At 42.7% G+C, this 1,153,433-nt stretch overlaps 3 protein-coding genes and 1 pseudogene across 8 annotated transcripts; 2 read left to right on the forward strand and 2 right to left on the reverse strand.

The window, feature by feature from the left end:
• The first annotated feature begins 381 nt into the window (after positions 1 to 381).
• On the forward strand, positions 382 to 198,586 carry LOC126249348 (uncharacterized). The gene is made up of 4 exons (XM_049951002.1): positions 382 to 427; positions 9,616 to 9,723; positions 64,749 to 64,898; positions 198,372 to 198,586. Exons 2-4 carry the CDS (start codon positions 9,669 to 9,671, stop codon positions 198,584 to 198,586), a joined length of 420 nt encoding a protein of 139 aa, XP_049806959.1. The 5' UTR covers positions 382 to 427; positions 9,616 to 9,668.
• A 34,554-nt stretch (positions 198,587 to 233,140) lies between these two features.
• LOC126248489 (elongation of very long chain fatty acids protein AAEL008004-like) lies at positions 233,141 to 899,975 on the forward strand. 3 transcript variants are annotated; one of them, XM_049949514.1, is made up of 10 exons: positions 233,141 to 233,226; positions 357,635 to 357,682; positions 565,958 to 566,025; positions 605,762 to 605,952; positions 728,397 to 728,477; positions 789,543 to 789,599; positions 856,708 to 856,813; positions 890,523 to 890,659; positions 896,576 to 896,755; positions 898,583 to 899,975. In XM_049949514.1, the coding sequence occupies exons 3-10, from the start codon at positions 565,965 to 565,967 to the stop codon at positions 898,775 to 898,777; spliced, it is 1,008 nt and encodes a 335-aa protein (XP_049805471.1). In that variant the 5' UTR covers positions 233,141 to 233,226; positions 357,635 to 357,682; positions 565,958 to 565,964; the 3' UTR covers positions 898,778 to 899,975. The 3 variants fall into 3 exon arrangements, with proteins under 3 accessions (XP_049805471.1, XP_049805473.1, XP_049805472.1); XM_049949516.1 differs by lacking the exon at positions 789,543 to 789,599; XM_049949515.1 differs by lacking the exons at positions 233,141 to 233,226; positions 357,635 to 357,682 and adding an exon at positions 553,712 to 553,839.
• LOC126249960 (5S ribosomal RNA) lies at positions 370,268 to 370,385 on the reverse strand (annotated as a pseudogene).
• Positions 899,976 to 1,025,507: 125,532 nt separating the features above from the next.
• On the reverse strand, positions 1,025,508 to 1,143,237 carry LOC126248490 (dynamin). Of its 4 annotated transcripts, none has more exons than XM_049949517.1 (19): positions 1,143,098 to 1,143,237; positions 1,142,642 to 1,142,950; positions 1,142,349 to 1,142,422; positions 1,141,184 to 1,141,333; positions 1,130,542 to 1,130,745; positions 1,122,745 to 1,122,937; positions 1,122,526 to 1,122,646; positions 1,112,149 to 1,112,237; positions 1,108,174 to 1,108,373; positions 1,104,812 to 1,104,957; positions 1,104,338 to 1,104,495; positions 1,104,080 to 1,104,248; positions 1,102,362 to 1,102,484; positions 1,083,467 to 1,083,586; positions 1,081,899 to 1,081,967; positions 1,066,449 to 1,066,655; positions 1,058,046 to 1,058,224; positions 1,054,342 to 1,054,560; positions 1,025,508 to 1,026,614 (listed from the first exon to the last, which is right to left on the reverse strand). In XM_049949517.1, the coding sequence occupies exons 2-19, from the start codon at positions 1,142,803 to 1,142,805 to the stop codon at positions 1,026,473 to 1,026,475; spliced, it is 2,727 nt and encodes a 908-aa protein (XP_049805474.1). In that variant the 5' UTR covers positions 1,142,806 to 1,142,950; positions 1,143,098 to 1,143,237; the 3' UTR covers positions 1,025,508 to 1,026,472. The 4 variants fall into 4 exon arrangements, with proteins under 4 accessions (XP_049805474.1, XP_049805476.1, XP_049805478.1 ...); XM_049949519.1 differs by lacking the exons at positions 1,081,899 to 1,081,967; positions 1,130,542 to 1,130,745 and adding exons at positions 1,075,927 to 1,075,941; positions 1,131,209 to 1,131,412; XM_049949521.1 differs by lacking the exons at positions 1,081,899 to 1,081,967; positions 1,130,542 to 1,130,745 and adding an exon at positions 1,131,209 to 1,131,412.
• Between the last annotated feature and the right edge of the window lie 10,196 nt (positions 1,143,238 to 1,153,433).

Consider the following 1,153,433-nt stretch of genomic DNA (forward strand, 5'->3'; position numbering starts at 1 on the left):
ATAACAGAGAACATTGTGAAGGTGATTCGACGAACCCTCTGCCAGGCACTTAAGTGTGATTCGCGGTGTATCGATGTAGACGTAGATGTGGATGTAGATGAATAACATTCCCCTACAGCCTTAGAAATATTGTCAGTGGGACTCGGGTTCACCATACAAAGAAAAGGAGCGTTTCCGGAATGGAGATGCTGTACAAAAAACAGCAGGTCAGTATTACGAACGCTCGGCTGGCTGGACGGCAGTTAAGGCGTGACTTGTGAAACGGCGAGCAATTGCTAGAGTCAAGTACCGCTAGGAGACCGAGATCACACGGCCACATTCCTCAGCAGCGACGCAGCGCGCCTGAAAACGGCGGCACAAGGCAGTTCACAAGTAATCATCGCTGAGGCAAGGCATCCCATTTACACTTTGAAGATACGGGAGTAAGGTAAATAGAGATGAAATTTTGTTTGTGTTTTACTGGTGATAGATACACCATAATGCACGTCAAATGTCTACTTGCCTGCGGGACAGTTTTATTTACAAGGCTATTCTAAATAGTAGGATTGTGTGCGTTTCAACTAAACAGACATTATTGCAATACTGTCCAGTGGCAATAACCATATTTTATTGGCTTATTGTCAGCAGGAGTTCATTCAAAATTGGCAAAATTTGTAAGAGACCATCTTCTAAATTTTCAGCAATTAAGAAACGGGCGGTAGATTTCAGTTGTGGTCGTACTTATCTTGAAAATGAAACTTTTGAATGGCAACTGAAAGTCCAGCCATAGATGTTAATGTCGAATGCACAGTTTGGTATGAGTTAATTAACGACTAAAGGTGTATCACATAGGCATTGCAGAGAAGAGAGTCCAAGAATTTTCTTAAAGAAAGACACCACCATTTGACTGTTTTATTGTTTATTTAAGTACAACCCAGGTTTCGACCTTTTATGCCATTTTCAAGTATTTGCCAAAAGAAAAACCTGCATATAGTAAGACCACGTAAAATTTCAAAAGCTGTAAAATGCCTTAAATAATGAATGTAAATTGGTGTATCACTACGAAATATGTAGTTATATTTTATATCTTTAACATATATTGTAGGACACTTAACAGGTTGTCAGGCTCAAATTTGGCCATGAAATAAGGAAAATATTGGCTCCGCAAGAAATTCCAGATGTAAAATCGCTTTCATGTAACAGATCAGTAAGTAATCGCGGGAGCACGTTATATTGCATGTAGCGCTGTTGTATTTGACCACGAACAGCACCTGTGCTATGTCCTCAATACGCTGGAAATGACAGTCGGGGTCAGAACAGTGGTCTGTATATTGTGAGTGCATTATGTCTGAGTTATGTGAATTTGAACGTGGCCAAACTGTTACTGCTCGTATGGTGTGTACTTCGGTAACGAAGGTAGCCAAAGTGTTTGGTGCTTCAAGACGCACCATATCGAAGGTTTATACCGCATGCAGGGGAAGCGGAAAAACAACATCCTCTAAGCCGCAACGCGGGAGAAGGTGCGTGTTGACTAATCGTGATAGATGCTCATTGAAAAAGATTGTGACGAAAAATAAGAGGACTACAGCTGAAAAAGTAATTGCAGAACTGAATGTCGTATTCGTGAACCTTGTCAGCATCAAAAACCACGAAGGGAACTCCATGAGCAGGGAATTGCAGGGCTAGCAAGAATTCCAAAGAACGATCATCATCGTTACCAGAACTCTCCGCTATTTTGCAGGCAGAATGGTATAACATCCTTTTAAAAACCATACAGGACTTGTATTTATACATTCCGAGACGACTGGAAGCTGTTTTGAATGCCAACAGGTTTCCTACACCGTATTAGATTGGTAATGTGTAGTATTTTTCGTGTTTCCAATATTTTTGTCCACCCGCTGTAAGTGCCATATGTATTGGATGCTGACCAAAAGCGAATGAGCAATTTGTCAGCAACATTTATACCATTTATATCTAATTTCATTCACAGAGAGCCTTGGTTCAACCTGTTCAACCAGTGTGCTTCATTATCAATGCCCGAATACTTACAGCTCTTACATTCTGCATGCATGATTCCCACCAATTACAGTTCGTTTTTCAAGTTTTTTTGTCAGTTTTTTGTGTCACTTGTCTTATATTTTTCCACTGAATTTATCTGGGTTGTTTTTAATGTCGGCGATATGAAGTGGAAATGGAAATGAGCGTTTGGCGTCATTGGCCGGGAGGCCCCTTACGGGGCAGTTCCGGCCGCCTTGGTGCAGGTACATTCGACGCCACATTGGGCGACCTGCGCGCCGGATGGGGATGAAATGATGATGAAGACAACACAACACCCAGTCCATAAGCGGAGAAAATCCCCGACCCAGCCGGGAATCGAACCCGGGCTCCTTAGGACGGCAGTCCGTCACGCTGACCATTCACCTAACGGGGCTGAGGGCAATGTGAAGTACAGATATGTGAATTCGAGGACAACAGCGTGAGACTCTCTCTCGTTGGTCTCTCCGTTTCCAGCTTCTCTCTTCTACAGGTTACAAAGCCAACATGAGTGTTTCTTCGAGTAAATTGGATTGCAAGCTAAGAAAAACTGAAAGCATTCTCTTCGCCGGCAACACACGCCGGTTATGGACATTTAAGTATGTCATGTATGCATCTATGAGATACAAATTTAAAGAGAGAGAGGAGAGAGGGGAGAGGGGAGAGGGTAGGGGGGTGAGGGGAGACGGGAGAGGGGAGAGGGGAGAGGAAGAAGCAAGAAGGGAGGGAGGGCGGGAGAGGGAGAGGGAGAGGGAGAGAGAGAGAGAGAGAGAGAGAGGGGAGGTTCAAATGGTTCAACTGGCTCTGAGCACTATGGGACTTAACATCGGATATCGGAGGTCATCTAAGTTCTAGGGGACTAACCTAAGGACAACTAACCTAAGGACATCACACACATCCATGCCCGAGGCAGGATTCGAACCTGCGATCGTAGCGGTCGCGCGGTTCCAGACTAAAGCGCCTAGAACCGCTCGGCCACTCCGGCCGGGAGAGAGAGGAGGGAGGGAGTGACAGAGAGAAGGAGAGGGAGAGACAGACGGACAGAGAGAGAGGGGGAGGAAGTGCAGAGAAAGAAGGGAAGAGAGAGACTGAATGAGGGATTTTTTTTTTTGTGGTTTTAGGGCGCACAACTTCAATGGTCATTAGCGCCCAGTATGAGGGAAGGAGAGGGGTGAGGGGGAAGGACGGAGAGGGAGGTGGTGAGGGAAAAACAGGAGGAGGGAGGGAAGAGGGAGATGTCAAGATGATGCAGCGTGTGACAATATAAGTCCATAGCATACTAACAATATTTAGTTTCGTTTTATATTATCTTTTTGAATATAGGTTATGGTGACATTCTGACCTGTTGCGTATCCCGAGGTCTAGGTTAGGGTGACACGTGACGGTCTGATTGTGAATTTACAAAGCCAACAAATTTAATGTCGAAAAAGTACGTGCAGTTCGTGTTATAGAAGGTATTTTACGCGCACTGTATCTCGATGAATGGTTTATGCTTGCTAACGTCAAGTGTGAAAGAAGGTGGGTGGTATCGTAAGCCTAAATATTTTTAATGTCGTATTCCTCAAATGTATAGGCACGTTTAATTTCAGATGAGGCACTTCGTTAGTTCTTGTGTTTGACCCTGCCTTCCTGTAACATGTGAAAAAAATAAACCTGTGATAATAGCGCTTGACTTGGTCAGACATTTTAAATATTTATGGGATCTTCGTAACGTATTTACGTTCTTCCCATTCGTTAGGGAAGTTGTCAAATTGTTACATCTTTAACACTGCTTTGAAAATTTCTTTTTGGTTACTTACTTACTTTCGTGATACTACGTTGCGCACAAACGTTTATTGGTTGTTCTGCAGTCCTTTGCAAAAGCCTTAGAGCCACCGAAAATAATTTTAATATTGAACTTACTTATATGGAAAAAAAATCATTAAATATAACACACAATACGCAACGGCAAACTTATGTTCTTACCTTAGCTCTTTATGTATACTTTTCATACATTTTTATAGCTGTTGCTGAAACAAAACATTAGTTTTCCAGACTTTTTGTTTTAATTTTGGCGCTTCGCTTTGTTTTCTAACTGATCATTTTGAATGTGTTTAGCGATTGGTTTAGGTATTTGCGTTTATTTTCATATTTTGAATCGCTGTGTATTAGACTAAGTGCGACTATTATCCTCAGTTTTGTTAAAAATGTTGTATTGAGTGTCTATTCTACATTGCCAGATGATCGGTTCTTGTACATCCAGTAAATTGAATGAAAAAATTCTGTTTCGATTTGCAGTATCGTCTGTACTATATTCGTTTACGCTTACAGACAAAGACAAGATGGAAATAAACAAATATTGTGTCTATGCCTTGTGTAAGAACGGATCCCGAGAGTGCTTTATTTACAAAAGTGGCGGCCGAAGGAACTTCCAGCCAACATCTCAGTGATTGTTTTCCAAACGGTTGAACAAGCTCAAAGTACTTAATCTTAGTAATTTTTATTAACTCTAAACCCACCTCAAGTGTTACTTCCGCAATCCTGACGACGAGAAGTAAGAGAAGGGACAGGCTTGCTCTCATGTCGCAAAGTCTATTTTTGTGTGAAACATTAAGTGTATCTGAGCTCAGATAACACACATTTTCGTAAATGTCCCTTAGTTGGTGTCATAGAACTATTCATCGTAAATGGTTCATCACATTTTCTCCGAGGTTTGCGGTGACGGACGGACTCCATCAGTGAGTTGGTTATGGTATCCACAATACATGCGCTGTGAAATCTTTTTGTGGGTATTTCTTGCTGGTTTGTTCGGTACTCGTTAAGGAAAAAGTGAGTAAAAGGGACGCCGAGGATTCGAAGACTGCTTCATACACCACCGTGAGTAAATAATAAATAATATCTCACAAAATAATTCAAGGAAATGCAATAAAAAGCAGCATACACTGAGCTGACGAAAGACATGGGATAGCGATATCCACATATACTGATAGCGGTAGGTTCGCGTACAGAAGGTATAAAAGGCCAGTGCATTAGGGGAGCTGTCATTTGTACTCAGGTGATACATGTGAAAAGTTTTCCGACGTGATTACGGTCGCACGATAGGAATTAACAGACTTTGAATGCGCAATAGTAGTAAGAGCCAGACGTATCAGGTATTCAGTTTCGGAAATCGTTAGGAAATTCAATATTCCGAGATCCACAACGTCAAGAGAGTGCCGCGAATATCAAATTTCACGCATTACCTCTCACCACGGACAACGCAGAGGCCGACGGCCTTCGTTTAATGACCAATAGCAGTGACATTTGCGTAGAGTTGTTAGTGCTAATAGACAAGCAACACTGCGTGAAATAACAGCCGAAATCAATGTGGGACGTACGACGAACATATCCGTTAGGACAGTGCAGCGAAATTTGGCGTTAATGGGCTATGGCAGCAGACGACCGACGCGAGTGCTTTTGCTACAGCACGACATCGCCTGCAGCGCCTCTCGTGAGCTCGTGATCATATAGGTTGGACCATAGACGACTGGAAAACCGTAGCTTGGTCAGATGAGTCCTGCAAAAGCTGATGGTATGGTTCGAGTGTGGCGCAGACACCACGAAGCAAGTCGTAAACAAGGCACTGTGCAAACTGCTGGTGGCTCCATAATGGGGTGAACCGATAATTGACTGGAAATGGTTATGTTTGGCTACTTGGAGACTATTCATAGCCATTCATGCATTTGATGTTCCCAGACAAGTTGAAATTTTTGTGGATGACAATGCGCCATGTAGCCGGGCCGCAGTTATTCTCGAATGGTTTGAAGAGCATTCTGGACAATTTGAGCGAATGTTTTGGCCACTTACAAGGGGAGGCCACGACGTTTGGAATGCGGATTTACTGCAAACTTTGCACACTCGTAGTACTCCATGAGGACAACAAAATGTGTAAGCAGTAGCGCGTACTTTTCAAGCGTTACTGAGAAAATCGCAAAATAATTTCGGTCGTCGAATATACAGGGTGTTTCAAAAATGACCGGTATATTTGAAACGGCAATAAAAACTAAACGAGCAGCGATAGAAATACACCGTTTGTTGCAATATGCTTGGGACAACAGTACATTTTCAGGCGGACAAACTTTCGAAATTACAGTAGTTACAATTTTCAACAACAGATGGCGCTGCAAGTGATGTGAAAGATATAGAAGACAACGCAGTCTGTGGGTGCGCCATTCTGTACGTCGTGTCTCTGCTGTAAGCGTGTGCTGTTCACAACGTGCAAGTGTGCTGTAGACAACATGGTTTATTCCTTAGAACAGAGGATTTTTCTGGTGTTGGAATTCCACCGCCTAGAACACAGTGTTGTTGCAACAAGACGAAGTTTTCAACGGAGGTTTAATGTAACCAAAGGACCGAAAAGCGATACAATAAAGGATCTGTTTGAAAAATTTCAACGGACTGGGAACGTGACGGATGAACGTGCTGGAAAGGTAGGGCGACCACGTACGGCAACCACAGAGGGCAACGCGCAGCTAGTGCAGCAGGTGATCCAACAGCGGCCTCGGGTTTCCGTTCACCGTGTTGCAGCTGCGGTCCAAATGACGCCAACGTCCACGTATCGTCTCATGCTCCAGAGTTTACACCTCTATCCATACAAAATTCAAACGCGGCAACCCCTCAGCGCCGCTACCATTGCTGCACGAGAGACATTCGCTAACGATATAGTGCACAGGATTGATGACGGCGATATGCATGTGGGCAGCATTTGGTTTAATGACGAAGCTTATTTTTACCTGGACGGCTTCGTCAATAAACAGAACTGGCGCATATGGGGAACCGAAAAGCCCCATGTTGCAGTCCCATCGTCCCTGCATCCTCAAAAAGTACTGGTCTGGGCCGCCATGTCTTCCAAAGGAATCATTGGCCCATTTTTCAGATCCGAAACGATTACTGCATCACGCTATCTGGACATTCTTCGTGAATTTGTGGCGGTACAAACTGCCTTAGACGACACTGCGAACACCTCGTGGTTTATGCAAGATGGTGCCCGGCCACATCGCACGGCCGACGTCTTTAATTTCCTGAATGAATATTTCGATGATCGTGTGATTGCTTTGGGCTATCCGAAACATACAGGAGGCGGCGTGGATTGGCCTCCCTATTCGCCAGACATGAACCCCTGTGACTTCTTTCTGTGGGGACACTTGAAAGACCAGGTTTACCGCCAGAATCCAGAAACAATTGAACAGCTGAAGCAGTACATCTCATCTGCATGTGAAGCCATTCCGCCAGACACGTTGTCAAAGGTTTCGGGTAATTTCATTCAGAGACTACGCCATATTATTGCTACGCATGGTGGATATGTGGAAAATATCGTACTATAGAGTTTCCCAGACCGCAGCGCCATCTGTTGTTGAAAATTGTAACTACTGTAATTTCGAAAGTTTGTCTGCCTGAAAATGTACTGTTGTCCCAAGCATATTGCAACAAACGGTGTATTTCTATCGCTGCTCGTTTAGTTTTTATTGCCGTTTCAAATATACCAGTCATTTTTGAAACACCCTGTATATCTGTGCGTGACCATTTTAACCATGAAGCGACTGCATCCCAGTGGCGACGGCACGGTAGCTCAGCGTGTTCGGTCGGAGCGTTCCCCTCTGTAATAAAAAAAACTGAGTTAATTGATCAACAACGAACTTAAACGCATGTCTTACGACGTCCGCCCCGAAATGAACGAAAGCGAACAAAAATGAGATTTTAAAAAAAGAGCGTTAGCTTCCCTTTCTAATAAAAAAAACTGAGCGAACGGATGAACGATCAAACTGAACGGGTGTCATCGGACGTCCGCCCTGAACAAATCCAGCGAACAATACAGAACACATATTTTTTTTTAAAAAAAAATGTGGTTGGCGTTCAAGCCGCTGGATCGCTGGATCGAGTTCCGTTCGTCAATTTTCTTTTTTTATTTTCAACACAGTCATTTTCTTTACTATTTATATTACAATTGACATAATGGGAAAAATACGTGTAATCGGATGAACTTTTATTAAATTTACAATGTTATTTGGCAGTCTACTAATTTTTATTATCACAAATAATATATTCATAATTATCGACTAGTAAACGGCCAAACACATAAAGTGATGCTGAAAATGTATGATTGTCTGTGTCTTCAAAACTGTTCGTATTTAATCGAAGGAGAACGAGAAATTGCTTCTCGGAAGACACTATTAAAATACACTCGATACTGCATAACCAATTGTCAGCGCCGAATTTTAAGGAAATACTGCGTTATGTATGGTTTGCTTTCAAACTATCGTCTGAAAGAGAGGTTTTTGAAAATGTTAACAAGGTTCGTTTTTCCACAGAAAACGTCAAAAGACCTTGCGTATGCGGAAAGATAGTATTTATTCAATGGAGCTGGTGCCGTTTAACTTTATGTTTTCCATGTTTTTACGAAAAATACCATTCGGTATCTTGTACTCGTAATGTCTAAAGCGACGATTAATTGTACATCTTTCGAAAGCCGTCTGTGCCGGTCAAAACTTGGAGGTAAGAAGTCGTTTCGGGCTCCTTCCAGGTATAAGGGATGTCTCAAATCACGGAGAAGCATACATTTTCAGTATGACTTTTTGCATCTGGTCGTTTACTAGTCGGTAGTTATGAATATTACATTATTTGTGATAATAAAAATTAGTAGACTGCCAAATAACATTGTAAATTTAGTAAAATTTCATCCGATTACACGTATTTTGTCCAGTATATCAATTGTAATATAAATAATAAAATGACTGTGTTGAAAAAAAGAAAGCGACGAGCGGAACTCGATCCAGCGATCCATCGGCTTGAACGCCAAACACTTTAAAAAATTAAAAAATATAAAACAATTTTGGTCTATGTTGTTCGTTGAGTTTGTTCAGGGCGGACGTCCGATGACACCCATTCCGTGATCCGTTCGCTCAGTTCTCTTATTATAAAGGGTAGCTAACGCTCTGACCGAACACGCTGAGCTACCCGGCCGGCACCCCTCGGCTGCAGCCGCTTCATGGTTAAAACGGCCACGCACAGATATATATTCGACGACCGAAATTATCTTGCGATTTTCTCAGTAACGCTTGCGAAGTACGCGCTACTGCTTACACATTTTGTTGTCCTCATGGAGTACTACGATTGTACGAAGTTTGCAGTAAATCCGCGTTCCAAACGTCGTGGCCTCCCCTTGTTAGATTGCCCGAGATGAATCACATACAACATTTATGGGACACAATTGGGACGTCAGTTCGTGCACAAAACCCTTCACCGGCAACACTTTCGCAGTTATGGACGGCAATAGAGGCAGCATGGCTCAATACTTCTGCAGAGGACTTTCAACGAGCTGCTGAGTCCATGCCACGTTGAGTTGCTGCACTGCGCCGGGCAAAAGGAGGTGCGACACGATTTTGGGAGGTGTCCCATGACTTTTGTCACCTCAGTGTGAATATACTAGTAACTAGCAGAATAATTAGCTGCACCGACTCTGTTTATTTGTGGGGATAATGAGTTAAGAAGAAAATGATAACAACATGGTTTCTCCCAGAATAGCCACTCTAAACCCTGATCCGTACGAATAAAAAAAATTAAATTAATTTCTTGGCTTCTTTTCAGTTCTCTGGCTCATACTGACTAGTGTCCTCCTGTGGGTGTGAATCTCCGTTGTCATGGGTGCATTTCGGTTCTGGCGGAATATTGCGCGTTTGCTTTCGCAACAGCAAGGTAAGTTATTTCGTTACATTTCTTTATATTGTTTTGTGGAGCGGCTGGTAGGAATTTTATGTTGTTATTTAATTTTTGTAGAATGTAGAAACACTGCATTTCCCGGCCGATTAACCATATGTGCGGCGGCGGGTGGAATTATTGTTATTTAAATGTTCCTATTATTTATGCTGTTGTTTTGCCGTTCTCAACACTGGCTCTCTAACTACAATATTGGCAACCAGAAAGTGATTAGCAAAACGTGAAGCCTGTAATTAGAATTCCTAGTGCCCACTTCATCTGAGAAATACACTTATAGCTACAGCTTATAGCTCTGAGAAATTAGGAGATTGTCTGGGATTCATAATCAAAAAACGATTTTCTAAAAATTGTTCAGTATATTCTGAAAGCCACAGATAAAAAAAAAAGGAATCCACACAATCCAGCTACCAGGGCAGTTCAGAGTCTAATGCGCTGATGCAACTATAACTGTCCAAATTAAATATTTAAATGAATGCTCGCCATAATTTGATGATAATGCTCATCAAACGCCACGCAAAATAATGGTAGAATGTCTGTCCCGCGACGGCACGTGAAAATACGACATACGCAAACTGAAGATAGATAATTAAAGTCATCCCAGAATTAACACTTCTCTCGAAAATGATTTCATGGTTACGCATATCCCGAGTAACTTAATACGGCATCCGAGGCTGTTTATAGCAATGATACCGACGCGACGCGACTCCCGTCATAGATGGTGTGCTATTCAGCGTCTGGAGAGAACTGGGGCCTTTTTTCCTCGCACAGCGTTCTTATATACGTATAAAGCCGCGGTGCGAACGGCTAAGGGAACGCCTGATCAAATCGGCTCTCCCAACTAGCCGCTGGGCTAGTAATGCACCACTTTAAGTTACCGAATAATTCATAGCTTCTTTTGCTGATGGCCGATGAATCTCTCAATTTAAATGTGCATTCAGCACACAAGTAAGTAATCATAATAAAAGTTTGACGTGGCTAAGTTAATTATTTTGGGCGAGAGAATTAATTTAATTACACCACACGCAGTAGACGAGCTCTGAACTTGCCCTTTGGAGATACGCTATCACTATAGCTTTATAGTTATTCAGTTGAAACTTCTCACATCTTTATGATTATAGCGGATCTCCATTCTACTTAAATTTAAACATCCTAGCCTTATTTATTAGCCTACTTAATCTATCTTGCTTCCTTCATTTTTAAGACAAAAACCAGAAAATTATGAATTTCAACAAAAATTTTAATTTGTGAGATCCAAAGTACTGTTTCTATTAAATTATTATGGAAAAGGAATCTAAATATAAATTTTTAAGTTTCTAGCTCTTTTCTGTTGCGCCAATGGTTTTTACAGAAAAACGTCCAAATTTCGAAAATGGTTAAAGTTATTGAACTGACATTCAACACATATTAATTTAGTATTACTCCTGACATGCTAGAACCGTTTCAGGTTATTTACCTGATTTTAAAAGTATTGCGCAACATTTATGACGTCAGAGCTACTTACAGCGGACTGGCTGGCACACAATGGAAAGACTGATGTGAATTTACTACGGCGTGAGTAGGCTGCTTCCCTACAGTTTAAATGAATGACTATAGTAATGTTTTCTTATCAAAAGATGTTATAACCACAACTGACACCGTTCTTTTTATTTCTTTTCAAATTATGCTGTCTGTTGTGGAACAAGTAACAACCATCACTATCGTGTGGGTTAGTATTTTGTTCAAATTTTACCATTCGCCCCCACAATCATACAGGTATTAATTCTGAGCTAAGAAATGTCAATTAAAATTCAGTTTCAATTTAAAAGTGGAAATGCTCGTATGGCATTGTTTGCGGGGAGGCCCCATGCGGGGGACTTCGGCCGCCGTATTGCAAGTCCTCTTTAGTTGACGCTACGTCGGCGACTTGCGGGTCAATGATGATGAAAGACACACAACACCCAGTCCCCTGCCGGGAATCGAACCCGGGCCCCATGCGTGGTAGGCGGAAACGCTACCGCTACGCTGCGGAGGCGGACAATTTAAAAGTATTTATTAGAAATGGAATTTTATTGCTTTTGCTCCTTAGATGCCAACTGGTAAACGTATTTTGCCCGAAAGTGAAATAATCGGTATCCTGAACGAAACGTCATACATAAGTGACCTGTCTGAACACAACAACGCAAATTTTGATTGCCCATTACCACTGCCGGCGAGTGATGTAAAAAGGAAAATTTTCAGAAAAAATCAGTGGTGAAGACAGTAATCTTCGATCATGTTCAGAAACTGTGTGTGATACCAAATGAGTCCGATGAAGAGAATTATCGTCCTTTTAAACGGAGGATGACACAGTGGTGGTGGTAATGGAAAGAGAAAGATTTTGTTGAGAAGAGTTTTCTTCCTGCAGGTGCTTCATTACATTGGTGACGGTCTTGTAAGTTTATTCTACGTATCTTTTAATATTTGATTTTACATCACATATTTGGAATATACGGTATTTTTCTTTCAGGAACTAGTGGTACTGAAAAGTTCCTTACACTGTTGGTCTCAGGGTTTCTCTAAAGATTTCGATACTTGCACATCAGAATTCAGAAATACGTATTCATTAGCAAAAAGTGATAAATCATTACTTAGGAATCATGTTGAGCTTAAGCATTTTTTGGTTTAAATTTAATAATAGATGTGATCCCATATCCTAGAATTTCAGTGTATTAGCGGAAAGGATTTAATTACTAATCCAGTTTCACCGATGAACAGATATTTTCTTTTGCAGAAGTGCTACTTACAAATACGTGTCAAAAAAAGCCCATGCCTGTACATTTGAAAAAATTTGTGATTACATCAACTTTAGGTCTTGTAATGAACTCTGAAATATACCGAGGTGCTTCAACAAATCTGGATGGTATAGATCTGGGAGTGATTCTTCGGCTATCACAGAGTATTTCTCCTGGAAGCTTCCCGTATTTTGACAGACATTTCGCAAGAGTTCTCTTGTAGAAGAAATTAGTTGATATGGGAAATCATGAAACAGGAACAATTACGACAGACAAGGTAAGAGGGGTAATCTTCCGTGATACTTCACAACTGAAAAGACTAGAATGATACCACAATAGTTTCAGTACAATGGTAAGATAGCAGTCGGGTTGTGATTGCATCTACATGTTCTGGAATTCACTCAGATCACCAGGTGGAGCGCTGGTGCAAAAAGGAAAAAAAATATATGTATTGAGCTTCCTTGTTCCCCTGTTGCATGCAGACTTCCAGTCAGTGGGTGTGGTGTTTATTTGTGATCGTGAAATGGTGTGTTTTCACACTTGGTTTGGGACGAGGAAATGGACTTCGAAGGTTTTCTCCATATCCTCGACTTAGCTACAGTGAACAGTTGGACGTAATATAGAATAGCCGCAAAACTAAATAAAATCCGCCAGACCGATATTAAGGACTTGATGAAACTTCGATTAGAAATTGACGAAACTTTATTGGTAACTCCCGTGAAGGAAATATCTGATGTGGACAAACCTGGGGATGAAACAGACTGAGACACGTAAGGGATCTTATTATTGCTATCCTCCTATCGCTGTTACTTGCGATGACAAGCGATAACCTGGTTATGATCATTTCCCAGTTATTGATAATCTAAATTCTCGACAAATGAGCGGGTTAACTTCATATAATAGCAGAACCAAAACCCGTTGCGAAAAATGCAATGCATATTTATGTCTTTTGAAGCACAAAAATCGTTTCAAGCAGTGTCACACACAGAAGTAATATGCTCTTAGTCTGTTACATTATTCATAGTGATTTTTCAATGGTTGTTTTCCAGTGACTTTATTTATTTAAATTTGCATTCTAGTTTAGTCGTGAATGAACAAAAATACTTCAAGCAATTTCAGGTACAGAAGGAATATTATCTTAGTGTGTTACATAATTACTACCGATTTCTTAATGAATGTTAAGCTACCATTTTAATTAATTATTTCAATTTATATTCCTGTATGCACATAGATGAATAATAAAGTATGTCATTATATTTGGGCGAGAAAAATACCCACTTCATCTGTAAATCACAATCCTACGTACTTGTGAAACAATCTGCACAACTTTTATGTATATATGCTAAGCTACTGGGATTGTTTAAGTTCTTTTCTCGTAAACTCAATGGTAAGATAGCAGTCGGGTTGTGATTGCATCTACATTTTTTAGCAGTTTTCATGACCTAATTGTAGACTACGAATCACATTGATACTAGAATTTCGTGAAAGTAAAAAAGCAAAATTATCATGGATGAAAGCGCTATTCGCGCTGCATTAAAACTCACTCTCACAACGTTACACCGTCCATTCCGTTTCCATAGCATTCATTTTTCTGTAACTCAGCGTGGCAACAACAGGTATTATGAGAGGCAGTCATAACGCTTTAATTATCAACTCGAAAAAATAGAGTTACGTAATTAATTTTCTGTTTGTGGGTAAATGTCTGCAATGATGGTACACAATGGAATCCCTGCGCTATACTACTGTAGCAAGCTGCTACAGGAACCAGAACAAAATTGCGCACAGCATTGTTAAAATGGAGTATCGTCCTGTAATTCAGTTTCTCCATTTAAAGGGGAATAATGGTTCAACAATCCATTCTGAGTTACAGCAGCAATGCACCAACATATGACGCAGTGTTTACGTGGCGCAGACGTATAAAGTATGGTTAATCAAGAGTGAATGATAGACAACTAAATGGCAGCACATACCTCTGTGAACAACCAGGAACCTCAAGAGATGTGCAACACGTGGTGCTCTAAGACAGGCGTATTACAACCGATGTAATAGTGGAAAAGTGAAAATCAATCGTCGATCAGATTGCCACATCTTGCACGACTTTTTGAACGCGGCAAATATCGCCGCCCTCTGTGTTGCGTGAAAGTTTACACCCATTCAATAAATCAACCGAGCCGACACAGCAGCAGAAATTTTGCAGCTGTGTCAGATCAATCAAGACGACTCCTTTAAGACACAGGGTGCTTTTGAATGATATAAAAATTGAAAATTTTTATTATTTTATTAAATTCTATGGTCTTTCCTGATTATATTTATATGCACTTCATTGGGTTAAAACGAAATATTACCGGTATATACTAAATTTTTTAAAGTCATGATCGTGTACTCTGCCACTCCCCCATTATTTGCATTATAAGAAACCATTGATATTTCGCAAAACAATTGAAAACTTTTTGCTTCCAGCGATAATTTTGCGACATATTGTATATCTTGGTATCACTGCTAGTTTCCAGCACCTGTAGGCGATCGTTATTGCTCCTGTTTATTTTCGATTTGTTGGAGTGTTTTGTTTACGTCCTACTGAAACTTCGTTGTGTAAGTGCTCCGGATATTTGTGATTAGAAATGTTCACCAGTGTGCAATAAATACTAACAATGTTACACATCAAGAAATTCGACAAAAGAAAATTCAGGGGTAACTAGTTTACAAACAAAGCAAATCCAAACTATTGAGAAAACCTATATATCAGTTCTTCGGGGATTATTTAAATCTTTGATTTAATAGTGATGGTGTTTATAGTAGATCCTAAACCCTTCCTAGTAGTTTCTTGTTCATTTACTTTCAGGTAATTTTCACCATCACGTTGTTTACATTTCGTCACTTCCTTTATCAAAGAAGATGCATCAGTAATCAATAACTGATTATGAAACTATATCACAAGACCAGAATTTTGCCTATTATAATGAATTAAATGTGGAATTCTATTGCTAGGCAGACGTAGTTTCTTTTAAGCGTTTACGTATTAATTTATGTAAAATATGCTTATCTCCCTAGTAACCTCACGCAACAAAAAGAATTTAAGAGTTATTTTTGCTGAAATGTGTAGACATAAATATAATCAATATACATTCACCAATGAAGTAGGAAGTGCTAAGAAGAATGCCAAGAGTAGCACTGAAGATGAAATGCTGCAGGATGAAGACTATGCTTCAGTAATGTACTGATGAACATTTTAATATGACACAAATCTTAATTCGCAATTTCTCACGAGCTGTACTTTTCAGAATTTAGGTACACACAACTCCTAAAATTTATCTAATTTTTTCTCGGTAATTTGCAGTAGCCCATTCTTATCTAGCAGACCTAAATTTTATTGTAGGTTCAACTTAAATACAGAGAAATAACATTTTTAATTATGTAAAACATTATAAAAATTAAAGTCTGAGATATAATTTTTATGTCGACTGATATACTTAATGTGCGAAATTAAATAGGTCTAGTATCTCAACCTTACGGCATAGATGTATGGTAAAAATTTGGCCTCCTCCATATGTGTGTTACTGGATTAGGTATCTGAATTTGAAGAAGCATTTTAGATAGCCAACTTGTAATTAGTGTTGGATATACACATCAAAAGGATCTGAATTGTTCAAAATACTTGCAAATTGTTTAGAATGTATTATGCACAAACTGTGATAAACTGCAAAACTGTAAAACATACTAGAGAAATAGTGTATGAAAGAAACAGGTGCTCATTTTCACAAAATATGTAGCCGAAATATACCCCGTGTCCTTAAACGCCTAATCATTGTGGGCGAGTCTTGGATGCCTCTGTACAACTAACAGACAGAGGAGTAAAGCAAACAAGGGTAATACAGGATTTGCAACCATCGAAAAATATTAGTGCCAAAGATCAAAGAAGCGATAAGTTGCAGAATGTGAATTTCTAGTTTTCGTCATTTAGCCACTATGCCATTCATCTTTGTTACTAATGGCACTGAACTGAATGACTGTTTATACTAAATTATGGCGACGAAATGGACCTGGATCTAGAAGTAGGAGGTTCGCATGGCGTTGATGGAACTGAGTTGGTCGCTTCGAAAGGTAAGTGCCTACAACTCCTTTTCACAAGATTCTCTGTAATAGTTCTCGGTTGATTTCCAAATCTGTATCAGTGCCTTACGAGGTGTGACTAAAAGATGTGTGCTGCGTGTCGTTCTTCCAGCGGATGGAAACTCGATTAGCCGCGCTTATCGAGGAAGGAAAGTTGTATGTCAACGCTGGTTTTAGCTTCTCTTTTCCTTTCGTCACAGTACTCAAATAACACTGCTACAGCTCTACGATCAATTTGCCCTTATCAAATTTACCTCCTGTAACTTAAAATCGTGAGGAACCCGTCGACAAGCCACGTTCAGATCCAGCGATGAGTTACACTTACGGATTTCAAATTATTTTTCTAAATCCAATAGAAATATTCGACAGTCTTCAACATGGCTGTTAACAGCAACTGAGAGTACCTTCAGTTGATAAAATAAACAGCCAACCAGTTGCCAGAAGTTTGTTTATTTAAACTTTACCTAGGTTTCGATACTACTTTGAGTATCGTCCATAGAAAGATGCAGTTACATTGGTTACATTAGAACATGTTCCATGAATCATGAGCTATTCAGCTCAACTCACATGCAGCAACTGTAATTGGAATGTCCATTGAAACTGTAGAAGGGAGATAGGTATGACTATTGAACAGAGACAAACGTCGATAGGTCGACGTTGCCTCGTGGCGAAATAGTTTTGACATTTCACGACAAAAGGTCCATATTGCACATACTACTATACTCTGTTCATCATAAGAATAAACCTGATGTAAACATTACGCCATATATTCTTGTGCGTTTGCTTGAATCTCACTGGATTTCGTTTCACGTGGAGCCGAAGCCCAGCTGTGACCAGTACAGTCAAGTACGATTATAAGGATACGTTTTATGCTGTGTTACACGCACACAGACTAGAGATAATGCGGGACAACAGCTTTACCAGTGCATTAAACTTGGACAACACTGGCCAGCCAGCGGTCCAACTAGCCTACAATGACGTGAGCAGTTGCAGTTTAGACGTAAAGAGAGACGAGCGAAGAAACAATATAGCTTCGAATGACATTTAATTTTTAAAGAAAATTAATAATATTCGGAGAAACTCCAGCACTATCACGCGCTTCTTAGGTGACCAGACGGAAATCATAAAATACACTGGTTCTCACGTGACAAAGTATTCTACTTACAAACAAGAGTGATGAAAATTTCTAACTTAAACATAGGTTAATTTTTCTGAGCGATCTTTGTGTAATGCAAAATCATACTGCGGGGATTTCACCGCACTGTTGAGTACTGATGCCACTGAATGTATTAACGACAGTCAGTCGTCTGGTAATCTCTTAGCTCCTTCATTATCCGAATCCGAGAAATACATTTCAGTTCTGGAAGTGTCACCAACAACGTTGATAACGAGCCTATCAACAACAGAACCCACGAAGTCAGCCAGGCACCGTATTTTCACTTCTTTATGACGAGCCGTTCTGTATCCCACCAGCGTTCGGCAGTGACACGTGAAAAATCTGCATGCGTTAGTTCCAGTACGTCTGGTAGCTTAACAATCTTGTTACTTCTCGGGCCCAGTCCCGCAACTTGGCTCCCGATCGGTTCTGTTGGGTTCGTATTTTGATGGTGCAGTAGCAAATGTAAAAATTCAGCATTTGTATGATGTGTTCGATGCTGTGAAAATGGTTGTTTTACATGTTTGTACGATGCTTGTCTACCTCTGTAGTATAAAACGATGGACATAGTCCAAATAAAGAGGGTTTGGTTTTTCATTTTTGTCTTAAAAATTAAATTGTTATGTTTTCTTAATTTAAGCAACTTTTATCAACAGTTTTTCATTAAAAACATCGGTAATTAAGAACATGTATTTGAAATGAAAACAGGAATTTCGCGTCCAATATGTAATTAGAAACAAGAAGACGTGCATTATTCATAAAAAATGATGATGAGTTTTACAATTAGGAGATGTAGGTATTTCAATTTGAACGCGAAAAAAAAGGAAGAAAGCTGGGAGAATGAACCAACAAACCATAAATTCCAGGGAGTGGCATTCCATTACGCTACCAGCTGCGCTGCACGTGTTACTTACAGTGACTGGGAAAACTTCAAAGCCGATTATCTCCGTAAATTTATGAAAAAAATGAGAACAGCCTATTTCTCGTCGCTTTTTAACCGTATTCCACACGCGTGTTTCACTACGGAACAGAAAGCAGCCTCAGCCATTTTCGTATGCGCATTAACAGCGCGACAATCAGAGCACAACGCTGTACAGTCTGTGACCATACACGATGTTTTAAATAAAACCTACGTGGCTAAAGCGTGATTACGGAAAACGTTGATGGTTGTTAATACATTTGAATATCTTAAAGTTAAATTTAACGTAACTTGATAATAATATATCTAATACGTAAGAAGGACCTACTTCCAAGAGCGAAACAACACTAGTATACGTGTGCTACCGTTTCTGACCGATCATCGCGTTGTGTTTGCTTACATCAGGTTTATTCTTATGGTGAACGGATTATAGTGAACATCCATTGCATGTACTGCCTTTCATCAAACTCGTACCCAATCTCCACCCCTTTGTGGCGGGATAGGATAAGACTTCGTTTTGTGAAGATGATTCATTTCGAGTGGGAGTGCAGCTGTCCCTCAATTACCATATTTGAAATACAAGCAATGCACCTGTTATGCAAGATACAATGTTGACCCAAAACATTATGACCACCAACTTCATAGCATGCTGGACCGCCGGCCGGTGTGGCCGAGCGGTTCTAGGCGCTTCAGTCTGGAACCGCGCGACCGCTACGGTTGCAGGTTCGGATCCTGCCTCGGGCACGGATGTGTGTAATGTCCTTAGGTTAGTTAGGTTTAAGTAGTTCTAAGTTCTAGGGGACCGATGACCTCTGATGTTAAGTCCCATAGTGCTCAGAGCCATTTCAACCATGCTGGTCCACCTCCGGAACGCAATACAGCAACGATTCTGTGCGGCATTCATTCGACAAGTCATTGGTGGCTTTTCGGAGGTATGTGGTACCAGAAGTCTACGCACAGGGCACCAAATTGCGTAAAATACAAATAGTTGATTTGCGGGCGCGCAGTTGACATCCGATAGCGTTCCAAATGTTTCCATCGTGTTCAGATCAGGCCTTTATTGTCCAAGATATCAAACTGAGTTCACTGCCAATGCCTTCTAACCACTGTAGCACTATTCTAGCCTTGTGACACGGACAGTTATCCTACTGGAAATGACATCGTCATCTGGGGAAGATAGCAAGCAAAAAGTTATGCTTCTGAACACCTGTCCCTGCAACTGTGTTGTACTCTGTCGTCAAATCTGCCACGGATTGCAATCTCTCCTGCTTTACAGAATGGGCACGCCTCCGACCACCACGTACTGTAAGGAGGTGTGGACGTCCAACACCTCGTCGCTTATGCACGGTTTCACCATCCTTCAACCACTTACCATAGATACTCATATCACTAACACGCTAACCGACCACTTTGCCATTTCCGAGATGCTCGTTCCTAGACGCTGGGCCATAAAAATCTGCCCTTTGTCACAGTCGCTTATTTCGCCATTTGCGGCCTGCATCGTAGACAGAATTATTCCCCATTCGTCTCTGCTTCGCTAGTGTACTTTCCTTGCCACGTTATGTTCCCGCCACGCTGGCAGGTGGTATTTAATCTTACGATGGCAATGATCATAATATTAAGGCTGATCAGCGTGTCATGTGGTTTGCAACACTAGTCCCATGACTTCTAGCAAAAAGACTCAATATAAAGGGAAGTAGGGAAGTTTTTGGATATGAAGCTCCAATTGGACAACTCACATACTGAATGTTTAGACAAGTCACTATGAGAATGAAATTTTCACTCTGCAGCGGAGTGTGCGCTGATATGAAACTTCCTTGCAGATTAAAACTGTGTGCCGGGGCGAGACTCGAACTCGGGACCTTTGGCTTTCGCGGGCAAGCGCTCTACCATCATTATTTTTTGTATGATTGTTTTTGTTTGTTAAATCTCATTTTGTTCGTTACATTTGCTCTGGTCGGACGTCTCACGACACCCATTCAAGTTCATCGACGATCCATTTACTCAGTTCTTCTATTGCAGAGGGCTGCTAACCCTCCGACAGAAAACGCTGAGCTACCGTGCCGGCTGCTACCCAAGCACGACTCACGACGCGTCCTCACAGCTTTAGTTCCCCCAGTACCTCGTCTCCTACCTTCCAAACTTCACAGAAGTTTTCCTGCGAACATGTAAGACTAGCACTTCTGAATCAAAGGGTATTGCGTAGACGTGGCTTATCCACAACCTATGGGATGTTTCCGAATGAGATTTCGAGTCTCGGTCCGGCACGCAGTTTCAATCCTCCAGAAAGTTTCATATCAGTGCACACTCCGCTGCAGAGTGACAATTTCATTCTGGAAACATCCCCAAGGCTGTGGCTAAGCCACGTCCCCACTGTATCCTTTCCTCCAGAAGTACTCGTCTTGTAGGCTCGCAGGAGAGCTTCTGTGAAGTTTGGAAGGTAGGAGACGAGGTACTGGCGGAACTAAAGATGTGAGGACGGATCGTGAGTCGTGCTTGGGTAGCTCAGATGGTAGAGCAGTTGTCGCGAGAGGCAAAGGTCACGAGTTCGAGTCACGGTCCGGCATACGGTTTTAATTTGCCAGGAAGTTTAAGGCCACTATGAGCTTACTGTACCTAACAGATCATCTCCTTGTATCATCCTTGCTGTATGTGTTTATTGGCAATAATGAAGGCATTCTGAACTAGAAAGAAACACCTGTGAAAAGTACCTAGAGTTGCAGTTATGCTGTGGGATTAGAAGTCGATCAGTGCTTCTGCACTGGCGCACAAAACTTAAGGACGAAATTAAATTTCACATGATGTGTCATTATGTAAGTAACAGAACTCGATGAAACTTCGACAATATTTAGAAAAAACTGCTGCAGTATAGGACACCAGGTAAATAAAATAAATACGCAGTGAGACAAATAGAAATGACACTTTTATGCAAAGACAATAATTACACTGGAGTCACCGCGATACATGATGGTGCCCTGGACATCAAAAAAGGTGAGACATGGTTCTTAATAGCGCGTGTGATCACCACGGACGGCAGTGAATGCACTGCAATATGTTGTCATGCTGCCAAAAAGATGGTAGGGGTTTCCTCGGGTAGGGAGTTCCATTCCTCCCCCACCGGGGTTGGCAGCTGCCGGATGGTCGGCGGTGCAGGTGGACATGCTCCAATAAATCTCCCCAAAGCATTCCACACGTATCGATGTGATTCAAGTCGGGGGAACAGAGAGGCCCGTCCATTCGCCGGATACCATCTCATCCCGAAATGCTCTTCCATCTGCACAGTTCGGTGCGTTCGCGCACTGTCATCCGCAAAAATGAAGCCACGGCCGAATGCACCGCTAAAAAGATGCGCATGGGGAAGGAATACAGTGTCGCAATAACATTGACTGGTGAGTGTACCGTGTTCAAATATTGAAGGTCGGTACGCCAATGGAACATTATGCCTCCCCACACCATGACACCTGGACTACCAAAACGATCATGTTCGACAATATTTCTGGGTGCATTACGTGTTCCCACCTCTAGCCATGTGAGGGTACGTCCAGTATTAAAGGACATCACCGAGAAGACTATTAACATAGCTTTATCGTATGAAGTTGGTTCAGAGAGCTCTAGAGGAATATCTTCTGCATCGAGGAAACTCCTTTCTGCATTGGTCACTAAACAGGCTTATATCCGCATATGATAATGGAGCAATCTCGATGTCTATCATATACCAGTAATAAAAATTCGAATACAATCAAAGAAAGTGGAAATGAGCACGGGTTGGGTAACAAACGTCTGCAATTGAGTGACAAGGTGTTTCAAAAACCAGATTTGGTTTCCAGAATGAGCTTTGCAGCGGAGTGTGCGCTGATATGAAACTTCTTGGCAGATTAAAACTGTGTGCCGGACCGAGCCTCGAACTCGGGTCCTTTGCCTTTCGCAGGCAAGTGCTCTACCAACTGCGCTACCCAAGCAGAACTCACGCCCCGTCCTCACAGCTCTACTTCTGCCAGTACCTCGTCTCCTACTTTCCAAACTTTACAGAAGCTCTCCTGCGAACCTTGCAGAAGTAGCACTCCTGAAAGAAAGGATATTGCGGAGACATGGCTTAGCCACAGCCTGGGGGATGTTCCCAGAATGAGATTTTCACTCTGCAGCGGAGTGTGCGCTGATATGAAACTTCCTGGCAGATTAAAACTGTGTGCCGGACCGAGACTCGAACTGGCCACCTTTGCCTTTCGCGGGCAAAGGCAAAGGTCCCGAGTTCGAGTCTCGGTCCGGCACACAGTTTTAATCTGCCAGGAATTTTCAGATTTGTTTTGTCTGTACAGGTAAGTGGTATTCCCTGTGGTGAATATGCACGTAATTCGTGGAAAAGGTAAAGAAGTACGTTAGACCCATAATACGTACGATGTTCGAAAATTCGTTATGGGAACAGTGTAGCACCTCAGTGGAGAGAACTTAGGATGCCATTTTCCGGCCGCGGTGGCCGTGCGGTTCTAGGCGCTGCAGTCCGGAACCGCGGGACTGCTACGGTCGCAGGTTCGAATCCTGCCTCGGGCATGGATGTGCGTGATGTCCTTAGGTTAGTTAGGTTTAAGTGGTTCTATGTTCTAGGGGACTCATGACCTAACATGTTAAGTCTCATAGTGCTCAGAGACATTTGAACCGTTTTTGATGCCATTTGGCCCTCGTTTTGTAGGATAGAGTCCTCACATTTTAAGCAGGCCAGATACCGCAGAATCAGCAGCATTCAGTACATCAGAAAGTGTCATTTCATTTCACTGCTCTCGGAGAGTATTGCGAGACGTAGAAAATGGTCGACGAAGAACAGTACAAGATTGACAATGAACCCATATTTCGCAAAAATAACTTCACGACGACACCAAACATTGCCTGCGGCAATTGTATATTGACTTTGCAGTTGGTGTTTTCGTATGAACTATCAATCAGAATTCCAGAGCAGTAGGTCTGTATTCTAGACGGTCATCATTGCTCACCCTCCATCAGAGCAACTATTGATGAACAGCTCATGAGCCGCAAAGCCAGTAGTGATCCGGGCGTAACAGCTGGTAGTACAGAACAACACAGAAGATATCGAGGTTTTCCCGCAGTGTTGGAGCAAGCAGCCGCCTAAAAAAATGGTTCAAATGGCTCTGAGCACTATGGGACTCAACTGCTGTGGTCATAAGTCCCCTAGAACTTAGAACTACTTAAACCTAACTAACCTAAGGACATCACACACATCCATGCCCGAGGCAGGATTCGAACCTGCGACCGTAGCGGTCGTGCGGTTCCAGACTGTAGCGCCTTTAACCGCTCGGCCACTCCGGCCGGCAGCAGCCGCCCTAGCTGACAAAAGAATTGAAGATAAATTTTAAATTATGTGCATAGAAGTTAAACACGTCACATTTTATGGATCAGCAACCATGACTTAATATTTTAAACGAGCACCGTAATGATGCAGTGGTTTACTCACACGGCTCCAAGCAAGAGGACATAGTTGATTTTTCCATCGTTTTCCCAGTTAGAGTCGTCGATTTAACATTTTCGATAGTGATGGCTCTCGATCTTCCACGATAATCGAGTCCATCAACATGAGGTGGCGAATATGAGGTAGTCCAGGAGGTGGAAACGTGGGTTCTCCTATGCCAAGACTGCTTGGTAGCTACAACAGGAAAACACAATTAATTAGCAGGAGTACTAAATAAGAAAGTATTCATTACTTAACTTTGCTGTAGTCCATGATCAGTTGGTTGACAATTATAGAAGACGCGACTAGACTAAGCGTCTGTAGAATGACATAATTTACAAGTCACAAATATTGCAGTGACGAAGTAATCTCTCGTAAATTGAACGTCGAATCCGGTGAATTTGAAGATTAACTTGGAACGGAGCTACAAAGCCTTGATGACAGCAATGACTGAGCTGTAGACGATGACTAACATCGGCGCTGGCTGACCACTGAGCACGGCTACGAACTGTAGACTGGCACAACTGCACTATTCTCCTGCTAAACATGAAGTGGCCTCGCGGCGAGCATAAGTACTGCAACTGTCTGTGTACTCTTTGGCTAACACAGCCGTTCTTCTGTTCTGTTTATCGAGAGAATCGCGTCCGGCGGATCGATCTCTCTGGCGGCGGTGTGGTCGTATGACTGACATCACAGATAGTGACAAGTCGAGGTCACGATGTTGGGATCACAAATTTACCTCAGACTTTGTACAACTTTAGTAGGCCATTAAAACACCATAATGTGCAAACAGTAAGGTGCACTACTTTGACAATTTGAGAAAATCGCACGAGAAGTTTTACAGGTGTATTGTTTGACTGATGTATCTGTGCGCACGCTAGACTTCATAGTAGTCAAGTGGTTTTCCTGCTGTTCTCGGTGGTATTAATATTAATCTTAAAAAAAGAAAAATAGTGAACCATTTATGTTCATTGTAGCTCTTCTCCACGTTCCCTACGCTTTACTTGGTTCCTGGAGGGTGGGAACGAGATATGGTGGGCAGGCCTCGGCTTGCGACCCCTGCCCGTTTTGCCCCCACCCCTCCCTTTGGGCGCCAGGAAGGTTCCTAAAAATAAAAAAATAAAAAAAAGAGGTTCGTTGAGCGCTTGTCCACGAAAGGCGAAGGTCGTGGGTCAGAGTCTCAGCATGGCACACAGTTTTAATCTGCCAGAAAGTTTCATATCAGCGTGCACTACACTGCAAAGTGAAAACTCCATTCTGTTTATTTTTGTTGTTGTATTCGAGTGCATCCTCTGGATCTATGTAATTGATATTTGTAATATTTTGTATTCGAAATGTTCGTTATAAGAAAGTGTTTAGCGTTCGAGCTTCATAAGACGAACATGTATAAGCAACGGTTCGACTCCCACAGTAACTTAGTTTTCAATTTATATTTTTTTCATCTCTGATCATTTTATTTAATTTATGTGACATCTGAGAGGTAATCTAATTTTAAAAAACCACGCGTATTCGCATGAAGTTTTAGTGAATTTCATGTTATTTGACTACTTACGGTTTTAATTAAATTTAATTATTACAATAAACATATTTATAACTATCGACAAGTAAATGAAGAAATGCATAGAGTTTTTCTGAAAACGTATACCTTTCGTAATTTTCGAAATCCCTTAGATATGCTATCTGCTACGATACTCCGAACTACTTTGTACCTCGACGCTTCAAGCTGCAGACACAGGGTCAGTCCCCATTTGACAGTTAACCTGCGTAGTGGTGAGACGTTGCTAATGCAGCAAGAATGAATAGTGTAGGTGCAAATTTTTTGAATGTCACAGAATTCGTTCAAATGGTTCAAATGGCTCTGAGCACTATGGGACTCAACTTCTGAGGTCATTAGTCCCCTAGAACTTAGAACTAGTTAAACCTAACTAACCTAAGGACATCACAAACATCCATGCCCGAGGCAGGATTCGAACCTGCGACCGTAGCGGTCTTGCGGTTCCAGGCTGCAGCGCCTTTAACCGCACGGCCACTTCGGCCGGCCGTCACAGAATTCACACTTATACTAAAAAAATGAACGTCTGAGAGGAGGCGAACCGTCGTCTCAAACACGTTCATCTTAAGCAGCTCGGACGCTTACCACTTAACCACCATCAACTCTAGTGTCTGGCATCTACGCACAGATACACCAGTTACATAATAGACGTGTAAAACTTCTCTTGCGATTTTCACGGAATTGGCAGAGTAGTGCACCTTACTACTTGCACATTAGGTTGTTTTACTGGGCTACTGAAGGTGTATACAGTTCGAAGTAAATCCGTGATTCCAACGTCGTGGCCTCCCGTTGTAAGTTATATACAACCCTAATGTCGCTCAGTCAGATGGGATTCGTCCGTACAAAGACTTTCCTCACCTGCCGCGACTGCCAGAGCGTCCTGCAAAGCATCCAGAGAATGTGCACTAGCAGATAACTTTGCGCAGAACACTCTAGCGTCCTGTGGTTCATCTACAGAAGCTGGGTAGCGTGGCATCGCTCTGCTGTGTACCGGGGTGCTCTGCAATTCACGGTAGGGAGATCGCGATATATGAAGACTGTGCCCCGTGAAATTTGCATCCAATATTCCTGGAAACTACTCACTATGTCACGGCATGCCTGTACCTCGTTAATGAACTGCCCGCAGTGAAGTGCTGTACCGCTCCATGCAACTGCCCAGCAGCGCAAGCATTCTGTAACCGGATGAGTAACGCCACAATTGGTCGGCTTAACGTACTGCGATATAACCCCTTACATGCGCACATTACACTGTTTCAAGTTGGTTTAACGCTTACAGCCTTCTTTCCCGTTTATGATACATCCCTGTCCTAATACGAAAAATCTTAAATTATTTCTTACTTAATATAGAATTTTACAATACTCATATATGTTGTTCTTGGGAATAACGACAATGTTGTGTACAATCCACACATTTTATAAAAACGGATGTGCAGATATATGTATGTATGTGTTTTCCACATTATCTCCTAGCCACTGGACCGATTTCAACCAAACTTGGCACACATATCACTTGCGTCTGGAGATCATTGCTGTGGAGGTAAGAACCACCTACCGATCAAATGGGCGGGGGAGGGAGTGAAAAAGCAGTGTAACCCATTACCCGCGAATATCCATGCTTTATTCATCCAGTATTTGAGAATGAGTGAACTTAGAGATTTGCAACGAACTTTACACTTAATTTCAAACCTTTATGGCACTTTTTCTCTCTGTCAACTTAAACAAAATGATGAAAGGAATAAAGTTTATCGGTTACTAAATTTTCACTGTTCATGCAGTAAAACTGCCGAATAAAGCATGAGGTTTTAATTTATTACTTCTTTGCTACTGTGTTCGCGGCACATTCCATAGACTGCAGACAGTAAGCATATACCCACTGAAAGTGGCAGAAGAGTTATGTTACTGCACGACACATACTTCAGGAGATGTCACAAACAGTGAGATGCGTGAAGAACTCCCGCATCATGCAAGAGGTTTAAATTTTTTTTTACTTCGTTGCTACCAGCTCTGTTCGCAACACTTTTCGTAGACAGTATCCACATCTGTCGCTGAAAGTAGCTGCAAAAATATATCATTGTACGACACGCAGTTCAGGAGGTATGACGTCAAATACAGAATGCATGAAAACTGCAGCTTCTTTCATGACATTTAAATTATTACTTCTTTACTACTAACTCTAATCACAACACATTTCGGAGACAGTAGCCACATACACCATTGGATGTACCAGAAAAATTATATTATTGTACAGCACATTGTTTAGGAGGAATGACGTCATAAACATTGAGCTGGGTGAGGAAATGGAGCTGCAGGGTGTAATTCGCTAGAGATACAGGTGAAATACGCGTACAAATACGAGTGAAATGTGTTAAATATGTGTGAAATATATCTGACATGTGCGTACGCGGGAAAAGCCACGGGTAAAATGCTCGTACTAAACCCCTGGAGCGATTTAAATCAAATTAGGTACATGTATTAGTTACAATCTGGAAAGAAATACTGTGGAAATAAGAACCACCAGCCTCCAATTGAGGTGAGCGTGATAATATGGAGAAAGACGGGGGCGGGGGGGGGGGGGGGAGAATGAGACGGACAGACGAGGAGGAGAAAGGAGGTGATAGGCGGAAGGAGGAGATGGAAGAGAGTGGGGGTGGAGGAAGTAGACAGAGATTTAACAGCGATCCCCATACTGACATCAAATACAGTTGTGAAATTTAATTTTTTTAACGAATTATTTCGGATCTGAGGCAGGACAATATCAGAAGATTTTGGGAAAATCCATGAAGACTAGCTTAGGAACAACAATCGATGCTGTATCTGGCAGTTCGCCGTTAGCATAATAAAATTTGAAGTATTTCAAACTTACAGACTGACAGAGTCATTATTGTCTGATTACATCACAGACTATAATAAAATATCTTTGAGAGTGAGCAATAAGCGGCTTAAAATGGAATGACTACAAAAAGAAAACAAGCTGTAAGAAATAAAGAAGCTATACTGAGATAAACTGGTGGAAGAATCGTGAGGGAATGTAATTAATTCATAAATACGATAACGTAGCAAAAATTCATTCCGCATCTTCTTGATAATTGCTCATCATTCTGGAGCCCTTGCCAGAAGGGATTAATGGAGAAGATGTATGATAACAAAAGGTATCGTCACGTGTTGCTTCGGTCAGCGAAACACTACCAGCGATATGCTCATCAAACTCCAGCGGCAGCCGCTACTCTTATACATCACTTAGAGTTTTACCGTTAAAACTTCGAGAACGGATGTCCCAAGGTAAGTCAAAAAGATATTACATCGTCCAGCGTCTAATGAAACAAGTAAAAATCAGAGATATTCAATTTGAAAGGAGTATGTTCAAGTTTCCTTCCTTTCATCATCCCTCACAACATTTCGTCGTGATCTTTGAATTACTACATCTCTAATCTTATGTCAACACGATCATTGGCTTAATTCGAGGACGTGTTCAAAAGTAATGTCCCCGAATTTTTGTGTCAAAACTCTTAGAGCTTTTTAAATAAGACAAACATTATTAATAATCAAAGCAAATAAGTCTAGTAAACATGGGCTCCAAAATCCATACCTTAAGAGCTATTATCACTTCTTCGTCTTCGTTACTGAGAAACAAATCTCTTCTACTGCACATTTTTTTGCTTTCCATATTTTTGGAGGAGACAGAGTGGAAAAACACAAGAAAAATTGTCCAGTAAACTTTGGCGCTAAAATGCATACCTTAAGAGCTATGAGCACTTATTCAGTGGAAGAGATGTGTTGTACAGCAGCGAAGAGGAGCAAGTGCTCATAGCTCTTAACGCTAGGAGTAAATGTGGGTCAGTTTTGAAACACGAGGGTTTGTCGAGAGCCCTGCTCCCCTCCATATTCATCGCAGGACAAAACGCTCTTGTGACTTTTCATCATTTATGTGGTTGAAGAGCTTACCAAAATTTCATCCCCCTAGCCCACCTAGAAGTATGAAAAATTTAACTGTTGTACCTGATTGTCGGGTGACAGTCTTCTCTCAGTACACCAAGTGAAAAAGAAAAAAAATCCTTATTATGAATATCATGCATGCTGAATGTCAGGTCAGTGAGAGAACTGAGAAGAAACTTCCAGAAACTGTGAAGTTTCAAGACGAAACTAAGGGTGGAGCCTATATAGTTGACTGAATGACTAGACTCTATAATGTCCGAGCAGGCACCCACCGTTGGCCTGTGCATGTCTTTTATAACATTCTTGACCTTGCTATGATGAGTGTTCAGACAGTTTTTAAGTTACTTATCTCCATGAGAATTTCACGGCGAGACTTTATCCATCCTCAGAATAGCAAATGAGCTAGCTGGCCACTAAAAACTGCAGGCGTATGTTTCCACTACATGAAGTATGTGTGCAAGAGCTGCCAAGCGAAAACTCTTGACGAATATCTGAACTGTGAGCCCATCCAAGCTTAGACGATTTTGACCACTCGTTGCTTCCTAAATATTTCAAAATTTTTGTAATTCTAGAGTGAAATTATTTCTTCTAATGTTTTTGTTCCTTGCGTGCAATAAGGAAGAAAACACACAGAGCATTGTAGTCACATACTGCATTTTAGAATCTTTTATAAGTACTTTGTACGTACCTTATTTGTCTGAAAAGTAAAAATACTATTAGTACTCGCTTAAACAGTATGTGTTGACTCTGTTTCGATCTTTTTATAAAGAACAACAGCGTAAAATTGTTTTACTTACTTTTTTTAAAGTATTTTTGACGAAATACTGAAGAATTTCTTCTGTAAAAATTAAGAAATTCAGCCGTCAGTTGCAAAGTAAAATTTTATTAGTTTACCTACGTTTCGATGCCAATAATGGTATCTTATTCAGAACCTATAAATTAACCTATACGGACATATGTTATACATTGAAATACATCATCAATCTAATGATTTCATAATAAAGAAAATTGTGGTACTTACAAAAATTAAATTACATTGAGGGCCAAACGCTGGCCATGTCACAGAATAAAATTAAAACAGAATTAGACATATAATCATAAGATTATGTCTGTCAAAACTAAAAACATTAAGACAAACGTAGACGGAGCTACGCCGGCCACGAATAAGAGTCACACGTAAGCAAAAAGGAAACTAGGCGTCGCGAGCAGTTCCGCGGCGAGGCTCGGCCAGCGGCCAGGCGCATGCGCGAGTGCGAAGCGCAAGCGCAAGCCCTAGAGACAAGCTGTCTCAAAATTACTCAGAGCAAACGTAAATTATAAACAAATTGTGACGGGAAGCAGTCCTACAAGTGGACAAACCTACCTATTGGTACAGTACATTAAACAATTTACCTGAGAACTAGCTACAAAGTCAGGGCATGAAAATTCACATTCATATATTATAATAAGAGGGCGAAGCCCCACTACAGTAACTAATAAATTAGTATGGGAAACACAAGCGTGCGAAGCATAAAATACACTACTGGCCATTAAAATTGCTACACCACGAAGATGACGTGCTACAGACGCGAAATTTAACCGACAGGAAGAAGATGCTGTGATATGCAAATGATTAGCTTTTCAGAGCATTCACACAAGATTGGCGCCGGTGGCGACACCTACAAGTGGTGACATGAGGAAAGTTTCCAACCGATTTCTCATACACAAACAGCAGTTGACCGGCGTTGCCTGGTGAAACGTTGTTGTGATGCCTCGTGTAAGGAGGAGAAATGCGTACCATCACGTTTCCGACTTTGATAAAGGTCGGATTGAAGCCTATCGCGATTGCGGTTTATCGTATCGCGACATTGCTGCTCGCGTTGGTCGAGATCCAATGACTGTTGCAGAATATGGAATCGTTGGGTTCAGGAGGTTAATCTGCACGTACAGTTCGACGACGTTTGCAGCGGCATGGACGATCAGCTCGGAGACCACGGCTGTGGTTACACTTGACGCTGCATCACGGACAGGAGCGCCTGCGATGGTGTACTCAACGAGGAACCTGGGTGCACGAATGGCAAAACGTCATTTTTTCGGATGAATCCAGGTTCTGTTGACAGCATCATGATGGTCGCATCCGTGTTTGGCGACATCACGGTGAACGTACGTTGGAAGCGCGTATTCGTCATCGCCATACTGGCGTATCACCCAGCTTGATGGTATGGGGTGCCATTGGTTACACGTCTCGGTCACCTCTTCTTCGCATTGACGGTACTTTGAACAGTGGACGTTACATTTCAGATGTGTTATGGCCTGTGGGTCTACCCTTCATTCAATCCCTGCCAAACCCTACATTTCAGCGGGATAATGCACGACCGCATGTTGCAGATCCTGTACGGGCCTTTCTGCATAAAGAAAATGTTCGACTGCTGCCCTGGCCAGCACATTCTCCTGATCTCTCACCAATTGAAAACGTCTGGTCAGTGGTGACCGAACAACTGGTTCGTCACAACACGCCAGTCACTACTCTTGATGAACTGCGGTATCGTGTTGAAGTTGCATGGGCTGCTGTACCTGTACATGCCATCCAAGCTCTGTTTGACTCAATGCCAAGGCGTATCAAGGCCGTTATTACGGCCAGAGGTGGTTGTTCTGGGTACTAATTTTTCAGGATCTATGCACCCAAATTGCGTGAAAATGTAATCACATGTCAGTTCTAGTATAATATATTTGTCCAATGAAAACTCGTTTATCATCTGCATTTCTTCTTGGTGCTGCAATTTTAATGGCCAGTAGTGTATCTTGAACATAAAACAGCAATTTTAATGGCCAGTAGCGTATTTTATGCTTCGCACGCTTGTGTTTCCCATACTAATTTATTAGTTACTGTAGTGGGGCTTCGCCCTCTTATTATAATATATGAATATAAATTTTCATGCCCTGACTTTGTAGCTAGTTCTCAGGTAAATTGTTTAATGTACTGTACGAATAGGTAGGTTTGTCCATTTGTAGGACTGCTTCCCGTCACAATTTGTTTACGATTTACGTTTGCTCTGAGTAATTTTGAGACAGCTTGTCTCTAGGGCTTGCGCTTGCGCTTCGCACTCGCGCATGCGCCTGGCCGCTGGCCGAGCCTCGCCGCGGAACTGCTCGCTACGCCTAGTTTCCTTTTTGCTTACGTGTGACTCTTATTCCTGGCCGGCGTAGCTCCGTCTACGTTTGTATTAATGTTTTTAGTTTTGACATACATAATCTTATGATTATGCGTCTTATTCTCTTTTAATTTTATTCTGTGACATGGGCAAAGTTTGGCCCTCTAAATATTTTAATTTTTGTAAGTACCACGATTTTCTTTATTATGAAATCATTAGATTGATGATTCATTTCAATGTGTAACATATGTCCGTATGGGTTAATTTATAGGTCCTGAAGAAGATACCATTATTGGCATTGAAACCTAGGTAAACTAATAAAATTTTACCTTGCAACAGAAGGCCGAATTTCTTAATTTCTGGACAATTCACGGTTGCTCAAGCACCGCACTATGTTAAATATTTGTCTTCTGTAAAATTTAGATTAAAATGTTCATTTCTGAAAATTTATTTTTGACAGTGTACTATTCATTTCAGAAACAAAATTACCCTTTGGTAAGATGTTAGAGTTTTCCTGAACGTATTGTTAACATGACGACACCCAAAACACCACCCAAATGTGAAAAGAAACTGTAGTTTCCTACTGTGGGTAAAAAATGACCCACTTGGGACTTCAAGAGGTACGACGAAGTTCCGTACTTTTAGTGTTAAGACATGCTCTTTAGAACCCATGTTTAATAGAATTTTTTGTTTCTAATGATCATTCCTGACATATCCGTGAATACTGATTACTCCTCCTGGAACACCCTGTATATATTGTACAAAGATATGGTGGAATACAAGCAGAGCGTTTTATTTTTCGTGTCTACATACTTTCAGTCCTCTGCTGCTAGAAGGTTCCGAACTGTGGAGCGTAACATGTAGTTGCGTGACGTAACTATTTTGTTGCGTAACAAACAGCGTGCTCTAATCGAGATTCAAATTCTAAGAGTTCATCCATACATAAAGCTTCCTCTCCTTCAGTATGACAGTGTCATTCCACACACGAGTGCTGCGACATCTACAACAATCGGACATCTTAGGTTCACTGTCATCGATCATGATCGTACCGTTCGGACTTGGCCCCATCTGATTTTTTTTATCTGTTTGCAAAACTTAAAGAACACATTCGAGGGCTTCACTTTGAAAGTGATGAAGAAATACAGAGGTGTAGTTGTGGCTCTGTCAACAAAGTCAGACATTCTACACTGACAGTATCAACAAACTAGTCTCAAGAGTTTTCACATAAAAATTTCGCAGACATGGTTTCCTGCACTCCCTCGTATTATGCGTGTTATGCACTGTGCTGCCACATCTGTTAACACCTGAAAGTATAGGTGAAACATCTCCTCAGCTGCTATTAATCAATGCTTTAATTTCTACAACCGATTTATTTCACTGAACGTCCTCAAGTGACTGATGCCTAGGATGTTGGCTGCTTTGGTAGACTTGAAATCAGACGCATCTCTACTAAATCTCCTTATCAGCAATCACATCCCTTAATCCTTTCCTAAAAGCTGATTGACCGCTTTGGCTAAGATGGTTGCGTCAAGAGGTGCAGCCCACGAAGTATTTGAGACTGAGAGCACTTAGTGACTTACAACAAACTTTACACATAATATTAAATCAGAATGAGATTTTCACTCTGCAGCGGAGTGTGCGCTGATATGAAACTTCCTGGCAGATTAAAACTATGTGCCGGAGTCGTGCTTCGGTAGCTCAGTTGGTAGTTCACTTGCCCGCGAAAGGCAAAGGTCCCGAGTTCGAGTCTCGGTCGGGCACACAGTTTTAATCTGCCAGGAAGTTTCATAATATTAAATCTTTACGAAACTTTTTCTCTTTGACAACACCCACAAAAGAAGTTTATCGCTTACTATATTGTAGGTGTTTATGCAGTAAAAGCGTCGCATGAAGCACGACGTTTTAATTTACTACTCTTTCATTACAAACTATATTCGCAAAGTATTTAGCAGACATTATTAACATATAGCACTTAATGCAGCACCAAAATTGCGTCATTGTACAACACACAGTTCAGGAGATATGATGTCCTAAACATTGAGATCCGTGAAAAACTGTCGCATCATGTGCGACGTTTAAAATGTTTTCTTCCTGGTTACTAATTTTATTCGCAACACATTTAACGGAAAGTATCCAAGTACGTCGCTGAATGTACGTACAAAAATTTATCGTTGTACGACAGATATTTCAGGAGATACGTCATAAACATTCAGCTGCGTGAAAAGAACTGCTGGCTGAAATTCGCTAGAACTACATGTGAGACATGGGTATACATGCGAGTGCAAAATGTTAAATATATGTGAAGTATATTGAAATGAGCGTACGCGGACAAACTCGCGGGTGGAAACGACATCTAAAACCCCAGGAATCATTTCAACCAAATTTGGTACACATTTTAGCTACGATGTGGAGAGATACACTGTTTGGGGTAAGGACCACAAGCCTTCTATTAGAGTGGTGTGATGACATGGAGAGAGAAGGAGAAAGAGGAGATGGATAGAGAAAGGAAACAGAAGGAGACGGACAGAGAGAGGAAGGAGGAAGAGACGGGCGCGCGGTTAGAGGCGCCATGTCACGGATTGCGCGGCCCCTCCCGCCGGAGGTTCGAGTCCTCCCTCGGGCATGGGTGTGTGTGTTGTCCTTAGGTTAAGTTAGTTTAAGTAGTGTGTAAGTCTAGGGACCGATGATCTCAGTCCCTTAGGAATTCATACACATCTGGACATTTGGGGAGGAGATGAACAGCGAGGGGGGGGGGAGGGGGGGGAGAAGAGGAGTTGGATAGGGAGAGGAAGAGGAGAAGATGGACATAGAGAGGAGGAAGGAGGAGCTGGACAGAGAGAAGGTAGAGGAGGAGATCGATGGAGAGGAGGAAGGGGAAATGGACTGATAGAGGATTAGAATAAATACACACTGGGCATTTGTTTAAAAAAATCTGTTTAACAACAGAGTACTCTCTGTATTCTCTGTAACCCTGAAGATATTATTCCATTAGCCTATTAACGTATTCTCAAGTAAAAAACATTTTCGGCTTCTATCTCAAAATCTAATTCTTTGTTTTCAAATCTCCTTCAAGCAGGTGGTAATTCTTAATCATTGTAACTGGAAAATGGAATATGGAGAATTAAAAATCAGACATTTTGATTTCTATAAGGGAACTTGATGTCATTTTGATACACGAGAAATAGGAAAAGCGAATAAGTATTCTTCGACTCCGGCTACTCGATAAACGTGTGAAAAATAAGTTTCCTGTAGCATTTCCCACTATCCGGTATACTGATAGCTACACGAACTTCTGCGCATGTGTGGTCATTTAGGTCATGACTCAGACTGAAACCTTATCTACAACATTCTTGTTTACGTGAGTAGTAAATTCACATCGACGTTCTTTCTTTCTGTCCAATTAGTTCTCTCAACTACCAACAACTTACTAGCTCATAAGTTAACGGATTTCGAGAAGAGCACCCTTTCAAGTCATTCATGTTACCTGATGTTAAGATGGGAAATGAAGTATCAAAGTATTTATACGAAATTTATACTCAACATACGGTTCATTTGTTTTCCGACTCGTGCAAGAAACCAAGATTTCGACGAAGACCACGGAAGAGTGTAGAGCAGCAATCGTGGAAGTTGATTTCGATGCGAAACCTGTCTGCTAAATTCAGACCAATGATTTTGCTCTGGCGTTGTTTGTTTGTACTCTTCGCCGATATCGTTCCTCACAGATTCATCGATCGTGAGGTCTAGTAGGGGGATGTGTCGTACTTGAGCTAGTGCCCAAGGCGTTTGGAAGGAGAAACCTCACTTCGGCTGCCTCGCTTACGTTGCGAAATTAAGCAGCTCGGTCGATCCGAACGCCAGTGAAGTAGGCTGTAGGCGTGGGAGGGGTTCCTATCAAATTAACTTACGCCTGACGCTCACCCAGTGGACGGGCCGTCCTCATAAATGCATGTCTTCTCTGCTTACTATGCCACCTCTAACAACCCTCTCGAGGCAGCAATATTAAAGTAGCCTTGTCGTATACAATGACAGGACTTACATTGTTGTATTTCTTTAGCAAAACTCAACTAGCGCGTGCGTTTGGATAATAAATTCAACAATGAAAAGTGGACGTCCATCCCTCTGTCGTGACAAAATTCGTTAACTTTGTGGAATATCAGCTGCTTCATGGTTTGCATCGTCTCGTTCTACTTTTCCTTCCACAACGAAATACCGCCACTTCCGTTCCTTTTTCTTAAGAAATGAACTTAAGGATACTAAGAATGCTCTTCGGCCATATGTTTCTCAAGCACACATAAATGATCACCTATCCCCATTCACCACTCTGTACGGTCCGATACCTTTTTTTATCACAAAGTCTGATTTTAGTGGTTTAGTACCAAAACAACTTCTCCTATTGCAAAATTAGTATTCTTCCGTAAGCGTTCATGACGTTCTTACCTCTTCAGAGAATTATTCAATCCGACCAAAACAGATATAATAGTCACTGTGTCTATTAAAACATTAATACCCCATCAAAATATCACAAAGCTATACTGAGGCAACGGCATTTCTTTTTTCTCGCGGATTTGCTCTTCTCGGAATGATTTCTCCAGGCGGTACTGGGTGCAATTCACTTCCCTCTCCTTGGAGGCAGACAGTAATACTGTCGGGTGCGAAGGATCTCTCATGGGAGGATTATATGATCAAATTCTCGTTTTCCGACACGGGCGTCGGATTCATATTCTGCACAGCCTACGAGTGTTCGGTATTAGGGCCAGCCGAGGATTTATTAAAATATTGCTCCTTGCCTCTCTCTGCGGCCTGCATACATTTACCTCGTACAGACCTCTGTGTGCATGGCGATCTCTACCAGATCCGCTACTTCAGTTCGATTCTCGCCGACTTGCATGCTAACTATGTGGTTCTAAAGTCTGGGGCCTTACAGGACCTTATTAATCCTCTGTGGAGAACTACAACGTCGATATTCATATAGACTGTGAACAGTTCCAATGAGTCGTAGATACTTCGGAAAGATACCGTAATCAATTGAGGACGCCTCCTACTTGGTATTCGACAATACTGAATTTCCACGAGTTTTTCCTTGTCTATTGGCAAGTTCAAATGTTTGACTTGTGACATTTCCGATAAGAAAAATTCTGTCAAGATCCCAGAGAAATAGTTATATAGGGCTCCCGTCACTACTTTTCTTTTTTGTTCATTTTTGCTGGTTTCACATCCAGTACTGATCATGGAACTCAGTGCTTGGATCGTGTACGTCTTATGAAAACGCTCTGCTGCATCCCACCATATCCTTTCACATCATATAAAAGATGTCCTAGGTGGAATATTAAGTATTCAGCGATATGTCAGGAACGAATTGAAGCAAAAAAGTCTAGTAAACATTGGCTTTAAAATGCATACCTTAAGAGCTACGAGCACCTGCTCGTCTTCGCTACAGTGAAACACATCCTTCTACTGAACAAGTGCTCATAGCTTTTAAGGTTTGCATTTTAGAGCCCATGTTTAAGAAACCTTTTGCTTCGAATGATCGTTCTTGTCAGAACCCTGAATACTGATTATTCCTCCTGGCACAACCTGTATAAATGGCCTAGTGGATAATGTCGGTAGTTCTGGGGGCTTTTCGCGGAAAATTCTGTTGTATACGGCGAAGTTGCAATGCTAGAAATCTGCAGAGAAATGCTGGGAAACCTGCGGGAAGTGGCAAATTACCCTTAAAATAAACAAATGTAAGGTATTGCGAACGTATAGACAGAAAAACCATTTATTATATGATTACACGAGTTGAGAACAATCACTCCATAAAATATCTTGGAGTACGCGTACGGAGCGACTTAAAGCGGAACGACGTAATAAAATCAACTGCTAGTAAAGCAGATTCCAGACAGAGATTCATTGGAAGGAAATGTAGCCCATCAACAAAGGAAGAAGCTTGTAAAATGCTCTTTTGACCAATACTTGAATATTGCTCATCAGTATGGGATGCATACCAGATAGGACTGATAGAGGAAACAGGGAAGATCCGAATAAGAGCAGCAAATTTCGTTACAGTTCGATTAGTAAGCGCTAAAGCGTCACGGAGAGCTCTGACAACCCCAGTGGCAGATGCTGCAAGAGAGGCGCCCTCCCTCACGGTGTGGTTTACTGATATGGCTCCGAGAGCGTACATTCTTAGAAGAGTCAGTCAATATATTGCCTCCTCATAAATTTATCGCACATTCGAGCCCACACACAGTCTTAACGGCAATCGGTCATTCCGTGAACCATAGCGGTCGCGCGGTTCCAGAGTGAAGCGCCTAGAACCCTTCGGCCACATGGCCGGCACTCAGCCCTGTGAACATGGCTGTTCTCATCTTGGAGGGTGGCAGTGGCCGCAGGCACCTCACCATGGAGATGTGGAAGAAAGGGCAACACTAGATCACCGAGAGTATTGAAACAACAAATGATACTAAATGATGTACACTCCGCAGCACAAAAAGCGGGCCATCCCTGAATTCCAATGTGAGACCAGCACCTGATTGTATGCAATCAACATAGCACTGCTGTGTCGCAGGTCCTCTAAGCCCTCTGCAGTACAGTCGTTAGACAACACACAACGGGTACCACAAGAGACTACTAGAGAAAGCTACTCAATATGGTAGTCAGTCCAGATGTAAACTAATACTGTCAAGCATAAAATATTAAAAACACGTTATTAGAGATGAGACAGTCCTTGACGCTTGTAAATTAAACTTCATTACAATAAGTGACACTCCAGAAATATTATCACACTCCTTAAAAGACATGACGAGCTGTAGCTCGTAAACCGAATTTGAATCCACAGTTAATCAAACATAACTTATGTGTCTGATCGAGGCTGGACTACACATAAAGAGACGTAAAATATCGAAGGGTTCACCATTATCAGTTTACAAGACCGAATCTCCGAACCTGGAAATAAATAACGATACGTTTAGCAGTGCCCTGTGAACCCCATGAAGCTTGTGTTGCCCTGAGAAGTAATCAAGAAAGATATGCAATAATGTGTAGTGCACAAGTGTGAAACGCCATGAAGTAAAGTTGTGATGATGGATGAGGAGTAGAACCCAGCACCTATATGAGTTATTAACTAAGCACAATCAGACGTGAGATATTAAATATGTTCAGGAATAAAGTAATAAAAGTAATATCGGAAAGTGAAACGACGATACAAATGATTTTTGCCAGGCACGGATTCGATCCAAGCACTTTCTTCTGTTGTCGTGTAACTACAAATAGACATGAAATATTTATTGTTCCTTCACCAGTGGTGAGTTGTGCAAATCTTCAGCTAGAAGTAACGCAACGAATAGTTCTGTGCTGCCTTAGACTCCAATCCGGCGCATGTCGTCGTTGTTGACCACACACGAAGAGGTGTCAACTATCAAATACTCTTTCATTAGTAATTAGGATCGCCCTGTTCGTAGACAGGTGGAGGAGTCTGACACGTGAGGAAGCAACGAAATGATGAGACAGTATCATCTTGAATGGTTCAAAACCAGATAAAAACTGGAATAGGAGCTCGAATTCCATTTCGTTACCAATATTTTCAAAATCTCAAGGTCATCTCAAATAAAAATTGAATGTCCTATGACCTTACATAACGACTGGTTGGAGAACTAAAAAACATTACAAATGTAAGAAAGCTTAAGAGAGTCAGAGTTTCTGTAAACAGGGACTTCTGCATCTGATAGCCAAGAATAAACTAACTCTGTTGCAGTCAGTAGCGAATGGACATGTTTAACGTTGATTTGGAGCCATAGCACAGTCCCGCGCTCTTTACTTGGAGTTACTAGAAGTGAAGAAGGTATGTTTGTGGCTGTTAAAAACTGGTATCCCCAGCGGGAATCTAACTCACACCTTAGCCATTTCAGGCTAACCTTAGTTTAACTAAGCACCGAATCTCGCATGTGTTAGCAACATATTTCTGACATAATGGGGTACACACCGCACAGCACAAAAAGTGTTGACTTGTACTTGAGCTGTTGTTGTGAATAACCTATTTGTGGTCTAGTAGTCAACGTCATGCAGTGCGAACGTAAAGCCATGATATCAAAACCATCCTTATCCTTTCTTTTTTAAGCCGTGTTCCGTCTGTCTGCTAAGAGCATCAAGTTAACAGAAGGTCAGAGACAATTTCGTTCATTTTCTAATCAGCCAATAACAGAAAAATCTTTCGGAAATATGTTTGTGAAAGGGCTCGTGGGTGACTGTCATAGTAAGATCAATTTCAGCGCCATCAGTCATCGACCACTTACGACGCATCGTGCATAGAGCCTATGATCTACAGCGGACTTTTCTGCGCTCAAATTAACAAGTATAATATTATGTAATGTTACGTATGATGTAATATTATGTTTCAGTATGATTTGTGACGATGTTGTATGGCATTTTACATAAGCAGATTTAACTATGGTCTTATTTTGTTCAAGTTTGTAGCGTAGCTCGTTCCATGGGACCTTGAATATTTCTCCTTTCTGACGTTATGACGAACGTCATTTATGCATTAGAAAACGGAATCTGAAACAGAGTGAAGCCTAACACCAGTAACATTGTGTTCTGTTTGTGCTTAATAAAAGGCTGAAAGCTGTGGAGGCAATTCGAAACACCTATATCCTTTATGGAGTGACTACAAGCGAAAAAGTCTAGTTGTTAGTTCCACGTACCATCGTTTCAAGATAAATTAATCACTGCATTCAGGAAAACAAACAGCATCGATGAAGGACGTTTATGCGATTTACTAATATGGGCAATGACAGTATATCTGATAATTGGCAAGAGTGATGACCAATCAGCCTTTGTGCAGCACTTGCCATCAGTAGTGAAACTGAGATAAAAAGAAGGGAAGAAGGATTACGTTACAACATCTCGTCGAAAACGGGATTAGATGTGAAGCAGAATCTCGAAATGGGAATGACGGGGTAGGAAGTCGTCTGTGCCCTTTCGAAGGATTGATCCTGGCATTTGCGTAATAGATTTAAGGAAGTCTCCGCAAACCCAAATCAGTGCAGCCTGATGGCGATTTATAGTACTGTATGGTAACTTCATGAGGAGAAAATAGTGCGTAAACCATAACAAACATTACCTCAAACGGTGGCCTGTATATGTCCACAAAATGTATTGTTACTGATAATCTGGTGACACAAAGAAGGCGTTTTGTATTGTGAACTGCTTCACAGGAACGTGTCATTCACTGATGATAATTGTTGCCAACAAATGAGATGCCTTGCAGTCGCAGAGTAACAAATGCGACCTCGAAGACAGTAGCAAGGAACTTGGTGGGAAAATACGCCTACGACACATCTTTTAATATGGCACCCACTTCTGTTTACCTCTCTTGTCCTTTGTTTTGGCGATTGCGCTTTAAACGTGGCTTCACTAAGAATCAACAAGTCGCTTCTTGCGTGGAATCGAAAAACTACCTGTGCATCATCAGACGATTCTTAATAATGAGGTAGACAATTTCCCTCATATTTGTGTTTACTTTGTTGCATAACCTAACGGGAAGCGCTAATAATATGCTCGACAGTAATACAAGTGGTGTCTCATCATAATACCATACAACGAATGGTTACCTGAATTCAATGTGAAGTATTTTGTCATAGTCAAGTACCTTCACTGGACTACAAAGTAAATACGAGAATGTGGCTATGAGAGTAGTTGCTGCATGTAACACAGTTAACAGAGTATTCAGTGATACGATTTCATTAACAGGTTGTGTATTTTCCGTAGCAGTTCCGCAGTATTTTATGTTTCTTACCTCTAGATCTACTGGTTACTGGACGTAACGAGACGTCTTATGATGACAAGATTTCTAAAGTTGCTATTTTGTGTTCGATATAGCTGTTTGTATCTCTGTTACAGAGGAGATAAATTGATACTCTTGCACCTGTTTGGAACTGAGAGCAACTGCCTCTTTACTCTTTACAGTACGTAGACATTTTCATGGAGGAAGCGACGAACCGTAGCATTCATCGCCTCCTCATTACCCTTGTGATAGCTGAATCATATAAATCGCGATAGAGACATCAAGTGTAGTTGTAGTTGCTGCGTGAAGGTGATTTCCCCTATCTGTAAATGTATATTTGATAAGTCGATGGCACATCAAAGTGGGATTCATTCAGAATATCAAATGAATCATGCAAGATAATTCTCTGTCATTCCAGTTAGTAATAAAACTATTACAGCGTAACCAAACATGTTCCACTACGTTTTCATGACAGTATCACAGTCGCAGCAGGAGGATTACGTTTCGACAAGCAATGTTTTTCTTGAGTGGACTAATGATTTAGGAGTAAACCTTGTGCATCAATGATGCAGCGGCTTAACTACTTTTCCTACGAACTCATGAGGAGTATTCTAGTGTTATGGCGAATTATAAAACTGGAAAGTTGCACAGACCACTGCAATACATACGAAAAAATAACAAACATAATCCACTGAGTTACGGATCCATTTCATTGATATCAACATGGAGCACGACGTGTGAACAAAAACTTTGTTCCAACGTTATGAAATAACCTGAAATATATTACCTATTCACATCAAACCAGCATGGATTTTGAAAGCATCATTCTTGTGAGACACTGCTGCACATTAATTGCACAGCAAGCTGCCTGCAGGAGCTCACAAATTAATTCCGTATTTATAGAGTTCCAAAAAAGCTTTTGATATCATTCGTCATAAGCTGCTTCCAACCACACTGCTTTCCTATAGTCTTCCGTCTTAGTTGTGCGACTAGATTCGTCGATTTCCTATCTGTAATGTCACAGTTCACAGTAACTGACGGGACGTCATTGAGTGAAATGGAAGTGGTGAATGTGATTTCTCAAGTAAAGTAATGTAGAACCACCGCTACTTCTAATATACACTATGTGATCGCAAGTATCCTGACACCCCCAAAAACATACGTTTTTCATATTAGGTGCATTGTGCTGCCACCTGCTGGCAGATACTCCATATCAGTGACCCCCAGCAGTCATTAGACATCGTGAGAGAGCAGAATGGGGCGCTCCACGGAACTCGATGACTTCGAACTTGGTCAGGTGATTGAGTGTCACTTGTGACATATGTCTGTACGCAAGGTTTTCACACTCCTAAACATCCCTAGGTCCACTGTTTCCGCTGTGATAGTGAAGTGCAAACGTGAAGGGACACGTACAGCACAAAAGCGTACAGGCCGACCTCGTCTGTTGACTGACAGAGACCGCCGACGGTTGAAGACCAACCGACATCGATACCTATCCACAGTGCGGCACTCCGTGAAGAATGGGCTGGCATTTCCCAAGAAACCTTCCAGCAAATGATTGAACGTATGACTGCGAGAGTGGAAGCTGTCATCATGGCTAAGGGTGGGCCAAAACCGTATTGAATTTCAGCATTACCGATGGAGTGCGCCACGAACTTGTAAGTCATATTGATCCAGGTGTCCGGATACTTTTGATCACATAGTGTATTTACGTCAAAAGGAGGCCCGTCCCGGGCAGTTAGGAGGTGGGGAGGAAGGGGGGGGGGGTGTTGTCCTTCCACCACCGGCTTCCACACTTCGGTCTCGTCTCGGCACCAGCCTGTACCTCAACAACCAGCCGATCAGCCGTCCAGCCTGGATGGCCCGTCGCAAGCCGCTCGTGCAGGCCTTGGTTGCAAAGCCACGCTCACCCCTTGAAGTATCAGACGTTTCATACTTGGCTATAACATGAGTTGGCATATCAATTTTTGACGTTTCATCAAATACTTGCCGGTCGAGGTGGCCAAGCGGTTCTAGGCGTTACAGTCTGGAACTGCACGACCACTACGGTCGCAGGTTCGAATCCTGCCTCGGGCATGGATGTGTGTGATGTCCTTAGATTAGTTAGGTTTAAGTAGTTCTAGGGGACTGATGACCTAAGAAGTTAAGTCCCATAGTGCTCAGAGCCATCAAATACTTAACGAAAAATAAGTTATAGAATGCACTCATGATAAACGTAACTACTATAAAATATTTCAGCAAGCTACCAATCCCACAATGCAGGAAACTGCATTAGATTTCGCCTTAAGAAAATGTATATTCTACCAACGTAACTAAGCGGATTGTAAAAGTGAACAGTTTTTGTGGAAACCTTGCCAAATGATTGTGTATATGTAGTATATCACTCACATTTTGAGCACTTTTAAGTGCACTGAATGTCTCTGAAACAATAAGTGCAGCATGACAGAAATTACGTTCTGCTGAGGCACTTCACTTACATCGCATTGATACGCTATTACTCTCAAATTCACAGCTAAGTGTTTCGTGAAGGGTTTACAGAATCGCTACAATTTCCGGAGGAGAAAGATATTGGTTGATATGTTGTGGAAATAATGAGCTGCATTGTAAAAGCGTTTGTTTTAATACTGCGTCCCCAACTATTCCCCCTGCCCCCTTTCCCCTCCAACATCGAGGGGGGAAAACAAGAAAAAACATCCATGACACAGTCTTCCCTAATTCGCTATACCACAAAATTACCTGCCTTCTTTCAACGTTTTAGAAGTCCTTCTTCAATCCCGTTAGGTAATGATCGCACATAGGTCAGCCAATATTCCAGAATAGGTCGAACAAAAATGGTTCAAATGGCTCTGAGCACTATGGGACTTAACATCTGTGGTCATCAGTTCCTTTGAACTTAGAACTACTTAAGCCTAACTAACCTAAGGACATCACACACATCCATGCCCGAGGCAGGATTCGAACCTGGGACCGTAGCGGTCTCGCGGTTCCAGACTGAAGCGCCTAGAACCGCACGGCCACACCGGCCGGGTAGGTCGAACAACTGTTGTGCTGGCAGTTTCCTTACTAAACTTCTTGGGCCTTCTAAGGGTTGTGCCAATAACCCGACGTTTATTTCACCTTCGGCACATCTGATGTTCCCCAGTTACGTTGTTTATATTTGTAAACCCTAAGACTTTCGTTAGATCTATGGCAGTCAAATTTGTTTTCCTTATCGATTTCTCGAAGCCTGACAAAACCTTCTTAATAATCATGTGCAGAATCTCACACATTTTATTGTTTAGGACCAACTGTCACATTTTGCACTGTGAAGATATATTTTCAACATCATTTTGCAGTTCGTCTTGTTCTTCTAAGTAGTTTAATAGATAGTAGGACTACCTGCAAAATATCTAAGAGAAATGTTCTGATTGCCTGCTAAATAGTTCATAAATATAGAAATAGCAGGAGGTCTACATCACTTTATTTGCGGAATCAAACTCAGCACTTCCACTTCACTAGGTGAGAATCGTCAGTTACTGTGAACTGTGACATTTCAGACAGGTAATCACGAATCTCATCGCACAACTGAGACGACACACCATAGGAAAGCAACGTGGTTGGGAGCAGCTTATGAGGAATGATATAAAAAGCTTGTCTGGAACTATATAAATACGGAATCAATTTGAGAGCCCCTCTATGCAGTATGTTGTGCTAATAAAGTGTGCCGCCCGGGGTGGCAGAGCGGTTCTAGGCGCTACAGTCTGGAACTGCGCGACCGTTACGATCGCAGGTTCGAATCCTGCCTCGGGCATGTATGTGTGTGATGTCCTTAGGTTAGTTAGGTTTAAGTAATTCTAAGTTCTAGGGGACTGATGACCACAGCAGTTAAGTCCCATAGTGCTCAGAGTCATTTGAACCATTTTGCTAATAATGTGCCAGCATATGTCCCACAAGCATGATACTTTCAAAATCCGTACTGGACTGATATCAATAGGCAATATATTTCAGGGTATTTCATAACGTTGGAACAAAGTATTTGTCACAGTTTGCATAAAGATTTACAAAAGATATCTGAATGATGCGAAAATTGGCAATTAACCCTAAATAATGAAAATTGTGATGTCATCCACATGAGTGCTAAAAGGAATCCGTTAAACTTCAGTTACACGATAAATCAGTCAAATCTAAAGGTCGTAAATTCAACTTAATACTTAGGAATTACAATTACGAACAATTTAAATTGGAAAGAACACATAGTAAAATTTTGTGGGAAAGGGAAACCATTGGCTGCGTTTTATTGGCGAATACTTAGAAAATGTAACAGATCTACTAAAGAGACTGCCTACACTACGCTTGTCAGTCCTCTTCTGGAGTACTGCTGCGCGGTCTTGGATCCTTACCAGATAGGTTTAACGGAGTTCATCGAGCAAATTCGAAGATGGGCAGGACGTTTTGTACTTTCGAGAAGTAGGGGAGAGAGTGTTCCGAACATGACTTAAAATTTGGGGTGATATCATTGAAACAAAGACGTTCGTCGTTACGGCCGGACCTTCTAACGAAATTTCAGTTACCAACTTCCTCTTCCGAATGCGAAGATATTTTGTTGACGCTGACCTACATAGGGGGAAACGATCATCATAATAAAAAAAAAGGGGGGGGGGGGGAAATCAGGGCACGGAAAGATATAGGTGTTTGTTTTTCCGCGCGCTGTTCGAGAGTGGTATAATAGAGAATTATTGTGAGGGTGGTTCAGTGAACCCTCTGCCAGGCACTTAAGTGCGATTTGCAGGGATCCATGTAGATGTAGATGTAAACTGCTACTGAAAATACAAAAATCTATTAATGAAATTGTAATACTGGATACTCTGTTAACTGTGTTACATGCAGCAACTACTCTCACAGCCACATTGTCGTATTTATGTTGTAGTCCGGTGAAGCTACTTGAGGATGACAAAAGACTTCACACTGAATTAAGGTAGCCATTCGTTGTATGGTATTATGATGAGACACCAGTGGTATTAGTGTAGCGCATTTCCCGTCAGTTTATTGAACGAAATATACACAAATATCAGAGAAATTGTCAACAATATTTTTCACTTCAGTATCAGCCACGTTTAAAGCGCAACCTCCAAAACAAAACAAACAAAAACAAACCAAAGAAAACAGAAACTATCTTTCTTAGAGGTTGATCGATAAGGAGAGAGAAAGGTAAACATATGCGAGGGCCATATTAGAAGATGTGCGGTAGGCGTGTTTGCCCACCAAGCAGCTTGGTACTGTCTTCCAGGATTCATTTGGTACTCTGCGACTGCAAGTCATCTCATTTGTTGGCAACAAATGTTAAATGCGAAGGACTCATCCCTGTGAAGCAGTTCGTAACACAAAACACCTTCATTGTGCCACCAGATGTATATCAATAACAATACATTTTGTGAACGTATACAGGCCGTCGTTTCAGATAATATTTCTTATGGCGTACCCACTATCTTCTCCTTATGAAGTTACCATACGGTACTTCAAATCACCATCAGCCACGCGGAGTGGCCGCGTAGTTTGAAGCGTCATGTCAAGAACTGCGCGGCCCATCCCGCCGCAGGTTCGAGTCTTCCCTCGGGCATGGGTGTGTGTGTTGTTCTTAACAAAAGTTAGTTTATGTTAGTTTAAGTAGTGTGTAAGTCTAGGGTCCGATGACCTAAGCAGTTTGGTCCTTTAGGAATTCACACACATTTGAAAAAATGACCGTCAGGGCGCACTGATTTAGGTTTATGCTGACCTACTTAAGTCAGTTATGGTAAATGCCAGGATCGTTCCTTTGAAAGGGCACAGACGATTTCCTTCCCCATCCTTCCCAGCTCAAGATTCTGATTCACATCTAATCTCATTTTCGACAAGACGGTGTACCATAATCTTCCTTGCCTTCTTTTAAGCTCAATATGACTGCTGAAGGCACGTGTCTACAAAGGTTATCGCTTGCCAGTTATCGCTTACACTGTCATTGACCATAGTAGTAAGTCGCATAAACGTCCTTCATCAACGCTTGCTTGTCTTCCTGAATGCGGTAATTAGTTTATCTCAAAATGATCATACATGGAACGAAACAACTTGACTTCCTCGATTGTAATCACTCCATACGGGGCATACATGTTTCGAATTGCTTCTACTGCTTTCACCCTTTTATTAAGCACAAACAGAACACAATGTCACTAGTGTTAAACTTTACTCCGTTTTAAATTCCGTTTTCTAATGCATAAACCAAGCTCCTCAAAACGTCAAAAATAAGAAATATTCACGTTCTCACGGCACGAGCCATACTACAAACTTGAACAAAATAAGACCATAGCTAAACACGCCTATAGCAACATGTCATACCAAATCGTCACAGAGCATTTTGAAACATACTATTATGTCATACGCAACATTACATAATGTTATACTTGCTAATTCGAGCGCAGAAAATTCCCTGGAGCTCATATCCTCTATGCTCGACGAGCCGCAATCATTTAGGCTTACGCCGTTCTGTATCAAGCTGCCACTGGCGGATGTCGTTGATATTCGTCTTACCATGACTGATACCCACGAGCCCTTTTGCAATTATATTTCCGCAACATTTTTCAATTACTGGCTGGTTAGGAAATGAGCGAAACTGTCTCTGATCTGCTGTCAGCCTGATGCTCTTAACAGACAGGCGGATTATGGCTTAAAAAAGAAAGGAAAAGGATGGTTTTGATAGCTTAACGTTCGCACTGTGTGACGTTGACTACTAGACCACAAGTAGGTTATTCACAACAACAGCTAAAACCTTCTCGTACCGTGTGCTGCGTACTTCATTAGGACAAATATATGATACTAAGACACGTGAAATTCGGTGTTTGGTTAGACTGAGACTATCTTGTAATGGCTAAGGTTTTACCAGTTTTAACAGCCACGAACATACCCTCCTCATCTCCAGTAACGCCAAGTTAAGGACGAAGGACTGTGCTATGGTTCCAAACCAACATGAAACACTTGAAACGTCTCAGTAGAGTCGTTCCTTAAGTCTGTCGCCTCCTGTGATCTTTGTGTCACCTACTTTTTCACACCGCAAGTTTGCTATTTAGTTCTTCAACTACCCCGGGAGGACTGAGCAACAGATATCACACAAATGCGATGCCCGAATGACATGTATACAAGCAACCTGTGTCTGTATCAGTAGTTCAATTGATTATGCTCCATATCTTATGTTCAAACTGGATTCTTAACATTTGCCTGTCATGTCCTTCCTTTATTTTACTGTCTGTGTGCCTAAATGTGAACGAATGAGTATTTTTGTGTGTATTTGTGGGTTTTTTGGGTAGCAGTATCTGCGTGCAGTGTCGTCTGCTCGGAGAAGAACTTGCTTGTCCTGTGCTTTGAGTACAGGATGATCAACCTTGGTCCTTCTTACGTGAACAGAGATGTCTAGCCTTTGTGCACGATGGTTGCTTACTGTTGGGTTGGTAGTCAGTTCAGTCTGTTATAATCTGGGGTAGCTTTGTTCAGAACGGCACTGTTCGGCTGGTCGTCGGCGAGTATGGCCATAGGATTAAGTAGACCTTCTGCTGAGTTAGAATATGTTGTTAAACGTCTTTTGTAGAAAACGTTGAAAATATTTAAGTTTCTTCAGGTTAGCTGAAGCGCCATATTTATTTTTCAGTTCGTATTTGGATTTTGGAATGGAATCTGTTTGTTTGCCGGCCGGTGTGGCCGAGCAGTTCTAGGCGCTACAGTCTGGAACCGCGCGACCGCTACGGTCGCAGGTTCGAATCCTGCCTCGGGCATGGATGTGTGTGATGTCCTTAGGTTAGTTAGGTTTAAGTGGTTCTAAGTTCTAGGGGACTGATGACCTCAGAAGTTAAGTCCCATAGTGCTCAGAGCCATTTGAAGCATTTTTTGAATCTGTTTGTTTCGGAGTTTATCAGTGAGCGAAACTTCCCTTGTTCCTTTGGAACAGCGGGGTGGAATATCACCAGTAGTGGTGTATAATGTGGGCCAGTATCACAAAATATGGTGTGATTGACTCTACATGCATGTGTGCTTTTTCTTTTTCTGATTTTCCGTATATTTCTGTTCGGAATTTGTAATCATGTTTCTTGATTCGGTTTCAATTTCAATTGAGATGGCAGATCATTTGAACTTTCAGATTTGAGTGTTTTATGCGAATTTTTGAGATCTGCCTTGTTCACTGGAGTGCCACGTGTGCCGTGAAACCATTTCAATATTAATTTTTGCAAGGTTAGGTCTCTCATGTGGGGCTCGCGATGATTTGATCTTGCCGTGGTTTTAGTAAACATTCTGGTATTATTAATGTTTTTAGTTTCTCTTTCAGTTTGTTTAAATGTGTATGGTAACTTGCAACGTGGAGGGGTCGTCTATCCGTTGTCGGGCGCGATTCATTATCCGTTAAAATTACTTTTGTAAACTATTCTAAACGGGTTAGACCTGTTTGCGGGTTCGCGTATGCAAATACTGCTGGTAAACTGAGGCTTGATCTGTTCTATCGTGTGAGCATACGAGCGACTTTTCCCCCAATTTCTCCTCTCGCTCCCTCAACCAAGTTACAGCATGAAGCTGTCATCTTAATGGTTTAGTGTTCAGACGACAGGTTAGAATGTTAACTGACTATCCTCCCCCCCTCCCCATTTTAATGAGTTATTTCAATGAATAAACTTGATTCGTGAATGTTAACTTCCTTTGTCCGGTTCGCTCATTTACAATTGTGTGAGTACCTTTCCTATTTTCAAAAATTTTGATTTTATACTCCCCATATATGTTGCCTGAGAAGGCCTGTAACCACATAAATCCATGAGACAAGTATGTTGACCTGAAGAGGAACGGTTGATAATTCAAGCGATTGGCATCTCAATTACACTCATCAATTATCCCAATGAAACTAATATTTCTCATTGAATTAAGTATTCGAGTGATGTTCCAGTTCAGTATTCTTAATACTTAGGAAGGACAAGGGCTGGTGGCGACCCTGTTTTATTATCATAGTTTTGTCTCTAATAGTGGCTTAACCACGCAAAACTACGGATGCTTGCGAAGCTTGTACGTGGTAACAAAAAGGCAGCAAACTTAATCATGTTCATTCGCTACTAACTGGGACAGGATTGGATTAGTTTTGGCCGTCAGAGGCGAAAGTCACTGTTTGCAGAAACTCTAGCTCTTGTAAGCTTTCTTACAGTAGTAATGTTATTTTAGTTCTCGAATCAATCGTCTTGTAAGGTCATAAGACCTTATTTCTTATTTTACGTGACCTCGAGATTTTGAAAACATTGGCACTGCACTGGGATTCGAGCTCTGTTCCAATTTTTCTCTGGATTTGAACCCTATGAGATCATTTCGTTGTTTCCTCACGGTGCCCAACTCCTCCGTGTCTCTACGAACGGCTCGATCCTAACTACTAGTGAAAGAGTATTTGATAGTTAACACCTCCTCGTATGGGGTCAACAACGACGGTATGCGCGGTGTTGGAGTCTCAGGCAGCACAGAAATATTCGCTACTGGTGAAGAAACAATAAATATTTCAAGTCTAGCCGTCCCGTGAGATCACCGAAGTTAAGCGCTGTCGGGCGTGATCGGCACTTGGATGGGTGACCATCCAGGCCGCCATGCGCTGTTGCCATTTTTCGGGGTGCATTCAGCCTCGTGATGCCAATTGAGGAGCTACTCGACAGAATAGTAGTGGCTTCGGTCAAGAATAAAATCTTAACGACCGGGAGAGTGGTGTGCTGACCCCACGCCCCTCCTATACGCATCCTCCACTTAGGATGACACGGCGGTCGGATGATCCCGGTAGGCCACTCGTGGCCTGAAGACGGAGTGCTTTTATGTCTTGCCGTAGCTATACGAAAATAGCAAAAGGTGCTTCGATCGAATCCTTGACAGACCAAACCCATTTGTATTGTCGTTTTACTTTCCAGTATTACGTTATCGTGAACAAATTTAATATCTGAGATCTGAATGTGCTTAGTTAATAATGCATATAGGTACTGGGTGCTACTCTTCGTCCATCGCCACAACTTTACTTCACGGCGTTTCACACTTGTGCGCTGCACATTATTGTATACCTTTCATGGTTAGTTCTCAGGGGCAACATAAGTTTCATGGGGTTCCCAGTTCAGTGTTAAACACATCGCTGTTTATTTCCAGGTTCGGACATTCCGCCTTGTAAACTGATACTGGTGAACATATCGATATTTTACGTCTCTTTATGCCTACTCGTCTCTCGATCAGACACGCAATCTTCGTTTGATTAACCGTTGATTCAAATTCGTATCACGAACAATAACTCGTCCTGTTATTTAATGAGTGTGATAAGACTTCTGCAGCGTCACTTATTGAAACGAAATTTAATTTACAAGCGTCAAGGACTGTCTCATCTCTAATGCCGTGTTTTGTCTTGTGGTGACGATTGTGTATAGTCAGACAACTGTACCCCAAAGGGTTTCGGCGTTTAGAGGATCTGTCACACAGCTATGTTAAGTTGATTGTATTCAACAGTGGCTATCAAGTGTACGTAAGCAGACTAAAGCGACGAATGATAATTTGTACCAAGGCCAGAATTTGAACCCACACCTCCTTCTCACAAGGCAGATGTGCCAGTCACTACGCCACTCCGGTGCAGTGGCTCTGCACAACTACGCAGACTATCCTAGCACGCCTCCCTCCTAAATCAAAATTCCCATTTGCACCTCAGACCACTTTGTATTCCCCCTAAACTCGAAATCTTTGCATAGGCTCTTCAGCTGTATTGGAACAGCATTTCAGCATCGAAAGAAGCGTGGGAACCTGTCTGTCACCCAGGTATAGTTGGTTTAATCAAGTGAAGCTATATGATTCCAAATACGTTTTCAAATCTGAAACATCTATGATGTATTTATGCAAACTGAAGAGACGAAAGAAAAAATTACCAGTTAATTTTGTTAAACCACCCATGCCTGTGTTTCAGGCATGTTCCCCGTCTCGTTCGATACTAAGTTCCTATTTGAAGACAGTTTGAGAGCCTCTGCAATGCTTTTCGAGTTTAGGGGTAATACCAAGTGGGCTGACGCGATACTGGTTACTTGGATAGAGGAGGGAGGCGTGCTAGGGTAGTCCGTGCAGTTGCCCAAAGCCACTATGACAGCGTGGCGTAGTGGTTAGCGTATCTTCTTGGTGAGCAGGAGACCCCGGCTCGAATCCCGACCTTAGTACAAATTTTCGTTCGTTACATCAGTCTGCGTGTATACGTCATTGAAATAAATACCGTGGCACAAAAGCACGTGACAAAAATCACTCTAAAAACACAACAGATAGGCATCACATCTGAAATACTGCGGGTTAAATGACTCATTGGGACTTCAGTGCATTTGACGCTTTGCATCTTTTGAAAAGAGGGAAAGTCGTGACTCGCCGGACCACACTAGAAGACTCCAGTCAGATACTGTTCAGTTTCTGTGTTGTTAGGACCACTGAAATAGCTTTATGTGCTGCTGCGAGCAATGCCCTTTTACGAGATACCCTGCACCAAATCTCCATTTTATGCAGTTCCCTTCGCAGTGTTTGCTCGGAAGCTGGTTGAGGTGGACCTGCATTCAGTGGCAGCAGCTATTTCAAATGTGTGTAAATACCTGAGGGACCAAACTGCTGAGGTCATCGGTCCCTAGACTTACACACAACTTAAACTAACTTATGCTAAGGACAACACACACACCCATGACCGAGGGAGGACTCGAACCTCCGGCGGGAGGGGCAACGTCATCCGTGACATGGCGCCTTAAATCCCGCGGCCAATCCGCGCGGCTGCAGCTATTTCTGTCAGGTTTTAAAACCACTGTCACTGACAAGGAGCGACGCTTAACTATAGCCCATGTCTGCTAGGATCCTTTTATGATCATTTCTCTTATGCCGTGTCACATGGCTTCGTGTGTTACACCATTTATTGTAAACACGTAGGACAGTCCAAGCTGGTACACCAACAAATCGGAGAAATTCGTCCACAGTGTGGTCTTTGGATGATCCACAAACCCTTGCTCCTTTCTGCTGTTCTATCACGTCTCCACATCGAACCATCTTACTGAGGTGACTCTACACAAACGGCTGGTTTCGCTGCCATGACTCACGTCATGGGTGAAGGGTCACATGACCGCCTGGTTCCAGCTCTACATGTACAACGCTGCGAAGCGAAAAGTGTACTCTTTTTAAGAGAGTAGTTAATATTTTCCCCGATGAGCTTACATTTTTCCCGGGTTTTAGTGAGCAGTATTGCGGAAAACTACTTGTGAAAGTATTCTTCAATATCCATTGGATGTATGTGTTATCCACGACCTGCGGAGACTTCGTATGAGTGAGTCACGTTCACAAATGGAACAGGTAGTAAATGTTGACTCCGATTGCACTAGGACAGGCTGAAACCCTAGCGTAGTTACGTAGTTTGCTTTTGTGACCATCACTATCACTCACAGCGGCTGTAGCTTGCGTTGCATTCTCGATAGCATGCTGAGGGAACAGATTCATAGTCGCACCCGTGTCTTGGTATTCCACCAACCGTTAGATTTCTTTTCAGAATTCAGAGATATGCCGACACACATTATATTTTACTTGCACCGATTCATTTGCTCAGATTCAAGCTAAACATTAAAAATTTGTGATTGAAACATTAACATCTACCTTGATACGCACAATGTACTCAAGCGTCTGCAATAAATCAGCACCGAATGTTAGACTCCCGTCCACTAGGGTCACGCTTGTCTCATAAAAATATACCATTCTGCTCTGTACATCTCTGGCAAGTGTACCATAACGTTTTCTCTATTAGCTTTCTGCATTGCAAGCCGGCTGTCTACAGTATTCGTCAGCGAAACTCTGCCAGTTTCAAGAGTTTTCAACCACGTACCTTGGGCAGTCAGCACAGCAGGAGAAAACTCGCCTCGAAACTGCGGAAATGAGGTTCTGGAGGATAATTACAAAAACTAGCTGGAGAGTCAGATAAACGACTGAGATAGTTCTACAAGCAATGAGAGAGAAGAAACACCAACTAAGACCTACAGGCCGACACCAAGCAAAACACATTGGACTCTTGACTAGAAATGATATTCTTTTACAAAACATTTTCGAAAGGAAGATTGTAGGGAAGAAAACGAGGCAATGACTGAAAATATACTCTTTAAAAAATATATATGATCCGTGAAATGGGATGAACTTCATACATTGAGAAAACTGAGTTGCTGATGAGAACCTGTGGCTGCAGCCTTCGGAAGAAGAAGAAGATCTTGGTTTAAAAAGTGATTGGTAAAAGAGAGAAAATTCTTACATGGTGTTAAAAGAAAAAATGTTTTTACAAAATAAAATAAAAATAAAATACAGATGGTATGCTGAGTTGCTTAAAGGACAAAACGTAGATTTTTTTTTTTTGGCGTTTAAAATATTTACTCAGGTGAATTAGGCGATGAGTATAAACACACATAAAAAAAGTTTTACATCACCTCGGTTCCGAGAGTTCCCTAACCTGTACGAGTAATTGGAATGGGGATCAACATAAACATCATTTCCGCCCATACACCATACAGCGAAAACTTCAGAGGTGGTAGCCCAGATTGCTGTACACACCAGTACCTCTAATAATCAGTAGCACGTCCACTTGCACTGATGCATGCCTGTATTCGTCGTGGCATACTATCCACAAGTTCATCACGGCACTGTTGGTCCAAACTGTCCCACTCCTCAACGGCGTGTCGACGTAGATCCCTCAGGGTGGCTGGTGGATCACGTCGTCCATACACAGCCCTTTTCAGTCTACCCCAGGCATGCTCGATAGGGTTCATGTCTCGAGAACATGCTGGCCATTCTAGTCGAGCGATGTCGTTATACTGAAGGAAGTCATTCACAAGGTGTGCACGAGGGGGGCGCAAACTGTCGTCCATGAAGACGGATGCCTCGCCAATATGCTGCCGATATGGTTGCACTATCGGTCGGAGGACGGCAGTCACGTATTGTAGAGCCGTTACGGCGCCTTCCATGACCACCAGCGGCGTACGTCGGCCCCACCTAATGCCACCCCAAAACAGTAGGGAACTTCCACCTTGCTGCACTCGCTGGACAGTGTGTCTAAGGCGTTCAGACTGACCGGGTTGCCTCCAAACTCGTCTCGGACGATTGTCTGGTTGAATGCATATGCGACACTCATCGGTGAAGAGAATCCTGAGTGGTCCATTTGGCATGTTGTTGGGGCCATCTTTACCGTGCTGCATGGTGTCGTGGTTGCAAAGATGGACCTCGCCGTGGACGTCAGGAGTGAATTTGCACATCATGCAGCCTAATGCGCACTGTTTGAGTCGAAACACGACTTCCTGTAGCTGCACGAAAAGCATTATTCAACATGGTGCGTTGCTGTCAGGATTCCTCCGAGTCATAATCCGTAGGCAGCGGGCATCCACTGCATTAATAGCCCTTGGGCGGCCTGATCGAGGCATGTCATCGACAGTTCCTGCCTCTCTGTATCTCCTCCACGTCCGAACAACATCGCTTTCGTTCACTCCGAAACGCCTGAACGCTTCCTTGTTGAGAGCCCTTCCTGGCACAAAGTGGCAATGTGGACGCAACCGAACCACGGTATTGACCGTCTAGGCATGGTTGAACTACAGACAACACGAGCCGTGTACCTCGTTCCTGGTGGAATGACTGGAACTGATCGGCTGTCGGAGCCCCTCCGTCTAATAGGCGCTGCTGATGCATGGTTCTTTACATCTTTGGGCAGGTTTAGTGACATCTCTGAACAGTCAAAGAGTCTGTGTCTGTGATACAATACCCACAGTCGACGTCTATTTGCAGGAGTTCTGGGAACAGGGGTGATGCAAAACGTTTTTGATGTGTGTAATTTAGTCCTTAGAGTTCGGTTGTTGCCAGACAAGTAGAGCATCGATGAAGAATTACGACACCTACAAATAGTGTTGCAATGGAACGGAAACCCAGCTAGGCAAGTTAGGCCAGCATTGCAGTCAAAATCAACGTCTAAGGAAGAGGATAACAGTGAGAAAGAGAAGCCAAAAATCGCTTATGCGCGTTATGCTGACACTGTCTCCGGAAGGACTGGAAGACTCTGCAAGCTGCTTTCATTTTGTGTATCAGTGTGGGAATGGCGAATCTCTCGCATGACTCAAAGACTTTATAGTCCACATTTTCGTCTGATACACAAGTCTTATCTTTGGCTGAGTCGAGAGCACCGAGTTTCGAGTTCTGTAAGGCAGCATACGTACAAACAAAGCACTGAATCTTCTACTTCAGTTGGTTTTCCCTATGCTGTTGACATTGTACTGCCTGCTGACGATTTGTAAAGAATAAAATTTGAGCTTGTATGTTACTTGAGACTGGCATTTCTAAGCTGCGGCATCTAGGTTTATTGGTGAGATCGTTGCTCAGTTGCGCTGCAATGGCGTAATTCCATATTACACGATTTTTCAGGTGCTTCTGCGGGACATAATTTTGATATTATTTATCTATGCGAGTAAGGTTAGGTCTGTTTTCAGACTGCGCCTTTGTGTGAATATACGAGGACCAATATTTAGTTTTCAGAGAGCTATCTGAGGATATAGGTCGTCTTTCACGTTACTTCCTCACTCTCTAAACGGTATTAAGGAGATTGTACACTGATCAACCAGAACATTATTACCGTGTACCTAATAGCTGGTTGTCCATTTTGGCACGGACAATAGCGGCGACGTGTAGTGGCATGGAAGCAATGAGGCCTTGGTAGATCGCTGAAGGGAGTTGGCACCACATCTGCACACGCAAGTCACCTGATTCATGTAAATTCCGGCGAGGTGGAGGGGGTGGATGAGCTCTGACGTCACGTTCAATTCAATCGTAGCGCAGATATTTTCGATTATGTTCGGATCTGGCGAGCTGGTGAGGGGGGGGGGGGGGGGGGAGGTGCAGCACACCAACTGGAACTCTCCATTGCTCCATTGTGTTCCTTTCACCTGGGCTTGTGACATGTAACATTATCTTGTTCAAAAATGCCACTGCCGTCGGGAAACACGATCGTCATGAAGAGGTGTACGTGGGCTGCAACCAGTGTACGATACTCCTTGGCCGTCATGGTGTCTCGCACGAGTTCCGCTGCACCCATGTTTGCCACCTGAATGTTCTCCAGAGCGTAACAGTGCTGCCGCTATCTTGTCTCCGTCTCGCAGTAAAGTTGTCAAGGAGCTGTTCCCCTGGAAGATGACAGATTCGTGCCCTCCCATTGGCATGATGGATACGGAATCGTCAGACGATGCAACGCTCTGCCACTGCGCCAACGTCCAGTGGCGATGGTCACGTGCCCATTTCAGTGATAATTGCTGATGTCGTGGTGTTAACATTGGCACATGCATGGATCGTCGGCTGCAGATGCCTCTCGTTAGGTGTTTTCGGTGCACTGTGACTTCAGATATACTTTTACTCTGATATTAGGCCCGCTACAGTTCGCCGCTTGTCCTCTGTTAGTAGTCTGCCCAGGTTACGACGACTGACATCTGTAATGAGGGGTGATCACTTAATCCCTCGATGTCTGGAGGCGGGCTCACCTTGGTTTCGCCACGTGTTGGAGACACTACACCACTCCTCGAACACCCGACAAGTGCCGCGCGGGATTAGCCGAGCGGTCTTAGGCGCTGCAGTCATGGACTGTGCGGCTGGTCCCGGCGGAGGTTCGAGTCCTGCCTCGGGCATGTGTGTGTGTGTTTGTCCTTAGGATAATTTAGGTTAAGTAGTGTGTAAGCTTAGGGACTGATGACCTTGGCAGTTAAGTCCCATAAGATTTCACACACATTGGAACATTTTTTTTTAACCCGACAAGTCGTGTAGTTTCCGAAATGCTCGTGCTGAGCCTTCGGGCCATCACAATCTGCCTTCGGTCAAACTCAGATAGATCGCATTCTATACTCGGACAGCATACTCACTGATTCTACATTCACCGTGCATGTGTCCGACTAGCAGTCATTCCTCACCAGATGACAGTGTAGTCGCCTGCACGGGTTTTATCGGTAGTAGTTTGGTGGTAATAATGTTCTGGCTGATCAGTGTATAGCATAAGGTTTATTTTTCGTGAATGTGTCTTGTACCACCACGTGGTTCATGAGAGGACATTTGCATCTACAGTTCATGAATTTTTGTGTCTGTTTTCAGAATAACTGAAGTTAATTTAAAATCTCTCACTAATTGTTTCCCTCCTAGACTTAGTTTTCAATCTTAAGAATTTTGACATTCATTCGCACATGCACTCCCCTTTCCATTGTTCACACAAGTAGCACGTGTGAGCACAACATACTTAAACTGCAGTCAGCAATTTTCAGCCAAAGAAGGGAAATACGAACAGCACGGAACTTCTTGGCACATGTTGCAGCAATAAGTTCATCCAGACTTTACACTTCAGTGACTCATTTTCTTGTTGTTGGGCATTAGGACATAAATTGAAGTTAAATCTGAATGGCGTGCGTCTTTTCTATACAGAGAGATGCATTTACACCGATAGCTGTATTAGAAAGTTTGAAGATCTTCACTGGAATTTATTTTCTTGTAATTTATGTTGTAGGCCCTTTTATATGTTCCGTTGTTTTGCAAAAGTTTGCATGCTACCACATATTTCATTGACAGCAGCCATATCGCGTTATTTTTCATTGATGGGTCAAATTTTATACAAATGGGAATATTTTCACGGTGCTAGTACCGGAGTCGAAACTTTCTACGCACTCGGGTTAAATTATAATAGGGACCAGTGGTCCTCAACACCTACGTAAACATGGCGTAGAGTGTATTACTCCCCATCAACCAGGGTAAAAAGGTTTCTTTGTAACGTTAAAGAATACTTAGGTCTCCGAGAACCGGGTGAGCGCCGCATCCCATGCGAATTTTGCATTTTTTACGTGGGACGGACTATCACAAGCGTCAAGGGATGGTCCAACGAACATCACTGGGACATATGACTAAAACAGTCATGCACATCAGCTGTCATAGAGCAATTCCTGGAATATAAACAAGAAATTGAATGCGACGAGACACAAAGAGAATGTGCTTCTCACAGAATAACATTTTAGGCCCTGCAAAACACATGAGCATCAAGAGGTGAAGCAGGCACCGGTAGTTAAACTCTGCAATAAATAGCGGCGTGATACTAACAATAATACTTCAGAATAAGACTGGAGTCCAGACAGAGAGTACACATAACAATACAGCTCGCAGAACCTGAAGAAGACGACTAGAACAGTGGCCGAAATATTGTGGATAAAAATGGAATCAACAGTTCGACTAAACACCTGAAAGTACAGAATTAACTCACACTCAGGAGTACGATGATCCCAGTCCCTGTCGGATCAATCATATTTAGCTTTCTTATTCTTTCTCGAAATCAATCCAGGAGCTCGGATGGTTCCTTTGTAAAGGGCACGGCCGACTTCCTTCCCCATCATTCCATACTACAGCTATCAAACTACCGTATGCTACCGGACTGTTTACCAATTAGGCTCCTTTCGGAGTATGCTGATCCATTAGCTCCATACTTAACAATCATATACAACCGTTCGCTCGACGAAAGATCCGTACCCAAAGACTGAAAAGTTGCACAGGTCACACAAATATTCAAGAAATGTAGTAGGAGTAATAGACTAAATTACAGGCCCCTATCGTTAACGTCGATATGCAGCAGGATTTTAGAACATATATGTGTTCGAACATTATGAATTACCTCGACGAAAACGGTCTATTGACACACAGTCAACATGGGTTTAGAAAACATCGTTCCTGTGTAACACAACTAACTCTTTATTCACATGAAGTGTTGAGTGCTGTTGATAATGTATTTCAGATCGATTCCGTATTTTTGGATTTCCGGAAGGCTTTTGACACTGTACCACACAAGCGGCTCGTAGTGAAATTGCGTGCTTATGGAATATCGTCTCAGTTATGTGATTGGACTTGTGATTTCCTGTCAGAGAGGTCACAGTTCGTAGTAATTAACGGAAAGTCATCGAGTAAAACAAAAGTGATTTCTGGCGCTCCCCAAGGTAGTGTTATAGGCCCTTTGCTGTTCCTTATCTATATAAACGATTTGGGAGACAATCTGAGCAGCCGTCTTCGGTTGTTTGCAGATGACGCTGTCGTTTATCGACTAATAAAGTCATCATAAGATCAAAACAAACTGAAGAACGATTTAGGAAAGATACCTGAATGGTGCGAAAAGTGGCAGTTGACCTTAAATAACAAAACGTGTGAGGTCATCCACATGAGTGCTAAAAGGAATTCGTTAAACTTCGGTTACACGATAAATCAGTCTAATCTAAAAGCCGTAAATTCAACTAAATACCTAGGTATTACAAGTACGAACAACTCAAATTGGAAGGAACACATAGAAAATGTTGTGGGGAAGGCTAACCAAAGACTGCGTTTTATTGGCAGGACACTTGGAAAATCTAACAGACCTACTAAGGAGACTGCCTACACTACGCTTCTCCGTCCTCTTTTAGAATACTGCTGCGCTGTGTTGGATCCTTACCAGATAGGACTGACGGAGTACATCAAAAAAGTTCAAAGAAAGCAGCACGTTTTGTATTATCGCGAAATATGGGAGAGAGCGTCACAGAAATGATGCAGGATTTTGGCTGGAAAGAATGGCGTTTTTCGTTGCGACGGAATCTTCTCACGAAATTCCAATCACCAACTTTCTCCTCCGAATGCGAAAATATTTTGTTGAGGGAGGAACGATCACCACGATAAAATAAGGGAAATCACAACTCGCACGGAAAGATATAGGTGTTCATTCTTTCCGCGCGCTATACGAGATTGGAATAATAGAGAATTGTGAAGGTGGTTCGATGAATCCTCTGCCAGGCACTTGAATGTGATTTGCAGAGTATCCACGTAGATGTAGATGTAGAATTACATAATTTTTTTATATTTGTGAGTGTAAACTGTTCTTTCATCAAAAGTAATTGCTTTGGGTTTCATAAAAGCGCAGAAGTTATACGATCAACTAATTTTTATTACTCATAAAACATTTTGTAAGAATATAAAGTACACAATGAATTAACACTGACGATGTGCAAAACAAATAAAAAACAAAGAGAACCCGTCGACTTCCAGTTTCTCTCGCATTTATTTATTTATGTTTGTTTCCCTACCAATGCTATCAGTACTACTGGTAATTCTACAGATTACTACGTCATTTATGTACTGTACCAAAACTACCGAACCGTAGCTTTCGTGGAGCACAAATCTATTCCCTACCCTACTTGTTACCCGTCTCTAAATGATCTCGTTCTCAATGGGATGTTAAACTTCAAAATTTTCTTCCTTCCTACAGAATTAACCAAAAAAGTGTTCTGTGAATACTACATTCCAACGTATTTCATCCTTTACACGCTTCGCTCCATTAAAATCTTCTTGGCAATGGCTTTCGAAACCTGTTGCAGTTCTCCGAATTGTTTCTACGACAACTGTATGATGATGCTACGTTTCTATACAAGATTTTGCTTACGAATGAAGGATCATTTACAAACAAAGGCCATGCAATCTTTGCAATATGCACTGCTCGTCAGTTGATAATCGACGTTGGCTAAGAGAACTGGATTAACAAAGATTTTGGTCATTCAACGTCGCTTGTGTGATTTGCAAGAATCACTTTAGGTGTCTCTGGCTTATTGATAGTATTCTAAATACCCACAAGTATGTAGAGTTCCTAACAGATTTCCTCCCGAAGGCGTTGGAAGACATCCAACTGGACTTGTAAAACAATCCAAGTGGTACCAACATGACGAATGTCCCGGTCATTCCACACGGGTAATTGCAGGGTTTCTTAATACAAATTATTGAGACACTCGGTCGTTCGAGAAACACAATATGGCCTATACTATCACCAAATGTAACACCTCAAGATCTTTATATGTGGAGAAAATTATAACAAGAAGTCTAAAAGGAAATACCGTTGTGCTGTGGTAAGTCCAGATGAAATTCCACGTGGACTGTAGTTTGTCCGGAATCATTTTACAGCAAGTGTCAAAAATGAAGCTCAATGTTTTGAATACTTCATATGATACTCATAACAATAAAAGACTAACTGCTCCTGAACTACGTGTTTGCTTTCATTGGAACCAGTAGGATCGGCTTTCGTAGGACTTCCCTGACAACGGTTTGCCCAGCTGCTATCTTTTTACTATTGGATCAAGTTCCACACCTTAGATTGTTGAAGTTCTCTTGAAAGCCTCTTTCCAATCCCATAGAAAAATTTACATAGTTTCATTTAAGAAAACAAAATTGGTGTCATAATTTGAAAACCATAAATGTCAAAAATTAGTTTTCTACGCCAGGAAGTTCGACACATTGTTCCCTACAATTAAGCGAAACACCCCTCCCTCGATTTATTCGTCCGCTCTGGATATATTTGGGGTTGCCTGTCTTAGCTGCTTCACATTCATGTTCTGAGTGTCATAACTTCCATCCAAAATCGCTCGTAATATGGTTTATGGTACAATCATACCAGGGAAATTCGGAAAGTAAGTTCCGATTGGTCAAGAAATGGAAGCCACGATGAAAATCTAATAAAGCTTTGCACATGCGTGTTCGACAGTGTCTCTAGTATCGCTTTCGGTTGCATCACTTCGCTCTATTCAGTTCTGAGCGCATGGTGAGCACATAAAGATGTGTAGAAAATAGTGTCTCCAGGCACGTAGGAGGTCCCTGTGAGAGATTCCGCCTGACGTTATGCAGCCCACATTAAGAACTGTCATACGGTTCCTACTTCGTGGCAATTCTCAGTCGCAATCTGCAGGTGCAATGAAAATGCTCCTGCAGCGTTTCCGATGGGAAGTGTTTGATCACCCGCACTACAGCCGGTAATTGGCTCCCTCTGTGTTTCACCTCTGCTCACATTAACTACTGTCTACGCAGACAACATTTTCGCACAGACAACGAGCTACAGATGAGCGTAGAGAATTGGCGGGAAGCACTAGCGGCTGCCTTCTATGACGAGGGTATTGGAAAGTTGGTATAACGCTGCGACAGATATCCCAGCTGGAGCGGCGACTATGTAGAGAAGTAACTGGAAGGTGGAGCCAATTGTCACAAATTAAACATTTCTTATTTTCAATGTAGTTTCCATTTCGCTTCTGATCAGAACTTACTTTCTGAACAAGTCTTGTATTTACGACTAAACCATAATCACCTGATCGAATAAAGTTTGTGTAAATTTGCTAAGTTCACTGACTGGTTGCGTTTACGTGCAGGTTTTGCAAGTCATGCAAGAGTTGCACACTGTACTGGACTCCGGCCCCCGGAGAGAGAAAGAGGCCGTCGACGTCAGCACGTGCACTTTGCCCAGCAGACACACCAAATTGCTGCTAGCGTCGGAGAAAGCGCAACGCTGACTTTCTCAGGTGAGCTTTGGTCTCGCAAGAGCGAATCAGGAACCGCTTTGCCGCACTCTTCCCGACACGTACCACGGAGCTCGAATAACTTTTCTAAATGTTTCTCTTCCTTTGACAAACTCTTATTGTGCAGAAGGTACGTTAACTTTAAGGAGGGATGTGTGTAAAATGGGTAAAAGATGTTGAAATTTTTTTGGCAGAAGACAGTTCTGTAGCATGTTATAAATATTGTCACCAGTTTCCACAATTTAATTCGTGCTTCAAATGTTGTAATATCTATCTTGTTTCAACTCTCCCCCGCCCGCCTTTTCTATACAACTCTTTCCTAGTTTGCGATATTTTGTTCTTTCCTGCCATCAGAGAACACATTCGTGGAGTATAAAGCACTGTGAGCAGTTGACTAAAAACAAAACCCGAAAGAAAGCTTTAATAACCTCATTAGAAGAGACGCCCAAAGACAATATTTTGCTCATCTTCAATTGCTAAAATTTCATTACATAATGCTCGTTTACTGTTCAATGATGGCAACAATGAAAGAATCAGAAACCTTATGAGACTAGAATTTTATTCGGCTTGCTTCACTGAAAAGCTATCGAAGAAGATTGATCATGTGCATATTGCTAGATCGGAAATATCAGTAAAGAATATTGCGAAAAGGGCACATCACAAGGATCAGATAAGAAGAAAAGACCTATATGAAGGCAAAAATATATACGAGGGCTGGAACTGTTTGAAAGTAACAAGCGAAGTAATCATTGAGAAAATGTTTCTCATGTGATGTAATATGTTCTTAAAGTATCCAGCAATGTCTTGATCAAATTATTTGACAAGAAAATGAAAAATTCCTGTTTATAGCCAATAACGTAATGACAACATGTACAAAATTTGGTTCAATTATCTCTCAAAAAGTAAAAGTTACATTAGCTTATATGTACCCAAGATATTCCCCACGTCCCCCTTAAGTCTAACAACTTGTCAACACCGCGTACATAGGAGAATAACTCAGTTGGGGAAGGCAGGCGGAAAGAAGCACCTGTCGACTGTTTTTAGGAACCATTCTGACACTCAACGTAAGTGTTTATGGTAATAATGTGGAGCATGGATTGCTTGAAATATCTATTTCATTATTGTAGGGGACTTGGAGCCCAACCAAACCACAACGGAAACCTGTGAATGCCACCTGAGATACAGAGGGAAAAAAACCCTTACTCATAATGGAGGGAGGACGGTTTCTATCCAATGTTAGCATCCAAATGACTACGAGCGAAGTTTTATCGAAGTTACCTTCACAGTTTACTCTGAGGAAACAGTTAAAGTGCGTTCAGAATAACTTCACCAAAAAGTAACAAGGAATGCGTCATTCGATGCCCATACTTATACCGACTCTTGATCTGTGTTGTTCCACAGCTGAATTCACAGCGACCTCCGGAAAAAAATGTAGTCGTCACAAAGAAATTGACTTTTCCGTGAAATAGCTCAGACAAATTGTAAAAGTATGCTTGCAACCAACACAATTCACCGTTATGTACTAGCTAATGGACGTAGCACGTCAAAACAAGACCATGACAAAGGTCGATCAGAAACTGGCAAATGACCCCAGATATGAATCTAAAACCCCCAGGCTCAGAGACAGAGCATAGGTCACGATTTCATACTACCCGACGAATACATTTCTAGACCAGACTAACATACGAAGGTCAATCTGGCGATTTCAAGGAGGAACTTAATTTTGCTACAGCTTACCATATAGGGCACTAAATGCAATGGATAGGTCAAGGATTAGAGTGATTCAGTGCAATGATAACCTGAAGTGACGTGAATGTGTAAATGGGGAGCCACTTTGTGAATCAATCAGCAAATCTCAATTATGTTGGCCCATTATGGTTGATATATGATTTCTTTTTTGTCATAACTTGCATCGAACTTGTGTTCTTTTTCACTTAACAAACCTAGCAAACAGTAACAGTTTATAATAAAGAAGAAGCAAGTTTAGCGTCCCGTCGACGACGAGATCGTTAGAGATGGTGACACATGTTCGGTTTGGAGGAAGGGTAGGGAAGAAAAGTGTACATGTTTTTTTCGAAGGAACTATCCCGTCATTTGCCTTAAGTGGCTTAGAAGACCACGGAAAACTTAAGTTCGGATGGCCGGACAGAGATTTGAACCATCGTTTTCGCTAATGCGAGTGCAGTGTCAAATACTGCGGAACCTCACTCGGTAACTCAGAACAAGTAAAATGTAACAAAAATTATGACATAATATTATACAAAACGAGTATAAGATTTCGTGTAAACGACATCATATCACAAATAAAATGACAAAAAGCAACTAGTATGTTCGTCGGAGACAAGGAGAAGCGTTCCAGGCCGAGTACGTACAACTGTGTGTGAAGCATCCAACTTCCGTTAAGATCAGGAGTGTGATGCCCGTGATAGGTCCAGGCAGATCACACATTGCTGAAGGGGCAATAAGGCAGGAACATTACAAAAAAATTCTTGAAAAGGAGCTTTTACCCCAAATAAATGAGTGGTACCCTAATAAAAATGCAATTTTTATGCATGATGAGGCACCTTGCCACAAAGCCAAAATTGTCTCCAAATATTTAGAAGAAAAGCAACTGAAAGTGTTTCCCAGACCAGGAAATAGCCCTGATATGAATCCCATGGGATATTGTCAAGTAGAGGATAAGGAAATTTACCATAACCACCAAACAAAATCTCACGGACAAGCTACAGAAAATCTAGACCATTAAAATGACATGTGAAAAGTTGATAAACACAATGACAAACAGGTTAAAAATATTTATCAGGAGCAGAGGTATGCACACAAAGTGTTGAACATACGAATGTAGCCTGTACGTGGATGTAAATGTGTAATAAATGTAAAATTGGGGCAAAAAGTATCTTTAATCTAATGATTTGAACACGTTCGTACTTTCAGTATATGTACAGGATGAAGAAAAATGCCGCACTTGGAGGTCGTAATGCGATTCTTCATCCAAATTCAAGACAAAATTTACCTATCAGTATCAGATCGGGTTGCTTTTGAAAAATGTATGAAAACGAGGAGCTGACGACGCTGACACATCGTGCAGCGCGTTGTAATGTACAGATGAACCTGCATCACGCTGTAATACATTTACAAGCTCTCGTAGCTCACTCAGCAGACTACTGGGATTACATCCAGCATGGAGTTATGGTTCGAATCCTTGACAGGTTTCTCTTTTTATTTTTTAGACGTCCGTTCCCTAGTTCTCGTCGTTTATTAGTAGGACATCATTTCGGCACTTGACAGCAGCCTATTACATGAGAGTGGCATCCATTAAACTGCATGCATGTGTCTACTAACCACGCAGTGCACAACCATATCTGATCCTGTCAAGTTCATATTGAGCGGCTTCCCGATGGCATTCGTATTGCTTTTGGTGCTGGGTACATCCGATAACCAAGCTGCTGCTGCTGCTGCTGCTAGTGCATATACTGCACGTAGGCGTCAGCCCGATAACAATGGTTTTCGCCGTCTGGAGCAACGGCTTCGATTAACCAGTAATCTTCGTCCACAAGTGATGGAGAGAGGTCGTCCAAGGACTAGAGGTACTCCACAAACAAAGGACACGATTCCTGAAACCTTTCACTAATTACCTCGGCGAAGTACCTGTGATATTTCAAGGCAGTTCCAGATATCTCGAAGACTGGTTTCTGGAGTGTTGCATTATGGAGAACTGTATCCATAACAGTACACGTTAACTTAACACCAGCGGCCAGAAGACCGCATTCGATTAGTACAGTTTTCTACATCTACATCTACATTCTACATTTATACTCCGCAAGCCACCCAACGGTGTGTGGCTGAGGGCTTTTGCACCAAGTCGAAGATAAAGAATATTTTATAAATAACGTGATATGGACTGACCAATCTAGCTTCACTCGTGAAAGTATTTTCGACCTCCAAAACAGTCATCATTGGTAGGAACACCTGTGAGCGTGGTTTTCAGCACACTTTGGCATAAACTTATGGGCTGCAATCGTGGGAGGAGTGCTTTTGGGCCCTTACCTATTGCCGGACACGCTGAATGCGACGTACCTTTCTTTCAAATACTTTGCCTCACGCGTCAGAAAACGTTCCACTTGGCGTTCGGCGATAGCTATGGTTTCAGCATGATGGTGCTGGCACAACTATGTGCTGTTTTGTTTCTTCCTCACAGTCGGTTTTAACAGAAAACAGGCAAGTTGTATGTACATTTATCGGACTATGATTGGAATACTACTATGGAATCTGCGTTATCCGAAACTCTGCAATCCTAACTGTTCGGAGATTAAATACGCGAAATTCACTGAAGCTAATGTCCTCACAGATCCAGCAGCAGGAACGGTCTCTCATATCCTGTATACCAATGAAGCCAACCGATTCACCCAACTATTTTAAGCGACTTCAATTCCTAATCAAGCTTGCGTTGGTAACAATTAGTAAGGCTCGAGGTCAGAGGCAGAGGGGAAAGGGGGGGGGGGGAAGAGGAGATGGATAGAGAGGGGGAGGACGAAATTGTCATGGCGGGAGGGGAAGGATATTCAGAGAGGGAGAGAGGGGGGGGAATAGGAGGTGGAGGGAGATAGGTGGGAGGAGGAGATGGACAGAAAGCGAGGTGAGGAAATTTCGACATATATCCAATTCCTATACATATTTAGCAACTGCGATGCATTTCCGGCTCGCTTGTATAAAAATAAAAAAACACACACACACATATGCGAGGGTCATTCAGTAATTAAAGAGACAAACTGGTCTGGACAAAAAAGAGTTTATTTTCACAAAACAACACGTTTTCTACTTTTCAACATAATCCCCTTGAACATTTATGCACTTGTTCCTACAGCCTACAAGCTTTTTTATTCCCACTGCAAAGAACTCTTTATCTTGATACTTGAACCATTTTCCCACAAACTTTTTCACGTCCTCGTTGTCCTGGAATCTCTTCCCACATAATGCCTCCTTCAGTGCACCAAACAAATGGAAATCACTAGGTGCTAAATCAGGACTGTAAGGGGAATGAGGTAGTACTTTCCAGCCCATTTTGTCGAGGGTTTCACGGTTTAGTTGAGTAATACGAGTACGTGCGTTGTCTTGCTGGAGAATCACACCTCTCCTCTGAGATCCACGACGTCTCTCTCTCATCGCTGGCTTCACCTTGTTTAAAAGCAAATCCGAGTAGTATTGGCTGTTAATTGTACGGTCCTCTTCGAGATAATCACAAAAAACTGGACCTTCAGCATCCCAAAACACCGTCAACATGACTTTTCCTGCTGATGCTTGGGTTTTGAACTTTTTCTTCACAGGTGAGTTGGTGTGTTTCGACTCCATGCTTTGTCTTTTTGATTCTGACTCCTAATAGTGAACCCAAGTTTCATCACAAGCTAAAATTTTGTTGGGGAAGTGCTCATCTTATTTTTCATAACGTTGCCTTAGCTCTGTGCACACTCTCAACCGCGTCAACTCCTTTGGGACCCATCTTGCACATGTTTTGCGGTACTTCAGCTTGTTACAGGTAATGTTATGAACTGTACCAGTACTAAATTGAACCTTATCAGCCGGCCGGAGTGGTCGAGCGGTTAAAGGCACTACAGTCTGGAACCGCACGACCGCTACGGTCGCAGGTTCGAATCCTGCCTCGGGCATGGATGTGTGTGATGTCCTTAGGTTAGTTAGGTTTAAGTAGTTCTAAGTTCTAGGGGACTTATGACCACAGCAGTTGAGTCCCATAGTGCTCAGAGCCATTTGAACCATTTTTTTTTAACCTTATCAACTATCATTTCCACAGACACGTGGCGGTCTACACGAATAATGTTATCAACTCGACTTTCAAGTGGCGGAGTTGAAACTGCAACTGGTCGGCCAGAACGGTGTTCGTCAGTCACTGAGTCGTGACAATTTTTGAATTGCTCTGCCCACTTGTAAAAATTTGCACCATTCATACAAGCTTCACCATAAACTTTCGATATTCTTCAGTTTATATTCATTGGTTTCTCGCCTTCAGCAAGTAAAAAACGAATAACAGAACGTTGCTCAACTAATGTTGACGTTTTGAGCGGACTCGCCATCTTGAAGTTATAAGCAAAACGATGTTAATACATCAGCTGATCAGGGCTCATCACCAGTGATGGCAGCATAAAGCCATAAAAGCACCAAACTTGCCCTACATACAGTTTTTTTCTCAGGCCGATTTGTCTCTTTAATTATTGAATGACCCTCGTAGCACAAAATATTATGCTGCTGCATCAGTCCTGGCGTATGAACAGCACCTAGAAGCCATGGCAGCTTGCGTTAGGACAAAAGAACTCGCTAAAATGATATAGATTAAGGGAAATTTGGTTGTGAAACTGGCCTAGAAGTTAAACAATTATTTAGGTGCAAAACTGCCGAACCTGTGAAGTTTGTGTTGCATCAATCATAAAATGTCAGATACTAAAACCAGAGAAGAAACGAGAGTAAAATTTTATAAAGTTGATTCTTCAAGTAAAATTTCATAGTAGTGAATTCCGAGCTCCCATAAAAACAAATTTAGTTAAAAACAAAGGGTGGGAATTACAAGAGTCCACCAGCAGCAGTGCCTAGTTCGTATGCAACATTTACTTTAGTCGCTTACTTACATGATTTTCAGGAGAAATGGATAGAAATAACATATTTATCTGTGTTCAGTAACGTGAACAGACCTTCTAGTGTATAAATATTTGGAAGCTGCGTTGACCCACGGCCGGCAGACTTCAGGCTACTGCCCTGGGCGGCAGTGACGTTGAGACATGTGGGGCGAAAGCTTTGCAACCTCTACCACGCCTTACGTCGTCCTTGAATCCAGATGTCGCAGCAGCTTCCGATACTCGCTGACCTGGCTGGTTCATATTTATATCAGGTTTAGTGGCGAACACTGGCAGGGTTGCGAATCTTTGGACAGAAGGTGGAAACTGGTTCTGCCACCGTTTTCACCTCACGTCTTAAAAACAGGTTTGAAGTCTTGCCCATTAACGAGAGAACGGCTGAACCTGTGCGGAACTGCTTGTCTCTCGCGACTGGTCCATTGCCATGGAAGGTCTCTACAAGCGCAGAGGATGGGTTTCCTGTTCACTGGCAGCTCCAACGTTAGACAGGGGACGGAGTCCCTCAGGAAACTAGTACGCAGGTTGGGAATGTAGGTCAGTGTCTACTCGGCATTTTTGCTGTGGGGTCTCGTCCTAAAGCCGGCGACTGTGATCGAGCGGTTCTAGGCGCTTCAGTCTGGAACTACGCGGCTGCTACGGTCGCATGTTCGAACCCTGCCTCGGGCATGGATGTGTTTGATGTCCTTAGGTTAGGTTTAAGCAGTTCTAAGTCTAGGGGACTGACGACCTCAGATGTTAAGTCTCATAGTACTTAGAGCCATTTCAACCATCTCGTCCTAAACGTGAAAGATGCTCTGGCGGTGGCTAGTGAGCGCAATGGATACTCTCGGCTGCAAATAGTGGCTCAAGTTAGCACGAATGACACCTGCTCCTTGGTTTCAGATGCAGTCCTCTGATCCTATAAGAGGCTGGCTGGCTTAACTGGTGACAAAAGTAGATACTGAAGTAGCTAGCGTTTCGCAGCATCGTTCACACTATCGATCGGGGACCTCTGGTTTGGAGACGTGTGGAAGAGTTATACCAGTGTCTCAGACGAGTCTGTGACGAACTTGAATGCGAATATCTCAATCTCCACTGTAGGGCAGAGCTCTGTAGCACCCTCTTATTGAGTCTGGAAGCAGCTACTAGGGTGGCAAAGTACGTGTGGTGTACACTTATGGGTTTCTTAAAATAGAGGAAATGCTCCACAGGCCAGATAAATTACGTACTGACTTCGGAAAGCTGAGAATATCAGCCCTTTTAATTGGGTAGGGTAGTATTCGTCATTGCAGAAACGAGAAAGAAAACGTCACAACAGTGTCAGTCCTATGAAGGAGCGGCCATGGAAGGGTTCTAGAACTAGTCTTATTGATTAACAGTAATAATGTCTCCATTGTACTAAAAACAAAAATCTTTTTGAGTCTAGTAAATTTATATGAACACCGGTGGTGGAAACCTGCTTACAGCCGTAAATCATATGATAATATCTAGGGCGGTTACTTATACATATTCGGAATGTGTGGATTTAGATGTTAAAGACGGATTAATTATGATAATCACGTGTTTCTATAGTCACTGCCTCAGGATCCCTAGTGCGGGGTATATCACGAAAACCTGGGAGACTCAAGTAACTAGGGACAAGGATTTGTGAGATATTTTTCTAAATGCCTTCAGCAGCTGATCAGAGAACCAACTCGTGAGTGTGACATCTTAGCTCTCCTAGTTAAAAACTGGCTCGAACTTTTAGATTCAGTTAGCGTAGAAGACGGTATCCGTTGACAAAAAGCGGCTGTAGCGTCACTGACTACTGTTGTCAATGGGAATATTATGAAAAGTAGGAAAATATTTCCGGTAAATAGAAGCGACAAGAAACAAGTTTCAAATTTCCTTAACAGTCAACATCAAACATTAATCTCTGTGACTGAAAACGTTAAAATTAAATTGACAAAATTCAGGAATATTGTGCAGTGTACATTAGACAGGTATGTGCTAACTAATAATGTGGAGGATGGAAAAGTCCAGCGGTAGTTCAACAACCATGTTAGAAAATTTCTCCGAAAGTAAGACAGAAATTCACCACCGATTTAAACGTAGCCAATTGTTCTTTGGTTAACAAAAAGTGATCCAAGCCAAAATGAGTACATGGAGAGCCATGCTTAAAACTTTTGACAAATTCGGAAGTTCATTATTGCTAACGATATGACAAAAATTCACAAGATGTAATGTTCCTACGTTAAGTCAGTAACCAGACCAAAACCAACTATCCAGTGGCTCAATGACCATACTAGCATCGAAACGAAAGATGACAGAGCGAAGTTCGAAATACTCGTATTAAATTCCGTTTACCGGATTTTTTTCACTGAGGAAGGTCACACTCCGATTCCTCGTTTCAATACTCGCACGAACATCATAATGATATATACAGAGATAAGGAACCGCTTGATATAAAATCAACTAAAATCGTTCAAAACAGGACAGACATGGACCTTATGGGGTACCTATACGATTATACATAGATTACACCGAAGAACCTGCTCCTCTGCTAGTAGATGTCTATCGTAGGCCACTAGAGGAACGACGCGTCCCAAGTGATTTGAGAAATGCACGAGTCATTTCCGTTTCAAGGGCGGATCGTAGAACAGGTGCTCAGAACTATAGCCCTTTATCAATGACCTTAATCTGTTGTAGAACTTTGAAATACGTTTTGCATTTGCCTTCTGTAGATATCAGTATGAATTTTGCAAACAACTACCTTGTGAAATCCAGCTCGGCCTATTTGTCTACGGAACCCAGAAGGCATTAATTACGGACAATACCAAATTTCTTAGCTTTCGGAAGGCGTTCGATACAGTTTTGCACTATGGTGTGATGAATAAAAGCAACCGCGGCGAATATCAGACCAGCTATGTGACTGGAATTAGGAGTTCCTGGAAAATGTAACGCAACATGTCGTTATTGACGGAAAGAAACCTTCAACGTAAAAGTCCACGGTGCAACACAATTAAAGGGTTACTTTTTTGAAGCCTCATAATTGTCTCCCATTGCGAAACCACAGAAGTTTAAAAATTGGCTCCAAGGTGCTTACAGCCTTCCTCTGTAATGGTGTAAAAGCGTGGCACCCTGCGACGTCACTCTCGGGCTCGGCGACGCTAGTTATCGATGCATGCGTAAGAAACGCCAGAGATCAGAAGTTCATGAGAAGTGTAAGGTGGGTTATTGATGGCACATTGGCACTAAATTTCACCACAGTTCTACCCAAGGCCACAATGGACGTGTCACAGGATGGGAAGGACGTCACCCCCCCCCCCCCTCTTCATTTCCCACATCTCACCTCTTCTCTTCGCACCTCTGCGGTTGAGGTCAGAACCACAACGGCTAGCGTTGACATCACTGTGTTTCCTTCCCTCAGAGCGTTGATTCCCACACATTTGGCGGTCAATAACGATTTTTGACCGTTATATGTGCAACAGAATGACGTTCATGACAACTACTGACACTGCTGACACGTCCAAGATGATTCAACCCTTCTGCTAAGGCATCGTGGGGCTGCAACCCCACTGAACATGGTCGCGCCACTTTGGAGCGTAGTACGACCGCTGCTTTTCCTCTCTTATACCGGTTGCCACTTCTAGGGACTGTTAAAAACCATTTGACCAAATCTGAAAGTGATCCAAAGCAGCAAAGTGTGTTTACACTTTTTCAGACCACATGTTTCGCGCACTCCTATGGTGTGAACACGTAAGACAGGAGGAGACGGAGGGGGGAGCGGGGGGGGGGGGGGGGGGAGGGGAAGATGCTGCAGTGTCATGCGCTTGTAACAAAACTGCAAAGTGTCCCTTTACCACTTCCCAGTTCGGCAACACCCTTGGTGCCACTTGCTCACCTTATTTGAGCACTTAAAAAATGTACTTGTCGAGGGACCTCGACATCCATTCGTCTGAATGGTGCTCCGCTGCTCCTCCACCGCCTGCTGGATGCATGCCGAATCTAACGAGTGTCAAAGGGGTTGCCTGCCCTCAGGCGCTAGAGCAGCAACGGAAAGCGTGTGGATGTCTGAGACGAATGAGATGACGCTCAGCCCTACACGACGTCCTGTTTCTCACCGCACTGCGAACTGTCGTTTTCGAAGGCGAAATGTTTGGGAATCAACATCCCAAAGGAATGGGTCGTTTCACTGACGTCCTTTATGACACCTCCTCAGGCCTGAGAGGTAGTGTGTCTGAAATGTTTTTCTCAGCCAGTCGTAAGAAAACCGCTTTATCTCAACACTGGCTGTCGCAGTTTTGACGTCCGTCACAGAGTTGTCAAAAGAAGGGATTGAAACTGGGTAAGAGTGCATGTGATGGCCTTTTCATTTTGCGTGGCATTGGGAAGAATTGTGGTAAAATTTGGTACCAATTTGACATCATTAACACTCCACATACATCGAATGAACTGAGCTTTGGCCTTTTTCCGCATGTGTCGACACCGCACTGTTTCAAGCGTCGCCTAGCCCTGCGCCACTCTTTAGAACTATTACAGAGGAAGGTTGTTGGCACCTTTGAATCAAACTTCAAACTTTTGGATCGTAAAGGGAGACAATTAAAGGCTGTCAACAAAGTGGCCCTTTTATTGTGCTGCGCATTGTAGTTTTAGGTGTACCACAGGGGAGTGTTAATTAATTACTTAGTTAGTTAGTTAGATGCTCCATATAGCATTCTTTTCTCGAAACGATTTGGAACGAGTCAGTTTATAGGATATTTATATATGATTGGTATTATCATTAATGAACACATAATCGTTTTTAGTCCTAGTCTTGCAACTACAATCAATTAAATCATTTTTATTTTTACTGGATATCAGATTTTAAGCAGAAATTCGTCAATGGAATAGAAGGAGTTGCCTAAGAGAAATGGTTTAAATTAGATGTAAAACTTGATTCGCTGCCTGTTAGGTATTACATGTTATTGGGCAAATGACCAAAAAATTTTATTGCTGCCTATCGAACTCGTCTCAGAGCCACTGTCACCTTTAACAATGGTTAATAAAGGTCTTTTTCCCTCTATATGCGATCATTACTGTTTAAAATATATATAAACTAGATTGCAGATAATTTCGAAAGCTGCTTGTGATTGTTTGGCAACGATGCTGTTGTCTATAGAGGAGCTGCAATGCTATTAATCGTAGCGAAGTGCAGGAACACTTGAAGACGATCAAAGTTTGGTGCAATGGGTGGCGGGTGATCCGCAACATAAACAAATTTGACTTATTTCTCATAAATAGGTGGAAAAATCTGTCATTGTGTGGTTGCACTATTATCGAATAGTCAATGGAAAGAGATACATTCATTAAATATAGGAGTGTATGAGTACACATGGCTTTAAAGTGGAACAACCACATAAAACTAATCGTAGGAAAGGCAGGTGCCAAACTGAGAATGACTGAAAGAATCCTCAGGAAGTGTAGTCCACCCACGAAGGAGGTAGCTTTAAAATCCCTCTTTCGATAGTAATTTGAGTATTGGTCCTCAGTCTCTTAAGAGGTTGTATTCACAGAAGAAACAGAGATCCAAAGAACGGCACCGCGTTTCTAAATAATTCGTTTAGAAAGCACGAAATCTTCCCGGAGATGCTCAACAAATTCATGTGGCAAACGCTACAAACGAGGCGTTGTACATCACCTTGTGATATACTGCTAAAATTCTGAGACTGTACCTTCATATAGGAGCCAGTCAACATTTTGTTTCCTCCTACATAAAAGGCGTGTCATAATTAATAGCGGAATCTGACACGGGCGAAGGAGCAGAATAAAAAATGCAAATATTTTCCAGTGAACATGTGAACTTTTCAATTAAGTTCCCATCTCACTGGGCTAAAATTTCACCCATGGCACGTAGTTGGCGAATGTGGTAAACGTATGCTGGGGCACCAGGACATTTTGTGCTGATTTAAGACAACATCTAATGTACGAATATGACCCAGGATAGATACGTATGTCGAGCAGGACCCGTACCTTGGCCTGCAAGATCACTTGACATCAGTCTACTGCATTTTCTGTTTGCAGTCAACTCAGGAGTATTGTGTACATCACTCCAGCTGATACAGTTCGAGAACTGGACCAGTGAATGTACAGTCTCGTCGAAATTTGTTCAAATGTGTGTGAAATCTTATGGTACTTAACTGTTAAGGTCATCAGTGCGTAAGCTTACACACTACTTAACCTAAATTATCCTAAGGACAAACACACACACCCATGCCCGTGGGAGGACTCGAACCTCCGCCGGGATCAGCCGCACAGTCCATGACTGCAGCGCCTCAGACCGCTCGGCTAAACGCGCGCGCAGCCGTCGAAATTTCCAAGTCGATCGGGGGGGGGGGGGAGGGGGGCAGGAGGGGGGGGTGTTTCAAAGTTTTGGCAGCTTACTGCAGAGACGAGTACAGTATTGCACCCAAATATGAGGACAACACGTGAAACATCACCTTTAACAGGTTCGCCCATACAGTAAATTGTAACGCGTAATGTGGTGACGACGAATGAATTTCCTCTGAAGAGTTACAAGCCATCTGGCTTGCCTCCTTCCATTTATATGCTAAATTCTTCTGCCCCTTGTCACGGCTGGCAATGGACACTTTACTTTCATAATTCTAAAAATCTCTGATGTTATTTAATGCTGGAGAATGTATTTTATAAAACTGCAGTGGGTGTCGGTCGAGGCTTGTAGTTCCATTCTAAGAATGCCTGGGAACCGCTCAGTTCGCAAAAAGCTCTGAAAGCGACAGGGGCGACCACCTGAGAGGGCTCACCGAACTCCCCTGTCAATCAAGCTAAGACGGGGTTCGCGGTATTTGGCACGATCGGCCACAGTCTAACATAACATTCGCGACATTCAGTCTCGGTTTTGATACAGTGTTTGCAGCGCCTCAAGCGGCCACCAAAGGACACTTACGAATAAGATACCGGAAGTCTGCGAATACTAACGTTTATATTGATTCGTAACACAGTTTTTACAATGAGGACTGAATGTAGTGGCATAAAAATCGATAATAACTAAGAAATTACTCCACATTTGTCATTCTTTAGTTTCCTAAGTACCCTGGGAGGTAGGAACTGGCACAATACATGATCGTTTATTTACCATTGTCTACTAACGTACCGATATTTACTGAATAATGTCGTTGTCCTTTAATAGCAAAAAATTGCTAGCAAACACTAGAAGACCTGACCCTTTGCAGAAAGACATTACGTAACTACCCAACAACGCAGAGTTTTCTTCGCTACACTTTCAGCCAAATCAGTGAATGTGGAATGTAGAAAACCTATATTTAATTTAATACCTACATTATTTAACGTACCAAATAATCCACCACATCTCTAGCATAAGGGAAAACCACACAGAAGCGATATAAATCGTCAAAAGCAATAAAACTATTTCCGATCACAGAAGGAACAAGTTCTACAATATTGTTGCTAAATCTATGGCTAACACGGGAATAACCTTCAACACGTTCACTTTTGAAGCAAAAAAAACTACATTTATAAACATATTCGTGTAATACAAAATCGATTGATGTGTAAGAAAGGGTGACTCCATAAAATTGTTATGACTGTTAAAGACAATGCCTATGATAATAACAGCAGACAAGATCAGAAATATGTGCTTCTCATACATGAAATATGTGTTTATGTTCTCTTGGTTTCAGTGGAGTAAACAGCAAACATACACGTATTCGAAAGCATTCCTTCACAAAAAAGTTGTAGCTTACTTCACTGAATCATTGTGATTCGTCTGTTTTTACATCTATTTCACGATAACTCATGTCCTTCGTACTTTACTAATGAATGGAACGCTAAAATATAACAAATATTTTGTTACTAGTAGAAAATAATTACAAACATTATCCTTACGACGCATGTGAGTGTGTGCTTTCTCACCGTTTGGAGCGCTAGTGTCGCTGCAGACGTCAAACGGTAAGAACGTTTGCACCAAAGATTGTCGTGACTGTATTAGTCTGTGGTTCGACACTGTAGAAGGCTGATGGCAGTACTCTCAAGAGCTGCCACCTAATAATTTGTGGTGAGAAACAACAAATCGGAATGTCTAGGGCTACCATGGTGGGACGAGAAGCCTTGCGGAGTTCCCATTAGGCTGGTTAGTCTTCTGGAAATCCAGGAGTGTATAAACAACGCATTGATTCCCTCATCGCATAGTGACGTCAGACAGGAATTTCTAGAGCAAAATGACCAGCAAACTGTGCTCTGATTGGCTCGCGACAGGAGACATTCTGTGATGGTAATTTATTAAACGTGGCAGTTCTCACAGTATTTACGGAAAGCAGTAAAATTATCCTGATTGGCTTTTGCGGCTGGAACGGCGCAAACAGCAGAGTCGGGAGCGGGGACACGTGAAAATAGGCACTCTTGGTTTGCGTGTGGAACGTTAAAGGTCGCAGGTTTTAGACGTCGAGGACTCCGAGTTCAGACGGTGAATGGGACCTTACAGTGTCCGAGTCCTGACGAGCGAGATACTGGTTCTTCACTACGACCACGCACAGCTGACTTACCGACGCAGCAGATTGATTAAAATTTGCATCAGTACCAGCGGTATGTGGGATATTGATTTTTGCAGAATGGACGTACAGTTGCCACGGTACCGCTAATCCCGTTCCGATGATGTATCGTTTCATATATTATTCAATCAATCACTGAAGTAACTAAAATATTGGGTGGGTTGCATTCGTATTAGTGGCTGATTGTGCAACTATAATACACTAGTCCTCCCCCACTTGCTTCATACCTTAATGTAATCACTTTTTCTAACAGTCATGTCATTGAGTCTTATGCTATGTCATTGTTTTTAATATAGCAAAATATCAATCTAATTTTATTTGTACTTCATTTGAAGTAACTTGTAGTTTCCTTCAGTTCATCATTATTATTAGTCGAATGAGTAAAAATAGTCATCCAGTAGGATTTTACAGCAGTTCCCCACCTGAGGATTCCACGTTAGGGTAATTTCTAAGATAGCTATTCCGTTGGGAAATTAAAGTTTAACATCGCGTTTTAAGGGTTGTGTTACGGAGTCTGGGCAGTTCCGTCATTCCAGTACGATTTCTCAACCATACGCAGCTGTGGTTTGCACATTTTAAGGTAAGCCATAGGTGAAATTTCAGCCCAATTAAAAGAGGACTTATTCGAAAAGTATTTCAGTTAACTGTGTGCTAAGGACGTAAATATTTCACATTTCAGTGGCGACTCGTAATTACACAATCGTAATTATCTCGCAAACCGCTTGTTTGCGGGCCAATAATTACATCAACGTCTTTGCACCCACGTCAGTTTTCACTATTAATTATGATACACTTTTAATATCTGGCTAAATGATCATGAAGCTAAAATCAGAAAGATTCGAGGTGATACGAAGGCTTACCAACAGTCGTTCTTCTTATGCCCAGTTCACGATTGGAACAATAAAGAGGGAAAGTGGTGGTGGTACACGAAGTATCCTCCACCACAGACCGTAAGTGATTTCTGGAATACTGATGTGGATATGTAGAACAGCGGATCACACAAAAAACACAGAAGTTCAATAGTTGCTGGAAATAGAACCTGTTTACACCAGCACCTGGTACGTGCATGTACGAAGGATGGACAAAATACTAACTCGTAAATTGGCTGGTGGGAGAGTTGTACAAAAAGCTAAGAAAAGATGGGTGCATGTACGAAGGGTGGACAAAATACTAACTCGTAAATTGGCTGGTGGGAGAGTTGTACAAAAAGCTCTGGAAAGATGGGTTAAAGCATAATCCGGAGAAGAAGAAGGTGAGGGAATTTACCCAAGAAACGAATGGTACAGTAAACGATAAATGTATGGAAGTATCGGCTCCTCAGTTGTGTCATAAGGAGAGAGCGCGCTCCGTATCTGGAATTGTGCCTGTGCAATTCAAACTGCCTGGTTGCTGCTTCAGACTGTTGTGCTGAAGCGCAGATATATTATATGGAGCCCTTACATTTGTGAAGGGACGAGCATTTAATAACCTCGGACCAATAAAGCTGGTAACAGTTTCCTGTCTCCTTTAAATAACGTCAACAAGATAGTCGTTTGTCAGGTTCAAAATGGTTCAAATGGCTCTGAGCACTATGGGACTTAACTTCTGAGGTCATCAGTCGCCTAGAACTTAGAACTAATTAAACCTAACTAACCTAAGGACATCACACACATCCATGCCCGAGGCAGGATTCGAACCTGCGACCGTAGCGGTCGAGCGTTTCCAGACTGTACTGCCTAGAATCGCTCGACCACCCCGGCCGGCCGCTAGCCACCCTCTTGCTTGTTCCGCACGCCTCTGTACAAGCATTGACTTCTCTAGTCTTGCCTATTCTTGGCAGTTCTTACGTGATATGTACGTCAGTGGCAGCTGAATCCTTCTGCAGTCTGGCATAAATGTCGGTTCTGTGAAGTTTTTCAACAGTGTATCACGAAATGAACGTCTTCTTCCCTTCAAGGATTCCCATTTGACTTCACGAAGCATTTCCGTAATACTCTTGATCAAACCTAGTGGGGACCCCAAACAATCGAGCAGTACTCAAGAATGGGTCGGAAAAATTTTCTGTAAGCGGTAGCTCTAGCAGATACGCTATACTTTCCTAGGATTCTCCAAATAAATCGAAATCGACCATTTACCTTCTCTACACCCAATGTCATGTGCTCATTTCATTTCATGTCACTTTGACGATGATGATGATGTTTGGTTTGTGTGGCGCTCAACTTCGCGGTCATCAGCGTCCGTGCTCACTCCCAATCTATAAACAGTCCAATTTAACCACTTTCGTGAATGATGATGGAATGATGAGGACAACACAAACACCCAGTCCCCGGGCACAGAAAATCCGCAACCCGGCCGGGAATCGAACCCGGATCCCCGTGATACAGAGGTAGCAAAGCTAGCCACTAGACTACAAGTTGCGGACTCATGTCACTTTGCAGTGTTACTCCTAGATATTTAATCAATACGACTGTGTCAAGCATCACTTCACTAATAACGTATTCGAAGATTATGGGGTTGTTTTCTCCTGGACATCTGCGTTAACTTACATTTTTCCAAATTGAGAGCTAGTTGCCATTCATCATACCAAAAAGAACTATCCAAGTCATTCTGCATCCTTCTACAGCCACTCATCGACGACACTTCCCCGTAAACTGAAGCAGTATCAGCAAGTAGTCGCAGAGGGAGAAAGAAATTGCCTGTGGCCATGTTTAAGGAACTGTTAGTCTGTAGTGACTTAGAGCAACCACGGAAAGCGTACATTAAGAAGATCGGAGAAGAATCTGAACCTAAAGTTTTCTGAATGCGACTCTAGTTTATTAATCACTACGTTCAAATGCGTGTGAAATCTTATGGGACTTAACTGCCAAGGTCATCAGTCCCTAAGCTTACACACTACTCAAACTAAATTAACTTAAGGACAAACACACACACCCATGCCCGAGGGAGGACTCGAACCTCCGCCGGGACCAGCCGCACAGTCCATGACTGCAGCGCCTTAGACTGCACGGCTAATCCTGAGCGGCAATCACTACGTCATCTTTCTCGATACTGGACCGTGTTATAGGTTCGCAGAAGTACTTAATATTGTCCTGAAATTTTTAATAATTTATTAATGCTTTTTTTATCTGTCTTACAAGGAAACGTCACCAACTTGACCTCATATTTTCAGGAGAAAAAACCACATCAGCGAGTTGCCAGCTTCACTGATCGATCCCACGCGAAAATTTGGGCCATTATTCTGGCAGCACGCAGTTATGACCTTCTGAAGGTACAGTCTTAGACATAAAAACTGGCCGCCGGCCGGCCGCCACAGACACTAATTCCGAGTCCTTCACTTAAGGTGGCCAATAAAACTGACCGCCCCTGACAACTCTAAGTCCGGCTATCTGCACAATCTGGCAACACTGTAAGATGCGGAAGTGGTAGGAGGAAGTGTTGTCTCCTTCCGAATTGTTCTCGGTGAGCCCGTGGTCTAGTAGGAGTTGGCCTTTGGCTGTGCTGCGGTGAGGACGCGCTGTTTGTGTTCCTGCCGCGGAGCGAGCGCTCGTGTTTGTTTACATCGTACTCGGCCGTTTCGCGCGTGCCGTACTCAGCATATAGATCACTATGGCGCACCAATACAGAAAATCGACGCTCAAATTTACTTTCCGCAACGAATTTGCACGGCCCAAAGCACTCGAAGTCGAACGATTTCTACGAGAAGAAGTTAAAATCCCGGCGACCGACATTCTCGGCATTCACTTGTCCATTGTGAGTAGTATCGTTTATGTCAAGATCACCAACGATGCAACATGTGAACGGATCCTTCGGGACACGAAACAGGGCCTCCGTTTCTGCCATGCTGATGGCAATGTGGGGACTGTGCACGTCGATTATTCTGGCGTGGGACTTCGCACGATCAGAATTTTCGAACTTCCTTTCGAACTACCGGCGGAGGACATCGTAAAAGCGCTGCGCCCCTACGGCACGGTCCGTGATCATGTTGCGGAAAAATGGACGCAATTCCAGACATATCCTGTGCTGAACGGAGTCCGCCAGGTCCGAATAGACCTTAAAAGACATGTACTTTCATATCTGAATATCGGTGGCTGCCGTGCCATCGTCATCTACGATGGGCAACCGAAGACCTGCTCTGGTTGTGGGAAGGAGGGATACCTCAGATCAGAATGTATCCAACGTCGAATCACTCAACTGCCGCCGGCTGACGCGGACCCGCCATCGCAGCCGACGCTGCTTCCCGTGACTTATGCAGCAGCCCTCACGACAGCTACCACTTCACCACGACAGCCGACATCCACTGTTGGGTCGCGGCTCCATGCTCCAGTACAGGGCGATGATGCACACCCGTTCCACAAGCTACGGATTCAACTCCGATGCCGCCGCCCCCGTCGACGGATAACGACATACATGACGATAGCATGGCCGTAGACTCGCTTATTGTGCCTACGGCTGCCTTTGTGCCGGAACGTCGTGAATCTTTGCCATCGTCTGACACAGAAGGACACGCCAGGAAGCAACGCTCTCCGAAGCGACGGAAGCGGAGGCGTAGAGCAACTTCCGAACGGGATGCGACACAGCCTCCAGAGGATGACGATTCCACCTTCAATGACGACGCTACCACAGAGGCAGCCGCCATTTGCTGCAGTGTGGCACCACCGAACGGAACTGAGGACAAATCACATACATCTACAGTGGCAAAATCGGATGCCGATATGCAGGACAGATGCTGCCCACCACCTTCTGGAGTGCAGGAACCCATGCCGTGTCCTGAGGAAGCCAGGGAGGCCGATCTTGCTTTGAGTTCCCCGACGTGGGCGGATGACCACGATGACGACGGCACCATGCAAGTCACGCCAACGGGTCCCACGCCATTGGCGCCGGCTCTCTAGAAACGCCTGCAGGTGAGGTTTGGGGGGATGCGGAGGTGTCAATACAGTCAGAAGCGTCATAGGTAATTCCAGTCTTAATGGATAACTTGACACCTGCGGTTCGGCAACAAGCTTATCGTATCGCCACGCTTAACCTCAACACGATACGAACGGCACTGAAGATCCAGTTGCTGCGTGAGATGCTTCGTTCTTCGGATGTTGACATTGCCCTGTTGCAAGAAGTGTATATAGCGGCCCTCCCCGTTTTCTACGGTTATGTGACATATGTGTCACCAGCGGACCGGAATGGCAGCGGTACGGCAATACTAGTTCGCGACGGAATTGCCGTCGACGAAGTGACTTACCTTCCGTCAGGAAGGGGGCTGGCGATCACAGCACTGGGCACGCGCATCATTAACATTTACGCGCCATCAGGAACTGACCAACGCCGCGAACGATCGCTGTTTTACTCGGAGGATATCGCCCCCCTTTTTATCAGCCGCTTCGATCAATATATCTTCGGCGGCGACTTTAACTGTGTGCTCCACCCCAAAGACCAAGTCCCACATTTCTCGACTTGTCAAGAACTTCGGCTCCTGGTTCGAGATCTGCTGTAGTATACAGAGAAGTTGCAGCATTAGAAAATTGTAGCGAAATGCAGGAAGATCTGCAGCGGATAGGCACTTGGTGCAGGGAGTGGCAACTGTCCCTTAACATAGACAAATGTAATGTATTGCGAATACACAGAAAGAAGGATCCTTTATTGTATGATTATATGATAGCGAATACACTGAAAGAAGGATCCTTTATTGTATGATTATATGATAGCGGAACAAACACTGGTAGCAGTTACTTCTGTAAAATATCTGGGAGTATGCGTGAGGAACGATTTGAAGTGGAATGATCATATAAAATTAATTGTTGGTAAGGCGGGTACCAGGTTGAGATTCATTGGGAGAGTGCTTAGAAAATGTAGTCCATCAACAAAGGAGGTGGCTTACAAAACGCTCGTTCGACCTATACTTGAGTATTGCTCATCAGTGTGGGATCCGTACCAGATCGGGTTGACGGAGGAGATACAGAAGATCCAAAGAAGAGCGGCGCGTTTCGTCACAGGGTTATTTGGTAACCGTGATAGCGTTACGGAGATGTTTAATAAACTCAAGTGGCAGACTCTGCAAGAGAGGCGCTCTGCATCGCGGTGTAGCTTGCTCGCCAGGTTTCGAGAGGGTGCGTTTCTGGATGAGGTATCGAATATATTGCTTCCCCCTACTTATACCTCCCGAGGAGATCACGAATGTAAAATTAGAGAGATTAGAGCGCGCACGGAGTCTTTCAGACAGTCGTTCTTCCCGCGAACCATACGCGACTGGAACAGGAAAGGGAGGTAATGACAGTGGCACGTAAAGTGCCCTCCGCCACACACCGTTGGGTGGCTTGCGGAGTATAAATGTAGATGTAGATGTAGATGCTTCTCACCGACACGTGGGAGACAGTGCACGGTGACCGTCCCGGGCCGACATACCTTACTAGTCACTCAGCCAGTCGCCTAGACCGCCTTTATGTCTCACGAGCTTTAGCGCCGGGAGTATTGGACGCCGAACGTTGGCCGCTTGCCTTCTCCGATCATAGCGCTTTCGTATGCACACTCACTCTACAACAGCAGCGGATATGGCGCAGCCGAGGACCCTGGAAGTTGAATGTGGCACATCTTCAACCCCGGAATGCCGTCAGATTATCGCCAACACATGGCTGGATTGCGAACGTCGTCTTCCCCGATACCCATCGACTCTAGCATGGTGGGTGGACTGTGCAAAACCAGCGTTTCGGCGCGTGCTAACAGAATTCGGAAAAGATATCGCAGCTTGGCATCGTCACACACTGGACTTTTATTGCACGATGCTTCGCGAACTCGACAGCCAACCACCATCTCCAAACCGACAAATGGAAAGCCGCCGAATTAAATGTAAAATATTGTCTCTTACGAGGAAACGTTTGGAGGGGGTCGTATTGCGATCGCGTCGTCAAGACCGAGCGGAAGGAGAAAACCCGTCTATGCATCACATCGTGCTCGACAGCCGCCGACGCCGACAGCAGCTGATCACGGACCTCGTATTGCCAGGTGGTAGGGTCGTAATGACTCAGGCGGCGGTTACAGAAGCCTTCGCAGATCACTATCGCCGGTTTTACGACGAGGTCAATACAGAGGACGAGGAAGCGGACGATCACGACATACTGCAGCATGTGTCGCACACCCTCGACAATGCAGCAGCGGCGACGCTGTTCGGTGGAATTACACGGGACGACATCGAGGACGCGCTTAACAAGGGAGCACTCAACAAATCTCCCGGGCCAGACGGACTGCCGCTCGAGTTTTATCGGACTTTCCGCGATCTAATGATGCCCCGATGGATCATCATGTACCAAGAACTGATGACCCCCGGGTCCCACGTGCCACCTGCATTCGTGGAAGGTCTCCTTATACCGATACACAAGCCTTCCAGAGGTCGTACGGTCGAGGACTACAGGCCCATTACAATGCTCAACTCGGACTATAACATCTTCGCCCGACTACTCGCCAGCCGCATAAAGAAGGTTCTGCCCCTACTCCTCTCAATGGAGCAAACGACACAGGGCGGAGTGACCAACATGCAAACGGCAACCAGTGAATGCAGGGATTTAATAGCCATCGCCACATCCTGTCGCCTTCGAGCTGCTCTGATCTCCATTGATTTCGACCACGCCTTCGACAGAGTTCACCACAAGTTCCTTCTGTCCGTTATGGCCCGCATGGGCTTCCCGCCTGACTTTCTCGACATCTTTCAGCGCCTTTTCCGTGAAGCTGCATCGCGTGTACTGGTGAATGGACGGATTGCGGGTCCCTTTCCGATCCGACGGTCAGTTTGCCAAGGATGCCCACTCTCCATGATCCTTTACGCAATCGCAATCGAACCACTTGTCGGAGGGTTGAAAAACAGGTTCTCGGGCATGTCGTTGAGGGATCACACCTTTCACTGCAGGATATATGCTGATGACCTTCTATTACTTGTCCGATCTGGTGACGAGGTACGCTCGGTGATACAATGGATCAATCGCTATGGATTGGCAGCGGGGAGCCTCATGAATGTGGCCAAGTCGGCAGCGATGCCCATCGGGAGAGAGGTCTACAGGAGGACGCTTTTGCCCCACTCCCACTAGTTAACAAGATCCGGTTCTTGGGCATAACATCTACACAGGATGTGCGCCGCACGGCTGCCATGAACTATGCACGATTACTACAGGCAATACGCACAGAAGTTCGCCGGAACGTACTTCGACGGATGGACCTCCTACAGCGTGTGGAATACCTCAACCTCCACGTGGCGACTAAGATGATCCACATGGCCCAGGTCCTACCGATATCGACAGCGATGGCACACACACTGCAAGCAGCGTTTGGATATTACCTTACCGCCGGACACCTATTCAAAGTCCGCTACGAAACACTCACCCTCCCTCCGCTTGATGGCGGACTGGGACTTATAAATGTACGAGCGAGGGCTACGGCATTATACTTGTGCACAATGATGAAATTGTGGACCCACACAGATGCTTCCCTTACGGGACGTCTGTTAGAGGAATTGCTGCCGGTGTCTCTTCTGCCACCTGTCACGGTTGCGCACATTACACCCTCACTCTCGAACCTCTCGGCATTTATTCTTGCGTATAGTTACATGCACCCAGACCTTCCCAACACTCGCACTCCCAAGGCGAGAGACGTTTACAGACTGCTGCTAAGGTCCATCCCTCGCAATGTGATTGAGAGGAAGAGCCCTACGACCCTATGGCCTGCAGTGTGGAGAGCGGTCCAGAAGCCGTTCCTCCCCACGCGGGTGGTACGAGGTGGTGAACGGGAAGGTTGTAACACGACAAAGGCTGCACGCTATTGGGATGACGGATTCCCCCCTTTGCCCACGTTGCCACGTCGTGGATACTGACGAACATCGTTTAACGTGTGGATCGGCTTTAGAGGTATGGCTGCTAGTGCAGAAGTTCCTCGCCTGCTACCTACGTATCGCGCCTCGCACAATTGAGCCACGGCTCCTCCTTTGTCCAGAGGATACTTATTTCCCACCTGCGAAGACTCACGCTCTCACACGGTTTAAAGGCATGTCCATATACTACCTCTTTCGAGATGATGAGAAGATGGTGCTTGACTACTGGCAATTTCTCCAGGATAGTCATAGCACACTTGAGTGTACACCCCGATACCGACAACTATTTGCGAACTATTTGCGCAGTGTCTTCGATAACCCCCCTCACAGTTGGGGAGTACCGGGCAGAAGATGACCGCCTTGATGGGACTCCACACGCTGCGAAATGTTGTACCAATTTGTAACATGGACTCTGTACGCCGATGGGCCATGCACATGGAATGGCGTGCGGGATTTGGTTACATTTTTCTTTCTTTGTTATCTATCATCACACTATTAGTTTCAAATTCTATTTCATTGTTCAGAAGGAACTCTTGTTCTGTTGTTGCTACGGATGTGCATTCTAATTTTGTTTGTCGTAAGTGAAAGACGCCTTTTCCCATATATAACAAAAGGAAAGGTTGGCAGAGGCAATAATTTACAATTAAAAAAATAAAAAAATAAATAAAATAAAAAAATTAAAAACACAAATAAACCAAAAGACAATGAAAAACACCCCAAAAAAGTTGGTAGAGCACTTGTCCAACAAAAAAAGGGGTAGCGACTAAAAAAAGTGGTAGAGCTAAAAAAATAATAATAAAAAAGTGGTAATCGTCGTGCATTCTAAACTTGTAGTCGCATGTTCGTGTCCAGTGTTTTTTTTTTTTTTTTTTTATCCACATGTCGGTCTAATGTTAGGAGTCTGATTGAATATGGAAGATAATTCGCTTAACATTCTACCCACCAGCAATAACAAGTATTGCAGAAACAATTCCGCAGGACAGCTCGTGGCTGCGTCGCGATCATAACAGCTTACGCTCGAGCGTTTCCTCGCGCTGCAGCGGCTACCGGCCACCGGCCAGACGCCACCCGCCGCCTGAAATCCGGCGCCACCCAGGTGAATGCGGCGCACGCTGTCAATGTATGTATCAACTGTCATTTTCGAATTTGAAGTTCTAATCATCATCTTGTAGTTAAGCATTGGATTTTGCATATTTGAAAATCATGAACTGCAGTTAACCATTGTAAAACTGAGTCGCAAGTGAAAAAAGGTGTGACATCTGCAACACAACGTTTACTTTTGGTATAACAGAGGGGTGAACGCAGAGGAGGCAGCTAGAAAGATTTGAACTGTGTTTGGAGCGAGTGCTTTTGGGAAAAATACGCCAAAGACCGTTCTGGCATGAATGATTTTCCACATTAAGGAAGTCTCGACTACTGACATATGTGATAGATTACCATTTTACCATCATGCGACATTTGCATTCAACAGGCAAAGTTCAGAAGTCTGGTGTAGGATTACTGCATGCTCAAATTCGAAACAACAAAAATCAACGGAGTGAGTATTATTGAACGTCATCAGATCGCTCATTTAGCATTCCTATGCAGTACTGTTACTGCTGGCGTGTTATGATGCCTTTATCGTTAATTTCCTAAGAAGAAATGAAAGGCTGAGCCCCACCAAAAGACGTAAACTCGAGGAAAGAGTAGTGTGAACATAATATTTTACATCTGATAGCTCCAAACGTGTGTTTTGGGCTACGAATTCTGCCCCAAGGGATGTGTGCAACACAGCTGGAATTTGTTGCCAACAACAAAAAAATGGTTCAAATGGCTCTGAGCTCTATGCGACTTAACTTCGGAGGTCATCAGTCGCCTACAACTTAGAACTAATTAAACCTAACTAAGCTAAGGACATCACACACATCCATGCCCGAGGCAGGATTCGAACCCGCGACCGTAGCGGTCGCTCGGCTCCAGACTGTAGCGCCCAGAACCGCACTGTTGCCAACTACATCCAGGGCATTGATAGGAAAGTCGTCTCTCAGGCACTTGAGTAGATAGGGAAGTCCTCTCTCAAGCACTTATCCCTCTCGTCATATATTCGTAAAATTTTACCTTTACCGCTCTTGATCGATCAACCGTCGAGGCCATTCATTTCTAGACGAAAATACTCTTAAAACTAGACTGGTTTAATGACATTGTTAGAACCAGTGGATTTCTACAGGCGTAGAATTTGTAAACAACTTTAGCATTGTCAGATTGGTTTAGATATCGAGAAAGAAAATTCTGCTACTGACTTATTTCTCTTTCATGGTTACTGTTGCGTTTAGTAAACTAATGGAAAATAGAATTAAAATATTCACTGTACTAAAAAAAATAAAATCAGCTTACTTCAGAAACATCACGACAGCAGTCTATCTTGATAAAGCGTTAAGTGTCTGTAAGATGATTGAGCCTATTTTAACAGGAATTAGTAGGATATTACCGACTTTTGACTTCGTAAAGATTTGTATTTACTTAATTTCCTGTATCATTCGCAAGTATTATGAAAATGTGGCATTTCATACATAAATTACGTATTCACAACAACAAAAAATATATCGGCAGAAAACAAAAGTGACATTAGGAGCCGGTCGAAGTGGCCGAGCGGTTCTAGGTGCTACAGTCTTGAACCGCGTGACCACTACGGTAGCAGGTTCGAATCCTGCCTCGGGCTTGCATGTGTGTGATGTCCCTAGGTTAGTTAGGTTTAAGTAGTTCTAAGTTCTAGGGGACTGATGACCTCAGAAGTTAAGTCCCATAGTGCTCAGAGCCATTTGAACCATTTTTTTTGACATTATGAATTTGGCAGTAGCGTACGGGTTTCGCTCTGACACTAAGGATTACTGAAAGTAGCAAGACGAATTTTGCTCGAGCGTTTTCTTATGATTCCCTTACTGAGTTTGTATCTGCCTGCTTGTAGCTCTGCTACAAAGGAATTAACAATCTGGCCTTCAGCGAGTCTCGAAAGGCGAACGAAAGCGCCTTGCACCTGGTAGCCGAGCATGTTAGCTGGGAACTGGTTTTTTCCTAAAGTGGGAAGATATCCTTTTGTGGTTGAATTGTTGGCAGATGTCAGTCAAACGTGTGCCGTTGGTCTAAGCGTTTCCGCGTGTTGAATCTGTACCAATGATTTTTCTATAGGCTTTTTCTGTCCCAGATAGAGAGTTGAAGTCTAACATTAGTATTATCACGTCATCTTGGTGAATTTTGCTCATAGTATTTTCGAGTGTGTTCCACAATTTTTCGACATTTTCGGTGTTTTTCTTATCTTCGATGTTGGTGGGGGCATGTGTATTGATGAGTGTATATTTTTTACTCTGGCTCTGAATGAGCATAGTCATAAGTTGATTGTTGATGGGTGTGATTTCTTTGACAGAGTTGATGATAGATCTGTTTTCGAGAAATGCAGTGCCGAAGATTGGTCCGCTTTTCGCTAGCTTTTGTTGTATTTTGCTCTTGAAGATACAATGATTTCCGTAATGCAAGGTTTCATTGTCAGTTAGTCGTGGTTCTTGAAGAGCAAGGATGAGAATTTTTTGTCGGTCGATTTCTTTTGTGAGATTATTTAGTTTTCGTGTTTGGGTCAATGTATCGATGTTTAGTTTTCAAATGCATGTTTTCTGCTTGTAGGGAAATTTACCAGAGATCTTCGATATTCTCTGCCGTGCTGACCTGGACTCCCCAGAAACCGAAAATCCAACTGCCGCCTGTCGATAGCCGGGTTGTGTACCACCTAGGGTAAAGATGACTTTGCTTCCATAGTTGATGTTTGCTTGTGTTTCATTGGTTTGGCTTCGGTGATACCAGGACCGCACAGGCCCAGAGGGTGTTAAAGCCTTTAGAAGCAAATATTTTCAGCCGAGATGATTGAGCTAACAGACGGTGACCAGAGTACCGGTGATTTTCACTCTGACGTGTCTGGATTTTGGGTTCAACGGGTTGAGTAGCCGTCCAGGATTGTGTTAGTATGTGGTTCACCGCAAGTATTTCATTTCAAAATGGTTCAAATGGCTCTGAGCCGTATGGGACTTTACTTCTGAGGTCACCAATCCCCTAGAACTTAGAACTACTTAAACCTAACTAAACTAAGGACATCACACACATCCATGCACGAGGCAGGATTCGAACCTGCGACCGAATTGGTTGCGCGGTTCCAGACGGTAGCGCCTAGAACCGCTCCGCCATCCCGGCCGGCAGGGCTTGATTTCCTCGGTACCACCCATATGGGGTAGGGTTTCCCCTATCCGCCACACGGGATTATTATTATTTTTATTATTATTATTATTGTTGTTGTCATTATGTCATCAGCAAATCCGATATGGTGTATCTTCCCACCACTGAAATAGATGTGTATTGTTCGATTCAATATTTCCATCACATACATATGGGTTATAATTACGTTCATTGCCGCTAGTAGACATATTTCTAACTTTTTCTTAGACAGTTGCTACCTGTTACTCCATCATAGGAATTTATGTGCGCAGCATTGTTGCAATACAGCCGTTTAAATTATCCGATTTCTGTAATTTCATTTTGATACCAGATCGTTCTAATCGGATTCAGCCAGTCAGTTTTAATGTGAATATCCGGCTACGACTCTCATCATATCATAGGCTGGGTAATTCACATTCTTAATCGGACTGTTGAATCTAGATCACTTATCTATGACAGGGCCTGAATTCTTAAACACTGTGGAAAATAATAATCCAATATGCTTATTACAAAAACGTTATTTAAATATAAATATATGAACTAACGAGATAACAGTTTAATTACAGGAGTAGAGCCCCATCCATCATTGCAGAGCAGTGCGAGATTGGTTTCAGGGCCAAGAGAGGATAAAGCTGTTGCCGTTTGTTCCACGATCACTGAACATCAACCAGATAGAGATCATTTGGGCACAGGTAACAAGGTCATTGCCATGTGGATCTACAAATGCAAGCGACCTTTGGACGAATATAGAAAGTGTACTGTGGGAAGTAAACCATCACGCTACACTGTCGACGACTTAATGAAATCAATGGCCCTACGCCTTCGAGAAATCTTACGTAATGATCGTGGGTGGGTTGGTTACTGAAAGTATACTCGTCCACAAAACCCCTGTGGACAATTTTCTGATAATCGGTCAAGCTTTGCTTTGTCGCAGCTCTTTAGCATACAAGTCCATTTACTTTCAGTCTCCTACTTACAATTCTTGCAGTGCAAGATAATTGAAAAATCTCATCCACTCAACGCCAGCTGAGGAATTGACTGGTGCATGTGTTGTTCAACACACAGTAGTTGTCACCCTCACTGGAATCAATGACTGTTGGCGTGTGTGTATGTGTGTGTGTGTGTGTGTGTGTGTGTGTGTGTGTGTCTGTGTGTGTGTGTGTGTGTGTGTGTGTGTTTTCGTGTTCACGCACAGTCTGAATCAATACTATTAACACTAGAGTGACAACCAACAATAAATATTGCATCAAATATGATTGTAAAGTATTTTAATGCGATGGGAAGTTACAAACTGAATTTTTACCCAACCCACGTCCTGCATATTACATTAAGTAAGATTTATTAACTCCATAGTATCGTTAGCAGAGACTGTGTGCTCTTGTTGTCGAGGCTCGCGACAGGTGCAGCGATTAGCAGTGCCCAATACCGCCGCGATTTGTTTATGGTGCCTGAGCGTGGACACTGCAGCACACGCTTCGCCATAAACAGAAAGAAATCACCTTGGCTCTTACTGTAGTGAGCGGATATCACTGCCTGCGTGTTCATATAGTAACCAACGTGAGACTCTACTCACAGGTGGCATGGAGCAATTGCAACGGGTATCATGACATTAGTCATCATAATATTAACAGGGATGAAATGTCCACTTTATTTAAATCCCAACAAAACCGGAACCTTCTCACAAATGAATGGGTTGTGAAGCGTAATATGACACCAGATTCTTATTGTAGGCGCTATCGGAAACGCATAAGCAGGGAGCTGTCTATTCTTTTGTCCAACAGTCTGTTTCCTTTCATGCATTACTCCCGCTACGAGATTCTTATTTAAGGACTTGTGGGCATCAAGTTCTTCAGCAGAATAAGCCTTGTGTTATTGTGCTAATTACGGTATCGAAAAAATGCAACAAAGGCTAGTTCCCCTAGAGCATCGAGGATATTTGCACATGTCTGTATTAAGCAATGACTGCCAGCTGCCACAACACTTCACAGAATCCATGCGGCAGGCAACACAACCGTGCATGCACTTCAGACTTCATTCAGTAAGACGCCAGGTGATGGATGGAAACGTCAAATTAACGTCGTTTCCCGAGTCGTATTCAATCCAGAATGAGGTGTTATTAAGGTAGTTGAGCGTTCTAGCAATTACACTTTTATAATTCTCATTTGAGTATTATGATAGCCAAAAGAACCCGTTAGTGTGAAACCATTGGGAACTGCATTAATATCAAACTGAAAGAACTTGAGACAATACGTGGACTCTTCTCTTCGCTGGGTGACCTATTACTGTTATTTAGGATTCTCTCCGTCCTAGTCGTAATGCAAATGGAACTTCAGAGGCGCTTTCCGCTATTCTTGACAAAACCATCAGCCACTTGTAATCATTGCGAGTCACAACTGCGTGATGATAATGGTTCAGGTTGTCAGTAGTTGTGTTATGCTGTCAAACTGCTTACAGTAACGTTAATGGTGGCGCACATAATATAGCACTGGCTGCCTACTTAAGTAAAGATAGTGCTGTGGCGTCGTCGCCTCTCTTTATTTGGCCTCAGCTTGAGTAATCCGATTTAACGAACATAGTACTCCATACGTGGGCTGCTAGTGATACAGTTTGACGACAGAGATCATCGTGCGGGTAATACATTAATTCTGCAATGAATGCTTAACAAATATTACCCTCAGCTATACAGCTGAAATGATTCATTACACAGGTACTCTATGTTGCATCAGGCACATCCATGCCCAAGACAGGATTCGAACCTGCGACCGTAGCGGTCGCGCGGTTCCTGACTGTAGCGCCTAGAACCGCTCGGCCACCTCGGCCGGCAGTATTTGTTTTCCGCGGTGCCACCCATATGGGATAGGGTTTCCCCATTTCAGCACCAGTAGGGCGGAGGCAAAGAGGGGGGGGGGGGGGGGGGTCGAAAATCGAGGCCTGGCCACAATGACTCCCCTATACCTATCACTGAGCAGCTGCATAATTCGCATGCTTTCCATGTTTGCACCCATATACTACTTTAAATTGTAGAACAAAATTGATGTAGTTATTAAGGTAAAATAAATTACAGATTGCAGCCTCCAATGGCGTGCGGTCCTTAAGAACATAACTTATAACAATGAAAAGGATACGGAAAAATACATAATAAACATTCATTCAGAAATATATTCACAGTTTAAGTTATTATGCACTGGATGCATATGAGGTCTGTAACGAAGCCGTTTATTTCTCAACAAATGAAAGAAATTTCGGAGCCGGAGGGGTTTTGCCAAATTAGAACAGTTCTGATTTTAGAACCAACGTAAAAGAATATTCCAGGAATAAAAAAAGTGAAAGAATAGTACTCTGCTTCTAATTAATAAAACTGTCCACCTCTTTGTAGCCCACATAAGGCAATAGATAAAAAAATTTGAAACCATTCCTTATATTTGTTATTCTTCTTCAGCTTAAAATGTTCTTCTGTAATATAAAACATGTACTCTTCTAAGTTCTAAGTTTTGTTTGTTACGACGTAAAACAGAAACTGTCCCAGAAGCCACGAATAACTGTTATTCTTATTCTTTGCGGACGGGTAACATTTCCAGTCTGGTTGTAAAGCTTCAGTTATGGATATATGACTTTCTGCGGTTCTGTTGATAGTGCTAATTCCTTCCTAGTCCACTTCCAAATTCTGATTCTATTTTCACATAAGAAGATGTGCGCTACAGTTTCTACAAGCCGACATTCGCCGCAGTATGGAGATAGTCTCAATTTGATTTTCCATAATCGTTCTGCTGTGGGTATGATTTCATTTACAACGTCGCACCATACGGCACTGACTCTAGTTGGTAGGATTTTATTGTTGATATTTATCCAGACGTTCCTCCAATTTTTTTTTTAGGTTAATTTACCGGAATTGGTTTGTGAAGACGATTTCTGGTAATATAATTATAGTCGTTTCTAGTGTTGGTTTGTGCTGGTGGAAGTCAGCTCCAATCGCCATAGTAATTTCGGACGTAATCTAGGCTGGCATGCTACATTAACAGGAGCGTTCCTATCCCCAGGATTTAACGAGTGGAACAGAAGTTCGTAATGCCTGTCTTAGTGGCATGTATTAGCTTAAAAGTACGTCTTTAATTCCAGGTAAGCCGGCCGAAGTGGCCGTGCGGTTAAAGGCGCTGCAGTCTGGAACCGCAGGACCGCTACGGTCGCAGGTTCGAATCCTGCCTCGGGCATGGATGTTTGTGATGTCCTTAGGTTAGTTAGGTTTAACTAGTTCTAAGTTCTAGGGGACTAATGACCTCAGCAGTTGAGTCCCATAGTGCTCAGAACCATTTGAACCATTTATTTTAATTCCAGGTCCTCCGTTTTGCCTCCGCAAAGTCGCCGTGTGGGAGGATAATTTGAAGATATTTTGTTTCCACTCATACCAAGAGGCTACAGCTAATATTTTGTGTGGAGTGGCCTGCGGTATCGGTAAGACTGCTGCGGCATGATATATTTTGCTAAGTATGTCGATCGCATGTCATGGTCCTTCAATAAGATTCCGATGACATTAAGTTTCCGCTCCCAATTGTTCGTGGCCATGCGCTTGGGATTTTCCCTTAACCGCAATCCGTGTTGGAGTCTCTCATCAGTTACATCTAACCAGTGCGCACCTATTGCACTATTGGCTACAAGAATGCGTATGTTCCTCCAGCATGACAGTGCTCCTTCGCATTCTAGTCATCAGGTGACACATTATCCAAACCTAACATTTCCCGGAAGATGGATCATTAGATGTGGGCACTTTTCTTTGCCTTCAAGGTCCCCGGACCTTATCTCTTTGGATTTTTGCCTGCGGGGATGGTTAAAAGCGAAGTCTACAAAGAAAAAGTAAACCCAAGAGACGATTTGATCCGCCGGATTATGAATAGTGCAGTCCTCATAAAAGAAGGCAAAGACGACCTCAGAAGAGCTACACGTGATATTATCATGAGAAGTCAAATGTGCATTAAAGTTGGTGGTGGAATTTTTGAAAATCAACTTTGAATGTCCTCATTTGCCTTTCTTTGAGTTTATTAGGGTTACGTACTAACAGCTGTGTCTCTGTAGTCAATAAAAAGTAGACGCATTTATATGGAATTTTTTTTATGCAATTCGTCTTTACTACCACCTGCTAAAATATATACGATTCCTCCTTAAACACCCTGTATATGGATATATGTGTGGTGTCTGTTCTTTCTGATATGTCGGAAAGAAATTGCTTCATGGCAGTCTGCAACGACCTTCGATCTAGTTGCAGGGCCTGACAGAGGTTTCAGAGCTGCTTGGCTGTCTGAATAAAAGTAGATGCTACGATTTTTGTAGGGTCTACTCTAATTCTCCTCCGTGCACATGCTGATAGAAGATACCGTGTAATACTGTAGCCATCTTCCCTAAAGAGGTTCTAGGCAGTACACCAGACCCAGTACTTTCATTTGTTTTCGACCTGTCAGTAAACCATTATATTATGTCTCCTGCACGGTTTAGTGGTTCATTCTTCCACTGCTCCCTGCTTCCAACTGTTACATGGCAAGGTTTATTGAAACAGCTAGAAGTTATTGTATAGTTAATCGGCATTTCCTTACTGATTTGGGATTCCGTATATTCTAACTATATCCAGTTATTTCCAATTTTTAGCCTTTATGTCCCTGCCGCTGCCTCCATTTTAAGCCACAGGTGTAAGTCGGACATGTCTAGCATAATATCCATTCAGAGAGTGGATGTCCTGCTAATTCCCTCTGTTTGTGAAAGCAGGCCAGTCTCTGCACTTTGCCAGACTCCCCAGCAGCCATCTTCTGTTCGACTTTGTTCATATTATAGCCCAATAAATTATCATTGGCCTTTTTGCAAATGTGTATATCCAGTACGTACTTGGTTTAGACCCCAATTTACCGTACAGCAGCTTCTAGTGCTTATAAGATTATCTTTCGCAGTGGAACATATTCTTTATGTGAGGTGTTCATAATAGTTTTCCATCCAGGGCTACCTCTAGATACACTACAGCCCTCTCTAAAGTTTCATCGAGAAACATAATTTTTCAGTGTGTTTGCTGGATATGCTTCCTCGTAAATAATACTACACCAATTTTCGTGGGGCTCGTCTTTAAATACTTTTTCACAATGTTCATTGCGCATAGGTTTAAACAGTACTAGCAAATTTTCTAAGTCTTACTATGAATAAATCGTCTCCTAATTCTTTTCAAGAGTAGTCTCTCGCATTCAGCTCATCTATGAGTTCATTCACCACTAGGTTCTTCATCTCTAACCATTTACTCGAAGGTCGTATTACTAGAACCCCCCTGACATCCAAAAAGATACAGAGAGCGTCCAGAAAGGGTAGTGCTTTTTCCACAGTGTTACTTCACATGATTTGCTTCGCAAGTATTATGAAAATGTGGCAGTTCATAGATAAAATTACGCATTCACAACAACAAAAATATGTCGACAGAAAACAAAAGTGGCATTATGAATTTGGCAGTACCGTAAGGTTTTCGCTTTGATACTAAGGGTTACTAAAAGCATGACGAATTTTTCTAGAGCGTTGTCTTACGATTCGCTCATTGAATTTGTATCTGCCTGCTTGTAGTTCTGCTACAAAAGAATCAAAAATCTGGCTTTCATCGAGTCTCGAAAGGCGAAAAAAGGCAGAGTGCATCTGACAGGCAAGCACGTTACCTTTTTTTTTCTTTAAAAGAAAATCTCATCTCATTTTGTTCTATATTGTTCGTTGAGGACGTCCGATGACACTCGTTCTGGTTGTTCGTTGATCCGTTCACTCAGTTTTCTTATTACAGAAGATAGCTAAACCCTCTGACCGAACACGCTGAGCTACTGTGCCAGCAATTACCTAGGCGCTAGCGAACAGGTACGGGTCTTTGACGTACTTATTGGCTCAGCAGCCGCTATGGCAGATAAATCGCAACATAAGAGACGAGAGTATTTGTATTTCCCGTGTGGAACCTCTTTCGTTGACTCAAAAGCATTAACTGATATCCTTATGTCACATCTCAAGAGAAAATCACACAGTATTCAATTGAAATGACACGATAATATCAAGTGAATTTAGCAGGATAGTTCGGTTCCATCAAGGAAGTAACTCGTCGGTCACAGAGTTTCCAAACATATTCTGCGCTGTTGCCAAGTTTCAGTTATACTACCAGGAAGCATACCAGCTGATGTGTTCTGTGAGTGACCTCGAAGTGACTATAGCTTCGTCTCAAAGTTGCGGGTGGAAAGGGCCGCAAGATCCTCATTATATGTCAATGAACCTCATTCGCATTTCTGTAACTAGGTTTAGGGGTTAGAGTACAATTACTTGTAAAACATCGATGCACTGAATGCAAACTAAATGTCATAAATTAATAACTGCGACAATTATTTGTGTTTTACTGTCTTAATCGGACCGAAACCTTGAAAGCGTATTCACCAGGCGCGATTCACAATTTTAGAGCTTCTACAGTGGTTGAGTTGGCAATGTATCTTTGCTGTACAATATTGTTATTGAGATCACTGTCATTGGCACATCCGCCAGAAGACAGGCTTGGCCTGGCTTATTGTTGTCAGCTCTCCTGACGGATACTCTGCCTTTGCTCGAAACGTGAAGACTTAAGGTGAATTCGAACATTCCATTTGGAGAAAATTTGATGTTTCTATTTTTCCATCTCTAACATTCAAATAACAGTTACAATAAGCGGCAGAAAAGCGCCTGTGAACCAGCAGTTAATAATGCAATCATAATTAGTGGAATCTGACAAATTCCATCTGTCATCTGGTAATTGTGAAAACTACTTTTTTCATCTTCACAGCACCGCAGTATGAACTCAAGGGTTTCATTGGATACCTATACTTAATTTCGTTGTGATCGTTTTCAATGACAGTAGGGGAGGACCAAAACCATCTGACTCGAAACATACTTTTCCAGCGGGATTTGAATCTTTGGCTACAGTTGCAGTAGCACGTCCTGTGAGGTATCAAGAATGTGAGCAATCACTCATTGCTATAGTATAGGGTAGGGCAGAAAGAAGCAGGTTTCCGACAAAGTAAACGGTGAGAGACACTGTCGCTGTCACTTATTAAGCAGGAATTGTTCAGAAAATTACAACTATATCTAGTGAAATGAGTAGGTTGATGCAGCTGCAGTCCGGCACTATCACTGAGTTACCAAACATTTTCCGAATAGCACTTAAGATAAAAATGTGTGTGTGTGTGTGTGTGTGTGTGTGTCTGTTCTTTAGGAAATGTCCGAAAGAAAAGACATTACGAATCTGGGTTAGAACTTGGTCAGGCACAAACTGTCATCTGACGCCGTTGTTCTATTTTAATTCCCATGACAGCCTGGACATCTGAACCAGGTGTAACTGATGAGAGACTCCAACACGGATTGTGGTTAAGGGCGAATCCCAAGCGCACTGCCTCGGACAATTGGGAGCGGAAACTTAATGTCATCGGAACATTGTTGAAGGAGCATGGCATGCGATCGTTAGACCGACTGCACAAAGTTCAGTTTATAAATACATACATACTTAGTAAAATATATCATGTCGTAGCAGTCTTACCGATACCACAGGCGACTTTGCAGAGGCAAAACGGAGGACTTGGAATTAAAGACGTGCTTTCAAAATAATACATGCCGCTAAGACAGGCATCACGAAACTTCTGTTCCTCTCGTTAGATCCTGGGAATAGGAACGCTCCAGTTAATGTAGCATGCCAGCCTAGATTACGTCCGAAATTACTATGGCGATTGGAGCTGTTTAAGACCTCCACTAGCACAAACCAACACTGTAACCGTCCATGATTATATTACTAGACATCGTTTTCACAAACCAAATCCGGTAAATTAACCTACAAAAAAACTGGAGGAACGTCTAGAAAAATATCAACAATAAAATTCTACCAACTAGAGTCAGTGGCGTATGGTGCGACGTTGTAAACGAAACCATACCCACAGCGGATCGATTATGGAACATCAAATTGAGACCATCTCCATACTGCGACAAATGTCGGCTTGTAGAAACTGTAGCGCACATCTTCTTATGTGAAAATAGAATCAGAATTTGGAACTGGACTAAGAAGAAATTAGCACTATCAACAGAACCGCAGAAAGTCATATATCGATAACTGAAGCTTTACAACCCGGCTGGAAATGTTACCCGTCCGCTAAGAATAACAGTTATTCGTGGCTTCTGGGACAGTTTCTGTTTTACGTCTTAACAAACAAAACTTAGAACTTAGAAGAGTACATATTTTATATTACAGAAGAACATTTTAAGCTGAAGAATAATAACAAATATAAGGAATGCTTTCAAATTCTTTTTATCTATATGTGGGCTACAAAGAGGTGGATAGTTTTTTTTTTATTAGAAGCAGAATACTATTCTTTCACTTTTTTTATTCCTGTAATATTCTTAAGCAGAATACTATACTTTCATTTTTTTTATCCCTGGAATATTCTTTTACGTTGATTCTAAAAATCAGAACTGTTCTAATTTGGCAAAACACCTCCGGCTCCGAAATTTATTTCATTTTTTGAAAAATAAATGGCTTCGTTACAGTCCTCATATGCATCCAGTGCATAATAACTTAAACTGTGAATATATTTCTGAATGAATGTTTGTTATGTATTTTTCCGTCACCGTTTTCACTGTTGTAAGTTATATTCTACAAGGAACACACGCCATTGGAGGCCTTAATCTGTAATTTATTTTACCTTAATAACTACATCAATTTTGTTATACAGTTTAAAGTAATATATGGGTGCAAACATGGAATGCATGGGAATAATGCAGCTGCTCAGTGATAGGTATGGGGGAGGCATTGTGGCTAGGCCTCGGATCTTCGACCCCTCCCCTCTTTGCCTCCGCCTACCTGGTGCTGAAAGACTTCTCAAATTAAAAAAAAAATGATAATAATAGTGCAGTGATCAGCACTTGTGTCTAGTAAGCAGGAGGTCCAGGTTCGAAGCCCAGTCGGTCACAAATTTTCATCCGCCGTCGTTGCTGTATTTCAATGCGCTGTGTCAGTGTGGACGTCGGTCCTTCGATATTTAAGATGCAATTGTTTTTTGAGGCAATAGAGGTGATTTGCGAACATTTGTCTTGCCATCAATGTAACAGGACTTCAACGGCATCCAACCCTTAGTCATCGCTTTGTGCCAACGCTAGCCCGTGTCATATATATGCGAATCAGATTGTAGTTCACATTTAGTCAAATAACGAATGGTCAGTATGCAAGTATGCCGGCCGGAGTGGCCGAGCGGTTCTAGGATCTACGGTCTGGAACCGCGCGACCGCTACCGTCGCAAGTTCGAATCCTGTCTCTGGCATGAATGTGTCTGATGTCCTAAGGTTTAAGTTAAAAAAAATGTGTGTGAAACGCAGTTTGACAGCATAACACCACCACAAATACTGACAACCTGAACCATTACCATCACCCAGTTGTGACTCGCAATGATTACAAGTTGCTGACGTTTGTCAAGAATAGCGGGAAGCGCTTCTGAAGTTCCATTTGCATTACGACTAGGACGGAGAGAATCCTAAATAACAGTAACAGGTCACCCAGCGAAGAGAAGAGTCCACGTATTGTCTCAAGTTCTTGCAGTTTGATATTAATGCAGTTCCCAATGGTTTCACACTAACGGGTTATTTTGGCTATCATAATACTCATATGGGAATTATAAAAGTGTAATTGCTAGAACGCTCAACTACCTTAATAACGCCTCATTCGGGATTGAATACGACTCGGGAAACGACGTTAATTTGACGTTTCCATCCATCACCTGGCGTCTTACTGAATGAAGTCTGAAGTGGACGCACGGTTGTGTTGCCTGCCGCATGGATTCTGTGAAGTGTTGTGGCAGCTGGCAGTCATTGCTGAATACAGACATGTGCAAATATCCTCGATGCTCTAGGGGAACTAGTCTTTGTTGCATTTTTTCGATACCGTAATTAGCACAATAACACAAGGCTTATTCTGCTGAAGAACTTGATGCCCACAAGTCCTTAAATAAGAATCTCGTAGCGGGAGTAATGCATGAAAGGAAACAGACTGTTGGACAAAAGAATAAACAGCTCCCTGCTTTATGCGTTTCCGATATCGCTGTAAGTAGGCTGTTTATGTTTTCTTATTGGCAACGTTACGTAGCGGTCTGTATGAAAATCACTGAGTGTGCTGTGTGCAGTCTGTGGCTAGTTTGCATTGTTGTCTGCCATTGTAGTGTTGGGCAGCTGGATGCGAACAGCGCGTAGCGTTGCGCAGTTGGTGGTGAGCCGCCAGCAGTGGTGGATGTGGGGAGAGAAATGGCGGAGTTTGGAAATTTGTAAGACTGGATGTCATGAACTACTATGTATATTATGATTTTTCAACACTATTAAGGTAAATACATTGTTTGTTCTCTATTAAAATCTTTCATTTGCTAACTATGCCTATCAGTAGTTAGTGCCTTCCGTAGTTTGAATATTTTATTTAGCTGGCAGTAGTGGCGCTCGCTGTAGTGCAGTAGTTCGAGTAACGAAGATTTTTGTGAGGTAAGTGATTTGTGAAAGATATAGGTTAATGTTAGTCAGGGCCATTCTTTTGTAGGGATTTTTGAAAGTCAGATTGCGTTCGGCTAAAAATACTGTGTGTCAGTTTAAGCACAGTCTTGTATAATTGTTCTAAGGGGACGTTTCAGCGCTTACGATAAGAATCTGGCGTCATATTATGCTTCACAACCCTAAACTGTTTATTGTTTTACTTCATACTAAAACAAAAGTGATGATATGAGAAGAGGAAGTGACTTATATGCTTCTCAGGAACTTTAGTTTTTCGTGTTTATTTTCTCACTTCATACGAATACAAGGGCGTTAATATGAGAAGAGTAAATGAAATATACGCTTCCAAGACATAATATTTCCTTGTGTGCTATTACTGCATATATTAAAGCCCTGCAGTTAATTTTTGTATGTTGGGTAATTCTTGATATCACCTCACATTCCTTTGTGAGAAGGTTCCTATTTTCTTGGAATTTAAATAAAGAGGACATTTCATCACTGGTTAATATTCTGATGACTAATGTCATGATACCCGTTGCAATTGCTCCATGGCACCTGTGAGTAGAGTCTCACGTTGGTTACTATAAGAACACGCAGGCAGTGATATCCGCTCACTGCAGTCAGAGCCAAGGTTATTTCTTTCTGTTTATGGCGAAGCGTCTGCTGCAGTGTCCTCGCTCAACCAACATAAACAAATCACAGCGGCATTGGGCACTGCTAATCGCTGCGCTTGTCGCGAGCCTCGACAACAAGAGCGCACTGTCTCTGCTAACGATACTGTGGAGTTAATACATCTTACTTAACGTAATATGCAGGACGTGGGCTGGGTTAAAATTAAGTTTGTAACTTCCCATCGCATTAAAATACTTTACAGTCATATTTGATGCAATATTTATTGTTGGTTGTCACTCTAATGTTAATAGTATTGATTCAAACTGTGCGTGAACATGAAAACACACACACACACACAAACACACACACGCCAACAGTCATGGATTCCAGTGAGGGTGACAACTACTGTGTGTCGAACAACACATGCACCAGTCAATTCCTCAACTGGCGTTGAGTGGATGAGATTTTTCAATTATCTTGCATTGCAAGAATTGTAAGGAGGAGACTGAAAGTAAATGGACTTGTATGCTAAAGAGCTGCGACAAAATAAAGCTTGACCGATTATCAGAAAATTGTCCACAGGGGTTTTGTGGACGAGTATACTTTCAGTAACCAACCCACCCACGATCATTACGTAAGATTTCTCGAAGGCGTAGGGCCATTGATTTCATTAAGTCGTCGACAGTGTAGCGTGATGGTTTACTTCCCACAGTACACTTTCTATATTCGTCCAAAGGTCGCTTGCATTTGTAGATCCACATGGCAATGACCTTGTTACCTGTGCCCAAATGATCTCTATCTGGTTGATGTTCAGTGATCGTGGAACAAACGGCAACAGCTTTATCCTCTCTTGGCCCTGAAACCAATCTCGCACTGCTCTGCTATGATGGATGGGGCTCTGCTCCTGTAAATAAACTGTTATCTCGTTAGTTCGTATATTTATATTTAAATAACGTTTTTGTAATAAGCACATTGGATTATTATTTTTCACAGTGTTTAAGAATTCAGGCCCTGTCATAGATAAGTGATCTAGATTAAAAAATGGTTCAAATGGCTCTGAGCACTATGGGACTCAACTTCTGAGGTCATTAGTCCCCTAGAACTTAGAACTAGTTAAACCTAACTAACCTAAGGACATCACACACATCCATGCCCGAGGCAGGATTCGAACCTGCGACCGTAGCGGTCTCGCGGTTCCAGACTGCAGCGCCTAGAACCGCACGGCCACTTCGGCCGGCAATGTGAAATACCCAGCCTATGATATGATGAGAGTCGTAGCCGGATATCCACATTAAGACTGACTGGCTGAATCCGATTAGAACGATCTGGTATCAAAATGAAATTACAGAAATCGGATAATTTAAACGGCTGTATTGCAACAATGCTGCGCACATAAATTCCTATGATGGAGTAACAGGTAGCAACTGTCTAAGAAAAAGTTAGAAATATGTCTACTAGCGGCAATGAACGTAATTATAACCCATATGTATGTGATGGAAATATTGAATCGAACAATACACATCTATTTCAGTGGTGGGAAGATACACCATATCGGATTTGCTGATGACATAATGACAACAACAATAATAATAATAATAAAAATAATAATAATCCCGTGTGGCGGATAGGGGAAACCCTACCCCATATGGGTGGTACCGAGGAAATCAAGCACTGCCGGCCGGGGTGGCCGAGCGGTTCTAGGCGCTACCGTCTGGAACCGCGCAACCAATTCAGTCGCAGGTTTGAATCCTGCCTCATGCATGGATGTGTGTGATGTCCTTAGTTTAGTTAGGTTTAAGTAGTTCTATGTTCTAGGGGACTGATGACCTCAGAAGTAAAGTCCCATACGGCTCAGAGCCATTTGAACCATTTTGAAATGAAATACTTGCGGTGAACCACATACTAACACAATCCTGAATGGCTACTCAATCCGTTGAACCCAAAATCCAGACACGTCAGAGTGAAAATCACCGGTACTCTGGTCACCGTCTGTTAGCTCAATCATCTCGGCTGAAAATATTTGCTTCCAAAGGCTTTAAAACCCTCTGGGCTTGTGCGGTCCTGGTATCACCGAAGCCAAACCAATGAAACACAAGCAAACATCAACTATGGAAGCAAAGTCATCTTTACCCTAGGTGGTACACAACCCGGCTATCGACAGGCGGCAGTTGGATTTTCGGTTTCTGGGGAGTCCAGGTCAGCACGGCAGAGAATATCGAAGATCTCTGGTAAATTTCCCTACAAGCAGAAAACATGCATTTGAAAACTAAACATCGATACATTGACCCAAACACGAAAACTAAATAATCTCACAAAAGAAATCGACCGACAAAAAATTCTCATCCTTGCTCTTCAAGAACCACGACTAACTGACAATGAAACCTTGCATTACGGAAATCATTGTATCTTCAAGAGCAAAATACAACAAAAGCTAGCGAAAAGCGGACCAATCTTCGGCACTGCATTTCTCGAAAACAGATCTATCATCAACTCTGTCAAAGAAATCACACCCATCAACAATCAACTTATGACTATGCTCATTCAGAGCCAGAGTAAAAAATATACACTCATCAATACACATGCCCCCACCAACATCGAAAATAAGAAAAACACCGAAAATGTCGAAAAATTCTGGAACACACTCGAAAATACTATGAGCAAAATTCACCAAGATGACGTGATAATACTAATGTTAGACTTCAACTCTCTATTTGGGACAGAAAAAGCCTATAGAAAAATCATTGGTACAAATTCAACACGCCGAAACGCTTAGACCAACGGCACACGTCTGACTGACATCTGCCAACAATTCAACCACAAAAGGATATCTTCCCACTTTAGGAAAAAACCAGTTCCCAGCTAACATGCTCGGCTGCCAGGTGCAAGGCGCTTTCGTTCGCCTTTCGAGATTCGCTGAAGGCCAGATTGTTAATTGTTTTGTAGCAGAGCTACAAGCAGGCAGATACAAACTCAGTAAGGAAATCATAAGAAAACGCTCGAGCAAAATTCGTCTTGCTACTTTCAGTAATCCTTAGTGTCAGAGCGAAAACCGTACGCTACTGCCAAATTCATAATGTCAAAAAAATGGTTCAAATGGCTCTGAGCACTATGGGACTTAACTTCATCAAGAGTAGTGACTGGCGTATTGTGACGAGCCAGTTGCTCGGCCACAATTGACCAGACGTTTTCAATTGGTGAGACATCTGGAGAATGTGCTGGCCAGGGCAGCAGTCGAACTTTCTCTGTATCCAGAAAGGCCTGTACAGGACCTGCAACATGCGGTCGTGCATTATCCTGCTGAAATGTAGGGTTTCGTAGGGATCGAATGAAGGGTAGTGCCACGGGTCGTAACACATCTGAAACGTAACGTCCACTGTTCAAAGTGCCATCAATGCGGACAAGACGTGGCCGAAACGTGTAACCAATGTCCCCCCAATACCATCACGCTGGGTGATACGCCAGTATTACGATGACAAATACACGCTTCCAACGTCCGTCCACCGCGATGTCGCCAAACACGGATGCGACCATCATGATGCTGTAAACAGAACCTGGATTCATCCGAAAAAATGACGTTTTGTCATTCGTGCACCCAGGTTCGTCGTTGAGTGCGTCATCGCAGGCGCTCCTGTCTGTGATGCAGCGTTAAGAGTAACCGCAGCCATGGTCTCCGAGCTGATAGTCCATGCTGCTGCAGACGTCGTCGAACTGTTCGTACAGATGGTTGTTGTCTTGCACACGTCCCCATCTGTTGACTCAGGGATCGAGACGTGGCTATACGATCCGTTACAGCCATGAGGATAAGATGCCTGTCATCTCGATTGCTAGTGATACGTAGCCGTTGGGATCCAGTACGGCGTTCCGTATTACACTCCCGAACCCACCGATTCCATATTCTGCTAACAGTCATTGGATCTCGGCCAACGCGAGCAGCAATGTCGCGATACGATAAACCGCAATCGCGATAGGCTACAATCCGACCTTTATCAAAGTCGGAAACGTGATGGTACGCAATTCTCCTTCTTACACGAGGCATCACAACAACCTTTCACCAGGCTACGCCGGTCAACTGCAGTTTGTGTATGAGAAATCAGTTGGAAAGTTTCCTCATGTCAGCACGTTGTAGGTGTCGCCACCGGCGCCAATCTTGTGTGAATGTTCTGAAAAGCTAATCATTTGCATATCACAGCATCTTCTTCCTGTCAGTTAAATTTCGCGTCTGTAGCACATCATCTTCGTGGTGTATCAATTTTAATGGCCAATAGTGTACTTTTTCATATTTGGTGCATTGTGCTGCCACCTACTGCCAGGTACTCTGTATCAGCGAGCGACCTCAGTAGTAATTAGACATCGTGAGAGAGTAGAATGGGGTGCTCCACGGAAGTCACGGACTTCGAACGAGGTCAGGTGATTGGGTGTCACTTGTGTCATACGTCTGAACGCGATATTTCCAAACTGCTGAACTTCCCTAGATCCACTGTTTCCGATGTGACAGTGAAGTGGAAACGTGAATGGACACATACAGCACAAAACCGTACAGGCCGACCTCGTCTGTTGACTGACAGAGACCGCCGACAGTTGAAGATGGTCGTAATGTATAATAGGCAGACATCTATCCAGTCCATCACACAGGATTTCTAAACTGCATCAGGATCCACTTCAAGTACTATGACAGGCGAGAGGTGAGAAAACTTGGATTTAATTGTGGAGCGGCTGCTCATAAGTCACACTTCACGCCGGTAAATGCCAAACGACGCCTCGCTTGGTGTAAGGGGCATTGAACGACTGAACAGCGGAGCAACGTTGTGTGGAGTGACGAATCACGATACACAATGTGGCGAGCCGATGGCAGGGTGTGGGTGAGGTAAAATTCGGAGGCGGTGGTGTTGTGGTGTGGTCGTGTTTTTCATGGTGGGAGCTTGCACCCCTTGTTGTTTCGCGTGGTACTATCACAGCACAGGCCTACATTGATGCTTAAGCAACTTCTTGCCTCCCACTCTTGAAGAGGAATTCGGGGATGGCGATTGCATCTTTCCACACTATCAAGTACCTGTTCATAATGCGCGGCCTGTGGCGGAGTGGCTACACGACAATAACATTCCTGTAATGGACTGGCCTACACAGAGTCCTGACCTGAATCCTATAGAACACCTTTTGGGATGTTTTGGAACGTCGACTTCGTGCCAGGCCTCACCAACCGACATTGATACCTCTCCTCAGTGCAGCACTCCGTGAAGAATGGGCTGCCAGTCCCCAACAAATCTTCCAGCACCTGATTGAACGCAAGCAAGTGACTGTGGAAGATGTCATCAAGGCTAAGGGTGGGCCAAAACCATATTGAATTGCAGCATTACCGATGAAGGGCGCCACGAACTTGTACGTCATTTTCAGCCAGGTGTCAGAATACTTTTGATCACATAATGTAGATACGGGTAATATGTTTTTGAAGCAATTTTTTCACAGTCGTTCAGTATGGTAGTGGGCTACTTTTCTAAATGCCTCAGATATGCTTAGAACTAACATGTAAACCGAAGAATAAATTAAAAAAAGTATATCTCGATTCGCTAAAACATCAAATATGTGTCTTTTCTTTACTTGACGACGAGAGCTGTAGTAATACGGGTAAGCTGTAGGGAAACGTATGGAACTTTGGGATGTCAGGCACAAAAATTTCAAACAGCTTTCAATGATAAAATCATTCTCAGAGAGGAAAGAAATGGGAGAAAACGCATGGAGAAAGAAGAACCACGTATGGACTGACATGGTGCTAAAGAAATCACTATAGAACGACCTTAATCTCAACATAATCATAGCACCATCATCATCATTAGAAGACTGACGTAAAGAACTACAAAACTAACTATCGCGATGAACCGAGCTAAGAGCAAGTGATGGGGTTACGACCTTAAAAGTCAACAATTTCAAATGCGAGTACGCACACATACGCATGCCATCACACACATGCCCATATACATACACACAGGACTAATGCGGTCTTAATTTTTTCTTGTTGTAAGATTTACATTCAGAGGAACGAAGGATACAACCAAATCAAACGTTGAAGTTACTTGTATATTCATTGACGTTTAGTCACTGAAATTTACTCCTAGCACATGAAAACTTTGACACATAATTTCGGCGTATCGAAAGTAACGGTAATAGCAGATTGTGAGAAACAAGACTGATAACTATTTGAGTATTGTAAACCAGTGTTGAGATTGTGTTACAGTGCACTAGCTGCGTCATTTGCCGTATGTTTCATAAGAAGCAAAACCATTGTAACATAGGCAAGCAGCGGTGTTTGCAGTACGGTGTATTCTAGGTCTTCCCGTGAAGGAAGTGTAGGTTTCACACTTCACTGTAAGTTTACTGGAAGAGAGAGAGACATCTGTATGTACCAGGAATGGCGGCCATAGCGCGCGATCACGGCCGGCATCTCTCTCTTAACAGTCTTGGCGCAAGACATTAACAAACGGGGTGTCGAATTAACTACCCGCTGATCTCCCATTTGGGAAGACAGAACACAAACTCACAGAACATAAACATTAGAAACACAAACACACTGAAGATACAGACAAGCACAAATGAATAAGAAACTCCCACAACAACAAGTGTCGTCGTAACTGCCGTCTGCGTCACGTCTGCTGTGCAGCGAGCTACGTTAATTTAAGTATTAACTGTATTTTTCTTACTTGTCACTTCTTCTTCCGTGTGTTTTTGCTTTTAGGAAGCTTTAATTGTCTAGTGCTAGTAATAGTGTTCCATAGATTTCGCGTTTGTTTTGAATACAGTCAGAGAGATTCCCTTTAGTCAGCCAGTAGCGCTAGTGTTTGTTTTCAATGTAGTCCAGAGACAGGTACTGCTATTTTCATTGTTTTCTACAAGGAATGTCTAGTAACCACAGTTTAGTCAACTATCAGCCGCCTTTAGTGAATTAGCAGTCTAGTTAAAAGTTGATTAACTCTCTACAGTAAATTGTTGATTTCTTAGGATGGATAGGATGTGTGACTGCTGTGTACGGACGCAGGAGGAGCTGGCCAGTGTTCGCGAACAGCTGAACGTGTTGATGGCCGCCGACAGCCGTCTTCAGGCTGCTGCCTCGGAGTATAGCGGCAGTGGGGAGTCTGGTGCGTCGCATGGTACACCCCAGGTGTTACATGCTTCACCCACTGTCCCTGCTGTCGAGACATCTTCGCGGGTACCGGGCGCGGTTGGACCACCCTCTCCCCAAGGGGGTGGCGAGTTCAGCGGAGTTCGCGGCGCACGAGGCGGAGGGTCAATGTGGAGGCTGGCAGTGTGGCATCACCCGCTCTGCCTGTGAGTGGACATGTGGCCGCTCCTTCAGCAAGGTCCGAGCAGGAACACGGGGGGAGGGGTTTATTAGTTATTGGGAGCTCAAACGTTAGGCGGGTGATGGAGCCCCTTAGGGAAATAGCGGAAAGGTCGGGGAAGAAGGCCAGTGTTCACTCTGTCTGCTTGCCGTGGGGTCTCATCCGAGATGTGGAGGAGGCCCTGCCGGCGGCGATAGAGAGCACCGGGTGCACCAGACTGCAAATTGTTGCTCATGTCGGCACCAATGACTCCTGCCGTCTGGGTTCAGAGGTCATCCTCAGTTCGTACAGGCGGTTGGCGGAATTGGTGAAGGCGGAAAGCCTCGCTCGCGGGTTGGAATCAGAGCTAACTACACTCCTGGAAATTGAAATAAGAACACCGTGAATTCATTGTCCCAGGAAGGGGAAACTTTATTGACACATTCCTGGGGTCAGATACATCACATGATCACACTGACAGAACCACAGGCACATAGACACAGGAAACAGAGCATGCACAATGTCGGCACTAGTACAGTGTATATCCACCTTTCGCAGCAATGCAGGCTGCTATTCTCCCATGGAGACGATCGTAGAGATGCTGGATGTAGTCCTGTGGAACGGCTTGCCATGCCATTTCCACCTGGCGCCTCAGTTGGACCAGCGTTCGTGCTGGACGTGCAGACCGCGTGAGACGACGCTTCATCCAGTCCCAAACATGCTCAATGGGGGACAGATCCGGAGATCTTGCTGGCCAGGGTAGTTGACTTACACCTTCTAGAGCACGTTGGGTGGCACGGGATACATGCGGACGTGCATTGTCCTGTTGGAACAGCAAGTTCCCTTGCCGGTCTAGGAATGGTAGAACGATGGGTTCGATGACGGTTTGGATGTACCGTGCACTATTCAGTGTCCCCTCGACGATCACCAGTGGTGTACGGCCAGTGTAGGAGATCGCTCCCCACACCATGATGCCGGGTGTTGGCCCTGTGTGCCTCGGTCGTATGCAGTCCTGATTGTGGCGCTCACCTGCACGGCGCCAAACACGCATACGACCACCATTGGCACCAAGGCAGAAGCGACTCTCATCGCTGAAGACGACACGTCTCCATTCGTCCCTCCATTCACACCTGTCGCGACACCACTGGAGGCGGGCTGCACGATGTTGGGGCGTGAGCGGAAGACGGCCTAATGGTGTGCGGGACCGTAGCCCAGCTTCATGGAGACGGTTGCGAATGGTCCTCGCCGATACCCCAGGAGCAACAGTGTCCCTAATTTGCTGGGAAGTGGCGGTGCGGTCCCCTACGGCACTGCGTAGGATCCTACGGTCTTGGCGTGCATCCGTGCGTCGCTGCGGTCCGGTCCCAGGTCGACGGGCACGTGCACCTTCCGCCGACCACTGGCGACAACATCGATGTCTGTGGAGACCTCACGCCCCACGTGTTGAGCAATTCGGCGGTACGTCCACCCGGCCTCCCGCATGCCCACTATACGCCCTCGCTCAAAGTCCGTCAACTGCACATACGGTTCACGTCCACGCTGTCGCGGCATGCTACCAGTGTTAAAGACTGCGATGGAGCTCCGTATGCCACGGCAAACTGGCTGACACTGACGGCGGCGGTGCACAAATGCTGCGCAGCTAGCGCCATTCGACGGCCAACACCGCGGTTCCTGGTGTGTCCGCTGTGCCGTGCGTGTGATCATTGCTTGTACAGCCCTCTCGCAGTGTCCGGAGCAAGTATGGTGGGTCTGACACACCGGTGTCAATGTGTTCTTTTTTCCATTTTCAGGAGTGTATTTGTAGTATCGTTCCCAGAACCGATCGCGGTCCTCTGGTTTGGAGCCGAGTGGAAGGCCTAAACCAGAGGCTCAGACGATTCTGCGGAGATCTGGGGTGCAAATTTCTCGACCTCCGCTATCGGGTGGAGAAATGTAGACTCCCCCTGAATAGGTCAGGCGTGCACTACACGCAGGAAGCGGCTACAAGGGTAGCGGAGTACGTGTGGAGTGCACATGTGGGATTTTTAGGTTAGAGAATTCCCTCCCAAGGGCCGACAAGACGCCTCCTGAGACGCGGCAAGGTAGGAGTAGGCAAAATGCAACAGGGAATAACAATATTAATGTGCTAATAGTAAACTGCAGGAGCGTCTATAGAAAGGTCCCACAATTGCTCTCATTAATAAACGGGCACAATGCCCACATAGTACTAGGAACAGAAAGTTGGCTGAAACCATATGTAAACAGTAATGAAATTCTAAACTCAGATTGGAATGTATACCGCAGAGACACACCGGACAGTGAAGGGGGAGGCATGTTTATAGCGATAAGAAGTGCAATACTATCGAAGGAAATTGACGGAGATCCGAAATGCGAAATAATGTGGGTGAAGGTCATGGTTAAAGCTGGCTCAGACGTGGTAATAGGATATCTCTATATGCCCCCTGGCTCAGCAGCTATTGTGGCTGAGCACCTGAAGGATAATTTGGAAAATATTTCGAGTAGATTTCCCCACTATGTTATAGTTCTGGGTGGAGATTTTAATTTGCCGAATATAGACTGGGAGACTCAAACGTTCATAACGGGTGGCAGGGACAAAGAATCCAGCGAAATTTTTTTAAGTGCTTTATCTGAAAACTACCTTGAGCAGTTAAACAGAGAACCGACTCGTGGCGATAACATATTAGACCTCCTGGTGATAAACAGACACGAACTATTTGAAACAGTTAACGCAGAACAGGGGATCAGCAATCATAAAGCGGTTACTGCATCGATGATTTCAGCCGTAAATAGCAATATTAAAAGAGGTAGGAAGATTTTTCTGTTTAGCAAAAGTGACGAAAAGCAGACTTTAGAGTACCTGACAGCTCAACGCAAAAGCTTTGTTTTAAGTACAGATAGTGTTGAGGATCAGTGGACAAAGTTTAAAACCATCGTACAATATGCGTTAGATGAGTATGTGCCAAGCAAGATCGTAAGAGATGGAAAAGAGCCACCGTGGTACAACAACCGAGTTAGAAAACTGCTGCGGAAGCAAAGGGAACTTCACAGCAAACATAAACATAGCCAACGCCTTGCAGACAAACAAAAATTACGCGAAGCGAAATGTAATGTGAGGAGGGCCATGCGAGAGGCGTTCAATGAATTCGAAAGTAAAGTTCTATGTACTGACTTGGCAGAAAATCCTAAGAAATTTTGGTCTTATGTCAAAGCGGTAGGTGGATCAAAACAAAATGTCCAGGCACTCTGTGACCAAAATGGTACGGAAACAGAGGATGACAGACTAAAGGCCGAAATACTAAATGTCTTTTTCCAAAGCTGTTTCACAGAGGAAGACTGCACTGTAGTTCCTTCTCTAGAGTGTCGCACAGATGACAAAATGGTAGATATCTAAATAGACGACAGAGGGATAGAGAAACAATTAAAATCGCTCAAAAGAGGAAAGGCCGCTGGACCTGATGGGATACCAGTTCGATTTTACACAGAGTACGCGAAGGAACTTGCCCCCCTTCTTGCAGCGGTGTACCGTAGGTCTCTAGAAGAGCGTAGCGTTCCAAAGGATTGGAAAAGGGCACAGGTCATCCCCGTTTTCAAGAAGGGACGTCGTACAGATGTGCAAAACTATAGACCTATATCTCTAACGTCGATCAGTTGTAGAATTTTTGAACACGTATTATGTCTGAGTATAATGACTTTTCTGGAAACTAGAAATCTACTCTGTAGGAATCAGCATGGGTTTCAAAAAAGACGATCGTGTGAAACCCAGCTCGCGCTATTCGTCCACGAGACTCAGAGGGCCATAGACACGGGTTCCCAGGTAGATGCCGTGTTTCTTGACTTCCGCAAGGCGTTCGACACAGTTTCCCACAGTCGTTTAATGAACAAAGTAAGAACATATGGACTATCAGACAAATTGTGTGATTGGATTGAAGAGTTCCTAGATAACAGAACGCAGCATGTCATTCTCAATGGAGAGAAGTCTTCCGAAGTAAGAGTGATTTCAGGTGTGCCGCAGGGGAGTGTCGTAGGACCGTTGCTATTCAGAATATACATAAATGACCTTGTGGATGACATCGGAAGTTCACTGAGGCTTTTTGCCGATGATGCTGTGATATATCTAGAGGTTGTAACAATGGAAAATTGTACTGAAATGCAGGAGGATCTGCTGTGAATTGACGCATGGTGTAGGAATGGCAACTGAATCTCAGTGTAGACAAGTGTAATGTGCTGCGAATACATAGAAAGAAAGATACCATATCATTTAGCTACAATATAGCAGGTCAGCAACTGGAAGCAGATAAATTATCTGGGAGTACGCATTAGGAGTGATTTAAAATGGAATGATCATATAAAGTTGATCGTCGGTAAAGCAGATGCCAGACTGAGATTCATTGGAAGAATCCTAAGGAAATGCAGTCCGAAAACAAAGGAAGTAGGTTACAGTACACTTGTTCGCCCACTGCCGTACCAGATAGGGTTGATAGAAGAGATAGAGAAGATCCAACGGAGAGCAGTGCGCTTCGTTACAGGATCATTTAGTAATCGAGAAAGCGTTACGGAGATGATAGATAAACTCCAGTGGAAGACTCTGCAGGAGAGATGCTCAGTAGCTCGGTACGGGCTTTTCTTGAAGTTTCGAGAACATACGTTCACCGAGGAGTCAAATGGTTCAAATGGCTCTGAGCACTATGGGACTCAACTGCTGAGGTCATTAGTCCCCTAGAACTTAGAACTACTTAAACCTAACTAACCTAAGGTCATCACACACATCCATGCCCGAGGCAGGATTCGAACCTGCGACCGTACCGGTCGCGCGGTTCCAGACTGTAGCGCCTAGAATCGCTCGGCCACCCCGGCCGGCTCACAGAGGAGTCAAGCAGTATATTGCTCCCTCCCTTGTATATCTCGCGAAGAGACCATGAGGATAAAATCAGAGAGATTGGTGTCCACACAGAGGCATACCGACAATCCCTCTTTCCACGAACAATACGAGACTGGAATAGAAGGGAGAACCGATAAGGTACCCTCCGCCACACACCGTCAGGTGGCTTGCGGAATATGGATGTAGATGTAGATGTAGAACATTAGGTATGTGAAAAATATACTGCACCATTTTTTTAAGAACAAACACCTATCGTGAAGACAAGGAGGACAATGCAAGACCACACACCACTAATGCTTCTATAACAGTAATACATAGTATTCAATGTCAATCAACTTTATCAAGAGCCGTACACTTTAAGATATTTTATTTTATTCTGAAAGAAACAAGTTTCGGTAGTTCATTTGGCCATCTTCAAGCCGCTGCGTCATAAAAGAGTTTACATGTATAATATATGGGTGTACAAATCAAGCTTACAGGAAGTGACGGGTAAGCTTAATACCGCTTAAGCTTAGAAATGAAAGTACTGGCGTTAAATCAAATCTCTGTGTACATCCAGCATAATCGACTAAAACATGTCTTAGTAGCGTTAAACCAAATCTCTGTATATGTCCAGTACAGCAGGCTAAAATATGTGTACTTATTTGTTAGTCATAAAATTATTTAACGTCACAGATTTACAAGGGAACATGTAAATTCATTAAAAACATCAGCTCTGGACAGTGTACAATCAAGAGCTCCGTAGAAACAAAGCTCGTCTTATTCTTGTAAAAAAAATCCAATAAAAAGTTCTTTTACATGAGGAACCGCCTAGAATATATGAGTACCAATCTTCACTTAAAGTAAAATGTCACACAGTAAGCTATGAAATACAATAGTATGCACATTTACAGCCAAGGCAATATGTGGTAAGACAAGTAGTTGTCACAGGATCAGAACTAACTTGAACCTAAGGCAGTCGACATATTAAGAGAAAATAGCATGCATTGCGAACATTAAGAATATTCACAACTCTCTTGTGGCTTATGTTATACAGAAAATCGGAATAAAAGATATGATTTGGTTTCCGGTATATCACTGAACAGGTCGGCATTACCACAGTCAAACAAATTAACTTTCTATAAGCTTGATTGGTACACTCTTATATTACTGCATGTAAACATTATGCACAGGCCTGAAGATGGCAAAATGAACTGCCGAAACTGGTTGCTTACAGAATAAAATAAAATAACTTAAAGTGTACGGCTGTTCGTAAAGTTTATTGACATTGAAAAGTACGTACTACCCGATGTCAAATGGCTCTGAGCACTATGCGACTTAACTTCTGAGGTCATCAGTCGCCTAGAACTTAGAACTAATTAAACCTAACTAACCTAAGGACATCACACGCATCCATGCCCGAGGCAGGATTCGAACCTGCGACCGTAGCGGTCGTTCGGCTCCAGACTGTAGCGCCTAGAACCGCACGGCCACTCCGGCCGGCTCTAGCCGATGTCCCCTGGCCGTGATGGACCAACAGAGTTAATACATAATGTTTTCGGTGATAGGATTGTTGACTGCCATCCTCGTTCTCCGAATCTAAATCCATGTAATTTTTATCTTAGCGAATGTTAGAAGGTATATTACATGCAAAAAATCCCCATACACTCAAAGAGTTAGAAGACAGTCTTCGGCTAGTCATTTCCCAAATTCTGGCAACCGAAATCCATCGAATGTTTGGTAATGGATTCAGAAGGTGTCAGGCGTCTCTTGCAACGGGAAAACATCGTTTTGAGCAGCTGCTGCAAATAACGGTAAGCTTAATTTAATCAGAGTGCATCATTGTTACGCTCAACTCAGACGAAGCGCACACAGCCGTCTTGCGGCAGATGCCGCGGGGCAACAGGCGGTAAATGTGCCTTGTAAGCTGCTAGCTTCTGCCAGGCGTCGTACGTAAAACATCTCTGCAGCTTGGCATAAGGGCGCTTCAGTCGGCTTATAGAGAGATGCCGAAACGCTTGATAGTATATGCACAACTGTCTTGAAACCTTTCACAGGGTAATGCGTTTTCGCCGGCCGCTGTGGCAGAGCGGTTCTAGTCGCCTCAGTCCGGAACCACGCTGCTGCTGCGGTCGCAGGTTCGAATCCTGCCTCGGGAATGGATGTGTGTGATGTCCTTCGGTTAGTTACGTCAAGTAGTTCTAAGTCTAGGAGACTGATGACCTCAGATGTTAAGTACCATAGTGCTTAGAGCCATTTGAACCATTAATGCGTTTTCCTTAGTCACCACTGTATATGTTTACTGTAACATCACCGCGTGCTTCCGATAACGGCCACCGGAGGCCTAGTGCAATAATATAGCGGTCGGGTAATATACCTATACATAGTTATGTGGCTGCTTAGAAATAATATTACACAAAATTGATAAGACCTCTCACATTTCTTGGCCAACTGTCAAATGGGACCCTGAAAACATAAGAAATATGTTACTGACGTGATTATTATATGCTTACACGGTTATTTGCGTTCGTTATGCCTTGTAGTCCGTTCGTACTTCCTTGATGTCTGGACGCTCTTCTCTTCCTCCCAGTGCAGGTCCTTTAGCTTTTAAATGAAAATACAGCGCTGTTTTTTTTCCACAAGAATGACCTTTCAGCTATGTGTTTTTAAATGTATATATTTTGCTTATCGTTTAGTCTTCTAATTTTGAAAAAGACAATAGTCTTAATGTTTTTCAGCAAACGCTAGCAAAATCTATCATTTGTATAGTTTTTAAAACCAGCTGTAAAATTTTCAGTTTTTAATAATGTTTGTTTTCGTCTTCGTTATATTTTTTAAAAGCTCTTGGCTGAAGAGCGGAATGTTGTACCATTCAAAGCCCACTCCCCTGCCAATAAGGGGCGAGGGTAATTAAATAATAATAAAGGAAAAAAATTATTTGAGACTTCTTCCTGAAGATGAGTAGTAAAAATTTAAATTGCAATCGCAGTAAATAAAAACTACATTATTTGAAAGCGATAAAAGTAAACAACCTTTTTTAATAAAAACCTAAGGGTTAACTTGAACTTCATACTCCAACAAAACAATGTGCACATGATGCACCTGTGGCTTCTTAATAACTGCCTTCACATTTATTGAAACACTTCCCAGGTTTCAATTACATTTAAATTCTGGACAGAAGAGTAATGTTTCCCTTCAACCACAGAAGATTTCAAAAGAGACGGATTCCGAGACAATGTTGTCGTTCAGCCCTAAGACACCAGAAAGATTACAGGAAAGGTACAGTAGTTTTAAAACAAGAAATAACAAGGAGGGATTAGCAGAAAAGGCATTATTGCTACATCCTCATTTTGTTTTGTTCAGAGCAATTAGATGAATATGTAAGTGGTTGTGATTTATTTTTTATTTGCGGTATTACTTGTTTACTGGATCTTTTTTATCACTATTATTTGTGGCGACATTTTATAAGAATTACAGAAGTTTAGTAAAATCGTACAATTATTAGATCTTAGCTATGCAAGAAATATTAAAACACCTGCGTCAAAGTGGCGGCAGAATATTAAAATGTGACGTCTTATGGTGGCAGTGGAAGTATTAATGTCCTCTCGGTAATGGATTTTCTATGAGTACCATTTTTATTTTTTACCCTGTCTATCGAAGAGCGGTGTCCCTATGGTCTCCATCTATTTGCGTGAGTATTTCAGCACCACTTTTAAACCGCTCTGCTCATTAACATAATGACTGGCCCTTATTCCAGTGGGGTCGAAATTGCTGGGATGTGCCATAAGAAGATACTATTGAATATACACAATGGACGCCATATGTATTAATATTCACAACAATATTCTCTAAGCAATTCCAATTCGTGCCCTTCTACTTGCTGGCTTCACCATTTAAATCATCGCCAGACTAGCAGACAATATCTTCTGGGACAAGAAATGAGTTGCTGCATTCTTACAAGCAGCAAAACTTTACCCAGATGCGCATCGATATGGTAAAATATCTAATGTTTAGAGGCTTCAAATGGGCACAAGTCGAGTTCTGGCTAGTAGTAGGCCAAACTATGTTTCAGCGCATTTTGTTAGTGCGGGTTGCCTTCTCCTTTGATTGATTTATTGTTCTGCTGAAAGGATCGGCCAGCCGTTGTGGCCGAGCGGTTCTTGGTGCTTCAGTCCGGAACCACGCTGCTGCTATGGTCGCAGGTTCGAATCCTGCATCAGGCATGGGTGCGTGTGATGTCTTTAGGTTAGTTAGGTTTAAGTAGTTCTAAGTCTACGGGACTGATGATCACAGATGTTAAGTTCCATAGTGCCTAGAGCCATTTGAACCATTTTTTTTTTGCTAAAACGATCCATCCTTTTGATTGACAGGCACTTAACCTATCGTTCCCCAGCCCCCTCCCTCTCATCCTCCTCCTCAGGAAACCCCCCCCCCCTCGCTACTACAGGTACACTTTCAGGTCTGAGTCATTGGACTAGCCCTTCCCACTCTTATCAATTTGATTGACTACTTATTTAAATTGATCAATTCATTAACCTCTCTCCCCATGGTAAACCCCCTTCTCACCCTCCCTCCTGGAAATTGGCAGGAAAAAGACTCAGTTGATCAGTCCTTTGGAGGGAATTTGGTTCCAGTGTGTGGAATATTGTTTAAACAATTTATACAATGTATAGAATATTATTTAATTATTTATGGTAGTGTATGGAATATAGCTTATTTATGTAGTTAAAGAACTTGTCAAGAAATCGATTGCTGTGTATGGAATATTGTTTAAACAATTTATACAATGTGTGGAGTATTGTTTATTTAAACAATTTAGGGGATTCAACGCAGTATATGGAATACATGGAAATTGGTGGCTCTTTTGTGGAGAGGAAGGATCTCACAACAGGAAATTCAAGGGTATATTGTTTATTTATAAGAAAATTCAGTTTGTGGTGGTTGGATTTCTCTTGCTCATCGTTCTCTGCTGTTTGGAAACATGTAGGTCTTGTAAGGAGTAACTACATGGGACAAACATGTTGCGTAACTTAACGTTCGGTGCTGTACTCTGGGTGTCTTAACATAATGTTTGGTCCTTTGTTGCCACTTAACCTATTGTTCTGTTAAGTGGTTTTCCATGTCACCCCCATTTCCTTAAACTATTGTAGCGCCTTTGATACCAAATTAAGTATTTAGTTATGACCCTCCACCATTTTCTGGTACACCTTTAGAATTTCAGATGCTTTTGAACGTCATTTGTGGTGCATTCCTCCTCACCCACCCTCTTAAACTATTGTACTGCGTTTTACATAAAAATTATGCAAATTAACCTAGTGTTCTGGACTTAACCTGCTGTTCTGCTCCATGTCACCCATTCACGTACAACCTCCTCTTAACTATTGTACCGCTAACACTATGTTGATATAAAAAATTTATGCAAATTAATGAAATCGATATTTTTCACATGTATGTGGAAGTCTGTTTTTTAATTCGCAGCATCCTATTGGTCGGTGAAATCGTTGGAATATAGTTTAAACAAATGATCGCTGATAAAAAAACATCCCGCCACTTGATGCCCGACGCCAACGCCGCTGACTCTGCACATGCCTCCAGGAGTTGGGATGCACCATTGGCCCCCACAAAGTGATGACACCATCGTCAGCTGCCAAGACAGGCACAGGTGTCCATTTGGGTCCTGCAAGCATGAGACGGCAGCATCTCTTTCATACTTGACACCCGTGAAATTCCTGTCGAATTCATCTAGGTACCGTTGCTGGCACGATGACGCAGAGCTGCGGGTCCAGCGCTATAGAAATCTGTTCCAATGCTTCCCAGAATAGCTCAGGGTGCATTGTTCCTAGCAATCCTAATGGGACACGCAAGACGCCTCTGGCCGTGTATGTGCTTACCCAGCCACCATGTGTGCCTGCCAGTCCAGCGCAGGCCTAATAGCCAACCGAGAGATGTCTGTTTAGCTACTCACATGTGCAGGTGCAGTTAAATGTTATACTGATGTCTCATGTCTAGGTAAATAACAATCAAGCTCCCCTCTGCATGCGCTAAAGAAATCTTCTGCATTGCTTTCAGAAACTGTTAACAAAAATAGTCCACAATAACACTGAATGCATTCTTCCTGATGCTCATAACGACAGAGACCGTCCATCACATATAAGCCTCTCACAGAAATCGTAAAGTGTCCCAGAAATAGATAACAGTCGCTTTTGTAGGAGGTTTCGTGATGTCTCAGCTTGTCTGCATGGAAATTCTTGTCCTAACAGAACCTGCTTACGAAAATAGCGCAGAATAACGCCGAATGCATTCCTCCTGATGATCCTAACATGGCACCCCATCCATCATGTTTTACCCTTCCTGGAAATCGTTAAGACCTGCTTTCAACAAACATCTCAGAAACAGTAAACATTCTCACCGCTATGTAGAGGCTCCTACATCCCAGCACAAAGGGTGTCTTGTGAATGAATGGAACATTATGATTGGCTCTCATTGAATTTACCCACCGAATTACTGATGTTGCTGGTGTGGAAGCACTGCCAGGCTTTTTTTTTTCTGCAGAGAAGACTTTCAGCGGCACAAAATTATTTTGTACAGATCACCATATTGCACGGACAATTAAAGCCTACAAAGTGGCCTACATATCGTCAAATACAGAAAGACTCTTACTCAATTATATTGCTCTGCCACTGATGGCGGGACTTGAGTATTAGAACGTGAAAACGATCTCCAACCCTGCAATATATGACCATATACCGTGTCGATGTAATAAGGATGCTATTCGTATCCTGCACCATACAAAATTGACCCTTTTACTTCATTCATATAGCTATCGACAGCCAGACTCTCGTACATATACCGCGAGGACAGACACCATAAGCACATGCACTGTAGGTATACTCCTCACTGCACTAGATGTTTCCTGCACGTGACCAGAGCGCCCTTAGTGGACTGAAGTCACTCTCCAAACTGTTCTACAAATTCGAGGTCGGCTCCCCTCGACACAAACGCATTACTGTTTCTGCTCCTGACCTGCTTGCTTGCCTGCTTTTCCACACCAATCTCCAGACTCTGGAATTACAAAAACATATTTAATTTCACTTTGTTTGCCAGCATATCATTCCATTTTCGCAATACTTCTCCATATGAAGCACACAGAAATATCGCTCGCCAGTATAATTCTGAAGATATAGACTGGAAATTATTTCTCTAGAAAGCCGAAACTTCAGCGAGGTGGAGCGTGCTGTAATCACTGAGTAACTAGAAACTTATCCTGTGAGCGAAGAACTTTACGTGAAACCTCAAAAAAATAGAGGAAACTGACATTTCCACTCATGAACGCCTATGTTGGTGATGTAACAGATTCCAAATCATCCTTATAATTTACAAAGCCAACTAAGGTGTTTCTCATGTCTAGAGAACCAGCAGACTTGTCCTCCGCCCGTCTTTCAACTGCTAGATGCGCTCAACACACACCACAGTTGATGTTCTCTCAACCAATTAAAGACGAGGAAATGTGAAAAAGTTGTCAATTAGACATTTATATGGGAGGGAATAATGGTCCAGCGCAAACACATGTTCATATTGAACCTTCTCAAATTTCCAGCACATGTTAAGTATTGGTTTGCTGTTCGGCCGTCTGGAGGATGACACGGTTAAGTCAACTACATTCCTGCATCCCAACAGGTCTTTCCATTCAGACGGCTCTTGCTGTTAACGGAAAACGTGAATCATTCCCACCACAAGCCACCGCCGGCGGGCCACACACCCCTAGACATAATCGTCCTAGGAAATCGGTCACATATATATTTGATCGCTATACTTACAAGTAAATATTATGACTCCTGTTTCAGTTGAACGACATTCGACAATGAGTGAAGTATCTGAAATACACCCTGCCGACAGCTGTGGCTCTGGAAATAGAAATACACTCCTGGAAATTGAAATAAGAACACCGTGAATTCATTGTCCCAGGAAGGGGAAACTTTATTGACACATTCCTGGGGTCAGATACATCACATGATCACACTGACAGAACCACAGGCACATAGACACAGGCAACAGAGCATGCACAATGTCGGCACTAGTACAGTGTATATCCACCTTTCGCAGCAATGCAGGCTGCTATTCTCCCATGGAGACGATCGTAGAGATGCTGGATGTAGTCCTGTGGAACGGCTTGCCATGCCATTTCCACCTGGCGCCTCAGTTGGACCAGCGTTCGTGCTGGACGTGCAGACCGCGTGAGACGACGCTTCATCCAGTCCCAAACATGCTCAATGGGGGACAGATCCGGAGATCTTGCTGGCCAGGGTAGTTGACTTACACCTTCTAGAGCACGTTGGGTGGCACGGGATACATGCGGACGTGCATTGTCCTGTTGGAACAGCAAGTTCCCTTGCCGGTCTAGGAATGGTAGAACGATGGGTTCGATGACGGTTTGGATGTACCGTGCACTATTCAGTGTCCCCTCGACGATCACCAGTGGTGTACGGCCAGTGTAGGAGATCGCTCCCCACACCATGATGCCGGGTGTTGGCCCTGTGTGCCTCGGTCGTATGCAGTCCTGATTGTGGCGCTCACCTGCACGGCGCCAAACACGCATACGACCATCATTGGCACCAAGGCAGAAGCGACTCTCATCGCTGAAGACGACACGTCTCCATTCGTCCCTCCATTCACGCCTGTCGCGACACCACTGGAGGCGGGCTGCACGATGTTGGGGCGTGAGCGGAAGACGGCCTAACGGTGTGCGGGACCGTAGCCCAGCTTCATGGAGACGGTTGCGAATGGTCCTCGCCGATACCCCAGGAGCAACAGTGTCCCTAATTTGCTGGGAAGTGGCGGTGCGGTCCCCTACGGCACTGCGTAGGATCCTACGGTCTTGGCGTGCATCCGTGCGTCGCTGCGGTCCGGTCCCAGGTCGACGGGCACGTGCACCTTCCGCCGACCACTGGCGACAACATCGATGTACTGTGGAGACCTCACGCCCCACGTGTTGAGCAATTCGGCGGTACGTCCACCCGGCCTCCCGCATGCCCACTATACGCCCTCGCTCAAAGTCCGTCAACTGCACATACGGTTCACGTCCACGCTGTCGCGGCATGCTACCAGTGTTAAAGACTGCGATGGAGCTCCGTATGCCACGGCAAACTGGCTGACACTGACGGCGGCGGTGCACAAATACTGCGCAGCTAGCGCCATTCGACGGCCAACACCGCGGTTCCTGGTGTGTCCGCTGTCCCGTGCGTGTGATCATTACTTGTACAGCCCTCTCGCAGTGTCCGGAGCAAGTATGGTGGGTCTGACACACCGGTGTCAATATGTTCTTTTTTCCATTTCCAGGAGTGTATATGTACCATTCTCATGTCTCGACATACTCTTACCTTTGATATCACAGTATTCCACGTCAAATGGTTCAAATGGCTCTGAGCACTATGGGACTTAACGTCTGAGGTCGTCAGTCCCCTAGAACTTAGAACTACTTAAACCTAACTACCCTAACGACATCACACACATCCATGCCCGAGGCAGGATTCGAACCTGCGACCGAATTGGTTGCGCGGTTCCAGACTGTAGCGCCTAGAATCGCTCGGCCACCCTGGCCGGCCCACGTCAAATCCATACCTTCCTTACGACTGGACATAGTCATTTCCTTTGCACATGTCGGAACACAAACACATACTTTATAAGCCTGATGCCCAAGTATAATACACGACTGGTCATTAAAATTGCTACACCAAGAAGAAATGCAGATAATAAACGAGTATTCAATGGACAAATATATTATACTGGAACTGACATGTGATTACATTTTCATGCAATTTGCTTGCATAGATCCTGAGAAATCAGCACCCAGACCAACCAACGCTGGCGGTAATAACGGCCTTGATACACCTGGGTATTGAGTCAAACAGAGCTTGGATGGCGTGTACAGGTACAGCTGCCCATGTAGCTTCAACACGATACCACAGTTCATCAAGAGTAGTGACTGGCGTATTGTGACAAGCTAGTTGCTCGGCCACCATTGACCAGACGTTTTCAATTGGTGAGAGATCTGGAGAATGTGCTGGCCAGGGCAGCAGTCGAACATTTTCTGTATCCAGAAAGGCCCTACATGACCTGCAACATGCGGTTGTGCATTATCCTGCTGAAACGTAGGGTTTCGCAGGGATCGAATGAAGGGTAGAGCCACGGGTCGTAACAAAATTGAAATGTAATGTCCACTGTTCAAAGTGCTGTCAGTGCGAACAAGAGGTGACCGAGACGTGTAACCAATGGGCCCCATACCATCACGCCAGGTGATACGCCAGTATGGCGATGACAAATACACGCTTCCAATGTGCGTTCACTGCGATGCCGCCAAAGACGGATGCGACCATAATGATGCTGTAAACAGAACCTGGATTCATCTGAAAAAAAAAATGACTTTCTGCCATTAGTGCACCCAGGTTCGTCGTTGAGTACACCATCGCAGGTGCTCCTCTCTGTGATGCAGCGTCAAGGGTAACCGCAGCCATGGTCTCCGAGCTGATAGTCCATGCTGCTGCAAACGTCGTCGAACTGTTCGTGCAGATGGTTGTTGTCTTGCAAACGTCCCCATCTGTTGACTCAGGGATCGAGACTTGGCTGCACGATTCGTTACAGCCATGCGGATAAGATGCCTGTTATCTCGACTGCTAGTGATACGAGGCCGTTTGGATCCAGCACGGCGTTCCGTATTACCCTCCTGAACCCACCGATTCCATATTCTACTAACAGTCATTGGATCTCGACCAACGCGAGCAGCAATGTCGCGATACGTTAAACCGCAATCGCGATAAGCTACAATCCGACCTTTATCAGAGTCGGAAACGTGGTGGTACGTATTTCTCCTCCTTACACGAGGCGTCACAACAACGTTTCACCAGGCAACGCCGGTCAACTGCTGTTTGTGTATGAGAAATCGGTTGGAAACTTTCCTCATTTCAGCACGTTGTAGGTGTCGCCACCGGCGCCAACCTTGTATGAATGCTCTGAAAAGCTAAACATTTGCATATCACAGCACCTTCTTCCTGTCGGTTAAATTTCGTGCATGCAGCTCCTCATCTTCATGGTGTAGCAATTTTAATGGCCAGCAGTGTACTTGGCCAATAAGTGATTGCTGGTGATACGAAATAATACTGACCAAAAATCTGCGATGGGCGGACATGTCTCATAAGTGTTTCTTGCGAGTGGTACCACTGTGTCTTAGGAAGAGAGGCGTAATCTTTTTACAAACCGCCAGACGTTAAAAAAAAACACGATCGCAACATTTACTTTATATTACTGTCACAGGCGGCCTTGGTTCTACAGGTGCATACAAGTATCCATGCTAAAAGCTATACTGGCTTTATAAATTGAGGTTTGTCATTACCTCTGAATGAAGTGGTTTTTCCAGACAAATGCCACCACACTGAATATAGACGGTGTGTATATTATCAGACCAACAGTGCGGTTACACGTCGCTGACGGTGCAATAATAATAAAATTACCGAATTTAGAGAGTGATTCGGATAAGGAACATTGTATGAAACCGATATTTGCAACTCCCTCACACCGCTGCTAGATATTTCTCCAGTATTTGAAATACATTCTGTCTCGATGCCACGTCAGAGGTTTGATGATATATCGACTGGTTTATAGGCGATGGTTGATTGAGAAGGATCACAATCAGTAGATGGTGTGCTGATTGAGGTCGTAAGAAATGCAGACTAGCTTTCCAGATCTCTAGTGCTAAGCTTTCCGGTAGAAATGATGTCTATGATTTAGAATCAAGCCTTTCCATTCAACCACATACCTGCGTTGCATCCGATGGAGAATTCGTTTAATGATTACAGCCACTAGTGAATCATATTTCTGGCACTCTCCTATCTCGAAACGAGTCACCTTTTTCGAACCTATCTGCTACAGTAAAATTTTGGATAGTTCCTGTACCTCTTGCAACTGCTGCCATATCTGCAGCTTTGCGCATGTGATCGTTCCAATTTAAGTCAGAGGTCAGAGAGAGCTATATCCACCAATTTCTGCAACTCGTGAAGAAACAGAGCGACCTGAGTTAATGCGACAGGACCGTGTTTTGACCATTCGGTGGAAATGGGAACAAGCTGTCGTAGCTCCACCAACAGTGTACGATGTGTAAGGTCAGTGCTAAATGAAGCCTGCTCCTGCAACACGAGGTAGTTCAAAAGACAGTACGGGAACTGGGAGAGGGACGAGGATTTTACTACTGCATTGTGGAGCGTTCCCAAGCTTCATACAGATACTGGAGTCTGAAGTAGATCCGCGTCTCTCAGGTTCCATTCACGTCTATCACCCCAACATGCTATCATCGTTATCCTGTACCATCCAACAGAGATAAATTACGAACTACAAAAGCTACACTAACTTCATCCAATATAGAGCTCCAAAGATTCTTACTGCATCTCTCTCCTCCCATATATCGAAAACAAATACCGTCTGCGTGCTGGCATCAAGCACGTGTGACAGTCCTATTAATTAGACAGGTACTGATCCATTGCACAGACCAGTGTAAAGTTGCATCGTCTGTACTGCATGAGCCGCGCGGGATTAGCCGAGTGGTCTCAGGCGCTGCAGTCATGGGCTGTGCGGCTGGTCCCTGCGGAGGTTCGAGTCCTCCCTCGGGCATGGGTGTGTGTGTTTGTCCTTAGGATAATTTAGGTTAAGTAGTGTGTCAGCTTAGGGAGTGATGACCTTAGCAGTTAAGTCGCATACCGTATTTACTCGAATCTAAGCCGCACTCGAATCTAAGCCGCACCTGAAAAATGAGACTCGAAATAAAGGAAAAAAAATTTCTCGAATGTAAGCCGCACCTGAAATTTGAGATTCGAATTTCAAGGACAGAGAAAAGTTTTAGGCCGCACCTCCAAATCGAAACAAAGTTGGTACATTGTAATATGAGACACAATTTAGGTCGAATGAATGACGATACAGCTACAGTAGTTTGGTTCGAGTCGTAAGCTTAGCAGTTAAGCTTTACCAGGTAGCCATTGCTATGCGTCAGGCGCTCCGTACGTATTTATACGGATACCCTTCCTTTTTGACGTGCTTCGTCTGATTTGAATCGATTACTTATTTTGCTTTGATCTGATAAGTGCCGTTTTCTTTGTTATAGGTGTTTACGTCACTCTAAGCTGAAAATGCATTACTGTACTGTCATGCATTGTTTGTCGCATTCTGATAGTGCGTGTTTACGGCCTGTCGCCGCTCGCGGCATGGCTTGCTTTTGTGCGCGCTACCGCCACTTAAAATTAAAAAAAAAAAAAAGAGAGAGGAATCGTCTCATTAGCGAAACAATGGCAAGAGACTGATATTTGTTGTTACTTACACTGCTGCTTTCTTTGATAATGATCAACAAGAACCAAATAACAGAGTGCGTATGATAGAACATGTTCTGAACGAGAGTTAGGAGAAAATTTTTCTCCGTTTGAAAATCTTTGTGGCCGCTTTTTTAGTACATCAAATTCTGCACAGAAATTAGTCATCTTAGATTTAAAAATCTAGTCAGTTGCCGTGCTTCATTTCTGACTGTATCACTATTAGGCATAAGAATAATACGAATATAAACATGACACGATACGTATATTCTTCCGCGTTTGCTGTTGTCTCACTCTAGTTTCGTAGTTTATTAGGCAGACAGGATTTAAATGAGATAGCAGCAAATGCAGTGGTCGAAACTCGGGGCGGAGAAAAAAAGCTCGTCTCCCACCTTTTAATTTATTTACTGATGCAGAAGTTTTGGCGCCAGTATTTATCTTTGTGCCTACAAAGCATTCCTGTGCAGCGCTACATGTATTCGACGGAAGAAGTTAGTTGTGGCGGCACCTACCAACATTTTTCCGAACTTCCGCTTCCTTTGCACTCGATTCTAAGCCGCAGGCGGTTTTTTGGATTACAAAAACCGGAAAAAAAGTGCGGCTTAGATTCGAGTAAATACGGTAATATTTGACACACATTTGAATTTTTTGTACTGCATGAGGATAACCGTATCCCACAAACTATACAATAAGTCCCAAGAGACGCTCCCTGTGGCCCTGTGTCGTTGTTTGAAACATTGTTTTCTTCTGGCGTAACACACTTTGTACACTGCCATACAGTTTGTTTTTCCGCCACGACTTCAAGGTCCGTGTCAGGTTCTAAACTGATATTAGCACGTTCTGATCCATTGCTTCTCACAGAAAACTAGACGTCTCAGGGTGTAAATCATGTTGTTACTGCTGCTACCACAACACATCACACACACTGGATGATTTTAAATAAAAGACAGTTACCACATAAGGAAACTGGAAGAGTTTGGCCGCGGTGTGGAGATTTTCAAAACTGCAGTCCGAAGGTGTTTGTCGACCTCTTCATTTAAACTCATCTGTCACAGTGACGGAATAGCCGATGGCTCTGTGTTCCGTTTCGACTGATTTCTCATATTACAATCATGTACATGATCACTGTTTCGGTGCTAGCCATCCCAAGAAGGTGTTGCCCATCCACCAAAACTCTTTCTCCGTCTCAAACAAGCGATGTCAGTCAATCATTATGTGATAACCAACAGTGTACCAGTGTACAGATGGGGTGGAAAAGATACCGTCGATATACTGTAATAATAAGCATCACAGTTGACAGTGCGAACAATTTTAGCAATTTTACAATAATTTCAACACCGACCAGTAATGCGACAACATGTTACCCAATTTCTGTATAATGGCTAAACCGTCCCTTCTCTACTTTGCGAGTATAATTGAGAATGTAGATAGATGACTGTGCAGTACGTCCATTCATTGTTAATTCACGAACATATACATCATCGAAGTATACCAGACAGCACTCTACATATTTCTAGCACTTCGAGTATAGTGCATAATTTACGATCTATCTCTATGTGGATAGGTGTCACAGAGAATTCTCGCAGTCTTAGGATAAAATTAGGGACTGAAAGACCCCCTCGCACTGTCTTGGACTAACCCGCTCTGCAGCACCGTTACCGATTTAATCCGCAGGTGACCTGGAGTAGACCGCTACATTCCGCGTCTCGTGAATGAATGGAGCTTGTCGAGTCTTCGCCCATCCATGTGCACAAGATTTCTCCAGACGCACCCATATCGAGGAGGTTAGTACACCTTATCGGTGTATAGTAGTAGATTTGAAAGTGCTGTGATGTAATAGCAGACAGTTAAGAAGAGCAAGAAACGGGTGATTTTTACGCATGATGGAGCTCCAGATGGATGGAGTTGGAAGCATTTTACGTAAATCAACTGCGCCATCAATTTGAAAGTGTTGTTCTATTGTCTGGGATCAGTACCATAAGGGTATTGGTAAGAATGAACATAAACACACGCATTCCTAAGACTACACATTTCTGCACATAAAACAGGCTATAATGTTAGATCGTTTCAGTTTCCAACCTATCAGTCATGTGGAATGCAGTGCTGTCAACATTCCAATGTAAGAAACATCTTTCCAACGCATGACATATACATCCTTCCTGCAGGTTTCTCTACGATAAACTGTGGTAACAAACTGTAAAATAAAAAAACTACTTCCTTAAAATATGGATTCTCTTTGAACGTGCACAATGTAGCATTCCAGAGATTGTAGCGTCCACTGTACACATCCGATCACGGTTCAGAAATTATGCTATGCTCGCATCAGTCCTATATAAAATGATCGTTAGTAATGGAGAATACCTCTTACAAGGAAACATATAAACGCGTAGCAGCGGCGTCCGACATGCCAAATTACACGTCATGCCGCCAATAACTCTGTAAACAGAACATCTGTCAAGCAGATGTATACATGGGGATTGCAGTGCGAAGTGGCCGTGCGGTTAAAGACGCTGCAGTCTGGAACCGCAAGACCGCTACGGTCGCAGGTTCGAATCCTGCCTCGGGCATGGATGTTTGTGATGTCCTTAGGTTAGTTAGGTTTAACTAGTTCTAAGTTCTAGGGGACTAATGACCTCAGCAGTTGAGTCCCATAGTGCTCAGAGCCATTTGAACCATTTTTTTGATTGCAGTGTCTCATGAACACCTATCGCTAACTTAGAATCATCTTAGTTATGAAACTGAAGTCTCCATTTTATACCCAAGATGCGACAAAGGAATGAAGTACATCGCACGAATCTTCGTTCGTTTAGAGGAATGTGTCGAAACAAGATGGTCACGTTTCATCACACATGAGGTGGAAGTCCTCTGAAGACGGAGAATTTTGCTGTTAACGATCGCAAGTAGACAGTGCTCTAAGTCAAATACGGAACACATGGTTGCACACGAGTCGAACACAGGCTATGTCACGCGACTGTCCTGATAGAACAGCGCAAAAAATGATCAAATGACCTGCGCCAACATCTCCCTCCCTCTCTAGAATGCATCATCAGTCAGTCTGCCATTAAATCCTACCTGGTTACAGCTCCATCTCAGTCGATCACCCCGTCCACTCTCTGTTATCCTTTAACGCAGATGCATGTAAGTTTAGAGGCAGATGGTTCTCTGTTTTCCTTAAAAGCGTCAAATGCAGTAGTCAACTCGTGTGTATGACTGTTACCCCAATAGACATACAGTAGAATGCTGCCTAGACGGAAAAAAGTATCTGTTTCGCTGGTTCCCTTCGCTTCCATATCGACGTTTTCTCGGATCCGTCTTGCTGTGGCATACTTGTTCCCAGGTACAAGAATTGTTCTGCGCCAACCAGAAGACACGCAATTACTTCCTCAGTATCCCCGCATTTCAGCGTATTTTCCTTCCATTTATGCGTATTTTCCATCATTTTTCGCAATTCTATCGATTCTTTATGTCACTTCCACCCATACGATCATGACATAACCTCCCGTTCCGTGTTCTAAAACTACTTGTAAGCACCTAGCGCCAATTCACCATTTTTCTGATCGGGAGACGTAGTATAGCACTGTACTCGGTTGCATCGAGTCGCCTCCCCCCACATTCCACATTTTCAGTGCGTTTGCTCTGTTTACTGTATGTCTGTGTATGTGCATGTGTCGCAGATAGCTCCCAGGACCCGCAGTAGACCCGAGTTAGCGCTCCAATGTGGATCCGCCGCGCGCTATATATTCAGACCGATGTTCAGAGGCGGATCTACCACCCGTGACATCTGGGATGGTGCTCGCAGGTGGACCAACCACGCGTTACGTCCGAAGATGAGTTCTATGTTCGAAGTTGGGTCCACCAGCCAGAGGACTGGGTCCTGGGAGCAGCATAACTTCAGCGTCAGGCATGACGTTTTAATTTATTTCTTCTTTATAACCAACCTACTCCCAACGCATTTTGCAGACAGTATCTACATATACCACCGAAAGTACCTGCAAAATTATGCCATTGTACGACACACATTAGGAGATAAAAGTTCATAAACACTGAGATGCGTGAAAAACTAGCTTTTGCTTAAACAGTGCGCAAATTTACTGTACTATACTCACCAGTGTTTTAGTATTAGAGCACTTAGCGACATCTAACAATATTTAAACATAATTTCAAATCTATTCTCGCGTAAGAGTTGTTTACATGCTTTGAAATGGGGTTTCTCGGTGGCCTGACATCATTTCATACGAGTGATAGACACAGGAACCTACTGTTAATTCATACGCATCCGTTTCTTCCCCTACTATATCGCGCAGATGATCTGTTCCTGCAGAAAGACAACGTAAAATCTCAAATCGTTGTTACATTATTGCCATAATACTTTCAGAATGATTTTACACTCTGCAGCATAGTTTGCTCTGATTCGAAACCTCTTGGAAGAATAAAACTGTTTACCGGAGCAGGACTCTAACCCAAGTTAGAGTCCCATTCTGGCATACAGTTTTACTGTCAGAATTGCTTGAGGAACACTCCTGTTCCATGATAGTGCTGGAGTCTTACCACAACGGTGAACAAGCGTAACTGATTTTTGATAGAGTTTATTGAATCATCTGCTCTTTTCGTAAATTAAACAGCAATTGCAAGCACTCTGAATATACCCAATCGATTTCTTTAGAATATAAATGACTTCCTATGTAACATAATTGACACTTAACGCTCCAACATAAAACTGATTTCCATTATCAGCTTTCTTCATGTGATTAAAGCTTTTGCATTTGATTTCAGTTTTAGAAATTATCAGCAGTGTTGTTAACATTTATTGGCAGCCAGAAGCACCTCTTATTCGCTGTGACAAAATAAGTTTGTTAGGGGTAACTTCCACCTACTATCTCCACAAGTATTCTTCACTGAGGGTGCCACAGCGCTACACCTATTGCATGAATGCCTCTTTCTTCCTACTCAGACTGAATATGAAGCCATGGGTAAAACCCAACAGTATCAGTGAACGAAAATTCAACTTTTAAAGACCATTGAATAGGTCAGGTTTAAAAAGCAGTGCCTCAAGTTTCAAATAACCTCAAAATTTGTGAACTTGAATATTAAGCTTGTAACAGTAGTTGCTACACAAGTAAGAAGGTACAGTGAAAGTATGTGGATCAAACATGAAATTAGACCTAACATTAAGCATAAGATGTGGCTCAACTGTCATTTGTATCTGATACACATAGAGCTATTTTCTATGAGGTGCAATCATACTTAATAATAAAATTAGTCAGTGATTATGCACATGTTGGGAATAAGATAGACGGAGGTATACGAAACAAAAATCTCATTGGTCACAGCCAGATAATGAGAACTCATAAAGATAACCAAAGAAATCTACGTTCCAAGACTACGGAGTAGTGTGATAAAAAATATTATAGTTAACACAAGAATAGCCTTATACATGGCACAACTTCCCGCTGCAGACAAAAACAAAATTACTTCTACAATTTTCAAAATAATTTCAGTGCAAATGAAGTGTGACAACAAAGATAATCACGTAGTATGAACTGACCAGAGCTCACTGCGAAATATAAACACGAAAATAGTTGATCATGATGAAACAGGTGTAAAGGCTGACAAAATTAGCACTTTGGTTATAATATAAAATGATGTACGTAAAAATAAAATTTACAAAATTTTGAAAAGGGAAATATAAATAAGCTACAAGATGATCCAATGAACAAATTCATCCACAAATCAAGAAATCCCTAAGAAACGCAATTTCCTCTTCATAGATAAGAAAGTAAGGGAATGCATGATTATGAACCCCATAGTCCCAATATTATGCGCACAATAAAAAACCATAAAAAGACTTCGTTCTCTGACCTATTGTTAATATTATTTACGGCCACGCCTATATGTTATACAAGAAATCGATTTTTCACTTAACAAAATGTATATATATGAGAAGAAATATAAAATAAAGGATATGCAAAGATTAATTGAACAAATCAAAAATACTGGTATTCCTAACAAAAGTCAACTGGTTTCATTCGATATTAATGATCTTCATACGAATATTTCCGTTACAGAAACCATAGGTTTAATTGAAAATTATATAATTAATCACAAGAAGCTATGTATGACTGAAGTCTGTCTACTTATTCAACTATTGCAATTCAATCTTTCTTATAACTGCTACAGTGTTCAGAATGCTACAAACACAATCAGATGGCTTCGCCATGGGAAATTCTATAGCAGGAAACTTAGCTGACACATTCATTAATTATATTCAAGTTGGAGCTGGTGATAGTGGTAAAGTAGTATCACATTGAAGATAATTGTTATGAGGAATATAAACAAACGCTGACAAAGTCATTTATTAGAAACGTTTTGTCTATGATACCTTTGTCCTGTTGAATGGTACAGAGGAAGACATTGCTAATATGTATTTCCAAGTAAATAAAATAAGCAATAGGATGATATTCACCAGTCAAGTCGAAATAAGTAACTGCATTCTCTTTTTCCATGTTACGTTAAAGGAAAAGGATTCAATACACAAATTTGGAACTGGTTGGAAGCCAACGACTACAGACACATAAGTCACTAATTGGTCATGCCTCCCAGTGAGCCATAAAAACTACTTTAATGCAGTGATATGGAGAATGATAAATTTTTGGTTTGATGAGTACGACATTAACAAAGAAATAGTAATTCTTTGAAATTTAACCAAAATGAACGATTTTAAATTGCAAATGATTGAAAGACGTATTCAAACAAAATCAGAAACTTTAGCCAAAGTCAGCCACCAATGAGATTACTCTAGAGAGAGAGGTAGATAAACAGAAGATGAATTTCACAGTTCTTCTGTATTGTGGTAACATTTTAAACAAAGTAACAAAAACTTTTAAATTTATAACAAGGAAAACTGGATTTTGCAACGAAAACAAAATTAAATATATTGTAAGACAAATCAGTTGTCGAACACAGCCATTAAATTAATCAGGAATATATAAATCAGGACGTGACGATTGTGACATGATGCAGGCCAAATTGGAAGGAATTTTCGGATTTGATTGAGACAACACACGAAATCCAACGAAAATAGTCAGAACTGCATTCAACGTGCATCTGATACAAGACAAACATACGTCCTGAAACTTGTACGATAATCACCAAATCCTACATCATGCAAAGAGAGGGATGGAAATTAATACTCTGGCAGAAATCGAAATTTTTGACGATTTTAAATATCAATCAGTCAACTTATCATCGAAACGGAACGTATCTCGACAGTTTTACGGGTATTATGTTTCTGGCTATCAAAACCAAAATAGTACTTTCAATCATAATTCTCAAACTAGTAGATACGATTATTCATTGGTATTTCGCACACTAACAGCTAAGATTTTTGATAGAGAAAGTTAAATTTTTAATTTTAGAACTCCCCTTTTTGTTGCATCGTTTTTTAAAAAAGTTTTTATTTTTTAACTCTTTCTTCTTCGCGTGTACACACACACACACACACACACACATACACACACACAGATTTATGAAGCTGTTAGATTCCGCCACATTTATTCTTTGGTCAGCGTTATATCTTTGCACATTCCTTACGTATGTGCGGCAAAATTTCTACCAAAACATGAAGAATAGTTAAATTTTTGTATACCAAAACGAGTGGAAACACAAAATGTGAATATGGTGTCATTTTTATGAATTTTCTACTTTTCTAGGTAATTACCATTCCACTAATTTACTTTCACACCATTTTGTTACGATTAACTGTAATGTAGTGTGATTTTCTATACAGATTATCTCTGAATGTTGGATTAAAAAGCTTAAACCAGTAGCCTGTTTGGGAAAGATTGTCACATTCTTTAACAATCCTAGGAAGCCTCAAATAAGAGCATTGCTCAACTTATCTTTTTGACACTTTCTTTAAGAAGCTTTCTAAAGCTATTTAGGTATCACAATGCAAGTATGAGATCGAAATAATTAGATTCAGATAATTTGTTTCAACTGAAAACAATGTAATTGATATTAATTATTTAGAACATCGATACAAATACCTCGGGAACTTACGAAATATCTTGCCTTGATAGAATCAAAGATTTGAAATCTAGCAATCAAATCCAATGTTTTAATACATGCACATTACCTACATTTTCTTTGATTTTTATTTTAAACCTTTTCATGGTTATTTTTGTTTTGTGTGGTTTTAGCTCTTCTGCCCGATGTGAACTCGGTTCAATCAATAAATTATAAATTTGATTTGCATGCAAATAACACTGAAAATTCATCTCCAGTATCATTTGAAATTGTACGAATGATGATTTGATTCCGAGAAACTTCGTAATTCAGATGTAGGTCTTGGTTGACAACATAAGAATCACGCCACGGATCACTGTAATGAAAGAAACTGCTTCAGCTGAAAATGGGCAGCTATGGGCTGTTCTGGCAGGGTTTTTGGTAAGTTACGGCAGTTGGGAGCCACAACATCAAACGACACATGACATTTTTGAGTCTGATAAGCAGTGTTGTGACATACCACCCAGTAGGGGCTCGACTTATATGCCCAGTTATTAAAACATAGGTAGATCTGATTGTGACTCAAGTAAGGACATGTATCGAACGAAAAGCAAAATATTTTACTCATGAGTAGTTTCGTCAGAAGATTTGTCGTTGTTGTGGTCGTCAGTCTAAAGACTGGTTTGATGCAATTTTCCATGTTACTCTATCCTGTGCAAGCCTCTTTATCTCCAAGTAACTACTTCAACCTACATCCTTTTCAGTCTGTTTAGTGTCTTCATCTCTTGGTCTCCCTCTACGATTTTTACCCCCCACGCTTCCCTCCAGTTCTAAATTGGTGACCCCTTGATGCCTCAGAAAGTGTCCTACCAACCGTTCCCTTCTTCTAGTCAAGTTGTGCCACAAATTCCTCTTTTCCCCAGTTCTATTCAGTACCTCCTCATTAGTTACGTGATCTACCCATCTAATATTCAGCATTCTTCTGTAGCAACACATTTCACAAGCTTCTATTCTCTTCTTGTCTAATGTGTTTGTCGTCCATGTTTCACTTCCATACATGGTTACATTCCAAACAAACCCTTAAATCTATACTCGATTTTAACAAATGTCTCTTCTTTCGTAACGCTTTCTTTTCCATCGCCAGTCTACAATACCGTCTCTGCTTAGACCATCATCAGTTATTTTGCTGCTCAGATAGCAAACCTCATCTACTACTTTAAGTGTCTCATTTCCTAATCTAATTGCCTCACCATCACTTGATTTAATTCGACTACATTCCACTGTCCGCGTTTTCCTTTTGTTGATGTTCATCTTGTATCGTCCTTTCGAGACACTGTCCATTCCGTTCAGCTTGTCTTCCAGGTCCTTTGCTGTCTCTGACAGAATTACAGTGTCATCGGCAAACCTCAAGGTTTTCATTTCTTCTCCCTATATTTTAATTTCTACTCTAAATTTTTCTTTTGTTTCCTTTACTGCTTCCTCAATATGCAGATTGAATAAGATCTGGGGTAGGCTACAACCCTGTCTCACTCCCTTCTCAACCACTTCTTCCCTTTCGCGCCCATCGACTCTTATAACTACCATCTGGTTTATGTATAAATTGTAAATAGCCTTTCGCTCCCGGTACCCTGCCACCTTCAGAATTTCGAAGAGAGTATTCCAGTTAACATTGTCAAAAGCTTTCTGTAAGTCAACAAATGCTATAAACGTAGGTTTGCCTTTCCTTAACCTCTCCTCTAAAATGAGTCGTACGGTCAGTATTGTCTCGCGTGTTCCTAAATTTCTACTGAATCCAAACTGACCTTCCCCGAGGTCGGCTTCTACCAGTTTTTCCATTCTTCTGTATAGAACTCTTCGGTAATTATCACATCTGTCAGCACATGCTTTTCTGGGAATTGGAATTATTATATTCTTCTTGAAGTCTGAACGTATTTCGCACGTCTCGTACATCTTGCTCACCAGATGGAAGAGTTTTGTCATAGCTTGCTCTCCCAAGGCTATCAGTAGTTCTAACGGAATTTTGTCTACTCCCTGGGCCTTGTTTCGACTTAGGTCTTTTATTGCTCTGTCAAATTCTTCACGCAGTATCATATCTCCCCTCTCATCTCCATCTACGTCCTCTTCGATTTCCATAACATTGTCCTCAAGAACATCGTCCTTGTTTAGACCCTCTATATACTCCTTCCATCGCCGGCCGGTGTGGCCAAGCGGTTAAAGGCGCTACAGTCTGGAACCGCGTGACCGCTACGGTCGCAGGTTCGAATCCTGCCTCGGGCATGGATGTGTGTGATGTCCTTAGGTTAGTTGGGTTTAAGTAGTTCTAAGTTCTGGGGAGACTGATGACCTTAGAAGTTAAGTCCCATAGTACTCAGAGCCATTTGAACCATTTTGAACTCTTTCCATCTTTCTGTTTTCCCTTCCACGCTTAGGACTGGTTTTTGCACCTGAGCTCTTGATATTCATACAGGTGGTTCTCTTTTCTCCAAAGGTCTCTTTAATTTTTCTGTAGGCAGTATCTATCTTACCCCAGGTGGTATATGCTTCTACATCCTTACATTTGTCTTCTAGCCATTCTTGCTTAGCCAATTTGCACTTCCTGTGGAACTCATTTTTGAGAGGTTTGTATTCCTTTTCGCCTGCTTCATTTACTACATTTTTATATTTCCTGCTTTCATGAACTAAATTTAATATCACTTGTGTTACCCAAGGATTTCTACTACTGCTTGTCTTTTTACCTACTTGATTCTCTGATGCCTTCCCTACTTCATCTCTCGAAGCTACCCATTCTTCCGCTGTTGTATTCCTTTCCCCTGTTCTTGTCATTCGTTCCCTAACACTCTTTCTACAACCTCTGGTTCTTTCAGTTAAACCGAGTCCCATCGGCTTAAATTCCTAACTTTTTCCGGTTTCTTTGGTTTTAATCTACAGTTCATAACCAACAAATTGTGGTGAGAATCTACATTTGCCCCTGGAAATATCTTACAACTTAAAACCTGGTTTCTAAGTCTCTGTCTTACCATTATATAATCAGTCTGAAACCTTCCGGTGTCTCCACGTATACAGCCTTCTTTTATGATTCTTAAACCAAGTGTTAGCTATGATTAAGATATGCTCTGTGCAGAAATCTACCAGGCGGCTTCCTCTTTCATTTCTTTTCCGCAGTCCACATTCATCAACTAGTTTTCCTTCTCTTCCTTTTCCTACTGTCGAATTCCAGTCCCCCATGACTATTAAATTTTCACCTCCCGTAACTATTCGAATAATTTCTTTTATCGCATCATACTTTTATTCAATCTCTTCGTCATCTGCGGAGATAGTTGGCATATAAACTTGTACTACTGTGATAGGTGTGGGCTTCGTGTCTATCTTGACTACAACAATGCGTTCACTATGCTTTTTGTTGTAGCTCATTTGCGTTCCTATTTTTTTTATTCATTGTTACACCTGTTCTGCATGACCCCTATTTGATTTTGTATTTATAACCCTGTACTCAGTTGACCAGAAGTCTGTTTCTTTTGCCACCGAACTTCACTAACTGCCACTATTTCTAACTTTAACCTATGCATTTCCTTTTTAAGAATTCTAATCTACCTGCCTGATTAAGGGGTCTGACAGTTCACGCTCCGATCTGTAGAACGCCAGTTTTGCTTCTCCTGATAACGACGTCCTCCTGAATAGTCCCCGCCCGGAGATCCGAGGACTATTTTACCTCCGAAATATTTTATCCAAGAGGACGCCATCATCATTAAACCATACAGTAAAGCTGCATGCCCTCGCGAAAAATTACAGTTGTAATTTCCCCTTGCTTCCAGCCATTCGCAGTACCAGCACAGCAATGCTGTTTTGGTTGATGTTACAAGGCCATTACTGTCAATCATCCACGCTGTTGCCCCTGCAGCTACTGAAAAGGCTGCTGCTCCTCTTCAGGAATCAGACGTTTGTACGGCCCCTCAACAGATAGCCCTCGGTTGTGTTTGCACCCACGGTATGGCTATCTGTATCGCTGAGGCACGCAAGCCTCTCCACCAACGCCATGGTCCATGGTTCATGGGGGGGGGGGGGCGGCGGGGGGGGGGGAAGGGGCATAAGAAGAGTAGCGCGCTTATGAAAGAATCGATTGAAAAGCATAGATCCTTGAGGTATTGATACTTGTAAGGATTAGATACTTTTTGATAGCTCCAAACTCTCCGTCTCTGCTTTTAAAATCTATCCACAACTCCTGACAGAAAAAAGTGAAGTATTCATAAGGGTGGAATAAACGAAATGAAACTTCATAGGCTGGGGGGAAAATATGATGTTATTTTAGCGATAGCAAAATTACAAAGAAGTTAACAGTATGAGTCCACTTATGAAGCTGCTCCTGTCCTAGCCTGGATACGTCCTCTGTTTTGATTGGGAAGGGTGTCGTAAACTCCTTCTATTCCCTCCTGAGGTAAGTTGGTCCGCTAGTGTTGTAACTGGTCCTTGGCATCTTGGATACAGAGGAGTTGACATACGCGCTGGTCCCATACATTTTCTATCAGGTACGGATCTGAGATCTTTCAGACCATGGGAGTACCTCAACGTCACGCGGACAGATCATAGAGATAAATGCCGTCTGTGGACCAACATTGTCCTGTTGAATAATGGCACCACAATTCTGTCGCATGAGAGGTAACACATGAGGACACAGGATGTCTATGATGTACAGTTGTACCATGACAGTTCCCTCAATCACTACCAGCCGTGATCTGAAGTTATACCCGATGCCTCCCCACACCATCTTGATAGAAGTAACACCCTGTACATGCTGTGTTGGCAGAAGAGCCAACACCGTGTTGCTAGAGGAGGCCGAAATGCACGCGTTTCATTACACGCAGACTGGCGTAAGGTCTGGAACAGTTAAAGGAGTTGAGTCTAACAAGAAAAGAACGTAGTTCTTGGAATACTTAACTTTAATCCATAATTGGTGTACATCGCTCTTGACGGTACAGGTTTTATAATTTCAATATTAACTGGTAATGGCGCCTTGCTAGGTCGTAGCAAATGACGTAGCTGAAGGCTATGCTAACTATCGTCTCGGCAAATGAGAGCGTATTTGTCAGTGAACCTTTCCTAGCAAAGTCGGCTGTACAACTGAGGCGAGTGCCAGGACGTCTCTCTAGACCTGCCGTGTGGTGGCGCTCGGTCTGCGATCACTGACAGTGGCGACACGCGGGTCCGACGTATACTAATGGACCGCGCCCGATTTAAAGGCTACCACCTAGCAAGTGTGGTGTCTGGCGGTGACACCACAGTACATTTGCAGACTATTGTAAAACTAGGACTTCTCCCAAGGTCGTCGCCATACTTGCCGACGGTGGTCATCCAGGATAGTTTAGAAACGCGATTTGTCAATGAACACAATGCGATGCCATTCCTCAGTGCCTAATACTTCCCGTTAATGGCACCACACGAAACGCAGCCATTTGTGTTATGGTGTTAACGGCAGCCTACGTATGGGACGGTAATTCCTTATTCTGGCTGCTGCTGGTCTCTGACTACTGGGGTGGAATGACAGACTGTTGCAAGTAGTCCATTACTTGTTCTCAGATTGCAAGCGAAGGTGTGAAGGGGTTACGATGTGCTTGGTGCACAGTACAAGTATCCTCCCATGTGGTAGTCAGACGTAGTCAACTGGAACCTTGACAGCCAGTATCCTGGCCCTTTTGTTCCCGTGCCATTCAACATCGGACCAGTGTCACATTCAAATCGCCAACAAATGTGGATATTCACGATTCGACCAGGTGGCCAAATAGAGACCGACAAAAATGCCCGTTAAACTTTGTCAGTTGTTAACAACGCTGTCTCATCCGGGTATGTGGTATATCCGTGTCCTTCACAGTGATCGCTCATCATGTGACTGTTCACACCAATTATATATCCCAGCATGTCTGGTAACAGCACTAAACGCGAACAACATTACTGCACTCTGGTGGCCGTTCGACCTGTCACAGACTGCTCTGATCATTTACACAGCCGACGACGGTAGGTCTACCAAGTTACACTGACATACGTCCATGTCTTGTGGGTGCCTCACTTCTTTTGTCAGGCAATGTATAACGGAGACAGATAGACGATTTTCACAAGTTTTACTGCAGATTAAAATTTAAAAGAAATGGAACCTAAATGTGTAGATACAGAACAGATTATCAGAAAAACATCTGTATAGTCTCTAAACTAAATAAATTAAATCTTACTTTTTATTCTTCCTGTGCGATGACGCTCAAAAATAATGTTTTATCCACTCCTTTAGCAGATAATCTAAACGTCACTTTGACAAGATACTGTCTACCTTTAAAAATAAACGCTCGGAGGGCATTGATATTGCTGAAGTTGTCAGGTACTCACTTCTAGTTTATACAACTAGGGGATAAAACTTCCTTGTCTTCCCTTTGCTCTAAAGGAGTAGTCCTGACTGGTGACAGAGATCGTGCCAAAATAAAGACTCATTCCATCCTTTTGATCAGCCTGAGGATATGGGAAAGAGGTGATGCCCAATTTTTGTTTGTTTGTTGTATGAGTGTCTTAATATGATTCCAAAAGTCATATGCCGTTTCAGGAACAATCCGTATTCGCTGCTGCTGGTGCCAGTTGCAGTAGCAATTTTAGTTACTGATCAACACCTTATTCTAGATATCCTATCATAAGCTCTGGGTTCCTGAAAATGGACATTCTTGACTCTTGGCTCAAGCAACCAGGATACTGCAGCCAGATGATTTATCTTCCCCACCAACGCCATTTTGAATTTTTTATTTTCCCGCCATTCGGCACCTTCGGATTTTTAATATTTCACCACGGCCAGTGAGTGCAGTGCCTTGACAGAAGCTCTGACTAGCGGTGGAAACTTGAACTATGCCAATGGCACTAGGTAGAGATGATACTCATGTTAGTTCTACAGATACTAAGTGAAGTTGTCCTTGAGCATATGAAATAACTCAAAAAGTAGAACACATTTTTTCGTTATGAACCCATGGTTCGACCAGTCTCCTCTTAGACAGTCTCCTGTATTACTACTATTTTATTGCTTCATGTGACTAATTTACCATAACGCAATTTCTTGTATGTCTATATTTCTCTCATTCTGTTCTGCATTATGCCTTGTAATGAGCCGCAGTCTCATCATCAAAGCTAGACTGCGAGGAAATGAAAAAGTGTTATTTGGTCAGGTGGAACACACGTTTTCTTTTAAAAGTGAGTGATGAGCGACAGTGTATTCATTATAGACCCTGGGAAGCTATCTTAGGATGACACCTGTTGCGGAATTTGGACTACCATGTAATCCTCTTAGTTAGGAGGAAGTAGAAACTGGGTCGCTTGAGCTCCAGATAGATAGCCAGTGTTCTCATCAAAGAACTGTTCGTAGAGAAGAATTTCAGGAACTGATGAGTAGTGTGAGAAGATTTATCAATAAAAAGCCATCAACTTCCTCATGAAATTAAATGCTGTCTCTATTTTGCTAATATACGCAAGGCATGGTTCGAAAAGAGCTGCTTTCGATTTGGTGATATTTGTTTTATGGGCATTAGGTCGTAATTCGCGGCGTATTTCTCTGTATGATATTTTATCATCCAGTGCTGAAGACATCAACAGAGCCTATAACGACTCAGAAAGCTGTTACAGTCTCAAACAAGCTCAGCATTCCGCATTGTTTATGCTGTCGGTCGGTTCGTAACGTCATCAGACGGCTACCTAAGCTCGCGAGTTCCAGCCGAAGTTTATGGAGTTTGTAGTGGTAAAGTGTTGGCACTGTCTCTTTTATTTAGCACTAAAACCGTTAACATATCAAATTCGATCGTCTTATTTCCTGTTAAATTAGTTTTTGTGCTTTTGCATGTCTATGGCCTCTCTGTACACCCTAGCATAGTACTGATTAGATCATGATAAAACCTTATTACGAAAGAAATAAATTTTGTTGCCCAGACGACAACTGCTCTTGTGTTCCTTAAGATGGGTGTTAATGCTTATTCTTGTAGTCCCTATGTACACTTGACCGTATGCGCAAGAGATTTTATATACTCCTGCTGTCGAAAGCGGGCGTAGCTCCTTTGCAGTGTTCAAATATTCGCGCACCTTTCTTGTTAGTTTAAACACTGTGTCAATATCGCGTCTTCTGAGTACTCTGCTGATGCGATCTGTGACTGTTTTTGCGAATGGGAGGAAAACGTTCCCTTTACAGCAACAGTCGTTCATTTCCTTTTCTTTACAAATGTTTCGACGAAACTCACACGTAATATCCGAGGAAATATCTCGCTGCAGTGCCAGAAGTAATGGCCTCGTGGAGCTCGCTTTCATTAGCAGATTGGAAGAGGAAGAAGTGCTGTCAACAGCTGCAGTTCAGCCAGTTGTCACCGAAATATATTATTTGTCATGACGGTATAATTTGAACTGTCGACTAGGTTGTTGCAGGACTATGGTTCAAATGGCTCTGAGCACCATGTAACTTAACTTCTGAGGTCATCAGTCCCATAGAACTTAGAACTACTTAAACCTAACTAACCTAAGGACATCACACACATCCATGCCCGAGGCAGGATTCGAACCTGCGACCGTACCGGTCACGCGGTTCCAGACTGTAGTGCCTAGAACCGCTCGGCCACGCCGGCCGGCGTTGCAGGACGCATCTTTTGTTCTCCAACACAAGACGCCTGCACAAATTAATATATACATATTATAGTCCACAGCGTAGAAGGCATCAGGTAGCTTGTGGTTTGATACACAGAAAAAGTAGCAACACCTTTTCTGTGTCGAGTCCTTTCATCTCAGTGCCGATACTTTTTCACTCAATGATTTCCAGCTGATCCTTTTACTCATATCAGTAACTTATAGCCGACATGATGTCGAATGGTCCCAGTAATGATTTATTACATTTTTATCATTTACCCAAAATTTTGGTCGCATGAGTCAGTCCCAATAATTTCAACAACTGAACGCGCGTACACCAACAGGTCAGCTGTAATAAACGAGCGGTGTGCGTTCGAGTGACAGAGTTAATGTAAGAAAACATTTGCGACGCTTCGCCAACTTTGACAACCTTTCGTTCGCCTTCAGTTGGAATCTCACTGTCCTGAAGACTCTCTACTTACTTGTTTCTTTTTACATTTTTCTTTAAAAAACTTTAAGCGGAAGTGTTACTGAATCAGCAGACAGAATGGAGCCTACTAAAGCGAAATTTGGGAGTATTTTGATAAACTGGATAATAATAATGTAAAGCGCAAAAACTGTTTAGAAAAATTGAATCCGCATGTCACAAAAGAGCTTTCAGGTAAACAGTATGCGAATATATGCAAAATTATTCGAATGGGTAACTGCTTAGCCGGCCGGGGTGGCCGAGCGGTTCTAGGCGCTACAGTCAGGAACCGCGCGACCGCTACGGTCGCAGGTTCAAATCCTGCCTCGGGCATGGATGTGTGTGATGTCCTTAGGTTAGTTAGGTTTAAGTAGTTCTAAGTTATAGGGGACTGATGACCTTAGAAGTTAAGTCCCATAGTGCTCAGAGCCAACCAACTGCTTATAGGTGCAATTAAATGATTTAAGTAAGTTTGACGGTAGCGCTGGTAACAGTGTAGTAAAGGCAGTTGAAGATGATTTAAACAAGTCTGTAGGACTCAAATTTTGGCTTTTTATGCCGCAATGTTCGTTACATGTCCAAAAATGTCTGAAAAAGTACGTTAGCAATACAAAAATGCAATAAAATTTTTTTGGAAGTTGTTTACCTTGACAAAACTCAATTTTCACTTTTCTTCTATCAACCACATATGTTTCGCTGAAGTTTCAGGATCATCGGTGTGCTTTTATTTTCTTATGTTTTGCATTAAGTTGTTTTCCTTTCACAGTCGGTCATCTGCAACCCATATAATAAAGTGGAAAACTTATTTACTTCTAAATTTTTTCACTTAAATTTCCTGGTTTCCCCATTATCTTCACTGTGGAAAACTGCACTATTTAACTTTCATTGGCACTATTTATAAGCCACAAAAACAAGATGGCAGACAGTTACAGAGTTGAATGTGCTCTGGGCAGGAGTTTTGACTCTTTGTGAGGTGTAGCTGTGTGTGTGTGTGTGTGTGTGTGTGTGTGTGTGTGTGTGTGTGTGTGTGTGCGTGCGTCGTTCGATAATGCTTTGAAAGCAGAGAATATCGTTCCATTGCCGAAAGCTCTGTAGTCATTATTATTTGTTTTACCTCGACTGTGGCTTTTTGTACTTGATGGTTTTATTCATTTCTTAGTTTTTGTTGGTAGCTGTTGTTGCAATTGAGAATATTCGATTCGGTTCTGATGTTGGGCTGTGTTACATGTACATAAGAAGTTCAGTAAAGGTAGAAACACAACTGTACGGTTTAATGCTCTTCTGCGCTCTGTGTGTCTGGTATTTACGTTTCTATTTGTCTGTCCAATATAAATCGATATGCAGTCGTGGTAGCTCAGTTGGTAAATAGCAATTGTGTTGTGTTTGTCTGTGTTTCTGTTGGTTGTCCATAGTTTTCTCTGCATGCAGTTATCTGTTCTGTAGCCTATTTGTACCCCTTGCATTTTAAGCATGTTGTCTATCCTTTGAGATGCTTCGTTGTTGCAAGTGAAAATGTACCATTTTCTTCTACATCTACATCTACATCCGGACTCCGCAAGCCACCTGACGGTGTGTGGCGGAGGGTACCTTGAGTACCTCTATCGGTTCTCCCTTCTATTACAGTCTCGTATTGTTCGTGGAAAGAAGGATTGTCGGTATGCCTTTGTGTGGGCTCTAATCTCTCTGATTTTATCCTCATGGTCTCTTCGCGAGATATACGTAGGAGGGAGCAATATACTCCTTGACTCCTCACTGAAGGTATGTTCTCGAAGCTTCAACAAAAGCCCGTACCGAGCTACTGAGCGTCTCTCCTGCAGAGTCTTCCACTGATGTTTGTCCATCATCTCCGTAACGCTTTCGCGATTCCTAAATGATCCTGCAACGATGCGCGCTGCTCTGCGTTGGATCTTCTCTATCTCTTCTATCAACCCTATCTGGTACCGATCCCGAACTGCTGAGCAGTATTCAAGCTGTGGGCGAACAAGCGTACTGTAACCTACTTCCTTTGTTTTCAAATTGCATTTCCTTAGGATTCTTCCAATGAATCTCAGTCTGGCATCTGCTTTACCGACGATCAACTTTATATGATCATTCCATTTTAAATCACTCCTAATGCGTACTCCCAGATAATTTATGGAATTAACTGCTTCCGGTTGCTGACCTGCTATAATGTATCTAAATGATATGGTATCTTTCTTTCTATGTATTCGCAGCACATTACACTTGTCTACATTGAGATTCAATTGCGATTCCTACACCATGCGTCAATTCGCTGCAGATCCTCCTGCATTTCAGTACAATTTTCCATTGTTACAACCTCTAGATATACCACAGCATCATCCGCAAAAAGCCTCAGTGAACTTCCGATGTCATCCACAAGGTCATTTATGTATATTGAGAATAGCAACGGTCCTACGACACTCCCCTGCGGCACACCTGAAATCACTCTTACTTCGGAAGACTTCTCTCCATTGAGAATGACATGCTGCGTTCTGTTATCTAGGAACTCTTCAATCCAATCACACAATTTGTCTGATAGTCAAGAAACACGACATCTACCTGGGAACCATACCATACCATAGACACTATGGCCCTCTGAGTCTCGTGGACGAATAGCGCGAGCTGGGTTTCACACGATCGTCTTTTTCGAAACTCATGCTGATTCCTATAGAGTAGATTTCTAGTCTCCAGAAAAGTCATTATACTCGAACACAACATGTGTTCCAAAATTCTACAACTGATCGACGTTAGAGATATAGGTCTATAGTTCTGCAGATGTGTTCGTCGTCCCTTCTTGAAAACGGGGATGACCTGTGCCCTTTTCCAATCCTTTGGAATGCTACGCTCTTCTAGAGACCTACGGTACATCGCTGCAAGTAGGGGGACAAGTTCCTTCGCGTGTTCTGTGTAAGATCGAACTGGTATCCCATCAGTTCCAGCGGCCTTTCCTCTTCTGAGCGATTTTGATTGTTTCTCTATCCCTCTGTCGTCTATTTCGGTATCTACCATTTTGTCATCCGTGCGACAATCTAGAGAAGGAACTACAGTGCAGGCGCCTCTGTGAAACAGCTTTGGAAAAAGGCGTTTAGTATTTCGGCTTTAGTCTGTCATCCTCTGTTTCAGTATCATTTTAGTCACAGGTACTACTTCGTACACAATGGTATGGAGAGGCAGCTATCGTTGTAGGGAAGCTGGACAGTATTAGCGAATACGTAAATAAAGTAAACAAAGGTTTTACTTACCTTACAGTTTTCTCTGATAGCTGCGTAAGAACTTCACAAAAGGGCAAACGACAATGTGGTTCAGCTAGCGTCGTGCAGTGTGACGCTCCCGCTATTAACGCGTGGTCAGCGCTCGCGCATCATTGGATTCGCCGGTCCACTCGCAACCGCTATCGGCGTCTGTCGGAATCCTATGTTCCCGTTGTCAACTTTCAGATACCGGTAGGAGTGGTATCGATCTACGATTAGAAGTTACTATTAGAAGTTACTGTGTCATGAGAATAGATTGGTCGAGCAAATTCGTCTCCTACTAACTGCACAGCATACTCCTGCTTTCGCCTTACGCAGAGGATGTTAACATAACTGAAGAGGATTTTCGGAACTCCAACGGCAGTTGTTCTGCGATTTTACATACGCTGACAGATGCAGCAATGCTTTATAAAAAAAGAGCATTTTAGGATTAACCTCGCCATCATGCACTGACTGCAACAGCCGGCAGCAATAATGACGTCTAGCAACATTATATGAGTTAGTGAGTCGATGCAATGCCTTTATTTTTTGTGGTTTCAATTTGAGTTTGTGCACAGCTCTGTGAGTTGATGTTGAGTCTGGGGTTCTAAACGGTGCAATGATTTTCTTGCACTATTTTCCAAGGCCTGTCCTACCTCGCCTAATTTATTTTCAGCCTTTCTACCTGGCCGGCAAATACAGAGCCGGTTGACGATGTTTGTGGATGAAGAGTTGTCGTCTGATGATGCCCCATATGTTCTCGATTGGAAAAAGGTCTGGCGAACGATCAGGTTAAGGCAACATATCGACTTTCTGTAGAGCAAGTTGGGTTAAAACAGTGGTATGTGGGCGAGAGTTATCCTCTTGGAAAACACCTGCTGGAATACTATCCATGAATGGCAGTACAAGAGATCGAATCACCAGACTGACGTACAAATTTGCTGTCAAGATGCGTGGGATAACCATGAGAGTCCTCTTGTCACATGAAATCGCACCCCAGACCATAACCCCAGGTATAGGTCCATTATTTGTAGCACGCAGGCGGGTTGCTTATAGGCCCTCGACTGGCATCCTTGTAACTAAAACATGGCCATGACTGTCACCGAGGCAGAACCAACTTTCATCAAAAAACACAACAGACCTCGAACGTGCCTCCAAGGAGGACTCGCTTGACACCACCGAAGTCGCAAATGGTGGTGGTTTGGGGTCAGTGGAACGCAATCTATAGGGCGTCTGGCATGGAGCTTTCCTTGAAATAACCGATTTGAAACTGTTCGTTGTGTCACTGTGGTGCCAACTGCTGCAGCTGCAGTACAATGCGCCAGAGCCATACGCCGAACACGATGGTCTTTCCTTTCGGTAGTGCCACGTGGCTAAAAATGGTTCATATGGCTCTAAGCACTATGGGACATCTGAGGTCATCAGTCCCCTAGACTTAGAACTACTTAAACCTAACGAACGTAAGGACATGATACACATCCATGCCCAAGGCAGGATTCGAACCTGCGCCGTAGCAGCAGCGCGGTTCCGGACTGAAGCGCCTAGAACCGCTTTGCCACAGCGGCCGGCTCACGTGGCCATTCGGAGTCTGGTCTTCTTGCGATCCAATATTCTCGTGACCACCGCAGCCAGAAATCATGTACAGTGGCTACATTCCTGCCAAGTCTTTCTGCAGTATCGCAAAAGAAACATTCAGCTTCTCGTAGCCCTCTTACACGATCTCGTTCGAACTCTGTGAGCTGTTGATAATGGCGTCTTTGTCGCCTTAAACGCATTCTTGACTAACACCATCTCACCACGTTCAGTCTCAAAGGTAACTAACGTTCATGAACGTTACAGCGTATATTTAAAGTAAACCTGATTTGTATTCCCACAGTGGCGCTGCTAGCGCCACTCTTATGCGACTGGTGCGGAATTTGAACAGCCATCATATTTTAGATGTACAAACACACCTACTAACTTTCGTTTGTGTAGCACAACCCTGTTTTGTGTTGCGATATCTTTCCATCAGTGTATCTGTGCAAAAAAAAACTTTTTCCACAGAGAAGAGAAAGAAATCCACCCACAGAAGCTCACTAAAAGACCTATACTTAAAAGCTTAACTAACTATCAGTGCGCCGGCCGGTCTGACCGAGAGGTTCTAGGCGCTTCAGTCTGGAGCCGCGCGACCGCTATAGTCGCAGGTTCGAATCCTGCCTCGGGCATGGATGTGTGTGATGTCCTTAGGTTAGTTAGGTTTAAGTAGTTCTAAATTCTAGGGGACTGATGACCTAAGATGTTAAGTCCCATAGTGCTCAGAGCCATTTAAATCATTTTTTGAACTATCAGTGCTCAGAAAGTGATACCAGACACCGATGCTTAAGTGAAAATCAAAATAAGTAGCATTTACTAACCTGGAGTTTTTCTTTCTTTAACATGCGAATAACTAAGTCACGAAATAAATGTTGACGTCAGTTTAAACATCGTCTGAAAACAACAGTCATCAAGAGGCTGCATCAGTCGTAATAAATATCATGTTTCGTACTTATTACACCATGCTTTTTTTTGGCTCATCAATTAAAAGAAATGTGAGGTTCATTTCATTGTCACTTCTTGTCAATGCAGCAGTTTTAGGGGGCAAATTTGCAACGACAGCATTAAGCTGTGAAGCTATACACTCCTCAGAACGATTGGCGGCCACAGTATGGCCTCGTTGACACGTTTCTCATGCCGAGCTGCCTTTCTCGATTCCACCTTCCCTCCTGTCCTCTTCCCCTTCTATCACTCACCGAGAGCTGTCTGGATGTTCACTGGTGAGGCGTGAGCGCAAGCCGGCTCGCACAAGCAAATCAGTGAACACTGGTGAATACCATAGTGAATGGAAACTTGACAAAAAACTCAAAAGAAAACACCGTACACTGAGTCTCACGGTACAGGACACATCCGCACAGTGTTACTGTCCGAGGAGCGGGCCCAGCGACATACGGGCAGGGGAAATCCCAGACTTAGCGCAGGCGTCGTACGTGAAACACTCGGAGAAAGCGCGCAGCCGTCTTGGTGCAGATGCAGGGGGCAACAGCCGGTTAATCTGCCGTGCGAACTGCAGGCTAACCCACGCGTCGTACGTGAAACACCCTGTATTTGAATCACCTTTTACATGGTGATAAAGCCGGCCGGAGTGGCCGTGCGGTTCTAGGCGCTGCAGTCTGAAACCGAGCGACCGCTACGGTCGCAGGTTCGAATCCTGCCTCGGGCATGGATGTGTGTGATGTCCTTAGGTTAATTAGGTTTAATTAGTTCTAAGTTCTAGGCGACTGATGACCTCAGAAGTTAAGTCGCATAGTGCTCAGAGCCATTTTGAACATGGTGATAAATAAACAGCTGTCACTCACCGAAAGCGCTAGTGTAATTTTTCGACATATGGGTCTAGTACCATCACAACGATGAAAAGGTAATTATTGAACTATAGGCAAAGAAGTGTGGTGCATCTGGTATCTCAGTCCGTCGAACCTGAAAACCTCCCAGAGAGCACGGAATCATTAGGTTGGTGCCTAAGTTCGTAGCGTTTATGTTTTACACGTTGGTATTCCGGGAGACAAATCAAGGACCTCATTTAGGGGATCGTGAGTATTTTCGACTGAGTGGCCAATTTACTAATTCCAACGAGAGACATCGCCATCGCCATATGGAACATCATTGGCATCAAGGGCAAGAAAACGGATACAGAGCATTTCAGAAACACGCACAACGTCGATATGTTATTCACAAATGAAATCTACGTCAGGGGAAACGAATATTTCAAATTGTGAAATATGATAAACCTTCAAACATATGCTCGTCTATGTTCCCCGGTATTAGACCCATCCTCCCATATGTTGGTACCGTATGGTAACAGTTCCATTCGCATACGGATCAACCGACAATCGCTGCAGCTTACAAGGTCACACAGGTGATAACGCCACAGTAGTAGGGTAGTGGGGTTACCACCCCAATTTTGATAAAAATTTGATATGCAATTTAATTAAATTTATCAATTAATCATCCCCCGCCCCCGACCACCACTGCCCGTGACCACAGCCGCCCCCGCCCCCGACAACCTCATCCCCACCCCCAGATGACGTCATGTGTTTTTCTCAGCCTGCACATCGGCCCCAGCCCCCCCCCCTCCCCTCCCTCCCTACCCTAACCCTCACCCAACCTACCCTATTGGAGAGAATTTCGAATTTTGGCGGTAATTTCGAATTTTAGTAGGAATTTCGTTGTCCCAGGGCTGTGCTGACGTGCCCACCCCAGCCACCAACTGGGAATTGGCAGGAAATACAAATTTGGGTGGGAATTTTTTTTCTCCACTCACGTGACCAAAATTGATTGGATACATTCAGACTATGCTGAGTTGTCGTTGTGGAAGCATCGTGATGTGTTCAATCAACGAGATGAATGTGAAAGATAGAGCAGCTTTCAATAGCTGTATTACATGTACACATTCGATAAAGGACTGTAGCCACAGTTCACTACATGGTGAATGGAAGACCATGATAATGGAAAAGTGTAGGAGAAAGAAGCAGAGGACTTCAGTTCAGCACATTGCGATAAGGCAGAGGGATGGAGCCAAGATACATGTCGTAGCTGATACATGCTCTTGCACATGCGCAAACTGCCGAGATACTCCACATGAAGTATTCACTCTTCCAAAACGGAAGAGGCGGGCAGTTGATGCTAATTCGCTTCATTACAAGCATATTAGTGTATGTGATATATACCACTGAAGGTCTTCAACTGCTCATCCCTATCCAGTTCCTCCTCCACCGACCCATCCTCTCAGCTACGCGGAATGTGTTCTGTCAGAGAGCTGTTGGTGTCTCACTTGGAGGAGTTTAACAGCCATGTTGCCTGTAGGCATACAGCTGAGGACTGCACCCATAGCCTCCTACCTGCGGAATGGAAAGGAGTGATAATGGCTGAGTGCCTGAAGAAGAAGACAAATACAGTTCAGCAGATAATGATTATGCAGCAAAATGGTACCAAGATGCATTCTGCAAGTCCAGCGGACGAATGCTGTTTTTATAACTGCCAGCCATTTTTGAAATTCACAGTCAGTTTTCCATCTCACAAGAGACATCTGCCTCCTATCTAGAGGACCAAACAAATCGTCTGCTTCACAATCAGACCACCAGAACATCGAAAATTGGCAGTAGCCAATAGGAACGCAGCATCCGATCACAATGGGGATATAGGGTGGGCCCAGCGGCTCTGCAGCTTTAGTTGCAGTCAGTCAATCAGTATGAAGAGTCAGCTGAGATCATCCCGCGACGCTCAGCCACAGCATCAGCAGACGAATAAGAAGGAGCCGTGGAAGAGTAAGCACCCCCTGCTTAATGTCTGTATTTACTGCCGTGTGAAGGTCTTTGTGCTTCCATCATCGCTTCTAACAGTTTTTTCTTCTTTGTTCATCAGCGGATGCGACGTTCTCCAGCCTCTCGGGGTCTGCAACAGCGATGTGTCCCAGCCTGTTGGCACCTGCAGCAGTGGCAGCATCCTGGAATCCTGTCGCACAGGTGGTCGGTCAGCTTGATGGAGCAGGACAATCAGCTGTTATTGTCAGCTGAAGACACCCAGCCAGCTCCTGACTCGCTGAAGTGCACCGGGAGTCCTAATCAGCATGACTCAGGTCTGCACTGGTCTCCATCATGTGTGCCATCGCAAAATATTCCAGTGATACTGCATGGAAAAATCGAGGATGTTGTGGATGAGAAGATACCAATTAAGCCCTGTGCACCACTACTCTTCTCTTCATTGTATAATTTAACTGCTAGCGGTTCGAAACGTTTACATACTGGTATAGAAGCAACAACTACAGACACAGGTGGCGTATTGTGATAGAGATCGAGAATGCAGCTAAAAGTATTAAAGTGCGATTTATGGGGGTGGTATTGGATGAACTGGTCGTGAAAAAGCATATATCAAGCAGCAGTTGACCGCCGAGTATCATCCTAGCCGTCCTTCTCCGGACATTTACTGTGCCACTCTAACTCTATCCATTACAACAGTGTACAATGACTGCACTCCGTATGAAATCAGGTGACACATCCATTTATCTACAGAACTCCACCGTTCAAAACTTTTCGATCTACAGATGGTGCTATCCATTGTGTTGGAAAGACTGAATAGATACCTACCTTGTGTTAAAGCTGCGTATAGAGACATTGCAGGGTATCTAAGTATGAACAGAGTGCATGTAGACTCAGATAAAACTCATCAACAGCCATATAGCGACCGAAACAGAAATATCGCCTAATTTGATCTTGGTTTTCCACAGCAACATCGTCAAACATGAACAGTGTTTAGCTTTACTTTTTCCAGTGGACGGATATCACTACTCTCACTGAATGTCGTTTATGTCACACCATCTACACCCTGCAGAATCTGCTCTGGATCGGAGACAGACGTCTCATGCGAGGTGGAAAACTGACTGAATTTCAAAAGTGGATGACAGTTATAACAGCAGTATTGGTCCACCTGACTTACAGAATGCATTCTTGTACCATTCTGCTGCATTACCATTATCTGCTGAACAATATTTTTCTTCCAAATAACTTCCGGGAATTCAGCCAGGTAACACTTTCAGCGACCGCCGATATTTCGGCGGGAGAACACCCCGCCATTTTCAAGGCAAACTGCAACGGACAGACAACGTACATGCAAATTTAAAACCTCGGTTCTCGGACTGATGCAGGAAAGATAGCACACACACTGAACACTAGTGCCATCAAAGATGACCAAAGGCAGAGATATCGATAGACTACGAACTCGCGGGTGAGGTGCATTGACTCTGACCCTCTGTTTTTTGACAAGGGAGACAGCAGGATTCCAAACAGAGTTTAAACAAAAACCTCCATCCCTGTTAACGAGGTTGCTCGCTAATTTAATTTCAACTGCCTCCTTAATAACACTGTCCCAAATTGCCGGAAGTGCATGCCAATATCTCAGTGTTATTATAAAACATGGGATGACCAGTATCCAAGCAAAGTTCGGCAATACAAGATCTACTTGGCTGCTGTAATCGTGTGTGACGTTTATGCTCAGTACATCGGTCCTCCACGGTCCTGATAGTTTGACAAATATATGCCATGCCGCAGCTACAAGGAATGCGATACACACCCGCCTTACACAGACCGAGATCATCCTTAACAGAACTCAAAAGCACTCTAATTTTAGATGGAGGTCGCAAAACACATTTCACATCGTATTTCCGTAAAATACGACCGATCTCGTTGGAAGTGTTTCCTGCATAAGGCAAAAAGGCAGTAGACTTAGGTGTCGAATCAGAATTATCATCAGTCAACCGATGTACAGTTGGTCAATAGCGCAACGCATCTCTCTGCATTGTCGCAATCTGCTGAACTGAATTATTCTGCTCCTTTCCCCTGCACTGTTCCATTATCATAGTCTTCCATTCCCCATGTATTGAACTACAGCCACAGTCCTCCTTCGAATGTGTACATGTACACTGCTGGCCACCGTAAATGCAACACCAAGAAAGACAAGAGGTAGCACAACAAGATTTATTTTGTAGATAACATGTTGACCAAGTATCAAATGATTACGTTTACAGACGTCTGTGACATGTGGTTCCTGCCAGAATCAGTAGACAGAGTAGCCGCCATTGTTGGAGATCACCGCTGCCACACGTCTCGGCATTGAGTCAAAGAGACGTTGGATGTGTTACTGGGGTACAGCAGCCCAAGCAGCTTCCACACGTTGCCAAAGATCATCTGGTGTGGCAGCTGGGGATGTAATCTGGGTCACTCGTTGAGCAACCATGGACCACATGTTTTCTATCGGCGAAAGATCCGGAGATCGAGCCGGCCAGGGCAGCAATTCAATCTGGTTATTGACGAAGAACCTTTGGACAATGCGTACCACGTGTGGTCGCGCATTATCCTGTTGAAATATGGCTGTGGCCGAGCCCTGAAGGTAAGGAAGGACAACTGGCTCCAGCACCTCGGATATGTAGCGCCGGCTATTTAAAGTACCGGCAATGCGTACTAGAGGCGTGCGAGAGTAATATCCAATACCGCCCCATACCATAATACCCGGTGCAAGACCAGTGTGGCGGTGCATAATGCAGCTGTCCAGCATCCTCTCTCCACGGTGTCTCCACACTCGAATCCGACTATCGTGGTGCTGCAGACAGAAGCGTGCCTCGTCAGTAAAGACAACGTCATTCCATTCTACCGTCCACATCCGTCTGTCATCACACCATTGGCGACGGAGACGTCTGTGGTTCTGCGTCAATGGTAGACGAAGCGATGGACGTCTTGCGGACACACCACTCTGCTGTAAACGGTGTCGAATGGTACGCGCAGACACTGGATGATGCGTTACAGACGCAATGTGCTGTGCTATGGTTCGGGATGTCACTGAGCGATCCGTCACTGCCATGCGCACAATTTGCCTATCAGCACGGGCAGTGGTGCACCGAGGTGAATGCGATCGACCACGTCGGTCCGTCGTACCCTCCTGCATTCAACGGTCACATATCCGCATTACAGTTGTTTGGTTTCGTCCAACACGACTAATGATTTCTCTGTATGATAATCCACAATCTCGGTAAGCCACTATCCTTCCTCTGTCGAACTCGGATACTTGATCAAAAGATGTTCGCTGTTGTCTACAAGGCATAACTGATCGTCTTGTGAAACAACCACAAGGTAAACACACGTGCCGAACGTACACTCGTCGAAATCGCCAAGCCTGAAATGGCGCTATGAGGTGGCGCCACAGGCGCGCGTGATGTGCGTCTGCGTTGAAATTCTAATCAGTTGCATATCTCATCGCTGCAAACCCATGGTGAAAATTTCACTTGATTCGGATGCTTCCTTCAGGGTGTTGCATTTACGGTGGCCAGCAGTGTAATATAGTTACTGAAAGCTGCTCTATCCTTCACGTTCATGTCGTTGATTGAACACATCACAATGCTTCCACGACATCTCAGCATAGACTGAACGTATCCGACCAAATTTGGTCACGTCAGTCAAGAAAAAAAAATTCACACACAGATTTCTGTTTCCCGCAAATTCCCAGTTGGGGGGTTGGGTAGGCACGCCAGCGCAGACCTGGGACCATGAAATTCCCACCAAAATTCGAAATTTCTGCCAAATTCGAAATTCCTGACAATAAGGTAGGTTAGGGGGGGGGATGGGAAGGGATGGAGGGGGGGGGGGGCTGGGGCACATGTACAGGCTGAGGAAAACACGTGAAATCATCCAGGAATGGGGGTGGGCGTGGTCAGGGGTGGGGGTGGGTGTCGTCGGGGGCGGCGGTAGTCGAGAGTGACCGATTATTAATTGATCAATTTAATTAATTTGCATATCAATTTGATATCCAAATTGGGGTGGAAACCCCACTACCCTACTACTCGCCACTTGTTGTTAATAGTCACTTAGCCGGAAGTATTTTCGGTTTGGATGCCTCTCTGTGGTTTGGATTCTGCATCAATAGTAACTATTACAAAAAATTTGGCAGTATGAACCCCTTATCAGAAAGACTTTCCACTCCTCCTGGCCTGGATGCATTCGGTTGGGAAGGATATTACAAGCGTATTGTGTCTTCTCCTGAGGCAAGCTGGCCCACATCTGTTGCAACTGGATATTGGTACCCTGGGCACTGGCACTGAGGGGGAGTTGACGTGCGAGATGGTACCACACACTTTATATCAGGGAAAGAACTGAGGATCTTGCTTTCCATTGGAACATCTTAACATCAAGTAGACAGTGTGTAGAAATACTTTTCAAAATCACACCACGAAACTGTCGCACAGGAGCTAACGTATAGGAACACAGATGCCCAGATCGTATCTCTGTGCCATCACAGTTCCCTCCATCACTACCAGCCGTGATCTGATGTTGTACCCAACAGCTCCCAACACCATGACACCAGGAGTAGCACTGTTCTGCCTCTTCAAAAGATTGGAAGAATGGGACGTCTCTCCAGTTCATCGCCATACTCCCCGACAATTGTCATTTGGGGTAGTACAGAACCACCATTCATCGCCACACACAATGTGGCATCATTCTTAAGCAGTTCTTGCTTAAAATCCACGGTACCACTCGAGACATAGCCGTTTTTATTGTGGCGTTAACGGCAGCCTACCCATGGGACGGCAGTTCCCTAGTCTGGCTGCTGCTAGTCTGTGAGAAATGATTCAGGGTGACACAGAATGCTGGAGGGAGTCATTACTTTTTGTCAGATGGCAGGTGTTGATGGGAAGGGCTGGCAGACGTGGTTGACCGTAACCTTGATGACGAATATGTCTGCCCTCACGTTTGCATGCAGTCCAACATCAGGCCACTGTCACATCCGAATGGTCGAGAAATTTGGATAGTACAGTATTTGACGTTGGATGGGTGACCATCCAGGCCGCCATGGGCTACTGCCATTTTTCGGGGTGCACTGAGCCTCGTGATGCCAACTGAGGAGCTACTCAACCGAATCGTAGCGGCTACGATCAAGAATACCATCATAACGACCGGGAGAGCGGTGTGCTGACCCCACGCCCCTCCTGTCCACATCCTCCACTGAGGATGACACGGCGGTCGGATGGCCCCGGTAGGCCACTCGTGGCCTGAAGAGGGAGTACATTATTTGACGAGCCATCCAAATGGTAACCCAAAACGAGGTCCCTTTCAAATTCCGTCAGGTGTTGCCAAAGCTGACTAACACAAGTATGTAGCATCTCTTTGTTCCACAGTGTTCACTCACTATCTCACGCTGTTTGCACCTGCTACATTTCTACCAAGTCTGGTGAGAACACTAAAGATGGACAACACTAATGGACACTGGTGGTCGTTCTGAGTGTCACAGAGAACTGCAACTCCAATCATTTACATACCCGCCGATGGAGTGTACGTGTACGAATTTACATTGAAATCTGACCGCGTCTGCTGGCTGATTGCTTGTTTTCCTCAGGCAGTGTGTATTCGTAGCTGATCTTGGGTGTGTGTCAAAGATTTTCAGGCTCATATATCCTTGCAACCAGGCGTGCTGCCCCGTTTCAGTCGAACGCTGCCATTTCCAGTCTCTTTATAGGCAGCCATTAAGCAGGAACTCGAACGACTCCGTGAAGCTTGGGTGACTGAACCAGTTAAAACAAGCGCTGGAGCCACAGCCTGGGTAGTAGTCAAGAAACCCAATAGCTTCCTCTGGCTATGATGAGATTTTAAATCAAAATCAATCACCAGGAACAATTTGAAACCTACCCTATGCCATGTCCAGAAGGGCTCCTCACAAAGCTTGTCGGAGGATAATATTTTTCTAATATTTACCTTGTCGACACGTATTTGGAAATACCGCTGAATGAAAAGTCTTTCTGTTCGCACTTGATGATCCGCTGATGACGGCCCTAGACCATTATGTCCTGCCTAATCTGGTTTCATTTCAGTCGTTCCCGACATTCGGTCGAATCTTGGTCATGGTAGTGCACCCGTGACATTCCTGACTTTCAACGAGGTTGAAAGATTGTAACTCTAATTTGCTTTGCTGAATAGCGTAAGATTGTGACTTGAATTTGGTATGCTGAAATCGGGTGCTAATTAGACCATGAAAGCGGTTTAAAACTGTGAGCTGTCTTGGGAGGTTAACCGAGCGTTTACTGGGCCACTGTTTCACGACTGGGTAACTAGTCTAGGTTTACCACCTTACCAATCAGACTAACATTGATTATAATCTTTTACAGTCATACAACAACCGGTAATATATCTATATAAAAGGAGAATTTAAATAAAAAGAAAGAAATCAGTTTATATTTGCAAATTTATTTTAAAGATTGTTCATTGAAATTTCAGCATATTATACGTGAGTTATAACTGAGCTGGTGCCTTATTTACGATTGTGAAACTGTGAGATTGGAATATTACGGAACACATAAAATATGGAGTCAAGATTGGGAGACTGGATACAACACTGCATTCATAAAACAACACACAAAGAACATTGAAACGCATGCAAGAGAAAGTTAATCACTACAAACAGATTCGAATTTTTAGTTAAGGAATTTACTTTCGTAGCACAATCCTGTCCGTCTTGTAATTACCCTTCACGTGGTCAACTTGGTTTACAGAAAGCGTATAACTCCGCAATAATTTAGATAATAAAAATAAATTAGATCAAAAAGCAAATTACAAAACAAAAACCTCGAACTGGTTACTAACGTCCTACTATTAACCTGATGGGTCAAACAGTTATATAAGCACGTGGTACTGGTCTCACAAAGTACACGCCACGTGGGTTGAACATAAAGAAAAGTTGGTATATTCAAAATCTTTTCAAGACGATACGTTATAATCACACAAGCATTTGCATTTAAGATTGATCTTACTTAGAGTTACTGACCAACACGTGGTTCCACTTTACTCACAAAGTAGTAACAAAGCACCTACCGCAAATTAATCTGAACTGGACACGAGAATTACACTCCGCTGCAATTAAAGATAACCTTAGCTATTTTAAAGCTAAGCCGAAATAAAATGATTAAATTCTCAGTTAAGCTGAACTTAACAAATCCATTGTCCTATGGACTTAACAGACACGCGCTTAGCCGGAGATCTTACCACTTGAGACGCTCGCTACCGCCAGACTGCTACTGCTGGACTGCCCTGCGCTACTACTGGACTCCAACTGCCGACTCTCCAGCTGCCAGACTCCCACTGAACTACCCAGCGTGCTCCCGAGAGTCGCTCACAAAGACCAACGGAAGGCGCCAGAGGGGCAGCTTCCTATACCAACATGACAGGGGACGGACCGGACCATACTAAGAATGGAAACCTCTCTGCTTTTAGGAACCGTAGCTACCTGTTTCAACGTTGGTCCTACTGTTCTCTAGCAGACAGCCTTGTCTGCTACCCTCAAGCATGCAGCTACAAACACATTTGATCATTCATCCTCTCACACAGAAGGGAAGGGGGATGACAGTGTCTTATCATACACAGTATATAAAAGAAAGCGGATGTAGGTTCCGTATGAGACTGTGTGACATGAATTACATATAAGAATTACATATAAACTGTGCTTTAAAGTGTAGTAGTGTGAGAGATCGTTCTTGTTTACGTGTAAAAGTAACACGTTCCACTACTCAGTCTCCTCCCAGATAGTCAGAAACGCCACAGTAAATTTAGAAGAGGAATTTATTCCTTAAAAGACAACAAATTTGAGAAATTAAACATGAAAGGAATCCAACAGAGACCTTTCATAACCCCAACGCTCCGGGAAAAGACTGTGCAGGGAATTTTCTGGCCATGCTAGGACATTCCCAAGCAGGCTTCTCACACCCTACTTAAACCAAAAGTGTAAAGAAAAAGGCAAAAGGTCACCAGCTACTTGCTAAAACACAATAATTTCAAACATCTTTACAATCTACCAATTTCAAAGAGAGAAAAAAAAAAACACACAATCTGTGACACCTATTTAAAGGATGATGTAGACCTAAATCGGTCAGCAAGTAAAAACAATGGTTCCTGTGTCATTAATATGAAAACAATTTCTGGTTGTTACCCTTATGGAGTTCACCAGTATTTGCTCATTGCAAGAGCCAACTGATCACAGGCAAATTTATGACTGTTTATTAACAGGCAAAATTTATGAAAATAGCAAAGGTGCCACAGCAATTAAAAAAAGAACATCAAATAACATCAGTATCATAAAGTAGAACATTACAATGCACAATTCGCAAAAGCAAAAAATCGACAAAAAAAACATGTTTTACTAAGTGGTTATCGCAAAAAAATTCTATATCTTATAAAACTAATAATCTGTAGGATTAACGTAACTATGTGGCACTAATTTAATCACTCTACAATATTTCAGTTGGTTAGCAAACAATGAGCACTGTGTCATTATACTGAAACTACAATAATTGTGTGATTGTTACCCTTAAGGGGTTCCTTACAATAAATATGCCCCATGCAAGGGCTAATCGATCACAGTCCAATGAGAATGAATAGCTATCTGACTCATAAAGGAAGCAGTGCCACAGCAATGAATTTTCGAAACAAAATATCACAGATCCAATACCTAACACAAGAACAAACATTGATCAATAAAACAGTACAATAGTCAACATCTAAAACAAAACACCAATAAATAAAACACCTGCAAAATACAATAGTCAAAGTTTTAAAAAAAATATAGAACACCTGCAAAATACAAGAGTCAAAGTTTAATAAAGACCAATAAATCGAGTCCCTGCAAAGCACACGAGTCAAAGTTTCTGTGACAGAAACACACGTATATACATTGAACTAAGAACCGTATAATCACTGTTCACTTATACACTCACTAGTTCCACTGTTCCGTGGCACAAGATAAGGGGAGGGGGAGGGGGTTCGTCGCCGCAGCTGTCAGTAGGGATTTTTGTCCATCTGTTGCGTGCGATCCCGCCGTCTCTGCCCTCTCATGAAGTCTCTCCCGTGTCACGTACATCTCGATTTTGTTCCATGTTTGTATTGTCAAATTCGTGCGGTATCCTCGATTGACACGCTAGGTTGATATTCCTGGGCAAGGATGACACTTCAATGGCTCTTCTTTTGTGCCACCCTTAGCGACCAGAGAACATCGAACCATGAATTACTGTCCCTTGACAGTAGGCATCCGTCAGGAAATGTCGATAGGCGTCGTTGACGTCTGCAAGTTTCTTTGGACAGTACCTGTCAAAAGGCTCCACGCCCTTTGTGTTGTTACACCGCAGCCGTCTCGTCACGGTCGCGTGCGTGAGGTGCGTTGCCAGGAGATGGATTTCCGCGCGGTGGACCGCTCGCCCATCTCAGGTCATTCCCTTCAGCTAGGGTCGCGCGGGGCGGCCCTCCATTAGCTGCAGGTATACGGGAAAGTGTTTGCGGCGTAGGGTCTTTTGTTGTCGGCCGCGCTCCCGAAGTGGCCTGGCTGACAGCGTGTCCCGCTGGGAAACCCGCCAGTTTACAACTAGCTGGCTGCTCCCGCTGTCTCTTAAGAGTTTTGCCGGTTCGCTTTCACGTTCTCAACTGCATTCACAGAAATTTTTTTATCATCCTTATGTGATTACACAATGTCATACATAATATCACTTAGTATTGTCTTTCACAATTTTTAAGAACAAAGTTAGATGAATCGACAATATAAAATTAAAAGTTAAATGACTTGACAATATAAAAAAATAAAAGTGAAATGACTTTACAATGTAAAAATAAAAATTAAATGAATTGACAATACAATATTTAAATCCACATCACTAATGTGGTTCACTTGTGTTTTAATAAATCAAATGCCACTTATTAATTCACTAAAATGAATAGGGTTATGCCTTGCGCAAGTATAGGTCAGTAGAGCATAGGGTTCACATGTTATTTACACACACACATGCACACCTATTGTCTATTCTACAAACTAACTACCCATAAACATGCATTACTCAAAATTCTACTTCTATCCACTACTAATTAATCCAACAAGCTACTTCAATGCTACTTCCAACACCGTGTATACACCACTACAGCAATGTTCTAATTTGTCCTCTTCTTGACGCTCGCTGCCTACGTCTTGTCACATGATAAATATGGAGAAACTTTCCTTGAACATACACAGTAAAAAGAACAATGGTTATTTACACGCAAAAACATTTATACCAGTTCGCACACCTGAAAAGAGACTCCCAATTATACATTTATCATACTCATATATTCACACATAACACAGTAAGAAAATTTCATCTAAAATTACGTTATTACAAGAATTAATCACACAGATGGCTCTGAGAAGGTAAAATATTTTAATTATACAGGTTATATTACATTTTCTTACCCATTTTGCTTCGATTTCGTTCCTTCTTTACGTTACCTTTCGCCTTCAAAACAGTTATTTCTCCTGTGGTGGTTATTCTGGATTCATTTCTCATGAATGGCAAAATTGTGGTCACCTCTATTCTGTAAAACAGTATCATCTTAACATTGAACTTACAACAGACACAAAAGATTCGAATCCTCTTGTAGTTTAAATGACAAATGTTTTGCTTCATCCTTATTACCTTAAACCAAGCTTTCCTTCGTTCCCATAATCAAAATTATTTAATCATCCTCTACCTTCAAGAGGGAAATTTCCTCATTACACATCATATAGGCTGCAGTGCATCCCGCACCAGCGAAAACAGTAGGCTGTAATGCTCACAGCATCAGCAAAACACATAAACGTCGCTTTTCTAGGACAAGTATTAACGCAGAATAATTTTTTTTAGGCTTTGGCTCAACATCAATCAAGACTACAAAAAGGATCCATATTTCCGTTCCATTCTCCATTTGCTGAAAAACTGCTCGTATTTGACTACCACAATAATATTTCAGAGCCACGTAAATTACACAAACCACAATTCTTCTTTCACCTTGAAGGGAATCAATATACTTACGAAATCCACAGACAGCACTTTACGTACTCAGCTATAAAGAACAAAAAAGACATATATCATCAATATTAACATATCATCGCATATTGGGAAGCCAATGGTTAAACAATCGTATTATCGCATCCTGTTTTCACGATTCCAGATTTACTCATTCCTTTCTCAGAGTTCTCCTATCTTAAAATATTCATACAGCACGCATACTATAGTAAGAGATCCTCATTTACACTGACAGACATAGAATAGTAATAGATAGATAGTAGCACTGAAAACAGAAAATTGGAAACACGGCTACTAACAGCTGGGGACCTGGGTTTGCCAGACCCATAATATCCACAGATCGGATATTCCCCTGAGTTCTTGCAATTTCAGCAACGATCTTGCTTCTCTCAGGAGCGACTCTTTTCAATTGACACAAAAAAAAGCATTTCACTTGTTCACAAGGAAACCTTTTATCTTTACGTTTGAATCAAACTAAATCCTAATTGCACAAGGAAAGAAAACAAATTAACAACATCACTTCAATCAATCACATAAAAATATCTTTATCATTATTTTTACTAACATATTATTCAAAATTCATACGCCACAAATTTAAACTAATCAATTCATTCTCCTCTCTATAAATCCTATGTACTCATTTGCCATGTCGCTCATTTGTTCCGATTGGCGCCTTCTGGGCTGATCATTTGTCATTGCCGGTTTCGTTCATTCCCATTTGCTGGATTATGTCTAGGGTTGGCCGGCCGAATTTCCACATCATGTGGTGCTCCGCCTACAATCCTAGTTCCACTGTGTTCATCGTAGTAACGATTCTGGTTGCCGTACCTGTAGCGTTCACGATCTTGTCTACGTCCTCTATCATTTCTGTTGTTCCACCTGTGTTCGCGACTGTTACCCCAGTTTCTATACGGCCTGTCCCGATTATTGTTTCGTTCGCGTCGCGACGACCAGTCACGCCGTTGATTAGTAATACGGCCACGACTGCGATCGCGCTGCTGTGCCCCGTAATAACTTTGTGTCTGATTAGGCGGACATTCTGCTGTATTGTATTCCATCTCTTGGAGAAGCGTTTTAAACGTTTCCACGTCCTCTTTGCATCGTCCCGCAAGAATGACGTGCCGCAAGTGCATCGGCAATTTGGTGATGCATATCCTAATTAGTTCCGCAGGTCCGTATGGGTCGTATAAAAATTGATTTGCCTGCAGCATGTGGTCGAATAGGCGTGCAGGGCTGCCGAAACCAGACTGGTTCAAATTTGGCAGCATAATTATGCCATGTTTGACCCTATCTTGTGCCGCTTCCGACCAATAGGCGGAGAGAAAGGCTTGTCGAAACTCCCGAGTGGAGTTGCAGTGACGCGCTGCCGACCTCATGCGACTCGCCGGTTCGCCTTCCAAATAGCCACACATATACTCTATCTTATGTGAACTTGCCCAGTCGGGAGGAAGACAGAACTCAAATTGCTCGAGCCATGCTCGTGGATGTATGCCTTTTTGAGAATTTCGGAATATCTCAAATTTTCTTACCGTAAGGAAATGTTTGAAATCAAATCCCCGCATTTCCTCCTGGCGAGGCCCTTGAATGTTTCTATTTGTCTCATGTCTGCCCCTTAAATTACATTCTTCCCTGTCGTCAAAATCTCCCTCGTGGCCGGAGTCCCTCTCTGCACTGTTCGTACGGCTATTTTTATTGCTATTGGCGAGTTCGGAATCACACGCCATGCGGTTTTCCAGATGCGCCACGCGTTCTTGTAAATCGCCTGTTACAGCTTTGTGCTGTCTGTTCACTTCAAACTGTCCCTTCTGGAATTTAAGAAGCGAACGCACTTCTTCGGTCTCTGCGGCCGCTACCTGTGTGATATTGTTCTCGCTTTCCGTCAGCTTCATCGTGCCTACAATGTCCGCTAATGCCGCGATCTTCTCATCTATTTGTCTCTTGTCCTCCGCCCCAGTCTGCTTCAATTGTTCGACCTGCAGTTCCAACGCGTGGATCGCTAAACTGTTGTCCGCTATTGTGTTGCTAACGGCCGTGGGACAATGCGTTTCAGCCTTCTGGACCCTCGACAGTACCTGCTGGCGATCTCTTTGGCATTGTTCTCTCAGCTCTTGGAAATTCCTAAGTATCCGTTCTTCGCTTTCTTTAGATTCGGCCTCGCCACTGCGCTTGCTCTGTTCTAGGGCTTGCAGACGGTCATCGATTTGTTCAAATGTACGGCCTAATTCTTTCATAATGTCACTTTTTATTTCACTTGCCAGATTGTTTATTCTTTGTGAGATATCGTCGGACACTCTCTGCATCGACTTGTCGACTTTATTTGTCTGCTGGATTAGTTTTTCGTCTATTTGTTCGCCTAGCTCTCGGATCGATTTCTCAGATTTTTGCGTCATTTGTTCGCCTAGCTCGCGGATCGATTTTTCGGATAATTTTTGTTCTCGGAACAATTTTTCTGATAATTCTTTTTGTTCTCGGAACGATTTTTCTGATGCTTCTTTTTGTTCTCGGAACGATTCTTTATTTTGTTGTAATAAGGCTTTCACGAGTTCTGCCAAATCAATTTGGTTAGTTGGAGGCACATTAATTTGTGGCTCTGATGTGAGGCCGTTCGTGCTGTTTTGCATTTCGTCTGAAGTATTCCCCATTGCATTTTCGGAACCGCCCGACGCGTTAATATTGGAAATCAAATTATCCCCTTGGTCCATGTTGCTTAAGTTGTCGGACCGCTTACTTTTAGCTTGGTTACGTGTCAGCATTAGTGCAATTCACACCCAGTACGCAACACACTAATCACAATAAATGTGTCCCCCAAAAATTACGACAGTCACACGAAAGATACTCAACCTAGTACGCACTTTTTCACACGCAAAACAAATTTTTATCTTAGATCGAAACAGTGGAATTTACAAGCGAGAGAAAAAAAACACACACACACATATAAAACACACAAATATAGAAAACAAAACAAGACAAACAACGCAACGCCGATCAACAACGCCGTGAATCTTTTGAACGTCTGCTCGGAAACAACGCAAAAGTTGTTTGAGCGCTGTAGGGAAAAAAATTAAGATTATTCAACGCTTGCAATCTAACGTCTCAGAGATTCCAGAGTCTAGCGGAATCACAGAACAGGGTCGCCATGTGAAAGATTGTAACTCTAATTTGCTTTGCTGAATAGCGTAAGATTGTGACTTGAATTTGGTATGCTGAAATCGGGTGCTAATTAGACCATGAAAGCGGTTTAAAACTGTGAGCTGTCTTGGGAGGTTAACCGAGCGTTTACTGGGCCACTGTTTCACGACTGGGTAACTAGTCTAGGTTTACCACCTTACCAATCAGACTAACATTGATTATAATCTTTTACAGTCATACAACAACCGGTAATATATCTATATAAAAGGAGAATTTAAATAAAAAGAAAGAAATCAGTTTATATTTGCAAATTTATTTTAAAGATTGTTCATTGAAATTTCAGCATATTATACGTGAGTTATAACTGAGCTGGTGCCTTATTTACGATTGTGAAACTGTGAGATTGGAATATTACGGAACACATAAAATATGGAGTCAAGATTGGGAGACTGGATACAACACTGCATTCATAAAACAACACACAAAGAACATTGAAACGCATGCAAGAGAAAGTTAATCACTACAAACAGATTCGAATTTTTAGTTAAGGAATTTACTTTCGTAGCACAATCCTGTCCGTCTTGTAATTACCCTTCACGTGGTCAACTTGGTTTACAGAAAGCGTATAACTCCGCAATAATTTAGATAATAAAAATAAATTAGATCAAAAAGCAAATTACAAAACAAAAACCTCGAACTGGTTACTAACGTCCTACTATTAACCTGATGGGTCAAACAGTTATATAAGCACGTGGTACTGGTCTCACAAAGTACACGCCACGTGGGTTGAACATAAAGAAAAGTTGGTATATTCAAAATCTTTTCAAGACGATACGTTATAATCACACAAGCATTTGCATTTAAGATTGATCTTACTTAGAGTTACTGACCAACACGTGGTTCCACTTTACTCACAAAGTAGTAACAAAGCACCTACCGCAAATTAATCTGAACTGGACACGAGAATTACACTCCGCTGCAATTAAAGATAACCTTAGCTATTTTAAAGCTAAGCCGAAATAAAATGATTAAATTCTCAGTTAAGCTGAACTTAACAAATCCATTGTCCTATGGACTTAACAGACACGCGCTTAGCCGGAGATCTTACCACTTGAGACGCTCGCTACCGCCAGACTGCTACTGCTGGACTGCCCTGCGCTACTACTGGACTCCAACTGCCGACTCTCCAGCTGCCAGACTCCCACTGAACTACCCAGCGTGCTCCCGAGAGTCGCTCACAAAGACCAACGGAAGGCGCCAGAGGGGCAGCTTCCTATACCAACATGACAGGGGACGGACCGGACCATACTAAGAATGGAAACCTCTCTGCTTTTAGGAACCGTAGCTACCTGTTTCAACGTTGGTCCTACTGTTCTCTAGCAGACAGCCTTGTCTGCTACCCTCAAGCATGCAGCTACAAACACATTTGATCATTCATCCTCTCACACAGAAGGGAAGGGGGATGACAGTGTCTTATCATACACAGTATATAAAAGAAAGCGGATGTAGGTTCCGTATGAGACTGTGTGACATGAATTACATATAAGAATTACATATAAACTGTGCTTTAAAGTGTAGTAGTGTGAGAGATCGTTCTTGTTTACGTGTAAAAGTAACACGTTCCACTACTCAGTCTCCTCCCAGATAGTCAGAAACGCCACAGTAAATTTAGAAGAGGAATTTATTCCTTAAAAGACAACAAATTTGAGAAATTAAACATGAAAGGAATCCAACAGAGACCTTTCAAGGTATACACATCCATATTTACATATACTCTCCACAAACATAGGGTTCATCGTACCAGTATCATCGACTTTCTTTAGTATTCCGTTTGTGTACAGAGCGATGGAAGGTAACTGTGTGTATGCCTTTATATATTTCCAAATCCTAATCCTTCTTACTTTATCTTCATGATGCCTGCGCGAGATATACGACGAAAAAAAAAAAAACTAAAACTAAACTCGTCCATAACAGGCCATAAAGGCCCAAGGGTACCGACCGGCCTCCGTGTCATCCTTAGCCCACAGGCGTAGTGGATGCGGATATCGAGGGACATGTGGTCAGCACACCGCTCTCCCGGCCGTACGTCAGTTTCCGAGACCGGAGCCGCTCCTTCTCAATCAAGTAGCTCCTCAGTTTGCCTCACAAGGGCTGAGTGCATCCCGCTTGGCAACAGCGCTCGGCAGACCGTATGGTCATCCATCCAGGTGCTAGACCAGCCCGACAGCGCTTAACTTCAGTGATCTGACGGGAACCGGTGTTACCACTGCGGCAAGGCCGTTGGCCTCGAGATATACGATGGCGGCAGTATAATGCTCGCTCAGTCTTTCTCTAATACATATCCTCTAAATTTACCCATCAAGGTTTCGAAAGAACTATGTCGTAATTCATGCAAGGATTCTCGCTTAAATTCCCTGAACGTTTCTGTTACACATCCGTATCGGATATACCGACCTAGCACCGCATCCTTGTATTAGTTCGACTTCTGTTGTCATGCCAGTTTGGTAGACACACCAAACAATGGAATAATGCTCTAAAACTGGTCGTACTAGCACCTTGTAAGCAATTCCCTTTACAGATGCAGTGCATTTTCCCAGTATCCTTCAAGAAAATCTGACACTTCCATTCACCTTACATAATACTGACTTTACAGATCGTCTGGTTTTACATCGCCTCTCAGTTTTACCACTGAATACTTACACTATGTCACGTGTTCAAGATGCTCACCATTAGTCTTGTAATCAGATCTTTCTCTCTGTCATCAGCATTATCTTACACTTATCCACGTTTAAAGGGAGCTGCCATTCATGACACAAAATTGAAATTTTGCTTAAGTCTTTACAATTCCTTACAATCGTTCAACGATACTTTCCTGTCAGTGAACGATCTTATAATGCTACTGATTATACACTGATAAGTCAAACCATTATGACCACCGCCCCCCGCGTAGTTGGATGCCACCTGGTGGCGTTGCCGGCACGTGACGAGGTAACAAAAATATGTAAACAGAGCAGACACCGACGGGGGATTACCCTAGCGAAGATATGGGCTGCAACTGAGGAAATCAATTGAGACAAGCAACTTTGACAAAGGGAAGATTATTATTACATAGAACATGTGAACAAGTATTTCGAAAACGGCGAAGCTGATCGAATGTTCACGTGCTACTGTTGTGAATATCTACGGAAAGAGGCAGGACAGTGTAACCATCACTAGACGCTAAAGACTGGTCGTCCACGACTCTTCACAGAAAATGGGCTTATCTGTTCTGTAGAGCAGGATAGATGGTGATCTGTGGCATCTCTGCCGAAAGAGGTCAAGGCTGGTACACGCACAAGTGTTTCAGAGCACAACGTTCATCGTACATTGTTGAACATGGAGCCCTGCAGAAAACCACCCATACGTGTTCATATGTTGACCCAACGACATCGTCAGTTACTATTGCAGGAGGCTCGAGCCCTCGACCGTCGATCAATGGAATCGTGTCGGCTCTACGGATTAATGACATTCTTGCTACACTAGGTCGATGGCCATCTCCACAAACGCCGTCGTCAAGGTGAATGGCGGCTCGAAACGTGCAGCGCGTCACGGACTCAGGCTGGCGGGAGTAGCTATGGGAGACTTTGTCCTGCGCTTGCAATGGACCTGAAAGCTGCGAACCACCTGCACCCCTTCACGCTTGATGTCTTACGCGACGGCGATGACATCTTTCAGCAGTGTAATAGTCCGTGTCTCGGAGCCAGAACCGTGCTACAGTGGTTTGCTGAACATATGAACTCACGTTGGTGTCTCGGTGATCAAATTCGCTTTACGATGATGATGTTTGGTTTCTGGGGCGCTCAGCTTCTTGGTCATCAGCGCCCGTACAAAGTCCCAATTTTCACACAGTCTATTTTGTTCACAATCCAGTGTAGTCACTGTAACGAATGATAATGATGATGATCATGAAATGATGGGGACAACATAAACACCCAGTCCCCTGACAGAGAAAATCCCCAACCCGGCCGGGAATCGAACCCAGGACCCCATGATCCAATTCGCCTGAGGTAAATCCTATGGAACCCATCTGGGTCGCTATCGGGTGCAACCATTGCGTACGCAAATCAGTGGCCCGTTATTTACTCGAATTACACGACCGGTGCCTCCGCAAACCTGATACTCAGAATCAGTTATGTATTTCGTTCCAAAGTCATATAAACAAGCTATTAAGCAAGTAGTCATAATGTCTTGGCTCATCAATGTTTATGATATATCATTTACGCATATTGGAAACATACGATGTCCTATTACGCTTCCTTGGGTCATGCGCGATGTTACTTACGTTTCTGCCGGAAACTAGTCGTCCAGTGTATCGTACTGGCTTTCATGAATTAGGGAAGCTGTGTTTCACACGAGTAGTTTTTTTCTGAATGCATGCTGATTTTTTTGAGGTAACTGTTTCATTAGATTTCTTCTTTACTTGTGTCAGGAGCTGACGCCTGTTACTGTGTATACAATGAAAACAATCTCGAACAGTTCATATTTGGGACACAGCGATGATGCGAGCTCAAGTAGATACTTCCAGACATAAAAATGTACTGCCTAAAAAATCGTGTACCTGAAAGAACACTGAAGGTCTGAACATCAGACCAGCAGACGACATGGCACTAAAGCTTCGCCTCGTGTGAGACGCATAAATGTAAACAGAAGTGACCTACGCTCTTTTTCAGCCGCCCTGGACTATTCACATCACAAGAAATACCACCGAGGGTTGAAGCTAATTCCGCGTTATATTCAACGTAAAAACAAACTGTAATCCTTCCTGGACTTCCGGCCTTGTTCGCTCTAAGCAGTCTTGTTTCTCAGTAACGAGGGTGTTAATATCTATACCTGTCATTTGTGCGTTTGTGTGGCGATCACACATTTTTACGATAGTGTTCTGTTACGTGACCACATTTTCAAATGTGGAACTTAAAATTTCCGGTATTTGTGTGTTATCTTTAACTTCAACACCATACGGATCCACGATAGGTTGAATGTAAGATCTGGACCATTCATTGACTTTACATGTGATCAGGACTTCACAAAAGAAGCCAAAGGCATCTTTGGTCGAATATTACAAAAATCTAACTAAGCGTGATACAGACGATAGTAAAGACAACATTACCAGCCGTTGTAAGTTAGAAATTTTGTATTCTTGTTTCTAACCAACCTTTTTTCCGTGGCGTCACGTGAATTCTTCTTTATTGATTAATTTGCAGAAATATGTTAAAAGAAATATTGACAGCGTAAAGTGACCGAACATTAAACGGAGATACTGTTTTCGTAAGTTGCCATGAAAAGTCAGATTTCGCCGAATCGTAGCCTGTAGCGTAGCGAGTCCAAGTGCGGAACACGGAAGTGAAAGCTGCGGCGCGTCCAGTTTTCCGCGTGCAGACGGTGCCGGCGCCCGCTCTACGCTTTACGTAACACTTATTTAACCGCAGCTGGTCCCCAAGGTCTGCGGCTGCTGCTCATCCGTACAGTCCAGAGAGCAGCTACCTTCCACGTTTCTTCAGCTTTCCTTCCGCGATTAACGGCAATATGACCTTTATTACACACATTTAGAGGCAACAAAAGAAGCTTCTTCGTTGTATTGATGTCTGTGACTGTGTTCACCATATATCATAAAATAAAGAGTCAATTGTCTCTGTTTGATAAAACAGATCTGGTTGTATGCTATGACTGGTTTCTGCCAGCTATGCCCATCTCTGGATGGCTATATTTATGCGTCTCACATGAACCGAAGAGTATGTACCATGTCGTCTACTGGCGTGATTTTCTAATCTGCAGTGCTCTTTGCGGTACATGAATTTTTAGGAAGCACATTTTAAGTAGTGAGCAATAATACTTGCACTTGCATTATTTTTGTGTCTCACATATGTTCTCTCCACGTTTTTCGTCATTGTGTACACAGTGTCAGGCGTGAGCTTATGGCGGAAGTAAAAAAGCAATGTGACGAAAGAGTGATCTTTTGTGATTTATTTAATGACAATTCAGAAAGAGTAATGTGTACCGTTCTTTACTAGTTTCCATCACTTTAAGTACTGGATTTAATAGTGATAATTCGAATAACAGTAACTCTGTTTACAAAAAATAATTCAATACTTGCAATTCTCTCAACAACAAGCTAGTGTCTCTACGTCTTCTTCGTACAACTTGTCGTTTTGGTCTGGAGAAACTCATCAAGCCTGTTCTGAAAGCTAAAACACTTAATAGTGTCAGACGCTCATCTACACCTGATGAGCATCGTGGAGTAGGAAGAATCTAGCAGAGTAAGAAGTGTCGTTTTTCAACCATTTGCCTTCAAAATAAGTCTTCGCGTTGACGCGACGTGGGCCACTAAGAAACTAAATTTATATTGACTAATTTCAAAAAATGGCTCTGAGCACTATGGGACTTAACATCTATGGTCATCAGTCCCCTAGAACTTAGAACTACTTAAACCTAACTAACCTAAGGACATCACACGACACCCAGTCATCACGAGGCAGAGAAAATCCCTGACCCCGCCGGGAATCGAACCCGGGAACCCGGGCGCGGGAAGCGAGAACGCTACCGCACGACCACGAGCTGCGGACGGCTAATTTCATGTAACATGTATTTTTTTTTTGTGAATTTGACTCCCAACGTGCATTAATTGTTAGTTATTTGTAGTTCCTATCACAAGGAAATATCAACTGCAGACTACCCTACCAGATAGCCACCTTAATCTTATACGTACGACGGGTAGTGAAACACGGAGCGTCGTTTTTGAACGAAATGAGAGAAATTCAGTGTCCAAAGGAGACATAACGATTTGTCCAGCATGCTAACATTAACGTTACACACCAAGATAGTTGTTACCATAACTGTTACGAGGCACAGAAACAATGAACTAATACACGTACGCTGACACTGCTATGTCTAACTGCTTCGTATTTGACTTCACTGAACCGCACAGTTCATCACTGCTGATGGAGTTGCATGTCACAATATCGTCCGTAGCATAATGCGCTCACATACAGCATCATGTCCAATTACTCCAAAGATATTCTTAGACCTCTCTTCTGCGTATCGACTAAGTATAATTAAAACAATTAGTAAAATTGCCGGCCGCTGTGGCCGAGCGGTTCTAGGTGCTTCAGTCCGGAAAATCTGCTGCTACGGTCGCAGGTTCGAATCCTGCCTCGGACATGGACGTGTGTGATGTCCTTAGGTTAGTTAGGTTTAAGTAGTTCTAAGTCTAGGGGACTGATGACCTCAGATATTAAGTCCCAAAGTGCTTCGAGCCATTTTTTTCAGTTAGTAAGATTACCTTGTTTGATTTACATCACATATTGTAGAAGCAAGAAAGATATTAACCCAGGTTGTCACGAAAGGCTATCCCTAAGGTCAAGCAGACCCAGAAGCTATGAATATAACATTCAGACCTCTACTATACAGACTATATGATAATTTCAACGTTAGAAAACTGGTAGGACATCGAGGTGATGTCATGTTTGTTGTAAGGACAGTAGAAGATACACTGGTGAGGCAAATCATCATGACCACTCGCTTCTAGCGTGTTGGTACACTTTTAGAACCAAGCCATTCTGTGTAGCTCGTATTCAACAAGTTTTTCGTAGGTTTCCGGAGGTATGTGGTACGATATCTCTATTCACACGTCATGGAATTCCCGTAAATTATGGACTCGTGGTTTGTGCGCGCGGAACTGGCACACGATAGTGTCCTGTATGTGTTCGTTAGGGTTCAGATCAGGCGAATTTGGTGTACGTGAGTTCACTATCAGGCGCATCAAACCACTGTAGCACAATTCTTGTGAAACGGACTGTTACCCCGCTGGAACACGCCACCGCCGTCGGGGAAGATACTACACATGATGGGAAAAGGCGAATCGCAATGAGTTTCATGTTATCCACTACGGTCATGGTGCCTTCGATTATTCCCAAAGATCAAATGAAAGTCCAGTTGAATGTCCACCACTGCGTAGTAATGCTCCCATTGGCCTGCACCCGTGGCGCGGTGCATATTTCGAGCAGCCATCCGCCTTAATGGTAGGGTATCCGCACACAAGCATCCACCTGATTTAACAAGAAACGTTATTCACCCCACCACGCGATGTTTCTGTTGATCAATGACCCAATCTGGATGAACTGTGCACACAGCAAACGATGTCGTTAGGTCAAAATGGAAACATTTAGGGGTCGTTTGCTGCGGAGCTCCATATTCAACATTGCCCGCTGAATGGCGAGCTTTAAAACGCTTGTGCCTGAAACAGCATTGTACTTTGTTGCCAGATCTGCCATTGGTCGCCTCCTGTCGTGCTTTACAGAGCGGACGAGAGTCCGGCCTCCACGGTATGTGGTTCAAATTGCTCTGAGCACTATGGGACTTAACAGCTGAGGTCATCAGTCCCCTAGAACTTAGAACTACTTAAACCTAACTAACATAAGGACATCACACACTTTCATGCCCGAGGCAGGATTCGAACCTGCGACCGTAGCAGTCGCGCAATTCTAGAACCGCTCGGCCACACTGGCCGGTCACTGTCTGTGATGAGGTGTGGACGTCCAACATCTTGTTTCCTCTTCGTGGTTACACCGTTCTTCAACTAGTTTCCATAGATGCTCATGACAATAACACGCGAACAGTCGACCAGCTTTGCCGTCTCCGAGAAGCTTGTTCCCAGATGCCTGGTCATAGCTATCTGCCCTTTGTAGAAGCGTTTTATGTCAATGGACTTCCTCATTTGCGGCCCCTAACGTCTCTAGAATGATTTTCCATTCGTCTCTGTTCCGCTTATATGCTTTCCTTATCTCACCACGCGTCATTTAATTGTGTAAGTGCGATGCAGAGAATCGTAAATTATAGGTGTGGTAGTGCTTAGCATAACAAAAATCTGCTTACCTGCTTCTGAAGGGCAAACTATAAAGAAATCCATAAACAAAAATTAAACGATATTGCTGTTAGAAGAAACTGGCCTACAGGACCATATATCCACGTGCATTTCCAAAACAACACAGAGGTCTGTACATATTGTGCACAGGAGGCGGACAGAAAAGGAACTAAGGTGTCAGATAAATCTATAAACGTAGCGAACAGATTATATCCACAAAACAACCAAGATATGATACTCTGTTTACGGGTGTTGAGAGCATGTGGGCCAACAGATTAGAGCTTCTGAATCCAGTGCTCACTAATGTGCTAATCGGTGTATTGTCAATATCGGTAATTGTACACCAATCGATGAACTGCTAGAAACTTTGGGAACTTCTCCAATGGACCTGAAGGTCGTGAAAAGAGGGGTTTTACATTGTATCAAGACGGCTGGTCAAACACAACTGTATGGGACACTTGGAAACGAGGCGAATAACAAGAACGAAACGCTATGGTGTATTACAAATGAAGGAAAATACAGAGCACCACTCAGACACAAGCGTAAGAACTTATGAATTTCTCCTAATACTAAGGGAGGGTTAAGACTGGAATTACTTAACCAATCAGGCGGTGTGATTCATTAGCTGACCAGCTACAGCAATATATAATGGGACCAACGACGGCTGAAGACAATCGTTCGATGTGACAAGCAACCCTTCCACAAATTACTGCAGATTTCAACGCTGGGACACCAAATAGTGTCAGCGTGCGAACCATTTAACGACAAATCATCTAGATGACTGCACGACACAGACCTTTACGTCTCGCTTGGGCCCGTCAACACCTACATTAGGCCGGCCTGGGTGGCCGAGCTGTTCTAGGCGCTACAGTCTGGAACCGCGCGACCGCTACGGTCGCAGGTTCGAATCCTACCTCGGGCATTGGTGTGTGTGATGTCATTAGGTTAGTTAGGTTTAAGTAGTTCTAAGTTCTAGGGGACTGATGACCTCTGAAGTTAAGTCCCATAGAGCTCAGAGCCATTTGAACCATTTGAGCCACCTACATTAGACTGTTGATGACTGGAAACATGTTGCCTTGTTGGACGAGTCTCATTTCAAATTCTATCGAGCGGATGGACATGTACGGTATAGAGACAACCTCATGAATCCATGGTCCCTGCATGTCAGCATGTAACACCGAAAATAAAGGATGCATGGCACCTGCTACCGGTGTATATTTTTTTCTGAATTGTATGTAAATATTTGTAATTTAAATGCTTTCTTTTAATAAGTAAGGACATTGCTTCCCTGTATGTGTAAATTTAGGTAGAAGTCTGTTGATGTTTCATTGTATTTATCTGTGTCTTAATGTGAAACTTATAAGCTCTGCGAAAAAGCCAAAGGAATTGTTATTTGCATCGACTAGCAACAAAAATAGCAGTGCTTGTGCGTTGTAAAATCTTTGGGTAGGGAGTTGTTGCGCGGAGAGAGAGGGAGACGGGTTCCAGCGCTTGTAGTGTGCGGAAAGTGGTGTTAACGTTCTCGCAGTAGAAAGTACCGTTTTCGGCGAGATCATGTATGCGCGCCGGCCAGATGTCTAGTAGCAGGAGTGCAGACAGTGGACGGGCAGAAGAGGCTGTATTAATTATGATTGCCCGTTCCTGTAATTAGCCGTGGCTCCACAAGATGCTACCGTCTTCAACAACAACAGCAGTTCCAGCAATACAGTTTCGTCGTCGGCTCCGAGTTTCGTCGTATGCACAGCACTGAAATAAGACTGTTCATTGGTAGAAAGTATTAACGGCTAATCCAGCAGCGCAACTGAATGTGATTTGATTGATAAGATTTATTTAAATAATAAATTACTTAAACTCAGGGCGATTGTGTCCTCATTGCCCCCAGACATTGTTACCAAGCAGGATCCTTGTTCCTTTTTTTCCAATATGCTAACCGAGTGTCATAAGAAACAAACTGAATGGTTACAGTCAGTTTATTAATTAATAATTTCACTTTTAAGAATTTTAGCCTCAGTCTACTTTCAATTAACTGTTGTACAACAGAGGTTTCAGTATATGACTGGCCGGCCGAAGTGGCCGTGCGGTTAAAGGCGCTACAGTCTGGAACCGCAAGACCGCTACGGTCGCAGGTTCGAATCCTGCCTCGGGCATGGATGTTTGTGATGTCCTTAGGTTAGTTAGGTTTAAGTAGTTCTAAGTTCTAGGGGACTAATGACCTCAGCAGTTGAGTCCCATAGTGCTCAGAGCCATTTGAACCATTTTTGAAGTATATGACTAAAGTAAACCAATTTCATTTTTCAAGGTTCAGAATCAATCACTGGAAAAAATCCAAATCTACAGAAATGCACAAATTAAGAGTGCAGAAGTTTTATTTATTTTATATATAGCTTGGAGCACATGACTGTTTGGTTTGGTACGTATTCTAGTGTTTAATTCTGTTCAAGTCATTAAAAAGGCTCAGTTGTTCAGACAATAATATGAAATCCAGTTTGCAAAATAAGTAACAGCAAAGTAAAAAGTGCTTGCTTTTTTTCTAAATTTCTTTGATGACGTTATGTTGAGGTCACTGAAAGTCACTTTTCACGTAACGAAGTTCAATACTAACATACAGTTTGATTACATATTTTCAAATCATTACTCGATTGCCTTTTCCAAAATTTAATGGCAAACATAACGCAAGAGTGACTTCTCAATTTTCTTTATCATTACGTGTCAAAAAACGTGACAAACTTCAGTTGCCACGTCAGTGTTTAATAATACATGTTTTTCTTTCCCATCACCTTGTGCTGGATTTTGGATGTAAATTGCCCTAGTGGGCTAGCGGCCGTTAATTATTTCCTTTTCGTTCATTAGTGTAACTTTTGGATTCATGATCAGTGGTACCCCTTTTCTCTCCAGTGTTGTCCGTGAGTGAATGCACAAAATAACTTTCATTTTCCAAATTATAGCCCTGTTCGGTTTAATTACTTTTTATTTTTAGTAGACTTTTCATCAGAAAGGTCGGTTGTACACTTTCTTCCTACTTATCGGTATCACTTCTTCTGGAAAGATAGCCTTATCCAATTAGAAAAAATCCATCAGGCATACACGCGATCCACGGTCATATTTTATATTGCAAGCAGGATAGGCCGATTAGTAAGAGGGAGGTTACAAGCAGGGGACTGTTCAAGCGGGTGGAGGCTCTGCAATGGTGTGGGGCATGTGCTGTTGGAGTGATATGGAACCCCTGATACGTCTAAATACGACTCTGACAGGTGTCAGGTACATAAGTGTCCTATATGGTCACCGGCATCAATCCATGGCTATTATACATTCCGACGGACTTGGGCAATTCCAGCAGGACAATGCGACACCCCACACGTCCAGAATTGCTATAGAGTGACTCCAGGAACACTCTTCTGAGTTTTAACACTTCCACTCGCCACCAAACTCCCCAGACGTGAACATTATTGAGCATATATGGGATGACTTGCAATGTGCTGTTCAGAAGAGATTCCCCCTTCCCCCCTCGTACTCTTTGACAGAAAACTGTGCTGGTCCTCCCACGTTTCCTATCTTTCGGCTCGCTGTCTGCGAACGCTCAACACCCTCCGTGTCCTGAATGGTACCTCCTGGGGAGCGGACCGAGTGGTCCTTCTCCGCCTCTATCGCGCCTTAGTGCGCTCGAAATTGGACTATGGAAGCATAGTCTACTCCTCTGCTCGGCCGTCTATTCTTCGGCGTCTCGACTCTATCCACCACCGTGGATTACGTTTAGCGTCTGGAGCTTTTTACACTAGCCCTGTGGAAAGCCTTTATGCTGAGACTGCTGAACCTCCGCTGTCCAATCGGCGAGCGGTCCTTCTGAGCCGTTATGCTAGCCATCTGTCTTCCATGCCTGCTAATCCAGCCCATGACCCTTTTTTCGACGCCTCCTTTGATGTAGGGTATGCAGGCCGCTCCTCCTCCCTACTACCCCCGGGAGTCCGCTTCCGTCAACTGCTCCATTCTCTTTCCTTCCGCTTTCCTAAAACCTTCTTGACAACTTGGGGTACAGCACCGCCTTGGCTCCGTCCCCGGATCTGTCTGCTCCGTGATCTATGTCAATTTCCCAAGGATGGTACACCTTCACTTGTTTATCGTCGGGCATTTGCTGCTCTATGTGCACAAATGACGGACGCCACCTTTATTTACACCGACGGCTCGAAAACATCGTTGGGTGTAGGGAGTGCCTATATTGTTGGCGACGCCCCAAATCACTTTCGGCTTCCCGACCAGTGTTCGGTTTATACTGCGGAGCTTTTCGCTGTTCTCCAGGCTGTCCACTACATCCGCCGCCATCAGCGGATACAGTACGTAATCTGCTCAGATTCTCTCAGCTCTCTCCTCAGTCTCCAAGCTCTTTACCCTGTGCACCCTCTGGTCCACCGGATTCAGGACTGTTTGCGCTTGCTCCACCTGGGGGGCGTCTCGGTGGCGTTCCTCTGGCTCCCGGGACACGCTGGTATCTGTGGGAATGAGGCGGCTGATATAGCAGCCAAGGCTGCAGTTTCTCTTCCTCGGCCAGCTATTCAGTCGCTTCCCTTCACCGATCTACGGAGCGGTTTATGTCGCAAAGTTGCTCATTTATGGCATGCGCATTGGTCAACACTTCCCCGAAATAAATTGCGGGAAGTGAAAGCCCTTCCTTGCGCTTGGACTTCTTCCTCCCGAACGCGTCGTCGGGAGGAGGTAATTTTAGCTAGACTCCGGATAGGTCACTGTCTTTTTAGCCATCGACATCTTTTAAGCGGCGATCCTCCCCCACTCTGTCCCCACTGCTGTCAGCTGTGGATGGTAAGACATTGAATGCCCCTATTTTAATCCGTTACGCTCCCGTCTACAGCTATCGCCTGATCTATCATCGATTTTAGCAGATGACACGCGCTCAGCCGACCGCGTTCTCCAGTTTATTAGTGACAGTGAAATGACGTCAGTCATTTGAAGTTTTATCGGGGACTATCAACCCCTCTCTGTAGTGGACTTTTAAGCCTTGTTTCTGCTTTTAGTGTCTCCAATTTTTTGAGTTTCGTTCCCATTTTTGCTGTTTTCCATTTTCAGTTTTTATTATTTCCTCAGTCACGGACCGGGCGCTAATGACCATAGCAGTTTTGCGCCCTAAAACCAAAAAAAAAAAAAAAAAAAAGGGCTTGCGGAGTATGTAAGTTAATCTGTTTGTAGACGAGGATGTTGTTAGAGATGGAGCACTTGCTCAGATTGGGTGCAAAAGAGTAGGGAAATCGGCTATGTACTTTCCAGAGAAACCATACTGGCCTTAGGCGATTTAGGGTTACCACGGAAAACCAAAATCTGAATGGCCTGACTGACTGCAGCGTCTTAAGCACCACCCTGTTGAAAATCTTCATGCAGAATGGCATGACACCTGAAATTGATTTCGGGCTAATGTGAACTCTCAATTGTAGTAGTGCATCGGAGAGTTGCGAGTGTATACTCAAGAATGTGTGAGAAAACGTCCAGTTGAATTGTAGTGTAGTGTATGCTCCTAAATTTATTTATTTCTTCAAAATTACAGGCAAGTATCTGGGTAACTAAAATGGACCATATACGAGGGGGACTTCATAAAGTAAGATACACATTACTTTGGCATGTCGGCCGTGGTGGCTGAGCGGTTCTAGGCGCTTCACTCCGGAACCGCGCGACTGCTACGGTCGCAGGTTCGAATCCTGCCTCGGGCATAGATGTGTGTGATGTCCTTAGGTTCGTGAGGTTTAAGTAGTTCTTAGGGGAGTGATGACCTCAGATGGTAAGTCCCATAGTGCTTAGAGCCATTTGAACCATTTGAACTATTTTTCAACAATGTCACCAAGTCCTGTTTACCTGTATTGCGCTTGGTTCAACTTATCTCGAAGTCTTACATATCGATTTTCCGAAATAATGTTCTGTAGACTGACTCTAAAAAGGATAGTGCAAAATGATGTGGACCACACAGTAGTTGAATTTAAAGTGGTTTCTCCCACGTTGCTACCACTATAAGGTTGTTGATGGCCAGTCACGCTTTTGCAGTACACAGTTCAAACAGGCAAAGAGACGCGCATCTCTTCCCTCGTCAACATATTCGGAAAGGAAAAAATTCAGGCATTAACCAGTGACACGTTGAACTTCACAGTCGGATGACGTGTAGTGACAGAAATATGAATTCATAGTGCACACGATATAACTTGCAGTACAGCCACCAAAATTTATGAAATCGCCGTGCGGAGTGGCCGAGCGGTTTGAGGCGCCATGTCACGGATTGCGCGGCCCCTCCCGGTGGAGGTTCGAGTCCTCCCTCGAGCATGGGTGTGTGTGTTGTTCTTAGCATAAGTTGGTTTAAGTTAATTTAAATAACGACCGAGGACGTCAGCAGTTGGGTCCCTTAGGGATCCATACACATTTGAACATTTATTTAATTATTCAGTAAAAAACATTTGTGAATCATTAACATTTTGATACGGTGTGTTCAACATCGTGCACGAGATTTGAAGGTACAAAGATATTATGCTGTTACTTGCCGGTTGCGTACTTTGAAACAAGATGTTAACTGTGTGTTAGCTACGTGCAGGTTTTTGGAGAAATAGGTGTTGCTCGAGTTAATTCTCACAGCGGATCGACTATTTTGGAGTGCAGTGTGCTGTTTAAGGACAGGAGTACAGTTATTAGTTGATTTCGTAAGTTACATAATATTTTGCCAATCGGTTAGGGTAGATTTTGCTATTTTCCAGATTACGAAAAACGATGAATGTTATTAAATTATAAAAGTATCCAGGACGCTGTTATAGTTCCACGTTGGGAATACCCTGAATAAGACTATGACCCCTATCTTGAAAATAATTACACATAATGACCAATTATTAAAAATTTTAACTAGCGTCTTAATTAATTAATAATGGGTTTTACGTGATTTGGAAATAAATGGTAAAAAAAGGACCGTGTCAAAGTTCGGAAGGTAGCACTGAGGTAAAACTGACAATGAAAATTATTAAGGTCCGAATTTTTAATATCAGTTATTTCGTAAGCTAATTGGTTCAGGTAATTTTAAGTATGCTCTCGGGAAGAGTAAGGTGTCTGCTTTGAGGTGAGTGGTAACATTACTGCCCATTTAGTTGTTTAGCTCAAAATGTTTTCCCATCACGTACTGTCGTAGAATTTTCACTTAGCTATTACTTTCTGAAATAGCATTCTAACATATTTACGCGCATTTTCTGTAATTCGTGTGCACCAGTACTGAAAATTAGATAAAAATTCGGGATAAAATTTGGTTATTCATGGGAGTAGGAAACATAACAGAAAACGGAGTTTCCAACCTGCTGTGTGTCAAACGATCGGGACGTTCTATAGTGCGCGCAAAATGCCGTGGCTGCTAGATGCGCCGTCTGCTGGGGATGCGTGGAGAGAGCGGCAGGGGTGGAGCGTCGTTCAGAGCGCTGGAGGGGAAATACCGTTCTAAACTAAAGCCTACGCTCACATTTTTTGTAAACATTAAGTGGGGTCCTTCCACGCCCACGCTCGTATGGTGACTATTAATAAAGATCTACTGTCATCTCTGCTTTCGTTAGTATCTAAAAAGAATTCTGCCGAAAATGCAGCGATTTATTTTCGCATGGCTTATTAACCATTTGTAACTTTCAGAGAGGCACCATGAGTGGCGAATTTTGAGTGAAACCTATACATTTCTCTGGTTGCCTTGCCAAAATTTGCTTCTTCTGCCAAAACACAGCGGAGTTTACACTGACTCACCTCACTAACATGTTGTACAGACACAATTGCGATAGAATTCTGAAACAGTTGCTTATTAAGTTTATTAAGTGAGGAATTGAGGAAAGCCGGCCGGGGTGGTCGAGCGGTTCTAGGCGCTACAGTCTGAAACCGCGAGACCGCTAGGGTCGCAGGTTCGAATCCTGCCTCCGGTATGGATGTATGTGAAGTCCTTAGGTTAGTTAGGTTTAAGTAGTTTTAAGTTCTAGGGCACTGATGACCTCAGAAGTTAAGTCCCATAGTGCTCAGAGCCATTTGAACCAAATGGAGAGAGAACATGTGAAGGAGGAGATGGAAAGAGACATAGTGCGGAAGGAGATACATCAATGGAAATAAATGCATACAGGGCCGACACAGGGTACTCAGCTCGTAGCGATATAAACGGAAACTCTTTTTCACCGCGTACGCGAAACTAGCACGAAATCTTGAACAGTGCTGCACACTGGCTGGTTCTAATCTGGCTTTCGCACAACATACAATCAGACAAAGCAGAGGGTTTCCCTGAGGAAGAGAGAAGCACTTTGAACCACTGTCTTTCGAAAGGAAATAGATACAACTGTTCGTTTGCACAGGATGTGTCAAAAAAAATCAGATCACTAAAAACCACGATCGCACTATTCTACAACTTTGAAAAGGATCACAAAAGAATAAGGCCAAAAACGCCTTGGGCTTATTGGTTCTCCTTGTCCATCCAGGAGCACACACTTCGTTAGGTTGGGCTGTACGTGTATTCGAATTCTGGGTCAGTTTCCTCTTTACATTTTAGCATGCAATAAGCAAATAATTCAAAAGCCAACGTACACGGATGACAGTCTGCATGATTTGTATACAGGATCCGTAACTGTCCTCAGTTCCTAACATCACTCGTCAGTTCTTTAAGTTTGAGTGATATTTTTGCAATTAATGTTCTCAGCTTCTGGATTTTCAAATTAAGATATGATTATTTTATGTCCAGAACATCGAAGAAATAAGTGAAACGACAGTCATATTTCTCATATTCTTCATACTTCTAGTGAAATAATAGCTGTTTTTGTTAAGCAACAATTCACATTCTTGTGTCATTTAACATTGTAGTCGTATCAGTGAGAACGCTCATGGTCATTTATTTATTTATTTGGTCGACAGATGTACGCCTGTCTTCTTGGAGTAATCTTCAGAGATGGTGGTCCAGATTTCTGTACACACCGGTACCTCTAATACCCATTAGCACGTCAACCTTGCGTTGATGCATGCCTGTATAAGTCGTGGCATACTATCCACAAGTTCATCAAGCACTGTTGGTCCCGATTGTCCCACTCCTCAACGGCGATTCGGCGGAGATCCCTCAGAGTGGTTGGTGGGTCACGTCGCCCATAAACAGCCCTTTTCAATCTATCCCAGGCATGTTCGGTAGGGTTCATGTCTGGAGAACATACTGGTCACTCTAGTCGAGCGATAACGTTATGCTGAAGGAAGTCATTCACAAAGTGTGCACGATGGGGGCTCGAATTGTCGTCCATGAAGGCGAATGCCTCGAAAATATGCTGCCGTTATGGTTGCACTATCGGTCGGAGGATGGCATTCACGTTTCATACAGCCGTTACGCCGCCTTCCATGACCACCAGCGGGTACGTCGCCCCTACATAATGCCTCCAAAAAAACAGTAGGGAACTTCCACCTTGCTGCACGCGTTGGACAGTATGTCTAAGTCGTTCAGCCTGACCGGGTTGCCTCCAATCTCGTCTCCGACGATTGCCTGGCTGAAGGCATATGCGACTCTCATCAGTGAAGAGAACATGATGCCAATCCTGAGTGGTCCATCGGCATGTTATTGGGACCATCTGTACCGCGCTTCATGGTGTCGTGGTTGCAAAGATGGACCTCGCCATGCTCATCGGGAGTGAAGCTGCGCATCATGCAACCTATTGCGCACAGTTTGAGTCGTAACACGAGGTGCTGTGGCTGCACGAAAAGCATTATTCAACATGGTGGCGTTGCCGTCAACGTTCCACCGAGCCATAATCCGTAGGTATCGGTCATCGACAGAGGTAGTAGCCCTTGGGCGGCCTGAGCGAGGCATGTCTTCGACAGTTCCAGTCTCTCTGTATCTCCTCCATGTCCGAACAACATCGCTTTGGTCCACTCCGAGACGCCTGGACAGTTTCTTTGTTGAGAGCCCTTCCTGGCACAAAGTAACAATGCGGACGCGATCGAACCGCGGTATTGACCGTCTAGGCAAGGTTGAACTCCAGACAATGCGAGCCGTGTACCTCCTTCCTGATGGAATGACTGTAACTGGTCGACTGTCAGACCCCCTCCGTCTAATAGGCACTGCTTCAAAATGGTTCAAATGGCGCTGAGCACTATGGGACTCAACTGCTGAGGTCATAAGTCCCCTAGAACTTAGAACTACTTAAACTTAACTAACCTAAGGACAACACACACATCCATGCCCGAGGCAGGATTCGAACCTGCGATCGTAGCGGTCGCGCGGTTCCAGACTGTAGCGCCAGAACCGCTCGGCCATCAGCGGCCGGCGCAATAGGCACTGCTCATGCATGGTTGTTTACATCTTTGGGCGGGTTTAGTGACGTCTCTGAACAGTCAAAGGGACTGTGTCTGTGATGCAATATCCACAGTCAACGTCGATCTTCAGGAGTTCTGGGAACTGGGGTGATGCAAAACTTTTTTTGATGTGTTTATATTGACTGAACATTGCCAGTTACATTACAGAAAAATGTAGAGGTAACATTTTAACTGGAAACTGAATATAAAAATGAATGTAAAGATTTAACAGAAACTGCAACACGTTACTGATAATGCAAATGAACATAAAAGCATTTTATAAAACAGGTTGTACTCTCCAGTTCGTGAAGTCTCGAAATGTACTATAGGTGTTCCCCAATACTGGGCTGCGTAAGTTACTATTCCTATATTCTATTATTATAGGTAACACATCCTACCGGTATAATTTTAGTTTCGGAAATACTCTAGACAGAATTTTAATTAGAAATAGTGTATCTATAAGCAGATATGCAGCTATGCGCAGTACATGCTTCTAACAGACTGCAACTAAGTCTGTGAGGACAGTGTCAAAGGAAACACTCATACTGTATCACACCAGCTTACCACGTCTAACCATGTTCAGGAATAGGTAAACATTTTACCTTTGTCCTAAGCGATGCACCATCTTGTATACGGTAGGGGGAAACCAGTGAACGCATTTCATTTCATCTCAGTTGTTAGTTAGGTTCACTTTCGAGAGATAATTCTCACGACTTCTCTTAACATTATGTGGAATCTGTATGTTTACTGGCTACATATACATGGTTTGTTCGTGGATGTAGCTACATACTGCCCATTAACGTACTAATAATTAGTACACTCCGGTACATTTAATAAATATGTTTGCATTTGCCGATAATTATGTTACTAGTGAAATGCACTTAAATTTAAAAGTAAACACTTTTGTCTTCTGTAATAAATACTCTACTTGCTTTTAAGGTCAACTCGTCTGTAGAACGTGAATTGTGCGTCCTCTTTTATTCTTGCGTGATGTGTCAGAAGAATGACTGGCAGTCCGTCTCGTGTACATCCGAATTCTGTACAATGCCTGATAAAAAAAAGTCAAGCGCCCAGAAGGGAAGGAGTGAACTAAATGAAACTTCAGAGGTTGAGATGGTATCCGACGTTATTTCAGTGATTACAATATCGGGTAAAATTTGCAAAGAACTTGGCAGAATGATCCCTGGTCCCATACATGTTCTATCGTGGATAGATCTGGGGTCTTCCTCGTCTCGGGAGTCCCTCAACATCGCACAAACAGTTCATACAGAAGCGAGCCATGTGTGGGCGTGCATTGTCCGTTGAAAAATGTTGTTGTTGTTGTGGTCTTCAGTCCTGAGACTGGTTTGATGCAGCTCTCCATGCTACTCTATCCTGTGCAAGCTTCTTCATCTCCCAGTACCTACTGCAACCTACATCCTTCTGAATCTGCTTAGTGTATTGATCTCTAGGTCTCCCTCTACGATTTTTACCCTCCACGCTGCCCTACAATGCTAAATTTGTGATCCCTTGATGCCTCAAAACATGTCCTACCAACTGATCCCTTCTTCTAGTCAAGTTGTGCCACAAACTTCTCTTCTCCCCAAGCCTATTCAATACCTCCTCATTAGTTACGTGATCTACCCACCTTATCTTCAGCATTCTTCTGTAGCACCACATTTCGAAAGCTTCTATTCTCTTCTTGTCCAAACTGGTTATCGTCCATGTTTCACTTCCATACATGGCTACACTCCATACAAATACTTTCAGAAACGACTTCCTGACACTTAAATCTATACTCGATGTTAACAAATTTCTGTTCTTCAGAAACGCTTTCCTTGCCATTGCCAGTCTACATTTTATATCCTCTCTACTTCCACCATCATCAGTTATTTTACTCCCTAAATAGCAAAACTCCTTTACTACTTTAAGTGTCTCATTTCCTAATCTAATCCCCTCAGCATCACCCGATTTTATTTGATTACATTCCATTATCCTCGTTTTGCTTTTGTTGATGTTCGTCTTATATCCTCCTTTCAAGACACTGTCCATTCCGTTCAACTGCTCTTCCAAGTCCTTTGCTGTCTCTGACAGAATTACAATGTCATCGGCGAACCTCAAAGTTTTTACTTCTTCTCCATGAATTTTAATACCTACTCCGAATTTTTCTTTTGTTTCCTTTACTGCTTGCACAATATACAGATTGAATAACATCGGGGAGAGGCTACAACCCTGTCTCACTCCTTTCCCAACCACTGCTTCCCTTTCATGCCCCTCGACTCTTATAACTGCCATCTGGTTTCTGTACAAATTGTAAATAGCCTTTCGCTCCCTGTATTTTACCCCTGCCACCTTCAGAATTTGAAAGAGAGTATTCCAGTTAACGTTGTCAAAAGCTTTCTCTAAGTCTACAAATGCTAGAAACGTAGGTTTGCCTTTTCTTAATCTTTCTTCTAAGATAAGTCGTACGGTTAGTATTGCCTCACGTGTTCCAACATTTCTACGGAATCCAAACTGATCTTCCCCGAGGTCCGCTTCTACCAGTTTTTCCACTCGTCTGTAAAGAATTCGCGTTAGTATTTTGCAGCTGTGACTTATTAAACTGATAGTTCGGTAATTTTCACATCTGTCAACACCTGCTTTCTTTGGTATTTGAATTATTATATTCTTCTTGAAGTCTGTGGGTATTTCGTCAGTCTCATACATCTTGCTCACCAGATGGTAGAGTTTTGTCCTGACTGGCTCTCCCAAGGCCATCAGTAGTTCTAATGGAATGTTGTCTACTCCCGGGCCCTTGTTTCGACTCAGGTCTTTCAGTGCTCTGTCAAACTCTTCACGCAGTATCTTATCTCCCATTTCATCTTCCTCTACATCCTCTTCCATTTCCATAATACTGTCCTCAAGTACATCGCCCTTGTATAAACCCTCTATATACTCCTTCCACCTTTCTGCCTTCCCTTCTTTGCTTAGAACTGGGTTGCCATCTGAGCTCTTGATATTCATACAAGTGGTTCTCTTCTCTCCAACGGTCTCTTTAATTTTCCTGTAGGCAGTATCTATCTTACCCCTAGTGAGACAAGCCTCTACATCCTTACATTTGTCCTCCAGCCATCCCTGCTTAGCCATTTTGCACTTCCTGTCGATCTCATTTTTGAGACGTTTGTATTCCCTTTTGCCTGCTTCATTTACTGCATTTTTATATTTTCTCCTTTCATCAATTAAATTCAATATTTCTTCTGTTACCCAAGGATTTCTATTAGCCCTCGTCTTTTTACCTACTTGATCCTATGCTGCCTTCACTACTTCATCCCTCAGAGCTACCCATTCTTCTTCTACTGTATTTCTTCCCCCCATTCCTGTCAATTGTTCCCTTATGCTCTCCCTGAAACTCTCTACAACCTCTGGTTTAGTCAGTTTATCCAGGTCCCATCTCCTTAAATTCCCACCTTTTTGCAGTTTCTTCAGTTTCAATCTGCAGTTCATAACCAATAGATTGTGGTTAGAATCCACATCTGCCCCTGGAAATGTCTTACAATTTAAAACCTGGTTCCTAAATCTCTGTCTTACCATTATATAATCTATCTGATACCTATTAGTATCTCCAGGATTCTTCCAGGTATACAACCTTCTTTTATGATTCTTGAACCAAGTGTTAGCTATAATTAAGTTATGCTCTGTGCAAAATTCTACAAGGCGGCTTCCTCTTTCATTTCTTCCCCCCAATCCATATTCACCTACTATGTTTCCTTCTCTCCCTTTTCCTACTGACGAATTCCAGTCACCCATGACTATTAAATTTTCGTCTCCCTTCACTACCTGAATAATTTCTTTTATCTCGTCATACATTTCATCAATTTCTTCATCATCTGCAGAGCTAGTTGGCATATAAACTTGTACTACTGTAGTAGGCATGGGCTTTGTGTCTATCTTGGCCACAATAATGCGTTCACTATGCTGTTTGTAGTAGCTAACCCGCACTCCTATTTTTTTATTCATTATTAAACCTACTCCTGCATTACCCCTATTTGATTTTGTATTTATAACCCTGTAATCACCTGACCAAAAGTCTTGTTCCTCCTGCCACCGAACTTCACTAATTCCCACTAAATCTAACTTTAACCTATCCATTTCCCTTTTTAAGTTTTCTAAACTACCTGCCCGATTAAGGGATCTGACATTCCACGCTCCGATCCGTAGAATGCCAGTTTTCTTTCTCCTGATAACGACGTCCTCTTGAGTAGTCCCCGCCCGGAGATCCGAATGGGGGACTATTTTACCTCCGGAATATTTTACCCAAGAGGACGCCATCATCATTTAACCATACACTAAAGCTGCATGCCCTCGGGAAAAATTACGGCTGTAGTTTCCCCTTGCTTTCAGCCGTTCGCAGTACCAGCACAGCAAGGCCGTTTTGGTTAATGTTACAAGGCCAGATCAGTCAATCATCTAGACTGTTGCCCCTGCAACTACTGAAAAGGCTGCTGCCCCTCTTCAGGAACCACTTGTTTGTCTGGCCTCTCAACAGATACCCCTCCGTTGTGGTTGCACCTACGGTACGGCCATCTGTATCGCTGAGGCACGCAAGCCTCCCCACCAACGGCAAGGTCCATGGTTCATGGGGGAAGTGAAAAATGTTACTATGTACTTTACTGTCGCATCAGAGGTAACACACGACGATGCACAACGTCCGTTACATATCGTTGTCCCCTCAAACCCTACAAGTCAAGACCTCAAGTAATACTCTATGGCCCCACACACCATGACGCCAGGAGTAACATGCCTGTGCTTCTTCCAAACATTGGAAGAATAGACCTCTCCAGAGGTCGCTATCGTACTCGCTGATGATGACGCTTTGTGATAGCGCGGAGCTGCTGTTCATCTCCGAAAAACTGCGACGACATTCGTCAACAGTCCCTGCTTGCCAGACATGGCACCACTGCAACCACGACAGTTTGTGTTTTGATGTAAACGACAGCCTGTCTATGGGATGGCAATCTCCTAGCCCGTCTGCTGTTAGTCTCTGACCAATGGTGCAGTACGACTCAGAATGTTGCACAGAATCAGCAGCGGGTGGTGGTGGTGGTGGTGGTGGTTAGTGTTTAACGTCACGTCGACAACGAGGTCATTAGAGACGGAGCACAAGCTCGGATTAGGGACGGATTGGGAAGGAAATCGGCCGTGCCCTTTCAAAGGAACCATCCCGGCATTCGCCTGAAACGATTTAGGGAAATCACGGAAAACCTAAATCAGGATGGCCGGAGACGGGATTGAACCGTCGTCCTCCCGAATGCGAGTCCAGTGTGCTAACCACTGCGCCACCTCGCTCGGTTCAGCAGCGGGGCTGGGGAAGATTGAGCACAGCCTGTACTGTTGCCAGGTTTCTGATGACGTCATCGATGATTTACCCTGATGTATTGTTGCCAGATTTTCCCAACCTCCTCCCCACTGATATCAGAGGCCACTGGTGGAACAACAGCAATGAACATCGTTTCCAAGTTACACGACATATTAGCTAAGAGGTCATTTGATAGAAGCATTGAAACTTCCTGGCAGATTAAAACTGTGTGCCGGACCGAGACTCGAACTCGGGACCTTTGCCTTTCGCGGACAAGTGCTCTACCAAACCCTACATTTCAGCAGGATAATGCACGACCGCATGTTGTAGGTCCTGTACGGGCCTTTCTGGATACAGAAAATGTTCGACTGCTGCCCAGGCCAGCACATTCTCCAGATCTCTCACTAATTGCAAACGTCTGGTCAATGGTGGCCGAGCAACTGGCTCGTCACAATACGCCAGTCACTACTCTTGATGAACTGTGGTATCGTGTTGAAGCTGCATGGGCAGCTGTACGTGCACACGCCATCCAAGCTCTGTTTGACTCAATGCCCAGGGGTATCAAGGCTGTTATTACGACCAGAGGTGGTTGTTCTGGATACTGATTTCTCAGGATCTATGCACCAAAATTGCGTGAAAATGTAATCACATGTCAGTTCTAGTATAATATATTTGTCCAATGAATAGCCGTTTATCATCTGCATTTCTTCTTGGTGTAGCAATTTTAATGCCAAGTAGTGCATGTAAAATCTCAAACCACCGTAGTATGATTGAGAGGATGTACCACAGACAGTTATCATGCTATAAGACAGAACACAGTTCATTATTCCGGATGGTGAATGTCCCACTTCTTGACATACATTAAGAATTCAGCATATACGATCAGCAGCACTGTAAGATTGTTCAGCGATGATGCTGTTGCATAGATGAAAGTATCATCTTTGGACAATGGCAAGCAGCTGCGGAAAACTGAGGACCTGCACATGGCAATTAACCCTCTACATCACCATCCTACAGCAAAATTACAACGAGCTACCCACATTACAGTGAAACTGTAACAAATCGCCCATGTTACGAGGGCAGTTCAATAAGTAATGCAACACTTTTTTCTCGGCCAATTTTGGTTGAAAAAACCGGAAATTTCTTGTGGAATATTTTCAAACATTCCCGCTTCGTCTCGTATAGTTTCATTGACTTCCGACAGGTGGCAGCGCTGTACGGAGCTGTTAAAATGGCGTCTGTAACGGATGTGCGTTGCAAACAACGGGCAGTGATCGAGTTTCTTTTGGCGGAAAACCAGGGCATCTCAGATATTCATAGGCGCTTGCAGAATGTCTACGGTGATCTGGCAGTGGACAAAAGCACGGTGAGTCGTTGGGCAAAGCGTGTGTCATCATCGCCGCAAGGTCAAGCAAGACTGTCTGATCTCCCGCGTGCGGGCCGGCCGTGCACAGCTGTGACTCCTGCAATGGCGGAGCGTGCGAACACACTCGTTCGAGATGGTCGACGGATCACCATCAAACAACTCAGTGCTCAACTTGACATCTCTGTTGGTAGTGCTGTCACAATTGTTCACCAGTTGGGATATTCAAAGGTTTGTTCCCGCTGGGTCCCTCGTTGTCTAACCGAACACCATAAAGAGCAAAGGAGACCATCTGTGCGGAATTGCTTGCTCGTCATGTGGCTGATGGTGACAATTTCTTGTCAAAGATTGTTACAGGCGATGAAACATGGGTTCATCACTTCGAACCTGAAACAAAACGGCAATCAATGGAGTGGCGCCACACCCACTCCCCTACCAAGAAAAAGTTTAAAGCCATACCCTCAGCCGGTAAAGTCATGGTTACTGTCTTCTGGGACGCTGAAGGGGTTATTCTGTTCGATGTCCTTCCCCATGATCAAACGATCAACTCTGAAGTGTATTGTGCTACTCTTCAGAAATTGAAGAAACGACTTCAGCGTGTTCGTAGGCACAAAAATCTGAACGAACTTCTCCTTCTTCATGACAACGCAAGACCTCACACAAGTCTTCGCACCCGAGAGGAGCTCACAAAACTTCAGTGGACTGTTCTTCCTCATGCACCCTACAGCCCCGATCTCGCACCGTCGGATTTCCATATGTTTGGCCCAATGAAGGACGCAATCCGTGGGAGGCACTACGCGGATGATGAAGTTATTGATGCAGTACGACGTTGGCTCCGACATCGACCAGTGGAATGGTACCGTGCAGGCATACAGGCCCTCATTTCAAGGTGGCGTAAGGCCGTAGCATTGAATGGAGATTACGTTGAAAAATAGTGTTGTGTAGCTAAAAGATTGGGGAATAACCTGGTGTATTTCAATGCTGAATAAAACAACCCCTGTTTCAGAAAAAAAATGTGTTGCATTACTTATTGAACTGCCCTCGTACAATGAAACTGTAACAAATTTTCCAATTTTAGAGCAAAATTGTGATAAACTGCCCAGGTTAGAACAAAACTGTAATTAACTGCATAGGTTAGAGCAAAATTGTGATAAACGAACCATGTTACAGCAAAAAATATAACAAATTACTCCATACATCATCATGTCATAGTAATCACTGTAACAAACTACCCATTACATTTCTATATTTCAAGACAATTCGATATACTACTCCTAGCTTTAGAATACCACGAGAGCTGTGGAGCGAACCACAGACTCACCACAACAGGTTTGTCCAGTTCTGCCTCGATCACATACCGGTAGTACTCATATGGGACCTATCAATAGATCCAACATCATAGCTTTCACAATACCTCTTAGCAATTTGAATATCCTATGTGGATTTTCCAAGACGTCACAATAGAAGTAGATCATTCGTGCTAAATTTAGAATCCAAGATGGCCATTTGTCATACTCTGTTTTCCCATGATATTCTCTGATGTGGGAGCTCTTTATAGTTGCCCTACTTTCCTGTGCACCATTACCAGCGAAAAATATGTGTTCCAAATTCCATGACACTGCAATTGCCTAACCACACCACTCTTCTGCACTGAAGCAAATTGGGCAGACGTGCTCAGTACACAATTGTGAAATGTTGACTTTCATGAAATGTCATCAGAGATCCACACCCCTCAGCCCAAATGGTAAATAGGCTCCTACAGTTTAATGTGTATATTAACTACTCTTAATTATTATTATTATTTTTATTATTATTATTCATTGTGTCTATGTTTTTCCAAAGTTTTCATTTATTTCTCCCTCAGCACTACAGCTGCCTGATGCAGCACCTGACGCATTGGACTGTAAATCAGATCAGCACACAAAATTGTTTCCAGATTGGATCCTCAATGAAGTGCCTGATACATTGAAGTGCAAATCAAGTCAGCACACAAGAAACTTGTTTCCAGATTTTGAGTTTCCCTATCTCCAACGTCTGCACAGACAGTTGAGCTGCCAGCATTGCGTAGTACATCGATGAAGAATGTGTTCTCATTCACTACAATGTACAGGGTGGGAGTTTAACATGGTGGTAATTTTTGAAAATCCACAAATTAGTGACATGAAAGTATTATCAGACAGTGAGTAGTATCAGTTATGCTACAGACAACTGCAATGTTCAATGCACAAACACCTGAAATGTTCTGGAGTGCCATATAGAATGTGTTGGGGAATCCTGGGATCAGTTAAAATATGCAACACCGAGAACACCTCACAGTGCACTCAGTTTTAAGAATCTACATTCAGAAACAGCCATGCAGCATGTTGTGTATGTGTGTATTGAGTGAAGTCCTTATATGTATAGATTTTATGGAACTGTTTGGTGAAGTCTTATACAACTTGCCTGTCAGAACACTTCAGAAGATCACGAATTCATTGCTACAAATTTCAATGAGTGATGTGCATGCTAGGCATCAGCATGCAGTATTATGTTTGATGTATTAGTATCCTTGTGGATATTGGTGCAAGTTTTTGTGCATATTAGAACTTGTATAAATTAACCCAAATTGCAATGAATAGATGACTGTCTCTCACTAAACTCTGTGTCTTTGTACCAAACCTCCAACAAATTGAAGAAAGCCTATAAAAAACAGTTATATGAAAAATACTGCAGATTGATGATTGAGAATGATGCTGGAAAGAAAATAATAACATTGTTTTAACAAGATTTTAAAACTGGGTTTTCCCTGATGTTATATGATGTAACACTTGTAAGAGCTGTTTTAGAGCTCACAAATATTCCAGAGTTGGCAGATACTGCTACTTAGATTTTTTTGGCGCAACGCAGTTTACTAACTTGTACAAAACGTTTCCACAGTTCATCGGCATTCTAATGCTCCGCCTTGTTTCCCATTGATTTGATTGTTCAATATTTTTGTCCTTGTATTTGCACCCTGTACGTGATTTACAATGCCGCGCAAAACCGTTAAGGTTCCGGCGAGTAATATCACAATTAAAGATACCGAAATGGCGGTTCTCCGATTTTTTACAGTAATGTTGAGACTGATAGTGACCACTCTGCGGTGCAACAGTGGCAAGGCACCACAGAAAACGTGAGTTCCGTTACCAAAAATAAAGTACAGTTCCATCTAATTTACCATCTGCTCAGACTGTCGATTCCGGTATAGCAGAAGATGCTGAGGTAGATATTGCTAACTCCCAGATGTCAGAACACGATTCTTTACCAAATCAGGTCAATGAACTTCCCAATTCTAGTACAGTCGATCAGAGAGCCAACAGTATGTCAGAGGACACAGTAGTGCAAGGTACTCGATCTGTTTTTTAAAAATCCGCCAGATTCCGTAAAAGGTAATTATGCAGACAATGCAACACACGAGACGTCCATGATTGTAGATGATGTCTCCTCAGCACAAAGCACAACAGAGGTGTCACCCGTCCCATCAGTTCGAAAGAATACGGAAGCGATGCTTCAAAATCTTATGCAAATGATGATTAAACAGAATACTCAGTTACGAGAACTACGAGTTGACACCAGCATTCAGTTACGAGAAATACGAGAAAAACAAGGTGATGACACCACTCAGTTCAATGAACAATTTTCCAGCATACGGTACGAGCTTAAATCGTACACAGAAGCGATTGATAACCGTTTTAAACAGGTAGATACAGATATTAAGGCCAGTCCCAAAACGTCTTTCCGAAAAAAATTGAAACCATAGCCTGGCAATGCGTAGCATGTAGCAAGCCTCTAAGAGATGACATTAATGCCTCAAGACATCAATATAATGAAACCTATAAAAAGCCTACAGATGAAATCCAATCAGTTAATGAAGGAATAGATCAACAAGACAGCCGGTTAGACGCACGTCTTCAAGTTCACACTGAGACCTCAGGAAAACTCAACTTTCTCCATAAACACAATGAGGAAGACAATCGGTTTTGACAGCCATTAGCAGTACAAAGACAGGAAGCGGAACAGCAGTTGCTCACTAGTCTTACAACCCATGTGGACCCGAGCATAAATTCCGTTACAGACGGGGTTAACACAGATCCGATATACCGACCTCGCACAGTTATCTTACACGAAGTGAAAACAGCTCCAATAACACTAAGATTTCTCAAATGTTAGAAATTAATCAGCGTCAAGGGCAATGGGTAGTACAGTTTATTGAAAACATAGAGGCCACGGATAGATGAAGTATGATATCTGCGACAGGTAAGTGCCATGCCGTCCTTGAAACCAACAGCGACGCGGTTGACAATACCGTCGGGCCGCACTGCGACAAGCCACAGCTTACTTCAAAACACTGTAGAGCTACGCCGACCACAACAGAACTCGGCTCCGCATATATCAGGCCCACTGACGTCAAAGCTGCTTCCTTTTACCGGCCAAACCAGTCTGATTTAACAGCAGTGGAAAGATTCTATGAAATTAATCGCCAAGACATCAGCAGCAAATCAGTTAACAACAAAATAACCAAAGTTCAATATCACCAGCAACAAACTGTCTAGTATATTTATTTGAAAACATCGATTTCCAAAACTAATCACATCTACTTTCATCTCAAAAATATTATGCCAAGCCAAACACAGAGTGGGATCACTTATATTGCACTAAGTAAATACAACGTAGCAGATTCTGCCATCACATAAATTACTTTATATACGATTTTATTTTCTCGGACTGCGACGTTACACACGATTTTGACACTGATACACTGAATTTTTCTATTTTTTTACATCTTTTGTACCTATGCAACAACTGAATGATATTTATTGTATTTCACTTTCTATCGTATAGCAATAATGAGAAATTACTGAAATACCAATATGGTAAGTTTTAGTGCCAAGAATACGGCTGCGATTATGAACAAAATTACACGCACGCTTTTTTATTTCAGCAGCAAGAACTGGAAAAGAAAATTTAACGGTATTTATTCTACGAAATTTCCTTGTAACCAGCTACTTTATTTACGCCACAGATATGCACCAATCTTGATGACATAAATTATTTCTTCAGTTCGACGTTTTGCATTCTGAAGACATTACACCACTGCTATTCACTTTTTAACGCTCTTCAGCTTTGTATAAATTTTTTTGCTGCTTTTCTGGAATTTTGATACTTGACATTTGTCTTGCGGAAGTCGTTAATTGCATTACCATTAAATCTCAACTTATGTTTATTTTGATTTTACATACCAGTCCACATAACTGTAAAACACATCAGACATTTTCCTTGACACATTTCCCATGCTTATACAAATACTATTGGTACCTTGCTTTCACAATTCCTCGATTATTCAGCATTTCATTAGGCGGCAACATGCCTGGTAGGGAGAATCATGCAGGTCGGTTTTTCTTACCGTAAGCATAGGCCTTGCATTTCTTTTCAGTTTTGCCGGCCGAAGTGGCCGTGCGGTTAAAGGCGCTGCAGTCTGGAACCGCAAGACCGCTATGGTCGCAGGTTCGAATCCTGCCTCGGGCGTGGATGTTTGTGATGTCCTTAGGTTAGTTAGGTTTAACTAGTTCTAAGTTCTAGGGGACTAATGACCTCAGAAGTTGAGTCCCATAGTGCTCAGAGCCATTTGAACCATTTTTTTCAGTTTTCAGACGCATGTGCATGAAAACAATTGAAATAGACGCCATTTATTTTGACATGTGTCCAGCGGATCACATCCCTTGGGTGGTCTGATCACTGCAAAAGGTAATTCAAAAATTTTTTCATAATAAGAGTTTGTGTCCTTTGGTACATAGTCTCTATATATCTTACGTTCATTTATTTCTGATACTATTTTGTCTTTACTGATGTGAAACGTCCCCTTAGAAAAATTATAAATGACTGTGCTCAACACACAATATTTTTTTAGCGCAACGCAATCTGACTTTCAATAATCCTTACAAAAGAATGGCCCTGACTAACATTAACCTATACCTTTCACAAATCACTTACCTCACAAAAATCTTCCTTACTCGAACTACTGCAATACAGCGAGCGCCACTACTGCCAGCTAAATAAAAGATTCAAACTACTGAAGGCACTAACTACTGATAGGCACAGTTAGCAAATGAAAGATTTTGATAGAGAACAAACAATGTGCCGGCCGGAGTGGCCGTGCGGTTCTAGGAGCTACAGTCTGGAGCCGAGCGACCGCTACGGTCGCAGGTTCGAATCCTGCCTCGGGCGTGGATGTGTATGATGTCCTTAGGTTAGTTAGGTTTAATTAGTTCTAAGTTCTAGGCGACTGATGACCTCAGAAGTTAAGTTGCATAGTGCTCAGAGCCATACAAACAATGTATTTACCTTAATAGTGTTCAAAAGTCATAATATATATATATAGCAGTTCATGGCATCCAGTATTACAAATTTACTGTCTCTGATGGACACACGTCCAGATCATCCACTCTCAAAACTTCGCCATATCTCTCCCCAAATCCACCACTGCTGGCGGCTCACCTCCAACTGCGCAACGCTACCCGCTGTTAACATCCATCTGCCCAACACTACAATAGCAAACAACAATGCAAACCAGCCACAGACTGCACACAGCACAGCCAGTGATTTTCATACAGAGCGCTACGTGGCGTTACCAATAAAAAAAACTAAACAGCCTACTTACACTGATAAAATGTAATGTACTATTTTTTTATGATGCTATGCTGAAATTTATGTTATTGCCTGATGAATTATTACTAAATTTTTTGTCCATTATAATGGAAATGGTATTTCCGGCCATGAAAGTCTACATTTTACTAAATTTTTTGTTAGGTTAGGCACTCTTTGTAATTTATAATGTTGCTATGTTTCATTTATGCCTAGTCTTGTGAACTATATTGTTATATATCTCTTTCACTTGATGATATTACTAGTTTACCTGCTTTCACCTATGTAGATTTAAGAAATCAATGTACCCTGTAACTCATGTCCACTGCATATACTCATCCATTTTGTATATTCTGCAGAACCAATGTACCGAAGTTTCATTGTATACAAACGAGCCATTATGCTCATAAATAGAAGCACATGAAAGAGTGAAATGTTCCACCTGTAAAGGTGTGCAGGAAACGTATTACACAGAAAGCATAACACAAGGAACTTTTATGGAATACTAAACAACACTGAAATTCCTCACACTGTTTCCCAACAGGCCATTATAAACATTTTCCTGCTAGTGTACTAGGTAAATTAGACAGATTGCCTAAAAAGATTTACGATTAAGGATATTTTTTTCTCTGAATTTTGTGTTACATATAACACTATTGTTAGATGAGTGTTCATGTCCTGAGCTGCACCAATTTTATAGAATAATGATGGAATATTGAAGTTTAATGAGTGTTCATGCCCTGAGCTGCACTCCAATAATGAGGATTATATTTCCATATTGATGATTTTTCTATAATGATATTGTATGATGTTAATATGTATTTTATGTATATTGTGTCCTTTCTAAGAAAATCTGTCTTACCTTGTGCCACATAATTGGAGGTGTTTGTGAGAGACTGTGACAGATGCTTTGCACCTAAAAACTTTTTTTTTCACCGTTCCTTATAAGATTGTATATGATACTGCCTTCTTATGTTAGCATGTATGACTGTAATTTTTTCCATGTTAATAATCACATTTCCAGGTTCCACAGTTTCTGCAATTCATTTGGATCTTTGCGTATTTATCACATAATTTACTGTGGTATGTTACATCTATCTATTCAGGAAGCTATATTGCACTTAGTACTTGTTCTTTATGCTTGCATATACTATAATCACATTTTTTCTTTGTTCTGCCTGTAGCAGTTCGTGACTTCACAGATAAAGTGCACTTCTCTTATCAATCATTTCCATATGCTTCCCTGTAGAGATGCGCATTGTTAGAGATATAGGTCATTTAATAGATAGTTTTATGAAGCCCTGAGGGTGCTACACAACCTATAAATATTGTGTCTTTACTCACATGATACCATACTTTGGTTCTATGATTCTATTTGTTTAATATGTACTCATACAGGTCATACAGAGCCGTACTTTTATATAATACTGTTATTTATGCACTTTGTTCTTGTAAAAGCCATGTCGAGTTACATATTCTCATTATGAATTGTGCATAGACCTCTAGGTTATAGGTAAACGATATTTTATGATACTTTCTCAGCTTTGATGTTTATGCTATCTACTACTAGGCCACTTGGAGCCCGAAACATTTTATAGCTACTAATATCAGCATTGATGTACCTAGAAAGGCCACTTAGGAGCCTCTGATTGATATTTTTTCTACAAGACCACTGGGAGAAACAGTATAATGTAACTAACCAATGATGTTCTGCGCAATGTTTGGCTATTCTATGTCTAATTGGCACCCTGATGCCATATTTATTGATGTTGTCTTATTCACAGTTGATTGCTTCATCCAGTCTGCAGTTTCATTAGGATACTGAACTTTTTTCTGATCAGATAGAATACTCGATGGTGACATAGGTAGAAATGGTTATGTTCCACTACCTTACCTTTGCTACTTTTTTTGTATCTTCCATTATACTGTCCCCTGCCTCTGTTCATGGTATTGGGGCAGTTTACTACCGGTATTTACACTTCAACATAAGTACTATGTATGTTGTTTGGATCTCAGAAGTGTCTACTGTGAAGAGCATTGATGATGCTGCCCATCACGCTACTGATATTATGACAATTGCCAACTGCAGTTGTTGGTAATCTGTTGCCGAGCATCTATTGTATCTCTGCACAACACTGAGGAAAATAATATGGAGTTCAGATGTATTGGTACACTGCATGCAATCCCCATTGGTCACTACTAAGTTGTTCAACCTGCACAAAGCAAAAAGAAATAGGCTTTATGATGCAGTCACTTCAACATGCCCATAGGCTTCACCATGACTCTTCCATTCACTTGCCCAATCCTATACCATTATCTTGACGATTAGAATTGTACAATGATTTTGCCTTATGTGATTTATTTGTCAGCAACCTTGTTTACGAGACAGTTTACTCGTATTATAACCAGATTATGATTTATACTAATGCACCTCAGCACAATCAATTCTTTCGAGTTTAATGCTGAACTTGCAATACAACTTTGCTAAAAAAAACTCTGTGTTAGCAATTCACCATAATCAGTACCGCCTCCTAGTCCGGTCATATATTTTTAAATTTTTTTTTCTCGCTTATCAGCCAAAAGAATTTCATGTGTATTTCAAAGTATCATGGCCAGCTCTGCACACTGCTGAGCCTGTAGCTAGCACTTAATATTTTTTTATGAGAAACCAAAATATATCACATTCCACGTTGTTGCTTTAGAGGTAAGACAATTTATTTGTTACGCGCACTGGGACCAAAGTTAATAGTTTTGAACAGGGCCATAGGGTTCAGTGCCTAAGGTGCTGAACGTATTTTGCATTGACTTCATTTCTTTATTGGTATTGGGAGTTGCACTGCCCAATCGATTCGTATAAAGTTTTCTCAACAATAACACAGATGAAGTACACCGCTTACAGTTACAACACGCTACACTTTAACTCGAGTTTTGTATTCATTGAACAGTTCAGACATTCATTCAACATAATCAGAAAAAAATATTTTTAAAAGAACGTTACAAGGGTGTTTCCGCAAGAGCGTGCAAAAATGTAACAGAACATAGAGAATGTTCCACTGAACAATTTGTGGTACGGAACCTGGGGTCGGAGAAGCCAGCTTAGGGAGATACGGAAGTAAACTTGTCTGCCGCTTTGTCTGGCATTATCGTATTCCAACTTATTTACAACTACCATGCGTACAAGTTTACACGTACTGTGCTGTTTATTTACGTGTACTTTGTTTATTTCCTTCACTGAAATTAGGAGGACGAGCCTGATTACCAGGAAGTCATAATGCAGGTTTTGTTTGCTTTACTTGTCCATACGATGGCTCTGTTGTATCGTACTTACATCGTCCCATGACAGAACGTACTATGGAACAACGACAGACCCATTCATTGCTCAGTGCTATTCAGAGACGTACAATACAATACTGTGGAGCAGTACTGGTACAGTATTTCCTGGTCGCTGGATTAGAAGAGAAGATCCTGTTCAATGGCCTGCAAGGTCAAATGACCTGAATCCTCTTGATTATTTCTGATCGCTGGATTGGAAGGTGAGGTCTTACTCCACGGCCTGCGAGGTCCCCTGAGCTGAATCCCCTTGATTATTTCCTATGGGGAAATTTTTGTCGTGCAGCCACTCTGCCACAAGCCATGCATTATGAACAGGTGCTCTATCGCGTTGAAAGATGCAATCGCCATCCCAGAATTGCTCTTCAACAGTGGGAAGCAAGAAGGTGCTTAAAACATCAATGTAGGCCTCTGCTGTGATAGTGCCACGAAAAACAACAAGGGGTGCAAGCACCCTCCATGAAAAACAAGACCACACCATTACAAGACTGCCTCCGAATTCTACTTTTGGCACTACACACTCTGGCAGATGACGTTCACCGGGCATTCGCCATACCCACACCCTGCCAGCGGATCGCTACATTTTGTACCGTGATTCACCTCTCTACACAACGTTTTTCCACTGTTCAAACGTCCAATGTTTACGCTCCTTACACCAAGCGAGGCGTCGTTTGGCATTTACCGGCGTGATGTGTGGCTTATGAGCAGCCGCTCGACCATGAAATCCAAGTTTTCTCACATCCCGTCTAACTGTCATAGTACTTGCAATGGATCATGATGCAGTTTGCAATTCCTGTGTGGTGTTCTGGATAGATGTCTGCCTATTACACATTACGACTCTCTTCAAACTGTCAGCAGTCACTGTCAGTCAATAGACGAGGTCGGCCTGTACGCTTTTGTGCTGTACGTGTCCCTTCACGTTTCCACTTCACTATCACATCGGAAAAAGTGGACTGAGGGATGTTGAGGAGTGTGGAAATCTCGCGTACAGACGTATGACACAAGTGACACCAATTCACCTGACCACGTTCGAAGTCCCTGAGTTCCTTGGAACGCCCCATTCTGCTCTCTCATGATTTCTAATGACTACTGAGGTCGGTGATATGGAGTACCTGGCAGTAGGTTGCAGCACAATGCACCTAATATGAAAAACGTATGTCTTTGGGGGTGTCCGGATACTTTTGATCACATAGTGTATTTAAACCGTCAAGTGTCGTCAACCTCCACTGACGGCTCTGAATGCTGCAATATGGATCAGCCATGGACAGGCTCAATTTATGGCAAACAAATGTTAATTCGTGCTTCGGTGATGTTGTCGAGTATGTGTTCGAACATAAAGTTCATGACGAGGAAGGGTTAGAAAAATGTATAAGCTTGTATATGTGTTATACCTAAGCATGTTAGTATAAGGGGCAGTCAAATGAACCGAACATGCGCCACAGCAGTCCCATGGAATGGTTCCATCCAAAAGTAGTCACCACAAGCGTTAAGACTTTTATCCCACTGGGAGACGAGACGGTCAGTTCCTGTTTCGTAGAACGCGGACGGCAACTGACGGATCCACAACCGCACACAATCTTGCATTCCTCGTTCGAGGTCCAAAAACGTTTTTCTCCAACTCGCCAAAGATTTGTAAATCACATGGTGAAAGATCCAGGCTTTTCGCAGGATGCTGCAGTGTTTCTCAACTAAATCACTGAAGCACAGCCGTAGGTGGATTGGCTGTGTGGGGTGGACGTTAAAGTGCAGCAGGATTGTTCTGTCCGACAGTAATCCTGGGCGTTTTGACTTTATGCTGCATGCATGTCTGAAGGACACTGTATAGTACACCGAAAAATACGCAGGCACTGAAATATACTGTTTTATGGCTAAAACAAAGGCCACAACTTTAATAAATGTGTCTCTCCGGGGGCGGGGATCACAGAATATGTATAAGTACAGGACGTCGACACACCGTGACCTGGTAGTTTGGGTCGATCCTGGAAGCGTGCTCGGGTAGCCAAGGACCACGAGGGGACAGCTCGCGTAAAGAGGAAAATCACGCTGGATTTCACTGTATTCGCAGCTACGAATATTTTTCTGTTTTCATAGTGCTGTGATTTGATTTTGGTTCCATGCTCGAGGAGCTCTAGGGATAAAGGGCCTCTGCAGTCGAAGAATATAATCACGACCTTACCGTAATTTTTGTGAGTACCTTTGGATTTATTTTGCCGGGGGAGGTATGGAATGTTTCCACGCTTGGCTTTGCCGTTTGTCCTCAGGGTGTCCGAATGCTGTCGGACGGCATCATCCAGTTACATGATAATGCCGACCCCCACACTTCCAAACCAACGAAGGCTACGCTTCAGTGGTTTGGTTGGAGAACACTGCAACATCCTCCATACCGCCCAGATATTTCCCAATGTGATTTTCACATCTTTGGCAAACTGAAGAAAGACATTTTTGGATGTCGGTTTCAGTCGGACGAGAAAGTGCAAGAGTGTGCAGTTTTACATTCGTCAGCGGCCGACCGCGTTCTATAAAACAGGAATTTGTCGCTTCGTCTCCCAGTGGGATAAATATCGTAACACGGGTGGTGATTACTTTGAACGGAAGCATTCCACGGTCCCGTTGTGCCGGCTGTTCTGTTTGAGAGGTGGTGTACTTGGTGGTGGTGGGTAGTGTTTAACGTCCCGTCGACAACGAGGTCATTAGAGACGGAGCGCAAGCTCGGGTTACGGAAGGATTGGGAAGGAAATCGGCCGTGCCCTTTCAAAGGAACCATCCCTGGTGTACTTGCATCCATTAGTACTCCACTTGGTATGAATGCAATGCAAGCTTAATTTACAGAGTATAAGAACCAGTTTTTGAAAGCATGTTAGAAACAGTAGCAATCTATGTCATGCCGCGCGGGATTAGCCGCGCGGTCTAGTCACTGCAGTCATGGACTGTGCGGCTGGTCCCGGCGGAGGTTCGGGTCCACTCTGGCGCATGGGTGTGTGTGTTTGTCCTTATGATAATTTAGGTTAAGTAGTGTGTAAGCTTAGGGACTGATGACCTTAGCAGTTAATTCCCATAAAATTTCACACACTTTTTTTTAATCTACGTCAATTGTAATGAAAATAATGAGTTGTGACCGTAAGTGCTGTTTTATTTCATTACTGGTGACAGATTTCAGTCTCAGTGAACAATCTTCAGACCAAAGGAAACGAGCGGGTTGGCTCAGTGGTTAGCACACTGGACTCGCAATCTGGAGGACGACGGTTCAAATCCGCGTCTGGCCATCGTGATTCAAGTTTTCCGTGATTTTCCCTAAATCGCTTCAGGCAAATACCGGGATGGTTCCTTAGAAAGGGCACGGCCGACATCCTTGCCCATCCTTCCCTAATCCGATGGGACCGATGACCTCGTTGTTTGGTCCCCTCCCGTAAATCAACCAATCAGGCCAAAGGCTATTTAGAAATTTTATAAAATTTCTGTGAGGGAGGTCAGGACAACGCAACAATACACCTTATTCAGCAATCCATACACAATTAAGTTACAAACGTAGAACACAAAATTATGTATTGGTGACCGATATAGACGATGAGCAGAGCTGTGGTATATGCTGGGAGGCGCCAGCTGAGTAGCACACGAATGCTACGAGTTACAGACGAGAAGCTCGACGCACGTGTTCAATAAAGAACCAGTGAGGATTAAATCACTAGAGATATTGCATGTATAACGTCAAATATAGCATAATACGTTTGCAAAACAAAACCCAGTCGTAATTGACAAATGCGGTTAAATGATATTTATGTTAATTAAAAAGGGAAAAACGGAAAAGTTTTGAAGAAATGGCTGGGATAAGAACTTCTCTGTATGGGTAATACGAGGGACCTTCAATAAGGAACGCAACACTATTATTTCTCGGTCAATTTAGGTTGAAAAAATGCGGAATATGTTGGAGAACAAAGCGGGATATTCCCGCTTCAGCCCCTACAGCTTCATGAAGTTCCGATAGGTGGCGGCACTGTACGTAGCCTTCATACTGGTGTCTGTAGCGGAAGTGCATTCCAAGCAGAGAGGTTTCCTTGAGTTTCTTTTGGTGGAAAACTAAACTGATTGGTTATGGGTCCCCATAGGCGCTTGCAGAATGTCTACGGAGACCTGGCAGTGAAAAAATGCGCGGTGAGTCGCTAAGCGAGGCGTCTGTCATCACCTAAACAAGATCGCGCAGACCTGTCCGATCTCTGGCGTGCCGGCCGGCCACACAGCTGTGACTTCTACAATGCTGGAACGAGCTGACACTCTCATTCGAGGTGACTGACGTATCGCAATCAAACACCTCGCTCCACAACTGGACGCCTCTGTTAGTGCTAACGCACTTGCCCATCAACTGTGGTACCCAACTGTGTGCCCACTTGGTTCCTCGTCGCGTAAAAGAAGGCAATAAAAAGCAACGAGTGACCATCTGTTTGGCCCAATGAAGAATGCACTCTGTGGGAAGCAGTACGTGGGTGATGGAGACAATATTGTTGCAGCAGCGCGTTGGCTCCGACTTCGACCACAAGTGTAGTACCATGCAGGCATACAGGCCCTCCCAGTAAGGTGGCGTAAGGCAGTCGCGTTGAACGGAGATTTGGTTGAAAAATTGGGTTTTGTAGCCAAAGAGTGTGGAATAATGTGTTTTATTGTAATCCTGAATAAAAACAACATGCTTTCAGAAAAATATGTGTTGCTTTACTTATTGAACGCCCCTCGTACATAAAACTAATTGGCCATATATGTCGTGTCAAAGATTATAGTACAGGCAATGGCTCTGAGCACTATGGGACTTAACATCTGAGGTCACCAGTCCCCTAGAACTAACCTAAGGACATCACACACATCCATGCCCGAGGCAGGATTCGAACCTGCGACCGTAGTGGTCGCGCGGTTCCAGACTGCAGCGCCTAGAACCTCTTGGCCACACCGGCCGGCAGTATAGGCAATATAAACATCGATACACAGATGTGTCGGAAATGACACTGGCAGTTGCCATGGCGACGGATGGCCTAATGTCCAGCGATGATATACATATGTAGCAAAAAAGTTGTCCATTCAAAGGTCTACAGCACAGGAACTCCGCCAACTGCCATGGACGTAGGTGCTATCCAAATCTGTCGTCATGGCGCCAACGTGCGTCCCTTTTCTATCCAGTAAAACGATGTATGCATCCCGATATGATCGCCACATTTTATAAAAAATTTATATACATTAGGGCAGTGAATTCATATACAAATGACCAAAAAATCTGAAAACAGAAAGTTATAGGAAGAGAGAATTATGTCTCTTTTTTGCTATAGAATGTACATTGCGCTAAGTACTAGCAATTTGTGAGTGGTGCTAGCACACAAAATTAAGTCAGTGTCACAAAATAAAACTAAGAGGTGTAAATATATTATTTGTGTTTTTATTGAATGGGAAAGTTCTTCGTTGCTGAACATCGTAAGATCTCTATAAAAACAGGCACGAAAAGTAACTGAGAATTAAAAAAAACTTTTAAAACTTCAAAATCTTAAAAAAAACAGAAGACCAGTAGGACTTTATAATAGGTCTTAGAGAAGATCGTGAAAATATTTCTCTTTGAAATCACGTTGCAGTTCAACGGTTTTTTTTTTTTGATCGCATCTAATAAAAACTCTTTAGAGACGCTACCTAAAATCTTAAGAATATCATTGACTGAAACTTATGAATGTTTACGTTGTAACAAATGTTGACCGAATAAAGATTTGCTATATGTATCACCCAATGTATGCTGTTTGAAGTCAATCATAAAGCTATGACACATTTGACTTATGTATTGCTTATCACAGTTGCTGTAAATAGTATTATAAACGCCGGAACCGTAAAATCTCTACCGTTGATTGCCAATAGTGTGTTTGAGTTTTTAAAAAAGAAGCACTAGTAGATTTTGACCTTTATTGAATATGGACTGTTGTATAAGGTGTGTAGTTAGTGCTTCTTGACCTCCCTTCTACAAATTTTATAAAATTTCAGTGTCATGTTTTGGTCTGAAGATGGTCTACTAAGACTGAAACGGGTCACTAGTAAATAAATAAAACATCATTTGCGCTCAAAACTGATTATTTTCATTAATATAAAAACAATTATTTGTAAAATTTTGCACAGTGATGTTTGGGGCTGATACCGAAAAAACAGAATGACAGTGTTTTAACGATATGTTCCGGCGTAAAAGTCAAGCGTTGGCACGACGGCCAGGAACGTTAGAGCAGAGAGGGCTGTGAGACGACGTCAGCCAGAAGTCCGCTGACCGACCCCTCTCTAGGACGACATCGAGACAGCAGTGGCTTCTGGGTGAAGAGAACAAGTGCCGCACCGCCTGGCCATGCCCCGTCGAAGACTACATCTACATCTACATGACTACTCTGCAATTCACATTTAAGTGCTTGGCAGAGGGTTCATCGAACCACAATCATACTATCTCTCTACCATTCCACTCCCGAACAGCGCTCGGGAAAAACGAACACCTAAACCTTTCTGTTCGAGCTCTGATTTCTCTTATTTTATTTTGATGATCATTCCTACCTATGTAGGTTGGGCTCAACAAAATATTTTCGCATTCGGAAGAGCTCTATAGCAGCGACGGAGGAACTGTATTGTTGCACTTGTATTAGGAGTTGTGTATACTGAAGAGAGTTTCTTATTTTGTCTGTCGCGCATTGCTTGCGCCACGCCACTGTAAATTCTCAAAATTAAGTATTGTCATTTATCTTACTCTAACAAAAATTCATTAATACTATTTGCTTGAATTGTTGTCAAGCGATCCGAGAAAGCAGGTTTCCTAGGCATCCCATATTCGACAAGTAGGCAGGACTACAATTAATTTTCACAGTTACTAAATTAAAAAAATGAATATCAACAATATAAAAAATGTATGAAAATGTATGTACTAATAAATAATAATTTTACAACTTCCTGACAGATTAAAATTGTCTCCCGGACCGAGACTCGAACTCGGGACCGACTTCGAGTCTCAGTCCGGCACACAGTTTTAATCTGTCAGGAAGTTTCATATCAGAGCACACTCCTCTGCAGAGCGAAAATCTCATTCTGAAAACATCCCCTAGGCTGTGGCTAAGCCATGTCTCCGCAATATCCTTTCTTCCAGGAGTGCTAGTTGTGAAAGGTTTGCAGAAGAGCTTCTGTGAAGTTTTGAAGGTTGGAGACGAGGTGGCCGGCCGGTGTGGCCGTGCGGTTAAAGGCGCTTCAGTCTGGAACCGCGTGACCGCTACGGTCGCAGGTTCGAATCCTGCCTCGGGCATGGATGTGTGTGATGTCCTTAGGTTAGTTAGGTTTAATTAGTTCTAAGTTCTAGGCGACTCATGACCTCAGAAGTTAAGTCGCATAGTGCTCAGAGCCATTTGAACCATTTTTGGAGACGAGGTACTGGCAGAATTGAAGCTGTGAGGACAGGTCGTGAGTCGTGCTTGGGTAGCTCAGTTGGTAGAGCACTTGCCCGCGAAAGGCAAAGGTCCCGAGTTCGAGTCTCGGTCCGGCACACAGATTTAATCTGTCAAAAAGTTTCATATCAGCGCACATTCCGCTGCAGAGTGAAAATCTCACTCTGGAATATTTTTACAAGTGGAAATACACTGATAAGCCAAAACGTTATGACCACTGCCCACCTCCACGTTGGATGCCGCCTGGTGGCGTTGAGGGCACGTGACGCGGTAATGAAAGTATGTAAGCGGAGCAGATACGGGCGGGGTGTTACCCTAGCGAAGATACGAACTGAAAATGGGAAAATCTAGCCGGCTGGGGTGGCCGAGCGGTTCTAGGCGCTTCAGTCCGGTACCACGCTGCTGCTACGGTCGCAGGTTCGAATCCTGCCTCGGGCATGGATGTGTGTGATGTCTTTAGGTTAGTTAGGTTTAAGTAGTTCTAAGTTCTAGGGGACTGATGACCTCCGATGTTAAGTCCCATAGTGCTCAGAGCCATTTGAACCTTTTTTTTGGGAAAATCTATCGAGATAAGCGAGTTTTACAAAGGGTAGAGCATTATTACGCAGAACCTGTGAACGACTATCTCGGAAACGGCGAAGCTGGTCGGATGCTCATGTGCTACTGCCGTACAGACGCTAGACGCTAAATGGCTGGACGACCACGACTGTTCGCAGAACGTGGGGTTCGGAGGTTTGTATGCTCTGTAAAGTCTCATCTCTGCCGAAAGAGCACAATGCTGGTGCACGCACAAGTGTTTCGGAGCACACCGTTCATCGTACATTGTTGAACATGGAACTCCGCAGCAGACTAATTACGATTGCAGTGGGAACGGGACCATCAGGACTAGACCGTCGATCAGTGTAAACGTGTCGACTCTGCAATTGAATCACATTTTTGCTACACTTGGCCGATGGTCGTCTCCGTCATCGAGGTGAATGGCGGCCACGGACGCAGGCTGGTGGAAGCAGTACTATGTTACGGGAGACATTCTCCTGCGCTTGCATAGGGCCTGTGGTAGTAATCGAAGACACGCTGACAGCTGCGAACCACCCGTATCCCTTCATGCTTGGTTTCTTCCTCGACGGCGATGTCATCTTTCAGCAATATAATTGTCCGTGTCTCGGAGCCAAAACTGTGCTACAGTGGTTTGAGCAGCGTTACAGTGAACTCACGTTGATTGCTCCGCGAATTCGCCTGATGTCATTCCCATGTACTCCATCTGAGTCGCTATCGGGCGTCATGACCGCGTACGCAAATCAGCAGCTTGATATTTACGCGAATTACAGGAGCTGTGGGTAGACATCTAATGCCACAGACCTCCACAAATCTAGCAAAACTGTCGGATCCTTGGTATGCAGAATCAGTGAGAAACTCGTTTCACAGACGGATGAAGAAGCTATTAAGCAGGTGGTCATTATGTTTTAGCTCATCAGTGTATGTTTTATTCAATCTTACATATTTTCCATGAGGCTTAACACTTGTGTTCTGGAAGTGGAAGTCTTAGCAGTTCATACATTTGCAATGTACAGACAGAGACTTAACAGCCAAGTGGTTGTTATGTTGAAGAGATTTAGTACGTATTATATAATATGACATTTAATAGTCCAGTTGCTGCAATGTCAGAGAGGGAGAATAAGAGGCTTAATACTTCGTACATTTTCAGTTGTTGTTCGACCTAGCAGAATAGACTAAATGTGTGTGGTCATTACAACTCAGTCATTTGGGGGAATGGTAACCTCTTTTTTATGTGACTATTTTAATGAATTACTGTCACTTGAATGGATTTCAATAAACTATTTTTCGCTTAAGAATCTATCACCTTATTGGCTAAGCTACAACTCCCACAAGTCTTTATGACCCTTTATGAGTATGTTTACCCTCCACAGTCGGGTAGTGATCTAAATAATTACTATTATCAACTTCAAGTTTCGTAATTCACTCACTGCCACTGAATGAAAGTTACCCATGAGGCAGGAAACCAGAAATTGCCAGCACTCACTGCAGAAATGTGGTTGCTCAAAAATTAAAATATATACAGGTGAACCATACAAATGTCTGAGGGAGGGAGGCTGACAACGGCCCTCCCCCCCCCCTCCGCCCCCCATCTAATCTGGGTCTTGTGTCTGGGTACCACGTAGCATGCTGCATAGTCTGGGCAGCTCGTCCGGGGTATCGCGCCATACACCACATAACCCGGCTATCGCGTTCGTATACCACATCATATTATCCTGTCCGGGTACTGCATTGCACAGTGCACGATCTGGGTAGTGCGTGGGGTACCTCATCGTACTATCCCGTATACTGTTTAAGGCTCATACTGCTACAGTGAATGATAAATATTACTCTACATTAAAACAGCACCCATCCCCCACCCGGCCCCCAACAATCTCTTCCTGGACCTGGATGACGTTGAGGAACTGGGAATTTCATTCATACGAAAAACTTTACGTCAATGCCCATGACTAACATTCTTCACACCATGGACATCACGGCAAGTCGAATATTTGTCATAAAAAGTACTTAAGTCTGAAGAGGACAGTGGACACTTTCCGCATCGGTCTTTTCCACACCAGTTTCCAGTCCATCCACTACAACAGCTTCTGCAGCATAGGCAAGTTACTAGCAGTTAGAGGCATTTCACCCCAGATCGTTTCTCTTTGGGTCCTCTACCTCTTCCAACAGTGCTACGCTTCGTAGTCAGTTGTATCTCGATATCTGTTCACGGTATTGCCGTTTTCCTTTCCCTCATTACCATTTAAGCAGCATTCCTTGGCGATTTTTCACATGTTTCAACCGTTAACGCTTTCAAACTCCTTCACGTCCTGGCTGATGTAGGTGTTCCACGTCTCAACGTAGATGCTCTAGTCCGAACTGCAGTAGAGCCATTCATTCTGCAGGCAAATCTGTAAAAAGTCTATTACTATCATATCAATTTAGCTTTACGGCCATATCACGGACTTATTACAAAAACATGAATACAAAAGATAATTCTGTATCTTCAGAATAGTTTTAATTTTTTTCCTTCAACACAAAGTTGTAAGAGTTGAGGAAGCTTTACACTGAGGTGACAAAAGTCATGGGATAGCGATACACATATTAGAGATGGCGATAGTATAGCGTACACAAGGTATGAAAGGACAGTGCATGGGCGGAACTGTCATGTGAAAGCTGGTGATTCATGTGAAAAGGTTTTCGTCGTTATTATGGCCGCACGAAGGGGAATTAACATACTTTGAACGCGGAATTGCAACTGAAGCTAGATGCGTGGGATATTTCATATCGGAAAACGCTAGGAGAGTCAATATTCTGAGATCCACAGTGTCAAGAGTGTCCCGAGAATACCAATACCAATATCTTTCACCACGGACAACGCAGTGGCTAAAGGCCTTCCCTTAACGACCGAAAGCAACGGCATTTGCATTTAGTTCTCAGTGCTAGTAGACAGGCAACATTGTGTGAAATGCAGAAATCAATGTGGAACGTACGACGAACGTATCCGTTAGGGCAATGCGGCGAAATTTGGCTGTAAAGAGCTATGGCAGCAGACCACCAACGTGCCTTCGCCAGCAGCGCGGTATCCCCTGCAACGCGTCTTCCGGGCTCGTGACCTTATCGGTTGGACCCTAGATGACGAAAACCGTGGCCAGATCAGACGAGTCCCAATTTCAGTTGCTAAATGGAATCAGGTTCTCAACAAGGCAGAGTGCAAGCTGTTGGTGGCTCCATAATGGAGTGGAGTGTGTTTACATGGAATGGATTGGGTCATCTTGTCCAACTGAACCGATCATTGACTGGCAATGGTTATATTCGGCTACTTGGAGACGATTTGCTGCCTTTCATGGGCTTCATATTCCTAAACAACGATGGATTTTTTATAGATGTCAATGTGCCATGTCACTGGGCCGCAATTGTTTGCGATTCATTTGAAGAATATTCTGGACATTTCGAGTGAATGATTTGCCCACCCAGATAATCCGACATGAATTCCATGGAACATTTATGGGACAAACGAGATATCAGTTATGGCACAAAATCTTGTGCCGGCAACATTTTCATAGCTATGGACGGCTGTAGAGGCAGCATGGCTCAGTATTTCTGCAGGGGACTTCCAACGGCTTGTCAAGTCGATGCCACGTCGAGTTCCTGAGCCTCGCCTGGTATAAGGAGAGTTGACATGATATTAAGAGGTTCAAAAATGGTTCAAATGGCTCTGAGCACTATGGGACTTAGTATCTGAGGTCATCAGTCCCCCAGAACTTAGAACTACTTAAACCAAACTAACCTAAGGACATGACACATCCATGCCCGAGGCAGGATTCGAACCTGCGACCATAACGGTAGCGCGGTTCCAGACTGGAGCGCCTAGAACCGCTCGGCCACACCGGCTAGCGTAACAGGTCTCCCATGACTTTTGTCATCCATTGTACAGAATATTCTTAACCTGGAGCACTTCATTATGACCTACGGTAGGTAAAAGAGATGATTCAGAATGAAATAATTGTGATTCAATACAGAAATAATCTTAGTCTAGCCGGCCGGAGTGGCCGTGCGGTTCTAGGCGCTACAGTCTGGAGCCGAGCGATCGCTCCGGTCGCAGGTTCGAATCCTGCCTCGGGCATGGATGTGTGTGATGTCCTTAGGTTAGTTAGGTTTAAGTAGTTCTAAGTTCTAGGCGACCGATGACCTCAGAAGTTAAGTCGCATAGTGCTCAGAGCCATTTGAGCCTTCTTAGTCTATGTTCTGGTTAGCGGTCCGTAGAAGGGCGAGAAACATAACCAAATACAGGTCACGGTTACGCTTTACTTTCCCAAAAGCTATTCGTCGACTCTTAAGTTTTCGTTTTTCATTCATTCCAAATGAATTTATGTCTTCTCCTTACTTCAGACTGCTTTACAACGCCATGTCTAGATATATAACCAAGCTGACTGACTCCTGTCACGTAACACTAAAATCGCTAAAGAAAGTTACTGTATTTTTTCTCTTACTAGCTCTTTTTTTAGATTTATAACAGGCTCTTATTCGAGGATGATATGTTGTCTAAGTCATTCTGAATATGAAACTTCCTGGCAGATTACAACTGTGTGCCAGACCGAGACTCGAACTCGAGACCTTTGCCTTTCGCGGGCAAGTGCTCTACCATCTGAGCTATCCACGCGCGACTCACGCCCCGTCCTCACAGCTTCACTTCCTCCAGTACCTCGTCTCCTACTTTCCAAGTTTCACAGAAGCTCTCCTGCGAACCTTGCAGAACTAGCACTCCTGGAAGAAAGGATACTGCGGAGACATGGCTTAGCCACAGCCTAGGGGATGTTTCCAGAATGAGATTTTCACTCTGCAGCGGAGTTTGCGCTGATATGAAACTTCCTGGCAGATTAAAACTGATTCTGAATATACTTACAATTACTGAACGAGGATATTTCTCTAAAGGATAAGCTATGTCTCCGCCGAAAAAAATGCGGAGGTTGTACAGGGATATTTTGTGAGTGGTTTGCTAGAAAGGGCTCGTGGTCTGAGCTGGCTCGTTGCAGAGTAATAATATAATTATGATCTATTCCGTTCATTACTTCAACTATCTTTGATTCTGTGACAATACCTTCACAACGGCGAAAAGCCTGTAACATGCAGTCACGAAAACGTACAACGCGAAACACAGAGACAGAGTAATGTATCGACCCTAAGATGTAAAAGTACTGCGATGTGCTTCCCGTCGCTGCGATAACAGTTCAGCATAGCGTCATTGTGCCGCTATTTCATTGTATTCAATGAAGCCATGCTCGATGTGAACGTAGGTCAACTCTTCATCAGTAAATCTATCCAAACAGCTTTGCATAGCTGTTAACACACAACAAACACTGCCGGGAAAAACATACTCGACACAAAACCGTGAAGTACTGAGGGCAAGCTTGATGGAAAAGAGAAAAAATGGATATTACTGCTGTCGCCAGCAAGTACTGTTGCTGAATGGACCAAGTTTGTTCCTAAACAAAACACTCAGCGCTTAGCGTCGACATTTGGACTGTTGTGCAATACAAATACAAAGATAAACAGAGGTAAAATTACTCTGTACCGATCCACTGGAGACCATGGGTCCCTTGCACGAAAATACTCAGAAAATATCCCCGAAAAATTTCCGAAATTTTGTCGCTGAAACCCGACATCATTCCTTGCGTCATCAATATACGAGCTGAGAACGCAAATCACATTGTCGGATATGTCAGATGTGGGTATCGCGGGTGAGAGAGGAGAGTAAATATACCGCTTTGAGTTAAGGGACTCTGGTTGGGAAATGACCGAATAGAAAGTTATAAGCGAAAGTCGTTCTGATACCTTTCACAGCGGACATCTCCTACTGCAAGCTTTTTGCTTTCCATATTTTGGGAGGAGGTAGTATGAACCAAAACAAAACAAAATGCCAGTGAACGTGGGCCTTAAAATGCGTACCTTCAGAGCTGAGAACTTATTCAGTAGAAGAGATGTGTTTCACAATAACAAAGATCAAGAAGTGCTCTTATTTCTTAATGCATGCACCTTAGAGCACACTTATACTGCACTTTTTTTCTTGTTTTTGTACATATTACCAGTTCTCAAAATACGGGAAACAAAGAGCAAGGAACCTCAAATTGATACAGTTACCCTTTTCTGTCATCCCTGAAAGTTTGTAACAATGTCACAGTATCACGTATGCTTCATTGGAATACTGCTAATACATTGTCGATGACGATCCGCCTATACGACTGGGACGTAAGGATAAGTGATTTGCTGCGATAGTAGTATTAGTACTTTCCATTCCGTACTAACACATTTTGCCAACAGAAAGCAGATAGACATTTACAGTCACTAGAAGTAGCATATAGCTGTGAGGGAAAATGCGTCACACATTACCTACCTGAAAACGACAATGTAGGATTCGCTCTTAACTCAGAACTTCACATTACTAAGCTTCTCGTATGGACGTTTAGAGTCACTCAGTGATGATACTGATACTGAGTGACGCATAGATGTCGGAAATACTGAATTTCGTCATCCGAAATTTTTTCATCGAGTAAGAACGTATTACGGTTCCTCCTTCGAGTCGCCGCATGGATGACGAAAGGATGGATATCGAGATAAGTCGTCACACGACAGAAATCAAGTAAAAACGCTCAACACATAAAATACGACTGTAGCTGACTAGATATCAGAGTATGCGAAAGAACTGACGAAGACAGAAGGCGTCGGTGACCACAAATGGGGGTCAATTTGTGAACGTTTCTCGAGAATATAACAAATACTTTGAAAAATAGTAACTGGCAAGTGCGTGAATAAAGACTAACGCAATGTTATGGAAACTGCAAGAACAGGTACGAATCCACTAGTATTCCTGAGAACCTTAACGGTCAAGATAAAAGTAGACTAACTCAGCTCTTACGTAGGCTTGAAAGCAGTCTTTTTTCCGACGATCCATTCCTAAACGGAACTTTAAAAACAGGCGGTGGACAAAACTATGAAGACACAAAAAGCACAACACATTACCAGGCCTAATACGGTTTAGGAAGCAATATATCATGGGGGGGGGGGGGGGGGGGGGGGACCTGATCAGCCAAACTGGTTCATGTACTCCTTTGAATTAATGCAGCCTTGCAAAGTAACCATGGGGCGCATGGTATACCATGGTCGCCCAAATCATCGCCCGCCATGTTTCACTTTTGTAACGTAAACTAGACCAGAAGTTGCAAACACTGTGAAACAAGACTCATCAGACCAAATGACATTCTTCCATTGCTCCATAGTTCAGGTTTTAAGGCTTCGCTACCACGTTTTCCTGTTACAAACATGTGCATTACCGATGAGTGGTTCTGGAATTCTAGCTGGCTCTGCAGTTTCCTGCTTATGGAACTCCCTTCCTGTTGTTTCGATGCTGACAGTGTTCGCGAGTACAACATTTAATTCTGCAGTGACTTTCAGAGTTGTTGTCCTCTTAATTTTGGTCACAATCATCTTCAATAATCGTCCTTTACGATCATTCAACATTCACTTTCGTCCACGTCGTGACTTAGGGTGGTGTTTTTCTGCTATTCCTGTATGCGGGACCGAGCGAGGTGGCGCAGTGGTTCGCACACTGGACTCGCATTCGGATGGACGCCGGTTCAACGCCGCGTCCGGCCATCCTGATTTAGGTTTTCCGTGGTTTCAAATCGCTCCAGGGAAATGCTGGGATGGTTCCTTTCAAAGGGCACAGCCGACTTCCGTCCCCATCCTTCCCTAATCCGATGAGACCGATGACCTCGCTGTCTGGTCTCCTCCCCCAAAACAGCCTAGTCCTGTATGCGGTGTCAATCTTCAACACGGTGCCTCCTGAAACACGAAGCACTTCGACAAACTTGGTTAAGGAGGCACCCATCACGCGAGCACCAACAATTTGCCCACGTTCGCATTCACATAGCTTACAACTGCATAGAACACTGTTCTGACCACGACCGACACTTACAACGAATTGAGGACATTGCACAGGTGTCATTCGTGATCAGCTACACCAGCGAAACATTCAGCCTCTGCTGGCATCTGCAGTTACGTTCAGCCATGCATTTCTCCCGATATTTCCATATATTTGTCCAAGCCCTGTTTCCATATTTTTGTCCAACCCTTGTCAATATAATTCTTGATAGAATGAAAACACTTCCTGTCTTGCAGTTTGCCGGCCGCGGTGGTCTAGCGGTTCTAGGCGCGCAGTCCGGAACCGCGCGACTGCTACGGTCGCAGATTCGAATCCTGCCTCGGACATGGATGTGTGTGATGTCCTTAGGTTAGTTAGGTTTCAGTAGTTCTAAGTTCTAGGGGACTGATGACCACAGATGTTAAGTCCCATAGTCCTCAGAACTATTTGAACCATTTGTCTTGCAGTTTATGGTGATTCATTAAGAACAAATAATGATGCAGACTTTCAACAATACAGTTGTTACAAGCATATGCTACAAAGTTACTGTGGATATCAATCTCATGAACGAGTGACGTTGAATAAGTAACGCAGAACTTTTTTTTCTAGGCCAGTTTCGGTTGAAAAAATGCGGAATATGGTGTGGGACAGAGAAATATTCCAGCTTCAGCCCCTAGAGTTTCATGAAGTTTCTATAGGTGGCGGGACTAGTCATACCCTTCAAAATGACGTCTTTAACAGAGGTGCGCTCCAAGTAGAGAGGTGTCACTGAATTTCATTTGTTAGAAAACCAGAGCATCGTAGATATTCGTAGGCGTTTACAGAATGTCTATGGAGAGTTAGTAGTGAACAAAAGTATGGTGAATCGTTGGACGAGCGTCTGTCATCATCGCAACAAGGTCGCGCAAACCCGGCCGAACTCCCGCGTGCCTACCGGCTGTACACAGCTGTGACTGCTGCAATGTTGGAACGTGCGGACACTCTCATTCGAGGTGACTGACTGATCACAAACAACCACCTCGCTGCAAAACTGGACGCCTCCGCTGGTAGTACTAATACACTCATCCACCAGATGGGGTACCCAAAGGTGTGTGCCCGCTGAGTTCCTTGCCGCCTCATAGAAGCCCGTAAAGAGCAACGAAGGACCATCAGAGCGGTATCGCATGCACATTACGAGGCTGATCGTGACAATTTTTTGTCGAACGTCGTTACAGACGATGAAAAATGGGTCTATCACTCCGAACCAGGAACAAAATGGCCGTTAAATTCGCTTACATAACCAGAAACAACCTCAATACATTAATCCATTACGATAAAGCACACACAACCAGGCATATATAAAATACATTTAAAAATTATGATAAGTTCTATATAGGAAAGACAGGCAGAGACATTTGAGATTAGATACAGAGAACACACAAGAATTAGCGACACAAACCAATCGACGTTCTTCAATCATATAAAAACAGAAAATCATGATGCTGATCACATAACGAACGCAAAGAAAATCTTACATATAACACCAAAGGGATTTAAAATGAACGTTTTGGAAAAAATTGAAATATATATACACACTCGGACAGACCCTGATAAAATATTGAACGATCAAACGGGGCTCAAACACAAAAATTTTCTAGATAAGTTTACTGAAATCATACAGCTCGATTCGAGTTTGTAATAACAAAATAAAAACACAGATATACTCTACTGGCCATTAAAATTGCTGCACCACGAAGATGAGGTGCTACAGACACGAAATTTAACCGACAGGAAGAAGATGCTGTGATATGCAAATGATTATCTTTTCAGAGCATTCACACAAGGTTGGCGCCGGTGGTGACACCTACAACGTGCTGACATGAGGAAAGTTTCCAACCGATTTCTCATACACAAACAGCAGTTGACCGGCGTTGCCTGGTGAAACGTTGTTGTGATGCCTCGTGTAAGGAGGAGAAATGGCTACCATCACGTTTCCGACTTAGATAAAGGTCGAATTGTAGCTTATCGCGATTGCGGTTTATCGTATCGCGACATTGCTGCTCGCATTGGTCGAGATCCAATGACTGTTAGCAGAATACGGAATCGGTGGGTTCAGGAAGGTAATACGGAACGCCGTGCTGTATCCCAACGGCCTCGTATCACTAGCAGTCGAGATAACAGGCATCTTATCCGCATGGCTGTAACGGATCGTGCAGCCACGTCTCAATCCCTGAGTCAACAGATGGGGACGTTTGCAAGACAACTACTATCTGCACGAACAGTTCGACGACGTTTGCAGCAGCAGGGACTATCAGCTCGGAGACCATGGCTGCGGTTACCCTTGACGCTGCATTACAGACAGGAGCGACTGCGATGATATACTCTACGACGAACCTGGGTGTACGAATGGCAAAACGTCATTTTTCCGGATGAATCCAGGTTCTGTTTACAGCATCATGATGGTCGCATCCGTGTTTGGCGACATCACGGTGAACGCACATTGGAAGTGTGTATTCGTCATCACCATAGTGGCGTATCACCCGACGTGATGGTATGGGGTGCCATTGGTTACACGTCTCGGTCACCTCTTGTTTGCATTGACGGCACTTTGAACAGTGGACGTTACATTTCAGATGTGTTACGACCCGTGGCTCTACCCTTCATTCGATCCCTGCGAAACCCTACATTTCACCAGGATAATGCACGACCGCATGTGGCAGGTCCTGTACTGGCCTTTCTGGATACAGAAAATGTTCGACTGCTGCAATGGCCAGCACATACTCCAGGTCTCTCACCAATTGAAAACGTCTGGTCAATGGTGGCCGAGCAACTGGTTCGTCACAATACGCCAGTCACTACTCTTGATGAACTGTGGTATCTTGTTGAAGCTGCATGGGCAGCTGTACCTGTACACGCCATCTGTTTGACAATGTCCAGGCGTATCAAGGCCGTTATTACGGCCAGAGGTGGTTGTTCTGGGTACTGATTTCTCAGGATCTATGCACCCAAATTGTGTGAAAATGTAATCACATGTCAGTTATAGTATAATATATTTGTCCAATTAATACCCGTTTATCATCTGCATTTCTTCTTGGTGTAGCAATTATAATGGCCAGTAGTGTATATAGACTACAAAAACAAAGAAGATTATAACGCCACGCCACAGATAATTACGATACATAGGCAAATGAATAAACATATTGTACCCATGCAGCATCGCTGGATTAGCTGTCAATCGTAGCTGTCAAAACCACAACTGTATTTACAAGTGCTAAGAGACATAGCTTACATTTGCGAACAACAACAAAATGGTTCAAATGGCTCTGACCACTATGGGACTTAACATCTGAGGTCATCAGTCCCCTAGAACTTAGAACTAGTTAAACCTAACTAACCAAAGGACATCACACACATCCATGCCCGAGGCAGGATTCGAACCTGCGACGTAGCGGTCGCGCGGTTCCAGACTGAAGCGCCTAGAACCGCTCGGCCACTAAGGCCGGCCGGAACAACAACAATCAATAGAGATAATTGAGTTAAATATTTAAAAATTTGGATGCAGTGGAAAGACCCTATGCAGCAATAAGATAATAAGACAAGGACAGTGCAACGATGCAATATGGAAATAAATACTAGCACACAGTTAAACAAAGTTGTTATTAGTTATAACGAAGTGTGTTTGATTGTAGATAGCCTGAAGATGGCGATAATCCCGAAATACGCCTTTTGATCATGTAAAACGTCTGACAGTTAACGATTACAGCAGCAGTCTGGTACATTGCCGCTTTTTTATTAACTTCTCCCTCTCCATGACAACGCAAGCCCTCGCACAAGCCTGCGCACAGAGGGAGCTCGCAGAAATTAATTGCCCTGGTCTTCCTAATCCACCCTACAGCCCGGATCTCGCACTTCCTGACTTCCATCTGTTTGGCCCAATGAAGGCTGCACTCCGAAGGAAGCGACCGTACGTGGATGATAGGGAGGCCAGTGGCGCAGCGCGACGCTGGCTCTTACGTCGACCAGTAGAGTGGTTCCATGCGTGCATACAGGTGGTGTAAGGCCGTCGCATTGAACGAAGATTGTGTTGAAAAACCGGGGTTTGTAGGTAAAAGAGTGGGGACTAATATGGTGCATTGGAATCCTGAATAAAACCCACCTCCTTTCAGGAAAAATACGTGTCGCATTAATTACTGAATGCCCTCGTACTTATCAGAAGCCTCACATTATTATCCAACGACGTTCTATTCGTCAGGCGAGCAATAACAGAGCACAATAATTAAATAGAGCGATATTCATTTTAAAATTTTAAGCAACAGAAGGTGCCGACATGGCTGTAACCTTCAAAAATTTCGTCTACTCTAAACTGCCGATAGCACTCCGCGTGCTGATCCCGACAGATCTTACTTCCCTCCGCAAGGGTCCATAAAATGGCGACCTCTCGTACTCTTATGAAGCTTTCCATTATCCAGAGAAGCTCCACCAGCGCCGTAGGAGTGCCATGGACAAACAAGTCAGACTTACTAACTTCTGTAAAGGCAGTCTTATGGTATTAGGTCAGTACTCCAAGCTACTTATGGCCAACTTACGAAAACTAAAGTTCGTCAGCATATTGCACTGCTGCTTATTAAAACTGCAACATCGGAAACGGTAGCAAGTGACGGAAATTTATTTATTGGGGTGTAGACAGTTGTCGTGGAAGAATACGTTATTAAAATTGTGGTTTGAAGGTGTACAGGAGGAGAAATGCAATACACAGAGTTGCCATCACTATGAACAACAGGTCTAATACGGCTGTGTGTCGAATTGAACTGAAATCTGAAATTGTATGGCAGAGGTGGGTCGTTATTCCATGCTACTTTAACTCTGTGCTAGAATTCATGAATCATGGCGGCTGGCGAGTGATGGAATGCCAGTCTTCCGTCAGTCAGTAGGTGAGAGATCTGGAGAACGTGCTAATCAGGGCAACAACCTCTGCGTCAAGGTACCTCAGGACACAACGGGCAATATGCGGTCTCCTGTTATCTTGTTGGAAGATAAGATCACAGAAGGTACGAAGATAGCGCACTGCCACCAAACGTAAGAGAATTGTTACCTCTGACATCCAAATTACCGGCTGTACGGATCAAAAGTATCGGCTTGTGTACCCAATGGAATCCTAAACCGTCACGGCACGTGATGGACCTATATGATGATGGGCACAATACAATTCTCTTTTTAAGTGAAATGGCACAATACAAGTCCCTTTTTAAGTGATGAACCATGGACCTTGCTGAGATGGGGTAGCCTGTGTGCCTCAACAAAACGGATAGCCCTAACATAGGTGCAAGCATAATGGAGGGGGATCAATGGAGAGGTCAGACTAACCTTTGTTTCCTCGAAAGGGGCAGCAGCCTCGTCAATACTTGAAGAGACGACAGTGTGGAAGATTGACTGATCTGGCCTTGTAGCGTTAGCCAACGTGACCTTGCTATGCTGGTACTGTGAACAGTTGAAAGCTAAGGGAAATTTAATTTTTGCCAATGAATTCCTGCTCCAATGAATAGTTAGAAGATCATGACACTCTCTGGAAAAAGTATTTCGATAAAATATTCCGATGGTAAAATAGTTCCTTGTTCGGATCTCTGGCCGTGACTACTCAGCAGGACGCTATGATCATGAAAAACTAAACTGGCATTATATGAGTCGGAGTGTGGAATTCTAGGTCCCTTAATGGGGAAGGTGCCAACGGCCTTGCCGCAGTGGTAACACCGGGTCCATCAGATCACTGATGTTAAGCGCTGTCGGGTTGGGCTAGCACTTGGATGGGTGACCATCCGGTCTGCCGAGCGCTGTTGGCAAGCGGGGTGCACTCAGCCCTTGTGAGGCAAGCTGAGGAGGTACTTAATTGATAAGTAGTGGCTCCAGTCTCGTAGACTTGACACCCCACAGCCGGGAGAGCGGTGTGCTGACCACACGCCCCTGCATATCTGCATCCAGTGACACCTTTGGGCTGAGGATGACACGGCGGCCGGTTGGTACCGTTGGGTCTTCCGAGGCCTGTTCGGACGTAGTTTTAATCGGGTAGGTAGGTTAGAGATTTTAAAACGGGAAACGGGTACGTAGTTGTAACATGTAGTGGAAATTAGTGAGGTGGGGAATTGGAAGAACAGAACTTAAGGTATTTGTCTGGAGTGTAGCCATGTACGGAAGTGAAACATGAACGATAAGCATTTCAGACGAGAAGAGAATGGAAGCTTTTGAAATGAGGTTCTGCAGAAGAATGCTGAAGATAAGATGGGTAGATCGAATAAGTAATGGGGAGGTACTGAATGAAATTGGGGAAAAAAGAAATTCATGACAACTTTACTGAACGAAGGGATATATTGATAGTGCTGGGGCATCAAAGAATAGTCAATTTTGTAAGGGTGGGGAGTATGTGTATCCTGTAGAGAATGAGATCAATACATGAATACAGTAAGAAGGTTCAAATGGATGTCGGTTGCAGCTATCACACAGAGATGAAGAGGCTTTTCGCAAAATCAGTGTATATAAAAACAGTTCGGCTGTACCTGGTAACTGCAAATACTAAAAGGATTAATGGTAAAAACAAATTGAGTTCAACAGGTGGCTCTCTGTAAGATCCACATTGGGATCGTGGGAAATATTGTTCTCATCACCGGCTCTTTGAGCACCTGAGCAGGTCTATGGGTACAGAGAGCGATTCCCTTGATGCACGGAGGGAACCTGAAGGATAGTTACCAGGTGGGGAATAAGTGGAATGTCCAACGTAAAGGTGTCCAATAGGTTGAGAATATGTTTCGCAAAGATAAAGAACTATGGCTTGCAATGTAGAACTTCTTAAGGGGCAGCATAATGTGACTGCGACGAGCGAACTTCGCGTGTCAGTGTCACAAATAGTGCAGTAACGTAGTTCTTGAGGAATATCTCATTGTTTTGCCGCTTCAGTCACACACTAGAGCATTATGAACTATATTTACGTCAAACAAGGATTTTAAATTTTTACTGGACCCGCAAGACCGCTCCGGTCGCAGGTTCGAATCCTGCCTCGGGCATGGATGTTTGTGATGTCCTTAGGTTAGTTAGGTTTAACTAGTTCTAAGTTCTAGGGGACTAATGACCTCAGCAGTTGAGTCCCATAGTGCTCAGAGCCATTTGAACCATTTGAACCATTTGAACCATTTAAATTTTTATGTAATAAATTTTGTTCAGTACTATACATGGCACCCACGTTACTATCGCATTTTTTTTTTACACTGGATAGATTCCACCTACAGGTGGCAGGGGTAAAATACAGGGAGCGAAAGGCTATTTACAATTTGTACAGAAACCTGATGGCAGTTATAAGAGTCGAGGGACATGAAAGGGAAGCAGTGGTTGGAAAGGGAGTGAGACAGGGTTGTAGCCTCTCCCCGATGTTATTCAATCTGTATATTGAGCAAGCAGTAAAGGAAACAAAAGAAAAATGTGGAGTAGGTATTAAAATCCATGGAGAAGTAATAAAAACTTTGAGGTTTGCCGATGACATTGTAATTCTGTCAGAGACAGCGAAGGACTTGGAAGAACAGTTGAACGGAATGGACAGTGTCTTGAAAGGAGGATATAAGATGAACATCAACAAAAGCAAAACGAGGATAATGGAATGCAGTCGAATTAAGTCGGGTGATGCTGAGGGAATTAGATTAGGAAATGAGACACATAAAGTAGTAAATGAGTTTTGCTATTTGGGGAGCAAAATAACTGATGATGGTCGAAGTGGAGAGGATATAAAATGTAGACTGGCAATGGCAAGGAAAGCGTTTCTGAAGAAGAGAAATTTGTTGACATAAAGTATAGATTTAAATGTCAGGAAGTCGTTTCTGAAAGTATTTGTATGGAGTGTAGCCATGTATGGAAGTGAAACATGGACAATAAGTAGTTTGGACAAGAGGAGAATAGAAGCTTTCGAGATGTGGTGCTACAGAAGAATGCTGAAGATTAGGTGGGTCGATCACGTAACTAATGAGGAGGTATTGAATAGGATTGGGGGGAAGAGAAGTTTGTGGCACAACTTGACTAGAAGAAGGGATCGGTTGGTAGGACATGTTCTGAGGCATCAAGGGATCACAAATTTAGCATTGGAGGGCAGCGTGGAGGGTAAAAATCGTAGAGGGAGACCAAGAGATGAATACACTAAGCAGATTCAGAAGGATGTAGGTTGCAGTAGGTACTGGGAGATGAAGGAGCTTGCACAGGATAGATTAGCATGGAGAGCTGCATCAAACCAGTCTCAGGACTGAAGACCACAACAACAACAGATTCCACCAGAGATAAATACGGTGGCTGTTCGGAAAGTAAGGTCAGTCGGTCGCGAAATGGAAACCGCAGTCAAAATCAAATTTTTTTTATTCATAACAGTCCGTCCCACCTTCCTGCTATCTCTCTAAAATGTCGCCAATCCGACTAAGACATTTGTCGTAGCTTTGTACAAACTTTCCAGTACCCTCGTCACAGAAAGCAGCCGCCTGTGCTGTCCGCCAATTCTCTACGCTGGTCTGCCTATCGTTGTTTGTGCCTAAATGTTGTCTTAGTAGCCAGCGGTTCATGTGAGCATAGGTGAACATCTGAAGGAACCAATGAAGGGCTGTATTGTGCATGATCAAACACTTTCCATCGAAATCGCTGCAGGAACGTCTTCATTGCCCCTGCAGAATGCGGCTGAGAATTGTCTTGAAGAAAGAGTAGCATGACATTTATGTTTTATGGGCTGCATAGCTTCAGGCGAAATCTCTCACCAGATCCGCATACTTGGCGCGAGACACATTTGTGTTAGGGATTTTTACATGATCACTTTGCACTCTGAACTGAAAAGAGCGACGTGAAGCGATCTACAGGCTCACTGAAGACACTGCGCAACGCATCTGTGCAAAGTTCCATCGGATTTTCACAGTGGTTTCCATTTCGCGCCAAGTCGGATGTTTCTTTCCGAGTACGCCTCGAGGATTATAACACGGCTCTGCAACATGGCTCTGCCGTTGCGAACGTAGTGCATGCTGGAATTATGAAGTAAGCCGAGAATAAGGATGAACAGTAATGGAATGACAAGGATGAGCTCATTATTTTATGACTTGCAGTATTTTAACTCATCAAAAATAGTTGCCGTGTGCATTGATTAAGACACTGCACTCACATTCGGAAGTAGTGTGTTTCGGATTCTTGGCCGGCAGTCCAGATTTAGATTTTTCTTCGTTTCATCATAACGATGGTACTTTTGAAGTAGGCACGGTCTATTTCCTTCCCTAATCTTCTTCAGTTCGAGTGTACGCTGCTTCTATAATGACCTCGTAATCGACCGAGTTAAACTGTGTTCGTCTTTGCAGCCTTCCTTCTTTTTAAAGAAATATTACACCCCACTCTTATAACTGAGATACAAAATTAGTACTAAAGATTCTGATCAGTTGTTCGAGCCTAATTTATTGTCAGAATCAATCTAAATTCCTCTACTTTCACCAACGCTACATCTTCGATATGTACCTATACGAAATTTCCTATGAGTGTGCTGTCAGTATCACTATGCAATGTGATTAATTAGGATTGGTTTAATAGACAAACAAAAATTTCGAGAGGAACTGTCTTCATTTGATTCTATTACTAATCTGACCACCACATCGCAACATATTTGTTCTGTGTGTAGCTAAATAAAGGTTCATGGTTTTAGTTTGATTACTTTCATACCGAAATAGTAGGCACATTTCATTAGCATTTACTAGCTACATGTATACGTATTATTAATATGAATATTAATGCCACCAGAATTATTCGAATATCTGAAATTACACTATTAATACATGATTAAATCTAGCTTATTCAACGAGATACTCACAAGAAATATTTTTTCAAATACCTGTATCAGTGAAGTCAGATTGCCACTGCAAATTAAGAATCTGAAACAAAGAAAAAAAATCGGAACAATGGAGAAAATCCTGTTGGATAGCATTAATCAGGAAAAAGTGCTAATTGGTACACCTCAGAACGGAGGAACGAAAGAAAACCTTATAAACAAGGGTATCTACCATCGCGCTCGGGTCTTCGATATAGTAAGGCCGCAGGCAGTCATTACTAGGAATGCTCGAGAATTTTGTAATACCCCTCAGTCCTGGAGAGCTAAGTGTTCCCTCTTGCCACCCCCTCCCGTAAGCCCACTCCCGTTGCTCCGGCACCTATGAATTACGCAGAAAAGTTTCGTCTTTTATATGTCTTCAGTGTCTGACATTATATTAATAACATAAGATCTATTGCATTAAGATTATCATATAGTGTTTGAAAATACATAGCTCTTTTATAATATCTAATGGCCCTTATACTAGTTACGTGACATTTCATTCGCTCTTAACTGAACAACCTGTTATCGGCACTTGTATGGTATATCCGGGATGCCACTAAAAAAAGTATAGTTGTCTCTGCTTATTTATTCTTTTTTCACTCTGCCGCATTCCGTCTGCAATTCGTAGAGATACGCACGTAGGTCCTCTGGACAGCTGCGAACATCAACATGCTGAGCTAAGCGAAGTGGGCAGTTAGTACTGCCGAGAGCCTACCGCGGGCTGTGACGGTGGCTCAATGTGAAGTGTTGTGAGCGAGGAAAGGAGACGTGCGTTTTGGGCGCGTGGTTCAGGTAGCCGCGGCACGCAGCGCCTTAGGCATGGCGGAGGGAGGGTGGGGGGCAGTCCGCGCAGCGAGTGGGGGGGGCGAGGGAGGGAGGGAAGTGATGTTTTATACTGAGCCAGCGGGCGCGCGCCTCAGTCAGTCGTTAGCCAGCCGTTGTTGAAGTTGTGTGGACTGTCGCCGGACTGGCTTGCCGTTGCTCTGCTGGGAGGGGCCGCTTTCTTCTCCAGGTACGTGATTATTAACAACAGTTTTAATTCTTCGCACGAGCCGGCTTCACCTCTTCCACACATGTTAGAAACGTTGCCCCGTTCCGACTATTTTATCATTCAAGAATTGTCACCGATTAGCCGGGCTGCAAAAATAGACACCAAGACACTCTCACTACAAATTTCTCCCACGTGTTTTCGTTGCGGGTGCGCTCTCGTGTGTTGGAAATCGTCGCTGTCATCGTGCTGTGATGTTACTAAATTTATTTTCCGACGAGTGTGCCATTTCTATAATATGAACAAAAAAGAGTATTCAAACCGCTGCTGCAGAAGCCTCTTAGGAATTTTTTTAAAGTGTGTTTCAGTAAGATTGTAAATTGCCGAGTGCACATGTGTGCGCTAAGGATACAGAGCATGTCTATTTTCGCTTTATCTTCTTTCATCCCGACCACGTGTTCCGCACGCGCTGGCCGGAGTAGGGAATTTGCACGGCCGCCACGCGGCCATAGAGTAATGCACTCGTAGCAGAAGCGGCCCACGTGCTAAATTCTGCAGGCACGCTGGCATCTGAAATTTGAACGGCCGCGTCAGAGCTGTGTTCTGCGCGCCGCCTTTCCCGCCTTTTTTTGAAGTACGTGAGATTATCTCAGGCGCTGTCTGCCGTTGTAAACAGGCAAGGCGCCTCTGTTAACTTACGTGTTAGTATTCTTCTGTTGTCATGCAGCTTAACTATCACTTTAAAACAAAAATTACTTTTCGGGAATGAGTGTGCCACTGCGTTTTCTCTTAGAATATTTTTCTTGGTCTAAGGAGAAAACAAGCAGATGCCATAACACGTCAACCCGCTCGTTATCACTTCTTGTTTTATGAAGCACGTTTCCACGGTAAGTCTAGACAATATATGTTCTGAAGTACTAGTCAGAGTGATAGGACAGCTAACCTTTATTATTTCCGACGCCTAACTATTTTCCTTATGCGTTAGTGGCTTATTGCAAATGTAGCGTGAAATTTATTTGAAATCCACTTGTGCTCGTATCTCGTTCCTCCGCTGCCAGTCATTGCAACTTGATGACGACTCGTGCAGTAAACAGTATGTTTATGGTGACGTGAGCTCTCCTTCTGTAGTGTTGCATTCCTGCGAGCATTGTTAGTTCTTTGGCTGGGGAGTCCTGTTGCCCCTGTTTTCGTTTACAACACAGCGCGAGGCAGTGGATGTTTACACACTGGAGACTGTCAAAATATTATGGGCGGTGACGCTTCGTGAAAGAACCTTTGTACGTTAATGACGAGAATTATATGGAAAGAGAGCGGGCTTGGTTGAATCAGCTGTTTAGCTTACGCGACAGACATGTCTGAATACTTGTTACTCGTACATGGAGGACTTCCTGTGAAGACACTACGAATAGTAAAGATAAATGCAGACGCTAAAAGTATAATGACGCTCTTGCTCATTTTACAGTGTCATTAACGGCAGTAACGATCTATACAGTCACGAATTCATTTTTATCTACCGTTCTCCTGTGGGTCAAGCAAAGTTGCCGAGTGATGTAGGAGTACTTTAATTGTCAAGATAGCAATGATTATACTGCATCCTTAACGAGTATGGCACGTGGAACAGTAATTACTACGCACTCAGAATTTTCAGACACATTTCGCAAATATCATCTCGGAGAACGGAACGAAAAAGATTTTACTGGCACTACTTTTCGCCTTGTACTAAAGCAGGTTTCAAAACATAACGATAGGCTGAGATATGTGGACGCGGCCGTACGTTTGGCGGAACCACATGGAAAACAGCACTGTTGACTACCAGCATTTGGTGTTTTGTGCTACCGTGATTTTTGATGGGTGGGAATTGACCCCTCCATCTTTCAGCGACAGTAAGTATTGGCAATGGTTGTGATCTAACTTGTTCAGCCCGTCCCACCTATATGTTTAGAGATAAGGTGACTTGCTTGAAGCTATAGACGACTGGAATAAAGGTCTCGCATATTCCAACACCGTTTGTCGTTGAGAAGGTCTATGTAGCGTGTAATCCTCTTTGATATGTAAATCTGGTTGCAAGTGTTTGTGAACGGGGTAGGTCATGCAGAGCTTAGTTATCGATCCGGCGTTAGCGTAAAGGAAAAGGGAAGATCATCTAAAAACCACACCCAGTCTAATGCTCTATCTCACGTAATGAATTCAACTAGAAGGACCTTGGAACCACCCTTGCTTTAACGGATGTAATCTAAGTTTGAGAAACGCAGATAAGTACAATTCGCTAGAAATGCAATCGTGTTAGAAAAATGTGTGCGGATTGTTTCCGGAAATTAGCGGTGCACGGTGTATGGGTGAGTACATAGGGTGTAGGAAAGAAGCAGGTGCGAGAGATGCGCGCAGGCGGCCCCACATGGCGTAGCCGCTAGCGGCAGTGCAGGACGGCCGGAAGTCGTGACCCGCGCGGAAACCGCAAGGCGTCCCTTCCAGTTGTCCATTCGGAAGTTGAGTAGCCCCTTCCAGTGACCGCCAAATATAATACAGGCTTGCTGCCATACGCAGGAAGGTGGCCTGGCCATAACTAAACTACATTGGAATTTCCAATCTGAGACAACTTTCGCGGTACAGGTCCGTTGTAATTTCATTAACCTAACGGCAGTAGTCTCCCGGAAGAGCATTCAGCAGTGCTCCGCTGAACTGACCTGTTCGTGGTGCACTCCGCCTCGCATTCCGCATCCGATTACCTTCTCCCAGAAGCATCCTTCAATAAATCATTACCTTCCCGTCTCTCCTCACTCGCACTGAACACTTCCGAAAACCTACGTCATCCGAAAACTTGACTCCAATAGTCTTACAGTTTCCCCTCTATTTTCCGATCCCCGCATGATGCTGCCGCACCTCTACCACCACATCCCACCAACTCTACACTTCCACACGCTCCACATACTCTCCCAAAGAAATCTACACCGTCTTCCCCTCCCAGATCATGAACTCTGACACGAAATTTACCCCTCCTACCAACTTTAAATCCACCCCATCTATTCCACTTCATCAGGGCTCCCTCCCCTCCCCATATTTCCGTATCCCTTCCTCCGCTTCCCCCATCTTTCCCTACCCCGTTTTTCCCCATCAGATTTTGGCTTCACTGATCGCTCTATCTACTCCTCCCCTTGCCCATTCTCGTTTCCCAACAACGACTCCTCCTCCATCGATACCACGCACCAGTCCTCCATCCTTACCTCCTCCTTGTTAAACCTTATCCTCTTCAACGTAGGCTCCCAATCCTCGGGCAGGTCCTTCCAGTTTTAGCGGCAAAGAAGTGCTTCTTTTTGAGATCAGTGTTCTTGAAACCGTATTTTAACAGCTTTAAATGTACTCTTGCTGTTTTCCATTTTATCCTTTTATTATTAATGCTTTAATTTTAAACATAGAAAACGCCTTGTTTAGTGTACATATTAATATCTCCATTAATTGTCCACCATTCCAAATCTTTTAAATCCATGTAAACATCTCACATTTATATTATTGTTTTTTAATCTAATTTAGTATTACTTGCCCAGCTGGCTGATGAGTGGGTTGACTGTACTGATGACAGCCCACCCCCACCCACATGGGGCCAGGGGGATGAAGTAACAGGAGGAGGAAGTTAGTGTTTAACGTCCCGTCGACAACGAAGTCATTAGAAACGGAGCGCAAGCTCGGGTTAAGGAAGGATGGAGAAGGAAATCGGCCGTGCCCTTTCAAAGGAACCATCCCGGCATTTGCCTGAAACGATTTAGGGAAATCACGGAAAACCTAAATCAGGATGGCTGGAGACGGGATTGAACCGTCGTCCTCCCGAATGCGAGTCCAGTGTTCTAACCACTGCGTCACCTCGCTCGGTCGATGAAGTAACAACAAAGGGAAAAAACTTAATATACTAGGTGCTAGAACACGATCAAATTGAATTTTCGGAGAAAAACACTTCGTTTGCAGGCTCAAATATGCAAGGAAACGTAATAATTAAACACTTTGTTTTCGATTATTTCATTTATCTTGAACACCGAAAATAACCTTTTGCCCAGAAGACAAACACAGAATGTATAAAGCATCTGTTGTTTAGATGCTAGGGGGACATTACCCAGCATGATTGCCTCCCTTGCAACTTTATTCGTTACTAAAATATGAACATTAACAGTGTACCATTCATGTAAACATTACTTTATTACACTGAAGAGCCAAAGAAAGTGGTATAGTCATACGTATTCAGATACAGAGATATGTAAACAGGCAGAATACGGCGCTGCGGTCGGCAACGACTATATTAGACAACATGTGCCTTGCGCACTTGTCAGAACGATTACTGCTGCTACAATGGCAGGTTATCAAGGTTTAAGTGACTGAACGTGGTGTTATAATCGGCGCCCGAGCGATGGGATGCAGCATCGCGATGAAGTGGGGATTTTCTCGTACGACCATTTCACGAGCGTACCATGAATATCACGAATCCGGCCAAACATCAAATCTTCGACACCGCTGCGACCGGAAAAAGATCCTGCAAGAACGGGACCAACGACGACTGAAGAGAATCGTTCATCGTGACAGAAGTGCAATCCTTGCAGCAGATTTCAATGCTGGACCGTCAACATGTATCACTGTGCGAACAATTCAACCAAACATTATCGATATCGGCTTTCGGAACCTAAGGCCCACTGGTGTACCCTTGGTGACTGCACTACACAAAGCTTTACGCCCTGCCTAGGCCCATCAACACCACATTGGACTGTTGATGACTGGAAACATGTTGCCCTGTCGGACGAGTCTCGTTTCGAATTTATCGAACGGATAGACGTGTACGGGTATGGAGACAACCTCATGAATCCATGGACCCTGCATGTCAGTAGCGGACTGTTGAAGCTGGTGGAGGCTCTGTAATGGTGTGGAGCTGGAGTGATACCCCTGATATGTCTAGATACGACTCTGACAGGTGACACGTGCGTAAGCATCCCGTCTGATCACCTGCATCTATTCATGTCCATTGTGCATTCCAACAGGCTTGGGCAATTCCAGCAGGACAATGCGACACCCTACACGTCCAGAATTGCTACAGAGTGGCTCCAGGAATACTCTTCTAAGTTTAAACACTTGCTCTAGCCACCAAACTCTAGACATACGAACATTATTGAGCATATCTGAGACGCCTTGCAACGTGCTGTTCACAAGAAATCTCCACCCAATCGTCCTCTTACGGATTTATGGACAGCCCTGCAGGATTCATTTTGTCAGTTCCCTCCAGCACTACTCGAGACATTGGTCGACTCCATGCTACGTCGTGTTGCGGCATTCCTGCGTGCTCGCGGGGGCCTTACACGATATTAGGCAGGTTTACCACTTTCTTCTGCTCTTCAGTGTAAAAACGTGACTCAAATTTGACTGTCTCTGCTTTAATACCATAAAGTGCAAGTACCCGTGGTAATGTAGCTCGTTCATATGGAAATTGAAGAGGATCACAGCTGTCAGGTGCAGCGGGACATTACGCGGAATCAGCGGCGACGAGCGAAAATGTGTACTGGACTGGGAGTCGAACCCGTGATCTCCTGCTTACTAGGCTATTCCGAAAGAACAGACATCACGCATTCATATAACATGTAACTCGTCACTTGCTGGAATTAACAGTAAACAAATGGAAATATGAGGAAAATGTACACTGGTTATTACGTCAATCGTCTCCTGTAGAAGGTTTTTGGGAGTCCACTGTATACCAACGGAGAGAAGATAGAAATGGAACTTATCCGTCACCGGTGTGCATTTGCCTTGGGTTTCCATATCTTTAGTGTCAACTCCTGTAAGTGGGCGAGATACGTCAACCCCGGTACCTGAACTGTGTACTACTGCAGGAGACAAAGTCAGTTTCTTGTTATGTCTCTAATAATGTAATTGTTTCGTGAAGGGCACTCTGAGATGAGTTTTTGAACAGATCTTGAGGAGAAGAGGAGGAGACTAGTGTTAAACGTCCCGTCGACAACGAGGTCATTAGAGACGGAGCACAAGATCAGACTAGGAAGGAAATGTCGGTATTTGTCTTATGCGATTTAGAGAAATCACGGAAAATCTAAACCAGGATGGCCGGACGCGGGTTTGAACCGTCGTCCTCCCGATTTCGAGTCCAGTGTGCTAGCCACTGCACTCCCCGCTCGATCTGAGGAGAATAGGATTACCGAACAAAAAATCGAGGTTGCTTTTTAAAAAAGATGTACTGCTGTTCGTAACCAAGAGAGGTGCAAGAAAGTCAGTCATGCTGGTGAATGTCTCCGCCTGTTAGCTAAACAACATTTGCTTGATACATTTTTTATTTTGCTTCTGGACAAAAAGTTATTTGCGGTGTGAAAAATAAATGAGACACTGTGTATACGGGAGGATTCTGAAAGTACGCAAACAGAAAGAAATAGAAAAATATAGCTACCAATTTTTAAGCTAACATACTCGTAGATCTCCGGCTCTGTTACAGAGCACATAACCAAAGCTTCACTTTCACATTCTTTGCCTACGTCAACCTGCTGCGAAACTTCCACCTTCCAATCTAACCTATAACTCGGACTTTGGTGCAGATTAGTCTGTAACCACTTCCCAGAAACCGTATTTGAGAGGATATCATTAAAAATATTTCAACATAGACACTGCTAAAGTGCAGTATGTATCAGTAATAGAAACACCTGTTCGGGTAAAAGCAGAAAGTGAATGAATGGCCATCCACACAGCGTGAATATTTCGTATGAGAAGGACACCATTACATAGTTCGAAAATACGAATTAATTCGTATCAGTCCGTCACCGCGACCAAGACTCCGTGTTACAGGAGATTTCATTAATAGCTATTTCAATAAAAAAAAAGTATACAAGTCCTCTGCGTGTTAATAACAGAACGCTACCATGCGGTAACAGCAGAAAGTCAATAAAGGGCTGTGCACACAGCGAGAGTAATTCATATCATTTTGTTACCGCAACCAAGATTTGTATTTCAGGCTGACATTAATAACATTTTAACATAAAACATGCATATGAGCTACGCACATGGTGTCCCTCCCAAGAATCGTCAGGCGGATTTTCTCTGGCGTTTCATCAGATATTTCCAATTTTGTTCTTGCATTGTGTAGCTGGAGTCAGCCCAAATAAATATTGCCCTCCACGTCTTTCAGCCAATGTTTACGGAAATTGTCTGTTTTCTATTGTAAACAAAATTATTTTTATACCGGTATTTTACGAGCCAATTAAATAGAGGGCACTTAAATTAGTCTGGTCCGATATTCTTTTTATCGATATGCATTAACAGGGACAATAAAGCTCGAAGAATAACCAGCACTCCAGCCGTGGCCCGCTCTGACTGATACGGCCATGAATACACCTCCACTTAGTCGCTACTGGATTGCTGTTTATTCAGCGGGTTTTACTGTCCCTGTTAATACCTACTGGTAAAACTAATATCTGACTAGACCAATTTAGGTGCACTGTATCGAATGGCCACGTAAAATTCCACTTGAAAAACCATTTTGTTTGCATCAGGAAATAAACTGAAGCTTTCTGTCAACACTGGGCGTCTCATGTCAGACGTGATGAGCAGTAATATTTTCAGCTGACTCGTGCTACACAATGTGAAAACGGAATTGCAAATATCTGACGGAACACCAAAGAAAATGCAACTGACGACTCTTTGGAGAGACTCGTTATATACAAAGAGTGTTATCAAATGATACCGAAAAACTTCGAGGGGCTGTAGAGGTTGTCGTGAGGAACAAAATGGTTCAAATGGCTCTGAGCACTATGGGACTCAACTGCTGTGGTCATAAGTCCCATAGAACTTAGAACTACTTAAACCTAACTAACCTAAGGACAGCACACAACACCCAGCCATCACGAGGCAGAGAAAATCCCTGACCCCGCCGGGAATCGAACCCGGGAACCCTCGTGAGGAACAAATTGAGGATACGAACGTATGTCCGGAAACGTCATCCAACGAAGCTACAGATCGTCGAAATTACAGGGACCGGCGCTTGCAGCTAGGCCACATGTTTGGCAGCAAACGAGACTTGGTATGCTGACAGACCGTAAACGGAACGTCTCGCAGTAGTGATTGTTAAGTGCTCGCGACTGATTGCCACGATCGCCAATGGAGATGGAGCTAGCTGCTACATACACAAGCCTTATCTCCTAGCCGGCCGGTGTGGTCGAACGGTTCTAGGCGCTTCAGACTGGATCCGCGCGACCGCTACGGTCGCAGGTTCGAATCCTGCCTCGGGCATGGAAGTGTGTGATGTCCTTAGGTTAGGTAGGTTTAAGTAGTTCTAAGTTCTCGGGGACTGATGACCTCCGATGTCCCATAGTGCTCAGAGCCATTTGAACCTTATCCCCTATGAATGTAATGCTCTGCTGCGTCACTGCATGTTTTGGACACGGGTTTCTGTCTGCAGTTTATTTTTCTCCTGCATAACGATAACACTCGAGATTTTAGAGGATTCCAGGAGAATAATAAGCTGAGGATGGAAACGTACGTCTGAAACCGTCATCCACTGAGGCAACAAAGCATCGCATTCGTAGGAGACAAGGCCTGCCTATGCAGCAGTCAGCTTCGTCCTCTTCACTGGCGATCGTGGCAGTCAGTCGTGATCACTAAATAACAAACAACATTGCGAGACGTTCCGCCTACGGTCCGTCAGCGTACAAAGCCACGTTTGCTGAGGAAGGGGTGGCCTAACGGCAGGCTCCGGCGCCTATAACTTCGACGCTCTGTAACGTCGTTTTATGACGTTTCCAGATACAGGTTCCTACCTTCAATTTGTCCCTCACGACACCCCCTAAAATCCCTAGAATTTTGTCGGTATCGTACTGTAACTCCCTGTGTTTGTATTCATCAATAACAGAAACGTTTACTTGCAGCAAAGGAAGAATATAAAGGAAAAGCCTCCTGCAAAATGTAAATATTTGTATGTGAGCGACATAAAGATGTATCTGACTAACAACTGTTCATTGGCTACCATAAATAATCCTCCCACTGACTCACTCTAACTTGACATGAAGCCGCATAGTCAGCATGTGCTCTATACCGCGAAAAGCTCAGCGCATGTACAACACTGTTTACCCCCTTTCGCTAACGGGCTGCGTATTCGCAGTTTGCTATACATACCCTTTTATTTCGCTTCCTAAAAGAAGTTGTAATTTTGTGGTAAGATCTTATGGGACCAAACTGCTTTGGTCATCGGTCCCTAAGCTTACATATTATTTAATCCAACTTAAACTCTGGACGACACAAACACCCATGCCCGAGGGAAGGACTCGAACCTCCGACGGGGAGAGCTGCGGCGACCGTGACAAGACGCCCTAGACCACGCGTCTACCCCGCCCTATTTCGGTGACTAATGCACTTCCTCCTCACTTACTTACGGATCGAATGAGATGCCACAATGATGATGATGATGATGTTTGGTTTGTGGGGCGCTCAATTGCACGGTCATCAGCGCCCGTACAAAGTCCCAGTTTTTTCACAGTTCAATTTTGTTACACATTCCAAACTAGCCACTGTCACAAATGATGATTATGGTGGTGCAATGATGAGGACAACACAGACACCCAGTCCCCGGGAAGTAAAAATCCCCAACCTGGCTGGGAATCGAACCCGGGACCCCGTTATACAGAGGCAGCAATTAGACCACGAGCTGCAGACAAGAGATGCCGCAGTGGTTAAGTACTCGGTTCCTAAGTGGAATCGGCCGTTTGACATCCGCGTTCTGCCATATTTTTATGTTTCGTTCCAATCTCACAGGGAGCTAATGGTATGATTTCCTCAAAAACGTCTGACTGGTTTTTCCACGAAAACTGTGCTGGGCATGTGCTGATGACATCGCTATTGACTAGTAGTGCAGTCGGTATGAAATCAGTTTGTGGTTCACCCACAGGTGATGTAATGAATTGTTTTCCGCTTGCATTCAAAATGGCTCTGAGCACCATGGGACTCAACTGCTGAGGTCATAAGTCCCCTAGAACTTAGAACTAGTTAAACCTAACTAACCTAAGGACAGCACAAACATCCATGCCCGAGGCAGGATTCGAACCTGCGACCGTAGCGGTCTTGCGGTTCCAGACTGCAGCGCCTTTAACCGCACGGCCACTTCGGCCGGCGCTTGCATTCTTTGAAAGAGTAAGCGGAACAGGTGATTTATCAGACCGAATACACGATCACATAACGTAAATGTGAAGTTTGAAACACATACATAAAAATAAAAATGGTGGCCGGCCGGAGTGGCCGTGCGGTTCTAGGTGCTACAGTCTGGAGCCGAGCGACCGCTACGGTCGCAGGTTCGAATCCTGCCTCGGGCATGGATGTGTGTGATGTCATTAGGTTAGTTAGGTTTAATTAGTTCTAAGTTATAGGCGACTGATGACCTCAGAAGTTAAGTCGCAAAGTGCTCAGAGTCATTCGAACCATTTTTAAAAAATGGTACATCTACATACATACTCCCTAAATCACTGTACGCTGCATGACGGAGGGTACTGTGTATCAGTACCAGTCATCTCCTTTCATGTTTTATTCACAAACAAAAAATGTTCAAATGTGTGAGAAATCTTATGGGACTTAACTGCTAAGGTCATCAGTCCCTACGCTTACACACTACTTAACCTAAATTATCCTAACGACAAACAAACACACCCATGCCCGAGGAAGGACTCTAACCTCCGCCGGGACGAGCCGCACAGTCCATGATTGCAGCGCCTCAGACCGTGCGGCTAATCCCGCGCGGCTCACAAACAGAACGAGGGGAAAATGTCTGTCTATATGCCTTTGTACGAGTCCTAATTTCTCTTGCGTATCTTATCCTCTCCGTGGTCCTTACGCGAAATCTACGCTGGCGACAGTAGATTGTTCTGCAGTCAGCTTCAAATACAAGGTCTCTAAATTTTCTCAACAGTGTTCCTCGAAAAGAACACCCTCTTTCGTCCAGTGATTCCCATTTGTGTTCCTGAATCATTTCCGCAGAACTTGCGCCTTGTTCGAACATACCGGTAACAAATGAAACAACCGGCCTCTGAATTGCTTTCATGCCTTCATTGAAGTCGACCTGGTGCGGGTCGCAAACTCTCGAGCAGTACTCAAGAATGTACACTACTAGCCATTCAAATTGCTACACCACGAAGATGTGCTACAGACGCGAAATTTAACCGACAGGAAGAAGATGCTGTGATATGCAAATTACTAGCTTTTCAGAGCATTCACACAAGGTTGGCGCCGGTGGCGACACCTACAACGTGCTGACATGAGGAAAGTTTCCAACCGATTTCTCATACACAAACAGCAGTTGACCGGCGTTGCCTGGTGAAAAGTTGTTGTGATGCCTCGTGTAAGGAGGAGAAATGCCTACCATCACGTTTCCGAATTTGATAAAGGTCGGATTGTAGCCTATCGCGATTGCGATTTATCGTGTCGCGACATTGTTGCTCGCGTTGGTCGAGATCCAATGACTGTTAGCAGAATATGGAATCGGTGAGTTCAGGAGGGTCATACGGAACGCTGTGCTGGATACCAACGGCCTCGCATTACTAGCAATCGAGACGACAGGCATCTTATCAGCATGGCTGTAACGGATCGTGCAGCCACGTCTCGAGCCCTGAGTCAACAGATGGGGACATTTGCAAGACACAACCATCTGCACGAACAGTTCGACGACGTTTGCAGCAGCAGGGACTATCAGCTCGGAGACCATGGCTGCGGTTACCCTTGACGCTGCATCACAGACAGGAGCGCCTACGATGATGTACTCAACAACGAACCTGGGTGCACGAATGGCAAAACGTCATTTTTTTCGGATGAATCCAGGTTCTGTTACAGCATCATGATGGTCGCATCCGGGTTTGGCGACATCGCGGTGAACTCACATTGGAAGCGTTTATTCGTCATCGCCTTACTGCCGTATCAAACGGCGTGATGGTATGGGGTTCCATTGGTTACACGTCTCGGTCACCTCTTGTTCGCATTGACGGCACTTTTAACAGTGGACGTTAGATTTCAGATGTGTTATGACCCGTGGCTCTACCCTTCAGTCGATCCCTGCGAAACCCTACATTTCAGCAGGATAATGCACGACCGCATGTTGCAGGTCCTGTACGGACCTTTCTGGATACAAAAAATGTTCGACTGCTGCCCTGGCCAGCACATTCTCCAGATCTCTCACCAATTGAAAACGTCTGGTCAATGGTGGCCGAGCAACTGGCTCGTCACAATACGCCAGTTACTACTCTTGATGAGCTGTGGTATCGTGTTGAGGCTGCATGGGCAACTGTACCTGTACATGCCATCCAAGCTGTTTGACTCAATACCCAGGCGTATCAAGGCCGTTATTACGGCCAGAGGTGGTTGTTCTGGGTACTGATTTCTCAGGATCTGTGCACCCAAATTGCGTGAAAATGTAATCAGATGTCAGTTCTAGTATAATATATTTGTCCAATGAATACACGTTTACCATCTGCATTCCTTCTTGGTGTAGCAAAAAACCAGTAGTGTATCATACTAGTGTCCTATATACAGCCTCCTTTACAGTGAACCACACGTTCCCAAAATTCTCCCAGTAAACCGAAGTACACCATTCGTCTTCCCTACTACAATCGTTACTTGCTTTTTCCTTTTCCTATCATTTTGCAACGTCATGCCTAGATATTTAATCGACGTGGCTGTCAAACAGCACACTACTATCGGATGCAAACCGCCTACGATTCTCCTGGTTTATCTGTGTAGGGCTGTGTGGTTTATCTGTGTAGGGCTGTGTGATTTGGTTTCGATGGCGGACAAAAACGTAATATTACGTGATGCATTGGGAGTCTGGAGTGGCTGCAAAGAAGTTGGTCAGTTCTACCTAAGATATCGGGTTAGGCTTTAATGGATTGAAGGTTCTGGTTGGTGCATTTTTTCCGGATAGAATCAGCTTTGTCACATGTGAAGAACTGGAGAGATACCTGTGCATATTCTTTTATGGCGTTTCCTGTAACTGAAAAAGCTTTTGACCAAACCTAAGAAAGACTCTAGCTTGTCATAACGTGTCAACAGAGGTACATGTTACTGCGTTTAGCGTTCAGTTTTTATCCTGAAGCGACATTAAAAGCGTCAAAGGCTAATTGAGCTGCGAGTAGTGCGAGCAGTCTGTGATGGCTTGTGGCTGCCTTTGTCTTGTGTTGCCTGAAAGTAAAAGTGAAACAGCAAGTTACGCACAGATTCGGCGTAACTGAGTTATGCTTTTGTAGAAGAAGGTTGCAAACAGAACGGACAAGCGAACTATGACACGAAGAGCAGTAGCGTGGAATATGGGAGGATACAGACCAGAGGTAAAACCTCAGCAAAAACAAGAGCCACTTGGTGAGACAGTTTCGATCGCACATTAAATAAATTAAACGGCCTGCAAATACAGAATGTTTAAGAGTGTGAGACTTTTGAATCAGTACAAAGTAAAATACACGGTCCAGTCACATTAATGTGCCCACCGCCCATATTAGATGTCAATGTGCAGTAACCACTCACAGACGGCAGGTGGCAGCACAAGCAGTGAAGGATGTATAAAGCGTGTCGGGGGACGTGGAAAACAGCGCACTCGTCACCGTAATGCGGAAAAGAAGCGATTTACCTGATGTCCAATAGGACATGATCATTGGCTTTCGGGCCAAGGGTGGAAGCATTTTCGAAATGTCTCAGTTTGTTAGAAGTTCGCGTGCCGCCGTGATTGAAATATACCGTGTATGGAAAAATGGCGCTCTCCAAAACCAGCGCCGACGCAACCATGGTGCACCGTGGGCCATCGACGGCAGGGGTTAACGACGCCTGCAATGATATGTGCGGGCGAACAAATGTGCAACTGTTGAGCAACTGAGCACCCAGATGAACCAAGGGGATATCAACAATGTCCCACCAATCACTGTCCAGAGAGCATTGCTGCGAATGTGCATCCGCGAAGGCGCCTAGTTCATACACTCGCGCTCTGCTGTTCATATGCGAGGAAGGCAGGAATTTGCACACCATTACCGCAACTGGACGTCTACTGAGTGGCGACAGGTTGCCTCTTCAGAAGAATCAAGTTTTATGATCCATAGGACAAAAAACAAACACCTGCAGAAATCGTCGGAAGGGTCCAGGCCAGAGGAAGGAGCATTATGTTATGGGGAATGTTTTTGTGGCATACCCTGGGTGATCTTGTAATTCTGGAAAGCTCAGTGGATCAGTGGATCAACACAGCTCTGTATCTATCCTTGGGAACCATGTCTACCTCTTCATGCAGTTTATTTTCCCTCGGCGCGATGACATCTACTAGCAGGACAATACAACGTGTCACACCGCTCGCAGTGAACGTGAGTGGCTGGAAGAGCACCAGGGTGCGTTTACCGTACTCCCCTGGCCACCAAATTCCCCCGGCGTAAACCCAATCGACAATATGTGGGACCACTTTGATCGAGCTTTTCGCGCCGTGGATCCTCAACCGAAAAATCTAGCGCGGCTAGCCACGGAACTTGAGTCGGCATGGCCCCACCTACCTGTTGGTACCTTCCAGAACATCAGAGACTCTCTTCCTGCACTCCTTCAGGCTTCTGACAGGTGGTCACATTAATCTGAATGGACAGTGCGTGTAACGAGGTTGACTCAGATTTGGTAAGAATGGTCTGTTCTTGAAACCAACCGAAAAGTCGTCGAAACGCGTTCGAAGAATCTTAATACTGCTGTTACTGGCGACTGCATTGGTTTGGCTGCGCTTGTGATCTTCATGAGAGAACTGTTAGACTGAAGTAATAGACAACGTCATTGACGATTACATATGTGGTGTACAGTACGAAATAGTTTCGCATTCTGCGACTATACACTGACGTCGGCTGTGTGTGACATGAAATTTTTTTGCCGCGCTGGGTCTCCAACTCTAATTTCTCGCTTATCGCGAGCGGTCGCCTTAACCACTTCAGCTACCAGAGCACACCTCCAGGACCGATCTAAGCTTCCATATGTCACGTAGTCATAACGCTTATGCTCGCACAATTTGTGATTCACATACAGGGAGCCGAATATTATATCTTCATTTTAGCTCGTCGAAGCATGAATAAATAATTGATGGCTACAATGTCTGTGTTTACACATTATCACTATACAATTTCCTTCAGACATGCGTGCATGCAGGCTGAAATGACTATACAATATTTTTCTTCCTGTGCGAGAATCGCAAATTGTGCGAGGGTAAGGGTTTTGACTACGTGACATATGAAGCTAGGATCGGTCCCCGAGGCGTACTCGGATAGCCGAAGTAGTTAAGGGGACCGCTCGCGATAAGCGAGAAACCCGGCTTCGAGTCCCGGCTCAGCAAAAATTTTCTTGTGTCGCAAACATCTACGTCAACGCACAATGTGAAACTATTTCGTAACGAGATTATTTTCTTGACAACTACCTATACAGGAAGAAATGAGCGTTTTAATAAAATAAAAGAAGTCAGAGCTTGCACGGAGAGATTTTAATGTTCGTTTTTCCACTGCGCTGTTAGAGAGTGGAACGGAACAGAAATAGTGTGAAAGTGGTTCGATGAACCCTCTGCCTGGCACTTAAGGTCCGAATTGCAGAGAAGTCATGTAGATGTACTCATGTACATGTGGAAGTTCCCCAAACTTTTCATTTACACTTTCTTATGGGCTATACCGACCTGATGCGGTTCTAGCAGCGAGTATCTGAATTCGTTCGATTTGTCTTGGTACGCCTACTAGATAAGAACTCCAGACGCTGGGACAATACTCTAGAGCTGGTTGTTCTAGCGCCTTGTAAGCTATTTCCTTTACAGATGCACTGCATTTTTTCAGAAGTCCTTCAACAAATCCAACAAGGAAACATCACCAACTACACCTCATATTTTAACGAGAAAAAAGGTCACTTGCAAGTTATAACCTCCAGTAATCCATTCCACGCGAAACTTTGGACCACATTTCTGATAGTACCAGCTATGACCCTCTGACTGTACAGGTTTTAAATTTCGCGCATATCGGTTGTCTGTCACTCGCGCCGCCCACTGCAGCCGGCTAACGTCCGAACGTGAAGTTCTCTACAGTGTAGTCAGAACCAGAGTCCTGCTATTTCCGAAATGTTGAAGGCGAGCGAAGAGGAGACAGAGGTGGACAGGTCTGCCCAACGTACACTGAAGAGCCAAAGAAACTGGTACATCTGCCTAATATCGTGCAGGGCCTCCGTGAGCGCACAGAAGTGCCGCAACACGACGTGGCATGGACTCGATTAAGGTCTGAAGTGGTTCTGGAGGGAACTGACGCCATGAATCCTGTAGGGCTGTTCATAAATCCGTAAGAGGACGACTGGGTGGAGATTTCTTGTGAATAGCACGTTGCAAGGCGTCTCAGATATGCTCAATAGTGTTCGTATGTCTAGAGTTTGGTGGCCAGAGCAAGTGTTTAAACTCAGAAGAATATTCCTTGAGCCACTCTGTAGCAATTCTGGACGTGTAGGGTGTCGCATTGTACTGCTGGAATTGCCCAAGCCTGTTGGAATGCACAATGGACATGAATGGATGCAGGTGATCAGACGTGATGCTTACGCACGTGTCACCTGTCAGAGTCGTATCTAGACATATCAGGGGTATCACTCCAGCTCCACACCATTACAGAGCCTCCACCAGCTTCAACAGTCCGCTACTGACATGCAGGGTCCATGGATTCATGAGATTGTCTCCATACCCGTACACGTCCATCCGCTCGATACAATTCGAAACGAGACTCGTCCGACCGGGCAACATGTTTCCAGTCATCAACAGTCCAATGTTGGTGTTGATGGGCCTAGGCGGGGCGTAAAGCTTTGTGTAGTGCAGTCACCAAGGGTACACGAGTGGGTCTTAGGTTCCGAGAGCCGATATCGATGATGTTTGGTTGAATGGTTCTCACAGTGACACATGTTGACGGTCCAGCATTGAAATTTGCTGCAGGGATTGCACTTCTGTCACGATGAACGATTCTCTTCAGTCGTCGTTGGTCCCGTTCTTGTAGGATCTTTTTCTGACCGCAGTGGTGTCGGAGATTTGATCTTTAGCCGGATTTGTGATATTCACGGTACACTCTTGAAATGGTCCTACGGGAAAAATCCCCACTTCATCGCTGCCTCGGAGATGCTGTGTCCCATCGCTCGCGCGCTGACTATTACACCACGTTCAAACTCACTTAAATCTGATTAACCCGCCATTGTAGCAGCAGTAACCGATCGAAGAACTGCGCCAGACACTTGTCTTATATAGGTGTCTTATAAAGGCGTTACCGGCCGCAGCGACGAATTCTACCTGTTTGCATATCTCTGTATTGTCATACGCATGGCCATACCAGTTTCTTTGGCTCTTCAGTGTGTTACGTAGTCCTGTTAGAGAACACATGTTATTCTACGCGTTCTATTTAAGTAATGTGAGTACAAAGTACATGAACCTCACTTACATATACATTCAATATTAATTGTACTCTCGTGTCGACAGTACGTAGCTATATATAAGACTCAAAAGCAAAATGAGTAATCCTGAGCAATCGAAGAGTTATTGTGAAATTAAATTAATGATTTTCAGTGTGATAATATCGCATCTCCTGCAAATGTACATCACTTTTACATCGTCAACTTTAACATCCGCTACTTCTGTAATGACACATTCGTTTCATTCGTTTACACATCATTTGTGACTTGCAACATGAAAAATGTTCAAAGCAAACAACTCGCCGACACAAGCTGCAGGTTAGAAACCGCGCACTTTGACGTAATGAAAAGAGCGTGTTACCAATGTTACAGCAGTATTTCACAAACCTCTTACTCACTCCGGTACTTTATCGTGCGCGTGCTTTAAGCGGCTGCAGTGGGGCGGAACAATTAACAACGCCTGGTGCGCGCAGTGGGTCATATCTGCGTACTATCAGAATTACTGCCCAAATTTTCGCAATGGAACGATTACTGGGTCTGATGTCTTGCAAGTGTACCTTTTTATGCGTAAAATATGAGGTCAAGTTGGTGATGTTTAGTTGTAAGTCTTCTATTCGCTTTCCCTAAAACCGATTTTGTATGCGCGCCCCTTTTCATTCCGCTTGTTGGTATTAGCACTAAACACTTACACTATGTGACGTCGTACAATGCATGAACTATCGCAAAAATATATCACTTTCAGCACACACACACACACACACACACACACACACACACACACACACACACACACACACACTCTCCAGTGGACAAGATAAGCTTCGAAATTAGGCGCTATTTTGGAAGAATACAGAAGTAAGCAGAATCGTCGGAAATAATTTTTACTCCTCATTCTGATGTCTCTGCGAGAATAGGGCCAACTCCTCTTGTCTACTGAATCTCATAACGTCTGTGAATGGCTGGGGGGCTAGCTCGTCCCTGTCCGCTGGTCGATAAGCCACATCTCAGCTGTGCAAAGTCGGACTTCTGGCACGGAGCTCCGCTGCAGTTGGCCATGTGCAGCTCCCCGGCTCACAACTCTTGCTTCGTGCCGGTCGCTGCAACTTCCTCACCCCTCTGTGCTCTTGTTCCACATTTTCGTGTTTGCCGTTGTACTTTCCAGGCGAAAGCGAAAGTTGGTCACTATTCTGCGTACACCCTCTTCCTTATAATCCATGTGCCACAGTAGTGAAGATTGAATTTTTATTCCTTTCATTTATTTATATTCTGTGTGTATGTTTCGTCGAGTGAGATGTTATTGCAGGTGAATTTCCGTCCTAAGCTAAGGCTGTTCTTAAGACGTGAACATCTTGGTATGAAGCGCGTAATGTATAAATTCGTCTTAATAACATGGAAATCTACCCATGCTTATGTTTGGTTTGTTATGAAATTGGCAGTGACTTCCAGTGGTCATCAGAACAGAATAAAACATACTGCGCGTACATAGGAAAAGAAATCCACTACTGTACAGCTACACTATTGATGACAAACAGCTGGAGGCAGCCTCTGCCGTAAAATATCTAAGCGTAACTATCCAGATCGACCTTAAGTGGAATGACCACATAAAACAGATAGTGGGTAAAGCAGACAAAAGACTCAGATTCATCGGAAGAATCTTAAGGAAATGTAACTCGTCCACGAAAGAAATAGCTTATAAGGCGCTTTTTCGCCCGATTCTTGAGCATTGTTCATCTATCTGGGATCCCTGTCAGGTAGGACTAACAGAGGAGATACAGAAGATCCAACGAAGAGCGGCGCGTTTCGTCACGGGAGCGTTTAGCTGGCGAAAGAGCGTTACGGAGATGCTAAACAAACTCCACTGGCAGACGTTACAAGAGAGGCTTTGTGCGTCACGGAGAGATTTACTATTGAAATTTCGGGACAGCAATTTTCAGGAGGAGTCGGACAACATATTACTTACCCCCACACACATCTCGCGTATTGACTACGAGGAGAAAATTCGAGAAATTAGAGCCAATACAGAGGCTTACCGACAATCATTCTTCCACGCACTATTCGCGAGTGGAACAGGGTTGGGGGGATCGTATAGTGGTACCGAAAGTACCCTCCGCCACACACCATTAGGTGGCTTGAGGAGTATGATGTAGATATAGATGTAGAATGTACAGGGGGTGGGCAAAAATATGGAAACACTGTGAGAAATGCTTGCTCGGACAATAATGCAGACCACGAGCGGCATCTTGTGTAATGTCATTAACACGTTGCAAGTGTCAGTCATGGTTAGAACAGTGTTCTGTGCAGTCGTGAGTACATTATATCGGACCTAAGTGAATTCAAACGTGGGCAAATTGTTGATACTTGCTTCCGTAATCAGTGTAGTCCCAGTGTTTGGTATTTCAAGAAGCACCATATCAAAGATTTCTGCCGCATATAGAGAAAGCAGAAAAACATTATCCGCTAAATAATAACGCGGACGAAAGTGTGTGTTGGAAGATCGTGACAGACGATCACTGAAGAGGACTGTGACGGATAATAAGAGAACGAGAGCTGCAAAAGTCATTGCAGAACTGAACCTCGCACTCGCGAATCCTGTCAGCACCAACGCAACACCAAGGGAACTCCAAAAGCTGAGATTTACTGTGCGAGTTCATTGATGTAAATGCCCGTAGCAGGAAAACGTAGTGCCGAAGCCATAGAGCCTGGTCTATAGAGCAATGGAAGAAAGTCACCAGGTCGAAAGAGTCTTGTTGCACAATGTTTCCAACTTCTGGTCGAGTTTACGTCCCAAGAGTGGAACGTGGCGCTCGTTCGGTATTATTTGGGGTTGGGTTGTTTGGAGGAGGAGACCAGACAGCGAGGTCATCGGTCTCATCGGATTAGGGAAGGACGGGGGAGGAAGTCGGCCGTGCCCTTTTCAAAGGAACCATCCCGGCATTTGCCTGGAGCGATTTAGGGAAATCACGGAAAACCTAAATCAGGATGGCCGGACGCGGGATTGAACCGTCGTCCTCCCGAATGCGAGTCCAGTGTGCAAATCACTGCGCCACCTCGCTCGGTCTGCCGGCCGCGGTGGTCTCGCGGTTCTAGGCGCGCAGTCCGGAACCGTGCGACTGCTACGGTCGCAGGTTCGAATCCTGCCTCGGGCATGGATGTGTGTGATGTCCTTAGGTTAGTTAGGTTTAAGTAGTTCTAAGTTCTAGGGGACTAATGACCACAGCAGTTGAGTCCCATAGTGCTCAGAGCCTTTTGAACCATTTTTGAACCTCGCTCGGTCTATTATTTGGGCATCCATATCATGGTATTCTGTGGACCCCACTGGTAATCTGTAAGGTCGCCCTACTGTCACAGATTATGTGACCATTTTGGCTGATCAGGTCCATCCCATGGTACAATATTTGTTCCTCAATGGTGATGCTGTATTCCAAGACTGACTTTGTGAGCACAACTGGCCACCACAGTTACTAGATCTCAATATTATTGAGCCTTAGTTATCTTTTTTGGAAGCAAGGGTTCCTCACCGCTAATCGTCATCTGAACCGCCACTGTTTTACAGGAAGAATGGAATAAGGTTCCCTAGCAAATCATGCATAATATGTATTTATCTATTCCGAGACGACTGGAAGCTGTTTTGAACGCCAACGGGTTTCCTATACAGTATTACCCGTGGTAATGCGTTGTGTTTTTGGTGTTTCCATATTTTTGTCCAACCCCTGTTGCTTATTGGAGGCAATAAGCAGGATAAAATATTGCCTAAAAATGTCTTGCGCTATAGTTTGCATTTTCTTGGTCGGAAACCTCTTTCTCAATGATGCTTTGGACCACAGGTAAACGCTACGTTCTATCTCAGTCCAGCTCAGCAGAGCGCACTATGTCTCACAGTCATGAAAAGGACCATATGGATGATGTGGACTGTAGCCTTAGTAATGCAATTCGCCCCCCGGGCAGTCTTCGACTTTTCGTCTCCCCTGCCCGCCCCTTCACCCATCGATGCCTCAGCTCCCAATTCCTCGTTAATACACTATGTGATCAAAAGTAACCGGACACCCGGCTGAAAATGACTTACACGTTCGTGGCGCCGTCCATCGATAATGCTGGAATTCAGTATGGTGTTGGCCCACCCTTAGCCTTGACGCGAGCTTCCACTCTCGCAGGCATAGGTGCTGGAAGGTTTCTTGGGGAATGACAGCCCATTCTTCACAGAGTGCTGCACTGAGGAGAGGTATTTCGGTCGGTGAGGCCTCGCATGGTGTCGGCTTTCCAAAACATACCAAAGGTGCTCTAGACGATTCAGGTCAGGACTCTGTGCAAGCCAGTCCATTACGGGGATGTTATTGTCGTGTAACCACACCGCCACAGGCCGTGCATTATGAACAAAGGCTCGATCGTATTGAAAGATGCAGTCGCCATCCCCGAATTGCTCTTCAACAGTGAAAAGCAAGAAGGTGCTTAAAATATCAATGTAGGCCTGTGCTGTGATAGTGCCATGAAAAACAATAAGGGGTGCAAGACCCCTCCATGAAAAACACGACCACACCATAACACCACCGCCTCAGAATTTCACTGTTGGCACTACACACGCTGGCAGATGTCGTTCACCAGGCATTCGCCATACCCACACCCTGCCATCGAATCGGCACATTGTGTACCGCGATTCGTCACTCCACACAACATTTTTTCACTGTTCAGTCGTCCAATGTTTACGCTTATTACACCAAGCGAGGTGTCGTTTGGCATTTATCGGCGTGATGTGTGGCTTATGAGCAGCTGCTCGACCATGACATCCAAGTTTTCTCACCTCCCGCCGAACTGTCATAGTACTTGCAGTTGATCATGATGCAGTTTGAAATTCCTGTGTGATGGTCTGGGTAGATGTCTGCCTATTACACATTACGACCCTCTTCAACTGTCAGCGATCTCTGTCAGACAACAGACGAGGTCGGCCTGTACGCTTTTGTGCTGTACGTGTTCCTTCACGTTTCCACTTCACTATCACATCGGAAACAGGGGACCTAGGGATGTTGAGGAGTGTGGAAACCTCGCGTACAGACGTATGACACAAGTGACACCCAATCACATGACCACGTTCGAAGTCCGTGCGTTCCGCGAAGCACTCCATTCTGCTCTCTCACGATGTTTAATGACTTCTAAGGTTGCTGATATGGAGTACCTGGCAGTAGGTTGCAGCACAATGCACCTAATATGAAAAACGTATGTTTCTGGCGGTGTCCGGATACTTTTGAGCACATACTGTACAGCTTGTAGTTCAAAAATGGCTCTGAGCACTATGGGACTTAACTGCTGTGGTCATCAGTCCCCTAGAACTTAGAACTACTTAAACCTAACTAACCTAAGGACATCACAAACATCCATGCCCGAGGCAGGATTCGAACCTGCGACCGTAGCACAACTTGTAGTAATAGATGTCCAGAGAAGAACGCAACAGATGTGTGTGCTGCCTTTTTTAGAGGCAACTGAGAACTGTGCGTCGCCCCAGACGGTAGGTACCCTTCTCCACATTATTAATATGGCCTCAATGCATCCGCTACGAAATACATGTACAAGACCCCTCCCCTGCATTGTGGTTCTCGAAGGAGGTGGCCAATGGGAACACCGGCAATGGAACCTGGATCAGTGGAGTCGCAAGGTTTGTCTGACGCCTGATCTCAGACGCCTCTCACCGTTATTGTCGGTAATTTCAGAACTGTGAAGTATTGAGACACGATCCTCATGCCTGTTTTCCAGCCTTACAGTCAACATACTGGGACAAAGACGTGGAAAAGGTCTTATACATCATTGTCTGGGAGTCCCCATTTGGGGTTGTTTGGCTGGGTAGTGCAAGTCTTTCTATTTTACACCACTGCAGCAACTTGCGCGATGAAGATGAGATGAAATGAAATGATTCGGATGACATGAGCACTCCGTCTCCGAGCGAAGAAAATCTCCGACCCTGTCGGAAATCAGACCGGGATTTCGTGATCTAGAGGCACTGCTGCTAGCCACTAGACCACGAGCTGTGAAAATTTCTAGGGATGTGATCGCCTTTCAAGACGATATTACACGAGCACACCGCGGCTATTCTTAACTCATTCCTCTAGGAGGCAGGAATCAACCAAATGGAACGGTCTGGAGTATCTTCTGACGCGAATCCGATTGAACACGCTTGGGGAAAGTTGAAAGTTCTGGTGCATAATTGCAGGAACTCTTCTCAAACAGTGGGGGAACTTGGCGGAGAGGGAGGGGGGGGGGAGGGGGTGGTGACGTTGAAGACTGGAACAGGTATGAGCAGCAACGTCCCAATCGAACTGTGGAGACCATGCCAAAGAGGACCGTTGCATGTTACACGGTCCAGCCACATTAATTTGACCACGGCCTATGTTCAACATCAATGTGCAATAACTACTCACAGACGGCTGTTGGCAGTACCAGGAGTTGAGAGGGGGGACACGGAAAACAGTGCAACCGTAATGCAGAAACGGAGCGATTTATATGATGTCCAAAAGGGTACGATCATTGGCTTTCGGTCCAAAAGTGGAAGCATTTCCGAAACGGCTAAGATTGTAAGCCGTTCGCGTGCCGCTGTCGTGGAAGTATACCGTGCATGGCAAACTGGCGCTACCGAAAACCTGCGTCAAGTAACTGTGGTGCAACATGGGCCATAGATGACAAAAAGGAACGACGGCTGCGGAGTTGTATACGAGCGAATAGATGTGTAACTGTGGAGCAACTAATCGCCGAGATGAATCACGGTGATACCAACAGTGTCTCCACAACGACTGTCCAGCGAACTCTGCTGCGTATGGGCTTCTGTAGCAGGCGCCTGCTTCATACACCAAAGTTCACTGGCGATGAAGGCTGGAACTTGCACGCCAGAACCGCAACTGGACATCCACCGAATGCTGACACACGACCTTTTCAGTTTCATCACGTTTTATACTCCATTAGACAGATGGCATATATGGCGTGACACGCCAGAGAGCCAGCACCTTGCAACAATAGGCCACAGGAGAGAGCGTTATGGTCCGGGGAATGTTTTCCTGGCATTCCTAGGGTGAGTTCTTCATTCTGAAACGCACAGTGGATCAACACAATTAAACATCTATCCTTGAGAAGCATGTCCACCCTTGCGGGCAGTTTTTCCTCACACGATGGCATCTATCAGCAGGACAACACAACGTGTCACACAGTTCACAGTGTATGTGAGTGGTTCGAAGAGTACCAGGATGAGTTTACCGAGTTATTCCTGACCACCAAAATTCCCACATTTACACTCAATGAGAAACTGTGGGATCACCTCGATCGGGCTGTATGCGTCATGGATCCCCAACCGAGTAACCCAGCGCAGCTGGCCACGGCTCTGGAGTCGGCATATCTGGACATCCCTGTCGGTACATTCTAACATATCACTGACACTCCTCTTGCACGTCTCGCAGCGGTCCACGCTGCAAAAGGCGATTATTAAGTCTTTTGCAGGTCTTCACCTTAATACGACTGGACAGTGTATACCGCAAGATACTGAATTTAACCGGGCAGGTTTTGATTTTATAGATATTACAGATGTGCTCCTTCGAGCAGACTACCATTATTTGGGTTCTTGTCTTGCTTTTATTCCACAGAAAAGCTTTTTTTTTAGTTTCGTAAAGCTTATTGTTTCTTTTCCTTCTCACACTCGTTTTGGGTAGTTTGTAAAAACGTTTGGAAACTGTTACATCAGTCTTTGGCCTACCATGCGAGTGGCACAACCTGGACACTTGGGAAGAACCATCGTAAATATGTTGAAAAATGTCCGAGATTGCTTCTTGCCAGGCTCATCGTCGTAAACGTGGGTTTATGGTACATTACGCAGAACTTCAAAGATACCTCATGTTTGTCATCTCATTCGCATGGGAATAGTCAAGGAAGGAAACAAGGAGTGAAGAAAGATTATGGTTTGATTTCCCTTCAACGAAAAGGCAATTAAAGACGGAGTACAAGCTCGGGGGGGAGGGGGGGGGGGAGTACGGGGAAAAATGGGCTGTGTCCTTCCCAAACAACCACCCCGGCATTCGCCTTAACCTCTTGGCGGACTCTGTACCGCTCAGCCAAGCTGACGTTTTTTGGTATCGTATTGGAATTGTGACCATGTGACTGCACTGCATTTAATTTTTGATATGTTATTCTTGTGATTCAGGACCAAACCCTATGGTGACAAATATTCTTCCCACTTCCCTTTTTAGCCCACTCAGCGAAGACCAGAAAAGATCGAATAGGGGAAAAAATTGCGTAGTCGCAAGTTTTTGTATAGTGGTAGAAGGCATTTTCACCAACAAAAAATGGTTCAAATCGCTCTGAGCGCTATGGGACTTAATTTCTGAGTTCATCGGTCCCCTAGAACTTAGAACTACTTAAACCTAACTAACTTAAGGACATCACACACATCCATGCCCGAGGCAGGATTCGAAACTGCGACCGTAGCGGTCGCGCGGTTCCAGACTGTAGCGCCTAGAACCGCTAGGCCACCCCGGCCGGCTTCACCAACAACTTACAAAAAATTCCGATCAGTAGGGTGTGAGTGTGGGGGTGGGGCGGGGGGGGGGATGTGGCGTTTAGATGTCACTTTCTTATGTTTTTCTTGAATAACTCGAAAACCGCATCTTCTAGCACAATGTTTCCCAGTACAAAATTGAACTACGTTACATTTCCTACCAAAAAAAGGTCCTATTCATTTTTTTCTCTGACACTAATAGTTCCCGCGTTTCAGAGGATGGAAATATTGCAGATTATTGAAATTAGTGTTTTAGTGGAATAAAATTAATGTATACTTTTAAATGAAGTAAGTTAAGAACATTTATTACATGTTGTATCACGTCTAAGCTCAGTAGAGCCGTATTACAGGATGAATTGTGTTCCGCGGGTGTAACAAGGAGGAGGGAGCATGGCCGGAGGGTAGAAGCGCGAGGGAAGATAGGTCGCCGGATTCTGGACATAGTTTTGGAAATAAGAGCCAGCAGGTAAATCCCCACTCTATCTACCCCAATACGTCACAAGGAGCAATTACAGTATGCTTCACAAAGTTATAGCAACTCTCCGCAGCGCGACTAATGAATCACTGGCGCCGCACTGCGCTGATATAAACTCGGGGGGGGGGGGGGGGGGGGGTGTTGCCTATTTTCCACAAAGAAGATTAACACTACATGGAATACAATACAGATATGAGTTATTAACAATACTAATACAAGAAACGCAGTGACAGAATCTACGCAAATCTCTGCACATTGTTCTACATTACTAGAAAATGGCTCTGAGCACTATGCCACTTCTGAGGTCATCAGTCGTCTAGAACTTAGAACTAATTAAACCTAACTAACCTAAGGACATCACACACATCCATGCCCGAGGCAGGATTCGAACCTGCGACCGTAGCTGTCGCTCGGTTCCAGACTGTAGCGCCTAGAACCGCACGACCACTCCGGCCGGCTACATTACTAGAGGTGGATGTAAATATGTCTGATTATGTTCAAATCTAGAAGAGTAATCTGCTGTAGTGCACTGCTTGACTTGTGTTGAAATATCTTAAGTTCCATAACCCCTAGCTGCCATACGTCTGTTACAGAAGGAGCAAATGTAAGGCTCTGGAGCTCTTCAGATTTTGGGAAATCAGAGGCTTTACACTTAATTCCTTCTAGCTGTGAGAAGTATTGGCTGGAATACTTGATAGTGGAGAAAATGAAATCCACATTGTCGAACACATATTGACAGCATGTTACACTTGGGACAAGCTCTCCTGTCTGATAGACAGTTGACAGCTTTAGGCTCAAAAAATGGCTCTGAGCACTATGGGACTTAACTTCTGAGGTCATCAGTCCCCTAGAACTTAGAACTACTTAAACCTAACTAACCTAAGGACATCACAAACATCCATGCCCGAGGCAGGATTCGAACCTGCGACCGTAGCGGTCGCGCGGTTCCAGACTGTAGGGCCTAGAACCGCTCGACCGCTCTGGCCGGCACAGCTTCAGGTTTTCAACTTTTTTACATAACAGCTCACTTAAAACTGCAAGTAAGTACTCATTTAATAAACACTATATAAACATGAGTGAAGTTATTTTGTCTCTGCCCTCATAAGAGAACTGGACAGGAGATGATGGAGGAGGGGGGTACAGTCTGTCCATAAACTGAAAAGCGAGCAGCGGTCATGATATGGGAAGTTACGTTACCCGAAAGAACGCTACAGCTGCCAGACGGTATGACTAAGAATCAATCGCCCCTGTAGCAATGTAGGGCAGTGTGCAGAGATTTAGGTAGATTCTGTCCATATGCGTTTCTTGAGTTAATATTATTATTAACTAATATCTGTATTACATGTAGTGTTAACGCTCTTTGTGAAAAATAAACACCCTCCCCACTTTCCCTCCGGCATATCTGCACACTTTTCCCTCGGGCATATCTGCACACTGTGTCGCTAGCGATCCATAAGGCGCACTGTAGAGGCTCGGTATAACTTCGTGAAACACCCTGTAGTTACTTTTTGTGACGTAGTGGGGCAGATAGAGTGGGGAATCATCTGCTCGCTCTTTAGTTTGCTGATCTATGGAAGGGGGGGGGGGGGGGGGGAGTTTGCATGGCCACAATGCGGTGACATACGTTCCCTCGCACTTCTACTCTCTCTCTCTCTCCCCCCCCCCCCCCTCTCCTTTCTCCAATCTGTTACACTTCCATCAGAACACAATTTATCCCTTAATATTATTCTGCTGCAATTAGATATGGTACACATTTTCAATATTTGCTCTTAACACACTTCATTTAAAAGTAAACATTAATTGTATACCATTAAAACACAATTTTTAATAATTTGTGATTTTTCCATTCCTTGCAACGAGGAATCTATTAGTCCTAGAGAAAACAGTAGGACCTTTTTGTAGAAAATGCAATTAAATTTAATTTTGTGCTGGGAAACACTTTCGCTAGAAGCTGCGGCTTTCGAGTTATTCAAGAAAAGCATAAAAAGTTACCTTTAAACGACATCACACTCACACCCAACCTCTGAAGTTTTTCAGTGCGTTGTTAATTACACTCCTTCATACTACTGTACAAATATTTACGACTTTGCGATTTTTCTCCCTGATTCTACTTGGCTGACTGGACTATTTGTGAGGTGCTATGGGTCACCATTACACAATCTTCGAAGTTCCTGTGAAGCTGAATACATGTACAAGCCGACTCGCTACGCCCTGGATTTGAAAATTTGGTGATTTCTGCTCGTTCCCACCAGTGTATCAAATGTGTAGCAAGTAACTATTGTACATTCTGTAGAAACGAAGCAACGTGTTCCGACATCAGAAGTGAGAACAGAAAGAGTTGTAGCAGTTTTTATACACATGATACAGCGTGCTACCACAAGCCGTCAGGCACATCCAGAGTTGGTGAGACATATTCCTGTTAGCATAGTGAAACAGTTAAGTTGGAGACAAGTATGCCACAAGCAGTTCACAGAAAGAAATATTAATTGTGTGGTCAGTATACGTCGCTTGTCTCGTGTAAAAATTACTTTGGTAGTAATCATACTTCCCACTGGTCTTAAAAACCTTATATGGTGGTATGTGTGCCTTTACTTCCTAGGGCCTCTGAAACTTCACGCCAATTAAGGACTATATTTGACAACAAAGAGGAACTACAGTTGGTACAACAAATTACCACTAGATTCCAGAAGCGTGCGGAGGTGACACTACTTATTCTTACGAACGCAGTAAAGAAAATACATATGTGATGTACGTATGCAGATTCAAGCGAGAAATAAAAATTTATACCATGGCTGGGATTCGAACCCAGGTCTCCTGTTCACTAGGTGGATGTGCTAACTACAACCCCACCCTGACACAGTGGCTTTGCACATCTGCACGAACTACTCTAGGATGCTTCCCTCCTCAATCCGAATTTCCATTCAAGCTTCAGCCCACTTTGGTATGCCCTCTAAATTTGAACAGCATTGCAGAGGCTCTCGAACTGTATTGGAGTAGCACTTCAGCGTCGAACAACCGAGCGAGGTGGGGCACTGGTTAGCACACTGGACTCGCATTCGGGAGGACGACAGTTCAATCACGCGTCCGGGAATCCTAATTTAGGTTTTCCATGATTTCCCTAAATCGCTTCAGGCAAATACCGGGATGGTTTCTTTGAAAGAGCACTGCCGGCTTCCTTCTCCATCCATACCTAATCCGATGAGATCGATGACCTCGTTGTTTGGTCTCTTCCACCAAATCAACCCAACTCAACGCTTTAGCGTCGAACTAAAAGGGGAATCCTGTCTGAAACCCAGACATAGGCGTTTTAATCAAATGAAGCTATATGATTCCAGAGACCTTTCCTACTCCCAAACATACCAAATGCAAAATGAAGCAAATTGTTTAATACGCTTTAGTCCGATTAGAAAACGTGTTATATTAAAAATTCATTTTTGTTTAAATAGTTTATTTCACGAGGTGTCTCCTACGAAACTAACATGAAGTAAAGTTAGAGGGACTGGTTATGAGCACTTAAAGAGCGAACTTATTGTTTGTTCTTCATTTTCTCGTAAACAATGTTAACGGGCGTCTTAATTGAGCTTCCACAGAATGAGGATGATGGGTTGGTAGGAAAACTCCGGTAGCTAATTGTCCTTGGAAGGCAGGTTACTGAGTACCTCTCTCATAAAGCTGCTGCCATGCAAGATAATGTATTCAGTTGAATCTCGTCCATCTTATTTTGTCCATCTCCAAGTTACCACTTTAACAGAATCGCGAACAGTAATATATGTTCGTTAAAGAGCAATGAACAGCTGTTGTTCCATACGGTTTCGTGCAGGCGGCCAAGACGCCATTATTCCCATTCCCCCTTGTTTTTATATACGGGGTGGCTACAATTAAACTTCCCCTATTTAACACGTTATATCACGGTATTGACACGGTGTTGACAGATGTGAAAATTACCGAACTATCAGTTTAATAAGTCATGGCTGCAAAATACTAACGCGAATTCTTTACAGACGAATGGAAAAACTGGTAGAAGCGGACCTCGGGGAAGATCAGTTTGGATTCCGTAGAAATGTTGGAACACGTGAGGCAATACTAACCTTACGACTTATCTTAGAAGAAAGATTAAGAAAAGGCAAACCTACGTTTCTAGCATTTGTAGACTTGGAGAAAGCTTTTGACAATGTTGACTGGAATAACCTCTTTCAAATTCTGAAGGTGGCAGGGGTAAAATACAGGGAGCGAAAGGCTATTTACAATTTGTACAGAAACCAGGTGGCAGTTATAAGAGTCGAGGGGCATGAAAGGGAAGCAGTGGTTGGGAAGGGAGTGAGACAGGGTTGTAGCCTCTCCCCGATGTTATTCAATCTGTATATTGAGCAAGCAGTAAAGGAAACAAAAGAAAAATTTGGAGTAGGTATTAAAATTCATGGAGAAGAAATAAAAACTTTGAGGTTCGCCGATGACATTGTAATTCTGTCAGAGACAGCAAAGGACTTTGAAGTGCAGTTGAACGGAATGGACAGTGTCTTGAAAGGAGGATATAAGATGAACATCAACAAAAGCAAAACGAGGATAATGGAATGTAGTCAAATTAAATCGGGTGATGTTGAGGGAATTAAATTAGGAAATGAGACACTTAAAGTAGTAAAGGAGTTTTGCTATTTAGGGAGTAAAATAACTGATGATGGTCGAAGTAGAGAGGATATAAAATGTAGACTGGCAATGGCAAGGAAATAGTTTCTGAAGAAGAGAAATTTGTTAACGTCGAGTATAGATTTAAGTGTCAGGAAGTCGTTTCTGAAAGTATTTGTATGGAGTGTAGCCATGTATGGAAGTGAAACATGGACGATAACTAGTTTGGACAAGAGGAGAATAGAAGCTTTCGAAATGTGGTGCTACAGAAGAATGCTGAAGATAAGGTGGGTAGATCACGTAACTAATGAGGAGGTATTGAATAGGATTGGGGAGAAAAGAAGTTTGTGGCACAACTTGACTAGAAGAAGGGATCGGTTGGTAGGACATGTTTTGAGGCATCAAGGGATCACAAATTTAGCATTGGAGGGCAGCGTGGAGGGTAAAAATCGTAGACCAAGAGATGTATACACTAAGCAGATTCAGAAGGATGTAGGTTGCAGTAGGTACTGGGAGATGAAGAAGCTTGCACAGGATAGAGTAGCATGGAGAGCTGCATCAAACCAGTCTCAGGACTGAAGACCACAACAACAACAACAACAACGACAACACGGTGACTAATTACCGTATGAGCTCCAAACTTGACAGCATTAATGTCCAGAGTATGGGGTACATGATTTCCGTGCGTCAAAGCGCCACCGTTCAGTTGCAGCTATGGCCACCGTTTGCCATGATCAGTCATTGTGATTCATAGTCCTCCACGCCTGACCAGTAGCAATGCGCTTGTTGACGTGTCAACATGAGCTTGTGCTAAAGGAGTAGGGCGTTATTGGTTAAGCTCTGTAATGCTGCAGGTGCACTTCGAGAATATCGCCGGCTGAAAGGATTATGGAAGGGTCCTCTTTCTCCAACGGCTGTGCGGAGCTTGAGGAAGAAGTTCGAATCGACTGGGGAATTGGGCGTCCCTCCGGGAAGAGGCCGACAACCGGTCGCATCACACGTGATTGATGAAATCGCTGTTGCTATGGCAGACAACGCTGGGCGCAATTCCCGATCGTCAGGCACTGCGCGTGCTGTGTCACGACAGTTGAACATCCCGTGGCCCACCGTACGCAAGGTGCTTCGAACCATTCTCAAATGGTATCCGTACAAGATCCATATCGTACAGCAGCTTGCTCCTCAGGACACATGACGACTTGTTGACTTCGCTCTCCACTTTCTCGCAAGGACTGAAGTTGACGAGGGCTGTCCCTGGACCATCCTATGGACAGACGAAGCTCATTTTTCTATGACGGGTGAGGTGAATATACAGAATTGCTGAGTATGGGTATCTTGTGTATGAAATTCCTCTGTATGGTGAACGTGTCACCGTACGGTGTGGCTTCACGGCTACGTTCATCATTGGCCCAGTCTTTTTTGAACAGGTTGGTGTCCAGTGACCAAAGACGTGCAGTGTGATTGGCCAGCGTTACTGCGATATACTTCGCCAGCATGTCATACCCAGCCAACAGGAGAGAGAGGCATTGAACTCAATAGTTTGTATGCAAAATGGGTTCCAATCCCACATCGCTCGTGAAGTTCACCTGTTTCTCCGAAACACATTTGGAAACGATCGAATTATCAGCCGAACGTTTCCTAATGCTTGGCCGGCACGATCACCTGATCTCACTCCCTGTGATTTCTACGCGACCGCTACGGTCGCAGGTTCGAATCCTGCCGCGGGCATGGATGTGTGTGACGTCCTTAGGTTAGTTAGGTTTAAGTAGTTCTAAGTTCTAGTGGACTGATGACCTCCGATGTTAAGTCCCATAGCGCTCAGAGCCATTCTTTTTCTGTGATTTCTAGTTGTGTGGCAACCCGAAGGACAGGGTTTGCCAGGGGAACATTCACACATGTGCTGATCTGAAGCGCAGCGTATCAAAAGAGGTAGCCAGCGTACCTACCGGAATGCTTCGTTCTGCTGTGCAGAATGCAATCCTGTGCTTTCAGAGTTTTCTGGACACTGATGGGCGCCATATTGAGCCCTTTTGTAGCAGTAATGGTATGTATTGGTATGATGTACCGTAGTAGCACACTAAAAGTGTTCCAACTGAATTGATTCGGCATTATTTCTCTTCCCCATGCCATTGACGTTAATGCTACCAAGTTTGGTACTCGCACGGTGATTAGTTTCCGTGTTATAACGTGTTAAATAGGTTGGTTCAAGCGGCTCTGAGCACTATGGGACTTAACTGCTGTGGTCATCAGTCCCCTAGAAATTAGAACTACTTAAACCTAACTAACCTAAGGACATCACACACATCCATGCCCGAGGCAGGATTCGAACCTGCGACCGTAGCGGTCACGCGGTTCCAGACTGCAGCGCCTAGAACCGCACGGCCTCTCCGGCCGGCTGTTAAATAGGGAAACTTTAATTATAACCACCCGGTACTTCGGCTGAAAAGCTTCTAACCATTGTCAAGGTGATTTCGATGACTAATTATACAGTTACCCGTTTTTTCCCTTTTTGTGGTGTTAAGTAACATGCCACATTTGGAGACTTTTGTCTTTCCTTTTCTCTTCCGGAATTTGTTTCAAATGTCCCAAGTTGGTGAGGTGCCTGTCAGTTTCTCTAATTGAGTCTTCTTTGTCGTGTATTATCCAGGACTGTTACTGTCTTTTTGGATGTCCGTTTCCTCGTTGAGTTCACAGTACATGTCTACGTAGTTCATCCATATAGGTGCGTATATCATTCAGCTAACACATTTGTTTTGCTTCTCCCGTAGTTTTTCCACGTTTGACTGACGTCAAATAACTCAGAATGTACAAAACATGTAATAAGGATAATTTGTGTTATAGAGTATTAGCTTTGTGTTCATATTTGTTAATGTGTGAAATAACATCAATGTAAGATCACCGAATCAAATATATTTCCCCTCCTGTTCCACTCCAAAATACAATGAGGGAAAAACGACTGCCTATATCCTCCGTATGAGCCCTGATTTATCTTATATTCGTGGTCCTTAGGCGATATGTATGTAGGCGGCAGTAGAATCATTCTGCAGTCAGCTTCAAATTCCGGTTCTCCAAGTCTTCTCAACAGCGTTTCTAAAAAAACAACGTCGCCTTCCCTCCAGGAATTCCCTTTTGAGTTCCCGAGGCATCTCCGCAATACTTGCTCGCTGATGGAACCTACCGGTAACAAATCTAGCAGCCTGCCTCTGAACTGCTTCGATGTCTTCCTCTGATCAGCCACGGTGGGGATCCTAAACAGTCGAGCAGTACTCAAGAACAGGCCTCACCAGCGTCGTATATGCTTTCTCCTTTACAGCTTAACCACACCTTCCTAAAATTCTCCCAATACCAATAAACCGAAGCCTACCATTCGCCTTCTCTACCACAGTCCTCACAAGCTCGTTCCATTTCATATCGCTTTGCAACGATCCTCTCAGATATTTAAACGCTGTAACTGTGTCAAGCAGGTCATTACTAATGCTGTATCCGAACATTATGGGTTGTTTTTCCTACTCATCCGCATTAACTTCCATTAGTCTACATTTAGGCTAGCTACCATTCGTCACACCAACTAGAAATTTTGCACAAGTCTTCTGTATTTTCTTACAGTTCTTTCGGTCACATAAAAGAGCACACTGGTCACTTTGGAGCACTGTACACGGTACGGAAATGGTAGTAGGCGTCATGTGAGACGCCACTGCTGACGTAATTCATGCCAGTGAAGTGGTGCATACGTGCCAGTCGGTTGTATGGAATCAGCGCAGGAAGGAGGTCGATGTGGGGACGTGACCGCACAACAAAAGAGCTACCGTGTTTGGACATGCCTATGACCACACACTCAGATGAAGTCGCTCGATTTGTTGGTGTTGTGTCTACAAGGGAGTGATAGCGTCCCACTCGCAGACTTGTAATACGGCGTAAGAACAGTGGTGTTAAAAGTATCCTGACAGCAACCGGAGACTCGTGTGACGCCTTGTCAACGACAGTCGGTTTCAAACCCAGCAGAAACTGCGTCTGTAAGTAAATGCAGAGCAATCTCATCCAGTTTGAGTGAATGTTGCGAATGCAACTGCATGCAAAGGGCATTTTGGGTCGGCTATCTCGGAAAAGGGCATTGTTCACAGCGACAAATAAAGCTGCACGCCTTCAACGGCCCAAACACAGAAACTACACAGTAGCTGACTGAGTGCAGTGTGGTCGGACGTGTCGCAGCGTTGGCTCTTTTCAGACACTACAAAGCGTCTAGTGCACCGACAGCGCAATATGGGGCTTAATCCACAGTGCATGTCGAGAATATAGTTGGCTGGAAGTGGTTCTGAGATGAAACTTCCTGTCACATAAAAATTGCATGCCGAACCGAGACTCGAAGTCGAGACGTTTGATTTTTCTCCGGTTAATGCTCTGCAACTCAGCTACCTAAGAACGACTCACTATCCGTCCTCACAGCTTCACCACCGCCAGTATCTCCTCTCCTACCGTGCTTGTGTAGCTTGGTTGGTAACTTGACAAAAAAAAAAAAAGGGAGAGAGAGACAGAGTGAGAGGGAGGAAGTGTTAGTTGAATGGTCCTCTTGGCATTTTCGTCATGGTTCCTTTTCAAGTGTATTGTTAGACAGTTTATTTCATTTTTGTGGCCCTGCTTGTCTTTTTTTAATTAAGAAAAAAAAAACAAAAATTGTTGCAGGCCACTATTGGAAATGATTTTTTTTTCAAGTTTCTGAAACACTTTAGGATTAACTTCGATTTTGTCTTCCTTTTTTCAGTAGCACGTTGTAAGGTATGAACAAAAAGAAAATAAATACATAAATAAATAAAGAAAAAAATAAAGGCCAGTACGATGTGTGGGACCAGTTCAGTGACAGGCGGAGGGTAGGCATCGTGGCCAGGCCAGGGGATTCGACCGCTGCCCACCTACTCTCCATCCAGCCTTAAGCTGAAAAAATAGCGTCGTGAGCTATAAGTCGTGAAGACAAATGCAGCAGGTTCACACCTACTAAAAGAGTGGAAATAACCCTCAGTAAATGAGTACACTTGGAAGTTATTTTTCGCTCTCAGTGTTTTTATTAAAAAAGGGTAGAGCACTTGCTCACGAAAGGTAAATATCTCGAATTCGAATCTCTGTACGGAACACAGTTTTAATCTGACAGGAAGTTACATATCAGCGAACACGCGGCTGCAGAGTGAAAATTCGTTCTTGTTCTGTGATGTTTTGGGGGAATTTTCTCTGCCATAACTGGGTCGATTATTCAGATTACTGTGTACGTGAACCAGGATGCGGAATAATTTTTTGTTCGGTGTGCTTATTGGTATGCTGTTTGCTCATCTGAATAATAAGTAACATTTAGTTTTGTTTAGGAGAAATTCTAGGTATATGGTTCCGTTCTATTAGGGAAATGGCGATATTACGGGGTTTCTTCTGGTAAGCGGTCTTTCCTTGGTGTAGTAGACGGCTGTTGAGCCTGACAGTATCAAGTATCCAGGTGTTTGACCGTATTTTCCGATTTTACTGTGCACTCAGGCTGTGTTACCAGCCGCGAGTATAAAGAACCCGGTGTTTCGTCTTGACGAATGTGGGGTTCTTCGCGGCAGAGAAGGCAAGCCTACATTTTGCTGCCCACGCCACCAGGCGTCGTTGGCGTCTGCAAACTGCATATACGAGGGGCGTTCAGAAAGTAAGCTCCGATCGATCGCGAAATGGAAACGACTATGAAAATCCGATAAAGCTTTGCACAGATGTGTTGGGTAGTGTCTCTAGTATAACCCCAGTTAGCATCACGTCGCTCTTCTCATTTCTGAGCTCGCAGTGAGTGCGTAAAGATGTCTAGAAAATAGTGTCTGCCGCCAAGTACGAGGGCCTGGTGAGAAATTTCGCCTGAATCTATGCAGCTGACATTACATAACTGTCGTGCTGTTTCTTCTTCAAGACAATTCTCAGCCGCATTCTGCAGGGGCAATGAAGATGCTCCTGCATCGTTTTCAAATGGAAATGTGAGATTACCCACAATACAGTCCGCAATTGTCTCCCCCTGAGTTTCATCTCTGGTCACATGAACCGCTGTCTTTGAAGACAACATTTTGACACAGACAACGAGGTGTAGGCCAGCGTGGAGAATTGGCGGAAAGCACTGGCGGCTGCCTTCTATGATGAGGCTATTGAAAAGTTGGTACAACGCTATGACAAAAGTCTAAGTCAGAACGGCGACTACGTAGAGGTGTAGCTAATTGTTACAAGTAAAACATTTCTGATGTTCACTGTGGTTTCAATTTGGCAATCAATCGGAGCTTACTTTCTGAACAGGCCTCGTAGAAAGCCTGACAGTCCCCACTTGCGCTTGCTTCGTGAGCAAACATCACGTGACACCCATAACGAACCACGCGCTGGAGATATCACTTGTAGGAGGCGCTCATGATAGCGCGACCCTGCAGTTAATGCGGTAATTGGAAACTCCTGGAGCTAACTCTGTTCCGGTACATCCAACACGTGTGATATTATTTCATACGTTTAATCTATGTTTACAGTGTGGTGGGCTTTTCTTTAACGACGTTACCTTGTTATCTCTTGTGGTTAATGCATAACAGAATTTCGTCGCATTCTCTTCGACAACGAACGCCTTGGGGACAGGCTGATTGCTAATATTTTGACAACAAACAATATGGCGATGGCCTTGTTGAAGCACTAATTTTTGCAGTACTTTAAAGATTTCCACGATAATCATGTGAACACGTGATTTAATAAGAAGCTCAAGGATTTCAACTAGATTACTTCCTCCTAAAAGTTCAATTGCGTACTATTACGTCGAACTGATCGTCGGACGGAATCTCGATAATATTAGCACACTTTACGATATTAAAGTACGAATAGCACAGTACTTTTCTGGGAGGCAGAGTATAACTGACGAACGTGGCCTTTTAGATTTACTGCCTTCGTATCGGTTTTACGTGCCTAGCATAACCAGTTCCTGGCGATAAAGAAGTCGCAGCGATAGCCGACGGCTAGAAAGTCGGCCGACGCCTGGGTGCTTTATTTTAAATTATTCGTTTCTCCGCCGTTATCTACATCCTATGATGGAAAAGTGTGATCGTTAGCGGAAATAGTAATGGACTGCTTTTACGAACGTGATGACTCGCCGAGATGAACAATGGTTAAGGCACTGGAATCGCATTTTGAAGGGGTGGAGTTCAGTTCCTTGTACAGTCATCCCGGTTAAAGGTTTCCAGTGGTTCCCTAAATTAGTGAAAGCGAATTTGAGGATGTTATCTTACAAATGAAGTGATCATTTCCCCTCCCATCCTTTCCACTCTGTCTGCAATAACCTCGTGGTCGATCGGACGTTAAAATTTCAATTCTCCTTTTGCTGATTAACCATTCGGTTAGAATGAACAGGCTTATTCACACTAGCATAGTGACAAAGCACGGGAACTGGTCTTTTAAACTGATGTCGATTCTCTTCAGTACTACTTACAATTTATTTGAACGATTTCAACATAAAGATAGAGTGAATTACCCCTCTGGCTGAGATTTATGACTCGCATTTACGAAACGCTGGATTCAAAATCGCTTATGACTTTTCTGTTTACATTTTCTGCAATCTCACTGCATTACTACAGGTGAATTATGGGATAATTCTTGTAACCAACGTTGAACGATTACATTCCCAAACTTTGTCCTGTTGTGTTACTTCTCTAGTGATAATGACCTTTCTATTTCTGCTCTATTAAACATTTACCGTTCCAGAATTATTGCAGTAGTAGCACAGTGAATGGTATCTATCTACAGTTTCGTTGCCCCATGTCGATTTCAGCTTCTGAGTCCGTACGAATTTTGTACAACCCTTTATGACTAAAGGCAAATTTTTAATTTGTCTGTGACAAAAAAAATATAGATTTCATCAAAGGAATTGTTCATCGGTGACACGTTAATATGCCTTATGTACAGGGTGTTTCAAAAATGACCGGTATATTTGAAACGGCAATAAAAACTAAACGAGCAGCGATAGAAATACACCGTTTGTTGCAATACGCTTGGGACAACAGTACATTTTCAGGCAGACAAACTTTCGAAATTACAGTAGTTACAATTGTCAACAACAGATGGCGCTGCGGTCTGGGAAACTCTATAGTACGATATTTTCCACATATCCACCATGCGTAGCAATAATATGGCGTAGTCTCTGAATGAAATTACCCGAAACCTTTGACAAACTGTCTGGCGGAATGGCTTCACATGCAGATGAGATGTACTGCTTCAGCTGTTCAATTGTTTCTGGATTCTGGCGGTACACCTGGTCTTTCAAGTGTCCCCACAGAAAGAAGTCACAGGGGTTCATGTCTGGCGAATAGGGAGGCCAATCCACGCCGCCTCCTGTATGTTTCGGATAGCCCAAAGCAATCACACGATCATCGAAATATTCATTCAGGAAATTAAAGACGTCGGCCGTGCGATGTGGCCGGGCACCATCTTGCATAAACCACGAGGTGTTCGCAGTGTCGTCTAAGGCAGTTTGTACCGCCACAGATTCACGAAGAATGTCCAGATAGCGTGATGCAGTAATCGTTTCGGATCTGAAAAATGGGCCAATGATTCCTTTGGAAGAAATGGCGGCCCAGACCAGTACTTTTTGAGGATGCAGGGACGATGGGACTGCAACATGGGGCTTTTCGGTTCCCCATATGCGCCAGTTCTGTTTATTGACGAAGCCGTCCAGGTAAAAATAAGCTTCGTCAGTAAACCAAATGCTGCCCACATGCATATCGCCGTCATCAATCCTGTGCACTATATCGTTAGCGAATCTCTCTCGTGCAGCAATGGTAGCGGCGCTGAGGGGTTGCAGCGTTTGAATTTTGTATGGATAGAGGTGTAAACTCTGGCGCATGTGACGATACGTGGACGTTGGCGTCATTTGGACCGCAGCTGCAACACGGCGAACGGAAACCCGAGGCCGCTGTTGGATCACCTGCTGCACTAGCTGCGCGTTGCCCTCTGTGGTTGCCGTACGCGGTCGCCCTACCTTTCCAGCACGTTCATCCGTCACGTTCCCAGTCCGTTGAAATTTTTCAAACAGATCCTTTATTGTATCGCTTTTCGGTCCTTTGGTTACATTAAACCTCCGTTGAAAATTCGTCTTGTTGCAACAACACTGTGTTCTAGGCGGTGGAATTCCAACACCAGAAAAATCCTCTGTTCTAAGGAATAAACCATGTTGTCTACAGCACACTTGCACGTTGTGAACAGCACACGCTTACAGCAGAAAGACGACGTACAGAATGGCGCACCCACAGACTGCGTTGTCTTCTATATCTTTCACATCACTTGCAGCGCCATCTGTTGTTGAAAATTGTAACTACTGTAATTTCGAAAGTTTGTCCGCCTGAAAATGTACTGTTGTCCCAAGCATATTGCAACAAACGGTGTATTTCTATCGCTGCTTGTTTAGTTTTTATTGCCGTTTCAAATATACCGGTCATTTTTGAAACACCCTGTATGTACTCGTACCAAAGGTCTCCAACACAGTAGTTGTGTTCAAAAGGGAAGTACTAACGGTCACAATTAAGTATCCCGTCGACGTCCAGGTTAATAAATACGTATATCTTCGTCGGTTAAATGTACGGTTTGAGATTTTCTTGGCGTAAAAGATTGGATTTCGCTTTTCTAGCCGAGCTGGTGATTTCATTTTAGGCGAAATGTTTCAACAATTGACCTCTTCATCTTCTTTAGGTGCTTGCTAATTAGACTAACCAAACAATTTGTATATTGCTTCTGTGCTTAAATGACTATCAGTGCCCTCTTTGAAGAGAAAATCCCAGCATTCCAGTTTTTATCTTTTCTCTTCCAATGTCTACGACTCTCCAGCTAACGATATTGCTCGAATTTGCGTTATTTTGGACAACTGTAAGTTTGCTCAGGAGAAGAAAATGTACTTCCTTTTCCCAGTATGTCTATGTACAGGCAAAATTTTATAAATAGTACCAGTTTAGCCCTCCTTTTATATCGCTCATCAGACATCCTGACTTCATTAGCCGTATTGATCGAAGCCTGGACAGAGTTCTTACAAGCGCATTTCCACGGAATCTCTGTAATATTTTGAAGTACCTGGGAAAAGTTTATTAACAACCGTTATGAGAAACGGCTTTGTCATGCCACAAATACACAAGTCATGCAGCCCGATATTGCTGAAGTACTATTTATAGAACACGACTCTCTGCACAGCAGATTTCAATTTCGCGAGGAGAATGCTCGCTGACGGTGGCGCTAGATTGTGCCGACAGAGGAACCGCGAAACTGCAGCCGCAAACTCTAGAGACGCTTAATAATGGATCAAAGTACTAAGTTCAACGTCAAGGAACTGCGTGTCGCCCTGTAGGCTGTTAGTTTCTCTATATTCGGCATTTTGCAACTTCAGTGCTTACGAAAGCCAGACTGCTTATACTGTGTTAGAGGAAGTTACATATTTAGTCGGGAACAATAGTCCGAAGTTAATGGATCTTCCATCGCTTACCAATATTTATGTGCTACACTCTGATTTTCGCCTTATTAGGCAGTCGTCAGTAAACGACTGACTAATGTCCCTAAAGACTTCTAACGTCTAAGAAAGTCAAATTCTGAAAGCTGAAGATATTTCTAAGAGGCCACAATCAGTGTTGTATATTTATTATAGAGAGAATACAGAAAAAAGTTTAACATTGGGTATAAAATCACAGCTCAAATAGTACATTACGCATGGGACGTAAGCAGCACAATGAATTTCCGTACAAATTTCACATATGTGTCTTGGCATAGCTTTGCTTGAGTGGCCACTGCCCGATGAGCCAGGTCGGAGCTCTGCGCTTCGTCGGTGATGATCACACGTATTACGAGAATACTGCAATGATTTTCTGATTTTCAGTCTCGTTGAAAAAAGGCACATAATGTGTATCAGAAAAGCTGCGCCGAAATATATTAGGGCAGAATAAACAACATAAGTGGTCTGTAAATTAGTTGGGTTTCTAGTTGCTTTCATAGAAATACCTCTAGCTTAATGTATCCAGGCAACGGCCTTGCAGTGGATACACCGGTTCCCGTGAGATTACCGAAGTTAAGCGATGTTGGGCGTGGCCGGCACTTAGATGGGTAACCATCCAGCCGCCATGCGCTGTTGCCATTTTTCGGGGTGCACTCAGCCTCGTGATGCCAATTGAGGAGCTACTCGACGGAATAGTAGCGGCTTCGGTCAAGACTACCATCATCACGACCGCGAGAGTGGTGTGCTGACCCCACGCCCCTCCTATACGCATCCTACTCTGACGATGACACGGCGGTCGGATGGTCCCCGTAGGCCACTCGAGGTCTGAAGACGGAGTGCTTTAATGTATCTAACATGCTTCTGATATCATAAGGGATGTTGTCAGTGGAATATGCACAGCAAACAGTGTTGGATGAGGACACTTACGTATAACTGAATGATATTCAAACGCTTCCTGTGAATAAACAGATATGACTGCATGAACTCACTTTTAACATTTTATGGAACTCCAAGGTTTCTGTCAGTTATTCTATTCGCCTGGTGAAAATTGGTACATCGATGAGAGGCATCGAAATATAACATATACATGTACCTAGCATACCAATTCCTGAGCAAGGTAATTTTCTTCTCTAAATCTCCATGTTGCTCCTTTCGCCGGCCGCGGTGGCCAAGCGGTTCTAGGCGCTTCAGTCCGGAACCGCACGACTGCTACGGTCGCAGGTTCGAATCCTGCCTCGGGCATGGGTGTGTGTGATGTCCGTAGGTTAGTTAGGTTTAAATAGTTCTAAGTTCTAGGGGACTGATGATCTGAGATGTTAAGTCCCATAGTGCTCAGAGCCATTTGAACCATTTTTTTGCTCCTTTCATTTTGTTGAATCAAGGAGCATCAAAAAAATGGTTCAAATGGCTCTGAGCACTATGGGACTTAACATCTGTGGTCATCAGTCCCCTAGAACTTAGAACTAATTAAACCTAACTAACCTAAGGACATCACACACATCCATGCCCGAGGCAGGATTCCAACCTGCGACCATAGCAGTCGTGCGGTTCCAGACTGAAGCGCCTAGAACCGCTCGGCCGCATCGGCCGGCAAGGAGCATCATGCCGTGCTCAGGCGAAGTCCGATTTTTCGTAAATTGTTGCAGTGGTAAGGGTCATACTGCAGAGAAATGAAGCAGACTATAAGGTGATGCAGCCAGGGTTTCCTATCGATACTTCCATGTGTATGGGAGACCAGTTCCGGTTTAACTCGATCCCTTGCACTCGTTTGTGTATTTTGCTGGAGCGTCGCTAAAAGATAAACGCATTTCTCCAGCATCACAGCTGTAGACGACCGCAACTTAGATGAGTGCTGAAGTTGTCTGAGTCGGCTGGTAGTGTTGCACGACGACAAACTCTGTGCACAACTACTACTAAACATTCAGCAATGCTGTCGCTGACCTATGCACATTTAAGTTGATGACGTAGCTTTAAATATGTCGATGGAAATCATTTAATAATCGTCGGAACAGCTTAGATCTTAACCAATGCTGCTTTCACGTTTTAGGAGACCTGAAGAAAGACAATCGTGTACATGATTTTACACAGAACTCAAACATCCACGGCTGGTTATGTGTTGTGGGTCAGTTAACGGTTGTTCTTTTCGTTCTTTTGAAACGATACGTCGTGCGATGCTCGTACAAAGCACTGGAGCCAGACAAACTGGAGAAAATGCGCTCAGAAAAATTCTCTATTGAATTTCTCGTGATGAGAATTAACGTAATGTAACAAGGATAGAGAAATTAATGGGTTTAAAGAAATTAAAAACTACTTGGTAGAACCAATTGGCGACGCCGAATACTTGGCGCAGCTGAAAATTACTTGATGGCGAACACGGAAGCCGGCCAGAGTGGCCGAGCGGTTCTAGGCGCTACAGTCTGGAACCGCGCGACCGCTACGGTCACAGGTTCGAATCCTGCCTCGGGCATGGATGTGTGTGATGTCCTTAGGTTAGTTAGGTTTAAGTAGTTCTAAGTTCTAGGGGACTAATGACCTCAGCAGTTAAGTCCCATAGTGCTCAGAGCCATTTGAACCATTTTTTTGCGAACACGGAAATAAATAAATAGAAGAATAGAAAGCTGTGGAGTCCCTTTTAGGAAGATTAATGTTATTTCCAAAAGTAAATTCTATTAGATCTGAAATGAGAAATTTATAATTATTGTGTACTGCGATCTATAACCCAAGGCTAAGAGACACAGAAATTAACTGCAGGAATAATTCATTGAATGAGCGCTGCCTGTCTGAAGTAAAAAGAAGCTGTAAAAAGTCGAATAAATTAGTTGGAGAAAAAATTGAAAAATTCAAATGTTTCGCGAAATGATTCGTCTGAAAGCAAGAACTAAAACAGAATAGAGAAACATTTGGTGCGCCTTTGGATGGTGCTCTAAACCAAGGCCACACAACGGCAGAGTGCGTGAGCTACAAAATATTCTCTAGTGTTCTTTCAAACGCTGAGTTATGCAGAGTACTTTAAATTCTCTATCAGCAACTCACTTGCTGTACATGATTTCGTCAGAAGTGCGTCAAATGTTTCTCTACTCGGTTTTATGTCTTACTTTCAGACAAATTATTTCACGAAGCACTTCACCGTTTTTTTTCCAACTTTAATTTTTTGTTATTTTCCGGTTTTGTTCAGAAAGCGTGAAAAATACAATATACTTAAATATCGATCTGTATTCTGCTATTATTAAGAGTATATATTAGAGAAGCTTCAATTTATGATGTGATTTGAAATTTTTCTGATACTTCATTTATATTGCCAGCAGCAGCTGTTCATGAAATATTAAGGTTTTCTTATTTACTCTGATTACCCGAGAGCGAAATTTAAAAAGAAAAAATGCTATATCTCACGCTTGTAAATGTGATAACCCATTCGTCCATTTCTCACTCTTCATTCGGCTATGCCGGCCCCAGTGGCCTTGCGGTTCTAGGCGCTGCAGTGCGGAACCGCGGGACTGCTACGGTCGCAGGTTCGAATCCTGCCTCGGGCAAGGGTGTGTGTGATGTCTTTAGGTTAGTTAGGTTTAAGTAGTTCTAAGTTCTAGGGGACTGATGACCTAATATGTTAAGTCCCATAGTGCTCAGAGTCATTTGAACCATTCAGCTATGAAACAATAATCCATTGCGTAGTTTCTAGAGAGATTGAGCAAAAAACCACGGAAGTTTAACATTTTCTAATGACGTTTATGAACTTCGTACGGCGTCAGACAATCTGCATAAAATGTGCCGGGAAAAATTCTTTGCTGTATTTCTTGCGATGAGAAATATCGTATTATAATACACACTGATAAATAAGAAAATAGCCGATGCATACTTGTCTACTTAAAGAAGCCAGAAGAAGCTTTCATGCGAAAATGGATGAAAAATGGCCAATAATGACTTTATTGATGTTTTCACTTCTAACACTTTATCTTCACTTACGCTTGCAACGACTCATTCAGATTCACTTGATTGTATCTACTCGTTCGAGAGCCTAAACCCGGATCCAACCAACTATTTCCTTAATCAGTTGATAACGACTTACACTGCCAACCTTTATCTGTTGTCGATTAGATCTCGCAGAAATAGAAATTACTGAACTCTATGCTAAATTCTGCATGCTCATGTCCTCAGAATCATCAAAGCTAAAGAGTGATGAAGCCATTGGAATTTGGGTTATCGGAGGGAAATCCCCTTATTCACTGCACAGCTCCACACGTAGTGTAATTTTTGTAATATTTGATTATCAACAGGGCGTTGAAATGGCTCTGAGCACTATGGGACTCAACATCTGAGGTCATCAGTCCCCTAGAACTTAGAACTACGTAAACCTAACTAACCTAGGGACATCACACACATCCATGCCCGAGGCAGGATTCGAACCTGCGACCGTAGCAGTCACGCGGTTCCGGACTGCAGCGCTTAGAACCGCACGGCCACCGCGGCCGGCAACAAGGCGTTGAAACAAATATTTATGGTACTGCTGCCTAGAAGGAATAGCAAGGTGTTAAATGCCAACAAGTGTTGAAAATGTAAGACTAGCGTCAAGGATTGGGGGGGGAATATAGATGTCTCCAGAATCGTAATTTCTCAGTAAAGACAGATGACTGCCTGATGAGTTACGTTATCGGTCAAACGACCCACATACAAATAATGAAGCATCGCGCCGATTTCCGTTGTGGAGGTATCGCTTTCGCGGTCGATACTACCCAGCGACCGCTGGCTGAGCCACTGCCAAGCCGCAACGCTTCACTTTCCCTGTGTGTGTGTGTGTGTGTGTGCGTGCGTGTGCGTGCGCGTGTTTGTTTGTTTGTCCTGTCGTTCGATGGAAACTCATATGATTCCATTATCAAAACACAAGCCAAGCGCTTCTACCTGATATTACATTTGTTTTTGTCGTTTACTTCAGAATCGGACTGTTGTTCTCTTCAAAATCAACATGTCTTTCTTTTCTTGAAATGTGCACAAACATTATTTGAGGTGTATTCCAAAACATTTCGTATATCAATTCGTATTTCCTGACCTCTGCATATTTCTATATTCGTTCGTTTCTTTCGGAATGGTGGGGAGCGAGAGAGAGAGGGGGGGGGAGGTTCAAAAATGATTGAAATGGCTCTGAGCACTATGGGACTTAACATCTATGGTCATCAGTCCCCTAGAACTTAGAACTACTTAAACCTAAGTAACCTAAGGACATCACACAACACCCAGTCATCACGAGGCAGAGGGGGGGGGGGGTTCGGGGGAGGGAGAGAGAGGGAGAGAAGGGCAGGGGGATGCATACGCAAACTAGCACGCCTCTTTAAAATTTCTGTTGCTGGGCACGAAGAAACTACCTGGCACTACGACACTCAATATGTTTATAGTCTCGTTGATTGGTTGTTTAATTTGGAGGAGGGGACCAAACAGCGAGGTCATCGATCCCATCGGATTAGGGAAGGAAGTCGGCCGTGCTCTGTCAAAGAAACTGTTGTGACTTGGTAAGACAGCCAAGCCACTAGGAGATAGCCGAAAGGCACGCGTTTAAGCTCACGCAGGCTGGCGTGAGGTCTGGAACAGGTAAAGTAATTATACTAGCAAAAAAAGGTACGTAGATTCTGGAATACTTAACTTTAATCCATAATTGGTGAACATCGGTCTGACGGTGCATGCATCACAAGATAATTAGCAAATGATAATGGCGCCTTGCTAGGTCGTAGCAAATGACGTAGCTGAAGGCTATGCTAACTATCGTCTCGGCAAATGAGAGCGTAATTTGTCAGTGAACCATCGCTAGCAAAGTCGGCTGTACAATTGGGGCGAGTGCTAGGAAGTCTCTCTAGACCTGCCGTGTGGCGGCGCTCGGTCTGCAATCACTAATAGTGGCGACACGCGGGTCTGACGTATACTAACGGACCGCGGCCGATTTAAAGGCTACCACCTACAGGGTATTTCAAAAATGACCGGTATATTTGAAACGGCAATAAAAACTAAACGAGCAGCGATAGAAATACACCGTTTGTTGCAATATGCTTGGGACAACAGTACATTTTCAGGCGGACAAACTTTCGAAATTACAGTAGTTACAATTTTCAACAACAGATGGCGCTGCAAGTGATGTGAAAGATATAGAAGACAACGCAGTCTGTGGGTGCGCCATTCTGTACGTCGTCTTTCTGCTGTAAGCGTGTGCTGTTCACAATGTGCAAGTGTGCTGTAGACAACATGGTTTATTCCTTAGAACAGAGGATTTTTCTGGTGTTGGAATTCCACCGCCTAGAACACAGTGTTGTTGCAACAAGACGAATTTTCAACGGAGGTTTAATATAACCAAAGGACCGAAAAGCGATACAATAAAGGATCTGTTTGAAAAATTTCAACGGACTGGGAACGTGACGGATGAACGTGCTGGAAAGGTAGGGCGACCGCGTACGGCAACCACAGAGGGCAACGCGCAGCTAGTGCAGCAGGTGATCCAACAGCGGCCTCGGGTTTCCGTTCGCCGTGTTGCAGCTGCGGTCCAAATGACGCCATCGCCCACGTATCGTCTCATGCGCCAGAGTTTACACCTCTATCCATACAAAATTCAAACGCGGCAACCCCTCAGCGCCGCCACCATTGCTGCACGAGAGACATCCGCTAACGATATAGTGCACAGGATTGATGACGGCGATATGCATGTGGGCAGCATTTGGTTTACTGACGAAGCCTATTTTTACCTGGACGGCTTCGTCAATAAACAGAACTGGCGCATATGGGGAACCGAAAAACCCCATGTTGCAGTCCCATCGTCCCTGCATCCTCAAAAAGTACTGGTCTGGGCCGCCATCTCTTCCAAAGGAATCATTGGCCAATTTTTCAGATCCGAAACGATTACTGCATCACGCGATCTGGACATTCTTCGTGAATTTGTGGCGGTACAAACTGCCTTAGACGACACTGCGAACACCTCGTGGTTTATGCAAGATGGTGCCCGGCCACATCGCACGGCCGACGTCTTTAATTTCCTGAATGAATATTTCGATGATCGTGTGATTGCTTTGGGCTATCCGAAACATTCAGGAGGCGGCGTGGATTGGCCTCCCTATTCGCCAGACATGAACCCCTGTGACTTCTTTCTGTGGGGACACTTGAAAGACCAGGTGTACCGCCAGAATCCAGAAACAATTGAGCAGCTGAAGCAGTACATCTCATCTGCATGTGAAGCCATTCCGCCAGACACGTTGTCAAAGGTTTCGGGTAATTTCATTCAGAGATTACGCCATATTATTGCTACGCATGGTGGATATGTGGAAAATATCGTACTATAGAGTTTCCCAGACCGCAGCGCCATCTGTTGTTGACAATTGTAACTACCGTAATTTCGAAAGTTTGTCTGCCTGAAAATGTACTGTTGTCCCAAGCGTATTGCCACAAACGGTGTATTTCTATCGCTGCTCGTTTAGTTTTTATTGCCGTTTCAAATATACCGGTCATTTTTGAAACACCCTGTAGCAAGTGTGGTGTCTGGCGGTGACACCACAGAAACCATCCCGGCATTTGCGTGAAGCGATTTAGGGAAATCACGGGAAACCTAAATCAGGATGGCCGGACGCGGGTTTGAACCGTCGTCCTCCCGAATTCGAGTCCAGTGTGCTAACCACTGCGCCACCTCGCTCGGTTTACAGACTCGTGACACTAAAGTATATTTTAGATATTTTTAACTGTGTGATGTAGGCACGGAAACACTCTTGAATAATTTCTCTGTATACCTGTTATAGGTGCACTCGTAAAGTTAAATAACCTTTTTTTTCTTATGAAAAGAGGAAATTAACTATAGTCTAAGTGGTAGGTTAGTCTTTATATTGTTACTATGACAGAATTTCACGCACATGTATCAGTGAGTACAATGCAAGAAAATTAATCCCTGATTACTACATAAAATGAACACATAAAAATGGCTACAGTAATTCTTTGCGTAAGTATTTTATGAAATTTGTCTTGTCATATTATTTACATTGCTGCAAGTATTATTTGTTGTATCTACAATTCTTGCTTCGTTGTTCAGTATCTCCAGAGATTTCATTTTAACATTAATGTGTATTTGCTTTCGCAGACGTTTCAACTTCAGTTTGTAGCGTCATTTGGCATTTGTAAAATAGCGAGAATGGTCCAAAGCATTCTACTTCGTGAAACTGCAATTTCTCTTTTCATCAGAGAAGTAACTTGATGATAGCTGCAATTGCTTAACAACGATTGACGTGTTCCCGGCGCAGTACCTTTTGTCTTTAATTACGTGTAACAATAAATTAAATTCTTTAAAGTGAAAGAGGTCGTACTTTCCTCAGGATATTTCTTAAGTTCAGTGGTTCATAATTTTCGTACTCTCTTTTGTCAATTCCACGTCGAGCATAATGTTCGCTCGTAGTGAATATTCACTGCAGATTTATACGTGGATCCATTACAATCATCCACACTTCCGTTTACAAGCACAGTTTCACGCTGTCTTTCTCTTAAACTGTCTTCGTTAAGCATATACAATAAACATCGTGGTTAGTGGCAGCACCGTAGTGAAATATATGTCTCTGTCCATAGGGTAATAGGGTTCCTGTTTCACGCTGATCTTGATTTGAGCCTTTTATGCGTCCTCTAAGCTCTTAAGCGAAGACAGATCACGATACCTCCTGCCATGACTATTGTTGTAATTCTATTTCCAATGTAATTCAACATAAAAAAAGGGTCAAATGGCTCTGAGCAGTATGGGACTTAACTTCTGAGGTCATCAGTCCCCTTAATGACCTAAGATGTTAAGTCCCATAGTGCTCAGAGCCATTTGAACCATTTTTTTCATCAGTCCCCTAGAACTTAGAACTACTTAAACCTAACTAACCTAAGGACATCACACACATCCATGCCCGAGGCAGGATTCGAACCTGCGACCGTAGCGTTCGCGGTTCCAGACTGTAGCGCCTAGAACCGCTCGGCCACACCGGCTGGCAATTGAACATCAAGATTCAACATAACAAAGCAATAGAAAACAAAGTAGGAAATAAATTAAGTTGTCTTCTAGAATCATCACTTGCTTGATACTCTACAGCGTTATTAAAACGTGTGCTGCCTCCGTAGTCGAGATCGTTAACACACGCCAGTTCGGTGGCGCTGGACTCGGAGGTACCCCGGTTGGAATTCGGTCGGTGGACGAAATTTTCACTGCCAGTATTTGGCCGGCAGGTGGTGGCGTACAGTTCCAGATTATCCGTCTTTGGGTTAAATTCCAAACCTCTCCCCGGTGTGAGTGCAAGGTGATAAGTCTATCAGATGGGGACTTTATGCTTCTGGACCCCCTTCGCGCCCTTTGACAGGAGTAGACTGTATGCTGGTACCAGGTTTCGCCCTTCTCTTGTCCCATCATCATCATTATCATCATCATCCTCATACAATACAAGCGTAACAGTACACTATACACATATCCATAACACTCACCTACATTCTACAAATTCACATACGATGCAATTCTCACATATCCTAATGGAAAGGATTAATGTGTGCGGAGAAAGAACGCCTTTTTCTCTGCCTCGTGATGACTGGGTGTTGTGTGCTGTCCTTAGGTTAGTTAGGTTTAAGTAGTTCTAAGTTCTAGGGGACTGTTGACCATAGATGTTAAGTCCCATAGTGCTCAGAGCCATTTTTGAAGTGCGCCAGGTCACCAGTTTGAAGAACATTCGTGACAGTTCGTGTGAATTATCTGGCCACCCAGATCGCCAAACACGAATCCCATCGATCATTTATGGGACATAATCGAGAGGTCACTTCGTGCGCATAATCCTGCACTGGCAACACTTCCGCAGTTATGGACGACTACAGAGACAGCATGGCTCAGTATTTCTGCAGGGAACTTTCAACGACCTGTTGAGTCCATGCCACATAGAGTTTTTTGAAAGATTTCTTGATGCCCTCAGATGCCATTCTCTTTATTTCATGTACGATTGTACAATTTCGGCCTTAGGCCATTTTCAAGTATCTAAAACGGAAGTATCATGCATTGATATACTGGTGACACTTGTGATTTTGATGTAGGAACGAATCATATCAGTAGATATACTAGGCGCATTATAACTTGCTGTATGAATGATTTTTTAATAGTAAATAATTTACTACTAACAAATAATCCATAAACTGGAATTTGAAAAACCGGCACCCGGCGAACGGTCGGCCCGACTGGGGCCCCTAGCCATACGGTTAAATTAAATAAAAATCATTCAGAGCAACAAATCAAAAAATAAAATTATTCGATAACTGACGGAACATAAACATATGAAATTATTTTAATTGCGCATGTGTTGATTTCATTTATGTAGGTACTTAAATTTACAAAATTGTTGAGGCTTTCGTGGCCACTTGTTGACAAACTGCCTACTGGCTTCTGTCTCGGGTTCTTCGGCCGACGTTCATCTAATGATTTTTCTGACGTTTCGCCAGCACGAGTGGCTGGCATTGTCAAAGCTTCACCCTCCATTGCCGGTGGTGAACTGGAGCCGAGCTCGCGGGCGCAGACTATATGTACCTGGCGCGCCAACGTCCGAGGGCTTCTCCGCGGTCATTTCCGGTGCGGTTCTCCTCTTGCTACCTGCGACGGTCGTTCGCTGCAGTACGCGAAGCCAGGATCCGTTTACCTTAAGGCTTTCCTCTTTCTTGTTCAAACTGTTCGCGTGTTTTTGTATTTCTACAGCTTCTCTGAACAAGCGCGTGTGATAGTGGTTCTCTACAGCCAGAACTTCCGTGTCGGCGAATTTTATTACGTGGTCGGTCTCATTCAGTGCGTGTTCTGCCACGGCCGATCGGCGAAGGAGAAAAGAGACCCACTTGCAATGTCGGGAATATACCGCATACCATGCACATGCGGAAAAGTTTATGTCGGGATGACTGGACGATCCATTAACACCAGGATCAAGGAGCATAAGCGACATTGCAGGTTGGGGCAGGTGGAGAAATCGGCCGTGGCAGAACACGCACTGAATGAGACCGACCACGTAATAAAATTCGCCGACACGGAAGTTCTGGCTGTAGAGAACCACTATCACACGCGCTTGTTCAGAGAAGCTGTAGAAATACAAAAACACGCGAACAGTCTGAACAAGAAAGAGGAAAGCCTTAAGGTAAACGGATCCTGGCTTCCCGTACTGCAGCGAACGACCGTCGCAGGTAGCAAGAGGAGAACCGCACCGGAAATGACCGCGGAGAAGCCCTCGGACGTTGGCGCGCCAGGTACATATAGTCTGCGCCCGCGAGCTCGGCTCCAGTTCACCACCGGCAATGGAGGGTGAAGCTTTGACAATGCCAGCCACTCGTGCTGGCGAAACGTCAGAAAAATCATTAGATGAAAGTCGGCCGAGAACCCGAGACAGAAGCCAATAGGCAGTTTGTCTACTTAAATTTACGTGTATCAAATGTATTCTTGTGTATCGTAAACATAACATGCATTTGCCGGCCGGGGTGGCGACAGCTACGGTCGCGGGTTCGAGTCCTGCCTCGGGCATGGATGTGTGTGGTGTCCTTAGGTTAGTTAGGTTTAAGTAATTCTAAGTTCTAGGGGACTGATGACCTCAGTAGTTAAGTCCCATAGTGCTTAGAGCCATTTGAACATGCACTGATCATGAAGCACGTGCCCCGGGTAGCGCTGTGCTCGTGCGTTGTCACGAGAATTGTCCGTCCCATGGTCAACAGTACCGAAAGTTTTACGGCCTATTTTGCACTGGTACCCGTACAAGATATAGGCGGTGCAGCAACTAGAACCTCATATTCCGCTGCAGCGTTCTGAATTTTCTCTTCGGTTTCTGGCACAGATCGAAGTTGATGACGTGGCCGGGCATTATTGTGTGGAGTGACGAAGCGCATTTTACACCACAGAGCGCAGTGAATACACAGAACTGCCGAATTTGGGGTACTGTTAAACCGCGTGTTGCGCACTCACCGTATGTGACTGTGGATCCACAAGCACCTTTATTCTCGGTCCCTTCTTCAAAAATGTTCAAATGTGTGTGAGATCTTATGGAACTTAACTGCCAAGGTTATCAGTCCCTAAGCTAACACACTACTTAACCTAAATTATCCTAAGGACAAACACACACACCCATGCCCGAGGGAGGACTCGAACCTACGCCGGTACCAGCCGTACTGCAGCGCCTGAAACCGCTCGGCTAATCCCGCGCAGCGGTCCCTTCTTCTTTGAAGAGAATACACCTAAAGGGCCTGTTAGGTGCACCGTGATGTCTGAACGTTATTGGGACCTCCTTGCACGGAATGTGATTCCCGCTTTTGAAGAACGCAGCTATGTGGAAACCACTGTTTTTATTTAAGATGGGGCAACACTTCATATCGCTCGCCCAATGAAAGATCTGCTTAATGCAGTCTTCCACGAACGTGTTACATCCAGAGGTTTCGCGATGCATGGCCTGATCTGAATCAATGCGACTTTTGGTTTTGTGCGTATCTAAAAGAAGAAGGCATATTCGGTTTCTACCTGCTCTGAAGGTCAGTATAGACTACAGGAACATGTTGCCTACATTCCACCGGAACTGCTGCTAAGAGTTGTTGATCACGCCGTTTTACGGATGCAGCATCTCGTCAACGTCGCTGGTGGTCATACTGGATAAACTGGGCAAGCGGTGATCAATAATAAAATCAACGTTATGCCTTTCTCACTTGTTTGACCTTTTTTGTCACGTCCTGTTTCTACTACATTTCATATGGAAACATTTCTATACGTCTTTCTTGCATTCACAGCACCAGATTTGCACCTGGTGGCCAAAATTGGAAGTAATTCTTTTTTCATCGCATATCGTTTCCGCATTAACGCATTAGAATATTTAACAAGTTTCGCTGCCAGGAGATAATTTCAGCACACACTGAACCTCTGTGAATAGCTGCACTCTATAATTATAACCAACCGGTACTTCGTCCCCTTTATATCGATGAAGTATACTTTAAAATATAAATGGCGTTTTAGTTTATCTGTATGTCAAATAATTGCAGTTATGGAAGAGTCAATGCAATATACACTTGCTGCGTGTAGTTTGATGTTTCCAATTTTAAATTCAAATTACCAGCAGCGGTATGGAGTTTAGTTAGATTATTTTGGACCCACGTGGCCTCAAAACTGTGCGGCTAGCGCCGACAGCCAGACAAAAGGCAGACGGTCAGTCGATCGATGCACGGACGTAAGTGGCTCGAAGCGGCACGGAGGCCAACGCGGTAAAGCTGCCAGCGCCTGTCGTTCCAAGATTATGTCTTGCTGGCCCATATTAAGCGCTGCGGACCCGACCTCTATTTCCGCACACTCCCTGCTACTGGGAGCCCAAGGGTAAGTGGCCGCCTTGACCGAAATGCGAACACAGTTGTGTAAGTCTCCAGACAAAGGTAACGTGCCGGCGGTAAACCTAGCCGTGTGAAAATACTGATTACGCAACAGCCTCAGCTGTGTACATTTCCAGGGATGAACCAGCTAATTACAATGGCGCGCGTGTCATCTATACGGAACTTTCCACACGCATTTTTTCAGGAAGCGGCTGCCACGGACTTGTTCTGACTACTGTAACTTTTACTCGTCGTATTTCGGTTAGCCGAAGTCACTTCGGTTAGATAGATCGCATTAAAGAATTTGAAATGAAACGATGGTATGACATTATTGGCCAGGAAATCCCGTCTGTGGTTGGGCGGCCGTCTGGTGCGAGTCTTCCTATTTCACCCCACTTCGGCGATTTGCGCGTCGTCCCCGACCGAAGAAAATCTTCGACCCGGCCGGTTATCAAACCCAGGACCCTGCTCTCTAGAGGCATCGAAGCTAACTACCCAACCACGAGCTGCAGATATTAATGACGTTGACGGGAAGTTACAGCATAAAACAAGACTAACAACGTGTGATTATTTAACTATAGACGCCTGGGACCATATCACGTCCAGAGCCTGGATAACGCCCAGCTCAACGACTCAACTTGTAATACAGCCCGTAGCTCATCTAATCCTTGACAAGTCAGGGTGAGGGTTTCTTCTCTTACTATTCCGCTGTCAAAGGGGTGTTAAAGACTAAGAAAACTGGAAGACGCAGTCAATAAAAATACCGGTCCGATGTAAACAAGAAAGAATTAAAATCCACATAGCAATCATTACCTAAATGTCGTGTGACTACGGCCTCCGCGCAGTGGTTAGCACACTGGACTCGCATTCGGGAGGACGACGGTTCAATCCCGCGTCCGGCCATCCCGATTTAGATTTTCCGTGATTTCCTTAAATCACTCCAGGCAAATGCCGGGATGGTTCCTTTGAAAGGGCATGGCCAACTTCCTTCCCCGTCCTTCCCTAATCCGATGAGACCGATGACCTCGCTGTTTGGTCTCTTCCCCCAAACAATCCAATCCCAAAAACTAGGGCCTCCCGTCAGGTAGACCGTTCACCGGGTGCAAGTCTTTCGATTTGACGCCACTTCGGCGACTTGCGCGTCGATGGGGATGAAATGATGATGATGATTAGGATAACACAACACCCAGTCCCTGAGGGGAGAAAATCTCCGACCCAACCGGGAATCGAACCCGGGGCCTTTTTTTTTCATTTTCTTCGTTGTTTATCGTTGTGTTTGGCAGTTGAGGACGTCACATGACATCCGTTTAAGTTCGTTTGTTGATCCTTCCACTCAGTTTTTTTTTTTTTTTTTTTTTTTTAACTACAGAGGCCAACCAGCTCTCTGACCGAACACGGTGAGCTACCGTGCCGGCGGCCCTTAGGATTGACATTCTGTCGCGCTGACCACTCAGCTACCGGGGGCGGACAGCAACCATAATGGAGAGGATAACACACTTTTATCCTCTTCGTATGAACATTCAAGGTTGCATTTTCGTTACACATTTACGGGGTGGTCACTTGGTCAGTCGGACAATAGTAGGTGGAAGTTTTCAAACTGATCGTCTTTGACATTCTACTCTGTGACGTACCCCTGAAAACCTAGATGATCATCTGAAACCGCCTCCTGCCGAATACGGGGCAAATATCTTAACCACTGCACCACCCCGCTCCCCTTTCCACGTAGAACGACACATTTCGGAACGGAATACGACGGTGATGTCGGCGGATCTTGTACTGATCGTCATCGCTACAGACACTATATGCTCGAGAAACTTCATCTGAAGCCGTTCTTATGCTGGTCGTTTCACGCTGTGTCAAAAGGCTGCCGCCGCCACCAGTGTTTACTTGCGCGATCGTTAACGTTTGATTGGTGGGGGTTACTCCAAATGGTTCAAATGGCTCGAAGCACTATGGAACTTAACATCTGAGGTTATCAGTCCTCTAGACTTAGAACTACTTAAACCTAACTAACCTAAGGACAGCAGACACATCTATGCCCGAGGCAGGATTAGAACCTGCGAGCGTAGCAGCCGCGTGGTTCCGGACTGAAGCGCCTAGAACCGTACGGACACAGCGGCCGGCGGTGGGGGTTACTGTTGCTGGATCCGGTTGTATCGCTGCATAGGCGTGGCACGCTGAAGCAGATAGATCTCCAATTCAGTGGTGAAAAACACCTTGAAAGTGATCCTATCACACACAGTTATCACCTCTGTGAGGAGTTTGTGCCTATCCAACCTCAAAAATACGTCGACTACTCACTCGTTAAAAGGCACTGAGCTTAGCATGCTGACGGGAACACGGAGTCGTGGTAGCAGGGGAAGCGATGCACCCTCTTGAGGTCATTAGTACAATACTGTGCTAAACTTCAGGACGAAAGTAAATGTCGCGTGATATGTCACTGCCAAGTAACATATCTCGTTACAGTACTGCACAGTACAGTATAGTAGAGTACAGTACAGTACACAAAATAATTGGGAGAAATACGAAATGAGACGAACGGAAAAGAAACCTTTATCGAAAGACAATACTTACACTGAAAATGGTTCAATTGGCTCTGAGCACTATGGGACTTAACTGCTGAGGCCATCAGTCCTCTAGAACTTAGAACTACTTAAACCTAACTAACCTAAGGATATCACACATATCCACGCCCGAGGCAGGATTCGAACCTGCGACCGTAGCGGTCGCGCGGTTCCAGACTGTAGCGCCTAGAACCGCTCAGCCACTGCCGCCGGCACTTACACTGAAGTCACCACGATTTATGATGGTCCCTTGGACATGGCTCTTAATAGGGTGTGTGGTCACCAGGGACGACTGTCGATGCTTTGCAGTGTGCTCCCATGCTGGCCAGTTTGGCGAGCAGCCGTTTTTGTGGTATGGCGACACATTCCGCCACCAGTGCAATTGACAACTGCTGGACGATCGTTTGTGCATTTGGACACGCTACAGTACGTCTCCCCAACGCATGCCACACGTTTTCGATGGGATTTAAGTCGGGGCAACGGGCACCCTGTCCGTTCGCCAAATATCCTCTCGTTCCAAAAGCTCCTCCACCTGCGCTCCGGTTGTGGGTTATAACCCATAGAAACGAAATCAGGGCCTAATGCACTCGTGAAAAGACGTACGACGAATGAGTACAGTGTCACAATAACGTTGACCGGTGAATGTACCGTGTTCACAGATTTGGACGTCAGTACGCCCATGCCTTCCCTCACCATAACACCTGGATTACCAAACCACTGCGTTCGAGCATATTCTTGGGTACATCACGAGTTCCCAGCTCTAAATAGTTCAAATGACTCTGAGCACTATGGAACTTAACATCTGAGGTCATCATTCCCCTAGAACTTAGAACTACTTAAACCTAACTAACCTAAGGACATCACACACATCCATGCCCGAGGCAGGATTCGAACCTGCGACCGTAGTGGTCGCGCGGTTCCATACTGAAGTGCCTAGAACCTCTCGGCCACTACGACTGAAGTCGCCGCGATTTAGGATGGTCCCTTGGACATTAAAAAAAGCAGGACATGGCTCTTAATAGGGTGTGTGATGACCAGGGACGACTGTTGATGCTTTGCAGTGTGCTCCCATGCTGGCCAGTTTGGCGAGCTGTTTTTGTGGTAGGGCGGCCCATTTCGCCACCAGTGCAATTGACAACTGCTAGACGATCGTTTGTGCATTTGGACACGCTATAGTACGTCTCCTCAACGCATGCCACACGTTTTCGATGGGATTTAAGTCGGGGCAACGGGCATCCCTGTCCGTTCGCCAAATATCCTCTCGTTCCAAAAGCTCCTCCACCTGCGCTGCGGTTGTGTATTGTAATCCACAAAAACGAAATCAGGACCGAATGCACCCGTGAAAAGACGCACATGACGAATGAGTACAGTATCACAATAACGTTGACCGGTCAATGTACCGTGTTCAAAGGTTTGGACGTCAATACGCCCATGCCATCCCTCACCACAACACCTGGATTACCAAAACGATTGCGTTCGAGCATATTCTTGGGTACATCACGAGTTCCTAACTCTCGCCATACGAGCGTGCACCCACTGAGACTAAATATACCCTTATCCGAGAAGACCATGTTAGTTGGTCCAGTCCCTATGTTTTGACACTACCGCAAACTGTGCCGCCGATGTGTGGGTGTAAATGGATAACAACGTAGTGATGGCCGGGAAAAGAAGCCACCGTAATGCAGTTGCCATGCCACTGTGAAGCGTGAGATTGCGCGCCTTGCAGTTCTGTTACATGTGTTTGCAATTGGACCTGTTCTTCGACGTGTGTCCCTTCTTGCCTGTTGCACAATGTAGGGGTCATCAGCTGGTTTATTTGGCCGTTGTCCATGTTCCGGCGTAATGACAAGCGCCGGCACGAAGATCAAGAACGATACAGCAGAGAAGGCTGTGAGACGACGTCAGCCAACAGGACGCTGACTAGAACGCCACCACGACAGGAGCGGCATCTACACGAAGAGAATTAAGGCGGATCGCCGCGTAGCCTCGGCCGCACTGGTAGACCGGTACCAGAAGCAAGCTCTCATATTTTGTAAACAAAGATCTTCGTTTACAAAATATGACAGTTTACATCCCCAAAATCGTAACACAACATACTCATATGTCATAATTCCTTTCTTTCTTGGGGCCTTTATCCCGCTTCAACGCGGGGTCGGCCATGTTACTATTGATTTGGCAGTGTGAGTGACAGTGCGTGGCCGGATTTTATTTGCATTTTCAGTCACCATAGACCAGGCAATGGGTGAAAAACATAAGGATGTTATTTCTTTTTCCTTTCAGTAATACCAAAATCTTGATCACAAGTAGAAAAACTGTGGCCAGGAAGAAAAAAAAATTGTTCTATCTCTTGAATTTCAGTTTTCTGCAAAACATAGTTTAACATCAGTGTTATTTTAAAGTTTCTGTTTTGACCACCGCAACTGTCACTGTAGAGTATTACTTCTTTTTTTGTTATGTGAAGACAATTTCTAAACTGATATAAAAGGTATGAGGCAGCTCCTTGTGGCCCACGGGAAGTGGTATGTACAAATGAACAGTGTTACTAACTTCATCACGTAATCCTAGATTTTAGTCCCATAACTGACCCTTACAATAAACTACACTCGTTGTTAATACTGGGGTAGGAGGTGTTTTCTATAAACCAAAAACAAGAACTTGTTTTGTACTCTTAGACTGAACTACTTCACTTTCGTCCCTCTTCTTCATCTCTTTCAAAGCTTCTGCTTTCCTTACATGAAATTCATGCCGTGCAACCAATTCATTTTTTTTTCAGGGCCATTTTGTGAACTCGTCAGCTTTGCTTGACATTCATCGCAAGTTTGGCAGGTGTCCTTTTTTGGTTGTTTAAAATGCAGGTTGAATCTTGTATCCAAAATATGGCGAATCTGCCCTGTGACTATTCAGACTGCACTATTCCTTGTAAGGCTTAAACACTATAGCCATATTTGGCTCTGGTGATAAATATTTGCGTGAGCTATCTCGGAAACAATAATGGTTCTCGTATGGTGGAAACATGTCAATAAATGTACACACCTGCTCCTCATCAGTAGATTCGGTTTTGTTATGCTGCACATGTTTGCCTCTTTTGTCACTTTATGGTGTTCCATCCATCTTATTCCTCTTAAGGGCATTGGTTATACTACCATCGCACACTGATAGCGTTCCCTGCAAAATTGTTTTGCATACTATCTTGTCCTCGCCGGACACTCTTGCCTTATTGATCTCCGCTTATCATCTTTTATTTCAACTTTTACATTTATAAATGAATTTTTAGAGACCAAGTCATGTTATAATCTGTCAAAAATTTGCCGCCTCCTTTACGGAGAAATCATAGTATGACGCTGTAACTGGCAACCCGAAGGATCCAAGGATCAATGTTTCTTAGGCACTTTATTACCATGTACGGATATGTATTCTTCACCATGATCTCGCCTGTGCTATCTACTAAACTTTTTGTGAGTTTCCGGTTTTTTAAAATCTTTTCCTATTTCTCTTTGGAGTGGTGATCTCAAGGTTATGTTTCTCACGTCTTTTATCTGTAAAAAATTCAGAACAAGACTTGGCAAATCAACAAAATGCTTGAATTCACGACTTTGGAAAAGAGATAAGTATGTTAATTTACCTATGATTAAATAACTACTGTTTCTATTAAAAAGCGTTCATAAGTAATTCCAAACCAGTTATTACAAAATTACAAAGAAAATTATACATTTCATAACTGAGCTCTTGTTTACTAAAATTTATGTAGTGACTGACATGCCTAACGCTGCAGTCTGGAACCGCAAGACCGCTACGGTCGCAGGTTCGAATCCTGCCTCGGGCATGGATGTTTGTGATGTCCTTAGGTTAGTTAGGTTTAACTAGTTCTAAGTTCTAGGGGACTAATGACCTCGGCAGTTGAGTCCCATAGTGCTCAGAGCCATTTTTTTGACATGCCTAAACCATTAGAATTTTCAAAGCTATTTTATAAAATATCAAGTTTATCACATAATGTAAATATTACGTACATAATTTTACACAGAGCCGCCACAGAAACTAGTATAAGCATGCATATTCAAATACAGAGATATGTAAACAGGCAGAATATGGCGCTGCGGTCGGCAACGACTATATAAGACAACAAGTGTCTGGTGCAGTTATTAGATTGGTGACTACTGCTACAATGGCAGATTATGAAGATGTCAGGGAGTTTGAACGTGGTGTTATAGTCAGCGCACGATCGATGGGGCACAGCATCTCCGAAGTAGCGAAGAAGCGGGTATTTTCCTGTACGATCATTTCACGAGTGTACCGTGAATATCAGGAATCCGGTACAACACCAAAACTCTGACATAGCTGCTGCCGGAAAAAGATCTTGTAAGAACGAGACCGCCGGCCCGGGTGGCCGAGCGGTTCTAGGCGCTACAGTCTGGAACCGCGCGACCACTACGGTCACAGGTTCGAATCCTGCCTCGGGCATGGAGGTGTGTGATGTCCTTAAGTTAGTTAGGTTTAAGTAGTTCTAAGTTCTAGGGGACTGATGAAAAAAATGGTTCAAATGGCTCTGAGAACTATGGGACTTAACATCTTAGGTCATTAAGGGGACTGATGACCTCAGAAGTTAGGGTCCCATAGTGCTCAGAGCCATTTGAACCATTTTTGAAGAACGGGACCAACGACGACTGAAGAAAATCGTTCAGTGTGACAGAAGTGCAACACTTCCGCAGATTGCTGCAGATTTCGATGCTGGACCATCAAAAAGTGTCAGCCTGCGAACCATTCAACGAAACACCATCGTTATGGGCTCGCGGAGCTGAAGGACTCCTGGTGTACCCTTGATGACTGCACGACACAAAGCTTTACGCCTCGCCTGTCAACAGCGACAAAGAATCGTTTATGACTGGAAACATGTTGCCTGGTCGGAGGAGTCTCGTTTCAAATTGTATCGAGCGGATGGACATGTACGGGTGTGGAGACAACCTCATGAATCCATGGACCCTGCATGTCAGCAAGGCAATGTTCGAGCAGGTGGAGGCTCTGTAATGGTGTGGGGCGTGTGCAGATGGAGTGATATGGGACCCGTGAAACGTCTAGATACAACTCTGACAGTTGACACGTTCGTAAGCATCCTGTCTGACCACCTGCATCAATTCATGTCCATTGTGCATTCCGACGGGCTTGGGCAATTTCGGCAGGATAATGCAACGCCGCACACGTCCAGAATTGCTACAGAATGGCTTCACGAACATTCTTTTGAGTTCAGACACTTCCGCTGCCAACCAAACTCCCCAGACATGAACATTATTGAGCATATCTGGAATGGCTTGCAACGTGATTTCAGAAGATATCTCCACCCCCTCATACTCTTACGGATTTATGGATACCCCTGCAAGATTCGCGGTGTCAATTCTCTCCAGCATTACTTCAACATTAGTCGAGTCCATGCGACGTCGTGTTGCGGGAGTTCTGTACGCTCGCGGGAGCCCTACACGATATTAGGCAGGTGTACCAGTTTCTCTGGCTCGCCGGCCGCTGTGATCGAGCGGTTCTAGGGCTTCTGTCCGGAACCACAAAGCTGCTACGGTCGCAGGTTCGAATCGTGTCTCGGGCATGGATGTGTGTGATGTCCTTAGGTTAGTTAGGTTTACGTAGTTCAAGTCTAGGGGGCTGATGACCTCATATGTCCCATAGTGCTTAGAGCCATTTTTTTTTCTCTGGCTCTTCAGTGTATATTTACCTGAATATCCAATATCATTAGAATTTGGAACACAATTCGTGCCATCATCACTATTATCAATCAATTCTTGTTCTAGGATTAACTTTGAACATTTTTCATCCGTCATCTTGCTGTTGAGTCGGCAGATATGGCGCTACCATAATGAGTCATGTAGTAGTTACCAAAAATGACGCCAGCTGTTAGCACCAGTTAAACTATGAAAAAGTTGTATGCAAGTTTGGCACGCATTAGGAAGATTTTTTCCAGTCCAGTATATCGCATAACAGCGATTTTAAGAGTTATTGTTTAGGCACCTTTGGCACTGAGGCACTCATATGTGAGTTGCGTCGTATATGTATCTGTTGAGTGTAGGTAAGTGCAGGGGATGTTTACATGCTGTAGTGTGGTGTTTGTGCCGAATGATAATTATGAAGCAAGCGAGAAGGTGAAACATGGTGTAAGCACAAAACCTACTCCTCTGGAATAGAACCAAGGGGGACGCCGGGCCTGACGTTCCCATCTGAACGACGGATCACCATCAACAGGGTCACACGCCCTCACTTCATGAGAAACTACAAAAATGTTTCGAATTTAATGCAGGGTGTAGGCGCAGAGACTGGTGATCAGGAACTATACACCAACACTTATCCTTCCCTTGCCGGCCAAGACTGGCAGTAAAACTTGTATCCAGCTCCGGGATTCGAACTGTCGTACCTCCGAGTCGACTATCAAAACAGAGGCGTGCGCTAACGAAAAAATGGTTCAAATGGGTCTGAGCACTATGGGACTCAACTGCTGAGGTCATTAGTCCCCTAGAACTTAGAACTAGTTAAACCTAACTAACCTAAGGACATCACAAACATCCATGCCCGAGGCAGGATTCGAACCTGGGACCGTAGCGGTCTTGCGGTTCCAGACTGCAGCGCCTTTAACCGCACGGCCACTTCGGCCGGCCGTGCGCTAACGATCGCGATTATATGTGACATATAGCTCACAAACGGTTATGGATATTGAAACAATGTTCCTGACTATATTACGCATACGGTCGACGTTTTTACTGTATTCACTGAAATGAAATGATCGTATGGCATTGTTGCCCCATACGGGGGAGTTCGGCCGCCGTATTGCAAGTCCTCTTTAGTTGACGCCACTTCGGCGACTTGCGAGTCAATGATGATGAAGAACACACAACACCCAGTCATCACAAGGCAGAGAAAATCCCTGACCCAGCCGGGAATCGAACCCGGGACCCCGTGCACCAGAAGCGAGAACGCTACCCCAAGACCACGAGTTGCGGACACTGTATTCACTGTTTGCATAGGAATGGAAGCGAAGCTTCTCTGGCTCTGCTATTCTGTTCCTAACACCCAGAACATATCGCTCCTTTCTTTATGGAAACGCTACTGCAAACTCTAACAAATATTATATCATCATAGAATTGTTTTCTAGCCCTTTAATGGCGATGAAAAAAAAGTAGCTTCTTCCATTTAAAAAACAGTTGCTCCAAAAATTTACAAGAGAAATGTAGCGATTATTAACCATACAACAAATACTCATCGGTTCGTGTACTATAACTTCTCAAAAACGTCGCTTCAATGTCCTGAACAGTTTTGAAAGCTTTGGGATTTCCGCGTTATGTGTGACGTGTCGTATCTTCTTTTCATTTTGCCTTTTTCCATTTCTCCAATGGCCTGCATTGTTTTACATCGGATTTGGGCGTCTTAGTGGAATTTGGTGGTCGGCTGCTATTCCTGACATCATAATTCCCCAGGGAAGGTTTATGTGTACTCCATTTGTCTGCGGGTAGTGTAGATCTCACGTTCAAGCGTGATTAAGTTTTCTAAGTGGCTGCGTAGTTTGTATCTGAGGTGAGACGAGGGTACCAGCCCAGTATTTACCAGGCTGGCCGACTTACCAAGTCTCGTCATCAAACCGCGAGGCGAATTCGACCCGAGGCTGGCTGGCTATCCTCGCCACGTCCCGAAAGTGGATACTTCAGCGTTCTCGGTTATCCGGGCATGTTATGTGTCATCTCATATTAGGTTTGGGAAAAACCGACCGTTTAAAACCGATACCGGTATTTTAGTTCTGAATAACCGGTATTTTTCGGTATTTGTTTGGTCTCGGTTATAACAGGTGTTTCTCATTTTTACCAACAATCGAATAAAAAACCGAAATATCAAGTAGCCATAGCAGCGGTACTAAAAATTTTCGTTTTTAAATAAACCTTCTTTTTTAAAAAGAAAAGAAAGAGCAATTTTTACTAGTAATATCTGCATTGATTTGAAATACTGAGTTATTGTAGAAAATGGGAAAAGCGATCATTGGTGTTTTAATGCCAATGCCGACAGAAACGAACAATTAACACTTGGCATAAGAATTGGTACAGCACTGCTGTGACAGTCACGTCCCTGTTGCCATGTGTCGTGGCTTAAGGTCCCCGTGTACGTGCAATGTGCAAGTCTTGCCCCCACCTGGTCTGTATAGTAGTTTCTCGCTGTTGTCTCCGCACATTCGTTGTATTGCATAATGGCACCAACGCTATTCTGGAAATATTTTTACGGAGTTGCGTAGCAATGAAGTACAATGCTTCATTTGCTTTAAAAGAGTAAAGATTTGTCAGACATTTATATGAAATAATAAAAGAGGAAGGAATTTATGATAAAAGTAATAAATTAAAAAATTAACAACATTTCATTCTTAGTATGCAATGAAAATAAAAAGTATCTGATCTTTTGTCTGTGTCTACAAAATATGCCTTTATCTGCCTGCAGCTCTTGAAGAAAGAAAGATTAACACAAAAATAGAGTTCTTAAACCCTTTAGCACTGACTATTCGTAATGATCCCCGGTTAAAATATGATCTTTGAGCAGAGTTTCCAAAAAACTACAATCAGTACGAGAATACTGGTGATTTTTTGTAGTATTCAATACTTGCCACTTTTCGAGAAAAGCAGTAAACGGGGTACGGACAAAGTTTTCTTTTGTTTGCCTCTTTGATTTAATATTTTGATTCTATGTATCTTGAAACTGAGTGAGTCAATTTTTTTCAATCTTAGTTCGATTTCTGCGTTTATTATAGGAAATAACGGGAATAAAAACCGAAAATCGATTATTTCAGAATCCGGTTATTTTGAGAGATTTTAACAGCCAGGTTAAAAAAAACGATATAACCGATAACCGGTTGTTTCAGCAATAGGTAAAGTTACTCCCATTTATACATCTACGAGATTACTCTGCTATTCACAATAAAGTGCCTGGCAGAGGGTTCAATGAACCACCTTCAAGCTGTCTCTCTACCGTTCAGCACTCGAACGGCGGGGAGGGGGGGGGACACGAGAAACGAGCGCTTAATTAAATTTTTCCATGCGAGTCCTAATTTCTCTTATTTGATCGCGATGATCATTTCTTCTCATGTAGATGGATGTCAACAGAATGTTTTCGCAATCGGAGGAGAAAACTGGTGATTACAATTTCATGAGAAGATCCAGTCACAGCGAAAAATGCCTTTTGTTTTAATGATTGCCACTCCACGTCTGTGGCACTATCTCCCATATTTCACGATAGTACAAAACAAGCCGCCCTTCTCTGAACTTTTTCGATATCATCCGTCAGTCCCACCTGATGCGGATCCCGCACCCCACAGTAATACTCAAGAATAGGGCAGACAAGCGTGGGTCAAAATGGTTCAAATGGCTCCGAGCACTATGGGACTTAACATCTGAGGTCATCAGTCCCCTAGAACTTAAACCTAACTAACCTAAGGGTTGGGTTGGGTTGTTTGGGGAAGAAGACCAGACAGCGAGGTCATCGGTCTCATCGGATTAGGGATGAACGGGGAAGGAAGTCGGCCGTGCCCTTTGAAAGGAACCATCCCGGCATTTGCCTGGAGTGATTTAGGGAAATCACGGAAAACCTAAATCAGGATGGCCGGACGCGGGATTGAACCGTCATCCTCCCGAATGCGAGTCCAGTGTCTAACCACTGCGCCACCTCGCTCGGTAAACTAACCTAAGGACATCACACACATCCATGCCCGAGGCAGGATTCGAACCTGCGACCGTAGCGGTCGCGCGGTTCCAGACTGAAGCGCCTAGAACCGCTCGGCCACCACGGCCGGCCGACAAGCGTGGTGTTAGCAGTCTCTTTAGTAGACCTGTTGCACCTTCTAAGTGTTCTGTCAGTGAATCGTAGTCTGGTTTGTTCCACCCACAACATTAGCTATGTGATCGTTCCAATTTAGGTTATTTATACTAGTAATCCCTAAGTATTTAGTTGAATTTACATCCATCAGATTTGTGTGACTTATCGCGTAATCGAAATTTAGCGGATTTCTTTTAGTATTTACGTGAATAACTTCACATTTTTCTTTATTCGCGGTCAATTGCCACTTTTCGCACCATACAGATCTCTTATCTAAATCATTTTGCAATTCGTTTTGGTCATATGATGACTATACAAGACGGTAAATGACAGCATCATCTGCAAACAATCTAATAGGGCTACTCAGATTGTCTCCTACGTCGTCAATATAGGTCAGGAAAACCGGATCTTACTTCTGTTTTACTCGATGACTTTCCGTCTATTACTACGAACTGTGACCTTTCTGACAGGAAATCACGAATCCAGTAACACAACTGAGGCGATATTCCATAGTCACGCAGTTTGGTTAGAAGACACTTGTTACGAACGGTGTCAAAAGCCTTCTGGAAATCTAAAAATACGGAATCAATTTGACATCCCCTGTCGATAGCACTCATTACTTCATGAGTATAAAGAGCTAGTTGTGTTTCACAGGAACGATGTTTTCTGAATCCGTGCTGAGTATTACCTATTCTTGAGGCCATAGACAAATAAATTGGTACAATAAAAACGGTGTTTAACGTCCAGATACTGGTTTCGAGTCTACAAGCAGAGCGTACTGTGGAATTTGGGTTGAAATAGTGGATATTTTCGTTGTACGAGAGCATGACTGCGTGTCATTGTTGTTAGAAATGACTTACGTACTCTTATTTGAATGCACAGCTATTTTCTTCAAAATCTTTTCCATGAGAACGATATTAAGCAGCTACTTGCTGACAAAATCATCCGCTTTCTATTGTATGCAAAAGAGCTGTTGATTTACATGTTTTAAGAGGTCGGCTCTGCGTACCTTTAATACAGCACTCACGCTGTGCTTATTGAGACATAGACGCTGTTCTTATAGACGAGGCACAAGAATTAACACTTAAAAACTATCCGATGAACGCAGTGTTTCCGTACCAAATCACTGACGTACGATGTAGCGTAATTCACAGATACGGAAGAAGGCAGATTGGCTCTTGTGTTAATAATATACTTCCAAATACTCTTTAAGTGTCGCTCCAGAATTTTTTTTTAAGACGCTTTGTGAATTAGGCAACGGACTGAATGCAGAGGCAGAGCATCAGAAACAGATCCGAATCTTATCCAGATTGCAGCACACGTTATGTGTTGCTCTGAAGTGATTTGACTTACAGAAACTGTTTCTTACGTGGTTACCGTACTGCGGCTGTTCTGCCAGGTCTAATCGTAGAGATAGCTCGATATTTCGGCAGTGTTCGTGCTTTCACGATCTGATGTCTGATAACGCTTCATGTGATTTCTGTGATTCCACCCAGCAAGACCAAAGCAACATCATCCGAAGCTGATCCCCTGTTTAGTTATCAACAAGCACTTCTGCGATCGAAGTCGAGAAAGAATTTTGTTTAAGGCAAGTGAGATTCACCTAGCGAGACTTATAAACGTGACGCCCTGGAACAAAGCATCGGGAAAGATGGGTGATACGTGAAGAAGGCCGTCTTGATGGCCACATGGAGGAACGGACCACCTGGATACCATTCAACCGACTCTGTTCTAATGTCACATGGAGTAAAGCTAATCTGCAGAGGTGGGGTCTCATTGTGGAGTTTGTTTTCTGTGAATGTCAGGCAGAGCGGATTCCATCCCACTTCTTGCTGTGTCGCCTACTTCAAATCCCGTGCATTGTGGGGAATCTAGCAAAATGGTTCAAATGGCTCTAAGCACTATGGGACTCAATATCTGAGGTCATCAGTCCCCTAGACTTAGAACTACTTAAAGCTAACTAACCTAAGGACTTCACATACATCTATGCCGGAGGCATGATTCGAACCTGCGACCGTAGGAGCAGAGCGGTTTCGGACTCAAGCACCTAGAACCGCTCGGCCACAAAGGCCGGCGGGAATCTAGCAAAAGTTATGATTAGTGTCAGGTTCTTCTCTGTAGTTGTTTAATATTTATAATGTTTAAATATTGCTACCCGCCCGCAAAGCCGTGCGTGCTAAAACGTCGCTTCAGTAATGGAGAAACGCACCGCCCCTGATCGAATTCGCCCGGCACGGCCGATTAACGACGAGGGTCAGTCGGTGTGCTGGCCAGCCTGGATGTGTATGTAGGGGTTTCTCACATACCAATAGATGAATAACGGGCTGGTACCCAAGCCTCGCCTCAGTTACTCTATTTGCAAAAATTTAGGAAACTTCTGCTCGCTTTCAGATGAATGGCGTTACACGCACACATTCCTTCCCGGGGGTTAACGGGGTGGTGACAGGAAGAGCATCGGACCATCCCTTAAACTAACCGTGCCACATCTGTTAATAACCATGCCGACCCTGCCTGGACGCAAGACAAAGGCACAAGAAAAAGGAGAAGAACTTTTAAACACCGCTGACAATTAACGCTGCATAACCACGCTGCATACAACCACCATCAAACTGGCTTAAAGTGCACTACATTTCTGGATATACAAATGATAAGGATTTAAGCACAACTGCACAAAGTACGCAGGAGTATTGACATCTACGAGGGACGTTCCTAAAGTAATTTTGGTCATTGTTTTTCACGCGGAAACTTTATTACCAAAAACAAATACATCATAGCATCATGAACCATACACCTCGCACTATTTTTCGACTTAGTCATCACCGACATCGCTGCAGGCGATATCGAGCTGTTAGCAAAGACACTCGCGTCAGTCGTCTGCTGCCATAGCCCTTTAACGCCAGATTTCGCCTCACTGTTCTAACGAATACGTTTGTCGGACGTCCCACACTGATTTCCGTGGTTATTTCACGCAGTGTTGCTTGTCTGCTAGCACTGACAAATCTACGATAACACCGCCCTCCCGGCCGTTAAGTAAAGGCTGTCGGGCACTACGTTTTCCATGGTGAAAGGTTGTGCCTAAAATTTGGTATTCTCGGCAAACTCTTGACACTGTGGTTGCAGAATACTGAATTCCCAAACGATTTCCGAAATGGAATGTCCCATGCGCCTAGGTCCAACTACAATTCCACGTTAAAGTTGGTTAATTCCCGTCGTGCGGCCATAATCGCTTTGGAAGTCTTTTCACAAGAATCACCTGAGTACAAATGAGAGTTCTGACAATGCTCTGCCCTGTTATACCCTGTGTATGCGATACTACCGCCAATTTTACCCATGCATATCACTCAAAAATGGTTCAAATGGCTCTGAGCACTATGGGACTTAATATCTGAGGTCATCAGTCCCCTAGAACGTAGAACTGCTTAAACCTAACTAACCTAAGGACATCACACACAACCATGCCCGAGGCAGGATTCGAACCAGCTACCGTAGCGGTCGCGCGGTTCTGGACTGAAGCGCCTAGAACCGCTCGGCCACACCCGCCGGCGCATATCGCTATCCCATGGCTTCTGTCACCTCAGTGTACATTGAGCGGGCAATGAAGGAACCAAGAGGAATTCAGGAAAGGGAATTAAAGTTCAGCTAGAAGAACTAAAAATTGAGATGACTTTGTAATCTAGTCAGAGACTGGAAAAGACTTGGAAATGCAATTGAACGGAATGGACAGCATCTCGGAAATACGTTGTGAGGTGAACATAAAAAAAAAACGAACAGAATAATGGAATGTGGTCCACTTAAATATGGCGATGCAGAGGAAGTTGGATTAGGAAATGAGACATTTAAAGTAGTTGGCAATTTTCGTTATTTGGGCAGCAAAATACCTTGTGGCGGTCGAAGCAGAGAGGATATAGAATGCTGAGTGGCAGTAGCAAGAAAAATATTTCTGAGCAAGAGAAATTTGTTAACAGCTAATATACTCGTATGTTTAAATGTTAGAAACTCTTTTCTGGCATTAGTAGTTGGGAATGGAGCTTTGTATGGAATTGAAACACCGACGATAAGCATTTCACAAACGTAGTGCTGCATAGAAATGCTGAAGATTAGGTGTGTAGATTGGATAACTAATGAGGAGTTAGTGAACAGAATTAGGGAAAAAGAGGACATCGGTTGACAGGACGTGTTGCGAGACATGAAGGAATCGTCCGTTTGGTGACGAAGGGAAGTTTTGGGGATAAAAATTGTAGAGAAAGACCAATTCTCTTATACGGTAAGCAAGTTCATATGGTTGTAGGTTACAGTGGTTATGAAGAAGCTTGCACAGCATAGACTAGCGGCGAAAGCTACATCAAACCAGTCTTTGGAGTGAAGTCCATAACAACATCTGGTTTCGAATTCCCTGTGCCTCTCATTGAGGAAAGCACAATTGAAAGGGGAGCCAGGCAAGACTGCTGTCTCTCCCCAATACCGTTTAACATATATGTGGAGCATATTATTCAGAAATGTATGTGTAGTAGGAGGATAAAATGTATTCGATTTGCGGATGATGTGGTGTTATTGTGCAGGGAGTGAAAGGACTATGACTGTAATGTTAAATGAAATAGATCTGTGAGGAATCCGGAACGAGAATTAATACAAAAGACAAAATGTACGGTGATAAGTGCAAGCAAAGTAAGAAAAACTATGAAGTTAGGACAGGAAGAAACAGAATAAGTTAGTGCTTTCAAATATCTGGGAAACATTATTACGGGCGGAATGAGATGTATTAAGGATGTGAAAACACGTATAGCAATTGCAAAGGAGGCGTTTATAAGAAGAGGAGGCTTCTGTGTGGATGCCTGGAGAGCTAATGTGAAGACCTGCCCCAGGACAGAACGCTGATGGTGGTGATAATGTGTCTCTCATTGTACACAGCTGAGTTTTACTTTGTTGCTGAGACATGCCTACCTGCGAGCATAAAAACTGCAAACATGATGGAGTTCCCCGTTTCCTGTTCCCGGTCAGGGAGGGAGAGGGTCTGGCTCACCGTAGCTCGATTCCTGTTTACGGTTCGGAGAAGACTGGGCGACAACCCATTTGCTAGACTGCGCGACACTTCATACGTGGGTTTTGACTGCGCGACGCTTCATACGTGGGTTTCCAGCACCGCCTGCTTCAGTACCGGACAGGTCCGCGTGCATAGATTCATCCACACGAATTGAGACACAACAGTAAAACAATAATTTAAGCAGAAGTATATGCTGTTTGAAGCCACTTTCGTAATCATGGTCCCTAAAGCTATGAAACGATGGTGTTCACCATTAGATAATAGATTCAGATCCTGATGATGGGAAAAACTTCCATCTCCTCAAAACGGCTAAGAAAGGCAGCAAAGATAGCATCGTCTAATTTGTGATTATGTTACTAGCCAACGTACTGCGACAAGTTTCTCACAACCTCTTGGAGTCCTAATGGAATGCCGGCCGAAGTGGCCGTGCGGTTAAAGGCGCTGCAGTCTGGAACCGCAAGATCGCTACGGTCGCAGGTTCGAATCCTGCCTCGGGCATGGATGTTTGTGATGTCCTTAGGTTAGTTTGGTTTAACTAGTTCTAAGTTCTAGGGGACTAATGACCTCAGCAGTTGAGTCCCATAGTGCTCAGAGCCATTTGAACCATTTTCCTAATGGAATCTCGACAAAAGACGTTGGCCTTCTAGTGGGAATGTTAAGATGAGTGGCCCTCCTAACGATTTTACCGTTTTAGCGTGGAGCAGACTATATGTCGGTGCGAGATTTACCATCTCCCTTTCTTTAATTCCATATTCAACCACAATGACTCAGGTATAACACACGCACTCTGACAGATGTGCTAGATGGTCCACTGGTTTGAGTAAGGCAAGAGCCTGCCCTGAAAGTTTCTCGCTTTGTCCTCAACGCTCATTAATAAGAAAAGGAATTTGAGAAGGTGAAAAACGTGGCTCACTAAGGAGTTTGAAATGTGTTTTCAGTTTCGATGAGCGCCTGTGCTTTACAAAAATTCGGCAGTCATGCAATTTAGTAATTAAATAGCCTATAAATGATGTAGTTTCACTCGCAAAATAAAAAGCATACTGGCGCTCGAACAACTATGTATCAGTACCCGAGCAGCACAGACTGTATCCTGAAGAGATATCCCACATCATTAAACAAGTATAATAAAAAACGTAAAAGCGAGCTAGACTCGAGATTCGGCACAAAATTTTTGCTATCAGAAAATGCTCCACGCTTGTTCATCGCTCCTCTGGACAGGACATTTTGTTTCACGTTAAACAACGTACCACAAGAAATAGATCTTAGGTGTCGGTGTTTTATTAAACAAAAGAAAAACGTGTCGTTTCTTACGAAGATTGTTGTGCTCATCTTTACACAGTTCAAAAGATACATGAGGTTTATACTTTGCATTCACAAGAGACCTCGCCTACTCGTCACTGGTTTCGTCCGAATTTATAGTATACGCAAGGCTTGGCCAGAAATGAAAGTGACAAAAGCGGGAGCGCCAGATGGCCAATCATTTAGATAAAAAAATAGTGTTTTAGGGATGGTCGGGCGAGGCACGAGCCATTTATGTTACAGAAGCCCCGGGCAGCGGTTGGCGCAGCAGAAAGAGTACAGAACAACTCTAATCCGAGGTCGTGGGGTCGAGCCCCTAGGCGGAAACATTTTTCTTCTTTTATTTTAAATTTCTACGTAACGTGCACTGCAAAACAACCGAAAATATGCTCAATATTATGTATTTATTAGAATGTTCATAAAAGGCTTGAAAAGGAAAGGCAAAGGAAAATTTTGCGGTATTAATAAATTTCCAAGAAGGAATTGTAATTAAATTGTCCAATCAAATAATGTAACCCGAGGATTCTCATTCGTCGCCATCCATCAAAATATTCTACTCAACGTCACGTACAATAAAATGATTTCATTCGTATGTTGTCTTTCCAGGCTGCCAGGACCAATGTTTACAGAATGAAGTTTTCACGCAGAAGAAAAAAAAAATGGCTCTGAGCACTATGGGACTTAACTTCTGAGGTCATCAGTCCACCAGAACTTAGAACTACTTAAACCTAACTAACCTAAGGACATCACACACATCCACGCCCGAGGCAGGATTCGAACCTGCGACCGTAGCGGTCGCGCGGCCCCAGACTGTAGCGCCTAGTACCGCTCGGCCACTCCGCCGGCTCACGCAGCAAGAGCTGTGCTTGGATAGCTCAGTTGCTAGACCACTTACTCGCGAAAGGCAAAGGTCCCGAGTTAACCTTCCAGGGAATATTCGTATCAGTGCACACTCCGCTGCAGAGTGAAAATTTCGTTCTGGGTACTGCTCTACTGTTTTTACGCTGATTATCACCCCAGCACGTCTGCTTATATCATCAACTGTAAAACAAGATAAGTAATTTTGTATACGTAGTTCTTGTGTACGCATTAGAATACCTTCCTGGAAATTTGATTTTGCAATCCCAAATTATCCTTAGCCTTTTCTTTTCATGCTTTTTATAAAGATATTAACAAATACAATATATTGGGCATTATTTCAGTTTATTTGCAGTGTAAGTAACATAGAAGTTGAAAATAAAAAAAAAGTTTCCGCGTAGAGACTCGACCCCACGCCCCTCTGATTACCATTGCGTACTCTTTCCATAGCTTCGAAACTACCGTAACATAAATTGGTCATGCCTTGATCGACAACACGCGCCAGACATGCTATTTCTTCTAAATGCATGCCCATCTGGAGCTTCTACTTTTCTAACTCTCATTTCTGGCTAAGCCCTGCATATACCATAACTCTGAATAAAATCGGTAATGACTAGTAGGCGCGGTCACCTTGTCAGCATAATCGGCAGGGGAGAATGAGGCAAGGCTGCTGTCCTCTTCAATATATACCAGGAGGAAATTATGGAGAAATTAAGAACTGGAGAAAATGTAGTTTGTGTTGGAGGAAAGAGATGATATGGTGTTATAATCAGGAAGTGAAAATAGTGCAAACAAAATTTTACAAGACCTTAATGAGACTTGTGAATAATATCGTACGAATCCCACTAAGAGAAAAACAAAGTGCATTGTGATTGGCAAAGAGGATAAAATAGCTAACAGTAAGATAGGTCAAATTAAAATTAGCCAAGTGACAGCCTTCAAGTATATGGGGAGCATAAAAACGGAAGATCTAATGTGCCACCAAAAGGTCGAAGCCCGAATTGCGATAGTTAAGCAATCTTTCAATATAAATAGGAAATCATTATGACTTAAGGTAGGTAAAGAACTTGGGAAAAGACAAGCCAAGTGTTCCGTGTGGAGTGTGACGCTCTATGGATATGAAACAAGAGTACCGAGAAGTGAGGTCGGAAGGCGGTTGGAAGCATTTGAAATGTGGGTTTGCAGGAGGATTGGAAGGTTTGATTGGAAAGAGACAGTGACTAATGGAAAGGTGCTGAAACAGAAGAAGGGGAGAGAAGAAGACTACTGGAAGTTCTAAGAAAAATAAAGAATTGGCTTGGTCGCTTGTTTGACGACATTGTTTGATGGTGACTGCATTGGAAAGATAAGTGTGTGGTGGAAGAGAATGAGGAAATACAATACGGTGAATGACGTTAAAGGAAGTGAGAGTTGCTCCGAAATGAAGATCGCGGAAGAAGACAGAAGGTTGAGAGCAACGGTGTGAAGATCGACATTGGGGCAGGGCACATAATAATATTAATTAATATTATTGCATATTCAAGATTCGTATGACAACATTAGATCAATATTATCCTTCGCTAATTCCCAATCTGTGCCTTTTCGGGACTCTATGTCGAAACGTTAAACTGATTAGAAAATTCTGCCGTTTCAAGTCACTTCCGCTCTTGAGACTCGAACTTCACACAACTGAGATTCGGGACCCGTCATCCAACGGACAACGTGTGACGCCTGCGGGGACCGGCGGAAACACGTTCTTTCGCTGGCCCTGTCGTCATTCATAATGACCGCCCACGGTCTCGGCAATCCGGCGCAGTCGCTCATTCGCGCTCGTGGTTGCTTCTGAAGTGGCAGCGATTACGACAGCCGGAGAACAAGGTCGCCAGTATTCCTGAGCCACAGAAACACAGCCGGCGAGGCGGAGATGAACTCGGACTACGGAATCCAAGCACTCATCTAAGAGGAGAGTCTCACATGTGTTGCGAGGTTAGTAATTCACACTGAGGTTTATAGTGGTAGTACTGGGAAACAATATCCACGTGAAGGAAACTGCTTATGGTATTGTTGTGATGCGCATTGTCCAACTAAAACGGAGACTCGTAATACGAAGACTATTCGGGTCGTAAGGTCCGATCGGCCGTGATATTGAAACGACGATGAAAATCCTATGAAGTTTTGCACAGATGTTTTGGGCAGTGTCTGTCGATCGCGTCACGTTAATCTTTCCAGTTCTGAGCACACAGTGAACGCACCAAAATGCTTCGAGAAATAGAGCCTCCCGCCAAGTATGGGTGCCCGCTGAGAGGTTTCCCCTGATTTCATGCAACCCTACATAACGTAACTGTCATGCATTTCCTCCTTCATGACAGTTCTCGGCCGCACACCGCAGGGCCAATAAGGACGCGCCTGCATCGTTTTCGATGAGAAATGTTTGATTACCCACCATATAGACTGGACTTGGCTCCCTCTGATTTTCATATCTGTCCACTTGAACCGCTAGCAGTGAAGACAACATTTTGGCACAGACAACGAACTGCGGACCAACGTAGAGAAGTGGCTGAAACCACAGTAGGCTACCTTCTACGACGAGGGTATTGGAAAGTTAGTACAACGCTACTACAAATGTCTAAGACGGAGCGGCGACCATAATTAGAAGTAGCTGGAATGTGTAACAAACTGTTGCAAATAAAACATATTTGATTTTAAATCGCAGCCGATAGGACTTTACTTTCCGAATAGTCCTCGTCGTTTTCGTAAGATTTATCAGTTCCAACGCTGAGTGGGACTAGTTTAACATTTTGCTTTTGGCTGTATACTTGTAAATTTCAAAATATATAATTTAAATAATTAACTTCCTATTGGCATAAGAAGTCATGTCTTAGACTGATTTAGAAGCCGTTGGTTCTAGTGTGTAAGTTTTTAATGGTTCAAATGGCTCTAGGCACTATGGGAATTAACATCTGGGGTCAGCAGTCCCCTAGATTTAGAACTACTTAAACCTAACCAACCTAAGGACATCACACATATCCATGCCCGAGACAGGATTTGAACCTGCGACCATAGCAGCAGCGCGGTTCCGGACTGAAGCGCCTAGAACCGCTCGATCACAGAGGCCGGCTGGAAGTTTTTACAATAGTGCAACTCCAGTGTGAAGTTTGGTTAGAGTATAGTAGTGCCTCAACAGATAGTAATCGTCTAGCATTGTGCTACCCACTTTACGACTTGCGACTCTCTCCCTCTTCTAGGAAGCCCCAGAAGTGGAAATACGCCTTGATAAATGAAGAGCTGTAACAGCTGGTAAATGATCTTTTATCGAAACGACCGGTTTCGCAGCTGATAGTTACATCCTCAGCTATACATCTGAGTAGAAAAGAAATGGGTAAAATATAATATAAACAATATGTTTCTTAAAAAAAAGGATGTAGTAAGTAACGCATAAAACTATTCACAATCAATGCACATGAAATCCAGACTGGTATTAAATGGACGACTCAACATTCTCACTCAATCAAAGCAAAAGTCCGTCCAAATAACGCTAGTCAGGTAACAAAATCGGCAGAACGCTGGAGCCGAACACTCCAAATAGCAAGGTATCCTACAATAAAAAACAAGATCTGAGACGGCCTGAAATCCAAAGTTTGAAAATGTGGAATTAAAATGAAGGTAATTTATAAGATGGGAATATAATGAGATAAACTCACAGCCGGGAGAGCAACATACTACGAAAGAGACTCGTGTGGCAGTAGCATACGCTGCTATGTAGGCAGAAAAACATATCAGATAACAACCACAATAAACTAATAGTGCCAAGACGGCAAAAAATAGCAAAACGTGTAATATATATAATCTTGATAGAATGCAAAAAACGTTACGGGCAGCCAGTAGTCATAATCTTAAAATAATGACCAAAACTCAAAGTGGTGAGAGACGTAAAGGGGATGACCCCCTCTCTTCTTGTAAACCCCGTAACATCTCTCACGACTTTAACTATGAGTTTTCATCATTGTTCTAAGCCGGTGACTACTGGCTGTATGTAATGTCTTTTATATTCTGTCAACATTATTCATGTTCCAAATTTTATTATATTTTGTCATCTTTGTATTATTAGTTTATTGTGGTTGTTATCTGATCAGTTTTTCTGCCTATATGCCACCGTATGCTACTGCCACACGAGTCTAATCCGGATTATGTTGCTCTCCCATTGATGAGTTTATCTGATTATATTCCCATCTTATTACCTTCATTTCAGTTCCAACATTTTCAAACTTTGAATTTTGGATCCTATCAGTTCTCTTGGTTTATATTGTAAAATGTCTTGCTATCTGGGATGGCCGACTTTATCTTTCTGTCGATTTTATTATCTGTCTACCGTTCTTTCGGCGGACATTAAATTTTGATTTTTCTCAGAGTGCTGGGTCGTCCATTTAATCCCGGTTTGATCATATATAAATTGATTGTGAGTACTTTTATCCGTTATTTACTGCACCTTTTTTTAACTTGTGATGTAGACAGTATTGTTTATTATATTCTTTTTCTTTCTTCTACTCAAATGTATACCTGACGATGCACCTATAAGCTGCGAAACTGACCGTATTAATAAAGAATAATTTAATAGCTGTTGCTATTCTTCATTTATAGTGAGTTGTCTGTTGTTCAGGTCTGTCAGCAACCCATGCATCTAACGTAGCGACAAGACGTTGGATTCATATTCAGGAGGAAAAGGGCCCAAAACTCGTCTCAGCCTACCTATGTAGTTAATTCAAAACATTCCAGATAAGCGCCATGTTGATTCTTAAGATAAAATTACGAACGATCTCTACCCTTGTCCGACAAATCTAACGCTCGCTCTCTGGTGACCCTGATATCGACAGCATTTTAATCTTTAAGTATCCTTTTATTAGCTGGAACTCCCACGTCTGGAAACTGTTGCCTATGGACTGAATATAAAACAGTAAGTTGTATCCGCATACTAGAATGCTAACTCGTTACCTGTAATGAGACTGCAAATGTGCAATACATTCCAGAAGTGCGTACTTCGTTCTCGATTGAAAAAAACTAGTTCAGGCGCAATCTAGTATGACTTGCAGCAGCGATGGGACATAAACGGTATAGAATCTGAAGGACAGCATCGGCACAGAAATCCACAGCTGCATTCACAATGCTTCCTGATCTGGCGGTTACACTGCATTTATGTAAGAATGAAAACACTGTTTGTTACAAAAGCGATGGAATGTTTTGCTAGCGGAATCCAACACTGTCAAAGAGAGTGTAACCTACCATGCTTTCGAGATCTCCTTCATTTAATTTTAAGTATACATTTGAAGCTGTCATCTGACTGTTTATCAGCCGATGCTAAGATTGTCGTGTTTCCTGGAATTTATCAGTTTGAACTGTTTTTTAATACTACTATGTTAAAGGACCACAGATTTTCAACTCACAATACCATCCACTCTTCAGCCTCTCATTAGCACATTACCCAACACGGCAGACGTTGGGAAAACTGCGTAAGTGTAAACGTAATTACTGTATTCTTTTAAAGTGCAGTTTAATAACAGCAGATATATTAGAATTAAATCTAAATATTTCGAAACGTTTCTTGACAACAGAGACATAGTAGAGACCTACCGATGTCAGAAGAAGCGCCTATTTCTTTACTTCCACCTCTAATGGTTTTCAGCCGATTACACTAACATACACTGTTTTGCTACGCATCGTGCAAGCTTGTGATTTAGTGATGAATTACGGAATTTCTAGGCAGTTCTTTTTTTTTCTTTTCTTCATGATGCTGAAGAAAGTTCCTCTTGAAGCTGTTTCCAGCAATTTGCAATTTCAACACCTCAGTCAGAATGATGTGAATAAGACCGATATTGACATTAGACGTACGTCGCGCTTATTCCTTCTACATCACATTTAACTTCGCTCGATAGACGACAGAGCACTGAAACTAATGATGTGTTGATATCGATTTCCTCTCTACTAATCGTGGAAAGCGATTAGGTTCAGTGACCATTTATTTACCATAATATTGTTAACATTTGCAGGCATCTTACCTTACTTGCTATTTAACGTATTTTTATTATCTAAACAAGAAAAATTCCTTCTTTTGTAATCAAATGTTTACTTTATTTTCAACAAAACGTGTTTCGCCTCCTCGTGTTAGGCATCATTAGTGATTTTGTTTTTTTTGTCCTTTTCGCCTCCTGTAGGCACTAGATGCACACAGTGCAGATTTCCAATTGATAGGTCATATTTACACATTTTGCTACACGTAGTCTTCTCTTTAGGAACCAACGTGTGTTTCGAAAACCATATCGTGTGAAACCCAGCTTACTCTGTTCGTCCACGATGCCCAGAAAGCAGTAAATACAGGCGCCCAGGTAGGTACCGTGTTCCTTGACTTCCGGAAGGAATTCGATACCGTTCCGCACTGCCACCTAATGAACAAAATACGAGCGTATGGAATATCGGACCAACTGTGTGAATGGATTGAAGAGTTTCTAACAAATGAATACAGCGTGTTATTCTGAACGAAAGAAGTCTTCAGATGTAAAAGTAACTTTGGGTGTGCCTCAGGGGAGTGTTATAGGACCATTACTTCTCACAATAAACTGTATATAAATGACCTAGTGGGCAACGTCGGAAGTTCCATGAGGCATTTCATAGATGATGCTGTTGTATACAGAGAAGTAGCGACGCTAGAAAACCGTAGCGAAACGCAGGAAGATATGCAGACTTGTTGCGGGGAGTGGCAACTGACCCTCAGTATAAACAAATGTAACTTATTGCGAATATATAGGTAGAAATACCCTTTATTGTATGATTACACAATTGCAGAACATTCACTAGAAGCAGTTACACCCATAAAATATCTAGATGTATGCGTACGGAGTGATTTGGTGTGGAACGACCACATAAAATTAATCGCGAGTAAGGCAGATCCCAAACTGAGAATCACTGGAAGAATCCTCAGGCCAGCCGGTGTGGCCGAGCGTTTATAAGCCCTTCAGCCCCGAACCGCGCTGCTGCTACGGTCGCAGGTTCGAATCCTGCCTCGGGCATGGATGTGTGTGATGCCCTTAGGTTAGTTAGGTTTAAATAGCTCTACGTCTAGTGGACTGCTGACCTCCGATGTCCCATAGTGCTAAGAGCCATTTGAATCATTTAAGTCCTGAGGAAATGCAGTCCGTCAACAAAGGAAGTAGTTTATAAAACACTCTTTCGACCAATACTTGAATATTTTCCCGCAGTATGGGAACAGTACCAAAAAGGAGTGACAGAGGAAATAGGAAAATCCAAAGAACAGCAGCATGTTTCGTTACAGGTTCATTTAGTGCGCTTGAAAGTGTCACGGAAATGCTCAGCCAGCCGCAGTGGCAGACGCAGCACGAGAGGTGTACTACACCGTGGTAATGGCAGACGCAGCAAGGGAGGTGTTCTACACCGTGGTATGGCCCACAGCTAAGATTCCGAGAGCATAAGTTCCCTGAAGAGTCAGCCAATATATAGCTTCCGCCTACATATATCTCGCGAATAGACCATTAAGATAAAATTGGAGACTGATGACCTAAGATGTTAAGTCCCAAGTGCTCAGAGCAATTTTGATAAAATTAGAGATATTAGAGCCCACACAGAGCCTTACCACCAATCTTTCTTCCCGAGAACTATATGCGACTGGAACAGGAAAAAGGTGAAAATGACACTGTTACGCAAAGTACCTTCCGCCAATGGCTTGCCGAGTATAGAGGTAGCTGTAACCTTTCCTGTTGCACACATAGCCTTGCTCACTTGCTGTTGAACCGACTGGGCCAAGCTTTCATGCCTAGCATAAACGAGTGAATCAAGTTCAATTAAATGTTGAATAAACATTTAGTCGCAAAACATAGAATTATTCTTATCTGCATGATAGACTTAACGTTTGGTGACCGCCAACTTGCTCTTGGTTGTCAGAGTGACGTAATGCAGTGGTAAGACTGCGGGATTCGGCATCAAAACTCTGCCCATCCATTCCTATTCGAATTTTTCATTTTTGTTCTCAAATACATTGGCGAATGCAATAAACTTTCCTTCGTTGTAGTGTATCCCCTCCCAAATTGCCGTCCAATTGAGCTAGCGTCCGGGTTTGAGTTGCTGCTCTGCTTATACTCTAGTCCCCTGCCGCCCAAATCTGTGGTGGCGTAGGACGCATCTGGCCCCACGCACGTGGCCTACACGCCCACGAGCTTAATATAAAATTCAATACCAGAGGAGCTCTATCTGCTCATAAGGTTGAACGCTGCTCGCGCTGTAGTATTGACAACGTTACGCTCGTCCCCGTGCCGCGTTGGGCAAGAACACATACTCGGCCTCCTGTATATTGTATTCACAATATGAAACATACGACTGGGACGGAATTCTCCTGTGAAGTAGTTGGATCAACGCGGAAAGTTGAAACATATTCAGCTATCTGTCGATATTTGAATTTTTCTTGCCCACCTGAAGTAAATAGTTGCTTCAAAGCAAGTCGATCTTTCTTGTGCCAAGTCTAGGGTGAGTACTGCAGTCCCAATTGAGACAAATGAAAAGGCGATTTCTTTATCGGAATCGTGATTCTGACATCTTTGTTTGTTTGCCCGAAAGCTCAGATTCGAAAACGTTCTTTCACATTCTTTGTACCGCATATTATTCGCGGCTGCTCACGTGTGTAACAGTTAACATATCTTTCAACTTAGACGTGCCGTGAGCTTTAAAAAATCAATTCTGTTGTGCTTCAAATCCTTGTTTCACCGTTGGTCGCCTTGCTCGCTAGATTAGCGTGTTCACGTGTCGGACGAAGATGAGCGCATACGACCGCTAACAGGATGATGCATAGTAAATCACGAAAGCACTAAACTACTCATACCAGCTCTTTGGGCTAGAGTCTCTTTACTTGCTTAACTATATGGTTGCAGTTCTATTTTCTTCCGCACACCCGTTCCATTATTGTGGAAGAATTACTTTAATATCTTCAGTTAAATGTGTTAGTTTCAGCTAATTCGGTGGTCAGGATGTAATAAAATTAGCAAATGAAATACCATATTACCTCCGGGAATATAAATCAAATATATTTTCTAATGTTGTGGATAGTCGAAATTAAGTTTTCTTTCATTTATTGACTAAAATTTTATTAAGTGACACATTTTGTTTAAAAATTTTCAAGATATATATAATTCTCTGATAACTCTCTGTAGTTAGTTGTCGACCGTATTTTGTTACTCGTCTGTATTGCAGTTTAACTTTTGTTGTGTATTAATTCCACTCATTCCGTACTAAAATAAACTGTCTGACAAAAAAATTGGAAATTTGTCGTAAGGACTATGGGACCAAACTGCTGAGCTCATCGGTCACTAGGCTTACGCACTACTTAATCTAACTTAAACTAACTTATGCTAAGGACAACACACACATCCATGCCTGAGGGAGGACTCGAGCCTCCGACGGAGGGAGCCGCGCGAACCGTCACAAGACGCCTCAGACAGCACGGCTACCCCGCGCGGCTACTGTCTGACAAATATGTGAAGCACATAGAAGAGGAAGGCAAAACGAAATGAAACGTCACGGGATGAGAAGATACGTGATGTTATTTCAGTGATTAGAATATCGAGACGAAATTACAAAGATCTCGGCAACAAGGGCGCCCTTACCTAGGGGCAATAGCTGGGCGCCCCCTCCCACCTCTCAGGGAAAGGAAAAATTATAGTTTAGTCAGATGTTTTTCTTTAAATAAAATGATTTAAAAGTCGGTATAACGAACGTTATTAATAAGGTTGGCTTGCAAAATATTAAACATACTTCATACCCTAGGTCTACACTCCTCCCTAAACTCTCAACAAACTATCACATCAGCGCCCTTGCTTGGCATTATGAGCCAACTTATCAGTCTGACGTTGCACCACTTCTGGCCTCAATGCAAGCACTGATTCAGTTGGGAAGGAAGGAAGGCTGGAAGATTGGGTTGGGTTTAACGTCCCGTCGACATCGAGGTCATTACAAACGGAGCACAAGCTCGGACTGTGTGAAGGATGGGGAAGGAAATCGGCCGTGCTCTTTCAAAGGAACCATCCTAGCATTTGCCTGGAGCAATTTAGGGAAATCACAGAAAACTTAAATGTGAATGGCCGGACATGATTTTGAACCGTTGTTACCTCTAGTGTGCTAAACACTGTGCCACTTCGCGTGGTTGACTAAGTAGGGAAGGTTATCATAAACTTGTTGTATTCTCTCCTGAGGTAAGCTGGCCGGCAGCTGTTGTAATTGGTTATTGATATCCTGTATATTGGCACTAGGATGGAGCTGACGGAAAGATCCGGGAATCTGATCTCCGATCAATGGCGCGGCATGACATATGGCGATCCTTTCTTGTGGTGACCAGGCGTGTTCGGATGGGACCTTGACAACGAGTATGCCTGGTCTCAAGTTCTCATGCAGTTCTACATGGGACCATTGTCACATCCGAATACTCCACACATCTGGATATTCCACGAGTCGACTAGCCAGCTCAATGAAAACTCTCAATGAGTAAAGAGCCGATAACGCTGTCTCACCCTAGTACGCGGCATGTCCGTATTCTTCACAGCGATCATTCAGCATCTGACGCTGTTCACGCCCCTTATATACGGTACACAACTGGCCATTAAAATTGCTACACCAAGAAGAACTGCAGATGATAAACGGGTATTCAATGGACAAATATGTTATACTAGAACTGACATGTGATTATATTTTCACGCAATTTGGGTGCACAGATCCTGAGAAATCAGTACCCAGGACAACCACCTCTGGCCGTAATAACGGCCTTGACACGCCTGTGCATTGAGTCAAACAGAGCTTGGATGCCGTGTACAGGTACATCTGCCCATGCAGCTTCAACACGATACCACAGTTCATCAAGAGTAGTGACTGGCGTATTGTGCCAAGCCAGTTGCTCGGCCGCCATTGACCAGACGTTTTCATTTGGTGAGAGATCTGGAGAATGTGCTGGCCAGGACAGCAGTCGAACATTTTCTGTATCCAGAAAGGCCCGTACAGGACCTGCAACATACGGTCGTGCATTATCCTGCTGAAATGTAGGGTTTCTCAGGGATCGAATGAAGGGTAGAGCCACGGGTCGCAACACATCTGAAAAGTAACGTCCACTGTTCAAAGTGCCGTCAATGCGAACAAGAGGTGACCGAGACGTGTAACCAATGGCATCCCATACCATCACGCCGGGTGATACACCAGTATGGCGATGACGAATACTCGCTTCCAATGTGCGTTCACCGCGATGTCGTCAAACACGGATGCGACCATCATGATGCTGTAAACAGAACATGGGTTCATCAGAAAAAATGACGTTTTGCCATTCGAGCACCCAGGTTCGTCGTTGAGTACATCATCGCAGGCGCTCCTGTCTGTGATGCAGCGTCAAGGGTAACCGCAGCCCTGGTCTCCGAGCTGATAGTCCAAGCTGCTGCAAACGTCGTCGAACTGTTCGTGCAGATGGTTGTTGTCTTGCAAACGTCCCCATCTGGTGACTCAGGGATCGAGACGTGGCTGCACGATCCGTTACAGCCATGCGGATAAGATGGCTGTCATCTCGACTGCTAGTGATACGAGGCCGTTGGGATCCAGCACGGCGTTCCGTATTACCCTCCTGAACCCAACGATTCCATATTCTGCTAACAGTCATTGGATCTCGACCAACGCGAGCAGCAGATACGATAAATGGCAATCGCGATAGGCTACAATCCGACCTTTATCAAAGTCGGAAACGTGATAGTACGCATTTCTCCTCCTTACACGAGGCATCACAACATCGTTTCAGCAGGCAACGCCGGTCAACTGCTGTTTGTGTATGAGAAATCGGTTGGAAACTTTCCTCATGTCAGCACGTTGTAGGTGTCGCCACCGGCGCCAACCTTGTGTGAATGCTCTGAAAAGCTAATCATTTACATATCACAGCACCTTTTTCCTGTCACTTAAATTTCGCGTCTGTAGCACGTCATCGTCGTGGTGTAGCAATTTTAATGGCCAGTAGTGCACATTAACAACACTAAACACGAACTACACTAGTGCACTCTGGTGGCCAGTCTACTAGCCACAGACAACTGCAGCTCTCTTATTTACATACCCGCCGTTGATGTGTACCTGTAAGAAATTATACCGACATTGGACCATGTCTTAAAGGTGCTTCACTTCTTTGTCAGGCAGTGTATGTCGAAACTCGATACATAACACACCGCAGGAGTAAGGCTACATATCACACATTAGGTATATACAGAGTACTCGGATGTTAGAATTACAGATCTTTTTATGACATCTGATGTTGAAAATAAGTGGTGGTGTGAGACTCGCACATTTTGTAATCACAGCTTCTAACTATAGCAGGAAAACAATGAAGGCCTAGCTGTTCCTAAGATGTCCGCGTGATTTGTATGCCAGTTCAAAAAGTCTCAACAATGGGCGTTGGAGTACCGTGGCGAACAAGTTGCCGCCTAACCGTATCTCAGACACGTGCAATGGGCAGCAATTTGGGCGAAAGTCAGGTTGTGGGATATTTGCTATAAATCTACAAAGTAAGTTTCTCTAGAACTCAGTTCAAAGGAAGGGCGTTTTAATACTGCAATACGCTCAAAATCAGATAGGTGTATGTTTGACGTCTTAAGAAATCACAATTCTAGAGGACCAGGACATTTCCAGCAATAAGTGGTATTCATACGCTACTTTTAGGTAAAATAAATAAACTAAATCAACTAATATAAAGTTCTCCTACTTCCAGTCAGGTGAGTTTCGTGGAAACGGTGATGATGATGGAAGGGACATCGAAATTACGCACCATTTCGACGAACTAATATGGCCTAAATCCACAGAAATTTGTGTTAGTTGAACTAACCGGGAAAGATAACTACGTCAAGAAGAGGAGATCGGCGGATTTGATTCCAGTCTATAAAACTCGAACATTCCATAGTTTCGCCATCCGTGTTTTCTTCATATTACGTGATGACACTTATAGGATGACTTCCCAAATAAAGTCACTACCCATTACTTACATCTGCATTTATCAGACACGAATCTTATAATATTTGGAAAATTTCAGTGTTTCTCTTTCAATGAAATATGGCGAGCGCCTTAATGAACAGAAATGAAATTCGGATTGTTCCAAAACGCTGTAGGTGTAATTTAATTACTTACATATTTGAAATAAAGCGTCTGTGTTTTCTGGCTGTAAATATTCTTGAGTGTCATGGTGGGAGTTGGAGTATAAGTAAATGCGTTGAATTTCATTTGAAAGTGGTTTTGGAACAATTATAATTAGACCTTGCCCGCCCGGTTAGCCGTGCGGTCTAACGCACAGCTTTCCGGATTGGGAAGGAGCTCCTGGTCCCCGGCACGAATCCGCCCGGCAGACCTGTGTCGAGATCCGGTGAGCCAGCCAGTCTGTGGATGGTTTTTAGGCGGTTTTCCATCTGCCTCGGTGAATGCGGGCTGGTTCCCCTTATACCGTATTCCGCCTCAGCTACACTATGTCGGCGATTGCTGCACAAACAAGTTCTCCACGTACGCGTACATCACCATTACTCTACCACGCAAACATAGGGGGTACACTCGTCTGGTGTGAGACGTTCCCTGGAGGGGTCCACCGGGGGCCGAACCGCACAATAACCCTGAAAGAGTGGTTCGGTGTGGGGCGGCGGATGGGTGAAATGGACTGCGGGAGTCGTCGTGGGGTTTTGGACCACTGCGGCTACGGCGGGGACGCAGCCACTCATTCGTTTCTAGACCCCTGGTTAACATACAATACAATAATTAGACCTTTATGGAGTCACAAAAGGTGTGTAACAAACTAAGCGTTATTGATGTGACTTAAAAGGCAGATGAGAAACTAGTTCAACTATTGCTGGTGCTGGAAAATTACGTTGTTGTGCATAGAACGAACCGATGATTTCAAACTGAGAAGCTGTATAGCGCCATCGATACAGTTCCGCACGGTCATTCTTAATGGTGAGACACAGAGGGCGAAAGCTTTTCAAGACATTACATTCACCAGCTTTCTTCGCCGAATGTGAATATATTTTGTTTCCACCCTCTACTTACGGAGAAATGACCACCATAGTAAAATAAGGAAAATCAGAATTCGCAAGGAATGATTTGTGTGTTCGTTTTTCCCGCGTCCTATTCGTGTATGGAACGGCCAAGAAACAGCCTAAAAATGGATCTGTGAACCTTCTGCCAAACATTTAAGTGTGGATTGTGGAGTAATCACTCAGATGTTGACGTAGATAAACTGCCAAAAATACGTGATATCTTTTGCTTACGCAATCGGTGATGGATCACTGGAATCAGTCACAACCTTCAAGTGTTCCAGGGTTTCTGTCCAGAGCGATATGGGGTGGAACGATGACATAAATCTCGTCGTGTGTACGGGTCGCAGTTTGATTAGAAGTTGCTTCTGAGGGACGGTATAAAAAATCTTCTGATATCTAGAAATATACAATCAACTTCTGATCCGCCGTCAATAGCACTCATTACCTCATATTAATAAACAACCAGATATGTTTCACAAGAACGATATTCTCCAGATCCGTCCCCGTCACGTGTCAATAAATCGTTTTCTTCGAGGCGAGGTATTTCACAACTCTGGAACACAGTATATGTTCCAGACTCCTACTACAAATCGATGTCAAAGATATGGTTCTATAAGTCAGCGCCTTACTTCAGTTTCTTTTAATATGTTTTTATGTTACCTGTTCAATTTATCAATCTTTAGGTGCGGACCTTTCGTCTAGCAAGCGGTTGTATATGGTTACTAAAAATGAAGCTATTTCGCTAGCATATTCCGAAAGGAACTGAATTGGTATATAATCTGCATCGAAATAATCCTTTATTAAGTGACGAAGGTTGCTTCGCTACATCGAGTGTATGCACATTACATTACTTGTTATGTTTAGAGTCTACTGCCAATGATCTGCATCAGCTGCTGATTATCTGCAAGTCCTTGTCCATTTCGTAACAAGTTTGCACTATCTGTGCACTATTGTGTCACTCGCAAACATCCTTATGTATGTACAAACATTGTCCACCAGGTCATTAATGTAACCCGTAAAGAGCGGCAGCCGCACCACAGTACGCCAGATGCCACCTACGCTTACACATTAACAACGACTGTGCCGAAATGTAACGGTGACGCCGTACAGCTTTCATTTCAAAATTATCGGTTCGTTGTAAGCTCAATAACCTAATTTTCCAGCGACAGTAATATTTATATCTACGTTATACTTTATGAACCACTGGGAAGTGCATGGCAGAGCGTACGTCCCACTGTACCAGTAATTAGGGCTTTTTCCCGTTCCATCCATGTGTGCAGCGTGGTATGAATGATTGTTTTAATGCCTCTGTGCGTGTTGCAATTAATCTAATCTTGTCCTCACGGTCCCTATGGGAGCGATATGTGGGAGGATGATGGAGTATATTCCTAGGGCCGGTTCTTGAAACTTTGTTAGTAGACTTTCTTGGAATAGTTTTCGTCTGTCTTGAAGAATCTGCCAGGTCAGTTCTTTCAACATATCCTTGACACTCTGCCGTTGGTCTGCCAAACCCGTGACAATTCGTGCTGCCCTTCTCTGTACACATTCAATAGCCATTGCTACTCCTATTTGGCACCGGCCCCACACACTCCAGCAATATTCTACCATGGGTCGCCCGAGTGATCAGTCCTTTATAGAATGATTGCATTTCCCTAGTATTCTACCAATAAACCGACGTTTGCCACCTGCTTTACCTACGACTGATCATACATGATCGTTCCATTTCATGCTCCCACTAAGTGTTACACCCAGGTATTTGCACGAGTTTTACCGATTCCAACTGTGACTCATTGTGTTCTTTTTTTTTTCGTTTTACCAAATGCACAATTTTATACTTCTGACCATTTAAAGCAAGTTTGTAATATTTACATCACTTCGAAATTATATTTTGGTCTAAGTGAATATCTGTGCAACTATGTTCAGACTGTATTTCACTGTAGATAACTGCACCATCTGCGAAAAATCTGAGATTTCTATTCATTTTGCCCGCAAGGTCATTATTACGCTACATGAAGAGTAAGGGACCCAACACATTTCCTGGGTTAGACCGGAAGTTACTTCTATATTTGTCGATGACTCTCCATCCAAGATACCATGCTGCGCCATCCCTACCAAGAAATCCTCAATCTAGTCACAAATTTCGCATGATACCCCATACGGTCATACTTTTGATAATAAGCGTAGGTGTGGTACTGGGTCAAATGCTATTCGGAAATCGAGAAATACAGCATATACCGGACAACCTTGGTCCATGTCTTTCAGGATGTCATGTGGGAAAAGTGCGAGTTGGTTTTCACATGACCTACGCTTTCGAAATCCATGCTGGTTGGCATTGAGGAGGTCGTTCTGTTCGAGACACCTCATTATGTTTAATTTCACAATTCGTTCTAAAATTCCACAACAAATGAATGTCAAGGATATTCGTCGGTAGCTGGGTAACGTAGACAGGAGTGACCTGTGCTTTCTTCCAGTAACTGGGCACGGTTGTTTCTTTGAGGAAGCTAACTCATACGCAAATTGGGTACATAATGTGACAGGGATGCCATGGGACCCTGCTCCATTGTTCAGTTTTAACGATTTCAGCTGTTTCTCAACGCCAGTGACACTAATTTCTGTTTCACTCATCTTTTCGGTGGTACTAGAATTAAATTGATGCAGTACTCCTGGGTTTGAACTAGTTGAACTTTTTTCTTGTCTTCTTTTTAAATAACCACAAATAGTTAATTTGGTACATGCCTTTTGCGACACCCTAAAGGTCTAATTATAGTTGTTCCAAAACCAATTCCTGACGAAATTCAACATTATTAGTTACATTACTCTAGATCCCACCTTGACATTCAAGATTATTTACAGTAACAAATCACAGACCTTTTGTTTTAAATTACGTACGTAATTAAATTATATACATTATTGGACTAGCATTGTGATATCTTAAGACGTCAAATACACACATAAAATAAAGTTTTGCATCACCTCGGTTGCGAGAGTTGGGGAACACGTACAGAAAATTGGAATAGAGATCAACAAATGGTTCAAATGGCTCTGAGTACTATGGGACTTAACATCTATGGTCATCAGCCCCTATAACTTAGAACTACCTAAACCTAACTAACCTAAGGACAGCACACAACACCCAGTCATCACGAGGCAGAGAAAATCCCTGACCCCGCCGGGAATCGAACCCGGGAACCCGGGCGCGGGAAGCGAGAACGCTACCGCACGACCACGAGCTGCGGACTGAGATCAACATAAACATCATTTCTGCCCTAATTCTTGCTCATGAAAACCACACACTGCATGTTGTACCATCATACAGCGCGACTTTCAGAGGTGGTGGTCCGGATTGTTGTACACACCGGTACCTCTAATACCTAGTACGACGTCCTCTTGCACTGATGCATGCCTGTATTCGTCGTGGCATACTATACAGTAGTTCATCAAGTCACTGTTGGTACAGGTTGTCCCACTCCTCAACGGCGATTCGGCGTAGATCCCTCAGAGTGGTTGGTGGGTCACATCGTCCAAAACGGCCCTTTTCAGTCAATCCCAGGTATGTTTGATAGGGTCCATGTCTGGATAACATGCTGGCCCCTCTAGTATAGCGATGTCGTTACCCTGAAGGAAGTCGTTCACAAGATGTGCACGATGGAGGCGCAAATTGTCGTCCATGAAGACGATATGGTTGCATTATCGGTCGGAGGATAGCATTCACGTATCATACAGCTGTTACGGCGCCTTCCATGACCACCAGCGGCGTACGTCGGCCCCACATAGTGCCATCCCAAAACAGCAGGGATCCTCCACCTTGCTGCACTCGCTGGACAGTGTATCTAAGACGTTCAGCTTGACCCAGTTGCCTCCAGACACGTCTCCGACGATTGTCTGGTTGAAGGCATATGCGACACTCATCAGTAAAGAGAACGTGATGCCAATCCTGAGCGGTCCATACCGCATGTTGTTGGGCCCATCTGTATCGCGCTGCATGGTGGCGTGGTTGCAAAGATGGACCTCGCCATGGACGTCGGGAGTGAAGTTGCGCATCATGCAGCCTATTGCGCACAGTTTGAGTCGTAACACGACGTCCTGTGGCTGCACGGAAAGCATTATTCAGCATGGTGGTATTGCTGTCAGGGTTCCTCCGAGCCAATCGTGGATGGCGGTCATCCACTGCAGTAGTAGTCCTTGGGCGGCCTGAGCGAGGCATGTCATCGACAGTTCCTGTCTCTCTGTATCTCCTCCATGTCCCAACAACATCGCTTTGTTTCACTCCGAGACGCGTGGACACTTCCCTTGTTGAGAGCCCTTCCTGGCACAAAGTAACAATGCGGACGCCATCGAACCGCGGTATTGACCGTCTAGGCATGGTTGAACTAGAGACAATACGAACCATGTACGTCCTTCCTGGTGGAATAACTGGAACTGATCGGCTGTCGGACCCCATCCGCCTAATAGGCGCTGCTCATGCATGGTTGTTTACATCTTAGGGCGGGCTTAGAGACATCTCTGAACAGTCAAAGGGACTGTGTCTGTGATACAATATGCAAAGTCAACGTCTGTCTTCAGGAGTTCTGGGAACCGGGATGATGCAAAACTTTTTTTGATGTGTGTGTATGCCTACCTCTAATTTCTTCGGATACTGCAGCTGTAAAATGTCCTAGCCCTAATCAAGTTCAGTTAAAACCTACTTTGTAGATTTTAAACACACCGAGAACACATAGTTTGGTTTTGCAAGGAAAGCACATATTTGCAGACACTAGTCTACAGTATCATGGCTGGCACAGAGATTAGGGGAAGACTAGGACGCCGGTTAGTAAAACAGTGACGATTCCCGCTGAGTTTCGACACATTCTGTACTTTAATGTCGCCATATCTTCCTTATACTACCCTTACAACCGAACATACATAGCCTGAAATGAAGTGATTAATCTGAACACTTCTCATGCATAAATGGGGAGAATCTACTGATAAGTAAACAAAATGTTCTCCGTTTAGAATTAATAAAACTTTCCACTTCGGGTTTTGTGTAATCGGACAATAATTTAACTACCCTCTGTCTTATTGAACTCTAGATTAAGCTTCAAGAGTTGTTTCTTTATTGTTGAAGTACGTAGCTCAATTCCTTCTTTCTCTCTTTCTCGTTGAAGGAAGACCTAAAGGCTACAAACTCCGAAAATAACTTTAATCAGCTGAATTCAGTTTCGTACAGGTAACTGCAATGTAAAAAAATATCACGCTGGGCCCTTGAACAGACATAAAAGAGTATTAGACTTTGATGCAGGAAGGAATTAATCACAAACGGAGTAACTGCTCCATACAAATACCTGTGGATTACAAGGCATGTGGGTGTGGAATGTTTGTAACGCACTACCGACACGTGGAAGTGCCACTAGGCGGTTTCTGAGAAAATGGCGAGCGGCTGGAAGACTGCGAAAACGGAACACAAACCCGAAAGAACGAACTGAGGGTAATCCAATACGTGAAAGCCAAGAATTGTCAACGGCGTACCAACAAATCCAACACAGCAAACCGAGTGAAGTAGCCAAGAGCAAGCAAGTAACTGTGTGCGGAAAGTAACGTCTGCGATCGGAAATCCCCGGTTACATCAACACAACTAGACGAGGAAAGCGCTCGCACTTTCCTCCAAGCTTATACCGCCAGAGGGTCTTGCCAACTGATGCGAAGACCACGTCGCCCGCGATGCAACCGTGAAACCGAACAACTCTGGACGGCCAACGCTGGTGAGTTCGTTTCGATATCGATGTCCGAGTCCGGCGATGATACTAAAGGACGGAATGATGACAAACACTAAGTTGTGAGTGATGAAACTTTGGCGAACAGTGTCTCTCAGTGAAGGAGAGTGCTTATGGAAATCCTGTCATGACCATTCTTATAATATTGCTGGTGTGCGCAGGATACATATCCGTTAGAATAAAAGAGGATGCTGAGTGTTAATGGGTAATGGCAGTACGGATAGTCACAGATTTTAGCTTACAGTATGGCATCGTAGTAATGGAAGAATGATTCCGATTATGTCGTGAAAATCTACTTACCAAGTTCAAAGAAGAATTTCCCATTGAGGGGTAATCAATCCATATTAATGCCCGTCAATTGTTCTCTGGAGATCTAATAATATACTATGGATTAACTGAAGTTATCAAAAAATGGCTCTGAGCACTATGGGACATCTCAGGTCATCAGTCCCCTAGAACTTAGAACTACTTAAACCTAACTAACATAAGGACAACACACACATCCATGCCCGAGGCAGGATTCGAACCTGCGACCGTAACGCTGAAGTTATCGGTGAAGCATAAAAATACTCATTGTTTTGTTTTCTAGGGAGTAGCTCAGGATAGACATTTTTAACGTATTTTTATTAGCTTCAAATTTTCCTTAGAGAGGTTGTTCATTCATATGAAGTGTGTCGTTAAAATATTCCTTACAGAGTCTTTTTTTAGATTTATTCGTATAAAGCGAGCCATAGACGTTAAAATGTATTAAAACCTCGATTTACTGCATGGGGACCTGGTGCATTCGAGCGCTCCAGTGCAACCGATGTAATACTGTCTGTAATAATTACCGACGGAACAGGGTTTTTTTCACGAAGTAAAATGTGAGTCCTTGGAAATAACTAACATACGTATTTGTACGGAGAGAAAAAGTTCAAAAAATAATCCCAGTCTAAAAAAAAACGCTTCGAGTGGTAAGCGGAAACCAGTTAATCAATATAACTTCGTCAAAATGAGAGTGTTTCGACATCAGCGAAAAAAGGGAAACTTCACGGTGCTGGCATTGCCTATTAAAGGTTTGTTCGACTTCAGTATTAAAAAACACAAGTTGAAACTTTAAAGGTTTGTTTTTTCAAAACATTTTCCACGTTGGCTGGAGGTATAATACATGAAATATACATGCAGTTACATTATACCTCTTTGTAACTTGTCAGTTGGCGATTCATTTGCTGTAGTACATACAATTTTTGCGACATGATTTAATTTCGATATTTGGTGCACGTTTTTATAACGACGTTTTTGTCGAAATAATTGACTTTTATTTCAGAGTGCCGCCAATTTGTTAAAAACCATTTTTTTACTATCCCTACGTACTACATTAGACAATATCATCAGTTCCAAAGCAGTCTTTGATATTTTATTCTTGGCTGCAAACTGAAGCTTTCAGAGCTCCCACCAACAACCCCCGAACTCCGAAAAAGCCTTTCGGCGATTTCGATTTGTGTACTCTGGATGCAAGTCTTTTACTTTAAAAAAATACGTAATACAATCTTAATGGTGTACAAAAAAGGTCTAAAGTTCGTTTTGTAATTTGTTTGTTATTTTATTGAAAAAATCATGAATATCGGTTCCAATATCGTTCGTCACCCTGGCCCACCTCCTTAAACGAAAATCCGCTTAATACAGAGTGTCGTAAGTTAAAGTGGCCTGGAGAATAGAGTTCAAGGGTATAAACAAACGCAGCAGATGTTGAAAGTGACCACCATTCATCTCTTGGCGGATTCTCCGCTGCTCAGAACCAGTAATTCTGTGAGTTAGCATGACCACTCAGGTGAAATCAGGCTTCGTCAGTCATAAAGAGCAGATCCATGTCCAAGCCATTCAGTGTTATCTCAGTGAGCAGCCACTCACGAAACTGGAGGCACTGAGAAGCATCTGCTGGTTTTAATGCATGAACAACAGACACTCGTTAGTGTTGCATGTGCAGATCCAGGTGGAGTATTCGTCCGCATGATCAACGTGATATGCCGGTCTCTTGCGACAGGTGTTAGTTTGATTTTGGAGGACTCCGAAGCATTTTCTGGTGAACTGCAGCCACATCTTCTGGTTACGGTCACGTTTCGTAATGTTTTTTGACTTGTTCAAAACACATGCTGCCGGACTACGTGTTGTATGACACTCTGTGCTGACATTTTCACGTCATTAAACTTTTCAGCAAACAACTGACCACGCCGCTTCCATTAATTTGTTGTCACGTAACTTTCCACAACGAACACCCACTGTTCCACTGTGAGCACCATCGTCCCCATTGCACTGCTCCACTCACGCTGAGCCGGCCGCGGTGGCCGATCGGTTCTAGGCGCTTCAGTCCGGAACCGCGCGACTGCTACGGTCGCAGGTTCGAATCCTGCCTCGGGCATGGATGTGTGTGATGTCCTTAGGTTAGTTAGGTTTAAGTAGTTCTAAGTCTAGGGGACTGATGACCTCAGATGTAAGTTCCATAGTGCCCAGAGCCATTTGAACCATTTGGAACCACTCACGCTGACACAGCCCGCAGTACGCTCTGAACTGGTATGGATTACGTGGCGGACGTAAACGTGGTGTGCACTTCACGGGTTGTGGTTACACGCATACATTCACGTCCTATCTTATTCACTCGTCCGGGCCACTTTTATTTGCCCCACCCTGTAGATGGTGATACAATGTATCTCTGTTATACTAACTGCACAGTGATTTGCTGAATACATGTGCAGATGAACCATCAGGATGTGTAATGTCAATTATCGATGAAAAAAACATTTGCTACCGTACAACGGAAAACTAGAGCTCTGTGGTGATGTGACAACTGAGGACTACGTATGTAATATTGCCGTTAGCAACAGGCTCGCGCTGTTTTTATCTTCGCTTTAATGACACAGTCAGTGTTCTGTCCTGCTGGATACAATGCTGTCATTAGGACATTACGTGAACGCCAATGAATGTATAACACTTCCGGGAACTGTTCCTGAATGTGGGATTCTCGCCGGCCGCGGTGGTCTCGCGGTTCTAGGCGCGCAGTCCGGAACCGTGGGACTGCTACGGTCGCAGGTTCGAATCCTGCCTCGGGCATGGATGTGTGTGATGTCCTTAGGTTAGTTAGGTTTAAGTAGTTCTAAGTTCTAGGGGACTGATAACCACAGCAGTTGAGTCCCATAGTGCTCAGAGCCATTTGAACCATTTTTTTGTGGGATTCTCGTGTCAGCAAGATAGAGCAGGTTTCTCTAGCGACTGACAACACCGTTTAACAATCGTAGACTCCCGTCAGATGCTGATCAGCTCGAAAGATAACAAAAGACGGCTTGGGAAAATTTCACCCAGCTTGGGAGCTGAATGCATTATGAATTGTGATTGTAATTACGCTGCTCGATTTATTAAACAACTCCCTCTCTCTACGCCCAGTGCCCGCAGGACTACTGCGTCATGCACATGCATTGTCCTTGTATGTCTACTACATTCTTCAATTATGTTTTCAGAATTACATACATCAGATAAAAGAGCAAGCGACGAGAATAGCTTCTGTATGCTTACCGCTGGCACATTATCCTGCACGTTTCCGTCGTTCCTCTGATATCGCAGCAGACAAAGAAATATCCAATCCCTTAAATTCATTTCCTACTGACACTTACGCTGGAATTATATTTCCTTTTTTTATCATTCCCTTGACCGTCAATATGCGGCAAGCTGTACTTAGTTGTTGTCTCCCTGAGTTCGCTTTCGTATCCTTCTTCGAAAGCTTCATCTCGGGTTACCTGCTACGTTCCCGAGTGGTGAAAGTCTCCCACCCTCTTCCCTCTCCCCTTTGCTCCATGCGTTGATTCGTGCCCATCTTGGACTTCCTTCACTTCGAAAGAACACTACTCCAACTTTGAACACTCTCTCGACATTTCTGGGGCTCTGTACGTAGTTTGAGAGGAGTACCTTCATTTACATCGAATGCCATAACCCTTTTACTATTGAGTGCGCCATATCAGTGCGCACATCCGCGTGCACTCGGGAAGCTCCACACGACAATGCCCGCTGTGGTCGGCACTACATGGCGCTGAGAACCTCAGCGTAGGCATGCCGGTTATTGCTGAAACAACCGGTTTTCGATTATATCAGTTCCTCACACACCGTTTTAATCTGACAGTTAAAACCGCTCAAAATAACCGGTTTTCAATTTCTTTATTCCTGTCATTTCCTGTAATAAACGTCGAAATCGAACCAAGATTGAACAATTTCGACTCACTCAGTTTCAAGTTACATACAATCAAAATATTAAATTAAATAGACCAATAAAGGAAAACTTACTCCGTCCACCGTTCGCTGTTTTACTCGAAAAGTGATAAGTGATTGAATACCGCAAAAAAACATGAGTATTTTTAGAAACTGCTCAAAAATCATGTTGTAATCGATGAGATTACAACTATTTAGGCATTACAAATAATCAATGCTAAAGAGTGGAAACTTATTTTGTCCGTTTTCAAGGGCTGCAAGCATATCACGTTGACACAGGCAGCAGATCAACTATCCTCTATTTTTATGGTATACTATAAATGAGTCCGCAACTCGTGGTCTTGCGGTAGCGAGCACGGGGTGCCGGGTTCGATTCCCGGCGGAGTCAGGTCACCTGTTCAAATGGGTCAAATGGCTCTAAGCACTATGGGACTTAAAATCTGAGGTCATCAGTCCCCTAGAACTTAGAACTACTTAAACCTAACTAACCTAAGGACATCACATATATCCATGCCCGAGGCAGGATTCGAACCTGCGACCGTAGCTGTCGCGTGGTTCCAGACTGAAGCGCCTAGAACCGCTCGGCTACACCGGCCGGCTATTACTGTTATTATAACCGCCTTTCTCTTTTATTATTTCACAGAAATGGCAGACAGATCTTTAAACTTATAAAAATAATGAAGCATTATTCGTCACTTCATAGAAAGATTTCCTGACTAGGTTTGGTGTCATTGTGTAATATAAAGGATGTCCTTCGGCGACAGTGAGGAACTACCGTGTAGAGCAGGTCGGGGCAAGTCTTGCACAGTTAAGCTGCGACACACGGCAACAGCGATATTATTGTCTCAGCAGTACTTGACTAATTCTTATGCCACGTGTTATTCTTTTCTGTCAGCATTGTTATTAACATAGCACTGATCGCTTTCCTCATTTTCTATAGTAACGCAATGTTTCAAACCAATGCAAATTTTACGAATAAAAATAACTCCTTTTCTTAAAACGAAAAAAATTAGCACTGCTGCTGTGGCTAACTGATAAATCGGTTTTTTTAATCGATTATTGGTAAAAAAGCACTTGTCATAACCGATAGAAAACAAATACCAAAAAATTTCGTTTATTTAGAACTAAAATATCGGTATCGGTTTTAACCGAACTGTTTTTCCCATCCCTACCCAGCGCCTGCCGCGCTGAGTCTTTATCGTCGCAGGCTCTTCTGTATTTATTCTTACTAATAAGTTCGAATAAACTTTGAGTATTATTTATTTTTGAAGTTCCTAAAACTAAATAGCATTACAAAGAAGCCCATTTCAGAATTTTCTTTTGTGGTATATTTCGAAACAAGGAAAAGCATACATTTACACATCACATTATTCACAGCAGTAACGCGATTTCTATACTTTCTTGTTCTTGCTGTATATGATGCTTCTCCTAGCACGTCCGTGTTGTTTCACCGATGATTCAACGGTGACGTCATTCTCGAAGCCGCAATGGATTTTCCTTGAATGATCGACGGCTCTCTTGATATTTTTCTTTCTTGTGGTATATCTCTTGTAACGTTCTTTAAAAAAATGAAATAATAAACTTCACGATTACGTTGATTGAATGTCTGAACTGTGGAATGGATACGTAACTTGAATTATCGTGTATCCTGTTGTAACTCCATGTGGTGTGCTTATTCTGTGTTATTGTTGGCAAAACTTTATACGAATCGATTCGGCAGTGCAACTCCCAATACCAATAAAGAAATACAGTCACTGCAAAATATATTCATCACCTTAGGCACTGAATCCTATGGCGCTGTTCAAAACTAACAACTTTGGTCCCTATGCACATGAAAAATAAATTGCTTTATCTCTAGAGCAGCAACGGAGTAACGCGATATGTTCGGGTCTCTCGTGAAAAACAAATATATGCTAGCTACCGGCTCATCGATGTGCAGTGCTGGCTGTAATACTTTGAAATGCGCGTGAAATTCTTTTTACTGATAAACGACTACATTTAATAAAATCCAAATTCTTTAAAAAATATACTGTATGACCTGGACATGGAGGCGGTACTGCTTATGGTGAATTACTAACACTGAGTTTTTTTAACAAAATTATATTACAAGTTAAATTTGGCTTTTCAAAAACATCTTGACAATTGAGGTTACATTACTCACAATTGATTCACAAACAATGAGATTTAAACAGCGAGTATTATCTACTTCATTAAACGAACATAAATGCAAATCAACAAATTACATATAGCTCTGTTAACAAATCTTAGAAGCATTACAAAATTGAAATATCTAACTAGCCTTTTTACCAAAACAGTTTACGTACATTCAGGGGTTACTCAACAATTACAGATTATCAGCCAACTCATCTGTACTAACGCGCTTGCAAAAACAGAAATTATAATTATTTAACATCTTTACCTTGGTTGCATGTACACTTCCTCCTTCCATGTCCAACAATATTGGCATAACTATATTAACCTAACACTTGGTGGCTTCACACAGCACACCACAAAAACTCCGTTCTCCATCGTCTTTCCCACACAGACAACTACCTACAACTGTGCGCCAAGCGCTCTCTTACTCAAACACTAGCAGTATCTCTGGGTCTGCGATATAAAGCCTATCAAAGACATACATCGTTTCACTCTAAACTCACACCAATGAGGCTAAGTATTCTTTCCGGTATGAATCTTGTAAATAACGTGAGAATTAAGCACGCGCACGTCAGAGGAGTGAGAGTTTTTTGTACTGTATCAGTGTTTTGCGAACACATACCGTTGAGCTTAGTAGCATGTCGTATTTGGCCGCTTCACCTATAAAGTCGTTGCAGTTCAATAAACATTTTGGTTTAAATTTTTCGATATATCTTTGGTGGTCCATTTTCATAGGTGATTTCAATGCAGTTTAAATGTTCAAATGTGTGTGAAATCTTATGGGACTTAATTGCTAAGGTCAACAGTCGCTAAGCTTACACACTACTTAACCTAAAGTATCCTAAGGACAAACACACACACCCATGTCCGAGGGAGGACTCGAACCTCCGCTGGGACCAGCTCAGTGCAGCTGTATGACATAAAGTCAACATACATACGTCATTTGTGCCATGCCACTTCATAGCCATCGTAGTGTCTGTTGACTATATTCGATTGCGCCTCTCTGCAGTTTGGCCTCAATTTTTAGTGTTCCTTTCTGCCTAATGCAAACTGTACCTGCATTGGTTCTTCTTTCATGCGAGTATTGGAAGAGAGATGGACTTGTGTGTCAGTTTTCCACACATAGTGTGTATTTTACAACGAGCATTTGCTAAGAAAGCATCGAAATGTATATATCAGTCGTTAGCACTCCCGGCACGCTCAGCTCCTGTCACATGCATACATCGTTAGCAGTGGGGACACAACGACTGCTCACGGATATATGCATCGCAAGTAATTAAAGGGCTAAGGATGACCATGGCATGGTATACGACTATGTTATCAGTGAAGAGGTTTTTCCTGTCGGAAAGATCGTATTTCATAGTAACTGACGCAAAGTCATCGAGTGAAACAGAAGTGATATCTGGCGTTCCCATTGGAAGTGGTATAGGCCCTATGCTGGTAATAATCTGTATACACGATTTAAGAGACGATCTGAGCAGCTCCTTGGATTCTTTGCAAATGACATTGCCATTTACCGTCTAGTAAAGTCATCAGAAGATCAGATCCCATTGCAAAATGGTTTAGACAAGATATCTGTATAGTGTGAAAGGTAGCAATTGACCCTAAATTATGAAAAGTGTGAAATTATCCATGTTGTTGTTGTTGTTGTGGTCTTCAGTCCAGAGACTGGTTTGATGCAGCTCTCCATGCTACTCTATCCGGCGCAAGCTTCTTCATCTCCAAGTAGCTACTGCAACTGACATCCTTCTTAATCTGCTTAGTGTATTCATCTCTTGGTATCCCTCTACGATTTTTACCCTCCACGCTGCCCTCCAATACCAAATTGGTGATCCCTTGATGCCTCTGAACATGTCCTACCAACCTGTCCCTTCTTCTAGTCAAGTTGTGCCACAATTTCCTCTTCTCCCGAATTCTATTTAGTACCTCGTCATCAGTTACGTGATCTACCAACCTACTCCAAATTTTTCTTTTGTTTCCTTTACTGCTTGCTCAGTATAAAGATTGAATAACATCGGGGATAACTTACAACCCTGTCTCACTCCCTTCCCAACCACTGCTTCCCTTTCATGCCCCTCGACTCTTATAACCGCCATCTGCTTTCTGTACAAATTGTAAATAGCCTTTCGCTCCCTGGATTTGACCCTAACCACCTTCATAATTTGCAAGAGAGTATTCCAGTCAAAATTGTCAAAAGCTTTCTCTAAGCCCCCAGAAACGTAGGTTTGCCTTTCCTTAATCTACTAAGACGTGTCGTAGTGTCAGCATTGCTTCATGTGCTCCAACATTTCTAAGGAATCCAAACTGATCTTCCCCAAGGTCAGCTTCTACCAGTTTTGCCATTAGTCTGTAAAGAATTCGTGTTAGTATTTTGCAGCCGTGACTTATTAAACAGATAGTCCGGTAATTTTCATACCCGACAACACTTGCTTTCTTCGAGATTGGAATTATTATATACTTCTTGAAGTCTAAGGGTATTTCGCCTGTCTCATACATCTTGCTCACCAGATGGCAGAGATTTGTCAGAGCTGGCTCTCCCAAGGCTATCAGTAGTTCTAATGGAATGTTGTCTACTCCCGGAGATTTATTTCGACTGAGGTCTTTCAACGCTCTGTCAAACTCTTCACGCTGCATCATTTCTCACATTTCATTTTCATCTACGTCCTCTTCCATCTTCATAATATTGCCCTCAAGTACATCTCCCTTGTATAGACCCTCTATATACTCCTTCCACCTATCTGCTTTCCCTTCTTTGCTTAGTACTGGTTTTCCGTACGAGCTCTTGATATTCACACAAGTGGTTCTCTTTTCTCGAAAGATTTCTTTAATTTTCCTATAGGCAGTATCTATCTTACCCCTAGTGATATATGCCTCTACATCCTCACATTTATCCTCTAGCCATCCTTGGTTAGCCATTTTGCACTTCCTGTCGATCTCCTTTTTGAGACGTTTGTATTCCTTTTTGCCTGCTTCATTTACTGCGCTTTTATATTTTCTCCTTTCATCAATTAAATTCAATATCTCTTCTGTTACCCAAGGATTTCTACTAGCCCTTGTCTTTTTACCTGCTTGATCCTCTGCTGCCTTCACTATTTCATCTCTCAAAGCTACCCATTATTCTTATACTGCACTTATTTCCCCCGTTTTTGTCAATTGTTCCCTAATGCTTTCTCTGAAACTCTCTACAACCTATAGTTCTTTCAGTTTATCCAGGTCCCATCTCCTTAAATTCCCATCTTTTGGCAGTTTCTTCAGCTTTAATCTACAGATTCTGGTCAGAGTCCACATCTGCCCCTGGAAATGTCTTACAATTTGAAACCTGGTTCCTGAATCTCTGTCTTACCATTATATAATGTATCTGAAACCTTCCAGTCTCTCCAAGTCCACAGATACAACCTTCTTTCATTATCCCTAAACCAAGTGTTAGCTATGATTAAGTTATGCTCTGTGAAAAATTCTACCAGGCGGCTTCCTCTTTCATTCCTTACCCCCATTCCATATTCACCTACTACTTTTCGTCCTCTTCCTTTTTCTACTATCGAATTCCAGTTCCCCATGACTATTAAATTTTGGTCTCCCTTCACTATCTGAATAATTTCTTTTATCTCATCATGCATTTATTCAATCTCTTGGTCATCTGCGGAGCTTGTTGGCATATATACTTGTACTACTGTGGGAGGCGTGGTCTTCGTGTGTATCTTGGCTACAATAATGCGTTCACTATGCTGTTCGTAGTACCTTCCCCGCGCTCCCAATTTTTATTCATTATTAAGCTTGCTCCTGCATTACCCGTATTTGATTTTGTATTTATAGCCCTGTATTCACCTGACCAGAAGTCTTGTTCCTCCTGCCACCGAACTTCACTAATTCCCACTATATCAACTTTAACTATTATCCATATGAGTACTAAAAGAAATCCACCAAATTTCGGTTACACGATAAATCGCAATAAAACTAAAGGTTGGCAATTCAACTAAATACCTAGGAATTAGAATTACGAACAACTTAAATAATGTTGTGGTGAAGGCAAACCAAAGACTGCGTTTTAAAGGCAGAGCACTTTGAAGATGCAACAGAGACTGCCTGGTAGAGTTCTCCTCTGCAATATGGAATACTTACCAGGTTGGACTGGCGGAGGACATCGGAAAAGTTCAAAGATGGGCGGCTCCCTTTCTGTTATCGACAATAGGGGAGAGAGTGTCACGAATATTATACGCGAGTTAGAGTTGCAATAATTAAAACAAAGGCGTTTTGCGTTACGGCGAGGTCTTTTCACAAAAATTCAATCTCCAACTTTTTGCTCCGAATGCGAAAATATTTTGCTGACACCCACCTACATAGGGAAAAATGTTCATTGTAATAAACTAAGAAAAAACAGAGCTCGCACGAAAAGATTTTTTCCCGCGCGCTGTTCGAGAGTGGAATGGCAGAGAAATAGTGTGAGGATTGTTCGATGAACCGTCTGCCAGGCACTGTGAATGCAGAGTAGTCACGTAGATTCAGATTTCGCCTTTATACCAGTACTCGTTTTTTACAGCATTGCTGTTTTCCCATTATCAGGCCACATGGAATATTTAAATCTGTCTATGATCTGATTCCCTCAGTGCCCTCCAGGGCCTCAGTACGATGTACCCGTACCGCCCTTTAGCACAGAGGGTCCAGGAATGTCGTCACTCGCTCGCTGATGCTGGCAATAAGGTTTCATCCTTATTGGCTCCTGAACGTGTCGGTGTGTAGAGGAATGGGGCTGATGGTGCTGCCAAGACTGCAACTTTGCTGTCCATGCCTCTTAGCAATTCTGCTCCTCGGACGATCTCAGAGTTGTTGTAGCAGAAACATTTTATCATTCTAGTACGAACACTGGTCGTCCCTTCGTAGGAACAAGCTCAGTCAGATTAAACCCGTCTCTGCGGCTTGTGCAACTTCCTCTTGCCTATCTCATTGTGAGGAGATAATTTAAATCAGACTATGTATTGGGCACTGTCTTTACAGCAATCATAATCTGTTAATCGGCGACCCCATATCACTGCGCTCTCAATGTAACGAGCTACTCAGTGCGCCACTTTCTAAGCCTATATCGGTTTTTTTAAGAGCTTAGGTTATAGTGCGCCTTAGTAATCTGAGCTATCCGAGGTTTTAGCAGATACAACAGAGGCTTCAAAATGCCCTCCATTCATTACTCACTGCAGCAACATGGCGAAGAAGATTTAATTTTCGACCGTGGCGACCAGTTGGCCTAGAAACTCTTACCACACAGCCTCTTAAAAAATAAGGAGCGTTCAACTTGTTCGTATTACCTTTGTGCTTTGTTTCTTGCCTTTTAACGAGCCTACCTAGGATTTATTACGTATGGTATTTGCGACACTTAAATTCTATCGACTGCCAGCTCGAAGAGCACAGATTGTTTCCTTATTATATACAAAATTCATGTGGCCTGTACCAGATAAACGTACCCAGCATACTCCTTGACGAGGAATTATAGTATGTCCTGTTGTATTCTCGAATGGAGCAAGGAGTATGTTTACATTTGAACACAATCTTCTCCTTTCTATGTCTTTCTTGTGCTACTTCCACGAAGAATACGTCGGAAACTGTAGGTTATCTCGTCGGAAACTGTAGGTTCTCTCAAGAACGACACGTCTCCAAATTTACACAACAGCTTTCACGGGAGTGAAGTCATCTTTTCTCTAATGATTATCCTACAGCTTATTGAGTCTTTTTCGTGCCGTAGTAATGGTTCAAACGACAGCTCTCAACTGTGGTAATACGTCTCGAGTGGGATTCGAATTCAGGATAGTGTACACACAAAGATACACTAGCTGTTCGGCTACTAAGCTGTTCGAAACCATCGCTAACGGAAAATTTCTATCAGCATTACAAAGCGTGTGCTTCACAAATGCCAGAGCCATTCTGCATCATAAAAGATTTACAAGATCTCGATACATTTGTGAATGCACTTAGTGCGTAATCATCATTCTCACGTTATCTATCTGAGTACTTATTTATTTATTTTTCGACTCATGATTGTTGTGCCTGAATTACTGAATTGAAATGTCAACGGATGAAGTGTAACAAGTCTGTGTTGAGTTAGGCTATGGGCAGTACTGCGTGCGACTGCATTCGTAGTGAGTGCGTGTGATTTCCGGGCTGCCCTTTCTGATTGGAGATATCCATTGTTTGCTGTCGGCGGTCAGTGACAATAATGAACATGAGCAACGACATTTTCTCTTTTCTCTTTTCCGGTCTCAGAGGTCAAGTTTGACGTTGTTATGCCATGGCTTGCGTGCGTGCGTCGAGGTATTCGTTCCTCTGTCATCGCATCTGGTCAGGGAAATTTTCTGACATGATTCTTTATCGGCAGGTAATTTCACACTGCAACATTTTTTACGATATCGATTCCGTCTGCTGTAGGAAGCTGCGAATGTCCCACTTTTTGGAGTTGTGTTGATTTACAAAAAGAAATCCTGAGAGTGTCCATATGTATGAAAGAACTGTAGAAGTTCGATAACACATTCCCACATAATGTAATGTTTCAGTTCTGTTACTAATCTCCATATAAATTTCATGTTTTTAACCCAGATCAGAGGGAATAAAAGAATCTTAGTTACAATTGCTCAATTTCATCAGTGATAACAAATTATGTGTTGTTACTTTGTCCGTGCTGGAGTTTAAGATCCCTGTAGTAAAATTCTTTCGAAATAGTAGCCAACATAGTAGGGCAGTTCGAATGATTGCTGCATGTTTTCACTAATCCCACTACATCCTAAATTAGGTGACTGCCCCACGTGTTACTCGTATTTCATATGGTATCCTATGCTACAGGCATAACTGAGCCGCCGGCCGAAGTGGCCGTGCGGTTAAAGGCGCTGCAGTCTGGAACCGCAAGACCGCTACGGTCGCAGGTTCGAATCCTGCCTCGGGCATGGATGTTTGTGATGTCCTTAGGTTAGTTAGGTTTAAGTAGTTCTAAGTTCTAGGGGACTAATGACCTCAGCAGTTGAGTCCCATAGTGCTCAGAGCCATTTGAACCATAACTGAGCCGCTGAGAACCAAAGTGGCCTACGTGTAAAAATTTTAGTTTTTGAGTTATATCTCTCAGTTTACTCACAAAGCACGGAAATTTGCTGTGGAGAATTGGTATAATGATAACGCCCACCCGAGCCGCTTGAGAGCGCAAGATGTATTCTTCCTCTCACGCCAGAGTGAAGTGCATTCCCGGGGATAATGGCATAGGTTAATCAGAAAGGCCGCATAGTCGTGTTGTCCTGTGTTGTTTTGCGTTTTATTTACACTCTAAAATCAGAAAGGCATTGCAACAGTGCTAGTAAGTATTAGCATTGTTGTCTTTCTTTAGATTTTTAATATTGCAAGGCTTTACGTATATTGGGGATGAGACTTTCGCATCAAAAGGCTCCCAAGAAGTAGTTTCCTGCCTTCTAAAGCATGTAGAACTCCATGTCCATGATGCTCATCACGTAATAGCATATAGTGACGCAGCACCTGATCAAAATCCAAATTCAAAACTTGCGCTAATTTGGATAGAGATTGTATAGAAATCAAGAAATGAGATCAATATGGTGGACCATAAGTTTACGTTATCGGGACACTCCTTTCTGCCAAATGATCGGAGTTTCGGAGTTATCGAGACAAAATCAAGAACTGCTCTTATTTTCACCCCGGATGATTGGTGTAATGTCATTCAAAAGGCAAGCAGAAAACAACTCTTTGCCGTTTTTAGAATGGCTCTTAATGATTCTGTCTCAACGATGGATCTAGAGAAAAGTGTGACATTTAAAAAGAACAACACTCAAAATGAAAAGTTCAATTAACAGCACGTTCGATAGCTTCGTTTCCAGAAAGGCTGCCCACATCTCGTTTTTCTCGTTTTATACAAATCTCTTGATGCAGGAATCCCTTCCAAAACTTCGAATATTACAACTTCACATCGTGCTTGTGGCCTTCCTCGCTTGTCTAGTGTTCAACTCATCCCTTGCAGCAATGCTGCGTGACCTATCACTGAGGTAAAAAGAAAAGACATGATGCCACTTCTCCCGTACATCCCTCTGGTGCATTACGCTTTCTTCAACCAACTGACAACTGCAAGTTCGGCTTAGGGGACCTGGACATGTTGACCCTTTAGCAGAGGAAGATGACGTGGATGGTGAAATGGAGTAACAGACATGTTCCATTATAAAGCTTCTTCAAATATCAGCATGAGAAAAACTACACTATTAGAAATTTCGACGTTTAGGAACAATAATTTATTTATAATCCGTAGATGAGCGCACTGCTGATCTATTAGACGGACTCAGTAGGTAACATTCTAGTATTTAACAACGATTATGCAATTATTTTAACTCAGTTTGTGAGAGAAAAATGCATAATGGGAGAAGTAAGTACAGATTCATTTACTGTATCACATTATGTTTATGTTTTATAAATAAATTGCTGTTATGGAGATTAAAAGGCAGCGTATTCCTTCGCAGGTATTCAACTTCACAAAAACGTTTATAAGAAGAGTGGTACAACTCTTGATTTATATCACTTTACATTTCACTAGGAGTAAATTGCTGAGGGGAAAAGTGGTGTTCCGTCTTTTAGGGACAAAAAAAGGAATTTAAGGAACAAATAACTAAAATGTCCATAGTAAACGTAATTATAACATTTCATTTGTACTTTTCATCAAATGAACCACGAACTATTGTAAAGCATGAATTTACATTAAACGAAATGCATAACGTTTCATTTCTCAGATCTGGGAAGAATTGTGTTATACCATTTTGGCTCCCAGCGGCTCAACTACACTATTTTCAAGTCATCGGATACATCTGTGTGTGAGAAAGGGTGCCTACTAACAGCCAATGAAGCAGATTTGTTGAATCTCGTCTCATTTGTTGGTGTTTTTGTTCGCAACCGTTTACGGGGTACGTAATGGCATGTTGAGTGGGCACATTAGTATCCGTAAAGAAATAGCTAGTTGAATACACGGAGGCTCTTCCTGTGCAGAGTGAAAGTCACTACATCTCAAAGTTCCTGTCTATTTTGGAGCAAGAAGACAATACTTTAGACACTGAATTCTTACTCGGGAGAAGTGAATTTCATATCTCATCTGAACGTCTTTTTTTACCCTGTATTACATAAGGTGAATTCTGGATTGGTTGCTTCAACAGCACAACCATCTAATTCGTTATACGTTTTTGTCCTGTCAGAGATCGTGTTCCCTCTCTAGAACTTTGACATTGGTAGGTTGCTGAAATGTAAACGTATTTTGGTTTCAGAGCTAAACACGATTAACCACTGAACGTATTTGAAATCTGAATTCCAAACAGGAAATACTGCAAGTTTTTCATGGGCTGCAACACAGCGTGCCATATTCTATCGCTGATTGTGTCTCGTGGAAGAAGGAGAAAAAAAGAAGAATACTGTGTCTGCCAAGAATGGAGTCATCAGATCCGTGGCTTTATTACTGGTATTGTAGAGCCTCACTTGCTCACAAGACAAATTTATGGCTTTAATGTGGGAAGCATCTTTACTACACTCTAAGACAAAATAGAAAACCTCGCACCACGAAGTAATTAGCCGAATTTAACCGAAATCAGGTGATGTGACATACATGTACAGGCAAACAAATGACTACAGTTTCAGAAAAATTGGATGATTAATTCAAGAGAAAGAGCTTCACAAATTGAGCCAGCCGATAACGCGTTGGTCCACCTCTGACCCTTACACAAGCAGTTATTCGGCTTGGCAGTGATTAATTGAGTTGCTGGGTGACTTCCTAAGAGATATTGTGTCAGATACTGTCCAATTGACGTGTTAGATCATCAGACTTCGAGATGGTTAGAGGGCCCTGCCCATACTGCCCCAAACGTTCTCTATTGTGGAGAGATCCGGGGACCTTTCTGGCCAATCTAGAGTGTGGCAAGCACGAAGACAAGCAGTAGAAAACTCTCGCTGTATGTGGGCGGGCGTTTTCTTGCTGAAATATAACCCCGGGATGGCTTGACATGAAGGGCAACGAAGCGGGGCATATACTACCATCAACGTACCGTTGTGCTTTAAGGGTACCGCGGATGCTAACCAAAGGGGTTCCTTCCATGTAAAAAAAGGCACCCCAGACCATCACTCCTGGTTGCCGGGCCGTATCGCTGGCGGAAAATCAGTTAGTATCCCGCTACTGTCCGGGACGTCTCCAGAAACGTCCTCGTTGGTCATTGGGGCACAATTCGAAACAGAACTCAGACCTGAAGAGAGTTCTACTCCACTCAGTGAGATTCCAGGCCAAAGACTTGTCTTGAGACGCCCTGGACAGTGGTCGGATACCAATCTGACTGTCGCCCGCCATACGGCCCAACAACCAGGAATGATGATGGTCCGCGGTGCCATTTTTTTTTTCATAGAATGACCCCTTTGGTTGTGACGATCTAAATCTTACATGATATTTCTCAAGAGGGCATCCAACAAGTCTGTCAATCAATCCCAAGCCGAATTACAGCTTGCACAAGGTCCTGACGTGGACCAACGTGTTGCTGACTTGCTCGATTTATGAATCTCTTTCTCTCGAATAAATCATCCAATTTTTCTGAAATTGTAAACATTTGTTTGTCTGCACATGCACATCACATCAACCAGTTTCCGTCATATTCAGATAATTCCTTCGTGGTAGGTCCTTTTTTCTTCTTAGTGTAGGATGTGCTTTGTAACTCTGCTACAAAATCAGAGAATTCCTACAATAAGTGGTTTAGATCTATTTATCAGACTCAGTCTATAGCAGTCAGCTACCCCCTTGATTAAAAGCGGATTGTATAGTTGACTCACCTTGAAATATACTAGAATTATTTGGCTGTGTTTAGCACTGTACAGTTTACATTATCCTGACGTTTAACATATCGTACGTTGCAACCAATTAGCAACTACGGTCAACAACATAAGCTGTTAATTTTATTAAGAGAAGCCAGTAGCCATTTAAACATGTGAGTGCTCGGGGATAGTGGTGAAATATCTGCTATCGTGATTGGCACGTGTATGACCCCGTGAAGAGTGCTCGGTCTGTGGAGCGGTTGGAATTCGTCAGCCGAGTGATTTAATGCGGGCGTACGATTATTCCATGGCAGTGAAGTACTGTCAATTAACGCTGGTTACCCTCTTTTCAGGTAGCAGTAGTATGCTTTGTTTTTCTGCGTTCGCCAGCACGTGTGCATTTAGACACGGTTTTTTTTTTAAAAAAAAAGACCTAAGACGTCTTGGCGCAGCCACGTTCGAGGCCCTGGTGGTGGTGTGAAATGATAACGCTACGTAGTTTTCGTAAATGCGAATCCAGTCAGTTTTATGCACGCAGTTTTCCTCAGCTATATTCATAAAGACATTCTGCTGATTTGCTACATGTTTCGACTTTATGTGCAGTAGCGTTGTAGGTAAGGACTTAAGCCATTTTCGTAAGACATTTCTTCAATGAGGCAAATGACTAAATAGTTGACAGATCTCTAGTTGTCTTACAATGGTTTGTTACGTGCCCTTCAGATTCGAATCTTTTACAGTTTACCTTCAGGAGAAGCTTTTCTTTTTGTCAACAGGAAAGTGTGATATCGCAAAGGCTTATGTAAAAGAGATCCGATGAAGGCTGCCCTACCTCCAACCGCCTTCACGAAGTTTAATTTTGCAGAATACATTGTTATATTTAGAGCAACACTGCCGAAGTTTCTCATTACTGCTGTTTTGATTATTAAGAGATGAGCATCTCTTTCACTGTTTGAAAAAGTTCAGGAGAAAAATAGCTGGTGATCCTAATCATATAGTGAGTTTGTTTTATTAGAATGTTTCAGTATTTTTCTTTTTCTTTCTTTTCACCCGCAGGTGATGACTTCTTCGGATGATGCAGTATTGCAGTCAGACTCAAGTCACATGCCGATAAGCTTTACTAATTCATTTTCAGTTTCCTATCCGCAGGACGCTGATACGGCAACGAATGTGGAAAACTGTATGCTAATAGGTTCACTTTACAGTAAACAAGTTTCGACAACCTACAGTATTTTATTTGTAAGCTGAAGCGTCTACCCGTCAGATTTCACTGTGTATCTGAAAAAAGTACCTATCGTTTTACTATCGTGGAAGGACGACGATAAGATAGAAAGCAATGTCTACCATCGAGGTAGCGCAGTCACAGAGGCACTGGACCCGTATTCGGTAGGAGCAAGGTGCAAAGTGTCGTTCGACCGTCCTGATATACGTTTTTCGTGTTTCCCCTGAACCGATTAAGATGATTGCCAGGATATTGGTATTCTTAACTGTTCTTTCCCTATAAAAGCTAGTTTCAGCCTCTAATGATTCCATCATCTACGGGACATTAATCTTCCTTCCTTCACTCCCTCCTTTTCCAGGCTCCGAGAAGTCACAAATGGGTCAAATGGCTCTGAGCACTATGGGACTCAACTGCTGAGGTCATAAGTCCCCTAGAACTGAGAACTAATTAAACCTAACTAACCTAAGGACAACACACACATCCATGCCCGAGGCAGGATTCGAACCTGCGACCGTAGCGGTCGCGCGGTTCCAGACTGTAGCGCCAGAACCGCTCGGCCACCAACGGCCGGGCCGAGAAGTCACCAGAAGTATTTACTAGTACGATTGTAACACAAATCACAGCAGATGCGATATTTTATTCCATGCAGTTGGACTAATGACAATCTTTGTGTGACATTGTGGCGCTGAAAAAGTGGTATTGTGACATGGGTCATACTAAATTCCTTTACATGACAGTTTGCTGATAACTGAGCAGAACACGTGATTGACCTGCAAGCTCTTTTGGCAAGTTGAGACCATATGAGCTTATTTATTTTACTGTCTTACATTCCTTAGTTTGCGTTTGTTGTTCGTAAGATTGAAATGTGTTCAGTATATGATGATGTGGTGGAGCGCAGAACCTAATATTTACAGAGGAAGATACAACCCGCCTGCTTGCCAGGTGCCGCAGTTTGTTTCGGTGTAAATTTTGCCTACTATCTATCACTGAGCACGGGTTCTGTTCTCCAGCAACACGTTAAACAGCAGTGGACGTGAGGGTATGTGTGTTGTTGCTTCATGTTGTTCCGTTTCAACGCGAAAGCGGCTTTCACATTCCTTGCAGAAGCAATGCTATTGCTTCTCTCCGCGATGTCCATCTAGTATATCACATAGAAGCCTGGCGTAATAGTTAAAAAGTAAGTCCAGTGCCGTTTCGCTATCGTCTCCCAAAATACGATAAAGCGAAACACGCAGGATTTCATTGTTTTCATCTCCGATTCTTAGCCTACATCTTGGTTTCGATAATGACTACTGAGTATACAGTGGTCTTTACACTGTAATGAAATTAACGTGCACTTTCTAGATATCCTATTGCAGTTGTTAGCCCACAAAAATGCCATTTCTGTTTTTTTTTAATTTTTTATTCATTTTTATTTTTTTTATAACAAAAACTTACGTTGTAACACGTGAAAAGAATTTTTTCATGACGGTACGTTTTCTAAACTTTATTTAGAATCTTCCTTAAATACAATACCATATACGCTCTGCATTGTTGCGTAGTGAACTACTTTGAAGAAGGAATATTTTGGTTAAAGTCTTTAGAGATGAAACACTAGTCACATTACTGAAATATGAGCAATATGCGGAGGAAATTATTAGCTTCGGCACATAAACTGGAATTTTGAAAAGCACACAGACTGCATATTGCGTGCTTGAATTATTTATAAATCGCAAACTGAACTACTGTTGATTTTTTGGAGCGTTAATTTATTGATTAATAGATTGTGGAAAGTTACTGTGAGACACTGTCACTGGGGGAAAAGTTAAGAAAATATACGTTGGGAATAAAACATGACACAGAACAGAAATAGAGTATGCTTCACTACTTAGAAGAAAGAAATCTCGTTGCTGCCGTCAGAACAAAAGATAGTTGCCTGCAGAAGAATATTTCTGTCTTCCCATGAAGGAGATAAGTCTGTACTGTCATAGCCATGAACAGGCTATACTGCTATACTCCAAATGACTGGAATACATTTAATCAAAAATACATATGGAAGTATCTGTAATCGTGCATCTTTACAGGTATATTTTCAGAAAGTGGAAACATAATAAACTGTAAGAAAAACCTTAGTTGCTCTAACTACCTTCACGTCCTAAAACTACGCTGAGTTGTCGCTTAATCTTTCGGTCTACCACTGATATATTTTTATTGATTGGTTCGTTTCACATTGCTAACATTCTGACGTTTTCACATTTGTGGATCAGAAAGTTATCATATAACTGCTCCATTTACGTAACTGAAGTCACAGACACTGTAGCGCCAATCCGAACAGTACTAGTTCCGATTCTGGTGAAGTATGAAGTTTTATCAGCAGTACGTGGCGGCAAAAAAATAGAGGTGGTAGCGGACAGTTCCTATTAACATGACTGTACACCACTGGCCTTAGTTAAACTCCAAACCTGTACACACTGACTGCATGAGTAAAGATCTATGACGTCGTTGATGGTGACCCTTTCCTCGGATGGGCACGTAAGGTTCAGCGGCCCCTTAATCCTATGCGTGAGGAGTAAGCTGTGTGTCAGCATCGTGTTTCATTCTCTCATTTTCATTTTCGTATTCCAGTAGTCACAGTTTTTTTAAACACACGGGCGTACAGAGAAACTGGAATTTCTGTTGTGGGTATGATATGTTCTCACTGGTGGTGTTGGCGTGTCAGGTGCTGTACCACAAAAAATGAACACTAAGCACTAGTGGTTACTGCTATTTCATCGGAGAGCCTCCTAATAGTCGTAGGAAGAGATTGACTGTTGTGGTTACTGCAGAATTTCCCAATGAACCGTGGCTCAGTACTGAAGACACTTAAAACCTACAAGTTCTGTGACGGAATCTGAATTATGAATAGATTGTTTACCATTGTGAAGAGGTGCGAGATGCGTGCCCTCTTACATACACACACACACACACCAAGATAGCTCTTTACTAAACTGCTGTCACTTCTGTTGTTGTTCCGCTAATATACGTCAGACTGTCAAGTATAGGTGTAATAACCAGCGAAGTCCCTAGAAGAATAACGTGCGTGCGAAGAATTCGGGGTCATAAAAAAAAAACTCAGTGAAATACTGGTGTTCCAAATATGCACGACCTACAGGCGGATGGTTGTGCTGTTTTTCACGCTCTAGGGCTGCTATTTTTGACCAACGCGTGGAGAGGTGGAGACACACACACACACACACACACACAGAGAGAGAGAGAGAGAGAGAGAGAGAGAGAGAGAGAGAGAGATACAGCGTTTATGTAGCAGGCAGGTAGGCCAAATGCAATAGCTGTGCTAAGCTTGGTGTGGCGTTTAGGCGTTTTTCCTCGATCCTTCTGACGTCTCTAGAATGGTTCTCTGTTTCCTAGAGATTTGACGTTAAACAGATATTTCTCACAAACGGGCCACGGAAAAAGCCAAATGAAAAAAATGGTCCAAATGGCTCTAGGGCACTATGGGACTTAACTGCTGTGGTCATCAGTCCCCTAGAACTTAGAACTACTTAAACCTAACTAACCTAAGGACATCACACACATCCATGCCCGAGGCAGTATTCGAACCTGCGACCGTAGCGGTCGTGCGGTTCCAGACAAAGCCAAATGAAGGATGAACAAATTAATGATTGTCAAATGCGTATAGGGCTATAATAAAAGAAAAAGCCCTAACGGCGTTAAGAATGGAGAAATCTACAAATGACGCTCTAAGACGGTCAAGACATCGGGATATGCAAACAGATATGGCAATGAATAACTATGCATCGGGGCACAGTGCCATCTCTCGCCATAAAACTGTGGACAGTTTAGTCAAACGCGTAATAAACTTAGTCGAATACCTGAATGATGTATTACCTTACCAGAAAATATTCAACCGTCATCTTAAAGAGTGCACTATGATCGGCCGCAAAAGAAAGTATAATCACTACGGTTTGCCGAATGGAATAGAAGCAGACAGTACATACCCATCAAGATTACATGCGTGCGATTCATGCAATTAAACGGCGGTGAATTTCCAAACCGCCTGTTCCGCCTAGAACAAATGGTATATACGGTTTGTGCAACGAAAAAGTAGATACAAGACACAAACAAAAGATCTTTTATCCGAGTATTTATTAAGGCATTCCCATTAAACATCGCATGTATTCTCGAATTTATTTGTATATCATCTATAATATATTTACATTTTTTTCAGTGGTGCCGTAAAGTGGGGTGAATGGAAACAGTTTTCAATTTTAAAATAAAATAATTGCTAACTTTAAAAAGCAATATTAAAATCAAAATTATATAGGATTATAGGTTCTGTGCCTAATTTAAGTCTTACAATTAGATTTGGTATCAAACTCATGCTTTTATAAATAGAAAAACCGGAACTTGATGTTTTCGTTCGCCCCACAGAGAGGAATGAATAGAAACAGCACTGCCAATCTTATTATTTTTTATATTTATTGGACTTTGGAGCTAATAGGGACATGACAAAATCTTTTTAGATGCAAGAGAATAAGAAACAAAATTTATCTGGTTAAAAAAAACGCTTATATTCTATACAAAAACTAAAAATACTGCATGAATGTTGTTCTTTAATTAGTTTGCCAAATTAAAGGTGCTATACCTCTAATTTCCTTAGTGTAACGTTAAACTGATGAATTTTGTTTGTTATTAATACATTAAGTCACTGACATGATGGAAAATAATGTTTTTGCATTTACAAGTCGTACACCCAGAAGTAAGGAAGACCTTTCGAATAGTATTTCCTTGAATGAAACATGACTCCTCCATTATAATGAACGTGATTAATCGCCCTTTTTTGTTACAAAAAACATCAACATAACCTTCGCCTTCTAATGAACAAATACAATCTCCTGGATTGAGAGCAGCCAGATGATTCTTCATTTCCGTCAATTTCCTAGCCCTATTCTGAAGAAACGCTAACGATTACTCTTTCTATTCACCCTACAAATTCCGGAAAATTCAATCCTATACTTCGAATTAGCCGAGACACAGGTCAGATTAAAGTATACTTCAAAACTGAAATTTCGGTTAATGAAATGGGATTGCAAATTTTCTTACCACATACTTAAAATAACACAATTTAGATTGGTATTTACAAATAAAGTACGAAGTAAGCAAATTCAGCACCACATCCGATGTTTGTCGTAGAGTGAACATAACATCAACTGACAGTGCCAATAACTTTGAAATTCATGATTTTCCTGTTAGATTGATTCACTACCAACAAGACAAACAAATCTTCGAATGATATTCCCATTTGTCTTACGACACGACAGCATAGAACTTTTCTGAAATTTTTGTTTCTGTTCACCACCTTGTTTCTTCTTGCCCGATTTTTCGGCATCGTATGTCATTCATGTTTTCCCATATTTATTTCTTATGAATTACAGTTAATGAATGCTTGGTAGCATAGCTGTTATGAACGATATGAAGATGCGTTGGATAGCTACGCCGACTAGAGCAAAAATTGTGACTATATTGTGGAACCAAAGTCCACTAACTGAAATTAGTGCCATGTTAAAAACACTGAGAACATTGAAGATTAAATGGTGTGAGGGAGCAGATCTTGGAAAGTATAGTTGAACAACTACTTATAGCAGCATATAACGCCAAATTAACGAATAACTCTGTGCTTGGTGAGGATTCAACTTTTCAGAATTTCAATGTAGGTGAAGCACCAATAATAAAACCTTCTCTGCGTTCCCTTATAGGAACAAACTTTCGTTTTGTGTCGAGAGAATTAAAGATGGTTCGTGATAGTACATCTGTAATTATTTGAAGAAGATAAACTTTCGTCTCAAATTTTTCTTGAAAAACGTAAGATTTTGCAGATTTGTGAAAACAGTATATAAATTAAAAACCTGTCGTGTACTTCTGTAAGTGAACAAGGCTAACTCTCAAATGTACAATCAGTGGAGCCTCCACGTCTGTACATGGCGTACACTGAAGGAGAAAAGTAGCCACATGACCGTAATGTACAACTACACCTGAACGCAATGGTTGAGCAAGCCTGAGACTACGTCAAGCAGAAAGGTGGCTCAAATCCCCATCTAAGTATCCTGCCCTAGATTAGCCGTGGTTTCTCTGAACACTGCAGGCGAATGAATGCCAAGTTCGTTCCCTCTACAAGGCCAAGGGCGATTTCCTTCTTGTGGCGTGTCCGACTCAGCCTGTGCTCTCTCTCTCTCTCTCTCTCTCTCTCTCTCTCTCTCTAGTGACCTCGACGCCGGTGGGACGTTGAACTCCTAACCTTCCTTCGAAACAGTAGACCATGGTGTGCGACAATAGACTGTTATGGAGGGATCGCGTGCCACTAATCGTGATCTCGTACTTGTGAGTGCTACGACCTTTCTATTTTAATTTGAGAACTTCAGAGTTTGATCAGTATTGCGAGACAAGTATGGTGACGGAGATCTTACAGTTCCTGGTCAACCACCGATAACTTGACCTGTCCTCTTATATTCTTGTGATTGGACGCTTTCGTGACTTCGTGACATTTCCTTCTCCTAAATCACTGCTTCAGCCCTAGCTACCAAGTCGCGCCTTCTTTTCAGTTCTTTCTGATGGAATTCTGTTACACGTAATCGGGTGCATGTTGGGAGAGGGATGAACGCAAGGTACATCTGTGAATCACAGACGCTTGCCCACAAACGGAATATATTTGTATAGCAAATCGAAAACAACCACCAGCTGACTGCATTCAGCCAGAGCCTAAAATACAGCCCTCACGTGCAGTTAATACGATCGTAATCCGACGTGTGACGTACAAGATGTTTGTCAAGCACCCATTGTTTACGAACTAACAGTAGGAACTGGCAGGAGGGAGTCGTGGGGCACACGTAATAATTCTCCATTAAGAGAGAGTTAACGCAATCTCGTCGAAAAGATATCCTTCTTTCCTTTTGTGCGTGTGGCTTAAACATCTCGTGTTGGGCAATGATAAAATGATTTGATAACTACTTCTGCAGTGTGCCACCTTGACAGTAAGCATTACGGAGTGTATTAAAACGAATATCATTATTTCTTAATCTGAAATTAGATACTCAAATCTTTATAATTACAGTATCCTTCACTTTCTATAATTCCTGTAATACGTCTGATTGGCACATAGCTACGTAGAACCTTTACCACCCACTTCATTTTTACTTTCTGGAAATATTTCACATCTGTAAACACTTTCCAAAATCATTTTCACTATTCGGTGCCATCCTGAGATGCCTACACTTGTGTATTTTAATGTTATGCAGATAAACTGATTAATTTTAGCAATGGTGTTTATTCTGCCTGTAGTACTTACGCGACAAGTTAACGCGGTCCCCGGTCTACAGGAATTTGCCGGCACCGTAGCGCAACGTGTTTGGTCAGGCGACTGGCCACTTTCTCAAAAAAATAGAATAAAATAAAATAAAATGGAGGAAGTTCTCTTCGATGGAATCTGAAACATGTCTTGCAACATCCATACGGAACCACTGACGGAGAAAATGACGAAGAAAAAGATCGAAAAAAAGAAAAAAAGGAACAGATTTGCATTAATGTGACAAATCAGTACTTGTCTAGAAAATTAATATAAAGAAAAATATTAGCCTCTTGTAGAAAAATAAATGCAAATATATCGTTTCAAGCTGCAAAAAACAGCAGGTGAATTCACTGTAGTAATGCAGTTGGCCAACGGTTGTTAAATAACAATACTAAACCATACATGGTGCAATATACTTGATCATATACATTTTGATGAACGGAGATAAATAATTAAAAATGTGAGATGTACGTTTTCATCTTTGTCGCATTCTGCAGTTATATTTTCGTCTTGTTTTCTCGTCATCTCAAGCGAAGTTTGATCACCATAGCCTAGAGATACAACGACGTGAATATCACTGTTAGTGCTTCCTTTTTCTCGTGATTTGTGCTTTATGTGAGAAGGAGTTCCGTTCCAGGTTATTTATGTATACATTGACCTTTGTCCCAGTTACACACCATTGTTCGAAGCCCTTTGCATTATTTGTAGCTCTTATGATTGAGTGTAAAATACGCCGCCCTGCAAAACTTAAGGACGAGATAGATAAAGTACCATAACATCTGAACTATTTGGTGGAAATAAATTAAAGTACGGAAGCATGTTGCCAGAAGTTCCCCAGTCGTTCACAGAAAATTGGACGTCACATGGCGTGAGGTCAATGTGTCAATAGCGGCAAATAGGGATGCCCCCGCAACATGGCGCACTTGAAGGAACCGGATAAGACAGTGTGTGTCAATCAGAGCGCAGTTAGGGTGCACTGTGGAGGCGTTCTTCTTTGCAACATAGCCCGGAGGCAACATTTGGACGACTTCACACGGGTAATAATCATCGGGAAACTGAAATAAGGACGAAATGCAACGAGTGTAGTCCAGGAGGTTGGTACTGCTCACAGAATTGTTTAACGTACGTGGGGAGCGTTCCGAACCACAACCACTGCTGCCCGAAGAAGGTTCAAAATGGCTCTGAGCACTATGGGACTTAACTTCTGAGGTCATCAGTCCCCTAGGACTTAGAACTACTTAAACCCAACTAACCTAAGGACATCACACACATTCATGCCTGAGGCAGGATTCGAACCTGCGACCGTAGCGGTCGCGCGGTTCCAGACTGAAGCCCCTATAACCGTTCGGCCACTCTGGCCGGCCCCGAAGAAGGGTAGATGGTCGACCACGGCCAGTTACCAGACGTGACCCACTTCGAACAACGGATACAATTTCAACCACACTTACCAGGACTGCAAGACACGGAATCCCACGCTCCACAGTGGCATAGCGACTACATTGCGGTGGACTCTTTGCCATCCTCACATCGGCGGCGGCCTTCACGATGGAGCCAAGAGCATAGGGACTGGACTAACGAGGAGTGGGGTTGCATGTTCCACTCGGATGAGACCATATTGGCTCAAATGGCTCTGAGCACTATGGGACTCAACTTCTGAAGTCATCAGTCCCCTAGAACTTAGAACTACTTAAACCTAACTAACCTAAGGACATCACACACATCCATGCCTGAGGCAGGATTCGAATCTGCGACCGTAGCGGTCTCGCGGTTCCAAACTGTAGCGCCTAAAACCGCACGGCCACTCGGGCCGGCAGACCATATTCAGTCTGTGGTGATTCTGGACATACCCTCATATGGCGAGAGGTGGAAACACGTAATGACCCCGGGAACAACGTCGAACATGATCGTTTTGGTGGGCCAGGTGTTATGGTGTGGGGAGGTATCATATTGCGTGGGTTTACTGACCTCCAGATCTCTGAGCACGGTACACTCACCAGACAACATTGCTGTGGCACTGTACTCCTTTCCCATGTGCGTCTTTCCAGGGATCCATTCACCCCTGATTTCATTTTTATGGCTGACAAAGAGTAACAGCGTCGAATAGCTCATGTGGAGGAGGTCTTGGAACGAGAAGGCTTTTCGCGAATGGACTGGCCTGGCCGTTTCCCCTACTTAAATCCCACCCATCACGTGTGGTGTGCGTTGGGGAGGATACTGCAGTGTGTCCACAAACACCAATGACTATGCAGCGCCTGTCAGCCGCGCTGGTTGAGGAATGGAACTATCTGCCAAAAGAACTCCTCATCACCCTGTGACCAGCATGGGAGCTCGTTGCAGAGCAACTACTGCTGTTCGTGGTTATCTCGCATCCTATTAAGAACCATGTCCCCGCTTTAGTTATATCCTGGCGACCTTCATAAATCTCGGTACTTCAATATAATTTTTGTCCTCGAATAAAAGTGTCATTTCTGTTGGTCTCTCTGCGAATTCTCTACAGTCACCTTTTGCACTATGCAGTAACATTTTTTTCTATATATAGTCCGAATTTCGTCGGGCTAAGTTACTTCGCAGTGCAACATAATTGCGAAAGTTACTTTCGTTCTTACGTCCTGCACACACGTGTAGTTAAGACTGGGAAGTAGTTCAAGAAGATGTAAATTAGCATGCAGCACACACTACAGTAGCATGAAAGCAAAGTTACACAGTGTCAGTGACTTGATTTGGAAACAAAGTATTTGTACACCACTGGCCATTAAAATTGCTACACCGCGAAGATGACGTGCTACAGACGCGAAATTTAACCGACAGGAAGAAGATGCTGTGATATGCAAATGATAGCTTTTCAGAGCATTCACACAACGTTGGCGCCGGTGGCGACACCTACAACGTGCTGACATGAGGAAAGTTTCCAACCGATTTCTCATACACAAACAGCACTTGACCGGCGTTGCCTGGTGAAACGTTGTGATGCCTCGTGTAAGGAGGAGAAACGCGTACCACCACGTTTCCGACTTTGATAAAGGTCGGATTGTAGCCTATCGCAATTCCGGTTTATCGTATTGCGACGTTGCTACTCGCGTTGGTCGAGATCCAATGACTGTTATCAGGATATGGAATCGGTGGTTTCAGGAGGGTAATACGGAACGTCGTGCTGGATCCCAACGGCCTCGTATTACTAGCAGTCGAGATAACAGGCATCTTATCCGCATGGCTGTAACGAATCGTGCAGCCAAGTCTCGATCCCTGAGTCAACAGATGGGGACGTTTGCAAGACAACAACCATCTGCACGAACAGTTCGACGACGTTTGCAGCAGCATGGACTATCAGCTCGGAGACCATGGCTGCGGTTACCCTTGACACTGCATCACAGACAGGAGCGCCTGCGAAGGTGTACTCAACGACGAACCTGGGTGCACGAATGGGAAAACGTCATTTTTTCGGATGAATCCAGGTTCTGTTTGCAGCATCATGATGGTCGCATCTGTGTTTGGCGACATCGCGGTGAACGCATATTGGAAGCGTGTATTCGTCATCGCCATACTGGCGTGTCACCCGGCGTGATGGTATGGGTTGCCATTGCTTACACGTCTCGGTCACCCCTTGCTCGCATTGACGGCACTTTGAACAGTGGACGTTACATTTCAGATGTGTTGCGACCCGTGGTTCTACCCTTCATTCGATCCCTGCGAAACCCTACATTTCAGCAGGATAATGCAGGACCGCATGTTGCAGGTCCTGTACGGGTCTTTCTGGATACAGAAAATGTTCGACTGCTGCCCTGGCCAGCAGTTTTTCCAGATCTCTCACCAATTAAATACGTCTGGTCAATGGTGGCCGAGCAACTGGCTCGTCACAATACGCCAGTCACTACTCTTGATGAACTGTGGTATCGTGTTGAAGCTGCATGGGCAGCTGTACCTGTACACGGCATCCGAGCTCTGTTTGACTCAATGCCCAGGCGTATCAAGGCCGTTATTACGGCCAGAGGTGGTTGTTCTGGGTACTGGTTTCTCAGGATCTATGCATCCAAATTGCGTGAAAATCGCATGTCAGTTCTAGTATAATGTATTTGTCCAATGATTACCCGTTTATCATCTGCATTTCTTGTCTGGTATAATATATTTGTCCAATGAATACCCGTTTATCATCTGCATTTCTTCTCTAGTATAATATATTTGTCCAATGAATACCCGTTTATCATCTGCATTTCTTCTTGGTGTAGCAGTTTTAATGGCCAGTAGTGTATTCTGATTCTAAGGTCTTAACCAGAGATAACATCAGTACTAAACGTCCGCATTAATTTGTAAGTCGTTGGCAATGCGCATACTTCACAAGTGGCGGTGTCGAAAGCTAGCTTACAACCATTTTTCCAAGCACAATTTGCTCTTATTGCATTACAATTTATTCTTTATCTCAGTGCTGATAATGTTTTTTTTCTTTGTGCAGGGTTTTGCTGTGAGGTGATTCCTGGTGTCAACATTCGGACTATACAAGGTGAGACACGCATATATCGTACGGCGTTAGCTGGCGTGCGTCTTACGTAAGGGACTTTTCCGTAATGCAAGCAGGAGCGACGTGACACAGTTAGAATACGTGGCCCCGAAAAGACCGGCTGTCGACGTCACACCAAGGCTAACGGTGTTTTCCGCCTTTTTTCCCCTCACTGGGACGCTGACCTACGACGAAGCGGCGGTCCATCCTGCAGAAGGAACTGGGACGATCCGTTTTGAGCGGTCTTGCATTCTCGCTGCGACTTCCTGTCTCGTTGTTTACGCTGACGTTCTCACGTTTTCAGCCGAGTAATGTCCCCTCCAGTTTCGCACTCGTCATCGTCATGCGATGTAACGTCGTGTCACGCCGCTCTTCCGCTCCTGTTTGAAGTCGAGAACGCCATATAAGTGAAGTTAATTAAATCAGTCCTGCTGCGTAGTCAATGAAGTGGATGAATTGTAAAATGTAGGCATCACTCTTGCACTTATAATGGTTAATAAATGCCTAGCCGAATTCAAACGTGGTGGCACTACACTTCACTCGCGTAGATAATCATGAAGTCCCAGAAATCATGACAGATGATAACATCTAGAAAGTTACAGCGCGGTATTCGAAGATTAGTGATCAACTTTCCTTTGTTAACGTGGCATTATTTTACACAAGTGGTAGCGTGGAGTCCAGTGGATCCTAATGATGTTTTAATGTTGCTACATACGTCGAATATTAATAACTAGGTTATTTAAAAAGATAATGTAGAGATAACCACATAAATTATGAAACTGAAGCAATTAATGCTTATTTGAATAAATAATACATTTTATCACATTAGAAAGCAGGTAATAACTACAGTTACGTCTCTGAAGCAATTAATGCTTATTTGAAGAAATAATACATTTTATTACATTAGAAAGCAGGTAATAACTACAGTTACGTTTACACGATATAAACTGGACATTAACTCATTCAACAGTTTTCTTCTGATGACTCTTTACAATTACCTTCCAGGCAAATGGTTCAAATGGCTCTGAGCACTATGGGACTTAACATCTGAGGTCATCTGTCCCCTAGAACTTAGAACTACTTAAACCTAACTAAAATTAAGGACATCACATACATCCATACCCGAGGCAGGATTCGAACCTGCGACCGTAGCAGTCACGCGGTTACGGACTGAAGCACCTAGAACGGCTCGGCCGGCACCTTCCAGACACTGATCACAGACAGCAATCAATTGTTTCATGCACATACATTTTCCACACTGATGACAAGCAAACCGAGTTTTTACAACCTTATTTTTAGGGCAAATGATGCACCTCATTTTGACAGCTGACAGATCTTTTTGGTTTGTTATTGACAGCAGATGTTGATCCACTCATTTTTGTTGCTCTTTGGCGAATTTCTCTGGTTAAGTGACCCATAACTGCCCTCTTCTTTAGTTGGTTTGGCACCAAGCCGAATCCAGTTTCCCCAAAAAAAAAAAAAAAAAAAAAAAAAAAAAAAAAAAAAAAAAAAAAATATATCCTTCCTTGTCATTTTCTTTTCAGGGTTATTGCTTCTAAAAATTGCAGCTAGATCAATTATGCGAAAGAATATCGTCTATTGCACTTCCTTGCAATTGAATATGTGGTACACAACTTGTCCACTACATCAATCCCCCACTCCCTTTTTTGTCGTTGTAAAATGTGAATATAATTATGTTTGGTTTCTTGTTTACAAGGGAAATACGGTCTGTTGATGTATCTTCCAGGTGCATAGAAGAAATTAACAGTACATCTGTATTCTTCTTTGGGACATAGATTTCACATCTCTCTACTTAGCCACAAATTGGGAACGAACCTCTCGCTTGTTCTTCAGCATACCGACATATGTCAGGCTTTTCTCCAACGATCTTTGGACAAGAGGAATACTAGGAAACCAGTTATCTCCAGTTACGTTCAAACCTGTGCCATTCAGTGTCTCTACTAGTCTCGTAACCACATCAGCTGCAGATGTGGACAACTTGTGTGGGCCATTATGCTGATTTTCAACGTAAATCTCTATGGAAATAGTGTACCAAGTTTTCGCATCTGTTAGAGAGAAGACTTTGAGTCCATACTTGGTCGGTTTACTCGGCAAATACTGTCGAAAGTTACAGCGACCTCGAATGGAATAAGCTGCTCATCTACTGTCAAATATTCAGAAGGTATGTAATTGACTCTGCAGTTGTGTGTGAAATATTTAAACATAAACCAAACAGGTGCCAGTTTGTCTTGTTGTTTATGTTGAGGTCCCGTGTTTGTTATCGAACCGCATGTACCTCAGAAGGAATAGGAAACGATTCAAAGTGAATGTTGTTGGAAAAACTTGAATTTCCATTCCCTGTATAGTCCATAAGTCGGGCATGTTTTGGTCACCTGAGCGAATAGATCCTGCTAACAACAAAAGTCCAATGATGGCTTTTACTCCAGTATCATCAGTCAAATAAGCAGTCCTGTCATTTTTATTGTTTCCTTGTCTTTATCAATTTTTATGTTTGTACTGACTGTAACAGCACTAATAATTGTGGTATCTATTAGCGCAGAAAAACAATCACTGGGCGATTTACAAGTCTTGGCAAGGAAGATGAATTATGATAATCTAGCTTTGACTCTCTAATTGGCTAAAGTTTTAAGTTTGTTGGCCACGTCTACCGAATTTTTGACGGAGAAGTTTTTTTTCAAACTCAAAATTCTCTTTCAATTTACGGTGTAGGAACCTAGCTAGTTTGTGGTATGCACTTTTGGTACTGTGAACGATCGGACGGATAGGATGGGAAATTTTGTGAACCTTGAACTGGCTTCTCAAAATAGGTGGTTTCGGATTCATGTTTATAAGGCATTTTTTATAAAACTCGCCGATTAACTTTTTTGTACTGCTAAGAGCCGACCTTATCTCTTTTTGGATCACGGGTGTGGGGTCCACCTCGATTGGCACGATGCCATTTTCCTCAAAAAACATTTCCGTTTTACGGATGTATTCGCTTTTGTGGGCGACAATTAGGGAATTGCCTTTGTCAGCATTAGTTATCAGTGCTTCATTATTTTTAAGCTTAAGATTAATGCTCTTCAACGTTTGATGTACAGTAGAAACAGCATTTTGAACAGAGTAATCTTTTTGGACAATTTTACAGGCGTCATAAGCTATTCTTGTTTGCGCATTTTTTGCTATTTTAGAACAATCAAGCCCAACTTTGAGGTCGACAATTAAATTTTCTACACTTTGAGAAGTACATTTAGGTTGTACATTAAACTTGAAACCTTTACATAAAAGCTCGTTCTCAGCTTCGGAGAAACAAATATTAGTCTTATTCACTACGCGTTCGTAAAATTGGGGTAGGGCGGCCGCCCCATTACATGTGTTATGAACGCCAGAAACCTCAACACAATTTAATAATTTGGCTAGCTTTCTTTCATGTCTAACACTAATTTCGGTTTTACGGTTTGCTAACCGTAAACTAATATGCATCCAAAAAGAATCAATTTGAAAATTAAAGGTAGTCTTAAAAATTTTTGAAAGTTCAAGATACAGTTCATAAGCTTCTTCATTCAAGCTGTCTTTCTTGGATTACAACTCAGCACTTCTTTCATTTAAAATCTGGTGCACGAGTTTCCTTTTAAGACTAGGGGACTTATTACAAACTTTGTTATTAATATAGCCTTTTACAAAATCACGTACTACATTTGACAGCTTGCATTGCTTAATGAAAGATATTGCCATACCTGTTTTCAGTATCTTATACACTATGTCCATATATCTGTTAGCTGCTTTACTTGCCTCGGCAGGTACAAATTTACAAATCTTTAACATAATGCAGCACGTCAGCAACCGTATATGTATAGAAATAAACAATTTTACAGCCTTCAGTTGCAAGGTAATTTTGAAAACAGGCATCTGCCGACAAAAAGCGGTGATGGAACCCGAGGATCTACATTTGCTGAACATCTGGTCCAAAAGGCGCATGCTCCCAAGCCTCTAAAAGACGCAGAGCTTTTGCATAATGAAGTCAAGGGATGCGGGCTAGACACCCTCGAAGAATTGCAAATTTTTAAACATCTTATTATTGATAGAGACAACTTACTTAATGATCAGTTGCAACTAAAAAATAGAAGTTATTTCGAAGGATTTCAACCTTTACTCCAGTGGAGTTGACCCACAGACCGCTTCGAATGGCCGATGCTGTTTCCCTTTCTACTTTGTCCCTTTATTATAGTGCGATTGTACATGTGTGTCTTTATATTTCGTAATATGCTTGGTAATGACACATAGTTGCTAAGGCGTTTTTATGTTAAAGACATTTTATGCTTAGCACGCATGGTTTTCGACACTAATTTTTTAGTTACTGTAGCGGGGCTTCGCCCTCGTACTATAATATTTAAATGTAAAAATTTTTTTATACCTTGGCTTTGTAGTTTGTTCTCAGGTAAATTGTTTAATGTTGCCATACCAATAGATAGGTTGTCCATTTGTAAGACGGCTTTCAGTCACATTTTGTTTATATGTATATTTGCTGTAAATAATTTTGAGACAGTTTGTCTCTCGCGCCTGCGCTTGCGCTTGCGCTCGCGCATGCGCTTGGCCGCGACCGAGCCTCGCCGCGGAACTGCTCGCGACGCCTAGTTTCCGTGCCGCTCACAGTTGGTCCTTATTTCTGGTCGGCGTAGCTTCGTCTACGTTCGCCTTAATGGTTTTAATTTTGACAGACATAACCTTATGATTATGCGTCTTTATTGTTTTAATTTTTAATCTGTGACATGGCCAGTGTTTGGCTCTCAAAATAATTTAATTTTTGTAAGTATCACGATTTCTTTATTATTCAATCATTAGACTGATGATGCATTTCAGTGAGTAATATATGTCCGTATGTGGTTTAATTTATAGGTTCTGAAGAAGATTCCATTACTGGAATCGAAACCTAGGTAAACGAGTAAAAATTACCTTGCAACTGAAGGCTGTAAAATTGTTTATTTCTATACATATACGGTTGCTGACGTGCTGCATTATGTTAAAGATTTGTAGACTAAATAATTACTGGAAAGCTTTATGCAAGATGGGTGCCGCATTTGTTGAAGCTATATCGAAAGCAAACACAAGAACAAACGTTTCGTTTGTTCCGCCGAGACCAGTTTTCACAGTTTTCCATCCGATTTGTCCAAAAGACTTGCTTAGTATTTGCCAGTTGTTATTTGACCATTTGCAGGGTATTTAGAAAGAAAGTTTCCTTTTTTATATCCCACAAAACAGAGGCCATAACGTCCCCACAGATAAAATCAAACTTTCCTATTTTGGTAAAAGTCTACCAGCTTCCACCCCCTGCTGTTTCGTTTGTTGTGGGAAGTGGAGGACGTATATCTCATCCACAGTAGCAAATTGGTGCACAAAATCTGTTTAATTCTTTTCAAAACAGTGCAGACGTTGCTGACATAGATATTCTCGCTTTTACTTTTTGTGACCATTCTTGAAATGCGGTACCCGGCTTGCACGAAACTTTCCGATAGTTATTTATTCGTGCAAAATACACCTAACTCCTTGTTCTAGTTGTCTTTCAGATACCTTCAATCTCCGACCTTCGAATACGGTAAATTTATTTTGTAGACGTTTTCTGTGATTTGTAACTGGGACGTTCTTCGCGTAGATCATAGTAAAGAGCAGTGCGGTCACGTTTGAATTCAGTAGCTCATTTATTAACTGTTATAAATGCAGCAGTGTAGTTCTTATGAACCTTGAGGAACTTGGGATGAATTTCCATTGAAAAAATAAAAACTGACGCCAACCTACTTAATTTTATCCGGCTAAACGACAGCGCAACACGACTAATTTAAAAAGTCGTACAATCAGAACAGTTCCGCAGAAAAAGCAAAGTTCCATTAATACGAACGCTATTTCTGTGGTAGGCCAACAAATTCTGACTCGTAGCGGCAATCCATCCACAAAAACTGCAACTACGAGTATATCTCGGAGCGGGAATATCAGTGTCCTGCCAATTTAGCCACGTGAACATTTGTGACGGCCACACTCAAATCGTCAATCTGTCGGTATCCGACTTGCCCTGCTATTCTCCTGATCCAGTGTACAGCTTTAATGTACCAGAATGTTGCATTCAAGTCGTTCAATTCACTGCAAGGTTTACCTTTAGCTGTGTAGATAACGAGATTTATAATATTCTTATCTAGGAATGGGCGCTTGCATTCTAAAGGCGTTAACGTGCTACGAGTCTAGTAGGCTTCGACAAGCCTGTCCCTTGACAACATACGTTCATGGTGCTTACAAAAACTTCGAAAATTCATGTAGCTGGGCGTATGCATTCCGTACGAATATGCTGTACATCAAATGAAAGCCCGTAGACAGAATCGCAGAACACAAACGTTCCGGCGGTTCCTCATAATGCCTTGAATAAACACTTTAGCAAAGAAATATCTACCTATTTCAACTTATCCATGTAGTGTGGAATTGGCTGAGGCCAGCGATAATAAATTTCCAACAAAAATAGTCAAATTTCAGTACATAACCTCACCGGCACACCCCGTAGATAATCGTCATCACACTTCAGATTAATGCAATGTACATGTAACTGTAATCTATCTGGTTATGGCAGCGTCCTGCCGAAATGCGTCGTGCGAAAGAATAAACAATCAAAAGTGGCTTTAAGCGTCAATCTCCAATCCACCTAGAAAACAAGGCAGTTACCAGCAGAAATATTGCTTCAAGGCACACTGATAATCCAACTGCACCCGAAAGCTTGCCAAATGAACTTCAGTGTTTTGAACAGGGTACTAACATGTCGCCGCGCGAGGTAGCCGTGCGGTCTGGGGCTCCCTGCCACGGTTCGCGTGGCTACCCCTGTCGGAGGTTCAAATTCTCCCTCGAGCATGGGTGTATGTGTTGTCCTTAGCCTAAGTTAGTTTAAGCTAGAGTAAGTAGTGTGTAAGCCTAGGAACCGATGACCTTAGCGGTTTGGTCTCATAGGAACTTACCACAAATTTCCAAATTTTACTAGCATGTCACGGAAAATTGAGACTACCCGAGACTCTGAGCAATGGCAAAAGTCTACAAAAGTAATCCTCATCTCCGGAATTTAATTGTAAATGGTGACATGTTGTTGGTGTTTTATGTTGTGCACTAATTGTTTTAGGAAACTAATGACACACAACATGTTGACAAATGGTATACCCCCATGGATAACATTCATAAAAATACTAATAAAGTAGCATAGATTGGTCAACAGAACATAAAGTTTGACAATTAACGACATTATTACAACACAAATACTACAGAGCTCGAGCTATGATATTTACATAACCATCATGCCTATCAGGTTCAAATGGTTCAAATGGCTCTAAGCACTGTGGGACTTAACATCTGAGGTCATCAGTCCCCTAGGACTTAGAACTACTTAAACCTAACTAACCTAAGGACATCACAGACATCCATGCCCGAGGCAGGATTCGAACCTGCGACCGTAGTAGCAGCGCGGTTCCGGACTGAAGCTCCTAGAACCGCTCGGCCACAGCGGCCGGCTGCCTATCAGGTCTTTGGCAACTATCTACTAACGTCCTAGTAGTATATTAGCTTCTTTTCTTTTTTAAGAGAGAGAAAGAGATTCACTGTTTATACATGTTACGGGAAGGCAGACGGGAGACGTTTTCGACCACAGCTGATTTTCGACAGATGCACACCCCGTCATTTTCAAAGCACGAATGCAGCGAGAGAGCATAGTGTATTACAAAATAACCACATAAACCATAAAAAAAACTAGCGCCATCACACAATGAAAGATGAACAACGTCAGAACTTACTGAATATGAAGATTAACTACCAGTGTATAAGGAAGCTGCACTATCTTCACGATAGTCTGAATTACGATGCAAAGTTCCTTTGGTTATATCCAAAGGAACGGGCACTCCGGTGAATATAGACGTTATGGGGTACATCAGATGTATTCGCAGTTGTGAATATGACAACCATCAGCTGTAGAATGGAATGACGACAGTGAAAATTTGTGCCGGACCGGGACTCGAAACCAGGTTTCACGCTTATCGCGAGATGTCGCCTTAACCGCTTTGGTTATCTGTGCACGAAACACGTCCAGATCCAAACTTAACAACACAGCCAATGCAGTGTCTTCTTTATCCGCCGATACCAGGCAGCGACTTTCAATTAAAATGTCCTCCTCTGTACGAAAATTACATAATGTGTGTATGAGTACAGTATGTGACGCAGGAACGACGACATATTTAAGCTTGGGTCTGGCCCTGAGTCGTGCACGGGTAGCCGAACCGATTACGGCTCGCGTAACGCGGAAAACCAGAGTTCGAGTCGCAGTCCGGCAGATATTTTCATTGTCGTCGTTTCCTTGTACAGCTGATCGTTGTTCGTATTCGTAACTGCGAATACGTTTCATGGATTTCATAAAGGCTGTAGTCCCCGCATTGCCCGTTCCTTCGGATGTGGAGCCTGTCCGAAGGAACACTGCATCGTTCTTCTGAACAAACTAGCAGCTGCAGTATCGTATCCTATCGACCCAAGGTTGGTCGATACCGCAACGCATGTCCTATCTGTCTTTCACTATAACCAATCTGCCGAAAGGTGACTTCGAGATGGTCTAACTCCGCTGTTAAACTTCCAGCGTCTGAGATGACGTGGGCCGTATGAACCAAGGTACAAAGCACCCCTTCACGCTCAGATGGAGCAACGTGCCATGTTGTCGGCGGCATTGATACCTGCCTGCTATTTTAGGTGTGTACACGATACTTTTGTTGTTTGGCCTCTGGAAGTTATTGTAGTATTTAAACAGACTTTTAGAATATCTCAATTCAGCCGACCCGAATGTTTGCTTCCGGAGATGGAAAAGGATACCTGCCTCCCCTTTCTTGATGTGTAGAGCAGAAAGCACATGCCATATTTAGCAAGCCACCTCACAATGATCTATAGCTTTAGGTTGATAGTTGTCATCATGCGGTTAGACGTGAAGGGGTACTTTGTGCCTTTGTTCATAGAGTCCATGTCAACTCATACTCTGAAAGTTTTGCAGCTGACAAAGAGGAGGCGACGACTTTGTGATTACAGAATTACTTCAAACTTTGTACTCATTTAGTTGACCATTAAAACAACATAATGCCCCAGTAGTAAGATGCACTACTCTGGCAATTCCGAGAAAATCGCAAGAGAAGTTTAACGCGTCTATTACGTAACGGATCTTTCTGTGCGTAGGTGCTAGTTGTTAGTGTGCATGACGGTCCTGTGTTTAGCGTACGAGCTTCGGAAAAGGAATATGTTTGCGGCGACGGTTCGACTCCAACTCAAACTTAATATTTAATCTATATTTTTTTCATCGCTGGTCATAATATTTAATTTATATGATATTTCAGAGGTAATATAATTTAAAAAAAAAAACACGTGCATTTGCATGAAGTTTTTGTGAATTTCGTGTTATTTAACTACTTACTATTTTTAATTAAATTTAGTTATTAGAACAAACATACGAGGGTGAGTCAAATAAAAACCTTAAATTTGAAATAACAAATCGAAATTTCGTGCCGTTATCCTGTAAGTTGGTAAGCGTGCTGTTGTGGACTGTTAAGGCAGCCAGTCCACAGTGAAGTAGCCGAAAGGGCACGCGTCAACTCACGCCGTCTGGCGTTAAGTCTGGAACAGGATTCGTAATGAATGTGATAAAGAAAAGAACGTAGCTACTAGAACACTTAACTTTTATATTGTCCTTTGGTATACAGCATTCTGGATGATACAAGTGAGACTCTATCTTGAGGTACATGCAACGTTACAAATGGTTAATGGCGCCTTGCTAGGTCGTAGCCATTAACTTAGCTGAAGGCTATTCTAACTGTCTCTCGGCAAATGAGAGAAAGGCTTCGTCAGCGTAGTCGCTAGCAACGTCGTCGTACAACTGGGGCGAGTGCTAGTACGTATCTCGAGACCTGCCTTGTGGTGGCGCTCGGTCTGCGATCCTGACAGTGGCGACACGCGGGTCCGAGATGTACTAATGGACCGCGGCCGATTTAAGCTACCACCTAGCAAGTGGGGTGTCTGGCGGTGACACCACACGTGCTACAAACAGTGTGCAGAATGGCCTGTAGGTAGCAGCATAGTGCAGACGCGCACATACCGTCGCAGTATCAGTATAAAGATGGCCGCCCCACTTGCGACTTACACCAGGGAAGAACAGCGTTCTGTTATTCGGTTTTTGTACAGTGAAGGTGTGAAACATATTGAAATTCATTGACGAATGAAGGTTCAGTACGGTGATGCATGTTTGTCACAGCAGCAAGTCTATGAATGGAGTAGGAAGTTCGCAAATGGGGTGACTTCAGTGGAAGATGCTCCTCATCCAGGTCAGGCAGAACGAGTTGTGACTCCACAGAACATTGCAGCAGTTGAAGCCATAGATAAGGAAAACCGCCGAGTGACCCTGAATGACGCTATGGGAGGAAAGAAGTTACATTCTGATGAAGAGGTACGCCACGCGGCGCATGAGTGGTTGCATGGACTACCAAAAGAATTTTTTTCTAAATGAATTTATGCACTTTTTAAGCGCTGGAGGACTTGCATTGAGCGTGGGGGAGATTATGTTGAAAAGTGATACAGCTTTGAACCACTTCTGCACAATAAATAATATTTAAAAAATATTTAAGGCTTTCATTTGACTCACCCTCGTATTTATAACAGTCAACAAGTAAATCAAGAAACGCATAGAGTTTTACTGAAAATGTATGCCTGTCGTGATTTGGAAATCCCTTACACATGCAATCTGGTAAGGTACCCTGGCACTACTTTGCACCTCGACGCTTCGAGCTGCAGACACAGAGGCAGGCCTCATATAGCAGTTAACCTGCGTAGCGGTGAGACGTTGCTAATACAGCAAGAACGAATAGTGTAGGTGCAAATTTTTTGAGTATCAGAATTTACACTTGCACTACAAAAATGAGAGCTCGACAGGGAGTCGAACCGTCGCCTCATACACGTTCGTCTTACGCTAACCGCGTTTTTTTTATCATCCTCTCATTTTCTTCGTGATTGTTCATTCTATTTATTCAAGTTCATCGTCGTTCCATTAACTCAGGTTTTATTTTTTTTTTTTTTTTACATGAACTCCAACATGCGGAACCTACCCACAGATTACATCATTTACATAACAGACGCGTAAAACTTCTCTTGAGATTTTCTCGGAATTGTCAAAGTAGTGCACCTTACTAATAGCACATTCTGTTGTTTTACTGGCCTACTAAGGGTGTACAAAGTTTGAAGTTAATCCGTGATCCCAACGTCGTGATCTCCCCCTGTGAGTTATCCCACCTCGAAATCACATTTGGCAAAAATGGTTGTGATAAAAGACAGATCAGACACGCAATGTGCAATAGGCCAACTGTGAATCGTTTGAATGATGAAAGTAACAGGTGGCACCGAAATCTACGGTCTTTTAGCATTATGCAGGAGCATTTCCAACGAGATTAGTTGTATTCTTCGAAATCATGGTTTGAAGAGTGTTTTTCTCACCATCTAAAATTAGGGCATTTTTAGGGTCTGTAAAAGGTGATCTAGGTTTACGTAAGGCGGGTGCCTGCCACATGCCTTGCAGTTGTGGCGTGTCAAACATTGGTCAGACCACCAAGACCGTGGAGGACTCGTGTATAGAAGCGTAAGCGTCACATATGCTTGTAGCAGCCGAAAAAACCTGCTATTCCTGAACACTACCTTGGCGCAAGTCATCCTACGGAATAAAACAACACGGAGATTCTACCGAACACTTCCTGCTACCTGGATTGTGTTATTAACGAAGAAGCTGAGATTAAATCAGCAAATTACCTTATAAGTAGAGACGGCGGTTTTTGCTAAGTTATGCTTGGAGTCATCCTCTCTCCGTGATCTTAACAGGAGAGGGATAGAGGTAATGCTACTTGCTCTTCCACTGGTAATTAATATTCACTGTCGGTAATTCCTGACATTGATTATCTTCGCTTGTGTGGTGCCTTTAGCTATTTAGGATATATCTGTTACCTTCCTGCATATGACCCGCATACCGGAAGTTTTAAACCTCCCTGCACAGCGTGATCTTGCTGCACCTGTGTCTTGAAAATGTCGGGGTGCGCACATGTCGAAATATCGGAGGTGATCGAAGTTGTCACCGGGCTGGATTCTCGTAAGTTGTTTGAAAATGTAAGAGACTGGGAGGAATAAAGTTTTATAGATACTCGCTAATAATCATGTAATTATGTTCGGAAGCTCCTGTTGCTGCTGTTCCGTCTTTATGAATTAAATCTGTGTTTTTAAACTTGATCTTTGCAAAACAATGTTTTTATTTTTTTTGAAAATGGTGTTTTCGTTACACAACTGGATATCTAAAAAAAAAAAAAAAAAGCGCTCCTTCTTAAGGCCACGAGTGGCCTACCGGGACCATCCGACCGCCGTGTCATCCTCAGAGGAGGATACGGATAGGAGGGGCGTGGGGTCAGTACACCGCTCTCCCGGTCGTTATGATGGTATTCTTAACCGAAGCCGCTACTATTCGGTCGAGTAGCTCCTCAATTGGCATCACGAGGCTGAGTACACCTCGAAAAATGGCAACAGCGCATGGCGGCCTGGATGGTCACCCATCCAAGTGCCGACCACGCCCGACAGCGCTTAACTTCGGTGATATCACGGGAACCGGTGTATCCACTGCGGCAAGGCCGTTGCCAACTGAATACCTAGCAACCTGTTTTCTTTTTTTTTTTTTTTTTTTTTTTTGCATATAGAGAACAAATTTCTTGCTTTAACCAAGAAATTTCGAACTTTTTTTTCTGTACTTGTGCCACTGATAGTTTGCTGTTTACATTAACTTTAGCTCCTCTATGAATTATATTATTACTTAGACAGAATTTATAAAACCTAACGCTGCGGGTAGTTTTCAGACCTGCTCGTATACTGTAACGCGTTGTAAATAGCAGAACTCAGTATGTTGTCCTCGACGGCGAGAATCCATCAGAGACAAGGGTATCGTCAGGAGTGCCCCAGGGAAGAGTAATGGAGCAGCTGTTATTTTCTATATACATAAATGATCTGGTGGACAGGATAAGCAGCAGTCTGCAGGTGTTTGCTGATAATGCTGTGGTGTACGGCAAGGTGTCGTCGTTGAGTGATTGTAGGAGGACACAAGATGACTTAGGCAAAATTTCTGGTTGGTGTGATAAATGGTAGCTAGCTATAAATGTAGACATATAAGATAATGCAGATGGGTAGGAGAAACAAATCCATAATGTTCGAATACAGCATTAGTACTGTGATGCTTGATTCAGTCACGTCGATTAAATATCTAGGCGTAACGTTGCTAAGTGATATCAAATGGAATGAGCATATAAGCACTGTAATAGGGAAGGCGAATGGTCAACTTCGGTTTATTGGGAGAGTTTTAGAAAAGCGAAGTCCATCTGTAAAGGAGATCGACATAGGACATTAATGCGAGCCATTGTTTAGTACTGTTCTAGTGTTTTGGATCCGCTCCAGGTCGGATTAAAGGATGACTTTGAAACAATTCAGAGGCGGTCTGCTAGATTTGTTACCGTTATATTCGAACATAGAAGAAGGGTTCGGTTAGTAGGACACGTTCTGCTGCATCAAGGGATCACCAATTTAGTGATGGAGGGAAGCGTGGAGGGTAAAAATCGTAGAGGGGGACCAAGAGATGAATACATTAAGCAGATTCAGAAGGATGTAGGTTGCAGTAGTTACTAGGAGATGAAGGAGCTTGCACATAATAGAGTAGCATGGAGAGCTGCATCAAACCAGTCTCTGGACTGAAGACCACAACAACAACATGTTCGAACAACATGTAAGTATTACGGAGATGCTTCGGTAACTAAAATGGGAATCTCTGAAAGGAAGGCGACGTTCTTTTCGAAGAGCACTGTTGAGAACGTTTAGAGAACAGGCATTTGAGAAATACTGCACAACTATTCTACTGCCGACAACGTACATTTCGCGTAAGGACCACGAAGATAAGATTAGAGAGATTAAGACTCGTATAGAGGCATACAGACATTCGTTTTTCCCTCGCTGTTTTCAAGTGGAACAGGAAAGTAAATGACCAGTATTGGTGCAGCTTGTGGAGTATGTATGTAGATGTAGATGCAGGAAGGTGAGACAGCCTCGAGACGAATCTCCGCGGCGGATTAACGACCGTGGCTGGTGTACCTTTCAGCGTGAGTTTGGATTTTAAAACGTTTCCTACCCTCTTTTAAGAAAACTTTGAGCCGGTCCCCAATTTCCATCCCAGAAAACGCTCTATGCAGTGAGCTAAAATACGATAGCACGCAGAACGAAATTTACACAATTCACAGAAAGGTGGCGCACACGACTTCCCTTCCTGTGGTAACTGACCATTGCGGCGACAGGAAGAGAATCTGGCAACAAAGTTAAGTGATGTAAATTTATCAGAACTTGAGTACAGAGAACCCCATACTAGAACAAATTAACGAAAAGTAAAACGAAGAAAATATTGAGGTTAATTTTGTGCAATTGTAGTGCTGTATCTTTCAATCTATTGTAGAGCTCGAGGACAATAATTGCCATGGCGTTCAGATACTCATATTGCTGATGTTCGAAATTCCTAACTCTTCTTTTCCGTGTTTGCGAATTAAACTTAAGTTCTTAAGCTCGGCCTTCTGCAAAACAAACTGGTTTTCTTCGTTTTGGAGGATGCAGAGTCTCAAAACACATTCAATCATGCTGTTATTAACAGTCATTTTGACAACATTCAGAGCGTATAAGCTGCATTGATGCTCTAATATTTTGTTCAGTGAACTATCTAAAATTATGTCTGTTATCACTTAAAACTATTTATTTCAACCAAGCTACTGCTGTGTGAAGTTTCAATGTCAAATTCAACTTTCGTACCCGACTGCTGTTCCCTTTACCATATTCACTGGCAACTTTCCACGTAATCTGTAATACCTGCACTGATCGAAATTCGGCGTCCAGCGTTTAAATACGTTTCTTGTCAAATTCAACTTTCGTACCCGACTGCTATTCCCTTTACCATATTCACTGGCAAGTTTCCACGTCATCTATAATACCTACACTGATTGAAATTCGGCGTCCAGCGTTTAAATACGTTTCTTGTCCCATCTCCACTCTGAGACTCAGTACTATCAACACTTGATATTTCGTGGAGGACCTGAATCACGTATTTTATTAAAGCGAATATGATTGTAGGCTAAGATTACATAGAGGAATTGGTAATGTCAAATAGAGTTTGTGAAACATGTTCATATATCATCTAAATTCTTCTTAATTCGAACAGACGAACTGCGGAAAATAAATCGACTTGCCGATGCCAGCCCTCATGTAGAGTCTCGTTTGGCCTCCTGAGACCGAACTGACTCCGTTCCAGACCTCCCCGCCCCCCTTTCCTCCCCCCCTCCCCCCCCCCCCCACACACACACACAGAAAAATATCAGGTTACCTGGAATCGGACACGTACGTTCCCCAGGCAGCGAATCTAATCACTAGACCACTGTGAGGGACGGCGGGGTTTCAGTCTTCTAGGAACTAAAAATCTAAGTAATTTACTCTTGCTTACTCTTAAAGCTCAACGCTTTCCAGTCTGAGCCAAAAATATAAAATTTGTTTGGATGTACATGTGGTAAGGAATTAAATTTTCGCTTATGTGGTAGTAATACAAATGTTTATTTCTTACGGTATTTTGGTTGACAGTGTTTTAGCTAACACCGTCTTCGCTTGTCGTTTTCTGCCTGTAATAAGCGGATATATTTCTTTGTGTTATTAATTCTGGAGTCTTTCCAGACCAGATTGTGGTAAATCCGTGACAACAGAATTTAATGTGCTTTTACGAAATTACCTCGTTCTCGGAAGAATCAGCTGCTAAATCGCGCAGCTGTTGATACCGTATTATACTCGGGGCTAGTTCCGTCTGTCAGGTGACAGAATCGACTGCAATTAGGCCAACGGAAAGTGCCTGCAGTCGGCTTGCTGCTGCTGTGTCTGCATTACTATACGCGCCGAGCTACGGTGTCGGAATTGTTTGCGAATACACCTCAGCACAAACGGCTGCAGTATATCAATATGGGAAGCAATGCAGTGCCATGTTGAATTATCCTTACACAGGAATTGTACCCGCAATGTTTTTGAGAGTACATCAGCAGCTGCTTAAGCATACAGTCACATCGGCATACATCCTTAACAGGTGCCCATCACTGCGCGTGACACCTCTGAACAAACCACGCAGGACGAATTTACACAAGGAATAACACAAATAAATTCCACTCAGGACTGTAGAGAGATGATGGCCCCGAGTCTTTTTACTTTTGGATGGAAAACTGCTCAATACGCACTCTTAGCTGGGCTAGGGGCATTGTTTTCAATGTAAAAATTAAACAAACAACTTCCAATACATAATTTCACAAATATCTTTTCCATCTCCAATATCATAATTGGCAATACAACCACAGCTGTTCACTGCAGTATAATAGTTAACTCACTACTTCAACAACGTGCAAAAATTTCATTATATACTGTTAAATAAAAGCGTTATTTACACGTTACGATCGTTATTCTGCACGGACAAGAAATATTATGAAGAGTTGTATATTAGTTAGTCCTATTGTCAAACAATAAAAATACTATTCTAGACCTACTAAGATTTCGCTGTGAAAACAGATTCACGACCACAAACATCCTAGTTTACTAGCAAGGTCATCCATAATATCTCAAGCAGCCATTTTTGTTGGTTTACATAAAGTAACACTGGACTGAGAACATTCGTAGTAAAATATTGTGAAAATGGTATCTTTGAAATCAACACACAAACACGGAGTGTTGGAGTTGAAGTATTGGTCATGTTCTGTGTTAGCTTGGAACCGTGCTAGTGGTAGCTTCTACATTATTACGTGTCTCAGAATGGGACCACACTGTAATCGAATTTTTTAATTTTTTTTATTTTTATGGTACATGAAGTTTAAAACTCAAATATTAATACCCCCAAAATAATTAGAAGCAACTCTCAAAATTTCTCGAGAAAATCGACTCTGAAGTTTTCCGATCGTCTGTAATATGCTAAAGGAAGATTACTTCTCGACAGGTCGTGTGGCAGGTTCGATGACTAGCCTAGGCAAAATTTTAAACAAAGTTGTGTCTTCCGTGAAACTTAAAATACATAAGGATGAAAAAAGATTTCATCTGTAATCTTTTTAATTTAAACAATCTATTAAAAAAGATCAGCAATGAATAATTTATATTTGCAATGAAAATTGGATTTTTGTGTGTAATGTGTAATTAGAAATAAGAAGACAGGCATTTTTCATAAAAATAGCAATTAGATGTATGTTACTTAGCATATATGTGATGAATTTTATATTTAAATGACGTGGGTATGCGAACTGAACGGAAAAAAATGAATAAAATAGTGATCGAAAAGGGAATCGAACCAGCGATTATCAGTCTCGAGCGCCACTGACTTTATTCCATCTTTATTTATTTTAAGCTTCACGGAATTGCTAACAGAACATGCACCTCTATTTAAAAATTTGCACGAACTGGGAATCGAACCTAAAACCCATACGGGCAGGCGAGCGTTCTACCACGCAGTCACACTACCTGTTAGGAGAAACTTCCCTTAGCATATTAATGACGTTCGGAAAACTTCAAAATAGACTTTCTCGAGAATTTTTGAGAGCTGCATTGAACCATGTTTGAGGTTTCATATTTGAGTTCTGAACTTCACTTACCATAAACATAAAAAATCCAAAAAATCGGATTTGCCGTGTGGTTCCCTTGTCAGTACTGAATACCACTCTCTGTGCGTTAAGGATTAAGACAGAGCACACGTCAGCAGTTGTAATACTGGAAGTGTTCCTTTTCAGCCTTGCGACGCGAGTACTAATCAGAAAGATTAATTTGTATAACTGACTAATTTAGTAACTTAAATTTTTTTGTGCAAGATTTGTTCATATTCTGCTGTAGTTAAATAGAGAACATGTGAGGAACGACCTATACTTATTATTTCGACACCAAACGTTGTACTCCGGATTCAGGGGTGATCGTAATTTTTCGACGAACTGTACTATCGACGTTCTACCATCATCATGCGTACCGCTGTTTAAGACAGTCCTCAGATCTAAAACTCGTTACAGTATTTACGATGTAAATATTTCAGAAAATCTGATCGTCTGGAATGGTATGATGCACATTATCGGTGTGGAGTACAGGGACTTTGTTGCTTTTTAATCATGTATGCTAACTTAATAAACGGATAGACAATATTATTGAGAGGCCAAGTCAAAATACAAAATAGCTGTTTAAGTGAGAACCTCGGAAGCAAACTACTCAAGACAGCTGCAATCACAGAAGGGACTGAGAATAAAGCAGAAGCTGAAAAACCCAAATTGCTGTAAACCAGAAGTAAGTAACCGATATTGCGCATCGCAGTGAATTACAAAAGGAAGTAACAGATGCTAAATGAAACTGATATTAAGCCATTAAATGTGCCTTTAGGATTAGATACCTTACAAATATAAATGTTACTCTCAGCATCTGTAGCAAAATTTTCAACACTTGTAAAATGATAGTTCATAAAATCGGATGATTCACTTTGGGGTAGCATTAGCGTCAATATTTTGTAAACCTAGGTTTTGACGATCTGTGTCATGGTCGGCACCGATTATGTTGTTCTTTCTTTCATTCTTGGCGCGCACGCTTGGAGAAAATGCTATTGCAACGTGCGTCGGAAATGCGTGATGGCATTCGACAGGAGAAAGCATCGCGTCCCCTTGACTCCTAATGTCGTGCATTGTACACGGCCGCCGAAGATCTGCAAGCCAGCATTAAGAATTCGTGCCACGAATGCTGTAAGAAACCCTTTTAGAAACCCTCGGCTAAATCAGGAAATCTAAAAATAAAGAAGCAATTAAGTATGAAGTGATGAAATATCGTCCATTTCCTTGAATATAACAAACAATTAACTCCGGTAGGAATATTCGTAAATCTGACGGTTCAGTTATATGGCAATAATAAGGCGAAGTGATGCGAAGAAAGATGGTTATAGTAGTTTTAAAACATAACATGCGAGAGCTGGACAAAATGTATACAACTGCTCATGAAACACAAACACGACCTTGATTATATACCATACGTTATGAAATGACGTAACTGTAGTGGGCTTCATCTGTCCACAAAATCTTCCACACCAGAAGTAGACAGGGTGATTATAACTAAACTTCCAAACCGCTGTAGAAATAATACCACTTGCAATAGATTGCGCTGTAAGCATCATAATTTAATACTGGTAGACTACAAATGACAAATGAATCATACAACAAGGACTAAGCTGTACGTTTGACGTTAAACAAACTGTACTACTCAGTGTGCGTGGGTGTGCATTATGTAAGCCCGTCCACCACGGCAAGGTCATATCACATCGGATGGGAAAATCGGTTTTTAATTGTCCAGAGGCCAAAAACCGCATAAAAAGGACCAATCCAAATCAAATCGGATTATTAATTTCCGTGTGACTGGCGCAAAACGTGTTTAATATGCTGTCCACCGTTTTCTGCAACAAGTTGAAATCGAGAAACAGCATCTTCCACAACTGATCGAAGTGTTTCCGGGCTCACGTTCAGAATGTGTTGCGCAATGCGTGCCTTCAGTGCAGCTAAGTTTGCAACACTGAACACAACACCTTTCAGATAGCCCCACAGCCACGGATTAAGATCAAGTGATCAGGCCGGCCAGGCTGTAGGAAAATGGCAGCTGACAATTCTAGCGTTTCCGAAATGGCGCTTCAGCAGCTGCTTAAGTGGATTTGCAACGTGCGGAGGTCCGCCATCTTGCATAAAAATGATCCCATCCACACATCCACGCTGTTGGAGAGCTGGAATGATGTGGTTGCGGAAAATACACTCATAGCGCTTACCAGTGACGGTAGAGGCAAAGGTGGAAAAATGGGCCCCTGCTGGTATTATGGGCCCCCTACATATTTGGAAGTACAGCCCACGAATTCTAGCGGAGAGCACATGAACTACTAAAACTAGTTGCCAAACTTCACTGTACAGTGCGCAGACGTAGTAGCTGTCATGGTTTGTGAGTAGTTGTGCTGTGAATTTTTTCGCTGTCATCAAAAGTTTGAAAGGTTAGTGTTTACTTGAATAAAACTCAAATTTCTAACATGTTATTAGCAGAACTAAGGTAAGGTACGTATTTGGCTTGCCGTTGGGATACCGTTTTACGTTAATTAACGTCGGTTGCGAACCAAACTAACCGTAGGCAAGATCGTTTTTCCCAAGATGGCGAGGGTGGATATATGGGCCCCTTTTGCTGCTGGTATTATGGGCCCCGTAAAATCAATCAGATATTGCTACTCTTTATGTTCCAGATGCCTTGAACACATCTTGTACCCCCAAAAAAATCGAAACGGCAATCGTGGGACAAAGCAAATATGGCAAATGCTATTGTAGCTATTAAAGAGAAAAAATGGGGGTTGAAAAAAGCGGTTAAAGTGTACTCTGTCCCTCGTTCTACGCTCCAAAGGCTTTCCACCGGTTTTACCACAGGGACTTGAGGACGAACTGTTTAATATCTTCTCATTATGGAATCCAAATTCTACGGCCTTACCAGAAATGACGTCAGGTGCATGGGCTACCAGCTTTGCACAAGAAATAAAAAGTTGGTGTTTCTGTCCCTGATGTTGATGACGCTGTATGTCTATTTTGTGAAGGGATTTTTTTCAAAGGACACAAAAGGTGAACTTTGGGTCCAGTGTATAGCCTGTGAGATGTGGGCTCAAAACGAATGCGCTGGATGCGAAAAAGATGCTTACGTGTGTGACTATTGTAAATAGGCTAGGCGTAGGCTGTGAAAATCATCCCAACAGTAGACTAAATAACAATGTTCAGAGTGAATCTTTCTTTCATTATACAGAAAAATTAAATAAAATTATATTTTTCAAATTTTTGTTTCTTTTGATTTCAAACTACCTTGGGGCCCATATTACCAGCACAAATTCTTGACGCAACAAAATGCAGAGTATCAGGAAAAAAATAAAATTTTGTTTTAAATATTAAAAAGTCGGAACAAAACATGTCGTAACTATTGCAGGACATACTAGAGAAATGTTTTATGTTAATTTTAGGTGATTATACTAAAAATAAAAGGTGTTATATAAAAAAAACAGAGTAGGGGCCCATTTATCCACCTTTACCTCTACAGGTAACAGGACCGAAAGCACCTGTCTCTTCGAAAAAATATGGCCCTATGATAAATGATACCGTAAACCCGTGCCACGCAGTGACCTTTTCAGGATGAAGTGGTACTGGTTGATTTGCCTGTGGATTTTCCGTTGCCCATATTCGGTAATTCTGTGTATTGACGTAACCTGTCAGATGGAAGTGGGCTTAATCTGTCCACAAAATCTTTCACGGCCAATCATTGTCCACTTCCATGCAAGCAAGAAATTCTAAAGCAAAGGTCTCTTGCTGGCAGGTCGAGGGGAAGCCACTCGTGCACATGGGCAATTTTGAGCGGATAGCAAAGACGGATGTTTCGTAGGATTTTACGCACCGTGCTCACGGGTATGTCCAATGTTCAGACAATTCTCCGTGCACTACACGTTTGCACACCACCACTCGTCTCCTCCTGCATTGGTATGGCCACTGCTTCCACTGATGTCGAATCAATTCGTTTCCTCCCCCTACCAGGTTGCACACCAAAAGAAACTGTGTTTTCGAATTTCAGAGTCATTTTCTCCAGACCCACAGCAGTCATCGGACCAACACCTTTTTTCAAACCCTTCAGGGTTCGGAACGTCTGCAGAGCGACGTGTGCACAGTCATCATTCTTGCAATGCAGCTTTACAAGCAAAGCGCGACCCTGCGTTGAGACAGTCATGGCGAACGTCGCGGACGTGAAAAAGAGGAAAAGCCTTGTAACGGGCGTGTTTATACCAACTTCAATGGGTCGTGCGCATGACAGGAGTTTTCATTTACGTATTGTGACACACACAGCGCCATCTATTGATCAATTTTCACACTATTTTTTTCTTCTGACGTAAGTTTTCCCCCGTCTCCGATAATATTCCGTTGCAATTTGACGTCATTCTGACCAGTGGTGTTATTTCTACAGCGTTTTGAAAGTTTAACTTTAATTATAATCACGCTGTACTTAAAAATTGCTTTAGTGACAATTTGTGGCATTTTACAACGTTCTTAATGTGTTCAGGACCTTCTGGATCAATCTGAAGCGGATCTTTGTTTATTTATGTATCTTTTCTTGATCTTAGGCCAATCGTGATTGCAATATTATGTAAAATCGTTAATTGATCATTTAAGAGAATGTTAAAGTAACTTACCATAACCACGCTCAGGTGGAACACAAGACAGGTATCAAGTTTTACATTTTGTACGTCCCTAAAAAATCGTTAATAACGACTATTGGTAGAGCTATATAGAATATCACCCAGAATTACGTGACTCGTAACATAAAGTTACAACAAAAGCACAGTTCAGTGCTAGTATTTGCGAATAATAATTTCACTGGATTATAGTACGCAACTGTTTTGTCATTCCAGTCATTTCATAAGCAATGGATGTGCACTATTTGATCAAAAGTATACGGACACACATTAGTGAACGTAAATACCGGGTGTGTCCATGCCTTGCCAATAAGACGGCTTGAACAGTCCCAGGGACCGTCTCAGTGAGGCATCTAAATGTCTGTGGAGGAATGGCAGCCCATTCTTCGTCGAGAACCGACACCAGAGAAATGACTGATGTTGTATGCTGGTGTCTGGATTGAATTCAACGTTGTAACTCATCCTAAAGGTATTCCGTTCAGGTCGGAACTCTTGGAACGCCCGTCCATTTCAGGAATGTTACTGTTCACAAACCATTGCCTCATGAATAATGCTTAATGACAGGTTTCGCTGTCATGCTGATACAACATATCATCGCCTCCGAACTGTTCCTCTTTTTATGCAGCACACAGTGTTGTAAAATATGTTCATATTGTTCGTCATTTAAGCACACATCCTAACCACGAAATGCAACTCCTCCCCCTCTATCTTAACACCACCTCGTTCGCGCTTCACTGTTGGTACTATACATGACGGTAAGTAACGTTCTCCAGGCATTCGCCAAACCCAAACACTTCCATCGGATTGTCACAGGGTATAGCGTGATTCACCACTGCAAGTCGCTCGTTTCCAGTCATCCATTTTTCAGCGGTGTCGCCGGCCGCCGTGACCGAGCGGGTCTAGGCGCTTCAGTCCGGAACCACGCTGCTACTACGGTCGCAGTTTCGAATCCTGCCTCGGGCATGGATATGTGTGATGTCCTTAGGTTAGTTAGGTTTAAGTAATTCTAAGTCTAGGGGACTGATGACCTCAGATGTTAAGTCCCATAGTGCTCAGAGCCATTTGAATTTTTTCAACGGTGTCGCTCTTTACATCACCCCAAACGTCGCTTTGCGTTTACTACAGAAATGTGTGGTTTATGAGGGGATGCACGACACATTTTTTTAACTTCCAATGCACAGTCATTGAGATAGGTGGATTATCAGTGGCATTACGGAACTCACGACTGATTGAATCCGCAGTTTGCCTGCAATATTTTAAAACCACAATTCGCAATGCTCGACAGACCCTTTCCATCAGAACAGAAGGTCTAGCTGGTCTGGGTTTGTCTGTGGTTGTTCCTTCGCGTTTCCACTTTACAGTCACATTACCAACAGTTTACTTAGACAACTTTAGAAAGATTTAAATCTCCGTGACATATTTGTTACTCCTGTGATATCCAACGATTAGTCCACTTCGAAGTTGTTGAGTTCCCTGACAGACCCATTCTGCTGCTATTGCTTCTGTGCTGAGAACGCAACTATCCAGGCCTCATTTTATACTGGCGGGCCCGCCTCTCATGAGATCTTGGGGTTAGATCCGCATTATGTATGGGTGTCCGGATGCTTTTGATTAGTGTACTTGGCCTTGTCATTATCCGTTGTATGTGTAATATTTGGAATTGCTGAAAACAACGCATGGTAATATGGGTATACAAATAATGTGTGTCGTGACTAGCAGGGGAAGCGTATCTATTTTTCGTTGGCTAATACCAGCAACATCCTCACATGCCACTGACATAATAGTTCAAATACTCCCCTCACGAATTACCTGTCATACACACCGTTTTTGCGAATCCGTGGACTGTTTTTCGAAAGACGAAGTGCATAAACAACATTCGTTTTGATTGCAGAAGTCACTAACATGCGTTAACTGGCCAGCTGATTGGGATACTAGAAGATATATTAATCGCCGTAATTTGTCCGCGGAGGAGAAGCGAGGTGGCAACGTACGATTTCCGATTACCAACGAAGGCACAACACTTTTACTGGAGTACCGCAAGTCCTGAAACAAAGTTGAAACAAAAAACACAGCAGGGAGACCAGATATGGTAGTCACATTTTTTATTTCAGTTTTTTACGCGGTCACCAACAAAAATATTTCCACTTTTATATAACTAACATGTAGTCTATATTTTTAAGAATGTTTATAAAAATAATTTATGGCTTCATAACTATTGTGATAAAATCAGCATTGTTCTATTATGCGGTGATCGTGACTACCATCCCCGGAACTGGGATGGTTGTCACAGGGATCGGGGTTGCTAATCACGTGTTAATATTACGTGAGTGAAAAATCGTTCCTGTATTCATATAAATTAATTCAAGCCACAGTAACATTCACGATTAAAATATAACTATCCTATTTAACACTAATAACATAAAGACAAACAAAATAATTCTGATGATTGTAGAAAAACTGTTCAGCAATTCAACAGACACAAGGAAGAAATGACTTAAGAGCTGATATCATAGGCCTATAACAGTAGCCTACAGTGAAAACTGTCCATTGATAACAGCCCTAAAATAAAAATTGTTAGACCTGTACAAAATTAATCCGAAATATCAGTCTGGCAAAACTGACAAACAAAATGGGCACCTCCTGACGTACATTTCTCATGTCCCCATTTCTCGCGTCTGTACGTTGTACTCACATTTTCTTTGATGTGCTACTGACAAATGAATCAAGACATAGAATACAAAAACACTCATCATCTTCGTTATTACTGCTTTGAGCTTTCTTTTGTTGTTCCTACTTTTTAGTTTTATTTATTTATTTATGTAATCTGGGAAAAGGTACTTCTTGACATCTGTGGCACTTTGATTTTTTTTTTCCTTTCGAGTTCCTCTTTCACAGCAGCATCTCGTTTGGTTGTTGTTGTTCCTTTGTTGTTTTCTTTCTGCAGCTTTATCGTTCGGAGAAGCAGTAGTAGGGCTAGACTGAACGTTCTCCAAGCCACTGCAAGAAGGCTAGTACTCAAACAGTTCTCCTGTGTCATGAATTTAGTTCTTGGAGTTCTCCAATGTTTGAATTTGATTGTCTCCTTCTCCTATCGTGTCAGCACTTAGAGAAGTGGGCCTGTCAAGATGTGGTCGATCTGTTACGAAACCAGGAGCAAATTCATGGTTTCCAAAAACGTCTCTATTGAATAGACAAATTCCACAAGTCTTGAATCCTACTTGGATATCTGATGGCGTAAACGTAAGAGGATATGCGGGAGTCACTATTCCTGGAATGTCATACATTGTCATCGTGGAACTTGGGTGATTTAGTATCCACGAATCAGTTGTAGTATTCACGTACTTCTTCAATGGTCCGTATACTGTCCAATCTAATGGTTGCAATCGATGGGAACAGTGAGGAGTAAATTACAATAAAACAATTCCGTTATCTTTCGAGTAGTTTAGGACATTAATCGACATATGAGATCAATGACTATCGAGGAGAAAAAGACACGGAGTAAGTCTAGAGCACATTACGTTAGCAACAAAGTGTTTCAAAAATTCGCAGAAATGTTCTTCCATCATTCATTCAGAATTGTTACACGCTCCAGGACAGCCCACTGGCCCATCACAAATAAAATGTTCTTTGAAGTGCACCCTGGAAAAAATGAAGAACGGTGTAATACCAATCTCGTCCATGTCCAAAATGTCTTTTGGTTCAAAGCTATATCGTTTCATTAGAGTAGCCAGTTATCAAAAAGGTGCCAACGTTCGTTTTATTGCAGCTAGAAGTTCGAGCTAAGCTGGTAGCTTTGTGTCTCTTCATGAACCCAGAAAACCAATCCGCCCCAGCTTGTCGAGTTTCAGTCCATTTTATAGGTACCTCTAGGCCATTAAAAAAACTTAATACATAACAAAACTTTCGCACTTCTTTTAGCCTGAGACCGAAGTATATATCAGACGCAGCTTTGATGTATTCTGCCAATTCAGTTTCAAAAGCAACTGTTAGAATAAGTCTATTAGGATAGTAGCCTACATGTAGTGAAGGGCAAGTCACATCACCTCTTATAACCTCATTAGAAAACATTTTAAAGTAACGAGCCAATGTCCGGCAATTTATATTGTAATCCTTGGCAACAGTGCGTATGGATTTATTTTCCAATTTCACCATTCGAGCCACTTTCAGCATAGTATCTGCGGGGACCTTTATCCGTTTTCCTTTCGAAATTTCTAGACATCGTGATACTGAAAGATACAGGATGGTATAAGAAATTGAAACGTAAATTCTTTCGCGGAGATGGTTGCCCCACGCGACAGCCATCTCCGTTGGCTGTGTGACAAGCAACACCGGAATGCCAGTTTGAAAACTTTAGTCAGAATCCAGCATTGTGTGTTTCATAAAGATTTAAAAAGACTGCACATATATTGAATTATACCCTACATGACTGTGGAATCCGATCATCAGTACAGCAAAAGTGCTGTAGTTTAATCGAACGACAATAATGCTTTAAATTTGCTCATCAGCGCTAGTAACAGAAGAATATGGACAACTCCTCACTCACTCGACAGAAGCAAATGAAACAGATGCAGATAGTGCTGTCACTCTTAAAGTCATTCCAGTTCAGCGTGACATCTGGCGACCAAAGTTATTAACTATGGGACAACCAGCCCGTGTGACTACCATACCCGGCCTCTCCAATCCGTTTACGTGGTGTTCTAATGTTAAAATGTCAATTCGTGTACTGCTAGATGTGTTTGAAATCTTCTTCAGTTTGCGGTTGTTCAAGCCTCGTGTTGTACATGCTTACCAACTGAAAGAGTTAATCATAAAATGCATTTAGCGTCTTGACAACTGGCATCCATTTCGTGAGCTTTCCAAGAGTGGATAGAGTTCATATATTGGTACTCTCGGGTGTATTTCCAAGAGAAGTTTCTGCACATACATTTCATAGGGCCACGTTTAATAAAATCGCATCGAACGATGTGCCACAGTGCTTGGCACCGGACACGTACTCAGAAAGAGCAAAGCTCAGATTCTCATTTAGGTTTCCCGTGGTTTCCCCAGAACATGTCAGCAAATGATATTATGGTTTGCTGCCAAAGAGCACAACAGATTTCTCTCTCCCATTCTTAGGCAGTCGGAATTTGTTCAGTCTCTTATGACTTCAGTGTCTACGGAAAGTTAAATTCTAACCGTTCTGCCTTTTGTGGTCCTGCCTTTTAACTGGAGCACTCCTCCTGACATTTTGCCTGCGAGATCGCGGGTTTTATGAGTCGTAAAGCACAGGCAGTTTTGTGGGAGGAAGTTTCAATAAATTCCTTACAATATGGAGAATAAGGGGGAAAGCTGTTACCGGTGAGAACTAACTGTGAATATTTTGAGGTAAGTCTATGGCTTTCATACAGTTTATCCCGTCGTACAGGTTCCCTATTTTTTGTAATTTGTCAAGTTCATTTTATTTTAATTTTGTGACCGGATGCCCTTCTAGTCGTCAGTTACCCTAAGAGAGGGAAGTCGTGTGTGCCATCTCTCTGTGAATCACGTAAATTTTCTAAAGTGTGTTGTCGTGTTTTAAATGCTTATGTGTCGTATTTTCTGTGGCAGATATTGGGGACTAGCCCAGCAGTTGCCCAAACGATCGTGAGAAACCGCCTAAAAACGACACTCAGACCCATACCAACGGTCTATAACCCGGCGAGCTGAGTGAGTCCGGATCTGGCTCACCTCATTGTTCAAATGGTTCAAATGGCTCTGAGCACTATGGAACTTAACTTCTGAGGTCATCAGTCCCCTAGAACTTAGAACTACTTAAACCTAACTAACCTAAGGACATCCGCCCGAGGCAGGATTCGAACTTGCGACCGTAGCGGTAGCGCGGCTTAAGACTGTAGCGCCTAGAATCGCTCGGCCACTCCGGCCGGCTCACCTCATTGTCTCCCAAGCTATCGCACTCCGCGTTAAGCTGTACAAGCAGGTCGAAGGTATTGTAAGGAATTAATTAGTAGCAGCAAATACCGGTCAAGGATTGACTACCGTGCCAACGCTTCTGTTGTGGCTGTTACGATGTCTTTTTGCAGTCTTCGGTATTTTTAACCAGCCGCGGACCTTCAACGTGCTTCAGATGCAATGCGACTACCGCAGGCTGCGTTACACCTGAACACAGGAGTCTGACGTTTCTCACGACCTTCATGGAGTGTATGCATACGGCTATGTTGTTATGGAAATTCACAATTATCTCAGTTGCATCTTTTGTACGGTATTGTACAGCAGTATACAGGTGTGAAATCAGCTAAACACGTTTCTGCAGTGCGAAATCGGAGAGAGGTTGTGCAACAAACGTGTGCCATCAAAGTGGCAAAGGACATTTTACATCTGTCAACCGTCCTGACAGGGAGATCCAGACGGCAATAAGACTTTTGTTATTTTTTTTTTATATTTATTGTACGTGTAGTTCAGAACTCAAAAATCACTCACATAAACCACTCGATGCAACTCTCAAGATTCCTCGATAAAGTTTTCCGGGAGCCTTTAATACCCTAACGTAAAATAAGGTAAGTAAGGTAAACTAACGTACAGGCAGCGTGACTCTGTGGTAGAGTGCTTGTCGACAATGGGGGCGGCTCGGGTTTGATTCTCGACCACAGTAAATTTTTAAACAAGGGTGCATGTTCTACGACCATTTCCGTAAAGAGTAAAATACATAAAGACGTAAAAAAATTAATTTGCAACGTTTTTCATTTAAACAACCTTTATTAACAATCTTTTGTGAAAGGCTTGAGATTAAGAATTTATACTGATAAGCCAAAACATTATGTTCACTGCCCACCGCGACGTTGGATGTTGCCTGGTGGCGTTGCGGCCATGTGACGCGGTAATAAAAGTATGGAAGAGGAGCAGACAAGGACGGGAGAAGAGATGAGCTGCAAATGGGGAAATCCGTTGAGCTAAGCGACTTTGAAAAACGGCAGATTATTATGACGCACAGCCTGTGAACGAGTATCTCGAAAACAGCGGAGTTGGTCGAATGTTCGCTTGCTACTGACGTGAGCATCTGTGGAAAGAGGTAGAAGGACAATGGATGTACCACTAGGCGCTAAATGGTTAGACGCCCACGACTCTTCACAGAGCATGGGGTTCGGTGGCTTGTCTGCTCTGTAACGTGTGATAGTTGGTGATCTGTGACATCTCTGCAGAAAGAGCACAATGCTGGTGCACGCTCAAGGGTTTCGGAGCACACCGTTCATCGTGCAATGTTGAACATGGAGCTCCGCAGTATACTACCCCTACGTGTTCACATGTTGAACCAACGATGTCGTCAGTTACGATTGCAGTGGGCTCGAGACCATCGGGATTCAACCGTCGATCTGTCGAGACGTGTCGGCTTTTCGGGTGAATCACATTTTTGCTACACCACGGCGATTGTTGTCTCCACAAACGCCATCGTCGAAGTGAACAGCGGCTCGAAGCGCGCAGTGCGCCACGGACGTAGGCAGGTGGGAGCAGTGTTATGCTATGAGAGACATTCTCCTGCGCTTGCACAGGACCCGTGGCAGTAATCGAAGACACGCTGACAGCTGCGAACCACCTGCAGCCCTTCACGCTTGGTTTCTTCCCCGACGGCGATGTCACCTTTCGGCAGTACAACTGTCCGTGTCTAGGAGCCAGAACCGTGCTGCAGTGCTTTGAGGAGCATTATAGTGAACTGACGTTGATGTCTCGGCGACCAAATACGCCTGATGTAAATCCTATGGAAGCCACCTGGGTTGCTATCGAGCGCCATCACCGCGTACACAAATTAGCGGCCGGTTATTTACGCGAATTAAATGACCTGTGCGCAGATGTGTAATGCCACATACCTCCACAAATCTACCAACAAACTGTCGGATCTCTGACACACAGAATCAGTGACGTATTTCGTTCCAAAGACGGACAAACATCCTATTAATCAGGTAATCATAATCCAGAATGAGATTTGCACTCTGCAGCGGAGTGTGCGCTGATATGAAACTTTCTGGCAGATTAAAACTGTGTGCCCGACCGAGAATCGAACTCGGGACCTTTGCCTTTCGCGGGCAAGTGCTCTACCAACTGAGCTACCGAAGCACGACTCACGCCCGGTCACGCCCGCGAAAGGCAAAGGTCCCGAGTTCGAGTCTCGGTCGGGCACACAGTTTTAATCTGCCAGGAAGTTTCATATCAGCGCACACTCCGCTGCAGAGTGAAAATCTCATTCTGGAAACATCCCCCAGGCTGTGGCTAAGCCATGTCTCCGCAATATCCTTTCTTTCAGGAGTGCTGCATGGTTCGCAGGAGAGCTTCTGTAAAGTTTGGAAGGTAGGAGACGAGATACTGGCAGAAGTAAAGCTGTGAGGACCGGGCGTGAGTCGTGCTTCGGTAGCTCAGTTGGTAGAGCACTTGCCCGCGAAAGGCAAAGGTCCCGAGTTCGAGTCTCGGTCGGGCACACAGTTTTAATCTGCCAGGGAAGTTTCAGGTAATCATAATGTTTTGGCTCATCAGTGTATAGCTGCAACGAAAAAATTGATTTTTCTGTGCAGTATGTAATTAGAAATAAGAAGACACATTTTTCGTAAACGTGACATTTGTATATGTCTTAATTGGTGCATAGTTGATAAGTTTTATATTTACATGAGGCAGGTATTCGAACTGAACAGGAAACTCCTACCAGCGATCCAGCGGTCACCAGTATCGAGCACTACCGACTTTTTTCCCGTCTTTGTACGTCTTACGCTTCGCGGATATGCTCTTACAACATGAACCTTTGTTTAAAAATCTGCATCAGCCAGGAATCGTACCAAAGCCACCCACCTGGGTTAAGCACTGTTGCACAGAGTCACGCAGTCCTTCAATAAAATAATCGTACCTTACGGTATTAAAGATATTCGGGAAAATTCAAGGTCAATTTTCTCGAGAAGTCTTGAGAGCTGCATTGAAGGACTGATATTTGAGTTCTGAACTATACTACTGTACATATATTATAAATGTAAAAAATTACGGAAGTCCGGTTACCACATGGTACGTGGTCAGTAACGAACTCTTCTCTGCCCGCATCTCGTGGTCGTGCGGTAGCGTTCTCGCTTCCCACGCCCGGGTTCCCGGGTTCGATTCCCGGCGGGGTCAGGGATTTTCTCTGCCTCGTGATGGCTGGGTGTTGTGTGCTGTCCTTAGGTTAGTTAGGTTTAAGTAGTTCTAAGTTCTAGGGGACTTATGACCACAGCAGTTGAGTCCCATAGTGCTCAGAGCCATTTTGAACTCTTCTCTGGTGCCAAGACACAGAAAGTCTCAAATTATGAATCGCTTTTTCTAAGTGCTAAATAACTAAAATTTTGAACTTCTCAGTTATATACCACCAAGTCACGACAGGAATGGTACGAATTTTTTGCCGACGAGAGGAAATGCTCAGCCCAGGAATCGAAGTAATTATGGTAACTATGTACAAAACAAGTCAGGCGGAGTGCCAGTTAAACCCTGCAGGTCCCATTCGGCAGCATTTATTTGCAATTCATGTTTACTGACTTACTTTAAACATAGCAGTGTTGTGAGTATGTCATATCCGTGTATACTAATAATCTAGATGAAAGAGGGGAAAGGAGTAGCCAGTCCCTGATTTCACATTTTTAATGAAGCATAATATTTTTGGAGCCTATACTCTAGCCAAATGACGTCCAGTGCCGTCTCCGTTGGCGAGGTAGCTATCGCACGCTTGTGCCGTGACGTCCGTCTCGAAAGCTGTCTGTTCAGGCCGGCCGGAGTGGCCGTGCGGTTCTAGGTGAGCCGGCACGGTAGCTCAGCGTGTTCGGTCAGAGGGTTAGCTGCCCTCTGTAATAAAAAAACTGAGTGAATTGATCAATAACGAACTTCAAAGGGCGTCAGATGACGTCCGCCACGAACAGGAATGGATGTGTGTGATGTCCTTAGGTTAGTTAGGTTTAATTAGTTCTAAGTTCTAGGCGACTGATGACCTCAGACGTTAAGTCGCATAGTGCTCAGAGCCATTTGAACCATTTTTTTGTCTGTTCGGGTACTATTCAAAACATTTTCAACTCCATCATTTGGCTGGCAAAAGCAGAAGAAGTGTTAGCGTACAGTTTCTGATCAGTTTATCATGCAATTAATTATTAGATTGTACATCAAACTTCTCTGCATTGTCTCATCGAGGGAGGGTGTGTGAATTGTTGACAGTGATCCGTCCATCGAAGGGTACGTTAAGCTCGCTAAACATCCTGGATGTTATTCGAGATGGTGGCTACGGGGTTTCTCGCTCTCCTTTCTTACCGTCATCAGTAACAGAAGTTGCACACTAAAACTCCACACGCACTCATCAGTGATCTACACCCAACATGTGCACATGCAAAACACGCATTTCGCCGAGGAAAGGTGCCAACCCGCGTGAAGAACAGAAACCTTCCAGTTACATGCCTGGTAGTACCGCTTGTGGCGTCCCAAACAACAGTCTCTTAAGTCTGTCTCTTTTAAGTGATGTACAAGTTATGAAGTGCATCTTTGGCGTTCTCATGCTGAAGTTTCCCTTGTAACAACCTATCGAGTTTTCTGTTGTTTACCCAAACCTTCTCGGTTATTGATGGGTGCCAACCTCTACATATTCACTTGATGTATATTAGCACGAGTCTCAATGAGTTACACTAGTCTCAGAAGTTAATTGAGTTTTGTGTTCATCAAGAGATAAATGTATAGGTTATGGTAACGGAAACCGAAGCAAACGAACTGCATAAGGGTCGCAATAATTTGCACACAACCTGAAGATAGAGCATTCGCTCAGAAGAGTGTTATAAAATATTACAAAAGAGACAAAAGGAACTACTTACGGGTTCCGCTGCTCCGATTTACCGTGTTCGTCATTTGTCTCTCTCGGTGAAGACAGCGTACCTAGTAGAAAAAGTATTTGTATTAGTTTAACCCCCATTCGTGTTTTATTACTCTAATTCACTATTTGCACCTTTCACAACCAATTTTTCTTTCTACCTCTCGCAGTTGTGCATTTTCTCCAATATTATTTCCTCATGGGTGTCGTTCTTCAGTCTAGACATTAGAGTTTTGGCTTGAGAGTATTGTCTCAGGAAAGGAAGGAAAACTCATTTGTACTGGTCTTCATGAAAAGTTACAGTTATTTACTCTTCACCTCAACCACTGGGAACAGTTTCAGCAGCAGCACGTGGAATGGCACTGTAAACACACGCCCGCAGAAAACTGTGCGTAGGCGGTGTCAGTCAGAAACTGACGCGTTCCATCAAGAAGTAACGCGGAGACAAGGCGCGAAGTATGTGTGACAGCGGAAGTGGTGTCCTTTATTTCCGCTGCGGTAATCGGCGCCGAGTCGGCGGCACGCGGCGGTTGCCCCAGTCTGCATCGACTGCGGCCGCCAGCAGCCAATAGTGACGTCACCGTGACGTCATAGCCGCTACGTTGTCTCTCGCCTTGGCACTCGACTGGTGTCGGCCACAGCACCGCCAGTCTCCACCGATCGAGCTCTCGCCATGTTGGCTCGCCGAATTCGGCTGCTACGGAAGACCCATGTGACTGGCATGCACCGAAGGATTCTGCTGTCCTGCTGCCGAAATATCAAGCCCAAACATGTGCTAAGTCTGAACTACTTCGACGGGACAGAAGCCTGAGATGTGGCCACTTTGTATACGTGTCTGGATATAGACGGGTATTCTCCATCCACCATCACGGGTTGTCGTTTATTGCAAACGAACGGTAATACTGAATAAAACGAATTTAGGTCTTAGACCGCGTCATTGTTAAACACTGAAATAACGAAAATTCCAACGTTTCGATCGACTTTGCAGCGATCCTTCTCGGGGTGACTACCTTACTCTGAAAAGATCCGCTGCAAAGTCGGTCGAAACGTCGGCACCTTAGTCGTTTTAGTGTTTTATAGCGACTCGACCTAATACCCAAAAGGATATTGTTCAAATTGACACTGGTCGTGGAAGCCCACGAAATTAGATAGTTAATGTGGTGTCACCGCCAGACACCACACTTGCTAGGTGGTAGCTTTTAAATCGGCCGCGGTCCATTAGTATACGTCGGACCCGCGTGTCGCCACTGTCAGTAATTGCAGACCGAGCGCCGCCACACGGCAGGTCTAGAGAGACTTACTAGCACTCACCCCAGTTGTACAGCCGACGTTGCTAGGAAAGGTTCACTGAGAATTACCCTCTCATTAGCCGAGACGATAGTTAGCATAGCCTTCAGCTTAGTCAATTACTACGACCTAGCAAGGCGCCATTTATCCTTTGCTATGTATCTAATGAAGCACGTACAGTAACAAGACCAATGTTCACCAATTGTGGATTAAAGTTAAGTATTCCAGCAGCTACGTACTTTTCTTTATAGCATTCATTAAGTATCCTGTTTCAGACCTCACGCCATCCTGCGTGAGCTTATAGCGTGCATTTCGGCTTCCTCAAGCAACGCGGTGTTGGCACTTCTGCCGACACTTCAGTTAATATGCGTCGCTTTGTATGTGGTAATGAAATTGCTAAGGGTGACCTTGAGTACCAGTCCAGCAATTCTCTGGACGTATACGGATAACGACTAGACAACGGCGACCAACTGGAACTATACGTCGGTAGACCTATTAATTCATAAGGAACGCGACACGCCATCTCAATAATGGGACCTCGCAGTAAATACGTGAAGCCGACCACATTGTTACTGATAAATTTTACCTTACTTTATTGGAAATGTGACTCCTAGCAGAGACACATTTATGGCGTAGGGGGACGTCGAATAGTATCGGACACGTAAGCTTTTACGAAATTATAATTTTTTCTGAAGGTTGTATTGTAACATTATTCACAATAAACATTACGTTATTTAATAAAATAGTGAAACTCAATGTCATAATAATATACGTTCGATGGTTCTTTATATTTTCCATTCATTTTGCGTTTTGGTCGCTTAAATTTTTAGAGGGTCGTGACAGTCATGAAATTATAACGTGCAAAAGAGTAATTTAAAAAACTGTTTTAATTGGACGTTGATGATGATGATGAGTCCCATACTTCTTTACAGAGCGTAGGGGAGCGACGCGGGAGAACCGCGCCGCCTTACTAGGCCAGGTCCTAGTGGAGGTGGTTTGCCATTGCCTTCCTCCGACCGTAATGGGGATGAATGATAATGATAAAGACGACACAATAACACCCAGTCATCTCGAGGCAGGAAAAATTCCTAACCCCGCCGGGAATCGAACCTGGGACCCCGTGCTCGGGAAGCGAGAACGCTACCGCGAGACCACGAGGGGCGGACAACTGGACGTTAATTGGTTGTAAATATTAAACTACAGTAAATGGAAATTATACACCGTAGTACTAACATACTGCTGCGTATCGTTGTTAACGCACAACTAATAGTGCCAGCAAAATAAACCCGATACTAGACCACACAGTATTGAACGCAAGCTTGAGGGCGAAGAGTGGAGCGGGAATTACTACTGTCAGCAGCTAGAATCGAGAGTGAATGAAACGTGTTTGTATCCAAACAGGATTCAGCGCTTACCGTCGACACTTCCACTGTTGTGCAATAGTGTCAGTACAATACAGATACAAAGATAGTTCCGTCAAGAAATAAAAGGAAATGCATTAACTCTGTAACAAGCTGCCGGAGACCGTGGGTCCGTGATACCAAAATCCTCAGAATGCACCCCTGAACAGCTTCTGAAAGTTTGTCGGTGGTCCACCCTGTAGAACAGCCAAACATCACAAATCAAATTTAAGACGGCTCAAGCTCTGCGCCGTAGTGATGTCTGGATCATTAGCAGGAACGTATACGTTGAACGTGACGGCTTGTTGGTCGAATGTAGTTTGCTGAAGCGGATAGTTGAATGTTACCGCACTGGTAGACCACAATCCGGATGGAGACTCGTGGCAAAGAGCGAAAATACCATTGCGCGTATAAGGACAAAGGTAGAGAAAAGGTAGAATAAGCGTAGAACAATGTGTACAAAAAAGGGTTCGTCACATGTGTTGCTGTATCCGTGACAGAATAATTGCCTTCACTGCCGCCTGGGAGCCTGCGCATAACGTTACCAAGTGAGGTGGCACACAAATTAAAGAACTGGACTTGGATTCGGAAATTCAAACCATATATAGGTTATCCGTAGTTTCCGTAAACGGTTTACTGCAAGTTATAGCTTGTTGTAAATGACACAGCTGATTTTCTGTCAATGTTTGTGTTCCGTTTTTAATGACCAAGTCGTGACGGGACGTTCATCCTAATTTTCCTTCTTTCATAGTGATAATTCAGTGTTTCTAGGGCGCTTATATACCTGTTACTTCTTAAAATCTCGAGCAATTGATCTAAAACATAACCACATATTAATGCATTATATACTCCCTCAACGCCTAGTCCTGAATATGATAAAGATTTTTGTCTTATTTTACTTTAATTTTTCTATTTTTTTTTTTTTTTTTTTTTTTTTTTGCGTGTGATACAGTATAATACTTAATACAGTAATTCGTTAGACATTTTAGAGTGTAAGATTATGCAGCAGCCACGCAGGGCTATCATGGTAATTCATACTGTTACTGGCCCTTGTGAAACGCTTTACCCGAAAGCAGGAAACAATCTAAAACCCACGCTAACGTTGAAAGACTTGACCCGACCCAAATTCTGTTCGTGGCCACATCGTGCATCACTGTCCATTATAGCTTAATTTATTTCACAGCCGCGCTGCACCCGTTAATTTCAGTAAAAAAATTTCTGAGAAGCTACTAAAAAACCCCAAAGCCTTTTCCAGCTTACTCAGGACCTGCGCGCTGCTATCTTAACATTAAAGGATACAGCTCCTCAGAGGGACACGTCCGCTGCCTCGCTATCGCGGGTACATGTTTCCACGGTGAGCTTGTTATTCATCACGAGCCCCTACGCCAGAGGCACAAGACCTCGCACGACATAGTTACGTTAAGATATCGTGCAGTTAAGCACAATCCTTAATAGCTATTACATGGACGTGATGTGGGACTAACACAGCGCAACCGTTCCACCCCATTCTACACGTATTATTTATTTGTTGTATGCTATCTATCAGCTATCTACGGTCTAAAACAGACGAAATGTTGCAAGTAAAGTTGTATATACGACAGTAATACAACATCTGTTACCATAAAATTTAAAATATATTACTTTCTGTCAGCGTCATACTGGTTCGTTATACATGTAGGTACAAAATAATAAAAAATGTTTAGTACTGCGTGAAGCTCTTATTCGTAGCGTAATGGATGACTACAGTCTGTAAATGGTTTAAATAAATTTCATTCGCACTGTGAAGTATTACATCTGTCAGCGTCGATTAGACTGGGGAAGATCCTGTGATTCCCTGATTTAAAGCAGATTCTTGATTCTTGGAATCTTGACTTGCGATTATACAGGGTGGTGGCTCTGGCTCTGAGCACTATGGGACTTAACTTCGAAGTCATCAGTCCCCTAGAACGTAGAACTACTTAAACCTAACTAACCTAAGGACATCACACACATCCATGCCCGAGGCAGGATTCGAACCTGCGACGGTAGCGGTCGCGCGGTTCCAGACTGTAGCGCCTAGAACCGCTCGGCCACCCCGGCCGGCTATACAGGGTGGTAATAATGAAACTTTCGCTACATGAGACGGCCCCCCTCCCCCATGAAAAACGAGTGATTGTAGGACAATGAAAGTTTGTTGAAACATTTTTAAGGATATGTGAAAGGGAAATAAGGAATAAATCATTGAAAGAAACGGATTTTAATTTCCACATGAGAGGGTAACATTCGTGATTTGCGTACAATGTTAAGATTCCACGTTACAAACGTTGCTCAGTGTGACGAGCAGCCCATCTTGGCCAGACCCATGTCGACTGTCTGCAATTGTAATGCAAGCTGATGCTTGTATTTCAACTAAACGTCGCAGTACTTGTAGTGGCGCCTAAGAGAAAGTCACGGTCTAAGGCGCTGCAGTCATGGACTGTGCGACTGGTCCCGGCGGAGGTTCGAGTCCTCCCTCGGGCATGGGTGTGTGTGTTCGTCCTTAGGATAATTTAGGTTAAGTAGTGTGTACGCTTAGGGACTGATGACCTTGACAGTTAAGTCCCATAAGGTTTCACACACATTTGAATATTTTTTTGAAAGTCACGACTCTGAAACTACTAATAACGCAAATCCAGAATGGCACAGCCTGAACATTATTCCTATAAAGTTGAGTGCCCATACGGTAAATAGTTTTCCTTCTACACTGTCTCAAGTAGCGAAAGTTTAAGTACAACCACCCCGTATTTTGGTTTGCTGATATTCTAGAATGTGACTGTACAACCACTACCCTATGTTTGTCCGAATTCTAGTTTGGTTTGTTGAATGCAGAAAGTGGCGTTATAATTCTCTGAGTGCCAGTGACTGTACCATATTATATACTAAAGCAGCTACTGAGCACTGAGATTTTCATTGCGGCGGGATCTTCTCACGAAATGTAAATCACCAACTTTCTCCTCGATGGGTCTTCAAATGATGTCTCGCACCGCTTAACAAAAAAAGTGATTTCTTAATCACTACAATAGCATAACATACCTTCTCAACCTGCTAAGTTTCATTTTGTTCCCTCCCCTCCTTCAGGTTCTTCTCTTTATTTGTCAGACAATGTATATACAAGGTGAATTACAGAATTTACAAAATGAATTACAGCAAAGGACTCTCCAAGAATGTTACACATAGCCGGCCGATGTGGCGGAGCGGCTCTAGGCGCTTCAGTCCGGAACCACGCTGCCGCTACGGTCGCAGGTTCGAATCCTGCCTCGGGCATGGATGTGTGTGATGTCCTTAGTAAACTCAGGTTTAAGTAGTTCTAAGAGTAGGGGACTGATGACCTCAGATATTAAGTCCCACAGTGCTTATAGCCATTTTCGAATATTACACGACAAGGTGTATCTTGTGGTGTTGATGTTGGTCCCTAAGATCTTGACTTTCTTGGCCACCACTGCCTTGGGACGGCGTAGCTGTCTCCCAAAGTGGGGTCTCACTTCATGCTGGGTGTGGCTTATAGATGTGATGTTCATGTACAGACAACCAAATGACAACAATTTCAGAACAATTGGTTAATTGATTCAAGAGAAAAAGTTTCATAAATTGAGCAAGTCAGTAACGAGTTGGTACACCTGGCCTTTCTGCAAGCAGTTATTCCGGCTTGGCGTTGATTAATAGAGTTGTTGAATATGGTGCCAAATTCCGTCCAATTGATGCGTTAGGTCGTCAGAATCACGAGCTGGTTGGAGGACCTTGCCCATAATGCTCCAAACGTTCTCAACTGGGGAGAGATCCGGCGACATTGCTGCCCAATGTAGGGTCTGATTCAAAATGGTTCAAGTGGCTCTGAGCACTATGAGACTTAACATCTGAGGTCATCAGTCCCCTAGAACTTAGAACTAATTAAAGCTAACTAACCTAAGGACATCACACACATGCATGCCCGAGGCAGGATTCGAACCTGCGACCGTAGCAGTCGCGCGGTTCCGGACTGCGCGCCTAGAACCGCTAGACCACCGCGGCCGGCCCAATGTAGGGTCTAGCAAGCACGAAGACACGCTACGAGTGCGATCGGGCGTTGTCTTCCTGAAATGTAAGCCCAGGATGGTGTAATGGTTCTTTATTTACGTGACCATTACGGCACTCCAACCCCAGTTCTCGATACCAGTAATATCGTACTACTTTTCTGCGAAGTAACAGACATATTTTTGTGACAATATTCACATTTGGTTTTATTAATGTATAGGTACTCCTATGTATCGATATATTACAGTGATACGGTTCTTGTGTGTATTCATTTCTGTGAGACTGTCATAATCTTTGACTTACTTGTAACCGTTTTGGTGCGAATACGCACAGAGCAGTCTTTGTCTCACTTTGCAGAAGGTATGTTGTTAAAAATGGCTCTGAGCACTATGCGACTTAACTTCTGAGGTCATCAGTCGCCTAGAAGTTAGAACTAATTAAACCTAACTAACCTTTGGACATCACACACATCCATGCCGAGGCAAGATTCGAACCTGCGACCGTAGCGGTCGCTCGGCGTCAGACTGTAGCGCCTAGAACCGCACGGCTACTCCGGCCGGCAGTGAAGTTGTTATTTCGCTTTGTAAATGAACAGTCAAGTCTTGTGTTTGGTTAAAGTGGAAATTAAATATATGAAGATTGATACAAAACTGTTTCCTTGGTGATATGACAATTAAGAAGAAGTATATGTGAGTTTACAAGAAGTTTAATAAAAATGTGGATCGTGAACACCAAGTCAAAAATTATTTCTATCATACCATTGTTCTGAATTGTTTGATCATTAAGAATTTCCTGAAAAACGCATTTGTTAGGTCCTCAAATATTGCTAATATACAGATCTGGACCTTCTAGCAGTCAAAGTGGAATCACTCTAGAATCAACAAGATGAGCCATAACAACTTCGACAAAATCTACGTGGGAATCCATTCAAGATAAGTGCCAGAATTAATGACTTTTTTACAGTGACTTCATTATTTCCATTCTGACGATGCCATCCACAGTCAATATCTCTGTTGTTGCCCGATAAAGCGAACATATGCTGCGTGAGCAACATTATTAATCTGATTTCTAACCTATTTTGCAAGTGGTGGTATTGTTAGAATGGCTTGCCATGAAGGGCAACAAACTAGGGTGTAGAATGTCGTCGACATACCGCAGTGCAGTAAGGTGCCGCGGATGACAACCAGAGTGGTAATACTATGAAAAGAAATGGCATTCCAGACCATCACTCCAATTTTTCGGTCCGTATGGTGGGCGACAGTCACGTTGGTACCCCATCGCTGCCCGGGGCGTCTCCGGACACGTCTTTGCTGGTTATCGTGGCTGGATTCGAAGCAGGACTCATCACTGAAGACAATTCTACTCCAGCCAGTCTCGTGACATCTTGTGGTGAATTCCACATTACGTAGGAGTATCAGGGTACTTTTATTAGATAGGGTATATCCGCACATGTTTACCTTAAATTACTTCTTTTACGTATTCTGAGCCGGCCGGGGTGACCGAGCGCTTCTAGGCGCTACTGTCTGGAACTGCGCGACCGCTGCGGTCGCATGTTCGAATCCTGCCTCAGGCATGGATATGTGTGATGTCCTTAGGTTAGTTAGGTTTAAGTATTTCTAAGTTCTAGGGGACTGATGACCTCAGAAGTTAAGTCCCATAGTGCTCAGAGCCATTTGAACGTATTCTGAAACTTATTTTTTGTGCTTCTGACACGAATAAAATAAATAAAAGCACTTCCCCGGAATCAGGGTGTCAACTGGTGTCATTAGTCGACAGCCTTCATCCGTTTTCTGCTTTTTTCTCTTTTTTTCCTCTTTGGGTGGGTGCGAAAGCGTGTGGTTGAAGCGGAGAGCGAGGTGATGTAGCGGCAGTGTCATCGCCTTAGGTACCTGCCGCTGCCTGGAGTGTTTTTTTAGGGAGGTCCCCAGAAACTGATTGGACAGCGAACGGCACTCGGTTGCTGGCAGACAGCGGCGCCTCGTCTGACCTGGATGCTGGATGCGAGCGGCGACATCCGGCAGAGGGCTCGCCGCGTCGCGTGTGGCGCGCAGCCGCAGGAGGGCCCGGTGCAAAAAATAAACTTCCACCTCAACTGGCCGGCCGGCGCCGTCACCGTCTCTGTGAACAACTCGCCGCGGCCGCAGATCGAATGACAGGCTCGCTGGTTGAGCCTCGCACTTGTAGTCGCACCGTCTCTTAAGTCCCACCTCTCTCACTGTTCAGAGAAGTAATCTATAGTCCAAGCTCCTCGATTTCAAGATCTCTAAACAAATTACCGAATTTCTTTCTCCATTTTTCCCTTTTTATTTCAGTCAATAATTAAATGGTGTCATAACTAGCGACTGTGTCTGTGTTGATGCAGAAACTGCATTTATTAAAATACAGTGTCCTTCAGACGTGCATGCGTTACTGGAGGAACACCTCCACACAAGTATGCATGTCTGCATGAACGCACACTGTTCATGTTTCAGGAAATTCATAACACTTGGCTGCATTAGAACAATTTATTAATTTGCTACCGGTTTCGGTCAACGACAATCATCTGGCACCTGAAGCGATGTTAGAAACAGAAATGACAACAAAACCACAATGTACAAAACGATATAAAGACACGAAAACATATATCCAATGCTGACAACTGCGTTTAATGATGATATAATCACGCATGGCAGGGCTAAACTGACGATACAAAACAATTACAAAAGTCTTCCTGTGCTTAGTTTCACGAAAATGGGAGCATTTGGATTGTGACTATTTGACGTATGGAGGTTTGTAGCGGCGCTGCGGACGTGCTCGGATAGTCAAAGTGGTTCAGGTGACCACTGATGACTAATGGGAAATCATTTAAAAAAATGGCTCTGAGCACTGTGTGACTTAACTTCTGAGGTCATCAGTCGCCTAGAACTTAGAACTAATTAAACCTAACTAACCTAAGGACATCACACACATCCATGCCCGAGGCAGGATTCGAACCTGCGACCGTAGCGGTCGCTCGGCTCCAGACTGTAGCGCCTAGAACCGGACGGCCACTCCGGCCGGCGGGAAATCATAGTTCGAGTCCCGGTCCAGCACAAATTTTCATTTGTCATAAACATCTGACGCTAATGAGTAATCACAATGCGTCAATCAATTTGAGTTATTAAATGATAGTGTTACCAGATCTGTCCATATCTGTCTCGAAAGCGTCCCATGTGTGTTCAGTGGGATTAAGGTGAGGTTACCTGTCGGGTGGGGCGGGGACGGGTGGGGAGGGGAGGGGAGGGGAGGGGAAGGAAGGGCACGCAAGCACCTTCGCGTGCATGGAGTGTCCCTTAGAACGTGTTAAAAGAGTTCGGTAGCGATGGGGCTGTGCGATGTACACTAGCTGATCAAAAGTATCCGGTCACCTATTTCTGGTCATAAATATGTGGTGTCTTCACCCTTCGCCTTTATGTCGACTTGAACTCCCCTGGGGACACTTTCAGTTAGATGTCTGAATCTCTTCGAGGGAATGGTAGGCCGCCGGCCGAAGTGGCCGCGCGGTTCTGGCGCTGCAGTCTGGAACCGCGAGACCGCTACGGTCGCAGGTTCGAATCCTGCCTCGGGCATGAATGTGTGTGATGTCCTTAGGTTAGTTAAGTTTAACTAGTTCTAAGTTCTAGGGGACTAATGACCTCAGCAGTTGAGTCCCATAGTGCTCAGAGCCATTTGAACCATTTGAATGGTAGGCCAGTCTTCCTCAAGAGGCGAACCAGAAGAGAAGATAGTGGTGTTAGACGCTCTGCGACCTGGAGCGAAGTCGACGTTCAAACTCATTCCAAACGAGTTCAGTAGGGTTAATGTCATGACTCGGGGCAGGCTGATCCGTTTCAGAAATGTTATTGTCCACCAATCATTGCCTCACAAATGCTACTTTATGACGTGGTGCGTTACTGCCTGATACAAGTTGTCTCTGAACTGTTCCTCTACAGTACGCAGTGTAAAATGCTGTAAAGTGCCTTCAAATCCTTCCTCATTTAGCATTTACTTGAGCACAATAAGGGGACCACTCGCTAACCATGAAACACACCCCCTTACCGTAACACCGCTTCCTCCGTGGACAGTAACACTCATGAAATGGACTGGTCTGCCCAGAGTCCTAACGTGAACACAATGAAACACCTTGGCGGTGAGTTATAACGATGAATTCGCTGCAGGCACCAGCGTGCAACATCACTGCCTTTTCAGGTTTCGGCCCTTGAGGAAGGTTGAGCTCCCATTCGTCCACAGACATTCAGACACCTTGCTAAAAGGGTCCCCAGCCGAATTTAAGCCGTCATAAGAGTGGGCACATCCCATGTTAATATCCACCAGTAAGTGTCTGGATACTTTTGATCAAATATACACGAACTGTTAGTGATTAATCATATGAACATTTAAATAGACAGAAACGGATATAGTTGTAGAAATATTACAATCGATGTAAAAGAGTAGTTTATTTCTTTTCATTCTGAATACAACTGACAGATGAGGGGCGGATAAAAATATCCCATAAAATAAAAAATAAAAATTATGTTACGTGAAGCTAAAATATAATAAATATCAGAGTCAAGGTGTCATATCTAACTCAAATGTGTAATAACTAACACAGCAGAGGTTTGGACCCATGATAATGTGAGAAGCAGAATTGGCAAGTAAGTCACATAACAATCATTCATCATGACAAATATGAAACCCTGTAGCAGACTAGGGACATCATTCAAGCAATAATATGAAAGAACAGTAATTGCAACAGTTTTTCCATTCTTCTGTAATTAATTCTTAGTGTCAGTTTGCAACCATGATTTACCTGACATACTAAACTGATTGTTCGGTAACGTTCACACCTGTCAGCAACTGCCATTTTTTGGAAATAGCGTTATTAAATTCTGTTTGAAGTCAGAGGATATTTCGTTATTTCGTACATCCTGCACACCGGGTGGAGTCGTTTTGTCACGGCTGAGTCTCTCGAGGATCTCAATAATTGTGACGAAATGTCGCCTACTTAAGGGGGTTTGTTTCGAATTAGGTCTTTCAGTGCTCTGTCAAATTCTTCTCACAATATCGTATTTCCAGTCTCATCTTCGTCCTCGTCTTCTCCTCTTTATTTTCTATGATATTTTCATAAAATTCATTTCCTTTGTATAGCCCCTCTACACGATCCTGCAACGTTTAATTTGTCCTCTAGCCGTACTTGCTTAGGTATTTTGCACTTTCTGTCAGTGAGATTTTTCAACATCTGTAATCTCTGTTGACATTTCATTTGCTGAAGTCTCTTATTTTCTCCTTTCGTCAGTTAAATTGAACGTTACGTGTGTTATCCAACGATTTCTAGTACACCTTTTTAGTTTTGCCCGTTTTACTTTCTGCTGCCCTCACTACTTCATCTCTCAAAGCTAACAACTCATCATCCATTATGCCCCTTTCCCCTATTTGCCAGTCATACCTAATACTCGCTAACGACAACGTCTGCTTCTTTCAATATATCTACGTCCCATCTCCTTAATTTCTTATCTTTCTTCCATTTCTTCAAAATTCATCTGCAGTTCATCGCCAATAAAGTATGATCAGAGCCCACATCTGTCCCTGGTAATGCTTTGCAAATATCTTGGTACGAAATGTGTCTTACCATAATGTAACCTATCTGAAACCTTCTGGTGTCTACAGGTTTCTTCATGTGTAGAACCTTCTCCTGTGATTCTTAAAACAAAAACTGGCGGTGATTAAATTGTCCTCTGTACAAAAATCTACCAGGCGACTTCCCCCAGCTCACGTTCTCAAACTATATTTCCTGCTCTTCCGTTTCCTACTGTCTAATTCCGGTCCCCTATCACAAATAAATTTTCGTCTTCCCTAACTATTTGAGTGATTTTTTTGTCTCACCTAGTTTATGCGATGGGAAACGTTGGGCGTCAGGATAATTTAACTTCCTCTATCTGCCATTGTTGTGTTAATGAGTGTGCGGAACTTGGGACTTCGGTTTAATCCTCCGGTTGTTGTTCTTATTGACTCGTTTAGAAAGACCCGTAAGTGGCAGCGAATTATCGCTGTATTGTTACTGATATTCTGAATTTATATGATTATAGAAAGTCTTCACCCTTAGCGCCCTATGTAGTCTTAAAATCAGAACCAAGAATTTCTTTTCAAATGTTTATGGTGAGCGGCTGTAGCTAGATTACCACATCAGTATTTAATTTCAGCTTGAGTCAGCTGTAACAAAGAATGATTTTTTTAAAAGTTAAAACAGCTTTCTGCTAGCTGTGTTGAATAATAAGAGCTATGCCATAGTCTTTTCTAACACTGACATTGCTAAGCTTCGGATCGGGCTGCGTGAAACGCTCGTATAGCTCTGTGGCAGAGCATTCGCCGCGAATTCCAAATATCTGGGTTCCATTCTTGAACATTCTTTTACTCAAATATCCATTTCGGTCTGTACTCTGATGCGTGATGGAAGATTTCATCCAGGAACAGTTTCTTACCACTGCTGCAATTTTTCTAGATTACCTTAGGTAGACACATGAATGGTTTTCTTTAATCAAAGGACCAATCTTTTGCCTGTCCTTGTCGAATCTGCGTAACTGCTGACTTTGCCTGCACGTGACGTTAACGGATAAAAAAAAGGAGACGTGAGAATGTTGGAGGAGACTTGGGAAAATTCCAGTGGAAACCACATTACGCGCAAATTACTGGCTGGAGAGGAGCCTTGACTCCAGTGGATCAAAATAAGGTAGTTTCTGATGCAGTGCGATAACTCCTTTACCTGCTATTTAACACTTGATCTCCGAAGATATAAAAGTGGTTGTTAGATGTGGTGGTTAGTCGAAGATGGTATCTCTTACTCCAGTTTTTAAATATTGTTGAGCCGCGACTATCTGAAAACAACTTATATAATCGACATTAGTTAATACAGCTGGTCGAGAGCACAAGTTCAGTATTTTTAAAATTCGTCGACAGTCGAAGTATTTAAAACCCGAGCGTATAGGGATGTAAAAAAGCTGCCATAATTTTGCTGTCAGAAACTTAGAACGCCCTGTGTGTTGTAATAATAGTTATAATTAGAATACCCCTCTCTTTCTGGCTCTCTGCGATTAGATTACCACCCCAGGACTGTAATTCATTTGTTCGCAATGATGAATCCGTAATTGGGGTCCTCAATGGCTGACGACTATATGGAAACGGAACTAGTGCTACTGCCTGGTCATAATTTATGTTACGCGCGATTCCTTCCCAATAGACACGAAGTGATTTTCTCTCTCCCCCTCTCCCTCTCCCTCTCTCTCTCTCTCTCTCTCTCTCTCTCTCTCTCTCTCTCTCTCTCCCACCTCCCCCCCCCCCCCCCATTTCTTTAGAGATTCAGAGAGAGGGATTCTAGAGAGAGAGAATCACTAATGGGATGAATTCGCTTTTGGTATAAATCGTGATCAAATAATAGCACCAGTTCTGTTTCCGTGTCGTTGTTAACCACTACGGACCCCAGTTACGCAGTCATCACGGTACAGAAATGAATTTCCAACATTGGGGTGGTAATCTAATCTAAAAGTTTTCATCCTGGGTTACCAGTGGAAGATACAGCAGTTCTAACAAGTTATACGTGATAGAAGCGACGAAGCTGATATGTTAACAACTATTGCTGATACGATGCAGTCATTAGTATTTCTCTAGGTCCGAACAGGCCTCGAAACGCCCAACGGTACCGACCGATCGCCGTGTCATACTCGGCCGATAGGTGTAGCTGTATGCGGATATGAAGGGTCATGTGCTCACCACATCTAGGCCGTTGTCAGTTTTCGTGACTGGAGCCGCTACTTCTCGATCAGGTGGCTACTGAACGGGCCTCACAAGGGCTGATTGCACCCCCCCCCTCCCTGCTAACACCTCTCAGCAGACACGGATGGTCATCCGTCGAAGTGCTAGGCATGGCCGACAGTTCTTAACTTCGGTGATCTGACGGAAACCGGTGCCACCACTGTGGCAGAGCCGTTGGCAGTCATCAGTATCAGTACAATGAAACTGAACGTGTACAAACTTGCGATATGAAGTAGAATATTATACATTGAATTATTGTTCGGGAAAAAACGGATTCTAACTCTTATCCAGCGACCTTTATGTTTAGCTGGGTGGTAACGTGCTTGCCTTCCATGCACTGGGCCCGGGTTCGATTCCCGGCCGGGTTCGAGATTTTCTCCGCTCGTGGACTGGGTGTTGTGTTGTTCTCCTCATCATTTCATCCTCACCACCGGCCGCAAGTCGCCCAATGGAGCGCCGACTGAAATAAGACTTGCAGTTGGCGGCCGAACCCGAATGGGACATCCCGGCCAACAATGCTATACGATCATTCCATTTACCACGACCTCTTTTCTTACCAGTCAATATTCCATATAGCTCTATCTTTAGTGGTCTACGCCGGCCGGAGTGGCCGAGCGGTTCTAGGCGCTTCAGTCTGGAACCGTGTGACCGCTTCAGTTACAGGTTCGAATCCTGCCTCGGGCATGGATGTGTGTGATGTCCTCAGGTTAGTTAGGTTTAACTAGTTCTAAGTTGTAGGGCACTGATGACCTCAGATCTTAAGTCCCATAGTGCTCAGAGCCATTTGAACCATTTTTAGTGGTCTCGGAGTCACAGGCACGTTTCGTCCTTTATTTCTGAAGGTGTTCTTAGTTTCCAAATCGTGTGGAATATTTTATGTGAACATTGTGTCCTCGGAGTCTTTCGCGAACTCCTGACGACGATGGCGGAGATGGCCATCGAAAGCTCGAGGATTTTATTCGAATTGACGCGGTTTTATTCTTATGTGAACATTGTACTTAATCTCGTCGCCCCTGAATCATTTTTGATGACGGTTATCCTGTAACTGTGTGTCGTTTGTGAGTATATTTATTCATCAAATTCGGCATTATGTCTCCTCCGACGGCAATAGGAAAAAAACCTGTCGTAAATTTTAACACTGCTACTTTACGATTAGTTTACACGTTTCAAGGTCTTCATCGGAGTTCATCGCTGACCTCGCTCACTCTGTACATGTTGTTGTCTTTAATATAGTGTCAAATCACAAAAGAAGATGAAGAGCGCTCAGTATATCCAAAAATCTATACGACCACTGAGACTGTATCAAAAATTTACAATGCTGTATTCAGTATTCACCAATTAAAAGTACGTTTGTTTGTTGATATTGAAAAGATCTAGGTAGGCCGCATCGAAATCATTTTGCTAGAACTTGTAGAGCGAAACGAAGCTTTCTGCTCGGTGATTGCCGCGTCGTCTAATCGTCGAGCTGAAACGTATTCGAACGAACATTGTAGTTACAACTGTTTAACAGTAATTTCAATGAGTTTCACCGACATTGTAAGATTTACAAAACACAGGTTCATCAGCACGTACTAGTAATGAGGGAACAGTTGAAACAGTGTGTGATAAGAGGGGAAATCTACAAAAAAATAGTAAGAAATCTTCCACTTGCAGGATCACGATTTATGCCAAAAGCGAATTTTTCCCATTAGATACGAAGTGATTCTCTCTCTCTCTAGAATCCCTCTCTCTGAATCTCTAAAGAAATGGAGAGAGAGAGAGAGAGAGAGAGAGAGAGAGAGAGAGAGAGAGAGAGAAGAGAGTGGGAGAGAGAAAATCACTTCGTGTCTATTGGGAAGGAATCGCGCGTAACATAAATTATGATCGGGTAGTAGCACTAGTTCCGTTTCCATATAGTCGTCAGCCATTGAGGACCCCAACTATGGATTCATCATTGCGAACAAATGAAACATGTCAATGTTTTGTGTAATTCTGTCACTAGTGGTTTCAAGCGCTACCTCCACAATATGGAGTGTTGCGTCTTACTACTGCACCAAGAGAAACAGACTCTCCGGGGTAAAAGTCAGTATCCTGCAAAGATGAAAATTATCTTTCCAGCGCGATAACGCACCGTCAGATAGTATTACAATCATTATTATAAAAATGAAACTTCCTGGCAGATTAAAACTGTGTGCCGGACCGAGACTCGAACTCGGGACCTTTGCCTTTCGTGGGCAAGTGCTCTACCAACTTCTTTTTTTTTTTAATCTCATTTTGTTTGCTTTCGTTCGTTGCATCTGTTCGGGACGGACATCGTAAGACATCCGTTTAAGTTCGTTGTTGATCACTTAACTCAGTTCTTTTTATTACAGAGGGTTGCGAACCCTCCGACCGAACACGCTGAGATACCGTGCCGGCTGCTGAGCTACCCAAGCACGACTCACGCCCCGTCCTCACAGCTTTACTTCCGCCATTCTGATTATTATAAAACTTTATGACCTATGCTTCGAAGTGCTTCCACGCACGCTATCTTAATGGAAACTAGCAGTTACTTTTCGTTTCCAAACGCGAAGAAGGGTGGACGATGATTTACATCAAATAATGAGCTTTAAGCTTAGATTTACATTTATTTGGCAAAGATGCCAAATCTTATTTGTTTAGGGATACTATAAATTACGCAAGAAATCAATCTTGTGTTTTATTCGTTACAACGAAAACGATTTGAACGTCCCTCGTACACAGTGGAACAGGAGCTTCCGCGTTGGTAGCCGCCTTGTCAGGTCGCGCCTGTTGGACGCAGTCTAAAGGCATCGGCACATGGGACGAGTTAGCTAACGTTGACGTGTCGCTCTGTGAGTACTGTGACGCCGGCCGCGGTGGTCGAGCGGTTCTAGGCGCTTCAGTCCGGAACCGCGCAACTGCTACGGTCGCAGGTTCGAATCCTGCCTCGGGCATGGATGTGTGTGATGTCCTTAGGTTTAAGTAGTTCTAAGTCTAGGGGACTGATGACCTCAGATGTTAAGCCCCGTAGTGCTCAGAGCCATTTGAACCAGTACTGTGACGTCATTTCCTGCTATTTCTCGTTGAGGAGCCATTTCGCTACGCGAAACAAAATAAGTTCTCCGATATTTCGGCAACGTGTCACGTAAGGTAGAAGCAGAAGGAATCAAAAACGCTCCCTATGTCACAGGTAGAAAGAAAGACGTCCCGCTGTATTTGTTGTGTTCAGTAGAAGTCCATATTCTATGAGTTTCTATTACACGTTACACCCTATGAATATATGTTAGTCCGCAGCTCGTGGTCGTGCGGTAGCGTTCTCGCTTCCCGCGCCCGGGTTCCCGGGTTCGATTCCCGGCGGGGTCAGGGATTTTCTCTGCCTCGTGATGACTGGGTGTTGTGTGCTGTCCTTAGGTTAGTTAGGTTTAAGTAGTTCTAAGTTCTAGAGGACTGATGACCAGAGATGTTAAGTCCCATAGTGCTCAGAGCCATTTGAATATATGTTATTTGAAAGCACTAGCACATTGAATGTCTCGAGAACGAATCGTTATTGGTACGATTTGTTGTAATAAAATGACGGGAAACTTATTATTGTTGGTTAAAGAATTTTCGTATTTAGTTATTATCGAGTCATAAGTCGTGAGTTATGAGAGTAAGCCGTTTTAAGGCAACAACCAGTTGAAGATCTATGAAAACGTGTCGTTCCTGTTAGGATCTGTTAGTTATATGACAAGAAAACTTTGGCGTTTAAAGACCTTAGAAACTTGTAACATAAAAATATGACTTCGCTAAAACCAGAGTTTGAGCATAGTGTGGCTGATTGAGGCACCACATCAAGAAATCGATGATAGATAAGTAGTGGATTTACGGCATACTGTACACAATGTTTTTTTCACCTACCTGTTTTCCAAAAGGTTGTGGGAGTTTCCTATGAAATTAATATTTGATGTTATGTATATGTAAGTGCGCTCTCTGTCAGGAGTGTGTTTGTTGCATTTGGCCTTTATAAGCTGATTTCCTTGCTTTGTGGGCATGTATCTTTCATTTGTGTCATTACACTTCCACAGAGACTGAAGTTTTTGTTTATACGTAGGGTGGAACTTAAATAGTGAAAACACTGCTGTGGAGACACTGTGCAATGGAATCTACTATTGTCGCTGGTAGTACACGTTGTTGACATATCTACCTTACTTCCGAACAAATGGACTCGCCCGTCCCACGTCACCGGCGTGAGCACGATCGAGGGAAAAACAGTCACTTGTGAGCGAGCGGTCTAACGTAACGGTGTCACTATGTATTCATTATCTTAACGCACTACGTTCCTCCACGGCAGACCGTCAATGTACAGTATTACTGTTCGTTTTTGGAGCATCACCTGCGACGAGCTTTGCGAAAGAAGCAGCGACACTTTCTGCGCAACCCACCCATCATTTTGCGCGACAATGCGCGGGCGCAAACAGGGCAAGCTGTGGCTGCTCTGTTCGGTCTATGGGACTGGAAAGTACTGTACCATCCACTATACTCCCCGGACTTAAGTCCTTGTGACTTTGATTTGATTCCGAAGATGAAGGAACCACTTCGTGGCATTCGCTTCAGAACTGTTCCAGAGATTCGACAGGCAGTAGACCGCTCCATTCGCACCATCAACAGAACAGGCTCTGCTAACGGTATGCTACGCCTTCCACATCGCTGGCAACAGGTTCTACACAACTCTGGTGACTACTTTGAAGGACAGTAACAGGTTCAAACATGTAACTCTTTTGTATCCGTTGTGAATAAATGGTTGCCACTATTTAGGTCCCAATCCTCGTATACACCACGTACAGTATAACAAAAAAATGGTTCAAATGGCTCTGAGCACTATGGGACTCAACTGCTGTGGTTATCAGTCCCCTAGAACTTAGAACTACTTAAACCTACCTAACCTAAGGACATCACACACATCCATGCCCGAGGCAGGATTCGAACCTGCGACCGTAGCAGTCGCACGGTTCCGGACTGCGCGCCTAGAACCGCGAGACCACCGCGGCCGGCACAGTATAACATGAGTAACATATTGTCAAGAAAGGAAATGTGTGTTTTAGTAGAGATGAGGTAGGAATTGTGCTCGTTTCAATTCTCGTGAACAAACTGTATGGTTTGCGAGTCAAATAAAGCCGACAACTGCCACTGGACAGCGTTGACAAAGGAGATTCCCCATTGCACCCGCCTCAGATTTAGTGGTAAAATGGCCCACTGAACATCCCGGCAAAAACTGAACACAGATCAAGCATGAAAACAGGAAAAAATGTACTGAACTGTGAAAAAAGAAACAAAATAGAAAAAGGGAACGGTCCATGTTTAAGACGTGCAACATCAAGAGAATTTGAATAGCCAACGCGTTGTGGTTATGTGGTCGCGGTGTTGGACTGTGAAAGAGGAGACCCGTTTTCATATGTGCCTCACGCCTTTTTTCTTTCCCTCACAAAATTATGAACTGATCATCCGGTAATTGACGAGGCTATTCGTTGTATTCAAATTTATGTCTGTGTCGAGGAGTAACGTCCATTTGCAACAGCGAGGTGTAAGGAAGGGACCCCCAGACGTACGTGACTCCTACTTGTTCCACGCAAGTACCACGTGCTATGACACTTGCGTTCCGTTTTGGAAGTTTTGACTCTTGAATTCCGTTGTTGAAACATAGTACACATCGTGAATTTGTTGTTTTCGTTTTTGTTAGGGGTCTATGCGGCATGTCACCTGCTCTCACCATTCGTCATATTTACTTGCGGCGATAATACATTTTTACCACATGACACATATTCTATAACCAATGTACAGTTTGACAATTGCCAAGACTGCGGAAGAGAACAGACATGTCAATGACCGGACGGAAAGTTCATAATTTTGTGAAAAAAAAGGGGACACGAGGGAGTTTTGAGCCCCGTTCTCCCGCTTTGTGGCCAACACCGTGACCACACAACCATGACACTGTGCTTCTGGTAATGTGCTCGATGTTGCACATCATGAGCTTGGACCGCACACAGTTTCTATTTTGCTTCTTTTTTCACAGTTCCGTACACCTTCTTCCTGTTTTCATGTTTGACCTGTGTTCAGTTTTTAATGGGCCATTTTAGCACTAAATCTGAAGGGGGTGCGATGGGGACTTTCCCTTGTGAGAGTGCAAAATTGCGTTATTTAGCTTTTGCTGTGTGCCGACGATGCTGTATCTAGTGACATTGTAGTGACATTGGACGTCCCGTCTGGCGTAGACGTCAACATTAGCTGCCCCTTTCCGTGTGCCGACGGCTTAACCCTCGCGGGCCCGGGCACCGCGCGCCGTGATGGTATTGGCGGAAGACAATGGGAGATGACAGCTGCGAGGCGCGATGTTGCAGCGCTGTCGCTGCTACCGGAACGGCACGCGCTCGGAGGTTACGGACCGCTTCCAGAACGGGGTCAGTGGACCACTGTCAGCGCGAGGTCATTGAACTAATAGATGTCCGTCCCGTTACCCTAACCTCAACCTCCACCTTTTCCAGACACCCTTGCTATTCTCCCCATCCTGTGAATTAACCATATTGAGGCGTTGCGTAAGTCAATCCCAGATGGCCAGTTCTCAGCATCGCTTCTAACGCTGCGGGATGGGGATGTGAATAGTTCTCGGCGTGACTCAGAGATGACGTTGCCATTAAGTCGAGAGTGAACTTCATGTACGGAATGCAAGTACTTCTAATGCACTATAAAGTAGCTGCTGTTTTATTGTGATGTTCAAACTGGTGAAATGGGAAACATCGCCGCCATTCAAAAAGAATCGTCCAAGTTCGCAACACTATATCTCCTGTATTAATGAAAATGTAGACGGAGGTGGATTTTAAATAAAGTATAGAACTAGAAAGTTTTTATTTTCAAAATAAAGTACAGCCAGCCAATGGATAATATCATAACTAACCAAAGGAATGCAGAAGTTGTACTTAGTAATTCAACGAATATAGTCCGTGGACGTCCTTCTGATTAGGGAGAAACCACGTATGGGGTTTCCCAACGCTCAATCTCAGGTTCACTATTGTTCGCCGCGCGGGATTAGCCGAGCGGTCTCAATCTCAGGTTCACTATTGTTCGCCGCGCGGGATTAGCCGAGCGGTCAGTGACGCTGCAGTCATGAACTGTGCAGCTGGTCCCGGCGGAGGTTCGAGTCCTCCCTCGGGCATGGGTGTGTGTATTTGTCCTTAGGATAATTTAGGTTAAGTAGTGTGTAAGCTTAGGGACTGATGACCTTAGCAGTTTCCAGTCCCATAAGATTTCACACGCATTTGAACATTTTTGAACTACACTCCTGGAAATTGAAATAAGAACACCGTGAATTCATTGTCCCAGGAAGGGGAAACTTTATTGACACATTCCTGGGGTCAGATACATCACATGATCACACTGACAGAACCACAGGCACATAGACACAGGCAACAGAGCATGCACAATGTCGGCACTAGTACAGTGTATATCCACCTTTCGCAGCAATGCAGGCTGCTATTCTCCCATGGAGACGATCGTAGAGATGCTGGATGTAGTCCTGTGGAACGACTTGCCATGCCATTTCCACCTGGCGCCTCAGTTGGACCAGCGTTCGTGCTGGACGTGCAGACCGCGTGAGACGACGCTTCATCCAGTCCCAAACATGCTCAATGGGGGACAGATCCGGAGATCTTGCTGGCCAGGGTAGTTGACTTACACCTTCTAGAGCACGTTGGGTGGCACGGGATACATGCGGACGTGCATTGTCCTGTTGGAACAGCAAGTTCCCTTGCCGGTCTAGGAATGGTAGAACGATGGGTTCGATGACGGTTTGGATGTACCGTGCACTATTCAGTGTCCCCTCGACGATCACCAGTGGTGTACGGCCAGTGTAGGAGATCGCTCCCCACACCATGATGCCGGGTGTTGGCCCTGTGTGCCTCGGTCGTATGCAGTCCTGATTGTGGCGCTCACCTGCACGGCGCCAAACACGCATACGACCATCATTGGCACCAAGGCAGAAGCGACTCTCATCGCTGAAGACGACACGTCTCCATTCGTCCCTCCATTCACGCCTGTCGCGACACCACTGGAGGCAGGCTGCACGATGTTGGGGCGTGAGCGGAAGACGGCCTAACGGTGTGCGGGACCGTAGCCCAGCTTCATGGAGACGGTTGCGAATGGTCCTCGCCGATACCCCAGGAGCAACAGTGTCCCTAATTTGCTGGGAAGTGGCGGTGCGGTCCCCTACGGCACTGCGTAGGATCCTACGGTCTTGGCGTGCATCCGTGCGTCGCTGCGGTCCGGTCCCAGGTCGACGGGCACGTGCACCTTCCGCCGACCACTGGCGACAACATCGATGTACTGTGGAGACCTCACGCCCCACGTGTTGAGCAATTCGGCGGTACGTCCACCCGGCCTCCCGCATGCCCACTATACGCCCTCGCTCAAAGTCCGTCAACTGCACATACGGTTCACGTCCACGCTGTCACGGCATGCTACCAGTGTTAAAGACTGCGATGGAGCTCCGTATGCCACGGCAAACTGGCTGACACTGACGGCGGCGGTGCACAAATGCTGCGCAGCTAGCGCCATTCGACGGCCAACACCGCGGTTCCTGGTGTGTCCGCTGTGCCGTGCGTGTGATCATTGCTTGTACAGCCCTCTCGCAGTGTCCGGAGCAAGTATGGTGGGTCTGACACACCGGTGTCAATGTGTTCTTTTTTCCATTTCCAGGAGTGTATTATTCCTTATATATGTAAATGACCTTTCATCTAACATACTGAAAGGAGAACTAGTTTTTTTTTTCAGATGACATTACTATTGTAATCAATCCAGTCATACATACAGAAACAAAAGAGTTGATAAACAAAGTTCTTAAAAGTATCAATGACCAGTTTTCTGCGAATGGTCTCGTCCTCAACTGTAAAAAGACACAACATTTTCGGTTCTACACATCTAGGGGTACTACGCCAATGAGAAGAGTAACACATGGTGTGAAAGTTATAAATAGGGTGGTAACTTTAAAATTCTTAGGTGTCCATACCTATGAGAATTTAAACTGGAAAAAGTTCATTTTGGAACTCCTAAAACAAATTAGTTCAGCCTCAGTTGCACTTAGAATCACTGGAAATCTTGGGGACAGACAAATCAGTAAGTTGACATAATTGTATATTTTCATTCAGTAACATCGGATGGAATAATGTTTTGGAGTAATTTGTCTTTAAGAAAGAAAGTCTTCGTTGCTCAAAAACGTGTTGTAAGAATAATATGTGGTGGTCATCCACGATCGTCGTATAGACATCTGTTTAAGAAGTTGGGCATTCTGACTACTGCTGCACACTACATTTATTACCTCATGAAGTTTATTGTAAATAATCCACTATAATTCAAAATGAGCAGCTATGTACACAATTACAATACCAGAAGGAAACTGACATTCATTACTCCAGATCAATGTTGTCTTTAGCACAAAATGGGGGTGTAAACTGCTGCAACAGAAGTTTTTGATGAATTACTCAGTGATGACTAACAGACAGTAAGTAAAATTTGAAAAGGAACTGAAAACGTTTCTCCGTGATAACTCCTTCTACTCCGTAGAATAATTTCTATTATTGTAATGTATAAAAGGTGCTGGGTAGGAATTACTACTCTCATCTGTGTGTCATTTTTCTTTTTGAAAAAAAGAAACGTTAGTAATGTTCAGAATGTAATCACACGTACAAATTAATTTTCGGTGTGAACGTAAAATGACTCGTTCCACATCATTACGACTTATCACGGAAAATGATCCATGAAACATGAAACTAACTGACTAACTAACGGTTATGGTGTAAATATCACTCCGGAAGAGTGATGCGTAGCCCTACGTCTACGTTTACGACGAATGATGCTCTCGAACAATAAAACGATATAATGATTCAATATCGAGGGGGGCGCAGCTATTATACGATTTTATTATGTATTTGGTATGTGGCGAGTACATCGGCGGACGGTGCATCTCTTCAAGGTGGGGCGCGACCGCAGACAGGAAGTACCACGGTGGGCGTTTGCGTACACTCCGTCGTTCGTCGGCCCAGGTTTGGGTGGCGCGGCAGGCTCGGAATAAATGTCCCAGCCTAAGAGTACTGGGAACGATTTGAGAAGACACAGCACAACAATGCAACAATGTTCATGTGACGTTCCAGTAGTAAAAAAAGAGTTAACTGTACTTTTCTCGAAGAATACATTGCAAATGTGTCCGAAGAAACACTTCGTATTTATTTCAAAGAATCTGATACTGTGTTATGCAATATACAAGTGTTGTATAAAAATATGGAAATATGTCATGATTGAACATACATGCAGATGCTAGTCAAGTCTGTAGATTGCGCTGTTGTATTTGATCAGGATGGCAATACCTTGCAAGTGTCAGCCGTGGTCAGAACAGCGTCCGGTATGGCTGTGAGTGCATTGTGTCGGAGTGAATTCGAACGTGGTCAAATTATTGTTTGTGATCGGTACTTCCGTAATCAATGTAGTCGAAGTGTTTCTTGTTTTAAGAAGCACCATATTGACGTATACCGTATACAGGCAAGACCGAAAACGATCATCCGCTAAGCCGGCCGGTGTGGCTGAGCGGTTCTAGGCACTTCAGTTTGGAACTGCGCGGCTGCTACGGTCGCAGGTTTGAATCCTGCCTCGGGCATGGATGTGTGTGATGTCCTTAGGTTAGTTAGGTTTAAGTAGTTCTAAGTTCTAGGGGACTGATGACCCCAGATGTTAAGTCCCATAGTGCTCAGAACCATTTGAACCATCATCCGCTAAGTCACGACGTGGACGAAAGTGTGTGTTGAGTGATCGTGACAGATGGTAACTGAAGATGACTGTGACGAAATACAGGGTGTTTCAGAAGTGATGGTCAATAATTCATACATGGAGAGTACAGGTCAAAAGTAGCCAAAAGGCTCCAATAAACACGGGTCTGCAATCATCCGTTGTCGAGGTATCGCATTAATTAGAGTTCGGAACCAACTGTAAACGCCCCTGGATACTGCGGCATTTACGTAGGTATCTCGAGGTTTGGGATTGACTATCTGTTTGTTTACGCATGCGCAACTACTTCTCTCTTCTGCTCCGTGCACTGTGCTGTACCAGCCTCACAATCAGTTACGAACGTGAAGGCCCCATGGACAGAGATTCCACCAATGAAGAGTACACTGACATGCGCTACATGTATGGCAAAGCGAATGGAAGTGCTCTTGAGGCTGCACGATTGTATGAAGAAGCTTTTCCTCTCCGTAGGCAGCCCAACAGGCGTACATTTAGCCGGTTACGTTAGCGCCTTAGTGAAACCGGGAGGTTCGCACACCATGTACTCTAAGCTCGACCCATGTTCATAACACCTGATGTTGAGGAAGGAGTGGTACGTATTGTTCACGAACGTCTGAGTACTTCAACTAGGAGAATTGCTACCCAAGAGCGTGTTCTAAGTCATAGCAGTTTGTGACGGATTTTACATCGGAAAATATTCTATCCATATCGTCTCCAGCGAGTGTAAGCCCTCAACAATGCAGACTTCCCTCCTAGAGAGAATTTCTGCCAATGAGTGTAAAACAGTGTACCCTTAATCCCCGGTTTGTAAGCAGTATTCTGTTCACGGATGAGGCTGGATTTACCCGTAACGGTATTTTAGCTACCATAACTGTCAATCCTGATGCAGCACACGTATCACGATATCAGCAGCGTTATTTGTTGAACGTTTGTGCAGGAGTGCTCGGAGGCCGCATAATTGGACCACACTTCCTACCACAGAGACTAACCGGACAGCAGCACACGTGGTTCCTGCGGACTGTGCTTCCAGATGTACATGATGATGTCCCACTGAACCAACGCCTGAACGTGTGGTTCATGCATGACGGTGCTCCAGCACCGGCTTCAAAATCGGACGTATGGTCAACGCTAGATAGGTAGAGGATTGCCTGTGCCATGGCCTGAAGGTCTCGGGATTTAAATCCCATGGATTTATGTGCGTGGGTTCATGTCAAAAGGCTTGTCTATGCTACCGAGATCAACTCTCTTGAGGAATTAAGATTGTGGGTTGAAGCAGCCTTCCTGCATTTGCAGAATTTCCCAGGACTACCTGAGAGGATTCGCAACTCATTTCAGAGACGAGTTCAATGTTGCATTCAGACGCATGGGTAACATTTCGAACACCTGCTTTAACGTTTAGAGATGCCATGTGTTCCTAGACACTCATGAGCTGCAACAGAAAATGTGTTGTATCTCGACAACGGTTGATTTGTGGGCCCATCTTTATTGGAGCTTTTTAGCTACTTTTGGCGTGTACTTTCCATGTGTGAATTATTGACCATCACCTCTGAAACACCCTGCGTAAGATAACAGTCGCAAAAGCCACTGCAGAACTGAATGTCGCATTCGTGACACCTGTCGGCACCAAAACAACCGAAAGGAGTTCCATATGGTGAGAAATGGAGGTCGAGCTGGAATTCCAAAACCAAACGTCGGTGATGCAACATCCGTAACAGGGTAACATAGTGCCGAAGCTATAAAACCTGGACTTTGGAGCAACGGAAGAAAGTCATTTGGCCGGATGAGTCTTGTTTCACACAGTTTCCAACTTCTGGCCGAGATGACGTCTGGTGTATGCCGTCCCAAGCCTACGATGCAGACTGATTGCTGCCAAAAGTGAAACACGGTGGAAGTTCGGTGACAATTTTGGCAGTGATGTCGTGGTATTCAATGTGGCCCACGGTTACTCTGCGAGGTCGTATTATTGCCAAGAATTATGTGACCATTGGTGCTGATTATTGCGACCGCGAAGATGAGTTTACGCATGTCCTCTGGCCACTACAGTCACCAGATCTCAATATTAAAGAGCCTTTGTGGTCTACTTTGGAAAGAAGATTGCATGGTCGCTATTCAACTATGCCACCGTTACCTGAACTTTGAAGACCATACAGTACCAGTATTTATCCTTTCCGAGACTACTGGAAACTGTTTTAAATGTCAACGGTTCTCCGACACCGTATAAGGCATGGCAATATACTCGTATAATGTTATTGATGTGTCGATATTTTTGTCCACCCCTGTAATTTCTAGCATCCTTCCAGACTGTAGTATCTGGAGGAGAAGAAGCAGTCCACAAAATTCACACCGTCCCGGTCAAGAGCTACAGTGAGTTAAATAATTATAGCTCAGTTGAAAAACAAAACTTCGAAAAACTAACATATTCAACGTAGGGAACATTACACAATCCGATTTTACCACAGTATATCGTTTACATGTATTCACATGCAACCTTGGAGTTCTCCATGCCCAGCATGGATCCACGGAACTCTACACATTTTTGTTTTTTCACCAAGATGAATGGCTTGTTGCAACTGAATCCTTTATGGTCTGAAGCACAGTAGTTGGTGCAAAATATGCCATCTGTACCAGGGACACTCCGACCGGCAACCACACCAGCCGACAACTTTCAGCTGCTTTTTTAATCTTTCAGTCCGTCTGTGAAGCAGGTGACGGGCTGCAATAGAAGGTAAAATTATGCAGAATATCTTCTTTTTTTTCTTTTTTGCCTTTATCCCGCGTCCTCACGGTGACGGTGCGACAACTATCGGATTTGGCATTGTTAATTTAGAGGGTGCAGGATGCCGTTTCTGTAGCAACCACTCTACCCCCCGTCCCCAAGACGGAATTTGTGTACCACAACTGGGCATGGATGTGTGTGAGATCCAGGGACTGATGACGTCATTTTTTTTTCTAATCGTGTAACTGAGGCGGCAGGTGGGTACCAGCCCGGTGTTCACCTACTCGTACGTGAGAAACCGCCAAAAAGACAACATCCAGGCTGGCCGAAACACCTGCCCTCATTATTAATCCACCGGGCGTGTTCGATCCGGGCCCGGCGCGCCTGCCCGAAACGCGGAAAGGTTTTGCTAACACTCCCGGGTATCCAGGCGGGTAAACTTTCGCATAACATTTACTAGACATGAATCACAAGCCAGCTACAAGAGCTAAAGGAACCTGTTAATTATCATATATACGAAACTAAGGGAGAATAGAAACTGTTACTATTACTATTGCTAAGTGACCAGTTGAATATGACTACCTACTCGCCGTGCGGAATGGTCGCGCAGTTAGAGGCGCCATATCACGAATCGCGCGGCCCCTCCCGCCGGAGGTTTGAGTCCTCGCTCGGGCTTGGGTGTGTGTGTAGACCTTGGCGTAAATTAGTTTAAGTAGTGAGTAAATCTAGGGACCAATGACCTCGGCAGTTTGGTCCCTTAGGAATTCACACACATTTTTTTTTTTAACTACATACTCGCTGTTTACGTTAATTGATTATATACAGAAAAACATCCCAATAGATCATCACAAATTCCATTCCTGCCCTAACACACGCACAAGATTACAACAACACAAACAATTGATAAAATACAAGTGGAAGCAAAAAAGTTACAAAAGCAAGTGACACTCTAGACGGAAACAGTGGCAATTGAAATGTTATGTTACGAGAGCACAGTGATTACGCGAAAAAGTGGAGGCCTCCAACCGGTTTTCTACCTTGGGGTAAAGGTGTGCCGTTTTCAGCTAGTCAGTTTGATGCTTTACAGTAAGTACCTTTCCATTTACTGTAAAAAAACAACTTCCATGAACTGTTTTTTTGTATCCATAGCGAAATGTGACAACGAAAAACTAATGTAATATTCCAGGACACCCACTGAAGGTGCCTTTTAAAAAGGCGAAACGCGTCTGGGTTCATAAATAAAATAAAAAATTGTGTGCAACATGTAGAGAGGTATATTTCTTGTATATTACTGCAATTCATATACAGCGACTGTGAAAAAACTTCGTAAGCTTTCAGTTTCGATGCCTCCGTTAAAATTCACCCCAAGATTCCATCTTCATTCATGCAGAAGATGAAATATAGTCTTGCGAAAGAGGACGAATTTTTATTAAACATCCTGTATTTATTGTTGATCGGTTTGCTGCCATTGAACTTTGACGCAAACTTGGTGAAGGTTCGTAATGACGTAGCTCCGCCAATTCCAACAGTAAAGTAGCTGAATTCAAATGTGGCTACACTTCTTTTGAAGTATCAAAGCCGCAACCAAAGACAAAAACAGAGAGCGTGCAATGTGGTTTTTCCCAGCAATTTTCGGCTGGAATCTTTCCAGCCATTACTAAAGGGAGTCGGTCGCAGACATCAGAGTGCATACACATTAAAAAATAAAATAAAAGGCTTCGGATAGAATATGGAATAAAGTGTTTCGAGTTGAGTAAAGAGGGTAGGATAGCATTCGGTGCGTATTTTGCACTCCTCCAGAATCGCACTCCATGCCTACTGGGAGAACGTTCGACTAATTGCATTCTCCTAAAAAGGAACCACAATGAAATAGTTCATCTCTGAGCTAAACATCCTTATTTCACCGCAAGAGCAGTAATTTCTCATGTTACACTCGTAGATGGTAATAAGAAGACTGTTTACGCAATGAGGGCTTTAGCAAATGAACGTTAGTTTGTGTATTTGTAGTGGTGCTAAGTAAAGTTGTACATAACGAAAAACGTATAACAATATACGACTGGTGCTTTCGAAAATGATGTCTACAGTGTTTATCCATTGAAACAAACGGTAATGTGGAGACTGTCTGTTTCCGTTGGCAGTTTCAATTGTGCAAGTTACCTTTATTTATGAGCGATGTAAGTACCTTCTGAATTGCACGATATTATGCATGTGTGCCAGTTTCTTTGGCTCTTCAGTGTATAATGAATCCAGAACAACGTAACTATGGTTTCAATTACCATATTTTCATCCAGTCAGAAAACTTTGTCTTTCACATGAGAAAGTGTCTGAACTGCCACTCCTTGAAGTATAGGAGTTTTTTTTTCCAAAGATTGATCCCACATTAGTTGAAATGACACGCTCAATTCGCCATTTAAGTTGTAATTTTATTCACATAACCGGTTACCGATTTAGATTGAGATAAGAGTCATGCCGAAGTGTGTTGAGTGGAAAATACAGGGTTACTCGTAAGCTCGTACAGCAGCGCTTTCAGAAAACGACTGCACAAAACTACGTGACATTCAGAAAAATGACACATGTCAGTGGATACAGCATCTCTCAATGTTCGATTTTTAATATGCGCCTTGGCGTAGTTGCTCTGGGGTGTTGGAACATGTGGACAAATCATCCATTCCGTGTTGTCGCACCGAATTAGTTCGCGCCTGCAGACAGGAAACGCAATGAACAGATTTCTAAAGCGGGCTGCTGTCGCACATTTCCTAGCAGTCCATGTCAACTACTTCAGTGAACTGCACACATATATTGACGTTTGCCGCATCGCAAATGGTGCCCGTATTGAGCACCTTTAATATGAATCAAAATGTTGCAGAGATTTTCTGTCACTGAGATGCGTCTATTTTCTGGATGCCTTCTGAAACCTTGCAGGCACTTATGAATAACCTTGTATATAACATCGGATGACACGTGTCTTCGTCATTAGATGTAAAACTATTCACTCTAGCTGCCACTGCCGCATGTTTTATACATTTCAGTATGTGACCATGCTTTCATCGACATAACCACTTAATACACAGCCGGTAATAAATCAGTACACCCTCTTTGAGGCTCCCAATTCACTTAAGATTTATTGTTGCAACACTGCATATGGAGTACCTAAAATGTTTGCATTTACACATCAACAGCACAAGCGGTTCTGAGGTACCAGGTCTCAACCCATGCTGAAACACCCATATTAGTAAGTGGTGTAGCCTCCACAGGCGCCAATGCAGGTGCTGACTGGCAGCTGGTCGAGCGTACATATGGCGGATACTGTTCTGGGATACGTTATGCATGACTGCTCGACCTATTCACGAAGTTCTGTAAAAGTTGTTGGTTGACGAGTCGCTCGAGTCGCTTCTCGTCCCATTATATCCCACACGTGCTCGATTGGAGACATGTCCGGAGATCGTGCTGGGCAGTGAAGTTGCTGCACGTGTTGCAGAGCGCGATGAGTTTCACGGGCAGTGTGTGGGCGAGTATTATCCTGTTGACAGAACACATCACCTTGCTGTTGCAAGAATGGCAAAAGAACACGTCTAACAATGTTCTGCATGTACTGAGCGCCGGTTAGCGTCCTTTCCAGATGTACCAAAGGTGAACGAGAGTTGTAGCCTGTCGCACGCCAGACAATAATGGGGTAGGGCCAGTGTGCCTAGGACGAATGCACTCTATGTGACAGCGCGCACCGTGCCTGCATCGTAGGCGCAAACGAGCATCACTTGCGTGCAGGTAGAATCTGCTTTCATCACTGAAGACCACGGCGCACCATTCCACCTTCGAAGCGATCCCCTGACGGCACTAGTCGAGACGTGCACGTTGGTGCTGTGGCGTCAGTGGAAGGCGGGCTAGAGGTGTGCGTGCCTGTAATCCCACTGCTAAAAACCGGTGCTCAACACTATGTGTTGATACGTCTGGGCTCACAAGCTGTCGCACTGTGCTGTACGATCTGCCACTGCTGCCCTCACAATGCAATGATCCTGACGGGGGTCTTCGGTGCTTGGATGTCCATAACCTCATCTGTGGATGTGAGAATGTTCACGTGACCACTGCTGCCAGCATCGTTGCACAACTGACTCAGCACGTCCAAATTGTTTGGCAATTCTTCGAAAGCACCATCCTGCCTCTCGGAAGGCCACAATTTGACCCCTTTCAAACTCACTTAGTTGGCTATAGGAATCGCAAGTGGCTCTCCATGGCTTGGTTGGCTGCTTGGTTCACACGTTTAGACTACACTGAACCTTCTGCCTGTCATCATTCCCTGTTAAAGGGTAGATACAGATGGCGCTCTGGTAGCCATGCCACTACGCTATCTGGTGGCGTACGACGATGAAACTAGTATTAGTATATCTACTATCCTCCAAGGTGGCATATAAAGTCATCGGACGAACATCGACGTCGTCTTTTCAGGTGTGCTACTTTTTTCCAGCAGTATACATTCGATTCGTACCTCGTTCTAAATCGGTTGTTTAAATAAAACAGCTTAATTTGCAGCTGGACCCTGTTATTTGAAGAAACGCCAGCAGCATGTTAAAAATTTTTAACTTAAGCAAAGTATTTGATGGTGTGACGACTTACATACCACCACAGTGCTTTCACATATTGAGTATTCCTTCATTATGAATCGTATTATGTTATCCTTACGGGAGTTAATGCTTTTTGGCTGTGACCGAAGAATAATAGTTTTGTCCCGGTACTGAACAGTGAATTTCTGTATGTAATGGTAAAGAGTAGAAGTTGTCAGCTAGTCCAAACCTAGAACTAAGGGCACCAGATCCGCAACGTGATTCTCAATTGTTTTAAACGTTCCCAGGGAACGATTTAGTACATGTCGGCCGAATTCCTCGAGTTGTAGCGATCAGCATTTCAGGGGCTGCTCTCGCCAATACATTGATCCAAAGCCTCGAGGGAGAGTGACTAATCTAATCCATCGTCATGCTGCCTGACTGAGATAGGTTTCGCAGCGACTTCAATAGAACTCTGTAAGAGTCAGATTTATTTCTAGTACTTGACAGTACTCTGGTCTATCTGCAGTGCAACCAGTGCAGGTGTTATGAGCTATAGTCTGATGATAGGTTCTTTTCCATAATATCCCCTATCGATAAATTTTCATTAAATCTGCCCTCTACAAAGTAAAAAAAAATTTTTTTTTTAAATATCCTCGAGTGTAACTGACTTCAAACGTGTAACTAAGCTATTGTCCTTCCTGGAGGTGCATTACGTTAGTGAACAAACTGTTACAACAGACATTCGCTGCATAACTTGAATTAAGCAATACTGAAATTAAATAAAGCTTCGATTTCGTAACTCATACATTTATACCAACTTCTCGTAGTTGGTTAATCAGTCAAGGCGTTCTGCCTACGTTCCTTTACAGTGCTGCTGTTGCTATGATAGGAGCGTTACCGAGTATAGAAGTTTGATATGTGGGACGGAACAACAACAATATCCGTGTAGAAGGCCGATGTCATTCTGAGGTTTAGCCAGAGTATTATTTTACAAAACCCTCGTTCGAACAGTTCTTTAGTATAGTTCGTCAGTCTGGGAGCCAAATCAATAAGCATTAAAGGAACAGATGGAAAAACAGTTAAAAAATTTGAAGAAAGAAGTTAAGGCTTCGTCAGAGTTTATTCAGCTAGCTCAAGAACGTCACAGAAATGCTGAACAAACTTCAATGGGAGACGCTACAAGAAAGGCACCGTACATTGCGCAGCGCTTTACACTCCAGATTCCAAGAGCCCATGTCACAAATTTCGAGAAACATTTTATTCCTACAACTTATTTCTCGCACAGTGATTTCGAGGGAATAGTTAAAGAAATTCTGCCTATACAGAGCGGCAATGACAATCTTTTCAACTGTGAACCGAACGTGGACTGAATAGGAACGGTACAAATATGATGCTGGTTGGTACACCATGTATCTTTTGCCACACACCGTACGGTAGCTTGCGGAGTACAGAATTAGGTGTAAGTGAAGTGGGATGATACCACGGTGACTGGATATAGGTGTTGGCTCAATCGGTTGCGATTATATTGCAGGCAAACTCCAGAGGCTCTAAAGTTTGTGTTGTATCTGCGTTTTCGTGCCACTGATTCACTGCATGCGTATCAAACACTGTAACTGAGCTGATGTGCGCTTTCCATGTTAGTGTACGTCGCTGGAAATATACTAACACCGCTCTCCTCAGTGATTTAAACACGACAGACTATACAGGGGAGGCAGTGCTGCATCATATAGCGCTTGAAATCTGTTATTTGCAGATATCAGTTTACTTTTTTCAAGCCATCAATTGGCTTCATTCACTAGATGTTGGTCTCTGATTAAATGTATCTGTTTTAACTAACAGCCCTAATTTTATATTTTAAATGCTCTCCTTTTAGTATTATTGAATTATTAATTTTCAGAACTTAAATATTTTAGCTTTGTGCATAAATCCTTAAATGTGTAACTGTAAACTATATGTATTTCTTAACATTTGCTGTTGTCGCCGTACGATAAATAAATACATAAAATCATGTATTGCGAAATATTCCTTGTCAAATCATGATGCGCTTGTCGATAAATATGTATTTCTAAGTGATGCTTTGAAAATAACTATATTATAAACATAACTGCCAGTAAGCCAGCGCTCGGATAGCAGTGCACGTGTCACACACTAGTGTTTCGTTTTTATATGATCTGTTACGTGCTGTATTGGGAGAGAAGAATACTGTAATTTAGGATCCATTAAATATAGAGGGAAACAATGTTATTTTCAAGTCAGAAAGAAAAGGAAAGGAAGGGCCAGGTTTCACGAAGACATCAACGATGAGGTCTCTAGAGTCAGAGAAACGGTTTGAATCAGACAAGGATGGGAAAGGGACTCGGCCACGGTCGTTTAAAAGGAACCATCCCGTCATTCACCTTAATTCACTTAAGGGAAACCTAGATTTGGATGACCGGGCATGAACTGGAACCCCATTCCCCTAGACTACGAATCCGACGTGTTAGCCACCGCACCATTACCCTCGGTACGGTTCAGATCGAGGAAATATTCATACGGTATAAGTTAAACACAGGTAAATCACAGAAATTGTCTCACTTCTTAACAGTTATCATGTCCACTAGGAAGAGAGTTTACTGACACCAGAAGTGGGTAGAAGCCAAACCGCAACTCTCGACTGGACTACATATCGAAAAATTTGACGACGCCAGTGGTAGCCTCACAGTTATTAACATGGAGATCTCTACCATAGCTAGTAAGGAGTCCACATATGAAAAAATTCGAGTGGAAGTATGCATCAAACTGAGTCAAAAATAGTTCTTGTAGACCGCTTACCTCAGGAGCAAGAGTGGCAGAATGACGTGGGTAACCTTGGAGAATGTCGCGCTTAAATTTTCCGATGGTGGTATCTTAGTAAGGAGAGTGCGCAATACTCGAGCTATGGGCAAGGGGGCTGGTCAAGAATTTTTGCGATATCGTGCAAAACGACTAAGCGATATATATCTTGAGGAATTAGAAAACTGACTCGTGAGGATAACGTTCCAGATCCTCTGGCAACAAACAGGGCCCTAAATTTATATTTCCTTAAAATAAAGGAGAGAATGGGTGACGATAAGTCTGTATAATTGCCTGTCTCTGTTACAGTAGGTAAGGAAACTTGGTAAATATTTCTGCTTAGCACTGGGACAAGTAACCTCACATTGAAATCTGGGTTTGTAGAAGCGGAGTGTCAGCGGTCAAAATTTAAGTCATGGTCACTGAATTCGAAAGTAAATTCTGGTATAACGTTCTGGAGAAAAATCTAAAAAAATTGTTTTATCCATTATGGACTTAGTCTCAACTTCGTAACTTATGAATAACATTTTAGATATTAATATAATCACTGAAACCAGTACTTTCTGTTGTTGTTGTAGTTGTTATTCCAATGTATAACTAGTTTCCGGTGAGTAACATCTTATCTTCATGTGCTCTGAATACGCGCTTATACATATGTAATTGTGCAGATGGAAGACGGGAATACAAACATAGCACGAAACATTTCAGAGATACAACAATGTACGTTTTCCTCTCTACTGATATTCTTGGCACATGATTGTCTGAGGTGTATTGCGTGTTGGCAGTTCTGTGCCGTATCATATATAATGGGATAGTACGGTAGAAGAAATAAACTCAGTCTTAAGATAAAACCATACTCACTTTCTCTCTCAGACACATCCATGATTACTCGCACAATCACACTAGCTCACATCGTGTAAAATAGCGTCAAAATGGCCAGATGTTCTAAAATTGGCAATTAAAACACAAGTAAGACGAGAGGAAATCTAAAATAGAATCACAGGAAAATGTGGTTTGCTGATCATTTACAAAAACCCTGAGTGAGCCAGCAAACCGTGTTACACATTAAAAACGTCGCCCTAAGATTTTAGGGAATCAGTCGGATACTGCACAAAATCTTAAAAGACGTACCACATTCGTGTCCTTTTCGTTCGTTACCTCTGTGCTAAGACCTCACAAGTTTTGATGTTAAAACTCAAGTTTGCCTTCAGTTTGTCTTGGGTTTCCGTTAAAGAATGCAATGTGGTCCTCCGCTGCCGCGACAATGGCTGCTGTGGTTCCGTCCTCAGCCGTTTGTATTAACCAACTGTGTCTTCCGTAATTGAGTTGAGCCGTTTCTGCCGACTCTCCTAGACAAATATCTCTTCTCAAGCTGTTGCACTGTACGGACTCATGCGCTCGACTGCTTTACGGTTGTGATTTATTGTTGTGATTGAGTAACGATACAAAGGCTGGACGACTGCATCTGGGATAGAGCTGACTTCTAGTCAGCTGACTGGCTGAACTATGAACGTGGAAATTGTGGTTACCAGATTGCCTTCTCCTCAGTCGCTGTTGACGTTTAATGTTGCAGCTGTCAGCTCGTAGGTATGCTTGTTGAGACTTCATTATCATAGGGAAATACGCTGGAGAAGTTATGACCAGAGTGTGAACTTGAGCAACACAATTAATCATCATTTATCTAGAGTAGGTTAATTACCTTCTCACAATTACTCTGTTAGCTAACTATAATTACAGTAGCTTATAGACTACTGAATTAAATAAATACAAAACAAAAACAAATTTGCTGTCTCGTAACTGTTGCTCACTCGTCGGGACTTCCGTTGCTAAATTATTTAGTATGTAACACTTCTAGTTGTGTTCACCGCGCTCTGAGTTGCTAGTCTACCGTCGTTCGCTGCGGTACTTATCATGCTTGGGCACCGTGTAGTCGAATCGTCCAGTACTGCAAGTTGCTGGTGGACTGCAGCTACGTCTTTCTCACTATTTTTGAAGGTCTTGGCATCTTGAGACGTGGAATACTGTACCTGATTCCACTTTTCTTCATCGACGATGCAATTCTAATGGTGCATGTAAAGGTCATGTGTTCGATCCCTGATGACTACTTTTGATTTTCTTGCAGTCCCATCAAGTAAAACTCTCTTTCTCTCACTCTCTCTCTCTCTCTTTCTGTGTCTCTGTCTCTCTCTTTCTGTCTCTCTCTATCTCTCTCTGTTCTTTCAGTCCATATTTGTGGACGATTAATTTTAACTGGTATTATCACCCTCTAAAAATGTACTGAAGGTAGATCTAAAGGTGTGAATTGCAACATATATGAAACGGATCTAATGAAACACTTCGCTTTTATTCATCTTTTATTTTCTTACTCCTTAATGGAAGCCTTACTTAATGATGTTTCGACTCAGCACACGAGAAGAAATACATGGTAAATTCCAGTTAATTGTGAGGGCATAGAATATTTACTCGATGCCCATACACAATCTATTAAGACCGATGACAGTGTATGTAGCACTGTCGATTACGAAGACGTTGAATAACATCCAAGAGTGATCCTGCTACTTAGCGGAAATCCGAATCACTGCTATCTAAGAGTGATTCTGTTACTTATAGGAAATCCGAATTACTGCTATAAGATGCATATAATTTACAATAATTGTATGATCTGGTAATCTAAGTAGCGCTCAGTTTCGCGTATATTCCTGCAAGCTACATTTTGCATTTTAGCATACAGCGTTGCAGAGGATATTGAAGTGAAGATGGATATCAAAAAGGCTCTTAATCCGTTTTTGACGTATATTTTGATGATTGGGGATTGACTTAAGAGATCCACCCTACTTCTCCTTGTCCCCCCCCCCCCCCCCTTCACACACACACACACACACACATGAAATAATTAATGAATGATATTCCCAAACTGAAGAGGGTTTCAGAGACAGGAGATACATATTTCATCAAGATAATCAGTGGGGAAATCAGGTTAAAAAAAGAAAAAAAGGCAGAATGGAATTCAAAAACTCTTAAAAGAATAGACGTGTTGTTTGTAGCTTTCTTTCGTGCCCAACGCTCTTAGTGTATTCCCACAGGAAAAGGTCAAGAGGAGTCAGGTCACAGAGTAGCGGGCAGGCCAAGATACGGAGCCTCTTTCAATTAGTCGCCGCCCGAAGGTAATCTGAGGCAATCGCGGATAGCTGACCGAAGTTCGTCGGGGCATACTCGTACGGCACAAGTTCTCGTAGAGTCTTCTAGCGAAAGTGCGATAGGCTTGTCGAACGACATACTTCAATCGAATGGACCAATTGGATTATTTAGAATCGTACCGCTTCGTGTATTTACTTCAAAACTCCTCTGATTCGTACAGAATTTTCCAGTAGCCGCTTCATAAGTTTGAAGTTGCGAAGTTTCTTAAGTTTTGTGCTTTGTAAATCGAGAGTCCCAAAGGAACTGTTAATTGTAAAACAGACAACTAGAATAAGCATCTTAAGAAACGATTGTGATAAAAATTGATCTGAGATAATTTGATTTGGTTGCTTTAACTTAGCGAAAATGTTACGTGCTGCACTTCCTAAAATTTATATGCTTCTATTACGTCTTTATTTGTTAGCCGGAAGTCATCCAGAGTTTGGACATAAAGACTGACTTTAGTGGTACCTTGTAGACGGTGTACAATAATCTATTCCATATTCATTTCATAACCACGTTTGCCCGAATCAGATATAGTAACAGGTATATTTCGTTTTCTCTCGTATTGACTCTCGGAAAATGTACTTTCTTTCAACAAATGATTACAAGAGCATTGACAGAGCCTCTTCTTACGAATGAAAACAAAAACAAAAAACAAAAAAAGCAGGTGCTTCATGCATTTCCGAATAGAGCACAATACTGGAGAATGGGACTTACATAGAACTCCATATTTACGCATTTGCCCTTTAGCGCTGTAAAACATCGAAACACAAATATTTGGAATGATGCTCGTCAATATCACAGGACATAAAACATTCGTTAGAGAGTCGAGCTCCAATGTTTCTTCATTTCGATATCTGAATGCTTGCAGAATTTATTTTCTTCTTATTCCTTGATAAAACTTTGTATGTTCGTTCTTTAAAATTCTTAATTTTCCTGTAAAGCTGATACGTACCAATAAAGCTGCGCGTTTCATGGTCGATGCCCTGAGTACCTTTATTAAGATCCAGATAGCTATCAACATCTAATGATAAAATGTTTGTTACTTTGTGTAATTAAATAAATAAGAAGTGATTTAATTACACACTATTTCCTTGTGCAATGTTTCAGTAGCAACAGGTGTCTAGCGTCTATTCTCCCGGAAGAAACACGATTCCCTCTTCTTTTGACAATAGATGGCAGCTAGTGACCACGCATTCGCAGTTATGTCACAGACGGCTCGTCTGCGGATCCATGTTTACTTTTTAGCTCGCACTAACATACGTCTTCATTCGTGTTAGTGTTCCCTATGACTTACGGTATGCCATGTATTTCTGGGTTTTAATCTGTCGATACGATGTACTTCACAAACGATGAAAATTTTTTATCTCCGTGTCACGGATTTTGTTCATACCATCGCTCTCACATAAACATTTGACATCTCTGATACTTCAGAGTACCATCTAAAGAAATGTACTTCCAAAATATCACATTATGTTGTCTGCATCTAAGTCAATTCTGTATTAATCTGTCACCAATGTTACAGTTATTTTGGAATTAACTGTGTGAGAGCTACATTTTCTTATTTTAAGAAATGCCCGCAGCTACAGAGATATCTTCATTTTAAGAAATGCCCGCAATTGTAGAGGGATTAGGAAAGCTACGACTTCGCCATATTAGAAGACAGTAGCTGAGATGGGCTGAGATAGGCGCGGTTCCACTGGGACTGGGGAGGTCGTGACCGCCTCTCACCTCGCCCTCCCCAGCTCCCGCCACACAGAAAATAGTAAAATCGTTTACAGTTATATTTACACAAAATTCCAAATTTCTCAGCTAACTTTCAGAGAATAAAACAGCATGGCAACTAAGTCTCGAAAATTGCGAGGGGTTCTAGAAATTACAAGTTCTGTTAAACAGAGGATATTTTTCAATTGTCTGCGTGAGCTTCTCCCCACATGGGTGGGTTTGGATCTGACAGCCTGCAAGGAATATTCCAGCCAAGGAAAAGCGCACCTTCACTGGCTGACGCCACCTGCTGACAACAGCTAAGTCCACAGGGAGAGCCGCCAAATCACAGGAATGTGAGTGAGGATAAACATCAAGGGAAAGATGCTCCACCACGAAAAATAAAATAACGGAAAGAGTGTCTTCCAGAAGGAAGACGGAAACGAGTCAAAGAAATTGCATTCCCAACCCAGTGGTTCTCAACCTTTTTTTTGATCAAGGACCACTATGATTTATGTGTTGTTAGCAGGTACCACAAAGTTCAAGAAGAATGAAGTGCTTCAATCTAAAAATAATGTTTAACATTTTCGTTAAACTTAAGAGTAACTTTCGTTAACAGTACTATTATAATAGAAAAAATTTTTGGTAGAAAATCAAATTCGGGTTCCATCCAACTGATTTGTGAGCTCGCATCTTCTGTACAAGTTCGGTAATCCTGGGGCTAATATTACCGCTCAAAGCTACACGCATGTCATCACTTCGCCGGCCGCTGTGGCCGAGCGGTTCTAGGCGCTTCAGTCTGGAACCGCGCTGCTGCTACAGTCGCGGGTTCGAATCCTGCCTCGGGCATGGATGTGTGTGGTGTCCATTGGTTAGATAGGTTTAAGTAGTTCTAAGTCTTGGGGACTGATGACCTCAGGTGTTAAGTCCCATGGTGCTGAGATCGATTTGAACCATTTTTGTCATCACTTCCTTTGCATCGATTCCTGGACATGCTTCTAACTACCAGCAAATCGTACATAAGTTGCGGAGAAAAGGGTAAGATAGTGAAATTTCTCGAATTTTACTGCATTAAATAGTTTTGTCACACCAAACCCGCTCAAGAGAATCAGCTTCAAATGCGTCCTTACAGTTTCTATCATGTCGGAATTCAGTGAGCTCTTCCTGCATTTCTTGGGTCAAATGGTTCAAATGGCTCTGAGCACTATGGGACTCAACTGCTGTGGTCATCGGTCCCCTAGAACTTAGAACTACTTAAACCTAACTAACCTAAGGACATCACACACATCCATGGCCGAGGCAGGATTCGAACCTGAGACCGTAGCAGTCCTGCATTTCTTCTGCAACTTCTCCAGCATCAGTGCCAAAAGGGATTCGAAACAGTTTTTAGTCAACTTCAGGTTCTTTTATGTTATATTCTGTGAAGTAAATACTGAATTCACCAGTAGACATTTGCAAATGGCTCTTGATGATATCTTGTACTTTTTTCGTAAATGTGTCAAACACTTTATCATCAGCCAGTGCTTCTAATGTTGCGAATGTAGATTAATTGTTTTCGCCAATTTTACGTATCCGTGATTGAAGATAGCAAGTAAAAGCACGAAGATTCCTTCTATTTCCGGAACCTTGCAATTGCACTTTCAATTTATTCAAGTGTGTGCAAATATTGAAAAAAGTAAACCAAATTCATCTACAGTGCGCGATCAGGATACGGCTCTAGTAAGTCTTTTATTTCTGGTCAGCTAGAAACAACTCAACCTCTCGTCTGAGTTCGTATCATCTGCCCTGCTTCGACAGCCAACGAACTTCTGTGTGAAAGAGGCGAAGTGCCGAGGGGAAAAGAGCGGTGAGGGGACGGTAGCTTCCCACAGTGTTGACACTATCATCCTTAACGATGCGTAGAATAATTCTTCGCGTCTAGGGGCTACCTAACGTGTACAAAAAAATGGCTCTGAGCACTATGTGACTTAACATCGGAGATCATCATTCCCCTAGAACTACCTAAACCTAACTAACCTAAGGACATCACACACATCCGTGCCCGAGGCAGGATTCGAACCTGCGATCGTAGCGGTCGCGCTGTTCCAGACTGAAGCGCCCAGAACCGCTCGGCCACTTCGGCCGGCTAACGTTTACAGCGCACCAAGATAAATCAATATCTTTCAACTAGTGCCGATTTTCTCCGCTTCTGGCAGCAACAATCAAATCGTCAATTTATTGTGCACACTGGCTCATGCCATGCTATGACGTCTATCACTTGCCTTCCCCGGGGTCCACCCGCGCTCACCACTGCTCACCGAGCGTGCGGCGCTGCAGCGCCCGCGTATCAAGCGATTAATAATTTAAAACGTGTAAAAGCTTGAAATTTTAAACCTTTCGCTAACCATATTTTAGCTCTTGCTGACCATTGGTCGGTAACCAACGGTTTACACGCTCGCCTAGCCGCAGACCTGCGTTCACAATCGTAATGCTGAGTGAAATACTGATAATGGTGAGCTCGTGCTACGGTTTTATATTTTTACTGCTATTATAGTTTGCGAAATCAGTTGCGTCACACATGTTCTTGTCACATTTTTGGACAAAAGCATTTCAAGTCTTGCATTTTTATGAACTGCAATTTCTTAGAAGTTATGCCGAAAGCGACGTACTAAGCACTGATGTAAACAAGTAATAATTATTATGACGTGAAAATATTTTAGATACAATAATGTGCAGCACTTAAGGATGAAAGTAACTTTCGGATGATGTGTCACTGTCAAGGAACAAAGCTCGACGAAACGTGGACCACACATAGAAAGAACTGCTACAGTATAGTGCAGAACAGAAATTACAATAATTACACTGAAGTCACAGCTATTTTTGATAGTCCCGTAGACGTTATAAAACGGAAAATGGTTGTTAATAGGCTGTGTGGTCACCGTGGACGGCAGTGGATCCTCTGCAACTTGCTCCCTCGCGGTCCGTACGGTTGGTAACGAGTTCTTGTGGGAAATCGTTCAGTTCCTCCAACGACTGCTGGATGGTCGTTGGCGCATGTGGACGTGCTGCAACACGTCTCCCCAATGCATTCCACTCTAGTTCGATGGATTTAAGTCGGGAGAAAGGACAGGCCAGTCCGTTCGTCGTTTATCCTCTCATTCCGAGAGCTCCTCCGCAGGCGTTGTTCAATGCGCATTGTCATCCTTAAAAATGAAGTCAGGGCCGAACGCATCCCACAAAAGAAACACATGAGGAAGGAGTACAGTGTTACAATAACGTTGACCAGTGAGTTTTCAAATATTTGATGGTCAGTACGCTTATACGACATGCCCCTCCACATTTTAACACCTGGATCACCTAAATGATTATGTTCGGAAATGTCCCTGGGCGCATTTCGTGTTCCCACCTCTCGTCATATAAGAATATGTTCAGAGTCACACTCAGACTAAACTTGCTCTCATCCGACAAGAGCACGTGATCCCCGTCCTCAGTGGTCCAGCACCTCGTCTCTTAGTACCGCAGCAAACGGAGCCACCGATGTGCGTGTGTTACGTACTGGTCGTCGGAAAATTACACCATCCCCAAGTTGTCGCTGTGCCGCTGATGGCGTGTCTTGCAGTACAGTTGAATGTGGTTGCAATTGCACTCGCTATGTGACGTGGATCTCTTCAAGCCTGTGCGTAATGTGGCGGTCATCTGCTGCTGTAGTTGACCACGGTCGAGCACGTCCTCTCCTTCGGGCAGCAGTGCCTTTGATTCAAAAATGGTTCAAATGGCTCTGAGCACTATGGGACTTAACAAAAAAAATGGTTCAAATGGCTCTGAGCAGTATGCGACTTAACTTCTGAGGTCATCAATCACCTAGAACTTAGAACTAGTTAAACCTAACTAACCTAAGGGCATCACACACATCCATGCCCGAGGCAGGATTCGAACCTGCCACCGGAGCGGTCGCTCGGCTCCCGACTGTAGCGCCTAGAACCGCACGGCCACTACGGCCGGCCGGGACTTAACATCTGAGGTCATTAGTCCCCTAGAATTTAGAACTACTTAAACCTAACCAACCTAAGGACATCTCACACATCCATGCCCGAGGCAGGATTCGAACCTGCGATCATAGTGGTCAAGCGGTTCCAGACTGAAGTGCCTAGAACAGCTAGGCCACAACGGCCGGCTCCTTTGGTTCAGAACGCTGTCAATGCACGTGGGACAATGGTGCGAACAATACCAAATTACTGGGCTACACTCGTCACACTTCGTCTTTCTTCCAATTTTCTGATGATTCTTCCCCGAAGTCATCCAAACTTTGTCTCGGAGCATGTTGCAATGAAGAACACCGCCACAGTGCACCGTAACTGGCACACACACACACACACACACACACACACACACACACACACACACACACACACACTTTTTTCGTCCCTTCAACTGCCTCGTAATGCAGGGTCAGCCCCATTTGGCACTACAGTCACGCCAAGTCGCGTCGCCGGCCGATGTGGCCGAGCGGTTCTAGGCGCTTCAGTCTGGAACCGCGCGACCGCTACGGTCGCAGGTTCGAATTCTGCCTCGGGCATGGATGTGTGTGGTGTCCTTAGGTTAGTTAGGTTTAAGTAGTTCTAAGGTCTAGGGAACTGATGACCTCAGATCTTAAGTCCCATAGTTCTCAGAGCCATTTGAACCAAGTGGCGTCCAGCTTTCTGTGCACGAATGGGAGCCCTCTGCAAAATACATTCATTTCTGCTGAATAGTTCATACGTGGACTACCTCGTGCTTCAGTTTGGCCTACTGTAAATTTTATCGTATTAATCGATGAAGAGAACTGTGCGAATTAACTTGATCACGTGACTGGGTACAGCCACTTTCAGTTCACAGTAGTGTGCATTGTTACATCGCAGGGTAAGCATGGAAAGTGATTGTGTGAAATGGCTCCTCAGGCTGCCATGAAGGTTTTCTGTTATCGTCATTAACGTTATTCACGACGAGAAGGAGAAAGAGTGACAGTGATGACGGCAACGGTGACGAAACGTGCAAACAAAATGTTGAAGTTGAATAAGTCGATGATGTGCAAATTACTGCGAGAAGAACACAACGATGACTGAAATGGGATTCAAGTATCTACCCCAAAGAAGAAGACGAAGACGAAGGAAGAGCACTCAGTGAGTATATCACTGGCGATATTGTTCATAATTATTGTGTTATTAGACCAGCGAGAAAACTCATAAAAATAGTAGTGCCTATGGGATTAAGCTCTAAAAGATACCATAATGAACGAGTAATTATGTGCGAATAAGACAACAGAATTTCAAAAACGGCGTACGGCATTAACTTTTCACGAATAAATTAAGCATTATAATTAAAGCTGGCAGTCTTTCATTCAGAGGAAACAGGATTTCTGTTCCGGCGAAGCGACAAGCGCCGGCACGAAGATCAAGAACGGAAGATCAGAGAGGGCTGAGAGACGACGTCAGCCAGTAGTACGCTGACGAACCCGACACCACGACTGGAGCGGCATTTGTACGAAGAGAATAGAAGCGCCGCCCCGCTTAGCCGCGGAGGCAGTGGAAAACGAGCCGTCATACAAACGCCGTAGCAGCGACTTACGAACTGTTTTGTTTGCTTGCATTTATATTGCATATACCGAAGGACATTGATATTTGCATGTCGCCATTTACTTGCGACACACTTTTATGAATGCGCAAAGTTAAGTATTGTCAATTTAACTTACTGTAATAAACTCCATTAATATGATTTGCTTGAATTGTTGTCTAGCGAGATGAGAACACAAGCTTCCTAGGTATCCTATATTAGAGTGTCAGGATACTACAATTTCATACATGTTACACGGTGAATAAATATTGTCACAGCTATACTGTGCTAATAGCGTCAAACAATAGTGGCGGTCGAGGCCTAACTGTTGTGATGTAGGACTTTTACGAATCGGTGTGTAGCGTGTGGCAGCGGTGTACTTGTGAGAGTACTGGAGTGTACGCTGTTTTACCTCCGCCTCCTGTTCCTCGTACGTAAACACAATGGTACTGCCACCCTGGTAGAGTCTTCAGTCCGCTTTACCGGCTAACATTCAAAATTTATTATTTTAAGACTAAATTGTCACTGTGCAGTATGCGCTGATTTGAGACTTCCTGGCAGAGCAAAAACGTATTCCGGACCGCGACTCGAACCTGGGACTTTCGCTTTCCATGGGCAAGTGCTCTACCGAGTGAGCTACCCAAGTACAAGTACGACTCGCGACCCTCCCCCCTCCCCCCCCCCTCTCCTGTAGCTTCACTTCCAGCAGTGTCTCATCTTCTATCTTCGGCAGAGCACTTATATGCGGAAGGCAGGAGTCCCAGACTCGAGTCCCGGTGCACAGAGTTTTAACCCGCCAGGAAGTTTAGAAGTTCATAATGATTACATTTTAAAACAATATGTTTTCTATTATAATTAAGTATCATTATAATTATAAAATATAGTATTATAAACATGTGGCAACGGCCTTGCCGCAGTGAATACACTGGTTCCCGTGAGATCACCGAAGTTAAGCGCTGTCGGGCGTGGTCGGCACTTAGATGGGTGACCATCGAGGCCGCCATGCGCTGTTACCATTTTTCGGGGTGCACTCAGCCTCGTGATGCCAATTGAGGAGCTACTCCACCGAATAGTAGGGGCTTCGGTCAAGAATACCATCATAACGACCGGGAGAGCGGTGTGCTGACCCCACGCCCCTCCTCTCCGCATCCTCAACTGAGGATGAGACGGCGGTCGGATGGTCCCGGTAGGCCACTCGTGGCCTGAAGACGGAGTGCTTTTATATTATTATAAACATATTAACATAATGAAGTATTACGAACAGTTATAGTTAAAACACGCGATGTAATACTAACTCTGCAACTTAATTTTGAAGATAGATTGAAGAAAGGCGTAGCAGAGACACAGAGATTTAGACATTTAGGAAGGAGGCAGTGAGACAGAGTTTTAGCCTATCCCCAACGATATGCAATCTGTGCATTGAGCACCCAGTAGAGGACATCAAGGAGAAATCTTGAAACGAAACTAAAGATCGGGGAGAAGAAATGCAAACTTTGAGGTTTGCTGATGACATTTATTTCTGTCCGAGACGGCAAGGTGCTTCTAAGAGCAGTTGAACTGTGTTATGTTCTGTTTAAGGCAGATCTAGATTTTACTTCTGGACGTACCATTCACATGTCTTGAAGAGAGGTTATAAGAGGAACATCAACAAAAATAAAACAAGTGTAGTGGAATGTAGTGTAAATAAACAGCGCGCAGCTGAGGGAACTGGATTAGGGAACGAGACGATAAAGGTAGTATTTGGGTACAAAAATAACTAATGATGGCTGAAGTAGAGAGGATATAAAATGTAGACTGGCAATAGCGAGAAAAGAGTTTCTGAAGAACAGGAATTTGTTAACATCAAATGATTTACATGTTAGTAAGTCTTTTCCGAATGTATTTCTCTGGAGTGTAGCCTTGTATGGAATTGAAACGTGGCTCATAAGCAGTTCAGAGAAGAGGAGAATAGAATGGCTTGAAGTGTGGCGCTATAGAATAATTCTGGAGCTTAGATCGAGTATTCCCCAGGATAGCTGAGTGTGTTAAAACGTCCACTTCCGATACATAGGGAGGCACACCAGTCCTCGATCGAATCCGCCCGCCGGGTTGACGACTGGTCCGGTGTTCCGGCCAACCTAGCTGTGGTTTTTAGACGGTTTCTCACATTCACCTAGGTATGTACCTGCCCAGTACGCGTGTGCCACCTGAGGTACACTTTACGCAAACATTTAGAGTATATTCTCACACTTGAACATGAGATTACTCTAGATGCAGACAGATGGGTACACGAATTCTGTCCCGGAGGGAAGTGGTGGCGCCAGGAAGGGCATCGGACCACCACCTCCGACTAACAATGCCAAAACTGAAATGCGTAATAGCAGTGCCTGTGTTATTAAGAAGTAAAGTGCAAGCTAAAGCGTGAAATCTGGATTCGAGTCCTGGTCCAGCACAAATATTCATTGTCGTCATTCCAATGTACAGTCGATGGTGGTTCATATTCGTAACTGCGAATACATTTTCTGTATGAAATTGAAATAAGATGCCGACCTCGTACAGACAGGTGACAAAGTGAAGAAGAAGAAGGATATGGATACATCGAGTAAGTAATGAAGAGACACTGATCCGAACTGGGGAAGAAAGTAATTTACGGCATAAACTGATTAACAAACATCGCTTGGTAGGACACATCTTGAAGCACCAAGGATTCGTTAATTTGGTAATGGAGGGAAAGGGGGGGGGGATAAAAATTGTAGAACTAGGCCAAAAGATGAATACATAAGGCAATTCAGACGGCTGTAAGTTTCAGTAGTTATACAGAGATGAAGAATGTTGTGTAGGACAGACTAGCGTGGAGAGCCGCATCTAACCACCCTTCGGACTGAAGACCACAACAACAACAATTTTTATAGAATAAAAATCCGCTTCAGTTGCTAGTAATTTTCTTAATTTATTCCTCGACAGATTTCGAAGCTAAAAACTTCGTCTTCAGGTGCCACAGAATAATTATGAAAATGTTGTGTCGATTCCCTAAGGTCTCGACACAATGAGTGGCTAGGTGCACGCGAAACTAACGCAGACGGGCGTAAATTCTGAAACAGGAGACTGGATGAAAAACTATAAAGAAAAGAAGAGAGATTTTAATATACTTAACTTTAATGTAGTCTTGTTCTTGTTGAAATACATCTCTTGCATAGTAGTAAGCAATTAGCAATGATACACATGGCGCCTTGCTAGGTAGAAGCGATGGACTAGCTGAAGGCTATTTAATCTGTCTCTCGGCAAATGAGAGGAATACTTGGTAGGTCTAGTCGCAAGCTATGTCGTCCGTACAACTGGGGCGAGGTCATGTCCGTGTCTTGTGACCTGCCCTGTGGTGGCGCTACGTTTGCGAATACACAGTGGCGACACGCGGGTCCGACATGTACTACAGGACCGCGGCCGATTTAAGTTACCACCTAGCAAGTGTGGTGTCTAGCGGGGACACCACATTCCTCCCCCGCAAATCGGCGAACGGTCGTGAGATAAGGCTTCCGCCCGCCGTGGGGAGGACCCCATGTTGACGTATGCGATGAGGTGGGGAGCCTAACAACAGGCGAGGCTGTGCCACCCGCACCCGGCCATTCGGTCCGAGGGGAGCTAGGAAACGCCTGCAAACCTAGTCCAGGGTGCACGTCAACATGAGGTGTATGCGCACGTAATGAGACAGAAGGGTCGACCTCCATGTGGTCGGAGCACCCGACGGGCGAAGACGACATCTGGTCCGGAGCGGGCAAGAGGTCCATGGCGGAGGACGGCTGGTCACGGGAAGCGAGCGGCGGCGCGTGACCCAGGGAGGCGCCAGGCGCTTGCAGCGACGCGTCCACTGCGGGCGGCGCCGGCGGCGGCTGCGGCGGCGGCGCGACGCCATGGGGCAAAATGGAAGGCAGCGTCGGTAACACCTGGGGATGAGGCGAGCCAGTAGATGGGTCCCCAGGGCGCTGACCTGACGGCTCCGTCGCTGAAAGCAGACGGGGAGCGGCAGAACCCAGGCGACGACAGAGGCGCAGCTGATTGAGATGCCGACGCACCTCACCAGAGGCCCCCAAAACCAAATACATCGCGCGGCCGAGGCAGCGAAGAATGCGCCCTGCGAGCCAACGCTGTGAACCGCGATAGGTGCGATAATAGACAACGTCGCCAGGAGCAAAAGCAGGAGTCTGCCGCTGCACAGGAACCTGATGTGGCGGATGCAGCAAAGACATCAGAGTTCGATGAGGACGACCATGGAGCAACTCAGCCGGCGAGCGACCATCGCGGGGCTGAGAGCGATATGAGGACAAAAAGAGCAACAAAGCGTCCTCCCGAGAATGCGACTCTTTCAACTTCAACATCTGCGACTTGAAAGTCCGGACCAATCGTTCAGCGGCACCGTTTGACTGAGGCGAAAACGGCGCGGATGTCAGATGTTGAATACCATTGGCCTGGCAGAATGACTGAAATTCTGCGGACATGAATTGTGGGCCATTGTCGGAAACAATAGTCTGCGGAAGACCCTCAATGCAAAAGATAGCAGACAAGGCTTGGATGGTGGCAGAAGACGTCGTGGAAGACATCCGGACAACAAAAGGAAAATTACTAAAAGCATCGACCACAACCAACCATCGAGCATTCCAGAATGGCCCAGCAAAATCGATGTGCAAGCGTTGCCAAGGGGAAGTGGCTTTCGGCCATGCAAAGAATTTCCGCGGCGGTGCGGATTGTTGTTCGGCACACGCCACACAAGAGGAGCACATATTCGTAATCGCAGCATCGATTCCGAACCAAGTACAGTGCTGTCGAGCAAGTTGTTTCGTTCGCACGATACCCCAATGTCCTTGGTGAAGAAGCTTTAAGACAGAGGACTGCAACGATCGTGGGACCACGACTCGGGATTGATCATTATCGGAACGCAACAACAAAACACCACGTCGTACAAAAAGTCTCTCCTTGTGAGCAAAAAAACGGCGAACCAAAGGATCCTCGATCCGTGACTTTGACAAGGGCCATTGCGTAGCAACAAAACGCAAAACGGGAGCAAGGACAGGGTCAGCAGCTGTAGCAGTAGCTACACGACGAAAATCAATCGGAAACGATGCGACCACGTCATCGGCTTCCGAATCAATGAACATGCAAGCAAGTTCGGAAGAATCGAATGCTTTATCCTCAGCAACAGGCAAACGGGACAACGCATCAGCGTTGCCGTGCTTAGCAGTGGACCGATACAAGATATCGTAGCGGTACTGCGAGAGAAAAAGTGACCAGCGAATGAATTTCTGCGCTGTACGTGGAGGTACAGGCTTGTTCGGATGAAAAAGCGATGTCAAAGGCTTGTGGTCCGTGATGATGGTAAAGTGACGACCATACAAGAAGTCATGAAACTTGGTAACACCAAACACGAGAGCTAAAGCTTCTTTCTCTATTTGTGAATAATTTCTTTGCGCAGATGAGAGCAATTTTGACGCAAAGGCAATAGGGCGATCATGCGAGCCATCCTTGTGCGCAAGCACAGCACCGATCCCGAAATCCGATGCATCTACCATCAACAAAAGGGGTTTTCGGGGATCGAATGGCGTAAGGCAAGTATTGGAAAGTAACGCCGATTTCAACTGGCGAAAGGCGCGTTCGCATTCCGTCGTCCAGACGAACGGAACACCTTTACGGCGTAAGCGATGAAGCGGAGCTGAAATGGAAGAAGCATTGCGCACAAACTTTGAATAATAATTTACCTTACCCAGCACACTCTGTAGCTGTTTTAAGTTCTGCGGTGACGGCAAGTCCTGAAGGGCACGAAGGTGCTCTGGACTCGGATGTATTCCTTGGGCATTTATGACATGCCCCAGGTACGGTAAGTCACGAGCAAAAAACACACATTTGTCCTTCCTCAAGCGAAGACCATTCTGACGCAATATTTGAAATAATGTTCGGAGATTTTGCAAATGTTCAGCTTCTGTCTGTCCTGAGAGCACAATATCGTCCAGATAGTTCGCAGCAGTAGGGACCGACGCACAAATAGTTTGTAAATATTGCTGAAATAAAGCAGGGGCGGATGCACACCCGAATGGCAGTCTTTTGAAGCGATACAAGCCAAGATGCGTGTTAACCACTAAGACGCGCTGGGATTCTTCGTCCACAGGTATTTGCAAGTACGCATCTGCGAGGTCCAATTTTGAAAAATATTTTCCCGGGCACAGTTTGGCAAAAAGATCTTCCGGGCGGGGCAAAGGAAAAGTAGCAGTCACAAGTTGCGGATTCACAGTTGCCTTGAAGTCCACACAAAGTCTCAGTTTTCCGGAAGGTTTTGGCAAAATGACTAAGGGTGAGGCCCAGAGAGAAGCCTGCACACGTTCAATTACACCTTGAGATTCTAAATCGTGCAATGTTCTGGCGACCTCATCACGCAATGCGTGGGGAACATTGCGCGCTCTGAAAAATTTCGGTTGCGCGTTGTCTTTCAAGTCCAAATGCGCTTCATAGTTCTTAGCGCAACCAAGGCCCGGTGCAAAAATGTCTGCAAATTCTTCACAAAGACTAGAAACGCTGGCGGAAGGCACAGCCTGATTCACTGATAGGACCTGATTTACAATAGACAAATTAAACAATTGAAACAAATCTAAACCAAACAAGTTCACTGCACTAGAAGAACGAAGAACATAAAATGACACAAGTTTTGTCTGTCCCTTGTATGTGGCAAGAAGGCTGCACTGTCCTAACACAGGTATATGCTGTCCTGAGTAACTAGTTAACGTAACATTTGCGGCACGCAATGGCGGGGCGCCCAGTTGTTTGTACGTGTCGTGATTGAGCAATGAAACAGCAGCTCCGGTATCGAGCTGGAATGGTATCACTTTTCCTGCAAAGTCTAAGTCCACAAAAAGTTTATTGTCTTGTTGACGACAAGAGCGACTGTCACGTGCAATTTGAACTGATACAGGTCCAGAAGCACTTGCAACTTTACGGGATGTCCGGCGACGTCGACGCACACTGTGGGCGGGACGAACACAGTCACTGTTAGCTAAAATGTCACTGGACGGGTGGGAATGAACGACATGAATGTCCATGGGCGAAGGTCCACGAGCCTGATTTTCCTGGGTTCGATTCCGGCGCGAAGCAAAGGGCCTGGAATTTGTGTGATTGTCGGATCTAAGCTTTTTCTGGCAAACACTTTGTACATGTCCTTTCTTTTGACAGTAAAAGCAAATAGCTTGGCGTGACGGGCAATTTTCACGCGAATGTCTAGTTGCACACCGCGGGCAAGATTTCACTGCATTTGCTTGCTTACGCGGCGCACGTGGTTGCAAGCTAGGCGGCCGCAGCGAAGTCGGGCGCGAGGGCCGCTTAGCGTCCCGTGCAGCAGGCCGGGCGGGCCGATTAATGTGACACACTGCTGGCGAAGTTTCAAATGATGCCTGAGCAAAGTCAAGTGTGTCTTGCCTTTCCAATATGTCTATCACTTGTTGCAGGGAGGGATTAACGAGTTTCAAAATCTGTTCCCTTATGCGAACATCAGAAACGTTCTGTGCAATTGCATCACGCACCATAGTATCTGAATATGGGAGGCCACATTCACAGGCAAACGCGCAGTCTCTAGTAAGTCCTTGCAAAGTTGCTACCCACTCCCTATTAGTCTGACCGGCCGTACGTTTTGTACGAAAAAACGTATACCGTTTGGCAACTACATTTACTGTTTCTTTGAAATAGGCATCTAAAGCCGACAAAATTTCCTCGTAGGTCAGAGTTGCTACGTCGCGTCGGGGAAACAATTTCACTATCACCCGGTAGGTAGACACACCGACACAAGAAAGCAAAAACGGCTGCCGCTCTTTACCTTGAATTCCATAAGCAGTGAGGTGGAAGTTGAACTGATCGGCCCACTCCGTCCAGCTTTCGGTTGTGGCCTCAAAGGGCCTAAATGGCGGTGCGACAGCGTTGTGTGGCTGCGGTAGCGAAGAAGCGGCTGCCGCCGCATCGGTTTGCAGCGCACGTTGACCCTGGACGAGCTGTCCAAGGGCTTCCAATAACGCCTGCGTCTGCTGATTCTGCAAGCGAAAAAATTCGGACAGTACATCTGGAGAATGCGGCGAAGCCATGACACAAGCAAATTAGAGCAAATAGAACACAAAGACTGCAACGTGGGCGCGGCACCACTCCTCGGCGCCAAAATATTGTTGTGTCGATTCCCTAAGGTCTCGACACAATGAGTGGCTAGGTGCACGCGAAACTAACGCAGACGGGCGTAAATTCTGAAACAGGAGACTGGATGAAAAACTATAAAGAAAAGAAGAGAGATTTTAATATACTTAACTTTAATGTAGTCTTGTTCTTGTTGAAATACATCTCTTGCATAGTAGTAAGCAATTAGCAATGATACACATGGCGCCTTGCTAGGTAGAAGCGATGGACTAGCTGAAGGCTATTTAATCTGTCTCTCGGCAAATGAGAGGAATACTTGGTAGGTCTAGTCGCAAGCTATGTCGTCCGTACAACTGGGGCGAGGTCATGTCCGTGTCTTGTGACCTGCCCTGTGGTGGCGCTACGTTTGCGAATACACAGTGGCGACACGCGGGTCCGACATGTACTACAGGACCGCGGCCGATTTAAGTTACCACCTAGCAAGTGTGGTGTCTAGCGGGGACACCACAGAAAACATAAATGTATGGCGGTCGGGCCAGTTAGTCATCGGGGATCACACTCACGTCAAATAAACGCATGGGTGGGTGGGGGTGGGGGGGTGCGTAGGACCAGCAACCACCGGGCCCCCCTGGACAGAGCGACGCGTGTCGTTGGTGTAATCCCCAGTGGCTAACTGACTCGACCGCCACTCATTTATGTTTCCATAATTATTTGGTGGCACCTGAAGATGAAGCTTTAAGCTTCGAAACCGGTCTTGGAACAGATTAAGAAAATTACTAGCCACTGAAGAGAATTTTTATTCTATAAATGTGTTCCTCAGTTGCGGATGATCACCGGATCAAATATTTTGAACAACAGAAACAAAAATAGCATTTATCTGTGGCAGATTAAAATCGCGTGTGACACTCATTTGTATTGGAAGACGGGGACTTGTCACCACTGCTCCCTCTCCAGTCGCGAACCCTGGCTCGGCGCCGGGACACAGAGAGGAGGCGGCGGCAGACGCAACCCTGGCCACAGCTTCCGCGGCGGTCCGCGTCGCGGCACTGAGTAGCACAGAGCGCCTGCGAGCGCGTGGCCACGGCTCCTTCTGCGGCGCATGCGCAGTCGCGGCCAACGGGCTGCGCGCCGCTCCTCTCCCGCATTGACTGCCAGCTAGGCAGCTACTACAGAACAGCGTGCCGTGCCCGCCGCACATCTCCATCCCCCGTCGCGCGGCTGCAGTCAAGAGGACGGCGAGGGAGCGCTTGCAGCAGTAGTTGAAATGTTCACCATTCGGTTTGTGGCTCCCGTCACTATCTGCGCAAATAATGCCACTTGATATAATAATGACATTGTTGGAGACCCGTCGCCGGTGAGCGATACAGAATGTTTGTAGAGTAAACCAACAACCAGCTACAATTTGGTTTTGGTTTGCTTTATTGGAAAAGCACTGTGACCGATTTAGCGCTGGTAAAACTGGATGATGTGAATGAATTAAGTGTATAAACTGTCGTATCTGTTAGCACTTCCCTGTTACCAAATAAAAAATTCACCTACAGATCTCCTGTCCTTTGAACACGGAGGCATTCTACGCTCCTTACAGGTGTTTCTGTTGCCAGAATAAATGATATAATAAAGGACAGCGGTAAGGATACAAACAAGGAACAGACTAGCAACAAAAAATGGTTCAAATTGCTCTAAGCACTATGGGACTTAACATCTGAGGTCATCAGTCCCCTTGACTTAGAACTACTTAAACCTAACTAACCTAAGGACATCACACACATCCATGCCCGAGGCAGGATTCGAAACTGCGACCGTAGTAGCAGCGCGGTTCCGGACTGAAACGCCTAGAACCGCTCGGCCACAGCGGCCTGCTAGCAGCAAATTAACGGAATAAATAAACAGCGTTAACCAGAATTCCACCGGCAAACTTTCAAAGGTTGTTCAGAGATACCTTCTGAATATTTTAGTGTAAGAGACCCACGGTCTCCGGCGGTTCGTAACAAAGTTGTTGCATTACGCGTGGTTTCTTGCCCAACAATCTTCTATCTGTACTGAACTGAAAATAGTGTTCAACAGTGCAAATGTTGACGGTAAACGCCGTGTGTCTCGTTTGGAAATTAACTTGTTCCATTCACTTACGGTACTTCCTGTGGACGAAAACAACAATGCCCCCTTTACTCTTCGAAGCCTCCTTTCAATACTGCACTGTTCCGTCTCGGGTTTGTTTTTCCGGCATTCCAACAGTGTTACTTGTTCGTTAACAGTTTACACAGAAGTACAGATAGGTTTACTGATTGTTGTGTACGACTTCGTACACAATGGTAAGGAAAGGTGGGCTACAGAGTGGTGCTGCAACTGTCGTCGTAGGAAAGCTGGATAGGAAAGGAAATGATTAGCGAACGAGTTGATATGCACTGAAGCGCCAAAGAAACTGCTATAGGCATGCGTATTCAAATACAGAGATATGTAAACAGGCAGCATACGGCGCTGCGGTCGGCGACGCCTATACAAGACAAGTGTCTGGCGCAGTTGTTAGATCAGTTACTGCTGCTACAATGGCAGGTTGTCAAGATTTAAGTAAGCTTGAACGTGGTGTTATAGTCGGCGCACGAGCGATTGGACACATCATCTCGGAGGCAGCGATGAAGTGGGGATTTTCCCAGACGACGATTTCACGAGTGTGCGGTAAATATCAGGAATCCGGTAAAACATCAAATCTCCGACATCGCTGAGGCCGGAAATGATCCTGCAAGAACGGCATCAGCGGCGACTGAAAAGAATCGTTTATCGTGACAGAAGTCCAACCTTTCCGAAAATTGCTGCCAATTTCAATACTGGGCCATCAACAAGTGGTAGCGTGAAAACCATTCAACGAAACATCGTCGATATGGGCTTTCGCAGCCGAACGCCCACTCGTGTACCGTTGATGACTGCACGACAGAAAGCTTTACGCCTCGCCTGGAACCGTCAGCACCGAATTTGGACTGCTGATGACTGTAAACATGTTGCCTGGTCGGACGAGTCTTGTTTCAAATTGTATCGAGCGAATGGACGTGGCCGGCCGCGGTGGTCTCGCGGTTCTAGGCGCGCAGTCCGGAACCGTGCGACTGCTACGGTCGCAGGTTCGAATCCTGCCTCGGACATGGATGTGTGTGATGTCCTTAGGTTAGTTAGGTTTAAGTAGTTCTAAGTTCTAGGGGACTGATAACCACAGCAGTTGAGTCCCATAGTGCTCAGAGCCATTTGAACCATTTTTGAATGGACGTGTACGGGTATGGAGACAACCTCATGAATCCATGAACCCGGCATGTCAGCAGGGAAATGTTCAAGCTGGTGGAGGCTCTGTAATGGTGTGGGTTGAGTGCAGTTGGAGTGATATGGGACCCATGATACGTCTAGATGCGACTCTAGGTGACACTTACGTAAGCATCCTGTCAGATCACCTGCATCCATTCATATCCATTGTGCATTCCGACGGACTTGGCCAATTCCAGCAGGATAATGCAACACTCCACACGTCCAGAACTTCTACAGAGTGGCTCCACGAACACTCTCCTTAGCATAAACACTTCCGCGGGGCACCAAACTCCCAAGATATGAACATTATTGCGCATATATGGGATGCCTTGCAACGTGCTGTTCAGAAGAGATCTCTACCCCCTGATACTCTTACGGTTTTGTGGACAGCCCAACGTGCTCTTACGGATTTATGGAGAGCCCTGCAGGATTCATGGTGTCAGTTCCCTCCAGCACTACTTCAGACATTAGTCGACTCCACGCCAGATCGTGTTGCGGTACTTTTGCGTGCTCGCGGGTGCTCCACACGATATTAGGCAGGTGTACCAATTTCTTTGGCTCTTCCTTGTAGTAAAAAGAAGATTTACTTAACTTTTATTTCACCAAGCGAACGTGGAAACCTCCTAAAAACCACACTCAGGCTTCCCGATGTACCAACACAGGGCCGTTAATCCGCTGCACGGATTCGACCTGGATACGGCTCACCCACCCGTCACGCAAGCTAGCACGCTGTGCCTTATACAATACGAGCAGCTCTTGAACGAAATCACTCAACACAATAATTTCAAATGCCGTATAAACTGCTTCTCGAAGCTACTCTTGACGTAACTTGTTATGCTACATGCGCGGACTACCAACATTTCTTTAAAAAAAGTACGCTGATATTAACTCCATCACATCTCTTACTATGCCCTCGTATATCTACAAAGGAGCGAATTCCACAAGAATTGATTCTTGATCCAATTCCAGATTTTTCGTGCGCAGATGATATTGCTAAGCAATGACTTTGTCACTGATATCAAGCATGAGGGTATAACGCATTCAAAATTAATATGAACAGTTTTATCGTTCTGGCGTAATAGTAGCAAATGAGGCTTCTGGAGTTGGAGCAGCGTGTGAGTGTGGTACCGCTTACCAACGCCGGGCGTGCTGCACAACATCTGGCTGTTACTCGGCACATCCGGCTTTCATCAGATGCGACGGCTCTTCTGAGGCTTACACACATCTCAACTTCACCGAGGGACGCAACGTGCAGCATGTGTTAATGAAGTCGTTTACTGTCTGGTAGGCGTACCCTATCTGATGCTGATATTTCCTCTTTTGTGGCTCTAGTAAGATTGTCATATCCGACATTGAATTTCCTCACATTTGTGTACGGCGGAAGCCGCCGTAATTTGTAACCCTCCGGCGTCAAAGAGTCTGTAAGTAAATAAACACAAATTAGCTTGAGGAATATCCTTCAAGTTATCTCTGGAGACCAGGAGAAACCGAAATCGGAATAGCAAGACAGGGAGTGCTTTGTTACACCGTTACTTGAACTCGTCTTGAAGTCCCTGTCTGCACTAAAATGTTTATTTCCCAAGTTCACAAACGTCTATCATTAAATCTCTCCTTTTTTGTATTGTAACCATTAGCCGGCCGATGTGGCCGAGCGGCTCTAGGCACTTCAGTCCGGAACCGCGCTGCTGCTACGGTCGCAGGTTCGAATCCTGCCTCGGGCATCGATGTGTGTGATGTCCTTAGGTTAGTTAGGTTTAAGTAGTTCTAAGTCTAGGGGACTGATGACCTCAGCTGTTAAGTCCCATAGTGCTTAGAGCCATTTGAACCATTTTTGTATAGCTCCCTTAGCAACAGTCTGTAATTAACGGTATGCTCGGAAGAAATATGTGCCTTACCTAGTCTTGTAATTTTCTCAGTTATGTCACTTACTTATTTTGACTTACAGAACGACAAACTTCCCACACTAAAACCTCTATGTCCACCGTCTTCTCCGTTTTACCCTCACATGTCCTCTCTGGGCCGATGCTATCGGCGTCAGTACACGGAACATTCGAAGAACTTCGCCGTTTTCGTATTGTCTACCCAAAGCAGTCACAAACGTCCCTTGCCATATTTCTTCATTATCTGAACAATGGATCAACGGAATCATTACGCTCTATCCTCATTAACCAATGTATTTCAGTAGAAAACAAAAATAACGGAAATAATGTAAGATGCCGTAGGGATAAGCTATTCTGAAGGGAAAACACAAGACAAATATAGCTTCAACTTAAATGCCTACAACACTTACCCACACATCACTTGCGCAAATGATGATGAAATCCGGTTGTCTGGAATTGGAAAAATTGGAGCAGTTTCGTAGTGTAGCTAATTCTGCGCGGACATTCTTGTTCCTTATGTAGGGTACACCGCCCTGTAGCTTACGGAATACAAATATAGATGTGGAAGAATTTATAAATTTGTTTCTGTTTTGTTGGGAAATGGTGGTGGGTCAGAAAACAAGGAATGTGAATACTTGCTCCTTTTTAGGGTTGTGAGCTGTTCAAAACACATCAGCTTAAATTTCCTGCATGTCTGCCATACATAAAGACTGAGGAGGAGGAGGATGAGAAGAATTGTGACAAGTTAAAATTGCGTGCCTGTCCGGAATTCGCATCGAGATGGCCTCTATACGTCTCCTCTCCGTACATTCCAGAGGTTCACCCAAAATCCTGGGGAACTTATACTCCTACTGGTAAAAATATAACACTTCGACCACAGCCTCGCGGACATTCCAGAGGTTATATAATTTAAATCTTTTATGGACTGGACACCCCGTTGGTCATGTGTGTGCTTCGAATCCAGAGCAACCTCAGTATTGAAAGGAGTAGCTCAAGACATCAAAGTAATATATAGTCTACATGCCGACAGGAGTGGTAACGATTAATGGTGGAATTACAGAAACAGTTGACGAATTTGTATACTTGAGACGACAGAAAACAATAATGCGAAACTGAATGCTGCATTCAGAAGTAAATACTCAAATGTGCCTTTAACGGGATGTTACTACCAATGTATACTGCCAGTGCTAATGTATGAAAGTAAATCGTGGATATTAAATGTTCAAAAATTGAGGGTTGCCCAACGAGCAACGGAAAGACGCATGTTATCCGCAACAAGAAGGGACAGAAAAACTAATGATGAGATAGGAGTTGAGGACGCGATAGTGAAACTGAAATGGAGATGGTAAGAAAAGACCTAGATGACTAACTGTTGGAAGATAGCTCGATGACACAAAGAAACAAGTACGACAAAATTGGATGCGGAAAGCTGAAGATGGTAATGTATGGAAAAGTATGGGAGAGATCTTAATACAGCAGTGGATGATAAATTGCTGCTGCGAAAGATGATCTTGCTGCTACTGTAGCTGATGATGATGATAATAATTACGATGCATTACCACAAATCTTTACTGCAGCGTGTACTCAGCTAAAAATTAAATATATTCCATCTTAGACTGACAAGAGTTAAATGTAAATTAATGAATGCATGAATAGCTTAATTCGTCAGTGACATCATGTTGTGTTATGTCCACTCGTCTAATACAGGGTGCCTAGGAAACCTGCTTTCTCGAATCGCTACTCAACAGTTCAAGCAAATCGTATTAATAGGCCTTTATTACAGTAAGATAATTGACAATACTTAACCTTGATAAATTTACAATGAGATGTCTCAAGTAAAAGGCGGCATGAAACATAAGCAATCTCTTCAGTACATACAAGTCCAATACAAGTCCAGTAATACAGTCCTAAGTCACTGCTGTGGCGTTCGTAGATCGGCTAGACTTCAACTCGGGCCGCGGCCAAGCGGCGCCTCGCTTACATTCTCGTCACCTACATGCCGCTCCTGTCTCGGTGTCGTCCTAGAGAGGGGTCGGTCAGCGGACTTTTGGCTGACGTCGTCTCACAGCCCTCTCTGCTCTAACGTTCCTGGCCGTCGTGCCAATGCTTGACTTTTACGCCGGAACACATCACTACATGGTATTAATAGAGTATAATAGCAGCCAGCCACAATCTGGTTTTGGTTTACTGTACTAGAGAAGTAGCATTACTCGTTTCGAATTTACACATTCATCGTCGGACGACTTGAGTACTTCCATCAGAACGGATAGTAAGTATTGTTCATGATTTTCTACACCCATATTTCGCAAGCCAAAGCCTCGTTATGATGTGTGACGGAGGGTACTTTGCTGGTGAGCCTCCGTGTGAGCTCGAATCTCTCTCGTTTGACTTTCGTCATCTTTTCGCAAGGTTGGAGGAAGTATATTAGTTCATTCTTCTGGAAACGTACGCGTTTGGTATTTTAACAGTAAGCCACACCGCAGCGCAGAAAGCCTTTCTTGTAGGGACTGCCACTGGAGTTGGCTGAGCATGTACGTGACGCTTTGGCGATTACTAAATGAACCTGTGAAGAAACGCGCTGCTGTTATTTGGATTTCTCTAATTCCTCTATCCGTCCTATCTGGCACGGATCCCAGGATGACGAGCAATATTCAAGTTTTGGTCGAATGAGGGTTTTGTAAGCTTCTTGCTACCCGTGTGTACACTTTAAAATGCTCCGAAGGCATGCTCTTAGATATTTAATGGATGTGACAGCTTCCAGTCATTGTTCATGTAGTCATACAATAAAGGGTCTTTCTGCCTATATATGCGCAATACGCTATATTTGTTAATTTCAAGGACCAGCTACTGATCCCTGAACCAAGCACTGATCCTCGGCAGGTCTTCCTGCATTTCGGTACAGTTTTTTAGCGTTACGACATCTCTGCAAACAACACTATTATTCGCGAAATGCCTCATGGAACTTTCTACGTAACATCTGAAGGATAATTTTACTGGCGAGTACGTAGCCTACGAAACGGATATTCTACAGATACACTGTTTTATTTTATTTATCTTTTTATTTCGAAAAACCACTTTGCAGGATACGATAAATCAACATTGTTTCTGCTTCTTTATTTTCAACTCCAGTTTCCTTTGGGCCTACATTTATTCCATTCTTCGGGAATGTAGTGTCCGTTTTCTTCCAGTTCTTGACTTTCTCCTGTCCTGAAAACCTGCCTTTTCCATTACTTCTTTAAAAAGTATTCTGCTTCTTGTTATGTCCAAATCGAATCCCATATTTTCGATTTCTCTTCTTATTCCTCGCAGCCAAGCAGTTCTGGATTTGTAATTGCGTACTAAGTTAATGGTCTGTTTAGCTATTCTGTCATTATTCATCCTACATATGTGTCCATAAAATTTTAATCTCCTTTATTTCATTACATCTGTTACCATTTCAACTTGCAAGTATAGTTGTACAAAAAATCTTAATCTGTATTCTAATTCACTGCTGCTTTTGAACCCTAGTATTTTCCTCAGTATTCTTCTTGCAGTTTCTTTAAATTCTTCGAGTTCTCCCTTCGTAGTCAGTTTAATAGTTTTTTCGACGTAGTGTATTTCTGGTCTGACCACTATTTCGTAGTGTTTCAGTTTTGTGCTGCAGTAGTTTTGGGCTCGCAACCCCATTGTAAAGAAATCAGCCAAGCCTCAGAAATTAAGTCTCATAGTGCTCAGAGCCTTTGAACCATTTTTGAACAAAATGAAATACAAATAGTGTAGCTACGGAAAGTCTGTTTTGAGGAGACATGTGCTACGTTAGTCGGCATGTGAGTTACCATGAGACGGCTGCTGACTCGCCTGTGAACTGACGTAACTATTTGATAGAAGCATGCACGCTGTCTGGCGACGTAAAGTTGAAACCGGTGCAAACCTGAGACATCTCCGCTATGTATAACACACACGTGGAGAGGCTTCAGCGGCTGTGTAGTTCAGTCCGTTACACGGGAAGAATACTTAATGACTTGATAATTAATGTTTATAATAACGGATTCATACTGAAGACTAAATAACAAGTCCTTTGAAAGTGACCATAGACCAATTGCATAATTAATTAACAAGCCGGAAATTTACTAAGCAAATTTATATTATCAGTTTTCCTCGGCCTTCTTGACCCACTGACGTGTTGACTAGATACAATACCATCGGATAATGGGGGGCGGATATATTTTAATATGAGCCGGTTGATTAATTAAAGAAAGCCACAAGTTGACTTAAAGCCGGGTTTACCTAGGAGAAGGAATTTTGCGCCGCGTAGTACATAATGCTCCCGGCGTAGCGCGTCGTCTTTTCTACTGTGACAAAATGGTGAAACTACTTTCCGACAGAACGCAGTGGCTAATGCCCCAGCGCTTTAGGAAAGGTGTAACAGTCCAAATGGTTCTGAACAAGTCTACTGCTTTTTAAGTTGCGTTCTGGTGAATCACTGCAGCAAGTCAGGTAAAGTTCGTGTGAAAAATGGCTACAAAGTGTGCTAAGAAGTTGCAAATGCGTTTCAGTGCCGAGAAACATAAACTGTTGTTTGACGCAGTGTCAGAACAGTACTGCTGGCTGTTTTTCTTCGCTTCGTGTAAGTCTAGAGCAAATAATCTTCTTCACCGTCCATAATATGTTTAGCATTCAGCATACCCAAGAGTTCCCTTTCCTTTCCTCCCACGCGATTCATTAATACTGTGCCGTGTATTACCACTTTAGTTAACGTAAGAACATTTTATTTGAACACTTTTCTCAGATAGCACGCATGGACTGAATAGTTAATGCGCTTGTAAATTTATTTTCTGGAAATGCACGAATTTAAGTTTTGTGTCCCTGTCAGCGCAAAACACCCTGTCCTGTTCTCTCGGTGCGAAATTCCTGCTGCCAGTTAAGACATCAGGGAATAACCTCTGTTGCACTAGAGGGAGATGTAGAGGGTAAAAACTGAAGAGGAAGACAGAGATTGGAATACACCCAACAAATAACTGAAGACGTAGGGCGCAAGTGCTACTCTGAGATGAAGAGGTTAGAGCAGGAGAGAAATCTGTGGCGAGCCGCATCAAACCATTCAGAAGACTGACGACTCAAGAAAGAAAACCCGGCTTAAGGCGGGACTGTTGGGTTCAGACCCTGGCCTCAGACACGCAAGTGCGGAAGGAGATGTTCTCGCGTGAGTCGCTCCTCTACGTTACCACAGGGTGGCCAACATAAGTGTTAGCACACTGACTTGCTGCTCCAACTCCGGAAGCCTCATTTGCCGCTACTATGTCAGAACGATAAAACTGTTCGCATTAATTTTGAATGCGTTATACGCTCTAGCTTAATATCAGTGACACGGAAACTGTTTAGGAATATCATCTGGACACGATAAATCTGGAACTGGATCAAGAATCGATTCTTGTGGAATTCGCTCCTCTGTAGATTTACTAGGGTATTGTAAAAGATGAAATGGAGTTGATATCACCGTACATTTTTTTGTAAATGTTGGTAAACGACAGACACCCCGCGCTGTCTGAGGCGTCTTGTCACGGTCCCCCAGTCGGAGGTTCGAATCCTCCCTCGGGCATGGGTGTGTGTATCGTCCTTAGCTTAAGTTAGTTTAAGTTACATTAAGTAGCGTGTGAGCTTAGGGACCAATGACCTCAGCAGTCTGGTCCCATAAGACCTTACTACAAATTTTTTGGTAGACCGCACATGTAGCATAACAAGATAAGTCAACAGCAGCTTCGAGGAACAGTTTATACGGATTTTTAAATTATTGTGTTATGTGTATCACGTTCAAGAGCTGCTCGTATTGTATAACGCACTACGTGCTAGCTTGTGTGACGGGTAGGTGAGCCGTACCCGGATCGAATCCGTGCAGCGGGTTAACGGCCCTGTGTTGGTACATCGGGAAGCCTGAGTGTGATTTTTACGAGGTTTCCACGTTCGTTTAGGTAACTGCTGGGCTGGTCCCCACATCCTACCTCAGAGCGGTAAGACTACGGCGACACGGTCGTTAGAGACGGACGACTGAGACGAGTTGCCTGGTCACAGAAATAACCCTCCTGTTGTTTCGCATCGATAGTCGTGTCTCGTTACGCAACCTCAGGGTAACGCCTGCTCACCACACGGACAGTGATGCTGTCTTATCATTATTTATTTTTAGCCGTACGGAACTGGCCATTCCATCCAACTTGGTAGTCATTAGTTGTAAACTTTATGCTGTTTCTGCTTTAAGTATGATGTCACCAGCAAAATCCAGGGCCGTGAGCGTAGATTGGTTATTCCAACGTATGCCCATGTTGGGGATGTCCATTGCTTTTCTCATACGGAGTCCACGACTAATACAAAAGAATGGTGACAAAATTCATCCTTATCTGAAGCCTGTCATAATGCTAAAGAAAAGGATGTTCCCACATTATCTTCTCAATACAGCAGCTGGACAGTTAGATAGAGGGTTCCGAAAACACCAATGAGATAATCAGGAATCCTATACAGGCCTACAGTGATTCTCGATGTATACTGTTAAAAGCCTTCTTTTTTTTAAGTCAACGTATTTTCAGATCAGTGGACAGTTGAAATCTATTCATTGTTCTACCGGTTGCTCACAAAGTCTCGATCCAATTCTAACAAACAATGGATGCATTTAAATAATATGCATGTATGTTTCTTGTCAGTTGACGAATATGTTTTCATCGCACTGCAACAAAACGTCGATCTATTCGAAGCATTGCTTCCATCATTGAAGAGCAGACATGAATACACTCGGAAGCATATTTCCTGAAGTAGCCGACTCTGCATTCCGGATTCAAGCTCTTAAATCCTAGGGGGCCCGTACCTTTGTTTTGTTAACCCTTGACATTATGTATCCCAAGCGCAAAATTCGACGGCGTCAAATCAGGTGAAAGCGATGACCACAGTCTTGTTAAACTTCTGCCTATCCATCTGCTAGCAAATCATCGATTTAGTTACGTCGTTACTACGAGAGAAAAATGAGATCCAAGAGGAGTTCGTTGTGTGCATCTTCTATCAAATCGAAACACGCAGCTCAGCGAACTACGTAATCTTCGTGGTCCAATTTGTGAAGCACCTGAAGGTGGTACGCTTTTTTCTTTAGCATAAAGTGTAAAACTTTCCAGATGATTGATTTTGGCACATCTACCTCATTGCTTAAACGACGATTTAATGCATCCGGATTTCTTTCGATTGCTTCTCTGATTATTCACTGCGGAGTTCCTTATGGTACTGTTGGTATCCCGGAGTGTGATTAACTACCTACGTTTCCAGTTCTTTGGAAGTTGTTGACAAGTAACCGGATCTTTGCTCTTGTTGATGCTGGCTTCTGGAATTTCCGAGTGAGTTTCTGTTGCACATCCAGATAAGAAACCGTGCAATCGCGCCCTAACAGCAGCTAAATGTTCTTCTATAATAAGCATTCTTCTTGCACATTTCGAGAAAAAGAACAATAGGCCCAATTTATCACAGGAATCTATTATAAATAAGTATTCTTTAAATAAATCTATATTTCCTAGAAATTTGTAGAGACTTTATGAACGCCCTGTATTAGAGGAAAGTGCACTAAAATGGACTCCCGCCCCACCTTCTGTCTCCCTTGATCACTCGGCTCTGCATTCTCCTGGAGGGCAGCAAGTGTAAACAGTAGTTTAGTCTTCTACCATTCTGTACAGGGATGTACAAGTCGCCCGCTTCTCTTGTTACGTATCAGTTCACTATTATATGCCTTTACAACGGATTTTTTTTACAGTGTGCTATATTTTTCGTTATTTCTCCTACATATTGGCAGGCAAGCGTTACGACCTACGTGTTTTCTTGGAAAGTAAAGTTCAAGGTTAATTTTTACGACGAAACCATTTTATTTAGATGCTTGGTTAAAAATATATTCGTGTTACAAAACGTAGGCTCTAGCTGCGGAAACTGAACCCCCTTCAGTTGCCTAAACCGGCCTCTTACTTTTCAAGTTTAAAGCCTGTCTGTAATACACACACTTGTTTTCTTGGAATTTTGAAGCTTTCTAGAGGAAAATGAAGAAGGTTGATCGAAGCGAGTGGGGTCCTTCTAAAATGATTAAAGCTATTGATGCAGTTCAGGGAAAGAAGACGGATTGGGAGAAGGCCAGTAAACAGTTTAATGTTCCAAAAACAACACTTGAGGTTGTCCAACACGACGTACAGTACACCTGAGAGGGCAGCAAAAATGAAGAGAGAAAGACCTACAGCTTTGGTAAAGATCTTGAAGACTAGCTTATTTAATGTTGTCTTGCTATGCAAGCTGATTTCTTTGGGCGTACCCGTAATGAATGGCGAAGAATGGCCACATAATTGCCAAAGAGAAATAACATTGAACACCTTATCAAAGACGATAATGTTGGGAAAAATGGGTTAATCCTTTTCTTAAACGCCACAAAACCCTACAGGATCATCCTATAGAATGGCTCTTAGGTTCAGCAAATAAACCATAGATCATCAGATTTAGCTCTTTCATACTCAGTTGCAGACTACTGCTGTTTCACCAGGCTAAATAGTGTTCACACTGAAGTAATTGACATATAGCTCAACCAAGCAATGCGCCTCATCATATGCTGAACTCGTCTCATAGACACTCCCTGGCCAACGGTCCTTCATAATATTTCACCACCTCCCATAAGACGATCACAGTCATTGCTGAACGTGTGAACAAGAATAAAAAGAAAACGTAGAGTTATTAATTCATACGGAAATTTCTTTATCAGAACCCCAACAAGTGAGGTCTAGAAAATCATCATGGCACACAACAATCAGCGTGCAGAACAGTAGCATAAACATGCACGAAGCCTGGAACTATTATCGGCAGTAGCAGAGTTGTGATCTACGAAAATTACGGCTCCATAGTTTTGGTACACTACATAAATGACGTAGTAAATGGTGGGATTACCGGTAGTTTTGGTAGAATTGATAGGAAAAGAAACGTGAATGAATGTGTAAGACAGGAAATGGGGGCCCACGACATCTCTTTGTTTCTTTGTTTGGTTGCTTGTTTTGCACGTACTTTGAACCGCACATCATTCAGTGTTAGTCCATTGTTTCTTTTATATCCTTATAGAATATAAATTCCGTTTTATTAATAATAATAATTAGTTGATCGCGTAACTTCTGCGCAATTCCTTTTGATGCTAGTACAATTTACATGCACCAACATAAAAAATCTCTACAATTATTATTGTTATTTTGTACTGGATATAATGTTCTTCATCATGATCACAGGCAAAAGTTTTCTGTTATTATAGATAAATGGGAAAGTTGTTCGTGAATAACAAAAAATGGTTCAAATGGCTCTAAGTACTATGGGACTCAACATCTGAGGTCATTAGTCCCCTAGATTTAGAACTACTTAAACCTAATTAACCTAAGGACATCGCACTCATCCAAGCCCGAGGCAGGATTCGATGGTTCAAATGGTACAAATGGCTCTGAGCACTATGGGACTTAACATCTGTGGTCATCAGTCCCCTAGAACTTAGAACTACTTAAACCTAACTAACCTAATGACATCACAAACATCCATGCCCGAGGCAGGATTCGAACCTGCGACCGTAGCAGTCGCGCGGTTCCGGACTGCGCGCCTATAACCGCTAGACCACCGCGGCCGGCGCAGGATTCGAACCCGCGACCGTAGCAGCAGCGCGGTTCCGGACTGAAGCGCCTAGAACCGTTCGGTCACAGCGGCCGGCCTGTGAATAACAGGTTCAACGAAGTACTGAAGCGATGTTAGATATATTTTTGTTTTGCAGTTTTTTTATTTTATCTTTTTTGATGAAATTGCGTTTTCTAGCGCTATATGATAAATCTGTATTTTTTCTTTATCTTTACTACAAAATCCCTCTCTGTCACGTTATAAATCAACAATTTTAATAATAAAACTTGAATTAAACATTGGTAATAACAGTTTTGCCATAAACAGTGTTTATTCGTAGATAACACGGAGGAGCCGGCCAGGGTGGCCGAGCGGTTCTAGGCGCTGCAGTCTGGAACCGCGCGACCGCTACGGTCGCAGGTTCGAATACTGCCTCGGGCATGGTTGTGTGTGATGTCCTTAGGTTAGTTAGGTTTAAGTAGTTCCAAGTTCTAGGGGCCTGATGACCTCAGATGTTGAGTCCCATAGTGCTCAGAGCCATTTTTTTTTTAACACGGAGGAGAGTAAATATCAATAATCAAAATATTCCGTAGGTTACCCAGCCTTTTTTATTTCAACGCTCAGTTTCTAGATGGTTCACCACCTCCGATTTTTAGGGGCCTATAGCAAGACATTGATCGCATATGTAAAAAAAAAGCGATTGTAATGAGGTAATGTCCGATAGGTATGCGACACACCCAACGTACAAGTAAAGTGAGTAAAACCTTAACTGACCAAAGCTTCTAGGCAGACTACCGTAGTTTATACCACTGATGGTAGTCTACGGTAGCCTACGGCAGGCAGGAGCAATCTTCCATGAAGCATCACCAACTAATCAAAACTCCCTTGGGGCGACCAGCATGTTTTCATCTACTCCGTCGACACTGCTGCACATGAATCGGATCAGACTTCCCGAGGCAGTTTTGTAGCACTGCTGCGCCAATGGGGATGGAAGTTTTCCCCTGTAAGTACAGCGAAAAGCAGAAAAGCAGCAAACAGTACAGCACATAGCATCTGAATGTTCCCTCAGAGCATTCAGAGGGACAATGGAAGACCTTAACAATTTGTCTGCAGAAGCGTCTTACTTCGATTTCAAAACTGAACTTACAAGAAAACGTCACCAACTTAACCTCATATTGTAATGAGAAAAAAATGTAAACTTGCAAGATATTAGCCCCAGAAATTGATCCCGCGCGAAAATTTGGGCCACAATTCTGATGGTACGCACTTAATAAGGTTCAGAATGTACAGCTTTTAAATTTCGCGCGCTGGTTGTTTGTCACTCGCTCCGCCCCGCTGCAGCCGTCTGAGCGCGAAGTGCTGTAAGGCAGAATGACAACCAGAGGAACGTTGTTGGCGAGGGAACAGGAGGGAGGAGGTGACATCTGCCAGACGTGTTCCTAAATCTTGTTCCAGAATACGCGTTATTCTAGGCGAGAAATGGGTAAGTTGTGTGAGTACGGGAGATAATATGTCAGCCTCACAAACATATACTTTTAATATTATCTAACAGCACTCTGCCGCGCGGGGCAGCCGCGCGGTCTTTGGCGCCTCGCCACGGTTCGCGCCCCCACCCCCCACCCCACCCCCCCAACCGAGCTACGAGTCCTCCCTCGGGCATGGGTGTGTATGTTGTCCTTAGCGTGAGTTAGGTTAAATAAGATTAAGTAGTGTGTAAGGCTAGGGACCGATGACCTCAGCAGTTTGATCCCATAGGAACTTACCACCATCACTAACAGCACTCTTGTATTGATATTCTGCAGCTAAGTATACGATTCAAAAGTAGAATTGCGTTAAACGACTGAAGAATTATTATGAAATGAAGTTAATTATTTTCGACTTACAATGTAATCATGCCAATCACCTTGAAGACAACGCACCTCCTGCATTTGTATTTCACATTAAATTATCAACTTTAAAATGCAAATAAAATAACGCACATCAATGATGTTCACAATGAAATAGCGCTCCGCTGCTTCCTTAATGGCACACTGATTCGTTTCATTCATTTACACTGCGTTTGTGAATCACAGCATAAAAATGTTCAAAGCAAAGAGATCTGAGGCATAAGCTACAGGTTAGAAACCGCGCACTTTGACATAACGAAAGAAACAAGTTAACAGTGTTGTAGTAGTATTTAAGAAACCTCTACTCACTCTACTGTACAGCACTTCGCGATCTGGTATTATACAGCTGCCAGTGGGACGGAGCGAGTGACAAACAACCGGTGCGCGCGTAATTTAAAAGCTATACTTTCGGAAAGTCATTAAGTGCGTACTGAATTACGGCCCAAATTTTCGTGCGGATCGATTGCTGGGGTTGACATCTTGCAAAACTGCTTTTTTCAGTATAATAAATTTCTGTATTTCCGCCTATGATCGCAAAGATGTTAGGTACTTAGACTGCCGGTTTCGGTCAGCAATGACCGTCTTCAGATCTGTCGAAAACATGAGAAAAACACGCAAATACAACTAATAGATTACCTACATCTTAAAACAATAAAATAGACCATTATGAAAAGTATTACTGACATACATGTGGAAAACATGCTCTTTAAATATGACGAGGCATACCTGTTTTATAAACATGGCCTAATGTAAAGGAGCCGTTGTGACATCGTCAAAAGATAAACATGGTCCGCTTGTTATCGTCGCACATACTAAAATATGGTACATACTGGGTCACAGTGTCGGCGGAGTCATCTTGTTAACAACGCCACTATTCACAACAAACTGCTGTACAGCAGCCACAAAATGTTTGTGTCGCAAACTCGTTATATGTTGCTATTGTAGGCGTATACATATACGTCAATTACACAGGGTGTTTGAAAATTTTCGATACAAGCTTCTATTGTGTGTTGTATGTTAACCGGGGACCTAGAAACGAAGGAGACGCTCCGTCCCCGCCGCAGCCCCAGTGGTCCACAACCCCACGACGACTACCGCAGTCCACTTCACCCCTCCGGTTCGGCCCCCGGTAGACACCCCCCCCTCCCCCTCCAGGGAATGTCTCACACCAGACGAGTGTAACCCCTACGTTTGCGTGGTAGAGTAACGGTGGTGTACGCGTACGTGGAGAACTTGTTTGCGCAGCAATCGCCTACATAGTGTAGCTGAGGCGGAATAAGGGGAATCAGCCCGCATTGGCCGAGGCAGATGGAAAACCGCCTGAAAACCGTCCACAGACTGGCCGGCTCACCGGACCTCGACCCAAGTCCGCCGGGCGGATTCGTGCCGGCGACCAGGCGCTCCTTCCCGCTCCGGAAAGCTTCTATTACTTGTAGAGGGGAGTGAGGACGTAATATTTTGAATAGGAACCCTTGTCCGGAAACCTACCGTTTCCGTGTTACAGCCGTTTGAAAACATGTTTTCTAGGTAGGTATGCAACAGGGTAGTGATGCTGATGGGTGGTTACATCGGATCGATTAATGTCATTTGACGTCCATCCTAACTCTGTGACCTGGTTCGAGCCTCGTTCGTGTCTTTGTGAATGACAGAGCAATATGGCCGAGTACACATTTGCAGAATACATCCATAGGATCCTTTTGAATGGCGAAGCTCACGGTATCGGAAAATCTGCTCGTCGTCTTTATCAAGATCGTTCTCCACAACGTCCGACTACACCGCATACCCTTTGCGCCACAATTCAGTAACGGCTTCCAGAAAGGGTACCTACTCCGTCAGCAGTCGCAATTGTGGTGCTCCAAGGAGACGCCGCACACCTGCAATGGAAGAGGCCGAACTGCATCACGTCGAAGAGAACCTGTCGACGAGTACACGAGAAATTTCTTTGGTTATTAATGAGTGAAACTGTAAGATAAGTGATGTAGTAGGTCACACCTAATCAATTACTTGTGAAAGTTGGTTGCATTACCAACATGTGTTCAAATAGTTGTAGCACGGAAACGGCACGTTTCCGGACATGGATTCCAATTCAAAATATTGTCTACTCGCTTCCCTCTACAAGTCATACAATTGTAGCGAAAATTTCCGAATACCCTGTATAATTGTGCGATATGGAATAAAAAGAAGAATTCAATAGGTAAGTCTATAGCGTGCAGTAGTTTGTTATGAACAGTAGAGCTGTTAACAATACGACTACACCGTCACTGTGGCCCAGTGTTTGCCACATTTCAAATATGTGCGACTATGTTAAGCCGATTGCGTTTATCTTTTGACGATTTCACTATGGCTCCATATTATTATGACATGTTTTTAAAACAGGTATGGCTCGTCATATTTAAGTGCATGTTTTCCACATATATGTCAGTAATACTTTGTATGGTGGCCTATTTTATTGTTCTAAGGTGTATAAAATCCACTAATTACATTTGTGGTTTTTTCCTATGTTTTGCTACAGATCTGAAGACGGTCATTGCAGACCGAAACCGGTAGTCTATGGATATAACAATTTTGTGTTCATAGACGAAGTTAAAAAAAATGTATTTTACACTTTCTGAATCGCTGGCCTAGTCGTGACCACGTAGCAGGCTGTGAGTGCTTTTCCCCCTTCAAAAATGAGGTGATGTTTCCTTTTTAGAGCTATGAACTCATTACGTACTTGAGATTATTTGTAAAGAGTTGTCTAGTATTCCTCCTATCGTCATAACACAAATAAGTAAAATAAATTATATAGCCATCTGAAAGATGTACCCACTTTGGAACTACAATATGTTTTTTGCACTGTAGGAAATGCTACAACCAGCCACATTTTTTTAAAACGATTTTATTACACCATTACTAGTTTCGGGCCTGAACCCATCTTCGGATGGTAGTGGTGACTTCTTTGCAAGTTTTATATTTGTGTCCTAAAATATAACAAAGTTTTTGTGATTACGCTGTGTCACACTAACATATGCTTAATACATTGTACTTACTTCCTGAAGAGCTCCCCTTCACATATTGTAGAACAACTTTGCTATATTTTAGGACACAAATCTCAAACTCCCAAATAAGTCAACGTTACCATCTGAAGATGCGCTCAGGCCCGAAGCAACGGTACAATAAAATCATTTCGAAAAACTTGTGGCTGGTTGCAGTATTTCCTACAGTGTATTTTACGACAACGGTTGCGGTGTTCTCCAACCAAAATTTCTGAAGTAATGTACATTGTGTTATCTCTCACTTAATTCCTTTTTATATATGTGTTTAGTGCTATTTTTATTATTTTTAAAGGGATCTGATTTTGGCAACTATTTTTCGAATTCGCTGAGTATAAGGTTTTTGAAAATAATTTTTTAGCAATATGTTTTCATAACTTATTCTAAGAGGGAAACTGAAATGGCGTATAACACCATAAAGTAAATATTATGCTCTTTCAGAACATAATTTTTACTGTTTTTTTTAATCAAAATCAAAATGGGTGTGCAGTTTCTGCAGAACAAATATCTGTTCGTGGAATGATCTCCGATTTCACCTGTTCTTCTCGAAGTGTAAGTGGATTACGATTTGAAAGAAATATTCTTTCACTACTAGGTCGAGAACGTGTCACCTTGCCGCAGTGACACTGCTACAAAAGAGACGCGTCAAGTCACGCATCCGAAGATGAATCGGAAAGGAGGTCACGCCAGCTGAGGACGTGGCGTGTCCCAGTTGTGTCGGGGAATTTGTTTGTTGGCGGGGGCGAGGCTAATATAGAGGAAGTGAGCGGGCTTTAAGCCCCGGAGCATCGATCGCGCTGCGCCCGCGGCGGCCCGCCGCCCGTGTCCGCGCCATCGGCATCGGCAACGCGCCCGCCGCCGCCGCCGCCGCCGCCGCCGCCACCGTATCTGCCGCACGTCGCCTATTATTAGAACCTCCGCCCTCGCTAAAAATCCACCGACGCCACCAACACATTTTGGCAAATGCATTGACGTGGCTCGTTTAGGGACTGACGTAGCCTCTTGTTGGTGGCGCGCGGTTCGAGTCAGCCCTCCTCCGCGGCCAAGGTCTTTAAAGCAGCGGCAACTTGATGGTGGTCATCGTCTGACCAGCTCTGGTTCTTTGGGGTTCTATGTCCCCTGGAATAGTTGTTAGTATTTGGGCATTGTGATCAGTAAAATCAGTGTTTACAGTTTGTGTGTTGCAGGTATATTTATCTGTATTTACAAAAACCTGATGAATGGTTGTCGCAGAAGTACTATTTATACGAGCTGGCTTGAATGTAAAAAAAAAACAAAAAAAATGTTCAAAAGCTAGATTATGTGATAGGGCAGCGGTGTCCTTCTCACACGACTGATCTCTTACCCAGTGGGGAGAGGAAAGCGGGTCAATTTGTTTGGCCGTCTGTCTCACGAAGACGTTTCTGTGGCCGGCACTTCGTTCTTTTTCGTGATGTGTAAGCGTTTGAACTGGCAGTATATTTACAATTTGCACAGAAAGCAGATGGCAGTTATAAGAGTCGAGGGGCACGAAAGGGAAGCAGTGGGAGTGTCATTCAATCTGTATATTGAGTAGGCAGTGAAGGAAACAAAAGAAAAATTCGGAGTAGGTATTAAAATCTATGGAGAAGAAATAAAAACTTTGAGGTTCGCCGATGACATTGTAATTCTGTCAGAGATAGCAAAGGACTTGGAAGAGCAGTTGAACGGAATGGACAGTGTCTTGAAAGGAGGGTATAAGATGAACATCAACAAAAGCAAAACGAGGATAATGGAATGTAGTCGAATTAAGTCGGGCGATGCTGAGGGAGTTAGGTTAGGAAATGAGACACTTAAAGTAGTAAAGGAGTTTTGCTATTTGGGGAGCAAAATAACTGATGATGGTCGAAGTAGAGAGGATATAAAATGTAGACTGGCAATGGGAAGGAAATCGTTTCTGAAGAAGAGAAATTTGTTAACATCGAGTATAGATTTAAATGTCAGGAAGTCGTTTCTGAAAGTATTTGTATGGAGTGTAGCCATGTATGGAAGTGAAACGTGGACGATAAATACTTTAGACAAGAAGTGAATAGAAGCTTTTGAAATGTGGTGCTACAGAAGAATGCTGAAGATTAGATGGGTAGATCACATAACTAATGAGGTATTGAATAGAATTGGGGAGAAGAGGAGTTTGTGGCACAACTTGACAAGAAGAAGGGATCGGTTGGTAGGACATGTTCTGAGGCATCAAGGGATCACCAATTTGGTACTGGAGGGCAGCGTGGAGGGTAAAAATCGTAGAGGGAGACCAAGAGATGAATACACTAAGCAGATTCAGAAAGATGTAGGTTGCAGTAGGTACTGGGAGATGAAGAAGCTTGCACAGGATAGAGTAGCATGGAGAGCTGCATCAAACCAGTCTCAGGACTGAAGACCGCAACAACATATTTCATTTTTTCGGGTCTTCCTCCCATTTTGCTGATTGTCCATCGCAACACTGACAGAGGTTTCGCAGGCCTTCAGTGAATTAGACATGCATAATCTGAGGCACAGAATAGCCACTGGCATCTGTAACATGCGAGCAAAATCCCAGAGATAATGTTGGTGAAACTGTGAACAGTTCGCATTCAGCATTGCTATACACTGAGACGACAAAAGTCATGGGATAACGATGAGCTCTTCTATAGAATGGCGGTAATATCACGTACACAAGGTATAAAACGGCAGTGCATTGGTGGACCTGTCATTTGTACTCAGGTGATTCACATCAAAAGGTTTCCGACGTGATTAAAGCCGAGCGACGGGAATTAACAGACTCTGAACGCGCAATGATAGTTGGAGCTGGACACTTGGGACATTCCATTTCGGAAATCGTTGGGGAATTCAGTACTTCGAGATCCATAGTGTAAAATTTCAGACATCTCCACTCACCAGAGCAGCGGCGTTTGCGTAGAGTCGTCAGTGCTAACAGATAAACAACTCTGCATGAAATAGCTGCAGATATCAATGTAGGATGTACGACGAATGTATCCGTTAGGACAGTGCGTCGAATTTTGGCGTTATTGGGCTATGGCAGCAGATAACCCACACTAGTGCCTTTGCTAAGAGAGCGACATGGCCTGAACCCCCCCCCCCCCCCCCCCCTCCCTGGGCTCGTGCCAATATAGCGTGGACACTTGAAAACCATGTCCAGACCAGACGTGTCCCGATTTCAGTTGGAAAGAGTTGATGGAGGGTTCGATTGTGGCGCAGACCCCACGATGCCGTGGACCCAGATTGTCAACAAGGCACTGTGCAAGCTGGTGGTCTCTCCATAATGGTGTCGATTGTGTTTTAATGGAATGGACTAGGTCCTTTGGTCCAACTGAACCGACCAGTGACTGTAAATGGTTATGTTCGGCTACTTGGAGACCATATGCAGCCCTTCATGGACTTCATTCTCCCAAACAGCAATGGAATTTTTATACGTGACAATGTGCCATGTCACCAGGACACAATTGTTGGGGACTAGTTTGAAGAACGTTCTTGTCAAGTCGAGCGAATAATTTGGCCACCCAGATAGCCCGAGATGAATCCCATCAAACATTTTTGGAAAACAATCGAGCGGTCAGTTCGTGTACAAACTTCTGCACCGGCAACACTTTCGGAATTATGCATAGGTATAGAGACAGCACGGCTCAATATTTCTGCAGGGGACCTTCAAAAGACCTGTGGAGTCCATGCCACCTCGAGTTGCTGCACTGCGTCGGGTGAAAGGAGGTCCGACACGATATTAGGAGGAATGCCATGAATTTCATCACCTCAGTGTAAACTCTTACGATTAAGCAGAAACGTCTGAATATCTCTGTAGTTACTAGGTCGTGCTGAAAAGTAATGCCTGGAATTTATTTGAAAACTCCTAAAGCGTTTCAAATAATGAAACATTATTAATATTCTGCATTTTTATTCTTCGTGTCTACACATTTATTTCTCAAGGTAATCACCCTGCCGACGAATACATTTCTCCCAAAAAGAGACCGGTTTGTTGATACCGGTATAGTAGAATGTTTCTCTTTGTTTACGGAAGCCACAACCTCGGCTTTGCATTCACCTCTTCATCACTATCAAAGTGAAGTTGTCGAAGGTGCTTTTAAGTTTTGGAAACTGATGAAAATCAAATGCGGTCAAATCTGGACTGCATGTAGGAAGATCGATGACAGTGAACTCGAGGGGCCCGATTGTTGCAGATGTCGCAGCACTCTTATGTGGCCTGACATTGTCATGCTGAAAGATAGAGTGCTCCATGAGTGAACGAACTCTTCGAATTCGAAACTTGATTACAGCATGCCGTTTCTCACATACAAACATGACACGTTACGCACAGCCTTGCCACACGCTGCAGTTCGGACTCCTCCAGCAGAAGAGGGTTGCCAATATGTAGAGATGAAAAATAAACGCACGGAACGTTAATAATGGTTTTTTTATTTACAGTACATTACGAGTTTTCACATAAAATATTCGAAGGATTGCCGGCCGGGGTGGCCGAGCTGTTCTAGGCGCTACAGACTGGAACCGCGCGACCGCTACGGTCGCAGGTTCGAATCCTGCCTCGGGCATGTGTGTGTGTAATGTCCTTAGGTTAGTTAGGTTTAAGTAGTTCTAAGTTCTAGGGGACTGATGACCTCAGAAGTTTAGTCCCATAGTGCTCAGAGCCATTCGAAAGATTACTACTCGGTACGCCTTCGTAGTCAGTTACATGTTCCATAAATCAGTCGAACGATTCTATTAGCGAAATGATGTGGAACGAGCCAGTTTATAGGATATGTATACATGATTAGTATTAACGTAAATGAACATTTTTTACAGATTGTTTTTTGTTGTTGTGATCTTCAGTCCGAACACTGACTTGATACAACTCTCCACGCTACTGTATCCTGTTCAAGCCTCTCCATCTCGGAATAATTGTATGTCCTGTCAACGGATGCCTTACTTTAGTCAAGTTACGAGAGATTTTTCTTTTCTTCCCAAGTTCTGTTTAGTATTTCCTCTTTTGTTACACGACCTACTCATCTAATCTTTAGCATTCTTCTGTAGCACCATATTTACAGGTTACCACTATTTAGATAAAGACTCTACCATGGAATAGAAGGAATTATTAAGCAAATGGTCAAAAAAAATTTTTACTGCGTATTAAACGCCTTTCTGAGCTCCTGACACCGTAAGAGTGAAACAATTATATCTTCGAAAAATGGAAACTTGTTGCAATTTTATTAATTGTAGCGCAGTATTTCTCTTAGGCCATATATAAAAACTATTTTAAATACATCAAATAATAAAAATGAAATATAGTTGTGGTAGAACTAAGAACAGTTTAACTGTGGATGCAGTTGGGGAATTAGCACTTTTAGCGTTAAGGTGATCCTGGAGAGAAAAGTGGATGTGAATAGGAAGGCTTTTGTTGCTTACTGCACATGATTCGTTAGGTAATAAGAAAATAGTTTTATGGCAGTAAATTTTTCTAGTGTGGAATGAGACACACACGACTAATTTTAAAATGTCATATGAACCACACTGTTTCTGAGGTCATTTTGACACTGCAGAAGACGTATCAACACAACTATAACCAAATGTCACTGGCTTCGTCGCTAGGCCAAAAATTTTTCGCCTTCCTTCGCATACCGTTATACTAAATTTACTTATCGTGTACACAACGTGAAGAAGAAATGAGGACGAGAACAAAATGAGCTTTCGAAGTAGCGCTGTAGAGGGCTGGGTGCGACCTGTGCTGCCGAAAACACAATGCCATTACAAAAAAAAGCTATCCAAGCAGCGACGCAAGTCCGGCGCTTGGCTGCAACATTACGCTCCGCTGGATGTACCCGCCTGCTGGAACTTTACAGGGCAAGTCATATTTCAAAGAGCTGTGCTGTAGTGTGTTGTAAGATGACAGATATTTTCCAATTCCACTTAATTACCTTCAGTTTCAAGATTTTGCCATATAATGCGTTTCAAGGAATCGTAACGTATAAACAGTAACTTCTTTTACACACCGGCATCGTGTTACATCTTGCACATGCTCAGTTTGTCGTTTTTGCTTCGGTAGTGGCTTGCGTCATTCTTAATGCCCTAGCATCGGAACTATTTCCGTTACTTCGCTCGTTTTTTACATGTCAATAATACACAATAATATTAACGTTTTATTACTGAGGCAATTTATGAGGGTGTACTGAAAAAAAAACCTCCGAATTTTTATGTGAAAAATCTTAAAGCTTTTTCACTACGAAAAACGTCATTAACATCCTTCATCTGCGTTCTTCGTATCTACATACTTATTTCTCAAAAGTCACCCTAGTGACGAACACATTTCTCCCAATGGGAGGCCAGTTTATTGATACCGTAACTGCAGAGTGTTTGAGTTTACTGATGAATCTACAACCTCACTTGTGCTTGCACTGCTTCACCAGTGTCAAAGAGAAGCCCTCGACGGTGTTCTTTAGGTTTCAGAAACACATAAAAATCGGATGGGGCCAAGTCTAAACTGTATGAAGGATGATCGATTTCAGTGAACCCAAGCCGTCGGATTGTTGTTGATGCAGGGCTCGTGTATGGTGTGGCATTATCATGCTGAAGGAGAGGTACTCCATGTGTGAACGAAGTCTTCTGCTCTTAGAAACTCGATTACAGCACGCTGTTTTCCAATCAACGACACACACTGACGGAAAAAAAAGTCGCAACACAAAAAAATAATTAATATAGAATAATGAGATTTAGGGAATAAATTCGTAAAGGCAACATATTTAAGTGATTAACGTTGCGAGATCACAGGTTAATGTAAGCACAAGATAGGCCACTGCAAATGTGAAATGTTGGTACATTAATAATCAGAGTAACTCTAGAATGTTGAATGCAAGCGTGCATGCATTGTGTTGTACAGGTGCCGGATATCAATTTGTGCGCCTATTTCACTTTCTCGATCAACACAGGGACGATTAATACTGTTTGTGGATAACGCTACCGCTGTCGTCCGATGATGTCTAGTACGTGCTCGATTGGACAGAAATCTGGTTATCGAGCAGGTGAAGGCAACATGACGACATTCTTTAAAGCATGTTGTGTTACATCAGCGGTATATCGGTGAGCGTTATCCTGTTGGAAAACACCCCCCTGGAATGCTGTTCATGAATCGCAACACAACAAGTGGAATCACCAGGTTGACGTACAAATTTGCAGTCAGGGTGCGTGGTATAACCACGAGAGTGCTCCTGTTGTCATATGAAACCACACCTCAGAACATAACTCCTGGTGTAGGTCAAGTGTATCTAACACACAGACAGGTTGGTTGCAGGCCCTCAATTAGCCTCCTTCTAACCAAAACACTGTATCACTGGCACCGAGGCAGAACCAGCTTTCGTCTGAAAACACAACAGACCTCCAGCCTGACCTCCAATGAGCTCTCGCTTGACACACCTGAAGTCGCAAATGGCAGTGGTTTGGGGTCAGTGGGAAGCACGCTACAGGGCGTCTGATTCGGTGTTGTCCTTAAAGTAACCGATTTTTAACAGTTCGTTGTGTCACTGTGGTACCAACTGCTGCTCAAATTGCGGCTGTAGATACTGTACGATGCGCCAAAGCCATACGCCGAACACGGTGGTCTTCCCTCTTGGCAGTGCCACATGTTCGTCCGGAGCCCGGTCTTCTTGCGACCGTACATTCTCGTGATCACCACTGCCAGCAGTCATGAACAGTGGTTACGTTCATGCCAAGTGTTTCTGCAGTATCACAGAAGGAACATGCAGCTTCTCGTAGCTCTATTACATGATCTCGTTCAAATTCAGGGGGGTGTTGATAATGGCGTCTTTGTCGCCTTAAAGGCATTCTGGCAGCAGTGCGCTAGGTGAGCCAGACCTGGAAGGTTTAACAACCGCTGGTCTGGTACGTCGGCAGGTCTAGTGAGGCTTATAGGTGATTTCCCGCGCTCTTTCGATAACTAATACTCACCACCGTTAGAGCGTGTATTTAAAGTAAGCCTGATTTGCATCCTCGTAGTGGCGCTACAGTCTCATGCGATCGATGCGAGATTTTAATTGACGTCATCTTACTGATGTAGAAATACGCCTGCGAAGTTCCGTTTATGTCATAATACTCCTTCTTGGCGTTGCGACTTTCTTCCGTGAGTGCAGTTATGTTACACAGTGACATGATCCCGCTACAATTGTAGGCCCCGTAGCGGCAGCGGTTTGGAACTGGCGTTAGCCAAGTGGCAAAGTCGACAGAGTAATGTACATGGCATGTAATACTTCAACCGATATTGAGAACAGAATACAAAATTTCGGAGTCATTACTTTTCAACACGTCCACGTATACAACAGACGACGAGCGAGTATAGCTAAACGCGCAGTGTGCTATTTTGCGAGTCAGGAAAGTGAGCCAGACCTGGACGGTTTAACGACCGTTGGTCTGGTACGCCGGCAGGGCTAGTGAGGCTTTTAGGTGGTTTCCCGCGCTCTTTCGAGCAAATGCTGTACTGATCCCAAATGTCTGCTTTAGATAATACTCATATATACAAACATTTAAGATAAGACAATACACACAAGAAAGCATACAGGGTTCACAGACAGATGGCGAGGTTTGTGGCAACCAGAAGAGAATGCAACCATGAAGTGAAAAAAAAAAAAAAAAACGAATTTGCCAAATCTTGAAAGCAGTGGAGCCAGTGCGACGAAATAAATATCAGGAAAAGCAGATAGCGTGTATAAAAATGAAGGAATTAGTTCGTTAAAGTAAAATATAACGACATCCTGAGTCGTAGTAATGGGCAGTAGAAAGTGGAGATATTGACCAAGTTTGCTGGTAACGAGGTCTTGATGGAAACGCTTTGAAATGACTTCCCCCGTTTGTATGAAGTATAACATGTGTGAGAACTTTGGATAATGTGGTGGTGTGAACGCTAAGCGTTAAGATCATGTAACCGTAAAATGGAAATATACTAGATGTTTCAAAGTCTTTGCATCAATCGTCTAGGGATGACAGATCACGTTATGGGGAGTAACTTTTGAGACACAATGTTCGGTGGCGCTTCCTGGTGACGCTAGAAGTATTATTATTGGTTATGCCCACGAGAGGCACCAGAACTTAGGCGTTCTACATCATTCGTATACAGAAAGTGTTGCCTATGATTTAGTCGTCTGCACCGCGTGAAAGCAAAATTAATGTTCCTTATTCGCTTCCAAAATATCTTTCTCTGCTTAGAAAGTCATTCTCAAGATATTCTTGTTGAAAATTACTATCAGTTTACGGAGGTAAGTAGTATGTATGTACAGCACACCTGGTTAGTAGGCCCTGCTAGCTGGGTAAAATCTCGTCGTCCCACGGCCGGCGAATTCAATAAAAAGACGCCTATCGTCCCCGGGCAGCGTCGGGGAACATTTTGTCTATTAAACAGAAGTTGTTCCCCATGACGTGATGTAACATTCCTAGATGTTTGATGCAAAGACTTTGAAACACGCTGGGAACTGCTCTTCTCATGCAGCCCATGGAAATGTTAGATCTTAACCGACCTGCATCGGAGAAATTTTCATCGCCAATATTTGACCAGATCCTGATCATCAAACTGAATGCCAGCTTCCTGGATTAACCCCCAAACCTCTCCAGAGTGTCTCGTGAAGTGACAGCACTTAACACTGATGTTGACGGTTCGCCCGTCCACTGGGGCCACTGCGCGGGGTAGCCGTGCCGTCTAAGGCGCCATGCCACGGTTCGCACGGCGCCCCCTTCGGAGGTTCGAGTTCTCCCTCGGTGATGGATGTGTGTGTTGTCCTTAACGTAAGTTAGTTCAAGTTATATTAAGTAGTGTAAGCCTAGGGACCGATGACCTCAGCAGTTTGGTCCCGCCGCGTGGGATTAGCCGAGCGGTCTAGGGCGCTGCAGTCGTGGACTGTGCGGCTGGTCCCGGCGGAGGTTCGAGTCCTCCCTCGGGCATGGGTGTGTGTGTTTGTCCTTAGGATAATTTAGGTTGAATAGTGTGTAAGCTTAGGGACTGATGACCTTAGCAGTTAAGTCCCATAAGATTTCACACACATTTGAACATTTTTGAGTTTGGTCGCTTAGGAACGTACCACAAATTTCCAAAACTTTTTTCCACTGTGGACGCTAAGCACGAGAACCGTCTTGATGGTATTCGGGACGAATGTGTTACGTATCTACATTTCTCATCAGCACAACTACTTTATCTGTACTCTACTTCTATACTGTCCAGTCACATTAATGTGACCACCTGTCAAAACCTGAATAACCAACTTTTACAGCGTGGACCGCTGCGAGAAGCGTAGGAAAAGAATCTGTGGGGTTCTGAAAGGTGCCGAGAGGGATGTGGAGCCATGCCAGTTCCAATGCCGTGGCCAACTGCGCTACTTGTCCCGGTTGAGTATCCATGATGCGAACAGCGCGATCGAAGTGGTCCCACAGATTCTCGATTGGGTTTTAATTCGGGAAGTTCGATGGACAGGGAAGCACGGTAAACTCATCCTAGTGCTCTTCGAATTGCTGGTAGATGCCGTCCTTCCTAGGAAAAACAAACTGTATATAAGGTTGGACATGGTCCCTAAGTATAGCTGCATACTTGTGTTGATCCATTCTGCTTTCCAGAACGACGAGATCACCCACGGAACACCGTCAGAACATTCACCAGACCATAACGCTCCCTCCGCCGGCATGGTCACTTCCGGCGATCCAACGGCAATCTGTCCGATGGAACATAGAACGTGATTCATTTGAAAAGGCCACCTGTCGCCACTCAGTGGACGTGGAGTTGCGGTGTTGGCATGCAAACTCCAGCCTTCGTCGCCGATGAACACCAGTCAGCATGGGTGCACAACTCAGGCGCCTGTTGCGGAGGTCCATACGCAGCAACGTTCGCTGAACGGTCTTTAAGGACACGCTGTCGGTAGCCCCTTCGTTCACCTGGGCGGTCAGTCACTCATCAGATGCACGTCTGTTCACCCGTATGCATCTTCGCAGCCATCGTTCACCCTTGTCGCCTGTGGTCTGTGGTGCACCACAGTTGCTCAAATGGTTCAAATGGCTCTAAGCACTATGGGACTTAACATCTGAGGTCATCAGTCCTCTGACTTACAACTACTTAAACCTAACTAACCTAAGGACATCAGTCACATCCATGCTCGAGGCAGGATTCGAACCTGTGACCGCAGCAGCAGCGCAGTTCCGGGCTGAAGCGCCTAGAACCACTCGGCCACAGCGGCCGGCTACCACAGTTGCCTCTGCGCCGGTTTTGGATAGCTCCTTTTTGCCACGGCCAGCGAGCAGTTTAAAAACGTACTCGTCTCGGAAATGCTTCCAACATTGGCCAGAAATCCAATGAACATGCCTTTTTATACCTCAGATAAATAACTCGTTTTCCGCATTACGGCAACGTAGCACTGTTTTCAGCGTCCCCCCAACACGCTTTATGTACCCTCCACTGACTATACTGCCACCTGCCGTCTTTAGGTGGTTATTGCACAAAGATGTCGAACATAGGCGTTGGTCACATCAATGTGACTGGACCGTGTATTTCCTGTAGTCAACAAGATTAAACAGTTACACTTAAGACATGGCGTAGTGGGATGATGTCGAATATTTTGCACCAGGTCTTAAGCCACACGATTAAATAAATACAAAAAAAAAGTTAGCAGGCAACATTCATTTGAAACGACTGGAATGTAAATTATCTTCTGCTATAAATTATTGCATCAGGAAATAATAATAACAATAATAATAATGATGATGATGATGATGATAATAACAATAAGAAAAAAGGGAGGGAGAGGAAGTCATTTTCAAGTACGTGCTGTAAACCAGGAACACTGAAGCCTACTAATTATTTCTTAAACTGAAAATAACACACATATTCGGTCAGTATGTAAAATGTTTTTCAATCCTAATAGTTTCAGAAACATTGTCCTATATACCAGGTCCCACAAACGTTGGTTCCTGACACCTTGTGCAGTAAGTATTTCCGAACCATTTTTTGGTCCCTCGTAGTACTGTGATTCAACTCGAGATATCACGTTCCCACACATCCCATATTCACCTATTACTGGGCACTGCACGAAACACAGAAAAGAGGGAGTTTGGAATGTCGTATTTGTTCTTTGGCGACTAAATATTCGGTGATCTAAACGCCGAGTGCCAATTGTTATTCTAAAAACTAGCAACAGCAAATAAGATGAAAATATAAGCTCTGGAAGCCAGTAGCTTTATTTGAAAACGTCGTCGTTGTCCGAATGCCGCAGGTGTGACTGTTTAGTCTCCGAGCTAACAGATCACATTTTCCTATCGGCGTTAACTACAAAGAGAAGTATGTAATTGTGTTTTCGACCTAAATTTGTCATTGTCGGTGAGTGGCATATCGGAAGTAATTACAGCGGCGCCCGTGTATTGGAGTTACAGGCCGCAAAGGGAGCGTTCGCGCGTCGCCCTTAATTAGGCCAGCGGTCGTCAATTGATATTTGTCATGGTTTCAGCGTGAAACAGGGCTATTCTATTTAGCAGTGGAACCACGTGGTATGCTGACTTCTGCAACCGCAATAACGTCGGGCAGCCCACAGACCATTCTCAGGCCAACCTCAACGGGGGTAGATGATTTACAATATTCTGTGTACCGCAAAACTTGAAATCTGTGGAAATATGGTGCTACGGCTGAAGAGTTTCATAAATTAGGATCACAAGATCTACTTGTGTGTGGCGGATTTAACACGTATATGTGTTCCATTCGAGGGAATTGCAACATCATCTCTAATATCAAAATATTTCGACAGAACAGTGATGGGTCGATTCTCTTAGCTCTTCTATCGAATGACAGCTCTTTGAATATAGACTTTTAAAAATAATAATAAATATACGCTCGGAAAGTTCCACTCAGTTGTATTTATTTATGGTGCTCATATTTGTATTACGTTATTGATCTCGGAATTGTATAGCTCCATCGTCAACGTGGAGATCGATAAAGAAAGAGTTGTATGACATTTTTGGATCGGAAACCCCGATGGATAGCCAGAAATCGTTTTCTTTCTCCTTGCATAATGTCCCCTTCCCTCGCTGTGTGTATGTTATGCCTTATGTGTATTCGCTGAATGTAAGGGTCATCTTTTTTGTGACGATCAGATGGGAGAGGGTGGAAACCAGTGCCGGCACATAGCCTACGCATCTGGAATAGCTCCAAGGGGACCGTCGAGCTTAACTTCCCCATTCGACAGGCAGTTCACCATCAACAATATGAAATGGCCTCACACCGTGAGACGCTGCGGAGAGGTTTGGAATATAATCCAGGACACTGGAGCGAAGTCTGGTCATCAGGAACATTATGTCACCATCTCTCCTCCCTTGGCCGGCCAAATGCTAGAGGTGAAAATTTCTCTTACCGCCACCAGGATTCGAACAGGCGACCTCCCAGACGTCTGCTACTGCACAGGCGCGCATTAGCGACTTCGGTTACGTATAACATAATGTCAGTATGAATCGCATGACTAGAGACAGATTAGAGGACAGTGTTATTAGTAAAAGGGCCCTAACTGAAATCCCGAGAGGTCTACACGGAAAGAGGTATAACACAAAAACGTAACTTATTTCAATGGTTAAGAGATAAAATATTCCCAGGGAAATTTCCGGGAAGTTAATTCTATAGAAACAATTTCACCAAGTATGTGAAGGGAATTATACCAAGCAGTAAACAGGGTTAAGCCATATAATTTGTTTAGATTACTGCATATTTCGCATATTAATGTATTCGTTCCTAGCAAATGCTCCAGATAAATAAAATTGTCTGCTGAAGTCACAATTTTAAGATATCCCCCCCTCTGCTTTTTCTTTTAGTTTTTTAATGTTTCACATTTTAAAGAAACGAATAAAATCAAGTTTCTTTCATATAAAGAACTCCATTACATTCATCCTTTTACAGATTTTAATATAATTTGTAACTTTTTCATCTTTTAATTTATTGTCTTCGTTTTTGTGTACGTATTAAATCTTTGGCCTATAAGCGGGTTGATTCTAAAACTGACAGCCGTCCCCTCCTCCCTCTCCCGCTCCCCCACCCCTCCTGCGTATATAGGCAGAGGGAGACGAACAACAAAAAAGGAAAAAAAGTCTGATAATAAGGGCAAGTAAATTTTAGTTATGGGTAAGCACAAATTTCTTTGCTTATACAGTCCTAGACATTGCGCTAGATATATCCTCAAGAAATATGTTGTTATGATTGTTTGGCGTCGTTGGATTTCGGAACTGGGAGAGAAAGGCTTTCCGTGATTCACCGCACTTTTTTCTCAATGTCTCGCAATGTGAGAATGCCAAACATTTCAGTAACGCTATTGCTCTCATTAAAGTATTCTGTGACGCATAACTTCGTTGTATTTTCTCTATCTCCTCTGTTAATCCGTCATGGTCAGGCAACAGATAATGTTTAAGAACGGGTTGAACGAGGGTACTCTGAGCGATTTCTTTCGTGGGTGGAACACATTTCCTGCCGATATATGTCAGGCTGCCATCTGCTTTCCCCAACGCCAGATTTATGTGGTCGTTCCATATTAAATCTTTTCAGATGGTTATTTCCAGATACTTTATGGCTATGGCTGATTCGAGACACTGATCGCAGAATGTTTCGTCCGTCCCTCGCTCAGTACATTACATTTATACCAGCTATACAAAATTAAATTAAATGAACTGAATTTCAGAGAATGAAATCAAGACATGAAATGATATAAGCGAAATCTATCCTGAAATGCTGAACCTGCAGTTTAATGAGTATGTTTAGCGATGTCCAACGACTAGCACCAATTGTTATTTTTCACAACGTATTTATTGTACGAGAATGCAGGTCCGCCTGTTCCGCGAACAACTATTGTTTATAAGTACCCAGACATGTCTCAGCACCTTTCAACCATCATCAGAAGACCGCATTTTTTATTGTTCTGTAAAGTACAAACATATTTTAAGCAAATATTCCAACAAAATTTAGCCTTGTAGCAGCTTATGTCTGTTGTGGCTATTACTTTATTTTCTATATTTCTGTGTCCTTTAGGATTCTGTTTACATTATTGTATATGGTTCCAATGGCTCTGAGCACTATGGGACTCAACAGCTGAGGTCATCAGTCCCCTAGAACTTAGAACTACTTAAACCTAACTAACCTAAGGACATCACACACATCCATGCCCGAAGCAGGATTCGAACCTGCGACCGTAGCGGTCGCGCGGTTCCAGACTGTAGCGCCTAGAACCGCTCGGTCACAACGGCCGGCCATTATTGTATACTGGTAGCTTGTCACCTGTAGCTAAATGATGTTACTGTGAGATTAGTTGCCAAGTAAAAAAAATAATTTTACCTATAAATAATTTTTTATTCCTCGAAAATATTTCGTAGCTATATTTTACGATTTCATAGTTATATTCGAAGTATCCGTCCCATAATTTAGTCTGCAGACAGGGCTGCTGCTAGAGCTTCAAAACCAAAATGATTATTTTCATTATATTTGTTAATTTATGGTTAGCTGCCATTCTCTGCATCCGGCACTGCTCGTCTGAAAGTCTCTCTGTAGTCGGAAACAATTTTCTAACGACGTTGCCACCCAGAACTCAACTGCGTCGTTTGTGACTGCCTTACACAGCTAACGGAAATTGTCTAGTAGGTCATGTATATACAAATATGAACGGAAGCGGTCGTATCTCATTATCTTGTGTTAGCCACCAGAGGAGACAGAGGGCAGCCCATGGCGACACCGTCAGACTGTTCAAAACATTCTTGGTTAAACATAAAATAAGTAGAGGAAAGAGCATGTCGAAACAAAGCAGTGATGTCCGATTCAAACTGTTGACCAATCAGCGTCAAGGAATCCGCGAGAGGTACTTTTGTGAAAATGGAAACTACCTCAAACCTCACTAGAAGATTCGAACTACTTAAGTGGAGAGCCCCCAGTCTGATGATAAAATCAACAGAGTTCCTTATGTGATGTCAACATTTGCCAATAAACGGTCTCAGCAAAGACGACACCTCGCTTGGTGTAAGGAGCGTAAACATTGGACGACTGAACAGTGGAAAAACGTTGTGTGGAGTGGCGAATCACGGTATGCAATGTGGCGATCCGATGGCAGGGTGTTGGTATGGCGAATTCCCGGTGATCGTCATCTGCCAGCGTGTGTAGCTCAACAGTAAAATTCGGAGGCGGTGGTGTTATTGTGTGATCGTGTTATTCATGAAGGGGGCTTGCACCCCTTGTTGGTTTGCAACGCACTATCACAGCACAGGCCTGCATTGATGTTTTAAGCACCTTCCTGCTTCCCACTGTTGAAGAGTAATTGGGGATGGCGATTGCATCTTTCAACACGACCGAGCACCTCTTCATAATGCACGGCCTGTAGCGGATTGTTTACATGACAATAACATCCCTTTAATGGACTGGCCAGCACAGAGTCCTGACATGAATCCTATAGAACACGTTTGGGATGTTTTGGAACGCCGACTTCGTGCCAGGCCCTTACCGACCGACATCGATACCTCTCCTCAGTGCAGCACCCGGTGATGAATGGGCTGTCATTCCCCAAGAAATCTTCCAGCGCGATTCAACGCATGCCTGCGAGAATGGAAGGTGTCATCAAGGCTAAGGGTGGGCCAACACCATATTGAATTCCAGTATTACCGATGGAGGGGGCCACGAATTTGTAAGTCATTTTCAGCCAGTTGTCCGGATACTTTTGATCACATGGTGTAGATGCAGATATCACTTCATTTACAGTTCCACTCTCACTTATTTGTATATCCGTAATTTTTGCATGCGTACGGCAACAGAAATTAGGAACTGTGTTGTAATCTTCTTCAATGAAGCAATTTCAAAAGACAGAATTTAGCATTTCAACTTCCATTTTATTGTCTTTCACAGAAGTCACATCATTATTCAACCAGCATTTGAACCGAAGACTTACTTAGATTGGGTAACATAGTACCAAAACTTTTAATAACTGTTTTTAAGGAAGAGAGGAAGGAAAATTAGGGTTTAAAGTCCCACCATCGACAAGGTTATTACATACCGAACGCAATCTCCTACTGGGAATAGGTGGGTGAAGGAAATAGTTTCAAAATATTGAGATATACTATGAGTTGTAGAAGTCGTTTTAGTATATTAATTTAGTTACAACAGAGTATCTGTAGAGTCACGTTAGTCAAAGTGAAAGGAACCAACAAAATCGGATGCAGAAATAACGATACTCGATTGGATTTTGTCAAAGCGATTGAATACTTACGTTTAATCATGTGAAATAACGTGTAGAGGTGACTAAAGTGCAGGGTATTAGTGAACGATGTTTATCGGAGTCTTCTGGGCAGACATGAGGAACGGCACAACAGTAGCATTTTCCTACGAGTCTTCCCTTATTTACATTCTTGTAAACTTGAGATTTTGGAGAAGCCTTTCATTGATGTTTGGATTGCACGTGACAGCAATTACTGATATGTGAGGGTAATTATTTCAGTTTTAACTGTCAGATTCGCAAAAAATGACAATAATTCTATGTCGTCTATGAATGAATAAAAAGTCTTATCATATTTCACAATTTCAACCTAACACATCATGTGATTTCGTGACGAACTTCTGACTTCGCTTTGAAACTGTTTCCGTATGTTTCAGACCAAACGCTACCGTGCTACAGTATATTTTGACTTCCGGCCCGGGGGAGTTCAAATGATGTACATTCATGGAACACCCAATCATCCGCCTAATGAAGTTTACTATCGTCAACCAAATATTTTGATTTCCCTAATCTTTTACTGAAAGAAACATGTCATTGAAGTTGTATAAGGAACACGTCTGACAACTTGATCGAAATTTGTGTTTCATAGCTATTGAAACTGAACACGAAATCTTCGACGTAAGAGGAAATCATGGGTTCCAGTTTCACAGCTAGAAATTAATTTAATACGCTTAACTGAAAGATATGATTTGATTTAAAAATAGATTTTTTGCATCAGTTATTATTGGTTTTTCCGTCTTAAGCATATTGCAGTAAGCTTAAGACTGAAAAACCGGTAGTAATTAATTGTAATATCAGTAACGGAAGGTGGTCACGCAAACAGAGAATTTTCCGTATTTACTTTAAGTGCATTGTATTTTTCGCTGTTTCTGAAGTGAGCAAAGGCATACTAGGTTTTGGATGAGCCACTTCAGTTTTGCGAACATTTGTTTCTTTAGTTCAAATAACGCTACTCAGTTCTATTATAAAGACGTATGCGACGGAAGAGCTGTTATTATAGCACAACGTATCGACTATTAGCTGGCGCCAGAGGGAAGTGTGCCAGACCCGGATAGTTGCTGCGATCCGGATTAACAGCCGTCGGTCTGGTATTCTAGCCATATGAATGTAGTTTCTAGTTTGGTTTTCACAGTCCGCCTAGTCAGATGTCAGCCTTGATCCCCACTTCCACCTCAGATATACAGTACTCACACAGTTAGAAACGAAATCAGAGCACAGCTCTTACTGTTCGTAAGTACGCAAATTCTCGTATCAGCTTAGTTAAAAATCATATATGATAGAAATGGCATAAACAACGCGACGCGGTTTTAGATTCCACATACTCTCGTACGGAACGTAGGTAATGGGATGGTGGTACGTTGTGCATAAACCACATCCGTTGTGTTTCTGCAATGATAATTTTTACCAACAGCGTGGGTAATTTGTTGCACAAAAATTGACTATTAACAATACCTTTCAATTTATACAACTACGTGTATGGTCCAATAAGTCTGTCACCAAAATTCCTACCCTCACGTTGATATCAAAGCGCATTTGATGCATTGCTTCCACGATCCGTCGAGGATTTTGCACATACGTAGTTATTAGGTTACTTTATTCTCACACTCTGTACTACTGCTACTTCATCCGCAAATAAATTGCAGGCTGTTAATCGTGACTCTTCAGCTTTTCCTCTTACCTTGCTAGAATCCAGTGGCAGAACTGTAATCTGGCATGGTGGTTTTGTAACCTGAGAGACTGCATATATTAAATGATACTGTTAAAGTACCTACTAGAACAGAAATGACTACGTGCTTTATGCCTTTAGCTGACCAAATTCTCCACACACTTGTTTCAGGGTCATCTACCATTCGATGCAACATTCGCTCCTCCACATCTGGCGTGCGGACACTGAACTTTTCATATCAACAGTAGCGCCGTTTAACGGATGACTCGGGCGATATTTTCCCTTATTCGTATCATATTTTCAGTTATATTGTCCTAGGAGATTTTTTTGTGTCTCATGACGATGGCTCTCTGGTTTTTTATATTACGATTTGCTTTAAAGATATCTGAAGATGATCGGCACTGATCGAAATCGATAGCCTGAGGACAAAAAACATTTTGTGGTCGTAGACTGGAATACGACAAACAAATTCCCCACTTCTTGGATAACCGTTTTTTATTCACGACTGTGTGGCAGCTTACGAAACTGAAATGTTGTCTTTGGTCACCTTAATAGATGGACGTTAAACAAATAGGTTACTCTGTAAGTCACTAGTAAAGAACAAACTTGGACGATCACAATGTCAAGATGCCAGCCCAAACACGCACTAAGAAGACTGACATCTGAAGCACAGATTCTCTCTTGCGATTTTGTGTCATATACAGGGCTATTACAAATGATCGAAGCGATTTCATAAATTCACTGTAGCTCCATTCATTGACATATGGTCACGACACACTACAGATACGTAGAAAAACTCATAAAGTTTTGTTCGGCTGAAGCCGCACTTCAGGTTTCTGCCGCCAGAGCGCTCGAGAGCGCAGTGAGACAAAATGGTGACAGGAGCCGAGAAAGCGTGTGTCGTGCTTGAAATGCACTCACATCAGTCAGTCATAACAGTGCAACGATACTTCAGGACGAAGTCCAACAAAGATCCACCAACTGCTAACTCCATTTGGCGATGGTATGCTCAGTTTAAAGCTTCTGGATGCCTCTGTAAGGGGAAATCAACGGATCGGCCTGCAGTGAGCGAAGAAACGGTTGAACGCGTGCGGGGAAGTTTCACGCGTAGCCCGCGGAAGTCGACGAATAAAGCAAGCAGGGAGCTAAACGTACCACAGCCGACGGTTTGGAAAATCTTACGGAAAAGGCTAAAGCAGAAGCCTTACCGTTTACAATTGCTACAGGCCCTGACACCCGATGACAAAGTTAAACGCTTTGAATTTTCGGCGCGGTTGCAACAGCTCATGGAAGAGGATGCGTTCAGTGCGAAACTTGTTTTCAGTGATGAAGCAACATTTTTTCTTAATGGTGAAGTGAACAGACACAATGTGCCAGAACTGCGAGCTCGCATCAACGATGCTTTCGAACTCATTGATGGGGACATGCTGCGCCGAGTGTGGGAGGAACTTGATAATCAGCTTGATGTCTGCCGAATCACTAAAGGGGTTCATATCGAACATTTGTGAATGCCTAAAAAAACTTTTTGCGATTTTGTATGTGTGTGCAAAGCATTGTGAAAATATCTCAATTAATAAAGTTATTGTAGAGCTGTGAAATCGCTTCAATCATTTGTAATAACCCTGTATTAACTATAACTTCTCCCTGAGCGATCCTTATGTAGCCTAGTTCTGAAGCCAGTCAGTTTACAAGTTACTAAAATTAATTATTTTAATAATGGGTAAGGTTTAAAATATGTCAGTCCTAAAAGTGTAGGTGGCCGAACGGTTCTAGGCGCTTCGGTCCGGAACCGCGCGACTGCTATGGTCACAGGTTCGAATCCTGCCTCGGGCATGGATGTGTGTGTTGTCCTTAGGATAGTTAGGTTTAAGTAGTTCTTCGTACTAGGGGATTGATGACCTCAGATGTTAAGTCCCATAGTGCTCAGAACCATTTGAACCATTTTGAACCTAAAAGTTTCGAGTTGGATTAATAAAAACAGACAAAGATTAAGATGAGGATTTTAATGCATCATGTGTTTTATATAGTATCTGCACACTTGAGGACAGCGCACACAACGTTCGTACAATCATGTGAAACTGTCAGCAAAGTTCTTCTTTGGAATATTATTAAACACGGACGTCACATTGGCTTGAATGTCGATTCTATCATGAAAGCGTTGGTCCTTCATTTGATTTTCTGCACTTTGCGGTTTTGTGGTCTTGTGATCCATGATGATTGTTTCCAGAAAAGTGTTGTGCGCGTTTTGCATTTTAATCAAGACGCGGCAGGCGTCCATGTTTAGTTTCTATTCAGGAGTCAAGATGTGCGGGACAAACCTCATACACGCTTTTCTCTTCTTCAAAACATTCTAGAAAATGTCTTTAGCTCTTGATTGAGAAATGTTGCTCCAATGCGATTTGTGGCACAACAACGTTGACACATTAAGGGCGCACGTTCACTACTTAACGCTGCTTGCTCAGAACTGACTGGTCGAATGCACATCTGTAGTTTGCAGCTGTTAGTTCAAGCTGCCACCGTAGTTACCGCACAGACGTCGCTAATACATCAGGAATAAAATCAGTCTCGTAACTTTTTGTACAGACGGTGTATGGACATAATTGGATTTTAAAGAAGTCTATTGATAATTTCTCAGAATTCCACAACCGTTAAAAGATACACTACTGGCTATTAAAATTGCTACACCACGAAGATGACATGCTACAGACGCGAAATTTAACCGACAGGAAGAAGATGCTGTGATATGCAAATGATTAGCTTTTCAGAACATTCACACAAGGCTGCCGCCGGTGGCGACACCTACAACGTGCTGACATGAGGAAAGTTTCCAACCGATTTCTCCTACACAAACAGCAGTTGACCGGCGTTGCCTGGTGAAACGTTGTTGTGATGCCTCAACATGCGTACCACCACTTTTCCGACTTTGATAAAGGTCGGATTGTAGCCTAGCGTCATTGCGGTTTATCGTATCACGACATTGCTGCTCGCGTTGGTCGAGATCCAATGACTGTTAGCAGAATATGGAATCGGTGGGTTCAGGGGGGTAATACGGAACGCCGTGCTGGACCCCAACGGCCTCGTATCACTAGCAGTCGAGATGACAGGCATCTTATCCGCATGGCTGTGACGGATCGTGTAGCCACGTCTCGATCCCTGAGTCAACAGATGGGGACGTTTGCAAGACAACAACCATCTGCACGAACAGTTCGACGACGTTTGCAGCAGCTTGGACTATCAGCTCGGAGACCATGGCTGCGGTTACCCTTGACGCTGCATCACAGACAGGAGCGCCTGCGATGGTGTACTCAACGACGAACCTAGATGCACGAATGGCAAAACGTCATTTTTTCGGATGAATCCAGGTTCTGTTTACAGCATCATGATGGTCGCATCCGTGTTTGACGACATCGCGGTGAACGCACATTGGAAGCGTGTATTCGTCATCGCCATACTGGCGTATCACCCGGCGTGATGGTAAGGGATGCCATTGGTTACACGTCTCGGCCACCTCTTGTTCGTATTGACGGCACTTTGAACAGTGGACGTTACATTTCAGATGTGTTACGACCCATGGCTCTACCCTTCATTCGATCGCTGCGAAACCCTACATTTCAGCAGGATAATGCACGACCGCATGTTACAGGTCATGTACGGGCCTTTCTGGATAAAGATAATGTTCGACTGCCGCCCTGGCCAGCACATTCTCCAGATCTCTCACCAACTGAAAATGTGGTCAGTTGTGGCCGAGCAACTGGCTCGTCACAATACGCCAGTCACTACTCTTGATGAACTGTGGTATCGTATTGAAGCTGCATGGGCAGCTGTACCTGTACACGCCATCCAAGCTCTGTTTGACTCAATGCCCAGGCGTATGAAGGCCGTTATTACGGCCAAAGGTGGTTGTTCTGGGTACTGATTTCTCAGGATCTATGCACCCAAATTGCGTGAAAATGTAATCACATGTCAGTTCTAGTCTAATATATTTGTCCAATGAATACCCGTTTATCATCTGTATTTCTTGTTGGTGTAGCAGTTTTAATGGGCAGTAGTGTATGTATAAATAGATGATTGTGTTATTGTCCTACCCATGTGCCGTCAAGGTCAGGAAAATAAACAATGTTTTTGTTTTTATGGAAAAATTTAAATTAGTCTATACTGTGATTACGTCTATTACAACAGAAAGGTCAATGTTTAAAATTACTCCATTCATGTTAGTATATGCCTTCTTTTTGTTCGGAAAGAAACCAATGACAGATTGCATAGCTGGTATACACATATGATACAATAATGCTGAATGCGAGGCACAACTCACCGATGATCCTTAATATTTGTGATGCCCCTATATTAGTCGATTAATGTTTTGGTGAATCTGAACGGAGATTGGAAACTTTTTTATTCCGCCGTGTATCTTTAGTGACTGTGACGACCAGAAAATGTAGTTTTTGACAGTCGAAGTTCCTTTATGGCTTAAATGTTCTAAATTCGGTAACTGATCCCCATTCACCAATACAAGCATTTGTCGAGTTGTTGTTTTGAACATGATCACTAGATGTAGAGCAACAGACGGTCATCTGTGGCTGTTGTCCGTACCCCTTTTATTTGTTCACTTTGAAGATATTGCTGCTCGCTGAAGATATCATTTACCGATATTGGGGCAGTATTATTGGAATCAGTCTATAGATGGAAAGAACACAACTGTTGCATCACATCCTATACACTAATTTCGTCACCAATACTCGTTGTGCGGGAAAGATGGGTGTGTGTAGGTCATTGAGAACACAAAAAGGGCGGACGAGATGAAGAGGCAGCGTGTAGGTACAGTGGAGGCGCGTGGGAGCCGATAACGACCGCCTCCGCGCTGCTTCCCGTCTCACGGACAGCCACTTCCAGCATTTCCTCCTCCTCCTCCTCCTGCAGGAGCTGCGGCTCCACGCGACCATTGAGATACCGAAGGGCTAGCCTCCGTCACGGTTAGAGCCAAGTTCGTATGTGATAACAAGTACCCGGCCTGGCACAATGAAGATATTGGTATCAATGAAATGTTGCTGACACGGGTTGCGAAATACTGCTGGTCAAGAGTCAGTTCGGTCCGCAATTTGGTTCGTACGGCGTGTTGAAAGAAGCATTACCACGATGTTCGACAAACTCCAAAGACAGACGCTACAAAAAAAGCGTCGTGTACTTTCCGGGAAGAGTTGGGCGACGTATCACTTCCTCCCACATACCTCTCACGAAATGATCACAACGAAAAATTAGACTAATACGGATGTTTATCGACAGTCATTATATCCGCGCACCGTTCGTCAATGGAACGCGGATGGGGGCGAAAAGACGATGGTAACAAAAGCAGCCTCCACCATACGCCGTAAGGTGCCTTCCGAAGTATTCATGTATACTTTGTGTGTGTGTGTGTGTGTGTGTGTGTGTGTGTGTGTGCACGCGCGCGCGCACGATGACGTAGTTATCATGTTTTACTGCCAAAGAAAATTCACCCAAATACACTCCTGGAAATTGAAATAAGAACACCGTGAATTCATTGTCCCAGGAAGGGGAAACTTTATTGACACATTCCTGGGGTCAGATACATCACATGATCACACTGACAGAACCACAGGCACATAGACACAGGCAACAGAGCATGCACAATGTCGGCACTAGTACAGTGTATATCCACCTTTCGCAGCAATGCAGGCTGCTATTCTCCCATGGAGACGATCGTAGAGATGCTGGATGTAGTCCTGTGGAACGGCTTGCCATGCCATTTCCACCTGGCGCCTCAGTTGGACCAGCGTTCGTGCTGGACGTGCAGACCGCGTGAGACGACGCTTCATCCAGTCCCAAACATGCTCAATGGGGGACAGATCCGGAGATCTTGCTGGCCAGGGTAGTTGACTTACACCTTCTAGAGCACGTTGGGTGGCACGGGATACATGCGGACGTGCATTGTCCTGTTGGAACAGCAAGTTCCCTTGCCGGTCTAGGAATGGTAGAACGATGGGTTCGATGACGGTTTGGATGTACCGTGCACTATTCAGTGTCCCCTCGACGATCACCAGTGGTGTACGGCCAGTGTAGGAGATCGCTCCCCACACCATGATGCCGGGTGTTGGCCCTGTGTGCCTCGGTCGTATGCAGTCCTGATTGTGGCGCTCACCTGCACGGCGCCAAACACGCATACGACCATCATTGGCACCAAGGCAGAAGCGACTCTCATCGCTGAAGACGACACGTCTCCATTCGTCCCTCCATTCACGCCTGTCGCGACACCACTGGAGGCGGGCTGCACGATGTTGGGGCGTGAGCGGAAGACGGCCTAACGGTGTGCGGGACCGTAGCCCAGCTTCATGGAGACGGTTGCGAATGGTCCTCGCCGATACCCCAGGAGCAACAGTGTCCCTAATTTGCTGGGAAGTGGCGGTGCGGTCCCCTACGGCACTGCATAGGATCCTACGGTCTTGGCGTGCATCCGTGCGTCGCTGCGGTCCGGTCCCAGGTCGACGGGCACGTGCACCTTCCGCCGACCACTGGCGACAACATCGATGTACTGTGGAGACCTCACGCCCCACGTGTTGAGCAATTCGGCGGTACGTCCACCCGGCCTCCCGCATGCCGACTATACGCCCTCGCTCAAAGTCCGTCAACTGCACATACGGTTCACGTCCACGCTGTCGCGGCTTGCTACCAGTGTTAAAGACTGCGATGGAGCTCCGTATGCCACGGCAAACTGGCTGACACTGACGGCGGCGGTGCACAAATGCTGCGCAGCTAGCGCCATTCGACGGCCAACACCGCGGTTCCTGGTGTGTCCGCTGTGCCGTGCGTGTGATCATTGCTTGTACAGCCCTCTCGCAGTGTCCGGAGCAAGTATGGTGGGTCTGACACACCGGTGTTATTGTGTTCTTTTTTCCATTTCCAGGAGTGTAGTAGTGAATGTTTATGTAGATACTTTTCTCCTTCATTTCCAATAGTTAAGAAACAGTTGAATTAATTCGGACGTGGCCGTGATTCCCTTGCAAAATGCTGCGCACGAAAAAGTCCAAAAACGGCATTCGAAGATAAAAACATAGGGAAGTTGCACGATCTGGTATTGTGAGATAGGTGATTTAACGTATAATGCGTATTATCTAGCTGATGCCATAGGCGTATCTAAAGAATGGAGAATTAGGTATGAGAAAGGTTTCTGCAAGATGAGCGCCCCCATTTGTTGACAAAAAACAAATTTCTTCGTGATGTGTAACCCAGATTCAAAAACATATACAGTAGTTGACGCAACAAGCATGTCTAAAGAAAGAGCACCCACGACTGAAATGGAGACTTATGCATGAGAAAAATTTGTACAAGATGGGTGCTGCATTTGTTCAGTACTTACCATAAGAAAATTTTCTCATAATGTCTGGACCAGTTTTAAAAATGAATCAAACTAATTCTGTACGCCGATTTGAGATGAGACGTCGGTCGATTACTTCACACTAGAAGAAGAAGTGCAATCAAAGCGTACCGTTGGCAGTCTCCAGAATATGCGAAGTTAGCTTCAACTACTTATAAGTTTATGCCTGGTGTTATATGGAATGCAAAAGAAATTATTCTTATCGATTTCTTTGCAGTGGGCGAAACAACTGACGGATATTATGCAGGACCTCTTTACAAACTAGGTGAAATAATATGAGAAGAGGCGTGAAACGCACAAAAATTATCATGCGTCAGTACGACGAATCTATCAACATAGATGCTTTAGTAATCGACAGACTGAGGCATTAGAACTGAATATCCGCAATAATGGAAGAGGTGGGCAAGAGAGACGCTCGCTGTGTCCGTACAGTTTTGCAAGCTACCGATGATGGCTGGATCGTGAATAGTGGCAATCGACTCGGAGTAGATGACTAGGCTTGGCTGGGTACGGATGTGGAGAACAGGAGGTTACCGAGCTAGAAATTAGTGAGTGCCACCTGTTCACCACTACCATAAAATCGCAACAAGCTTCAGCGACTATTGTGCACTGCCGCGACGAAAAATTGTCTCTCACAAGACATAAGAATCTTGACTTAACCACCCATATTTCGAGGATGTTAGAAAACATGTACTAAAACTCTCAAAATTAAGATGTTCTCCCAGCTGAATGTATGTCAAAAGGCGGGAGTGCGGCTGCAGATGTGAAACAGCCATTGCCAGACAACCTCTGTTCGGTTAGAAAAGCTTATAATTTCACATCTTATTTCCTCACATCAGTACTTGACAATGAAGTTATCTTCCCAGTATTAGTCATAGTTATTATGATGTTTCGAATGTAAGTTTTCTAAACCATTGAGTTTGAGGCCTTACGTTTCTGCGAACGACAGTTGCCAACATGTCGAAGTTACTTTTAAATCTGAAATGACAATCATATATATTTTCAATCTACAATAAACAGATTTTAAATAGGCCTTATAGTAAAATATCTCCTGCAGTCAGTTTGTCGGCTGACATTCACAAGATTATTACATTGGTCAACAGCATTTTGTCATAAATAATGTGAATGATTTTTATTTTTTAGTGCAGTTAAGTGTCCTGTATTCTAAAACGTAATCAGTTTCTCTTTGTCGAGCCCAGTTTCATAGTGACACTTTCCCCTATATCTATCAAAATCCTGCACTTTAATCGTTCTAATGGGGCTCAATTAAATTATTCTGCACATGTCAACCGCTGGAAAGCAATTCCATTATGTAACAGGAATTATCATAAATCATACATGACCTTTAGCTTGAAAATCCATCTTCAGATAATCATGGATATTTTTGCAGTTTGCAGTCATGGCCACATATATAGTTTACAAGATGATCGGTTTAATCTAGAACGAACATCTTCAGGTCTTTCGTCATCATAAAGTAATGGGATATAGCTTATTATTACATAAATGAAGAAGTATCCAAAAATAAGTGCAAAAAGAGAAAAAGTAGTTAAAATTATGGTTATTGTACATTATTCAATGATGGATGGTGTCTTAGGGTTAGAAGATGGGATGAGTTAACTATATTTTTCCGCCAGTTCTTGCCAACTGGCAATACTGAAGAACATATTGGTTACAACTGTTCGTTTAATGGAGTGGCGCAACCAAGATAAGCTGGCCATCGGTACTCGTGTCTAAAGTTGCTGCTGTGCCTCTAGAAACTCGTCGGATAATAGGCTATATCCTTGTCTTCTCTTTGTTCATGTCTGGTTTCCTATCTTCTGTTCCATTAATTCTATATTAGTGTTTCACTGAAACATAGAATTTATGAATGGTGGGCTCCATGTGGTCCCCAAGTCGTGCAGCGATCGTAAACCATAAAATTATCAAATATGCAGCAACCAGTCGCAAAATCATGTTTTATTTATTCACTTTTGCAAATCGATTTCAACTAATTAACAGCCATCATCGGTGCTTTCAACCAATATGTGCCCTGAGTAGTAATACTGTCTTAAACAGAGGCCAAACATAAAGTTTGACTATATGTTTGGCCTCTGTTTAAGACAGTATTTTATAGTTAAAATTTACACTTCCTAAATTCGGATGAGAAGTAGTTTTCCTTATGTCATCTTCAAATGATGAAACAGATTGGAATTAAGAAAGTAAAACTAATTTCCAGACAAAAAGTCTCATTGTGGTTCGAAGATCTTAGTTTATACTTCGCTTGTCCTGATAGCTGAACTTCTCATGTGTTTTCTTTTCCTTGATTTATGTTCGCTAAGAGGTGAAGACAACGGTTTCTAACTGCAGAAAAAACACTGACCACTGTTTCACACATCATTGCTTTAAATTCAATTCCAGAAACTCTAAGAACCCAAAAATTTGCTTTACGAATGAGGGATGAGGGATGTAATTGGACGTTTCATGAGGACGAGTCTAAATTATCATCAGTATCGCGGCTGTGATATGTGCCCCCACCTCCCCTCCTACAAATTATTTACAAAACAGGCATTTTGATATTTGTTTGCCGTTACGAATATTATTTTCTGTGGCATAACACTCAAAACAAAAAAGTTTAACGTGGAAGAATGTAACTGATATCAAAAACTTCAACTAAACTATGCATCTTACTCACACATATTGTCCGGCTGCCTAGGAAGCACTAATTGGTGGATAGCTATAAGGTAAGATGCTTGACAACGTTTCTGCTGTTCTGGGCTTGATTCCTCGATTCGTACACAGTTTTATGTAATTACTTTTCGGCGTATTGCGAAAATTCTATCAGGTATACTTCTTTTATCAAACTTTCTTCTGTTACATTACGCTCACTTTACCTCTTAGATTTACTCGTGGAAGTACAGTTGTTTATTTAGCACTGTATTTTAATTTAGTTACAGTATTTTTGGCCAACCATACAAATTATTTTCAAAATTCGTTAGTCTTAACGAGGTTAAATGCTAAAAAGTTTTGAATACAGTTGCCTACTTTGCACTGTCTAGAGTTAGCCTCGTTCATATCGTACTATAAAAAATAAGTTGACCTGTCTGTCCAAGTTAGTTTGCATTGTGATGTATCTTTGAAGCTACAGTGTCTCTACAGTCTTCCTGAAATGATAAAGGGATTTACAACGATCCAGTTCGTATTACATCGATTACTCTGTACAACGTAAGATTTCCATCAAACTAGTAGAATCACTAGTTGCTGGTCACATTTTTGTGTATCGCACAAACTGTTATAATATTTTTCGATCAGTCTTTCATTACTGTCTTCTATCTTTTCTCGTTACCTCAGTGTAATTAACAATCTGTTGTAGTTACACGCAAACACTGACTCTTGACAGTCACTTCTGTCATTCACTTGCCACAGTAACGCTGGCTGTCACCCACTTCTGTGTGTCCGCGGCGCCAGCACTACCCCTCAGCCTTTCGCTCGTTAATTTGCGAGTCTCGGCGCATGGCGGGCGTACGTTAACAACCGCGATGGCGTTAGTTCGCGAAGGTGCACAGACCAAACATGGCCACGCATCTCACTTGCACTACGGGGACGCAGTTACAGACCCCTGTAAACGAACAACGATTCCAAAAAACACGGTGTAGGTCTGCCTACCATATACAGAACGACCTGAATGCTCCTGGTGTCTGATGTATATAAATTATGAATGGTGCTCATAAACGGTGTGGCAGCGTTAGCTAAACGACGAATGTTTGAATGAGCATTTCTCATAGCGCTGTTTTGATCGACATTGTGTTCTCCAGACGCTTATTATCCTAGCATGCACTCTAATGGCTATGGTGTTCTACTTAGAGATAACAATTCTCCTTAACGTTCTCTTGTCTCTATCAATTTATTCTTTATCTTTCACTGAGTACTGTAGTTAACGAGAGCTGACTACTGTAGCTAACGAAAGTCTCCTATGTATTATGTGCATTACTATTACACAAGACACAGCAGTTTTACAAATTAGTTTTTCAACTATTTACATTGATCCACCAATTAATTTTCCCTCATTACGATTCTTTCAGGTCCACCATGACAATAAACACAATACTACAACTGTCTCTCTGAATACTACCAAAGATGAGTAAAAGGAGGTAACTAAACATAATGTTGTGAAACAAGGGTAAGGATGAAGTCCTCATAGAGAGTTGTCTGCATTATTTAGTTCAACCATGGTTCGCCGCGCGGGATAGCTGCACGGTCTTTGGCGCCTTGTCACGGTTCGCGCGGCTCCCCCTGTCAGAGGTTCGAGTCCTTCCTCGGGCATGGGTGTGTGTGCGCGTTGTCCTTAGCGTAAGTTAGATTAAGTAGTGTTTAAGCCTAGGGACCCATGACCTCATCAGTGTGGTCCCTTAGGAACTTACAACAAATTTCCCAATTTCAACCATGGTCGATTCTGTTCTTTTATTCCGAATTCAGACGCATTTCTCAATACGGAGAATTGCACTGCATACGCAGTAAGTGACGAAAATGTAACACGAATGTTAACGTGTACTAATGAGCCGGAACATTACGACCATCGACCTACTATCGATATAAACTCGTCCAGGCTATACCAGCATCATCTGCAGAAGATGACTGCTAGTCAGATCACGCGCGGCGCATGTAAGTATTAGCAAGTGTTCTGTCCGTGTGTAGAATGGGGAAGGCGCGCCATTTATTTTAGTTTGACCGGGAGCACATTGTGTTGACCGGGAGGCTCGGCGCAAGCATTCCGGAAACTGCACGTCCCGACCCAGACGGGGATCGAACCCGGGCCCCTTGGCGTGACAGACCGCCGCGCTGACCACTCATATATCTTTTTTTTTATTTCATTTTGTCCTTTACCGTTCGTTCCATTTGTTCGGTGCGGACGTCCCATGACACCCGTCGAAGTTCGTCGTTGATCCAGTCACTCAGTTTTTTGATTACAGAGGGCAGCTACCCTCTGACCGAACGCGCTGAGCTACCGCGCCGGCATTATCGGGGCGGACGGATAGAAAGATACGCACAGTTTGTTAGCAAAGAGCTTCGTATAGGAAGTGCCACCTGAAATATGTAGATGTATATGATGCTAACACAATGGATGCAGGCCCACTACTCGTTTGTGGCTAGGAAGGCGCTCACCCAGTTTTTCCTCATCGCAGGAAAGAACGCAACTAGACAGTTGGCCTGAACGTTCACCTGATTTGATGCCACTGGTCTATTTTCTGTGCTAATTCGAAGAAGAAGTACAGGGTGATTATAATGGAAGTGCAGCTACTAGCGAAGGTCCAGTGAAGGCTGCAATTATCGCATAGCTGCTAAGCTTGCTAAAGCATTAATGTGGAACCGATCTACGAAGAAAAAAATAGTTTCAATTTTGGACATCGAATGCAAATCTGGCGCTGTAAGGAATGATGTCGACGTCTCCGGTGCTCAAGTTAAACAAGTTGTGTAAGCGGCGCTTAATAATAAAATCAATATTATGCCTTTCTCACTTTTTTGAGCTTTTCCGCCCACGTCCCGTTCCAAATCCATTACATATGAAAACATTTCTATACTATTTCTTTTTTGCATTCACAGCGCCAGATTTTCATGTAGTGACCAAAACTGGAACTTTTTTTCCAGCCTAAATCGGCTCTACATTAGCGAATTAGAATATCTACCAAGATGGGCTGCCATACGATAATTATGGCTAATACTGGACCTCTCTGAGTAGCTGCACGTTAATTATAACCACCCGGTATAACCACAAGTTCCAACGATCCTACAAGTTTTAAAGCATCGTGTTGTTGCAGCATGTGGAATTTTATCGAAGGACTCTCTTCAATCCGTCCAGACGTCCTTGCACCATCGACTGCAAAGTTCTATTGCAGTGGACTGTGGGCATTTCGAACACTCGATGACACAAATGGAATTTTGAAGGTTGTGTTTAATACCACATTATTTGCTAATTTCGCTTCCGTTCTTGTTCCTGATGTAATTTTGCAATGTAAGTGTGTAGCTTCACATGAAACTTGCGACGCGTGGTTATTTTTAACAATATTCACACCTCAATTCCCTATTTTACAGTTCCATTCAGTTTTTGAGACGCTCTCTATTACCTGCGTCCAGATTTTTTGTTTTTGTTTATTTGGTCTTCAGAGTGTGCACTCTATTTAGCCAACTAAATACGTGGTTACAATACAGATTAAACTGTGTGAAGAGAATAGATAACTGTATATATATAGATACAGGAAATCAAGGTGTCATAATTTTGTCCACCATAAATTGTTAACAAATAAATTTTGAAGTAACTTAGTCGGTTTTGATTTATCGATTGACATCATTTCTGAAATTTCATCATAAACAAGACACTGCGTCAAGCTGTAACGACATATCGGCTTGACGCAGTAGTTCCGTATAACAACACGAATTTCCGCATAAGAAAGCTACGGTTTCATATTCAAAACATGTTACCGGGGTGTTCTAAATGTTTTAATTTCTCCACAACTATTAATCTATTCTGATGAGTGAAACGCAGCTGACATCGTCTCTTTAAAGCTACGGTACTCGCAGCAGAAATTACTATACGAGGAATTTCACTTGAAAAAAGCGCAATTGATGCCCTTATCTCTATAATTAATATGGCTATGCGATAAGAGTATGAGTCATTAAATGACAAATTTTTCAAAATTCCTTTGTGTGGAAACAGAATTACGATATCTTAAACGTTTCCCTCAGCTGTATTACCCTTTATACAATTGCCCCAATTTGCTTTGTTCACAAAAGCGTAAAGCTTGGTTTTCATTTCCGCCTATTACGGATGTATCACTTACGGATGCTGTCGCTAGCGTTTTTTTGCTAATGAAAAGTTTAATATTAAGGTAAATTAATCAGACTCCGCCGTCTTTGCATCTGACGGGCTACTAAACTCCATATTAAAAATCTATTTTGTTCTGGAAGGGATCTTTATCTTTTTAATCCTCCGTCTCTCACATTTGTCGTAGTGTTCCTTTCTGGCACTAGCATACCGCTCCTCTGGAATTTAATTTCACTCACTGGCATTCTGTCTCAGCTCTTCCGCTCATATGCGACGCCTTTTCTGCATAAGTGGACCAACGAAGGGACTTCAAAGTTGGAAACAAGGCACAAGGCAGATCGCCACAGGCGATGTCACAATCTTTCTTCGTTTTAGATCATTTTATTTGGTAATAAAGTGTAGCGTCATAAAAACAGATTATTCTTTTTCAATAATCCTGCATATCTGGTGTAATAAGCGAAGTTCATAAGGCTATTGATGTGTAATTTTCCTCTTCGCATATCAAACTGTGTCTGGAGTTTTGAAAGGGATTGTTTATCTCATATTTGGAAAGGGATATAATACCTGTTTACTGAGACCTGAGTGTATAATTACGTGGTAGGTAAAAGGTCACATTTCTTCGTTTCTGTCCAAAAGTCGGGTTATCGAATCCCGACAGACGCTCCTAAGTGGTATGTCGACAGGACGTAGCTGGATTGGAGTGTCCAGTTAAGTGCGTGAGTTGCCTCACGTTCGATCTGGAGTTTTGAAAGAGGATGACACGCTGTTACTTTGGATTTGGAAGCGCCTCGTCGCAGGCCTTCTTCTGTCAACAACACGCACGTTTCTCGGCTGTGTTTATTGTAATCCGCTTCTGCGCATTGTGAGGGATCGTTTCACAGTGTCGGAAGAAGAAAACCGAGAAAAACATGAGCGATTGTATCAGTGTGAACACTTTAAACCGTAAAAAATGAACTTCTGAACCCCAGTGTTTGATCATCTTCAGGTCATCATGTTTTTCAAAACTTTTTTTTTAATTTAATTTAATGCCACCCCTATGTATACGAGTGTATCAGATCGCTGCCGGCGTTATTCATAAAATTATGATTTTCGACGCAAAAAAATAAAGTTACGTATTTAAGTTTTTGTGTGTAGGTGCATGACTGCAGTTCTGATATACATTAAAAACCCCGCGCCACAGCACTGCGGTACTCTTCTAGGGGAGAGAAAGCACAATGGCACCTACAATCTCCACTCTGTCAGTGGACTTTGCCATTTTGTTTCGGCTACTCTAGTGGCGTGCTATGGTGCTACACGACGGGATTTCAATGGGTACCCTCACTGCAGACATGTGCACACAAATGAACAAAAAAATTAATTGCTTTGAGGGCCTGCTGGAAAGTAGAGCTACCGAATTTTTTACTTGAAAATTTTTAAGGGTGTTCAGATAAAACAAATGTTATTAACATTCTACATCTTTATTTTTCATTTCTACATATTTGCAGCCCTCTGCCGCTAGAGGGCTCCGAATAGTAGAGTGTAACGTGGCGATGTGTAACGTAACTATGTTAGTGCGTGAGAAACAGCGTGCTATAATCGAGTTTCGAAATCGAAGAGTTCGTTCAAACATGGAGCACCCTGTCCTTCAGCATTACAATGGCAGACCACACACGAGCGCTGCGACATCTGCAACAATCCGACACCTTGGATTCGAGCCGGCCGCAGTGGACGTGCGGTTCTGGGCGCTACAGTCTGGAGCCGAGCGACCGCTACGGTCGCAGGTTCGAATCCTGCCTCGGGCATGGATGTGTGCGATGTCCTTAGGTTAGTAAGTTTTCACTAGTTCTAAGTTCTAGGCAACTGACGATCTCAGAAGTTAAGTCGCATAGTGCTCAGAGTCATTTGAACCATTTGAACCTTGGATTCGGTGACATCGATCATTCTCCATGCGCTCCCCACTTGGCCTTATCCGATTTTCATCTGTTTCCAGAACTTGAAAAACATCTTCGAGGACTTCACTTTGATAAAGCAGTGCAAGTAGAGGCGAGGTCGTGGCTCTGTCAACATAGTCAAATGTCTCTCGTTGGGGGAAATGTCTTCGTCGGCAGGATGACTATGTTGAGAAATAAATATGTAGACATGAAGAATGAAGATGTAGAATGTTCATAACGTTTGTTTTATTTAAAATGCTTTGTGAATTTTCACATAAAGAAGTCGGAGGCATTACCTTTCAGCATGTAATCTTATTTCGAGGTGTTAATTAAAACTGTATTTTTACCCCTCGTACCATGTCATTAATGTGGAGCGTGGTAATAACGTTGTAACTAAACTTTCTTGAGATACAGTTTATACATAATGCAGTATTTCACTATCATACTGAAACTGTTAACACGTTGACTAGAAAGAAAAGATTAAACTTTCTACCAGTTTTTAATTGGCTCTCAGCACTATGGGACTCAACTTCTTAGGTCATCAGTCCCCTAGAACTTAGAACTAATTAAACCTAACTAACCTAAGGACACCACACACATCCATGCCCGGGCCCGAGGCAGGATTCGAACCTGCGACCGTAGCGGTCGCTCGGTTCCAGACTGTAGCGCTTAGAACCGCTCGGCCACCCCGGCAGGCCTACCGGTTTTTACTGAAACTGCGATATTTGCGATGTCCTAGTGTCTCTACATGAATTTTTTTAACACATCCTTCAGTCGAAATGTGACGAGAACTAACAAATAGATGGTTCGAATGTTAATAGCAGATAGCAAGAGACACCTGAGGAACAGCAACGACATGCCTATGTCCGATTGTCACGCTTGCCGAAGGACATCAGGGCTCGTACGTAAGCATATATTATAGACTGTCGTTTTTCTGCTAGCTCCGTTTACGAGGTGGAACAGGAAAGGACATGACTCGCAGTGGTACAGGGTACCAGTCTCGGTCGTGCAGCGTGTGCTCGCTTGCGGATTGTGTACGTAGATGTACATGAAAACCTGAAGCTTGCGGGCGCCCCAGAACTGTCGTTTCGTGGATCTTGAAGATTGTGATCCACTTTGTTTAGGCCGAAGCGTTGTTTAAAGATGAACATGGACAGCCACAACTGCAATAAACTTTTTTATATGAACTTGCCGGTTTTGGGCTGTTTTAGACGATCTTCAGACCTTACACTGAAATACGTGCGTACAACAGAATTAGAGGGATGTAGTAGTAAATAAATGCATCTTACATAACAGATAATAAAAGAATAAATTTTACCCATGATGGTAGACGGTGGCTGTGAACGGAGCAGTCGCTACAACTTCACGAACGTTAACTGCTAAGGAGAGTGGTGCTCAAATACTCGATACTCCGCCCACTGCACACCGAATTACATCAGCGATAGCCAGTCAGGCATACAGGACGTCAAACGGTTGTTACTAAAAAGTATATACAAAATAAGGTTACATTCCATTCGGAAAGTGGGTGCGCTCAGCGACTGTTATGTGACTTACAAATTATAGAGTGCAGCAATCAGTCATCCTTTTTTAGATTTTATTACGCAGATCCAGATTTCGGCTAGTAGTTAGCCATTCTCACTGCACTATTTTCTATTGTCAATGCATGTAAGTCCCTGTTGTTCGGGCGTCAGTCACAGTTCTTTGAATACTATATACAAAATGGTCACACGAAAGCTAATAACAGACGAAGAAATAGATGCCTTAAATTCTATAAAGTAACTGCTACAAACAGCATTACGTCAATCTGTGGTAAAAATATATATAAAAGAGATAACTAATCATAATCTGTTGTGAGAACTCCGATAGCCATCTGTGGGCGTTTATCGTAAACTCGTAGTCTATATGACAGCAAAGATGGCGGTTGGGCGACGCTGAAGGTTCCCATGGAGATGGCGTGGTCATATCAATATGTTCTATCCAGCAGGAGAGGATCTGAGAGCTGTAACAGTTGCTCGATGTCAAATACGTACTGGCATGCCGGTCGACATGTAGAAATGCATGCAAGTGATCGCGTATTGCTCTTAGATCGTAATGCCAGTCAAAATACTGCTTGACCGACGCCGTTATTTATCATCGAAGAGGCGTGGAAGTGACGATGTGCTCGTTTCGCAGGAGCCGATTTCAAAGCTGTGACAGTGACTAGTTGTTACCAACTACTGGTAGGCAAATAAGGCGACTGTCGCAATACCGGTACACTATGTGATCAAAAGTATCCGGACACCTGGCAGAAAATGACTTACAAGTTCGTGGGCCCGTCCATCGCTAATGCTGGAATTCCATATGGTGTTGGCCCACCCTTAGCTTTGATGACAGCTTCCACTCTCGTAAGCGTACGTTCAATCAGGTGCTGGAAGGTTTCTTGGGGAATGGCAGCCCATTCTTCACGGAGTACTGCACTGAGGAGAGGTATCGATGTCGGTCGGTGAGGCCTGGCACGAAGTCGGCGTTCCAAAACATCCCAGAGGTGCTCTCTAGGTTTCACGTCGGGACTCTGTGCAAGCCAGCCCATTAAAGGGATGTGATTGTCGTGTAACCACTCCGCCACAGGCCGTGCATTATGTACAGGTGCTCGATCGTGTTGAAATATGCAATCGCCATCCCCAATTGCTCTTCAACTGTGGAAAGGAAGAAGGTGCTTACAACATCAATGTAGGTCTGTGCTGTGATCGTGCCACGCAAAACAACAAGGGGTGCAAGCCGCCTCGTTGGGGAACACGACCACACCATAACACCACCGCCTCCGAATTTTACTGTTGACACTACACACGCTGGCAGATGACGTTCACCGGGCATTCGCCATACCCACACCCTGCCATCGGATCGCCACACTGTGCACCGTGATTTGTCACTCCACACAACGCTTTTCCACTGTTCAATCGTCCAATGTTTAAGCCCCTTACACCAAGCGAGGCGTCATTTGGCGTTTACCGTCGTGACGTGTGTCCTATGAGCAGCCGCTCGACCTTGAAATCCAAGTTTTTTCCTCTCCCGCCTGTCATATTACCTGCAGTGGATCCTAATGCAATTTGGAATTCCTGTGTGATGGTCTGGATAGATGTCTGTCTATTATACATTACTACTCTCCTCAACTGTCGGTGGTCTCTGTCAGTCAACAGATGAGGTCGGCCTGTACGCTTTTGTGCTGTACATGTTCCTTCACTTTTCCACTTCACTATCACATCGGAAACAGTGGACCTAGGGATGTTTAGAAGTGTGGAAATCTCCCGTACAGACGTATGACACAAGTGACACCCAATCACCTGACCACATTCGAAGTCCGTGAGTTCCGCGGAGCGCCCTATTCTGCTCTCTCACGATTTCTAATGACTATTGAGGTCGCTGATATGGAGTACCTGGCAGAAGGTGGCAGTACAATGCACCTAATATGAAACACGTATGTTTTTGTGGGTGTCTGGATACTTTTGGTCACATAGTGTATGTGTCATATCCTCCATATGACAGTAATCATGTAACTAATAAGATAACAAATAGAGCAGATATCTAAAGCATTAAAAATGAAAAAAACTTTAATTCAAAAGAAGTCTCATTTACCCATCAAGGTAGCCAAAGACATGCTCATTGTTTTATGTCTTGAGGTTGATGTACTCTAAACGAAAGTGTAACAGTGATTCCTATGAGTCTTAAATGATACTACACTCCTGGAAATGGAAAAAAGAACACATTGACACCGGTGTGTCAGACCCACCATACTTGCTCCGGACACTGCGAGAGGGCTGTACAAGCAATGATCACACGCACGGCACAGCGGACACACCAGGAACCGCGGTGTTGGCCGTCGAATGGCGCTAGCTGCGCAGCATTTGTGCACCGCCGCCGTCAGTGTCAGCCAGTTTGCCGTGGCATACGGAGCTCCATCGCAGTCTTTAACACTGGTAGCATGCCGCGACAGCGTGGACGTGAACCGTATGTGCAGTTGACGGACTTTGAGCGAGAGCGTATAGTGGGCATGCGGGAGGCCGGGTGGACGTACCGCCGAATTGCTCAACACGTGGGGCGTGAGGTCTCCACAGTACATCGATGTTGTCGCCAGTGGTCGGCGGAAGGTGCACGTGCCCGTCGACCTGGGACCGGACCGCAGCGACGCACGGATGCACGCCAAGACCGTAGGATCCTACGCAGTGCCGTAGGGGACCGCACCGCCACTTCCCAGCAAATTAGGGACACTGTTGCTCCTGGGGTATCGGCGAGGACCATTCGCAACCGTCTCCATGAAGCTGGGCTACGGCCCCGCACACCGTTAGGCCGTCTTCCACTCACGCCCCAACATCGTGCAGCCCGCCTCCAGTGGTGTCGCGACAGGCGTGAATGGAGGAACGAATGGAGACGTGTCGTCTTCAGCGATGAGAGTCGCTTCTGCCTTGGTGCCAATGATGGTCGTATGCGTGTTTGGCGCCGTGCAGGTGAGCGCCACAATCAGGACTGCATACGACCGAGGCACACAGGGCCAACACCCGGCATCATGGTGTGGGGAGCGATCTCCTACACTGGCCGTACACCACTGGTGATCGTCGAGGGGACACTGAATAGTGCACGGTACATCCAAACCGTCATCGAACCCATCGTTCTACCATTCCTAGACCGGCAAGGGAACTTGCTGTTCCAACAGGACAATGCACGTCCGCATGTATCCCGTGCCACCCAACGTGCTCTAGAAAGTGTAAGTCAACTACCCTGGCCAGCAAGATCTCCGGATCTTTCCCCCATTGAGCATGTTTAGGACTGGATGAAGCGTCGTCTCACGCGGTCTGCACGTCCAGCACGAACGCTGGTCCAACTGAGGCGCCAGGTGGAAATGGCATGGCAAGCCGTTCCACAGGACTACATCCAGCATCTCTACGATCGTCTCCATGGGAGAATAGCAGCCTGCATTGCTGCGAAAGGTGGATGTACACTGTACTAGTGCCGACATTGTGCATGCTCTGTTGCCTGTGTCTATGTGCCTGTGGTTCTGTCAGTGTGATCATGTGATGTATCTGACCCCAGGAATGTGTCAATAAAGTTTCCCCTTCCTGGGGCAACGAATTCACGGTGTTCTTATTTCAATTTCCAGGACTGTATTTAGGAGAAACGCAACAGTGTCTTGTGAATCATTCTTAGGTAAATTAAGAAGAAGTTACTGCAAGTATACTGTGCTACATCCCTGCTGGCTCCGTAGAATATCTCACCACGAAACACAAGTGTGACAGGACGGGAAGCGATTTATATTAGCGTGCGGTACTAGCCTTCATTACGCCAAAGCATTGTACGAGGTGTGGCTAGAAAAAAAACCGGACTAGTACTGGTGAAACAATAAAACGAATGCAATAAGGCTGAAAGTCGCGTGGCCTGTCACGTGACTCTCGCTCCGCCTACTGCTCGCGTTTCATCTGCCTCCTGCACTCAGTCTGCCCGTGGCGTCTGTTTTAAGTAGTTGACGTTTTGTCTGTGCGTCGGAAAATGTTGAGTGTACAGAAAGAACAGCGTGTTAACATCAAATTTTGTTTCAAACTAGGAAAATCTGCAAGTGAAACGTTTGTAATGTTACAACAAGTGTACGGCGATGATTGTTTATCGCGAACACAAGTGTTTGAGTGGTTTAAACGATTTAAAGATGGCCGCGAAGACACCAGTGATGACACTCGCACTGGCAGACCATTGTCAGCAAAAACTGATGCAAACATTGAAAAAATCGGTAAACTTGTTCGACAAGATCGCCGTTTAACAATCTGCTCTGATTGTCAACTACTTAAAACAGACGCCACGGGCAGACTGAGTGCAGGAGGCAGATGAAACTCGAGCAGTAGGCGGAGCGAGAGTCACGTGACAGGCCACGCGACTTTCAGCCTTATTGCATTCGTTTTATTGTTTCACCAGTACTAGTCCGGTTTTTTTCTAGCCACACCTCGTACACGACGAGACACGAATCCATAGCTCATATATTACTGGTAGCCGAGAGAGGAGGCACACTGGTTAAAACACTGGACTTGTATTCGGGAAGAGTGGCGTTCAGACATCATCCGGTTTATCCTGCTAACGGTTTTCCTTTGTTTTCCTGCATAACTTTACGTGAATGACAAGTTAACAGAGAACTGAAATCTAACCCCCCCCCCTTCCCCCACAACCACTTTTGGTTACCATCACTTTACCTTAATAAGCACAGCGTTATTATGTTTATTTCATTCCAGTCGACCATCACAAAAAATTGACTGACTGCAGATTTCGGTCCGCAATGACCATCTCCATAACTGATTAAGGCAAAGCCCTATACACTGTCCAGTCTGTGTGACCACCTGTCAAAAGCCTGAGCGCGGCCCCATCCTGGTGCTCTTTGAACCACGCACATACACAGCGAGCTGTGTGACATCTTGCATTGTCCTGCTGGTAGATTTCATCATGCTGACGAAAACACAAACTGCGTGTAGAGGTGGACGTGGTCCCCAAGGATAGATGCATACTTGCCCTGATCCATTGTGTCACACAGAGAATGCCACAAAAACATTATCCTAGCCATAACGTTCCCTCCTCCAGTTCGAACGCTTTCGTCGATTGTTTCAGGGGTGTACACACCAACGGCCCTCCTTGCGATGGAGTTTAAAACGTGATTCAATTGAAAGGGCTATCTGCCGCCACTCAGGGGACGTTCAGTTGCGGTATTGGCGTGGAAGTTCCAGCCTTCGCCGCCAGTGAACAGGAGTCAGCAGGAACTAGGCGGAGGCCCAAAGGCAGCAACGTTCGCTAAGGAGTCGTTGAGGAGACACTGTTGGTAGCCCCTTGGTTCATCTGGGCGGTCAGTTGTTCAACAGCTGCACGTCTATTCTCCCACACACATCTGCGCAGCTGTCGTTCATACCTGTAGTCTATGACCCTTGGTGTACCACAGATGCCTCGGCGCCTGTTTTGGATAGCGCCATTTTGCCATGCACAGTATACTTCGACCACGGAGGCACGCGAACAGTTTACAGACTTAGCCCTTTCGTAAATGCTTCCATCCTTGGATAGACAGCCAACGAGCATGCCCCTTCGGATGTTAAATCGCTCCGTTTCCGCATTACAACAACGACTGCACTGTTCTCCATATCCCCCCGACAATATATATATATATATATATATATATATATATATATATATATATCCTCCACTGCTAGTGCTACCATCTGCCATCTGCTGCGAGTGGTCATTGCAAAAAAATGGTTCAAATGGCTCTGAGCACTATGGGACTCAACTGCTGTGGTCATCAGTCCCCTAGAACTTAGAACTACTTAAACCTAACTAACCTAAGGACATCACACACATCCATGCCCGAGGCAGGATTCGAACCTGCGACCGTAGCAGTCGCACGGTTCCGGACTGCGCGCCTAGAACCGCGAGACCACCGCGGCCGGCAGTGGTCATTGCAGGTTGACGTCGAACATAGCCAGTGATCACATTAATGTGTACGTGTTCGACGATACCAAGTTAATTTTGTTTTTATCTTTCTATGTTGCCGTTCTCGCTTAATAATAGTAGGATTAACATAAGGCTTCGTGTGTTTTAATCAGATCTGAATACGGTTATTGTAAACTCAGCCGGCCCGGGTGGCCGAGCGGTTCTAGGCACTACAGTCTGGAACCGCGCGACCGCTACGGTCGCAGGTTCGAATCCTGCCTCGGGCATGGATGTGTGTGATGTCCTTAGGTTAGTTAGGTTTAAGTAGTTCTAAGTTCTAGGGGACTGATGACCTCAGAAGTTAAGTCCCATAGTGCTCATAGCCATTTTTTTTGTAAACTCAAATCGATAGTCGGACGACAATTTGTGATCGTCGACTGGAATTCAGGATCAAATCCCGTACTTCCTGTGTCACTGCCTGTATTCGCAACAATGACGTTGCATGTGATCATAAGTGGTTGCCTTGAGATAATGGTGTGTGCCTAATACGGGATGTTCAAAAAGTCTCTCCGCAGTGCCGTATGATTGTTAGCCGCACGTGCCCTATACCGCAGTGAATATACCGAAATGAAATTCAGTGAAATACAAGTTATTAATTAATTTATTGAATATTCATTTTTACTTACAAATTTTGACATTAAATGTTGAAAGTTCCCCCCCTCCGCCCCCCCCCCTCCCCGTTGTTGAATATACAATTCAATTCGTCTAATCATGTTTCCAAACACAAGCTGTAGCATTTCTTCTGTAACACAAGCAGTGAAAGTGGATATTGCAGTTTCCAATTCATCGATGGATTTTGGACGGTTTTTATAGACAGTTGCTTTCGCTGCACCACAGAAGAAAAAGTCAGGTAGTGTTGGGTCAGGCGATCGTGGAGGCCAAAGTCCCTGTGAAATTATGCGATCACAAGAAACATCGGCAAGCAGTGACACTGAAACGCGAGCTGTATGCGCGGCTACACCATCTTGTTGAAAATAACCGTTCAGTATTTCACTTAACACAAGTTCTCCTACGAATGGGTACAGAATATCACTGCAGTATCGTTGTGCGTTTATTGTTTCGTAGAAAAATATGGGACCCACAATCCGACGTCTAGAAATTGCAATCCAAACACCTATTTTCACAGAATGAAGTGGTTTCTGATGAATACACAATGGATTTGCAGTACTCCACATACGAGAATTTTGCGAGTTCATGTACCCGGATAAATGAAACCACGCATCATCAGTGAAAAGCGTTTCATTAAGAATATCCTTTCCATTTTGTTGAACGACATTTTTGAACCATTGACAATAATGCAGTCTCTTGCCATGATCATTATTTTTCAGTTCTTGCACGACTGTCACTTTGTATGGGAAAAGTTCTAATTTTTTTCCTTACTGCTGTGTGGGGCGTTCCGATTTCCTGGGCGAGTTTTCTTACTGACTTGTTCGGACTCACGGACATTTTATCGGAAATATCGAGTAGTTTATCCTCAGACAAAACGCTAGGACGACCACTTCTCGGTGCATCTGTCACTGAACCCGTACTTCGAAATTTGTTAATCAAATCTCGCACAGTATCGCGATGTGGGAGTGTTGTCTCCGGGAAAACTGAATTAAGTGTTTGACGAGGTGAAACTGTGTATTTACCGCCGGCTTTGAACTCTTGTTCGACTGAAAACACACGTTCTTCAATGGTTAGCATTTTAACAGTGACAAAAACGAAACAAACGAACAAAGGAACTAAACTTAAACGTTCACGTCAACACGTAACGACACACACCAACGATACTACTGACGCTGGCTGAGATAAACGAAACAGTGGAATGTTGGGAGAGTCCACTTGAAGAGAAGTACCCAGACAGGAGAATAATCATACGGCACTGCGGAGAGACTTTTTGAACAGCCCGTACAATCGCGACTGAGCAGTATTCGTGGAGTCGATCTTACAACGGAAGAACTTCTGTCGTGGCGCTGAACAAACATTTATTTTACTAACAGTGAGAGTTGCGTTGCTGTGGTGGCAGATTCGAAACGGTGGGTTTCACTATTAGTGTTATCTACCCCACCAGCTATCACTACCGCCGCCTCCCCTCGGCTTGGCGTCAGCTGATAGCCGGCGTGTGCCAGTCCTCGGGCTGCGTAGCTGCTATTCGCAACAGGCCAGCAGCACCACGCAAAGCAGTCGCTGCTCCCACTGATGCGTTCTGCCTGCCTGTGCCCTATCTCTCCCATCTCGTGTAACAGTGTTTGCGCCTTAAACCGTTATCTTAAAGAGTGCAGTAAAACAAAAGCAGAATGAGAGAAAGAGAATACGGCTGCCAACTGACAGCATGGCACGTCCTTTTTCCCTTCTTGCTCGTTTCCGTACGAATTGAATTCGCAGCCTCGGACGAGTTTGCATTTAACCTGTAGGTTATTACACTTTCAACGGTCAAGAAATCTCGCTTTCATTTAGAAGACTATTTCGCATTTAACTATGTAACTGGAAATAGGCCATAAGAAGGAAGTAGAGTTTAACGCCCCGTCGACAGCGAGGTCCTCATGGACTCAGCACAAACTCCGATTAAGGAATGGTGGTGAAGGAATTCGGCTGTGCTCTTTTCAAAGGAACCATTCAGGCGTTTGCATGCTGCGATGTAGAGGAATGAGAGCAAGTAGTAAGATCTGCGCTGCACGCAAGCACTCACAGAAAATAGCCTTCGACTTTGTTATCTTCTTCTTCAACACCGTCACCATAATCATCAACCACGTGACATCAGATATTGGATAAAGATCACTTGACACTATTCTATGCATAATGTTCTTGAATTATACCCATCCATGTTGTTTCTGACGTTTTTTAATGTCATCCACTCACCTTCATCGCGGTGTTTTCTTATGTCTGTGAATCTAGGAAATAAATTCCTTGGCATATCTACCGTAAATAAGCCTGGGTGCATGAGACTCATAAAAGGTAGGTAAACTGATGAGCAAAAACATGATGACCACTGCCCCACGCGAGAATGAATGTCATCTGGGCCGATGTGGGCACGCTACGAGTAAGGTCTGTATACAGGGTGGTCAGAAACAGCCTGAAAAACTTGCAAAGGTGCCGCATGGCACGTTGCGCCGTTTCGGAGTTAATTAGCACTGAGGCTAACCAATTGAGTCTTTGCGTGTGTAAATTCAAGCGGTCCGCTAAACAAGGTGTCACTAAAGGTGTTCTTCGTTTGGTTTTCTAAAGCCGAACAAGAGACCGATACAAAGGATCGAACCCGAGCGATAGGTTGAACAGTCTCGTGCGCTATCATTTACACTATAGCAGACCGTTTGAATTTGCGTGTGCAACGGCCTGTTTCGCTAACTTCAGTGTTAATTAAATCGGAAACGGCGTAACATATCGATTTTTTTCTTAACAATTACTTCTCAACGCAACCTACCCTACAACAACCTTACAATCTTTTCAGACTGCTTCTGACCACCCAGTACAAACGCAACAGAGACGAACAGGGTATCACTCTCGTGACGATACAGATCGCAGATGGGGAAGGTCAGTGACATAAGCGACTTTGACAAAGGGTAGGTCATTATGGCCCGGCGTTTGGGAACGAGGATCTCGAAAATGATCTTTGGCTGCTCGCATGTAGACGGAAAAGTATTCGTTTCGTCAGAGAACGTGGAAGTCGGAGACTCGCCTGCTTTATAAAGCAGGTTAGGCGGCTTTCTGCTGCAGGTCTGAGGACGTAGTACAATGCTAGTGCAGGCAAAAGTGTTTAGATGGGCTCTGCAGCAGACGAGCCCATATTAATCCAACGACATCGTCTATTACGTTTGCAGTAGGAATGGGATCCTAGCCATTGGACCGTGGATCAATGGAAACGTATCGCCTGGTCGTATGAATCACATTTCTTAACATCAGGTCGATGGTCGTGTCTAGATACGCCGTCATCCAGCGTACGGCTACTCGAAACATGCAACGAAACACGGACGCAGACCGGCAGGGACAGGGTTATCCTATGGAAGACATTCACCTCTGCTCTCATGAGACTTAATAATCGAACGCACTACGACCGCTGTCGACTGTGTGAACATTATTGCGGACCACTTGCATCCCTTCATGCTTGATGTTTTCCATGACGACGATCACATCTTGCAGCAGAATAACTGTCATTCTTTTTCTTATCGGTATAAATGAACGCTGTTAACCGCAAGTCTCTTCGCGGTTCACATCCCAAAGATGGGCCTCCTTCGTTTGCCACACGTGATTGCTACGGCCGAAGTCGAAATACCCTCATCTCCAAAGTCACATAACGACGAGATCGTTAGAGGTCTGGAGTCGAACTGGCGGCTTCCTGAGCCGAGCTACACTGCATTACTAACATATATATATTAAGATCTGGGATAACATGTATCTCGATAAAAGTACGAATTAACACAAATCAAAGATAGATTTTCTGGATAACATTATAGGTGATGTCTGACAAATTCACACGTCAAACTGGCCCAGCTTGATGATGACTGGACGCATTAACTTGACTTTTAATACTTCAGAAGGGTTCATACTTTCTAATTGGCTCCATAAAGCCACAGTTTAGTAATTCGACCAGAATACATGCAACGTTCTTGATGAACATTTATGACCTGGGATCTCCGATAGTGATTTGCTTTTGTTTTGTTAGACTTCAACGTCTGTTCCACAGTCACACCAACAAAGCGGAAATACTACTTCAATTGGAATTGGGGAGGAATAAGATATAGCTAATTTGGAGGCAGTATGGCAGTCTCTTGGCAGGAATATTTGTACCAACTACTAAACGTTTCCTGACACAGAAGATAATGCATGATAATACATCTCCGAGACGATCGTCGTCGTCTACAGCAGTTTCCTGCTGAGATGATTCACACTCCTAACAGGGATGTCATTGACTCAAATTCCCTGTTTCTTCCCATCCAAAGATTGAGAATTCGTCTGTCAAAAACACTTCAGAATATTATCAACACGCACACACACACACACACACACACACACACACACACACACGTGTTTCACACGATAGACATGAACTGAAAGCAGAAATGGTTTAGCTTTGGTACCTCCACGTTAGCTGTAGTCTTACAGAGGAACTGTATGGTCGAACACAGTAAATTTGAACGCGTAACGATTTTTTGGGTTCATTTAGCAGGTCGCTGAAAGCTGTGAAAGGAAGAGAAATACAAATTATCGCCTGAGTCATTAAGAAAATGACTTTGAATTCACTGACGAATCCCATATGTCAAATGATAGATATGAAATTACTCTCATAAGACCAGGCAAAAATCTTCGATATTGATACTGAAGATTCAATTAAGCCCATATATTTGCAGACTATTATGGAAACACATCTAAAAACGAGTGTACTGGTTGGTAGCCCTAAGCCCGTGCTACCCAAAAGACTAGCCAGTGTGACGTTCTAGATACGTTCTGGTCGATTTGCATGGCTATTAACGCAAAAATCAATATGCAGGTTCGCCCTTTCTCCACCTGACCCCTCTGCACGTCGCGCTCTCCATATCTGTTGTTACTTCTCACAGATGAGACACCTGTACGGCACGCACATCGATATATACAGCAGAGCGTCGATTATCCTAATTCCGAATATTGGTGTTCGTAAAACCGGTTTATTCGGATAATCGAACTGCATACTTTTATTTAACAATAAAAACTACATACATTTATAACGACATGAATCTCTTTTATTGTTACCAATGCAAGCATAGTAGGAATGCATGTTGTACAACATAGTAAACAGAAAATATGTAATTGGCTGGCTCTGAGCAAAAAATGGTTCAAATGGCTCTGAGCACTATGGGACTCAACTGCTGTGGTCATAAGTCCCCTAGAACTTAGAACTACTTAAACCTAACTAACCTAAGGACAACACACAACACCCAGCCATCACGAGGCAGAGAATATCCCTGACCCCGCCGGGAATCGAACCCGGGACCCCGTGCTCGGGAAGCGAGAACGCTACCGCGAGACCACGAGCTGCGGACATATGTAATTCATATTAATTTTGCATGTACAGTACTTACGCATAAAATTAAAGCCAAGTCATTCACTTTTTTCAGGGCAGATATCTAATATTCGTTGCTTTCATATTGAGCTTCATACCATCGCAAGGCCGTATATAAACACTGAAATGCTTCACTAGCAGCCGGTATATTTTCATCTTCATTTTCTGGGCTACTAGATGATAAGATACTGGCTCCGCCAGCTTTATCAGAGACGAGGCGTACAATTTCGCTGTCGTGCAAGATCTGGTGCCCTGGACCTGCATCATCGACACTCATTCATTTTTCAACGTCTTCTTCATCACATTCGTTGTAAATGAGTTCTCTTAGGATACTGAGCATTTCAGACGTATCATTCTGTTTACCGTTTTCTCTTTTATGATCTCGTACCTTTCATTCTGTTTACCGTTTTCTCTTTTATGATCTCGTACCTTTCATTCTGTTTACCGTTTTCTCTTTTATGATCTCGTACCTTTCATTTAAGATATCACACTGTGGATGAGGTGGTAGTTTGTCAAGGAGCAGTAATGTTTTCAGTGAAATGATACAGTTTCAGAAAATTTACCGGTCTCATAGAGACATCAATTTATGTATATAGACTGAAGCAGCGAGTGAAAATTTGTACCAAGGCCTGGAATCGAACTCGGGTCTCCTGCTTACTAGACAGGTGCATTAGCCACTAAGCCACCTTGGTACAACGGTTCACAAAACTGCTCGTATTGCCCTGGCATGCCTTCCTCCTCGACCCCAATTCTCACTGTCGCCCAAGTGGAGGATCCAGCCTGAAATCCAGGAGCAGGTACTTATACACTACTGGCCATTAACATTGCTACTAGAAGAAGAAATGCAGATGATAAACGGGTATTCATTGGACAAATATATTATTCTATAACTGACATGTGATTACATTTTCACGCAATTTGGGTGCATAGATCCTGAGAAGTCAGTACCCAGGACAACCACCTGGGCCCGTAATAACGGCCTTGATACGCCTGGGCATTGAGTCAAACAGAGCTTGGATGGCGTGTACAGGTACAACTGCCCATGCAGCTTCAACATGATACCACAGTTCATACGGTGTCCGTATTACCCTACTGAACCCACCGATTCCATATTCTGTTAACAGTCATTGGATCTCGACCAACGCGAGCAGCAATGTCGCGATGCGATAAACCGCAAGCGCGATAGGCTACAATCCGACCTTTATCAAAGTCGGAAACGTGATGGTACGCATTTCTCCTCCTTACACGAGGCATCACACCAACGTTTCACCAGGCATCGCCTGTCAACTGCTGTTTGTGTATGAGAAATCGGTTGGAAACTTTCCTCATGTCAGCACGTTGTAGGTGTCGCACCGGCGCCAGCCGTGTGTGAATGCTCTGAAAAGCTAATCATTTGCATATCGTAGCATCTTCTTCCTGTCGGTTAAATTTCGTGTCTGTAGCACGTCACCTTCGTGGTGTAGCAATTTTAATGGCCAGTAGTGTACAAATGAAATAACACAGTTTCAGAGACTTTACTGGCGTCATACCCACGTGATTTTGTGTATGTAGACCGAAGTGACGAGTGAAAATTTGGAACGAGGAAGGAGGCGTGCCAGGGTAATCCGTGCAGTTATGTGGATCACTGTGCCAAGATGGCTTAGTAGCTAACGCCCCTGCTTAGTGAGCAGGAGACCCAGTTTCGATTCCCGGCCTTGGTACAAATTTTCACTCGCCTCTTCAACCTATATATATAAAATCAATAATGTTTTCTCCCTTTTGCTGTTCTTTGACCGGTGTACCCTACAGAGGGTATAAAAATTTCAATAATACATTCTCTGGAAATCGCACAATACATCAAGGCGCTGTTTTGTGATGTGTAAACAACAGACATCGTAGACGTATTAAGGTGTTTGAAGCAACGGTGGTTCCATAATTTACCATTGAGAAGCGTAGGCAGTAGGTGGCTACCAGAAGCATTAGCACAAGCTAAAGCAGCATTACGGTCCTTGGTCTTTTAGGACAAGCTAATTCACAGCGTAAAGCATAGTTTTCAGGAGCATAATTTTCTTCACTCAGTCCGTCCCTTAGTTGATTTTAAAGGAAGGAAGGAAGATTGGGTTTAACGTCCCGTCGACGTCGAGGTCATTAGAGACGGAGCACAGGTTCGGATTGTATCAAGGATGGGGAAGGAAACCAAGGTTGGAGAAGGAAACCGGCCGCGCCCTTTCAAAAAAACCATCCCGGAATTTGTCTGGAGCGAATTAGGGAAATCACGAAAACCTAAATCTGAATGGCCAGAAGCGAGTTTGAACCGTCTTCCTCCCGAATTCGAGTCCAGTGTGCTAACAACTGCGCCACCTCGCTCGGTAGTCGATTTTGAAAGAATCGTCAGACAGTTTTTCTCCTTGATTTTGAAGCTCACAAATGCTGTATCTAGACCTAATGCGTTTCAAGTGGGCCGTGCTCGCTTTAAAATCCGACGTTCTTCCAATATTTTCATTAAATTGACTTGCCTTTTCACGTAGAATGGGATCAGGTATAGATACTCGATGGGGTCTGTTTTGTGTAAGCCATTTGTAAAGAGCATTATCTAGATCCGTGTTCGTCGCGAGCTATTTAGTTTTACGATTTGTAGATCCAACAGTAAAATCAAACTTACAAAATTTGTGATGCTTTTACTTTTTTATATCCGGAATTGTCGACTTAACCTTGTAACTTACTCATTAGATAACTTAACTGTAGCTGCACCTTCTTCTAACCGTTTATTAATCTCGTATTGATCTCTCATAGGAATGATCACACGTTTACGTTTAGGCATTTTATATCACGAGTTTACGCTACGCGGTAGAGTTGACACAAGTGATCGTAACAGAGCCTAAACGGTCCCTATTGTCAGCCACTCGCCGTTGATGCGGAGGTGGGGAGTGGGGGTGGGAGTGGGCAATAAGACCGTGGTGGGGGACAGCGGCACGCGCCAGCGAGTAACAGTTCGGTTAAGTGGTCGTGCGGTTGACGGGCGTTCGGGTAATCGACGCTCTACCGTACTTACTAAGGAACTAAGCTACTTCATTCGATTTTGCTACAGTTTTCCTTGACTGATCGAAATTACGTAGCAGTACGTAGTGGGCTCATGTTTGAGAGAAACTAGGCTGAAGTCTCGATCCTGTCGTTCTGGCGTAACTATTGAGGCCTGTATGAGGCTCTGAGCACTATGGGACTTAACATCTGAGGTCATCAGTCCCGTAGAACTGAGAACTCCTTAAACCTAACTATCCTAAGGACATCACACACATCCATGCCCGAGGCAGGATTCGAACCTGCGACCGTAGCGGTCGCGCGGGTCCAGACCGGCCACACCGGCCGGCGGCGTAACTATTCCTTCTACATCTACATCTACGTGATTACTCTGCTATTCACAATAAAGTGCTTGGCAGAGGGTTCAATGAATCACCTTCAGGCTGTCTCTCTACCGTTCCACTCTCGAACGGCACGCTGGTAAAACGAGCACTTAAATTTTTCTGTGCGAGCCCTGATTTCTCTTATTTTATCGTGATGATCATTTCTCCCTCTGTACGTAGGTGCCAACAGAATGTTTTCGCCATCGGAGGAGAAAACTGGTGATTGAAAATTCATGAGGAAATCCCGTCGCAACGAAAAACGCCTTTGTTTTAATGATTGCCACTCCAATTCACGTATCATGTCTGTGACACTATCTTCCCTATTTCGCGATAATACAAAACGAGCTGCCTGTCTTTGTACTTTTTCGATGCCATCCGTCAGTCCCACGTGATGCGGATCCCACACCACACAGCAATACTCCAGAATAGGGCCGACAAGCATGGTGTAAGCACTCTCTTTAGTAGACCTTTTCCACCTTCTAAGTGTTCTGCCAATGAATCGCAGTCTTTGGTTTGCTCTACCCACAATATTATCCATGTGATCGTTCCAATTTAGGTTATTTGTAGTTGTAATTCCTAAGTATTTAGCTGAATTGGTTTCTTACATCATGATAAGTAAGCTCTGTAATTCTTTAACACATTTACGGTACGTATTTCCCACCATTATTCGTAAATTAAGCCACTGATATATCGTTAACCACTTCACTGTCGATGCTCCGTGGAGATGTGTGTATTTAACTGTCATGCATGTTCCCGTTTCTTGAAAATGATTTACTGTCAGCACGTCGAAATGTAGCATGGTTCATGCATACTGGAGTACCCGATAAAAAGTTGTGAATTTGTCCTTGTGATAGTGGCAACTACGGGAACTCCAGTCTGCTGTGTGTCTTTCTATACCGTAGGCAGTCACTTCTTCAGGGTATGGAGACATCGCACGTAAATATACTCATGAGTCAAAAATAACGAGCACTGCCCAACGCGCGATTGAACACCACCTGATGACATTAGGAGCACGTGCTGTGGTAAGGAAACTGCAAGGCCCAGTCTCAACAGTCTGGAACCAGGTTCGAATCATGCCTCGGGCATGGATGTGTGTGATGTCCTTAGGCTAGCTAGGTTTAAGTAGTTCTAAGTTGTAGGGGACTGATGACCTAAGATTTTAAGTCCCATAGTGCTCAGAGCCATTTGAACCATTTGAAGGCCCAGTCTCATTAATCTGACCACCACCTACGTTCGAAGCCAACGTGCAATAACTAACTCACAGACGGCAAGTGGTAGCACTAGCAGTAAAGGGTATATGAAGCGTGTAGGGAGACGCGGAAAACAGTGTAAGTCATTGTCGTAATGCGGAAACGTCCGAAATGGTATAATCACTGGCTTTCGGGCCAAAAGTGGAAGCATTTCCGGAAGTCTATAAATGACAAAATGGCGCTATCCATAACCGACGCCGAGGCATCTGTGGTGCACTGCGAGCCATAGATGACATGGGAGAACAACGGCTGCGGAGATGTGTACGGGAGGATAGACGTGCAACTGTTGAGCAGCTGACCGCCCAGATGAACCAAGGGGCTACCAACAGTGTCTCCTCAACGACAGCTGAGCGGACGTCGCTGTGTATGGGCCGTCACAGCAGACATCAGGGTCATGCACCCACTCAGTACCGCCACTGAGTGGCGACGGGTGACCTTTCCAAATGAAAGACGTTTTATCCTTCATCGGACAGATGGCCGTTGGTGTGTACGACCCTGCAACAACAGAAGGAAGGGTTCATGCCGGGGGAGGGAGCGTTATGGTTTGGGGAATGTTTTCATGGCGTTTCCTGGGTGACCTCGTCATTCGGGAAGGCACAGTGGAGCAACACAAGTATGCCTCTATACGTGGAGACACTGTCCACCCCTACATGTAATTCGTTTTTCCTAGGAACTATGGCATCTGCCAGCAGGACAATTCAAAGTGTCACACAGCTCGCATTGTACGTGCGTGGTTCGAAGAGCGCCAGGATGAGTTTACTGTACTCTACTGGCCACCAGGCCTTCCAGATTTAAACCCAATTGACAATCTTTGGGACCACCTCAATCGGGCGGTTCGCGCCAAAGATCCTCTACCAAGAAACCTAGCGAAGCTGGCCACGGCACTGGAGTCAGTGTGGCTCCACATCCCTTCAAGAACCTGACTGACTCTCTTCCTGCACGTCCACGCTGCAAAAGGTGGTCATTGAGGCTTCTGACATGTGGTCACATTAACATGTCTGGGCTGTGTATATACGCATAGCAGTGACGAATAGGGAATCATACTAGCGACGATACGGACAGCTAATGGGGAAATCCACTGACGTAAGCGACTTTTAAAAACGCCGGATGGTTATGGCCTAGTCGAATAAACCACGTTTCTTGTTACAACAGGTCCATAGGTCGATGATTGTGTACGGATAGGCCGTCATCCAAGCCAATGGCTGTTCGAAACACTCACCGCGCCACGGAAGAACGCCAGTGGGGGCACTCGCCCGGTCTTCCACGCGACCTGTGGTAGTAATCGAAGGCACCATGACAGCTATAAACTACGTGAGCATTATTGCAAGCCACTTTGATCCCTTCATACATGACGACTTTTCCAACAGCAATGGCATCTTCCAGCAGGATAACTGGCCATCTCACAGGACCAGAATCGTGCTACTGTGATTTGAGGAACATGATAGTGAACTCGCATTGGTGTCTTGACCACGAAATTCACATAATCAAAACCCAATGAAACACAACTGGGACGGTATCGCATATCAGCTTCGCTTCATGAAACCACTTGTCTGTAATATACGGGAATCGCAAGACCCGTCGTAGACATCTGGCGCCACATACCTTTGGAAACCTACGAAGGACTTTTAGAATCGATGTCACGCAATATCGCTGCTGTACTGCGCTCCAAAAGTGGTCCAACACACTGGGTTATCTTAATGTTTCGACTTATCAGCGTATGTCTACACGCAGTAGAGCTATGATTCAACGTTGAATTTTAGCCTTCTCCCCGTGCCTCACTATTACAGGAACGGTCATAAACACGAAGTGACAAATGCACACAATACTGAAACTTACGCTTAAAATTTCAGATATAAAATAGACAGCAAAGAGGCGACTGAATATGTTTGAGTAAATTAGTGAGGGGAAACTTATGTTTTGGTCAGGTAGGCGGGCTTCATTTGTATCATACGGACCGCTGAAGAGCACCAAAAGTCAAAATATTATCAAATCAGAATTATGTGGAACGTCGTACATTGCCAGTTTACAGTTTTACTGAAGTCCGGTAAGCTTCCGTTACCGCGGAAAAACTGTTTTGACAAGCCGAAGAAGTTGGGTTGGGTTGTTTTGGGGGAGAAGACCAGACAGCGAGGTCATCGGTCTCATCGGATTAGGGACGGACGGGGAAGGAAGTCGGCCGTGCCCTTTCAAAGGGACCATCCCGGCATTTTCCTGAAGCGATTTAGGGAAATCACGCAAAACCTAAATCAGGATGGGCGGACGCGGGATTGAAGCCGAAGAAGTGCCACAACATAGTACGAAGAGTTGTTTAAAGGAAGCAAAGGTCGATTCGCTCTGGAAGCAAATTCTCAAAGTCAGTTGCTATCGTCACAGCACTAGGTTCGTAAAAACTATTAGTACAATATTTAGAAGTGTACCTGTAATCACAATTCAGAATGATATACTTCATTTTAATGCTAACACTCATTAGCAACCATCGCCAAAGGTAGGGAAGCTGCGCCATGAACATTAAAGCAGCAGGCTAACTATTAAAGCGGGAACAGGCCCTAAGGCGCTCATATTGTAGCTGACTGGAATTCAAAGCCCGGTGCGGCTACTCATACTTGTGTTTCTAGATCTTTCACAAATCAGCTCATAAGAATGCATAGCTACAGCTGATTACTTCAGATATTACTGAGAGGGCCGTGTGTGATGGAATACTGTCCAACATTATTGTTGAGTAGACTGCTCAAATTCTTGATGACAAGACAGTACGCCAATATCATGTGTCCCGTGTGACGTTGTGGATGGTAATTCACCTGCCTGTAAGTGAAGCTAAACTCGGTTGCCGATTGAGTGCTGCAGTTGAAGTGTAGGTGTATCAGTACCGACTTTCACCTCTTCTATTTGTTTTATCAATACAAATAATTGATGGTTATACATGCAACTGGTCTGAATCATACGTAACAAACAGAACGCAAAACTTTATGTTGAATTACTAAAACAATGTTGGAAGGGTAGAAAAATTTAGTGACTGGGGAAATGTCACAAAGAGCGTTCTCCAGGATTTAGACTTGGGTCCACTTTTATTCCTTATCTTTGAGAATTACTTTCCACTTAACGTTCAACTGTGTTATAATAAAACACATCAGAAAAAAAGCAAACAAAAGATATTTTTAATGTTGTCTGTCAAAGAATTATTAAGTGGTTCTCTGAAAATGAGCTCCCTAAATCCTTTACAACAAATAGTCATACGAACAATTGATGAAGCAAATGAACAGGAGTCAGCAAATAGGGTAGAATGCTCAAAATTTTTGGGTGTACATGCTGATGAAAATTTGAATTGGAAGAAACATGTTACACAGCTACTTAAACAGTTAAGTTCAGCTACTTTTGCGCTTCGTATAATCGCTTGTCTTGGTAGCAAACGAATAAACCTCCTGGCATATTTGCCATATTTCTACTCAGTAATGTATTACGGGATAATTTTCTGGGGTAACTCAGCACTTAGGAAGAAAATTTTTATTGCACAAAAGTGAGCAGTATTCTCTAATGAAATTTGTCATAAGTAATCCATTTGAAAAGAACAGTGATGTCCATGTCTACAACACTAAAAGAAAAAGTTACTTTTATTACCCATTATTAAAGGCGTCAGTGCCTCAGAAAGGAGTATGCACCAACAAAAATATTTGTCATTTGCCCAATAACATAAAATGTCTGAAAGGCATCAAATCAAGTTTTATATCTATCCTAAAATCATTTCCCCTGACCAACAAATTCTGTTCCATGGACTAATTTCTATTTGAAAACTCGTAGTAGGACGTTTTAAGGATAGTATAATATCTATGTGGTCTTTGAACACTAATCAGTCAGGTATAGATATCCGGTAAACTGTCTCGTTCCAAGTCATTTCGATAAATGATGTATGGAGCACGTAACAACCGAGCGAGGTGGCGCAGTGGTTAGCACACTGGACTCGCATTCGGGAGGACGACGGTTCAATTTCGTGTCCGGCCGTCCTGAACGCTTCCGGCAAATGCCGGGATGGGTCCTTTGAAAGGGCACGGCCGACTTCCTTCCCCATCCTTCCCTAATCCGATGAGAACGATGACCTCGCTATTTGGTCTCCTCCCTCCAAATCAACCCCAACCTAGTACAGTACAGAGCGTAACTAATTAACTAACAAACGCCACACACTATACGTATTCGTAGTGCCACTACAATAGGAACAGATTCGTTTGGAACACAATCTCAGGATCACGAATGAAGGTACTAATATGCGTGAAGAAAGAAACACTATCAGGTAGGCAACCTTACAAACCCTTTGATCTCCCAGTCAACAAAGCTATGAGATAATACAATGAGGATTTGTACGAGCGGTGTTTACATCCATAGTGATTTTTCTTACATGGACTTCAAGTTTTAGGATACTAACTGTGTCTTTACAGCTTCTGATGTTATCTTCAGCATTGGGAGGCGAAAACTTAAGCACAGAATCGAGCATTAGAAGACGACATAATATCCATAAAACAAAAATCACCAAAGCTATAGTGGTCGAGCGGTTCTAGGTACTGCAGTCTGGAAACGCGCAACCTCTACGGTCGCAGGCTCGAATCCTGCCTCGGGCATGGATGTGTGTGATGTCCTTAGGTTAGTTAGGTTTAAGCAGTTCTAAATTCTAGCGGACTGATGACCTCCGCAGTTAAGTCCCATAGTGCTCAGAGCCATTTGAACCAAAGCTATAAGATTCTGTTTTGCTATTTTTACGTAGCGGGAAAGTATGGATTTAGTCTCAAAGAATCTCATGAAAGCTTGATACTGAATTTTTCGCGTGTCCTAACCAAAAATGAGTTTCTCAAGTTTTTCGAGGCAAGTTCAGACTATAGTATTAATCTACCTTGCCGGCGTGTTAAAGCGCTCCGTTCTTCATGACATGATACCAACGAGATGTTAAGCAGTGAAAAGATGCTTCCAGTCATATCCTAAATGTTGGACAAAAAGCCCCTTAATAGTTTATCGGAATCGCATGAGAGGTCGTTACACGTCGCAAGGCCGCACGCCGGCTGGATGGGCGCTAGAGACGCTGATGGCAAAGCACGTGGCGCCTGCTTATCGCACGCTGGCCCATTCATTGCGCTCTGCCGGTCCCGCTACTCCACCTACTTACGAGCTGCTGCGTCAAACAGCACGGCCAGTCAGCAACGGACTCCGCCTGTTGACAGCCACTTAACCTGTCTTCTTCGTTGGTCGATCCTTAAACTAACTGAGTGGTCAATTCTTTCCTCTCTATCAGAATACTCTTTGACTAACTTCCGCGCTACGAGAAAGGTTTAACAAGTCTGGAAGCTCATATATTTGTATTTGTTGTCGTTAGACGTCATGAGTTCGTAAGAATAATTTACTTCAGTATCTCTCTATGACAACGAGATGAGACACGACGGAATGAATGCACGCTTGATGTAGCGTTCTTACATGTTATTTTAGAGAAACACAGACGTGATACTGAATCAGTCCACTGAATTTCAGGAATGACTGCAAACAGTTGCATTTCGTGATGGTAGAATTTTTATTTTCCGTTGAGAACTTCAAGATACCGGTCTTAAGTCACCTAGCGATTCATCGTCACCATTACACTTCTGTACCACAGGTAACAACGCCCATGTGCTATACAAGATATAGAAATTTGTTTTTGTTTTCTTTATATATACACACATCAAAAAAAGTTTTGCATCACATCTGTTCCGAGAGTTCCAGAACTTGTACGGAAAATTGGAACAGAGATCAACATAAACATCATTTCCGCCCTTTTTATTGCTTATGAAAACCGCACATTGCATGTTGTACCACCATACAGGGAGAATTTCAGAGGTGGTGGTCCAGATTGCTGTACACACCGGTACCTCTAATACCCAATAGCACGTCCTCTTGCACTGATGCATGCCTGTATTCGTCGTGGCATACTATTCGGCGTAGATCCCTCAGAGTGGTTGGTCGGTCATTTCCCCATTAACAGCCCATTTCAATCTATACCAGGCATGTTCGATAGGGTTCATGTGTGGAGAATATACTGGCCACTCAAGTCGGGCGATGTCGTTATCCTGGAGGAAGTCATTCACAAGATGTGCACGCACGATGGGGGCGCGAATTATCGTCCATGAAGACGAATTCCCTCACCAATATGCTGCCGATATGGTTACAGTATCGGTCGGAGGATGGCATACACGTAACGTATAGCCGTTACGGCGCCTTCCATGATCACCAGAGGCGTACGTCGGCCCCACATAATGCCACACCAAAACAGCAGGGAACCTCCATCTTGCTGCACTCGCTGAACAGTGTGTCTAAGGCGTTGAGCCTCACCGGGTTGCCTCCAAACACGTCTCCGACGATTGCCTGGTTGAAGGCATATGCGACACTCATCGTGATGCCAATCCAGTGCGGTCCATTCGGCATATTGTTGGGCCCATCTGTACCGCGCTGCATGGTGCCGTGGTTGCAAAGCTGGAACTCGCCATGGACGTCGAAAGTGAAGTTGCGCATCATGCAGCCATTGCGCACAGTTTGTGTCGTAACACGACTTCCTGTGGCTGTACTAAAAGCGTTATTCAACATCGTGGCGTTGCTGTTAGGGTTCTCTTGAGCCATAATCCATGGGTGGCGGTCATCCGCTTCAGTAGTAGACCTTGGGACTGTGTCTGTAATACAATATCCACCGTCAACGTCTATCTTCAGGAGTTCTGGGAACGGGGGTGATGCAAAACTTTTTTTGATGTGTGTATATTTGTAACCTGTCACAAAAACGGTGTGTATTGATGTTCTGCCGAACATATACAGTGCGTTTTAAAATGATTTGTGCACGAATCAAATAACATTACACAACTATCCCAACAATGCTATGAAGTCTCACTAAGACTGTTAATGAGTCGCTGGGCGATTTGAATCTGGTATCTGCAATATGCTTGGGAAAATAAAAATTTATACATAGACAAAAATTGAGTCATCAGCTGCAAAACAAAAACCTGTATTTGGTTCACTTTACCGGTTTCAGCGGTTTAAACTGTCATCTTCAGAAGTGTCAACGTCAAAATAAGAATCGGACGGTATTGTCCTTCGTTACAGAATCAATAAAATTGATATCACTAAAAATATATGATACGTGCGATGAGTAACAAACAATGAACCGTCAAATCGCAAATCATGCGTAGTATATGCTACGAAACTCGACCAACATACCAGTATGTTGGTCTGACTTTCGTTGCACATATACTTATGATTTGCGATTTAACTGTTAATTGTTTGCTACTCATCGCACATATAATATACACTCCTGGAAATTGAAATAAGAACACCGTGAATTCATTGTCCCAGGAAGGGGAAACTTTATTGACACATTCCTGGGGTCAGATACATCACATGATCACACTGACAGAACCACAGGCACATAGACACAGGCAACAGAGCATGCACAATGTCGGCACTAGTACAGTGTATATCCACCTTTCGCAGCAATGCAGGCTGCTATTCTCCCATGGAGACGATCGTAGAGATGCTGGATGTAGTCCTGTGGAACGGCTTGCCATGCCATTTCCACCTGGCGCCTCAGTTGGACCAGCGTTCGTGCCGACGTGCAGACCGCGTGAGACGACGCTTCATCCAGTTCCAAACATGCTCAATGGGGGACAGATCCGGAGATCTTGCTGGCCAGGGTAGTTGACTTACACCTTCTAGAGCACGTTGGGTGGCACGGGATACATGCGGACGTGCATTGTCCTGTTGGAACAGCAAGTTCCCTTGCCGGTCTAGGAATGGTAGAACGATGGGTTCGATGACGGTTTGGATGTACCGTGCACTATTCAGTGTCCCCTCGACGATCACCAGTGGTGTACGGCCAGTGTAGGAGATCGCTCCCCACACCATGATGCCGGGTGTTGGCCCTGTGTGCCTCGGTCGTATGCAGTCCTGATTGTGGCGCTCACCTGCACGGCGCCAAACACGCATACGACCATCATTGGCACCAAGGCAGAAGCGACTCTCACCGCTGAAGACGACACGTCTCCATTCGTCCCTCCATTCACGCCTGTCGCGACACCACTGGAGGCGGGCTGCACGATCTTGGGGCGTGAGCGGAAGACGGCCTAACGGTGTGCGGGACCGTAGCCCAGCTTCATGGAGACGGTTGCGAATGGTCCTCGCCGATACCCCAGGAGCAACAGTGTCCCTAATTTGCTGGGAAGTGGCGGTGCGGTCCCCTACGGCACTGCGTAGGATCCTACGGTCTTGGCGTGCATCCGTGCGTCGCTGCGGTCCGGTCCCAGGTCGACGGGCACGTGCACCTTCCGCCGACCACTGGCGACAACATCGATGTACTGTGGAGACCTCACGCCCCACGTGTTGAGCAATTCGGCGGTACGTCCACCCGGCCTCCCGCATGCCCACTATACGCCCTCGCTCAAAGTCCGTCAACTGCACATACGGTTCACGTCCACGCTGTCGCGGCATGCTACCAGTGTTAAAGACTGCGATGGAGCTCCGTATGCCACGGCAAACTGGCTGACACTGACGGCGGCGGTGCACAAATGCTGCGCAGCTAGCGCCATTCGACGGCCAACACCGCGGTTCCTGGTGTGTCCGCTGTGCCGTGCGTGTGATCATTGCTTGTACAGCCCTCTCGCAGTGTCCGGAGCAAGTATGGTGGGTCTGACACACCGGTGTCAATGTGTTCTTTTTTCCATTTCCAGGAGTGTATTTTGAGCGCTGTTACTATTTTATAGATTCTGTAACAAAGGACAGTACCGTCCGATTATTATTTTGACGTTGCCCTGCCACGTTGAAACCGGTAAAGTGAACCAAATAAAGGTCTTCTTGTGCATCTGACGACTGACTTTTTATATTACTTGAAATATTCTGTAGTTGCTGAACTACAGCTATGAACAAAAAAAAAAAATTCTAGCATCATGAAAAAAGAGTGGCTGCAGTCATTTCTAGAAACCTTTATCACAGTCGCAGCTTTCTACAGCCATAACGGATAAAAGTTTTAGTGCACTGGTTGCAGAAGTAATAATCAAGTATGAATATCACGTCAATGTATTAAAATATTTTGTGCCCGTTAACAGAAATTAGATAGTTACAATTAATTCTGAAGTCTTTGGACCGACACTTGTTGTACAGTCAATGTCTTAGAGCCCTCACATCATTTTCATCAGAAAATATTGTTCTCGCGTTTTCGTCCTAATACGAGTAAGAAAAAAGTAAAGCCGTCATCAGTCCGGAGGCTGGTTTAAAGACTACCGTGCTTTACTAGGCACGATTTTGGTACCGTCGGTATCGAGATGAACGCACCAGCGTTGGCCATCCATAGTTATTTGCTTTCACGACTGCTAAGCGGGCAGCGTGAACTCAGCGTCAATTGGCAAGCCAGGAGCAAAGTGCGCGCGCTTTCCTCGTCCATTTGTGTTGACGTAACCGAAGCTTTACGATCGCCGACATTACTTTTCGTACACAGTTGCTCTTGCTCTTGGTTATTTCTTTTATTTTGCTGTTGTGGTTTTTGTTCGAATGCTGTTCACGATGCTTGGTTTTGTGTACGGTTTCCCGTCGTCTTCTCGGTCTTTTCGGCTCTCAGTAACCGCCTTGTGGGACCCCCACACCTTGGTAGTGCGTTAATAAAGTATTCTTATTGGAGGTGGTATGATCTTGCCTTCCTCTGATTTTTTAACTGATTTATCCCGTCAATTATTGGGAAACCTTCATTTCAACATGGACTCCAAACCACAGTAGAACTCGGTGCTTTCAGACATTATCAGAAGTCAATGAAGTGTGAAGTGACAGATAAAAGTTCTGAGACTGATCATGGATCGAACCAGATACCTTTAGAGCTGTTGTCCAGCATTTAACAAATTGACCAACCATGGCCATACAATTAAACAACTTGTTGGTTGCTTATGGAAACATTATGTGGATGTCCTTTCAGAATGCGACTAACGTTCTGATTCCCTCTGAATATGAAATGCAAATGTGAAATTCTTTCTTCATTTGTACTTTTTGTCTTCCTTCACTGCTTAATAAACCCCATAAATAGTGCCATGGAGAATGATAGGTCGCTGTAGCATCGAAGAGTCCAGTAGACGGTGTGAGTTTCATAAAGCTGTACACTGAAAACAGTTGAGAATAGATCATACTTTAATGTGATTTTCCTCCAGTATGGTTTATACCGTCACCTCTTAACGTGTGTCCGTTCTCCCTAAAAATTAATGTCTTTAGTATATATTACAGGCAACTAATTTTACATTACTTACTTTTAAGTAACAACAACCTAAGTTTGCATGTAAGTTGTGAAATTTAGAATTTATTTATCATTTGACCGATTAACGATCATCTTCGGACCATTAACACTCTGTGAAAACATTAATACCAAGTTTCAGAGGACAAGACTTAAGTATAAACTAATTTAAATAATGTAATTAATTTAAAGTAAGCTTCTATGTCTACGTAAACACTACTGGCTAAAGCATGAGTGCTTGCAGTTAAGTAACGGAAGTTCCACCCACTGTCTTAAACATAAAATCATTTACAGCCAATGGTTATAGAGTATGACATAATTACGTAATAATATAGCCTCCTCAGATCCTCTACCCTCTAAATTTAATTTTGCTAAAAAAAATTGCGTTTTATTTGATGTTATGGTTGATATTAGCAAGGAAACATTGTTCTTTAAAAATTTTTTTGATTGTTTTTTTTGAGAATCTGATGTGTCCTATCCGACACACGTGTACAAAGCCTTTTGTAGTACAGTGAAAAATATTATTTCGTGGTTTTAAAATGCTCACATACCGAGCATTAGTATTTGCGTCAAACATTATGCACGTTAAGGTAACACAAAATGTAAATAACTTTACATAGATGGGTACTTACAAAATCTCGACATCATTTTGTCCGCCTTTTCACGCATGCACTCAGGAAACAAAGCTCACACTCGTCACTTCACGCGCCAGACCGCTAAAACTCACAGGAATCCATGCTGACATCTCGCAGACGTCTGGGAAACTACTTAGACATGTGTCTCTGGCGTCACATCGGAGCTGTGGCTAAACAAAGTTCACCAATTTGGTGTGTCGTATACGACACGCGGGATCTGAGGAGGATAGGAATAAAGTTTAATTATTATAGGCGTAATAGTAAAAGGCATAAAGCAACGAAAAGAAATTGTGTTTACGCTATAGAGTTGACAGAAAAAAATGTCAAGTAACATACGGTATTTGAACGTGGTCTGTCCTCTCGAGGAGGTTGCCGTAGCTACACGTAATCCGAAGATGGATAACAGGGCGCCGAGTGGTTACCTAGGATATGAAACGTGAATCGATACATACAGATATCGATCAGCGATATTATGGAATCAATGAAGCCTGACGCAAGCTAGAATAAACAGCAAATGCGAAGCCATCGTATATGAGCGTATGTCATTACTAATAACAACGTTAAGCTTAAAATGTGCGTCAGAATTAGTGATGTATCGTGTGATGAGAGTGAAGCTGCATAAGCTAAAATGTGATCTCAGTTAGAGATCACATTTTAGCTTATACAACTTCACTCTCATCATACGATACATCACAAGCAGAAATGCAGGCCACATTCCTCTGTCAATTTAATAAAATATATTTAATGAAGCATACATGAGTATTACGAAATTACGTCATACCATATAACCTTTGGCTGCAAATGAAGTTTTGCGGGAGACAGTGAGGGAAGTCTACACTATTATCTGCAAGCGTCCATGCGACTAGCCAGCAGTGTTCATCGGTGCGACGTAACGGCCTGCTCCTCGCCATCCTCTGTCTAGCCATCATCACGTATAAATATGGAAGCGTACTTTAAATTAGTTTACACTTAAGTCTTGTCCTCTGCAACTTTGCATTATTCTTTTCACAGAGTGCTAATGGTCTGGTGATCGTACCACGATCGAAACCGATAACCTAATTTTTAAACTTTAACAACTTAAATGCAATCTTAGAATGTTTTTATTTAAGAAGACCTTTATATTAATTTTGAGTGCTGTTTTCTCAAGAAAAATGTTCCAAAAGATACTTAATTTAACATTCTTGGAACTTTTTGGCTTTGGAATGTCAAGCCATTCCAGAAATGAGAAATTCAAAGAATGTAAAGAAATAAAAAGAAAATGCGTTCTGCGCGTCAACTAAAATACCACGTGAAATCTAATTTTATAATATTACGGTCGTGTCCTCGTTGTCCTCTGATTTGAAGTGAGGAAGTTAACAGAACTAATCACGGATCTGATTTGAATACAACGGTATTTCATCAGATATTGTTCCTTCGAGTATATATATATATATATATATATATATATATATATATATATATATATATATATATGCCATTCTCAGAACTGTGATCCAGCTGATAGAGACAGTTCGGAAAGGCTTACAGGTCGAATCACTAGACTTTTCATGAGATACGAAGTTTTATCGGAGTTGAAAATCACCTTTAATGTCCAAAAATCTTTGGTGCATTCAGCTTACTGCGTTCGCCGGTTAGATGTAATCGCACTAACAGAAATTAAAATTAGTCACGGGATGCTTAAATTCCCTACCCTATGTTGCGATTCAGTAAATAAATAATAAGGTGAATAATGTATGATTACATTTGATTCTACGTGCAGCGGAAAGCACTTATTAACGCATAAATTTTTGATAGGTTGTGAGACGTGGCTTTTATTTCTTTCCCCCACTTCCCTAATAAATTGGCGCAGCACGTGGCGGCGGTCAACAGTTGCAATTACACAGAGCGGCAGTTGTAGCATGAGTAACTCATCACTTATAGAAGCATTTCGCTGTGGTGAAGGGTCTGTCCATCGGCCCAAGTCACGAATACACGGAGAACAGAACGCGTTGTGGCTGTAATAGCACGCAGTACGCTCCTCTAAATGAGCGGAACAAGGAGACTGTGTTACAAGCGGCTCAAGCTCCACTAACTGCACACAGCTGCAGCTGCGAGTACACCCACACACCAGTGTAAGGATAACGTTAGATGTTTGTGCGACATGAACTTTTCTCACTCACCCTTATGCAAAAAAGGGGGAAAAACGGAATTCAATTTCACTTTGTGTGATCAAATACACTACAGGCCATTAAAATTGCTACACCAAGAAGAAATGCAGATGATAAACGGGTATTCATTGGAAAAATATATTATACTAGAACTGACATGTGATTACATTTTCACGCAATGTGGGTGCATAGATCCTGAGAAATCAGTACCCAGAACAACCACCTCTGGCCGCAATAACGGCCTTGATACGCCTGGGCATTGAGTCAAACAGAGCTTTGATGGGCGTGTACAGGTACAGCTGCCCATGCAGCTTCAACACGATACCACAGTTCATCAAGAGTAGTGACTGGCGTATTGTGACGAGCCAGTTGCTCGGCCACCATTGACCAAACGTTTTCAATTGGTGAGAGATCTTGAGAATGGGCTGGCCAGGGCAGCAGTCGAACATTTTCTGTATCCAGAAAGGCCCGTACAGGACCTGCAATATGCGGTCGTGCATTATCCTGCTGAAATGTAGGGTTTCGCAGGGATCGAATAAAGGGTAGAGCCATGGGTCGTAACACATCTGAAATGTAACGTCCACTGTTCAAAGTGCCGTCAATGCGAACAAGATGTGACAGAGACGTGTAACCAATGGCATCCCTTACCATCACGCCGGGTGATACGCCAGTATGGCGATGACGAATACACGTTTCCAATGTGCGTTCACCGCCATGTCGCCAAACACGGATGCGACCATGATGATGCTGTAAACAGAGCCTGGATTCATCCGAAAAAATGACGTTTTACCATTCGTGCACCCAGGTTCGTTGTTGAGTACACCATCGCTGGCGCTCTTGTCTGTGATGCAGCGTCAAGGGTAACCGCAGCCATGGTCTCCGAGCTGATAGTCCATGTTGCTGCAAACGTCGTCGAACTGTTCGTGCAGATGGTTCTTGCCTTGCAAACGTCCCCATCTGTCGACTCAGGGATCGAGACGAGGCTGCACGATCCGTTACAGCCATGCGGATAAGATGCCTGTCATCTCGACTGCTAGTGATACGAGGCCGTTGGCATCCAGCACGGCGTTCCGTATTACCCTCCTGAACCCACCGATTCCATATTCTGCTAACAGTCATTGAATCTCAACCAACGCGAGCAGCAATGTCGCGATACGGTAAGCCGCAATCGCGATAGGCTACAATTCGACCTTTTTCAAAGTCGGAAACGTGATGGTACGCATTTCTCCTCCTTACACGAGGCATCACAACAACGTTTCACCAGGCAACGCCGGTCAACTGCTGTTTGTGTGTGAGAAATCGGTTGGAAACTTTCCTCATGTCAGCACGTTGTAGGTGTCGCCACCGGTGCCAACCTTGTGTGAATGCTCTGAAAAGCTAATCATTTGCATATCACAGCATCTTCTTCCTGTCGGTTAAATTTCGCGTCTGTAGTACGACATCTTCGTGTTGTAGCAATTTTAATGGCCAGTAGTGTAGAAGCAATTCACATAGCTGAGAACGGATTCCTCTGAAATTAACTTCACGTTTTCATCTATGCAAGTTGTCTAACATATTAACGCAGGAATTACCCTCGCCTTCATGTAGAACGTATGGAAAGACTCAAAAGCTTGGAACAGCAGATGAGGAGTTTTGTAGATGATAGAGGTCATAGCTATTTTTGGAACTTGCTTTATCTACTTTCGCCTTGGCTCTAAATTTATCTTCAGCATCACATCGATAAGATGTATGGTACTGTAATTGACAAGGAACTGCTTTTGATTTACAAACTGCTTGATAGCTTCTGTTTCAATTTCTTCTGCCGACGTTTCTTTGGTAGTTTTTGTGACGTTTTGCCAGCACGAGTGGCTGTCATTGTCAAAACTTCACTCTCCACTGTTTTTGGTTTAAGGAATGAAGTAGCTGTGGCATTTGGAAGATCGAAAGACGCACTTGAGCCTGTAACGGCTTTCGAATGCCATGTTCGCTGTGAATATAAGCTCAGATTTTATAGACTAATCCGATTAGAGAGCTAAGTTAGGGTTGCTCAGCGCTAGTGGTCAACTGTCAGTCTCTGATAAAGAGCTCACGGCATCAAAGAGCGGAGATTAATTGGCGTTTAACGACCCGTCTGTATGAAAGTAATAGGAGCACTCATTATAGTTAGAGGTTCAGGCTGTCGCACTATTGAGCGAGTTACACCGGCGTTAATCTTAAGCGGCCTGGGGAAGCCATGAATAAACTAAATCTGCATGGCTGATACACTGTTTTAATCTGTCATGAAGTTATGGAACTATTGTTACTGGTGTTGTAAAAACAGGTAATAATGTGACAGTCATAACATGTATAGGATTCATCCTACATGCCCCTCTTGTTTTTCTTATGGCTTTTACCCCCATCGGCGCAGGGTCGGCATGGTTATGAACGGGTTTGGCGTCGTTTGTATAACTAAAGAGAGCAGAAGTTTTCTAGACGTTTGCTCCGGAAGAAGGTGCATTTTAACACGTACGGCTATCAAAGCAAGTTCAACTTCCTCTCCCTAACATAACATCATCGGTTAAAGATTTTGAAAAGAAATTTCCAGTAAATGGTGTTATGCAGAGATGCGAGTATTATGTTGCATGGCTATTGTTTTACAGAAGCAACAGCATTTTTAAAGGAAGGAGGTACATATTTTTTCAAAGCTACTCGATACATTCCGAAAATATGACGGTAGTGATACAGGGCATGTTCATATCTACACTTAAAAGTTCCTCAGAAATGTGTGGTAAATGTGCTAAAGTGTGACCCAAGTCTGCCCGAACAGTTTAATTTTAACTCTGTTACTCTATTTTTGAAAGAAAATTAAACTGAAACAGCGCTGTGTTGTCAGACTTTTAGGCTTTTTTGTTCAATGCTTCACTGGGAAAATTTATGTATTTTGCAAAAGGACAAAACCATTTCACGTACAAGTTTTACAGTTATTACTTGAAAAAGACAACAAGGTCGGAAACTAGCTCGTTGTGGTGCAATAAGACAAATGTTCTCAAGAATAAAGCAACGTAAGTGTAAGATGAAATGATTTTATCCTTTACAGGATCTCTGGAAGCTGTGGAGACATCACAAAGTGAGTTCCACACGTTTCAATTTTGGGTTCACTCCTATGCTGTTATAGAGGGTCAACTATAAAAATGACAGCATCATCAGTTCAAGGCGTCAAAGCGATATTTTTGGGAAATGACAGGAAGCAAAATATATCTTCTGTGGCTAACGCATTAAGCTTTATCTAGGAAGATAGCGGTATCGATCAAATCACAGTACTTCTTACGGAATTCAGTAATTAACAATGTGATACATGTAACAGAAAGCTAGCAGTATGTTTGAGTGCTGTTCCGTCTCAACAGCGAGATTTTTAGAAGGCGGAGTGTTCCCGCTCGAATTCGACAATTTTCACGAAAGGACCCGGCTGTGGCCTATATTGAGGAGTCGTTCCGGCATTCCTCTGACGAAATTTAGGAAGGTAGACGGAAACCTTAATCCGAACGGCGAGATGGGAAATCGAAGGTGGCTTCGCTTGCTCGGGAATCCAGTCGCCTTGCTCTATTGCGCTCGCGGAAGCCAATAATAGCTATCTCCGGTCCTATTCGGTTCGGCTGAGAGACCAGGTGGAAATGACATCCTACGGGCGTCATTACGCGCCCTTATCTCTTACCTTATTCAGATGCTTCCCTTACCAATGAGCCAGCAGAATTGTTAGACGGCCCAAAATCCACCGTGGAAGCCCATTTAAAAAGTTCCAAGAACCAGTATTACGTGATAAATTTAGGAATATACTACAACCTCGCTCTGTCACCTCGTTGGGGACCGAGAATACAAAATTAGTCTAATTACAGCACGCATAGAGTCATCAACGCAGTCATAACTTACGCACTCCATATGCGAATCGAATGCGAAATGGCCCAAATAAATAGTACAATGTGAATTACCCTCTGTCACGCGTTTCACAGCGGCTTGCAGAGTATAGATTTAAATACAGAATACCGCTCTCTAAATTTAACGAAAAAGTTTTTGCGAGAAACATGTTGCTTTCCTTCCAAAGATTCCTATTTACGTCAAATGAAAAATGGTTCAAATGGCTCTGAGCACTATGCGACTTAACTTCTGAGGTCATCAGTCCCCTAGAACTTAGAACTATTTAAACCTAACTAACCTAAGGACATCACACACATCCATGCCCGAGGCAGGATTCGAACCTGCGATCGTAGCGGTCGCGCGGTTCCAGACTGTAGCGCCTAGAACCCTTCGGCCGCCTAGAACCGTTCGGCCACTCTGGCCGGCCTATGAAAGTTCCTCTGACCACGTGCCGTGTGTTTCTTGTGTATTGCAGGCTGCGTGATTGTCGCAGCGTACTGTAAGTAGAAGAATGGATATAACTAATCGTGTTTTGGCCTACACCACGTTGGCAGCTCAGTTGCCTGGAGCTTCTACTAGGATTCGTCTCAGTATCTAGTAGAGCCCGGTCCTCCAGATGTGGTGTCGCACAGTCCGCCACCTCCCTCCACGTTCGTCTCTCACCCATGATCACACAAACCTCCAAAAAGGGCTTGAAATGTTGTGCGGTGTGCTTGGTGTCTGCGAGGGTACTTCTAGTATAGCCGTGCTGCCTCTCGACCGTTTCCGTCTACTTGGCCGTACACGAACACCACCTAACCTTATTCCCGACTTGAATACCGGACCATTCTGCTGCTTACAGTACGCTGCGTCAATTACACAACCTGCAACACACAAGGAACATACGGCATGTGGTCAGAGCAACTTTCATTCGTCAGCTCCATCAACTGTGGCAATGATGCATTTCCGGACACATGTTCATAGGACCTTTTTTCTCCACTTCTAGTCAGGAATCTGTGCCTGCAGTTTGTCGGTTTTATCAATGCTCACCCTGTGTACGGGGTAGTTCCGTGATGAGTTTACAAACTTTCAAACTTTCTGGAATGGTGGAGAAGGTAAATTTTCAATTTGAGATAATGGTCCATGTGCCAGAAACGAACGGGTCGAAAATTATAAGCGAAAATCGTTCTATACCTCTCACAGTGTAATACATGTACTGGTACTGTTGTTGCTAAGACTGTACGGTATGCAACTTTCAGAGGTGGTAATAGAGATCAAAACAAGAAAAAATGTGCAGTAAACATGGGCTGTAGAACTCATACCGTAAGAGCTAAGCAATAGAGGAGATGTGTTTCACAGTAGCGAAGATGAACAAGTGCTCATAACTCCTTAGGTATGCATTATAGAACCAATGTTTACTGGACATTTTTCCTTACTTTGCTCCGTATTACTACCTCTGAAAGTTGCCTACGCTTCGGTCTTAGTAACAGGGGTACCGGTCCATGTATTCCACCGTCAAAGGCATCAGAGCTATTTTCGATTAGAGCTTCCAACTCGTTCGTTTCCAGTACAGGACCCTTACCTCAAACTGATACTTAAATCATTCTCCATCACCGTAGCACATTTGTACCAGGGGGAGTTGGAAAATAAGTTTCCCCTGTCGACTGTGGGTAGAGTTGTGTGATATGGGCGAAAGTCGACACGGCAGGTGAACGCGCGCGTGCAAGACACCGATACACCATTGGGTAGAGGTCGACCGCGATCAAGCAGATGGCGCTGTCGCAGTGCCTGCGCAAAGCGGAGGCCAGCCGCAGGTGTGATGTCGAGGCAAAAGGTGCGGAGACAAGTGACTTCCTGCTTTGAAGAAGACTCTCGGCGGAACGCGCTTTGGCAGCAATGCTGAAGTCAAACAAGCCGTTCAACGCTTCTTCCGTATGCAACGCCCTGATTTTTTCCTGGAAGGCTTTTTGAAGCTTATAAAGCGGTATGACAAATGTCTCAATGTACTTGGAAATTATGTAGAAAAATAAAGATATGTCTTATCTTTAATGTCTCTTTCTTTTTTCCTTTCACACACAACTCTGATCACAGTCAACAGGGGAAACTTATTTTCCAACTCCCCCTCGTAACATCATTACGGAATCACCCCGTATATACATACATTTACAGACGCCGGCGCCTATAAGTTTAACGCTCTGTAGCGTCGTTGGATGATGTTTCCCGCCATGGGTTCCTGTGTAAAACTTGATTAACTAAGTCTCCTCTACAACCTCTAGAGGTGTGTAACATGAATTGTGAAACACCCTGTATGCACCCCACTTTCTCAGAATACCCTCAACAAACCATACGTCTTCCCTTTGCCACACCTACTACTGATAACATGTACTCGTTTCATTTCATATCGTGTCGTGGTAGTAACCTAAAATATTTACATGTCATAGGCTGTAACAGATTACCCTTATACTTGCAGTCTAATTCTGTCGAATTCCCTCTCCTTTACATGGGCATTATCTTGCATTAGTACGTGAAACTAAAAGAGAAACGAAAACATTTTGAAACTGGAGTTGCAGGAGAGAAACTAAAGTTCTTCGTGTCCATAAATCGCTTTCTTAAAAACAAGGAACGGCATGTCTACTTATCTCTAGACAATCATAATATAGGTCGCGTTTGTGTTAATCGTTAAACGTAGGGTAGAGGCCTATGCATAGTCGCCACACTGTATTAAAACAAATTTTCATCTAATTTATCCTACATACGTGGATGGTCAGCGCGGCTACCTGCCATGCCGAGGACTCGGTTTCGATTTCCGGTACGGCCAGAGATTTTTCCTTGGTGCGAGGGCTGGAACGGGTTTCACTCAGCCTCATAATGCCCACAGAGGAGCTACATGACCGAGTAGTTGCGGCTCTAGGTCATGAAAACTGAGATCGGCTGGGACAGCGGTGCGCTGATCAACGTCCCTCTACTGGCAGAGGGTGACACGGCTGTCGGTCGGTATCTATGGGCCAGGAAATGTCTGTGGAAGGAGTTTACGTTACGGTTACGTTTATCCTATAATTAACTAATGAATTGTGATTCATAAAATATGCCACTGGCCAGCGACTCCTGTAATCAACTGATCGCAAAGGCATTCTATTCCAATGCTGGCTGGCACTGTTGTTGGTTCGACGTCGTGTGGCCGACAACTTCCGCAGCTATAAACTTCATTGCAAATATCTAATGAAGATCAGAACTATAGCTGTTCACTGGAGGGTTAGATTATGTTTATTTGCCGGTTATTACCAAATGAAAATTTATTAGTACATCAGGAGGAATCTGCCGCCCTGGTTAATTTTTTTGAGTGTGATATCTCTTTGCAATCCTTCGCTTTGCATATATCTGTAAGGATAAATTAACGGATTTTAGATATTCACAAAAGAACGAGAGGCACGACTGTCTTACATTCACTATACGCTCCCTGGTAGCTCTATCACGTGGTACTCAGTGATACTGGAGCAATGTACACCGGAAAGCCAAGCAGGTGGATTGGATGGCAACAGAGAGACACTGTATATGGTGTCCCTCTGTCGATGCCATACAAAATGCGAAGAAAGTATATTCTGGTTGTGGATGTCAGTGCTGATTATCTGAGATTAGACTCAGTGTGCATTTGGTGGCTCTGAATGAGGCAATAGCGCTGCCAATGACGGTATTTGTTTTGTCTTGTATGGCTTAAAGTTACGCCTACGCTGAAACAATTTCAGAGGTAACACTAGTTGTACTGAATAACGGGAAAGGCTCGGCTGTGTCACGAAGAGGAACCACGCCGACATTCTTTTGAGTTGGTCTAAGCAATTCGTGCCCTAAAAACACTGATATTATTTATTTACTTATTGAGTTAGCCTCTAATTTTCTTGCCCTTCATTGCGGTGAGTAAAATGAAATAAGGTCTTATGTTCTGTGCTTATATTTACTATCAATCATATTTTTTAATTTTGTAGTTCAAAGTTTTTGTTCTGACTTGCTATCCTCTTAAGAAGTTCTAAATATTTTATGCCTTATACTAGGAAAATATTTTAATAATGACGCCGACAAGTATGCTTTTCGTCTCCTACTGAAAACCAATAAAGCAATATAACGCTGCAAAAGGCATAATATTTGATTATGAATTGTATATTATAATTTTCTAGTTCTTCACCTACTTTGCTCCGTATGTTTCGCTTTCTAGCAGAAGTAATTGCATGGGACAAGTACTCATTATTGAAGATGATGCTCTCTCGTCACGTTGCGTTATTAACATACATGTTGGTTTTTGTCAGCGTACCGCGACTTACATTATGTTCAAATATTTAATCATCCGTCTCGAGGCACAATGATTTTTTTTTCTTTTCATTCATCTTCCTAAACGTTTTCATCATCCTATACGTTTTGGAGGAAAACACCAGTCTGACTACATTCAGATTTTCACAATTACTTCTGCTTCAGATGCTGGTAATTATCGGAACACAACGTTTGCCTTTTTTCCGTGTGTTGTGTACCACATATGATATAAGACTGTAGTAAAAATAATTGGAGACTTGACATCCTTTCCTCTTCGATAAATTTTGTGATCGTCTAACAACAATACCTTGGAATCAGAACATTTGCAAAATTGTCTTCCTAAGTTAAACTTTCCGTTAAGTTAGAACAGAAGGATGGGGGCCAATGTGTATGTGGTGCAATTTTATTTTTTTTTTTCGATTAAGAGGATATTTTGCTCATGTTTACCGAGTTAGGTAGAGAAAAGATAAATTATTACAGTCAAGATTCTTTTAAATGTTTCTGTGGCTATGCTGGTGTCGACTAGATCTTTCAATTGTCTTATAAATGAAATTGAGGAAAACTGCATTACATCTAGCTATATGAAGTCACTACGCTGATAAACTGCACAGGTACGTTCCTAAACTACGTGAACTTGAACAGTGATACAGTGGGACGAATACTGGTATAAGATTGCCTCATAAAATGTAAAGCGTCAGCACATATTTGAGACTCCTGGTTAGTGCTGGTCTTCAAAAGTGCATAAATATGCAGGCGTGGCTGTTAGACCAGTTAAATAAGTCTCACATACAAGCTTTAAAGTTAAGATAAAAAAAATGGATATGAGTGTATGCTCATGTGTATGCCGGGAGGCCCCTATTCGGGGAAGTTTGGCCACCAAGTGCAAGTCTTATTTCATTCTCCGCCACATTGAGCGACTTTTGCTCTGGGGATGAGGATGATATGATGATGAGGACAACACAATACCCAGTCCCCGAAAGGAGAAACTCTCCAACCCGGCTTGCATGGGAGGCGAGCACGTTACCACCCAGCTAAGCAGGCGGACAGAGTTAAGATAACATATAGTAATGCGAAGAAAGGCTTAAAATACTGTAGAGTTGTTAACAGTTAACTCATATATTAAATAAAAGTATAAGATTTGTTATAAAAAAATTATAAAATATTCACATGTGTGTCGGCCCCAGCTATTTGTGTAGTTGTGTGGTTCCTCTATGTAGTATTTTCGTATGTCTATTTTTAATGCAGTTTTTTCTTAATTTTCTGTGCAGAGCTATTGAAAATGACTATAAGTTTGAAACCGATATAGCCGTAGAAATATTTATGCATGTTTCGACTGATGAACTTTATTGTTACGTACATTCTTTTATGCGTTTGGATCGAGCGTTTACTACATGTATCTATAACACCAATTTCCTATTCTTTCGTCTTATTTCCGTTAAGAGCATATTAGAGGCACAATTCAGAATGTATAATATGTAGCCTTTTCTGCAGCACATGCACAGTACAAAAATATTATGCAATAAACAATGATGATAATTTTTTAGGAAGTGATGCAGTAGTTCCCCTTCAAAATACCATACTGTGCAGCAAAATAGGCTATTGGAATTGTATCTCTTGTTCGGGATAAAGGTGCAGCCAGTTGCGTTTCCTGCAGTGATGAGAGGGTACTGAATGTCGGAACAGCGGAAGCAGGCGCTCCCAACCTCGAAATACACGACAGGTCACACAGCGTACATTGAAGTGACGTCATCGTTACCAACTGTCGAACGTAAAATCAGTCCATTATTTACTGGCACCGGTACTCGTTGGTAGGAATAATACAAAAAATACTTTTGGTGACATCTCTGCAACTGCTGTTGTACCCGAAACAACAAAGTTGCCATTGTGCTTTTATATAATTTTGGGCAGTCTAAAATTCTTCAAAAAAGTACGCATAGCACTGAAAAATAAACTATCGGTATTAGTGTTCTGATTTATAAAATTTTTTTTATTTATTTTTGAAATCACTCACGGTATGAGCTGCATAAGAATGTTCTTAATTCCGAAGACTGGTTTGAAGCAGCCCATTACTTAAATGTTCTCTGGTCCCCTGGATGCATCCTGTCAACCTGTCCATTATTTAAGTCATTATTTGCCATAAAGCCCTTTTCTCCCAGATTTAATACAGCGCTATTTCGTTAGTTATCCGACTGACGCGGCGAATCTCCAGCATTCTTCTGCAGCACCACACTTCAAAAGCTTCTGTTATCTTCTTGCCTGTACTTTTCATCGTTCACGATTCACTTCCATGTAAGGCTTCATACCTTAAAAACTGCTTCAGAAAAGACTTCATAACACTTAAATTTTTATTCTACCGGGTTATCAAAAAGTCAGTATAAATTTGAAAACTGAATAAATCACGGAATAATGTAGATAGAGAGGTACAAATTGACACACATGCTTGGAATGACATGGGGTTTTATTAGAACCAAAAAAATACAAAAGTTCACAAAAGTCCGACAGATGGCGCTTCATCGGATAGAATAGCAATAATTAGCATAACAAAGCAAAGATGACGTTTTTTACAGGAAATGCTCAATATGTCCACCATCATTCCTCAACAATAGCTGTAGTCGAGGAATAATGTTGTGAACAGCACTGTAGAGCTTGTCCGGAGTTATGGTGAGGCATTGGCGTCGGATGTTGTCTTTCAGCTTCCCTAGAGATGTCGGTCGATTACGATACACTTGCGACGAGTTCAGGTAATCCCAAAGCCAATAATCGCACGGACTGAGGTCTGGGGACCTGGAAGGCCAAGCATGACAAAAGTGGCGGCTGAGCACACGATCATCACCAAACGACGCGCGCAAGAGATCTTTCACGCGTCTAGCAATACTTTTTTTTTTTGTTCTAATAAAACCGCATTTCATTCCAAGCATATGTGTCAATTTGTACCCTTCTATCTACATTATTCCGTGGTTTATTAAGTTTTCAAATTTATACTGACCTTTTGATCACCCGGTATATTAACATGTTTATCTTTTTAAGGACAGCTTTTCTTCCTATTACCAATATAAATATCTTATACTCTTTACTTATGCCACCGTCAGTTATTTGCAATACAAATATCAAAATCCTTCTTTTACCTTTAGTGTCTCAGTTTCTAATCTAAATTCGCAGCATTGACTGAGTTTGCTATTTCAGAAAGAGTTACAATATCATCGAGAAACTCTGACGCTTTTATTTTCCTCTCTGGATATTTTAATTCCCTTTACAAATATCTTCTTGGTTTCCTTTCCTTCTTGCTCTGTTTAAATATTTAACAATATCGAGGGTAGGCTATAATCTTGTCTCACTTCCTTCTCAAAAACTGTTCCGCTCTCAGTCCTTCGAATCTTACAACTTGCGAGTTGTATATAACACTGCGTGGCCAGTATTTTATCCCAGACAACATCAGGAATCCACTTAAAAGATGTTCACAGAAGGCATTACTATAAGTTTCTTTAATTTGGGATTTTCTGAATTCTGGTAACCAGCGTAACAGAGAGTAAAAATAAAGAGGACCAAGCATCAAACCTGAGATAGTTACAGTGCTTTGCAGTATCTTAGAATACCTTCTTTAACATGGCACTCTCGGAGGTGGTATGGTCTTGCCCGCCATCAAACTATGAAACGAGGCTCACAGCCAGTTATGCGAGAAACTTGCAGTTAAATTTGGAGACTAAACCACAGCACAACTTTTTTAGTTACGCAGAGCACAGCTTGAAGTAGCAATTGTATAAGGTGCTAGAAAAATTCGTCGCCTTGAAGGGGACCGAGTTTAAAACATTTGCTTTTGGATTCTGACGTTACAACAGAAGACAGTGAACCAGAATTCTTCGACAATTTTTATGGTGGCTAAATAATTCCTCGGAAAAAACCGCGCTGGTCCCTTTCCGCCCTCTCCTGCCTTCAAACATTTAATAACGTCGACGAGATGTTAAACACTGCTCTTCGACTAATTCATCTTCAGAAAGAACCTATGACTTACCAGTGATTATGAGCATAACACCATTCCTTTTAACAAAGCAAGTGTAAAATACGAGTGATGATAAAAATAGATAACTACTTAGGTGATCTAGGAATTGTCTCATAGTAAAGTAATCACAGTAATTTAATGTTCAGTTACTGAGACGTTGTAATTCGGCATTTATTTACTCGCAGCACAAAAAGCACTCGACGCGTTTAACCAGCATCTGTTTGGCTTTTATACACTATTAACGCAAATTTAGCGTTTTAAAAAAACAGATAATTTTCATTAATTATTCGCACAAAATGGACATTCATCGAGCTCTCCAGCGGACGCTTCTCGGCTATCTCTTTCTGCGTCGTTATGCATTTAAATTTTACCTCGTGCTGCTATTCGATTACCGTCGTTTATCCAAACTAGTCATAGAATAATTATTTCACCACAATGTACGAAATATTTTCACACGCAGTACAATAAAAATCGTCTACACTCCGAATAACATTTTCTTTTACACGTTTTTTTGACATAGAAACGTAGAAATTAAAACAGCGTGAACTAAGTTGTGTACTTTCGATCTGCTTATGACTGACAATTTATATCGCTCATTCTCCACAGCTACATTTTCTCATATTCTGATATTATCATGATATGCTACTGGGTACGTGATAATCAGTTTCGTCTGCAGCAAATAGTGCTGTAGCGACAATCCAACACTATACAAAAGTTTTCCATTTTTGCACAAAAGGAAGCCTTTTGCTGATCAGAGACCTAGTTCAAGTAACACATTAAGGTCGATCTAAAGAATACTGGATAAGATATTTTAATTTCTTTTTTTACCTATCAGACGTTTTAATCATATTTTATCAAATCCTGTGATAGGTTCTACAAAACATTGTTTATTAATTTAATGCTAGAGAAACCGCTCATCCTGCACTCATCATTCTTGGCTTAACTTAAAACGTACATTGCGAAACATATTTGACGGGTGCCCTATTAAGGAATAAACTTTAAAAATGCTTAAGGAGAGTAAAGAAAACGGCGCCCATGGGTAACTTATCGCGGTCCTGTAATTCACGAGATCGAGAGTGTTGTGCTTAGTTGCTGTGCTTCTTAACTTCCCTGACGCTTTGAGAAACATCCGCACTACATTTTGATACAAATAGGGTACCTCTTTCGGAATATACAATTAGGTATACGACATTGACGTCGGGGGTTCACGTCTGTGGCTTATTGAAGGAAACATATCCGCATTCTACCGAAGAGATTTAATTAAATAGTATGACACCTGCGACAGTACCGTCGTTCGAGTACTTCAAGTCAGCTCAGCAATAATGTGAGGGCCAGACCGTTATCGACAAAATTTCAGAGTTTGACCGGTGTTGATTGCTGAATGTTATGTTACAAGGAACCACTGGTTTCGCGGTTGTTACGATTATCAAAGTTGCTGAAATTGTACGTCGGTTTCCTGGGATTCGTTGCTGTATAATACAGGCCAGGATGCATTAACTAATATTTCCACATGCAGTGAAACTGGAGCAATTCGAAAGGCAGCACAGAAGTTATATACGAAAACACAGTAAGTTGGCGTTTCTCGAGTGATGCGACTTTTGCCACGCCACTAAAATCTACAGTCGTTTTGTCTTTGTGATGCCGCTATGCTTCGCCATCCGTCTGTTAGTGCCGTCCGACTGCCTCTTGGTTGTTACTTTTCGAAACACAATCAGTTTATCTGTTTTCGCTGGAAGCCACAACAAAGACTATAATGAATTATTTGTTGACAACAGCGTGAGAGACAATTTGAAGGGAGCTGCTGTGTAGAGTTACACGTAGGGTAGATTATACTTTCAGAAATGATTGTATCACCCTTTCATTTATGTGTACTAGAAAATTATTCAAATACAAGTGAGATTAGTATAGAAGCTGAAGTAATGAATTAAAATTTGTGCCAAGGCCGGGACTTAAAACCGTATCTCCTGGTTGCTAGGCAGCTCAGTAGATCACCTACGCCTGAGGTATAGGAACGATTTCCCCATTATATACAAAGCTGTGGTGCTATTCCAATATCGGAGAGCGTCGACAATACTGACGATAGAAGAAGGAGAAAATAGACTGAAGCAAGGCGTGAAATGAAGTCTGTCTTAGGGAGGGAAATGCACTGCAGTAGTCTGTGCAGGGGTCGTAGTTACAATGCACTGAGGGTATAGTTGTTAGTACATCCGCTTACGGAAATGAAGGAAAGAAAAGTAAGTATGAGATGGCGGCTCATGTATAGCCGGCACGGTAGCTCAGCGTATTCGGTCAGGGGGTTAGCTGCCCTCTGTAATAAAAAAAATAAAAATAAATGCAAATAAAAACAAATACAAAATAAAAACAAATGCAACGAACAGTAATGAACAAAATGAGATCAACAAAAAAAGAAAAGTACCGGTGTGGGCCCAAGTTTCAGTTCATTACTTCAGCTTCTATTCTTATCGAAGATAAAGTTGAGACTCATATGTCTCCAAGAAAATGCAATACCATCAGAATAAATGAGATAATTAGTCCGAATTTGATAAATATGTACTTTATTATTATTATTCACAAACAATATGTCATGATTTTGAGGATTTCATATAGTGCAATAACATCCCAGCAATCATGACAATGATAAAATAATAGAGGGTACACCAGCACAAGCATGATAATTCGTCTCTACGTTTCACTAATAGTTTACACTTACGAGTTTTGTTATTTCCCTTGTGAGCACACAACAACAACTTTATGCGCCTCGTGATGACTGGGTGTTGTGTGATGTCCTTAGGTTAGTTAGGTTTAAGTAGTTCTAAGTTCTAGGTGACTGATGACCATAGATGTTAAGTCCCATAGTTCTCAGAGCCATTTGAACCAATTTTGAACTCTGTGCGCTGAATATGTACTAGCCGGCCGGAGTGGCCGTGCGGTTCTAGGCGCTACAGTCGGGAGCCGAGCGACCGCTACGGTCGCAGGTTCGAATCCTGCCTCGGGCATGGATGTGTGTGATGTCCTTAGGTTAGTTAGGTTTAATTATTTCTAAGTTCTAGGCCCCCCCATGAACCATGGACTTTGCCGTTGGTGGGGAGGCTTGCGTGCCTCAGCGATACAGATAGCCGTACCGTAGGTACAACCACAACGGAGGGGTATCTGTTGAGAGGCCAGACAAACGTGTGGTTCCTGAAGAGGGGCAGCAGCCTTTTCAGTAGTTGCAAGGGCAACAGTCTGGATGATTGACTGATCTGGCCTTGTAACAATAACCAAAACGGCCTTGCTGTGCTGGTACTGCGAACGGCTGAAAGCAAGGGGAAACTACGGCCGTAATTTTTCCCGAGGGCATGCAGCTTTACTGTATGATTAAATGATGATGGCGTCCTCTTGGGTAAAATATTCCGGAGGTAAAATAGTCCCCCATTCGGATCTCCGGGCGGGGACTACTCAAGAGGATCTCGTTATCAGGAGAAAGAAAACTGGCATTCTACGGATCGGACTGTGGAATGTCAGATCCCTTAATCGGGCAGGTAGGTTAGAAAATTTAAAAAGGGAAATGGATAGGTTAAAGTTAGATATAGTGGGAATTAGTGAAGTTCGGTGGCAGGAGGAACAAGACTTCTGGTCAGGTGACTACAGGGTTATCAACACAAAGTCAAATAGGGGTAATGCAGGAGTAGGTTTAATAATGAATAGGAAAATAGGAATGCGGGTAAGCTACTACAAACAGCATAGTGAACGCATTATTGTGGCCAAGATAGACACAAAGCCCATGCCTACTACAGTAGTACAAGTTTATATGCCAACTAGCTCTGCAGATGACGAAGAAATTGAAGAAATGTATGATGAAATAAAAGAAATTATTCAGATAGTGAAGGGAGACGAAAATTTAATAGTCATGGGTGACTGGAATTCGAGTGTAGGAAAAGGGAGAGAAGGAAACGTAGTAGGTGAATATGGATTGGGGCTAAGAAATGAAAGAGGAAGCCGTCTGGTAGAATTTTGCACAGAGCACAACTTAATCATAGCTAACACTTGGTTTAAGAATCATGATAGAAGGTTGTATACATGGAAGAATCCTGGAGATACTAAAAGGTATCAGATAGATTATATAATGGTAAGACAGAGATTTAGGAACCAGGTTTTAAATTGTAAGACATTTCCAGGGGCAGATGTGGACTCTGACCACAATCTATTGGTTATGACCTGTAGATTAAAACTGAAGAAACTGCAAAAAGGTGGTAATTTAAGGAGATGGGACCTGGATAAACTGAAAGAACCAGAGGTTGTACAGAGTTTCAGGGAGAGCATAAGGGAACAATTGACAGGAATGGGGGAAAGAAATACAGTAGAAGAGGAATGGGTAGCTTTGAGGGATGAAGTAGTGAAGGCAGCAGAGGATCAAATAGGTAAAAAGACGAGGGCTAGTAGAAATCCTTGGGTAACAGAAGAAATATTGACTTTAATTGATGAAAGGAGAAAATATAAAAATGCAGTAAATGAAGCAGGCAAAAAGGAATACAAACGTCTCAAAAATGAGATCGACAGGAAGTGCAAAATGGCTAAGCAGGGATGGCTAGAGGACAAATGTAAGGATGTAGAGGCTTATCTCACTAGGGGTAAGATCGATACTGCCTACAGGAAAATTAAAGAGACCTTTGGAGATAAGAGAACCACTTGTATGAATATCAAGAGCTCAGATGGAAACCCAGTTCTAAGCAAAGAAGGGAAAGCGGAAAGGTGGAAGGAGTATATAGAGGGTCTATACAAGGGCGATGTAGTTGAGGACAATATTATGGAAATGGAAGAGGATGTAGATGAAGATGAAATGGGAGATACGATACTGCGTGAAGAGTTTGACAGAGCACTGAAAGACCTGAGTCGAAACAAGGCCCCCGGAGTAGACAACATACCATTGGAACTAATGACGGCCTTGGGAGAGCCAGTCCTGACAAAACTCTACCATCTGGTGAGCAAGATGTATGAAACAGGTGAAATACCCTCAGACTTCAAGAAGAATATAATAATTCCAATCCCAAAGAAAGCAGGTGTTGACAGATGTGAAAATTACCGGACAATCAGTTTAATAAGCCACAGCTGCAAAATACTAACACGAATTCTTTACAGACGAATGCAAAAACTAGTAGAAGCCGGCCTCGGGGAAGATCAGTTTGGATTCCGTAGAAATACTGGAACACGTGAGGCAATACTGACCTTACGACTTACCTTAGAAGAAAGACTAAGGAAAGGCAAACCTACGTTTCTAGCATTTGTAGACTTAGAGAAAGCTTTTGACAATGTTGACTGGAATACTCTCTTTCAAATTCTAAAGGTGGCAGGGGTAAAATACAGGGAGCGAAAGGCTATTTACAATTTGTACAGAAACCAGATGGCAGTTATAAGAGTCGAGGGACATGAAAGGGAAGCAGTGGTTGGGAAGGGAGTAAGACAGGGTTGTAGCCTCTCCCCGATGTTATTCAATCTGTATATTGAGCAAGCAGTAAAGGAAACAAAAGAAAAATTCGGAGTAGGTATTAAAATCCATGGAGAAGAAATAAAAACTTTGAGGTTCGCCGATGACATTGTAATTCTGTCAGAGACAGCAAAAGACTTGGAAGAGCAGTTGAACGGAATGGATGGTGTCTTGAAGGGAGGATATAAGATGAACATCAACAAAAGCAAAACGAGGATAATGGAATGTAGTCGAATTAAGTCGGGTGATGTTGAGGGTATGAGATTAGGAAATGAGACACTTAAAGTAGTAAAGGAGTTTTGCTATTTGGGGAGCAAAATAACCGATGATGGTCGAAGTAGAGAGGATATAAAATGTAGACTGGCAATGGCAAGGAAAGCGTTTCTGAAGAAGAGAAATTTGTTAACATCGAGTATAGATTTAAGTGTCAGGAAGTCATTTCTGAAAGTATTTGTATGGAGTGTAGCCATGTATGGAAGTGAAACATGGACGGTAAATAGTTTGGACAAGAAGAGAATAGAAGCTTTCGAAATGTGGTGCTACAGAAGAATGCTGAAGATTAGATGGGTAGATCACATAACTAATGAGGAGGTACTGAATAGGATTGGGGAGAAGAGGAGATTGTGGCACAACTTGACCAGAAGAAGGGATCGGTTGGTAGGACATGTTTTGAGGCATCAAGGGATCACCAATTTAGTATTGGAGGGCATCGTGGAGGGTAAAAATCGTAGGGGGAGACCAAGAGATGAATACACTAAGCAGATTCAGAAGGATGTAGGATGCAGTAGGTACTGGGAGATGAAGAAGCTTGCACAGGATAGAGTAGCATGGAGAGCTGCATCAAACCAGTCTCAGGACTGAAGACCACAACAACAACAAAGTTCTAGGCGACTGATGACCTCAGAAGTTAAGTCGCAAAGTGCTCAGAGCCATTTGAACCAATATATACTAGCTTGATGCAGTCTAATCCATGGAAATTACTTCTTTCTATATAAATTTCTTTGTAGATAAACATGTATAAGTGACTGATTTATGACAGAAGACAATTAGTAGCTTACCAGCTGAGACAGTTCATTACTGAAGTGGAGAAAAATAAAGATCTACTGTATTATTAATGAGAATTGTTACTTATTTTTATTTTATTTATTTAACATGATGTGATTAGGGTCATCAAACCCTCTCTTACATCTTACTACGGTTTCACACATACAGTACCTTCTTTACGTCATAATTACCTAATAAATAACATTTTTAATATGACAAATAATATTACAAAATTGTTGAGGCTTTCGTGGCCACTTGTTGACAAACTGCCTACTGGCTTCTGTCTCGGGTTCTTCGGCCGCCGTTCATCTAATGATTTTTCTGACGTTTCGCCAGCACGAGTGGCTGGCATTGTCAAAGATTCACCCTCCATTGCCGGTGGTGAACTGGAGCCGAGCTCGCGGGCGCAGACTATATGTACCCGGCGTGCCAACGTCCGAGGGCTTCTCCGCGGTCATTTCCGGTGCGGTTCTCCTCTTGCTACCTGCGACGGTCGTTCGCTGCAGTACGGGAAGCCAGGATCCGTTTACCTTAAGGCTTTCCTCTTTCTTGTTCAAACTGTTCGCGTGTTTTTGTATTTCCACAGCTTCTCTGAACAAGCGCGTGTGATAGTGCTTCTCTACAGCCAGAACTTCTGTGTCGGCGAATTTTATTACGTGGTCGGTCTCATTCAGTGCGTGCTCTGCCACGGCCGATTTCTCCACCTGCCCCAACCTGCAATGTCGCTTGTGCCTTTCGATCCTGGTGTTAATGGATCGTCCAGTCATTCCGACATAAACTTTTCCGCATGTGCATGGTATACGGCATATTCCCGACATTGCACGTGGGTCTCTTTTCTCCTTCGCCGATCTAAGACACGCCACGTACATATAGTCTGCGCCCGCGAGCTCGGCTCCAGTTCACCACCGGCAATGGAGGGTGAAGCTTTGACAATGCCAGCCACTCGTGCTGGCGAAACGTCAGAAAAATCATTAGATGAACGGCGGCCGAAGAACCCGAGACAGAAGCCAGTAGGCAGTTTGTCAACAAATAATATTACAATAATTTGAGTGTCTATGGAGACAATGCCGGCCGCTGTGGCCGAGCGGTTCTAGGCGCTTCAGTCTGGAACGTCGCGACCGTTACGGTCGCAGGTTCGAATCCTGCCTCGGGTATGGATGTGTGTGATGTCCTTAGGTTAGTTAGGTTTAAGTAGTTCTAAGTTCTAGGGGACTGATGACCTCAGATGTTAAGTCCCATAGTGCTAAGGGTCATTTGAACCACTTTTGAATGGAAATAATGTGAACAAATAATACTGACTGTGAACCAATGAAGATAATACTGCCAGCATTTCTATTACTGCTGCTGGTACCACTAATAAAGGGAAAAGGAAATTTAGGGAGACTGCACCGGCTAGGAATACTGGGAAATGGGGCAGATCGAGCTGGAAAGAAGGATGTACAGGGGTAATAAGTGCGTACAGGGACAATGGTAGTCATTATTGTTGCTACAGTATATACGTCATTAACTGTCTTCAGAAGGTGGAGATGTTATTCAGTTCTGTACTATAATAAAGGAGGTTATTAGACAGTCGGGTTCCTGCCAGTGAGAAGGACTTCTAGAAAGTGGTTGAACGATGGAGTGAGACAGAATCTCTGATGGGAACGAGTGTTTCTGCCATATTGTTCAGACAAGAGAGTTAACGTCGATGAGAGACATGAGGGAAAGTGCATGTTGATAAGAAAGTAGAGAAGACAGAGTATTTGAAAATCTCTGTGCTTGCCTGCATGCTGCCACGGTAGCTGTGCATATGATGGTGAAATATGATCACAGAGTCAAACATCACAGACATAACGAACACAGGCATTCATTAGTATTTTTTTTCTCTTTTTCCTTTTAATACATAGTTTGGTCATCACGCACAATCTGGTTGTACATTCCCTTAAAGGTCTGTAAATCGTAGCCACAGGAGATCATTCTGCAGTCTAGAGATACAATAATTTCTGTTTTGCTCAGCTCCTGTATTTGGTTCATTAAAGTGACCTGCCTGGATAGTCGCTTCCGGCATTCGGGAAGGCAAGCCTGCCCTGGATAGAATCCGCTTCGCGAATTAACGACGAGGGATTGTGAGCTAGTCAGCGTGGATGTGGTTTTTAGGCGGTTTCCCACATCCAACCAGGTGAATACCGAATTGGTACCCACGTCCTGCCTCAGATGCACGCTACGCAAACATAAAAAAAAAATCTCTCACTTGAACACGACATATAGGCCTACGCTAGACGCAGACAGATGGGGTACACGCATTCCGTCCCACGCGGAGTGGTGGTGTCAGGAAAGGCACTGGACTACCTAATTTCATTACAATGTTGTTTGCCTGTTAGCACTGACTACTCCACGCAGGCGCCACTGTTCTCGATCGCAAAGTGAAGGTCGTCGGCCACTGCGTTGTCCGTGGTGAGAGGTAATGCCTGAAATCTGCCACTTTCGGCATGCTCTTGACACTGTGGATCTCGGAGTACTGAATTCCCGAACGATTTCCGAAATGGAATGTTCCATGCATCTAGCTCCAACTACCATCTACGTTCAAAGTCTGTTAATACCCGTCATGCGACCATAATCACGTCGGAAACCCTTTCACATGAATCATCTGAGTACAAATGACAACTCTGAAAATGCACTACCCTTTTATACCTTGTGTACGACGATGCTACCGCCGTCTGTATATATGCTTATCGCTATCCTATGACTTTTGACACTTCACTGTATTTTCATTAACATACATACCTTAAAATTTGATACGCTATGATGGTTGTTTGATATCCGCATGTTATTTTTCCTCATCATGTGCTTTTCGGCCCATTATTTGTGTTTCTTATTCATCTTGTTAAGTCCTGTGAGATTTAGTACCATGATGTACATTCAGGCAATCACTTCACCTAGCGGGGCTTTGAATATTTTTTAGTTTCTCGGAAAGAAACACGTTATCAATCACAGACAGTAGTACACATCGTGACGATAGTAAAAAAAAAGGTTCGTTGCTTTCTATAAAGCCTACTGAACTGAGACGCTACCCTGTTCACATACGGACATTAATATAAGCGTCATTGGATTCAGTTTCAGAACCATGTGTTTCAGTGGGAACGCTATCAATCTAAAAGCAGCAGAGAAGATTCATACTATCAAGGGTGAAATTATCTTGTTGTAGGCGAAGCATTTAGTGTTGGTGAGCAATATCGTGATACTAACCCGAATACTGCTCGCCAGCAGCCTATCAATCCACCTGACCACACGAGACGAGGGAATCGAACCTTCAACTTGCTACAAGCTCCGGTGTATTCTTATCTTTAGCTTAAAATCCTATTGCACAACGTACGATTGAGCGGGCGATCTTCTAGATATCTCCCTCGTAAAGTGCCAAATACGCGCACATTTCTCTAAGACTCCGTGTGTCTATTGACTAGATCATATGCTATTTGCAGCTCTCAACTGCGTATGGTCAATTGTCGTTTCATTCGTTTGGCGCAGAACATGGGCTGAAGGCAACAGCGAAAGAAGGAGAAACTATAAACATTTACAAGCGCAGACCATTTTAGCGACGTACAATTTAAAAAGCTACCGGCCTTAAGAGGTCATATTCCAACAAACGTATTCCCACCGACGAAGAAATCATTAGAGATAAGACAACAGCTCAGTGAAACTAAGAGGAATATGGCAGTCGCTTCCAGAGATTTGGAGAAGGGGCAGAAAATTAAGGTCGTGCAGGCCAGTCGGAGATTTGGACCCTGTTTCTCTCGTATACAAATGAATTCTATTAAGCACTGGTAATCCACGAAAGGTGGAAGGGCGCGCAGTCAAAGAGTACAGAATGAACCATCGGATATATAATGGAGACACGGAAGCTCTAAAGCGATGTAACAGAAGCCATATTCTAAATGAAACAGTTTTCATTATTCATTTCACCCTCTATCCGTTTCAATGGTCACATCAGGATCATAATAATAATAATAATAATAATCTTCAAGAGGAAAGATTATATAAATTACAATATACGTGTAATAAAATAGTGACGGATACAAAAATTCATTCATATGGGACTAATTATCAGTAATAATCCTCACAACGCAGTCTATTACAGTTGCAAAAGTTGTTATAGGTCTATTTGTGGGCAAAGCGGTTTGCAATGAATGAAAATGCATATTCATTGTAAGATCCCGCGCCGTGTGGAACGACCCCCTCTACATTATACTTCGTGTGCGTTGATGTGGAGTTTGTGGTCTGTAGTCGGTTTGATCGCCAAGACCACGTGATGTGACGTCATGCAGTGCGACCAGTGGGTGCAGAGTTGGGCAGCCTACAGAGCATGGTCGCCCGCAGAGTCAGTCGGCTGCGGGCCTCCGATCCGTTAAGGCCACGCCGCTCTTGCATCACCCAATTGAGAGTCAATTACAGCTGTGATCGACTGTCGTTATTGCACACCGCGGGCTACAGCACACGATCGAGTGATAAAGTTTTTCTCCTGTTTCGGTATGTAACAACAATTTACTTCCACTTCCAAAATATAATCACGAGTAGTGGCACTGTCCGAGCTGTGATGTGATAGGCTTTCGCTAATGTAGAAATGACTGGTGGAAAACATGTAGACTGATTCGAATTAATGAGAATCTTATAGAGTTCAAAGATGTTAAAACTACATTTGTATTAATTCACGCAAGGCTTCCGATTTGAATTCTTCCTCGGCGCATCTTTTGACTCTCGGTGTTTAGTTTTACGCTGCCATTTGCTGACGAGCTACGCATGGACATACAGCGCTTCTATGTGGTCAGTTTAATAGATTGGCCCATGGCTTTTCTATTTCCTGTTTAAATAAGATAAAACTTGTCCTCATCGATGTTGTACGAAACATATCCCGTTCGAGGTAGTATGTTCGTGTCGTCTTCCTCTCTTTGAACCGAATTAATCAGTCAGTAACAGGTGAACTGGGAACAAAGGCGCATTGTCACATATAAAAATCACTTTGAGAGGTGAATGAAGCGACAAGTTACTAAGAAAACATCGACCGAAGGAGGATAGAACTTCGAGCCTTTGGGCTATTAGGTTGACAATTTTATACTTAGACACCGAGCCCCAAACCAACGTTTTAAAAAGTCAGTAATTTTTAATCCGTTACTGCAGACGTTTTCCTCTACTGGATTTTACAGCATTCTGTTACAATATTCGATCATTTTTGCCTTGTTAGATTTACGGTGAGTGTGTGAGTTTACCTCTGGATGTTTCCTAATTAGACACTGTTAATTAAATTTCTATTTTCTTGTAATTATCTCTGTATATTGATAGCTGTTGAGCGCAGTATTTCGCATTTCAGCCTTTTCATATTCATTCAGTTATGAGCTCGTCCTTTCATCCGTTACAGCCCGTAAAGCCAGTAACCCTCCAATCACACACATAACCATTTCTTCAATCCAAAAATACTATTTGATATCTCTCTCTCTTGCCTGTCATCCTATCTTAGATGTAATTAGCCCGAATATCATCTTCAGGTTTCGTCATCTGCTTATAACGAACCCGAATGAGATGTATAAGCATTCACTTTGTTCTCTCGGGAAAGAATAAGGAAGAAATAGCTTACAGCTTACACTATGCTTTCAACATGGCGCTTGTTCGACAGCTTGAATGTCAATGTCGCTTCTTGATCATTCAGACAATTTCCCATGCAAATACATGATTGAACGTCGTTCCGGTCTTTTCCATCCCAGAATAAATCCGAGATATTTATCGAATATCAAATCCAGTACCGCTTAGACGGCAAAACGGCTGTCCTGTCTCATGCCGAAGAGGACATTCCAAAATTATGGATTGATTGTAATAATCTGTACTGTAAGAGCAAATGTTCACGGATAGGAGCTTCGTCAGTACTTCTGTCATTAAAAGCCTAAAATTCAGGCTCCTCTTCGGGTCTCTCCGGACTCTGTTGCAATTAGTGAAACTGTTCCTCAGACCAAATCGCTTTTGTTTTTCTTCTTTTGCTCGAAGTTGGTGCTGATGTTGGCTGCTGTTTGGTATCGCGCTCTCACCTTGGGCTTCAGACGGACAACATTGACGTCGGTTGCTTATATTAATCTAGGCTGACTAAACAGAATGGCTTTCGATATTATGGATGTTATAAAAATCTGTCGCCTCGTTATAAATATTTTAAAAAATCGGAATGCGATGAACAGCAAACTGTGTTTCTTCATTCACATGAAGTCTTTCTTCGCCGACTATGAACATATTTCTACTAATGGGAGAGAGATCTGTACACTTCAGTGCGTTAGGACTTTCTTGAACGGCAAAAATCATTCACACTTTTTAGAAGGGTTCCACATTTCAAAGAGAGTGGTTGGAATGTTCTGTTCCGCTGTATACACAAAATATTTAGAATAAAATATCTAGTTTACTCTAAAATAGTTCTCAACGATACCGCTCTAGAAAAGTTTAGTCCATCACTTCGTAACCATCTTATGTCATCTTTCGAGAGAGGCTCGGAAATATGACTGACAATACTTGCGTTTTTATTTCCAAATCATTAATTTATCTTACAAACGTTTTGTGGCGTCTCGTGCTGTTCATGTAGCAAAATGAGCTAAAACCGACAAACCTACAAAAACTATGGAAGTAATTGAGTTTCCAGACCCAGATAAGCCATGTAACCTACACTGATAGGGCCAGTTTGGACAAAAGCGAATGTACCGCATGGGGTATTTACTTTATTTTTTCCCCACAAACCTTTCATTCTGAACGCCACCTACGCTCGACGATTACTACAGCCTCATTTGGAAAATATTCTTCCAACTGTTAAACATGACTCAGAAGAAACGGAAAATGCGTTTGTAGCAGCACCATACTTTCATCTGACATAACGTGCACGTATAAATGCACTTATTGAAGAAAACAGACTGGCTTTTGTTTGACTACCACAGCCAAAGAGTTTCCTGCCCTACAGAATGGGGAGACAGACGTCCCGACCGGGTGCAAATGCATAAATTCAGCTCCACGCTGTTCTACGGCACTAGAAAGAGGACAGAACGTCAATCTCCGATAGAACAGAGCTGGGGGGGGGGGGGGGGGAAATCGGCCTATCCCAGTCAAAGGAACGATCTTGGCATTCGACTTCATCTCTGGAATCCACAGTAAACCTATACCAGGATAACTGAACGGATATTTCAACTTCTCTCTTCCCGAATGCGTTTCTGATGTGATAACCACGGCACCAACTCGCTCGGTCGATGTCATTAGCAACTAAACACTGACTCAATCGTAATCGTGCAAAGACAGCGAAAGAAATCGGGGATAGTGGTTTATACGAGTTTGTGACACTTGCACGGAGTGACACTTGTACGGAGAGTGAATGTGTTGTCATTTGCAAGGAGGCCAGGACACTGTAGGCAGTGGACAGGGTGCTCCGGAAATATGATTCACCAGCCTGCACGCCGCTACCTGCGACGTATTCTGGAGAAGGCAAAATCCCGTTTCCTACAGAATGTTCCCTGTCCGCACACCAGTTCGTAGTGTGCATGGCTTTCTCCCAGAGTTCAGTACTGCAGCTGACCTCTGACTGGCAAGGAGTGCTCCGTGTCTTAGTGCTGAGATAACTGAATTCACCGACACCACCAAAGGGAAGGCTTTACTCATTTACAACGGGCATCAGTATGTACTGGACTATACAAACAGACAAGAAGTGACTTTGGCTTTGTGTAAACTTTAAAAAAGTATAAATGCGATATTATGGATGTTATGAAAATCTGTCGCCTCGTTATAAACATTTAAAAAATATCGGAATGCGATGAACTGTGTTCCTTCGTTCACATGAAGTCTTTCTTGGCCGACTATGAACATATATGAAGGCTATCCACGTTTGTGTTCCAGATGAAGCAGCAAATGAAGTGCGAAAACATTTTGTAAGTGCAAAGAAGCGGGTAAAAGAAACAGGCGCTACAGTCTGATCACTTTACGTTGAAGAAGCAAGGCAGCTCTTCAATTGAGGTTACGACTTAGTAACATCGTTACCACCACACATCGTTACACTGTATTAGGCGAAAATATATGGGAACTTGAAAAGATGCCATCGATTCTGGAGAAATATTCATCCAAGAAAATAATTTACTGATGAATGATGGTATCAATGTTTTACTTGCAGATGATAACAGGGTACCGAATGACAGAATACTCGTGTTTGCAGCGGTAAGAGAGAAGTGTGTTTATCAAACTGCATATCTTTTTTTGTGGATGGAACGTCCAATAGTTCGACGAAGCAGTTTGGGCAATTGTTTACACTTCACGCCGAGCTTAATAGGTCTTGGGAGGAAACTAACAGTATTCCAGTTGTTTACTCTTTGCCACTAAATAAAAAGTGAGAAATATATGAACATTTTTAAAAGCTAACGTGCCGGGATGGAACCCTGCATCTCTGATGATGGACTTTAAAATTACCATCGTCCAAACAGTTAACAGTTTATTTCTTGTTACAATTATCATTTTAATAGCCGGCCGCTGTGGCAGAGTGGCTTAGGCGCTTCAATCCGGAACCGCGCTGCTGCTACGGTCGCAGTTTCGAATCCTGCCTCGGGCGTGGATGTGCGTGATGTCCTTAGGTTAGTTAGGTTTAAGTAGTTCTCAGTCTAGGGGACTCATGACCTCAGGTGTTAAGTCCCATGGTGCTTAGAGCCATTTATCATTTTAATCAGTGTTTGTAGAGACAAGTTCAGTGTCGCGGCCTCGATCCACCCTGTAAGGAAAACGAGGAAATATGCTGTCACATAAGAATGTGTTCTGGTCTAGCTCATCTTCCCTGGAAATGTTGGACGATGGTTGTCTGTGTATTTAGGAGAGCACGCCTGAACTTTTATGTCTGTTTTTTTGTACCAGTGACTCGATATCGAACACATGCCAAGAGGGACGTGAAATTGTAGTGGAAGGCGCCAGAAGGATGGAACCGAAGAATAAATACATTAGTATTAAAAGTTCAGCCAAATGTTTACTCAATAGTGAAAAATCTTCTAGAAGATGCACAGTACTATGGCCACAAGTTTGACCGGCTAATTTTAAACTTTGATGTGGAAAGAGAAAGAGACGGCGATGAAGACTGGCGAAACTGTTTCAAAGGCTTTATAGAGACTCCAAACTGATGGAAACTTAAAATTATTTCTGAATTTTGTGGCCTAAGCACGGAAGTTACAATGAAGAAGAAAATGGCAGATCCAATGAAAAAGTTGTAAATTTTAAATAGTAGATAATGTAATCGTAGGCAATCTTGTAAATATTTTAAATATGTGTTGTTCCCTGGAAACGACACAAAGTCGGCCAAATGACTCTCGAAATTTGTAAAATATTCCCTAATGAAGACTGACAAGGCTATCTCAAAGGACAAGCCTTTTCTACAGAACAGTCGCAGCTTTGACCCTGAGAGGTTCTTAGAATCAAAATCTATATGGGCTCACACAGGGTACAAAATCTCTGCAGCGGAAACACAGGCAACTGGCATGCAGTTTCATCCATACTTTTTCCCTTCCGCTAGAAGACGAGCAAACCAGCATGAAACTGGTAAACACAAAATAAATAATTATCATAAAAACGTGACTGGTCGCAGTTTTGCATCCTTTCAGCATATGTTAAGACCTGTTTCTATTAACACTTGCCGGAGACTGCAGAAGGCCTGTTGAGGATGCGACTAGGCGAGCAAGGCCCTCGCCGCCTGGGTTGTGAGCGCTCGCTTCCAAGTGGGACGACCAGACGTCGTTACATGGCGCAGCACGGCTGACTGGTAAGGCAGGGGAAGTGCAGACAATGTGATGCCTTCAGAGGAATGACCGTCATTAGGTTCGTCGTAGCCTTAGTTACTAACATACGGTACATACGTCTCACAAGGGAACCTTCCCATCGCACCCCCCTCACATTTTGTTATAAGTTGGCACACTGGATAGGCCTTGAAGAACTGAACACAGATCAATCGAGAAAACAGGAAGAAGTTGTGTGGAACTATGGAAAAAATAAGCAAAATATACAAACTGAGTAGTCCATGCGCAAGATAGGCAACACCAACGATAGTGGGAGCTCAGGAGCGCCGTGGTCCCGTGGTTACAGTGAGCAGCTGCGCAACGATAGCTCCTTGGTTCAAGTCTACCCTCGACTGAAAAGTTTAATTTTTTATTTTCAGACAATTATTATCTGTCTGTCTGTCCGTCCGTTCGTCCGATGGATTTGACGGTCTACACACGGAAAAATTTGAAAACGTTAAAAACATATGTTTTGACAGAACACATGGAAAACTGCGACTGTGAAACTGTTGCATTCATTTGTTGCAGTTTATGTGACAAACTCTTATGTTTTCATTACTTTTTTGGGAGTGATTATCACATCCACCAGAAAACCTAAAGCGGGCAAGGTAGAAGAATCTTTTTACCCTTTTGCCAAGTGTACAAGTTAGGTGGGACGACAACGTATTCCTGTCATGTGACGCACATGCCGTCACCAGTGTCGTATAGAATATATCAGACGTGTTTTCCTGTGGAGGAATCGGTTGACCTATGACCTTGCGATCAAATGTTTTCGGTTCCCATTGGAGAGGCACGTCCTTTCGTCTACTAATCGCACGGTTTTGCGGTGCGGTCGCAAAACACAGACACTAAACTTATTACAGTGAACAGAGACGTCAGTGAACGAACGGACAGATCATAACTTTGCGAAAATAAAGTAAACTTTTCAGTCGAGGGAAGACTTGAACCAAGGACCACTCGTTCCACAGCTGCTCACGCTAACCACGGGACCATGGCGCTCCTGAGCTCACACTATCCTTGATGTTACCTATGTTTCGCATGGACTACTCAGTTTGTATATTTTGCTTATTTTTTTCAATGTTCCATATAACTTCTTCCTGTTTTCTCGATTGATCTGTGTTCAGTTTTTCAAGGCCTATCCGCTGTGCCAACTTATAACTAAATCTGAGGGGGGTGCGATGGGGAGGTTCCCTTGTCAGTGTTTAAGGGCGTCTTTCGGTGTGCCATAGCCCCTTACGCAATCCGTATTTCAAACATTTCTTAGACGTACTTGTAATTAGTATACAGCCAAATCGTTTAGGGATCTAAGAGTAAACACTCTAAAGGTGTGAACAAGCTATTAATTTTTTATATTAAAGTTTTAGTGTGGAATCACCCCTTAAAATGGAGAGTAGCTCTTTTGAAACGCATGAAAAGTAGCATGATGCTCGGATTAGGAATTTCTGAGTGGTCAGACACATCAACGTCAACGTATCAATGCAGAATATACAGTCTATATGTTTACTGTATGTCATATCTTGATACGCTTAGCGTTCTATTAACGTGCTTCAAAATTTTAAATACAACGAAAAAATTCAGTTTACATCAGCATCACGATAGATTCCACCCAAAATATTATGGTCACTTGCAAGATGAACAACGAGAAGCCGATGTGCGGGGGAAAAACAGTTTCATGCGATATGACTGAATAAAGTATTCATTCCAAGGGCGAATAGGAATAAACTTCTCAATAATTTTCACAACATTTTCATTAAAAATACATTTTTTTTTTGTTTTCAGGAAGAGCATTCAATGAATGAATCTGCAGTTAACTCAAGCTACCACACTATTTTTCAGCTTGCAAAGGGTTGCGCAGTTTCACTGATTTCGAGGCTATGTTGGCAGTGTGAAAACTCAGCTACAGCTAGAACTTATACACCCACTGTGTGACGTTTGTGTGATTAGTTTCACGGCAAAAATAGTCTCGTACACTTCTGTTTCCTTAATGTAAATTTACAGGTCTGCAGATACTATTATGTCGATGCTGCTTTTTCCGCAATGAAGAGAACCAAGTCAACTTACAGAAATTCACTGGCAGACTTCAACTTAAGAACTTGTCTTCACATTACATTAATCGAAAAGTGGTACCAGATATTGATCCTTACTAAAGTTCTTAAATTGTCAATTTAAATTTAGTCCTAAAATTGCAGTCCCCATAAAGCTGCAACAGTCGTAAGAAATGCAGTGTTCCTTACTTACATGTCCGCAGCTCGTGGTCTCGCAGTAGCGTTCTCGCTTTCCGAGCACGGGGTCCCGGGTTCGATTCCAGTCGAGATGACTGGGTGTTGTTGTATCGTCTTCTTCATCATCATCATCATTCATCCACATTACGGTCGGAGGAATGGAACGGCAAACCACGTCCATTAGGACCTTTCCTAGTACGGCGGTGCAGGTCTCCCGCATCGTTCCCCTACCCTCTGTCAAGAAGCATTCCAGTCGAGATGACTGGGTGTTGTTGTATCGTCTTCTTCATCATCATCATCATTCATCCACATTACGGTCGGAGGAATGGAACGGCAAACCACCTCCATTAGGACCTTTCCTAGTACGGCGGTGCAGGTCTCCCGCATCGTTCCCCTACGCTCTGTCAAGAAGCATGGGACTTATTTTCCATTCCATTACTCAGCTGTCCTCCTTTCCTTCCAACACCAAAATATTAAGAGATACTGAATTTCACTATCAGTTCTTGTTATGTTGAATTTCATTGTCACCTGTCATTAATACAACAGGTTTAAAAATAAATTCCCCACGAAACGCGTTAATGAGCCACCCTGAAGCGATAAGTGGTTGCTCACAGCTGTGATGTGAGCGAGAGCCCGCTTGCTGTGCTGAACTACTAGACTTCTTAGTGTGCCTGTACCTGCGAAAAGTCAGTCAGCCCGGCAAGAACCCCTGCTCCGTGCAAATGTCACTCCACGCAAGTGGTCCAACTCCGTTTATACAGGACGTAAAATAAAATTTAGGATTCCCGAATAGCGATGTGATTCACGCCCCTCCAGAATGCGAATAGTTGCTTTACCACCTCGCACGGCGAAGCATTTCATGTTCACTTACAAAAGTACCTGAATCCATAAACACTTTGTACTAAAAGATGGAAAACGTAGATCATGATTTGTCGGGTAAGACAACATTGCTACCTTAGTGATGATGACTTAAGTGTTACACATTAGCTGTTGTACATAGGAATCACAGTTGTTGCTCTTATAGAAATGACGATTGAAAGTAGCAGTTAGACGATTACTTAGTTCACGGAACTTGTCGCAGAATGCACCTCAGTATACAAACGCGGTTTTCGAGTTTCTAAATGAAATACCATGAGATCCCATTTATCTTGAACATGAAAATAAACTTTAATACTAGCGAAGGAAATGCTATCGACATAGATCTGCACGCTGAATTGTAGAGTTTTAATCTAAAAAGAATAATACAGCGTTTTACTGACAGAGTCCTATAAAACCCCAATAATTTTACGTACTCACGTTGTTCTGTGTTCATACTAATGCGATATCAACACATTACTCTCTCGTAATATTCCTCTTCCATTGCCACTATTAACGTATGGTACTCAGTATTGGTGAAATGTGGATGAGCTGCCTCTCGCAGTAGAAACAAAATTTGCAGTTTGTCATTCGTTCGAGTTTATCGTCCTGCGAATGTCACTCATCCAAAGTGCGCGCCGAATCGCTCAGTCAGGTGACAGCAATACTTGTTCAGGTCTGCTGTCAACTTCTCCTCTACATTTTCCCGTATTTAGATACTAGCTCAACATCAGATATTAATGTGTATATTTACAGTGTTTGCTTTCTATGTAATTTATGTTTCTGCAGCGTTTGTTGACGATTTCTACGTGTCTATGCTTATCGAATCGTTTCGAAATTGTAGAAAACATTAAATGTAGTAAGTTTTTAGTTAATCTGTATTTCGTTGATTGGGGGAAAAATGTACAATTCTACGAGAACGGAAAAGAAAAATTCCAAAAATTGAATACAGAAAGACGAATTTACTTGTACTGTATTAGCTATTCAATAAATATTTTAGTTAATACTACAGGTTTATGTAGATTATAATAGTGATAATCACTTTATAATCTGGACGATAAACCTTTAAAATAAAGGAAAAAAGCAAACACCTGAGTTTTAAGGCATTAGGAAACCAACGCAGTCTAGAATTTTACTCCGCTTACATCCAGGCAAGGTAATAAACAGTTAAAAATGTTCAAACGTGTGTGAATTTCTAAGGGACCGAACTGCTTAGGTCATCGGTCCCTAGACTTACACACTACTTAAACTAACTTATGCTAAGAATAACACACACACCCATGCCCGAGGGAGGACTCGAACCTCCGGCGGAATAAACAGTTAAACAACAGCAAAATGTTAAAAGAAGATCGCTAATAAAGACGATACACGGTTTGTGTCTGACGTGGGGCTGGATTTAATGTACTGAATTTCTTAACGAGAAACTGTCATGTGAAGGAAGATCAAAGTTTAACATCCCGTAGACGACAAGGTCATTATAGATGGGCTTTCACCTGGGTCTCGATTAATAAAGCATTATATATCTTGTGTTTAAGAAACAGTGCAAAAAATGATCGAATATTTTTCATTTTGCATTTTGATCCTTGACTCATAACAGATTTGCGTGAGGCTATTCCAGTATGTCCAGTCACGATATTTTGTTGGCTTTGTTCGGGGAGAGAAAGCGGGTACCACAATTGACACGGACGTGCTGGCAACCACACCCACTGGCTTTGTGCATTAGCCTTGACATCGATCTGTTTCGTTCGGATTAAAAGCGTTATGTTGCTGTTCGGGCAGAGCCCCTAAGCTAAGTATCAAAATAAGAAACTGTTTTCTATTACTAAAGGGTACTGAGTGATCGACGAGTCCTTGATTACGATCATGGGCCATACGTCACACCGCCCGTTTTTGCAATGCCAGGCAGTTCAACAAGCTCTAGTGCAGTTCTTTCTCAATACCTTGTTTCCAGAAGTAGGTAATTTTGTGCTCTCTTTTTCGCTGTCTTTCTTCTTATGCTAAAGGTCGGTCACTGCCTTGCACATATTATGTCACGAACCTTACTTGTGGATACGCATCGACTGCGCAGATGATGTGGAGTACGATAAACATTTTCTAGAAAAGGAGGAACAGCGCCTTTGTACCGAGCATGGCGGACAGCAATCATAGCTACATGCGACTAATCAAGCATTCCTAACGGCACCGAGTGAGCAGGCACGATGATTTAGGCACTGAATTCGCAATTGGGAGGAGCTCAAATTAGGCGAATGCCGGGATATTTCCTTTTAAATGTACAAAATCAGTTTCCTGCCTCATCTTTGTTCAATCAGAGTGTTTTCTCCAACAACCTCGTCGTATATCTGCCGTCGGATCCTAATTTTCCCTCTCCCTTCTAATGGACGACTACTATTGAATGATTATACTAAAGGAGACTAGCTATAATACCATCGTGTCCACATTTACAGTTATATGAAATAAAAACTCATCTTCAGATTTTATTACAAAATAAATATTGTCCAATTATGGGAGTGGGCATTCTGTTAAACAAGAGTAGACAATTGGTACCGAAGATGATGTCAGACTGCATTTCTCCAAAGAATTCCAACAATCAACACTCTCACTGCAGTCTGAAGTTTGGGTAGATTTGTAAGATTTTTCTAGTGGTTAGGTGACATGAATGTGTTTGTAATTTGCAATAACAAAATATGCAACATTTAAGTATTTGGCTTGCCCTGCGGCTTGAAGGGCATATATATCTCAACCACGATTTGTCATATTCTCTCTCTATCGTCACGAGTTTTATTACCTTCAGTCAGAAAGTAGACAGTGTCATTAATTCTTTTCCATGTTCTTGAGTCGTGAATTTAGTGTGTAATCAAGACTGCCCTAATTCTGCTGTTATACGTAGCTGATTCAATGGGCATTAACAAGTTTTGCAGAAATCCCTGTCAATTAATTTTTTAAATTAAATGTCCTAATCTATGTCCATAATCTGCAATCAACCTGACTGTAAGTAGACCTGAGTGATTGGTACTTAGATGATTTCTCCGTCCCCCTGACACTACATCTCCCTAATGATAATGCAAGAAGATAACTAGTGCAGTAAGGGTACGTGTATCTGCTAATTTATCTAACTCTGCCGCGGCGATCCGTGGATGAATGATTTGTATATGGGGGGGGGGGGGGGGGGTAGGCATGGATGTCTGCATCCACGTGATGAGGAAATCTGTTCCTGTAGTCTGTCGCAGGAGTCTACGTAAGGACGTAACCAATAACCACAAGGACATGTCTTTTCCACCTCTGTCAGATGCCACATCAGCTTCGTAGCATTTCAGTTTAAGAGTACCGAGCTTGCAATGCCGGTTTCATATCCGTTTGTGAGGCTTAGTCGGAACAGCTATTCACCAATTCAGGGGAACGTGAGTCGATATGTTTTCTCTATAGTAAAAGAAAATGTACAGCTCCTGTTCTGGCTCAGGTGTAATGGAAGTGAACCTTCTGGTCTAATTCCTAGTGTTTACGTGAAACATGCATCCCGCAAACACAGAGTAGGTGCAATTTCTAAAGTGTATAAAGTAATTAACAGATAGATACTCGTCTGTCAGCAGCATATTAGTTGAGATAAGTCTGGCTGTGTTGCAACCCGTAAGACATTTGCTACTGAATAAAGTTGGTGAATGGTCACGATATGGAACTTGTGAATAATTTTCTGAACATTGTATTATGTCTTTGAGAAATCTGTTTGTTTCTATTCTAATGACAGATGATTTTTTTCAGGTTCATCATGACGCAATTGGTTCAAGATCTTGTCCACGGTTATAGGGATATTATGGACAACAGGAGTGGTAAGTGAATGTTATATTTAAGTAATGTGTTAGAAAAAATATTGCTGTGGGAAAGCTTCGTTTGTTTGTGACGTATCAAGGAAATTAACTGATCCACGGGTGCATCTCCTGACCAGTTACCTGTTCATTGAAACAAAAAGCGCGCGACTGAGTAGTAGCCTCTACTTTCCACAAACTGTACGTTACTACGTAATTCACCGGATGAACTAATACTTCAACAGCCCATTGCTCAGCTTATACTTCGTTCAACATCCATCTGCTCACAAGTGTGAAATACCGAACATTAGCAACGTATTCACGAAAACAGTATATATGCAGTGACCAGCAGAATATTCACTGACGGGTCGAAATAACCAATCAGCCGTACGTAGGCAATGCCTTCTTTTATCCTGAACTCACAACAAAACCGTTATATTCTCTTCATCGCCGCGCGATTGCTACGGACGCAGGTTCGAATCCTGCCTCGGGCATGGATGTGTGTGATGTAGTTAGATTTAAGTAGTTCTAAGTTCTAGGGGACTGATGACCTCAGATGTTAAGTCCCATAATGTTCAGAGCCATTTGAACCATTTCTCTTCATCGAAACACATTAGGCAGAGACAGTAGTCATCATACAAACTCTCAAGTTTCCTAGGTTGCTTCAACTGAACTAACGTCCTGATCAAATCTTACTCGTTAAGTTCACTGTCGGCTCTCAGTACTCTAGCAATATGGATGAACAAAAACATTCATCTTATGAACATAAGGTAGGAAGTGGTTGAGATGCAGTTGTGTCTGACTACGGTAAACTGTCTCAGGGTATCAGCGCAACGAGGCGCTAAACAGAACGAGTATGTTGGTCGCTGCTGGAAAGGAAGCTAAGCTCAACGGCGATTTGATTATCGCGATTTCCCCACGTCCACATACTTCCCGGAACTTAAATTAATGGCATATAACGTGTAGTAAGATGAATCAAAGAAAATAAGACTACACAGAAGCTGCCAGTACCATAATCTGCAACCTGCTTTCCCACAATATCGTGCTTTTCGGATTACACATCCGCCAGACTCACCTGCCGTTCTTCATAAAGAACCATTCCTATCGCCTAAACTTCACGTTATCTCGTCAGGCGTCAGACTCCCCAATTTATTCGTACAACTCAGCATCAATATGTGATTTAAATGACTTAATATTTTCGTTCAGCAAGTCACTTTGTGGATGAGACCAAGCATGGTGAAACATCGATTTCCCATTGGTACTAACTCTATCCTCCAGACCAGTCAAGATTTTCATAAGAGACTGTAACCTGCAAGTATATTTAAGTATATTCCCACTGAGAATGTCTGCACCACGCCAGGGACTGACACGCGATAGTGTTGTATATCTGCGTAATGTTTAGTCTTCACCTAATGGGAACATTTGTATGACCAGAAGACTGTGTTGTAGTACCACTTCAGAACAAACTACTGTATCTTTGTCGCTCTTTACCTTTTCCCCTCACTAATCTAAATGAACTTTATTTATCAAAAATGGTTCAAATGGCTCTGAGCACTATGGGAATCAACTGCTGTGGTCATCAGTCCCCTAGAACTTAGAACTACTTAAACCTAACTAACCTAAGGACATCACACACATCCACGCCCGAGCCGGATTCGAACCTGCGACCGTAGCAGTCGCACGGTTCCGGACTGCGCGCCTAGAACCGCGAGACCACAGCGGCCGGCGAACTTTATTTATCGCCAGTTACCAATCTGTTGTGGAGTGGTATGTGTCCTCTATGTCCTTACACATTCCTTTATTGTTAGGTATGTCACTTACGTAAAACGTTGTTTGATGCACGATGTGGACGCCAAACACTCACTTTAAAAATGTGAAATAATTGTTGATAACAAAATGTACAGAATACTTGGCTTCCGTTGTTCCACATGATGAACAAACATATAAAACAACAAAATTTCACTAAAATTAACGCCATTTAGTAACTTTTCACTTTGCCCTCGTATGCAGGCAAACATAGTGCTCTGCTAAATTAGATAGGGCGATCGTAATCGCCCTAAATGTCTACTACAATATAAAGCAGCGTTTCACGCCTAGTAGGTCAGTGACACAGAACATTTTGCGTTCTCTTATGGTGTCTGTAAATCAGATCAAGCGAGAAGAAAGATTGTTCATTCAGTGAAAGATAGGAAAATTCCTTATAATATGGCCCTGGCAGACACCTGGTATCAGCAGTGGAGCACTGTGACTGAGGAACGTCAGCCACAGAAATACGCACGTGTGTTGTCCTTAAAAACGCTGGGCCGCGGATTGACTGTGTCAACCGCTTCGATCAACAGCTTGCGTCAAACGCCGGCCTTGATTCCGCTTCTCCATACCAGCAAGAGGACGAGTCAGACCAGGATTCCCAGGAGACAAGTTCCTCCTGTTTGTGAGCGCAGCATAAACACTGCTATGGAAAGGTAGATGGAAGATTCAAGTTTAGCATCCCTCCGTCGGCGAGCTCATTAGAAACAGAGCGTAAGCACAGATTGCGGAAGGATGGTGAAGAAAATCGGGCTTGGCGTTTTCCTTAAGCGATCTGAGGAAACTGGGGAAAACCTAAACTGGGTGGCCTGAAAGGGATTCGAACTGCCGTCCTTCCGAATGCGGGTGTCTGAGTCTAGTATTCCGCCACCTCGCTCGATTGTAGTTGATGCGATGCGAAGACGTTGCACTGAGAGCTCTCATTCGTCTGGACAGGGATAATCAGCTTGAGAGAAATAGGCAAGATATGAAAACACGGGTACCAAGGAATAGCGGTGTGATTTCTCAGGCTTCTTCGGCGTGATAAAGGTGTCCAGTTGGTTTCAAGTTCCAATTTACGCGCAGTATTTCGGCATCCTATCTTATCGACCTTGCCAGGTGGTGTGTGTTGCTCAGATTTGCCCTCCAAATGGACTGTTTACAGTTTATGAGGTACTGCTGGTGTCACGCTGTTGGTTTTACTCTTGACGCTTGCTACACACTTCGCGTTTTTGTTTTTGGGAGCTTGAAGTGATGATGTCTCAATAACGATCTCGGATTCGGACGAGAATCCTAACTCTCACATCCATCACATTCGTATACACATTGCTTGAGACTCCCAAAAAATGGTTCAAATGGCTCTGAGCACTATGGGACTCAACTGCTGAGGTCATAAGTCCCCTAGAACTTAGAACTACTTAAACCTAACTAACCTAAGGACAACACACTCATCCATGCCCGAGGCAGGATTCGAACCTGCGACCGTAGCGGTCGCGCGGTTCCAGACTGTAGCGCCAGAACCGCTCGGCCACCAGCGGCCGGCGCTGGAGACTCCCTTTAACAGCTAGCTGCTACATACACTATCTGATCAACAGTATCCGGACAACTTCAAATGGTTCAAATGACTCTGAGCACTATGGGACTTAACATCTGAGATCATCAGTCCCCTAAAACTTAGAACTACTTAAACCTTACTAACCTAAGGACATCACACACATCCATGCCCGAGATATTATTCGAACCTGCGACCGTAGCGGCCGCGCGGTTCCCGACTGAAGCGCCTAGAACCGCTTGGCCACACCGGCCGACCTCTGGACAACTACTAGCGGCCATTAATATGGAGCATGTCCACCCTTCGCCTTCATGACAGCTTCACCTCTGCTTGAGGACGTGTCTGAATATCTTTGGAGGGATGGCAGTTCGTTCTTCCGCAAGAGCCGAAACCAGAGAATTTAGTGACGCTGAACGCTGGGGTCTGCAGAGAAGTCGGGATTATAACTCATTCCAAATATGTCCCCCCCCCCCCACCCCCACCCCGTGCGAGGTTCGAGTCCTCCCTCAGGAATGGTTGTGTGTGTTGTCCTTAGCGTAAGTTAGTTTAAGTTAGAATAAGTAGTGTGTAAGTCTAGGGACCGATGACCTCAGCAGTTTGGTTCCATAGAAACTTACCACCACCAAAGATGTTCCATTCAGTTGAGGTCGGAAGTTCAGCAGGCCCGTCCGTTTCAAGAATGTTATTTTCCATATACCAAAGTCTCACAGATGCTGCTTTATGACGCGGTCCACTGTCATGTCGAAACAATCAGGCGTCGTCTCCGGGCACTATACTTCATGGCAGGTAACGTTCTCCAGGAATTCGCCAAACCCAAGCGCTTCCATCGGAATGCTACAGGTCACAGCGGGATGCAGCACTCTAAATCACCCGTTTCCAGTCGTCCACTGTCCACTGGCGTCGCTCTTTACGGCACCTCAAACGTCTCTTAGCATTAACTACAGATATGTATAGTTTATGAGGAGGTGCTCGATCATTGCACAATATTCCTTTCAACTCCCTGATTCCTTCCGCTAATTTCTTGTGATTTTTTTACAACCATCTTCCGCGAAGCTCGACGGTTCCTGTCCATCGGTACATGAGATCTACCTGGTGTGGCTGTGGTTGTTCCTTCCCTTTTCCACTTCATAATTACATCGCCAACAGTCGACGTCGACAGCTTTAGAAGGTCTAAAATATCCTTCTGTATCTATTACTGAGGAGACATCCAGTGACTAGCACCCGTGACTAGCCTCTTGACCGGCCCGCTCTGCTGTTACGGCTTCGTTACTTACAACAAAATACCCCCCACCTCCTTTCAAACTGGCGGGTCTGCGTCTCGTGACATCTGTGATCAATTCTGCATTACACAGACGTGTCCGAATACTTTTGTTCAGATAGTGTTCATTTCAGATAATTCCAACCAAAGTGATTTTCCTCTCGCGACCAGTACTCTCGTCAGGGCTTAGGCTTCCTCGACCCTGGAGCAGTATGGTCGGACCAGTTTACCCTGGTCACAGCAACACATCTCTTTCCGCTTACGTAAAATCTTATTTTAAAGTCGGGATAACTGGAACCAAATCTGAAGCGGACAATGAGCATTACGTGCCCATCGTACAAACTACTTGCAGGGACATATATTGCCAACAGGTGGCAGGGACTGGTGGCAGCTGGAGGCAAACTAGTCGAGGAAAACCAGCCGTCAGTTGCACCCCCTTACTCACAATCTCTGAGGCCTTCTCCAGACGTGGCTTAAAAAAGAATGCGGGAGACCTTGGTCACCTTAAGCAACTCTGGTTGCGGGACACACCTGATTTCGACCAGTTTAGCAAGAAGTCGCAGTGTCTCGGGAACTCCAATGCTGATGGGTAGGAATTTGCGAAATGTGTCCTTCAGACAGCATTAATGCAACTGTGGAGTCAGGAAGAGTATTGGGTTTAGTTTCCTTGTTTTTGGAAATTTATTTTAATTTTTTTATATCAACGTTTCGAAAACCATTGTTGCTGAATATTCACGAATGGTGCGCATTCGTTTGTATGTTCAGTGGGTAAGTCGAATAACATTTTAGATGACATGTTTTATTGTCCTCTTCCGGGTTGAACATTTAACTTATGCACAACACTCTCAATGGAGTCCAGGATTTGATCATGTACCATTACATCACTTTCAGTTCACTGCGAAGAAAAATAAGATCTGTCGTCAAAATATTGTGCATAAAATTGGAGTCTGTTTTCTATCAATGGCACTGAGAAAATCGTAGAAATAATACGTAACACGAAAAACGCATCTTTCGTTTGACCGCCGAGTGCTGTTTACCATTGAGGAATAGTTTACCAGTGTGCAATATTACACAGGCAAGCACACACACGCACACACACACCTAAGAAACGTAAAAGAAACTAAACTCTATGAATGAAACTCCATGATTCTTTAATAACTGTGTCGTAGATTGAACTATACTTTCTATTTATGAAGTCACTCAGACCCAAGGAAACAAATGATCAGCGTTGTATCTAAGGAAATTTTCATCCTTTTTTGCAGCAGACGGGCACACATTTTCGGACGTGTCTCACAGACGTCAGCGTCTTTCGGCTTTGGCGATAGCAGTGACTAATAAAGTATTTAAACTCTTAGCGAAATGTGTCAGCAGCTATTTTCCGGCATTATAAAATTTCTTCTTAGTGTCTGATATAAGATAACTAGTGATTTTGTTGCAAACGCATTGATCCGGACGATAGTCAATTTGTATGGGACGTGAAATATTGATCTTCCTTCTCTTTTTCATAGTCAATGGATTACAGGCAATTTATTGTTACCTCTGCTAGTATATTTATGAACAGGGGCTGCAATGAGATTTATTGAGCAGTTTAGCGTTTTCTACGTGAATATACTGCCATGGAAAATCAGCATTCGGTCCCATCTGTACCTGCATTTTATACAGTGCTTGATTCGACCCGGAAGATTGCGTTTTTCTCCAGGTACGGGAACACGTGTTAACAGCTAGCGTCGAGGAAGATGGTCGTTGGTCTTATAACTATCTGTGGAAGAAACAGGAAGGAAAAGTGATTCAATTACGCTGTCCTGTCTGTACGCCACCCATCAGCAGCTAGCTTAATACCCTTACAGTTCATCATCATCATCATCAACATCAGGTGTATGTCATCTACTGTTGAATGTAGGCCTCTTCTAGACTTCTCCATACATTACGATCTTCAGTTTTTTGCATGCAAGACATGCTTGATTATTTCTGTTGCGTTACGAGGAATCCAACACGGGTTCTCGTTAGTCCATCTCCCATCATTTCATGTCGCTATAGCACATATGCATTAGAGTTTCGTAACAATGCCTGTCTTTTCTTTATCTATTTTTTAATAAAATGACGTAGGTAGACTATTCCTCACGCGTAGTCTATGAACCCCATGCAAAGTTGTGACTAACTTTCGTTGCTTCTTTCTTCTTACTTGATTGATAATCTGTAGATTGGTACATTGTGATATCCCTATTTCAGTCCTACCGAAGTAATACAAATTAACTGCAGTGCTCAGCTGTTTGCTTCCTATGGTTACCGTAATCACGTTCTGAAGTGGCGTAAGAGCTTTGCTTGCCGTGCAGCTTACAGTAGGAAGTTGGAGGAAATATTCTTGAAGTACCATTGTCATTACTTAATACTCCGATGAGCGAGAGAGATGGTGTAAGGGTTAGACAGTATTCGGGAGGAGCAGTGTGCAGATCAACGTCCAGCCATCCTGGTATATTTTTCAGTGCTACTCCTAAACCAATGTGAGCATTTGCTGGTATAATTCAAAGACACAACAGATGTCCTTCATTGTTCTTGTCCACGGACTAGTGCTCCATCTCTTCTGACCTTCAGCTTAATGTCGACAAACCGTTAAACTCTAATGTTCATCTCCACCTACATCTACATACATATCCCGCAAGATACCGTGTGGCACATGGCACAGGGTACTTTGCACCACTTCTAGTCATTTCCTTTCCTGTTCCAATAGCAAACAGAGCGAAGGAGAAACGACTGTCTACAGGGTGTTTCAGAAAAGTTGCGACAAACTCCGAGGATTTGTAGAGAGTGTCTTGAGGAACAAATCGAGATAGGAACCTGTGCCCGAAAAATGTCATCCGACGACGCTACAGAGCATCGAAGTTATAGGTGCCCACACCTTCTACTAGGACACCCCTTCGGCAGTAAATGTGACTTTGTATGCTGACGGACCGCAATGTTGTTTGTAATTCAGTGACCGCAACTGATTTCCACGATCCCCAGTGAAAAAGCTCAAACTTGCTGCTGCGTAGAAAGACCTTGTCTCATATGACTGCGCTGCTTTGTTGCCTCGGCGGATGATGGTTTCATACACTGGTTTCCATTTGCAGTTTATTTTTCTCCTGGAACCTCATAAAATTTGCAACGTTTTTCGGTATGCAGGAGAAAAACAAACGCAGTGCATAAGAACGTGGTTGTTAAAGTGTTTGCTTTGTTATAGTGATTATATACAGATACTTATGTTTGTTGTGTAATTATAAACATCAGCAATAAAACTGTTTCATCCTGCAGCATACTGTTAAATGACCACACTTTTATTTTTTACTTCATTCTTTTCAGAGTTAAATAATGATGAATTATTTAGCAGTCTTATGACCGTTTGCACGTGTTTTGTTTAGTTCAAATGGTTCAAATGGCTCTAAGCACTATGGGACTTAACATCTGAGGTCATCAGTCTCCTAGACTTAGAACTACTTAAACCTAACTAACCTAAGGACATCACACACATCCATGCCCGAGGCAGGATTCGAACCTGCGACCGTAGCAGTAGCGCGGTTCCGGACGTTTTGCTTTGTAAGTTATGACAAACATAAAAGACAAACATTTCTTTCAGAAGCTTTTTAATTAAAATTCAAATTGGACGTACAAAGTTTTGGAACACAACATACAGTGGAAATACGTAGTTTTGGAACAGAATGCAAAGCCCATTGCTCAATATCCACGGGACGTGAAGCAGAAAACTGTGTTACCACACGACACAGACTGCCACGAAAATTCTGGAACGTGTGATATCTAGGTTTTCAATTTTTTTGGACAAATTGTGCTTAGGAACTAATCGTCTCCTGGGAACCTAATCCATATGCTCAGACCTTCGTTAAAAGCATGCAGTCATGGACTGTGCGGCTGGTCCCGGCGGAGGTTCGAGTCCTCCCTCGGGCATGGGTGTGTGTGTGTTTGTCCTTAGGATAATTTAGGTTAAGTAGTGTGTAAGCTTAGGGACTGATGACCTTAGCAGTTAAGTCCCACAAGATTTCATACACATTTGAACATTAAAAGAGCATGCAACGGGGCACCGTGTCAACGCTTTCCCTTCGTCTATACCCGTTTCCCTTCATCTATGGGTCGCAGGATATCGTGTGAGAAAAGGGCAGGCTGAGATTCATAGAAGCGACGCTTTCTAAATCCGTGCTGATTTGTGGACAGAAGCTTTACCGTTTCAAAGAAATTTATAGTGTTCGGATTTAGAATATTCTAAAGGATTCTGGTCTGTAATCTAGCGGGTCCGTTCTTTTACCCTTGTTACCAGACTCTTGGGACATTGGCTGGGCGGGAGATTCACTGTAAATGCAAGCTAAGTAAGTGCCGTAGAGTACATCTACACCTACGTGAGTACTCCGCAGGTCACAATTAAATGCCTAGCAGAGGGTTCATCGAAGCACCTTCAAGCTATTTTTCTGCCTTTCCACTCTTGAAAAGAGCGCGGGGAAATAGGAATCTTAAGTCTTTCGGTGCGTGCCTTAATTTCTCGGGCGCCAGCAAAATGTTTTCGCATTCGGAGGAAAACGTTGGAAACTCAGCTCTCGTGAAAAGGTCTCGTCGCAACGAAAAAAGCCTTTGTTTTAATGATTGCCACCCGTGACACTCTCTCCCCAATTTCGAGATAATACAAAACGAGCGGCCGTTCTTTAAACTTCTTCGATGTCCACCGTCAGTGGGTATCCCATACCTCGCAGCACTACTTCAGAAGAGGATGAGCAAAATCAGAGTGAACAGTCTCTTTAGTAGGCCTGTTGCATATCGCACCCCATTTTCGCTCAATATTCGAATCAGCCTTTATTTTTGTCAGGTGTGTTCGATGCCCACTACATATTTTAAGTACTGCACCTCTGCAACGCTGAAGAATGGATTCTTTCCTAAATTACAACATGTTCTTTCCTTTTCCGGGAACATCCCTTTAAAGTTTTGCATTAATTAGGCTACACGGATCGCGAGCATAGGAAGAAGATATTCTGTTGGAAGAAAATTGGAAGCTTCTTGCATGCATCTAATTTCTTGTATGATCATTGACACTGACAATACTGCATGGTTAGCTGCTGGATGCGTTCGGATCATGTTCTCTGCAAAGACAGACAGTGAAAAAGTACGGCACGTAAAGCGCAGAACTTACTAACAAGGCCGACTAGGCCGTCAACTCACTATTCCACTTCTGACACCTGTGCTAAGTACGTCAACCGCCCAGGTAGTTATCAGTTTATTGGTAGTAAAAACAGTTTTTCTGTTTAGTGTTTCCTCGAATGCCTTTCTGGCAAGAGCCCACTTAGTATGGTAGTGACGTGCGTTAGTTTACCCGTTACGCCCTTCTCGTTGACTGTACGCGGACGAGGGAAAACAAACTTTGCGAATTATCGGCTGCACACTTTCTTTTTTTTTTTTTTTTTTGTACCCGCCTCCTGTTAGCAGATGGTACCACTTAACACCTTCTCCGTCATTGTCGTCTCTCTCGTTTTATATGTTGTATGGAGGAATATGGTGATAGCGTTTCTAGAACTAGATACGTGTGAATTTCGCTATACCGTATAACGACACTGGACTCTAACAAATATACAGATCACACATTTCGTTCGTCATTTACTTTATTGCATAAAAACTTAAAAGGCATCTTTCATGTCGCACCCAAAAATGGCATTCGACGCTTTAGGGTATCACTGGAAGTTATTAATTATTTTGTTACTTATTTTTGCGTTAATTATTTTGGGTGGTATGTGCCATTCGTTTATTAGTGTATTAGGCACTATGCAGCAGTTGCACTTAAATTATTTGTGTCTTTAGCAAAGGGAGCGATAAAATAGACAACATTAGGCGTTTGTACGTAGTCGTCCATAGCCCGCCCATTCAGGTCATTTTCTGGCGAAAAGAGGGGTTGGTATATCTGTGTATAATGATGGAGTCCGTTAAGTGAAGATGTACCGTGCGATTGTGATCAATACATCCAGCGTAACGTTGTCCGATTGCGATGAACTTATTTTGCCTGGTACTATACTATGTTTCATAATATCATGACCTTTTTCTGCACAGTTAGCGACGATGGCTATTCGGGAAATATCCGGATCATTTGCGAAATGCAAACCACTGTGAAAATCAAAGATGTTTTATTTGCAACCGTTAGCTACATCTTCCACCTGCTTGTCTACGTAGTCGCCGCTACGACTTTCGTCGTATAGTTGTGCCAGCTTTCCAGTACCCTCATCATAGGAGGCAGCTGCCTGTGCTTTACGCCAATTCTCTACACTGGCCTACAGCTCATCGTCTGTGTCAAAATGTTATCTTCATTGCTAGCAGTTCATGTGAGACGAAATTCAGGGGGGGCCAATTGTGGACTGTATTGTGGGTTATCATACATTTACCATCGAAAACGCTGCAAGAGCACCTTCATTGCCCCTGTAGAGTGCAGCCCGTAATTGTCATGAAGAAGGAAACGCATCACAGTAATGTTATGTGGGCTGCATCACACTAGGCGAAATCTCTCACCAGGCCCTCATACTTAGTTGGAAGCACTACAGGAGGTGGTCAAAATAACAGGAACACCTGACATATACACAATATTTACTAATTAATAAGGAGTTGGGTCACCATTGACTTTGGGAAAAGCTTCACCTCTTCATGGAATAGGTTCTCTCATTCTTATAGCAAAATATACACCAATTGCTCAAATTATATAGAGGCATTAAATCTGGTCCTCAGCCTGTGCTCTAAAACTCCCTGTAAGTTTTCGGTGATTTTGAGGCATGGCGATTGTGCTGGCCAGGAAATATGTTTGATGTTATTCTGATGCTCCACAAATGATACCTCAACCTTTTCGGCTGTATGTATGAGTGCATTATCATCTTGGAATATGGCAAGATTCGGCAGCAATATGCTAGTCAGACTAAGCACTTCATTGGCGAGGATGTTGTAATATTCATTGGCACTAATCCGGACAGTGAGGGTAATGTCAGTACCAGCTGAATAACGAGATGTAGCCGGCCAAATAGTAATGGAATCTCCTCTATGCTTGACTGTAGGGAACATGGAGGCCACTTCGCAGGCTTCTTTTGGTGTTCTCCATAAGTAAACCCAGCCGTTTGTGGGAAACAATGTAAACGATGATTCAGCGGACCATACCACATTCTTCCAATCATCAAGCGTCCAGGTTTTATGATCTCTTTTTATTATCTACGATAATGATCGAAGCAGACGAAATTAATTAAAATTTGTGCTGCGACCGGGCCTCGTGCGGCATGGAGCAATATTGACCATGGTACTGCGGTGGTATAATGGTTAGCATTTCTGCGTCGCAAGCAAGAAGACCTGCGTTCGAGGCCCGGCTGCAGCACAAATTTTAATTCATTTCGTCTGCTTCGATGTTTTACCGTGTTTCGTGTATCCTGTCGTTATCGTGAATACTGTCGTTTGTGAAACGTTAAACAGTTCATCCGTTTTCGTCTCAGATGCTCCCGCTAACCATACACCAACGGGTAGCCCTTTTGGAAGTCTGAGAGATCACACATTTCATTGATTCATTGTGTTCACTGTCACAGAAAAAAGTAAATAGTACAGTGGAAAGTAACCTCCAAGACTTGTCACGTCAACTGTGCACTTCAGCCGTATCGCAATATTTACTCGTATGCTGCGGTGCCTACTTGCAGCAAGATGTACTCTATTGCATGGTGTTCACATTATTTTGACCACCCCTTGTATTTATCTGAGAATGTTTACGTGCTCACTGTGCGCTCAGAACTGAAAGGAGCGACGTGACGCGATCTAATTCTGTGCTATTAATTTATTTACGAATGTTCCTTCTGCCTTTTATAAATAACAAAAATCCTACATATTGCGTCACCTCACTTATTATCTACCCGCCTCAGTAGCCGAAGTCAAAGAGTTCGGCTTGTGAGATATCCGGTCCGAATCATGGTGGTGAAATACATTTTCACCCCCAAAATTTTTATGGTAGCCAGAGAAAACGAGATGGCGTATACACTACCTGATCAACGGTATTCGGACACCCCTACGAAACGCGGAATCGACCACTAGATGACGCGAGAAGCGGACCTACCAGTATAAAATAAAAATCGTTATTGCAGCAGAAGTATGGCATATACTGCAGACTTCATAAATTATGAGTGAAATCAATATGAATAAAGATTACACTAGTGATCAAAATTTAAGAGTAATGAACAAATGAAAATCTGCAAGGTTTATTGTTTTGTAACTAGGTCTGTGGATAAGAGTGGGGAGAGAAAAGATTTTACAGCATTACGGGAGAAACAATCGAGGAAAACTGCAGAAAATGTGAATTAAGAGACATGAGACGATTCAAACTATCATACACAATAACAGAGATTTATTATGTTTGAACATTTCAGTAATAAGGCACAGAACGCAAAAATCGTTTATCAGCCGAACGTCACACTTTGTGCATATTGCTTTTAACATTTCTGTCATTCTGCCGTATCTTCCATTCGCATTCTCACACATTTCATATGCTCCATATCTTTCTCTGATAGTTCGTAGAGAAAAGACCTCATTTCAGCAGTTTTGTAGATCCAGGACTTCTTCGACATAAACTGGTCTCGTATGCTGCTGCCGTTGTAGGTATACGACTGCAGCTCCCGGTCCAGCTTGATTATAGGAGTTATACGGCCGCTCTGATAAGACTTATCAGCTGTCAAGCGCTTCCTGTAATCGTGCGGAAGGTGGAATTGTGTTCCAACGTTACCCACCCTCTCTCTCTCTCTCTCTCTCTCTCTCTCTCTGTGTGTGTGTGTGTAGCAGCTCAGGAATCACCCTCTCTTAAACAGAAGTAACTGTTTCGCAAAGATATGTATTTATTGTGTAATATTTTATGATGTGTTCCTACATATATAAAATCCTACCGAGCATAAAATGTGGCATCTCTGTTATGGGACTAGTAAGTTCACACTGAAACAGCCGCGGTTTTGCCGTACTGGTTCGAAGTTTCGCCATGTGTGTCGTGTCTTACTGAAAAAACCCTACGTGGCACACTCTTTTCGATGACAAGTGGCCATTTAGATCTCGACGAAACCAAATTATAATTAATAAATAATCCCACACGACCATGAGTAGAATATTAGATGTGCTGCCATAAGTAGACATTACTAGACTCAACATTTCTCTCAGTATATATATAATGGGCCCGAGTTTTTAGCTCAGTGACAAGCATTGACAGCGCTAATATCGATCATGATCACAAATCTCTTCAGTTGAATATGTACATATTATGATGATGAGTTCCCAGGGTTCTACATGACTGTGTCGGATCGTGACGCGAACCTGGGCTTTTGTTTATTTCGGCAACCGTTTTACCAAATGAGTTACCCAAAAGTACATCTCGAATACGGCACAAGGCAAAGATCAGTGTTCAAGTAATGGTCAAGAACACAGTTTTAATGTCAGAATAATATCATTACAGTACATACTGCGCTGCAGAGTGAAAGGTCGGTTGTGCACGCGAACCGTACTATGTGGCTATTCCATTCTTCTACCATCTTCTTTCTGTCAGAAGTAGTAGTTAATCTAGATACGCAGGGAAGTATATTCACAGTTTGAAAAGTGGGAGATGGAGATAGTGGCAGAGTGAATCTTCGAGTTGAATCGTTAGGTGTGCTCGGATGACCCACATGAACAGCGTGTTTGACAACACGCAAAGCACAGAGCCTGTTTCGAGACCTGTTTCGGCATACCGTTTTAAGCTGTCACGAAGTTTCATTGCAGACTTAAATCTTTCGCGCAGTGGATTACTGCTTTAGAAAACTTGACAATGATTGTGACTGGAACTAAAAGATGTATTTATTTAATTCATCCTCCCTGCTAGGAGCCACATTCAAGCTTAATCCCTTTATTGTAAACTCGCGTGGCCTGTATTGAGATACGTCCTTCCTCTGTGAGTATCTTTCTCTTCCACTCATTGCGGAAGAGCGTAGCTACACATTTAAAATTGCGTCCTCGACGTCTGTAAAACCCGTACGACACTCTAACCGGACTGATCAGCCAGCTGCCGCTCTCCTGTTGTTTGACGTAGGCTACGAAACAAAAAGCTCTTACTGACGCAGTTTCCAGTTAGGAAACAAGTTTTGCAGGCTCATACTGTCTGTTCTGGAATCCCAGGGAATGTAAGCATCCAATGGAAAGCTACCGTGGCATATCCCGCCTCCTGTTACCGGCAGCAATCTTGGCCACACCGCAAATCCACTGCTGCGCACTTGCTTGGGCTGAAAGATTTTTCTGTCACACCTGTTATTCGAGTATGCAAAGATCGCCGGGGTTGCTGCTCCTGATTTCTTGAATTCCGCGTTTAACCACATGAGACCTTCAAATAACGTGCGGAAATCCAGCCGGGAGGGTCGTCGACAACCGCCTATATTTCGACAGGTGCACATCCAGTCATTTTCCAGACAAAAAATGTATGCCTTGAAAATGACAGACTGGTCACCTACCGAAATATCGATGGTTGTCGATGACGTCACCCGGGTGCATTAGCGTAAGTTATTTGAACATTGTGATGGCTGGGTGTTGTGTGATGTCCTTAGGTTAGTTAGGTTTAAGTAGTTCTAAGTTCTAGGGGACTGATGACCATAGATGTTAAGTCCCATAGTGCTCAGAGCCATTTGAACCATTTGAACATTGTATACGCCGGAAGAAACTCAGGTCTCACAGACCAGTCCTTACTTACCCTGAAATGATGGTTAATACAATATTTCAATCTTATAATTAAGGCAACTGTATACTGCGTGACACTCCGTTGTAGAACTGTCATATGTCTCGCCATATTCGAACATAAGTAGCGTTTAGTGCCTGGACAAAGTTACCTACAAATGAATATTTCGCTTTTCCTGAATCCACCCTTGAAAATGCTTAGTTACTTCATCATCTCTAACTATCTGTCACCCGACACTACTTTAAGCATAACAATCTAAGCAAGTGAAGCAAACGTATTTCAGTAGGTTCTTTAGCATAATCTTGTTCCCTGGTGGCTCTGTGGATAAGTGCCTGCTAAAAAACTCAAAAGACTGAGTCATCGCTTTCTCATAGCCCACGTTTCATATTTTTATCTAACACTGAACAGGACTGTCGCCTTTAGCAATGCTCTGGAGAAATGTAGTTGCAATGGGACTTCGATTACATGTGAAGTTGGAGGCGCCACTTCATCCGACTAATCTGTTTCTTAGGTCCCAGAAAGGCAGTGGCATAATATATCTAAATATCACTGGGCTACTCAAAACAATCTAGTGGTCGCTGGTTACTTCATTTTTTTACCCATAAAAAATAGCTCATAGTAATACTTCACTAAAGAAAGGCGTGCTAAGACTCATTAACATTACATACATTTTAATATGTTGTCGGATAACTTATTGCATCAACTACTCTCAGCGTCTTGCGTGGAGACTGTTTTGTTACTAGAGCGATGCGGTCATTGCAAGCGTTAACATAACGAAATATACTTTTGCCTTGCCCTCACTGAATTCTTCGCAAAGATGAAAGCATTGAACTTTCGTCATGCGTTGTTGTCGTTGATGTCGGTGTAATGTTTCTCATTTCTAGGTGACTCATTGTCCTGCTTTGTCACTATTACCGATGAAAATATTCCAAAGACTGCATTTCGGATCGACGTTCAGGTTAAATGCGCTGTTTAGAAAATTTGTTTATTTTTATTCCACCAAATGTTTGACTATTTGCTTCGATATGTCTGGTCTATTTCATTCACAAAAATAAGTAACGCAGGTTCTCAGCACTGAGATATACATTTGTTAGAATCTGTCTGATCCTGAACTTGCAATATCGAATAAACATAATTTGTCGGTAGTGGCCTCTGACCTCTGAACCTATAGGCCGAAAAATTTCATCCAGTTGTCGATCGTGGCACCAGTATTCTTGCAGTGCTCACAACTGAGCATAGCAAGCATTGAAATTCCACTGTGAATATAAATATCAATCACTATGAGTTATGATTCTTTTTCGGAGATTAAAAAAATTCACGTGGTCTCGAACAGTGGATGTCTCGATGGTTAAGGGCTTCAGAATGTGTCATACTCTTTTTTGGTGTAAAATATTTCAAAATTGTAAAAATTTATTGTGAATTCTGTGGTGTACGTGCCTGTCATGTTTTTATTGATACACGGGAAAAAGATTTGTCTAACTTCGTCTGTCAGGCTATGAAGACTATATCATTTAAAGACTTCACTGGGTAGCAAGTACCTCATCGAACCACTTCTTCAAAAGCTGAAATATCATATCTCGAGACAGCTAAGAACCACGCTCCGCAGCAGCTTGACACTGATTTATCCCTTAGTTAATTGAATTACTAAAGGCAAAGAAGTACACCATGGCATAGTGGGAAAGCATTTTGGTACGTACTTCCTGCTATGTGGAATACGGTCAATGAACCTGTAACAGTGGAAGTAACAACTTTTTGTGATTTAAGACACGTAGAAACTGTTATTGCAACAACTTGGAATTTAGTTGTGCTGAACTAGTTTCTTCTGCATCAATAAGAAGGTTAAAAAAATGGCTCTGAGCACTATGCGACTTAACTTCTGAGGTCATCAGTCGCCTAGAACTTAGAACTAATAATAATAACTCTGTCATCTTTGGGAACTAGCTGACTAATGACCAATCCTTTTTGAGATAAGTTCATTTTTATTCGTTCACCTTTCCTTTAGTTATCTTATTATGTAATCCTGCATATCTGTATAAAATTTTAATTTATTTTCAGACGACCAGGAACTAAAAAACTATAATTCAGTATTTGGTAATTAACATATCCATTTGTTAATATCCAGGAATTGAAATCAAAGTAAAAGAGAAGTAGCTTCTACTGTGATTCGTGTTGGTGACTTCACTCTTACAAAACTTCTTCTCTACACACTCAGCTACTTTTCTTTGCTTTGTTTTTTAACTGCCAACGAATAAGTCGATGAGTAGAAATTATTTTGTTCTTAACGGGCCTTAAATCTTAAACTCTCATATTGCCGATTTATCGAGTTTTTATAAGATTGCTTCGTCTGATTCAGGAAATTAATGTCCGGGCACTGACCTTAAAATACTTTACGTATAAAGGAAATCGAGGAGTGCCATCCGTAAGGTAAGACAGATGAATACCGTGTTAGCGTCAAACTCAAGTGGGGTCAAAAATTTTCCTAATTACAACGAAAACGTTGTTGACCTGAGCGAACGAACAGATTAGAATTGCCTTTAGATTGGTGGCCTGTCATTCAATCACTTCCAAGGATTTCCAGCTATGTCTCAAAATCTGAAGCTTTAAAATGATTCAGCACACTGTTTTGATAAATTCATTTAAGTTCGTTTGGAAATATTATTTTGAACAGCTCTCACAAATTATGTACACACAAACTGATATATTTCCATTGATAAGTATTATTTGGAAATGCTACGTGTAAATGACTGGCAATTTGTTTCCAAAAACAAACACTAGAATATCAAAATACGAGCTGCAGCGAATCGTTCCTTCTTTTTAATTTCAATATATAATTACAGCTCAGTTGTAAATCATCACTTTTGGACGCTGAAAGACGTACGGAAGGAACTGGAAGTCGAGTTTTCGAGAACGATTTGAAAGTGAACAAGAACAGTGTAGTCAACTAATGAAAGGAGGTACAGTTGAACGAAGAACGGTCGAGCTGGAACGAGAAACGAGTGACGCCGAGAAAAAGATCGAGACCGAGGCGTCAACGACCGTTCCTTTAGAAAGTCGTTCGTCGGTCCTACGATTCTGGGCAGTGAACCGTTCCTTTGTACCCGTTTCTTCGCGAACGACCCATCTCTAGTGATGATACAACTCGACTGTGAAGCAAATAGTCTCATTTATGCTGATAGAAACCAGGGCAAGTTCTTATACACGAGAGTTGCTGTGCCTGCTTGTGACGGGTCAGGGACAATTGTCCGGGATTACAACACGGCGATCTCCATGTAGAAACTCTTCCATGTTGACAAATAATACATTACATTCTATTTCAATTTTTTTCTAAAAACAGCGACTTTAATTTTTAGAATCTTTGTGAAATTACACGTCAGACTCTAAAAACTTTTCTCCCCCGCCAAAGAGACCATAACTTTATCCGATTAACGGTACAGTGAAGTTTAAAGCGAACTAGAACGTTGGAATGTTAGATGCAGTAATAGTTCTGTTCCACCAGGTTCTTTTGCGTCTAGTGATTGTATATCATTAATCTGTTAAACAGATGCTAAAAGTAATAATATCGTTTAGCTGTGGTTACGTGTTCATTCAGTCAGCTAAATATCATCCCCATTATTGTTGATTCCATATCAGAGTGGAAGCACATTAATCAGCAGTAACAACACATTAAAGCCCCCACGCCCTTGTCCGAGGCGGGAATTGGAACACATGACCATCGTTTTATGAGGTACAACGGAGGCCGGCCTAATGAGAAATGGCAGAGTTGCTACATGATTCAGTTTTTTGATGTTGGAAACACTGTTTTATAACCGTTTTTTCGCGGTTTACATTAATTATCATTTATCTGTTTACCCCTTTATTGAAACTACTTGGGTATTCAGGGTATTTACGCAATTTGAGTACTTTTTTCAGTAGACAGGAAAATATTGTGGTACTGGAACGCTGTTGGCGTCTTTTATACTAAAGTGTATGTTATAACAGCTCGAACTAAGGATGTGTAATATTTGTGATTTGCTTTTCTGTATCTCAGTTATTTCACTTTCACTTGGCTGAATGGTGCAGAAGTAACGTTCTAATCCCCGTTCAGCCATTCTGGTGTAAGTGAGCTGCAAGGTGATTACCCGGATATCTCTCCTAACAAGGCTATGTTTAAATTCCTGTCCCACATTTCTCCAACTGAGCTATAGCTTCGGCTCTAATGACCTCGACACCATCGGGGTGTTAAACGCTTAACAAACTTCCTTCCTTCCAGAGGATCGAAGTTCAGATCCCCGTCCGCTTATTCAAGTTAAGATATCGTGTGAATTTCCAGAATCACTTCAAGAACTTACCGAGGTGGTTGTTTGGACATTAACCTACTCGCTTCCGAGTTAGTCCTCGCCACTAACAACCTTCGTGTCGCTGTCACGTTAAACTCTGACCGTCTTTCGTTAACCCCAACAGCCCACGTATAGCATCAATCGCTAAGAGGTGAATCATTCTGGACAAAAAATTCGGTGTTCGCTCGTCGCTAGCTGCGAGCCAAAACAAAGCAAAAATAGCCTGTTGAATTGTTTATCGTTTCCATCTACATCCTGTAGTCAGCCAGCGAAGCCGAATATAAGCAGCGATACTTTCGTTTAGTTTCCGCTTTATCTGTTTTCCAGCTTTTTTTCTTTTTTTTCAGTGTGAAGTACAGTGATATCGGCAGACGAACCGCAACCGCAACGATAACACTATTACGTATTATGAGGCAGCCAGCTCACCTGTGTAGGTGTCGCACATATCCCGCACACCTTCTGTATTTCGTAAACAGAGGTACTGAAAAGATGTAAACGTGAGCAAACGTTATACAGCTCTGTATCACTTTATACAAGTTCTCGGACGTTGTTTTGTGCAGTCTGATCGTTCCATCAAAAGCAGCCACATTTGCATCTGAATTTCGATGGATACGAAAGTTATCAGTGTTGATACTACGGCAAAGTAATATTCTTCTCTCCTCTTTCACTTTTCCAGGGTGATCCAGCTAAGATACTTCCTGAACTGTCTAAAATGTAATTCTGTTCTCACCCAAATACATTACGAAGAACTCCTCACTAAATGACGTTTAGTCTCTTTTCATAGCTATATTGTTGACACAGATAACTTTATCCACCCTGCTTTTTCAAATGGTACTATGGTAATTTCTTAGTCCTGAACGAGACTAATTCAACGGCGTTTCATTCTTCAAAATCCAATTAATAGCTTCCGAAAAATATCAGTACTGAAAACTTACAGTTACTTGTTTTCAAATTAGAAGCTTCTGATGCATTATGCGGAAGTAAGTGTTGTTACACGGAAAAAACTTATACTAATCATACTTGGCTATATGTGGTTGGATCGACACACCAACTCAAGCCTAACGGGCTTGACATCTAAGGATGATTCACCAATTAACTACGGTAACACTTCTGCTCTTGTTTCTACCACAACCTTGAAAGTTTCATGTCGAAATACACTCTTACATTTTACTATTACGTCAGTAACACAAATAATGTGGTCATAAACACTTCCTCAAAATTTCATTTATATTATGAAGTGTTCCAAATGCCCACTGTCCATTGCAATACACGTTTCCTGTGCTTGTGCCAGGATTTCTCGGCTGGTTTTAAATGCGCTTAGATTGTTGGAAATTATGCATGGACTTCATCTTTCAGTATACTAGAGTGAAAAAAAGTCCAGTGGCATCAAATTAGAAGGATGTAGAGGCGAGCTGATAACGTCTTCACGTTTTGTCCAGCGACCACGAAAGAGTTGGGTGAGAACTTTCCTAGCCACAAACGAGAAGTGAGTCAGGCAGCCATTTATATCTACATCTACACTCTATAAACCACTGTAAAATGGTGGTACCATGGACATCTACACATTTAAAGTAGCACTTTGGTAAGAAACTTTGCATGTTTTTTATCCCTTAAAGTTTCTTCAGTGAAGCAGGACAGTCACGTAGTCTCTAATAATCATGCAGCAAACGCTCACACACCGCTGTCTCTGATGTTCAACCTGCCTCACCCAGTATGGATTCTCAGCGGCCCAATAATATGCTTTTCATAGATTTAGCTTTCTGTGATTATTAAAGGTAGCTCCATCGGTAAAAATAATTCTTTCAAGAAACGAACTATTGCCCTGCTGTAGCAGCCGAACCGAATTACAGAATTCCTTGCGTCCTCTGCAGTCTAGCTGGTTACCCTGCTGGTTAAGTGAAACCATGATACGCGTGGAAGCTGTTTGTGCGCAAAACGCGAAAAACGACTGGCTAAATAACTCCAGAGGGTCTCCAGTTTATCTGCACCTGACGTGTGGATTATGAGAAACAACTGTTTGAACACTATTTCGTTCATTAGGTTCGTTGCAGGCTTTCTTCTTACCATTTGGTATTACTCAAGTGCCCTTCCAGTTACTTTTGCACATTAACTAAATCATTATTCTTGTTGGACGCTGTCTGTGGGTATACCTTTGAGACAAAGACCTCTAAGACAAAGAAAATGACGCACCATGAAGCAATTATCCTAACGGGACGAAAATCGGTAGATGTGATGTACATCTACACACAAACAAATTATTACAATTTTAGAAAAATGGGATGATTCATTCACTAGAAAGAACTTCACAACAGCAAGTCAATAACATGTTGGTCCACCACTGGCCCTTATGTAAGTAATTACAGGGTGGCGCACGAAATGTGTTACCATTTTGTTTTTGAATATAAACTTTATTGTCAATACAATCTGAAAGGAAAATATACTACAATGAAGAGCCGCCCATGGAGATTTGTTCTAACTTAGCACATGCTCAATATGTGCACCATTTCGTTTCCTAACTTCCTTCAAACGAACACTGAAGTTAGTGATTACCCTACGGCACATGTCTTCCGTAATTTCACTGCAAGCTTGAAGAATAAGTCTTCTGAGCTCCATTAAATCACGTGGACGTTTCGTGAAAATTTTTTCCTTTAGGTAACCCCAAAGAAAAATGTCACATGGATTGAAGTCTGGACTATTGGGGGGGGGCAATTTTGTCCGTCACTGAAGCGACCCGGAAACCTGAGTGAAATGATCCGCATGTCGAAATGCTCGTGAAAAAACTCCAACACCGTGTTTTCAAATAGTTCAAATGGCTCTGAGCACTATGGGACTTAACTTCTGAGGTCATCAGTCCCATAGAACTTAGAACTACTTAAACCTAACTAACCTAAGGACATCACACACATCCTTGCCCGAGGCAGGAATCGAACCTGCGACCGTAGCAGTCGCGCGGTACCAGACTGTAGCGCCTAGAACAGCTCGGCCACCCCGGCCGGCCCAGTGTTTCCAGTATGTGGCCTTGCGCCATCTTGCATGAACCACTGCGCCTCGTCTGAAAACCAAACGTTGTTGAGAGTTTCTTCCCTATCCTCGGTCCACTGAGAAAACAGTAATCTGTACTGCTTGTGTTGTTCAGTGAGCTTCTGTGCACAGGTCATCTTGTATGGGTACATATGGAGGTCACTTTTAAGAATGCGTTGAACGGAGCGTATGGATATTCCCAGTTGCACTGCTGCCTGTCTACACGATTTCCCGGGACTTCTCTGTACAGCAACTCGCACTGCTTCAATATTCTCCGGCGAACAAACAGGCTTAGGCTGAGGTCGCTTCGCTTCCAATACTGTTCCTTCCTGTACAAATTTATCGTACAACCTGTGGATTGTCTTCTTGCAAGGGACCCATCGTGTGTTAATCTGTTGTCGCAAATGCCTCTGAGTCACAACAAGGCTTTTCGTTTCATGAAAAAGTAACACAATTGCCTATGGTTGCTGTGTCGTCAGTCTTCCATTGTTAGCCATTGCTGCTTACTAGTCTCCTAGCGGCAGTATCGTGAATTACACGTCATTTCGTAACTCATTTGTTTTTCCAAGCTCTGCTGGTACTGCTGTAGAGATCCCAGCGGGATATCTAATGTGCGTCGTAAATTGTGAAAGAAACAATTGGTAACACATTTCGTGCGCCACCCTGTATTAAGTTTGGCACTGATTGATAGTTGTTCAATGTCCCACTGAAAGATATCGTGCCAAATTCTGCCCAATTGACACGTTAGATCGTCAAAATCTCGAGCTGGTTGGAGGGCCCTGCCCAAAATGTTCCAAACGTTCTCAACTGGGGAGAGATGCGGCGACCTCGCTGGCCAAGGCAAGGTCTGGCAAGCACGAACACATGCAGTAGAAACGCTCGCCGTGAGCGGGCGGGCATTATATCGCCGAAATGAAATCCAGAGATGGCTTGCTACGGAGGGACAACAAAATGCGGCGTAGAATATCGTCGACGTACCGCTCTGTGGTTAGGGTGCCGCGGATGACAGTCAAAGGCATCCTGCTGTGAAATGAAATGACAACCCAGACCGTCACTCCTGGTTGTCAGGCTAAATGGCGGGTGACAGTCACGCTGGTAACCCAAACGCTGTCAGAGGCGTCTTAAGGCGTCTTCTCTGGTCGTCGGGGCTCAGTTGGAAACGGTACTCGTCGCTGAAGACAATTCTATTCCAGTCAATGAAGTTACAGGCCACTATGACCAGCGAAAACGTATCTGTAGACGCCCTCGACAGCGGTTGGGTTACCAACGAGACTGTCACCCGTGGTATAACCTGACAACCAGGAGTGATGGTCTTTGTTGTCCTCGCAACTTGATCCGTCGTATATTATGAGCCAGCGTCAGATATAAAACATCTCCAGAAGTGTTACAAAAAGGCATTAAGTAGGAAGATTCATGCGAAAATAGATAATTGGCTCTAATGTCATAATTGTGCATTTTGTCTCTAACAAGTCCCTATGTTTTTGCCCATTACCCTTTGCTAACGATTCCTTTGCACTATTTACGTTGAGGAAAAGCTTTATAAAGGCATTCCAAACTAAAGACATTTTCACTTTCTTATAGTGGACCTGTGGCGCTTAGTAAATGTCGACTATCTGTTGCGTGCATAATCCGTAACCAAGTTAAAAGCCAAACACAATATTTCAAGTGGTTGTGTCTCGTTCGGAACAGTAAATTCAGACCGATGACCTTAGCAGTTTGGTCCCTTAGGGATTCACACACACACACACACACACACACACTAAATTCATTTGCTAAACATGGACGAAATCTATAGAAGTACATGTATAAAACTATTTATTAGAATTTATTTTTACAAGCGGTTTTCGTCCAAGAAAAAGGCTTTCTCAGAGGCAGTATCTATGGTACCCAGAATTGCATGCCGAGGGTGGAATAAGTTTGACAGAGGTATGCATCGGGAGAAGTTATGAGGACTGTAGGAATATGAACCTTTTCTGACATAGCTACAATACATGCAGTATGCGCATCTGCTTGCAGTGAAGTAACAAGACTCGATTGTAGATTCACAAGAGCATAGGACGTCGGTGCTTGCAACTCAAGTTGCAACAAATATCCTTCAGGTCGCGTCATCTTCAGTGAGTAAAGCCTAGTCAGTGCCTAGGTTCCCATACAGTGTGTCCCACCGAACGTCACCCCTTATAATATTCAATAACGTGTGACGATATGTGAAATACATGTAATTTTAAAAACTGTGATGTGCATCCGTTCTAACGGTGCTAGTGAAATAATTTTGTGACAATACGCTACCTGCGCCATAAGCACAATGGCGGTGGCATCACTAGACACAGCTACACAGAAAAAAAAATGTGTGTGAAATCTTATGGGACTTAACTGCTAAGGTCATCAGTCCCTAAGTTTACACACTACTTAACCTAAATTATCCTAAGGACAAACACACACACCCACACACACACAGCCGGCCGGAGTGACCGAGCGGTTCTAGGCGCTACGGTCGCAGGTTCGAATCCTGCCTCGGGCATGGATGTGTATGATGTCCTTAGGTTAGTTAGGTTTAAGTAGTTGTGAGTTCTAGGGGACTGCTGACCTCAGAAGTTAAGTCCCATAGTGCTCAGAGCCATTTGAACCATTTTAGCCACACATACCCATGCCCAACGGAGGACTCGAACCCCCGCCGGGACCAGCCGCACAGTCCATGACTGCAGCGCCTAAGACCGCTCGGCTAATCCCGCGCGGCAGCCACAGAGACTTGTATACAACTTTCCCCGCCCACACCGAACACCTTCGTATATCCTACACTATCCAGAAACTAGATTCCAACAACCCCATTGTTTCCCTCTGATCAGCAGTCCGGTATGCCGCGGCGCTTTTCTTAATGTTTTGTTTAAACCCCAACAAAATCACCCTTTCGTATAGTTTTAAAGCCATCTCTAAACGCATCACCTTTCAGTAGTATCTGTTTCGTCTTTGTTTATATTTTTAAAACTTTTGGCTGAAGAGCATAATTGTACCGCTGACAGCCCACCGCTCTCCCGTGTGGGGCGAGGGCGGAGAAATAACAATAATGAGAAATAAAACGAGTCTTATGTGCCATCAATGAATTTTGTGTAAGATTACTTGATAATGGTTACCGTAATTGTGTAATCGTAAACCGAATAAAGAAACAATGCTAGCTGAAGGCGGTGTTAAATTATTTAAAAAAATATTCCATGTAAACTTAATGATATCGAAACAATTAAATCACGTTACAATACGCAAAAGAGAGAGCATTTTTCTGCATGGTTAATACTTTTCATGTTTCTGTCCATCGAAATGTTTAAAGAACTGTGGTATTTTTAAACGCAACGATGTAACTCTAACGATTTTAGAAAAAATATTACAAATACCAGTTTAGAGACGGAATTCTTCCTAATGTTAACACTGACTTTTTCTTTTGCAAAAATGAGCAGTTTGTGTGGTAGATGTGACAACCAGTGCCACCAACAAAGCGCATTTTCACTTTCATTGCCACGTGAACATCGGGTTACGATGTTGTAACTGTTCTGTGTCGGCTGCCTTGACTTTCACAACCAGAGCAATAGCCAGTTACTTTGTGAAAAGTTTAGCGACAGACTGAATGCGGCATTCTATCACACTTCTCCTCTTTCCAAGAGCTCTTGAGTGTTTTTAGGGAAGTTACCTCGTTCTACTAAAAGAGATAGTTGTTTCCATGTCTCTGTGGTATAAAATTAATATCTTAATAACACTGAAAAGTACTAGCCCTTAGAAGTACCTCAACTAGGGGAATGTTCCTCCCGATGTTTTAATTATTCTTATTTTCTAAAGTGCTTTCAGAAACGTGATTTTTGTTTCCATTTGAGTTCGCGACTGTAGACATTGTCCTTAAGTGTAGAGTGACCGTATTGATAAGCATCCTGAGAACAGGTAAGCTATAAGTTAAGTACTCATGTAATTTTAAGGGCGACTGAAGGGAAAGAAGGAATCTTCCCTCTCTTCGACAACGAGCCTGCCGGAGATGGAACAGTGGCCCAGCTCAGTTACAATGAGGTAGGAAAGCAAATCGGCCATCATATTTTCGAAGAAATCATCTAACCATTTGCTTTAAAAGATATAGAGAAACCACGAAAAGCCTAATAGAAGATGGCCGAACAAGGATTTGGGAAACAATCCTCTAGAGTACTAGTACTGTGTCTCAATCCCTTCACCACCTCACTAGGCAAAGTATATTTTGAGCTTTCCGTGAAACAAAAAAGGAACCACCTGTATTTTGGGTGTTACTCTACCCTCGTTATTGATACAACAAAGGCTCTTCAAAACTGTAATAATTAATAATTAAAGTAAAGAAGATGACGATTCTGTAAATGTTAGTAGCACCCTATTATCCTCAATTATTTGTTGGATGTACTCCAATCTTTGTCTTCCCCTGCAGTTTTTACCTTCTACAGTTCCCTCCAGTACCATGGATATTATATTCTTATGTCTTAACACACGTCCTATCATCCTGTCCCTTCTTCTTGTCAATGTTTCCCCTATATTCTCATATTTCCCAAAGAAATTTGGTTTTTGGAAACCCGCATCCTATAAAATATAACACAGGTAGTTTTGGTGCCATTGTCAATGTACTAGTGTTTCACATCAGTAACTGCAATTGAACAGCGTATTCTACTACACCTGACTCAGTTGGACACGGATGAAGAAGGAAGTAGGCTGTGCCCTATTCAAGGGAATGATCGTTGTGTGTTTTAGGAAATCAATGTAAACCTGAATGTCGATGGCTTCAAGAACGTTTTGACGTTTCTGTTTCTGAATGTGAGTCCAGTGCCTTCATCACGTGATACCTGGCGGTCTTAAGTCTATTATTAAACATCTGATCGCTTAAAAACATTAGGTCTGATACAACAGATTGCAATCTACCGGAAATTGAAGAAACTGGCGGTGCTTCCGAGCAGTTCAAAATGGTTCAAATGGCTCTGAGAACTATGGGACTTAACTTCTGAGGTCATCAGTCCCCTAGAACTTAGAACTACTTAAACCTAACTAACCTAAGGACATTACACACATCCATGCCCGAGGCAGGATTCGAACCTGCGACCGTAGCGGTCACGCGGTTCCAAACTGAAGCGCTTAGAACCGCACGGCCACACCGGCCGGCGCTTCCGAGCAGTGCAATGATTCTGCAGCCACGATGAATCAATACAGGAAGGCGTTAAGGACATTAGCTGCAAGTTGGCATATTAATACGGCAAATTGAAAATTCGTGCCAGACCGGGATGTGAAACCAGGACTCCTGTTTACTAGACAGATGCGCTGACCACTGCGCCATCTGGACACGGTGGGCACCACCACCGCACGGTTCAAAATGGCTCTAAGCACTATGGGACTTAACTTCAAGGGTCATCAGTCCCCTAGAAAAAAATGGTTCAAATGGCTCTGAGCACTATGGGACTCAACTGCTGAGGTCATTAGTCCCCTAGAACTTAGAACTAGTTAAACCTAACTAACCTAAGGACATCACAAACATCCATGCCCGAGGCAGGATTCGAACCTGCGACCGTAGTGGTCTTGCGGTTCCAGACTGCAGCGCCTTTAACCGCACGGCCACTTCGGCCGGCAGTCCCCTAGACTTAGAACTACTTAAACCTAAGTAACCTAAGGACATCACACACATCCATGCCCGAGGCAGGATTCGAACCTGCGACCGTAGCAGCAGCGCCTAGAACCGCTTGGCCACAGCGGCCGGGCCACCGCACGCACGACCGTTGCACTCCTCCCGTCGGACACAAATTCTCGACTTAGGCCACACACTACGGATGTGGTGCCCCTGCACATTATCCTCATTACTCGCGGCATCTTGCCGCTTCCCGTACAAGTTCGAGCTCAGCGTGCTTCTGCACTATACCCCACACGCCGACATAGTTACGTTACACACTGCCATGTTATACGCTACAGTTCGGAGCCTTCTAGCGACAGAGGGTCGCAACTTCCGTCAGCGAAGCGGGTAAAGTCGACCGAGTAATGTGGATGACATTTTATACCTCTACCGATATCGAGAACAGATTAAAAAATTCGGAGGCATTACTTTTCAGCACGCCCTCGTATGATTTTTTGCGCCCTAGGAGGGAACAAATACGAAACTGCCTAAAACCTGTGAGAACCTGGTGTACGCTGACGCCTAATTTGTACGTTACATCGCGGAGCCGGCACAGTAGCTCAGCATGTTCGATCAGAGGGTTAGCTACCCTCTGTAATAAAAAAAAACTGGGTTAATCGATCAACAACTAACTTAAACAGATGTCTTACGACGGCCGCCCCGAGCAGATGCAACGAAAAAAAGAAAAAAAAGTCGCCAGCACAGTCAGAGAGCTGGCTGGCCTCTGTAATAAAAAAAAAAAAAAAAAAAAAACTGAGTGAAACGATCAACAACGAGCTTCAACGGATGTCATGTGGCGTCCGAGACAACGAAATACAACGAACCATAACGAACAAAAAGAAAATAGGTCAGTGGACGATATGTTGTGTGTTACGGCGAAAAGTTAAACGCTGGCAAGCCAGTCGGGAACGACAGGGAAGAGAAGGCTGTGAGAAGAGGTCAGCCAATCGTACGCTGACCGGCCCCCTTCCAGGACGACAACGCGACAGCAGTGGCCGCTAGGTGAAGAGTACATAAGCGCCGCGCCCGACTGGTGGGGCCGCCCCTCCCCGGTTCTATAAATCCCTCCAAATCCTCGAACGCCATGCACTCCGCCTCGCCTTCCGCATGCGCCTTCCGTCCCCCACGCACATCCTCTACGACCTCATCCCCTTCCCCCACCTTCTCCTTTTCCCTGAACACATCCGAACACTATATATTGTCCGCCGCCTTGATCCCCCTCACCCCATGGCGTCTCCCTTCCTCTCCACTCCCAACCAGTTGCCACGCCTTTACCGTTGTGTCCCTCCCTCTCTCCATCTCCACACCCTCCATCTCCTTTCCCAACACAACTTCCACCATCTACCCCTCCCGGATGATGAGCTTCGCCCTGACATCTACCCTTCCTACCAACTCTAACCACCTCTTCCTGCCTCCTCCTCAGGGCTCCCTCTCCTCCCCCTGAGCAGCTTTCCCCTCCTACTCCCTCTACATCTCTTGTGCCTCCTTTCAGTGTCTCTGCGCTCCCTCCTGCCCTGTCTTCCCTTTTCCTCTCCCGCCCCACGTGTCTCCTGCCTCTTCGTGAACCCACAGTTGCCCCTCCTCTCTTCATCCCGCCACTTCCTCAGCTGCCCCATGCTCTCCACTCCTTTTCCATCCTCTCTGACCTTTCCCTCGGCAGGTCCCACCTGGTAGTTTTACTCTTCGCCGTGTGTGCTCCAAGTGGGTTTTAGGTGTGTTGTTTCGGAGTGTTTTTAATAATGTGGCCAACTTTTAACCTGTGCATGCGCATTCAGTGTCTTCTCTGTGTTTCAAGAATCGCCGACTGTGTTTTTTAACTTTCTGGTGACTTTTTTAACTGTCCCCCATGAACATCTACATGTCCATGTCTTTTTACCTCCATTTTCTCCCCTTACTCTGTTTTATGTTCCCCTTTTTTATCTCCTTATGTATGTATCATTTTATTCTTGTTTTAGTTGTCGTGTCTCTCGGCTGAAGAGCGGCGGATTGTGCCGCTGACAGCCCTCCCCTGCCCATATGGGGCAGGGGAATGAAATCACAATAAAGGAAAAAAAGAACTGGTGGGGCCGACTGCGATAGTAGCTTCAATGTTACACACTTCGACAGCAGCTTCAACTTTAGCGACTTTGTTAGCTAGCTCTACGTAGCATAGTTAGAGAGCAGCAGTCACTGCAAAGACTGATTATTTCTTAAGTCGCCCTTTACTTGCGACATATCTGTGTAATTGCCAAAGTTAATTATCTGTAATTTTCTTATTGTAATAAAACTCATTAATACGAGTTGTTTGATTGTTTGTCTAACGAACAGAGTAGGCAGGATTCCTAGACACAACACAGTGCATAACTGTGATTACATTTTATGATGAAGGTGACTCCGCATTATTTTGTAGTGCTATAGTGCCACGTAGCCATATAGAGCCTCCAAAAAGCGATGGTACGTTTTTGCTCGAGAGAAAAACGTATATTTATCAGAGTGAAGATGAAATTTTTTATGAGTTTCATTCTCAAATTTTTCACAATTCTCCAAGGTCAGCCACCTGAAAGAACCTCTTGATCAGCGAGGAATTATGACTTATGAACAGCTGAAAATAATAATCTCCATTTTCAGACGATCTAAAAGACAACGTAAATTTCTCACAAGGACTTTGAAATGTTGAAAAGAGTGTATTATTAATTTTACGTATACCTTCATCAGTAAAGTATCTTATGATACAGTGAACTGGCCTTAGGCTTACGACGCAAAACTTGGAGCTTAATGTTAATCTTAGAAAACTATAGTACTGCTTGATTTACCTATATACTTACGCTGCAAAGTGAGAAAAGGAATAGATGTATTTATTTGTTAGCGGCAATATGTAATTCGCGAGATACTGGTGCACAGTAGACCGGAATATTCCTGCAGCTGTCAAACGCTGTGCTACCTCACTCGGGCACCTTTCCCGGAGCGGACGAAATTGCATTAGCAGAGCTTCCGCCCCTAAAGACGTCTCGCGTTTATCACATTTTAGTTTCCGCTTCCTGTGTTAGATTACATAAGTGAGTTCTGTCAAACGTTTCGCGTTATTACATTACAACGGACCCTTAGAGACTCAATGGTGAATCAGTGTGGCGAATGGATGGCTGGAGGTAGAAAGTTAATTCCCACGCAGTATAGCCTCCTCCTGATTTCGTTTGCTTAACTCGATACGTCTGTCACGTTCTACTGTAGTTCTTCATTTTATAGCAGCTGTTTTTATTTTTTGTTTTTTGTTTAGTGGCAGTTGTTTTATAAACGTACGTTCTCGTGAAGACAAAAATGATAACCGAACGACGTGATGCAGCTACTGAGATGCTGGACCCTTATTCGGGCAGAGCACGGTTCATAACCCCATCTGGCCACGCGAAGTTGATTTTTTCGCCTAAATAATTTAGGACACGAAACAGAAAGGTTCCTTGACGAACCCGAACTTTTACTCCACCTCCAATCACATCTACCTTGAAGGAGCATTAAATCTTCCTCCCTTTTCTCTTACGAGAGCGATAGTAGAAAATTCCAATTACGTACAACTAAGGAAATCGCAGTTATTGGTAAGGTATCATAGAATAAAATACCGTGCGCATTATGATAGAACGCGCGACCGAGCTCGCGCGCACGCGCGCGCGCTGTGCGTGTGTGTATGTTTATGTGTGTGTGTGTGTGTGTGTGTGTGTGTGTGTGTGTGAGTGAGTCCGCTTTTGCCTATACATTCCGATCAAAATACACAGGATGTCCAATGCAACGTAGGGGCCACTGATACACTATATCCGGACACCCCCAAAAACATACGTTTTTCATATTAGGTGCATTGTTCTGACACATACTGCCAGGTACTCCATATCAGCGACCTCAGTAGTCATTACACATCGTGAGAGAGCAGAATGGGGCGTTCCGCGGAACTCACGGACTTCGGACGTGGTCAGGTGATAGCGTGTCACTTGAGTCATACGTCTGTACGCGAGATTCCCACACTCCTAAATATCCCTAGGTCCACTGTTTCCGATGTGATAATGAGGTGGAAACATGAAGGGACACGTGCAGCACAAAAGCGTACAGGCCGACCTCGTCTGTTGACTGACAGAGACCGCCGACAGTTGAAGGGAGTCGTAATGTGTAATAGGCAGACATCTATCCAGACAATCACACAGAAATTCCAAACTGCATCAGGATCCACTCCAAGTACTATGACAGTTAGACGGGAGGTGAGAAAACTTGGATTTCATGGTCGAGCGGCTGCTCATAAGCCACACATCACGTCGGTAAATGCCAAACGACACCTCACTTGGCGTAAAGTGCTTAAACATTGGACGATTGAACACAGGAAAAACGTTGTGTGGAGTGACGAATCACGGTACACAATGTGGCAATCCGATGGCAGAATGCCCGATGAACATCATCTGCCAGCGTGTGTAGTGCCAACAGTAAAGTTCGGAGGCGGTGATGTTATGGTGTGGTCGTGTTTTTCATGGACGGGACTTGTACCAATTGTGGTATTGCGTGGCACTATCACAGCACAGGCCTACACTGATGTTTTAAGCACCTCCTTGCTTCCGACTGTTGAAGAGCAATTCGGGGATGCCGATTGGACCTTTCAACATGATCGACCACCTGTTCATAACGCACGGCTTACGGCGTAGTGGTTACACGACAAAATCCCTGTAATGGACTGGTCTGGACAGAGTCGTGATCTGAATCCAACAGAACACATTTGGGATGTTTTGGAACGCCGACTTCGTGCCAGGCCTCACTGATCGGCATCGATACGCCTCCTCAGTGCATCACTCCGTGAAGAATGGGCTGTCATTCCCCAAGAAACCTTCCCGCATCTGACTGAACATATGCCTGCGAGAGTGGATGCTCTCATCAAGGCTAAGGGAGGGCCAACTTCATACTGAATTCCAGCATTACCGATGGATGGCGCCACGAACTTGTAGGTCATTTTCAGCCAGGTGTCCGGATACATTTGATCACATAGTGCACAAAAGAGGCCTTCAAGATTCTGAAACAAGGTTTTCGGCAAGTATCTCACACTTAGATAAATAATCGTATATTTTATGTCCTGAGATAAATATGTAGATACAGAATTTTTAAGGAATGATACCATATAATTTTGTTTACTACCATTCGATAGCTCGTGAAAAGATGCTTACAGGAATGTAAATGTATACGAACCTGATCTATAACTCACATTTAGCCTACTGACTAACTATTTTTAAGGACATTTTCGATAAAAATGTTGAAATATGTTATATCACATTACTACTTTTTCCAAGGGATAACGAATGCCATTAACAAGTTAGCATTCAGTGTAAAGAAAATAAATATAAAAAACTATAGCTTCATTGTCGTGGTAGGTACACAGTTTACTAACTATTCAGAAAAATAGTTACACCTTTGCACATTGTCATTTTTCTGGAAAGCTTGTTTCGATATCTTGATCCGTTTATGGAACACTAGGGGTTTGGTTGTACACCTTGGATATTGCACGCTAGTAAAAATTTGAGGATTTCGAAAAAAATAAAAACAAAAGACAGAAATAGGGTATTTTAATTTTCCGTACACGAATAGCAATAATTGTCGCATATTCTACAGATTCTTTATAGGATCAGAAGTAAGTTTAGTGGTTGATAATATGTCATCATGGATACGGATATGAGTCCCTTTGTTCACACGTCCTCATAAAATGTTTTAGCAAGGGTGCTATAGTTACAAAAGGTTTAAACAACTTTGCTAATGATACTCTGTCCGTGAACGGTATTGATCATCACCAGGAATTTTGCATAGAAATATTTGTTTGGTTACCGGAATATAGTAGAGGTTTATTGATGCTCTTGGCTAGAAATTTTCTGGTTCCAGAAATCAGTGAACTAGTCAGATATTACGGGATCAGATGAGATGTCACAAGACGTAACTGTAACTTTCAAACTGGTGTCATAATTCTCAATACTACACATATTTTGATAAAAATAAGTGCAGTACTTCTATCGTTCTTTCTTGTAAGGTTCATTGGACGAGAGACAAACCGTGCAGCAGTGGAATGGCTAACAAACTGGTAACAATTGAGTTGCTAGTACAGTGACATCACAGATGTGTTTCCGTAACTATTATACCACCCATCCAGTAGAGAAACCGTCCCTTCTTGAAAACTTGTGAGGGTTGTGGTTCTAAATTATGTGTGTCTTCCAGTCATTTAAGAGAGATATCTAATGATATTTACGTAAATGCAATAAAAGCCCGGGCTGTGGCATTCGAACGATAAGTATTTATGACTTAATTCACTGTCTAAACGAGTTATGTGATAACGAGCATTGTGGTCCATAAAAGGAATGAATATAGTTTTCCCAGTACACAGTGAAACAAAATGTTGGAGGCTTTTGTCTCTCACAGTGGTCTCGTATAGATTTTTTGGATGAGTGGGAGATCTTTGTATCTGTTGGTAACAGGAATTTGTCAGCAATCATTTGGTAAATTTATTGAGATGTCTGGTCCTCTAATACGGACTTCGTAGCATACGTTTCAGACTCCCACATAACGAAAAGGCTTAGGTTATCAATCTCTACTCAAAATATCGACTCAGTCTGAAACTTTATTTTGTTATATAATTAGTTCTCCCATGACTGAGACTGTTATGTATCGAGTCTTTGGAAATTTACTGTAGCGTTGCACATGGAACTTATCAACTACGCGCATATAGATCATCATGGAAATGCCGGAGCAGCTTGAGTTGACGTTTTATATTCTCTTATTTCAAAAACTAGCTGCCATTAAGTTACATTCTGGCGCCAAGAGAAAAGAGTTTACATCGAGAGATAACGATAGCGTTTGATTGTGGTTGCTTTTGTGTGACTTCGGCGTCGAACGCTTTTTCTCCTTGGGAAAGGGTCTGTGGTCGTGAAATTACTATATGAAGCAGTCCCAAGCCGTACCGGTGTGAGAGGCCAACTTGTAGCCTTCGGATGGATCGTCCCGCCACCGATCCCGGCAAATCTCACTTTTGAGGCATTCCGAAATCAATACTCGAGACGCACAGAGGAACTGCTCCACTATTGCGTGTCCTTGGGTATTACCTTTACAGAATTTTCGTAGAAGAGTGATACATTTTCCCCCTCTCGTAATGATTACTCCGAAGTTCCACAGACACACTGCTCCACGTAACATACGTCAATTGATTCTGTTACTAATGCGTCCTGTGTATGAGGAGGTTCAAGAGCAATCAGGGAGAGTTTTAACATGAACATTGACCTCGAACAAATCCCCTAGTCGATGGTTGCGTATTGCGAAGATTGTCACTGAAGTGTGAGAACATAACCGCATAGATGCCTTATACATTCAGTAAAAGGTAAAATTCTCCTCGAAATCTTACGTGGAATAGGTTAGAGTACTGCGCTTGTACTTTCGTTATAATCATATATTTTCTTATATTTGCACCCGAACATAAGGCAATATTAGAGTTATTACCACTATTACTTACTAAAATTGCATTTGCTGTTTATCAGACTAATGGTGACACAGGCAATCGAGACTTCAAATCAGTTTCTATGAAAGTAGTCGCTGTACATCGATGAAAAGCATTGCCGTTTTTGTAGAATTTCTTGCGATATTTTGCTTACGCATTTAAGTTTAAAATAATCCGGGGTATTACTGCTTCACACGGAAATTAAGAATATTCTCAAGTTACACACATAACTTAATATTCTACTAATTTAAGACATTTTATCTTGCAAATGAAGGTACCAGTTGTAACGGTCGTAAGAAGTTGTCAATAGCGCACGAAGCTTTGTGAAAGAATCTACAGAAAGGCTCAGAAACCGGTGATACAGAGAATCTGTACAGTACCAAAACATGAAAATTCGTGGGAACATTGTCGTAAAATGATTGTGAAAGGTATTGACTCCAAATTGTGCTAGATTAGTTGTAAAGTACTGATACTTATTTTTGATAACTTGTTCCTCATTCTCTGAAACATCGGTTTTCGACTCACAAATTCAAATCGTTAAAATCGAAATGTGACCATCAGAGACGTAGCACTGCCTGATTTCGTAAGCGCCAAAGAGGCGTAAAGATTCCCTTAGTGCATAACAACCTATTCCCTTCGTGCATTCTATACGATTTAGTTGATACAGCAGGCGGACAAACTGATGCTGACAATCCACAACGCATATTTCCTCCTACAGAAAAAGAGGAAGGAAGTGGTATTCTGCTGCGTACCAGGACATAAAGAAATAGAGGGAAACGAATTAGTTGATGGAATAACTAAAAGTAATACTTCTACGGCATCAGTCGAAAGTTATTAGCGATTTCGACAGACTGTGGGACACCTGTTTCAGTGTCATAGTAGCCCTGAGACCTCTCTGTACTGAACCTTGCAATCAGACACTTGGTTATCCTCACTGAGATAGCTTTCATTATTTCTCAGATTACTTGGTTCATCTTACATTTTACATGACCAACAAGCCATATCGTGCTACATTATTATTGTAAACACACTTAACAGACTCTTAACATGTTTGAAAAAGTTTAGATGCTTCAGTAACATGTGAATGATAATTTTTGGGTTCATTTCGTATGTTTTGAAGTACACTTGCTCTAATGAGCACATGATTAGGTGCTGATGCATCTCGCTGCTGAGCAGAAATCCAGTAACAATACTACTACGTCTTATAGATACACAAGCTTATAGTTGAGAGTGTTGCAAGCTGAAAAATTCGTTTTGGTACTACTGCTGCTCCGGTAGATTTAGTATGTTATGTTCAGCTCCTGCCTCGTCTTAATACGACACATCTTGTTATCTAGGTAAAAAAAAAAAAAAAAAAAAAGAAGAGCGAACTGCTTAAATTTTCATTTCGGCTGTGTGCTCATGAACATCTGCTTTCAATTGGCAACAACAGCGTCATAACTCCAATGGCATCATTGCTACTGAACAAGAAGTAACGTAGGAGCAAACCTATTAGTCTTCCAAAGGCAACCGTCTCCAGTGTCGAGACAGGGATCCTGACGTCGATGCTCTGCAATGTTTGGAAAAAAATCGTCTTAGTTGTTTGGCCACAGTCTATAAAAATTCATATGAAATTGTAAACACCAGTGTGTGTATCGTTTATTATGTGGTAATATTGGGGAACCAGACCGTAAAGATTGACTAAACTTTTGTGGAAAGTTCATCCTGACGAGAGTGTACTAGACAAACACTCGTTAATCTGGCCCTCTAATTTCATACGGAACTTCTCATCTTCCTCTCTCGCAACCAAGCGCTTACCCTATTACGTCACCTGAGCTGGGATCATCTGTGAAGGCATCGGTGTGCAGTCGGATATTTTTATGTCTTCGCCGCGGCCACTACGTCGCTGATGTATCTAGTGCTGTACTCACTGCTAAGCGCAGTATTTTTAATTGTTCATGTAGCGGAAGGATCGACCGGCGTTCTACGATTGCCCAGGAGGGGCCCGAGAATTTCTCACACATTCCAACATTCCTATGACACATTTGCAAAAGTAGCATAACCTAAATCAGTGGATTAATTTCAAAACGAGAGATATTGGGGAGGTGGCTATGTGGCTCTGTACCTGATTACAAATCCAAATGTCCACCCACATGTTGCCCTGGCTGTTTCGACAACGCTGCAGATATTTCGCTAAGAAGTCCTTATACGTCCTCCATACAGTCCCCATCTCTCCCCATGCGATTTCCATATTTTTGGAACTCTGAAGAAAGACATTCGCGTTCGTCTATTGACTTTGGATGAAGAGGTGCCCGCCTGGGTACAATCACGGTTTCGTAGGCAATCACTATCATTTTTCTGTGAAGGCATAAAGGCATTAACCGTCTTGTCTCACAGTGGGATTAACGTACTACATTTATGGCGATTAATTCTGAAATAACAATTTACTTACGCTTTCCCATCCATCTCGTTTTCATTTGTCTGTCCCTTACACCTGTTACTGACTACACTATGACAGCATTTTAAATTTGGTCAGTTTTCTTCTTCTGCACTTTCCTTATTAGGCCAGTTGTGGCCCCTTATGATTCCCATATTTTTTCAGTCTGCCAGGATCTCTTTTCCCTTTTGGTTTAAAGTACTTTCCTGATGCGGTAGCCTCTCTGGATCAATTCGTTACAGATGTTCATCCCATTTATTTTTGTTTTCATCCAGTTTTTCTTTGATACTGCAAATTTTCAGGTCCCTCGAATATCTTAATTTCGTATTTTGTCTATTCTTTTACATCCTTTTACTGCTCTAACGAATCTCATTTCTACTCTTTGTATTTGTTTTCCTTGGGTTTATTCAGTACCGACGATTCGCTTCCATATAATAAGATTGACAAGGCGACAGGTTTATAAATTAACAGTCTTGATTTCTTTCCGTGGTTTATGGTTTTAAGTTCTATTGATTGTTTCACAGATACTCCCAAATCAGTTCAACTTCATCTGGATATTTTCTTCGCATTCATATGATTACATCCCGTATAGTTACACTATTTTGCCTACTCGGTTGTGATTTCATCAACTACTGTCTTAGTTCCCACTAAATATTTTCCACAGAAAGCCATTGGCTTTTATTTGCTTGAAGATATTTTCGTATTACGTTCTTTACATATTTTATTTAGTACAAAAATTCCTTTCTATAAAACGTCTTCTCATGAAGAAAAATCGGTGTAAATTCGTCAGCATATCAGAATTATTTTAGCTTTACCAAATGGTTTAGTTGTACCACAGCGTTTAACCTTAAATTCCATATGCAAAATACATCGTAGGTGTAAATATTAAAACTGTGTAGGGAATAAACTACAGGCTTTTCTAACCCCTTTATTTATTTTTATAGGTTCTGTATCCATGCCTTCTATGTCTGTTATTACTGATATTCCTTTGCATATGCTTTTGGTAGCTGATATATGCTGTAAAAGGTAACCTCTGTGCTCCATCTTTCTCCATGACTTTTGTCTAACCACATTATCAAAAACTTTCTCAGGATCTATAAAAGTAGTGTGTGTCTCTTTGTCAAACTCTCTCTGCTTTTCAACAAATAGTCGTGAAATAAAAACTAAATCAGTGGTTGATGCTCCTTTTCTAAATCCAACCTGTTTCTCCACAAGCAAACATTATGCTATTGTATTTAGTCTTCCGTTTAAAATTCTTGCATTTAGTTTACACGCTGTGTCTAGTACGCTTATTCTTCTGAAGTTTTCTCATTTATTTTTTCCTCCTGTCTTATATATCATTTGACTTTTGTTTCGGTCTCTAATTATATAAAATACTGAAAATATAAATTTTATTGCCCTTGGAAACCCGCAAACAGGCAGCCTGCAACTAAAACCTGGTGTCCATTTTAGCCATTTAGTAATATACCAGTATATTTCTAACCATAGAAATTATGAGGATTCATGGCGGTGCTTTGTAAACATTATAATAAAATCGTTGCAACATATTTGTGACGGGTTGTTGTCTTCGTTTGTTTCAGACCCGCGTGTAAACCACTGGCCCATGATGAGTAGTCCGATGCCCACGCTCATCATCTGCATTATCTACGCTTACTGTTCCAAAGTCGTGGGGCCGAAACTCATGGAGAACCGCAAACCCTTCCAGCTGCGCAACGTGCTGATCGTCTACAACCTCCTCCAGACACTTTTCAGCTCCTGGATATTCTACGAGGTAAGTATCGGATATAGCCGACAATCATGCTCATTAATCTTTTTCTGCTATTCTTCTTCTTATTATTATTATTATTACCACCGTTAATTTCCCCATATGGCAAGCGCTAAAACACAATCAATTTTCATGGTATTTTTTCTGTTTGTTGCTTTTTTTCTTTCCAAAAACCTCTGACATATTAACCGTACTTCTTCTTCATCTCTCCTTTCCACTTCTTTCCTGTTTTCTTCTCTTCGGGCGTTTGCTGAAATTTCTGTTTTCTGATTTTTTCTCTGTATTTTTGCCTGTCTGTCGTGCCTCCTGCGGAGACATTCGGTTTCCTGAGGTCCTCTATGATTTCCCTTACTCAGTTGGGTTTCAATTTATTCCTTGTCACTATGTTAAAAATTTTCTTGGTCAATCTATTTTCGTTTATCTTATGTATGTTTTCGTAACTTTGCCCTTCTTTGTTGTTTGTAATAGTCTATGCCTGTTCGTACAGTCCTTTTGTCGGTCTCCTTATTCCCATCCCCCCTTTCTGAACCGGCGACGAGATCTTTCTTAGGATTTTCCTCTGTTGTTTTTCCATCCTCTTGATTTTCATCCTCCTCTTGATTACTGTTGTTTCTAAGGTATATAAGACTTCTGGTAAGACTATTGTACTACAGCACCTTAATTTGGTACTGGTGGAAATACTCCTTTTATTGTAATGGTTCCGTAGAAGTCCGTATGCGTTTTGTAGTTTTGTGACACTTTCTTCATTGGATGTCGAGTTCAGTCCTGTTTTCTGTGTAATCTCTCCCAGAAATTTGAAACCGTCTTATTTGTGTTATCTTCGCTTACTTCGTCACCAGTGAGTATTTGTCTGTGGATTTTGTGTCCATGTACTGCTTTTTTTCATTTTCTGTTGTGGCTGAGATTTCGTGTAGTGTCTCTAGAGCTTCTTTGGCTTCTTTTCTGTTATTACGAGGGCAGTTCAATAAGTAATTTCTTGTGGAATATTTTCAAACATTCCCGCTTCGTCTCGTATAGTTTCATTGACTTCCGACAGGTGGCAGCGCTGTACGGAGCTGTTAAAATGGCGTCTGTAACGGATGTGCGTTGCAAACAACGGGCAGTGATCGAGTTTCTTTTGGCGGAAAACCAGGGCATCTCAGATATTCATAGGCGCTTGCAGAATATCTACGGTGATCTGGCAGTGGACAAAAGCACGGTGAGTCGTTGAGCAAAGCGTGTGTCATCATCGCCGCAAGGTCAAGCAAGACTGTCTGATCTCCCGCGTGCGGGCCGGCCGTGCACAGCTGTGACTCCTGCAATGGCGGAGCGTGCGAACACACTCGTTCGAGATGATCGACGGATCACCATCAAACAACTCAGTGCTCAACTTGACATCTCTGTTGGTAGTGCTGTCACAATTGTTCACCAGCTGGGATATTCAGAGGTTTGTTCCCGCTGGGTCCCTCGTTGTCTAACCGAACACCATAAAGAGCAAAGGAGAACCATCTGTGCGGAATTGCTTGCTCGTTATGTGGCTGAGGGTGACAATTTCTTGTCAAAGATTGTTACAGGCGATGAAACATGGGTTCATCACTTCGAACCTGAAACAAAACGGCAATCAATGGAGTGGCGCCACACCCACTCCCCTACCAAGAAAAAGTTTAAAGCCATACCCTCAGCCGGTAAAGTCATGGTTACAGTCTTCTGGGACGCTTAAGGGGATTATTCTGTTCGATGTCCTTCCCCATGGTCAAACGATCAACTCTGAAGTGTATTGTGCTACTCTTCAGAAATTGAAGAAACGACTTCAGCGTGTTCGTAGGCACAAAAATCTGAACTAACTTCTCCCTCTTCATGACAACGCAAGACCTCACACAAGTCTTCGCACCCGAGAGGAGCTCACAAAACTTCAGTGGACTGTTCTTCATCATGCACCCTACAGCCCCGATCTCGCACTATCGGATTTCCATATGTTTGGCCCAATGAAGGACGCAATCCGTGGGAGGCACTACGCGGATGATGAAGAAGTTATTGATGCAGTACGACGTTGGCTCCGACATCGACCAGTGGAATGGTACCGTGCAGGCATACAGGCCCTCATTTCAAGGTGGCGTAAGGCCGTAGCATTGAATGGAGATTATGTTGAAAAATAGTGTTGTGTAGCTAAAAGATTGGGGAATAACCTGGTGTATTTCAATGCTGAATAAAACAACCCCTGTTTCAGAAAAAAAATGTGTTGCATTACTTATTGAACTGCCCTCGTAGTTATAACGGCTATATAATCGGCAAAGGCCAGATATTTTATGTTGACGGATCTATACTTGCGTCTCCCCATGTTTAACCCGTTGACTCCTTTGTCCCATGTCCTGATTATTTTTACCAAAACCGAATTAAATAGAATGGGCGACAGGCCGTCTCCGTGCCTCACTCTTGTCTTGATTTCGAATGGTTCCGAGATCTTTCCCATAAGCTTCTCTTTGGAAGTTGTATTTGTTAATACACTCCTGGAAATTGAAATAAGAACACCGTGAATTCATTGTCCCAGGAAGGGGAAACTTTATTGACACATTCCTGGGGTCAGATACATCACATGATCACACTGACAGAACCACAGGCACCTACATACAGGCAACAGAGCATGCACAATGTCGGCACTAGTACAGTGTATATCCACCTTTCGCAGCAATGCAGGCTGCTATTCTCCCATGGAGACGATCGTAGAGATGCTGGATGTAGTCCTGTGGAACGGCTTGCCATGCCATTTCCACCTGGCGCCTCAGTTGGACCAGCGTTCGTGCTGGACGTGCAGACCGCGTGAGACGACGCTTCATCCAGTCCCAAACATGCTCAATGGGGGACAGATCCGGAGATCTTGCTGGCCAGGGTAGTTGACTTACACCTTCTAGAGCACGTTGGGTGGCACGGGATACATGCGGACGTGCATTGTCCTGTTGGAACAGCAAGTTCCCTTGCCGGTCTAGGAATGGTAGAACGATGGGTTCGATGACGGTTTGGATGTACCGTGCACTATTCAGTGTCCCTTCGACGATCACCAGTGGTGTACGGCCAGTGTAGGAGATCGCTCCCCACACCATGATGCCGGGTGTTGGCCCTGTGTGCCTCGGTCGTATGCAGTCCTGATTGTGGCGCTCACCTGCACGGCGCCAAACACGCATACGACCATCATTGGCACCAAGGCAGAAGCGACTCTCATCGCTGAAGACGACACGTCTCCATTCGTCCCTCCATTCACGCCTGTCGCGACACCACTGGAGGCGGGCTGCACGATGTTGGGGCGTGAGCGGAAGACGGCCTAACGGTGTGCGGGACCGTAGCCCAGCTTCATGGAGACGGTTGCGAATGGTCCTCGCCGATACCCCAGGAGCAACAGTGTCCCTAATTTGCTGGGAAGTGGCGGTGCGGTCCCCTACGGCACTGCGTAGGATCCTACGGTCTTGGCGTGCATCCGTGCGTCGCTGCGGTCCGGTGCCAGGTCGACGGGCACGTGCACCTTCCGCCGACCACTGGCGACAACATCGATGTACTGTGGAGACCTCACGCCCCACGTGTTGAGCAATTCGGCGGTACGTCCACCCGGCCTCCCGCATGCCCACTATACGCCCTCGCTCAAAGTCCGTCAACTGCACATACGGTTCACGTCCACGCTGTCGCGGCATGCTACCAGTGTTAAAGACTGCGATGGAGCTCCGTATGCCACGGCAAACTGGCTGACACTGACGGCGGCGGTGCACAAATGCTGCGCAGCTAGCGCCATTCGACGGCCAACACCGCGGTTCCTGGTGTGTCCGCTGTGCCGTGCGTGTGATCATTGCTTGTACAGCCCTCTCGCAGTGTCCGGAGCAAGTATGGTGGGTCTGACACACCGGTGTCAATGTGTTCTTTTTTCCATTTCCAGGAGTGTATTTCCTGGATTCGCTTTCTGGCCTTGTTGTCTACCTTCATACCTTCCAGATTATTGAAAAATGTTCCTGTATCTATGGAGTCATAGGCTTTCTTGAAATCGAAAAATGTTGTTGTGGTGTTCCTGGACTTTCTTCTTGTTAATATTCTTCTGAATGATCTTCCCTTCCTGAAACCTCCTTGGTATTCTTCTGTCTGTGGATCTATTTGAGACTCTAGCCGAATTAACAGGGCTTTGGGTGGAACTTGGTATGCCACAGTCTGTAGTGAAATTCCTCTGTAGTTATTAGGGCCTTTTTCGTCTCCTTCTTTGTGGAAGGGTGTATTAGCACTGACTTCCAATCTTCTGGTACCTTTTCTGTTTACCGAATATTTTTGATGGTTCCGTGTATTTTCGGTGTGATATTTTCGTGGTCTAATTTCCAGATTTCCTCAGTCAGTCCACCTTCTCCAGGTGCTGTGTATTTTTCAATGATTTTATTATTTCCACCATCCCCTCGTGTGTTGACGGTTTGGAATCGAGGTTAGGTTCTGATTTCTCGAACTGTACAATCTGCGTTGGTTTATCACAGTTTAGTAGTGTATCGAAATATTGCGCGAATATTTCACAACTCTTTTTAGGATTTGTCTCCAATGTTCCGTCTTGTCTTTTGAAGATAACCTCGGTGGTTGATACCCTGTTATATTTTCTCTGTATGTTCTGTAAAAATTTCGTGTGTTTTTTGTTGAAATTCTCTTCTATCTCTTTCAGTCTGTTGGTACCCTCTTCTTTCTCTAGGGACTATTTTCGAAGTGGTCTTCCGTACCCTATTGAATTCTTCCCATTTTTCCGATGTTCTATGACTGTTAAATTTCTTCCAGGCTTCTATTCTGTTTTCTACGGCTCTGTCACTTGTTATGTTCCACCATCTGTGTTTCCTTTTTCTCTGTGGTTGTCCCAATTTTATCAGTTTCTTCATTTTTTCTGAGAGTTCTGTCCAGTCATTCTGTCGATTACCTTAATTATTTCCGTAAATTTCTTTCTTGTTTAGTTGTAGGTACTCTGGGTCTGTTCTGAAAGTTCTATTGGTTCTCTTGATTTTTCTGTGTGGTACGATGATGTTGATGATCGGATTAGAAAAGTCCTTTTCTTGCTCTTACATTCATTATTTCTCTCGTATTTTTCGTGGATATCACTATGTGGTCTATCTGAAGTTCTTCTACGACATCTTTGGGGGATTTCCATGTTCGTAGTTTCTTATTTGGTTTCTGGAATTGCATGGACATGGTCTTGAGGTCGAAATTCCTGCGGAAGTTCATCAGGTTCTCTCAGTTCTCGTTTGCCCGCTTGTGGGCCGTGTGTTCTCCTGTTGTGTCTTTGAATTTTCTTTCCCTGTCTAATTGGGCATTAAAATCTCCTAGTAACACTTTCACTTGCTTCTTGGGGATTTTGTTGGTGGTTTCTTGCAGATCTTCCCGGAAATCTTCTGTGGGTTTTCTTGTTGTAGTTATTTGTTGGAGCATCTGCACTGGTTGGTGTACAGGCTTTGTTTCCAGATCGTATCGTGAGTGTTGCTATTTTTCTGATTTTGTAGCGAAATCTATTACAGAGTCCAAAAACGTGGTATATTAAAAATCCCTTCTTTTAGTGAAGTTAAGCCACAAATTTCTTTTCTACCCAGTTCTGTCAATATTTCCTCACAGATTACACGATCTATCCTAACGTTCAGCATTCTTCTGTAGTACCATATTTCAAAGGCTTCTATTCTCATCTTGTCTGAATTGATTATATGTAGTAAGGAGGTGAATTACTCATGCATCAGTTATTTACTGCTTGCACCCCACGTTTTTAGTTTCATTTCTTACAAGTATTTTCACAGCTAGTAAAAATTCACAATCACAAATTTTCAGAACTATCTATATAGGGTTAAGAATCTGTATGAGATAAGCAGAAATTATTTTATACTTTTTAGTCCGATTTAAAAACGTGGTTTATTAAAAATATATTTTTATTTAGATCATTATTTTCTGCTTTTTAGTCTTTTGTGTATATTAAATTTTTCAACCGAATTCAGATATTTTGATGATATTCCAACGGAGACATGTGGCAGGTTTATTTCAGTTTCTCTTCACCTGACCCAACCAATACATTGCTTCCTCCTACGTATATCCCACGAAAAGGCCACGAAGGTAAAAGTTCGAGAGATTGGAGCTAACACGGAGGCTTTCCAGTAAACGTTTTTCCTGTGAAACATTAGCGACTGGAACAGGAAAAGTAGAAAATGGCAGTGGTACACGAAGTACACTCCGCCAAACACCAGACAAGAAAGCGAGTTAATATTGTACTGTCATCCAGTTCTGAGCTATGTTTAAAATGTCAACTCTCTAGCTCATCGGAAAGTTAGTTTAAAATCAATTTGCAAAATTTGTTCCGAACTGACAGACACACAAGGAAGCGACCTAATAAAAACGTAGTAAAAAAGCGGTAAAACGCAGCCAATTAAGGATTTGTTCTTTCTACCACTTGAGTTTTTCCACTTCTAGGCGTCACACCTCTAACTGCAGTTTTATCTCTTTTTGCAGTGCAAGGGCATACGTGTTTTTGAGCATGACCAACCTCTGGTCTTTCGTTAGTTATTCTTTTCATCAGGCTCACCTCTGGCTTCAGTGTAATTCTCACTGACAATTACCTTCGCTGTTGATTGCCATGAGATGCAATTCAAACTTCCAGACAAATCCACCAATCATGAAGTTCTGTCCATGTCAGCAGTAAAATTCACTCGTAATTAAGAAACTATATCTTTCATATGACGTTGCCTCTTGCCAGAGATGAATTATTTTCTGCTTTCAACAGACTCATAAATACTTTCTCTTCTTCCTGCAGGAGTACGTGTCTGTTGCCGCAATAACAAAACAAAACACACGAAATGTCGAGATGACAGTGGTTCTTCACAAAACAGAAACGTGAATGTATTTAGTGCAATGAAAGTGTTGTGTGCTAAAATCTAGCAAATGCATGTTGAAGAACAGGAAGAACTACGTAAACAACAAAAAAACAGACCACTTAAGATGCTTTAGAATGAATCGAAACGCGTTTGGTCTTAACACATCACAGTTGCAAAAAAATGGTATTTAACCTATACAACTTCAGTATATGCAACTGCGGAAAACAAAGGCCGACAAACAAAGAAGATATCAATTACGCTTGTTTGAAAGTCTGCAGTTTCTTCTATCATTACGGGACACAAACTAGCTGCCGACCATCTCAGAATGAGCGTTTCAGCCTTCCGTTCTGCAGTAGAAGTGTATGGCACATCCATGATGCGACCTCAAGTGCCATATTAATTGGACGGCATACCTCCACTGTTGTGCAGACGCTGCAGCTGGGATGACCGTTCTCAGGAAGTAAGCTTGTTCACCTTCAGTGCAAGTGTTTGTCACTCGGAGAATTACACAGAATTAGCGGCCTAATTTGGTTTCACAAGGGTAGCACTAAGTATCTGTGCCCAGACGAGTTGCCTGGCAAAGCGGAAATAAATTATGCACACAACCCGTCCTCGTCAGTCAGTCTGGCTGTTGGTAAAAACCGTATCAAAATCGTTACAGTATTTCTGAGATTAGCCTCCATATACACACAAAAAAACGCAGGAGGCGACTTTAAGTTTTAAGTTAGTATTATATATAGATATCAGACAGCTGCACTCACAGTGTTACTTTTAAAAACTCGATAACAGGCACAAGCATCATCTAATGTTGTGAGCTTTCATAGTGATTATTTACTAAGGTTTTCTTTTTGTTGTTCCTGTACTTCGCACCTACACGAGGTCAGCATGATTATCATCATATGCAGCATTTCTAATGTTAGAGGAAGACCGAGTGTCCTTCCTGTTGCCACCTCTTTACTCCCCAGGATGGAGTTTCTGCAACCAAGCAGTCTGCGTGTAGTGTTACTCATGTGAAAGTGTGCGAACGCTTTCTAAATGATTGCGAATAGTGTAACTGAGGCGGGACGTAACAGCCTGGTATTCGCCTTGTCGCATGTGGAAAACCGCCTAAAAACCACTTACAGACTCACCAGCACACCAGCCCTCGTCGCTAATCCGCCAGGCGGATTCGACCCATGACCGTCGCGCCTGCCAAATTCCGGAAGCTGCTGATAACTATCTTCCAACGACCTTGCCCATTGGTAACACAGATCACCGAAGTTAGGCGCTGTCGGGCTGAGCTAGCAGTTGGATGGGTGACCATCCGGTCTGCCGAGTGCTGTTGGCAAGCGGGGTGCACTCAGCCCTTGTGAGGCAAACTGAGGAGCTACTTGAATGAGAAGTAGCGGCTCCTGTCTCGTTAACGGACATACGGCCGGGAGAGTGGTGTGCTGACCACATGCCCCTCCATCTCCGCATCCAGCGACGCCTGTGGGCTGGGGATGACACGGTGGCCGGTCGGTACCGTTGGGCCTTCCAAGGCCTTTTAGGATGGAGTTTAGTTTTTAGTTATGAGTACTATCTATGATGAAACCAATTGCTTGCAACCAGATTGAGAATATCTCGATTCCGTGGGAGCTGCTGATAGTGTGCAGTCATTAGGCGTGTACGAGAGTCAATGTGTTTATGATACTATGTGTGGCAGTTACAGACTAGAAAGAATATCATTAACAGGATTATGGTCAGAACAACATCCTGGTTAGACACTCTGAAATTCTTTGGAGAACGGCGTAGTAAACTGTGGAAATACACTCCTGGAAATTGAAATAAGAACATCGTGAATTCATTGTCCCAGGAAGGGGAAACTTTATTGACACATTCCTGGGGTCAGATACATCACATGATCACACTGACAGAACCACAGGCACCTACATACAGGCAACAGAGCATGCACAATGTCGGCACTAGTACAGTGTATATCCACCTTTCGCAGCAATGCAGGCTGCTATTCTCCCATGGAGACGATCGTAGAGATGCTGGATGTAGTCCTGTGGAACGGCTTGCCATGCCATTTCCACCTGGCGCCTCAGTTGGACCAGCGTTCGTGCTGGACGTGCAGACCGCGTGAGACGACGCTTCATCCAGTCCCAAACATGCTCAATGGGGGACAGATCCGGAGATCTTGCTGGCCAGGGTAGTTGACTTACACCTTCTAGAGCACGTTGGGTGGCACGGGATACATGCGGACGTGCATTGTCCTGTTGGAACAGCAAGTTCCCTTGCCGGTCTAGGAATGGTAGAACGATGGGTTCGATGACGGTTTGGATGTACCGTGCACTATTCAGTGTCCCCTCGACGATCACCAGTGGTGTACGGCCAGTGTAGGAGATCGCTCCCCACACCATGATGCCGGGTGTTGGCCCTGTGTGCCTCGGTCGTATGCAGTCCTGATTGTGGCGCTCACCTGCACGGCGCCAAACACGCATACGACCATCATTGGCACCAAGGCAGAAGCGACTCTCATCGCTGAAGACGACACGTCTCCATTCGTCCCTCCATTCACGCCTGTCGCGACACCACTGGAGGCGGGCTGCACGATGTTGGGGCGTGAGCGGAAGACGGCCTAACGGTGTGCGGGACCGTAGCCCAGCTTCATGGAGACGGTTGCGAATGGTCCTCGCCGATACCCCAGGAGCAACAGTGTCCCTAATTTGCTGGGAAGTGGCGGTGCGGTCCCCTACGGCACTGCGTAGGATCCTACGGTCTTGGCGTGCATCCGTGCGTCGCTGCGGTCCGGTGCCAGGTCGACGGGCACGTGCACCTTCCGCCGACCACTGGCGACAACATCGATGTACTGTGGAGACCTCACGCCCCACCTGTTGAGCAATTCGGCGGTACGTCCACCCGGCCTCCCGCATGCCCACTATACGCCCTCGCTCAAAGTCCGTCAACTGCACATACGGTTCACGTCCACGCTGTCGCGGCATGCTACCAGTGTTAAAGACTGCGATGGAGCTCCGTATGCCACGGCAAACTGGCTGACACTGACGGCGGCGGTGCACAAATGCTGCGCAGCTAGCGCCATTCGACGGCCAACACCGCGGTTCCTGGTGTGTCCGCTGTGCCGTGCGTGTGATCATTGCTTGTACAGCCCTCTCGCAGTGTCCGGAGCAAGTATGGTGGGTCTGACACACCGGTGTCAATGTTTTCTTTTTTCCATTTCCAGGAGTGTAGATTAACGGCGTTTTAGTTCACAAAGGTTTTAGTATTAAGTTGCCCGCAACACCACTTTTGACCCCGAACTACTTTCAGTAGACTGTACAACCAGTATTCGATGTATGACGTAAGTAAACATGTCACCTATTGAACCAGCTATTAGAATAAAAGGAGACAGGTTAAGAATAAAAATTTACCGTGCTCTATCATCTTTGTAGAAGGTATAATATCGGAATCCTGTCAGTGTGTGGACTACTCCTTTGAAAAAGGTTTGAACATTTCACGTGAAACATACTCCAGAATAGCTTATATTACTAAGCGGTATGCGAATATAAGTATGAAAAATCCTTAGTCGTATAACCTTGAATACTGTGCTTACTGGAAGATAATTAATAATCACTACCTGGCTTGTGAAATGCATCGCTCACCACCATGAACAAACAAGCTTCGCCACCAACTTGTTGTTCACCCAGTCGTGACTAACAGGCCACCTAAAATCCTAATTCAGCCTCGTGGCCTAGACAGGATCTCGCTGTATCCGAGATGCTTGTGTGAAGTTTCACACTATACAGGCAGATCTTTAAATATGTGAATTTACTGTACATTTCGGCTGGTAAGCAGCATAATTAAACGAACAACTGTAATGGCTCAATGTTTAGTTACATTATGATAACTTTTTTAGCCAGGGTACTGAGTATTACGAGTAAAGATGCAGTCGTACTGCAGGGTCGCACTCCATGACTGATTTGAACATGAACGTATGTAATAATACGTAAAGGCAAGACTGTCGAGGAATGAATGGGAGAAGTATGACATTGTTTTCTGGGAAGGGAGAGTGTTTTATATGAAAGGATTTGGTCCATGATTATTAAGATGTTGCAACTTTTTATTATTGGCTGTCAAAGTTCTGCCACACTTAAAGAAGTAAAAAAATTGTCATTTACACAAATTACACTTTATTGCTGTGGCACGAAGTCATATATTGTGTGTCACGAGGCATAAAGTCATGGTAATATCAGTGTTGTTTCATGAGAAACTTTGAATGTGGCCGCTTTGTGCCCTCGTGGAAGCACAGCTGCTTTTTAAGAAGCAGGACGCTGGTTAAGCATCCATCTCTGGCGTATATGTGAGTTTTAGGTGCCATTTCTGTGTATGCGCTTTTACATCGGGAGCTTGCAACATAAAAAATAATCTCAGAAAGAAATATCATCGCAGTTAGTAAGTAGGGTGATTTGGAGTGTGTGTGTATGTGTGTAAAAAAAACTAAAGTTGCACTATGGACCGGATTATAGGTTATATGGTAGGACAATTTCCTTTTCAACTTTTTGAAAAGGGCCTCCATTGCCGTTCCAGAAGCAGTAATATAACCTCTAACGATAAGCTAACACCAAAACGACAAGCGTGGAAGAAGTTAATATTTATCGGAAGATCATCGTCCGATAAATTAACGAAACACTATCATTACTGGTGATCAGACTAAAATGTAAAGAAAGAAATCTTGACTCGACGACTGGTTTTTCAAGAGAATATACTAAAACTAAGAAGGCTTGTGGCCAGAACAAGTTTGTGAGCAGTCAGTGTTCCAGAACAAGATTAAATGATGAATAATTGTGAGAGTTATGTTGGACTGGGGTCGGTGCACAGATTGAGAGGCAATGCGACGTGGCAAGGTTCCGCATCGTCAGCCCCCACCCGGCCCATCATCCCATCCACCCCTGCGAAACCCCACGCGGAGGTGATTAAGCAGCGTATTGTCCCCCTCACCCGCTTTTTTGTATTCGCTGCTATTGTTGAAACTTTGGTGGCACAAAAGGGTGCCTTACGATAGGACTTTCTCAAAGAACTAGCGATGCAGACATTTTTAACACGTATATTTCAGTATGCGATTCTGGAATAGTTCGTTAAGCAGCTTCTCATTCGTTAACCTGTCAAATTGCTTTACAGCAGTTCGTTCTCGTTTCAGCTGGATGTCGCAAAAATGAGTTTTGCTTCTCCTTTGCCAAGGCTTGCAACACAGACCAAGATTTATTGATCGTATGCCCATAAACTGCATATTAACTGTATCCTGTATCTTGAAATCGTAAGGTAATCTCACACCATAGCCGATGCAGTTGTTTTCGGCTAGCTGGTTGCGTCGTGTTTTAGAGTTTGCGACTAAAAAAAACCTTCATCCGCAGAATTTGTTAGGAAGGAGAGAACACTTCATTATCACCAGGTCCTATGCCAGTAATCTGTACGAAATTCCAAATGGAGTAAGGGTTGTCGATGCATCAGCACGGCTTTAGAAAGCATCGCTCCTGCGACACGCAACTCGCCCTTTTTTCACATGATATCTTGCGAACCATGGATGAAGAGTATCAGACGGCTGCCATATTAATAGACTTCCGGAAAGCGTTTGACTCGGTGCCCCACTGCAAACTACTAACTAAGGTACGAGCATATGGGATTGGTTCCCAAGTATGTGAGTGGCTCTAAGACTTCTTAAGTAATAGAACCCAGTACGTTGTCCTCGATGGTGAGTGTTCATCGGAGGTGAGGGTATCATCTGGAGTGCCCCAGGGAAGTGTGGTAGGTTCGCTGTTGTTTTCTATCTACATAAATGATCTTTTGGATAGGGTGGATAGCAATGTGCGGCAGTTTGCTGATGATGCTGTGGCGTACGGGAAGGTGTCGTCGTTGAGTGACTGTAAGAGGATACAAAATGACTTGGATAGGATTTGTGATTGGTGTAAAGAATGGCAGCTAACTCTAAATATAGATAAATGTAATTTAATGCAGATGAATAGGAAATGAATCCTGTAATGTTCGAATACTCCATTAGTAGTGTAGCGCTTGACACAGTCACGTCGATTAAATATTTGGGCGTAACATTGCAGAGCGATATGAAGTGGGACAAACATGTAATGGCAGTTGTGGGGAAGGCGGATAGTCGTCTTCGGTTCGTTGGTAGAATTTTGGGAAGATGTGGTTCATCTGTAAAGGAGACCGCTTATGAAACACTAATACGACCTATTCTTGAGTACTGCTCGAGCGTTTGGGATCCCTATCAGGTCGGATTGAGGGAGGACATAGAAGCAATTCAGAGGCGGGCTGCTAGATTTGTTACTGGTAGGTTTGATCATCACGCGGGTGTTACGGAAATGCTTCAGGAACTCGGGTGGGAGTCTCTAGAGGAAAGGAGGCGTTCTTTTCGTGAATCGCTACTGAGGAAATTTAGAGAACCAGCATTTGAGGCTGACTACACTACAATTTTATAGCCGTCAACTTACATTTCGCGGAAATACCACAAAGATAAGAGAGATTAGGGCTCGTACGGAGGCATACAGGCAGTCATTTTTCCCTCGTTCTGTTTGGGAGTGGAACAGGGAGAGAAGATGCTAGTTGTGGTACGAGGTACCCTCCGCCACGGACTGTATGGTGGATTGCGGAGTATGTATGTGGATGTAGATGTAGATGTATAGGATTGTATTGAGAGTGAGTAGTCCATAGGTAGCACATGAGCTTGACTGTCCCCTAGTCGTACATTACGGGCGGAACAGCCTGTATGCAATCCCCACGAATAATCTCATCCTAACCTGCCCTCTCTTGTATTTCAGAGTTACCTTTAAAATTCTGCTAGCACAAGACTACATGTAAAGTAGTGATAACAGTCAATCCACACTCTATACATGCAGTTTCATGCACGAATCAGAAGCAACCAATCACAAACCGCAACTATAAGAACTTTGCATTGTTACATTTATTTGTATGTGGCTCACTTCTCATTTTGACATTGTGGTTTCATCTCAAGTCAAATTTACCGTTAAATAAGAAGGACATTTATTTTATAACAGTATCATAGTGACACGGGACTTAGCATAAGACGTAGTATTAAGCTATTCCCTACACACACGCACAGAACTCTACATCACAATACGAACGGTTCTGTTCTGTAACAGGTACTTCACTCTTCTCGAGTTCTTTAAAGGTACAACATAATCAAAATGCAAGCTATTATTGAAGAAGCACCACTTCTATCTTTCAGAAAAAATTTCCACTGTGTAAGAAGAACATTTACTGTCAGTTGAAATTCGGGTACGTAGAGCTGTGGCCTCGCAGGATCATTTTAGAAAATTAGTACGCCGCAATATGACGAGTCAAATATAGTAATTAGATTCAGCTGTCAAGCCATTCAGTGGCTCTTCACATTGTTTGGACTATACAATGATACTGCAATAGAAGTGCTCTAAACGCACATGAAGAAGCCGTGTCCTTTCTTTAAGGAACCATCCCGAAATTTTCCGCAATTTAGGAACGGGAATGTGAACCGCCGTCGTCCTGAAAGCAAGTCCAGTGTCTTGCCACTGCGGCAACTTTCTCGATCGCCTATTTTACAGTTAAAAACGTGCTCTTTTGTTCCATGTCGTTTCCTTTAAGATCAGTAAACTTTCTGGGATGTTTTTTTCCATTGGGCAGATTTTGTCCCAGAAATGTGAATTAGAAGGTCAACCAAAAATCCACCATCAACTAAAACAGCTTTCCAGCCACGAATTGCTTCAGATAGGGGCACTGGTGAAAGTCAAAGGGTACCAAACCTGCTGAATGTAGTATTCCTGCTGCGAAAGTAGTTTTTTTAATGTGAATTTTCCTAACGAAAAAAGCTTCCTTTATAAAATCAAAGAGTGTAGTCACGCAGTATAAGCGCCTCACGTCAGTGGCCACATTACGCCACAGGAATAAGCCCTGTGTATAACATTTTCATGCTCTCGGCAGAATCTTCAACACTTACACGTATGTCGATCTCACCGTCGGATAGAACATGCAAATTATTTAAAACTTTTGCGATCAACATTGATTTTGGAGGCTCTTCTGCTTCACTATTTGTTAAGTTCAAATACACCACAGGAGGTCCGCCGATGAGGATAAGTTTTTCAAGGCGACTTCTTGAATAAATGCTTCACGGATTTCTTGCCACGTCATATTCATATGCGATCTCAAGCTTTCGACGAATTTCTCCGTAGTTATCGTTATCGTCATCATCATCATTATTATTATTATCATCATCATCATCGTAAGTTATCCGTAGGCCGTGTGGTACTTTATTTAATTGGCAGATTATGTCATGGAGACGTCACGCAATCACGGAACTTCCATATACCACCAGAGATTATGTCGATGTCTGTGATGGGAGCCGGTCGATGTGGCCGAGCGGTTCTAGGTGCTGCAGTCTGGAACCGGGCGGCCGCTACGGTCGCAGGTTCGAATCCTGCCTCGGGAATGGATGTGTGTGATGTCCTTAGGTTAGTTTGGTTTAAGTAGTTCTAAGTTCTAGGGAACTGGTGACTTCAGAAGTTAAGTCCCATAGTGCTCAGAGCCATTTGAACCATTTTTGTGATGGGAGAACATTGGTAGCGATGTGGATACCGTTAAGTGAAGGATACTCAGCTTATTTCTCCGTTGCCTTTCAGCATCAAGCCCTCGTTTCCATGCAGCGCTAAGAATACCGGGTGAAGTAGTTAGTGGACATTCTGATCTCAACGACTTCTTTCATGACAGAATCCTTGTAGGAATGCGCATAAAATAAGATTTTCATTTCATCAAATGTAATCGAATGTTCATGAGGCTATTTTCGGCAACAGTAGATTTGTCGAAATTGCGATATTTAAAGTAACTTCGGTAATCTGTGTAGTGTTCTGAAATCGTTCGTATTGACTGACTGACAAATTCACAAGGAATTTCATCAATTTCAAGAACGCTGAAACCGAAGCTGTCTTCTACTAGATGCAGCATTTCTAATTTTCTTGATTGGTCGGAAACTTGTTGAATATAGTATCAGCCCAGGCCTATTTCATTTGTTGTAGCTCCATACAAAGAAAGGGGTGCTATAGACTAATTATCTCCTGATTGAGTATATCCGTGTTTTTTTTTATAGATAGCTAATTTAGTACCTCGTTCACTGCAACATTTCTTCCTGAACTCGTGTCATCCTGGAATCCATGCAGTCATGTCAGAAACACTTTTCGCTTTATGTATCAGCGTGTTCTGTATTCTTCTGGGCTAGATAATGAAAGCTGTGAACAGCTTCGATCTCTTATGTCTGAATCATAAAGATGTCGTCAATATAATGAAAGAAACAAAGACGAAGAGAAGCTGAAATTGACACGAGTTCTTCGAAATGCTCCGTAAAGAAATTAGCCCCTGTCAGAGAGAGTTCCGAAACCTTGCTCATTCCTTCAGTCATTTCATAACATTTACCACTACGTAGGTGGTCGTCAAAATATGACATAATTCAGCCAACTATGACCCGCAATCAAAACGTTTCCTTTCAAATGCCGTACAGTCCACAATCGATACGCCAACCAGGAAAAATCAACGTGAGCACTGAGGCTGTCATCCCACCGACGCACCAGTTTGAATATACCCGTTTGGTAAAACACCAGGTCTTGATGCGTGAAGAAGTCCGTACCTGGCTGCTACACACCCTCATCCGACAGGAACTGTCAATCCTTCAGCGCCTTTTTTAAGTGATCGAAGGCGTGATAATCGCATGGGGAGAGATCAGGACTATGGGACGGGTGCTCGAGTGCGAGTGTATTCCACTTGAGTTAGCATTTCGTTACGATATTTGCAATATAGGGACTTCCGATATCATGAAGCAGCAACACCCCTTGTCGCAGTTTTCCCTGACGTTTCACGTTAATTGGACGCTGTAACAAACGTTCTTCATTCTCCGATGAATGCCTATCGGTGTTTGTCCCTCGGCATCCAAGAAAAGAATAACAGCACGTTAATCCTGCGCCGGCCGCTGTGGCCGAGCGGTTCTAGGCGCTTCAGTCCGGAACCGCGCTGCTGCTACGGTCGCAGGTTCGAATCCTGCCTCGGGCATGGATGTGTGTGATGTCCTTAGGTTAGTTAGGTTTAAGTAGTTCTAAGTTCTAGGGGACTGATGACCTCAGATGTTAAGTCCCATAGTGCTTAGAGCCATTTGAACCATTTGATCCTGTTTGGAAGCATCTGGTAATAAAGTCTACATAGTTCACATTTCCGCACCTACAGCACCCACGTCGGAAAGACAAGAATGCCGCACTAATCTCTTGCCTTCAAGTCGCTGGTTATATAGCCGAATCGGAGTCGCGCTGCGTTACATACGCGCTGCAGCAACGCCCTGAAACGGAAACTTTTTGCTCGCCCATTATAAATAAAATACGAGGGCTACTCCGAAAGCAAGGTCCGATCGGTCGCGAAACGGAAACCACTATGAAAATCCGATGAAGTTTTGCACATATGTGTTAGCAGTGTCCCTAGTAATCCCATCTATCGCGTCAAGTCGCTCTTTTCAGTTTTGAGCTCACAGTCAGCACGTAAAGATGCCTAGAAAATAGTGTCTCCCGCCAAGTATGAGGGACTGGTGAGAAATTTCGCATGAAGCTATGCAGCCCACTTAATAAAACTGTCATGCATTTCCTTCTTCAAGACAATTCTCAACCGCATTCTTCAGGGGCAACGAAGATGCTCCTACAGCGTTTTCGATGGGAAGTGTTTGTCAATCACAATACAGCCTGTAAATGGCTCCCTCTGCGTTCCATCTGTGCTCACATGAACAGCTGGCTATGAAAACAACATTTTGGCACGGACAACGAGCTGTAGACCAGCGTAGAGAATTGGCGGGAAGCACTGGCGGCTGCCTTCTATGTCGAGGGTATTGGAAAGTTTCTACAACGTTACGACAAATGTCTAAGTCGGATCGGCGACTATGTAGATAAGTAGCTGGAAGGTTTAGCTAACTATAGCAAATAAAACATTTTAGATTTTCTCACTGATCTCCAGCTCGCGACCATACTTTCCGAACAGCCCTCGTACCACACGGCCTACAGACAACTCTTGACGATAACGACGAAGGAAGTCGTCGAGAGCTAGAGATTGTATTTACCTCTGATGCGAAGCATTTGTCTAGGATCATCTACGTCTGCGTACACAATCCGCAAGCCACACTCCCTTTTCTGTGCCACTCGTAAATGGTGCCAGGGGAAAACAATTGTCTTTTACGCCTCTGTACGAGCCGGCATTTTTCATGTTGTCTTCGCGGCCCTCACGTGCAATGTATACTGGTGGCAGCAGAATCGTTCTGAAGCCAGTCACAAATTTTCTCGATAGTGTTCCGCTAAAAGAACCTCTTCTTCCCCCTAGGAATTTCCATTTGAGTTAGCGAAGCATCTCCGTAATATTCGCATGTTGATCGAACCCACCGATAACATATGTAACAATACGCCTCTGAATTGCTTCAACTTATTGCTTAGTCCGACCTGGTGGGGATCCCGAACAATCAAACAATACTCAGTACTGTGCGCTGTCTTCTTTTAAGATGTGACACACATTTCTAAAATTCTCTCAATAAACCGAAGTCGACTATTTGCCTTCTCAACTACCGATCTTACGTGCTCGTTCATTTCATAGCACTTTGCAACGTTACGGCCAGATATTTAATCATCGTGACTGTGGCCAACCAATACTGAATTCGTAAATTACAGGTTTGTTTTTCCTGCTTATATGCATTAACTTACATCTTCCTACATTTACGGCCAGCTGCCATTCATCATACCAACTACAAATTTTGTCTAAGTCATCTTGTATCCTCCTACAGTCACTCAATAACGACACCTTGCTGTAAACCACAGCATCACCAGCAAACAACCGCAGATAGCTTCCCAGTCTGTCCGCCAGATCAGTAACGCACATAGAAAATAAGGCGGTCCTATCACAATTCCCTGAGGCATTACAGACGATACCCCTGTCTCTGATGTACACTCGTCGCCCAGGATAACATACTGGTTTTTATTGCTTAAGAATCTTCGAGCCTCTCACATATCGGGGAACTTCTTCCGTATGATCGTACCTTCGTTAACAGTCTGCTGTGGAGCACCGTGTGAAACGCTTTCCGGATATCTAGGAATATGGATTCTGCATTTTGCCCTTCATCCATGGTTCGTAGGATATCACGCGAGAAAAAGGGCAAGGTCCGTTTGGTACGAGCGATGCTTTCTAAATCCGTCCTCATTTGTCGAAAGAAATTTTTGTTTCTCAAGGAATTTTATCATATTCAAACTCGGGATATGCTCAAGAATTCTGCAACAAACTGATGTTTAGGATATTTGTCTGCAATTTTGTGAGTCCGGTCTTATATAGTCGAGTCACCTACTTTTTTTCCAGTTGCTAGGGACTTTGCCCTGGGCGAGAGTTTCGCGATAAATTCAAACTAAATATGGAACAATGGCGAAGCATGTTCTCTGTAAAACCTGGCGACTTACTTGTTTTCAACTCTTTCAGTTCAGTTCAGCTTGCCTATTTTTGTTTCTTCCACACGGAAGTTCGTGCGACGGTCAAACGATGATATGTCTGTACGACTCCCTGTGTGAATGATTTTTTTTAAACGTGAAATTTGAAACTTCAGTTTTCGTTTTGCTGTCTTGTATTGCCACACCAGACTGGTCGACGAGTGACTGGATAGCATCCTTCGACCCGCTTTGTGATATTGCGTAGGAGCAGAGTTTTCTCGGGTTCTCGGCAAGATCTTTCGCTAAGATGTGACGGTAGAAGCGATCGTATGCTTCGCGCATCGATCTTTTTTAGACGCATAAATTTTTACAAACTTTGCCTGCCGACGTTTCCGCTTACTTTCCCTTTCTTTATCTGAGGAGTGGCATCTAAAACTTATAGTCGGCAAGTATATCGTCTTCAGTAGACATCCAACGGAGAATAGTATTGATTCATTAAACCTTCTAATGTACTTCGGAAGCCACCGTGTGGTGTGTAGTGGATGGTATATTGTGTATCCCCAGCCCCACCTTTTCTATTCCATTCGTGAGCGGTTCGGAGAAGAAGATTGTCGGAACCCTTCTGCATGAGCTCTGAATTTCTCTAACATTTTCATTACGTGATATGTAATTTGAGGAACATGGGCTCTAGAAATTTTTGACACTCTGACTCTCCGCAATGCGTAACGTCTTGCTTGAAACGTCCACCACCGTTACTTCTCGAGATTATGCTAACTAAGCACAACATGACACAGCTTCTCCTTGAGTCTTTTCTACCTTTTCTGTTAGTTCAATTTGGTAAGGATCCCAGTGTGCCGACTAATAATCAAGAATATGTCGGAGGACGATTTGTAAGCGATCTCTTTAAGGCATGAATTACACTTCCCGAAGATTCACCCAATAAATCTTATGTGTTGTGAAGCCAAAGTACAATTGTGTCATGATATTACTGCAGACATTATGTCGCACCAGTTGTCCAAATATGTGATATACTTAATTTAAAAATACAACGTGTTACTCGAAGACATGACCCCATTTTCAGTTTCTATAAATAAGGAAAACAAAAATCATTATTTCGCATGATTTCACATACGAAAATACATGTAATGAAAATCGGTTTCTCATGTCCTTTTACGTACCTAAAAAAACATTGTGGCATTAGGCACAGTCAAAAATAAGCAAGCAGTGTTTTAGTTTTTGTATTTCTAGTTAGCAATTTATAATGCATGTATAGCCAGGCCCGTTTCTTCCCGTGTCAGCCAAAAAATCCTCCAGTTCTTTGGTCATACTGAGAGAAGAGATGGATAAAATCTAGAAAAAATAATCATGGAAGGAACGATAGAGGTAACTAAACCGACGGGGAGTACAGGTAGAAGGTAGATAGATCAAATCAAGAAGATCTCCTGTCTACCTCCTCTGAATCCTATAAGAGAAGCTGGTAACCGCCCAGAGTGAAGACGCTTGGTTCATGAGGTCTCGACGTCCAGAAATAAGTATGATGACTCGTGATGGTCATGGTGGTGATTAGTGAGCACATTTTGGAACGTTGACAGAGCGCTTGTAATAAGGATTCGATTGGATGCCACGGGCAGCCTATGTGGGATGATACATCAGTGAGTATTATGCTCTGTCTAATCTCAATAAATTCAAACATGGTAACAAAGATGCAAGATTATTTTTCGTTTTGCTATGACATAGACAAACATACGTTCAAAGGTGTGAGTCGCTAGCTATATCGTTGCTGGCACTAATGTACCGGGTGATCAAAATGTCAGTATAAATTTGAAAACTTAATAAACCACGGAATAATGTAGATAGAGAGGTAAAAATTGACACACATGCTTGGAATGACATGGGGTTTTATTAAAACTAAAAAAAAAAAAACATATTGCTAGACCCGTGAAAGATCTCTTGCGCGCGTCGTTTGGTGATGATTGTGTGCTCAGCCGCCATTTTCGTCATGCATGGCCTCCCAGGTCCCCAGACCTCAGTCCGTGCGATTATTGGCTTTGGGGCTACCTGAATTCGCAAGTGTATCGTGATCCACCGTCATCTCTAGGGATGCTGAAAGACAACATCCGACGCCAATGCCTCACCATAACTCCGGACATGCTTTGAAGTGCTATTCACAACATTATTCCTCGACTACAGCTATTGTTGAGAAATGATGGTGGACATATTGAGCATTTCCTGTAAAGAACATCATCTTTGCTTTGTCTTACTTTGTTATGCTAATTATTGCTATTCTGATCAGTTGAATCTGTCGGACATTTTTTGAACGTTTGTATTTTTTTGGTTCTAATAAAACCCCATGTCATTCCAAGCATGTGTGTCAATTTGTACCTCTCTATCTACATTATTCTGTGATTTATTCAGTTTTCAAATTTATACTGACTTTTTGATCACCCGGTATATTTAGCAAGACATTACGATCGTTAGTAGGTGATTTGCAGTTCTTAAGCACAGCTCTGTGAGAGTGTTAAGCGCCACTTGATTCCATGATATGTGTAATGGAAAGTCGTATATGTTTGACAACGCATGTTTTCTGCTTGCTTCTTTTTAACTATGTCTAATGGCACAGTACTTTTAAAATACGTAACACTACACGAAAATATAAAGGGTTATATAGAACAGTGTGAAGTAATGATTTGTGTTTCCCTTGTTTATAGAACTTGATAATAGGATACTGTCTACCCGAAACATGTTGAAAAAAATGGCACTGAGCACTATGGGACTTAACTCCTGAGGTCATCAGTCCCCTAGAACTTAGAACTACTTAAACCTAACTAACCTAAGGACATCACACACATCCATGCCCGAGGCGGGATCCGAACCTGCGACCGTAGCGGTCGCACGGTTCCAGACTGTAGCGCCTAGAACCGCTTGGCCACTCCGGCCGGCAAACATGTTGAGTTTGTGTCATAACATAATTTTCGTATTGCAATCTGACTATGGGGTCTGCCTTTTCAATGTCTAGATTTATGCGGACGTAAAATCTTAATTAGCTTCGGGAGCAACCTCCGCCCCTTTCACTGCCATCCTACTACCTTTTCCTTACTCACAGAACGACAGGCAATCGCTTTGGGGAACTCAATAATTCCGCACACAAAGCTCGTGTTAGCATCCGCTGATTATCGCTGCCTTTGCCTCTACGAACTACACTCGAATATGCAGCAGTTATGTTGCCGGTTCCTTCTGCAAACATCATCATTTTCCAGTCATTTGGCAAATAGTAGAGCAATTAAATCTGAAAGGATTTGCGTATGCTAAAGTTGATCACATCCGATTATTTCACTCTAAGTTCCTCAGCATAGATTCCAACGTAAAACAGTAACCCGCTAACAATGATCTTGTTGAAGTATTGTCCACATGCCACGTAGCGTGACGTATATAAAAAGCGGCTCTTGAAACCATGCATCACTTTCTTCTTCTTTTTCCTGACCTTATTTCGTAGCTTCAAGGGGTGGGTATGCTAACCTCGTTTTGGAAATGTTAATGGTAGAGGGTGGCCGAATGGTTCCCTTCCTGTCGTCGCCATTCACCCCTCACCCTCGCCGCTCTCCGCTCTCACTCACCCTTCTGCCACTATAGCCCGATCCACGAACGATAGCGGTTCACGCATGTCGAGGCACGGACAAGGAATGCATTGTTGACGATTCCAAGCGACAGTTGCGGTACGCGCATGCGCGTGCTTTACGCTCGAAGAAAGCGTGTATACTGCATGCAGATTGTGTCACTTACCTCTACCATCAGCGATGACAACGCGCAATAAGTGGAATAAAAATTCACTAAACAATTTGCTACTATAACGTTTAATGCTCGCAGTAGCCACGGCATTCAGAGAAAAGCGTTCAGAACACTACTGAACGCTTATTGGATGTCGGAGAATGCGTGACGTAGGTGCGCAGAACGAGCCTAAACTCGACTGCCATCGTTCGTGACTCCAAGTATTATCTAGTGCTATCCTACTTGGGAGTGACAGAATGTTAACGTTTTATAAATTTTTGTGAATCGTATAACTGAGGCGGGACGTAGGTACCAGCCCGGTATTCACCTAGTCGGGTGTGAAAAATCGCCTAAAAACCACATGCAAGCTAACCGGCTCAGTGACCCTCGTCGTTACTCCGTCGTGCGGATTCTAGCTGGGGCCGGTGTGCCTCCCTGAATCCCGGGAACGGCGTACTAACGCTCATGGATATCCGGACGGGTAGAAACAATGCGTCAACTAACAATTAAACTCTTCCAAAAGCCCGAGATGAGTACCGTAGATAATCTCTTTGAAAATAACTGCAAAGTCCGGATGAAGTTTCATGACATTTTCAGCAACTACTGGGCTTGTCGCACAGCATTTAAATCGTTGGTGACACTGTCAGGAGCGGAACCCAACATATTTTTCGTCCATCCTGAATGAGGAGTTATGTGGTTTCCTTGATTCACGTGAGTCAGTCTTTTATCAAAGCCTCTGCTGTCTCCCATCTTCATTTTTGTCTGCTTCTCTGTTTACATCATTATCGACGGAAATTTTGACTGTAACTTTCCTTTCTTTGGTCCCTTTTTAAAGTAATACGAGTAAACAGAAAAATTATGATAATGATTATCGCAGAAAAACAACATTCTTGTCTGCGTACAGGGGAACAAATCGAAGATAACATAGATCATAAATAATGAGGTAAATAATAACTCCAGGGAAACGAATTCTTTCCTTCATTCACTAACTGTTAATTTTACTTTAACTTAAGAAGGTAAGGCAAAAGAAACAGAAAAGTGAATTAAAAATTCATTAAGTATTGACACTAGCGTGGAGCGGTTCAAGCAGAAATGTGCAGGAGATACATTAATTCTTTTAAGCGATTAAAAATTTCTGCTAGAGTAATGACATTTGTCACAGACAGATGGCATGTCATTTGAGTTAGTAGTGTTTCCTGATAATATGGAGCATTGTCTTGCCCAATGGAGGTGGTGCATTGATGAAGATTGTGGACCCGTATTCGGACGCATCGGTTATCAGGTCCTTGTCCGGCCTACCCGATTTTGGCTTCCAGTGATTTTCTTGATCGCTAAGGACGAATTAAGGTGTGTGTGTGTGTGTGTGTGTGTGTGTGTGTGTGTGTGTGTGTGTGTGTGTGTCTGTAAACAGAATCCTCAACCTTGTCTAATTAGAGATTGTTCTCCCACTGTAATGTCGTTGTCGACGGGGGGTTAAGCCCTAGCTGTTCTTGTAAGTATCGAAGTATTCATAAACACACATCTGGCCACACTAATCAAGTGCGTTTCTGTGCAGTATCGTGTCGTCGTCGGTGAAAGTGGTTTCAGAAACTGATGAAAGAAAATGGCTCACCAAACTGAAAAGTTAGTCTGCCGAAATTTAAGAGCTCCTATACACGGTTATGGGAATCAGAGCATAATAATTTTAGTTGGATATGATACAGAAGATACTTAACATTTACTAATCAACTTTAATTTTTATAATACCTAGACTACTGATAGCAGGATATAGAATAAATACACAAATCATTATACATCTGGGTGCGTTGATTCAAATTGTCTGTAGTATTTTACCCTCCTTATGGTTTTCGGAAGAGAAGAGAATGTGGTAGGAGGCGTCATCTTCTGCGACCTCAATATCTGAAGTAATTAAACACTGACACGTCCATAAATCTACACTTAAGATGCTGTGCACACTGTTCCCGATCTGTAAGATGTGAAGGTCGCAGACCCCATGAAATAGATAATTCAAATTGTGTCAAGATTTTATTGTGGGAGATTGTAGATTTCGTGCCAACAACGTTAGAATGGCAGCTGACGCTCTAATTGGCTGAGGTATAAAAGAAGGAAGGGTATAGCGTAGCGTTTCGTCTACACCGAGGTTATCAGAAGGACGACGGTTCACATTTCTGTATCTATGTCTTCCGTGTTTCCCCTAACCGTTTGATGCAATGCCACTTATGTTCCATTGAGAAAGACAAGACTGATTTCATTCCCTGTACTTCCCAAATGTGAGAATATCCTCCGCCTCTAATTACCTCGTCGTCGACGGGACCTTAAACCCTAATTTTCCTTCCATTCGAAAAGAGATTCAAACCAAGCGCTGATGACAGGAAGTCCAGTGCCTAGCCCTTTTGCCACCACTCTCGGTTTGATAATGAAAGACGAAGGGATCAGAGTGAACACGAAGCTCTCGTAACAGACTGGAAACATCACAGACCACCTTCCTCCCGACTTTACGGCCAAAATTTCGTCACCGCGACACTTCTTCGACTTTAAGTAAAAACCGGTTCGCTGCTCACATCCAGCGCGGATGGAATTTGTGCACCTCGTAGCTAATAACAGAAGTGCCGGAAGCATGCAGGAAGTGCGAAGATACTTGACGAATAGCGAGATTCAGGTAGGCCACGGTCTTCCATGGCATTACCGGCCCGGAAAGAGGAAGCCGGCAGCTGGAAGCGTCCCGCGGCGAACAAAAGGGGGCACAAAGAGAGGTGAAGTGTGCGCTGCACGGCCCGGAGAAAGCCGAAGAAAGTGGCGTGCACGTAACGCTCAGCCGGCCTGCTTTCTTCGCCAGGAATGCCCGCGCCCACTACGTAACTCCGCGAATCTTGCCGATACCCGCAGCCGACATGCGGGAACAACAAACCTCCTATTTTCAGTAACTGTCACGCACAAATAGCTGCTCTAGCTTTAGACCGCGCAGCGCTTGCACAAATCTATAGGTGTGGTAAACATTCAGAAAGTTCTCAGCCTGACAAAAAAACCTGTGCTTTATGAAATGTTCTTTATTTTTTCGATACACCCTACCCCTTTAGGCCAAAAGTTTGCTGCTTTTTCTTATGCCTTTTTCCCGCACCTGCACAGGTCCGATTTGGTTGCGGATCGTATAACTGAGGCAGGATTTGGGTATCAGCGTGGTATTCACATAGTCGGATGGAGGAAACCGCCTAAAAACCACATCCAGGTTGGCCGGCACTCCAACCCTCATTATTAATCTGTCTGGTGGATTCGACGTGTGGCCGGCGCAACTCCCCGTACCGGAAGCAGCGCTTTAACACGTACGGCTATTTAAAAGGGTCCAAAAAGTTTAGAGACTGGATTAATGAAAATCGAAAAGTTACGTTGGTGGTTTCAGTCCTTTAGATGTTTTACATAGTCTCAAGTGAGCGTACAACGCACAGCACATTCATATTACTTCGCTAAATTGTCATAAAAGTCTTTGGGATGTTTTACAACTTGCGCGTTACTCGGACTTGAACGTCGTCTATGTCATCGAAGCGTTGACCGTCTACTTGAATTTTTATTTTTGGGAATAAAAAAAGTCACTCTGTGCCAAATCGTGTGATTGTGGACGGTGGTTGAGAAATGGCAATTGTGTTTTCACTAGAAACTGCATTACAACTACGGCTATGTGGGCTTACGCATTGTCGTGGAACAAGAAGAAATCCCTCTCTTTCGATGGTTGCAGATGTGTGCAAAGTACAAGTGCACAGTTCTTATACAATTATCTGTGATAAATGTTTAAATGATGCTTTTCTTAGACACCCGAACATGTATGGGATCAAAGTCGATATTCAATGACTTCCGTTGAAAATGACCGTAGATTGAAAATACGTCCAGTATGGTCTGAAGATGGTGTCGCTGAAATAGTTTTAATTTTCTGCGAGGAATGGGTCCTCCAAAACGTCTCCGAAGATATTTTATGCAGACCTGACCATCAAAACTGCAACACCATGACGATGGCATGCAATGAACGTCAAACTGGCGTGAAGTGTATTACATGGTTGATTATGCCAATGGTTAACTTTTCAGTGCAACCGCACGTAGTAGATAGAAGTAGCGCCTCAACATCCTTCACATAAGGAGGATTTTGCATCGGGTTTCCCTTTCAAAAATAGAGTCTGAATATTGTTTGTTTGTAAGAATGGCCTGTTATGTCTCATGTGAGAAGGAAAAACCACCACTCTCAGGTGTCAAAATTCGACACAGCAGGGTTGTAGCCTGTCTAGATTACTGTTTCGCGTACCGTAATATTTCTGCTCACTTTTGTCTGGATTCCACGACTGTCTTGCGAATATGAAATGGATGTATTCAGAAGCGCCATACTTAATGCTATGGAAGAGTTTAGCAATGCCACACAACTAGAGATAGAGAGGACTATCAATTTGTTCGCTCACTGTGTAGGTATCCATACGGTCAGTGAGACGATGACTGCAGTTCCCCTTGATGCGGTAGCAGAGAGAGGTGCGCCCAATCACATCACCAGACACAGGAGTGCCATAACGTCGTCTTTTCAGACCAGTCCCGATTCTCCGCACAGAACACACTGTGGCTCCTCCAAGAAACCAAAATTGACAAATTGCATTTGTCGTCGCCATATAGGTCATACAGGGGTACCATTTGGTAAACAACACTTCTGTTTCGTATATCCGATAACTTGAACAGCAGCCGTCACATTACTAGTGCGTTAAAACCAGTGGCAATGTTTTCGCGATCTTCATGACGTTACCTTCCAATAATGTAACACAAGACCGCATATGCCCGTACTGCCCTGACCTACATCGGTACAGAGGGTGTTAGACTGGTTCGTTGGTCAGCACGTTGTCCTGAGCTGTCACCATTTTACGAAACTTCTTGTTATTTGTTGTCTAGATTCTATAGACTGGCACACTACCATCCGCCAGATAGAGTCAGTAAATGATATTTTCCAAGGAATTATTCGGTGGTTTTCTGAAAATGGACTCTCCCTGAATTCTGAAAAAAACATCCTATAATCATCTCTGTACAACAAAATTGACGTAGCACATGAACAGGAGTCAGTAAGTATCGTAGAATGCTCCAAACTTTTGGGTGTACGTAATGATCATAACTTGAACTGGAAAAAGCATATTACTGAGCTCCCCAAACAGTTAACTTCAGCTACTTTTGCTCTTCGTATAATTGTGAATCTTGGAAACAAACGTATCAGCCTCCTGAATATTTGGCATATTTCCACTCAATATTGCTTCCAAAAAATCGAGCAGTAAGAATAATATGTGGTGTTCACACACGGACGTTATGGTTGTACCTTTTCGAGGAGACAGGCATTTTAACTGCGGTGTCACTATACACATTTTCACTGATGAAATACTTCATAAGTAATACATCACAATTTGAGAAGAACAGTGACGTACATCCCTACAACACTAGAGGGAAAAATGATGTTTATTACTCACTGTTAGAGCTGTCAGTGGCTCAGAGAGGAGATCAATATGAAGCAATAAAGATTTTTGATCATTTGCCCAATAACTTAAAATGTATGACAGGTAGCGAAGTAAATTTTAATTATAATTTAAAATCATTTCTCCTGGACAACTCCTTCTATTCCGTTGACGAATTCCTACTTCAAGACTGGTAGCAAAAAAAATCTTTTTTAAAGTGTACTTGAAAGAGTAGGAATAAAATCGAATGAAACAAGAAGTTTACTGTTACCATTTACTATTTATTTATCTCCACGATGCGTTTCGAAGGTTAAAACATCCATCATCAGGTGGATTTACATTTGTTGGTATGACATATGTGTGTGTTGTGTTACGATTTTTGGAGGCGCTGTCTCCAGTGGTCGCAGGTTCCTTTCACTGTCATAACACATCACATGTAAACGTGACACAACAAACACATATGTCAAATAACAACTGTAAATGTACCTGATGGAGGATTAAGCTTTGCTGTTTATTTGATGTCAGTAACATTCACGGTAAAGCCTAACCTAAAATGTTCGTATTTAGCAGTAAAATGATAATGTGTTCATTAATATTAACATTAATCATGTATACATATCCAGTAAACTGGCTCGTTCCACATCATTTCGATAAAAGAGTCGTTCAAATGATCTATAGAACATGTAACTAACTAACTATGACTGATGAACTCTGGCACAGCGTTGAAGCTGCATGGAGTTACGTATCCGTATCTGTCACATAAGTTCAGTCCTACTCGATGCCGAGTCTGGTTAAAGCCGGTGTTGCTGTCAGAGATATGAGCTCTGTGCACTAAAATTCACGCCCTGTATACCTACAGCTGACGTACAAACGTCATCTTGTATTCTTCCTACTACACTGTATTTATAAAGTAATTAAAATTTCGTTATTTCTGTTGCACTTTCAGTAGCCATCGGAGTAGACATTTTACCTCTGAATAAAATATGCTAGGCTGTGTGTACGTCCATGAGGTGTCGTTTTATGACTCTGCATAGGGCAATAAATTCGTATTCGGCGACCTAATTTATATAATTGTTTTGTAGTTACATGATGCTTTATTACTATATGAAAAGTGTAAAGGTTAATTTTTTATAACGCTACAGAAATACTGATGCGACTGATTGGGTCGAACGAACACTGAATGAGGTGTGATAATCTTAGGACGTCACAGGCCAAAATTAGTTTTAACGTAGCAGGAAGTGAGACACGTGGAAGTATCCCTAGAACCGCATTCCTTGAAGTGGACATGAAGAGGGGTGACAGGAATCAACTGCTAGCAGTGGAATAAATTTTACATTCCACATTCAAAGGCATCAGAAAATGTGATCTATTGGAGCGATTTTCACTCTGATGAAAAGTCGAGGCAGATAGTTTGTTGCTTCTCAATGTATTGTGGCCGCGAACACAAGTATACTGCTCTAGCGAAAGTACTTACAGGCTTTAAATGTCAAGTGCAAGTGTGACTATTAAGGAAACGACGTACTAATGTGTTTGTAACATAATGCCTGCCTCTGAGTTTCTTCGGTGAACTTTCTACGAATACATAATGCTAGTTAACCGGTTCTTCTTAGACACGCTTGCGTTTCCTATCATTCAGTAAACTCTTTGACTCACTGAGAAAGTACCGCTGTAGCAGAAAGTGAGATTTCCAGATATAATTCTTGTGCAGCCGGTTAATTAATAGCAATCTCGGTACATTAGGTCATCAGCATATTGGTGTACGATGTTTTGCGTAATCGATAGAATATCTGTCCGAATCTCATATGTATTTGCGGTTTCATTTCTCTTGATCTGTGTAGACAGGTGTGATAATTAATACAGACATCACAACTAAATGAAAATAGAGTATATTCCTAGGCGAATCAACTTCCCTTATGTAATATTTTCAAACTCGAAACCACGCCGCAATATTTCTGGAATATTCTTTGTTGTAACGTACATGACATATATCCTGGGTGACCTCTCATTTCAGAGACAGATATTTGCTCGTTATATTTGACGGATCGTGTGAGCTGCAAAAACTGGACCTTTCCCAAGTTGGTAAAATGCTGGCGCTGTTGCTATTGCTCTCGTCAAGCAACTAATTACTGTTCTCTGTGATTTTCAGAGAGTAAGGAAGGCAGCAATTAACCTACTTTGAAACTGAATTATTACGGGACGCAATGAAGTGATCGTTAAAAGCTTAAGAAGCTGGAAGTAACAATTGTGAGGACCGCTAAATATTTCAATGCTAGAGAGTATGAATCCATGGACTCCAGATTTTAAGCAGGGTCGGGAAGAATAATAGTTAACTGAACGTGGAATAAAGCACCCGGCGAAGATTTAGGAGCAATTATCACTTATCTATCGAACTTTTGTTTACGTTTTTATTCCATTTTGTGCCAAATGAATCTTCAACTCCATCTGAAGTTTAAACTTAGCATGGCGGAGAAAAATTTGCGACTGCTTTCAACGTATATATTTAAAAATACCAAAGATGACTCGCTTGCGGCGAATCGAACATGTATTTATCGAAAGCAGTAAGCTAGAAACCTCACAAAAAAAGACCATGCGTGAGTTGTTGAGTATATCAGATGAGTGTATGTAAATCTCGGTAAGGGGGGCGAAGCAACTTCGGTGAGGAATGGAATTAAATTCAAGACACTCACGCACTGAATCGTGTTCAGCTTAACTTCCTCTGTATAAAATATAGTCCACTATTCGAAGCAACGCCAATTGCGGGCTACTATGCATGAGCGAGAGAGTTCAAATATATTTACTCCTTGTATCTCAGTGATCCAAGAATTATAATTAGTCAGAGCGATCATGTGCACACAAAGATACCGTGACAATACTATTGCACTGGACACAGTAGAACGTATACAAGGTTTTTTTAAAAAGGTGTGAGCCCCTCCACGCTCGCACAAGCATGGTGACCAACTCAAAAGGGCTACTGTCTCCTCTGCATTGTTAGTGTTTAGAATCGAGGAGATCGCAGGAGCGAGGAACTGCGATGTTATCCGTACGTCTGGGTAGTGTTACCCATTAATACGGGCGCATCTGGGTGATAGAAGTGGTCGAAAAAGCTCGACAGAGTCAAGCTTGAAAGAAGAGCGGCTTTAAGGGCAGAGGGAAAAAAGTGCCAAGGCAAGTGCCAAGGGAAAAAACCTCTGTGACAGTGTCAGGTTGGGTAGTAAGGGCAGTAGCGGTTTTTTGCTATCTGCGACAGATCGTGCAAGGTAGAGTTATGTTAGCGGTTGGGTATCATGCATCAGTACCATAGAAGTAATGCCAGATTGTCATGGAATGATCAGTCCTGTCGAGGAGGTGAGCGCTGCTGCTGCTGGGCCGACGATGTCTCCTGGGCCAGCTGCTGCTGCTGCTGCTCCTGTAACATAGCCATGTCATTTTAGGTTTGTCAGTTCGATGGTCCTCAAAGGAACTGGCAGTGTGATATGTGTTGGGAGTTTGTTTGTGTGTCGGGTGTGGCTTCCCTGCGATTGCCAGTTCTCATGGCAGAGGCTCAGCTAGCAAGCTAGTCAGTGGCTGAAGTGCAGGGGCTCGCCTCATTGTGTCGTTTGCGTAGTTACGAAGTTACCATAGATGGGTAGTTGCTAAGGAGTGTCTCTGTTATAATGGAAACCGGACACGGGTTCTGGCACTATCTATGTAAGGTACCCTCCACACAGCGTTAATGTGATACTGAATGCCATCGCAAGACAATACATGATGCACAATGGATCCACATACTGTATATCTGACCGTCCTGTATGACTTGCAGTGACGTCTCCCACCGCTGGATGAATGCGTTCGGGAGGTCAGCAGTGGTTCGTGGTGGCCGTGTTAGGACTGCAGTTTCCGTGCCCCACGTATTTTCTATCGACTTCAGCTCCAAACCACGAGCCTAGCCATCAAATATGGGGTGTCTAGGAAACCTGAACAACATTCAAACAAATCAAATCCAGCCTAGTCGTCAAATATGGGGTGTCTAGGTGTCTAGGAAACCAGCTTTCTCAGATCGCTAGACAACATTCAAACAAATCGTATTAATGAGTTTTATTACAAAATGAAAATATACAATACTTAGCTTTGCGTTACACAGATGTGTCACGAGCAATGGGCGACAGACAAAATAAGAAATCTCTTCAGTATAACAATTCCCAAGTCCGTGTTACATAGACAGTACAAGCAAATGATTATAGTTGACGCTTCTAGTCTTGAAGCTGGTGTAGAACTGGCCTACAATCAGTCGAGTGCGGCGCTTATGTCCTCTTCACCTAAAGGCCACTGCTGCCGCGTTGTCGTCCTGGAGAGGGGTCGGTCAGCGTACTAATGACTGACTTTTCTCACAGCCATCTGTTCTCTATCGTTCCCGACTGGCGTGCCGGCGCTTTGACTTTACGTCATAACAATCCGAGACGTGTCCGAGGTACTCGTCCACCATATCAACCCTGTGTGGTCCGCCATTATCGTCTGTCGGACAGTACTATATAAGAGAACAAGTGTCTGGCGCACGAGTTAGATAGGTTGCTGCTGCTATAATGGTAGGTTATCAAGATTTAAGTGAGGCTCAATGTAGCGTTATAGTCGGCGCACGAGCGATGGGCCACAGCATCTCAGAGGTAGCATTAAAGTGGGAATTTTCCCAGACAACCATTTCACGTGTGTGCCGTGAATATCAGGAATCCGGCAAAACATGAAATCTCCGACATCGCTGCACCCGGAAAAAGATCCCGCAAGAACGGGACCAACGACGACTGAAGAGAATCGTTCAACATTCAGATGGTTAAAATAGCTCTAAGCACTATGGGACTTAGCATCTGAGGTCATCAGTCTCCTAGACTTAGAACTACTTAAACCTAACTAACCTAAGGACATCACACACAACCATGCCCGAGGCAAGATTTGAACCTGCGACCGCAGCAGCAGCGCGGTTCCGGACTGAGCGCCTAGAACCGCTCGGTCACAGAGGCCGGCAATAGTTCAACATGACACAAGCGGAACCCTTCTGCAAATTGCTGCAGATTTCAATGCTGGGCCATCAACAAGTGTCGGCGTAACAACCATTCAACGAAACATCGTCCATATGGTCTTTCGGAGCCGAAAGCCCACTAGTGAACCCTTGACGACTGCACGACACAAAGCTTTACGCCTCGCCTGGGCCCGTCAACACCTGCATTGGACTGTTGATGACTGGAAACATGGTCGGACGAGTCTCATTTCAAATTGTATCGAGCGGATGGACGTGTACGGGTATGGAGACAAACCCATGAATCCATGGACCCTGCATGTCAGCAGAGGACTGTTCAAGCTGGTGGAGGCTCTGTAATAGTGTTGTGTGTGTGCAGTTGGAGTGATATGGGGCCTCTGATATGTCTAGATACGATTCTGACAGATGACGCGTACATAAGCATCCTGGCTGATCACCTGCATCCATTCATGTCCACTGTGTATTCCAACGGACTTCGCAATTCCAGCAGGACAATGCGTCACCCCACACGTCCAGAATTGCTACAGAGTGGCTCCAGGAACAGTCTCCTAACTTTAACACTTCCACTGGCCACCAAACTCCCCAGACATGAACAATATTGAGCATATCTGGGATGCGTTGCAACGTGTTATTCAGAAGACATGTCCACCCCCTCGTACTCTTACGGATTTATGGGCAACCCTGCAGGATAAATGGTGTCAGTTCCAGCCAGCACTACTTCGGACATTAGTCGGGTCCATGCCACGGCTTTGGCTCTTCAACGTAATAGCAGGTAACGTTATCTCAAACCATACCATCAGATTGCCACAGGGTATAGCGTGATTCATCATCCCAAACCACTCGTTTCCAGTCATACAGTGTCCAGTGGCGACTGTCTTTACACCGCCTCAAGGGTCACTTAGCACTGGCTAATAGAATTGTTGGTTTATGAAGAGGTGCTCGACTATTGCACCCCGTTCGTTTCAACTCCCTACGCATTGTTAATGTGCTAGCTGAACTGCTGGCAGCACTTTGGAGTTAACGAGCAATTCCTTCCGCTGAGTTTAAGTGATTTTGTACGATCAAGCTCCTCAATGCTCGGCGGTCCCTGTCCCATCAGTACATGAGGTCTGCTTTGTCTTGATTTAGCTGTGGTTGTTCTTCACCAGCATATGAAGACAGTACTGTTCTCGAAAGAACAGATACCATTGATGACCGTGCAGCTTCTCTGGGATAAATTATAATTAATTGAAACCCTCGGCTGCCGACAGGTGTTGGTCACATACCTTGAGGGGGCAGCTGAAATTGTGTACCCCGACCGGGACAGTCGCGCTATTCATCTGTGTCCTCGGAAGGCTCAGATGGATAGAGCGTCTGCCAAGCAAGCAGGAGATCCCGGGTTCGAGTCCCGGTCGTGGCACACATTTTCTGCTGTCCCCATCAAGGTATGTCAACAATACCTGTCGGCAGCTGAGGGTTTCAATTACTTATCATTTAAATCACCAGCAGTTGACCTGAGCAGCTCTAGAAGGGCTGAAATGTCCCTGATGGATTTGTTAATCAGTTGACACTCAATTAGAAGCCAGGTTCGAAGTCATTTAGCTATCCTGACCGTCTCGTTCTGCTGCTACTGCTTCTCTGTTTACAATGCAACACTCCCAGCCTCCTTTTAAGCCAGTGGGTGCGTTTCTCGTGATATCTAGTGGTCGATACCACATTACATAAGGGTGTCCTGATACTTTTGTTAAGCTATAGTGTTACTTACATGCTCTGTTACCGAAAATTCTGCGTGATGTCAGAGATTAAATAAAGACGTTAGATTGTCTCGTGCAGATTAATGCGCAGCGCGATAGCCCTCGAGACAAGGAGCCAGACGTTGATCGAAACCGTGCGCTGTATTGACGGCCGTTGGGCTGGTTCGCTGACCAGCATGAGTGTGGTAGTTAGGCTGTTTTCCACGCTCGCTTACGCAAATACTGAGTCGATCTCCAGTCTTCGCCACAGAAAATACGGTAACACATGGAAAAAAGTTTGTGGGTTTCGACACATGAGGCATATGACTTCCCTTCTTTAGATTGAGTGATGACTTGTGATAGGATGGGCATCAGGTTACAAAGTTAAAATAAATTTGCCAAATCACTAAAATAGCAGACCCCGGAAACGCCCATAGAGACAGGGAGAGAGACAAAGGTGCACTCGTACCTGGCAGTATGTGATGGACTTCTTGGTCAGAGTCAGTCAGAGCGGTATTTGCTAAAGGCAGTGATCAGCTTTCGAGATGGTGCCGATATTTGTGATCTTATGATGTCAGTAAAATGTTAAATCACACTAACAAATAATCTTGGTGACAGAGGAAGCTGCGGCGGCATACTTGGGCGGAGAGCGTGCGGCGCAACACGTGTGCGGCTGTTAACACAGACGGGGCTTTGTTTGGTCGGTCGCTTGGCTGCAGCTGCGCCACCTCCTGGTTCCGCCTCACTTCCTGCTGTTTCTGCAAGCCTGTCGCCAAGGCTGTGCTATGCGGCGTGTCGCGATCCACAGGTGTGCCGCCTGTGTCGACTGGTTTGTTGTTGCCTCCCCCTTGCGGGCTACTGCTACTGCAATGGATACGGCTCTTCGGAATCTCGCACTATTGTAGTCAATGCGTACGGTCGGCTGTTGTTGGCTTCGTTCCCTGTGACGCATAGTGAACATGGCGCAGAATTTTGTATAGATGTGCTACGTAGCGCTTTATTCCTATTGCTCCGCAGTTACCGAGGTTCATTCGCACAGTAATTTCTGTCAGGGTACCATCAGGCTTCGCAACATCCATTTCCAGGTACATACAGGTGCTACCATCGTGATGGCAGAACACGAAGAAAAGTTAAAAGTTTCTCTTACTGAAGGTGAAAGTAGATAGTGCAAGGCTGGACTAATACTGAATGTCAAGAGAACGAAACTTCATGTAGGAGGAGAGAAAATATCAGCGCACACTCCGCTGCAGAGTGAAAATCTCATTCGGGAAAATGGAAATAGTTCTGTTTTCAGCTATCTCGGCTCCCAGGTTTCTGCTGATGGTTGGCTGTAGCCACGAAATCAAGAGACGCAAAAAGTCAACGACCAACCTGGGCAAAGTTTTTTAGAGCAGAGACATAACTTTTTATTAAGGTCAGAAAAATCTGTATAGTAAGGGATATGGTCTTCCCAGTTGTGCTGTATGGCTGTGAGACCTGAACATAAGAAAGGCTGAGTGTGTCAGAATACACTACTTTGAACTGTGGAGGAAACCCCTTAGAGTTCCACAGACTGCAAGGAGAATGAGTAGATCACTATTACTGAAAATAAAACCAGATTGCTCCTTGGAAAGTCTGATATTGGCACATCGTAAGAAAGTATGATTCGCTTGAAAGACATTAATGCTGAGAGAAATCGAATGTACAGTGAGAAGAGGGAGGCAAATGATGATACAGATTGATGGTATCAAAGAACTAATGGATTCCAACGTGGAACCGAACAGAGTGGCGCAGTGTTTGGCACACTGCACTCTCATTCGGGAGGACGACGGATCAGATCCCCATCAGGCCAACCAGATATAGGTTTTCCGTGATTTTTCCTAAATCGCAAATGCTTGTATGGTTCCTTCGAAAGGACACGGTCGATTTACTTCCTAATGTGAGCTGGCACTCGGTCTCTAACGAGCTCGCTGTAGAGTGAATGTTAAATTCTCATTTTCCTTCATAATTTTCTTTTCAACCACGAAAGTCTTCAGGAGACAGTGCAGGACAGAAGAAATTGGCGTGCTTTAGTTCATGGTGTCACGAGGAGTTGGAATCGAATAAATGAGAGAGAGAAAGAGAGAGAGAGAGAGAGAGATGGCCCAGTACTTAAGGCACTCAAGTCGCATTCAAGTGGAGTTAGGTTCAAATTCCCTTCCGACTCTCCAGATTTAGATTTGCCAAATTTAGGTTTGCTATGTATTTTCCACAAATCGTTTCACTCAATCCCGGGAAAATTCCTTTGAGAAGGGCACAGCTGATTTTCCTTTGTATCAGTGACCTATACCGGCTTGTGCTCCGTGTCTAATTAACTCGTCGGCGTGGGTCGTTAACCCCTGTCTTCTTTCTTTTCCTTTCTTGCGTGAAAAACAGTATCCTGATCGCACTTTTTCTGCATCTTCCTATAGCATGTAGTATGACGGGCGCTATTGGTAACTCCAGTTCCTCTCTGTGCCGTGAGAATCACAATATTCAACGTTATAGCCCGCATCTCGTGGTCGTGCGGTGGCGTTCTCGCTTCCCACGCCCGGGTTCCCGGGTTCGATTCCCGGCGGGGTCAGGGATTTTCTCTGCCTCGTGATGGCTGGGTGTTGTGTGATGTCCTTAGGTTAGTTAGGTTTAAGTAGTTCTAAGTTCTAGGGGACTGATGACCATAGCTGTTAGGTCCCATAGTGCTCAGAGCCAGAGCCATTCAACGTTATAGAAAAATAGAAATCGTCTAGCGCTATCCATACCGTTGTTTTATCGTGTTTTTGTTGAGCCTTAGACACCGTATTAACAATTTGTGGGCCGGCCGCGGTGGCCGAGCGGTTCTAGGCGCTTCAGTCCGGAACCGCGCGACTGCTATGCTTACAGGTTCGAATGCTGCCTCTGGCATGGATGTGTGTGATGTCTTTAGGGTAGTTAGGTTTAAGTAGTTTTAAGTTCTAGGGGACTGATGACCTCAGATGTTAAGTCCCATAGTGCTCAGAGCCATTTTAATCATTTTGAATAATTTGTGACGATGAAAAGAATCGCCAACGGTCATATTTTTAGAAATTATTTTCTTCTTGTTCGAACTATAATCGGTTTCGAGTACCTTTGCCAGTCTTTGAAAGGCGGGCATGCACGTGTTCTGCAGCGCACAGCCAGTGCGCGGCATTAGCGACGTATCAGCTACTTCGGAGCACTCAAGCTTTCTACTCTACAGTCGTCTTTCGAGCGAGGAGGCGTAGTGTCACGCCACTAGCATCGTATTCCGGCAGAAGGGTGGCTCAAATCCCCGTACGGCCAGAGAAATTTAGGTTTAGTTTGATTTCTCTGAGCCGCTTTACGCGAAAGCCAGGATGGTTTCTTTAGTGACGCACTACCCAGGTGGGGGAGTGTCACTGAGTGGTTTCTGAGAAAACGGTGAGTGTCCAGAAGGACGGAGTGGACGACGGCAAATCCTACACAAATCTGAAAGGACAAATAGAGAGGGTGCAAATGTGAAAGCCAAGAATCGTCAACAGCGTACGAACAAAGGCATAATGGCGAAACGAGAAAAATAACAGAGAGCAAACGTGTAACAGTGTGCAAATAGTGACGCCGGCGGCCGGAAAGCTTCAGTTACAACACAACGGACGAGGAAAGAGCGTTCACTTTCCTCGTGGCTACGTCACCAGAGGGCCTTGCCTACTGATGCGGCGTCCACACCGACTTCGTTGCGGCCGTCAAGCCAAACATGCATGAACGGCAAACGCTAGTGCGTTCATTTCGATATCGATGTCCAAATCCAGCAGTTTCTTTGAAAGACCACGTACATTTCCTTCCCTGTCCTTGACCCTACACTGAGCTTGTGGTACGTCTCTAATGACGACGTCTTTGACAGAACATTAAACCTTACTGCATTTTCCTTCCATATGTAGTCACCCCTTTGTTTGCAGGTCTTTAGAGGAAAACAAAAATGATCGGAATAGGCACACAAAAGCGGTCACAGCTTGAGCAAATAAAAGAATGTTATAAATATTAACGCTTCACTCCACAACAATTGAATTTTGTGAGCTACGACTTAATTGTGATGCAGAATGCACATCAGTGTTGGAAGACTTCTTAGCTACTACACTGAATCTGAACATAACTGTAGATTGTTACTGAAGCCAGTAATTGTATCTGTAAAACTTGTGATCACCGCCTGATTATATAACATAAAAAATAAACTTGCTGAATTTTTCACTGAATATGACTGTAGATTGTCGCTGAGTCCAGTAATTGTATGAATAAAACTTTTGATTGCCGCCTGATTACATAACATAAAAAATAAACTTACTAAATTTTTTACTCTCCACTGCAGAAATGGAGAAATCTTTGTTAGTCAGTCACAAGCAATTTGGGATAGCACTTCCAATGTGTACCATTTGCATTTGGTTCAAAAATGGTTCAAATGGCTCTGAGCACTATGGGACTTAACATCTGAGGTCATCAGTCCCCTAGATCATCGAACTACTTAAACCCAACCAACCTAAGGACATCACACACATCCATGCCCGAGGTAGGATTCGAACCTGCGACCGTAGCGGCCGCGTGGTTCCAGACTGTAGCGCCTAGAACCGCTCGGCCACTCCGGCCGGCGAAACTGGTAATAAATTCTCCTTTTCCATTGCGCAATTGTCGTGGGAAAGCTACTAATTGTGCGAATACAGCGTCATTTCTTATCGGAAATAAACATTTCTGTTAATTTTCAAGGGACTGTTAAGACTATTGGGATGCAGACTCAGCCAGAGGTTGGAAACAGTTTAAAAGAGGACACATCCGACAAAATTACTTTCATCCATTGTTCACTAGTTCATATTTTATGGATTCAGCACCACGTTTTCCTTTTACTGGCGTTTGTATCACTGATGTGTGTTTATGGAATTCCTGTTAACATATGATTATCGTAAGTGGTAACCGCCGCAGATAAATAAACACTTTCGTTTATTGTCTGATGCTACTCTTGGCGTTATAAGAAGGAAGAGTCGTTTGACAGGTAACGGAAATTCGGTCAGCAAATCATTCTAAATCATTTCCTTTTTAATCATTGTAGTTGACACGTACAAGCTGATACTTTAGAGCACTGCAGAGTGCATAAGGGATGGACAAAAATATGGAAAGACCACAAACACAACTCATTCCCATCCATAATACAGGGTGATTCAAAAAGAATACCACAACTTTAAAAATGTGTATTTAATGAAAGAAACATAATATAACCTTCTGTTATACATCATTACAAAGAGTATTTAAAAAGGTTTTTTTTCACTCAAAAACAAGTTCAGAGATGTTCAATATGGCCCCCTCCAGACACTCAAGCAATATCAACCCGATACTCCAACTCGTTCCACACTCTCTGTAGCATATCAGGCGTAACAGGTTGGATAGCTGCTGTTATTTCTCGTTTCAAATCATCAATGGTGGCTGGGAGAGGTGGCCGAAACACCATATCCTTAACATACCCCCATAAGAAAAAATCGCAGGGGGTAAGATCAGGGCTTCTTGGAGGCCAGTGATGAAGTGCTCTGTCACGGGCTGCCTGGCGGCCGATCCATCGCCTCGGGTAGTTGACGTTCAGGTAGTTACGGACAGATAAGTGCCAATGTGGTGGCGCTCCATCCTGCTGAAATATGAATTGTTGTGCTTCTTGTTCGAGCCAATTCTCTAACATCTCCAGATACTGTAGTCCAGTTACAGTAGCACCTTCGAAGAAAAAGGGACCAAAAACTTTATTGGCTGAAATGGCACAGAAAACGTTCACCTTAGGCGAGTCACGTTCATACTGAGTTGTTTCCCGCGGATTCTCAGTGCCCCATATACAGACATTGTGACGGTTGACTTTCCCGTTAGTGTGGAAAGTTGCTTCATCACTAAACACAGTCTTTGAAACGAAAGATTCATCTGTTTCCATTTGAGCAAGGATAAAATCACAGAAATCGATTCTTTTAATCTTATCAGCTGCAGACAGTGCTTGAACCAATTTCAGACGATAAGGTTTCATAACTAACCTTTTTCGTAGGACTCTCCATACAGTTGATTGTGGAATTTGCAGCTCTCTGCTAGCTCTGCGAATCGATTTTCCTGGGCTGCGAACAAATGCTTGCTGGATGCGTGCTACATTTTCATCACTCGTTCTCGACCGTCCAGAGCTTTTCCCTTTGCACAAACACCCATTCTCTGTAAACTGTTTATACCAACGTTTAATACACCACTTATCAGGAGGTTTAACACCATACTTCGTTCGAAATGCACGCTGAACAACTGTCGTCGATTCACTTCTGCCGTACTCAATAACACAAAAAGCTTTCTGTTGAGCTGTCGCCATCTTAGCATCAACTGACGCTGACGCCTAGTCAACAGCGCCTCAAGCGAACAAACGTACAACTAAATGAAACTTTATAGCTCCCTTAATTCGCCGACAGATAGTGCTTAGCTCTGCCTTTTGTCGTTGCAGAGTTTTAAATTCCTAAAGTTGTGGTATTCTTTTTGAATCACCCTGTATAAAGTAGGAAACCTGTTGGCATTCAAAACAGCTAACAGTCGTCTCGGAATATATAAATATAGATCCTTTATAGTTTTCAAGAGAACCTTATACCATAATTCCTGCAAAATACTGACAACCTTAGGTAACGATGATGAATGTGGATAGCGATCAAGCACCCTTCTCTCCAAAGTAGACCACAATGGTTCAATAATGTTGATATCTGGTGACTGTGGTGGCCATAGGAGATGCGACAATTGAACCTCCCGCTCACAAAACCAGTCCTAGACAATGCGAGTTGTGTGAGAGGAGTCCCTATCGGTATCAGCCTTGTGTAGCATACATTGTACAGTGGGATGAACTTGATCAGCCAAAATGGTCACATAATCCTTGGCAGTTGCTCATATCGTCATCGAACTCCCGCCATGTTCCGCTCTTGGGATAATATTAACTTTGTCACAAGTTGTAAACAGTATGATAAAAGACTCATCCGACCAAATGACTTTCTTCCATTGCTCTATTCTCGAGACTTTATGGCTTCGGCACCACATTTTCCTGTTGCGGCCTTTTGCATCACTGGCGTGTGTTTTTTGAATTCTACCTCTAACTGATATTCCTACCTGATGGAGCTCCGTTCGTATTGTTTTGGTAGTGACAGGGTTGGCGACTGCGACAGTCAGTTCGCCAGTCACTTCTGTCGCTCTGGCCCTCTTATTTTTGGCCACAGTACTCTTCAATGACCATCCGTCACGATCACTCAACACTCACTCACTTCCGCGTTTTGTCTTAGCGGATGATGTTTTACCGTCTCCTGTATGGTATACAGCTTCGATACAGAGGCTCCTGAAGTACCAAACACTCCGATCCCCGTGGTTGCGGAAGCACACACGATGCGAACACCAACAATTTGCCCATGTTCGAATTCACTTAGTTCCGACATAATGCGCACACAGATACACAAAATACTGCTCTGACCACGACGGACATTTGCAACGTATTGAGGGCATTGCACAGGAGCCATTCATGTTCTAATACACTACTGGCCGTTAAAATTGCTACACCAAGAAGAAATGGAGATGATAAACGGGTATTCATTGGACAAATATATCATACTAGAACTGACATGTAATTACATTTTCGCGCAGTTTGGGTGCATAGATCCTCAGAAATCAGTACCCAGAACAACCACCTCTGGCTGTAATAACGGCCTTGATACGCCTGGGCATTGAGTCAAACAGAGCTTGGGTGGCGTGTACAGGTACAGCTGCCCATGCAGCTCCAACACGATACCACAGTTCATCAAGAGTAGTGGTTCAAAATGGCTCTGAGCACTATGGGACCTAACAGCTATGGTCATCAGTCCCCTAGAACTTAGAACTACTTAAACCTAACTAACCTAAGGACATCACACAACACCCAGTCATCACGAGGCAGAGAAAATCTCTGACCCCGCCGGGAATCGAACCCAGGAACCAGGGCGTGGGAAGCGAGAACGCTACCGCACGACCACGAGCTGCGGACATCAAGAGTAGTGACTGGCGTATTGTGACGAGCCAGTTGCTCGGTCACCATTGACCAGACGTTTTCAATTGGTGAGAGATCTGGAGAATGTGCTGGCCAGGGCAGCAGTCGAACATTTTTTGTATCCAGAAAGGCCCGTACAGGACATGCAACATGCGGTCGTGCATTATCCTGCTGGAATGTAGGGTTTCGCAGGGATCGAATGAAGGGTAGAGCCACGGGTCGTAACACATCTGAAATGTAACGTCCACTGTTCAAAGTGCCGTCAATGCGAACAAGAGGTGACCGAGACGTGTAACCAATGGCACCCCATACCATCACGCCGGGTGGTACGCCAGTATCACGATGACGAATACGCGCTTCCAGTGCGCGTTCACCGGATGCGACCATCATGATGCTGTAAACAGAACCTGGATTCATCCGAAAAAATGACGTTTCGCCATTCGTGCACCCAGGTTCGCCGTTGAGTACACCACCCCAGGCGCTCCTGTCTGTGATGCAGCGTCAAGGGTAACCACAGCCATGGTCTCCAAGCTGATAGTCCATGCTGCTGCAAACGTCGTCGAACTGTTCGTGCAGATGGTTGTTGTCTTGCGAACGTCCCCATGTGTTGACTCAGGGATAGAGACGTGGCTGCACGATACGTTACAGCCATGCGGATAAGATGCCTGTCATCTCGACTGCTGGTGATACGACGCCGTTGGGATCCAGCACGGCGATCCGTATTACCCTGCTGAACCCACAGATTCCATATTCTGCTAACAGGCATTGGATCTCGACCAACGCGAACAGCAATGTCGCGATACGATAAACCGCAATCGCGATAGGCTACAATCCGACCTTTATCAAAGTCGGAAACGTGATGGTACGCATTTCTCCTCCTAACACGAGGCATCACAACAACGCTTCACCAGGAAACGCCGGTCAACGGCTGTTTTTGTATGAGAAATCGGTTTGAAACTTTCCTCATGTCAGCACGTTGTAGGTGTCGCCACCGGCGTCAACCTTGTGTGAATGCTCTGAAAAGCTAATCATTTGCATATCACAGCATCTTTTCCTGTCGGCTAAATTTCGCGTCTGTAGCTCATCATCTTCGTGGTGTACCAATTTTAATGGCCAGTAGTGTATAACAGCGCAACCCGCAGGCTTGGCTCTGCATTTATTTTCAAGCATGTGTTTCTCGCCTCGTTTCCATATTTTGGTCCAACACCTGTATTTGTGATTTACAACGCCATTTGTTTGCATTTCGACGAGCTTTTAAGAGTCTTGCATGTTGGTTTACAACGGCCATTTATACAAGAGTTAGGCAGAACAATCGTATGTGCCCAAGGTACTTCGTTCGTAAACGTATGAACGAACTGGCCCGCTACACGAGCAGATGAGGTCAAAGCTGGCCGCCAGCAGTTAAGCTGTAAGGCTTCGTGTCGCGCTGGAGAGCCTCCGCTGTGGTTTAAATTTAGGTGAGCGGGATTGCGGCGCCTTATGCCCCTCCGGTCCCCAACGGAGGATAAACATAGCGCACAATAAATCGGTCGGAAGCCGTGCACCAGGCTGAATATTCCGGCGGCGGCATAGTAATTCTGCGAGTCTTGCGCACGAGTACTATTGGGTTCCCGACCCTCTCCCGTTTCACGTTCACTTTTCAGAGTCACTTGCCATAGAAGCAGCTACGGCATTGCAGTAGTTTCAATACTGTAAATAATTCTTGCGTATTACTTCTCTGTTATGTATCCTAATGCTAAACGATTTAAAATTCAGAACAATATGACCAAATCGTTGACACATATTCGTGTTTTCTGAAGGGAAAACAAGATGAAGTAAGATGCAATGTCAATCAGACGGCTAACATACTAAAAGAAGCTACAGATACCTGCCAAACCACCAGTAACGAAGTAATCATATTTCAACACTGGCAGAACACAAAATTACAATAAGTACACAGTACACACACTTTAATCGACGAAAATACAAACTAATTTCAAGCAGACGCACAGGAAAGGAAATTACACAGAACAGACACACGAATTCATCTAAAACGTAAGATTTGTGAGACCTCGTACGTTCGCAATTCTCTATGCCATAATATACGTACAGACTGGAGCGGAATATAGCACAACCACTGAAATGAGGATAAATAATTAAATGGACCGTAGATCTGTCACCGTACATACGAAAATGGGGAAAACACGAGACAGCGGGACGATTAACAGCAGAACGTGTCTTCGGCTCGTAAGTACTGAAAAAACGACGTATATTTCGACAAACCGCTGCCTTCAGTTTTTTAAAACAAATTGTGAAATAGATCCTTTATCACCTTCAGCAGAATTTCTCTGACGATATATTGATACAACATGGGAACCACGCCTGGAGATAATAAATGAATAATTAAGTTACATGCAGACGGTTTTCCTAACTCCTATCACTATAAGCCGAAATGTGGAGTATGGTAATGCACCTATAGACATGTAACAGAAATATTTAGTATTTAGCTACAGACCGAACGAATTAGTACTACAGTTCATACACAGCAGTTTTAATTTTCGGGGGATAAATTCAAACCCCCGTCCGACCGCCCTAATCTAAATTTTCCGCTGTTTTCGTAAAAAACTTCAGGTGAATGCTGGAATGGTTCCAGGGATTGCACCACGCTATATTCCTTACCTATCTTTGTCCCATCCAGCTATGCTTCGTCTCTGAAGAACCAGCTTCCTATGTCATTCTGACCTAGTAAGACGCTAGGCACTGGACTTACATTCTGAAGATGCGGATTTCAAATGCCCGTCCGACCATTCAAAGTTAAGTTTTACTTGGTTTCCCGTGAGGTTAATGAAAATGCGGAAATACTTACTTTGAAAATGATATGTCCGCATTCCAACTCCACTGCGAGCTCTTGCCCCGTGTCTAAGGATTTCGCCACGGATGGGATCCGAAACCCGAAGCTTTCGTCCTTATTTGGTGTGACACTGAAGCATTGTCTGTAACGCTGCTTCGATCTTACTTGAGATTCCATTATTACTTGACGTTGGAGAGAAATTTCGGCCGGATTTCGGGTAATGCCAAACCTGATAAACCGGGAATGAGAAATGACGCGGAAGCTTTCCGTCAATGTCAACTTGTACGAAATTTCACGCGGTCTCAAGGATATCAATTCAAGTCTATCAAGTTCGCACACTTCATAACATTATTTCCAGTCTGTCCCCGGTAACAAAGTGAAAATGCCAATCATTGTCGCTGGAGGCACGCAATAATTAAAATACCGAAGTATTCAAATAGTTTACGTAATATATTATAGGATACCACCAAGCCAATAAATAATTTACCAGTCGCAAGCAAATAACATTTGGTGACCTAACCTTGAGTTTTCATTCCTACGAGGCTAAAAAAACTTCTTCATGTATTTACAAAAACAAAGGTTGTGTGGCACACCACATTTATAGTTACGCAGTAACCAGTCATGCAGAAACACTATCAGTTTCAATGTAATATATATTAAAAATAAACTTGAATGGTCTCTCTATAAAAATCTGCAAAATCTTTCAACTTTTGGTCTTTAATAAAAATCTGTTTATGGAATCCAGGATATGCTCTGGAATGTTTTACATATGAATTATTTCAAAAAATGGTTCAAATGGCTCTGAGCACTATGGACTTAACATCTATGGTCATCAGTCCCCTAGAACTTAGAACTACTGAAACCTAACTAACCTAAGGACAGCACACAACACCCAGCCATCACGAGGCAGAGAAAATCCCTGACCCCGCCGGGAATCGAACCCGGGAACCCGGGCGTGGGAAGCGAGAACGCTACCGCACGACCACGAGATGTGGGCTGAATTATTTCAAGTGTGTATTTGAAAATCCTTTAGGACTTGTAGAATGCTCTCATTAATACCAGAGGGTTATTTTATACCAGTCACAAAGCTTCATGCTTCTGAAATGTAGCTCAAACAGATCGTATAGACGCCTGTTTTTAGGATACATGACGGTGAAATTGACAGTATTTCTGTAAGACGGGTTACCCTGTATCTACGGTTATTGTACGTCATGCAACCCTTGTTTTTATATATAACCAAAAATGTTTTAGCTTGATAATAACAAAAACTCGGGATTAGGTTCTCAATTGACATTAGCGTTTACAAACCACTAATCTTGAAATAATAAATAGCGATCGACACACTAAAAAAGTATTTCTTCTTATATCACACATTGCTGATTATGAGAGAATAAAGTGTTTAACCTCGAACAACTAGACCGCTAACAATATATAATAATGTAACTGCTAATATATATGCTGTAGTCTCAAGGTTTTTATTTCATCATGAAGGAGTTTTGATGGTTAACATTACGTTGTGTAGAAGATACTTTCACGTCATCATAATGAATAATTGAATGTCGAATCGCGTAGTTCGTGAAATTAAACCCTTATGACTCACGCATAATTTTTTTTTTTTTTTTTTAATTTCGAATGGATCACTTCCAGGGGGGGGGGGGCGAGGGAGGAGAGGACAGGACAGTACGTGGCGTTGCCCAGAGTGCTATGAGCGTTATTTTATGTCAAGACTTCAAAACACACAGACATTTGATGTACTTCTGAGTTTGTCTCCTGACAGATATTTTTAGGTCGGTTGACAAGTGATGTTCTCCAACACGTGATAGGTTAGTTAAACAGGTACCTACTGTGTAGCGAAGGCCTCTGCATTGTGGACAATATAGCTCTAACCTAGCAATACTGTTCTGCTACAGATGCCAATTCGCAAAGAAGCTCTCCCACGATGCTGCAGCGTCTCTGGTAGAAACGTTGAACTCTAAAGCTCTGAGCAGAAAGGGCATATGATTAGTGAGACTAAACAGTTCATATTTCTAGGTGTTCTCATAGACAGTAAACTGCCGTGGAAAGCCCATGTTCAGGAGTTTGTTCACAGACTTAAAGCTGCCATTTTTACTATTAGAACAGTATCTGAAGTAAATGATAGCTTCTAACAAACCTACCACAACAAAGGTCAGCATTTAATAACGATTGTGGTGTTGCTCACACTGCTTAATACTGCATTTTCGGGCAACAACAGTCATACACTCCTGGAAATGGAAAAAAGAACACATTGACACCGGTGTGTCAGACCCACCATACTTGCTCCGGACACTGCGAGAGGGCTGTACAAGCAATGATCACACGCACGGCACAGCGGACACACCAGGAACCGCGGTGTTGGCCGTCGAATGGCGCTAGCTGCGCAGCATTTGTGCACCGCCGCCGTCAGTGTCAGCCAGTTTGCCGTGGCATACGGAGCTCCATCGAAGTCTTTAACACTGGTAGCATGCCGCGACAGCGTGGACGTGAACCGTATGTGCAGTTGACGGACTTTGAGCGAGGGCGTATAGTGGGCATGCGGGAGGCCGGGTGGACGTACCGCCGAATTGCTCAACAGGTGGGGCGTGAGGTCTCCACAGTACATCGATGTTGTCGCCAGTGGTCGGCGGAAGGTGCACGTGCCCGTCGACCTGGGACCGGACCGCAGCGACGTACGGATGCACGCCAAGACCGTAGGATCCTACGCAGTGCCGTAGGGGACCGCACCGCCACTTCCCAGCAAATTAGGGACACTGTTGCTCCTGGGGTATCGGCGAGGACCATTCGCAACCGTCTCCATGAAGCTGGGCTACGGTCCCGCACACCGTTAGGCCGTCTTCCGCTCACGCCCCAACATCGTGCAGCCCGCCTCCAGTGGTGTCGCGACAGGCGTGAATGGAGGGACGAATGGAGACGTGTCGTCTTCAGCGATGAGAGTCGCTTCTGCCTTGGTGCCAATGATGGTCGTATGCGTGTTTGGTGCCGTGCAGGTGAGCGCCACAATCAGGACTGCATACGACCGAGGCATACAGGGCCAACACCCGGCATCATGGTGTGGGGAGCGATCTCCTACACTGGCCGTACACCACTGGTGATCGTCGAGGGGACACTGAATAGTGCACGGTACATCCAAACCGTCATCGAACCCATCGTTCTACCATTCCTAGACCGGCAAGGGAACTTGCTGTTCCAACAGGACAATGCACGTCCGCATGTATCCCGTGCCACCCAACGTGCTCTAGAAGGTGTAAGTCAACTACGCTGGCCAGCAAGATCTCCGGATCTGTCCCACATTGAGCATGTTTGGGACTGGATGAAGCGTCGTCTCACGCGGTCTGCACGTCCAGCACGAACGCTGGTCCAACTGAGGCACCAGGTGGAAATGGCATGGCAAGCCGTTCCACAGGACTACATCCAGCATCTCTACGATCGTCTCCATGGGAGAATAGCCGCCTGCATTGCTGCGAAAGGTGGATATACACTGTACTAGTGCCGACATTGTGCATGCTCCGTTGCCTGTGTCTATGTGCCTGTGGTTCTGTCAGTGTGATCATGTGATGTATCTGACCCCAAGAATGTGTCAATAAAGTTTCCCCTTCCTGGGACAATGAATTCACGGTGTTCTTATTTCAATTTCCAGGAGTGTATTATGTGGCAGGTGTCATTAGAGCACAGTTAATAGTCATTTCATGTAATAATGAAAAAAACTAGGCACTCATCTTTTTGTGTTTCCCACGCTGGTCTCGTCGTAAAATCATGGCTCAATCGTTGAAAATCTAGGTGGTTATGATTCCAAGCTCGGATGCAAAAAGGCCTAGGTTTTATTCTGCTATATTCAAAAATTATGTAGATGCGCTTCACAAACCATCCTTGAATATTACACTTTTGCTGGACAATGGTGATGTAAAAAAATAATCAGCACCCTGAAATTAAGTTACACTTCCTTTTAATTGCAATATCACGTAAACACAAAACATCACTTCACAATACAAAACATACTTGAAAACATCTTCCTCACAGTCACTGTTAATGTTAACATTTTATAAGCGGATTACAATACGCGTCTTTCCTACATGACGTCCAAGACTTGACTTTTTCAACGTCCGACTCTCTAACAACTTAACAACTAACTAACTAATAATCGCTTACGAGCCCAAAAATCAGAGTTACAAGTACGTCAAAGATCATAGTGACAAAAGAAAGAATACACATAAGAATAACATCATTGCAATATAAACATATCGATGTATCAAAAGTGAAATCAAATCTGAATGTTGTCTCAGAAATATATTAAGTAGTTAACAGAAATACAGTAGAATATTACTGGTATCGAGAGGTTCAGGTGAGATACTATAATGGTTACGTAATTCAAGCACCATTACAAGCTCGACTCGAAAAGTAGTCTTCTTTGTTCTTTGCTTATTTTGATTCGCTTATGACGTATAGTATTATACTTTGGCGTCACTCTTCCTATTCTCAAAGGATATTTTTGGCTCAGAAACGTGCGGTTCGGGCAACAAGCGGTGTTAAGTTCGCGAACCTCTTGTCAACCCCTGTATATCAGTCTGGGTATTCTGATACTGTCCTCTGAATATACATATATTCTTTACTGTCATTTCTTGTTAGCAATATCAGCTTATTTCCAAGAATTAGCAGCTTTCATTCGGTTAATACTTGGTAGAAATCCAACATTCATTTAGTTCGCACTTCCTTGACTCTTGTGCAGAACGACGTGCAGTATTCTGCTGCATCTATTTTCAATAAGCTACCACAAGAATTCAAAAGTCTTAGCAGTAATCCACGCGCTTTCGAAGCTAAACTGAAGAGTTTTCTCATAGATCACTCTTTCTGTTCTGTCCAAGAGTTCCTTGAAAAATTAAGCCTGTTCCTGTGTTATATTGTTCACTGGGTTTGCATAAACTTGTAGCTTGATGTCTTTTTAGGATTCATAAACATTTTATTTTATCTGTTATTACTTTTCTGTTGTATTTTCATATACTGACACTTTCCATGACCATGGAGATTTGTTCCTCAATTTGATCCTTCGGAACTAGACGTGTAAAAGGAAAAAAAAGCTCGTTGGAGTAGCTCAGCTGATGGAATTTTTCTCATGTAAAACATAGGATCCAGTTCTAGACCTGTTCGGCCACACACTCTCAGCCTATCAATTAGGCTAGCATTTTGTGCGTCTGACCAGTTTTAGAGCGTAACAACTTTCTCAGCTCGTCGTACGCATATTATTGGTTGACAAAGGGCTACCAGACATCTGTCATTGCTCTCCCAGCGGATACGATGGTGAGACGCTGGGTTCCTAGGCACGGAGCAATGCAACATCGGATTGGATTAAGCTACGAAGGTCGTTCAATAAATAATAATCCACAGTTTTTTTTCTCAGAACATAGTTGGTTTTATGAGATAGAATCTGGTGACAATATCAGTGAACACTTCTTTTACATGTAATATTTCTCTACATATTCTCCATCACATTTTATGGCCTTACACCATCGCTGTGCAAGAGTACGTATTACCTGTTGGTAAAGGCTCTTGACCTAAGCTCGAAGCCATGTTTTCACTGCATAAATTCCGCTCTCATCACCTTCAAGGCGTGTCCCACGTAGAGAATATTCCAGTAACACAAACAGATGGATGTCTGAGGTTGCTAGATCTGGCCTACAGGGCGGATTAGCAGTGATGTACAACAACGTGTTCCCGGTTTCTGAGACTTGTGTGTGAGCGTACATCGTCGTTTTGGAGCGAGATTTCTTTTGCATTCTTGTCAGACCGAACACATCGTGTAAGCGATTCTTGAATGTGTTCAGAGACTTAAAATATGCGTCTGAATTAATGAGTTATCATTTTGCTGACACATCCACGAGAATGACACCATCACTAGGCCAAAAGATAACATCACGACTTTGCCATCAGAGAGAGCTGCCTCGAATTCCTTCATTTTTGGTGATGGCGGATGATGGCACTCCAGAAACCGTATTTTTGTTTCCCGACTCAAAGTGATACACTCATATTTCGTTACCTGTAACGATTTGTGACGTAAAGTTCTCTCCATTGGCCTCAAACTGCTTCAGCAGTTCACATGAAATGGCTTTTCTTTGTCTTGTGATCTTCGTCGGACCCATTTTGAGCACATTTTTGAATTTCCAAGATTCTCAGTCACTGCACACGCGCTTCCAATGCTTACCGATAGCTGTAGAGCCAATTGCGAAGTTTTGATGCGCCGGATTGCAGAATTATGGCATCCCCGCAATTCACCATGTCGGAAGCAGTGGATGTGTCAGGACATCATAAAATTAGCGGCTCGTGGAGCTCAGTTTGCGAAATTCCTGTCGCTTCAACTTTTTACCAATCTCTCAACGGTACCATGTACCGTACACTGCACACCAAGGTAAGTGGATGCTCGGTATGGTTTCTTTTTTCACAACCAATAATTCAGTTACAGGAAGTTGCTTGTAACGACTGTCTTGCGTAGACGCCATTTTCAAGGTTCATTATGGCTCTGCCAGCTTTCGGAACTATTCGAAACTTCGCACACGTCCAGAAGAAACGTCAAACTTGAAGAAACTAAAAGGACGTTTTCCTATATGCATATGTCGTGAGCATTTATGGAAGGTGATATGGCGAAACCACGGTTAGGCGACAACATTCTCACGCGGAGGCTTTTCGAAGGCGTACAACGCACGTAGCAAGTCACTGAAGGCTATCCAGACCAGTGCCTATCATAAGGAAAGAGAGCTAAATAAAGTTAAGTTCATAATTTCGATCACAGATTCGGGTTGCTTGCCAAATTCCGATTTCAGTAATTAAATAAAAAGTCATTAAATTAATCACTTTATATAACTAAATTAATTTCCCTCATCCAATAGACCCCACTGATGACATGCCTGCGTGGAGAACCATCGGTTGGAGTGGGTGAAGTAATTTAAACATTCACCATTTAATTAATTTAGAAAGCTTATGAGATGGCGTAAATTGGTAAAGTTCCGGAGCTGTTACGTTTGAATTTAAGTTGAAGGCACGGCCATCGGCCCGAGACAACAGCAACAGTAACGGCTCCACCTGTCTTCCGTATTAACTTGCAGTTAACCACGGACGCACACTATAGAGTGGCAGCTCAGTTTACAAACAGCGCGTAAAGCCACTCTCCAAGTCCATTGGGTTACAGTTCCTCGACATCTTCACATTGCGGGTCATAGTAGTGCAGTAGTTACCGCCATTTTGATATGCAAGTTGATATCCATTACCTCGGGAGCACACTTGTGCAAAGACAGTCCAGTTTTGGCCTGCGTGTTCCGCGATAGGAAGCTTGCAGTAACTACGTTGGTTACTACCATGCAATCACAACATCTGCAGCGCAAGTATCCGGCATTGCGACTCTACCGATCGTAATGTGGTAAGCTTTGTCGTTCGGCCCATGCATCTCTCATAGCAATTCGGAACACGTGGCTGACGTGTCTCGTTATCTTGTTTTATATCGGTTAAACAGTTCTCTCTCTCTCTCTCTCTCTCTCTCTCTCTCTCTCTCTCTCTAGGGACTGGACATATTCTTTTTAGTTTCCACTGTGTCTCGATATAGTTTCTGTTCCATTACTTATCCCACTGTAAAGTAGCAGGTCACCAAGTCATTCGCAACTGTGACTGGACTCGTTAAAACATTGTGACAGGACTACCTCACGTTCGTGTATTCTTTTGCAAGTTATTGCATTTACTGGCTACTGCTGATCTGCAGCGCTCCCACTGTCCCTTTTTCTTTAATTATAATATCAATTTAGGCGACAAAACAGGCGTAGTAAGTGAAACAGCCCAACGCCTTCACGGCCCAGGGACGGAAGGTAGCAGGTGAGTAAACTTCCTGACTGATAGGGGAACAGTGATATGCAGTACAGTTCCCCAGTTTTCATCCGCCGTCGCCACAGAGGTGACTACAGACAAGTTGCAGTAACTATCTGCCCCCCTCTCTCTCTTGTTCCTCTATTCGCAACGAGATGATGGGCTCTTACCCGCTCTGTAAAGTGGCGATCTGTGGCAAATTTGACGAAAGAGTGCAATGCCGGTGAAGTCTCAAATGTTTCGGGGCTCACTGTTCAGTGTACATTGTTGAATATGGAGCTACGCAGCAGACTATCTCAATGTGTTCCCATGTTGACCCAACGACATCATCAGTTACCATTGCAGTGTGCACGGGATCATCGAGGTTGGGCCGTGGATCAATGGAAACGTGTCACCTGATCGGATTAATCCAGTTTCTTGCTAAACCAGGTTAATGACCGTGCCCAGGTATGCTGTCATTCAGGCAAACGGATATTCAAAACGTACACCACAGGCCGCAGTCCAATGGGGATACTATTATGGTATGGGGGACAATCACTGGGGCTTCCATGGGACCTTTGGTAGTAATCGACACACGCTGACAGCTATGGACTAGGTTAACTTTATTGTGGACCGCTTCCAATCCTTTAGGTTTAATATCTTCCCCGATTGCGATTGCATCTTCCAACAGGATAGCTGTCCTCGCCACAATGCCAGAAACGTGCTGTTGGACGATGATAGGGAAATCGCGTTGACATCTTCGCCACCAAATTATCTTGATCTAAAAACCGACGAAACACACCTGGGACGCTATCGGGCGTCAGCTCCGCACCTTCAAACCACCTGTCCGTAATTTATAGGAACTGCTTGGCCTGCACGTAGACATCTGATGCTACACAGCTCTGGAAACCTACCAAAGAATTGTCTAAGCCATGCCACACAGAATCGCTGCTGTATTGCATCCCAAGGATGGCCCAACATACTATTTAGAAGGTAGACATAAAGTTCAGGTTCATTAGTGTTGTTGTGCTATTGTAGTTTGTGCGATGAATTGTAACCAAACTAGAACAAAATGGTACTAGGTAGACCGTTACCTCTGTCCCTGTGTCATAATGTGACAAACTACTCGCCTGCTATCGGTGGTACTCGGAGGACTACAAGGGATTGCACTCAGCCTCCTGAGGCCAGTTGAGGAGCTATTTGAGTGAGCAGTAGCGGCTCCAGGTCATGAAACTTAGCAACGGCCGGGAGAGCGCTGTGCTAACCCTCGTCCCTCCATACCGCGTCCTATGACGCCATTGACAGAGGATGACACAGCGGTCACGGTACACGACGCGTTGGCTCTTGGTGTTAAGCTTCCACCGGGACGAGGTTTCACTGCAGTAATTCTGAAGCTGGCGACGGAATTACAGCTATTTCGTGAGTTTCCTCTTCATTTTCTAATTGTGTGAGGAATCTGGTTCTTCTTTGTGGAAGTCAGCTTCTCGTTTCTTCCGCTTACACAACCCGTTGTGCTACAGACACCTTGCTCTTTCAGGTTATATTTTGCCTAAATAGTTAATTGGATCGGTCCTTCTCACTGGTTGTAGGTAATGGTGCGTAATGAGTTATGAAACCAGAGAAATGTGCAAAAACCTTTATGGATGTCGTCTATGGCCTTTTAACCCTGTAGCCGGCCGTTGTGGCCGAGCGGTTCTAGGCGCTTCAATCTGGAACGTGCGACCGCTACGGTCGCAGGTTCGAATCCTGCCTCGGGCATGGATGTGTGTCATGTCCTTAAGTTAGTTAGATTTAAGTAGTTCTAAGTTCTAGGGGACTGATGACCTCAGATATTAAGTCCCATAGTGATCAGAGCCATTTTTTAAACCCAATGTCATCAGTAACTATAGATTTATGTTGTGACTTGTCCTAGACACATAGAAACAGAGACATAGGTGAGGATACAGGGACGAAGGGAGGCCGGGCGTCGGGGTAATGCTTCCCACCCCCCCCCCCTCCCACCCCCTGCCCGCTCCAACAACGCTGGATCAAAGAAGTGGATAAAAACGACGTTCTTGGTGCATCAAAGTTTGCTCCATGCTTTTCACGACCCACATGGTTGGTTCCTGTTTTACTGATAGGAATTTAAATACACAGAAGTATCTCGTGTCGCTAAGATACGTTTCTGCCGCATCCCACTGGACATAAGGCTATCAGTGTCGTACCACCATGACAGATGTCACATTCTTGGTGGCCATTCCCAGTACTGTCGAAACACTTCGGGACACGAGCAGCGCCTGCTCCAAAAGTGAGGTTAAAGTGACAAACTTTGTTGGTACGTGTACGAGCTTGTTTGACAAACCCATCGATGGAAAAGAGCGCTTTTGACAAAACAAGTCCGATCGCGTACAGGGGCCTTAAAATAGGAGGTGGTGCAAGCAGAGACATGCAGTGCTTGACTGTACCTGGGGAAGAATGGTTCAGATGTAAAATTTTCCTGTACTTGGACATGAAGGGGCAACTACTTTGAAGAGCCAAAGAAACTGGTGCACCTTCCTAACATCGTGTTGGGCCCCCGCAAGTACGCAGAAATGCCGCAACACGACGTGGTATGGACTCGACCAATGTCTGAAGTAGTGCTAGAGGGAATTGATACCATGAATCCTGCATGGCTGTCCATAATTCCGTAAGTGTACGAAGGGGTAGAGATCTCTTCTGAACAGCACGTTGTAAGGCATCCCAGATATGCTCGATAATGTTCATGTCTGGGTAGTTTAGTGGCCAGCGGAAGTGTTTAAACTCAGAAGAGTGTTCCTGGAGCCACTCTGTAACAATGCTGGACACGTGGGGTGTCGCATTGTCCTGCTGGAATTGCCCAAGTCCGTCGGAATGCGCGATAGGCATGATTGGATGCAGGTAGTCAGACAGGATGCTCAGAGATGCCATATTATTCCAACTGCACACGCCACACGTCATTACAGAGCCTCCACTAGCTTGAACAGTCAACTGCTAACATGCAGGTTCCATGGATTCATGAGGTTGTCTCCATACCGTACACGTCCATCCGCTCGATACAATTTGAAACGAGACTCGGCCGACCAGGCAACATGCTTCCAGTCATCAACAGTCCAATGTCGGTGTTGACGGGCCCAGGCGAGGCGTAAGGTTTTGTGTCGTAGAGTCATCAACGGTACACTAACAGGCCTTCGGCTCCGAAAGCCCATATCGATGATGTTTCGTTGAATGGTTCGCACGCTGACACTAGTTGATGGCCCAGCACTGAAATCTGCAGCAATTTGCGGAAGAGTTGCACTTCTGTCACGATGAACGATTCTCTTCAGTCGTCATTGGCCCTGTTCTTGCAGGATCTTTTATCGGACGCAGATGTTTTATAGGATTCCTGATGTTCACGGTGCACTCGTGAAATGATCGTACGGGCCGGCCGGAGTGGCCGAGCAGTTCTAGGCACTACAATCTGGAACCGCGCGACCGCTGCGGTCGCAGGTTCGAATCCTGCCTCGGGCATGGATGTGTGTGATGTCCTTAGGTTAGTTAGGTTTAAGTAGTTCTAAGTTGTAGGGGACTGATGACCTCAGCAGTTAAGTCCCATTGTGCTCAGAGCCATTTGAACCTTTTTTTTTAAATCCTGATAGCCTGACATTGTAACAGCAGTAACCGATCTAAGAACTGCGCCAGACACTTGTTGCCTTTTATAGGCGTTGCCGACCGCAGAGCCGTATTCTGACTGTTTACGTATCTCTGTATTTGAATACGCATGCCTATACCAATTTCTTTGGCGCTTTAGTGTATTTGTGTAGTTGTAAGAGAAATGATGCAGTAATAAACTTATCGTAAGAATCAGTCAGCTTGGTTTCGTTGCTGCTAGACGGACAACACGCAGCAGACACACAGGCGGCTGGTGTTGGCTGCGGTCTGTGATGTAATAAGCTCTCACCTTCGGATCCGCTCGGGTAGCAACTACTGGAGACTAAACAGTTTCAGCTCTGTAAGGAGGAAGGGTTACGCTTTAAAAGGAGAAGAGAGAAAATTATGTTGAACTGACGCTCATCTACTATCGAATAACAAAGCTTTTTTGCTATATGAACAGCACTATTCCTTATTTACACATTTTTAGGCTGCTGGCATCTCACAACGCAACGTTCACTGCAACAGCTAGTTTTCCAGAAACCGCTGTGCAAGGTGACAGTCAATTTTTTTATTTCTCTGTCGCTAATCCCGGCACGTTAGTCCGCCAGTGCTCGACCCATAGATATTTAGTTCTCATCCTACCTGTTGGCCAGATTTTAGTCACCTACATTCGGGTGGCAAGGGAAGAAAAGGTCAGCGTACAGTTTATAGCAGCAGACTCTGAGTATGTCGAGTGTGGAACACCACACCTCTTCGCTGCGTGTTGCCGAGTGAGGCAGTGTGCGTTGTTGATGGTAAGCAGCGTCTTTCTTTTGATTACAACACACAGAACGTTCGTACATCGATGTGAAACTGTAAGAAATGTCCTTCTTTGAGATGTTGTCCAACTCACGTGTCACATTGGCTTGAATGTCGATTATGCCGTCAAACCGTTGATCCCTCATGGGAATTTCGCTATTTAGTTGTAGGTACGTATTGATAACACCAAGTGTCGTCACCCGTGATGATTTTTTTCCCCGGGTTTGGCGTTTCAGTCAAGTCGTAGCAGACGTCCACGCGTCGTTGTTTTTGTCCGGAAGTCAAGGTGTGCGGGACAAAGTTTCCACCCACTTTTCTCTTCCTCAAAATATTCTGGAGAATGTCTTGAACACTTGAATTAGAGATGTTTCTCCAATGCGATTTGTGACACAACAACGTTGATATACAGGGTGATTCAAAAAGAATACCATAACTTTAGGAATTTAAAAATCTGCAACGACAAAAGGCAGAGCTAAGCACTATCTGTCGGCGAATTAAGGGAGCTATAAAGTTTCATTTAGTTGTACGTTTGTTCGCTCGAGGCGCTGTTGACTAGGCGTCAGCGTCAGTTGATGCTAAGATGGCGACAGCTCAACAGAAAGCTTTTTGTGTTATTGAGTACGGCAGAAGTGAATCGACGACAGTTGTTCAGCGTGCATTTCGAACGAAGTATGGTGTTAAACCTCCTGATAAGTGGTGTATTAAACGTTGGTATAAACAGTTTACAGAGAATGGGTGTTTGTGCAAAGGGAAAAGCTCTGGACGGTCGAGAACGAGTGATGAAAATGTAGCACGCATCCAGCAAGCATTTGTTCGCAGCCCAGGAAAATCGATTCGCAGAGCTAGCAGAGAGCTGCAAATTCCACAATCAACTGTATGGAGAGTCCTACGAAAAAGGTTAGTTATGAAACCTGAACGTCAACTACCCGAGGCGATGGATCGGCCGCCAGACAGCCCGTGACAGAGCACTTCATCACTGGCCTCCAAGAAGCCCTGATCTTACCCCCTGCGATTTTTTCTTATGGATGTATGTTAAGGATATGGTGTTTCGGCCACCTCTCCCAGCCACCATTGATGATTTGAAACGAGAAATAACAGCAGCTATCCAAACTGTTACGCTTGATATGCTACAGAGAGTGTGGAACGAGTTGGAGTATCGGGTTGATATTGCCCGTGTGTCTGGAGGGAGCCATATTGAACATCTCTGAACTTGTTTTTGAGTGAAAAAAAAACTTTTTAAATACTCTTTGTAATGATGTATAACAGAAGGTTATATTATGTTTCGTTCATTAAATACACATTTTTAAAGTTGTGGTATTCTTTTTGAATCACCCTGTACTATACTTCGGTCGCACGTCCACTACTCAACTGTGCCTGCTCACAACTGTCTGGTTCAATGCACACGTGTTGTTTACAGTTAGCTTAAATTTCCATCGTAGTTACTGCGCTAACGTCGCTTATACGCCAGGAATAAAATCAGTCTCCTCGGAACTTTCTGGGCAGACGGAACACCGTACATACTTGACATATCATGTTGTATCTGAACATCTCGTTATGTTACCATAAACATGTCTCTCAATGGTTAACTTCGACCTAATGATCAGACACCTATATTACACGCCACTGATGCTACTGGAGTTACGATCTCTCACCTCTCCTCTCTCTCTCTCTCTCTCTCTCTCTCTCTCTGTCTATTGACACTTACGACATGGAAACATTACTCTATGTTGCCTGAATTTTTTTACCCATCCAAATGTCTTATTTTTTTGTGTTTGCGTTTATAAACCGAGAAACGCAGGTGACAAGCAATACTTTTGTTTCCAAAACCAGCCTTCGACACAACGTTACCGTCGCTAGTAACAATTATTGCCTCTCTCACTACCACCACCACCACTACCATCACCATTTGTACTGGCGCGATTAGTTGGCTAATTAAATCATCGCAGACAGTATCATTTCCATCACGATGATGAACTTCCTCCTCTCGGCAGACACCGGAACCAAGTACAGCACTACACTCATGATTAGAAGTACCACCATGGGCAGAAACATTCAACGCACTTCACTGGTGCGCAGAACTTAGGTATGAAAGTAACTTTTTCGTTAGTATGTCACTACCCACTAACATATCTCCATGAAACTTGGACCATAACAGAGAAAGAACTTGGTTCAAATGGCTCTGAGCACTATGCGACTCAACTTCTGAGGTCATCAGCCGCCTAGAACTTAGAACTAATTAAACCTAACTAACCTAAGGACATCACACACGTCCATGCCCGATGCAGGATTCGAACCTGCGACCGTAGCGGTCACGCGGTTCCAGACTGAAGCGCCTTTAACCGCACGGCCACACCGGCCGGCAGAGAAAGAACTGTTCAATATAGTACAGAAGGTAACTGAAAGAAGTGAGCAACGAGACGAACAGAAATAACACTTCGAATAAAAGACAGTAATTAGGCTGAAACCACCGCTATTTACGGTAGTCCCAAGGCATTATGGTTCTTAATAGAGTGTGTGATCACCAAAGACAGCAATGTATGCTCTGCAACGTGCTTCAGTACTGGCCACAGGGTTGATAATGAGCTCTTGTGGTACGGTGTAACATTCCCCCACCAGCGCGTTTGACAAGCGCAGGATGGTCTTTGGTGCATGTCAACTTCTCACAGTACGTCTCCCCAACGCGGTCCACACGTGCTCGATGGAATTTAAGTCGGGGCAAATGTCAGGTCAGTTCATTCACAGAATATTCTCTCGTTCCCAGAGCTCCCCCATCTGTACTATTCGATGCGGTCCCGCATTGTCATACATATAAATGAAATCACACCCGAATGCATCTCTGAAAAAATGTACATGGAGATAATTAAGCACATTGCAGAGCATGCGTTGCTGTCCTTGGTGATCGCACACCATTTTAAGAAACATGTCCCGCCTTCTGTAATGCCCAGGGGACCATCATAAACTGGGGTGATCTCAGTAAAACTATTGTCACAATAACATGTTAATCAGTGGGTGTACCGTGTTCAAATATTTGCTGGTCATACTGCCCATACAACGTTACGCTTCCCACACCTAACACAACGCTGGACATACCCTCATATGGCGCAGTTAACGCACCCAGAAACTGTCGAACATGATCGTTTTGGTTGTCCAGGTGTTACGGCGTGTGGAGGCATCATGTCGCAAAGGTGAAGTGACTTCTCAATCTTTGCACACGGTGCATTCAACAGTCAACGTTATTGTGACACCGTACGTATTCCCCATCTGCGTCTTCTCAAGGGTGCATTCTACCTTGACTTCATTTTTACTGATGACAACGCGTAACCGCGTATAACTGGGCGGGCAGAGGAGCTCACAGAACAAGAGGATATTCACCGAGTGGACTGACCTGCCCCTTCCGCCTACTCAAATCCCATAGAACACATGTGGAATGCGTTGCGGAAACGTATTACGTCACGTCCACACGCACCAGAAACCATCCTGCAGTTGTGAACCGTGCTGGTGGAGGAATGGTACGCCATACGAAGAAAAACTTACCAACCTTGTGACCAGTACTGGAGCACGTTGCAGAGCATGCATTGCCATCCATGGTGATCACACACCCTAGTGAGAACCATGTCCCGCCTTTTGTAATGCTCAAGGGCTATCATACATAGCGCTGACTTCAGAGGAATTTTCTTTTATTCAAAATGCTATTTATGTTCGTCTTACAGCTTATTTCTTTCAACTGCCTTCTGTACTATATTGTAGTAGTTCTTTCTATGTATGGTCAACGTTTTATCGAGCTATGTTATTTGGCAGTGAACATCATGTGTTAGGTATTTTCGTCGTTAAGTTTTGCATACGTGTGTAGTATTCAAAATGAGATTTTCACTCTGCAGTGGAGTGTGCGCTGATATGAAACTTCCTGGCAGATTTAAACTGTGTGCCGGACCGAGACTCGAACTCGGGACCTGTTGCCTTTCACGGGAAAGTGCTCTACCAACTGAGCTAACCAAGCACGACTCACACCCCGTCCTCACAGCTTCTGCCAGTACCTCGTCTCCTACTGTCCAAACTTTACAGAAGCTCTCCTGCGAACCAGGCAGAACTAGCACTCCTGAAAGAAAGGATATTACGCAGACATAGCTTAGCCACAGCCTGGGGGATATTTCCAGGATGAGATTTACACTCTGCAGCGGAGTGTGCGCTGATATGAAACTTCCTGGCAGATTAAAACGGTGTGCCGGACCGAGACTCGAACTCGGGACCTTCGCAGGAGAGCTTCTGTAAATTTTGGAAGGTAGGAGACGAGGTACTGGCAGACGTAAGGCTGTGAGGACGGGGCCTGAGTCGTGCTTGGGTAGCTCAGTTGACAGAACACTTGCCCGCGAAAGGCAAAGGTCCCGAGTTCGAGTCTCGGTCCGGCACACAGTTTTAATCTGCCAGGAAGTTTAGTGTGTAGCATTCTTTGAACCGATTTACACTAGACTGGTAAATAAGTCCAGTGGCGATTGAATTAATAACTTAACGTGTTAATTCACTAGCTTAATAAAGTGATTTGACTCGGCCGAAGTGGATAGCAGACGGTCGAACAGCGTCTTTTACCCAAGTCAAAGCATAGCACTGAGCAGATCTAAAAGGAAGAATGGAAGGAAATTAAGGTTTAGCGTCCCGACAACGACGGGAATATTAGATGCTGAGCACAAGCTCAGGCTGGGATGTGGTGGGAAAGGAAACTGATTGTTCCCTTGAGTAATTTACGGAAATCGCGGAGGACCTAAATTTGGATGATGGGACGATCATTTGAATCACTCTCCTCCCAAATAAGAGTCCAGTGCGTTATCACTGCGCCACCTCGCTCGGTGCGACAGATTTGAATACAATTTGTTTGGCATTCCCCTCTCTAAGATCAGACGCCTCCGTGTCTTGAGTATTTCCAACGTATCCCATCAGATTGATGATTATACAGGATGGTCAAAAACAATCTGAAAAACTTGTTAGCGTGTTTAGGATGAGATGAGAAATAATTGTTGCGCGCAAAGTCAAGCGGTCCGCCAGAGACGGTGTCGCCAAACGTGTTCTTCGTTTGGTTTCCTAAAACCGAACAAGAGCGCTATACAAAAATTGGACATGGACAGTAGTAAGAAGTGAGTAAGAGCCAGAGGCTGAGCAATATCGTGCGCTATTATCTATGCTACGAGAACAACCGCCACTAAATGTATCTGGCGGGCCGGTTGAATTTATGCGCTCGACGGCCTGATTGGCTAACTTCAACGCTAATGAACTCGGAAACGGCGCAATGTGTCGATTCTTTTCTTAGCAGTTATTTCTCATAACCTACCCTCCAGTGACCTAACAAGCTTTTCAAACTGTTTCTGATCATCAGTATATACAAAAGTACTTGATCAGATCTCGTGGAGCGACAGCTCAACCATTCTCTGCCAAACGCTCCATAGGGAGCCGTTGTGGCGTCGCTGTTACGCCGGATTTCCCAAATCGGATCTGTTGCTTCTCCTTCAAACAACCCCCCGATTGAGTCCACCGCGTTTGTCTCCCAAGAAGGAAAAATCTTTGATAGTACACGGATCCTTTGCGTGGCAATCAGATGCGCTTATCGTACGGCTACGGTTGCAGATGATTCAAATGCCTCTAAGCACTATGGGGTTTAACATCTGAGGTCATCACTCCCCTAGACTTAGAACTACTTAAACCTAAGTAACCTAGGGATGTCACACACATCCATGCCCGAGGCAGGATTCGAACCTGCGACCCTATCAGCAGCGCGGCTCCGGACTGAAGCGCCTAGAACCGCTCGGCCACAACACGGTTGCAGACCGTAGTGATAATGAGACAGTGAAATTTACTACTGCTTATGTCGAACAGGACTTCTTACCGAATGAAAATTGTCCCCAGCCCAAGGATAGAGCGGCCGCGGCAGCCAGAATCTTCAGAAAAACGATGGAATTATTGGGGTTTTCAGGAAAGATGATCAAGCAGAGTGCATTTACAGCAAGATACTATATCACCACCTCTAATTTTTTTAATCAAGTGTGGATACACTTGGATGAGTATCAGTGGGCTAGATTTTAGCCTTTGCAAATATAAACATGTAATTTTCCAACACTCTCTGCGTGGAAAAAATTTTCTTTTTGGTTTTCAATTGTAAGTTCTCTAAAAGGAAAATTGGATGCTCCATACAAATCTTAGACCAGTCCATTTTCTTTTCCTTCAGTTCTTAATATTTTTCTTCCTCTCTAAAGGTAGGGTTTACTCAAATTCAAATGGCTCTGAGCACCATGGGACTTAACTTCTGAGGACATCAGTCCCCTAGAACTTAGAACTACTTAAACCTAACTAACCTAAGGAAATCACACACATCCACGCCCGAGGCAGGATTCGAACCTGCGACCGTAGCGGTCGCGCGGTTCCACACTGTAGCGCCTAGAACCGCTCGGCCACTCCGGTCGGCGTAGGGTTTACTGCTGGTTTTTGTTACTTGATTTGATCTCCTTTTCCAGATAATCTTGCTTCGCACGCTCCACGACAATCTGCCCCAGACAACCATTGACACTGCACACAAGCTGCACACTTGCTGTTTTATCGTATAACAGAGATATTAAATCAAACTTACTGATGTAATCACTAGTCTCTTGTGCAACAGCTCTTTTGTTGATCACCGTCGTTTATAAGAAGAGCCCAGACAGTTAAAGTGGGCCTGGTGCACATGATTCGCGCGTCTACCACAACGTCTCAGTGTTGCCGCCACTGTATAGATGATTGCTGATTTCACTCACGTAGCTGTCATGGCGCTTCTTTTTCCGAGCGGTGTATAGCACTGACACTACCACGCCTGACATTAGTTTTAATAACATTACCCATAATTAACTTCCAACGATCGTTAAGTATATTGCTACTGTCTCCAAGCTATAATACCGCTTATGCTACCACCAACAGAACTCCACTATCTGTATGATTTGAACTTCATAAACAAAACTGGCAGGTTGTTTCTTTGAGCGACGGTCGTATTTCCTTAGCGCCGCAGGTGTACTCGAGCGTCAGTTTGTGTGGCGGAGTGCTGTGATTGCATGGCGCGTCAGTATTGCGCGACCAGCTGCTCGCATTGTCAACAATACGTAGCAAGAGCGTGCTGCTCGCCATTGCATTTGCCTGGAGCTTCGCGAGACTCGCGATTTCCAAGGCCGTCGCTGATTTCTGAACCAACTAATGCGACGACTCCGAGTGCCGGCGCACTGACATGGCTGTCCATTAAAATGTTTTTCCTGGGCGTATGCGACCGATACCATGTCTCTCTCCTCCAATTGCAACACTTGTAATAAAGAACAACTATACTGAAAGTACCACAGAAACTTTATAATTTGAAATTTTGGCTGCAACATTGACTTGCTGCTGTCGAGAAGGTATATCGTGTACCGAGAGTGAAACCACCAGGAAAGGAGGGAAAGAGACTACAAGTAAGACGAGGTGTATTACTCACTTCTTAAAATCTAAGGAATACAGAGTAATTCACGACTCAGTACTTTGGCAAGATGCTAAAGATTGCCATTGTGCGACTTCTGTTCTATTAGTTATCCCACCATTGTTCTGAAAGCTGCATGGCCAACGGTGTATTTGCATTAACAAACTTTGGTGTCGTTCTAGTATATGGGATTCGTGCTACGCAAGAGCTAATGCTATTGTGACAATTTTTCCTTTCGAAAATTAGGAGAAGACACAGCTGTTATGAAATGATCTGTCTTCATCGGACTTTTCTTCAGATTTTAACTAAAATCCATAAATGATGCGTTTCCATGACTACATCATCAAATTATAAAAAATATTATTTTCTCCCAAAACGTTGTTGTAGCATTGAAGTACAAATCTGACGAGATTCTGTTTGCAAATTTTTTCGATAAAATTTTTCTTTTCTATGTTCTGACGACGGAGCTAACGAACCACGTGATGTATGGTTTCTAATACGAGAGAGTGCTAAAAGGCAATACCGTAGCTCAGAATTTAGTTATGGGAGAACTCTGAAAGCTTTTTAAATAACACGAACGTTATTAAAATTCTACGTCTTTATTCTTCATGTCTACATACACTACTGGCCATTAAAATTGCTACACCACGAAGATGACGAGCTACAGACGCGAAATTTAACCGACAGGAAGCAGATGCTGTGATATGCAAATGATTAGCTTTTCAGAGCATTCACACAATGTTGGCGCCAGTGGCGACACCTACAACGTGCTGACATGAGGAAAGTTTCAAACCGATTTCTCATACACAAACAGCAGTTGACCGGCGTTGTCTGGTGAAACGTTCTTGTGATGCCTCGTGTAAGGGGGAGAAATGCGTACCATCACGCTTCTGACTTGGTAAAGGTCGGATTGTAGCCTATCGCGATTGCGGTTTATCGTATCGCGACATTGCTGCTCGCGTTGGTCGAGATCCAATGACTGTTAGCAGATTATGGAATCGGTGGGTTCAGGAGGGTCATACGGAACGCCGTGCTGGATCCCAACAGCCTCGTATCACTAACAGTCGAGATGACAGGCATCTTATCCGCATGGCTGTAACGGATCGCGCAGCCACGTCTCGATCCCTGAGTCAAGATATGGGGACGTTTTCAAGACAACAACCATCTGCACGAACAGTTCGACGACGTTTCCACCAGCATGAACTAGCAGCTCGGAGACCATGGCTGCGGTTACCCTTGACGCTGCATCACATAGAGGAACGCCTGCGATGGTGTACTCAACGACGAACCTGGGTGCACGAATGGAAAAACGTCATTTTTTCGGATGAATCCAGGTTCTGTTTACAGCATCATGATGGTCGCATACGTGTTTGGTGCCATGGCGGTGAACGCAAATTGGAAGCGTGTTTTCGTCATCGCCATACTGGCGTATTACCCGGCGTGATGATATGAGGTGCCATTGGTTACACGCCTCGGTCACCTCTTGTTCGCATTGACGGCACTTTTAACAGTGGACGTTACATTTCAGATGTGTTACGACCCGTGGCTCTACCCTTCATTCGATCCCTGCGAAACTCTACATTTCAGCAGGATAATGCACGACCGCATGTTGTAGGTCCTGTACGGGCCTTTCTGAATACAGAAAATGTTCAACTGCTGCTCTGGCCAGCACATTCTCCACATCTCTCACCAATTGAAAACGTCTGGTCAATGGTGGCCGAGCAACTGGCTCGTCACAATACGCCAGTCACTGCTCTTGATGAACTGTGGTATCGTGTTGAAGCTGTATGGGCAGCTGTACCTGTACACGCCATCTAAGCTCTGTTTGACTCAATGCCCAGGCGTATCAAGGCTGTTATTACGGCCAGAGGGGGTTGTTCTGAGTCCTGATTTCTCAGGATCTATGCACCCAAATTGCGTGAAAATATAATCACATGTCAGTTCTAGTATAATATATTTGTCTAATGAATACCCGTGTATCATCTGCATTTCTTCTTGGTGTAGCAGTTTTAATGGCCAGTAGTGTATTTACAGCCATCTGCCGCTAGAGGGCTCCAATTTGTAGCGTGAAACATGGCGGTGTGTAACGTAACAATGTCCTGTAATCGAGTTTAGAATTCGAAAAGTTTGTCCACACACGGAGCATCCTTTCTTCCAGCATTACAGTGCCAGACCGCACACGCGCGCTGTGACATCTACAACAATCCGACGCCTTGGGTTAACTGTCATCTATCATTCTCCATACAGTCCTGACTCCGCCCCGTCCGATTTTCACCAGTTTCCAAAACATAAAGAACGCATCGAGGACTTCACTTTGACAGAGATGAAGCGGTGCAAGCGGAGGTGAGGTTGTGGCTCTGTCAACAAAGTCAAACATTCTACAGTGAGCATCAACAAACTGGTCTCTCGTTGGAAGAAATATGTTCCTCGCCAGGGTAACCACGTCGAGAAATAAATACGTAGACATGAAGAGTAATGATCTTCATCTTCTCTTCAGGTATCAGACAGGAATTGCCTATTTCGGTACCCATCTCTAAGAATAAAGATTTAGAATGTTAATAACTTTTGTTTTATTTTAAAAAGTTCAAAAGTTTACATAAAAAAATTCGGAGACCTTACTTTTCATCACGCCCTCGTAATTTTACAAAAATGTGTGGTCGAGGCCACCTAACTAACCTAAGGACATCACACACATCCATGCCCGACGCAGGATTCGAACCTGCGACCGTAGCCGTCGCACGGTTCCAGACCGTAGCGCCTAGAACCGCTCGGCCACGCCGGCCCGCTCAATCTAGTGACCGATTTTAGAACCACATGAAGGACTGCGCACCAGGGAGCGTCATAAGCAGTTTCTGGCATTTTCTACTGTTTCGTTGTGAGGTATGAGGTTGTGTTTTATGGTTCAAAATGGTTCAAATGGCTCTGAGCACTATGGGACTCAACTGCTGACGTCATTAGTCCCCTAGAACTTAGAACTAGTTAAACCTAACTATCCTAAGGACATCACAAATATCCATGCCCGAGGCAGGATTCGAACCTGCGACCGTAGCGGTCTTGCGGTTCCAGACTGCAGCGCCTTTAACCGCACGCCCACTTCGGCCGGCTGTTTTATGCAACGTTTGTAAATATTATGAGTCCTACATATTTAGCCGCTGTATAACATCCTAAAGCTATTTTGAGGATATTGTTAATTCTTCACTTACAGAATTCTGTGGTGACAATTTCCGTATATTTTAAAACTAGTTACTCAGCGTGTTGACGGTTAAGCCATATTTCGTCAGTCGAGCACCATTTTGTACCTTGAAACGGAAGGTCTCTTTTTCGTGGAACATGTGATATTTACAAATGATCTGACTTTCTTTAATGTTTCAACAATTTTCCCTGTCTCGAAAATGAAAATTTGTGTTAGTTGCCAATAGCTTCTATTTCAGAATGTTTCTGACTTGTAATTGCTTTTTGATAATACTCCGTAATCTGATTTCATTTACTGATTATTGGTGTGCAGCAGAGTAATAATGTAACACATGAACTACTAAATACAATATTGACAAGATTTTCTCAATTGCAGCACTTTAAAATTTGAATAGAATATTTGTCCCAAGGAATTTGTCCCTTGGAATTGGCTGTATGGTCTTCAAGCGGAAAGTCAAAATAAATAAATACCTCGGAAAAGTTTTTCACATTTGGAAAAACCTCTTTTCTGCAGAGTAATTTTTGTAATTTCGGAACGCGACTGCAGATTACGTAAATAGAATGCTATCATTTCAAAATGAAATGCATACATATTACAAAAATCGGTTCATATATGAATGAATGTATGTATTTATGTATATACCGGGTGATCAAAAAGTCAGTATAATTTTGAAAACTTAATAAACCACGGAATAATGTAGATAGAGAGGTAAAAATTGACACACATGCTTGGAATGACATAGGGTTTTATTAGAACAAAAAAAAAACCCATATTGCTAGACGCGTGAAAGATCTCTTGCACGCGTTGTTTGGTGATGATCGTGTGCTCAGCCGCCACTTTCGTCATGCTTGGCCTCCCAGGTCCCCAGACCTCAGTCCGTGCGATTATTGGCTCTGGGGTTACCTGAAGTCGCAAGTGTATCGTGATCGACCGATATCTCTGGGGATGCTGAAAGACAACATCCGACGACAATGCCTCACCTTAACTCCGGACATGCTTTACAGTGCTATTCACAACATTATTCCTCGACTACAGCTATTGTTGAGGAATGATGGTGGACACATTGAGCATTTCCTGTAAAGAACATCATCTTTGCTTTGTCTTACTTAGTTATGCTAATTATTGCTATTCTGATCAGATGAAGCGCCATCTGTCGGACATTTCTTGAACGTTTGTACTTTTTTGGTTCTAATAAAACCCCACGCCTCCTCCTAAACCACTGGATCGTTTTCAACTACAGCTGGTACACATATTACTTACTATCTGGAAAGACATTCAGTGGAGGAAGTAGCCAGCAACCAGCTATTGGAGTGGGGGTGATAACATGGAGACAGGAAGGGGGAAAGAGATGGACAGAAAGGAGGGAAAGAGGAGATAGAAATGGCAGGAGGAGATGGACTCAGAAAGGAAGGAGCAGATGGACAGAGGGAAAAGGAACAGATTTGTAGAGGGGAAGGAACAGATGGACAGAGGGGGAAGAATCAGGTGGACAGAGGGGGAAGGAGCAGATGGACAAAGGGTGGTACAGAGCAGAAGGACAGGGGGGGGAGAAGCAGATGGACAGAGAGGGAAGAAGCAGATGGACAGTGGGAAGAAGCAGATGGACAGAGAGGGAAGAAGCAGATAGAGAGGGAAGAAGCAGGTAGACAGAGGGGGAAGGAGCAGATCGACAGAAGAGGAAGAAGTAGATGGACAGAGGGGGAAGGAATATATGGACAGAGGGGAAGGAACATATGGACAGAGGAGAAAGGAGTAGATGGACAGAGAGAGGAGGTGAGCAGCAGATGGACAGTGAGAGGGGCAGGAGGAGATATTTAGAGAGTAGGAGGTGGAGGAGGTGGAGAGAGAGATGGGGTAGAAGGAGATGGGCAGAGAGAACACCACATGAGATAGAGAGGGGAAGGAGGAGATGGGCTAATAGCAACGCCGCGTACTTAGATAGTAAAAAAATATATATATTAAATATCTATTACAGGGATGCCAAGAGACGAAAGTCAGAAAAGTGCTCTAAGATTCAACACTCTCCTCTACATAGTGTTTCTGCAGTGACGTATAACAGCCATGATCTTGTTGTAACACCTCCACAATTACCATTTTGTAATCGTGTATCATTCATGGGGAACTATGGGCATATGCAAAAGCAAAGGTAATTTCATCGAGAAAGACATCTCTGACAAAGTTTATTAAAATAATGGTGTAGTATTCAGTCTGAATACGAAAAAAGCAAGATGAGGTATTAAGGAGCACTTTGTTGCTATGTGCTAGTATTTAGATTTCTTAAAATTCTTTTTTCATGTCTGGGCCACAGCGACATTGATTTTCGTGCTTGAAGCGATTTTTCATTTCAGGTAAATACTTTACTTCATTTCACTCGAGATTACCTATTTTCGCCCTCTTGGGCATTGTCAAATGACATTGCACAAATATTACGTTGTATCCTTCTATTCAGTAGTGTGGAAAGAGCAACATGTAATGGCCTCCCTAATAAGAATGCAACACAATTACAGTAGGTATGGGCACAAGATTCGCAGATGTGAAGTTCTATATGTAGAACGAAGAAACTGCGACCCATAAGCATGCCAGTATGCACAATACAATATAAAAGGTGAGTATACCTTTTGAAGTAAAAACATACATGCTGTGTTCAACCACTTGAGGTCAAATTGAATGAACGTCTACGAACTCAAGTGACAGAGCATTAGTGGCAACGATATATGTTTTCTGCTGTATTATATTTGTTTTTAATGTTCTTTTATTTTATAGTTGTTGCATGTGAATTGTAGGTCCGAAAGATACAGGTATCGGAAAAATATGTAACTGTTTTTTCTATTCATAAGTAAGAAAGAAAGACATATTGTGAAAACATCTTTATCAAAACGGTGGCAAAATATTAAAATGATACACTTTAGTAATTGAGTGATTTATTAAACCCGTTTTACCCAGAATGACTGATTATAGCGCAGGTCCCCTTCAAAGAGTAAAGCTTACGTCGATTGCAACGTATCGTAGAGAAAGCCCAATAGATGCTGGTATTATTGAACGTTTACAGGTATCCAGTTTTCTTTCGTTACAGTCATAACTGTTTATTGCTCCAGCAGTCTACAGGAGAGCTTAAACTCTCAGATGATTTCGTCGTCCATAAATACGTAGCATGTGGCGCGGCAGCTATTATAAAGACCACAACTTGAGCCGCGACGTAAACAAACATGTTCGTCCGTGACAGTGGCGCAACCGTGAGAGTCCTGGTGAGCGTAGGCACAACAGTATCTCATTCTTTGGTAATACCTACATACATTTGCTTCGCATCGGTAACGTGTGGCACTGAGAAATGTGAAATTTGAAACTTGTTTCCATCTCCTGAACAAAACGTTTTCTACAAAACGTGGCCTTTTCTTCCTTCAGTGTTTGTCCGACCATTGCAGGGTGCACTTTGCGGATCAGTCACTCAGTCATGATTTTGGAACTACTTTTTATTCTTAGATCTACATCTGTATCCTTGCCAGTCTTTAGTTTCCACATTAAAGTACATCCGTATTCCCTCTGGCTGTAGTTTGTGTAAACTTTTTGCCATTTTCATGATGGATGGCATGTCTCTATTACGAAATGTGCACACACACGAAAATGTACAATGTACAATTGTTTCCTACATTTGTATATATATTTTTATCTTGTAGCACATCATACATATTGAAGTGTATTAGATTAGCTTTTTTTATTAACTCTGTATTTCATTATGGACGAATCTTTTTTACGTTGCGTACGGATCTTTTTTACGTTGCTTCAGTGTACTGGCCACTGTCTTGTGCACACGTCACATGACTGACTACGTAACTTTTCCTGTTGCTTTCTCTCTGCATTTTTACGTATCTTTATTGTACAGTCTAATCACTGCTGACAAACCGCACCTTGCAGCATTAGGTACGAATAATTTCTTGAAGTTTTAATGTTATTTTCAGTATCATCATTGGTGGTATTTTTTATAGTATTACACTTACGTAATTTTTTATACTGTCGTGGTTCATTTTTCCTTTTCTCAACGTAGATCTCAATACAATCTGTTAGACAGATGGAAACCGGTTATCACTAAAAGAAGTAAGTGACCCATATGGTGTTTTTCACTCATTAATAAACATTGTTTCTGTATTTATTGTATTTTAACTGTTTCTGTTAGCGTGTTTTTAGCGCAGGGTTAAGGAAACAGCCCGGCAGTACGTAGATTAATGTGGAAAACCGCCTAAAAACCACTCTCAGACTGGCCGTTTGACCAGACATACTGCCGTTAGTCACCGCGCGGATTCGATTAGGATCTGGAGCAGTCCGTCCGTCCGTCGTAGTTTTGGAGTATATGTTGATAAAGTGAGACACACACCAAACATTTTACATAATCCCTCGCACGAGCATGAAAAGTGGATAAGTAGGGTGACCGTGGAGGGCATACAGATGGTTCAAATGGCTCTAAGCACTATGAGTCTTAACATCTGAGGTCATCAGTCCCCTAGACTTAGAACTGCTTAAACCTAACTAACCTAAGAACATCACACACATCCATGCCCGAGGCAGGATTCGAACCTGCGACCGCAGCAGCAGCCCGGTTCCGGCCTTAAGCGCCTAGAACCGTTCGTCCACATCGGCCGGCGGACATACAGAATTACACGTCATTGTCCCCACCACGACCGATCCGTCGATTACCCCGTGTTGTGTTTATAGAATTGAATAATGGCAAGTTGGAAGACGGGTGGCGCGACATCCTGTTAGCACACTAAATCAAGTCTGTTGATCTCTGGCTGCGGCATGAACCAGTTTTGCAATATCTCAAAAAAACTATTTCCTCTAATTGTTTGTACAGGTAACAGTAAGTTATGCAGCTTATGACCACAAGATCGCAAAGAAGAGATTAACTTTTGGTGAGTCGTTGCACGGTAGTCTCTGGATTATCCTGATTCGGTCCATTACAAATGGTTTTTGAAAGCCTGCGACTGTGAAAACAATAGGTTTGTTTATAAATAAGTCTTCTGCTAGCAGTCAAGATTTTTCTTTATTTACTTTTCGCACGACGCGTTTCGGGAAATGATTCCCATTTTCAAGTGCGTTTTCTGTGTGTATTAATCCATTTCTATTGATGTCGTCAATGTGTGAGAGTCTGCTTCATTTCGTTGACTTTTACTGCAATATGTAAGTGTTTATCGATTCTTTTGGCGAATATAGTGGCGAAATTTAGAAGAATTTGTACTTACAGTTTTCTAATGGTCCATTTGTGCAGTCTCACACGCATTAAACATCACAAACGGCCTGTTGTACACTTTAACATCGAAAATATCTTATATAAACAAAACATGTAACAAAGATCTTCTTACAAGTAGTCCGCCGGCCGGTGTGGCCGTGCGGTTAAAGGCGCTTCAGTCTGGAACCGCGTGACCGCTACGGTCGCAGGTTCGAATCCTGCCTCGGGCATGGATGTGTGTGATGTCCTTAGGTTAGTTAGGTTTAATTAGTTCTAAGTTCTAGGCGACTGATGACCTCAGAAGTTGAGTCGCATAGTGCTCGGAGCCATTTGAACTTACAAGTAGTCCACAGAGATAACATTATAGGTCTTCCACAGATTATGATTTTCTTTTGTACAGGGGTTATTTATTTTAAAAAATTGGCTCATAGATTACTTATATCGATTTTACGATTGTGCTTATTTATATGTTTTAATAACATCTGAAGAAATTCACTGATTCACTTTCAAGTTTTTCGTTTAATTTTTATCTTCATATTTTCTGTGATGTGAATATATCTCCAGTTCTGGAAATGGTCACTGTCAGCCGACCCACTGAATTCGCGTTACAGAAGTATTCTGTAATTATTATAAATTGAGCAAGTTAGTAGTTGCTCTCTTTGTGAAGTCACCCTCTAAAATGTCACTTTAAAGACTCGTAATGTAATTTAAGAGCACCATTGATTCTGTCAATTTTGTCACTATCTCTGCTAACTGATTTTTAGCTAGCTTCGGTGGAAGAAAGCGGAAATTGCTGCCAAAAGGACACTATGTTCTGATTTGACTACAAAGCTCCATAAAAATTAGCTGCAGCAGTTGTGAAACTGTTTCGGTCATCTACGTTACTAAAAAAATTTAAAACTGTAGTGTCTTTCTGTTTGTCTGTTTGAACACACTAATCTCCAAAATTACTATTCATATTTTCATGGGGTTTTCACTGGTAACTTGAGCGCATATAAAGTTAAAGTTTTATCTGAAACCCTCGTGTCTGTCTGTCTGTCTGCTTGAACACACTAATCTCCAAAACTATAAGACGGATTTTCATAGGGTTTTCACAGGTAACATGAGGCAACATGGGGCAACATACAGGCTCTATTTCATCAAAATCGAATATCTAAAAAGAAAGTTATTGTGATTTGAAACGTATTTAAAACCTTAATGTCTGTCTGTCGGTTCGAACGCGCTAATCTCCAAAACTGCTAGACGAATTTTCGTGGGGTCCTCGCAGCTAACACGAGTGTAGATTGGGGCAACGTATCGGCTCAATTTCATCAAAATTGAATCACAGAAAAATTTATCGTGATTTAAAGTTTTATCTAGAAGCATCATGTCTGTCTGTCTGTTTAAACACGATATTCTTCAAAACTACTAGACGAGCTTTCATAGAGTTTTCACACGTAACATAAGCGTAGCTTCAGGTAAAATATAGGCTTTATTTTATCAAAATTGGATCACTAAAAAAAGACATCGTAATTTAAAGTTTTATGAGTCTGCTAGCTTAGTAGTTTCGTAGCACACCAAAGAACCAATAAATGGCGCTGTTTTCTATGTTTTCTTTTGCCTCAGTGACGGACGTATTTTTGGAAGTTTATCCCAGTGACAGAATTAGTTGGCTCTGAGCACTATGGGACTTAACATCTATGGTCATCAGTCCCCTAGAACTTAGAACTACTTAAACCTAACTAACCTAAGGACATCACACAACACCCAGTCATCACGAGGCAGAGAAAATCCCTGACCCCGCCGGGAATCGAACCCGGGAACCCGGGCGTGGGAAGCGAGAACGCTACCGCACGACCACGAGCTGCGGACAAGGGCTGCTAGGCTTAGTGTCTCCATTCAGCAGACGAATCATCATCTAAAAAAGCGTACGGCCTCATATCTCGAACTCTCTGCAGAGACTCAGGTTTAGCTCAATATATTGGCGCACTGCCTAGGAATCCGAAATTAGACGTAATACACTCGTATCTCCTTCATAGCTAAAAGTTTCGGCGACGAAGACTCTTTTCGTAACTGGGATTCCATCCGGCTTCTTCCGGCTAGAATCCTGGTGCGGTTATGCGACCTTGGCCTCGACCGCGATAGTAGATAAAACAAAGCTATTTGGGACGACATGTTATAACGAGACGGCTGCTTGACGAAGGCCGCGCCTTGTCGTTGCCCCTGGCGCGGGCTAATTGCTGCGTCTGTAATGGCTTCGCCGTCATTAAACACAAAAGTACTGCACTGCTATCCCTGCTCGTTAAGCGCGCACCTAGCTGACTGCCGCAGCGCTCCAGCTCTGCACGCCAAACCCATTAGACACACCACGCTACGGCGTTCTCCCAGATTTCCACTGCTTACACGTTTACAAACAAGGCGCATGTACATCAGTGTGCCGCAGAGCGATTTCGAACCATCGGGCATCCAGACCAAGCCGGTTGGTTATGGTAGTCCAGAATGGTGTGTAGGGGCACAGGATCGAATTCAGGAAACGGCATGTTAGCTTGAATAAATGTGGGCAGTCTACTTGTGCATCCCAAAGGCATTACACTACGCCACGACATAGTTTCCGTAAGTTCATGATACATATTTTTAGACAGAAGGTAGTAAATCGGCTGGAAGAGTACACACAAATCCATAAGATTCCTAAACTCTGTGTGACGAAGGAAGATCAATCAGCCGGTAGCGCTGTTGCCAGATTTTAAGTGCGAGCTGCAAGAGGATATCGTCGTTGCTTGGTTTAAAGAAGCAAGCTTTTCAGGAATGGAAACGGATGTGGAAGAATTCAGACTGCGCGGCTAAATATGCAGTAGTATGAAATCTAGTATACTGACAAACACAGTCAGATGGTATCGCATTTGATGTCAGTAGTACAGTAAATAACAAGCTATCAACGATTCAGGTGATACAGGGTGGAACTCAGTATGAAGGCAGTCAGCTCTATGTGATGTTAGTGTGTGCATACGTGCCTTTACAGCAGAGAGGAAAGAGGCACCATTACCGACAGTACGTGTTGTGTACATACATCACGATTGTGACAATGCCACACGGACAACAGTTATCATATTAGAATTATATATTAATACCTTCAGCTGCTGACGGACGTTGATATATATCAGCGGGGACAGGGGAAAATGTGTGCTCCGACCGGGACTGTGGACAGGGGAAAAATGTGTGCCCCGACCGGGACTCGAACCCGGGTTCTCTTGCTTACATGGCAGACGCTCTATCCATCGTTTTTTTTCCGTTATTGATGGTTGTGTTTGGTCGTTGCGGACGTCGCAAGACATCCTGTTCAAGTTCGGTGGTTGATCCTTCCACTCAGTTTTTTATTACAGAGGCCAACCGGCTCTCTGACCGAACACGCTGGGCTACCGTGCCGGCGTCTGAGCCACCGAGGGCACAGAGGATAGCGCGACTGCAGGGACTACCTCGCGCACGCCTCCCGCGAGACCCACATTCTCACCTTATATGTCCACACACTACATTCGTAGTGTCCGTACCCTATACACTCATTACTCGTGGATGACATTCTTACCAAGTTCCGTAAGAGTTCGGGTAATATGTGTGCATCCGCACAGAAGAAGGAGGTCATGGCCGGTATTGCCAGAAATATATTTTTATATGTCCGAAAGAACAGACACCATATCCATATAAGTATACAGCTATCATAAGACGAAAAAGCAAACATCGGTATGAACAAGGAAGTGGGATTCTAATCGTAAAATCGCCAAGAAATTTAACCATTGTAGTACAGTGATTGATAATTTCGTTAGATTGGACGCACGATATGGACAGAAGGGAAAATATGGGCTAAGTAGAAAATTATTTGAGACATCGAAACGATTCCTTTTGCACAAAGCAAGGGACATGAACCGTTATTCTTCTGGATTTGTTGCTGATTTTCAGTTGTCAGTAACGGCCAGACGTGTACGACAAATTGTGTCAAATGACATGCATCTTCTATTGAAGAAACAACTGCTCTAACACACAAACATAAGCGGGCTAAATAGGAGATTGCTGAGAAACGTAAGTCACGGACTTCAGAATAGAATAAAGTGATCTTCAGTTATGAGAATCAGTTAAATTTAGATGGTCCAGGTGGATTTCAATGTTATTGGCATGATCTGAGAACAGAGCAGCAGTTAAGAACTAGCAGAAATTGTGGTGGTGTAAGTGTTACGATTTGGGCAGCCTTCTGCGCTAAAGGTAAATCACATGTACACTGAGAAACTGGAGACAAAACTGATTAGAATATATGAGGATTTAGGGAACGAAAGTTTAATGTTTCAACAAGGTAATGCATCTGTGCGTGTTTATGCTACAACCAAAAAGTGGTTTGAAGATAAAGGTAACAATGTCTTCACCTGGCTTGCACGTAGCCCAGATATGAGCCACGTGGACGGCCTTTGGGAGTACTTATAAGGCGTGTTTATCGCAGTAGAAGGCCATTCGAGGCCGTATGTGAACCGAAAATTGCGATACGAAAAGAGTGGGCGACAACTTCACTGAAAGAACTACAGACCCTAACAAAATCAAGGCTGACGAGGATTTTTGTAGTAATTAGGAAGAACAGAAGTTGGACAAAGTAGTAACAATGTAAAAACTCAACAAGACACTGAGTGCTTTTATGTCAATTTCCATCCTGGAAATGCGAATGCCTTATTTTGTTACTCGTGATATGAAAGAAACTATGTAATTCCGTTTTGACTTTTTGTGTCTTATACGTATTTATTAATTTCATAATAAATGCGATACAGGATGCTACAGACATTGTACTATATTTTAATAGGAACCCTGCCTTATACTGATTTCCACTGCTATATGCATCAATTTCTTCTTCTTCAGCTTCTAGATACCCACTCCTGGCCTCTTCCAAAGTTTCCATGTTTGCCTTTGATGGATCTAGGTTTTTTTTCCTCGTGTTGTTGGACATCATCTCTCCATCCCGCCAGAGGACATCCACCACTTCTCTTTGACTCGCTCGAACGTCACTGCACCGGTGTCTTGGTCCATTTGAAGCTGTTTTACACAATGGTTCTACGGGCATCCTAACTATATCCGGCACGTGACTTGACCTACTGTACTTAACAAGATGTTCGCTGTCGCTAAACTAACTACACAGTGTGTTGCAAATGACGGCTACGGCAAAGCAAAGCTCCACAGACGTCCCTGGTGGACTATTCGGCACCGACAAGTCGCCGTGTCATCCTTTGTCAGTGGCTTCATTCGGATGCGGTATAGAGGAGTATGGTGTCTGCACACCGCTGTCCCGGCCGCTATCAATTTCGCTATCGTAAGGACAGTTATAGACTCCGTCAAAGTACAACTGGACTGGGTGTGTTGACACCAATTACCATTGTTAACTATTAACTAAAGTCTTTAAATTATTGAGTATCGTATGTTTTCTTTGTTAACCAGAGTTGTGTGGTAGACTCCACAGTGTGCTATGACAGTTGCTGACTTTTAATACAAAGAGTGTTTATTGCTTAAATCTCGATTGAGATAATGGTGCTTAGTTCCACATTTTCGAAAAATTCCTGACTTACCTTGATGAGAGTGAGAAAACTTGGGTGACCAAGCTGTGTTCTGATCATTGTGTTGTTGTATGTCTTGGGGCCAGAGAAGCGTTTTACCTTTCTTGAAAGCACTGTAAGTATTCTAATGATGTGGCAGTTGCTTTTGATCGCAATAGGGTATAACAAAGCGCCAATCTATGATCAGTTCCACGATTCCCAATAAATAGTATAATAAATAACAGCGTGGAAACTTTGTTTGTGGCGTAAACAAAAGAGGGTTTCCAGGTAAGGCGTTCGCTAACCACTACTATTAAATAAGTTGTCGAATTTCGTGAACGCAAATTACTGTCGCCAGTGTAAAGCGGGTCGAATTAATTTTCCAAATCTTGTATCACTAGGTCTTTTCCCCTGGAGCGGTACAATTTTCTTATGATCAAAATAAATTTCATGTACTGCAGTTTCGTCAAACCGTAGTGTTCCTCTTCCCTGCATGTTACGCCACATCACTGTGGGTTATCGTTTTTTCAATGTAGGTTCTTATTTAGTCAGGCGTTTGGCTATAAGATTAGTTATAAAAGCGTTTACTGGAGTTTTGTCAAGAGTATCCAGGTCAGAAAATTAAAAACGCTACTGAATCACTTATTTCATACGCTAACAGAGAGAAACTAATCACCTTCGTGAATATTTTGAATTTGATACACACTGTAATAACACGAATTCACTGCACAGCAATCCAAAGCGAATAATCAACACAGTCAGACAAGTAATGATGTACATACCACAGAAAAGCATCTGTGTTATCACTCCAAACACTCTTGCTGAAGGAACACATTAGAAACGTGAGAAATGAACTGCTCTCGAGAGGCTACTGAAAGCTTCTATAGAGTGTAAATACACTCCTGGAAATGGAAAAAAGAACACATTGACACCGGTGTGTCAGACCCACCATACTTGCTCCGGACACTGCGAGAGGGCTGTACAAGCAATGATCACACGCACGGCACAGCGGACACACCAGGAACCGCGGTGTTGGCCGTCGAATGGCGCTAGCTGCGCAGCATTTGTGCACCGCCGCCGTCAGTGTCAGCCAGTTTGCCGTGGCATACGGAGCTCCATCGCAGTCTTTAACACTGGTAGCATGCCGCGACAGCGTGGACGTGAACCGTATGTGCAGTTGACGGACTTTGAGCGAGGGCGTATAGTGGGCATGCGGGAGGCCGGGTGGACGTACCGCCGAATTGCTCAACACGTGGGGCGTGAGGTCTCCACAGTACATCGATGTTGTCGCCAGTGGTCGGCGGAAGGTGCACGTGCCCGTCGACCTGGGACCGGACCGCAGCGACCCACGGATGCACGCCAAGACCGTAGGATCCTACGCAGTGCCGTAGGGGACCGCACCGCCACTTCCCAGCAAATTAGGGACACTGTTGCTCCTGGGGTATCGGCGAGGACCATTCGCAACCGTCTCCATGAAGCTGGGCTACGGTCCCGCACACCGTTAGGCCGTCTTCCCCTCACGCCCCAACACATCGTGCAGCCCGCCTCCAGTGGTGTCGCGACAGGCGTGAATGGAGGGACGAATGGAGACGTGTCGTCTTCAGCGATGAGAGTCGCTTCTGCCTTGGTGCCAATGATGGTCATACGCGTGTTTGGCGCCGTGCAGGTGAGCGCCACAATCAGGACTGCATACGACCGAGGCACACGGGGCCAACACCCGGCATCATGGTGTGGGGAGCGATCTCCTACACTGGCCGTACACCACTGGTGATCGTCGAGGGGACACTGAATAGTGCACGGTACATCCAAACCGTCATCGAACCCATCGTTCTACCATTCCTAGACCGGCAAGGGAACTTGCTGTTCCAATAGGACAATGCACGTCCGCATGTATCCCGTGCCACCCAACGTGCTCTGGAAGGTGTAAGTCAACTACCCTGGCCAGCAAGATCTCCGGATCTGTCCCCCATTGAGCATGTTTGGGACTGGATGAAGCGTCATCTCACGCGGTCTGCACGTCCAGCACGAACGCTGGTCCAACTGAGGCGCCAGGTGGAAATGGCATGGCAAGCCGTTCCACAGGACTACATCCAGCATCTCTACGATCGTCTCCATGGGAGAATAGCAGCCTGCATTGCTGCGAAAGGTTGATATAGACTGTACTAGTGCCGACATTGTGCATGCTCTGTTGCCTGTGTCTATGTGCCTGTGGTTCTGTCAGTGTGATCATGTGATGTATCTGACCCCAGGAATGTGTCAATAAAGTTTCCCCTTCCTGGGACAATGAATTCACGGTGTTCTTATTTCAATTTCCAGGAGTGTATGATGTACCACCTACAGCTCTTACGGTATGAAATAGCGGCTCCCGGAGGGTATGGACCTTCGAAGAAACTCTCAGGAAGGAAGGAAGAAAGAAAGAAAACCACATATCGCAACGCTGAGAGGGCGCTACATCCACGCCGCGCCCGGTTTTCGTGAAATGCCGGAGAATGGGTAGAACGGAAGATGCCGTGTGAGTTCGGTGCCAAGACCACGGCTAGCATAAAACGAAGGTGTTAAAAATAAGCTAACTTACAGAGGACAGGCTGCATTCAGAACAAACATAGTTTAACCTCATAATAAATGCGAAGCAAGCAATTGCAGTAATGTTTTAGAGAGCCATCCACCTTGCCTCTCGCTGCTACCACCACACGGAGATCTCGTGCATTGACATAATAAAGCCTCTGTTTGTCAGAGGACACACATCGTCAAGACACATAATTTTGACGGACATTTAGATATCACGTTCACGAATTGTTTATGTCACGCATCACGTGATGTGGATTGGCGAGCGACATGTTTGACCGCACTAACTGGCTACCAGCACATACACTCCTGGAAATTGAAATAAGAACACCGTGAATTCATTGTCCCAGGAAGGGGAAACTTTATTGACACATTCCTGGGGTCAGATTCATCACATGATCACACTGACAGAACCACAGGCACATAGACACAGGCAACAGAGCATGCACAATGTCGGCACTAGTACAGTGTATATCCACCATTCGCAGCAATGCAGGCTGCTATTCTCCCATGGAGACGATCGTAGAGATGCTGTATGTAGTCCTGTGGAACGGCTTGCCATGCCATTTCCACCTGGCGCCTCAGTTGGACCAGCGTTCGTGCTGGACGTGCAGACCGCGTGAGACGACGCTTCATCCAGTTCCAAACATGCTCAATGGGGGACAGATCCGGAGATCTTGCTGGCCAGGGTAGTTAACTTACACCTTCTAGAGCACGTTGGGTGGCACGGGATACATGCGGACGTGCATTGTCCTGTTGGAACAGCAAGTTCCCTTGCCGGTCTAGGAATGGTAGAACGATGGGTTCGATGACGGTTTGGATGTACCGTGCACTATTCAGTGTCCCCTCGACGATCACCAGTGGTGTACGGCCAGTGTAGGAGATCGCTCCCCACACCATGATGCCGGGTGTTGGCCCTGTGTGCCTCGGTCGTATGCAGTCCTGATTGTGGCGCTCACCTGCACGGCGCCAAACACGCATACGACCATCATTGGCACCAAGGCAGAAGCGACTCTCATCGCTGAAGACGACACGTCTCCATTCGTCCCTCCATTCACGCCTGTCGCGACACCACTGGAGGCGGGCTGCACGATGTTGGGGCGTGAGCGGAAGACGGCCTAACGGTGTGCGGGACCGTAGCCCAGCTTCATGGAGACGGTTGCGAATGGTCCTCGCCGATACCCCAGGAGCAACAGTGTCCCTAATTTGCTGGGAAGTGGCGGTGCGGTCCCCTACGGCACTGCGTAGGATCCTACGGTCTTGGCGTGCATCCGTGCGTCGCTGCGGTCCGGTCCCAGGTCGACGGGCACGTGCACCTTCTGCCGACCACTGGCGACAACATCGATGTACTGTGGAGACCTCACGCCCCACGTGTTGAGCAATTCGGCGGTACGTCCACACGGCCTCCCGCATGCCCACTATACGCCCTCGCTCAAAGTCCGTCAACTGTACATACGGTTCACGTCCACGCTGTCGCGGCATGCTACCAGTGTTAAAGACTGCGATGGAGCTCCGTATGCCACGGCAAACTGGCTGACACTGACGGCGGCGGTGCACAAATGCTGCGCAGCTAGCGCCATTCGACGGCCAACACCGCGGTTCCTGGTGTGTCCGCTGTGCCGTGCGTGTGATCATTGCTTGTACAGCCCTCTCGCAGTGTCCGGAGCAAGTATGGTGGGTCTGACACACCGGTGTCAATGTGTTCTTTTTTCCATTTCCAGGAGTGTATTTCACGCACAGTTGTCATGACTAAATGAATCGGTTTGTCCCTGTTTCAAGAAATTGTGGAGTTTTCAAACATATCCTATACTCACGCATTATGATGTTTCAGGAGAGCGGAAATCTCCTCTACGAAAACCAACATGGAATTCGTACACAGATGATGCCAACACAGCTCGCTCTGTTCATCCATGAAATCCAGAGCGCCGTAAATGACATGTTGCTTCACTGCCGAGGAAAAGGCGTTACTGTTCTGCACTGAGTATTTACAGTACTGAGATTACCGAGTATATGACCAGATGTGTGACTGCATCCATGACTTTTAAGAATTCAATACGTTATTTTTAACGGGACGATCGACAGATGTAAAGGTACGAGGGGCGTCCAATAAGCAATGTGACACTTTTCTTCTGAAAGCAGGTTAGTTTTATTCAGGATTCCAACACATCATATTATTCCCCCTCTTTTGAATACAAAACCATATTTTTCAAAATAATCTACGTTCAACGCGACGGCCTAACGCCACCTTACTGGGAGGAGCTGTATGACCGCGTGGTACCACGCTACTGATCAACGTTAGAGCTAATGTGTTGCTGCACCGATAACCTCCACATCCTCCACGTGCTTCTTCCCGTGGAGTACAGTCTTCATTTCGCCAAACAGATGGAAGTCGGTAGGTGCGAAATCCGGGCTGTAGGGTGGATGAGGAAGAACACATCTTTGACTACCCCAGCTCGTGTGTCACCGCTACAAACAGAGACGTCCAGTTTAGCAGCGAGGTGCTTGAATGTGATCCGTCAATCACCTCGAATGAATGTGTCAGCACGTTCCAACATTGCCGAAGTCACACTTGTGTGCGGCCGGCCAGCATGCGAGAGATCGAACAGGGTTCGTGACCTTGCTACGATGATGACAGACGCCTCGTCCATCTCACCGTGCTTTTGTTCTCTTCCAGGTGTCCGTAGACATTCTAAAAACGCCTGTGAATATTACGATGCTGTGATTTTCCGCCAAGGGAAACTTACTGATAGGTCACTGCTTGGCACTCATCCCGTTACAGACGCCAGTTTGAAAGCTACGTTTAGCTCCGCCACCTATAGGAACATCATGGAACTATAGGGGCAATATTCCGCGATGACCCTCAACAAATTCCGCGTTTTTATCAACCGAAGTTGGACGAGGAAAAAAATTGGTTGCATTAGTTATTGATAGCCACACGTATTTCGGGAGTTCCCTGAAGAAAGTATTATAAATGATCTAGCTTCGGAAGCTCCTAGAGGTTGTCAGCGTACGATGCTGTTCTCTACAGCAAGGCGATAACGCGAGAAGACTTGCAGGAGGACATGGGGAGAATCGATGATTGGTCCAGACAGGATGGCAGGTGACCCTGTCAGAAAAAAAAAGAAAGGAAGAAAGTGACATTGCGCATAAATAGGCGAAGAAATTCACTACTCTTCGATTGTCCTGTTGGCTACGAATCACAGGAAACAGTAACTACTGTAAAATGCCTAGCAGTAAACATTTTGGTCAAAGCGTGTTTGTGCTCCTTTGGAACACAATATAGCGGCTATTCTGTGTCGCAGTAATTTGACAAATCCTTAGTAGGTTTTCGGACCAGATGTCTGTGCACAAATCGCGCAATTCTATTAAATACCCGACTGTTGCTTTGTGGATGTGGAGAAGACGCCCAATTGTGTCCCAGATGCGTTTCATCGGGTTCACATCAGGCGAATTTGGTGGCAAAGATGTCAACGAGAATTCACTATTAAGACTCCTCAGACCACTGCACGACGATTCTGGCAAGTCTGTGACGCGGATAGTTATGCTGCTGAAGATGCTGTCGTCTTCGGAGAGAACATCAAGAATGAAGGGATGCATGTAGTGTGAAATAATGTTCACGCAGTCCCCAACTATTATGGACAATCACAGATGCCGTGGAATCCGAGCTGAATGTCGCTTGTAGCATAACATTGCCCACACCGTCTTCCGTCCGTGGCGCGATGCATGTTTCGAGAAGCCGTTCACCTACATGACGGCCCATTCACACTCGACTATCGACCTGGTGTAACATGAAGCATGATTAATCTGACCAGGCTACACGTTTCCATTGATCCACAGTCCAATTTGGATGATCCCGTGCCCACTGTAAACTTAACTGACGACGTTGTTGGGTCAACATGGGAACACTTAGGCGTCTGCTACCGTGGAACTTTGTGTTCAACAATGTACGCTGAAATGTTTGCTCCGACACTTAGCCGCGCGGTCTGAGGAGGCGTCTTGTCACGGTCAGCGCGGCTTCCCCCTCCCCCCACCCCCTGTCGACGGTTCGAGTCCTCCCTCGGGCATGGGTGTGTGTGTCGTCCTTAGCATAAGTTATTTTACGGTAGATTAAGTAGTGTGTACGCTTAGGAATCGATGACCTCAGCAATTTGGTTCCATAAGACTGACGGGTGATGCTGAGGGGATTAGATTAGGAAATGAGACACTTAAAGTAGTAAAGGAGTTTTGCTATTTGGGGAGCAAAATAACTGATGATGGTCGAAGTAGAGAGGATATAAAATGTAGACTGGCATTGGCAAGGAAATCGTTTCTGAAGAAGAGAAATTTGTTAACATCGAGTATAGGTTTAAGTGTCAGGAAGTCGTTTCTGAAAGTATTTGTATGGAGTGTAGCCATGTATGGAAGTGAAACATGGACGATAACCAGTTTGGACAAGAAGAGAATAGAAGCTTTCGAAATGTGGTGCTACAGAAGAATGCTGAACATAAGGTGGGTAGATCACGTAACTAATGAGGAGGTATTGAATAGGATTGGGGAGAAGAGAAGTTTGTGGCACAACTTGACTAGAAGAAGGGATCGGTTGATAGGACATGTTTTAAGGCATCAAGGGATCACAAATTTAGCACTGGAGGGCAGCGTGGAGGGTACAAATCGTAGAGGGAGACCAAGAGATCAATACACTAAGCAGATTCAGAAGGATGTAGGTTGCAGTAGGTACTGGGAGATGAAGAAGCTTGCACAGGATAGAGTAGCATGGAGAGCTGCATCAAACCAGTCTCAGAACTGAAGACCACAACAACAACAACAAGACTTTACCACAAATTTCCAAATTTTTTTTCGACACTTACTGTGTGTGCACCAGCTTCTACTCTGTCGACAAATCTGCCACACATCGCCGCAAGCCCTTCTCTACAAAGCGGCCAAGCCTCCGAACTCAACATTTTGTGCCGGCCGCGGTGGTCTCGCGGTTCTAGGCGCGCAGTCCGGAACCGCGCGTCTGCTACGGTCGCAGGTTCGAATCCTGCCTCGGGCATGGATGTGTATGATGTCCTTAGGTTAGTTAGGTTTAACTAGTTCTAAGTTCTAGGGGACTGATGACCTAAGATGTTAAGTCCCATAGTGCTCAGAGCCATTTGAACCATTTTAGCCAACATTCTGTGATGAGGCGTGGACGTCCATAACCTTGTTGCTTAATCGTGCTTTTACCGTCCTTCAACCATTTTCCTTAGGTGCTCACGACAATAGTATACAGACAGCCGACAAGCTTCGCCGTTTCCGAGATGCTCTTTCCCATGCGCAGGGCCATAACAATGTGCTCCTTGTCAAAGTCGCCTATGTCAGTGGATATCCCCATTTGCAGCCTCTGTCATGGCTACAATGATTTCCCATTTATCTCTATGCGCTTATACACTGAGGAAGCCCGCATCTCGTGGTCGTGCGGTAGCGTTCTCGCTTCCCACGCCCGGGTTCCCGGGTTCGATTCCCGGCGGGGTCAGGGATTTTCTCTGCCTCGTGATGGCTGGGTGTTGTGTGCTGTCCTTAGGTTAGTTAGGTTTAAGTAGTTCTAAGTTCTAGGGGACTGATGACCTTAGATGTTAAGTCCCATAGTGCTCAGAGCCACACTGAGGAATTAACAGATTCTGAACGCGGAATGGTAGTTGAAGCTAGATGAAAGGGACTTTCCATTCCGGAAATCGTTAGGAGATCAATATTCCGAAATCCATAATGTCAAGTGTGTGCCGAGGATACGAAATTGCAGATATTACCTCTCACCACGGACAGCGCATTGGCCGACGGCCTTCACTTAACGACCGAGAGTAGCGATGTTTGCATGGAGTCGTCAGTGCTAACAGACAAGCATCACTGCGTGAAATAACCGCAGAAACCCAATAGACGGCATTTAGTCTCGCGGTACGGAGTGGTAATTAGTGAATGGTATAGAGACTTGCAGTTGAGCCTGAACGTAAATAAATGTAGAATACTGCGCATACATAGGAGTAGAAATGCACTACTGCACAACTACACCATTGACGATAAATTGCTGGGAACAAATGTTCAGATATGTGTGAATTTCTAAGGGACCAAACTTCTGAGGTCATCGGTCCCTAGACTTACACACTATTTATACTAACTTATGCTAAGGACAACACACACACCCATGCTCGAGGGAGGACTCGAACTTCCGGCGGGAGGGGCCGCGCAGTCAGTGACATGGCGCCTCTAACCGCGCGGCCGCTGCTGGAAACATTATCTACCGTAACATATCTAGGAGTAACCATCTGGAGCTACCTTACGTGTAATGACCACATAAAACAAGTAGTAAAAAACGAAGATGCTAGTGAGATTCATAGAAAGACCCTTACGGAAATGTAAATCATCCACGAAAGGAGTAGCTTACAAAACACTTGTTCAATACATTCTTGAGTATTGCTCACCACTCTGGTGTCCTTACTAGGTAGGTCTAATATACGAGACAGAGAAGATCCAACGAAGAGCTGTGCGTTTCATCACATGGTCGTTTAGTCGACACAGAAGAGAGGCGTTGTGCATCACGGAGTGCTTTAGTATTGGAATTCCTAGACAGTACGTTTCGAGCAGAGTCGGACAACATGTTACTTTCTTCTAGATACGACTCGGGAAATAACCTCAATGAGAGAAATCCAGAAATTAGGGCTAATACAGAAGTTTACCGGCATTCTTCCCACTCGTCATTCGCGAATGGAACAGGGAAGGAGGAGGTCAGATAGTGGTACTTGAAGTATCCTCCGCCACACACCGCCAGGTGGCTTGCGGAGGACTGATGTAGAAAATCAGCAGAATTCTTTTTTAATGGCAGTAACATACGTTGTATTCAACAAATGCAGCACTCAGCTTGCACTAAACTTTCTCCTAGTTAGTTTTTCATTTGAAATGTAGCATACTCTTCATTTCTTTAGTATTAGTTATTTCATATCGATCAGGTCGTTGAATAACATATAGGGCTCTTTTTGGATGTTTTCAATTGGTATTTTCAGTTTTGGGAGTTCTTATCACGGATCACCCCCAAGATGATTACGTCCGTATTTCAACTCAGACACCACTTCATTGCCGTGGACCGCTACCCTAAATGACACAAATCAAGGAATGTTATGTAGGTATGGCATATTTTGCCAGGGAATCCCCTTTCGTGGAGTTTGGCCACCCGTTGCAGCTCTTTTTATTTCACGTTACTTCGGCGAATTTCGTGTCGATGATGATGAAATTAAGTTGGGAACAATACAGCACCCACTCCTAAAACGGAAAAAAAATCTCCTACGCGATCGGGAATCGAACCTGGGCCATCGCATGGCATTTCTTTTAATATTATTCACTGTACTTTTCTTTCAATCTCATTTTGTTCTATATTCATTAATTAAAACTTCCGGGCGGAATTGCCGTCGTCCTGACGTTTCGTTGTCTACTGCGGGCAACATCTTCCGAGGTGAGTCGGCGACTGGCTGCTAGGCGCTGGAGGTCCCGCTTATATAGAGCGCTTAGATGGCGCCACCACTCATCACGTGGTTTCGACCTTAAAACTATCTCTGGCTAGTGCCATCTATCTAGATTACAGGTAATCGATTGTCACTTCGTTGGTGCAAAGTCGACCGCCATATCTTGCCTAGTTTTAATCCCTCTTCTTTTTGATTAAAATTATTTTCGTGCTTGTAAATCTCTATAGCTTCTCTATACATGCGGGTATAATAATGTGAGGTCCTAGCTATCACGTTTGTCTCACTAAATTTTATTTCGTGATCACTAGACCGCGGATTTTAGGTAAAAACCTATTTTGCTCCTGAGTTCCTATTTGCATAAAAATTTGTACTTATGAGTTTCATGACTATTTACACTTAATAGCGTTAATTCTATAGGACCTAAAAATGCCTATTTCGACGTTAATGCTTATTTTTGCCTATTTCGGCTTTAATATCCTAAAAAGTGCCTATTTCATCATATAAGACAGTGGCTCCAAGTTTTTCCACACTATACGACAGATGGAAAAAAATATTTTCTGCCCAGCGTGCAGCAAGGTGGATGAGAATAAAGTGCTTCTGGCCGTCACTGATGCTGCTGCATATATGATAGCAGCGTTTCAACTATTAAAAGTATTCTACCCATTGATGCCGTGCGTAACTTGTGTAGTGCATGGGATCAACCGCATAGCAGAGCAAGTAAGGCTACAATTTCCTAAAGTAAAAAAAGTAATATCTATGGTGAAGAAAATTCTTGTTAAGGCACCATCAAGAATACAGGCATTGAAAGAACAGCTTCCAGATGTCCCATTGCCGCCAGAGCCCGTTGTCACCCGCTGGGGTACGTGGCTAATAGCACCAGAATACTATAGTACGCATCTCTCAGCTGTCCAGAAGGTGGTTGAAAATATACCGGAGGATGCTGCATCCGTAACTGCAGCAATGGAGTTACTCAAAGAGTCTTCTTTAAAACGGGACTTATCTTACATTAGGGCCCACTAGACATTTATGGCAAGAATAATTTCACAATTAGAAGGCTCAGGGAGACCTATCTACGACAATATTTCTTTGCTTGAAGAAGTCAAAATGAAAATTAATGAAGCGCCAGGTGAAGTAGGGGAAAAAGTACGGGCAAAAATGCAAACGGTTTTGCAGAAGAACACTGACCTGAAGGAGTTGTGTGCAGCTGCCGACATACTTAGTGGAAAATCCAGGACTCCTGACTGCAACATTCCTGTCCAACATGTGCCGAAAATGAAGTACGCCCTGTCACATCTGTTAATGTAGAACGTTCTTTTTCAGCGTATAAATTGATTCTGACTGACAAGCGCCACAGTTTTTCACTAGAAAACCTAGAAAAGATTTTGGTTATTTATTGTGAAGCCAACTATGGTCAGAATATGTGACACTACGAATGTTTTAATTAAACCATTGTCACATCTTTTTTACGGAGATCTTTAGCTTGCAGGAACTCAAAAATATTTGGAGTTATGTTCAACATTAATGTTGTAGATTGCTGTGCTCTGTAACTGTGTCAATATTCATTCTCCTTGTTTTAATGACTAATAAGATGTTCATACTGTCAACACTGTGTATTTTAATTTATTTTCATTTTCTCTGCATCATTTTTATTAGAACCTATTTTAGGTTTTATATAGCCTAAATGAACTACTGATGGAGCCTATTTTAGGTGCCTAAAACACACTTTTTTACGACCTAAAAATCTGTGGTCTAGTGATCACCGTCTTTGAAAACGAGTTCCGCTACAGCTGATTTGTCAATTTGTCCCAATCTACAGTTCCTTTTGTGTTCCGTTAGGCGGGTATTAACACTCCTTTTAGTTGTTCCAATATAAACCATGCCACAGTTACACGGAATTTTATACACACCTAGGGTGGCTACGGGGTGTCGTGCGTCTTTCACCGATCTTAAACTTTTACTAATTTTCTTGGTAGGTCGAAAGATTGCCTCCACTTGAAACTTGGTCAAAACTTTCCCAATACGGTCCGTGATGTTATGAATAAATGCAAGAAAAACTTTTCCAGCCGACGGTTGTTGTTGTGTATTTTCGGACACTTTTCTTCTAGGGTGGAGTGCTCGATCTATCTCGTTGTCAGTGTACCCATTTCTCTTGAAGGCCGTTCGCAAATGGCTTAATTCATCTTGCAAATAAACTGGCTCACAGATGTTATTAGCCCTGCCCACTAAAGTTTTTACGACTCCTCTCTTCTGCCTAGGATGATGATTCGAATCCTTATGTAGGTAACGATCGGTGTGTGTGTATTTCCTATATACCTTGAGCCCTAAAGGCCCATCTGCCCATTCAATAACCAATACATCCAAAAAATTTAGTTGTCCATTACTCTCTTTCTCCATGGTGAATTGTATCTTTGAATTGAAACTGTTAATGTGCACCAAAAAATCACTTACTTCCTCTTCAGCATGATTCCATATCACAAGGGAGTCATCCACGTATCGATACCATTTCAAACGTCAGGAAGGAGAAGAAGGTTTTATATATGGACCACGGCAATTCAGTCCGGAAGTTTTAATTAATGAAGACGCCGGGCGTAAAAACTTACATGTTATGATTGTTCTATATTGTTCGTTAAATTTGTTCGGGGCGGACGTCCGATGACACCCGTTCAGGTTGTTCGTTGATCCGTTCACTCAGCCGGCCGGAGTGGCCGTGCGGTTCTAGGCGCTACAGTCTGGAACCGAGCGACCGCTACGGCCGCAGGTTCGAATCCTGCCTCGGGCATGGATGTGTGTGATGTCCTTAGGTTAGTTAGGTTTAATTAGTTCTAAGTTCTAGGCGACTGATGACCTCAGAAGTTAAGTCGCATAGTGCTCAGAGCCATTTGAACCATTTTCTGTTCACTCAGTCTTTATATTACAGAGGGTAGCTAATCCTCTGACTGAACACACTGAGCTACCGTGCCGGGTTCGTATTCAGCCACTCTGACCACTCAGCTACGGAGGCGGACAAACAGTGATATGACGGCACAGTATTCCTGTGTACCTATTTGAAAGAAATCCAGAAAACATGACTCCTTTAAGAATTTATTTTGCAGATCACGTCGACATTCTGCAATAGTCATTGAGCAGCACGTACCATCCTAACAAAAAGAAATGTTCTTTGATAACAGCACCTTCTCGGTGCCAGACGGAGGAATTTTCTCCTCTAGCTAACAAAATGCACTACAGCTGAACAGAAATACACTTACGGCTGTTGCAACACATAGGACTCTAGGCAAGGTCCCTAGCTCCGAGGCCCCGAAACCCATGGCAAGAAAGCGTCCATTAGCGAGCGCTGGAGCAGCTGCGAATGCGGAACCCGAGTTGTTGCTTTCTCCCGGCAGACAGGCTTCGCCGCTCCTCTCTCCCCGGAAGTGCTGCAGACTGCAGACTCCACGCTTTGCGCTCTGAACTCGTCTGCGTCCTAAACCAGTCGCTACTGAATGCCAGCTGAGGCATCGACCGCCCAAGTCCACCGTTGGTGACGAGCAACCGTCTTTTTTCCCCTCCACACTTTTCAAGTTACGGCAAAATCTAGACATTCAGAATCCCAGCCACGAAAGTAAACATCTTAACAAGTGGCTACAGCTCACGATATTTCCAAAGCTTGTTAACATTTGCCGAGCAGTGATATACAATGAAAAGCCAGAAGGAAAAGACGCAGTAATATGGAACACGTATTTCGGTATGAATTCTGTTTGCGCCAGTCACTTAAGACTTATAAATGGGTTGAGAATTTCATGAAGAGCACAGCTCAAGTAGTTTTCTAAAGTTAAAGCGCTTGATCAAAATCTTACACTCTAAAAGATTATATCTGGACGCCCATGCACTCAATTTAAAATTAAGGAAAATTATGCCGAGATTGCAGTACGGTTATTTAACGTATTAGACATAAAACCAATGAAAATTTTAGCTTTAATGATTATAAACAAATTTAACATTTTGCGATCAAAGCAAGGGTAATAATGCATAAACATGACTTAACAGATCTACAGAAAATTTCAAATGTTTAGAAATCCAGCGAACTGATAATTAACTTACGTGAGGAATAATCAACAGGATTTAAAACTTCCTTCAGTGCTTTTCTTCGTTTGTTATACCACTTAAACTCGGCTCATCTGTACTCGCAATTTGAAGAAGACATACAGTTTTGATGGCAGCTGCGAGGCCTGTATTTTGCCAGTGTGGGTCAAATGAAAATTGGTTCGAGTAAATAAGCAGCGAAATTGACACACAAACTGTAGGTTTAAATGAGAAGGGAAGGCACCGAACTTGGCTATAGTTGTTCGTAAGCTGTTGGTAGTGACAGTCTTCTCCTACTCAACACCAGAATTATGGAACCATGAGTGATGTACGTGCTGTTGAATAGCCCAGTGCAAAGTTCATTCGGAACCTATAATTATCCCACATAATGGTATTACTGATAGTCGACGAAAATTCTAGCATGATGTTTTAGTGAATCATTTCTTTATTTTTCATCATAAAAATAGCCCATTGAGTGGAAGTTATATAAAAAGTCAATCCCTACTGATCTTGTGGATGACTATACAGTAGTCCAGGGGCAGAAACGACGAATCCAAACTTTTTAATACGTCGGTCTGAGTTTTTCAATTAATTATGTCCGAAACACATTTTTCATTTTTATCTAGATTATTTACTGTACTGTCTTCCAATCAGACACTTCTAAAAAGAATCATTTCTTCACAAAGAGAATATTCACAAATAATAATCTTCATTCTCAAATCTTTCCGACAGTTACAACTTTGAACAGTTTCCGTTAAATATGTCCGACACCTTCCATCACACAAAACCCTTCATATATAACAGATAACTAACTGAATTACAAGTATTCCATTTTGGCACGATCACGAGTTCAAAGATACCGTTACACCAAAATTACGTATTTGAACATTTAGATCGAAATAGATATTCTCTATGTTACACCAGAGTTGTCCGCCAAATCTGTCTTTGTGCAATAATTTAGTTCATTCATTTATTTTTACTTTACAAAATGTATGACTGTATCTATTCGAACACAACATAAATTATGTCAAGGCGAGTTGCTTTCGGGAGTGCACATTTTCTTGCATGGGAAGCATACCGAATGTTCTCATCATTATCAACAAGGAGGAAATAAATAGTAATAAAAGTTAAATGCAATGATTTAAAGCAAGGTTCCCAGTGAAAACCGCTAACAGCGAAAAAATGAACAAAATTGATATTGTACGTTTCATAGATGGAGAGGCCGATGCCGATTGATTCAGTTTGGAAAAAGCATATGGGCCTAAGCTTGTTACAAGCTGTTGTCCTCGCTACGTGAATCGTCGGAAGATAATTCTGTTCGGTGGAAAAAACTGATTCAAAGCAAAATATCGCCGCTGAAATTTCAAACTCAATGCGAATATATCTGCATAAGGATTTGAAACTGACTGAGTACCTGAAGTTGTCCGGGTATATATGTACTCCAGTATTCTGTTAGTCGTGTCCTCTTTCTTCCCCTGTCTATCTCCTCCTCCACCCACTATCTGTCCATCTCCTTGTTCCTTTCTCTCTGTCCATCTGCTCCTCCCCTCATCTCTCTGTCCATCTGGCATCCGGTCCTACCCCTCTCTTTCTCCATCTGGACATCTCCCTCGCTCTCTTCCCATCACTGCCTTCCCCCCTTCAGGTCCTTCTCCTCTTCCCCTCTATATTCATCTCCTCATCCTCTCTAAGTCAATCTCCTCTTCCCCATTCTCTCTCTATCTCCTCCTCCTCCTCACCCTCTCTCTGTCTCCATCTCCTCCTCCCCATCTATTTGTCCATCTCATCCTTTTCCCTTTCTCTGTCCACTTCCTCCTCCACCTCTCTCTGTTCTGTCCACCTCCACTTCTCTCCTCTCAGTGTTCATCTCCCCCCCCCCCTCTGTCCCTATCTCTTCCTCACCACCTTCTCCCTCCATGACTAAGTTATCATCCCCATTCCAATAGCAGGCTGGTGATTCTTGTCCTCACAGTATTCTTTTCCAAGTAGTAAGTAATATGTGCACCAAGTTTGGTGAAGTCGATACAGGACTTCAGGAGCAACATTTTAACGACGGCTTTGCCATAAATCGCACATGTAAAATATATTTCACATATATTTATCACATTTCACACATATTTGCACACACATTTCACCTGTGTCTGTGCCGAATTTCACTCAGTATTCATGACGTCATATCTTCTGAAATATTTTGCAGTTACACTCGGTGTTGTATGCGAATACTGTATACAAAATATGTCACGAATATTGTTAACAGTAAAGAAGTAATAAATTAAAACCTCATGAATGATGCGGAAGTTTTACTGCATGAACAGTGAAAATGTAGTAAGGGATAAACTTTTCCCCCTTCATCATTTTGTGGGAGTAGTCAGTGACAAAAAGTTTTCCCAAAGGAAAACTTTATGTATAAAGTTTGTCGCACGTAATTAAGTGCTCTTATTCTCAGATAGTGGATGAATAAAGTCTGGATGTTCGCACATCATGGGCCATATTCTTTTTTTTTTCGCCCAAACACCACCTTTCTTACTTCTCAGCGATTCTTTTCAGACAATAAGTGCTATGTGTACCTACTTTGAGTGAAATCAGTATAGTGGGTTAGGTGACGTGAAACACACACACACACACACACACACACACATACATATATATATATATATATATATATATATATATATATATATATATATATATATATATATATACATCCCGAGATATTGAGACGCGAAGTTGACGCTTGAAACACCCGACATGCGCTGCGAGCGCACGTCCTGAGGCTCAGGCGTGAACCCCATGCTGCCCGTAATCGCGATGTGATTGACATGCGTAATCTTACTTCCATCAAGAAGTCCGGAACGAATAATACGGTCTGCTGCCATCCTGCAGCATGGGATTCACGCCTGAGCCTCAGGACGTGCGCTAGCAGCGCTTGTCGGGTGTTTCAAGCGTCAACTTCGCGTCTCAATATCTCGGGATGTAACGGGAATATTGCGATGCAATCAACGCTATTGTGTATGTGCTTTGTCATGCTATGGATTGCCGAAGAAAAAATATAGGAGGTCCATTTAAAAAAATATAAGTTTGTGTTAAAAAACACATATGCTTTCGTTTTATAATGTTTCCAAATATGTACATTCATGGGCCCCAGCCCTACATTGATACCGGTGAAAGTCGTTTTCCAATAGCTGTTATTGTTCCAGAGATATTTTGGGTGGACAAGATAGCTGGGACACCCTGTATATATATATACACTCCTGGAAATTGAAATAAGAACACCGTGAATTCATTGTCCCAGGAAGGGGAAACTTTATTGACACATTCCTGGGGTCAGATACATCACATGATCACACTGACAGAACCACAGGCACATAGACACAGGCAACAGAGCATGCACAATGTCAGCACTAGTACAGTGTATATCCACCATTCGCAGCAATGCAGGCTGCTATTCTCCCATGGAGACGATCGTAGAGATGCTGTATGTAGTCCTGTGGAACGGCTTGCCATGCCATTTCCACCTGGCGCCTCAGTTGGACCAGCGTTCGTGCTGGACGTGCAGACCGCGTGAGACGACGCTTCATCCAGTCCCAAACATGCTCAATGGGGGACAGATCCGGAGATCTTGCTGGCCAGGGTAGTTGACTTACACCTTCTAGAGCACGTTGGGTGGCACGGGATACATGCGGACGTGCATTGTCCTGTTGGAACAGCAAGTTCCCTTGCCGGTCTAGGAATGGTAGAACGATGGGTTCGATGACGGTTTGGATGTACCGTGCACTATTCAGTGTCCCCTCGACGATCACCAGTGGTGTACGGCCAGTGTAGGAGATCGCTCCCCACACCATGATGCCGGGTGTTGGCCCTGTGTGCCTCGGTCGTATGCAGTCCTGATTGTGGCGCTCACCTGCACGGCGCCAAACACGCATATGACCATCATTGGCACCAAGGCAGAAGCGACTCTCATCGCTGAAGACGACACGTCTCCATTCGTCCCTCCATTCACGCCTGTCGCGACACCACTGGAGGCGGGCTGCACGATGTTGGGGCGTGAGCGGAAGACGGCCTAACGGTGTGCGGGACCGTAGCCCAGCTTCATGAAGACGGTTGGGAATGGTCCTCGCCGATACCCCAGGAGCAACAGTGTCCCTAATTTGCTGGGAAGTGGCGGTGCGGTCCCCTACGGCACTGCGTAGGATCCTACGGTCTTGGCGTGCATCCGTGCGTCGCTGCGGTCCGGTCCCAGGTCGACGGGCACGTGCACCTTCCGCCGACCACTGGCGACAACATCGATGTACTGTGGAGACCTCACGCCCCACGTGTTGAGCAATTCGGCGGTACGTCCACCCGGCCTCCCGCATGCCCACTATACGCCCTCGCTCAAAGTCCGTCAACTGCACATACGGTTCACGTCCACGCTGTCGCGGCATGCTACCAGTGTTAAAGACTGCGATGGAGCTCCGTATGCCACGGCAAACTGGCTGACACTGACGGCGGCGGTGCACAAATGCTGCGCAGCTAGCGCCATTCGACGGCCAACACCGCGGTTCCTGGTGTGTCCGCTGTGCCGTGCGTGTGATCATTGCTTGTACAGCCCTCTCGCAGTGTCCGGAGCAAGTATGGTGGGTCTGACACACCGGTGTCAATGGTCAATGTGTTCTTTTTTCCATTTCCAGGAGTATATATATATATATACTGATCAGACAAAATATTTTGATCATCTGCTTAATAGCTTGTCTGTCCATCTTTGGAATGAAATGTATCACTGATAATGCATATCAAGGATCCTACAGTTTGTTGGCAGGTTTGTGGAGGTATGTGGCATTAGATGTCTAAGCATAGGTCATGCAATTTGCGTAAATAATGGGTCGCTGATGTGCGTACGCGGTGATAGCTACGCAGATGGTTCCCATAGGATTTACATCAGACGAATTTGGTCGCCGAGACATCAACATGAGTTTACTATAGTGCTCCTCAAAACACTGTAGCATGGTTCCGGCTCCGAGACAAGGGCAGTTATACCGCTGAAGATGACATCGCCGTCGGGGAAGACATGAAGAATGAAGGGAGGCAGGTGGTTCGCAGTATTAACGTGTCTTCGATTACTACCACAGGTCCCGCGCAAGAGCAGGAGAATGGCTCCCACAGCGTAATACTGCTCCCACCTGCTTGAGTCCGTGGCGCGCTGCACATATCGAGCCGCCGTTCTCCTCGATGACGGCGTTTGTGGAGACGACCATCAAGCTAGTACAGTAAAAATGTGATGCACCCGAAGAGCCGACACATTTCCATTGATCGACGGTCGAATCTCGATGGTCCCGTGCCCACTGCCATCATAATTGATGATGTCGTTGGGTCAACATGCGAGCATATCTGTTGCGGAGCTCAATGTTCGACAATGTAGGATGAACGGCGTGCTCCGAAACACTTGTGCGTACTCTAGCATTGTGCTCTGTCGGTAGAGATGCCACAGATCTCCATCTTTCCTACTTTACAGAGCAAACTAGCCTCCGAACCCCACGTTCTGTGAAGAGTAGTGGACGTACAACCATTTAGCGCCTAGTGGTAGTTGTACTGTCTTTCTAGCTCCTCTCGCAGATGCACACGACAGTAGGACGTGAACGTACGACCAGCTTCACCGTTTTCAAGATACTCGTTCACAGACGTTGAGTAATTATAATCTGCCCTTTGTCAAAGTCGCTTGTCTCAACGGATTTTCCTCCCATTTGCAGCCCATACATTCGCGAGGGCGATCCCCTGTCCGTGTCTGCTCCGCTTACATACTTTTGTTATCGCGTCACGTGCCCACAATGCAACCAGGTGTCATCCAACGTCGCCGTGGGCAGTGGTCACAATGTTTTGGCTCATCATAATACGTACATACATACATTTTTATAGCATGTATGGATACCAAACCAGAAAAAAGTGGTTCAGAACTACGGAGCGTTTAAGAACCGGACGGCAGACAGCAGAAAATTATCAAAAGGGAAATGACAACAAATAAATAGTGAAATATGCTTCAAAACTGCATCCATTGAATGCATAAACTTCACAGTAATTAATCCAAGCAAGGGCGCCCGACGTACATTTTTTTTTTTTTGTTTGAATTCGTTTAACAATTCAGAATTATTCTTTCAAAGACTCTTCTGAAATAAGCGTAAAATTTCTTCTGCGCAGCAATATGATTCTCACATATTCATTACGTAATGGCACTGAACATCAACAACAGTACGATTCAGCTCCCAGCCCCTTTCAGATAACCTGCTAACAATTTCGAAAGGAAACGTACTCTTGGATTCTCCATAATTCTTCGGTTAGTGTCGAATCACGTTGTTTCTTCACTGCTAAAATCTATCACTGTAGAAAAAATTACACCGAAATGTACGGACAAAAATTAAGTGGACGCTACAGTCCACTGTTTCACAGGGTCCATTGTATGCCGTAGTTACAGGCACTTCGGCTTCCTCGTCGAAAAAATATTCCGTCCTGCCTGTTTCTGGTAATTGTTTAGCAAAAGAACTGGTAATTGTTTAGCATAAGAACGACAGTAGGACAAAGTGAATTCCAAACTTTTTTTAATTAATTTTTCCTACAGTGGCTGCGGATACCCAGAATTTAACTGTAGAGTTATTAACTTAGACAATCTGTTCATTTGTCAAACAATGTCAATCCTGCACAAGAGAAGCACCGTAGTAATGGTAGCAGTAATTAAGAAGTCTCGGCAACAACTTTCTCTGAATCTAAAGATTGCTGCAGGTAAAAACTTTACTTCCAGAAACACAAATTAAATCCCGCTGCACTGTTCTGGCAGTTTGAGTTGATATTTAAATCCTTCCGGCTTTTCTTATTAGTAAATCAACCGTATGACTTTCTCTGTGTAACTTCAAACCAAGAGACGCTAAGCGCGGCAATGGGCCCTCTCTCAGTGGAGCTGTGTCTGCCACAAGCGCAAAGCGTGCGCTCAGCTGTTGAGTGTCAGCTATCTGGAGCTCTTCAAACAGGCTCTGCAAGTGGTCGTGGTCGCTAATAGACTGCTTATAGCTCTTCTTTACGCGCCGTAAAATTTGATTCTCGAATTCGTTTCTTTTGTGGGTTGTGTGCTACTAAATTATAGCTCTAGGGCCGGTAAGGCGTTACAATTTACACACGTTGTCCTTCACAGTTATTTGAGAAAGAGGTAAATTCTCTTTAGGTAGGGGAATTTAAAAGAAGGTACTTTTTTACAAAACCTTACTTAGGACATTTTTAAGTATATCACCAAAAGCTACTAAAATGTTTATCATGCTGCAACTAGTTGACTATTTATGTCAGCGTCTGACAGATTTTAAACTTCAAATGGTGATTTTTAAACTTTAAAGTCAGCCAGATGATTGCATAAATTGGCAAACTAGTTGCGTCATAAAAAAGATTTCTACAGCTTTTTGGTGTTATAGATAAGGATGTATTTTACCAAAGCTGCGCAGTACAAACTTAAGAATATTTTGTTATTTCATTTCTCTGTTTATCTTTCAGATATCGAGGTCGTTGAAGACTGCATACTTGAGAATGTTCGAGGGTAAAAATGGCCTTATATTCCTGAAAGATCAGTACTGACTGCCTTTTTTAGGGAAAGTATTGAAAATCTAAATTAATATGTTACAAAAGTATTCCCTTAAGAGTGCGTTATTTGGGACCGAGCCACATCGTTATTTTGACTTTGGATTGAGTTATATTCAGTTTTCTAATCCTGTCGTAAGCTTATTGTTATTATCAATGTCGTTGTTGTTATAATAAGGATTGTTAAAACAGTTTTTAGTATCCCTCCTTATGTGCGGTAGATTATCCATTGTCATAATAATTTGCTATGAAGAGGCATTGTTCCTTTTTGCAATACACTACTTTCAAACGACTGATATTTTCGTATGTTCTCCTTAAATCTTACAGAGTTAGTTTCCTTCCTTTAGAAACCGTGCTTCGTAACGCAGCGGTGAAGCCAATGAACTCTTAGTCACAACAAAAAGGATTCAGATTCCCATCTGGACTAGCTCGATTTATATCTTCCTTGGTTTCCCTATATTATTTCGCATGAATGCTGAAATGATCTCTCGATGATGAAGCCAACGGTGTTTTCTTTGCTATCGTCACCCAAATCACCAGTCGTTTCGCATGTAATGACTTCGAAGTCGACGAGACAAAAATTTCCCCCTAGAAAGGGCACTGTGTGTTTACTACTGCATATACATGAATAATACGTTAGAACGATTCCTAGGTCAGTGAAACATTAATAGGATCCTGTAAGGCAAGCAAAAAGTTGTTTTCGTACTTGAGCTGCTTCAAAACAGTAATTCCATAATCTCACGCTTGCGTGCTTTAATTAGCGACGATTACTTTACAGCAGAAGATTATGCAACCTTTATTGCTTCACACGAAGTTATTCATAGTTTTTGTTATGTTTCTCCTTACAGTCTAGTCAGACGCAACGCAAAATTCAGTTAGAAAATTTAAAAAAAAGCTGAATTACTCCTTGGACGTGTTCAACGGTCTTCCGTGCAGATGACAGCGTGCTGACTGCGTAACACGTGTACCCTGTTGAGAATATCGATTAGCTAGATTTATGTCTTCCATTTTTCTGTCTTCCTCCTTTCAGTGTGTGACTGTCGTAGTCTGATTATTATCTGAAACGGATACGAGTATTTGATTTATTGTACGTCTAGATTGCATGTATTTTCTAAAACTGTGACCGTTTCGCTTCCACACGAACTGTCTTCACATTTGAACACATCGATCGGTTGCAAAAGTAACCCGTCCAATTCATCAACAAGTTTACGTGCTACGTCATATTGTTCTATGACCTCGCACGTAAATTTGTTGACGAACTGGAAGAGTTACCCTTGTAACCGACATATTCAGATCTGAAGAGGTTTCGTGAGGAACAGAAACCGATCCCAGTTTTTGAAAATACATGCAATTTAGGCATACAATAAAATCTGTTGTACAGCCACTGATTGTCGATGTTCTCCGAAAAGACCATATGTCAGTTACTGCAAATTATACGCGAATAGTTGAGCCTTACATCATTAGTGTTTCATTAGCCTACGCGACAATTTTAGTTATTATTAAATGAGTTTTCATAGGTTGCTTTATGATCTGAAGCGACCTAAACTAAAACAGTGGCTACAGAAACACGCTGCCTCTGAACGTTTTGGTAATATCCCATTTTAGTCGAGAAATCAAGTGTTTGCTTGAGGTGTTAAAGTAAAAGATGAAAAGAAAAACTAGAAGTCTTAAACCATATCATTCCTTGGCATACCTAATTGAATTAGAACAGCGAATGATAGTGAATCGTTCAAACCACAAACTTCAGTTCAATGGTAAAATGAAGATGTCACCTAATTAGAAACATCTGATACATTTTTGGCTGAGATGCATTCTAGGACATTTTAGAGCACGACTCTATTTATCCTCTCTGATTTGGGAAGACAGATTCAAATGCCTGTCAAGTCATATTGATGTAGGGTTTCTACAGTTGTTCTAAAGTTCTCCAGGCAAGTGTAGGGATAGTGGCTTATAAAAGATCGTGGCCTACTTCGTTTCCGACGCTTAGCCTGCTGGACTTCGACTCCGTCTTTGATACTCTGGTTGTCGCTTACACGTTACCTCCTCATCTCGTTCTTTCTTTCTACCATACACAGCTCCCTTTCCTTTGTGAGATGTAAGTGTACAGTCCTCACGAACAGATCTTCAGAGTAGATGACTATAACAAGTGTGCAAAAAGGATGGAATTGTGTTTGCACCCCGTACGTAACTGATGCGGCTTAAAATAAATAATATTATTCCGTTTTGAGGTCGTTGCTGAAGCCTGTGGGCAACGCAGCGTTACCCCGATGCGGGTATATAAGAACCGACATGTAAGCAAGGTATTAGTGTGATATGCGTGTCTCTCCGACGTGCGTGCGATAAATGCGGATACGTGAACTATGGCGACGTTATTACCAAATGCGTCTAAACAGGTCCAACGTGCTGTTATTCTTTTCTTGGCTGCCCAAGGACAAACACTGGTAGGCCTCCAACGGATAGTGAAGAATGTGTGTAGGGCAGCATGTCTGTCGAAAACCACCGTTGCACGACAATGTGTGCTGCTGCTTTATGATAACGCATGTCCCCATATCGCAAATGCCGTAACGCAGAAGTTACACCAATTCATGTGGAAGACACTCAATCACCCACCCTATAGTCTATTTTATCCCCATGAGGTTTCCACGCCTTCGGTCCCTTAAAAAAGGCCTTGAAGTGTCGACGATTCGTGTCGGACGAGAGTATTCAGCAGGCGGTTACAGTCTTCTTTACGCAGCAGGACACGGTGTTTTACAAAACAGGTTTCTTCAATCTGATGTGTCAGTGGTACGATTGTTTTAATGCTCACGGTGATTTTTCCTGATTGGCATTCTGGACTGTACGGCCTTCAAACGGAAATTTTTTGATCGCCTCCTTACACTTACGCTACTCGGCTCCAGAAATTGAAGTCGGTCATAGGAGTGAATGAGAGCTGGTAGCCCTGCTTGTAAAACGAAGTCGATTCCATTTGATAAAAAGTTGTTTCGAGTATATTAGGGATTTTTCTTAGTTAGTGCCTTGCAGCAGGTAAAACAAGAACTAACGATTATAACGAAGTTCTCTGAATAAAATGGATGAGAAATACATGAGAAACATCCTGAATAGAAAAACAAAAACAAAAAATCTTTTGTCATGACAATAAAAATCAGTTTATCATTGGGCAAACGGAGTGATAGGACGTATGTATTGTTCAAACATTCGCACTTTTCACCCGACTTGAAAATCCTTGACTGCCACATATTCCCACACATAAAGTGACTGGAGAAAGGTTTCTTTCAGCCAGTGCGAAGGTGTTCAGAGCATGGGATATATATTTTGCAGACAGGTAGGTAATTTCCCCACTGAAAAACAGTGGACAAATCTATTGACTTAAAAGGAGACAAAGTGGAAAATGTGCATCTGCCTTTTAAAAAAACACAATATATCACTGCCGAGCTGAGATTTTCAGCCTGTTCTTTTGGTTACACGAAACCATAATGATTTTGGTATTGCCGCAACGTAAATCGATGACAACTGCGACAGAGTGAGCGGCTGGGACACCCGACGCGTGCGTTGTGCATGAGGCCACCATTGCACGAATTGCGTTCCACCACTATCGATTTTTCCTACTGTCACACTGAGTTGTGGCCATGAGTCAGACAGTCATTAGGCACACGCAAGTCCTACCTGTGCTGTGTGAATGTGTATCTTTACGTCCCCCCTCCCTCCTCCTCCCAGCTGCTGCACACAATTACACTGATGACTGTCTGTTTGGTGTCAGATTTTTTCTGACGATAGACAGTTTCATGTTTTCTTTCGACGTCTGCTCACTGACTATAATATTCTTCACGTCCTAACATTAATTACTACTCTGAGCTTTACTTTTCTTGACATTTTGTTGTGACAGTTCTGACTAATTATCCGTCACAATTTACTTGAACTGATGGTCTTAACAGTTGGCTACGGAACTGTAAATCACTCCTCAAAAGGCATTAAATGCTCACTCACACTATCATCGTCAGTCATGGAAATGAAAATCTTTTACTATGCCGGAAACTGTCACAAAACATGTCTGAAGTTTTACTATGTGCTTATCGGAAGGAAAGGAAGGAAGATGGAGTTTAACGTCCCGTCGACATCGAGGTCATTAGAGACTGAGCACATGGTCAGATTCCGTCAAGGATAGGGAAGGAAATCGGCAGTGCCTTTTCAGAGGAACCATTCCGGCATTTGCCTGGAGCGATTAAGGGAAATGAAGGGAAACTTAAATCTGGATGGCCGGACGCGGGTTTCAACCGTCGTCCTCCCGAATGCGTGCTAACCACTGCACCACGTCGCTCGGCATTACTATTTCAAATAAGTAGCTAGGTGATTCGAGCCTCTGCTGATCATCTTGTGACTGTCCAGAATACATGACTCATTACTATATCAAGAGTAAACTGAGTTTTAGTTGCTCCACCAGATGTCAGCGACAGACTGCAGAATGTCCCATATTTACCGTTTCAATATTTATTAGATTAGTGTAGTAATATTTTAAGATATTTTATTTGTCACCCGATGGTCAGATGGGCCTCGAAACACTTATCCACTTCGTTAACATGGTAAAAAGCTCACGAAATATATATGTAAGCATATCTTATCATTATTACCCTCACTGAAAAGCTATAATTTTCATTGTAGTGTCTGAAAATATCATGAACTACACGCACTGACTGAAAAAATCACGAAGTCAATATAAATTTAATTTAGAGTATCAAATTTCGGGAATACATTTGTTTAAGTAACATATTTATTTGATTACCATTGCATGATAACAGGATGTAAGTGCGAAATAAGTCATAGCAAATATGGAAAACTGTTACATTAGTAACCCGTGTAACCGCCAGACTGTTGAATGGAAACATGTATGCATTGTGTTGTACAGGTGGCAGATGTCAGTTTGTGACATGAAGTTACATGTCTGTTGCTCTTGGTCGGTCAATACAGGGACGGTTAATACTGGTTGTGGATGACGCTAGAGTTGTCGACCGACGATGTCCCATTATGTTCTAGATTGGAGACAGATCTGGCGAACGAACAGGCCTAGGCAAGATGTTGACACTTTCTAGAAAATGTTCGGTTAAAACAGCAGTATGCAGGCGAGCGTTGTCTTGTTGTAAAACACCCACTGGAACGCATCACAACAGGTGCAATCACCAGTCTGATGTACAAATTTGCAGGCTGGGTGTGTGGGAAAACCATGGGAGTGCTCCTGCAGTCATAGGAAATCGCACCCGAGACAATACCGTCAGGTGCAGTTCTAATGTGTCTATCATGGAGACAAGTTGGTTGCAGACAGCTGGCATCCTTCTAACCAACACACTGCCGTCACTGGCACTGAGGCAGAACCAGCTTTCATAATAAAATACAACAGATCTCGATTCTGCACTCCAACGTGTTCTCGCTTGATACCACTGAAGTCGCAAATGTAATGGACGCTACAGGGCGTCTGGCACGGAGCTGTCCTTGAAGTAACCGATTTGCAACAGTTAGTTGTGTCATTGCCACGCCAACTGCTGCTCACATTGCTGCTGCAGATGTATTACGATGCACCAGAGCCTTACGCGGAACCCTACGGTTTTCCCTCTTGGTAGTGCCACGAGGCCGTCTGGAACCCGGTGTTCTTGAGACCCTACATTCCCGTGGCCACCTGTGCCAACAGTTTACATACGGTGGCTACATTCCGTCCAAGTCTTTCTGCTGTTTCGCAAAAGGAACGTCCAGCTTCTCGGAGCCAATTACACGACCTCGTTCAAACTCAGTCAGCTGTTTATAATGGCATCTTTGTCGTCTTAAAGGCGTTCTTGACTAACACCAACTCACCACCTCCAGTCTCAAAGATAACTAATGCTCACGATCGTTGCAGCGCGTGTTTACAGCAAACCGGATTTTCATTCTCATCGTGGCTCTACTAGCGCCACTCTTACGCGATTGGCTTGACATTTGAATAGACATCATTTTTCAGTTGTAGAAACGTGCGTATCAACTTTCGTTTATGCCACACAACTCATTCTTGGCGTTGCGACTCTTTTCCGTCAGTGTGTAGTGAGTGTATATGTACAGTAATACGTGGCTGAGAAAGTGAAAATGAAGTATATACCGCTACCTGGGCTCCACATATCTAACTCGTTGGACTGGCAGAGGGCGAGAGCCTATTCCACAGCCACCACGGTTGAAACACATTACACCTGTTAACTATTTTGTGTGTAGCATCATGAAAAGCTGTTAAATGGTTTTCCTCTCACATTAGTGGAGTAGCTTATCGCAAGAACCCACGCAGCTGCTGAAGTACCGAGCACATAGGCGCGTAGGTTTCACCGTTAGGAGTGAGTCTTTGCAACGACGACTTTCGCTCTGCAAAGTAAGAGGTGAATCTCTGATCGTCTTTTTCATTTACTGCGCGATATGTTGTTCCTCTTTAGTTTCCTGGCGCATTGTGAAACAGCCACCCACCATGATACTGTTCTAAAATTCTAACGCCCGCGCCTCCGGAACCATGCTTTTCCGCAGAAGAGATTCGTCTTTAAAAAAGTTCGTAAAGCACAAGTAACTGTGGTTAATGGTCGTTTGACTAACCCCGTCTTTGGTGGACTGTGTCACGCCTTGTGGCAGTGGATTAGTCATCACACAAAACTGTATTGTCAGATGTGTTGCCGAACCGCCAGGCGCCGAAAGGCCCCGCTTTCCTCATGCATAGTTAAGTAGTTTTTTATATTACTTGCATGTTGTTGTTCATTATTTACTTTTTGACGCTTCACATAATGTCTACATGCGATTTTTTATTTAAAAATAGTATTTATGCACGGCTTTTCAGTTTCTGAGTTATCTAAGTTGGACGGCCAACGTTATGTGTTTCTCATCTGTCGGCAGTCCTTACTAACTCAGATTTCAAAACGACGTTGCAGAAGAGGCACGTTATTCGTGATGAAGTTTTTCATCAGCAAGAGAGCTTTATACAGTTCATGAACAGATTACAGACAAAAACGAAAAAGGGGTAAAAAAAACTACCATTGTTTCTTCAAGGAGTAATTTTTTTCCATCTACGTTTCAGTTTTATAATGTTGTTACTAATTAATTCATTCTTGTAAAGATACTTTCGAAATATACTTCCATTTATGAAGTTTAACTGACTTACGAGGATATCTAGTTGCGAGGGTCTAAGAAGTTTCTCGGTTTCTGCAATACCTCTTATACAGTGCGAACATTAATAAAAGTGACAAACTGCAGGAACGGATACCTGACTGGAAATGGAGAGAAAAGGTCCTATGAACATGTGTCCGAAAATGGACGGTGTGCAAGCAACGACAACAAACCGTCACAGTACAGAGCTGCATCGCATCCACGTCACAACAGATGTTCAAAGTGGTGTCTGTGGAACTGCAGATGATAGGGACAGTGGCGTTGTCATGCAGGATACACATAATTGTACTTTGGCGTTCACCGTGTTGCTGGGCTACTTGCCTGGAGCTTGTATTAGGGTACGTCTCAATATCCTGTAGAACCCGGTCCTCCAAATCTGGTGTAGCGCAGTCCACCGCCTCTCTGCACGTTCGTCTGTCTGAAAGGATCCACGATCACACAAATGCCCAAAAAGGGCTTGAAATGTTGTGTGATGGGGTTGGTGTCTCTGAGGGTACTTACTTTGGTATAGTCATACTGCCTTTCGACCATTTCCGTCTGCTTGGCTGTACACAAACACGATCTCGGCTTGTTCCCGACATGAATACCGGACCTTTCTGCTGCTTACGGTACACTGCGTCCGCCACACATCCTGCAAAACGCAAGAAACACACGGCACGTGGTCAAAGGAACTTTCATTCGTCAGCGCCAACGACCGTGAAAACGATGTACTTCCGGACATATGTCCATAGGCCATTTTTTCTTCCGTTTCCCGCCAGGAGCCTGTCCCTGCAGTTTGTCGGTTTTATTAATGTTCACCCTGTATTTAGGTTGTTATTGTTTTCCTACCGTGTGATGAGGCTCAGATGTTCTGGAGAGAGGGTCTTAAAATCCCCTGTTCGGCAATCCTCATTTGGATATTCCATGGTCGCCTTAAAAACACTATGATGCCTTCAGAAGTGGATGGTCTATTCCTTCACCATCGTTGTCTAAGACGTGGCAATCCTTTGCTTCTTTCGTTGATTGAACGTTGCTTTCAGGTATCCCTTCCTGCTTGTCTGCCCTTTTTCATTCTTTTTTATGTTTTAGATATCCTTTGGACTGAGTTATTAGTTTCTGGTATTCGTTCTCAGAATGTTATAAAATCTGTTTAAATATTTGTTTCAGTTGGCTCCACTAAAGATTATTTATTAAGGTCCAATTTTCTGTATCTACCACCATTTTTCACAAAAAATGTTCTTGTGACGTGATTTTGGTTTTCCCAGATTTTTTATACTAAACATAAATAAACAAATAAAAATACATACTTAATTACTCATATACGTCTTTAAACTTTAGGATGCTGCCGTTATATATATATATATATATATATATATATATATATATATATATATATATATATATTAGGAAATTTCGTTTTCAGCGGCATACGATGAATCTGTATATATGTTTTATTTTTATTTTTACCACCATATCACCCTGCTGCGTGTTACATATAAAACTTTTCGATTATTACTTTAACTGAACATCGACAATTTCAATTTTGATATAAACACTGTGTAAGTAGGCTGTTTAGGTTTTAATATTGATAACGCCATGTAGCGCTCTATACGAAAATCACTGGCTGTGCTGTGTGCAGTCTGTGGCTGGGTGGCATTGTTGTAATATTCGTCATTGTAGTGTTGGGCTGTTGGCTGTTAACAGCGCATAGCGTTGCGCAGATGGAGGTGAGCCGCCAGCAGTGGCGGATGTGGGGAGAGAGCTGGCGGAGTTTTGAATTTACGTGTAGTAATGAACAGCTTATAGTCAAAATCATCATGTCGGCGAGTCGCATGTCGCTCATTGTTACGTCGTTTCGGCGATTCCATCTCAAAATTCGGTGTACCTTGCCAATTTCTTTCATAATTTCCGAAGTGCCCTGTGTTATTATTTTGTGGCTGTTCCGTATTTCTATGTCCCTCTTCCCGTATTGGAGCGCGAGTGTCCTCTAAAATATGTAATTCCTGTATTACCTGTGTCAACTGATCTCGTACTTCCTGGATTTCTCTTTGGTGTTGCGTATTAATTTGATTCTGATTTTGTTTGAATTTCCTAATTTGTTCGCACCCTTCTGTGTCATTAAAGACTACCGGTTTTGTGTCATTCAGATTATCATCTACCTTCGTAGATAAATTATTTAGCTGATCCGAAAGTTCAACCACCTTCTCTGATAATGAACTAATTTCCTCCATGTGTCTTTCTGAACCAATTTTCAGAGTATCTACTGTGTTCTTTAAGTTTTCCTGATTTTTTGCAAGTTGCGTAACCGAATCGGTAGATGCAACTGAGTCAATTTTAGCTTGCAAGGTGTCGTGACTTTCATGAACTATAGTTTGCAGTTCCTTTATGGCTGCCTCGTGATTCTGTAATGCATTTTCATGCCGCGAAAAAATTGGTTGAAAATGCTCACAAATTTGTGTTTTTACGTCATTACAGACTTTTTGACATTTCGATTCAATGTTATGTAACTCAGTAGTTAAATCTTCGCATGTTTGTTCAAGTGTGGTGTCTAACTTTTGAAGCTTTTGCTGTGTTTGTCTCTGATTTTGTTCCATTGTGTCTAACTGTTGCTGTGTTTGTCTCTGGTGTTGTTCCATTGTGTCTAACTTTTGAAGATTTTGTTCCATTGTGTCTAACTGTTGCTGTGTTTGTCTCTGGTGTTGTTCCATTGTGTCTAACTTTCCAAGATTTTATTCCATTGTGTCTAACTGTTGCTGTGTTTGTCTCTGGTGTTGTTCCATTGTGTCTAACTTTTCAAGATTTTGTTCCATCGTGTCTAACGTTTGAAGCTTTTGTCCCATTTGTTGCATTAATTGTAATAACAATGCACTGGTGTCTGAAACATGTTCCTCAGTGCTATTCGGCATTGCATTTGAACTGGCAATATTCGCATTTTGAAAAGCAGAAAATGTGTCTTGACTTATTTGAGAAAACGGTGAGGACGCAAAACCTGAATCTACAGTATTTGCAAGATTGTGTCCTGTCATTTCGGATTCCTGAGGCAAGCTGTTGCCGACCGATCGATCGATAATGCTTCCCTGTTCACTAATTGTTTCACTGCCACACCATTATTTGCAGCCCGCTCCATTTCCCTATGCACAATTACCAAATTACTACTTTGAACATTAGTTAATTCATTACACGGTGGCGCTAACACACTGCTTTCGTCTTCACTGTCATTTCTCAGTTTACTTTGGAGCCTAGTATTACGTTTTTCGCACGCCATTATTGTCACAATATTTCACACGACAACACAGAAAAGCACAATTTGAAGGGCAAAATAAGAAAACACATTAACATAGCATTGAAAATAATATCTCGTTAATTGCAAGCGCAGCTGCGAAATACTTGGTGCAAATCTACATGCATGCCACAACTGTTTTACTGTACAAGAATGAAAAACTACAACTACAAAGGAAATTCTCTCTACAATTACGCGCTAGCAATAAACAAAGGCTGCACTAATTGCACAAACTACAAGAAAAAATCAGAAGATTCCAGTGTGGTATCCTCGGCTAAGGGTCGACATAGGAAACGTCCCCTTTGAACAATTATACATGACTGTGCTTAAACTGACACACAATATTTTTTAGCGCAACGCAATCTGACTTTCAATAATCCCTACAAAAGAATGGCCCTGACTAACATTAACCTATACCTTTCACAAATCACTTACCTCACAAAAATCTTCGTTACTCGAACTACTGCAATACAGCGAGCGCCACTACTGCCAGCTAAATAAAAGATTCAAACTACGGAAGGCACTAACTAATGATAGGCATAGTTAGCAAATGAAAGATTTTAATAGAGAACAAACAATGTATTTACCTTAATAGTCATAATATATATAGCAGTTCATGACATCCAGTCTTACAAATTTCAAAACTCCGCCATCTCCCTCCCCACATCCACCACTGCTGGCGGCTCACCTCCAACTGCGCAACGCTATGCGCTGTTAACAGGCAACAGCCCAACACTACAATGGCGAATATTACAACAATGCCACCCAGCCACAGACTGCACATAGCACGGTCAGTGATTTTCATATAGAGCGCTACATGGCGTTACCAATATAAAAACCTAAACAGCCTACTTACAACTGTTTATTTTTAAGTGACAGACAGGAGGATAACTATGTAGAATAGAAATGTTCCGAAGGTTATGCAGTCCTTAATATATCCTCATTCGGTTTCTAGATGACTCACCACTTCCAGCTTCTAGGAGACTCTAGTAAGACACAGATCGCGTACCCAAATAAAGCGATCGAAATTAATTAAAGCCCGACTGGTACGCAGCACACCTCATATACACGTTACGCGGTTACAGTCTTAACTGACGAAAGCTACTAGGAAAACTACCGTAGTCTACGGTAGTTTTAAATCTCTACTCACTTGTCATCAACGGTAACAGCCCGACACAAAATCAGTAGGATTCTTTGTAAAACGATTGAAAACTACTGAGGAAGCATTTTTTCTTATTTGTTACTGGTCAGCTTCCAACAACTGCAGCACATATCTTGCATAAAGCTTTCACATAGTTACTTACCGAGCGAGGTGGCGCAGTGGTTAGTACACTGGATTCGCATTCGGGAGGACGACGGTTCAAACCCGTGTCCGGCCATCCTGATTTAGGTTTTCCGTGATTTCCCTGAATCGCTTCAGGCAATGGCCGGGATGGTTCCTTTGAAAGGCCACGGTCGGATTCCTTCCCTATGCTTCCCTAATCCTATGGGACCTCGCTGTTTGGCCCCCATAATTACTTCTTGATGCGCAATGTTCGTCGCGCTTCCTTTTGATTTGCATACCGCATCAGCTATTTCATAAACCTACAACTGTTGATCGTCCAATCTCCTACTGTGCACTTTCTCGATAGTTTTATGACGTTAAGGCAGTGAGCGATTTGTGCTTTTACCAGTGGGGAGGATGTCTTAGGGGGATAGTATATGTTACTAGCTTGGACCGTGGCGTTACCCATGGTTAAACAGTTATTTATAAACCGATGTTAATGCCGAAGCTAACTATTCACGCCTATGCACTGTCAGAAAAGCCATCCCTTGTTATATCTTTAAAAGTACATTATAGGTAAAGCGACGGGAATTCAAAAAGTAAAGGCACATTTGTGAAAAGCTGCACTTATTCTGATGATAGAAAACTGAAACATGCGTTATTTTTCTACGTAACCTCCCTGGACCTCAATGCAGTTTTCCCGACGTTTTACGAGTTGTTTTTTTATTTCATCAGAAAATACGTTTTTCGGTTGCATCTGTAACCAATTTTGCACCGCAGCAATGACGCCTTCATCACTTTCAAATCTTCTTCCCTGTAGTGCTTCCGTTAAGGGTCCAAACATGTGAAAATCGCTCGGAGCCAGGTCTGTACTGTATGGTGGATGCTCCAGCACCTCGAATCTCAACTCCTTTATTGCGACGGCTGTCCGTTTGGCAGAATGTGGGTGAGCGTTATCTTGCTGCAGGATGACACCTCTTCACAGTTTTCCACGACGTTTGGATCTGATTGCAGGTTTTAGTTTCGTACGCAACACATCACATCCACCATACAATACAGATCTGGCTCTAAAGCCTCGTTTACGATGGGGCGACGTCTTGCAACATTGTGGCATGCTACGGATGGTTCAAATGGCTCTGAGCACTATGGGACTCAACTGCTGAGGTCATTAGTTCCCTAGAACTTAGAACTAGTTAAACCAAACTAACCTAAGGACATCACAAACATCCATGCCCGAGGCAGGATTCGAACCTGCGACCGTAGCGGTCTCGCGGTTCCAGACTGCAGCGCCTTTAACCGCACGGCCACTTCGGCCGGCCATGCTACGGAAATGTGGCGTGCGTCGTCTTGTAGCATGCTACAACAGGCAACATCTTGCGGCGTATGTTGCATGCGGCAGGTTAATTTATACCACAGCAACAGAATTTTTTGCCACAGGTGTGTCGGTCTTGCAGTATAAAGGATGATAAAGTATCGCAGCGGCCGCCTACTTGGTACTTTCACACGCAGCTAACAACGGAAATGAAAACCAAAGGAAAAGAAAACGATGGTGGAAGAGAAGAGTATTTAAAGAAGGTCCACGAAATAGTATCCTAGGAACTAGAAGCAGACGATGGTGCGTTATTAAGTAATGTGTGCTTTCGTCCCAGGCGCGTTAGTCCGCGCCATACTGTTGCCAAAAGGTGGCCTAACGGTGAATGTTCGCACAGGTACCGGGCCGGTCACCACCCTGTGTCAGGGCCCGGGGTGGGACTTTCAGCCCCCAGCTCTCCAACTCTGCGGTACGACTGCTGCGGTATGACTGCCACACTACTTCCCTCGCAAGCTCGCAAGTAAACGGGTGACGCTCCTTAGACGAAAGCAACAATGACAACATGAGAATGATGATTTAGTTCTAAATGTTTTGAAATGCTTAACTACTACATAACACTTTTTCAAAATTAAATGGTTTAAATGGCTCTGAGCACTATGGGACTCAACTTCTGAGGTCATTAGTCCCCTAGAACTTATAAATAGTTAAACCTAACTAACCTAAGGACATCACACACATCCATGTCCGAGGCAGGATTCGAACCTGCGACCGTAGCGGTCTCGCGGTTACAGACTGCAGCGCCTAGAACCGCACGGCCACTTCGGCCGGCTTTTCAAAATTAATAAGCAAACATATTAATAGTATTAATAGTAAGACTGTATTAAAAACTTTCAGTGTTCGGCTCCACAAATTTAAATTATATGTAAAGTTTTACTCCGGTCCGTGGGAAATAAACATCCGAGGTTGGGATGCATAAACTAAAGTCAGAGGAGGGGATGGTCTGATGCAGAGGGGGGGGGGGGGAATCCCCCCCCATCCCCCCCTGCAAATCCCACACTGCGTTAAGGTAATCAGATTTGTTCATCTGAATGAAACACTCAATACGACTAATACTCAGAGACATACAAGTGAAACTATTTCGTACATCAAGTTAACCCTCGACTTCAGGTATTACAAGACAAGTAACAATATGATGAAAACAAAATATCATTGATACCGAAGCCATCTCTGTGCCAGGTCAGGAACTTTTCAGCCTGCCCTAGTAGGACAGCGGTCGAGCTCCGTCGGGTGTCGGCAGAGACCACGCGTCCGCCACTACGGTAGCTTAACTTCGGTTCTTTAATTAACGAGGGGAGCCACGTTAGCTTAGTTGAAACAGCTTTTCTAGGCGCTTCTTTCTGCTGTGACAGATTGCCGGTGACACGGCAGGGGCGGGTTTAATTTTGCAGTGTCCTTGCTCCGGGCAGGCTTCATTACGCGCCGGCCGCACCTGCACTGCGCCACGGGGCTCATTTAGGCGGCGTAAAATACGCCCCCATCCAATGAAGAGCGCAATAATCACTTACCTAGTTTCGGTTTTGTCTCTGTGCCTCCGCTTTCTCTCGGATAAGGGCGTCCACTATAAGAGCTCTTGGCATTAGCCGAATATTGTATTCTCTATTACGTTGCAAAAACGTCGTGTACCTTAATAAAAGAGTAATATATATGTTCAAAAGAACCAAGAGAGGCAAAAGACTTGATGAACACCGTGTCGCATATTTAAAGGATTGTTATTTTTGTTTCTAAATTTTTACTATGCCTTATCTGTTTTTCAGTAACATAAGATCATAAAAAAGCTACATCGTATTCAAAACTATTTCTGGGAACAAAAATCGTGACAATAAGCGTTGAAATTCACTGACGGAAAAAATGCGCAACACCAAGAAGAATTTGTGCGACATAAACGAAAGTTGATAGGCGTGTTTCTACATCTGAAAGATAATGTCTATTCAAATTTCAAGCCAGTCGCATATGAGTGACGATAGTAGCCCCACAGTGAGGACGAAAATCAAGTTTGCTTTAAATGTTCGTACACGCTGTAACGGTGGTGAGCGTTAGTTACCTTTGAGATTGGACATGGTAAATTGATGTTAGTCAAGACTGCCTTTAAGACGACAAGGACGCCATTATCAGTACCTCACTGACTTTGAACGAGGTTGTGTAATAGGGCTACGAGAGCTGGATGTTCCTATTGTGACACCGCAGAAACACTTGGCAGGAATGTAGCCACTGTACATGATTGCGGGCGGCGGTGGTCAGGAGAATGTACGGTCTCAAGAAGACCTGACTCCGGACGGCCACGTGGCACCACCGAGAGGGAAGACCACCGTGTTCGGCGTATGGCTCTGGCCCATCGTGCTGCATCTACAGCTGCAATCTGAGCAGCAGTTGGCACCACAGTTACATAACGAAATGTTACAAATCGGTTACTTCAAGGATAACTTGAACCAGACGCCATGTAACCTGCATTCCTCTGACCGCAAGCCAGTGGTGTCAAGCGAGAGATCGTTCGAGAGCAGGGTGGAGGTTTGTTGTGTTTTCTGGTTCTGCCTTGGTGCCAGTCATGGCCGTGTGTTGGTTAGGAGGAGGCCAACTGAATGTTGCAACCAAACTGTCTGCGTAGGCACACTGGACCTACACCTGGATTTATCGTCTGGGGTGCGATTTCGTATGACAGCAGGAGCACTCTCGTGGTTATCCCACGCACCCTGACTGAAAATTTGTACGTCAGTCTGGTGATTCGACCTGTTTTGCTGCCATTCATGAACAGCATTCCAAGGTGTATTTTTCAACAGGATAACGCTCGCCCATATACCGCTGTTGTAACCCAGCACGCTCTACAAAGTGTCGACATGCTGCCTTAGCCTGCTCGATCACCAGATCTGCCAGTCGAGCACATATGGGACATCATCGGACAACCCCAGCGTCATTCACAACCAGTATTAACCGACCTTGTACTGACCTACCAAGTGCAGCAGGCATGGAACTCCATCCCACAATCTGACACCCGGTACCTGTACAACACAACGCATGCACGTTTGACGGCTTTCATTCAACATTCTGGCGGTTACACCGCTTATTAGTGTATCGCCATTTCACATTTGCAATGTCCTATCTCGTTCTTACATTAACCACTGATCCCACAAAGTTAATCACTTAAATATGTTGCCTAGACAAATGTATTACGGATGCTTCATTACTCTACATTTATTATTTTTGGTGTTTTTATTTCAGTGTATGAAATTTCAGACTGAAAATAACTATGTAAATGATAATAGTCCAGATGAATTTATTTAATTTTACATATCCTAGGTTGTTGTTGTTGTGGTCTTCAGTCCTGGGACTGGTTTGATGCAGCTCTCCATGCTACTCTATCGTGTGCAAGCTTCTTCATATCCCAGTACCTACTGCAGCCTACATCCTTCTGAATCTGCTTAGTGTATTCATCTCTTGGTCTCCCTCTACGATTTTTACCCTCCACGCTGCCCTCCAATATTAAATTGGAGATCCCTCGATGTCTCAGAACATGTCCTACCAACCGATCCCTTCTTCTAGTCAAGTTGTGCCACAAGCTCCTCTTCTCCCCAATTCTATTCAATACCTCCTCATTAGTTATGTGATCTACCCATCTAATCTTCAGCATTCTTCTGTAGCACCACATTTCGAAAGCTTCTATTCTCTTTTTGTCTAAACTATTTATCGTTCACGTTTCACTTCCATACATGGCTACACTACATACAAATACTTTCAGAAACGACTTCCTTACACTTAAATCTATACTCGATGTTAACAAATTTCTCTTCTTCAGAAACGATTTCCTTGCCATTGTCAGTCTACATTTTATATGCTCTCTACTTCGACCATCATCAGTTATTTTGGTCCCCAAATAGCAAAACTCCTTTAGTACTTTAAGTGTCTCATTTCCTAATCTAATTCCCTCAGCATCACCCGACTTAATTCGACTACATTCCATTATCCTAGGTATGCGACCGGAAATGGGATACAGAAAGTGGTGTCAATCATGGTTTCTTAGTAGCAAACACAACGATAAATTTTGACAACCGTGAAGTATGTTTGTGCAACGAACTGGAAAAAACTTTAAAAATCGGCATTTTTCAGAGGAAAATGTATTTTCGAACACTATCTTTGATGAAACCATTGCAAAAATAACATAAAAATAACTGTTCATGCTCTTGTGTGAATATGACATCTGCCTCAGTTGCAGAAGTCTTTGGCATATGTTATAGCTTTAGCACTGGACCTTGAGATAGCCAGTTGAAGTACAGGTAGTGGGAGAAACTTCCAGACTGGTGTTTTGTCGCTAAGAGAGGAGGGAGGCGTTGGTGCAGTGATTCTGGTCACTAGACTGTGTGGCAGCGCCCTAAGTTAAAGCCTAAACTTCTCGTAGAGTGCCGACGTATAACACTGTTGCTAGTGATCCACCCGATGTATAAGAACGTCAAACTCGAAGGCACCCTTATTGCTATTCCGGAGGGTAGCTGATGTACTAACCAGGAGTTTCACCCTCTCCCTTCGCTATCAATAATACAAACGCAACATTCTACATGTGTTCATCATCACGTAAATGATACACTTATGAACAAGTCCCATGTCTCTAGTGTCGGCATCAGCGGAAATCCTTTCCAATTACGCAGTTGGTCAGTCTCCCGGGATTATCCAAATCAAGTGAACTATGCAAATCTTCCTTTCCAGGAGTATGCTCAACCCAAGCAGAAGAAGTAAACTGGATTGTTACGTATAAATTTTGTTCGTCTTCATGGGCGATTTTAACTTTCTTCAGGGTGTCGATCGAGATCTAGGGAAATAAAAGTTCGACTGAGAGACTCAACGTTGTAAGGTCGGCATACTTTTATGGTCGGTACAGACTTTATTTGAAGTGACTCAGTAAGGTGGCGCACTGGTTTCGGCACTGGACTCGAAGAAGAAGCTGCGTTCTAATCTACGCCCTTCCGTCCAGATGTAGGTTTCCCGCGGTTCCCTAAGCAGCTACAGGTAAAGTTAGGCTGTCTGCATAAATTACGGTACCTATCTTCTATCTTCTCCATTCCTCAACATTCTATCGTTCTCCGTTCCTCGACCTGTAAGTAAAGGAGCCATTAAGTTCTGAATTTCTTTAGCATATTGGTCTCTGGAAATATTAGCCGACTGTACACGATTGATGTGCACAGGAATAACCACCATCTGGAACGATTTGTCCTTTTGTACGTGTGGGTGGTACAGTCTCAGGCTCCAATACACTGAGTCCAGTCGAATCTCACAGAAACGTGCCATGTTAATGTCCTCTCATATTAAATATGTGATAGCTCGCCTCTGGTGTCCTTAAAATTAGTTCGCATTAAGACCCGCTGATATTCTAATCCAAAGTAACCTCTGTTACGCGAATCTGAATCAGCCGTAAACAACAGACTCCAGGTTTCCTAGCGTGCAGGCCACCAATATGAAGACGTCAGAGAACCATACCGCCGGATACTGATCGGTCAATAGTGTTGTCAGCATTTGCATACCTTGATTTGGCTTGACTGTTGGACTACTCAAGGAAATTTGGTCGTCTGTGATTTGCAACAGATTTTGTAATTACGAGCCACTGCAGTCAGTCTGACAAATGTTGGCTATCAGCAGTTTTGACTGTTTTTGCTCACTAGCGCAAGCCACGAGCGTTTTGTTCAGTAGCTGTGATGAGGGAGCCTACAACGGCTAGTACGCTAACCTGTTTCCAGCATCAGTCCTTTCGTACCATTATGCCATCGACGTCAGTCAGAGCAATCTTCTCTTCCTGTTTCTTAATGTTTGATGCAGTGTGTAATTATATTTGAAAGCACGATGAAATCGCTATCACAATTTTCATTAGGTACAGAGCAACGGGTTTTAAGTGAAACGTGCTTAAAGAGGAGTCCACGGATCTGAAGCTTCACACCCATCCTACGACATGTTCTATTTGCACGTCTGTTTGTCAGGTACAGCTGTTATAATAATTTTCTGTTCTTGATTTTTTGTTATTTTTCCAAGGAAAGTGATATGAAGCATCAGATAATGAGTAGCGTCTGGCGCAATATTTTGACAAAATAGTATTTTTTTTATGTTTCTCCAATGAAACATGCCAGAAGGTAATCAAAAGATTACTAAGATCAGTGACCGATGCTTCAAATTAAGCAGACCGATGCTTCAAATTAAGCAGTGTTAGACAGTGAAGCACCGTACCTAAAGGCGACCAAAAGTATTGACAGATGAACTTCATTCAGTAACTGTGTTAAAATATTTTATATATCTCCGTGTGTAAAAAGAGATGCCGAAATCTCGAGAGAAACTGATGTTACAGTCTGATACACTACAAAATGTGAGGGTCGCGCAGTCGCCGGAAGCAGGACTCAAAACTTGGCTTGTTGGGTGGTTGCTAACATCCGCTTCATAGTTCCAATTAAAGATGGTGTAAGCTATCATCTCCTCTGCCACTTTTTATATGTGTAAATAAAAATAAGTCTGTCTGAATTTCCGTGCTATCATTACGTATAGATTATACACATGCATGCTTATATAGGTTTTATCTCCTATAGGCCGTCAGGAGCAATTTCTCTGGTGTTTCGGCAGGTATTTGCAATTTCGTTTTTGCAATATGTTGCTGGAGTCAGCCTAAACAAATGCTACTCATCAAATCTATAAAGCGACGCCCAGTGCTGACAGAAACCGTTTGTTTATTTCCCGTTACGATTAAAATTGTTTAAAACAAATATCGACCTAGGGTAATTTGGGACCCCTCAATCCAATGGGCACGTTAAATTCCGCTTTGAAATCATGTTGATCGTAACGAGAAACAAACCGATGCTTCACGTCGACACTGGGCGTTGCATGAAAGACTTGATGAGCTGTGTTTATGTTTGGTCTGGCTACAGCTACACGTTGCGAAAGCTAAATTGCAAATATCTGCCAAAAGACCAGAGAAAATGCGCCTGAAGACTCTTAGGAGAAACACACTGCTTACATGGGTTGAATCGGGGAGAAAAGCTAAAAAAAAAAAAAAAAAAAGGACAGGTTGACAGGCCACATTTTCAGTTACCAATTAATAGTCAATATAGAAACAGTCAGTGTTTAGAGCAAACAACGTAGAGGCGGACCAAGGCTTGACTGCAGTGAAGAGATTCGATTGGATGTAGGTTACAATAGTTATTCAGGGTCTGAGACTTCCATTTTATAGAGTTGCATGGAGGGCTACATCAAATTATTCTTCGAACTGAAGAAGAAGAAGAAGAAGAACAATAACAACTTAATGCTCATACTGACATATATGACCATTTGTGCACTTAAGGAAATCAGACTAACTATATGTGACCCTAAGGTCTTTTTCATACTTGAGGATATAATCTTCACATTTATGTAGGAGCACAAAAAGATGAGCAACCCTGGTTGTAGAGCAGATTATATTCAGCTTTCTGGTAGTTAAGGTATATTTAGCATACTGTAGATGCGGAGGTCATTGCTGAGGGACTATTAGCTCAGGTAGAGAGCAATGACGGAATGTATAGGCCATGATCCTGCACAAGAAATCGTCGTAACACACATCCGTACTGATGGGGATAGATAGCTGCCTGGCTGGGGTAGCAACCCACAATTTCTGAGAAATAAGATTCCATTCATTGCAGTAACTCGCCCAGTAACAGCCCCGTCCCACCTGTTAAATCATAGTGTAATGGATGTGCAGTCAGTGCAATTAAATTGTGGATTAAACACAACAGAAAAGCAATGATTTTGGTGTTTATCGTGTTCTGTTTGCCACTTGTGCGTTGCTTTCCAGATAAATAGCGAAAATCTTCGTTTCTTACTGTACTAGTCCGTTGGCAATACGCACAGCCCGTTCAATAGATCTTGTATAAAATGTTGTGTTATTAGAATATTTATTCTTTGTAGCATAATACTTCTGTTTACTGTAGTGTGTGTTACTAAAACTCACCCAATCTGTTAAATTGCTTTCATGTATCTGTATGTTTCAGTACCTGCAGAGTGGATGGGCGGGTCACTACAGCTTCCGTTGCCAACCCGTAGATTATTCATACAGTCCAATGGGGCTAAGGGTGAGTAAACTAACTTGCTGTACTTTTTCGTTATAGAAAAGACAAATGTACGTTGTTTAGCTTTCTTTGTATATCACCGACAACTCTTCGTGGATCATCGTACTTGCCGGAGATGCTACACTGTATGTGCATTTTTATTTAAAGAGTCTGCTATAAATATTAATTTTTCTTACTAATTTTCGTGTCGAGAGGAGCAAGAGAGAATGTGTTACTGTCATCGTGGGCCATATTTCAGTGGAGATGATTTGACGCTGCCTTCTCAGTTTAAATTGGTCCTCGGAGCGAGAATGGAACCCAAAGTGAGACATAACTCCTGTGGTTCCCAATGCGGTGTCAAATAAAATAAAATAAAACATGAGGTGCCAATTTCTGTGAAATAGTAGTCTCCATTATTGCTGCACATTTTAACCATTTAACTTCGATTGACTTCACTGGTACACGGTTTAAAAAAATGCATGCACTAACTGAAGTTCCAAAATTTTTATTTCTGTAGCATTTATTAACCCATTTTCTAGAAAGACAACATTAATCAAAATGTGTTATTAGATCACTTTTATGGATTGAAATGGCGGAGTACATAAATATTTCGTAAGAAAAACATTAGTAGCCTGTAAGAGTTATCTCTGGAGTGGAAAATAAAACTGGTTTGTTTCGGATTATGTTAGCATAATTCAGATCTGAGAAAGAGATAAACTAGATTTGGTCGCTAAGTATCAGATCATCAATGTCCTGAATTGCTATTAAACGGTCAAGTCCTAAGGAGAGAGACTGTCTGGGACGCAGGGTTATATAGAAGTTCCACTTGGTGTTAACCCCTTCTGACTTGACAGTGAAATAGGTGTTTCGAATATTAATAGTTTAAATGAGTATGCGTATTAGAGTGTCTGTCTTTCTCGTGGGTATGTGTATGTGTATTAAAAGTCTCTCAAAGCCACATTTGATCTAATAAGGTCTAGAGGAGAAATTATTGCTTTTGCATAAAATTTTATAGATTTGTCCTCCACGAACTGGCAGACTAATGATTAGCCTAAGTGCTGCCAAATATGTAAGCTGAGCGTGTACTGGCCAGCACTGGCTTTGCACAAACGGCTTTGTTCTCCAGTGGTTTCAGGTTTTTCAAGTAGCAGTCAGATGCCACTGAACCCGGTTCCGAACTATGATACAGCTGGCAGTATCATGATACGCCAAATGAAGAGTTTTCAGTTGTTTGACTTTGTGCTGATTTTAGAGTAGGTACAGTTGGTTGAAAAGGCAGCAATCTTTGTTTGATCGCACTATTAACGTGCGATCGCAGAGTTAACATTATATCGATCGTGACACCTATATATTTAACCAAGTCCATCGAAGTCTATGTTTCTAATGGACAGTATCTGGCTTGGGTCGAAAGCCTTTTCTGTGATGACAAGGTGAAGAGTTCTTGCTGTTTAAGGAAGAGACTATGGTTTCGAGTCTAAAAAAAATCGCTTTATTTCTCGACATAGCCCATTTTTTTGTTCAATACACTTTGTTGAACATTTTTCAGTGAGTTGATTCCATCCCTGAAGACTGATAGTTAGAGATCTGACAAATAGACATCTGCGGCTGTATGATCCTTTGAACGGGAATCAGTCATAAGACCCATTATGCATTTCTTTCCTGCCAAATTCGTTGTTGTTTGCTGCAACGGCGCTGATTTCCGCCCACCTCTTTGACTGCTAATTAGTTCCTAGCAGGGAGTGGTAGATCCGTGCCTGCCCTACAGTTAAGAAATCTGAGAACAAAATCAATGGTTTTATTTTTAAAGCAATAGAAACATTGCTAAGAGATTCATTTTTGCTTTTTGTCTTTTGTCAGCTCTCGGTAAACGAGACACCAAACTTTTCTCATAGTTAATTCAAGTAAAATGTTCTTTATCCTTTCTTCTTGTGTGAATGGTATCAGCTTTTTATTAGGCGCTTAATAACCAATTGTCTAACACCTTGTTGTTCAGTTCCTCGGTGTTTTCATTTGTGACTGCAGTTTCTCAACGTTGGCCACATGCATCTCCTAGGAAAGTTCAGACACGTTTGGATCTGCCACCCATTTCTTAAGTGTCTAGAATGAAGAATCAGTGTACCTATAAATTTTCATCAGCTTTGGACGAATTTCTATTGGTCATGAACTGGCCAAAACATAGAATTTTATGACGATGCAGCATTCTAGTTTCACCAGTTAAAAAGTCGTATAAACAAAATTATTCTGCAGATCACGTTAATACTCAACTGACGCCATTGTTCAACGTGTTACAGCATAAAACAATAAATTTTGGTTGATATCAATTCCTTCTCTGTGACAAGTCGAGATTATTTCAACTTTTCGCCGGTATTTGTAAAACCACAATACTTGTATTTTAATCACATACTTTATTTTAAAGTCGTATCACAGATGCACTGATGTGCTCCACCAACACACGGACTGTTGGACTCCGAAGTACTCAGTGCTAAACCTGAAGTCTTTTAGGATGAAGATGAGCTGGCAAGGCATCCTTGTTTCTACCCGATTTCGATTTCCGACGCTATGAGAAAAGCAGAGGGAGCAGAGAAATACGGAACGTCGTGGTCTAAGCCGGGAAACAAACGTGCTTATAAAAGGATGTGTGCAACTGGCACTACGAATCTAACTCTGGTGTAAACAGCAGTGCGTTGCCACCAATACCTACCATCCTGTTTTTAATTCACACAGCGAGTACGTCTGAAGTCATTCAATACACTACATGACGAAGGCGGTTTCTTCACTATGCACAGACGTATAATCTTTTACGTGATACGACACTTAGAAATACATTTATTTAACAAATATTTCCTTCTCAGTTCTTTTGTATACAATGTAAGAAACGGGCTCTACAGAATCTGAGATTCCTGGTCTTTCTTACATATTTTCCTCGCCAGAAAAATTATTTATCGCACAGCACTTTAAGTCGGCTTATTACAGTAGTGCGAACACACGCGTTGTTGAACGCTTCTAGTGCGAGCTGAATAGAAATCGCTTTGAACAGGAAACCCTGTCCATAAACGTATTGTTTTTGTGCAACGGGAACAAATATGTAAAACAGTATATTCCAGTCTTCCATATCTCTTCGCTGATACTGATAAAAACTGTGACTCTGCAGTACTCTTACTTATATAACCAATTAACTAATGTGGTAATGATTTTCAATAAATGTGTAGTAACTATTTTCAATAAATATGTAATTTTGGGATTCGGCAGCCTAAACTAGGAAGGCTTTATTTATTCACACCCACTGAACACATTTCTTCGCGAAGCGCTTTTGTTGTGTCTATGGTGTGTGTGTGTGTGTGTGTGTGTGTGTGTGTGTGTGAGTTTGGGTGCATATAGGAGTATTGTGTCGTGTTTGTGAGGTTGTTGCTGATTATAGAGACAGAAAGGGATGAAACCGGTGCTGTCACATGCGCACCGCCTTTATAATAGCACCATGGGGACCTCTGAGTTTAACGTCGGTATTTAGAGGAGGGATCCCAATCAAAAGAGTCTGATGTTCTCACTTCCTGAGGCACAGCGGAGAGACTGCGAATTCGATCCACGATATTGGCGCAAAATCTGATAATAAGAAATTTTACACCACTAACTCTCGTCCTCATGTTGACCAAACACTGACGGTGAAAAATTCTTCCAACACCAATATTCGAACCCATTATTCCCGATTACAGCGCCACCATACAGGCGTAGGTTTGCGGCCTCTCACGGTTTCTAGTGCTCTCCACTGAGAGACCAATGAAATACATATCACCACATGTTAATTTGTAAAATACGTGTGTCTCCTTCCACAGTTGGTTCACATCGTGATCTACAAGAGCAGCGTTTAGAACTGTTAGTTAATTGTTACGAATTCGTAAAGTGTTACAAATGTAAATTGCTATTTCAAAGTACTGCAGTTCACGTACAGCGACAGTGTAGGTAAATACTGTCGTATTTTCTCCCGTTTGGTGAGGGAAAGAGCAGTTCATTATTTTATTGGATTATTCCCATAGCAAGCAAACGCTATAGTTCCAGATAGAAGCAGGTGTTCAAAAAATCCTCAAAGTGTATATTGGGACTCATAATCTTAGCTAAAAAGCTGTACGCTCGAATACTTATTGCAAGTATCGGAAATGATTATGCTATATTCGACGCAATGTTTGTTTCATTTCACAGGAGAAATAAAGCTAACAGCGTATGAAATTTGAATTTTTCATTCCTGGGGAAGTCTCAAAACCAACATATTTCAACATCCGAGGCTTTCAGTACTCTCCACACTTGGAGAAGGTTCATCAATCAATGTCAGTCACATATCCCAATTGGCGATGGTTGCTAATGTATGGTCATTTAGTGCAGCGTGAAATGTCATTTTTTTCGAATCTGTTATTTTGGAACTGACTTTGCGTGTCTCTTTCCTCTACTGTATCAAGCTCAAATACCTCGTTCCCATTTCCTAACAACGATGTGAGCAAGTTAAAGCGCATAAGAAAGAATTAGGTATATTTACTTGTTTCTGGTTTGTTTTCGCAATCACAGGCACTATCACACACAGCTAATATGATGCTTCCGTGAAGAGACGTGGCCGGCCCCGATGGCCGAGCGGTTCTAGGCGCTTCAAAAAAATGGCACTGAGCACTATGGGACTTAACATCTAAGGTCATCAGTCCCCTAGACCTTAGAACTACTTAAACCTAACTAACCTAAGGACATCACACAACACCCAGTCATCACGAGGCAGAGAAAATCCCTGACCCCGCCGGGAATCGAACCCGGGAACCCGGGCGCGGGAAGCGAGAACGCTACCGCACGACCACGAGCTGCGGACTTAGGCGCTTCAGTCCGGAACCGCGCGACTGCTACGGTCGCAGGTTCGAATCCTGCCTCGGGCATGGATGTGTGTGATGTCCTTAGGTTAGTTAGGTTTAAGTAGTTCTAAGTTCTAGGGAACTGATGACCTCAGATGTTAAGTCTCATAGTGCTCAGAGCCATTTGAACCATTGGAAGAGACGTGTATCCTTCATTTTCTGATATAATAATACAATCCTGCTTCGTTTGGGAGTATTCAATTAAGGTTATTCCAAAGTACTGCACTTCACATACTGCGACACTGTATGTACACTTTCACGAAGCGTTTGCATTATCCACTGTAGAATAGGCTACAGTTTTAACTCAAATTACATTAAATTCTTCCGAAATTTTGAGGAATTAACTGACCTGACGATAGTGTAGAAAATATTACAAATTACCATTCTGCACTTAATAGAAACAATTTAGTCTGTTATACGCTGAAGCGCCAAAGAAACTGGTATAGGCATGCTTATTCAAATACAAACATATGAAAACAGGCGGAATACGGCGCAGCTGTCGGTAGTGCCTATATGACACTAGAAGTGTCTGGCGCAGTTGTTATATTGGTTACTGCTGCTACAATGGCAGGTTATCAAGATTTTAAGTGAGTTTGAACGTGGTGTTATAGTCGGTGCACGAGCGATGGGACACAGCATCTACGAGGTAGCGATGAAGTGGCGATTTTCTCGTACAACCATTTCACGAGTGTAGCGTGAATTTCAGGAATCCAGTAAAAAATCAAGTCTCCGACATCGCTACTGCCGGAAAAATGTCCTGCAATGATGGGATCAACGATGACTGACGAGAAATGTTCAACGTGATAGAAGTGCAACCTTTCCGAAAATTGTTGCAGATTGCAATGCTCGGCCATCGACAAGTGTCAGCGTGCGAACCATTCAACGAAACGTCATTGATATGGGCTTTCGGAGCCGAAGGCCCACTCGTGTACCCTTGATGACTGCACAACATAAAGCTTTACGCCTCGCCTGGGCCCGTCAACACCGACATTGGACTGTTGATGACTGGAAGCATGTTGCCTGGTAGGACGAGTATCGAGCAGATGGACGTGTACGGGTATGGAGACTGTTCAAGCTGGTGGAGGCTCTGTAATGGTGGGGGGCGTGAGCAGTTGGAGTGATATGGGACCCCTGATACGTCTAGATACGACTCTGACAGGTGACACGTACGTAAGCATCCTGTCTGATCACCTGCACCCGTTCATGTCCATTGTGCATTCCGACGGACTTGGGCAATTCCAGCAGGACAATGCGACACCTCACACGTCCAGAATTGCTACAGAGTGACTCCAGGAACACCCTTCTGAGTTTAAACACTTCTGCTGGCCAGCAAACTCCCCAGACACGAATATTATTGAGCATATCTGGGATGCTTTGCAACGTACTGTTCAGAAGAGATCTCCACCCTAACATACTCTTAAGGATTTATGGACAGCCCTGGAGGTTTCATGGTGTCAGTTCCCTCTAGCACTACGTCAGAAATTAGTCGAGTCCATGCCACGTCCTGTTGCCGCACTTCTGCGTGCTCGCGGGAGCTTTACCCGATATTAGTCAGATGTACCAGTTTCTTTGGATCTTCATTTTATTTGCGTTCGAGATGTGGTGCTATACAAGGATGTTGAAAATTAGGTAGATTGATAAGACAATAAATGAGGAGGTTATAGGAAAAATCGGCTCGAAAAGGAATATATTCAGAAACTGACAAGAAGGGGGAATGGTTGATAGGAACATGTTCTGGCACATCAGCGTCTAGCTTCCATGATAAGAGGAAGCTGTCGATGGAAAAAAAAAATCTGTTGGGGAAGACAGACATATTACAATGCCCTACAAATAATTTACGACTTTGTGTGTTACTGCTTCTGGTAAGTGAATAGGTTGGCATGCGAGAGGATTTCTTCGTGGGTCGCATCCAACCAGCCAGAACACTGATGACAAACAAAAATATGTTGCATTGCTAGATTCTTTTTCCTTAAATCTTGTGAGTCACCTAAAACAGTAAAATATATTTACGGTAAAGACCAAAAAGGATGCTATGTTTATCATACTGTCGAATTTCTGAATAAATATATTTTGAATCACATTTGAACTGCTTCTCTTAGAATTCGGACATGGTGTAGCGGAAGCCAGGCACAGGACAGAAGTTTGAAAGAACGGGTTTCGAATGACGTTGTCAATTCACGGTCGCCCGATAATTAGAGAAGATTCCGCTGTAAACAGAGCGTGACTGCTGCCAACGAGGGTCCGCTGTTACAGGCTAGAGGCTGCTACGTAACGCACTAATGCGAAACACCAATCCATTACCTCACCTGTAAGGTATCCTCACAACAGTGATACATCAAATGGGGCTACCTATTGTACTGATCAAATAATTAATGCTACTGTTCATGTCGTCCCACCAATGGACCATTTCTGACACACCTTCTCAATCATTCCGTCCCGCTTCTCACTTCACGTTGTCAGGGAACAACACAATGCGAGCTACAAAGACAGAACACTGGCTCATAAATAAGTTAACCAGCAGACCTCAAACCAAAGTGAACTGTCCTAGTGTACTTATAGCCTTTTACTGTAGCGTTTTACAATACCTACGAGGGCGAGCGGGAAAGTAATGCATCCGAATTATTTACATCTACATTTACACTCCGCAAGCCACCCAACAGTGTATAGCGCAGGGCACTTCACGTGCTACTGTCATTACCTCCCTTTCCTGTTCCAGTCGCGTATGGTTCGCGGGAAGAACGAATCTCTCTCATTCTACATTCGTGAAATCCTCGGGAGGTATAAGTAGGGGGAAGCAATATATTCGATACCTCATCCAAAAACGCAACCTCTTGAAACCTGGACAGCAAGCTACACCGCGATGCAGAGCGCCTCTCTTGCAGAGTCTGCCACTTGAGTTTGCTAAACATCGCCGTAACGCTATTACGCTTACCAAATAACCCTGTGACGAAACGTGCCCGTCTTCTTTGGATCTTCTCTATCTCGTCTGTCAACCCGACCTGGTACGGATCCCACACTGATGAACAATACTCAATATAGGTCGACCGAGTGTTTTGTAAGCCACCTCCTTTGTTGATGGACTACATTTTCTAAGGACTCTCCCAATGAATCTCAACCTGGCACCCGCCTTACCAACAATTAATTTTATATGATCATTCCACTTCAAATTGTTCCGTACGCATACTCCCAGATATTTTTCAGAACTAACTGCTACGAGTGTAACTGCTACGCTATCATATAACCATACAATTAAGGATCCTTCTTTCTATGTATTCGCAATACGTTACCTTTGTCTATGTTAAGGGTCAGTTGCCACTCCCTGCACCAAGTGCCTATCCGCTGCAGATCTTCCTGCATTTCGCTGCAACTTTCTAGTGCTGCAACTTCTCTGTAAACTACAGCATCATCCGCGAAAAGCCGCATGGAACTCCCGACACTATCTACTAGGTCATTTATATATATTGTGAAAAGCAATGGTCCCAAAACACTCCCCTGTGGCACGCCAGAGGTTACTTTAACGTCTGTGGACGTCTCTCCATTGAGAACATCATGCTGTGTTCTGTTTGCTAAAAACTTTTTAATCCAGCCATACAGCTGGTCAGATATTCCGTAGGCTCTTACTTTGTATATCAGGCGACAGTGCGGAACTGTATCGAACGCCTTCCGGAAGTCAAGGAAAGTGGCATCTACCTGGGAGCCTGTATCTAATATTTTCTGGGTCTCATGATCAAATAAAGCGAGTTGGGTCTCACACGATCGCTGTTTCCGGAATCCATGTCGATTCCTACAGAGTAGATTCTGGGTTTCCAGAAATGACATGATACGGAAGCAAACCTCTTAAAACTTTCTAAATAAAACAAACGTTAGTAACACTCTTCATCTTTATTCCTCATGTCTACATACATTGATCAGTCAGAACATTATGACCACCTACCTACTATCGATATAAACCCGCCCAGGCGACAGCAGCGTCACCTGGCGGCGAAAGACTGCTGGTCAGACACACGCACTGTGCGTGTAGTAACACTGAGCGTGGTGTCCTTGTGTAGAAATGGCAAGTCGAGATCTATCTGAGTTTGACCGAGGGCTGACTGTGATGGCCCAGAGGCTCGGCACGAGCATTTCGGAAACTGCACGACTTGTCGTGTGTTCGAGGAGCGCTGTAGGGAGCGTCTTCAACACGTGGCGAAACCAAGGTGAAACCACGTCCAGGCGTCGTGGGGTTGGGCGGCCACCCCTCATTACTGATGTTGGATGTTGCAGGCTGGGCATACTGGTAAAACAGGACAGGCGGCGAACTACGGCAGAATTAACATCAGACTTTCGTGCTGGCCAGAGAACAAGCGTATCTGAACACACAGTGCACCGAACACTCCTAACGGCTTACCTCCGCAGCCGACGACTAATGCACGTGCCAATGTTAACACCACGACATCGGCACCTACGGCTGAAATGGACACGTGACTATTGGCAATGGACGTTGGAGTAGTGGTAGAGTGGTGCATGGTTTGACGAATCCCGATACCTCCTTCATCATGCCAATGAGAAGGCACGAATCCGTCGTCTTCCAGCGGAACGGTCCTCGACACTTGTGCGGCGGGATGGAGACAAGCTGGCGGCGGCTCCATTATGCTCTGGGGAACATTCACGTAATCATCAGTGGGTCCAGTGGAACTTGTGCAAGGTATCATGACGGCCAAGGAGTATCGTACACTGGTTGCAGACCCCGTACACGCCTTCTTGACGATCATGTTTCCCGGCAGCAGTGATGTTTTTTAACAAGATAATGAGTCATATCATAAGCCCAGGTGATGCAGCATTCAAGGAACACAAGTTCCAATTTATGTGCTTCCCCCCCCCCCTCCCTCTCTCCCCCACCAGATCTGAACCCAATCGAACACATCTGGGATGTGACTGAACGTGGCGTCAGAGCTCATCGCCCCCCTCCCAGGAATTGACGGGAATTAGGTGGCTTGTGTATGGAGATGTGGTGCCACCTGCCTCCAGTGACCTACCAAGGCCACGATGCGTCGCTGCTGTGATCCGTGCCAAAATAGGCGGGGTTCTTTGGGAAAGGAGACCAGACAGCGAGGTCATCGGTCTCATCGGATTAGGGAAGGACGGGGAAGGAAGTCGGTCGTGCCCTTTGAAAGGAACCATCCCGGCATTTGCCTGGAGAGATTTAGGGAAATCACAGAAAACCTAAATCAGGATGGCCGGACGCGAGATTGAACCGTCGTCCTCCAAAGGCGCCCGCTGTTAGGTAAGTGGTCGTAATGTTCTGCCTGGTTAGTGTATTTTTTCTTAACATAGTCACCCTGGCGATGAACGCATTTCTCCCATTGATAGACCAGTTTGCTGATACCGCCACTGTAGAATGTTTGACTTCGTTGAAGGAGCCACAGCCTCGCCTCTGCTTGTACCACTTCAGCACTGTCAAAGAGAAGTCCACGAACGTTTTCTTTAAGTTTTGGAAACCGATGAAAATCGGACGGGGCCAAGTCGGGGCTGTATGGAATATGATCGATGATATTGAAACCAAGGTGTCGGATTGTTGGAGAAATCGCAGCATTCGTGTGTGGTCTGGCATTGTCATACTGAAGAAGAGGGCGCTGCTTGGTGGACGAACTCGATTACAGCACGCTGTTTCTCACGCACTGACTAAATTAAATTACACACCGCCATGTTACACGCTATAATTCTAAGTCCTCTACTTTCAGAGGGCAGATAAATATAGAAATGAAGAATAAAGGCTCTGAGCACTATGGGACTTAACATCTATGGTCATCAGTCCCCTAGAACTTAGAACTACTTAAACCTAGATAACCTAAGGACATCACACAACACCCAGTCATCACGAGGCAGAGAAAATCCCTGACCCCGCCGGGAATCGAACCCGGGAACCCGGGCGCGGGAAGCGAGAACGCTACCGCACGACCACGAGCTGCGGACGAAGAATAAAGACTTAGTATCTTAATAATCTCTGTTTTATTGAAAAAGTCTCAAGAGTTTTCACACAAGAAATTCAGAGGCATTACTTTTCAGCACGCCCTCGTACAACGGCTATTTCCAGTCGGCTCAGTAGCCTCGAACTAGAGCGTATGCTAGTGTGGTGAGATGTAAGGGGTCATAGTGGCGTAGAGATTTTGGTTATCATATTGTGCGCCAAGGTTCAAATGGTTCTGAGCACTATGGGACTTAACATCTGAGGTCATCAGTCCCCTAGAACTTAGAACTACTTAAACCTAACTAACCTAAGGACAGCACACAACACCCAGTCATCACGAGGCAGAGAAAATCCCTGACCCCGCCGGGAATCGAACCCGGGAACCCGGGCGTGGGAAGCGAGAACGCTACCGCACGACCACGAGATGCGGACGTGAGCCAAGGTTTGGGTTAAATCCCATACCCTATACGGTGTTTCATGGGCAGAAACCATGTGAAACTTGGCAGCGATCCCATAATCGGGACCGAACGAGATGTCATATGGTAAGACACCGGACTCTCGTACGGGAGGTCGCCGTTTCAAGTCTCCACTTGGCCATCCAGATTTAGATTTTTTGTGGTTTCCGTAAAGCGGTTAAGGCAAATTCCGGGTTGACTTCTTTGAAAAGGGCACAGCCGACTTCCTTCCCCATTCTTTCCAATCTGAACATTTGCTCCGTCTCTAAATGACTTCGTCGTCGACGAAACGGTAAACCCAAGTCTTACTTCTTATCGTCGAGTGCGACACTAATCTAGTTTTCCTCCTTTTGTTCCATTCGAGTGGAGTTGCCTTTGTGGCTTCATCGTTCTTAAATCTCTTCTTTAGAAAGGCACAGGAAAATCACTTTAACTGGAACCCTGTAAGGGCAACGGCGGAGTCTTGTTGCCCTGCCCCGAAAGATCACTATTAAGTGTGCGACTGACCTAAATCCAGCTTGATAGCTTCTTCCAGTATCAGACCCCAGAGTGTCGTGCTCTTTGCAATATGTGGAACGGTCCTGTAGAAATTTTATCCACATCCTGCATTGAAATAATTTCTTTCGCCTAAATAATTAATATTCCTATTTTTGCGGTACTTACTTTCTAAGTTTAGACTTTCACCCTCACTATTTAGTGCACTGAAACAAATTTAAAGGAATTTAACACTTCCATGAATTTCATTTTCATTTATTAGTAAACTGCCTGATTTACTTCAAAGATCATGTCCTGGATAAATTTAAGTTCATTGTATGAATACAAGTTTAGATACGGCAAGTATGCGAAAGGAAATCGACAGTGTTCTTTTAAAAGGAACCGTCTCGACATTCTCCTTAATCAGTTTAAAAGAAACCAGAAAGAAAGCTACAATCGAATGTGAGCCACTCTGCCACCTCTCTCGGCGACAGAAATTTACTAGCCACTTACATTTCAGTTGTGCTATTAGTGGCTCCCATTACTACCATCGGTGGTAATTTGTAACAAACGCCCTCATCATGTATCAAATTCTGCATTCAACGTTGATAATTTTTTAACTGCGTGCCGGCCGGTGTGGCCGAGCGGTTCTAGGCTCTTCAGTCTGGAACCGCGCGACCGCTACGGTCGCAAGTTCGAATCCTGCCTCGGGCATGGATGTGTGTGATGTCCTTAGGACAGTTAGGTTTAAGTCGTTCTAAGTTCTAGGGGACTCATGATCTCAGATATTAAGTCCCATAGTGCTCAGAGCCATTTGAACCATTTTTGAACTGCGTAACTGTAATAATTGTCACACAACTCCCATTTTTATTTACAGATAGAAATGCCACCCTTAAACATACACCGCATTATTTTTTATAGTGGGAATGACACTTCAGCTGCATTTATCGCTAGTATTTGATTTGCAGTGGATTTCGCTGTTACATTACACATCTGCAACCCCCTGACTACAGTAAACACATCTTTGTCATACCTGTATAAAATGTAGTCTCGAACTATCTGTAGTTACTTTTAAAACTGATCATACATCAATTCCATTAAACTAAAACAATTCCATTTTTCTGGTGTATATGTGACCAGCAAAGTGTTAAAACATTAACAAGAGCCAAGATATATGGGCAGTGACTATGCTCGTCATATTCATAATGATTGCATTATAATCAGACCTGCGACACAGGTGTATCAATAGGTAAGAGCAGTGAAAAGCACACTCAATGGTTAGAGTTTTTTCAGTAAGGTGTAAAACCATATTGGAGTATATCAGCCTTAGGAGAGCGGCTGTAGCCATTTTGCGTCAGTGGGATAAGAGAGTTCAGAAGATGTGGTGGATAACACGCCAATCCGTGAGTGGGCGCCCTTATAACTGAGCACATACAGTACGTCCTGTACTCGCCATCGACAATACACCGCAAACTCATGCCCCCACTTACATTTAGACACAACTTCATTTAAGGAAATGTTATACGCTACACAGAAAATGTAATAGACAGTTCGGATGGTTAAGTATTGATTCGCGGAGCAAAACACGTCAAATATAGGGCAGAATCATAACAGGTTATACAGGTTATTTATAATGTTCTACCCCCATTTCATCTACATAACGATGTATGTGACCTAGTAAAGGATACGAATAATTCTATATACGTGGTAATTCATGAATAAAGTGCGTCCTTTCTAATATGTACACATGGAGCATATCGCACACAGCCATCCGACAACTACTACTGCTGGTTCACACGAACGTCGGCGCAGAAGGTTTATTACAAACAGTAAAGCGTATCTTTTAATCATGATACATAGACTTATTGGAAGGGAAGAGGATCTGCTTACCTCTAAGATATCAGTAGATCATGTAGATACCGGGCAATCATCATTATACATCTCACATAGCATACAAAAATCGATGTTCGCTATTCTGAAAGTAAACCTAACATAGTAAATGAAAATCCAAAGTTTTATCAGGCCTATATGTTATAAGTAATTATGAAGTTAGCCACACTATCTGTATACCTTCTTTCCTTTCTTGTAGCGTTAATAGCGGCAGCACATCAACTAGATTGTTGATAGGAAGTAGAGCCCTAAGTTGACGGAATCAGAGATTCGCGTCATCACCACAGGTACTACCACTATGTGCACTAATCTCTCACAGTACCAGTGGGAAAGGGAGCATATGATTTTTTTGTTAAATTTAATACAATTATAATATGGGATTCATTTCTTTTCGTCATGGTATAATCCAGTGTCCTCTTTCAGCAGGAAACGTTAGCTATACCATAAACTCATCCGACATAAACGTTATCTGGGAATTATAACATTAAGGAGCCCCTGTTCATATACGAAGAAAGTGGATGTCGCGTTTAAGAAGAACATAACCAAATATGATCACATCTTTCCGTAAGGTATTATTACTTAAATGGTGGGTCCAGTTTATTACATATATAGAACAGAAACGGAATACACTAAAAACCGGAGAGAAGGTATATTGGAAGTACTATGGCTAGCTTCAGGATATCACAAATGTGCCTTTTATACTTTGGATTCTCATGCACTATGTTACGTTTATGTTCAGCATAGCGGAAATCGGCTTTTGTTATCTCTAGGAGTTCTATAATGATGATTACAGTTTATCCACATGATCACCTGGTACCATAGAGATGGGTACAGTCTAATCCCTTCCAATAAATTTAAACTTCATGCCCAAAAGATACATTTTACTGTTTGTACGAGGGCATGTTGGAAAGTAATGCCACTGAACTTCTTATGTGAAAACTCTTAAAACAAATGTCATTAATATTCTACATCTTTATTCCTCATGTCTACATATTTATTTTTCAACATAGTCACCCTGGTGACGAATACGTTTCTCCCAACGAGAGACCAGTTTGTTGATAAAGCGACTGTGGAAGGTTTCAATTTGTTGACGGAGCCACTACTTCACCACTGCTTGCACTGCTTCATCCTTATCAAAGTGTAGTCGTTGAAGATGTTCTTGAAGTTTTAGAAACAGATGAAAATCGGATGGAGCCAAGTCAGGACTGTATGTAGGATGATTGATGACAGTGAACCCAAGGCGTCGGATTGTTGCAGATGTCGCAGGGCCCGTGTGTAGTCTGGCATTTTCGTGCTAGAGGAGAGAGTACTCTATGTATGGACGAACTCTTTGAAATCGAAACTCGATTACAACACGTCATTCCTCATGCACCGACATAGTTACGTTACACACCGCCATGTTGAACGCTACAATTCGGTGCCCTCTAGCGGCAGAGAGCTGCAAATATGTAAACGTCAAGACTAAAGATATAGAATGTTAATTACGTTTCCTTTATTTAAAAAACTTTGCGAGTTTTCAAATGAAGAAATTCGCCAGAATTACTTTTCAGCAAGCCCTCGTAATAAACCGCCTGCACTGACGTTCGTGTGTGCCTGCAGTAGTTTTTCTCGGATGGCATGTGTGCAGCAACCCCACACGTTTATACGAGGGCTATTCGGGAAGTAAAGCCTTCCGTATATGCTTCCCGTCCCCCACGCGGATCCTCTACGACCTGATTCCTTTCTTCCATCTGCTCCTCTTCCTCAAACATATCCGCATCCTCTACACCTCCCGCCACCTTGATCCCCCTCATCCCCTAGTTGCTCCCCTCCTCTCCAACCCCCGCCCTCTGCCGCGCCTTCACCGTTGTGTCCCCGCTCCCCTTCACCTCTACACCCTTCATCTCCTTTCCCAAGGTAGCTTCCGTCGACTCCTCCTCCCGGATGATGCCCACTCTTCCTCCATTTATCCCTCCTATCAACTCTGATCCTCACCTCCCCCTCCCTTCCTCTGTCCTTCCCCGGGCTCCCCCTTCCCCCCTTCCAGCCTGTTTTTTCCCCACCTACCCTCTCTCTCCCTCCCTTCTGTCCCCTGAGTCCTTCTTGCTCTCCCCTCCACTGCCTTTCCCCCTCCTTCTCGCGTCCGCCCACCCCCACTTTTCTATGTCCCCTCCCTCCATCGGCTTCCCTTTTTTCTTCCTATCCTCCTCCCCCTTTTTCCCCCTCATAGGTCCAGGACCCCCCCCCCCCCTCCCCATCTGCCGCTGTGCCACCTGTATAGCGCTGTTATAACTGAGTGTTCAGTGTTGTGCATTCCCTGTCAGTGTTGCGAACATCCACCATACTGTCGCTAGTTGTATTTTTATCTCGTGCGAACAGAAACCAGATTGTCGCCGTGTTTTTTTAATTGTGCATGTCTCCTTCCTGTGTGTCTTCATCTGCATTGTCAAAGCCATGTTTGTATTTTAAGTGCAGCAACTTTCCGCCATTTTACTGTTATTAACAAAGTCACCATTTTATCGCTTTTTTGTATTGTTTGTTATCTCACCATTGTTTTGTTTAACTTTCTCTCGGCTGTAGAGCAGCGTATTAAGCTGCTGTCAGCCTGCCCCTCCCCAGGCGGGGGGGGGGGGGGGGGGAATCGAAAATCAATAAAGAAAAAAAAAAGGAAAGTAAGGTGCGATCGGTAACAGAATAGAAATCACTGTGAAAATCAGAAATCTTCTATTTGCAACAGTTAGTTACACCTTCCACCTACTTCTCTAAATAGTCGCCGTTCCGACGACATTTGTCGTAGCGTTGCAACAATTTTCCAGTAACCTCATCATAGAAGGCAGCTGCCTGTGCTTTACACCAATTCTCTACGCTGGCCTGCAGCTCGTTGTCTGTGTCAAAATGTTATCTTCATTGCTAGCAGTTCATGTGAGTAGAGATGAAACTTGGGGAGAGCCAATTATGGGCTGCCTGGCAGATTAAAACTGTATGCCGTACCGAGACTCGAACACGGGACCTTTGCCTTTCGTGGGCAAGTGCTATGGTAGAGCATCACAGTTATGTTACGTGTGCTGCATGACAACAGGTGAAATCTCCCACCAGGCCAGAATTGAAAAGAGCGACGTGACGCGATCTGCGGGCACACTAGAGACACTGCCCAACACATCTTTGCAAAGCTTCATCGGATTTTCCCTATGATTTCCATTTCATGCCCGATGGATCTTATTTTCTGAATAGTCGTCGTACTAGAAGGGCGTCCTTTATTCTTGGACTACCTCACATAAATAATTATTAATATCCTTTAGTTTTTCTTATGTACATATAGGGTATCATGGGTATAAGTGCAGATATTGTGATCATTGTTACCTTAACATGTGCCCACTTCCGTGTGTGTTTTTTCTCTGTTTCTAAAGTTTCCGCAAACACGTCCCATAATTTACTACCTGATGTTTTCTGCATGGTCGTAACTGCACCGCTAAATGGACTACGCCTGTCGGTATAGAATAACCATATTACATCCACGCGTCCACACTTCTACACCTGATCTGCTGCCCATGCGAAAATAAGCATGGATGACTTGCTCTTGACACATGTGCTTGGAGGTACTAAACAACCTAAAAACAAACTGCTCGTAACATCTGTCATTGTTAACCTGTAAATGAAGTAAATACTGATGTATACATATGCATTGCCCTCAGTCACCAATAAAAAAAATGCACTTATACCCCAATACCCTGTACAGTTACGTAGATAAAGTGGGGTAGAACATAATAAATAGTCCTGTGTAACCTTTTCCGATTTAGAAGGTGACTCTGTTCTATATTTGACGTGTTTTGCTACGCTAACGAATAGTTTGGTATTTTAAATGTCTGCTATATTTTCCGTTTTGGTGTTACATCACCTCATAAGAGAACGCGTTGTGAGTAAGTAGGAGCACGCGTTTGCGGTGTGTACAACGCAGTCCATGTTCTCAGTTACAAAGGCGTCCTTCATTACGGAGTGCCACCCGTACAGGATTACTCACACCATTTACTAATTCATATATTAGCTTGCTTAGACGAATTGCGTGGAACGCCGTACATAGCCATGTGTAATCTATTATAATGCAACTAATGACTCTGCCCCGCACTGATGGGGTTTTACAGTACGATTTAACTACCGTAGTTGAAAGCGGCGCTTTATGCACCACGCGATCTGAGCTGTGTTATGTCATTGACACGAGAGGATTACCGCCTCTCTGCTAAGGTTGGTGTAGCCCAGCAGATATCCTTGTTTTAGAACAATATTTAGCCAAATCTTACGATTTCCTTCGAATTTCAGTACTTGGGTAACAGTAGATATTGCTTCCCTTTACAATTTCACATTTGACAGTTAGTTACTGAGAAACTGTATATTTATTGCTTCAATTCATTATAAATTTTTCTTATGCTAGGACAAGTATTAGTTTCACTTTATGAAAATTTGCTGTGATCTAGCCAATTCTGCGAATAAGAAGGAACATTATAATTTAAGATCCCGTTGGCAACGAGATCATCAGAGGCCAATTAGAAGTTCGCATCAAAGAAGGATGAGGAAGTGAGTTGGCTATACCCTTTCAAAGAAAACATATCGACATTTGCTTTGTTTGATTTACGGTAATCACTAAAAGCATAAATGTGACTGGCCGGATGAGGATTTGAACCAGTGTCATCCCGAATACGAATCCAGCAATCTGACCACATCGCCACCTCGCTCGCTATTCCTATGAATAAATTATGGGACATTATCTGCAGCCTCCCAGACGGCGTGTTGTTTTATGTACATACAAGTAACGTGACTTTGTTCAGTTTGAGATGTGAGTATGTTTCTGAGGCGTACTCACATACTTCAGGTGCTAACACGCTGCTCGAGAAAAGCCGATATCCGGGTTCGAGTTTGTCAGGCACGCCGTCTCAGTCCATCAAAAAGGTTCAGTTACGGGATGTTTTTCAATGTTATACAGATCATAAACTGCTGTTACGAAAGTATTTAATTCTTCTAAAAAACTAGCGAAACATGTTGGCTTTCGTCACTTGACCGCATCTTTATCAAGCAAATCATATTGGCATTCGTATCGTGGACTCAATAAAACCACGTAAAAAGTTAAATCGGGAGGCAAGAGTACTCAGTTATTCCCAAACGCTAGTGACGTTTCTTACCCGACGCTACACGTCATTCTGTTTCGATCCGGAAACTCCGCACTTGTCTTCATAAAATGTACTTAGGAAGCTAGGTGCAGAACTGATAAAATCTATTTAGGAAGCTAGGTGCAGAACTGAATTCGAGATCAGTTGATACTGAACAGTGGAAGTAGAAAGAGAAGATGGGTAACGTCTCGTGTCTACCAAGGCCATTGGTAATTGCTTAGTTAGATGATTACGATGGAGGCAGTCGACCTGTTGAGACTCTCGTGGTCACTTATTGACATATTACCTGTTCGATTTTGTCTCGCGATCTTCGGCTGACGTTTGTTTAACCATTTTTCTGTGGTTTCGCTAGCCATTAGTGTCCGTGAAACATCAGAAGAATCAGTAAACAAACTCGGCTGAAGAAAAAATGGTTCAAATGGCTTTGAGCACTATGGGACTTAACATCTGAGATCATCAGTCCCCTAGAACTTAGAACTACTTAAACCTAACTAACCTAAGGACATCACACACATCCATGCCCGAGGCAGGATTCGAGCCTGCGACCGCAGCGGTCACGCGGTTCCAGACTGTAGTGCCTAGAACCGCTCGGCCGGCTCGGCCGAAGATCCCGAGGCAAAAGCTAACAGGCAATAAGTCAAATAACATCTACATGACTAATCTGCAATTCAGAGTTAGGTGGCTGGCAGAGTGTTCAGTAAACCGCCTTAGGGACTCTCTCTACCGTTCCACTGTCGAATGTGTGTGCGTGTGAAATCTTATGGGACTTAACTGCTAAGGTCATCAGTCCCTAAGTTTACACACTACTTAACCTAAATTATCCTAAGGACAAACACACACACACCCATGCCCGAGGGAGGACTCGAACCTCCGCCGGGATCAGCCGCACAGTCCATGACTGCAGCGCCTTAGACCGCTCGGCACTCTCGAATAGTGTGGAGGAAAACGAGCATTTAACTGTTGCCATGTGAGCCCTGATTTCTCTTATTTTATTTTAATGATCATTTCTCCCTACGTAGGTTGGCGTCAACAGAATATTTACCCATTCGGAGGAATACGTTCGTGATTGAAACTTCGTGAAAATATCTTGCCGCAACGAAAAACACCTTTGTTTTAACGATTTCCACCCCAACACGTTTATCATACCCTTGATCACAATAACATAAAACGAACTGTCCTTCTTTGGACGTTTTTGATGGCCCCCGTCAATCCTGTCTGGTGAGGATCCCATACCGCACAACAGTACTCTAGCAGAGTACGGGGCAAGCGTAGTGTAGGCAGTCTCTTTACTAGACCTGTTGAATTTTTTAAGTGTTCTCACAATAAAACGCAGTCTTTTGTTTGCCTTCCTCACAACATTATCTATATGATCGTTCAAATTTAATTTATTAGAAACCATAATTACTAAGTATTTAGTTGGATTAACAGCCTTCAGAGTTGTATGATTTATCGTGTAAACGATATTTTGCGGATTCTTTTTAGTATTAATGTGGACGACATCACATTGTTCATTAACTAGGGTCTGTTGTCACTTTCGCACAATACAGATACTTTGTTTAAATCATTTTGCAATTGGTTTTGATCTTCTGATGGCTTTACCAGGCGGATGACAGGATCATCTACAAACATTCTAAGAGGGCTGCTCAGATTGGTTCAAATGGCTCTGAGCACCATGGGACTTAACATCTGAGGTCATCAGTCCCCTAGAACTTAGAACTACTGAAACCTAACTAACCTAAGGGCATCACACACATCCATGCCCGAGGCAGGATTCGAACCAGCGATCATAGCGGTCGCGCGGTTCCAGACTGAAGCGCCTAGAACCGTTCGGCCACATCGGCCGGCCGCTACTCAGATTGTCTCCTAAAGTGTATATATACAATGTGTCTCATAAATGTTCAGACAAACTTCGAGGGGCTATAGAGAGTGTCTTGAGGAACAGATCCGAGATAGGAACCCGTGTTCTAAACCGTCATCCACCGGGCCAACAGAACATCGCATTCATAGGAGACAAGGCCTTTCTACGCAGCTGCTAGCTCCATCGTCTCCACTAGCGATCGTGGCAATAAACCGCGATCACTGAATAACAAACGACATTGCAAGAAGTTCCTCCTACGGTCCGTCAGCGTACAAACTCACATTTTCTGCCGAAGGGGTGGCCTAGTGGCAGAAGCCAGAGCCTGTAAAAAAAAATGTGTGTGAATTCCTAATGGACCAAACTGCTGAGGTCAGCGACCCTAGACTTACACACTATTTAGACTAACTTATGCTAAGAACAACACACACACCCTTGCCCGAGGGAGGACATGACGCTCTGTAGCGTCGTTGGATGACGTTTCCGGACGCGGGTTCCTGTCTTCGATTTGTTCATCAAGACACACTCTACAAACCCTCAAAATTTGTTGCAACATTTCTGTGACATCCTCCTGTAGATTAGGGACAGAAGACTGCCTATAAAACTTACTTGGGGAATGTCAGATATCATTTTTGTTTTACTCGATGACTCTCCGTCGATTACTACGAACTGTGACCTTTCTAACAGTAGATCACGAATCTAGTCACATAACTGAGATGACACTCCATACGCATACAGTTTGATTACAATCCGCTTTTGAGGAATGGTGTCTAAAGCTTTCTGGAAATCTAGAAATATTGAAAATGTTCAAATGTGTGTGAAATCTTATGGGACTTAACTGCTAAGGTCATCAGTCCCTAAGTTTACACACTACTTAACCTAAATTATCCTAAGGACAAACACACACACCCGTGCCCGAGGGAGGACTCGAACCTCCGCCGGGATCAGCCGCACAGTCCATGACTGCAGCGCCCGAGACCGCTCGGGTAATACCGTGCGGCTAGAAATATTGAATCAGTTTGAGAGCCCCTTCGATAGTACTCATTACATCGTGTGGATATAGAGCTAGTTGCGTTTCACAAGAACGTAGATCGCTTTCTTCGAGGTAATTTATAATTTTCGAACATATTATATGTTCCAAAATCCAACTGCTAATCGAGGTCAGTGATATGGGTCTTGAATATTGGTGTGACCTGTGCAAATTTCCAGTCTCTCGGTACGGATCTTTCGTCGAGCGAGCTTTTGTATATGATTGCTAAGTATGAAATGTCGAGTGTATACGCCTACTCTGGAAGGAACCTAATTAGTATAAAATCTGCTCTGGAAGACTTGCCTTTAGTAAGTGGTTTTAGCTGGTTCGCTACACCGAGGGATCTACGTCTAAGTAATTCATATTGGCAACTGTTCTTGATTCGAATTCTGGAATATTTACTTCATCTTTGACGAATTAATTTCGGAAAATTGTGTTTATTAACTGCGCTTTAATGGCAATGTCATCGGTAACATTACTACTACAATTGCACTGTGAAGGTATTGATTGTGTCTTCCCGGTGGTTATTTAACGTAAGACGGGAATCTCTTTGGTCTGGCAGATTTTGAGACAATCCGTCTCGTGTGATTCACTAAAACCAAGTAAAATGGAAATCAAGATGGACGAATGATACTTTGAACTCCGCAGTTCCCACATGTGAGTAAATTTTGTAAATCACTATTCAACCTCAATCTGTTTTGATGTGAGAGCTTAGTAAGTAATTCCAGATAATTCTCTTTATTATCAAATGTAACAAAGTGGATACATCTTAGAAGCGCGACAGGGCCGCTGATTTGTTTCAAGCACTGTAATCTCTCAGATTGTTCACTTACGATGATTTATCCGCAGAAATGTGTCTGCTCTTGATGACTACATGGAAAGCCAACCGAAAGTGATGGGGTATCCATTAGGATTTGCGCCGTTGATTTGATTCCGCGATAAACTGTAGGTGTCCATATAACTGTCTGGGTAAGTCAGTTCGAACGTCGGAGGAAGAACACCACTTACAGTATGAATATATCTATTTAAGCGCTGTGGTGTCACACGAACAATCACGTTGATAACAGCTTCACGATTTTTCACGTATCCGATTCGACTGGATCCTTCACTGGAAACAGATCTTATTACGTCGTTCCTAACCACCTAGGACCCACAACAATTAATATTAATTGTAGGTTGCCCTCAGTAGAGTATTATTTATAGTTACCAATATGTTGGAGGACAAATGTACAACTTTTAGCCTTTTTTCATTTTTGAGTCCATTTTTACAATGCGTTACACATACGTAACATTGGGATTCAAGGCAATGGTATCGGCATAGGTAACATAAATGTATAATCACAATTTTGCGTTCTGAATCTGTTTATTACAAAATCTCATATCATAATACGACAATAAATGTATTTATATACATTTCTTTTAATAGTAGAGCCTTCTGAAGCAGTTGCTTTGTTTAAGCACAGGAAAACTTTGTATTTTTGGCACTGAACAAAAGTATTCTGTTTTTTGCAAATTTTGCTCCTTCCTCTTGTGTTATTTCACTAAAGAAAGTGGTCAATTTTGTCGTTTTGGCTTTCTAGCACTGGAGTTCCTGTAGTAGCAATTTTATTGAATTATTTGGACATATCGTCAGTACTTGAACGTCCCCTCTTGAATTTTCCTTGTCCAGCAGATGTCAATGAACTTGCAAGATTAGCTTGCAACTATCTGAGAGAAATATGTTTTTTAGAGAGAGCCTTGCAGTCTTCTCTGTATCACAGCCAGCTATTGACAACAGCTATTGTTACTGTATGCCAGAAGATATACAAATACCATCTTCTGGATTTATATTTCTATACCAAGATCTACTCATCCAATATTACAATTGTACATTTGAAGAATGGATGGTCTTTGGACAAGAATATGTTCTTTCTTGGTCCTATCCCATCTTTTTGCCATGCCATTTAGCTCTACACCTGTTAACGAAGATAGCAGTGTAACACATTTGTTATCATACCATTTCACAATGATGAACTTGCGCGTTGTGTCATCTTGTGAAGCTATAGTACCACGTCCTTGCGCTTTCATCTGCTTTTGGACGGGAAGAGTACATTGCTTGAATCTTCCAGCACCTATTGTGCCTGTATGATAAGTACCCCTCTTCAGTAGTCTCTCAGCTAATAAGTACCCCTCTCAGCAACATGATACGATGTGAAACAATTGTCTTCATAAACCCTAAAAAAGCGAGTGTCTTCCAATGCTGCAGTTAACTTCATCACAAAATTGCAACCAAGACCTTTTCCAGGTGCATGCTTTGCTGCCTTAGAAGCAGCACCTTGATAAACGTCAAAATCATACAAATATCCTGAGGAACCAGCTCTGGCCCACATTTTGAATCTCCATCTTGTTGGCTTGTTTTGTATATATTCTCGAAGACTACTGTGACCTTTTAAAGGGATCATTATTTCGTCAACACACTAACTCTGCTCAGACAGTTTTCTCAGGCAAGCTTGTGAGAACAAAGTAAGCCGAGGTCGAATTTTCCATAGCTTATCTTCTTTCTCTGTTAGTTCAGTAACTTTAAGATTGTCCTGGAAATGCAACAGAGATACTGGCTTCTGAAAGCGGCTTCGAGCCATTATATCAGAAACCAGATTATACGCTATATGTTTTTCCCAATAACATCGTACACTAGGCATCTGAGCCATGCCCATTTACGAATAAGTACCGAAAAGCTGCTCCAACTCAGCTAGGCTAATGTCAATTGTTGTACCCAATATCTGAATACTATAAATATTAGTTTGTTGGACACAGAGTTCCAGCATTTTACGTGTCACAAGAGATCTGAAGTACTGCAAAGGGATGAGCACTTCTTCAGGTTCGCCTTCTGAAAGCTGCACAAATGGATGAATTTTTGGAGTAAAATCACCATCGATGCATGACAACTCTGTAACTTCTGGAACATCCTCAGGATTTACAGAATCAAATACAGCCGTCTCTTGCAACACCTCTGGAGTCTAAGTTTCTCCGCCGTCATGATATATGCTACCATTAGTCCGAATTTCATCATCCTCCTCATCATTAAGTTCAGAAAAATCACTTTCATCGGAATTATTTAGAACCTCAAGACTGTCATCAATCGTTAACTGGAAGCAAAAGAAAATGGCTAAACGTCACATTACGAGCATTCATAAACATGACCCTAAATGTCCATTGTGTTGGGTTGTTTTGGGGGAGGAGACCAGACAGCGAGGTCATCGGTCTCATCGGATGAGGAAAGGACGGGGAAGGAAGTCGGCCGTGCCCTTTCGAAGGAACCATCCCGGCATTTGCCTGGAGCGATTTAGGGAAATCACTGAAAACCTAAATCAGAATGGCTGGACACGGGACTGAACTGTCGTCCTCCCGAATGCGAGTACAGTGTGCTAGCCACTGCGCCACCTCGCTCGGTATAAATGTCCATTATTGCGCATATGTAACATGAATTCATTTCAACGTTCCTAGGACATTTCAATACGCAGAACCAAAAGAATACAAATAATTGACCATTAGTACTTATTTAAAGAGAAAATATTTAATATATACTGATTAAAAACATATTATCCACACAAACAGAAGATCCCACATACATTGCGCAACATGATGGCGACAAACTTCTGCCCTGGAGCACTAAGAAGCGACAAACATGGTCAAAGATAGTATTTTTATAGTAGTTCCAATTATTTATCACAGAGTGCTCTGCATGGCTTGTACAAATGTGTAAGAGTGGGCATTGGTGAACTAGCATTGGCTAAAGGCCAGTAAAACCCATATAAAACTTACGTCACACACAGGTGTATGTAACTGGGGGTACTAGAGGGCTAATAGTGAGACATCGCCTGAAGCTATTGTAAAATGGCGTCAGTATACTTTAAGATGTGATAGAAGCCTTAGTGTACACGATGTACACTGGTTAGAATTATCCAGACACCACTAAGCAATGCGGAACTGATCACTAGATGTCACGAGAGGCGGACTCGCCAGTTTGAAAGGACGCAGGTAGTGTTGCGTTGTCAGTTGAGAAGCAATAACGGCGGACTGGGTCGGTCATGAGAGCTCAGTGACTTCGAACGTGGACTAGTCACTGGATGTCAGCTGAGTGATAGATCCATAAGGGACATTTCAACCGTTCTAAAGCTACCCCTGTCGATTGTTGTTGATGTTATTGTGAGGTGGGAATGCGAAGGAACAACCACGGCTAAACCAAGACGAGACTGACGAAACAGGGACCATTGTAAAAAACTTGAAATGATACTCCACAGCCCCACATTTCTGTAGTCAGTGCTAAGCAACGCATGAGATGGCGTCAAGAACGACGCCACTGGACAGTGGATGTCTGGAGACAAGAAATTTGGAGTGACGAATCACGCTATATCCTGTGGCAGTCCGGTTTGGGCTTGGTGGATGCTTCGAGAAGGTTACTCTTGCCATGATGGGTAGTGTCAATAGTGAATTATGGAGGAGGTTACATTATGGTATGGGTTTTTGTCGTGGTTACGGTGTGGTCTCCTCATTGTGCTTAAGAAAAAGTTAAATGCGGAATGATATGAACACATTTTACAGCATTATGTTCTGTGTGCAGGAGAGGAACAGATCGGAGATGATGATGGTTTGTATCAGCATGACTGTCCACCCTATCATAAAGCAACATTCGTAAGCAATGAGTGGTGGACAATAACATTTATGAAATATACTAGCATTGCCAAAGTCCAGACCTGAGCCCAATGGAACACTTCTGGGATGAATTAGAACGTAGACTTCGCTCCAGGCCTCAGCGTCCAACATCGGTACCTTCTCTGGTTTCAGCTGTTGTGAAGAATTGGCAGCCATTCATCCACAGACATTCAAACACGTCACTGAACGTGCGCCAGTAGATTTCCACACGGATGTTCACTAACAGATGTCCACATACGTCTGATCAGATAGTGTGTGTAAATCAGTTGATAAACAACTTCCCTGCCTCTCTGAGGCTGTTTATAGACAAATCAGTATCTCCGAGTGTTTGACCGGAGCGATTTAAGGTAGAACTACCACGTAAATCTAGAAGTGAAGTAGCCGGTTGACACACTGACATTTAAGGGGGCAAAATTCATTCACGAATGACGTCAGTTTCTATACCTTTGCTCGACCTATGCTTCAATGTTGTTCACCGGCCTCGAACCATTTTCAGGGTGGATGAAAGGAAGAGACTGATCATAGATTTTTTTTAATGAGCGCAAGAATGTCGCACGAATGATACACAAATTCCAGACGCTAAGACAAAATCGCTGAACATCGTGAAGACGTTCACTCTAAAAATTTCATAATCTCACGTTCCAAGACTGGTCAAAAAACTTATTACTTCCTTCGATGTACGTCTCACTTTATCACCACAAGACTAACATTAGAGAAGTTCGTGGTTGTGCAGAGTGTTTCTGGCAATCCCTGTAGCACGTGTGGACTGTGAATGATGGCAAAGTAAGTCTGTTCCATTATTTGCCCTATGTCTCATCATGTACGTTGGCTTTCAGGCTACAAAAGAGCAGATGATAAATATAGAAAGATGCAATTATTATTCCCGCTTTGAATAGTGAATTGCAGCGCGCTCAGATGTGCGGATATGCAAGATAATTCGCACAGACAGAGGAAAATTCCCGTTGTATTCGGCTGCTATATTAGTGTTAGAGTTTGAACTTCAATGAACTTATCAAATATCTGTAAGGGGGAATTCTATCATTACTCACAAAAGTCAAGTAGAAAAATATCTCTCAAGTAGTGAAACAAGGGTGTCCTCTATCACCCACATTATTTAATATATACATAGACAAAGTCATAAAGACAGGGAAGGATAAAGTAGTGCATTGTTATAAACTTATAATGAAGGTATAAATACATTGCAGTTTGCAGATAATCTTCAATATCTAAATAAAGTGTATTTTTAATATACTATGTTTTTAAATCGGACTGGAAAGGATAAAATAATTTCTCCTAGTCCCATACAGACTCCTAACCCATACACATAATGCTGAAAATTTGTCATCGTAAATTTTTCGAAAATACTTGAAAAATTTCAAACAAAAACGAGGGGCACATGTAGTAGATAATGGTAACTGCATCAGTTAAAAAGCAGTGTAACGATAAGGAGGTGAACTATTCATGCATCAATTATGTACTGCATGATTCCCACATTTTTTGTTTTAAATCTTATAACTATTTTCATAGCTATTAAAAATTCACGTCACAAATTTTTAGGCTATCAGTTTGGGAGTTAGGAATCTGTATGAGGTTAGAAGTAATTATTTTATACTTTTTAGTCTGAATTAAAGACGTGGTAAACTAAGAAGTCAGTTTTATTTAAATAATTATTGTCTGCTCTTTGCTCTTGTGAATGTGAATTTTTTTTTCAGTGTGTTTCAGACACTTTGATAAGATTACAACAGATACATGTGGTAAATTTCAAGTTTATTTCGGTTTCTGATAGCCTAAGTCAACCAACATATTGCTTCCTCCTACGAATATCTCACGAAAAGACCGTGAAGTAAAAATTAGGTTCTGCCTCACAAGGAGGCTTACCAGCAATCATTCTTCCCGCAGACCACTCGCGAATGGAACAGGAAACTGGGGAAATGGAAGTGGTACACAAAGTACCCTCCGTAACACACCAGTTCTGAGCTGTGTGGAATGTTTCAAGTCTCGAGCTCTTCATAAAATGAAAGTGGTAAACGAGGTACACTCCTCCACACACTAGACAAGATAGCGAGTTAATACTGCATTGTCATACACTTCTGAGCCGGCCGCAGTGGCCGAACGAGTGTAGGCGCTTCCGTCTGGAACCGCGTTACCGCTACGGTCGCAGGTTTGAATCCTGCCTCGGGCATGGGTGTGTGTGATGTCCTTAGGTTAGTAAGGTTTAAGTAGTTCTAAGTTCTGGGGACTGATGACCTCAGATGTGAAGTCCCATAGTGCTCAGAGCCATTTGAACCATACACCTCTGAGCTATTTTTCAAATTTCAGTACTCTAGTTCATCGAGAAGTTAGTTTAAAATCAATTTCAAATCTTGTCCGAACAGACAGACAAACAGACAAGAAAGCGACCTACTGGGAACATGGTAAAATACTTCGAGTGGATTCAGAAGATAAATTACAGAAAGCAGTTTGTTCATTACACAGGGTAGCAAATGATTAAAATATGACATTATTTAAAGCTGAATTTCAAATAATGGCATTCCATGATAAGAAGTATTTAAGAACAAAAATAACAACGGGTGATAAACGGCTAGAACAAATAAATATTTTTAAATATCTGGTACGTGAGATCTTTGATCAAGAATTCAAACTACAACAATTTCAACAGTTAGCAGGTACTATGAATCGCGCTCTCCTCAAAAATTTACGAAAGAGACGGTACTAAAACCACACGGGGTGAGTCACTAACTATTGACACCTGGAATAACTGTGGTGTCACCGCTAGACACCACACTTGCTAGGTGGTAACTTAAATCGGCCGCGGTCCTGTAGTACATGTCGGACCCGCGTGTCGCCACTGTGTACTCGCAATCCTAGCGCCACCACATGGCAGGTCACAAGACACGGACATGACCTCGCCCCAGTTGTACGGACGACATAGCTTGCGACTAGACCTACCAAGTATTCCTCTCATTTGCCGAGAGACAGATTAAATAGCCTTCAGCTAGTCCATCGCTACTACCTAGCAAGGCGCCATGTGTATCATTGCTAATTGCTTACTACTATGCAAGAGATGTATTTCAACAAGAACAAGACTACATTAAAGTTAAGTATATTAAAATCTCTCTTCTTTTCTTTATAGTTTTCATCCAGTCTCCTGTTTCAGAATTTACGCCCGTCTGCGTTAGTTTCGCGTGCACCTAGCCACTCATTGTGTCGAGACCTTAGGGAATCGACACAACAATAACTCCAATAGTATTATAGTAGCTGAAAAGTTTGTGGGAAAAATGTTGCACGGGACAACGGGGACCATAACATGACGTTGGTTTTTTTGTTGCTAGGTGGGGTCGCGTCAGAGATATGAAGGTCAACATTTTTTTTAATGGGATGCTATAGTTTGGTACTTATTTTCTGATAGCGGCTTTCGAGACGAATCTAATGATGTGTAACAGTAAGGTCCTTGAAGGTCAACGAAGGTGAAAAATGTGGCATGAACGTCCATTCACAGGTGTTCGAAGTGATGACCATTGGTATCAATGCAGTGCTGCAGTCTTCTTATCATGGATTAAGTGGTATTCCTGATCACTTCGGCACTTATCGAAGCACTCGCTCTGACAATTCTCTCTCGTATATCGTGCAAATAGTAAATATTCGCCGAATACGGCGTATCCATCTAACGTGACATTGACACGTGAACACCATTCGACGGTTTCGCATTACAACACTAATAGGAATGGTAAGGCTAGTGTCGTCGAATAAAGCGAATGTGAATTATGTATTCCTTCTGATGTGTTGGTGAATGTGCCAACACCTTGTAGATAGAGGAGGCCGAAAATGCACGCTATCTAACGCAGACGGGCGTGAATTCTGGAACAGGATAAGTAGTGAATTCTAATAAGAAAAGTATGCAGCTCCTCTAATACTTAACTTTTATTTATCCTTGTTGTGAATACAGCATTCTTGATGAGACATCTCATACGATAACTATCAAACTATGTAAGGCTAATGGCGCCTTGCTAAGTCGTAGCCATTAACTTAGCTGAAGGCTATTCTGTCTCTCGGCAAATGATAGCAAAGGCTTCGTCCGTATAGGCGCTAGCAACGTCGTCGTACAACTGGGGCGAGTTCTCGTACGTCTCTCGAGACCTGCCGTGTGGTGGCGCTCGGTCTGCGATCACACAGTAGCGACACGCGGGTCCGAAATGTACTAATGGACCGCGGCCGATTTAAGCTACCACCTAGCAAGTGTGGTGTCTGGCAGTGACACCACATTCCTCCCCCGCAAATCGGCGAACGGTCGTGTCATAAGGCTTCCGCCCGCCGTGGGGAGGACCCCATGTTGACGTATGCGATGAGGTGGGGAGCCTAAAAACAGGCGAGGCTGTGCCACCCGCACCCGGCCATTCGGTCCGAGGGGAGCTAGGAAACGCCTGAAAACCTAGTCCAGGGTGCACGTCAACATGCGGTATATGCGCCCGTAGAGAGACAGGAGGGGCCGAAGGGTCTACCTCCGTGTGGTCGGGGCACCCGACGGGCGAAGACGACATCTGGTCCGGAGCGGGCAAGAGTTCCATGGTGGAGGACAGCTGGTCACGGGAAGCGAGCGGCGGCGCGTGACCCAGGGAGGCGCCAGGCGGTTGCAGCGAAGCGTCCACTGCGGGCGGCGCCGGCAGGAGAACAGGCGGCGGCGGCGGCGCGTCGCCATGAGGCAAAATGGAAGGCAGCGTCGGTAACACCTGGGGATGAGGCGAGCCAGTAGATGGGTCCCCAGGGCGCTGACCGGACAGCACCGTCACTGAAAGCAGACGGGGATTGGCAGAACCCAGGCGACGACAGAGGCGCAGCTGATTGAGATGCCGACGCACCTCACCAGAGGCCCCCAAAACCAAATACATCGCGCGGCCGAGGCAGCGAAGAATGCGCCCTGCGAGCCAACGCCGCGAACCGCGATAGTTGCGATAGAAAACAACGTCGCCAGGAGCAAAAGCAGCAGTCTGCCGCTGCACTGGAACCTGATGCGGCGGATGCAGCAAAGACATCAAGGTTCGATGAGGACGACCATGGAGCAACTCAGCCGGCGAGCGACCATCGCGGGGCTGAGAGCGATACGAAGACAAAAAGAGCAACAATGCGCCCTCCCGAGAATGCGACTCTTTCAACTGCAACATCTGTGACTTGAAAGTCCGGACCAATCGTTCAGCGGCACCGTTTGACTGAGGCGAAAACGGCGCGGATGTCAGATGTTGAATACCATTGGCCTTGCAGAACGACTGAAATTCTGCGGACATGAATTGTGGGCCATTGTCGGAAACAATAGTCTGTGGTAGACCTTCAATGCAAAAGACAGCGGACAACGCTTGGATGGTGGCAGAGGACGTCGTGGAATACATCCGGACAACAAAAGGAAAATTACTGAAGGAATCCACCACAACCAACCATCGAGCATTCCAGAATGGACCAGCAAAATCTATGTGCAAGCGTTGCCAAGGGGAAGTGGCTGTCGGCCATGCAAAGAATTTCCGCGGCGGTGCGGATTGTTGTTCGGCACACGCCACGCAAGAAGAGCACATATTCGTAATCGCAGCATCGATTCCGAACCAAGTACAGTGCTGACGAGCAAGTTGTTTCGTTCGCACTATACCCCAATGTCCTTGGTGAAGAAGCCGTAAGACAGAGGACTGTAAGGAACGTGGGACCACGACTCTGGATTGATCATTATCCGAACGCAACAACAAAACACCACGTCGTACAAAAAGTCTCTCCTTGTGAGCAAAAAATCGGCGAACCAACGGATCCTCAATCCGTGACTTTGACAAGGGCCATTGCGTAGCAACAAAACGCAAAACAGTAGCAAGGACAGGGTCAGCAGCTGTGGCTGTAGCGACACGACGAAAATCAATCGGAAACGATTCGACCACGTCATCGGTTTCCGAGTCAATGAACATGCAAGCAAGTTCGGAAGAATCGAATGCTCTATCCTCAGCAACAGGCAAACGGGACAACGCATCAGCGTTTCCGTGCTTAGCAGTGGACCGATACAAGATATCGTAGCGGTACTGCGAGAGGAAAAGAGACCAGCGAATGAATTTCTGCGCTGTACGTGGAGGTACAGGCTTGTTCGGATGAAAAAGCGATGTCAACGGTTTGTGGTCTGTGATGATGGTAAAGTGACGACCATACAAGAAATCATGGAACTTAGTAACACCAAACACGAGAGCTAAAGCTTCTTTCTCTATCTGTGAATAATTGCGTTGCGCAGACGAGAGCAATTTTGAAGCAAAGGCTATAGGACGATCATGCGATCCATCTTTGTGCGCAAGCACAGCACCGATCCCGAATTCCGATGCATCGACCATCAACAAAAGGGGTTTCGGGGGATCGAATGGCGTAAGGCAAGTATTTGAAAGCAACGCCGATTTCAACTGGCGAAAGGCGCGTTCGCATTCCGTCGTCCATACGAACGGAACACCTTTACGGCGTAAGCGATGAAGCGGAGCTGAAATGGAAGAGGCATGGGGAACATATTTATGGTAGTAATTAATTTTTCCCAACACACTCTGTAGCTGTTTCAAGTTCTGTGGCGAAGGCAATTCCTGTATGGCACGGAGGTGCTCCGGACTCGGATGTATGCCTTGGGCATTAATTACATGTCCCAGATACGGTAAGTCACGAGCAAAAAACACACATTTGTCCTTCCTCAATCGAAGACCATTTTGTCGCAAGACCTGAAATAATGTTCGTAGATTTTCTAAATGTTCGGCTTCTGTCTTTCCGGAGATCACAATATCGTCCAGATAGTTCGCAGCAGTAGGGACCGACGCACAAACAGTTTGTAAATATTGCTGAAACAATGCAGGGGCGGATGCACACCCGAATGGCAGTCTTTTGAATCGGTACAATCCAAGATGCGTGTTAACCACCAATACGCGCTGGGATTCTTCGTCCACCGGTATTTGCAAATACGCATCTGCTAGGTCCAACTTCGAAAAGTATTTACCCGGGCACAGTTTATCAAAAAGATCTTTCGGGCGGGGCAAAGGAAAAGTTGCAGTCACAAGTTGTGGATTCACAGTGGCCTTGAAGTCCACGCAAAGTCTCAATTTTCCGGAAGGTTTTGGCAAAATTACTAAGGGTGAGGCCCAGAGAGAAGCCTGCACACGTTCAATTACACCTTGAGATTCTAAACCGTGCAATGTTCTTGCGACCTCATCACGCAATGCGTGGGGAACATTGCGCGCTCTGAAAAATTTCGGTTGTGCGTCCACTTTGAGTTCCAAATGTGCTTCATAGTTCTTAGCGCAACCAAGGCCCGGTGCAAAAATGTCTGCAAATTCTTCACAAAGACGAGAAACACTGGCGGAAGGCACAGTCTGATTCACTGAGAGGACCTGATTTACTATAGACATGTTAAACAACTGAAATAAATCTAAGCCAAACAAGTTCACTGCAGTAGAAGAACGAAGAACGTAAAATGACACAAGTTTTGTTTGTCCCTTGTATGTTGCAAGAAGGCTGCACTGTCCTAACACAGGTATCTGCTGTCCTGAGTAACTATTGAGCTGAACATTTTCGGCACACAACGGAGGTTTGCCCAGTTGTTTGTACGTGTCTTGATTGAGCAATGGAACTGCAGCTCCGGTATCGAGCTGGAATGGTATCACTTTGCCTCCAAAGTCTAAGTCTACAAAAAGTTTATTGTCCTGCTGACGACAAGAGCGACTTTCACGTGCAATTTGAACTGATACAGGTACAGAAGCACTTGCGACTTTACGGGAGTTCCGGCGACGTCGACGCACACTTTTTGTGGGACGAACACAGTCACTGTTAGATAAAGTGGCACTGGACGGGGTGGAATTAACGACATGAATGTCCATGGGCGAAGGTCCACGAGCCTGATTGTCCCTGGTTCGATTCCGGCGCGAAGCAAAGGGCCTGGAATCGTTGTGATTGTGTGATCTTAGCTTTTTCTGGCAAACACTTTGAACATGACCTTTCTTATGGCAGTAAGCCGGCCGCGGTGGTCTCGCGGTTCTAGGCGCGCAGTCCGGAACCGTGCGACTACTACGGTCGCAGGTTCGAATCCTGCCTCGGGCATGGATGTGTGTGATGTCCTTAGGTTAGGTAGGTTTAAGTAGTTCTAAGTTCTAGGGGACTGATAACCACAGCAGTTGAGTCCCATAGTGCTCAGAGCCATTTGAACCATTTTTTTTCTTATGGCAGTAAAAGCAAATAGCTTGGCGTGACGGGCAATTGTCATGCGAATGTCTAGTTGCACATCGCGGGCATGATTTGAGCACGGCATTGGCCTGCTTACGTGGCACACGTGTTTGCGAGCTAGGCTGCAGCTGCTCGGACGTGCGCGAGGGCCGTTTAACGTCCCGTGCTGCGCGCCCGGCGGGCCGGTCAATGCGACACACTGCTGGCGAAGTTTCAAATGATTCCTGAGCAAAGTCAAGTGTGTCTTGCCTGTCCAATATGTCTATCACTTGTTGAAGGGAGGGATTAACCAGTTTCAAAATCTGTTCCCGTATGCGAACATCAGAAACGTTCTGTGCTATTGCATCACGCACCATAGTATCTGAATAAGGGAGTCCACAGTCACATTCAAATGCACAGTCCCTAGTAAGTCCTTGCAATGTTGCAACCCACTCCCTATTAGTCTGACCGGCCGTACGTTTGGTACGAAAGAACGTATACCTTTTTGCAACTACATTAACTGTTTCTTTGAAATAGTCATCTAAAGCAGACAAAATTTCGTCGTATGACAGAGTTGCTACGTCGCGTCGGGGAAACAATTTCACTATCACACGGTAGGTGAACACACCGACATAAGAAAGCAAAAATGGCTGCCGCTCATTACCTTGAATTCTGTAGGCGGCTAGATGGAATCCAAACTGGCGTGACCATTCTGGCCACGTTTCTTGCGTTGAATCAAAATTACGGAAGGATGGTGCAACGGCGTGTGTTGGCTGCGGTAGCGAGGAAGCGGCGGCGGCCGCATCGTTTTGCAGCGCACGTTGACCCTGGACGAGCTGTCCAAGGGCATCCAATAACGCCTGCGTCTGCTGATTCTGCAAGCGATAAAATTCGGACAGTACATCTGGCGAAGCCATGACACAAGTAAATGTAAGCAATCAGAAAGAACACGTTTCCCTCGTCGCCAATGATGTGTTGGTGAATGTGCCAACACCTTGTAGATAGAGGAGGCCGAAAATGCACGCTATCTAACGCAGACGGGCGTGAATTCTGGAACAGGATAAGTAGTGAATTCTAATAAGAAAAGTATGCAGCTCCTCTAACACTTAACTTTTATTTATCCTTGTTGTGAATACAGCATTCTTGATGAGACATCTCATACGATAACTATCAAACTATGTAAGGCTAATGGCGCCTTGCTAAGTCGTAGCCATTAACTTAGCTGAAGGCTATTCTGTCTCTCGGCAAATGAGAGCAAAGGCTTCGTCCGTATAGGCGCTAGCAACGTCGTCGTACAACTGGGGCGAGTTCTCGTACGTCTCTCGAGACCTGCCGTGTGGTGGCGCTCGGTCTGCGATCACACAGTGGCGACACGCGGGTCCGACATGTACTAATGGACCGCGGCCGATTTAAGCTACCACCTAGCAAGTGTGGTGTCTGGCAGTGACACCACACCTTCAAAGAACAGGTCGATATGCTTCTCATTTACGAAGAATGCCAACGAAATTCAGTGAGAGCTAGAGACTTATACGCTGAAAGATACCCCCAACGTACTCACCCTACACGTCGTACATTTAAATTTGTGTATGATAAATTGAGAACAACTGGATCTTTAACGCATCGGAAACATATCCGGCAACGGAAAGTTACTAACAAGGAAACAGAAATAGGTACTCTTACCAGTGTGGTTCGAGATCCTTGTGTTAGTTCGCGTCAAATCAAAGGGAATCTCGCATGAGCCAGAGTAGTGTTGTTCGTGTTCTGCATCACCATAAATATCATCCTTACCATATCAGTCTCCACCAAGAATTAACTGGTACGGACTGTACGCTTCGCATTGAATTCTGCCGATGGGCTCAACTTCAGATTCAGAGGGATAACACATTTATTAATATGATTTTATTTACTGACGAGGCTACATTCACGAACTATGGAAATGTTAATATGCATAGCATGCATTAATGGGCAACTGAAAATCCATGTTGGCTGGGGCAAGTTGCACACCAAAAACCGTGGTCGGTGAATGTTTGGTGTGGGGTTCTGGAGGACAGAATTATAGGCCTCTTTTTCATCGAAGGAAATCTTAATGGTACGAAGTACACCACATTTCTACAAGAAACATTAGATCTGTTATTGGAAGAAATATCTTTAGGAACAAGGAACAGAATGTGGTAACAACACGATGGGTCTCCGCACATTTTTCGCTGATGGCTAGAAATGAGTTGCAGAGACAATTCTCAAATCCCCAGAATGAGATTTTCACTCTGCAGCGGAGTGTGCGCTGATATGAAACTTCCTGGCAGATTAAAACTGTGTGCCCGACCGAGACTCGAACTCGGGACCTTTGCCTTTCGCGGGCAAGTGCTCTACCAACTGAGCTACCGATTCTCAAATCGTTGGATTGGACGCGGAGGAGATGTGTCGTGGCCTGCTCGTTCGCCAGACTTGACGCCTCTGGATTTTTTCTTGTGGGGATTCGTAAACGACATTGTTTATAAAGACGTTCCAACTACATCTTAAGATATGCGAGAGATAATTGTCAGCGCATGTGCTTCGATAAGTGCCGAAGTGATAAGGAATACCACTCAATACATGATAAGAAGATTGCAGCACTGCATTGATACCAATGGTTATCACTTCGAACACCTTCTGTGAATGGACGTTCACGCCACCTTTTTCACCTTCGTTGACCTTCAAGGACATTACTGTTACACATCATTGGATTCGTCACGAAAGCCGCTATCAGAAAATAAGTACCGAACTATAACATACCATTTAAAAAAAAAAGTTGACCATATCCGTGAAGCGAACCCACCTAGCAACAAAAAACCAACGTCACATTATGGTCCCCGTTTTCCTATGCAACTTTTGTCCCACAAACTTTTCAACTCCTATCATACTTTCGGAGTTATTCTTGGTGGCAATTGTTAGTGACTCACTTTGTATAATGTGATGGCAGAGCCTGGTCAGAGACTTGGACTCTAACCACCAGTCAACGGAGGAGAATTGAAGCTGCAGAGATGAGACTCCTAAGACCAGTAGCTGGTTACAAACTCATAGATCGGCAAAAGAATAGTGAAATTAGAAATAAACTGGGTGTCAAAAGCATATTTCATAAAAATAGATAAGTACAGGAACATTCAAAGGACGTCCGATGAACGAATACCTAAATTAATATATGAAGATACACGTCAACGGAAAATAAATGTTGGACGTCCTAAGAAGACATGGAAACATCAACTGCATTCTACTTGAAACTGGAGTAGACAAGGATGCCTAAACCAAAACGGGATATGATGATGACCTCTTGGTAACAACGAAATTCACTGTGGAGCTGATAATTGGAAGTCTTACGAAGTTAGATTTCTTGTGTCACTTCCTGGAAAGGGCGGCGTTCCTACTTATTACAATTAGGACTCGAGAGTCATCTGTTTCCCGATCTTCGTCACTTGGACGTGAAAGACGGATCCAAGCACTTCAGAGATAGACTTTCTGCAAGGGTTGCAGTCGGTCGATTTAAAGTAACGAAAAAGTTATTCGGTCTACAAGTTCGGTTGTGTCGTCTTGCAGTAGGTGGCAGGGCCGGGAAGTCATGGAGCAGGTGCTAGGTTGTGTCATACAATTTGTAAACATAACGTCTTCAAATTGTTAGTCGCTTTGTGACTGTATCATAAAGTTATTCTCGATATAATATGTCAATTTTACGAGCCCAATTCTCGACATTTGCGGGAAATTTTAATTTTCTGCTTTAACATGAATGAATCTGCGATTGAGGCTCATTAAATGCTGAGTAATCTGTTAGTGAGGCATCCATTAGTGCAAGAACGTGCGGAGAATGGTTTCAACACTTCAATAACTGTGATTTTGACGTCGAAGACCGGCATGGCGGTGGAACAGAGAAGATTTTCGAAGTTACTGAAATAGAAGGAAACATTCACAGAATATCGTTATCTGGAAGCAGTAGATGCGTTTGGGTCGAGGACTGAAAGACAAACGGCCACAATACAGCGCTAGATATGAGAAGGTGATGACAATGCTCCACACCATGTCGCAAAACCCTTCAAAGGGCAGTCCTAATCCACCAGCCGTATTGTGCGAGCATTGCTTCCTCTAACTACCACCTTTCTCGAACAGTAGTATGCGGTCAAGATGACCAGCACTTCCAGTCATACGAACAACTGCAAAATTAGATCGGTTCATGGATATCCTCAAAAGATGGCCAGTTCTTCCGCTGCGGGGTTCGTACGCTGCCCGAAAGATGGGAGAAAGTACTGGCCAGCGGTTGGAGAAAAAATGGCGGAAGCAAAGTTGTAGGCTTAATAGATATGTTCAGAGAACTGAAATGGGATTCGGTGATAAATATGCAACTTTGCTCTTGCATAAAGCATTTGAGTAAATTTAAACAAACCATATTCCAAACAGACTGCTATTTTTTGTTTCAATTGCGTATTTCCCGTAGAAGCTATAATGACTGCAAGGGCAACAAAAGAGATTGGATCTCGCATGGATACATACTGACAGATGTGGAAATCGTTATAGTAAACCGATTTCGAGACTGGTTTATGAACGGTAAATGAAGACAGGAATTTGCTGGTGTTCAGTTTTGTGGAGGAGAAGCTGGTCTTGCTTCTGCTTTCCTGTAAGGCGTTACGTGCCTTACGAGCTACTGCTCAACAATACCACCCAAGAGGACAACAGCTGTGATACACTATTTTGGGACCTCTTTACGTGACATCCGAAGCCGGAAATTTGTTCGGAAGTTAATTAAGTACCCAATCGAACTCAGGCAGCGGTCGTGACGCCAAGCGCCTTCCCGTACAAGAGACTTGGTGAACATCCTGCTATCTGATATGCTATCTGCTGTCTTATAAGACGCCCCTTTAGTTCTGTAATGAAACCACAGCAGCCTTACAATAACAGTAAAAAATAATAACTTTCATAACTTAGTGTTACATCAAACACAAAACTAAATAAAAATCACCTTCTAAGTTTGTTTTCCTTCCTTTTGTCGAAATACCTTGTTTGCACTTGATCTGCCTAACATTTTGTGAAGAGTTTCTGCAAGGTCTTATATTTAAGGTTTACTTTCCAACTGTTTAATCTGGAGCACAGTTGAGAGGCGTTAAAAAAAGAGCTACAGAAAAAGAGCAAGTTAACAAATGGCTCAAATGGCTCTGAGCACTATGGGACTCAACTGCTGAGGTCATTAGTCCCCTAGAACTTAGAACTAGTTAAACAAACATCCATGCCCGAGGCAGGATTCGAACCTGCGACCGTAGCGGTCTTGCGGTTCCAGACTGCAGCGCCTTTAACCGCACGGCCACTTCGGCCGGCCCAAGTTAACATCCTGTGAAGAGTTTTTGTAAGGTCTTAAATTTGATATTTACGTTCCCATTATCTAATCTGCAGTACTGTTGCGCAGCATTAAACAAGTACTACAGAAAACGAACAACTTAACACCTCAATGAACCCGTGTTTGCCTAAGTGATGCCTATGTTATTAAGGCTTTAGCTCTTTCCGACGACATAGCCTACACTCTGTCAGAATCTTGAAATGCTTTAGTAAAGTGTTTTATCTACCCGCTGCTGGTCTTTTTTTTATCAAACACAGATGATTGTCAACGACGATAAAAGAATTAACAGGCATACGTTTAAAGTTAATAATCTAATTACTCGTAACATTTATCTCAGAGGTAATTACACATAAAATATATCTTGGCAAAGCAACGCTACATAACTTTTCTGAAAAGAAATTGGAGTAACAGGAAATTTTATTTAGTAGTGTAATCGTAAAATTGTTGTATGGTGCACTGAAATCAAGTAAAGCATTCCGATTAGTGAATTTGGACCCCAATAAAAATACGAAAGGGGACGATGGTTGGTGTAATATCAAAAATCCTACCGTACTGCATTCTATGTTCTTCCAGCAGACGAGGCTGCAGTTTGAGCAAGCATCCCGATTTTTCAGTTGGAACGTAGAAGGGATGTTCGTCCCTCATAATACGTCATGCCTTAGTAATTCAGCAGCTACACACTTGTATAGCTTTTTTTTTTTCTTTATTGCATTTCAATCCCCCCCGCAGGGGGGAGAGGGGCTGGCAGCAGCTTAATAGGCCGCTCTACAGCCTACAGAAGAGTTAAGAAACAGAATGAGATTATAGCAAACAATAAAAACTGGCGATAAAACGGTGACTTTTTAAAAACTGTAAAATGGCAGAAGGTTGTGGAAGTGAAAACAAAAGCACGATGACCGTCTGGTTTCTTTTTGCAAGAGTTAAAAAACACACTAGCGACAGTATGGTGTTTGTTCGCAACACTGAAAAGGGGACGCACAACACTGAACACTCACTTAACACTGCACTATAGAAGAGACACGACGGCAGATTGGTGGTGGGGGGCGGGAAGGGGGGGGGGAATTGGTTTAAACGGTTAGACTTGCTCATATAGCGTTATGCACAGCTAGCTTGCTCGAGACAAGGAGGTGAGCACACACAGATCGTAACTGCGCGACGAATTAACTATCTTGGGTATAAGCAATAGCCAGCCTGAGTATGGCTTTTAGGCGGTTTTCCAGGCTCATTTAGGTAAATGCTGGGCTGATCCACAAATTCCACCTCTGAGAATACGATATGCGATACCACATAGAACCAAGTTTACACGAATCACAGACAGATGGCGCACAGGACTTGCCTCCCTTAAGTCTGACGAGACATCCGGCCACAGAGTTAAATAATAAGAATAAAATTTGCCAGATACTGAAACAGCCGACACCGAACTAGATGGCATAAACGCTGGGGAGAAGATGAAGAAAAAAAGAAAAGGAAAGAGCCCTGTATTATATATATATATGGAAGAACAACATTTATGCGACCTCATTAGATCATTTATATTTTACCAAACTGTATCCAGAGTACTGCGGATTCCATAAACAAAATAAACAATTGTGGAGGAAACTCTAACTCAAAGCCGTAATAGTGAAGAGAACATTGATTTGAGGTCCCTCGTGATGTTGGCGTGCCCACTGTAAATGTGCCTCTTGTAACGAGCGTTGGATGCGTATCACCTTTAAGAGCCGGCCGGAGTGGCCGTGCGGTTCTGGGCGCTACAGTCTGGAACCGAGCGACCGCTACGGTCGCAGGTTCGAATCCTGCCTCGGGCATGGATGTGTATGCTGTCCTTAGGTTAGTTAGGTTTAATTAGTTCTAAGTTCTAGGCGACTGATGACCTCAGAAGTTAAGTCGCATAGTGCTCAGAGCCATTTGAACCATTTTTTCACCTTTAAGAGCAACCATTCTGCCACCATAACTCAGTGATACCACTCTTCTAGAGGCCGCAAAAATTAATGTCATCATCTAAAAGCTACGGAAAGATGAATAATAATCACTTAGCAGTGATTGGCTTGCCCTCAATCCGGCAATGGCCCTCCACCGCAGTTCGCCCGCTAAATGAAGCCTCGTCATTCTATCGAGTTGCCTCACCGGCTCATCCATCCGTCTTCTGTCACTCTCACACAGCGCCCGCTGTAGTAATGACGTAAGCAAACTGCAGTAGAGTTGATAATCATGTGGTAGTTGTGTGCTGGCCCCTACCGTAGTGAGATGCTCGACGTTCGCGTCAAATTCTTTACTTTCCCTTAGGTACTGCCACTTCTGTGTTTCGTTTCCATAATTTTCTAGTACCGGAATAGCTCGATTTTTACTTTAGCTAGCTCTTCGCCGACTGAAACCATCTTCTCGCACAATAAAGCGACTCCTATACGCGGATTGCAGGACACAGGAGGACCATCTGTCGGAAACATTGCAGAACTTCTTTTGTGACCGTGCCTGCATTCGTCTTTACACAAGAAGATGGAGCGCAAGAGAAAAAAGCCCACGCGGTCCACCTAAGCCCTCTGCAAACGACATATCTCCAACGGGCAGACGTTCTTAAGAACTAAGCGTGTGTAAAGAAAACGAGCACTTTCTCTCTTTGTGTATAAGGGAAACCGAGCATCCTTTGATACAAACAGCTGTGTATCTGTGAGTAATGTAGACGAAGACAGATCAGTTTTTCCTCAGTCGTAGAACACTTTCTTGCAAGTACAGGGTGAGGAAACTATGCCACTCCACAAGAACAGTGAAGCACCCAGAAGACATGGTCGGATATCAGTGCAACTCCGTACACGTACACACACGCCGTTCAGGTGTATGTAAATATTAGATGTGCAATTCTCTGTGACACGTAGAACAGTCACCAAAGTACGTTACTGTTGTGCGTATTTGGTGTTGTTGCCTTGCCTGGTAGGGTATACAGAATTATTGCTTTGACATGAGACAACTAAATATCTCGAAAACGACGCATACTACGAAAAAAATGTTCTAAGTGAAAAGTTAATATTAGTAATGGGGATATCTGTCTGTGTTACAAATGGCCATCTCCTAAACACCCCTCCTGCGTGACCTAGGTCATATTTCTATTTTCAAATGGGAACCCCCCACTTTTACCGCATATTTGGATTGTACGCCCAAAAATACGTTCGGTATACCAAACCACGGTTACGCATTTGATTCTACATTTCAATTATGATGTACATATAATGTTTCGTGTTGTAACTGTTGATACTGATGTTCAAACGTTACTTGAGTGTTGCAAATGTGACTGTAAAGTACAAATAATATGGCTAGACTTAGAGATTTCCGGCAAAGAAGCTTAGGCTACTTGTACGATAACGTAGATTTCCGTTCCCTACGGGGTTGATCGCCGTGAGGTCCCAAAACATCGTAATACTTCATTTCAAAATGGTTCAAATGGCTCTGAGCGCTATGGGACTTAACTTCTGAGGTCATCAGTCCCCTAGAACTTAGAACTACGTAAACCTAACTAACCTAAGGACATCACACACATCCATGCCCGAGGCAGGATTCGAACCTGCGACCGTAGCGGTCGCGCGATTCCAGACTGTAGCGCCTAGAACCGCTCGGCCACTCCGGCCGGCTTCTTCACTTCAGTGGCCACCTTCGAAACATGCCCTCAGGGTGACTGATTTCCGTGTGTGTTTCCATCCAACCGCCGCAACCCTCGCGCCGGCCACTAGATGGCTACCGTCAGAATACAAACTATAATCATTGTCGTAAGGGAAAATGTCCATGAAGTGATAGCGACAGGCGCACCTTCCATTGATACTTACCGAAAGCAAGTGAGAGGCAAGTGGACTCACCGACATGAAGCATCCCGATTGGAACGGAAACTATTACTTCCATGTCGTTGTATCTGGATCACGCTGAACTTAGTTCCTGACCAGACCTTGAAACGGCTTATCATATTGTACTGTACAATTTGCAGCACTAAAGTAAATATCGGACATATGAATCACCCGTTGGGCCACAAAAGGCCAATGAAAGGGTCAATGAAATATAGAATCTAATGCGTCGGTTCTTAACTGCAGCCGCGCGGGGTAGCCGCTCGGTTTGAAGCACCTTGCCAGGGTTCGCCCCCCCCCCCCCCCCCCCGTTGGGGGTTCGAGTCCTCCCTCGAGCATGGGTGTGTAGGTTGTCCTTAGCGTAAGTTAGTTTGAGATGGATAAATAGTGTGTATGCCTAGGAACCGATGACCTTAGCAGTTTGGTCCCATAGGAACTTGACAAAAATTTCTTAACTGCAAACTCAGGCACACTTGATATTTGTCGATTACACAGCCATCTACCACGAATGGAAAACAATGGTTTGAGTAAACAGTACGTAGAATCTCCCATTTGACCCCGCCAACGTAGAAGGGACGGTTCGGAGGTGGCCAATTAGAGCACAGACACATGTCCGTTTTACTGATATTAACTTTTCACCTAGAACTTTCTTTGTCCGATGCGTCGTTTTTGAAATATTTTCTTGTCTCAAGTTAAGACAAACACCCCATATAAAGGGCGTGAACAGTATCAGATGTTGAGTGATCACTGTGAATGACACGGAGATGCCACGTAATCATGTGAGACAGCGTTATTTGCACCTGACAGAGTTTGAAAGGGGTCTAATTGTGGGACTCCTTTTGGCCGACTGGTTAAATTGTATATTATCCAGATTTGGGGACATTCGTAAACGACAGTGGCCCGAGGTTGGACTGTGTGGGAACGTGAGGGTAGGCATACTCTTCGTCAAAGTTCCAGTCGACCACACCTGATCACCACAATGGAGGATCGCTGTTTTGTACGCCAAACACATCGCCATTGGAGAACAAGTAATGGATTTCCTGCAACATTCTGTGTCATCCCAAACCACTGCACTGGTCCGAGACTAGCAGCAGCCAGACAAGGAAATTACCGTCCCATGCGTAGGCTGCAGTTGGCACCACAACACAAACGGCTTGCAGTTTGCGCTGCCCCTGATGACCATTGTTGGCGAGTATGGAGGCGACCTAGGGAGAAGTCCCATTGTTTGAATGTTTTGGAGAGACACAGCGGTGTTACTCCTAGAGTCATGGTGTGGGGAGCCATTGGGTATGGGTTCAAGTCACGGCTGATAGTGACTGGGTGTACTGAACTAAAGGCACAACGATACGTGGCGGACATTCTGCGTCCTCATGTGTTGCCTCTCATGCGACGATATCGTGGTGCCATTTTTCGACAGGACAGTGCAAGTCCACACACGGTGAGTGTGTTTATGACGTGACTGTATGATGTTGAGGTACTTCCGTGGCCAACCAGATCCCTGCATCTGTCCTCGATAGAACGTGTTAAGCTCGGACGTCAACTCCATTCCAATTCCAGTTAACCTTTATTTCGTCCCGTCCTCCCCTTCTTACTGTTTTTTTTTTTTTTTCAGGCAGTGGAAAACTGGCCTGGAAAATACACTGCCGGACAAAAAAAAAAAAACTTGTGCACTTCGAAAGGCGACATCGATTTTGATCCGATGACGGCATATTCCACTTGGAGGACAGTAGATGTACTGATAGGGGTTTCAGCATCCTGCTGCCAGCTGAGTGATTTGAAAGGGGTCAAATTGTTGCCTTCTTAGTGTCGGGACGGTCCTTTCGGAGAAATGTCACACTAATGTGACGTGCTGCGTCAGATGTGCAACGATGCTGGTATCAGTGGTCACGTGAACATTCTCACACCCGTAGACCAAGCTTTGGACTTCCACGCAGCACAGACGCCATGTCAGGATCGTCGTATTGTAAGGGCAGCAGTGGCATGTCGTACAGCTACCACAGAGCGGATAAGAGGGATTTTGAGCCTAGACGTGTCAATACGAACTGTTGCGAACCAGTTATTAGCAGTGGGACTATGTGCACGCACATCTATTGCCTGTCTTCCACTCACACCACAGCATCGACATTCTGCCTACACGCAAGTGTTGGATGTTTGCGCGTACGACGTTGACCTGGTGAGCGCTGTCTCGTCGAGTGCATTCGTATGACACACTGCCCCCCCCCCCCCCCCTCCCAAGGCATATGGCCCGGGGTGCAATAAGCTACAACTTTCGTTCACATTTGGTGTTTCTGGAGTCGACGCTAACCAGCGCTAGGTACGTGCAGAGTGAGTGTTGTTAGACCCATTCTTTTGCCGGTTTTGCATCAAGAAGATGATGTGTTACTCCAGCATGATAATGCTCGCCCACACACTGCCCGTGAAACACAACATCCTCTGCAAGACGTGCAGCAACTTCCATGTTCAGCACGATCACCGGCCTCGTCTCCAAACGAACACGTATGGAATATGATGGGACGAGAAGTGACTCGTGCGACTTATCAACCAACAACTTTTACAGAACTACCCGTGCAAGTCGAGCAGGTGCTGCCCATCGTGTCCCAGGACATTATTCGCCATCTGCACGATCGACTGGATGCCAGAGACAGCTTCTGCATTGCCACCCGTGGAAGCTGCACCACTTACTAGTGTGACTGTTTCAGCATGGGTCGATACCTGCAAACTCAGAACAGCTTGTGCTACTGCTCTGTAAATGTAATCATTTCATGTACTCCATATTCATCGTTCACTGTTTTGATAACACTGACGCGGATATGACCATTTTCAATGAACAGAAGAACTGCCCATCACAGAAAATGCTGGGAACCGTGTTTACGAAGCACCAATCGGTTGCTGTCACATGTTCGCATGCACATTTGCGCATGCTCTCTTTCGAGTACTTCGCTGTGTCACTGTGTTTGACATCTGATCCTATTCGTGTCTAGTGACCTGCTGATTTCAACATAAATTGGTAATCATGAGTGTGCGAAGCACAATTCTTGCAAAACGTGAATGGAACTGTTTGCGCAGGAGTTCAGGACTGGACGTATTTTGGAAAAGCCACCAGCAAAGTTTGCAATGCAGAAACTAGTGACAGAATTTTGCGAAACGGCTCTGTAGATAATAGACACCATAACTGTCCGATAAGAGTTTGAACACCAAAAAACATTGCTCGATGGGGGAAAACCTGTAACTAAGTCCTGCGAAATCTCAGCGCCACATATCTGTGCAAGTGGGTACTAACAAGCTAACTTCCATATCGCACCCTCTCAGATTTAGTGGTAAGAGGGCACAGTGGAGAGCCCGCCAAAAACTGAACACAGATCAAGCATGAAAACAGGAAGAAGGTACACTGAACTGTGAAAGAAAAGCAAAATAGAAACAGTGAACGATCAATGAACAAAAAAATGGCTCTGAGCACTATGGGACTTAACATCTGAGGTCATCAGTCCCCTAGAACTTAGAACTACTTAAACCTAACTAACCTAAGGACATCACACACATCCATGCCCGAGGCAGGATTCGAACCTGCGACCGTAGCAGTCGCGAGGTTACAGACTGAAGCGCCTAGAACCGCACGGCTACCGCGGCCGGCGGTCAATGAACAAGAAGTGCAATAAAGAGTAGTATAAGACACGAACGGTCTCGTCGGTGAGTGGTCATGCTGTGACGTACTATTACTAATGCCGTGTATGACACAGCAGACATGTTTTCCGGAGGAGGATTCGGTTGACTTGTCGCCTTGTCATCAAACGTTTTGCGTGCAAGCCGTGTTCAAAACTCCCTCGTGTCTTTTTTTTTTTTCACATTATGAACAGTCCGTCCGGTCATTTAAATGTTTGTTCTCTTTCTGTGCTCTTGGCAGTTGTCGTACTATACGTTGGTTATAGAAAATGAGTCATGGGGAAAGAACACGTTACCGTCACAAGTAAGTGTGATGAATAGTGAGAGCAGGCGAGATACCACATAAATGTCTCACAGAAATGAAAACGACAAATAAACGGTTGTGAATTACTTTACAACAAAGGAATTCAATAGTCAGAACTTCCAAAACGGAACTCAACTTTAAAAACATACGGTTTTGACAGAGCAGAGAGAAACTGTGTGATTGTGAAACTGTTGCGTTCATTTGTATGAGCTTATGTGACAAATTATTAAGTTCTCATCATTTCGTTTGGAGTGGTCACATTCACATTCATACGAACACCTATATCGAGCAAGGAGGCATATCTCACTCACTTATCAGTCGTATAAATTAGGTACGTCGATATGAGATTCCTATCATATGACACACGTACTGTCACTAATGCCGTGTATGACATACCAGACACGTTTCCCGGTGGAGGATTCGGTTGACTTCTCGCCTTGTCATCAAACGTTTGCGGTTCCCATTCGAAAGCCACATCGTTTCGCTGCTAATAGAGTAGTTGTGCAGAATCAACTGTCATTATAAGTCCCTACCTTACACCACAACACAGACACAAATTTGAATAAAGCGAACAATGGGGAAAAAATGGCTAGCGTGGCAATCCAACGCCGTAATCACTCAACCGCAACGCCATTTCTCTCCTCGCGTGCTCTATATTGCACTTCTTGCTCTTGGGAAGTCCAGTGTTACTATTTCACTTTTCTTTCCACAGTCCAGTACACTGTCTTCCTGTTCTCATGCTTGACATGTGTTCAGTTTTTGACGGGTTGACTACTGGCCCTCTTAACACTAAATCTGAGGGGGGTACGATGGGGAGTTTCTTCTTGTAAGAGATCGTCGAGTCGAAACATTATCAAAAAGGATCTCCCTCTCTATCCTTAAAAATTTATTTTTTTGAGTGAGTAAAAGTGTCCAGGCGAACTTCTGCATGTTGAGTTCTGCGCCATTATGTAGCAGGAAATACCAATAAATTTTGAAAAACCATTGCATAATCTCAAGACTAGTGTTGGGTGCGCAATCTTTCGTGTCCGCAGCCTTATACCATTCTTTCACCAAACCTTTAGTACAAATCATTATGTCCATAACCTTTGTAATCCGTTTTTGAATCCGCTCGCGGGAGATGGACGGCTGCATGGATATTTTCAGCAAGATGGAGCAACAGCACACAGCAACTTGCCATAAGCGAATGAGGTATTCAGCGAGGAGTGGACAATCAACAGAGGCAGTGCAATCTCCTGGGCATCCCGTTCGCCTGATCTCTCTCCCTGTGATCCTTACCTGTGGGGCAAGTTGAAGGGTCTGCTGAATCAGAATACACTGAGTTGACAAAAGTATGGGGCAGCGATATGCACGTATACATATGGCGGTAGCATCGCGTACACAAGGCATAGAAGGGCAGTGCATTGGCAGATCTGTCATTTGTATTCAGGTGACTCATACGAAAAGGTTTCCGACGTGACTGTAGCAGCACGACGGGAATTATTAGACCTCGAACGCGAAATGGTAGTTGAAGCTAGACGCATGGGACATTCAGTTTAGCAAATCGTTACAAAAGCCAGTATTCCGAGATCCAGAGTGTCACGAGAGTGCCGAGAATACTACATTTCATGCATTAGCTCTCACTATGGACAACGTAGCGGCCGGCGGCCTTCACTTAACGACTGACGGCAGTGACGTTTGCGTAGTGTTGTCAGTGCTAACAGACAAGCAACACTGCCTGAATAACGGTAGAAATACGACGAACGTTTGGACGGTGCGGCGAAATTTGGCGTTAAAAGGCTATAGCAGCAGACGACCGACGCGAATGCCCTTGTTAACAGCACGACATCGCCTGCAGCACCTCTCCTGGGTCGGGACCATATCGGATGTACACTAGACGCCTGGAAAACCGTGGTCTGGTCAGATGAGCCCCAATTTCAGTTGGTAAGAGCTGATGGTGGGGCCCGAGTGTGGCGCAGACCCCACGGAGCTATGGACTCAGATTGTCAACAAGACACTGTGCAAGCTGGTCCAAGTACTTGGAGACCATTTGCGGCCATTCATGGCCTTCAGGTTACCAAACAACGATGGAATTTGTGTGGATGACAATGCGCCATGTCACTGGACCACAGTTGTTCAAGATTTGGTTGAAGGACATTCTGGACAATTCGAGCGAATGATTTGGCCACCTAGATCGCAGGACCTGAATTCAATCGAAAAATTGTGGGACATAATCAAGAGGTTAGCTAGTACACAAAATCCTGCACCGACAATACTTTCCCAGTTATGGATGGCTATAGAGGCAGCATGGCTCAATATTTCTGGAGGGGACTTCCAACGATTTGTTGAGTCCATGCCGCGTCGACTTGCTGCACTACTCTGGGCAGAAGGCGGTCCGACACGGTATCGGGAGGTATCCCATGACTCTAGTCATCTCAGTGTAATTCTGACACACCTGAAGAGCTATAACAGAACATTGAAAACTCTTTCCGTGTTATCCTTCAAGCAGAGCTGCTACGCATACCTCACTGTTTGATAAATCGAATGAATGACCGGTTTAAATTTTCGTTTTGTTTCCATTTGTTTCCTGTCAACTCTAGCAACTGGAAAGGTTTCGTTACTGTGCTCTAGTACAGGAGAGTCAAAGTCAGTTTTGCGTAATATTTGAAATAACGTCATGCTTGCGTGAATAGTACATTTACTTTTCTGAACAGGTCTTAAGGAGAAAAAGTGGATTACCAAATAAAAAATGCAGGACACTCTTTAAAAAAAGATGTGCTGTTGTTCATATCTTCGGAAAGAAAAAATATACAAGAAAGGCAGCCTTGCTGGTTATCTTTGCACCAGTAGCCAAACAACATTCTGAAGACTTTTTAACATTACTTCTGTAAAACATTTGTTTGTGATGTATATGCAGATGTACACTGTTGTTCTTGATCTTTTGGAATAAGCTAGTGAAACGTACAAAATTATTCTGTTCATGATTTTGTGTTTATTATTTTATGTTTATTGCGAAGCCGCACAGACATGTGCAGAAAAATTGCACCCATTCTTCGATTGTGCATTTCGTGTTTAGTGACAAAGGAAATATCGACTTTAAATGCATTGAATCATGCGTCATTGTGTGGACAGTTTTTATCCTTTGTCTTGATATTCTTCATCGAGGCGCATATACACTCCTGGAAATTGAAATAATAACACCGTGAATTCATTGTCCCAGGAAGGGGAAACTTTATTGACACATTCCTGGGGTCAGATACATCACATGATCACACTGACAGAACCACAGGCACATAGACACAGGCAACAGAGCATGCACAATGTCGGCACTAGTACAGTGTATATCCACCTTTCGCAGCAATGCAGGCTGCTATTCTCCCATGGAGACGATCGTAGAGATGCTGGATGTAGTCCTGTGGAACGGCTTGCCATGCCATTTCCACCTGGCGCCTCGGTTGGACCAGCGTTCGTGCTGGACGTGCAGACCGCGTGAGACGACGCTTCATCCAGTCCCAAACATGCTCAATGGGGGACAGATCCGGAGATCTTGCTGGCCAGGGTAGTTGACTTACACCTTCTAGAGCACGTTGGGTGGCACGGGATACATGCGGACGTGCATTGTCCTGTTGGAACAGCAAGTTCCCTTGCCGGTCTAGGAATGGTAGAACGATGGGTTCGATGACGGTTTGGATGTACCGTGCACTATTCAGTGTCCCCTCGACGATCACCAGTGGTGTACGGCCAGTGTAGGAAATCGCTCCCCACACCATGATGCCGGGTGTTGGCCCTGTGTGCCTCGGTCGTATGCAGTCCTGATTGTGGCGCTCACCTGCACGGCGCCAAACACGCATACGACCATCATTGGCACCAAGGCAGAAGCGACTCTCATCGCTGAAGACGACACATCTCCATTCGTCCCTCCATTCACGCCTGTCGCGACACCACCTGCACTGTAGGCGGGCTGCACGATGTTGGGGCGTGAGCGGAAGACGGCCTAACGGTGTGCGGGACCGTAGCCCAGCTTCATGGAGACGGTTGCGAATGGTCCTCGCCGATACCCCAGGAGCAACAGTGTCCCTAATTTGCTGGGAAGTGGCGGTGCGGTCCCCTACGGCACTGCGTAGGATCCTACGGTCTTGGCGTGCATCCGTGCGTCGCTGCGGTCCGGTCCCAGGTCGACGGGCACGTGCACCTTCCGCCGACCACTGGCGACAACATCGATGTACTGTGGAGACCTCACGCCCCACGTGTTGAGCAATTCGGCGGTACGTCCACCCGGCCTCCCGCATGCCCACTATACGCCCTCGCTCAAAGTCCGTCAACTGCACATACGGTTCACGTCCACGCTGTCGCGGCATGCTACCAGTGTTAAAGACTGCGATGGAGCTCCGTATGCCACGGCAAACTGGCTGACACTGACGGCGGCGGTGCACAAATGCTGCGCAGCTAGCGCCATTCGACGGCCAACACCGCGGTTCCTGGTGTGTCCGCTGTGCCGTGCGTGTGATCATTGCTTGTACAGCCCTCTCGCAGTGTCCGGAGCAAGTATGGTGGGTCTGACACACCGGTGTCAATGTGTTCTTTTTTCCATTTCCAGGAGTGTAATTTGCAATACAGCCGGCAGTTGTCATGCTCAGACGTTCACGTGTCCCTTCGCAAAAAGTATGAATGAACTACTTCTCACGTAAGAGGAAGGCAAGGGAACAGAATCATTCCTACAAAGTTTTTTTTAAAAAAAAAATAAAAGTTCTTTAAGGTAGTAATACTGCTTGCAGTATTTCTAAGCAAAGTTCGAGATGTAGCGAAACTTTCCCCGTACTAATCAAACGAGGATTCTGAGGCTCACAAGAGGAGAGACAAAAAGAGTTGTTCATTATATTCTTAATCGTATTATACGCTCCAGATGCAACGCAGCTGCACCGACATTAATAGAGTGCTGCTTGACACAATCACGTCGATTAAATATGTAGGCGTAACATTGCATTGAAATGGAATGAGCGTGTAAGAATTGTAGTCGGGAAGGGGAATGGTCGACTTCTGTTTACTTGGAAAACTGTAGGAAAGAATGGTTCATCTGTAAAGGAGACCGCACATAAGACACTAGTGCGACTCATTGTTGAGTACTGTTCGAGTGTTTGGGGTCCGCATCAGGTCGGATTAAAGGAAGACATCGAAGCAGTTCAGAGTCGGGCTGCTATATTTGTTATGAAGATAAGGTTAAGGCTCGAACGGAGGATAAAGACAGTGGTTTTTCCGTCGCTCTGTTTGCGAGTGGAACGGGTAAGGAAATGACTATTTATGGTACAAGGTACCCTCCGCCACGCACCGTTCGGTGGGTCGCGGGGTATGTATGTAGGTGTACATTTAAGAAGGCACACGATGAGATGCTCAACAGTATTCTCTATTTCCTCCTGCTAATCTGCTGGTAATTTGGGGGACAATGAAAGTGGAAATTAACTTGGGATTTGACATGTGCCAAATAAACCATCATTCGCTTTATATTTTTTTGCAATGTATCTATGAAACTGCATCGACGCATTACAATCTGATCTATGAAAAGAACACATCGTTTTTCATTTATTCTTGTTAACCTGTCTCAGTCAAATAATCTTTAGATAAAAATGCATTTGGAGGAAATTATGTTTGGAAAATGCACCATCTTCGCCCCCAAGAATAAATATAATAGCGACTTGGCCTAGTTCAGGATTAATCTCACAATATAATTCTGCTTGTCGGTAAGCAAGAACTTTACCTTCGAAGAGCTGTTACAGCAATGGCAGATTCATTAGAAAGTAGCTGTTAAATTGCTGCGAAATTGTGTAATCGGCGCGAAATTAACGCCGCGTGGGATACTTGAAATTAATGTTGTGATGGAGCGGTAATAAAGCGCAAATGAAAGTAGCTCCCATGTAACGCAATTATCAGTCTATGTACACTAATCGCTAAACAGCCTTACTCTATGACACAATCACATCCTCAGCTGCGAAAGCTCACAATTGCGTTCCCCTTGACTTTTAGTCCCCTTCCTATTGGTAGGCTGACGGCTAGTGTATTACAACGCAATTCTGGTAAAAGAGTTTTGGAGAAAGAAATTATTTTAATAGAATACTTTTCTACTGATAATGTATATTTGCTACAGAGAAACACTGAAGTCCTGTTCGTTATAGGCGCCAATCCAGTGTATCATCTTCAGCGATCTCATTTTATTGTTAGCCAAATAAAACGATTTTCCTTGTTAGATGATCAGATGAAACGAACTTGAGTAGAAATCGTCTGCGCCATCATTGATATGATTTAATCACGCCACAGTTTCCGCAATTACTTCAATAATAGTTCATTCAGTATAGGAAGTGGTCAAGAGCAAATGATAGAGTGGAGGTGATATACCCGTAATATATATGGTGATAGAAAAAAGATAGGTGTAGACCACGCTAGAGGTGCAATCATCATTGACGGTGTTTTGGTTGCATCTTTTTGTAACAGATACTGTAAATAATGCTAATGCCAAAAGTGAAAAATTGACAGGATAAATATTCATTGAGCCCCTGGAAAGCACTGTAGGTTGAAAATAAATAACTAATAACTGCAAATCTTCACGATTCATTGTCACAACCTGCCCAAATACCCCCCTCAAACTGAGGTGCTGTCATAACCAGAGCAGTGTGCATTGCGAGCCCCGTTGTGCGGAAGAAATATGTAGTTATTTAAAGTGTCGCTACATGCTTCACTGCAATGCTTCAATTCTGTTGTTTTTGTATGCGAATGCTTGGTCTGGACGTAGAACTCCTAACAACTCAGATCCTTTATTTCCTTTGTGCCCCAGATTTTCCAATTAAATTTAAAGTTTTCCTTGTGCTACACTCGTTTAGTTCTGCGCAGGAACTTGAGATAATAGGGTATCGCAAATCTTATGTTTTCTCGTTTTTACACTGTAAGATAGGAAAAAAAGCACCACGAAGGAATTATTCGAGTGGGACGGAAATCGATATGTGGTGTACATGTACAGACAAAAAAAATGATTACAATTTCAGAAACAAATTGGATGATTTATTCAACAGAAGGAGCTTCACAAACTGAGTCAGTCAATAACGCGTTGGTCCACCTGTGGTCCTTATGCAAGCAGTTAATCGGCTTGGTATTGATTGATAGAGTTGGTGGGTGTCCTCCGAATCGATATCGTGCCAAATTCTATCCAATTAGCGCGTTAAATCGTCAAAATTCCTATGTGCTAGAAGGGCCCTGCCCGTAATGCACCAAAGGTTCTCAATTGGGCAGCAATTCGGCGACCTTTCTGTCCAAGGTAGTGTTTGGCAATCACGAAGACAAGCAGCAGAAACTCTCGCCGTGTGTGGGCGGACATCATGTTGCTAAAATGTAGCCCAGGATGGCTTGCCATGAAGGGCAACAAAACAGGGCGTGGAATATCGTCAACTTACCGCTGTGCTGTAATGGTGCCGCAGATGGCAACCAATGGGGTCCTACTCGAAAAAGATATGGCTTCCCGGACCATCACTCCTGATTGTCGGTCATATGACGGGCGACAGTCAGGTTGGTATACTATCGCTGTCCGAGTAGTCTCCACACACGTCTCCACTGCTCATTGGGGCGGGACTCATCACTGAACACATTTCTATTCCAGTCAATGAGATTACAGGCCGAAGAGGTATCTGGAGTCGCCCCAGACAGCGATGGGATATCAACCTGACTGCTGTCCACCATACGGCCCGAAAACCAGGAAAGATGTTCTGGGTGCCATTTCCTTTCATAGCAGGAGCCCTCTGGTAGTCATTCTTACAGCACAGCGGAACGTCGACGATATTCTACGCCCCGTTTTTTACTCTTCGTGGCAAGCCATCCTGGGTTTACATTTCAGCAAGATAATGCCCGCCCGCACACAGAAAGGGTTTCTACTGCTTGTCTTCGTGTTTGTCAAACCTAACCTCCGCCAGCATGGTTTCCGGATGCCTCCCTAACTGAGAGCGTTTGGAACATTATGGTGAGAGTCCCCCAACCAGCTCGGGATTTTGACTATCTAATATGCCAGTTCGGACATAATTTCTTCACGATATCGCTCAGGAGGATATCCAACAACTCTATCGATCAATGCCAAGCCGAATATCTGCTTGCATAAGAGCCAGAGGTGGACTAACACGTTATTTACTTGCTTAATTTGTGAGACTCTTTCTCTTCAATAAATCACCCAATTTTTCGGAATTCTTAATAATTTATTTGTCTATACATCTGCGTTCTTTCTACCGATTTCCGTCCCATTCTGATAACTCCTTCTTGGTGTGTATTTTTGTTTCTTAGAGTGTATTTATATATGTTTAAATTGTTATGAATTATCAGTATCTTACGAATTATGCAGTGTCTTTTCTTGTGGTTCATATGGCCCCACAGGATGAAATTAAAGTCAATATAGGGTGTTCATAATAAATAGTATGTCCCAGTTTCAACTGAATATTATGACCGTTTAATTTAGGCTATTTATAACAAATCGTATATAACATTGAAACTAAACTAACAGAGTTTTTCTTGTAACTGTTCAATATGTGTACCTTCAGGAATGCGGCACACATCCAACGTAAAATATAAACTTCCCGCACTTTGGTTACCAAGTCTGGAGTTATGGAAGCAATGGCTTCTTCAGTTCGGTGTACCAACTATGGAAAGTCAGTAAGCAGTGTCGGAACGTAGCTCCAAAGGAAAAAATCGCCTGGCGTGAGGTCAGGTCGACGTGGAGGCCAGAGGAAAAGAGCTCTGTCGTACAGACCACTACGACCTACCAACGGTCAGGGACCAAGACGTTCAAACACTCTGGTACAAAGAGATGCCAACGGGAGAGGGGTTTCATCTTGTTGCCAAATAAAATTTTCAGGTTCGGCTTCTAGATGGAAAAGAGCCATGCTTCAACATATCCAGATACGCCACCCTTTTTAATGCAGCTTCAGCGAAAATCAGTGTTCCGTACAGTTGACATCAGGACACAGAGCAGAAAACAAGTTCATGAGGATGTTCGGACCCCTAGATACGTACATTATGGGTATTTACTTTCGTACTTAGATGAGCGATTGCCTCATCACTGAATACTACATGATCGAGAAAGTCATCTTCCCACAGCAACTCTTCACTTGAGAAATTATAACGTACACCATAGTCATGTGGCTTTAAAGCAAGTACTAACTACAACCGGTTTGGATGTATGTGTAAACATTTTCTTAAAACCTATGACACTGTTGTTTTAGGCAACGGAAGTTCAAGACTTGTTTTTCCGAACCAATTTCTTAGGACTGCGCAGGTAAGATGGTTTGAAATTGTCAACATCCTTTCCAGACACTTTTGATCGTCCTTTGCTTTTCCCTTTACGCACACATCTGGTCGTTTCGGATTGACTATACCATCAGCGGACGTTTTTGCTACGTGGGGGATCACACTCAAACTGTAAACAAAACGCATGTTGAACTGAAATTAAAGATTCACTCATTGCAAACTGAAGAGCACAAAATGCTTTACGCTCAGGAGTCGCCATTTTGAGTATGTTTCGTATGTGACGTGTCAGCGGGAAAATAACAAAGCAATACATGCGCATGCGCTTATCTAAAACTGTTTTGAGTTATTCTTTAATTGTGGACTTGAACCAACACTCTACGATGCTTACAGTTGATACAACTAAAATTTATTCTTTTATTGAAACCTTGTAAAATTGGAGCATAAAAACTTGACTAGATATCCTCGTATTTCATTACTTGCAGCATTAAATCTTAAATCTGAATCGCGTATGATCTCCTAACCATCAGAACTTTCCTGCAAATTTTCTTATTTTATTAATTACCAAAAATCCTAAATCGAATAGTGAATGAAATGTCTGACAACGTAGTTGAAGACTGTTTAGTCCTTTTCATATATCGGTCGGACCACGAGTAAATCTATTTGCTACGGCTGCTTCAGTATACTTGAACTATTGCCTCGATGTAATATGTATATTGAATATAAACTGTCATTCTCTGGAGAAGTAGATGTAGAAATCAGATTCTCACCGACTAGCTTGTTGTAATCAAGTGTGTTCCAAGACCAAGATTTATTTTACTGCTGAGCCTGCCCTCTGTTGGCAGACAAGTTTGCGATGACACAATGGTCTCATTAGTGTTATAAACTGAGTGAGACAAGATCTCGTTTAAAGCTGATAAGCTGTCAAAACATTTTTATTAGAATGTAAGAAGCTGTGTAATGAAGTTACAGCTGACTTAATTTGCACATAAGGTGGGAGCAAAATGTAGTCAGCAGAAGTTTTGTTAAGGCAGTGTACAAACATTCTTGCTGAACAGGAATTGCAAAGTGTGCACGTAAGATTGGGGGATACAGGTAAGCCATTTTGGGTATTCCCGGTACGGATCGGAGTATTAAGGTACGAAATACTACGCCTAGGATGACGTCATAGCATATCACGAACCACACCCTTAATGCAAAGTAGAGGGGTACACTCAAATCAGACGTAGCAGGTTAAATCTTGGTTCTGGAGAGAAGCCCATCATAACAAAGAAAGCACTGGGGCTATGGAGTGTTGAGGTTGACGAAAAAATATTTAAGATACATAAGAAACCAATAGTTCACTTGAAAAAAGAATCTTAGTGTTTGGTTTATGTTGCAGGTCAGCTGCTAGTATTCACAGCATGTCTTAGCTACCTGCAGCTCTCCCCGAATTTTGTAGCACTTTCATTCAATCGATGACCCCTCTTATACAACTATGTCTTCTTCTTACTATCTCAGCGAGATTGCCCTTTTAACCATGTAATTTGTATACACGATAAATCACAACGCTCCAATCAGGCATCCTGGAGGCTTGCCCCATGCGACTTCCTCTTCTTACTATGTCTCTCCACTGAAAACGACGTTCTGCGTTCTGTTTGATGAGAAGTTTTCTGCCAAATCAAATTTGTGGGCTGATGTTCCATAATCTCGTGTTTTGTTCACTGGGCGGCAGTGCAGGACGGTAAATAATCAAAGACTTTTCTGAAGTCGAGAAACGCGGCATCTAATTGCCTTCTTGGTCAACAAGTTGACTTTCATATGATCGATGTTCAAGAAATCAACATTGATTCTTAGAACTAAATCCTTCGGTCCCCTTAAAGATCATTATATAATAGCGCAGCACATGTTCCATAATTCTACAGTAAAATAATGTAAGGTACCACGGTATGTAGGTCTATGAATCTGCCTTCTGATCCCTCTTAAATATTGGTACTATTTTATACCAATGTCTTTTTCAGTAGTGTGATTAGTTACTGCGGAGATTAACAGTAGACCGCTATCAGGAGAGGGGCCATTTTTTACATAAAATCGAAGTAGTAACTTGATAGTGCTTTGAGGCAGATAGGACTTTGCCTTCAGATTCATTGAACAACTTTTCTTGCGTAGTTCTTCGTACATTAGCGTGGACACTTTCAGCTTTCATTTGTCAGGAAAACTACGGTTTCGTTTCAGTCTGCAGCGAACTTCTTTCTGATCTCGTAATCACTAAGTAACTAGATGGAAAGTGTTTCACTCCGTTAAATAAACTGTGAAGAGAAGTAATCACATTTATCATCCCTTCCACCAAGCAGAATGAGGGTTTTGCGCCCCGCTCTTTAGAGAGGATAAGAGACAGTTATCTTCTCTTGTATTAGCACGTCAGTCAACCTGGTAGATTTAAACTAAATGTGTTTCTTCCTCTAGCAAAATGAGAGGTTAGCTATACAATGTAAAATATTGCATCTACAGTTCTGTATAGCATGCACACAGCTAAACACAAATGTCCTCGCCGTTAGTAAGCTATTGATGGGGTTGTCACGTATGCGAATAATTTTGTGCATTATAAATAAAATGTTATTTTGCCCTTTATTTGATGAAATATATAATTTGTTTCTTTTCTTTTTCATGTTTTGTGTAAGTAAAAAAAAACGAATAAATCCTAAATTCAGTTAGTGCGCTTTTTGACACGATGGTTCGTACCCTGACAAGTTTCGGAACGAAAGTTTTACACGGTTGAAATGCTTTTTACCCTCACTTTAATCAGGCTATTAGAGTGGGCATTTTTTTTAAACAGAAAAAGTGAAAATTTTATTAATACGATCAGAATAAGTAACATTGCATTTCTCTCAGCCATACTGAAAAAATGCAAGCCTAATTTCGAGAAAAACCCGTTTAGTTAAAAGAATGTTTCATAAAAAAGCGGTTTTAAGGCGACAGTGACGTAATTCCTTTGACAGGAAAGCGATGTAGACAAAAGAGCTCTGCAGCTGTTCAAAATTTGTGAAGCTGCGAAAGACTGAAAGAGAGATGAAAGCAAACGCCTAACTGCAAATTTCACACCTTTTGCAATATACTGGTCAGCTTTGCAACCACGCGAAATCAATTGTAGCGCACGTTTATAAGAAGTACACATCTGAGCTGTCAAGTACCCATAAATAAATAAGCTTCGACCTTTGTCCGCCGTGACGTTGTTGTGTATGGAGTTATCTCAGCACGTTTGGAGGCTAATTTCTGTTGAGGAACAAATACAAGAGTCATTGTGCGGCTCGTGAGCGTGTGTCTTTGGTTGTTCACATATCTCGTTTCCGGCACTGTCCTTTTTTTTTGCCGGTTATGCAATGCCTGTGCTGACAAGTAATTACGTAGATGGTGTTTTAGCAGACTTCTGCCTGCTTACGTAAGATGCTTTAATTACGGAACACAGAAAAGTCGTTGCAGGTTGAATGCTTCCTACTTTTTAATCATTTAAACGCTCCTCAAAAGCTTCACCTTTGGCCATACATGAAATTCGAAATTATTTTATAAAGAAAATTAAAAATCCCTTTAGCCACACTCAAGCCTGTAAAACTCAAATGTTCTGAATATAAGGAGGTTTGCTAGTTGCTTCCGTGGTTTTTGTCTCTCAGTTACTGTAATAATTCACCTCGAAATGAATGTTGGGTTTCCAATAAAGACGAATTTCTAACTAAAATCATATCATTATTGAAGAACAATACTATTTTCATGAAATACCTTCATATTCACTTATAATAAGAGCGGTTACGACGTATAAACCGTTTTATATCAGAATACAATCTAGTTCTCATTTAAATATGTTCTCGGCAAATGGATCAGTTTAATAAAACTGTATATACATACCGTACCCAAGCAACCAGCTAGCAACAAGACAGTCTACATTTTCACATTTCTGCAAGTTTTGGTAAATGTCAAGGATGCTCATATCTCACTAACAATTGTAATGACACATTTACTTTCATGTGGTTGCGATATCCTTAGTGGTTTCTTGTGAATTAATTTCTGTTACGCCCCCTTACCACTGACCTCGAAACTAAAGATAGTCCTCCGCGAATAGCATTCTCCAGCATAGTACACCTACCAAATTTCTGATTATATTTCGTTTATGTTTCCAGATGGCGAACACTTGCTGGTGGTACTACATCTCGAAATTTACGGAATTTTTTGATACAGTAAGTTCAACAGTACTTTTTATTAACACGCACTTGTAAATATGCATCCGAGTCTAATAGCGTAAACTGTTGGTACTGTTGTTCCAAGATACATGCATGTTGTGGGTCAAATAACCGAATTACTTGCGTTTGAAAAATCCGCAGCCAAGAAACTATCTTTATTTAGGCACCAGATGCGTTCCCTACCGAACCTTTTCCTGTGCACTGGAAGCTTTTTATATTGTTTTTTACATTTATTGTTGCAGCTGTTGTTGGATGCAAAATCAGTTCAAGACTTTTCACGCACATGTTCTAGACAGTTCAAGTGGTCAAATCCTGGACCAGTGCTCGTATACACACACACACACACACACACACAAACACACACACACACATATATTACACATACTCCTCTCGCAGAAAGTGAGAGATTTACAGCAAATAACTGTTAAGTAAAGTACTGCAGTAAAGAGAAAAAGACAATACATTTAACTGCAATGACAAACACGAAAAAACAGGTGTCATGTTTAGTTATAGGTCGGCCAAGGTGGGTATGAAAATACAGAGACCGGTATTCTAAAGTGTAGCAGAAATTTCGACAGCAACGGCTGGCGCACACAGCTACCACAACTGGTAAACACACAAACTGCTTTTGCAATCTTCATCAAGCTGTACTAAATGTGTGTAAAACATCACTATTATGCTCCACTGACAATTATTTCATAAAATGCAACACAAAATGCGTCTGGCGCAAAAATAGAGAAAACTTTAGCAGTTGCGTGACAGCGGATTTTTCAGATATACAAATGTTTGCTTCATATGGGAATACAAACCAAAGGACTAACTGGGTGACGGCCTATGCCTGTCTGTTGACAGTACAGGCGTCTTCTACTACCTAATAGGTGAAGGATTCAACAAAAATATTTATCAAAATACGCCTATATTCAGCCATTACTTTTTCATAGCTGTGCTAACCTATTTCACTAACAAAAGCTGCTGCGCTTTTAAGGGATTATTCTGTATAAATTTTACATTGCATATTAATTTTAAAATGCTTTTGAAAGCCCCAACCCTCCCTCTTTGCATCCAATGTAGTAATAGCTCTGAATAAGGTAGTAGTCAGAGCGCAAGGCTCTGTTGGTAAATACCTTCTCCTTAATTTTAATTTACCATCCTCTGATGTAATTCTGAGTTTGATTTACAAATGAAATGGTGCCATTTGACATACTTAAAAATGTTCTCCACTGGACTCTAAAGTTAATAGACCGATATTTGATTAAATGTGGATGTTAGATTCTTTCCTTTCATTCTGTCGACATTTTTCTGTGGTAAGAGTACTAAAATCTGCCCCGCTTTAAGATTTTCACCAAGTTATTTCTCTGGGATACCAGACTACTGTGCAGTTATTGTTCCCCTTTTTTTTCGCTTTTCCTTTGCTGCTGATATCGATTGTTACCTTTTTCCCATTGGAGCCGATTGTAGTGCCTAGATGTATCTGCCTAATGTAATCGGTGTTGGAACGTCTTCTCAATCACCATATGCATTTTTGTCTAGTTTTAGATTTAGTCTTGTTAATATTGAAATTATCTCTATAAGCTTTTACTTCTGCTTTTAGCACAACCAAAACGTCTGCAAAGTGTGGACCAAATGATATCACTGCTTTAAACTATTTCTGACCTTTACTTTAATTTATTCTCATCATAAATTGCTTCTCAGTTCAATTTTTACTACTACTACATACTCCCTTTACGTTTGACAGGAATAAATAGACGTCAACTAACTGGATAAGTAGTTGTCCAAACTTATTTGCATGGCCGTGAAGTACTTTTTTTTGCCGGCTCTTCAGTTTTTTGGTCATTCTAACAACTTTGCTCTCGTGCAACGATTAAGCATAATGAAGAATATCGTGAAGCCCTGCTTAAGGAATTGGTTAAAGTTCTGTAGCACGTGCGGAACGAAACAATTCATTGATTTTGTCAGTTTTTGCTTATGGTGAAATCAACGAAGCAGAGCCTAGTGAAACTACAAAGGCTTTCCCGGGAATCTTCTTTCTCGCTGATCCTTCTCGAGTGTGTAAAACATTCCAATGGCACAACATAAATAAATTAGTCTTACAATTCTTCAGCTATAGTCAGCAACCAAAAAGAAGAGAGATTTTTCAAGAAAACTATCATGATATCGAAGGGGATTAAAGCTAGCAGAAGCGTACTTAACCCACCCGTAAACTTGGCCGTTAACGCATATCGTTGCGAAGGACTCAACCCGGAAATTGTTAGTTAGAGTCGTCGTGGCGGAAGAAATTTTCATCGTCCAGATTTGACCGAAAAAGAGTTGAGAAGTGATCACCAGACTGGGTGCCAACGTTCTGACACGGCTGATGAGTAATACACTACTGGCCATTAAAATTGCTACACCACGAAGACGACGTGATACAAACGCGAAATTTAACCGACAGGAAGAAGATGCTGTGATATGTAAATAATTATCTTTCCAGAACATTCACATAAGGTTGGCGCCGGTGGCGACACCTACAACGTGCTGACATGACGCAAGTTTACAACCGATTTCTCATACACAAACAGCAGTTGACCGGCGTTGCCTGGTGATACGTTGTTGTCATGCCTCGTGTAAGGGGGAGAAATGCGTACCATCACGTTTCCGACTTTGATAAAGGTCGGATTGTAGCCTGTCGCGATTGCGGTTTATCGTATCGCGACATTGCTGCTCGCGTTGGTCGAGATCCAATGACTGTTAGCAGAATATGGAATCGGTGGGTTCAGGGGGAGTAATACGGAACGCCGTGCTGGATCCCAACGGCCTCATATCACTAGCAGTCTAGATGACAGGCATCTTATCCGCATGGCTGTAACGGATCGTGCAGCCACGTCTCGATCCCTGAGTCACAGATGGGGACGTTTGCAAGACAACAACCATCTGCACGAACAGTTCGACCAAGTTTGCAGCAGCATGGACTATCAGCTCGGAGACCATGGCTGCGGTTACCCTTGACGCTGCATCACACACAGGAGCGCCTGCGATGGTGTACGCAACGACGAACCTGGGTGCACGAATGGCAAAACGTCATTTTTTCGGATGAATCCACGTTCTGTTTACAGCATCATTATGGTCGCATCCGTGTTTGGCGACATCACGGTGAACGCACATTGGAAGCGTGTATTCGTCATCGCCATACTGGCGTATTACACGGCGTGATGGTATGGGGTGCCATTTGTTACACGTCTCGGTCACCTCTTGTTCACACTGACAGAGCTTTGAACAGTGGACGTTACATTTCAGATGTGTTACGACCCGTGGCTCTACCCTTCATTCGATCCCTGTGAAACCCTACATTTCAGCATGATAATGCACGACCACATGTTGCAGGTCCTGTACGGGCCTTTCTGGATACAGAAAATGTTCGACTGCTGCCCTGGCCAGCACATTCTCCAGCTCTCTCACCAACTGAAAACGTCTGGTCAATGGTGGCCGAGCAACTGGCTCGTCACAATACGCCAGTCACTACTCGTGATGAACTGTGGTATCGTGTTGAAGCTGCATGGGCAGCTGTACCTGTACACGCCATCCAAGCCCTGTTTGACTCAATACCCAGGCGTATCAAGGCCGTTATTACGGCCAGAGGTGTTTGTTCTGGGTACTGATTTCTCAGGATCTATGCACCCAAATTGCGTGAAAATGTAATCACATGTCAGTTCTAGTATAATATATTTGTCCAATGGATACCCGTTTATTATCTCTTTTCTTCTTAGTGTAGCAATTTTAATGGCCAGTAGTGTACTTCCATCCAACATATGATATGGCCCTGGATCATTGGTCAGCTGTTTCGCAGGGATCAGTTAACAGGTCCAGCTCCCGACACATAGGCTGCTTGACGTGCGCTACTGGTGAGTTGTTTTCTATGGTGAATTCCTTAATTACGTTTATACAGACAATCGCTTTATGAGAATATGACAGATACGGAGGGAAAGATTACCCTACCAACCCTACAGAACTAAACAGCTGCTGTATATCTGGCGAAACTGAATGTAGAGCTACTGGCTATGCCTTCAGTTTCCCTTTACTTTACTTAAAGGGACCCAGACACAGATAAGTTTCACAAATTTTCTGCATCCTCATATTTTATTTCTCACAAAGCAGCATCCAGGTATCTATTTACTTAAAAACAGAAAACAGCACTCTCGTATGCACAGCAGTCCATCTAGGAATTGCGTGCTTATTATATCAATGTAATGCCGACGTAATCGTGTCACAGTATTGGCAATCACACTCGCCTTTTTGTATTTTGATGTAAGCGTCATTGTTACGTTGCTATGGTACCCAAAATCACAATATTCTCATTAAATTGTGATCATAACTATCTGCTGAGCTGAGCCCGATCAAATGTGCGTAGGATCGACCTGGACATTAACTGAACCTATCATTAACTGACGTGATGTCATGGGCTTATTATAACGTGTGTGGTTCAGTTAACCTGAAAAGAGGATCAAACAACTGTGGCAGTCCAGCTCCACCTCATTGCAGGTATCAAAACGCGAAACTGTGAACCATTCAATAGATACGAGATCGTATGCTCAAATTCACAACTCCATTGTGTGTGAAAGACCCTCCTAAGCCGGCCGCGGTGGTCTCGCGGTTCTAGGCGCGCAGTCCGGAACCGTGCGACTGCTACGGTCGCAGGTTCGAATCCTGCCTCTGGCATGGATGTGTGTGATGTCCTTAGGTTAGTTAGGTTTAAGTAGTTCTAAGTTCTAGGGGACTGATGACCACAGCAGTTGAGTCCCATAGTGCTCAGAGCCATTTGAACCATTTTTGAAAGACCCTCCATGTTCTAATAGTCAGCTATAAATTGTTACTTTACGTTTCAACGATTACCTCTTGCTCTTCGACGGGAATGCATCTTACTACTGTCCTAATTGTGCACGTCTACTCAACGATACATTAGCCATGCCGATGACGCCAGAATAACCTAATGACGACGTGTTGGTATGTAATTTTAAGGAGGCGTACACACGTTGACACTAGTCAGCCACCTTCCTGCCGACGAGGAAGAAGGTAATTCTCGAAATGTTGAATGATAATTCGTAACAGAACGTCGAATATGTTAGATAGCGTGGTCAGAAATAGCCTGGAAAGTTGTAGAGATGTTGCACGGTAGGTTGTTCTCAGAAATAATTGTTAAGAAAAAAAATCGATACGTTCGTATTGAGATTAGCCAATCAAGATGTTGCTCGCGCAATTTCGTGCGGCCCATCACATACTATTAGTGTCAGTTGTTCTCGTAGTGTAGGTGGCAGCACACGAGACTGTTCAGCCGCTGGGTCGGGTTCAGTCCTTACTACCGTCCAATGTCTAATTTTTGTATCGCTATCTCGTTCAGCTTTGGAAGGCCAAACGAAGAACACGTTTGTGGACACCGTCCCTGGCAGGCCGCTTGTAATTTGAGCGCATAACGGCCTGATCTGCTAACTGCAATGCTAATTAACTTGGAAACGGAGCAATGTATCGTATTTTTTTCTTAACCAACATTTCTCAACATAGCCTACCCTGCAACACCCATGCAAGCCTTTCAGACTTTTTCTGACCACCTTGTATAAAGGTACAGCAGTGAAATACTTCGTGTTAAACTATCCATTAACGCATGTAGTTTTTATTTACACATACATTTCTATACTTTACAACTTGTTATTACGTACGATGAACCTGAATACCACGGACAAAATTTTACTGGTTGTTCAGGGTTATTTTATGAGTATTTAGGTATAAGGAACCCGTGCTCTCCGGTGGTTCTTCACTGAGTATTTGCATTTGGTTTGATTTATCACCCCCCTTTATCATTGTAATTGTATTGCATTGAAAATGGCGGCACGATAGTGTATTAGTCGAGCTCAGTATTATTGCATCTGAGAATGAGCGTGCTTCGGTTGGCTTATCGTGAGTTTTTGTCGTGATATTTCACGAAGACACGCTGAACCACTTGGTAGTATATGTAAAAGTGTCCTGAAAGCATTCACAGTGCGATGCGTTTTCCTTACTCACAACTGTAGCTGTTCACTGCAACGCCAGCGCATGTTTCCGATAACGACTACGGCAGGCCAAGAGCAATAATATCGTCGAGTAGTAAATGTTGACGATATCCGTTGTTTGCCTTTTTTGAAAACAAAGTTGTTACTTTCACTCATGGTATTTGCTGTCGACAACAGTAATGCCCACTTTACTCTTCACATTCAAACTTAGTGTGTACTGCTGGGTTCTGTCTCAGGTTTGTGTTGCCAGCGGTGTTAATTGTATGTTAAAAGTGATACGCAACAGCACTAGTAGATTTACCAATAAAGAATTGACGCATATGCACCTCGTGTATAGTTTAGTGAGTGCAATGGCAGAGCAGCACAACTACGCTATGCTGAGATGTTTCCGCAGCAATGGCAGTCACATCCGTCTGACGGGTGTTCCATTACCCTTTTTTATGTTGTACGTTTTGGTGATAACATGTTACAAGCTTTTCATTGTTGTGAAGGTATTTTCACAGAAACGAAGGTAAATGAGGAAACAAATGGAATAGATCATAATCACATTTTTACTGTGTGCTGAGACACCAGTGACAAAATGTAGTTAATACTAAAATCTAAAAAAATATCCTTCAATAACCTTATTAAGATTTCTACGCGTTCCATTCTTGGGTGGAATGTACGTAGAATGACTGATTATATGTCTCTGTGCGAACTGTAACTAGCTTAATTTTTTCTTACTAGACCGATCATAGGGGGCTTTATATTAAGATTTCGCTCTGAAAGTAGGTTTATCCTGGATATTGGGCACCTTCATTAAGATCTGCGCTACTTAAAACTATGTTTATGTCCTCGGGCATGGATGTGTGTGATGTCCTTAGGTTAGTTAGGTTTAATTAGTTCTAAGTTCTAGGCGACTGATGACCTCAGAAGTTAAGTCGCATAGTGCTCAGAGCCATTTGAACCATTTTTTATGTCCATGTGTTGTTGCGATGAGGAATCAGAAATCTGTTACATTCTTCTTTTTTTTTTTTGTGCCTTTGTCCTACACCAGCACAGAGTCGGCCTGGTTATGTCGCCACCGCGTTACCTCCTGGGATGGAATTATGTACCCCAACAGCTTACGAGATGTGCTATTCATGTGAAATTGAGCGAAAGTCTTCTAAATATTTACGAATCGTGTAACTGAGGGAGGGCGTGGGTAACAGACCGGTATTCACCAAGTGAGATGTGGGAAACCGCCTCAAAGACCAAATCCAAGCTGGCCAGCACACTGACCCTCGCCGGCCGAAGTGGCCGTGCGGTTAAAGGCGCTGCAGCCTGGAACCGCAAGACCGCTACGGTCGCAGGTTCGAATCCTGCCTCGGGCATGGATGTTTGTGATGTCCTTAGGTTAGTTAGGTTTAACTAGTTCTAAGTTCTAGGGGACTAATGACCTCAGCAGTTGAGTCCCATAGTGCTCAGAGCCATTTGAACCATTTGAACCAACACTGACCCTCCCATAATCCGTTCATCATAAGAATAAACCTGATTTAAACAAACACAAACGCGATGATTGGTCAGAAGCCGTAGCACACGTACACTGGCGTTGTTACGCTCTTGGAAGTAGGTACTACTTATGTATTAGATATCTTATTACTAAGTTATGTAACTTTAAGATATTCAAATGTGTTAACAGCCTTCAACGTTTTTCTTAATCACGCTTTAGTTACGTAGTTTTTATTTAAAAAATCGTGTACAGTCACAATCTCTGCATCGTTGTGCTCTGATTGTCACGCTTTTAATGCGCAGTATGGAAATGACTGAGGCTGCTTTCTGTTCCATAGTGAAACACGCGTGTGGAACACGGTTAAAACGTGCCGTGAAATAGACTGTAATTGATGTTTTTCATAAATGTATGGAGATAATCGGCTTTGAAGTTTTCCCAGCACTGTATATGATTTAGTTAATAGGTAAATATACATTTAATGTGTAACATGTAACGGACCATGAACCAAAGGCGGTTGTTCGTGCGTTGGTGCACATCACCCCACTATCATATTTTTTTCTCATTCAGTTTTAAATATCTACATCTCGTAATTATAAAACTCATCATCATTTTTTGTGAATAATGCACTCTTTTGTTTCTTATTACATATTGGACGCGAAATTCCTATTTCCATTTCAAATACAATTTCTTAATCATCGATGTTTTATGGAATATTGTTCATAAAAGTTGCTTAAATTCAGAAAAAATAACAATTTAATTTTTTAAGTCAAAAATTAAAAACCAAATCCTCTTTATGTGGACTATGTCCATCGTTTTGTACCACAAAGGTAAATAAGTATCGTAAAAACATGAAAAACAGTCATATTCACAGCATCGAGCACATCATAAAATGCTGCATTTTTACATTTGCTACTGTACCATTACAATATGAACCCAACAGAACTGACCTGGAGCCAAGCTGCGGGATTCGGCCCGAGAAGTAACAAGACTGTTAAGCTGCCAGACGAGTGGAACTAACGCACGCAGCTTTTTCACACGGCACTGCGGAAGGCGGGCGGGATATAGAACGGCTCATCATGAGAAAATGCTGCGCCCGATTGGCTTCGTAGATTCTGTTGATAGGCTCGTTATGAACGTAGCAGGTGACACTTCCAGAACTGAAATGTATTTCTCGTAACCGGATAAGGAAAGGGCTAAGAGATTACCAGACGACTGACTGTAAGGAATACTTCAGTGGCTTCAATATTTAACTATATGGTGAAATCATTCAATACTCTCCTACGTTACACACACCTTATGCAGAAAAATTACCCTATGGTTTAGTCAGGACTTTTGATCATTCTTGTATTTAATTACAATAGTACGTTAGATAAAAACGATAACGTGTTGCGATTTTCGTCTAGTCGTCTAAGGAGCGCATTGTGAGAGATTTGCAGCGTATTATTTCATTCTGCTTAAATATTAAATGACATTCGAAGCAGTATTGCTTCTCTGCTCGTCTCTTTTTACGTGTGAACTGCAGCTGGCCACGTCACTACAGGCTGGCTGTACCAGCTGACCGGCCAGTGCTGTCCAAGTTAAATGCGCCGGTAAAGCTGTTGTCCTGTATTATCGCTAAGTTGATATGCGCGTAACGCACAGCACAAAACGTACCCTTATCATCGTACTTGACAGTATCGATACAGCTAGGCTGCAGTCCCACGTGAAACGGAAATCCAATGAGGCTCCAGCAAAGGCGGAAGAATACATAGTGAATCTTTACATCAGGTTTATTCTTATGATGAACGGATTATAGTCAATCCGCCGGGCTGACTCGATGCGGGGTCGGCTCATATCTCCGCCCCGCCTTAACACGCACAGCTATCCGGTCGGGTAGTAAGAAATCAGATAGCGCATGGCACAAGTCGTTGTCGATCAATAGACTAATGCAAAAAAAGTAAGTGATTTTTATAAGGTTGATATTTGGACACAGTGATAAATACTTGATCATAGCGTTGACCAAGGGAAAAATGCGGATATGCTCCTGTGAGGTACCAGTTGCCTCGTTCTACCGTCGTCCACACATTTAAAAACTTTGGCATGCGAACATATTACCGCACTTCTTAACATGCAGCTCATGTCTCACTCCCACAAATTCTCATAGCTGTAACTCGCAGACACCCACTACTCCATTGCTATAAGTCACTTATACTCATCCACCCTTTCTTGCCCATTTTCACTCACTCGTTTTGCCAAACTCATTGTTATTATCTCTTTCTGTCTCTCTGTCACTGTCTCTTGTCTCACAGCGACAGTCTCCATCGTTCTATCACACTACTATTGTCTCCTTTCACTGTCTCCTTCTTGCTCTGTCTTACTGTTACTACCTTATTCATTCGTTTCCACTGCTGCTCTCTCACCACACAGCCCCTATCTCTCTCGTCCTTGTTGTCGTTGCATAGACTCTCTCTCTCTCATTATCAGTGGCTCTCACAAACCTCCACTTTCTCCTTCTCTGTATTCCTCTCTCACTGGCACTGTCTCCTTCACTCTTTTCCTAACACTGGTATGTCAATTTCAACTATGTTCCTCTGCCATTTGGTCCCTCTCTTTCTCTCACACTGTCATTGTCCCCTTCGCTCTTCCTATACCACAGCCACTGTCTATTATCTTCCAATATTTATTACTTTTCCGTCTCTTTCCCTCTGCCACTGTCTCCTTCTCTTACAGCATAAAAAACGCGAATATGTTCGCACGCCAAAATTTTTGGGAAAATTTTTAAAGTTGCTGAAGAAGGTAGAATGAGACATCTGCTTCCCCACTTTTCAGTCAGAGTCTTTTAAACAGGAGCATATTCGCTTTTTTGTGCTTCGATAGGAGCAGTTTTCCCCTGTTTCCCATCTTTTCCCTGCTACAGTACCGCATGTCACTTATATAAAAAGAACTTTATGGATCATTATATTTTTGAGAGTTTACTTATATGAAATTGAAATAACGCAAAACTAATTTTACATCTGAGACCAGATTTCACGTGCACAAAAATTTTTGTATGTGCTTCAGTACAACAACATGGAGTTCCCAGAACCTTTCTGGCGATAAAGGAGGCTCTTTACGGCATATTTCTCCGTGCTACCTCAATTTTAATCGATAAAGATATCACGAAAATTGTCAATATAGTTCGAGATCTGAATCTTACGAATATATCGCAAAAATTACAGCATTTTTTGCGCATAGCCCTCTTTGAATCAGCGGCTTGGTTTTGGTAACCACATTTTTAGTGTGTTTCTCGATAATGGATAAACACTTTTGAAAACGGGGAGATGGAACTTCTAGATAAATGCCTACAAAATATGCCGTTCAAATGTGAGCAGTTCGCTGCGGTTAGTTATTTACATATCCGCTGCAGAAGGCAAAAAAATGGTGAACATAGCTTTGTTCAGGTTTTCTAGGAGCCACCCATGAATTAAATGGTGCCTCCATAAGCCCCATAAGGCGCACCATACACACCTAACGCAAAAAGGCCCAGCCGATTTGCTCCGTTTGCTTAAGCTGGTGGAAGTGTAGTCTCCGGCCCACTCATCTAATATTCGGTGCCTAGGAAGCTGTTTTCTCGGATAGCTAGACAACAAATCCAGCAAATCATATTAATGGAGTTTATTACAGTAAATTGAACTGGCAATACTTAACTTAGCGGATTTGCAGTGAGGTTTCGCAAGCAAATGGCGACATGCAAATAATCAATGTTCTTCGATATATACACTACTGGCCATTAAAATTGCTACACCAAGAATGAATGCACATGAGAAACGGCTATTCATTGGACAAATATATTATACCAGAACCGACATATGATTACATCTTCACGCAATTCGGGTGCATAGATCCTGAGAAATCAGTACCCAGAACAACCACCTCTGGCGGTAATAACGGCCTTGGTACATCTGGGTATTGAGTCAAACAGAGCTTGGATGGCGTGTACATCTACAGCTGCCCATGCGGCCTCAACACGATACCACAGTTCATCACGAGTAATGACTGGCGTATTGTGACGAGCCAGTTGCTCGGCCACCATTGACCAGACGTTTTCGATTGGTGAGAGATCTGGAGAATGTGCTGACCAGGGCAGCAGTCGAACATTTTCTGTATCCAGAAAGGCCCGTACAGGACCTGCAACATGCGGTCGTGCATTATCCTGCTCCAATGTAGGGTTTCGCAGGGATCGAATGAAGGGTAGATCCACGGGTCGTAACACATCTGAAATGTAACGTCCACTGTTCAAAGTGCCGTCAATGCGAACAAGAGGTGACCGAGACGTGTAACCAATGGCACCTCATACCATCACGCCGGGTGATACGCCAGTATGGCGATGACGAATACACGCTTCCAATGTGCGTTCACCGCGATGTCGCCAAACACGGATGCGACCATCATGATGCTCTAAACAGAACGTGGACTCATCCGAAAAAATGACGTATTGCCATTCGTGCACCCAGGTTCGTCGTTGCGTACACCATCGCAGGCGCTTCTGTCTGTGATGCAGCGTCAAGGGTAACCGCAGCCACGGTCTCCGAGCTGATAGACCATGCTGCTGCAAACGTCTTCGAGCTGTTCGTGCAGATGGTTGTTGTCTTGCAAACGTCCCCATCTGTTGACTCAGGGATCGAGACGTGGCTGCACGATCCGTTACAGCCATGCGGATAAGATGCCTGTCATCTCGACTGCTAGCGATACGATGCCGTTGGGATCCAGCACGGCGTTCCGTATTACCCTCCTGAACCCACTGATTCCATATTCTGCTAACAGTCATTGGATCTCGACCAACGCGAGCAGCAATGTCGCGATACGATAAACCGCAATCGCGACAGGCTGCAATCCGACCTTTATCAGAGTCGGAAACGTGATGGTACGCATTTCTCTTCCTTACACGAGGCATCACAACAACGTTTCACCAGGCAACGCCGGTCAACTGCTGTTTGTGTATGAGAAATCGGTTGGAAACTTGCGTCATGTCAGCACGTTGTAGGTGTCGCCACCAGCGCCAACCTAGTGTGAATGCTCTGAAAAGCTAATCATTTGCATATCACAGCATCTTCTTCCTGTCGGTTAAATTTCGCGTCTGTAGCACGTCATCTTCGTGGTGTAGCAATTTTAATGGCCAGTAGCATAAAATTTCCAGTGCAAGGAAATAATACTGTTCACAAGTCACGGCTCGTCTTCTGGTGCGGCCGAGGCTTCTTTTTCTTTCCTTTATTGTCATTTTCATACCTATACAGAAACATAGGTAGGCAGGCAGCAACATCGTACGCTGCTCTTCGGCCTTCGATTTTCCAATGAGAAAAAACATTAAGAATATACATAATACATAGAGTGACGGGTAAAAAACAGTAGACACACAAAAATACAAAACACGGAGCCGTTCACACTCGATGAAAATTACACTGAAACACGTTGGCACGGCGCACAAACACTGATGATTCGACGGCACAGGTGAACGTAGGAGTGTGACGGTGAACACTAACGCAAACACGACGGCACACACACGAGAAACTGATGGCGATGATCTCCGGCGCGCGAATGTCCACGTAACGTTTGCGAGTCCGGGGACCTGCCAAGAGGGGTAGAGGGGTGAGGGGGAGGGAGAGGGGAGAGCAAAGATGCCAATGGCGGAGGAGATGGGAGGAGGAGTAGAGGGACGGGGGTAGGGGAAGCCCGGGGGAGGAGTCGGGAGAAAGGGAGGAGGGAGGGAAGGGGGAGAGAAGGGTGAGATTGTGCCCAAAGGAAACAAACACAGGAAGAGGAGGATCAAAGTTGGTAGGAGGGGTAGATGGAGGGGAGGAGGGCATCATCAGGGAGGGGGAGCTGGCGGAAGCCATCTTGGGAGAGGGTGTGGAGAGTGGAGAAATGGAGAGTAGGTGGGACATGGAAGTACAGGCGCGGCAACGGACAGCGGGAGAGGATGGGAGAGACCAGCAGGTGAGGAGGATCGAGTCTGTGGGAGGTGTAGAGGATCCGTATCCGTTCGAGGAAAAGGAGGAGGTGGGGGAAGGGAATTAGGTCGTACAGGATCCACATGGGGGAGGGGAGACGGATGCGATAGGCGAGGCGAAGAGCATGGCGCTCCAGGATCTGAAGGGATTTGTAAAAGGTAGGGGGAGCGGAGATCCAGGCAGTGTGGGCGTAGCAAAGGATAGGGCAAATGAGGGATTTATAGGTATGGAGGATGGTAGAGGGGTCCAGACCCCAAGTTCGGCCGGAGAGGAGACAGAGGCGGGAGCGTGCCTTGGCTTGGATCGTTCGGAGATGGGGGGTCCAGGAGAGGCGACGGTCAAGGGTGACACCAAGGTACTTAAGGGTGGGGGTGAGGGCAATAGGACGGCCATAGATGGTGATGTAGAAATCGAGGAGGCGGAAGGAAGGAGTGGTTTTGCCTACTATGATCGTCTGTGATTTTGCAGGATTGACCTTAAGCAACCACTGGTTGCACCAAGCAGTGAACCGGTCAAGATGGGATTGGAGAGGGTGTTGGGAGCGCTGCATGGTGGGGGCAAGGGCAAGGAAGGCAGTGTCATCGGCGCACTGGAGAAGGTGAATGGGGGGTGAAGGCGGCGGCATGTCCGCCGTATACAAGAGGTACAGAAGAAAGGAGACGCTGGAACCCTGGAGCACACTGGCGGAGTGGAAAAAGGTGTAGGAATCCGTGTTGTGGATGGTGATGTAGGAAGGACGGTGGGAAAGAAAGGAGCCGATCAGATGGACGTAGTTAAGAGGAAGGGCGAAGGTTTGGAGCTTGAAGAGGAGACCAGAATGCCACACGTGGTCATAGGCTCGTTCAAGGTCAAGGGAGAGGAAGATAGCGGAACGACGGGAATTAAGCTGTTCAGAGAGGAGATGAGTGAGGTGAAGGAGAAGGTCATTGGAAGAGAAGGACAGTCGAAAACCACACTGGGTAACGGGAAGGAGGCGGTGCTGGCGGAGATGCTGGTGGATGCGTAGGGTGAGGATGGATTCCAGGACCTTGCTGAAGACCGAGGTAAGGTTGATGGGACGGTAGGAGGAGACAGCGGATGGCGGTTTACCGGGTTTAAGGAACATCAGGATACGGGAGGTTTTCCACAGGTTGGGGTAGTAGCGGGTGGACAAGACCACATTATAGAGCCTGGCCAGGGTGGAGAGGAAAGAGGCAGGAGCTTCACGAAGGTGACGATAGGTGACACGATCGTGACCAGGAGCGGTGTTGCGTTTCGTGCGGAGTGTAGCAATGAGATCCTGTGTAGTGATAGGGGCATTGAGTCCTGTGTGTGCAATGTTGTCCAAGTACTGGAAACCAGGGGCGAGGGGAGGGACAGAAGTGTCAGTTCGATCGCGGAGCCGAGGCTTGGCGGAGCGGCGCTTATATTCTCTTCGTATAGGGGCCACTGCTGTCGTGGTGCGGTCATAGTCAGCATACTATTGGCTGACGTCGTCTCTCAGCCTTCTCGGCTGTTACGTTGCAGGGCGACGTGCCGGCGCTTGATGTTACGCCGGAACAGGAAGTATGTAATATTCAAAAATTGACTCTGTACTGTAGAATAATTAAAGTGAGATGATGCTTCTGTTGGGTATACAAATGTTCAATATACCGAGGACTATTCTGTCACTAGTAGAAGCCAAGAGACCAGCCCCGAAAAAATTCCGTTTTTGTAAGAGGCTTTTTGGAACATCGCTAAACATTATTGCTGTCACAGGAGTGTAGCGAATGATGTAATAATAGACAGAGAAACAAAATTGTTTTAAGAAACTATTAATCCTGCACGGTACTGTACTATCTGCCATAGTTGGAATATTAACAATTTCAGTGTTGAGCTGCACATATTCTAGAACAGTGTACTAGGATAGACTTTGCCGATGTTTTTAAGCAGTCTTCTTCGAAGTCTACATGTAGGTTTGTAGTCTGAAGCCTGCCGCAGTCGCTTACCCACAGCGGAGATGACATTTCAGATACTCGCGCGGTTTCATTTCTTGTTGCTACTGCGACTCATCACACTGCAGCTGGAAGCTGAATTTATTAAGAAATAAAATACGCACCCAACGCAAACGTGAAGAAGATTATGCGAATATATCATGGAACAGAAACACAAAAGTTGTCCTGGTACTGACATCTCGGAAGAATGGGAGAGGAAGATGACATTTCCAAATATGGAACTGAATGCATCTTGCAAGCCGATGAAGAGGAATACCTGAGAGATTATAATTTAACGTTTCGTAGACGTAGAGATACTATGATAGAAGACGGATTACAGTGTGCGCAAACAAGTAAAGCAAGATTTTACAGTTAAAATAGGATTCATCCGCAACATCACTCGGGATGGAGGTGCCTGCAAAGGAAAAGGGGAGAAACTAAACGAAACCACAATATATAGAAACATTTATTAAGTATTCATTTTGATTACTAATTAAGTAAAGCCCTAACGCAAAATAATATAATAGAATTTACCTGTTAATGGAAGTTATAATGAATAAACATGGAATCTGCTGAAAGCTTCCAAGCTATTTTCATTATTGATAAATATTATACGTCGGATTAGTTACCAGAAATAGACTTAGAAGTATAACCACAGATCTGAAAGGTTTTCTGATAACTCTGGGTTGGGTTTTGTATGATTAATAGTGCGCTTTCGGGTCTCGCAGCACTCGAAGAAGGTGGCTGGGTCGGTCGTCGTCCATAACATGGAAACAACAACTAGGCAGAACACCCGAAAACGCATTACTTATCAGTCGCACCCTGAGAGACCACAACTTGTTTACTATGCTTTCGATGCCAGAATTTACATTTTTCACCGACAGAGTGTGCAAGTTTGTGCAGTAATTTGCACAGTTCATAGCTCTAACTTATATTCCACTGGATCCCCCTATGAAGCCGAGGCCACTAAAGCGTGCTAGTGGACTTGTGCTCAAACTAGAGGCTGCCGGTTCGAAGCGTGGTGGTGTAAGAAACTGTCATCGCCAGTATATGGCTGACGAGGGAAGGAAAGGCGATGGTGTAAAGTTTCTAATCACCAGACCTTGCGCCAAATTTCTTGGCTAAATCTCAAACCTCTGTACAGTGAGAGAAAGCGACAGGTACTGTTCGAGAAAAAGAGGCTTTCACCCTCTCCTTTACTTTCGTTTAATTTCATTTTGTTACATACTCATTTATAGCAACAGAAATACGAAATTACACTCAAAGAAGACTCATCACTTCATTAAAAATAATGCAATATGAATGAAAATTACTCGTTCCACATCATGGAACATGAAAGTAACTATCTAACTAACTAAGAAACTGGAGGAAGGCAACGGAAAATCGCCTCCACCAGCACGTTTCTAGAAGACCTTATTCAGTGTCTTCATAGAAACCAACACTTCTGTTCGAATAAGGACGGAAACAGCCACGGTACCAAACTTTTCCATCCTAATTTGCTATGCATTGGAGGGCGATGGGCACAATCGCATCATACCTTAAATTTTCACCACAGGTGAATACAACATCAAGCATGTGTGTAAATCATGGTAGGTACATGGATTCGAAGTACATGCCTTGGAGTCTGAAGGCAATCAATTTATCTGCGAGGTTTTCATTCCAACGCAGAGATTTCCGATTTTGCTGGGAGGCGATTGGACATCCTTTGGTGCCAAGCTTGTACGCCGCTTCCGGGCGGACTTCCAAACTCATCTAGGAGAATGTTCGGCCAGCTTCCAAGTTCCGCCTCAGCCACTATGTTGCCAAACAAATCGTGCACGTGCTACATTTCAGCAACTTCGCACCTCTTACGAGCAAACAGTAACAGAAACCCCGTTCCTTACATATGATTACGTCAATGTGTTACGAGGGAACAGCAACAGCAGCCCCGTTCCCTACTTGCGATTACGTCAGTGTGTTATCCGACCTGCCTTTCAGAGTTTAACAATTAAATTAATAACATCCCGCAAAAACGAACGCGAGTAAAGTCGCGATTCGAATACAAACGATATGCCTTCTCATAAAAAATTTTCCGCCTACAGTAATTTATCTTTATTATTTGATTGGTGAATATAAGGACTATTAGAGTTACCCTCTCACGGTTAAAGGACTAACGAAACAGCATCTCATAAAATTCTTCACCATCATACGGACGCTGTACAAAAGACAGGGCTGCAATTGCACCGGGTGAACTGTATATCGTCACACTCTGCCTTCATACAGTAAATGTAACGAGGACATATTTGATCAAAAACGAAATCAATGCTCATTTTCACATACATAAAGCAATGTGTTTTAGTGGTTAAGACATACTTCTCTTTGGCTGTAACGGGGCCCAAATCACTGTTCGGTTAATCGTATTTATGTTTGCGTGAATTTCCTAGATTAATTCAATCGAATTCGGGATGGTTCCCACTCATTTCGTCTTAGCTACTTCTCCCTCTCCCAGTTACATCTATGTTCAGGGTACGTTAAACTTAACCTACCGTCCTTCTCTTTCACAATTACCTGCCAGACGTTCAGCGTCCCTCGCAGGTTTTACTTACGACATATATTGACAGCCAATTTATATCGGAGACCATATCAAAAACTCCATAAGGCATGTGATAAGAATCCAGATGGATTAAAATGTAAATTGCTTATTGATATTGAAGACTCTGTCCAATTGCGTGGTAAGGGAACGGGAGTACATAGAAGTGCACTTCGGACGAGGAATTTTCTGCGGTTGCCCTAGATTAACTGCTATTCCCCGGATATTGAACATCTCGTATACGGGCATTTCCATTTCATTTCGGGCAGCGGGAAATATTGCATTTTTTTTTTTAGGGGGGAGGGGGTTCAGCTGTCTGTCATCTATTTACACGGTAAGTTACTATCTTCTGCAAACTCGCAGGTGTGATATACAAGTGCTTCCGGTTTTTTTTAAGGATGGAAGTTACCGCAATTTAATAAAAATCACGAGATTCTGAGACTCGTAGCTCAAAAACTGTTCAACATAAAATTCTCAAATAGAACTGAAAATGTAAGTAATACTGTATAGCTTGAGGTAGCATTCATGCGATATTCTTAGAATTTAAATTTAATTTCATTTTTCATGCTTTTTGTCAAAAAGCCATTCTGGATAGAGTAAAAACTATTTAAAAACAATATTAGTAGACTATCATCAATTAGCTGTAATGGAGAGCTGTAGAAAAAATAAAAAGTAGGTAGTAATAGCGGCAACACCGATGAATCATGACGAGAGACGATCGCCTGCTGCTTATGTTTCACATCAGCCTCTCTCAACCTGAGTACAGCGAGGGCCTAAATACTTATTATTTAACTATTTTTGCCACATTTCAGACAAGAAACTCCATAAATCCCAAAACTGAAATCGATGTGTAGTAAAAAGATGTTCAAGCCTATGTATTCCTAAGTTTCATCCTTATGAAAATGGTGTTTTTGCTTAATACATGAATACAACGTTTTTAAAACTTACATTAATTATTGTTATGTTCTTGTTATACACCTTCATCAAGAACAGGCATTCAGCTTCAAAATGAGTCGTAGTTTACTGAAATGCGATATAAGGTTCTCGAGTTTCACGTCAGACAAATTGTAACGGTCAGAAAATTACGCAAAATTTACCGAATTTTATCTCGAAAACTAGTAAACATTTAAGAGATGACTTTGTGAATGTTGTTTTCTTTTACTGTAATTGGCACATGTAAAAATCATTATTGATGTTAAAAAATACGAGAACAGTTTTCTCAGTTTTCGTCCAATTTGAAACGGAATGGCCCAGATGCGTGTAACGCTTGCGTTATGACCAGCGCTGGACATTCCAAATCAGCTTGAGAATTATGGCATAAAGCAGCTATATCTGGAGTCATTAAGTCTAGAAGCTTCACATCTGGGCATGAAATCTTTAGTTGCAGCAGTTTCCTCTCTGTGTAGTTAACCGCCGTTCGCTCGCGTGCAGACACACAATCATCTTTACCCACTTGAGTCTTTCCTTTTTTACTGTCGGAATAAATCAGAAAAATGTCGTTACCTTTGATTTGTTCCCTGTCGACTTATAGGTCACTGAAGACGAATTACTCTTATATATAACTGCAGTGTATGGAACGGTGGCTCAGTGAGGTCAGAATTCAATTTCAACTAGGTTCCGAACCTTTTTTAGTCTGAGAATTTATTGGCACTTTACATGACTTTCTGATCTCTCTGTGCTTTACATGAAAGAAATGACAGCCATGTCGTCTACAGAATTCCCTGTTAAAAGATCTGCGACATTTTAGTTCAGGAACTTCACGCCACTATGTCTCCTTTCATTGCCTCACAAATGCTGGCAGTGAAATTTTTTTAGCACCAGGATTCGAATTGGCTTACCTCAGTGTCGAGAGCTGCCGCACAGGCGTGCGTTACCGACCTCGGCTACGAAGACGGGTGTAAAAATTGAAGAAATCATCAAATGTCACATTTTCTCCTAAATCAGTAAGACAGCCCCGCGAGCGTGAAACATATACACTCCTGGAAATTGAAATAAGAACACCGTGAATTCATTGTCCCAGGAAAGGGAAACTTTATTGACACATTCCTGGGGTCAGATACATCACATGATCACACTGGCAGAACCACAGGCACATAGACACAGGCAACAGAGCATGCACAATGTCGGCACTAGTACAGTGTATATCCACCTTTCGCAGCAATGCAGGCTGCTATTCTCCCATGGAGACGATCGTAGAGATGCTGGATGTAGTCCTGTGGAACGGCTTGCCATGCCATTTCCACCTGGCGCCTCAGTTGGACCAGCGTTCGTGCTGGACGTGCAGACCGCGTGAGACGACGCTTCATCCAGTCCCAAACATGCTCAATGGGGGACAGATCCGGAGATCTTGCTGGCCAGGGTAGTTGACTTACACCTTCTAGAGCACGTTGGGTGGCACGGGATACATGCGGACGTGCATTGTCCTGTTGGAACAGCAAGTTCCCTTGCCGGTCTAGGAATGGTAGAACGATGGGTTCGATGACGGTTTGGATGTACCGTGCACTATTCAGTGTCCCCTCGACGATCACCAGTGGTGTACGGCCAGTGTAGGAGATCGCTCCCCACACCATGATGCCGGGTGTTGGCCCTGTGTGCCTCGGTCGTATGCAGTCCTGATTGTGGCGCTCACCTGCACGGCGCCAAACACGCATACGACCATCATTGGCACCAAGGCAGAAGCGACTCTCATCGCTGAAGACGACACGTCTCCATTCGTCCCTCCATTCACGCCTGTCGCGACACCACTGGAGGCGGGCTGCACGATGTTGGGGCGTGAGCGGAAGACGGCCTAACGGTGTGCGGGACCGTAGCCCAGTTTCATGGCGACGGTTGCGAATGGTCCTCGCCGATACCCCAGGAGCAACAGTGTCCCTAATTTGCTGGGAAGTGGCGGTGCGGTCCCCTACGGCACTGCGTAGGATCCTACGGTTTTGGCGTGCATCCGTGCGTCGCAGCGGTCCGGTCCCAGGTCGACGGGCACGTGCACCTTCCGCCGACCACTGGCGACAACATCGATGTACTGTGGAGACCTCACGCCCCACGTGTTGAGCAATTCGGCGGTACGTCCACCCGGCCTCCCGCATGCCCACTATATGCCCTCGCTCAAAGTCCGTCAACTGCACATACGGTTCACGTCCACGCTGTCGCGGCATGCTACCAGTGTTAAAGACTGCGATGGAGCTCCGTATGCCACGGCAAACTGGCTGACACTGACGGCGGCGGTGCACAAATGCTGCGCAGCTAGCGCCATTCGACGGCCAACACCGCGGTTCCTGGTGTGTCCGCTGTGCCGTGCGTGTGATCATTGCTTGTACAGCCCTCTCGCAGTGTCCGGAGCAAGTATGGTGGGTCTGACACACCGGTGTCAATGTGTTCTTTTTTCCATTTCCAGGAGTGTATGTTTCTGTAAGCCATTTTTGCAATTGATTTATATTCTGTTTTGCGATATTCGTCGTTCATTAAAAATAGTGTCACGAAGAGTTGAATGTCAAGACAGTTGCTGAAAAAATTGACGATACATTTGAATTACCGAATGTTAGATAGCCACTGACTTCGCATTATAGAGTCTTGGCGGTATGTCGTGACAATTGCTTAGATTTGTCGAGCATACCAGAAAAACGCAGGATTCCTTCGAATTGTTGAGGTTATTTCAAAAGACAGGCAATTAGTTCGATTTCTCGAAAAATTCTAATTATCGAGTTTCGAATTGGCAAGAGTCGACAGTACGTATTTTTTTTCAGGCCGTTCTTTCATGTATGATGTAAGACGATGTTTGTGTTACACAGTGAATCAGAAGAGTATTAAGTAGATGCTTACTAGTAACACTAAACAACGTTTGTTGATTAAAATTCCTTGCAAGTGAACACTCTATGACAGCTTCCAAAGTGCTTATTCCACTACGGTTGCTGGCAGATAGCAGTGGCTGTGGGAGGGAATGGCCTTTCGCTGCATACGGGGGCAAGGTGCTAAGCACGCAAATCGGCACCTCGCTGGCCAAAGACAGGCGAAGGAGCCGAAGTACTCAGTCACGACACGAGGCCTCCGCGGGAGCATCGACCGCCCGCACCCGTCCAGGTAAACAAAATCTGCGCTCGAACACGGGATTTCCAGTAACAAGGTAACATAGGCCGATGCGAAATCGTCAAATTATGTTACTATGGTCATCTTCAGAAGTGAATGAATTTTACATTACCACTAACCTACATGAGGATTAACGATATTTGCGCTCGCAAGTGCCGTGGCAAACATCGCCACACGTGGCACATTTATACGGGTACCAGCTGTGTCGGAAAACCGGACGAATGTCATAGGTGGTATTTAACATGTGTGGTGTCGCTCCGCTGATGTTATAGAGATCACTGCACGGTGCATTGCATACGCATATGTGCGCAGGGTGTACAACAGTAACTCTTCTCACAGTCGAAACGTGGCCGCCTGTAGGTCCTACGTACGTGATGTTCTCATACTGTGGGCACTTTCTTAGATATACGAGGGCGTGCAGAAAAATGTCTCCAAATCTTTTACGTGGCAACTATTAAAGCTTTTGCAATAAAACAAACGTTATTAACATTTTACATCTTTATTCTTTATGTCTACATACTTATTTCTCAACATAATCACCCTATCAGTCTGGAACCGTGCGACCGCTACGGTCGCAGGTTCGAATCCTGCCTCGGGAATGGATGTGTGTGATGTCCTTTAGTTAGTTAGGTTTACGTAGTTCTAAGTTTTAGGGGACTGATGGCCTCCGATGTTCAGTCCCATAGTGCTCAGAGCTATTTTTTAACTCCAGTCCGCCCGGGGGGCAGTCCGCACACTGCGTTACATCGTTCTGTTTGGAGGAAGGTAAGAGTAGACCACTTCTAATAGAACGATGCCTAGTAAACCACTGTCTTGTTCAGCTCAACTTTGCTTTACTGGTCAAGACGGAATGTGCGCTGATGTGAAACTTCCTGGCAGTGTGTGCCGGATCGAGACACGAACACGGGACCTTTGCTTTTCGCAGGCAACTGTTCTACCGACTTTTTTCCAAACACGCTACTCTTTTTTTTGGTAAGTGCTCTACCGACAATTTTAAACTCTCTCCTACTTACTCTTTATTAATTGTCTGAGAGGTTTCTTCAAGTGACAAATTGTTGACGATTTCTCAAAGCTGCAAAACAAATAAAGCATCTGTCTTTTTAAGTGTTTTTTTAATTTGTTTTATTTTTTACTTTTTTTCTTAGTCTCACAGTCAGCTACAGGCTCGAGGAGACAAGGTGGACAGGTTCGAATCCCAAGGCCTGGCCACGATACCTCACCATTCCTGTCGCTCAGCTGCACCCTCACACGTCTCTTTTTTTCACATTTATATGTCGGAAAAACAAATTAAAACTAGTCCACTCATCCGGAACTCTGAAAACCCCGCAAGGCGATAAAGGATGGCAGGTGGACCGAGCTCTAGGGGTGGGCGTGTCATGTTTCGTTCCGAATCGGGCGGGCACCTGCCACGCCGGGAACGTGACAGCTTAGTGGGGGCGTGGTAAAAAAGCTGTTAAGATAATTGGTAAAATACGCGTGACAACAGGAACAGCGCGCAACCTCCACATGTGCAGCCTGCAAGTACTGACAAAAATCGAGGTGCAAGTGTTATCTGAGCTATCCAAGTACGACTCGCGACCCGTCCTCACAGTTTTACTTCCGCCAGGGTCGCAATATTGTCGCAATATCCTTTCTTCCAGGTGTTGTAGCCTTGCAAGTTTCGCAGGGGAGCTTCTGTAAAGTTTGGAAGGTAGGAGACGAGGTAGTAACTGGAGTAAGGGAGTGAGGACGGGTCGTGAATCGTGGTTGGGTAAATCAGTCGGTGCCAGCACGGTAGCTCAGCGTGTTCGGTCAGAGGGCTGGTTGCCTTCTGTAATAAAAAACTGAGCGAAGGAATCAACGATCGACTTCAACGGATGCCATGTGACGTTCGCTCAGACCAAACGCGAGGAACAATATCGAACAAAATGAAGAATGAAGGAAAAAAGGCGGTAGAGCACTTATCCTAGAAAGGTTAAGGTCCGGAGTGCTAGTCTCGGTCCAGCAAACAGTTTTTATCTGCCGGGAAGTTATAAAAAGAATTCTCTAAACTTCTACCACGCAAGAAATGGGACACGATTAGTGTTTACCGCTCTGTCAGCTTTGAGGCCATAGAAACGAAGCATTTGTAGAGGGATGGGGGAACAAGTTGACTTCGCCTTCACATTTATCGCAGTTCTCGCTTTTCCGCGCATATATACGCAAGAAGTTATGTACAGATGTCATATCACTGATTTTCGTTTTAACTGCTCTCGGTTGCCATTTTTAGAGTACAAGTCTCCATTTTAAAAACTATACTTTCTTAAATGTCTCGGTTAGTAAGTGGTTCGATCAGTTACCAGCTATCACATTGTGCCCAATCAGTGCTGCAGTTCTTATTTCGTTGTGCTGAATGTTTTACGAAATATTCCGCGTGACCATGGTACATGAGGCATACCGTATATTTTGCACAAACACACGATTACCTATATTAACAACTGTTTCAAAAATATTATTTCACTAACAGTTTACAACTCCTGTTCCTCATTTAACAACACGTACGAATTGGCTCTTTTCTTCACTTTTTCACTCAGCGCCGACAGAACGCGCATTGCCATATTCGTGTAGAGATAATTCTTCTGATCCGTAAAACTAATTTATTAAAAAAACTGTATACACGCGAACGCTGCATACTGCGGTAACTAGACACGCACCACTGCGGAACGTAGATAAGAGGTCACTGTCCTTTGCACGTAGAACGTCAGCTGCCCATTTTGTGCCGCAGTGAAAACTCCGTATGCGACTGCGCGTATTTTCCCCTGTTTAGCGTTATTTTCTTTCAAATGCCATGTAACGGTACACCAGATGTCTTCTTGACCTGTTTCACTAAGCCGGCCGCTGTGACCGAGCGGTTCTAGGCGCTTCAGTTTGGAACCTCGTGACTGCTACGGTCGCAAGTACTACTCCTGCCTCGGGCATGGATGTGTGTGATGTCCTTAGATTAGTTAGGTTTAAGTAGTTCTAGGGGACTGATGACCTCAGATGTTAAGTCCTATAGCACTCAGATCCATTTCAACCTTTTTTTTTTTTTTTTTTTTTGTTTCACTAACTGCATATCCAGATTTTAAGGCACTTACACCATGAACGTACTTGTGAACGATCGACTAAGTGGCAGATTGGGAATTTATATGGCGCGCCAGAGAGAAATGTTAACACGGCGACAAGGAGAACATTTCTGTGCTCGACAGCTCTCATTTTACGTCAAAAATAATCTTCAGTGTGCCCTGATTAAGGCCAATGCATTTTATCCATTCTTTTTTTTTAGTTAGTAAGTTCCATTCCTGAAGTGGAACTGTGGAAAGACTGCAAAATACCAATCTAGAGGCACCATTACGTATTCATTGGGCTCGAAATGTTCTCTAGCCACAAAACTATCTAGATGAGATTTTACGAATACGGTTTGTATTCCAGTAATTCATATTTTAAATCCCTCAGTAACCCCATTGTTGAAAAGTAACAGAATGCTAATAAACCTTCACTAAGTTTGAATGTATTTCCGTTGGTAGTAAAACGTTCAAAGAAAAGAAATTTTTTGTTGGCACGATATTCGAGTGTGATATGATTACTTTAGTTCAGTCTTGTTCTGGCCTATGACTAGCATTTACTGTGGGTCGCATCTGTCGTCAAAACAGCATTGTACAGTCAAAGCTTTTGACACTTCGATTCGTGTCTGGGCTGCTTCAAGGCGTTCTATCATTTTGCCCTGCAAAACTGTTCCCCAGTGACGTCCGTTTGCCATTACGTTGTAAATTTCACAAAAAGACTACCCTCTAACCACAATAAAAGTGCAAATACTGCTCTTCATAACCTTTGAATGTACGTCTGTTCGAAGCAGGGAATATTCCTTTCCTATGCAGATACACTCCGATTTTGGAGAAGTTGAGACATTAATTTACAGTAATTTTCCATCTTTTCTCTGCTCATTTTCACCTCTTAACATCGATGTTTAATTTTTGGACAGTAATGTAGGCACACACAACTGTGTTCCCCTTCTTTCTGTCAATTAATGAAATATCGGGTGTACCGACTGCCGTGTGAAGATAAGGCCATTTTTTCTCAAAAAAGAGTAGCAGTCAATTCTAAACCTGATTTCCAGACAAGAGTTCTAAATGAGGCCTGATGTTATTAGGGGTGGTATGTTCTTGCTTTCCTACCTGACAAATAGTCACCAAGCCAGATTAATGTGGAATCGGAGCCGTGGGTTTGCTTTAACAGAGGTGAAAGTTACGGCCAATATCAGAAAAATTCTTTAGTATGACCAATGAAATTATTGTATATTCCGTCATGCATTTGTTGCAATCGATATTGTAGACCATTGCTGGACAATGTCCTTATAACAAAGTTTTCGGAGATTCTTGAGAAGGGAATTTATAACAGTAGTAACATATCTCAGAACGCATAATTTATTAGTATTATCCAAATCGCTGATTTCATTCGGGAAGTGGGCCATCAACAGTAAATGCATCAAATTCTTTTGTGTGTAGGACATTTGCTGGGAACTGAGGAGTTTATTTGACAAAAAAAAAAGATGATTTCATGCGCATTATCCAAAGTGACCCTCATTTCGACAAGATGTGGTTCATGCAAGACGGAGTTCGACCCTATCGATGCAGCGGAGTGTTTGATGTCTTGGAGGAGCACTTTTGGGACCGCATTCTGGTTCTGGGGTACCCAAAGGCCACTAGCATGGGCCTCGATTGGCCGGGATATGCTCCGGATCTGAACACGTGTGATTCCTTTTTGCTGGACTATATTAGAGACAAGGTGTACAGCGAAAATCTCAAAATCATTGCTGACCTGAGAACAGCGATTCAGGAGGTCATCGACAGCATCGATGTCCGGATTCTTCAGCGAGTATGCAGAATTTCGGAATTCGTCTGCGCCACATCATCGCCAATTATGGCAGGCGTACCGAACATGTCATAACCTAAATCCGAATATCTGTAGTGACATTTACATGTTGAATAAACTGTGTGCACGCTGTAGTTTGTAACTAATTTACGTTTTCTTTCATATAGTTCAATAATTGTCACCCTATATTATATTGTGGTAATAAGGTGCATTCTTAAAGAATTTTCTTAGTTCAGTAAAGAGAATCCATCCTGGGCTGACATTTCAGCAAGATAATGCCCGTCCGCACACGGCGAGAGCTTCTGCTGCTTGTCTTCGTGCTTGTAGAACCCAACCTTGTCAAGCATGCAATCCGTTATTCAAAGTACAGAAATTCTAAGGCCTGGCGCATATTGGGACGCAGCCGACGAAGGGCAGGGCAGGGAAGCACAGCGAAGAAAATACTAGGCAACACATTGTGTGCGCATGTGGGAGGCAGTTCCCATTGTCGCGCCCACCTGCCGGCACGGTAGCTCACCCGTGTTCGGTCAGAGAGCTGGTTGCCCTCTGTAATAAAAAAACTGAGTTGAAGGATCAACAAACGAACTTCAACGGATGTCATGTGATGTCCGCAACGACCAAACACAATGATCAACAACGAACAAAATGCCAAAAAAAAGAAAAAAAACTCGCGAGAACACCTGGTCTGTATGCCGCCCTTCAGCTGCATGGCGCTCGCGCATCCAATTGTGTCCCGGACACTGTGCAGCGAATGTGGAAGCAAGCACTGTGCTGCCCTACCCTGCCCTTCGTCAACTGCGTCACAACATGCGGCTGGCCTAACTGCGCCATTCCTGTACGTATACCTCTTATGGGATTTGTTGTCAATAATATACAGTTATTCAAAAGAAGTGTTGCATTCACTCATTAAAAACACTACACAAAAGCAATGTGCACATGGGTAATAATTCCTTAGCTATTGTGCAGAAAGGTATGTACCATTCTGTAGATTCCTTATAGCTCACGAAATTTATCCTGTACAGGTTTTCCTTCTAGTAATTTGGTGCTCTTTGTTGTGTCTAGACAAGACAGCCTAGACACAATGAGAGGAAGCCGAAAGGCACGCGCTTAAACTCACGCAGGCTGGCGTAAGGTCTGAAACAGGATACGTAATGAATGCTAAAAAGAAAAGTACGTAGCTTCTGGAATACTTAACTTTAATCCACATTTGTAGAACATCGCTCTTGATGATACATTAATAGAATCTCAATATCAGTTGAATACGGCGCCTTGCTAGGTCGTAGCAAATGTAGCTGAAGGCTATGCTAACTATCGTCTCGGCAAATGAGAGCGTATTTGTCAGTGAACCTTTCCTTGCAAAGTCGGCTGTACAACTGGGGCGAGTCCTAGTACGTCTCTCTAGACCTGCCGTGTGGTGGCGCTCGGTCTGCAATTACTGACAGTGGCGACACGCGGGTCCGGCGCATACTAATGGACCGCGGCCGATTTAAAGGCTACCACCTAGCAAGTGTGGTGTCTGGCGGTGACACCACATTCCTCCCCCGCAAATCGGCGGACGGTTGTGTTATAAGGCTTCCGCCCGCCGTGGGGAGGACCCCATGTTGACGTATGCGACGAGGTGGGGAGCCTAACAACAGGCGAGGCTTTGCCACCCGCACCCGGCCATTCGGTCCGAGGGGAACTAGGAAACGCCTGAAAACCTAGTCCAGGGTGCACGCCAACATGCGGTGTATGCGCCCTTAGAGAGACAGGAGGGGCCCAATGGTCGACCTCCATCGCGTCGGGGTACCCGACGGGCGTAGACGACATGTGGTCCGGAGCGGGCAAGAGTTCCATGTCGGAGGACAGCTGGTCACGGGAAGCGATCGGCAGCGCGTGACCCAGGGAGGCGCCTGGCGGTTGCAGCGAAGCGTCCACTGCGGGCGTCGCCGGCGGGAGAACAGGCGGCGGCGGCGGCGGCGCGTCGCCATGTGGCAAAATGGAAGGCAGCGTCGGTAACACCTGGGGATGAGGCGAGCCAGTAGATGGGTCCCCAGGGCGCTGACCGGACGGCACCGTCGCTGAAAGCAGACGGGGAGCGGCAGAACTCCTGCGACGACAGAGGCGCAGCTGACTGAGATGCCGACGCACCTCACCAGAGGCCCCCAAAACCAGATACATAGCGCAGCCGAGGCAGCGAAGAATGCGCCCTGCGAGCCAACGCCGTGAACCACGATATTTGCGATAATATACAACGTCGCCTAGAGCAAAATCAGGTGGCTGCCGCTGCACAGGAACCTGATGCGGCGGATGTAACAAAGACATCAAGGTTCGATGAGGACGACCGTGCAACAACTCAGCCGGCGAGCGACCATCGCGGGGCTGAGAGCGATACGAAGACAAAAAGAGCAATAACGCGTCCTCCCGAGAATGCGACTCTTTCAACTTCAACATCTGTGACTTGAAAGTCCGGACCAATCATTCAGCGACACCGTTTGACTGAGGCGAAAGCGGCGCGGATGTCAGATGTTGAATACCATTGGCCTTGCAGAATGAGTGAAATTCTGCGGACAGGAATTGTGGGCCATTGTCGGAAACAATAGTCTGTGGAAAACCTTCAACGCAAAAGATAGCAGATAACGCTTGGATGGTGGCAGATGACGTCGTGGAAGACATCCGTACAACAAAAGGAAAATTACTGAAGGAATCGACCAAAACCAACCATCGAGCATTCCAGAATGGACCAGCAAAATCGATGTGTAAGCGTTGCCAAGGGGAAGGTGGTGCGGATTGTTGTTCGGCACACGCCATGCAAGAAGAGCACATTTTCGTAATCGCAGCATCGATTCCGAACAAAGTACAGTGCTGACGAGCAAGTTGTTTCGTTCGCACTATACCCCAATGTCCTTGGTGGAGAAGCCGTAAGACAGAGGACTGTAACGAACGTGGGACCACGACCCGGGACTGATCATTATCAGAACGCAACAGCAAAACACCACGTCGTACGAAAAGTCTCTCCTTGTGAGCAAAAAATCGGCGAACCAACGGATCCTCGATCCGTGATTTTGACAAGGGCCATTGCGTAGCAACAAAACGCAAAACGGTAGCAAGGACAGGGTCAGCAGCTGTGGCTGTAGCAACACGACGAAAATCAATCGGAAACGATTCGACCACATCATCGGTTTCCGCATCAATGAACATGCAAGCAAGTTCGGGAGAATCGAATGCTCTATCCTCAGCAACAGGCAAACGGGACAACGCATCGGCGTTTCCGTTCTTAGCAGTGGACCGATACAAGATATCGTAGTGGTACTGCGAGAGAAAAATAGACCAGCGAATGAATTTCTGCGCTGTACGTGGAGGTACAGGCTTGTTCGGATGAAAAAGCGACGTCAAGGGTTTGTGGTCTGTGATGATGGTAAAGTGACGACCATACAAGAAATCATGGAACTTAGTAACACCAAATACGAGAGCCAAAGCTTCTTTCTCGATCTGTCAATAATTTCTTTGCGCAGACGAGAGCAATTTGGACGCAAAGGCAATAGGGCGATCATGCGATCCATCTTTGTGCGCAAGCACAGCACCGATCTCGAAATCCGATGCATCTACCATCAACAAAAGGGGTTTCTGGGAATCGAATGGCGTAAGGCAAGTATTTGAAAGCAACGCCGATTTCAACTGGCGAAAGGCGCGTTCGCATTCCGTCGTCCAGACGAACGGAACACCTTTACGGCGTAAACGATGAAGCGGAGCTGAAATGGAAGAGGCATGGGGAACATAGCGATGATAATAGTTAATTTTTCCCAGCACACTCTGTAGATGCTTCAAATTCTGCGGCGAAGGCAAGTCTTGTATGGCACGGAGGTGCTCTGGACTAGGATGTATGCCTTGGCATTGATTACATGTCCCAGATAGGGTAAGTCGCAAGCAAAAAACACACATTTGTCCTTCCGCAAGTGAAGACCATTTTGTCGCAAGACCTGAAATAATGTTCGGAGGTTGGCTAAATGTTCTTCTTCTGTCTTTCCGGAGATCACAATATCGTCCAGATAGTTTGCTGCAGTAGGGACCGACGCACAAACGGTTTGCAGATATTGCTGAAACAATGCAGGGGCGGATGCACACCCGAATGGCAGTCTTTTGAATCGGTACAAACCCAGATGCGTGTTAACCACCAAGACGTGCTGGGATTCGTCGTCCACCGGTATTTGCAAGTATGCATCTGCTAGGTCCAACTTCGAAAAATATTTACCCGGGCACAGTTTGTCAAAAAGATCTTCCGGGTGGGGTAAAGGAAAAGTTGCAATCACTAGTTGTGGATTCACTGTTGCCTTGAAGTCTACACAAAGTCTCAATTTTCCGGAAGGTTTTGGCAAAATTACTAAGGGTGAGGCCCAGAGAGAAGCCTGCACATGTTCAATTACACCTTGCGATTCCAAATCGTGGAATGTTCTTGCGACCTCATCACGCAATGCGTGGGGAACATTGCGCGCTCTGAAAAATTTCGGTTGCGCGTTTACTTTCAGTTCCAAATGTGCTTCATAGTTCTTAGCGCAACCTAGGCCCGGTGCGAAACTGTCTGCAAACTCTTCACACAGACAAGATACACTGGCTGAAGGCACAGTCCGGTTCACTGATAGGACCTGATTTACTATAGACAAGTTAAACAACTGAAATAAATCTACACCAAACAAGTTCACTGCAGAAGAAGAACGAAGGACATAAAATGACACAAGTTTTGTTTGCCCCTTGTATGTTGCAAGAAGGCTGCACTGTCCTAACACAGGGATATTCTGACCTGAATAACTATTTAACTTAACCTTTGCGGCACGCAACGGAGGTGTGCCCAGTTGTTTGTACGTGTCGTTATTGATCAATGAAACTGCAGATCCGGTATCGAGCTGGAATGGGATCACGTTGCCATGAATGTCCAAGTCTACAAAAAGTTTATTGTCCTGCTGACGACAAGAGCGACTGTCTCGTGCAATTTGAACTGACACTGGTACAGAATCACTTGCTAATTGACGTGATTTCCGGCGACGTCGACGCACACTTTTTGTGGGACGCACACAGTCACTTGTAGAGAGAGTGGCACTGGGCGGAGTGGAATTAACTACATGAATGTCCATGGGCGAAGGTTCACGAGCCTGAGTATTCTTGGTTCGATTCCGATTCCGGCGTGAAGCAAAGGGCCTGGAATGGTTGTTAGTGTCCGATCTGAGCTTTTTCTGGCAAACACTCTGAACATGTCCTATTTTATTACAGAAAAAGCAAATAGCTTGGCGTGACGGGCAATTCTCACGCGAATGTCTAGTAGCACACCGCGGGCATGATTTCACTGCATTTGCTTGCTGCCGCGGGACACGTGGTTGAGATCGTGGCGGCAGCTGCGCGGACGAGCGTGAGGGCTGTTTACCGTTCCGTGCAGCTCGCCCGGCGGGCCGGTTAACGTGACACACGGCTGGCGAAGCTGCAAATGATTCCTGAGCAAAGTCAAGCGTGTCTTGCCTATCCAATATGTCGATCACTTGTTGAAGGGAGGGATTGACTAGTTTCAAAATTTGCTCCCGGATATGAACATCAGAAACGTTCTGTGCAATTGCATCACGTACCATAGTATCTGAATAAGGGAGTCCACGTTCACACTCAAAAGCACAATCCCCAGTAAGGCCTTGCAAAGTTGCAACCCACTCCCGATTAGTTTCACCGGCCGTACGTTTTGTACGAAAGAAAGTATACCTTTTTGCAACTACATTGACTGATTCCTTGAAATATGCATCTAAAGCAGTCAAAATTTCTTCGTAGGACAGAGTTGCTACGTCGCGGCGGGGAAATAATTTCACTATCACACGGTACGTCTGCACCCCTACACACGCCAATAAGTGAGGCTGCCGCTCGTTAACTTGAATTCTGTAGGCGGCGAGATCGAATCCAAATTGGCGTGACCACTCCGTCCAGCTTTCCATTGCCGCATCGAAATGACGAAAAGGTGCTGCAACTGCGTTTTGTGGCTGCGGTAGCGGTGGAGCGGCGGCTGCCGCATCGGTTTGCATCGCACGTTGACCCTGGACGAGCTGTCCAAGTGCATCCAATAACGCCTGCGTCTGCTGATTCTGCAAGCGATAAAATTCGGACAGTACATCTGGAGATTGTGGCGAAGCCATGACACAAGTAAATTAGGACAATACGAACGCTAAATCCTCTTTTGAGACTCGTCGCCAAAAATGTTGTGTCTAGACAAGACAGCCTAGACACAATGAGAGGAAGCCGAAAGGCACGCGCTTAAACTCACGCAGGCTGGCGTAAGGTCTGAAACAGGATACGTAATGAATGCTATAAAGAAAAGTACGTAGCTTCTGGAATACTTAACTTTAATCCACATTTGTAGAACATTGCTCTTGATGATACATTAATAGAATCTCAATATCAATTGAATACGGCGCCTTGCTAGGTCGTAGCAAATGTAGCTGAAGGCTATGCTAACTATCGTCTCGGCAAATGAGAGCGTATTTGTCAGTGAACCTTTCCTTGCAAAGTCGGCTGTACAACTGGGGCGAGTCCTAGTACGTCTCTCTAGACCTGCCGTGTGGTGGCGCTCGGTCTGCAATTACTGACAGTGGCGACACGCGGGTCCGGCGTGTACTAATGGACCGCGGCCGATTTAAAGGCTACCACCTAGCAAGTGTGGTGTCTGGCGGTGACACCACACTCTTCGCTGTTATTTATTATTTATTTGTATGTACTATCACAAATCCTACGTTTTACTGATATTTTAAAATTTTCTTCAGATTTTATTTATTTTTAAATTTTGACAGCGTTGCCTGAAAGTCGTAATCACGTTGCCTAGAGAGTGGTTTATACTCGTTTGATCCCACTGGACCCTAGCAGGAGAAAAAAACTCGGAACAAGAAACTAATACGTCGTCTTAATAGAGTTTTGTACAATATCCGAGGCTTAGTATTACCTGAAATACTTCGTAATTTCTGTTGCTTAACGCTACAGCAAGCGACGACTGTAGTTGCGCTTCGATATTGGTTTTTCTATTATAGTTACTAGGTAATTATAGCTATCTTAAAACAAGCAAACTTTTCATTCTAGGGTCGACTCAAGAATTTCAAATCCGATGAACTGTTGTATGCAAACATCTACGCTAACAATATCAGTGCTGCATTGCAGTATTATAGATGCCACAACAACACATTCAGATAATTATTACTGGCCGTTTTTTGGCAGCGAATCATAGTTCACATGACTCTACATTTCGTGTACAGGCTGCTTTTCGTATTGCCGTAGAGGGCGCAAATACTTGCGTTTCACATTCCCCCGCAGACTATACAGCATTTCAAATTAATTAGAAGATATAAACAAAAACTTGGCTTCCGTGTATTCACATACGAAAGCTGTTACCTAATTTTCTTTTAAATCAATTTAAACTCAAACTGAGACTTTCGTATCCTCTGCATCAAACATAAAATACGAAACCATTAACAAAATAAAGTTAAGAAATGTAGTTCATTCATTACACTCAACTCAACCCTTCCACTATATCCAGAGGTTGGGCAGTAGATTTCTTCACCACCTATTGCAACTGTCTATGTGGAATAAGTAACTTCTTATGTGACGAAAAAAAAGCAGGCGATAGAAACGCATGTTATTGCACTTATTAACGTAGTGGACACTTAATTTTTATGAGAAATGGAAGGAGTTGTAAGACTCCGCAGATATACCCGTTCTGTTATTTTAGTTAACGGTTACACCACTCTCGATATTGGAACGCTTAGCAAATACTGAATCACCAGACCTAACGCAGCGCTGTTAGCCCATAGAATATTTTAACGGTGCAGGTACACGCAAACTCAGGAGCTCTGATAATCCCCGTTATGCACGCTAGATTTCCTTCCTATGCTAAGTTAATCGAATAACGACGATCACGGGGCCTCCAACTGTTTCCCTCATTAGTTACAGCAGTCCACATAAATGAGGGTTTTTGCCTTAAGTATCCTATGGTGTTTATATTTCATTTTTCTAAGGTATTTAATTTTTGTTCGGATGTTAGCACTGTCGGCACTGGGCAAGGATACAAAGATACCGTAAATATCTGGGCAGGACGTGCAGAACGAGACGTTGTGATGTCCACTAGACAGTGATTAGAGACACCGAGGAAAACGTGCATCAAAACTGCTGAATAGTGAATTGAAATGTTTGTTAGAGTTCATTGTCTTCACAACCTTGCTTCTGCACACTCTTAGGACAATTTTCCAAACTGGTATTCGAGCTTGGTGTTCATCTGCACTGAGGGGCTCATTGGCCGTCATCGCCTTAACTATATATGTGTCCGAAAGAACAGTCACCACATATATATATATATATATATATATATATATATATATATATATATATATATATATATATATATATATATATACTGACAGAGCTTTGAAAACCGTGCCTTTCCGTCATGCGCATAGTCTTTGCTATAGCGCCAATCACTGACGTTTATGGACCCCTTCTGCGACGCTTGTGTGGCGGCTAAACATACTCGTGACGAATAGTACAGTTAATTTTTGAATCTTGTGTATCTTTTCCGTTAATCCGACGTAATAAATGTCTCAGACAACAAATAATACTCAACAGTCCCTAGGAAGTGGCTTTTGTAACCGACTTGCTTAGTGGATGATTTACACTATCTTAGGATTATTCTAGAAAATTTCAGTCCAATGACTTGACTCATATCCGAAGAAAGTGACAGTTAAGACCTCAGAATCAGAACAATCGCCTTTCTGATTCGATGTGTTGACGTGAAGGAGGTCTTATTTCTTTTGTGAGTGGCGTCACAAACTATTGTTTTGTTGCTAAAACTGTAGCGGTAGTGATATGAAACCGAAATCATAACACCATTAGAGTTCTGTGGCGTTGCATGATTTTGTCCATGAATGTACTTAAGAGAATTGTTTTTTTTTTTTTTTTCTAATGTATAAGGCATTTATGAAGACCGTCCTCTAGCGGTTAGGGTTGCCGGTTATTAACATGGAAGACCCAAACTTAATTTCTGGTGAGCTCCATAGTTTGCTATGTTGTGTAAATTGTGGACGGAATGTAGAGTGGACTGAGACGGAAGCACAGTAGTTAATACACTTATGAGCAGTTGCATTAGACATAGCTCGAGAAATAGAGAGAGGATGGAGCAGTTTAACGTGTCAAGTGGTAGGGTTATCTCCAGGCCAGAAATGGACCATATGCGCTGTCAGCGTGTTCCATCGCGGCCAGAACGTGGGTACCCGACGCATGGAACGCTTCATCTTCAAGGGCCTGTAGGCACTGGCCCTTCGTGCGTTGCGCGCGACTGCTACGGTCGCAGGTTCGAATCCTGCCTCGGGCATGGATGTGTATGATGTCCTTAGGTTAGTTAGGTTTAAGTAGTTCTAAGTTCTAGGGGACTGATGACCACAGATGTTAAGTCCCATAGTGCTCAGAACCATTTTTGAACCTTCGTGCGTTGTCACCGTCAACTATCGTGGACTGGGACAGCTGACAGATGGGTACCAGTGCCGCAAAGTACTATACCTCTGCTCACTGCAGCTCACAGGGCATAGTGATTAGTTTGGACCCAGAATCTCCTCCACTGAATGCCCGGCTAAACGGTCTTCACCGACGAGAGGTGGTATACGTTAGTAGGAGTTCCTCAAAAACAAACATGGGGCGAAGAATCGCTATTGCCAGTATGACTATGGCCATGTAGGTGGTAGAGTTATTGTGGTGTGGATGGAATGTGGGTCAGTGGTACGTCTGTCGGATAATATGCATCTTTTTGTTCGCCTACACCACCCTGCTGGTGACTTGTACCTTCGGCTACATAAGGCGCACTCTCATCAATTCCTATTTAGGTTAAGAGTTTGAGGAAGACTCCTCAGACATAGAGGTATGTGCGACGGTCCCCAGGTCACCATGGTTCAGTTATGTTGAGCACATCTAGAAATCTCAACTCCAGCCAATATCCTTGAGTTGTGGGTTGCTGTTGAGTGGTCGTGCCTCAGGAGCTTTCCCCAACGCCTTTGGTGTGCGCTACGCGTCGTCGACCACTTCAACGAAAAAGGGATACTGCACGCCAGTAGGTGGCTGTCTGTATTCAGTTGCTCGTGAGTGTAAAGCGGAGGCTTTGGGATAGGGAGAGGGGTAGTATAAACACAGCAAAGCTATAGAACCCAGAATTATATAAATTGCCTTAATGAACACCAAATTAAACTGCTATAATTTAGCGTCCATAAATTCTTTGTATTTCAACATGTCTTAGTCTTGTTTTGATTCCACTCATCCTCTGAAGGGTTGTATTTGCTCTATAATAAGTAAACGCCACTAATTAGTATGTGAAGGTTAATTGCACCATCATGAGCGTCAACATAAATTTATCCAATGGGGATCAAGACTCTAAAATTGCCATTTTTGATATAAATGAATTAGTCAGTTTCGAGTCGCATCATGCCGCAATGACTAAACTTTATAGGTGGCACATGAAACTTTTTATGTCTCAGAGAACTGATGGTTGGCCACTCGTTGTTATAGGCAGAGTGTGTAATGAATAAAAACTCCGTACCCCAGATTAGAGGGAGAAGGGACAAGCCACCACCTCCTTATAACCCCCTTGCGGACGCCGATGGTTCAATGGTTCAAATGGCTCTGAGCACAATGGGACTTAACTTCTTAGGTCATCAGTCCCCTAGAACTTAGAACTACTTAAACCTAACTAACCTAAGGACATCACACACATCCATGCCCGAGGCAGGATTCGAACCTGCGACCGTAGCGGTCGCGCGGTTCCAGACTGTAGCGCCTAGAACTGCTTGGCCACTCCGGGACGCCGATGTGCAACGTATTTCAGAAATAACACCACTAAACAAATCTCGGTATGACATTATCTACTTGTGTTGTCATGAAAGACTGTGTAATTAGTAATATAGTCAGTAGTGGGACAAAATGCAATTTCTGTGCTTACTCATCTTATATGAAATTGTCATTCTATGCAGTCCTCCTGTGTCATCAAACAGAAAATATATCTAAATTTTCCTAGGCCAGCAGCTCTTATTAACTTATGCCAATGATCTTCCACCAGACATAACAGATGATTCCAAAATTTTAGCACAGGATGATCAAATATTTAGCGAACATTACTATTTTTAATGTTTAAAACTGAAGACGGATGAAAAGTTTGACGTATGAGATTCAGCATCTTGTGTAAGTATCTATTAAAAACGTTTCGTTGTCAATAAGTTTCAGATTGACATTTAGTTTCCGATAGTTCAAATGGATCAAATGGCTCTGAGCATGGGACTTAACATCTGTGGTCAACAGTCTCCTAGAACTTAGAACTACTTAAACCTAACTAACCTAAGGACATCACACACATCCATGCCCAAGGCAAATTCGAACCTGCGACCATAGTGGTAGCACAGTTCCAGACTGAAGCGCCTAGAACCGATCGGCCACACCGGCCGGCGTTTCTGATAGATTGAAATTTGTTTTCGGTACGCTGTATTATGTTTTCTGTTGGTCGTATCATGTTTTTGACATGATTCATTTTGTTGTCGATAAGGTGCACTCACTTTCGATAAGGTACACTCACTTTCCATAATTTACACCTTCTGTCTTTTAATCTAAGGCATCACTTATATACTAGCAACGACCACTAATCCTGAAAAAAGCTTTAGGTATGAGGATATTCAGAAAGTAAGGTCCTATCGATCGCGAAATGGAAACCACAGTGAAAATCCGATGAAGCTTCACATAGATGTGTTGGAGAGTGTATACGCATTGATTGCATCACGTCGCTCTTTTCAATTCTGATCCCACAGTGAGCGCATAAAGAAGCCTGGAAAACGGTGTGTCCCACCAAGTATGAGTGCCTGTGAGAGATTCCGCCTGATTTCACGCAGCCCACACAACGTAACTGTCATACATTTCCTTCTTCGGGACAATCCTCGGGCGCACACTGAAGGGGCAAAGAGGTGGCTCCTGCAGCGTTTTTGATGGAAAGTGTTTCGTCACCCACCATAGAGCCCGGACTTGGCTCCCTGAGAGTTCCCTCTCTGCTCACATGAACTGCTAGATATGAAGACAACTTTATGGCATAGACAACAAGCTGCAGATCAACGTAGACAATTGGTAGCAAGCACAAGCAGCTGCCTTCTGTGACGAGGTTATTGGAAAGTTGGTACAATACTATGAAAAATGTCTGTCAGAGCGGCGACTGTGTAGAAAAGTAGTTGGAAGATGTAGCTAACTCTTGCAAATAAAACATTTTTGATTTTCGTTATGATTTCCATTTCGCGACCGATCGGACCTTACTTTCCAAACAGCTCTTGCACCTGACAATTAAAGCGAAAAACCTACAAGTCATCGCCAGTTGTCAATATCACATCGTACACGGATACAAAATCGGGGGATATGTCGGCTGACTGAAAGAAGGACTGTGATTGAAAGAACGACCACCAGGGTGCATTTGTGTGGTTTTGTTAACAGGCCTGGTGGGATATATAAGAGGCGGGAACAGTGCCAGATGTTATCACTATGAAAGACACGGAGATGCCGCGTGCTCGTGTGAGACTGTGTTATCGCACCTGACACTGTTTGAAATGGGCCGAATTGTGATCTCCATTGGGCCAGCTAGTCGAAAAGTGCGATATTCAGATTTGTGGGGCATTCGGATGTGACAGTGGCCCAATGTTTGATTGCATGGGAACGTAGGGACATTTATACCTGTCGTCAAAATTTCGGTCGACGACGTCTGACAACCACAAGGGAGGAGTGTCGTATTGTGCACCAAGCGCATCATAGCCCCGTCACACCTGTGACTGCCATCCGAAAAGAAGTGATGGACGCCTTGCAAGATTCTTTGTTATCCAACATCATTGGTCGGAGACTAGCAACAGCCGGACTAGGGAATTATCAGCCCACGCGCAGCCTGCTGTTAACACAACGCTAACGGCTGCATTTCGAGTGGTGCCGTAACTGGGAAGCATGGACTGCTGAAATACGGCGTCGCATTATGATCAGTGATGAATCGCGACTCTGCACTACCCCAGATGACCATTATCGTCGAGTATGACGGCGTCCTGGCTAGAGGTGCCATTCTTCCACTGATTTGGAGAGGCATAGCGGTCTTACTCGTGGCGGCGTGGTGTGGAGAACCATCGAGTGTATCTTCAGGTCACGGCTGATGGTAACTGAGAGAACTCTGACGGCACAATAGCATGTCACGGCTATTCTGCCTCCACATCACTTGGGTTACCTCTCATGCAGCAATATCGTGGTGCCATTTTTCAACAGAACAATGCTCTTCCATACATGACACTTGTCTCTATGAACTGTCTGCGTGATATTGAGGTATCCCCGTACTCAGCAAGAGCTCCAGATCTGTCGCCGATATAATATGTGTAGGACCAGCTCGGACGTCAAGTCCATCCCAGTGCCAGCATCCAGGGTATCGAGGAGCAAATACAACAGCTGTGGGCCCGCTTGCCTCAGGACAGTACCAGTGCATGCATCCAGGGCAGAGGTGGCGCAAAGTCATACTGGTAAGTGGGCTTATTGTGCGAAGCTCATTTTAAATTTGACTCGACTGTGTAATCATTGAAATAACATCAGATACCATCTGAGCCCGTGAAGTTTAATTTCGTTTTCTCCTCCTCTTCTGGGTGCATCACTTTTTTCTCAAGCGGTGTACGTGCAGTTGGTGTATAAATATTATGCCGAATGATCCGCGCGACATTTGAGGCTGACGGTGGAAAGTGTAGCACGCGTACGCACAAGCTAATATGTCGCGCTCAGGAGATCTGAAGGCTGTTCCGAGTATCCCAACTGTGGCAATAGTGGCAGCAGAGATTTTTCGCGCTTGGCAAGACAGCCAGAAGCTGCAGCGGTGGGAATCAATATGAGCGTCGCCTCTGCTAGCGCCTAACACGCGCCCGCTGCGCCGACCGCAGCCCTCGTCGAAAAACGTGCAGTTCTGACAACCTGCATGCAGCTCCATACCTCGCTTCCATAGCGCAGCCTTTCCATTTCTATCGCTGCACTATAACGCTAATATTTTTTTGTCCTTTCTTTCGTGACATGTGGATTATAATATTAGGGAATACAACAAGAAAGTAAATTAAAATTAGCGAAATTAAAGGAAATACTTAACCCGAAAATTTAATCCGCTGTAAATAAAGATTATTTAAAATAATTTTAAAATTAGCAAAATTAAAGTAAATATTTAATCCGAAAATTTAATCCACTTTAATTGAAGATTATTTCTCATTCGTTTATTATACTATGGAATGGAAGTAAGTGTGAGCTGATAGATACACTGAAACTAAACAAACAACTGAGCTCAAGTAGTGACTCAGTGGTACCTATCGAATGCGACCACAGAAAATTATAGGAACTAGAAAGAAGCCAAGCACAAGAACTTGAAAACATTGTTGGACACATCTTCGTAGAAACTGATCTATGCTCAGATATCATAGTCACGTACACTAGCCTCATAGCTGAGATATAACACCAACACGATGAGAAAAAAAAACCACCAGTTTTCATGAACGGAGAATTTGCAGTTAGGCTAGTGCACTGAATTTTTCACTCTGGAGCCGAGTGTGCACTATTACGAGTTTCCGTTGCAGAATGAAAACTTCATTCTGGAAACAATATCTAGGCCGTGGCTGGGCCATTTCTCCGCGATATCGTTGGTTCCAGTAGTGTTAATCCAGCAACGTATCGGAATGCTTCTATGAAGCTTACAAAGCAAGGCAGATGTGCTGCGAGGGTGGGTCGTGAGATGTATCAGGGGAGCTCACACGGTTAGGCAGTTGCAGCGAAAGGCGGGAACTTTGCTTTGATTACCAGTTCAGAACAATTGTTTTGAACGCACCGCCGTGGGTTACCACTCAGCAATGTTATATGACTTAGTTTCTCTTTATTTAATATCGAAAATGCTTTAGTATCAATAATACCATAGAACCTCGAAATCGGTAATGAAAAGATATGAAATTAGCCAACCTTAAGTAATGATTACAGGAATTAATGTATTTATATACTGTTCAGTCATATTAATGTGACCGCCTGTCAAAAGCCTGAATAACCACCATTTGCAGCGCAGACCGTTGCGAAACGTGCAGGTGTAGTGTCAATGAGGTTCTAGAAAGTCCCACAGGGATGTGGAGCCATACCGACTCCAATGCCATGTCCAGCTGCTCTAGATTTCTCGGTTGAGGATCCATGGTGCGAACAGCCCGATAGAGATAGTCACACAGATTCTCGACTGGGTTTAACCACTTTCTACAGCTGCTCACGACTGTAGCACGCGAGAAGCCGACCAGCTTCACCATTACCGAGATTCTCGTCCTCGGACGTCGGGCCATAACAATCCGCCTGTTGTCAAAGAGCTTATGTTAGAGTCTTCCCCATTTTCGGCCTAGAATGATTCCGCATACGTCTCTGCTCCTCTCATATACCATATCAGTCCAAAAGGTTTAGAGACTGGATTAATAAAAAAAAAGTTAAAGTTGTAGTTTTAATGGTTCAGGTGTTCTGATAACTAGTGGGGATTCCTTCCATAGGAGAGCTATCCGCGTTTCTTCATTCCAATCGAGTCGCGACAGGCGTCCACGCACTGTCGTTTCTGTTCTGGAGTTAATGTGTATGGGACAAACTTTGCACACACTTGTCTCTTCTTCAAAACATTATGAAGAATGTCTTGACTTAGAGATGTTGCCCCATTGCGATTTTTGACACAACTGTGTTGATACACTATGGCCGCACGTCTACTGTTCAACATTGACTGCTGACAACTGACTGCTTGAATACGCATCTGTTGTTTACAATTTTAGTTCAAGCTGCTACCGTAATTAATGCGCTAGCGTCGCTTATACCCGAGGAATAAAATCAGACTCGGGCAGAGGTGGGCAAATGCACTATTGCGAGCGCGGGCGCCCGTCAATGCCCACACCGCTCCCCCGTGGGCGCTGTCAGTCAGCAATTCCTCCTCCATCTCTCTGCTAATACAATCAGTTTGTTACCGCTTCGTGCGCGTTATGACGGGCCTGTTTACACCGTGTTGTTAGTGTGGTGGGTGTCGAAGTGTCTTTGGCGTTCACGGTAGGTCAAAATCAGTGAGAGGGAAATGGATGAGGAGCTAAGGTCTTCAAAACGAAAAACAGTCTAAACCCTACGCTTCAGTTCCTAGTGGGAAGAAGATTACTTTCTTACTGAAAGACATACCGGTTCTCAGAGTCTGTTTTGTAATGCTGTTTTATCGCCGTGGACAAAGTACAATGTGATGCGACATTTTCAGCTCCTGCATGATAAACTCATAATTTTTCATACTAAGGAAAGGAAGGCAAAACTTTTCGAGCTAAAACAGGGAAGAGAGAAAGAAGAACATACAAATATACACTGAAGCGCCAAAGAAACTGGTATAGGCATGCGGATTCTAATACAGACGTATGTAAACGACACCGTACGACCGTTTCAAGTGTACTTACGAATATCAGGAATCCGGTAAAACATCAAATCTCCGACATCGCTGCGGCCGGAAAAAGATCCTGCAACAACGGGACCAACGACGACTGAAAAGAATCGTTCAGCGTGACAGAAGTGCAACCCTTCCGCAACTTGCTGCGGATTTCAGTCATGGGCCATCATAAGTGCCAGCGTGCGAATCATTCTACAACCACTATCGATATGGCCTTTCGGAGCCGAAGGCCCACTCGTGTACCGCTGAAGACTGCACGGCACAAAGATTTACTCCTCGCCTGGCCCCGTCAACACCGACACTGGACAGCTGATGACTGGAAACATGTTGTCTCATCGGACGAGTCTCGTTTCAAATTGTATCGATCAGATGGACGTGTACGGGTATGGAGACAACCTCATCAATCCATGAACCCTGCATGTCAGCATCGAGCTGTTCAAGCTGGTGAAGGCTCTGTAATGATGTGGGGCGTGTGCAGTTGGAGTGATGCGGGACCCCTGATACCTCTAGATGGGACTCTGACAGGTGACACGTACGTAAGCATCCTTTCTGATCACCTGCATCTATTCATGTCCATTGTGCATTCCGACAGACTTGGGCAATTCAAATGCTTCAAATGGCTCTGAGCACTATGGGACTTCTGCATCTACATTTATACTCCGCAAGCCACCCAACGGTGTGTGGCGGAGGGCACTTTACGTGCCACTGTCATTACCTCCCTTTCCTGTTCCAGTCGCGTATGGTTCGCGGGAAGAACGACTGTCTGAAAGCCTCCGTGCGCGCTCTAATCTCTCTAATTTTACATACGTGATCCCCTCGGGAGGTATAAGTAGGGCGAAGCAATATATTTGATACCTCATCCAGAAACGCACCCTCTCGAAACCTGGCGAGCAAGCTACACCGCGATGCAGAGCGCCTCTCTTTGCAGAGTCTGCCACTTGAGTTTATTAAACATCTCCGTAACGCTAACACGGTTACCAAATAACCCTGTGACGAAACGCGCCGCTCTTCTTTGGATCTTCTCTATCTCCTCCGTCAACCCGATCTGGTACGGATGCCACACTGATGAGCAATACTCAAGTATAGGTCGAACGAGTGTTTTGTAAGCCACCTCCTTTGTTGATGGACTACATTTTCTAAGCACTCTCCCAATGAATCTCAACCTGGTACCCGCCTTACCAACAATTAATTTTATATGATCATTCCACTTCAAATCGTTCCGCACACATACTCCCAGATATTTTACAGAAGTAACTGCTACCAGTGTTTGTTCCGCTATCATATAATCATACAATAAAGGATCCTTCTTTCTATGTATCCGCAATACATTACATTTGTCTATGTTAAGGGACAGTTGCCACTCCCTGCACCAAGTGCCTATCCGCTGCAGATCTTCCTGCATTTCGCTACAATTTTCTAATGCTGCAACTTCTCTGTATACTACAGCATCATCCGCGAAAAGACTTAACTTCTGAGGTCATCAGTCCCCTAGAACTTAGAACTACTTAAACCTAACTAACCTACGGGCATCACACACATCCATGCCCGAGGCAGGATTCGAACCTGCTACCGTAGTGGTCGCGCGGTTCCAAACTGTAGCGCCTAGAACCGCTCGGCCACTCCGGCCGGCACTTGGGCAATTCCAGCAGGACAATGCGATACCCCTCACTTCCAGAATTTGCTACAGTGTCTCCAGGAACACTCTTCTGAGTTTAAACAGTTCCGCTGGCCACCAAACCCCAGACATGAACAGTATTGACCATATCTGGGTTACCTTGCAACGTGCTGTTCAGAAGAGATCTCCACCTCCTCGTACTCTTACGGATTTATGGATAGCCCTGCAGGATCCATGGTCTCAATTCCCTCCAGCACTACTTCAGACATTAGTCGAGTCCATGCCACGTTGTGTTGCGGCACTTCTGCGTGATCGCGGAGGCCCTACACGATATTAAGCAGGTGTACCAGTTTCTTTGGGTCTTCAGTGTATGTCGTTTCTTGAAAATGTTACTATTAATATTTATAAAGAATTACGTGGTTTTGACTTTGATTTTACCTCTTCCTTGTAACGATCTACATGAAGAGAACCATGTCATCCACAATGATAGCGCAGTTAAAGTGGGGTGTTGCATAGTTCTTAAAGTAGCCAAAGCAGTGCGTCCCTTCAGCGATGGAGAATTTATGAAAGGGTGTTTTACTGCTACCAGAACAATCTTGTGTCCAGAGACTCTTCCGGATTTGGAAGCAGTTCCTCCTTCACGGAGAACAGTTTGAAGACGCACAGAAGAAATGAAAACGACGTGGAAACGCAACTGAAAGATAATACTAAACATTTGGTTTTCTTTCCCTTTGGTTTTGGATGAAAGCATAGATGTAACGGACGTTACTCAGACTGCTCTGTTAGTGAAAGGTGTTGACTCTGAGTTCAGCTTGATGGAGGAACTCCTTGACTAAGTGCCGGTGCACGATACAACTACGGCTGACGACATATTTTATTGCGTAGGAAATGTTATTGACAAAATGACCGTTCTTGCGATAAACTGTCGTTGATTGCAAGAGATGGAACCACCGCTATGACTGGTCAAGGCTCTGGTGTTGTTGCTTTGACATGGAACAACAAGATTACATGCATTAAGTTAATAGATGTTCAATAAAGAAGCGTGTGTTCTTTGTTTATTACTTTATGTCTCTGTTGTATTTGTGACCAGAGAATTTGTTATTTTCTTTTCTTTTCCTTGATTCCTATAGCGTTTCCCCCTACCCATCCCCCCCACCCACCCACCTCACCCACCTGCCCCGTTCTCTACTGAACTGAGCGCTAGATGAACGTTTAGTACTGCTTGTAATTGCTGTCATACTATGCAGTGTATTACTTTGTGGCGGTGCAGTATTCACTACGACATTACACAGTGAAAAGATGATTTTTTATTTCGTTGTATTGTGCCTCTATCGAGCCGCAAACGACCAACAGCTTTTCTATCGTCTGCTGGTGTCACCGAACGTGTGACCTGCCTTTGGTTTTTCGAATGAAGCTGGAACGACACACGCTCAGAAGAAAGTGGAATGTAAAGTAAGAGCTGGCTGCACAGGGAAAAAATTAGAACAAAATTTTACTCACAGGCAAATATAGGAAAACAACTCGGCTGTTTTACAACCCAATAATTAACATGCAAGGCCGTATGCGACGAGATGGCGCATAAAACCTTGTTCACTAGCTATAATTCATTTGCTTTTCTTCACGACAGAGTTGTTATAAGCTAACTATTACTACTTTTTCACTCGATGACATTTTTGTATAATACGTGACTGGTTTTCAAGGACACTTTCGTTGACTGTAACAGATAGAGCTCCTGCATTGGTTGGTCAGATACTATGGACATGTTATATTGTGTCGTAAGTATTCATTGCATTAACGTACTGTAATAATTACAATGCAAAAAATACTAACTAGGCTACAAATTCGAGCGTCAGCTCCTGATCGTGTTATCGGTAGTCTTCAGTCTTGTTCGCGAATGAGAGAATGCCAGTTGCACGTGCATCGTGCCCCCATGGCGATAGAAATGCCCACGTTGGTCGCGGGCAGTCACGGGCACAGCCCCGGTCTCGTAACTTTTTGGACGGACGGTCTACGTTTCTTACATTTGTCACGTGACTTCAACGCCACCTACGGCGGACAGTGACCATAGTTTTGCTCAGCGGCGCATATGCCAGGCAGGTATAGCTGCCTTCAGTAGGCGGCGTTCTACCATCTTCGTTACCCAAGCGCACTTAAAAAATGCCGCGTTCATACCGGCCATGCCGCTAAAACCAAGGAAAGAGGTTCGGCGCAGCGCGGCCGCTGAATACGTCAAGCCACGCCGCTCTGCGCACGGCGAACGAGTTCTGCACAGTGTCGACACATCAAAGGAAATGGTTCGTTTGTGCGCAGCTCTTTTTGAACGGCGTTTCTAGTTTCCACATTGTCACTGACGTGCGCAAGTGCGACTAGTTAAAAACTTTGAACGGTGCGTAACGTGTGCCTGGGTAATCCATGCGTGGGTCTGCTACCTGCGGAAGCCGGGAGTAAGGATTCTTGTCGCGGTCTGCTAGGCAGGTTCACATTCAAGGAAGAAGGTGCGACAGGATTTAACGTCCCGTCCGTAATGGTTGCATTAAGGATCGAGCACAAGCAAATCTTGCGTAAGAATGAAAAATGTAGTCGGGCGTGACGATTTCAAATGGGGTGAGGGCTGTTTGGGGGAGGAGACCAAACAGCGCGGTCATCGGTCTCATCGTATTAGGGAAGGACGGGGAAGGAAGTCGGCCATGCCGTTTCAAAGGAACAACCCCGGCATTTGCCTGGAGCCATTTTAGGGAAATCGACCGGCCGCTGTGGCCGAGCGGTTCTAGGCGCTTCAGTCCGGAACCGCGCGACTGCTACGGTCGCAGGTTCGAATCCTGCCTCGGGCATGGATGCGTGTGATGTCCTTAGGTTAGTTAGGTTTAAGTAGTTCTACGTTCTAGGGGACTGATGACCTCAGATGTTAAGTCCCATAGTGCTCAGAGCCATTTGAACCATTTTTAGGGAAATCACGGTAAACCTAAATCAGGATGGCCGGACGCGGGACTGAACCGTCGTCCTCCCGAATGCGAGTCCAGTGTGCTAGATTTCAAAGGAACCACTCTGGTATTCAATTGAACTGACTTAGATAGTGCATGGATAACTTAGATAAGGGTCCTCCCAAAGGCACGTGCTGTGTCTGAATCACGAAGACACGTCGTATGGTCCGTTGCTGGACTTGCAGGGGCCTACTGAACCGCACAGAATTCAGAAAGCAGATATTATAATTTGCACTATGTATCACTTGGTTTATATGTGTAACTTTCGTGCCAAAGCTCTCTTCATTTCCCATTTCCTTCAAGACAACAGCTAGACATGGCACCTTTTCTAACATAAGATATCAGCAAGACATTTACGGTTACCCCAAGATTCTTTGCATTTGACGACCAACAATAGCTCAAATGGTTCAAATGGCTCTGAGCATTATGCGACTTAACTTCAGAGGTCATCAGTCGCCTAGAACTTAGAACTAATTAAACCTAACTAACCTAAGGTTCAAATGGTTCAAATGGCTCTGATCACCATGTGACTTTACTTCTGAGGTCATCAGCCGCCTAGAACCTAGAACTAATTAAACCTAACAAACCTAAGGACATCACACACGTCCATGCCCGAGGCAGGATTCGAGCCTGTGACCGTAGCGGTCGCTCGGCTCCAGACTGTAGACCCTAGAACCGCACGGCCACTCCGGCCGGCACCAACAATAGCGTTAAAGCTGTAACTTATCAAATGTTTCCGCCCTTAATATTAGATGAAGTCTTCAACGGTGTTCGTTGCGACGCTAATACCTGAGTAGTAGGATATTTCTGTGCTATTCCCCCTACTCATCATCAGATGCTTCTGACGCACAAATATTTTTGGAGGGCCTCTCCCCAGGAAAGGCGGCAAGGACAGCCGCAGTAGGGGAATTACATCCTTCTCTGCATTAGACAGGCTTTTATTCTGTCGGTGCACATTTTATTTTCATATTGAGTGCAATGTATCTCGGCCATTGACCTTCTTGTGCGAACGCACACGCTATGCCCGAACTCGTACGGGACTTGGTAGATTAATCTGCCACGAGTAATGAGTATGATGGGCAAACATCTATTAGGCGCACAACGAATGTAGTGGTGTGGACATGTTGGGAATGTGGATCTCATGGGGAGCGTACAAGGGATAAGTCCCTGCAGACGCACTATCCTCTGTGCCTGCGGTGGCTCAGTCACAGTCCGGCTTTCGCCGCCGTGCAGTGCGGACGTGTTGTTTCCGCCTGCGGAGCGCGCGCGCTCGCTGTTGTTTACATTTCCGCGGCCGTCACTTACGTGTCGCTTACGTGCATTAGAACCATGGCCAACCGTTTTAGAAAATCAACATTACGATTCACCTTCTGCAACGACTACGCACGACCAAGGGCCTTGGAAGTGGAACGCTTCCTACGCGACGTTCCTAAGATCCCGGCTTCCGACATCTTGGGCATCCATTTGTCCATATTAAGCAGTACGGTGTACGTCAAAGTCGTCAGTGACGCGGTATGTGAAAGAATACTTCGTGACACCAACCATGGATTACGCTTTTGCCACGCCGACGGCAATGTCGGAGCGGTCACTGTCGACCACGCCGGCTTAGGAATGCGCACCATACGAGTTTTCGAACGCCCGTTCGAGCTCCCGGCGGAAGACGTTATCGCGGCATTCCGCCCATATGGCACTGTACATGGCCACACTGCCGAACGCTGGGCGCAATTCCAAACGTACCCCGTTCTTAACGGTGTACGGCAGATCACCATCGATCTCCATCGCCACGTGCCATCTTACCTGCAAATTAGCGGGTGCCGCGCGGTTGTCATATACGACGGCCAACCCAAGACCTGTTCCGGGTGCGGCAAAGAAGGCCACCTCAGATCTGAGTGTCTTCAGCGACGAATCACCCAACTGCCAGCCGCTACCGTGGCACCTCCGGCTCCGACGACGGTTTTACCGATCACCTACGCATCGGCGCTCTCTTCTCCTCCCACCGGCCGCCGCATGTCGGACCATGTACCGGTGACTCTTCCAGCTGCTACCGATACCGCCGGGGCCGACACGTCGCGCTCACAGCCTGGTGCTACTCCGGCGCCACTACCAACAGCGACGACTTCCGACCCCCACCCGCCCGACCATATGGACGCCCCTTCATTTGACGTTCCCGCGACGACCTTCCTCTCAGAGCGACGCGACTCCCTTCCGTCTTCCGATACGGAGGGACGAACCCGCAAACAACGTTCACCTAAGAGGCGCAAGAGGAGGCGCCATACGGTCTCGGAACGAGACGGATCACCTCCCCCTGATGCTCCAGAGGCCGTCCGACCCGACGAGGCCTCGGAGAACCTACACGACGATACGAATGAGGACAACATGACGCCGACTGTGGCTATGTCGATGCCTACTCTACTGGCTCGCCCAGGTGCTCCTGAACCAATGGACTCCACCGCTGCGACTGCCGACGAGACGTCCTCCACCCCTACGACCTACGTGGAACGTACGACCATCACAACGACAGCGCCTTCAATGGTGTGGAGTGAGGACGTCGATGAGGACCCGGACCACACGCTGGGGACAGAGTTACCCCAGACGGAAGCATCGTTACGCCGCTGATAACGTTGTCAGGTGGCGTACGGCACGACTCGCCGTTACCTCGCCCCTCTTCATCCTCCGCCGGTGGAGTTCCCCTCCACGGCGGGGTACGGCTCCAAACCTACCGAATAGCGACGATCAACACTAACACCATTAGCTCACCCGTGAAACTTCAACTGCTGCGAGAGATGATATGGGCGTCGGACGTCGATATCGCACTACTACAGGAAGTACACTTGGCCACACTTCCAGACGTCGCGGGATATAACACTTATCCTTCTCCTGGTGACCACCTGGGAAGCGGCGTAGCCATCTACGCCAGAGAAGGCATTCCAGTGACCGATATCACATACCTTCCATCTGCCAGAGGCATGGCCGTCACCGTCATGGGGACGCGTATCGTCAACATTTACCCTCCGTCAGGCTCCACCCGCAGACGCGACAGGGCACTCTTCTATTCAGAAGAAATCGCTCCTTTGTTTCTTGGACGCTGCGACCATTACTTGCTTGGGGGTGATTTTAATTGTGTCTTGCACCCCAGAGATCAAGTGCCCCACTACAACACCTGTCAAGAACTGCGTCTTGTCGTCCGCGATCTGTTGCTCCGCGACACTTGGGAAGCTCGGCACGGCGACGCGCCTGGATATACTTACCAGACGAGTCACTCCGCGAGCCGCCTTGATAGGATTTACGTCTCTCGGGAACTCACACCTGCAGTCCAAGGTGCAGAACTTTGGCCCCTGGCCTTTTCGGACCACTGTGTCTACATCTGCAACATTCTCTTCCCCAAGCAAGTGGTCTGGCGTAGTCGTGCACCGTGGAAGCTGAACACCACCCACCTTCACGATCCCGAATGTCTTCAACGTGTTACCGAAACATGGGCCACCTGTGAACGTCGCTTACCTACATACTGAACGACCTGGACGCCCAACCGCCCACCCCCGATACCCAGAGGGAACGCAGCAGGATTAAGGCGCAAATTATAACGTTGACACGCCATAGACTGCAGGGGACTATAGTGCGAACCCGATGTCAAGATTCGGCGGAACAAGAACATCCCACCATGCATCACATCGCCTCCGATAGGAAACATCGACGACAACAACTCATCACCGAGATCAACACCTGTCACGGCCAGCACGTCACTTGCCAAGCTGAAATCGTCAGTGCCTTTGTCGACCACTACCGCACAATGTACCAGGAGGAGACTACCAACAACCACGCTGAGGAGTCTGTGTTACCACACGTAACTCGCACCCTCACCAACGACGAAGCGGACGAAATGATGGAGCCAATTACGCGTGACGAAGTCCATGATGCAATCAAAAAAGGCGCTCTGAATAAGTCACCTGGTGTCGACGGATTGCCGATAGAATTTTATCGCGCTTTCCTCACACTAATGGCGTCACGGTGGAGAACGATGTTTCATGAACTGCTGACGATGGGGAACGCCGTACCGCCGTCCTTCGTCACGGGAATGATTATACCCATCCACAAACCGACACCAGGTGTGACGACAGCACATTACCGTCCCCTGACTCTGCTTAACGCAGATTATAAAATTTTTACACGTCTACTGGCAACGCGATGCCGCAAGGTCCTGCCTAGCATTTTATCCCCGGAACAGACAACTCCGGGCGGCTCAGTTAATATACAAACGGCCACAGGAGAATGTCGCGATTTAATTGCACTGGCAGCGGCGTGCAGAATCCGCGCCGCAGTGGTTGCCATTGATTTTGACAGCGCATTCGACAAAGTGCGGCATCCTTTTCTGTTCTCGGTGATGAACCGCATGGGTTTTCCACCAGCCTTTATCGACGTTATCCGGCGCCTGTACGGCACCGCCGAATCGCTGATTCAGGTTAATGGCCGTTTGGTGGGACCAGTGGCAATCCGGCGTTCCGTACGGCAAGGCTGCCCACTTTCGACCCTACTCTATGCCATAAGCCTGGAGCCACTCATCGGGAGTCTGACGAGCCACCTTTCTGGTCTCACTTTGCGACAGCACAGTTTTCGATGTCGTGCGTATGCGGACGACCTCCTCCTCTTGATCCGCTCACGGAGTGAAACACACACGGTACTTGATTTGATATCAACGTACGGCGCTGCAGCGGGCAGTAACATGAATGTGGCTAAATCCGCGGTGATGCCCATTGGACGCGGCCTCTCACACGACGACTTAGCACCTCTCCCGTGTGTACAAAAACTACGATACCTTGATATCATTTTCACCTCCACCGTGCGCCGCTCCGCTGCCATCAATTTTCGGCGTGCACTCCAAACTATCCGCACGACAGTGCGACAAAATCTTCTCCGACGACTCGATTCTTTACAACGTGTCCAATACCTCAATCAACATGTGGCGTCCAGAATGGTCCACATCGCACAGGTCCTTCCGCTGCCATCAACAATTGGACGCAGCCTCCAGGCTGCCTTCGGATACTTCCTTACGGCCGGCACGCTCTTTAAGGTCCGCTACGACACGCTCACCCTTCCCATGCGAGCGGGAGGCCTCGGCCTTGTCAATGTGCGACTCCGAGCAGCGTCCTTGTACATGTCCACCATGCACAAGCAGTGGCACGGGGGCACCTCTCTTACGCGCAGCTTGCTGGAAATTCTTGTGCCCGCGACCATAACACCACCAGTACCAGTCGGACACATCAAGCACCATCTGACGCACATTTCTGATTTCATCGTCGACTTCAGTTATGCTCACACACACTTACCGACCACGCGTTCTCCTCGACCTAAAGATTTTTACACCCCACTGCTTCGATCCATATCCAGCAACAATATCGAACTCAGACATCCGTCCAAGCGGTGGCCCACGGTTTGGCGTCATATCCACCAGCCTTTTCTTCCCTCCAACGTCCGGGCAACATGGTACCAAGTCGCCAATGAAAAATTCGCCACAAATCATCGCCTTCACGCCATCCGACTAATGGATTCACCACTTTGTTCCATTTGCCACATCGTGGATGACGATGTCCATCAACTGACTTGTGCTGCCACCAGTGACGTCTGGAAACTAGCCCGACAGTTCGTTGCCTGTTACCTCCGCGTTCCGCCGGACTCGATTGACCCATGGACTTTTATCCATCCTGAGAATACTTATTTCTCGGCCGCCAAAAATCATGCGATTGTATGGGTCAAGGGATGGACGATCACATGTATAACGATGGCAACAAATCACGCCTTGATTTCTGGCAGTACTTACAAACCGCCCACAGTCAAGTCGAACACCGACCGCGCTACCGCGCCTTCTTCGCCAATTACCTACATGCGATCTTTACGTCACCCCCGCTCAGTTGGATGGTGCCACACGCCGACAACACTCCCCCCCCCCCCCCCCCCTGCTGACATCTGAGACTCCCCGCGCTACTTTCTATATTGTAACCCACAGTGGAGTAGACGCATGGACACGCGCCTCCTTTCTTTTATGCAATATACCAGAACACACTGGTTTTTCCCTCACTCCACTGTATATTGCTTCACACCTCTTAGCTTACATCAGTATTATTATTCTTTTTTTCCTACACCTTGTTCATAAAAACAAAAACAAAATTGCTCGCCTTGTACGAGTATAATGTCTTGTGTTATTTTCGCCGGAAGGATGGCATTTCTGTTGTATTTCAGTTTGTACCAATAAAGATCTTTTGTTAATTTTCCTGTTCCTGGTAAAAAAAAAAAAAAGATGGATAGAGCGTCTGCCATGTAAGCAGGAGATCCCGGGTTCGAGTCCCGGTCGGGGCACACATTTTCAACATGTCCCCAATGAAGTAGATCAACGCCTGCTTGCAGCTAGGGTGTCCATTTAATTATCATTTCAATAATAATAATAATAATAATAATAATCACAGTGGTACATCTATGACGAGGTATAATCGAATTAAAATAAGGAATCGTAATGAAACGGACATGTATTTATCGATACATTCACGGAAGTATAATAAATACGAGTACAGCGTACATCAGCAGGTATGGTCCAGTATGACACCAGTGCGGTACTCTCATGAATGTATTCATAAGTAAATGTTCAGTTCTTCACGATTCCTTATTATAACTTGACTATACCTCACCGTGAATGTGCTACTGTGTTTATTATTATTGTTACAATTATTATCATTATCACCAGCATTATCTTCATTTTCATTGTTATCTTCATCTTCATTGTTATCTATATTGACATCGTCGTCTTCAGTGTTATCTTCATAGTTGTCATCTTAGTTTCGTCGTTATCGTTATTATTATTCTCATTATTCGGATTCTTGCAGATGTCGCGGCGCTTGAGTATAGTGTGGTATAGTCATGCTGAAGGACAGAGTGCTGCATTTGTGGACGAACTCTTCGAATTCTAAAGTAGATTACAGCACGCTGTTTCTCACGCACCGACATACTTACGTTACACACCGCCATGTTACACGCTGCAATTCTGGCACAGGGCTGCAACTATTTAGACATGAGGAATGAAGATGTAGAACGTTAATAACGTTAGTTTTATTTAAAAAGCTTTCAGGGTATTTATACAAAATTTCGAAGGCATTACTTTTCAGCACACTCTCGTGTTATTGTTACCATCATCCTCATTATTATACCTTTCGTAAGGAATATGATTCGTTGTATGGATACAAGTCTTTGATGGAAGATCAGAAAAAAATGGCAAATAGACCTACCACAACGGCGGGAGCATATCGGCCGCATTGCGTGGATGCTTCCGCAGTGCGGACGCATTGTTGACGGCGTTCATGGCGATTCGCACCCACGTTGCTCAAAGTTCAAATGCGAGGCTCTTGCGCGCTAGTGCGTATGTATCGCTGTTCCTGGCCGTCTCCCGTGCTAAGGAGTCGCAGTTCTAGGCCAGTGAACGCGGTTAATGTTACGGTCCTCGTTAAGATGCCCTAGTTCTCCAGCAGCTCAGTGTGCCGTTCTTATTCGAGGTACTTCTCATCTCAAGCAAAGGAACTTTTTCTCCCGTCAGTAAAATATCCTTAAAACACTACAGAGCCTCCACCCCTTGCACATAGTCCTCCCTAAAGGCTTTCTGACGTTCGTGAGGAATGCCACGCCATATATCATTCCTGTCAAGACAAAAGGGTGATTCATCTGACCAGGGAACTCATTTCCGTCCGCGGTGGCCCATCTCTGATGCATTTTTCCACTGGAACTGTGGAACTTTGCAGGTGGGATTGAGAAAATGTCTTTTTTGTGTGTATCTTTTCGAAATACAAATGCCATGCAAAACTGCACATATTTTTCGTTCAGAGCCTGTTTAGGAAGGACTTAACATTGAAATCTTGCAGCAGTTTCTGCCTCCTGTCTGAGCTGAGTCACGTCGTGGTCATTGTTCCTCACGATCGTCTTCCGGCCGCAACCCTGATGTCGCAACAGTCCTCGTAGACTGAGTTGCCTGCCACTGCCAGTAAACTCGTAGGATAGTACCCGGCGATATCCTGCAAAATACACTCTAAGGTTTAAAAAAAAAAAAAAAAAAAAAAAAAAAAAAAAAAAAAAAAAAACTCTCCATGAAGAAACTATCCGAATGGGACGGAAATCGGTAGATGTGACGTACATGTGCAGACAAACAAACGATTACAGCCGCAGAAAAATTGGAGGATTTATTCAAGATAGGAACTTCACTAATTGAGCGAGTCAATAAGGCGTTGGTCCATCTTTGGCTCTTGTGCAAGCAGTTATTCGGCTTGGCATTGATTGATACAGTTGTTGGATGTTCTCCTGAGGAGATATCGTTGTTGTCGGGCCATATAGCCGGCGACAGTGAAGTTGGTATCCCACCGCCGCCCAGGACGTCTCAGACACGTCTTCGACCTGAAACCTCACTGACTGGAGTTGAATAATCTTCAGTGATCAGTCCCGCTTCGATTTGAGCCCCGATGACCAGCGAAGACGTCCCTGAAGACCCCACAGACAACGGTGGGATACCAACCTGACTGTCGCCCGCTATACGGCCAGACAACCAGGATTGATGGTCGGAGCTGCCATTTCATTTCATAGCAAGACTCCTTCGTTTGTCATCTGCGACACCCTTACACCTGGCCGTGCGGTTCTAGGCGCTACAGTCTGGAACCGAACGACCGCTACGGTAGCAGGTTCGAATCCTGCCTCGGGCATGGATGTGTGTGATGTCCTTAGGTTAGTTAGATTTAATTAGTTGTAAGTTCTAGGCGACTGATGACCTCAGAAGTTAAGTCGCATAGTGCTCAGAGCCATTTGAACCATTTTGAACTCTTACACCACAGCGATTAGTCGACGATATTCTACGCCCCGTTTTGTTGCCCTTCCTGGGCTTACATTCCAGCAAGATAATGCCCGCCTGCATACGGCTAGAGTTTCTCTACTACTTGTCTTCGTGCTTGCCAAACCTTACCATTGATCAGCAAGGTCGCCGGATCTCTCCACATTTGGGACGTTTGGAGCACGATGGGCAGGGGCCCTCCAACCAGCTCGGTATTTTGACGATCTAACGCGCCAATTAGACAGAATTTGCCGCGATATCCTTCAGGAGGACATCCAACAACTCTATCAATTGGAAGCCGAATAACTACCTGAATAAGGGCCAGAGGTCGACCAATGAGTTACTGATTTGTTCAATTTGTGAAACTCTTTGTCGCCGGCCGCGGTGGCCGAGCGGTTCTAGGCGCTTCAGTCCGAAACCGCGCGACTGCTACGGTCGCAGGTTCGAATCCTGCCTCGGACATGGATGTGTGTGATGTCTTTGTCTTGTGATGTCTTTGTCTTGTGATGTCTTTGTCTTGAATAAATCACTCAATTTTTCTAACATTTCAATCATTTGTTTGTCTGTACATGCACAATACATTTACCGATTTCGTCTCATTCGGATTATTCCTTCGTGGTGTGTCGTTGTCTTTTGTCTTACTTGTTAGAGCGTGCGTCACTTCCCGGCCAGGGTGGCCAGTTCTTCGTGTGATTCCTCGACCTGATGCAAGCGCTTCCAATTGGCACTATTTCGGTGACTTGTGTGTCAGTTGTCTTAACTGTAGTTGGATGGTGTAGGTGGCAATTACGTGTGGATGTAGAGTGTAGTGTCGTGTTTGTGATATTTATGATAATGAGGATATTTATGAGGATGGTGGTGATGATTATGATGATAGATGCGAGGCGGTGAAACCGAGTGCCAACCTATAACCTATTGTTGTTGAATAGCAACAAGGTGACCGCTGATCTTCACGGTCCCGTCTCACGGTCGAACCATCATTGACACTTCCACATCCTCTCAAAAATGGTTCAAATGTGTCTGAGCACTATGGGACTTAACATCTGAGGTCATCAGTCCCCTAGACTTAGAACTACTTAAACCTACCTAACCTAAGGACATCACACACATCCATGCCCGAGGCAGGATTCGAATCTGCCACCGTAGCAGCTAAGCGGTTCCGAACTGAAGCGCCTAGAACCGCTCGGCCACAGTAGACGGTGCTATATCCTTTCATTCCCTAGACATTGTGGAGAGATTTGGAATTGGACCCAAGACGCTGGCGGAAAGATTGGTAATCAGGAATATTACACACGAACAGTTTATTTTATCTTTTGGATTTGAAGCGGTTATCTGCTAGTCCAGAGCTTCCGAAGAAGAATGCGTTAGCGACCTCAGCCACGCTTGTGGGTAGGGTTGAACGGTGGTGCAGGCGAAGGCAATCATGACGGAAAAAAATCGCAACACTAAGCAGGAGTTGTGCGACGTAAACGAAAGTTGGCAGGCGTGTTTCTACATCTGAAAGATGATGTCTATTCAAATTTCGCTCCAATCGCTGGTAGCGCCACTATGAGGACGCAAGTCAGGTTTGCTTTAAGTACGCACTGCAACGGTCATGAGCGTTAGTTACCTTTGAGATCGGACGAGGTCAGATGATTTTAGTCAAGAATGCCGTTAAGGCGACAAAGATGCCATTATCGACACATCACTGATTTTGAACGAGGTCGTGAAATAGGACTACGAGAAGCTGGATGTTCCTTCTGCGATATTGCAGAAAGACTTGGCGGGAATGTAGACAGGGTACATGATTGCTGGCAGTGATGGTCACGAGAATGTACTGTCGAAAGAAGACTGACCTCCGGACAGCCACATGGCAGTACCGAGAGGGTCGACCACTGTGTTCGATGTATGGCTAAGACGCATCGCGCTGCATCTGAAGTAGCAATTGGAGCAGCGGTGGCCACCACCGTGACATAACGAACTGTTACAAGCTTCAAGCCAGAGGCGCTGTGGTGTTCAATAACCCCAAACCACCGTCATTTGCGACTTCAGTGGTCTCAAGCGAGAGCTCATTGCAGGACAGGGTGGAGTTCTGTTGCGTTTTCTGATGGTCTGGTTCTGCCTCGACACCAGGGATGGCCGTATGTTGGTTAGAAGAAGGCCAGTTGAGGGCCTGCAACAAACCTGTCTGCGTGCTAGACGCACTGGACCTACACCTGAAGTTACAGCCTGCGGTGTGATTTCGTATGACACCAGAAGCACTGTCGTGGTTATCCCACTCACCCAGACTGCAAATTCATACGTCAGTCTGGTGATTCGACCTGCTGTGCTGCCATTCATGAACAGGATACTAGGGGGCGTTTTCCAACAGGGTAACGCTCACCGATATACCACTGTTTTAATCCATACTGCTCTACCACAGTGTCGACACGTTGCCTTGGCCGGCTCGATCAACTGATCTGTCTCCAATCGTGCACATACGAGGTGCATTCAAGTTCTAAGGCCTCCGATTTTTTTTCTAATTAACTACTCACCCGAAATCGATGAAACTGGCGTTCCTTCTCGACGTAATCGCCCTGCATACGTACACATTTTTCACAACGCTGACGCCATGATTCCATGGCAGCGGCGAAGGCTTCTTTAGGAGTCTGTTTTGACCCCTGGAAAATCGCAGAGGCAATAGCAGCACGGCTGGTGAATGTGCAGCCACGGAGAGTGTCTTTCATTGTTGGAAAAAGCCAAAAGTCTATAGGAGCCAGGTCAGGTGAGTAGGAAGCATGAGGAATCACTTCAAACTTGTTATCACGAAGAAACTGTTGCGTAACGTTAGTTCGACGTGCGGGTGCGTTGTCTTGGTGAAACAGCACACGCGCAGCCCTTCCCAGACGTTTTTGTTGCAGTGCAGGAAGGAATTTGTTCTTCAAAACATTTTCGTAGGATGCACCTGTTACCGTAGTGCCCTTTGGAACGCAATGGGTAAGGATTACGCCCTCGCTGTCCCAGAACATGGACACCATCATTTTTTCAGCACTGGCGGTTACCCGAAATTTTTTTGGTGGTGGTGAATCTGTGTGCTTCCATTGAGCTGACTGACGCTTTGTTTCTGGATTGAAAAATGGCATCCACGTCTCATCCATTGTCACAACCGACGGAAAGAAAGTCCCATTCATGCTGTCGTTGCGCGTCAACATTACTTGCCAACATGCCACACGGGCAGCCATGTGGTCGTCCGTCAGCATTGGTGGCACCCACCTGGATGACACTTTTCGCATTTTCAGGTCGTCATGCAGGATTGTGTGCACAGAACCCACAGAAATGTCAACTCTGGAGGCGATCTGTTCAACAGTCATTCGGCGATCCCCCAAAACAATTCTCTCCACTCTCTCGATCATGTCATCAGACCGGCTTGTGCGAGTCCGAGGTTGTTTCGGTTTGTTGTCACACGATGTTCTGCCTTCATTAAAGCCGGCCGCTGGTGGCCGAGCGGTTCTGGCGCTACAGTCTGGAACCGCGCGACCGCTACGGTCGCAGGTTCGAATCCTGCCTCGGGCATGGATGTGTGTGTTGTCCTTAGGTTAGTTAGGTTTAAGTAGTTCTAAGTTCTAGGGGACTTATGACCTCAGCAGTTGAGTCCCATAGTGCTCAGAGCCATTTGAACCATTTTGCCTTCATTAAACTGTCGCACCCACGAACGCACTTTCGACACATCCATAACTCCATCACCACATGTCTCCTTCAACTGTCGATGAATTTCAATTGGTTTCACACCACGCAAATTCAGAAAACGAATGATTGCACGCTGTTCAAGTAAGGAAAACGTCGCCATTTTAAGTATTTAAAACAGTTCTCATTCTCGCCGCTGGCGATAAAATTCCATCTGCCGTACGGTGCTGCCATCTCTGGAACGTATTGACAATGAACGTGGCCTCATTTTAAAACAATGCGCATGTTTCTATCTCTTTCCAGTCCGGAGAAAAAAAATCGGAGGCCCTAGAACTTGAATGCACCTCGTATGAGGCATCATTGGACGACAACTCCAGCGTCATCCACTAACAGCATTAACCTTCCCTGTATTGACGGATCAAGTGCAATAGGCATGGAACTCCATGCCACAAACTGACATCCTGTACCTGTACAACACAATGCATGCACGTTTGCAGGCTTGCATTCACCGTTCTGGCGGTTACACTTGTTATTAATGTACCAGCGTTTCACATTTTCAATGGCGTATGTCCTGCTTACATTAACCTGTGACCTTGCAGTGTTAATCAGTTGACAGCCAAATGTGATTACTTTAGTGCGGATGCACACCAGGTATCGTTTGCTCTCGCAGAAATAGAGGTTGCCCTGCGAGCGTTAAGGGACGCCCCGTTGGCGTACGACGAATTGGGAATGTGGGTCGGCCGGAAAACGTGTTCGGTTGGCGGAGGCGGTTAAGGCAACAGTTCTGGAGCAGCCGGTTCGGAGTCCCGGTCTGCACAAATTTTTAACACGCATCATTGATTAAATTCAGTGCCCCAATGCGGTCGCCGTCGGAAAAATTTTGCCAGATATTGCAAAGACAATCACCATGCTTAGCCACTCCCGCAGAAACGCCTTACGGGGACCAGTGCTTACGGCGAACGTGGCAAGCTCTGCGTCGCAACTACTTCGTACACATTCGGAACACTAGTCCACATTCCCCAAAGTTCCCTGCACACCCTTGTTGCGCACTGATGGCTTCTTAAGTTACTGTCAACGATGACATGCCACGTGACAAAAATTCTTACGCAGTCAGCTTAATTACCCTTATTAACAAATTTAATTACAAGTGTCATTTACACTGGCCAGTCAGAACTTTAGCACTGTTCCTCTCCCATAAAAATGAACAAGTTTCAGTTTGATGGAATCTACGCGAAGCGGCAAGAAATGTGTATAAAGAGTGCCACGGGCACACAGAAACAGATCGGTCCACTACACGTGTAGCAAGTGAGAAAAGAAACTAATGGAAGGGGTTTTGCGAAAGGGTATATTACGATAGTTCGTCGGATGTTGACATGCGGTCCTCACTGTCTGTCGAAAATGGGCGAATAACGGCGAAATAGTGCAATAGCATAACGTTCGACGTCAATGACTTAATCAAAGAGCGTGGACATAGGAAACTTTCCTGCTCTGCTCTTTGATTTTGGGTATTGTCTACCTTGAGGTAAAAATGAAAAATAGGAGAGGATTACTACATTTCGTCAACATTAAACGTAGTACATAAATAGTTTAGTAGATGGTTTACAGCATAAAGAGTTAAAAAAAATCAAAGCGAGAAGTAAACAATAAGCTCAGAAGAAATACAGTTAGTATGCTTCATAATAAGTGAAATCTTAGTACTTTACATATTATCTTACTCATCGATTTTACCATGTAAGACATTGTGATCCTGCATTCACCTCCTTGCTTTTGCTTCTGCATGTTATTTCTATCTGAAAGCCGTTCGTCCTTTTCGTTGAGTGTATGTATAGTTATACCATATTTATAGAAGTTGACGTTATCTCTGCTATGTACAACGATGACAAGCATGAACCATATTTTTGACTGTTTGTAGGTCTTTTAAATGTATTTATCCCCTTCGCGGGGGAAAACGACTTCCTTGTAAAGCTGCTAATCATGATTTAGTTAGAGTTAGAAGAGCTACGTTACATACTTCATAACCTTAACTCAATGCTCCGTAAGTGATTGGCAGAATATGAAAATAATATCAAACAACAAAACACATTCCTGGTGTTCTGCAATAGTTGAAAGACATCAGGGTAGTGTTTTCTTTTATGTAGGGGAGTTTGCCAACTTCTTTCTTTCTTTCGCTACTGCCTTTATCCCGCATTGTGCGCAGGGTCGGCAGGGATAAGTACGGATTTGGCACGATTAATTTTAAGGGGTGGCCGGATGCCCTTCCTGCCGCCACCCCATACCACCCAGGACGAAATTAATGTACCCCAGCTGTCTGCATCTAGTGGGAATTTGTGTCAAATGTCTGCAAGTGGTTTAACTGAGGCGGGACGTGGGGACCAGCCCGGTATTCACCTAGTAGGATGTGGAAAACCGCCTAAAAACTACATCCAGGCTGGCCGGCACACCGGCAGTCGTCGTTAATGCGTCGGACGGATTAGATCCGGAGGCGGTGCACCTACCCGAGTCCAGGAAGCAGCGCGTTAGCGCTCTCGGCTATCCTGGCGGGTCAAGGGGGAGTTTGTCAACGAATTCGGAAGTTCACTGAGGCTTTTTGCGGATGATGTTGTGGTATATCGAGAGGTTGTAACAATGGAAAATTGTACTGAAATGCAAGAGGATCTGCAGCGAATTGACGCATGGTGCAGGGAATGGCAACTGAATCTCAATGTAGACAAGTGTAATGTGCTGCGAATACATAGAAAGAAAGATCCCTTATCATTTAGCTACAATATAGCAGGTCAGCAAATGGAAACAGTTAATGCCATAAATTATCAGGGAGTACGCATTAGGAGTGATTTAAAATGGAATGATCATATAAAGTTGATCGTCGGTAAAGCAGATGCCAGACTGAGATTCATTGGAAGAATCCTAAGGAAATGCAATCCGAAAACAAAGGAAGTAGGTTACAGTACGCTTGTTCGCCCGCTGCTTGAATACTGCTCAGCAGTGTGGGATCCGTGCCAGATAGGGTTGATAGAAGAGATAGAGAAGATCCAACGGAGAGCAGCGCGCTTCGTTACAGGATTATTTAGTAATCGCGAAAGCGTTAGGACTTGATAGATAAACTCCAGTGGAAGACTGCAGGAGAGACGCTCAGTAGCTCGGTACGGGCTTTTGTTGAAGTTTCTAGAACATACCTTCACCGAAGTGTCAAGCAGTATATTGCTCCCTCCTACGTATATCTCGCGAAGAGACCATGAGGATACAATCAGAGAGATTAGAGCCCACACAGAGGCATACCGACAATCCTTCTTTCCACGAGCAATACGAGAACCGATAGAGTTACTCAAGGTACCCTCCGCCACGCACCGTCAGGTGGCTTGCGGAGTATGGATGTAGATGTAGATGTAGATTCGTGAAATAAGTACAAAACAGTGAGTTCATACCTCAATCGCACAACATCAAATGTATCTTTGTGCGTTTCTGTCAACTTTTCAAATGTAGGGACGCGAAGCGTGACTAAATACAAGTGGCGTTCAAGAGGACACGAGCCGGAGGCATAATTACAGAAACCACTACCTGTATGTTAGAAGTTTTGACCCTGGCTGTTGAAGGACTTGTTCCACTGCGACACAAGGCGGTGAATGGCTGTCTCATAAAATTCCCGGGGCTGCGATGTTAACCGCACGTACAGCTGGACGTCGTCGTCTGAGGTGAATCGTTTGCCCCTCAGAACCTTTTTTAAGGGGACCAAAAATAGTGTAATCACAGGGGGAGAAGTCCGGCCTGTATGGAGGGTGGCCGAGAACATCCCGTTTGAATTTATGCAGAAGTGCCGCGAATGTGTTGGCCGTATGAGGCTTTGCATTATCGTGGAGCAGAATGACCCCACGGGTGAGATTGCCTGGTCGTTTTGATTTGATCGCTTGGCGAAGGATGGTCAATGTTTGCGAGTAACGCTGGGCATTCACTGTTGTCCTGTGCTGCAGGAAGTGAATCAGAAGGGGGCCATCTCGGTCAAAGAAGAACGTAAGCATAACGTTTCCTGCGCGTGTGTGGACGGCGACGTCCAGCTGTACGTGCGGTACTCGTTAACAGTGCAGTCCCGGGAACTTTATGAGACAGCCATTCACCGCCTTGTCACAGTGGGGCAAGTGCCTCAACAGCCAGTGTCAATACTTCTAACATACAGGTAGTGGTTTCTGTAATTATGCCTCCGGCTCGTTTCTTTTTGAATGCCCCTTATATATCGTACTTTCAGGAATTTAATTTAGGCGTAAACTACAAATGATCTGAACAGCCAACTCTAGCCTATATTTGTGTAATTACGTTGTCGAATTTCCTGTTTTTAAATGTAAGATCTTATTTAAAGTGCAGGTTCATTGTTTCTACATTTTCGTTCACGGGGAGAAATTTCAGAAGCATGAAATGCTTGACTCATTGTTGAAGTTAAGCTATACTGTTCCCACAAAGTTTAATACTGCACTCTTCGTTTCCTGACCTGCCTGTCTATACAAGAAAATAAAAAATCTGCAATTAGAGAAAACTGCATAGCGCATCTGAATAACTCAAAAACTTATTGTTAGTTGGTAAACAGTTTTAACGGAAGCAAACAACAAAGTAAGGTCTTGTAGCAACGAGACGGCCCAGTGCGAAGACCACTGTCTTTTCGTTAATCAGAACGCTCCTACGCGCGTGATCCCCGCAAACGCAGTGTGCAAAGTTTGGCGAATGACACCGATCTGCTAACCGCTGACTGCACGCGGCGCCTCACACACACACACACACACACACACATACATACATACGCGCTGCTCACGGAGATCTCTACGTCTTAACCTTTCGGTACAGGTGCCATATACACTCCAAAGGAGCGTTCACGGCAATGCGACGATATTACTGTTGAAGAAAGCGAGAATCTGAACAAATAGGATGAAAAGAAAGGCGAAAGGGAATATATGTGGCATTTATTTTTAATAATTCTTGAGGGTAAGCGATGCTTACTTGCCACACTTACAATGGACACCGGTGCCACACCGTGACGTAAAATGGGCAGCAAACTGTTTCGCAACGGAGACTGTAGTATAATACTGGCGAAGCCAAGAATATTTCGGAGCACACCATTCATCACATATTGTAGTGAATATAATTTCACAGCACATAAACCGTACATGAAAGTACGTCGGGTTTAACTGCAGTACGGAAATTTTGTGAATGGACCATAGAACAATGGAAACCAGTTCCGTGGTCGGACCGACCACAATTCCTATACAGTGATATCAATGTTCTTAACATGATACGCCAGCTTCCAAAAGAACGCCTACGCAAAAAAAGCTCTGCAATAAATACGCAGTCCAGCTACTTTCTATCGGAAATTTTGCACCTGGGTCTCCCTGCGGTGTTTGAAGCATACACTTTCAAAGCTGCGAACTATGGCAATAATTCTGCAGTCTACTTGCATCCTATTGTTGCTGACATCCGCTTCCTACGAAACACTGAATTTTTCAACCGGACAACTGTTAATGCTACAAGACTAAAATTGTGCCGTTGCGGTCTGAGGTGCAAGGCAACGAATTCCAGGGATTTCCGACCCTTAAACTAGCCAGATATCGACACTGTTCTATAAAATACATTTTGGATGGCTTCTAATGACAGTTCAGGAATTGGCATAATTGGTGGCGGACATCTGGTGCCATATGATTACTTTGCAGATATATTTAGATATAAGAACACTGTACACAATGTTGAACTCCTTGTGAATCTGGACTTGTATGTAACTGTATGCTTGCGTGTAAGAATTAATCATTGTTTATGTTCTATTGTTAACTTTAATTGTGTTTTGTTGTTGTATTAAGTTGGCTGGTCTAACATCATTGTAAAATATGTGGACGAATAACTAACTGACAACTATTTTAGAAATAAAAGAGTGAATCATTGTACTCAGTCTACGCAGGCCATTCGTTAATTAAGGTCTGTTCGGTCGCGAAATGGAAACCACAGTGAAAATACTCTGGAGCTTAGATGTTTTTGGCAGTGTCTCTAGCATGCCCGTCGATCGCGTCACATCGCTCTTTTCAGTTCCACGTAAAGATGTTTAGAAAATAGTATGAGTGCTACTGAGAGATTTCACCTGATTACATGCAGCCCACAGAACGCAACTGTAATATGCTTCCTTCATCATGACAATTCTCGGCCGCGTACTGCGGCGGCAATTTGACGCTCCCGCAGCGTTTTCTATGGGAAGTGTCTGGTCACCCACCATACAGCCCGGACTTGGTTCTCTCTGATATTTATCTCTGCTCATATGAGCCACTGGCTAAGAAGACAACATTTTGGCACAGACAACCAGTCACAAACCATCGTAGAGAACTGGCGGAAAGCACTGGCGGCTGCCTTCTCTGATGAGGGTACTGGAAAGATGGCACAACGCTAAAACAAATGCCTAAGCTGGAGCAGTGTCTAGGTAAAGAAGTAGGTGGAAGGTGTAGCTAACTCTTGCAAATAATACATTTTTTTAATTTTCTCTGTGGTTTACATTTCGAGATCGATGACACCTTAATAAACAAATAGCCCCCGTATTTTGTCGTCTGCAAAGAGGTTTGTTTTAAAATTGCTGAATGTGTTCCTTTTTTGCAGCTTTTCTTCATCCTGAGGAAGAAGAACAAACAAGTGTCTAACCTGCACGTGATCCACCACGGGTGTATGCCGATGAGTGTCTGGATGGGTCTTAAGTTTGCACCGGGTAAGACATTACAGATTGCTCTTTGTTCTACACAGGATGTTTCAAAGTCTTTGCGCCAAACATCTACAGATCACGTCATGAGGAACTATTCTTCTTAGAGACTAAGCGATCGCTGATGATTCCCGGTAACGCTAGGTGTCGTTTAAGACTGTGTATACCCTTCAGAAGTGGCAGGATGTAGTTACTCCGTGGCGTGCATATGCAGTGTATGTTACGTATCATCCAGTCATCTCCTCCGCTTAAAAGGCGGTAGGATGGACAAAATTAAAGTTTCTAATTCGCTTCTAAAATGTCTTTCTCCGCTTAGAAAATTTTTCGTGTTGAAAATCATTCTATCAATTCACTGGGGTAGGTATTATATTGCACCCCTGCTATTTCGGTGGAATCTCGTCTTCCCAGGGCTGGCCAATAGTGAAGGACGCGAGCCGTCGAAGAGAAGGGTGAATCGACATTTTGTCTGTAGCAAAAGTTGTTCCCCATGATGTGATTAACCCTAATCGTTTGTAGCAAAGGCTTTAAAACACCCTTTATGAATGGTGACACTGATCATAACAGTTTACAGATGCTTTGAGAAGATATTCCAGTCGCAAGTTACAGGGAATTTATAATATCACCTAGAAAAAGTTTGACCCTGAATTGGATGTTATAGCAACCTATCACTCATACAAATAAGTGAAAGTGGCATTTCTTTAAGATTCACAACTTAGCGGAAAATGTTGCTGTGCATGTAATAATTAGATCAGCAACACCTGTTATTCCTATTCGTATCAAACTCTAGCGCCCAACAGCAGCTGCATTTAAGCTTTGAAAGATAATTCGGTACGCGATAGTTTTATTTACTTTCGCATCAATACACAGGTGTCCCAAAAATGTTGCTACAAACTTCGAAGAGTTGTAGAGGGCGTCTTGAGAACAAATCGAGGATGCGAACCCGTGTCCAAGAACGCCATCCAACGTCGCTACAGAGTTACAGGCGCCGGCGCCTGCCACTAGGAAACCCCTTCGGCAGCAAACGTGAGTTTGTACGCTGACGGACCGTAGGCGGAACGTCTCTCATTTGTTATTCGGTGATAGCGAGTGATTGCCACGATTGACAGTGGAGATGATGGAGCTAACAGCTGCGTAGACAGCACTTATCTCCTATAAATACGACTAACTGTTGCCTAGGTGGGTGACGGTTTCAGACGCGGTTTTTCATCTGTAGCTTTTTTTTTTCTTGTATACCGAAAAACAATGGAGGGTTCCAGGAGAAATCGTCTGCTGGTCTTTCTCATTTTGGGACAACTTTCTAATGACGTGACTCAAATATTTATAGTAGAGTTGGCCGTGAAACGTCTCAGAAAGCTACCGATATTATTTATCGCATCATTTATGCGTGCTGAGAATAGCAAAGGGCCTCTCACGATTTCCCTGGGTGCGTACGATGCTACTTCTACTTCTGATGATTTCTCCGCATTGAGAATTACGTATTAAGTTCTGTTTACCAAGCTATTTTCAGTTAATCACTGACTTAGCCTGGTAATCCGTAAATAGTACCAGAGTCTGGAATTGCAAGTTTCACCCTCCACTACAATCCGCCACTAAACAGTGGGGTTGGCGGGTGAACCTTTGATAATGACAGCAACTCGTGCTGGCGAAACATCGGAAAAACAACTAAACAAATGTCAGCCGAAGATCCCAAACACGAGCCAACACACAACACGTTAACAACGATATTGCAGTGTATATACAGGGTGTTACAAAAAGGTACGGCCAAACTTTCAGGAAACATTCCTCACCCACAAATAAAGAAAAGATGTTATGTGTACATGTGTCCGGAAACGCTTAATTTCCATGTTAGAGCTCATTTTAGTTTCGTCAGTATGTACTGCACTTCCTCGATTCCATGGCCTCCACGCTCTCCTGACCTCAACCCTCTTGACTTTCATTTATGGGGGCATTTGAAAGCTCTTGTCTACGCAACCCCGGTACCAAATGTAGAGACTCTTCGTGCTCGTATTGTGGACGGCTGTGATACAATACGCCATTCTCCAGGGCTGCATCAGCGCATCAGGGATTCCATGCGACGGATGGTGGATGCTTGTATCCTCGCTAACGGAGGACATTTTGAACATTTCCTGTAACAAAGTGTTTGAAGTCACGCTGGTACGTTCTGTTGCTGTGTGTTTCCATTCCATTTGAAGAGAAGTAATAAAATGAGCTCTAACATGGAAAGTAAGCGTTTCAGGACACATGTCCACATAACATATTTTCTTTCTTTGTGTGTGAGGAATGTTTCCTGAAAGTTTGGCCGTACCTTTTTGTAACATCCTGTATATGCGAGGGAACAGGAACTACGGCGACTACAGCTCTTATGAAATACATTAGATGTATTCGTAGTTGCGAATGTGGACCACCTTCAGCTGTTCAATGTCGTCATCCCATTATACAGCTGAAGATTGTATTTCATGTACACGTCAGCAACATTAAGTTTTTGGTGCTATCTGACTAAAATCGCCGCGCTGCTCTCAGGCCGCTCTGGAGACTCTGACAAATGAGAAGGTCATTTTTTCATCTACGGTACTACAGGTACACGGAATATTCGGACCAGTTTGACACACACAGTTTTTTTCTTTTTTCTTTTTGAGTAAACCTTGATTGAAAAGCAACAAATTCTAAGTCACTTTCGCGAAACACATGTATGAAAATAAGCGGCTTTCCGAAGGTAATGCAATAAATCTGGCAAAATCTCAGGAGTAAAGGAAGAAAACACTTCTACATTAATTAGCATCGCATATTCACTATAATTATTCCTAAATTAATATAAATTAGCCAGAGGAAAAAATACTAAGCGTCTTGTAAATAACATATATCAGTTTTTAATTTTTTCTTGTATACTTCCTTATGATTACGTTTTAGTTGTGCAGTGTTTCCTTCTACGTTTCTTCTTGATTAAGGACGTAAAATAAGTTTGAGTTTCATTTTTTGTTTATTGTTGTTGAATGTTCCAAAAAATAACAGAAATGGAGGATACCGTGAAAAGAAATGCGCCACTTTGCAGATCGTTCTTCGAACAGTGGAACTGTTCCTTTAAGAAAGGAGCTTGACGCTACGAGATAGCACAAAATAACCGCAATTGTCTGTAATGGTTTCCCTTAGAACAGGAGTATATTTTTTTTACCATTCTGTAGCAATCAATGTTCATTGCCGATTAGGATAGTCGAGGAGGTTCGAAGCACTGTCGTCTGCTGAAATTACGTTTGGGTCAGCGCGACAGTCTTCTTTTCGGCAACTCAGAGCATCCGTTTGGTTATTGAACGTTCAAACAACTGATTATCTTAGGAAATTATGCTCACAAAGAGAAACTTATCCCGTGTGCATCTCTTGAAAGATTTTGACTACTTCCAGGAGATCGCCACCTAGAAGTCTGAAAATACGAGATCGTCTGCTGTACAGAATAGTAAACGACAGCGAACACGAAATTTTCAATTGTTGAAATTTTTGTATCACGTTTCAAAGTTGGTTGGTATTGAAGATAATTTGTCTCACTCTTAAATATGGATACAGCCGTCGTTATCAGAACGGGAGGAAGTCTTCTGGTTTGGATATAAGTTCAGCGCCTAAACCAGAGACTGAGACGTGTCTGTGAAACTTCTGAGCTGTAGAATTGTTAGACAAAGAACCAGGTTAAAAAATTTCTATCATATCTCATCTTCAACAAAATAGTTTATTCTCCCTTATTTTTAACACAGACCGTGTTCTTTCCAATTACAGCAAAATGCGTAAAATTCTATGCGAGTTTTTGTTACTTCATAGTCACAAAATATAAAATGAACAGATACTTCGTCAGTGGCGATAACAGAGCCATCCCTGCGAATTCGTCACGATTTCGTACAGTCCATACTGAAAATAATACATTCAGTACCGGTACCTAAATCACGGATGATGTCCGTCAATAGCCTCACCCACGACTCACTCGTTAACCAGATGAAAAGCCCAGGTCCAAAATGTGTGTCTTGGACTGATAAATGCAAGCTACAATGAAAACACTGCACTGCACTGTATATGGCTCCCCTGCGACTGGCCAAGCATATGTCCGCCGCTCACACTTTGCATGTTACATCTCTGGCCTCCATGTCGATGTTAATGAAGATATTTACGAAAAATATACCGTAGTTTCACATTTAGTTGCCATTTGTTTGCTTTGGTTGCCACAGACTTACTTCAACTAAACTAAGAATCGGTATCTATGGCCAAATTTTGTTTAAAGTTTTTTCTGATGTTTCGCCAGCACCAGAATCTGGCACTCCAATGATTCACCTCCCACCGCCATTCGCTGCTAAGCGATAAAAATGACCTTAAAATGACCTTACAGCTGTGTGTTGGCGTAAGGGGGGGGGGGGGGGGGGGGGAATGAAACGTCTTCAGTTTTAGTTTTGTATTTCTGTTTACAAATAGTATTCTTCAGAGCAGAGAACAGGATTCCATTACACAAGAATGACTGTTCATTTAATAGCGAACAAAACTGTTACGGCTTCCGTGGTCACTTGTTGACAAATTGTCTGTTGACTTCTGTCTCGGGTTCTTCATTCGATATTTAGTAGATGATTTATCTGACTTTTCACCAGCACAAGTCGCTGGCGTCGTTAAAGCTTCGCCCTCCATTGCTGGTGGTGGACTGGAGTCGATCTCGAGGCCGTAGATTATACACTCCTGGAAATTGACATAAGAACACCGTGAATTCATTGTCCCAGGAAGGGGAAACTTTATTGACACATTCCTGGGGTCAGATACATCGCATGATCACACTGACAGAACCACAGGCACATAGACACAGGCAACAGAGCATGCACAATGTCGGCACTAGTACAGTGTATATCCACCTTTCGCAGCAATGCAGGCTGCTATTCTCCCATGGAGACGATCGTAGAGATGCTGGATGTAGTCCTGTGGAACGGATTGCCATGCCATTTCCACCTGGCGCCTCAGTTGGACCAGCGTTCGTGCTGGACGTGCAGACCGCGTGAGACGACGCTTCATCCAGTCCCAAACATGCTCAGTGGGGGACAGATCCGGAGATCTTGCTGGCCAGGGTAGTTGACTTACACCTTCTAGAGCACGTTGGGTGGCACGGGATACATGCGGACGTGCATTGTCCTGTTGGAACAGCAAGTTCCCTTGCCGGTCTAGGAATGGTAGAACGATGGGTTCGATGACGGTTTGGATGTACCGTGCACTATTCAGTGTCCCCTCGACGATCACCAGTGGTGTACGGCCAGTGTAGGAGATCGCTCCCCACACCATGATGCCGGGTGTTGGCCCTGTGTGCCTCGGTCGTATGCAGTCCTGATTGTGGCGCTCACCTGCACGGCGCCAAACACGCATACGACCATCATTGGCACCAAGGCAGAAGCGATTCTCATCGCTGAAGACGACACGTTTCCAGTCGTCCCTCCATTCACGCCTGTCGCGACACCACTGGAGGCGGGCTGCACGATGTTGGGGCGTGAGCGGAAGACGGCCTAACGGTGTGCGGGACCGTAGCCCAGCTTCATGAAGACGGTTGCGAATGGTCCTCGCCGATACCCCAGGAGCAACAGTGTCCCTAATTTGCTGGGAAGTGGCGGTGCGGTCCCCTACGGCACTGCGTAGGATCCTACGGTCTTGGCGTGCATCCGTGCGTCGCTGCGGTCCGGTCCCAGATCGACGGGCACGTGCACCTTCCGCCGACCACTGGCGACAACATCGATGTACTGTGGAGACCTCACGCCCCACCTGTTGAGCAATTCGGCGGTACGTCCACCCGGCCTCCCGCATGCCCACTATACGCCCTCGCTCTAAGTCCGTCAACTGCACATACGGTTCACGTCCACGCTGTCGCGGCATGCTACCAGTGTTAAAGACTGCGATGGAGCTCCGTATGCCACGGAAAACTGGCTGACACTGACGGCGGCGGTGCACAAATGCTGCGCAGCTAGCGCCATTCGACGGCCAACACCGCGGTTCCTGGTGTGTCCGCTGTGCCGTGCGTGTGATCATTGCTTGTACAGCCCTCTCGCAGTGTCCGGAGCAAGTATGGTGGGTCTGACACACCGGTGTCAATGTGTTCTTTTTTCCATTTCCGGGAGTGTATGTACCTGGTGCGCCAAAGTCCAAGGACTTTTCTGTGGCCATTTCCGCTGCGTTTCTCCTGCCTGCAGTGGCCGTTCGCTGCAGCACGGGCATCCAGTATCCAGAAAAAAGAAAGCCTCAAGGTGAACGGTTCCTGGATTCCGAAATACTGCCGCGAACTACCGTTGCAAGGTAACAAGGGGAGAACCGCAGCGGAAATGGCCGCGGAAAAGCCCTTCGACGTTAGCAGGCCAGGTACACATAATGTGCGGCCGCGAACTCGACTCCAGGCCAACACCAACAATGAAGGATGAAGCTTTGACAATGCCAGGCACTCATGCTGGCGGAACGTCAGAAAAAAATATCAAACATACGTCGGCCGAAAAACCCGAAACAGAAGCTAACAGGCAATTTGTCATAAGGACGTTTTTCCAAAGGACTGCTCGATTTTAATGCATGACAAGGTAACTCGTAACTGATAACTTTGATTTTGGCAGTGACGAACACCATATTTGTGTCGACATAGCCACACATTCTGAAAAAAACTAATGTATCTTCCTTGGGAGTTGGTACGGAAATTTTTCTTGTGAAAACCGACATCGTTCAAACCACGAGATGTGTACGTTGATATTCAGTAAGGACGTTGATGATTATGCTGTTGAGTGGCCTAAATCCATCATCATTTTCTTTTTCATTTCATAATGCACTGTATATCATATGCTCTATACAGTCTATGTTCTGCATAAGCAAATCTTGTATTAAAATATGTTAAATTAAAAAACCAAAAAGTAAAGATATAGATTTAAAAAAGTGCGATGATAATCGCGAATGATTTCTTCGACTGTACTCTAAAGACAAAGTAAAAAGAATCATTTAGTTCCACCACAACATTAACAGAGTAACTTCGACACAAGTTTAGGCATACCGTACCTGTTGTATAATGAACAACGTGGAAATTTTGCTTTTCAGTTTAAACGAAACAATATTTAAATACGGTGAGGAACTGTGTGCATGCCATGCCAATTTAATTGGAATGCTAATGCGTTTTATTAAGAAGTGAGATGAAGCAATGCAACGACAAACACGAAACAACAGACTGCTGTAGCAGCCAGGAAATATACTCCAGAAAATGCTGTAATACTGTATCAGCTTGCTAAGTATTTCGGGGAGCGAGGAGTTGCTCAAGAGAAAGTATGGAGGTTTTTACTGATCATTGGTGTTGAGTAAAGGTTAATCTACGTTTGACTGCATTAAAATATCCCAGTCGTGCATTAACATTATTAAATGTAGTCACCTTAATTATGGTGCCGATCAGACAGTAGACTAGAGCATTGAAGGTCTATAAGTCGAAGAGAAAATTTTTCTGTACTCTAGGGTGCGCAAGCTCGTGTGAGGCCTCCCACTGTCGCGGAGAAGGAGAAGTTTGTTTGCATTTTTGTGGCGACGAACACTCTCAAGTCGTTTCTTCAATTTCCTGAATGTAGCCCAATACATTTCAGAGTTGATCGTTGTACCACGAGGGAGGACACAAACTGAATAACCCCTTCAGAGCCCCAGAAGTTCGTCGCCATGGCTTTACTGGTTGAGGGTGCAGTTTTGAACTTTATCTTCGGAGGAGAAGGAGTGTGGTGCCACGTCATGGATTGCCGTTTTGTTTCCAGCTAGAAGCGATGAACTCATGTTTCATCGTCTGTAACGGTGCTCGACAAAAAACTATCACGATAAGCCTCATAACGCGCAATCAGTTCCGTACAGATGGTCCTTCGTTGCTCTTTAGGCGGCGAGCAATCCAGCGGACACGTTTGAGTACCCCAACTGGTGGACGAGTTTCTTAGCTCTACCAACAGTGACGTCCAGTTGAGTAGCGAGGTGTTTGGCTGTGATCCGTCTGTCAACTACAAAGTAAGTGTCCGCGCGTTCCACCACTGAAGGAGTCACAGCTGTGTGCGACCGGCCGGCACGTGAGAGAATGGACAGCTTTGTGTGACCTTGTTGCGATGACGACAGATGCCTCCCCCAATGATATAAAATTGTTTCATTACTTATTGAACGACCCTCGCATTTGTGATATGTACTCGGTTGTGTAGCCTGTGTTCCTGTTAATGTTCATTGCTTATTTCTTGCTTGTTGTGTTTGTATCTCTCTGTGATGTTGTTTTAGACCTAGTGCCATCAACTATCAAGAGGATGAAACTCATATAGGGACTTCCAGTGACACGACCTTGATTTGCTGTCAGGTCACTAAGCGCTGCAAGTTTATCACTCCATCATCTCGGTGGATTAAGTCGTCCATACTTATTTTCGTTTCATAGTAAACGCAAGTTGGTTTCATTACCTTGTGTTCCTGATTACGGCTTCTGGTGTTTATTGCGCTCTTTGAATTGCATTGCAAATATGTTGCTCGTTTCGTGCTTGATTTTTGCTCGCAAGCTAATATTGGGTGGAGTAAAGGGTCCCATATTTGTTTTTGTTTCATGTCAAACAGAAGTTGATTTCGTCACGTAGTGTTCTGTGATCATGTTGATATTGAAGTTCTTCTGGCCTACTGGAGTGGCCGAGCGGCTCTAGGCGCTACAGTCTGGAGCCACGAGACCGCTACGGCCGCAGGTTCGAATCCTGCCTCGGGCATGGGTGTGTGTGATGTCCTTAGGTTAGTTAGGTTTAAGTAGTTCTGAGTTCTAGGGGACTGATGACCTCAGAAGTTAAGTCCCATAGTGCTCAGAGCCATTTGAACCAATTTGAAGTTCTTCTGTCCTTGTTTTCTTACAAATAGATTTGTTTTTGGAGGGGGTCCGACGTGAGCAAAACACAATTTTATCTTTTCTTCTATTTCCCCCACATGTTTCACTGAAGTTACAACATCATCTGTGGGTTTTTATTTTCTTTCTAGTAAACAAGAGAAATGCACTTTATTATCTGTACACATACAAATCTGAGCTTTTCAAAATGGTAGATACATGTCACAAAGTTTCTAAACTCCTGCCCAAAACGCAACAACTGTTCAATTGCCCGCCATCTTGTTTTCATGACAGTGTAAGTCACGTAGTGCATTCACAAACACACACACACACACACACAAAATCTTACACATATAATTAGTTAATGTTAGGCCTAACTACAATATTCAAAGCTGTAAAATGTCGAAGTAAATAATTTTTTCTACATTTATGTTCTGTATGGTTGCAGATGACAAACTGTGAAAGAAAACAAGTGCAATAAAAAACGTAAAAACCAGGAAAACCACAGTATGTTGTAACAAGATGTATACATAAAAAACTTTGTGTTTTCAAATTTGAAAATACTCTCTTAAAAACTCAAATTTATATGTAAAGAGCATATTTCCTGTTTAATAGACAAAATAAAAGACCACTGATGATGCTGTAACTTCAGCGAATCATGTCTGGGAAATAGAAGAAAAGATAAAATTGTGTTTTGCTCAAGTCGTTCTGTGAACATTTGTTCCTGCCTACGAATACGTGTGTGAACTTCTCGATTTAACTGATTTGTAAGTATATTGCTCATATTCTACTATCTTATAGTTTGCATTCATTTTTTCAAAAATGGCTCTGAGCACTATGGGACTTAACATCTTAGGTCATCAGTCCCCTAGAACTTAGAACTAGTTAAACCGAACTAAACTAAGGACATCACACACATCCATGCCCGAAGCAGGATTCGAACCTGCGACCGTAGCAGTCGCGCGGTTCCGGACTGCGCGCCTAGAACCGCGAGACCACCGCGGCCGGCATTCATTTTTTGTACTTTCTTGCATCTGATGGAGAATTCCATGTTAGCGGGTTTTGACAGAACTGATATTCAACTTTATGGCGTCTTGTCACTGAATGAGTATGTATTTATGCTTTGAATTGTGTTGCTTCTTGCCACTGAGTATGCTTTCTAGTATCAGTGATAGTACGTAGTTATTGTGCCGCGTAGTATTGTGCAGCAAAAATATTCTCCATCGAAATGCATATTTGTACACGGGATTGTGCAGTAATTTTTTAGCGTACTTTCACCAACTGAACGCAACTGCATTTAGTAAACTGTAGCTATACAGAATTCACTAGCACATCCAATGATGAAAGAATGAGATTTCCTATTATTCCCCTTTTAAATTTTCGTTGGCGTAGGAGGTTCATTGCAGTACGTTGATGTCTAAAAATGTATTATTTGTAGTATCAGTTAATAAGGTGTGAACAGATTTGGGTAACCACGGTTGCATTTTTAGCAATTGGAAGGAAGAGTGCCTTAATCGCTAACAAGGGGGCCGCGCCTACTCGTCATCACTGATTTCGTCCAAATGTATGGCATATGCAGGGTTCAGCTAGAAGTGAAAGTCACAGAAGTGGGAGCTACAGATGGCCAAGAGTTTTGAAAAAAAAATAGCGTTTTTGGCTCTGCTCAGGCGTGGCATGAGCCATTTATGTTAGTGTCCTCGACACACAATGACTGGTGTAGCGGAAAGAGTACGGAGTGATGGTCAGATGGTCGTGGGGTCGAGTCCCCACGCTGAAATTTCATTGTTATCTTCAGTTTTAACATAACTTACAATACAAATAAACAGAAATAATGCTCATTGTATTATCTTTATAAATATTTTCGAAAAAGTTTCAGAACGAAAGGCAAAAGAAAATTAAGATATGAGCGACAACTTCGTATATAAGATTAGTAACTTATTTCACAGTTGATGATTTACACGTGATAGGGTGATATTCATCGTAAAAACAAGATGGCTGGTTATGTACAATGGAATATATTTTGATGCAGTCTTCTCGGGATGTGATTCCTTTTTCTCTCTCGATGGGCCGATTTTACCTGCACCTGGAACCCACTGTTCGCATGCAGCTGCCGAGGGCTGCTCGAAAGTCAAAATGACTCTAAAGGAATACTATGTCCTGTATGCTTTAACTACAATCCTTTCTTGTAAAATTAGTTGCAAAATCTTCATGGTCGCTGTAACTACAGCCTTTCCTGATTTTCCTTTGCCTTTCATTTTCATGCATTTTTTAAAAAACATTAATTAATGCAAGATACTGAGCATTATTTCAGCGTATCTGTAGTGTAAGTAAAGTAAAAATTGGAAATAAAAAAATAAAATAATATTCCTGCATACGGACTCGACCCCATAACCTTCACATTAGCGTTCTGTACCTTTCCCACTGCACGAACCGTTGCCTGGAATCTACGCTAACAAACGGCTGACGCCTCGCCCGACCTGCCAAAAATGCCATTTTTTCTAAACGCTTTGCCGTCTGGAGATCCCACTTCTGTCACGTTCATTTTTGGCCGAGTCCAGCATATACCATAAAATATGGACCAACTCGGTGATGAGTAGGCGTGGATCCCTTGTAGGACTACGAAGCGTACTTTGTGGCAAGAAGCAACACCATTCACATCAGAAATAGAGACTCATTCTCTGACAAGCTGCAATAAAGTTGAAAACCAATTTTGTCAAAAGCTGCTAATATGGTGTTCTCGAGAAGGTACAAAAACTAATGCGAACTAAAATAAGTAAATACGAACAACACACAAGACCTTTAAATCGAGCAGTTCACACACGGATTCGTAAGCAGGAACAAATTTACAGAGTCGACAGAACACTATGCGACGACACCAGCTTCTGTTCCATATGAAACAAAAACAACGCATTTAAAAAAAAAATGGTTCAAATGGCTCTGAGCACTATGGGACTCAACTGCTGTGGTCATAAGTCCCCTAGAACTTAGAACTACTTAAACCTAACTAACCTAAGGACATCACACACATCCATGCCCGAGGCAGGATTCGAACCTGCGACCGTAGCAGTCGCACGGTTCCGGACTGCGCGCCTAGAACCGCGAGACCACCGCGGCCGGCCGCATTTAAAAAGAGCAATTCACATACGGATTCATAGGCGGAACAAATGTCCACAGAGAATTCTGCGAAGAAACCAGTTACTGTTTTGTATAAAACAACAAACAAATATAGAATCATTTACTCTACCCAATATTACGGATGCAAGCAAAAATCAAGCAGAATACGAGCACACATTCAGAACGCAATTCAAAAGGTGCAATACACACGAGAAGTCGTATTCAGGAACACAATGCGATGAAACCAGCTTCTATTTACTACGAAACGAAAACAAATACGGACATCTTTAATTCGCCCAATAACAAACCGAGATGATGGATTGATAAACTCATTTACTCCACACAATTTTATGCAGGCACGCAAAAATCAAGTAGTGTACGAACACCACATTCGCAATGCAATTCAAAGAAGTCGTTATCAGAAACACAATGCAATAAAACCAACTTCTGTGTCATGTCAGATGGTTTCTAGATTTTGACATGTGCTATGGCGCGAAATGTCTCTACTTGTTAGCCGCGCGCAGTAGCGGCGCGGTATAGGCGCCATGTCACGGATTGCCCAGACCCTCCCGCCGGAAGTTCAAGTCATCCCCCGGGCATGGATGTGTGTTTTGTTCTTAGAATAGCATAAGTTAGTTTAAGTAGCGTGTAAGTCTAGGGGCCGATGACCTCAGCAATTTGGTCCCTTAGGAATTCACACACATTTGAACATTTTTCTACTTGATAATGGGCACACTGCCCAAATTGCAATATTCCGTTTTACAAATAAATAGTTTTACAGTCAAAAGGCGACGACAGTGTCATTTAAAAAATTTTACATGACTGTGAACCCCCGCTACGAGAAGTTAATTCCCGGGTTCGATTCCCGGCGGGGTCAGGGATTTTCTCTGCCTCGTGATGGCTGGGCGTTGTGTGCTGTCCTTAGGTTAGTTAGGTTTAAGTAGTTCTAAGTTCTAGGGGACTGATGACCATAGATGTTAAGTCCCATAGTGCTCAGAGCCATTTGAACCATTTTTTTCGAGAAGTTAATCTTGGTTTTTGATTGAGATTATTCATATATGTAGGATGTTGGGGATATAAGTGCAGAAATTTTTGTTGGTCACTGAACAACATTACATCATAGATGTTAGCAGCAGTATGTTTTTTAGGTTGATTAGTGCTTCCAAGTACTGTGGCAAGAGCAAGTCATTAAAGCTTATTTTCCTCTGGGCAGCAGGTCAGATGTGAAACTGTGGACAAATGGAGGCAAAACGGTTAGTCTATACTGACAGGCGAAGTACAGTTAGTGGTGGAATTACAACTGTACAGAAAACATCACGTAGTAAATCATGTGACGTGTTTGCGGGATGACTGTTACGACGTGTTTGCGGGATGACTGTTACATGCAGAGAAAAAACGACACCCTGAAGTGAGTACCTGCCAACGTACCAATGGTCACAATATCTGCAGTAATACCCTTAACACCCGTTATTACATGGCAAGGTCACCAAAAAATTTCGGATTCTAGGCAAGCACTTTACTACTAGTGTACCCATAGAGTATAAATGGGAAATATTGTCATGTAAAACGCGTATTTCGAATTAGAAATATGGATTCTCGCTCCATATTTTCTCGTATTCATAGGTCTCTGCCCGGCCACTATGAGCACTTTTGTCGTCCTCTGCTTTCGTATCGTGACATACGCCTTGCACGCTTATATTTTGGTATTCCGCAATCAACTATCTCCTGCATCAGCCATGCAGTATGTATCTTTTTGAGGTTGTCCTAGAATCACAACAAAGTTAGTGATTCCGTGAGAGGTGAAAGACATAAACAGTGAAATGGCGTCCTATTATTTCACGCGGGAAATGCTATGGTGTAGACAGCAGTTTTAATCGACAGACATGTCATGTATGCTGAATAACATCCTGAACACGTTCCATCTGATAAAAATATTCAGCAAGTTTGTCTAACAAGTTATAGACACAGGATCATTTGCAAAAAAGGACACGGGATCACAGTAAACTTTGCAACCTCGAACAGTTCGCTCGCCGGAGGTGGAGGAACGAATGTTGCAACGAGTAGATGGTGACCCAGAACTAATTGAGCGAAGAGTTGCCTCCAGATAAACAACACTCACCCATGGCCATAGCTGTGGGAGGAGGGGTATGAACCCCACCCCCACCCCTAAATAATCATACAAGAATTTTGTGTGTCATATAACCAGTTTACGATATTTTAATAATCTTGTAGTTTTAAGACTTCAGTTTAATACCACTGTAACCTAAGTGAGCTACGCAATGCAACCATGCAGAATAGGCTATTTTCCTGTGTTAAAAATATTGTTGGGATTGTTGTTTTTCCGATTGATTATAATACACACACCAAAAAAAGTTTTGCATCAGCCTTGTTCCCAGAACTCCGAGAAGACAGACGTTGACTCTGGATATTGTACCACAGACACAATCCTTTTGACTGTTCAGAGATGTCACTAAACCTGCCGAAAGATGTAAACAAAACATGCATGAGCAGCGACTATTAGACAGAGGGGGTCCAACAGCCGATCAGTTCCAGTCATTCCACCAGGAAGGAGGTACACGGCTCGTGTTGTCTGTAGTTCAACTATGCCTAGACGGTCAATACCGCAGTACCATCGCGTCCGCATTTTTACTCTGTGCCAGGAAGGGCTCTCAACAAGGGAAGTGTCCAGGTGTCTCGGAGTGAACGAAAGCAATGTTGTTCGGACATGGAGGAGATACAGAGAGATAGCAACTGTCGATGACATGCCGCGCTCAGGCCGCCCAAGGGCTACTGGATGGCCGCTACCTACGGATTATGGCTCGGAGAAACCCTGAAAGGAACGCCACCATGTTGAATAAAGCTTTTCGTGCAGCCACAGGACGTCGTGTTACTACTCAAACTACGCGCAATAGGGTGCATGATGCGTCACTTCACTCCCGACGTCCATGGCGAGGTCCATCTTTGCAACCACGACACCATGCAGCGCTGAACAGATGGACCCAACAACATGCCGAATGGACCGCTCAGGATTGCCACCACGTTGTCTTCACCGATGAGTGTCGTATATGCCTTCAAGCAGACAATCGTCGGAGACGTATTTGGAGGCAACCCGATCAGGCTGAACGCCTTAGACACACTGTCCAGCGATTGCAGCATGGTGGAGGTTCCCTGCTGTTTTGGGGTGGCATTATGTGGGACCGACGTACGCCGCTGGTAGTCATGGAAGGCGCAGTAACGGCTGTACGATACGTGTATGCCATCCTCCGACCGATAGTGCAACCAAATCGGCAGCATATTGGCGAGGCATTTATCTTCATAAACGACAATTCGCACCCCTATCGTGCACATCTTGTGAATGACCTTCCTTCAGGATAACGACATCGCTCGACTAGAGTGGCCAGACATGAACCCTATCGAACATGCCTGGGATAGATTGAAAAGGGCTGTTTATGGACGACGTGACCCACCAACCACGCTGAGGGATCTACGCCGAATCGCCGTTGAGGAGTGGGACAATCTGGACCAACAGTGCCTTGATGAACTTGTGGATCGTATGCCACGACGAATACAGGTATGCTTCAATGCAAGAGGACGTGCTATTGGGTATTAGAGGTACCGGTGTGTACAGTAATCTGGACCACCACCACTGAAGGTCTCGCTGTATGGTGGTACAACATGCGATGTGTGGTTTTCATGAACAATAAAAAGGGTGGAAATGATGTTTATGTTGATCTCTATTCCAATTTTCTGTACAGGTTCCGGAACTCTCGGAACCGAGGTGATACAAAACTTTTTTTGATGTGTGTATTTGAATAGCATTAACGGTCAATGTTCTCAAAAAATCTGTTATTTTTATGTAATTTAAATATCAAGATCTGGTCACGTGATAAAAAACGCTCTGTTATTGGCTGATGCTCTGGTGACGTCACAACTAAGAGTACGACGAAGCTATACTTGTGAAATAGGAGCGCTAGCCCAAGTTACGAGGTTTTTACTGCAAACAGTTTAGCTATTTAGCGATGGGAAACGCAATTACAACTTTTAAGTAACAACAGACAGGAATTTTGTGAACGCTGATAGTGGAAGCCTTGAGAAAGTTAATCCATTTATGCTCCACCCATTTAGAGCGGCGATATGTGCAACGACGGACATTGTTTTCCCTGCTATCCCCATCGTTATTAAACTCACTCAAAACTAAGGAATTTGTAGAACTTTTGCAAAGGAGTCCGTATTTTATAACTATATTGTCGACTGTCAGTCATGAGCTACGACCCAAAGTTTGATTACTCTTGACAAAACCTAGTGCTTATTTCCTTTGTAGAATGCACTCAGCAGAGATACACGCTAGGCGTTCTGCGGTGCAAAAAGTTTTACACGAAATACGAAAATAGCGTTAGTAAGAACTGATTGTAGCAGTTGTTTCGATAGTGGGATGTATTATATATAGCATCACATTAGTCTTAGGCTGAGAAACGGACAACAGAGGGTTTTTGGAAAGGACTACTAATAGTGAAGATATCACGATACGTCGACAGTACAACGAGTTGTAGGACGATAAGGTTATGCGGAGAGATATAAAGCGTGTACAACATGCAAGTGACACAAACGTAAGGGCTGTGATGTTTGTGAGTGTAAACTAACGTTAGCGTCTGTAGCAGACTTACTTCATCTTTATGTAAGACAATGAAATTACAAAAGTTTGAACAATAAGGATCTAGCTAGACAGTACGAAGATAAAACATTGTTTCTAATAACTAAAAAGTGTGTGGTCACATTAATGTTCTGTTTCTGATCGATGTGATGAAGTTTTGTAATTGCGATTCGGCTTTCATATGAGACTGTCGAGTCATTTTACAAATAAGTTAAAATGTTCTTTCGGGCTAGATTCGAAACAGCGATCTATGGACATCGTCTTACAAAATTCGACGGTTTACCGCTCTAACAGCTGAGATGCCGAATAATTGAGGTGTAATTAGGTAAAACGACAGTTTTCACTAGGACTTTAATTTCGTTGAATGTGGGAGAACATATCTCAGAGATCAGTTAATACTAACTTAACAGTGCAACACATTTTTAATTAAGTTAGTGAAGTTGTGCGTCGACGTGGTGGAAATTTGCCAGTACAGTGAAACCACATTTTACGAATCTTCTCATTCTCTGCAACCCTCAGAAACAACTTCACAGGAATTTTTGTAGATGTATTTGTGCAGTATGGTACTATACACCATTTGTGACCCATTTTCCGAAACGTAAATTCCGAAACAAGGTCTCACTGTGAATTAGCATTATGACAGTACGAGCAGCGAGCTAGCCAGTGACGTCACAGGGATCACATGACTCGAATGGAGCGTTTTAGCGGGCGTTCAAATTATTTGAATTTCATTTCCGTTTTTATAAAAGAATACTGAAATTCAAGAGGAAAAAAAGCTTGTTAGGAGCATAAAATGACATAATTATTTAAGACAATTTCCAGAAAACAGTCAAATGCCCTTTTATGTGCCATTAATTTATTTTGCAGAGTAAGCAGGGTTTCTCATCACGCCGTAAAATTATTGGAACGGACTTACGTAATTATGCATCAGAGAACACTTCTACATTTTAATTCATGAATTGACGAATAATATAGTATGATTGATTTCACTATGCGTTTGCCGTATACTATGAACTAGTGAAATTAAGCAAGTATAATCCCCAGCGCTCATAATTTTGGAAACGCATTGGTGTGAAAGGCAAATATCTTCTAACTTACTGAATATCATTATTTGAGCGAAAGTTGTTTATGTTGGCAGCACCGACCGCTTCCCGTGAATCGGACTCTCTTGTCGCGTTATTGCTGACCAACTGAAATGTTTTATCTCCATTGTAGACAACAGTCAGTTCGCTACCTACTGAGCTGGAGGTGACGCGAAGTTGTAAAACTAAACGAGTGCAGTGTTCAATACCGAACTTACTTTCTCATGCTGATGAACCAGTCACCTCAACAACTAATTGTATGTAGGCTACTGCTTCTGAATTAACAACAGGGAACCCAAGCTATAAAGTCCAGGTGAATGTTGATGTTGGTGCTTACATAAATCACAGACCTCTTGACTGCGAATTGACAAAGACGCTTGTCACTGAGCCTGGGATGCCATCCAAAGATTTCGCTTTTCTTGTCACGGAGCCGAAAAGAAAGTTTCCAGTATAAGTGGCTAAAAGGCTATACTTGGTTGGTGTCCTCATTAAAACTAAATCGGGGCCCTGCGTACGTACTGTGTCCGGTAAACAACAAGCTCGAAAGGGTAGTCACCAACACCTTGATGCGCTTGTATGCAGGGTATTCACTAAATGGAAATATGCACGTGAAGTGTTTCGGGAATACGAACAAAGTCATTATCACAAAATGAATGCCTTGGTAGCTGATAATTTTGTTGCCAACTTTACACACAAGCAGGAAGATGTCATCACTCAGACTCCGCACTTAAAATAAAAATACAAAACAACAGACAAAGATTTGTGCCCATAGTAGAAACCATCCTGCAAACAGAAATACGATTTCTGGGAACAAATGGTTCAGGATCTATACAGTTCGACAGCATTGAACCAAATTGGAATGACAGCAACTTCCGATCGATACTAAGAATGCGTGTGAAACATGGGGACGTGGCTCTTGGAAAGCACATAGAAATCGCATCGTTAAATGCGCTTTACGCAAGTCCGAGCACTCAAAATGAAATAATATTCGTGAATGAAATAATATTCGTTTTTGAATCTTTAATTAAAAAATAATCAGTCATAAACAGGTTAAACTGTTTATTATTTTGACAGATGAAACTGCGATGACTTATTTTACGAACTATAAGACTGATTTTTAAGCAATTTTTAAAAAATAAATTTTTTACCATTTTTATTATTATACTGTAAAGCCAGACTAAAAAAATTATTTGTTTAATCTCTAAAATTCCTGAAAATCTTCATCTGAACTTTCTCCTTCTTCTTCTTCCTCTTCGTCGTCATCGATGTCCTCTTCAGATATAAGACAGTCTTCACTGCCTATGTCGCGCTTCTTGAAATGTTTAACAATGTCTTCTCTCACTCTGGACCACGACTGTTTTATTCAATAACACACCTGCTAGATTGTATGTCTTTTTAAATCTCCCTTCGGATAGAATTCATGTTGGGTTTTATCCATCATCCATTTGTTCCATTCCTCTCTCATAATCACTTTATTTATACACTTTATTTATCGAGATACAAAGGGATTGCAGATGTGAAGTAAGTCCTCCCAGAATAACAGCAAGCTCTGTATTTCCCTGTCTCAATTTTTCTTTCACAGAATTTTGCAAATGGCTACTAAACTGATCTAGCACAAGAAGAGAACCCTTCTTCAATAAAGCACCTTTCCTTCTCTCCCCTCTCTCCATACCATCTTCGTCCATCCACCCCTTGTCATGTATGTGAACAACAACACCTGGTGGTATTTCAGAATGTTTTGGCATTGTTTTGCGCTTCAAAATGATCGTTGGATTAAGTTTTCTACCGTCAGTGCAACATGAAAGAACAACAGTGTAGAGCATTTTTTCATGTCCACTTGTCATTTTCGTTGCAGTTTTAGCACCTTTCATGGCAACAGTTCTGTTCCTTGGCACATCAAATGTCAGAGGAGTTTCGTCCATATTCGCTATTTGGCTTAATTCCACACCGGTTTTCTTTCGATGTTTTACAACAAAGCGATGAAAACATAATATTTCCTCTTCTTACTCTTGTGGCATTGTCTGAGATATTTTGGTTTTGGTTCGCATGCTAAGTCCAAGACACTTTATAAACTTGTAGCACCAACCAACTCCACCCTTTAAATCTGTTAAGTTCCACTGTAGCGCTAGCTCACGAGAGCGTATTTGACTACTTATTGTACTAATTCCAACGTCATTTTGACGGTGTCCTTGAATCCATTTCGATACGTCATCTTCTAGTTCTAGCCAATTTGTATTCAATCCTCTATTTGCACATTTAGTCTCCCTCTTTTTTTGCAGTTCTTCTTTACTAGTCCGCCAATCGCGAACAGTTCTTTTTTTTCTGTTGGTGAAGGATTGCAATGCCACTCAGCTCAGACCTGGATCTAGTAGGGCGAGAGGGGCAAATCGGAGTATCTGCCCCGGGAGACACTTTCAGGAGGTACCAAATTCATTTCTTGAAAAAAAAAAACCTTGTTTCACAAGGCGCCTAGCATCCAGCGCACGCTCTACTATCTATTATTCATATGATTTTGAAACACATCCCAGTTGGTTTTTGAAAATTTTTGAACACATTCCAAGCTGATTTCTGAACGAATCATAAGTTGATTTTTGAATGCGTGCGTAGTAGTGTACGTAATGTCTCTGCCAGGGGAATCTCAGTCGCATCTAGAAACAAAAAGCCCTTTCCCGCAGACAGTACGGGACGGGGCTACACGAGCTGAGCCGAATAAACCCGAACGGCTGAATGCTAGTCGCTGTTTGATTATGTGGCTGATCAGGTGTGCAAATGATCAGCGTTGTTATAATTAATAGTGAAATCTATGGATCAAAACTACCAGAGTGTAAATGAACGACTAACGGGAATAACAGATAAGGAAGATTACATATTATCTTCTCGGTGTGACCAAGAAAATGAAATTTTGACAAAAAAATTTTACCAGATCGCTACATTACCAGTTGTACATAGTCGCCTAAAGTTCTATTCTAGGGAATAGCACGGAAAACGCGTTGTACGAACAGGTAATAACGCCTAACCCGGGATAACTGAACCTGTGATTTTGACAGGGTTAGTGAAATTAGCCCTAGAATAAGTTTTCACAATGGCAGGAACAGTTATAGAATTAGTGATGACAAAAATTGTTTGTTAGAATGAGGAAGGAGAAGAAACGGGGTCATCACACAAGTTATATGGAAGGACATGACGATTGCAAATTTATATAAAAATTTCGTAGCACTACTTTTGGATCTCATGCTTGAGAAACTGGAGCGTATGAATGAAATTTGTTATAGTGGACTCGATACCGTAGAAGATTCGTAACCTCATGCAGTTCATGGACCGCTGGTGCAAGGCACGCATTAGCCGTCATTTTTCCGTTCAATTTGAAGTACCTACATCTCATAATTGTAAAATTCGTCATAATTTGTTATGAATAAAGCGCGTCTTCTTGTTTCTAATGATATATTTCACGTGAAATTACTGTTTTCATTTCAAATATAAATTCGGAATTATCGATATTTTAATGAAAGATTGTTAATAAAGGTTGTTAAATTCAGAAAATAAAACTTTTTGCTTGTAGTAGGCCTAGTAGCCATTTGATACTGGTACTTCGTAAATTATGTTCTATCGTGTTATTTATGTAAATGAAGTACATAAGAATAACCATTTGTGCCAAAACAGTCTCGCTTATTTGGCGTGTGTTACAATTACTGCAATATTAGAAAGGCCTGTTTCGTTTAATCTAGCAGGCAGTGACACAATAGACGTAATCAAATCGAGAAACCACACCAGTCTTGGGTACTATTCGTATTAACAGCTTTTTCAATATTAGACAACGGCATTTTGATTTTTCATGTAGCAAAACGTTTGACAAACTTTAATACTTGCCTCTTGTGTCTTTACTGGTTTCACGTTTCCTATATTTAATTTTATGTCACACAAAGGAGAAAGTTATTAGATGATAGGCAATAATGAGTGCAAACTTTAGTCTCCCGGTCACAAATAATCCCACCCACCATTAATTGTGAGTTTTTTTTTTTAAGTGGGGGTAGGATGTCAAACCGGCCGGCTGGGAGCAGAAAAGGCACCACAGGACGTTTTAATTTCCACTGTCCTGAATATAGGTTTGAAGGCTTCCATTACGAAATATACACATTTGAATTCCACAGAGCGAAATACAGTGACGTGCGATAGAAGAATGCTGTATGAAGAGGCGTTGCACTGCACATTGGCACACTAAGCCGAATAACATGTCTTACATTTCCTCGAACATTTATGTTTTATATGTCAAACTCTTCTTTTAATTTTTGACGTCCTCGTCTCAAACGCTCGAGGGCCCGGGGGGGGGGGGGGGGTCGCCAATATCCAGTTTTTGCCCCAGTTCGGAAATATCGTAGATCCGGGCTGATTCAACTGCTCTGTTTCCATGTACTTCTGCATATGCTGTTACTTTCAGTTTAGAGACCGCATCATACGAATACCTTTTTGTTTCATTACGAATCTAGTTACCATACTCTATTCATCATAAGAACAAACCTGATGTAAACAAACACAAACGCGATGATTGGTCAGAAGCCGTAGCACACATTCACTGGTACTGTTAAGCTCTTGGAAGTAGGTCCTACTTGCGTATTAGATATACTATTACTAAGTTACGTTAAATGAAACTTTAAGATATTCTAATGTATTGACAGCCATCTGAATCACGCTTTAGGTATGTAGTTTTCATTTCAAGAATCGTGTACATCACAGTTTCTGTATTGCTGTGCTCTGATTGTCACCCTGTTAATACGCAGTATGAAAATGGCTGAGGCTGCTTCCTGTGAAACACACATGTGGAAGACGGTTAAAAAGTGCCGAGAAATAAATTGTTCTTAATGTTTTTCATAAATTTACAGAAAAAAATCGACTTTGAAATTTTCCGAGGGACTGTATTTCATACAGTTGAGATACAATTGCACATTGGATGTATAGTGAACTCAATAGTGTAGAAGATTCGTAACCTAATGTAGTTCATGGACCGCTGGTTCAAGGTTCGCATTAGTCGTCTTTTTTCCGTTCAATTTGAAGTACCTATATCTCGTAATTGTAAAATTCGTCATAATTTGTTATGAATAATGCGCGTCATCTTGTTTCTAATTATATATTTCACGCGAAATTACTGTTTTCATTTCAAATATAAATTCGTAATTATCGATATTTTAATGGAAGATTGTTAATAAAGGTTATTAAATTCAGAAAACATAACAATTTAATTTCTTAGAGCAAAAATTAAAAACGAAATACTCTTTATTTGGACAATGTCCATCGTTTTACTTCACAGATGTAGTCTCACACGAACCAGAGTGATAAATGTCTTAGAAACATGAGAAACAATCATTTTCACAGGATCGAGCACACCACAAAATGCTCCATTTTTGCATTTTCGACTGTACCATTTTAATATAAACCCAACAGAACTGGTCTGGAGCAAGATTTGGCCCGAGAAATAACAAGACTGTACTGGAACTAACGCACGCGGCTTTTTCACATACCACTGCCGAACGCTGGTGAGATATGGAACAGCACGTCATAAAAGAAGAGGAGAAAATACGGTGCTTGGTGGCTTCGCGGATTTTGTTGTTGATCGACTCGTTATCAACGTAGCAGACGCCAGTCCCAGAACTGAAATGTATATCTCGGGTTCGGATAAGGAAGGAGCTAAGAGATTACTAGACGACTGACTGTAATTAATACCTTCAGTGGCTGCAGTATTCAACAGTACGGTGAAATCCCTGCAGTATGCTTTTGTAACACACATAGCTCGCTCTGGAAAATTACCCTGTGTTTAAGTTAGGAATTTTCATCACTCTTGTTTGTAATCAGAATACTATGTAAGGTGAGAACGAGAGCATTTTATGCTTTCCGTCTGGTCACCTAAGAAGCATGCGGTAATGCTGGAGTTTCGCCGAACATTATTTCACCCTGAAACTTCCTGGCAAATTAAAACTGTGTGCCGGACCGAGACTCGATCTCGGGACCTTTGCCTTTCGCGGGCAAGTGCTCTACCAACTGAGCTGCCCAAGGACGACTGGCCAGGAAGTTTCTTATCAGCGCACACTCCGCTGCAGAGTGGAAATCTCATTCTGGAAACATCCCCCAGGCTGTGGCTAAGCCATATCTCCGCAATATCCTTTCTTTCAGGAGTGCTAGTTCTGCAGGGTTCGCAGGAGAGCTTCTGTAAAGTTTGGAAGGTAGGAGACGAGGTACTGGCAGAAGTAAAGCTGTGAGGACGGGGCGTGAGTCGTGCTTGGGTAGCTCAGTTGGTACAGCACTTGCCCGCGAAAGGCAAAGGTCCCGAGTTCGAGTCTCGGTCCGGCACACAGTCTTAATCTGCCAGGATGTTTCACATCAGCGCACACTCCGCTGCAGAGTGAAAATCTCATTCTGGATTATTTCATCCTCTTTAAAAATAAAATGACATTTGAAGCCATATTGTTTCTTTGCCCGTTTCTTTTTACGTCTGAACTGCAGCTGCTCGCATCATTGCAGGTTAGCTGTACCAGCTGGCTGGCCAGTGCTGTCCAAGTTTAATGTTGTACCACATTATAGCCCATTCTATGTGCCCGTAACACAACATAAAACGCATCCTTATGATTGCGCTTGACTGTACTGGACGTAGCTTAGCTTCCGCTCCACGTGAAACGAAATCCAATGAGATTCAAGGAAGCGCAGAAGAATACATGATGTAATGTTTACATCAGATTAATTATTATAATGAACAGAGTATAAATAAAATATTGTGCTGCTACCGACAATACAAATCACTTTCAATTCAAGTTCACTGGCACCAGATACTGTAATGACGCATCATAGGCTAGACAGTGTTGTGGGTTTGTGATGGCGGGGCGGGAAAGAGACAGTGTTAGCTTGTGAATCCCCACAACTCTGTTCGTCGCGTCGGTGCATTGCTGCCGCCAGTCGAATCCATTGTTATCAGATAGAGTCAAGTTTCCCGCGGCATCGAATACATGGTCATTTTTAAGACTGGCGGGAATTTTGTGTCAAACACTGTACATTTTTATATTCATTTAGAGTATAAGATGCATCTGCATTTTTGAGACAATTTTAGAAGAAAAAAGTGCGTCTTATGGTCTGTAAAATACGGTACATCAGGAACAGAGCCTGACAAAATCGAAAATTCATCAGCCACAATGTTCTCAATGACTGCTCGTCCTTGCAGATCGGATATGGAAAAGATTAATACAATATTAGTAAACTGCAGGAATATCCAAGGAAAAGTCCCACAATTAGTATCACTTATTGAAGGTTATTAGGAAGTATTAGGAACAGAAAGTTGGTTGAAACCGAAAGTGAATAGCTACGAAACTTTAAGTTCAGATTAGAATATCTACATCTACAGACATACTCCGCCATCCACCATACGGTGCGTGGCGGAGGGCACCTCGTACCACAACTAGCATCTTCTCTCCCCGTTCCACTCCCAAACAGAACGAGGGAAAAATGACTGCCTATATGCCTCTGTACGAGCCCTAATCTCTCTTATCTTATCTTTGTGGTCTTTCCGCGAAATATAAGTTGGCGGCAGTAAAATTGTACTGCAATCAGCCTCAACTGCTGGTTCTCTAAACTTCCTCAGTAGCGATTCACGAAAAGAACGCCTCCTTTCCTCCAGAGACTCCCACCCGAGTTCCTGAAGTATTTCCGTAACACTCTCGTGGTGATCAAACCTACCAGTAACAAATCTAGCAGCCCGCCTCTGAATTGCTTCTATGTCCTCCCTCCATCCGACCTGATAGGGATCCCAAACGCTCGAGCAGTACTCAAGAATATGCCGTATTAGTGTTTTATAAGCGGTCTCCTTTACAGATGAACCACATTTTTCCAAAATTCTACCAATGAACCGAATACTACTATCCGCCTTCCCCACAACTGCCATTACATGCTTGGCCCACTTCATATCGCTCTACGATGTTATGCCCAAATATTTAATCGACGTGACTGTGTCAAGCGCTACACTACTAATGGAGTATTCAAACATTACGGGATTCTTTTTCCTATTCATCTGCATTAATTTACATTTATCTATGGTTAGAGTTAGCTGCCATTCCTTACACCAATCACAAATCCTGTCCAAGTCATCTTGTATCCGCCTACAGTCACTCAACGACGACACCTTCCTGTACACCACAGCATCATCAGCAAACAGCTGATCCACCCTATCCAAAAGATCATTTATGTAGATAGAAAACAACAGCGGACCTACCACACTTCCCTGGGGCACTCCAGATGATACCCTACCTCCGATGAACACTCACCATCGAGGACAACGTACTGGGTTCTATTACTTAAGAAGTCTTCGAGCTACTCACATATTTGGGAACCAATCCCATATGCTCGTACCTTAGTTAGGAGTATGCAGTGGGGCACCGAGTCAAACGCTTTCCGGAAGTCAAGGAATATGGCATCCGTCTGATACCCTCCATCCACGGTTCGCAAGATATCATGTGAAAAAAGGGCGAGTTGCGTTTCGCAGGAATATGTAGCGTAAGGGTAGGTTAGTCGCCAATGTTGGCGGCGTATTTATTGCAGTAAATGTGAATTAATCAGTATGAAGTTAAGCATGAAAGATAGGTCTAAAATAGTTTTCGGATGCTTTTGTAGATCGCCTGGATCAGGAGCTGTAGTGGTAGAGCACTTCAGGGACAACTTGCAGAATATCGTTAGCAACTTTTCTGACCACACCGTTGTAATAAATGGTGACTTCAACTTGCCAGGCATAGACTGGGAGAGTCAAGCTACCAAAATATCATTTGAGGACAACAACTATGTTCTCAAGGAAAACTTCTTAGATTTTGCTGCAGTCCGTGGCCTAAAAAGTCGAGGGTTAGCGACAGTGATCACGGACAAACTTGAAATTTATGAATCTGATACGCCATATTCGTGTGGGTAGGACTATGATGTGGCGTCCGCAGTGAGTGCGTACCTTCGAGGGGCGCAAGCTGTAATTTGTGAAATGTTTCCTCAAGATAAATATGTACACTGCAGCACTCGCAGTCTTAATGTGGCTCCGCCTCATGCTTGCTCTGTTCAGTCAGTTAGTAACTGCATTGGCTCAGAATCCTCCGTCGAAAATTTCATTAAGGATGCATCACAATGTACAAATATTGTAAAAGGAAAACTAACGTAGTTTTGTGCTGAGGATATTAGAAGACCCAGCCTTTTGTTCATATGTGAAACTAGGCGCACAAACCTTCAACAGCGCCATCGCCGTCAAATCTTATGTCCTCCGAATGCTACCTTTTGTGGCCCAGATAAATGAAAATCGCAGGACGACAAATCTGGACTGTAGGGAGGGCGTTCTGGAGTGGTCCAGAACAATTCCTGAATATTTTGTTGAGTTCGGGCAGTTGTTCAAAAATGGCTCGAAGCACTATGGGGCATCTGAGGTCATCAGTCCCCTAGACTTAGAACTACTTAAACCTAACTAACCTAAGGACATCACACACATCCATGCCCGAGGCAGGAGTCGAACCTGCGACCGTAGCAGCAGCGCGGTTCCGGACTGAAGCGCCTAAAACCACTCGACCACCGTGGCCGACTCGGGCAGTTGTGTGGGGTCAAATAAAAGAAAAAGACTGTTGCAAGAACCTGCTCCGCGGAGAAACGGTTTTTAGTTTTGATGGGCGCAGACTTATCCTTTCTGCGCCATTCCATGCTTCCTTTTTTTCGATTCCGGAATGCAATGAAGCACCGTTGTTTCATGCCTGGTCACAGTCCGGCGTAAAAAATGTTCTCCTTCAATCTGCTACCGTGCGTGTCAGTAGCTATTTGCGCACCTCTAGATGACGTTTGTGCTCTGCGATGAGAAGACACTTTCCGAGATCCAAGGTAGTCATTAATGGGCCCCTTACCACTACCTTAGCTTTTGCCAATCTCAGCAGCTATTTCAGAAACTGTTATTGGGCGATTGTCTTCAGTAAGCTGGCTAACGACGCGAATATTCTCCTGAGTCATGCTGGTCCTCGGGCGACGTCGGTGAGCTCCATTTTCAACTGTTTCTCGTCCTCATAAAACCTGGTTTAGCCATGTGTAAATTTTTTAATCTTTCTCAGGGTGTTGACCCCGAACTGTGCCGCAAGTCTTTTCAAAATTTCGGGCGGTTTAACGTCCTCTGTTGTGAGAAATTTAATTACAATGCATTGCACAACAGGGCCGGCCGAAGTGGCCGTGCGGTTAAAGGCGCTGCAGTCTGGAACCGCAAGACCGCTACGGTCGCAGGTTCGAATCCTGCCTCGGGCATGGATGTTTGTGATGTCCTTAGGTTAGTTAGGTTTAAGTAGTTCTAAGTTCTAGGGGACTAATAACCTTAGCAGTTGAGTCCCATAGTGCTCAGAGCCATTTGAGCCATTGCACAACAGGAAGTGGTACCTCTTGCTCTGACATTGCGATTCTGACTAAAGAAACGATACGACAACGTTCTAGCTGTGAAAAAGAATCACTAGAAACGAAAACAGCAATGAGCAGAGATAGCGCCGCTCTCCATTTTCAAAAAAAAAAAAAGGGTCTGAGCACTATGGGACTTAATAGCTATGGTCATCAGTCCCCTAGAACTTAGAACTACTTAAGCCTAACTAACCTAAGGACAGCACACAACACCCAGCCATCACGAGGCAGAGAAAATCACTGACCCCGCCGGGAATCGAACCCGGGAACCCGGGCGTGGGAAGCGAGAATGCTACCGCACGACCACGAGATGCGGGCCATTTTCAAAATGGTACGTAAAACAAAAATTCCGGTTTATGTTTGATTCAACCTCACAAGATTTAAGAATATTTACATTTCAATCTTGTTCACTCTGGAAGTGCTGAAAGAGAGCCAGAATTTGGATACCTTGGCGAAAATCAGCCAGCTTCTCTGTGCGTTAGAGGTGACTGAATCCCTCGTCTCAATTTTTGTAGTTAGATTCTTTCACAAAGCACAGCACATTGAAAAGTTCTCACAGGCATCTGAAAACCTACAGCATGTCTGTGACATTTTGAGCAACATACATGAAAATAAAGACTGCAGATTCAAAAGACTATTATCTGAAATAAAGGTGGTTGCAGAAAAAGCCAGAATCGAACTACTTTCTCCCATGTATTATTTCACAACAGAGACACAGATCAAATGTGCAATTACTATGTGATGCACTAGTCCAGAGGACTGTCTCAGAAAAAATATACATCCATTACTAGATGAGATAATAGCATGGCTTAGTGAAAGATTTGTGGATTGTAAGTCGTTGATTTCTGCATTAACTTAAGGTTTGCCAAAACAATCCACCAAGGAACATTTTGCTGACATAAAATCCACTACTTCAAATTTTGTGCACATTCCACACTGATGAAAGTGTCTTAAGATCAGAAATGCAATTGTGGAAGTGCAAATGGAATGAAATACCAAAGGCTAATTGACATGATTGTGCTCTTGCAGCTTTATGTCACTGCAATGAAGATTTTTTCCTAATATAAACTGAGCCCTGAAAGTTTTGGCTACCATTCCAGTATCCATAGTAACACGTGAAAGAATGTTCTCAACATTAAGAAGACTGAAGAACTATTTGTATAACAGTACTGAAAATAACTCACTGTCTGCCCTAGCACCCCAATACTACAATGAAGTAAAAGAAAAGAATGCTCAGACTTGCCATATAATAAAATGTAACATTATGTCTGTTAAAATATGTACGCACATTTAGAAGAACGTATGTACCATCTGGTGAGCAAGATGTATGAAACAGGCGAAATACCCTCAGACTTCAAGAAGAATATAATAATTCCAATCCCAAAGAAAGCAGTTATTGACAGATGTGAAAATTACCGAACTATCAGTTTAATAAGTCACAGCTGCAAAATACTAACGCGAATTCTTTACAGACGAATGGAAAAACTAGTAGAAGCCGACCTCGGGGAAGATCAGTTTGGATTCCGTAGAAATGTTGGAACACGTGAGGCAATACTGACCCTACGACTTATCTTAGAAGCTAGATTAAGGAAGGGAAAACCTACATTTCTAGCATTTGTAGACTTAGAGAAAGCTTTTGACAATGTTGACTGGAATACTCTCTCTCAAATTCTGAAGGTGGCAGGGGTAAATACAGGGAGCGAAAGGCTATTTACAATTTGTACAGAAACCAGATGGCAGTTATAAGAATCGAGGGACATGAAAGGGAAGCAGTGGTTGGGAAGGGAGTGAGACAGGGTTGTAGTCTCTCCCCGATGCTATTCAATCTGTATATTGAGCAAACAGTGAAGGAAACAAAAGAAAAATTCAGAGTAGGTATTAAAATCCATGGAGAAGAAATAAAAACTTTGAGGTTCGCCGATGACTTTGTAATTCTGTCAGAGACAGCAAAAGACTTGGAAGAGCAGTTGAACGGAATGGATAGTGTCTTGAAAGGAGGATATAAGATGAACATCAACAAAAGCAAAACGAGGATAATGGAATGTAGTCAAATTAAGTCGGGTGGTGCTGAGGGAATTAGATTACGAAATGAGACACTTACAGTAGTAAAGGAGTTTTCCTACTTGGGGAGCAAAATAACTGATGTTGGTCGAAGTAGAGAGGATATAAAATGTAGACTGGCAATGGCAAGGAAAGCGTTTCTGAAGAAGAGAAATTTGTTAACATCGAGTATAGATTTAAGTGTCAGGAAGTAATTTCTGAAAGTATTTGTATGGAGTGAAGCCATATATGGAAGTGAAACATGGACGATAAATAATTTGGACAAGAGAATAGAAGCTTTTGAAATGTGGTGCTACAGAAGAATGCTGAAGATTAGATGGGTAGATCACGTAACTAATGAGGAAGTATTGAATAGGATTGGGGAGAAGAGGAGCTTGTGGCACAACTTGACTAGAAGAAGGGATCGGTTGGCAGGACATGTTTTGAGGCATCAAGGGCTCACCAATTTAGTATTGGAGGGCAGCGTGGAGGGTAAAAGTCATAGAGGGAGACCAAGAGATGAATTCACTAAGCAGATTCAGAAGGATGTAGGTTGCAATAGGTACTGGGAGATGAAGAAGCTTGCACAGGATAGAGTAGCATGGAGAGCTGCATCAAACCAGTCTCAGGACTGAAGACCACAACAACATGTTCCATTGCTTTAGAAGTTAGAATATATGTTACAATTTACAACTAAGGATTTATTGTCCAATACCCCCTCCCCACGCAAAAAAAAAAAAAAAAAAAAAAAAAAAAAAAAAAAAACGTGGCTGCCGCCCTGACAGCACCCTTACATGATCAGTTCTTCATGAGCAGTTACTTCTTTATCTGTATCACTTACAGCATGTGAGAGTTCCCGGGCACAATACCATTAAGTCTGATTGCAGTTCTGCTAATGGACTCTAAGATGGAGCACTGAATATCTGCAGTTCACACCTTGCATTTTATTTACGAATGAGGTAGGGCTTCATGCAAAGTGAGATGATAAATTATCGTACTGTGGGCTGTTGCAAATTCTTGAGTGATTATAGAAGCAAGGCATTAGGCTTGCTGTAGTATCTACATATGGGCAAGAATTGTGGGTGACCAATACTTTACCAGATATAGTAAATTAACAGGTGCTATTTATCACCAGTTTTTATGCAGCAAATTAAATCTGCTGTTGGAAAACTTTACCTTATAGAAAGACAATGAGTGTGGTTTATGTATGACAGAACAACACCCATTTCTCTATGCCTTCTCCCAATACAAAAGTTAAATACACAAGGGATTAAAACTTCTTGGCAGATTAAAACTGTGTGCGGGACCTAGACTCGAACTCGGGACCTTTGTCTTTCATGGGCAAGTGCTCTATTATCTGAGCTACCCAACCACGACTCACAACCCTTCCTCACAGGTCTAATTCTGCCAGTACCTCATCTCCCACATTCCAAACTTCACAGAAACTCTCCTGCAGACCTTGCAGAAACAGCACTCCTGGAAGAAAGGATATTGCAGAGACATGGCTTAGCCATGCAAAGTGACAATTTTGTTCTGGAACAATGAATTGGTCGAGCAGATCCAGAAGTATGGCCTGCCTATTCACCACACCCACATTACAGGAGCCAGTGTCCCAAGAATGTGACCAAATTTGAGGGTAGTCAGTTGTGTTTTCAAAAACTAACAGGAATATTTGTTTCTTGGAAAAAAAAATATTTATTTGCTTACATAAATGGTGTGCTGTTAAAAATAGTTGAATAGATGACATGGCAGCAGATTGAGGAGTCTGGTCAGAATTAGCTGGTTTTGTTTCTGATATACCAAGTGTTCCTTAACAGGGGCCTAGTATAAGCCACCAGTCCTCTGTGCTTTAATGGCCGTTTGATCCATGTGTTAAGTGTTGTGTCATTTGGAATGTGTGTCTTAGCTTAACCATTTGGATAGTAAAGACGGAATGAAACTGTATAAAAATCCCTCATCCACAGTGTAAGGTATGTGCCATTAGTGTGGATAACTGTTGGAACAAAATAGTCATTAGCTGACAACCTCTGTACCATCAGTTGTACTGTAGTTGTGTGAGAATTACTTGAACAAATGGCACTTCTATTTCCCCACTTTATAATGGAATGTAAATGGAGACCAATATTTGTAACGAAGTGCTTCTATCAGCCACTCAGCCACCCCCCCCCCTTTTTCCCACAGCTGTCAAATGAAGGAAAAAGTTTAGTGAAGTCAGATGTTTTTCTTTCAAGAAAAGGATTTAAAAGTTGGTATTACAAAGGTTTTTAAGATGGCGGGAACTGGACCTTTTCTTGTAGCTACTTAAAAGTGGCCATTCATCTTTCACAAATTTAAAAATACTAAATACCAATAGGTCTCACCCCCTCCTCCCCCCACCAACACACACACAAACTATTGCATGGTTTCCCTTGGTTCAAATGGGGTGCTAAGTAGCACAAATAATCACCCCACCTAGAGAAATTGTGAGTCAGTCTCCCGGGCCTCATTCTAGCAAAAATTAGCAGTGTAACAGTTATAAACTACACATGATCTGTTGAATACATTTCACTAGTAGGGCTAAAGAAGAAGATAAATCAAAAAAAAGAAGTTATAGCCTTTCTGCATACAAACTATTTTGTATGGGTAGCAGTAAAAGCGAGGTTGGAGAAACACCTCAGGCTACAGAAGACTCCTAGTTTTCACCAAGAATCTCAATACCAGTAAACTGAAGGAAGAATGGGAATCTGATGATGAATTAATGTGTGCTACTGGATATAACCTTTTATCCATTGATTCTGCTCATACAGTATATTTATAACAGCATGATCCACAACAACCATTCTATGATAAACATATTTCCCAGAGATCAATCATTCTGCTGATATTACACCCTGTGACATCAGTGAGCCATACAGGACTTGATTTTGCACTTTCTCATTGTCTGATGTCTTTTCACTGTCTGCACAATACTGACATTTTTATCACACAAGAGAGGAAACTGCAGCACCACTTTGTACACCACCTCTTTACAGTCATAATTACATATCATTGAACACTATTCTACACATTCTGTAAGTTTTAATTCATGCAGGCTCTCTGGATTTTATGATCTTTGTAACTGAGACTGACGGCTTATAGAGGAGCTTTGAATATATAAAATAGGTCTGAAGTCTGTTGGCAAACTTGAGAAACTCATGAGAGTTGTTTTTTGAGTGTTTGGATATTAGAGTGATTTGTTTGGATCATAACACAAAAAGTAATATAGCCTATGCTTTCAGAAACATGTGATGCATGTTCACTTTGTCTTAATTTTCCATATACATTTTAACAAATTACAGCGCTGTGTCCAGCACATAAAATGCAGAATACTTCAGCCTGATTTTGACAATAAATGTGTATATCAATAAATAGTGAATGACTTGCATAGTTGAAGCACTGATGCAGGGAGCCTAGCATCTCTCTGATTGTAAAATAAATACCACTTATTTTTCCCATAATAGTTTCTAGGAATATGTTTTCAGTCTTGACTCCATTTAATAAAAATCACCTTTTCATTTTTCAGTAATGTATTATTTTGGTACATTGTTTCAGGTGGTCACAGCACATTCTTTGCTTTGCTCAATACTTTCGTGCACATCGTAATGTACTTCTACTACATGGTATCTGCAATGGGTCCAGAATACCAGAAATACATCTGGTGGAAGAAGTATCTAACTACAATGCAAATGGTAAGCTGATGTCTTATTTGACATCCATGTCATTTGACACAGACAAACATGAAGAACTTACTGTCCCCTTCTGCTTCAATGTAATAAGTTAGATCCTAATGAAATGACTCACAGTGGTAAGACTGAACTAACATTTACAATATGTATTTCACTAAAGTGATAAAGATCAAGAAAAGTACAAGAAGGATAACAAAGGGATTGTGAACTTCCTGTCAGAAAGAAATTCAGCATCAATGATTTCATACAGACATATACAGTCACTATAAAATACATGTGCATATCTTATAAAACACATTAAACGTATAACATTAAATATTCAAACTCTACAAATAAGGTAAAAATTGTGTGATAAATCATGGTAATTATTTACATAAAACTTATTTTAAATTGGATTAAAAAGTATAAAATTATTTCTCCTAGCCCCATACAGATTCCTAATCCCATACAGATAGTTCTGCAAATTTGTGATTGTGCATTTAATAGCTATAAAAATACTAGTAAGATTTAAAATGAAAAATGTGGGATGCATGCAGCAGATAATAGTGATAATTAGGAATTCAGATGGCAAGATCTGGGATAGGGTCACCTTAATGGAAGGACTGGGGTTCCCACATAACTGCTTCATCACTTGCCTTTATTAAAGGCAAATGAGTTTTAAAAACAATTAACAGTAATATTGACTGAGCAGGCTTTAGAAAAATGACTTTTGAACAGCTACCACTACTTATGAGCCACCAAGCATTAAGTATACACCAAAACTACAGCATTTTAAAACAATTAACTACTGTTAATAAAATTCACAGAACAGTTTTTTTGTCAACTAAGTGACCTTTGAACAGCTGCCATTAATATGAACCCACTGTAACTCAGTGGACAGGAAAGGTACAGAATTTTAAAAACAATTAACAGTCACTGAAGAGTAAGTTACAGCTAACCAAAATTCCCTAATCAGATCTTAAGCAAATGATTTTTAAACAGCTGTTATTAATAATGAACTCACTGTCATTCAGTAGTCAGCAAAATACAGAATTTAAAAAGTGAAAGTTAATCAAAGTTCACTGATCAAATTATAAAAAAATGATTTTTAAACAGCTGATATTAATTATGAATCCACTGTCATTCAGTGGACAGCAAAATACAGACTTGTAGAAATGATTAACAGTCATTGAATAAGCAGCTACAGTTAGCCAAAATTCACTGATCATGTTTTAAACAAAACATCTTTAAACAGCTGCTATTAATTACGAACCCACTGTCATTCAGTAGACAGCAGGATACAAAATTTTAGAAACAATTAACAGTCACTGAATAAGCAGCTACATTTGGCCAAAATTCTCTGAGCAGATTTTCAGCAAATGGCTTATAAACAGCTGGCATTAATTATGAACCCACTGTGATTCAATATGCACAAAGTACAGAATTGTAAAATCAATTAACAGTCACTGAATAGTCTGATTCACTGATCAGATATGATTTTTAAACGCTGCTATTAATTATGGGTGTTGGTTACTTAAACCCCACTGGGGTTGGGCAGATGGAGGCGGGGGGAGAGCAAGAGGTAAGAAAATACACGGAAGTTACTTAACTTGTACAGGATGGCCACCATTCTTCCATTCCTTAAACCTGCAAGATACCGGATGCCTTCACTAGTGTCAAACTGGTCACATAACCTCCATGTCACTGGCGTGTTTTGCAAAATATCATGCCCACTCATGGAAACCGCTTTGTAGGGCAAGCAATAACTGACAGTCAAAACCAGGCTTTATGCAGAAATTGCATTGAAATTCAATTTAAGGGTCTTATATTTGATTCCATTAGGATAGAGAGGTCTAGGGGCAGACCAAATCCCAATAGAAGCATGGAAAAGTCTGGGAGAATAGGGAACTGATATTCTCAGGGATCTAATGCAGAAGATCTTGAAAAGAGAAAGAATGCTGCATGCGTGGAGAAGCAGTATACTGGTTCCCATATATAAGGGGTATCCAAAACTGTGACAATTATAGAGGGAGAAAACTTATGTCCCCCACAATGAAGATCTGGGAAAGGATAACTGAAAAGAGGTTGCATCTGGAAACTGAAGTATGAGAAGAACAGTTTGGATTTATGCTGGGAAGAGGAACAACCGACGCAATATTTGCACTAAGGCAACTGATGGAGAGGTACAGAGAAGTGCAAGCTGAACTGCATATGGCCTTCATCAATCTTGACAAGGCATATGACAGAGTGCCGAGGCAAGAGATATGGAGATGTCTGAGAAGTAAATGCCTGCCAGAAAAATATATCAGGGTGGTAGAAGACATGTATGAATGTGCAATGACACAAGTCAGGAGCAGTGCAGGTGCAACAAAGGCATTTCCAGTGAGAATAGGACACCAGGGACCTGCTCTCAGCCTGTATCTCTTTGACCTTTTCATGGATGTACTAGTCAAAAATGTGAAAGAAGAGGCACCTTGGAGCATGATGTTTGCCAATGATGTTGTAATCTGTGAACCCACCCAGGAGGCACTTCAAGACAAGCTTGAACAGTGGAGAAAAACTCTAGAGGAAAGGGGAATGAGAATTAGCAGGGTGAAAACAGAATATAAGTGTACAAAGGATGCCAAAGACCTATACATTAACCTGCAAGGAGAACAACTGATGCTGGTCAAGAAATTTAAATATTTAGGCTCTTACATGCAGTACAAGATAAATAGTAGGTGGATGAACTGGAGGAAACTGAAGGAGTACTGTGTGATAAGAAGGTTAGCTGCAGAATGAAAGGAAAACTTTACAAGTCTGTGGTGAGGCCTGCAGTGCTGTATAGTGCAGAAACTTGGCCAATTACAAAAGCCCAAGAGAAAAAGATGGAAGTGGCAGAAATGAGAATGTTAAGGTGGATGAGTGGGGTGACATGAAAGGATAGACTAAGGAATGAATACATCAGGGGAACAGTGAAAGTGGGGCCCATAGGGAATCAGATCCAAGAAAGTAGGCTAAGATGGTGCAGACATTTGCAGAGAAGAGGGGAGTACTACGTGGGGAGAAGAGTTGAAGACCTAGAAATCGAAGCATCAAGGAGAAGAGGAAGACCGAAGCTGAGATGAAAAGACAAGGTAGCAGGGGACGTATGGGAGAAAGGATGGCTCGGAGAAGAAGCACTGGATAGGCATTGCTGGAAGTGAAGGATCCAGCATAGCAACGCTGACCCCACATGATGTGGTAAAAGGCTGAGATGATGATGATGATGATGATGATGATGATGAGATCAGCATTCAGTAACTCATATGTGGTATATGTGTGTAAGACCCATAACAGTCATTCTGTTAATGCTACAATACAGCAAATACTCTCCCAATCATCACTATCATATCACTAATTGTATAGTAGATGTTTGCAAATATGTAAGTAAATCACACTGTTCATGAGTCTGGAATATCTGAGTTCATAATTGAGTTGAGTAGTGATATTAATGGGGTGAGAGCATAAATTGTTAATAAGATACCATTCTCGCTGATGTTGGTGCCATGTACATGGTGTGCCTTATGATAATGCAGCCTGGGGTCACAGACATTTTATCCACAAGCCAGTTAAAGGCAATTTCTATTATATACTGTTTGAAGCCTATTAAACCTTTTTATACACCTTTTAAATGGTTGACTACTGCAGTAGAATAGTGCACCAGCTCATTGGATAATCAATGTCCAAACATATTCTTATAAGCAGGGCTGGCCTGAGAACATTTTTCCACATGAATTACTTATCATTTGGCACCGTCCCCCTCCCTGCTTTTCCCTCAAACATGTTCATCTGTATCAGTGATTGGGAAATACACTGTATACAAATGTTGCACATGGGTACACCTGGCATCCCCCTCACCTTGGCGCCCCAAGTCACCACTACTAAATGTGGTATGTACTGTGTAGAAATCTCACAGTTGTGACACATCTGGCACACTCTCAGCTTTTAATTGCTAAATTAATGTCATGTAGTCCGTATGTGCTTGATCAAGTTATAGGTACATATCTTGTTTGTCATGTTGATGTACAGGGTGATTATAACTAAAGTTAAACTTTCAAAACACTTTTGAAATAACACCACTGGTCAGAATGATGTCAAATTGCAATGGAGTATTATCCTAGAAGGGGGAAAACGTATGGCAGAAGAAAAAAAATAGTGTGAAAATTGATCAATAGATGGTGCTGTATGTGTCACAATATGTAAATAAAAACACCTGTCATGCGCACAACCCATTGAAGTTGATATAAACATGCCAGGTACAAGGCTTTTCCTCCTTTCACATCTGCGACATTCGTCATGACTGTCTCAATGCAGGATCACGTTCTGTTTGTGAAGCTGTATTGCAAGAATGATGACTGTGCACACTTTGCACTGCAGATGTTCCAGACACTCAAAGGTTTGAAAAACAGGCATTGGTCCATGGATCTGGAGGAAATGATTCAGGAATTTGAAAAGACAGGTTCTTTTGGTGTGCAACCTGGTAGAGGGAGGAAACAAATTGATTCGACATAAGTGGAAGCATTGGTCACAGCAGGGCAGGAGGAGACGAGTGGTGGTGTGCAAATGTGTAGTGCATGGAGAATTGCCCAAACATTGGACATACCCATGAGGACAGTGTGGAAAATCCTACGAAGCATCCTTCTCTGCTATCCATTCAAAATTACCCATGTGCACTAGTTACTTCCTGTTGGCCTGCCAGCAAGAGAGACTTTTGCTTTAGAATTTCTTGCTCACATGGAAGTGGACAATGATTGGCTGTGGAAGGATATGTCAATACACAGAATTGTCAAATATGGGCAACAGAAAATCCCCACACAAATCAACTAGTACCACTTCATCCTAAAAAGGTCACTGTGTGGTGTGGGTTTATGGCATCATTTATCATAGTGCTATATTTTTTCGAAGAGACAGGTGCTTCCAGTCCTGTTAGCTGTACCATCACTGATAAGCACTATGAGTGTCTTTAGTGCAACCACATCATTCCAGCTCTTCAACAGTGTGGATGTGTGGATGGGATCATTTTTATGCAAGATGGCACCTGATCTTAATCCATGTGACTTCTGGCTGTGGGGCTATCTGAAAGATGTTCTGTTCAGTGTCCCGATTCCAAACTTAGCTGCATTGAAGGCATGCACTGCACAACACATTCCAAACGTGACCATGGAAACACTTCGATCAGTTGTGGAATGTGCTGTTTCTTGGTTTCAACTTGTTACAGAAAACGGTGGACAGTATATTGAATATATTTTGTGCCAGTCACACAGAAATTAATAATCCAATTTGATTTTGATTGATGCTTTTTATGTGGTTTTTGGTCTCAGGACAATTAGAAACCAACGTGATTGAAGCTTTGTATGCTGGTTTTGGCCTCAGGGCAATTAAAAACCAATGTGATTGATGCTTTTTATGCGGCTTTTGGACTCAGGACACTTAAAAACCAATGTGAGTGATGCTTTTTATTTGGTTTTTGACCTCAGGATAATTAAAAGCCGATTTTTCCCATCTGATGGTATATGACCTTGCTGTGGTGGATCGGCTTACGTAACTAACAGTATCACACTTGCACACCCATACACACTGAGTAGTACAGTTTATTTAATGTGAAATGTACACCTTAGGCATTGTTGTATGATTCTTTTGTCATTTGTAGTTGACCACTATTAAATTATGATGCTTACAGCACCATCTATTGCTACATTTTGTAACTATTTATATTTCTTCTGCTAGACATTTTCCCCCTTCTCCAATAATATTCTGTTGCAATTTGACATCATTCTGACCAGTGGTGTTATTTCTACAATGGTTTGAAAGTTTAACTTTAATTATAATCACCCTGCATATTTAAGACTTATGTAGAGAGAAAAGTTCATAAAGCTCCATTAGTATTTATTATTTATTGTTTCTTTCATTTTGTTGCAGGTGCAGTTTGTACTCATATTTGCACATCAGTTCCAGTTATTGTTCATAGACTGCAATTATCCAAAGGCATTTATGGTTTGGATAGGCCTGCATGGTGTAATGTTCCTCTTCTTGTTCTCAGATTTCTATAGAGCAAGCTACACTAAGAAAGTCAAGGATGAAAATTCTGGAGCCTGCATGGTTAGTATGAAATTTCTAAAACAAATTACAGCTATAGCTTTCCAAAGGTTAAGATGTGTTTCACAACCTTTGGGTTAAACAAAATATAAAGAAGATTGCAGACTAGACAGAATTATCAACAGTGAACATTTTTCTGGAATATTGTGAAGTTGTGATGTGATCAAATATGAAAACATAGTTCAATTAATTAAAGTTACTTCAGTGATCTGGCAGACAAAAATTATGTAATACGGAAGTGAACCCTACATTTTATGATCACAATTGTATCTTTGCTTACACATGACTGTGGCAGCTCCCATATCATTTTTTGACAAAACTTAATAAATGATTCAGCCTGATGATCTCTTTGACAATAGTTCATTAAACCATAAAAAGAAGGAGAAACCCCCACAGTTTAAAAAATCTTTTGTAATCAAATCTTTATTTTTCATTCAGAGACGTTTACTGCTCTTTCATCAACACTAAAACAGTGTTCTCATTGTGTACCTTATAATAACTGTGAATGCTAAAGATACGTCACAGACATCACAAATAGTTACCTTCATTGAAATGGTTATACTGATTGCAAAACGGGATGAACACCCTATTAGTTATCATTATGACCCCTCTTTCTTGTTACATTACATTACTACTTACCAAAGGGGATATTTTGCATATTATTACCAAAACTAAAAAAGAGGAAGCATTCTATTACTTTGTTTTCAATAATTATTGTCTTTAACTGAAGCCTAGTTTATGTCCATATCATGATTCCTCCATGCTTTTGACAATCAGATCACTTTCACATTTTTCCTAACTGTAGGAACTATTATATACTTTAGAAATTATTTTTAACTTCTGTCTTAGCACCTACACATCTTGAACCCTTCCACAGCAAGAGTTATTTATAATTTGCAAATATGGCCTTCAGAGAGTTCCCATTCTTTATCATTTGATTGATTATGATCAAAATGTATAAAAATTAAAATTGCTAATACAGTTTTCTTTCATAGTATCCATCAATAATTCAGGACTTCCTCCTGTGTACAAATTATCTACTAATGTGCCATGTTATGAAAGTTACTATACACCTTTTGTGTGATTGAAGCGTATCCTATCATAATAATGAACATCAGGATAACTTTCACCTAGTATTTGTTCAGTTATCAGTTGATATTAGACAGAAGCTATGAAATGCTCAACCCTTCATTAAATCATCTTAAGGGTTTCTCTGATATAGACTCTGTCAGAAAAGAACTATTTTTAGCTTAATGTGTTAATGTTTCTTTCTGTTTAGTGGCAATTTCTAACACCTAAATATTGTAACCTTCAGTAAAGCATAAATTAATAAATTTTGTAATTATTATGAAAATGAATTCTTCCAGTCCATATGTGGCATAACAGCAAACCAGAGCTTAACAGTATTGGTTTATTTAAAAAAAACTAAAATTGCAACCAAGACTGTTATTAACCAATAGTAATAAAAATGAATCATTCTGTAGAAATCTTTTGCAATGATTAAGTGTGTGAAAGTTGTAACATTTTGAAAATGCTTTTTAACTGTTTTCTTTTATTTAGAAATTGTTTGTGTGTTTGTTGAAAAAATATTACAACAGCTGCAAACTTTACATAGTATCTTAGAACCATAGTGTTTTCATGTCTACTTCATCACGGTGTGCAACAATACTGAAGCTGTAATTAATAATCTTCTTTTAGTATATTTAATGCTGCAGTATGGATATATCAATATTTCTCCTACTGAACAGTTATAGTGTTTCCAACAACAATAGCTTCTGTATTATATAGAATGTGTGCAAAAACAATATATCATTTCTCTGTTTTTTCTAGCCTCTTGATGATCAGAAGAAGAATACAGACAGCAGTGCAAATGGTATTGCAGTTAACGGAAAAGCCCAGCAGATATCTGATTACGCAAATGAATACTCAAAAGCTTATTCCAACTGTTATTCCAATGGTGTAAACAATGGTTATATGTCAACGGCAAAACAATCGCTAACGCAACGTGCACAAAAAGGAAAATAACAAAACATTTTTGGAATGGTTAGGTTCACAGCTACAGTAGGTCCATGAAGAATCAGCATGTAAGGAACCTCAGTCACCTATTGCCCTTGTGTGAACTTCCTTACTGCCATGCGGAATCTTCCAATGAAAGTGCTCCAGAAAAACATGTGTGAGAAATGAGCAAAGAAGAACCATGTGACTATTAGTTCTGTTATTGCCGAAGACAATGAGCACTTGTTGTTGCTCATTTGTGCCTACTCAGGGTTTCAAAATAAATATTTTCAGCAGAACAGAGAGAGCAGACTTTGTTGCATGAGTGCCATTTGAAACACTTGCCTTACATGTTGTTTGCTGAAAATGTGGTGTTAATTGTGCCTCAAGAAGAAAAATTATAAAAGATAAAGAGCACTTAAATTGTCCGTTACATTTTGCTATATTTGTCTTTTAAAGCTCATAGTTAGAAGCCTAGAATACCTACATTTTGTATGTTACATTTAAATCTCAATTTTTTTAATCTCTGGAGGTTACTTAATTTTTATTCTCATTTCAGAAAATGTTATATGTAATACTTAAAACCTAATGCCCATTGAGCAGTTTCCCATTGAGAGTTGATTGTCAGCAATGTTTAGACAACGAAAGTAGCCTTCAACAGGCGTTGTTGTAATCATAATATAAGGATGCTATATTGTTGCTGATTTTAACTGTCTGGGACCAAGAATATCAAGAATAACTTTGAAAGTGTTTCTTGTTGTAATGTTTAAATGAAAGCTTTACATATAACTGGCAGCATTAAAGTGATATTAAAACACTTAATTATACAGAACACCTACAGATATGTTATATATTGTTTTCAGCATATTTTGACAATAATTGTCATTATGTCTGTTCAGTTTAATCAGAGAGACTGTTGCAGTATTGATGAAGTTTTCTACAAATGGATTGTTGTGGTCTGTCTTCACATATGTTTTATTAAAATTAGTTGATTACACTAAAGTCTTTGATTCTAATGAAAAATGGTTTTCTGCCAGTTTGTATTTGGTAAATGATTCGTAATATTATTTTGTTGTTGACAATGATTATGTGTCTGTATGTATATATACATACATATATGTATATATATATCTGTTTGTGTGTGTGTGTGTGTGTGTGTGTGTGTATGAGAGAGAGAGAGAGAGAGAGAGAGAGAGAGAGAGAGAGAGAGAGAGAGAGAGAGAGAGAGCATCTTTGTCCGAACATATGAAAAGAGAAAGAGAAAAGGGAGTATAAAACTGTGTGTATGTACATAAATATGAACAGATATTTTTGTACATAATTTAGGTTCAAAAGAGTTTTGAAAAAATAAAGCATTATTTACAGTTGTTTGTACCACCAATCATATATTTTAGTCCTGTTGGAAACAGGCTGTTCATAATATTGTCTTTATCTTGTGTCTCATTGTAAAATGTGGAAAGATGCAAAAATGCAGATAAAACTGTTACCCTGTTCAATAAATTCACAATCAAACTTGTTACTTGCAGTCATATTACTTAGAAGCAAATTTCATAATTTTGTCACTGTAGTTTTGGAGGTATGAATTCCTTTTCTTACTTTGCTGACAAAAAATTGTTCCATAATGTGTGAAATGTTATTGAAACTACCCATTAAAATAGATTTATTTCAAAGTTTTATAGACAAATATGTTTGTTATAAATGAAGAGCAGATAAAATAGGAGAAACTAATAGCAAAGAAAGATAACAATTCATTGTATATCGGTACTCGGTGCAGATGCCAGAGAAGCTAATACAAGAGAAAAATAGAAAAGGCAGTCATTATCAAAACAGTAGCACCAAGCAAAGGTTACCACAGTATTCAGCATATAAAAAGACATTGACAAGCAAATGTTTTCATAAACATATAATAAAAATGGAAACAGGAGAGAAACAAAGTTGAATGAGATAATGTGGAAGAATGAGACAAGGAGAAAAGGGGGAAACAGTGTAGAATGCCAGAGAAAAAGAGTAATGAAGAAGGAAACAAGACTATCTGACTTATGTTTACTACCTCACATGAGAAATTTGTCAAAATAAAATAAATAATCACAAGCATGTGAAAGAAAATAAGTTTTCCTGTTGCTGGCCTTTGCCTGACCTGAAAGTGGCTCACCAGACTAGTTATAGGATGACATACATGTTAACACGGACACCAAATATGGCTAAACTCTATATTATTTTACATACACACATACAATACAATGCTGTGTGATACACAATTAGAAACACAAAATACATAACATGTGAAAAGTCTAATTCCTCATTTAGACATCAAGAGGAAGGTGGAGTGACTGAATCAAGTAGAATGATAAAGACTTTAAGGGTGATATGATGGGTTACAGAAAAACTGAAAACATAGAAATTAAAGTGAAACAGACTGAAGTAACTTAATATGGTTATGTATGTTTGGTCATGTTCTGCATACATCTTTCTCTGTAAGGAGTACATTAATTCCAGAGTTTCTTTCATCATATTGAAAAAATAATTATATTCCCAAGGTATGAAGAATAACATTTATGCTCTCATAAATCATCTTTGAAAGGACTAGAAAAACTGTAGTGCATGGGAAAGGACAATGTTTGTAATAGGCTGTTACAAATTATATATCTGAGTAATAAGAATCATAATATGATAGGAGCTGACAAGGTGGACTTCCATATGACATACAGTCATCAAACTGTGAGGCTGATGAGGAGTTCAGTACAGGTACAAAGTAAGATATTTGTTGTGGTGGTGGCGGCGGAGGGGAGCATCATAAAGGAATTTATTGCTTCATTGGGGGTGTCATGTAATGGAATTTGATACAAGATAAGTAGTCTGTGGAATGTACACACAGTTAGAGCAAGGTCAACATGGGTTAATTTATACCACAAAATGGTGTGTGTTTTGTGATGCAAGTGTGAGTACGCATAGTGAACATTCTCAAAAACTGAGATTTAGGTGTTCTTGACAAATATACCATCAGTATCATCACATATGAGAATCACATGTCATGAATTTCTAAAGAACAGCTTAACTATACACAAGACTGAAGACTACGTCTAATCAGAAGTTAAACTCTTCCAAGTTTCAGAACCTCTCCATTAATCTACTCAGTTATGGTTTTATGTCAAAGCTCTAATTCCACATTATGTTTGTGAATTTGATCCTTCTTACCAAATATGTTTTCTACAACTTTCATTGCAGAATTCTGTTGAACACTCAATCTTCATGACACCTTGGCAGACTATATGTTATGTTAAACAAGCATCATTAAAACAAACATCCATTGGTACTTATCTATGTGGTTCTTAACAAATCAATATCCTGACATGTATTCATTCCCTTGAAGCTCAGTCATTAGAAATACTTTGCAAAGAATCACTTTTTTTGAGATTCAAACAAAATCTTCTCTACATCATTAGTCTTAACGCTATCAATGTTTATCAATAGCCTTCAGTTACCCTGAGTGAATGTCTTCATGTATGAACATGTCTGAAAATTTCTCCTACAAAGGATCCCCCACCTTTCCTCCTTTTTACTGCCACATAATCATGGACCATTTTCTAATGCAAAGTCACTCCATCTTACTGAATTTGTGATGTCTCAAGATTCATTACATGGTAGTGCAGCTCCAGAGTGAGGAACTACTGTAACTGGTAAATACTAAGCTCATTGTGTTGCAAGTGGTCTTCCATTCGTCTCAGAGCATAATGACCCTATGATTCCAAAACTTTCTGTATCACAGCAAAGTAATAAGTGTATTGTGCACTGAATGTGTAAGTATCACACTGGGATTGGCATCGTACCAAGAACATCATTTGTTCACTGTATCCAGTAAATTTATATGCACTGTGCAACCTATGAAGTCACTCTTCACCATATACTTGGATTGAGACAGTTGAATATCATCATTTGTTAGAAATGCACTGCTGTTTCTTTCTATTCATGCTTGCCTTAACATAAAGCAATCTTTTCCTAATGTTATTCTTATGTTCTTTTCAAACATTTTGTCTCTTCTCCTGAAATTGTTATACCATTGATGTCTGTTAGTTTCTACTATATTTATTTATTTTGATTTTATATGCTTTACATTTAGCTATCATCTGCTGGCCAACTCATTAATTTTAAATCAGGGTTTCTTGGGTACATTTCATATTATCCCATATGTTTCATATGGTATTTTTTAACCTTACTTGAAGAATGTTCTCACAATTAGGAAATACACTCCTGGAAATGGAAAAAAGAACACATTGACACCGGTGTGTCAGACCCACCATACCTGCTCCGGACACTGCGAGAGGGCTGTACAAGCAATGATCACACGCACGGAACAGCGGACACACCAGGAACCGCGGTGTTGGCCGTCGAATGGCGCTAGCTGCGCAGCATTTGTGCACCGCCGCCGTCAGTGTCAGCCAGTTTGCCGTGGCATACGGAGCTCCATCGCAGTCTTTAACACTGGTAGCATGCCGCGACAGCGTGGACGTGAACCGTATGTGCAGTTGACGGACTTTGAGCGAGGGCGTATAGTGGGCATGCGGGAGGCCGGGTGGACGTACCGCCGAATTGCTCAACACGTGGGGCGTGAGGTCTCCACAGTACATCGATGTTGTCGCCAGTGGTCGGCGGAAGGTGCACGTGCCCGTCGACCTGGGACCGGACCGCAGCGACGCACGGATGCACGCCAAGACCGTAGGATCCTACGCAGTGCCGTAGGGGACCGCACCGCCACTTCCCAGCAAATTAGGGACACTGTTGCTCCTGGGGTATCGGCGAGGACCATTCGCAACCGTCTCCATGAAGCTGGGCTACGGTCCCGCACACCGTTAGGCCGTCTTCCGCTCACGCCCCAACATCGTGCAGCCCGCCTCCAGTGGTGTCGCGACAGGCGTGAATGGAGGGACGAATGGAGACGTGTCGTCTTCAGCGATGAGAGTCGCTTCTGCATTGGTGCCAATGATGGTCGTATGCGTGTTTGGCGCCGTGCAGGTGAGCGCCACAATCAGGACTGCATACGACCGAGGCACACAGGGCCAACACCCGGCATCATGGTGTGGGGAGCGATCTCCTACACTGGCCGTACACCACTGGTGATCGTCGAGGGGACACTGAATAGTGTACGGTACATCCAAACCGTCATCGAACCCATCGTTCTACCATTCCTAGACCGGCAAGGGAACTTGCTGTTCCAACAGGACAATGCACGTCCGCATGTATCCCGTGCCACCCAACGTGCTCTAGAAGGTGTAAGTCAACTACCCTGGCCAGCAAGATCTCCGGATCTGTCCCCCATTGAGCATGTTTGGGATTGGATGAAGCGTCGTCTCACGCGGTCTGCACGTCCAGCACGAACGCTGGTCCAACTGAGGCGCCAGGTGGAAATGGCATGGCAAGCCGTTCCACAGGACTACATCCAGCATCTCTACGATCGTCTCCATGGGAGAATAGCAGCCTGCATTGCTGCGAAAGGTGGATATACACTGTACTAGTGCCGACATTGTGCATGCTCTGTTGCCTGTGTCTATGTGCCTGTTGGTCTGTCAGTGTGATCATGTGATGTATCTGACCCCAGGAATGTGTCAATAAAGTTTCCCCTTCCTGGGACAATGAATTCACGGTGTTCTTATTTCAATTTCCAGGAGTGTATATTTTTCTGTGGTCAAAACTCAATCTTTTAAACTTTTCTTGGGAGATTTCTTTGTGTAGTCATTTTATTCTGATCAGGCATGAAATATTCATCAGAATTAAATCACTGTGACATAGCCTAGATATATATATCTTCTATTTTCCATTTGATATCAGCTAGCTTTGCTTGAAGATTGTTTCATTTTCTGTCATTGAAGTTGAAAATTGTGTAACATGTCCAACATAAAATTATTTCATTCATCATTCATTTACACTTTGGCATGTTTAACTTGTTAAGCTTTGATTAAATTACACATAATATTCAATGACTTCCATCATGAAGCAGAGCCTTTAGTGATGTGGGATGACTCAAATTATAAATAAATTGGCAAAAGCAGACACTGCAAGCTACTTAGACTAAGTATACATCATGTGATCAAAAGTATCCAGACACCTGGCTGAAAATAACTTACAAGTTTGTTTCGCCCTTCATTGATAAAGCTGGGATTCAATATGTTGTTGGCCCACCCTCAGCCTTGATGACAGCTTTCACTCTCACAGGCATACGTTCAATCAGATGCTGGAAGGTTTCTTGTGGAATGGCAGCCCATTCTTCATGGATTGCTGCACTGAGGAGAGGTATCAATGTTGGTCCGTGAGGCCTGGCAAGTAGTCGGCATTCCAAAACATCCCAAAGGTGTTCTATAGGATCCAGGTCAGGACTCTGTGCAGCCTAGTCCATTACAGGGATGCTATTGTCGTGTAACCACTCCACCACAGGCCGTACATTATTAACAAGTGCTTGATTGTCTTGAAAGATGCAATCGCCATCTCCAAATTGCTCTTCAACAGTGGCAAGCAAGAAGATGCTTAAAACATCAATGTAGGCCTGTGCTGTGATAATGCCATGCAAAACAACAAGGGGTGCAAGCCCCCTCCATGAAAAACACGACCATACCAGAACACCACCGTCTCCGAATTTTACTATTGGCACTACACACACTGGCAGATGACATTCACTGGACTTTTGCCATACCCGCACCCTGCCATCAGATTGTCACATTGTGTACCATGATTCGTTACTCCACACAACATTTTTCCACTGTTAAATCGTCCAATGTTTACGCTCCTTACACAAAGCGAGGTGTCGTTTGGCATTTACTGGTATGATGTGTGGCTTATGAGCAGCTGCTCAACAATGAAATCCAAATTTTCTCACCTCCCACCTAACTGTCATAGTACTTGCAGTGGCTCCTGATGCAGTTTGGAATTCCTGTGAGACAGCCTGGATAGATGTCTGCCTATTACACATTATGACCCTCTTCAAGTGTCAGTGGTCTCTGTCAATCAATAGACAAGGTCGGCCTGTATGCTTTTGTGCTGTACGTGTCCCTTTACATTTCCACTTCACTATCACATTGGAAACAGTGGACCTAGGGAAATTTAGGAGTGTGGAAATCTCGCATACAGACATATGACACAAGTGACACCCAATCACCTGACCACGTTTCAAGTCCATGAGTTCTGCGGAGTGCCCCATTCTGCTCACTCATAATTTCTAATGACTACTGAGGTCGCTTTTATGGAATATCTGGCAGTAGGTGGCAGCACAATGCACCTAATATGAAAAATGTATGTTTTTTGGGGGGGTCTGGATACTTTCAATCACATAGTGTACTAACAACTAATTGCCGGTAGTGCTAATCTAGTCACAATGATAACTATGAGAATTAAATCTAGATTACTTTACTATACACATTAATAGAAAAGCAGCTACTTTGGAAAAAGTACACACCTGTCTACACACCTGGATAGCCACACATGTTAAGACACATGCTTCTGCAACAGGAGGAGGTATGCTGGCCCCTTATCGAATTCGCCTTATGGATTAATGACAGGGATCAGTGTGTTGGCCTGCCTTAATGTGGTTTTTAGGTGATTTCTCACATCCACTGATGTAAATACCAGGCTTGTTCCCATTTCCCACCTCAGAAAAATAATGCACAAACCCTCTGAGAAACACTGTCTCAATTGACCATGTGATTACACCAGACACAAACAGAAGGGGTACAAGGATTCCTTCATGGACGGGGGGCCGGTGGGATCTGGAATCAATTTTAAAATGTCTTTGGAAGTGGGAAACCCATCATAATAGCAGCTTATATAAGGATATGGTTTATCAACACTTTAGGAAAATACAGATTGTTACTTACCATAAAGAATACACATCAAGTTGCAGACAAGCACAGTTAAAAGGCACTTACACAAAGCTTTGAGCCACAGCCTTCATCAGCAAAAGAGAAACAGAGAAACACACACCATTCATACACACAAGCAACACACCTCACACACACATGACCACTAACTCTGGCAGCCAGAATGCAACTATCATGTGGGATGGCAGCAGCAATCTGTAAGGGGCAGGGAAGGGGAAAGGATAGTAGTGTACAGGCAGGGGCAATGAGGAATACTGTTTAGCAGACTGTGCAAGGACTAGAATGCCATCTGGTGTTGCATCAGGAGGTTGTGGCATAGGGAGGTGGAGGAAAAAAGGAGTGAAAAAGAGGAGCGGAAAAGACAGGTGGGTGCATTGACAGACAGTGGCAAACAAAGAGGCTGGGAGACAAGAATGGGGAGGAGATGATAGACAGAGGGGGTGGAAACTGTTGAGTGGAAAGTGTGGTTACAGTATGTCACTGTAGGTTGAGACCTGGATAATTATGGGAGTGGAGAATGTGTTGCAAAGATAACTCCTATCTGTGCAGTTCACAAAAGCTGGTAGTGGAGGGGAGGTTCCAGATGGCCCAGTTAGTGAAGCAGTCACTGAAATCAAGCATTATCTGCCATAGTGTGGTCTACTTTCCTCTTGGCCACAGATTGGTGGTGGCCGTTCATCCTGGGGGATAACTGGTTGGTAGTCATACCAACACAAAAAGGTGTGCAATGGTTGAGCAGAGCTGGTAAATGATATGGCTGCTTTCATAGGTGGCCTGGACCCTGATAGGGTAGGATAAACCTGTGACAGGACTGGAATAGGAAGTGCTAGGTGGGTGCATTGGGCAGGTCTTGCACCTGGGTCATCCACAGGGATATGATCCTTGTGGAAAGGGGATTGTGAGTGGCTTAGGGATTGACAAGGAAGTTGTGGGGATTAAGTGAGTGACAGAATACTACTTTAGGAGGGGTGGGAAGGATCTCGGGTAGGATGTCCCTCATTTCAGGGCATGGTGATAGGTCATCAAAGTCCTGGCAAAGGATGTGTTTCAGTTATTCTGGTCCGGGGTGGTACTGGGTGATGAAGGGGGCACTTCTTTGTGACTGGTTCTTGAGGATGGTGGGTGGATTTGGGGTGTTAAGGGAAATGGCACAGGTGATCTGCTTGCGGACTAGGTCTGGGGGATAGTGCCCATCTGTGCAGGCCTTGGTGAGACCCTCAGCTTAGGAAGCAAGGGAGTGCTTGTCACTGCAGATATGCCATCCCCAGGTGGCCTGGCTGTGTGGGACGGATTTTTTCATGTGAACATACTGTCCCTACACCCTCCAACCAACAGTTTGCACCCCATCTGTCCTATCATCTCCTTCCCATTCCCATCTCTCAGCATCTCTGTTTGCTACCCTCTGCCAACTCATCCACCCATCTTTCCCCTCTTCTCCCTTTTCACTCATCCTTTCCACACCTCCCTGCCCCACAACCTCTTGATACTGTACCTGTTGGCATTCTAGTCCCTGCAAACTCCACCAGGCAGTGTTCTTCTGTCCCTCCATGTGTACACTACTATCCCTTTCCCCTGCTCCACCCCTCTAGATTTCTGCTGCCATCCCATGTGATAGTTGTGTTCTGGCCTCAGCTACCAGAGTTGGTAGTCATGTGTGTGTGTGAGGTGTACTTGTTTGTGTGTATGAATGGTGTGTGTTTCTTGGTTTCTCTTTTGCTGATGAAAGCTGTGGCCGAAAACTTTGTGTAGCTGTCTTTTAATTGTACCTGTCTGCAACTAAACCATAAATACCAATCTATCTTTTCCTACAATTTAGATATTCCTACATGGATTTTCCTTTGTTTAAGGATATGATTTGTTCATGAAACTGGAGAAGTATCACAGATGCTCCAACACAGCATTGACTGGATACTAGCACCAGACAGGAAGGAAGGAAGTATCAACTATCTAGACAGTAGTAAAGTTAAAGCCTGTGTAAAGTGAACGTTCACATAAAACTGAATTTACAACTTCCATGTCTGAATATTGTTAAATTGTAGGAGTGGTTAATAAAATATACTTTTACATCAATTTTGTATGCTTTGGCATTTACAATTTCCTGTTTAGTGTTTTGCCAGCAACCTGTTAAAGACTTTTACACTATAATATAAAACTAATTTCTGAAATATAGTATTTGCTTATAGTACTGAGACTGTGAATGCCATAGTTCTTCCTAAAATAACTATTATTATTATTATTATTTGCAAACACATCCACGCAGTAAATCTGTTAGAACATAAGTGTAAGAAACTCTTCGCAGTTCACTGAAGAACTCTTTAAATTGTGTTTAGTTCACAACATTTTCTTGATCAGTCTACAAATTATCTCATTCAAGACATTTGCTGTGGCTATATTCCAATCATCCAAAAGTGTTTAACTTGGCTCCTTAATCCCTGTCCTTTGAAAACTCTCACTTTTCTCTGATATTAAACCTTTACCATTACGGTTTAGTTTGATCTTGTCGTGGGATTTTTATCATTAGATAAAAAAAGTTCATCTTTACATAGCTAAAAATTGACTAGTCTAAGAGATTTCAAATCTTCATTGCTAACTTATAAACTACAAAGGAAATCCTCCTGCCATAAGATAAATCCATAGTTATCATGATCTTTTACTGAATCTGGCATATACTTCATTTCTTAGCAATCTCCACAGTAATGGTGATATTTAAAATGCAGATGGTAACGTTAACTGTATACTGTATGGTGGGTAAATGATATGGCAGCATGATGATTTGTTGGCCTGCATTCTTGGCTAAATATCGCCATGATTTCTTGGACAACTGTACTTTTCAAATTTTGTTATAATGATTGTATCCTTTATATATGTCAGAAACATTTTAAATATTTCTTGCTGTCCAAGGGTACCTGAATAGCTCAGACAATATGAACAATAGCCATGATAAAAAAGGTTTAGGATTCAAGTCCCAGTCCAGCACGTCACTTGTCAGCCTCCATAGTCGAAAGGTTAGTATGTCTGAGTGTAATGCAAAGAAGCTGTGTTCAGTTCTCAGTACTTCCACTGGTTTTTCTCTTGGTAGAACTGGAATGGGGTGCACTCAGTCTTGTGAAGCAAATTAAGGAATTACATCAACTGCTGCTTGGAGTTTATAACACCAGCTACATTCATTGCTATCACCTACGATAATGGTATGAGGGTCTGAGGATGGTCAAAACCTGACCAAAACTGGTTACCATCAAATTAAATGTTTTTGCAGCTGACACTGTTTGTGCCCATTTTAAAAATATTTTTTGCCAGATTGATGTTCTCCACAAGAAATATTCTCAAACATTACTTAAGTATCAGTGTGTGTGACATGATAGCCGTTGTCTACTGCCCCATAACACTGTTAATAAGCTTGTTAACTGTATCTATGTATGTCATCTCTTTGTAACAATTACACTGTAGTTAAAATACAACTTACATTTGGCTGTAGTAGAGTAAAAATCTCTGTTTTGCAACCAAAATTCTGTAGTTTCCTTGGTTGCCATGGTCCCAGTTAAAACAAATACTGGCTTCATTCCTCAAAATAGGTCAGCTTCACATCTTTCTCATCCTTCCAACTGAGTCAGTGCTCCTTCTCTATTAAAGTTACTGCTAATAAGATTAATTCCTTCTTTAGCTCCTTTCTCGAGAAAAGAATATCCTCTGCCCATGGTATAAGGTGCAGCTGGGCATTTTCTGACAACTGAAAACTCAAAAAACTTGCAGATCCCTTTAATAATGTTATCCCTAATTATACTTCCCAACAGTATTTCTCTTTTAAAAGACAGACATATAACCAAATATATGTTCTCCAGTACTTATGTCTATAAGTGGTCTGACATCACTCTCATGTGTTTGAAAACTACTAAACATGCTGCCTGCTAGGAAAAAATTAAGACATTATTGGAAGATATTACTAGCAATCCTAAAATCAACATGCCTTCTTCTACTCTTTAGGAAAATCACTCACTGAAGATAGTTTTGTGTTATTATTTCTGGTTCACAAGAATCTCTGTACATGTGACTCCAACCAAGAAATTGTGATACTGTAAGTGACTGGTATAGATGGCTTGGAGGGGATACCATGTGGTGCCAATTAAACAGCCTGTAATTCCAAATGCTTTATTATGGCACCCTACTGCAGCTCAGTACAGGAAGCAGCAACTAGGCAGCAGCATTGAACAGCCTTCTGCATGTTGTCACTCTGTAATGTCGACAGAGCGCATCATCAGCCGGGCAGTAGCCTGTGACACAGCTGCTTCCATCAGCAGTGACTCCAGCTCTCAGAGGCCTCTGCTAGCTGTGACCATGTGGATTTTGGTGTGGCTCATGCACCTTGTTCTATCCAGAAGGTGGCAGGCTGGCGATGATTCAACAGCCAGCAGGCTGCTTCTCAGGGACGGTGCTGGTCCGTTATAGTGGTAGCTCCATGTCCTGCAGTCTAAGAGTGGGCTGCCCTGATACATAGTCAAGCTGTGGTCCATGGACAGCATCCCAAGTGGTGGCCAAGCAACACAGTCCCATGGTGATAGAGCTGCAAAAATAATAGAAGTGACTTTAGTATAAAATGGCTAGATACTTATATGCTTGTGAGTTGTTGAGTTGCACTTGTCTGGGCTTTGCTATGCATTGCAGTACATATACTAAACATTTTGGTGGCTGCTAGTTTGGAAAGGCTTATGGTATCTACCACTTGGATACTCCTGTGTCAACTGTTTCCATACTCTACCAGGCCGACTTGCCTTGCAATGTTGCAAAGGCTGTGTTATATTTTGTAAGGCATAATACCTGCACTCACCTGTGGCTAGCACTTCTGCAATTCACTTCCTACTTTGTGCATTTGTGACCAAAATTGGTAAGATACATTGCCCTCAGATCACCTTAAATTAAATTATTCTTATGCAACTAGAGTGACACATTCCCTGCCAGCTGGCCCAGTTGGCTCTATTCTGTTCTTTACTCACTGTTGTTCTTACCACTAAGTTTCCTTATGCACTACTTATCCTCAGCTTTGACAGTTACTTTTTAGTTTAACTTAACTTGTAGTTATAGTTCTCTTTGCTACCTCTTACATTCTGGGAATCCAGTCCACTGGGATTTGAATAGTGGTTGGGTCCAAACTTTGCCTCATGTTTTGCTTTGTGAGCACATAAACAGGGACTACACTGAGCAGAGTAAGTATTGCTGCAGTACTTATATGACAGTTGCCAATGTTGTTTCTCTCTGGTACTGGTTCTCCCTGTACCAATCCACATGCTGCATTAATATCTCCATAGACATTCATCTCCCCTGCTTGTTAGTGAGTTTGTCTATGGACTGAATTAACTTGGGTCCTAAAGTGTGGTTCAAAGCAGTCAGATTCACAGCTGGTAACACTTCCCACTTCCAGCCAGTACAGCCAAGGATGTGAAATGCTCAGGTGTGTTATTTACAAAACTGTGGTAGGTAGATTGAAAGTATTTCACATTGTTTTGCAAGATGTCACATTTATTAGCAATCCATTCCTATCTAGTTCCACCCTTTTTGCAGTTGTGGGCTTCCCCTGTTCATAGCAACTGGTTATTACTACCACTTCACCAAAGGTAGAATACAAGTGTTCCTCAACCTGCTGAAAGTACAACTCAAGGATAATCACTTCTTTCATGCAATCATTTACCATCTTCTGACCCAGCAGTAACTTCACTGCACAAGAGTTCTGACCCTTTCACTATCCTGTTTGGACAAATCATACCATCACCCTTGTAACACATCTGTAATCTGCTCCCTCCAATTCACATGCGTGCCCTTGTCCTCTGCAATTAGCAATAATCACTGCACCCTTACACTAAGAAACTTCTTCAGCAACCCCCATTCAATGACCTACACACGGACTACTTAAAAATGGTACCATGCCTACTTTCCTGCTATTGGGAAGGAGACTGAAAGGTACACCTTAGCTCCATCAGTCCTGGCTTCCACTGTGGCTAGCTTGAAATAGAAAGCCAAGTTTTCATGGCTAGGTTCCATGACAAACTTCAATTTGGACGGCAGTTCTTTTTCACTTTTCATAGCTCCTTTCAGGTACTGATCCAGTGACAATAAGTTCACTCCCTAAGTTCACTCCCACTTGTCCTTGCAAAGCCTGCTGCATGGCTTCCCACAATTTCGATACATCTCTGCGTTCTTCCCACGCACTGTTACCCAAGGACTGCAACCACTTCATTATTACTACTTTCTTATCCAATATCGCCATCTTGGCTTGCAATAGCTTTATCTTCCAGTTCACTGATTCTTCCAAAGTATTTGCATAGCTCATTGCTTCCACAGTCAGCTGGTGTAATAACTGATTGTTGCTTAAAACACCTTTTTCTAAATTTGCAATCTGCTTTGTGTGGCACTCTCTTGCTGCTTTGTTTCCTTTTACTCACTGTTTCACCACTTTTACCACAGCATTTATCCTCCTGATGTCCTCTTTGGTAGCTGTCCTAAATACAGTCTTCAGAAGTCAACTTCTCATGTTGATCCAAACACTCCATCTTCTTGTATGCATTATAATACCCAGAACCTGTGTCATCGCTTAATTTCTCTTAAGTCCACTGTATCCTTATGCATTCCCTCCTAACTCCTTTCATCAGGCTGTGACTCTTTGCACCTTGCCAGAAACTGTCAAATACTTCCTCTAGTCTCCTCACCTCCTTCCACATTTCCCATGCATTAAATACCACCTGCAGTGACTGGTGATTGTCACACCTTCCTGCTATCCAAACAGCATTCCCCCTTCCAGGTGCTGGTCCATAATGCTTTCACTTCAATGACAACCAGCAGCACAGATATGGTTCACAACTTCTCCATCTTGTCTCCTGATGTACCCATCCTGAGGACAGTGATTCCAATTGCCCTGCCCTCCCCATAACAGTCCTGTGCTTCCCCATAGCAGTTTATCTTATTGTGCTATCTTGCTACATTTGTACACAAGTCAAAGCCTGTTACAGATCATTTTGTAATTGTATTTAGATCATCAGTGCCACACGAACCAGGAGGAATCTCCACAATCTTGCCACCTTCAAGGTGAAGTTTATTGTTCACCTCTGTGATGTTTGGAACACTGCTATAAGTTTCTAGACTGATCAATGGAATACTCCAGTCACCCTTGGTTAGGTCCATTCAGAGGAAGTAATTTGCACTTAATATAGATGAGCGCTGTTTTATAGTCACAGTAAAAGATGTGGTAAATCAGGCTCAACTGATGTGGTGATGTGCATGCTGCTTGTTTTTATGCATTTGTCAGGAGAAACATTAGATTGAAATTCCCACAGAGGTATGACTCAAAGTCTTGGGAGTATCAAAAGCACATGGCTTTTGGAGAAGTATCAGGACAATTCTTCTGGCATGTGTAAATCACTGCACAAGTGAAAGTACAGTATGTTATCCCCTTTTCGCTTAACATATGCAAGCCACTGTGTTCCAGATCCTCCTACAATGTCTAAATTTATGATTCCTTGCTTGTTGCATCTCCAAATCTTCTTTGGCAAAGTATTTTGCATAAAAACACCATGAAATCTAGGCATTTTGAGTTTCTTGATGAACATAGGCAGATCAGTGTTAGCATGTGGTCTGTCAGGTAGTATAGTTAGGGGATTTTTTTTAATAAGCAGTCCAAGCCCTTTCCTGTATGGTTTTAAATATAGGCCCTTATCAACAGTGACTGCCTTCACCATCCTATTATGCCTTTTAGATTCCTGAGCATTTTGTGCATTCTTCACTGTTCGGCGATGGTGGTAGTGCCAGTTGGCAATGATCCAATGGCTGATAGCCCTGCTAAAACCAAGATACAAATCAGATAATTCGACCAGATGTCTTAGGTATTGGCAGGACCTTGGTCATTAGAATCTGACTTCTTCTCACTTCTTTCTGCTTCTTCTTTGAGATGCATTTTGCTGCTACTGCTGCTGATTGAATGCAATTTTTTTAATGCCAGTATGTTCCTTCTTCTTCAGTATCCAATGAGACACATTCATTATTTATTTGGAATTTATTCCTGCACCCAATTTAAGTTTGGTATGCAATGTTTTATCATCTATGAATGCCACAATATGCTAAATCATGCTTCTTGCTTGGCTTGTCAAGTAGATTAATCCCATCAGTACCACGAGCAAGACTCTTTCTCAGTTTCATTCTAGGTGGATAGAAATTTTATCTGGGAAGATGAAGCTTGACTGGCAGTTTATCAAGAATGGCACTACCACCTCAGCTGATGTGCTTCCTATCACTCATGGTATGCTCCTGCATTGTCTGAGGTTTGCATACACTATTATCTAGAAAATTGCAAGCATTCATGCAACTGTTTTGTGATTCTGAAAAGTTAAGCCATTTCACTACTGCTCTGTTCCTGCAATACCCTATGACATGCTCTACAAGATACACATTCAGTTTTGAACTTTTGATTTAATTCCTCTATGTGAAAAGTCCCTGTAATTTCTTAACCATTGCCATGCAGTAAGATGTAAGTTATTGGATTTGTCCTCTATACTTTGGGCACTGTAAATATCTGCATTGACCAGTTAGGAAGTTAGGACTTCTCAAACACAGTTTTGTATTTCTAAATATGCATCAAATTACCTACTTTGAACTTCTGATTGTGTGGATCCACCATCTTAATATGCTTGTATGCAATATTCACAAGCCCATTTTTGTATTGATAGATCTCTTCCCAATTGTGCAATGTTCAGTTCGATTACACTCTGTAATAATTTGTGGGAGAATGTCTAGCCATGTGCATGAGCCATGAAGATTAAACTGCATCCACATACAGTTCTTTATGGTTCTGTTCAGATGCCTCCCCTCATCAGCTAAAATTTTATTTACAGCATTATATTCTCCCAAACCTTGATTTGCAACATACACTGAATCATTCTCCTTGCATGAGCCATACATTTTTTAGTTTTGTTCCAGGCTCACATAAGTTGTATCCAGGTATATGCAGTTCAAGTGGTAACTTATTAAGAAAACAATCTTAATATAATTCTATGCTGTATTCAGAAGTCCACTCTCATGTATATCAATAGGTATCTTCCTAATTGTGCAATGTTCAGTTCGAGTATACTCACCAATAATTTGTGGGAGAATGTCTAGCCATGTGTATGAGTCACAAAGATTAAATTGCATCCACATACAGTTATTAATGTCTCTGTTCAGGCACTTTTATGTGGGAGAATGTTGAACAGTGGTTTATCCCATATTACTCCAGTACCGACTTGAAATCCTAATTGTAAAATTCACTTCTGTGGTTGGTCTCTACATTGTCAGGACACTGATTGCTACCAGTCTGAAACAGTTGTTCAAACGAGTGATCCACATCCATCCCACTCTTTTTGCCTTTACAGGAAGGGCCCAGGTGAATTTGAAATACATATTGTGCTGGTGTATGCCAGCACATCAGTCAGCATTAGGAAACATTGCATAGTAGGAGTTGAACTAGGCACACCTATTACAAGAGGAGACCAAGACATGCCCCCAGGCTACATGCCGATATTGCCACAAGCCAGCATGCATATAGGCCACTGCCACTGACCAAGTTAGCCCAATCTCTTGATCTCAGTACTTGAGTACATTGCGTCAGGATGCAGTTCACATTGCACCTCAATATTTTGCACTATGCTCTAGTCTTCCACAGTGATAGTCATTGCCTCGCACCTTAGCTAGGTGTGAGGGAATGTGAGTCATTGTACATATTTGTGATATGGACATGGAAAAGATTCAAGAAGTAGCACATGTTATTTAATTGCTATTAACCACAGAACTTCAGACTGGACATCATTGAAGTTAAGTACTCAATTAGTTACTCTAATAAAATGTATTTTAACTACATGTGCATTATGTGCTGTATTGGAAGGAAACCGGCCACTCATCTATCACACCACCCTCTTCTCATCCAGCCAGGAACCACAAAACATTACAAGAGGGCACAGCTGCAACACATATCTATGAACATTAAGACATATTAGAAAAAATTTTTCAGTTGTTTTAGGTTGACCAGAGCAACATTTTTTCTTGTTCTTTGGCCTCAGCAACACTTATCTCTGTTGCAGCATGTTAAATTGTTCACAAGCTTATAAAATCCTTTTCCCTCTTCCCATAGAGGCACCCCTGACGCTGATCACTTTGTCCACAAAGATACGGTTGAGTCATTGTTTCATAAGGGACAGTGTCATTTAAGAAAATTTTTTGATATGCAATTCAGATTTCCTTGATGTAAAAGTAATTAGTAATACACTGAAGCACCAAGAAAGTAGTATAGGCATGTGTATTCAAATACAGAGATTTGTAAAGAAGCAGAATACGGCACTGTGGTCAGAAGTGCCTATATAAGACAACAAGTGTCTGGTACAGCCGTTAGACTGGTTACTGCTGCTACAATGGCAGATTTAAGTGAGTTTGAATGTGGTGCTACAATCAGTGCATGAACGATGGACACAGCATCTTTGAGGTAGTGATGCAGTGGGGATTTTCCTGTATGACTATTTGACGAGTGACTATCAGGAATCCAGTAAAACATCAAATCTCTGACACTACTGTGGCCAGAAAAAGATCCTACAACAACGGGATTAATGATGATTGAAAAGAATTGTGCAATGTGACAGGACTGCGACCCTTCTGTAAATTTCTGCAGATTTCAGTGCTGAGCCATCAACAGATGTCAGTGTGCAAACCATTCAACGAAACGTCATCGATACGGGCTTTGAGAGCCGAAGGCCCACTCGTGTACTCTTGATGACATCATGACACAAAGCTTTGCACCTTGCCTGGGACTGTCAACACTAACAATGGACTGTTGATGGCTGGAAACATGTTGCCTGGTCGGACAAGTCTCATTTCAAATTGTATTGAGCGGATGGATGTGTACAGGTATGGAGATGACCTCATGAATCTATGGACCCTGCATGTCAGCAGGGGACTGTTCAAGCTGGTGGAGGCTCTGTAATGGTGTGGGGCATGTGCAGTTGAAGGGATATGGGACCCCTGATATGTCTAGATACAGGTGACACATAAATAAGCATGCTGCCTGATCACCGGCATCCATTCATGTCCACTGTGCATTCTGACAGGCTTGGGCAATTTCTGCAGGACAATGCAACACCTCACACATTCAGAACTGCTACAGAGTGGCTCCAGGAATGCTCTTCTGAGTTTAAACACTCCACTGGCCACCAAATTCCCCAGGTATGAACATTATTGAGCACATCTGGGATGCCTTGCAACATGCTGTTCAGAAGAGATCTCCAATCCCTCATACTTTTACAGATTTATGGAGAGCCCTGCAGGATTCATGGTGTCAGTTCCCTCCAGCACTACTTCAGACATTAGTTGAGTCCATGCTGTATCACGTTGCGGCAGTTCTGCATGCTTGCAGGGGCCTACTCAATATTAGGCAGGTGTACAAGTTCCTTTTGCTCTTCAGTGTAAATCCAAATGTTTGAAGTCAGTGTTTTACTTCAAGTATCCCAGGTCATTTTCAGATGCATCAAGCATTAGATTAAAAAATGTATGAGATGTGGCTAAACATTGCATTTGTCTCCAAAAGTCCATAGTGTGCTGCTTGTGTCCATTGCATTAGGTTAAAGAAATTGATTTACTCGTTTTCATGGCAGAAATTCATCCTACTTTAATTAACCACAGAGTGGCTGTTGCACTTATGGTGTACAACACCTTCACTAGTTTACCATCTGATCAGTCCATGCTATCAAACTTAAAGTCACAGCTGGCATCTTGTATAAATTAAGCTGACCCTACCACTGGGTAGTTCTGTGTGGCACTTCTGATCACACTGTCAGATGATGAATTAAAATTTATTTATGTAAGTAATCTTGTTCCTTAGTTTTCACAAGGCAACTCTGGCTTGCCTGTTTTCTGAGTTCTCTGAGCTGAAAAGAAATCAATGTTGCAATTGTTTTATTAGGTTACCAATTTTATTTATTGTTTATAGCTTATCAGAATTTTGAAAGAGGTTACATGACAAAGACAGTAATTGTGTGAGGCAATTACGATTTTGTAGTACTGTCTGGGTTTAATTTCATGATGAGTGTGTCAGTGCAATCACAAGGTATGAGCACTGCTTGTTTGGGCTCAGCTGAAGAGGAAATTTTGCAGGAAGCCATAACAGGTGACAGTTCATGGAATGTAGGAGGTGAGGTAATTAGCTTGCAGAGTCTGTTAGGCTCCTACCAAAAATGCACGGACATAACATGGGGCATGAAAGATGTGAAGGCTAAGAGTCTTGGAGATGTCACACAGGTCACAGACCATCCGTTATGTGAGAGAGACTTCTCCAAAATGGCAGAGAATGTGGTGGGCTTGAGCACACCACAAAATCTCCCTCCAATCTTTGACTTTAGTAGCTTACAAGCTACCCTGTGAAAAATAAAATTTCAAGGCAAAAATGCATCAGAAGAGCTAGTTGAAGCAGCTGCAGCAAAACCAGAGGAACAGCAAAAGAATAATTGAAAGCTAGATGAATATATAGCAGGAAACTGAGATATAGTCAAGAACTTTCAGTTGGAACTTATCATTGTTAAATCGAGTTTGTATACTATTAAAAAGTGGCATGAAGAGAATGTGACAAATAATGCAAAATTGGTCAAGCACTTCAGACAGCAACTTTCAGCTTTAGAAAGTAACAGCAGATCACAATCTGAAACCATGATGGTTGGTCCAGTTGTTGTGCAGGAGTTTGTGAATGAGGTTAATAAAGAACAAACAGAGATGGTGCATGATATCTGTCATCAAGTAGCTCATCATGAACAGACCTTAAACCAGAAAGGTGGTGTTGTGACGAAAGTGTCCAGTAGAGCAGTACAGCAACCATCAGTATGTGAGGACACTAGTACAGACACAACACTGCAAGTCCAGGAAAACCAACCTGAGATCAACAAAAGATATCAAAAAATGTTTGACGAATTGTACAAGGTAACTATAATTGGTGAAAAATCATGGGAATTGCAAGAAAATGACCATTTAGATGCAAAAAAATCAGCACAAATGTGCATACTTCTGAAGGACTTCAGGACATATGCCAAATTTTGTGTAGCCTTCCTGGCAAATATTGGTCAAAGAGCACACAGGATGAGCATTTTGATGATGGAAGCCTACAGTGATTCCCATCATCAGACTCCTATCCTTTATTTTAAAGACATGGTACAGTACAACCAATATCTTGATGCACCATATGACCCACCTGAGTTAATTCAGATTTGTGTGACAAATCTTCCACATCTGTTACAGAGAGAAATTGATTGCAAGATACAGTATGAATGAAATGCCTGGTTTTCAGTCTCTTTTACAGGACCTGGGGTATGAATGTAACACTGTACCATAGGCACCGGTGTATCCTGTTAACAATCAATACAGCTATTCCTGTCACACAAATGAGATGCAAAGAGGACCACAGTCATATTATCTGAGATGTAACCATGGTCAAAGAAGTCAAAATGGTTGCAGACATCTGAGTACACCATGGAATAGGGCCAATGTTCAAAGAAATGACAGCCAGTAAAGGCTAATCCAAAGGAAGAAAGTTGTAGAAAGACAGGCTGTGATGTTCCAAGAAATGGGGAATCAGAGCACTTTAGGAGCTGACTATACATTTTAGTAGAAAGATATCTCACTCATAGTCGAAGATCACAGATTTTGATGACATTAGGGAAACCGTATTGAAGGAAAAGGATGAAGTAATTGATTGTAGTTATCCTGCTTTATGTGTACAGATAGGGAAAAATACTTTCCAAGGAATTCTAAACACAGATAGCTATGCATCTGTTATCAGAGATGCATCTCTCTTTGCCATTACAAAAGACAAGAATTAGAGGTGCAGTTAACAGGAAAAGTAATACAGTTAGCAGGCAAGCTGAAATATCCCATTTGTATGCTAGTCTTTGGAATTAAGGGAAAACTTTTTAATCGTTCCATCATTGATGGTGGACCTGATCCTTGGCCTTGACTTCCTTAGGCATTATTCATTGATTGTTTATCTGAATAAGGAAGTAACAGAGGTCCAAGTCAGTGGTGCCATTAAGGAATTATGATTTGATGACTACCCTGACATCATGAGAACTGCAGAGCTGGCCAGTGTTGGGTTAGCATACCTTATGATTGACAGATCAGATGAGGAAATCAGAGCCATGATAGATGACAAGTTAACTCACATCATTGATACAGTGCAGAGGGAACTATTAAGGAGCTAGTAAAGCTGTAATGGATCTATTGTAACAAACAATATCAAAGGTGGGACATATCTTCAAAACTTTCAAGACATTATACATAATCTGCCCCCACAGATCTATCAGGATGGCACTGATTCTTGTGCTTAAGGACAAGTCACCGTGCAAACAACCCAGGAAAGACATATAGTACCACAATGTGCACAAGAAGAGGCACTAGGAAATAGTGTCACTGATGATTGATTGGATTAAGGGACAAGCTCAGAAGAGGAATGAGCACCAAAAGGGGAGAATAAGTGATTTTAAGTTGTCTGTTAGTCAGAAAGTCTCAGTGAGAATTCATCATTTGTCAATGAAGCACCAATATCTGTGTCACATATTCTTCAACATTTATGGGGAATCTATTAGGGTCAAGAGGATTGTTCACCTGAATTGTGCTGAAGTGGAAAGTCTACATACTAGAAAATCGAATGGTACATACAACATATAGCTAATCTCGGGAAATTTCAGGAATAAGTGCAGTGTATAAAGTGGGAGATTAGTTCCTGATAATCTGTTCATAGTGTCAATAAAGAGTTGTAATTGAACACTGGTTGTATGATGTGAAGTACTCTAAGCAGTGGTCCTTAGATAGATAGGGTATTGTTGCTTTGTCCCATTGTGCCACAGCTCAGTTGTTGTGGTTGTTCATATTTGTATCATTGGAGGACATGTTGGTATTGCAGTTGTCATTGGTCTCTTAGAAATAAGCATTACCTTCTAGAGAAGATTGAGCTAGTGAAATGAGTTTAAGGTTATTTTAATGGTCAAACACGATGGACATAGTTTGCCAATATTCCAGACGCTTGGGAAACACTGAGGATCGATGTGGATCCTATACTTCTGTATAAAGTTTGAGCTCTCTGTTGCAGGAATGAATGAGTGCATGAGAAATGTCTGAGGGAGGCCAGTGAGAATTTATATGCTGCAGCATATGATTATGAATGACAATGGAAGTATGAATCTGATCATGGAAAGAATGAAATGATCAGATCAAAGTGTTACACATACAGCAACAGATACTATGGAAGGTGAGCACTAAGGTACTCAAACAGCTATGTCTCAACCTTCATATTTACAACTCCTGATTATTCAAAAAAATATTATGCAATGTTTTTATGTCTAAGGAGTATTATTGATGTTATAAATATGTTTCAGGTATGCAATCCTCATTTGTGACATAATTATAGAAGTTGTGCTTGTTCCAGAGGATGAGATAAAGGTGGATCAGGAGATTATTTTCATCTGGTGCACAGCCAACAAGAAACCCAATCATCTTTACTAGGGAGTAGATTCATATACAATGAAGTGACAACAGTCATGTGGTACTCCTAATATCATGACGGACCACCTTTTTCCTGTTGTAGTGCAGCAGTTCAACATGACATGGACTTAACAAGGCATTGGAAGTTCCCCGCAGAAACATTGAGCTGTGCTACACCTATAGCTGTTCATAATTGCAAAAGTGTTGCCAGTGTGGGATGTTGTGCTTGTACTGACCTCATTATTATGTCCCATAAATGTTGAGTGGTACTCATGGTGAGTGATCTGTGTGGCCAAACCACTGGCTCAAATTGTCCAGAATGTTCTTCAAACCAGTTGCAAATGATTGTTGTCTGGTGACATAATATTATTGTTTGGGAACATTAAGTCCATGAATGGCTGCAAATAGTCTCCACACAACTGAACATAACCATTTACAGTCAATGATTCATTCAGTTGGACCAGGGGACCCAGTCCATTCCATGTAAACACAGTCCACACCATTATGGAACCATCACCAGCTTGCATGGTGCCTTGTTGACAGCTTTAGTCCATGGCTTTGTGGGGTCTGTGCAACACAGAAACCCTACCATCAGCTCTCACCAATCAAAATTGGGACTTACGTGAGTGGGCAATGGTGTTCCAGTCATCTAGGATACATCCAATATGATTACAAGCCCAGGAGTTCTTGGTTGTTGCACATTACCAGATGGTGTGTAGACAGTGGTTCAGCTCTCCAACATTTCCTCCCATTCTTATGATCATACAACTTTTTCCAAGCCATGGAAAATACCTTAGTCCCAGATGAATGTTTTTGCAATTGTGCTCTTAGGTGATGTTAACTGTTAATAAATAAGTTTTATGTTGTTAGATGGATTAGTTAATAAACAAGACCGAGCGAGGTGGCGCAGTGGTTAGCACACTGGACTCGCATTTGGGAGGACGACAGTTCAATCCCGTCTCCAGCCATCCTGATTTAGGTTTTCCGTGATTTCCCTAAATCATTTCAGGCAAATGCCGGGATGGTTCCTTTGAAAGGGCACGGCCGAATTCCTTTCCCATCCTTCCCTAATCCGAGCTTGCGCACTGTCTCTAATGACCTCGTTGTCGACGGGACGTTAAACAACACTAACCTAACCTAATAAACAAGATCCACCTGGTGAGAATCCAAATGAAATAGATTTTATTTTATTAGTTAAATTTATAAATAAGTTTTACTTTGCTCACTGTGAACAAAAGTTGGTCTACCTATTTTTATTTTTTTATTTATTTTTATTTATTTATTTATTTTTTCAAACATGGGTTTGATATAGATCTGTACCTACAGATTGGAAAATGGTGCAGGTCGCACCAGTGTTTAAGAAGGGTAGTAGGAGTAATCCATCGAACTACAGACCTATATCATTGACGTCGGTTTGCAGTAGGATTTTGGAGCATATACTGTATTCAAACATTATGAATCACCTCGAAGGTAACGATCTATTGATACGCAATCAGCATGGTTTCAGAAAACATCGTTCTTGTGCAATGCAGCTAGCTCTTTATTCACACAAAGTAATGGCCGCTATCGACAGGGGATCTCAAGTTGATTCCGTATTTCTAGATTTCCGAAAAGCTTTTGACACCATTCCTCACAAGTGACTTCTAATCAAGCTGCAGGCCTACGGGGTATCATCTCAGTTGTACGACTTGATTCATGATTTCCTGTCAGGAAGTTCACAGTTCGTAGTAATAGACGGCAAATCATCGAGTAAAACTGAAGTGATATCAGGTGCTCCCCAGGGAAGCATCCTGGGGCCTCTGCTGTTCCTGATCTATATAAATGACCTGGGTGACAATCTGAGCAGTTCTCTCAGGTTGTTCGCAGATGATGCTGTAATTTACCGTCTAGTAAGGTCATCCGAAGACCAGTATCAGTTGCAAAGCGATTTAGAAAAGATTGCTGTATGGTGTGGCAGGTGGCAGTTCACGCTAAATAACGAAAAGTGTGAGGTGATCCACATGAGTTCCAAAAGAAATCCGTTGGAATTCGATTACTCGATAAATAGTACAATTCTCAAGACTGTCAATTCAACTAAGTACCTAGGTGTTAAAATTATGAACAACTTCAGTTGGAAAGACCACAAAGATAATATTGTGGGGAAGGCGAGCCAAAGGTTGCGTTTCATTGGTAGGACACTTAGAAGATGCAACAAGTCCACTAAAGAGACAGCTTGCACTACACTCGTTCGTCCTCTGTTAGAATATTGCTGCGCGGTGTGGGATCCTTACCAGGTGGGATTGACGGAGGACATTGAAAGGGTGCAAAAGAGGGCAGCTCATTTTGTATTATCACGTAATAGGGGAGAGAATTTGGCAGATATGATATGCGAGTTGGGATGGAAGTCATTAAAGCAAAGATTTTTTTTGTCGCGGCGAGATCTATTTACAAAATTTCAGTCCCCAACTTTCTCTTCCGAATGCAAAAATATTTTGTTGAGCCCAACCTACATAGGTAGGAATGATCATCAAAATAAAATAAGAGAAATCAGAGCTCCAACAGAAAGGTTTAGGTATTCATTTTTCCCACGTGAGAGAGATAGTATGATTGTGGTTCGATGAAGCCTCTGCCAAGCACTTAAATGTGAATTGCAGAGTAATCATGTAGATGTAGATGTAGATGAAAATTTATTTAAATATTCTCTCTCATTTTGTAAATTATTGTACAGCCATTTGCCACTAGTGCCACTAATCATGGGAATAGTTAGTGGGATTTCTATTATTTTATCTGGTATCACGTTCCATATCATGATGGCGAGTCTTCAGAGATGAATGATGTGCTGGAGTGACTGTTATGTTCTGGTATTGGGCTGGCATGGCCTAACAGGACTGCAGTGCAGCCTGCCTGTGAGGTCTGTGCTCTCAACTGGGCAGGCAACAGCCTTGAGTGGGAGTGGGCAGCTCTGCCCATCAGTGACACATTGTGCAACTAGACACCCATATTGGCCCAGAGGACATTTTGAAGTGACCATATACTATGCCGGCCGCGGTGGCCAAGCGGTTCTAGGCGCTTCAGTCCGGAACTGCGTGATTGCTACGGTCGCAGGTTCGAATCCTGCCTCGGGCATGGATGTGAGTGATGTCCTTAGGTTAGTTAGGTTTAAGTTGTTCTAAGTTCTAGGGGACTGATGACCTCAGATGTTAAGTCCCATAGTGCTCAGAGTCATTTGAACCATATACTAAACTTCTATAAACACATACATACTGCAGGGTACATGAAAAGACTTAAATATGAGCTCAATTCAATGCTTATATCTGGCACACTAGGTTCATACATTTCCACCTCCATTATAATGCAACATGAATCATACAACTGAGCAATGGTTTCTTCTGATGCACACAAAGTTTGGCAAGCAGATTCCAAAAGCTTACTCCACAATGTCTTTTACAATTTGTGTACATATGATTGCCTCCTTAGTCAAAAATCTACAGTATCCTTTATACTATGACTTGTGTATATTAGATTCTTAAACATCTGTGCCCTCTCTGCTCTCAAATATTTTAATTGTTTCCGGAAAGTCTCCTACTGTGACAGTATGATGCCACAGCATTACTGATGGCGAATGAATGTTGCCATGAAACAGTGCAGAAATATGCATTGATATATTACATAGTTGATACCATTCATCCTTGGATAATATCACTTTAATTACAGAAAATTGTGAATGTTCAAATATGACCACCAGATGGAACTCTCAGTCAGATATCATATGTACACTGATATCTTCACAGCCTGTGTTGTTAACACTGTAGCTAATGTTAAACAACACAATTAGCACATCATGTGTCCTCTTCACCTCACTTGATGCTGCTATGCACCTCGACATCTTAGTCCTTTGCCAGTTTTATCATTGCTGGGTGAGCTATTCATCAATCACTGTTTATATACTTTTTTGCAATAGTGTCAACAATTTAAATTCAAAAAAATCAATGTATAAGTAATGGATATATTGGCATCTGTGACTAGTTCATCACCAGAATGAACAAGGTAATGTTCATTTGTAGAGTGAATATGCTCATCATTATTTCAAGTGATGGCAGTGAGTGTATACTGCAAGTCAGATCTGCTGATGCATTGACCATTACTTTGCTCTTAAGTGACTGCACAACTCTGGTGTATTCAAGAAGGTGATGACTTGACCTATACATTCAGGATATTCCTGAATATGTTATGACTATTCAGCTGGAGGGTTAAGAGTACCATGAGGATAACGAATGACCTATGACTGCCTATTCCATTTTCAAGTGACTGAAATCACAAAACATTTGTGAAGTGCTTTTGGATATTTATAGGAAACTTACTGAAACATGTAACATTTCACACAGATTTAAGTTACTACCTCAAGTGTTTAAAAATGATGAACTACTTTCTCTGTTTGAATCCTGCTATAAATATTATGATGTTTATGCTGAATGCCAGGTATATGGGCCTACACCTGTTAAACTGCACTGTGTTCGTAGATAAAATTTAACATAATAAATGATTATTTTTTTCCTGCTCAGTGGGTATTCCTTTGTACACATTTACCAAGAAAACTATTATTTGAATGAGACAGGTGGACCTCACGTCCTCACTCTGTCTGTTACAGGGTGATATATGAGCTGCTCACATGGCATCAGGGCACTGATAAGCTGCCTGCCTACAGTTGTCTCAATGTGCAATTTGTTTCTGACATTCATTCAATTCTGATCAAATAGGTGGCATCAGCCCAGCAGGGAGGATTGTACAGTGGAAACACTGCCCTCTGCCCTCTTTAACAGTGAGGTATGAGGTCCACCCTGTGACCGCCTTCCATGACTCTGCAAATTTGTGCTATCACAGTTCCGTTTAGAATGTCCAAAATGCTAACACATCCGACACAGCTGTTCTCTGCAATTTTTCTTCATATGAACTGTACAATCACTTCTGAAACATTTAATATCCATATGTAATACCCCCTATTTCTCCATTGGCTTGGTGACTACATCTGTTTCAGCTAGTGCCACCGCAGTTTCTAGTGTTTCATTCAGAGTGTTTGGGAATTACACACAGACCCTAAGTGACATTTCTAGCTGTAAACATGATAAAAACACATCAACTGTTCTCTGCTCAGCATCCTGTAAAATGGATTCTTTAGCATTATCATACTCTGTGAGCTTGTATATTAATTTTGCGAATGAATATGGCCTACAAAACTCTTTGATTCCCCATGTTTTTGAAACATTGTTTTAAGATGATCACAGTAGTATCTCAAAGTGTTTTTTTTTTTTCTCAAATATCATTCCACTAGCCCTTCTTGTAATTCATTAAACAACTGTGCTTCCCTCAACTGTTCATGGCATGTAATGTACATCCTAGCATCCATTGCTAGTTTTAGCTTGGCTACACTCAACAATTCCTCATTACTCCATTTTTCCCAAGCTAGTGGGTGTGTCTAAATTATCAAAGGATACAAAGACATCCTTTCCTGATTTTTCTGGAAATTGGTGAACAATTCAGTGGTGTTAGTGCCTTTACATTACTTCTAAAGAGATATACAATACACACACAATATAAATAATATAACATGGAAACAAATTTGTGTCTTAATTAAGTAAAAAATCTGGAAAATCTTTACTCTTACATTTGTAAAAATTCTTACCCTGATATTTCAAATGAATAAAAATGTGTTAAGGGTAACGGAAGTAGAGATCAATGGGAACACACTAAATGAAAATCTGTATATTAAATGGTAGTAAACTGAGGTGGTATCACCACATGTGAAAGTCAGCGAAAAATGATTCCACAAAATTTTGGGTGAACTGCCAAATGTCAGTAACTTACTGCCATAAAATTATGGCACACAGCCTTCTGGCTGCCTTAAGGTGTATACTGGAATAAGTACACTGAGCTTCCCTATTTAATACCCTGCCAATACATGTGTTGTGTACTCAGTTGTCACTGTGCATGCATTGCTTGAGCACATGCACTTCTGCTGCAACTCTGTCCAATGATGAGAGTACCCTCTATGGTGAAAACTCACCTCATTTGTGTCAGAATGATCATCTTTATAGCATCCTGTAGTGATTTTTGGATTCTAAGGCAGAAACTAGAAAATGAAAGACACAACAACAGATAGGTAAAAATTGTTTACTTAACTTCAGTAGGTTGCAGTGGGACACAAGTGCAGGTAAATCCAATGCACAATCCAGAAAAATCCAAGTCTTTCACCAAGTCTATGTTAATGCTGCGGCTTTCTTTCTTTCTTTGTTTCTTCTTCTTCTTCTTTCTATTAATTCTCATATCAGAAACATCGCCTGAAACTTGCACTGCAAATATTGCAGAAAAGTCAACTATCTTGACAGATATTTATCCACCCCTTCAACCAGTTACATGGAAGTGGCTGTGTAACATGTAGACAAGGTAACAGAAGGAAACAAGTGATGACAGAAGAGGAGGAAATTAATGTTATAGCTGCTGCTGTAGTTGATCTGCATGTTAGCTCCCACACTATCACACGGCAAGGTGGCATGAGTCAGGCAAGTGTCCCACATTTTCTCCATTGACATCAAGAACTGGATAGAAATGATTATGAGAATTGTGTTAACTTCTTTACATGAGCATTATGGCAGGATGCTCCAGATGAATCATGTATTTTGTTTAGTGATGAAGTGTCATTTACCGATCATGGTGAGGTAAATTGCCAAAACATGCACTGTTGGTCTGTTGACAATCCTTTTTGGCTTCGTCAGTGTCCATGAAATGTAAATGTGTGGTGTGGCATAGCGAACTATCAGCTCATAAGCCCATTTGTCATAGACAGATCACTAAAAGTGCACACTCATGGCAGCCTCCTAATAGACCATATTAAATGGATGTTAGCAGACATTCCTCTGCAGACTAGGAGGAACCTGTGGTACTAACATAATGGCTGTCCAGCCCATAGCACATTAAGTACTACTGGATTTCTTTGAATGCAGAGAACCTGTACCTTCACCAGTCCATTCTCCAGATTTGATAACTGTAGACTTTTTTCTCTGGTGAAAGCTGGAAGACTCTGTCTACAAGGATACACCAACAACACCCAATGACATGCAATGATGTATTATTGTAGCCTGCTGAAACATCTCCACTGAAACGTTAGCACATGTGCAGCAGTAGTTCCATACAATACTGGAAGCCTGTACTGCCACAGCCAGTGGTCATTTTGAACAAAACTTATGATGATCAGTTGTCTTCTTACTAGTCAAAATACATACAAATATGTCCTTTAGTGTGTGGTACCACAGGTATTGTGCAAGTGTCAGTGTGGGAACTTTTCAAAATACAAGGTCTCATAAATTACCCACACTAAAACTTGCAACAAACACCATTGACATTCTAATTTACCCTATTTTTAGTTTGTTAACGTCAATAGGCATTTTTCCATTTAAAAAGTGTATGTTTGCACAAAAAATACACTTTCTAAATATTACTACAATCTGTTGATTCGCTAAAAATATGAGCCCCTGACAACCTATCCATTCTATGAAAACCACATTTCAATAGCACTTTCCATTTATGAAATATTTTTGGTGCAAGTTTTATGTGATTCACCCTGTATATACAGTTATGACTATATTACTTTTGTGTAGTCCCATCTCACAAAATTAACCTTCGACCAGTCAACTCCAGATCTCAGTCAGTTCAAAGACCTACAAGTCATCCATTTCTCATCTCAGCCAGAAGGTAGAGTTTCTGAAACTCTATTCCAGCCAGGTGGTAGGTAGGTCATACTCATCCATAGTTGCATCCTAGCTTTTTGAACAGTAGCTCGAAGTTTCGTTGACATTCTTAGGAAACTCATTCTTGATTTCAGTTGCTGTGGGTGTGGTTCATGCCCAGTTCTCTTCTGCTCCACTTTCTTTCTTTTCTCATTCATGGCTATTTCTCTTCGAAGAGGGGTTGGTGTTATTCCTGTGAGGTGGTAAAGCCATTCAACTGGAATTGATTTCAAGCAACCTGTTATGATTCTACAGGTTTCACTGACATCTATGTCCAATTATGCCAAACAGGACATGCACACTCTGATGCAGAATGGCATAATGCTATTGCCGAGGTTTGTAGTGTTTCTGATTGACTATCCTCACTGTGACCTGTCAAGTTTCTGAAAGAGATTTCTCCTGGTGGGAACTTTTGACTTGCAGTTCATGTAGTGCTTCTTCAACATAAGAAATCTATAAAGTGTCACTCCTAGATATTTTGGAGAATCACAGTGTTCCAGTTCAATGACATGGTTGGGTGGATTTCAACAGAAGGGTCATGCAGTACATTTAGCAAGTTAGGGAAGGATAATGATGAGTGACCATGACTTTGAGCCTCATGAAACTTAGTGCCATAGTGTCTCTAAATCTGCTGTGCATAGCCTTCATCTATATGAGGCAGAGAATTGGCCATTAACACAAACCACTGGTGGTAAAGATTCCGGTAGACTGGATCTCTAGAGCACAAAAGTGAGTGAATGTGGAATACTGTAGTGTGAATGCTGATTAGAAATGTATACCTCAGTGTTTAAGAGGATATGAGACCATGGAACAAGCAGGAGTGTTTGTAAAGAGAATTGCCAAGGGAACATGATCTACTTCTACATATACATCTACACATGTACTCTGATGTGTGGCTTGTACCACCACTAGTCATTTCACTTCCTCTTCCACTCACAAATAGAGTGAGGGAAAAATGACTATACATATGCCTTCATATAAGCCCTAATTTCTGGTATTTTGTCTTTGTGGTCCTCACATGCAATGTATGTTGGTGGCAGTAGAATTGTTCAGCAATCAGCTTCAAATGCCAGTTCTATAAATCTTCTCAATAGTGTTTCTCAAAAAGAACATTTCTTCCTCTCCAGGGGTTCCCATCTGAGTTCCCAAAGCATCTTCATAAAACTTACATGTTGTTTGAACTATCGGTAACAAATCTAGCCACTCGCCTCTGAATTGCTTCAATATCTTCCTTCAATCTGATCTGGTAAGGACCACAAACATTTGGGCAGTACTCAAGAATAGGTCACACGAGCATCCTAGATCTGGACTGCTTTACAGGCGAGTCAATCTTTATAAAATTCTCCCAATAAACCAAATTCAACCATTTACCTCCCCTTCCACAGTTCTCACATGGTCATTCCATTTCCTATTGCTTTGCAACATTATGTCCAGATATTTAAATGACTTGACTGCATTGAGCAGGACACCAGTAATACTTTATCTGACCATTACAGGTTTGACCTTCCTGCTCATCTGTATTAACTTACATTTTTCCACATTTAGGGCTATTCATCATATCAACTAGAAATTTTGGCTAAATCATCTTGTATCTTCCTACAGTCACTCAACTTCAACACCTAACTGTACACCACAGTATCATCAGCAAACAACCACAGATTGCTGCCCACCCTGTCTGCCAAATCATTTATGTATATGGAGAAAAACAGCGATCCTATCACACTTCCCTGGGGCACTCATGATGGTACCCTTCTCTGCTGAGCACTCACCCTTGAGGATAAAATACTGGGTTTTATTACTAAAGATGTCTCCAAGCCACTCACATACCTGTGAACTTATTCCATATGCTCCTACCTTCGTTAACACCCTGCAATCCATATCCTCCTACCTTCGTTAACACCCTGCAATGGGGCACCATGTCAACAGCCTTCCAGAAATCTAAAAATATGGCATTTGCCTGTTGCCTTTCATTTATAGTTTGCAGTATATCATGTGAGAAAAGGGTAAGATGAGTTTCAAATGAGCGATGCTTCCTAAATCTATGCTGATTCATGGAGATAAGCTTCTCAGTCTCAAGAAAATATATTATATTAGAACTGATGTGATGTTGGTTCCAGAGGAACTAATGGACTATTAAGTGGGGTAGTAATAAATAATCTAGTAGAATAAGATGAAACCTAGTAAGGTTTGTAGGTTATGCAGTCTCTGAACCTTGCGGGTTAAGCCATCAAACACTCTAATTATAGAAACTTATTCTTCAAATGTGATATGCTGTTGCAGATCAGTCTTAAGTGAGACCCTGTGGGTTGGGCCTTTATTTGGAGGGGGTTGGTGTAGTGCCACTACCATTTTATGGTCGAATATACACATTAAAAAAAGTTTTGCATCACTCCAGTTCCCAGAACTCCTGAAGATTGACGTTGATTGTGGGTATTTTATCACAGACACAGTCCCTTTGACTGTTCAGAGATGTCACTAAACCCACCCAAAGATGTAAACAACCATGCATGAGCAGCACCTATTAGACCGAGGGTGTTTGACAGCCGATCAGTTCCAGTCATTCCAGCAGAAAGGAGGTACAGGGCTCGTGTTGTCTGTAGTTCAACCATGCCTAGACGGTCAATACCACAGTTCAATCACATCTGCATTGTTATTTTGTGCCAGGAAGGGCTCTCAACGAGGGAAGTGTCCAGGTGTCTCAGAGTGAACCAAAGCGATGTTGTTCGGACACGGAGGAGATACAGAGAGGCAGGAACTGTCGATGACATGCCTCGCTCAGACCGTCCAAGGGCTACATCTGCAATGGATGACCGCTACCTGTGGATTATGGCTCTGAGGAACCCTGACAGCAATGTCACCATGTTGAATAATGCTTTTTGTGCAGCCACAGGACACTGTGTTATGACTCAAACTGTGTGCAATAGCCTGCATGATGCACAACTTCGCTCCTGACGTCCATGGCGACATCCATCTTTGCAACCATGACACAATGCAGCATGGTAAAGATGGGCCCAACAACATGTTGAATGGACCGCTCAGGATTGGTATCATGTTCTCTACACCGATGAGTGTTGTATATGCCTTCAACCAGACTATCGTCGGAGACGTGTTTGGAGGCAACCCAATCAGGCTGAATGACTTAAACAGACTGTCCAGCAAGTGCAGCAAGGTGGAGGTTCCCTGATGTTTTGGGGTGGCATTATGTGGGACCAACGTACACTGCTGGTGGCCATGGAAGGCACCGTAACGGCTGTAAGATACATGAATGCCATCCTCTGACCAATAGTGCAACCATATCAGCAGCATATTGGCGAGCCATTCATCTTCATGGACGACAATTCACACCCCACATCATGCACATTTTGTGAATGACTTCCTTCAGGATAAAAACATTGCTTGACTAGAGTGCCCAGCATGTTCTCCAGACATGAACTCTATCGAACATGCCTGGGATAGATTTAAGATGGCTGTTTATGGACGACTTGACCCACCAACCACTCTGAAGAATCTACGCCGAATCACCATTCATGGGACAATCTGGACCAACAGTGCCTTGATGAACTTGTTGATAGTACGCCAAAACGAATACAGGCATGCATCAATGCAAGAGGACGTGCTACCTGGTATAAGAGGTACTGGTGTGTAGAGCAATCTGGACAACCACCTCTGAAGTCTCACTGTATGGTGGTACAACATGCAATGTGCAGTTTTCATGAGCAATGAAAAGGGCAGAAATGATGTTTATGTTGACCTCTATTCCAATTTCCTGTATAGGTTCTGGAACTCTTGAAACCGAGGTGATGCAAAACTTGTTTTGATGTATGTATGTGAGAATATGTGGTGGAGTATTGCAGCAGTTGCTGGTAGCTGGCGAGTTCAGGGTACTGTCAAACAATTACACTAACATAGCTGTTGCATTATTGTACCAAGATGTGGGCCAGATGAGACCATAAAGAGCCACCTGGAGCAGTCTCAAGTTGTGTCTCAGTCATGGTACCAGCTTCTTGCACTAAGTCTTCCTTCCAGACTTAGCACCATGGTGCAATGGTCCATCCTGTGGACAATCCATCAGGAAGCTAGACTACTGCCCAGGGTGCAGTAAGTCATATCCCATGAGTGGCAACTGCTTTCTGCCATAATGGTGTGTGCACTGCAGTGCTGCACACTAATGGCTACTGAGACACAGTCATTCATTGTAGAGCTGATTACAATAGCAAGATTCATGACTGTCTTCATGCACCACTGATGCAAGGCTTTTGTGGTGCAACTCACACAATTGTGTCACATGCCACACACTGAGTGCAAGCATCAGCAAAGGTGGGTGCACATGTGTTGCAGCTATCTGGCTGAATGTTGTTTATCATTTCACTGGTCACCCAGTTCTCCCCACATGAAGTGAGGATCTGGTTGTACCCTGCACCAATATACGAGGGCTATTCAGAAAGTAGGGAACATTTTGGCATTAAAAAAAAAAACTAAGTACAAGAAATACATTTTATTATATACATCTGAAAGAGCAACTGACATACTACTTTTCCACATAGTCACCAAAGCAATTTGAGGCATGTATCATAGTGGTGGACAAGCTTTGAAAGACCTTCATCATAAAATTCTGCTCCCTGAGACTTGTGGTAGCCTAGCTTTTGAGAGATAATTTCAAACAACAAAGTCCCTGAAACTTGTGGAAAAGAAAGCGAAAGCTCTGTTATTGTGCAGCGATGGTTTTCATGAATCATTTCATCAACTTTAGCAACAAGATCGTTAGTCCCAATGCTCAGGTGTCCACTCTTCTCTTCATCATGAACATTGGTTTGGCCTTTTTTAAGCTGAATGCACCATTTACAGATGGAACATTCACTCATTACATTGTTTCCATACACTTTGCACAGTTCACAATAAATTTCTAAAGGTTTTAGGTTTTTTGGTAGCAAAAACCATACCACAGACCGCACCTCACAACTGGCGGGATTTTCGATTGCAATGCACATTTCAGATTCGAATATAAAAAAACCCAGATGTGCAGAGATGTTCCTGCTGTCATGGATGGATGTCGACTGAGCTGCCAAGTATGCACATACCAAAATATACACCATTGGTGCGCGCCTAGCAGCATCAGATGGAAATGTTCTCTACTTTCTGAACAGCTCTCATAGCACAAATGTATGATCAAAATAAAGTGCTGATTTTGACTGCTGAGTCTCTGTGGAGCTTCACCAACCTGGTATCCCATTTCAACCCACTGCCACCTGCCAGCCTGTATCATAGCCACCTCTTCACCCTCAGGGTTGATAATGAAAGAAAACCCTGTTCTACTGAGAAATATCTCATCATATTTCTCCCATTTGAGGTCCTAAATTTTCTCACTGCTACAACTTTTTTTGAAGTTATATGGCCCAATGTACAAACTGAAGGACTTTGAATTTCTTTCCTTCCTGTGAATGATAGCTTGTGGCCATCAAAAAGATCATAGTCTCTCAGTATGAACATTTTTGTCTGTTTGAACCTAGTCCTTGGTATCCTCCTGTTGGTTTTTTCATGGACCTTTTCATGAAGCTTCTCAGTTCTCTCCATAAGGTTTCTGTTATCTTCTTCTAACATTATCATCATTGGATTGACTTGTGGCATTATGAGAAGCTGGCTTGTGGAACAAGAGGCTTTGGTGAATGCTTTGACAGTTCAGAGTGGCTAACCAAGTGGATGAAGAATGCATGTAGGCTGGTGGCTGGGCACCAGAGTGTGGGATTTTTCCTGAGACCAAAGGGTGTGTGCCTGACTTGGGTGGAGATGACTGAAACGCAGCTAAGGTGGATGAAACGAAATAGGAATATTATATTTTGAATCAAAATATGTGGCAGACCCTACAACATCATAAGCTAAATCAAATACACCAGAAAAATTGTGGAAAACGGAAGAAGCTCATTGCAACTTCAGGCATGATTCTAGGCTAAGTATTAGGATAGATTATAAAATTAATAACATCTGAACCACTTGAGTGATAAGATCATATAAAGTATCAAATAAAAGCTGACAACATCAGTAAACACCATAAGGAGCTACTTTTCAAATCATGCATACCTATAAAGAATTACAGATGAGTTTATTAAAAGCTGATATGCAAATGTATCTGTACTATAAATCCTCCACATTTACACACAGTATGAAGGCAGCATGATATTCCTAGATTCTTACTTGATATTGTGAATGAATGAGTACCCACTATTTACTACTTGATATCCTTTGATTGATTAATAAAATTTTATAAAACCACCATGGGGATATGAATCATAATCAATAAAACATGAAAGTAAAATACATTCCATCTAAGGAGCAGAAGGACATTCAGTCCACAAACTGGCCACACGTATTTATAATTTTACATAAATTTGTCACATTGTAAAACTGGATGGAGGTCTTTTGCTCGCTGGTGGTCACTGGGCTTTTGGTGTGTTGGTTGAGAGCACTGTGCAGCAGAGAAGCTGTGTGAGTTACATACCTTAACTTTTGTAGAACTTGGTGTAATTTTGTGAATGTGAGTTATGTACTTTAACTTTTCACTTGGCTTAGATTATTTGACTGTGTTTTTGGTGATGATGATGGCATTTGGTTCATGGTGTGCTCGCTCACCTGCATGGTCATCAGCACCCATACAAAGTCCCAAATTTTACACAGCCCAATCTAGCCACTGTCATGAATGACAAAGATGATGATGATGAAATGAGGAGGACAACCCAAACACCCGGTCCCCGGGCAGAGAAAATCCCCAACCTGGTCGGGAATCAAACCCGGGACCCCGTGATCCAGAGGCAGCAAGTGTTTTTGGTAACTGAGTTTTGTGTGACTTTACAGACTTAAAGTGTGCTCACAGGATTTCAGGCAGCTGTGAACTGTAATTATTTGCTTTGTTTAATATTTATATTTGTGTGTAATGGACTTGTTGGATGTTTTTGCAATAGTTAGTCAGGATAAGTAACTTAAATTTACTTTGCTGTTGATGGTGTGGAAGTATACTTTTGAACTATAGTTGTTTGTTGTTGAGTTTCATGAATTAATGTGCTTTTAAATGATCATTGGTTGCACATGTTTCTATATTGTATGCTTTGCTCACACTACGTACCTTAATTATTGTTTGATTTTTAATCGTATTTTGAATCAAAAATTTATATGAGCCCACTTTTTGGTTCAGAGGGCGAACTATCAATTCTGTAATGAATTTATAGGCTTTAAAGTGATAGTACATAAGCAACCAATATGATATTAAATGAGTCAAACCAACAAATTAGGTTATGAATTACCTACACCAATAGTGATCAATAAAAAGGGGCTTACAATCCAGAATTGAATTACAAATGAGATATCTTAGCCAGTTTTGAACCTTGTGATTGCCGGTCGCGGTGGTCTCGCGGTTCTAGGCGCGCAGTCCGGAACCGTGCGACTGCTACGGTCGCAAGTTCGAATCCTGCCTCGGGCATGGATGTGTGTGATGTCCTTAGGTTAGTTAGGTTTAAGTAGTTCTAAGTTCTAGGGGACTTATGACCACAGCAGTTGAGTCCCATAGTGCTCAGAGCCATTTGAACCATTTTTTTTTTTTTTTTAACCTTGTGATTCAAATCTCTCTCCATGAAATGATTGTATTTCTGTTTTCTTGTTGATAATTTCTGTTTCAAGATTGGCTATCCCACTAAATAAGAATCCAAACCTTAAGTAAAATAGGCAGTTAGTGTGGGAACTTGAAAGTTTTATGACATGCAGCAGCAGCATGGACAGTGCAGTTAGGTGTGAAAGCACAAATAGAGTCACAAATGGAGAAGTTCATGTCCAGCCAAAGCAACATAGTGTCACAGCAGACAGCAAAAAAGGCAAGCTGCAACATGTGCAGTCACCCATAACACACCAAACATATACATCATGTCACTCCACATCCGGGTAGCAGTCCACAAGGTATCATTGCCCAACAACAGAGGGTGGCAACATATCACATCAGTCGCGTGGCGAGTGCAGAGGCAGATGACAGAATGTGCAAGTCCATCCAAATGGCAGCAGATGTACAGACCACATTGCTCCATGTCTAGGAAGCAGTCCATGAGGGACAACTTTGCTTCAAAGCTCAGCATGGCAGCTGGCAACAGTTGCAGGCAGTATCTTCATGTAGCAAGCTGTATGTTCACATGGTGGGCAGATTCTCCACATCACAAATGGTGACTTCACATCATAGCAGCAGCAGATGGTGCCATCATTTCACACTGGGTACATAGCTGCAGCGGTGGCATACAGTCTGCAAAATTAGGACAAGTACAGGCAGTAGGTGCATTTTACAATTTGCATTTTACTGGTTATTGGGCATGGTTAACGGTGTGGCGCCAATGAGAATGACACCAGCATCGATATGCATTCATCTTTGGACTCTCAGCATCGTCTTTGGATTTTGAGCATTGTCTTTGGGCTGTTCCACCATGTTCCATTCTTTGTGAGCCTTGCATGTGTTTAGGTGAATAAATGAACTACTGCTAAATGGGTGTTGTTTGGTGTAACCAACCCGAACCACAACCTCACTGGTGACCCCGAGTTGTAACGTCTTCTTCGGCCGGCCGTTGTGGCCGAGCGGTTCTAGGCGCTACAGTCTGGAACCGCACGACCGCTATGGTCGCAGGTTCGAATCCTGCCTTGGGCATGGATGTGTGTGATGTCCTTAGGTTAGTTAGGTTTAAGTAGTTCTAAGTTCTAGGTGACTGATGCCCTCAGAACTTAAGTCCCATAGTGCTCAGAGCCATTTTTGTAACGTCTTCAGTTTTCGCCATTTTACTGTGTCCGAGACCTCCGCGTCAGTTATTTTTGCGTGTATTACACCAACACAGCATTCGAACAATGACTTCGACCCAGCGCCTAACGACGGATTTTGTGATCGACATGCATCGTGTTGCGGGCAATGTAGACCCGCCAGGACTGCAACACGATGCCTCTCACTCGACAATTCCGCCTTTTTCGGCGGACGTTTTCGGACCTGCAACAATAAGTGAGGTTAGGAGTGTGCATGACTCCGGCTATCAAATGCCTTTGTTCCTGCCACATGTGCCCTCCCTCATCGACTGTGCAGTTACCTCTTACAGATCTCCGTACAGTGCAGGACCAATGTCGATTTCTGCAAATGCTTCGTCGGACAAGCTACTACCGCCAGGACAACAATTTGCCACGTCGCAATCCATGCCGTACCACGCAGATACCTGCCACGTGGACGGAACTGCTTCGTTCACAGGTCTACCTCCTCAGCATCTGACCACGCCCGTACCTGCCTCGGTTCAGCATCAGCACACGCCTTCCTACTTCGATACCTCAGCCTGCAACAGGAACAATAACTTGTTATCTGTGCCTGACCTCCACCTCCGTCCCACTGTTATGCCTCAGTGTTTTGTGCCATGACATTCACCTTATCCGCACACCGTTTTGAGTGGAGTGACTATGAACAGTGAAAATTAACACATTCCATCCCACGTTTGACATCATTTCCCACACTGTGCTTCTGGACAGCCCGCACCTCCACAGCCTCCCTGCAACACAGGTAGCCCCAGCTACGATCATACGTCGAGCTTTCCATGGAATAACATGGGTTCTCAAACTTTGAACTTTATCTCACCTGTCGCCCCCGCGCCGGCTCCAGTCGAGCTGCTGCTACCATTCTCGGCACATCCAGGTGCATCATCTATGTCAGTCTTCTGCAACGCATCAATCTGAACACACCCATAACGTGTTGAGCTTCCGCAACCACAATTGACACATTATGGTGTCTCATCCGTGTCGTCCTTCCGCGTAACGATGGATCGCGCTGAACCACAACGTGTCACCTTCACGCTGCCACCCGAACAGCCGTCATTGCCACATCCCCTGGAGGCACACTCTCCTGGAATACTACAACAGCTAGATTCAGGCAGTGCCCCGACGAACACAACTCAACCTGTTCTTCCGAACATTCTACAACGCTTACCGACGCTGCCACTTTTAATCCCGACAGAGCTACAACCTGGTTCAAAATTGTTGACGAATTGTTCAACCATTACAAACTCGACGAGTCAACCAGGTTTCTGTGACTCATCACCCACCTGCACGACCAGGAGGACTTGATTGCTGACCTGATCGATGCCCCAGTACACTCTAGCCAAAAAGACAGTTCTACGTCGGCTTGCATGCTCAACCGAGGCAGCAATACGGCAAGTGCTCCATGTCGAGCAACTAGGCAATGACAAACCTTCCCAGCTCTGGAGACAGCTACGTGCCCTGGTCAGCGACGATCTATTCTCTGACACAGCTCTCCTCGCCATCTGGTCAGATAAACTATCTCCTCACATCCGCTTTCCTCTGGCTCAGAGGACTCCTGAACCTGTCGAGAAAAGAATGACAATTGCTGACAAGCTACACAATGCATGACTGAACTATTTCACCAGCCACTGCCTGCCTGACAAGTCTCAGGTTCAGGCTCATCGCCCTGTGGCCGGATGTGGCCGGGGCCGCACTGTGCCGACGGTTCCGCTTGCTCCAGGAAGCAGTAAACAAGCAACTGGGACACCACCGGCTCTGTCCACAGCCAAGCCCCCTCCTGCAACCGAACCTGCTGCGGCCACCGAACCTCGGTCACCACCACTGGCAAAGAACTTTCTGCAGGAAATGCAACCGCACTACCCGTACTATAACTTCCACACACGGTTTGGTGAGGCGGCACGGAACTGCAGACCACCCTGCTACTTCCCAAACGCCAATGCAGGTAGCTCCCCCCAGTGTTCCATTCTGTCCGGGAATGAGTGGATAATTGCGGACAACTTTACATTAAACACATGTCGTCGGGATACCTTTTCCTTGTGGACATAGGCGCCGATGTTTCGCTGCTGCCTATGTCCTAAGCGTCACGAACATCCACCCTCATCATACTTCACTGCAAGCCGTGAATTCAACTAAACTACAATGCTCAGGTTCAACTTCCCACATCGTCTCACTCTCCGCAAACTGCAAACTCAAGTGGACTTTTTTAGTGTGCAAAATTGACAAACATATACTAGGCATTGACTTGTTGTGACACCACAAACTTTCACCAGACCTAGTGCGAAACACCATGTTTCATCATCCGTCCAAGACTCACTTCTCACTTCCCCTGTGCTCTGTCAAACAACCCCCCCCCCCCCTCAACCTCCGTGACACATCGGTCCAGGATCATCTCATCCGTACATGCTCCTCTCTGTCGAAGACGTTACAAGAAACCACGCACAAGTGCCTTGTTGAGCTCGAACACGTTGCTCGCCTATGCAAGGAAAACTTTGAGCTCTCCCTCCGGCTCCACGAAACACAGCTCCAGCTCTCCGATGGTGCAAAGGAATTACAGACACTACAGCAAGGACAAAGCAAGGTCAGTAAGTGCGCCGAATCTGCTTTCAGTCCCAGCAATCGAGCCTCCATGTGTTTACTTCCCGCTACCCTTCGCAATTGTGCTATCAAGTCTGCCATAACGTGTACTGACAGTTCCACAGGGCCACACCCCCTATCACGGCAGCGTTTGACACTCGGCGGGACACAAGTGCGCATGTGCGATGAGCATCAAGTGTTCCTGAACTGACGGCTTCTATCCCGCCACTCGCGGACAGCACCTCAAACTATGCAACTTCGGCTCCTGCACGCCGCCGTGCGACCGCCACTGACAACACAAACAGTGCACTCGCGCCAAGCGCTTTGCTCACGACCGTGCTGCCACAGGCCGCGCCCTCGGACAATGGACTCAGTAACGGCTCACGAGCTCTACCGAGCTCACCCGACCATGGTGCCATTGCTTTCGGCTGGCGCCCATCTTGTCACATTGACTCCTGGGACACTTTGCCGCCTCGGCTCGCGTCAGAACACCACGACCACGCCTCGCCTGCCCCGCCCGTCACACATTGTAAACAAACCGCCTCCCGTGCCGCTGGCAACATTTCCGTCGTCACCAACGGCACGGTTCACGAGCTTCGCCTCACGACAGGTCTCTCGATCTCCAGTAAACCACGTCGACTTTGTACCGAGCGCCTCTCTGACCTTAAAAATCAGATTTCTTAACTACTAAGATCCGGCGTCATTGAACCATCTGCCAGTAACTGGTCTACACCCATACATATGACACCCAAGAAAGACGGGTCCTGGCGCATGTTCGGAGACTACCATCGACTAAACGCACGAACAATTAAGGACACCTACCCCATACCCAACATTGCTGACTTTACCAGTTCCCTCGCAGGTGCGACCACGTTCTCTGTCATTGATTGCAAACGGGCCCACCACCAGCTCCCCATGGCACCTGAAGACATCGAGAAGACAGCAATCACCACCCCGATCGGGTTATTTCAGTTTTGATTCTAAAAGACGCAACCCAGACCTGACAACGCTTCATCAATGAAGTGCTATTCGACCTAAAATTCTGCTTTGGATGTCTTGATGACATTCTTATGTTCAGCTCCTCCGTCGAGGACAACATTCGACATGTGCAAACTGTTATGAACACTCTCGTGGCAGCAGGCATCGAGACCAACTAGGACAAATTGCAGCTTCATCAACCCGCTGTCACTTTTCTTGGATTTCGGGTCTCTGCCGACGACAATTTCACCGCCCCCAGAGAAAGTACAAACAATTCTAAACCTACCCAGACCTTCGCCATTCAAAGAGCTCCGGCGCTTTCTGGGGACGGTTAATTATTATCGCCGACATCTACCTCGGGCTGCAGAGATTCAGGCTACACTGATGGACGCCTTGGCAGGCACCAACACTTCTGGATCTCGGCCCGTTCCATTGACCCCTGCTATAACTGACTCTTTCACTGCCCTCAAAAATCCTCTTGCTGTGGCCTGCACCATCGCGCATCCTCGTCCCAATACGCCGCTTTTCATCACCACAGATGCGAGCTATACTGCCATTGGCGCTGTTCTTAGCCAGACAATCGACGGCAAAACTTCCCCCTGCAGTTCTTCTCTCCCAAGCTCACCAATGCACAATGGAAACATTCCGCGTCTGACAGGGAGTTGCTCACGGTCTACGAAGTGATTAAGCATTTTAAGACTGACGTTGAGGGACACCCTTTCCATGTGTTAACGGACCACAAACCCCTGGCTGCGGCCATTACAAACCCGCCAGCTGATCCGCATCCTTGTCACTTCAGATACATGGACTTCATATCTCAGTTCACCACTGATGGCAGACACATAAAGAGTTCTGACAATATAGTTGCTGATTTCCTTTCGCGAGTCGACGCCGTCCATTCGCTGTTAGACCTCTCTGAACTGCCTAACCTCCAACCCGCCGACGAGGTAACATAAAACCTGATTTCAAACTCTACTTCTTCACTACACTTCGTCCGCACCACCTTCCCTGGCATTTCTGGTTAGATCTGGTGCGACGACAGTATGGGCACGTTACGCCCACTCATCCCAACCACGCTCCGTCGAGCAGTATTCAACACATTGCATAATTTAGCCCACCCCAGTGTTCGTGCGTCCACCCGCCTCGTAGTGGAAAGCTTTGTGTGGAGAAATGGCAACAAGGACTGCCAGCAGTGGCCACGCTCCTGCGTCGAGTGCAAACTCTGCAAAGTACACAAGTAAACTTCACCCCTCCTCGGCTCCTTTTTGATCCCTCCTGGGCGTTTCTAGCATATTCATATTGACATTGTCGGCCCTCTCTCCCCCTCTAACTGCTTTCGTTATGTTCTCTCGTCTATCGGCGGAACAACTCGCTGGGTCGAGGCTGTCCCCCTCCCCAATATTACGGTAGAAACTGTTGCTCTAGCTTTCATCGAGTCATGGGTATTCGGATGTCCAGCTATCATCACGACTGACCAGGACAGACAATTTGAGTCAGCCCTGGTCAACGAGATTTGTAACATTTGCGGCATTCGGCGCATCCATACCACAGCATATCACCCGCAAAGTAACGGGCTAGTTAAGCACTGGCACCACACTTTCAAGGCGGCTCTCCGATTCCACGACTCTCTATGAATGGAGGTCCTCCCCTTGTGCTACTCGGCATTTGTGCGATCTATAAGGAAGACCTCAAAGGTACAATAGCCGAGTTCATACATGGCCATAACATTGGTCTCCCTGGCCAACTTGTGAGCCCTTCCGCTTCTCTCCCTCAGTCTGACTTACCTTCCTTCGTGGACCGTGTCAGATGCCACTTCATCAACCTCCATATTCCTCCGCCCGCCAGCCATTCCCGCCCTAAGGTTCACGTCCTGAAATCTCTGGAAAATTGCGAGTACGTCATGCTCCGAGATGACACTGTCCATGCTCCACTCCAACCTCCATATACCGGCCCGTACCGAGTTCTCCAGCGCTCAGCCAACACCTATGACATCAAGATGAAAGATTCAGCTGTTACAGTCTCGCTCAACAGACTTAAGCCTGTTCATGTCGAGCCTTCTCCTACCCCCCTTCAGGCCACGACCACGCCACTCGCTGTCGTGGCTCATGACACTCTGACCACTCCCTCCATGTCGGACTTACACACTCGATCAAGTGACTTCTAGCTCCAATTGTTGAGCTCTCCTCCGATCTCGCCCTCTACTCCGGTCTCACACACTCCATCGAGTGACCACATGCTCCCCACATTGAGCTTATCTACGATCACGTCCTAGCCGCTGGGCCCTTCGCAGGTCCCTTTGACCTCTCCACTGTCGCCTGCCTCGCCCTGTCGAGGTTTCTCACACCCCCCCATCTTGAACGTGCCCTCGCAAGAGGTGTTTGTGCCTGTCCCCCCAGACATAATCCACGACATCTCAATAATACTGTGCGATTATACACTGTTCATCGTGTGTTTCTCTTCATCCAGTACTCATGACACAAACTCCGCCATTCCCTGCTACCTGGTGAAATGTGTTCTCCTCCCGCCCGACGTCGACCTGGACTTGCTTCGTGTGTTTGCCACGCCCACCGGAGACATCATCGTCGTCGCTCCGTTCCACCCGCAAACTGCCAGCCTACCTGTCACCGCATGACCAGCGTGCCCAGTGCTATGACCGGCTCACTTCAATGACTTCCAGGTTCGTTGGCCGAACCTTCATTCACGACATCTACCCACACAGCTCCCTGACGACGCAGTCGATCTGACCGTGGTCTGGCTCCCGCGGACCACCTCTGCCAGCGCCTTAGTCACCCCCCCCCCTGGCCTCTAAAGAGTACTCCGTACTGTGTGTGTGTGGGGGGGGGGGGGGGCTATGTGGCGCCGATCAGGTCGACACCAGCATCAATATGCGTTCGTCTTTGGACTCTGAGCATCATCTTTGGACACTTAGCATTGTCTTTGGGCTGTTCCGCCATGTTCAGCTCTTTGTGAGCCTTTCATGTGTTTAGGTGAATAAACGAACTACTGCTGAAAGGGTGTTGTTTGGTGTAACCAACCCGAACCACTCCCTCTCTGCCATCATATCACACTGGGTGCATAGGTGCAGTGGTGGCATACAGTCTGCAAGATTAAGACAAATATAGGCAGTAGTTGCATTTTACTGGTTGTCGGGCATGGTTAACGGTATTAAAAAAATTATTGCGTGGTTGTAGTTCTGTCATGTAGGAAATGATTCAGGCAGTCCTAAGTTACAAAGGAAAGAAAAAAAAAAAAAAAAAAAGCTCCGTCTTTAGGCCACAAGTGGCCCTTCCGGGACCGTCCGGCCGCCGTGTCATCTTCCGAGGAGGATGCGGATAAGGAGGGGCGTGTGGTCAGCACACCGCACTCCCGACCGTTAGGACGGTATTCTTTGACCGAAGCCGCTACTAATCGGTCGAGTAGCTCCTCAATTGGCATCACGAGGCTGAGTGCACCCCGAAAAATGGCAACAGCACATGGCGGCAGGATGGTGACCCATCCAAGCGCCGGCCACGCCCGACAGCGCTTAACTTCGGTGATCTCACGGGAACCGGTGTAGCCACTGCGGCAAGGCCGTTGCCCACAAAGGAAAGAAAGATATATGGAAAGTAAGTCAGTGGTAGGAAATCCAATATCATTAATTTTAAACATTTTGAATGGTTTCAAAAAGTAAGTAAAAACAGATTTGTTTGAAATGGAGGGAAGATTTAGGGTAATGAAATATGAATATGGCAGTAATTTTGGGGAAATGAAATCAGACTTTGGAGGTATGAAATTGATGCTTGGCAATACGGAACCAAAATTTGGGGAAATGGAATCTAATTTTGGGGAAGTGAAACTGGTGGTCAGTGAAAAAATAAATGTAGTAAGTAAGAAATTCAATGAATTCGAGGGTATCTTTCAGGAAATTGAAGTTAAAATTGAATAAAATGTTAAACTGGTTAAGAGAATCAATAGGGTATGCTCAGCTGAATTGGGAAAAATTGAATATTTAAAATACTGGCTGTATTGCATTCATTTTTAATCATAATATTCAAGGAACAAATCACAGGACATATTACCTTTATAATCAAATACATAGGTAATGTATTAAAGTTAACAATTACGTACCACATGTCCCTATTTACTCTTGCCAATGAAGATGAATCAGAACAGTCACTTAGGTAAATCAGGACACTGTTCAATAACATTTCTTCTTGTTTTAATTCTTATATAATGTATATATTTATTAAGGAGGTGTACTGAGTGCCCCAGGACAATTTTGTACTTCTGAATGTTATTTTTAAGTACAGATCTACCGCAAACAAACTTCTTCTTTCCATCAGCCCCAAACATTTTTTATGGTACCACTCCTTGCCTCTTCATTGGCACTGAATCCAATTTTGATAATATGTGGTTACTATATTTCATATAATGAAATCCACACATTCTATCTTCTTCTTCTGATTCTGAGGATGATAACTGTGGAAGCAGCCTTTCACCCCCTTTTCTCTCCACATTCCATTTCTGTTCCTCACTTTTTCTCCTTTAGCATCAATATTTTCAGGAAATGTTAAGAGAACTGCCTATTGCTTTCTTCTCAGTGGATTGTGGTCCATTTGCTTCTTCAGAGATGGGACAAGATCTTCAAACATATCAAAGATACCAAGGGTTCTAAGTGGTTTTTCATGCCAGTTTGTGTCCATTCAGAAGTAAGAGTCATCTTTCAGGAACCCTACAAGCTTGAAAATGATACAACCATTTCAAAAAAGCCTCTTCATTTATCCAAAGTGAGTATGACAGTGTTACTAATGAACCATTAGGAAAACTGTCAGAAAATTCGGGGTGAAACTTGTTGTCCGTCAATATTGCCATTGGTGGGATGAAATTTCCAATGGTATTTGTGTTAGCAATAATGGTAACAAGTTCACCCCTCTCTACACAAGCTTTGCAACCTTTTGCTACAAATATTTTCTTGTTTCGTTTATTATTCATCTGATAGCCCAATTCATCAGAGTTATAAATCAACTGTGGCTTATCAAACAAATTAAGTCTTCCATGGTCTTAATAAATAAAGTAAAATATTGCACTACATCATGCTTATTAGTGCCCTTGTAATGATACATAGAGGCCCCTCCTGCTTTACTGAATGCTGTTTCGAAATTGTGCTTACAAAAAGCAATAAGACAATCAATTCCTGCCATTTGATATCATTTCAAAAACTTATGTTCAATTCTATTTTGCTCTGCAATGAGAAAACCAGCTTTTCTTACATCAGAATCCAATAAAAACCCACAAGCTGACAACTTAAGCATTCATTCTACTAATCGCTTTTCTTGTTCAGTGGTAAATGTAGTTTGTCCACCCTTCCTCTTCAGATGATCATCACTTTGTAGATGATGGTGAAGACATGAACAAGGAACCCCAGATAGTTCTGCAGGATGACGTATGTTCCTCCCTTGGCAGAATACAATAATAGCTTTGCACATATCATCATCAGTCCAGCCACATTTATCATTACCCATCTGTGATAGAATATTAAAATAAATCAGCAACATGTGTTGTCCCTATTCCACCTTAATCTAGTACCCTATTCATCCAAAAAGAAGTGTTATTAGTTTACACAGTTGGTAACACTGAAACCATTTCCCATAAAGAAGAGAAGTACCATAATCTCATTTCAGATCTCCAATTTAAAATCTACCACAAACGAATACATAATGAGAGTAGTGATTAACTAATTATAATAAATTTAAAGAAATAAACTACTAGAAATCAAAAGTTTCTGTTCCTCTTACCTTCAACAACTGGTATTTGTTTCTAGAAACTCAGAGCATGACATTAGACTGGCACTCTGATGGGAAGTTTTCTGATACATAAAATACAGATGATAATCAGGAGATGGCAGAACCTTCTCATATGCAGTTCATTTCTATTGGGGAATCAATATTCTAAGATTGTCACTATTCAGCCACTGTCCCAATTCAACTGAGTTAGTACTAGCAATGTAGAAGCTGAGGATAGGGATCTTTGTGGACGAATAGAGGCACAAGAGCACCTGACTCAATAATTTTCACAATCAGCAGACGAGATATGGAACACATACCTGATAAACTGCAAAAGGAATATACAACATGGGGCATCAAAATTAATTTTAACAAGACATAGTACAAGTGTACTGGTAAACAAGGGATGGATTTAGTTCTTGAGGACGGGAAAATTTAAAAAAAAAAATATGATTTTTTAAAATAATTAGGTTACACCCAGTGACAGAATCTGCAACAAAGAGTAACAATGAGTAATCGTGTGACAAAATCCCTACATGGAGCGATTTGGAATTATAGTATTAGTCAACAGACTAAAGAAAGGAGGTTCTGTAGAATCACCAAGAATAAAGTTACTTATGATGCATAAATGTGGGCATGTATTAATAAAAGAAGGGACAAGATTAGGACAGTGGAATTAGGTTTCATGAGAAGATGTCAGCAGCTCACCCATGAAGATAAAATCAAAATATCTAAAATACGGGAAAAATGAAGTGATACAGCCTATAACCAACAGACTAGGGAATAAAAGTCTGCAGTGGTTAGGACTTATTAAAAGAATGAACATTGACTGGTGGCCTAGGAAGGTGTTAATGTGGACCCCAGGAAGAACCAAAAAGGGATGGTGACCCTTATCATGGGAATTACACATTGAGCGAGCTATGGATGACAAGGGATTAAAGGCTTTTGATTTGATTAACCAAGACTACTGAAATGAGAAAATGACTAATCCCTAGTGCGAAAAGACAAAGAAGAAGTGTGTGTATATAACTGAATGCAATAGAGGGATAAAAAAATAATAATGAAAAGTTAGAAAGAGAGGCAAGAAACTGAGAGAAAAAAAATGAATTGAAAGAAACTGTAAATAATTTAGTAGCTGGGCTTGTAGGTTTCCCATGTTCCTCATGGGAACACTAAATCTGTGCACTAAATCTTTGAATAGTGTATATTTCTTGATTACATGCCAAGATAACTTCATAGCTGACATGAGTGATGCTGCTAAGGTAAAATTTGCAAAGAGTCAGTTAGAAGTGGAAGCTCAAGATTGTGAATTACGAATTGTGGTTTATTAGTCTCATAACATACAGCACCTAAATCATTTGATTCAGGTGCAGCAGAGATGCCAAAATTGTGGTAAAACTTCACCATAAACATAGAACAACTAATGTTAACCTCCACTACATGCACGATCATCCAATACATGCATGCAGACTGTGAGTCTGCATTTCATCTTCTACCAGTTGATGAGAAAATTTAATATTGTTGTTATGAAATATAACGTGTTTGAAACTGAATAATATAAATAAAGCACTGAATTCATAAACATAATGTTTTTAAGAAAAAAATGTGTAAATAAATAGTGTTAAGTCACAACTTATCCCCCAACCAATAAGAACATTTACCGTAACAACTGAAATTAACATTCATTCTGTTTTTCACTGTTTTTATGAATACATATTAACCAAAAGTTATTTTCAGGAAAATGGTTCAGAACAATCATTCTTTACAGCCTTGCTGTCAGGTTCAGGCAAATAATTTGTGGTGCTGCTATTTTCACTGCACTCATTGCACGGGTATACTGTAAGATGTTCCAGGCACACAAATTTATTGCACATATAGCAACAAAACTTTGTTGGTCTGTTTTCCTTCCTATCACAGAGGTACCATCTTCTTTGACTAGTTTCTTGTGATTGCCTTGAAGGAAACACAGATTTCGGTAATTCCAAAATTTCTGCAATACAATTCTTGATGTTTGTGGGCATATTTAGTTGATTGAACTTTCTACTCTTACCCTCCCACACATCACTATTAAATTTATCTTAGTCTCTTCATTATTTTCGAAAGCTTTGAGAGGCATAAGATATACAAAAGAAAATCTTTTTAGTTATCTTCATTTTCTCTTGTTGTTGGCTGAAACTCTTGTGTCTAGGGGTACATTCTTGCAGCTGAAATTTTGATTTAATGTTGTGAGTTCCTGATGATTAACTAACTGATGAACATTTGTCTGTATATTTCTTGAATTTTATTCCATTCTTCTATAGAATGCCAACTTTACACTCTCCATTTTCACAAAAAAAAAAAAAAAAAAAAGCAGTAATTACATTGTTGTAGACAAAATTAAAAAAACACATGCATTTCCATCAGAGGCATGCCCACTACTACCACATTCTGCAGTACTCACTAGAGGTGGCAAAAAATAACGTAACTGATAGAATTAACCGGTTACTGAGAAGTAACGGTTACTGCGATAACTGTTCCTCTGGTTCTGGCAGTTATTTCAATAACTGTTTAGTGTCAACAGTGCCTCGCGCCATCTGTTGACCGAAGATCGTACTGCGCATTTGGAAGGCGTTCTATAGACCATGGGAATAACTGTGAGACTGCGCGCCATCTGTTGATAAGAACTGTGTACTATTTCGTGGGCCTTCGTTACTTTTAGCATAAACAATTAAATAAAGTTAATGTCCGAGCCGTGGCTGATAGGAGCTGCAGTACAGGCATTAACAAGTACGATCGTTCCCTTAAGCCGCCGCCTTACGTGTTAATTTAGCTTGGACGGGTAGTACAAGGAAAGTTACTAAGGAATTCGAGCGACTATGGAAATAACTGTCAGAGACCGGTATTCTCCTCTGGCAATTATCATTATTGGCTTGTAGTTCTAGTTCTCTGGTAGTTATCGGGCTACCACCACAGATAACCTGGAAGCTGGTAACGGAATAACTGTGTGTCTAAACGTTCCTGACTCGGTGACTCCAGTTAAAGGTCGTAGTTCCAGGTGATATTTCCAGAGAGGATAGTAACTGGAGCGAACAAATATTTTCGTACTGCTACGGAAATAGCCGCTGGCCATCGCGAATGACAAATAACATGTCAGAAAGTATAACATAATACAGTGGAATATAATAATTATTATCCTCATCTTTTGTCAGGAGATTGTCAAAATATGTGAATATATCACAGTAACTGCTAATATTTACAGAATTGGTACACTGACAGAATAAAACACAGTTACGTACTTTTAATAAATTTATCGTACACAGAATACCCGATCTTGACTGTTGCAACCAAGTGCTGTCAAAACTGAAATATAGCAGTATTTTTACCTAAGCTACTCTATCAGTCTCTGTTACGATATTCATCTACAGAGTAGAAGGAGGCGTCAATAGAAACGTCTGATTCCACCCGTCTGCTTCGACGTAAAGGTGTTGAGGTGTGTGAATGTCATTACGGCACGGTGTTTATGAGTTGGTTTTTGTGTGTGTGTGGGGGGGGGGGGGGTGCAGTCGATCTAGGTTGCAGTGCCGGAATTTGCTGGTGGTAATTAATTTTTTTTTTTTTCTAGCTGTGATGTTTTGTGTATTTATGAAGTATTGAATGTGATTTAATTTCTGTAGGAATGATTGATTTGTGGACTTTTGGAATTGTGGTTTTATTTTTCGCAGTTGTAGGTGTTGGTTTTTTGGGATCAGTAGCTGTGGTGGACCTATATAGGTCACCGGAAATGACCGATTCCCATTTTCATAGTTGTGTGTGTTGATGTTTTAGTATCGTCATCTGAGGTTGACCTATGTAGGTCAAGGGAAATGTCTGATTCCAATTTTCGTACTTTTAGTTGTGGGTATTGGTATGGTCACCTATAGTTGACCTATATTGTTCAAGGGAAGTGTCCGATTCCTGCAGATTTTTGTTGGTGTAGCAGAATGCTGTATTTTTTTTTCTTTTTGTTCTTCATTTTGTGTTTTGGGATCATGGTGTGTTTTTTTTACTAGCATGTCCTCACCCTAAAACCCCCAACTTCCCGCAGTTGTCCCATTGGTTTGATTGTATTTTCGGTGGGAAATGTTATTGTATTATTTATATGTATCTTCGTGTTTGTTGCCATGTGTATGTAGTGACGTCATAGACACACTTAAAATAGCCATTTCCGGCATATTGATGACAGGTGGAATCAGACACTTCTGTATCAAATAGTCTTTCAAACACACTGTAAACCGTGCCTTATCTGAAACCAAGTTTTTAATGGTTGCTGACTTGCTGGCAGTTTATTGAAAATGCATGTTCCTGAATATTGGACCCCTTTTGGACCAAGGTAAGTAATTTTAGGTCTTTATGTAGATTGCTGTTCCCATTTCTAGTACTGATATTATGTATTAAGCTTTTTGGTTGGAAATACTTGTAACAAATTTCATTAAGGAATAAATATACTAGGAAGCAGTGGTTAGAATACAAAGTTCCTTGAACAGGTTCCTACATGATGTTCTTGAATTGATACCACAAATGATTTTTATTACACGCTTTTACATGCGAAAAACTTTTGCTACGTTTGATAAGTTATCACAGAATATGCTCCCTTATGAAATAATAGAATGAAAAAATGTGGTATGCCCTTCCCAAATGAATTTATTATAGAGTTGTAGTCCCAGAAATGTAACACTGTCAACCTTTTCGATCTGCATGTCTTCATATGTTATAAACATGCTGTCACTGGAGAAATCGAGCAGTTTGCAAATCTGACATAAAACTTGGATTAGCGTACTCACACTTTCCCCAATAGGACTAGCTTTTACAGCACAGGAGTAAACGAATCTGTCACATTACGTATATTTTTTGTTGTATTACAAGGCTGTACACTTTATTCTATTATGTGAGCAGCACAAGAAATTAAGCTTCAAATTTAATCTACAGTACTCAGTTTACATATTACTTCATACTTAAAAACGCACGTTGTTAACATTTTACTTAAACAGTGCTTTGGCGAAGTTCCGCGTACTTTCTGTCGCAGCTGCGAAGATAATATTTCTAATAGTGACCGATAACCTACAAACATATAATATGAAACACTAATAATCGTTCTAACATCAACTAAAATGTACCCGGAGTTAATAAGCTAAGGTTATGACACGATTCATACGACATTCCTGCTATTTCACACTACTCGCAGTTATACTGATAACTAAACTGATGGATTCCAACTATGTCGTTATTTAACTGTCGGAGTATTCGGTATTTGCTAGCGAAAAATAACTTGGCAGTTATTAATAACGGTTAACGATAACGGTTATCAAAGAATAACTGGAACTGTGATAACGGTTACTCCAGAATAACCGTTTGGCCCACCTCTAGTACTCACAATATTCCAAAGAGTTTACAAAGCAACAGAATTTACATACTTCCTTGACAAAAGAGGAATCATTATTTTATAAATGAATCCAGAAATAAATTTAATAATTAGTGTTAGAGTGTGCAATTAATAATATGAATTTTAAGTATGCCAGATATTTCTAAAAGAAAAATAATTTTAGCTGTATTGATTGTAACAACTTAATTTCTTTTTATACATTTTAGTCTGAAATATAATACATCATATACAAAATCAAATGAAATTCTTTCAGTGAAACAGCAGGGAATGTTCACCTATACCAGATTTGGGATTAACGCTGGTATCATTTATTTCTATAAAAAAAGGATATGTTAGAAAAAGATGTCCCATTACACCTTCATTGCCAAGTAATTATGCAACACTTGTTTGGCAAGAAGCTTTAGAGAGTCTTTTCAAGAAAAAATTGAATTTGAATTGCTCTTGTAGATTACGTATTCACTAATTCCAACAATATTCAGAGAGGAAAAAATTATAAATGCCCATCCTTTGGTAATTCTTGTCATAAGATATGAAATTTTATCTCATCAACTTTATCCACTCCAGACTTGGTACCATTATAAAAAGTAATAATTTCTGGCTTGGACTTCTCCAAATCACTGTCAATACTATCATCACCATGTAAAGTAGAAAGTGCCAGAAGAACCTTGTTTTTCTTAGGCATACATGAAACAAATGTTGTACTCTTCCTAAATGCAAAAATGCGGGATTCCATAGGACAATTTGTTGCTCCTGTCATAAATGGAGAAATTTCACATTTATTTTCATAAAATGTAGCAACCATTGTCAGTTTGTCATTTTCCAACAAGTCAGCTGCAAGTGGAACTGATGTGAACCAATTATCATGTTATACTTGTGCCAGATTTGGATATGCATTTCATAATTCTTTTGACAATAGCATGTGGCATGTTGTCACAGAGATATGGCCCATCCACATGTTTCCCACAGTATATTTTTAAATGACTAGTATAAAACATCTTTGCAAATGTAAGTGCAAAAATTTTTAACCATATTTTGCCCATTTTAATGGAATGTGTTGTAAAAATCCACATCTGCCCCTGAATGCGTCCAGTATTCCATCCACTGTAACTAGTTCTGATAAACTGTAATGAATCTTGCACTATTTATCGAATTGATCAATCAAGAATTAAACAGTGGCTAATTTGTCTGTTTCTTTCTGATGAGCTCTGTTTCTGATGTCATCAAACCTCAGACATGTCAGCAAGAAACAAAATTGATTTACTTCCACTGAAAGACTGAAATACTCCACCCCAGTACCATTTGAAGCCCAGAAATCTTGTAAATATGTGTGTGATGATTTTAGAGCACCCGCCAAGAAAAGAAGTCCTAAACATGCCTTGATTTCTCTAATGTTAGTGTCCACAGCATCCAATTCTCTGGAGTATTTAGAATGAATAGTAGATATGTATATGTTAGTACACTAAACAATTTCTTCTAAAATTTCATCTGTGAAGAAAATATGTAAACAATCAGCTGGACACTTGGCATTTTTTCGCTTCACCTGTGACTCCCAGTAAACGCTTAAAAACATTATATTGAGCTCGTCTTACTCTCTTCTTATGAATTACAGGTTGATGGCTCTATTGCATACGATCTTTACCAACATGTAAATGAAATTTATCAATAGTATCAGTTTCATCCAAAGACTGCTCACTTTCTGAAATCTGGTCACTTTTGAAGATTGACTCTAGATTGTTACAGTCTTCATTAGCAATCTCTTCATCCAACCATTTCAACAGATGCTCATCATCTGCCATTCTTTTGAAAATAGTAAAAAATAAAACTTCATTCTGTAATCAATGTTGGTCAATCAAAAGGTTCGTAATCATATGACAGTTAGGATAAATAAAATTTCTAAATAAAGAAATAGATGCACAACATTTCTAAACATTATCATTTATATTTTGTAATATTACCAAGAAAAATCTGCGTTACTTGCAATACAGTATCGAGAAACTGATGACAGAACTGACTCACAAGAATTCACACACATGAACTGACACTCTGGTCCTCAACAGCCTTTGCTGCTTCAGACAATAATGACTATCTTCAATAGTTTGCCAGTGATTTGTTAAGGAAGGAGGGGAAGGTAGAAAAAGCTGCTAACAGAAATTTTGACTTTCTAATTAACTGTTGATGAAAAGTTAAAACTGCAGTCTTGCATCCTCGCATTCCATGGTGCATTTAATGAAGAGTTAATAGGAGCAGCCTTAAACAAAAAATCTAACACTAAGGTACCTGTTGCTCAAATTATCCTCTACAAATTATTCTACCAAATAGTAGCATTTCTCCCACACATTCTGCTGTAGCCTTATTTCTAGAATATCAGGTTTCATATTAAATATGTTTTTGTCCATCGTTTTATTACATATTGTCATCCCCACATACTGTGGAGGACATGCATATAATTCCATTTGGTGCATGCATAGCATAAAATCATTTTTATTTCTCATGTTTTTATATGGTTAAAATTATTCTCCTCAGATAATTTTTATTTGATATGTAGGAATGGGCTAAACAGCATGTTCAGCAATTCACTGGTCATACAACTTTTGAAGCTATATTTTACATAAATATTGGGGACAAGCCATGCAACTCATGTTGCAAAATGATTTCTTACATGGACCAACTTATAAAAGTGGGAAAAAAGTATGAAAGAATTTTGTGTCAGGGAATTAAATAATCTCATTCTTTAGGACAAACCACTAGGGTCATTGGCATAATTTTCTGGTTTAAAGAGGATCCTTCAAGAGTCTTTATAGTGGGAACTTATCCACAGTCATACTTATTTTGTGGACGAGTTCCTGAAACTTATTTAAAAGATAGCTCTGTGTTTTAGGTAAAAGTTAGCTGAGCATAAGGAGAATAATAATAAAAGAAATCATGACAGGGTAACAATAATAGATAGCAAGCAGAATACAAGGAATACAAGAATTATGGGGAGGAAACAGACAATTTTCAATAGATAAGATAGGATGGCAGGGAAATACCAAGACAAGGGGGTCCAGAAGGTGCAATCCTCCAGGGCAGACAGTTGCGAACCTAGCTAGTGCCTCACTTAAAGTCCACAGGGGAACTAGTACCTATGAAAGAAACAGAATTAGAAAGGTTTGTAATAATAAGCAGTATACTTGCAACAAATAAGATAAGAGGGAAACTGAAGTGTGCCACATGGATGCCATTAATGGAAATGAAAAGTCATGGGGAGGTTATTTGATTGACTGATTTGGGGAGAAGGGACCAGACAGTAAGGTCATCAGCCCCATCTGATTAGGGAAGGATGGGAAAGGAAGTCAGCCATTCCCTTTCAAAGGAATCATCCTGGCATTTGCCTGAAGTGATTTAGGAAAATCATGGAAAACCTAAATCAGGATGGGCGGACGCAGGTTTGAACCATTGTCCTCCTGAATGTGAGTCCAGTTTGACGTGGGGAGGTTGGAATAGGTACAACAAGTGGAATATAAGGAATGAATATAATAAATATTATTGAAATAATGGAAGTAATAAAATTTCTAATTATTAAGTTGAGGAATTGTTTACCACAAATAATATTGTCACAGAAGAAGCTCAGTAACACTGTGGTGTAGTGGTTACGATACTAAACTGTTGCATGGAGGGTTGTGAGTTCAAAATTCACCTGGACTGTACAATTTTAACTTCTATATTTGGTTTGAGTAGGTTCTAGAAGTATCCACAAATTTCAAGAATCATTGTACTGGAACGTTCTGTAGCTGTATATACAGGGTGTCCCATTTATCTTGACCAACTGTTTGTCCAGATGCAAATTACAAAATGTTTCAAGCAAATGTTCTTTAGCCATCAGGGGGACATCAATCAGCATGATTGCCTTCATTGTAGCTTTGTTGTTTTACAAAGATATGAATGGTGCTATGACTTTTTTAAATGGCACCCTATATTTTTTATTCAGTAATTCATTTCCTCTCCTAAAAACCTAATCAAAAATATATCACAGTGTACCATTCACTGAAACACAATGTTATTGATTACATAACACAACATTGACTTTGAAGCTGGGATCACAAACTTGTCCACTTGCTGGAGTTGTCAGAAAACAAATGAAAACCAAGTAAAAACATAACACAAAATTAACGTTGACTCTCCTGTACCATTGCCCAGGAGTAGAACATTCAAAGGTGTTCAAAGTGGTGACCCTGGACACCGATACACTGGTGCACTCGTTGAGTGAAAGAATTATGTACTGCTTCCAGTGTTGCCTGCTGAAGACAATTACAAGCAAGCATGACACATCCCTGCATGTCCTCTGTAGTTCTTGGAATATCGCGATAGACAACGTCTTTAATGTGTCCCCAAAGAAAAAAGTCCAGAGGATTTAAATCAGGAGACCTAGCAGGCCAAGTTACTGTTCCTCCTTGACCAATCCATCTGGCAGGATACCTTTGGTTCAGAACATGATGTGCATGAAAGGCGTTATGTGCTGGACATCCATTGTGTTGATACCACATATGCATTCTGGTTCTTAGGGGCACTTCATACAGAAGAGGAGGAAGAATTTGTCTGAGGAAGTTGGCATATGCTGTGCCATTTAGACTACCATTGATGAAATAAGGGCCAATAATTGTAGTACCAAGCATCCCACACTAGTCATTAACTCTCCATTGACACTGATGTTCCGCCTGTCAAGCCATCGTGGGTTGTCGCTGGACCAATAATGCATGTTCCTTGTATTTACTCATCCTTTGTTTGAGAAGGAACATTCATTGGTAAATAAAACAGTGGAGAAGAAGTTCGGGTTGGCGAGGATTTGCTGCTGTGCCCACTGACAGAATTGAACACGATTCTGGAAATCATTCCCATGCAGTTCATGAGGGTGGTGTACATGGTAACGATGGAACCAGTGATGTGTGAGAATATGATGGACACTGGTTTTAGGAATGCCAGTCTCATGTTCAAGCTGTTGTGTGCTCACATGTGGATTCATAGCAACAGAAGCGAGAACAGTAACTGTGGCAGCTTCGTATGTGTGAGAGATACAATGATTGTGTTGTCGTGGGATGAAACTTCCCATTTCCTGACGCTTCACAACAAGATGAGAAAACATCCATTGGAAAGGTGGGTTCTTGTCAGGATATCACTCTCTCTACAGTTCCACTGCCTGCATAGCATTTTGCCTACCTTCAACAACAACAACAACAACAACAACAATAAAAGAAACACTATGTCGATACAGTTTGTAGGAAGGACAGCCTTTACTGTCTGCCTACTCTACACAACAGTATTTAAAAGGGCTAAACTCCTGTACTAAATGTACCTGTACATAAGAAAACAGTATTGCAATTACTGCTCTGCTAACATACATTCCCCATAGATGAGTAGCATTTCCACCTTCTCTTTGTTGGTGTACATTCTACTCACACAACGCTTCAACTGACGATGGTTGGTGGAATGATGGGTGTGCATTCTGCTTAAGTTTACATTTGCCCTCTGTCAACTTGAGTGCGTGGATGTGTTCCATTACCCCGAGTACATGCACTAAGAACTGGGAGCGTCAATGTCAGTATTGTGTTATGTAATTAATAACGGTGTGTGTCAGTGAATGGTACACTGTGATAAATTTTGGACAGGTCTTTAGGAGAGGAAATGAATTACCAAATAAAAAATACAGGGTGCTATTTAAAAAAGTCATACTGCTGTTCATATCTTTGTAAAAAACAAAGCTATAACAAAGGTAATCATGTTGATTGATGTCCCCCTGATGGCTATAGAACATTTGCTTGAAACATTTTGTAATTTGCATCTGGACATATAGTTATTTAGTGTGGTCAAGATAAATGGGACACCCTGTAAATTGTATGTGTTCTGGCTGGAGGCAGTTCACTCCGTGCTCTTGTATGTGCAAGTGCTGAATAAACCTTCGTTAAGTGAAATTAGTGTTCGTCATTCACCTAATTACACCTTCTTCTATGTGACATTATTCTGGTGGAGACACTGGGAATTGGAACTTGTGGTAGCGAACATTATCAACGACACAGTGGCTCCCATCAGGCCATGACAGAGCCAACGTTTACGTGGCGAGAAACCCAAGTTTGAGCCATATTCAATAGATCGCAATCTAACGGAGACTGAAGAACAAGAGGACGTTACGATGACAGCAACTGTGCAACACCACATGAAACATCCTTCTGGGTTCCCTGGTGATGACGGCCAAGATCCAAACAAGTGGCTGAAGGTATATGAGCGTATGGCCAAATTTAACATATGGGATGACACCATGTGTTTGGCTAACGTATTTTTCTACTTGTAGGGCACTGCCAAGCAATGGTATGAGAACAACGAGCAGAAGTTCACAAGCTGGGAAGTATTCCAGGTGGAGCTGCACAAGTATTTCGGCGCCACACAAGAAGTGCTTGGCTGGACATAAATTGAAGTGCAGGGCACAGCATCCAGGAGAAACTACAGCATCCTACATTCAAGACATCTTGGAGCTGTGGAAAATAGTGGATCCTAGAATGAAGGAGGAAGATAATGTTGCACATCTCATTAAGGGTGTTGCTGAGGACATGTATCAAGCGCTACTCCTGAAGGAGGTTTCGACAGCAGACGACTTCATAAAATGTTGCCAGTATATCGAGACAATGCATAAAAAAAGAATTACACGCAAGAAGTTTGAACGGCTTCCAAACGTCGTATCGATGTCTGTGATGGAGGAAGCAACTGATTTCACAAGTGTTCTTCGTCAGATAGTGACAGAGGAAGTTCAGAAGGCACTTGGCTTGTACGGCGAGCAAAAAACCGAGACGCTTCAAGAGGTTATAAGGAGGAAGTGGAACAGACATTGAACCCAATCTCTCGTCCTTCATTTCCCTTTAAAGCGGTGAAAAAGTCGAGACCCAGGCGAAGTTACGTTCCTGCAATGTCGCATGAAGAACCTGTTTGGGCACCAAGGAAGACTGACGTCTGGAGGACCCAGGATAACCAACCAGTGTGTTTCCAATGCGAACGACCGGGACATGTGATGCGTTATTGTCAAGAAAAGCGGCGGATATTTGATGACACCCGCGCCAGAAGACAGCAGACCGATCTTAGCCGACGCCAACTCCAGGACGACAAAGATGAACAAGAAGATGTGGGTGCAGGATGACGTGTGTCACCATCGCCGCAAGCTAGCAGCTAGAGAGGACGCTGCCCGACACGCCATCGTCGTTTAAAAGCTCCAGCCGATCAACTACCGCCGCAACCTGGAAAACTAAAGGGTGCGAACTTCCTTGGAGGTGAGGCCGCCAAACAGAAAAATCCTCTGCCGTCGATCACTACAAAAATGATACGAAACTACGTCGATATCCACATGGAGGGCCAACCAGCCCAAGCTCTTGTGGACTCTGGAGCATCATATTCAGTCATTTCGGAGAAGTACCATCGCCAGTTGCAGAAAACCGAATTCATCGATAGCAAAACATCTCTGCTGAAGGTGGCTAATGGGAAATATATAAGGCCTACAGGAAGAAGTACTATTTGTGTGAATTCATCATCTTACAAGAGTGTAGTCATGACGTCATTCTCGGATGGGGCGTTTTGAAAGCTTCTCGGGCAATTATAGATTGTGGTCGCTTGAAGATTATGCTGGACGAGATGAGATACAGCGGACAGGAAAACGCGCATCCGAGTGTGTGGAGACTATATGTGCTGGATGAAGTGATCATTCATGCAGTCAGTACTGGAAAGGTAATTTTCACGTGTCATGCCATGCATCAACCCATGGATCTTGTAGTGGAATGTAAGAGAAGCATACCACTGAAGAATAACTTGGTCATCCCAGCCTCTGTCGTCTCGTTTAAGAACGGATTTGGTGAACTGTGGATAGTTAACTGTCACCGAGAACCGCAGATCCTTCCAAGATGCATGTGCGTATCAAACGCTGAGCCGTTAAATGAAGAACAGCTCAGCATCTTAAAAAACCCCCATGCCAAGTCTGTGGGCGAAATTAGCGCTGCCACTACGACACAAGATGTTCTAGCTCGACTATCACCAAATCTCACTAAAGAACAGCAGAAGAAGCTACCTGCCATTCTTCAGAAGCTCTCTGAATGCTTCAATCCACAGGTGACGAGCAAATTAGACAAATCGACAGTGAAGCACCAGATTAGCACTGGAGACCATCAACCAATAAGCCAGAGAGCATACCGTGTGTCAGCAACGGAACGTCGAATAATTCGCGACAAGGTGGAGAAAATGATGAAGAATGACATCATTCTGCCTTCGCAGAGCCCATGGTCGCCTTCAGTGGTCCTCGTCAGGAAGGAGGATGGGAGTTGGCGCTTTTGTGTTGATTACAGGAAGCTTAATAAGATAACTAAAAAGGACGTTTACCCTCGTCCACGAATTGACAATACACTAGATTGTCTGAATGGGGCTAAGTTTTTCTCAACCATGGACATGTACTCAGGATAAGGCAAATCGAAGTAGATGATGATCGTGAGAAAACTGCATTCATCACCCCTGAGGGCCTGTATGAGTTTAAAGTAATGTCGTTTGGTTTGTGTAATGTACCAGCAACTTTTGAACAGATGATGGATAATATGCCGTTTGGTTTGTGTAATGTACCAGCAACTTTTGAACAGATGATGGATAATATTCTACGTCATCTGAAGTTAACGAAGTATCTTTGTCATTTAGATGACATTTCAGTGTTCTCAGAGACAGCTGATGAACATATAAAAAGACTGAGGGCCGTTCTTAAGTTTCTCCAACAAGGCGGACAGAAACTTAATCTAAGAAAGTGTCTCTTTGGAGCAAACGAAATCAAAATACTTGGACACCTTGTGTCAAACGAAGGTGTGCGGCCAGACCTAGAAAAGGTGAGAGCTATAACGGAATTTCCAATTCCTAAAAGTATTAGAGATGTGAGAAGCTTCCTCGGATTATGTTCTTATTACCGTCGCTTTATCAAAGACTTTTGTATCAAAGCCAGGCCACTCCACGAGTTGTTAAAAGCTGACGTTAAATTTATCTGGGGCGGTGCTCAACAAGAGTATTTTGATGTGCTGCGAAAAGCTCTGACGACTGACCCTGTACTTGGTCTGTATGTTGAGAGGGCACCTACAGAACTACACACATTCCAGTGGGTATGGGAAGGGTGCTGTTCTGGTGCAAATTTCGTATGGAAAAGAGAAGGTTATAGCCTATGCTTCTAGGGCACTTACAAAAGCCGAAGGAAACGACTCAACTACAGAAAGAGAATGTCTTGCTGTGATCTGGGCCATGTGTAAATTTCGACAGTATCGCTATGGAAGGCCATTCACAGTTGTTACACATCATCACTCGCTTTGTTGGTTGACAGGTCTTAAGGATCCAACAGGACGACTCGTCAGGTGGGCACTACGTCTTCAAGAGTATGACGTTACCATAGTGTACAAAAGTGTAAGAAAACACCAAGATGCCGACTGTCTCTCAAGGAAGCCTGTGCAAGACCATCAAGACTTTGATGAAGTTAGTGACTGTCTCGCTGCACTCCAGGATCTCTCTGCTGAGCAGGAGAAGGACGCCAAGATATCTCAAATTATGCTTGCATTAAATCGGTCGAGGATGTGAAAGGACAATTTATGGTAGTTGGTGGATTGCTTTGCAAGAAAGACTTTGGTCCGTTTGGAAAGATGTGGCTACTAGTGATTCCTAAACACATGCGCTTAGACGTTCTAAAGATAGACACACCTGAGACCAGACATTCAGGATATATTAAGACATACGATAGAATCGGCAAGAGATTTTTCTGGCCAGGTTTATTTAGGAGTGTCCGTCACTATGTGCTACACTGTCGAGAGTGCCAGAGGAGAAAGGCAGTTCCTCCGAAACCACCTGGCCGACTCATACCAATTCCACCAGCCGGTACGCCTTTCTAGCGTTTAGGGATTGACCTCCTCAGACGATTTCCAACGTCTGCTAGTGGCAATAGAAGGATTTTTGTTTGCACTGATTATCTGACACGCTATGCCATTACAAAAGCCGTGAAAACAGCCGAAGCATTCGACGTAGCCAAATTCATTGTGGAAGACATTGTATTAAAACGCGGTGCCCCAAGGTCGTTAATTACGGATCGAGGGAAAGTTTTTCAATCGAATCTTGTGACAGAGATAAAACGTCTGTGCAACATTACCCATCACATGGCGACTGCATACCATCTGCAAACTAATGGACTTGCTGAACACCTTAATAAGACCTTGGCCAACATGCTATCAATGTTCGTCAATGTTGAGCAGAGCAACTGGGATGAGGTGCTACTTTTCATGACGTTTGCCTACAACATCGCCAAATTAGACACCACAAGATTTACGCCATTTTTCGTGGTGCATGGGCGTGAAGCAACTACGACGATGGACACTGTGTTTCCGTTACATCCTGATGATGTGGACGACGACTACATAGGCCAGGTGTTAACCAGAGCTGAGGAAGCTCCGCAGTTAGCTCGACTCTGCACGTTGCAGGATCAAGAAAACGATTGCCAAAGGTATGACGTGAGCCACCGCCCTGTTGTCTACCAGCCTGGTGACATCGTCTGGATCTTCACTCCTGTTTGGAAGGTTGGTCTCTCTGAGAAGCTCCTCAGGCCCTACTTTGGACCTTATAAGGATGTAAGACAGTTGTCCGATGTTACTTATGAAGTTGAAGATTTCGACCCCCGACACAAGACGACGGAAGATCAGAGATATGGTCCACATTCTTCAAATGAAGCCCTACAAGGATCCTAGGATCCTGCAACCAAGGGTAAATTCGAAGCTCCAGTGACAGGCAACAAGCAGAAAGGTGACGAAGAGCATAGCGGGAAAAGAAGTTCTAAGAAGATCACCACCAGAGCGAGCATCAGTCATTGGGAATATGCAGGACCGATGACTCGTTGCTGGACTAGGAGAACATAACACCAAGACGCTGTTCTCTTAAGGAGGAAGCAATGTCGCAGAAGAAGCTGAGTACCACCGTGGTGTTGTGGTTATGATACTAAACTGTTGCAGGGAGAGTTGTGGGTTCAAAGTTCACCTGGACTGTATACTTTTAACTTCTATATTTGGTTAAAGTAGATTCTAGAAGTATCCACAAATGTCAAGAATCATTGAACTGGAATGTTCTGTAGCTGTACATATACTGTATGTGTTCTGGCTGGAGGCAGTTTGCTCCGTGCTCTTGTATGTGCAAGTGCTGAATAAACCTGTGTTAAGTGAATTTAGTGTTCGTCATTCATTTAATTTCACCTTCTTCTATGTGACAATATGGTTGAAATGGAGGGTAATGAAAACAGTTTGGGACTGGCATCTATTACAAACAATCTGATGTCTGAAAGAGAGGCACTGCTGTTGCAAGAAGTGGAAATGTGTATTAATGTGGATCTGACAGCAATACAGTTAAAAGCAATGAAATTATTAGTTAGGAATTAGTTTATGGGGATGCAAAGGTGAATAATAATGTAAAGTGAGGAAGTAATGTTGTCAATAATTTTTTTTTTAAATGTAATACATATAGGTCTTCTGACAATGGGATATTTGCTAAAGTTGTTCATAGTGATAATGTGGTGGGTAATAAGGTGAATATTAATGCTGTACCCATACCATTGTGGGTTGATAATAATGATGTAAATGATGAGTTGTTTAGTGAAATGTGAGCTGATAATTGTAATGGAAGTGTTGTTAATGAAATTTTCCCTGACGAAGAAGTAAAAGCACGTGTTTTTTATGGAAGGTGGTGGTCATATGAATCTGGATAAGAATGTCAGTAGGGACAGGATGGAGAAAGAGGAGCAGATCATAATGTAAGTGATTGGATGTCCTATGCAAAAGTCCATAAGATCTTAATTCCTGAGGAAAGGGAGGAACAAAAAATGTAAAGTAGTTAGAAGGATAGAGAATTAAAGTGTTGAACAGGATGCTGATGGAATACTTAATGATATTTTTAGGTGGTACAAAGAAATTGAGCATGAGACTGTTTGCGTTACAGATAGGGAAAGCAGGCAGGAGACTGAAGCAGATTTATTGGAGATAACTGAGTTAAAGAGAGCACCTATTCTAAGAGTTCAGCCTATTACTACTGTGGTAGTGAGAGAAGTGGAAAATATTGCACTTTTAGATTCTCACTCCAGTTTGGCAGCCATATCAGAGTCTTTCTGGCAACAGGAAATTGCTGGAGATACCTATGACTGGCGTAAAAATAAAAACAGCAGCTCAGGCATGCAGCAAGCCAGTTAAGAGACAGATATTGTTATAATTTAAGATCGATGGAAACTGTTTTGCTATTAATTGTCTTGATGTTCCTGGTTTAACTATGAACATTATTTTGGGAATGGACTTCTTATATTAAGATGTTTGTAACATTATTGTGAAGAATGGAATTGTGGAATTGGATGCTGGGGATTAGGGAAAAATTATGGTTCAAAAGCGAATCATCAGGGGGTGAAATAATTGCACTTTTACAGAATGTTAGAAAATGTGGAAATATGTTCAACAAAGAAAATAAATAATAAAATAGATGAAATGCAACATTTGTCAGAAGATCAGGGAATACAACTTTTTGAACAGTTGTGAGATCATTAGTACACATTCTCTGATAAATCTAGGCAGCTGATTAACTATGAATACAGTGATACTCTTTGATGTAATAAAAGTAAGACATTTTTTAATGGCCATGACAGGTAAGAAATCAGTCAGGGCCAGAATTCAAAAGATGTCAGATTGGAAAGTAATAGTGCATGGTGGTAGTGAGTATTTCAATCCAACAGTGATTTTTAAAAAGAAAGGTAAAGTAGTAAGGATTGTATTGGATGACAAAAAAATGAAACAAAACAATTCTATTGAAAAATTACCAACAATAAAACAAGAATCCTCCCCCCATGAACCATGGACCTTGCCGCTGGTGGGGAGGCTTGCGTGCCTCAGTGATACAGATAGCCATACCATAGGTGCAACCACAACAGAGGGGTATCTGTTGAGATGGCCAGACAAATGTGTGGTTCCTGAAGAGGGGCAGCAGCCTTTTCAGTAGTTGCATGGGCAACAGTCTGGATGATTGACTGATCTGGCATTGTAACACTAACCAAAATGGCCTTGCTGTGCTTGTACTGCGAACGGCTGAAAGCAAAGGGAAACTACAGTCATAATTTTTCCCGAGGGCATGCAGCTTTACTATATGGTTAAATGATGATGGCGTCCTCTTGGGTAAAATATTCCAGAGGTAAAATAGTCCCCAATTCTGCCGGGGACTACTCAGGAGGATGCTGTTATCAGGAGAAAGAAAACTGGTGCTCTATATATCTTAGTGTGGAATGTCAGTTCCCTTAATCGGGCAGGTAAGTTAGAAAATTTAAAAAGGGAAATGGATAGGTTAAAGTTAGAAAATATTGGGAATTAGTGAAGTTCGGTGGTAGGAGAAACAAGACTTCTGGTCAGGTGAATAAAGCGTTATAAACACAAAATCAAATAGGGGTAATGCAGGAGTAGGTTTAATAATGAATAGGAAAATAGAAATGCGTGTAAGCTACTACAAACAGCATAGTGAACACATTATTGTGGCCAAGATAGACATGAAGTCCATGCTTACCACAGTAGTACAAGTTTATATGCCAACTAGCTCCACAGATGACGAAGAGATTGATGAAATGTATGATGAGATAAAAGAAATTATTCAGATAGTGAAGGGAGATGAAAATTTAATTGTCATTGGTGACTGAAAGTCGATAGTAGAAAAACGAAGAGAGGGAAATGTAGTAGGTGAATATGGAATGGGATTAAGGAATGAAAGAGGAAGCCGCCTGGTAGAATTTTACACAGAGCATAACTTATCATAGCTAACACTTGGTTCAAGAATCATAAAAGAAGATTGTATATGTTGTGTTGGCAGAAGAGCCAACATTGTGTTACTAGAGGAGGCCGAAATGCATGCGTTTTAGCTCATGCAGGCTGGCGTGAAGCGGGAAGAACTATACTGACGTGACGTCTGGAACATGACAAGGAATGAGAATTCAGAAAGTGGACATAATTAGTTTCATACTTAACTTTAATCCATTAATGATGAACATCGCTCTTGACAGTACATGATTCACAATATTATCTGTTAATAACTGAATATGGCACCTTGCTAGGTCATAGCAAATAATGTAGCTGAAGGCTATGCTAAACTGTCGTCTCGGCAAATGAGAGTGTAAGTTGACAGTGAACCATCGCTAGCAAAGTTGGCTGTAGAACTGGGGAGAGTGCTAGGGAGTCTCTAGACTAGACCTGCCGTGTGGTGGCGCTCCGTCTACAATCACTGATAGTGGTGACACTCGGGTCCGACGTATACTAACGGACTGCGGCCGATTTAAAGGCTATCACCTAGCAAGTGTAGTGTCTGGCGGTGACACCACAGTATACATGGAAGAAGCCTGGAGATACTAGAAGGTATCAGATAGATTATTTAATGGTAAGACAGAGATTTAGGAACCAGGTTTTAAATTGTAAGGCATTTCCAGGGGCAGATGTGGACCCTGACCACAATCTATTGGTTATGAACTGTAGATTAAAACTGAAGAAACTGCAAAAAGGTGGGAATTTAAGGAGATGGGACCTGGATAAACTGAGTAAACCAGAGGTTGTACAGAGTTTCAGGGAGAGCATAAGGGAACAACTGACAGGAATGGGGGAAAGAAGTACAGTAGAAAAAGAATGGGTAGCTCTGAGGGATGAAGTAGTGAAGGCAGCAGACGATCAAGTAGGTAAAAAGACGAGGAGATAGTAGAAATCGTTGGGTAACAGAAGAAATATTGAATTTAATTGATGAAAGGAGAAAATATAAAAATGCAGTAAATCAAGCAGGCAAAAAGGAATACAAATGTCTCAAAAATGAGATTGACAGGAAGTGCAAAATAGCTAAGCAGGGATGGCTACAGGACAAATGTAAGGATGTAGAGGCTTATCTCACTAGGGGTAAGATAGATACTGCCTACAGGAAAATTAAAGAGACCTTTGGAGAAAAGAGAACCACTTGTATGAATATCAAGAGCTCAGATGGAAACCCAGTTCTAAGCAAAGAAGGGAAAGCAGAAAGGTGGAAGAAGTATATAGAGGGTCTATACAAGGGCAATGTACTTGAGGGCAATGTTATAGAAATGGAAGAGGATGTAGATGAAGATGAAATGGGAGATACGATACTGCGTGAAGAGTTTGACAGAGCACTGAGAGACCTATGTTGAAACAAGGCCCCAGGAGTAGACAACATTCTGTTAGAACTACTGACAACCTTGGGAGAGCCAGGCCTAACAAAACTCTACCATCTGGTGAGCAAGATGTATGAGACAGGCGAAATACCCTCAGACTTCAAGAAGAATATAATAATACCAATCCCAAAGAAAGCAGGTGTTGAAAGGTGTGGAAATTACCGAACTATCAGTTTAATAAGTCACAGCTGCAAAATACTAACGCGAATTCTTTACAGACTAATGGCAAAACTGGTAGAAGCTGACCTCGGGGAAGATCAGTTTGGATTCCGTAGAAATGGTGGAACATGTGAGCCAATACTGCCCCTACGACTTATCTTAGAAAATAGATTAAGGAAAGGTAAACCTACATTTCTAGCATTTGTAGACTTAGAGAAAGCTTTTGACAATGTTGACTGGAATACTCTCTTTCAAATTCTGAAGGTGGCAGGGGTAAAATACAGGAAGCAAAAGGCTATTTAAAATTTGTACGGAAACCAGATGGCGGTTATAAGAGTCGAGGGACATGAGAGGGAAGCAGTGGTTGGGAAGGGAGTGAGACAGGGTTGTAGGCTATCCCTGATGTTATTCAATCAGTATATTGAGCAAACAGTAATGGAAAGAAAAGAAAAGAAAAATTCAGAGTAGGAATTAAAATCCATGGAGAAGAAATAAAAACTTTAAGGTTCGCCGATGACATTGTAATTCTGTCAGAGACAGCAAAGGACCTGGAAGAGCAGCTGAATGGAATGGACAGTGTCTTGAAAGGAGGGTATAAGACGAACATCAACAGAAGCAAAACGAGGATAATGGGATGTAGTCGAATTAAATTGGGTGATGCTGCACAAATTAGATTAGGAAATGAGATGCTTAAAGTAGTAAATCAGTTTTGCTATTTGGGGAGAAAAATAACTCATGATGGTCAAAGTAGAGAGAATATAAAATGTAGACTGGCAATGGCAAGGAAAGTGTTTCCGAAGAAGAGAAATTTGTTAAAATGGAGTATAGATTTAAGTGTCAGGAAGTCGTTTCTGAAAGTATTTGTTTGGAGCATAGCCATGTATGTAAGTGAAACGTGGAAGATAAATAGTTTAGACAAGAAGAGAATAGAAGCTTTAGAAATGTGGTGCTACAGAAGAATGCTGAAGATTAGATGGGTAGATCGCATAACTAATGAGGAGGTATTGAATAGAATGGGAGAGAAGAGAAATTTGTGACACAACTTGAATAGAAGAAGGGATCAGTTGGTAGGGAATATTCTGAGGCATCAAGGGATCACCAATTTAGTATTGGAGGGCAGTGTTGAGGGTAAAAATCGTAGAGAGAGATCAAGAGATGAATACACTTGTGGCGCTGATGAGGTCGACACCAGCATCGATACATGTTTGTCTCTAGACTGCGAGCATCGTCTTTGGACGCTGAGCATTGTCTTTGGGCTGTTCCGCCACGTCAGTTCTTTGTGAGCCTTTGATGTGTTTAGGTGAATAAATGAACTACTGTTAAATGGTGTTGTTTGGTGTAACCAATCCAAACATCCACCTCACTGGTGACCCCGTGTTGTAACATCTTCCATTTTCGCCGTTTTACTGTGTCCGCACCCTCCACGTCGGTTACTTTCACATGTATTACATCGACACAGCATTCAAACAATGACTTCGGCCCAGCGCTTAACACGGGATTTTGTGATCGACATGCATCATTTTGCAGGCGATGTACACCCGCCAGGACTCCGACACAATGCCTCTCTTTCGACAATTCCGCCAATTTTGCCGGACGTTTTCGAGCCTGCAACAATAAGTGAGATTAGGAGTGTGCATGACTCTGGCTATCAAACGCCTTTGTTCCCACCACATGCGCCATCAATCATCGATTGTGCGTTACCTCTTACGGATCTCCGTGCAGTGTGGGAGCAATAACGATTTCTGTAAATGCTCCATTGTACAACCTACCACGGCCATGACAACGATTTGCCACGCTGCAATCCATGCAGTACCACGCAGAAACCTGCCACATGGCCGAAACTGCTTCGTTCACAGGTCAACCTCCTCAGTATTGAAACACGCCCACGCCTGCCTTGGTTCAGCATCAGCACATGCCTTCCTACTTTGATACCTCAGCCTGCAACAGGAACAATAACTTGTTATCTGTGCCTGACCTCCACCTCTGTCCCACTGCTACGCCCCAGTGCTTTCTGCCATGACATTTACCTTATCCGCACACCGTTTTGAGTGGAGTGACTATGAACAGTGAACATTCACACATTCCGTCCCACGTTCGACATCATTTTCCACATTGTGCTTCTGGACAGCCCATGCCTCCACAGCCTCCCTGAAACACAGGTGGCCCCGGCTCTGATCATACGTCGAGCTTTCTGCGCACTATCACGCGTTCTCCAACTTTGAACTTTTTCTCACCTGTCGCCCCCGCGCCAGCTCCAGTCGAGATTCCACTAGTGTTCTCAGAAAATCTTGGTGCCTCATTCGCGTCGGTCTTCTGTGACACGTCAATCCGAACACATCCGTGAAGCATCACCCACCTGCATGACCAGGAGGACTTGATTGCTGACCTGATCGACGCCCCGGACTCATCAACCTAGTACACCCAAGCCAAAAAGACAGTTCTGCATCGGCTCGCACGCTCAACTGAGGCAGCAATACGGCAAGTGCTCCACGTCGAGCAACTAGGCAACGACAAACCTTCCCAGCTCTGGAGATGGCTACGTGCCCTGGTCAGCGCCGATCTACTCTCTGACACAGCTCTATTCGCCATCTGGTCAGATAAACTATCTCCTCACATCCACTTTGCTCTGGCTCAGAGGTCTCCCGAACCTGTCGAGCAAAGAATGATAATTGCTGACAAGCTACACGATGCGTCACTGCTCTACTTCGCCAGCCACTGCCTACCTGACAAGTCTCAGGTTCAGGCTCATCGCCCTGCAGCCGGACGCGGCCGGGGCCGCACTGCTCGCTCCGGGAAGCAGTAAACAAGCTACTGGGGCGTCACCAGATCAGCCGACGGTCACGCCCCCTCCTGCAACCGAGCCTGCTGCAGCCACCAAACCTTGGCCACCACCACTGGCAATGAAAGTTCCGCAGGAAATGCAACCGCACTACCCATACTGTTACTTCCACACACGGTTTGGTGAGGCGGCACGGAACTGCAGACCACCCTGCTACTTCCCAAACGCCAATCGCAGGTAGTTCCGGGTGACACCTCCTGCGCACAACATGACAGGCAGTCCCCAGTGTTCCATTCTGTCTGGGAACGACTGGATAATTGCGGATGACTTTAGATTAAAGACATTTCGTCTGGAAAGCTTTTCCTAGTGGACAAGGGCGCCGATGTTTCGCTGCTGCCTACGTCCTTATCGTCGTCGAACATCCGCCCTCATCATACTTCACTGCAGGCCGTGATTTCAACTAAACTACAATGCTCGGGTTCAACTTCCCACATCATCTCACTCTCCACAAACTGCAAACTCGAGTGGCCTCTCTGGTGTGCGAAATGGATGAACCTATACTAGGCATTGACTTTTTGCGACACCACAAACTTTCACCGGACCTAGTGCAAAACACCGTGTTTCATCACTGGTCCCAAACTCACTTCCCCTGTGCTCCGTCGAGCAAACCCCCCGTGACACATCGGTCCAGACTCATCTCATCCGTACATGCTCGTCTCTGTGGACTACGTTTCAAGAAACAACGCACAAGTGCCTTGTCGAGCTTGAAAACGTCGCTCGCCTACGCAAGGAAAACTTCGAGCTCTCCCTCCGTCTCCACGAAACTCAGCTCCAGCTCTCCGATGCAGCAAAGGAATTACAGACACAACAGCAAGGACAAAGAAAGGTCAGTAAGTGCGCCGAATCTGCTTTCAGTCCCAGCAATCGAGCCTCCGTGTGCTTACCTCCCGCTACCCATCGCAACTGTGTTATCAAGTCTGCCATAACGTGTACTGACAGTTCCGCAGGGCCACACCCCCCTAACATGGCAGCGTTTGACACTCGGCCGGACACAAGTGCGAATGCGCGATGAGCATCAAGTGTTCCTGAACTGACGGCTCCTATCCCACCACTCGCGGACAGCACCTCAAACTATACAACTTTGGCTCCTGCACGCCGCTGTGCGACTGCCACTGACAACACAAACAGTGCACTCGCGCCAAACGCTTTGCCCGCGACCGTGCTGCCACAGGTCGCGCCCTCGGGCAATGGACTTACTAATGGCTCCCGAGCTCACCCGACCACGGTGCCACTGCTTCGGGCTGGCAGCCATCTTGTCGCATTGACTACTGGGACACTTTGCCGCCTCGGCTCCCGTCGGATCCACCAAGTGGCTCCAAACACCACGACCATGCCTCGCCTACCCCGTCCGTCACACATTGTAAACAAACCGCCTCCCGCGCTGCCGGCAATATTTCCGTCCTCACCAACGGCACGGTTCACAAGCTTCGCCTCATGACAGGTCCCCCGATCTCCAGTGAACCACGTCAACTTTGTCCCGAGCACCTCTCCAACCTTAAAAATCAGATTTCTTAACTACTAAGCTCCGGCGTCATTGAACCCTCTGCCAGTAGCTGGTCTACGCCCATACATATGACACCCAAGAAAGACGGGTCCTGGCGCATGTGCAGAGACTAACATCGACTAAATGCACGAACAATTATGGACACCTACCCCATACCCAACATTGCTGACTTTACCAGTTCCCTCGCAGGTGCGACCACGTTCTCTGTCACTGATTGCAAACGGGCCCACCACCAGTTCCCCATGGCACCTGAAGGCATCGAGAAGACAGCAATCACCACCCCGATCGGGTTATTTCAGTTTCGATTCATGCACTTTGGTCTGAAAAACGCAACCCAGACCTGACAATGCTTCATCAATGAAGTGCTATTCGACCTAAAATTCTGCTTTGGATATCTTGATTAAATTCTTGTGTTCAGCTCCTCGGTTGAGGACAACATTCGACATGTGCAAACTGTTATGAACACTCTCATGGCAGCAGGCATCGAGACCAACCGGGACAAATTGCAGCTACATCAACCCGCTATCACTTTTCTTGGATTTCGGGTCTCTGCCGACAGCATTTCACCGCCCCCTGAGAAACTACAAACAGTACTAAACCTACCCAGACCTTCGCCATTCAAAGAGCTCCGGCGCTTTCTGGGGACGGTTAATTATTATCACCGACATCTACCTCGGGTTGCGGAGATTCATGCTCCACTGACGGATGCCTTGGCAGGCACCAACACTTCTGGATCTTGGCCCATTCCATGGACCCCTGCTATAACTGACTCTTTCACTGCCCTCAAAAATCTTCTTGCCGAGGCCTGAACCATCGCACATCCTATTCCCAATGCGCAGCTTTTCATCACCACAGACGCGAGCTATACTGCCATCGGCGCTGTCCTTAGCCAGACAATTGATGGCACAAGTTCGCCTCTGCAGTTCTTCTCCCACAAGCTCACCAATGCACAATGGAAATTTTCCGCATTTGTCAGGGAGTTGCTCGCGGTTTACAAAGCGATCAAGCATTTTAAGACTGGTGTTGAGGGACACCCTTTCTATGTTTTCACCTATCCCAAGCCCCTGGCTGCGGCCATTACAAACCCGCCAGCTGACCCACCTCCTCGCCGCTTCAGATACATGGACTTCATATCTCAGTTCACTACCGATGTCAGACACATAAAGGGTGCTGACAATATAGTTGCTGATTTCCTTTCACGATTCGACGCCATCCATTCGCTGTTAGGCCTCTCTGAGCTGCCTAACCTCCACCCCGCCGACGAGGGAATTACAAAACCTGATTTCAGACTCTACCTCTTCAAAACACTTCGTCCGCACCACCTTCCCTGGCATTTCTGGTGAGATCTGGTGCGACGACAGTACGGGCACGTTACGCCCCCCTCATCCCAACCATGCTCCGTCGAGCTGTCTTCAACGCACTGCATAATTTAGCCCACCCCAGTGTTCGTGCGTCCACCCACCTCTTAGTGGAAAGCTTTGTGTGGAGAAATGTCAACAAGTACTGCCAGCAATGGGCACGCTCCTGCGTTGCGTGCCAATGCTGCAAAGTACACAAGCACACTTCACCACCCTCGGCACCTTTTCAATCCATCCTGGGCGTTTCCAGCATATTCACATTGACAATTTCGGCCCTCTCCCCCCTTCTAACGGCTTTCGGCTGTCGACCGAACACCTCGCTGGGTCGAGGCTGTCCCCATCCCCAATGTTACAGCAGAAACTGTTGCTCAAACTTTCATCGAGTCATGGGTATCGCGTTTCGGGTGTCCAGCTATCATCAAGTGTGACCAGGGCAGACAATTTGAGTCAGCCCTGTTCAATGAGATCTGTAACATTTGCGGCATCCGGTGCATCCATACCACAGCATATCAGCCCCAAAGTAATGGGGTAGTTAAGCGCTGGCACCACACTTTCAAGGTGGCTCTTCGATGCCAAGACTCTCTATGGCCGGAGGTCCTTCCCCTTGTGCTACTCGGCATTTGTGCGATCTATAAGGAAGACCTCAAAGGTACAATAGCCGAGTTCGTATACGGCCAGAACATTGTTCTCCCTGGCGAACTGGTGAGCCTTTCCGCTTCTCTCCCTCAGTTTGACTTACCTTCCTTGGTGGACCCCATCAGACGCCACTTCATCAACCTCCATATCCCTCCCCCCGCCAGTCACTCCCGCCCTAAGGTTCACGTCCCAAAATCTCTGGACAATTGCGAGTACGTCATGCTCCGAGATGACACTGTCCGTGCTCCCATCCAACCTCCATATACCAACCCATACCGAGTTCTCTGGCGCTCAACCAACACCTATGACATTCAGATGAAAGATTCAGCTGTTACAGTCTCGCTCAACAGACTTAAGCCTGTTCATGTCGAGCCATCTTCTACCCCCCTTCAGGCCACAACCACGACACTCGCTGTCATGGCTCACGACGCTCTGACCACTGCCTCCACATTGGACTTACACACTCCATCGAGTGACTTCCAGTTCCAATCGTCAAGCTCTCCTCCGACCTCGTCCCCTACTCCGATCTCACGCACTCCGTCGAGTGACCACATGCTCCCACATCGAGCTTACCTACGATCATGCCCTCGCCACCAGGCCCTTCGCCGGTCCCTTCGACCTCTCCACAATCGCCTGCCTCACCCTGTCGAGGTTTCTCACGCCCCCCCCCGTCTTGAATGTGCCCTCACTCGAGGTGTTTGTGCCTGTCCCCCCGGACATAATCCATGATATCTCAATAATACTGTGTGATTATACACTGTTCATTGTGTGTTTCCCTTCATCCAGTGCTCATGACACAACCTCCACCATTCCCTGCCATCTGGTGAAATGTGATCCCCTCTCGCCCGACGTCGACCTGGACATGCTTTGTGTGTTCGCCACGCCCACCGGAGACATTGTCTTCGTCGCTCCGTTCCACCCGTAAACTGCTGGCCTACCTGTCGCTGCATGAACAGCATGCCCAGTACGACGCCCAGCGTGCTTCAACAACTTCCAGGTTCGGTGGTCGAACCTTCCTACACAACAGCTCCCAACTGCCCGATGACGCTGTCAAGCTGACCGTGGTCTGGCTCCCACGGATCACCCCTGCCGACACCTTAGTCACCCCCCCCCCCCTCCCTCAGCCTCTCAAGTATTCTGTACTGCGGGGAGGCGGGGGGAGGGGCGGGGGCTATGTGGCGCCGATGAGGTCGACACCAGCATCAATATATGTTTGTCTCTAGAGTCCGAGCATCGTCTTTGGACGCTGAACATTGTCTTTGGGCTGTCCCACCATGTCAGTTCTTTGTGAGCCTTTGATGTGTTTAGGTGAATAAATGAACTACTGTTAAAATGGTGTTGTTTGGTGTAACCAACCCGAACATCCACCTCACGCTAAACAGATTCAGAAGGATGTAGGTTGCAGTAGGTACTGGGAGATGAAGAAGCCTGCATAGGATAGAGTAGCATGGAGAGCTGCATCAAACCAATCTCGGGATTGAAGACCACAACAACAACAAAACAAGAATGAGTTAATTCAAATTTTATTAATGTAAAAAATTATGTCTATTGCAGGTGTAACTTTGGGGAATTGGCGGGTACTTCTAGCTGAGGAAAGTATAAAATACACAGCTTTTCTATTTGAAGGAAGAATATTTATGTTTATGGGGGCCTCTTTTGGACTTTCTATATCTGTGGCTGCATTCATAAGGGCATTAATCCTCTGCTGTTCTTTATACACTCCTGGAAATTGAAATAAGAACACCGTGAATTCATTGTCCCAGGAAGGGGAAACTTTGACACATTCCTGGGGTCAGATACATCACATGATCACACTGACAGAACCACAGGCACATAGACACAGGCAACAGAGCATGCACAATGTCGGCACTAGTACAGTGTATATCCACCTTTCGCAGCAATGCAGGCTGCTATTCTCCCATGGAGACGATCGTAGAGATGCTGGATGTAGTCCTGTGGAACGGCTTGCCATGCCATTTCCACCTGGCGCCTCAGTTGGACCAGCGTTCGTGCTGGACGTGCAGACCGCGTGAGATGACGCTTCATCCAGTCCCAAACATGCTCAATGGGGGACAGATCCGGAGATCTTGCTGGCCAGGGTAGTTGACTTACACCTTCTAGAGCACGTTGGGTGGCACGGGATACATGCGGACGTGCATTGCCCTGTTGGAACAGCAAGTTCCCTTGCCGGTCTAGGAATGGTAGAACGATGGGTTCGATGACGGTTTGGATGTACCGTGCACTATTCAGTGTCCCCTCGACGATCACCAGTGGTGTACGGCCAGTGTAGGAGATCGCTCTCCACACCATGATGCCGGGTGTTGGCCCTGTGTGCCTCGGTCGTATGCAGTCCTGATTGTGGCGCTCACCTGCACGGCGCCAAACACGCATACGACCATCATTGGCACCAAGGCAGAAGTGACTCTCATCGCTGAAGACGACATGTCTCCATTCGTCCCTCCAGTCACGCCTGTCACGACACCACTGGAGGCGGGCTGCACGATGTTGGGGCGTGAGCGGAAGACGGCATAACGGTATGCGGGACCGTAGCCCAGCTTCATGGAGACGGTTGCGAATGGTCCTCGCCGATACCCCAGGAGCAACAGTGTCCCTAATTTGCTGGGAAGTGGCGGTGCGGTCCCCTACGGCACTGCGTAGGATCCTACGGTCTTGGCGTGCATCCGTTCGTCGCTGCGGTCCAGTCCCAGGTCGACGGGCACGTGCACCTTCCGCCGACCACTGGCGACAACATCGATGTACTGTGGAGACCTCACGCCCCACGTGTTGAGCAATTCGGCGGTACATCCACCCGGCCTCCCGCATGCCCACTATATGCCCTCGCTCAAAGTCCGTCAACTGCACATATGGTTCACGTCCACGCTGTCGCGGCATGCTACCAGTGTTAAAGACTGCGATGGAGCTCCGTATGCCACGGCAAACTGGCTGACACTGACGGCGGCGGTGCACAAATGCTGCGCAGCTAGCGCCATTCGACGGCCAACACCGCGGTTCCTGGTGTGTCCGCTGTGCCGTGCGTGTGATCATTGCTTGTACAGCACTCTCGCAGTGTCACGGAGCAAGTATGGTGGGTCTGACACACCGGTGTCAATGTGTTCTTTTTTCCATTTCCAGGAGTGTATATATTAATGACTTGCCACTGTACATTCACAAAGATGGAATGCTGGTACTTTTTGCCGATGATACAAGTATAGCTATCACACCTGACAGACAAGAATTAACTGGTGAAATTATAAATGATGTTTTTCAGAAAATCATTAAGTGGTTCTCTGCAAATGGGCTATCATTAAACTTTGACAAAACACAGTATATACATTTCCACACAGTAAATGGAATGACCCCATTAATAAATATAGACTTCGATCAGAAATCGGTAGCTAAGGAAGAATATTAAAAATTTCTAGGTGTATGCATTGATGAGGGGTTGAATTGGAAAAAACACACTGAGGATTTGCTGAAACGTTTGAGTTCAGCTACTTATGCTATTAGGGTCACTGCAAATTTTGGTGATATATATCTGAGTAAATTAGCTTTCATTCTCTGCTTTTGTATGGCATCATATTCTGGGGTAACTCATCATTGAGTAAAAGAGTGTTCATTGCACAAAAGCGTGTAATCAGAATAATTGCTGGAGCTCATCCAAGATCATCCTGCAGACACTTACTTATTTAAAGAGCTAGAAATCTTCACTGCAGCCTCACAATATATATATTCTCTTATGAAATTTGTTATTAACAATCCGAACAAATTCAAAAGTAATAGCAGTGTACATGGCTACAACACTAGGAGAAAGGATGATCTTCACTGCTCAAGGTGAAATCTAACTTTGACTCAGAAGGGGGTAAATTATGCTGCCACAAAAGTCTTTGGTCACTTACCTAATAGCATCAAAAGTCTGACAGAGAGCCATATAGCATTTAAAAGGAAATTAAAATAATTTCTTAATGGCAACTCCTTCTACTCATTACATGAATTTATGGATATAGTAAATGGGTAGCCAAAAAAAAAAAAAAAACATCCACAAGTCATCTCACAGTGGCTGTGTGTCCATGTCAGTTTGGGACTCGGTGTGTTCCCGTGGGGTTGGAATGCTTCACAGGACGCAGGGTTGACTTGATGCTGCCAAGCATATCCATATTGTGAGTAATATTATGGTGTCTTCAGGATGACAATTATATCCTGAGGGATATAATTGTACTTCAGGTCTCCACAACCTTCTGACAGTATATCTTGTAATATCTTGTGTAGACACCTTTTATTAACGTGACACGTTCCGTATCATTACAAAGTGTCGTATTCATGATCTATGGAACAAGTACTAATCTAATCTAATCTCTAATCTACCCCTCAAGCACAGCTTGTGTAATAGCAGACTGTTATATTATCCTGACATTTTCCTACATTTCTGTACAGCCTCAGACAGTTTGGATAACTGGGTGGAATCTGTATGGTTTCAGGGGAAAAAGACAAATGGTGTGTTTGAGCATAGGATTATAGCATTTACTAGCCAGATACTGTCCAAGCATGAGCTCATGTATGACATATCAGGAAAGGAGCTTTATGGTGTGGTGTTCAGTTTTCAGAACCTTAGGATATATTTAGAGGGCAGGGAAGTAGTTGTCCTTACTAATCACAAGGGTTTAAGCAATCTCGAAGAATGTAAATTGCTGAATGGTATCTTAATGAGATGGGCTATGCTCCTTCAGCAATTTAGGTATGGTGTGAGGTACATAAAAGGAACAGAAAACCATGTGGCAAATGCTTTGCTGCATTTACCTTTAGATGACAATGAGTATGAGGAAGAAATTGGAGATAAAAGGAGTTGAGAAAGAAAAAGGGATGAAATTCACTAGAAAGTGCTTCAAAATGGGGATCCATCATTAGAATTTATTAAAGTTAATTACAGATGTAAGGGATATGAAAAATCGCAGTAGTATTATTAAATCTATAAAGGTGTTCTGCTTTTACGGAAAATTTATGAAAAGGAAGATTGGAAACTATGTTTCCTAAATGACAAAGTAGAAACATTAATCAGTTATATTCACCTCAGTCATCAATACTATGTGGCACAAAAGTGTTTAGAGATAATTCAAGAGTATGCAATATTTAATAACATGACAACAAGAGTAAAGACAGCTGGCTGCATGTGACAGATCCACGAAATAAAATATAGTACAGTGGCTATTCAGGGAGAGATGTAAAATATCATCACCAGCAGGAGAGGAGAGTCACTGAGAATTCATTTCTTTGGAAAACTGTCAGAAGGTTGTGGAGACCTGAAGTACAATTATATCCCTCAGGATATAATTGTCATCCTGAAGACACCATAATATTACTCACAATATGGATATGCTTGGCAGCATCAAGTCAACCATGCATCCTGTGAAGCATTCCAACCCCACGGGAACACACCGAGTCCCAAACTGACATGGACACACAGCCACTGTGAGATGACTTGTGGATGTATTTGGGGTCAAAACAGTAACTGTGCAGCCTGTATGCTCATACATGACCATCACTCACTGAGGAAAATACAAATTCATCAGAAAACATCATGTTCCGCTGGTTGTGATTGATATTGACCTCAGAAAATGCTAATCAGTAGAGTCAATGACCATCACAGAGTATCTCCTTTATGGCCACACATTTACTAAATAGTCCATCCTACCAAAGCTAGTGCTGAACCGTATCCACTAACCCAGGAAAAGCAGTAGTATGTTTCATCCACACCACATTTAAAAAAGAATTTTACTGTGAAATGTTGACAAGTTCATTATCCTTGAAAGGTGTTGTTATATGGCAAAGTCCAGTTCCCAAATGCGTAATGGATTCTCCAGTATCTTGATAATGTTTTATCCTTCATTGTGCAGTGTGTTCAGGAATGCCATACCATGTCCTAGCCTCCAACACCATAAAATTTCCTCTGCCTCCAAAAGAGCAATGATGCAGTCACAAATAACCTGCAGATGATGAGGCATGGTGTCTGTGTATTGTTACTCAACTGAAAGTGATGTGGTACAGATATTTCACACTGCTCATGTACTGTCGTTATCTATTACAGAGCAAGTGGTGGCGTGCAGATTGAACTCGCCACAACAGACTTTCAGTCTGTTACTGTGTAAAATCATCAAAACTGTGTGAATAATTCTCACACATTATGTAAACAGAGAGAGTAAATTTAAGTTTTCCACACCAGGAATGTCATTATACACCAGAAGTGACTCTCATTTATCTATAGCCAAAGTTCCATCACATCTTCCTTAGGAAATTAGCTACACACAATTGAAATGTATTTGATATAATACAATGGAGGACTTCATAGACAACAAGTTGTTGAACCAGAAGAATGTCTCTCTTATGGTGAAAATAAAAAAAAATTCACATGAATTCAAATATGAGACATTTTATATATAAAGCCAGAATGTTGTTTATTCGGCTACAGTGACTATTTACAGATTTATATCTCAGCAGTTAAAATGTACTTCATCTATAAATAATACCAGCATAGCCTACTTACAGAACAGATTTTGTGCCTTCTTTGAACAGATCTGGAACACTGACAAAATCAGCTTCCTGTAATTTCTGATGTAATATTTAATCTGCATGTTCCTGAGGTATATTGAAAGACATAGTATGTTGCATTTCATCCACATCAGTGTTGTACTGGACTTTAACTGTGGCTATGATTTCCACTGGTCAATTTTTGTCCTGTCAAGTGCACATGTGAGAACTGTGTACAATATGTAAGACTTTTTCAACAAGGAACATATTGCCTGGGTGAACAATGTAAAAGTTGTACTACTGGTTTCTCACCATGGTAGGAAGCCAGAGAATTTTATAGTAGAAAATGTAGAGTTTCCTCTGGATCACAAGAGAGGGAAATATTGGTCAAGCAGCAGATGTTAAAGCAGGGACTTGAGAGAAAGAAAAGACATGATGCCAGATGTAAGATCAATGAATTTAAATGGGAGGCTAAATTTTGGTTTGGACAAGAGAAAAGCCAAGTGATATTGGTGGGGAAAGTAAAGAACTGTTTGAATTGTGTAATTGCTCATTTGAAGTAGCTAACTGCCCACACTCCATTGATTACAGGTGTCCAAGAAATTAGGTCTCTCCAATATAACAGAGCTGAGGTTGTATGCTGAGAAGCGAAAAGTGAGTGCAGATGTGTTAATTGATCTTGTTTCAGATGATTTGTGCTCAAATGTTTATTTGTTTATTGCGGTGTGAAATTTTCAATTGTTTGTTGTAGAAGTTATGTGCAGTTAGGATAGTTTACATATATGTTGTGTAATATGATTTGCCTTGCTGTAAATGAGACAACTGTCACAATTTCATCAGAATAAAGGTGGAGGCAGAGAATGCCTTGAATAATTTAATTTGCATCAATAATAAATGTTTGTTTACATCATAAGTGAACATTTAGGGTGGCTTCATCACTGATGTACATATGTGGAAGGTAAGATTTGTCAAAAATTTTAATGAACCAACTGTAGGTCCTTGGTGAAACACTTTACATTGTATTAACTAAACTTAATACTTTTTTGCCTTGTTTCACAAATTTTATTATTGCTATATGACAAGGGTTTCTGGTTGCAAGCCCACTGTCTAGTACATAACTGATCCTAAGGATGAGAACCAAGAAAAGATAAACATAAAAGATCAAGAAAAGATAAACATGTCATTTTTGAAATCTATTGATTCTTAACTTAAACTTTCAAAGTTATCCCTGTTGACAATTTTGGCAAATTACATAGGGACTTAAAAAATTCATTAGGGCAGCATTTACACAACTCATTTACAATAACTATGACTAAACATACATTGGAGTAGAGCTATGCACAGGAATGGAATATTTTGTTATGTGAATGAAGGCACCATGGTTCTCCTGTGTAGGAGTTGCAATATTGTCTAAAAGAGGTGAATAATTGAACAGGGTTTGTTCCTTAAATAATAAATGTGGGGACACAAACACCTGTTTCTTGATTTCTAACTGAGTTAGCTTTGCACTCTTTCCTTCTATGTATAGGACTTCCACGTCTGTTGTGTATTTGTGGTTTCATTTATTCAATGTTCAGCAAAGGATGAAGCTGGCTTCCTTAATCTTCAACTTCAATTATGTTCTCTGAACCTAATGCGGATTGAGCTCCCAGTCTGTCCAGTATAGCAACAGTGACAACCGCTGCAGATGATCTTATAACACCCATTGTTTTATCTTTTGAATTGAAGAGACTTTGACCTACTGTCTGTGGGATATAGAAAAGCACAGAGAAACGCTTTGCTTTTAAAACATATCCTATTTGAAGTTTTACTTATAAAAGGTAAACTGCAACATTCCCTTTTTCAGTCCACCTATAGTGTTCACTTGGTACAGTAGGGATCTGGGTTGATTCTTCAGTTTTTTATTGAGAATTTTGTCAATACTATTGGAATTAGATTCGTTATTTGTGGCTATTGTTTTAGTTTTTTATTGAGAATTTTGTCAATACTGTTAGAATCAAATTCATTCTTTATCAGAATGATGATAATGAGCAAGTATGTAATGAGGAATGGTACCTTTAGCTTTAGTATGGTGCCTGCAGGCGAGATTTGTAATGGAATTTTCATTATAATTTGATCTCTAGTTAACAGGGTTATATTGTTAAATTACACTGAGATGACAAAAGTTATGGGATACCTACTACTATCATGTCGGACTCGCTTTTTCCTAGGGTAGTCAATAACTAAACATGGCATGGACTCAACAGGTCGTTGGAAGTTCCCTGCAGATATATTGAGCCATGCTGCCTTTATAGCCATCCATAATTGCAAAAGTGTTGCTGGTGCATGATTTTGTGCATTAACTGACCTCTCAATTACGTCCCATAAATGTTCAATGGGATTCATGTTTGATGATCTGGCTGGCCAAATCATTCACTCGAACTGCCCAGAATGTTCTTTGAATCAATTTCAAATAGTTGTGGCCCAGTGACACAGTGCATTGTCATCCATAAAAATTCCATCATTGTTTGGGAACATAAAGTCCATGAATGGCTGCAAATGGTATCCAAGTAGTCCAACATAACCTAGAACCCAATCCATTCCATGTAAACATAGTCCACACCATTATGGAACCACCTCTCACATGCACAGTACCTTGTTGACGACTTAGGTCCATGGCTTCATGGGGTCTGTGCCATACTTGAACCATGCCATCAGCTCTTACCAACTGAAACTGTGGCTCATCTGACCAGGCCATAGTTTTCCAGTCATCTAGGATCCACGCGATATGATTACGAGCCCAGGAGAGGCACTGCAGGTGATATCATGCTGTCAGCAAAGGCACTGACATTGATTGTCTGCTGCCATAGACCATTAATGCCACATTTTGCCACAGTGTCCTAATGGATACATTTGTCGTATGCCCCACATTGATTTCTGTGGTTATTTCACACAGCGTTACTTGTCTGTTAGCACTGACAACTCTACGCAAATGTTGCTGCTCTTGATCATTAGGTGAAGGCCACCAGCCACTCCATTGACTGTGGTAAGAGGTAATGCCTGAATTTTGGTATTCTCGGCACACTCTTGACACTATGGTTCTCACAATATTGAATTTAGCTAATGATTTCCAAAATGGAATGTCCCATGTGTCTAGCTCCAACTACCTTTCTGCATTCAAAGTCTGTTTATTCATGCCATGCGGCCCTAATCCTGCTGGACAGTTTTTCACATGAATCACCTGAGTATAAATAACAGCTCAGTCAATGCACTGCCTTTTTATAGCTTGTGTAAGCAATACTGTCGCCATCTGTAAATGTGCATATAGCTACCGCACAACTTTTTTTACCTCAGTGTACTAGCATCTGTGTCAATATGTAAATGGACTGTATTGTGATTTTTCTTACTATCAATGTTGTGGTTAGCTCATGATCTGAGATTAGAGTAGTTTTTGTTATTTATCTGGAGATGTGTCAGGAATTGATTTATTCCTTTGCTTTCATCTTTATTTACGCAGTATCATAAGCAAATTTGGTATACAAAATACCAATCATGAGAATTCAGACTCATTAGATCAAAGTATTTATACTTGGGATGTCATGAATATATGTAGCTTACTAAAATTTAAGACAGATAATTGTCATCCTTCCTTTCTGTCTGGTGGCCTTCATCTTGTCAATTCCAGGTCAGTACTGGTATGCGACTTCTCCAACTTCAAGGAGAACCAACCATTCCTATATATAGACTATTATTATGATGGGGTCACCACTCTCAAAGGCATTTCAAAGCTACTGCCAGATTCCCACTGACAAGGGAATCTCCCCATCACACCCCCCTCAGATTTAGTTATAAGTTGTCACAGTGGATAGGCCTTGAAAAACTGAACACAGATCAATCGAGAAAACAGGAAGAACTTGTGAGGGAACTATGAAAAAAATTAGTAAAATATACAAACTGAGTAGTCCATGCGCAAGATAGGCAACAACAGCGAAAATAAGAGACCAGGAGCTCCGTGGTCCCGTGGTTAGCTTGAGTAGCTGCAGAATGAGAGGTCCTTGGTTCAAGTCTTCCCTCGAGTGAAAATTTTACTTTGTTTATTTTCGCAAAGTTATGATCTGTCCGTTCGTTCATTGACGTCTCTGTTCACTGCAATAAGTTTACTGTCTGTGTTTTGCGACCGCACCGCAAAACCATGCGATTAGTAGACAAAAGGACGTGCCTCTCCAATGGGAACCGAAAACATTTGATCGCAAGGTCATAGGTCAACCGATTCCTCCACAGGAAAACACGTCTGATATATTCTATACGACACTGGTGACGGCATGTGCGTCACATGACAGGAATATGTTGTTGACCCACCTAACTTGTACACTTAGCGAATGGGTAAAAAGATTCTTCTACCTTGCCCAATTTAGGTTTTCTTGTGGATGTCATAATCACTCCCAAAAAAGTGATGAAAACATAAGAGTTTGTCACATAAACTGAAAATAAAAAATTAAACTTTTCACTCAAGGGAAGACTTGAACCTAGGACCTCTCGTTCCGTAGCTGCTCTCGCTAACCACAGGACCATGGCACTCCTTGACTCCCATTGTCCTTGATGTTGCCTATCTTCACATGGACTACTCAGTTTGTATATTTTACTAATTTTTTTCATAGTTCCACACAACTTCTTCCTGTTTTCTCGATTGATCTGTGTTCAGTTTTTCAAGGCATATCCACTGTGCCAACTTAACTAAATCTGAGGAGTGTGCGATGGGGAGGTTCCCTTGTGAGTAGGCATTTGTGTACCCCTTCTGTCTGCATCAAATGTAATTACATTGTCAAGGGTGACATGATTTTGCAAAGTATATGCACATCATTTAACTGAGGCAGGACATGGAAACTGGCCTGGTATTTACCTAGATGAATGTGGTAAACTACCTAAAAACCACATCCAAGTTGGCTGGTACACTGTCCTCTGTCATTAATTAGCCAAGCAGATTTGATCCAGGGCCTCCCTACGTCCTGGAAGTAGGCACTTCAACACACTCAGATATCTGAGCAGCTGTAGTTGTCTTGTTTACAGTTTTTATTTTTCTGTATATTTGATATCTTGTTGCCTTGATGAATTTCCTTAGAGACTCAAATTCATTGGACACATAGAATAAACACTCTCATAACAGTTGTTTGTTTGAATATGTAATAAGACATAGTGTGGCTGGTGAGATTTTGCACAGAGCACTGTTGGCTGTACACAGATGTGAGTGTAGGAGGAATACTGGCCATACTGAAAAAGGCTGCATGCAAGAAACTAGTCACAATCAGCTGGCATCATGACACACCAGCAGTCAAAATCATCACAGTTACAGCGAGACACTGCATGTGTGATCACCCACAAGCAATAAAAAAATCTGAAGGTTTCCTTGAATGGTGAAATGCCACCAGTTAAACAGAGTTAAATGGGCAGATATAAAATTCCAAGAGGCTAAAGTTGTTCATTTTAATAAACCCAGAAATTGATCTGTTTTCTTCAAGATTTATTTAATGCTCTATTAACGTGCTTATCTAGGTTCTAGGTTAGATGTATCTACTATATTTAAATCTATGTATATGGGTATTTATGTTTTGTGCTTATTTACTCTTGAAGATTCACTCACCACAAAACTTAGCACATTAGTTTTGGGACATGATGGGATCTATTACACAAACAGAATTATTACAAGGAAATCCAGTGCTGCCTCACATTGTAATTAACTAGGTGAGCGCAATATGAAATGGGGGCCTGTGACATTATCAGAAGTCTACACACACAGAGAGAGGTAATGGTCAGTGCTTTTATAGCTTGAGATAGGTAGCCAAGAGGGTGAGGAATGCAGGTAGGCTGGTGGCAAAGTGCCACAATGCTGCACCATGTGTGCTTCGCTGAAGGGTGGAGGTGACTCATTGGTTGATGAAATAAAAGATGAATATTAGATTTTTAATGAAAACATGTTACAGGTGCTGGGCCAAGCTCCTTGCAACTGCAAGCACAATTTTAGGCTATACAAAGAAATTATGTGACTGCATGGTGTCCATTCTTCTGGACATGTCCAAGAGAACAGACACTATGCATTCATGTAATTGATTCACCTTGATGGACAATGGATCCACCTTCTTCAGTGCAGATGCACAAGTACATCTGACCTCCTGCAGGAGTCTCGAAGTAGCATGCATGGAGGAAATGGACAGGGACTGTGGATATGTGTCACTTAGTGGGAATGTGGGTCGGCAGTGAAGTATGCTGAGATAGTCTGCACAGTCTCGATAACACTGTGTCCCAGATGGTGTAGTGTTTAACACACCTGCCTAGTAAGCAGGCGATCCCTGTTTGGAGTCCTGGACTGGTACATGTTTTCACTCGTCACCACTGATTCCATGTAATGTCCCAATGCAGCTGACATCAGTAATTCCTTTCTTTTCCTATCCTCTCTTCCCCCCTCCACCTTCAATTTACATATAACATTTTAAGAAAGTTAAAATTGTTCTAATTATTGTAGATTATAAAATTAATAACAACTGAACCAGTGGAACAATGTGATCATATGAAGAATTAAATTAAATCTGACGTCCGTAAACACAACAAAGATACTTTTCAATTTATGTGTGTTTACAAAGAATTACACATGATTTTATTAAAAGCTGATATGCAAATATGACAGTACTATGAATCCTCCACAGTTACAAATAGAAAAGGCAGCATGAAATTCCTAGATTCTTACCTGATCTTCCAGGTGGACAAGCACCCACAGTTCACTATTTGATAGCTTTGACTGATTTAGTTATGTAAATGACCCTTAATAAAATTGTATAAAACCACCACAGAGGTGTGAATTATAATTAATAAAAAGTCAGAGATAAAGACATTCCAACTAAGGAGCAGAAGGACACTCATTCTACAAACTGGCCATATGTAAATTCTCTCAAACTGTAAAACTGGATGGAGGTATGCTTTGTGGACTTCTTTAATAACTTACTGCCATGTCATTTTAATAAGAGGTTGCAAAATTATCAGAATAATTTATCTGTACTCTCATCCTTTATGTATGTGCAGTTAGCTTTAGATATGATGATGATGATGAGCGTTTGGCGTCATTGGCCGGGAGGCCCCTCGCGGGGCAGGTCCGGCCACCATATCGCAGGTCTTATTACAGTCGGCGCCACATTGGGCGACCTGCACGCCGGATGTGGATGAAATGATGATGAACACAACACAACACCCAGTCCCTGAGCGGAGAAAATCTCCGACCCAGCCGGGAATCGTACCCGGGCCCAGAGGTCGGCAATCCGACACGCTGACCACTCAGCTACTGGGGCGGACAGCTTTAGATATGAATGATGATCATTATTTAAGTATCTAGAATGGATTCAGTAGTGTGTGATGTCAGAGACAGTACTTAAAAGAAAACTGCAGGGCACACATGGCATTGATCTTTAGCTAGTCTGTGGTCATTGTGCTATTGGTGAGTAGCTCGAGAGGACTATGCAGCCACGTGAATTATATACCTTAACTTTTCACTGCACTTCAAATAATGTTGAGAGCGTAAGTTACATACTTTAACTTCTCACAGGACTTAGATTATTGGACTGTGTCTTTGGTGATTGAGTTTCAAGTCTCTTTCCAAACATTAACTATGTTTGCAAGATTTGAGGCAACTGTGAACCGTAATTATTTTTTCGGTTGATATTTATACTTCTTTGTAATGGACTTGCTGGACGTTTTCGCAGTGGTTAGTTAGTATAACACACTTAAGTTTACTTGGCTGTTGATGGTGTGGGTGTGTACTTTTAGACTTTGATTGCTTGCTGTTGATTTTTGCAAATTAATTTGCAGTTAAATGAACTTTGCTTGCACATGCTTCTGTACTCAATGCTATGCTCACACTACGTACCTTAATTACTGTTTGATTTTTATCTTGAATCCACAATTTATGTGAGGCCACCAGTTCAATGTCGATGTAACTTTGCACATGTTCACACCACTGGTGGGTATGTAAATTATTAGTGTTACAGTTCTCTGTGACAGGTAGAATGGCAACTAAAGTACATTAGTGTTGTTCGTGCTTACTCACAGTGTTGTTGCCATGCCTCATAGAGTATATGAGGAACATGAACAGCATCTGACATTTAGTGATCATTCTGGGGGAGCAGCCATGTACGTATCTGAGGTAGCATTATCAGCACCTGAAAGAGTTTGAAGGGTTAGAATTGGAAGGAAAAATCAGCACTGGCCCTTTTTTTTTTTTTTTTTTTTTTTTGTGTCACCAAAATCGATTTTTGGTCACTTAGTGACCATCGTCAGTGCTGTAATATACAATTAAAATTGGTAGGCACTGCTATCAAGCTATAACCACAAGCTTAGAGCGATCACATAAACTCTTGAAAAGGTCCTCATTGTGTAACTCCATTTGACCGTCTGGTCAGGTTATGCAATATCCAGATTTATGAAACATCATGTATGGTATTGGCTCTATATTAGATTGCATGGACGTATGTGGGCAGGCAAATGTGTCAATGTTCTGGTTGACCACATCAAACCGTCTCAAGAGAGGTTCGGCATATTGTGCATCATGCACATCATAACCGTCTATCACATCTGCACCTGCCATTTAAGAACAAGTAATGGACTCACTTCGACATTCTGTCATCCTGCACCATTGGTCAGAGACTAGCAGCAGCAGACTAGGCTACTCTTAACACTACAACACAAACGGCTGCATATGGAGTGGTGCTGTGACCAGGAACCATGTTCTGCTGATGAATGAAGTTGCATTGTTTTCAGAAATGAATAATGGTGCCACACTACCATAGATGACAATCACCAGCAAGTACGGTGGTAACTCGGGGAGAGTTCCCATTCTTCCAATGTGCTTGGAGTGGTGCTCCTGGAGTAATGCTGTAGGGAGCTATTGGGTATGACTTCAGGCCACAGTTGCTAGTGAGTGACTGAGGTAACTCAATGGCACAGCAATATATCACATATATTCCACACCCTCTTGTGTTACTCATGCAACAGTATTGTGGTGCCATTTTTCAACACCACAATGCTAGTACACATGTGGCATGTGTCTCTGTGAACTGTCTGTGTGATGATGAGGTTCTTCTGTGGCCAACAAGATATCCAGATCTGTCCCTGATACAACATATGTAGAACTAGTTCAGACACTAACTCTGTCCCAGTGCCAGTATCTCAAAAGACCTGTTACAACAGTTGTGGGACACCTTGCTTCAGAAGAGGATACAATGGCTTTCTAACACCCTTCCCAACCAAATTAATATATGCATCCAGGCCCAAAGGGGTGAAATGTCTTACTGGCAGGTGGGGCTTATACTGCCAAGTTCTTTGTACATTTGACTCGATATTGTAATCACTGAGATAACATCAAATACCCTTTCAACCCGGGAAGTTTCATTTTGAATCTTCCATAACTGAGTACTACATGATTATTTTCTCAAATTACCTTTGACACATATTCGAATGGTGAATTTTCTCAGCACATTTGCAATGCTTAATATTCCCTGAGGCATCTTACCGATGTGTCTGATTAAGCAATTTACAAACTACTGCTCCAGACACGAAACTATCTTCACCTTAACAGGTCATTCAATACTCATCTGCATTGATTTAATGACAGTGTTTCATCAGTTCAAATACTAACTCTTTAATAGAACTCCTTATCCCATAAGAATTTGCTTCTCTTGCAGTCATGATAAGTTCCCTAATGTGAAAATCCCTCTTTGTGAAAAAACGCAGGCAGGAAAATTAGCATTTAACATCCTGTTGGTATTAAGGTCATGGGAGATGGAAAACAAGCTCAGAATGTTTCACGAAGGAGGAGATTAGTGTTTTAACGTCCCATTGACAACGAGGTCATTAGAGAGAGAGCAAAAGCTCAGATTAGGGAAGGATGGGGAAGGAAAGGGCTATGCCCTTTTGAAGGAACCATCCAAGTATTCACCTTAAGCAATTTAGGGAAATCACAGGAAACCTAAATCAGCATGGTGGACACAGGTTTCAAGTGTCATCCTCCCAAATGTGAATCCAGCGAACTAATCACTGCGCGACCCCACTTGGTAATGTTTCAAGGATGGGGAGAAAATCAGCCATGCTCTTTCAAAGGACCCAACCTTTCATTTGCCCAGATTGATTAAGGGAAATCGTAGAAAATCTAAATCTGGATAGTTGGATGCAGGTTTGAAGTGTTGTCCTCCCAGATGAGAGTCTAGTGTGTTAACCAATGCACCACCTCACTTGGTCCTCCTTTGTGTTAATTCTCCTCATCCGTGCACTTCGTTTGAGATATACCAATGCTACCATTATCAGTTTGTCATTCTTATCACTTTGGAAACAGACTATACACAATGTCATCTTTCATATTTATAATGGCCTTGGTTTCTCATACAATGTTGTTACTAATCAAAATATCCATCAGTTCAAGTACTGGTATCATAAACATAATCTCATCTATGTAAAGGGGCATTCATTATGTAATGCAACATATTCCTTTTTTCTGAAAGCAGGTTGGTTTCATTCAGGATTCCAATACACCAAATCATTCCCCACTCCTCTGGCTACAAAACTCATTTTTCAACATAACCTCCATTCAATGTGATGTCATTATACCATCTTACTGGAAGGGTATCACTGGTATCACTCTACTGGTCAATGTCGGACACGTCGTCTTGCTGCATCAATAACATCCCCATCATTCACAGATTGCTTCCTGCAGAGTGCTACCTTCACTGGGCCCTAGAGATGGAAGTTGGAAAATGCGAGATCCAGGCTGTAGGGTGGATGAGGTAGAACAGAACAATGAAGTGTTGTGAGATCCTCTCGGGTGCACAGACTTGGCCTCTAAGCAGTACCGATATTTTGCCTCCTGAATACAAACTCTGGGCATGAATCCTGTCTCTCAGTTTTATAGCATTCTAAAGTGAATTCTCTGTCGAACACAAGGAAGGTAAAAACTTAAAATGTGTCCTTTTCAAGGGAACCATTACAACATTTCACTTCGTCAAATTAGGGAAACTATGAAAACCTAAATCTGGATGAGGAGTTAAACTAGCTTCTCTATACTACAAATCTGGGAAAAATATTAGGACATAATATATTATCGTGTGGATTTGGTAGTCGATAAAAACAGAAATTTACTAATGGTGAAAGTATTTACCATTTTAGCTTCTGTCAGTACATTTCAAAGGCATTATAAGTAAACAAAAAATAGTATAAAATAGTCATTTTGAGTCTGCCTTTATGTACGGTATAGTTTTCTACCCCCCATGAACCATGGACCTTGCCATTGGTGGGGAGGCTTGCGTGCCTCAGTGATACAGATGGCCATACCGTAGGTGCAACCACAACGGAGGGGTATCTGTTGAGAGGCCAGACAAACATGTGGTTCCTGAAGAGGGGCAGCAGCCTTTTCAGTAGTTGCAGGGGCAACAGTCTGGATGATTAACTGATCTGACCTTGTAACACTAACCAATATAGCCTTGCTGTGCTGGTACTGCGAATGGCCGAAAGCAAGGGGAGCCTACAGCCGTAATTTTTCCCGAGGGCATGCAGCTTTACTGTATGGTTAAATGATGATGGCGTCCTCTTGGGTAAAATATTCCGGAAGTAAAATAGTACCCAATTCGGATCTCTGGGCGGGGACTACTCAAGAGGACGTAGTTATCAGGAGAAAGAAAACTGGTGTTCTACGGATCGGAGCGTGGAATGTCAGATCCCTTAATTGGGCAGGTAGGTTAGAAAATTTAAAAAGGAAAATAGATAGGTTAAAGTTAGATATAGTGGGAATTAGTGAAGTTCGGTGGTAGGAGGAACAAGACTTCTGGTCAGGTGAATACAGGGTTATAAACACAAAATCAAATAGGGGTAATGCAGGAGTAGATTTAATAATGAATTAAAAAATAGGAGTGCGGGTAAGCTACTACAAACAGCATAGTGAACGCACTATTATGGCCAAGATCGGCACGAAGCCCACGCCTACTACAGTAGTACAAGTTTATATGCCAACTAGCTCTGCAGATGATGAATAAATTGATGAAATGTATGATGAGATAAAAGAAATTATTGAGGTAGTGAAGGGAGATGAAAATTTAATAGTCATGGGTGACTGGAATTCGCTGGTAGGAAAACGGAGAGAAGGAAACATAGTAGGTGAATATGGATTGAGGGTAAGAAATGAAAGAGGAAGCTGTCTGGTAGAATTTTGCACAGAGCATAACTTAATCATAGCTAACACTTGGTTCAAGAATCATAAAAGAAGGTTATATACATGGAAGAAGCCTGGAGATACTAGAAGGTATCAGATAGATTATTTAATGGTAAGACAGAGATTTAGGAACCAGGTTTTAAATTGTAAGGCATTTCCAGGGGCAGATGTGGACCCTGACCACAATCTATTGGTTATGAACTGTAGATTAAAACTGAAGAAACTGCAAAAAGGTGGGAATTTAAGGAGATGGGACCTGGATAAACTGAGTAAACCAGAGGTTGTACAGAGTTTCAGGGAGAGCATAAGGGAACAACTGACAGGAATGGGGGAAAGAAGTACAGTAGAAAAAGAATGGGTAGCTCTGAGGGATGAAGTAGTGAAGGCAGCAGACGATCAAGTAGATAAAAAGACGAGGAGATAGTAGAAATCGTTGGGTAACAGAAGAAATATTGAATTTAATTGATGAAAGGAGAAAATATAAAAATGCAGTAAATGAAGCAGGCAAAAAGGAATACAAATGTCTCAAAAATGAGATTGACAGGAAGTGCAAAATGGCTAAGCAGGGATGGCTACAGGACAAATGTAAGGATGTAGAGGCTTATCTCACTAGGGGTAAGATAGATACTGCCTACAGGAAAATTAAAGAGACCTTTGGAGAAAAGAGAACCACTTGTATGAATATCAAGAGCTCAGATGGAAACCCAGTTCTAAGCAAAGAAGGGAAAGCAGAAAGGTGGAAGAAGTATATAGAGGGTCTACACAAGGGCAATGTACGAGGGCTATTCCGAAAGTAAGGTCCGATCGGTCACGAAATGGAAACGACTATGAAAATCCGATAAAGCTTTGCACAGATGTGTTGGGTAGTGTCTCTAGTATAACCCCAGTTAGCATCACGTCGCTCTTCTCATTTCTGAGCTCGCAGTGAGTGCGTAAAGATGTCTAGAAAATAGTGTCTGCCGCCAAGTACGGGGGCCTGGTGAGAAATTTCCCCTGAAGCTATGCAGCTAACATTACATAACTGTCGTGCTGTTTCGTCTTCAAGACAATTCTCAGCCGCATTCTGCAGGGGCAATGAAGATGCTCCTGCATCGTTTTCAAATGGAAATGTGAGATTTCCCACAATACAGCCCATAATTGTCTCCCTCTGAGTTTCAGCTCAGGTCACATGAACCGCTGGTTATGAAGACAACATTTCGGCACAAGACAACGAGCCGTAGGCCAGCGTAGAGAATTGGCGGAGAGCACTGGCGGCTGCCTTCTATAGCGAGGGTATGGGAAAGTTGGTACAACGCTACGATACACGTCTAAGTCGGGTCGGCGACTATGGAGATAAGTAGCTGCAAGGTGTATCTAACTGTTGCAAATAAAACATTTTTGATTTTTACCGTGGTTTCCATTTCGCGACCTATCGGACCTTACTTTCGGAATAGCCCTCGTACTTGAGGGAAATGTTATAGAAATGGAAGAGGATGTAGATGAAGATGAAATGGGAGATACGATACTGCGCTAAGAGTTTGACATAGCACTGAAAGACCTGAGTCAAAACAAGGCCCCGGAAGTAGACAACATTCCATTAGAACTACTGACAGCCATGGGAGAGCCAGTCCTGACAAAACTCTACCATCTGGTGAGCAAGATGTATGAGACAGGCGAAATACCCTCAGACTTCAAGAAGAATATAATAATTCCAATCCCAGAGAAAGCAGGTGTTAAAGGTGTGAAAATTACCGAACTATCAGTTTAATAAGTCACAGCTGCAAAATACTAACGCGAATTCTTTACAGACGAATGGAAAAACTGGTAGAAGCCGACCTCGGGGAAGATCAGTTTGGATTCCGTAGAAATATGGGAACACGTGAGGCAATACTGACCCTACGACTTATCTTAGAAAATAGATTAAGGAAAGGTAAACCTACATTTCTAGCATTTGTAGACTTGGAGAAAGCTTTTGACAATGTTGACTGGAATACTCTCTTTCAAATTCTGAAGGTGGCAGGGGTAAAATACAGGAAGCAAAAGGCTATTTACAATTTGTACGGAAACCAGATGGCGGGTATAAGAGTCGAGGGACATGAGAGGGAAGCAGTGGTTGGGAAGGGAGTGAGACAGGGTTGTAGCCTATCGCCGATGTTATTCAATCTGTATATTGAGCAAACAGTAATAGAAACGAAAGAAAAATTCGGAGTAGGAATTAAATCCATGGAGAAGAAATAAAAACTTTGAGGTTCGCCGATGACATTGTAATTCTGTTAGAGACAGCAAAGGACCTGGAAGAGCAGCTGAACGGAATGGATAGTGTCCTGAAAGGAGGGTATAAGATGAACAGCAACAGAAGCAAAATGAGGATAATGGGATGTAGTCGAATTAAATTGGGTGATGCTGCACAAATTAGATTAGGAAATGAGATGCTTAAAGTAGTAAATGAGTTTTGCTATTTGGGGAGCAAAATAACTGATGATGGTCGAAGTAGAGAGAATATAAAATGTAGACTGGCAATGGCAAGGAAAGTGTTTCTGAAGAAGAGAAATTTGTTAACATCGAATATAGATTAAGTGTCGGGAAGTCGTTTCTGAAAGTATTTGGTTGGAGTATAGCCATGTATGGAAGTGAAACGTGGACGATAAATAGTTTAAACAAGAAGAGAATAGAAGCTTTAGAAATGTGGTGCTACAGAAGAATGCTGAAGATTAGATGGGTAGATTGCACAACTAATGAGGAGGTATTTAATACACTTCTGGAAATTGAAATAAGAACACCGTGAATTCATTGTCCCAGGAAGGGGAAACTTTATTGACACATTCCTGGGGTCAGATACATCACATGATCACACTGACAGAACCACAGGCACATAGACACAGGCAACAGAGCATGCACAATGTCGGCACTAGTACAGTGTATATCCACCTTTCGCAGCAATGCAGGCTGCTATTCTCCCATGGAGACGATCGTAGAGATGCTGGATGTAGTCCTGTGGAACGGCTTGCCATGCCATTTCCACCTGGCGCCTCAGTTGGACCAGCGTTCGTGCTGGACGTGCAGACCGCGTGAGACGACGCTTCATCCAGTCCCAAACATGCTCAATGGGGGACAGATCCGGAGATCTTGCTGGCCAGGGTAGTTGACTTACACCTTCTAGAGCACATTGGGTGGCACGGGATACATGCGGATGTGCATTGTCCTGTTGGAACAGCAAGTTCCCTTGCCGGTCTAGGAATGGTAGAACGATGGGTTCGATGACGGTTTGGATGTACCGTGCACTATTCAGTGTCCCCTCGACGATCACCAGTGGTGTACGGCCAGTGTAGGAGATCGCTCTCCACACCATGATGCCGGGTGTTGGCCCTGTGTGCCTCGGTCGTATGCAGTCCTGATTGTGGCGCTCACCTGCACGGCGCCAAACACTCATTCGACCATCATTGGCACCAAGGCAGAAGCGACTCTCATCGCTGAAGACGACACGTCTCCATTCGTCCCTCCATTCACGCCTGTCGCGACACCACTGGAGGCGGGCTGCACGATGTTGGGGCGTGAGCGGAAGACGGCCTAACGGTGTGCGGGACCGTAGCCCAGCTTCATGGAGACGGTTGCGAATGGTCCTCGCCGATACCCCAGGAGCAACAGTGTCCCTAATTTGCTGGGAAAAGGCGGTGCGGTCCCCTACGGCACTGCGTAGGATCCTACGGTCTTGGCGTGCATCCGTGCGTCGCTGCGGTCCGGTCCCAGGTCGACGGGCACGTGCACCTTCCGCCGACCACTGGCGACAACATCGATGTACTGTGGAGACCTCACACCCCACGTGTTGAGCAATTCGGCGGTACATCCACCCGGCCTCCCGCATGCCCACTATATGCCCTCGCTCAAAGTCCGTCAACTGCACATACGGTTCACGTCCACACTGTCGCGGCATGCTACCAGTGTTAAAGACTGCGATGGAGCTCTGTATGCCACGGCAAACTGGCTGACACTGACGGCGGCGGTGCACAAATGCTGCGCAGCTAGCGCCATTCGACGGCCAACACCGCGGTTCCTGGTGTGTCCGCTGTGCCGTGCGTGTGATCATTGCTTGTACAGCCCTCTCGCAGTGTCCGGAGCAAGTATGGTGGGTCTGACACACCGGTGTCAATGTGTTCTTTTTTCCATTTCCAGGAGTGTAGAATTGAAGAGAAGAGAAATTTGTGGCACAACTTGATTAGAAGAAGGGATCGGTTGGTAGGACATATTCTGAGGCATCAAGGGATCACAAATTTAGCATTGGAGGGCAGCGTGGAGGATAAAAATCGTAGAGGGAGACCAAGAGATGAATACACTACACAGATTCAGAAGGATGTAAGTTGCAGTTAGTACTGGGAGATGAAGAAGATTGCACAGGATAGGGTAGCATGGAGAGCTGCATGAAACCAGTCTCAGGACTGAAGACAACAACAACAACAACATAGTTCTCTGGCAACGTTCAAATAGCATATCCAAAATACTAAAGCTGAAGAAGTAAATTGTCAGATACATGTGTACTGCACAGCAAAGATGTTCTTGTTGCCCATTATTTTGGAAACAACAAATAGTAACAGTTCCCTCCCTACATTCTTGCGCTGTAGACAAAAATTATTTGAGGAAAATCATTTTAGCTACCCATAAAACATGAAAAACAAACAGAATTTTATGCTTCCCACACACTAACTGAAATTATATGCACAGACTCCACAGTACACGGGGATGAAAACATACAATAAATTATTAGGTAAAAACATACTTATTATGAAGAATGAGATACTAAAAATAAGGCTGCAGGCTGTGGGAGAAATGCTACTATTTAGTAGAAGCATTCATGGATGATGCAACAATAATTACAGCAAGGAGTTTTGTATTACATTTTTTATTACACTGAACTGCCACAGAACCTGGTATAGGTATGCGTATTCAAATACAGAGATATGTAAACAGGCAGAATACAGCGCTGTGGTTGGCAACGCCTATGTAAGACAACAAGTGTCTGGCGCAGTTGTTAGGTCAGTTACCACTGCTAAAATGGTAGGTTATCAAGATCTGAGTGAGTCTGAATGCGGTGTTATATTTGGTGCACAAGCAATGGGACACAGCATCTCCAAGGTAGTGATGAAGTGGGGATTTTCCCATACAACCTTTTCACAAATGTACTGTGAATATCAGGAATCTGATAACACATCAAACCTCTGATATCAGTGGGGTCGGGCAAAGATGCTGCAAGAATGGGACCAACGATAACTGGACAGAAGTGTTCAATGTGACAGAAGTGCCACTCTTCCGCAAATTGCTGCAGATTTCAATGCTGGGCCATCAACAAGTGTCAGCATATGAACCATTCAACGAAACATCATCAATATAGGCTTTCAAAGCCAAAGGCACACTCATGTACCCTTGATGACTCAATGACACAAAGTTTTATGCCTCGCCTGGGCCTGTCAACACTGACATTGGACTGTTGATGACTGGAAACACATTTTCTGGTCAGACGAGTATTGTTTCAAATTGTATTGAGTGGGTAGATGTGTACGGGTATGGAGACAACCTCATGATAGGTTGGTTGGTTTAAAGGTGGGAGAAGGGAGCAAACTACAAGGTCATCGGTCCCTTGTTCCTAATAAAGCAATGCCACAAGTGTGAGAATAAAACGGACGAAACATATAACACAAAATGGAAAGAAAGGAAAAGCCACAAGAACAATGGGAAGGCAACGAACGCTGAAAGGAACAAAAGAGGACAAGGAAACAACAGAGAGACGATAGAAACTGAAGAGAGTAAAACATCAGGGCAGATTACAGAGGCTGGCCAACCACAAGAATAAAAAGGGAAAGCCAGCCACTCTGCAACACATTAAAACCTCCACTCTAAAAGCACTATGGTGTAGGAAACAAAAGGGACGAAGGACATGCGCTAAAACCTACATAGAAGTATAAAACCCACTCTCACACATAAAACGTAAAACTAAAGGTGCTGTGGAGGCATTTTTGCCCAACACCGAAGGCAGGGTGATGGGAAAGTTAAAAGTCTGCCACAGAGCGGCTAAAAGTGGGAAATCCAGCAAGAGGTGGACGACTGTCATTTGGGAGCCACAGCGACACTGAGGTGGGTCCTCGGGATGAAGCAGGTAACCATGCGTTAGCCACATATGGCCAATGCAGAGCCGGCAGAGGACAACTGATTCCCTACAAGAGGTCTGCATGGAAGACTTCTACACATTCACAGTCTCCTTGTTATGCCATTCCATCTCCCAAAGCCGGAAAACCCTGCGGTGTAAGAGGAACGCAGGTCAGCTTCGGAGATGCCTATTTCTAGAAGCGGTTTCCTCATCGCCTGTTTGGCCTACCTGTTGGCAAGTTCGTTGCCGGGGATTCCGATGTGTCCTGAGGTCCACACAAACACCACGGAATGGCGGGACTGTTCCAGGGCATAGATGGACTCCTGAATGGATGCTACCAGAGGGTGGCGAGGGTAGCACTGGTCGATAGCTTGTAGGCTGCTCAATGAGTCAGTACACAGGAGAAATGACTCACCTAGACATGAGCATATGTACTCAGTGAAAACACTGCGGCCAAATGGCAAGGAGTGTTCCTCAATATGTCCTCCATGAACATGTGCGAAGCCTATGTGACCATCAGCCATTGAGCCGTCGGTGTAAACCACTTCAGAGCCCCGGAACACATCAAGAATCGAGAGGAAGTGACAGTGGAGAGTGGCGGGGTTAACGGAGTCCTTAGGGCCATGCAAAAGGTCCAGACGAAGCTGTGACCGAGGTGTACACCATGGAGGCATACACGAACAGACCACAAGTACAGGTGGTAAAGGGAAGGACTCCAGTTCGGAGAGAAGGGACCGCATGCGAACTGCAATCGTTAGCCCCGATTTGGGCCGCCGATGCGGGAGTTGGACTGCCGCAGGCGGGAAAAGGAGACGGTTATTCGGATGCTCAGGGGAACTATGAATGTGTGCTGCGTAACTGGAGAGCAGTTGCGCACATCTCACCTGCAGTGGAGGGACACCAGCCTCCACCAGTACGCTGGTCACCGGACTCGTCCTGAAAGCTCCTGTCACTAATTGAACAGGGTCAAGTAAATGCAATGCTGAAGGTGCTGCTGAGCCATAAACCACACTCCCACAGTCAATTCGGGATTGGACACGGGCTCTGTAGAGATGCAGCAGCGTGCAGCCATCTGCACCCCAATTGCTGCCGCTCAGGCAATGGAGGGCATTGAGGTGCTGCCACCACTTCTACGTAAGCTGACAAAGATGAGGGAGCCAAGTCAATTGAGTGTTGAAAACCAGTCCTAGGAATTGATATGTCTCCACCACAGTGAGTGGATTGTCATTAAGGTAAAGTGCGGGTTCCAGATGAATGGTACGACGCCGACAGAAGTGCATGAGACACAACTTTGCGGCTGAAAACTGTAAGCCATGGGCTAGAGCCCATGACTGTGCCTTGTGGATGGCTCCCTGGAGGCGCTGCTCACCAACAACAGTACTGGAGCAGCAGTACGAAATGCAGAAGTTGTCTGCATACAGAGAAGATGAGACGGAGGGCCTGACAGCTGCTGCTAGACCATTAATGGCCACTAAAAATAGAGACACGCTCAATACAGAGCCCTGCGGGACTCCAATCTCCAGGATATGGATGGAACTACGGGAGTCACCAACTTGGACATGGAAAGTACGGAGCACAGGAAGTTTTGGATAATAATCGGGAGTGGTCCACGGGGACCCCACTCATACAATGTGTCACGGATATGATGTCCCCAAGTCGTGTGGTGTGCTTTACGTAAGTCAAAAAAGATGGCAATCACGTGTTACCATCTGGAAAAGGCTGTTTGGATGGCAGACTCAATGGACACAAGATTATCTGTAGTAGAGCGATCCTGACGGAAGCTGCCCTGACATGGAGCCAGCAAGCCACGTGACTCCATGACCCAACCCAACCGCTGACATACCATACGTTCCAGCAGCTTACAAAGAACGTTGGTGAGGCTGATGTGCCGTCAGCGATCCACATCAAGTGGGTTTTTACCGTGTTTGAGCACCGGAATGATGGTGCTCTCCTGTCATTGCGATGGAAAGACGCCATCGCACCAGAGTCGGCTGAAGATGAAGAAGAGGATGTCGATTGTAGTCCGACGAGAGATGTTTAATCATCTGGCTGTAGATGCGATCAGGGCCAGGAGCTGTGTAGGGGCATTGCGCAAGGGCACTGAGTAGCTCCCACTCTGTAAATGGGGTATTATAGGATTCAGTGCAGCATGTAGTGAATGAGAGGATGTTCCCTTCCAGCTGCCGTTTGAGTGTGCAAAATGCTGGGGGCTGATTCTCCGAAGCAGAGGCTTGAGCAAAGTGCTCGGCAATTGCGTTTGCGTCGGTGCACAACTCACCACTTATGGTAACACCGGAGACAGCTGTTGGGGCCTGGTACCCAAAAAGACGTTTGATCTTTGCCCAGATTTGGGAAGGGGAAGGTGACGTGTGGCACCCAATGGTGGAGACGTATCTCTGTGCTAAGCACCTGCTCAACCATCACATTGATGTTACCATGTGGGAGAGATTCAGCAGTGACAGCAGAGATGAAAGTTACCCAGTCCACCTTGTTCAAAGCCCATCTGGGCAGGTGTCCATGTGCCTGATGTTGGGGCAGTGACAGGAAGATGGGGAAGAGGTCACTACCACTCAGGTCGTCATGTGCTCTCCAGTGGATAGATGGGAGAAGTCTTGGGCAGCAAATTGATAAATCAATGGCCGAGTAACTACCTTGAGCCACACTGAAATGTGTGACAGCCCCAGTATTTAAGAGACAGAGGTCGAATTGCGACGGTGAAGTTTCGACATCTCTGCCTCGACCAGTAAGCATGGTAACACCCCACAAGGGGTTATGGGCATTAAAATCTCCCAGAAGTAGGAAAGGTTTAGGGAGTTGATCAATCATTGCAGCTAATACATTCAGGGGTACTGCACCATCTGCAGGAAGATATACATTGCGTACAGTTATTTCCTGCATCGTCCTTATTCTGACAGCCAGAGCTTCAAGAGTGGTTTGAAAGGGCACATGTTCACTACAGAACGAGTTTAGGACATAAACGCAAACTCCACCTGACACTCGATTATAGCCGCTATGGTTCCTGTAATATTCCTTATAGCCGCTAAGGGCAGGGGTCCGCATGGCTGGGAACCAGGTTTCCTGGAGGGCAATGCAGACAGCAGGTGTAAGGCTAACAGTTGCCGTAGCTCAGCCAGGTGGTGGAAAAAACTGCCGCAACTCCACTGGAGGATAACATTGTGAGACTGGGAAGGCATGGAACATTCAATGAGGCAGTTTATGCCTCAGAGTCACCTGCTGCCACTGATTTATTGCCTGAGCAGTCTATATCCATTGTGTCTGAGGGTCTGGCGAGATCTAGGTCCTCAGCGGACGCCAAAATCTTCACCCCATCCTCAGCCACAGAGCTTGTAGGTATCGGTGGTGTGGGTGCCACCACAATTTCTTGGTCTTAGGGGGTTTTCTTTTTGGATTTCTCTCGCTGCTCCTTGGGTTTCCCTGCGTGGAAGGACTTCACTGGCTCAGTCTCCGGCACTGAGGATGAGCGTCAAGCCCTACGACCAGGTGCTTTTGGGCTCTTCAGCCACTGGCAGGTGTCGTCTTTCCCACTAGAAGAAACCTGGGAAGAGAGTGACCCAAGGGACCCCTTTCTATAGAGAAGAGGCCGAAGAAGACTTACACTTCTCGGGCTTAGAAGTGGGGACGGGCGTCTCCGATGGTTGGGGGGGGGGGGGTGTTGCTTCCGAAGTAGGTGGTGCAGGAGCAACAGAGAGGGAAATGCCCCCCACCATCAAGGGGGCAGGTGTAGTCTTCCGGCTCTGAGAGGTGACCTGGGTTGGTGGAGCTAATGGTGCTAGAACTGTTGTAGCAGCAGCGTAAGACAACGCATACACACAGGATACAGGCGTTCAAATTTTCTCTTAGACTCAGTGTAGGTCATTCAGTCCAAGGTCTTTTACTCCACAATTTTCCTTTCTTTCTGGAGGATCCTGCAGTCAGGTGAGCAAGGCAAATGGTGCTCTCTGCAGCTGACACAGATGGCAGGCAGGGCACATGGGTATTGGGATGTGATGGACATCTGCAATCTCGGCATGTGACGCTGGAAGTACAGCGGGAAGACATATGGCTGAACTTCCTGCACATAAAGCACCGCATCGGGGGAGGGATATAGCGCTTTACATAACACCAGTAGACCATCACCTTGATCTTCTCGGGCAATGTATCACCCTCAAAGGCCAAGATGAAGACACCGGTGGCAACCTGATTATCCTTCGGACCCCGGTGGACACGCCAGACAAAATGTACACCTCGCACCTCTAAATTGGCGCGGAGCTCATAGTCGGACTGCAAAAGAAGGTCTCTGTAAAATATGATACCCTGGACCATATTTAAGCTCTTATGTGGTGTGATGATTACAGAAACATCCCCAGCTTCTCACAAGCGACTACCTCCCGTGACTGGGCAGAGGATGCTGTTTTGATCAAGACTGACCCAGACCTCATTTTGGACAAGCCCTCCACATCCCCGAACTTGACCTCTAAATGCTGAACAAAAAACATAGGCTTCATCGTCATGAAAGATTCCCCATCAGCTCTCAAACATACAAAGTATTGGGGTGAATAAGATCCGCTGCCAACCTTAGTGGGACGTTCCTCCCATGGTGTGACCAGTAAGGGGAACGATTTGGGGTCATACTTCTGTGCGTTGAATTGAGCTCATGATTGCTTAGAGACTGCTGGTGTTTCACCACCAGCAAGAGATGATGGACTACGCTCCATTACATGTCATCCGCCCTGATGCCGCCCAGTCCGAACAGGGGGGCTCCCCACAGGCACCACCCAGCCGCAGCAAAGGCCACATGGCAGGATGGCCATTGCCGGGAGTCCCGATGCCCCTGGGGGGATGGGCATCTACCCCTTGGCATACGATGGGAGTTAACGGCACAGGCATCAGCAGATGCGATCCCTGTGGGGTCAGGGGCTACAACCAACAGGGTATATGGCGGCCCCACCACAACAGACTGGAAATCGACACTGCATAGTGCATGGTGGAAAACGCACCCAGGAAGGTGTCCTCACCCAAGAGATGGAGAATGGGCAGGACTGCAATGCGACAACGAGAAAGTGGGCTAAAGATCTCAATGCACGATGCACCTTGTAATGCGCCATTCCCCAATTGGGTCACCCTTCTGGAATATTTTGAAGAATGGAGGTTAAACCCTACAGGGGACCACCACATAAAGGCCGAAATGTGTGAAACTATTTTTAGTCGCCTCGTACGAGAGACCATGAATCCATGGACCCTGCATGTCAGCAGGGGACTGTTCAAGTTGGTGGAGACAGTGTAATGATGTGGGGTGTGTGCAGTTGGAGTGATATGGGACCTCTGATACTCCTAGATATTACTCGGACAGGTGATACATACATACACATCCTCTCTGATCACCCGCATCTATTCATGTCTATTGTGCATTCCAACAGACTTGGGCAATTCCAGCAGGACAATGCTACACCCCACACGTCCAGAAATGTTATAGAGTGGCTCCAGGAACACACTTTTGAGTTTAAACACTTCCACTGGGCACCAAACTCCCCAAGCATGAACATTATTGAGCATATCTGGGATGCCTTGCAATGTGCTTTTCACAAGAGATCTCCATCCCCTCATACTCTTACGGATATATGGACAACCCTGCAGGATTCCTGGGTCAATTCCCTCCAGCACTACCTTAGACATTAGCAGAGTTCATGATACATTGTGTTGCGGCACTTCTGCGTGCTTGCGGCGGTGCTACATGATATTAAGCAGGTGTACTAGTTTCTTTGGCTCTTCAGTGTATATGAATACGAGGGTAAGTCAATTATTATCGGCAATTTAGTTATATTTTTGTTTATTTTGGTAGTACTGTTGTTTTACATTGATGATACATGCTTTGTTTATTTGTTGTTATATCTTTGCAATTTTCAAGCTGCTAGTTTCATTATCACGGCCATGCTCTTAATCATGGCTGCTCCGCTGTGTATTTGCACCGAAAAAGAGCAATGTTCTGTGATCCATTTTTTGTGGTTGCAAGGCATATCAGAGGCCAAAATTCATTGAAGACTTTTGGTACAGTATGGGAACAGTGTTTTGCCACAACGGAGTGTCTACAAATGGATTCAAAAATTCTGAAATAGTCGCAAAAGTGTTAAGTACAATGAAGGAGCCAGACGACCATTTACCGCCACAAATGAAGAAACCATTGAGCATTCACATGAAATGATTCTCTTAGACAGACAATTAACTACTGACGAAGTGGCGCATCGTCTGCAAATCAGTCACGGTTCTGCCTATGAAATCATCCACAACAGACTTGGGTTTCATAAAGTTTGTGCAAGATGGGTCCCAAAACAACTAACACAACTGCATATACAAACGCGCTTGGACATCTGCAGAAACATTTGGATTGCTATAGTAATGAAGGGGACAACTTCTTAGAGAGGATCATTACTGGTGACGAAACATGGATCCATCATTATGAGCCAGAGAGTAAACAGCAGAGTATGGAATGGAAACACCCAAATTTGCCGTGCAAGAAAAAGTTCAAGACCCAACCGTCCACAGGAAAACTGATGCTTATGGTTCTTTGGGGTACACAAGGTCCAGTACTGGAACATTATGGGGAAAGGGGCACAACAATAAACAGTGTACATTACGGTGAGATGCTTACTGCCAGACTAAAGCCTGCAATTCAAAGCAAACTCCCGAGGATTGCCGTCGAAAGGTGTTGTGTTGTTGCACGACAATGCCCGTCCGCATATTGCTGCCCACATTGCTGAACCGCTCCAGAAACTCAAATTTGAAGTACTGGATCATCCTCCATATAATCCTGATCTTGCCCCTTCTGACTATCACTTGTTTGCTCCACTCAGACAGACATTAAGAGGCCGTCGATTTGTCTCGGACGAAGCAGCAAAAGAAGTGGTGCATTCCTGGCTCTCAGCTCAACTGAGAACTTTCCTTTATGAGGGCATCAGGAAGCTTGTACAATGATGGACCAAGTGTGTTGAAACATAAGGAGACTATGACAAAAATGATGTTCTTGTAAGTTTCCTATTTGATTACAATAAAATTTTATAGTTATAAAATAATTGACTTACCCTCATACGTGTAACAAAACTGTATTATTATTAGTGTTGATTGTTCTATGTTTATGGTGACGTTTTATGACAAATTTCTTGACATGTCTCCTGTGCCAAAATCAAATGGTTTAGATTGTGTATATTTTGACACTAACACACCACAATTCAGAACACACAAGAGTATGCCAGATACCATCATGTCAAACTGAGCGTTTGGCTACCTATAAAATTTCTTTCCATGCCAACTGCTTCTGCCCATACTCCACCTATAGGTATCTACTACTATCATTTCTTAAACATATAGCACATTCCTGACTTTTATGTTTATATTGTTAAGAATTGCAGAAATAATCTTTGCTGCATGTTAATTTTGAATACAGATGAAGTTCTTACAGTTCCTGTACCACAGACTTGGTGGTAATGTGTTCAGCGATACATAGTTAAACAACTATTCATGCACAGATCACTGTGTTTAATAACTTATAATAAGCTCTGACAAAACTCAAAACATATATATTAACAAAAATATTTATTTTCAAAACTTACATGCATTTCAACTGAGACAGTACATTACATAAAATTATCACATCAGAGACATTTCATATTAATTTAAATACATATTTACAATATTCACAAAAAGGTTATGGGAAAAGGTACCATACATAATGAACTACTGCTTGTGATACTTCAAGTAGTTTCTGTATTACAAAATGCTATTCGTTAAAGCTAAAATAGTACATTATTTCCAAAAACTAAATGTTTCCACTCGACATTTGTGTGTTGCTCTCTCTCTCTCTCTCTCTCTCTCTCTCTCTCTCTCTCTCTCACACACACACACACACACACACACACACACACAGATATGAAATAGTATTTACAATATTTACAGATGTAAAACTTAAAAAGTAGAAGGAAGAAGATAAAAAACAATGTGTGTGAATGGTTTTCTTTGCAATTATGGAGTATTTTTTAGGATATATTTTGAAGGACGAATGACAAATGGCATCTTTACAGCCAGTAAGGTGTGGCATTCGAGCAATCCCTAATTCTGCACTTTCTTTTAGAATGTAGCTGTTGATATAGATAACGAGGAAATATGCATTTTCTTCTTTTTCTTTAATGGTGTGAACCCATCAAATCTAAAGATTAATTTTTAATATTCACGTACGTACCCCCTGACATTTACAAATACTGAGAAAATGTTATTTTAGAAATATTTTCATTTTTTAATGTTCTTAATATTAGAGTGCATGACTGATCACCCTGAAGAACAATGCTCATTATCAGGTCACTTACTGCATGAGGGGATCCAGAATAACTAGACATGTGTGGTCAGCATGAAATAAGGATTGTGGACCTGTGCCTACGAACACTTCTTGTCTGAATGATGGCCCTTGAATGGAAAGGAAACTCTGATAACCAAAACACTGTTTCATTAACAGTCTTCCAAAACTGTGGGTTTAAGTGGAAATGAAAGGGGCATATGGAGGGAAAGGGATCTACACACAGAGAACAATAGTAACAATAAATAATAATAATAATAATAATAATAATAAGATAATAATAATAATGAGACATCCACTTGCCCATCTTAGGGTAGAGAGGTTAAAACAGTCTACTGAAGATGAACAATTTTATTGAATTATATGATCTCCAAGCAAGAAAGTGCTTGGAGTCATTCACCAATATAGTAATTTTAACTTAAACTTTAAGAGGTGGCCCTATGACGTATGTATTTTTCCAGCAGTGTCAAGTGCAGCAAATGCACAAACATTTCACATTTGCTGAACAATTAACAGATTTTGAGAATGGTATTGGCCATGAAACACTGTAATTTTTAAAAAAATTCTGTGGTTTATTTACAGGTGACAGAAAGGTCTGCAAAAACCCCACTGAAAAGTATTATATTATACACCATTTCTACATACAGCTACCCATCTGGGTCAGGACTCATACTATGTACGCTGAACAATGTGACTTATAACTAATGCTTACAATGTATTTTACTGCTTTTACTGAATAGCTCTGTAGTATTGACAGTAATGTTCGTGCACATCTGAGCTTCTCATCTTCATCCCTCATGTTCTAGACACTACAATGAAAGATAGTTAAAGTTACTGCACTCTCTCTTTTCTGCTCTCTTTGGGGATCCTTTAAAGAATCTAATTTTTAAACAAAAATACAACTGTCATAAACCCAACTGTTTATTTTAGTATCACAGTACTTTCTTAGTCATGATCCTCTGGTAGGAGGGATGTCACTGTCTTCACCAAAATGATTGTAACAAGCAACAATTACATGTTATACCACACTAATTCCTACAACAAATATTCTTCTTGCACTTTGTAAATTAATACCTCCATGATCTGAAAATGTTCTATGGGAAATGAGATGAAACTGTACAATACTAAAACTACCATTACTGAATCATGTCATCTGTGCCATACAAATATATTGAAGGAAATGCTGTACAGTGGTTGAAAAAGGTTCCTACATATTGGTTCACAGAACCGTATTTTATGTAGAAAACAAACAGAAGGCAATCAGCAAGTGTGACTACCAACTTTCAGAACTTCATATACATCAAACTACACAACAATCTTTATAAACAGCCTGCATATCAGAAATGAATATTTGTCTGCAATGATTTTTGTTACTGGTAACTGCTAGACCCTGCATTGCGTAAGGAATGGTTCTTATAGACATAAATGTCCCCACTGCAGATTATGTACATGTACACAAAATAATAAACAGAACTCATAATCACAATTGCTACTTCCATTCAGGTACATTTCAGATGACTAATCCAATTTAAAGAGAAGCTGCAGGAAATCCAATGCAAAAGACACTGCCACAGCTCAATGTGTTACTACAGCCCTTTTACCCAGAAATATATAATGGAACTTAAGTATAATTTCTTCTAAGCAGTTATACTAATGCATTCCATGAATAGGCATTAATTCTCCATACATGGATATATTGGGCCTGTTTGTGAAATAAAAACAGAGATACATGACAAACCAATAAAATACTAGCTCACAGTTAAAATCAAAGTCTGACAGACACTCTCTGGGATTTATATTTGCTGAAATAAATTTAGAAAATATCGAAATGGTCTCTTACAAGATATTTTTTACTTGACCCAGCATTCAGGTGAGAAATTAAAATAGAAAATTAACAAATCATTATAAAATTACAATTTAAAACACTTGTAACTCATTTTATTGAATTTCATCAATAATCTTTTCAGTCCAGGGAGCTCTTGGGATACTAGAATGTTCACTGGATTATCACTCAGGTGCAGACCTTGAGTGTACTTATGAAGCCCACACAAGTAATAGCATTATTAATTTGTTGTCTTCCAGTGGTTGCTCTAATTAGCCTCCTATTACTACCACCTGTAAACAAATATAAGTACTGAGCTTTGAAATTTATCTGTTATTCAAATGGTCAACAATAGCAGTGCCATGAAAGGGAATACAAGAGACAGATTTCTTCTTACAGAAGGCAAATGATTTTTCCCAGATATTTCTTGTTATGTGATGGAAATAACACAAAATTTAGCTGTACAGGTACATGTACAGGGAGTTGTCATGGTTACTTGAAAACTTCAGATCATGTCTTAAACTCACATAAACAATTTGATTTGTTTACTTTTATCACTGTCTCCCTACCAATCCCCAAGAAAGATAAGCAATTATGCTGTGGTCAGCAAAATTACAATTCAGTACAACAGTTACAGTAGCATAGAACCATACCATAATAAATTTAGCTTGTTTTTGTGTGTTATATACAGAGAGTTAAATGATTTCTGTAGATCTACTGGTAATAAATAATAATTGTGTGTTATGACTTCTGAAATTATTATTAGAAGAAAAAATTGTGTGTTAATTTATTAAACACAGTCACAAATTAGGTTTTAAAGAACTGTACAAGTACAACTCTATTACGGCATTTTATGGACAAGAAGAATTACTGAAGTGCTAGGCATGTTAATAATTTCATTCAACAACAAGAAAAAATAGTTCTAAAACTAGTCATTTTCACATACAAGAAATGCTGGCGGTGACAATTTCCCATTTGGAATAAAAAGTAGTAGTTTCAAAGTTCAGATGTTAACAATCACAATTTCAGCTCTTCAAGAGTTATATAATACAATTGTATATCGTAGATCTACAACATCCTGCATGAAATATCACGTTTGCAAGTTTTTTCCCATTTTCTTAAAGCCCAAATAGAAAATGGCTTCTGCTGGTATCAATTGCCTTCCACAAAACTCAATATGATAAAGTTAATTCCTTCCATTTACACATAACTTTACAAAAGTTTTCATTCATTTCATTCCAAGATATACACAGGGACATGGCTCATTCTGAATTTAACCACTACTGCCTGATGACAGCCATGTGACAATTACGACAATAGAATGTATTTGGAATGGCAAATATCCACAGTTTTGTCAGTGTTTAATAAAATAATTTCCTTTATGTGAACCAATAAACACATCTGGAAAGACAACTAAAAATGTAACTTTTGCAGTTGGCTATTATTAATTGATTTCTGTATTAAGCAACAATACTATCAGAAAATAAATATGTTATGAAATCTATACACACAAAGCCACCACACCTACAGAGCAGTTTTACAAATCACTCACATTCACAAATAACAATTTTTGTGTGCAGCAAGGTGTATACAACAGAGAGCAATAGTTTCACAACAATACATATGAACTGTTTTAATTGCTAGGAAAATGTCAAAATAAAAATTTCCCCACAAAGAATTTTTTTCAACACTTACAGCCATAAATACAAAACTCTTTTCTTTTATCTCTACAAGGCTTAATAAGTTGGAAAATTGTCTATGAGATGCCAGAGGTATCAGTATCTAAAAAGATTAACACTGTTTCGATCATTTTTAGAAAATAGATATGGTACATAACTATAATATATGACATATATGGTATCACAAATAGATAACTATATGGAGTAATCTCTGTTATGGAATAACCTCCTCATAGTCACGACAACTGTTCAGTAAATGTAAATGATATAACATTACTGAAACAAAACAGTACGATGAATCAGTAAACAAAGCATATATTGCATCATTATTAAAATTCATGAACTGCTGTAATTTAAAATGCATTGCACCTATGGTACACGAACCATATCACTATCAAACATAAATGTGTACAATTACTCAATCAGCAAACTTCTTTTATATTTACATCTGGTTGACACACTGAAAGGTTACTTACAAAATCATTGTTCTTACAAACAATTAATATTTCCACTCAATGGCTTTCTTGCATACACACACACACACACACACACACACAAACACACACACACACACACACCGTAAAACAAATTTGATTGTTTCCAGGAGGAAGCATTAAAACAACGCTGACTTATTTCAGTCAACCATGTTTTGATTATTGTAATTAAAATCTGAAAATATGATTTAGATTTATTTTGGAAAATGTTATATAGTACTACAAATGGAGTGTAGTATCTAATATTCCATCTTCATTATATAAACTAAATATTTACAAATATTAGTAAATAATACGGACTAGAATTCATTACCTGGAGCCACAAGCAGTTAAGCCAATAGTATTAGTTCCTTCAGAATTCTTCAGAACTAAGAATAAATTACTGATTAATTTATTCTGTGTTCAATAGTTATCATACTGCTGTAGAGCACAAAAGTAAAAACAATTCCTGGGAAATAATATTTTAACGTGGGTATACTTTTAATGTATGTTAATTTGAAAGGTAGCTACGGGAACTGAACATTATTCATACAAATGTTACAAAGGAAGTGGAAAGTTGTTAGATATTCTACAAGGGTTACTTGGTGACTGACCCGCACTCAGACTTGAAAAGTACATTAGTTATAACAACAAAAATGCAGGTACACTGGAAATAATGACACAGTTGCCTTTTGTACAATAGTTCACACTTCATCATGCTTTAGTCAATATGGGCACATTTTTAGTGTAAAAAGGAGGTCACAGTGATTGTGCATATAGATAATAAAGTATGGTGGAGCAAAAGAATTCTACAGCTGAGCACAATTACTAACTGTGTCCAATTTACAGCAAGGACGTAATGATGACATACCAGCAAAAGATGAGGAATGGTATTTTGGGAAAGCAAAGTGGAATGAACACAACAACACTCTACCACCACTGACCAACTAGCTCACAAATAACAACAATTGTTTTTCACACTTGTCTGACAGCTGACAAAATGACGGTACCCTCCCTGAAATATCGCAAAGTCCTTATGTAAGAACCATAGTCAGGGACCTTTTTCCCCTGGCACTGGATCTGGAACTTACTGGCTCAAAAAGCAATTTTAAAAAGTTTTCTTGAGAACTAGAATGGAACAAGAAATGAATTTCTCAACACAATTGCAAATGAGGGGTCTGCGACAGGAATACCTCGTCAATGCCATGGTGGCTTGGGAATAGATCTGTTACTATATTTATTAATAAAACTATTTGCACTACTTAAAGGTTGGCTGCCATCTGTGGGACTGCAAAGGGGCTTTTATTATGCAATGCCACAAATAAGGGAAGAAAGTGACAAGAAGACTTATCATAAAAACAGATAAAGATTAGCAGACTGAAACATAATAAGTGTACTGGACAGCTTCTGAATAGGACTAACAAGTCTGAAGCTCAAGATTTATCATCATCATCATCATCCTCTTAATTTATTTACGGATTCTAACAATTTATTCTGAAAACTGGCAAACTCATTAATCATCTAACACTGTGAAAGCACCAAAGAATCTGTGGAAGATAAACAATCTGCTGCATATCTTCCTGATGTCATTAATCAATATGGAAAAAGATGAAATGGTAAGAACACACAGCATGTTCCAGGATGTGCATGGTGACTACACTGAAATGTTGGATAAACATTTATGTAATGATAGTACTGACATGTAGCATAAGAATTTGTGGACTATACAGCAGAGTAGTTCTCTTTCAATGCACTAGACTGATTAGAGTAATAATTGTGAGTTTTACATTGCAAAAAGTAAATTTCATGCTGAAGATAACTAGTCACCTAACATTGGGGTGGAGTGGGAGAGAATAAAGACGATAAAGAAGTTAAGGTTTCCCAAGTGACTTTTTAAAGTCTCCGCCAGTGGTGTGAGATTATTATACTAAACAGAAAGAATATGACACTGTTGAAAATAAGCATCAATAATTACTGCACAGTTCTTGCACAAGATGTACTTAACAGAATTCTAATTGTATTATCACTGTTGGTATGTACAACACCCTATACGATCATAACAAGCACTATTCAGTCACGATGTCTGAAGAGTGCCAGTTTTGTCTTATTGAAACATTAAATTTCTCTGCTACTGCACTAACAAACATTGGCTCATCCAAGCTTATACTGCACTGACTAAAATTGGCTATTTATATCTCTCTCAAGTCCAAGCTTAGATTTTACTGTATTTCAGAAAATGTACCTCAATTTGTTTTAAAAATATATTCAAGAGTTGTAATTGTCTTGAGGACCATCATATTCAAAGACCAAATTATTGTCATCAGACTCAATGAAACATCAGTTTTACTCAAAACATACAAAGAAAATTGTTTTCTATTCCATGAAATAACTAACAAAACTGCAGGAAGAAAGCATAAAAACAGGAAAGAGATTTAAAAGCAATTAAAAGAAACCTGCCAGTTAAGTAAAGAAATATAATCCATAAGCACAGCAAGCAAAATACAATACCCTAGTTAACAACACAACATAGGAAATTTTAACACCAACTATGGAAATTAAATTTCTTGTGTTGGTTTTCAATGGATTAAGTCTTGTGGTGCAATGAATATCATAACAGTGCATAGACAGTAAAGCAGTGAGTAGAACATGACCAGGAGCTATACCACTAAAATGGACATGAGTGTAAGAGCGGTGAGGGAATCTCTCTCTGGCGGCAACCCCCCCCCCCCCCCCTCTACACACACACACACACACACACACACACACACACACACACACACACACACACTTCCTCCCTTTCCCTCTACTCCATTTCTCTTGGCTGACCTTTCATAGCACAAATTTCTTTCTTAAGGTGTTTTGTCTGAACATCAGATCGTAGTCATTGTAAAGAAATCAGCATTAGGTTAAGTATTGGAGGGAGAAAAAAAGGGATTCAGGTTTAATCATATCACAATGAGATCGTTAGCGATATAGCACAAGTTTCGATTGGACAGAGATGGGGAAGGGAAATGGCTTCATCAAACAAACAAACCACTGCTAGCTTTCCCCTAAGTAATTTTGGAAAATTATTTATTTATTGCCACATTTCACTTTACACAACCTGACATTTTGCAACTAAAGTGAATTTAGGAAAACCAGGGGAACCTTAAAACTGGATAACTACATAGTGATTTCAACCTCTACTCCTCACAGATACGAGTCCAGTTTCTTACCCAAAGTTAACCTCGCATTCTGCAGTAGAACTATCTGATGTGACCTCTCAAGCTCTTCATTTCATGGAGTAAAATAATTTACAGTAAACAGAAAACTGCAATAGGAACTCAGCAGATAGCCTGCCAACCTTGTCTAGAGCTATTTTGTGGTCCATATAGTTAAGTAGTCTTCACAGATTACTTCCTAGTATCTGCTGAAACAGAGTGAATGTATACATTTTATGATCAAATGCAAACGGAACACTGTAAGTGTGTCCCTGACTCAGAAATGATCTGTATTTGCATATTGAAAAGAAGAAATGTACTATCCATTATATCAGACAGTCAGAAGAATTAAATCTCATTCAATATGAGATATCTATTGCAAAATATGCTACAGTCATTGCACTGATACCCACATTACTAAAAAAATTGAGAGAAATGGGGCACTATCATTATCTTAAAGGGGTGTTTGTAAGTAGAGACTATTTGACATAAATTATAAATTAATTGTGCGGGACATTCATTTAAAGATCTGTCATTTACATCAAATTATATCCCTTCGTAACTTCTCCTGTATTCAGGTAATTAGGTGAAATATTTCAATGCTATTTCATGAAAGCTGTACATGCTACAGAATGAAATTTCAACAGTAATGTCATTATGATGCTATTTCATAAAATGGAACTAACTAACAATGCAATATAAAGTCTTAAAATGTTTGAAGTATCAATTTATCATGGCTGTCAGTCACACATTTTAATGACTTGTATGAAATACCGGTCACACATTTTAATGACTTGCGTGAAAAAAATCAAATTTGCTGGCCCATATTGACAGAAAAAAAAGTGGCAGTACATTTAACTGGGTCAGCACTAACAGAGGAACAAACAGGACATGAGTAAAAAAACGACTTATCCATCTCAACTAATGAAATTTGTTTTCTCCATATTACAATAGGTTATTTGACTCTTTACATAACCAAAGTACTTCCACATAGACTCACTTAACTTGCTTCTGAGTGTTGAGTGGTAACATCAAAATTTATATTGGTAAGTGACAGAGAAACTGATGGTGTTTTATGCTTACAAATGAAATAAGGCGACTTCTCTTCCTTTTTATCACTATGAAGCTATTTTTATAAGAACCACTTCTAACCAATACACAGCCTTAAGGCAGTAACAAGCAATGAGTTAGCTTTCATATATAAATCAGAAACAGTCACCTTTTCACCGCCTGAGAAGTCTTAAAGTTTGCAAAAATGGTGAAGTCTAATTGCAATAGTCATTTATAAAGCACGTAATGGCAATGACTGTAAAAGTTGTTCAGAATGACCAATTGAACGGAGACTTGAACTCTGAGAAATGCCTTATTTGAGCAGTGCTCGTTCAGTTGAGTCACCTGAACACATCTCACAGACCAAATGAAAGCTCTTTCTTAGCACTAGGTCCTCTGCAATAAGTTAGCTGTTCGTGTAAGCTCAACTGGAAGAGCATTAGCCATAATAGGCTTTTATCCTATTAAAGAGTATGCGCTCCTGGGAAAGTACTGAAGTGAAGGTGTAAGAGAGCCATTTGAAAAGAATGTAAAATTCTGACAGACAAAAATGCTAAAACAATATTTAATAAGGAACTACAAGTTAAAATGAATACTATTGGCCTCCTAAAAATTTTGAGTAAATGCAATGAGATAGAAAAGAGCACAATTCTGATGACGTGTGGGGCTCATGTTTGTAGTGATTACAGTAATAATTATAATGAAAACTCTAATTTTCATTAGGTAACACAGTAAGGAATCTGTGCTGGTTCAAAATGACTTTCCACAGTAACAGTAACAAAAAGAATGGAAAGGGAATTTTGAGTAAGCAGTCTACCAATTTACAATGCATCCTCCTGGTTTTTTTTTTTTTTAAAAAAGAAACACACACACACACAGATACAGAGACAGACAGAGAGAGAGACTGATTAATCTTTTCATCCCAACCACATTGCATTTTTAAGATCCAACAAGATTTTTAATACTTTGGCATGATTTGTCAATGTCATCATTAATGTTGTAACCTTTCAAATATGTCATTACTAACACTTATTCTGATTAACTAAATTGAAAATATTGTAAACAGCATTATCATCAGTGCAATACACACACCATAAAGTGGTCTGTGTTATTGCCATTCTTTGTCTTGCTTTGTTGACTGATCCTAAGAAAATGTTACCATTTGTCAACAACACTCAATTTTTATCAGTGACTCCACTTTTGGAAGACAGATTTCATTTAAATACAATATCACAATCAAGAATTATCATATCCCTATCACAATTATGCGACTCCGCATGAAGAAGGACTATTTAAACTTACAGTAATTCAAGATACAGCCTTCTAAAAGTTAATACTATACACAGTGTTTCTTGGTAAGAACACTGAATGCATATTACCTGGAAATCTGTAAAAAATTAACAACTTATGGTTCATATTCATACAACACACAAACAGACAACCACAAATACACAATCCTATCATCTTATTCTCACTTTTAGAACATAAAAACATGTCGGAACACACTCTTATAGTGGGCTTCTTATGAAACATGGAGAAGCACTCTGCATTCACAGCGAAACTTACATCATCACTTTCACACAAATTGTGTTAAGTATTAAAGCTCTTGAGCCTTTTCCTTTGTAGCTTGTTCCCAATGCCAAGTGATGCCACCATCCACTTTTCCATAGAGTACATCACATCCGAAATGGATTATTGGGCCGTTCCACGACTCTGGGGGGAATGTTTGGTACAGGACGCCTATAAAAAGTAATGTATTTTATGACCTAACAAAATCACTAAAGAAGCATATAAGCCAACAGTCTAGTAAAAATAACATATTGCAACTTCAGTTTTTAAATTTTCTTTGCATTGCGGATTACTAAGTTCTGTTTAAGCACATAATGCATTCTTACAAAAAAAATCACATCCATTAAAACAGTTTAATGCATGTAAAATAGGTGTAAATTAACATGAAATTCTGTATGTTGAACTGAAGTTTTTATAAGGTTACTACAAACTAATATGCTACACACAATAAAATATTCTAGTGGTAAATATGCATTTACAGATATTTACAGCAATTAAAGCCATTAATGATATATATACCATAACCTAGAAAGCAATGAAAACACACATAATATAGCTCCTTTACTATGTGCAGAACAAAAATGATTTTCAATGGATAAAAATCTATTCAGAAAAAATTCAGTGCAAATTAAAATTAGCCATTCAACATTCTAGCTGAAACTTATATGCAACTATGGCACCTATGAATACACACAGTTACAGCCTCAAGTTTTGATTTAATAATACTCCCTTATTAACAGCTGTCATTATGTATGAGCTTTAAGACTAAGTATGCAAAGTGCAAACCCATCATATCAACAAGAATCAGAGAACTTAGTCACGACACCAACACAGCCTGCAAAGATAGAACAAATTCGCTGTTCAAAACCACAAGGTAAGCAAACAGCAAGTGTGTCTTAACATCTGTATGTATTTAATAATTCTGCACTCAGAACTGAATCCCTATGTAACTTTTGCAAGCACTACCCAAAAATATACAGTGCACTTTTGTTACTTTACTTTGTTGGGAACAGTGACTCCAGCCAACTTTTCAGTAGCACAAAAAGCAACTGCAAGAAACCAACAATGATTAAGGAACAAAGCAGATTCAATTACATATTGCATGTGCCTATTTATTTAAGAGTAGAGCAAATTGGTCCAGGTGATTATCCCTACACTAATTTAGGGAACAATCACAGGCACTAACATTTCAGCATTAAAAGATGTGGAGTGATTTTTCTGCATCACTAAGCGTTAATTATTAAAATTCTTGCACTAATACATCTGCATTTATCTTGCATGTACTTTTCCTTTCAGAAAAAAAGGGACGTAACTGCAAATGTAAAAATATTACCTGTTTAACACGAACATCTGTATTATAATTGGCAACAAGTTAATACTCATTTAGGAATAGATTTATACATTCTCACCACATTTATCAATTAGAGCATGTGCAACTAGTAAAAGGTGCAACTAGTCTGGCATCTCTTACGAGACAAGCTCAGTTTCTGCCTTGTGCATGTGTGATATTTGATAACTGTACCATGCTGTGAAGAAGACAAGCTACCAACTGCGATGGGCAAGGAAGCTGAGCTAAAGCAATCATGCATTAATTAACAAAACATACCTTTCTTATTATTGATTAAAATGTACTAACCATTACCCTTCATTAAGTTAGCTCATCCACTTGGAAGCACAGTGGCAAGTGAATTATTAAAAGTGAGAAAGGTAATATTAAATAGCACTGTCAGAGAAAAAGTTACAAGATAATGTATAACCATATATGTGCAATCTAAACTTTACATTTCCCAACCCCACTTTTCACCAATATGAGATACAGCTAAACATAATTTAACAACAGTGTGCATGGCTGTTGAGTAGCAGGTAGTAGGAATAGCTGGGTCACCTGCCAAAGCTGTAAGGTCTGTGGCAAATAGTACTGGTGGCAAAATGCTGTTTCAAGTGCAGGTGTTTGTTGTAATAATTGGGTGGTTTGCCACCATACAAGAACAACTCTTCCCCACATTCATAAGTGAAAACTGTGAAGATAACTGCATTAATTAAAAGGAATTTTAACCTTACATTCCAGCTGAGTGCCTCCCCAGTTCACTTCCACTTGTGGTGATTCCCTGCTAGCTGATTATGACACCAGACACCAACAGGACTCCTGATTGGCCAGAGTAGGTAGCATTCAGAGAATCTTAAAAGGAATTAGCACTGGAATTATCACCCAAAAACATGCAAACCTCCTAGCAATCTACAGTGCCTGCTTGGGATCTACCAATTAAACTTCCTGCAAATCTTACTCCTTGTGACACAGGCATAACTGCCACTCCTCCTGCCCTTCTGATGAGTAGTTATTACAGGTAGAGTTCTGCCAAAAGTAGAGATGTGTGAGGAATTCAACAGCATTTTGAAAGCTGACACTCATCTTACCAGATTCTGAGTGGTTCTGTCCTGTTTGAAATTGCTGAAAATCCTTGTTGGGGTCAAAGACAGTGAATTATGAGAATAATGTTCAGTACAGTGTGAATGATTTGTTTCTTGAGGCCCAAGTGGGAAGCTAATAGTTTTCTTTAATACTCCGACAATGTGATACATATTCACTATAACAACACTCTTAAGGGTACAGCTGTATATTTCAGTTCTGTAGGCATTGTGTATCCCTAACAAAATTCAGCATTATGTATTTTCCTCGCTGCTGTGTTTCTTACCAATTCTGTTCTTAAGAAGAACAGTACTTCATATTAGTTATAAACAAAAGATTTTTTGTACTTCGATCATATTTTCTTTACTGGGATATGACAACAGAGCAGATAAAACCGATTTCCTGCACTGAACAGAAAAATACAGATGTAACTATGTGAAACTTCTGTCTAAATTAGAAATTTCTGGACCCACTGAACACTTTCATTTCAGTATCTAAATTTCATAATAAGATCAGTGTAATTTTTCTTTCAAAATGCTTTTGAACTCCTCACATATCTGCATTTATGGCAGAACTCTACCTGTAATAACACCTGTGTCAGAAAGAAGTAAGATTTGCAGGAAGTTTGTTTGATTGTGCACACACTGTTGTCTAATAGGCTTGATACCAGAAAGGAGCTTTGCATAGTTTTGGGCAATAGTTCTCATGATAATTTCCTTGTACGATTCTCTGGACACTATCTGCTCTGGCCAATCAGGAGTCATGTTGGCAGCTGGAATCATAAGCCTGCTCACAGGGTCTCACTGCAAACGCAACCAAACTATGGAGGCACTGTGCTGGAATCTAACCTCAAAGTACCTTTTAATTATTGTGGCTGTCTTCACAGCTTTCATTGATGTGTGCAGGAAAGTGTCATTCTTATTCACTGACAACCCTCAACTGTTACAGAATACACCTGTCCCTGAAACAGTATTTTTCCACCAGTACAACTTAGTACACCTTACAGCTTTGAACAGCTTTGGCAGGGAGGCCAGCTGACCCCACTACCTACCACTCAACAGTCGCACACACTGTCAAACAAACTTATGGTGAAACTTGCTCTATGTGGCAGGGGCCTTAGAAAGGGAGGGGGGGGGTGGCTTACTGACTACCTCTCTGCTCACCATATCAAGTTTATCTTAATTATAAGCTAAAAAGAACTCATCAAGCCCGAAAATTCAGCAGAGTTAAAGTGTCATTTGAGTAGTTAAACTAACTTTAAACACAATCCCACAAAAGACTTTTCTTTCCTTTCCTTTTTTAAAAAATGGAACAGCATTACAAGATTTCCAGAGCCTGTGAGCACTAGCACACAATAATTCTATTCATACATACATATTGAGAAAAACATGAAGCATTTTGACCACACTTTTAAGAGTAAGAGGGAAATGATGAAATATTTTATAGCACTCACAATACTATATCTATTAATTACAGTCTGGAGGCTTTTAAGACTCTATTGTAAAAAAATGATTCTTGTTGGCATAGTCATATTATTATTATTATTATTACTGGCCATGATGATTCATTAACAGTTTTAATATTACTTACACACAAATTGAAATATGTACCTGCTAAGCAAATATTACTTGATAAGGTAGCCGTTGCCACAGCCAGTATGTCTATAAATAATTCATATCTGGAAATTATTTAGAATTTATTATGTATGTTAACATTTGAAAGTTAGTAAAAATTGGTAGCAACAACTGTTACTGTTAATATGAGCTTTGAAGGCAATGAGATTTGAGTCCAATTTATCTCTGATCAATGACAGCCTTAGTAATTATCCTCTAGGTATGAGAATAAACTTTTATACATTTATACCAATAATGTATGTCGATGCTGTTGCAAGAAATTCGGAAAGTTTTCAAAATACCCAAAATGTCAGATTTCAACAGGCCGTCTCAACAATATAGCTACAAATGTAATTTTTAGTGTGTGTGTGAGAGAGATTGAGGGGGGGGGGGGGGGGGGAGAACATTTGCACAAGTAAGATTTGCAAAAAATCTTCAAGACAGTGCATATAAAACTAAATCCACATTAATTTGGGACACTGGAGACCATACTTAGTTTGGAAAATAACTGTAGGAACTCTTGTAGGTCACCAATCAATCATTTGTCCAACAGAATAGCAAAATAATTGTGAATTTATCGGTTTTAAATATCTTCCACTAGTTTGAAATTCAAATTTTAGACCATCAACACACCAAATTTCTAGTTAAACTGGTTAAGCTCCTATACAACTTACTCCCTTCCAACTAAGTGTGCTACACCTTTGAGCTCTGATGTAGTCTTACATCAAATAGTCATCGGTCTCACTGTCAATAATCACACAAACATGCATGCACAGCACATTGAAAGTTACTTCACCTCAAATTATGGCTTACTAAACATTGTATTGTACATCAGAATATTACAGAAGATATTAACGCACGTGTTCTGTGGTAAAAACTTTAAATGGGATGAATTAAAATCTCTGTCTCCAAACCCCTTTTTCTCATGCACTGTGTACACACTTATCACTGAAAATATTGTATGTGTCTTTTGTAACTGCAGTTGTGTCAACTTTTTTTATGCTTATGGTATTACAATACTTATATAGAGGTTATACTTTGGTGAAAAATTCTCAGTACTGAATTATTACCATCCACTGTTTTAGGAAGAGTTTCTCTCATGAGGTTTGCTACTGATTTACCATTTGCCTGACCAGTGTGGCATGTTAAGAAATTATAATCACAGCTCAAGAGGCACAATTTGCAGCCAAATTTTTTATTCATTTAAATGAGAACTACCAACCACATATAGTCTCAACAATTTTCAAAATTACACATGTGACTTTATTTATAACATTGGATAGACATTTAATGCATGTAGTACATTCATTAGTTGTGACAAAGCAACAGTGCAAATCTAGTCTCAATGAAGAACTTTGAGAACATGAATCCTAAATTTACTTTCAACAAACATGTGCTCCAACAACTGTCATCACAACATGACATAAAATATTGTATACCACAATAAACACCTACAGTTCTTATTAATCATATACCACCATTGCTGCTTCAATACCATTCACTTACATGTGTGATTAGACGTTTGAGAAGTTTATCTCACATTATTAAACAGTTTTTAAGATTCATTACCAAATCAACAATTACAATTAACTGTTACCTACGCCTTATTAAAAAGACACACTGGAACATCAACACAGCTCAAAACTTATACGTACACAGAAGAAGAATGTCTAATATGTTACTACACAAGTTCCAGACATTAATATGATGGATAACTGCACAAGCGTGTGTTCTGTCAAATTATAAGCTTGTTTTGGGGAATAAAAAGAAAAAAAAAACCTCTATGAAAAGGAATATCAGGTATTTTCTGGAACAAATGGAAAATAAACTATTTACTAGTAAAAGTATGGTAATTGTACGAATACGGGAAAAGGAAAAGAATACACAAAGGAAAATCTGAGCACTTGTTGTGTCACGCCTGCCATTAAAGTTAGATATCGAAGTATGGAAGCCCACTTGAAACTAATATTTGTGTTGATTCTCACTATATCTAAAGGAAGTTTTCATTCACTTTTCAGATGAAAATAATTCCTAAACCTCATAAAAATAACTTTCACCATGATAGAATAAGAGCTCATTTTATACATATGGAACACAGAGTTTAAACAAAATGAATGAATATTATGCAGAACTGTCCTCAACGAAAGGTCTGCAAACATTCATCAATACTCCAGGCTGTAGGGGTAAGTAACTACTAATAAAAATATCACATTACATTTTACTCGTAAATAGAAGCTCCAGGAAAGTGCACTCATCTGCAAAAGCAATAAAAGAGTGTGTGTGTGTGTGTGTGTGTGTGTGTGTGTGTCTCAACATTTCTATAGCAGACATCTGAGAACACTTGGTAACACAAGGATATTTAAATCACATAAAACTCGTTGCATTTGTACAGCAAAGTTCATGAATGCTTTGCCAAACTTACAGCGTTACTTTTATTTTGTAAACTGCATCACATAAATGATTAGAAAGACAGTATGTAGTTGTTAAGTTAGCCACATATCTACACAATTTCAGATAGAAAAAAAGGAATAAATTAAAACCTCATAATTATAGATGTCTTTTATTATTACAATGTCTTTATTTAAAGTATTTGATATTAAAATTAGAGCAATATTCTATTTTAAATGGAGCACTTTAGCATGGAAGCATTACATAAAACATTTAAAAATATAAGTTTACAAGACAGCTGCACTCACAAATGGAATTCAGTATTATACCAGATTATATGTAATGTTACTTGAAAAACACAAAAACTATATAAAAGTATATAATTTTTACATTTAATAAATAATATTGGGTTTTATGAGAACCTGGCTGCATCTGCAACAGCAAGAACCTCAACACTGAACCATGAATGGAACTTGACCTGAGCAAAATACAATAGTTGAGTCACTATTACCAAACAACAACAATACCACAATGTCTGTGGAACAGTAAACACATCATGCACATAATTTACATGACACTAAGTTTCATCACTATAAAATAGTTTACTATAGTACTACTATGCATTATCTGTTACGTAAGAAACTGCTGAGTCTTACAACTTTCAGGCCAATGAAATGTTTCTGAAAGCTTTTCAACAAAACTTAGAAATATGAGATTTCAGTTCATTAAAAGAAAGAACATTTGGCAAGAACAAGAATATGCATCACAACTCTGTAAGAGCTATCCACACACTACAACTTTACACACCTGATACGTAACATTATTTGGTTACACTTCTGGTCCTTTGTGTTTTACACATTTGGAAAGACTGGCAACAATGTATGTACAAGCTGCTTGCAATTTTCTCCCTGGAGTTTCAGAAATACACAAACCATTTTCTTTTTTATAGCTTTGCAAAGAGTGTGTGTGTGTGTGTGTGTGTGTGTGTGTGTGTGTGAGAGAGAGAGAGAGAGAGAGAGAGAGAGAGAGAGAGAGAGAGAGAGAGAGAGAGAGACCATCACACACTTGTGAATTATGAGGATGACTGAAGAAAAAATACTAATAATTTTTAAAAGTAGGGCTTAAATAACTTTCCTTCACTTTACATGAAGTCTGTACAACTTACTTCCACCACTACATGTTGGATGAGGGAACTGAACATGAACTTATTTCGCATTGTGGTGCGTATTAGGTACTAGGCCCAAAACAAAAATAGTTCCAAGCAGTACACCACATACAAAGATATATTCACACACACACACACACACACACACACACACACAGACACAGACACAGAGAAAGCCCTATTTACATAACTGCAAGACAAGATAACATTTATCGTCTTTCAGACATCAGTAAGTATATCTAACTTGTGCTACGTCTTAAGTGTCTTTAACAATCTGCAATATGAAAATGCTAGGACTACAGTGCAAATAACCAGTAGTCCATTAGTATTACTTAATGTAATCATAATTCTACTGGAGAGTTTTTTTCTTTCTCTCTCTCTTTACATCTATGCATACAAACATTTTTAAATACAAACAAAATCATTTGTACAATTCTTTCATTAATAATATTCTAAGTTGTCATATTACAAAATGGAGTAGGGAACATTACACACTAGCCTGAGTAAACAATGAAAAAACAACAGACTATAACTGTTGGTGGATAAATAACTGAAATTAAAAATAAATGAACACAGATCTCTCCATTATACAGATTAATATCAACATTTTTGTATATGCAGAATGCATCTACAATTTCATCCACATTCTCTTTAAATGTATTACACAAAAAGAAATAATTTGCTGAAAAGTAGATACATTACGTGAGCAACATCTATACTATGAGATCACAATGTAACAGTTCATTAATAGGGAACTCCAAGGTCCCTACTTTGGCATTCGGAAAGCATCTCTTAACTCATTGACAGCCGCCTGTGCTGCAGCCTGGCCGACCGCCTGCTGCACACGATGGGGGATGGGAGGCATGCCTGTCATGGCTGTCCCCAGAATTCCCCCGCTGCCACCCCGGCTGTGCGCAGACAGCAGACAAGAACAGTTAGATCCCCCGCCCAAAGATTCTAATGACAACCAAAGTATGCTAGAATATACTTATGTAAAATGTATTCGGCATATACCCAATGTCCATACACACATTATTTATGTATTTGGAAACTCATAAACTACCCTATAACTTAATCTACAAGGATCAACTGTGAACACAGCCAGTGTAATTTTATACTTGTTTGGAAAAAGAAGAAATAAATAAAATTTGAAGTTGTGCATGTGCCAGAATAAATCCTATTTCCAACCTCATTGTTTACAGCCAGAGGGCAACTTCCCAAATAAACAACACTCCATATATGGAAGGGTCTTCTTTAACATGTGCTTATCAGCAGGGAATATTGTTAGGCAGATGTGCCGAGTTCTATACTTTATACATTTCTCTCATGGCAAATTTAGATTTGCTTTCTCTACAACATTAGCTCTAGATAAACAAACGGGTATTGGTTGAATATATTCTGGACAATTTTAGTAAGTATGTAACGGCAAAATTATGGACATAGGTATATGCTTGCCCTTTATGGGTCAAATTCAATACACATTTGCACTGAACTTTGAACGAATCCTTTGGAAGTCTGAAATGCTCAGATTCCATTGGCAGTACCATCTCCATTGTTATTAGATAAATCACTTCTAAGAAATACTAACACACATTAAAAGATTAATAAGTCACCAATGAAAATGCTACTGAAACACATGATAATATTAGCAGCATGGCTAAAATATATATGGGGCAACAAATAAATGTAACACTGTCTGGACTGGTGCACTAGAAACATTGCTACACCTGCTTCCTTAACAGTGTGTGTGGTTTACCTACAGAACTATACACTGGTGTGTGCTCTCACATTTTTACAGTATAAGTCACCCAGCTTTTCAAAATGAAATGGTCTATATTAAGTACTGAGTCATCATTAAGCTTATTAACAATACAATAACATTGTTGTTCTTTTCCCATTTAAAGTGTAATCACTAGACAACCTTTATGGATACCACTGACTAATAACTGCACAGTACAGGGGTGTATAGGTAACATTTTGAAAGTCTACAGAACTGACGTTTTACAATTTGTGTTATAATGAGACCAATCCTGACAAAATCGAGGTTAGTATTTATACAAACACATCACAGTTTGTTAACTGATTGAAGATTTGTGTCATGCAGTTATTTGCAGTTACTGCCTCCGCCTGAAAGAAAAAGGTCAGATATTGCAGAACAAGCGAGCATTTAACACACATGTACCACAATGTGAAAGACCATTTCAGCAACTTTGCATTCAATACTACAGAAACAGTTACAAATAAGCTGTTAATTAAAAACCAAACCCCAATCATTTAATCCACAAAAGCAATTTTTGTATTAGGAAAAATATAACAAAGGGACTATCCTCTTTGAAATAGCCACTACTCTCTTTTTTCAAAAGTCACCACCATTTGTACCTGATTTTTAACCAATATTAGTATGTTACACACTAGAACATTAGGGGGAGGACAAAAGATGTTAAAGTAGTAAAAACAAATTAAAATCAGAGTACATTTTAACTAAAAAAAAAGTCATTTTTTTAAAAAAACGTTTTTGTTATCCAAGTGCATAATAGACAACTCAGTTATGTAAAAGAGTAGGAAACCAACTCTTAACTGAAGCAGAAATAAAAGATTACAGGAGAAATTAGTAGTACTAGCACATTTTCATGCAGTAACATTTTATATAACTTTCAACAAATGGTAATTTTGCTGAAATGGATCTTTCAGACATAGACGAAAGGAAAACAGCGTACTAAAGGTTTCAAAATACATGTTTAAACCACTTAATTTTATACTTATGTGCAGAGATTAAAGCTACTGAAGCATTTCCAAGATACTGTCACTGTAAAAAAGTTAAGCAACCAGAAGGAATGGTTCATTTTGTATACATGCACAAAATCGGTGCAATTTCAGTTATTTGGACTGCCATACTACTATGTAGAGGCAGAAGAGTGCATTAGTGGTGTCACAATATGGTAGTATCACACATACAGTAGTAAAGCGGAATCAAGAGTTCCAGGTGGTTGGTCTATACCATGAGGATACAGAATGTGTCACACTAACACACTACTCAGCAGTAGCTTTGAGAGAACGTCCCCCCCCCCCCCCCCCTACACACACACACACACACACACACACACACACACACACACACACACACACACACACACACACACACACACACACAAGTGGATTGGTGCATGAATTACGCAACTGCCAGATGCGTTTACCATTCAAAGTGAAACAAAATGCCAAAGATCCCTTCTCCACCCCCATGGGTATCTGAGGGGTATCCAGATATACTATGGAGTTTCTCAGACATTAAACTGAAGAAAATTAATATATTGTTTGCAACATAATGTACAGACACAACACCTCTGCACCTAATATCTCCATAAAGATAATGTAATAATGAAATTACTAAATGTCATCCTGCACCATTATCAATTACAAATCCCTTTTTTATGCAGAAGCTGCCAGTACCACCTAAGAAAAGTATGCTTGAATGAATACTGTACCTGGGTATCAGGACAGCATACAGTGAAAAATCTAGGTTAAACAGTATTCTGAACAGCAGGAATACATAACTATGACAGTTTAAAGTGGCGAGGATGAGTTCTAGAATTTAAGGAAGATAGAGACCTGCAGCAAGCTTGACATTATGGTATGCAGATTCCTCAGGTCCAAACAAGTCATCCCTGATACGATTCACGAGCACTGAAGGTACACCACATCCTCAGGTCTTACATTTCACATGGAAACAACTTGGCACTTCCAATGCCTTTTTTGTTCTATGCACAGAGTACACACAATAATCAGTTACATAATGCAGTGTTTTCAGGAACTAGCCAAAGCCCTCAGTCTGTGGTATCAGATGCCATAGCAGAATAGCTGTTTGAGTTATTGCCAAGACAAAGTGCTTCCACAGACCGTACAAATACTGGACAATTGCCTTCTAATTCTTCTTAGCAAACACATACAGACTAAAAGTGGTCCTACTGGACTGGACCTATCTTAAATCAATACTACCCAATATCTTAGCAGTCTGGTGAGAATTTGTTCTTATTTAAATATTTTCATAACATCCCTCACCAATGTATATTTTTATTTCAATCCCATTACTCCTTTTAGATGCTTAACTTTCCTGTTCGTGATAGTATGCAGAGTTTCATTTCAGTGTTAAGCAACTAATTTTGTGTAATAATACACGAAATATTAAAATGAAGTACATAAAAAAAGCAGGAACAAGTATATTGCTACATCTAAATAGCCTGTGTTCAAGACACTGTAGGTGACAATGTTGTTGTTGTTGTTGTTGTTGGTGGTGGTGGTGGTGGTGTAGTACAGTGGAATCCCCAGCTCCCTATTCTTGTCAAAGCAACAAACCACTATATGACATCCTAAATGCAGTAGGTGCCTTTTCATTTATCAGTGAACTGCTTATGCCAGCTTCTGAAACAATCTAACTGACTTCACAAAACAAACTGTCCTTTACACGACAATACTTGCATCTGAAAAAACCTAAAGTTCTCCATGATCTTCTGTAGGTCCCTGTCCAGCAGTAACAACCATTAGATACACAAGGATCGACAATGGTCTTCTGATAAGCAGGAAAGTCTTCAATAGTAGGATCATTTCAGGTAATTGTATTCGTAGTTATAAGTAAAAAGAAGTCTATGCGACTAACTGCTTGGAAGTAGAACAATGCACAGATACATATTAAATTAATATTTTTTGAAAGCATCAACAGTTTGCAACATTTACAGTTCTAACCTACCAAACTTAATCCAAGACACATTATGCTACACAACAGCGCAGATACCGACAAAGTTCGAAGGGACTAGTAGTTCAGATTGAAAGATTTAGCCACATCCAGCAGAAAATTAAGTGTCTGTACTAAGATGCTACTTAAATTTCAATTTACTGTTGTATCATAAACCACAAAGTAAATGGACAAATGATGTTTAGTACGGAATATTTCTTGTTATGCTGTTCTATAGCCTCAATACATTGTATGCAATGCACACTATTTTCACAAGAGTCTATCACAGTTGCTTTTTTATGTATTTTTTTACATTTATTGCTACTGACGAATTCTTCTTGGGTTATCAGCCAAGTGGTGGCTTCGTCTTGGCGCAACGTTTCAATGTGTTCCGTATCCATCACCTTCTGGTGATGTGTCAGGATGCTGTGCTCTGCATATCTATATAGCTGCTTGGCCATCGTCCGCTTTTGTAGGCTGGCCAATCACATTCCTCCGGAAGGGGGTACCACGTCGGTGGTGGTGGGGGGGCCACAGCGCGGCCCGGCATCGAGATCTGGTGGCTATCCAATCTGTCTGCGGACGCCACTGCCTTCAGATCAGAGCGCTCCTGCCGTATTTCGCCAATTGCGGGACTGAGCTGAAAACCGCCATCCCTGTTTACTAAATTGTTGTGTAGACGTATCTCCACTGCCTCTTTGAAGATCGAGTCCCAGAAACCATTTGCGCTGCACAGCTGCTTCGTTTTTCGAAATTCGAAGGTGTGTCTCTCGATAATGCTATGTTCTGCTACAGTGGACTTGTTTGTCTGTCCTAGTCGTGTGTTCCCGGCGTGTTCAGTACAGTGCTGGGAGAGACATCGTTGTGTCTGCCTGATATATTCCATCCCACATTCACACTCAATACTGTAAATGCATCTACAACACCAGCTGGTCTTTGGTTGAGCCAAGTATATCTAACTTTTAGTGGTGTGCGAAAGATGGTAGTTATTTCGTGCTTCTTTAATATTCTTGTGATCTTGGCTGTCGGCAGTCCAGCAAATGGCAGAAACGCCACACGTTTTGCTTCATCTTCTTCTGGTTTCTCCTCCCGCCTCTTGTCTGCACTCAAGGCGCGTCTTATTTGCGTCTCAGTGTTGCCATTCTTTCGGAAGGTTTCCCGCAGATGTGCTAACTCACACGGCAAACTCTCGCTGTCACACATCGACCTGGCTCTTTGTGCAGAGGGGTTTAGTACAGAGTTATGGTTTGTGCTGGTTGGTGGCAGGTCTGAGCATTGAGATATAAGTCCGTGTGTGTCTTCTTCCTGAAGACCAAGTGTCCCAACCTACCGTCCGGATTTCTCTTGACCAAAATATCAAAGAAGGGAAGGCAGCCATTCTCTTCTACCTCCATGGAGAATTTCATGCTGACATGTATGCCATTGAGATGGTGTAGGAACTCCTGTAGTTTTTCCTTGCCATGGGGCCACACTGCAAAAGTGTTGTCTATGTATCCGTACAACACCTTTGGTTTATGGTGGCAGTGTTCAGTGCCACATCTTCAAAGTGCTCCATGTACAAGGTGGCAATACCTGGGGCCGGGGGGGAACCCCATGCAACACCATCTGTTTGCTCATAGAATTTCCTGCCACATTTAAAGTACGTTGTGATTAACACGAGACAAAAGAGTCTGAGTGTGCCCTCATCGAAGTGGTCCTTGAGTAGAGCTAAGGAATCATCCAGCACCACCTGGGTGAAAAGAGAAGTGACATCAAAGCTCAGTAGTAGATCATTCTCGTCCAGGCATAACCCTTGGAGTACTGTCAAATGGGGTGATTTCAGACGGTTTTGTTGTTATTTTGATTGTAACTTTCGTATATATTGTTAGATTAAACTGATTGTTATGGAAGTGGTAGGGTATATGTGTAACGAATAAAATATCCCAGAACCAGAATGTGTATGTGTAGGTATATTTATCTGAGGCAGTTAAATAAAGTGTCTGAAGTCCCCCCATAGATTGGGGTGATTTCGGACACGTGTTTGTTAAATCTCTGTCCAAAGTTACAGTATACAGAGGGCGAATTCGGACATTTACTGCTTTTTTTTTAAAAAAATTCGACATGCTTTTTATTTGATTTTGGTGACATTTTACACATTGATCATGTTGCTAGGTGGGAGATTTTACAGCTTTGCCTTAATATTGGAGAAAAACCTCTTAACAGTCTCTCTGTTCACTTATGCACGAGCTTGTTTAATATTTTCGCTTAAGTGAACGAAAAGATGATCTGACCGTTGTTTGAGGGATAAATGCACCCATTCTTCTCCTGGTAAATTGTTACGAATCTGATTTAATCCATTATAAATGATTTTTGAAAGCCTGCGAATGTAGAAACAATAGGTTTGTTTATTAATAAATAAATCTTCTGCTACCAGTCACGATTTTTCTTTATTTTACTTTACACACGACACGTTTCGAGAAATAATTCCCATTTTCAAGAGCGTTTTTTGTGTTTATTAAGCCATTTCTTTTGATATGTGTGTGTGTGTGTGTGTGTGTGTGTGTGTGTGTGTGTGTGTGTGTGTGGGCGCGAGCGTGCGTGCGCGCGCGCTTCATTTTGTTAACTTTTACTGCAATTTATAAGAATCAGACGAATTTTTAGTTGGGTATCAATTCTTTTTGTGAAAGTGGCGAAGTTTAGAAGAATTTGTACTTACAGTTTTCTAATGGTCCATTTGTGCAGAGTCTCACACACACTAAACATCACACACAACTTGTACACTTTACACATAGAAATATCTTATGTAAACAAAACAGTTAACAAAGATCTTCTTACAGGTAGTCCACAGAGATAACATTTTAGGTCTTCCACATATTATATGTTTTTGTACAGAGGTTATTTATCTTAACAATTTGGCTCATAAATTACTTATATTTATTATACAATTGTGCTTATTTCTATGTTTTACTATTTTTACTTAAGTATGTTATCGAAACATCTGAAGAAATTCACTGATTCACTTTCAAGTTTTTCATTTAATATTTTATTTTATCTTCACATTTTCTGCAATGTGAATATATCTCCAGTTCTTCTAGTAAATCCATTTTGTGTCCTTATATTTAGTTGGTGGAGTACTTTGACATTTTGCTCTATTTTTCCAAATGGGTGTCCTGTATTACGTATGTGTGTTGCTATTGCTGATGTAGCGTGTATGCTCTAATGTGCTCTGTGTACCTGGTGTTGAAATTTCGGCCTGTTTGTCCTACGTAGAACTTTGAGCACTCCTGGCATGTTACCTTGTATATTCCAGAGTCTGAATATGGATCATGATTACACTTTATATTATGTATTAGTTTTTGTTGTAGTTTATTAGATGTAGAAAACCCAATTTTTACTCTATGATTTTTGAAAACATATGCAATCTTCTGTGATAGATTGCCTATGTATTGGGATACTAGATATACATTTGTTTTCCTCTTTTTCTTCTGTGGTGCAGTTTGTACCTCGGTTTTTCTTCACTTTGTCTAAGATTGTCAACCATGGAAGCATTGTAACCATTGGCGACTGCAATCTTTTTCACTGAGTTTATTTCTTGTTGCATATTTTCTTGGTTCAATGGTATTTTTGTTGCCCTATGCAGCATTGACCTGTATGCTGCCTGTTTATGGATATTTGGGTGACATGAGGTTGCAGGGATTGTGGTGTCAGTCATTGTATTTTTCCTACAAATTTTGAATGTGCATGTGTTGTTGTGTCTTTTAATATTTAGTTCTAGAAAGTTGATACTTTTATTTTGCTCATGTTCCACTGTAAATTTGATATTTTCTTATTTAGATTATTGAAATGATTTAGAATGTCGGTGATGTTTTTGGTATCCCCTTTCACTAACAGCAGTGTGTCATCTACATATCTCCTATAAAATTCTATTTTCTTTAGGCAAGGTTTTTGGCTGTCAAATAATTTTTGTTCTAAGTGATTTATGTATATGTCGGCTATGGTACTGGATATACATGATCCCATTGCTAGGCCATCTGGTTGTTTATGAATGTTGTCATTAAAGGTAAAGTAGATGTACCTTAGGGTTAGCTGAAGGAATTCCATAAATTCAACAATCTCTGTGTATGAAAGTTTTTTGTGTTGCATAAGGTTCTTTTGTATTACTGTTAGAGCTTCTTGTATGGGTATGTTTGAATAAAGATTGGTGAGGTCAAGTGATATAAACTGTGCATCTTGGGGGAGTTTTCTGGTTCTTAGTTCTTTAGCTAGAGTCATGCTGTTTTTATGGAATATGTTGTTTCATATGTATAATATTTCATCAGTATGTTATTCAATATTTGTGACAGTTTGTATGCTGGGCTATTTATAGAGTTGACCACAGGATGTATCGGGTTTCCATTTTTGTGATTTTTGCCTGTGCTCTTAGGCATGGTGCTTTTGGATTCATACATGTAAGGTATTTCTTTTCACTTTGAAAAGTATCATGTATATCCAGTACCATAGCCGACATATACATAAATCACTTAGAACAAAAATTATTTGACAGCCAAAAACCTTGCCTAAAGAAAATAGAATTTTATAGGAGATATGTAGATGACACACTGCTGTTAGTGAAAGGGGATACCAGAAGCATCACCGACATTCTAAATCATTTCAATAATCTAAATAAGAAAACCAAATTTACAGTGGAACATGAGCAAAATAAAAGTATCAACTTTCTAGAACTAAATATTACAAGACACAACAACACATGCACATTCCAAATTTATAGGAAAAACACAATGACTGACACCACAATCCCTGCAACCTCATGTCACCCAAATATCCATAAACAGGCAGCATACAGGTCAATGCTGCATAGGGCAACAAAAATACCATTGAACCAAGAAAATATGCAACAAGAAATAAACACAGTGAAAAAGATTGCAGCCGCCAATGGTTACAATACTTCCATGGTTGATAATCTTAGACAAAATGAAGAAAAACCGAGGTACAAACTGCACCACAGAAGAAAAAGAGGAAAACAAATGTATATCTAGTATCCCATACATAGGCAATGTATCACAGAAGATTGCATATGTTTTCAAAAATCAGAGTAAAAATTGGGTTTTCTACATCTAATAAACTATAACAAAAACTAATACATAATATAAAGTGTAATCATGATCCATATTCAGACTCTGGAATATACAAGGTAACATGCCAGGAGTGCTCCAAGTTCTACGTAGGACAAACAGGCCGAAATTTCAGCACCAAGTACACAGAGCACATTAGAGCATACACACACAACAAACACACTACATCAGCAATAGCAACACACATACGTAATACAGGACACCCATTTGGAAAAATAGAGCAAAATGTCAAAGTACTCCACCGACTAAATATAAGGACACAAAATGGATTTACTAGAAGAAATGGAGATATATTCACATTACAGAAAATGTGAAGATGAAATAAAATATTAAATGAAAAACTTGAAAGTGAATCAGTGAATTTCTTCAGATGTTTCGATAACATACTTAAATAAAAATAGTAAAACATAGAAATAAGCACAATTGTATAATAAATATAAGTAATTTATGAGCCAAACTGTTAAGATAAATAACCTCTGTACAAAAACATATAATCTGTGGAAGACCTAAAATGTTATCTCTGTGGATTACCTGTAAGAAGATCTTTGGTAACTGTTTTGTTTACCTAAGATATTTCTGTGTGTAAAGTGTACAAGTTGTGTGTGATGTTTAGTGTGTGTGAGACTCTGCACAAATGGACCATTAGAAAACTGTAAGTACAAATTCTCCTAAATTTCGCCACTAACTTCACAAAAAGAATTGATACCCAACTAAATATTCGCCTGTTTCTTATAAATTGCAGCAAAAGTCAACAAAATGAAGAGAGAGCTAATTTTCCAAATGGGTGTCCTGTATTACGTATGTGTGTTGCTATTGCTGATGTAGTGCGTTTGTTGTGTGTGTATGCTCTAATGTGCTCTGTGTACCTGGTGCTGAAATTTCGGCCTGTTTGTCCTATGTAGAACTTGGAGAGCGCGCGCGCCCACACACACGCCCACACACACACACACACACACACACACACACACACACACACACACACACACACACACAACATCAAAAGAAATGGCTTAATACACACACACAAAACGCACTTGAAAATGGGAATTATTTCTCGAAACGTGTCGTGCGAAAAGTAAAATAAAGAAAAATTGTGACTGGTAGCAGAAGATTTATTTATTATAAAACAAACCTATTAATTATTACGAAATTTCTTCTCTTTTTGGCCAGATTTACCAAGGTAGCTTTTAACTAAATATCTAATATCTAATTTAGTGAAGGGAAATCCCCAATGTGTAGCCCTCAAGATACCTTGCTTCAACATTTCTTCTTCTTCATTTAGCACTGGCTGTCGTCCCATTTTTTTCAGATGTGATACCTGCACTTTATTTTGTAGGGTTGATTTAGGTATACCATATAAATCACATGCTTTTCTGTATGATTATTTACCACTCTGAATATCACGAACAGCTTTATCTAAAAGTTCCGGGTCACAATTACACTGTACTGTAGCACCTCTCCTGCTCTTATACGTTCTCGGCATTGTCCGAAATCACCCCACACAGTACAGTTTTACAAAAACCATCGTTATTTTATAACCTTGCACGAGAAACTCAACAAACTTGTACAGAAATTGTCTCGATGCTGTTAGCTACTGAGCGAATCGACAATTACGGTTACAATATATTCCTGCTTGGCGCAACAATAGAAAGTTTCCACTTTACGATAATGCATGGATTTTTAACACAGACTGTTCCTCAATTATTCACCCAGGGAAACAATTGACGCAAAATAAAAGTTGTGGAAAGCACTAAATGCAATCTTGCGAATAAAATAAATGGCGCAAGGACGTTAAAATGAGTACCTCTGTTTCTATGCAGTGGCACAGAGCAAATAAGCCATACTGTCCGAATTCGCCCCAGTGTCCGGAATCACCCCGTTTTACGGTCGAGTTCCTGACACGGTGAGTGCAGTGACACCCGAGTAGTTTTAACAGCTGTGCTAGGTGCTTGGCTACACCATACGTCTGAGAATTTATGGTGTTCAATATAGGACGTAGTGGGACATTCTCCTTAAGGATCTTCGGAAGGCCATACAGTCGCGGTGGAGCCCATGCTCGTGGGTAAAGCTTCCTGATGGTGTTTCTGTCAAGCCCTGAGCAGTTGAGAAGATCTATGGTCTTGCGCATAACAGAAGCAGTCACGTCTTTCCCTACTTCTTTGTTTGCTGGATCTTGTAGTAAGGTGTCGATCTTCTGACTTCAGTATGACTGTCACGTTCCCTCTGTCTGCTGCTAAGAGCACTATATCCTCGTCATCATGAAGGTTCAACAGTGCCTTGCGCTCTTCTGCCGTAATGTTGTTCTTCGGCATTCTTGCTTTCTCGAGTACCCTGCTTGTCTCCCTACTCACTTCCTTGGCTGCTCTCAGCGGGAGTCTACGTATGGCTTGCTCAACGTCGCTGTTGATGTCACGTCTTGGTAACGTTCTTGGAATTGGAACGAAGTTCAGGCCTTTCGACAGCATGGAGATTGTTGGCTCATCCAGTGCTCTCTCTGTCAGGTTGATGACTGTCTTAATATTGCTGGCTTTCTCCTCCTGTTGACGGCCGCCCGGAAGTCTGAGGAATTTCTCGCAGTTTGTTGGTGGCCTTCTTCTTGTAGAGCTCACTGCTTGTGCACGTGTTACCGTCCATCCACTCCCAGGTGTGTGCTGGGAGAGTGGAAGCTAGGTACAGGTGGTGAGTGAGCAAAGTCTTGGCGTTCTTGTCGAGTTCCATTCTGGTAACACGTGTGTGTTTCCAAACCAAGGCTGAACCAGCCTGTCATAATATGTATTTTTTTCCTCGCTGTGTTGGCAGGATGCCACAAGTTCACAAACTGCGGCACCCCTTCCTTATCACAACACCTTAGCAAGAAGGCTGCAGAGCAGCTTTCCCTTCTTGGTTCGTAGCTTCTGCAGCATCTTGTAGCTGCGCTGGACATACTCTCCGTAGAGGTGTGATATATGCGATTGCAGTCTTTCTCGGCATATTCCAATCATGAATTCTTCACAGGTTATCAGCTGAGTGGTGTCGTCGTCTCGTCGCAACATTTCTACCAGTTTCGTACCAATCATCATCTTCTGGCGAAGTGTCGGGATGCCGTGTTCTGCAACCAGGAGACGACGAAGCAAAACATGTGACATTTCTGCTGTTTGTTGGACCGCCCCAGCCAAGATCGCAAGAATATTAAAGCATGAAATAACGACCATCTTTCGCGCACCGCAAAAAGTTAATGATATACTTGGCTCAACCGAAGACCAGCTGGGGTTGCAGACGCTGGGCATTTACAGTATTGAGTGTGAATGTGGGATGGAATATATCAGGCAGACACAATGATGTACCTCCCAGCGCGGTACTGAACACATCAGGAACGTACGACTAGAACAGACAAACAAGTCCAAAGTAGCAGAACATAGCATTATTGAGGGACACACCTTTGAATTCGAAAAGACGAAGAAGCTGTGCAGTGCCAATGGTTTCTGTGACTATCTTCAAAGAGGCAGTAGAGATACATCTGCACAACAATTTAGTAAACAGGGACAGTGGTTTTCAGCTCAGTGCAGTGTAGAATCCCACAATTTACAAAATATGTCAGGAATGCTCCGATCTGAAAGCAGCGGCATCTGCAGACAGATTGGATAGCCACCAGATCTCAACGCCGGACCGTGCTGTGGGCCCCCACCACCACTGACGCGGTACCCCCTTCTGGAGGAAGGTGATTGGCCGGCCTACAGAAGCAGACGATGGACAACCAGCTATATAGATATGCAGAACACAGCATCGTGACACTTCGCCAGAAGATGATGGGCACGAAACTCGTTGAAACATTGCGACAAGATGATGCCACCAATCGGCTGATAACCCGAGAAAAATTCATGATTGGAATACGCTGATAAAGACCGCAATCACATTTACTGCTACTGTTTTTGATCACAGCTCTATTCAGGTGGTAACTAGAGATAATAAAGCTAATAATATAATTTTTTACTTGAGCTATAAGATCATAAATGCTATTTCTTAAATATTTATGTACTATGTTTTATTATATTTGTGCACGGCTGTTACATTATTGATTAGTGTGAGAGATCTATTTTGCTATTAAATTTGTATCTTAGAAGAAATAAATGTATATCATGTGTCAAATTTAGGATTGCCTTTTGTTCTGATAGCAATTTTGTTGAAGTGCTCAATGTAATTTTTATTTTTTAGTTCTCTTTGTTCATTTAAGATGTTATTCAGATTTTTTGCCAAATGTGTGCAACTTCCAATATTCTCCAAAATGCTCATTTAGCTGCCTTTTTCAGATCTATGAAGAATGGGAAGATTAGCACTTATGTTTACTGTTGAGCACCTATTTTCTCGAAAATGCATACTAAATGTGGAGAGGTTTTTATGCTTTTAGTTAAATGTTTTTTTGCATCTTGTAGTACATTTTCGTCCTTTTTTTTAATGTAGAACACGTCACAGTCAATGAATTTAATTTTATACATTCTTGATTGGTTGTATTTTTGAGCTGTGTGTACAGCTACACACACACACACACACACACACACACACACACACACACACACAAAACGACCACTGAGTCTCCATACGCTCCGGCCAGACATAGTGGTCATTTCTATGAGGTGTACTTGCTTGTGTGAATACGTGTGAAATTTTCTTTTCTGAAGAAGGATTTTGCCGAAAGCTTACACGTAGCAGTCTTTACATCGTGCCTGCCTGCAACTCAACATGACCAAATATGATATTTTTATGTACACATACATAGACATATGTGCTGGAGTGTGTCTAGGTACCAGCTGAAAATGAGCTATGCTCAAAACTATAAAGAAGCAATTCCATTCTACTTTTTAACACCTCATAATTTTTACAAAATAGTAAGTGTTGGAAGGGTAATTTAGCCCTATGGCTTTTTTTGGCTCAATACGAACCAAAAATGAATTTGTTCTTACATTACTCTTCAAAATTTAAATGGTATTGCTCCAAACTTTATGACTGTTTTTCTCCACATTCTAAATATCTTAAAGCTAAAAAAATACAACTTTTCTTCCTCTCGCAAAAACTTAATTTGTTACACTTTTACTCCTCAAGAAGTCAGCTGACCATGACAAGGCGGGGGGGGGGGGGGGGGGGGGGGATTACAAATATTGTAGTCAAGTTTCATTTCTACATGCCTGAGGTACAAGCAGAACTTTTTTTTGACAAAGTAAATATCTCCTTCCTTACTGTTGAAATGTTATGCAACAATGCAAGTCACTGACTGCATTTAAATTATCCTAGTACATTATCGCTAACAGTTACATTTTATCAACTGTTGTGTGCAGATGCAGTTCATGTACCTATCTTAGTTATTTTTATGTGGGTATCATGAAAAAATGAGTTCTTTCCATTGAGCAATAGGGAGCATTAGTAAATCATCTGACTGCAAGGAGAATATTTCTGAAGAAGAAAATCACATTAGTGATGACACCATTCATCCTCCATCTGCTTCAGATGCTATCATCAGAGTAAGTGATACAAAATCATCTTTTTAAGTTGTGATGAACAATTATATTCACATTATTGTGGTGCAAATGACTAACATTGAGGGTGGAGAATTTTTAGGGTTAGCTGTAAAGCATTAGATGAAATTACACTTCAAGCCTATACTGACCTGTTATTAATGGCTGGTGTGTCTAAATCATATAGTAAATCAACCATCAGTGTGTGGGATCCAGAAACAGGTAGAGCCATCTTTCCTGCTGTAATGTCGCTGACATGGTTCTGTTGCATCTCACGTGTGTTACATTTCAATAACAAGTTTGAACGAAGAGCACAAAAAGTAAACGACAAGTTGGCACCTATATAAGAGTTCTGTGGCATAAGTGGGTGGAAATAGTTTCAAAACCACATAGTCCTAGTACAAATGTAAATGCAGATGAACAACTGCTGGATTTCCAAGGATGTCTGCAATTTTTTTAATGGTACTCTGTAATTTTTCTTGACTGCATGGTTCCAGTTTATCATTATTTGATCCTCTGCTCTAAGACAGCTATGGATTGTAGTAATGGAGGGCATCACTCTACTTGACAACTACACTGGCTTTCCAAACTGGAAACACTCTTTTTTTCAAGTAGCTCCTTGTTTGTCCTTCCAACTCTAAGTGGATTCCATACCAGTTCTCCTATCAATAAAAATTCCTCGACAGAGGACTGAAACCACAACTTTCATGAGGCAGTCGCACACACGGACCGCTCAACCATGACTGTGGACTAAGTAGCATTCTACAAGATCTACCTCGAATCTTCATACAAGTATTTATTTACTGCTGTATTCTGCCTGAAGTATTAGATTTGCAATGACATGCAAAATTTAATAACAAATCAATTTAAAATTTTTCTAAGATAACAAAACTTGTGAAAGGGCTTAATTTGTGAAGTGCATGGCCAGTTCTTAACAAATTTATCAAATGTATATACATATCTAAGCTGATCAAATGTCTAAATGCATCGAAAAAATGTAAAGTTTTGACAACTTATGATCACCAGTTTTCCCTGAGCTCTGTTTCTATAACTGACATCACTGCACATTGCTTTATGAATGAGGAGAGTAATCTGCATTCAATACAATAATTGCCTCAAAAGTATGTGAATGTTTTAGAAGGCAAGTTGATTAAGGAAATTTATTATATAGAAGCATAAAGTGTACTCTAAGTCTGTAGCCTACTGCCATGAAAAATATAGCTCTACAGTTCTATAGAACAATTTCACATCCCTTTCAGAGAACAGAATCACAATATGGAATGAGACTCATCCAACCAGGCAACATGTTTCCAGTCACCAACAGTCCAATGTCGGTGTTGACAAGCCCAAGTGAGGTGTAAAGCTTTGTATCATGCGGTCATCAAGGATACACGACTGGGGCTTTGGCTCCGAAAGCTCATATCGATTATGTTTCATTGAATGGCTTGCACACTGACACTTGTTGATGGCCCAACACTGAAATCTGCAGCAATTTGTGGAAGGGTTGCACTTCTGCCACACTGAACAATCCTCTTCAGTTGTCATTGGTCCTGTTCTTGCAGTATCCTTTTCTGGCCGCAGCAATGTCCGAGAGGTGATGTTTTACTGGATTCCTGATATCCACAGTACACTCTTGGAATGGTTGTTCAGGAAAATCCCCACTTTATTGTTACCTTGGAGATGCTGTGTCCCATTGCTTGTGCGCCGACTATAGCACCATGTTCAAACTGACTTAAATCTTGATAGCCTGCCATTGTAGCAGCAGTAGCTAATCTAACATCTGTGTCAGACACTTGTTGTCATATAGGCTATGACCACAGCCCTGTATTCTGCCTGTTAACATATCTCTGTATTTGAATACACATGCCTATATCAGTTTCTCTGGCACTTCAGAGTGCATTCACTACAGCATCTCTTACAGTTAAATGAGAATCCAACATCCATTTATTTTACACACATTTACACTGCCTTCATTCAAAATGTTCCCTGACAATGAGAATCCCATTTTTAGACCTGTATTGCCACGCAAAAGTGCAAGTGCATCCTTCACAATTATTTTAATGGTAGGGTATTTCTTTTCTTCAGAGGTATATAAATCTTCTCAAAAAACTGACTCAATACATGTCCACTGGGTTCTTGTCATTAAGTGATTTTTCTTCTTCTACCACCAATAGTTTCCATTCATCAACTAGTGCATGTTCACTGTACTAAACTGGAAGAACTGCACCTATTTCACTATGCTTTTGTATGATCCTTGTCTTAATTTCTTTGCAGGATCCAAACATCAAAGATACCACAACACAGGTTTAACCAAAGAGGACTTTTCTAATGTATGTGTACAAGCACGCACACACACAGTGCTTTCTAGCTTACATGGAAATATAGCATCTTTCTTATGTGGTTAGCTTCTTGATATATTCACTTTCTCTATTGTCAAACATATGTTTTTCAACAACAAGTAATACTTATTACAAAATGCTTCCAGACTCAGTGGAGCATCACTAACACAAAATCAATTCACGAGTACTCTGATGAGATTTATCAGCTATTTATATGTTAGATGCATTAAAGGATCTCTTTCTGGAAGAAACCAGTGAATATTTCAAGTATGAGCACTTGGATGAGGGAGCATAATTTCTGCTTTGATTGTTTTGTCTTATAACAGATTAACAATATTCTTGTATTTCAAAGAACTTAACTTGCTTTTGTGCTGGAGTATGAATTGAAGAAAGCATTTTTTCAACAGTTGACCAATGTTGTAAAAAGACTCTCACCAGCTGGTGTGATTGTCTCCTAACTAGAGGAAATGTGTTTCAAAATAGGATAACCTACATGTTTCATATCCTATTGTATTTTTCAACATCTTCCTAATGAGATGTTTGGCCATAGAGAAAATTGGAGAAACGAGATCATGTCTGAAGCGTTTTCAACAAAATCTTTTAACCCTTTTTGGAATGCATTATGGATGAGGTGTATGTTACATGTGCCAACATCAATCAACTTTTTTTTCCTAACAGGATCAAAGACTTACTCTTCAGATGATTCACAGTTTTGTAAACATTGGATCCATCATCAATTGCTTTCAATGAGGAAGCTTATCCATCGCTTCATTTAACTTGGAATAAATATCACTAACAATGGCGGCTTTACCAATGAAGAAAGTCTCTAGATGTCTTGTCCTCATCATTTGTTTAGAATCAGACCCAGTAATTCAATTATAGTTTGAAGCTGTGTTCACAGTTTCATTGAAACTTAAGAGAGAAATGTGCTGCTCCAATATCATCCACCAACTGCTTTTCAAAAATAAAGATTGGCATCACGTACTGAACACCTTTCCTTGAAAGGGTGAACTCTGAAGGAACACTTCCAGGAAACATTGCCTCAAAAGTTTGTTTGACATCTTCACAAGCTCGCTGAACAGCAAAGTTCCCTCCAATCAGTTTGAAACACCAGATTAACTCTGCCCTTGAAGCAGCTTGTCTAGCAGAATAAAGATTAATTGATGGTGTAGCTCCAATATGAAATTACACTATCACTGATACAGCCACAATGAGCTGATGGCAAATGTAGTTGTGAAGAAATCAGTTTCACTTTACATCATTCGCTGTGCTTCCATGTAGAAGCATGCTGCTTGATAGCAATAAAGACAGTAGTAATTTATGTCAACTTTAAAAAAGCATCAGACTCAATTGACAAACTTTATTTAGGGTTTTAGAGGAATTCGGAATTGATAGAAACCTAACTGACACCGTCTCAAAAGTTAAGTTTTTTGGAGAAATCTGAGTACTTTGAAATAGACAGAGGTCAGGCAAAGATACAGATTATCCCAAATACTCCCCAATATCACCCAGGAGAAAATAACGAAAAGCTGGGAAGTTGCTCTGCAGCAGGATGGAAGAAATGGAATACACCTTGGAGAAAAAAGGGAACGACTTTGAAATCAGGTATTTTTAAGCACAAAGAAAACAGTTAAAAGACGGTCCATACCTCACATTTCCTAGGAGGGGAGAAAGAAAAGCTGTGACAGAATGAAGAGTGTCTGGGAAGAGGAAAAAAAATGAAAAGCCAAGTCTCATGTTCTCAGACCAAAATTAAAATTACAATCTAAAACGCTCCAATCTGAAAAATACTGACCATTTTCCTGTGTTTGAGGTTTTACACAACTCTTCACAATTGAAATCAAACAATGGAAAGTCCAAGTCAGAATATTAACAATTATGAAAGGACCAAGCTGGGCCAAAGCAGCTGGAGATAGCAGTCACATGTGCATGAAGTGTGCCTGCTTCTCTCTCTCTCTCTCTCTCTCTCTCTGTGTGTGTGTGTGTGTGTGTGTGTGTGTGTGTGTGTGTTTCCCCCTTTCTTTCCTGAAGACACCTTTGGATGAAAGCTCAGTGTTTGTCTTTTCATTGCGCCTGTCTGTAACTCAATGTGTCATCTTTTCACAGTTGCTTTGTTTTCATGAAACTGATCGATACCAACGCATCTAGCACATACAGAATACTAAATCTGAATTTAGGGCAATGCCCCTACATAGTTTCATCATCAGAAATGAATGAGGAGAATGAACTACTCAGTCGTCTACTTGCTTTTACCAAGTTTTCTACACACACGAACTTTCCTTCCTTTGCTTTTTTTTCCTTCCCCAGTCCTTATAACCCGCATAGGCACTGGACCAAACAAGTATGGAAGCTGCATTGAAGAGTTGAGACTTTAGTTGCTTTGCTGTCACAAAAGATTCCTCTTCTACCCATTTACATGGGTGGTAGTTCACATAAACAGTGAAACAACCTGTTATGATATGATTGAACCGAATTTCTATCTGAGCAGTATATGTTTAATGGTGTCACTCAACAAATACAAGAACATGTATGCTGAAAAGTAATGTCCCCAAACTTTTTATTTTGTTCTCAGTATTGGTTGAGGTATGACATGTTGTATATTTACTCAGTCAACTTTCCTGTTTTGTTGACACAAGTTGCAACCCTCAGGGTTCCGAATTTTAGTGTGTAACATGGCAGTGTGTAATGTAACTATCAGTGCATGAGAAACAGCATGCTGTAATTGAGTTTCTGCCCGCAACTGAAATCAATAGAAGAATGAAAGCTATACATGGTGATCATTCTATTGACATCAGTAGCCTGAAACATTTGGTTGTTTATGCTCTTACTGAAAGAAATGGTGGTACTAATCTCAACATGTGAGACATCCGATTTTCATCTGTTTCCAAAATGGAAAGCACGCCTTCAAGAACTTCACTTTGATAGTGATGAAGCAGTGTAAGCAGAAGTGAGGTTGTAGCTCCATCAATAAAGTCAAACATTCTACAGATACAGTAGCAACAAACTAGTCTCTCGTTGGAAGAAATGTGTTTGTCACCAGGGTGACTATGTTGACAAATAAATATGTAGACATGACCGATAATGATGAGGAAAGTTAATAATGTTTGTTTTATTTAAAAAGCTTCACGAGTTTTTAGACAGAAAAATTGAAGGCATTACTTTACAGCAGATCCTTGTAGTTAACATTCAATTACTTACAAATGATCAGGAGACTTTCATGCTCTCAGTGCTATCACCAAAGTCATTTATGTTCAATGTTCTAACAGAAATCGTCCAATTCATTTCCAAGCCATATCTGATCATAATTTTTATGTACACTCTTCACATTTTAAACCTGTACTGATGTTTCCACAATTACTTGACTTTTTATCGATGACACACGCTATCTTCCCTGGCGAAGAGTGAACTTTTGATACATAACATAAAAAATTGACTTGAATTTTACATTGCCTCTTAGGTTTCTGCTCTTTTGAAATGGTATACCTTTGTCTTCCCAAATCGCCCAGTCATATAAGGATGGACCTAGGTGTAACACAAAACCTAAACCACACTACATCTTTACATTTTTCACAAACACAAAACTTGCCAAAGGTGCAACTCAAAGTATTGGAAACACAACCTTAAAACTGCTTTGTTGCAGCTGCATACTGTGAAGACAAGATTAGACTTTTAGCAGTTAGATGTGGCTTATAACAATGGGACACCGTTTAGATGTGATGCACCATAAAAAGATATGCAATTCTCTATCCGGAGAAGTTTACCAAATAGCAGATTTTGACTATGGAATACAGCAATTAGCCTAAGACACCCACATGACTACACTAAACATGTTCTGTTACTCTAACGAATACGTAAAGCAATAAAATCAGTTCCACAACCAAGACTGTTGGTTTCACCATGGTTAATAGGTACTCATAGTTCTGTGCACATAATTTCAAATACTATGTTCTACACTCACTTCTCTATTATATAAGTCACCTGATGGTGCGTTGTGGAGGGTGCTTCATACACCACTATCATTCTCCTCCCCCCCCCCCACCCCCACCCTTTCCTCCTTCGATTCACAACAATATGCAAGAAGATCGGATAAATCTCTCTGTCGAAGGAAGTGACATGTTTGTCTCTTTTAGCTCTTGGAACTTTAACACAACATTCCCATGATGTACAACTTGTCTACTACTGGTGCTAGACGAGTATGTTCTTGATGTTCTCATACTGTCACTCTTAAAATGAACGCTACCTTGTGTATTAATTCTACCTAGCACATACACCGATCTGATGAGAAATATTCTTACAGTACTCGAGACCAATGGTAACATTATTAACGTACTTTTACATGTTTAAAAAATACTTCAATGAAATGACTAAACTCCAGAAGTAATGACAATTCAACGAATTACCTTTTTACAATGTACTTCGAAGTTTTGTATTCCAACTCAAACAAATGTTAATTTACTCCCTGATTTACCATTTCAGTGATGGAGCTGCAGGTTTTTGCATTAAAACTTCTTGAGTAATGTAACTATCACAGTGATTGATGAAGGTATACATGCCCCAAGATATTTCAGTACAATTACTCAGAAGAAAGAAAAAATCTAGAATACTTGGGGGATTTGTACTTTATGATGAGATATTAAGCCTTTAAATTCACCAAATGAAAGTAATTCTCTACACTGCAGGTTGCAGGCTGTAGATTATCTTCACACTTCTGTCTTAATACATTCAGCGAACCTCAGATGTCTACTTTCAAACGGTACTTTCATAAATACGAAAATATGGTGAAACACATTGTATTCATTCATTTTGTTACAGAATGGATCATTCTAATAGTAGTAATCTGCACTGAATTGGAATGAAGACTTTGTAAGACATTCAGTGGTTTATCCATACACAACAGGAAAAATGGCAATGGTTTACCTCTAAACACTGTCATGAAGGAATAGGTAATGGAAATGTATTACTATGCATTAAGAGGAAATAATCATTCTTATGTTGGTACAAGTAAAATTAAACAGACAAATACTGTTCTCAGGAAATGAACTGTAGTGTATACTACCAAGAAAGTATAAAAAACATGCACCAATTTTTAACAACAACAACAATTCAATACCACTGATGCTGCATGGATGAATCGCATGTGACTGAGGAGAATGCTAATCAACAACAACACTAAAATGATAATATTTTCATCATTGCTATACACAGCTGTACAATGCAAAACTGATTAAAACTAAAATATATGTTTTAACAATTTTTATTTTGGTTTCACGAACAATCTATCAATAATACAGAAACAGTTTTAATTACGATGATTCCCAAACGGATTGGGAGAAATGTGGACTAAATTTGTGTGGTTCTTAGTTTTGTCATATCCGATATATTTTTATTTACTATTACAAATTTTATGGCAATTGAGATCCACATCACCTATGTGATTACTACACTCCCCAATACATACCACCACCGTAATGACCAGTCGTTACACATTAAATGTTCAGAGATCCTGAAGCACACATATGTATTCATTAAAATTATGAACTTTTCATGCAGCTACCATACTTAATTCTGTATTATCACACCACCACCACCACCACCACCACCACCACCACCACCACCATCCTGTTGCATCACCAACACGCTGCTGCTTTGAGGAGGAGGACCCGAACTTAAAACGCATGTGACACCATCTGTCTTCAACATAGTGCCACACAATAGAGGCATTAAGCAGTGCATAAGTAAGGAAATAATGTTTAACCATAGCCACCAAAGTATAGTGTTAATGTGGGAGAGAGAAAGCAAGTGAGGACAACAAGGTTACTTTTTTAATTTTTCATAATTTTACTGCCAATACCAATTCTATGTAACTAAATGCCACTGTTTGTCAATTTAATATTCCATTACTCAGCCATAAACTTTTTTCTGTCTTTTCTCATCAACAAAGCATGTTCCCTACTGAATCTGAACATAGATCCTTGCTGCTCCCACCCAACACAATACTCCACATAGTTTCTGAAATACTGTGCAATACATTGGAACCTCTCCATGCCCCAACCATCCTCAATGCCATACACACAAAACTTTCATGTCCCAATAATGATTCTTGTCACACAGGCCTCATGCTCCTAGATCAAAGCCATTACCCTCTAATAACTGTAGGAGCATACTCAAAACCGTCTGAAAATTTGGCGCACCTCCAATAACCAGCCTCTCTGCTCCCTGTCTAATCCAGAACTTGCCATACAGCCACTTCGACCTTACATCTCGCAGAAGTTTCAATCCAATGACTTTACCTCCAGCCTCACTATGTTGAGTTTCTCCAAGATCTATTTTCTTTGCCTACTCTGTGCAACAAAAATGTTTCTATGCAACAACACTACTAGCCAGAACCAACTGAAAGCTGACATCCTACCTTGACTCACCAAATCAGCAGTTTCAACTTACTGTGTAGGCAGAGTACCTAATGTCCTAAAATTGTCAAAGATGGAACACATTTTTTGTCAGGATAAGAATGGGGGGATGGATATCACCTTTATAATTTTCAAAAGAACCATCACATCATTTGACAAGCAATTTTGGGAAACCATGGAAAACCCAAATCAGCATGGTTTAATGACTTGAGGCCTATTCCCCAAATCAGAGTCCAGTACCTTAAAGACAGCACAATCTGGTTCTTCCCATCCTAATATCACCCTACCCAAACCCACAAAACAAGCCTCTAATGACATCCCTCAGACTCCTCACTTACAATTACCTCCAATTAAGTGGTGTGGCAAAGTAGTTTAGACAATCAAAAGAGTGGTGCTAAAATCCTCATTGTGGATTAGGTTTCCTTCCTCCCTACCATCCGGCTTATATCTGATTAGGCCAAGCTTGCCATCTTGATAATCTGTAAGTACTTTATTGGAGGCACCAGTCTCCCAACTGCTGAAAGACATCTGCAGCTTGAAAACATATCCACTCCCCATGTGGACTACCACTTTCATAGTTAGCAGTGAGTGCCTGACAGTAGGTCTGCCCCCATTATACCAAACATCCTTATACAAACCTTGCTCAATGATCCCATTTCCTGAGTCTAGTATGACTTCCACCATCTACTTAAACTACTTATGCCAATTTTAAAACCTTTCACCTGAATTAGTTTTCCTTACCATGTCCCCTGGCCTCCAAATGCTTCCTCAATCCAAACTCAACCACCTGTAACACTCTCTATGCATTCCCTACTGTTTTAGTCCAGAATTTGCAGCCCGCTGACCACATATAACCTACCTTCCGTTATTATACATACCATCACTCCCTTAAATACCTTTATATAGTTCTTTTTGCTATCAACAACAGGCTCTCCACAGGACGCAGTTGGTTCCACCACTACACAGAGGTGACAAAAGTAATGGGACACCTCCCAATATCATGTTGGATCTCCTTTTGCCCAGTGTGGTGAAGCAACTTGACATAGCATGGACTCAAGTCGTTGGAAGTCCCCTGCAGAAATACTGAGCCATGCTGCCCCTATAGCCATCCATAACTGCGGAAGTGTTGCCGGTGGAGGATGTTGTGCATACACTGACATAACAATAATGCACCATAAATGTTCGACAAGATTCATGACAGGCAATTTGGTTGGCCAAATTATTCACTCAAATTGACTAGAATGTTCTTCGAACCAGCCGTGAAAAACTGTGGCCCACTGACATGGCACATCCTCATCTACAAAAAATTTCATTGTTGCTTGGCTGAAAATGGTCTCGAAGTAGCTGAACATTACCATTTCCAGTCAAGGATCAGTTCAGTTGGACCAGAGGCCTCGGTCCATTCTATGTCAACACAGCCCAAACCATTATGTAGCCACCAACAGCTTGCACAGTGTCTTGTTGACAACTTGGGTCCATGGCTTCATGGGGTCTGCACTACACTCTAAAACTACCGCCAGGTCTCACCAACTGAAATTGGGACTCATCTGACCAGGCCATGGTTTTCCAGTCACCTAGGGTCCAACCAATACGGTCACGAGCCCAGGAGAGATGCTGCAGGCATGTTGTGCCGTTAGCAAAGTCTCTCACATTGGTCGTCTACTGCCGCAGCCCATTAACACCAAATTTCAATGCACTGTCCTAACAGGTACATTTGGCATATGTGGGTATTTCATGTAGTGTTGCTTGTTGTTTAGTGGAGACTGTTCGCCACTGAACTGCACATAGTGAGAGGAAATGCCTGAAAGTTGGTATTCTCTGCATGCTCTTTACAATGTGGATCTTTGATTACTGAATCCCCAATGATTTCCAAAATGGAATGTCCCATGTGTCTAGCTCAAACTGCCATTCTGCATTCAGCATTTGTTAATACCCGTCATGCGACCATTCTCATGTCGGAAACCTTTTCACATGGATCACCTGGGTCCAAATGACAGCTTCGCCAATACACTGCCCTTTTATAACTTGTGTGCACGAAACTAGAGCCATCTGAATATACGTGCATATTGCTATCCCATTACTTATCACCTCAGTGTATCCATCACCACAGCAATGACCTCACTGACATTTAACACTACATTTTGTAATGCTCTGTGTACTGGATCCTATTGTGGCTTTCTTCATTAACACGATCAACTGCATCACCAATTACTATTTTTTCCACTGGAGAGTTCACTACATACAAATCTATGGTAAAGCAATAGACAACTATACACATTCCTAATATTAACTTGTTCATACTCTATCAGGAGTAATACTCGCTAATAAATCCTGATCACAATGCAGGGTGTAATTCTTGCTAGTAATTCCTAATCCTAAAACTCCTCAATGCAATTCAAACTCACTGACATCATCATGACACAGACTTAGTGTTAACATTCACCTTCCTGATTTCTATGGAACATCTAATTTTTGTTTCACACAGTTCTATTCTGCACAATGAACTCTCTCTCTAGGTGCCTACCACCTCTCTAAGGATGAGAAACCACCCTTGCCACACAATAACTCTCTCCTCTACAACCATGTCACATGTGAACACCACATCTGCAATGAGAATAAATATTTCTCACAATACGCTAAAGGTATTGCCATAGCATTCATATACAGGGTGCATATGTGGCAAAAGAAAGAGTTCCCAGACTTTTTCCTGGATTTACTGGCAAAAAATACACTTTTTCCTAGGTAAAAATACACTATACCCCTAGTGATAGCACATTCTTTCCATGTTAAATGATAATATACTTTCTCTTGGAGCTGTAAACCTCACCAGCCAATGACAGCAGATATTCAGGGCAGGATGTGTGATGTAGTCAACCAGTCATTGTTAAGTAGCACAAACACACAAACAGGAAAAGTTAATGGTTTAAATTACTATACACAGGGTACAGCGACAACAAAAGCTAAGCTTTCGCTCCAACATGTACCGTAAAAAGTTTTTTTTTTGCTTTTTCTTTTACTGCGGATGATTAGGCAGGATCCTAAGTGCACAGCTTACATTGCATCAACTGAATATTTCTGACAAGCACAATTATAAATTATACTGCTGTGCAATGAACATTTTATGGGTTACCTGGCTAAATAAGTGTTCAGCTCAGCACTTTAATTTTTCAATAGAAAAGTCAATTACATGTGAATGTTTCAAGAACGCACTTTGCACTTTTTTTAAGGATAATTATACTTTTTGCCATCATTATTGCATAATTTGTAATCTATAACTAAAATAAATATAAGAAATTAACACTGAACCTTTCTCAACTATTGCTACATGGATCGTACCATTGTAGAAGATACATGTACAAGACTTGCCAAAAATATCTGCCCAACATCTTATAATCCAATACTGACCCAAATAAACAAACTTATCAGACGGTAAGTAAATTCAAGAAATTGGAAGGGCAAACTTTATCACCAAATTACAGAGCATGCTACACTACACAATGGTGTCAATCTCAACATCTGCTCCACAACCATTTTCTCTTAATGGTGCAAGTAGGAACACTCTCTGCAAACACATCCATTTGTCCAACAAACTTTTCCTCCCATAATTTGTCTATTTGTGAGGTAGGCAATCTTCTGAATACACTCTTCCTTTTCTTCCTTAGTCAACAGCTTCATACTTCTTAACCATTGTCCTCCATCCTGTCATCTGTCAAACACTATCACCCACATCCGAAACCTATTCCTCCATTCTGGGGGGGGGAGAGGGGAGGGGGGGGAGGGAGGGAGGGAGGGAGGGAGGGAGGGAGGGAGGGAGGGGGGGAGAGAGAGAGAGAGAGAGAGAGAGAGAGAGAGAGAGAGAGAGAGAGAGGTGTGTGTGTGTGTGTGTGTGTGTGTGTGTGTGTGTGTGTGTGTGTGTGTGTAATTTTGGGCACAGAGTTCATGTGTGCCTTGGTGGGAGTAGGGAATAGAGGGAATTACTCTAGCGCATTCTGGTGGAGAAAGCAAGTTTGATAACTCAAGTTACCATTAGTACCACGTTTGTTTGCTTTATTAGCTGTTTTTCCATCAGACATTTATGTGGTAAAATGTCTCATCATACTACTGTTATTATAATATCAAAATTTTTCACCGCTGTGTTCTTGTCCACTCTGCCAGTTTCATAAAACCACTTAAGTCTCGAGACTAACCCCACCTCCCCCACAGCAGTACTAGCGTAATTTTTGTTTTATCATTAGTACAATAGTAATAGTAATAGTAATAGTAATAGTAGTAGTAGTAGTAGTAGTTTGACCACCAACATTTACAGGTTGTTTTTTAGTGCACACGCAATGTAGACTTAGAAATGTGAAGTTTATTTACACAGCAGAAACCTACTCACTATATCATTAAATACATGCAGAACCGCAAATACCAAACCTTCCTAATACTGATTGTTATCCACCAGTAAAAATGTGAGAAAGAGTCAAATTTATTTGTTAAGGGGAAGCTAATACAAAAACAGAAGACATGAGCTCAAAAAACTAACAATAAAGTTATCATCAGAACTTCCAAACTGTGTGTACTCACGAAGGAATAAGTGGTGGTGGAAGACCAGCTCCAGACTGAGGTCTTCCAGGCAGTGATGGGGGAGCACGCTGCCCCTGTGCAGCATCTGGACCTGGCCTGTTAGGGATATTCGGAGCTGGCCTGCTTGTTGCTGGTGGCGGCGGTGGAGCCCTTGAGCCAACAGCAGGAGTTGGCTGCATTGGAGTCCTCCTAGGACCACCAGGAGAAGGTGGTGACAGTCTGCATATCGAAAACAAAACAAATAAAAAAGAAATAAAAAATGTGAATGCATGTCCTTTCCAACAGTTGGCTGCATTATTTTCAGTATGTGATATATGATATTCCCAGATGATAAATTTGGGAAATGATACTATTTTCCCCTCAACTGGGGATCACACAATGCACCAGTGTTCTAATATTATGATAGTTTATCATTTAATATAACTCTGGAGTATCTCCCACACCACAGTATTAACATCACAGATTTAAGACAAATGCATAGATCAAATTTTTATGATTAGAAACATTCATCTGCTTTTCAGATTCAGACTACTGATAAGCCACGACATTATGGCCATCTGCTTAATATTGCTTCTGCTTGAAATGCAATCCAGCAGCACTTCTGCATGGCATCGATTTTACAAGTCCTCAGTAGGTTTCTGGAAGTATGTGGTGCCACATATTTACATGCAGGTGATGCAATTTTTGTACATTATGGGCTAGTGGTTTTTGTGTTCAATTGGTTTCAGCTCAGATGAATATGGCTGCCAAGGCAACAAACTGAATTCACTTTCACATTTCTCAAACTACTGTAGCATTATTCTGGCCTTGTGACATTAACAGTTATGCTGCTGGAAAAGTCACTGCCACCAGGGAACACACTGAGCATGAAGGGGCACATATGATCCAGAATGTCTGCGTAGTTCACAGCTGCCAGGGTGCCTTTGATTGCTACATGTGCCACAGAAGCTCATCTGAATGTCACCTACTGCACATTATTCATCTGGCCAAAGGACACATTTCTATTGATCCACAGATCTATATTTATGGTCCTGTGTTCCTGCAATCTTAACTGATGATGTCAATGAGTCAACTTGGGAAGTCATCTGCTACAGACACTCATGTTCAACAATGTGCACTGAATGTTGTTCTCTGCTAAACTTGTGCCTGCACCAGCAATGAACTCTGTCTCCAGACCTATAACAGATCACTGCTTATCCTGCTTTACAGAGTGGGCAAGTCTCCTACCTCCATGTTTTGTGATGAGGCGCAAATGTCAGACACCTTTCACCTAGTCGTGGTTTCACAGTCTTTTCACCGGTTTCTCAAGATGCACATGACAGTAACACACAAACAGCTTTGCAGTTTCTGAGATACTTTTTCCCAGGCACTGGGGCATAACAATCTACCCTACATGTAAGTCATTTATGTCAATCTATTTCCCAATCTGCAGCCAGTAGAATGATTCACTATTTGTTTCTGCCGCACTTGTATGCTTTCCTTATAGCATTACAGGCCCACAAAGCGTCAGGTAGTGTTCAATCTTGTGATGTGTGCTGGTCATGATGCTCTGGCTCATCAACTTATATATTGTATCAGGAAAAGTTACATCTTCACTGATACAATTAGGAGCCCATCCTGTTTACTACTACTTTGAAAGATGATAATTCTATCAAGGTCCGGCCCCGGTAGCTGAGTGGTCAGCGTGACAGAATGTCAATCCTAAGGTCCCGGGTTCGATTCCCGGCTGGGTCGGAGATTTTCTCCGCTCACGGACTGGGTGTTGTGTTGTCCTAATCATCATCATTTCATCCCCATCGACGTGCAGGTCGCCGCAGTGGCGTCAACTCGAAAGACCTGCACCAGGCGAACGGTCTACCCGACATTTCATTTTCTATCAAGATATCTGTGTCAAAACCCTTAAGTGTAATTACGATAATTCAGGGACTTTCAAGAAAATTGGCTGTGCGCTGCTGCAAATCCTTCAATCTATTCACACTTAACATAAGTTATTTGATACTTTGTTTCCTGGGTAACACTTGCACTCTATCATGTTGCTGTTGTGTCAGCTAGTTATTTTTAATACATGTTTTATGTCTACATACTGCTCCTGTGTGAAGGAGTGAAGTCATTATTAGTGCATTTTTCCAATGCTTTGGTCATGTCAGACATTTTCAAGATCTTTTTTTGCAAAATTTTTGTGTGGCTGTTTTTAAAATTGAGGAGGTTTAACACTGGTTTTCACGCAGATGTAAACAATCATTGGTTATGGAAAGTTATTTTCTGCCACTAACATAGTCTACCAAGTTTAACACTTATTATCAAGCAAAATTGTCAGTTGTTCTGATATTAGCTGCTAACTAAATCCAACACATTTTGCAATAAATCCTGAGAGGCAATAATTAATACATAACAGAATGTATACAGCAAAGATTTAGTCAACTGCTGCTTTCTGATGTTTTATTTGATAAAAGGGATATGTGACTGCCATTTTCTCTTTACATCATTAAAAATATTATTTAGCATCTAAATGAAAATTTCATACTTCATTTACTAGCAGATGTGTAACAAACTTCAGCCTTATTCCAGTCTTGTTTTTCTTTGCTTCCCTTTTAAGTTACTCATATCAGTGTCATATTCAGGTCTATTTTTTTTTTTTAATACTTCACTGTAAATTGTACAAATTTTATGTATGTAACTATAGAATTACCTTGTAGGTAGATTCATTCTCTTTTCTTGCCAGTTGTTAACAACAGAAGAGAATAAACTTGTCTCAATGCTTTTCCATTATACTGATAAATCTTTCTTACATTTGGGTCACAATACCTATTTATTGCTACATGAGGCCACTAACCCCAACTTTTCCTGGTGCATATTACTTCTGCTAAGGTTTGTGTATTACTGGCATCTTCCAGCACCTCATTTACTGAAGTGGATTCTTATGCATATTGTACCTTACAACACTATTTCTTCTTATCCAATGCTTGTACATTTTCTTCTGTTAGTTTAACAGCCTAATATTGAATTCTATATTTTCCTCTAACTCTCCACTTTCATGCTTGTCACTCATTCATGCAAAGGGACTGGAACATGCACTTGAGGTTACATTTAATAAGTACCATCTCACTTACGAGGGATACTTCCAAAATGCTGAATTCTTCTCAGTTAATTTAGAGTAGCTCAACTCCCATTTTGAGCTATTCCTGTCACAGATATGGCAGTCTGGCCACTATTCATACTGAGCACACTTTATCAATAATACAGGAATTTACGACTTCTAATCTTCTGTTTATTGTATTATTCTGTATTTATTCATTTATTTTTCACCCTCTGAGTGTTTATCTATTTTTCTTCTGTTAACAATTTCCTCAAATATTACTTGCTGTCACTACTATAGTAATACAATATTTCCAATGCTAATCAATCTAAGCTGCACTAATCACTAACTACTTTGTTCACACACACACACACACACACACACACACACACAAAATAATTCTTACATTAACTATCCAGGAACCCGATGTATTATGAAAGAAAAACATATCGCACACTAAAGCGTGAGGGACTTTTTGTTATACATTGCAATCAATGTTTACCAAGGTTGCCCAACAACCTGCAAATAGGGAATGTTGAAACTCCTAGAAATTATGACACTACACTGAAGTGTCACACATTTTTTCTCCATATTTTACAGTTCACATCAGAAAACATTCCTATGTTACCTTGGGTTTTCCAGGCCAGAAACAAGCCAGTCATTCTTCACAGGAGGGGGAACAGGTGTTGATACAGTTGCCATTGAAACATCTCCTATAATTCTAAGTGCTTCTTTACAGGCATGATACATTCTTAGCATCTCTTCCCGCTTAAGAGCCTCTTCAGGACTCTCTTCCATCATTTGTCCCTGCCAAAATAGGAAAGATTGAAAATATAATATACCATGATTAATGAGCTTAGATAAACACACACAATGTCAGGTCAATTAGTGTCAGCCTCACAATACTAGGTATTGAGGAAGATGGGGAGAAGGCTACCTCCATTTATTGGTTAATAGTTAAACAGACAAGCAAATAAGCGGTGTGTTCAAAAAGTAATGGGAATTTTGTAATATTGTGTATATAAGTCTGTTTTATGCAGTTTTTTAGTTGGTGCGTTGGTTAACATATTTGACAAGTTGTATAAAACATTCTCCGACTTCCTGCTGGGTCAATTCAGGGTAAAACCTTGAGGTTTTGACAATTACCTTCATTGTCTTCATAAGAAGCAACTGACTGTCTAAACTGCTGCTGTGGCTCCTGTTCCTGATCGTTGGGGGCAAGTGCCACACAGCTGTATAAGTGTGTCCTCCACACCACACTGCACAGTGATGTGGCAAACGCCAAACAACAACAACAACCACAGTAGCGGCAGTGAACAATGCTCCCATCTTGCCCATACTCTTTCATGCAACATGATAGGGCCACGTGCCCTAAGCACTGGGCTACTTGCAGCAACTGTAGGAAAAGAGGACATATAGTATCTGTGTCATTCCCAGTCCTCTCCTACAGATATGGACATGGATGTTAATTGGGTCTCCCCAGTGCTTCTGAATAATAAACTGTCTATTGAATTGTAAGTTATGGACAAAGTGCTTTGACTACACGTGGACATGGGTACAGCTGTGACACTGCTCAACACACAAACTTATGCGGACTTGGGATCTCCAGTCTTGTTCACAATTACTCAATGTTTAATGAGTTACAACAACCAGCATATACCAATTTTGGGGCAATTTACAGGTTCCACTGTGTGTAGAAAAGATTGCTATATGGTATGGCAGGTTGCAGTTGACGCTAAACAACAAAAAGTGTGAGGTGATCCACATGAGTTCCAAAAGAAAGCCGTTGGAATTCGATTACTCAATAAATAGTACAATTCTCAAGGCTGTCAATTCAACTAAGTACCTGGGTGTTAAAATTACGAACAACTTCAGTTGGAAAGACCACATAGATAATATTGTGGGGAAGGCAAGCCAAAGGTTGCGTTTCATTGGCAGGACACTTAGAAGATGCAACAAGTTCACTAAAGAGACAGCTTACACTACACTCGTTCGTCATCTGTTAGAATATTGCTGCGCGGTGTGGGATCCTTACCAGGTGGGATTGATGGAGGATATCGAAAGGGTGCAAAAAAAGGGCAGCTCATTTTGTATTATCACGCAATAGGGGAGAGAGTATGGCAGATGTGATATGCGAGTTGGGATGGAAGTCATTAAAGCAAAGACTTTTTCGTCGCGGCGAGATCTATTTACGAAATTTCAGTCACCAACTTTCTCTTCCGAATGCGAAAATATTTTGTTGAGCCCAACCTACATAGGTAGGAATGATCATCAAAATAAAATAAGAGAAATCAGAGCTCGAACAGAAAGGTTTAGGTGTTCATTTTTCCCACGCGCTGTTCGGGATTGGAATGGTAGAGAGATAGTATGATTGTGGTTCGATGAACCCTCTGCCAAGCACTTAAATGTGAATTGCAGAGTAATCATGTAGATGTATAAATCTGTGGTTTGTTACTTGATTTTTCTGGTAGTGCCTACAATTTATTCGGTCTGGATGCTTCAATGCTTTTGGTTTTTCCAATGTGGATACAGTGCACCTTGTTTCCAACCAGGTCCTTCACCAGCAGTTAGATTCACTGTGTTCTGAGTTTTAGTCTCTTTCCAGGTGGGTTAGTTTGTGCCACTAACTTTATGGCCCACAAGAACCTGAAACCTATGGCCCAGATGTGCTTTTTCCATGTATGTACTATCCCAGTGGCCCTGCATGATCAGGTGAAATCAGAATTGGACAGGCTGATGTTGTTGGGGGTCAACAACCTATTACGTTCAGTCAGTGGTCTATGTTCCTCACGATTGTTAAAAAAAACCAAATGGTTAGCTTTTCCTCTGCAGCAACTTTACAGTTTTTCTCTAAAACTAATTTACCTGAAGCCCATTCACAGGTTCTGTTGGGTCACAACTGTAAAAGGCTCCTTGTACCAATATCTGCACCTCCTGTTTGGTGTGGCTATCGCCCATGCAATTTTTCAAGGGCCTTTAAAAAAAAAAAAAAAAAAAAAACCACACGCACACAACTGACAATGTCATTTCGGGGTGCATCAAATGTATCAATGACACCGTTGTAAGGCGCATCCATGGAAGAGCATTTACACTAATTATGCTCCTTGTTCCCTGACTTGCATCCTGTGGGGTTGTAGTGCAACTTGGTAATATCACACGTTTTTCAGCCATCCATTATGTATTTGGGGTAAGAGGTTTCTTGGGATGGTGCAAGGCGTTTTACGTCGTCATGTCACTTGTGTCACAGCTGTGTCTCACCCTTCCAATATCGAAGAACCCCTAGCATTTTTACGGAAAATTGCCTACTATCACAAATTCATTCCAGGTGTGGACATGTTGGCCCAACCTCTCCACGAAATGCTTCGTAAGGATGTTCCTTTGCAGTGGACATCGCCCTGTGAGCACGTATTCACACTTTTGAAATATAAATTGCATTCTGTTCCATGTTTGGCTACCTTCCATTCCAGCCATTGCATGGTCTTGGCTACAGACACCTCTCAGTATGGCCTTGGGGCCATTTTTGTACATCGCTACGAAGATGGGTATGAACGTCCACTAGCTTAGCGGTCAAAAATGCTATACTCCACTCAGCAACACTACTCCCAAGTCGGAAGGAAGCACTTGCTATCATCTATGCCCTCAAGCACTTTCACATATTCTGGTACGGATTTTTCGAACTCATTATGGACCACAAGCCCTTAGTTTTGTTGTTTAATCTTCTGCTTAATTGCCACACAAAGCACCACATAGAAAGCCTCCCCCCCCCCCCTCCCCCAATGGGTCTTGTTTCTGTCTCGCTACAACTATAAAATAAATTAATTGTTAGCCTACTATGCAGAACGCCATCGCCAATGCACTGTCCTGGTGTTGATGGGGCTGGATCCTACTTTTGATCAGAACAATCTCTGTATTTACTTAGATGCTGAGGTGCAACATATAGTGGAAGGGTATCCTTGTATGGGCTCCTGGATTACAGCTACTGATGCTGCCGATATGGTTTTACACCAAGTTGTTCACCTCGTTCAGTACGGTTGGCCAGACAGGCCTCCAGGCAGTGCTTCTGATCCTTTACGTAACTATTTCACACACTATCACCATCTTTCAGTATTTGATGGTTGTGTTCCCTTAGCTATTGACCCAGCAGCAATGAGGATGCTGTGCATCTTGTCATGGTCTGCCCTCAGTGACAGTGCAACAGGCAGCACTGCGGGCAACATTATCTCTGTGGCCAGCACTGTAGCATCCTTGGAAATGCGTCCACATTGACTTTGTGAGACCATTCCTAAATTCTTACTCGTTAGTTGTCTATGCTTCTCCTAAATTCTTACTCGTTGTTAGTTGTCTATGCTTCCTCTAAATTTTTTTCAGTAGTTTTTCTCGCAATTCCCTCTGTCCTTCCACATCAACCCCAGCTATGGTTCAGACCCTCTCAAAAAATTTTCTACTGAAGGATTGCCTTATAGGCTTGTGACGGATAACAGTCTATAGTTTATATCTCCGATTTTAGATCTGCACCCGTCAAGGCATTCACCAAATGACAGCTCCTCCTTTCCACCCCCGGAATGGCTAGTCCACACATTCAAGGATCAAATAAAGAAGTATGTTGCAAACTCTTCCATGGACTATACCTTGACACACTTCTAGAGCTCCTACAGGTTTACCCCAGTGGGGGATCAGAAAAGATGCTCCATGGTCACCAGCAACGCACCCTGCTGCACCTGCTCACGCTGCCCCACAAATGTCCATCGGTGCGGCAATTATGCTCCTCGCTATGTGGTCTGCGCCCTGGTTATCGGCCACTGACTAACTGGATTCTGGCCATGGTCCACAGCTGCCACAGCCACCGCCTCTATATGGTGGGCACAAGCGAGGGGGCTGGTGATGCCCTATCATGATGAGCTGCTTCCTTCTGCCATGGTGAGGGCCATGGGGCCATCAGCGCCACTGCCTTTGCATCGTCCCTCAGCACCCATTCCGGCCTCGTGGAGCATCCCTGTTTCAGAGGGGCAGTCTCTACCTACTTCTGGATTCCGCCGTCTCCCGCCTTTCCTTCAGGTTCCAGCACCCTGACACATACTGATTGACCTTAAGATGCTTCACTGCCACCTGTGCTTCTGGTGCCAGCTGGGCCATCACCACTGGGTCCTTAACCACGAGGATCTCTGGCACACCCGCACAACTACCCGGTGTCTCCAGTGTCAGCATAGTTCAACCACACTGATGACCTGGACAATGAGATGCTGCCAGCACCCTTATCGCCAACCCTCCCTTACAGTAATTTAGAGGAGGGCCGGGGGTACGTCAGCCACCATGCTTGTGTGCTGACGCAATCGTTCCACCCCCACTCACCAGTTCTGACCCAGAATCTGTTTCCACTGCTGCCACCTTCAAATGCGGCAGCCACCACAGAACCCATGGATGCGTCATCAGTTGCCACAATGCCCACATGGAGCACCCTTTTGCCAACAGGGGAGGATACTACAACCCTGTACGCAACATCTGGATACACACCATGGCATCAGACCACCAGTGCAATGCACACAGAGTAGTCTGCAAACGGCAGCTGTGTGGGTCAGCCACAAGAGGCTGCCTGTGGTTGGTCACAAGACTAAATCTTCCCACTGGATGCATTCTAGATCATCAAGGCTGAAAAAGCTCAAGAAGTGTGGTCAAATGTGAAGGTTATGGTCCACTGTGTTATACAATGTTAGTCGCATAGTGCACCACGACGTTGTACAATGAATAAGTGTACTACTTACAAGCTAAAAGCCATTTCTGTGAAGCAAGTGTGTGTGTGTGTGTGTGTGTGTGTGTGTGTGTGTGAGAGAGAGAGAGAGAGAGAGAGAGAGAGGGGGGGGGGGCAGGGGAGCAGATTTCTGGCCAAACAATTCATCACTTTTGCACGATGATCATTCACCTGCTCAGTTGCTCGTTAGTGAATTTTTGACCAAAAATAATACTGTTCTCATGGCCCGGCCTCCATATTCACTGGATACAGTTCTATGAATGTCTTCTGTTCCCAAAAATGAAGAAACCCATAAACAGCCACCATTTACAAGAACAGACGAGATTACAAATACATCACTGAGGTAGTTTAAAGCTAATGTAAAGATCTGAGTTCCACAAGTATTTTGAAGATTGGAAAAAAAGCACTGGCATAAGTTTATAATATCTACTGGGGGTCAATTTTTAATGGGTTAATATAGATGTAGATGAATATAACAAATTCTTTCCAAAAACCAAAAATTCCCTTTTTTTTTGAACAAAACTTGGATTTAGTGACAAGACCAGGAGAATGGTGGTTGTTATTGCTCTCTGGCTAACTTTACAAAATGGAAGGAGAAGCTGAATGATATGTGAATAGCAACTAATGCGAATAGTACGTGGTAAGAAGTGACCATGTGGAGTATGAATCTGAAGATTTTTGTGTCATGCCTTGGTCTTGTGTCATGTGTCAGCTCATTGTCATTACTTCTGTGTATAGCAGATCTCACTGATAAGGATGATGCCATACCTCATGAGGCTAAACTATGTGGCTGTTACCAACGAAGTGTTGATTTAACTGTTCATCATTCGTACGAAAACAGATCATCATCAGCAGTACACAACCCAAAATTCACATGGCTAATGATTTAACAGCAGTGGGTACACGATCTACCTATTTTATATATTCAGATGCCCTAGGTTGTAGCTCTGTATTCAGAATAAAAGTACACAACATTCACTTAATTGTTTCTAGATAGATGACTAGCCACTCTGAGGGGGGGGGGGGGGGGGGGAGGGGGGGGGGGGAGTTTACTCTCATTTGGCATGGTAGAAATTAACTGTCAGACAACAAGTAAATGTTGACAAAGAGCGAAAAAGGGATATGACCAAAATGAAATTAGTAATGAAGCAATCTCTCATCCCATCACCAATGAAAATAATATATGTTGTACGCAACACACACAGTACATATCACCAACATCGCACTGTTAGAGAAAGAGAGTAAAAGTAAAAAATATTATTAAGACACTATGTCATAAATACTTAATTATCATTCATGTTATTTGTAAAACATCCTGCAAAAACAAAACAGTTTCCCACTGGCCTACAAACAAAATACACGAATTAACCACAAAAGTTTCTTCTAGGTTGGATATTGTGCCTTCACTGATGTTACAAATGCCTTTTAATCAGCAAGACCTGCCTCCTGAGTTCCTAGAACCAGAGGTTCACAAAATATCCCATTTACAACTGTGCACTATTTGTCAGTCATTTTGTCATGTGATGCTTTGCACTTCCTTTTCTGTCCTTGTCACTTGTCTCTGCTCTGGCACTTTGAGAATGTGTGCATTTCATGGCATTCTACACAGTAGTAGTTCCTTCTGCGAGGGCATGCTGAAGAAATTCCTCCAAATTTTTTGATGTGAAAACTCTTAACACTTTTTAAATAGAACAAATGGTATTAACATTCTACATCTTTATTCTTCATGTCTATATATTTATTTATCAACATAAGCACCTTGGCAACAAACACTTCTTCTAACGAGAGACTAGACTGTCGATAGAATCACAGTAGAATATTCCTCTCTGGTTGCACTGCTTCACCACTTACAAAGTGAAGTCTTTGAAAGTATTCAATATGTTTTGGAAATGGATGACAATCAGATGGAGCCAAGTCAGGACTGTATGGAGGGTGATTGATAACAGTGATCGCAATGCACTGGATTGTTGCAGCGCTCATTTGTGGTCTAGCACTGTCGTGCTGACTGAGGGTATTCCAAGTTTAACTTGATTACAGCATTGTTTCTCACACACCAATGTAGTTACATTACTGCACGCCATGTTACACTCCACAATTCAGAGTCCTCTAGTGATAGACACAAAGAATAAAGATGAAGAATGTTAATAACATTTGTTTTACTTAAAAAGCATTAGGAGTTTTCAAATAAAAAATTCATAGCCATTACTTTTCAGCACCCCCTCCCCCCAACCCCGCCCCCTTCGTAGTTCAAAAAGTGGATTAATAGTTTAGTGTGAACTAATTTTTCTTTTCTTTCTTTTCAAACATCTCTCAACACATTATGTTTACACCAATTTATTCATCCTCACTATGTTCATCACTACTTTCACATAAATAATTCTATTTCATTAAAATCACAGTAGAGTCAAAAATTATCACTATCATCAACAAACTTATCCTCTGTATCTTTTATAAACCCTGTCCACTCACTTGTTGTCCCACATTAGAATATCGTGAGGAGTATTCATTGAAGATTAAACAAGTTGTACTAAATAAAACAGTGCAATCCAGTACTCGATGTAGTATATGGATCACTCCATGTTAGTTCAACCATGAAGTCATTTTTTCTCACCCATCTTCTCAGATTCTGACGAAATCTGGCCAATTTGCTCTTCTTTAAGAAGAAGAATAACTGATGATATGAGACATGAATAAGAAACTAGCCTAAAATTTCCAATTAAAAAAAAAAAATAGAATAAAATAAAAAAAATAAAAAAAAACCAGCAAAGGAACAAAAAGACCCACTTATTTTGTTTCTCTATGTGATATCCTATGCTTTGAAGATTATTTTGGGAAGAAAATTTTGAAGATTATCCCTTTCTTTTATACAATACTCAAGGTAATGAACCATTTTTTAAAATACTTTGTAGTAAACAATTACAAAAATTTCGCACATATTGGATGATTAAAGAAGAAACTGTAATTTATTTTCAAAATGTTAGCAAGAATTATTTCACATTATCACAGTGTTAAAAAATTTCAAAGTTTGAAATGCTAGAAAATGCAAAGCACAGACCGAGATGAAATGCTAAAATATGGTATGGTTCCATATGCAGAACAAATCAGTCACGTTTCATCCCAACCTGGGATAGTGGGCAAGATGGCTTGCTTGACTTCGCATGGATTGTCCCACATCTTACTTCATTTTAACCATTTTCTGACTTAATACTCTTTTTCCCTAACAGCCTAAAATCACATATATAAATATAGTGTGTCACTGCAGAATTAGAAAAGAAGCTGAATTACCTGATCTCCAGAGGCATACAAGTGTGCCAACAGCTCACCATTGATAAAGTCCTTTGTATTGTTGATTATCATTAGCATGATTGCTTTTGGGACAAGATCCCTAGTTGTCTTTGTAACTATTTTCATGTAAGAATCGACCAAATTCCTGATTGTTTCAACTTGGCGCTCCAGCTGTGGATCCATCGAAGAACTTCCTTCCCCAGCGCCCTGTTGGGTAAAAATACATTATTTTTCTATTCAGAGGCCAGAGAAACACACTAACACACAATTTTTACATTATATTAGAACAGACTCCATTTTCACTGAGATCTGTTAATTTCAAACTCTACAATCTACAACTACTAAAAAGATTTCAAAGTGTTGTGCACAATCCCTAGCACTACCTGAAAGACAAATTACTTCATGCAAATTAACATGTGCAGACCACACCCTACAACTAAATACTCTAACCATTATTTCTGCTGTGATCCATTATTGCAAAGGTTATCAAATTCATTCCTTCATACTACAATAAATGGAGTAAAGTGCTTACATAAAACTTTACATAGAACTCTGTTATCTGACTAAGAGAGAGAAAGAGACACACAAAAATTAATGTATTTCATGCTTTTGGAACATAAAGCTGTTGCTCCAGAAATTAATGAGCATGAACAATGCAGTAAGTGTTGGTGCATGTTAGTTAAGGATGAGTATGTCAGTCAGCACACAAGCAAACAAGATACAAAACTGAGTAGTTACTAATGTTCCATAGTTTTGGAGGCAATGTAACATACAGAACAGTTGCCACGAGTAAGAGCAAACAAGTTAGTTAGTTAGATAGATAGATAGATAGATAGAGAGATAGAGAGAGAGAGAGAGAGAGAGGGGGGGGGGGGGCAGTAGGGCAATACAAGGAAAAGGAAAGAATGGAACATTAAGTATGTTACTTTTTTTGAGAAGGGAGAAGAAAAATCCTCTCAATCACTAATGGCACAAAAAAATTTCCTTAACACAAATCCCACTACCTATCCTGAATATGTACCGTATTTCATAACTGTGCATGAATACATTATGCTCAACAGAGAACGCAGAATTTACATATGACTCTGCATTTGCTATTCACAAAATGAATGTAGACAGGTTTTGCACACAGTGCTGCAAGTTAAAAAGTGTATCCTGAATACTATTACCATAATCACAGTCAACAAATTATGAAAATTTAACAAAAAATATACTCATCCAACCATCATGACATACACAACACAGTACTAATCAACATTAATTTTTAATTTTGGATGTAGATACTGAAAAAAAGACATTATCTTTAAATGTTTAAACACCAAATCTGCTATTTATTTTTCACTAAGTAGTTTCGATGATAAAGGGCACACTTATGATACGGTTCATATTGTGATTACTTATGTATTTTGTATGCAGGAATATTAGGGTACATAGTTCTATTTATGTCATGACACTTAAGGTACCTCAGATCTGTGTTAAAGGGTATCATAACTGTAGTCACACTTTGTTGTATTATCTTAATGTATGTGCATAATATATATTTTTCTTAATTATGGTACATTCATTATCCAGCATGATGTGATCCTTGTAACAACAATAATTTACATATAATAGAGAATTTCTTCCTGCTGGATTATATTGTGAGTCACTGTGGCTTATTTATCACAGGTGTTATCATAATTTTGACATACTGATGCAAAGAATTTCATTACAAGCTCTTATACACTGAAGAGCCAAAGACACTGGTACATCTACCTAATATCATGTAACACCCCCGCAAGCACGCAGAAATGTGGCAACATAACATGGCATGGACTCCATGAATCATACAGGGCTGTCCATGAATCCATAGGAGTAGGAGGGGGTGGATATCTCTTCTGAACAGCACATTTCACGGCAACAGAAGTGTTTAAACTCAGAAGAGTGTTCCTGGAGCCACTCTGTAGCAATTCTGGATGTGTGGGGTGTCGCAATGTCCTGCTGTGATTGTCCAATTCCATCAGAATGCACAATGGACATGAATGGATGTAGGTGATCAGACTGGATGCTCACATGTTTCACCTGCCAGAGTCTTATCTAGACGTATCAGGGGTCCGATATCACTCCAGCTTCACACATGCCACACCACTACAGAGCTTCCACCAGCTTGAACAGTCCCCTGCTGAAATGCAGGTTCCATGGATTTGTAATGATGTCTCCATACCCGTACATGTCTACCCACTTGATACAATTTGAAACGAGACTTGTCCGGCAAGGCAACATGTTTCCAGTCATCAACCGTCCAATGTTGGTGTTGAAGGGTCCAGGCAAGGTGTAAAGCTTTGTGTCCTGTAGCTGGTTGGTTGATTTGGAAGAGGAGACCAAACAGCGAGGTCATCAGTCCCATCGGATTGGGGAAAGGCAGGGAACAAAGTTGGCCATGCCCTTTTCAAAGGAACCATCCCGGCAGCTGCCTGAAGCGATTTAGGGAAATCACAGAAAACCTAAATCAAAATGGCCGAACACAGGTTTGAATCGTCATTTTCCAGCGTGCTAACCAGTGCGCCACGTCGCTCGGTGTGTGTCATGCAGTCATCAAGGGTACACGAGTGGGCATTTGGCTACGAAATGCCCATATTGATGGTGTTTTGCTGAATGGTTCGAATGCTGACACTCATTGATTACCCTGCATTTAAATCTGAAGCAATTTGTGGAAGGGTTGCACTAGTGTCACACTGAACAGTTCTCTTCAATCATCATTGGTCCTGTTCTTGCAGAATCTTTTTCTGGCTGCAGCGATGTCTGAGATTTGATGTTTTACTGGATTCTTTATATTCACGGTACGCTCATGAAATGGTCATATGGGAAAATGCCCACTTCATCACTACCTCGGAGATGCTGTGTCCCATCGCTTGGGCACTGACTGTAACACCACTTGAATCTTTATATCCAGCCATTGTAACAGCTGGAAGTATTCTAACAACTGCGCCACACACTTGTTGTCTTATATAAGCATTGCCAACCGCAGCACCATATTCTGCCTTTTTTCACACCTCTGTATTTGAATATGCCAGCCTATACCAGTTTCTTTGTGCATTTCAGTGTATAATCTCTATTATCAAATAAGAGACTACAAACTAGACACTGAAAATTATAACAGTATAAAACACTATCTTATGTTTCCTTGGAACAGTTCTGAAAAGGAAATGAAAATTTGTTTCACAGCTGTGATGTGATGGTGCGTCACACTGAATATACTCAGCGATATTAATATAATCGTGAAGTAAACTGAATATACCGGAGATTATATATGACTCATACAAAATTCTTTCATCACAATCTGTGAAAATTGTGATCACACCTTCGATAAATTTTGCCACTGTGAAATACAGTATAAACTAATAACAACAAATTCTCTGTTGCATATGGAATACTGTTGTCACATGGATCACACCATGCTGTATAATGAAGGTACCAGAATTAATACATATTAACATAATACAATAAGGTGTAACCGCAGTCGTGACATCCTCTAATACAGGCCCTTAAAAGTGTCATGACATAAATAGAACTGTCCACACCAAATACACCCTTTATACAAGATAACTACTTAAGATTATTAGCCACAATCGACATATCCCCTTACAAGAAGTTTTGTTCTCTGTAATAGGGGGCTTGAGAAAAATGGCCAAAGCAAAAAACTATTCACACAGAAAATAAACAGCAGCTTTGGTGTTAAACAATTAAAAATTTAAATAATTTCTTTTCTTCAAGATAAAATTAGTTCCACATACTGCCCTAGTGCTTGTGATATAAGTAAACTATTTTAAAAAGCAATATTATGGTCACTAAACTCAATTCTAGCAGCACACCACCTTCTTTCAATCAGCCTATAACAACAACTTATTTGACGGTTCATTTCTATAAATTAATTTTATTTACACAGCCCCAGCACGCAACAACAATACCCACTTGTTGCTAGAAATCTTGATTATTCAAGTTTTGTTACTACTGTTAAAAAAGATCCCTGAAATGAATGTTGTGCCCGACTGATTTGAGGTTGTTTTAACAACTGTGCATATAAAATTAAATTTTAAACATTTTGTTTTTAATGTGAACCTAAGCAATGTTTCATATTTACAGTTACCCAACATCATCATCAGGAGAGTGATCTCTTACTATGAAAAATATATTTTTTCTGGTTGTTGAAGTTTCATTTAGCCAAGATCACGTGAATTCGTATGCGGAGGATTCGTTTTAGCAAACTTTAATTGCCATCTTCAAATCTAAAATTTGTTTTTACATTCAGAAGAACATTTCTCAAAATATGTGCATTACATACCCTTAACACACATCAATTTAGTGCCATTGTATGTAGTGCACTGTACACAAAATGTTACTTGCTCTGTCCCTGTCGGCAACTGACAGCACACTGCCCAGCAGTAGTCAACTGGACTGTATTACAGTACTACCAGATGGCAGTATGGTCCTACTTAATAATTTGGAAAACCTAATACATACACGTTTTCTACAATACATACACTGAGGACAGTGCTCTACACTCGTAAAATCTTTTTTTATAATATTTAAAACAATTTGAAAACTGTTTCTTATTAAGACACAAAATGGCCTTGTCCGCTTGCTGCAAAAAGGTGCACCATTTAAAAGCAGAGAATCCAAATTATCAGCATCTTTTGAAACATCATAACATAATTTCAAAGTTTGTGCGATGAAAACCACAAGTGGTTACATTTTACACACAACCAATTCTGCAGTTATGGTTAACTTGAAAAACTTAATATATGCATATAACACACCGTTCATTGTCCAGTTGTTTATCAAGCATCTGGCAATATTAAATCAGAATGGGTTTCAGATCATAGGCATTCTTGGAGGTCAACTACACTAATGGTGAGAACACTGCTATGTGCATAGTGTGAATGATGATTTTTCAAATGATACAACATGTCATATAGTATGTCCCTAGGATACATTTACCAAAGCTCAAGATGAGCTATCTTTAAACACGACCCTAGGTTCCACCAACACTGTCCCCCTCTCTCTGGCCAGTTTCTACTCCCCTCTTCCCACAATACTTTTCATCACTGATTACAATGTTTAACAAAATATAGATGGTTTTACCTGTTGCAAAGTACATAGATATTGTATTGTGAGAAACTGTACATCTTCCACTTATAAATAAACTGTCATACTGACTGTAACAGCATATTACTGATTATGTCAACTGGTACAGATGTACTTTGTATCACTCTGTAATATTAGGGTTTTATGAATATATCAAACTCGTCAATACGGATGAACCCTGCCTGTAATTAACTGTCATATTGTTAATGTAAGAACAAACATTATAAATGTTGCAAAATGTAAATTAATGGTCTGTTGAGAACATAAACAAAATGTCTCCTTAAAAGCCAATTCCTCTCACATGTGTAGTCCATTGCACTTGTGGTTTTCATCATGCAATCTTGAGAAATTATCTTATGTTTTGAAAAGGTGTCAGTAGCTTGGATTGTCTGCTTTTAAATGGTGCACCAATTTGCAGTGACCCGACATGGCTATTTCTTGTCTGTTAATAAGAAATTGTTATCAAATTGTTTTAAATATTATAAAAAATATCTTAGAAGTATTGAGTACTGCATCATTGTACAAATTATACAAACATAGAAAAGATGTATGCATTTGGTTTTCCAAATTATTAAGTAGGAGCTTGTTCCCATCTGGTGGTACTCCATAACTCAATACTATTGCTACGCAGTGAGCCATCAGCTGTTAGCATGACCAGAGCAAATAACATTTTGAATACAAGATGTATTTTTATGAATGTGCATCACAGGTATAGTTTTATTGTTTGATATAGGACACAACAATAATGTTGTCTGCTCCAGCTAGGTATATACACCTCGGATACATTTTATCATACTTTTGATGTTGATAATTATTTTTATTTATATTACAGTGAAGTAACTATGTTTTCGGGATTAGAAGACAGTGCACCACATACAGTAGCACTACACTGATGTATGTTAAGAGTATGTGATATCCATACTTTGAAAAAATTTTGTTCTAAATGTACGTGAACTATTAGATTGTAAAAACTGGTGGACTACTATTGTAAATAAAATGTTATAAAACTAGTCATCCACATATGTAATTCATGTGATATGGGCTAAATAAAATTTCTACAACCAGAAGATTATATTCTTTCATTTCACATTGACACTGACAGCTGCATGAAGCCACCCACGAGGGACCTTTATCAGAGCTGATTCCAAATACATATGATACACTGAAAGTATCTTAAGAAACACTGGACAAAAACATAGGCTGTCTTTATGGAGAAATGGTCAATAAAATTAAATTACAAACCAATATGCATTCAAGGAGAAATTTCTACATTTAGAAACTCAATATGAGACTGAAGACTTTTGAAACTATTATTCAGCAGTAGCTTCATAAACACGAAATGACGGAAAAACTCATAGCAAGTGGAGTGGTGGTACACATTATAAATTGAATTTATCACCATCGGAAGATGTCTGGAAGTAGAATATTTGGTGATATGCTGCATGTATTTTACATTAAAAATCAAAGACAGTAGTAACTACAAAGAGCATTACAAATTTAATCAAGACAGACCCTGGGAATATTAACTTTTCAGATTATGCAAGAAGTAGGTCTGCATCAGTAACAGTATTATATAAATGATGTTTTTATCAGATAATACAAGCTTCCTAACTGATATAACATTGCAACTAAAAAGCTGAGGCAGTATTTCTAAAATAACCACAAACATTTAACAGTAAATACATGGCAATGTTTTCAGTATTTCTCTCGTAAGCCTCCAGATAAATGATGATATGGACTTAGAAGACACTTAAAAACCTTAGAGGACTAATGAATGAAACTTAGGGCATAAAAATTGTGTGTATAAACCGCAAGTCCTTTATATTTAACTCATTACAGAATATGTTTGTTTATACACTCCAGATGGTACCATTCTTCACCACATATTCAGTGTAACTAGTAATTTTTTTTCCCCCGCTTCTGTCTTGTACCATAACTATTACAGTAAATACTACAGCACTAGAAGTTTTGACTTCACACAAATTATGTATTCAGAATGCAGGAAACTACTTATAAGTCATGTTACACAACACATCCGATCAACTGTCTGTGGTTATTTGAGATTTTAATCCTGAAATAATTCTCAGCAAGTGTGCACGCAAGCTGGAGAAACATTTTGATGTCATTATACTTTAAACTATTTCCTTCAATTCATCGTGTGCCTAATGAATGCAATTAAAAATGATGGTACATCCTTAAAGGTCTGTAAAAGCCCAAATCAAATGGGTTACTCATTTTTCTCCTGTTTTATTGTAAGTATTCTCTGTACGGCCAATAATTTTAAGTGTAAATTACTTTCTGACCAAACCAACATAGTAGCTGCACACATTCCATAACTAATAAAACTGTATACACAAAATCTCTAAGAATTAGCTATGTTTACTGCCAATTATCTATGCACACAAAAATATATATTGAGTACTTTCAGCTCCCTGACAAAGGATCTAATACGGAAGTAATGACTTGCTCCAAAATCACTATATGTATGAATGCAGTATTATTTTGTGCAAATCAAATCTTTTTTTCCACATAAGTTGTTTCCTTTGTTAAACTATAATGAACTTTTACATCAGCATTTATTTGAATCCACATGGGCATCAATGCTGTGTATGCCATTCGAATTCAAAAACTTTGTGTTAGATGGGAATAAATTTTTTTACCACATACCACTCAAATTTGTTTCACATAAACACAATAACCAGAATAACTATGAGTACACACTGAAATACGTGTCATATGACTGTACTTTAAGCTCTGACCTTCAGAAAATACTATACTCTAAATTATGAGGGAAATAATGGAATTAATATCTGATAAAACATGGCAAAATTTTTCCAACTCTCCAGCTGAGCTGAAATCATGAAATGAAAATCCTGCAGACTACCACTTCATCATAAGCTCTGCCAACACCAAACAATATTAGTTTTTCTTTATTAACTACACGAAAGAATTCAGTGCATCCTTGTTAACATAAATTTAGTTCAGAAACATTCTAGTTTAATTAACTTTTTGTTCATCTTAATATAACTTATTCATATCACTTTGACATTATAATTTCAACCGAACTTCAACAGTCTATTCACATCTTTAAAGTGGCATTTGTACAACACTTACAAATATTTTAACTGTTGACTGAAAAACGGTTGAGAACTACACCTTTCACCACATTATCATCCAAAAATTTTTCAAACGAATATCTTCAATGTTAGGTGTAGAAGCCACTGTGCAGTGAAGTGAACAACAGAATGGATGCAGTAGGTTTTGAAATGCACTCTACATCCTTGGAAACCACAAAAAATGTTACCTGTTACAATGTTGTGCAATAAGTGAATACTATGGCAGCACTTGACTCTATTTTCCTTTATGGTGTCTCAAAATACTGCATAGAAGTGAAATGAAAAGAACAATGTTTATGACTGAATTCCTTTCCAAATCAAAACACTTGCCACAGTCAGATTAGGGACATAGGGCTTTCATAGGTGCTTTGCCTGGTTTTCACCACATATTTAGTTTTCACCACATATTTAGTTTCCATCTGCAAGAAGAAAATTATAAACTTCTTGCTTATCTCTGCAACAGAGCGTCAAAACAAATGCAGCAATATCTCTTATCAGATTGCTCCTTTTAAGTTGCAGTGAGAAGTTGTGACACACCCCTTTTTCATGAAAACAACTGACTCTTATGAATAGATATGATTGAGATGTATCAGTATTAACACCACACAATCAATATTTGACTTCAGTTTAAGAAAATCTCTTCAGTGAGTGAGTATTATGAAGTGGAAGATCATTTTTTGTATAGTAAGACACTATCTGCAAGAACCTATTTAGGGAGGGAGGGAAGGGGGGGGGAGGGGGGAGAGGGGGAGAGGGAGAGGGAGGGAGGGAGGGGGGGGAGAGAGAGAGAGAGAGAGAGAGAGAGAGAGAGAGAGAGAGAGGGGGGGGGGGGGGGGGCTAATACTCTTCACACCCATTTATCACACATTTAACATTAGAACCAACCAAAATCTTCTAGTACAGAATTATATTATTTGTCACAGAGTGAATCTGTGTTTTAACAATGGTCTCGTCTTTCGACTGTCTTACTCATGCCTTTGCTACAATTTTCCATAAAATGTACCCAGATCAAAGCCATGCAGCAACATAACTGCCCCATAAAAGGACTAATTTGGTGCAACAGGGTTTTTAAAGGCAGGGTGCACAAACTCCAGTTCTCTATTGCTAAAGATATCTTGACTGTTAAACCCATCTAAACAGAGTTATAGATCATACGTAAGTGCACTGACATTAATTGCATGCTGTTTTACATCACATGAACTGCCATAAGATAGGAGCAAGCTAACATATGTACAAACCTCGTAGCCCTCCAACAAGATTGAAAGACAAAAGAAAAAAAATAAAAATCATGTTTAACGTTTCAGAGTAAACTATACTTACTTACTGACTAGACTACATTTTCTGTACACGGATATTTTCCCGTTCTAAAATACAAGTGGCCTGACTTGAAAAGAAAACTATCGGCATCTGCTGAAAGTACAGCAAACCTGAATTTTGATGTTTTCTGCTATGAAAAATGAAGGTAGCAAATAATTGAACAATATAAGAATACAGAAACTCTGATAATGCCAAATCAGGGTGGGGAATATCAAATAAAGCCTAATTTGACAAATAACCACAGGTCAGAGCTGCACCACTGTGGAGCTATGGCTATAAAACAGTTGCCATTCAATGACAAATGACAAAGGAGCACAAGTTTTCCACTTAGTGGAGGTGAGGTGTTTCTAGCAGTGTGGTTTTGTCCTACTAAATGGGTGAGGTACACAAACAGTATGTTATCCAACAATTACTTTGCTTATGAAGCAAAATGACACATTGTTCTTGATACAAGAAGGTATGCTGAACATTTCCCAAGCAGGAGACAAGTAGTCACCACCTTTAGGGTGATGTGTCAGAATTTTAGAGAAATGGTCATATTTGCACCCAGACAGGACACTGCATAGTGGCATATAATAGTGGGACTCCAGAATTAGAGAAAGGATTATTCCCACATTTTGAAATACCTTCAACCAGCAGCACGACCAAAGCTCATCAATTCTGTTGCTCAACTCCATGTTTTTGGAATGACTTGCATCCTTGCCATGTACAAAAGGTCCATGTTATGAAGGAAGATTACCCACGATGTGCATATTTTTATTCCTTCATGTTTAGGCAGAGCCAGCATTCCAACAATGTCAATCTTCCCTACTTCATCTTATTTACGGCAATGGCTATTTCTCTAAGCAAGAAGTTAACTCTTTAACTGTTGTGGATGTGTTAACTTTTCCTGCTCTGCCTATTCCATGGTGCTGAGAATGTGTTAAATGTCGCCCCTGGGTTTTCAGATGCATCACTGACATGTTTGTCTGTCCTGTTCTGCCGACCTCTTACTGCTGCGGGCAAGTTACTTCTGTATCTCAGTGAATAAAAAACTTTCGAATACTTGTCACACAACATATCACCTGCAATACACCTCATTTCAATACCTTTAATCATTTATGAAGTATGATGACTGTTATGGCCGCATGATTAATAATGCACAGAGTCTGAAATGGTAGCATTGCACGCTACCGTCCATCGGGTATAACAATCAATAACTTGAGAAGAAACTGAGATATTGTTCTGTTCTAAATTTTAAATAAAATTTTAATATCTTTATTTACATTTCATATACTGCAATGTAAGAGCTAAGATCAGCCTTACACAAAGTTTAAGCAAAGCGTTTTTACTTCCGCAAAGTTATTAAATTCTGGCAATTTTTTACTTTGTTTGATGCAGCATAGTAACTGCAACAAATAACAAAAAGAAATTCAGTCCTTCATCGAGCGACGATATCAGACTGTAAGGTGTACAAAAATCAATTATTTCACCTAATAGTTTTCTTAAAATTGAATGATAAGTATTTCACAGCAATTGCAATGCTGTCTCTCAGCACAGGTAGAGCATCTGGCAAGCAGTACAGCCACAAAAAAGTCGCACTCAGCACACAATGCAGCAGCGAAAGGGTTAATATCATGACTGTAATGGGTGAGTATGTTACAATCCTTACAGCATTGAAAAGCACAGTCATCAAGCAAGATTTTTGGTAAATGTCTGGAATGGAACTGTACAAGACAACTTGATCCAACCCTTTTGATCCATCTCATCGATTAAATAGACAGAATTATTTATGATTTTTGCAAGTGGAATTGCACACTGCTGCTGGAAGACTGTTTCCCAAATATATGCTGAATGATGCTGTATCAACACGTTAATGCTCCACTACATTGCACTTTGGTACTCCAGCAACAGTTAACTGATTTGGGACAGTGATTCCTGGGAGTGGCTTCCAGATCGCCAGATTTAAAATCTGCTGCATGTTTGTGGTGGCCTTATAAAGAATCACATTTACTGAACATCAGTTAACACCTGTGAACATACAGTCACATGAATTTTTGAGCACTCGACAATAATTTCTTCTATAACATCCACTTTATAGCAATACTGGAGCCTGAAATTTCAAATACTGAAAAATCAAGAGTAATTTCTGTTTTCTTTTTTTTACCAAGGTCTTAATTTACAATTACTGATCTATTCGTTAAAGTTCATTCGAGTTCCCTGTACATTAACAAAAATTAAAAAGTAACCTTCAGATTTTATTTCCACTACCTTACTGCGACACTGTTTGTCATGTAGATTACTGTGTTAATAATTTAATAATATTATGATAGTTCTAATAAAGTTGATTTAATAACCAAAGTCCATCTTACCAAACAAGGTGTTTATAGGAATTCAGTTTGTCTCGTGACTGTCCAGCTTAAAGCCTGAGCTAATTTAACCAGTAACTGCAATTTTTTGCACAAGAAGTATTAGAAGGGGCAAGTTACGTTAAACATGCATACACTTGCACGCTACTTGTTGATTGGCTGCTATTTTATCACCAAGGCTCCACAGTGGTGCATTTTTGTTGAAAGGTTATTTTGCAAACTGGGCTCTATTTTATATCTCTTAACCTAAAATGACCTTACTGCCCTGCATACACTCACAGGAAAATCAATTTTTGCAGAGTAGTAAATAAACTGTGAGCAATTTCTCTGCATGTAATATTATTTTTCTAATGGGGTCATGTTTAAAATGCAATTATAATGAAAGACTATGAATAGGTGGATTTTTAAAAGCCCTATTTTTGTATACCATCAAGAACGTATCATAGGAAAAGTAATATCGGGCACTGTGTGCTCAAGTTTTTTCCGAACTGACATTCGAAACATGTGCTCTATTATTCAATGTACTACTGACGTGTTCCTCCAATAAATGTACACTAAAAATTAAAGTCTAGAATGTATGCACATTTCTGGAATGCAATTAAAGCTGTAACACTTTTTGGTAGGTTGATATTCCATCAACATCTATGTCCTCAGTAAAGTACAGATTACACTAGTTCCTTCTACTTTAAGCTTCAGTTTAATGAGAAACCCGAATGATCTGTCACACATTAGTGTCAAAAATGTTGACCCTACCAGCAGTAATTGGTAATTCAAGCATCTGGCATTAAATAAAAAACAGAGGTACTTATTCACAATCAATGGACATAGGTTGAAAACTGAACTGATGTAAGGTGACGCATGCTAAGATTCGAACAGTTACTATTATGCCTGATCCAGTTTAATCAATGCATGCAATGAAAAATACAATTTTTTTGTAAATGGCAATGAAAGTTTATCAGAGACAAAGTTTATCAAATAAGTCACATAAAACCCACAATTTACTAGAGAGACTAATTTAAATATCTGTTAATCACACACAGAAAGTAGAAAATCCAGCAAGTTGACATGTAGTAATATTTAGGAAAACATAAAGCAACAGCTATTTGTTAGGACTGCACTATCTGCAATAAAGTTACAGCGGAATTAACCACAACTTATAAATATGATTCCATGACTTCTACTGTAGTGTTATACCTCTATCTGAAGATTTTATTAATTTTTTAGTGCAAAGTAATTTCAGATTACAGTTCCTTTAAAAAAAAACAACACTTTTTACAAACAAAACTTAACTGAAACAGTTGTAATCAATATTTGATATATAGGAACTTTCATAAAATATAAACACTTTTACAGAACACTATGAAAAACATCCAATGAAATGGAATCAGTTGCAGGCTTCCATAATAGGAAACAACATCATGATTTTGTGATGCTCTCTGTTCTGCCTTTAAAATATACTTTAAATTTTGATTTCTATAGGTCATCATTTATGATGTCAATGGCATAGTCTTGGATAGAGCAGCCACCTGATCACGGTAATTAAGTAATGGTGAGCCCAGTTACTACTTGGATGGGTGACCTTGTGGGAATACCAGGTGTCACAGGTTCAGGGACATGCAAGTCACCGAAGTGGCACCGAACAGAGAGATTCGCAGCAGGGCACTCAGCCATACAACATTATTATTAGGGATGCCAGCATTGCTTTCTTTGCAAAAAAAATTTAACTCATTAATAGGAAATACATGTCAACATATGCACACAAGAAGACTGGAGCTCCAGTCACAGTTTTGAGAGAAACAGAAGACTCTAATTTGGGCAAACAAAAAAAAGAGTGACAACAATGCTCAATATGGTCTTCCACAAAAATTAATATTCTTGTTTAGATGTGTTCATTATTTGAAGAAACAAATGTCAAGTGCCAGTATTTTTAATATCAAGAGAAGACAGAACGGCCAGTCAGTTCTTATCTTCACGAGGCACAACTCCCAGTATTGCAAACAAACAGTTAAAATAGAAAGCAGCACCCTTAACTTTCATAATGATACGTCCTAGTTTCTGAGAGGAAAGAGGACCTTCTCAAAAATTTTGCCAGGAAATTCTTTTTTTTTTTTTTTTTTTTTTTGAGGAGGGGGGGGGGGTCTGACCTGCCCACCCTCCTTTCTACTCTTTCCTTCCTGGAAAAAGAACCTATGCTTCTGAAACCAACAAGTAGTGCAATTTATTTTTATGTATTTCTATTGGCAGTACAGGAAGGCAGGTACACCTCCTGAGGGTACACACTTATCAGCTGTACTCTCTCTCTCTCTCTCTCTCTCTCTCTCTCTCTCTCTGTAAGATTGTTACAGTTGCAAACTGAGTACTCCTTTTACAAGAGTTTTAATATCCTAGACTGTCTGTTGCGTCACAACCACAAGATAGCTCAAATGGCTCTGAGCACTATGGGACTTAACATCTGTGGTCATCAGTCCCCTAGAACTTAGAGCTACTTAAACCTAACTAACCTAAGGACATCACACACATCCATGCCCGAGGCAGGATTCGAACCTGCGACCGTAGCAGTCGCGCGGTTCTGGACTGAGCGCCTAGAACCGCTAGACCATCACGGCCGGCACAACCAAGAACAAGAACAAGAACAACATATCAGACACGAAGATACTGGGGAAAGCTTCCAATGGATAAGGAGTTCCTTACAGCATCAACAATTATAAGATTCAAGATAGAAGATGAAAAGCCACAGCATGATATGTCTGAAAAGGAGGTCTCTGCATTATCGATATGAAAAAGAATACTGTGGCACAGAAATGGAGAAATTACAATCACCAAAACTAATTTCTATGATAAGACACACACACACACACACACACACACACACACACACACACACACAGCAGAGAAATATTAAATATTATAGAAATGACTGTGTCTGTCTTATGTAATGACATCATGGTGCAGTTCAAACAGCTGTCTTCAACCTGCTATCATACTACTAAAATAGAGAAATTGTTCATGACCTAGGACCAATTTCAAAAGTTTCTCTAAGTATGGAAAACAGACTTCAAACTAACAATATTTGTCCTAAACTGGACAAAAATTCATTGAGTAAACTGATCAATAAACAAAGTTGCTTGTGCGCATTTTCTCCTCTTAATAAGCCAAGTATAGCACACATCTGCCCATGCACTATCTTCTGTAACGTATAAAACAGGTCAACACTTGTGTTCTATTCTCCAACACCCCCCCCCCCCCAAAAAAAAAAAAAAAACCACACATTCTTTCAAATACACGCATTTACAGGGTAAGGAAACACCTTCATAAATACTGACAAGCATTTGAAGTAATTCAGCCATGTAAAACAAGGGTAGCTCTAATTTTAATGAGAAGCAAAATATTAAAACAGTTGATACAAGAATGGATAAAAATGTCACTAAATATGGTAACAATTACTCTCCAGGAACTTTTTTTTTTTTTTGCTACACTACATAGTAGTGCCATGGAATCTCAATGTTAAGAAAACAATTAAACAAATAACTTAAGTATAACAGCACCAGGTCCGATGACTTCACTTCTTCGACAGCTGATCTGCCACTCTTGCCAGACTCAACACTTACCCTAACCTAAAAAGAGGGAAAAGAACACACACATTTTCAACCTGGAGAGAAAAAAAAAAAACACATTGATCTGAGCAGTTGGTGCATAGTCATTTACGTTTATATACTGGCAAACAAGCAGCGAAATTGCAAGCGCGCACACACAGAAATACCATCCTCATTTTGATATCCACTACCGCAAAAGTTACCACTAACACAGAAACATTCAGAGGTCAAACACTCAGATCCGTACCATATGTTGTGTTTTGACAGAGTATCAACCAAAACACCGATTTAGTTTGTGCCGTCATCCAGCAAAAGATGTGTAAACGGTAATTAAAAGTAACACCAGAACTGTGGAGTATAGACAAACCATATCGGTGAGCTCTGAATACATAGACCTCTGGTACGTGAGCTGGTAGATCTTCAGAGTGTTGCACTGAAGGTACCTAGAGTGTACATTTGTATAGCTAACATCACACCTATCTATACACATGTTCTGACAAAAGAACATTGCTACAAACTCCAAAAGGCACTTTTACATGACAGAAAAATGTTCTCCCATACAAAAATTACAAGTGTAATTTGTTTTAAAAAAATCGCCGCCATTAGGATTTGAACACGTCATCTTTAATACAACAATCTGATGCTCTACCAACTCACCTACCAGAGATCTTCACTATCAGAGTTCAGAGATACAGTTTGCCTAGATTCCAAACTTCTGGTGCTACAGCATGAACTACATCGGTATTTCAGTTGATACTCTATTGATACACAGTGTTTGGTATCGATCTGAGTGTCTGACATCTGGAGGTTTGGGTGTAAGAAATAACTGGTGCCACCCACCACTGCTACAAAATTAGAAAATTCAAGTCCGATGTTATTTTAACATGGTTGGTGATACTTTTTATTAAGTATATCAAATAAACTTTTTGTAGTGAAAGTATGAATATCCAGCATATTCAATCATATGGCTATTTCTATGTAATTGTGTTTTACCATTATCATAAAATGGAAAGTATTACCAGTTAACAGAAATTATTACTGACGGGACAGTTTGTTGCAATGCATTGGAATAAACTAATTGTTACTGGTATTTTAAACATGAGAAATATTTTCCAATATATTTCTTTATTATCACTTATCCCATATGAAGAAAATGAATTCACTGAGTCAAATCAATTAACAAAATCTCCTCAAACGTATCTTATTACAAAAATTAAAAAAAAGAATGCAACTAACACTTTTCACATTAGAAATAAAAAAGAGAAACAAACACAATTTGCTAAAAATAACCAGATAGTAACAGGCTGTAAGAAAATGTAAACATGCCACAACAAAACGATGTTAGCACTTTAAGAGTAATTCTTTAAAAGGATTACTTGTATGCATGAGGAGGCAACAATTTATAGATTGAATGAGAGATATTTAGTTCAAATAGTGAACAATGTATTCTCCTCTTTAATGATAATTAGAAGATTTTACAACTGCAACTTTACAATAAGATGTAAACAACAAATACCAACCTCCTCCCCATTGGCTTGCTCTGTTGACTTCTCTGGATAAACCCCTGCTCGCAGGAATGATGCTTTCCACGAGTCAACATCATCTTGGTTCTCACAACTCAGCTCCAACTGCTTGTAATCCTGTTTTACAAACAAAAGCAACTTATTCAGTTTGATGCAGGAAACATGTCAACAAAAAAAAAGGTAAATACTCTATGACCCGCTCAAAAGGGGCATATCCAAGACCTGAATGGAGAGGGGAAGAAAGGGGGTGGGGACTTAGTTTAGTGGTGAATAGCAAAATAGTTTAGATATTTCATGACAAAAGATTCTGGGTATACCTGCCACTAGTTAGTACCTACAATACATTCTGCCTTCTACAAAATTATGCTGGAATGTTATCTTTTTGTGTGTATCGGGGCAAGACTAAAGTTCTTGTTTGTGTAGATAACTTTTTGGGTTCCCAAAATGTTGACAGACTAGGATTTGAGTAACAAAGGTTTCCACCAACTTCATTTTTATATTTCGTGACATGGACAACTACATATTTTGAACTTCTACATAATTGCATATTATTTCAGGAAGTTAATGATTTCACATGATCAGAATGCTATTTTTGGTACATCATCATCATGTGAAGTGTCAATATTATATAGGCGTCCTGGGCCAGCATTCAACTCTTAGCGCATTCCGAGTTGCCCAGACTCACGAAGCATCAACTGTCGGGCTCAGCCTCGGCGTATAACTGCTACTGTTCCATGCCAAACTTAGCTGTAAGCCCTTGCTCCTGTTGACGAGATTGACATGGAGCCTTATCTCAATAGATTTTTTAATAGTGTTCTTCCAGATGCCACTCACTCAAACATTTTTGTTTTCTCAAATTCAAATGTATGTATTTCACTCAGGCTGTGTTCTGCCACTGCTGACTTGTTTTATGCCCCCAGATATATGCAACTAACGTGTTAAATGTGGTGTTGAGAGATACAGCACTGCGTTTGACCAATGCACTGGAGCCTGTACTCACAAGGGATGCTACACATGAGTACATGCAATTGCAGCTTGTCCTTTGCTGAGCCAAGTATATTTTTCGTTTATTGTGATGGCCAAAAGCCAGCTTTGATGATGATCTTACTGAGGATTCTTGCAATTTTTGGCTGTAAGAGACCCAGTATTAGTACATAACTGTGGGTTTCTCTTTCCCTACCTATTCTCCGCAGATGGCTGTACCTCTCATTTTCTTTCAATGTACACCAATCTGCAATTTGCTGTACCTATTTTGCTAAAACCCACCTCTAGCTGTTGGAGCTCTGCTCCCAAGCTGTCTGTCACAAATGACATGCACCCTGTAAACCAGAGTTGTTAGTACACTGCTGCGCGAAAAACTCATTACATGTAGGTAGAGATCTGTGTGGGTCTTATTTCTGTAGACTTCATGTCCTAGGGCACCATTTGCTTTTCTTTTTATTAGAATGTCTAAAAAAAATGGAAGACATTCGTTCTTTTCTTGCACCATCATGAACTGTATATTTTGATGGGTGCTGTTCAGGTTGCCCAGGAACTCATTTAGGGACACTGTGACATGTTCTCACACAATTCAGATGTCATCCAAATAACAGAAGATGTATTTACGTTTGAGCCACACAGTTTTTAGTGCCATTCGCGTGGTGAGCCTACGGCTACTCCAATAACTTGTTAATAGATCCCCATCACGTGGTTCAAAATGATCTTTTAAGAGTAGCAAGGTGTCTTGAAGTGGTAATGATGTAAAGAGAGATCTTATGTCAAACCTCACAAGCAGGTCGTTCTCAAGCAGGCGAATTTTTTCAATATGCCCAAGTCCTTCACTTAGTGACTACAGTGTCTTACAATTGGTTTCAGAAGTGTGGTTAGACATCTTGCCACATTTCTAAATATGTACATTCACCTCTTACAACTCCACAAAAAGCTCTACATATTAAGGCAACCAACTACCAACAATACATCGACCTTGCCAAAGTATTATCCAAATCATACTGCCCTGATCACCTGATCCACAAACACTTCTCTATGATGTATCCTCCCATGATTCTAACACACTAGCCACATGACATCATCCTCAGACACATATCCATTTTATTATAAAATATCGTCATAACATGAAACAATCTGATCATACTGTCCACCACTGATCTATCTACAAAGCGTTAAAATGGGAAATGCCCATTACTTATTGACTGCTATCCCTCCAAAAAGATACTTCACAACACATCCACGCTATAAAATACTACAGTCCAAAATGTTCAAATGTGCGTGAAATCTTATGGGACTTAACTGCTAAGGTCATCAGTCCCTAAGCTTACACACTACTTAACCTAAATTACGCCAAGGACAAACACACACACACACACACACACACACACACACACACACACACACACATGCCTGAGGGAGGACTCGAACCTCCGCCGGGACCAGCAGCATACTACTGTCCCTCAAAGACATAATGCCTGTAATACCCATCATATCCTTGAGAAAGACTCAGATACAAGATAAATATATGTCTCATAAATCCACTTAACATATTCCAGCACTGAAGATCTTACCCCATTACAGTCACTAACAAAGCAGTCACTGCCAAGTCCATCATACAGTTGCAGACACACTTTCAAGCAATAAGTGATCGTCTTCAAAAGGTGCCTCACTGGATGCTCTCATTTTTTCCTCATTCATCTGCTTCTCCTTATTGTGTGAGTGGAAATTAGCTCTACAACATATCCTTCAATCCTTTGTCACTCATTTACCCTTATCTCTTAAGTCATCACCCTGTGTCCTCACATCAAAGCCCATATTTCCCCCTCCGAATCAAATTTATACATACCCGAGTTCCTCATTTTCCATGAAACATTGGGAAAAAAAGCAACACAAAGAAGCAGTTGTGGGACAAACAAAAGTCGGCAGGTACGTCTCTACATCAGACACATTGTGTCTATGTCTACTAAAATTTTGTACCAGTCGCATGACAGTGGTGCTAGTAGTGCCACTACAAGTACGCAAATCATGTTTACTTTAAATACACACTTTAACAGTCTTGAGTGTTAGTTACCTTTGAGACTGGGCATGGCGAGTTTATGTTAGTCAAGAATGCCTCATTGAGTTTGAACAAGGTCATGTAATAGAACTACAGGATGCTGGATGTTCCTGTTGTGATACTGCAGAAAGACTTGGAAGGAATATAACCACTGTACATGACTGCTGGCAGCTGTGGTTACGAGAATGTACAGTCGCAAGACCGGGCTCTGGTCAGGTAGGTAGGTAGGTAGGTAGGTAGGTAGGGGATAGGTAGGTAGGTAGGTAGGTAGGTTGGTTTAAAGGCGGGAGAAGGGACCAAACTACGAGGCAATCGGTCCCTTGTTCCCAATAAAATAATGCCACAAGTGTGAGAATAAAACAGGCGAAACACAAAACAGAAAGAAAGGAAAAGCCACAAGAATGAAGGGAAGGCAATGAACACTAAAAGGAGCAAAAGAGGACAAGAAAACAACAGAGATGCTAGAAACAGAAGAGAGTAAAACATGAAAGCAGATTACAGTCGCTGGCCAACCACGAGAATAAAGAGGGAAAGCCAGCCACTCTGCAACACATTAAAACCTCCACCCTAAAAGCACTATGGTGTAGGAAACAAAAGGGACGAAGGACATGCGCTAAAACCTACATAGAAGTATAAAACCCACTCTCACACATAAAACGTAAAACTAAAGGTGCTGTGGAGGCATTGTTGCCCAACACCGGAGGCAGGGTGATGGGAAAGTTAAAAGTCTGCCACAGAGCGGCGAAAAGTGGGCAATCCAGCAAGAGGTGGACGACTGTCATTTGGGAGCCACAGCGACACTGAGGTGGGTCCTCGGGGTGAAGTAGGTAACCATGCGTTAGCCACGTATGGCCAATGCGGAGCCGGCAGAGGACAACTGATTCCCTACGAGAGGTCTGCATGGAAAACTTCCACTCATTCACAGTCTCCTTGTTACGCCATTCCATCTACCAAAGCCGGAAAACCCTGCAGTGTAAGACAGAATGCAGGTCAGCTTCGAAGATGCCTATCTCTAGAAGCAGTTTCCGCATCGCCTGCTTGGCCAGCCTGTCGGCAAGTTCGTTGCTGGGGATTCCGAAGTATCCTGGGCTCCACATAAACACCATGGAACGGTGGGACTGTTCCAGGGGATAGATGGACTCCTGAATGGAAGCCACCAGAGGATGGCGAGAGTAGCACTTGCCAATAGCTTGTAGGCTGCTCAATGAGTCAGTACACAGGAGAAATGACTAACCAGGGCATGAGCGGATGTACTCAAGAGCACAAGATATGGCTGCCAGCTCTGCAGTGAAAACACTGCAGCCAACTAGTAAGGAGTGCTGTTCAATATGTCCTCCATGAACATATGCGAAGCCTACATGACCATCAGTCATTGAGCCATCGGTGTAAACCAGTTCCGAGCCCCAGAACATGTCAAGTATCGAGAGGAACTTATAGCGGACAGCAGCGGGGTTAACGGAGTCCTTAGGACCATGCAAAAAGTCCAGACGAAGCTGCGACCAAGGCGTATACCATTGAGGCGTACGTGAACGGACCGCAAGTAGAGGTGGTAAAGGGAAGGACTCCAGTTCAAAGAGAAGGGACCGCATGCGAATCGCAATCATTAGCCCCTATCTGGGTCGCCTATGCAGGGGATGGACTGCCGCGGGCGGGAAAAGGAGACAGTTATTCAGATGCTCAGGGGAACTATGAATGTGTGCTGCATAACTGGAGAGCAGTTGTGCACGTCTGATCTGTAGTGGAGGGACACCAGCTTTCACCAGTACACTGGTCACCTGACTTGTCCTAAAAGCTCCTGTCGCTAACTGAACCCCAAAGTGGTGCACATGATTGAGTAAATGCAATGCTGAAGGCACTGCCAAACCATAAACCACACTCCCACAGTCAATTCGGGATTGGACAAGGGCTCTGTAGAGCTGCAGCAGCGTGCAGCCATCTGCACCCCAATTGGTGTTGCTCAGGCAATGCAGGGCATTGAGGTGTTGCCAGCACTTTTGCTTAAGCTGACGAAGATGAGGGAGCCAAGTCAATTGAGTGTTGAAAACCAGTCCTAGGAATTGATATGTCTCCACCACAGTGAGTGGATTGTCATTAAGGTAAAGTGCGCGTTCCAGATGAATGGTACGACGCCGACAGAAGTGCATGAGACACAACTTTGCAGCTGAAAACTGGAAGCTGTGGGCTAGAGCCCATGACTGCGCCTTGTGGATGGTTCCCTGGCGGTGCCACTCAGCAACAACAGTACTGGAGCAGCAGTACGAAATGCAGAAATCGTCTGCATACAGATAAGGTGAGACGGAGGGCCCGACAGCTGCTGCTAGACCGTTAATACATACTAAACAGACATACACTCAATACAGAGCCCTGCGGGACTCCATTCACCTGGATATGGATGGAAATATCAGATTCACCAAGCTGGACACGAACGCACGGAGCGACAGGAAGTTTTGGATAAAAATCAGGAGTGGTCCACGGAGACCCCACTCATACAATGTGGCAAGGATATGATGTCGCCAAGACATGTCGTGTGCTTTATGCAAGTCAAAAAAGACGGCAATCAGGTGTTGCCGTCTGAAAAAGGCTGTTCGGATGGCAGATTCGATGGACACAAGATTATCAGTGGTGGAACAACCCTGGCGGAAGCCACCCTGACATCATGCCAGCAAGCCACGTGACCAGATCCAGTTGAAGACAACGAGAAGATGTCGTTTGTAGTCGGATGAGAGATGTTTAATCATCTGGCTGTGGATGCGATCAGGCTCAGGAGCTGTGTTGGGGCCATGTGCAAGGGCACTGAGGAGCTCCCACTCTGTAAATGGTACGTTATAGGATTCAGTGCAGCATGTAGTGAATGAGAGGATGTTCCTTTCCAGCTGCCTTTTTAGAGTGTGAAATGCTGGGGGGGGGGGGGGGGGGGGGGGTAATTCTCCGACGCAGAGGACCAAGCAAAGTGCTCGGCAATCGCGTTTGTGTTGGTATATAACTCGCCATGTATGGTAACACCGGAGACAGCTGTTGGGGCCTGGTACCCGAAAAGACGTTTGATCTTTGCTCAGACTTGGGAAGGTGACGTGTCGCATCCAATGGTGGAGACGTATCTCTCCTCACACTCCTTCTGTTGTTTGATAAGGTAGCGAACACAGGCATGGAGGCTATGAAGTGATCTAGGGGAGGGTGCCACGTATGCCGCTGTAGAGCTCGCTGAAGCTCCTTAATTGTTTCAGCAACTTCTGGCGACCACCAAGGGACTGCCTTATGCCTCAGGCACCCTAAAGAGTGAGGGATCGCATTTTCTGCCGCAGAAACAATTGTGCTAGGCACCTGCTCAACCATCACATTGATGTTACCATGTGTGGGAGGTTTAGCAGTGACAGCAGAGATGAAAGTTACCCAATCCACCTTGTTCAAAGCCCATCTGGGCAGGCGTCCGCGTGCCTCATGCTGGGGCAGTGATAGGAAGATGGGAAAGTGGTCACTGCCACACAGGTCGTCATGTGCTCTCCAGTGGATAGATGGGATTAGTCCTGTGCAGCAAATTGATAAATCAATGGCCAAGTAACTACCATGAGCCACACTGAAATGTGTGGCGGCCCCAGTATTTAAGAGACAGAGGTCAAATTGCGACGGTGAAGTTTCGACATCTCTGCCTTGGCCAGTAAGCATGCTACCACCCCACAAGGAGTTATGGGCAGAAGTAGGAAAGGTTTATGGAGTTGATCAATCATTGCAGCTAATACATTCAGGGTTACTGCACCATCTGGAGGAAGATATACATTGCATACAGTTATTTCCTGCATCGTCCTTATTCTGACAGCCACAGCTTCAAGAGTGGTTTGAAAGGGCACATGTTCACTACAGACCGAGTGAAGGACATAAACACAAACTCCACCTGACACTCGATTATAGCCGCTACGGTTCCTGTAATATCCCTTATAGCCACGGAGGGCAGGGGTCCGCATTGCTGGGAACCAAGTTTCCTGGAGGGCAATGCAGATAGCAGGTGTAAAGCTTTATAACAGTTGCTGTAGCTCAGCCAGGCGGTGGAAAAAACTGCCGCAATTCCACTTGAGTATGACATTGTGAGACTGGGAAGGCATGAACATTCAATGAGGCAGTTTACACCTCAGAGTCACCTGCTGCCACTGATTTATTGCCTGAGCAGTCTATATTCATTGTGTCTGAGGGTCTGACAAGATCTTGGTCCTCAGCGGACACTAAAATCTCCACCCCCATCCTCAGCCACAGAGCTTGTAGGTAGCGCTGGTGTGGGTGCCACCGCAATTTCCTTGATCTTACGGGTTTTCTTTTTGGATTTCTCTCACTGCTCCTTGGGTTTCCCTGCCTGGAAGGACTTCACTGGCTCAGTCTCCAGGACTGAGGATGAGCGTGAAGCATTACGACCAGATGCTTTTGGGCTCTTCAGCCGCTGGCAGGTGTCATCTTTCCCACTAGAAGAAACCTGGGAAGGGAGTGACCCAAGGGACCCCTCCCTACGAAGAGAAGCTGAAGACGACTTACGCTTCTCTGGCTTAGAAGTGGGGACGGACGTCCCTGATGGTTGGGGGTCGGGGGGGGGGGGGAGGGGGGGGCGTTGCTCCCGAAGTAGGTGGTGCGGGAGCAACAGGGAGGGAAATGCCACCCACTATCAAGAGGCAGGTGTAGTCTTCCAGCTCTGAGAGGTGGCCTGAGTTGACGGAGCTGATGGTGCCAGACCTGTTGTAGCGGTGGTGTAAGACTGTGTCATATGCACAGGATGCAGGCGTTCAAATTTTCTCTTAGCCTCAGTGTAGGACAGTCTGTCCAGGGTATTGTACTCCATGATTTTCCTTTCTTTCTGGAGAATCCTGCAGTCAGGCAAGCAAGGCGAATGGTGCTCTCCGCAGTTGACACAGATGGGAGGCGGGGCACATGGAGTATTGGGATGTGATGGGCGTCCGCAGTCTCGGCATGTGATGCTGGAAGTGCAGCGGGAAGATATATGGCTGAACTTCCAGCACTTAAAGCACCGCATTGGGGAAGGGATAAAGGGCTTTACATCACACTGGTAGACCATCACCTTGACCTTCTCGGGCAATGTATCACCCTCAAAGGCCAAGATGGAGGCACCGGTGGCAACCTGATTGTCTTTTGGACCCCGATGGACACGCCGGACGAAATGTACACCTCACCTCTCCAAATTGGCGAGCATCTCATCATCGGACTGCAAAAGAAGATCTCTGTGAAATATGATACACTGGACCATATTTAAGCTCTTATGTGGCGTGATGGTTACAGAAACATCCCCCAGCTTGTCACAAGCGATTAACTCCCGTGACTGGGCAGAAGATGCTGTTTTGATCAAGACTGACCCAGATCTCATTTTGGACAAGCCCTCCACATTCCCGAACTTTGCCTCTAAATGCTGAACAAAAAACATAGGCTTCATCGTCATGAAAGATTCCCCATCAGCTCTCAAACATACAAGGTACCGGGGGCAAATAAGATCCGCTGCCATCCTTAGCATGACATTCCTCCCATGGTCTGGCCAGGGAGGGAAGCGATTTGGGGTCATACTCCTGTGTGCTGAATTGAGCTCATGATCGCTTGGAGACTGCTGGTGTTTCACCAGCAGCAAGAGATGATGGACTATGCTTCTTCGCGTGTCATCCGCCCTGATGCCACCCACTTCGACCAGGGGCCCTCCCCACGGGAGACACCCAGCTGCAGCAAAGGACACCTGGCAGGATGGTCATTGCCGGGAGTCCCAATGCCCCAGGGGGATGGGAGTCTACGCCTTGGCATATGTGGGGAGTTAACAGCGCAGGCATCAGCAGAGCGATCCCTGTGTGGTCAGGGGGCTACAACCAACAGGGTATATGGTGGCCCCACCGCAACTGACTGGCTACCGTGATGGATATCAGGTGCAAAGAAGTCCATGGTCATCGTCGACGCATAAATCAACACTGCATAGTGCATGGTGAAAAACACATGCAGGAAGGTGTCCTCGTCCAAGAGATGGAGAATGGGCAGGACTGCAAAGCGACGATGAGGAAGTGGGCTAAAGATCTGATGGACACGATGCAACTTCCCAAATCAGCTCGCTCTTCGGGAAAATTTTCAAGAATGGAGGTCAAACCCTACAGGGCACCATCACATGAAGGCCGAAACATGTGAAACTCCTTTTAGTCGCCTCATAAGACAGGCAGGAATACCTTGGACCTATTCTAACCCCTGGACTCGCAGGGGGGGCTCTGGTCAGCCATGTGGCACTATCGAGAGGGAACAACATTGTGTTCAACAAATGGCTTTGGCACATTATACTACATCTGCAGCAGCAATCTCAGCAGCAGTTGGCACCACAGTGACACAACAAATTGTTAAAAATCTGTTACTTCAAGAAGATCTGTGAACCAGATGCCCTGTAGCATGCAGTCCACTGACCCTAAACCAGGAGGTCTGTTGTGTTATGTGACGAAAGCCAGTTCTGCCTCAGTGCCAATGATGACCGTGTGTTGATTAGGAAGAGGTCAGCTGAGGGCTTGCAACCAATCTGTCTGTGCTAGACACACTGGACCTACACCAGGAGTGTGTGATTTCATATGACATGAGACGTGCACTCGTTATCCCATGCATCCTGACTGCAAATCTGTGTGTCAATCTGGTGATCTGACCTGTTGTGCTGCCACTCATGAACAGCTTTCTGGAGGTGCTTTACAACAGGGTAACACTCGCCCACATACTGCTTTAGTAACCAATCATGCTCTACAGTGTGTCGACATGCTGCCTTGTGTTGATTGATCACCAGATCTGTCTCCAACTGAGCACAACTGGGACATAATCAGACAACAACTCCATCATATGCAATCAGCATTAACCGTCCCTATACTGACCGACCACACGCAACAGATATGGAACTCCATCCTTCAAACTGACATTAGACACCTGTACAACACAACACATGCACATTTGTATGTTGGCATTCAACATCCTGGCAGTTGCACTGATTATTAATGTACTAGTACTTTATATGTTCAATGGCTTATCTTGCACCTATTTTAACCTGTGATCTGGCGATCTTAATCACTTAAATATGCTACCTAGACAACTGTAGTCCCAAAATTTCATTGCTCTACATTAATTATTTTTTGATATTGCAATTTTTTCTGTCGGTGTATTTGAAATCTCTATGTACATAATGAAATTACACTTTTATGTTCTTAGAATTAATGTTTTCCCACTGCTTACATTTTTTATTAGTTACTTCAAATGGTATAAACAGTAACTGACCAATTTCCCCCTCACGTACATCAATTAATGAAACAATGTTCAGCAATATATACTGTATTTACCTGAATATACGACAACCCTGAATATAAGACAACCTCCCGTTTTTTAAGAGGATCCTTGAGAAAAAAAAAATATTTTTTTTATCATATTCTCACTAACCAATATTACAACTTTTATCGATGTAAGACATCTGCCTCTAAAGTTACCATTACACCTATTCTGAAGTTATAGAAGTTATTGGTTGTCCACATTTTGATAATGCAAGGAGAAATAAAGCAAACAAAAAGAAACTGTTTACATTAATTTTTATCTTCACTGTCTATTTCGTTTAGCCTGTTGTGTGTGGTACCACTATTTTTAATCATCACCACCACCCTTGCCCTTCCTCCTATTCCTTCTCCTCCTCCTCCCAGGGCAGCTGTGAAACATGTATCTTTGTTGTCACAAACATTTGGCCATTTCTCCCAAATATGATTTTTTTTTAGCATACAGCAGATTTCGCTTGTATACTGATGTGAGAATGTTACATGTCTTTTGATACAAAAACATTTTCTTCGCGCTGCATTCTCATTGACTATGTAGAACCAGCAGCTGACACACTCCCTTTTGTTTGAGTCATTCCTCGCAGTGAATGTCGACAACTGTAATGCACAAAACACGTAAGAACGCCACTGGCCCCGGTCTAGACTTTTAGCATATCCTGCAGAAATTTATACTATTGTCGAGTATCTGCCCAATTTTGAAGTCAGTTCAATTCTGAGTACAAATGGATTCAGTCAAACTGCAATTTAAACATGGCAGATGTTCATAAAAAGCCAAAGTACGCCCCATGGTTGGCAGCAAGACAAAAATTTGCTGCCCTCTCATTATTCCTCTCCCCACACTCATTATCGTTCTCTGCTATGTTCATGTCACTGTTCCCCCTCCAAGCCATCCACAGTCCTGTGCTTGAGCAACAGTTAAACATGGACTGCTGTATCTTCTACAGTGCAGGTCATATGTAACAACAGCAACTACAGGGTGTACACATGGACAAGGAAAAAAAATTCCCAGATTTTTCCCGGATTTCCCGATCAAAATTACACTTTCTTCCAGGTGAAAACACACTTTTTCCGTGTTAAGTGACCGTATACTTTCCCTTGGGACTGTAAAACTTATCAATCCTTTGAATAGTTATAGTCTTTAACATGGGTGTAGAATTTCCCGGCGCTTTAGAAAACGAAACTCAGAGGAAGACACATTTTGGAAAGATCTTTGATGTGCAGCAACATGTAAGCTGCACATTTTCGTATTACGAAAGTATAAATTCGAACTCCACCGAACACTGAGTGCTACTTTCCGAAGCATTGAAATTGAGATTGCGATGCGTTTTTGTAAGCCAGTCATAGCTCATATCACGTGATCTCGCCAGCCAATGACAGCGGATATCCAGAGCATAGGACACGTGATGTAGGCAGCCAATAGCAATTAGCAATGTCACTGTTAAGTAGTGTGAACACACAAATGGGAAAAGTTAATGACTTAAATTAATATACATAGTGTTACTAAAAGAAAAGCAAAGCTTTCACATATAATATTGGTCCCTAAGGTTAATAAGCTGCAAGAGAAGCTAAGCTTTCACATATAATGTTTATCTTATTTGCACGCGTTACACTTTAAGACATATCACACAAATGTGCCAGTAAAATTTTTAATTACGACATAAATGTCTGATCTTCTGCGCTCAAAATTCTTTTAAATAACTCGTGATCAAAGAGTTGATTTTTAAATGAGAGTCAAGCGCTCTGCGATTTAAGAAATTCATTGTACATTTTCACACACAGTTCAACTTGCGTAAACGGAAATTTACTTTGAAAGTAATGTTTTTCAAACCGCCATTCGCAATATTTTCCTGCAACCTGTTAGAAACAGGTTCATTTCAGCAGTTGCCAGAGAGCGCCAGATAACAGGTGTCACCGTGCTTGCGCAGCTACAATGACACATGAAGCCCATATGTTTGTATGTGTATTACATTATGTCATAAAAGAAACAAGACATCAGAGGATACTCAAAGAGCATTGGAATTTCATGAACCAAACTAAAAATGCACAATCTGGCTTAAATTGCACATTCGTATGTCCAGATTCCCAATGAAGTAGGCCTCAACCTGATATGAAGCTTTTCAGTGTGCTTTTCAAGATGTAAATTTTCTTGGAGTACCAGTACTGTATTATATGAAGAAGATGAAAACATGCACTTGAAATGCAGCAAACAGTTGAAACTAGCCAATAGTGTGGAATTAAACAATGAAGTCATTTCTGTCAGTTTGATAAAGAAATTTGGCTTTTATTAATCTTTTCTGCTGAGTCAGTCAATGTACTTAAAAATTAGAAAGAAAAAAAAATGTTAAGAGCTAAGGATTAAAGAAATGGGTAGTCTGCAAGGCAATTAATGCTTGACTCTCAGAAAGGTGGAAATAAAATCAAATCTGAAACTAATAACATATTTTAGCCTTCCATAATTAAGTGAATGTATTTTAATTCACTTGATAGCACCCGGCCACAGAAATCTGTTTTGTTTTCATTTTATGTGAGGGCAGTAAAAGAAGAGGAAACAGCAAAATCAGTAAATGTAAACACGGGTCACATGGAGACTACCCGGTATAACTCTGACTGCTCTGCACATCAGCCCCAGATCTACAATATTTCTGAACAGGGCAATACTAGATAGTGCCCCCCCCCCCCCCACCCCTCCCTCGTGCGTATAAGATAGGACGTAAAAAAAAAAATCGGTTTTTCAAAAATATGTTCATTTTGTAGTGCACATCTTTCTGAAGAGTTGGATGCATAAAACGTGTTCGAGGAAATGTAAGACATGTTATTCGGTCTTAAGTGTGCCAAAGTCCACTGCCGCGACTCTTCACACAGCATTCTTCTATCGCACGTCACTGTATTTCACTCTGTGGAATTGAAACCTGTATTTTTGTAATGGATGCCATCAAACTATATTCACGACAGTGGAAATTAAAATGACTTGTGGTGCCTCTCCTGCTCCCAGTTGGCCAGTTTGACATCCTGCCGCGTGCTCTCTCTCTCTCTCTCTCTCTCTCTCTCTCTCTCTCTCTCTCTCTCTCTCACACACACACACACACACACACACACACAAAAACAAAACTTGCAATTAATACTGGATGGGATTATTTGCTATCAGTAGAACATGAACTCTTCAGAAAATTTACACTCTTTATTGCCTATTAGCTAATAACTTGCTGTTTTGTGTGACGTAAAATTAAATATACGATACATAAAACCAGTAAGGACAAGAGACAAGCAAGACAGTACACCTTTCTTCAACGCTTAGCTCCTAGTATTCTTTCCCTTTAATCTTGCTACAGCTTTACATGGCGTGCTATCTTTTCTGCGAAAGAATCTATTACATCATCGAAGTTTGTCAAACGTTTTGCTACATGAAAAATCGAAATGTCGTCGTATAATACTGAAAAAGCTGTTAATACAAATAGTATGCAAGATTGGTGTGGTTTCTCGAGCTGATTATGTCTATTTTCATTTTGTCACTGTCTGCTAGATAAAACAAAATAAGCCTTTCTAATTTTGCAGCAATTGTAACACACACCAAATAAACAAGATTGTTTTGGCAAAAATGTTTACTTTTATAATACAACAGAATATAATTCACGAGGTACCAATATCAAATACATATTAGGCCTACTACAAGCAAAAAGCTTTATGTCACAAAATACGCTCCAGTTTCTCAAGCATGAGAACAAAAAATAGTAGTACGAAACTTTTATATAAATTTGGAATCATCATATTCTTTCATAATTTTTGTGATGTCCCCATTTCTTCTCCTTCCTCATTTTAATAAACAATCTTGTCATCACTATTCCTGCCACTGTCAAAACTTATTCTCTGGTTAACTCTACTAACCCTGCCAGAATCACCGGTTTAGTTATCTCGCAATTCTCTGGTTAGGCATTGTTACGTGTTCGTACAACGCGTTTTCTGCGCTTCTTCCCAAATACAACTTAAGCGGCTGCTAGCCGGGAACTGTACAACTGGGTCTTACTAGTGTAGCGATCTGACCAAAAATTTTCTGTCAAAATTTCATTTTCTTGGATACACTGAAAAGATAACATGCAATCTTTCTTAACAGTTATTCCTGTTAGTCATTTATTTCCACTCTTGTAGTCTGAATCCATGGATTTCGCTGGTAATTATAACAAGGCTGATCATTCGCAAACCCAATCAACCACATAATCGGATAGCAATTGGCATTCAGCCGTTCGAGTTTATTTGGCTCAACTGGTACAGCCCAGTCCCCTTTTGTCTGCAGGAAAGTTTATTTCTAGACGCGACGAGGATTCCCCTGACAGAGACATCACATACACTACACATGCATTCAAAAATAAACTTATGATTCATTTAGAAATCAACTTAGAATGTGTTCAAAAATGAGCAGGGATGCATTTTAAGATCATGAATAATTGATAGACCAACGTGCACCAGATGCTAGGCACTTTGTGAACCACAGTCCCCCCCCCCGCGCCCCTCAAGAATATGAATTTGGGCTCCCTCCCAACTAAAAACTGATTTATTCACAGAGAAATGGAAGTAACTCTGTCCCCAGCAGTGAGAAGTCGGCAGTTCAGGACACATATAGATGTAGGAAATCCCAAGCGAGACACATGTATGCACCCATAACGCCTGGGGAATGGTGGAGCAGGCCATGTATAGATGTCCACAGCAATTGGTTAACTTTCTTGAGCCCTAGACTCCTTTGCTTGTACACCCTAGTCCTGAAGTGGTGGAAGTCTGCACTACTTGTTTTCAACAATAAACAAAAGCTATGACAGCCAATAAATAATAGACAAACTAGTTTTGAACAGTCGCAACAGACATTATGCCTCTTGCAAAAATTGTATGACCTACATTGAGAACTACTAGCACATTAGCTTGCAAAGAAAAATGCAATAACTTAGATTTTCTGGGTGACGACCTCAATTTCTTTTTAATATTTAGCAATTTCTGAGGTGGTAGCTAGGTTCGAACCTGGCATGTAGAACAGTTTGGAAAGCTTCAAGTGAGACAAGTGGCAACCATATTACACAACCAGAAGACTATGTAGAAAAAAATTCACCAGAGGAAATTGAAACTACAATTCTATATTCAAGTGCAACAATATTAGTCATCAATTTGTTCATGAAACATGACGTATATGCAAGACCAAGTGTTTCAAAATAAAGACCAGTACAATTAATGAAATTGCTTATTAGTGTTTTGTTAAGTACGCTTGAAAAGTAATTTTCGCAAATTTACAAACTTTTTTTCAAATTTCTGAAGTGCAAAAGAGGAATTTCACTGTTTCTCACTATCTTTTTGCACTAATTTCCTCATTATGGATTATCTCTTCTTTTTCAGTCCTGGTCACTGCTGTGTGCAAAATGTCACTACTACTGGCTACATGTATGGAAGCAGTTTCTGGTCACACATTCCTATCCTCCTCCTCTGCTGACAATTCCCCATTCCTATCCTCTTCCTCTGCTGTCAATTACCCTCCACAATCCTTGCCCATTTTGTGTTCATCCCACACACACCCAGTGAGAGCATTTCCTCTCAATATGGAAGTTCAAAAGCTGACATGCAGAGTTCAGGTACCACCTTTATGAGCCCATCTACTGTTCAACACACTCTCTATAAAATCAAAATTTAGTTAATTATTCAGGGAATACTAACATAAAATAAGCCAAAATGAATGCTTAGAGCAGACACAATAGGAAATTTTGTTTGACAGCCAAAATCATTCTAAATTGAACACTTTCTTCTATTTGGTATGACTTAAAGAAGCAGTTCATCTCAATTCTATGTACAGGGCCACTTAAGCCACCTACTGCAGACTTTTATAGGAAGCACGAGAAAAGAAAAGTGACTATACATTAGTTCACCCTTATTCAAATCAATCCAGTATTTTACTAGTAACATATACTACAGCTCAGCCAGACTCAAGATCTAGTGGATAAACAGTGTTGCCGCCTCTTCTGCAAGTATAAAGCAATAAGAGAACATTTCACCTGGCATTTGACAAAGAAACATCGTTGGTTTGGCACTTTCCGAACAAGTAGCTCGCAATAGCATTTCTATACTACATTCACTAGCTAGGAGCACCAAAATTTTACATCCTGTAGTTAATATGCAAGCAAAATTGCAGAGAACAAATGTAAGAAAGAAAAATGAACTATTTTAATCCTTCTGTTTGGTGTAAATACCACTTTCAATCTTTGTTTGGGTTCTATGTGTTACAATGCAACTCTCTACCTTTTACCCAATTTCCACCTCCTCCCCTCTCACCCTACCCCATTCAGTCACACATCCAAAAATTTGTTTTATTACGCAGAGGCAAAGATAAGCCACTACAAGGCAAGAGTGAGGAATGCAGTATTATATGCTGCTGACACGATGACACTAGGAAGAAATGGGACAGAACAACTACAGAAAGGAGAGAGAAAAATACTAGGTTCTAAAAGAGGTGGAGAGAGGTGGATGCGAAGACCTAGGGAAGAATTGTACCGGAACATGAGAACAATATCCGGGGAAATCAGACTCAAAAGGGCAAGGTTTCCTGGACATGCAGTTCGGACGAGTATGTACAGAATGATGAAGAGAGTGTGGGAAACAACAGGGAGGAAAAGGGGAAAGACAGGAACCAACTGGGTTGTTGAACTTCGGAAGGACTGGTTGGAATTGGGGATCAAGGTCGAAGGAAAGGAAAATTGGAGGAACAAATATACACCGATGAATATGTCGGAGATCAATGACGGAGAAGAATACAGTAAAAGATTAGAGTGTCACCAGTGGAGCCGACAGGAGAAACGGACACTGAAGATCTCGGAAGAAGATTGGGAGAGAAGAAGAGACAGAATGAAGAGGTTCTGGGAGAAGAAGAGGAAAATGCAGTCCACAAAGGAGATACCCGTGGTCTTACTGAGGCTGTAACACAAGAAGAAGAATAAGAAGAAGAAGACTACTGGCGACTCCCTTTCACAACCTGTGCTCGCAGCTAAATCTGTATTTAATCAAAATTTAAGTAAACGTTTCAAAAAATACCTCACAAAAATCCCACGCAAAATAAGCTTTCACATTCTCGTGTGACACACTAATCATACCCCTGCACAGATGAAGTTCGTGGTTTCCATATCAGGAACGCTGCAACATTAACCCATTGGATCTAACTCAGACCTTGGGCTATGCTACAAATAGTCTGCCATTACTACTACAATGACGACAATTTCAGGATCACACAGGGGGTGGAAATATCATGCACTAGCCAAAAGTTTACAAATTGTATTTCATAATCAACTACCACATAATATCAAAAGCTAACTTCAAGATAATATCTATACTAGCTAGCATATTTATATGCAGACGTCAAATTTCTCGACTTGATCACAAAAAATCATATTACAATACATGTTTAAGGATAGATTTTTAATACTGTGTGTATTGACTTCAGTACATGCTTAAAGTAGTTTTTTTTTTTTTTCCCGGTTCTAAATTTGAGACATTTAACATGTGTTCAATATGCTGCACTTGTTAGTGTGTGAGATGAAATAGTGGTGTCACGCATCCTGTGCTGTCGTTGGCTCATATAAGCAAACCGAACAACCTAAAGATTACTCGTTTGTGAAGCTAGTATTCTGCATTTGTTGGTTTCCCTATTTATATGAGCATATTACAAAAATATGTATTTTAAATGATATACCATATTAAAGGTCTCTCCAAAATGTGTCTTTTTTTTTTTTGTATGGTTTGTTGTTTGTTTTGCTAAAGTGAAGTCTGCATAAAAACATGTTACCACACATTTTAAGCACTTCATTTAGCAGACAAAAATAGGTAGTTCTAACAAATGAATTTCCTCTTACCACTTATTAATGCACATTTTGCTAACTTTCATTCCGTTGTTTACAGGGAAAAAAAAAAAAAAAAAAAAAAAATTACCAGCTTCTCTCCTCTTCTGCACCGCAGAATGGGTCAACCCTTATTCCAAATTTTCGGGTAGTAAACTGCATATTGAACTGTGCTGTTTTCAGACTCACAGTGTTTGATAGCAAAGTTTCGGCCTTTCTGTTAGTTTTCTTTTTATGCAGTCAGTGGAACATGAAAAACCGTGTGGAAGTTGGCAAGACACCCTTAGGCTCTGCTATTCGAGCCTTTGGAAGGCTCATAAGAACTGTACTCTGAAGAAGCCATGCCACCGAGCCCCTACTACATAGGACTAACAGGCATTTCAAAGTACACCTTAAGATTAGCTACTACCTGTTCAAAAAACATCACTCAATGTCAACAGTTCCAAAACCGTTCACTGCCATTATTCGTGCAAGAAATCTTTGAAATGAGTCCTGATAATTTACTTTCTGTAATACATTATTTTAATATATATTTGGGGGTGGCTCCACATCAGAGCCTTTAACTATGTACTGCACCTGCCCCCTGCAGTATGAGCCAATTTTAACTATTTACTAAGCAGATTACCAGTAAAGATTCATTAACTCTACTTAAAAAGGATAGTTTTGTAAGAACAAAACATTACCTTGTATACATTTCTTCCTTCAGGATTAAACAGTGCAAATGTATGCCTTCTTGACATGAAGCTCTGTTCAACATCTCGCAGCTTGAGTCCATCAAGAGGCAGCATGTACTTTTTCTCTCGTTCCTACGAATAAAAATGGAACTGAACAACTTACTGTAGATCAAGTACACAGTAGCTTCATTAAGGGTGTGGTGTATGATTTGCTTATGATGAACAAAACAACTTCTTGTGTATCAGCTCACAAAAAAACTACTATTTAACAGTATTCTATCTGCATAAATGCAATAATTTTTCATTTATTTGAAACAATTCATCTGGCAACAATTGCATTCTAAAAATAATTATTGATTCTAGTCTTCTATTTACATCTATCAAGGTGGAATGATGACTGGTTTACCACAGACGCTAGTATTTACTTCAATGCTTGCATTACTTAACTGCCAAAAGATATACTACAAAGGAGAGACTAGTACAAAATATCATTGTATTTTGCATCAACCAAGATTAACTGTACTGCGCGCGCGCGCACACACACACACACACACACACACACACACACACACACAAATATTTAACAACTAAGGAACAGCCAGAAAAGTTTGCAAAAATTCATAAAAATGCACGAAGTTAGTCAGTGTGGTAGACAGATGGTAATTAATCACTTGCATGGGTTTAGAAATGGTTGGTTCACATCTCTATCTAGGTAGAAGATCTGTGCCTACTACAAAGTCCAAGCCTATAACATACTGAAATCTGCAATATAAAGAATTAAAATTTTGAAATCGTTAGACCATCAAGGAAATTACTTGCACAGCTAACAGGCCGTCATGTACTTGGGATAAATTGCCGAGTCATAACTTCCACATAATATTTGTTTTGGTGGCATTCAGTTACAGTTGGTGCTAATAGAACGTCAGTGTGTATGCCATTGTACCTCTCTCCTTATAGAGTGGACCCTGAAAGACATGACAGCAGTACATTATCTGTGGCTGGTATCACTGCAAAGTGTACAACTGCAACATCTGAACATATTTTCCCATAGATGATCTGTTTAGTGGATTACATTTCTGTTACAACAAAGCCATAAGTACCAGTTGGTGAAGCTTTACAACAATGACCTTTCTAACCCAAAACTGTACAATGAAATTCTACCAATGCAAATGTAGTATTAGCACCACCGAAGTTCACAGTATGGCATGTATCACAGTGAGAAACATTTAAGGGAACCTTTTATATATTAGACCACTACCACCAGTTCATTGCTAGCTTTCTGTGCTGCATAGGAAGTATGAGTAATTGTGGTATATTAATCAATTAGATCACCAATTAATGACTGAAAATACACAAGAGTATATTCAAATCAATGTTTAAGCCTTTCGATGCAATGGATGCTTCTCGTAACTGAAATATAGAAGCAATGAATAAACATTCAATGAGTTATTTTACAGAACTACAAAATCAACATTTGTCTGTTGAATGAAAACTCAAGTACACTAGAAGACTATCATGCTGAATTTATGCCTACAATTTTTTCTTTACCTTAGTGATATTGGTTATTCAGATAATAATCTCTCAATAATAGCAGACAGGAAGGAAAAAGATTGACGAAGAAGGGAAGGGGGAAGGAGGAGGACAGAGGGAGGGGGGGGGGGGGGGGAAGAAGAAGATGAAAGAGGAGGAGGAGCAGGGAGAAAGTTTTTTTTAAAATTCGAAATTACCTCTTCATCTTTAAACCAGGATATGCTTTCTGAGGTAAGGACAAACCAGTAGTCCCTGGAACCACCTTTCATTATTCCCAAATTGTGTATACACATGTAACCTTTACGAATAACTTGATTTCCCAATTTACGTCCTGCTTTAACGGAATTTTCTGAAGATTGTTGGGCACTGAAAAGAAAGTTTAGTCACATTTTAGTGCTTGTTCAAAATGACACCCACTTATTAAAAAAAAAAAAAAATCCCTGACAGATATTTACTTGGCAAATCCAATGAAATCCTCATGATTTGTGTTCATGTATGCTAGTTCACAATCTATCAATAAAATAATTTGTTCTTTACAATTTTGTTCCCGCTGCCGGATGTGTGTAGTAATTATTCGTTCAGTTTCTTCGCGCAATCTAGGATACCGTGACATCTGAAACAAAAATATTTTAGTTGATGCTGTAGCCAAACTTACTTTTTTCCTGTATGACAGAGAGAACTTTACTCATGACTAAAGAAATTGACTTTGAGACCCAGGCAGGTATTACTTTATCGGTTTTATTATTGTTGGATGACTCAATCACAACAGATCTCTCTTACATTGCTGCTAAGAACCCTAAAAAGAGTCTCTCTTATAAAGACAAAACAGGAAAGGCCCAAGGTTATTCAATTCAAAAACAAGAATTAGTGTAATATTTGCTACTTTTTATTATAAGTGCTAAATTCTGTGAATCACATTTTCAACATACCTTATCGGTGCAAACTCTAACTACATTTGACAGTTCTGCTACAACCAAGTCAACACATTTTAAGCTTGGTTCCTTTAACCGAGCAATTTGTTTCTTAACAATTGCCTCAAAGGCCATATCAGGTGTAAACAGGCCAACCCTAATACCTGAGAGGGAAAGAAAACAAGAGAAGTTTAGAAAGGGGGAAAAAAAAGGTTTGTATGACATATCATTGCACCAATCCCCACTATAATGAAATAATAGTGTAGTTCACATTAACATTCTTGTACTATAGCTCAAATACAATCATTTTGTGAATGAGATTGCAGTGGTGAAGGGGTAGCATTGCTACCATACACCCTATCATTTTTGACAAGGTTCTGCACATACCAGCAAAACAGGAACACAGCAAGAGCATGGTGCTCGAGAAAGGAGTACAACTGGCCAGCGGCTGGGCCCTATCACTTGACTCATTGAAATGTCATTCACAAAGTCATTTTAATCAAAGTGTAAGTAGTATCACATTTAGAAATATTATTAAGATGTATCCAACTTTCATTTTTGCTACTGGAGCAGTGCCTTAACAATAAAATTGCAGCAATTTCTTCTGGTACTTCTGAAATAGTTCTGACCATTTTAGAAACATAAAAACATTGGTTATACAGAAAAGAAAATAAGAAAGTTGTAACTGAACTTTTCCATAGCTCTTTTGGGCAAAAATATACAGAAAGCAGTAATTCAATCAGTGTTGTACTATTTCTATGAACAAGTAATAGGAAAAGATCACTGCAGTCACAATAAAACCTGCACCCTTGATTTCTGATGTCTTATCACCAGGTACTCATCTTTTTGGATTTTTATTCTGGCATTTTATTCACCAACAAAGGACTTTGGGGTAATAAAAGAACATACATGAGAGCTTTCAGATTTGTTGCACATTGGAAAAAAAAAAAAATGTACACCCAAATACTGCACACTGATGGTAGTGCATAACAAAACAGTGCTCCAAGCCAGTAAAAAAAGACACAGACAAAATAAAACCTCCACTATTTGTGGAAAGCCATAATTCTAATGGCAACACAATAAACATGTAACCAATAACAACTTTCAGATAGTAAACTCCAAACAATTTCCACATAGTGTGTGTTCAATTACATTCTCAGAATCAGTCACCCATTATTCTAAAAATTATGAAGGAAATAATGGCTAAGAAAGTAAGCAAACACAACCAAACAAGTGAACTACAGATGAAACATCAGAACAAACTTCTATGTGTTACAACCAAGGATTATTACTTGACAAAGAGACTCATAAACCTAGCCATAGAAACAACTTTATCACATAATTAGGTACAGCGATGTCCCATTTCAAAGTAGTGTGCCCTGTTATCTCTCAGTGCATGGAAAATAGAAGAAACTGCTTTTGTGTTCTGACTCAATGGCTTGCAGTTAGCATCATTAAATTTATTGATGATGTGAAGCACAAAAGAATGAAAGTGCTAAAAAGGTGATGGAGCTTGCAAACAAAATGTCTTTATTTCTCTTTATGGTAATATACCTTGCCAAAAATCTATGTATTATACAATATAAAGTAACTTATAAGTTACTTTTGAAAACACTAAGAGACTAGTTAGATTTTGTTGTATACAACAGAATTACTCCAGAAGAGAAGCTAATTTCAGAAACAGTAGTGTTTAAGCAGCCAGAATCAGAAATGAAGTATCTCCCACAAGTTGAAAAGTCCATACTCAATAAGACTACTGTGTAGTAAATAAATGTAGTTTAAGTTTGAAATGATTAGCTCCTAAATTATTGGATAAAAAAGGGAATTTATCCCTATATTAAATTAATTATTTCATAATATTACAAGTTTTCAAACATTATTCATGATTGAAACTGATCACGCACAGTTCAGGAAATAACTGCAGGTAACTAACTAACTAACTAGACAACACTCGCAAAATTTCATGATTCTGTCTGCTAGTACATGTACAGCATGAAAACTAGACTTTGTATTACTGAATACACTGTACTGTTTAGAACCACAGCAAAGAACAAATCATATATTGAATCATTTTTCAAACTTAAAATAGTTTAAACTTGCTACTCCTTAAAAGTAGCAATTGTAATACTACTGACTACACTGCCTGACAAAAAAAGTGAAACACCCAGAAGACATGGTCACAAGTCAATGTAAGTTCATACACATACACACCATGTAAATGATTAGGCCACATGGATGCCATTTCAGCATTTGAGAGTTTGAAAGGGGTCTCATTTCGTCATTTGGCCAGCTGGTTGAATCCTGAAATTATGTATTTGTGCAGTATTCAGATGTAACAGTAGCCTGATGTTGACTGCATGGAAATGTGAAGGTCAGCATACTCATCGTAAAGTTCTGGTCAAATACGTCTGACTCCCCACAAGCAAGGATCACTGTATTGTGCACCACACACTCTTAACACTTCACATCTCTGCCAGCCATCTGAGAACAAGTAATGACTCCATGCAACATTGTGTCATCCTCCACCATTGGTTAGAGGCCAGCAGCAGACAGGCAGACTAGGAAATTACCATGCCACAAAATGTTGTTGCAATGAGCTGGAAGCATGGACTGCTGATGAATATAGTCACATTGTGATCAGCACTGAATCAGGTTCTTCACTATCTGGACGACAATCGCTGGTAAGTATGGTGGCAACCAAAAGAGAGGTCCCAGTCATCCCATCTTTTGGAGATGTACAGCAGTGTTACTCCTGGTGTGGGGAGCCATCGGGTATGACTTCAGGTCACGGCTGATAGTTATTGAGGGTAATTGAAGGCACAATTTTACATCACAGACATTCTACATACATATCTGATAGAATCATATCGTTGTTCTCCCCCCCCCCCCCTCACCCCCCCCCACCCCCGTCTACAGAACAATGCCCATTCACACATAGCATGTGTGTCTATGAACTGTGTGATGATGATGTACTCCAGTGGCCAGATATGTCCATGACATGATATGACATGACATGACATGTGGGACCAGCTCAGAAATCTACCCCATTCCAGTGGCAGTATTCCAAAGTTCTAGTTACAACAGTTGTGGGCCAGCTTGACTCTGGACACAATACAATGGCTTTATGACATTCTTCCAAACAGAGTCAGTGCCTGCATAGAGGCCTGATAAGTGGAGAAACGTTTTATTGGTAAGTGGACAAATACTGTCAAGTTATTTGTAAATGTGACTCAATTTTGTAACCACTAAAACAACATCACATACCCACTCCACACATGAATTTTCATTTCATTTCCTCCTCTCCTTCCAGTTGCTTCATTTTTTATATCAAGCAGAGTATTGTTCTCTAATCTGGCATACTGCTGGACTGAAATACAAACCATGAATATTTCTAATAGCAAATGCTATTTCTCTTCTGAGTTCTTTTTCATCAAATTCCATTTTGACAATTTCAAATGGAAACCTCTCGTGGAATAGTCTGTTAATCTTTGCACCACCTGAAAGTTCCATTGTATTTATCTGTGCAGAACCAGATCCTTCAATAGTCCTTTCAAAATCCGATTGCAACTGCTGAATCATCCTGCAAATTATTATAGTACACAGAAAATATTCAATAAAGTATCATACACACAATTTTTATGAATTTTTTTTAAGTCGGGTTCTACACCCTGAAATTACATGAGCTATATGATAGGCTGTTTACATTCTCTCTCTCTCTCTCTCTCTCTCTCTCTCTCTCTCTCTCTCTCTCTCTCTAACACACACACACACACACACACACACACACACACTACTTTGCTACACTGATCAGCAGCTCCACATCTTAATGATCATCTTCATTTGCCTGCTCATCATCACTGATCATGTAATCTCAGACACAAGTTGCGGTCTACTGTACCCACATACAGGGTGCAGCAACAACTTCCAGATTTCAAAATGCAATAACCATTTTATCGATCAGATTTTCATTATTTTTTGATAACATAGGTACATATATTAAGTTTTGTTTTATGGTTTTTGAATCATATCAGGTAGGTGCCGCCCTGCATTATCTGGGTGCAGAAACATAACTTCCTTGTTTGACATGCATGCCATTCAAGCTGTAGTGGGACAGGAGTGGTCTCATTTGACAGGCACAGTTATAAATTGTTTTCTCTTCCAAGTTAGTCACAATCAGCTGGGAACACTGAGGAGCTTGCATTTGCCATCAAGACCTACTTTTGAAATGGATGCTCTGTGAACACAATCCAGTGCGTCTTCTAAAATCTCTTCAATGTAGTCTCGGTGCGCCGTGTACCAGACCAGAAATCAATTGTTGCATGGGTGACTATGTTCAGGCAAACTGCAAGTATAACAAGAATAAGAAATGAAGTCCCTTAGCCAATCAGATCACATGAGAACAGTAAGGGCTTCACTCTTGCAATTATCACAGCATTCTGTATGTGGACTGATTGTTCAGTGAGGCGAATTCTTCACTATGACTCACTTAGATCTGTACAAGTTTGCAATTGTGCAGGAACACTCTGAACACTACTTCCAATTGCCTGTTGAGCACTTCCCAAAAACTTAGCCGAGGATGTAATCCCCCCTCCCCTCCAATGATGAAGCCCATTTTCATTTGACTGGATATAACAAACATACAAAACGTGCATTACTGGGCTCAATCCACAACAATTCCATCAAAGGCCTCTGTAGTCATCTAAAGTCAGTGTGGTGTGCAATTTCCTCAGCTGGGCTTGTTGGTCCCTGGTTTTTTGAACAAAATGGGGTCACAATGACAATGACAGTGAATTCAGACCGTTATGTGAACAAGTTGGAGGAATTTTTTTCCACAACTTGATGAATTGGACTTAGGGGAATATTTGGTTCCGACAGGATGGAGCAAGAGCTTGCGCTTTAATGGCTGTTTTGAAAGGACACTTCCTGGAGCGCCTCATCCCAATACGGGGTGATTTGGACAGGCCAGCCTGTTTCCCCGATTTGGCCCCTTGCAATTTTTTTTGTAATCCCTTGTTTATGCCAACTGTCCAAGGACACTATGAGACCTAAAGACTAACATTCAAGCAGAAACTGGCAACATACTAACTCCTTTGCTGGGAAGGGTCATGAGGAATGCCGGAAATCAACGTATTTGTGTATGGGCATTGGAAGGGGCGGGAGGGGGGGGGGGGGGCACCTTAAAAATTGTCCTACATCATTTAAAAAAATTAAAAATATCTAATCCATAAATTGGGTTTTATTGTGTTTTGAAATCTGGACATTATGTTGTCATATACTGTGGTTCATAATTTAACTGCTAAGTACTGAAATGACTCTCCTAGTCTACAATTTTTTTCCTGTATAAGCCCTCTTACATACACACATTAATAAAAAATGTATTTTTTAACCTACCACTCACAATTACATACACTATAAATCCTACAGAAAAAAAGATGATTCTCATTTTTTCTATACGAATCAGCACCTATCCTTGTAATTTCTGTGCTGAAAGGTATCAGAATTCAATTACTTTGCACATGATCAGATTTATCAATCACAGAAATTTAATTAGTTCAGTACTATGGTTCTTCAGCTTATCTCTTCATTGCAATATGCTATTTACTTTTCAATAAGAGGTGCTGTATATTTAATAGACTACTGACAACTTCAATGATCCTGTAGTGCACCATTTCAATAGGTGGTATCATACCTGAAGTGAAGAAAAGATAACATAGTATAGCCACTGATTCTTAACAAATGTCATAATTTTATAACTATTTCAACCAAATTTGACTTTTCATCAGAGACAATCTGGAAGGGGGGGGGGGGGAGGGGGGGGAAGAAAAACCCACACACACTGCCACCCCCCCACCCCTCCCCCCACACACACACCATAATGATTGTGAAAACTACTCCTTGGACACATTTAAAGGACCTTCATGGTGTAACTGCAATGTTTCACAGAAGTTAAATAAATGCTTATTCTGAACTACATGAAAAGTATTAATTTTGTGATACATGCGACAACAGATTCGTACTCTGCCTCTAAATGAAAACTTATCTGAAGATGCTATTTCATAGCAAATTGTATTCATATGAACTATTTTGACATGTACTGTTTGAAATGGCTTTATTTTTTGCATATAAATAATGAAAATGTAACCACTTTTCAGTTACTCATATTGCTCAATTTGTGAAGATAATGTACATAAGAAAGTGTTTGCAAAATAAAATATACACAAACGCAAGATGTCGGTACCCACGATGCTCTGGCACCAAGCTAATTGTGGGCACTTGAATGATCTGCATAAAATATACACTGCATAATGCGACTCGGCCACATGGCCTACCATCTTGGAGGAAAGACATTCGTACGTTTGTCGGCTAGCCAAAGTTGAAATGTAAGTAAAATGTGGACATTTTAGCATGGCTAATTTAGGCAGGAGGTGTTTTGAACTGTGGTCAAATAAAGGCAGCAATTGGGCCTGAACTACCTCATATACAACACTGCCGACCTCAGCAAGTAACTGCTCAGTAGCCATTACCAAATGTTTTGTGCTGGTCATAGTTTTCTTTTCTTATATTGAAGGAGCGAAATGTTGACTCTTGGTCCATCACGGGGATCAATCATGACCCTCATAACACAAAAAGGGATTGGCGATCCCTGTAACCATTATGTCAGTTCTGCTTTTGCAGAAATGCAGAACACCGATGTGGGCTGCTTTCCCACAAGGAGGAGGCAGGGCTGGTTTCCCCACACCACCCACTCCTCTCCTCTGCTCTCTGGTAGTCAAAATTGTAGTTGATATATGCCTGTGGCAGACTGGCAATTTATAGTGTCCAGATTCTACACTATACAGACTACAAAACAAAACCTTTCAACGTATTTTGATTGTGCCAAAAGCTTCCCCTTATGTGCAAATAGCTATTTTTGGTTCAGCTTTGTGCTAAACACCTTGTTGGTTCTATTTGTAGTGTTGTCAAGGGAAGGTTGCACAGCTATGAATACCCACGAAAGGTCAAAATTAATATTCTTCAGAGGTTGTAATTATTGGATTGGAAGGGAAAAGAAAAATAATGTTGAGACACACCTTGAATCAAAGAAGCACTCTGTTCACTGACAGGAAAATGCTGCTGCTTCTCAACAGAAAAAAGTCATTTGTTTGAAACTTAAAAAGAGGCAAAAGAAGAAAATAAGTAAAGGCTATTTCAGAAAAGAAAAAACTGTTGAAATTTTTGCAAAAGTAAACATTCCAGCCATAAAGTTCTCCAATCATCACAAAGTTATTTCAAAGCATTAAGGCTTTGTCTTCAAGGCAAGTAGTGTGACAGCCTTTTAAATAATAATAATAATAATAATAATAACAAGTACTCACTGAAGCATTGCTTTAGTCTTAATCGCAGGATCATCTGGGCGAAAATGTTTATACTGTTCCACATCTTTTTCCAAGGTCAACTGTTGTTTCTGAAACATATTTTACTTGCCTTTACTTATGTGCTTCAATACATCTGTAAACTGCAGCAGCATGACATGATAATTACTTAGCTGACTAGGTGAAGTAGTACATCAAACACTCCATGAAAGGGGCACCACAGAAATAATTTTATCATTTAATTTGAAAGATATGCACTATGTTACACAACAGCAATGTAGTTGCACAGCATTACAGCATTTGCATACATGACTATCTCAAATAAAATAACTTTGCGATTTCAGATTGCAGTGATGCAGAGGGGGCAGGGGTTGCAGTCTTGCCAGTGTGCAGCCAGCCACACTTGGTGAGGCTCTGCTAATACAAAACAAGCAACACAGCTAGCATGTGGTGCTGAAAACAACAACTATGACTGCGTCAGGCAGGCACCTGCCACTCAGTGCACTGTAAAGCCAACCACAAAGTTATTCTATTCAAAGTATAGTCTCATTATGGCTGCAGAAGTGCTAAAATGTGTAGTTAAATATATCTAACTTTAATGTAGGTTATATGCAGTATCTTGCAGCTGTCTTAAAAGACAGTATGTAACCCATATTACTTGCATATTTGTGACTGGAAAAACTGAGGCCTAAAACAGGAATGATAGCACATTTAAACTTTATCATCTGGACAGTTTATACCTTTACGAATCAAGTTCCACAAAAAGGAGGCTAAATTGAATGAAAGTAAACAGAAGGCCTGGAATATTTCCACAATGACAAACCAGATACCACCTAAAATGCAACAACACACATAGCAAGAATTTTTTAGCAATGGTTACAGTCAACTGACTGATATGCTTCAAAAGGCCTGCCATTTCAATTAGTTGATCTGCAGAGTGAGATACTCTTGCTACTGTTCATAACTTAATGAAAAAGGGGGAGAGGTTAAATTTCACTATAGACTACTCCAGATAAGAAGGTATCTGCAGCGAAAAGTGCAAACAAGGCATTAGGTGGCAAATATTTCAGGCTGTCTCTCAGATGTGCTGGTTCTGTGTATATGCACTGCAGTATGTCCACAGTTACCAGCAATAGCCTAGAATGGTCTGCATAATCTGTGTAAATCTTGAACCTGTGAACAGTATTGGACAAGGGGGAAAAATAGCCCACTTCACATGACTATATTTATGTAGTAATGCTGTAATCCCACAAGCAGCATATAACTTCAAGGAGATGCTCCATAACACAAAAAGAAAATAGTTCTACCAATCATGTCATGGCAAACAGCAGTAGTGTATGCACCTAGGAGGAAGGTACAACATTATAAACAGGCATTTCCATACTGAATCACCTCCTCCCCCCCCCCTCCCCCTGCCCCCCTCCACTCAGTACGAACTTCTATGCCTTGGTAGATAGGTGCACTTATTAACAGTATCCATTAGTCCATACACATTTGTGGCACTCTGATGTGGTAACTTCTGGAAAGTCTCCTCGAACCACATTTTTGTAGTCTCGAACCACATTTTTGTAGTCTGTTGAACCCACCGTAGGACAGCTGCTCACAGTTCCTGGACATCTGCGAAATGATGTCCGTGCAGAAGTCTCTTCATAGCCTCAAGTAGTTGGTAATCAGAATGGGCCAAATCAGAAGAATATGGTGGGTATGGCAGTACTTGGAACCTCATTTCAGCCATTGTTGTCCAGCCCATAAGGGAACAAGCATTGTTGTGTTGCTAGAGCACTCCGTTCACCCATTTTCTTGGCAATTTCATTTGAATTGCACACTTCAACCTATTCAGTCTCTACATACACCATGCTTAATGATGATATCTGGTTCCAGCAAGCCAATCATCCTTGGCCCAAAAGACTGTGGCCACGTCTTTTCCCACTGAAGGCACTGTACAGAACTATTTCAGATGGGTGGGCTGCTTGTATGCTTCCATTGCACTGATTTGGGCTGTGATCTATGGCTCATTGTGATGGAGCCAAATCTCATAACCAGTCACAAATTTGGGCATGAAATCTTTTGGATCCTGGCTGTGGCACTGAAGGAGATCAAGGCTGACAATTTTGAGCTGTTGTGTTTGTGCTGCATTCAGGGATTTGAGGACCCACCTGGTGGACACTTTCCCAAGTTTAAGGTGTTCATGTACTATGTGATGCAGAGTGTTTCTGACAAGTCCTGTAGCTGCCTCCAGTCCCACAATCTGATGCATCTATTCTCCTGAATACGTTTTTTCCACACTTTAAATGCTGACTAGTGTTACCACAATCACTTTCCTTCCAGAATTGGTTCCTTTGTTCATCGATGTGCAGGCATTTATTAAGCCATCCAACCAAATGTGTACATGTTTTTTGTGATGGTGCACACACGCTGCCACCAACTGCCTGTGAATATCCGCAGCATTTACACACTCCTTCCACAGAAACCACATCACCCTGCACTGACCTTGATGATCACACTCTATATTGACTGCTCACCTAATGACAACAGTTGGGAAAGCAGGCTATGCTGTGCAGTGATTACACTTATAGTTAATGTCTTGCCACCTATGAGTAGATTAAAGTACTAAATACTTGCTCCTGTAAAGATGTGTCAGATAGCACACCATGCACGACAGAAATAAAGTGTATTTACTAGTACTACTACTAGTATTATTATTATTTCTTTCTTTTCTCAGACGTTATGTCTGGTCAAAAATGGCAAGTGACGCGGACCTTGATCAAGCATGACTTCCTTTTAACTGTACGGTACATGTTATATTGCATTTAGGAACTTTCGGGTAATTGAACATGTATCAATAATTACGGATTTCTGTAGTTGTATATATAAGTTTGGATGTACCTGTATTGCATTGATGTACTGGTGGATATTGTGTGGTATGACTCCTGTAGTTGATAGTATAATTGATATAATGTCAACTTTATCCTGATGCCACATGTCCTTGACTTCCTCAGCCAGTTGGATGTATTTTTCAATATTTTCCTCCTGTTTTCTTTTGTATATTTGTTGTATTGGGTATGGATATTTCGATTAGTTGTGTTAATTTCTTCTTTTTATTGGTGAGTATGATGTCAGGTTTGTTATGTGGTGTTGTTTTATCTGTTATAATGGTTCTGTTCCAGTATAATTTGTATTCATCATTCTCCAGTACATTTTGTGGTGCATACTTGTATGTGGGAACATGTTGTTTTATAAGTTCATGTTGTAAGGCAAGCTGTTGATGTATTATTTTTGCTACATTGTCATGTCTTCTGGGGTATTCTGTATTTGCTAGTAGTGTACATCCGCTTGTGATGTGATCTACTGTTTCTATTTGTTGTTTGCAAAGTCTGCAGTTATCTGTTGTGGTATTGGGATCTTTAATAATATGCTTGCTGTAATATCTGGTGTTTATAGTTTGATCCTGTATTGCAATCATGAATCCTTCCGTCTCACTGTATGTATTGCCTTTTCTTAGCCATGTGTTGGATGTGTGTTGATCGATGTGTGGCTGTGTTAGATGATACGGGTGCTTGCCATGTAGTGTTTTCTTTTTCCAATTTACTTTCTTCGTATCTGTTGATGTTATGTGATCTAAAGGGTTGTAGAGGTGGTTATGAAATTTTAGTGGTGTAGCCGATGTATTTATATGAGTGATTGCTTTGTGTATTTTGCTAGTTTCTGCTCGTTCTATAAAGAATTTTCTTAAATTGTCTACCTGTCCATAATGTAGGTTTTTGATGTCGATAAATCCCCTTCCTCCTTCATTTCTGCTTAATGTGAATCTTTCTGTTGCTGAATGTATGTGATGTATTCTATATTTGTGGCATTGTGATCGTGTAAGTGTATTGAGTGCTTCTAGGTCTGTGTTACTCCACTTCACTACTCCAAATGAGTAGGTCAATATTGGTACAGCATAAGTATTTATAGATTTTGTCTTGTTTCTTGCTGTCAGTTCTGTTTTCAGTATTTTTGTTAGTCTTTGTCTATATTTTTCTTTTAGTTCTTCTTTAATCTTTGTATTATCTATTCCTATTTTTTGCCTGTATCCTAGATATTTATAGGAATCTGTTTTCTCCATCGCTTCTATGCAGTCGCTGTGGTTATCCAATATGTAATCTTCTTGTTTAGTGTGTTTTCCCTTAACTATGCAATTTTTCTTACATTTGTCTGTTCCAAAACCCATATTTATATCATTGCTGAATACTTCTGTTATCTTTAGTAATTGGTCGAGTTGCTGATTTGTTGCTGCCAGTAGTTTTAGATCATCCATGTATAGCAAATGTGTGATTTTGTGTGCGTATGTTCCAGTAATATTGTATCCATAATTTGTATTATTTAGCATGTTGGATAGTGGGTTCAGAGCAAGGCAGAACCAGAAAGGACTTAATGAATCTCCTTGGTATATTCCACGCTTAATCTGTATTGGCTGTGATGTGATATTATTTGAATTTGTTTGGATATTAAGTGCGGTTTTCCAATTTTTTCATTACTATGTTTAGGAACTGTATCAATTTAGGATCTACTTTGTATATTTCCAATATTTGTAGTAACCATGAGTGGGGTACACTATCAAAAGCTTTCTGGTAATCAATGTATGCGTAGTGTAGCGACCTTTGTTTAGTTTTAGCTTGACATGTCACCTCTGCATCTATTATCGGTTGCTCTTTACATCCTCGTGCTCCTTTGCAACAGCCTTTTTGTTCTTCATTTATAATTTTGTTCTGTGTTGTATGTGTCATTAATTTCTGTGTAATGACTGAAGTTAATATTTTGTATATTGTTCGTAGGCATATTATGGGGCGATATTTAGCTGGGTTTGCTGTGTCTGCTTGATCTTTAGGTTTCAGATAAGCTATTCCTTGTGTAAGTGTATCAGGGAATGTGTATGGGTCTGCAATGTAACTGTTAAATAATTTAGTTAGATGTGAATGTGTTGAGGTGAATTTCTTTAGCCAGAAATTTGCTATTTTATCTTTTCCAGGGGCTTTCCAATTGTGAGTAGAATTAATTGCTTGGGTGACTTCATGTTGCAAAATTATCACTTCAGGCATTTGTGGTATCATCTTGTATGTGTCCGTTTCTGCTTGTATCCACCGTGCACGCCTGTTATGTTGTACCGGGTTTGACCATATGTTGCTCCAGAAGTGTTCCATGTCTGTTATGTTTGGTGGATTGTCTATTTTAATGTGTATTTGTGTCTTTGTATTCTATATATGTCAGCTGAAATTTTTCTTCTATATCTAACATGTGTGTCACTTCGTGTTCTATTTGTGCTTGTTCTGGTGGCTGTCTTAAGATTTTGTTTTCCTCTGATTGTTTAATTGATGCATGTTGTTCTTTGTTTGTTTGCTCTGGGATGTTTGAGTCCATTACTGTATTTTCTTCTTCTTCTGATTGCACATTATTTTGTTCCAGTATTTGTTGTACTTGTTGTTTGATGTTTTCTAATTCTGACTGGGGTATCCTGTTATTTTTGATTATCTACATCTACATCTATACTCCGCGAGCCACCTTACGGTGTGTGGCGGAGGGTACTTATTGTACCACTATCTGATCCCCCCTTCCCTGTTCCATTCACGAATTGTGCGTGGGAAGAACGACTGCTTGTAAGTCTCCGTATTTGCTCTAATTTCTCGGATCTTTTCGTTGTGATCATTACGCGAGATATATGTGGGCGGTAGTAATATGTTGCCCATCTCTTCCCGGAATGTGCTCTCTCGTAATTTCGATAATAAACCTCTCCGTATTGCGTAACGCCTTTCTTGAAGTGTCCGCCACTGGAGCTTGTTCAGCATCTCCGTAACGCTCTCGCGCTGACTAAATGTCCCCATGACGAATCGCGCTGCTTTTCGCTGGATCATGTCTATCTCTTCTATTAATCCAACCTGGTAAGGGTCCCATACTGATGAGCAATACTCAAGAATCGGACGAACAAGCGTTTTGTAAGCTACTTCTTTCGTCGATGAGTCACATTTTCTTAGAATTCTTCCTATGAATCTCAACCTGGCGCCTGCTTTTCCCACTATTTGTTTTATGTGATCATTCCACTTCAGATCGCTCCGGATAGTAACTCCTAAGTATTTTACGGTCGTTACCGCTTCCAATGATTTACCACCTATGGCATAATCGTACTGGAATGGATTTCTGCCCCTATGTATGCGCATTATATTACATTTGTCTACGTTTAGGGAAAGCTGCCAGCTGTCGCACCATTCATTAATCCTCTGCAGGTCTTCCTGGAGTACGTACGAGTCTTCTGATGTTGCTACTTTCTTGTAGACAACCGTGTCATCTGCAAATAGCCTCACGGAGCTACCGATGTTGTCAACTAAGTCATTTATGTATATTGTAAACAATAAAGGTCCTATCACGCTTCCTTGCGGTACTCCCGAAATTACCTCTACATCTGCAGATTTTGAACCGTTAAGAATGACATGTTGTGTTCTTTCTTCTAGGAAATCCTGAATCCAATCACAAACCTGGTCCGATATTCCGTAAGCACGTATTTTTTTCACTAAACGTAAGTGCGGAACCGTATCAAATGCCTTCCTGAAGTCCAGGAATACGGCATCAATCTGCTCGCCAGTGTCTACGGCACTGTGAATTTCTTGGGCAAATAGGGCGAGCTGGGTTTCACATGATCTCTGTTTGCGGAATCCATGTTGGTTATGATGAAGGAGATTTGTATTATCTAAGAACGTCATAATACGAGAACACAAAACATGTTCCATTATTCTACAACAGATTGACGTAAGTGAAATAGGCCTATAATTATTCGCATCTGATTTATGACCCTTCTTGAAAATGGGAACGACCTGTGCTTTCTTCCAGTCGCTAGGTACTTTACGTTCTTCCAGAGATCTACGATAAATTGCTGATAGAAAGGGGGCAAGTTCTTTAGCATAATCACTGTAGAATCTTAAGGGTATCTCGTCTGGTCCGGATGCTTTTCCGCTACTAAGTGATAGCAGTTGTTTTTCAATTCCGATATCGTTTATTTCAATATTTTCCATTTTGGCGTCCGTGCGACGGCTGAAGTCAGGGACCGTGTTACGATTTTCCGCAGTGAAACAGTTTCGGAACACTGAATTCAGTATTTCTGCCTTTCTTCGGTCGTCCTCTGTTTCGGTGCCATCGTGGTCAACGAGTGACTGAATAGGGGATTTAGATCCGCTTACCGATTTTACATATGACCAAAACTTTTTAGGGTTCTTGTTTAGATTGTTTGCCAATGTTTTATGTTCGAATTCGTTGAATGCTTCTCTCATTGCTCTCTTTACGCTCTTTTTCGCTTCGTTCAGCTTTTCCTTATCAGCTATGATTCGACTACTCTTAAACCTATGGTGAAGCTTGCTTTGTTTCCGTAGTACCTTTCGTACATGATTGTTATACCACGGTGGATCTTTCCCCTCGCTTTGGACCTTAGTCGGTACGAACTTATCTAAGGCGTACTGGACGATGTTTCTGAATTTTTTCCATTTTTGTTCCACATCCTCTTCCTCAGAAATGAACGTTTGATGGTGGTCACTCAGATATTCTGCGATTTGTGCCCTATCACTCTTGTTAAGCAAATAGATTTTCCTTCCTTTCTTGGCATTTCTTATTACACTTGTAGTCATTGATGCAACCACTGACTTATGATCACTGATACCCTCTTCTACATTCACGGAGTCGAAAAGTTCCGGTCTATTTGTTGCTATGAGGTCTAAAACGTTAGCTTCACGAGTTGGTTCTCTAACTATCTGCTCGAAGTAATTCTCGGACAAGGCAGTCAGGATAATGTCACAAGAGTCTCTGTCCCTGGCTCCAGTTCTGATTGTGTGACTATCCCATTCTATACCTGGTAGATTGAAGTCTCCCCCTATTACAATAGTATGATCACGAAACTTCTTCACGACGTTCTGCAGGTTCTCTCTGAGGCGCTCAACTACTACGGTTGCTGATGCAGGTGGCCTATAGAAGCATCCGACTATCATATCTGACCCACCTTTGATACTTAACTTAACCCAGATTATTTCACATTCGCATTCGCTAATAACTTCACTGGATATTATTGAATTCTTTACTGCTATAAATACTCCTCCACCATTGGCGTTTATCCTATCCTTGCGGTATATATTCCATTCTGTGTCTAGGATTTCGTTACTGTTCACTTCCGGTTTTAACCAACTTTCCGTTCCTAATACTATATGCGCACTATTTCCTTCAATAAGAGATACTAATTCAGGAACCTTGCCCTGGATACTCCTGCAGTTTACCAATATTACGTTAACTTTTCCTGTTTTTGGTCTCTGAGGACGGACGTTCTTTATCAACGATGATAATGTTCTCTCTGGTAAGCCGTCAGGTATTTTATCGTTTCGCCCAAGGGGGGGGGTCCCTCTAACCTAAAAAACCCCCGTGTGCACGCCACACGTACTCTGCTACCCTAGTAGCTGCTTCCGGTGTGTAGTGCACGCCTGACCTGTCTAGGGGGGCCCTACAGTTCTCCACCCAATAACGGAGGTCGATGAATTTGCAACCATTATAGTCGCAGAGTCGTCTGAGCCTCTGGTTTAGACCCTCCACACGGCTCCAAACCAGAGGACCGCGATCGACTCTGGGCACTATGCTGCAGATATTAAGCTCAGCTTGCACTCCGCGTGCGATGCTGGTTGTCTTCACCAAATCAGCCAGCCGCCGGAAGGAAGCAAGGATGGCCTCAGAACCCAAGCGGCAGGCGTCATTCGTTCCGACATGTGCTACTATCTGCAGCCGGTCACACCCAGTGCGTTCAATAGCTGCCGGAAGGGCCTCCTCCACATTACGGACGAGACCCCCCGGCAAGCACACCGAGTGCACACTGGCATTCTTCCCCGACCTACCCGCTATTTTCCTGAGGGGCTCCATAACCCGCCTAACGTTGGAGCTCCCTATAACTAATAGGCCCGCCCTCTGTGACTGTCGGGACCTTGCCGGAGAATCGGCCACTGGCCCAACAGGCGAGGCATCCTGTGGTGGCTCGGAAACGATGTCATCACCACTAGGAAGCACCCCGTACCTGTTGGAAAGGGGTAAGGCAGCCGCCACGCGGCCAGATCCCACCTTCGCCTTTCGGCCAGGCACGCGCGAGCCCACCACTGTCCGCCATTCACCCTGGAGTGATGGCTGACCGGTAAGATGCTCACTGCCGGAAGACGCAGCGACATCAGGGGTTCCATGTGATTCCAAGGCCACCGAAGTAGGCATAGGTCTCACCACAGTTGCCCCAACGTCACTACGAGCCGACGCCTGCGCCTCGAGCTCGATGAGCCTAACAGACAAAGCCTCCACCTGTCCCCGAAGAGTGGCCAATTCTCCTTGCGTCCGCTCACAACAACCACAGTCCCTACACATGACTATGTTTACCCTACTCTATACGGTGACAAATTCCCAAGATAATCTTCTGATGAGCTACTCTGATAATCAAGAAACACTCACTGAAATACGAGACGCGAAAACTACGCTAGGTTTTCCCAGAAAAACTATTTAAAAGCTAAGCGCAGCAAATAAGTACAAAAACACTGTTATTGAAATAAAAGGTTCTACCTAGTAAGCACTCGAACACGCAAGAAATTACAAAAATAAACTAGTAATTACACAGATAACTGAAAATAAGTCGCTGCTGTTTGTAAAATATGTAAGAAGCAAACGGTGTACTCGCCTTAGTAGTAGCAGGAGCTAGCGATGCGCTCTCGCTGACGGTCTAACTGACAGACCTGATCAGCTAGTCGTTGTTCTGTTAAAAATTTTAGTTCTGGGTATCTGGTAATAAATGTTATGTATACTTGTGATCTGTATCCAGTTGTGTTGGTTCCTAGGTTTGTTGCTTGGTAGTAACAGAACATGAGGTGTCGGTTAACTTCATCTGACCATCTCATCCTCTGTCTTTGTTTTCCTTCTAGGGTGGTTGCAGGAAGCATATCCTGCAAAACACCTCTATTTGAATTTAAATCATTTTCCAGTTGGCTACCAGTGTCGTTACCATTGTGGGCGGACATAGGGTTCAAGCGTCGTCCCCGACCATGACGGCGCTAGTCCGAGGCTTCTTTAGTTCCGTCCTGAACCAACTAATCACACTAAAAGGGGGGTTAGCCCTATTAGTGGTTTGTTCTTTTCGTCGCCTTTTAGGACTGGCAGAACATACCGGAGGCCTATTCGTTTCCCGGGCCTCCACGGGGTTTATTATTATTATTACTACTACTACTACTACTACTACTACTACTACTACTACTACTATTAACATGGAGTGCCCCTTGTAATAATTCAATGAACTAATTATCTGAGAGGACACTATTTCTAGACAACACTCTTACTTCTTGCACAGACACTCACCTGAAGCTTGTCCCTCAGACTTGGTAATGTATCTCTAATATGATTGGTTAACTGTTGATTTAGAACTCTCTGTAAATACGGCGTTCCAAGGCGATCTGCCATGTGACGATAAGATGGATGACTGAAATGATATAGAGTTTTGTTTACACAGTCATCAATAGTAGTCCACAATTTCAATGTGTCAATTGATACAATTCTTCAAAACACAACAATACATACCTGAGAAAAAACTTCCTCTCGGCAGCCAAAGCAGCTTTAATATCCTTCTTTCCTTCAATATCCTTCTGACTTCTATTAACTACCCCAATATACCCTCTCCGGAGAGGGAGTAGCTTGTTTTCAAGAATATCCCGTGCGTCAGTACCTTCATCCATGAGGTCCAGTTTGGTTATAACACCTATGGTTCTGATGCCTATATATTGAAAATTAAGTAAAAAAAAAAAAAAATGGAAGGAGAGACTTTAGAAATCCAATAATATATTTCTAGAATAGCCAATGGATAAAGGAATGTGAAAAACTTTCAATGTACAATGAAACAGACTAAAGTTGTGAATATCATTCCCAATGTATGTTTAACTTCTGGTACCGTATAATATTTTCATTTTACGCAAGAATGACTGCCAGTACATCGAAGCTGTTTCAGAAGTTTTATCACAGAAGTTTGAATTCTGGGAAGAGGCAGGCAATGCGACAAATTTTATTATTGAAATTACTGAAGAATAGCCCAAATACTCATTTCTTTTCCATTATAGATACATGCCAAAAAGAATTTTAGTCAGTTAATGGGCTGAAGAGGAACCAGCCATGCTGCCATATAGCAGTGGAATAATTCTAGCTAATGTCAAACAGAATCAAAACTGAGAATAACCATTAGGTTTCCACCAGTACAACAGAGTTAATCACTTCGCATCATGAAACATACTGAAGGACTATATTGTGAAACAAAACAAAAATCTGGTTATGGTGACAAAAACCATTCACTTGTTCTACCTTCTTCCACCCTATCATAAATTTTGAAACCATGTTTCCAGAAAGTAATGTTAACCATCTTTATTTTTAAACTCACTGTATTTATCTTCAGTTCTTGAAAGGCCTCTTGCAAATGGAGACTAGCATCTTTTATACCGATACTAGATGAACAAGTTATCTACAGGAAACAGAAAGGGCTCAAATTTATTGCCCAGATCAACTTCACTCTCGACTCTCATAAAATCTGACTGTTTGCAATTCTATTCATTCAGTACATACAATTGAAGCAACAATTTTTTTCCACCAATATGGTATGGCCTACGTTTAACACAAAACCAAAACTTAAGAATAAATACTCAAGTTTCAAAAACTATCTGCAAATGTATGCCCAAACACCTCTCAAGAGTTTTGAGAACCGTTGGGTATGGCACATTCCATATGAACTTGTCTCACTGGACACACACTTCTACCCAAGAACTTGTGAAACAGCCTTTTAACATATTTTTAGATATTGTGTAACTCTACATCGCTTACAAATTCTTATCCAAATGACCAGAGTTTGAATTCAAAGTGATTTTTGCTTTCCAGTGTTCTTCCTACAATACAGAAAAACAAGAAACAGCACAGATTTCATTTGCATCCAAACTGATTCAAAATAACTGCTTGTTACAAGTCAGTTTTTGAAAATACAGAACAAATGGAACAATTAAAATAAATTATTCTTCATATATGATAATGATCAAAGCAGAAGAAATTTTAATTCATTTCTTCTGCTTCGGTCATTATCGTAGATAATGAAGAGACTTAAATGCCTCAGGGAAACATTTAATTATAAGATATATTCTTCAAATGTTAATACAAAGCCAAAATTAGCTGCACACACACACACACACACACACACACACACACACTGCATACTTTTTACTTAACAAGCCATAATAATAATACATATTTATTGTATATGAAAGCAAAATTCATGCATGAAATTATTTTGACGAACAGATTTACCCATCAGCAAAGTTAGGAGAAAAGACTGCCATATGCCAATTATTACAGTCAGTTAATTTGCCTAAATAAATTTATAAGCTGAATTTTAATTTAAAGTTACTGACTTGCATGAAAGAAAATTATATAGGCACATGCCATTTGGGTGCTGAAAATATATGACTTATCTACAATAAGAAAATACCTCACTTCGTCCCCTTCTCTTCCCATTGGAAACTAATAAGATTTTTCCACACTGAAGTCTTCACATAATTACAAAGGTCTTCATTTGGGGTAGGAAAACATCATACCTTGCTTTACAAACATTTCACCAAAGTCATAGATTCATTTTTTTTATAAAGCCATTAGTTTTTTTCTGCTCATTAAGTGCAAAGAAAGTAACGACTCCACCCTTCCCAATCCTATATGCCCCACCTCCTCTACCTAAAAACAAAGCAATTAATGGGAATAAACAGTCACTCAAATATGCACTCTTCCTATTGAACAGCCAATTTCAACACTGACATAGCTTTTGCAAAAATTGTGCCTAATAAAGCACATTCATAATGCACAAAATCCTGCTCTGTACTGACTGGAGCACAACATAGTGGCAGCATTTTACATAATACTGAAAATTATAAACTGAAACAACATGCAAGTAAGATTATTTTAAAGTGCAGAGACAGACAGATAAAAATAAACAAGCTGAGGCCAAACAAACTAACTGTAAAATTTTACTTCAAGAAATATGAATGATACACACAAAAACATGCTGTGAAAGTTATGAAACAAGTTGAATACCTCAACCAATTAATAACTGAACAATAGTAACGGGAAAAATGCAAGCAATAACAGCTTTGTAGCGGACAGCTAATGTAAGTAATAACATGTTCACTGCCATGATATGAACTTATAAGGTATGGTTGTCTGGAAAAAAGTGAATGGTAAGGAGAGCACAGAATTGGGGAAGGCAACAAAACTGGCATGCAACAAGTACAGTACAGAAATACAGAGAGCACTACAGAACTGGATACAAGCAAATATTTATAAAAGCACTACAGAGCTGGATAAAAGCAAATATTTATGCAGTTTGAATGTTTTGCTGAGGAAGGACCAAAAACTTAGATTTAACAACTCTTATTTACATTTCTGTCACAGTTCCATGTAATTTATATTGGTGACAAGTCTGGAATGAAGCCTTCATTTTCAAACCACACCTGCACTAATACTACTTATCAAAGCAAAAACTCCACTGACATACTTGGGTAATGTCCACACAACAGATATGGGAAAATCTTATTACATGTGTGATACATTCAGCAGATGAAATCTGCTGAATCTGTTGAATGAATCATGCATGTAATATTTGATGTACGACTGTGCTGTGTGGAGATTACCCAAGTATGTCAAGTGGAAGTTTGCTTTGAGAAGCACTATTAGTGCAGGTGTGGTTTGAAAATGAAGGACTACAGTCAAAACTAATCATCAGCAAAATTACACAACTGTGACAGAAATTTAAATCAACAAAGCATTTATCTGCTTCAAGGAGTGGTTGCCAGTGTGGTGTCATGGGAAGTCAAGTTAACTACAGATAATAATATGACTATCCTTCCACTGTTGGGGTATGTGGCCACTTACTGCTGTTGCATTTTTGACATACTACTGTTACTGGTTCTAGCACTTCTTTGGGATTAATGTTGAAGTCAATTTTTGAATTAATACTTTAGGTAATAGTGCAACTTGTAGCTGCAGAAAATGGCGGAGGATGTAAAAAATGAAACTTGTTTTCTTTATTGGTTGTAATATACCGAACATCAATCCAAGGTCTGCCTAACAGCCAGTGCTTTATCAACCACAGTTATGTTGGTGGTTGTAATTCATTGTTTTCCACCAATCCATCATGAGAAACTATAGTTTATTACACAATACAGACCAGATGCATATGTATTGAATTCCAAAGGATGAAAGCCTTGTCAACTGGGTTAACATTTGTAATATAGATCAGTCGTTATTTCTATGTGCTTTCACCACAGGCATAACTCATCTGTAGGATTTCAAAAAAATATCTAAAGACAATTTTGACCGCAACAGCTCTAAACACATTGCCATCAATTCACACTACAGCTAAGCATACACCATTGTTCTGCTTACTGGTCAGGCATCTCAGGATATACACTCCTGGAAATTGAAATAAGAACACCGTGAATTCATTGTCCCAGGAAGGGGAAACTTTATTGACACATTCCTGGGGTCAGATACATCACATGATCACACTGACAGAACCACAGGCACATAGACACAGGCAACAGAGCATGCACAATGTCGGCACTAGTACAGTGTATATCCACCTTTCGCAGCAATGCAGGCTGCTATTCTCCCATGGAGACGATCGTAGAGATGCTGGATGTAGTCCTGTGGAACGGCTTGCCATGCCATTTCCACCTGGCGCCTCAGCTGGACCAGCGTTCGTGCTGGACATGCAGACCGCGTGAGACGACGCTTCATCCAGTCCCAAACATGCTCAATGGGGGACAGATCCGGAGATCTTGCTGGCCAGGGTAGTTGACTTACACCTTCTAGAGCACGTTGGGTGGCACGGGATACATGCGGACGTGCATTGTCCTGTTGGAACAGCAAGTTCCCTTGCCGGTCTAGGAATGGTAGAACGATGGGTTCGATGACGGTTTGGATGTACCGTGCACTATTCAGTGTCCCCTCGACGATCACCAGTGGTGTACGGCCAGTGTAGGAGATCGCTCCCCACACCATGATGCCGGGTGTTGGCCCTGTGTGCCTCGGTCGTATGCAGTCCTGATTGTGGCGCTCACCTGCACGGCGCCAAACACGCATACGACCATCATTGACACCAAGGCAGAAGCGACTCTCATCGCTGAAGACGACACGTCTCCATTCGTCCCTCCATTCACGCCTGTCGCGACACCACTGGAGGCGGGCTGCACGATGTTGGGGCGTGAGCGGAAGACGGCCTAACGGTGTGCGGGACCGTAGCCCAGCTTCATGGAGACGGTTGCGAATGGTCCTCGCCGATACCCCAGGAGCAACAGTGTCCCTAATTTGCTGGGAAGTGGCGGTGCGGTCCCCTACGGCACTGCGTAAGATCCTACGGTCTTGGCGTGCATCCGTGCGTCGCTGCGGTCCGGTCCCAGGTCGACGGGCACGTGCACCTTCCGCCGACCACTGGCAACAACATCGATGTACTGTGGAGACCTCACGCCCCACGTGTTGAGCAATTCGGCGGTACGTCCACCCGGCCTCCCGCATGCCCACTATATGCCCTCGCTCAAAGTCCGTCAACTGCACATACGGTTCACGTCCACGCTGTCGCGGCATGCTACCAGTGTTAAAGACTGCGATGGAGCTCCGTATGCCACGGCAAACTGGCTGACACTGACGGCGGCGGTGCACAAATGCTGCGCAGCTAGTGCCATTCGACGGCCAACACCGCGGTTCCTGGTGTGTCCGCTGTGCCGTGCGCGTGATCATTGCTTGTACAGCCCTCTCGCAGTGTCCGGAGCAAGTATGGTGGGTCTGACACACCGGTGTCAATGTGTTCTTTTTTCCATTTCCAGGAGTGTATTTGCATACCAACTCTGGCTTTCCTTTAAACCATCACATTTGTGGTAAAATATTACATCAGTTTCCAATATGCTATCCTCTGACTTCACCATTCACAACACTGTAACCAATGTAACTATGGACTTATATCTAAAAACAAAGATGATGTGACTTACCATACGAAAGCGCTGGCAGGTCGATAGTTACACAAACACATACATACACACACACAAAATTAAAGCTTTCGCAAACAATGGTTGCTTCGTCAGAAAAGAGGGAAGGAGAGGGAAAGATGAAAGGATGTGGGTTTTAAGGGAGAGGGTAAGGAGTCATTCCAATTCCGGGAGCGGAAAGACTTACCTTAGGGGGTAAAAAGGACAGGTATACACTCGCACACACACACACATATCCATCCGCACATACACAGACACAAGCAGACATTTATAACTATGGACTTAGGTAGATGAAACATCTTCCATGGCGTTTACAAATGGGAGGCAGTGGTAATATCACAGTGTGTTAGTAAAGTGCACAAGCTTTTGTTAATCAGGCTTATCAACTGTGTATGTATGGTAGCTGTTACCTACACGAGTTTCAAACCATTCCAAAATCACACACAGGCTGAACAGCAAACTGGTACCTGCATACAATCCACAGGCATATTTTGTTAGGTCTGAACTACTTCAGCAACTGGCAAGAGTGATAGCAACATATTCAAACTAATGATGTGACAGCTGCTAACATTTCAAAATTATTTTCTGTTTGCTTTTGGCCATAGTCTTGCACTATTTCAGAACTGACATCTCCACCTGGACTGTTATTAAATGTTTTTATTTATAATAGCGATGTTGAGTATGGTGCCACTCTCCGATAAAAACTGACTACCACGTTGTGTGTGTGTGTGTGTGTGTGTGTGTGAGTGTGAGTGTGAGAGAGAGAGAGAGAGAGAGAGAGAGAGAGAGAGAGAGGACAATCGTGTTTACATATTTCATAGGCATACCAAGACAGAATACCTTATTGTCTGTACGGCTGAAATCGACTAAATAAATACATTAAATAACAGTCCAGGTAGAAAATGATGTGACTTCTGAAGCTATGTATTGCAGTTGGACAAAACCCACAAACTGAGGAGCTGTAATGCCATTAGTTTTTGGGAACAGCAAACCAATGACAAATCATTGTTGGAACATATATAGGCGATTTTTCTACAGCCAAATAATTTCAGAGAGTGTTAAAATCATCTCTGAAATAAGATTAGGACATTTTATGTAATACGGATATGGACTTCTGGAAAAGTCCTAAAGAAATACCTATTAATCTATGTCAATGTTCGCAATGTATGACATCATATCCCATTAACATAGTATATCTGTAATTGGATTCTATTTAGGGAGAGATGGGCAGCAGCACACCGGAGTAGATTAGTCACTACTCTCAAATGAAACTCGTCCTTTTTGTAGTGTGTGCCACCAACACGTGGAACCACATTTAGCATTGTCGTGACTATCTGTTTGTTTGGTATTCTGAGGATGTGTTGCTTTTTCATTGCTGGGTATTCACATCCTTGTGACACTCAAATTAAAGGTCTCCCACTAACCTGCAATATATCTTTACTTTATTCATATGCAATGCACACCAAATACACTGTTTAAATATAAGTGCCTACTTCATTTAGTGAAAAAAATAATTGTGTGTATTATTCCTACATAATTACATATGGCTTTGGGAATGAAACACACTTTGCTCCATCACACTTGTTTCTTGGAATAATCAGTTAAAAATAAGTCCGCCCCCCGTAGCTGAGTTGTCAGCAGGACGAATGTCAATCCTAAGGGCCTGGGTTCAATTCCCAGCTGGGTCGGAGATTTTCTCCGCTTAGGGGACTGGATGTTGTGTTGTCCTAACCATCATCATTTCATTTCCATTTATGTGCAAGTCGCCGAATTGGCGTCAAATTGAAAGACTTATGCCCGGTGAACGGTCTACCCAACAGGAGGTCCTAGTCACATGATATTTACATTTTACTTAAAAATAAGAGAGAAAAGTTTTTAAAAAAGGAAAGGAAAGAGAAAATGAGTGTAACAGGTGGAGAGCGGCAAGTAGATAGTAGCAAAAACTAACAAAGACGAATTTCATGAATCTGATGTAAAAAGTGTATTTCTGAAGTGAGCCCGGCAATGTAAGATAAAAAAGCAAATCATGCCAAGCAAGTGGCACATTTTCCAGTGTCTTGTGAAGACTGCCTGGGCCATTGAAGAAAGTAATAAAACTATTTATTTTTTCTTTGGTTGAAGCTAAAATTCTGAAGGCCTTTGCAAATATTGAAGCTGTCACAATCAATTAGCCACCTCCCATCACCAAATGCTTACACAAACCAAATATCCATCACATTCATAAGGTACTTCATATGCCACAAGACAGTTATTTCACAGGAGTACTGTTCCACACCTCTGCAAATCCACTCCAGGCGGGCAAAGAAAAAGTTACCTGCTGGATCAACATCTTTTGCCATTTTCAAAGCATCACTGTTTGCCAAATCAGAGTTTGCTGGAGTCACAGCCAAAATCAAGCAATTGTCTTGAGTTATGTAGGTCATGATCATTGACTTGATCTGCTGTTCAATCTGAGGCGGCTGGTCTCCAATTGGAACCTTAGTTATACCCGGTAGATCGATAAGAGTCAGATTCAAAACTGCAACAAAAACTCTACTATATCTACAACTACAGTGCAAAGAGAAGCTACTTTTACTAAAAGTGTGTGTGTGTGTGTGTGTGTGTGTGTGTGTGTGTGTGGGCGCACGCACACAGCCCAAGGCGTTACACTACAAAAACAGTTTGTAAACAAAGTTGACAACAAACATGCATTCATGCAGTATGAAATTTGATAGCTGTTTTGGCATAAGGTATTTAGCAGCACGCAGTACACATTCAGACTGCAATTTCCAGAAATACGAAGAACACAATGATAACATTTTTATGCAAAGTAGAGAATAGCATGTTCCTCTCAAAAGGCTAACTCCCTTTACAGTTGTAAAAATTAAATCAAATGGGCTCTCCTTATGCCTCAAACATCTATCAATAACAGAGCATATATACTGATATACCATTCCTCATTCCACTATTGGTTCAATAGGTTTCTTTCTTTCTACTTTTACCATCTGGGTCAACACTCTTGGATATTTGCAGAGCATCTGAAGTTGCGAGATCAGTGTTTGCTGGTGTCACTGCTAAGATCAAACAAGTCTCCTTTGTGATGAACTGCAGCAACATGTCTTTGATTTGATTCTCAATATCTGCTGGCTGATCTCCCACAGGTACCTTTGTTAGTCCCGGGAGGTCGATTAGGGTGATATTCAGCACTGTCAGCACAATTTCAATTCATTTTAAATGTCCTTCGTTTATAATACTGGGTGAAAATAAAATTAATATCATTTCATGATACAAAGCAACAAATGACAAAGCAGCAAAACCAAGTTTTGATCAAATCTTAATTTTTAATAATGGTATAAAAACTTGAGTTTCAACCAATATATGTCTTGCATCAAATTCTGCCTATTTTCCTATTACAACTTCCATTATTAGCATAACTATTACTACACACACACACACACACACACACACACACACACACACACACACACACACTTATCCACTGGGAGTGGATTTCATACCCAAGTATGAAAACAGAGATGAAGAAACTTGAGCCCTTACAATGGGAGGGGGGGGGGGGGGGGGAGTTGGATGCATTGGATGAAAGAAGAGAAGTAAGGAAACACAGTACTTGGAATTCAGTATCCACCATTGCACAAGGAAACTTTACTACAATCAGCAACAGCAACAGAATGGTTGAAAGTGATGAAGGGGGTTCACATCTCTAAATGAATACTAATGTAAGGTACAAAATAATATGAATAGGCTCTGTTCAGTGGAACATTTGAGACACAAAATGTGGGAGAAAAGCTTAGCATTAATCACGACTGGAGATTAGACATACTTCTTCAAAAAATGTAGTGACCTTACTAGTAAAAGGTTAATTTCAGTTTTACATTACTTGGTGGTGATTAGCAAGAAAAGCTACATGAAATTTGATTACTAAATAATTTTCAGAATGATATAACAACACCTATCTGATTTCAAATGTAAAAATACACTAAAGTATGCTAACATGTAATTAAAGGAAATATACCTATTGCAAAAAATGACTGCATAACAGACCAGCAACCTTTTAATGTTTAGTCCACAAACCTTTCTATTACAAACTGACACTGGGAGATTTCATCTCAATCATATAGGGCAAGTCACCTCATGATCATGAATTTCTCTGGAAAAAATACATGTTGACCACTATAAAGTGTGTTAACAAATAAAACGGTTTCATTTTACCTTGGTTTTTGTAAATGCCACAGTCCTTGGAAAACTGTATATTTTGAAAATAACTCCTCAAACCATAGAGAATTACAAAAATAGAACTAATAAACCAGAAGTACTGGATACCTGGCAGATGTTTTCTTTTACTTTAAAGCTCCCCCCTTCGTATGTTCATCAAAAAACTTAAGAAAATTGCACAATATACTGTCTGATTAATGTGTTAGTAGTTACTGCAACCAAAGTGGGCAATATTTTTGTGTGTAAAAGGTTGAAAAATTTCTAATGTTCTGGATATTCCACACCACTGAATTTCTAGGGTAAAATATGCATGTCAGCAACACTGTTGCCAGCTCTCTTATATTTGTAATGAAGAAGTGAGAACCTGCACATGAATCATTCAGAATCAAGTTTTGTGTTTGGTTTGAACTTTTTGGTAGATGCAATGTCAATAAGCAGACACAGCATGAAATGGTGAAGTGTGTTGCCTCTGAAAAAGGCACAAGAAGGTGGTGTTAAAGAAAAGTGAGAATGACTTCAGAATTGTTGGAAATTTGATAGAACTATTGCAGAAATATCTTAGTCCTCAAGTGACTGTGTTACCATCACATCCATTGTGCAAGAATTGCTATACTCGCTATAACAAGAAATTTAGCAATGACCCACCTGAACAATCACCATCACTGGAGTGTGAAACTGAAGAAGCCACTGCAAATCTTTATATTCCCCAGGTATAAAGTTGTTGATGCATTTAATGTTAGCATTTCTGCTGTAGCCCCTAATATATCCCTCCTTAAATGCCCAGGCACGATAAGAAGCACAAGAGGAAACCAATATGTACAAAGAAAACTGTAAGGACTTTAAACACAAGCAACATCTTAAAAACTTTGTGAAGTGTATAATGTAGATGCACTTGATGCAGAAGCTGAAGATAGTAACATGTGCACCCAATTTGCTGTGTGGCTTCAAAACATAAACACTGCTATCTAAACAGATACCTATACTGAGAAGGTACAATTACTGACACTTATAGTAGATAGCTACTCCAAGCAGCGGCTTCACAGATACATATCCACTTCCTCTCACTACTTAATTTCAAAAGCTCACAATATAACAAATGAAAAAGGTGTTAGGCATACCGAGATTCCTACTGTGGTCATCCACTGCAAGATGATACGCTTAATGTTGCTCTGGAATATTACCTAAGTGATGACAAAGATTGCAGTAGGAAAAGTCCTAATCAGGTTGATGTTATCTCTTTTAAGGAAAATGGTGGAAATGTTAAGAAGACAAAAAGATATATGAGAAGATCAGTAGGAAAAGCATATCACCCTATGAAAAAGGAGAACTGAAATTTACAAATTGGTCTCTCACAACCAAAACGGGTAAAACGCCAGCCAGCGAAGGAAGTATGCACATGTATTTACTGCACTAATTTGAAACTTATTTGCTTCAAGTAATGTCACAGGGAAGAAGTAGAGATGGACCTGATGCTTTTGGGTATATGCCAACAGCCGCAAGATAAATGTTGGTCGCAGGAGTGAGCAGTCTGTCCTGCTGCTGAAGGGGTGATCACTGAACCATTACACCTTCAGGATAATGACAATGATGTAACCTACGCATTGTGTCAGGGAGGAGAGTTGGTGAAGAAGACAGTGGAGCTGAGGAAGTTTGTTATAGAGGTTAGGCATTGGGTCACAAAGGAGTAGCTCATCGTCACATCTGCAGAATTCAGACAAGCAATGACAAAAGTAAAATCAGACACTTTGCAGAATACTGACACATTAGTTATTCATTCTGACTTTGCTGAGAACTGGTCTGTTGCTTTTCAGAACGAAGTTCTAAGTTACCACTGGCACACATCACAAGTGTCAATATTCACGTTTTGCTTGCCTCCTCAGAACATCACACTGTTTTGCTATTGTCAGTGATGATCTCATTCATGATATTACATATTCATGCTATGCTGTCAGCAAGATAATTGATGACACAGCATCTAAAGGCCACACATTTACTAAACATGTGTATGTGTCTGATGGTGCAGCACCTCATTTTAAAAACTGCTTTCAGCTTTATGAGCTTAGAAAACACTACACAGGAGGGGAAAAAAATTCAGCAACAGGTCATGGAAAAAGTACGTGTGATGGGGTAGGAGGTCTCTGTAATCATCTTGCAACAAAATTTAATCTCCAGCATGAAGCTCTTGATATAGGATTTGCACAGACTATATCAAGGTTACAACAAAACATAACCCTTACTTCTAAATGAATGTACATTAGGGGAATTCTAATTCTGTTTTGAGAGAGAGAGAGAGAGAGAGAGAGAGAGAGAGAGAGAGAGAGAGAGGTCTGCTATTGGAGCCAGTGGTAGGAATTCAGTCAAGTCACTGCTGGGCTGTATCCTTGAGTGGCATATACATTGCAAGAAGAGTTCTACATGAAATGCAGCCTGTTACTTGAGTGATATATATAGAGACCTCACAAGGGAACCTCCCCATCGCACCCCCCTCAGATTTAGTTATAAGTTGGCACAGTGGATAGGCCTTGAAAAACTGAACACAGATCAATCAAGAAACAGGAAGAAGTTGTGTGGAACTATGAAAAAATAAGCAAAATATACAAAATGAGTAGTCCATGCGAAGATAGGTGGCAACATCAAGGATGATCTGAACTCAGCAGCGCCGGGGTCTCGTGGTTAGCGTGTGCAGCTGCGAAACGAGAGGTCCTTGGTTCAAGTCTCCCCTCATGTGAAAAATTTTTCTTTATTTTCGGAAAGTTATGATCTGTCCATTCGTTCATTGACGTCTCTGTTCACTGTAATAAGTTTAGTGTCTGTGTTTTGCGACCACACCACAAAACCGTGCGATTAGTAGACGAAAGGACGTGCCTCTCCAATGGGAACCGAAAACATTTGATCGCAAGGTCATAGGTCAACCAATTCCTCCACAGGAAAACACGTCTGATATATTCTATATGACACTGGTGAGGGCATGTGCGTCACATGACAGGAATATGTTGTCGACCCACCTAACTAGTACACTTGGCGAATGGGTAAAAAGATTCTTCTACATTGCCCGATTTAGGTTTTCTTGTGGATGTGAGAATTATTCCCAAAAAAGTGATGAAAACACGAGGTTGTCACATAAACTGCAACAAATGAATCCAACAGTTTCACAGTCGCACAATTTTCCCTGTGCTCTGTCAAAACATGTTTTTAACGTTTTCAAATTTTTCCGTGTGTAGACCGTCAAATCCTGCATATGTCCAAGCAAATCTGAACATGTCCTGAAATTTTGGAGAGCGAATTTGATTATGTGTGAGTGCCTGAACTTTGATAATTGTCTGAAAATAAAAAATAAAATTTTACGCTAGAAGGAAAACTTGAACCAAGGACCTCTCGTTCCGCAGCTGCTCACGCTAACCACAGCACTCCCGGTCCCTGATCATCCTTGATGTTGCTTATCTTCGCATGGACTACTCAGTTTGTATATTTTGCTTATTTTTTTCATAGTTCCATACAACTTCTTCCTGTTTTCTCGATTGATCTGTGTGCAGTTTTTCAAGGCCTATCCACTGTGCCAACTTATAACTAAATCTGAGGGGGGTGCGATGGGGAGGTTCCCTTGTCAGTATAGTTTTAGAATACTTTGTTGTGTGGAACTTCATTACATGACAATCAGTGGTGGGTGGGACAAATAATTAATCTCTCTCATGAGCTGTATGATGTAACCATCTCCTTTATGACGCCTCATGGTCTGGCAGATTCTTTCAAATGGCCATCATCAACAAATCAGTGGGCAGTTTCCAGTTCCAAAGTACTGCTCTTGTTGGATCAGCCTTGTCCATGTACAAATTAAGCTTGGCTATACAACTCTTTTCAACTGAGTGGTGTTGGTTGTTACAGTGCTGGCAAATTTAATTCATGGACTGTCACAAGAAAGTAAAATCATGAAAGAAGACAATAAAAATTTGTAAATAATATCAGAAGCAGAAGAAGATATAAAAAGCTATTCTATATATCTATTTTTCTTAATGCTAGAACTGAATGAACAACAGTTTTCCCACTCACTTCTAAGGCTGTAAAACAATTATTTTGATTAAGATATACCAGTTTTGCATTAAATTTACTCAAAATCCGCAATCAATTTAAAAACTTAAGTGTCCAGGATTTTTGGCCTTGACAGCAGCTAGGTCCAACAAAAATTTCTCAAATTTTGCACAGCAAAATATTGCCCACTGATTGTACATTTCATAATGACCAACTAACACCCCACACATTTTTTTTAGAATATTCAGGATGGAGGTTTTTATATATAGAAAATAATTATATCAAAAAATTCCGATTTTTCTCATCTTTATGCAAAAATATTTTGATAGTTAAGAATTTCAGGCATTAATGTCATAGCCGACAGGTAGCAGCTTTTCCACTATCATTTCTCAAGACAGTGAACATCCTGTGATATTTGCATTTTCTAAATAAAATTTTGAAGTTTACTGAAAGTTACAAATTTTCATAGTTTATTTTTCCAAATTAAAGAAGAAACAAGCTCAGAAGTGTGTGTTAATCATGTCTAACAGTATCACGAACAATGGTTTTATTGAAAATAATTTCAGATCTCTATCACTCGTAGCTTTTTCGTTACAATTTTTATTATTTTCCCTTACATTACAACATTTTCACAAATACTCATATAGAGAGTTGTAAAACATTCAGAGAACTTTGAAATAATGATAAGAAACACTCACTCTTGACCTGTATGATCTGAGATGAAATCGCCCAGCTGTTTCTGAGATGAAGAGATTGGCAAAAGAGGGAATCGCACCCCCATCAAACCAACCTGAAGACCTACAACCAAAATTAAATATCCCATACTTTATCACTGTACTGAGGCACTGTAAGCTGCAAGAAGTACCTTTTCTGGGTTATATGAAGGTTGATTTCTGAAATTATGTTCAGCTCAAAATATTTTCACCGACTTCTCAGATATAAGACATGTGCATCGATTACTCAAATACCCTAGTGCAAGGTAAAAAATTCAAAACTGCAGCACATGACCAAAAAAACCACTGTTGTTGCTCCTACAAGTACCTTTAACATTAAAAAGAGTTTCATCACATCTATACAGGAATATCCACAGAAATGAAGGAAGGGTAGGGTTTAATGTGCCATTAACAATAAAGTCATCAGAGCTGAAGCACAAGCTCAGGCTGTGGAAGAAAATAGGCCATGTACTTTTCAAAGAAATAACACCAGCAATTACCTTAAACCATTTAGAGAAATCGTGAAAAATCTAAATGGTTCAAACCACAGCCTTCCCAAAGGTGAGACCTGTGTGATACCACTACGCCACCTCCCTCTGTCACTGGAAGATTCAGTGGTGTGGGCACGAGAGAGAATCCGATGAGAATATACTGAAGGCCAGACCATTTTCATCCAGTGAAAACAGCTATTTCCTCAACCACTGTAATCATGGACAAGCCATGCATCATTATTCATTTTCTCATCAACAATGAAGTCACATTATCTGCTATTTTGGCTGGGTTGTAGGCACAGAGCTCAATGTCAGCGATTAGACAAAGAAGTTGCACACAATTCGCAACATTGTAGGAGAAATTTGCAGACTTCACCCATGGATATGTGTCACTAATGAAAACATTGTTGACATTTCCAGTCATTTAGTGTATGCTGCATACAACTGTTGTGTGCTCATTCAGTGAAGAAGTGAGGTGTCCTTAAGCAATCAAAATACCCTCGATACTCAAAGCTGTCAGTGAGGCAGAAAATCTCAACAAGTTACAGGAAAAAAAGGTTTGGTTGGACACTGTCAGCAGCTCTTGAGAATATTTGTGGTGGGAGAGGGCATTCTTTTCTTATTACAAACTGCAATGAGATAGCATGTATCAATGAAAAACAGATATATATGGAGTGGAGAAAATGATCAGATGGGACTGCATTCAAAGCCAGAACTTGTCATTAAGCAATATTAGTGTCCACGTTTGTGATCTGAAAAGGTACTGAGTGGTTATAATTAAAGTGCAGTTACTTACAGAGGTCCAGTGTGGGCTGTAATTATCGTATGGCAGTGAAACTTTGTAGATATTCTAAGGCAATAGTGCAGAACTGATGTACACTGGAAAAAAAATAGTTCAAATTGTGGCCACCACGTGCACTGTACAGCATCTCATCAACGTCTCCAAAGCTCACACTGAATAAACTGTGTAAGCAGTGGTTAATAACATCAACATTATGCGTTTCTTACTGTTTGACCTTTTCTGCCCACATCCTGTTCTTAATCCATTACGTAGGAAAACATTTCTATACCTCTTTCTTGCATTCACAGCAACTGATTTGCACCACCAAGTTTTGCTGTCATATGATAATTACAGTCCACAATGGCCCTCTATGAGTGGCTGCAATTTAATTATAACCACCTGGTATCTTCTTCAGATAATACAAAATGACTGCAATTTTATTTATGTGAAAGCTGTACCAAAAAAAATTAAGCCACCCACATAAATGGACCGAGTTGGAAGGGTAGAGACTCAGCGGTGATTCGTGGGTGTCCCGCAATCCCCCCCTCCCCCTTGCAATTAATGAACTAAGGATATCTTGTGCATGTCAGAAAGGGGAAGGGGATTTCTGTTAAATGAAACTAATAGAAAAATTTACTGCTTTTTTATTTACAATCAATAAAATGTGCAAAATAATATGTTCAAACCTTAAAGACACCTCTATATCTTTGCTTCACGAATATTCTGTTCACATATCCCATACCTCTGAAGACAATTACAACTTTTCGAACAATGAACTGTTTTCTCTGAACAACTTTGGACAGTTTGGCACATCTGTCTGTTACACACCCCTGTTTAACTGAGCAACAAACCATTAAATATTTATCAGACACAATAAGTAAATGCTTCTACAACCCCCTCCCCCCCCCTGCCCTTACTAACAGTTATACAGCGTTATCTATGTGACACGTGAACAATCTGTATCCTATTTGATACAGATATACATATGCAACAGTTGTCAAGTCACATGTGATATGATATGTGCAAATAACTTCCAGAGTGGCCAAAAAATTTCAAGGCACTGTTTCACATGCATCACCTATTCCAGAAAATGCGGTCCATCACGCAAATTCTTTATGAGAAATAAATTTAAATAAAACATGTATGAAGACCGGTACGGAAAATTTCCAATGAATTAAAAAATGTCTTCAGACACAACTTTTCGTGTTTTATAAGTACACGGTGCATACCTAATAAAACATGAAAAGACGTGACTGAAGGAGTTTTTTAACTCATACCTCCAGAGTATTGAATACAGTCGCATTCGAAGGTAAGCTGCGAAACATAGATAAAATTAAATTTCAAATTACTTTTTCCTATTACATTTGTCCTTATTGTTCTGCTCCTTACACTACAACTACAAATCTTGTTAGTCGCATCACATGTTTGTTATTATGTTGGCTTCACTTTTGATTTCTGTTCTAATATCCCAACGTAGTGAGTTGGGTTGTTTTGGGGGAAGAGATGAAATAGCTAGGTCATCGGTCTCATCAGATTAGGGAAGGATGGGGAAGGAAGTCTGCTGTGCCCCTTCAAAGGACCAATCCCGGCATTTTCCTGGTGAGATTTAGGGAAATCACAGAAAACCTAAATCAAGATGGCCGGATGCAAGACTGAACCGCCGTCCTCCGAATGCGAGTCCAGTGCGCTAACAACTGCGTCACCTAGCTTGGTCAAAACGTAGTGACTGAGTTGCATTTTTGCAGTAGCTGTCACTTCCTCCTTCCCCATCCAAATACATCGCACAACCAAAGACTATATTTTGTTTAGGACATAAGGGATCAGCTTCAACTCATTATTATGATACACATGTTGAAAAACAAATGTTTATACACACTCTGCATTCCCATCACACCACACAGTGAATGCAACCTATTGCTCTGCAAAATATTCAGCAGCACTGAGCCAACAATTGAGTTACAGTACCCTCTAGGTTTTTACTGCAGACAAGCTGCCATTTTTCATTTCGACGCAATGACAACTGTGTTCCATTATGGATTAGGCCTCCAACCTGCTGCACTCAAATTTCTCTCTCTCTCTCTCATCGTCTGTCTACCTAAATTGTTTTCCAATTGGGTCAATGTGTTGTTCTAGGTAGTTTCTTCCATTATATTTAGTTGGTCACTACATGTTTTGACATTCCACAAACAACTTATTTCTGCTGGCTGAAAGTAGTTCTCATCAGCTTTGCAACTGGTTCATGTATCACAATCGAAGATTTGCCCTTAAGGTCTTGCCGATTGCTCTGAAGAGGACATTGAAATTGCTTACAATGTAAGTGATAATATCTGTTTCCCAACTAACAATAACAATAATAACAACAAACAAACAAATATAATTCTGTAACAAAGCACTCATTTGCTGTTTATATCGAAAATGAATGTATAAGAAGTCATATGGAAAATTACTGATTTTGTATGTTCACTTTTAATTCCTTGACTGTCTACAGTGTCTTGTTTCTCACATTCATTTAGAAATTGCTGTATATGAGGAGACACTGAGGTGAAAGTGTAAGGTGTTTTTGTACATTACACAGAGGCTGATATAGTTAACTACAAAACCACGCTCACAGGTTAGAAAGATTTCAAGGTGAGTAAATAATTGAAAACATACATTATTATTTTTAAATGAAATGCTATCTAATTATTTTAGAAAGTAGTCATTTCTGTGCGTCTTTCAACTGTTGACACTCACCATTTGGAGAATAAACACGAAGATTTATGGGTATATTGGAAATTCCTTTGTTAGATCCAGTAACCCTGTCTGTTTCCGCTTCTATTTCACGGCGAACCTCATCAAAATCAACAAATTTCTTCCCTTTACAGTGAAGAAATTCTGCATACTCTACAAAATAGATAAAAAAGGATGCTCAGAAACATGATATGACCAAAAGCACTCTGGTTTTTAATACATGGTTTCCTATAAAAAGGTTACTGTAGTGGCAACTTTGTTTTAGACACAGAAAACTTTAATACAGATTTAAGATGCTAATGTATTTATAACTTGCATTGCAGGAGACCATGCCGAATTGAAATTTGTGTTAGTTAAATAGTAAATTCTATCACAAGTGTACTAAAAACAGAGTGTGGAAAAAAAGTTACACAAATTGGCTCACTAAACAACTATTAAAAGTTCCTAGAATCTCAGAGTGCTTATGTCTGCAAGTAACAAAAACCTTATCCTTTATGCACTAGTGAAAACATAAAACTTCTATAAACATGTGATCACTTGCTTCTAATGAAACAGTAGCAATTTTTCATTTCATAACGGATATGCCTTTGTACATAATTGCATATCCATGGGACTGCGCACACAAATGGCATTCACTTAAAACGGAACGGACGAGCCAAACTGCACTTTTTAGGGGACAAATATCTCTCAAATCAGTTGCATTCATAAACTAATAGTGTTTTACACCTGAGCTCGCACTTAACGGCGTTTTGGTAGACAAAGTGTCTTGAACAAGACATTTTACTACTAAATGTCTGATCAATCGAAAATGTGTGTACCACACCTATTTCATCATTCTCCAACAACGCAACTTCTGACATAAGATTCCTATATTTCTAAACTGAACGCATGTCCCTGCCGTGTTTCAATCCTAGCACGAACTGTTCAGATTTACAGCAGCAAGTAGGACTGTCTCGCCAAATAAGAAAAATTTTCGATGCTCAGCATACCACTGCTACATGAAAAGCTCTTATTCGATCAATTTTTGACGTAAGACATAACCTAAACAGAGTAACTGCACTAACGAACAATAATATGTAGTCGACAATAATTGTTATCTACTGCTCCATCCGCCCACTTTTAGCCCTTAGTTTACGTATTCCATATTACAAACGACACGCTTACTTACCAGTTGAACTATTTATAAGCTGCAAAATAAGGGGTCTTCGTGTGACAATTCCTGAACCTCGAGGTAGAAAGTCCCTGAAAAAACGTGCATAAATGAAAAACATCGTCTGCGTGCCAGGTATGTTTATATCCGATTCAGGAAGAACAAACCAACTAATGCGTAAGTTAACTGCAAGTATAGCATAACCTGCTGTCACGTTCGATGTAAAGATATGACACACTATAATTGTTACAATTTTGAAAACCTACGAAGCAATACTCACTTTAAGACAGAGTCTAAACTCTACTGCTCACCTTCCGACGAAATTTTCCAAAACCGAACTTTTGCCCGCACTCTGTCCTCCTACCACTGCTATCTGGGGCAAATCCAGTTGCATATGTACGCCAAGCTGAGTGAACGCATCTTGGAGTTTGTTCACTATTGGTATTAGCTGCTCCATTCCCGCATTTCCTGCCATTGTGAACTACACTTTCAACTCCGCACCCTGCGCACTACTGACTTCAATTTTGTACTCCGCGATATAAAACAATATGGCTGATTACCCATCAGTCCCTGCGCATCACTGCTGATCGAAATTTTGAATGGAACTTCATGGTCGGCATCTGCATAGCAGAAAACATAATATTACTGTATATCAAGTCAATTGATTACAAATTCATCTATTAGGCTAGCCTTTCATTCCTCGGTAAACAAGACTGTATTCCTAATAGACACGACACTGACAACAATAACGTAAACAAAGACACTACCAAAGAAAACACTGAAACGTCAAACTTCGAACCCACACACTTCCTGTACTGTCAAACTTATTCACGGCGCTTTATTGTTAACATTTGTCTCAAGTTCTGTAGATAACCTGTATTACGATATCGATCTGAGGACACGGAAGATAATGTCTTAATCGATATCAAAAGCGCGTAGACAAAGACATATTGCATGACCTACTTTCTCAAATACTTGTAGACTCGAATAAGTAAAAACTATCGGAGCTTCATGGAAACAAATATAGTGAAGGAAACATTGCCAATTCGAAAACTGGTTATTTTTGAAAATGTGATTTAACTCAAATTAGCACTCGATAGAAGAAATAAATATAAAGTGTTTTATCCAAATTTTCTGACGCGATTCCTATTTGAATCAGAGAAAAATGAAACATCTAATAACTCCCATTTTGAAATTATTGCTACGATAAAATTGCTGCCTGGAAACATAAATCGAAAAGTATGATGAAGCTTGCAAATACATCAGCCTTATGAAAACTGTTGTACAATCATTGGTTTCAGCATGTGAACTGGGAAGTCATTTATGAAATTTAGAAGATAAAAATCCACTCAGGAATTGGATGAGAATCAGTTCTATGTTAAACATCTCTGTCGAAACAAAACTGAAATAAACATCGTCGTTCCAAATAAATGACTAAAGCTATAACATCGATATCGCGAAACACATCCTGTGTCCGTTGCTAGATACTAACAGCATTTCATTGTTAAGCTACACACAAAATCATGGTCATATTTCCACATACACTCATGATCGGTAATTCACTACAATTTTATCAAACTGGCCTATTACTTTTGATCTTTCCAAGTAACTTTTACATTATTCTACCTGTATCACACTGTTGCTAGTTGCAATAGTTTAATCAGTTGTTGTATGTATTATAGCCTTTACTGTTATGTATAGTTGTTGTTATCATGTAACGAGTGCTGTTGGTATATATACCTACAAAGAACAGTGGTAAAAAAATTATCTAATATTTAGTCCCAAATGAAGACAGGAGAAATGGAGCCATGAAATTTTTCAGTAGCCACTCACAATAGAGGGTTGCAGTTAGTGTGTTAATACTTCTAACACGAATCGAAAAACTGAGAAATTGCAGCAGAATGTGAACACACATTTTAAACAATCTGAAAAAATTACTCTAAGAGGTGTGGAAAAAAATGAAATATTGTCTTTAATAAAAGAATCCTCATCTGGGTGGGATGAAATACCCATATCTGTGCGATGTCATTTCACTGACACTCTCGATTATAATAAACCAATATTTTGAGCAGGGATGTTTTCCAGATAAAGTGAATCATGCTGACATAAAACTATTATTCAAAAAGTGATCGAAAAAATAGATGAGGAATTACCACCCTATCTTTTCTGCCAGTCTTCTTTAGAGTGTTTGAAAATATTGCAACAAAACAGATTCAAAAATTTCTTGAAAAATAGCTTGGATTCTAACAAGGACAAAGAACTTTAAATGACACCAATGAACTTACTCAAAAGATATACTCCTCATTAGATAAATGTAGAAAGGTTACAGGAATAGTCTGCAATCTGACGAAAGCATTTGATGCACTGAACCACCCTTACTTTCCACTCAAGTTACATAGATATAGGGAATCACAGACACTGTTTTAAAATGTTCAACTCTTACTTGACAAATAGGAAATAATGAGTAATTCCAACTTCAAATTCAAGCAATTGCTCATCAAATTGGAATACTATTTTTCAAGAAGTCCCATAAGTTTCTATAGTGGGGCCCAATTTACAACTTTTCTACATAAAGGACCTACCCCTTTGAATATATAATATAGTTTATTCGTCTTATAACGTACAGTTACAAGCCAAAGATTTTTTACTGGAGACACATCAAATTACTTTTAAAAAATACGATTATAATAATTAACATATTAAAGCAGGCATTTCTGAATTTTTGACATGAACAATTAACCAAGAACACATATACCACTTATGGCCATTTTGCAGCTTCCAATACAATTTATAAAAATATTAACAATTTATTATACAATACATAATCTTTATTGTTTCTTTTCTTTTCAAATTGCCAAACTGTCCTGCAAGAATTCTTCAATTGATTAATAACATTTTTCCACTAGTGTATTAAATCACAATCTTTTTAGTGGGACAAACTCCATATTTGGATGATTTGTGTTATTTAATTTTTTGTAAAATTTTAATCCCATGTACAATGGTGTTTGAGCATAAAGTATTATTTGTTATGAGACGGACGTTTGAAACTGTCCCTATGGCAAGTACTGTAATTGTGGTTGAAATGAAAATTATCAAGTGACTTTGACTTTTATGTATGAAAATAAAGATTCATAGATGTACAGAGAATGAATGGTTAGTATTTTTAATTTTTTAAATAATGGGCGATATGATATTCTTTTTTGGGCTAAAAACATGTTTCTTATGATTCTCTTTTGAAGTGTAAGTAATCTTGGGCTGTTTCCCCAGAAAATTATTCCATATCGAATTATAATCTCAAAGTAGCTGTGGTAGACTACCTTCCTGGTGTCCATGAGTGTGGATCCAGATAGGACATTCATCGCATAAGCTAGGCTGTATAGTTTGGTTGCTAAGAAATCTGCATGTGCCTTCCAATTTAAGTTCTTGTAAAGATTCAGACCTATAAATTTTACATAACTTTCTTCAGTCATTTCGTGATCGCCATGCACTATCTTTATGAGAGATGCAGACCATGTTTTAGCACATCATCATCATCATCATCATCATTTAAGACTGATTATGCCTTTCAGCGTTCAGTCTGAAGCATAGTCCCCCTTATAAAATTCCTCCATGATCCCCTATTCAATGCTAACGTTGGTGCCTCTTCTGATGTTAAGCCTATTACTTAAAAATCATTCTTAACCGAATCCAGGTACCTTCCCCTTGGTCTGCCCCGACTCATCCTACCCTCTACTGCTGAACCCACGAGTCTCTTGGGTAACCTTGCTTCTCCCATGCGTGTAACATGACCCCACCATCTAAGCCTGTTCGCCCTGACTGCTGCATCTATAGAGTTCATTCCCAGTTTTTCTTTGATTTCTTCATTGTGGACACCCTCCTGCCATTGTTCCCATCTACTAGTACCTGCAATCATCCTAGCTACTTTCATATCCGTAACCTCAGCCTTGTTGATAAGGTAACCTGAATCCACCCAGCTTTCGCTCCCATACAACAAAGTTGGTCGAAAGATTGAACGGTGCACAGATAACTTGGTCTTGGTACTGACTTCCTTCTTGCAGAAGAGAGTAGATCGTAGCTGAGCGCTCACTGCATTTGCTTTGCTACACCTCGCTTTCAGTTCTTTCACTATGTTGCCATCCTGTGAGAATATGCATCCTAAGCACTTGAAACCATCCACCTGTTCTAGCTTTGTTCCTCCTATTTGGCACTCAATCCGTTTATATCTCTTTCCCACTGACATTACTTTCATTTTGGAGATGCTAATCTTCATACCATAGTCCTTACATTTCAGATCTAGCTCTGAAATATTATTTTGCAAACTTTCAATCGAATCTGCCATCACAACTAAGTCATCTGCATATGCAAGACTGCTTATTTTGTGTTCACATATCTCAATCTCACCCAGTCGGTCTATTGTTTTCAACATATGATCCATAAATAATATGAACAACAGTGAAGACAGGTTGCAGCCTTGTCTTACCCCTGAAACTACTCTGAACCATGAACTCAATTTACCGTCAACTCTAACTGCTGCCTAACTATCCATGTAAAGACCTTTAGTTGCTTGCAAAAGTTTGCCTCCTATTCCATAATCTCGTAGAACAGACAATAACTTCCTCCTGGGAACCCAGTCATATGCCTTTTCTAGATCTATAAAGCATAGATACAGTTCCCTGTTCCACTCATAGCACTTCTCCATTATTTGCCGTAAGCTAAAGATCTGGTCCTGACAACCTCTAAGAGGCCTAAACCCACACTGATTTTCATCCAATTGGTCCTCAGCTAATACTCGCACTTTCCTTTCAACAATACCTGAGAAGATTTAACCCACAACACTGATTAAAGAGATACCTCTGTAGTTGTTACAATCTTTTCTGTTTCCATGTTTAAAGATTGGTGTGATTACTGCTTTTGTCCAGTCTGATGGAACCTGTCCCGACTCCCAGGCCATTTCAATTATCCTGTGTAGCCATTTAAGACCTGACATTCCACTGTATTTGATGAGTTCCGACTTAATTTCATCTACTCCAGCTGCTTTATTGCACTGCAATCTATTGACCATTTTCTCCACTTCCTCAAATGTTATCCTATTACCATCATCATTCCTATCCCATTCTACCTCGAAATCTGAAACATTACTGATCGTATTTTCACCTACATTGAGCAACTCTTCAAAATATTCCCTCCATCTGGCCAAGCAATCCACAGGATTCACCAACAGTTTTCCTGACCTGTCCAAAATACTTGTCATTTCCTTCTTACCTCCCTTTCGAAGACTGCTAATTACACTCCAGAATGGTTTTCCAGCAGCTTGGCCCAAAGTCTCCAACCTGTTTACAAAGTCTTCCCAAGATTTCTTCTTGGATACTGCAATTATCTGTTTGGCTTTGTTTCTTTCTTCAACATAACTTTCTCTGTCTACCTGAGTTCTAGTATGTAGCCATTTTTGATACGCCTTCTTTTTCATTTTACAGGCTACCTTGACTGTGTCATTCCACCAAGCTGTTTGCTTCATCCTACCTTTACACACTACTGTTCCAAGACATTCTTTAGCCACTTCTAGTACTGTGTCCCTGTACCCTGTCCATTCCTTTTCCAATGACTGTAATTGACTACATTCAACTAACTGGTACCTTTCTGAGATCATTGTTATGTACTTGTGCCTGATTTCCTTATCCTAAAGTTTCTCCACTCTTATCCTCCTACATATGGACCTGACCTCCTGCACTTTCGGCCTCACAATCCCTATTTCACTGCAGATTAAATAATGATCAGTATCATCAAAGAATCCCCTGAATACACGTGTGTCCCTCACAGCCTTTCTGAATTCCTGATCTGTTATTATATAGTCAATGACAGATCTGGTTCCCCTGCCTTCCCAAGTATACCGGTGAATGTTCTTATGTTTAAAAAAGGAGTTTGTGATTACTAAGCCCATACTGGCACAGAAATCCAAGAGTTGTTTCCCATTCCTGTTGGCCTCCATATCCTCTCCAAATTTACCCATAACCTTTTCATAGCCTTCTGTTCGATTTCCAATCCTGGCATTAAAATCACCCATGAGCAGAACTCTGTCCTTGTCCTTTACTCTAACAACTACATCACTGAGTGCCTCATAAAAACTATCCATCTTATCTTGATCTGTCCCTCACAGTGCGAATATGCTGACAAAATCCTAATTTTCTTGCTAGACACTGTGAAATCTATCCACATCAGTTGGTCGTTTACATACCTTATTGCAACTACGCTGGGTTCCATTTCTTTCCTGATGTAAAGCCCTTCACCCCATTGTGCTATTCCTGCTTTGACTCCTGACAGGTAGGCCTTGTATTCTCCCACTTCCTCTTCTTTCTCACCCCTTACCCGAATGTCACTAACAGCTAAAACGTCCAGCCCCATCTTACTTGCAGCCTCTGCCAGCTCTGCCTTCTTCCCAGAGTAGCCCCCATTGATATTAATAGCTCCCCATCTCATTACCATTTGTTTGCCAAGTCGTATCTTAGGAGTCCCTGGTTTGTCAGTTAGAGGTGGGACTCCGTCACCTCCAAAGGTCCGAGGCATTTTGCTCTGATTGTTGCCAGCATCATATTTAAAGTACCAGGGAAGCAGGTTGCTAGCCTTACTTGCCCCAAGTCCCATTGGGTTTTACCCCTAACGGTTGAGGGACTAACCGGTGGATTTGGTAGTCTTTGCCGTATGAGCACAAAGGTGACCATGCCTCAGAATATGTCCAAGATGCCCAGCCTTATTCCAAAGTAACTGGTATCCTGACTGTCGGGACCACTTACTTGGCCACTCATACGTTGCCCGTGGTTCATGAACTAGGACATGACTACAGGAACCCACACCATGAACCACAAAACCAATACAGAACTGCACTAATTGTGTTTTTGTGACATCGATTTAAACCACTTTGCTTTACCCAGAACTCTAGGTTTCCCATTATATTTTCCACAGTTTCATGAAGTTGTTCTAAATTGTCATTTTCAATTAAAACAAACGTGTCATCTGCAAATAAAATGGAGTGAACATCAATGCTTAAAGGTAAATCATTTATGCACAGCAGAAAGAGATAAGGCCCTAAAACTGAGCCCTGTGGGACCACTGTAAAAATCTTTTTGCAGTCCAAGAATGGTTTTTTCCGTTTAAATTTAGAATAACTCTGTGTTTTCTTTCTGAAAAATAAGATTTGAACCACTGCAATGCCCTGTCCATGGTCCCATGTCTCTCTAACTTGTGTAGAAGTAGTAAGTGATTGACAGAGTCAAAAGCTTTGATCAAATCACAAAAAAATACCTGTGAGGTTTTTACCTTTATCTAAAGCAGAGCTTATACTTCCAGTGAATTTCCTGGTAGCATTTATTGTATTTTTCCTCATTTGAAATCCAAATTGATTTTTAACTATAATATCGTTTTTTATAAGAAATTTTTGAAGATATTTTGTAACAATCATTTCTATCACCTTAGCAAAAACTGGCAACAGGGAAATAGGGCTGTAATTTCCCATTTCATCTGGTGAGCCTTTTTTGAACAGAGGTCTTATTTCAGCATATTTTAACACATCTGGGAAATACCCTTCCTCAAATGACTGATCAATAATTTTAGTCAATGGATGAGATATTATGTTATAAAGCACCTTGACTACACAGGTTGGAATTTCATCCCACCCAGCTGATTTCTTGTTTTTTAAAGACATTAAAGTATCTTCTACAACTTTGGGGTAATTCTTTTGAATGTTTTAAAGTTTGCATTTTGTTTTATATTTACAAAGTTGACATCTACCTTGCCCTGGTGGGCTGTGATCATTGATGTTCAGTGATATGTTATTGCTGATGATAAATCAGTTATAACTGAAAATCAGGTGTTAAAAAGAATCCCACAACACATCGAAAATACTTTAGAGAAACTTGAATCTTGGCTCCATCAAAATGGACTGAAATTAAATGTAAATAACACCAAAATGATGCAATTTGAAAGTAAATCATTGGAATGAATATAAATGAAAATAACTAATAATAAACAGGATATCTCAGAAGCATTCCATGTTAAATTGTTGGGCTCAAATCTTGATAGGAAATAAAATTCAAAGGTAAACATTGACTACTTAACAAATAATCTAAATAGCTTACCATTTGCAATGTGTAATTTGCAGGCACCACTTACATATACAGCAGCAAGATAGTCTACCACTATTATTCTAATTTGGTCATTCATTATCCCATAACCTCCTAGGAAAATTCAGCAAACGTCTCAAGTCACCTAGTACTACAGAAGGGAAAAATCAGAAATGTAAATGTTGTTAAATAATAGGAATCACATCAACCACTGTTAAAACATTCAAATATACCATAAAATCGATCCCTCCCGTTATATAAGATGCTGCCCACATGCTGCCAGAGTTGTTTCGACTATACTGCAGCAGTTTTGCAGGGAAGCTCTTATACATACTCCATACAGTCCCGAATCTCTCCCCATGTGATTTTCATATTTTGAGAGAGCTGAAGAAAGACATTTGTGGCTGTCGATTTGCTTCAGATGAAAATGTGCGTATCTGAGTACAATCATGGTTCTGTAGGCAACTGTGAATGTTTTCCCATGAAGGCATTGATCGTCTTGCCTCACAGTGGCATAAAATTGTTAGCAGTTACCGTAGTTACTTTTGAAGAAATGAACTGTTTATTTAATTTTTTCCATCTGTCTCATTTTCATTTGACTACCCCTTATAGACATGTGGTGTTTGTTTTCTTATTCAAAAACCAACAAACTCTTGACACTTTCGATTTCCACCACAGACACAGTACTCACCAAAGAGATAGTTTTAAGCTTCCAAAACAGCATTTAAAATTATAAGCCCTGTACTCTATAGTATATCTGTAAAAATGTACAATAAAATAAAAGGTAGTAGTATATTTAAGATTGAGCATGGTTCAGAGCAAATATTGTTATTTACTGTTCTAGTGGAAAGGTACTACTCTTCTACTAAAGAATGCATTGGGAACAGTTCCACAGTTTGAACAAGGGAATTATGCACACATTTCTTGTGAGCTGGAAATGATGATAAGTAGTTGTGTAGCTTTATCTCAGAAATATACATAAAAGACTCAAACTTTTGTATTTCTCATAAAACTCTTATTGTAATACTTAGCATGTCTCATATACATCAAATCAACTGATTTGAAAATTGTATGCAACAAGATGAAAATATCACATTGCACATTTCATTTTTTTATTACCAAAGTAGGTGACTGATGGGCTGGAGGAACCTGATTTACTTGATAAGGCTCTAGCAGTAGGTTTTCCAAATAAGGCTTTGAGCTGTCTGTACACCAAAAACCTTAAAACTTCCTACTTCTTGTATTTCACAGCTCGAGAAATTTATTTTCATAGCTTGTGGAGTTCTAAGGTAAAAACTGGACTGTGTGTACGGAGTCATTGAATTTCAATGATAATCCAGTTGCCTTACATCATTGGTTGATGTTATCGAATATTTTGTTAGTTGCCATTTTAAATATGGGACTTGCACTTCGTCTATCCCTATACAGAGCTTTTCAAAAAGAAGAACAGATTTCAAACATTTTTTGCTTCCAAACTGCAAAAGGTAGAAATACAGTTCCAAAGTTCCTCGAAATAGAAAAGTTCTAATTTTAATGCATTCGATGTGAGCTCCATGTGTTACATGACTAATATCAAAATGGTGGCTCATTTCCTGTCACACACGAAGCAACTTGTCTCTCATTATCGAATTCACTGCTTCAACAATGCGATGTCGCAGTTTTTCTAGAGCTTCAGGCATAGTGGGGATAAAGACGCGTTCTTTTACATAACACCACAGATAAAAGCCACAAAATGTGAGGTTTGGGACGTTGGAGCTGAAGAGGAGGAGCAGAAGATGAACTTCATCGCCGGTGGCCTCCCAGGTCTCCAGAGACCTAACAGCTAGCGACTTTTATCTGTGGGGTTACGTTAAAGACCGCGTTCCCCCGCCCCCCCCCCCCCCCCCCCCATGTGCCTGACACTCTGAAAGTCTGCAACATTGCATTGCTGAAGCTGTGAATTCTGTAACGAGAGATCAGCTGCTTCATGTGTGGCAGGAAATGAGCCATCGTTTTGATATGTGTCAGGTAAAACACTGCCCTCGTTGAATACATAAAAATTTGAACATTTCTCTTTCGAGGAATGTTGGAATTGTGTTACTATTTTTAATGGTGTGGAAGCAATAAATGTTTGAAATGTGTTTCTTCTTTTTGAATAGCCCTGTATTTATGTACACAGCAAAAAGGACAAAATTTTCATCTCGTAAAACTGAAGTGGAAGAAGATTATGGATTCAAAAACAAGAGAGGTTCCAAAATTGTAGCACTTCATATCTGATTACTTCAAATTCTGAGTGCCTGTTGTTGCATGATTTCTATGTAGCTGTTACACTTTGCTTTCAGCCATTCCAATAAAATAAAAAAATCAAAAGCCTGCTGTGTCTACAATGCCTTAATGTTCTAACATATACATGAGGATATCATGGTTCACAGAGTTACAAGCCAAGGCAAGGCATAATATAATTATAATGGTAGTTATCTCTGATTATTGATTGTACTACGTCATCCATCAAGGTCAATGTAACCACTTCTCTTGTCAGTCCTTTTTGAATTCCAAGTTGTTTACTTCTGAGAAGTAAGTACCACTGTGGAAAGGCTCATTGCATCTATGACTCAACATGTTACTGAGTTGAGCTGAACAACATTTCATTATTTCACCATTGATTTCATCATAACGTCTTAAACATTTACTTTTAAGAGAATTGATAACAATAAAAACTTCTTTTGACAATATTAAGAGAAGACGAATTTGAATAAATTTGTTTTGGAAAATTTTTGCTTAGAAACTGTAAGGTATCTCCTAAGGAAGTGTTCAAAACTCAGTTATTTCTTACTGACAGAAAAAAATTAAACATACTGCAACTTAATAGACTTTAAGTAAAGTTCAAAATAATTTTGTACATGCTGGTAAAATATATTCAGCAGTATAGCACATGATACAAGGGAATGAGAAGAAAATAAATCTGAAAGGAAAAACATTTTATAAGACAAACAAACTTATGCATAATGAA

This window comes from Schistocerca nitens, chromosome 3, assembly GCF_023898315.1.
Source record: "Schistocerca nitens isolate TAMUIC-IGC-003100 chromosome 3, iqSchNite1.1, whole genome shotgun sequence".
NCBI lineage: Eukaryota > Metazoa > Arthropoda > Insecta > Orthoptera > Acrididae > Schistocerca > Schistocerca nitens.

Excerpts from the sequence above, each read along its gene's own strand:
- LOC126249348 (XM_049951002.1), top strand. The coding sequence starts at position 9,669 with ATGGGTGCATTTCGGTTCTGGCGGAATATTGCGCGTTTGCTTTCGCAA. Across the intron at positions 9,724-64,748 it reads TTTGCTTTCGCAACAGCAAG|GTTTTGCAAGTCATGCAAGA; the intron begins GTAAGTTATTTC and ends GTTTACGTGCAG. Across the intron at positions 64,899-198,371 it reads CGCAACGCTGACTTTCTCAG|CACTACAGCTGCCTGATGCA; the intron begins GTGAGCTTTGGT and ends TTTCTCCCTCAG.
- LOC126248489 (XM_049949514.1), top strand. The coding sequence starts at position 565,965 with ATGACGCAATTGGTTCAAGATCTTGTCCACGGTTATAGGGATATTATG. Across the intron at positions 605,953-728,396 it reads GCTCCTGGATATTCTACGAG|TACCTGCAGAGTGGATGGGC; the intron begins GTAAGTATCGGA and ends TGTATGTTTCAG. Across the intron at positions 856,814-890,522 it reads GGGTCTTAAGTTTGCACCGG|GTGGTCACAGCACATTCTTT; the intron begins GTAAGACATTAC and ends ACATTGTTTCAG.
- LOC126248490 (XM_049949517.1), bottom strand. The coding sequence starts at position 1,142,805 with ATGGCAGGAAATGCGGGAATGGAGCAGCTAATACCAATAGTGAACAAA. Across the intron at positions 1,142,423-1,142,641 it reads TTGGAAAATTTCGTCGGAAG|GGACTTTCTACCTCGAGGTT; the intron begins GTGAGCAGTAGA and ends ACGTTTTTTCAG. Across the intron at positions 1,104,249-1,104,337 it reads GATTTCATTGGATTTGCCAA|TGCCCAACAATCTTCAGAAA; the intron begins GTAAATATCTGT and ends CTTTCTTTTCAG.